The sequence below is a fragment of the Saccopteryx leptura genome, chromosome 1 (genome assembly GCF_036850995.1).
Source record: "Saccopteryx leptura isolate mSacLep1 chromosome 1, mSacLep1_pri_phased_curated, whole genome shotgun sequence".
NCBI lineage: Eukaryota > Metazoa > Chordata > Mammalia > Chiroptera > Emballonuridae > Saccopteryx > Saccopteryx leptura.
The window spans coordinates 19,876,439-21,029,871 of record NC_089503.1 but is presented as its reverse complement, the minus strand read 5'-3'; the positions used below and the strand labels follow the sequence as shown (position 1 = coordinate 21,029,871).

Here is a 1,153,433-nt window from a genome sequence, read left to right as displayed (position 1 = left end):
TGCTGAACTTTGGAATTCAGCAGTCAGAGCTTCAAACGACAGCTTCACCGCTGCTTAACTCTGTGATTTGGGGCCATTCAAGACAGCCTCTCTAGAACTCAGTTTCCATAGCTGCAAAAAGATGATAAAAATTGTATTTATAATCATCGCATTGTTTGGAGGATTATATGATACAATGTGCAAAAAGCTCTTAACGAGCCGGCCTGGCCCGTGACAGCGTAAGTGCACAGTGACTCAACCACACTGGGCTCCGCGCTGAATGTTTCAAGTGCTAGACCAGGTCTCTTCAACTCAAGTTGATACTTAGGGTTCAACAATGTACCTGTGTGGGAAAAAATCCTATCATTTTCTTCCAAACTACAAAATATTTACAGTTAAAGATGAAGATCTGAAGATAAAAGATCTCCTTTGACTTTTCCTCTCCAACCGCAAAACCTTAGTCCGAGTTCGTAGCCGCTATTATAAAGACTTCCCACTGTGTGACTGCTGTGGTTGCTCTGGTTCCCATCCAACATTCCACTCCATGGAATTCCATCCTCTATTCGGTACCCCAGTTCTTCTGATCTTCCTATTTGGCCAGTACGTCTCACCTGACCTATTTCTGGGAGTATCTTTTTATTCGGTCATTCATTCTTTTCACAAATACTGACCCATCCAACTCTAACAGACCTACACTATTCCAAGCCTGGAGATAGAATATTGAGCAAGATAGGCAGGGTCTTTCCCCTCAGAAAAGCTACAATCTCTGAAGGGAGGCAGGCAAATAAAATAGTAAAGCCGGTACCTGGTTAAGAGTAGGGGTAGTTCGCCTGACCTGTGGTGGCGCAGTGGATAAAGCGTTGACCTGAAACACTGAGGTTGCTGGTTCGAAACCCTGCGCTTGTCTGGTCAAGGCACATATGGGAGTTGACGCTTCCTGCTCCTCCCCCCTTTCTCTCTCTTTCTCTCTCTCCTCTCTAAAAAAAATGAATAAATAAATAATAATAAATGAGTAAGAGTAGTTCAAAGCAGGAGCAAATAACCTAGTCTTGAAGGAGTGAATACGGTTGATCAAGGAAATCTTCTAAGTAAAAGTGACATTTAAGAAAGCTCAGGAATTGCCCAGGGAAAGAAAAAGTAAAGAGTATTTCAGCCTGATCAGGAACTGGTGCAGTGGATAGAATGTCAGACTGGGACGCAGAAGACCCAGGTTCGAAACCCCAAGGTAACCAGCTTGAGCACAGGCTCATCTGCTTTGAGCAAGGCTCAGCAGCTTGAGCCCAAGGTCGCTGGCTTGAGCAAGGGTTCACTCGCTCTACTGTAGCCCCCCAGTCAAGGCACATATGAGAAAGTAATCAATGAACAACTAAGGTGCTGCAATGAAGAATTGATGCTTCTCATCTCTCTCCCTTCCTGTCTGTCCCTATCTGTCCCTCTCTGTGTCTCTATCACACACAAAAAAAGTATTTCAAGTGGCTCTGGCAGGTTAGCTCAGTGGTAGAGCATTGATCCAATGTGTGGAAGTTCCAGGTTTAATTCCCAGTCAGGGCACACAGAAGAGGTGACTATCTCCTTCTTCCCCCCTCGCTTCCCACCCCCTTCTCTCTCTTTCTCTTCCTTTCTGCAGCCATGACTCAATTGATTTAAGCACCTCAGCCCTGGGTGCTGATTATGGCTCAATGGAGCCTCCACCTCAGGTGCTAAAAATAGCTTGTAGCAAGTGACACAGATGGGCAGAGCATTGGCCCCAGACAGGCGTTGCCAGGTGGATCATAGTCCAGGTGCATGAGGGAGTCTGTCTCTGTATCTCCCCTCCTCTCAAACAACAACAAAAAAAAATTTTAAAAAAACTTTTAAAAGAGTGTTTCAAGCAAAGACCATCTATCATTCTTGACCTCCACTTCAGACCCAACCCAGGTTCCAACAGCCCAGCAATAGCTATTGAGCACGGCCATTAATCCTCCCTACCCGCTGGAAAACCCGGACAGGTTAGAGTTGACATCTTGTTGAAATGTCTGCACCTCGCTAGCACTAAGGCCTCCCCGGCCCGGCCTCAATGTGTCCAGAGAAAGAGAGAGAAGAAGAAATGGGGTACATACAGAACAACTCCAGAGCTCTCCCTCTGTGAATCGTGGAGGATACTCGTTGACCAGATTGTTGCCTTCCTTCAAGACAGGAGCCCCAAACAGAGGATGACCCCACTGACAAGGTCAGGCCATTCCTTTGCCTGTCAAAAAAATGGACTTTCTCAGTTTCCACTGTGGATGAAAATGTAATATTTCTGTTTGCAATTTCAATTTCACAGCTGACTGGCATCTGCAGAGACAGAGAATTCTAATAAAATTGCAGACGCATTTAATACAATGACTGACAGATGGGGAAAGGGTTTGTAGTGACTCCATTTTTCTGATTATATTAACAAAACATGGCATGGGCTTTTCTAATGCACTGACTCGGTTTTATTTACCATTTAAATCCAATGGCTAAGAACAGTGATTAGGACTTTTGGGGGGCAAGGCTGTTTACCACCTAAATGGTTGAATAATATATAGATCCATTTTTTCCCCTTTCCAACCAAACAAATTAGCAATCTGCGTTGTGCACTTAATAAAGTTACACAGGGAAATTTCAAAAAATTGTCTGAGTGCAACGCCGCATCAATAAATTATTTATGCACACTTGATTTGGAAATTAAGCAACAATGGAGTGTTCTTTAACCATAATAGAAAGTCCTTTAAATACAAAGTAGGCCCAGTGGAACATTATAAAACTGAGAGCCATTACTGACGGACCAGGATGAGGCTTCTGAGTACCAATTGCAGGGCAAGTGGCTCCTCAGCGGGTTAGGAAGAGACACGTCGGCACGTTCTCACTTAAAGTACAGCCACTCCGCCACCACTCCCTAAGTGGTCACTGGGAAGAAAGGCTAAAGATAACCACAAAGCCAGCTGTGAGGACAATGTGCTTACAGCCTTGCTCTGTGAGTAGCCAAGTTTCTTGGGCCTCAGTTACAACCGTCAAAACTACAAAAAGTTAGACTGGTTTCCAGGTGCTGGTCCTTGGACTAGAGGCCCATTGGCTGTATAAGATTCACATGCAGAGATTGGTTGGCGCGCCTCTTAATTCAGATTCCTGGGACTCCTTGTCTCCATCCGTCAGAGTCAACCCAGCGGGGCCGGGGTAGGGTTCAGGACTCAATATTTTAAAGTTCCTAAGGGACCAGGTTCGTCCACACAGACAAGGAGAAACCCAAGGCACAGACTCATATATGACTAAAAATGGCAAATATGTAAGTATATTTGTTTTTACTAACCGAATTTATAGCTCTAGCTAGATGTTCTGAGACAAAATGTAACTCCAGGCATTTGTCAAGGTCAGTTTACTTAAGTTGAGCCTGGTAATCTTTTGTCTTCAGAGCCAATTGTGCAGCTATGTGGGGCCTGCGTGAGCCACAGGCACGCAAGGCTGAGCAGAGAGGAGGGACTGAATTTCAAATTCAAAAGCAAGAGCTGCCAGAGCGACAGAGGCAGACAGAGAGCAGTCCAGCTGGGGCAGAGGCTGCTTCCCTCAGGGCCGGGACAATACCCGGAAGCCACCACAGGCTCTGCAGATAAACCCAATGTTCTTGGAGGAAAATGGGTCTTTCTTTCTCCTCATTCAAATCATAGGCTTCTCCTACACAGAGGTTCAGGCAACTTACACCAGGAGGTCCTCAAATTGTGCTCTGCCAGTTACATATTGCTTCATTTTTCAGAAACCATAAAAGGCAAATACTTTCAAAGGTAAGACACAGCATCTGAAGGTATATCATTTATCGTCTAAACTCCTCACCTTGAGAACCAGGGAAGAGAAGTACTGCTCCGAGAGAAAAGGCTTTAGAATAAGAGAGAGAATGAACTATGGGGGGCTGAATGGCACGAGAAGCCCCAAGTTCCACCTCACAATATTTCCCAACAACAACCTTGCCAATCCATAAAATAAGAAAAATGTCAAGCTGGGCCTTCCCACTTCTCCGAAGGCTTGCAAGGTCACAGCTGATGGTGTCATCACGCATCCCTGTCCTAGGAGAAAATTAGCTGCCTGGATCCACCGTGATCCCCTCTCGCCTAGGGCAGTTTGAATGACAAGTTTAGCCGATGATTGGCAGGAGAGCACTTAAAGAATACCACTTCTGTCGTTTTGTTACCTGACCCGCTGCCAGTTGAGTCTCCCAGCCTGTTCCCAGTCTCATTAGTTGCCATGGATGCGTCGCCTTCTCTAAATGTCATTCCAGTCAACATCTGCCCTATCACCACCCCTAGGGAGCAGTGTGAGTTTTCCAAGGAGGACTATGGAAACATCTCAGCCTGTTTCTTTATTCTCATTATCATCATCATCATCATTCTCATTATTTTACTATGGAGTGTTCAGCTCATACGGACATCTACCCCTCCTGTTCAAGATTCACATAATAAGATCAATGAATAACTTAAATGGAACCTGGAAAAATGCTCAACTTGACATCCCCAACTTATGCACAGACGTTCAGAGCACAAGTACATGGCCAGTTCTCTCAAACAACGGCTACCCCACGTCTCACTAGTTCAGCGGGACAGGAAGCATGAACTGTGTACCTGTCCATGCCAAACACTGTGCTAGACCACAAATTTAAGCCTCTGGCCCAATGGGAGACTGACCTTCCCTTTACACAAATGAGGAAACGCAGCTTTAACGTGGGTAAGTGTGATGGAAACTACCACGTACAAAAGCCCTTAATATGGCTGTTCTAGGAGTTTTATGTGCATCAACTGACTTAATCCACACAAGTACTTATGAAATAGGTTTAATTATCCTCATGCTACAGTGAGCACGCTGAGGCCCAGAGAGGTTAGATGGCTTTGCGTATTACACAGCGAGTCAGCCTCACAGCCAAGGAATAGATCCGGGCAATTTGGCTGCAGAGTCTGTACACGTTCCCACCACTCTGTTTTACTGGTGGATGGCCTGAGGTCACGGAAATAGCAGTTAATGGAGATGGATTCAGACTCGTCCAGACTCCAGGCTGGGTACCGAATCTGTCGATGTTTCTGTACGTTTCACCTGAACGCAGTTGCTTTCAATTCAGATCAGCATCTGAATTCTTTCACAGAAACCTCCTAGACTCTGAGAACAATGTAAGCTCAGCACATAAATCAGGGATGCTTATTAATCAACTGACAAGTGAGTTAAGGCTGCATGTTGAATCCTTTCTAAGCTGTGTATTTCAGAAAATACATGCATTCTAAAACCTCAGCTCCGTATACCTGAGGGATTCCAGGCAGTGGTGCTTAGGACTTAAATGATGGACCAGAGTTAGCAAGCAGGAGAATACCACCAAATAGGGAGATGGAAGAGAAGGAATGGGAAAGGAAGGAGACAGCAAAGGAAAAGGGAAAAAAAAGACATTAAGCACCTATGATGTTCTAGGAATTCTGCCAGACTGTCTGCATATGTTATTACACTTTACCCTCATAATAACCTAGGAGGGATGCAATAATGTCTCCAAGGTTATTGTACTAGCATGAAGAGCAAATCCAAATTGAAGTAGCATCTATCCAACTTCAAAGCCCAAGCTCTTTTCATCACCCTCACACTGCCCCCTGTAAGTTAAGCTCTTTGATTTCAGTTCCAGTGAGCAAAAAACTATGTGCTCAATCTCCTCTGTCTCCATTTCCTCATCCATAAAATAGGGATCGCGGCAGTTTTTCCTCAGAATTGGCCTAAAGAGGAAGTGAGATAGTATTTGTAAAGCACTGAGAACTGTGCTCAGGCTCAGGGTGACCACCCAGATATCACGCCATTAATTGAGGATGCAGTGGTGATGAAGAGAAAGAAGACATGCCAGGCACTGGACTAGGTGCCCTGCTAAGACACTGTGCCAGCCTGACAAACAGACCACAGGCCAGCACAGCGTACAAAGCTGCCTGAGCATCTCCAAGACCAGCAGGGCACATTCCTGAGCGGTGCTTCTCCAACTGTTAAAACGGCACATAAGTCGCCGGGGGCTCTTGTTAAAGTGCCCGCTCTGATTCAGGAGGTCTGAGTGGGGGCCTGAGATTCTGCGTGTCTAACAAACTCCCAGGTGACACTCCAGCCTGGAGACCACACTTTTGAGCAGCAAGGACCTGAAGAACTGCTCTCCCATTTCCTCCTCCCTAAATTTCCCCTCTCAAGTGACTGAGATAATGAAAACAAGCCAGAAAAAATAAATCATCTTCAACAACCAAATGTCAAATAAATTAAAGTCTCGAGCGCTGAGACTATAAAAGCTATTGAAAGCAGCTTCCCAGGGCTCCTGGGACTGAAAGTCCTTCCTGCTCATTCTCCTGGCAGCCAGACAATCACAAAAGGAGTGAATGCCTCCATTACCTCCTCCCTCCCTGAATCAAAAGGAGTTAAGATAAATCTGCTGTGTGGCTCTCGGTCCAATTTGAAGGCTAAGTCCTTCTGCAATCCACCTGAACTCCCAGATTTATCCAAAGGAGAGGGAACACTAGTTAACTTATATTTGTTAGAATATTTGTAGTCTTTTTCCTCTCCTTGTGTTCCTCCTGCTGACTGACTTGCGCTAGCTGATTTTTTCCCCACCAGCAACATTCCAATTTAACTTGCACTGTTATGAAGACAGATGCTATAAAGTTCATTTGTTATTAAATGACCACAGGAAGTGGCAGGAGTTCTGATAAGTAATTGGAGTTATATCACGTAACAGCCAGCCATACCCTCTTCACTAGTGCCCCTCAGGATCCCAGGGTAATATTAATTAAGACAAATTAAGACAAAGAAAGTTGGGTTGGAAGAAATATTATTTCTTCCAAGAAGTATTACTGGCCCCATAGTGAGGTTCAGGCCACAGGAGTCAAACGTTTCAAGTCTGACTCGGAGAAAAGCTTTCATAAATATTTTATGAACTCTAAAATTACAATGATTCACCAAGTGGTTCTTTCCAGTTCTACTGCTTTTTCAAACAGAATACCAAGACCACCTATATCCAGAAAGAGAGCTGTGGGGTGAATAGAGCCCATGCAAGAAGCTTGTTCTTTTCACTCTTTGACTTAGGCAGTCACAAATCCCATCTTGTCCTGGTGCTATTAGAATTTTATGATCCTCACCTACCCTGGTACAGTGAAGAAGCCAAGCTATTCCAGAAACTAAAGGATAGATTTTGCCCACTTTTCACACATCTGGCCTCTTTTTCAGGAAGCTCTCTAAATGGTCTCATTCAAAGCATGGGAGAAGGTACACTGGTCAAGAACACAGACTGCAATCAGATTTGGGGCTCTGGTACTTCATATCAATGTGATCTTGGATTAATCATAGCTTCTCTTAGCCTCACTTTATTTATTCATGAACTGCGGTTAATAAAAGTAGCAACCTTTAAGGTCACTGTGACAATGAAATAAGATAATGCCTCCAGAGTGCTTAGCACAATGCCCGGCATGTGTAAAAACTATTACTACCCTGCCTTGCACAGCTCCCTGGCTGTAAACGAAAGAGGAAGCAAAATCTGCAAGATTTTGTCCCCTGTAACTATACTGCTGGCTCCATTTTTATTATTAAGTCACTGGGTGATTAATAATGTAATTCAACACCTAAACAGTTCCTTCACTCTCTGGGACTCAATAACCTACCTGATCCATAAGATGAACACATTGTATTAAATTGTGGAAGGAGGTCCTCTCAGTTTCAACAGGAGCTGTCCAGATGTTTTTGAGCAATGCTCCATGTTGCAAGGAGATCCCCCAAAGATCCCTTCCTTAAAGCAAAGGTGGGGTCTGAGCCCACACTGGGGCTGCACAAACAGCAACTCCATCACCCTGCCTTACCCGGTACTGTCAGTGTGTATTTTCATTCCTTCATCTAATAGGAAGGTTGCTACCATGTGCTGGACACAAACTGAGGTTCCAAGGTGGCCGGGATATTTAAATGGGTGAGATGTGGCCCTTAGTACCATAAGACTCACAGACCAGTAACTGAATCAAGTCCTGTAACTAATGAATGCAAAGGTTGAAGGTGTCAAAACTGGAAATACCTGATATCAAGTTATACTACAAGGCCATTGTACTCAAAACAGCCTGGTACTGGCATAAGAACAGGCATATAGATCAATGGAACAGAACAGAGAACTCAGAAATAAACCCACACATTTATGGACAACTGATATTTGACAAAGGAGGTAAGAGCATACAATGGAGTAAAGACAGTCTTCTTTAACAAATGGTGTTGGGAAAATTGGACAGCTACTTGCAAAAAAATGAAACTAGACCACCAACTTACACCATTCACAAAAATAAACTCAAAATGGATAAAAGACTTAAATGTAAGCCGTGAAACCATAAGCATCTTTGAAGAAAACATAGGCAGTAAGCTCTCAGACATCGCTCGCAGCAATATATTTGCTGATTTATCTCCACGGGCAAGTGAAATAAAAGACAGGAGAAACAAATGGGACTATATCAAACTAAAAAGATTTGCACAGCTAAAGACAATAAGAACAGAATAAAAAGACAAACTACACAATGGGAGAACATATTCAACAATACGTCTGATAAGGGGTTAATAACCAAAATTTATAAAGAACTTTTAAAACTCAACACCAGGAAGATCAACAGTCCAATCAAAAAATGGGCTAAAGAACAAACTAAAACTACAATGAGATATCACCTCACACCAGTCAAAATGGCGCTCATCAACAAAACCACACAGAATAAGTGCTGGTGAGGATGTGGAGAAAAGGGAACTCTCCTGCACTGCTGGTGGGAATGCAGACTGGTGTAGCCACTGTGGAAAACAATATGGAGATTCCTCAAAAAATTAAAAATCGAACTGCCTTTTGACCCAGCTATCCCACTTTTAGGAATATACCCCAAGAACACCATAGCACTCATAGTTTCAAAAGGAGAAATGCACCCCCATGTTTATGGCAGCATTGTTCACAATAGCAAAAATCTGGAAACAGCCCAAGTGTCTGTCAGTGGACGAGTGGATTAAAAAGCTTTGGTAAATATATACTATGGAATACAGATATTGATCAACTTACGACCTATGCAACTTACAACCATTCGACTTTACGACCACAATCACTAGCCATGACTGCTCCAAGTCTGGCAGCGCAAGCGTTGCCCAGCTGGGTGTATGACAGTGCGGACCAGCTTCCAGCAGCACTACCATCTCCACGTGCACCATTTTAACTGTTATTCCAGACTCAGTACAGCAATTTGGGTTTTGTGTCTTGGATATTTTTTATCAAACCCCTCCCAAGATGTCTACCAAGAGGAAATTGTCTTTGTCTACACCTCAGCCTGCCAAGAAGAAAGAAAGGCCATCGATCTCAACATGAAAATGAGTGTGGGCTCATCCTACTTGAGCATGGGTTCACCAGCTTGAGTGCAGGGGCGCTGGCTTGAGCATGGGATCATAGACATGACCCCATGGTCACTGGTTTGAGCAAGGGGCCACTCGCTCTGCTGTAACCCTCTGGTCAAGGCACATATGAGAAAGCAATCAATGAACAAGTACAAAGGAGGAAAGAAAGTGAATGTGATCACACATGTTTATGAAAAACCAACTCCTGTAACCCCAACTGCTGCCTCAGATGATGACATCAACGGTCCGCAGTCAAGCACCAGTGGCCAATAAAATGTTTCATACATGTTTATATATTGATATGTTTTGCAATTGGGAAAATGTTTCCTATGGTATTTTTTATACCTGTATTTTGTATTTTTGTATGCACCTGTATTTTGTAATTTTGTATGTTTTGCAAATATTAAACCAGTTGTACTAGTAATGCAGTGTTTTACTTAAACCTGACGAATGTAAAAATACGAAACAAAATGGTGTAGAGATTATATAAATGGCATAAAATGAACAAAGAAAATTATGCTCTATAACAATAATGAAAGAAAATTATGATAAAATATGACTTTAAGATTGTTATAACATCATTTCACAGTACTGTACATATAGCCTACTCAACTTATGACCAAATCATGTTACAACTGGTCTGTCAGACCCAATCGTGGTCGTAAGTTGAGCACTAGCTGTACTACTCAGCCATAAGAAATGATGACATTAGATCATTTACAACAACATGGATGGAACTTGATAACATTATACTGAGTGAAATAAGTAAATCACAAAAAACTAAGAACTATATGATTCCATACTTAGGTGAGACATAAAAATGAGACTCAGAGACATGGACAAGAGGGTAGTGGTTGGGGGGGAGGGGGGAGGAGGGGAGGGACACAAAGAAAACCAGATAGAAGGTGACGGAAGACAATCTGACTTTGGGTGATGGGTATGCAACATAATCAAATGTCAAAATAACCTGGAGATGTTTCCTCTGAACATATGTACCCTGCTTGATCAATGTCACCTCATTAAAATTAATATTAATAATAATAATAATAAATTTAAAATAAGAAAGTTTGAGGAGCCTGACCTGTGGTGGCACAGTGCATAAAGTGTCGACCTGCGGCCCTGGCCAGTTGGCTCAGCGGTAGAGCGTCAGCCTGGCATGCAGGGGACCCGGGTTCGATTCCCGGCCAGGGCACACAGGAGAAGTGCCCATTTGCTTCTCCACCCCCCCTTCCTCTCTGTCTCTCTCTTCCCCTCCCGCAGCCAAGGCTCCATTGGAGCAAAGATGGCCCGAGCGCTGGGGATGGCTCCTTGGCCTCTGCCCCAGGTGCTAGAGTGGCTCTGGTCCCCGGCAGAGCGATGCCCCGGAGGAGCAGAGCATCGCCCCCTGGTGGGCAGAGCATACCCCTGGTGGGCATGCCGGGTGGATCCTGGTAGGGTGCATGCGGGAGTCTGTCTGACTGTTTCTCCCCGTTTCCAGCTTCAGAAAAATACAAAAAAAAAAAAAAAAGTGTCGACCTGCAATACTGAGGTCAATGGTTCAAAATCCTGAGCTTACCTGGTCAAGGCACATATAGGAAGCAACTACTATAATTGATGTTTCTAGCTTCTCCTCCCCCTTTCTCTCTCTCTCCTATCTTTAAAAATCAATAAATAAAATCTTTTAAAAAAAGGGAAAAAAGTTTGAGGCACATAGGACTATACTTTCTTAATATTTTTCTTTAAATGGATAGTCTAAAAATGTGAATGTTTATGCTTCAAGAAAACAAAGTCATTAATATAAATGGGAAACCAGTATCTTTACCTATAAATAAGATAGTCTTCATAAAATTAAATGCAATAAAAAGTTTTAAGTGCCAGAAAACTTGTAAAAGGCTTTAAAATGGGCAATAATGTTTACTGTGTGTCTTGTCTATGGCACCTTTCTGTGTTTTTCATTGTCTTTGAGCACTTTTTAACACAGTAAGTTGTAGAAAACATGTATAAAAGATTTATGTAGTACTCATAACTCTTATCAATAGAAAGGCAAATTAATTTTATATGGTGGAATGGATTTAGTTATTGCTCTTTTGATATTTACCAGTTTTGTATCTATTTATAAATTCATATAGGTACTACTTATATGTGTATGTAATTTGAGTTCTCCTTTGAACTGGTTATAACATCTTGCTGGTTCACTTATTAATTAGTTAAATAAAATCTTTGATACTTGTTCATTTTCAAAAAAAAAAAAACTGGAAATATCTGTTTTGCTTCCAGTGCTATAAAAAAATGTTGATGGTGGCCTTCAGGGTACCCCCCATGTACTCCAAGATTTCAGTAAAAAAAAAAAAATAGCAACCACTACAACTTCTATATTAGAGCTGCTTCTGCTGGTACCAGTGCTTAAATATCTACTCTGTACCAAGCCTATACCATCTATCCCGAACGCTCCATAACAGTCCTCTGAATTAGGCATTTCTATCCTCAGTGAGCTACAAACATCAGCCATCCACCTCTAGGGCTTCTTCTAATAGCAACCAGCTCATTCAGTTGTTTAGCCTAAGAGGCTACACTTAATCCATATGAATCCCTTCTGATTACAGACTAGAATTTGATCCAGAGCAGCAAGTTCATGGGCTGGCTGAAAGAGTTCAACTTGGCCAATTAAATTCTCTGGGTTTTCTCTGTCCAGGCTACACAGTAGAATCACCTAGTGACCTTTTTATACACACAGGTACCAGGCTCCACATAGACCAATTAAATTAGTCTGGGGGAAAGAAGAGCTGAACATACATATTTTGCAAAGCTCTCTTGTTGATTCTAATAGGCAGCCAAGGGTGAGTGTGTCACAGCTTTAGAGCAGTGGTTCCCAAAGTAGTAGCATCAGCATCCTGTGGAAACTTATTAGAAATACTCCTTCTCAAGACCCACTCCAGACCTACTGGATCAGGAACTCTGGTGCCCAGATCTGCATTTGAGCAAGACCTCTAGACAATTCTGTCACACACCAAAGTCGGAGTCCCATGGCCCCAAAGCCTTGCTACTCGAAGTGCGGTCCATGCACCAGCAGCCTCGGCATCCCCTAGAAACATGCCAGAAACACAGCCTTCCATCCACCCTGGAATTCAGGAATCAGAATCTGCATTTTTGCTACATTGCCAACTGACTGGCATGCACATTAATGTTTGAGAAATACAGAAGAAGAAAAAAATGAATGTGTCTCAAAGGAAGAAGTCAAAAATAGCCAAAACGGAAAGTAATGATTCTCAGCCAGGGAGGTGGGCTTTATCTAAGGGGGAAGGATTCATCAGAACAAACTCAGGGGCTTTCTCAACCTTCTGGTACAGATACCCAGAGACTGTAATATGTCACAATCACAGCTACTGGCCAGCATGCGGGATGGAAACCGGGTACGAGGCAGAAACTTGAGAAATGCTGGTAGAGAAAGCATGCTGAGCATGCTGAGCCTGAGACATGAAAAAGCAGAGGGAGGCCCTGGCCAGTGGCTCAGTGGATAGAGCATCAGCCAGTGGATGAATGTGTGGGGTTTGACTCCCGGTCAGGGCGCACATAAGATGCAACCACCTACTTCTCTCCCCCTCCCACACCCTCTTCTCTCCCTCTTCCCCTTTTGCAACCAGTGGCTCAGTTGGTTCAACTAGGGCCCCGAACACTGAGGATAGCTCTGCTGGTCCAAGCATGTCAGCCTCAGGCACTGAAACTAGCTCAATACTCCAGCATTGGCTCCAGAGTGGGTTGCTGAGTAGATTCCTGTAGGGGAGCATGCATGAGTCTGTCTCATTATCTCCTCTCCTCTCATTTAAAAAAAAGTGGGGAGGGAGGAACAGAGGGAGATAACTGTATGAAAATAACCACATAGACAAGCAGAGAAGGCAGATGAGGAGTGGATAGATAGAGAGAAGAAAAAGAAAGAAGAAAGAGAATAAAAAGTAGCTGATCTCTAGAGTTACCTTAGTGTCTCCTGCCTTCACTGTTCGGGGTCTAGTTCAGCATTACCCTCCTGATCAACAGCTTTCCCTGAGATGATTCTACCCCTGTAACTACAGGCATTCGTTGCACGGTGCAGCCACCCAAGAGAGCGCACCAGGCAACTACAATCCCATCCAGGTGCCAGTTGCTAAGATAGAATCCCCCCCTGAGACCCACTTTGCACCCCCAAACTGAAAAAGGAAATGCCTGGAGAGAGAACATCAACAGCAAGCACAGGCCAGATGGTGGAAAACAGGAGCTTCCTCCTGAGCAGAAATTCAGGAACGGCTTCAGCAGCTAGACTCCCATGTGCCCACATACCTCATCTTACCTGACAACACACCTGCTCTGCTTGTTCCTCACGCCTCGCCAAAGCCAGAGGAGGAAGGTTTGAGGCATTAAGCGGAAAAGGCACAAAACAAAATGAAAGCCATCTAGAAAAAGCAAGCCACCAAAAACTGTTTCTTCAATATCCAAGAAAGGGAATTTGCCAAAATTATGGAAATTGATATACGTAATAGCAGACCTGCCCCACCTCCTGTGGAAAGATCTTTATGGAAAAAATAACTAAATGTATGATTTAGACTACCTAGTTTTTTTATCTTGTTTGAGTATTTTTGTCCACCACTGAATCCTTCGGCCCCTGCACAGTGCCTGGCACACGGCAGCCACAAATAAGAATTTGTTTAATCAATCAATCAGTGGAGGAGTTCGATGTTTTTTAGAATAAAATTTTAACTTATAATACATACATACACTAAGTATGACAAATATAGTGACAGAGAAAGTACAGGACAATCTGGAGCACGTTAAAAGGGGCACCAACCCCAGCCTGAGAGTGTCAAGAACTGGTTCTCAAGAAACTAGAATCCGAGCTCATTAAGATCCACCATTGCTTATAGCGATATGAAGAAGGGGAACAGTTATGCTTCCAAACACACAAGCAACAGAAAGAAGAAGAAAAAAGCCAGACTACTTAACTGGTGTTCAATCAGCTCAATGGGAGGCTCAGAAGTAGGTTTACTTTCAAGCTGGGCCCCAGCCAGGCAGGTCCCTCCTCCACGCTGCAAACCATCCTCCCTGGCCCCCGAGCGAGGCCATACTGGGTCAAAGGCCAGGGGAGGAGTCCGGCTCCCCACTGAGGGTAATGCCATCCAGGCTCAATCATGAAAGGGGCAAAATGGAGAGACCCTCAGCCTTCCCGCCGAGTCCGGGTTTTGAGAACAGTGAGAAATTACAAGTGCGAGCTCTTCCCAACCAACACATGTCTGTGGACAATTACTCCTCCGCAGCAAACAAAGTGTCAGTCACTTCCCTTAAGAGAGCAGCCTGGGAACAAAGAGAAGCTGAAACTACCGCGGTTCCCTAAAAGCCCTCACCACACACTGCTCTGAGCCCGTTGTCATTCAAATAGTCCCCTGCGGAGGGAGATTAAATCCGAGCTCTTACTTTCAGCGGCCTTCCAAAGAAATCACAAATGAAACTCAGGCTTTGCCATTGAAGTTTATTTTTAAAAGATCAGTATAGATAGGTTAGTTTAGTACATAAAAATAGACACAATGTTTCGGGTGTAGCATCTTTTTTGTATTAAAGAGCTATCAAGTTAACCAAAATCTGCATGTTCACATGCAAAAATCCTCTTTGACCCCTCTTGTTAGTTCTCATCTGTACTAGCTCCGGAAGAAAAAAAATAAGTCACTTTTTTTTTTAAGGACTTGTATATGGATCTTTGGCTCCACTAGCTGGTGGTATTGAACATAAATGAAAGTGAAGTGGAGGTAGGAAAAGTGGGTAAGGATAGAGCTAAGAAGTAGAGGACTACCCTTGAACTAGATCCTTCTTTCCAAAGGTTCAAGCCATGTGCTTAGGAGAAACGGTGCTGTTGGGAGTTTATAGGACCCCAGTCTTAATTCTGGTGAGTCTAAGGAAAGCCCATCACTTGCCAATATTGGAGAGAAGAGTTTATTTTCCCACCAACAGAATGTCCCCAGGATCACTATGACCCTAGCTATTTTCTGTATCTAGTAATATTTTAGGGCCTTCCATGTCATCAAATAGCCTCTAGGTCCTTCTGCCATCTGTTAGCTTATTTGTCTGTTGGCTTCACATCCAGAGAAGAGCTCCTGGCAGCCAGGGTCCACTCTGAGCCCTCTGGTGACAGCTAACATGATCCATAGCTAATCCCTTCAAGAATGTTTCGGGACACTTAAGAGCTGCATCTGGAAAGACAATTGGTGGGACATTTGCGTCAACTCTAAGATGTCATCCTTGATCCTGAGACAGGTTGGGGGAGGTAGGGTGGGAGCAGGGACAGGACAGAAAAGGAGATGAGGACAGACACAACTTTTATCTTTCCGAGAGCAGTACTCCCAAGAAAGAACAAAACCAACATTGTCTCAGTTCAAAATAAGTCTTGGTCTAGATCTTAAATTTTCCCTCAAGTGTTGTCCCCATGGGCACAGGGTAATTAATACAAATTGAGTCCCAGAAATTATTTTATTTATTCAAATTCCCTAATGATTTTTCTGCATATCCAGGAGAAATTGTCATATAGAGTGGAGGGCACAATAGATTCACAATAGTAAATTTTCTCCTTTGAGGCTGTGATGGTTTAACACATGTGCTTGCCTTGAAGACAGAAACAATGATACTGATCTTACTATTCTCCACAGGACCCATAATAAATACCCTTTAAATGTTGGATGGCTGAATGAATGTTATGTGAGTGATACAGTAATTTAACGTTAGACTACCCTGGAGTAATTTTAAATTCAATTCATTTCTTAATGAAGGCCTCTTTTATACTTTAATTATTTATTGCTCTCTCAATAATAATTATAAAACTTGTATTTTTCAAACATTCTTTATAATTATATATTACTAAATTTCAGACTTAGTATTAACTTTTCATAGAAGATCCATATTCTGTGTTGGGAATATTCTCACAGGATTCCCACATTGCATCATACTTTAACTTATCTGGGAGACATCCAAGAGACAGCACATATGTTTGTAGATTGGGAATAACCACCCATTCCTGCCATGTCCATTAAATTCCTGAGCAGGGGACATACTCCACAAGATGGGCTTTCTCCTAGATAGAAATCCCAGCTACTGCCTTTCCCTGAGCTCAATCTCTGCCCCTCAACAGGGTTTACGACATTCCTCCAGCCCTCTTCCCGTTCTCTAATCTCCCGAACTTCAAAAAATTTTAGACCTTTCTTACAACTCTAGATCTGCCTTGTTATGGGTAAAATTGTGTTCCCCCCAAATTCATATATTTTAGTTTTAACACCCAGTACCTCAGAATGTGACCTTATGTATTTGAAGACTGGGTCTTGACAGAGGTAATCAAGTTAAAATGGTGGTCATTAAAATGGGCCCCACTCCAGCATGACTGGTGTTCTTACAGAGAAGGGAAATTTAGGGACAAAGACAAATACAGAAAGAACACCGTGTGAACAGGAAGACGGCGTCAGCAAACCAGGAAAGAGGTCTGGAACAGATCCTTCCCGCACAGCCTCAGAAGGAACCAACTCTGCCAACAACTTGATTTTGTATTTCCAGCCACCAAAACCAAGACAAGAAATTTCAGTGGTTGAAGCCTCCCACTTTGTAGTACTTTGTTATAGCAGCTCTAGGAAACCTGCATTCCCATAACTTTTCCTCTTCAGGCTATGTCTCCAGGGTCCATGGGCACACTGACACTTCTTTGTCAACAAGTAATGCCATAAGCAAGGACAGAGACAAGAGTCAGACCGCTGGGGCCCAAAGTTTGCTTCTACCACCTGCAAGTTGTGTGACTTATGTTACTTACCCTCTCTTTCCCTCAGTTTTTGCGTCTCTAAAAAAAAGGGAATGTACCAGAATAATGCCTTAAAGTCCAGTTCTGAGGATTAAATGGGATCGTCTAGATTTTGGTGGCACTCATAGTTTACAGTAGCAGTAACAGTTATGTATTCATTATGATATATATGAAAAGGAAAACAGAATTTCAATACAAACACCCAGATTCAAACTCCAGTTTCTTCAGAGTTCCATTACTTTGGACAACTCATTTCCACCTCTCTACACCACAGGAAATAAAAGATAATCTAAGAATCAGAGATAATCATATATCTGTCATAGAGTTGTTATGTAGATTAACTGAGAGAAATTAACATAGAGCATTTAGCACAGTCTCAGGCTCTGAGTGAAGCCCTAATACATGGCCACTGTTCAATTCAGATGCTATGATTCCTCACCTCACAGCAACTTGTGTTTTCTTCAACCACATCCTTTCCTCAGGCCTCAGAAAGATCCATGATTTTGCAAGACAAAAAGACTGGAAACAGTTAAGCAGCAGCTGTTCATCTTTTCAACTAACTGTAGTGTGGACAGTACCATTAAAATGCATTAGTGCCCCCATACTAGAAGGCAGGCTCAACCCAAGAGGGCAGTTCATTTTTAAGCCCACACGTTCTCCAACCAAAATGAGCCATGCATCCCTCAAAGGCACTTTGAACAGTATTTCAAGGTCACTTCCTAGAATAGGAAGTTGTCCCTCAGCAGGCACATAGCTGACATTGCCTTTCATTTACTTGCAAGGACCCTAAAGTCTTCTGAGTGAAATCCTTTTGCCTTCAAAGATTGGGCTGCAGGTGGAAGTTCCTGCCTGCTGCGTGCCTGGGGCCCTCTATTCCAAATGACTCATAAAACATCCCGGTTTCTAAAACAGTATCCATAAAGAAACTAAGAAGGTTTCCTAAGGAATAAAGAGCCATTTTCCCTCTTTTACACCTTTTGAAAAACTTGAAAGATCTTCTCAAATATTTTATCAATGATTTTGAGCACTTGTCATTGTCCCACACATAAATGTAAAGGCAGGCCCTCAAATACACCTAGGGCAATAGTAGAAAGAAGCACAGATAAGTACTGTTTTCATAATCCTTTGAACCCTTATATCCGGAAATCACTTTTCCAGCAGCAACTAAATATTCCTATAAATTATCCTTTAAAACTACCATTTTAAATGATCTCTCCAAAACTCAGGAAGGGCAATTTTCTTTTTACCTGATAGGAGGGGAAACCAAAATTTAATGTCTAGCTTGTAGTTTACACGACGTTCTCTAAGTACTGTCCCGACTGCCAGGCAATTGCTCTCCCCACCAAGTTTCTAAGTACTTGATGGTCACCTGTGAAACTGTCTTCAGTGTGTTTACGGATCCAATTTATGAGGAGTATTTGGAGAGCCACTCCAGCAGCAAAATATCCTCCTCCAGAACATACATCTGAAGAGATAATATTGGGGGGTGCATTTCTTATTGTCAAACTGAAGGCAACTAGGCATGAGATTGGGGGACAAGTTCTAGCTTGAATTAGGCTAGAGAGCACACACGCCACCCAGCGCCGGCCAGTGAGCTGAATGAGGATGAGGGTCATCTCTGGCTCATACCATGTTGTACTCCGGGTGCCAGGCATGGCACTGACCCAGAGGCCCATAAGTATTTTGTAAATGCCAGATGTACACTGAGACTCATTGATATAAGGCACACTACATTATTCAGTTTTATATCCTACATATACCTCCATGGTGTGTGTGTGTGTGTGTGTGTGTGTGTGTGTGTGTGTTATATAATTATTCACCTGTCTGGTCATCAATGCTATTAAATATTTAAGTATTCTATGTTTTGGATTAGATACTAGACTATGTATTATCTCATTAATATTTATAATACTCTTACTGAGCAAAGTATCATGTCCAATTTACAAAGAGAAAACAGAACTCAGGAACATTAAACCAGTTGCTCCAGGTCACATAGCAGCGGGTAATAAATTTGAAGCCAGTTCAGTCTGACTGCAATGCCTGAGTAATGGAAATGTCATTTAGCAAAGACTATTTAGTAAAATTCAAAAGTTATTATAATTTTTTTTAAAAAGTGCCCTGACTGGTTGGCTCACTGGTAGAGTATCAGCCCAGTGTGTAAAAGTCCTGGGTTCAATTCTCAGCCAGGGTACACAGGAGAGGCTCCCATCTGCTTCTCCACCCCTCCCGCTTTCTCTCTATTTCTCTCTTCCCCTCCCGCAGCTAAGGCTCCATTGGAGCAAAGTTGGCCCGGACGCTGAGGACGGCTCCATGGCCTCTGCCTCAGGTGCTAGAACGGCTCTAGTTGCAATGGAGCAACGCCCCAGATGGGCAGAGCATCACACCCTAGTGGGCATGCCTGGTGAGTCCTGGTCAGGTACATGAGGGAGTCTGTCTCTCTGCCTCCCCATTTCTCACTTCAGAAAAATACAAAAAAAAGATAATAAAATAAAAACTTTTAAAAAAGTGAACTTTTACCTTTTGCAATAGTTTGGATGGACTTGGAGAGTGTTATGCTAAGTGAAATAAGTCAGAGAAAGACAAGTACCACATGATTTCACTTACATGTGGAATCTAGTGAACAAAATAAACTAACAGGCATAACAGAAACAGACTCATAAATACAGAGAACAGACTGACAACTGTCAGAGGGGAGAGGGGTTGGGGAACTGGGTGAAAAAAGGTGAAAGGATTAAGCGAAGAAGAAAAGCCTCATAGGTACAAACAATGGTATGGTGATTACCAGAGGAAAAGGGGTGGGGATGGGGGAGGTAGGAAAGGGTAAAGTGGGTGTAAATGGCGATAGAAGGAAACAACTTGGAGCAGTGAGCACACAATATAGTGTACAGATGATGTATCACAGAATTTTATACTTAATACTTATATAATTTTATTAACCAATGTCACCGCAATAAAGTCAATAAAAAATTTTAAAAGAGAGCCCCCAGCTTCCCTGGGTCATTGTTGATATGCTCAGCAGCAGCCTCATCTCGAAGCTCCAGAACTACACGGGAGTGCCAAGGTAAGAGGACTGTTTCACTGAGGGGAGTAACTTCCGATTGTTCTCCCTTCTGTTCCAAATGTGTCCTTTTTGACATCTCTTGAGGTCCCCTATTCCTTCTTTCTCTCCTAGTCAAAAGTTTGATATTTAGTCAGATCTTCAAGGGAGCTGAATAGGAATAATGGCCTCCATATTTAATAGAAGTTGAACACTGGGGTCATAGCTGAGAGACTTCTAAAATCAACATTCCAGATCCCCAATCTGAGAAGTTGCCTCTCTTATTTTCTCCTGTGATTTATTTTTTAATGTGACTCAAGACAAGCCTTGAACAAACTTTGTATGTCACTTTGAATGTCTCTCCCCCTTTCCCTTCCTGTTCACCAAGATCAGATTCCCCACTTCAGACACTATTCCTAAGGATCTACCATGTCTGCTGCACAACATCCCACTCATTCATTCACTCAATCACTCTCTCGTTCAATTAATAGATCCTGTAACATACAAGAGTGCTGAGAATGAAAAATGAAAACAATGTTGTGCCTGTCATTGTTTACAACTTAGCTGGATACTGCATTCAAAAACAGAGGCTGCCCTGGAGGTAGGAACACCACAGTGTTCCCAGAATAAGGATGTGAAGATCTCGAGGTAGATTTGCTCATTCATTCTACAAATATTATTCAGTACCTACCACATGCTAGGGACTATTCTAGACATTAAATGAGACAGACCATGTATTTTTTCTGTTGGGGTTTATATTCCAACAGAAGAACAGAGATTAAAGGTAAATTTTGAAAAGAAAATGTCAGGTCATAATAAATGGTATGTTGAAAATAAAGAGGGTAAAATGATAGAAAGGGGCTGGTGATATATTTCAGGTTGAACGATTAAAAAAAAAACTTTCAATCCAGGGTGATGGTTTCCAGTCTAAGGAAACAGCTAGCACAATGCCTCAAAGTGAGGACAAGTTTGGCGCATTTTCTTTTTCTTTCTCATTTTTTTTTTATATTTTTCTGAAGTGAGAAGTGGGGATGCAGAGAGACAGAATCCCACATGTGCCCAAACAGGATCCACCCAGCATGCTCACTAGGGGGCAATGCTCTGCCCATCTGGGGCATTGCTCCATTGCAACCAGAGCCATTCTAGTGCCTAAGGCAGAGACCATGGAGCCATCCTCAGCACCTGGACCAACTTTGCTCCAATGGAGCCTTGGCTGCGGGAGGGGGAGAGAGATACAGAGAAGAAGGAGAGATGGAGGGGTGGAGAAGCAGATGGGCGCTTCTCCCGTGTGCCCTGGCCGGGAATTGAAGTTGAAACTTCCACACACCAGGCTAATGCTCCACCACTGAGCCAACCAGCCAGGGGCAAGCTTGGGGCATTTTTAAAACAGAAAGAAGGGTCTGGTAGCTGGCACTTAAGAAACAAAAAGGGGCAGGCGATGGGGTGGGGTCATATTATGCAAAGCTTTGCAAGTAGTCCAATGTAAGGTATTTGAATTTCTTTAACATCAAAAGGGCTTATCAAATGCTTTTAAATTGATGAGTGGCAATACTATTTGCTATTTGCAGAAAGGATTGCAGGAAGATAAGCGCTCACCCTTCCCTTCAGTGGTTCAAGGCAGCGTTCTACACAGCACACTTTCAGTTCTTTTAGTTACCAATGCACGTCATACTTGTGATGACAGAGGAAGCCTTTTCTCTGATTTCCCCATGCCCTCTTCATACTTAACCAGCCTCGAGTCCATGGCCTCCTTGAATTATACCAGAAACCTTTTTCTCTCACATGGCCCAAGACAAAGGATTTTTTTAAGTTCCCTTGAACCATTTTCTCAATATCTTCATTTTGCCATTGCTCTGGAAGGTCCTCCTTTCACCTACGGGAGTCACTAACCTTCCTGGAAAGTACCAAGGTCACAACCACATTTATAACTCTATTCTCAGTAGAAATTCCAAAGCACCTGAAATGTATCAACCAGATTGGTGATTACTCTCTCTTCACATATAATATGAGCAGAAAGGGCCACACTGCTTATTTTGCCTCTTGCTTTCTTTCCCCTCACCCCCTTTTAAGATTTAAGAATCATACATATTGTCCCATTTCTTGCCCTTTGTTGATGTCCTTTCATTGACTAATTTCATCCTTGGTGGCATTCAGATAAAGTTATTAAAGTTTTTTATTCATTCATTCAAAGCAAAAATAAAAAATTAATAGGCCACTGATCACGAGATAATTGAGACATAGATTCTTGTCCACTAGAGTTATGAGGGATACTGAAGATTAAAGGAAACAGAATATGCAAAAGTTCCCAGGGGAATGGTGCTCGGAGTGAAAGAAATATTTTTTATTCTAAACAACACTTAAAAATGTTCCTCATGTCTTAGTGACACATAGGTATGCTTTCAAAACACAACCTATAACTTTATTTATAATTGCCTTTTTTTCTTTAATTATAACTTTTTTTATACATGTTTATGATAAAAGACAGAAAATACTGTTGATCAATTAGAAAGCAGTAATAACACTCCAGTTTCCAATACACCAAAATAATCACTCTTAAGACCTGAAACAAAACTTTTTAAGTAGACAAGAGGATAGATAGATGATTGATAAAAAGATAGATAGACCTATGTAAGGTTAATTTAACTAAAACAGAGTCATGCTCCACATTACCTTAAACATAAATCTTTCACTTTATACATGAAATAGATCTCTTTTCATGTCAATAACTGTTTGCCCAAAAATATTTTAATATTAATTTGCTCTTTTTTCCCAGAGTTTTCCTACTTTGTGTTGACATCTGCCGCCTTGTGCTTCTACTCTCCACTTCCCACTCCACCCACAACTCCGGGACACACCGGACAAGGACTTCCCAAAGGAGACTTCCCCTTGGTGTGTTCAGACCCATTGGGTACAGCGGAGAAGCCCCATGAACTCTTGGATCCTCCTTCAGTCACAACGCTATCTAGCTGTGCATCACTTAGCAACCTTTCTTTCCGTCTCTGGGTCGCAGGTTCCATTCTACATTATGAATGGTATTTCTTATTTTACACCAGTATTCCTTCCTGATACTTTAGAAAATTAGGTTATGTGTCTTCCACTTATAAAGGACACCATTGTTCTCTTTCATCTGGTTAATTAGTGCTGAGTACTCACTAATTAACAGACAAAAACTGATCAAAAAATTCCAGACTAAAAAAGTATGAGCTAAATTGTGGCTAATAATGTTTCAGACAACCTTCAGATGCAGAGGTGGTACAGGGGGAAAGCGGGAAATTGGATCTGGAGCTCATTACTACAGTGTGTCCGTAAAGTTATGGTGCACTTTTGACTGGTCACAGGAAAGCAACAAAAGACGATAGAAATGTGAAATCTGCACCAAATAAAAGGAAAACCCTCCCAGTTTCTGTAGGATGATGTGGCAGCATGTGCACATGCGCAGATGATGACGTAACACCGTGTACATAGCGGAGCAGCCCACGGACATGCCAGTCAAGATGTGGACAGTACAGAGGAAAGTTCAGTGTGTTCTGTGGCTCACTAAATTCGAATCTGTGACCAAAGTGCAACGTGAATATTGGCATGTTTATAACAAAGCACCACCACATAGGAATAACATTACTCGGTGGGATAAGCAGTTGAAGGAAACCAGCAGTTTGGTGGAGAAACCTCATTCTGGTAGGCCATCAGTCAGTGACGAGTCTGTAGAGGCTATATGGGATAGCTACCTAAGGAGCCCTAAAATATCTGTGTGTGAGCCCACATCAAACTGCACTGAATAGGTATGAAACTGGGAGAGCTTTCCTTTTATTTGGTGCAGATTTCACATTTCTATCATCTTTTGTTGCTTTCCTGTGACCAGTCAAAAGTGCACCATGACTTTACAGACACACTGTATAACTACTTTTGACCAGCAGCCAACCCTACCATAAAACTTGAGGATTGTGAACAATACGGACAAGTACAGTCAGAAGACTAAACAGAATACCAGAAAACCATTGCTGAAATCCCAAAGACTCAGGACTTTCACATCTGGACAAATGACCTCATTAGGATTTCACTCAGAGTGGAATAGAAGATGTGTCTCTGATTACTAAACTAAAACAAGTTTAAATTGCCCTTTGCCAACTGCTTGACATTATCAGGGAAAAGGAAAAAGCATTATCTGAAGCAAGAAGAACTTAAAGATAGAATGAAACAGAACTTCCTGACAGCAAATAAAATATTTCAAAATTATCATATAATAACAAAAAAATGGAGAGAGGGAGGGAGGGACAACCAGAATGAAAGAATAATAAGGAACTGGTTAAATAAATTGCTACTTTTATACAATAGGTTACTAAGCAACCTTCAAAATGAGAGTTGTATAAATCCCATAAGTTGTTCAGAATCCATGGTTAAGGTAGAAAAGGCCAACTAAAAATCACCACATGCAGTACAATTCCTTTTTTGAAAAAGGAAAAGTCTATATTTATATCTTTGTAATGAGATTTATATCTGGGTAGTGAGATAAGCACATTTTTTTTCTTAAATATTTTTTTCTAACTTTTTATGTGCTAAAAATTATGAAAATTCTAAAAATTAAATGCATTTACATTCTTTCTTTTTCTACCAGCCTTCTGCTATGGGCTATTTCCTTCTTCCCTCTTCATCTGAGGTCTAACAATTTTTTTACACCTGAAATATATACAATTTTCATTTGTTAATCATTCTTCAATGAAACCAAAAAATATCAAAAAAAAATGAGGTGGGCAAAGAAGGGAAAATGGGGACCAAAAAAGACTTTGCTTGGCGCAAGGGGTGCACAATGCAGTGAGCAGATGGTATTTTATTAAGTTGTACACTTGAAATCAGAATGGTTCTGCAAACCAATGTCACCACAATAAATTCAATTAAAAATATTAGCTTGATTTCACCAGTAATTAGAAAATTGCCTCTAAAAGTAGCAACAAGAGCATTTTTCATCTGTCATTTATAAAATATTTTCTTTATTTTTTGAGTTATAAGTTTTAAAGCTGCTTTACCTCTAACTCTTCTATGAGTTATCTTTAATCATTCTTACTTTTAACTTGTTTCTCTCTTTTCTGGTTATTTTCCAAATCATCCAGTCTTTGAGTTGGAATAGGCATTACATTTTGTGCATTCTGACCTTCAACTCTGCATCAAGTAAGATGCAGATCAGTCAAGAGCAGAAAACCTTAACTGTCTAAACTGGAGTTCAACAAAGTACCACCTGGGTGCCTAATACTGTCAGCTGCCCATTTTTAGCAAGTTTGATTAGAACACAGACATGCTCATTTCTTCACATATTGTCTATAGGTCCTTTCACATCACAGTTACAAAGTGCCCTACAAAGTGTGAAGTGTTTACCATGTAGCTCTGTACAAAAAAGTTCACCAATTCGTGATCTAAATAACAAAACAAAAGATTTTGTTACTCCATGAAGCTAGAAGCCCAAAGATTGAAAACTCCAGGATTTGGCAATTTAGTGACATTATCAAGAATGTTATTCTTTCCAAATAGCCACTATTCCATCCTCACTGTATCAGCTTTATCCCTAGATCAGCTTCCCTCATAGTTGTAAGATGGCTATGGTGGTTTCAGGCATCATATTTTGACCCAGATCCTGTCTAAGAAAAGAAGATACCATCTCTTCTGATAAACTTTGAGAGTGGGGAAGCTTTTCTCACTGGGGAAAGTACATTCCATATCACATCTCACTGGTCAAATTTCATCAGCTGCCATCCCCTGAGCAAGCCTAAGTCAATCATTCAAGATACTGGAATTTCTTATGGCTGAGACTAATCAGTTTACTAATGAGCTTGAGCTAGAGATGTGCTCTGAGAGGTGAAGTATCTCTTAGGGACTGAGCTTGACTTTGTTTAGCGTGGTACCCAAATTACAGTGACTTATAGCAGCCATTACTCTTTCATGTTACAAGAAGTCCAGAAGAGATCTAAGACTGGTTCTTAAAGATGCAATGTGCAATAGTTATATCTGCATTTCTCTTAGCCTTTACCTATCTGTTGCAAGATCGTTACTGTAGCTCCAAACATCATGACCACTGTTGATGGAGGAAAAAAATAATGGAAGAAAGACCAAATGACACTGCTCTCTTTTTTAGAACTTTTCCAGAGTCTCATGTAAGAAGTTTCCCTTTCATTTCATTGGCCAGAATTATGTCATATGATCGCTCCTACCACATACAACAAACCCATAGCTAATATATGCTTCACAATGAAAAATTGAAAGCTTTTCCTATGAGATCAGGAGTAAAACAAGGATGCCTACTCTGACCACTCTTATTTAATATAGCACTGGCAGTCTAAGCTAGAGCAATTAGGCAAGACAAGGAAATAATAGGCAACCAAATTAAAAGTAAGAAGTAAAACTGTCATTACCTGCAAATGATTTTGTATATAGAAAACCTCAAAGACTCAACCAAAAACCTGTTAGACCTAATCAATAAATTAAAAATGCATATACATATATACACACGCACGTAAACACACACACACACACACACACACACACACAATGAACAGAATATTATTCAGCCATGAGAAAATGAAATCCTGTCATTTTGCAACAGTATGGACAAAACTTAAGCACATTATGCTAAGTGAGATAAGTGAGAGAGAGAGAGAAATATAGTATGATATCACTTATGTGTGGAATTTAAAAACATCAACTTATAAAAAAGAGAGCAAGATGGTGGTTACCAGGGGCTTAGGGTAGGAGAATGGCAGGTGTTTTTAAGGGTACAAACCTGCAACTAGTGGATAAATAAGTCCTGGAGATGTGATACACACTATAATGAATATTACAAAAATACTGCATTAGAATCATCAAACAAGCTTAGAGACAGCTTTTAACTACTCCCACGACAAAAAAGCAATGACAGTTACGTGACCTGTTAAAGTTGCTATCTCTATCACTATAATGGACATCACATTACAATGTATAATCAATTCAGCATGTTGAACACTGTAAATTTCCATGCTATATATTAAATATATTTCAATTTTTTTTTAAAAAAAAAAGAGAGAGGCAGAACATACAGTTCTTTAACTGGGCATTTTACTTCTCATAATCAAACTAAATTTCTGTGAGTAAAAACTGATATTGGGAAGGCTACTAGAAGTCTCTGCCAGAGGTGAGTGAATCCCTGAACAGGGTTTTGAGCCAAAGAAAAGGGATGAGGATTAGGTAAGTAATCCACAATCTTTACTACATCCAGTGAAGAAAAACCTCTATAGCATTTCTGATAAATAATTATATTTTACCTCCTATTCATCTCACATTGTCCAGTCCAGACAAGAAAAGAAACTGTAAACAAAGCTCTTCCTTCCTTTTATTTTAATAGAGAGTATCTCAGCTGCACTGGGAATTAATGTCCCCTTGTCCTCTGCACTCTTTGGTTTAAGGATACTGTGAAAGAAAAAGAAAAAAATCCTTGGCCGTGTCCTTTTCTCTTGGAGTCGTCATTTGATCCACCTCCTGGGCATACTGTTCTTTAATTAACATTTGAGATAAAAGGTGACAAAGAAACACCACTATCACAGAAAAAAAAGCCAAACTGAAAATATTTTCTTTATGACACAGAGTAATTTTCATCCCTGAATTTCTATCCATGCCATTAGAAATAATGTTTAAAAATCACTTCAATTTTATTCATTCCATCTGACAAGTTAGTGTTGAGATGGTTCTTTAAATATTTAATAATTGCTTGAGACATTTTCCTTTATTATAATTCTGTGGTCAGAATCCCCTGGCTCTTTCATCAATCCCAGGGCCTGGAACAAACAGAGGCAGTTAATTTCCAGGCAAACGCCACATCACGTGATCTCTATTCCAATTTCCTGAAGGTCAAATGAAGCACTCCTTCGAAGGGGGTGTGTGCCTTCCTGTCCTTCGCTTTCACCAGTCATTCCTTTGCTGCCCATCTGACTCCCCGCTCCTCCACCCACACACACCCTCCCAATCAAATCAAGCTGGGCTTCTCTTAATCATCATCAGGGAGACAAAAAGGTATAGCTTTGCAGCATCAAGCCACAATTTCACACTCCATTTGCACAAGAACTCAGAAGGCCACTAATGTGCTGTTTGCTTTTTAGCAAGCATCTCTGCAGTCATCATGAAAATGTCTTTTGGCGTGCCTCCCAGGGCATGGGAGCTATTTGTGAGAGGTTGTCTTGAAGAGCCTACATGCAACATTAGGATGTCCAGGGCCATCGGCAAACTGGACATGGCCCAGAGACATTTGGGAACAGACCAGGAGAACCATAATATATGAAGAAGGTGAATGTAAATGCTGCTTTATTTCAACCTGCCTGCCTCTCTACCAATCCAGTCCCACTTGCCAGGCTTTTATATGATCTACCATCGCAAACCCTCCTCCAGATCCCTTGACAGTATAAAATCTTGTCTTTTAATCCATGGTGTTGACCCAGCTCATATCTAGCTTTTCTCTACACGCTCAGCTCATTAACTTAGAATGAAAACTGTCTCCAGCTTGCTGTCTTCCCTGCCATCCAATCCCTCCAGATCAGGAAACACCCTTCCCTGATATGCACCACATGAAACAGTCAAAGGAGCAACAGAAACAGAGGCCAGATAATCCCCTCTGTCACACAACTGTAACCAGAAAGCCAACACCTCCTGCCACACTTCCTGAGTTCTGAGCTCTTGCTATTCAGCCACTAAGAAACAGTTTAGAAGTAAAATCATTTCCATTAGATCTCTAATTATTACTATGTGGTGCGCATTGAAAACAAGGAAGAATTCCTTCTTGGGAAACTTGCTGTATACCAGGTTCACTGAAACAAACAAACCACACACACACACACACACACACACACACACACATGAATTAAAAACATATACATATTTATGTTCAATGTTAGGATGGTGGTGTGATACATGGACACATAAGCACACAGAGAAGGGGCACTTCATAAAACCAGAGAAGTTAGAAGCTCCTTCCTACAGAAGAATATACATAATGAGTTATATATATATATTTTTTTTTTCTGAAGCTGGAAACGGGGAGAGACAGTCAGACAGACTCCCGCATGTGCCCGACCAGGATCCACCCGGCATGCCCACCAGGGGCCGACGCTCTGCCCACCAGGGGGCGATGCTTTGCCCCTCCGGGGCATCGCTCTGTTGTGACCAGAGCCACTCTAGCGCCTGGGGCAGAGGCCAAGGAGCCATCCCCAGCGCCCGGGCCATCTTTGCTCCAATGGAGCCTCACTGCAGGAGGGGAAGAGAGAGACAGAGAGAAAGGAGAGGGGGAGGGGTGGAGAAGCAAATGGGCGCTTCTCCTGTGTGCCCTGGCCGGGAATCGAACCCGGGACTTCTGCACGCCAGGCCGACGCTCTACCACTGAGCCAACCGGCCAGGGCCTAATGAGTTATATCTTGAAGAAAGTAGAAGATCTTTTTCAGTCAAGTGGAAAAATAAAAGCATATAGGGCAAAGAAATTACAGGACCAAAGGTGCAGAAGGAAGAAACCTGAGGGAAGGGAGACAAATACAGATGGTCTGTACTACAGGAGTGAATATGTGAGGCCAGGAGAGAAATGAGATGAAGCAAGAGAAAGGAGCTAGGGCCAGGTCACAGAAGGCCTGGTACACCATGCCAAGGAACATAGATTTTATTCCATACTGGAGAGCAATTGCCTTCCATTTTAGCAGGGGAGCTATATGATGAGATTTATGCTTTGTATTGGGTCACTCTGGTACCTGAGCAGAGGATGGATTTAAAAGAAAAGCAGACAGAAGCAGGTGGGAGTTAGGAGGCTGCGGCATAGAGCAGAAAGGAGGTTATAAGAGCAGCTATCATGAAGACAAATGGAGGGGGTGGGTTCCAGAAAATGCATGGGAGGAAAAATTGGCAGGATTTGATGATTATCTAAACCTATGGAGTGAGAGAGGTGGGAGATTACAGTGACTCCCACACTTGTGACTTCTGTAACTATGGATACAAACATAAAAGAAGGAGTTGGTGTGAGGAGGAGAAGAGATACCGTCTTCTGTTCTGTCTATATCAAGCTTAGAAGATGCTTATAGGACAACTCAGTGAATGTATCCAGACAATTACTGGCTATCGGAACATGAAACTAGAGGACAAAGTCAGGGCAGGTGGCAGAGATATGTGAGTTATTTGTCTACAAGGGTTACTAAAACCATGACACATTGTGGAAGTCACTTTATCAAAATATATAACACAAGAATAAAAGCTGAACCAGTGAGGGAGGGCTAGGAAAGACCACTGCTCTTGTTTGGTTGAGGGGGACCAAACAAGAGCAGCTCATGCAAAGCAGAGAGGAGGGACAGACAGAGCTAGAGGAAGAGCAGCAGAGCAGAATGACAGAACAGAAGCCAGGGATGTGGCGAGTTTCAGGGAGAAGAACGGATTTGTGGAAAACAAGGCAAATTCAATGCATAGATTTACCACTTCCCTTCAAAAGCAAAAGAATTAAAAATGATCATAAAAATGATTTAATTTAATAAATGCACAACAAGTAGAACAGAAGATAGCAGCGGATTGGACATGTCAGCAAAATTTCAGATGGTTAAGGAGATGGGCAAGTATCACTGACTTAGGAGACTGGAGGAAACTGAGACAGGTTTACTAGGGTTTGGGGTGAGGTTGAAAAAAATACAGAAAAGAATTCTATTTCTACGGCATGCTCGGAAACTGGAGAGCAAGTACCTTTGCAGTTCCAAGTATGGGCTTAAATGGAGAGTTTGAAAGTCTGTATATAGAAGGATTAGACTGATGCCCCTGCCCCACACCAACTCAAGATTGGACTTTTAACATCTGGAGAAGGTGAACAGAGAGATTCTGGTCTGAACAACGACAGGTCTGGATGACAGTAGAAGCAAGGAATCTCACTGAAAAGAAAATGAATCAGTGCAATTCTGGTAGTGAACCTCAAGACTCCTGTCTTCTTCCTGGCTCTCAGAATGCTGGCAGCCCTCCTTGCCTTCTTCCCCCACCCCAATCCATACCCCCCCATACACACATCTCAGGCAGAGATAGAGGTCTCTTTCTCCACAGGAAACTGGCCTACATAGGAGAGAAGAACTACACATACTGACAATTGAAGATGCACCAATGAAAATGCCATGCTGTCACCTTATCAATCTTCACTGAAGCTTTGTCATCTACAAGAGCTTCCAATTTCTTTCAAACACTTTTCCATAATTGGAATGGACATTCAATGATCACTGCACAATTGTGGAAAGCACTCATTGTGAAAAACAGAGTCTAAAAACATACTTTTTAAAGGGATCTGGAAGAAAAAGAGGCAATGCAATAAAGTTTTTAAAGCTGCTCCTTCTCAGCCCTGGCCGGTTGGCTCAGTGGTAGAGTGTCGGCCTGGCATGCAGGAGTCCCAGGTTCAATTCCCGGCCAGGGCACACAGGAGAAGTGCCCATCTGCTTCTCCACCCCTCCCCCTCTCCTTCCTCTCTGCCTCTCTCTTCCCCTCCCGCAGCGGAGGCTCCATTGGAGCAAAGATGGCCCGGGCGCTGAGGATGGCTCTGTGGCCTCTGCCTCAGGCGCTAGAATGGCTCTGATTGCGGCAGAGCAACGCCCCAAGATGGGCAGAGCATCGCCCCCTGGTGGGCATGCTGGGTGGATCCTGGTCAGGCTCATGTGGGAGTCTGTCTGACTGCCTCCCCATTTCCAGCTTTGAAAAAATGCAAATAAATAAATAAATAAATGCTGCTCCTTCTTTCTCTCTCTCTCTCTCTCTCTCTCTCTCTCTCTCCTCTCTTAAAATCAATACATTAAAAAGATATAATTATATTCAAAAGATGAAAGAACGTATTGCACATGCGATGCAAGAACAATATGTATTTTTTTTCTAAAATTAATGAAACAGAAATGGTGATTGAAAATGGTATGCATGATATCAGAACATTTTTAATGTATTCAATAGATAGGATTAGAAGATAAAGTCTCCCTGAAGTAGAAAAAACAAACAAAAAAGTAAGAAATTTTACACATAGACAGCCAAGGAAACACAAGAGAGATTACAAGCAAATAAAGCAAGAAAACTTTCAGAACTGAAGGACATTGGTTTCCTGAATGACAGGATTCAACAAGTACCCAGCACAAAGGACAAAGAATAACCCCTCTAAGGTGCATCACTATGAAATATCAGAATATCAGGAAATATCCTTAAAAATTCTAAAGAGACAAAATTGTTCACCTATTTATTTATTTGCTCACCAAACACTTATTGAAGGCCTATTCTGGACAGAATTTATTCATAAGATGGTTTAAGACAGCAGGTCAGAAGGAAATTTGAGAGTAAGCTTTATGGCCACAAAGAGATATCAGCCAGAGAGGATAGTGCAAAGGCCCTGAGATGGAAGTGTTTCTTGACATGCTTCATGTACACCACAATAGTCAGTGTACTCAGAATAGAACGAGTGAGGAGAGTGGGAAGTGGTGAGGGTTTGTAACAGATTAAACCCAGACTTTGATCTTGGACTTTCAGCCTTCAAACTGTAATGAAATCCCTTTCTGTTGTTTAAGTCACTCAGCCTGTGGTATTTTGATGCCGGCACTAGCCAACAACACAGGGTGGGCAGGGCAGGATTTCATAGTGGCTTATAAAATAATGTGACCTGAAAGTCAAGAAAAGCAGCAGTGGCAGATGGCTGAGCTTTAAAATACTGGTAAAAAAAATAGAAATGGTTGCTATTTAAGACTGTTTCATTTGAGATTGTTCCCTTCTCAGGGGACAGATGACATAGTGAATACTAGACTTATATTCCAGGTCAGTTGTTCTCAACAAAGGGCAGTTCTGATCCCCACAGGCTATTTGGCAATGTCAGGGACATTTCTGGTTGTCACACCAGGGAGACAGAGATGAGGTGGGCAGCTGGTGAGTAGAGGACAGGGATGCTATAAAACATCCTACAATGAACAGGACAGCCCTCACGACAAAGAATTATCCAGCCCAAAATATCAGCGCTGAGAGGCAGCAACACTCTTCTCTACATGTGTAAGAATCAGATTCTTGACACAATATCAAGTTCTGCAGATTACAAAAATCCATTAAATAAGGAGAGACTAAAATCCATAAAAACAAATTTCCAGTAACTGTACCCAGAGCTTGATGTTCAAAACAACGCCAGCCTGGGCCATGCTGTCCTTCTAAAAGAGCAACAGAATGAAAAGAACTTGGACTTTGGAGTAAAATTGATTTCAAACCCCAGCTTGATAGCTGTGTGATCTTAAAGAGCCATTTGACATCGTGAGCCTCAGAAAATTGAGGGGAAATGCCTTGAAGTAATAAGTGGATAGAATAAGATGTTACATATTAAATACTCATTGCATATAAACAACTTGTCACAAAGTAATAATAGCTATCTTTTTTAAATGCTAAATATATGCCAGGCATTGCTTTATAAGAATTAACTTAGTAAATCCTCACAACTTTATGTGGTACAAACTATTACTATATCCATTTTACAAAAGAAAAATTTAGAATAGCAACTGGGCTCTAGCACTAAACCTCATCATCTTCATGTAACCCATAAAAATATATACTAAGCACTTGTTACCTATTTAAGTTTTACCTAGTCCCAGAAACAGTTCAGTTTCTAGCTTCCTAGTCCACAAGAAGTCACATAGAACATGTGCCAGCTTTCAAAATTAAAACAAATGTCTAAATGAGAAGGATGTTTCTTCTCTTGGTTTTACCCAAACAGACCACTTCATCTTGACATTTTTTCTGTATGAGATTTCTCCTACAAGGCCCTGGCCGTTTGGTAGAGTGGAAGTACTGGCCTGATGTGTGGAAGTCCGGGTTCAATTCCCGGCCAGGGCACACAGGAGAAGCGCCCATATGCTTCTGCACCCTTCCCTCTCCTTTCTCTAGTCTCTTTCTTTCCATCCTGCAGCCAAGCCTGCATTGGAGCAAAGTTGGCCCAGGCGCAGAGGATGGCTCCATGGCCTCTGCCTCAGGTGCTAGAATGACTCTGGTTGCAATGGAGCAACACCCCAAATGGGCAGAGCATCACCCCCTAGTGGGCATGCCCAGTGGATCCCGGTCAGGAGCATGCGGGAGTCTGTCTGACTGCCTCCCCGCTTCTCACTTCGGAAAAATACAAAAAATAAAAATAAAAGATTTCTCCTACAATTGCCAATTTCACTACTGCATTAATAATGGGCTTCCTGAGGTAGCGATCCTAAAAATGTGTTTCTTTGATCTCTCTCCTCGAAGCTTTGGATTTAAGTTGAATACTGCTTACCAAAATCCTTTAAAACCAAAACATTATTGAAGATAGGAGGTTGAGAAGTCAATGTTCCTACCCACAAGTTGCTAGCAATCCCAAGGGAAACAGATACTGGGACAATTCACTAATCTCAGCCAAGGGGGATAAGTATAATTACAGAGGCAGACAAAGTACTATAAGAGAAGAGAAAAAAAATGAAAGGAAGGAAGGTTTTAGACATAGAGGTTATGAAGAAGTCAAGAGATTGGTGGCTAAAATAATAATAATAATAATAATAAAGAGGTATAGTGAAGTGAAAATGTGGGAACGAGGTCAACAAAAATCCACCCTTAACACTGAAACTATCAAAACTCAACATGTAACAACTGACACCAGCCATCTGGGAAAATAAAACAGATTCTGAGAAATGAAAGTGATTCATAACAGTGACCATTGTCCATATCACATACCATGGCCCATATCACATACTAAGGATGGAAGACACACTAACTGTCTTTTGCCCTCAAGAAGTTTGCAGACTGGTGAGGGAAACAGAGGAGGATATCACAGTGCAAAGCAGCATCTGCCATTGCAGACTCAAGCACCAGCTGCTAGGGAGCACTCGGCAGGCACTTAACCCAGGTCCAGAGGGCTCTGGGCTGTGGGGGGCGGGTTCTTCTAGAGGAGGAAGAGCTTCCTCTGCATATTGAAGATGGGTAGGAGTTAGCCACAGGGCCTGGGGGAAAGAAGAGAAGGTGTCCCCATCAGAGGGTCCACCGAAGGGTCTCAGTCAGAGGGGGCTCCTAATTAGATGTGTATCTCAGAAAACACTGTGACTACAGTCTGAAGAATAAATTGGAGGCATAAAACTGTTTAACAGGACCAGTTAAAGGACCCGTGGTGGGGACAAGGCATCTAAATGAAGGTAACGTCAGTGGGGAAGAAACACAGATAGATTTGCGTGGTGTTCTGAAACCATAATCAACTCTAAATCTCCACTTAAATCAAAATAATAGCTAACGCTATTTATTAAGTGGCTGTTATATGCTGGGCCCTGTTTCAAGTGCTTTCTGGTATTTATGTGTTTGTCACTAACAGCAACCACATGAAGAGCAGATGAGGACACTGGAGTGCCTGTTAAGTGGAAAAGCTGGAACTCTGTCTGGGGCACTGATCCAGAATTTGATGCATAACCACCAACCATGTTACCAGGTTTGAGCTGAACACATGTCCGGGAACACAGAGGGGGTAGCCACACCTGTATTCCAATGCTGCCTTGGAGACCTTGTGCCCAAGGATGCCCTATCAGTTAGCAAGGCTAGCCCACATGCTCTCAGGGCAGATTAAAAGGAACAAGTGAGCCAAACCAGGCAGTGGCGCAGTAGATAGAGCGTTGGACTGGGATGTGGAACACCCAGGTTCAAGACCCCAAGGTCACCAGCTTGAGCGTGGGCTCATCTGGTTTGAGCAAAAGCTCACCAGCTTGGACCCAAGGTCTCTGGTTTGAGCAAGGGGTTACTCGGTCTGCTGAAGGCCCACGGTCAAGGCACATATGAGAAAGCAATCAATGAACAACTAAGGTGTCGCCACGAAAAACTGATGATTGATGCTTCTCATCTCTTTCCGTTACCGTCTGTCTGTCCCTATCTATCCCTCTATCTGACTCTCTCTGTCTCTATAAAAAAAAAGGAACAAGTGAGAGGAAGATGATGAGACAAAGGGAAATGACAGGAGGTTGTGATTGGAGGGAAGAAGACGATTGTGATGAGATGTGGAGGAAGTCAAAGATGTGTCCAAACTGGGCAAAGACATCCCACTGCAATTGAGAAGGCCAGACCTGATACAGCAGAAAAGTTAGCCACATGGGGAGATGGTCCTGATATGTTGTTAGATAAAATTATATTATTTATAAGGCAAGAGATGAGTATGATCTCATTTTTGTAAGATGGTATTTATAACAGTAAAATACATCTCTGAACTGTAAATACATTTTTTTCTTCCTTTTGTTTATCCTTTCTCTAAAATAATAAACAAAAGGTAAAATATTCCAAACTCTGGAAAGGAAGACTGAGGCAGCCCCTGAAGTCATGAGGACAGGAAGAAGAGCATCATGGGGGGTGAACAACTGACATCAATGAGATTGGAAAGAGGGTGATGTAAAAACATCGCATGAGATTCAAGACAGAAAAGGTGAAAGCTCAGAAGCAGGTTATGAACAAGGACTGGCCCAACACAATGATGTGTAGCAGGGACATGAAGGGGATTTCTAGCATTAGAGTATCATCAGGGAGGGACTATTTTTGTTTTTTGGGGGGTGTTTATGTCCTTTTTTGAATGCTAAAAATATATATAATGCTAAATTTATCATCTTAACCATTTTTACTATACAACTCAGTAGACTTGAGTATATTTATGTTGTTGTGCAATAGATTTCTAAAATTTCTTTATCTTACAAAATTAAAACTCCATACTTATTGAACTCTAATTTCCCACCCTTGGTAACATTAAATTCATATGTGTATTTAGCTCTGTCCAACACTTGAGCAAATGAGATACATATTCTAATGTTGCTAAGAAGTAGAAATTTAAATCCTCTATGGTAATAATCAATGCTTTGGGGAGCATCTTGATGAAACAAGTTAAGTATCAGCCTCTTAGGGGGAAGAAATCTTATTTTACCACAAGCATCACCTTTCCTGGATTTTAACAAAATTTTCTTGAAGTTTCTAATGGCATTTCCAGTGATCAAAGAACTCAAAACTTCTCAAAGTTACTGAGAAGATGTTCCAGGTGGACAGATAAGAGAGAGCCATGGGAAAAACTACTATAGAAAATATATCACAATAGTAGCATATGACATATTTTTGTGCCCTAAATTAACAGCAGGCCAACTCTAGAGAAGATGAAATAGCCTCATATTGAGAATAGGAGATGAATAGGTCAAATGACACACTAGCACAATTCCTAAATGTCACAATATCCCAACAAGCTAAGAACAGAAAGAACAAATTTACACCTTCAAGCATGTAATTTTCTCTCCTCAAAACACAAACATGACCCTATTAATCCAAATCAAACCAACAACTTGTGACATTTTTCTCATTTGAAAGATTAACATGCAAGCAAGCTACTTAAATTTCTAACCCTGAGTTCAAAAATCTAAAAACTCACCCTTGCAGAGTTCAAGAATGCTGGGTCTTTTGAGACAGAAAACACAATGTAAGATAGTGTGCATCACATCACTACATCATAAATTCTCCAAGGGTGGCTGCCAAACCTAATTTCTCCTGCCACACCCACGCCCAGGAACAGAGACAGGGGGATTCAGGAGCTGTCCCGCATGGAGTGCTGATTTACTTCCCAGCTTTTATTTCTCTTGTTCTACATAAGTTGAATCTCTCATTCTTATAAAAATTGAATTCCTACTAGGTGTTAAATGGTACATGATTTCTATAGATAAAATAAATGTTACATCTGTTGAGTCACCCATTCTCACTAGGTTTTCCTGGCATGCATTTGAGACTATGAAGAAAAAGTTCATAAACCTATTTAAGTCTCAATCCTCTAATGCTAAACTCATTAACTGAGTTCCCTAACTAAAGATAAATAAATAAATAGTCATAGACCACAATCATTTCATCATTGGGATAGCAATATTCATAAATATCAAGAAAATGATACACAGTTAATTTTTAATTATCCACACTAATGAAGGGGAAAAGTAGCATGATGAACCAAAAATAGTTTATAATCCAATACTATCTATATTAGAATTTGGAATTCATTATGTGAGTTTCTTCCCAGAAGATTTACCTTCTGATTATGTTTTTCATGATGACTATTCAAGTGAATAACTTATAAACACCAGCCTCCACCCCAGGCTCACGGACCTAAAATGTAATTAGTCTTTCACTAAAATTTAGGATACTGCCATAACTTCTTATAATCCTATCCTGAACTTCCCATGGATGATGAGTTATTAGTAGAGTCTAATGTTATGCTTTCCTAAGAAGTAAATACATAAGGATTCAGCTCACCATTTGTGAGCTCTTCTTCTCTCATCTTTTTAACACATTTGTCTTAGTTTGGGCCTGCTATAACAAAATATAACATACTGAGTAGCAACAACTATCTATTTTTCACAATTCTGGAGGCTATCAAGTTCAAAATCAAGGCACTAGCAAGGTCACATTTTGATGAGGGCTTTCTTTCTAGTTCATAGCCAGCACCTTCTTACTGTGTCTTCCCATGATAGGAGGGGCTAATAACACCTGTGAGGTCTCTTATATAAAGCATTAATCCCATTCATGAGGGCTCTACTGTCATAACTAGAGCCCAGTAAATGTGAAAGAGGCTGAAAACAAAAATCTGTCCTATAAGCTAAGTTTAGGTTATGAAAAGCATAATGGATCACATTAATGAGTTCAGAATTCATCTTATTGGCAATGAGGAGACTGGTGGATTTCACTCAGGGGAGCAAGAGATATCACTGAATATCTCCATAAGTTAATTTAAAAAAGATACTCAGTGGCAGGGTGGAAGAGAGGTTTGAGGGATGGAGGAGATGCTGAAGGTGGGAAGGTCAGCTAAGGGACTATGACAGATGTATCGGTAGAACAATGAGTACATGAGCCAGGACAGCACCTAAAGCAAGGAAGAACAGAGAGTCAATTTGAAACGCATTCTGGCTATGTAATTAGAAAATAATAGATAAGAGAGAGGGAGAAGAAGAAGAAGAAGAAGAAGAAGAAGAAGAAGAAGAAGAAGAAGAAGAAGAAGAAGGAGAAGGAGGAGGAGGAGGGGGAGGAGGAGGGGGAGGAGGAGAAGAAGAAGAGGAAAATGGGGAGGAGGAGGAGGGAAAAGGAGGAGGAGGAAGAGGAGGAGGGGGGAGCAAGAGGAGGGGAGAGCAGAAGGAGGAGGAGGAGGAGGAGGAGGAGGAGGAAGCAGAAGAAAGAAGTCACTGCCTGTTTTTACTATTTTCCAAGCTTATACAACTAGGTAAAAGGTGGGGCCATTCTTTTGCCTGCTTTCCAGAGCACTGGGCACTACTGTTCCTCCTTTCTACATTGCCCCAGGAAGCAACATATTCTGTCTCTTGGCTAATTGACAGTCATAAGGCAGCAAGAACAGAAGAAGAGTTAAGGCAAAGGAAGAGTTGCTTAAGAAAAGACTGATATGACGTATCCCTTTCCATAACCAGTGGGACACAGGTGAAGAGACTGAGCGGGCTCTTTATTGAATGCCTTTTATCACTCAACTCAAATTAATACTCCTTTAGAGAAACATAAATTAATTCTCCAAACAAAAAGCTAACACCTGCAAAGAGATGCTTACACACTCCAGCTCCCCTGTTATGGGGTGGGGAGGGGGTGTTGAAAAAAGGGCAATTTTGCCCTGGCCAGTTGGCTCAGTGGTAGAGCATCGGTCTGGCGTGCGGGGGACCCGGGTTCGATTCCCGGCCAGGGCACATAGGAGAAGCGCCCATTTGCTTCTCCACCCCCACTCCTTCCTCTCTGTCTCTCTCTTCCCCTCCCGCAGCCAAGGCTCCATTGGAGCAAAGATGGCCCGGGCGCTGGGGATGGCTCCTTGGCCTCTGCCCCAGGCGATAGAGTGGCTCTGGTCGCGGCAGAGCGATGCCCCGGAGGGGCAGAGCATCGCCCCCTGGTGGGCAGAGCGTCGCCCCTGGTGGGCGTGCGGGGTGGATCCCGGTCGGGCGCATGCGGGAGTCTGTCTGACTGTCTCTCCCTGTTTCCAGCTTCAGAAAAATACAAAAAAATAAAAATTAAAGAAAAGAAAAAAGGGCAATTTTGAACCCCGAAGCAGAACCTATGCTTGCAAATGCACAGGATCAGGGGGCAAAAACTCCTAACTGCACTGAGGCATGTATTACTTCAACAGCGTCTAAATTGATGTCAGTGCACCTATAAGGCAGCCCCTCTACCCCTAACCCCCCCACTGGTCATAGCCCTCAGATGCAGAGTAGGCTGGCTCTGCTATTTCTCCATCTTTCCATAGCCTCTAGGTTGGAAGGAGTGAGAGGGGAGGAGCTTGGAGTAGCTCTTAGAACTCCAAGTTCCCAACAGAGAGACAGATCTGTGTTTCAAGCCTGGTTCGCCAGCACTCACCAGCTGTGTGATGTTGAACAAGTCCCTTCAACTCTCTAAGCCCCATTTCTCCATATGTGAATGAAAATTAATTAACTACTTCTCTGCTTGTAGTGGTGCTAGGATAAGATTACCCCAAAGGTCTACCTCCTCAGGTGCACTCAGAAGTGTTAGAATATTTCCTCCCTCGTCCAATACATTACTTTGCTAAACTGAGGATGATTTGCTAAAAGGACTATCAAATAAAACTGCTTACAAAGCTTCCTCAAACTGAAAGTCTGCAGAGATGATGTGTGGTTTGTGCAATAAGCTAACATGATGCTCATTTCCTATCTTCAATCTTCCTCCTGCTACTTCCTCTGATGAGAAGAGCCAGACTAAATTCTAAAGACCAGCCATCCATGCTGAGAGTGAGGCCATGGGTTAACACAGGCCTTTTAAAATGGTCCCAGTTATAATTCTAAATAATGGTAGCCATTATCAGTATTATTAATAAAGGCTATTTCACCAAACTGGCATGTGTGTCCTGCTTCACTGTGGGCCAAAGAGGTCAAGATATGAAGGATGAGGCTGGATTTCTTTTTTCTTTTTTTTTTTCAGAATTTTCTCAGGGTAATTTCTAAAATGATTCAACCAACAAAGGAAAGAGGCACAGAGTTTCTTCTGACTTCGGATCCCTTCCTGCAGATCAAACATCCTTTCTGTAGCCTACAACCCCCTCGCACCCCAGTTTGAGAATTAATATGCAAATTTCCTAATACATGGACAAGAATTTTACAGGTCTCACTCAGAATGGCAGATGATTTCCTTGGCCTCTGCCTTCCACAGCAGGGGGTCTAAGAACCTCAAGTTCAGGACCATCATAGGAACCATTAGTGTCACTGAATTAACCAACCCTCAGAATTAGCCAAGAAAAAGAGGTATATTAATCTGACTCAGTGATGTGAGAACAGAAACACTTTCTTTTATGATTAACCTTTTAGAGTCCTGTTAGGCTACTCACATTTCAGCCGATGGGAAAATGACTGAGGAATCATTCAAATGTCCCTAGAATCAGAGTCTTTGTGCCATTATTCCCCTTAGAATAATCAAATTACTTATCCCTTCAACTAACTGTAAGTCTCTTTTACAGTTATTCTGGGAAAAGATATGTAGATATAGAAATGGAAAGTAATGGTCCCTGTCCTTTAAGAAACTCATTATTTAATAGATAAAATTATTATTGCCATTTCTCTCTCTTGCTAAAGGTAACAATATCTTTCATATGCATTCTTTCTCTCTCTTTTTTTTTAAGTGAGAGGAGGGGAGATAGTGAGATAGACTCCCACATATACCCCGACTGGCATCCACCCAGCAACCCTTGTCTGGGGCAGATGCTCGAATCAATCAAGCTACTTTTAGCATCTGCGGCTGATGCACTCAGACCATCCAAGCTATCCTCATTACCCGGGGCCAACACTTGAATCAATCGAGGCACTGACTGTGGGAGTGGAAGGGAAAGAGAAAGGGGAGAGTGAAGGGGAGAGAAGCAGATGGTCACTTGTGTGCTCTGACCAGGAATCAAACCTGGGACATCCATATGCCAGACCAATCTCCTGAGCCAACTGGCAAGGGCTCATATGCATTATTTCATTAAATTATTTACAACTATGAGAGATGGATAGTACAGAAGTCTGATGGATCAAAAAGTAGTTTATAAAATATCTGCTATGAGCCGAGCATTATGCTTGCGACTGGGAAACACAAATGCAAGCCGATGCCACCTCAGCCTTCAAGTGACTTATATTCTAACAGCAGACAAGGCACGCAAGGTCATCTCCATTTCCACGCGCGATCTGTAAAGAAAGAACAGCCCCAGTGGGCATTGTATGATTCCTCCACAGCCATCGGTTTCTTTACTAACTATTTCCTATTAAACACATGAGTCGCGGCAAAGCAATAGCCAGCAGGTTACTCAGAATGTATCACCATCATCCTGGATCTCAAACTCAGGCTCTAACAGGTTGGTGAAAAGCAAGAAAAAAGGCCAAAAGACAGGTCCATCCCCTTGGTGTCAGGCACTCTCTGCAGCAAATATATGCCCAGGCGATCCTGAACTTAAGAGGTCCTGGGGCAAACCTCTTACTAGTAAAACAGAAAAGAACAGAAAAGCCATCTCAGAGACAGGCACTGATAAAGCAGTCTTTACAGGCCTTGTTCTGGGGAGGACAAAGGGACTCCTTAGATGAGCTGATTTGGGGGGGGGGGGGATGATAAACAGAGGCAGTACAGACCTTGGCTTTGAGAGCCAAACTGCAGTGGTTTGAATCCCACCTCTGCTACTTAATTATATGAATTTGGACATGTTATTAATCTCTCTTGACTCCCATTTTCCAATCTGTAAAATGGGGATGATTAATAACAGTGACTACCTCATAGGGTGTTATAAGAATGACAATAATTCACTAACAGATGAAAAGTTCTTAGAATAATGCCTGGGCACATAATAAACACAATTTAAGTGTTAGGTACTCTTATACGTCAAGGCTGAGGGTTCATAGAGGGACTTAGTCACTCTAACCTGCTTCAAAAGCTGTAATTAAATCAATTAAATTAATTATATTTGACTCTTCAAATGATTACTTCCAAAACACAGTTTAACTGATCACTCCAAAGCAAGTTATTTAATCCCTTCAAGCCTGCCAAAACCTATATCTTAATTTTGGCAGGCTTGGTGGGCAAGACAGCTTTGATGAGTATTGTCCAGTATTGACTTGTAGTCTGCTCTCTGAAACTTGCCCTATTCACATGTGCACAGAGACACTTACACACTCACACACATCAGTGTAGTGTAGGACCTTTTGTTTCTGATAAACCTAAGCTCAAATCCCTTACCTTTTACTGACTGTGTGATGGTGGGGAAATTAAATTTTCAGGCCTCAGTCTCCTCATCTGAAAATGGGAGTAATAAAACCCATCTTAAATGAGAAGAGGTCCTATGTATCAGCACATGGTCAGAGCCTGTCAAGAGGAAGAGGCGTACAAATGGCAGTTACAACACTCATTGAACATTACTCACCTGGAAAGGGGCCTCATAAAAATGATGCAATTTTTCTTTCCAATGAGGGTATTGATTCCCTTTAAAGAAACACTCAACCAGATAAATTATCTTTTATTATTTCTCTGGCAGACTCTTGACATTTGGGGGTGCCAAACAAACTGGACTCACCACATCTATGAGTGCCAAAGGTCAATAGGCACTGCTTCATAATGGCAGAAAATTATCACATCAATAAAAATTGTCCATTGTTTCTCCAAAAAAAAACATGACTTGGAATATTCTGGAATGGGAAGACAGGGCTGACCAAGATCTACCACTTTTTATCCAGAATGTCCTTAAGGGCAAACCAAACCAGGTGCAGTCATGAAAAAAAAAAAAAAACAGAGTGGAAAAGAACAACTGATTTTCTGACTCAGTCAACCACCCACACTGATTCAGAAGGGATGCCCTAAAATCTGTATTTGACCATGTCACTTTCCTCATAATGTAATTCCATGGCGCCCCATTTCCCATTAGCTAAAACGCACTCTTACTTATCCTCCTTCACTTTACCTCTTCAGCCTCATCTCTTGCCATTCTTTCCCTAAAATTTACAATTTATACTCCAGTCCCACCAGATCTCACTGTCAACTCATCCTACCCAACTTAGACTTAAATTACCATTTTTTTAGAGAGAGAGCGAGAAAAAGGGAGAGAGATGAGAAGCATCAACTTGTAGTTGCATCACTTTAGTTGTTCACTGATTGCTTTCTCATATGTGCCTTTACCAGGGCTCAGGCTAAGCCAGCAACCTTGGGCATCAAGGTAGTGACCATGATCAAGACAGTGAGCCCATACTCAAGCTGGCAACCTCAGGGTTTTAAACCTGGGACCTCAGCATCTGAAGTCGACGCTCTATCTACTGTGCCACTACTGGTCAGGCACAGATCACCTTCTTAAGTCAACCATTTTATTGTCATTTTGACTGCGATTCAAAAGGCTAAGTGATGATTACCTTTTTTGCTCACCTTTCAGTGATGCCCAGTCAATAAGCAAACCACAGAAATAGTTTCATAGTGACTAGTTTTTGCATACCCTGTTTTAGGTCATCACCAATATTCCATCAATTTTGACATCTAGGGGGCTTCTTACTTAACCATACTGGAACATCAACTTCTACATTTGAGAATGTCTGCAATATCTGAGGTCACTCTTTGAAATTGTCCTTATACTTCAGCTCATGATGAAAATAGTGTGCCAACCAAGAGCAGCGAGGCTGGAACTGAGAATCTTGATCAAGATGAAAAGAACAGTCTGGAGAGTTAGCTGTGATACTGTAAGGAGAGAGCCCTATGGCCATAGGGGTTACACGTTGCATCCATTTCTTAGCCTATCAGAGTTTGGACAGTGTTACTAGTGTAAGCTCTCGAGACAAACTGCCTGGGTGTGTGTTCCAGCTCTGCCACTGACGAGATGTGTGAGCTGGTGCATGTTATTTCACTTCTTTGTGCCTCAATCTCCTCCTTCGTAAAATGGGGATAATAATAGGACCCAACTCCTAAGGTTGGTGAGGGGAAGGTGAGAGTCAGTAATTGTAAATATACACTCAGAGAATAGGGCCTGGCAATAGTAGACACTACACAAATGTCTGTTAAGTAAAATAAGCACAATATTATGTGGTTATGATGCTCATTGCAGCAAAGGCCCCATGACAGCTGCCAAATGCTAAAATTGGTGGAGGTTTCTTCATTAGGGTAATAAAGTAGGTAATAGTCCTGGTGCCAAAAAGATCTCAATTTTGTTTTTGTTTTTCTGGGTCTTTTGTTTTATTTTGTTTTGTTGTTTGTTTGTTTTTTTACTAGAAATGAACATCAGTACCATTAACCTTCATCAGACATACTAACAAAGGTCAGAAACCTTCATTTCTCAGAGAGAAAAATTGCCCTATTCCTCTGAAAGCAAATTTCAACCAGGAAATATGAACACCTCCACACAGCACCTTTGATAACTGGGGCTTACACACCCCTTTCTTTCATCCTAAATGATCTCTTCTTTATATGGGGATTACTAGCTACCACCAAGAAAGAAAAAGCAAATAGAAAAAGCTACAAGGCAGTATCTCAGAGAATTTTAGAGTAGTAAGGGAAAGAAGGCTAACTCAGTCTGCTACTGCTACTATTGAGTCTCCTAATAGCAGTACATCTGCTACAGCTTACAAGGCACGCTAAGATAGGCAAGAGGCCAAAGGGTTCCCTGTGTCCCTGGCCACAGGAGGAAGGAGCAGCTGACTGTGCAACTGGAGTGACCCAGAGGAAAGAGCATGCACAGGCTTCCTGGCTTGAAATCCATTGCTCTCACACCTACTGTCTGTGATAACCTGGGTAATGTATTTGCTTTCTTTGAGTCTCAGTCTTCCCAAGAGTAAAATGAAGATAATACCTCACTGACCTGGACTGGTTGACATAAGAGTACAGAGCCTTCATATGGTGACTGATACACAGAAGACACTCAATTCTCTAGCTCTCCTTTTCTGTTCAACAAAAGTAACAAATCTTTCCCAGGTTCCATGGAAGGAAATTAGGTCAGTTATGTGATCCTTATCATCAAGTGGAAAGTAGACATGCAATGTCCTTCCTATACTTTACACATCCTCAATTTTTCCCAACGTGTAGTAACTACTAAAAGTTGTTGTTGCAAGTGGAAGAAACTGACTTCTGAACATTTAAGAAAATGAATTCATTGGAAGGATCAGTTGGAGGCGCTGAGGTCTAGGCCTGAAAAACAGGCAGAAGTCAGGGATGCTGCGGAGCTTAGCAGCGGGATTCCCCAGAAAGAGTCACTCAAGAGGCATCTGCTGGAGCACAGGCCATACCTGCCACCATGCTGAATCCGATCTTCAAGTCTTCCTCTTTCTGTAGCTCCCTCAGGGCTCAATGTCCCTAGAACTAACATTACTTAGAGAATATGCCTGCCCCTGACTGTCCCAGAACATGCATAGAGAAGAAATCCAACCTCCTTTGCTTCCAAAGAAAAAGGTAATGTCACCTACCACCACCATGAGGGATTCTACAGAAGGGAGATGGAGGTACTGATAGAAAAAAAAAAAAGCCTAGATTCTGGGCAAGCAAAAAGTGACAAATTATAGGTTTTGAGGAAAAAAAGGGAGGGAGATAAATGACCTGGGTCATTCTCCTCGCTTTTGAAACAGACTCCAATATACCTCCATTCATTCATTTAACAGATACGTATTGACTATAATGTTTGGTCTCTGAGGACACAATGGTCAAAGATTTGTGGATGATTCCTGTCCTCAAAGAGATAAATAAAAACAAATAATTGTCATAGTAGGTCTTACCTAAAAGTAAGCACATGTCACAGAACCTAATTCAGCCTTGGAAGAGAAACAGCAAGATGATGATCAAGTTGAAATGCAAACACTAAATAAGCTGACCTCTCCATCCAGCTGTGCCCCCCTCTTGGTTCCCATACACAGCTGGTATCCGGACCACACTTTGAGGCTGGTCTACCTTAATCACAGACACCACCACCTCTCTCCAACCCCAACTCAACAACAGTTAAACAAGCTTAAGGGAAAGGATTAGGTCTAGCCCTGAGCTAAATACTGAAGCAATCTATCTGTGGCTCTTTTCCACTTCTTTTTCTGTCTTTGCTTCACTTTCTCACATCCCAACCACCCTTCTGCTAGATACCCTAAGATCCCAAGCCCTCACTGTACTTGCACCCACACCTGAGACGTTCCACAACATCCACTATCAGCACTTAGAAATAAAAACTTCAAAAAAAAATAAAATGGGTTTCTAAGATGTATATAATAAAATTAAGACTTCATGGGGGTGGTTAGCATCTTCCTAAACAGCAATTTATAAATAAGTAACAGAAGCATTTTCTAAACTCAGTTCCTACCCAAGTGGAGCTCTTTGCTAGAATTCTTCCAGTCACCCCTTCTGATCTACTCTCTACCTTTTTCTACCCTATTCTATTCTCTGTGAGGTCAACTTGGATAAACCAAATCAGTAAGTTCCCTTGATGAATCTATTTTAAAGTACATGTGTTCATCATCTATTACTGCACAAAACATTACTCCCAAAACATAGTGGCTAAGAAAACACATATTTATATCTCACAGTTTATGTGGGTCAGAAATCTAGACACAGCACTGCTGGTCCCCCACTTCAGACTCAGTTATAGGCTACAATCAGGGTGCCCATTGAACTATAGTGATCTCAAGGTCAACTGAGGAAGGATCAGCTGCCAAAATCACTCACATGGAAGTTTTCAGGGTTCAGATCCTCGAGGGATATTGGTCAGAAGCCACCCTCTGTTCCTTGCCATGTGGACTTCTCCAACATGGCAGCTTGCTCCACTGACACGTTCAAGATGAGCAGGCAATGAAGAGTCTAAGATGAAAGTCACAATCTTTTGAAGCTAATCACAGGATGACATCTCATCAGCTTTGCCATATACTGTTGGGTAAAACAAGTCACTATATCCAGTCCACACTCAAGGAAAGGGAATTACAGAAGGAAGTGAGTCCCAGGAGGTAGAGATCATTGCAGGTCATCTTAGAAATCTGCCTACTACAAGACAAATTGCCAAAGAAAAAAAAATACCCTTCTCACAGATTCAGTGGAATCTGTGGAGTTTGTTGAGAAGTGGAGTCTGAGGCCATTGCATGTCTTAGTTGGAAAAATGAAGATAAACTAGAACCTCAGAAAAGTGGTAGGGGCATGGACGCAGTATTTTGCCAAATCCAATATCATCTAGAATATTGGAGTAAAGGCATTCAGAACCTCACTGGCAGGGGACGGAGAGAACCAGAATTCCCCTATCATGTATTAGTTGGCAAATATTTTAAGTCTTCATTTGATTCTCACTTTACCATTACAAGCTGGATATTACTATCCCTAGTTTGTAGATAAAAAATTGATGAATCAGGTTAAATTTCTGTTCTGAAATCACACAGCTAGTAACAGGAGTAATAATTAACATAGACATTAGAATCAGAATCTACATCCTACCATTTACTTTCCAGGTGACTATTTGAAAGCAATTTCTTTGTATTGTTTACTACTGTGTCCTGACTGTCCAGCAGGTACTCAGTATCTCAATGAATTAATTAATCAATCAATCTGAATTCTATCTGTAACATGGGTTTAATAATGGCACCTACTTCAAGGGTTGTTGTGAGGATTATATGAGATTATTCAAACACTTAGCACAGTGGCTAGCTCTTGGTAGGAGCTCAAAAAAGTGGTAGTTTCTATTATTATGCTCCTTGCCCTAATTCCAATCTTAACCTCAAACACTGCATCTAGTCTAAATGTAATGTTATCTGTGTGATACCATAAACCTCCAGCTTCCCAGTGTCCACCCATCCAGTCTTCTAGGGAAACCCTCATTGCCAAGTCTTAATTCCCAGTGCATTAAAATGGACATTACCTACTCAAAAAAACAAAAAACAAACAACCTCTTTCCCATCAATTCTGGATAGATACAACAGTTCCCACAACCTCTGCTCCAGAAAAACTGAACCCTACCCATTTCCACATAGATACTTTATGGTTCTACATCTTCCACATCAGGCCTGGACTCTACCCCTTCACATGTAACACATAGTTCTGACAACCTCTATACCAGGAAAATTGGCTTCTACCCTCTTCCTGCATGAGCATCATACGGTTTCACATTCTCTACTTCAGGTCACTGAACCCCACCTCTTCCCACATGGACACTGTATAGTCCCACATGCTCTACATCAGAAAAGCTGGGTCCCATCCTTCCTGTGTAGACACCACATGGTTACCATATCCTCTCTGCTCTAGGAAAACCAGACACCATCCTTTTCTACATGGATACTACTACATGGTTCCCACCTTTGTATCATGGCCAACATTTGTGTCTTATTTGGTTATTTAGAGACAAACCAATCTGAATTCAAGTCCTAGGAAGTTCCATAACCTCTCTGAGTTTTGGGTGCAATAGCTATACAATGTAATTCTTAGCAAATGGCCCAAGGAAATACACCTGGTGTTCTTGAAGTAAGCCAGCAGAAATGGTCTCTCTGCTTCGCTGGTGCCTTACCTTGGGCTGTGCAGGAGTTTAACCTCGGGAATAACTGCCATCTTTTTACTTTATGTGGCCTTATTGTTTCTCCATTTGGGAGCCAAATTATAGCCTCATAAAACAGCAGGAGTGCCAGGAAATAGCTTAAATACAGTAACTAGTAAAACCTCAAACTGCTGTGCTAATTAAATTGCCTTATTGCAACAAATTTTGTAATACAAGGCAAGTAAAAATGCCAGTCTCCCTCTCTGGTGAAAGGAAACAACCCCTTCTAGTTTACACTCACATTTGACATCAAGGCAGAGCTCAGCCCAGGAGAAAGTGAATGCTGGGATCAGGGGGCTAGATCCCCTCTTCTCCAGGGAGGCTTCCTCCCCTCATCAGGGAAGGTGACTTCGAGCTGGGGGATAACGACAGGAAAACAAAGAAGGGCTACCGACTGAGGGTTGATTGCTGACTGGATCCAAGAGTTCAACAGAGAAGAAGTTCAGAGGATTTTGTGCAAACAATTGGTCAGTAATGATTAAGCAGCTGGTGTCTACCATGTACTGTGTTAAGTCGCCTGTGCATGAAAAAAGGACACTTGGTATCTTGTTCTTGCCTATAAGGGAGAGAGACAAAGGCCAAACAAAAAGGATACATAATGTACAGTTACAAATGAGGAAGGTTAGTAACAGGCTTTGGAGCCAGACTGCCTGATTTGAACCCTAGTCTACCACTTACTAGCTGAATGACCTTGAATTAGTTACTTTACCTCTCTGTGCTCATATGCAAAACAAGGCTAGTACCAATAGGTATATAGGAAGTTTGGGTTAGGAGTGAATAAGTTAATATATGAGGATATCTTAACACAGGGCAAACCACAAGTCTATCTGCACTAAATTTGGGGAGTATTATTATAATTACTATTACCAAATAGTATTTATATTTACATAAAAAATACTGATTAGGAGATTGAAATTCTAGTCCCGACTCTGCCTCCAATCTGAGGCCATTTCCTGCTGTGTCTTTAAATGTATTCAGTTGGAAACTAGAGGCGAGTTGAGTTACCCTTAAAATTCCTCCCAGCCCTAAAACATTATGACCAATTAGAGTTGTACTGAGTTAAGTTATCTTATATTCCAGCAGAGTGTGGCCCAGATCAGGGCATCAAGGGGAAGCTGTCAATTCCAGCATCTACTGAGCATCTAATTAGTGCCAGACATTGTGCTAGGCACTACTGACCACGGTCAGTGAAGGGACCCTGGGCTGAGTCCAAGTACATCAGAACACAAGCCCCCGGCTATGTAGATCTGGTTCTCTTCCCTCCGCCTTCGAGTCCAGAAAACATGCACAGTGCACCAGTCAGGGTCACAGCCCGGAAGAGTCAGCCCGTCAACTAAGATTATCAAAGGAGGGTTTACTAAAGGGCCTGTCTGTAAAGGGGAGGGCAGCTAAAGAGACTGACTGCCCTGTCCTAAAAAGCATCCAGGATGTTGTTTCTAATTGGGTATGGCGAGACCAACAGACCAGGCGAAAAGACAGTTTCTTACTCACTTTTCCCAAGAGGAGGTGGGGTGCCACACCATGGGAGGGGTCACGTGGGGAAGGACCAGGGTCCGACAGGAGGCAAAGAGAGTGGGAGAAAAACTCAGGCAAGAGCCTTCACTGTGGTTTTTTTCTCGGGAAAGAAACAAGAGAGGCAGGGCAAGCAGGCCAGGCAGGTTTAGGATCAGCTAGTTTGAATAGTTTCGGTGGACTCTGGGATAATAGAAGAAGGTCCTAATTGGCTGGTACCTGATCCTGGAGCAATTTAAGGCAGAGTGTCTCAGACTGCAGGAGCCCGATAAAAGGAGCTGGTTTGGGGGGTGGACTCATATTGACTGGTTGCTTATCAGAGGCATGCTTCAGGCAAGTCTTTTACTATCTACAACAATTAGCTAACTCTGAAAGGAGCCGTTCCTCTACCCACCCTCTAACTGCCCCAGTCCACAAGGCTCCAAGATGTCACAACATCATAAATAAATTGAGATGTGATTAATATACACCTGTAGGCCTGAAGAGACAAGACAGGAAGTGGTGACCAGAAGCCCAAAACAGAGAATCACCTAAAGAGGGGACACCTTGAAAGGACCCACGACACAAAGTACTGTATACAGTAAACCAATGACGACAAGAACACCGACGGTCACCAGCAAGAAAAACAAACACCCAACCCCTCTCCTCCCTTCCTGAGGTTTCTCATTAAGGCCCCACGTTGACAAAACCCAATTGAAAGCCAGAGGGCAGGGGAGACCATGATGTGGTCCATCCCAATCTGCCCGCTCACTCAGCAGAGCAGGTGGCCCGGGGTGAGGAGTGAAACTGCAGGGGCAAAGGGAAGAATTAGCACACACAGAAGGACACATCCGAATCAGGACTAGAACCACACTGGGAACTGCTACTGTTTCAGAGAGCTCCTGCAAAAGCCCTGCTAATAAGAGAAAGAAAGAAAAAAAAAAACTGGGTGGAAGATTGCCTAGAGATGGAGCAAGCAAAGATGCAAGAAAGAATTTATCTGCTCATTCCAACCCTCAGCCTCTGCCTTCATCTCAGTACAAACGTGGAACACTGTGAAGGAAAGGCAGGTACGATTTCATGCATCTCCGCCCGACGGGACTCTGTCAGGGCATCCTTTGGGCACTCCCGGATAGTTAGAAGCCTACAGTGTTCCAAGGACTGCTGACTCCACCTCTGTTGTCAGAAAACCTGCTGCAGACTCTAGTGCCTTAGCACGTACATCACTGCTGTCCCCAGATGATCCAGGAGGAAGTGATGGGCTTACGCCGATGTCGACAGTGGGAGCAGAGTGAGAGGCACTGACCTGGGCCATTTGAGAGAACCAGCTCGGCTCCTGCAGGGGACTAATGCCTACAGGACACACCCACAGCAGGTGGTTGAAGAAGACCGAACAATACTGTTCAGACATGTTTAAGTGAGCCGATTCTGTACTTGGTTCTAAAAATGAGAGACTATAATATAATCTATAGATGATAGATTATAGAATGGTAAACCTATATAATTTTATTAATCCATGTCACCCCAATAAACTCAATAATAAATATTAAAAATTAAAATGTGAGACTAAAGCATCTATGACCCCCGCCCTTCAAAAACTTCACAATGTATCAGAAGGGGACAGAAATAAACCAATGATAATGCAGCACATAAAATGCATCACAGAACTTCACGCTGGGCCCTCTGCTAGGGATGAGGGGGGTGATCAGTCTGAACCATGGGGGTAAAAGTTTTTCTTAAGAGGAGAGGGCAAAGAAATCTTACTCTTTTATGTACAAAGCACAAATAGACTTACAGTGCATAAACAGGTATACAGTTCTGTGGCACTAAAATCTCATGGGGAGTTAACACAATTAGGAAAGAAAATATCTCAAAAGGTTTCTTGAGTAGGTGACGCTGAAAGGTTTGAGAAACTCTGCACTTAGCAGGTAGGAGAACAGAGCCTCAGCTCAGACCCTGAACTCCAGCTCACTTCTACAAGTGTGTCTTTACACCTAACTTATTCAGGCTTTCCGTGCCTCAGTTTTGCCATCTGTAAATCGGAAAGAATAATAGTACCATTTCCTACATACTCTGATTAAATAATACATACAAAGTGCCTAGAAGAATACCTGGCACATAATAAATGCCCAATCAATATATGGTATTGTTATTAACCCATTCAACAAATATTAGTCACTTACCCATACAAGAAAGTATAAAACCCAGCACAGGACTTAAGGAGTACTAAAAAGTGGCCTCATACAGAAGACAGGAGATTCAGCTTTGCTGAAGAAGGGATTGAAGTTTGAATCCAGGATTCACCATCTGTCAGCAAATCATTTAACTTCACTCAACCTCATGTCCTCCTTTTATAAACTGGGCAGGACTAATACCTACAATATTTATCAAGTGCCTAATACAATCCCAGTAGAAGTTACTGGGACTAGAACAGTGAGTGAAGCAGTCTCACTCGTTTTGGAGCTTACATTCTAACAGAGTACATAAGAAATAAACACATAAATTAATAACTATGTCATAGAATGTCAGAGATTGATGAGCATCGACAATAAATACAAAGCAGAGTAGGTTTTAGAATAAAGAGTGATAAGTGCTATGAGGCAGAGTTTCTAGAGAAGGACTCTTTGAGGAGGTGACATTTGAACACAGACACAAATGAAGTGAAGGAATAAACCCTGAAAATCTCTGGGGAAAGAGTGTTCCAGGAAAAGAAAACAATAAATACGAACATCATGAAATAGTAACGTGCTTGGTGTCTTTGAGGCCGGTGTTGCTAGAGCACCATGCAAGGAAGATCGTGGTGGGAGAGGAAGTCAGGAAGTGAGCCAAGGGCCAGCGTCTCAAGTGTGACCAGGGATAAGGACAGGAAAACAACATGATCGGAGCTGTGTTGCAGGAGGCTGCCTCTGACTGCTGTGCCGAGAATGGAGGCAGAGGCAGGAAGGAAAGCAGCACAGTTAGGAGGCCGCCGATGTAGGTAAAGCACTTCGCATTGCAGCTCACGTGACAAATATTCAATACACGGGATCTTTACAAATCCACCTCAAGGCGAACAACATGAAGAATTTTCCATCATGCTGCCCTGTCATTTCTTAGTGCCCGTATCAGAGCTGAATCCAGAGCTGAATAAAGCCACTGGTCTCGTCATGTGGCGTCTAATAAAGAACATTTTATTCAGTGCCAAGAAGTTCAAAATTCTACCCATCACCAGTTTCCCAAATTCCCTTTTCAAGGCAAGATTTTTCTAAGCCTGTGGCATAGGTACTTATATCCTGGTGGTCTGTGGCATCTTAAAAAATAATCTGAATAATAAAATAATATCAACTTAAAATGACTCTAGTAGATAAAAAAAAATACTTGAGTTTGAAAAGTTGTGCTTCTTACCAAATTTTAAGCATAAACCAGCTTCATGTGCCAGTGTCTGAAATGCATGGTAGGTAATCAGCAAATAAGTGTTGAAGAATGAATGAATAAATGACCCTAGAAAATCTGGACTGTGGAGGCAAGGAGCCTAAAGGATTATTATTAATTCTCCCCTTTGGAGCTGTTTATCTGATAATTAGTGGAAGTACAGAATCTCTTTTGATCATTTCTTTCAAGATTTTAGGAAGTCAAAGTGGCGGCACTGGGTTTAAGACCAACACTTAGCTAAACGCCTTTTTAAATTTTTTGTATTTTTCTGAAGTGAGAAGCAGGGAAGCAGAGAGACAGACTCCTGCATGTGCCCAACCGAGATCCACCCAGCATGCCCACCAAGAGGTGATGCTCCACTCATCTGGTGCGTTGTTCCATTACAACCGGAGCCATTCTAGCACCTGAGGTGGAGGCCATGGAGCCATCCTCCGCATCCAGGCCAACTTTGCTCCAATGGAGCCTTGGCTGTGGGAGGGGAAGAGAAAGAGAGAGAGAGAAAGAGAGAGAGAGAGAGAGAGAGAGAAAGGAGAAGGGGGAGGGGTAGAGAAGCAGATGGGGGTCTCTCCTGTGTGCCCTGACCAGGAATCAACTCCAGGACATCCACACACTAGGCCAACACTCTACCACTGAGCCAACTGGCCAGGGCCCTTAGCTAAAACACCTTTAAAATATATTTTGATCAATCATGGCTTCTTAGGTAGAGATAAGTATCCAGCAGGAATAATGCCTACACATAGTTACAATAATACCTACAAAAGGTCAGTGCCTAGACTATAGTTGATGCCCATGAAATATTTGCCAACTTAGTTGAAAAGTATATGAATAAAACTGTTTTAAAAGATGCTTGTGCCATTTTTCCTTGTTTTAATAAGTTAAACTGCTATCAAATTCCCTACATACAGAAGAGCTAGTGACTCTTCTTTACCTAAAACCATTTGAGGAATGTTATGGAAAATAAAACAAGATCCTTTTCCAGCCTGACCACACTTTCTTTATAGAATTCAACTCCAAAAGGCTCATCTTGAGTACATCAGCAAGCCAAGAGATGGCAACCGTGCTCAATGAAAAAACCTATTGGAGTACTACCTATTACTCCTAATAATGGCTGTCAATATCAGCCATCTATTCCCATCACAGAGGAAGGAAGAAGAATTGCTGGGAGAGCTCCTTGGAGGAGCTCTTATTCATAAAGTGACAAGCTGGAATGGAAAAGATCTTTTCAGATACATCTGTCTTTGAGATACATAGCATTTCCCACCTTTTTCATCTGAAACTGAATTAATCGCCTGGGAGTAGGTAATTGAGGAGTTCTGAGATGCCAAGGCAGTTCTAATTTACATACCCTTCCCTGACTCCCTGGTCTGTCCTCCACTGCCACCCATCTGAAGCAAAGAACAGAATGTCTTCCCCAGGCTTCAACCAGTGGAAAATGAAAAAAAAAAAAAAAAAAAAAAAAAAAAAACCTGACTTACATCCAATATCATTTTCATCTTTCATCTTAATTATCACCACCAAAAGTACAGAAATCATTATCTTTACAATGATAAACGTCCAATTAGCATTTCCCATATAAATTTCATACTGTAAAGGAGGTTGTAACAGATAATGCAAATTACTAATAGCCTTTTTTTTTTCCTGAGCTGAGAAATTGAGGTGCTTAACAAAATGAAATTAAATCTGAGCCACTTTCAAACAAGTCAAGAACTTTAATTGCTTGATGAGAAAAGAGGAGAGACCAACTAAATTTTTAAATGGTTATATTTTTAAATAGTTTCCCTTTCCACTACACTGCTTACGCTGTTTCTCTCGCTAGCTAAATGTTTGTCTTGTCATGCTCAATGGGTTTTAAACTATTGTGAATATTGTTCAATGTGACTTTTTCATTAGTAGTACTATTTAATAAGTTGGAAGCTTATTCCAAATAAACATTATGTTTGCTCTATGGCATTTTAATTGATTTTCATCCCTATAGCTCCTCATAAAGACAGATCTTATAGGTGATACCATCTCCTCTGTAATTAGAACATTTTGATTTGACCAACAACATAAGATACTATAATTTGCTGACTAGTATTGACCAGTCAGATCAAGCTGGCATAGGTGTTAGGTAACATGACCGTGGTTGAACATCCATACCCTGAAGTCATTTGAACTTGAGTTCAAATCCTATCTTTACCACTTAGTATCTCCATCAATTAATCTCCATGAAGTAAGGTGAAGGCAACTTCTGAGAGCTACTGTGAAGATTAAATAACATATATATAAAGCACCTAGAACAACAATTGAAAGTAATGTGTTCAACAAACAGTAGAGAGAAAACCTCAAATCTGACTATAAAATTTGTAAATGAATTATTTATTCATTCAATAAGCATATATTGAGCACTCAGTATATACTAGACACAAGATAAATCAAGGAAGAAAATGGACCCCTCCCAAAAAAAACCTAGGGAGATAAATCATAAATAAAAGCAATAAACAAGAATATACTAAGTGCCTCCAAAAAGAAATTAAAATACAGTCAGGGTAAGGAAAGGATTGGGTGAAGATGATTTGCTGATCACAGTTTTAAATAGGGTAATCTGATTGAATTCCTGATTTTAGAAGTAGAACCAGGCCCTGGCTAGTTGGCTCAGTGGTAGAGCATCACTGGCATGTGGATGTCTCGGGTTCAATTTCCGGTCAGGGCAAACAGAAGAAGCAACCATCTGCTTCTCTTCCCCTTCCTCTCTTCCTTCACTCTCTCTCTTCCTCTCTAGCAGCCAGTGACTCAATTTGTTTGAGCGTAGGTACTGGGTGCTGAGGATAGCTTGGTTGATTCAAGCATCAGCTCCAGACAAGGGGTGCCAGGTGAATCCCGGTCAGGGCACATGCAGGAGTCTATCTCCCTCCTCTCACTTAAAAAAAAAAAAAAAAGACAAATGAAAACCATCCCACTGATATTAATTATCACGTAGGGACAAAGTAAACCCTTATTCCACATCTTACCAACTTTAAATCATTCTTACATATGACCATGCACTACAGCTCTCTCTTTTTAGATGGAAAGAAACAGATTTGAGCCTGACCTGTGGTGGTGCAGTGGATAAAGCATCAATCTGGAATGCTGAGGTTGCCTTTTCGAAACCCCAGGCTTGCCCAGTCAAGGTACATTCGAGAAGCAACTGCTACAAGTTGATGCTTCTTGTTCTTCCCCTTGCCTTTCTCTCTCTGTGTCCTCTTTCTAAAATCAGTAAATAAAATCTTGAAAGAGAGAAAGAAAGAAAGAAAGAAAGAAAGAAAGAAAGAAAGAAAGAAAGAGAAAGAGAGAGAGAGAGAGAGAGAGGGAGGGAGAGAAAGAAAGAAAGAAAGAAAGAAAGAAAGAAAGAAAGAAAGAAAGAAAGAAAGAAAGAAAGAAAGAAAGAAAGAAAGAAAGAAAGAAAGAGGGAGGGAGGGAGGGAGGGAGGGAGGGAGGGAGGGAAGGAGAGATTTGAAGTTAGAATTCTTGGGAAATACCTTACATTGTAAATTAGACTATGGGTTAGTGTAAAAATGAAGTCTCATGCTGTAAGACTTGCTAGTTGTACTTACTGGAAAGCCTCTGATCTCCAATGTGGAGCTCCTACGAGTTGCCCAAAGGTAAACCATTAAAATTCTCCTTCATGGAAGTTACCCTCATGGCTATGGGAAAACAGCCTAAGGCTTAGCTCTCTCCCTTGTTTCCCAGGGAATGCCTGACAAAGAGATACTCTGCCATGCCATTTTCGGGGGACCTCCCAACACAAGCTGGTTACATGGTCAGACTTCCCTGGTCATCAAAGGAATACACCCAGGTTGGAGTTACCTTTACCTTTTCTATAGCTTGTACCAAATCATCCATTTATGTTTTTTTATTTGTACCATTTGTTCAAATAAGTAATTTGGTATCCCCCAAAATTTTTTAAATAAAATAAAATTCTCCTTCAAGGAAAACAAAGTCCTACTACTACTACATTTCCCTCCTCCCTACTCTACACCCAACCCCCAAAACCCCAAACACTGACACAAGTTTATTTCAGGGGGAAAAAAAGAAATCTAACACTACAGTTTAGGAAACCTACTTCCCAAAGATCTCAGCTGTGAGAGTGGAAAATTAGCAGGGACACAATGAAACAAGACTGAACTGAATTACACTTTATTCATTGTCCCATGGAGCCATGGCCTATTCATTCATACTCACTAAGTGCAATCAGTATTCTATAATGGAGCCATCAATTGCTCTATGCCTGAATAAACAACCAACACGCTAAATCCAAATTAAGAAACAGGCTCAGCTTTCAGATACTGGCTTGAAACTCACGCTCAACAGTACAGTGAAGAGTTAATTTTCCACGGGAGGCAGTCCTGGCATTGACAGTCATTTTACACACTCATATTTACGATCTCTTCCGTTCCCTTACTCACTTTCTTTCTTAACTCCAACTCATGCAACAAATGATAAAAAAGTTGTATTCCTTTTTCTTTTTTCTTCCAGATTATAGAGAATATAGTAAGTTAAAATGCTTTTTGACCTATAAGCATCAATCAAGAGTTTAATCTTCCTTGTGGTTTTCATAATAAATCTGAAGAACTCTAGGACTTCCAACTAAAGACGGTGGGTCAGCCACATACATGACTCTCAAAATGATAGTAAAGGAATCAACTGTATAGTGATGGATAGTAACTAGACTTTCAGTGGTGAACACTATATATAAATATCAAATTACAATGTATAAGTAATATATAATGGTTATACACTTGAAATATATACAACCTTGTATACAAATTTTACCACAATAAAGAAAAAAGATTACCTACAAAGTAGAGAAGGAATAAATTGAAAGAAACAGATTTGAAGATAGAATTCTTAAAAAAAATACCTTGTATTATAAATTAGACTTTGGAACAGTGTAAAAAGTTTACATATATTATAAAATAAAACTAAAAGTAATTCCTAAAATTCAAAACTTGATGAAATAAATGAGCCTATATATAGTTAGTACTATAAACACTAGGGAATAATAAGCAATTTTAAATCATAATAATTTAGCTGTGTATTCCTAGTAAAATATACACAAAAGACAAAAAAATTATTTTCATTCTTTTGAATCATCATATCATCAATGGTAGTGATGTTAATGTTGATACTGTTATATTTAGACTGATTTCTGTATAGTGTGGAATAAAGTCAATAAGTTATTATATATGGTATGCAGATGGCATTTTATTGAGTTATTTGAAAACTGCATGGTTTTATGAACCAATATTATTCCAATAAATTCAATTAATAAAAATATAAGTTATTATATGAGTATCATTGAGCACCAATATTTTCATTATGGATGAAAATATACAGGTGTAAGATTGATGAGATTAAATAAAATCCTATAATCCTAAATTTGACTTGAAAGAAGCAATATGAGACTACAAAGTATTTTCTCTAAAAATTAAAAGTATGTATTCCCTAGACCTCTGTAAAAGCCCAGAAGCAATAACCCAACCAGGAGTAATGAGCACTCAGTATCTACACTGTAGTTGTCAAAAACCACTTTCCACTACAGTATAAGAAAACAGGAATTCTTGGAGAAATGACTGGATAGAGATCTAGGGCATAAAATTTCTATCTTGTCATTGTAAACTCTTATTTACAATATCATGGATCATATGGAAAATATTAAAGAACAAAATCAAATATGCTTTTATTGGCCATAGATGGGATTATTTGAGTATCAACAAAGATAATAACTATAATTATTTTAAACCCATAATATACATTGAAATATAGTTGATAATAATTATACACCAAAATATCATGGATAGCTTTTGGAGAATGGCAGGGAACCAGAAATGTAGGCAGTTGCCCTACATTTTCTATATATAAGTCTGTGGGGAAGTTGTCAAGTTAAAGAGAACCAAGATATAGAAACAGTAACATGATAGAGTCCAAGATACAGCAAAGTTGAGAAACAGAATCTATGATAGAGAGACCAGCTTAGACCTCTCTCTGTTTTAGCACAAAAAGTCCCACATTCCAGGAAACTCCTCAGTCCTAGGCAAACCAAGATGGTTGGTCACACTACCTATGGAAATACTCCCAAGGTCGAAAGTTCACACAAGGGACAGAAGTTAGATTATAACAAAACTACTCTAGCACTTGCTTGAAGGCTTAGCTTCTTTCCTTGAATGTCTCTCATTTTAAAAGGGTTACTGATGTGCCCTGGCCGGTTGGCTCAGCGGTAGAGCATCGGCCTGGCGTGCGGGGGACCCGGGTTCGATTCCCGGCCAGGGCACATAGGAGAAGCGCCCATTTGCTTCTCCACCCCCCCCTCCTTCCTCTCTGTCTCTCTCTTCCCCTCCCGCAGCCAAGGCTCCACTGGAGCAAAGATGGCCCAGGCGCTGGGGATGGCTCCTTGGCCTCTTCCCCAGGCGCTAGAGTGGCTCTGGTCGCGGCAGAGCGACGCCCCGGAGGGGCAGAGCATCGCCCCCTGGTGGGCAGAGCATGGCCCCTGGTGGGCGTGCCAGGTGGATCCTGGTCGGGCACATGAGGGAGTCTGTCTGTCTCTCCCCGTTTCCAGCTTCAGAAAAATACAAAAAAAAAAAAAAGGGTTACTGATGCTGACTTGTAATTGATACACAGTGGACTGTTTTTATCCATAATAACAATAGCTTCTAAGTGAGAACTTGTCTTCTGCCAAGCATCATATAAACACTTTACAAGAATTTCTCACTAAATCTTCATGCTAATCATATAAGTTCTATTTTAATTTTCATTTGCATTAAGAAAACTCAAGTTTCCATGTGTAGTATTCCAGCCCACTGGGAACTACCAGTGTCACATGGAAAAAACCTACTCAAGACACAAACTTCTGTCAAGAGGAAGAGAGAGGGAGGCCTGCCAAGGGAGGCAAGAGACACCTCCTGAATCTCCTCCTCCCTTAGCTTTTATTATCAGAAGCAGAACAGACGTAACAGAATTACAAGGGAGGGAGGCCAGGTGACAAGGGGAAGAATGACTAATGGCCTTTTTGCTGACATGGAGAAAGGGCTAATTTGGTCAGAACATTTTTTTTTTTTTTGCTAGTTAACAAGCACAAAGGAAGGGACAATCTAGGACCTCTAGGCTAACTTTCTAAAACCCGTTCACATTTGCTTTGTGTCTCCACAAAGATCACCCACTCACACTTTCTTGATGTTTACATTTAAGAAACATTCACTCAGAGCTTTTACCTAAAGTTCCCCAATCCAAGGCATAGAGGGTTTAAAATTAAATGGCTGATCCCCTGTACCATGGGATAGGTTACTTTCCCATGTGGCCCAGCTCCTAAGTGGAAGAGTCTGGCTTACTAAGGTGACCAATCGTCCTCCTTTAGGGAAGACAGTCCTTCCTTTGTAAGTTCCTTCCTCCCTCAAAAAGTGTCCTACTACATGTCCTCCTTTTTGATATTGGAAGACTAATCTGTGAATGTTCGTAGTTGATTGATGCAGAGTCGATCCATTGTGTGTGATGTGATGTATTTGTATTCAACATGACGATTCGTCAAGAATCAGTACAGTGTTACAAGATGCATGCGCTCTGCACGAGAGACCTTGAGAAAGCATGCGATATACTGAGCATGGGAATGGTTTTGTGTACTTCTTACTGAAACACAACACAGCATATATGACACTGTAGACCAGGGGTCCCCAAAGTATGGCCCGCAGGCCGCATGTGGCCCCCTGAGGCCATTTATCCGGCCCCCGCCGCACTTCTGGAAGGGGCACCTCTTTCATTGGTGGTCAGTGAGAGGAGCATAGTTCCCATTGAAATACTGGTCAGTTTGTTGATTTAAGTTTACTTGTTCTTTATTTTAAATATTGCATTTGTTTCCATTGTCTTTTTTTTACTTTAAAATAAGATATGTGCAGTGTGCATAGGGATTTGTTCATAGTTTTTTTTATAGTCTGGCCCTCCAATGGTCTGAGGGATAGTGAACTGGCCCCCTGTGTAAAAAGTTTGGGGACCCCTGTTGTAGACTCATGATTATTTCTTTCTCAGTGAATATTCAATCATAGACAGGTAAGCACAATTCACGTTTTATTATTTCATTATCTACTTAATAATTTCTAAATATATATAACTTTATTTACAAGTATTTTCCCAAAATTCAAGTTTTAAAGTGGAAATCTAACCTCAAACCATATCTGTCATTTTTTAATTAGAAAATGATAAATATACTCGAATATCACTCCAAATTAGTGGTTTTGTTTGATATTTAGTTTTACTAAATGAGTACTTTTTCTTACAATTATTAAAAATTAATAGGCATGTAAGCATAATTATAATATAAAATATTACAAATGTTTTTAATATGCATTTATCATATTATAGTGTATTATTGTTACAATGAATAAAATGTTTCTTTTATTTACGATATTGTTTTCTTCCATTTATTTTTGTCCTCCCTTTCATTGTAAAAAAATTGGTCACCTTAGGATTACAATTTATGTATGTCTTCCTCCAAAATATTTACTTTATATATGCCATATTGTCTCTTGCTTACTCTCTCTACCAAGCATATATTTCAATCCTCAATAATATCAAGATCAAATAATCAAGAATTAAACAAATATCAAGAATTAAGCAAGAATCTTAAAGTCCTCCATCTTCTCCAAATTTGAGAAATGTTTTTGATAGACTCAAATATAAAATAGAGGTTGCAAATATTATTCTCCAAGCTACCAAATCTAGGTTTAAACCAGCTGATATCAGTTTAGCTTTGCTTAATGTTAGAATCGAAGCAGGAGTCTTTATAGCCTATAAATCCAATCGGTGATTGTCTTAAAAAAATCCAAACGATTATATGGGAGAGTGCCAGTTTTACTACCCACATAAATAAATAACCACAGAATTTTAAATTTCCTGACAGAGAACAAAAAAGCAAACTCACAAATGAGAATCAACGGCAAGGTAAGTAATGGAGGCTGGAAACTCACTCATTAAGATGTCTTAATGATAACTGGCAAGTTTCTGCATTTATGGAAGCAGAAAAGTAAACAAGGAGACCCCCTCGTGAGTTCCCAGCTGATGGCCAAGGACCCAGTTTCTAACATGCAGCCCTAACAGGAAGCAATAAAATATACCCATTACAAAACTAAATAGAGACCACCGGTAGTTAAGGAAACTGAAACTGAACCTTGGGCTCAGCTGAGGTTCTCTTACTACCAGAGTTACAGCTGCCAATCAATACACAGAATAGAATTGCAAGTGATGAAATTAGGAAAAACTTGTTCATTTAACAAATATGTGGGAATCCACATAGTATGGCACAAAAATATGGAATACCAAATATGGTACCAAAAAGACTCATAATCTCATCCTAACTCTTCCAGTTAGTAATAATAATTATGATTATGACTATTGCTAGCAGTTATTAACTGTTTAATATGTGTCAAGCACAGTAAAGGTATCTGACTGTGTCCTCAAAAAGGTCACATAGGTACTGAGTGATTCTAATCTAAGTCTATCTAACTTTAAATCTGTTCTTCACAATGGAAACACCTTCTCACAGATGTCTGGGATCTCCTAGCACTGGCAGAGAGGGTGGATTTCTTCCTCACTACTCTTTCCACATAGCTCATCATTCTCATTCTATGTACTTACTAGATGTGGGAATTTGGGGAATTGCTATGGAGCCCTGACTTTTTCATCTTCCAAGTGTATATAAAGGTACTTATCTCATTGGGTTGGTGCAAGAATTACATGAAACATGGCTCAATAAAGGACTAACTCATGGTAGGATTTTAATAAGTCTTAGCTTTTGTTGTATATAACTACAATTGGTAGTTATATGAAACTCAGGTATTATAAAATCCAGCTCTTGCCCTTAAAATGTTTACAATCAATTTTATGTTATTCATAATGGGGAGCAAATAGTTTAACCTTACTGGTCATGCCTTGACACGCACATTTGGATAAAACTTTGAGCTAGATGACATACTGAGTTGACCCAATGAGACATTTAATTGCCTTTAGGTCTTTTGTTTATATAATACCTTCTCATGATGTTTCCTACTTCTAGGGCAAAGAAAAAAAAGAACTTAGTCTCAACCAAGGAAAATGCACCCAACTTCCTGGCACCATATCCACTGCCAGGCATCTTCCCAGAGCAGGGCAGATCCTGCCTGGGCTTATAGCAGAAGTTTTGAAATGCAGTGTGTCCCTTTCCTTATAAAGAGAGATTTGCAACTCACTTGTTATCCATAATGGTCAAAATGCCAAAGTCAACAAATGCTTTTTTTTTTATGAATTTAATATTATAACAATTAAAATATTATCACTCTTATGCTAGCTCCCTGATACATTTGGTTGAGTAGGAGAATGGTGAACTTATGGTCTGCTCACTGGAAATTGATCACAGGAGGTCACCCAATGTAGATATCAGGCCAGAAAATTAGGTTGAGGACAACTGAGCTGTTGGATCAGCAGCTTTGTAGAAAACAAGTGAAAGGCGTTTTTATCCTAAGCCAGGACATCAAGATTAATATATATATATATTAATGTATATATATATATATATATATATACACACACACACACATGACAGTCTATTATAATACCAAATGTTCTTTTAATACATTAATTTAAATTCTGGAATAAGTTAATTAACTACATATCCAGGCTATGCATTCTCCATTTCAAATATTATTGTCACATCATCTTTCCTCTTACTCCCTCTGTACTTCTGAGTTTTCTCCTCAAATCTCCAATTAATTATTATATCCACATCACATATAATTAGAAAAGAGATTCTTCTACACTGACATCAGTATTTTAAAACCAATGTTAAATAATATTCATTTTCTGCAAAATATATCGTTGCTGAAATGTACATCTCCATTCATCCACTGAAATATTTATGAAGCACCTATCATTTGCCTGATTCTCCACTAAGCCTTTACAAGGTTGTAAGTGAATGTATTAAGTGAAGACATTGCCTTTTGGGAGTTTATAATCCAGCCTTGAAAATAAGACATTCATCAATACCAAATTAATATACCAGAGGAAACAACAGTCAAGCACAGTGGTGAAGACTTCTAACTTTGGATTCAGGTTGCTTAGAATTGAATTCCGACTCTGGCAGTCCACAGCTTTGTTTACAGGGAGAGTGGTGACAGTTGTCATGATATGAGGGAGTATTAGACAGGGACAGTTGATTGTGGGGGTTATGGGGTTAAGGTGCGTGAGTGCTATGGAGAGTGAGGCGGTTGTAAAAGAAAAAATACAAAGTGCTTCCAAGTTCCAAGCTGGGAGGGCATCATTCCCACTGAGGTTGTCAAGAAAAGCCTGGTGGAGAATGTGGCGTTCCAGCTTGGTCTGGAAGGATGAGTGATTATGGACACATGGAGGAAGACCAGAAAGGGGGCATGGATGACAACAGAAACATATATAAAAGCAAAGTGATGGGAATGTAAGATGTAAATGCTACAAGCATTGGCTATTCAATCTAAATAACAAAGACAGAAATGAGGTTGGAAGACAGGTGCAGGTCAGACTGTGGAGAATTTTAAACCTTCAACAAGCTGAGGGATTTTTACTTTAATTAGCACGGACATTCACAAGAAGCCTCAGAGTGCTTCTTAAAGGAAAGTCATCTTTGTAAGACATAAGTTCCAGTACAAGGTGATAGTTTAATACATTTCTGCTACTATTATCACAGAAAAATCAATAACTCTATAGTGTGTTCCATGCTGGAATCATGCCTGCTACCTGTCAACAGACAGAGAAATGACTTCTGGTAACTAGACATGCAAGTTGAGGGAAAACGTGTTTATTGATGCTAAGCTGAATTTAGTGCTGCTTCAAGCACTTGACAAAAAGAGATGACAAGCTTAGAAAAAAATTGCAAGGGTGGTAAGATGGCTCAGACCATTTTAAAGAAATAGAAAAATATTTTGTTCTCTCAAACTATTAAGACACAGAATCAAGTTAGTATGGAAGCAGGCCCTTGAAGGATTTAGAAATTATAAGGTATTCATGAAATCAACCCAAATGTCACCAAATCAAGATTGCCCTGTGCAGAAGTTACTCACTTTTTCACATTGCCGCTAACTAAATAAAAATTCTTATAGAATAAAAAGAAAACAAAAAACTCTTAAGACTTTATAAAGTACTGCAATTACATATGATTTTGACTTTAGCTTCTGGTTATATTAGACAGGCCACTTTCAGTTGCAAGTGACAGAAACTCAACTCAGACTAGTGTATACAAAAAATAATTTGCGCACACAGCTGTAGAGGTTAGTAATCTAGACACAGACAATTCCAGGTGCTCAGATGGTGTCACAATCTCACCACATTCACCATCACTAGCTCTGCTCTCCTCTGAGCTGGCCTCACTCTTTTCTTCGGGATAGGAAATCCCACAGCAAGTCCAAATTTTATTATCTTTATAACATATGATCCTGCTCAAATTAAAATGGGGGCTCATTTTATCTGAAAGCCCCCACCCTCATTTGTGGAGTGAAGGCCTCAGGCCATGTCACGCCCCTGCTCAAGCTTTTACTTTGTATGAAGCCTTTACTTTTTAAATATTAGACAGTATATACAAATGCAGTACTCAGCATTCCTTATAAAAATTGATTTATCTCTCCAAAATATAGATAACTGAACTCACCATGACCAGGTGGGCTGGAGAGAGTACAAAAGCTGTGGGCGTCTGGCCCTAGCCTATTTAGATATCAAAAACAACAATGATGCTGTTCTCGCCAGCTAGAAATAATGTTCCCTACACCCACATCTTGACATATGGATTTGCACGGGTATGGTGTTGCGATGAAAAAGTGAGAAGTTATTGTAATTTTAAGTCTTATATAATCTTGTGAAAGTCTTGTTCTCTGAGTCAAGCTTGGATTAGGAAACTAGACCAATAAGTGCTCCTGAGATTCTATCTGCCAAAAGGCCTCTTGTTCATCTCATGACTCCAACGGAGTATGATTACTGGTAAGGACACAAAGGGCTCCTGGTACTCAAAACACTGAGAATCTAAGCCAATAGATTCTACCGCCTAGCACAGATTAAGCATCAATAAATCTTCAAGGAAGGAAGGGGAAGGAAAGGGAGAAAGAGGGAAGGAAGGGAAACAAAGGTAGAAAGGAAAAGGAAGTAGGGGAAATAAAGAAGGGGTAGAGGAGGAAGGGAAAAGGTAAGTTTAAGGTTTTTAATGGTTGGAGAGGCTTGTTTAGTGCTCACTACACCCATACACGCGTGCGCGCACACACACACACACACACGCATAAACACATACATACACAAGGAGACCTGCTTTCCCTTTGCTAGAATCATAAAACACCCCCTTGTGCCCAAGGAAATGACTTTCAGCAACCTTCTTCGTCAGGGATGTAAGGGGGTTTATAGGAAATAAAACGGCCCATTAAATGCTACCCTGTCTGCTGACACCTATGTCACACAGATGACATTCCCATGTGTGTTTATTGAGACCAGTCAATAGGGAAATATTTAATTTATGATAACCACCCCTATAACATTTAAATATCAGTCAGAGGAGAATAAATGCTATAACAAACAACTCCAAAAATGTCAGAAACATAGACAGTTTCTCATATCACTGTGCCAAGTGGGTTAGCCATGGGGAAATGGGTCATTTGGGGTAACTCAAGAACTTTCTATCTTGGAGTTCCACCATTCTCAAAATCCTTGGAAGCCTTCCAATTCAGCAGTGGATTGGGGACAAAGAATGAAGAAGCACTCATAGGACGTGGGCCAAGCCTAGAGTAGCCTACTATCTTGCCCACATTCCATTGGTCAGAATTCAGTCAAATGGCCCCACCTAACCATAAGGAAGGTTGGCAATATAATCTACCTCCACTCAGGAGGAGAAGAAAAATGGTTTCACAACCACCCAGTCAATCTCTGACACAAATTACACATTATTTCTCCCTACTTTTCTTACCAATTCCAGATTTGTGCTACATTTCTGTGACTTCCAATGCCAACAATTTTTTTAAAATAATCTTTGTACCAGCTAAAGTCACCCAGAGCTGATTTCACTAATTGACAATAAAGAACGTAAGGCAGCACCTCCCCCGTCCAATTCCCATTTCAGCAGAAATATGAAGAAAGACAGTAAAGAAAAGAAAACTTTTGGGTTGCCAAGTGAGCATACCAAGCGGACCAGTCAGTAGATCCTGAATCTTCTCCAGCCACAGTCAGGGAGGATGCTCCAGAAAGGCAAACCCAGCCACATGGAAAATCACCTTGAATTCTGCCACACAAATCATGTCATACCATTTCTGGCCAACCTTTTAAACCTCTTCTGCCTTTAAGATAATCAGGCCATGTGTAATAACTTTGCTTCTGGTAACTAGTGCTAGCAGCCCACACCTTTAAAAGTGGTGAGAAGTTCACACTCTACTGAAACCAGCCTCAGTTTGGAAAGCTGAGCCTGAGGCAAAGGCTTAGGTGAGCCTTCTGTATTTGGGAATTCAAACACATGCAACAGAAGTGAGAGACAAGGGAAATGAAACAAGAAAGAATGGAAAGAGATAAACTGAAAACATTTTCAAGCTGATTACCGCTAAGTACAACTAATTGCTCTGCTTTGGAGATCATCATCTGAAAAGCTTCAAATGCTACAGGTTAAGTCTCCCCTAGTCCTATTTCAAATTTTCAGAGAGGAAATCATTTTCAAAGCCATTCCACAAATATCATGAGTTATTGGCTATGCTATAGATCTCCCTGCCTGCCCCAAGAATTTCCCACTCCTGGTTATATTCACTGTGACTGAGAAGTAAGGCTCTGCCCATTATTTGTGACTCCAGAGGACCAAATCAGCCCCCGTTCCAAATTCTAACCAACTAAAACCAGCAGGAGGAGGACAATCAGCATCAATAAAAGTAATAAAGTCAGTTTTATTACTGGTTTACCTAGGCTAGAAATCATGGCTAGGCTTCCCCACTTCCACGTCTGCTCTGAAGGAATCCACCCAATCACAGACAGAAAGCCTAGAACAGAGAAAGTAAAGGCCTGGGGAAAAGCAGACTCCCTTTGGTCAATTACCAAATGTAAACCAGAGAGGAAAACTAGCCCACTCACTTGAGCACAAGCTCTCTAAGAAAGAGGAAACGGGCAGCATCTGGTTCTAGTAAACTCCTGGAGGACCCACTGGTAACCTGGAACAATTTGACTAGTCATTTGTCCTCCCAAAGAGACAGCCAAGTAAGGAGGTAGGAAAAAGAAAACATATTCCTCTCCAGTCCTTCACATGCTGTCACATGTTCCTTCTGTGAAGAGTTAGAAAGGTAACGCGAGACAAGAGAAGGGCTTCCCCCTACAGATTCACCATGGATTGCAGACTTTGGTTCCCATGTGCTTCCAGCGCCCACAGAGAAGTAAGTCTTGCTTCCCAAAGAAAGTCAGAGCAGACCCAGGCAGAGAGCAGAAAGAAGGCTGTTCAGTGATATTTAAAACTCCATAAAATAAGAAACCTATTGTATTTTCCTGTTGCTTCTAAATTGAAGTCTACAAGATGAGGCATCTGGAATCCAAATGAATTTCAACCCCGAGAGGATATTACTCAGCAGACAGACAAGCAATCAGCACGGGCAGTTGTGTGTTCCTGATGAAAAGGCACTGGGGAGGTTGTTCAGAGTTGTTGCCTTTCCTGCTGGCCTGGCTGATTGAAAGCCATTTCTTGGAGGTCAGGAGCGAATCTGATCTTTTGCCTGTTTGCCTCGCCTTGGGCAGGCTGCAAGACTCAGCAAAAGAGCTCAATATCCTAAGCAACCCCCTGCAAAAAATCTTCCTTCTCTATTTATGGTTTGAATGATTTGTCTCAGTATTTGCCCGAAGTAGCAGTATAACTAGTTCTAAGTAGGCTCTTGATGCACAGATATGCCTGAACCGATCACCCCATGTCCATAGAGGGTGGGATAAGGAATTGCACGTGCTGGAACAGTATTCTTACTACATAGTTTGGGTACACTCCAGTGCACAGACAGACCATAAACACCCCCCCCAAATCATATGCAGACCAACTGTGGGCTTCAGTATGGAAAGAGGATAAAGTGATTCATTCATTCTTTTATTTGCTCTTTATTCAACTATATTTGTTTAATGTCTACTATGTACCTACAGTTATTATAAAAGTTCTACAAATCCATATACGCACTAAAATTTTGTAAACTAAAATATACATTCATCCTTCATATATATGAAGGTTTTTTTAAAGTAGGTGTATAGTGCAGATAAGAGGCTACACCTTTGCTAGCTTCCTCCCCTCCCTTACCTTTCTAAGTTGCAGTGCTCCAAGCCTCATGTCTCTTCTCTACATATACCCAGTCTTTGGATGATGGCAACAATTCCGTAGTTTTAAAATTATCAGTGTTAGATTTATATATCTAGCTCAGACCTCCCCAATGAACTTGAGCCTTGATCCTTCCATTCCTTGATTGGCATCTACTACCCACTGATGTCTATAGGCTAAACATGCCCAAAACTAAGCTTTTTATCTTTCTTCACTAAGCATGTACCTTTCACAGTCTTTCCTGTTTAGCTAAAGGTAACTTTATTTTTCAAGGGGCTCATCCCAAAATTCTGAGACATCTTGATCACTTCTCTCTTAATAATAAAAATAAACAGCCAGCAAATTCTTCCAGCATGACACTCAAATTATATACAGAATTCAACCGCTTCGTACCGCTATCACCACCACTGCATCCCTGCACCAACCCCTTCGGCTCTCACCTGGATTATCATAATTGTCTTCCAGTCTATCTCCCTGCTTCTGCCCTTCGCTCTTTAGCATCTGTTCTCAAGGCAGCAACCAAAGAGATCCTTTAGAAGCATAAATCAGATCAACTCACTCTTCTGTTCTAAACCTTCCAATGGCTTCCTAGTCCACTCAAAATAAGACCAAAATTCCTTCCAATGGCCCACCGAGGCCCTTTATTATATGCACCACACCCAGTCACCACCCCCACCAACCTCCTACTCATTCCCTTTGCTACAGCAACATGGGGCTCTTTGCTCTTCCTCGTAACAGCTAAGGGGACTTCAACCTCAGGGCCTTTGCACTTGGTGTTTCCTCTTCCCGGAATGCTCTTCTCTAAATTATCAATGTGGCTCACTTCCTTCTGACATGTCAATTTATATATAACATTCTATATGAAATCACTACTCTCCCTCAAGACTCCTCACTCCCTTATCATGTTTTACTTTTTCCTCTGTGGTATTCTTCTCCAGACTAGGGATATTTCTGCTTTTCTTAGAACTAAAAAGGTCTAATTATAACCTCTGCCTTCAGAATATTGGGCTGCTTGTCTACCTCTTTAAGAGTTGCAACCCAGAGACTTAAGGACAAATGCCACCATTCCAAGAAAAGCTAGCCTCAGTGGCTCTAAACGCATTTACCCTCCTAAAAGGTGCTCCCTACATGATGACCATACCTATCCTACTGAATGAGGGGGATCTGCCTCTGATTCCAAGGTGATTTCCTGGCACCCAGGGGAAAGAAAAAGTAATCTCTTTTTTTTTTTTCCTTTTTTTTTTGTGTGTGTGTGTGTGTGACAGAGAGAGGGACAGATAGCGACAGACAGACAGGAAGGGAGAGAGATGAGAAGCATCAATTCTTCCTTATGGCTCCTTAGTTGTTCATTGATTGCTTTCTTATATGTGCCTTGACCAGGGGACTATAGCAGAGCTAGTGACCCCTTGCTCAAGCCAGCAACCTTTGGGCTCAAGCCAGTGACCATGGGGTCATGTCTATGATCCCACGCTCAAGCCAATGACCCCGCAGTCAAGCTGGTGTGCCCGTGCTCAAGCCAGCAACCCGGAGTTTCAAACCTGGGTCCTCTGCATCTCAGTCTGATACTCTATCCACTGTGCTACTGCCTTGTCAGGCAGAAAAAGTAATCTCTTGAGGGTGACATTGCCATATGCCCAACTTTGTTATTCGAAGGACCCAAAGTGATCAGGTAAAACTGCTTCATTAATCATAGTTATACTGTACCAGAGATAGATGAAGCAGTGTAGCAGTGGAGAGAACAGAAACCAAAGGGTGAAGCAGACTAGGAAAAAATACAGCTTTGCCACATACTACATGTGAAATTTTGAGCAAGTTACTTAACCTCTCTGAGCATTCATTTGTAAAATGGGAATATTATATTAATACTAGAACATTACTTATATTAATATGTCACATTAATGTCACTACAATATGTTATATTAAGAATATATTAATAAAATATGAATAACTATCTCTTGGAGTTGTAAGGACTATCAGTCAAAACATCAATCAAACAGGCAAAGCATCTGTATTAACTCCAGGCACAGAACAGTAAGTGCTCAATAAATTGTAGCTATCATCATTATTTTGCTAGAGCTCTAAACTGCAGCTAATGTTTATTAAGTACAAGGTATAACAAAACCCACTTATATGTATTACTTAATTAAATGCTGATCTGTGTGGTAGTTGTCATACTGCCCATTCTGCAGATAAGGCAATTAAGGCCTAGAGAGAGTGAGTTGTCAGAATTACACAACTAGATGGTAGCAGAAGGAGTATTTGTACCCAAGTGTCTATGCCAGCTATATAATAACCCACTCCTATCCTGTGTGATAACAGCAGCATTGATTTTCATGCTCAAGAAGATTCTGCAGGCCAACAGTGATTCAGCTAATAAACTCTCCTCTGCTGGCTGGCTTTGCTTCAGGCTACAAATTGCAGGTCTGCTCCATGTACCTCTGGCTCCCAGGCTGAAAGAAGAGCCACTACCAGGGCTGTGTCTTTCCTATAGCGGACAACCAAACCCAAGGGGCAGACCCCGCCACACTTGCACATTTCGAGTCTCTGCAAAGCAGGTCCCAGGGCTAAGCTCAGCATCAGTGTTGAAGGCAAGAATACCACTCTAAAGGGCAATGGGGGAAGGATCATGTCAGAACAAAAATTCATACTATCACACCAGGTCTCACCAACTGAGACCTAATTCATTGTCCTACAAGGCCTCTGTACTGTTCTACGACAGTACCTCCCTAACCAAAAAAAAATCATTATTAAACATCTTTTTTCACTATTAATCTGTATGGGATTTTAGGTTGTTTCTTTTACTTATTACCTATAGTCAGTCACCTGGCTTGACTCCTCCAAACAGCTGAGAGAGCCCAGCTGGAGGGTAAATGTAAAGTTGATAGCCTATCATCCCATGCTCGTCACAGAAGCAGACTGTGCATCCCCAATAAGCAGCCTGCTGGGTCTACAAATTTGCCATGCTTCGCTCTGTTAAAACTTTATTGGGCACAGTATGGTGGCTCAATTAATAGTGAGAGGGACACTGGCAAGTGTCACTGAAATTGCAACCAATTATTTTTTCCTTAGTATCTTTTTAAATCACAAGCTGACCGAGCTCAACAGGAGCAATGTCCTTCCACAGGGCATACTGAGTCTGTCTCTGCCTTCCCCATTAGCCTCCATTGCCAGAGTCCCCCAACTCTGTCGCTAGTTGTAAACCTCTCCCTTCTCCCAAAGCAGTGTAGCTTCCCAAAGGAGCTAACTGCAAACACAAATCAAGCAATTTGGCAGAAGTTTGTGTTACTGGTAGATTATTGTATGTTTGTATGTTTGTTTGTTCCCACATAAATCAATAATTTGCTGGCTTTTTTCTTCTTCTTCTTCTTCCTCACACTGGTCCTGATTTAGAAAGCACAGATAGAAAAAAAAGCCTAAAGAATCACCACCTAAAGAAATGCATGAAAATGAATTCAAAAACCAATTAGCACCTACCCTGAAGACTCCACTGGTGTCTGGCTTTCCAAGGTGCCCTGGACCCCAGCTGTCCATTGGACTTGCCATCTTCAGTACAAAGTTGAAACTTGTCCGGTTCAGAGTAGCCAGCTGGGCTGCACATCTCATGGCTAAAAGTCGAAAGATAACTGATTTTATTCATAAGCAATTGCCTTGCCAATCTACGATCCTCAGAAAAGAAAAAGTCTACCATATGCAATGTTCAATCCCAAAGTCTCTTGATTAAGAGCTGTTCTGAGCCTTTTAAGCTAAAGTCCAGATGGCATGGGATGACCCTCTGTGTTAAATACATAGTTGTCAAATTGAGGAAGTCCATGTCATTAGAAAAGAGAAGATATATGTATGTAGAGCTTCTCTCAGAAAACAGAGAAAAAAACTTTCCATCTTATCGCTTGAGATTAGATTCTGAACATGACTGACTGAAGAAGAGCCCCCTGAATTGGTGCAGGCATACTTCCTGCAGCCTCACTCGGCCATCCCAATCCTGGTATTTCTTGTCCCCACTGAACCAGTATAGATAGAACAGTCTCTCCCATGTCTCTGGTCACACACAGCAGATTGAAATCATCTTCAGGTCAGCTCTCCATATCCTTATGGGTAGCTTTGGGGTGAATGTGGAAGAACACAATTTCTGGGCTCCTCCCAATCTGAAACTCCTAATACACTGGGTAATGTGTCTCCATAAACTCTTCAGCTGGCTCAGTTCAGCCATCAGTCAGACCCTGGTGTGTTCCCAGAGCCCAGGTCCCAAGCAAAAAATGCACTAAATGATCCACCTTGGCTGTGAATTTGCCATCTACAACCTCCCCATACAAGTGTCAGTTTGCTGGGCTCGGACTGCTGAAGCAGGTGCTTTTTTTTCCTCTATAGCTTTACTATGGTCTTATAGCAACTGCATGTCTTTCCTTTCTGCTTGGATCCACTTGTACAGCAGAGATCTAGCTTCTGAGAGTGAAGACCCCCTAAAGTGAAGAAGTCACTGTGGGTATAAATATGAGCACTAGCTCATCATTCTTCCCAGGAAGGAAATGCATGTATTTGTTCACGTCCATCTCTGCCTCCCGAAACTTCTCATCACCAGTGCAACGAGAGAGAGCCCTCTGAACTCCAGCTGAATGCTCGTCACTTTTGACACTATAATGACGTCTAAGGAGGCCTCAAGTGACCATGTTTCTATCAAACTACAGTACAATGGGAAGAAGTTCATGCCCAATCAGAAAGGCTACCGGCAAAAGAATCAGAAACCGTGAGGGTAACTTCCCTTTCAGCACACAAGCGCGTCCTTCACCTGCTGTGGCTCGCCGAGGCTCACGTCACCTCTCGAAGCAGTGGCTTGGGCTCTGAGCACAGGTTGTTCCACTTCTGCTGCTGTGTTTTCTTCCTGAGCGCACCCGCAGCCAAGCCCGTGCAGCGCTGCACCTGCACCTGCAGCTCTGTCTGGCCAATTGTTACACCACGAGCAAATTTAGTTACTGGTCTGGTAGCCGTTCGGGTACATTCTAGCCCTGTGGTTTAGAGCACCAGATAACACAATGTCTTTACAGTGAGCTAATGAAAAATAGCACCTCATAAGAAGCCAGCGGGCTTCTTCTGCACAGTGATGTTTGAACTTTGCCCGGAACAAACTCATGCAGTGCTTCTCAAACTTGTGCATGGCTGAGAATTATCTGAGGGCTTGTTAAAGCACCGGCCACACGTCCCCGTTTCCAGAGATTCTGACTCTAGGGTAGAGAGGAGATTTTGCTTTCCTAATGGTTCCCAGGTAATGCTGCTGCTGCTGGTTCACAGCCCAGGCTTTGAGAATCACTGCTCAGACTCCTGGAGGTTCTAGGAGGAACGGAGTTGGGGATGCCAAGATGGTAAGGCTCAGGACCATCCCCCATCTCCTTCAACCAATACAGGAACTCTTTGTGTTTTGCATATCTGGTGTTAGAATGAGATTTCATTAGGATTCAGGTTTCTGCACTAAAAATGGTTGGATAATCCTTTCACTGAGTGAAGTTGACATTGGGGATTGTGCCAACTAAAGGCAGAGAAAAAAGTCACTTACCTTAAGAAAACCAGAGGAAAGAAAGCCAACACTTTCCTTTCATTCATGCAGCAAAAGCTGAGAGTAACTAGAGGATAAAGGGTTGTGCTTGTTGCTGGGTGAAAAGACAAATACACCAGAGACTGACTCACCAGGACGTAATTCTAGTATAACAAGTTAAACATACAAAACGAATGCGTCCTCTTTACCGAAAACAACATAGTTCACATGTGACCCACAGAACTATCCTCCCACCTCCCATTCCAGAAAAGACTTTACTATTCGATCACAGTAATCCTCCTAACAGGTCCCAGATGTGAGCTCAGAATCCTTCTCAACATATCACTCTAAAACGGAGCCACAAATAATTGATTGAAGTTAGCATTCAAATTGAAAACAGTGGACTCTCCCTGACTCAAGTTCTGGTTGGAATAGTCTCACAATTCTATCTACCATATTTCTCCATGTATAAGATGCACCTTTCAAATAAATTTGGGGTCTAAAAACTGGGTGTGTCTTATACAGTGGTTGTAGATTTTTTTTTACTTGCATTTCCCACTTTTTCACACTGTTTTTGTGCTCATTGTTATAGATGAATAAAACTTGAATTTAATAACTTTATGTAATACATTTTTTTTTCAAATTTCAGGCCCCAAAATTAAGGTGCATCTTATACATGGGAGCATCTTATACATGGGGAAATACAGTAGGTGCTATAAACTGAATATTTGTATTCCCCCAAAGTTTATAAGTTGAAACCTAATTACAAATGTGATGGCATTTGGATGAGGCCTTTGTGAGATGATTAGATCATGAAGGGAGAGCCATTGTGAGTGGGATTCATGCCCTTATAAAAGAGGACCCAGAGAGTTTCTTCAGGATGCTGGGTGGCTTCGGCTGAGCAAATGCACAGAGATCACGGTACGTTGAAGTGAGTGATCTGGGATGTTTTCAGTGAGGTCTGAGTGCTCGGTGTTGAGAGCAGGGGCTTGGGAAACAAGTGCTGTCATGGAGGTGCTGAATACAAGGGAAGGCCTCGAACATGTTGGGAGTGATAAGTAAAAGAAACATTAAACTAAGTGCACAAAGTATAAAGTGTAGCCATGTCTAGACACCATGTTGTATCTGAATAATTTTTGAGCCAATAAATGATATCAGAATTTTTAATAAATAAATAAATAAATAAATAAATAAATAAATAAGGACCCAGAGACTCCTTCACACTTTCGACCATAAGAGGACATGGTAAACCAGAAAGCTGGTCCTCACCAGAAACCAAATCCACCAGCACCTTGATCTTGAAATTCCCAGCTTCCAGCACTCTGAGAAATAAATGCTCACTGTTTAAAAGTCACCCAATTTATGGTATTTTGTTAGAGCAGCCCAAATGGACTAAGACAATGGCTTTAATAAATAATTCTTAGAAGAGATGGTGGTTAATGGGATTTTGAAAGGTAAATATAAGATATACAGGAGTTGAGCGGAGTGGGTGAGGGAGAAGGTGGTGGTGGGGTATTCCAGCAGATGGAAAGGGATTAAACTCACTAAAAGGATTAAGAAATGAATGGTAAATGGAGCCAGCAATTGTAGAACTTGCCTTCATGGATCATAAGATTACTAGAGGTGCCTAGAAGTACATGCAAGTTCAAGGGACAATTTTTTAAAACTTGACCGGATTGTGTTTATGAGCTATAGAGAAGGATGTTGAGAGAGAGGTTGGAAAACAACAGGCAAGAAAGGAATAACATCTTGAACAAATCCTCAGAGCAGACCTGAATTCAGTCCTCCCTCCCAGCATTGCCTTGAGATTCTCTGAGTCCCACACTTAATAATAGGAAGACTGTGATGGAAGCAGGAGTGCACACCCACAGGGGAGGAATACCAAACATCATGACTGACAGAGACCAACACTGAACCACAGAGGCATGCCAAGAATGGTTTGGGGTGAGAGGGTTCTAGAATGAAGAAGGATAACATGCCCATTGGGATTTTCACTGTACCCCCCCCCCCCAAGAAAAAAGGTCTGCATAAGAAGATAAAATAATTTTTAATGAGGTGGAATGAAACAGAAGCACAGGCTCTGTTTTAAGATTATGACCGGCCTGTCCTGTGGTGGATAAAGTATTGGCCTAGAACATTGAAGTCGCCGGTTCGAAACCCTGGACTTAACTGATCAAGGCATATGTGGGAGTTGATGTTTCCTGCTCCCCTACCTTCTCTCTCCTTCTCTTCAGGAAGGAGGGATAGTCACTCTCTTCCCTGAGAAGGAAGAAACAAAAAGAATCCAAGGGAAAGGAGCCAGCAGGGGTAACCGAGTCAGCCAGTGATCAATTAACTATATCCCACAGTTCTCTTAATGGGTGCTTAGAGTCACTTACAACACAAAGCAAGAATAGCAAGATCTGTATGTAACTCTGACCAGTGATCTGGAAACCCCTTCCCCCTTGCTGACCCCACTGAAGCTCTCCCTCCCCTCTCCTTGAGTCCCGGGAAACCTTAAACAAAGAAATCACATGCCCATTGCTTAGATACTGTAAAGGTATATAACCTGTAAGGAAATCAACTTCAGGGACCCAGTGTTTTGGAGCTACAAACCCCACGTGCTCTGCCAGCTTTAATAAATCCTACATCCTTCATCAGGTTGTCTGGGCATTTTTATCCTCCTTTGATTCCTGCAATACTCTCTCCTCTCTAAAATGAATAAGTTAAAAAAAAAATTTTGTTTAAAAAAAATAAAAAGATTGTGACCAATCCTTAAGGAAATCATGTGCCCAACAGGTTTTTTTCAAGCTACAATTTTTTTTTTCTACAATGAGAAGTAATAAACACAATGTGCCAGGCTGTGTGCAAAATGCTTAATATAATCATCTCTTTTCATTCAATTCTTATAATAACTATGAGATAGGAATTATTGTTATTTTCACTTTACATACAAGGAATCTTGAGTTTTTGGAGGTCAAAGCACCTGATAAATGTGTGTGTGACGGAGCTGGGACTGAACTCAGACACTTGTGGTCCCAGGGCAGGATTTCTGTCCTACCCACTCTACTCTACACATTTTTTTTTCTAAAGCACCTCTGAGCACACAGAAATACTTACCCACTTTTCACTGAAAAACCTTTGTCTTCATTTATTTTTTAATCATCCTTCAAGGCTCACCAGCTTTCCTTCGGGGAAGCCTTTCCCAGCAATCCTAGCTCAGTTAGTAGTACCTGCTCTACCTTCCCCTAGGGTTTCAGAAAACGTCATATTTCCACTCCCAGAGCTCGCACTCCATTTGATGATAGCTACCTGTGAGTTCGCCTGTACTACTGGGTTGAAGCAAGGCATCGAGGAAAGGATGTAGCCTTTAAATTTAGTGAGAATTCATTCAAGCTCCATCTGTATAAACATGGGCAAATTACTTAATCTCTGAGTTTGATTTACCTCATTTGTAAAATCAGAATAATTCATCAAGGGAACTGTTGTGAACCTTTAAATGAAATAAGATTATGTCAAGCCCTGATGTATGGTAGATACTCAATAGATGGTAGCAATTATAACTGTATAACTGTTAGGTGAATGGAAGACAATTTTATCTTGACCCACAATCGGCTCTGTGCTCCTGACAACTTGAGATGGCAATTTCCTTACAACAAACTCCAAGAAAAATCTTTAACCTCCTCATTTAAGAAAAACAAGCTTTTTACAAGCATATATGTACAAACAATTAAGGTATTTCTTTAAATATCTTTCCAATGGTCTTCAAAATAGATCCTATAAGACCTTGGCTTCTCAATAGTTAGTTTAATTTGAGTTACTAAGGCTTTAAAAATAATAAAAAACTACAATTGTCTTTAAATAGCTGTCAAGTTCTTACTAAATTAGATTCCAACCTCTTTCCTCCAATTTATCTCAATGAATGAGGCTTTATTGTCTTTACATTTCAAGTGCAAGAGTAAATAAGACACAGAAATCTCAAATCCAAGTGTTGTTAGAGAACCATAGCAAAAGGTTTCTTGAGATTAATTGTAGTGTAAAAGGATTTCTAAAGAAGACTGAAAACAATTTTCTGTCTACAGTAAATACATCATCATATGAAGGTGTCTGCAAACCAAGGTTAACTATGTGTGTGATAGGCAGATGGAGCTTTATTATACTCTTTCTATATAGTATAGAGATGTTTGAAATATTCTATGACAGCCTGACTTGTGGTGGCGCAGTGGATAAAGCGTCGACCTGGAAATGCTGAGGTCGCCGGTTCAAAAACCTGGGCTTGCCTGGCCAAGGCACATATGGGAGTTGATGTTTCCAGCTCCTCCGCCCTGTCTCTCTCTCCTCTCTCTGTCTCTCTCCCTCTCTCTCTCCTCTCTAAAATGAATGAATAAAATTTAAAAAAAGAAATAAATAAAAAAAAGAAATATTCTATGACAAAAATATTTTTTTAAAAAAGGAGCCAAGTCCTGATCAGATAGCTTGGTTGGTTAGAGGATCATTTAGACATGGAGAGGTCGCTGGTTTGATTCCCTGATCAGGACACATACAGAAATAGATTGATGTTTCTGTCTCTCTCTCCCTTCTTCTCTCTCTAAAATCAATAAATAATTTTTTTTAAAGATGCCAAAAATGTTGTTGTTGTTGTCACCATCATCATCATTTATTAAATGTATTAAGTGCAACATCTCTCAATTTATAAAATGATCATTTCCTTTTGAAAAGAAGAAAATTTAGGCTTAAAGAGATGATATACACTCCTAATAAGTAGCCGATTTCAGGGCCCAAAATATTAACCAACTCAAGATATCAGGAAGGAAAAAGGGGGAAACACGGTATTCTCTGGGAGAAAGAAATAAATTTCCTTCTTCGGCATGAAAACTAAGCAAAACCCCAAGCTGAAAGCAGTGTGACAGCTGGAGACACTCATGTGGCCCCATGGCCTCCTAGGGGTGGAAGAAGCAGAGCAGACAGCAGCACTAGCTGGGGACGGAGCTGGCAGAGGGAGGGAGCAGTGCTCCTCTGGGGATCTATCAGAAAGGTAGATGAATCAGAGAATTTGTTAAATCGGACCATTTAGAACGTGCTGTGTGCAAAAACTGGAGAAGGAATGAATAATCCACCCTAACGGAGAGCTATCCAGATGTTTCTTCTCCAAAAAAAAAATACATATGAAGTGAGTCCTTCTCTTTGAGTTTCAGGAAATTCAGGCAGCATAACCAAGGGAAGCACATACCCCCACGTTTTCCAGGCAGAATGCAGTCTCCATATAAGCACAGGGAGGAAGTGGCCTTCGAAAGCCCAACGTCAACCAGAAATTCTCAATGACAATATGAGAGCTATACACTTAGTGTTCTTGGTCAACATGCAACAAATATTTGAGCAAATATTATCATCAATACTGTGCTGTATGCTGAAATACAACAGTGAACAAGACAAATTTAATTCTCCTAAGCCAGTGGAGAAACAAACAAAACAAGTCAAACAACAAATAAATAAAATAAAAACTTCTAAGTGCCACTGTGCTTGTTATCTGCCATAATAAAATATCATGGGCTGGGCAGATAATACAACCAAAATTTATTTTTTTCACAATTCTGGAGTATAAAAGTCCAAGATCAAAGTGTCAACAGGTTTAGCTCTTTGAGGTTCCTGTCGTTGACCTTCTCACTATGTCCTCACATGGTCGTCTATCTCTCTATATATTGTCTGTGTCCTAATCTTCTCTTCCTATAAGGACACCAGTCATACAGGGTCAGGGCCCAACCACATGGCTCATTTTACCATAATCACCTCTATAAAAGCCCTATCTCTACATACAGTCACATTTTGAGATAGTACGGGTTAGAATTTCAACATAAGAATTGTGGAGGAATACAATTTAGCCCATAACAGCCATGAAGTTGAAAAACAAGATGCTGATCTCACCTCTTCTGGGTAGTTCTGCCTATCGAATTTGACAAGGCTAGAGTCTACTTACTAATAGCATGGGCACCTCCTCTTCATGATACCTTTACAGTTGTAACTTGACGTTATCTTGTGTGATCACTTGCCTAAGGTCTTTTCTCCCCTCCTCATTGTAAACTCCAAAAGGGCAAGAAACTATTCTGCTTTTGCCTGTCATTGTATCCTAACACTTAGCAGTAAAGGTGCCTGACATATAGCAGGTGCCACACCTATAAATGTGTTAAATAGAAGAATGAACAAAGAAATGAATGAATGATCATCAAGACTGAGAACAATGGCTGGGTGTCAGGTAGCATCTAAACTGAGACCTGAAGGATGAGGTGAGCAGCTAGCCATGGAGGTAGTAAATGGGAGAAAAACAACTCCAGCCAGAAGAGAGTACATGTGAACGGCCTGGAAAAAAAAAGAAAAGAACTGACCATGTTATGAAATATCTGTTACCAGTGCTGCGTTTTAAAAGTAATATGACATTGAAGTAAGCTTGTCTTGTGTTTCAAATATTCTTGGATATGCTGAAAAGTTGGACGTGGGGGAAAGAGTTAGCAATAGCCTATAAAGCTAATTACTTGGGAATTCAAATAAAAGTGAAGCAACAAGAAAACAGCAGGGGCCAATAATCCCTAATTTTTTCCCAGTCTCAAAATAACAGAGTATCTTCTTCAATCAGAAGTAAACCCTCCCAAACTGCAAAACAGCAATAACCAATCTAGAAATTCATCACGCTCACAAAAATTAGGGGATCAGGGACCATGTGATACTCCACTACTTTCAGCCTTTTGTATAGGGCATTTTCACCAATGAAATACAAGTTGGTTTTGCATCTCATTTGCGTAATTGAACAACTTTCTTTGACTTGTTTGCTTTTCTGATGTTCTTGTTTAATAAAAAAAATAAAATGCTTCTTTTTTTTATCACTTCATATTCATTTTGAAATATCCCCTAATTTTTGTTAGCAGTATATAAATAAGAATATGATAAGACTATTATAATTTTGCTGCAAAGTTGTATATGACCTTGGGCTCAGTTTATTGTTACTGTACGGGAGCTTTTCTGAGCACGTTCGGTTCCAGGAATTCAAAGGTCGCTCCACTGGTTCTGAAACTGCCGCAGTGGAATAACTCTTTCTGTGTATGCACATAACTTTAAAAGACTGCTAACACAGGGCTTTATGAGTCTTCATGGAGAGCTGCAGTTGGTAAGATAAGCAATAAACATGTTTAAGCTTCTGTCCTGAGTCACCCACTACTGGAAATAAATAAATGTATACATCTTTTATGAAACAGTCGTACATACAATGCTATGCTCCCCAGGACAAAGCAGAATCTAATGGTCCAAATAGCCAAGTTTTGAGTCCTAACCTTGTCAGCAGGCAGCCGAATGACCTTGACCACATCATCATGATCTATTCACGTGTGTGTGTTTTTCTCCATCTCTAGATTATAATCCCACGAGGGAAAAGGCCATGTTTCATTTTCTTTTCATCTCTACCAGCCCCTACCTATTTTGACAGGCACTCATCAAATAAACATTAGTTGACTGCATGGAATAAACACCAGCAAAAGATAAAATAGGTGTTATCCTGTTTACAGAAATAAAACATATGTAAAACAGTGACAGGTGGAAAGTGTATCTAAATACGGTGAACTTATATGGTATTAATAATAAATTCAATAGAAGAGAAAGAATAAGACAAATCAATTTGTCTCCAAACCTAGCCGTGACTGTTTTAGACTCACTTAAGAATACCTCTGGTTAGGGATGTGTAAGTGGCCCAGCAAGGAAGAAGCAAAAGGATTAGTAACCCCTGTGGCATCTGGGTTCTCCACCCCAGGTCACATCCTCTCCCCACTCCTTAAACTCTCTAGAATGGATCCATACTCATGCTCTGCTGTAAAAGAAAGTGAAAGCTGCCCTTTTTGCAACTATTATACTTTTCAAGTCTAATATTTTTACTTGGTTCTGTTTTAGAAGATTGCAAATATCCTCCTTATTTCCTAAGTATATTAATCACACTTATGTTAAGTTCTCTTTCCATCTGTTCCAATACTTTTGCTTCAGATGGTAAATGTTAACCAATTTTGCATTATCTCTCTTTTGGGTAAATCATATTCCTCTGGTGTTTGGTTATTTTGGCTTGTAATCTCATGTTCCCTGGGAGTAACAGCCAGCTCCTGTGGCCATGCACATTGAGGAAGGTCCAGAGGCCAGGCCCTGTCTCTGTCACTACCACGAAGATTAAGGAGAGGGGAGAAACTTGGTCCCACTGCAGAGAACCCTGCACTGGACCACCATGCCTGCTTGTTGCCACCTGGCCAGACAATTCCTTTAGCCGGGTTTTCAACTTTTAAACCCTTATTTAGGGAGAAGCAGCATGGGGAGGAGGCATTTCCCTCGTTTGCAAACAAGTAGCCGCTAGCATTGCGGGGGGTGGGCATTAATGCCCAAGAAAAGTCTGTCTACACTTATTTCCATCAACCTCATCATCCCAATAAAGCAGCCACTGGTGCTGGTAGCCTAGCACTAAAAGAATTAGGCACTGATTTGTCCTAAGGCAGTGGGGAAAGAGCTAAGAGTGAACCCCTAATAATGTCCCTATAGCCGCTGGCTTCCCTGTGCCCCTAGCCACAATTACCCACTGCCTACACTTACCATCCAGGTAGCCTTCAGTTCCCCGAGGACTTCCCATGCTTTGCTTTGAGTGTACCTGGATTCTACCATCCTCGATCCTTCTTCCATAGAATCCTTAAGGTTGACACCTACAGTAGGTTACCAAGAGCCTATGCTACTTTGCTTGTTTTTAGGACCTGGAAGCCCATCATTTCAATAGGTTACTTTTAACAGACTTTTTGGCCTGCTTTTATGTATCAATTAGTCAGCATGTAAATTCTAAGACCTTTTGAGAAGCAGTTTAGCCATATGAATCAAAACCTTCCAATGTGTCTAGCTATTGATTCCACTTACAGAAATATATCCTACGGCGATAAGCTGATACCTATGCAGGAGAGTTTAAGGTTGTCCATCGCACTATAATACTAATAGGAACAATTTGGAAACAACTTAGTGGTCATCAGCAGGAGACTGGATAACTAAAGGCTGGTGCACAAATGCCACCCAGTGCTACTTAGTCATAAAAATTATGGTATAGATCTATGTTTATGAACATAAAAGATATGCTCAGTGATTGTTAAGTTACACTTATTATTTTATTTCACTTATGCAAAATGAAATTAAAAAGGGAGAAATAGCCTGACCAGTGGTGGCACAGTGGATAGAGAGCATCAACCTGGGATGCTGAGGTCTCAGGTTCGAAACCCCGAGGTCGCCAGCCTGAGCGCAGGATCACCAGCTTGAGCATGGGATCATCAACATGATCCTATGGTCACTGGGCTTGAGCTCAAAGATTGCTGGCTCAAAGCCCAAGGTCGCTGGTTTGAGCAAGGGGTTGCTAGCTTCACTGAAGCCCCTCGTTCAAGACATGTATGAGAAGCAATTAATGAACAACTAAAGTGCCACAACTATGAGTTGATGCTTCTTATCTCTCTCTGTTCCTCTCTCTCTCTCTCTCTCTCTCTCTCTCTAAAAGAAAGGGGTTGGGAGAAATTGCTCTGGATCACATATAGCAAAATGCTAATAACTGTATTAAATTGCACAGAAATGCAAAATGATTGTCCCTGAGTTTAGGATTTAAGATTATTGTTGCTGTCTTCAGTATGATTTCCTGTATTGTTTGATATGCACACACTCATTTTTATCATCTTTATGATCAGAAGGAAATACAAATCTATTTTCATCTTTGAAAACCAAAATAATAAATACCCCCCCCCCATGATGATGCCACAGCATAAACCTCCATGATGACTCAAAGCTCACTTGGGTAGCGGCAGGGGCTTCAGAATAATCTGCCGCAGGTCTCTGGCAATAATTTGCTTGTTCTGTAACTTCACAGCCCCTGTAGCCCAAGGGTACAATAAAATAGGAGTGCTAATTCAGTGGAGCTGAAGGAAGACTAATTATCCTGGGGAGAAGACTTCCCCTGAGTCTAGCGCTGGTAACCCCGGGGTAAGAACACCAGGGGTAAAAGAGGGGCCACTGCAAACTGATGAATTATTCATGGTCTTGACTGTTTGGAAGGGTTTATGAAGCAATGTTTATGCCACTACTTTCTGCAAGTCTGAGGTAGCTAATCTACTGCAGATGTTAGGTTGGGGGGAAAGGGTAGCATTGTCAGGGTCAGTTGTTGAAACGGACTCAGAAATGAGTCATATGATCAGCTAACCATTATGCTGCCCAGCTGAAACTAACACAAAATAACACTGAATGTAAACTATAATTTTTAAATCTTTTAAAATAAAAAATGTTAAAGTTTGAATCAGAAAAGAGCAGAGCTTTGTCGCTGGTTGCAAACGTGACATAAAGAATTCCACTTATTATCCTTTTATGCAAACAGACGTAATTCAAAAAATGTTGAAATTTCTCAAAGAAAAAAAAAAACAATGAGTCAGATAGTTTGCTGATGCTTACAGCCTTATGACCTTCAGATTCTTGGCTTAGACTCTGGAAACTTAATTCAAATGAGCTAATGGGCTCCCCTGGAGCAAAATGGCTTTTGGTCTTGGTGAGAAATGAAGAGACAGCTATAGTTTCCTGAAGCATCAGGAAAGGATCAACACTTAGGCCAGATACAATGGGCAAAGCTTCCCAGGATGAGAGAAAAATTACTCCAGGTCAGCAAGATTCGGGAAGCTGCTCAGTGTTGATTATTGATATTAAAATACATTTACATCTATTAGAAATTTTAAGAAATCAGGTTTTTTCCACTATTCAAAGAAGAGTTGCTGAGAATAAGAGACCAAGTCATTTCACAATCTACCTCCATTTCTATATAAGGACATATAAAGGAGCAGCCACAGCTTGGCAGGTGGGCTAAATGACCCAAGGAAAAGTCATTATGCTGATGATTTCAGAGTCAATTTAGTGACTATAAACTAAAAGCATACTTATCTACTCTGTGCCATGCACTATACTGTGTACTTTATATGCATAATCTCATTCATTTCTCACAGAACTGAATAAGATAGGAAAATTATCCCCAAGATGCTGATAAGAAAAGAAAATGGGGATTGAAAAGTAATTATCTTGGCCAAGATTCAAAACCAGTGAAGAGGTTATACTCAGGTTCAAGACTCAGGTCTGTTTGGCTTCCGGAACAGAATAAATGTTCTTTATATTCACTCATCACATTGGCTCTCAAACTCCTCTCTTGGCCCAAATAGCTGCAAATCCAAAGTTCTCTAGTGTGACCTCTACATTGAGTCTCAAGATGGGGGCTCTAATGATTTGTCTGGGTTTGTTTTTGTTTTTTACTAGGCATACCAAGGCTTCTATGATGAGCTGTAAGCTTGTTGATTGTTGATTCCATATCAATTTTTTCTTCCCTGAGCCTGATTACACCTCCAAGCAGTTCAGGTACTTCAGGGAATTCTGACTAGGTCCCAGCCCCAGGGCAAAGCCCCAATTTACTCAAACCAACCACAGCACTGCATTATCCTGGCTGAAATGACTGGATAGGAGGAGGGGGGAAGGGATGTGACCTAAACAAGTCTATTAAAGGTAAAGGTGTATTTCAGGATTCTTGCTTGGAATGCTAGCAGGGCCTGGTGTGCAGATGCAAAGCCCAGAGCTGCTGCAGCCACTTTTATATCAGGAGGTAAACACAGTCTGGGATGAAGCTGACACAGTAGAGGGCAGAATGAAAAAAAAAAAAAAAGAGAGAAAAAAAAAAAACTGGATCTGCAATAACAGCATTAAATTGCTAGATCAGCCAGACTTGTGTCGGGATTTTCCTATTGTATAAATCAGTAAATCTTTATTATTATTAAGGCAGTGTGAGTTTTGACAGTGTTTCCTAACTGATACAGAATTTGGTGCCAGACGTAATGGAAGTCATAAACCTAGAAATGTGAAATTGGTTGGGAAGAAAAGGTAAAGAGAAGCACAATAAGAACCCATTGATCTGAAACCCAAGATCTGGTGATGAAACAACTGGTTATACTATAACCTATTGATAAAATGATCAGAGAGTTTATTGTCCAAACAAGAATACATTAGAGGATGGGGAAAAAATGCCATTATTAATTATCTTAAGATAACTGTTCACTCTTCAGGTTTTAACCCACTCTTTTTCTTAACCATGGAGCCTAACCGTACATTTATAATACATATTTGCTGTAATTTATTTAGGATCTGGTGTAGTTTAAGCTCCCCCTTAGAGTATGCAGTTGATCGTTAAAGTGGAAGTTGGAGTTCATTATGGCTGGACTAAAGTTGCATATAGGAAGGAGGCAGGCCAGAAGAATAGAAAATTGGCAACAGAGAAATCACACACACACACACACACACACACACACACACACAAAGGGGGGCTTTTCCTGAGCTCAAGAGGCAGACTTGATGTGAAGGCGATGGAAAACTCCTACAACAGTTTAAGAAAAGTAGTAACCTATCAATCTTGCGTTTTTTAAAGAATCACTCTTTTACAGTAAAGAAAACAGATAAGAGATAAGGAAGCCACATATGCACTATTGCTCTAAGGAAAAAAGAGCATTTTAACACAGAGAGTGGCAGTGTAGATGGAGAGAAGGGGACAGATTGGAGAGATGGGAAGCAAGAGAAGACTGCTTCGCTTGAAGCCACTCTCACAATGACACATCGACCTAAAGTTCTAAATAACAAACAGGCGCAACACGAAGAGGACCGTTTTATTCCATTTTGAGAGAGTGCATATTCTTTTAGGTTTCTTTTTCTTCTTCTGCATTGTTCAAGGAGCTTTTCTCGATTCATCTGAGGGCTCTCCACATTTAGATCATATAGCTCCTCGCGTGTAACGGATGCAATTCATTTTGTATACAAAGCGTCAGGCACGGTCCCTTCCGTGCGTTCTCTTCGTTCTCTCAGCTGTCTTTTTCTGGGATGCCTACCGCGGAGCTTTTCAAGGATTTTCCTTCAATTAGTTTAAGGGCACATCTGTCTAAGTTTCATTTTCCTAAGAAGTGTTTACCACATTTGTGGAATTCCACACGGCTCTCCTAATTTATCCCTCCGGAGGGCTCTCGTCTCTTTCTGGCTGGTTTCGTGTACGCTTTGCATCTTCTGAGCACTAAGTGGATTTATTAAGCACATTAAGTTTTAGCTAACATTTCCCCATGTTTAGCTAAGTATGACCTTTTATACAGTGGCAATCAATGGATATATAAAAATTATTTTTAGCTCCCCAGAATCAGTGAACGTGGATAAGGTGCTTAGTCCCATGCCAGGCAGATAGCCAAACTATATACAAATGGCATGTGTCTAGGCACGGAAGTGCTTATACATTAACTCATTTAATCCTTATAATAACTCTATGAATTGTTAATTTTATTATCTTCATTTTACCAGTTAAGAAACTGAAACACAGCCTTGGCTAGTTGGCTAAGCAGTAGAGCATCAGTCCCACGTGTGTAAGTTCCAGGTTCGATTCCCAGCCTAGCACATAGGAGAGCACCCATCTGCTTCTCCACCCTTCCCCCTCTCCTTTCTCTCTATCTCTCTCTTCCCTTCCCACAGCCAAGGCTCCATTGGAGCAAAGTTTGCCCGGGTGCTGAGGATGGCTGTGTGGCCACCACCTCAGGCGCTAGAATGGCTCCAATTGCAGCAGAGCAACGCCCCAGAGGGGCCCAGCATCGCCCCCTGGTGGGTATGCCAGGTGGATCCCGGTCAGGGGCATGCGGTAGTCTGTCTGTCTGCCTCCCCCCTGCTTCTCACTTCGGAAAAATATTTAAAAAAAAAAAAGAGGAAGAAAGAAAGAAAGAAAGAAAGAAAGAAAGAAAGAAAGAAAGAAAGAAAGAAAGAAAGAAAGAAAGAGAAACTGAAACACAAAAAGTTTAAGTAATGTACCCCAATTGCAGAGTTAATGAGGAGACGAGCCAGTATTTGGAACCAGTCTTGCTCAGAGTTGATGCATTTAGCCACACTATCCTGTCTCCACTGAGAGTGGAAGAGAAGTGACAGGTGGAACTGGTGTCAACTGGGGGACAGACAGGGCTCCGTCCCTGTTACAAATTTCTTCACGGTTTGGACTCGCAAGGAAAAAGACACACCAGATTCTACAGTGTGTCTGTAAAGTCATGGCGCACTTTTGACCAGCCACAGGAAAGCAACAAAAGATGATAGAAATGTGAAATCTGCACCAAATAAAAGGAAAATCCTCCCAGTTTCTGTAGGATGATGTGGCAGCATGTGTGCATGCGCAGATGATGACATAACACCATATATACAGCGGAGCAGCCCACGGCCATGCCAGTCGAGATGTGGACGGTACAGAGGAAAGTTCAGTGTGTTCTGTGGCTCACTAAATTCGAATCCATGACCAAAGTGCAACGTGAATATCGGCGCATTTATAACAAAGTGCCACCACATGGGAATAACACCACATGGGGATAAGCAGTTGAAGGAAACAGGCAGTTTGGTGGAGAAACCCCGTTCTGGTAGGCCATCAGTCAGTGACAAGTCTGTAGAGGCTATATGGGATAGCTACCTAAGGAGCCCTAAAAAAATCTGTCCGTGGCCCTGGCCAGTTGGCTCAGCGGTAGAGCGTCGGCCTGGCGTGCGGGGGACCCGGGTTCGATTCCCGGCCAGGGCACATAGGAGAAGCGCCCATCTGCTTCTCCACCACCCCCCTCCTTCCTCTCTGTCTCTCTCTTCCCCTCCCGCAGCCAAGGCTCCATTGGAGCAAAGATGGCCCGGGCACTGGGGATGGCTCCTTGGCCTCTGCCCCAGGCGCTAGAGTGGCTCTGGTCGTGGCAGAGCGACGTCCGGGAGGGGCAGAGCATCGCCCCCTGGTGGGCAGAGCGTCGCCCCTGGTGGGCGTGCCGGGTGGATCCCGGTTGGGCGCATGCGGGAGTCTGTCTGACTGTCTCTCCCTGTTTCCAACTTCAGAAAGAAAAAAATAATAATAATAAATAAAAAAATCTGTGCGTGAGCCCACATCAAACTGCACTGAATAGGTATGAAACTGGGAGAGTATTCCTTTTATTTGGTGCAGATTTCACATTTCTATCATCTTTTGTTGCTTTTCTGTGGCCGGTCAAAAGTGCACCATGACTTTACAGACACACTGTATATACACCAGGCAGAGGGCTGAAACTCTTATGTGGAATCAGCCCCAAGAATCAGCGCCTCTGCATATTTATTGAGTTCCAAAAACCATAGCTCAGCAATTAAAACAAGATGGTTACACAAGCCTTCTTCCCCATCCGTTTCATCCCCAACCCTGCACATCTACTGTTTCTTTTCATGAACAAGAACACGGGAAAAGTCAGAGTCTTAGAGCTCATCAATCACAAAGGACATCTGGTTCTTACAGGGATTCCTCCAAGAATCCTGTGTACATGCACTTGAGTACCCAGGCCAGTGTCTCTTCATGGCCAACACACTCCAAGATCTCTTGTCTCCAACTAACCTTTGCTCTGCAGTTAACTGCCGTTTATACTGGTGCAGAGTCATCTCCTACATGTCCCAGCCTCAGGCTTGAAGGAGCTCCCCACTGTGTGTCCCCCTCTCCCACCCATCCTCGCTCACTAACAGAAACACCTAAAACACCCCATCATAAGCTGGAATAAACTGCCTCTTGATGAACAAGACTATGTAAGGGACACTTTTTCCTAACGTGACATAGACAGCTAGCTGGATCTGGGGCAGTTATATACCCAAAGTAGATAGAAAACACATTGAGTTATGCATGGCACTCTCCGGCCATGCAGTTAATTTTGAATTTCCTGAATCAGATGCCTAGCTGAGCTTCCAGCTGTACCCAGCCCTCAATGGGAGGATGCGGAGCAGTGACATAGAGGTGACACAAAGTCCTACTCAGAAAAACTTGAAGCGTTTCAAGGGCTAGGTCACCACGAACACAGCAGTTTCTCCCCACTGAACTGTCCCTGTGCTCAGGCAGCCCAAGACCTGCACTGGCTCCTTTCTCAAGGAAATCTTGTGCACTTGAGGGAACTCCCGAGCTCCATACCACCCAGACCATTTTAGAAGCCAGTGAAATAGGAGCCTCCATAGCTATAACCAGTTCTCAAAATATCCTTTCATTTATCTGTTTGCACATCCCACAACCTCACCAGGCTGAGTGAAATCACAGAAAATAAGGGTGGCGGGCCACAGAATTGACTACAAATACCTCCTCTACCACCAGATGGTGGAGTTTAATTCTCCATCCCTGAATCTGGGTTGACTGGCCATGTGACTTGCTTTGGCCAACAGGACACTGGCTAAGAGGGAGGGTGGGAAGCGGTCAGCATAGGCTCACAAAGTGATGGTGTATATGGGCTTGATCTCTTGCTCTGCTTAGAACCCTGAGACCACCATGTGAACAAGCCCAGGACAGCTGCTGAAGGATAAAAGGCTAGGTAGAGGAGAACCAGGGATGCTCAGCCGATGGCCAATTAACCTTCAGATGTAACTAAGGCCATTTCTAGATCATCCAGTTGCCAGCAACCCATCAGCTGAGAGGGAGCAGTATAAGTGGCTGATATAGTCAAGACCAGAAAAAAACCTCCCAGCTGATACCCAAAATCATAAGCTAAATGAAATGTTACTGTTTGAAGCCTCTTAGTTTTAGAATGGCTTGTTACCCAGCACATGCTAACTGACACAAGAATATAAATTATTAAAGGAAAAGGTTTTGGAATAAAAAATGCCTAGGGTCAAATCCCAGCTTTTCCTCTTTTTAGGCATGTGGCTCTAGACAACTAATTTAATTTCTCTGACTCCCAGTTTCTGGGATCTGTAAAATTAGGAAAATAAACAGAGCTCTATCTCCTGGGGTTTTCTAAACAGTCAAATGAGATATGTATAAACCACTGTATTTGCTATATAGTAGTTATTTTTATTATTGTAATTGCTTTTATTGAAATCTATGTGGCTTAGAACTAAAGTACATGCTAGAACAGCACTATGGGTTTTGCCAGCTTCCAGAGATGAAGAAATGAATATAACAGGTATTGACCTAAGCAAGGTGTCAATAAATATTTCTAGACATGTGATGCATAGGTTTGATTATTCCCAAAAACATCACTAAGGTCCCTTCAGTTCTCAGGTTTTAAGGAGGATAGAGGGGGGCAGGAGGCAATCAAATGGAAGTAGGGGTTTCCTATTGCTACAGAATAGATGGGGGGGGAACACTGGTTTGAAATAGAGAAAGCTGCCCAAGAGGAAAGTCCACTGGCCTTCAGGACCTTTGTGAAACAGAAGCAAGAACCAAACATTCAGGTGCATTGTGACATAATGAAAACAACGTCATCTCTGGAATCAGAGAGACTACTTCAAAGTCCAATATGGTCTCAGTTTACTCACCTACAAATTGGGACTATAGTACCAATCTGATTCATGTGTTGGTTCTTATGGTAGTGGTGAGAATTTGACAAAATACTGATATAAAATGCCTAGCACGGTACCCACAGAGTTTCCCTAGCTCTTCCATGTTCATGTTCATAAAGCCATCATTGTCCACCTCCTGACAAATCCCATGCCTCTACCCTGAGGATGCAGCAATATGTGAAGGCCAGCACACTGACCACAAACACTGCTTCTGGTGTTGTGACCTTGAACCAGTCACTTCGCCTGTTTGTCAGTTTTTCATGGGTAAAATAAGGATAATACTTCCTGACCCTGATGCAGTTCTCAAGGATAACAAGATGATTCATTCAATTTTAAAACCTAACTGGAGGCTTGATGATGCTGTGTAGAAAATAAACAAAGCACAAAAGGAAAGTCGAATGACTAATATTTAAAGTCCCAAGGCACTAATAATGCACAGTCAGTGTGCCTGTGCTTTGCTGCCTCTCTCCCCGCCCCCACCAAGCCTGCAGCTCCTGGACAGGATCAGAAAGACAAAACTCAGGATGAATATGTGACCGGAAGCAGAGCCAGAAACAGGCTCAGGGAAATAACACAAGCACAATGTATTGACTACTCACTCTGTGCTAGGCACTCTGCTATGTACTTCCCATGTATCACCTCATCTAATCCCAGCGAGTCAATAAAGAAAATACTACTTTAAGCTTAGAAAAGGTCAAACATTTTCCAAAGTCACACAGCTAATAGTAACAGCAGGGTTGGGATTTAGATCTAGGCTGGCTGACCTCGAAGCTCACTGCTTTATCCTATAGTTTAGAATACAGCATGTATTCGAGATCAATGTGGCAAAGGACTTGAGAGCACAGGTTCTGAAGTGAGAGGCATGGCGTGCATGCGGTCTGCCGTTTCAGAATGACGTAGAGAAATCACTTAGTAATATCCAAGATATATGATTTATATGATATTAATGTATATAATATTAATTATACTATATATGTAATATATGTAACACACATATATAAATATAATAAATACATTATATGTTGTACAAATATAATAAATATATAATGTAATATAAATGCATAGATATAATGTGTCAGTACATATTACATATATATTATGCACATGTAAATATATATAATGTAATGTGTAATATATTGTATATATTGTTACTAATATAACAGTTATACATTGTTATATATATGGTATTTATAGTGGGTTATATATGGCAGATCTATTCTTAATACTCACGACAACCCCATGAGGAATATTATCTTCATTTTACTAATGGCCAAAGTGAGACACAAGAGGTAAGGAAACTTGTCCAAGAGTACACAGCTAGTAGCGGGCAGAGCCAAGTTTTCAAACTTGGCCAGTCTATTCCCAAAATCAATGCCCTTAACCATCACACCCAGCCCCCGCTATGGGAGATGCTGGACTTGAGACCTGACTTTTCACCATAGCCTTAGGAGCGGCTGCTGTTTTCTGGCTTCTGCAGCCCTGGTGCCAGCCAAAGTCTGGGAGACACAAATCAAGCTGTTCCCGGAACCCTCCGCACACTCCCCTCTGGCCCAGGGCCTCCTTCCGCTCAGCAAGCATCCCACTAGACTAGGGCAGAGATGGGAAAGATGCCAGGCTCTCTGTGTGCAGACAGCCCAGCCTCCACGCGTGGTTCTCTTACAGCCCTCTCTTTCATCTTGAAGTGCTGGGCTTGAGGGAGCACATTCCTTCTCAAGGAAAACACTGCTGCTGCCTCTGCATGGAAATCCCTTGAGGTGCCTGTCACCAGCTCCTCCCCCGGCTTCTGCAATGCCTGGCTGCTAAGGCTGGCATCTGGACAGCCAAGAGCAAGCTCTGTGTGGGAGAACAGAAGCCCAGCTCCTTGGCCTCAATGGGGACCAAATGCTGAGGCACAATTTACATTGCACAGCTCAGCAGGTATCCGCCTGACCCTGGGAACCTCAGCCAAATTAGCAGCCTCGCTTGGGTCCTCTTCCTGCTCCATCCCTCTCCCCTTGTTGACTTCTTCAGGGACCACTTCCCTAATGAATTACTTGTACGTACATGAGCTTTGGCTCAGGTTTTGTTTCTGAAGAATCCGACCTAAAGGAGAATTTTTGGTTCGGTTGGTTTTAATGACTTTCACAACTATTATATTATTAAATGCTCTTGTTGAGCGTGGCAGGAGTCGGTGGCCATCTCTTAGGCAGTTGTGCACAAACATGCTTGACAATTCTCTTCGCAGAGGGTGTGAGCATTTATTACCCATGTCCTTGGTCTCTGGGCTTCAGCTGGAGCTCCAAAAAGAGCAGGATATTTTCCATTTAACATCCTGTTAATGTGCATTTTTTCCCCTCAGTGTGGTCCCGATGCTGCGATAGAGCAAAGCTCTCTCTTTTTTCCCTTTTACGCCTGTTTTGCAGTGGAGATTCTCCTCAGCTCTGACATATTTACTGGGACTCTCACACCTCAGCTGCCATGGAGATGACTTTGGCTCCATCTGAATAACTGACAAGCAGGAAAAATGTGTGTAAAACAAAAATCAAAACTAAGATACCCGGCAGCCACCTGGGAGCCTGACAGTGTCCTGGGAAGACTTTCTCCTCCACAGACTCCAGTCCGTGTCTCTCACGCTAGCAGGTTACCCATCACTTCCCCCATTCCTCTCAAGTTTGCTTTGCAGAAGCCAACCAACTCTATTCCTGTGGGGCAAGTCATGTCCCCAGACACCATATCCTTCAAGTCATGGAACACGCTGCGGTAAGCGGATATGGTTGCTAAGAGCTGGAGGAGACCTTCCCGGGGGCTCCTGCTACCCCCAGCCCATCCTCAGCGGTCCTGTACTCTAACAGCAACTCCCTGGCTAGGAAGTCCTGCCTGGAGAAAGAGGGAAAGTGAGAAAGCATTTGGAGGTCCACGTCTTCATGGAGCAGAACGGTGGGTAAGTTTCCATAAGAGTAGCACAGAGGGCCCTGGCCAGTTGGCTCAGCAGTAGAGCGTCGGCCTGGCGTGCAGGGAACCCGGGTTCGATTCCCGGCCAGGGCACATAGGAAAAGCGCCCATCTGCTTCTCCACCAGCCCCTCCTTCCTCTCTGTCTCTCTCTTCCCCTCCCACAGCCAAGGCTCCATTGGAGCAAAGATGGCCCGGGCGCTGGGGATGGCTCCTTGGCCTCTGCCCCAGGCGCTAGAGTGTCTCTGGTCGCAACAGAGCAATGCCCCAGAGGGGCAGAGCATCGCCCCCTGGTGGGTAGAGCATCACCCCTGGTGGGCGTGCCAGGTGGATCCCAGTCAGCCACATGCGGGAGTCTGTCTGACTGTCTCTCCCCATTTCCAGCTTCAGAAAAATAAAAAAAAATAAAAAATAAAGAGTAGCACAGAGGGATGCTTCAAGAAAAACCAGTGTTGAATGTCATCCAGATCTCATTTCAAAATCCCTTATTGGGATTGTATCTTACACAAGTTTATACCTTAGATAAGCTATGTAACTTTTTAAAAACTTTTTATTTATTAATTTTTAGGGAGAGAAAGAAAAAGAAAAATCTATTTGCTTTCTACCTATCCACACACTCATTGATTGACTCCTGCATGTGCCCCAACCAGGGTAAACCCCTCAACCCGGGGCCTCGGGACGATGCTCCAAGCAACTGAGCCACCCAGCCACGGTGCTATAGAACTACTTAAACCTTAGCTTCTCAATCCATTAAATGCAGTGCCTGCCTAAAAATGTTGCTGTGAAGATATATATGAAATAATCTATGTGAAATCCTTTCACAGAGTACAGAGGTTTCCTATGTTCAGTTCCACCAAGCTGAAACTATGATTTTCAGAATTCCCTTTCCTGCCTGGTCCTGGGTTCAGGTGGGTCAACAAGGAAACTTGTGTGAGGTTTGGAAAGCAGGAGTGAAGCAGGCTGTAAAGTAGGGGCCAGGAGCCACTGCAGCCCACCCGAGTGATGTCTCATCTGTTTGCACCATGGGTATTGTAGGGTGGGCTCACCTTTAGCTAGCTTCTTTCAGTCCCAGGCCAGAAGAGGTGGTGCCCGGCCACATCAGTCACCCGTGTCCCCAAGGGGATAGAGGTGAAAGAGTAACAGGCTTCCAGTTTGCCCTCCCTCTCCCCCACTTCGGAGCTGGTTGTCCATCCCAGCTGCCCACTCTGCTGACTCACAGTGACTTCGGGCTCACCACCAGCAGCAGAGACAGACGCCCTCCCTGGACTTCTCCAGCTCCACACACATGCCAAGCTTAATCCCAGTAACAAACCCTTCAGTGTATGTGACTCATACAGGTTCTGCTTCCTGAGCAAATCTAAACCGATACACCCTGCATGGCACTGGGGAATTGCTCACAAAGAAAATGTTGGCATAGTTTAAATGTAGGCACTTGTTGAGAGTAGTCTTTTGATCCCAGCCCAAACTGCGCCTTGGACAAATCACTTAGTCCTTCTTAGACCCAGTTGACTCAGCAGTAAAATGGTTATACTCCAATGATCCTCTTCATTAGCCTATGGAAATTGTTAAATGAGATTGAGTATCCAAACATTGTGCCTGATAGTCAACATATTAGGGAGAAAACCTTTCTTTCCCATTCGAATTCAAGTGTTTAGTATTAAGAAATCCTTCACCAATAAGTAAAAGCAGTATCCTTCTATCTTTTTTTTTCTTTATCCAGTCTTCTATTTTATTTTTTTTTTTTACAGTGATTAAAGCCTTTAAACAAACTCTTGGCCAATACAGCAAGAATCCATAAAAGAGTAGTGTCCTTAACATGTTCACCAAGTCCAAGTTGGCCCCAACACCATGCCAAATCCCTGAAAAATGCAATCCAACCCCAGTTCAGTCTGTTAGGAGCTGTCACAAGGAGCAGGAGTCTAGGAAAAGTCCACATCCAGGAAGAGTCCGCATGGCACTGGAATTATCACAATTCTATACTTTGCAGCTCACGTCCAAGTCCCAATGACCGCTGCTTCTAGCTGGTAATGATTCAGGTAGACTGGAAAAGCCATCTGCAGCATGTGTGGGGAGGGCGCTTCTGTTCTCCTCTGCCTGGAGAGATGAGACCAGGTTGCTTTTCCCTGGAGCTCTGCGACTGTGGCTTGGTAAAGAGAAGCTTGGGATACTAAGCTTTGCTGGGTGGCAAAGGTAGATTCATAATAGAAGTTGGCAAAAGGGGGAAAGAGAGCTCTAAATTAGGAGTAAGTCCCAGCCTGAAATATGAGTGGGGCATTGAGGAAGGAGGAATAAAGAAAACACTATATATTAAACAAAGCAGCAGAAAATAGGACTATCAACACCCACAACAGAGATCTTCGAGGGAAGAATAAAAAACCTGACTATTCAGGCAAGACATAGTTAAGTGACCCTTGTGCAAATGAGATCAGTTTACCTGCTTCTTGGAAGAAACACCCTAGGCTCGTCCACAGTGTCGTAGATGGGGCCAATGGCCCTGGGCACCTTCAGCTTTCAGTGGCAAACCCCAGCATTCTAGGCAAGGTTAGGTCATAGGTGGCTGGAGCAGGGCTGGAAGAGACTGAACCTCTCTTAGAGGAGCGAGAGGGAAGCCTACCTTCCAGTGTCCCTGTTTCCTCACAGCAGAGGCATGTAAGTCTGGCAGGCTTTAGCTCAATGACCTTCCTTTCCACTATTGAAGCAGGACCCAGATGGCATCCTATGAGACCCCTTTGGGGCATTGGAGACTTTAAGGGCGTATCCTAAAAGCTGGTAGTTCCCCTGATCTCTATTGGGCTTTTTCTGCCTCTAGGTATCTTAAAAGCCACATTCAAAAAATCTCATTGAGGGGTTTAAAGATCCCCATCCGCCTATATAAATCTTTTCCATATATCTGGAGCTATTTTGGAAAAAAACGAAACACTGTTATTAGCTGGATCAAATAAAGAAGGTAGTAGTTTGCACGAGAAAAAGATTTGGCGTCTCCTGTTCATCAGCATTCAAAAGAAATTTAAAAAAAAATTTAAGTAAAAAGCATGATATGGTAGACCCATAGGAGTTCCAGAATATGACTCCCCCCTTTTAAATTTTTTTAAATTGACCTTAAAATATTTGCTGGGTACACTTTAATAATACCTTGACTTTAAAGATTGTAAGAAATACACATAATTCAAAAGGTTTAATAAAATACAGTAAATGCTTTTGCTCCATATGCAGGAGCATTGTCAGTTTAACCAGTTTAGGAAATCAATAATAGAACAACGCATACAGACAGCTATAACATGCTTAGCAGCCTCTCCTGTTCTGACAGAGGTTACTATAAATCCAGAATATGTATCCACTGTAACGTGGACATAGGACTGTTTGCCAAATCAAGGTATATGAGTAACATCCATTTGCCAAAGTTGTCCTGGTAGGGGTCCTTGAAGTTTAACTCTAAATGAAGGGGAAGATTGTAGTATAGGACCCCTTGGACAGGATTTCCCAATCTGCCATGCTGCTTCCCGAGAAAGTTTAAACTGTTTAAACAGGCCTGCAGCATTCTGGTGATGAATAGTATGAGACTGAATTGCTTGGTCTGTCATGGTTCCTCCAAATAATTTTCTTTTGGGTAGCTTGATCAACAAGGGCATTCCTAGGCCCTGGCCGGTTGGCTCAGTGGTAAAGCGTCGGCATGGAATGCAGGAGTCCTGGGTTTGATTCCTGGCCAGGGCACACAGGAGAAGCACCCATCCACCTCTCCACCCCTCCCCATCTCCTTCCTCTCTGTCTCTCTCTTCCCCTCCCACAGCCAAGGCTCTATTGGAGCTTTTTCTAGCTTCTTAAGGTATGCCTGTAATGCTATGAACTTCCCTCTCAGGACTGCTTTTTCTGTGTCCCATAAATTTTGAGTTGACATATGCTCATTATCATTTGTTTCTAGGAATTTTTTAATTTCTTCTTTGATCTCATTGTTTACCCATTCGTTTTTTAATAACACGCTATTTAGTTTCTAAGTGTTTGAGTAATTTTCAGTTTTTCTGTTGTGGTTGATTTCTAGTTTCATGCCATTGTAATCAGAGAAAGTGCTCGATATGATTTCAATCTTCTTAAATTTGTTGAGACCACTTTTGTGCCCTAACATGTGGTCTATTCTAGAGAATGTACCATGAGTGCTTGAAAAGAATGTATATTTTGCTGTTTTAGGGTGAAAGGTTCTGAAGAACTCTAGTAACTCGAGTTGATCTAATATGTCCTTTAAGTCTGCTGTTTCTTTGTTAATTTTCTTTCTTGAGGATCTATCTAATGATGTTAGTGGGGTATTGAAATCCCCTACTATTATAGTATTGCTGTCGATCTCGCCCCTTAAATCCATCAAAGTCTGCTTTATATATTTAGGTGCTCCTATATTAGGTGTGTAGATATTTATAACGGGTATATCTTCCTTTTGGATTGCTCCCTTTGTCATTATGTAGTGACCTTCTTTATCTCTAACTATAGTCTTTATTTTAAAGTCCATTTTGTCTGATATAAGTATTGCTACCCCAGCTTTTTTTTCATTTCCATTTGCGTAAAATTTTTTTTTCTATTCTTTTTTCTTCAGTCTATGTGCATCTTTTGATTTAAGGTGTGTCTCTTGTAGACAGCATATGTATGGGTCTTGTTTTCTTATCCACACAACTACCCTATGTCTTTTGATCAGATCATTTAATCCATTTACATTTAAGATTATTATTGATATGTAATTGTTTATTGCCATTTTATTCTTTAAACCTGTATTCCTCTTTTGCTATATTCTTTTTCTCCTTTGATTTGTTTACAACAGGTCCCTTAGCATTTCTTGCAGGCTTGGTTTGGTTGTAGTGAATTTCTTGAGGGTTTTTTTTTTTGTCTGTAAAGCTTTTTATTTCTCCTTCAATTTTAAATGATAGCCTTGCTGGATAAAGTAGTCTTGGTTGTAGGCTCTTGTTCTGCATTACTTTGAATATTTCTTGTCATTCCCTTCTGGCCTCAAGTGTTTCTGTTGAGAAGTCGGAAGTCATCCTTATGGGGGCTCCTTTGTAGGTGATAGTCTTTTTTTCTCTAGCAGCTTTTAATATTTTCTCTTTATCACTTAGCTTTGGTATTTTAATTATGATGTGTCTTGGTGTTGTTTTATTTTGGTTTCTCCTTAATGGAGTTCTCTGAGCTTCCTGAACATGTGAGATGTTTTCCTGCCTTACTTGAGGGAATTTTCAGCTATGATATGCTTGAACAAAGTCTCTATCCCTTGTTCTTTCTCTCCTTCTTCAGGAACCCCTATGATGCGGATGTTGTCACAGAGCTCTCTTAGAATTTACTCAGACTTTTTGAGTCTCTTTTTTTTCTGCTCTGCTTCCATGCCTTTATTTATTGTGTCCTCTAACTCACTGATTCAATTCTCTGCTTCATCCATTCTGCTTTTCATTCCGTCAATTGTGTTCTTTATATCAGATATTGTATTTGTCATTTCTGACTGATTTTTTTTATTATTTCAATGTCCTTTTTTATATTTGCTCTCTTTATTTAGGTGTTAGTAATGACCATCTATTGTTATTCTAATATCTTTGAGCATCCTCACAATTGTTATTTTAACTCTGCATCTGGTAATTTGGTTATATCTGATTCATTTAGGTCCTTTTCTGGGGATTTCTCTTGGTTTATTTGTGTTGCGTTTCTCTGCCTCCACATTTTCTCTGTGTAAAGGAAGGTTTTGGCCACTGGAGTGCACTGGGTATGGCCTCTGTTCCCTAGGTATGGTCTGTCTACAGGCCTGCCACCTCCTCTTCTGTTGCTGCCTAGGGCTTTTTGGTTTGGGCGTTGCCGGTGCCTGCCCACTGGGGCTGTTGCTGTAGTTTCCACCTCTCCTTCAGGGGAGTGGCTGTGATCACATGCTCGCATGCACAAGCCTTGGTGGCCTTGGCCTTTTCCCTGCCCCCATGGGTGGTGTTATGCTTGGCCCTGAGGACAGTGGCGAGCACCTTTGTTCACCTGCGGGTCTCTGCCTGTTTCTGGGCTTTTGCCCCGCCCTTCCAGGAGGAGCCCACTCGTGGAATGGCTGCTAGCCTTGGCTCCACCGACTGAGCAGGACTGCATGCCCACACTCAGCTCAGTAGCAGAAGTCCGCCTGTTCTGGGCTTTTAGCTCCACCCCCGTGGGAGGAGCCGGCTCCCAATTGAGGCCACAAGCCTCGGTTCCACATGCAAGGCAAGGAACCTGTGCTCCTGCGCCCTTGCTCAAGGGCTGGTCTCCACCCCTTCCAGGGTTCCTTCCCTTCTCCCACAGGCTGGATTACAGGCTGCAGGCAGCTGGGCTTGACCGCTTTTGCACGCCTACTCCTCCCCAGCCTTGGCAAGGCTGAGCTCATACCTGAGCCCAGTGGCGGCCAGCTGGCTTCTGCCCCTGTCGACAGAACCATGCCTCCGCGTCCCACCGCCGCCTGCTCTCTGGCGAGCCCTCAGCTGTGTGGGGTGTGGGCGCTGCAGCTCAGACCCTAACACTCACTACTGTAGACCCAAAAGCTCCCTCCTTCTAAGTAACTCTGCTCTGAGTGCCACGGGAGAGCTTGTTTGGCTGCTCTCCTGCTTCCCTTCGCTGGTATTGCTATTTCCAGGGGAAATATTCACTTCAGATTTGGGGAATGACTTGTTCCAGGGGTTAGGGTGGCTGTCTCCAAAATTGTTTCTCCCTGTGCCTCCTAGATTACACTCTCTTCCTGCTACTCTGGTCCTCTCTTCTCTTCCCATCCCCCAGAGCCCCAGGTGAGTGGTTGTCATAGAGGTGTTCTGCATGGTCCCTTTAAGAAGAATCCTGGGTCTGAGAAATCAGACTCTTTCTCACAAACAGTATCCTGACTTGTTTCCAGTGAAATACTGTCCTTACGCCTCTTCTGGGCTCTGGGGCTGCAGGCTGGGGCTTTGTTCCTGGGATTCAGGACCCTCCCCTCTCTGCTAAACTCACTTCCCGCCACGCGAGTCTCTCCTGGCTGCCATTTGCTCCGGGGAGCTGGGAAGCCCTTTCCATGTTTCCACTTTTCCTACCAGTCTTGGTGTGGCTTTTTCAGTGTTCCTTGTTTGAAGAGTCCTCTTAGTTTAGTCCAAAGTTGGTTTTTCCAGTTGATAGTTTTTAAAATTATTTTACAATCCACTTTGGTTCTGGGAGGTGGATGTTGGTACGTCCGCCTACTCCAGCACCATCTTGTCTTCTCCCCTTCTAACTATGTTTGTCAATGATGAAATGGTATTTTTATACTCCAAGTGTTCTACATTATTTATCAACTGGATTAAAATTTAGCCATGAAAGAAGGATGCTGCTTATTCGGTAACCCTCAAAGACACTCCCCTCGGAGGTTAGGACTCAATGGATGACACTAATAACCCTTTTTCTTTGTATGGGTTCAACAGAGAGAGACCCTTTTATCAGCAGAATTTCATATGTTCTCACAATAAGGTTGTGACACAGAGAACATTAAATGGCAGGGTGCTACAGATACTGCCCCAGAACTCAACAGACCTGGGTTTTCATCCTGGCTTTGCCAAGAGCATTGGACTCCTCTTTATTCTGAGCCTCAGTTAACTCATGTGTGATGGGAAAGGATGAATTAATTCATAAGGTCCTTCAAATCTCAGCTGACCCTAAGTCTATTAGTATTTTCATTTTTACTTATGGAAGAGAAAGGAAGTTGCAAGCGATTAAACAGTTTGATTCAATGCTTTCTAAAGTGTGGTCCCTGAACCTGCAGCAGCCACAGCAGCACTCAGAAATGATTAGAAATGTAAATCATCAGGCCTCACTCCAGACCCACAGAATCAGAAATTCTGGGTTACTGGGAAGACCCAGAAATCTGTGTTTGAACAAACCCTCCCAGTGATTCGAATGCATGCCCAACTTTGAAAGCAATGACTTCCTCAATGTCACAGCAAGAAGGTAAGTGACTTAGCCAGAACTTGAACCCAGGTCTATGGCTCCTTGCCAGTTGTCCTTTGGATCTGCAGATAAAGACCTTATAAAAACAAGTGCATTTGAAGACAAAGCAAGTCCAAAAATACAAGCAAAAGAACAAATACAAATTCTTTTTTAAAATCTCAGGGTTTTACCACTGAGAACGTTTGATCATCTAGCCCTGGACTAGACTGAAGCTGACCTCTGTGTGGTCTTTGATGTAACCATGAGAACTTTCCACTGGAATCCACCATTGAGCTAGAATGACTGTCAGATGGCAACCAAGGAGTCTGCAACCTGTAGACAGGCACAGTGCAGCAAGGACGGGGAAAGCATTCACTGTGTGAATTCAGCATCTGTTTTTTGCAATTCTGTTATTTTTTTAACATATATAAATGTATATATTACAAATGCATAAACAATATAAATTCATGTATGCTCTAAGTATTTCTAGTTTCATTTTTTATTTCTCCTCTGCCTTTTTTTTTTCTTGATTTCTACCTCCCTTCTTTTCTACTTCCACTCAGATAATGCATGTTAATAACCTAGTATATTTTTCTTCATGGTCATATAATCAGATACAAATACACATATTTTCACACATTTATCTTGTTTTTTGCATACTTCATGTAAATTCTTTTATAAGAGATATAGCTCAACTCTCAGCCATGTTTCTCAAAACTATGTAATAGAGCCATGATGTGAACGTACTATAATTTATATGGGCCATCCCTGACTAATGGTAATTCATTAGGTTTCCAATTTTTTATCACCTCAAATGCTATTGCAATAAATAATTTTTACATATGTGCTTGTGTAGTAGCAAGTTTATTTGTAGAGTGGTGAGTTTATTCTGAATGTAGAATATTGAGTTCAAAGGCTAAATATATTTTTAATTTAATAAATGTTGTTAGATGGCTGTTCAGTATGTTGAATCATGATTAAAGAAAGGGGTCTATAAAAAATCTCTGGTTTTGATTTGTGTTTTCTTTGTATCCAAATTTGGAATTGATATTATAAACATACTAAATATATACAAACACATAATTATGTGCATGTATAATTTATCAATTTTTATGATCTTAGCTAGCTTTTGTCTGGCATGGCTATACAATTCTGAAAGAGAAGTACCAAAGTCTCTCTCAACTTTTGTATGTTTAGCAAATTTTCCTGATATTTCTTAGCAGATCTTCTTTATATATTTAGTGGTTCTGGTTTGATTTATACAAAAATGTGGAACTTTAAATTTTTCAATACATCAATCACAACTTTTCCTATTATATACAGTAATGCCCCTTCACTCTGTTTATTATTTTCAATAGGCAATTTTATCTTGTGTAATAATATCAATACTACAGTGTACTTCTTTTATTTTTCTGTTTTTCTTTGTTCAACCTTTTACTTGCTTCCTTCCTTTTTTTTCTTAACATCAAGTGCCTATACAATTGAATTAATTATAATCCTTTCTTCCATTAATCTTTATTTTCCTTAGTTAACTTTCACCCAAAATAAAATTTAAAAGCTCAAAATAACTTGTATCTACACTGTTCTCCTTCTCTATCCTGTCCGCTTGCCTCAGTCACATTTGGAAACCACTATCTTGAACCTTAGCGCTCTTTGCTTCCATAGTGCAATATTATAATATAACACAGACCTAAATACAGGTAGCTACAGATGTGATGGTATTAGGACATGGGGTCTTTGAAATAATATATTTAAAGCACTTTGCCCAATGTGTAGCACATGATGGGTTTGGGGGAAAATGTTAGGCTCTTTTCCCTTCTAATTTGATTTTCAAGAAGTCAAAGTCATGAGGATGTAGCCCTCATGAATATGATTAATGCCCTTATAAATATCTAAAACACCAGAACTCTTCCCTTCCACCATGTGAAGGCACAACAAGAAGGCAGCCATCTGTGAACTCATGCAGGCTCTCACCAGACATTGAATGTGCAAGAGCCTTGATCTCATACTTCCCAGCCTCCAGAACTGTGACAACTCTATTTCTGTTGTTATAAGCCACCCAGTCTGTGGTATACTATTATAGAAACCTGAATAGACCAAGACACACACACACACATCCCTGAATTTCTTTCTGATCAATGCTTCTGCAACTCTGTGAGCTCTCTCCGTCTTACAGATGCAGGTCTTTCTGAACTAAGGAAATAGTTTATCAGCTGTTTGCTTCCTGCTTTCCCTTTTCTACTAATCTAGAGCATCTATTATTCTCATGCTAGGTTTACATCTTCTAAAGCTTTCCTAATTCTCCTCTACTTGTTCATTTCCTTACATTGTTGTTCAGCACCTGGAGATAAATTTCCTGCATTTATTCCCCCAAGACAGGTACTGTGGTCTTCTTGGTGGTCGTTCCGCCCTAGGTCATCTGAGGAGGGAGGAAGTGTTTTTAGCTCCAAAAAGTTCTTTCAAACAGCACTTGAATCTTTCTTTTGAAGTACACTTATTTTAACAAAATTGCTTCGCATCTCCTTCAGCAGCTGCACTTGCCCCTGTTTTCTGTGTGCACTGCTGGATCTTGCTATGTCTGGTCTGGACATAGTGTGATTTTTCTTGATCACTTGGATTCAGGTGTTTTTGTTGAAATACCCCCCCAGATAGCAATCCACAAGTGGAGGAAGGCAAAATGGTCCTGCACAAGAGTCTCCCTATTCCTCAAGGGCAGAAATGAAGTGACTACATCCATACTTTTGGCTACTCCTAAGCACCTTGGGTGTCACAGAAACCTGGCACACACACACAATGAAGCTTGTCAAATTTCTTCCCATAATCCTTTGGACCAAACTCTTCTCAGCATCCTCGCTTTATAATCCCTGCTTCAGGCCTCACATTTGCCCAGCCTACAGAGCAGAAAACCCTATATCAGTTCTCTCCAATAGGGCTCCCACAGAGCCTGTGGACTCATTTCCACATAGCAACCTGCAGGCATCAGCTAGTTGACACAAAGGAGGAAAATATAGTAAGGTTGATTGACATTGAATATAAAATAAAATCAGGTTCATGTTGCTATCTTTCCAGAACTGCCCTCTAAAATCAGCACCTTCATCTGACTTCACCTAGTCAGCCTGTCTCCTTCACCACAAGGCAGCAATTCCAACTGAAAGATCTTCAGCTTTGGAATCAGATTTGTGTTTAAATCTGCCCCTTACAAGTGCTACGTAATCAGTATTCCTGAGCCTCAATTTCTCATTTATAAGAAGGCACTAATTATTAAGAGTAAATGAAATAATATATTTAACACACTTTGCCCAATGTGTAGCATATGATCAATTTTGGGAAAATATTAGGTTCTTTCCCCTCTAATTTGACTTTCAAGAAGTGATAGTCAACCACTTGGCTTCCCTCTTGGTTTGACATTTAGCAACATCTGTTCTTAGTCACCATTCCTTATACTTGGTCTTCCCCAATCCATCACCTTGAAGTATATTGGTTAATGGTCAATGTTACAGGCATCTTGGTATCCCAGTGCCTTCCTGGAGGTAGCAAATATGCCTTATAAATTATGAAAACTACACAGCACAAGGAGGAATCACCACTGATCTTAGGCACACAGAGGCCAAACTGGGAAGGCATGTTCAGAAATCAGCTCTGACAAAAAAGCTGACATAAATATCCTTTTAAAGTTTATCATGTAATTAAATCTATATTTTTCTTGAATGTAGATTAATTCACTCCACTGAGATTTCCAAGAAAAAGCAATACCCCCAGAGGTCCACAGGAAAGCCACAGAAGTTTTAAAGGCAACAAATTACATGAAGAGATTCTGCCTTATGAAAGGGGAAAATACATGACAAACTTTTTGGACTAACTAAAGGGAAAGATATCAAAGATCTGTTAATAAGGGCCCTAAAATCCATGCAATGAAGAATAACATCAGTGTCCACATTTGTAGAATATTCACCTCTATTATACATGTAGGAAAGGGTCTCTCTCTTTACTTTCTCTACCCCCTCACAATAGGCAATGGCAGTGTTTACTTTGTACCAGAAAAATTGGGAGCAGACCAATCTCTGACTTGCCCCAGCAAACCTGAGAATTCACTACTATTACCATTTTACACATATTAATTGACTTGCTTAAAATCTTGCAGTCAGTGAATGATGAACCCAAGACTCAAAATAGTCTTTCCAACTCCCAGGTCACTCTTCTATAGAAATAGAAAAGATGGATACAAACCAAACCCATTGAAAAAAAGTCAAATATTTTTAAAAAATATAAAAGGGGTAAATCCGAAAAAGATGTCTTTGCAAAGCCCTATAAACAGCTAAACCATAAAGCTGAATCATATTCATTCACATTTTCATGAATCAACAATACATCAAGCAAAATTTATTGAGCTCTTACTTTTGTGAAAGACACTATGTTGGTGACAATTAAAAATGGAAGAGATTAGTTCTTTCCCTTAAAGCAGTGGTCCCCAACCCCCAGGCCACAGACTGGTACCAGTCCGTGGGCCATTGGGTACCGGTCCATAGAGAAAGAATAAATAACATACATTATTTCTGTTTTATTTATATTTAAGTCTGAACAATGGTTTTGTTTTTTGTTTTGTTTTTGTTTTTTTGCACCTTTCTGAAGCTGGAAATGGGGAGAGACAGCCAGACAGACTCCCGCATGCGCCCAACCGGGATCTACCCGGCACGCCCACCAGGGGCGATGCTCTGCCCACCAGGGGGCGATGCTCTGCCCCTCCGGGGCGTCACTCTGCTGCGACCAGAGCCACTCTAGCGCCTGGGGCAGAGGCCAAGGAGCCATCCCCAGCGCCCGGGCCATCCTTGCTCCAATGGAACCTTGGCTGCTGGAGGGGAAGAGAGAGACAGAGAGGAAGGAGGGGGGGTGGAGAAACAAATGGGCACCTCTCCTATGTGCCCTGGCCAGGAATCGAACCCGGGTCCCCCGCACGCCAGGCCGACGCTCTACCGCTGAGCCAACCAGCCAGGGCCCGATGTTTTATTTTTTTTTTAATGACCAGATTCCCTCTGTTCCATGCGTCTAAGACTCACTCTTGACGCTTGTCTCGGTAACATGATACATTGATCTGTCCCACCGTAAAGGCCGGTCTGTGAAAATATTTTCTGATATTAAACCGGTCCGTGGCCCAAAAAAGGTTGGAGACCACTGTCTTAAAGTGTTTCTGAAATTTAATAGTGAAAACCAGCTCTCTTTATTGGCTCATACTGTTACTATTGGCCTTGAGAAGAACTCTATATGGGGCTAAATATGAAGGGGTTCCAAAGAAGAGCCAATGAGAACCCAAATGGAAAAGGAGAGAAGGTAATTTAGAAAATATATTATCGAGCTATCATCTGGAAAAACCAACTTTGGACTAAACTAAGAGGACTCTTCAACCAAGGAACACTGAAGAAGCCACACCAAGACTGGTAGGAAAAGCAGAAATGTGGAGAGGGCTGCTCAGCTCCCCGGAGTGAACGGCAGCCAGGAGAGACTCACATGGCGGGAAGAGAGTTTAACAGAGAGGAGAGAGTCCTGAATCCCAGGAACAAAGCCCCAGCCTGCAGCCCCAGATCCTAGAAGAGGTGTATGGACAGTATTTAGCTGAAAACAAAACAGGATACTGTTTGTGAGAAAGAGACTGATTTCTCAGACCCAGGATTTTTCTTAAAGGGACCTTGCAGAACACCTCTATGACAACCACTCACCCGGGGCTCCAGGATACAGAGAGAGAGGAGAGGACTGGAGTAGCAGGAAGAGAGTGTAATCTAGGAGGCACAGGAAGAAACATTTTTGGAGACAGCCACCCTAACCCCTGGGACAAGTCACTCCCCAAATCTGAAGTGAATATTTCCCCTGGAACCAGAAATACCAGCAAAGGGAAGCAGGACACCAGCCAAACAAGCTCTCCTGTGGCACTCAGAGCAGAGTTGCTTAGAAGGAGGGAGCTTTCGGGACTATAGTAGTGAGTGTTAGGGTCTGAGCTGCAGCACCCCAACCCACATGCCAGAGGGCTCTCTGGAGGGCGGGCAGTGGTGGGACATGGAGCTTGGTTCAGTTGGCAAGGGCAGAAGCCGGCTGGCCACCACTGCAACACAAATGAATCAAGAGAAATTTCCAGAAAAGGACCTGAATGAATCAGATATAACCAAATTACCAGATGCAGAGTTTAAAATAACAATTGTTAGGATGCTCAAAGATATTAGAACAACAATAGATGGTCATTACAAACACCTTAATAAAGAGATAGCAAATATAAAAAAGGACATTGAAATAATAAAAAAGAATCAGTCAGAAATGACAAATACAATATCAGAAATGAAGAACACAATGGAAGGAATTAAAATCAGGATGGATGAAGCAGAGAATCAGATCAGTGAGTTAGAGGACAAGATAAATAAAGGCACAGAAGCAGAGCAGAAAAAAGAAAAGAGACTCAAAAAGTCTGAGGAAACTCTAAGAGAGCTCTGTGACAACATAAAGAGAAATAACATCCACATCATAGGGGTTCCTGAAGAAGAGAAAGAACAAGGGATAGAGACTTTGTTCAAGCATATCATAGCTGAAAACTTTCCCCAATTAAGGAAGAAAAACATCTCACATGTTCAAGAAGCACAGAGAACTCCATTAAAGATAAACCCAAAGAAATCAACACCAAGACACATCATAATTAAAATACCAAAGCTAAGTGATAAAGAGAAAATATTAAAAGCTGCTAGAGAAAAAAAGACTATCATTGGCCCTGGCCGGTGGGCTCGGCGGTAGAGCATCAGCCTGGCGTGCGGGGGACCCAGGTTCGATACCTGGCCAGGGTACATAGGAGAAGTGCCCATTTGCTTCTCCACCCCCCCCTTCCTCTCTGTCTCTCACTTCCCCTCCCGCAGCCAAGGCTCCATTGGAGCAAAGATGGCCCGGGCACTGGGGATGGCTCCTTGGCCTCTGCCCCAGGTGCTAGAGTGGCTCTGGTCATGGCACAGTGATGCCCCAGAGGGGCAGAGCATCGCCCCCTGGTAGGCAGAGTGTCGCCCCTGGTGGGCGTGCCGGGTGGATCTGTCTGACTGTCTCTCCCCGTTTCCAGTTTCAGAAAACAAAACAAAAAAAATAAATTAAAGACTATCACCTGAAATTGTACCAAGCATATTTTCTGATCATAAAGCCTTGAAACTAGAATTCAACTGTAAAAAAGAGGGGGAAAAACCCACAAAAATGTGGAAACTAAACAACATACTTCTAAAAAATGAATGGGTCAAAGAAGAAATAAGCGCAGAGATCAAAAGATACATACAGACAAATGAAAATGAAAATACGACATATCAGAATCTCTGGGATGCAGCAAAAGCAGTAATAAGAGGAAAGTTCATATCACTTCAGGCCTATATGAACAAACAAGAGAGAGCCGAAATAAACCACTTAACTTCACACCTTAAGGAACTAGAAAAAGAAGAACAAAGACAACCCAAAACCAGCCGAAGAAAGGAGATAATAAAAATCAGAGCAGAAATAAATGAAATAGAGAACAGAAAAACTATAGAAAAAATCAATAAAACAAGGAGCTGGTTCTTTGAAAAGATCAACAAAATTGACAAACCCTTGGCAAGACTCACCAAGGAAAAAAGGCACAGGACTCAAATAAATAAAATCCAAAATGAAAGAGGAGAGATCACCACAGACATCATAGATATACAAAGAATTATTGTAGAATACTATGAAAAATTATATGCCACCAAATACAACAATCTAGAAGAAATGGATAAATTCCTAGAACAATACAACCTTCCTAGACTGAGTCATGAAGAAGCAGAAAGCCTAAACAGACCAATCAGCAGGGAGGAAATAGAAAAAACTATTAAAAACCTCCCCAAAAATAAAAGGCCAGGCCCAGACGGTTATACTAGTGAATTCTATCAAACATTCAAAGAAGACTTGGTTCCTATTCTACTCAAAGTCTTCCAAAAAATTGAAGAAGAAGCAATACTTCCAAACACATTTTATGAGGCCAACATAACCCTCATACCAAAACCTGGCAAGGATGGCACAAAGAAAGAAAACTACAGACCAATATCTCTAATGAATACAGATGCTAAAATTCTAAACAAAATACTGGCAAACCGAATACAACAACATATTAAAAAAATAATACATCATGATCAAGTGGGATTCATCCCAGAATCTCAAGGATGGTTCAACATACGCAAAACGGTTAACGTAATACACCATATCAACAAAACAAAGAACAAAAACCACATGATCTTATCAATAGATGCAGAAAAAGCTTTTGATAAAATACAACACAATTTTATGTTTAAGACTCTCAACAAAATGGGTATAGAAGGAAAATATCTCAACATGATAAAGGCCATATATGATAAACCATCAGCCAACATCATTTTAAACGGCAAAAAACTGAGGACTTTCTACCTTAAATCAGGAACAAGACAGGGTTGTCCACTCTCTCCACTCTTATTTAACGTGGTGCTAGAAGTTCTGGCCAGAGCAATCAGACAAGACAAAGAAATAAAAGGCATCCATATTGGAAAAGAAGAAGTAAAGGTATCACTTTTTGCTGATGATATGATCCTATACATCGAAAACCCGAAGGACTCCACAAAAAGATTATTAGAAACAATAAACCAATACAGTAAGGTCGCAGGATACAAAATTAACATACAGAAGTCCATAGCCTTTCTCTATGCCAACAATGAAATATTAGAAAACGAACTCAAAAAAATAATCCCCTTCACGATTGCAACAAAAAAAATAAAATACCTAGGAATAAACATAACAAAGAATGTAAAGGACCTATATAATGAAAATTACAAAGCATTGTTAAGGGAAATCGAAAAAGATACAATGAGATGGAAAAATATTCCTTGTTCTTGGATAGGAAGAATAAATATAATCAAAATGGCCATATTACCCAAAGCAATATACAAATTTAATGCAATTCCCATCAAAATCCCTATGAGATTTTTTAAAGAAATGGAACAAAAAATCATCAGATTTATATGGAACTATAAAAAACCCCGAATAGCCAAAACAATCCTAAGGAAAAAGAATGAAGCTGGGGGCATTACAATACCTGACTTTAAACTATATTATAGGGCCACAATAATCAAAACAGCATGGTATTGGCAGAAAAATAGACACTCAGACCAATGGAACAGAATAGAAAGCCCAGAAATAAAACCACATATATATGGTCAAATAATCTTTGATAAAGGGGCCAACAACACACAATGGAGAAAAGAAAGCCTCTTCAACAAATGGTGTTGGGAAAACTGGAAAGCCACATGCAAAAGAATGAAACTCGACTACAGCCTGTCCCCGTGTACTAAAATTAATTCAAAATGGATCAAAGACCTAAATATAAGACCTGAAACAATAAAGTACATAGAAGAAGACATAGGTACTAAACTCATGGACCTGGGTTTTAAAGAACATTTTATGAACTTGACTCCAATGGCAATAGAAGTGAAGGCAAAGATAAATGAATGGGACTACATCAGAATAAAAAGTTTTTGCTCAGCAAGAGAAACTGATATAAAAATAAACAGACAGCCAACTAAATGGGAAATGATATTTTCAAACAACAGCTCAGATAAGGGCCTAATTTCCAAAATTTACAAAGAACTCATAAAACTCAACAACAAACAAACAAACAATCCAATAAAAAAATGGGAAGAAGACATGAATAGACACTTCTCCCAGGAAGAGATACAAATGGCCAACAGATATATGAAAAAATGCTCAGCTTCATTAGTTATTAGGGAAATGCAAATCAAAACTACAATGAGATACCACCTCACCCCTGTTAGATTAGCTATGATCAACAAGACGGGTAATAGCAAATGTTGGAGAGGCTGTGGAGAAAAAGGAACCCTCATTCACTGTTGGTGGGACTGTAAAGTAGTACAACCATTGTGGAGGAAAGTATGGTGGTTCCTCAAAAAACTGCAAATAGAACTACCTTATGACCCAGCAATCCCTCTACTGGGTATATACCCCAAAACCTCAGAAACATTGATACGTGAAGACACATGTAGCCCCATGTTCATTGCAGCACTGTTCACAGTGGCCAAGACATGGAAACAACCAAAAAGCCCTTCAATAGAAGACTGGATAAAGAAGATGTGGCACATATACACTATGGAATACTACTCAGCCATAAGAAACGATGATATCAGATCATTTACAGCAAAATGGTGGGATCTTGATAACATTATAAGGAGTGAAATAAGTAAATCAGAAAAAAACAAGAACTACATGATTCCATACATTGGTGGAACATAAAAATGAGACTAAGAGACATGGACAAGAGTGTGGTGGTTACCAGGGGTGGGGGGAGGGAGGACAGGGGGAGAGTTAGGGGGAGGGGGAGGGGCACAGAGAACTAGATAGAGGGTGGCGAAGGACAATCTGACTCTGGGCGAGGGGTATGCAACATAATTTAATGACAAAATAACCTGGACATGTTTTCTTTGAATATATGTACCCTGATTTATTAATGTCATCCCATTACCATTAATAAAAATTTATTTAAAAAAATAAAAATAAAAAAATAAAAAAATAAAAATTCCTTATATAGTTCCAGCAAAAAAAAAAAAAAAAAAAAAAAAAAAAAAAGACTATCACCTACAAAGGAGCCCCCATAAGGGTGACTTCTGACTTCTCAACAGAAACACTTGAGGCCAGAAGGGAATGGCAAGAAATATTCAAAGTAATGCAGAAAAAGAGCCTATAACCAAGACTACTTTACCCAGCAAGGCTATCATTTAAAATCGAAGGAGAAATAAAAAGCTTTACAGACAAAAAAAACTCAAGGAATTCACTACAACCAAATCAAGGCTGTAAGAAATACTAAGGGGCCTGTTGTAAACAGATCAAAGGAGAAAAAGAATATAGCAAAAGAGGAATACAGGTTTAAAGAATAAAATGGCAATAAACAATTACATATCAATAATAACCTTAAATGTAAATGAATTAAATGATCTGATCAAAAGACATAGGGTAGCTGCATGGATAAGAAAACAGGACCCGTACATATGCTGTCTACAAGAGACACACTTTAAAACAAAAGATGCACATAGACTGAAGAAAAAAGGATGGAAAAAATATTTCACGGAAATGGAAATGAAAAAAAAAGCTGGGGTAGCAATACTTATATCAGACAAAATGGACTTTAAAACAAAGACTATAGTTAGAGATAAAGAAGGTCACTACATAATGACAAAGGGAGCAATCCAAAAGGAAGATATACCCGTTATAAATATCTACACACCTAATATAGGAGCACCTAAATATATAAAGCAGACTTTGATGGATTTAAAGGGTGAGATCACCCTGGCTGGTTGGCTCAGCGGTAGAGCGTCAGCCTGGCGTGCGGGGGACCCGGGTTTGATTCCCGGCCAGGGCACATAGGAGAAGCACCCATCTGCTTCTCCACCCCCGCCCCCTCCTTCCTCTCTGTCTCTCTCTTCCCCTCCCGCAGCCAAGGCTCCATTGGAGCAAAGATGGCCCGGGCGCTGGGGATGGCTCCTTAGCCTCTGCCCCAGGCACTAGAGTGGCTCTGGTCGTGGCAGAGCGACCCCCGGAGGGGCAGAGCATTGCCCCCTGGTGGGCAGAGCGTCGTCCCTGGTGGACGTGCCGGGTGGATCCCGGTCGGGTGCATGCGGGAGTCTGTCTGACTGTCTGTCCCCATTTCCAGCTTCAGAAAAAATACAAAAAAATAAAAAATAAATAAAGGATGAGATCAATAGCAATACTATAATAGTAGGGGATTTCAATACCCCACTAACATCACTAGATAGATCTTCAAGAAAAAAAATTAACAAAGAAACAGCAGACTTAAAGGACATATTAGATCAACTCAAGTTAATAGAGTTCTTCAGAACCTTTCACCCTAAAGCAGCAAAATATACATTCTTTTCAAGTGCTCATGGTACATTCTCTAGAATAGACCACATGTTAGGGAACAAAATGGTATCAACAAATTTAAGAAGATTGAAATCATATTGAGCACTTTCTCTGATCACAATGGCATGAAACTAGAAATCAACCACAACAGAAAAACTGAAAAATATTCAAACACTTGGAAACTAAATAGCGTGTTATTAAATAACGAATGGGTAAACAATGAGATCAAAGAATAAATTTTAAAATTCCTAGAAATGAACGATACTGAGCATATGTCAACTCAAAATTTATGGGACACAGCAAAAGCAGTCCTGAGAGGGAAGTTCATAGCATTACAGGCATACCTCAAGAAGCTAGAAAAAGCTCAAATAAACAATTTGACCCTACATCTAAAAGAACTAGAAAAAGAACAGCAAGTAAAGCCCAGAGCTAGTAGAAGGAAGGAAATAATAAAGATCAGAGCAGAAATAAATGACATAGAGGCTAAAGAAACAATACAGAGGATCAGTGAAACCAGGAGCTGGTTCTTTGAAAAGGTAAACAAGATCAATGAACCTTTAACCAGACTCACCAAGAAAAAAAGAGAGAAGACTCAAATAAATAAAATTAGAAACGAGAGTGGAGAAATAACAACTGACACACAGAAATACAAAATATTGTAAGAAAATACTATGAAGAACTCTACACCAAAAAACTAGACCACCTAGATGAAATGGACAAATTCCTTGAAACATATAATCTTCCAAAAATTAATCTGGAAGAATCAGAAAACGTAAACAGACCAATTACAACAAATGAGATTGAAACAGTTATCAAAATATTCCCAACAAAGAAAAGTCCTGGGCCTGATGGCTTCACAAGTGAATTCTACCGAATATTCAAGAACTAACTAGAAATAAAGAAGAACTAACTCCTATCCTTCTCAAGCTATTTCAAAAAATTCAAGAGGAAGGAAGACTTCCAAGCTCCTTTTATGAGGCGAGCATAATTCTGATTCCAAAACCAGGCAAAGACAACACAAAAAAAGAAAATTATAGGCCAATATCCCTGATGAATTTATATGCTAAAATCCTCAACAAAATATTAGCAAACCGGATCCAGCAATATATGGAAAAAATCATACACCATGATCAAGTGGGATTTACCCTTGGGAGGCAAGGCTGGTACAATATTCGCAAATCAATCAATGTGATTCATCACATAAACAAAAGGAAAGAGGAAAACCACATGACAATTTCAATTGATGCAGAAAAAGCATTTGATAAAATTCAGCACCCATTCATGATTAAAACTCTCAGCAAAGTGGGAATACAGGGAACATCCCTCAACATGATAAAGGCCATATATGACAAACCCACAGCCAACATCATACTCAATGGGCAAAAATTAAAAGCAATCGATATAGATGACGTCAGAGTAATGGCGGGGTAGGAAGCGATACCGATAAATCTCCCCCAAAACTCAACAAGATCTACAACCAGAAACAGAAAAACCTATACTTGGAGCTTCCAGATGCTTCGCAATACACCCAAAGGTATGATTGAGTGAAAAATTGGCTAAATATATAACCAAACCCCGAAGGAAATAGGGAGTAAGAAATGCTCCGCCTTCCTCACTAACCTAAACAGGGCGGCTTTCTCTGGTAACTGTGAATATAGAAACTGAGGCGGGCAAAGGGGGTGAATACAAACGGCCGAACCAGGCTGTGGCACGGAGATCCAAGCCGAGGAAAATCTGATCCTGTGGCAACCCGGGCAATACAAGCTAACACTCGCGCCAAACCCAAACAAAGAAAGACAAGCGGCGCGGCCATTTTACCCGGTCTCCTGGCTGGTGCGCAGTTAGTGGGCGAGAGATTTCTTCCTAGGCCCCGGGAGTCAGTGCCCGTGTTGCCCCACGGAGAGGCAGGGTCAGAGGCCTTTCTGTGGGCCGAGGGCAGAGTCTCTGGGCAGCCCCAGCGCCCTGGGAAAGCCACGCACGGGAGGGAGTGAGAACTAATTCCAATGGTGGAGATTTTCCTTGCCGAGGGTGTTTCACTCAGAGGGAAAGCGGCCGGCCTCATATCCTGGTCTGCGCGCGCAGATAAGGAGTGAGCGATTCCTCCGAGTGCCTCGGCAGTGCGCGCCCGTGTCATCGCACAGAGGGGCAGAGTCAGGGGCCTTTGTGTGGGTCAAAGCGGAATCTCGGGCCGCCCCAGCGCCTTGCAAAAGCCGCGCACGGGGACGGAGCGAGACTCAATTCCAACGCTGCAACTTTTCCCAGCGGTCGGGGTTTTCACTCAGAGCGTGAGACTGCTGGCCGGATATCCTGGTCTGCGCGCGCAGCCAGTGAGTGAGAGTTTTCTCCAAGCGCCCCGGAAGTGGGCACCCGCTTGTGTTACCGGACAGAGTGGCAGAGCCAGAGGTCTGTGAGTGGGTGGAAAGCCCGCCTGATTATGCTAGCAGCTCTGACTGACTGAGCCTTACCCAGAGCCCTGTGCTGAGTGGAAATAGAGTGGGGAGTTGCCAGCTCTTTGAGCCTCTTACTATCCAGGCAGAGGCAGCAGCAACCCCATAGCTGGATTATCAGGCTACTAATTGAGGAAGGAAAGACTAGGAGAAAGGCTCCAGGAACACGGACTCTCTCACTGTCGGAGCCTATAAATGCTAATAGCCTCGACTGCCAACGAGACTAAAGCACAATACATGACATTGCCATAGAGACTTATCAACTGCAAACCTCCACCTGAGCGTGGCAAAGGGGCAAAACCCGGGGCACAGAGTCACCGACCAGGAAGAGGGAGAGAAAAGAAAAAGCAAGAAGATAATCTCTCAAAATCAAGAATAATCTGCAGACTTTATAACCTATCCCATTTTATTATACTTGTTCATTTGTTTCTCTTATCTTCATTCTTGATACTTTTTTTTTTCCTCCTCCAATTTGGCCAATTAACTCTCTACCGGTCTTACTCTCTCCTCTCCTTGAACTACACTACCCATAAGTGTTACATCTCCCATTATCTTTTCTCTTCTCTTCCTTTCTCTCTATGAGGGTTGCACTCCAAAACCCTTAACTCTCTCTCTCTCTTTCTCCTTTCTTTTTTCTTCTTTTAGTGGTTCCCTCTTTTTTTTTTCTCTCTCTCTCTCTCTTTCTTTTCTCCCTCTATATTAGTTTCTTCCTTTTTCCTTTACATCTCCTCTCATTCAAACCTCAATAACAAACAAATTATCTTATCTGGGACTCAAACTTATGTTTGTGGCATTTTGGGGGGTTTTTACTTCACCTTTTTAACTCACTAGCAGTGCTCCCATCCCTGGCTCTCCATATTATCTAGTTCTTGTTCCACTAAATACAATAGTAATTTTTTAATTTGTCCCCCCATTTTTCCGGTTTCCTCTTAATCCTCTCATCATAACTCTTAGACAACCAACACCTAAAAGCAAATCATTTTATTCTTGACCCAAATTTTTTCCTTAATTGCTCTTTGTGGGTCCATACGCTCTTTTTTTTCTTTTTTCTTTCTTTTTTTTTTTTTTTTTTTTTTTGCCCCTTTATTACTTTTCCCCAATTAAGGACCTCCATCACAGGCATTGTTTGTTATAATTCACAGTCCACCACAAGATTTTATCAAGAAAGAGGGGAGAGGAGAGGAGAGGAAAAAAGGAGGGGGGGAATAATTTCGTTGTTTTGTGTTTTTTTTTTAATTTTTATTTTATTTTATTTTTCTTTATTTCATTATTAATTTTTTTTTAAAAAAAACAACTCTTTTCGATTTTTTTTTATTATTTTTTTAAACTTTTTATTCTTTATTAAATCTCATTAATACTATCAACAAAACCACCCTCAAATGCCATTAAGGAAGAGAAAATCGAATATCATGGATACAAAAGAAAGAGAGGTAACACAGCTAGATGAGGAAAAATCTATGGAGAAAAAATTTAATATATTGGAAACCTTGGAGCTAAATGACAGAGAATTCAAGATAGAAATCCTAAAAATCCTCCGAGATATACAAGAAAACACAGAAAGGCAATTTAGGGAGCTCAGAAAACAACTCAATGAACACAAAGAATATATGTCCAAGGAAATTGAAACTATAAAAAAAATCAAACAGAGATGAAAAACTCAATTCACGAGCTGAAAAACGAAGTAACAAGCTTAGCTAATAGAACAGGTCAGATAGAAGAGAGGATTAGTGAAATAGAAGACAAGCAACTTGAGGCACAACAGAGAGAAGAAGAAAGAGACTCAAAAATTAAAAAAAAATGAGATAGCCCTACAAGAATTATCTGACTCCATCAAAAAGAATAACATAAGAATAATAGGTATATCAGAGGGAGAAGAGAGAGAAAATGGAATGGAGAACATACTCAAACAAATAATAGATGAGAACTTCCCAAGCCTGTGGAAAGAACTAAAGCCTCAAGTTCAAGAAGCAAACAGAACTCCAAGTTTTCTTAACCCCAACAAACCTACTCCAAGGCATATCATAATGAAATTGGCACAAACCAATGGCAAAGAAAAAATTCTCAAGGCAGCCAGGGAAAAGAAGAATACAACATATAAAGGAAGGCCCATTAGATTATCATCAGATTTCTCAGCAGAAACTCTACAAGCTAGAAGAGAGTGGACCCCAATATTTAAAGTCCTGAAAGAGAGGAACTTTCAGCCACGAATACTATACCCATCAAAGCTATCCTTCAATTATGAAGGAGAAATAAAAACATTCACAGATACAGAAAAGATGAGGGAATTTATCATCAGAAAACCCCCACTCCAGGATTTACTAAAGGGGGTTCTCCAATCAGATACAAAGAACAAAAAAAACAGAGCCACAAGTAAAAGCTCCAAGAAGAACACAATAAAACCAAATTTAAACTGTGACAACAACAAAAAGAAAGAGGGGGAGAAGATGGAGATTAACAGTAGCAAAGGACGATGGAGTGCAAAAGTACTCACAAAATAGTTTGCTACAATGAACAGGGTAGGGACCCTTTTCATTATTCAAAGGTAACCACCATTGAAAAAACCACCACAGAAGCACATGAGATAAAAAAGATAGCAACAGTGGAAAGATGTATGGAATACAACCAAATAAAAACAAAAGATAGAAAAACAAAAGAGAAGGATCAAACAAGACACAAAACTAACAGAAAGCAAGATATAAAATGGCAATAGGGAACTCACAAGTATCAATAATTACACTAAATGTAAACGGATTAAACTCACCAATAAAAAGGCACAGAGTAGCAGAATGGATTAAAAAAGAAAATCCAACTGTATGCTGCCTACAGGAAACTCATCTAAGTAACAAGGATAAAAACAAATTCAAAGTGAAAGGCTGGAAAACAATACTCCAAGCAAATAACATCCAAAAAAAAGCAGGTGTAGCAATACTCATATCGGATAATGCTGACTACAAGACAGCAAAAGTACTCAGAGACAAAAATGGCCATTTCATAATGGCTAAGGGGACACTGAATCAAGAAGACATAACAATTCTTAATATATATGCACCAAACCAAGGAGCACCAAAATATATAAAACAGCTACTTATTGATCTTAAAACAAAAACTGACAAAAATACAATCATACTTGGAGACCTCAATACACCGCTGACGGCTCTAGATCGGTCATCCAAACAGAGAATCAACAAAGACATAGTGGCCTTAAACAAAACACTAGAGCACCTGGATATGATAGACATCTACAGGACATTTCATCCCAAAGTGACTGAGTATACATTTTTCTCCAGTGTACATGGATCATTCTCAAGAATTGACCATATGTTGGGCCACAAAAACAACATCAGCAAATTCAGAAAAATTGAAGTTGTACCAAGCATATTTTCTGATCACAAAGCCTTGAAACTAGAATTCAACTGCAAAAAAGAGGAAAAAAATCCCAAAAAAATGTGGAAACTAAACAACATACTTTTAAAAAATGAATGGGTCAAAGAAGAAATAAGTGCAGAGATCAAAAGATATATACAGACTAATGAAAATGACAATACGACATATCAGAATCTATGGGATGCAGCAAAAGCAGTGATAAGAGGGAAGTTCATATCACTTCAGGCATATATGAACAAACAAGAGAGAGCCCAAGTGAACCACTTAACTTCACACCTTAAGGAACTAGAAAAAGAAGAACAAAGACAACCCAAAACCAGCCGAAGAAAGGAGATAATAAAAATCAGAGCAGAAATAAATGAATTAGAGAACAGAAAAACTATAGAAAAAATTAATAGAACAAGGAGCTGGTTCTTTGAAAAGATCAACAAAATTGACAAACCCTTGGCAAGACTTACCAAGGAAAAAAGAGAAAGAACTCATATAAACAAAATCCAAAATGAAAGAGGAGAAATCACCACGGACACCGTAGATATACAAAGAATTATTGTAGAATACTATGAAAAACTTTATGCTACTAAATTCAACAACCTAGAAGAAATGGATAAATTCCTAGAAAAATACAACCTTCCTAGACTGAGTCAAGAAGAAGCAGAAAGCCTAAACAGACCTATCAGTAGAGAAGAAATAGAAAAAACCATTAAAAACCTCCCCAAAAATAAAAGTCCAGGCCCTGACGGCTATACCAGCGAATTTTATCAAACATTCAAAGAAGACTTGGTTCCTATTCTACTCAAAGTCTTCCAAAAAATTGAAGAGGAAGCAATACTTCCAAACACATTTTACGAAGCCAACATAACCCTCATACCAAAACCAGGCAAGGATGGCACAAAAAAAGAAAACTACAGACCAATATCTCTAATGAATACAGATGCTAAAATACTAAACAAAATACTAGCAAATCGAATACAACAACATATTAAAAAAATAATACATCATGATCAAGTGGGATTCATCCCAGAATCTCAAGGATGGTTCAACATACGTAAAACGGTTAATGTAATACACCATATCAACAAAACAAAGAACAAAAACCACATGATCTTATCAATAGACGCAGAAAAGGCTTTCGATAAAATACAACACAATTTTATGTTTAAGACTCTCAACAAAATGGGTATAGAAGGAAAATATCTCAACATGATAAAGGCCATATATGATAAACCATCAGCTAACATCATATTAAATGGCACGAAACTGAAGGCTTTCCCCCTTAAATCAGGAACAAGACAGGGTTGTCCACTCTCTCCACTCTTATTTAATGTGGTACTAGAGGTTCTAGCCAGAGCAATCAGACAAGACAAAGAAATAAAAGGCATCCATATCGGAAAAGAAGAAGTAAAGGTATCACTTTTTGCAGATGATATGATACTATACATCGAAAACCCCAAAGAATCCACAAAAAGACTACTAGAAACAATAAGCCAATACAGTAAGGTCACAGGATACAAAATTAACATACAGAAGTCAATAGCCTTTCTATATGCCAACAATGAAACAACTGAGAAGGAACTCAAAAGAATAATCCCCTTCACGATTGCAACAAAAAAAATAAAATACTTAGGAATAAACATAACAAAGAATGTAAAGGACTTATATAATGAAAACTATAAACCATTGTTAAGGGAAATTGAAAAAGATATAATTAGATGGAAGAATATACCTTGTTCTTGGCTAGGAAGAATAAATATAATCAAGATGGCTATATTACCCAAAGCAATATACAAATTTAATGCAATTCCCATCAAACTTCCAATGACATTTTTTAAAGAAATAGAGCAAAAAATCATCAGATTTATATGGAACTATAAAAAACCCCGAATAGCCAAAGCAATCCTAAAGAAAAAGAATGAAGCTGGGGGCATTTCAATACCTGACTTCAAACTCTATTATAGGGCCACGACAATCAAAACAGCATGGTATTGGCAGAAAAATAGACACTCAGACCAATGGAACAGAATAGAAAGTCCAGAAATAAAACCACATATATATAGTCAAATAATTTTTGATAAAGGGGCCAACAACACACAATGGAGAAAAGAAAGCCTCTTCAATAAATGGTGCTGGGAAAACTGGAAAGCCACATGCAAAAGAATGAAACTGGACTACAGTCTCTCCCCCTGTACAAAAATTAACTCAAAATGGATCAAAGATCTAAACATAAGACCTGAAACAATTAAGTACATAGAAGAAGACATAGGTACTCAACTCAGGGACCTGGGTTTTAAAGAGCATTTTATGAATTTGACTCCAATGGCAAGAGAAGTGAAGGCAAAAATTAATGAATGGGACTACATCAGACTAAGAAGTTTTTGCTCAGCAAGAGAAACTGATAACAAAATAAACAGAAAGCCAACTAAATGGGAAATGATTTTTTCAAACGACAGCTCAGATAAGGGCCTAATATCCAAAATATACAAAGAACTCATAAAACTCAACAACAAACAAACAAACAATCCAATAAAAAAATGGGAAGAGGATATGAACAGACACTTCTCCCAGGAAGAAATACAAATGGCCAACAGACATATGAAAAGATGCTCATCTTCTTTAGCTATTAGAGAAATGCAAATCAAAACGGCAATGAGATACCACCTCACGCCTGTTAGATTAGCTGTTATTAGCAAGTCAGGTAACAGCAAATGTTGGAGAGGCTGTGGAGAAAAAGGAACCCTCATACACTGTTGGTGGGAATGTAAAGTAGTACAACCATTATGGAAGAAAGTATGGTGGTTCCTCAAAAAACTGAAAATAGAACTACCTTATGACCCAGCAATCCCTCTACTGAGTATATATCCCAAAAACTCAGAAACATTGATACGTAAAGACACATGCAGCCCCATGTTTATTGCAGCATTGTTCATAGTGGCCAGGACATGGAAACAACCAAAAAGCCCATCAATAGATGACTGGATAAAGAAGATGTGGCACATATACACTATGGAATACTACTCAGCCATAAGAAATGATGACATCGGAACATTTACAGCAAAATGGTGGGATCTTGATAACATGATACGAAGCGAAATAAGTAAATCAGAAAAAAACAGGAACTGTATTATTCCATACGTAGGTGGGACATAATAGTGAAACTAAGAGACATTTATAAGAGTGTGGTGGTTACGGGGGGGAGGGGGGAATGGGAGAGGGATAGGGGGTGGGGAGGGGCACAAAGAAAACAAGATAGAAGGTGACAGAGGACGATCTGACTTTGGGTGGTGGGTATGCAACATAATTGAACGACAAGATAACCTGGACTTATTATCTTTGAATATATGTATCCTGATTTATTGATGTCACCCCATTAAAAAAATAAAATTATATATAAAAAAAAAAATTAAAAGCAATCTCCTTAAGATCAGGAACAAGGCAGGGGTGCTCCCCTTTCACCACTCTTATTCAACATAGTTCTGGAAGTCCTAGCCACAGCAATCAGACAAGAAAAAGAAATAAAAGGCATCCAAATTGGAAAAGAAGAAGTAAAACTATCATTATTTGCAGATGATATGATATTGTATATAGAAAACCCTAAAGTCGCAGTCAAAAAACTACTAGACCTGATAAATGAATTCAGCAAGGTGGCAGGATATAAAATCAATACTCAGAAATCAGAGGCATTTTTATACACTAATAATGAACTGTCAGAAAGAGAAATTAAGGAATCAATCCCCTTTACCATTGCAACCAAAAAAATAAAGTACCTAGGAATAGTTAACCAGGGAGATTAAAGACTTGTACTCAGAAAATTATAAAACTGATAAAAGAAATCAGGGAAGATACAAACAAGTGGAAGCATATACCATGCTCATGGTTAGGAAGAATAAATATCATTAAAATGTCTATATTACCCAAAGCAATTTATAAATTCAATGCAATACCGATTAAAATACCAGTGACTTACTTTAAAGATATAGAAAATATATTATCTGTGTACTCAAACTCTCTTCCTTACTGCTACTCTAAACACACACACACACACACACACACACACACACACACACACACACACGCTTTTTACTGGATGTTTTCCAACTAAAATTGAATGGGAAGAGTAATTGTAGGCATCACTTTGAAGGTGACTGACATTCATTGACAGAGAGGAGGGAGAGAATAAAGGAAAGTAGGAACATGGTATTGACCCTGAAAATACACACTGGGGCCATATGTGAACATATAACTGAGTGTTAATGTTAAAAGCGCTGAGGCTGGACAGTACCTCTAACCACAGATACTGCTCAGCAGCAGAAAGGGGACCATCGATATGCACAACAATCTTCAGAGAATTATGCTGACTAAAAAGAGCCAATCTCAAAAGGCTATGTATTATATTATTCCATTTATATCAACGGCTTGCAATTACAAAATTATAGAAATGAATGACAGATTAGTGATTGCCAGAGGTTAAGGAGAGAGTGGAGACAGGAGAGAAGTAGGTGTAGCTATAGAAGGGCAACATGAGCAATCTTTTTGGTGATGAAAGTGTTCTGTATCTTGACTATGTCACTGTCAATATCCTTGTTGTGGTGCAATGCTAAAGTTTTACAAGATGTTACTGTTGGGCTACACTGGGTAAAGGATACACAGGATCTCTCTATTGTTTATTACAGCTGTTGTGAATCTACAGTTATCTCAGAATAAAAAGTTTAACTTTAAAAATAAATAAATAAGGAAATAAAATCACAGAAAATAACTAATACAATCAAAAGTGGCCTGATCAGGCAGTGGCGCAGCGGACAGAGCATCAAACTGGGACACAGAGGACCCATGTTCAAGACCCCAAGGTTACCAGCTTGAGCATGGACTCATCTGGTTTGAGCACAACTTGCCAGCTTGGACCCAAGGTCACTGGCTTGAGCAAGGGGTCACTCTGACTGCTGTAGGCCCCCAGTCAAGGCACATATCAGAAAGCAATCAATGAACTAAGGCGCCGCAACAAAGAATTGGTGCTTCTCATCTCTCTCCTTTCCTGTCTGTCTGTCCCTATCTGTCCCTCTTCCTGTCTCTCTCTGCCCCTATCACACACACACACAAAAAAGATCAAAAGTGGATGACTTTTAGAAGCAGATATCAAGGGTGAAGAAGGATAGAGAAAGCAGTTACTCATCTTCATTTAGCCATGTAGAACCATCTAAATTGTTCATAAAAATTAATTTTTAAAAATGCTAAGAGAGCCTGATCAGGTGGTAGTGCAGTGGACAGAGTGTTGGCCTGGCATGCTGAGGACCCAGGTTTGAAACCCAGAGGCCTCCTGCTTGAGCATATGCTCCTCCAGCTTGGGCGTAATAAGCTCACCAGCTTGAGCACAGAGTTGCTGGCTTGAGTGTGGGATAACAGATATAACCCCCTGGTCACTGGCTTGAGCCCAAAGGTCACTAGTTTGAAGCCCAATGTCACTGCCTTGAGCCCCACGTCACTGGCTTGAGCAAGGGTTCATTGGCTCAACTGGAGCACTCCGCTCAAGGCACATATGAGAAACAATCAATAAACAACTAAAATGACACCATTATAAGCTGATGCTTCTCATCTCTCTAACTTCCTGTCTCTTGCTGTCTCTGTCTTTGCCTCTCTTACACACACAAAAAAACTAAGAGATACTGTTGTAATGAAAGAAAATGGACTTGTGAGGCCTCACTCTTTTCTAATAAAACAAAATTATTAACATTTATTGAGCACTTGCTATTTGTTCACCACTGTGCTGAGCATTTTACATGCATATTCTGATTGACCCCTCAGGAAAATCTATGACATAAGTGCTAGCTTTCCCTGCATTTCACTCATGTACAACCAAGGCTCAGAGGGTGTGAGGGATTTCCCAAGATCATACAGCTAGTCAGCAGCACTGTCCAGCCAGGTATTCAGACTTCAGGGCCTATGTTCTCAATGATGCTCCTTTAAGAGAGAAATGCCAGCTGCCAGAGTCTCCTGTGCCCAGACATACTCCTTGGTAAACAGAGGAGAAGTTTGGGGTGGTTGGGGAGGGGGGCAAGACTGGCCGTAAAATTAGACAGACCTAAATCTGAGAAAAATTATAGTTATGTGACCTTAGATGAGTAACTTGCCAGTCTTAGCCTCACCTACACTGTAATACAATAGTAATACCCATCCCTGGAGGGCTACTGGGAGAATTAAATGCAATAATGTGTTTTTAAGTGCTTGGCACAGTGCCTGAGAAATAGTCCTCAATAAGGTATGAGTATTATTACTATGATTATTATAAATTTTGACACTGTTCTTTTTCATAACAAGTTTCAGATTCAGGTAGAGCTCTTTCTCTAAACCACATCAAGGGACTGTTGAATTTTCCTTTAAGATGACTCTGAATTTTATGTTTTTTGTCAGGAGAGAGCAGGAAGGGAGGGTGGGCTTTCATGAATGAAACTAGTCTGAAAACCGTCAGGGATTCTGTGAGCTCTCCTTTGGTACCCAGAAGACCCAGAAGGAAAGAAAAAAGCTGCCTGGATAAGTAGCTACTGATTTTTGCTTTCTTTTGTTGTTATTAAATGAAACATGTAAAATGTACAGAAAATGCAAAGACTGTTATAACACCCTAGTTCCCATCTCTCGTATTTAACCAGTATGAACATCTTTCCATGTTCGTTTGATATCCTTTTGTTTAAAAAGAAAACATAACAGCTGCAAGTGAAGACTCTTCCCTTCCCCATCCATCTCTTTCTTCTTCCTCCCCAACTCCTTCCCCAAATACTAACTTCCCTAATCAGCTTTGAATAGGTCTAGGTTTCCATGACTCAGACAGCTGAATTACTAGGCTTCAGTGCAGACAATCATACAAGTCTATTAACTAAGAAGTCGTTTTTGATCTTCTGCCCAATGTCAAGCATGAAAGAGGGAACCAACATTATCCTCCCAATAAGAGTTTACCATAAAAATGGGATGACAGACATTGAGATAGACATATGTCCTGATTTCTCTTTGGGGAACTGTCTGGCCACATGATTTGATGAGGGTTAATTCTACATTCTGTCTCTGAGGCTTGCTCAATGAGCATCATCCCCCTAGCAACAATCTTTGGTTCCTAGTAGACATGTGCTCTGAGCTTGGATAACTGAAGCAAGCCCCAGAACTTTTGCTGGGGCTAACAGGACAGAGATGCTACATAACCACTGTACTGGGAAGATGAAAACCTAAAGCTGGAGGGAATGCCACAAATAGGGCACCTGCTTGGGAATCAAGCCAACACAGAGAAGAAACGTTGCTCGGTGACACGTCCATCCCAGGTTCAAGTGATGCTGATGTTAGCTACATCGCTAGACTTCCCAGTTAATGGGTCAGGGCATCCACTTGTTACGCTTAGATGTGTTTGAGTTAAATTTCTGTCCTGAATAATATAAAACAATCAATGAACAAGACAGGACATAACAGCAAGCACTTATGGAGTACTTACTACGAACATTGCATTGTTCTAAGTATTTTACTTGTAGAAATTCACTTCATCTTTACAAAAAACACCCTACGGTGTAGGTTCTGTGATGGGACAGGAAGGTAACTTACTCAGGAACACTGCTATATTAAATGGCAGAGCTGTAACTCAAATCCAGGAAATCTGAGTTGAAACCTTAATTGTTCACCACCACTACACAATTCAAAAAATGAATGGTTACAGGAAGTCATGATAAAAGAAAAAAATGTGAGCTGTAGTTATCAAAGGAAATATATTTGATATAGGGCATGGTGTTTTTAACTGGGCTTTAACAGATGAAAAGCATAAGTGATCGATATAAAAAGAACAAGAGAATTCTAGGAAGGGAAGGGCCCAAGCAAAGGGAAGAAATGAACACAGCAGTACTGTCCTGGGGAGGATAGATAAAGAGCTCCTACTGACTTTTCAATTCTAGGGAAACAGAGAAACTATATATAAGAGTTAATGGATACCTTCATACTCTTATTTCATAACTATTATTACAGAATACTAATGGGAAGAGAATGAGTTAAGCTAAATCCCTGAGCACATTTGATTTGGGGCAGCTAACAAGGAAAACCCTTCTGCCTTCTCTACGAACCTCCCCGACTCTATAACCAAACAGGAGCCTCACAAAGTGGATTCTGGTATCTGGCTAATGGTTAAGAGGTTTAGAATCAGATAAGGTGGGCTCAGCACGCAGCTCTACAACTTACTAGCTATGTGACCAGGGCAAGATATATAACATCCCTGAGGCCATTTCCTCACATGTAAAATGGGGTTAAGGGTCTCTAAACCATGGCATGGCATTACAGTTTGAATGAAATCCTTTACATATGAGCCTGGCACAAGTAAATCCCAACAAATAGGCAACCCAATAAGTAATATTTTTAATATCAAAATAGAGCAAGAATGAAGAAACATACCACTCTTGAGCATTGCAAAGATTCATGCCACTTGGCTGGATCATCTAAGCAGTCTGTCCCCCTAGGAGGTGCAAAGGGAGTCATCAAGGCCAATGGCCACCATCTTTCATATCACTTTCTCTTTCCAACCCAGCTGTAGCAATTTTTCAGCCACTAAAATAAAGATGTTCAATCAGTTGATAATTTGATTCCAATTAGAACCTGGATTCACAATTCTGGAATTGTGGGGGGGGGGGCAGACAGAAACGAAACAGCAATTAACTTTTGGCTCCAAGCTTTATTTGCTCCTACTCTACATAGGTCAGTTGCCATAGAGATGCTACCTTCGTGATCTGCTGATGCAACGAAAGTCACCCCAAGGCTCTAAACTGGCCTCCTCTCAGTGTGGCTTCAGGATAATTAAAAATCTGCCAAAAGGGAAAGTTGATCTGAGACTCTAATCCAAAGTTGATTTGAATGGAAGTGGAAGGGAAAGGGGGGTGGCAAGGAGGACATGGAGTCAGGGGAACAATTTTTTTTTAATTAAAGAAAAAATTAAAGTTGACTTAGAAAAACAAAAACAGTCTCTTTCATCCACAACTTTCCCGAATCTGACTGTCTGTCATTTAGGAGGGACTGATATGATAAGGAGGAGGAAACAGGGGTGTGAAAAGTTTGTTGCTTCTGTTAGAAGGGGACTTTTTAGCCTCAGATTGTGACCAAGCCTCCCTTAGCCAGGGAAGCTAAAACGGAGAGGAGCTTAGCTCCAGTGCGATTTCTCGTCTAGCCTCAAGAAAAGTGGGTGGGGATGAGACAGGCAGGCAAAGCCAGTGGGAAACATGCAGATTTCTTGGTCCAGGACACCCCGTAATAGCTTGGGAATAGCTGTCTGTACCAGGACATCAAGCGTGAAAGAACTAGAAGCCACGAGCCTAGGCCTTGGAATATCACCTCTCTCCTGGAAATCCATTCCCCATTTGCCAGGTAGATTCCTTCATAGCCATACTGAACTTGGTCTACATCTCCCTCCAATACCCAGTAATATCCTGGCCCCTTATCCTTCCTTTTAACTCAGCGCTCACAAAATCAAGGTCAGGCATATAATTAAGTTATTTCCCCCTCCAAATCTAAGAGCTGTTAATTAACCAAGACATTGCTAATCACGATTAGAAATAAACTAGCATCTGACTTAAGTGGATTCTAATTAAAACTTGAGTGGTATCTCCTAGAGCAGTGACTTTGAAAGTTTTTTTCTCTCCCATGCACAGCAGATGTATGGTATCCGTAGAGGACACAACATTCCCTGAGGTTCTTCTTAAATGCCTCCTCCTCGGGGAAGCCTCATGTGGCCGCTCTCTCTGGAGTAGCCCTCCATCTTTCTTAACCACATCATCCTGTTATACATAAGCCCCTCATAGAACTTAGTACTAGCTGAAATGATCTTGTCTGTTTGCTATTACTTGCTATATGCTTCCTAAGAGCCGGGAATAGGGTACTTTGTTTTTGAACTGGATTTCCAGTGCCTCAAACAGGGACCAGCCAGAGCAAAGACTCAGTGTGCATTTTTTGACCAAATGAATGAATGTTCCCACAGGCTTACTCAGTTTACGTGCCGCTTACAGCAAACCAGGTATCACTCCAGCCCTTTCTTTCCCTCTTTAGAAAGTATTTCAGAATGTGTAAGATGACAGAATTATTGAACTGTTCATTCTCTCTCTCAACAAATATTTGAGTGTTTACTACATGTCTGGTACTATGCTAGGTACTTGCAGTGAAATCATGAATGAGCTCAACAAGGCCCGGCCTTATGGCAGTTCTACTGTGTAAGTGAGAATAGTTGCTATACATTGATATACAAATAGAAAGTAAGATTTGTTCATTAATGATGGAGCTCCCTGCTATGGGGAAACCAGTGGGGTCATGTGATGGGAAGTGACTGGGGCAGCAAGTGTGGAAGGCTGTTTCAGCTCCGACAGAGAAACAAACTCAAAGAATAAAGTCGCTCAAGACCCTTCCCTTCATGTAGTGTTTGGCTGTTTTGTCTCTTTGGATTGTGAGTTCTGTATCAATAGAGATCTCATCCTATTCTCCCTTATAATCTGAATAGCACAGTGAAGGGTATAAAAATAGTCAGGGGGTACTCAAATAAATGTTTTGTTGAATGAATCAATGAATGAGGTAACATTCTCCCATGAGGTCACATTCAAGAGTCCATGTGTGAAGAGCCTGGGATAAAGGAATTCTAGGCAGAGGGAACAGAAAACACAAACTCCCAGAAACTGTAAAGAACTCAGCACACTGTCTAGAGCTCAGAGGCAGTGGTCCAGAAGGAGAGAAAGAGATGTGAGTGAAAAAGGTGTTCATTTTTATGCAGGGCCTTAAGGATCAGAAAGGAATTTGCATTTTATTTGCAGTACAATGGGAAGGCAGCAGCAGATTTAAGCAGGAGAAGGACGCCATGTGATTTACATGTTAAGAAAATTACTCTGACTGCTGGGCGGAGAATGAAAGGAGGGGTGAGACTGTGAAAGGGCAGTGAGGAGGCCAAGGCAGCGAGGTGACGGCTTATCCTTGGCTGGTTTACAAAGGCAAACAAGTAGTGATAAACTCATCACGCTGCAATGTCTTTATTACATTTTTTAAATAAACTATTGGCAAATTTGTGTTATTCGGTATAGTAACAAAACATGGGTCATCCCGACTAGGACATACAAGTATGCCATGATGGAATAACTAGAAATTGCTGTTCTGGAGAAACTGACCAGGGGAGCACAGGCTGCGAGGAGGCCTAGGAAGCCCAGGGTTTGTATCCATGAGTTTGGGTCCCGTAGGTACGACTGCTTTGGCGTCCCCATCTGGCCTGGTATTGGATTTGTCATCCCTCACCACCACAGGTCAACCTTGAGCCTGAACTCCACGATGCCACTTTGATCATGTCCCTTCAGGGAAGGGTCCATGGCTGCTGGGTTAGTGAGCCCCCTGACCCCTCTGTCAGCCCTCTTCAGTGATCATTGAGTCACTAGTGGCCCACTGGCTGGGGACCCAGTCATATTGAGACGAAAGTGGGTGTGGGCAGTGCTTCACTATCAAAGTCATCTGCCTCCTGGGATTACCCAGTCTACTGATTCTCAACCCCGGTGCACAGTTAGAATCATCAGAAGTTTTAAGAAATAATAGCAGTGCAGAAATAAGAATCTCTGGGTTCAGAGATCATTACACTTTTCAATCTCCCAAGTGATGCTTGCTAATGGATGGAGAACCACAGACCCTAAGCCAGCTGTTCTATTACAGCCCACCTTACTGAGGACCCTATGGGAACTCCTGCTCCCCAATCCACACTCCTATGTTAGGCTTTGACAAACAAAAAGTACATCCCAGCGGACTCGAACAGCTACCATTTACTTGGTGCTCAGTGGAATCCCGGCAAGGTGATCATTATTTTACCAACATTAGATCATTTCACTCTCATAACCACCCTCTGAAACAGCAGCATCAAGGTGCTGCAAAACCTCTGTCTTACTGACTAGTAAGGCAGAGGTCAGGGTCCACACCTTGGTCTTACAATTCCACGGCCCATGCTTCTCATCCCTAAGCAATTGTAACACAGTCCCTGAGAGAAACCAAGGTTTCAATCCCAGTCCTGCCCCATACAATCCGTGTGATACCCAGTGAGTTATTTAACCTCTCTGAAGTCAAGGTTCTCTCTGTAAAGAAATGTTTGCCCACAGCAGCCCTCCCATCCCCCACTCTTTCTCCACAATGTTATCAGTGCTGCCTGCCGTGGTCTCTATCTGCCATCTTACCATAGGACCCTCCAAATCTTAGCAAGTATTCCCAACTCGTCCCAAAGTAAGCAGTCAATGTCCACTGAACCTACTGATATGGCCTCCCACTGAGATATGACACATAATTTGGAAATCTGGGTAGTGCTCTGGCATTTAGCCAAAACCTCCCACAAGGGCCACCCTGATCCCTCTTATCCGGTGACTATGGGCACTCAGTGGAAAACTGCAAAGGACTGTTGTCTGTGTAACCCTCATGACTCATATAGGAGAATTAACTATATTTGCATGACTTTGCATATATTATGCATCAATCTATGATATATTTACTCAAGGCAAAGAAGTTGTGGATGTAGAATACCAAAGAAAAGAGTATTTTTCCATAACATATCATGCACGTGTTAGAAAATCATGCAGTTCCACAGCCCGTTGCAGCCAAAGTTGGGGCTTCCATGAGATTGAAAGGTAACCCTGTCAGCATGAGAGGAGGGTAAACCTAGGTAAGAGTTAAAGATCAAATATCAAGAAATTTAATCAGCATTTCTTGTCTCTCCTCCTGCCCTTTCACTACTATGACACCTGAAGGTTGGGGAAGAGGAAGTCACAGAACTCACTTTTGCACCTCAAACCCCTTGCGAAGCATCAGGACAATCACTACAGTATGAGGATCTACAATATGATTAGAGGAAATCAACCATTCACCTTCAATCCCAGAAGAGATTTTTTGTTACAGGGTCTTTGTGAGATGGTAAGTGCTTACTATAATAATAGTGCTTACTATAATAATAATAGTAATTTATAGTACTGACTCTTGTGTTCATCATTTACTCAATCAACAAACATAACAAACATTTATTGAGTACCCCTTGAGTACCTTTATACCCTTCACTGTACCATTGGAATTACAGGGGAGAATATGATGTGATCTCTATTGATACAGAACTCACAATCTAAAGAGACTAAAAACAACCAAACACTACATGAACTTTGAGTGACTTTATTCTTTGAGACTCAGTTTCTCTAGCTGAAAAAAATGGAGTATAAAATGTCAATTTTCCATGATTAGTATAGTAAATTATAAAAGTCCCAGTGTGACTTTTGGCACACAGTAGGTACTCAATGATTGAGAGTCGTCACCACAATTATCATTGCTATAAGGGAATATAACCAAGGCACAGAGAACAATACAATCACAGAGAACACATAACTCTTTGGAACTATTCAATGGAGGGAATAAAGGCATCATGTCACCAAGTCAATGCCATACTTCCAGATTTTATAGCATCACTGCTTATATACCTACTTAACAACTCCAAAACGCCAATTAACTTGTCATTTGGAGAACTCAGCTCAGGGCTCTGTGTCTCTTTCTTTCTACAATGACATATGATGTCTCTCTCTTCACTTTCCTGATGGACCTGGGGGTCTACTAAGGAGAAAAATAGAGAAAATTTGAGAGTACTTAACCATTAAAATTAATTGTTCACAAACATTAGAATCCAGACACCCATTGCAGTCATGAAATATGAATAAGAATTTTCTGAAAGCCATTTATATTAAATTACTTTTATAATAGTATTTAACTTTTAAGTATTAAATATTCAGTGCTCTTTTTTGTCAATTGCAAAGAAGCCTCTAGCTGTTTCATAGCTGGGGGAAGCTATGCCCATCTTGTCTTAAGAGCCTCCAGGGTTGAACATCAGACCAACAGCTTTTAGAATTGAGACCAGCAGACATCACTGACTCAGTATCAGCCAACTCTCATTCATTTAACAAAAATTTGCTGAAACCCTTGGTTTCCAGGGATGGGAATATAAACATGTAAAGCATAATCCATGAACTAAAAAATAAGCAAGACAGACACGAATCTCAGTAATTACAATGTGTTGCCTACATTTTCCCCTCACTCATCTCCACCAAAATTACTTACTAGCTTTTGAATGCATCTTGCTGTTTCTCAGCTCCATGTTTTTTGCCTATGACTTCTGCCTTAAACAGCTCCCCTCTTCCCAGCCACCTCCCAATTCTCCTCATAGACATACTTCAACTGAGGCTGGTAACATCGCATTCAGGAGGCGTTCCTGGGGAGCACCTGCAGTGTGATTTAGCTTCTCCCACACACCCTCAATCCACCCTGTACGTACTTCAGTCACAACACTGGTCTCCCTGCTCTGTAAGTGCTGATTCACTTCTGGGTCTCCCCGAGCAGCCTGTGAGTTATTTACATCAAATTCATCATTTTATCCCTGATGTCCTCTGTAGTGCCTGGCAGAGAGTAGGTGTTCAATAAACGTTTCCCATCAATAAAATAACTGAATAATTAATTTATATAAACATTATAACATATATATTTACTCAGTGTAATACAAACCAACACAACTAACTGCCTCCGGGAATGAAGAAGAGGGATGTTATCAGGAAATACTTAAAAGTGATCATGATAATTAAGCAAATTCCTAGAAAAACTGGGTATATTAAATATTTTCACATTAATTAGCATTGCATGGTCTCTGGTATCATCCATCATACCACCATCACTACACCCACTAATACCATCTTGTACACCAAAGTACAAGCATAAACAAAGGAAAGAAGAAATAGTCTTTATTATATGTCCTACATATGTTAGATAGTGTATGGTCCCCTAACTGTTAGCCCTTCTGCTAAGGCATGAGTCGAGAACCTATGGCTCGCGAGCCAGATGTGGTTCTTTTGATGGCTGCATCTGGCTCGCAGACAAATCTTTAATAAAAAAATAATAATAATGTTAAAAATATAAAACGTTCTCATGTATTACAATCCATTCATTTCCTACCACTCATGTTCATGGTTGCGGCTGGCTGGAGCCAATCACAGCTGTCCTCTGGGATAACACCAAATTTTTATTGGATAATGTGTAATGTACTCGGGTCATTGTATGGCTCTCACGGAATGACATTTTAAAATATGTGGCGTTCATGGCTCTCCTAGCCAAAAAGTTTCCCGACCCCTGTGCTAAAGTATACAGAAAGAATTCCAGTCAGGTGCCTAGTTGAAGCCTAAATTGCCTCATAGGAAAGTCACCATCCCAACTCTGATTCCAATCCATAAATTCATTAAAACCATTCTTCTCTGGATAAAACTCAATCTACAAGATACTAGAGCAACAACAGTATTCAGAGAGACACCAAATTACCTCCTGACTCCATTCCAATACCTCAGAAAGTTTTTCAAAAGATACAACGTTGAAGAAAGTTCTGGGATTCTCTAGTCCTAAATTAATTAGAATCCTGTGATTATCATTACCTAATAAAACCTCCATTCAAGCCACCACAAAATAAAGTTGATGATTCACTAAATGGGAATAGAAAGCCGACTCTAACCATTTCTAGGAAAAGTTTCTTATGTGATTTTTAAAAAGAAGAAGAAAGAAAAGATAGGCCAGTCTCTGAATGAAGGGGCAGGACCTTTTTGCACTTTCTCTGTAACTTTTGAGTCCATTTGGCTTTGCAGTGTGCTGAAACCCCCATGAAGCACACCACCGGCAAACACCCACCCCATGCCATGTATGCAGACCTTGCTCCATCTGCAAATCCCTTTGACCTGTACTTGGAAGAGCCCTGCTGGGTCTTTTTGAATTTTTAAGATAAAAAAACTTCCATTTTGTATTCTTTGGGTAGCCTAATATCTGTAAAAATAGATCCAAAAATGTCTAAACACAAGAGAAGTTTTCATGTTGTTTATGTAACAGTATGAGCAGGTGAATGGACTGTCAATGGGAATCGGCTGATGTCCTGTTCCACACAGTCATTTAGGGAGCTACAGAGACTGCCATTGTTCACACGTAGTTTTGTCACCCCAGGGGAAATCTCCATTACAACTAGCTGCAAAGACAAGAACAGCTGGCAGTGATACACATCACTTCTGCTCCTCTTCCAATGGGTAGAACTCAGTCTCATGGCCACATCTATCTGCAAGGAGTCTGGGAGTGTCATCTATCAGTGTGCTCCACAAGAATAGAGGAGCATGGCTTTTGGTAAGGAGCCGTGGCGAATGGCAAACACCTCAGATTTTTCATGCAATGATAGCAAATTTAGGACCACAAGGACAAGAACACAGCATTCAAACGTCAGCATTCCTCCTACCAGTAGCACTCTCTGAGCCTCAGGTTCTTCATCCTCCAGACAGATAAATGTTGATGTAGGATTATCTGAGCTAATGGGTGTAAAACACCTATCACAGTGCCTGGCACATGCATTGTAGATATTCAACAAACATAGTGCCCTGGCCAGTTGGTTCAGTAGTAGAACATCGGCCTGGCATGCAGGAGTCCCAGGTTCGATTCCTGGCCAGGGCACACAGGAGAAGCGCCCATCTGCTTCTCCACCCCTCCCCCTCTCCTTCCTCTCTGTCTCTCTCTTCCCTTCCCACAGCCAAGGCTCCATTGGAGAAAAGTTGGCCCGGGAGCTGAGGAAGGCTCTATGGCCTCTGCCTCAGGCGCTAGAATGGCTCTGGTTGCAACAGAACGACATCCCAGATGGGCAGAGCATCACCCCCTGGTGGGCATGCCAGGTGGATCCCGGTCGGGTGTATGTGGGAGTTTGTCTGACTGCCTCCCCGTTTCCAACTTCAGAAAAATACAAAAAAAAAAAAAAATCAAAAAAAAAAAAACCATAGTGGTGCTGGTGGTAATTTGCAAGTGGGTAAGTGATTAACATTTTTCAATATGGAAAATAAGTAAGTGCCAGGCTCTAACCTGAGTTGGGGAAATTAGCCACCAGTTCAGTTCACACATTTCTTCACCCACCTCAGCCCTTGTCTGGATAGCCCTCACTCCACCTGCATGGGAACTCTTAGCCTTTGCTAAAGGACCAAACATCCAGCCCCTCTCTTGAGAGTACTCCTGTTCAGCCTTCAATTGCAGCCCAGACCAACCACTGGGGTTGATCTGCCTGTCATAGCACAGAAAATTCCAACCGCCATATGCTGATGACATCACACCCACCACTGGGTGTGCAAATGCATGCTGGCTGGAAGGAGGTCCGATCTCCCAGCAAGTCCATTTGTTCTTTGCTTTAAACTGACCATTAATTTACTCAGATTTCAGTGAAATGGCCTAAAACAGGGGAGGAAAAAAGAGCCCAGAGCTGGAGCACCATAGACTAGAGGCGAGTCTCAGCAGTGGTACCAAGCAGGCAGTCATGTCAGGAACAGAAAGCCCTTGGGCTCTGGGCATCTCAGCCAGGAGTTGAGGGGGTGCCGCATGATTGAGTTCAGTAGGGATCTGCAGCTCTGGCTCCTGCTAAGTTTCAGATACAGTCATTTGCCAATGCACTTAGAGCTTTTTCAGTTCAAGGTCGTTCCTGGAGCCTCTCCCTCAAGTTCTGGAGCAATGGCCCCTCCAATTCATTCCAGGTAGCTGTCCTCCAGCAACTACCAGTAAATATGTATCAAAAATCCTTTACCCATTAAGTTCCTCTGACCCAACAACTGTACCATCTGTCATCTAGCTAATGAAGTAATCCTGAATATGGAAGCAGCCTTATATGCAAAGATGCTCCACGGCAGTGCTATAATAACAAAACAGTGGAAACAGCCCTTCCAGCTGGTTGGAGTACTATCGCCAGCTCAGCAGCAAGGAATTGATTTAAATTAGAGTAGGGAACATCAAGACATTTAAATACATGTTTACTATAAATTTATGATAAAGGAAAGTCTGTAGACCATTGTGTTAAGTGAGGGGAGTAAGAAACACCAGCAGTCTGAGTGTAGCTTTGTGAGAAATAAATAAGTGAACAACAGAACTATGATTATGTAAAATATTGTCATTCCTGGGGGAAGCTGAGTGAAAGGCACACAGAAAAGTGCCATCATTTTTGCAATTTCTTGTGAGACTATTTTAAAACAAAAATTATTTTTTTAAAACAGCAGAAACAATTGTGTATGAGCAGCCAGCGTAAAATAATGGCTAATGGTACATGCTTTTAGAAAATAAGCGTAGCAGATAAGGATGGAAGGGATTTTAAATCCAATTCACTGTTTCATTTCATCTCTGCTCATAATAAAAGTCCCATAGGATTCCTTCTGACAAACCCTTCTCCTTGCAGCTGACCATCCTATTCGTTGAGACTTCTTAGCAGAATAGTACAGAAACCACAGCCGACACAAGGAGTTGGTCCTTTTTTAAAAAAAAAAAAATGTTTTATTCATATTTAGATAGGAGAGACAGAAAGAAAGCGAGAGCAAAGGGGGGAGGAGGAGCAGGAATCATCAACTCCCATATGTGCCTTGCCTGGGCAAGCCCAGGGTTTCCAACCAGCGACCTCAGAGTTCCAGGTTGATGCTTTATCCACTGTGCCACCACAGGTCAGGCAGAGTTGGTCCTCTTTAATTATAATCATCAGAATAGTACTGTAGTAGCATGTCTTAATAATTTACCACTGTGTGCCAGGCACTGAGCTAGATGTTTTACAAAAATCAGTCTTCACCACAACTTAAAAATGTGGGTTAGATTAATTCCATTTTAAAGATGAGAAAATGAAATTGAGAGACATCAAATGACTGTCCAGCATAGCTGATGAGTAATTCAGACAGAATTTAAATCAGAGCCATTTAAATTCAAATCCCAGGCTCTTTCCAACACCAAGTATTTTTAAGTTATTTGATTTCTTGAAGTTTTCTTATCTAACGTAACAGAAAATGTCCCTGCAGGCCTCGGTTGCTCATCTATGAAACTGAGCTGTTGGATTGGATAAGGACTCGTCTCCCTCGCCACAAGACACAAGGATTCCCCAGCAACGTTAGCTCTCTTCCTGGGATACGTCCCCCATCAGGCAATGGTCTCCTGGTTCAGTAATGCTCAACCAGTCAGGGAGCTTTTAATCCCAAAACTGGGACCTCAGACTCAGAAATTCTGAATTATCTAGTCTTTAACGGGCTTGGCTTGGCCATAAGTATTGTAGCCAGGGTTGAGAACCATTATTTCAACTTTCTGACCTTTCTCCTTTCGCACCCCCGACCTCACCCCATGACTCCGCCCCACACATCCTTAGCCTACCTTTTGAAATCATGCTTCCCACTGGAACCAGAATCATCTTTCTAAAACCGAGATGACCATGGACTCCCCTGTTTATGCAACTTCAGTAGCTTCAATAGCATCAGAGTTTACTAGATAAGAGTCCTGAAGATGACTCACGGGGCCATTCTCAATCCGGCTCTAGACCGCCCCTCCAGCATCTTCTGTAGTCATGTCAAACAAGCACCCCACACAGACTGCCTGACATTTCCGAAACCCACCACTCACTCCCACACCTGTTGCACCTTACCTGGACGGCTCTCCCAACCCATTACCTATCTTACCCGTCCACTCAGCTTTAACAGCCACTGCGCATCTCCTCCCCTGCTTTCACTTTTATGGCTCTCTCTTTCATCTGAGAACTCTTTCTTGATTCCCTCAGCCAGAGCTGAGAAATCTGTCATCTATGTTCCCTATGTGGCTTAGGCAGCCATTAAACATCCTGACCACGCAGAATCATTAGGAGCCCGATTTTGCTCGCCTCTTACAAGACTTCTAGTTTCTTGAGAGATATGCCATCTTCACTTCTGCACCTCTAGAGTATGATATGTATCTAAAATAGTGCTTCAATGCTTATTGAATAACTGAATGAATGAACCGAATAAAAACACAAATGCTGTGCTCAGGTTTCACTGAAAAAGATACAAATATTTCCCAAATAGCTTCTTCCTCAGACCAACTACAAAGTCCCCTGATCAACAGCCACTTCTATTGAAATCAAACGGGACAAAGTGGCTAGGAAAAGCAAAGAAAAAGTAGCCAGAGCCAGATTTCTTCTCACATCTCAAATCAGGGTTCTCAAACTGGTAACCCACACACTCCACAGCCCACACAAGGGTTTTCTTTGGCCCAGAAAGTTAAACATCAGGAAATTTCACAGAAAATCCACCTCTCCACATCCTCCTGAAGTGTCGCAGAATTAGGCGACCCTGGACGTGCATTTCTACCAGGGTACACCGACTGATTGGAGCTGGAGCTGCCGCTCCCCTCTGAGAAAGCTCAGTGTGCTCTCTAGTCTGCCAAAGTCCCCACCGGGCCCTATTGTCTTCACCAGCTCACCTCTCCTGGTAATGTCTCCTGCCTATCACTGCGGGCACTTGAGTTTGCAGCCACCGGCTTAAACAACCTGTCTAGTTTGAGGAGTTAAAATGTGCTCATTCTTTGCACCAAAGGCTAAGAAAGGATTTCTTCAGCTCAGTTTCTCTCCAGGATGGGGAGTTTTATTAAACCTTAATAAAACCATGCTGATGCTGCGTGGGTTTAGCCCTGACATTGCCAGGGGCCAGGGCTGGGGCAGAAGAGAAGAGGGTGGTGGAGAAGCAGCTAGATGTGACACAAAGAAACTGTGTGGAAGTGTGAGCCTTCGCTCCACCAGGCTGAGATGGGTGCTTCAGGGGGACTGTTTACATGAGGTGAGGAAGGACCTGGACATGCACAGAGGGGAACGTGCCAGCAGAAATCACCGAGCAGGTCTGCCGGCAGAGCAACTGTCTCATGAAGCTTTAGCCCCGCTCACTGGCTGGCTGTAAATTAAGTTGCAGGAAGTCAGCAAAGCTTGCTAAGCTTTCAGGCAGCCTCAGAGCACCAGATAAAAGAGGAATTTCAGTCCCTGCATTAGCAGAGCCCCTTGAAAGGAGTCATTATCTGCGTTAAGAAGGGGATCGTCCCCTCTCCCCCCATGGTCCGTTTCTCACTTTGTCTGTTTCCTCATCTTTCTCCTTCTGCACCTGAGACTCCAGCATCCAGGAGAGAAGGCAACTCACTTCTTTTGAGCACCCACTCCAGTTAAGATCACAGGTGGACCCAGGTTTGAAGCGTATATGATTTCAGATGCCCTTTTATAGAAAAAGAATTAAGCTATAAAATTAGAAATACAAAGTAGATTTGGTGCCTTAAAAAGGAAAGTTCATGGTAAATCTGACTCTGGCTGGCTTTGTTTCATATCTTATCACAGAGCACAGAGGCTGGGCTAAAATTCAGACTCTGCTACCTACTAGCTAGCAGACAAATAAGCTCTCTGAGCCTCAGTTTCCTCCTCTGTAAAGTGAGGATAACACTAATAGCTAGCTATGTTGTTTTGGGAAGGATTAAGGTAATATCCATAAATGATATAGGCTTAATAAATGCTAGTTATGATTGTTACCCCATTTTAATCTCATGACAGCCTGTAAAGCAGATGCTGTTCTCCTGATTTCACAGATAAGATTGGGAATCCCACCTCCCCTCCATCCACTGCAGACCACAACCAAGGCTGCTTCTGACAAATGAGAACCAGGGTGCCTGGGCCTTCTCTTTTCATTGCCTCAACTGCAACCAGGAATCACCAGCTGGCTCCTGCTCTTTCAGGGACCAGCTAGCTAAGGTGACAACCCAACCCAAGCCATCTGACAACACAGCTGTGATGTGTTAGTAGGTGATGTGCATGTCAGGGAACCCCTCCTTGGAGGACAATTCAGCAGGAATCTTTAGGAAAGAAAGCTTTTTTAATCTACGAGATGGTTGAATGGTAGGTCACTGAGATGTACATGGACCAGGAAGGAAGCTATGGAAAGAGCACTCAACTTGAAGTCTGGCAACCTACTAACCTTGTGACCTTGTTCCAATCGGGTCTCCTCTCTTAACCCTCATGGGCTCATTTGTAAAATAAGAAGAATAAAAATAACATAGGATTATTGTGTAGCACAAATGAGGCTAATGTACCATATTTCTCCATGTATAAGACGATCCCATGTATAAGACGCACCTTAATTTGGGGGCCCAAAATTTGAAAAAAATATATATATTACATAAAGTCATTGAACTCAAGGTTTATTCATCATAAAATTCATACAACTCATCCACACAAAAAAGTGGGAAATCTACAACCACTGTATGAGATGCACCCAGTTTTTAGACCCCAAATTTTTCAAACAAAGGTGTGTCTTATACATGGGGAAATATGGTATACGAAAAATTTGTTTTTGTAGTAACTGGTGCGTCCAGGAGCTGGGAGTGTTTTTCCTCTGAACTCCCAGAGCCCTTCATGCATACCTCTAGTAAAACACTTACCTCTAGTAAAATAGGTGTATCGCAGCTATTTTCAACTAGTGTGTGACAGCAAGCACACTGGTGCACCACAAGAATTTTTAAAACATGCAATACCTATTAATCAGAGGCACTGATCTCTTTTCCCTTAGATTGTCAAATAACAAAATGACAACAGCCAACACAACAATAGCCATCAGGTGTGAATGATCAAATTCATACCTATTCTTTGGTCAGATGGGCAAAAGAGTAGAATGATTTCTTTTTGGTATGCTGCAAAACTTCAGTAATTTCTTCATGTGTGTCACGAGATCAAAAGGTAGAAAATCGCTGATGTATTGCATTGTCACTGCCAGTTAGTCTCTCGGCAGCTGCTCTATGCTAAGTACTGTGCCAGGCACCAGGTATCAGAGGTGAAAAGGCACTGGCCCTGCCCTTGAGAAGCTTAAAGCCTAGAACAGGTTGCGGAACTCGCTATAACTGAGTGATGTGCTGAGACAAAGGAGGCGATGGTGAATTGCATATGGGGAAAAGACAGGTCAGAAGCAAGTTCTCCGAAGAGAAAAGCCTGGCAGAGAGGAAGAATGAGTCTGGCATGGGCAGGAGCTTGCAGACAGAGGGAACACAGAAGCACGAAAGAGCAAAGTGAGTTCGAGGAATGACATCATCCAGGGAAGCCCATGTGGTGATGGATGGGGAGCAGAAAGAGGAGGTAGGGCCATGGGGACCTTTGGTGAGTTTTACGTGGAGATTCCAGTAATCAGTTTTGTGTTTTAGAACGATCACTTTGACTGACTGAACTAGTGAATGCATAAATGAATGAGCATTGCTGTAGCCCATCTACCCAGGCTTCTTTTCTGCAACCTAGGTGAATGTACTTTCCACACTCTCACTGAAATAATTAGACTAACCAATTATATTATAATATATATTAGCCAATGGAGAATAGGTTCTTAATGCAAGGGGGATATAAATAAAATAACATTTTTGAGAGAATTCTATGTGCTATATGCTTCAGATCTATTATCCTCCAAAGTAAGTTTTATTGCCCCATTTTGCAGATCAGAAAAGTGAGGCTAAGACATACCAAGCAACTTACTTTGAGTCAGCGAGACAAGTAAAAGGTCTGTACTCAAACTCCAGCCTGCCTGATTCCACTTTCCTCTACTCTCCTCCCTACTCCATGAATAAAAATATTTTGGGCAGAGATTATAATTTTCAAAGAGGAGAGAATTATATAAATAAATAGTCTAGTCATGTTCTTATATATGAGTTTCTCAATGAAAACTAAGATATTTTAATACATACCATTACCTCAGCATCCAAACTAATTTTAAAAAGAAACTTGTCCGTTATGTAAAGGTTATTTAGAAAACAGAGCATAAATGATCCAAGGGAAGGTGCATGTGCACTGGAAAGTTTACCCCTAAGGATTACTACTGAATGGTGACAAAACTGTGGCATCAGAGCCTTCTCTAACAAGTGTCTGTTTTGATGCACACATTTCTTAAAAAGCATATGGCCGAGGAGGATAAAAAAAAAACTTATTCTCACTAGTAGAGGATAGTGGGGAAAGTTTTGCACCTGGGAAAAAGAATACATTCGAGCTTTTAATTGCTAGGTAATTTGGGTCAAGACAAAGACCCTTTTTAAACCTCAGTTTGTGCATATGTAAATCGGGAACAATAATGATACCTACATTACAGAAGGCAAAGTGAAGACTGTTTGAAAAGTGTGAATCCCTCTTCTATGTGAATGACCAACTCATAACGCATAATAGGAAATCAATTAAGAGCCTAGAATAGTATCTTGTTCCTATGGGTATTTGCACTCTAAATAAGGAAGCCTGAAGATAATGTCAGTTAAAAAAATAGATCACACACGATTTTATGTTATTTCAACATTTCACCTATCAGGAAAGAGCAGTATTTGGGGGTTTCTGGAGGCCTTTATATCTTATTAGAGAGCCTCCTGATAAAGATAGCACCTCTTTAAGTATATGTAGGTTCACCACATACAGCCACCTAGCTAGGGTATTCCCAAGAGCTAGGGATATCAGTCACATAAACTGTAATGCAATGGGCACTTTTTAGAGTTAGATGGTGCACAACCTGCACAACTGTAAACTGTAAGTCTGGTTGGATGTTAAGAACAAACTTACTTGATCAAAATGAATTTTCCCCATGAATTCCCAAATGGGAAGTTACCGTTGTCAGAATAGGGAATAAAGATCAGCTTTATAATAAAGATTGGGTAGAAATCTGGTTTTCCCATTTTGTGAAATGAGCCAATAATATTGGCTTCACAGGACTATCATAAAAAGCAAATGACATTAAGGCAGGGAGAATCTTATGCACAGGTAAAGAATTGTCATTAGTGCTGTGAAGGGGCTCACAAAGGCCTCACCAAGGCTTGGATTTAGGTTTCCAGTTTTGGGGGTTTTTTTGGTTTTGTTTTGGTTTTTTTTTTGCATTTTCTTTTGCATTTTTCTGAAGCTGGAAACAGGGAGAGACAGTCAGACAGACTCCCGCATGCGCCCGACCGGGATCCACCCGGCACGCCCACCATGGGGCGACGCTCTGCCCACCAGGGGGCGATGCTCTGCCCATCCTGGGCGTCGCCATGTTGCGACCAGAGCCACTCTAGCGCCTGAGGCAGAGGCCACAGAGCCATCCCCAGCGCCCGGGCCATTTTTGCTCCAATAGAGCCTTGGCTGCGGGAGGGGAAGAGAGAGACAGAGAGGAAGGTGTGGCGGAGGGGTGGAGAAGCAAATGGGCGCTTCTCCTGTGTGCCCTGGCTGGGAATCGAACCCGGGTCCTCCGCACGCTAGGCCGACGCTCTACCGCTGAGCCAACCGGCCAGGGCCGGTTTCCAGTTTTAATAGACAGATTATCTGCCAGGATATGCAACCTCTCATCATCTCTGCATTCTTAAGGGAGTGTCACTGCTATAAAACAAGTGTGAGATCACCAAAGCTCTGGCTTTCATTTCTTCTGTATATCAGGATACCTGGGGAGATTTAAAAATATATCAGTGAGTAGAGCCTCTCCCCCAAGAGATTCTGATTTAATTGGTCTGGGGATAGTGCCCAGGTATGATTTTGTTTGTTTGTTTGTTTGTTTGTTGTTTTCTCTCTCTAGGAGGTTTTCATGTACAGCCAGAGTAGAGAACCACTGCACTAAAGAGTGGTTTCTCCAGTAGCTTTGCTGCCTCCTAAGCCACCTGTGTTCCAAATGGCCCAAACGAGCTCTGAGAAGACAGTTACAATCTCAAAAATAATATTCCAACATCAGTAGGGTATGTTACAATCACAGAACATTTGCACAGACCTGGCTTCATTTGGTTTTCACAAGAATGTTGAGAAGCACATATTACCTTTCATAGTTGAGAAAAGAGGCTCAAAGGCAGGACTGTAATCCAAAAGACTGAGCTCACAAGCCAACAGCCCAAATGTCACAAGGTTGAGAAGGAGAATTCTGTGAGGTGCTAGAAACAGCATCAGATGTAATCAAAAGACCTCAGTGTCTAGTGTTGGAAGTTTGATTGTGCACAAGCCACATGCCCTCTCTGTGAGGCGATTGTCACACTTATAACATGAAGGGTCTGACCCCTGAGCTCTTAGTGCTCCTTCACTGGCATGCTATAAGATCTCAAGAGTCTAGCCCCAGTTTTGTCATTAAAGTGTGACTTTCAAAACTTTAACTTCTCTGAATCTGAAATTCTCACCCTGTCAAATCAGGAGTGGGAAATGGAATCAAAGAACAAGGTCAAGGAGTGTAGTGAAACCCATATGCTCTCTCTCCCTACAATTTTGTCTGCTGATAAAATACCTCTTGGGTGATTTTCATAGAAACTGTTGACCTCTACACTTTCGATGGCTTCCCCTACCAGGAATAGGAATGATTCATCTACAGGTGAAGTAGCAAGAGGCAGACAGACAACCAGTCATCACATTTTTCTACAGGGGTCAGGTGAGCATGCTACGGGTCCCTTTAATGGAAGACTTTCCTTGCCCAGGCACCCCGCATTCACCTGATGGGAGGCAGTTATATTTCTCTGCTTAGCTGGTTACAAGCCCAACCCGTCCATTCCTGGGAAATGCAGATCCCAAGATCCAGTCACAGCAGGAGTGGGAGAGAGGTAGTATGAAGAAGAGCAGTTGGCCATAAATCCAATATATATTGTCTAAACTAAGCAATACACATGAAATTAGAATCCCTGACTATTGTGTATATTTTGCAAATGATCTAGAATTCAAAAGGAGGGGCCTGACGAACTGGCCACTAAAATCCCATACCAAATTTCCCCCCCTTTTTGTAAGGACCCAGGGAAATAATGGATAAAACAGTCCTTGCTTGTCCATCTCTTCTCCAGTAGAAGAAGGAAGATTTCTCAGACACTAATCAACCAGGCTCCCTGGCAAAATGAACATTCCTCATTCCAGGGATTCTCTTAGAAAAGCAACCTCATGTTTTAATCATGAGTTTCAGTAATTGCTTAATTAGCATGACACTCTTACCTCCCTGGTGCCACTGCTGTACGCTGAGCCTCAGAATTCTAATGGCAATTTCTCTTCTAGCCGAGTTCACATTTGGCCTTTGAAGAAAATGCTTAAAATGGTCTTGTCATTCACTCTGTTTTTTGTCAAAGGAGGAAGAAAAGCATAACCAGAGTGAAGCACAGGCTGAAAAGCACAGGAGGGAAAGGAAGGGTAGGACAGTGGTTAGAGACTATGAGCTTTGGAACCAAGTGGACTGGGCCTGAATCCTTGCTCTACACTAACTGACTGTCTTAGTCAGTTCAGGCTGCTGGAATAGAACACCATACACTGGGAAGTTTCCACACAGCTAAAATTTGGTTCTCAGAGTTCTGGAGGTTGGGAAGATAGTTCACAGTTGGATGACTTCACCTGCATCTTCACATGCCACAGAATAACAAGGGAGCTATCTGGGGTCTCTCTCTCTGTGTTTTGTTTGTTTGTTTTTGTTTTTACAGAGACAGAGAGTCAGAGAGAGGGATAGATAGGGACAGACAGACAGGAACAGAGAGAGATGAGAAGCATCAATTCTTCATTGTGGCATCTTAGTTGTTCATTGATTGTTTTCTCATATGTGCCTTGACCGTGGGCCTTCAGCAGACTGAGTAACCCCTTGCTCAAGCCAGCAACTTGGGTCCAAGCTGGTGAGCTTTGCTCAAACCAGATGAGCTCACGCTCAAGTTGGCGACCCCAGGGGTCTCAAACCTGGTTCTTCCACATCCCAATTCGATGCTCTATCCACTGTGCCACCACCCAGTCAGGCTCTGGGGTCTCTTTTATAAAGGAGTCATGGGTGCTCCACCTTCATGACTCAATTACCCCCCAAAGGTCTCATCTCTTAATATCATCACATTGGGGGTTAGATTTCAACACATGAACCTGGGGAGGTCACAAACATTTAGTTCATAACACTGAATGCACTGCTGTGGGCATTCTGTTTAACTTTACTGGGCCTATATTTTCCCGTCTGTAAAATAGTACCTCTCTTCTCTAGTGGTGTGAAGATTCCACAAGATGCTGCGTGTTCAGCACCTAGGACAGCACCTGGACCATGTTATGCATTTCATTAATTTAGCAACTGTTTGAATTTTCAATTAGCTACTTACTAAGAGCAGGGCAACACACTTGGCCTCTCCCAGCTTCAGTTTCCTCCCTGGAAAACAGAAATAATAAAATACCTCCAATGAAGTGTTGTCATGAGTACTGGAAAGAGACTACTGTCATATCTAGCACTCATAAGATACTCAATAAACACAGCTATTATTAAAATGATCATTAAACTGAGAAATGAAATATAGGCCTTCATCAGGAATCATTTTTGGGGATGAGCTTATTAAAAGTCTCTGTTCAGCTATTTCTGTTCAATGAGGCAGTGGAGCAGCCTCCCCAGCAGACACAGAGATACAGATCTTTGTGAAGACCCTGACTGGTAAGACCATCACCCTCCAGGGTGAGCCCAGTGACACCACTGAGAATGTCAGAGCTGAAATCCAAGACCAGGAGGGTATCCCACCTGACCAGCAGCATCTGATTATTGCAGGCAAACAGCTGGAGGATGGATGCACTCTCTCAGGCTACAGTATCCAGAAAGTCTAGCTTGTGCTTGGTGATTCATCTGCTACCATGGCATCATACTGCCCTCCCTCTGTCACTTCACCCAGAGGTACAACTGCCACAATTGTTTCCCCTTTCTGCACCTGCCCTGCTGTCAACTGCCCAAGAAGTGCAGTCACACCAGCAACCTGTGCCCCAAAAAGAAGGTTAAATAAGGCCCCTCCACCACCCACAGGGCTACCTTCTGCCTGAAACCCATGATTCTGGGGTCTCAATAAAGTTTCCCTTTCATGGACTGGAGCAGTAAAAAAAAAAATTAAATTAAATAAATAAAATAAAAGCCTCTGTTCAACAATCAGCTTTTCAAAAGAAGAAATCACGTCTCTTTTTATTCCCAACTCTCCTTATCTGATGCTTACAACATAGTACACACTCAACAAAATTCTGTGTAAGTGAACTAGATGAATTTTCTATCCTATAGCTCAGTCTTGACTTTACAGGTCAGATATTCAAATTTTCAGCCAGCAAAAAAAAACAAACATTCATTAAGATATTATTTCTAAACTCCCATGTAGCCTTCCTCTAAATGTGGTTAGACATCATGTAATTTCCTCTCAAAATATATGGACAAGGAAAGGCCCCAGCCCTTTCATTAACCTCACAGTATTCTCTCTGCCCAAGTTCCTTTCTCCCTCCCACTTTTAATCTCCCATCTGCTCCTTCTTTCCTGCCTCAACCTCAATAAATCCTTTCATTGTTATTCCATGAGCCTGTGCATGCTCACTGACCTCAGGACTCACAGAATCAAGGCACAGTAAAGTCATATGAGTATTTTAACTGTCATCTAGATGCAATAGGCCCTCTATAAACACTACTGCTAAGTATTCATTCAGATTGCCTTAAACACCTCAGGTGGCAGAAACTCACCTTCCCAGAAGTCCAACCATCTTTCATCAACCCTGTCAGAAACTTACAGTTACCCAAATCTCTCTCATTGTAGCTTCTACCACTTCCTTGGCGATAGCTTTGCCTTCTGCAGGCTCACAGCAAGGATGACTCTGCCTTCAATATTATAAACTTTGAATTTAACTTATCATGGTTGCATATCCTATCCTCACAACCAGATTAAAAGTTTCTAGCAGGCAGTCACTATGTTTTATGTTCTTTGTGCCCAATAGGTGCTTATAAATAAATGTTGGGAATACTTCTTTGCTATATTGCCTCCTTTCTCTTGGTCAGACTCATCCCAATGGAGCCACCATAAACAATTATTTTTCTCCTTCGCTGTTTAACAGCAGAGTCTTGTAATGCAGAGTAAATAGAAAAAGAAAAGGAAGGAGGAAGAAACATTTTTAAATTCCATCTCCAGGTGCACCGGAGGCAATTTTCTTTTGCGGGCCCATTATTTGCAACCCTAGAAGTCACATATCAAACTAAGGAACAATCTAAGTGCTGTCCATCCAACATGCATGGGAGCTCACATTATGTCCTAAAGAACTATGACAAATGGAAAAAAGTAGAATGTATTCCTAATTGCTGTTTGCTCGGATTACTTTGAAAGTGGTGAGAGGGCTTTGCACTTTGCTGAGCACTTTATACAATACATACAAATTTCAACTGAACATTTAAATGTTTGGTCCACATTCAAGCGTATGACAGCTGGTTGAAGGTTTTTTAGAAGAAAAGAAGATACAGGGCCATCTACTTTCTGTAGAATATTGATTAAGGGCTTGTTTGATTAATATAATACTGCCTAGCACCAAGCAAATCAAATATGGTCAAACTTAGAAAATATCCTGATTGTTTTTATATAAGAATCATCAGCATTTTCTTGTTTTGTATGCAACAATGCAACTGGAGACTGCTTTCATTAAAGTTATGCAAATCATGGACATCTGACCATGGTACTTTGCAAAAGAGTTTTAAAATGGCACTTGTCCTATTGTCTCAGTTTAGACTGAAGCCCAAGAGTTAAGAATAACAGATGCCAGTTACACCTGCACAATAAAACAAGGTACTAGGTTTGAAAAAAAAAAAAAAAAAGCAGTCCAAATAGAGGCTTGCAAATCTCAGTCCAGTAAGCTGGATTAGCCAATCACAGATTGATTAAGAACCCTTAGGTTGATCCCAAGGAATTCCCCAGTACAGAGGAGCTTCAGAAAGAAAACATTTGGAGAGCTTGGCAATAGCCCCTAAAGTTTGGGACAACACAACAGTTAAGTGAATTATGCCTGAAAAAAATGTAAAAACAGAAATTTGGTCAGTCTAATAGCAGAGCAAAGAGTAGCGGAGGCTGTTTGAGAAGTAACTTCACTTTTGGAAATGAGTGACACAGTGAGCTTGTGTCCTCCTGCAGGCTGCCTGCTGTCTCTGGCAGCCCCGAGTCTCCTCAAAAAGTGACTCATACAAAACAACCACTTGGGAAGGAAGGTGAGCCCAGCTGAAAGAGGCTAGATGTAAACTGGCAGCAGTTAGGGTTTGGAAGTAAGGGTGTGGGGGAGATCATCAGTGCCCAAGCAGGAGAAGCTCTGTTGTCTATAAAGAAATTGCAGGTACATTAGAGAAATCTCCTAGGAAAGAAACAGCCTTATCCTTCCCCAACCTCCAACCCTGGGGAAGCCTGAGCTAACACATTCAAGAGGCAAGAGGGAGGAGAAAAGCAATATAGAGAAGTTGATGACCACACCCCTCCCCTCCCCAAAAGCAGGTTTAAGGCCCTGACTAAGGGAAAGAGAGAATTTTATAATTGTATGAAAATATGGAGTTTTAATATTAGACTGGACCAGACATTTCATAATCTAAACATGAGAGATAACTTATTTATATCTAAAAGATATCAGAAAAGTAACGCTACCTAGCCAAGTTCTCATACAGAATTTAGGGGGAAAAAATGACTTTATTGAGCAAGTTTAACAGAAAGTGGTAATGTATGGCCAGTAGTCACGGCCGTAGTGGCCATGCACATGCAGGTTCTCATTGAATTTGGGCAGATGGTAAAGAAACAGTGGAGCCAATAAATGGTGGGCCATTCCTTTATTAAAGTCTCACACCGGCCAATGAGCAAACACACAGGGCTCCCAAAGCCACTGACGCATTCTCCGGTTCCACAACCAGGAGAATCTTCTCCAGTTTTTCCTAGAATCAAAGGCTCTACCAGTCTCAGTAGGGCTCCCAAAGCCCCTCAGCTCTGACTCCGCATCTGCACACCTTCTCTTTCCCTGTCATCATGGCTTCTACTTCAGTACTCTCATTCACTCTACTCTCACTTGTTAAACATAGCTTCTTTCTGCCTCTCTCAGCAAACATTGCTTCTTTTTGCCTCTTCCCCTTCTCTCTCTTTTCAAAACTTTCTAGCATGAAAACCTCTCCTCCAGCAAACATTAGTGTAAAGCCAGTAGCCACAGCCACCATCACAGTCACCTGGCCCATGAAGGTTTGCATTTGATTCGGACAGAAGGTAATGAAACAACGGAGCCAAGAACTGGTGGGCCATTAGCTTTAATCCCAGATTGCACCCGACAGACAAGAAATACACACAGCAGGAAAACACTGCCCTTTCCATTCAGGGCTCCCAAAGCCACTGACTTATCTGAGTTTCCTAGAATCAAAGGTTTCTACCTCACCAGCCTTATTCACCTCTGTTCCCCATCTGTACACCTTCTCTCTCTCTGTCAACATGGCTTCTCCTCTCTGCAAAAACTGGCTTCTCCTTCAGCACTCCGTCATCGTGGCTGCTTCTCCTCTCCTCCACGTGGCCTTTCTCTGCTCTCCTCCAGCATGGGCTCCTCTGCCCCACTTTAAAGTGTAGAAATCGCCTGACCTGTGGTGGCGCAGTGGATAAAGCATCGACCTGGAAATGCTGAGGTCGCCGGTTCGAAACCCTGGGCTTGCCTGGTCAAGGCACATATGGGAGTTGATGCTTCCAGCTCCTCCCCCCCTTCTCTCTCTCTGTCTTTCCTCTTTCTCTCTCTCTCTCTCTCTCTCTCTCTCTCTGTCTCTCCCTCTCCTTTCTAAAATGAATAAATAAAAAAAGAAATTTAAAAAAAATAAAGTGTAGAAATCCAAAACCTTTAATCCAATATACAAACAAGGAAGTCTCTGATACAAAATTACTAATTTGAGGCATAATGGGATTCCTCATGAGAGTGCACCACTCCACATCATGCCACAGTCAAGGGTGTAAGGAAAAGCTTAGTTTTGAAAAGATCTTAGTATTAAAAGGGTAGGAAAGGCTTAATCTTAAAACTAAGCCTTAGGCTATAATGATCCTACCTGCTTACAGTCTGTTCCCCACACCCAATGCAAACTATAAGTGAGCAAACATATATATCATATTTACAAACTTATTTGACTGACATTCCACCCCTTTTGCTCACTTCACAATCTAAAGCACAGGTATTCCTCCACAAGGAAATTAGGCACATTACACAAATTACAACAACATGACAAATCACACAATTTTAACAATTACAAAGGTACATTTCACCAGTCTCTGAGCACTTTGCCAAAAGTACAAAATGTCCTCGGCCTTCTTTCTAGCCATGGGAAAAGCTCCCCAGGACAGAGAGAGGGCCTCCATCAAAGCCGCCCTCACCCCCATCAGAGTATTTCACGTTGTCCAAAATTTGTAAGTCCATCCAACAAAGGAGCCAGTGCCCACTCCAGTCATAGTCCAGGAATCATTCCACGCACATAGGGCCTCAGCCACTTCCCTCATCCCTGCTGTCCTGGCAAGTCTTACACTGTCCCAAGGAGGAGCACATGGCAATGGCAGTCAGCATTTCCCTGCCATTTCCATCTTTGTTCCGGAGAGCATGATGGCATCAACCCCTATGTCCCAAAATCACAGACCTACCAGAGGTGTAGTAGGTACTCCTTGCTGCTGGGCTCTCATTTTCTGGAGACTGCGGATCACAACTCCAGCCCAATTCTCCTCATTCTCCAAAAAGGAACTGAAAACATCAGCTCCTGCTCCCGGGCTTGAGCCCCAGGCCCTCGCCACCTTCTGCTCCACAGGTCTTGCAGCCCCAGCCCTGGCCTCAGCCCCAGCCTCCTGCCACTTCTGGCTCTCCACAATGTCCAGGGCAATCTGCAACTCACGAACCTGTGATTCCTTCTTCAATGGCTGCTTTATTTTCAAGTGAATCTCATGAACCTGGTCGGCCTCCTCCAGTGCTTGCTCCAGCTCCAGGGTCAGCATCTCTTTCTCCCATGTTTGCTCCAGCTCCTCCCACTGCTCGGTTTGCAGGTCCCAGGCAGCCTCTTCCAGAGTTCTCAGTTTCCTCACACATGGCTGTAAAAGTCAGCCAGCCCACAGCCCCCAAAAGGACAACCTTGGGGAACCATAACAGCAGCCAGTCCTCTAATCCACTGCTCAAAGGTGGCGGTGGCTCCATACCAATCTATATCAAATCCTGCCAACTATGCCAGTATCCACGGCCAACATCACAGTCACCTGGGCCATGCAGATTTGCATTTGATTCGGACAGATGGTAATGAAACAACAAAGCCAAGATCTGGTGGTTCATTAGCTTTAATCCTAGCTTGCACCCTATGGGCAAAAAAGTACACACAGTGGGAAAACATTGCCCTTTCCATTCAGGGCTCCCAAAGCCACTGACTTATCCAAGTTTTCTGGAATCAAAGGTTTCTACCTCACCAGCCTTATTCACCTCTGTTCCCCATCTGTACACCTTCTCTCTCTCTGCCAACATGGCTTCTCCTTTCTGCAAAAACTGGCTTCTTCATCAGCACTCTGCATTCTCTCTGCAAACATTAGCAAAACAATGGCCCTTCCCATGCAGGAAGGTAATTTGCAACTTCACAGAACACATATACTTGGCACTGCCAAGCCCCCAATGCAAACTATAAGAGAGCAAACATATATATCATATTTACAAAGTTATTTGACTGACAATTAGCAAAACAATGGCCTTTCCCAAGCAAAAAGGTAATTGGCAGATTCACAAATGATGTGTACCTGGCGGTGCCCAGTGCCATTTTGTAACAATAAAAGTGAGCAGGCTCTAAAAATACAACTTTACAGACTCATTTGCCCAACAGATAAAAAGGAATAAAGTTGCTTTCTGCTTATATTACTGAGTCCAGCTGCCAAAATATATCTCAGTTTTAAGTGTCTTACTTAAAACAACAACAACAATATATGACTCTTAGGATAAAGCCCCAAATCTTTACAAGGCATGTGCTTGTAAATATGGTTCTGTAAGGCCAGGAGCCATGGCCACCACAACAGCAGCCCGGCCCATGCAGGTTCGCATTGGATTCGGACAGTCGGTAAAGAAACAACGGAGCCAAAAACTGATGGGCTGTCATCTTTAATTCTAGCTTGCACCCAGCGGGCAAGTAAAAACACACACTGGGCTCCAAAACCCACTCACATTCAGTGTTCACAAAGCTACTGACTTATCCGAGTTTCCTAGTGTTGGTCAAATAAGTTTGTAAATATGATATATATGTTTGCTCGCTTGTGACTTATATTGGGTGTGGGGGACAGGCTATAAGCAGGCCAGGTCGTTGTAGCCTAAGGTTTGGTTTTGGGACTAAGCTTTTCCCCACACCCTTGACTGATTGTATGATCTGGGTGGTGCACTCTCATGAGGAATCCAGTTATGCCTTGGATAAGTGACTTTGTATCAGAGACTTCCTTGTTTTTATATTGGATTAAGGGATTTTGGTTTTCTACACTATAAAGTGGGACAGACCAGGAGCTTGGACACACAGTTCCTGCTATCACAATTGCAGGGGCTTCCCTGATCCCTTGCCCTTCATGGGAAGAGCTGGTTTTCTGCTTTTCCCTTGTCTTCTTTTGTGGTTTGCCTGTCTTGGCACCAATAAATAGGATGGCCACCCGTCCTCTGACTCCGCCATTTCTTTATCATCTGCCCGAATCCAATGGGAACCTGCATGTGAATGGCCACGATGGCGGCTCCTGGCCTTACACCTAGAATCAAAGGTTTCTAGCTCACCAGCCTTATTCTCCTCAGTTCCCTATCTCCTTCCTTATCCCAGACACAAACTCTACACAAACTGGCCTCTCACTCAACACTCCACCATCTTGGCTGCTTCTCCTGGCCTCCTCCACGTGGCCTCCTTCTGCTCTCTGCTCTGCTCTCTCCTCTAATGATAATCTCAGGAACCAAGAGAGCAAGCTCTTGTTCTGCTCCCATTTTATAGTGTAGAAATCCAAACCTTTAATCCAATATACAAAATAGGGAAGTCTCTAATACAAAGTCACTTCTCTAAGGCATGATTGGATTGTACCACCCCACATCAAAAAGGGTGGGAAAGGCTTAATCCCCAAACCAAGCCCCAGGCTACAAGGATTCTCAACACATTAATATCACCTGGGCAACGGCCTCCACGTGGGCAGCGTCATTTTTAACAAAGTGAGCATAATACATTTTATCTGCCCAACAGGTTCCTACCAAGCTTTTTGTAAAGCCAGAAGCCAGGGCCAGCATCATAGCCGCCTGGCCCATGCAGGTTCGCATTGGATTCGGACAGTCGGTAAAGAAACAACGGAGCCAAGAACTGATGGGCTGTCATCTTTAATCCTAGCTTGCACCTGGCGGGCAAGTAAAAACACACACTGGGCTCCAAAACCCACTCACATTCAGTGCTCACAAAGCTACTGACTTATCCGAGTTTCCTAGAATCAAAGCTTTCTACCTCACCAGACGTATTCACCTCTGTTCCCCATCTCCTTCCTTCTTTCTGCACAAACTCTACACAAACTGGCCTCTCACTCAATACTCCACCATCTTGGCTGCTTCTTCTAGCCACATGGCCTCTTTCTGCTCTCTGCTCTGCTCCCTCTGCTCTCTCATGCTAATCATCCCAGGAACCAAGAGAGTAAGCTCCTGTTTTGCCCCCATTTTATAGTGTAGATTCATAACCTTTAATCCAATATACAAAATAGGGAAGTCTCTACTACAAAGTCACTTCTCTGAGGCATGATTGGATTGTACCGCCCCACATCAAAAAGGGTAGGAAAGGCTTAATCCCAAAACCAAGCCCCAGGCTACAAGGATTCTGCCTGCCTTTAGCCCACCCCAACTGTTGGACAGATAAAATGTATTATGCTCACTTTGTTAAAGATGACGCTGCCCACGTGGAGGCTGTTGCCCAGGTGATATTAATGTGTGTTGGGGGCAGGCGGTGGGCAGGCAGAATCCTTATAGCCTGGGGCTTGGTTTTAGGACTAAGCCTTTCCCACCCTTTTTGATGTGGGGCGGTACAATCCAATCATGCCTCAGAGAAGTGACTTTGTATTAGAGACTTCCCTATTATGTATATTGGATTAAAGGTTTGGATTTCTACACTATAAAATAGGGGCAGAATAGGAGCTTGCTCTCTTGGTTCCTGAGATTATCATTTAGAGGAGAGAGCAGAGCAGAGAGCAGAAGGAGGCCACGTGGAGGAGGCCAGGAGAAGCAGCCAAGATGGCGAGTGTTGAGTGAAAGGCCAGTTTGTGCAGTTTATGCAGGGAGAAGGAAGGAGATGAGGAACAGAGGTGAATAAGTCTGGTGAGCTAGAAAACTTTGATTCTAGGAAACTCGGATAAGTCAGTAGCTTTGTGAGCACTGAATGTGAGTGGGTTTTGGAGCCCAGTGTGTGTTTTTACTTGCCCGCCGGGTGCAAGCTAGAATTAAAGACTATGGCCCACCAGTTTGTGGCTCCGTTGTTTCTTTACCGACTGTCCGAATCCAATGCGAACCTGCATGTGAATGGCCATGATGGTGGCTACTGGCTTTACACCAACACACATTAATATCATCTGGGTGACGGCCTCCTCGTGGGCAGCGTCATCTTTAACAAAGTGAGCATAATACATTTTATCTGCCCAACACTTTTGAACTTCACTTCATGGCTTTCCCTGCCTCACTTGTTACCTCCAACCACAGGGCTTTCTCAAAGCCCCAGAAGTATAAGCAGCTGGTCACCTCATGCTCCCACTCCTCCCTCTGCCTTGGAACTGCTGCCTCCTCTCATCCTCCTCTGGCCCAGTCCTCCTTGTTCTTAGAGCACTCTGGTTGTAAGCAATAGAGAGTAGCAGAAACTTATGCAGAAAATCAATATATTGGAAAGATAGGAAGTAGCTCACAAAAACAAAGACTGTAAAACAATTAGTTTAAAAGCACAGCTTGAAAAAACAGAAGGCAAAGAAGCCTAAGTAGTTAAGATGACAGGAAATAATGGGCAGACTGTTCTGGAAAGTGACCCATTCTCAGCTATTTGTTTTGTTTTGTCTTGTTTTGTTAAAGAGTCAGTCCTAGGTCTGGGCATGGGCCCACCTAGGAATAATGAGAAGGCAGAAATTCCTCCGAAGAAAATCAAGGTATAGTTAACACAATAATGGCAGCAAACCAAAACAACCAAAATTCACTCCAGTTAAGGACCAATTTAAATGTTTTTTCTCTGGCAGTTAGTAGCCACAGATACTTGAACATATTGCTTACAGTGTCTTTGTCTCAGTTTTTTCATCTCAAGATAGTAAAAGTACATATCTTATAGGTTAATGATGAAGATTAAATTAATGAACATATGCAACCCACTAAGCACAGTGCCTGCACATAGTAAATGGTAGCTTAATATTATCCTTAGAAAATTTTCCATGACCTTTTGTGAATGAAATGGGGGCCATGTGCTGAACCTGACAAGCACAGGGAAAGCCTGCATGGTGTCCTTGCAGTCTCTGGGACCTAAAGTAAACCATACAGGATGGTCTGAAATTGAAACTTATTTACTAAAGGCAGTTTATGGTGGGTAGTCATGTCCTAGGCAGTTATTGGCTATCAGAACAAAAGTCAGTGTTTTCTTTGAAGTCTGTCTGTTGCCTTTTGCATCTGCAGTATTGTGCCTGATAACATGTCTTTGAAATGCAGGGGTAATCCTTTTCTACCCACTCAGGGCAGGCATCGACTAGAACAGGAACCAACAAACCCTTTCATTGTTGTTATTATCATGTTAATTAATTTAACTTGTCTGTGCCTCCCTAAGGAAGGGTGGATGCATTCTCACTTTTATCCAATCCTAGAGATTCCCCCACACACACACTTTGCCTTCTCCTGCCTCCCTAACCTATCACCAGTCAATTTCAGGTAACCCCCTCATATCTTCCCCTATGATTCTAATGTATACAATAAGTGGTGAAACCGCCATTTTTTGGAGCATCTTCTCAATCCGTCGAGATTTTGCTTCCCAGCAATTGTCGACAGTTTGGCTCAAATAAACTCATAAAAAATTCTTACAGATGTGGAAATGGGTTTTTTTGTTGACACTTTCTAGACTTTGCCAGGTCAGTCCATTGTAGTCTCCCATCCTTTCTTGTATGTATACTTTGAGCACTTATTATAAGTTGAACTTGCAGAATTGTTTCTAAAATACTTATCTAAATGTGTGTATCCCACTAACCTCCTAAAGACAGAAGAAATGTTATCTTTTCAACTTGCATTCCCACTGTCCAGAGCATAGCAGAGTGTAGTAGGCTGAATAATAGCCCCCAAAAATGTCCAGGTTCTAGTCCCTGGAACCTGTGAATGCTAATTTACATGGCAAAAGCAACTTTGAAGATGTAATCAAGCTAAAACTCTTGTGATGGGAAGATTATCCTGGATTATCCAGGTGGGCTCCAAATGTAATAGCAATGTCCTTATAAGAGAAAGGCAAAGGGAGGTTTGACTGCAGATGAGGACATCAAAAGCAAGAAGCTGGAACAATGGAAGGAAGGACTCCCAGCCAAGGATGACAGGCAGCTCTCAGAAGCTAGGAAAGACAAAGAAACACATTTTACCCAGACGCCTCTAGAAGGAACCAGCCCTGCCAACACCTTAACTATAGCCAGTGAAACTGTCTGGACTTCTGGCTTGCAGAAATACAAGAGAATAAAGCAGTGTTGCTTTATGCCAGTAAGTTGTGGTGATTTGTTACAGCAGCCATAGGAAACTAATACACAGGCACTCAAGAAATACTTATTGAATAAACAAGTGAGACTTAGGAAATGACCAAAAAAAAGTATAAATCAAAGCCAGGAGGGAAGCTGAAGTACAGGACTAATCTTCATGACATACATAGCCCTGAGCAATTTATTTTAATCTGCATGCCTAAAATTTTATTACAGGTGAATCAGTGAAATATTGAACATCCCAGGATTTGTCAAGATTCTCATTTGAAAATTGCAGAAGTTATTGTTGGCTGATTTAAGTAGGGGAAGACATTTATTTAAAGGATAGTGTATGTCTCAGACTCACCAGGATAACTGAAGAGTCAGGTTTAAGATCAGCCATGTTATGTTATACATTGTAACATAACAGTTTTGTTGAAGCTCTACTGCTAGGAGCAACATAGAAAAGATGCCATACCATTGGTGTGGGGACACCATTGGTTCTGCCACCAAACTCAGCATTGCATCACAAGCACAGCTAGCACCAAACACCACTGTCAACATCATCCCTCCCATCTCTGATCTTCCTGCAGCACTATAGCCAGAGGGTTTCTCAAGAGACCTAAACTGTAATCAAGGCTAGAAAAGTAAGGACCAAGCATTTTCACCTTCAGGAGTAGCAGGCAGCTCAGCCTCCTAATAAGATTCAAAATGGGGGCAGGGAAGATGACTGAAACATAAGAAAAAATGGTTCAGGCAATGAGTAAACACACAACAAAGATGACTACGGGCCCTGGCCGGTTGGCTCAGCGGTAGAGCGTCGGCCTGGCGCGCGGGGGACCCAGGTTCGATTCCCGGCCAGGGCACATAGGAGAAGCGCCCATTTGCTTCTCCAACCCCCCCTTCCTCTCTGTCTCTCTCTTCCCCTCCCGCAGCCAAGGCTCCATTGGAGCAAAGATGGCCCGGGCACTGGGGATGGCTCCTTGGCCTCTGCCCTAGGCGCTAGAGCGGCTCTGGTCGCGGCAGAGCGACGCCCCGGAGGGGCAGAGCATCGCCCCCTGGTGGGCAGAGCGTCGCCCCTGGTGGGTGTGCCAGGTGGATCCTGGTCGGGCGCATGCGGGAGTCTGTCTGACTGTCTCTCCCCATTTCCAGCTTCAGAAAAATAAAAAAATTAAAAAAAAAGATGACTACATACTACAATATCATCTCCAAACCTTAAAGTGAACTTATTTTCAAGCATCAGACTTCAACAGGAATTCACAAAACCAGAATGGGTAGTCAAGCATCTAGTGACACCCTGTGTTCAATCACTTCTAAATTCAAATTAAAGCGGGTAACAGAATATGGAAGTTATTGAGGTTAAGTATGTTCTCTTTAATCTCTAATTTGATCCCTATATTAAATGATAATGCCTTATGGAATTTTTAAGAACTGATTTCTTCGGTCAGTTTACCAAATAACATGATCAGCAAAGAAATGCTTGTTGTTGTTGTTATTGTATATCATATTGTCCCATTAGATTAAATTAAAGTCATATCAACTACCTGTCAAAAAAATAAAAGATATCTTATTTGGAACAACCAAATAACTAGAGTTTAAGGTAAATACTGGATGTCATTATAATAAAGAGAGAATAGGAATCCCAGACCTTGAGTTATCAAAGTTACCACTTAAAACAGCCATGTAACTAATATTTTTGTCTTCTTCTATATCAGGGAATATGCTAAGCATTGAAATTATTTTTTATGATTGAAAAGGAATTCCCGATGAAACATATTCTCCAGAGACATGTAAATAAACTAAGTGCAATAATTATAGAATGTAACAGGTGCTCTAACAAGATGTGTTATGGGTTGAATTGATTCCTCCCAAAAATTCTTATGTTAAAGCCCTAATTCCCAGTACTTCAGAATGTGACCTTATTTGGACACGGGATCACTGCTGATGTCATTACTTGAGATGAAGTCATACTAGACTAGTGTAGTCCCCTAATCCAATGTGACTGTTGTCCTGATACAAAAAACATCACATGAAAAGATAGACATATGGGGGAAAAGCCATGTGAAGACTGGAGTTGTGCTATCACAAGCCAAAGAACTGCAGGAAGGTAGGCGAGAAGCCTGGAACAGAGGGAGCATGCCCTGCCAACATGTGGAGCTCAGACTTCTAGCCCACAGAACAATGAGACCACAAAGTTCTACTGTTCTCAGCCACTTAGTTTTTGGTGCATTGTTATGGCAGCCCTTACAGTAAAGTTGCAGGCTACAAAATCAATATACAAAAATCAGTTGTGTTTCTATACACTAACAATGAACTATCAGAAGGGGTAATTAAGAAAATCTCATTTACCATCAACAGAATAAAATACTTGGGAATAAATGTAACCAAGATCATGAAAAATCTATACACTAAAGATACTATCAAACTTCTAAAAGAAAACATAGGTAGTAAGCCCCCTTCGAATTGGTCTTGGCAATGGTTTTTTTATTGTTTTGTTTGGTTTGGTTTGGTTGAAGTATAAATTGGTACAGCCTTTACGAAAAATAGAATGGCAGTTTCTCGAAAACTAAAAATAGAGCTACCATGTGGTCCAGCAACCCCATTTCTGGGTACATATTCAAAGGAAATGTAAGCTATCTCAAAGAGATGGCTGTACTCCCACATTCATTGCAGCATTATTTACAATAGACAGTTGGTGAAATAATCTAAATGACCAACAGTGGATAAATGGGTAAAGAAAATGTGGTATATGTGTACAATAGGCTATTATTCAGCTTTAAAAGAAAGAAAGAAATTGGCCCTGGCCGATTTCAGCGGTAGAGCGTCGGCCTGGCACGCGGGGGACCCGGGTTCGATTCCCAGCCAGGGCACATAGGAGAAGCACCCATTTGCTTCTCCACCCCTCCCCCTCTCCTTCCTCTCTGTCTCTCTCTTCCCCTCCCGCAGCCAAGCCTCCATTGAAGCAAAGATGGCCCAGGCTCTGGGGATGGCTCCTTGGCCTCTGCCCCAGGCGCTAGAGTGGCTCTGGTCGTGGCAGAGCGACGCCCTGGAGGGGCAGAGCATCGCCCCCTGGTGGGCAGAGCGTCGCCCCCTAGTGGGCGTGCCGGGTGGATCCCGGTCAGGCGCATGCGGGAGTCTGTCTGACTGTCTCTCCCCGTTTCCAGCTTCAGAAAAAATACAAAAAAGAAAAAAGAAAGAAAGAAATCTTGCCATGTGCAACAGAATGGATGAACCTGGAGGACATTCTGCTGAGTGAAATAAGCCAGACACAAAAGGACAAACAAACACATCATACTGCTTAGATGAGGAATCTGAAAGAGTCGAACTTTTAGAAGCAGAGAACAAAATGGTGGCTAACAGGGGCCAGTGGGAAGGGGAAGTGAGGAAGTATTAGTCAAAGTGTACAGAGTTTCAGTTATGCAAGGATAAGTCCTAGTGATCTGCTGTGTGGCATGGAGCCTAGAGTTAACAGTGCTGTATTGTATTCTTGAAAAATAGCCTAAAGCAGGGGTCAGGAACCTTTTTGGCTGAGAGCCATGAATGCCACATATTTTAAAATGTAATTCCATGAGAGCCATACAACGACCCGTGTACCTTACGCATTATCCAATAAAAATTTGGTGTTGTCCTGGAGGACAGCTGTGATTGGCTCCAGCCACCTGCAACCATGAACATGAGTGGTAGGAAATGAATGAATTATAATACATGAGAATGTTTTATATTTTTAACATTATTTTTTTATTAAAGATTTGTCTGTGAGCCAGATGCAGCCATCAAAAAGAGCCACATCTGGCTCATGAGCCATAGGTTCCCGACCCCTGGCCTAGAGGATAAATGTCACCAGGAAGGAACCAGACCAAGATGTGTCTGCCCCCAACACAGTTTGGAATGTGTGGGTTCTTGACTTTGTGCAGGAAAGATTTCAAGACATGAGTCCAGGTGATTGTGAGAGTGCACTTATTAAAGTTGGGGACAGTGAGACAAAGGAAGTGCCTAGGATAGAAGAAGGAAGATCATAGCAACAGGAGTGATCCAAGGCAGGGCTTTCAGCTCACTGAAAAGTCACAGAGGCAAAAGGAGTGAGCCATGGATGGGTTGCCTGGCTCTCTGAAAAGGCAGAAAGGAAAAGGGGGTGTCTTGGAGCTTAGGAGAAAGAAAGTGAAAGTATACACCTGAGAAAAGAGTCATGAGCGTGCTCCTTGAGTGTGCTCAAGTAAGAGCGCACACTGGGTCCTTTGTCTTGGGGGTTTTACTTGTTTTCTGCAGGTGTGGGGAGCAGCTTTTAGAGGAGATCTCAGTAGAATATTCATCAGCTTTCCAGGTGTGTCCTTCAATGTGCTGATGCATCCAAATAGCATTTAGGGGGGGTTGGGATCATTCTCTGGTCAGCTTCATTCCTATCTAGAATTTGTCTGGCTCTAATTGGGTTTTTGGTTATTTATTCCCCTGACTTCATCTTTCTTGGGTTTGACTGGTACTAATTGGGTCTCTGTTATCCATCTCCCTGGCCAGGGTGATTTAAACTACTCACTCTCTGACTGGGCAGGAGAGATGTAAACCATCTGCTTCTAAGTACCTCTATTTAGGGAAGATAAGATCTTGTGATTCATTAGCTGTCTGCTAATTGCTCCAACATTTGTTTAACTATCTGTTCCAGTTTCCCCATTCCACGTGCCAGAGAATTTTCCTAGCTTCTTACTAACCTGTCTCATTATCACAAAATAATTACTATTATTATTACAAATTAAAAAGGCTGGAGGAAACTTTTGAAAGTAATGGACACATTTATGGCATAAATTGTGTTAATAGTTTCATGAATATATACTTATCGCGACCCTCATCAAGTTGCATACATTAAGTATATACAGACTTTGTATGTTGATTATACTTCAATGAAATGGTTTTGAAAAAACAAAATCTAAAGATATAACTTATCCCACCATGCTCAACAAATAAGCAGAAATAATACAATGATCCCTAATACAGGACCATACAAAATGCAAAACATTGCCTTGGTGCAACTTTAATAATTACAAATTAGGCATTCTTTTTAAAAGACTAGAGTCTCACACTAAATCATAAAGAACATTTTTATAATTTGGGAAATTTATAACTAATGGTGTAGCATTTCCAACACATTCTGTCTAGGTTTCAAAATGGCTAGCACAAATGTCTGCAAATGGTCTGTTCATTATTTCCATAAATATTTATTGAGAGAAGCTTTGTGTTTAGCCATTGACCATGAAAATATATAAAGGTTTACCTAAAAATATTGCAAAGTAAGAAAGATAGATTAGTTATATACTAACTGGAAACATTTATGATTCAGACTGCTTAGACAGATACCTAATTTGTTGTTTTTTACATTAAAGAGTTAGTTTATTTCCTAATTAATTTATAAATCCAATGCATTTCTAATCCAAATTACAACATAGTTTTTATAAAATTGATATGCGAATTCTATAAATCATACACAATGTCCAAGAATAATCAAAGTTATTCTGGGAGAAAGGATAAGAATTTGCCTTACTAGACATTAAGATATATAAAGTTTCCTGACACTATTATCATTACTAAACTCTAATTATATGTGGTTGGAAGGAAGTTATAAGTTGTCTTTTGATGATAATAAAGGCTATTTCCGGGAGCGACAAGATGGCGAAGGAGTAGGAGGATATACCAACTTCCACCTCCCAGAACCAAAGTGGATTACAACTTAATTTTAAGAACCATCATCTGGAAAAAACAACTTTGGACTAAACTGAGAGGATTCTTCAACCAAGAAACACTGAAGAAGCCACACTAAGACTGGTAGGAAAAGCAGAAATGCAGAGAGGGCTGCCCAGCTCCCCAGAGTGAATGGCAGCCCAGAGAGTCTTGCGTGGCGGGAATGAGTTTAGCAAAGAGGGGAAGGTCCTAGCCCCAGGAACAAAGCCCCAGCCTGCAGCCGCAGAACCTAGAAGAGGCTTACGGACAGTATTTAGCTGTGAAACCAGTTAGATACTGTTTGTGAGAAACAGACAGATTTCTCGGACTCAGGATTCTTCTTAAAGGGACCATACAAAAAACCTCTCTCACAACCACCCACCAGGGGCTCCGTGGAATGGGGAGAGAGGAGAGGACTAAAGCATGAAGAGAGTGTGATCTAGGAGGCACAGGGAGAAACACTTTGAGGGACAGCCATCCTAACCCCTGGGCTGAGTCACTCCCCAAAACTGAAGCAAATATTTCTCCTGGAACCAGTAATACCAGCAAAGGAAAGCAGGACACCAGCCAAACAAGCTCTCCCGCGGCACTCAGAGCAGAGTCGCTTAGAAGGAGGGAGCTTTCAGGACTACAGTATGGAGTGTTAGGGTCTGAGCTGCAGTGCCTCCACTCACACAGCTGAGGGCTCGCCGGAGGGCAGGTGGCACAGGACGCAGAAGCACGATTCCATCGGCAAGGGCAGAAGCCAGCTGGCCACGACTGAGGCCTGGGCGTGAGCTCAGTCTTGCCAGGCGGGGCAAAGGGGACACGCAAAAGTGGTCAAGCCCAGCTGTGGACCTGCCTGCAATCCCGCCTGCAGAGGAAGGGCAGGAGGGACAAGGGCATGTGGGAGCACAGCCTCGCCTGGCCCGCCAAACTGAGGCTTGCGGCCCAACGCGCAAGCTGGCTCCTCCCACGGTGGTGGGGCGAAAGCCCAGAACAGGTGGAGTCCCAAGACTGAGCCCGGGCATGCAGCCCAGCCTGGCCCCTGGAGCCGAGGCTTGCAGCAGACCTGCGAGCAGGCTCTTCCCTCGGGGGCAGGATGAAAGCACAGAAACAGGCGGAGACCCACAGCTGAACAAAGGTGCTCACCCCTGCCTGCGGTGCCGAGGCTTGCGGCCAGGTATGGCACATCATTAAAATGTCTATATTACCCAAAGCAATTTATAAATTCAATGCAATACCAATTAAAATACCAATGACATACTTCAAAGATATAGAACACATATTCCAAAAATTTATATGTAACCAAAAAAAAAACACGAATAGCCTCAGCAATCTTGAAAAGGAAGAATAAAGTAGGAGGTATCACACTTCCTGATATCAAGTTATACTACAAGGCCATTGTATTCAAAACAGCCTGATACTGGCATAAGAACAGGCATATAGGTCAAAATGGAACAGAACTGAGAACCCAGAAATAAACCCACACCTTTATGGACAACTGATATTTGACAAAAGAGGTAAGAGCATACAATGGAGTAAAGACAGCCTCTTCAACAAATGGTGTTGGGAAAATTGGACATTTACCTGTAAAAAAATGAAACTAGACCACCAACTTACACCATTCACAAAAATAAACTCAAAATGGATAAAAGACTTAAACATAAGCTGTGAAACCATAAGCATCTTAGAAGAAAACATAGGCAGTAAGCTCTCTGACATCTCTCGCAGCAATATATTTGCCAATTTATCTCCACGGGCAAGTGAAATAAAAGACAGGATAAACAAATGGGACTATATCAAACTAAAAAGCTTTTGCACAGCTAAAGACAATAAGAACAGAATAAAAAGACAAACTACACAATGGGAGAACATATTCGACAATACATCTGATAAGGGGTTAATAACCAAAATTTATAAAGAAGTTGTAAAACTCCACACCAGGAAGACAAACAATCCAATCAAAAAATAGGCAAAAGAGGCCCTGGCCGGTTGGCTCAGTGGTAGAGCATCAGCCTGGCATGCAGAAGTCCCGGGTTCGATTCCCGGCCAGGGCACACAGGAGAGGCGCCTATCTGCTTCTCCACCCCTCCCCCTCTCCTTCCACTCTGTCTCTCTCTTCCCCTTTCTCAGCCGAGGCTCCATTGGAGCAAAAGATGGCCCGGGCGCTGGGGATGGCTCCTTGGCCTCTGCCCCAGGTGCTAGAGTGGCTCTGGTCGCGACAGAGCGACACCCCGGATGGGCAGAGCATCGCCCCCTGGTGGGCGTGCTGGGTGGATCCCTGTCGGGCGCATGCGGGAGTCTGTCTGACTGAGCCCCATTTCCAGCTTCAGAAAAATACAAAAAAAAAAATGGGCAAAAGAAATGAATAAACACTTCTCCAAAGAGGACATACAGATGGCCAACAGGCATATGAAAAAATGCTCAACATCACTAATCATTAGAGAACTGCAAATTAAAACCAAAATGAGATATCACCTCACACCAGTCAGAATGGCGCTCATCAACAAAACAACACAGAATAAGTGCTGGCGAGGATGTGGAGAAAAGGGAACCCTCCTGCACTGCTGGTGGGAATGCAGACTGGTGCAGCCACTGTGGAAAACAGTATGAAGATTCCTCAAAAAATTAAAAATCAAACTGCCTTTTGACCCAGCTATCCTACTTTTAGGAATATAACTCAAGAACATTATAGCACTGTTTCAAAAGGAGAAATGCACCCCCATGTTTATGGCAGCATTGTTCACAATAGCAAAGATCTGGAAACAGCCCAAGTGTTCATCAGTGGACGAGTGGATTAAAAAGCTTTGGTACATATATACTATGGAATACTACTCAGCCATAAGAAATGATGACATCGGATCATTTACAACAACATGGATGGACCTTGATAACATTATACTGAGTGAAATAAGTAAATCAGAAAAAACTAAGAACTATATGAATTCATACATAGGTGGGACATAAAAATGAGACTCAGAGACATGGACAAGAGGGTGGTGGTTATGGGGGGGGGGAGAGGGGGGAGGGGAGGGGCACAAAGAAACCAGATAGAAGGGGACGGAAGACAATTTAACTTTGGGTGAGGGGTATGCAACATAATCAAATGTCAAAATAACCTGGAAATGTTTTCTCTGAACATATGTACCCTGATTTATCAATGTCACCCCATTAAAATTAATAATAATAATAAAATGAAAAAAATTAATACACTAATGACTTCAAAAAATAAAATAAAGGCTATTCCCTTCCTCTGCCCTCTCTCTGAAGGAAGGGAAGAGGGGCTTCCTCACCCCAGAACCCTGCAAGAAGGTCATATTGCTTCCTAATAGGACTTTTTTGATATTTTACTTTGCCACTGAACTTGATGATCTGCCTTGCTCTGATGGAGTAGAGGAGAGGGTGGGAGTGATGGCACAGTGGGAGACAGCAGAGCAAAGAGAAGGAAGGACAGGACTCCCCCATTCCCATCCTAAATTCAGATTTCCAGAAGGACTCAGATTTTGGGCTGCAGTCTTTCTGGTGATAGCTACATCAAAGAAATGCACTGCAGGCTGCCAATTGAGGATCAGTAGAAGACATAGCCAATCCTATATGGAACCCTAATGCCTTCAGAAGCTGTTTGAGAAGGAGACCATCATCATTTGAATCTGTTGAAACCATTATCTTGTTATTATCTAGGGAACCAACAGACATCAAGGTCAAACACCATTTAGAGCCAGCCAAGGAAAGAACTAAGCCTCAACACCTTAGGTGTTGTGGAGCAAAGCAGAATCTGCCTCACTTACCCCTTCTGTCTCATCTCATACACCAGTATTGCATGGTGTATGAGATGAGACATGTCTCGTAGCCATACACATACATACCACTTTAAAATTCTTGCACTGCAAGGCTCATTTATTCAGAAGGGAGACCTGGAGGCTTTTTAATCAAATAAGAGATTTAGGTTTTAAACACACAGGGATAAATCTTAGAAAATGCTGAGTCTGTTCTAGTAACAGAGTGTGGCTGAAAAGTAATGAAGATGCTGAGATATTGTTCTAGCGAAAAGGAGCCTTCAACATAGTGCAATCAGTGGCACTTAATAAAATGAGTAAAAACGTTTGGGTTTATACTTTGATGAGTTGAAATCCCTCACTTAAACACTAGTAATTAGTATCCATAATATATATAAAAAAATACTTTCTAATTAATACAAAAAATAAAAGGAAATACCTAGAAGAAAAATGGCAGTTTTTATTAGCTACACTTAATGATTCAAAACAACAATCACTACTTCTTTGCTTTTGATTCTACAACTTTAGCAGGACGCCAGTGGGGCCAGCTTATCTATGTTTCATGTGATATTTACTGTGGCTGAAATTTCCAAGGTGATTTCTTCACTCATGTCTGGCAATTCAGCTAGGGTGGCTGGAATAGAAGAGGCTGCAGGAATCTCCCTCCTTCCTTCCCTCTCTCTCTGTTCTCTCTCTCTCTCTCTCTCTCTCTCTCTCTCTTCTGCCCACAATGGCTTCTTCAGGTGGCTAGTTTGGAATTCTTTACTGCATGGCAATATCAGAGTAGTTGGATGTTGTCCATTAGTGGCTGGCTTTCTCCAAAGAGCAGAAGTAGAGTTTGTCTTATTTTTGTTTGTCTTATTTTGCTTAGGCCTAGACTGACACAGCATCAGTTGTGCCACATTGTATTAGTTACTTGCCCTCATTGTGCCAAGACATTAAGATGTTCATCACAGTCTTGTTTAAACTGTCAAAATACTGAAACACCCAAAATGTCTAATCAACAGTGTTTAGATGAACAAAACGTTATGTTCTTACAATGAAGCAGCAGAAAGTTAATGAACTGGATCATTAGTTATCAGCAAGAGTATATCTGAGACCAATGTTGAGTGAGAAGAGATGGTTGAAAAATCATAGACTATGAAATAAATTACACAATTTTTTAAAACACAAACTAGAACTGTATACTTTTGTGTGTATGTATGTAAATATACATATAGTAAAAGTAGAATTCAACTTCATTTGTAATGTTTCAATTATTTTATTTTTTAAAATATGATGAGACTATGACATTTTAACATTTATTGACAGCTTTTTACCATATTAGTCTAAACTATTCTAAAGTTTAAATTATCTTCAAAATTTAAAAAAATAGAGTTAGCTTGTCTTAAAATTACCTATCTAGTTGACTTGGCCACTCAGTGGTATAGTGTTGGCCTGGCGTGTGGAAGTCCCAGGTTCAATTCCCGGTCAGGGCACACAGGAGAAGCTCCCATCTGCTTCTCCACCCCTCCCCCTCTCCTTCCTCTTGTCTCTCTCTTCCCCTCCCGCAGCCAAGGCTCCATTGAAGCTAAGTTAGCCCACGTGCTGAGGATGGTACCATGACCTCTGCCTCAGGCACTTAGAATGGCTCGGTTACAATGGAGCAATGCCCCAGATAGGCAGAGCATCGCCCCCTAGCAGACTTGCCGGGTGGATCCCAGTCAGGTGCATGCAAGAGTCTGTCTCTCTGCCTCCCTGCTTCTCATTTCAGAAAAATACAAAAAAAAAGAAAGAAAGAAAAGACTTCCATATAAACTTTTAAGATTCTTGCAGGTGGAGGCAGAGATCTACTTGTCTTATAGCTGCCCAAGATGAGCCTCATAAGTTCATTCTTTTGTTTATTAAACCGGTCAGCTACAAATCTAAAGAGGTCTGCCTCTTTTTTCAGTCTCTTCTCACTTCCCATGTACAGGTCAGCAGTTTGTAAACCAATATTGTAAAACCAACAAGCTAAAAAAAAAAACATAAATTCAACTCTGGCTGGGTAGTTCATCTGGTTAGAGCATCTTCCCGATATGCCAAGGTTGCGGGTTCAATCCCTGGTCAGGGCACATACAAGAATCAACCAATGAATGCATAAATAGTTGGATCAACAAATCAATGTTTCTCTTTCTCTCTCTCTCCCTTTCTCTCTTTAAAAATATCAGTTAAAAAAGAGATTTGTTGTAAAAAAAAATAAAAAAGAAATCGGAATTCTTTAACACAAGCCAGATCAGTAAAATGCTAATGATTATTTTTTAAAAAGCTAACTTGTAACAAAATAACAAAATAGCTTTGCACCTCAAGTACAATGTTTCATAAAATATTAAATGCCATTTAAAAAATTTATCAGGAAAGAAAAAAACCTACATAAGACCAGAATATTTAAAGGTATTCTATCCCATAAATATACTATACTATAAACAAGGTGCCATGGCTTGAAATAAAATAAGCTACAAATATGCTTTGGAATTAACTTCATATACATTATAATGCATAATAGCTGCTGGAATCTTTAAACAACTCATAATGTATGTTTCACTTCTTTATGTGAATACAAAAAAAAATAAAAATATCATAAAACATTTATAAAAGGCCTAAATTGAAATTGCAAGAATGTCAGCCTGAATTTTGACATAGGGATAATGATCATGGATAGTTATGTGAAACTTTTCAACCTATAAAATACATAAAGCAGTTTTACATGCAAAACATTAAAATGCTAATCCTCAAACAACTTAGAAGCCAAAATTATTCATAAATTTACTATGTCCCTGTGCAGCTACTAAGGACTTCTTAGTGTAGAGTGGGTGCTCATTAAATATGATTATTGTTATGCTCAAGCACAACTCAGTGGGAAAAACACAAGTTTTAAAGCTCAACTTTGCCACATTTGAAACCCAGCACTGCCATTTTATAGCTTTAAGACCTATAGCAAATCACAACTTCTACAAGACTCAGTTTCCTCATCAGCAAAATGAAGAAAATAATATCTAAATTGTATTTTAAATGGCTAGCACTATGTCTGGCACATAATAGTTCTCAATATTGTTTCTTTTAAGTTTTGAAGTGTTTCTACTTCATAGTTAATAATTCTAACAATTAGATAAAACAATACAGGGAAGCTTTGAATTCCAGTTTATTGTACGCCAATAATCTTACTCCATAATTGTGGGTCATCCAAAGAGGGGCATGGTTGACCAGATTTTGTTAGGGGAAAACATTTAAAGGTGCTATCCCTTACTTAAGTTCCAAGAGAAACACTTATCTTGTGTGAGTTAAGCCATTCTATTAAACATCCAACAAATAGAAATAAAATATGTTGCACTTTTTCTATAAGTAATGGTGAAAACCAAGTTGTGGCTTTGCTAATAGAAAGAACTCCAGGCCAGAAGTTAGCACACAGGTGAGTTACAGTTCCGCTTACTCTTCTAACTAGCTGTATGGCTTTAGGAAAATACTTTCTACTCCTTAGGCATCAGTTTATCTGTCAAAGAAAATAAAAACTCAAAAACACTGGTACATAAAGATGCATGCACCCCCATGTTCATCACAGCATTATTTATAGTGGTCAAGACATGGAAACAACAAAAGTGTCCTTCAATAGAAGATTGGATAAAGTAGGTGTGGTACATATATACAGTGGAATACTACTCAGTCATAAAGAAATGATGACATATTGCCATTTACAACAACATGGATGGACCTTGAGAACATTATACTGAGTGAAATAAGTAAATGAGAAAAAGCTAAGAACTGTTCATTTCACAGATAAGTGAGATATTAAACTGAGATTCATAGGCACAGATAAAAGTGAAGTGGTTACCAGGCAGAAGGAGTTGTGGGGAAGGGGGGGGAGTAAAGAGGGACAAGTACAGTATGTGGTGATGGAAAGTGATTTGACTTTGGATGATGGGTACACAACACAATCAACAGTTCAAATGCCATAGAGATGTTTACCTGAGACCTATGTACTCTTATTGATCAACGTCATCTTGTTGATCAATGTACTTTTTCTAAATAGAAAAAAAAGAGTTTCATTTATTCTAATATTTATGGAACTTTTTGTGTGTCAGACTCAGGCATTTTTAAAAAATAAATTAAGGACAACTCTTGCCTCCTTTACTGTTAGGTTTCTTTACTGTAGCCATTGCCCCTTCTATGCCAGTCTTCCAGAAAGAAAAGAAAGAAAGAAAGAAAGAAAGAAAGAAAGAAAGAAAGAAAGAAAGAAAGAAAGAAAGAAAGAAAGAAAGAAAGAAAGAAAGAAAGAAAGAAAGAAAGAAAGAAAGAAAGAAGAGAGAGAGAGAGAGAGAGAGAAAGAAAGAAAGATAGAAGAGAGAGAGAGAAAGAAAGAAAGAAAGAAAGAAAGAAAGAAAGAAAGAAAGAAAGAAAGAAAGAAAGAAAGAAAGAAAGAAAGAAAGAAAGAAAGAAAGAAAGAAAGAAAAGAGGGAGAGAGGGAGGGAGGGAAGGAGGGAGGAAGGAAGGAAGAAGGAAAGGAGGGAGAGATGGAGGGAAGAGAGGGAGGGAGGGAGAATGAGAGGAAAAGAGAAAGGGAGGGAAGGAGGAAGGAAAGGGAAGGAGGAGGCAGGAGAGGGAGGTAAGAAAGAACTCTATATTTCTCAGGCTTCAGTATGCCTAGCTCCAAGAGATAAATCATATTTTCCTCCTTTGCCAAATATCCTCTTTTCCAAGCAGCTTCCCTTGCAACTAAAATGGCAATGTATCCCAGTTCTAGTAAATAAGACGTTATTTACTAGATGAACATTTTTCATGTAAATAAATACATTTTTTACTAGATGAACAATATTTACTAGTAGAACATTAAGAGAGTTTCTGGAATAAATTTTCCTCACTAATAAAAGATTTTTTTTTTCATATACTTTCCTCCTTTCTACTTAGGAATGCAGGGACACAGTGCCTGGGAGTGTAGCAGCCATCTTGTGACCATGAGGTTACAAACACAAAGATGAATCAACATACTCAGGATAATGGAAAAAATCCTCGATCTTTAATACTGTCATTGAGCCACCGTATATTACCTCAGAACTTTTACTAGATAAATAATAATTCATTATGATCTAAGCTGATGTTATTGGGTATTTGTGACTTACAACTAATTGCATTCTAAACTAACACAGTGCACTTACCAGAGTTTTCCATCTGATAAAGGAAATTATTAGAAAACCACTATGGAGTCAAAAAATTACTTAGGAGTATAGATAAGTATTCCCATTTTACCTAGCTGACAGGTTGCTGTATGGAGAAAGAAGAAAATAGATATGAAAATGCTGCTGAAAGAAAAAAAGCGTGCCATTTAAGGTAAAAGGTCATATTGGTATTATAATATGAATTGCATCATATATCCAGAAATGGCCAGATTCATCAAGGGGATGATAATGACAATCACAGTCCTTTTCATTAAAGACTATTTCTATGTATTTGTTGCAAAAAATATATACTGAGTTAAAGTTAAATGATCAGACTTTCTGAAAATGTTTCCTCTACAGAAGGATGTCAACATTGGTTTTGCTGGTGGAGTCTTTTTTAAAAATAAATCTATTTAATGGATATCTCTCCTTTCCCAAAATTGTTTCATTGTTACTATATTTGACAAGTAGCATTCAGGATAACTTTTATGATTGTGTATGTGTTTGTGATTGTGTGTGTCTGTAGCAAGAACACACACCACCTGCTTACCACCATTCCAGTCTTTGATTTCGTAAGTTTCACAATTCTAGATACCTCAGGTAAGTGGAATTTTGTAGCACTTGTCTTTCTGTGTCTGGCTTATTTCACTTAGCATGGATGGTCAAGGTCCATCTACATTGCCACATATTGCAGAATTTCTTGCTATAAGTCTTTATAGTATTCCATTATATGTATCTACCATATTTTCCTTATCCATTCTCTGTTGATGAACATTTAAGCTGGTTTTAATCTCTGCTGTCGTAAGAAGTGCTGCAATGAACATGTCATTGCTAATACTTCTTAGGGATCTTGATTTCAATTCTTTTGGACATATACCAGAAGGGAGATTGCTAGTTCAACTAGTTGTCCTATTTTTAACTTTTGAGGAATCTCTGTATTATTTTTCATTATGCTGTACTGTATTGCATTCCTACCGGTGTACAAGAGTTTCGGTTTCTCCATATTTTCCCCAAGGTTTGATCACAACTATCTCTTATGAGTGCCTCTTTTGGCCCAGGCCCTGATCTAAAGTCTCCAAATAGATTAACTCATTAAATTTTCCAAATAACCTATGAGATCAGCTCTATAATTAGCTCTATTCCACACTGGAGGAAAGTGATGCATAAAAGCAAAAGTTGTACAGGTAGTAAAGTAGTTGATATCTGAACCAAGGCAGTCTTACAGCAGAATTGGTGGACTCAACCACACACCATTCTACCATTCTCAAAGCTATTTCTTAAATATTTACTTGTCCTACTTATTTTTTTAAAAAAAGAATTAAAGTAAGAATAGCCACAATCATCAGTGGTAGTTAATATCAGAGCATTGTAATCTCCATTGTATTCTGGTAAAATTGCTCTGGATATAACAATAATGAGTGATTCATTCTGTCTCTGAGTAGGAAAGAATCTACACTGCACACATTGCATGAAGGGGTAATTAACTATTAGAGAAGTAATCAAACGCATATAAACCATGTGCCCTTCTCTTCCATGCTATCTGTGCAAACTGTGTATCCTGCTCTGAACATAATAGGGCCATCACAGGGCTGTACAATCTGTGCACTGTATAGCCCTAGGGGACACCAATCACTTTGCAGTTATGTGAATAGCACTGCCTGGGGTTGTAGAGTACAGCAGCCCCGCTGACATCCTCCTTGTTCAGTCTTGCTTTCTCGCCGTATTCCTCATACTTTACTGGTACTTTAAAAATAATTAAAGTGCACACTGGCTGAGTTGCTCAGTTGTTTAGAGCCGTGTCCCCATACGCTAAGGTTGCAGGTTTGCTCCCCAGCCAGGACATATACAAGAATCAATCAATGAATAAACAACAAATCAATGTTTCTCTCTCTCATTCCCTCCCCTCCCCCATTCCTCTCTCCCCCTACAATCAATCAATAAATAAAATAAAAATAAAAAATAATTGAAGTACTCATCCAAGTGGCTTGAAAGCAAAATAATAGCGGAACATATTCACACACAGGGTAGGCAAACACACACACACACACACACACACACACATTCAAATACCACAGTGACACATTGTGTCTAAGAATTTTCCCACTTACTAATGAGAATTCAGTCTAAAAAATAAATCAAAGTCCATCTTCAGGGACATTACCATCTGGACTCAATCCTCCAAAGAGGAGTCATTTAAAGACTTTATCTAGAAACTCAAGATTTATTTTTGTTTCTCAACCAGTCAGGACAAGTTCAGAGAGTTTCTCAGGAACATAAAGCCACACAAGGCAGTAAGAGCTCTGAATCAATCTTGCAGTCAATAAACATGTTTTCTCAATTGCCAAATCTATTTTTCATTGTACTAAATGTTTAGCCTGTAACAGGTATTGTCGCTGTAGGCTTTGCACATATTATTTCATTCAATATTCTTTGGGTACATAATATATGCACATGATACAGATAAAAAAAATTGAAGCAAAAAGGAGTAGCAGGTTGCAGTATACGTTCTTGAGTCTCAATCTCTTGTTCTTCCCTAACAGAGCACCAGCACTGTGCCGGTTATTCACTGTGATCCTCGTCTCAAGCTTCCAGAGTAGATCTTTTTAGCCTAAATTGATCACAATAATCTTGTTCCCCTCATGAGTGATTTATAAATGAGCATGTAAGCTTCTCTGGCCAATGAAAAGTGAGGAAAAGTTTGCTGTTGGACTTATAAGAAAGGTTTTATCATTTCTATGGAAGAGATAGAAATAAACTAGTCTCTCTTCCTCTTCTAAAGACTTTCACGCCTGAATGTGGTGCTCAGAACTGCTGCTACCATCTTTCTAACCACCTGAAAATTGAGCCAACTAAAGAGGACATAACCCAGAGGCTCGCAGAGAGGTGTGGCCAGAGCCCTGACATGCCAGCCTTGCAACCTACCTTGCCTCAGTATTTCCTGAAGTGAGCAACAATAAATAGTCTTATCCTTAAATCCAATCTGAGTTGGATTTTCTATTAAGTGCATTTGGCGAACAAGTGATAGATCTGGGATTTGAAGAGTAGTCTGTCCATCTCCAAAGCTTGTAACCATGACACACACTCTCTCTCTTGTGAGTGCTGAATGCCTCTAGGTCTGAAGCATAGGCATATCATTTTCTCACATTCCTGAAAATACACCCTCCACACACACATACAGTATACACAACTTTGTTCAAGTCTGCAAAACTTGGCCTTTGACTTACCCCCACCCCTGACATCCAGCACTTATATTTCCAACTACTAGAGCTCATCCAGACACTAGCCTTTTGATGGAAACAAATTTATTGAGCATTTGATAACCAGACTTAGTTCAAGCTAAAAGCCTCATCTCAACTCTCTCAGTCACTGGAATGGCTGGTTACGTCTTAGAGCCACCAACACCCAGTACTACCACCAAGGATCGGTCATTACAGTCTCAGATGTACCTACATTTTCTGGTATAGGCAGATGTCTTTCAGCTTGTATATGTAACTATTGTTTGAGTTATCTGCTCTTTCCTACATTGTCTTTCATCCCAGATGATCTAGAACTTTTTCTCAAATAAAATGTTTTTCTCCCCTATCATATGCTTTCTTTAAAAAAATAAAAGATTAATTTGTCAGTTATTTTATAGGAAAAGCAGTTTTGATTTTCAGTCTCAAATATATAAAATCTACTTCATAAGAAATTATGTAAATAAAATACCATTTTTGTGGTTAAAAAAAACTAAAATATCAGATTTTTTAGAGCTGCTGTCACTTGAAAAAAAATGTCATGACAAATAATACAAGAAAAGAACTGAGGTTCATAACTTTGTCATCAAAAATTACTAACCTGGACCTGGCTGCTTAGTTCAGTTGCTTAGAGCATTATCCCAAGACACCAAAGTTGTGTATTTAATCCCCAGGCAGGGCACATATGAGAAGTGACCAATGAATGCATAACTAAGTGGAACAAGTGAATGCTTCTCTCTCCCTCTCTTTCTCTCTCTATCTCTCTCTCTTCCTCTTTGTCTCTCTAAAATCAATTAGACATAGATAAGAATTACTAACCTCCTTCTGGAGCATTGACAGCATTCACTGCTCTTCAAAAAAGGGCAAGAAAGTAAAGTTAATTAAATATCTGTGCCAGGCTCTGTGTTAAACTTTTTATATCTCATATTATACTCAAAATAATCCTATGAGATAAGTATTGCTAGTCCTCAATTGGCAGCAAATGAAAGTAATATTAAGTAACTGCCCTTAGGCAATACAACTAGGAAATTTAGAATGAGAGTTGGAATCTATGTCTAGCTGAAGCTGATCTCTGCAAAGGAGAAGGCTGTCTGTGAGTACTCTGAATCACCCTGGCATACTTCCCTGATTAAATAAGAACATTTACTGGCTCTTAGTTGCAGCCTTTGATGCTATTTCAGCCTAAGACGATGCCTGGGCTCTTCTCAGCAGACACATTGCCCAGTGCACTGGTGGGGAAAAGCATAATAAGAAATTAGATATGACTATTGTAAAAGATTTAATAATAGTCATGACCACAGAGAAAAAAATAACATGAGTCATTTTCTACCTTTAAAAATAAAAGTGAGAGTCAGGAAATAGCTAAGGTTAAACTAAGTCTGGGGCTCATCATAATTCAGCACCATGGCCAGCAAAAGAGGGACAATAAAACTGAAATATGAGACAGACAAGAGATAAAGAGAGAAGAAAGAAAATGCTTAACTCCCAGGTTCCTCCAATGGAAATTCAAACTGTCGAGGGTGTTATTCACCTTTTCATTCACGGCTATTTATCTTCCTTATGCCATCCAAGCTCCTTCCTGTGGAAAAGCTATTCTCCCTCATACCTGACAGCGCAAATTATTTCCTGCAAGGGGTCCAAACCAGTTTGTTTAAGTTCTTAAGTGGCTTTACTGGCACAGATGTCAACCAACTTTCTAAGAGGCATTTTGAGGAGCATAAGGTAAGGGCTGACTACTTCCTCTCCTGATAGAGATCAAGCAGCACCTAGGACCAGGAAAAATGTAGCACCAGAATCATCTGTATTAGTTATGCAAGCAAAAACTGTTTCCTTTTTACTAATATCAAGGGAGTACATTCAACCTAGGAGAGTGACTCTACATACTTCACTAAACCAGAATCAGCCATGGGGTGATTATCAGGCCTGAGGAAGGGGTGTTGGGAACAAAAATGAAGTGAAATAGGGATATATTGTGAAGAAAAGCAGTGATGGACACTATCCAGGAACTCACATTAAAGACAAAGATAAAGCCCTGGCCAGTTGGCTCAGTGGTAGAGCATCGGCCTGGTGTGCAGAAGTCCCGGGTTTGATTCCAGGCCAGGGCACACAGGAGAGGCGCCCATCTGCTTGTCACCCCTCCCCCTCTCCTTCCTCTCTGTCTCTCTCTTCCCCTCCCTCAGCCGAAACTCCATTGGAGCAAAGATGGCCCGGATGCTGGGGATGGCTCCTTGGCCTCTGCCCCAGGTGCTAGAGTGGCTCTGGTCACAACGTGTGACGCCCCAGAGGGGCAGAGCATCGCCCCCTAGTGGGCAGAGCGTTGCCCCTGGTGGGCGTGCCGGGTGGATCCCGGTCTGGTGCATGCAGGAGTCTGTCTGACTGTCTCTCCCCATTTCCAGCTTCAGAAAATAAAATAAAATAATTTAAAAAAATAAGTATAAAAAAAAATAAAGACAAAGATGAAAATTTCTGGAATAGTGCATTGCATGAATTCACCAAGTGATTTGTAAATGCATTCAACCTATTGTGAAGCCAAGCTGAAAATTTGCAAGCATATACTCAGACCAGTTTAAAAAGTTTCTCTAGTGTACACATGCTCATGGATCCCCAACTCCACTCTGATCAGCCCCACTCTCTGACCTTCATTAGATCATCCGGCCTTGTGCTTATACCATGCTTTGAGGACTATACTATTATTATATGACACCATTATATATACTATTACATAATACCATTATAATACATATTATAATATTATTTATTATATATATTACTATACTATCTTTTACATTTTATTGGGCAAGGGTGCCACAACTTTCACATTTCTAACAAGCATATAAACAAATGCCAGAATCAAAGCTCTAGGTTCCCTAAAAATGAGTCTACTAGCCTGCTTGAATTTTTCTTTTAGGAAAGAAGAACTACTTTTAAACTCTTTTCCATAAAAATCTTGTCTTCTGTTTGGGAAAGTTGTCCTTCACAGTGGAATAGAATGTTGCACCTCAAGCATGGTAGAAAGAATGGAATGCCTACCTAAGCTATCAGATCAGCCAAACAAACCACAGTGATCATTATCTATAGGGTAACATCTATCATGAGCTGGCATATATCCTCATTCCAGAATTAAATAAAAAAACTGATTTATGAATGTTAGGAGAACCTACATTCAATAGTTTGGATGAAAAGAGCAACTTCCCTTAGTGGAATACTAATTGGTATTATGAAATAGGTTCAAAGGTCCACTAAGTTTAGGAAGCCCCTGATTAAAGAAATAAGAAAACAATTTGTTACTGAAGTATTTCTTACAGGCTTTAACCTGTTCATCTGTGTTGTGAATTTCTGACAGTAGTGGTAGATTATGCAGAATTTTCCAAATTAAAATGCTGTTTGGAAATTCATTTAACATGGAACGATGTTCTAGACTATAATTCTGAGGAAACACTAGGAGGTGGTTGTAAATGATCCAAAGGGAATATTATCTTGAAACTTTCACTTAAGTATAGATGTAATAGCCAAATGACAAAAAAAGACAATGGAGGCTAAGAGGCCTTTTATAGCTGAGTTCTACAACTCGAATAATGTCTGTTGATACATCAAGTGGAAAGAGTATAATATTTACACAGAAGGTAATTTAACTGAGAGAATAGCCCCAAAGACTATGACTATAATGTGAAATTACCTGAGATTGACTAAAAGGTGCAGGTGATTATAATCCTTAATGTGGACAAGGCCCACCGGGGGTAAGGATGATGAAGATGCAGAGACCCGACTCCTGGGACCAGGTTCAGTGATGTAGATTTGCTTTATTCAGGAAGCAAGCTAGCTTATATACCCAGGTTCAGCCTATAGGGTGTTACAGTGTGTTCTTCATAGCCAATGGCTGAAAAGGTCAGGGAGCTGCCTGGTTGATGCTGATTTACTTCCTTACAGTGGGCAAGCTCCCTCCTGGGTGTGCCTAGGAGGGTTTCAGGTGCTGGAGTGTTCTCACAGCATTGCATCAGCCACAGCTGCTAGAAATGCGCTCTGCACTCCACCCACATTTCCCCCTTCTCTTTTAATTAGGGCCAGTTGAACTCGATAAATGACAGCTTGCTGTTGTTGTCTCTATGGACAGGATAATGCCAGGGTGGGGAAAAGCAGCCCAGATGTGGGGGTCTGCCTGCATCTGGGAGTTAGCAGTTATTATAGCACACATAAGCAGGAACAGAGTACCAGGGCCTGGGGGCCTGTCAGGGGCCATTCTCTGGGCTTGCTCCACTAAAGCAAGTTAGGATGCTGGTTAGGTCCCTGTTTGGGCCCCAGAATGTGGTCAAGGCCCACCGGGGGTGAGGACAACAGAGACACAGAAACCCGACTCCGGGGACCAGGTTCAGTGATGCAGATCCAATTTATTCAGGAAGTAAGCTAGCTTATCCCCCCCCCCCCCAGGTGATGGGGTGCACACGTTGGCCACGAGGTCTTCTTCTGGAGACTCACCATTTCCTGGGTTGAGGGGTTCATCAGAGGGGTCATCTTGGGACACCGGGACCAGCCTTATGTTTCGTCCTGGGATCGAAATTGGCTGAGGGCTGTTTCCCATCCCTTGGATGCTGGTTAGGTCCCTGTTCAGGCCCCAGAATGTGGACAAGGCCCACCGGGGGTGAGGATGACAGAGACACAGAGACCCGACTCCGGGGACCAGGTTCAGTGATGCAGATCCAATTTATTCAGGAAGTAAGCTAGCTTATATACACAGGCTCAGCCTATAGGGTGTTACAGCGTGTCCTTCACAGCCAATGGCTGAAAAGTTCAGGGAGCTGCGTGGTTGGCACTGAGTTACTTCCTTACAGTGGGTGAGCTCCCTCCTGGGTATGCCTAGGAGGGTTTCAGGTGCTAGATAGAGTATTCTCATAGCATTGCATCAGCCATAGCTGCTAGGAATGCACTCTGCGCTCCACCCACACCTTAATACAAATGAAGAACTTGGGCTTCTTTTTGTAAAACTCACTAAAACAAAGATCTCTTTACAGAGAATTAGACAAAAGAGGTAATATATCATAGAGCTGTTTTATGAAAATTATCTTCTTCTGGAAAACCAATCATGTCCTAAAACTTTTCTTCCCTAAAATTTCAAACCTACTTTTAAATTGGAGTTCTATAGTTATGTATAAGTCTGCTTTAACACACTGCCCTAGGTGAAATCAAACCCTGTAACAATTTAGTAGCATTTTAGCAAAAAAGAAAAATAATAATAATAATACATATTCAGGATAGTCACGCTCAAATTAGTTGTCTTTTAAAAAAATAAAGAAGTAAATCAAACAGCACATATATATGCATACCATTCCTCTATATATTTATCTGTTGCACAAGTATTCTGTTAATACAAAAGGAGAAAACATTTTAAAAACTTTCCCCAAAAGTCTATTTGTACCAAGTCATGTTACAGAGAAATCTCCTGCTAATCAAAAAAAAACAAAAAAAAAACACTGAATTTTTCTTCTGTAGAAGGTGATCTGTTGTAATTTAGCTTCTTTCTAATACCCTTCCTCTCTGCTACACCCAATTCTCTCTAGAAAAGATGGTAATTCTGCCACTGTTTGCCAAAGAAATGTTAAATATTTGAGCACTTCATTTATAAAATGGCACAATAAAGCACCTAATGCCTTCATACCTAGACCAGGCTTGGAGAACAGCTCATGATCTCATTCCTGTCATGCCCAAGATGAAACTATTAAGGAGCAGTAAATGAGTCATTGTAGCCTCAGATCTCTTCAATTATGACCCTCAAGGTAGCAAAGACATATGTATCTCCACATGTCACCCTTCAAACATAACTAGTGGCTGACATCAATTTCTTCCTCCTGGAAAGAACATTGTGTTTCGATTCTGTTTCAAAAGTAGGTACTTCTGCCTCCCTGGAGATTAAATCTTCTGTCTAGTCTAAAAGCAACAAAAGGTAGGGCTTTACAGTTGTATTTGACACCATTTCTGCATATATAGATTTTCCAAATACACCTAAACTGTAACCAACCCTGAGAGGTCACCCTAATTCTCAACTGCTCGATTATTACACATTGTAATTGTTGTTCAGCAGCACCTAGCACATTGTAATACACAGTATTATTGATGAATGAAGGACAATGCCAGAAATGAGGGTAGTTTTACCAACCACTAACTAGAATGGCACCAACAATTTATTCACTTCATTCATTCATTCAATCATTCAAGAAATAGTTGTCAATCATGGCACAGTGTTAGGCACTAGAAATACAGCACTGACTAAAACCTAGGCTCTACCATCTTGGAGTTTTCAAAAAGCTAAAACAAGGCCAATGTTTCTGGACTAAGAGTTTCTGGACTAAGAGTTTCTGGACTAGGGAGGAACACATAGAGGTCACCTTATTATAAAACCTTGTAGGTCATGTTACAACCTTGTGTGTTTCCCTTGAGAATAAAGGCAATAATAGAATGATTGTAAATAGGTGAGGGAATTAAATATAATGTATTTTAAAGGCCCTTCCAATTTATTGTGTAAAATGGATTACTGGAAGGCAAAAGAGGATGCAAGATTCGAGTTGTTGCTAGATTTTTTTTATAGAAGATGACCTCAAAAATTTCTATGTCATAACTGAAATGCTCTCAGCAAGCCCCCTGGGTGATTTTATGGGCACCAAGATAATCCTCTTGCCCAAAAATCCCTTAATCTGTAGTTTCTGTAATTGCATTAAACACAAAAATGCTTTTAATTCTATAATTCAAGGAAATGTTTCAAATTCATCCATTCCTGGGAAGGTTGGTTTGATGAAGGACAAAGAAGAGAACTGAGGAAGGTAATAGTGTTCCATGGGTGGGGGCTGAGGGGAGGGTGAATAAATTACAGGTATTGAAACACACTTCTACTACCTACAAGTTTTACCTAAAACTCACCCTGGAGTCTTCAACCATACATTTTTCTAACTTAGAAGAGAATTGTACCAACAGTAGTCTGAGAGCCAAAATCAAGCACCTTGACATGCCAAATCTCTCATCTCTTCAAAAGTTCAGAATGTGTTTTCCCTGATCCCATTTCTTCTTGCTTCCTTTTATGAATTAAGATACTTTCACTGCTTCTAAAATTACATTGTTCTAAATACCATAAACATATTTCTACATGAAGAGAAAATTAATAAGCACATTTTCATGTTAGTTAATTTCTTATTTTTCCTTCAGTGTTTCAATGTTTCCATTACATTTATGAAAATAATGTAGAGAGCCTTCCAAAAATAATAAATTACTGGAGTCTTTTACCCAGTGACTATGTAGTCTACAAAATAATTTCTCTTCAGTAGCTCATGAATTACACTGGTCTGTTCACCACATACTGTATGTGGAGTATTACTGATAGTCTCTCTGGCATAACTTAAAGTACAATAACATTTTCTCTATACAGGATGATCTATTTGATAGAGGCTCAATTAAACCTGGAATTTGTTTTAAATGAGCTACTGGCACTTCAGGCAATTGGTCATTTGGTTTTGTTACAGCTCAGCAGGTGGCTTCTGCTCTTGGCAACAGCTCAGGACTGCTTCAGTACCATGGATAAAGCCTGCCTCCCGCATTTGTGCTGTGTATACGTATTTCCAACTTTCTTAGACGTCCACAATTCCCAGCAATATATACAGAAACTCAATGCTAACTGTATGAATTATAATGTTTAGTTGTGAATGAGCAGTTAAAAATCAAGAGAGTACCTGATTTGCCTTTTTAAATATCAAATACAACTTTTCCAGAAAAGAGACTAAAAGCTGAGCCAAGCATGTTCAAACCCTGAAGAAATTTTACTTTCTAGAAAAGATATCCAGTTGAAATATTCTCATAGAAGCTGAGAACCAATTAAATTTTATTCCTCCATCTACCGTCATTTATCCTACAGTTCATGCATATTTCTTGGGATGCAAATCTTCTTAACAGGTATTTACTAAGAGTGTAAAAGGACCTCTTTTAACTCATTTGAACTAAACCAGTCTGAAATATTTTTTATCTTTTCACAATACCCACTGGGTTCTACATTTTAATGTTTTTGTCAAGTCCGAACTCTAAGGAAGTTACCAGATTATAAACATAAATCTTAGTTTAGAAAGTATAAAAATATCCCTTCCAAAAAATAGAAAAAAAATGTTAAAGATTATTTTATCAAATTGACCAAGTGTGATATTAACAAGAATAAACCAATATAAAAAATTAATATTTATTTATTCTGAAATCAGGAAAGAAATATAGGCTTAAATCTTTTATCAGCAATCACTGGGGCAATATGCATTTCAGAATTTAGGAATATTTACTTTTTAGAAAGATACTAAATGGTACATTACATAACTCCCTTAGAAAGATCTGAGATGGCAGAAGTAAACACTTATATCATACAGCAAAACCTATGAATATTCACATTGAGTAGGATAGAGACTATCAATAGCTTCACAGGATCAGGTAAAACTTTTCTGCCAAGTGAAATGTAATCAGACAGTTGAGGTTTGCCACGAAGCTCTCAAGAAAACAATTTTTACCACTTTTGGATTTCAAAATTCTGGATATGAGATTGTGGATCTGGATTTTTTTTTTTGAGCAATAGGTATTACTGATGCATTAACATTTAATATTTACAGCAAACCTCTGAAGAACATTTTATTATTTTCATTTTATAGATGAGAATAATTAGACTCAGAGAAATTAAATAACATGATTAAGGTCACACACCAGTGAAAGCGGTAGCCAAGAATCAAAGGAAGTCTTCCTGGCCCTACCCCCAGTGTTCTTCTTGTTATGCTTAGACTACCATACCCCTCACAGGAGCACCACCCTGATATTGGACAGTCATTACTGCTGTCTCCATTCCAGTCAGTCTCGGAAGGTAGAGGAAATAGGGGCAAAATTATTTTTATAAGCCACAAATTGTAAGTGGAGATTTCTCCAAACATATCTGTAGCAGAGAACTTTATTCCACCTTATTCCACCTCAGGCATAAGAAATGGGTCAGAATCTCAAACCCATCTCATTTTGATGTCTTTGCTAAAAATCAGCTTCCCTTCTGCCTTCAAGTATGTTTGTGAATATTTTCTGGCAGTCATCAACTGCTGAAGATCACAAAATTCCACATTCTGCAACTGACAGAAAACAAATTAGTAAATGTTTCCTGGAATCAACCCAATTTTGACAAAAAAACCTTCGGTTACATGATCTCAGGTCCTGAAATTTCTCATAATTATGACTAATGGAAAGTTTTAAAGAAACTGAGAGGTGGAAAAGTCTTTAGTTATCATCTAGCCCAGTGATTTTCAACCTTTTTCATCTTATAGCACACATAAACTAATTACTAAAATTCTGTGGCACATCAAAAAACATAACTTTTGCCAATCTGACAGAAAACAAAAGGTATAATTTTGATTCATTTATGCCAGCTATTGTGTTGGCTGTTGTCATTTTTTTATTTGACAGTCTAAGGGAAAAGAAGTCAGACATGACTTAACAGATAAGTAGGTATTCTTTAAAAGGGACCAATTTATCATGTATGGCAGTGGTTCTCAAACTTTTTGAAGTCGGGGCACATTTAAAATCCTACAAATAGCCCTGGCTGGTTGGCTCAGTGGTAGAGCATCGGCCTGGTGTGCAGAAGTCCCGGGTTCAATTCCCGGCCAGGGCACACAGGAGAAGCGCCCATCTGCTTCTCCACCCCTCCCCCTCTCCTTCCTCTCTGTCTCTCTATTCCCCTCCCGCAGCCGAGGCTCCACTGGAGCAAAGATGGCCGGGGCACTGGGGATGGCTCCTTGGCCTCTGCCCCAGGTGCTAGAGTGGCTCTGGTCGCAACAGAACGACGCCCCGGAGGGGCAGAGCATCGTCCCCTGGTGGGCAGAGCGTCACCCCCTGGTGGTCGTGCCGGGTGGATCCCGGTCGGGTGCATGCAGGAGTCTGTCTGACTGTCTCTCCCCGTTTCCGGCTTCAGAAAAATACAGAAAAAAAAAATCCTACAAATAATTGTAGGCACACTATATACAAATTTCTGAGAAATATGTAATAATAATTTAGTCAAATATTAAAGAAAAAATTTTAAGTCTAAGTGTGCTTTTATGGTAATTAAACAAAATAAATATGACAAAATTAAATTTATTCTGACATTTAAAAAAACATTTTTATGGTACATTTTTTGTTATGCTTTTTAGAATTTGTAAAAAAGAGGGGTTAAAAAATAAAAAAACAACAAAAAGTTATCTTTTTATTTATACATTCTTAGTAAGATTTAGTAAATTCGGCAGGTCCTGGCGCAAATGTGTTAAGTTTTTTCATTCTTGTGTTTATAAGAAACATGAGCCTGATGTGTCCTAGTGATTTCTTCAATGTTTGGGCATATATTTAAAAGGCAAACTCTCATTTCCTCATCAATACATTGAAGATTCCTCTCTTTTTACTCTAATTGTGTTGAGGGTAGAAAATTCTAATTCACATAAATAAGATGTTGAAAATTGTAGTAAAATGTTCAAAGCTTTTTTAGATATTGCCACATATTCTTCTTTTTAGAAATCCAAAAGGCTTCAAGAGACAATTCCTTATGTTTAATCATCAATCCAAAAGCCCCACCATACATATTATCTTAACTTTACACCAAACAAAAGATAGAAGAAACTTGCCCCCAGTCTTTCCAGGGAACATGGTGGATAATGTAAACAATCCAGCACCACAGCTTAACAGCCTTTTGCAAACTAATCAGGCAAGTGAGGTGGGGAGTTGGGCAGACTGTCAGCTTACAGCCAATTCCCCACACCTCTGTCCCCCAAAAATCTAAACTCCAAAAACCCTGTTGGTTTTTTGGTCCCCAACAGGCACATAGTTCTCTGGAATGCCATAGGGCACACCTGGAAATCTTCTAGGGTGCACCAGTGCACCCTGGCGCACACTTAGAGAACCACTGATGTATGGACATCAATTCCATTTGCACCACTCGCTTTTCCAGTTACATCTGTTATCATGAGGATGCTACTATTCCCAAAATTAGCAGTAGAAGTTCTATTCTGTTGACCTCTGCTAAAGACAGATGGAACTGTGCAAAGCAAGCAAATGTCCTTAACTGAGATGTGCCAGTGTGTTAAATAATAATGAATCTGACCTGGTGTGTGAGTCAGCCAAAGGAGACCAACATCGGGAAACAGTTTCATACAAAACAGTCATTGAGAGCATAGATTCCTGGGAAAGGCTTAGCCTTGACTGCTTCTGATCAGATCAGTATGACCTTAGGCACATTACTCACCTACTATTTCAAAATTTTGTATATTGATTGTGTTATACTTTCATAGTAAGAAAACAATCAAATGTGCTAACTGGAAAATACTGCCTTTACCATGTTTGACTAAGCTATGCTTTATACACATATTTAGGGTATCCAGAGGTCAGGGAAAACGATTAAATCAATATGTGGGAGAAAAGTGTGTCAGAAAAAGCACTGCCCTTTATAAATCTGTTATTACTGTGCGTTTCACTTTCCTCGTATTTTCTCATCAGAATATCTATCTCACATGACTGCAAAGATATCGTATTTTAAAAAATCCATCCTTGCACCTAGTGCATAGTATATTTTCAAAAATGATAGCTATCACTTTTATGATACACGTAAGCCTATGCCTTCTCTTTAAACCCTAATCCAAGTCAGTTCACACAAAGATTATTAGGATAATATTTCATTTTATCCAATTTACTTTTCTGACCACATTAAACCCCTAACTCTCTCCTCCTGTAGGGAACACAGTCTGTTGACTTTGGATCCCTTTGAACTGAAACAGCCTGTATCCAGGTGACATCCAGGATGTCTACTCAGGAGGCACGCAGACACCAAGGAAAGCCCAATCTGGTGCTTGGGAATAACTTGGCAGGCACAGTAATACACGGAAGGAAAAGAACTACGGAAGAAGCGTGGTATCCAGTGGTAGGGGAAAGCCACTAAAGAAACAGGGACCAGAATTAAATGATGAGGATCATCATCATTGAAAAGAAAGTGTCAACAATGGTGATGAGAAAACCGAATCACAGAGCATTTAAGGGGATGGTTCATGTTTATACAAAAGGTAAGAGGCAGAATTTAGATTTGAATCTTAGAAATCTGGTTCCCAAACCCTTGCTCTTAACCCCCAAAACAAAGAGGTAAATACAATTCAGAGCTCACACAGAAGTGGAAGGACAGCCCTCTTCGTGGCCAGGGGAGCAAGTCCAGCTGTTTCTGTAACAAACCTGCCTCGTGTCTTCCCCTCAGAGCTTGGCTTTCAGAGTCAACCACTGCTTCTCACTTCAAACCATCTTTTCTGACCCAAGGTGAAACAACCAACCCTCTTTGTAATGATTTAAATCAGGGGTCGGGAACCTATGGCTCGCAAGCCAGATGCGGCTCTTTTGATGGCTGCATCTGGCTCACAGACAAATCTTTAATAAAAGAAATAATAACGTTAAAAATATAAAACATTCTCATGTATTACAATCCATTCATTTCCTACCGCTCATGTTAATGGTTGTGGGTGGCTGGAGCCAATCACAGCTGTTCTCCTGGGCAACACCAAATTTTTATTGGATAATGCGTAACATACACAGATCATTGTATGGCTCTCACGGAATTACATTTTAAAACATGTGGCGTTCATGGCTTTCTCAGCCAAAAAGGTTCCCGACCCCTGATTTAGATAAAGTACTTGCTACAAGTCAGAATGCCTGATAAGGCTCTCTCTGTTCCTGTAAATGCTAAGATTTAGTCAAGCATTAAAAAGCAAATACAGCCCTGGCCAGTGGCACAGTGAATAGAGCATTGATCCGGAGCACCGAGGTTGCCAGTTTGATCCCAGGGTCACCAGCTTGAGTCCAGAGTCTCCTGCTTGATCCCAGGGCCCCGGCTCAATCCAGAGGGTGCCAGTTCAAATCCCGTCAGGGCACATATGAGAAGCAATCAATGGCACAACTAAGTGAACAACTACTTGTTTTTTTCTCTCTGTCTCTATCTCTATCTCGTTCTCTCTCTCCCTTCCTCTCTTTAAAAAAAAAAAAAAAGACTAAAAGAAGGATATAAACCAAGCCTGATTTAACTTCAGTGATTCTGAAGCAGGTTAGTGGACAATAACCTTGACTTGTTCCCATTATAATTAAGCCCACAGCTTTGATGGAACAGAATTTGAGAAACAAAGTGAGTTTTTCTTAACTACAGACAAGGGATGTATATGTGCAGGTAACCACACAGATGCACACGATATTCAAACGTGTGGAAAAATAGGAGATTTTCTTTGAAGATATGCCATTGAAATCTGGAATTGGCCCCATGCTAGTCTGCATGTTTCCACTCTGTTAATAACAAAAGGCACACCTTTGGGGTGATTGCAGCCACAATGGAACACAGTTTGACTAACATAGATTACCTCTGGGTAAATTAGAAAAAGACAAATATTTCCCAAATGGATTCTCCTCCATGACAGGCTACATAGCTTGGAGGGAAAACCATAGAATGGAGTTTAGCTCCCACTTGTACCCTCAGTTCAGTGTCCTTGTGTATGGCACAATCTGCACAATATCAGTTGTGACCCTGATTGGGGACATTTAGTTGTCCTGGAGATTAGATTGAGGATCAACTAAGCAAATGGCATGGCAGTCTAGGATACCAATTGGGGCACTCAGACAAAGAGTGTTGACAGATACAGCATAAGATACAAGCACTGGATAACACATAGAAATATGCCATCCCCAGACACTTCACCTTGGCATCCAAAACACAATTACCCAGAGTTCATGAAGAAAAGGCTCGAGCCTAACCAGGCGGTGGCGCAGGGGATAGAGCGTCGGACTGGGATGCAGAAGGACCTAGGTTCAAGACCCCAGGATAGCCAGCTTGAGCGCGGGCTCATCTGGCTTGAGCAAAAAAGCTCACCAGCTTGGACCCAAGGTCACTGGCTCGAGCGGGGGGTTACTCAGTCTGCTGAAGTCCCGCGGTCATGGCACATATGAGGAAGCAATCAAAAGCAATCAATGAACAACTACGGTGTCGCAACGAAAAACTGATGATTGATGCTTCTCATCTCTCTCCATTTCTGTCTGTCTGTTCCTATCTATCCCTCTATCTGACTCTCTCTCTGTCCCTGTAATAAAAAAAAAAGAAAGAAAAGGCTCGAGGCAAAGAAGTGAGGATATCACATCAGAAATATTAGAGCCACTCCTGCTTCCCTCTCACTTTTCCCACACCTAAACAGATCCCTTTATACTCTAACATTTTTCACCCAAAATGATTTGTGGAGACTTGGGATCATCACTTAGACCTTCAGAGAACCAAATAACACCCAGACCCAGAACAGATTCAAAGGTCTGAAGAGACATTGCTGATGGAAGCCAGTTAAAGGTTAGAAAAATGACTATAAAAAGGACGGATTCCTGTGGGATTTTTATTCCTTTTCTTAAGGATGTTCAAATGTCTTCTATCCTATTTCTGGGAGCCTTCAACATTCTATAACAGATTCCGTCATTGGCTGTCACCTGCCACATAGTACAGCCTTCACCTTTCTAGGAAATTACTCAAAATGTCTCTTCTGGGTTGGCCTTTCCCACGGCAGTGTTGGCAATGAATTACATGGCATGATTTGCAGGACTCCAAAAAGGTCTTTGCACCAAAACCATCTCTCTAATTGTCATATGAAATGCCATTATTAACATTTCACTTCTCTGTCCAGTACTCCCATAATGACAATAGAGCACATTCCCCCAGATAGCTATACAGCTCTCTTCTTCACCTCCTGATCTATGCTCAAATGATACCTTCCCTGATGACTCAATTTAAAATTCAACTCCACTACCACCTCACTCTTTCTGCCTTCCGTAGCACTCACCACCATCTGACACAGATGTGCCTTATTATGGGGATTTATTTACTAACTCCTTCTGCTTTCCAAATCAACTACAAATTTCACAGAGGCAAAGATTTTTATCTATTTTGTCTACACCTGTATTCTCAGAGCTCAAACAGTGCCTAGCACATAGTAAATGTTCAATAAGTATTTGTTGAATGAGCAATCATCAATAAATAATTGTAATATATATTTGGTATAAATTGGTATAAAGGTTTGTTTTCCTTTAATGGAGAGGTCCAGGCAGAATAAGAGTCTGAAAACCTGGGAGAAATAATTTGAAAAATATCTTAAAAACAGAAAAGAGCCAAACAGAAGAACCCATAAATAAAAGAGTCCTAAAAAAGAAAGAGTTCTGTGTAGTCCCTCTTATTGACAGTTGAGAACAGGGTCTTTAGAAGCATAAAAACCATTTAATCCAAGAGATCATTTTCTCAGCAAAACTGTCACTGTTTTCTAATTGTTAGGTCCAAAATTAAGGGTTTTTAATTAAATTTATTGGGGTGACATTGGTTAATAAAATCATATAGGTTGCAAGTGTACATTTCTATGATACATGATCTGTATATCGTATTGGGTGCCCACCACTCAAAATCAAGCACTGAATATCTTGTGTGATTTTATGTAAATTAATATTTTGGTCAATTTTCAAGTTTTTTAATCATAATTAATATATTCCCCTAATGTGTATATTTTAAGCTTTTCATGTTGTTTAATGTGATTTTAGCGCACCTTGAAGCCATGTGTTTCCCATTAGTGTTCCCAGTTTAAGGCTCAACCTTCTAATTCTCACCCTTTGTGATAGGGAGAGACCCATTTCATCAGAAAATAGCTATATGCTAAATTCACAGACTGGAGTGGTAGTTAGCAGGGACTGAGGGGGGAGGGGAAATGGGAAATTGTTATTAATCAACAGACATAAAGTTTAATTTGAATAAGATGAGTAAGCTCTAGAGATCTGCTGTGCAACCCTGTACCGATAGTCAATCATTAATGTGTTCTATTCAAAAATAGGCAGAGGACTTGAATAGACACTTCTCCAAAGAGGACATACAGAAAGCCAACAGTCACTAATCTTTAGGAAAATACAAATGAAAACCGCAAAGAGATATCACCTCACACCTCTCAGAATGGTCATCATCAGTGAATCCACAAATGACAAGTGTTGATGAGAATGTGGAGAAAAAGAAACGTGATTGGTACAGCCACTCTGGAAAGCAGTATGGAGTTTCATCCAAAAATTAAAAATGAGCCTGACCTGTGATGGCACAGTGGGTCAAGCATCAACCTGGAACACTGAGGTCGCCAGATCAAAACCCTGGGCTTGCCTGGTCAAGGCACATATGGGAATTGATGTTGCCTGTTCCTCCCCTCCTTCTCTCTCTCTTTCGCTTCTCTCTCTAAAATGAATAAATAAAATCTTTTTAAAAAATTAAAAATGAAACTGCCTTATAATCCCACTGGGTTTCACTTCTGGGAATATGTCTAAAGAAACACAAAACACTGATATGAAAGAATACTTGCAGCCCAATGTTTATTGCAGCAGTATTTACAATAGCCACAATTTGGAAGCAGCACAAGTACCCATCAGTAGATAAGTGGATAAAAAAGTTGTGGTACATATATGCAATGGAATACTACATCGCCATAAAAAAAGAATGATATCTTACCATTAGTAACAGTGTGCATGGAACTAGAGGGTATTATGCTCACTGAAAAAAGTCAGTGAGAGAAAGATGAGTACCACATGACTTCACTGAAATGTGGAATCTGAAAAACAAAATTTTAAAAAGAAAAATTAAAATAGACTCATAAACACAGAGACGGAACTGGTAGTTACCGGAGGGAAGGGGGATTGGGAGACTGGGTGAAAGATAGAGGAAGGTTGGGGGAATGGGTGGAAAAGATGATGTGATTAAGAAGTATAAATTGGTAGCTACAAAATAGTCATGGATATGTAAAATACAACATAGGGCATATAGTCAATAATACTGTAATAACTATGTATGGTGTCAGATGGGAACTTAGATTTATCAGAGTTATTGCTTACTGAGTTACATAATGTCTAATCACTGGGTTATACATCTGAAACTAATATATTGTATGTCAACTGTAATTGGAAAATTAAAAAATTAAACAATGTATTATACAGTTAATATTTGTTAAGAGGTTAGATTCCAAGTTAAATGTTATCACAATAAAAAAATTTAAGACAGTATCTATATGCTGATTAATTCCTTAACATTTATTTCTAAATCTGATCTCTGTCCCTGAGTGCCTGGATCATAGATCCACTTTCTCCCTGGACACCTACACTTCAATATACAATAAGCAACAACTGAAATATAACAGGTCCAAATGGAGCTCTTGATTTTTTCCCAGTATTAACCAGTTAAGCAGCTATGTTAAGCGTGGTATTATTCTGAACTTTTCATAAGCTAAAGTATATAGTTCATTTCCAAGAGTTTTACAGACTTGGGAACACACTTGACAGATGTTGTTCTGATATCAAACAGCTCTGTAGCAAAATCTATGCTTTTCAACTAGAACCAAATTATTGAAGCTAAATACACTGCCCTGGACTGAAGGTATTCCTAGAAGCATAGCATGATGGAAGTTGGCTGTACTGCCTATATAGGGTTCATAACCTGATTTACAGGAGCAGTGTTGGTCAAATAAATTTGTAAATATGATATATAGGTTTGCTCACTTATAGTTTGCATTGGGTGTGGGGGACAGGCTGTAAGCAGGCAGGGTCGTTACACCCTAAGGCTTAGTTTTAAGACTAAGCCTTTCCCACCCTAAGTGACTTTGTATCAGAAACTTCCTTGTTTGTATATTGGATTGAAGGTTTTGATTGGATTAAAGGATTTGTTAGTGTGACCAGGAGCTTGCTCTCTCTCGGTCCCTGAGATTAGCATTAGAGAGAAGAGCAGAGAAAGGCCATGTGGAGGAGAGGAGAAGCAGCCAAGATGGCCAAGTTCTGAAGGAGAAGCCAGTTTGTACAGAGAGAGGAGATGGGGAACAGAGTTGAATAAGGCTGGTGAGGTAGAAACCTTTGATTCTAGGAAAACTCGGAGAAGTCAGTGGCTTTGGGAGCCCTGAATGGAAAGGGAAGTGTTTTCCCACTGTGTGTATTTCTTGCCCGCCAGGTGCAAGCTAGGATTAAAAGGGTAATGGCCATCCAGTTCTTGGCTCCGTTGTTTCATTACCATCTGTCCGAATCAAATGCGAACCTGCATGGGCCAGGCGGCTGTGATGGTGGCTGTGGCTACTGGCCTTATAAGCAGCTGTGGTGTAACTGACTTCAAGATACAAGAATGATTAACAATAATAATAACAACGTGTTAGAAGGAAGAAGTTGAAATCTGACCTGATTCCTTTACCAAAGACTTACAAGATGGTCAAGATCCAATTCTGGGTCAAGAGAGAAGAGACTGAAAGTCTTATCACCACTTTGTGCCAAGTTCTTCTAAAGACACTAATGCTGCGCAACCTTATAGCATTTTCACATCTTGGGATTCAGGTTTAAGATGCACACTTTCGAGACTGACAGAGAAGCAGCTTCATGAACCTCCCCACCCACTTTACAGCCCCTGCTCTGTCAGCACCTTTCTTCTAGGCTTGTGCAATGTGCGCCATTCCAATCTCACATAGGTTTTTAAACAATTACTTCATCTTGTAGCTATGCCATAAAATCATAAAGATGGGGAGGTAAGGGTATCAATTTCTTTGCTTCTCCCAGGAAGAAGTAAGGATATTCATACAAACTGGTGGTAGCCGTAACTCAGCAGTCAAAAGCCACAGACACATTAAGAATCTCATTGTTACACTTAAAGCTAATATAAAATGATACTGTATATCAACTTTAATTGAAAAATAAAATTTAAAAGGAAAAGGATCCCATTGTAGTGTAAAAAGAACTGGCTCTGGAATCGGGCTGACTTTGGTTTCCATTCTGGTTTAGTGACATATTGAGTCTATGCTCTTCTAGTAAGTTATCTAATTGCTATGAGCCTTGGTTTCCTCCTATATGAATTAAGGGTGATCAAACCTGCAAGGAAGGATTACAGTGAGAATTATTCGTGTAAAGTGCCTTGGCAGTGCCTGTCTCATGGTAGGCAATTATTACTAGAAGACTGACACTTTTAAGCGCTATGGTATACGTTTAAGGAAGCTGCTTCCAAAAAGGAGAAGGGGAGATTTCTCATCTGAATAAATTCAAGTTTTATAAAGCACAATAAGGGGATCTATCAAAAACTATAAATAAGCCACCAAGCATGTATTATACAGTCAAATCTAAAATTATTTATATAAGAAAGGAAAGCAGAGGAGGACAGTCCAAAAGAGTGAGTAACCTAAAAAATAAAATCTTAGATTTCTCTTGACTTTTACATTGAATTTAGTTGTATGCGATATCCAGGAAAAGGGATCTATAAGGTATTTTCCACACAGAATTCTGGCTCAGGGCAATCAGTGTGGACATCCATGGCACTTTCCTGCATCTCTTCCCACACAAGGTCTAAGCAGATCCTCAATAAGGTCTATACGAGAAGAGCAATGCAAGCCAAGTTTCTTATCTCAAACTTCCCCAACGATAGAGAATGCTTCACTGTCTTGGATAAAATCTATATGCATGATAAGTGTGAATAGAGTGAACAAAGAACTACCAACAGAGCAAGTGATCAAGTGAGCTCAGATATATCAAAACATACATAATCAAAACATGGCTATTTGAGTTGGGTGTGTCCTTTGGTAAGACTTCATGGAATTGGTTTTGCAATGATAGAACACCTAGCAACAAAGATGATGTTAGTGTGACCTAAAAACCAAAGAGAACATGCATGAAACACAGCCCCATAAAGCTCTAGCACTGGCATTGCATTGGTAATTGGAGACAAAAAGGACACTTCATTCAGTCCCACAACAATTGCTAAATTCTGTATCTATAAATTGAAATTCCTATATAAGCAGTCAGTCTAGTGTTTCCTTAGGTTTGCAGACACTAAGCCTGCATTAGCCTAAAAAACTATCTCAAGTGAAATACAAGTCTTCTCCAGGCTGTAGAATATTACTTTTAAAACATGGTCTCAGTCAACCCTTCCCTGTACCAACACATCTTGAAATATGACTTTGGAGCTCCTCCCATCAAAAGGAATTTATTTCCCTGCTCTTCCAGTCAGGACTGGCCTTGTGATTTGCTTTGGCCAATAGAATGTGGCAGAAGAGACTGCAGGTTCCAGATCCTAAATCTTAAGGCTTATTACAGCTTCCACACTCTCTGAGAATCTTGTCCAGTGGTCATCTGAACAAGTCTGGGCTAGCCTACTCTAGGATGACAGTCCACAAGGAACAGAGATAAGCTTTATCCCCTGAAGCCATACTAATTAACCAGCCACAAGACAGTCTGACAGTTGATTAACATAAATGAGTGAGCCCAGTAGAAAACAGAAAAGCCACTCAGCCCTGGCCGGTTGGCTCAGCGGTAGAGCGTCGGCCTGGCGAGTGGGGGACCCGGGTTCGATTCCCAGCCAGGGCACATAGGAGAAGCACCCATTTGCTTCTCCACCCCCCACCCCCTCCTTCCTCTCTGTCTCTCTCTTCCCCTCCCACAGCCAAGGCTCCATTGGAGCAAAGATGGCCCGGGCACTGGGGATGGCTCCTTGGCCTCTGCCCCAGGCGCTAGAGTGGCTCTGGTCGTGGCACAGCGACGCCCCGGAGGGGCAGAGCATCGCCCCCTGGTGGGCAGAGCATCGCCCCTGGTGGGCGTGCCGGGTGGATCCCGGTCGGGCGCATGTGGGAGTCTGTCTGACTGTCTCTCCCCGTTTCCAGCTTCAGAAAAAAAAAAAAAAAAGCCACTTAGCTAGTCCCAGCTCAAATTTTCAAACAACAGAATTATCAGTTAAATAAATGGCTGCTTTTTAAGCCACTACGTTGTGGGGTTATTTGTTACACAGCCAAAGCTAACTGATGTGCCCATCCCAGGAAGAGATGTTTGAAAAACAAGTTTCAACAGGCAACATGAATAACACTGAGTCTGAGAGGAGGATTTCCAGGTGAAGGACTAACTATTGAGATTAGAGCAAGTGAGTTTTGAAGGTGGTGTGAGAAATACCAAAGTCTGGCATGATTTCATGAGCCTCCACGTAGCACTTCACCTCAGAACATAAGGGGGCTAGAATTTACACATTAATTAGAGGGCTACAATGAACAACACTTGTGCTTTAACTATGAGATAAAGTCCGTATTCTGTCATCTTCAACAAAATGGCTTCTTCTGCATCAATAAGCTTCACAGGCTTGTCAAACTTGTCCAAAGAGAGAACTGACTGAAGGCCTCTGGGTCTCTCTCACATGGAGACTAATTTCTTCACTCCTCCGATTTGACGGCAGCAGCTGCTGGGAAATATCTGAGGGTTCAAAATTGCCTGTGGGAATTGGTCTAAAATGACCAAACTGCTTTCATCTTTACTTAAATCTTAATGTCTAGATTCCCTCAAGAGGCGGAAATTAGTTTAACAGTAGTGGAACATCACAAAACCATTTGTTAAAGCAATTTATTTCAGTCTCATAAGTTACAATTAACAAGGAACCATTAGAGACCAGCAGAAGCCCTCACAACCTTTTATAGGCAGCGGACCACATGAAATTACAGCACATTGTTTCTGTTCCTTTGAAAAGCAAATTCCTCTGGACCCATAGAGAATGCTGGGCATAATGTTCCACAACAGAGGACCTAATGATAGCAACATCTAGGTGACCAGATGATATCTGCAAAGTGGTCACCAGTTATTAGCCCAGGAGGAAAAAGAGAAATTCCCTTTGGTTTCAGCTCCATCTTCGCTGAGGGACAGAGAAGTTTGGGAGAAAGTTCTGAATATAGAAAATGCCCGGGAAGATCAGCTTAGCTAAGACTAAGAAAACACAGGAACATATAGAATGAGGCAGAGTCCTTGGAACAAAATTCAGTTCAGATGAAGCTCTTGGTTGGTCATTTCTGCTCTATAGAATAAGAGGAGAAAGAGGGAAATGGACACTTGAGGAAGTAAAACACTTACTTCTTTAATCCTAAAAACAAGGATGCTATATCCCTTTCCCCTCATGCATGAGAGTGGTTTGGGCTTTGTTCCCCTCTCTCTGGCCCTCTCTCCACAAAGGCAATAGACTGACAAAAAAAAATTATTTTTTTTTATTCTATTTATTGATTTTACTGGGTGGGTGGGGGAGCAAGAAGTATCAACTCAGTTGCTTCACTTTAGTTGTTTCATTGCTTGCTTCTTGCTTGTCTTATGTGCCTTAACTGGGAAACCCAGGGATTTGAACTGGCAACCTCAGCATTCCCACTGTGCCACTACAGGCCCAGCACAAAAACCACCATTTTTAACAGTATCTGCCACCTGCCAGGTGAGAAAAAGCTTACGACTGATGGCCCTTGGACAGAAGCAGTTTCACAGAAAGGGGAAAACAACAAGAGATCTGTGTAGTTGATATCGGTTCTCCAAGACACAAAGACATTTGAGCATTTGACCTCTTGGGTGCCTGCCTCACAGCTCACCTCTCATGTGGGCACCAGGTCTGACCTGCTCTCTCAGAGTTAATGCATCATAAGAGCTCTCTGGACATATTGACGTCACGGAAATGGCGCCGTGAGCAGCGCGTCCGACAGATCTCCCCAAAATCACAACAAATTATCAACTAGAAACAGGAAAATTTATCTTGGGAGCATTACGGAGTTCCACACAAACTGAAAGCAAAAGGACTGTTATCACTTGAATCTGAGAGACGAGGGTGTGGAGGAAGCTACCGCAGGGACGTTCATTCAAGCCGCGAGGAAGTGCGCCTGTGGTAAGTCATCCCGCACTCAGGAGCCGCAAGCAGCAGCCTCGAGCCGCCGCCGCCAGCCACCGCCGCCGCGAGCCGCCGCAAGCAGCGCCCGGGTCGGTTGCAGAGCGAGCACCGCCCACACTCCGGAGCGGCGAGCAGCCGCTGGCGCGCGCCCGGTCTGGTTGCAGACCGAGCATTGCAGACCGAGCACCGCTAACGTTCCCAGCGGCCCGCGCACGGGGAGCGGGAGAGGCCCCAGGGCGGTATTCCCTACTTGGGAGATTCTCTCCGCGGGCAGGGCACCTCACCCAGCCATTCAAGCTAACAATCAAGCGTTGGGGGAGGGGCGCGCGCAGGCAGCCTGAAATACCTTCGGGAGCACAGCTGCAACCCAATTACTAAAACTAACTTAACCCGTGAAATCTGCGCACCCTCGGTTCTAATTGATAAGATCTCTCTCAGTTCACCGACCCAAGACAAGAGACGTGATATTTTTTAGTGCCTCTCGCTAAAGGGGCGGGGGCAACTTCTGATTGATAGAGCCTCCATATTCAGGGATAAACGCTAACAAGAAGGACTTGGCAGATAATAAGATCTATACCACACTAGTCGCAAGCAGAGACTAGTGCCTCTTCTTACAAGCCAAAACAGGCTACAAAGTGGGGAAAGCCTGGGTTGAGAGGTCCAACTGAATGCTAGGCGCTGAACAGTCACTTTGACAACAATTGACTCCCACCCCCGCCTGATTACACTGGAGGCCCTGACTGTCAGAGCCCTTCCCAAAGCCTTGCACTGAGTGGGGATAGAGTGGGGATTTCCCAGCTCTTTGAGCCTCTTACTCCCCAGGCAGAAGCAGTGGCAGCCTTATAGCTGGATCACCAGGCTGCTAATTCAGGAAGGGGGAACTAGGAGAGAGAATCCACGAAAGCAAACTCTCTCATCGTTGGACCCTGCAAACGCCAACAAGCCTTGACTACCAGCAAGACTAAAGCCAATTATATGACATTGCCATAGAATCCCATCAACTGCAAATCCCTACCTAAATGTGACACAGGGGCAGAGCCTGGGGTACAGAGTCACCGACCAGGAAGAGGGAGAGAAAAGAAAAAGGAAGAAGTTAACATCTCAAAATCAAGAAAAATCCACAGACTTTACAACTTGTTCCACTAATTTTTTTTTTTTGTTGTTGTTGTTGTTGTTTGTTTCTTCTATCTTATTGCCTTTATTTCCTCCACCTCGGTCCTTCTATTCTCTGCCCATCTTATGCTTCCCTTTTCTTGAACTACACTACCCATAAGTGTTACATTTTATTTCTCTTCTTCATCCTCACCCTCCTTTGGGGTTATACTCCAGGACACTTAACTCTCACTCTCTCCTCTTTTGTTTTTTTGTTGTTGTTGTTTTTTGTTTTTTGCTTTATTTTGTTTTTTTCTCTTCCTTTTTTTATTTCTTCCTTCGTTTTTCTCTTTTTCTTATTCTTTCCTTTCTATTCGTTTTTTCTTTTCTCATTTTACTTTCCTCCCATTTAATCCTCAATCACGAACAAATTAGTTAATTTGGGACTCAAGGTTTTTTTTGGCTTTATTTTTCTTTTTCGCTTTTGTTTTTGTTTTTTTCTTGTTAGTTTATTCTTGTGGCATTTTGGGTCCTCCCAACCCAAGGTCTCCATTGTATTTGGTCTTCGCTCCACTTAATACAACAGATTTTTACTTATTATTTTTATTTTTTTCTTCTTTATTATTCCTTTTTTTGTCCTTTTTTCTGGTTCCCTCTTATCCCTCTCATTATATCTCTTAGTTGACCATCACCCGCAGGCAGATCAACTTATGCTTGTCTAAGATTTTCTTCCTTTTTTTTTTTTTTTTTTTTTTTTTTGCATTTAGTAGGTCCCTACTCCCCTTTTTTTTTGCCCCTTGAACTCTTCACCGCAAACCAGGCCCTCCATTATAGGCACGATATTTCCCTGAGGAGGGGAGAGGAGGGAAGGAGAAGAAAGAAAAAAAAAGGGGGAAATAATAAATTATTACTGCTTTTTTTTGTGGGGTGTTTTACCCTTTGGTTTTTTTGTTTTTTTTTTCTTTTTACTCTTTATTAATTCTAATTAGTGCTATCAACAAGACCACCCTCAGATGCCAATAAGAAAGAGGAAATCAAATATTATGGATACAAAAGAAAGAGAGGTAACACAAATAGATGTGGAAAAATCTATGGAGAAAAGACTTAACATATTGGAAGCCTTGGAGCTAAATGACAGAGAATTTAAAATAGAAATCTTAAAAATACTCAGAGATATACAAGAAAACACACAAAGGCAATATAGGGAGATCAGAAAACAACTCAATGAACACAAAGAATATATTACCAAGGAAATTGAAACTATAAAAACAAATCAAACAGAAATGAAAAACTCAATTCACGAACTGAAAAACGAGGTAACAAGCTTAGCTAGCAGAACAACCCAGATTGAAGATAGGATTAGTGAAATAGAAGACAAACAACTTGAGGCACAACAGAGAGAAGAAGAAAGAGACTCAAAAATAATAAAAAACGAGATAGCCCTACAGGAATTATCTGACTCCATCAGAAAGAATAACATAAGAATAATAGGTATATCAGAGGGAGAAGAGAAAGAAAATGGAATGGAGAATATACTCAAACAAATAATAGACGAGAACTTCCCAAGCCTGTGGAAAGAACTAAAGCCTCAAATTCAAGAAGCAAACAGAACACCGAGTTTTCTTAACCCCAACAAACCCACTCCAAGGCACATCATAATAAAGATGACACAAACCAATGACAAAGAAAAAATTCTCAAGGCAGCCAGGGAAAAGAAGAGTACAACATATAAAGGAAGGCCTATTAGATTATCATCAGATTTCAGAGCAGAAACTCTACAAGCTAGAAGAGAGTGGACCCCAATATTTAAAGCCCTGAAAGAGAGGAACTTTCAGCCAAGAATACTATACCCATCAAAGCTATCCTTCAAGTATGAAGGAGATATAAAAACATTCACAAATACAGAAAAGATGAGAGAATTTATCACGAGAAAGCCCCCACTCCAGGAAATACTAAAGGGGGTTTTCCAACCAGATTCAAAGAACAAAAGAAAACAACACCACAAGTAACAGCTCCACCAAGAAAACAATAAAACCAAACTTAAACTGTGACAACAAAGGAAAAAAAAGGGGGGAGAGAATGGAGATTAACAGTAGCAAAGGACGATGAAGTGCAGAAATACTTATAAGATAGGGTACTACAATGAATATGGTAGGTACCCTTTTCATTACTTAATGGTAACCACCCTAGAAAAAACCACCACAAAAACACATGACTTAAAAAAGGTAGCAACAGAGGAAAGAAGTATGGAACACAAACAAACAGAAACAAATGATAGAAAAACAAAAGAGAAGAATCAAACTAGATACAAAACTAACAGAAAGCAATTTATAAAATGGGAGTAGGGAACCCACAAGTTGTCAATAATTACACTAAATGTAAATGGATTAAACTTACCAATAAAAAGACACAGAGTAGTAGAATGGATTAAAAAAGAAAATCCAACTATATGCTGCCTACAAGAAACACATCTAAGCAACAAGGATAAAAACAAATTCAAAGTGAAAGGCTGGAAAACAATACTCCAAGCAAACAACACCCAAAAAAAAGCAGGTGTAGCAATACTCATATCTGATAATGCTGACTACAAGACAGAAAAAGTACTCAGAGACAAAAATGGTCACTTCATAATGATTAAGGGGACACTGAATCAAGAAGACATAACAATCCTTAATATATATGCACCAAACCAAGGAGCACCAAAATATATAAGACAGCTACTTATTGACCTTAAAACAAAAACTAACAAAAATACAATCATACTTGGAGACCTCAATACTCCGCTGACGGCTCTAGATCGGTCATCCAAACAGAGAATCAATAAAGATATAGTGGCCTTAAACGAAATACTAGAACACCTGGATATGATAGACATCTACAGGACACTTCATCCCAAAGCGACAGAGTATACATTTTTCTCTAGTGTACATGGAACATTCTCAAGAATTGACCATATGTTGGGCCACAAAGACAATATCAGCAAATTTAGAAAAATTGAAATTGTACCAAGCATATTTTCTGATCATAAAGCCTTGAAACTAGAATTCAACTGCAAAAAAGAGGGGGAAAAACCCACAAAAATGTGGAAACTAAACAACATACTTCTAAAAAATGAATGGGTCAAAGAAGAAATAAGCGCAGAGATCAAAAGATACATACAGACAAATGAAAATGAAAATACGACATATCAGAATCTCTGGGATGCAGCAAAAGCAGTAATAAGAGGAAAGTTCATATCACTTCAGGCCTATATGAACAAACAAGAGAGAGCCGAAGTAAACCACTTAACTTCACACCTTAAGGAACTAGAAAAAGAAGAACAAAGACAACCCAAAACCAGCCGAAGAAAGGAGATAATAAAAATCAGAGCAGAAATAAATGAAATAGAGAACAGAAAAACTATAGAAAAAATCAATAAAACAAGGAGCTGGTTCTTTGAAAAGATCAACAAAATTGACAAACCCTTGGCAAGACTCACCAAGGAAAAAAGGCACAGGACTCAAATAAATAAAATCCAAAATGAAAGAGGAGAGATCACCACAGACATCATAGATATACAAAGAATTATTGTAGAATACTATGAAAAATTATATGCCACCAAATACAACAATCTAGAAGAAATGGATAAATTCCTAGAACAATACAACCTTCCTAGACTGAGTCATGAAGAAGCAGAAAGCCTAAACAGACCAATCAGCAGGGAGGAAATAGAAAAAACTATTAAAAACCTCCCCAAAAATAAAAGTCCAGGCCCAGACGGTTATACTAGTGAATTCTATCAAACATTCAAAGAAGACTTGGTTCCTATTCTACTCAAAGTCTTCCAAAAAATTGAAGAAGAAGCAATACTTCCAAACACATTTTATGAGGCCAACATAACCCTCATACCAAAACCTGGCAAGGATGGCACAAAGAAAGAAAACTACAGACCAATATATCTAATGAATACAGATGCTAAAATTCTAAACAAAATACTGGCAAACCGAATACAACAACATATTAAAAAAATAATACATCATGATCAAGTGGGATTCATCCCAGAATCTCAAGGATGGTTCAACATACGCAAAACGGTTAACGTAATACACCATATCAACAAAACAAAGAACAAAAACCACATGATCTTATCAATAGATGCAGAAAAGGCTTTCGATAAAATACAACACAATTTTATGTTTAAGACTCTCAACAAAATGGGTATAGAAGGAAAATATCTCAACATGATAAAGGCCATATATGATAAACCATCAGCCAACATCATTTTAAACGGCATAAAACTGAGGACTTTCTACCTTAAATCAGGAACAAGACAGGGTTGTCCACTCTCTCCACTCTTATTTAACGTGGTGCTAGAAGTTCTGGCCAGAGCAATCAGACAAGACAAAGAAATAAAAGGTATCCATATTGGAAAAGAAGAAGTAAAGGTATCACTTTTTGCTGATGATATGATCCTATACATCGAAAACCCGAAGGACTCCACAAAAAGATTATTAGAAACAATAAACCAATACAGTAAGGTCGCAGGATACAAAATTAACATACAGAAGTCCATAGCCTTTCTATATGCCAACAATGAAATATTAGAAAACGAACTCAAGAAAATAATCCCCTTCACGATTGCAACAAAAAAAATAAAATACCTAGGAATAAACATAACAAAGAATGTAAAGGACCTATATAATGAAAATTACAAAGCATTGTTAAGGGAAATCGAAAAAGATACAATGAGATGGAAAAATATTCCTTGTTCTTGGATAGGAAGAATAAATATAATCAAAATGGCCATATTACCCAAAGCAATATACAAATTTAATACAATTCCCATCAAAATCCCTATGAGATTTTTTAAAGAAATGGAACAAAAAATCATCAGATTTATATGGAACTATAAAAAACCCCAATAGCCAAAACAATCCTGAGGAAAAAGAATGAAGCTGGGGGCATTACAATACCTGACTTTAAACTATATTATAGGGCCACAATAATCAAAACAGCATGGTATTGGCAGAAAAATAGACACTCAGACCAATGGAACAGAATAGAAAGCCCAGAAATAAAACCACATATATATGGTCAAATAATCTTTGATAAAGGGGCCAACAACACACAATGGAGAAAAGAAAGCCTCTTCAACAAATGGTGTTGGGAAAACTGGAAAGCCACATGCAAAAGAATGAAACTCGACTACAGCCTGTCCCCGTGTACTAAAATTAATTCAAAATGGATCAAAGACCTAAATATAAGACCTGAAACAATAAAGTACATAGAAGAAGACATAGGTACTAAACTCATGGACCTGGGTTTTAAAGAACATTTTATGAACTTGACTCCAATGGCAAGAGAAGTGAAGGCAAAGATAAATGAATGGGACTACATCAGAATAAAAAGTTTTTGCTCAGCAAGAGAAACTGATATAAAAATAAACAGACAGCCAACTAAATGGGAAATGATATTTTCAAACAACAGCTCAGATAAGGGCCTAATTTCCAAAATTTACAAAGAACTCATAAAACTCAACAACAAACAAACAAACAATCCAATAAAAAAATGGGAAGAAGACATGAATAGACACTTCTCCCAGGAAGAGATACAAATGGCCAACAGATATATGAAAAGATGCTCAGCTTCATTAGTTATTAGGGAAATGCAAATCAAAACTACAATGAGATACCACCTCACCCCTGTTAGATTAGCTATTATCAACAAGACGGGTAATAGCAAATGTTGGAGAGGCTGTGGAGAAAAAGGAACCCTCATTCACTGTTGGTGGGACTGTAAAGTAGTACAACCATTATGGAGGAAAGTATGGTGGTTCCTCAAAAAACTGCAAATAGATCTACCTTATGACCCAGCAATCCCTCTACTGGGTATATACCCCAAAACCTCAGAAACATTGATACGTGAAGACACATGTAGCCCCATGTTCATTGCAGCACTGTTCACAGTGGCCAAGACATGGAAACAACCAAAAAGCCCTTTAATAGAAGACTGGATAAAGAAGATGTGGCACATATACACTATGGAATACTACTCAGCCATAAGAAATGATGACATCAGATCATTTACAGCAAAATGGTGGGATCTTGATAACATTATAAGGAGTGAAATAAGTAAATCAGAAAAAAACAAGAACTACATGATTCCATACATTGGTGGAACATAAAAATGAGACTAAGAGACATGGACAAGTGTGTGGTGGTTACCAGGGGTGGGGGGAGGGAGGACAGGGGGAGAGTTAGGGGGAGGGGGAGGGGCACAGAGAACTAGATAGAGGGTGGCGAAGGACAATCTGACTTTGGGCGAGGGGTATGCAACATAATTTAATGACAAGGTAACATAGACATGTTTTCTTTGAATATATGTACCCTGATTTATTAATGTCATCCCATTACCATTAATAAAAATTTATTTAAAAAAAAAAAAAAAGAGCTCTCTGCTCAGGTGGACAGAATAAAAACCATCATCTCCTCTTGACAGTGTCCTAACTGGTGTGCTTCTGATGGTGTTTCCTCTCCCTCTGATGCTAAGCATTTAATTCTTAGGGCCTGAATGAAGAAATTGCCATTTTTTGGAAACACCCACACAGAACCTCAGGAAGATGCAATATATACCATGCCCAGTTAATTCTCTTGGTTATCCAAGAGAAATACCAGGGAAAATGAGGTCAAGAAATGAAAGGTGGTTGCCCAGACAAGCTGTCACACACCATTATCCCTGTGTCCATGTTGGGAGTGTCACCGTGGAAGACTCACTGCTGATCCAACCCAACCATAAGGAAATGAATCAACGAGCATGTCCAAAAAACCGTGGGCCAGGGGTGCCGTCAACTTAAACAAACAGTTCATTGTCACAAAGCATTATATTTCTTTTCTTCACTCAGAAATCATACCCTACTCCACCCATGAGAAAGTTGTAAGACTTTACCCAGTTGGAGTCCTGGTTTCCCTCTGCTCATGACTTTCTGAAAGTTTCCCCTAGAAGCCTTGAGAATATGTCGCTACAAAGAGCAACCCTTCAAAAACGGTCAAAGAGGTACTGATCTCACTTGCAAGTTTTTCCAAATCCCACATGAAAGACCCACGGAAACGGGTCACCTTGGGGACATTCTATCAACAAGGAAGTTGAAGAAACTGCCTCGGTTTACTTCCTTCAACAGGAAGCTGCGTGGGCAGGACGGCAGCACTAACACCCATGTGTGCATGTGGATTTGTCTTTGGAGATAAAATTTTGACAATATTTTGGCAGACAGCTCTCTTTTTAAAATCCACATATGCCCATTTGGCTACTTCTCTTAAACCTGCTCTCTGTGACTCCATATTGCAGAAGTCAGCGGTACTTTTCCCAGGTGTCACTCCCTGCGCTGCATGCTCCCAGACCTGCCTCGCTGCTCCTCTTCATCCACCTAAAAGCTCTCATCCCACCTGGGAGTGTAAATAAAGCCTCAGTATCTGGCTTTATCCACAAATCTATATAGCATATGTAATTTTCCGCTTTTCCAAATTGTAAAAAAGAAACTGAAAGAGAAGCAACTTGCCTAAGATCCTAAGAGTAAGAAATAACAGAGGTCAGGGTTCAAAACCTTGTTTATCTGGCTGAAGAGCCAAGTTCTTAATGGCTGTGTTCCATCATCCTTTCACTCATTCACCTACTGACTGATTCTACCATATCCCTGAGGGCTTCCTAAGCCTACTCTCTGCCTCAGTCAAGACTGACTATTGTCAACCCAGGAAATCAAGAGAGGAGCACTTGCTGAAAGACACTGCCTCTTGCTCAAGGTCCCATGAACTATTCTGAGCATAAATTCCAGGAACAGAATTCAGATGTGTCTTGTCTTCCTAATGCCCACTACACTCTTCAGTCAGGTGCTCCAATTGAAATCTGAATCATTCAGTGGTCACATGTGCCATTCTAGAGTCATTCACCATTAGATTAGAATAGCAGTGCCACCATTTCCTAATGTGGTTTTAGACAGGCTCTTTTATCTCACTAATCTCAGTTGCCTAACATGTAAAAGGAAAAGTCAAATTGTCCTACATCCCATTGATAATTTGGATGATTACAATAAAAATATAAATGAAGTATATATAAATATAAATGAGTTGGTATATCACATAATGGTCAGTAGATGGAACTCAGGTATGTTGGTATTGGTGGTACGGGTCAACATTTTTACAGAGTGACTTACATGTGCAGAACAAAGCATGCGTTTGCTTTCTTTATTTGATGTCAAGTAGGCTTATCTCAGGTGACCCCATGCCCTTGAAAAGGTAGTGGAACAGAGAAGTTTCCGTCCCCTCTGCTCTTTCCTTCCCCTTTTCTGTTGGGTAGAAATTATCTGTCCATCACACATTCCCTTATCCTTATTTTGTAGACATTGCTACTGCTCCTCCCCCCTCCCTCCACCTCTCCCATGTGACATCAACTCCTATGGCTTTGCCTAAATGGCAGACAGCATGTAAGGAAAGAAGAGAACTTATCAGCAAGGCAATCAAGATCAAAGGGTATTTCATAAACAATCTTTATTTTTTAAAATTCCATAGAAAACAGAAAAGAGATCCATTTTATATTTATTAGACTTGCAAAATTACCAAGTCTGGATAACACCAGCATATGGAAGGTGTAGGAAAATAGAAATCCTCTTATATATGATTGAAAAAAGTATGAATTGATCTAATGACCTTGAACAGCAACCCTCTACCATAATTCCAATTCACCTCTTCCCTACCTCTGTTTGAGAATCACTGATCTTCAATACTTAGCATGTACTTGGAGCTACTCTATAATTGTATGTACACATATATATGCATACATATTTATATACATACATATACACAGGTTCAGAGTTTTATAGTAAAAAGTACATTTTTGAGAAGAATCAGTTCTGCATTCTTAGCCTCTGGATTGGCTCAAGATGATAATCATAAAATGTCCACTGGTCTAGATAATGAAACATTTTCTTCTTAAGGTCATTCAGAGAGCTAACTGAAGATCTAATGCATGTCCAGGCATTGACATACAACACACTGAGGTGCATCCAGGTATTGATACAGGATTGCAAAGTTCAAAAGTTTAAGTTCCTAAAGTCACTTAAAACAAGAATAATGGTTTCCTTATGCATCAGCCCACTTGAAGTTAATAATTTAACAGCTTGACCATTGTGACTCTATTTTATTTCTTCACTCTTTTCCTCGAGTTCATTAGAAGTTTGATGTTTAATTTTTAAAATGAAGAATGATTAGCCTTTAAGAAATAACTTCTAATACATATTAATGGGAATTCAAAGTAAATTTTTTAATACAATGCCTATATTTCCTCATAAAATCATGTGCCATTGCCTATAAGAGACTCTAGATGCTTGAGCAAGCTCTAAAATAACCCTCTTCTTTGGGTCTTTGTTAAATGTTAGTATTATAGGCAGAATGATAACATCAATATAGTCGTGACTTGCTGTATTTTGTAAGAGTCAGTGAAGTGGATTCTGACAGAAAAGATAAGTCTCTCTCTACCCTCTCCCAGACATGAAGGAACTGGACAGTAGAGTTACCATTTAATATAAAATGACAGATGAGCGATATTAAATACACTTTTTCACCTAGGCGGTATAGAATAATGTTTAAGAGTGAGCTCTGGAGTCAGCCTGGGTTCCAGTGCTGACCACACCGGTTACTACCTGTGCAATCCTGGGTAAATTATTTAACTTCCCTGTGCTTCAGTACCTCAGAACGCTCATATTAAGGGTACCTGCCTGAAAGGACCTTTAGGGATTAATCAGGATAACCATGGAAGGCATGCACATCAGTGCTGACTCTCAACAAATGGTAGCTCTCTCTGCTATCATACCTTCCTCCTGCTCTTCTTCTGAGGAGGGGGGCTGCTTATGACACAGACTGACTTCAAATTACACCCCACAGAAATGAAAGAACGGAAGGCTTGCTTAAGAAAAGCCTTGGGAACTACATAACTGCACTTAAGTAGGCACACTTAGTCATCTGAATGATACATTTCATCAATACATGGCATGTACTCGAATATACTGACAACTGAAGTCCAGTATAGGCAAAATTCTAGAATACTGCTCCAGTTTGCAAAATTCTAGTCAAGTGGTTTCAGGACTCTGGATGCGGTCAAGATAGAAAAGCACTGAACTAAAAGTTTAGAAAGCAATTCTTGTTCTAGCTCTACCCCTACTTCCTGTCTGGCCTTGCATAAACCGGTTCACCTCTGGGTGCTCAGCTGCCTCACCCAGGACATGAAAATAACAATAATCATCATCCATGTACTACATATTGTACATGTGGGTACATGTATGTGTAACTGATGCTTGTGCAGATAAAGCAGTATTGTTGCAAAAGCTTAGTACAATTGTTAAATGCTATGCAAATTTGTTATTCAGTATTATTACTCTGAGATCTTTTTTTGCTTAGTTATCCCCTAAAAAAACCTAAAGCATGCCTGACCAGGTGGTGGTGCAGTGGATAGAGCGTCGGACTGGGATGCGGAGGGACCCAGGTTCGAGACCCCGAGGTCGCCAGCTTGAGTGCGGGCTCATCTGGTTTGAGCAAAGGGCCCACCAGCTTGGACCCAGGGTTGCTGGCTCCAGCAAGGGGTTACTCGGTCTGCTGAAGGCCCGCGGTCAAGGCACATATGAGAGCAATCAATGAACAACTAAGAAGTCGCAACGCGCAACGAAAAACTAATGATTGATGCTTCTCGTCTCTCTCTGTTCCTGTCTGTCTGTCCCTGTCTATCTCTGCCTCTGTAAAAAAAAAAAAAAAAAAAAACCTAAAGCAGGCCCTGGCCGGTTGGCTCAGTGGTAGAGCGTCGGCCTGGCGTGCAGAAGTCCCGGGTTCGATTCCCAGCCAGGGCACACAGGAGAAGCGCCCATCTGCTTCTCCACCCCTCCCCCTCTCCTCCTCTCTGTCTCTCTCTTCCCCTCCCGCAGCCAAGGCTCCATTGGAGCAAAAACAGCCAGAGTGCTGGGGATGGCTCTGTGGCCTCTGCCTCAGGCGCTAGAGTGGCTCTGGTCGCAACATAGCGACACCCAAGATGGGCAGAGCGTCGCCCCCTGGTGGGCGTGCCGGGTGGATCCGGTCAGGTGCATGCGGGAGTCTGTCTGACTGTCTCTCCCCCGTTTCCAGCTTCAGAAAAATGCAAAAAAAAAAAAAAAAAAAACCTAAAGCAAGAGTTTATTATGTGTGCATACTTTATTTGGAAACATTATCCCTGAGAGTGGAAAGAAGGAAGGGACAGGGAACGTGAACTAGAATAAAAGGAAAGCCCAACCAACGATGTGTTACTGAGTTGGCCACCACTGTGAGCTACTCGTTACTGGATCCCCCAGAACCTTCCTGGATACCTTCCAAGGTGCATCTCAGAACCATCCATCAGGAAATTAAAGGGGAGCATGTTATCTATCAGTTTCTGTCTCCCATTGCTCATGAGAGGCACCCTAGGACATTGACTGTTTTGCACTCGAGGACTGCATTTGTCTATTCCCACAGGTGGTCCCTTTGTGATGCCAGAGAGGTCCACGGCAAGAATGGAGCTGGTCTAAGCCTGTACAGAACTGGCTGCCACACAGTGGCTAGAAATTTTAAGGCTTGAGATCATTTGAAGTGTTTCATTCATACACACGGATGTCCTGCAGAACCCTATTAAAAAATCTTAATCTTTATTATCCCTCTCGAGATAATGAAGAAGGGAAAGCACAGAGTCGTTACAATTTGGAGGACAGAGTTCTAAAGTACTTTTGTTTCTTAGCCTGCAGTCAAACGGATGGTCTCCTGATCCAATTCTGCCAAACTTCTATGGGCCTTCCTCACTCCTTCTGCGTCTCATTGCCCCGTCCTAACGCTACAAGATGTAGCTTTAATGTAAAAGTCACAGTTCACAAAGATTTTTTGAAAGAGTTCAAGGCTGACTGGCTTTTTGCTTTCTTTTTTCTCTTTTCTGTGGAATGAAGTGAAAAAAATATAAAATTGGAAGGCTCGATGGCTGTATGGGCACAATTTCTTGTCTTCCCAACTGTGGCAGGAGGTAATTCAGCCATTTTGAACGGCCATTCTGATGCAGTCAGTCCTGATCTGCAATCTTAAAAGTGTAGCACAAATTAGCATTTGGAGGGCTTTGTTAACCACGTTTGAGAAAACAAACGGGTCAATAGACAGTGTTGCTCCGAGAGACATATACAAGGTGTTATATACAAGGATTCATTTTCTTGCTCTGGGACACATAGCTGAGTGATCTTACACCCTCTAAGTCTATATGCTCTTTTTTGTAAAAAGAGAGCATTGAATCCTATGCCACTGAGTCATAGTGAAGATTAGAAATTAGGAATGATGTGTGTATTCATGGCCTGGATGGTAGTAACTAAGTGAAACAACAATTGGATGCCTCTCTCTCTCTTCTGCTCATTCTCTCTCTTTCTCTCTCACTCTTTCTCCCTTCTTCCCCCCCAATGACGTATGTTCTCACCTGAAATGATGCCTAGCAAACATTCAATAAATAGCCATTATTATCAGCAATGCTATTATAGTTCATCTTTAAAATTCTGATGCTTCTTACAGAAATTGTAAGCTAATGTTCCCAGCTCCATATTTGAGATCGGGGGCAAAGAGAGAAGAGTCTTATTTACCAAACAAAGAGACTCCAGCTCAGCAGTATGTTTGTCAGGCATGGAAACTCAATCCATTCAAGAAACATTTACTGAACACCTATTGTGTGCCGGGCACGGTTCCAGCTGCTGTGGGGGGTACAATTGGATGGGCAGACACCTGGTCTATCACTACTGTTTTTTACTTAGTTCTTTTCCTTTAAACTTACCTTCTTTTAGTTATCTATTTTAGCCACATTTTAATAAATTATAATCATGAAATGTGAGTTTAATATGATAGTTATACATTTTTCTAACTAGCTAATACCTTGTTAAATAATTTTCACCCTTGTGCTATGTTAAAAAGTGAAAGTTACAAAAACCACCTATTTGGAATTATTAACCTAGGACATTGCTAAGCACACAAACTTGCCAATTGGAAAAACAGGTGAATGAATGAATGAGTAGATCAAGCCATCACCCCTGGCTCTCATAAGAACACTTCTAAGAGCTGGAGGGTCTCAGATTGACTTCGGAAATTTTTTCTTGAGCTAATTAATTACTGCTCATTAAGTGAGTCAATTCATCAGTCAACCCCCACACCTAAATCTGGATCCAGCTGAAGGAAAAGGATGGAACTGGCTTCTGAAATTCCTGACTTGGTCACGTGGACAAAGCGTGTTTTAAGAGAAAGAGATATTTGCAATCTCCAGCAGTGTAAGAGCACCTCCCTTGCCTGCATCTAGAGTTGCACGAACATTCTTTCCCTCGTGATCCATTAGCTTCCAGGAAGCGAGTGAAGGGTCTGGCAATTGTCTTCCACTTGATCTTTGCTTCCCTTAAAGAAAAGGAAGTGCTTTTAGGTTAAGCTTTAATGGAACTGGAATCCATCTCTGCTTTGGTCATTTAGTCAACACTCCTTAACGCTCCCCAATCCAAGCACTACCTGAGTGCTGGGCTGGGCATTCATCCATACAAGGGGAGCAGGGCAGCATTAAGGAACGAAGAGGGAGCTCAGATTTCTTCCCGCACACCACATGTTGTACACTGCAAGTCTCTGCGTTCAATTTAAACACACTTTGTTTTTCTTTTGCCCTCCATGTTATTTATTAGTTAAGGCTAACCTATAAGTTCTGATACAGTGAAAATACCATGACTAATAGAATCAGGAAAAAAAAAAAACAATTTTAAACCACATTTTGCCACTTACTACCTATGGGATTTGGGGTAAACAATGAACCTAAGTGAGCTTTAATTTTACTCCCATAAAAAAATACAGCAGTATATAATCACCCAACTTGTTTCACTACGAGAAGCTCACTTTGGGTATTGCCCTTCCTTTATTTTTGTTCCCTTAATTCTGTCATAGCCCGGTCCAGAGAAAGGAACAGTCTACTCACTTCCTCCCTAACTCCTCCTTCTTCCCTCTGGGAGGAGGGCAATAATTTCCCCTACAGGACATGAGAATGGTCCTAGCTTTCTGTTTTGTTTTGTTTTGTTTTAAGATTGAGGGGGGTTCCCCCAGATGATAATGATTTGGGATGTTCACAATTGTACATAAAATTGGAAAAAAGAAAGAGAGAGAGAGAGAGAGAGAGAGAGAGAGAGAGAGAGAGAGTGTGTGTGTGTGTGTGTGTGTGTGTGTGTGTGTGTGTGTTTCTTGTTGGGAATGGTGCATAGCTGAAGGGAGGTGAGAGAGGGAACACACTCTATCTGGGGTGGTTTGCAGTGGCTTGATCTGACACTGGAGAGAACTTAGAAAGCCTCTCCTCCATTCCCACTACCCATGCCAATAAATGTGCAAGGGGTGTGGTCTGAGCCCAGGAGCTATGTTGGACCAAAGTCCTTGCCAGGCAGGTGGCCCACTTCTTCCCTATGGAGAACTTCTCATTAATGCACGTTACATGCATATCAAAGCCAGTCTCTAAGGAGGAGGAAACTTTGTTCCAGCTAGCACAACACAAGAATGATGGGTGACCATTCCCACAAGGATTTAGTCTGTTGCTATCCCACATATCTTGTGCAGGTAGGTGGCACCGTACAACGTTCTAATACAGCCAACCTGTTTAGGAAGAAACCTCACGCGAGTTCTGAGAATGGTTAGTAAATGACACTGTTACAAAAGGATAATGCCTCCTTACCCTAAAAGGGTCTTTTTAAGTCCCCCCTTAAGGATACCCTTAAAAGGGTCTTTTTAAGATTTAAATGCAATAATAGAAAAAGAGCATATTGTCTGTTTGATCACCTCTTCCTTTTTCAGAAAACTATTAAATTCTACACACCTACCCTCCAATATGAATTGATGCCATCTATAATTAAACCAATACAGTTCTCATTTGAAGTCGGAGAAAAGCAAACCCTAGTAATCCCAGGAGTGAAACTCCAGCATAGTTTATTCACAAAGTTGAGAATGAAATGTGTCCAAAGAAACTTTTTCTATCTTTTATTCTTCTATTAGGATATAGCAGCAACACTTGAAACTGTGTTCGTGTTAAGTCCTGAGAGCATTCTTAAGGAGGGAAAGTGAAACTATCTCTACACATTCATTGACATCTTCTGAACCTCCCCTTGACCTTCTTCACTGTGAAGGGAGTGGGAAAGTGTAGGAGTGTAGGGGATAGCTCAAATAAGAAAAATTGCATGGTCGACTCTGGACATTTCTAGATTTAATATTTGAGGGCAATGTAGAAGGTCCAGAAAGTGGAATAACTCTTAAGGCCATTTGGCAGAAATCTGAACCATGGGTCACAAAGCTGGTGTTATGGACCAAGTCATTTAGTGGGTGAGCGTATTGACCATCTAGCCTCTGCAGGTCAAGGCCACCATCTCTCTGCACTCAGTGACTCTCGTGGGGACATAAAAGAAAAATATTGCTGAGTGACAAGAAAGCCAACTACTAGTGCTGATGTTGGGAATAGAGAGGTTTACGAAAGCAATGACTAAGAGCATAGAACTTGTGGATACATTAAAGAGTAGGCAAGCTGGCACCAATTGCAAACCAGAAATTCATGTATTTTAGAAATGCAATTTTTTTTTTTACAGAGACAGAGAGAGAGTCAGAGAGAGAGATAGATAGGGACAGACAGGAACGAAGAGAGATGAGAAGCATCAATCATTAGTTTTTCGTTGCAACACCTTAGTTGTTCATTGATTGCTTTCTCATATGTGCCTTGACTGTGGGGCTACAGCAGACCAAGTAACCCCTTGCTCAAGCCAGTGACCTTGGGTCCAAGCTGGTGAGCTTTGCTCAAAGCAGATGAGCCTGCGCTCAAACTGGCAACCTCGGGGTCTCGAACCTGGGTCCTGCACATCCAAGTCCAATGCTCTATCCACTGCGCCATTGCCTGGTCAGGCTAGAAATGCAATTTTACACTTAATTTCTATCAAACTCTCATTCCAATAAGTGGTGAAGACTCAACCTCATAATATTTTGGGTATATTAAATAAAAATATTACTGCTCACAAAAATTAGGGGATATTTCAAAATGAATATGAAGCTATAAAATATCCCCTAATTTTTGTGAGCAGTATGTATTATTAAAATTCAGTTCACATATCTCTTTTTTTTTAACTTAAATTTACACCTGTGGCTCATATTATATTTCTATTGGATCATCTGTAGCATTTGAAATATTTGTTGCTGGAGTATGTAAAAGAATTATTCAGGGAGCTTTAAAAGCTAGTGAATTGTAAGATGTATTAGTACATATCAGTTTTTAAAAAAACTTAATCACAGCTGGTTTTGGATGGTCTTCCCTTACCCCACCTAACACAAACACATCCTCTTTTCTAGAGAGTATATCTGCTCTGGCCGGTTGGCTCAGTGGTAGAGCGTTGGCCTGGCGTGCAGGAGTCCCAGGTTCAATTCCCAGTCAGGGCACACAGGAGAAGCGCCCATCTGCTTCTCCACCCCTCCCCCTCTCCTTCCTCTCTGTCTCTCTCTTCCCCTCCCACAGCCAAGGCTCCATTGGAGCAAAGTTGGCCAGGTGCTGAGGATGGCTACATGGCCTCTGCCTCAGGTGCTAGAATGGCTCTAGTTGCAACAGAGCAACGCCCCAGATGGGCAGAGCATCGCCCCCTGGTGGGGATGCCGGGTGGATCTCGGTCAGGCGCATGCGGGAGTCTGTCTGACTGCCTTCCCGTTTCCAACTTCAGAAAAATACAAAAATAAAAATAAAAATAATAGAGAGTATATCTAGGTTCAAGAAAGATTTTATGGTGCCAAGGCTTTAAAGCAAGGGGGTAACCAGTAAGTGGTTGTCAGTTATATGGGCATGCATTGGAACTATCTATCATTTCATTAGTTCTCAGCCCTTAATCCAATGAATCATTGCTGGATAAACCATCTGACAGCCCCTTTAGACTCATCTCCTTGTGTTACACCTATGCCATAGCCAACATCACAGGAAGTATTCTTTTTTTTTTTTTAAGTGAGAAAGAGAGAGAGGACAGGAGAGAGATGAGAAGCATCAACATGTTGTTGCAGCATTTTAATTGTTTATTGACTGCTCTTCATATGTGCCTTAACCAGGGGACTCCAGCCAAGCCAGTGACCCTGGTCTTGCCATCTCTTTGGGTTCTACTCAGAAAAGGGGAATTTGGCCAGTTACATGACTGATCCAGTTCTTGATATCTCCCTGTACTCCCACCTTTTACCATGTGAATTTGCAGTCTCCCCAGGAAAGCATATTTCTCTGTCCCTTCATTATGATTTGGTCACATGACTTTTCTTGAATAACTGAATGAGATAAAAAGAACAGTGTGCCAGTTCCAAGTGTAGGTTTTTAGAGGCTTTGCACATGCCCATTCACTCTCTTACACTTCTAATACCCAGGCTACACCTGACCAGGTTGTGGCGCAGTGGATAGAGCATTGACCTGGGATACTGAAGACCCAGGTTCAAAACTCCACAGTTCTTGACTGTGGGCTCATAGACGTACCTATGGTCGCTAGCTTAAGCCCAAAGATTACTGGCTTAAAGCCCAAGGTTGCTGGCTTGACCAAGGAGTCACTGGCTCAGCTGGGGTCCCTGCCACCAGTCAAGGCACATATGAGAAAGCCATCAATGAACAACTAAAATGCCACAACACATTAATGCTTCTCATCTCTGTTTGTCTGTCTCTGTCTCTGTCTCCCCTCATGTACATGCAAAAGAAGAAATACAGCCTGACCAGGCGGTGGCGCAGTGGATGGAGCGTCAGACTGGGATGCGGAAGACCCAGGTTCGAGACCCCAAGGTTGCCAGTTTGAACGCGGGCTCATCTGGCTTGAGCAAAAAGCTCGCCAGCTTGGACCCAAGGTCGCTGGCTCAAGCAAGGGGCTACTCGGTCTGCTGAAGGCCCCCGGTCAAGGCACATATGAGAAGGCAATCAATGAACAACTAAGGTGTCGCAATGCGCAATGAAAAACTAATGATTGATGCTTCTCATCTCTCCGTTCCTGTCTGTCTGTCCCTGTCTATCCCTCACTCTGACTCTCTCTCTGTCTCTGCAAAAAAAAAAAAAAAAAAAAGAAGAAGAAATACACACACACACACACACACACACACACACACACCAGGCTCTACCAGGGGTCTCCAAACTTTTTACACAGGGGAGTTCACTGTCCCTCAGACCATTGGAGGGCTACCAAATACAGTGGTCCTCTCACTGACCACCAATGAAAGAGGTGCCCCTTCCAGAAGTGCAGTGGGGGCTGGATAAATGGCCTCAGGGGGCCGCATTGCGGCCCGCGGGCCGTAGTTTGGGGACGCCTGCCTAGACCACTGGTCTGAAGAAGATAAACATGTGGAGCAGAGCCAAGCTTCTCCAGTGAGTCCAGGTTAGAACATCTGATCCCCAGCCAACTTCCCAACATGGGAGCAAACAAGCCCAGCTGAGATCAACAGAACCACCAAGTTCTGACCAATCAGTTTCAGCCTGCTCTCAGCCGACAGACCCACAGATGCATGAGCTAAGTAAATGCTTATTATTTGAGGTACTTTGTCATGCAACATTAGTTAACCACTATAACACCATACTTCCTTTCTGTAGACAGAGCTTCAAGTTTATTTACAGGATTCTTTTTACCGCTCAAATCTCAACAAAATGCTGAGCCCAAGAAAATGCCATGTTCTAAGTGTTCTTCTCTCTGCTCCAAGTCTTTCTCTCTCACTCCAGAGCTCTTGTCCAGGCTGTGGCTAGAAGTTTTGTCCTCACTCATTACTTTGTCCCCTCAGACTGATGAGACCTACATTCTTTGTTTTAACTGCATTCCATGTGTCAGTCCTTCACTAAGGCAGTAAACATGAAATGCCTTATCTGATTGAATGAGGGTGGAAGAGGAACTAGGAATCCAAGTAATGAAAGATAAAGGGAGAAATGTCCTTTAATATTACAAAATGTACCCAATCACATTTGCTATGGTAGGATTAGCTAATATGGGACTTCTGTAATAGCACAGGACCCTCGAAGTGTCAGTGCACACTGAACTTCTAAAAGGATAGCCCCTCTTTCACAACAGGCAGATTTGGAGGCTCTCTCATATAAAAATATTCCTTCCATCCCCCAACACACACACACACACACACAGAATGGACAGAATAGGAGATAGCAGACAGAGCTTAATATAAGAGATACGGAAGGTTTCCTCAGTCTATAACTGTTTTCCCTGCTTGCAATCTTCCAAAACTGAAAATGTTTGATTATCCTTTTTCTCCTCTATTATACTTTTTTTCAAGAGTTTCAGGGTGATGATAGCATCTCAAGATTTAGCAAAGATTAATTCCCACTTGACTACAGAAAAGAGCATCATCTGAGGTCAGGAAACCCAGTCCTGGGTCTGCAACTGACTAGCTAGAAAATGTCCTTGAAGTCAGTTCATTTGGGGGTCTCAGGGTCCCCATCTCCAAGTAAGGGGTCTGGAATGCTACTTTGTGTTTATAATTCTATCATACCATCTAAAACACTGTGACTTATAAGACAACCTTTAAGAGAAAAAAACAGGCCCTGGCCAGTTTGCTCAGTGGTAGAGCATCAGCCTGGCGTGTGGATGTTCCAGGTTCAATTCTGGTCAGGGCACACAGGAGAAGCGACCACTTGCTTCTCTACCCCTCCACCCTCCTTCTCTGTCTCTCAACCCCTCCTACCACCATGGCTCAATTGATTCCAGTGAGTTGGACCCAGGTGCTGAGAATGGCTTATGGCCTCCACCTCAGGTGCTAAAAATAGCTTGGTTGCTGAGAAACAGAGCAATGCCCCAGATGGACAGAGCATAGCCCCATAGGGGGGCTTGCCCTGTGGATCCTGGTCAGAATGCACTTGGTAGTCTGTCTCTCTTTCTCCCCTGTTCTCACTTAATTTAAAAAACAGAGAGAGGAAAACAAGATTCCTCAAAAAATTAAGAATAGGACTACCTTACGACCCAGCAATCCCTCTACTGGGTATCTATCCTAAAAATTAAAAAAAAAAAAACATTGGTACGTAAAGACATATGCACCCCATGTTCATCGCAGTAGTATTATTCACCGTGGCCAAGGCATGGATACAATCAATGTGTCCTATGATAGAGGATTCAATAAAGAAGCTGTGGTACATCTATACAATGGAATACTACTCAGCCATAAGAAATGATGATATATTGCCAATTACAACAATATGGATGGACCTTGAGAGCATTATACTAAGTGAAAGAAGTAAATCAGAAAAAGCTAAGAACTATACGATTTCACAGATAGGTGGGATATAAAACTGAGACTCATAGACATAGATAAAAATGAAGTGGTTACCAAGAGGAGGGAGACAGAGGGATGGGCTGGGGGAAGGGAGTAAAGAGGGACAAATATACAGTGACAGAAAATGACTTGACTTTGGGTGATGGGCACACAACATAATCAACAGTTCAAATGCTATAGAAATATTTACCTGAAACCTATGTATTTTTATTGATAATCACCTGTTAAGTTTAATTTTCTAAATAAAAATTTTAAAAAGAGAGAAGGAAATAGGGTTGATTGAAAAGATGATGGGGAGGGAAGGAGTATGGGAGCAAGAGAAGGCAGCCTCAGGAGAGCTTTGCGAAAAGGGAGGTCAGAGGCCCTCCATATTCAAGCTTTGTCTACTTCCTAATTTCATCCCTAGCTACTTCACCTCTGCCCCCTCCATCCCCTTGTCTTCAGCTGCAAAGACAGGTTTGCCACCAAGAGACGCAGACGGATGGGTTTACACGTGCCACCTATTCTGAGGGCAGCTCCAACTCCCCTGCCCCCACCTTTTCACCGTACCCTGGCCACTCTCCATCCTCTGCGGCCTGTAGATCATCTTTATAGGCTCAGGTACTAAAAACCAGGAAATTATTAAAGCCCAGGTCTGGCAATTCCACTGAACTTGACAGATCATTAAGAAGATTCATTCTAAATACATTCAGATCAGCTCTGGCACCTTCCCTGGCCTGAAAGATAGGCTCTAGTTACACAGGGCAGAGGAAAGCTGGCTTTGTCATATCGGCCCCCTTTGTTGCTAAGACTGTCAGGGGCTCCTGATGGGTTTCTTCAGCATACAATTCCCAGAGCAAGAACTGGAATTACAAATGCTGGGAACCAGTCCTCTCATTCCAGGGCACCTCTTCTACAAAAGATAGGTTTCAATTATCTTTATTTGCATATGGTTTGATTATTTTTGCACATAATTGACATTAATTTGTTTTTTGGGGTCACTTCTCTAGTTGATGTGTTAGAACTATTTTTTCATTGTCTTGATTGTATTTCTTATAGCCTATATATTATGAATAACCATAAACACCTTTCTATCAAATGTAAAGAGCCAAAGTCTAGGAGACAAGCAAAGCCAATAGATATTAAAAATCACCTATTCTAGTAGTGTCCTGCCTAATATATATATATATGGCACTCAATATTTTTTGAATAAATGAATGAACGAATGAATAAACTCTTAGCCAGATGTTTATAACACTTGCTGCTGGCTTAGAAATAACAACAAAAATAGCAGTGTCATACAATAATAAGTATTTATTTTAACATGCTTTGTGTGTCTCACTCTAAGGATTGGGCTGGAGGAACAGAAGGTACCTGGGTCATATTGTTCTTGTGGCTGAGTAAAAAGCAATGCCTCTTCAGGTCCCAGCTCAGAAAAGGCACCTTGTCATTTCTACCCATAGTCAACTGGCCAAAGTAAATAATATAGCCAAGTCCACATCATTGTATAGGTACGTCTTTTTCCAGGGAGACAGAAGGAAAAAGCGAATGAATATTTGTCCAAACAATAACCTAACCTATCAGAGACTCCAAATATAAAATAGGAGCTGCCCTGGTTAATAATTGGGATGGGCCAACCTAGAATCTTCTCTAAAAACCTGGTGTCTCTCTCCTGCCTTCTATGGTGGCTCCTGGGGCACATCAGAAACTAGGACCCTGCAGGACACAATTTTAAAATAAGAGCAAGTGCTTATATTCACCCTAGATATAACATCAAAGTACCAAGTTCATGAGTGGGGCAAGAATTCTAGGCTGAGAGGACAGGATAAATAAAAGACGAGTTTGTTTGTTTAACATTTTATCCCTAGCACCAAGTACCACCCTTAGCACACTGTCAGTACTCATTAACGTTTGACAAAAATGAATGAAAATTCTACTGTAGACATACACTCAACCTAGCTGAACACAGCAGTATGTAAAATTGTTGTCTGAGTTACCAATTTAAATTTGGCATCAAACACCCTTGGTACTCTATCCCAATGGATACCAATGGAGTCAATGCAATTAAGACTCTGAAGAGACAGGTAGACCGAATCTTGCGAAAGAAACATGACCTTGAAGGCAAGAACTTCACGCCTAGTTTTTTGGGGGAAGAACAGAGCTGATTTCCAGAATCCTGACATACGTTAAGAAATTACTAAAGAGATGTTGAGGCACAAGTACAAGACAAACATGCCCCTTATGTATGTATTTCATCCTTATGGAGCAATGACTCATATCCAAAGCCCTAGTCCAACTATTGGGCCATTCCAGATTTTGCCTCTTGACCTCAGGGCCCTGGGGGCTGGCTGACCCACTTTCCAAACCAGTTAGCAACTGCTCAGGAAAGTGTTCACACAAGCAGACCAAAAGGCCATAAACTTCACAACCAGCTCGCTCTTTCTAGGGTACAATAACTAGTAGCAATGAGGCTGGCTGTATGTATTTATTACTAATGCAATGATTTCCAGGTAAGAGAAGCCATCGCTATAGAATGTCCCTCCTAGTTGCACCAATACAGCTTTTAAAATCTAGACAATTTCCCCGCATCCAAATGGGGCCACTTACAGTTTATCACCCACCGATAGGAAAAGTTATCTGCACAGCTGTGGTTCCACATTAGTTATGCTCTGAGCAGAACAGCACTGTAAATTATTTGTAACATGCTGGAACGCAATACAAACTGAGTTTATAAATATGATATTAAACTCTTAAGAGGGAGTTGCAGACCTTTTATAAAGCCATTCATTTTTAAAGTGGCTTAGAAGTCCAAATTAGCAGGCAAGTGTGGGTTCCAGCTCCCAAAAACAGATGGCATTGGCTTATCTAAAAACAACAAGATCCTGACCAGGCAGTGGCACAGTGGATAGAGTGTTGGACTGGGATGTGCAGGACCCAGGTTTGAAAGCCCGAGGTTGCCAGCTTGAGCGTGGGCTCCTCTGGTTTGAGCAAGGCTCAACAGCTTGAACCCAAGTTCAAGTCTGCTATAGCTCCCTGGTCAAGGCACATATGAGAAAGCAATCAATGAACAACTAAGGTGCCGCAACAAAGAATTGATGCTTCTCATCTCTCTCCCTTCCTGTCTGTCCCTATCTGTCCCTCTCTCTGTCTCTCTCTGTCTCTATCACACAAAATAAATGTAAATAAAAACAAAAAGATGCTAGATCAAATGGGAAGATCAGGATCTCATGCTGTTCGAAAATCTATTTCAAAGAATGAGTAGGATTCACAGTCCTTCTCCTAGAGCCGTGATGGTGAACCTTTTTATAAAAACCACCCACTTTTGCAGTGCTGGTCAACCTGGTCCCTCCTGTCCACTAGTGGGTGTTCCAGCTTTCATGGTGGGCGGTAGCGGAGCAACCGAACGGCACCATGACTGGCCCACCATGAAAGCTGAACCGCCCACTAGTGGGCAGGAGGGACCAAATTGACTAGCACTGCAAAAGCGGGCAGTTTTTATAAAAAGATTCGCCACAGCCCTGGCCAGTTGGCTCAGTGGTAGAGCATGGGCCTGGCGTGCAGGAGTCCCGGGTTCGATTCCCAACCAGGGCACACAGGAGAAGCGTCCATCTGCGTCTCCACCCCTCCCCTTCTCCTTCCTCTCTGTCTCTCTCTTCCTCTCCTGCAGCCAAGGCTCCATTGGAGCAAAGTTGGCCCAGATGCTGAGGATGGCTCCATGGCCTCTGCCTCAGGTGCTAGAATGGCTCTGGTTGCAACAGAGCAACACCCCAGATGGGCAGAGAATCACCCCCCGGTGGGCATGCCGGGTGGATCCCGGTCAGGTGTATGCGGGAGTCTGTCTGACTGCCTCCCCATCTCCAGCTTCAGAAAAATACAAAAAAAAAAAAAAAAAGGTTCGCCATCACGGTCCTAGAGGCACCCATGCACCCAGTGCACAGTCGGAAGTGCCCTCTGGACTCCTACAATGCTGGCTGCATGCTGCATTTATATTAAAACTAATCACATACAACTTTACATTATATACAGTATTTCATTTCTCTTTTTTATATCTTAGTGTTTTCCCTGGCTGAATACTAAATGACTACAACACTTCTGTTTACTTCTAGAAATAAATTACACAGAAAGAAAAATCCTCCTATAGTTTGACCTCACCAAGGTAAACACTGTTGACCATCTGATGCAGAGTTCTTTCGGTATTACTTTTGGTCCATGGACCTACGTACATGTATCTTGAAATAGAAATTATACCATTTAGACCAGTGGTCCCCAACCCCCGGGCCGTGGACCGGTACCAGTCTGTGGGCCATTTGGTACCTGTCTGCAGAGAAAGAATAAGTAACTTACATTATTTCCGTTTAATTTATATTTAAGTCTGAATGATGTTTTATTTTTAAAAAATGACCAGATTCCAGCCCTGGCCGGTTGGCTCAGTGGTAGAGCGTCGGTCTGGCGTGCGGAAGTCCCGGGTTTGATTCCTGGCCAGGGCACACAGGAGAAGCACCCATCTGCTTCTCCACCCCTCCCCCTCTCCTTCCTCTCTGTCTCTCTCTTCCCCTCCTGCAGCCAAGGCTCCATTGGAGCAAAGATGGCCCGGGCGCTGGGGATGGCTCCATGGCCTCTGCCTCAGGCGCTAGACTGGCTATGGTCGCAACAGAGCATCACCCTGGATGGGCAGAGCGTCGCCCCCTGGTGGGCATGCCGGGTGGATCCCAGTCGGGCACATACGGGAGTCTGTCTGACTGCCTCCCCGTTTCCAGCTTCAGAAAAATACAAAAATAAAAAATGACCAGATCCCCTCTGTTACATTCGTCTAAGACTCACTCTTGATACTTGTCTCGGTCACGTGATACATTTATCCATCCCACCCTACAGGCCAGTCCATGAAAATGTTTTCTGACATTAAACCAGTCCGTGGCCCAAAAAAAGGTTGGGGACCACTGATTTAGACTGTTATAACTTCCTTTTTTTCATGTTTCCCAGACATATACTGTAAACTCCTTGAAAGTACGAAATTTTTCTCAGTAAATTATTTATTCCACTTCTTAAATATGTACTCTGTATTGGGTGCTGCCAGATATAAAAACAAAGCAAAAAGGCCTCAGATTGAAGGAGCTTAGCTACCTGGCCAGGAAAAAACAAATATGAGATATAATTATTAGAAGACAATATGACCCAGGCTTCAATGCAGGTTAATGTAAAGTGCCATGAAGAAGCCTTTCACTTGGACTGCAGAGGGGGGGGACACACTTTTCACTAACTCAACCAACTAAAAAAGAGACTCCTTGGGAATGGAACTCAGCTCTGGACTCCTCTCGCCATAAGCCCACACCTCAAAAATATTGGCTCTAGCTTGGCTTGTGGTGGTGCTGTGGATAAAGCGTTGACCTGGAACGCTGAGGTCGCCGGTTTGAAACCGTGGACTTGCCTATTCAAGGCACATACAGGAAGCAACTACTCTGAGTGATGTTTCCCGCTTCTGCCCCCTCTCTCTCTCTCTCCCTCTCAGTTTCTCTCTAATGTGTGTGTGTGCGTGTGTGTGTGTGTGTGTGTGTGTGTGTGTGTGTGTTCTAAATGATTTCGTGGAGTCAGTTGATATGCAGCATATTAAAACTCTTGCTCTCTCCCCCTTAGCTGACCACATTGACATAGAAATGCAACATATGGTGCCTGACCAGGCAGTGGTGCAGTGGATAGAGCATTGGACTGAGATGTGGAGGACCCAGTTCAAGACCCCGAGGTCGCCAGCTTGAGCACGGGCTCATCTGCTTTGATCAAAGCTCACCAGCTTAGACCCAAGGTCACTGGCTTGAGCAAGGGGTTACTCAGTCTGCTGTAGCCCCACGGTCAAGGCACATATGAGAAAGCAATCAATGAACAACTAAGGTGTCGCAACGAAAAACTGATGATTGATGCTTCTCATCTCTCTCTGTTCCTGTCTGTCTGTCCCTATCTATCCCTCTCTCTGATTCTCTCTCTGTCTCTGTAAAGAAAATAAAAATAAAATAAAAAAAATAAAAAGAAATGTAACATATGGCTACACCCCTGAATCTAACATCAGGGATCCCTGCACTCTGTCCCAGGATAGCAGGATTCTGAAAATGAGGGTTTCAACAGGATGGTGTCACTGGAGCTACTACCCGCACTTTTGCACCCCCAGTGCCACCAACCAACCCTTCCTTGAGGTGTAATTTGGTCAAGTTACTTCACATCTCTAAGCCCTGGATTTCTCCTTGTGAAGTAGAAATAATCCTCCCTGCTTCGATATATGCTTCCTTCAACGCTGGTGATTAAATGAGATGGTATATATGACCACTCCCAGCTTTTACAGCGGCTCTTCAGTAACTGGTAAGGTGATGGGTATATAATAAGCAGGACCCAGGGAATGTAATTGGCAACTTTATTGTAGTTTTCATCCCCCAAGTCTCTTTAGAAAACTCTGAATAAAATTTCAAGTAGATCCCAAGATTTTTCTGCTCACTCCAGGGAGTCCTAAGGTTACATTAAGCTGTAATCACAATCTCAACCAATAATTCTAATGTCCTGTCCTGTGCAGTATTTCAAACTCCAAACCCAATTTAACAATTAATCTACCCTCGCCTAGCTGGGACCCACTGCAAAATAGCCAGTGTCCGTGAGAAAGGGGTAGTGGTCTAACCACCTTCTCCACGCAGCACCGCACTTCCATCTACTTCCTCTTCTTAAGAAGTGAGGTTTCTGACTCCACAGAGTGGCTGGGGCTTGGGAGTGAGAAGTAGAAACAGGGCAGCTGGGAGATGTCAGGGGTCAGGAATGTCCTCACCTGACTGGCATACACCTCCGAGGGTTCTGTGCTCTCGGAGCCTAGCACATATTTAAAGCTGCCTTTCTCTCATAGCTGCTTTTTGTTCATTCTTCAAACACCCCCAACATCACTTTGACCTAAGCCAGAGTTCTCAAATTGAGCACTGTCGACATTGGGGATGAATCATTCTTTGTTGTGAAGAACTTTCCTATGCAAATGAGGGTGCTCAGCAGCATCTTCGGCTCTCTACCCACTAGATGCCGGTAGCATCTCCCCAGACTGTACCCAGCAATGTCCCTTCACATTGCTAAATGTCTGCTGGGGAGGGCGGCAACATGACCCTGGTTGAGAGCCACCGACCAGGCAAGTGCGTTCTACTTCAGAGTCACTTCCTCCCTGTGCTACCCCGCAAACCCAGCAGCCACCTCAGCTCCCTTTCTATTGAGGTGCTGCTGCGCTGCCCTCTTCAGGGCCCCTTTTGATGAAATCTAAACGTGATCTTATACCGTCTCTCCCACAGGCAAAGTCCACATCCAGTCTGTGGGGGGAAAATGCTCCCACATATGTTTCCTTGAAAAACGCTGGGATTGTATACCAATCACAAAATACAGCAAGTTTCCAGACTACCACATCAAAGTGCTCACCACTTATCTATTGCATTCAGGATTTCCTGGGGAAGACTGAGGCAGACACGAAATCACTGTGCCCTCCACCTGCAGGGAACATGGGCCAAGCTGTTCAAATATCCACTTGAAATCTCTTGCACCAAACTTGAGGGAAGAAGCAGATAGTCCACTGTAGTCTCTCTCATGGGGGGAAAAAGGCTGTAAGAAAAGAATCTTTGCAAATTACATCCCTATCTCCTCAATCTGCTAATAGCTAAATTTCTACCACACCTGCTTTGGACTGTTTACCAGTTGGGCTATTTCACAACTTATCTTGATAAATAGAGTTATCTTATCTCATTACTTCAATCAAAACTTTGTTTAACATCCTTTTATATTGGCACCGGGGTGTCCATTATCTTTCCTTTCTAACCAATCCACAGGCCACATAAAGATAATAAGAAAACAAGCCCTGGCCGGTTGGCTCAGCGGTAGAGTGTCGGCCTAGCGTGCGGAGGACCCGGGTTCGATTCCCGGCCAGGGCACACAGGAGAAGCGCCCATTTGCTTCTCCACCCCTCCGCCGCGCTTTCCTCTCTGTCTCTCTCTTCCCCTCCCGCAGCCAAGACTCCATTGGAGCAAAAATGGCCCGGGCGCTGGGGATGGCTCTGTGGCCTCTGCCTCAGGCGCTAGAGTGGCTCTGGTCGCAACATGGCGACCCCCAGGATGGGCAGAGCATCGCCCCCTGGTGGGCAGAGCGTCGCCCCTGGTGGGCGTGCCGGGTGGATCCCGGTCGGGCGCATGCGGGAGTCTGTCAGACTGTCTCTCCCTGTTTCCAGCTTCAGAAAAAAAAAAAATGGAGAAAAAAAAAAAAGATAATAAGAAAACAGCTAATGCCAAGCCACTCGAAACCCAGTGGATTAAAACAGTAAGCATTAATTACTACTTATGGGCCTACTGGGTTGGCTGAGTAGCTCTTTTGGTCTCATTTGGACACTGATGTATTCCTGGTAAGCTATGGGCTGGGTAAGCAGCTCTGTGGATCTTGGCTTGGTTTTCTCCCACTTTTGGGAGTCAACCAGCTATCTGAGCTTGTCTAGGGTCCCCTTAGTGGTGGAGATGGGGATCCAGGAGAAAGCACAAATTCAAGTCCTTGAGGCTCAGGTTTGGACTGGAACACTGCCACTTCTACCATATTCTAATGACTAAGTTAGCAAATACAGATCCAACCCAAATTCAAGTGATGGAAAGCAGATTCCATCTCTCAACAGAAGGAGTGTCAATGTCACATTGCAGAGTGTGGACACAGGGAGATATGAAGGATTGGGGCCATTTGCAATAAATTTACCACACTGTGTATGGTGGAGAATCTTAGCAGTCAATCAAATTTCACTGTCCCTTTTTCCATACTAATAGAACTGTAGCCAGCCATGTAGATTACAGTTCACAGTCACCTCTTCAATTGAATGTGAGCGTGGTTGACTAAGTTCTCATTATGAACTAAGATTTCACCAATGGAATGTGAACAGAGCACTGCGTGTTACTCAAGATATCTGGTAATGTCTTCCAGGAGGCTCTATTCTACTTTCTCATCAGCTGGGATCTCAATGTAGCAACAACCCTGTGTCATTTATACAGCTGATAGCACTGCCCAAGGGACAGAGGAGTAATGACTTGTGAGGAACTTGGGATCTCAAGTGAACAAGATAAGCAGAGCTTTCTCATGATCTGAATTGCTCACATCAGAGATATTATGTGTAAGAGCAATAGATTTTTTTCGTTCTTTTAACTGCTCTGTTGTTGGGTCTCTCTGTCACAGCATCCTACCCTCTTCTTTTTTGTGTGTGCATGTGTGACAGAGACAGAGAGACAGAGAGAGTGACAGATAGAGACAGACAGACAGGAAGGGAGAGAGATGAGAAGCATCAATTCTTTGTTCCGGCACCTTAGTTATTCTTTGATTGCTTTCTCATATGTGTCTTTACCGTGGGGGCTACAGCAGAGCAAGTGACCCCTTGCGCAAGCCAGAGACTTTGGGCTCAAGCTGGTGAGCCTTGCTCAAACCAGATGAGCCCACACTCAAGGTGGCGACCTCGGAGTTTCGAACCTGGGTCCTCTGCACCCCAGTCCGATGCTCTATCCACTGTGCCATTGCCTGGTCAGGCGCAACATACCCTCTTCTAACCAACACACTAGGGCAACTGAAGTTACAGTCTCCATTCATTTAAAAAACTGGGTCAACAGATACTTCAATCTGGAATTTTGCAGAAAGAACCCAAAGGCAGTCTTCAGGACCCCACCACCAACAACAACCAAGGCTTAAGAGGAGAAAATTAGAGCAATGATCTGAGGACTTTTTTGGTGGCTTTAGGTTAGGAAGATAGCAAGGGGGAAGTATCACTCCCTGCCGATACCTTTTGAATATATTCATTCATACAGAAGCGAGGAATTTTTTATCTGATAAATCCACATCGTGTATCTTTAATCTTTGCTTGAAGTACTTCCGGATGTGATTGCTAGAGCTGCACAGCACGGGAGCATTGAAATTCTGACATCACACGTCACTGAGGGAGGACTTGCCACTGGCTACTTTCCTCCCAGCGGGAATCTCGGGAGGCGCGGGGCGGTGGTGCAAACTGATCCGAAGAGCAATCGAGTCAAGATCCTAAAAGAAGAGCTACATTATTATTGAACTTGAGAGGAGCCTGGTGACTAAAGAGTAAGATCATATTGCTCCTCTGTTTTTAAAATCTATAAAGGACTCCTAACCCGAACCCTTGACCAAGCACTACAAGGCCCCAAATGATCTGACCCTTCTTTAGACGCTGCCTCACCTTCTCCACCCGCCCCCTTGCTTGGTCCTCTCTCTGCCCCTGCCTCTGGCATGTTTCCTACTTCTCTACTGCACTAAGTTTTCTTCTGGAGTTCTCTCTGCCTACACAGCTTTCTCTAAGTGCTCCGCCTAAGTCCTAGTCACAGTTCAGATCAGAGCTGCACTGTCAGCTCCTCGGGGAAATCTTCCTTGAACCCCCAGACCAAGGCAGAGCCCTTGTGTCACACCCTCCTAGGAACCCTTCAGAGCATGACAACAGTTGTATGAGCAAGTGTCTCTTTAACGTTGAATACTAGACTAACAGTCCTTCAAGGACAGGAATGGTGTCTACTTTCTTTACTTCTATATCCCAGAGCCTAACACAGTAGACCCTCCATGAATATTGAAGGAATGAACACATAAATAAATAAATGAAGAGGCCATGTCAGGGAAGAGAGACAGACAGGCATAGACAAAGGACAGGCAGAAGGAATCAGCTTGCCTCCTGGACATTAGAATCAGTGAGCCAATGGAAGAGACATTTCTCCACAACCATTTGGAAAGCAGTTTGACTCAAGTGATCCACGTGTCAATGAAATTTTGCAGGGATACCCTACACTGCCGTCCCCAGGGGAGCCACACAACATCTTCTATGTCCAATGAAAAACAGCAAACACAACGAATTGAACCAACAGCCTGGGTTTAGGGACAAATTGCATTTGAAAATTGTATTTATGTATCAAAAAACTAATTACTCCCAAGTTCCACCTCAGTAGTACTTGATGACTTCATTATTGGATTTAATTGCACTTCTACTTGGGATAAGAGTTTACTGTCTTTTAATTGATAATGGAAATTAAAGGTACAAAAACGTGAATGGCTACGAGGCATCTTTCTTTAGTGATTTCTGCCCCATGGAAAACAAAATAGCCTTCACCACTTTTAGACCAAAAATATAAATATTTATTTTCTGTTTATCCATGTTTGGTGGTCTTTTTTTTGGGGGGGGGAGGAGGGTTTCTGCTGACCTAGAAAGATCAGATACAACAGTTTGTGCCGGCTCTTAGGAATACATCTAAATGATGTAAGCTCTCAAATCTGTGATTTGCTGCCTTTCACAAAATCACAAATGGGTTATTTTACAAACATTCACCATTCTTCCTCTGATATAAGAAGCGAGGTAATGAAACATACCTTTCTCCACATCCGTTCGGAAAGCATGTTGGTGTCACTGCGCCCAAGCTCAGAGCAGCTCCATTTCCAGTGGGGACAGAAGAAGCTGCCGGCTGGTCTCGTGGAGTCACGAGCAGGAGAGTCGAGGCGGGATATTTCACTCACTCACCAAACCTGGGAGCAGCAGGGTCGTCCACCCAATGGGGTCCTGCCACGTTTTAATGAAAGAAAGCACTGGATTCTCCCTGTTTCTATTGCTTCCAACTTGCTGTTTTATTGAATGGCAAAAGAAAAGGCAGTTTGTAGCCGGAGCATAAGAAAGAGCCTAAACTCCCAAAGTCTAACAGGAGGACCCCCATCCCAACCTGTACCCAGAAAGAAGGAACCTCTCTGTCTTAACAGGTTTTTATTTAAAAAACAGTGACAAAAAAAAAAAAAAAGACCCAGTACAACATCACACAGTGTGCTGGGGGGTGTTTTCAAAGTTGTGGCCTTCCTGGCACCTCCATTAGAAGAACAAGTGTTTGCTGGCTGGCTGGCTCGACTGCTTCCCTCTTATAACCAAGGCCTTATTTCCCTGACTTCCCACTTCTTTAGACACTGCCTGTATTTAGCTTGTGTCTCCTTAGCCTGAGCTCTAGGCAGTCAGTCAGTTGGAGAATATAAGTATTGTACATAAGCTCAGTGTGTGGAGAGCCAAAGGCCAACAGGCAGCCAGAGGCCTAGGGCACACCCCTGTCTAGGAGATGACCTTAAAGCAGGACTCCCACTCTCTCATCATTATTAATAGGCTTCCCTTCCTGGTCCCATCGCATCCTTGCCTCATCAGAGCAGTGGAGGCACTCTCTCCCTCGGTGTCTCTTCGTCTTAGTCTTTGTTGTTTTCTGTTTCTTCTTGTCTTGCTTTTACTCTCATTCTTTCTCCCTCCCTATCTCCCTTCCTCCTTCTCTCTCCGTGTCCCCCTTCTGTCTTTCTCTATTTTTCTCTCTTGATCTGTATATCTCTCATTCTCTCTCCATCCTTCTTTGTGTCTCTATCTCTCTATGCATCTCTATTTTCCTCTTTCTCATTAGAAAAGCAAAGCCCAGACCTTGCAGCCTCTTTAGGCTGAGCCACCTTCCCACCAGCCCCATAATATCTCCATATCTGATCGCCTCCTCTCCTTCTCCCTGGAAATCTCTCAAAAGCAGGCCCTCACTTCCCTGCTCCATGCCTGTACCCCCCTTATCAAGCTCCATAGTTTTCCAGTCTTTCGTAAATGGTTGCTCCCTACAGCCTCGATCAGCTCCTCCTGACGGCCTTTCTCCAGCATCAAATGCTTCCCCCGCTCCTCTTGCTCTAAAACCACTCCAGTATTTCCTCCTTTTACCTGCCTCGTGGAGTAATCCATCTAGGCATCTGCTACTTAGCCTTTCCCAAGAATCATAAGCAAACCATAGAGCAACCTTAAATCATTTCAGCACAATGGCCATTATCAAAAAGTCAACAAATAACCTGTGTTAGTGAGGCTATAGAAAAGGAGGAAACCTCATGCCCCATTGGTGGGACTGCAAATTTGTGCAAGCACTACATAAAACAGTATGGGGAGTCCTCAAATAAATAAAAATAGATATACTATACTATCCAGCGATTCCAATTCTGGATAATTATCCAAAGAAATCTAAAACACTAATTCAAAAACATATATACACCCTTCTATTCTTTGCAGAATTATTTACAATAGCTAAAAATAGAAATAACCTAAGTATCCATTACTTAGGTGATGGATAAAGAAGATGTAGTATACACATATATAATGAAATACTATGCATCAATAAAAAAGAATGAAATCTTGCCATTTGTGGCAACATGGCTGGATCTGGAGGGGATTATGCTAAGTAAAATAAGTGAGGCAGAGAAAAATGCCATATGTCTCACTTATATGTGAAATTTAAAAAACAAAACAAATGAACAAGCAAAACAAAAACAAATTCAAATAAACAGAGACCAGAGAAAGGGGGTGGGGGAATAATGAAAAGGGGGAGAGGAATATAGTCAATAATACTGTAATAAGTTTGCACAGTGACAGATGATTACTAGAATTAGTGGATGACCACATATCAACATGTTAAGTCACTATATTGTACACCTGAAATTAATATAATCAATATGACTGTATACCAACTATACTTAAAAATAAAATCATTCTAGTGCAAAGGAAATACTCACACTTCTAAACTCCATTTTTAATAAAATTTGTTTCATTGCTCTGGCCAATTGAATAAGGAAATACCCAAAGCTATAGCAATTTTAAAAATGAGAAGATTTACTACACAATTCCTGCAGTGTCTACCTAAAACTATCCCCCCTGTAGTTTTGTAAAGAGAATTCCTTTTTAAGTTATGCAAACTTTTACTGATAGCCTACTACCTGCTAGCATACAGTGCCATTGTATAAAAATGAAAAGCCATGATTCCTGACCTCAAGAGGTCATGATCCAGTATACCTATACCTTGCTTAAGGACTCTAATTTATTCCTGAAAATCCTGCCCCTACATAAAGTCATTAAGTAAAACAATATTTTCATTCATTTTCATAGAAAAAGCTTGACTCTACTTTATTCTCACCAATGACATTCAAATAATTTACACAAATAATGTATCAGTTGAACAGAGTGGTCAAGTTTGTACAAGTAACAAACAACCATTTGAAGATAAATACAATCAGGGGTTTTTTTTAAGTCATTATACCAAAAACAGGAATCAGTATCCAAAAAGCAGAATAACTTTTCCAGGGCTAATGTGGTGAAGAGTCTACAGCTGAACATTTGTCACGTGACACGAGCCTGTGGACTAGTGGCGCGGGGGCAGAATGGGGGACAGAAGGGGAAACAGGCAGTGAGGGGTGTGCCGGTCCCAGCTACAACCTGTCTGAAATGGAGGCTCATTCCAAATAAGAACAGTTGTTTCAAAAGGCAGGAATGTCATTCACCCCAGAAAGCTGAGTATCAAACCGCAAAGAAATAAAAAAATACCTTTGCCCACAAGAGACCACTCTGTCCGCCACACTCAGCTGTTAAGGTTAACCTGTCCAGACATAGGTAAAAAAGAAGAAGAAAAAAAAAAGAAACTAGACCTCTTTCTTACACCCTATAAAAGAATAAACTCAAAATGGATTAAAGACTTAAATGTAATACCCAAAACCATAAAACTCCTGGAAGAAAAGGCAGGCAGTAACTCTTTGACATTGCTCTTAGCAATATGTTTTTGGAGATGTCTTCTCAGGGAAGAGAAAAAAAGAAAAATAAACACATGGAACTACACCAAACTAAAATGTTTTTGCACCGTAAAGGACACCACAATAAAAAAACACCAAATGGTAGAAGATATTAGCCAATGATACATCTGACAAGAGGTTAATATCTAAAATTTATGAGAACTTATAAAACTCAAGACCAAAAAAAAAATCCAATTAAAAAATGGGCAAAGAACCTGAATAGAGACTTCTCCAAAAAGGCCATACAGAAGGCCAATAAACATGTGAAAAGATGCTCAGCATCACTAACCATCAGAAAGATGCAATTTAAACCCCAATGAGATATCACCTCACCCCTGTCAGAAAGATGCTCATCAATAAATCAGCAAACAAGTGTTGGTGAGGACGTGGTGAAAAGTGAATCTTTGTGCACTGTTGGTGGGAATGTACAATGGGGCAACCACTGTGGAAAACAGTGTGGAGCTTCCTCAAGAAAAAAGAAGAAAAAAATTAAAATAGACTACCATATGACCCAGCAACTCCACTTCTGGGTATTTATTTGAAGAAACCCAAAACACAAATTCAAAATGATACATGTACCCCTATGTTCACTGCAGCATTATTTACAATAGCCGAGATATGGAAGGAACCTAAGTGTCCATCAATAGATGAGTCAAACAAAGAAGAGGTGGTACATACAGTATATACAATGGAATTTAACTCAGCCACAGAAAAGAATGAAATTTTACATTTGTAACAATATGGATGAACCTAGTGGGCATCAAGGTAAGTGAAATATGTCAGACGGACAAAGACTAATATCACGTGATTTCACTTAAATGAGGATAAACAAACAAAATAAACAAAAGAGAAATAGGCTCGTAGATAAAGAGAACAAACCAATGGTTGACAGAGAAAAGGAGGTTTAGGAGGACTGGATAAAAAAAAGTAAAGGGATTAAGAAATACAAAACTAGCCTGACCTGTGGTGGTGCAGTGGATAAGGCGCTGACCTGGAACACTCAAGTCACCGGTTTCAAACCCTGGGCTTGCCAGATCAAGGCACATACGAGAAGCAACTACTATGAGTTGATGCTTCCCGCTTCTCCCCCTCACCCCAAATTCAATAAATAAAAAGTATTTCAAGAAAAGAAAGAAAGAAAAATAAATACAAAATGATAATTACAAAACAGTCAGATGGGTACTCAACTTACCAGGGTGATCCCTTCAGACAGTATACAAATGTCTAATCACTATTTTGTACATCTGAAACCAATATAATAAGCCATGTCAACTGAAATCAGAAACTAAAAATAAACATTTTTTAAAAAAATTTAAGCTGCCCATGACCATATGTTATTACTAGCCCTAGTCCCACACAGTTGTCTATCAGACGCAAGCTGTCAGTCACAGGGAAGACTAGATGAGAAAGTATTCAATACAAACAACACTGGAACTCTATTTCCACTAAAATGAGTGGTATTGCATAAGATGCAATAAGCTGCCAGCCTGTACGGTGCCTCTGGGCAATTTTGAGAAAGGCAATCAGTCTGAGAAAGCCATTTAGAGGCAGCGCCCAGGTCCAGCTCAGGGCTTAGCACGTACAGCCCCTGAATGTCAGCCTTCGCTCACCGCTTAGTCTGGCTGCTTTTGCGCAGTGCACAACACCCGCATCTATATTCAGGACCCCGACGGAAAGCTATATGATGTTAAGATGGCAAATACAGTCTATGAACTATTTCAAGGAATATTCAATAGTCAGTTAAATTCCAGGACACAGAAGACTCAGAGGAGAGAGATTGGGATTTATAGAGCTGGCCAACGCATATAGAAAGCATCATCCTGAGAAAGTCACTTCTCTTCTTTCTGATCTCAATTCTCTTGCCTGCAAATAAAGAAACTTGAACCTTCTGACCTCTCGCAATGCTTTTGGCTTCGGTCTTCAGGTTTCCAAAATGGCCTGGTACCAAAAAAGTGTGCAAAGTAGCCTTGTTTGTAATGACAACAACAATTTCTTTTTAAATAATAATAAAAAAATAAATAAATAACTCTGACCACCACCCAAATGTCTGCCAATAAGGAGTGGGCGTAAATAATGGTATATCTATACACTACAATACAGTCGCCCCTCACCATATTGCGGTTCACTTTGCGTGGTCTCACTGTATGCGGATTTGTAAATTGTATATATCTGATTTTGCATCGCGGATTTTTCGCTATATCACAGGGTTTTGCAGTATATAGGTATTTTTATATATTTATTATTTTTGTGGCAAAATAAGTGTGGGAAAGGTTTCTAAGAATGTGGGGAGGGTTTATAAAGCCTTAAAATATATACAAATAATAAATATAAGGTCACTACTTCGCAGATTTTTGCCTATCGTGGGGGGTTCTAGAACCTAACTCCCACGATAGACAATGGACCACTGTAATTTGCAACAATTTTTACCTGAACAGATATGGTTAATGATATAAAACAATGCCCAAGACATAGTGTTAAATGAGAAAAAAAAAAAAAACCTGTGCAAATGTATGAAGAGTATGACTTATACATATATAAAGATATGCTTCTTTTATTTAAAATGATCTTAGATAATACAAGAAACTATCCATAGTTAGTCCCGAGGCTGTGATGGAGGAGCGGTAAGGGACAGGGAGGGGGGGTCTTTCATTTTACATTACCCCTGACTATTTGAATTTTATCACAAGCATTAATTACTCTGAGGATAAAAAGGAGATAAAAAAGTTGAATTAGATAGTCTAGAGTTAAGATCAAACTACAGAAGAAATTTTGTTAACTTTGAAAATTGTATGCCATTCTCTGGATATTCATTGGGCTTTTCCAGGGTCCCCAGCCATGCCAGGAGCGTTGTCATGGGGCTCGTTTTTACACTCAGATTTTCCTGAAATGTTCTCTCCTCCGGTTTCTAGCTCTACCTCTCCCTCCTCAGCGTCTCCTGGTGGAAGAGTAGGCAATTCCAGCACCCTGGTTGACCCTCTCCATGGGTAAAGCTTGGGGGTTTTCCAAAGGAACAGTTCTGTCTCCCAGATACTAATGAAGAAGCGCAGGTGCAGGTTGACTGACTCTCATACGTTCCGAACAGAAAAGTCTAACTTCTCTGACTCCACAGAGACCAATGAAAGTCTCTCGGAGGAGACTTGACATATAAGCAAAGAAAATTCATTAGAAAAGGCGAGGCCCGTCCGTCCATCAGCCGGAAGCTCTAAATCCCGATACTGGTGCCTGTGAGTTACTGACCTCCATTGTGATAATATCTATCTGTTTCTGTGGAGAGTGGACTGAAGTCTATCCGGTTGGTCTCCCAGAGTCTCCGTGACCTGTGCTCAGTGACCTCCCCAAGGCAAACTGCTTTATAACCATCTCCTCCATTCCTGTTTCCCCGTCTCTTAAATGGGGGTGCCTATGCTTGCCTCGGCTGCTTTTGGGGGAGAAGGGGTTGATCAGAAATGACTAAAATGCTGTCTATAAATATGACAAAATAATCACAGCTATCATAACTTTAAAACCCCACCAGGTCCTCCAAACCACTCGGGAAGAGCGTTTTCTATGTGAATATATCTCGCACCATCTGCTGAGGTCCCCTAATTTTTAAAGCAGATCACTGCCAAACACAGCTATCAAAGAAAGGAGAAAAATAAGACCAATTTTAGCTTTCTCATAACTTTGGGCCTCGTCGCCTCACAGTAGCTGTTTTTCCTTCTAGGACCTGGGTCTTCCCGGAGGATATTCATTCAGATTAACTTTACAATTGACTGACTTGACATTTTTTTTCATGTGTATACACATACATGTATGTGTCTATACACATACACACACCACCAACCAATCCCTGGGAGGCACTCTCCAAATACTGAAAAGAATTGGGTTTGTGTTATCAGATAAGAAGGAAAGAGTGTTTAGAAAGAAAGTAACCAAACTGGAAATCTAATTCTGAAGAAGTTGACAAAATAAATAGACCAGGAAGTAAAGAACCATTCTCACATGCAAATGTGTGTAGCCTCCTCGACCTTCATTTAATAAGTCTGTATCAGTCTCCCTCTGGGAGAGAGCGGGAAGAGCACAGGCTCGGGAGGAAGGGTGGATCTGGCTGTACTGCTTGTTCATTCTATGGCTTTGGGCAAGTTGCTTCATCTCTCTGGCCCATCGTTCTCTGTTCTATTAAGTGAGGGTTTTAATATCTCCTGTATAGAGTTGTTTTGAGGCTAATAGTAAAACATATGTAAAGTACCCAGCACAGCCCCTAGTGTATGGAAGACTAAGAGGATAAGTTAGCTGTCCTCATTCTCTGTCCCATGCAGTGGTGAGAGAGAAGAATACAGACGATTCCAGCCCTCAGAGGTTCACCATCTATAAGAGAAACTCGCTTCCCAAATCCTGTCTTGTTTGAGAAAATGCTGTCACACCTAGTTCGGGGACGTTAACATCGCATCTGCTTCCAGATCACAAACACAGCTGAATCGCACCCGCAAGGGAGGAGAGCAGAAAGCCAGAAAATCTTTCTAGAGGAATAGCGGGGCCAACCCTGAAATGCAAAACTGCATTACACCAATTATTCCCTATCCAGGCCGAGGTGTCTGGGTACAGCAGATAATTAGAGGCTGCCCCAGTCTTTGCACTGACATGACTGGTGCTATTTAATGTAATTACATTACCGTAAAATGATGAGTTTTCCCATAATTGGTAAGTTCGGTATAATTGCGACTACACAAAATATTAACACCCTCACTGCCAGAGCCTTCCCAAGTGTTAGCTAAGTAAATGTTTCCCTTCTTTCTGAGCCACAAAATGAGAGAACCAAAACTTTCTTAGATAGCCTCTTCCATCTGCCTTTTATCTTTCATACACTAATCCCCTCCCATCCTTCAAGGGATCCAGCTTTTACCCCTGCAAGGACACAACATCGTGCACTTTCCACCTTCCTTCCCTATGAAAACCTGCTCTGCCAGCCAGCAAACACCTGACAGATTCATTTCATTTGCAGGTGTTACAGAGCCTGCTAGGATTATAATGAGGCAGGCCCTGTTCACACCTTGGCTTGCCCACTTTATTTCCATGTGATTCTGGCAATCACATAACCTCAATACATCCTAGTTACCGTCCTCACCTGTAAAAATGGAGATTACAGTATACCACCCACCTCACAGTATTAGTGTGGCAAGTAAATGAGTTAGAACAAATAGTAAGCACTTAAGAAATGTTAGTTGAGCCTGACCAGGTGGTGGCACAGCAGATAGAGACTGGGACGCAGAGGACTCAGGTTCAAAACCCAAGGTTGCCAGCTTCGCGGGCTCACCAGCTTGAGCAAGGGGTTGCTGGCTTGAGCCCAAAGGTTGCTGCCTTGAAGCCCAAGGTTGCTGGCTTGAGCCCAAGATCGCTGTTTTGAGCAAGGGGTCACTCACCCTGCTGTAGCCTTCCCCCCCCCCTCTACCTTTCTTTCTGTCTCTCTCAGAAAAAAAAAAGAAATGTTAGTTGAAATTAAGGATAGTTTACTAGTCAAAATTAATAGAATGTTGCTCCCAGGATTATTTCTATTTTAAATAGTAAAACCAATACTTTGAATTACCATATTTCCCCATGTATAAGATGCTCCTATGTATAAGATGCACTTTAATATTTGGGCCTAAAATTTGAAGAATGTATCACATAAAGTTATTGAACTCAAGTTTTATTCATCATAAAATTCATACAACTCCTCATCACTGTCAAAACTCCCATCCATTAGCTTGTCCTCATCTGTGTCTGATAGCAAATCACTGTCTTCATATATTGTCTCGTCCTCAGTTCCATCTATGGCATTTGAAATGCCACACTTCTTAAATGACTTGACAAGGATCTCAATCTTGATATTACCCCAGGATATTTCCACCCAGGTACAAACTCCTCCTATAGTTGGTTTCTTCTTCTTCCTGCTGGTGTCAAACTGTCCCAGAAGACTTCATCCATTGGTTCCATTTGTCTTTCATGGCAGCTTTGAAGAGTTTGATAATGCTGACATCAAGTGGTTGGAGCTGGGATGTCAAGCCTCCAGGTATGATGGCAAGTTTTTTTGTTTGTTTGTTTGTTTTTTGCTCTGCAGCAATCTTCTCTGTGTGTTTTGTTTGTTTTGTTTTTCATGTGTGCCCTGAACTGATCAAGCACCAATAGGGCAGGTTTGCATAAAAGCTCACTTGGTCTCCTTCTCTAAACTTTCTCAAACCAGATCTTCATCCCATCTTGATCCATCCAATGCTTGTCATGAACGTGGATAATCACTCCTCAAGGAATGTCCTCTTCTGGCATTGTTTTGCGTTTGAAAATCAGCATAGGAGGCAGCTAGTTCCGTCAGCACAACAAGCTAGAACAACTGTATAACGGCTCTTTTAATGTCCACTTCTATTTACAGTTACAGTTTTTACCCCCTTCTTATCAACAGTTCTGTTTCTTGGGACATCAAACTGAAAGGGGACTTTGTCCGTATTTGCAGTCTATCCCAACTCAAACTGATGTGTCTTCTGACAGGAATGACAAAATGAGGAAATTCAAGGACCTTCTGCTCATAGCTTTCAGGCATCTTTTGGGCAAGTCTGGTGCATGTGTGCATGCTTAATCCATTCTGTTTCACGAACCTGAAGCACCAATTGTGTACTCCTTTGAAACCAGTAACTTCTTGTTCATCAGCAATTTTTCTTGCCTCATGCTAAACCACCTTTGTGGACACAAGAATTCCAATTGCCCTTTGCCCTTCAATCCATATCTTCAATCCCCTCTCTAAATCAGGCCATTTTGCTGACTTGCCTCTCATGGTCTTCTTCTGCCGTGGCATTTTCTGTAGGGTTTCTTCTTTCTATAGCCAATTGTGGATTGATTTCTCAGTTGGAGGAGGACCAACCTTACGTTCAACAGCACAATTTCCATTCACTTTTACAAACTGGATCACTTTTAACATGAAGTCAGCACTGTACAAAACTCTTTTCTGAGCCATTTCTGGGTAAAACTTGGCAAAACGCAACCTACCATAATATACTGGCTACAAGTGTGAAAAATAAGCACAAAAACAAGCGAGAAATGCAAGCAAAAAAGCAGGAAATGCAAGTAAAAAAATCCACAATAGCACAAAAACAAGCATGTAAGAAATGCAAGTAAAAAAATCTACAACCACTGTATAAGATGCATCCAGTTTTTAGACCCCAAATTTTTTTTTAAAGGGTGTGTCTTATACGGTAAATATGGTAAATCAATCTAGGTCATTATTTAAAGGTTGGAAAAGTATTTGAGGAAATTGAACAGGTTTTTTCAAAATGCCGTAAGTCCCATAATAAGTGTCTGGCAACTTCACAAGTGGAATAGCATGATGTTTTAAAGCACATACAAAAATCCAGATGACCCAGGTTTAAGTCATTCAAGTCCCAGTTTTGATACTTTCTAAATGTATGTCCTTGAACAAGTGACTTAACCTATCTGTGTTATTAACTGTCTACAAAGGAGGAATAATATTGAATTGTACTAAACTCATGGGGTGTTATGAGGATCAATTAGGTCAAAACATGTAAAACTAATAGTAAGTGCCATATTGTAAGCACTCAACAATAGTTGTTATTATGATGATTCTTCAATTGACTGTTGATCTCATTGTGCCTGCACCCATGACGGTGTTAAAATAATCACCAGAACCAGAAGAACATCCCCTTGCATCAGGAAAGCTACAAATGCAAAGTCGGAGAAGGAATGGAAGGTTTATAGTCTCATTGCAACAGTAATTCATATTCACTTAATGAGAAATGCTATACTTTAGAAATCATTATGAGAAGAAAAAAAACTAATCTTTGCAAAATCCCACCAGTGAGGTAAACATGTTAATGTCGGGCTACTCTAGAATAGACCAGTGGAAGGTCCCATAGCCAGAAGTGGAGGATATAGTCACAAATAAGGAACAACCTCATCAGTAAAGAATATACTATTATTTTTAAATCCAATATTGGATTAATTAGACTGTAGCAGGATATAAATTTATGCTCCTCCCTTTCCAATTTGACCAATCCAATGAGATACATTTTCAACTAGCTTTTTTCCCCCTTACTATGTTTGCCAACTTGTATTGCCTTATATTTGGAAAGGTGGTTGGAAATACTGAAAAAATAGAAATTTGCCTCTTAAATTAAGTTGCATCTCAAAATCTACATAGAGGTGAACATCAAGGTGAAATAGAGTTCATTGAATGGAAAAATACAGGGTTATCCCTTATAGTGGGATTGTTACCATTTTGTTGACCTAGCACCTGCTTTCTGGTGGATGTATCATTCCCTGCCCACTCTCCCCACATACGAACTCCAACTATGAGAAGTATAAAAGAGTAGCATATTCTTACAATCCCAATCCCATGGCCACTATTGACTGGTCCTGGATTGGGCCCCAGATTCAAGCTGAGCCAATGGTAATATCTCAGCCGTGTGGCTATAATTGATGGGCTCAGGGAAGGCCATCACCCCCAGCTAATCAGACACTTTCCAAAGATTGAGGCCACAGATCAGTGATTAAGTTCTCTCCAGTGGAAGGATCTATAAGATGAAAAGTTAGAGTTGTTGGTAACAGTTTCTCTCCCTGTAGGGGGAAAAGAAGAGGGAAAAGAGAAAGAAAACAAAGCCCTCTTCAGAGAGAAAGAATGCACTGTGGAAAACAAAGGTCTAGTGTGATACCCCAGCCCTATTCTAATCTTGCCTGTACTCCAGATTTCTGTGAATTGATTAGCCAACCTCCCTTAGATTTCATGGGCTAATAAGCGCTCCTGGACAAGTTGTATTTCTTTCCCTTGTAACCAAAAGAGTCCTGACTGATAATGCCCCTAAATCCTGGGGAGAATCATATTGGCATGCTTAAAAGACATAAGCAGTGAACTTTGACATCTCCAAAAACCTAACGTAGGGAAAACAGGTGTGGTTAGGCTTGCTCACTTATTTGGCTGCAAGCACTTTGCATGATTAGTGCATAAGCACGTGGCAGAAAGCCACGTGTGTATAATCAATAAAAAGCTATAGGTACTTTCCCTGCTTGGCAATTTCCCCAGATCGCTCTCCCACCACCGAGGGGGGTGGTTCCCTGATTCTCTTAAGCACCATGGTGAGGGGTGGTGTTCCTGATCCCGTGCCCTCTGCTGGGAGAAGTGGTTTTCCTTTGCTTTTTGGCTTGCCCATCTCTGTGAGCCTCCAATAGACGGGAATGGCCCCATGCTTTCTGGCTCCTCAGTTTGTCTACCATCTGCCCAACTTCACTGTAAAACTGCCTGGCCTCAGCCGCCCGACCACCGGCATTCCACCTTCCCAATTGCTTTCACAAAGGGAAAGGAGAGACAGACTGCGTGCTGTGTTGCGTAGAGCAGGAAACGGGAAGAGTGTCAGGCTTTGGGCTGGAGCCCTACCTCTACCATTCCCTATCAAGTAGGCCCTTTAGCCTCCTTACGTCAGTTTCCCCATTCACAAAATAAAAAGATTTCTAAGACCCTTCCAATCCCCCATATTCTAGTTTTCAGTTTCGTTTCTGTAAGTCAATTGCTTCTGAGCTACTGAAATTCACTGGTATTTTTGTCTTGCAGAAGTTGTTTTTTAAAACTTCTCCCCATTCCCCTTGTTAGTCTGGACGCCAGTGTTAACATTTAATCCACTCATTTTCTCATTCTCATCCTTTCTTCAATTACATCCAACACTTCTTGGAAACTGGCTGGAAGCCTACAGCTTGGTTGGCAAGAGAAAAAGGATTAACAGCAGTGGCTCATTGGCGTGATAAGACTAATGAAGAAGCCACATGTGGTGATCACTTCTCTGGAGAGGAGTTTAACCTTGGGAAGAATTTCACCAGTGCTGGCTGAAGACACCGGTGCCTTTGAGAAAGGGCTGCAAATATTAGCCTAGGATTGCACTCACTGAGGGAGAGAGCCTTAAGTAAAGGCACTTGGAATTTGTTCAGGCCAATCTGTAGGGAGCAGATGTCACCAGGAGCTCGAGGCTGGGATGTGAGCCAAGGTCGAGGAAGAAGTCAAGAAAACCCTAGTTGATAGATCTGCGGAGCCCGCGGCCATGTCAGCTATAAAAATGAAACGCTTGCTTCCAACATTTGCAGCCAGCTTTGCTGGATCGGAGAAAAGTTGGAAGGAAGATGAAAAGATGAAAAGCACCTGCCAAGCATATAGCAGCCTTGCTGTGACGTCGGAAATGCCATGTTCAATCACGGTAGCGCACGTTCTCCAGCCTACTAATGACAGAAAGAGGTTCCTAATGAAGTTATTGCTCTGCAGGCTGAATTAATGATTTTTGGTTACGGTGCTTGTAAACACACCATGTTAAGCGCTCACATATTAATTGAGGCAGCACTTTGGAAACACGGAATCTCCAGTTAACTCACTGCAGGGACCGAAGCATTGGGAGAAAACAGGGCTGACCAAGGGACACAGGCTGGGGTGACCAGAACAGTCTGAGCCTGGGAAAGGATTCTGATTAGGAAAACAGAAAAAGGAGAGAGAAGGATGAATGAAACAGGAAGGCAGGCACCGGAGCACACATAAAACCATTCGCGTCCCCGATGGCGGCAGCCTCTGCCGGCTCCTACACCCGACTCCATGCCCCTCTCACAGTGTCCACCCTCCCTACCTTCAACCTCACTCTCTCATCACAAACCCCAAATGTTGAACCTACACTGAGTATGTCTACCCAAACGAGAGCCTCGTATTATGATCAAATATGTTGGAGAGAAAAAAATATTTATTTTTTTCTGAATGTTTTTTAAAGCCATTGGAGGGGCACACATCTTTAGAGATGCCAAGCTCACCTGTGGCCTCACAGGGTCCACAGCTGAGGGTGACGCACACAAGCCAGTCTCAGAGGTGACAGGCTGCATCCACTTCCTGCGGCAGCGCCTGCTGCCATCTGCATCTGAGTCAGTTCCACAGAGCAGGGAGCGCTCAGAGCACCGAGGGGGGGAGGGAGGGGAGGAGGAGCTAACTAATAGCTTGCAAGCATGTCTTCTAGAAAGCGTGTTAACCAAACAAGCTGCCACCCCTTCATCCCTCCCACTCCTGACTGAATGTACACTAATTGAAAATTAAGTTTTCATCTTGAATCCATTTTCTAATTCTGTCTCATTCAGGAGCAGTTAGAGCCCCAGTGTTTTCGCTGAATTCCCAAAGTGCTTTTCATGAGCTCCCTCAGGAAGCCAACAAAAGAGTCTTGTCGACAAGTTACTGACAGCAGCGGGCAGGAAGGTTTGCGTAGGAGGAGAGAGTCATCTCGGAAGCCAGAGGAAGCAAGGCTAGCTAGGACCAGGCTAAGGATTCTGCAGATCTCAGCTGCAAGCAGAGACATTCCCACGTTCCTTTTCCCACCGCCTCCTTCCCCAACGATAGTAAATGGTAGTTACAACCTGGCCGAGGGATCCTCTCCTTCACCACTCTCCTGTCCCCAGGGTGTTAGGACAGCCTCACCAACAAGACTGGGAGCTTCCTGCATGCAGGTTCTCTGGTCCCTAAGGGTAACTGGCCCTGGTCTCCAGGGAATAAACCTACTTAAAAGGAAACCAAAATGGCACAGTGAGTCATGGCAAACAGGTTTAGGGGGTGCCCTCTATTAAAACCTGAAATGAAAAATTATAGAAATTGATTTATTTTTGCTTATATTTAACCAAATTTGGGTCATTATTATTCCAGAACAAAAAATAAATCATGTATTGATCCCTTTGGCATAATTTTTCACACAATTATGTGATTGCACAATGGGACATTCTTGATTTTATACCTAACTTTTACAGCAAGAGTAAATAAATAAGAGAGTCGTTTTTGGAAAATATTTAAAATCTTCCTCAGTTTTCCTGAGGACTCCCTTAAGCATTTTATATTCTAATCATTCTCTCTTAGAGAAGCTCAGACATCCTCCTCCTCATCTACTGCTTCAACTATTAACGGTTCTCTTTGATCCTGTTTTGCCAAACAGCATGCATTCGATTCAGACAGCCTCCTAACATCAATTCCATTGACCTCGTGAAATCCTACACCTTTCGCAGGATTTCTAGGTTTACTCTGCAGTGAACTCACATTGCATTCACATTGCAGTTATCAGGTGTCCACCCTTTATAAATAACAAAGAGCCTGACACCCACCCACAAAGACACTGGGAGATACAAGAGGACCGAGGCTGGGGCTGACTGGAACGGTTCCTGACTGGAAACTGCTGGGCGCAATGAGCTCCTTAGTGGATGTTTTCATTTTCAAAGCCTTTTCCTATGCAGTTTCATAGAACCCCTGTGATTTGTTAAGTAATTTAGACAATCTGCCATAGGTTGTTACCAAATGGTAATTTTGGAGTAATCTAAACTTAACAAATGGTTGGGCTATGAGGAAAGAGGAAGAAGGAGATATTGGTTAGGAACTCAGTTAATAAGGTCTTCTATTCAAGGCATGCATATATATATATATATATATATATATATATATATATATATATATATATATATATATATATATATTATGAGAACGACACAACCACTACACCCCTTCCTTGATGTCTATGACAAGCAAGAATCCCGCATGCCTTGACTTAAATATAGATCTTAAAATGCACATTGTGTGATTTATTGGAACTTGCTGACATAAATGGAATGCTAGAGAAACCAAAACTTGGGGACAGAAGGAAATGGGTGAATATGTGTGAATTTGCCTGGGGCTTGAGGAATTGGGTAGGGGTCGGGGTAAAAGTAGGGGCAAAGGTAGGGGGAGGGATGGTGGGGTAGAAGCTCAACAAAGCATCAGAGAGCAGATAAAAGTCAAAAGATTTGAGGAGCCCAAGCTTGAGAGAAAAGGAAAAGATATATTCGAAGAGTTATCAATTCACCTTGCGGGGCAGGGCCTGGAGCACCAGCTATTAAAAGTGCTATTCACAGAGAGAAAATTAGTGGTTCGTGGTTTGATTGCTTTAGAGAATGTAGTTTCAAAAAGGATCTTGAGTTACCCTTGGCTCGCCAGTAGATGATTGTGGTTCAAAGTCTGACTCAACTGTTGTATAACCACAAGTGACCTAACTTCTCTGAACTCCCACACCTTGCTAATAAAATGAGGCTATCACTCTCCATTTCATTTGGAGGGTTAGAATGAATATCCATCATATTATGGATACTATACACCAGTGGTTCTCAAACTTTTTGAAGTTGGGGCACATTTAAAATCCTACAAATAATTGTAGGCACACTATATACAAATTTCTGAGAAATATGTTACAGTAATTAAGTCAAATATTAAAGAAAAAGTATAAAGTCCAAGCGTGCTTTTATGGTAAATGAAATAAATATGACAAAATTAAGTTTATTGACATTAAAAAACATTTTTATGTTACATTTTTTGAGTTATGCTTTGTAGAATTCATAAAAAAGGGGTTAAAAATTTTTTAAATGACAAAAAGTTATCTTTTTATACATATAGATACATTCTTAGTAAGATTTAGTAAATTCAGCAGGTCGCAATGCGAATGTGTTAAGTTTTTTCATTCTTGCGTTTATGAGAAACGTAAGCCTGATGTGTCCTAGTGATTTCTTCAATGTTTGGGCATATATTTGAAAGGCACATTCTCATTTCCTCGTTGATACATTGAAGAATTCCTCTCTTTTTACTCTTAATTGTGTTGAGTGCAGAAAACCCCTACCATACATATCATCTTAACTTTACACCAAAGGATAGAAGAAACTTGCCTCCAGTCTTTCCAGGGGACATGGGGGGGGTGTAAGCATAGGGGGGTATAAACAATCAAGCACCACAGCTTAACAGCCTTTTGCAAACTAATCAGGCAAGTGAGGTGGGGGCTGGGCAGACTGTCAGCTTACAGCCAATTCCCCAGACCCCTGTCCCCCAAAAATCTAAACTCCAAAAGCCCTGTTCGGGACATCAGAGTAATGGCGTGGTAGGAAGCAATACCGATAAATCTCCCCCAAAACACAACAAGATCTTCAACCAGAAACAGAAAAACCTATCCTTGGAGCCTCCAGATGTTTTGCAATACACCCAAAGATATGGTCGAGCAAAAAATTGGCTAAATTTATAATCAAACCCCGAAGGAAACAGGGAGTAAGAAATGCTCTGCTTTCCTCACTAACCTAAACAGGGCGGCTTTCACTGGGAACTGAGAATATAGAAACTAAGGTGGGCAAAGGGGGTGAATAGATCCAGGCCGCGGCACAAACGGCCGAACCAGGCTGTGGCACGGAGATCCAAGCCGAGGAAAAACTGTGCCTGTGGCAACCCGGGCAATACAAGCTAACACTCGCGCCAAACCCAGACAAAGAAAGACAAGTGGGGCAGCCATTTTCCCCGATCCCCTGGTCGGCGCGCGCAGATAGTGGGCGAGAGATTCCTTCCAAAGCCCCGGGAGTGGGCGCCCGTGTTATCCCACAGAGAGGCAGAGTCAGAGGCCTTTGTGTGGGCTGAAGGCGGAATCTCCGGACCGCCTCAGCGCCCTGGGAAAGCCACGCATGGGGAGGGAGCGAGAACTAATTCCAACGCTGGAACTTTTCCGTGCGGGTGGGGGTTTCACTCAGAGGGTGAGGTGGCCGGCCTGATATCCTGGTCGGTGCATGCAGAGAGTGAGTGAGAGATTCCTCCAAGTGCCTCAGCAGTGTGCACCCGTGTTGTCCAACAGAGAGGCAGAGTCAGGGGCCTTTGTGTGGGCCAAAAGCGGAATCTCGGGCCGCCCCAGCGCCTTGAAAAAGCCACGTGGGGAGATGGAGCGAGAGCCAATTCCAATGCTGGAACTTTTCCATGCGGGTGGAGGTTTCACTCAGAGTGTGAGACTGCTGGCCTGATATCCTGATCTGCGCACGCAGATAGTGGGCGAAAGATTCCTCCAAGTGCCTCGGCATTGCGCGTCCGTGTTATCCCACAGAGTGGCAGAGCCAGAGGTCTTTGAGTGGGTGGAAACCCCGCCTGATTATGCTAGCAGCTCTGACTGACTGAGCCTTACCCAGAGCCCTGTGCTGAGTGGGAATAGAGTGGGGAGTTGCCAGCTCTTTGAGCCTCTTACTATCCAGGCAGAGGCAGCAGCAACCCCATAGCTGAATTATCAGGCTACTAATTGAGGAAGGAGAGACTAAGAGAGAGGCTCCAGGAACACGGACTCTCTCACTGTCAGAGCCTATAAATGCTAATGAGCCTCGACTGCCAATGAGACTGAAGCACAATACATGACATCGCCATAGAGACTTATCAACTGCAAACCTCTACCTGAGCATGCCAAAGGGGCAGAACCTGGGGTACAGAGTCACCAACCAGGAAGAGGGAGAGAAAAGAAAAAGCAAGAAGATAACCTCTCAAAATCAAGAATAATACGCAGACTTTATAACCTATCCCATTTTATTATATTTGTTCGTTTATTTCTCTTATCTTCATTCTTGATTTTTTTTTCCTCCTCCAATTTGGTCATTTAACTCTCTGCCGGTCTTACTCTCTCCTCTCCTTGAACTACACTACCCATAAGTGTTACATCTCCCATTATCTTTTCTCTCCCTTCCTTTCTCTCTATGAGGGTTGCACTCCAAAACCCTTAACTCTCTCTCTCTCTCCTCTTTTTTCTTTTTTCTTCTTTTAGTGGTTCCCTCTTTTTTTTCTCTCTCTCTCTTTCTTTTCTCCCTCTATATTAGTTTCTTCCTTTCTCCTTTACGTCTCCTCTCATTCAAACCTCAATAACAAACAATATCTTATCTGGGACTCAAACTTATGTTTGTGGCATTTTGGGGGGTTTTTACTTCACCTTTTTAACACACTAGCAGTGCTCCCATCCCTGGCACTCCATTTTATCTAGTTCTTGTTCCACTAAATACAATAGTAATTTTTTAATTTGTCCCCCCATTTTCCTGTTTCCCTTTTATTCCTCTCATCATAACTCTTAGTCAACCAACACCTAAAAGCAAATCATTTTATTCTTGACCCAAATTTTTTTCTTATTTGCTTTTTGTGGGTCCATACCCCCTTTTTTTTCTTTTTTTTTTCTTTTTTTTTTTTGCCCCTTTATTACTTCTCCCCAATTCAGGCCCTCCATTACAGGCATTGTTTGTTCTATTTAGTACAATATAATTCACAGTTAACCACAAGATTTTCTCAAGAAAGAGGGGAGAAGAGAGGAGAGGAAAAAAGGAGGGGGGGGGGAATATAATTTCCTTTTTTTTTTTTAATTTTTATTTTATTTTATTTTTCTTTATTTTACTATTAATTTTTTTTAAAAAAACAACTCTTTTTGATTTTTTATTTTTTTAACTTTTTATTCTTTATTAAATCTCATTAATACTATCAACAAAACCACCCTCAGATGCCATTAAGGAAGAGAAAATCGAATATCATGGATACAAAAGAAAGAGAGGTAACACAGCTAGATGAGAAAAAATCTATGGAGAAAAAATTTAATATATTGGAAACCTTGGAGCTAAATGACAGAGAATTTAAGATAGAAATCCTAAAAATCCTCTGAGATATACAACACAGAAAGGCAATTTAGGGAGCTCAGAAAACAACTCAATGAACACAAAGAATATATTTCCAAGAAAATTGAAACTATAAAAACAAATCAAACAGAGATGAAAAACTCAATTCACGAGCTGAAAAACGAGGTAACAAGCTTAGCTAATAGAACAGGCCAGATAGAAGAGAGAATTAGTGAAATAGAAGACAAGCAACTTGAGGCACAACAGAGAGAAGAAGAAAGAGACTCAAAAATTAAAAAAAAATGAGATAGCCCTACAAGAATTATCTGACTCCATCAAAAAGAATAACATAAGAATAATAGGTATATCAGAGGGAGAAGAGAGAGAAAATGGAATGGAGAACATACTCAAACAAATAATAGATGAGAACTTCCCAAGCCTGTGGAAAGAACTAAAGCCTCAAATTCAAGAAGCAAACAGAACTTCGAGTTTTCTTAACCCCAACAAACCTACTCCAAGGCACATCATAATGAAATTGGCACAAACCAATGGCAAAGAAAAAATTCTCAAGGCAGCCAGGGAAAAGAAGAATACAACATATAAAGGAAGGCCCATTAGATTATCATCAGATTTCTCAGCAGAAACTCTACAAGCTAGAAGAGAGTGGACCCTAATATTTAAAGTCCTGAAAGAGAGGAACTTTCAGCCACGAATACTATACCCATCAAAGCTATCCTTCAACTATGAAGGAGAAATAAAAACATTCACAGATACAGAAAAGATGAGGGAATTTATCATCAGAAAACCCCCACTCCAGGAATTACTAAAGGGGGTTCTCCAATCAGATACAAAGAACAAAAAAAAATAAAGCCACAAGTAAAAGCTCCAAGAAGAACACAATAAAACCAAATTTAAACTGTAACAACAACAAAAAGAAAGGGGGGGAGAGGATGGAGATTAACAGTAGCAAAGTTACAATGGAGTGCAAAAGTACTCACAAAATAGTGCGCTACAATGAACAGGGTAGGAACCCTTTTCATTACTTAAAGGTAACCACCATTGAAAAAACCACCACAAAAGCACATGAGACAAAAAAGATAGCAACAGAGGAAAGATGTATGGAATATAACCAAATAAAAACAAAAGATAGAAAAACAAAAGAGAAGAATCAAACAAGACACAAAACTAACAGAAAGCAATCTATAAAATGGCAATAGGGAACTCACAAGTGTCAATAATTACACTAAATGTAAACGGATTAAACTCACCAATAAAAAGACACAGAGTAGCAGAATGGATTAAAAAAGAAAATCCAACTGTATGCTGCCTACAGGAAACTCATCTAAGTAACAAGGATAAAAACAAATTCAAAGTGAAAGGCTGGAAAACAATACTCCAAGCAAATAACATCCAAAAAAAAGCAGGCGTAGCAATACTCATATCTGATAATGCTGACTACAAGACAGCAAAAGTACTCAGAGACAAAAGCCCTGTTGGGTTTTTGGTCCCCAATAGGCACATATTTCTCTGGAATACCATAGGGCACACCTGGAAATCTTCTAGGGCACACTAGTGCACCCTGGCACACACTTTGAAAACCACTAATATACACTGTCTGCCACAACATTAGTTATTCACTAAGTGGTAGCTATTATGATGATGATAATAATCTGGATGGGGCTAAGGTGTGCCCACCTAACCTGAAGACAGACACGTGGAACTTGTGTTCAGCTAGCCAACAACAATTTCTAATACCTGATTCTATTTAAAACAAAACAAAAAAACAGACACTCTCTATACCAGTGGTAGTCAACCTGGTCCCTACCGCCCACTAGTGGGCGTTCCAGCTTTCATGGTGGGTGGTAGCGGAGCAACCAAAGTATAAATAAAAAGATAGATTGAACTATAGTAAATTGTTTTATAAAGATTTATTCTGCCTGACCTGTGGTGGCGCAGTGGATAAAGCGTCGACCTGGAAATGCTGAGGTCGCCGGTTCGAAACCCTGGGCTTGCCTGGTCAAGGCACACATGGGAGTTGATGCTTCCAGCTCCTCCCCCCCTTCTCCCTCTGTCTCTCTCCCTCTGTCTCTCCCTCTCCTCTCTAAAAATGAAAAAAAAAAAAAGACTTATTCTGCCAAACTTAGCGAAAATCCGACATAAAGTACTTGGTAAGTAATTATTATTATATGCTTTAACTTGCTGTAACTCTGCTTTATAAATTTTATAAAGTAAAGTTACTTCCCTACTTTATAAATCACCATGACTGTGGAACTGGTGGGCAGTTAGAAAATTTTACTACTAACAGAGATACAAAAGTGGGCAGTAGGTATAAAAAGGCTGACTACCCCTGCTCTATACAAATGACAGAGGAGCAAGCACTAGGAAATGGGATGCTAAAGTGAAGCAAAGAAAAGCCCACAGCAGTCCAGAGTCGAGGTGCAGTGAACAGAAATGCCCTGGGTCCGCACACACTCTCAGAAGTGACCAGTAGCAACAAAGGAACAGCTTCCCCTGGGTGTGGACTGGACAGTCTCAGCCCAGAAGTGAGTCAATGTGTATGGGCAAAGCTTGGCCATTCTTGGCATCCGAAGATTAATAGCAGGAAAAAGAAAACATACTTGCAGTATCAAATTGTGGGAAAGGAAGAAAGATTGGTAGGTTAATTCCTGGTTCCCCGAAAAGAATAGCATCAATCTCATGATTTCATCCTTGGCACTCATCATCAGTCGCATGCTCTAGGAGGCAGGGATTCAGATGCACATAATTTATTGAGGCCAAGCTCCCGGAAGGGGGCTGTAAGAGAGTGAAGCAATAGGAAAAAGCTGAGCAAGGATGTGGTCTCAGGTAAATCTAGCCTTGGTTAGTCAATCAGGTAGGGAGGCCAACCTCCCAAGCATCTCCAACAGAGTGGCTCCTGTCAACCAAGGATGAGCTGTTCACCATATCATGTGGTAGAGGGATCTGGAGGGGCACCAGCTGTTTCTACTACGACACTATTCTAGATGGGTGCTTTCGGTGTGTTCATTCATGACAACCCCATGAGGTTCTTTTCATTGACAAAGGTAAGAAGTGAAGATCAGATAGTCTAAGCAACTTGTTCTAGGTTGCCCAGCTTACATGGCAGATTGAGGATTTGAACCCTGGCAATCTGAATCTAGAACCCACATACCAGACCACTTTTTCTCCCTTAAGAGATGCTGTAATAGGTTGAATTGTGTGTACCCCCCCAAAAAATATTGAAGTCCTAATCCCCAATACCACAGATGTGACCTTATTTGGATATAGGTTCATTACAGATATAATTAGTTAAGTTGGGGCTCATACTAGAGTAGGGTGGGCCCTCAATCCAACATGAGGGAAGAATGCTATGTGAAATGGAGGCAGAGGTTAGAATGACGCAGCTGCAATTCAAGAAATGCCAAGGATTACTAGCAAACCACCAGAAGCTAGTAAGAAGCAGGAAGCATTTTCTCGCCGAAATTTCAAAAGGAGCATGGCCCTATTGATGCCTGGATTTCATCCTTCTTGGCTCCAGAACTGAGGTTGAGTACATCTCTACAGTTTGAAACCATTCAGTTTGTTACAGCGGCCTTCGGAAACTAATACAGGTCCTAGGAGAAGGTACTAAACATTGGGGGGCGGAGGGGGCTGTCCTGGTATAATTATTAATTTTAGGCTCAAAATAATGATTTACTCAAACATAGATTCTAATCATACTTCAGTGTTTCAACATGACTTCTATACAAGGGATTAATAGAGCCCTCAGAAGGAGTTAAAGCTGTTGTGTGTAAGCTCTCAGGCTTGGAGTCATACTGGCTTGAGTTATCATTCTAAAGCAATCATTTATTTAGCAGCTATGTGGCCTTCAGGAAGTGTATTGACCTCTCTACAGTTTAGTGTTCTCATTTGTGAAATGGTGACAATAACAGTACCCTCTCCTTAGAATTATAAGGGGTATTACAGGAAATGATATATGTAGCAGTTAGTATATGGCCTGGTACATATCCTGCTCTAAATATCAGCTATTATTTCTATTACTAACTTGAAATCCAATCACAATGGACTTGGAAAACCTGAGCTCAGGTCTCAGTCTTACTGGGTACTCCTGCACCTCCGAGCCTGCTTACCGCAGCCATAAATGTGATGGAGCCAAAGTATTGTTGGAAAGGTTCAGTGACCAAACAGGACTATATAGAAATGTCCTCTAGGAATAATAATACTGCAAATATGACAGATGGTGACAATGCTAGCTTATTCTTCCCCACTGAATTAAAAAGAACTATGTGTGGGCTGGCAGGAGGAATCATTTCCATCTGAGATCCTGCAGGCCAGACCTCTCAAACTTGAATGAGTATAGGAGTCACCTGGACTGCTTGTTAAAATGCAGATTCTGATTCCACAGGTCTGATTCCACAGTCTGCCTTGCTAAGAAGCTCCCAGGTATGGTACAAAATTCAGTGAGACATGTCCACGTCTTGCAAAATACCATGAGATTTGCCGGTGAGATGGGGTTCATCTCTTAACCATTAAGACTGGATCCCCTCTGGGTCTGCCTCTGTTCTAGGAATAAAATAGAAGATCTTTTGTTACAAATATAAAGTCTGTATCAGTACTTGCTGTGCTAGGGATAAACACCATTAAAACAGCTCTAGAGAAGTCCCCTGGGTGGACATGAATGCCTATTTGTGTCCTGAGGGGTGCTTAACGCCTCCCAAAGGAGGCCCCTCAGTCTGAACTGTTTCAACCACTCCCAAAAGCCTCCACCCACAACTCAGCCTATACTGGGCTGTAGAGTGAATGCTGGATTTTAAAAAAAAAAAAAAAAATGGAGCCTTATCGCCATCTATTGGATAAAGAAAAAGAGTTTAGTAAAACACTATATGTTTCACTAGCCATATTTCAAGTACAGTAAGTCCTCACTACCAAAAGTTTCTGCAACTTTAAACCAAACCACTTATAATGGAACAGTTTTACCATACGCTAATGGATATAAACAAGAGTTAAATTACATCAAGGTTATTGAAACAAAGTTATTTAAGGACCTACTGTACTCAAAAGCCATGTGTGACTCTCAGCTACCATATTGGACAGTGTAGATATAGAATATTTCCATCACTGAAAAAAATAAGTTCTATTGCAGAATGCTGCTCTTGAAGAGGAAAGAGGCATTAAGCAAATCCACAAATAAATGCCTTAAGGAATTGCTTCTTTCAGCATCTCCAGAAATAGAGGTATCAATTTCAAAAGGCCTATGGACCCTGAGAAAGAATTTACTTGCTAAGATGGACTCCCCGTGGTCAACTGAAGGCCCAGATTTTATAAATAATGAGAATCTCACATTCTCAGGTACACAAAGAAGAACCTCGGTCTGAACTGTCAGCTTCCTGCACTAGCCCTGCCTGTTTACTTCAGCGGCAGCAACTATTTCAAAGGGGTTCCTGTTTAGAGCTTTCAACCAATGGCCGGAGACCAGCCCTGTCCAATCAGAACTGTTTCATAGCAACCAATGAGAATGCCAACCAATCAGAACTGCAGGATTCAAACCATTCAGAACCACGTGAATTTGGATACCTTATTTACATAAACTGGACCTTGTTAGAAACCTGGGCAGGAATTTCTGTAGAAGTTAAATAAAAAAAATGCCTTCCCCTTTGTGGAGCACACTTTCAGTTTTTGAGGGGGGTTTTTGTTTTTGTTTTTGTTTTTGTTTGTTTTGATGGAGACTGCTTCTCCTAAGTTTGCAATATAAAGTCTCTCCTTTTTTGGCTTCAATGCCTTTTGGATTTGTTTAGAGTTCTCTGACCCACTTAGGAAAAATTGTGCTTAATGCTCCTCCTTGACCTTCTACATGGGCCCGGAGAGGGAAGAGAAGGGGACACCATTTGTTGAAGGAAGGACGCTCCTTCCCTACTCGAAGTCTGGACTCAAAGCAGCACTCCAAGACCAGGACTGTGATATCTGCATGTTTACAACCAACGGAGGAGAAGCTGAGGGAAGTTTAACTAGAGAAAAGTTGAGCTGGAGTCACACAGATCCTATAAATGGAGGAACCAGGACTTGAACCTGGTTTTGACTCAAAGCCTGGGCTGCCTCCCCACATGTTAAGCCCACCGCGAAGAGTTCTTTCTCTCCCATGAGGCAGAAGGTGCTTACTAAGAGAATCTTCAGGTGTCTCCCAAATCCTAGAAGCCCACTGGATCCGAGTGGACCAATATTCTTATGTTTTTCATCGTTCCGAAGGTAAAACTTGTTGGGATTCATAGCCGAGAAAACCTGGATTCCAGTCTGGATCCCACTAATTACTGGATCTTGGTACTTATGTCGCCTTTCTATCTGTCCATCTTTGCACTTTTAAAATAATCTAGAAAAGTAGTGCTTATTTCATAAGGGCCTTATGAGTTGTTGTTTTTTTAATCTAGGTATCAACAAAACTAAGATATTTAGAATGTAAAACATGAATATATATATATATGTGTGTGTGTGTGTGTGTGTGTGTCTGTATGTATGTATATTTTGCGACAAAATTCTCCATCGAGTTAATTAACACATCCATTACTTTTTAAATTTTTCTTGGTGAGAACATAATGAGTTTTAAAATGAAGAAAACGTTACAAACTGCCACATAATAAGTGCCCACTTGTCATCATACCATAATAATTGGAGAAACAGTCGAATGTTGAAGTCAAAGTTCTCAATCAGACCACCTGGTTTAAATCCTGGCCCGGCTGGGCCTGAACTAGCTTTGCTACTTTGGCAAAATACTTATTCTCATTTGTAAATTAAGAATAACAATACTACCTTAAAAGCTTGTGGTAAGGATTAAATGAGTTTATTTATGTAAAGATGACTTATGTAAACTATGCTAAAGCTACTTAGCACAGTAACTTACCAGGCATTTAGTAACTTCTCAATAACTTTGAGCTATTAATATAGTTAATACAGGACGGAGGAAAAAGGAGGGAGGCAACCATAGCAAACGGGATCCTCAGGCATGGAGGGTGAGCGCCATCTACTGGACCCTAGGTGCAAGCCAGGTGCAGCCAAAAACAGAGCCAAAGGTACCAGATTTCATTTGGAACACCCCCAAAGTAAGATCCTCTAGCTTCCCCTCACCCACCTTCTCAAAGTCATCACCAAGTCCTAAAGGCTGATACAGAAATGGCCGGGGGGGGGGGGGGGGGGGTCAGAGACTTAGGTTTTTAAGTCTCTGGGCCAGCCCTAGTGAGATACTGTATTTCCCCATGTATAAGACACACCTTTTCTTGAAAAATTTGGGGGTCTAAAAACTGGGTGCGTCTTATACAGTGGTTGTAGATTTTTTACTTGCATTTCCTGCTTTTTTGATAGTGATAAGGAGTTGTATGAATTTTATGATGAATAAAACTTGAGTTCAATGACTTTATGTAATACATTTATTTTCAAATTTCGGGCCCCAAAATTAAGGTGCACCTTATACATGGGGAAATACGGTACTCAATGTCCATAAACTGCGACTTTCAGGGAAGTCTTAAAAGCCCTTGAAATGCCAGGAAGAAGTTAACAGAGTTCAGAGAAGTGGAGCTGAATCTTAGCTGCCTGCTTTGCCCACTACATCATAGTCTTACTCCTGTTTCTCTGTGTACAACTTTCTCACGCCAGCAGCATGTTGCCTGGGAAAGGGTAGCCCACAGACCTGAGGTAAGCCCCAGCTCTGGTCTGACTAGCTCTGAACTTCAGGAAAGTTCTTCCAAGTCACTGAACCCCCAGTTCCTTGTCTATAAAATAGATCAGCACTGCCCAGGGGGAGGCATTGCGCTCTGATGTAAAACAGAATTAGGTTGAGGTCCTGCGCACCAACTAGGCTTTTCTGAACTGCCAATTTCTCTCCCACCAGATGCAACAAGTAATTCCACCTTTGATGAGTTGTTAAGAAAAGTGTAAACTGAAGTTTGTAAACCACTGGACTTAGAGAAGACACTAAAAAAAAAAAAATCATAGTTCTTCTCATCTGTTATTCTGCAGGTTTGTTGTGAGGTTAAAATAAAATGATGTTCGTGAAAGTTCACAACACAATGCCTGGCATGCACTAGCGGCTGTATGTTGTGGACGCTGTGGGATACCCCCCAGATCCACCCGTTCCAACCTTCAGTGGTGATGGCTGAGAGCTCACAGCTGAGTCTCCCACGTGGGAATTGTTTCCATCTAAAGCCTTTCCCAAGGTCAGATGCCTGATCAGGGGAAGCCCGAGCCCAATAACTGGTTAATCTGTCGATTTAAAGGCCCAACCTGGTTGCTTCATTTGGTTCAACTCTGCAGGGTTGGTCCAGTTTCGGAGCTCCCCCATGAAAGGAATGAGGATGGATCACACTCCAACTTCCCCCTCTGCCCAGTCCGGCTTCCTTCACTCCCCACAGCTGTCATCCAGAGAGCATTTCCCAATGCCGTGGTTAGGCTTGCTTGCTTGTTTTCTGGCTGCAAGTATTTGCATGATTAGTGTGTGAGCACGTGGCAGGAAGCCCGTGTGTATAGCCTATGAAAGGCTATGGGTACTTTCCCTCCGCATGGATGGCTCGCCTGCCACCAGGGGGGGCGGTTTGCCTGTTTGCTCACCCACTCCCTCAAGAAGCAGTTTCCCCTTGCCTGTTCACTCACCTGCCATTGCAAGAAGAATCCAATAAATAGGAATGACGCTATGCCTTCCGCTATACGGTTCTTCTGTGGTCTGCCTGAATCCAGCGTGAACCTGCCTGGTCTCGACCACCGGCATTACACCTGGCGTAGCGAGCAGGGTTCAGTTTAGACTGGTATGGAACTGGCATTACACCAATGAACTTGCTTCGTGCAAATCTTCTGCTACCTGGGGAATCGTCCTGCAACACTTAAATATGAGGTCCTTCCTGCAATCCCTCATGTCCCTGCCTCTTTCTGCCAACCCTGTAAATTGAGGATCTGGAACCAATATACTAGTCTTTTACCAGCTTCATTGGGCAAGAATTAATATAACTAGAATAATAAAAAATACCCTCACACCTCAACCTCAATTTCCTCCCCTTTAAATTGAGATGAATTACTACCATGCTGCCTATTCCCAAAAACAATTTTAGGCAAATCAGTAAGATACAGAGATGAGAACACTTCAGGAAATACTATAAATATTCTATTTTTTAAATCTCAGACCTGCCTGACCAGGCGGTGGCGTAGTGGATAGAACATCAGACTAGAATGATGAGGTTGCAGGTTTGAAACGCTGGGCTTGCCCGGTCAAAGCACATATGACAAGCAACCAATATACAACTAAAATGAAGCAACTGAGTTGATACATCTCATTCCTCCCCCTTCCCTTTCTCCTCTCTCTGTAAAATAAATAAATAAAACCTCTAAAAAATTTAAAAATAAAAAATCTCAGAAATTGGGAAACTATTGAATTGACTGACAGTGAATTAATAATTATAATAGCCACATTTATTGAATGTTTAGAATGTGCCAGGCACTGTGATAAATACTCTACATGGACAATCTCATTAGATCATCACAGAAATTGTAGAAGCAAACACCATTATTCTCACCACTTTATAACTGAAGAAATGGGCTTGGAGCGCTACATGGTTTGCCCAAGACCATGGAGTGACTGAGTGGGTGGGAGGCAGGATTTGCTCCTGGCAGCTTATTCCACAGTCAGCACCGTTACCCACCACGTTGACCGCCAACCAGCACCGAAGTAATAACAGAGCAGGACTCTGGTTGCTTGATGATTAACCCTTCATTATGAGATAACTCTGACTTTTGAAGACCATTACTTAGAGTTCTAGGAATTCTGGAAGAAATTCCAGGAAATCCAGTGGCTTCCAGGCAATGTGTGGATTGGTGGGTCAAAAGCCACCATTTCACGGGAACAGCTGAGTCTTTCTAATGACATAACCAGACTATCAGACTAAAAGATTTCCATTACACTAGCTTCGGCTGCCTCTTACGCAGCTTGAAGTCATCCTGGTCAGACTGCACGGAGCCTTGGTGTCCGGGGGCTGGAGGAGGTGGACTCCTCCACTCATTTGGAACTCAGCTGCTGGCTCTGTCCACTCCCTATAAAAGGAGCAATTCTTTAGCCCTTCTGGAAACTTTCATCAGGGAAGCTAAGTCACTTGCTGCTGGCTTTTTTGTTTGTTTGTTTGTTTGTTTCCTAGTGTCAAGCCTGACAATGAGGACATCCAACCCCAGGGAGTCATCAGGAATGAAGTCACAGCCGTGGGATGGTCACGAGAATGAGGACACCTGGAGCAATGAGAAGAACATGGCAGGCTGTTTCTGTTATTTACTGCAGCAAAACAAACTGTCCCGAAACTTAGTGGCCTGTAACAGGGCCAGTGAACAGCAGTCCATAGGCCAAATTCAGCTCACCACCTGTTTTGGAAAATAAAGTTCTCTTGGAAGACAGCCGCGCCCATTTGTGTATATGTATCATCTATGGCTGCTGTCACACTGTCGTGGCAGAGTTGAGCCATTGTGACAGAAATTGTATGGCCTCGCCAAGCTTAATATGTTTGCTATCGGTCCCTTTCCAGAAAAAGTTTGCTGACGGCTGGCCCACAGCAACGATTTTTTTATGCCTCGCAGTTCTGTGGTTGGACGATGCTGTTCTGCTGCTGGTTTGTCCTGGGCTTGCTCGGCAACGTCATCAGCTGTAGGGAGCTGTGGGGGATGGGCTCGGTGGAGATAGCTGAGATGACGGAGCCTCTCTATCTCTGTGGTCTCTCATCCTCAGGGAGGCTAGACTACATTTCCCCACGTGGTTGTGGCACAAGCCCCAACACAAAAGCACTTACTTACCAAGCCTGTTCTTGCATCATGTCTGTTGATGTTCCATCAGCCAAAGCAAATCACATGAGCAAACCCAGGGTTAATGTGTAAGGTCATTGCACAAGGTATAACTGCAGGGAAGGGTGGTTCACTGGGAGCCACCGAGGCTCCAGCATACTGCCTTTTTTTTTTTTTTTTTTTGTATTTTTCTTAAGCTGGAAATGGGGAGAGACAGTCAGACAGACTCCCGCATGCGCCCGACCGGGATCCACCTGGCACGCCCACCAGGGGGTGATGCTCTGCCCCTCCGGGGCGTCGCTCTGCCACGACCAGAGCCACTCTAGCGCCTGGGGCAAAGGCCAAGGAGCCATCCCCAGCGCCCAGGCCATCTTTGCTCCAGTGGAGCCTTGGCTGCGGGAGGGGAAGAGAGAGACAGAGAGGAAGGAGAGGGGGAGGGTTGGAGAAGCAAATGGGCGCTTCTCCTATGTGCCCTGGCCGGGAATCAAACCCGGGTCCCCCGCACGCCAGGCCGACGCTCTACCGCTGAGCCAACCGGCCAGGGCCGCATACTGCCTTTTGATTGGAACCTCACCATTGGCTCTCCTGGGTCCCTGCCTGGTGGGCAACACTTCAGATTTGAACTTTACAGCCTTCGTAATTGCATGAGACAATTCCTTACAGTAAATCTCTTTCTATTTGTCTTCACCCTCTGTTGGTTCTGTTTCTCTGGAGAAACCCTAATACAAGCCCAATGCAGTTTTTTTTTTTTGTTGTTGTTTTTTTGTTGTTGTTTTTTTCGATTTTTTTTTCTGAAGCTGGAAACGGGGAGAGACAGACAGACTCCCGCATGCGCCCGACCGGGATCCACCCGGCACGCCCACCAGGGGCGACGCTCTGCCCACCAGGGGGCGATGCTCTGCCCATCCTGGGCGTCGCCATATTGCGACCAGAGCCACTCTAGCGCCTGAGGCAGAGGCCACAGAGCCATCCCCAGCGCTCGGGCCATCTTTGCTCCAATGGAGCCTTGGCTGTGGGAGGGGAAGAGAGAGACAGAGAGGAAAGCACGGCGGAGGGGTGGAGAAGCAAATGGGCGCTTCTCCTTTGTGCCCTGGCTGGAAATCAAAGCCAGGTCCTCCGCACGCTAGGCCGACGCTCTACCGCTGAGCCAACCGGCCAGGGCTCAAGCCCAATGCAGTTTTAGGAAAAGGTGTCAGCTTTGGTTGTCATCTCCTCAATGTTAGGGCAGAGAAAAGAGGAACCACTCTCCCTTGATGGGGGGGGGCGGGGGCAGTACTCTTATAGACCAGCACCATGAGACTCTCTTACCCACTGAATAAGCAGGGCAGCCACAACCAGGGCTGTATGACTCCCAAGTATCTGTTCTTAATCCCTTACTGTGGATTAAATGGTGGTCCCCAAAATGATATGTCCACTTTTTGATCCCCAGAACCTATGAATGTGACCGTATTTTGGAAAAGGGGGGCTTTGTAGATGCAATTAAGTTAAAGATCTTTAGATGAGATCATCCTAGATTAGGGGTTGGGAACCTTTTTGGCAGAGAGAGCCACGAACGCCATATTTTAAAATGTAATTCCGTGAGAGCCATACAACGATCCGTGTATGTTACACATTATCCAATAAAAACTTGATGTTGTCCCGGAGGACAGCTGTGATTGGCTCCAGCCACCCACAACCATGAACATGAGCGTTAGGAAATGAATGGATTGTAATACATGAGGATGTTTTATATTTTTAACGTTATTATTTCTTTTATTAAAGATTTGTCTGTGAGCCAGATGCAGCCATCAAAAGAGCCACATCTGGCTCGTGAGCCATAGGTTCCCGACCCCTGTCCTAGATTATCTGGGTGAGCCACATGTCCTTATAAAGAGACACACGTGAGAGATCTGATAGACAACAGAAAGCCATGTCTGTTGTTTTAAGCCACCAAGTTTGCGGTGATTTGCTATTATTGCCTCAGGAAACTAACACACCCCTATTCCTACTATCTGGGGTACATTCAGAGGGAGCAAACAAACCTCCAGAGAGCAAAATGCAGTGACCAAGGATCATTCCTCTTTGTCATAGATATGAATAAAATCTGAAGATGGTACAAGGGAAGGGAGCTAACATTGACTGGGCATTTACAATGGGCCAGGCACTGTCCTAGTCACTGATCTCTATTATTTTGTTTAATCTTCACAATAATCTAATAAAGTAGGTTCCCCTAATAAGTATGTAACTCTCCTCTGGCAAGACCCACATTAAGGTTGGATATGCCTAAATAAAGAGCAATGAGACTCCAGCCTGACCTGAGTTGGCGCAGTGGATAAAGCGTCGACCTGGAACACTGAGGTCACCAGTTCAAAACCCTGCTCTTGTATCATCAAGGCACATATGGGATTTGATGCTTCCTGCTCCTCCCATTTTCTCTCTCTCTCTCTCTCCTCTCTAAAATGAATAAATTTTTAAAAAAGAGCAGTGAGACTCCAGATATGACTTAATAATATATCTGAGAAAGAAACACATTTAGCCAAAGGGCAGTTATGTGCAGTAGTTAGGGGTACAGCCATCCAAGCCAGACCAGCTAGATACAAACCTCAAAACTTCTACTCACCAGCTGTGTGATCCAGGGCAGTTACTTAAACCTTTCTGTGCCGTGGATTTTCTCCAGGGGTCCCCAAACTTTTTACACAGGGAGCCAGTTCACTGTCCCTCAGACCGTTGGAGGGCCAGACTATAAAAAAAAAAACAACTATGAACAAATCCCTATGCACACTGCACATATCCTATTTTAAAGTAAAAAAGCAAAACAGGAACAAATACAATATTTAAATTAAAGAACAAGTAAATTTAAATCAACAAACTGACCAGTATTTCAATGGGAACTATGGGCCTGCTTTTGGCTAATGAGATGGTCAATGTGCTCCTCTCACTGACCACTAATAAAAGAGGTGCCCCTTCCAGAAGTGCGGAGGGGGCCGGATAAATGGCCTCAGGGGGCCGAATACGGCCCGCAGGCCGTAGTTTGGGGACCCCTGATTTTCTCTCTCTTAAGTGGGGACAGTGCTGGAACCTGCCTTATAAAAGGCTGTTGTGAGTTAAAGCATTTGAAACATTTAGGACAAAACCTGGAAACAGCAGCCACTCCATGAGGGTTAGCTATTAGTCAGACACACATGCTTTTAAGCGCACAATACACACTCATTGGATGTTTGCTATTATTATCATCATTAGTTCAATTAAGACCCAGCTAGACTTTAATCTTTCTCTGATTTTTCTAGAGGCTTGATCTTTCTTTCTGCTAGAATTACAAAAAGCCTCCTTGGAAGACAAATTGGATTAAAATAAAAGCTGTGAGTGCAGGCTCTCAGAATGATTCAGAGTACGAGGCGTGTAAAGTAATGACAGGGGAGGGGTGGTCCTTTAAGCCTTTCACCACATATTTAATACAGAATTAAATCTAATTTCAAAATTACAAAATAAATATATTCAAAGATAGTCACAGCACTTGAAATATCACAGTTTGCTACAGTAAAAGCCACTGATCGTTAGGTAAGTGGAGGAAGGGGAGGTAAGGAGAAAAAGGAAACGGTTTTCCTAGAAATAAAGTAAAATAATAAAAATAAAACCAAAGTTAGCCATTCCACTGACCAAAAAAAAAAAAAAAAATCTTTAGGAGCTTTTGCTGTACTCTAATTAGCTGGTTAGAAAAATTTGGACTTGTTTATTTCTTAAGTTCATTCCTTGATATATTTAACATTTGTTGACCATTAATAAGGAGTCCATGATCACCAAGTTTTACTGGCGAGTGGTGGGTTACAAAAACAACCTCAATATAAGCAAAAAAAATAAATAGTGTCATAGAAGGACAATAAAAAGAGAAGCGATGTTCCCTGCAGATCTCTGGGGGCAAGTGCTAACCAGATGACTTCCCAGATCTCTTGTAGTTCCTGTGAGGTTGATTCCAGACCAGGACATCAGCCACATCTCCCAGTATCAGTATATGAAAGCTTTCTATAGGCTGGTTGTACTGTCTGTTGATATTATTGCTTTACTTTAGTGAACGGAATATATTTCACTTGCGCATTATGTTTATTGTTTCTCTCCCTCCACCCAGATGTAAGCTTCATGCCTCCTTGGCATGGCTGCATTCCAACATAGTGCCTGGCTCATAGGATGTGTTCAATAAATACTTGCTGAATGAGCAACCAGACGTAGCCTCTACTCAGGCACCCAGCTTGATAGAATGGAATCCAGGTGACTTTGAAACATTCTCTGGGACCAGATCCAACCTCCTCCATGATACACATGGGCCCCCAGCAGCTGTGTTTGAATTTTATGAACTTGCTTTCCTGGTCTTAACTAATTGGACTACAGCAGACATGTGACCTAAGCTCGGCCAACCTATCATTTTACTTTCTAGGACTTAATTTTGCCTTTATAAGAATAAAGAGAGTTTGAAAACAATGACCTCTGAACTCATTCACAGATCCAATAGCAAAGAAAGAGACTATATATAAAATTACAAAAGTCACTATAGAAAAGAGGGACACTGCAGAAAAGAACAAAGAAGAAAATAAAAGCACCCATTTGTCAGAATTTGTAATAATAGAAAATAGGAAATGACTTACATGTCCAAAAATAAGTGGATAAATAAACTATGGTACATTGATACTACGCAGTACTGTTGTGGAAAGACCTACAGAACACATTGCTGAGTAAAAAAAAGCAAGACACAATGCAAAATGTGCAGTATGCAACTCTATGTCTTTTTAAACTATATATTGCCTGTAAAGGTCTATAAGAATATAAACTATACTTCTGTGGAAAAGAGTAGAAAAGGAACTTTTGCTTTCTACATAAAATAATGTTGTAGTACTTGAATGTATTATGATGGCATTGTATTCTTTTCTAACTTGAAAAGTTAAAGAAAAAAACCCTCAAAATTATAAAAATATACTCAATAGGAAGTAGAGTTGACTGAGACTGAAGACAAGGAAACCATTTAGGAAGCCATAGACATCACTCAAATGGGAGGGGATGGGGGCCTGAGCCAGGCCAGAAGGGGTGGCGAGGAAGAGCCAAATGTGTGAGAGATTTAGGGTGTGGAGCTGAGGCTGCTGCTGAAGAGGAAAGCGTCTTTGGAGATGAGAGGTGATATACTTCCATATTTAGGAGCGTAGGCTTTGGAATTTGGCTACCAAGACCCAAAGCCCAACTCAGCCATACACCAGTAAGGCACATAGGGCAAGTCAGTTCAAATCTCTGTGTCTCAGTTTACTTATTTGTCAATGGAGACACTAATATTATCTACTAGCTTATGGAGTTTTTTGAATCCATTTGCATAAAGTGCTTAGAGCTTTGTCATGACCCAATGTGTTGATTAGCATTAAAATGACTACTACTGGCCCTGGCCGGTTGGCTCAGTGGTAGAGCGTCGGCCTAGCGTGCGGAGGACCCGGGTTCGATTCCCGGCCAGGGCACACAGGAGAAGCGCCCATTTGCTTCTCCAACCCTCCTCCGCACTTTCCTCTCTGTCTCTCTCTTCCCCTCCCGCAGCCAAGGCTCCATTGGAGCAAAGATGGCCCGGGCGCTGGGGATGGCTCTGTGGCCTCTGCCTCAGGCGCTAGAGTGGCTCTGGTCGCAATATGGCGACGCCCAGGATGGGCAGAGCATCGCCCCCTGGTGGGCAGAGCGTCGCCCCATGGTGGGCGTGCCGGGTGGATCCCGGTCGGGTGCATGCGGGAGTCTGTCTGACTGTCTCTCCCCGTTTCCAGCTTCAGAAAAATGAAAAAAAAATAATTAAAAAAAAAAAATGACTACTACTATTATCACTGTTGGGCAAATAAAATATATTATGCTCACTTTGTTAAAGATGGCACTGCCCACGTGGAAGCCCATCTCCCAGATGATGATATTAGTTGCCCTTATGCTTGGAATGGGAGTAATTATATTAATGTGTGTTGGGGGTGGGCTGTGGGCAGGCAGGATCCTTGTAGCCTGGGGCTTGGTTTTAGGACTAAGCCTTTCCCACCCTTTTTGATGTGGGGTGGACTTTGTATCAGAGACTTCCCTATTTTGCATATTGGATTAAAAGTTTTGATTTCTGCACTATAAAGTGGGGCAGACTGGGAGCTTGCTCTCTCTGGGTTCCTGAGATTAGCATTAGAGGAGAAAGCAGAAAAGGAGAGCAGAGAAAGGCCACATGGAGGAGGCCAGGAGAAGCAGCCAAGATGGTGCAGTGTTGTAGGAGAAGCGAGTTTGTGCAGAGTTTGTGAAGAGAGGAGATGAGGAACAGAGGTGAATGAGACTGGTGAGGTTAGAAACCTTTGATTCTAGGAAACTCAGATAAGACAGTGGCTTTGTGAGCACTGAATAAATACCAGTGTGTGTTTTTACTTGCCCGCCAGGCACAAGGTAGGATTAAAGCTAATGCCCACCAAGTCTTGGCTCCGTTGTTCCATTACTATCTGTCCAAATCCAATGCGAACCTGCATGTGAGTGGCCACGATGGCAGCTCCTGGCCTTAAATTTGGCGTAGTCTGTGGCAAGATTCAATACAGATCGGCAAGGAGCCACCACCACCTTTGAGCGGTGGAGTAGAGGACTGGCTGCTGTTATGGTTCCCCATGGCTGTCCTTTTGGAGGCCATAGGCTGGCTGACTTTTACAGCCATGCGTGAGGAAACTGAGAGCTCTGTGGAAGAGGCTGCCCAGGACCTGCAAAGCGAGCAGTGGAAGGAGCTGGAGCAAACGTGGGAGAAACAGATGCTGACCCTGGAGCTGAAGCAAGCACTGGAGGAGGAGGCCAAGCAGGTTTACAAGATTCACCTAGAAATGGAGCAGCCACTAGAGGAGGAATCACAGGTTCATGAGTTGCAGCTTGTCCTGGACGTTATGGAGAGCCAGCAGCGGCAGGAGGCTGAGGCTGAGGCCTGAGTTGGAGCTGCAAGGTCTGCGGAGCAGAAGGCGGCAGCAGCCCGGGACTTGAGCCCGGCAGCAGCCCAGGACTCGATTCCGGCAGAGCAAGCTGTTCTTTTCAGCTCATCTTTGGAGGATGAGGAGAATTGGGCCAGAGTTGCGATTTGCAGACTCCAGAAGGTAAATGGCGGCAGCTTTGGCGGGAGGATGAACGCACATCCCGGAAGCCAGGCTTGCTTGGCCCACTGGCCGCTGGAACGGCAGGGAGTGCCTGCTAAACCGCTGGTGGGTTCGCTGACATTTGGGGACATAAGGGAGATTGCCATCATGCTCTCTAGAGCAGAGATGGAAATGCTGACTGCCATTGTCACGTGCTCCTCTTTGGGACAATGTAAGACCTGCCAGGATGGCAGGAATGAGGGGGGTGGCTGAGGCTTGATTTCCTGGACTACAACTGGAGTGGGCACTGGCTCCTTTGTTGGATGGACTTACAGGTTTTGGACAATGTTAAATACCCTGATGGGGTTGGAGTGCAGCTTTGCTAGAGGCCCTTCCCCTGCCCGGGGAAGCTTTTCCCATGGCTAGAAAGAAGGCCGAGGACATTTTGCACTTTTGGCAAAGTGCTCAGAGACTGGTGAAATGTACCTTTGTAATTGTTGAAATTGTATGATTTGTCATGTTGTTGTAATTTGTGTAATGCACTTAATTTCCTTGCACAGGGATGCCGGTGGTGTAGATTGTGGGTAGTAAGGTGAGCATAGGGGTGGATTTTTGGGCAGATAAAATATATTATGCTCACTTTGTTAAAGATGGCGCTGCCACGTGGAAACCCATCTCCCAGGTGATGATATTAGTTGCCCTAATGCTTGGAATGGGAGTAATTATATTGTGTTGGGGGCAGGCTGTGGGCAGGCAGGATCCTTGCAGCCTGGGGCTTGGTTTTAGGACTAAGCCTTTCCAACCCTTTTTGATGTAGGGTGGTACACTGTCATGAGGAATCCCATTATACCTCAGAGAAGTGACTTTGTATCAGAGACTTTCTTATTTGTATATTGAATTAAAGGTTTTGGTTTCTACACTATAAAGTGGGGCAGACCAGGAGATTGATCTCTTGGTTCCTGAGATTAGCATTAGAAGAGAGAGCAGAGAGGAGAATAGAGTAAGGCCACATGGAGGAGAGGAGAAGCAGCCAAGATGGTGGAGTGCTAAAAGAGAAGCCAGTTAGTGCAGAGTTTGTGTAGAGAGAAGAAGATGGGGAACAAAGGAGAATTGAGGCTAGTGAGCTAGAAACCTTTGATTCTAGGAAACTTGGATAAGTCAGTAGCTTTGTGAGAACTGAATGAGTAGGTTTTGGAGCCCAGTGTGTGTTTTTACTTACCCGCCAGGTGTAAGCTAGGATTAAAGCTAATGGCCCACCAGTTCTTGGCTCCATTGTTTCATTACTGTCTGTCCGAATCTAATGCGAACCTGCATGGGCCAGGTGGCTCTGATGGTAGCCCTGGATACTGGCTTCACATTTGACGTCGTCTGTGGCAGGATTCGATATGGATGAGTATGGAGCCACCACCACCTTTGAGCAGTGGAGTAGAGAGGACTGGCTGCTGTTATGGTTCCCCATGGCTGTCCTTTTGGGGACCGTAGGCTGGCTGACTTTTACAGCCAGGAAACCGAGAGCTCTGTGGAAGAAGCTGCCTGGGACCTGCAAAGTGAGCAGTGGAAGGAGCTGGAGGAAACATGGGAGAAACAGATGCTGACCCTGGAGCTGGAGGAAGCGCTGGAGGAGGAAGCCGACCAGGTTTGCGAGATTTGCCTGGAAATGGAGCAGATGCTGGAGAAGGAATCACAGGTTCGTGAGTTGTAGCTTGCCCTGGACATTGTGGAGAGCCAGCAGTGGTGGGAGGCCAGGCCAGCAGAGGTGGTCCGCAAGGTCTGCGGACCAGAAGGCGGCGGCGGCAGCCTGGGGCTCGATTCCGGCAGCAGGAGCTGATGTTTTCAGTTCCTCTTTGGAGGATGAGGAGAATCGGGCTGGAGTTGCAATCCACAGTCTCCAGAAGGTGACAGCCCAGCAGCAAAGAGTGCCTGCGCCCCTGGTGGGTCTGTGATGTTGGGTCATAGGGTTGGGTATCATCATGGTTTTCGGAGCAGAGATGGAAATGCTGACTGCCATTGTCATGTGCTCCTCTTTGGGACAGTGTAAGACCTGCCAGGATGGCAGGAATGAGGGGGATGGCTGAGGCCCCATGTGCATGGACTGATTTCCTGGACTATGACCGGAGTGGGCACTGGCTCCTTTGTTGGATGGACTTATGGATTTTGGACAATGTGAAATACCCTGATGGGGGTGGGGAGCAGTTTTGTTGGAGGCCCTTCCCGTGCCCCGAGAAGCTTTTCCCATGGCTAGAAAGAAGGCCGAGGACATTTTGCACTTTTGGCAAAGTGCTCAGAGAATGGTGAAATGTACCTTTGTAATTGTTGAAATTGTATGATTTGTCCTGTTGTAATTTGTGTAATGTGCCTAATTTTCTTGCACAGGGATGCTGGTGGTGTAGATTGTGGGTAGTAAAGTGAGCATAGGGGTGGATTGTTGGGCAGATAAAATATATTTTGCTCACTTTGTTAAAGATGGCGCTGCCCACGTGAAAGCCCATCGCCCAGGTCATAGTAGTTGCCCTTCTTCTTGGGATGAGCGTGATTTATTAATGTGTGTTGGGGGCGGGCTGTGGGCAGGCAAATCCTTGTAGCCTGAGGCTTGGTTTTAGGACTAAGCCTTTCCCACTCTTTTTGATGTGGGGTGGTACACTGTCATGAGGAATCCCATTATGCCTCAGATAAGTGACTTTGTATCAGAGACTTTCTTATTTGTATATTGAATTAAAAGTTTTGGTTTCTACACTATAAAGTGGGGCAGACCGGGAGCTTGCTCTCTTGGTTCCTGATATTAGCATTAGAGGAAAGAGCAGAGAGGAGAGCAGAGAAAGGCCGCATGGAGGAGAGGAGAAGCAGCCAAGATGGCGGAGTGCTGAAAGAGAAGCCAGTTAGTGCAGAGTTTGTGTAGAGCAGGGGTCCCCAAACTACAGCTCACGGGCCACATGCAGCCCCCTGAGGCCATTTATCCAACCCGCCGCACTTCCGGAAAGAGCACCTCTATCATTGGTGGTCATTGAGAGGAATACATTGACCATCTCATTAGCCCAAAGCAAGCCCATAGTTCCCATTGAAATACTGGTCAGTTTGTTGATTTAAATTTACTTGTTCTTTATTTTAAATATCGTATTTGTTTCCTTTTTTTTTTACATATATATATATATATATATATATATATATATTTTTTTTTTTTTTTTTTTTTTTTTTTTACAGAGACAGAGAGTCAGAGTGAGGGATAGACAGGGACAGACAGACAGGAATGGAGAGATGAGAAGCATCAATCATTAGTTTTTCATTGCAACACCTTAGTTGTTCATTGATTGCTTTCTCATATGTGCCTTGACCATGGGCGGACCGAGTAACCCCTTGCTTGAGCCAGCGACCTTGGATCCAAGCTGGTGAATTTTTGCTCAAACCAGATGAGCCCACGCTCAAGCTGGCAACCTCGGAGTCTCGAACCTGGGTCTTCCACATCCCAGTCTGATGCTCTATCCACTGCGCCACCGCCTGGTCAGGCTGGTTTTTTACTTTAAAATAAGATATGTACAGTGTGCATAGGGATTTGTTCATAATTTTTTTATACTCCGGCCCTCCAACGGTCTGAGGGACAGTGAACTGGCCCCCTGTGTAAAAAGTTTGAGGACCCCTGGTGTAGTGAGAAGGAGATGGGGAACAAAGGAGAATGAGACTAGTGAGCTAGAAACCTCTGATTCTAGAAAACTCAGATTAGTAGCTTTGTGAGCACTGAATGAGTGGGTTTTGGAGCCCAGTGTATGTTTTTACTTGGCCTCCAGGTGCAAGCTAGGATTAAAGATGATGGCCCACCAGTTTGTGGCTCTGTTGTTTCTATACCATCTGTCCAAATCCATTGCAAACCTGCATGGGCCAGGTGGCTGTGATGGTGGCTGCAGCCACTGGCTTTACATTAGAAAACTCAGAATTCCCTTTATCAGGGAAGTCCTCTAGCAGGACTGTTAGAATCTGTAAAACAATCAAGACCACCTCAAGAAAATGTTTCTAATTGCCTAGCTTAAGTAAGCTTCTAGCTCCCAAGCAAGTGAGGAAAATTTAGACATTTTCCCTCAGTTTCTGTTAGCCAGGATCAGAAAAAGAAAAGATACTGATGCAGTCAACTTAGCCTTTTACATAGCAATCAGCTCTAAAAATTAAAAAAAAAGTATTATAAATTAAGGAAAAAAGTAGCATCATCAGCTGTTAAAAATAAATGAATAGCCTGACCTGTGGTGGCACAGTAGATAAAGCATCGACCTGGAAATGCTGAGGTCGCTGGTTCGAAACCCTGGGCTTGCCTGGTCAAGGCACATATGGGAGTTGATGCTTCCAGCTCCTCCCCCCTGTCTCTCTCTCCTCTCTCTCTCTCTCTGTCTCTCTCTCTCCTCTCTAAAATGAATAAATAAAATAAAAATTAAACAAACAAAATAAATAAATAAATAAATAAATAAATAAAATTAAGCACTTTGGAAGGGACATTGCTCCTCCCTCAATCACATAACTCTGTCTGGCTCCCAAGATGGCTGGTTAGTCAATGACAGGTAAGATCCCCAAAAGAAAGGGATGACCTAAGACAGGCACAGTCGAAGGGGGGCCATAAAGAGAAAACTTAAAAACTAGCAAAGGTGAGGCTCAGACCCTCACCCCACCAATTCAGGAGCCTGCTCCCCTGAGATAGTGGTTTTCATCCACTGACCAGGACACCAAAAGAAGAGAGACTCCCTAAAAACTTAAGAAAACCCGAACAGCTGAAGATGCTACCTAAAACCACTGGGGCTTCTAGAAAATTTTAGTAACTTTACTAAAACCCTTATTGCTAAAGGTTTATTTGCAACCAATTAGAAAAATATTTTGCCAGCAGGAAAGAAATAATTTTTTAAAGGCCAGACTTAGAATCTATTACAAAAGGCATAATATCTGAGTGTTTAGCTTATGTCCAAGAAAATACAAAGCAAAGTAAGGATATTAAAAAATTAAAAACAGGGAAAGAGAAACTTTCCCTAGTAAACATTTAAAAATAGACTTTAATGAAATAATTGACAGATGAATAGAAGCTTTTCCTACTGGAAGTGGGGCCACAGTGACAGTTGATAGAAGGTTGCCGTGTGGAATAATTCTTTTCAGATTTAGCTTGCCCATTCTAATGTTAGGCCTGTATTTGTGTCCAAAATCTCACAGCTAATAGGAAGGAAACCTAATATTAATTAGAAATTAATTTGAAGTTACATAGTGCCCAGAGGCCCCAAAGGTTCAGGGCAAATAGAATGCATAAATCAAATCATAAAAGAAGCTTTAACCAAATTCATTTTTGACACTGGTAAGAAGTGGCCCTCCTTAAGGCAAAGTATACCCCCTGTAGAGAAGAATTTATGCCTTTTGAAATAATGTTTGGAAAACCCCCTCCCTTACTACCAAAACTCAGAGAAGAGATACAAGCTGAGTTAGGTAACCACTCCTTCCTTAAGTACTTGCAGGGTTTACAGATTACTCAGCAGGCTGTTCAAAAGACTGTCCAAGCCTGACCTGTGGTGGCGCAGTGGATAAAGCGTCAACCTGGAAATGCTGAGGTTGCCGGTTCAAAACCCTGGGATTACCTGGTCAAGGCACATATGGGAGTTGATGCTTCCTGCCCCTCCCCCCTTCTCTCTCTCTCTCTCTCCCCTCTTTATAGTGAATTAATAAAATCTTTAAAAAAAAAAAAAAAAAAAGACTGTCCAAGAGGCACTTCCAGCACTGCCAGGAGACTCAGTACATCATTTTCAGCCTGGGGACTCAGTTTGGGTAAAGAAGTACATCACCCAAGGACTGACTCCCACGTGGACAGGTTCACACACCGTGATCTTGACCACTCCCACTGATGCCAAGGTAGAAGGCATCCCTGCCTGGGTCCACCATAGCCAGTTGAAGCCTGCAGTCCCAACAGAGACACCTTCATGGACAGCAGAGACTGACCCCACCAACCCTTGTAAGTTAACCCTAAGAAGGACAGCATGCCCTGCTCCAATCACAAACTAGAAGCTGGTTGGTCTACGCACGGCTAATGCATGGAGACACTCACTGAGGATCTCCTTTTAATCAGACTTTGAGGAGGAAGGGAAACTGGGATAAAAGAAAAGCCAACTTGGTTTCACTAAAGGTTAAGATTTTTAAAATTAAGAGTTCTGACTAGGCCCTGGCCAGTTGGCTCAGTGGTAGAGCGTCGGCCTGGCGTACAGAAGTCCTGGGTTCAATTCCCGGCCAGGGCACACAGGAGAAGTGCCCATCTGCTTCTCCACCCCTCCCCGTCTCCTTCCTCTCTGTCTCTCTCTTCCCCTCCCACAGCCAAGGCTCCACTAGAGCGAAGATGGCCCAGGCGCTGGGGATGGCTCCTCGGCCTCTGCCTCAGGCGCTAGAGTGGCTCTGGTCATGACAGAGCAACGCCACGAGGGGCAGAGCATCTCCCCCTGGTGGGCAGAGCGTCACCCCCTGGTGGGCATGCCGATGGATCCCAGTCGGGCACATGCGGGAGTCTGTCTGACTGTCTCTCCCTGTTTCCAGCTTCAGAAAAATACAAAAAAAAAAAAAAAAAAGAGTTCTGACTAAAAAGGAATTGTATAGTTTTAGTAATAAAAAGTATGGGGTATGGAAGTATTTTTGAAAGAGAAAGAAAGTTTATAAAAATTGAAAATTTATGTAAATTACAAAAGGTTTGCACAGGTTATAAGAAATAAATCAGTAGCATTTGTTTCTTCAGTAGACTGTATTACTATTAATAAAACCATCAAGTCTACCTGATAAATATCTGTTACGTGTTATAGGCTGATATTCCTATTCAACAGCCTCATGAACCTAGTTAAAAATGAGTCAAGGATTTGACTCAGGATATAAAACCAGTGGGGAATGTGTTAATGCCAAAGAACTGTAAAACTTAGTATTGGCACCTGACCACGTGGTGGCGCAGTGCATAGAGTGTCAGACTGGGATGTGGAGGACCCAGGTTTGAGACCCCGAGGTCACCAGCTTGAGCATGGGTTCATATGGTTTGAGCAAGGCTCACCAGCTTGAGCCCAAGGTCGCTGGTTCAAGCAAGGGGTCACTCAGGCTGCTGTAGCCTGCTCCCCCACATCAATGTGCCTGCTCAAGGCACATATGAGAAATCAATCAATGAACAACTAAGGAGCCACAAAGAAGAATTGATGTTTCTCACCTCTCTCCCTTCCTGTCTGTCTGTCTCTCTCTCTGACTCTCTCTGTCTCTGCCAAAAAAAAAAAAAAACCCAAAAAAACAACAACATCAACAAAAAACCCTTAGTATTGGCAGCGCCATTTTAAAGAGGAAATGTCTGGCTTTCTGTCCTGTCTTTTCTTTGGAAAAATGCAGGGAAAAGGACATAGAAATCTCCTGATTTACAAGGACAACTGGTTCACTTAGTTTTAGTTCTCTGAAAGGATTAAGATTATCTGAAGAACTTCCTTTCCTTTTCAATAAGAGACAAAATTTACATACCACCCTACACTGATTTTAGCTCTCCCTCCCTTCCTGGAATCCTGAGATTAATGTGTACCTCTAGGCAAAGGAGGGGAGATAGATACTAAAAGGTTTATGAATGTATTTTAATATGTAAAATGGCATCACCATTGTGTTACCTTGAAAGTTTTAATGTTTTTTATAAATCCCCTAGACCAGTGGTAGTCAACCTGGTCCCTACCGCCCACTAGTGGGCATTCCAGCTGTCATGGTGGGTGGTAGTGGAGCAACCAAAGTATAAATAAAAAGATAGATTGAACTATGGTAAGTTGTTTTATAAAAATTTATTCTGCCAAACTTAGCAAAAATATGACATAAAGTACTTGGTAAATAATTTTTATTTTTTTTACAGAGACAGAGATAGAGAGAGGGACAGATAGGGACAAACAGACAGGAATGGAGAGAGATGAGAAGCATCAATCATCAGTTTTTCGTTACGACACTTTAGTTGTTCATTGATTGCTTTCTCATATGTGCCTTGACTGTGGGCCTTCAGCAGATGGAGTAATCCCTTGCTGAGCCAGCGACCTTGGGTCCAAGCTGGTGAGCTTTGCTCAAACCAGATGAGCCTACGATCAAGCTGGCAACCTTGGGGTCTCGAACCTAGGTCCTCTACATCCCAGTCCGATACTCTATCCACTGTGCCACCACCTGGTCAGGCAGTAATTATTATTATATGTTTCAACTTGTTGTAACTCTGCTTTATAAATTTTATACAGTAAAGTTACTTCCCTACTTTATAACTCACCATTACTGTGGAACCAGTGGGTGGTTAGAAAATTTTACTACTAACAGAGATACAAAAGTGGACAGTAGGTATAAAAAGGTTGACTACTAATGCTCTAGACAAATGTTATAAGCTTGTTAATGATTGTGCCATGCTGCCATACCCCCCCCCCAACCTGTATATGGTCAAAGGGTATATAACCAGCCTCTGAGATACATTTGGTGCTGCACAATTTGGGTCAGATATGCCCCATGTTAGTCATATGTGGCCAGCATATTAACAAATCTCCTCCTTTTAATAAAGCTCTTCAAAATTCATCTGGACTTGGTGTCTCTACGTAAACCCGCAGAAGTGAGGTATGGTACTTTACAACAATCATGAGGACCAATCCTGGACCCTTAGCTTTGATCAGCTGGAAATAGAGAAAAATATAAAGTGATTTGTAGCCTTCTCCAGGACTGAGAATCAGAGGAGAATAAGGAAACCAAAAACGAGTTCCCAATCCTGATTATTGTGACTAACTAACAGACTGCAGCAGGAAGAAATTGTCACCACTCTGGACTTCTGCTTTCCTCCAATAGACTGTCATTTAAAAGAACCCCTCCCACTTTCTTCCTTTCTCTCTATAAAATTATCATACTCTCCTTTGTCTGTTGGACTTGCCTATGGTTTTTGCTACAGTTTGCTTGTCCCGAATTGCAATTACTGTGCTATTCCCAAATAAACTCATTTTGTCGATAAAATAACTGGCTGTTTTACTTTTAAGGTCAATATTTTTTTTTACATAAATGTGATTATTTTACACCTGCTTTTGGAACTTCCATTTTTAAAATTTAAACTTTTATTTTAGAGACTCTGTTGGGCAGATAAAATATATTATGCTCACTTTGTTAAAGATGGTGCTGCCCACATAGAAGCCCGTCGCCCAGTGTTGGTCAAATAAGTTTGTAAATATGATATATATATTTGCTCATTTATAGTTTGCATTGGGTGTGGGGGACAGGCTGTAAGCAGGCCAGGTTGTTATACCCTAAGGCCATGATGGCGAGCCTTTTTATAAAAAACCTCCCACTTTTGCAGTGCTAGTCAACCTGGTCCCTCCTGCCCACTAGTAGGCATTCTAGCTTTCATGGTGGGCAGTAGCCGAGCAACCAAACAGTGCCGCGATTGGCCCACCATGAAAGCTGAAATGCCCAATGGTGGGCGGAAGGGACCAGGTTGACCAGCACTGCAAAAGTGGGCAGTAATTATAAAAAGGTTTGCCATCTGGGGCCTAAGGCTTAGTTTTAAGACTAAGGTTTTCCCCACATCCTTGACTGATTGCATGATGTAGGGTGGTGCACTCTTATGAGGAATCCCATTATGTTTCAGATAAGTGACTTTGTATCAGAGACTTTCTTGTTTGTATACTGGATTAAAGGTTTTGGATTTCTACACTTTAAAGTGGGGCAGACCAGGAGCTTGTTTTCTCTTGGTCCCTGAGATTAGCATTAGAGAGGAGAGCAGAGAAAGGCCACGTGGAGGAGACCAGGAGAAGCAGCCAGGATGGTAGAGTGCTGAGTGAGAAGCCAGTTTGTGCAGAGTTTGTGCAGGGAGAAGGAAGGAGATGGGGAACAGAGGTGAATAAGTCTGGTGAGCTAGAAACCTTTGAATTCTAGGAAACTCAGATAAGTCAGTAGCTTTGTGAGCACTGAATGAGTGGGTTTTGAAGCCCAGTGTGTATTTTTACTTGCCCGCCAGGTGCAAGCTAGGATTAAAGATGATGGCCCACCAGTTCTTGGCTCCATTATTTCATTACCGTCTGTCTGAATCTAATGAGAACCTGCATGGGCCAGCTGGCTGTGATGATGGCTGTGCCTACTGGCCATACAGACTCTTAACAGGACATGCATGTGTTTTTACTTATTTATTATCCTCTTGGAATTAGACACAATCATGTGGCCTCTGGGTCAAATAAGTTTACAAATAGGATGTATATGTTTGCTCACTTATAGTTTGCATTGGGTGTGGGGGACAGGCTATAAGTAGGCAAGGTCCTTATAGCCTAAGGCTTGGATTTAAGACTAAGCCTTTTCCACCCTTTTAATACTAAGATCTTTTCAAAACTAAGCTTTTCCCAGTGGTCTCAACAAATTTAAGAAGATTGAAATCATATCAAACACTTTCTCTGATCACAATGGCATGAAACTAGAAATCAACCACAACAGAAAAGCTCAAAAATTCTCAAATACATGGAAACTAAATAGCAGATGGTTAAATAATGAATGGATTAAGAATGAGATAAAAGAAGAAATAAAAAAATTCCTAGAAACGAGTGATAAGGAACATACAACAACTCAAAATTTATGGGACACAGCAAAAGCAGTCCTGAGAGGGAACTTCATAGCACTACAGGCACACTTTAAGAAGCTAGAAAAAGCTCAAATAAACAACTTAACCCTGCATCTAAAAGAACTAGAAAAAAAAAACAGCAGTAAAGCCTAAATGTAGTAGAAGGAAGGAAATAATAAAGATCAGAGCAGAAATAAATGACATAGAGACTAAAGAAACAATACAGAGGATCAATGAAACTAGGAGCTGGTTTTTTGAAAAGGTAAACAAGATTGATGAAACTTTAACTAGACTCACCAAGAAAAAGAGAGAGAGGACTCAAATAAATAAAATTAGAAATGAGAGGGGAGAAATAACAACTGACACAACAGAAATACAAAGGATTGTAAGAAAATACTATGAAGAACTGTATGCCAAAAAACTAGACAACCTAGATGAAATGGACAAATTCCTTGAAACATACAATCTTCCAAAAGTCAATCTGGAAGAATCAGAAAACCTAAACAGACCAATTACACCAAATGAGATCAAAACAGTTATCAAAAAACTCCCAACAAAGAAAAGTCCTGGGCCAGATGGCTTCACAAGTGAATTCTACCAAATATTCAAAGAAGTAACTCCTATCCTTCTCAAGCTATTTCAAAAACTTCAAGAGGAAGGAAGACTTCAAAGCTCCTTTTATGAGGCGAGCATAATTCTGATTCCAAAACCAGGCAAAGACAACACAAAGAAAGAAAATTATAGGCCAATATCCCTGATGAATATAGATGCTAAAATCCTCAACAAAATATTAGCACACTGGATCCAACAATATATGGAAAAAATCATACACCATGATCAAGTGGAATTTATTCTGGGGAAGCAAGGCTGGTACAATATTCACAAATCCATCAATGTGATTCATCACATAAACAAAAGGACAGAGAAAAACCACATGATAATTTCAATAGATGCAGAAAAAGCATTTGATAAAATCCAGTACCCATTCATGATCAAAACTCTCAGCAAAATGGGAATACAGGGAACATACCTCACCATGATAAAAGCCATCTATGACAAACCCACAGCCAACATCATACTCAATGGGCAAAAATTAAAAGCAATCCCCTGAAGATAAGGAACAAGGCAGGGGTGCCTCCTTTCACCACTCTTATTCAACATAGTCCTGGAAGTCCTAGCCACAGCAATCAGACAAGAAGAAGAAATAAAAGGCATTCAAGTTGGAAAAGAAGAAGGAAAGCTATCATTATATGCAGATGATATGATATTGTATATAGAAAATCCTAAAGTCTCAGTCAAAAAACTACTGGACCTGATAAATTAATTCAGCAAGGTGCCAGAATGTAAAATTAATACTCAGAAATCAGAGGCATTTTTATACACCAACAATGAACAGTCAGAAAGAGAAATTATGGAAACAATCCCCTTTACCATTACAACAAAAAGATAAGGTACCTAGGAGTACATTTAACCAAGGAGACTAAAGACTTGTACTCGGAAAATTATAAAACATTGATAAAAGAAATCAAGGAAGATACAAACAAGTGGAAGCATATACCATGCTCATGGTTAGGAAGAATAAACATCCTTAAAATGTCTATATTACCCAAAGCAATCTATAAATTCAATGCAATACCAATTAAAATACCAATGACATACTTCAAAGATATAGATCACATATTCCAAAAATTTATATGGAACCAAAAGAGAACACAAATAGCCTCAGCAATCTTAAAAAAGAAGAATAAAGGGGGAAGTTTCACACTTCCTGATATCAAGCTATACTACAAGGCCATTGTACTCAAAACAGCCTGGTACTGGCATAAGAACAGGCACGTAGATCAATGGAACAGAATGGAGAACCCAGAAATAAACCCACAGCTCTATGGACAACTGATATTTGACAAAGAAGGTAAGGAAATACAATGGAGTAAAGACAGCCTCTTCAACAAATGGTGTTGGGAAAATTGGACAGCAACCTGCAAAAAAATGAAACTAGATCACCAACTTACACCATTCACAAAAATAAACTCAAAATGGATAAAAGACTTAAATGTAAGGCGTGAAACCATAAGCATCTTAGAAGAAAACATAGGCAGTAAGATCTCCAACATCTCTCGGAGCAATATATTTGCTGATTTATCTCCACGGGCAAAGGAAATAAAAGACAGGATAAACAAATGGGACTATATCAAACTAAAAAGCTTTTGCACAGCCAAAGACAATAAAAACAGAATAAAAACACAAACTACACAATCGGAGAACATATTTGACAGTATGTCTGATAAGGGGTTAATAACCAAAATTTATAAAGAACTTGTAAATCTCAACACCAGAAAGACAAACAATCCAGTCAAAAAATGGGAAAAAGAGCCCTGGCCGGCTGGCTCAGCAGTAGAGCATCGGCCTGGCGTGCAGGGGACCCGGGTTCGATTCCCGACCAGGGCACATAGGAGAAGCGCCCATTTGCTTCTCCACCCCCACCTCCTTCCTCTCTGTCTCTCTCTTCCCCTCCTGCAGCCAAGGCTCCATTGGAGCGGAGATGCCCCGGGTGCTGGGGATGGCTCCTTGGCCTCTGCCCCAGGCGCTAGAATGGCTCTGGTTGCGGCAGAGCAATGCCCCGGAGGGGCAGAACATCACCCCCTGGTGGGTAGAGCGTAGCCTCTGGTGGGCGTGCTGGGTGTATCCCAGTCTGGCGCATGCGGGAGTCTGTCTGACTGTCTCTCCCCGTTTCCAGCTTCAGAAAAATACAAAAAAAAAATGGGAAAAAGAAATGAATAGACACTTCTCCAAAGAGGATATACAGATGACCAATAGACATATGAAGAAATGCTCAACATTGCTAATCATTAGAGAAATGCAAATTAAAACCACAATGAGATATCACCTCACACCGGTCAGAATGGCACTCATCAACAAAACAACACAGAATAAGTGCTGGCGAGGATGTGGAGAAAAGGGAACCCTCCTGCACTGCTGGTGGGAATGCAGACTGGTGCAGCCTCTGTGGAAAACAGTATGGAGATTCCTCAAAAAATTGAAAATCGAACTGCCTTTTGACCCAGCCATCCCACTTTTAGGAATATACCCCAAGGACACCATAGAACGGTTCCAGAAGGAGAAATGCACCCCCATGTTTATAGCAGCATTGTTCACAATAGCAAAGATCTGGAAACAGCCCAAGTGTTCGTCAGAGGACGAATGGATTAAAAAGCTTTGGTACATATATACTATGAAATACTACTCAGCCATAAGAAATGATGACATCAGATCATTTACAGTAACATGGATGGACCTTGATAACATATACGGAGTGAAATAAGTAAATCAGAAAAAACTAAGAACTATATGAACCCAGGCATAGATGGGACATAAAAATGAGACTCAGAGACATGGACAAGAATGTGATGGTAACAAGGAGTGGGGTGGAGGGATGGGGAGGGGGCGAGGAAGGAGAGGGAGGGAGTTGGAGGAGGGTAGGGGCACAAAGAAAACCAGATAGAAGGTGACGAAGGACAATTTGACTTTGAGTGAGGGGTATGCAGCATAGTCAAAGGTCAAAATAATCTGGAGATGTTTTCTCGGAACATAGGTACCCTGATTTATCAATGTCACTACATTAAAATTAATAAAAATAAGATTAAAAAAAAACTAAGCTTTTCCCCATACCCTTGACTGTTGCATGATGTGGGGTGGTGTACTCTCATGAGGAACCCCATTATGCCTCCGATAATTGACTTTGTATCAGAGACTTCCTTGTTTGTATATTGGGTTAAAGGTTTCGATTTCTACACTATAAAATGAAGCAGAGGAACCAATGCTGGAGGAGTGCAGAGAAAGGCCATGTGGAGGAGAGGAGAAGCAGCCAAGATGGTGGAGTGCTGAAGGAGAAGTCAGTTTGTGTAGAGAGAAGGAGATGGGGAACTGAGGTGAATAAGGCTGGTGAGGTAGAAAGCTTTGATTCTAAGAAACTCAGATAAGTCAGTGGCTTTGGGAGCCCTGAATGGAAAGTGAAGTGTTTTCCCACTGTATTTCTCACCCACCGGGTGCAAGCTAGAATTAAAGCTAATGACCCACCAGTTCTTGGCTCCATTGTTTCATTACCATCTGTCCAAATCAAATTTGACCCTGCATGGGCCAGGCAGTTGTGATGGTGGCCGTGGCTACTAGCATTACATGGCCCTACTTTACTCCAGCAGCATGGAAAGCTAAATGGCCTCCTCCAGCAGTCTAACCTTTACTCTGAGACTTGTTTAGGTTGGTGGACATAGTTTTGGGGGTTTTGTTTAAACGGCATTTGAATTTTTTTCCTTTAAAAAAATAAATAAAGACTATATCCACTGACTCCCTTTTGCTAGAGATTTACATTATCTTTCTTGAGTCACAAGGAAATAGAGTTTATGACGTCTCATATGGCTTGAATTCCCACCCCTCATTTAATTTCCTCCCTTTAAGATCACTTTTCTAGAGAGGAAAAAAAAGCCACAAAAATGTGGAAACTAAACAACATACTTTTTTTTTTTTAATCTTTTTTTTTTTTTTTTTTACAGAGACAGAGAGTGAGTCAGAGAGAGGGATAGACAGGGACAGACAGACAGGAACAGAGAGAGATGAGAAGCATCAATCATTAGTTTTTCATTGCGCGTTGTAACACCTTAGTTGTTCATTGATTGCTTTCTCATATGTGCCTTGACTGTAGGCCTTCAGCAGACCAAGTAACCCCTTGCTGGAGCCAGCAACCTTGGGTTCAAGCTGGTGGGCTTTTGCTCAAACCAGATGAGCCCGTGCTTAAGCTGGTGACCTCGGGGTCTCGAACCTGGGTCTTCCGCATCCCAGTCCGATGCTCTATCCACTGCACCACCGCCTGGTCAGGCTAAACAACATACTTTTAAAAAATGAATGATTCAAAGAAGAAATAAGCACAGAGATCAAAAGATATATACAGACAAATGAAAATGACAATACGACATATCAGAATCTATGGGATGCAGCAAAAGCAGTGATAAGAGGGAAGTTCATATCACTTCAGGCCTATATGAATAAACAAGAGAGAGACCAAGTGAACCACTTAACTTCACACCTTAAGGAACTGGAAAAAGAAGAACAAAGACAACCCAAAACCAGCCGAAGAAAGGAGATAATAAAAATCAGAGCAGAAATAAATGAAATAGAGAACAGAAAAAGTATAAAAAAAATTAATAGAACAAGGAGCTGGTTCTTTGAAAAGATCAACAAAATTGACAAACCCTTGGCAAGACCTACCAAGGAAAAAAGAGAAAGAACTCATATAAACAAAATTCAAAATGAAAGAGGAGAAATCACCACAGACACCGTAGATATACAAAGAATTATTGTAGAATACTATGAAAAACTTTATGCCACTAAATTCAACAACCTAGAAGAAATGGATAAATTCCTAGAATAATACAACCTTCCTAGACTGAGTCAAGAAGAAGCAGAAAGCCTAAACAGACCAATTAGTAGGGAAGAAATAGAAAAAACTATTAAAAACCTCCCCAAAAACAAAAGTCCAGGCCCAGACGGTTATACTAGTGAATTCTATCAAACATTCAAAGAAGACTTGGTTCCTATTCTCCTCAAAGTCTTCCAAAAAATTGAAGAAGAAGCAATACTTCCAAACACATTATATGAGGCCAACATAACCCTCATACCGAAACCGGGCAAGGACAGCACAAAAAAAGAAAACTACAGACCAATATCTCTAATGAATACAGATGCTAAAATACTAAACAAAATACTAGCAAATCGAATACAACAACATATAAAAAAATAATACATCATGATCAAGTGGGATTCATCCCAGAATCTCAAGGATGATTCAACATACATAAAACAGTTAACGTAATACACCATATCAACAAAACAAAGAACAAAAACCACATGATCTTATCAATAGATGCAGAAAAGGCATTCGATAAAATACAACACAATTTTATGTTTAAGATTTTCAACAAAATGGGTATAGAAGGAAAATATCTCAACATGATAAAGGCCATATATGATAAACCATCAGCTAATATCATATTAAATGGCACAAAACTGAAGGCTTTCCCCCTTAAATCAGGAACAAGACAGGGTTGTCCATTCTCTCCACTCCTATTTAATGTGGTGCTAGAGGTTCTAGCCAGAGCAATCAGACAAGACAAAGAAATAAAAGGCATCCATATCGGAAAAGAAGAAGTAAAGGTATCACTTTTTGCAGGTGATATGATCCTATACATCAAAAACCCCAAAGAATCTACAAAAAGACTACTAGAAACAGTAAGCCAATACAGTAAGGTCGCAGGATACAAAATTAACATACAAAAGTCCATAGCCTTTCTATATGCCAACAATAAAACATTTGAGAACGAACTCAAAAAAAAAAATAATAATAATCCCCTTCAAGATTGCAACAAAAAAAATAAAATACTTAGGAATAAACATAACAAAGAATGTAAAGGACTTATATAATGAAAACTACAAACCATTGTTAAGGGAAATCAAAAAAGATACAATGAGATGGAAGAATATTCCTTGCTCTTGGACAGAAAGAATAAATATAATAAAGAGGGCCATATTACTCAAAGCAATATACAAATTTAATGCAATTCCCATCAAAATTCCAATGATATTTTTTAAAGAAATGGAACAAAAAAATCATCAGTTTTATATGAAACTATAAAAAACCCCGAAGAGCCAAAGAAATCCTAAAGAAAAAGAACAAAGCTGGGGGCATTACAATACCTGACTTCAAACTCTATTATAGAGCCACGACAATCAAAACAGCATGGTATTGGCAGAAAAATAGACATTCAGACCAATGGAACAGAATAGAAAGTCCAGAAATAAAACCACATATATATATGATCAAATAATTTTTGATAAAGGGCCCAACAACACACAATGGAGAAAAGAAAGCATCTTCAACAAATGGTGCTGGGAAAACTAGAAAGCACATGCAAAAGAATGAAACTCGACTACAGTTTGTCCCCTTGTACTGAAATTAATTCAAAATGGATCAAAGACCTGAATATAAGACCGAAACAATAAAGTACATAGAAAAAGACATAGGTTCTAAACTCATAGACCTTGGTTTTAAAGAGCATTTTATGAATTTGACTCCAAAGGCAAGGGAAGTGAAGGCAAAGATAAATGAATGGGACTACATCAGACTAAGAAGCTTTTGCTCAGCAAGAGAAACTGATAACAAAATAAACAGACAGCCAACTAAATGGGAAATGATATTTTCAAACAACAGCTCAGATAAGGGCCTAATATCCAAAATATACAAAGAATTCATAAAACTCAACAACAAACAAACAAACAATCCAATAAAAAAATGGGAAGAGGACATGAACAGACACTTCTCTCAGGAAGAAATACAAATGGCCAACAGATATATGAAAAGATGCTCATCTTCATTAGTTATTAGAGAAATGCAAATTAAAACTGCAATGAGATACCACCTCACACCTGTTAGATTAGCTATTATTAACAAGACAGGTAATAGCAAATGTTGGAGAGGCTGTGGAGAAAAAGGAACCCTCATTCACTATTGGTGGGAATGTAAAGTAGTACAACCATTATGGAAGAAAGTATGGTAGTTCCTCAAAAAACTGAAAATAGAACTACCTTATGACCCAGCAATCTCTCTACTGGGTATATACCCCCAAAACTCAGAAACATTGATATGTAAAGACACATGCAGCCCCATGTTCATTGCAGCATTGTTCACAGTGGCCAAGACATGGAAACAACCAAAAAGCTCTTCAATAGAAGACTGGATAAATAAGATGTGGCACATATACAGTATGGAATACTAATCAGCCATAAGAAATAATGACATTGGATCATTTACAGCAAAATGGTGGGATCCTGATAACATTATATGAAGTGAAATAAGTAAATCAGAAAAAAACAAGAACTGCATTATTCCATACGTAGGTGGGACATAAAAACGAGACTAAGAGACATTGATAAGAGTGTGGTGGTTACGGGGGGGTCTGAGGACAGGGGGAGGGGGGCACAAAGAAAACTAGATAGAAGGTGACAGAGGACAATCTGACTTTGGGTGATGGGTATGCAACATAATTTATTGACAAGATAACCTGGACATGTTTTCTTTGAACATATGTACCCTGATTTATTGATGTCACCCTAGTAAAGTTAATTTAAAAAAAATAGAAATAACAAAAATTTTTTTAAAAAAGATCGCTTTTCTAGCCAACATGAGATATTTTAAGGGCAGAAACGCAGTCATCTTTGTTAGGTTCTTCCACTCTAAACCAAAAGCTACTAGACAGATACAATGCATCCTAAAAGCATCCATAACACAAATTTAAAAAATATATATGCACCCCCATGTTCATTGCAGCATTGTTTACAATACCCAAGATCTGGAAACAGCCCAAGTGCCCATCAGTGTGTAAGTGGATAGACAAGCTGTGGGACATTTACACAATAGAATACTATGCAGTCATAGAAAGGAGGAAATCTTGTCTTTTGCATGGATGGACCTGGAGATTATTGTGCTTAATGAAATAAGCCAGGCAGAGAAAGATTAATGCCATATGATTTCACGCATATGTGAAATCTAATGAACACAATAAACTGAGGAACAAAAGAGAAAAAGAGGCATGGACACAGGAAACAGATGAACAGCTGTCAGAGGGAAGGGGGAAGAGGGGACTGGATCAAAGAAGGTGAAGAGATTAGCCAAAAAGCGTATATATACATAACATACAGATACAGAAAACAGTGGGAATAGCCAGAGGGGAGCGGTGGAGGTAGGGGAAGGAGGGCAAAGGAGAGGTGGGGAAAGGGAGGGCAGAAAGAGACTTTGCTGTGGGGGCATGAAGCTGTGTATAGATGGTGTTATACTGAGTTGTACACTTGAAACCTGCATAGTCGGGCCAACCATGTCAACCCCATAAATTTAAAAATAAAAAAAATAATAATAAAGCATCATGCTTGCTGCCTTTTGAACCTCCAAACGTTAGAGGGCAATAGAACCCCAAACTGTGTATTAGCGGTCAATAAAGGCCTTTCCCCACGCGCCCGTCTTTACGTATACGTTGGGGGGGGGCGGAGCCTCCTTGTGCGCGGTGACTGGCGGCGGTGCTGGCGGCAGCCAGAGGCTTAATAGTGCGGCTCGCGGGCTTGGGCAACTTAAGGGGCGGCGGTGGCGCGGGGGAGGACGACGACGACAACAGGAGCGGCCCCTCGGCTTGTCGCTCACCATGCCGACCGTGGAGGAGCTGTACCGCAACTATGGCATCCTGGCCGATGCCACGGAGCAAGTGGGCCAGGTAAGTCCCGAGCGGCCTGCAGGGCCCGGCGCCCCGCGGCCTTTCCGAAGAGCTCCTGCGCCCCGCGCTCCCACGAGCCCCAGCCGCGCAGGCTGTCCGTCGGGCCGGGCGCTCCTCCGGGGGTGTCGGCTCCGGGCGTGCGCGGTCCCCGGGTCCCGGGCTCCTCCGCCTCCCTTGGGCAGCCCTTCCTCGCCGTGGCGCTTTCTAACCCAGCTCCCGTTACTTCTCTTCCCGAGCCTCGCGGAGTCTTTCTGCCCCTTTCCGGGGGAGTTCAGTCCCTCGAAAGACTCAGTCCTCCAGAGGTCGGAAATGTCTTGCTCGAGGCCACAATCTGCTCGTAGTTTAGGGAACGTGCTTTAGGAGTCAGCAGTGTTGGCGGGGGGCGGGGGCGAAGCAGAAAAGGGCCTTCGGTCGGGACTTGAGTGCGGGCCCGCGGTTTCATTAATTCGGGCCGGGCTCGGAGCGCCTGCCGCGCACCCGGACGCCGTGCGGCGCGGGGGTTGCGAGGGCAAGAGCCGCGCTCCGCCGGAGTGCACGTCTAGTGAGCGAGACGAGCGAGACTCAAGTCGGAAAGGTGGGTTCTTCTATTGTTAAATGCAGAGTGTTGGGAAAAATTGAACGGGCCGTGCAGGGGCGGGGGCGGGGGGAGGGGAGGGCAAGGCAGCTCGAAATAGAGTTGTCTGGCAGCCGCTCCGTCTGCGGCGTTTGCCCCGTGCCCGGCGGGAGCAGTGGAGTGGTCCGTGCGAACCATTGCAAGCCCTGGAGTCCGTTGAACTTGAGGAGTTGATGCCGGGGCGTGTGTTTTGTCGGAAGAACCAGGCTGTCCTGGGAAGGGGGCGAGTGGAGGGGGGGCGGTAATCGTGATCGGTTTTGTTAGAAACCCCACGCCGTCTGTGTTGTAGAACTTCGTGCGAGTCTTCCGCTTACCCGTCCCACGGAGTAGGAAGTGGCAGGTCCTAGAGTCTCTCTAGCACCATTAGCGAAGCGGTGGTACTGCCCCCTCCCGTTCGCTCTTCTGGAGTTGTGTCATTTTAGGTAGATCCTTTCTGAGCGGAAGGAAGAGAAAATATTTTAGCTTAGTCTAGAAATGTGACCATACGGTTTCAAGTATCACGACTTCCCTTCTCTTCGTACTTCTGTTTCAGTAGGGAATTTTGACATCACCAGTGAGAAATTTCTACTCAGTCTGTTGTAGAGTATATAAGGGGTGAGCTAGATGGGTTGAGAAGGAGAAATTGTCTATCCAGTAAGACAAGGTGGGTGAAACTATGGTCGGTCAAAGTTTGATTTTGTTGTTCTTAGTTCTAGTAGTGAAGATGCTCCCATTCATTGTGACTGAGTTGGGGAAGATTACAGTATATTGCTTTACCCAAAATTGACTTTCTTGTTGGTCAGCTGAGGGAATGGGCTAGAACTGATTCTCAGTCGGTTAGTACATGGTGCTCTCACCCAAAGAGGTGTATCAGGAGTGTTCTAAGGACGCACTGAAACCACATACATTGTGCTGTCCCATATCCCATTTTTAGCTGGTGTAAGATAAAGATTGACAGCCACCTACTTACAGTGTGTGATAAGGCAAATGAAAACCAAACTAGAATTTGTACTACAAATAATTGAGAAGTGTTTGCATTTCCTTCTTTTGTCATTTATAAATACCAGGTTAGATTGGGAGATCACCCTAAAGAGGTCAAAATGTCTTTCTTGAAGCAAAGAAAACCTGCTTTTAATTTAGGGGGAGTGCTTAGGAGCCATAAGTTAGTATAAAAAAAACAAAAACAAAAAAAACAGTAGACTTTAATGAGGGCCCACGGTTTTATTTATTGAGTACACAGACACTGCTGGGTGACAACATTTTAGCACAGTTCCCTGTAGATAAGGGGATAGCAGTACCTTCCTAATATTGTGTTGGCAGCTGTCATGTAACTGTTAAGCTAAAAAGACATCGGCATAGTGAAGTCTGAGGGAACTAAAGCTGGTCTAAACAGTAATGCTTATGAATTCTGCTCTCGTGTAATTCTTTCCTTTGAGAAAACATTTCTAAAACTGCACACCAAAAAGGTGGTGGGTTTCAGGATACTGCTTTTAACTAACAAAAGCAAAGGCAACTTAATGGGAAGGATACCACCATTCACTTTTTTTTTTTAAGGAGAGAAAAAAGTGTTTTCATTCTTAATGTAGCAAAGCCTGATTTTCATGTTAACTTACGAGATTTACAGTCCAGACTTAAGTTTCCTGGCAGATACCTATCTGGACACTTCTGAGACCATATTTGAGTTTCTTAGTCTAGAACTGTATTTTGATTTTCACCCTTTGTCAGAGCTGAGTGCCACAGTTGCTCACGTTGCTGCCGTGGAGGGTGGTGCCTTTTCCATACATTAGTGTAAACACAAGTCCTGGGGGTTTTACCAGCTAATTTTCCTCCAGCAGATCCGATATTTCTCTTTTTGAACTTCCTTGGCAGTGTGTATTCATTTATAGTACTTAGGTTTGTGTTTTACTTCAGGTAAGGACTTTTTTTATTCCCTTACTAAATTATAAACTCTTGGAGTTAAAGATTAAATCCTTTTACAGTTGACCCTTGAACAACGTGGGGTTTGAACTGCGGTGGTCCACTATACATGAAATTTTTTCAATAAATACCTGCACTGTTTTCGACCCATGGTTGGTTGGCACCCCTGACTCGGAGACATTGTTCAGCGGTTACTCTGTATTCAACGAGTTACATAGGCAAAAACCTGCTTACCAGGATTATCTCCTGCGAGTAAAGAAGGCAACTTTTTATAGACACATATTTAGACCAAGAGCATATATTTTCTAATAAGCATACTGTGTTGATGAATTATAAATGAAGCATTATTTAATACCCCAACCCTTCCAGGCCCTCTGTCACCTGTCCTGTAGCTCCTGTGTCCCCCTTACTTATTCAGCCTCCCTTTCCCCTTCTTCCCCTGCTGTGTGTTTCTTTACCTCCCTAACTCCTTTTTCCACTGTGCCATGCCCAGGGCTCCTGACCAGCCATGATAGAGCAAGCTGTGGCCCACCATTATTTTTAAATTGTTTGAAATTTTTATGAATTTACCTACTGTTAAAATGTAGATACTTAATTTGATGTAGTCAGAAATTTTTTGCTTAAAAATTAATGGATGGGCCCTGGCCGATTGGCTCAGTGGTAGAGCCCTGGCCGGGAGTGTGGATGTCCCAGGTTTCATTCCCAGCCAGGGCACACAGGAGAAATATCCATCTGCTTCTCCACCCTTCCCCCTCTCCTTCCTCTCTCTCTCTCTTCCCCTCCCGCAGCCAAGACTCCATTGGAACAAAGTTGGCCCGGGCGCTGAGGATGGCTCCATGGCCTCTGCCTCAGGTGCTGGGAATGGCTCTGGTTGCAGCAGAGCAACACCCCAGATAGGCAGAGCATGGACCCCTAGTGGGTTTGCCGGGTGGATCCCTGTCGGGCACATGTAGAGTCTGTCTCTCTGCCTCCCTGCTTCTCACTTCAGAAAAATACAAAAAAAAAATTAAAATTAAAACTAATGGACAATAGCAGTTAAATATAGCTAAGATTGGAGCAGTATAATGCCTGAACTTTCATTTCTGGTGTGTTCTTTTATACAGGAGTACACTGGCTTTTCAGGGTAAAAGAGTATAAACTTGACTGACTCCTAGTTCATGAAATAGCGTTCTTTTGATATCTTTTTATGAAATTTATGTTTTTTAGAACTAATTTTTAGAATTTTTTTTTGTTCGTTTGTTTTTACAGAGACAGAGAGTCAGAGAGAGGGACAGGTAGGGACAGACAGATGGGAATGGAGAGAGATGAGAAGCATCAATCATCAGTTTTTCACCGCGGTACCTTAGTTGTTCATTGACCGCTCTCTTATATGTGTCCTGACCGCGGGCCTTCAGCAGACCGAGTAACCCCCTGCTCGAGCCAGCGACCTTGGGTCCAAGCTGGTGAGCTATGCCCAAACCAGATGAGCACGTACTCAAGCTGGGGCAACCTCAGGGTCTCGAACCTGGGTCCTCTGCATCCCAGTCCGATGCTCTATCCACTGCACCACCACCTGGTCAGGCTAGGATTTTTTTTAGATAGGTTGGTAGTGTATGACCTATTTGATACACAGTACACTTTATTTCTAATTTAAAAAAAAAGAATGTCCTTAACTTAGATCCTGCTGTACCTCAATAACTTCGCATCCTGCTTTACTTAGCTAAAATTTTGGTAACTCTATAACCCATTGGATGTGTATTAGTCAGTCCCCTCTTGATGGCCTGAAGTAAGCACCCGTATCTAAATCACTTAGGCATTACCCTATGCAGAGTAATGTATGTACACATTTGATATCATTATTATGATGTTTAAGGGTTGAGTTTTTCTAGTAATTAACAGTTTTATCCAGCCTGGCCCTGTGGTGATGTGACACAGTGGATAAAGCTTCAACCTGGAATGCTGGGATACCAGTTCAAAACCCCAGGTATGCCCAGTCAAGGCACATATGAAAACATGCTCTCTCTCCTCTTTCTCTCCTCTCTCAAATCAATAAATAAAATCTTTAAAAAAATAAAAAGTTGTATTCATATGTCCAAATAGGAGATGTAGCTATAGTCTCAGTATTTGTTACTATTGTTTGCCAGCTTAATCATTGGCATTTAATGAAAGGACTGGTTTGGAGGTAGGTGTATAGGGGGATTGCGAACTCCATATAGTTGACTCTTCATATTATGAGTATCTGAGGGAGAGAGTACTTCTGACTTTTTTTAAAGGGAAACGAAGGAACTTTGAATGTATTATTCTAAAAAAATTAAATTTGTGACATTAAAATCTGTCTTAATCCAAAATTGGCTATATAGAATGATTTATCCTTTTCATATTCTAAAATAGGCAAAGTGAAGCTTCCTGAACCTTTGGTGTTGCTTAATTTCAGGAATGTATTCTCTTCACCTGCTTTAAGGTGCTAATTGGAAACATAAATATATTTAAGTAAAAGTAACACAATTTTTGAGAATTCTGTGATATTCATTACCATTTTTAAAGCATGAAGCAGTCACAAGGCTGGGGTCAGTAATCACTAGGATGAATAAGTATTCAACAAGCTGATTTACTTTTTTCACCTAAAATTAGTCACCCTTCTCTTCCCCAACCCCCAAATAACTCATGGGGGCAGGGGACCAGATGGTAGAAAGGTAGGTGTCCAGTTTAAGCAGTCACACTCCAAAAATAAGCCCTATTTTTTAGCCTTTGTAAAATTTTACTAATTTAGATTCAAGCAATTTTGTTTAGGTTTTCATCATTCAAAATTGTTTCTTTTCTGCTTTATTTTTTCAGCATAAAGATGCCTATCAAGTGATACTAGATGGTGTGAAAGGTGGTACCAAGGAAAAAAGATTAGCAGCTCAGTTTATTCCAAAATTCTTTAAGCATTTTCCAGAATTGGCTGATTCTGCTATCAACGCACAGTTAGACCTCTGTGAGGATGAAGATGTATCAGTAAGTGTATGATTGACGCTTTTCAACAAGCCTTCAGATACTTCTCTTGCTGTTTCCAGATATTTTCTGTGTGTAGCTAATTATCTGAAGTACCAGTCATATCGATGCCCAATGAAATACTGCAGTATGGTCTGGCACAATGTTATACCAAAGTCTATTCTGTATTTGAGAAAATATATTTGCTTTTTCACCACCATTTAACTGAAAAATGCATAGAATTACCAAGTACTTTGTTTTCCTTATTCTTTATCCACTCTTATCAACAGGTTGTGAATCACATCTTTTTCATAAATTATTATGTTATGCATGTGAAATTAGACTGTTTTCAGTCTATTTATATTTGCCTTAGTTAAAATATTAATAATATTACATCATAAAACATAGTTTCAAGAACCCTAAATAATTTTGTATAGCAGAAAAATAATTGATATGTGTAATAATTGCACGGAATTACTAGAATAAGAAGAATTAGCTTTTAGCATTTCAAGCTGCTGATACAGGTTCCTAAGAATTTTCAACTACTATGACTTTCAAAAGAAATGAGTGGAGTACCAACATTTCGAGCAGATGCTAGATAGAATTCCCATAAATTTTCATGTTAAAGAAGCCAAGACCACATATTTGGAATTGAGTACATAATATATTCACAAATGTTTAAGTAGTCAGTTCTGAAAATTGTAAATAGTTATTAGAGATGATATTGGCCACTGTAGGCTTTCTTAAGAAATACTGTATTATATGCCCCAAGGTTGTAAAAGCCCAACAGTTTTATATATTCAGTATGTAAACTCTGGTTTGTAATATCAAATCTGTCTACTCCATCAGATAATTGTATTTAGTGTTCCTTTCACTACATTTTACTTTAGTTTTGTGAAGCTTGAATGTTAAATTGAAGCAAATTATTTCTAAAGCTGCTAGAAATTTCATGTTTTATATTTTTGTGACTCATATGCCCCTAGGATTGGTTCTTCTGTGATTTTAATTTTAAAGATTGCATTTGTTTTTATTGATGATAGTATTTGGTTAATTTTTTGTTTGAAATTATATCCAGATCCGACGGCAAGCAATTAAAGAGCTGCCTCAATTTGCCACTGGAGAAAATCTCCCCCGAGTGGCAGATATTCTAACTCAACTTTTGCAGACAGGTAAGGAATTTTAATATTATCCTTTTATATGGATACAACTTCTCTCTGAAATAATGACTTTTTTTTAGCTCTTAACAAAAATTATTTAAAAATTCAATTTTGACCTGATTGGGGGTGGCACAGTGGATAGAGCATCAGCCTGGGACACTGAGGTTTCAGGTTCAAACCCCCAAGGTCACCAGCTTGAGACATAATGCCATGGTCACTGGCAAGGCCACTGGCTTGAGCAAGTGGTCCATGGCTGGGCTTGAGCCCCAGGTCAAGGCACATGAGAAGCAATCGATGAACAACTAAAGTGCTGTGACTATAAATTGATGCCTCTCTCCCCCCCTCCTTCCTCCCTCCCTTTCTCACACACGTGCATTCATGCAAAAATAATTCATTTTTTAATTTAATAGTTTGAAACTTAATGACTTGTCTTCTAATTCCTAGTGTTTTTATTTCTATTTATAAAGAAAAAACTACTGGATTCTTTGAGGAATTTTGATGTGTCATGATTCACCCCCCTCCCCAATTACCTGTAATTTCATAATTGTACCATCTTAATATAAAACCTTTCCAGGTATTTTACATCAGGTTCTCTTCTTTTTAAGGAAGAGGTATTTTCTTAGTACTTGAGAGAAATACTTAGTTATGTGTCTCAATGTAATCTCTGAGAATCTATGTTGAATCTTAATGTTTGAAACTAAAGCAGATGCTGTGTTTTATTTATTTCATACATTTTGTACTACTTTTTTTCTATCTAGATGACTCTGCAGAATTTAACTTAGTGAATAATGCCCTGTTGAGTATATTTAAGATGGATGCAAAAGGTAAGGCCACTTGTTCTGAATTGTGTCAGATGTCTTAAAAAATTGGGGAGCGCCCTGGCCGGTTGGCTCAGCGGTAGAGCGTCGGCCTAGCGTGTGGAGGACCCGGGTTCGATTCCCGGCCAGGGCACACAGGAGAAACGCCTATTTGCTTCTCCACCCCTCCGCCGCGCTTTCCTCTCTGTCTCTCTTCCCCTCCCGCAGCCAAGGCTCCATTGGAGCAAAGATGGCCCGGGCGCTGGGGATGGCTCTGTGGCCTCTGCCTCAGGCGCTAGAGTGGCTCTGGTCACAACATGGCGACGCCCAGGATGGGCGCAGCATTGCCCCCTGGTGGGCAGAGCGTTGCCCCATGGTGGGCGTGCCGGGTGGATCCCGGTCGGGCGCATGCAGGAGTCTGTCTGACTGTCTCTCCCCATTTCCAGCTTCAGAAAAATGAAAAGAAAAAAAAAATTGGGGAGCTTGGCATTACTCCTAAAGGGATAAACTCTGTAATTTGTCCATAGCTCTGTTTCATAAAAATATTAAGTGTTCTTTTTAAAAGCTGTTTAGCTCAAGAGGTCTGTGACTTGAAAACCAAGCAGAAATAATTGCATAAACACATCAGACTTTTCCATTAGAAATCTGTTGGGAAACTCCCTTTGTCCCTATTAAAAAAAAATCTTCCAAGATAACCTGCATTTTCTTTTATTACTAGTAATGATCTAAAAAAGGTAAATCATGCTTAAGCTGATTCTGAATCCATGAACAAAATATATAATCACTTTTACAGTTGGGGCTGTAGAAATTTCAGGCTAATTTAACCAGTATCTATATTCAGTATGCTTATTAACTCATTTGAGAAGAAATACTGTAAACTGAGTTAAATTTTAAAACTTCATTATGATACAGAATTGACTTGCTACACCCAGCTGTTTTGTTTTGCAGGGACTTTAGGTGGCTTATTTAGCCAAATTCTTCAAGGAGAGGACATTGTTAGAGAACGAGCTATCAAATTTCTTTCTACAAAACTTAAGACTTTACCAGATGAAGTCTTAACAAAGGAAGTAGAGGAACTTATACTAACCGAATCCAAAAAGGTAAGCTTTGGTCATCATTTAATACAACTTAAGCAAAAGTTGTAATACAACTTAAGCAACTATGTAGTTGAAATTAGTGGTATTTATCAATGTGTATAAAATGAGATATCCCGTTAGAACTACTGTAGAACTTCAAGCTTTTCTTATATAGTATTTTGCACTTTGGTTACCTTGTAATGATGAATCAGTGTGTTAATTTAAAGGGATGTGATCACATTTAAATCACTTGTGGTTGTTAACATCAAAAGTTATGCATTTTCCAGGACTCTACAGATCACTTCCTTTAGGAAATTGTACCTAATTCCCATTCTTGTCTTTCCATCTTGGGATAATCTCCGTATTCTGGATGGTTTCAAAATAAAAATGAAATCACATGGAACTAACCTGTATTTTTTCATCCTACCCCATGACTCTATAAGCTCTTCAGGAGTGCCCCCAGATCTAGCAGTGTTGCAGATGCTGAAATTCTCAAGATAAGTCACAATTAAATTTCACTTAGAAAGTACCAAAGTTTAGGGATAATTTACTTTTTTATGTATTTAGGAAAATTCCAGATTTTCCCAAAAAGTGCTATTCACTTGCTTACTGATGAGATTTCTTCAGTGAGAGAGAAAGGAGCAGTTGCCTAGCTGGGAATGTCAGCATTTTACCTGTGCCCCAGCTCGTACTCGTGGACTGTGTAATGATTGCTGGCTCCTTTGACTGTTGAACAGAAAGGCTTACACTGAGCACCTATAGTGAGACTTGCATGGTCTCCTATTTTGTACACAATCACCGTATTAGTGTGAATGAGGCTGCTTTTAAATACAGGAAACTGCATCTGATTTACTATTGAATTTCTCTTTATTTTGTTATCACCCCCAGAAGAGCCTTTTAGACAATTTTTTTCTTTAGCATCCTTCCAAGAAATGTTAATGCCACAGATATACTGTATATCTTTTGAAATGTACATTATGTATATCTATGCCTTATATATAAAAATTTCCCAAGTACCAAATTTTGCCACCTTAGAGACAGTATTGTGCCTCATATTGAGAGTAATGGTCTATTCTGAAGTTAAATTGACTGAAGCTATAAGTTACACTCTCATCAGTATTTCAGAAACATTAAGAGCAAACTCACTTTAGTAACTGAAATAAATTTATTACACTATTTTAATATTGATCTTTCTTTCCCATTCAAGTGATTTTAAGATACTTACTCTAAATTATCTCTTTTCAGGTCCTGGAAGATGTGACTGGTGAAGAATTTGTCCTGTTCATGAAGATACTATCTGGGTTAAAGAGTTTACAGACAGTGAGTGGAAGACAGCAACTTGTCGAGTTGGTGGCTGAACAGGCTGACCTGGAACAAACCTTCAACCCGTCCGATCCCGACTGTGTGGACCGGCTCTTACAGTGCACTCGGCAGGCAGTACCCCTCTTCTCGGTGAGCTCTGTTTACATAGCTGATGTTTTCAGTACTCGGTTAGCTTATACTTCTAGAGATACTCACTGGAGTGCTCCCAAACTTTTCCATGGAGGGAGTAACATAGAATCAGCCAGTATTTACTCTCTTGGGCTTGAGTGAGGCTGGTGGATGACCGGAGCAGCAAGAAGTTCCCTGAAAGTCTTACTGAGGCGCTTTTTTAAATCTTGAGAATTTTGTATCATATTTTATAGTTTGCTTGAATTTTCTAAAATACTTTAGTAATTTAACCTTTTCTTCATTTTTCTAACATTATTTTTCTAGATAAATATGGTCTTTATCTCTGGCACCATGAGTGTTCTCACATGGGATGTGTATACTGTAGTTTGAAAAACACAGTCTTAAGGATCTGTCCTTTGTGAGAAATGTACAGTCTGAAATTCAACACTAAAATTTTCCCCCAAATTTGACTCGAGAATGGAACAGTTCAAAGGTATATAGATGCTCCAGTGCTCCAGATTATGTTGCAACAACCTGTACTGTCTGTTGAGGTTGTTTGTAGGGTGCTCCCAGGATATGTACTGTATTGTATTTGTAGCCACAGTACTCAATGCTGTGGTGCTCAGTTCCATTGGTGGAATGACATTCTACTATTATATTTGAGAGAGTATGTTTCCCTTCTTTGACATTCATGTTTTTTGGATTTTTACAGAAAAATGTGCATTCCACAAGGTTTGTGACTTATTTCTGTGAGCATGTTCTCCCTAACCTCAGCTCCTTGACTACCCCAGTAGAGGGTCTTGATATCCAGCTGGAGGTAAGAGAACATTGCAGCTTTTAATACTGAGAAGCCATTGTCATATATTAATGAGAATGTAAACCACTAACTTAGATCTGATTTCTAACACAGTAAGGTCTAGTGACGGTTAGCTAGTAAGCTCTCCCAGGATTCATCAGGAATGCTTTATGGGTTCATTGAAAGGTTACTGCAGTTGGGAAAGCACTACTTGCAGTTTTCATTATAGTTGGTCTCTACCTTTGTAGCCTTAATACTTTTAAATAAGCTATTTAATTAATGACATTTCCCATCTCTGTCCACAACTGATAGAGCCAGATTTAAGCTGGATTAACACAAAATATCCTTGATCTCTTCTCCAATAGAGAGATCTCTATTGGCTCTCTCTTCTTTGTGTCTCAACTATAGTGTCCACATACATTTCTTTCACAGTATGTGTGATACTTACATTTATTTATCTCCCCACATTTAACTAGACTCACCTCTGTATCCCCAGAATCTAGCACAGAACCTGGTTCTGAAAGGCACTTGATGATTGCTGTATTAAACTGAAATATGGAAGTGTATTTCCCTCTGGGTTTGGGGGTGGAAGAGTCTCGCCATACACTGACATTAGTTTGCTTCCAGGGTTCTGGGTTTGGCTTATCAGACTGGATTGGACAAAGCAGAGGCGAACCTCAAGAATAGTGGCAGTTACTAGTTCTTTGAGTTAGTATCTAGACCAGGCCTGGCCAGCAGTTTTTGCCCCTGGGCCAGATTAGAAAGAAAACTTTTCAAGAGCCAGACGAAATATTAAAATTAAAAAATGTTAAATACATAAACGATTCGTTTAAGTAAACAAAATTTTATTATGTAATTTGTTTATGAATACAGTAAATGTGAGTGAAAAAAATTTTAATATACAATATTATTTTAATAAAAATATAATTATATACCATATAAATACCCAAACTGTATCACAATCAATTGAAACAATATTTAATTAATAGAATGAGCTTGAAGGGATTATATCGCAAATAAAACAATTATTTCGTTTTACAAACAGCCTGGACATGTTTTCAGTTATCAACTGCAGCTATTGTCTATGCTACAATGCCACTTGATTCAGCACACTTGACCACAAAAATAATGAATTGTTTGACCTTGTGTGCGCACTGGCAAACTCTGCCTAAAAGAATATGGGTTTCACTTCGCCACTAAACGTCAAACAGTTCATTTTAAGTACAAACAAGTACAAAAGTTGTAAATTTTTATAATGGAATTTTTTAAAAAATAAAGAAGTATCGCGAATCCATTCAACCAGTTATTGGAAGTTAATCCTAGATTAGTCAGACATGGAATTCTTTTCCGTGTATCACTATCCTATTAAATATCTCGATTTCTAATAATCAAAGACGCTTCCGCTTCTGAGTATCTGGGATTTTAAAGTGGCGGAGAATATTAAAAATTTAATCGCAGGCCACATAAACTCATTACATGGGCCAAATTTGGCCCACGGACTGGCCATGCCTGATCTAGGGACTAAATTTAATAGCAAATGAGGCCCACTCTAAATATTAGTAAATAAGTCTTTGCTGTTAAGAGTTCTTCCTCAGAACTCTTTGTAATACAAATTGTCAGGTTCATGTGTTTATCATTTTTGCATTGTATTTAGCACTATCATTATTAATATATAGTAAGGAGAATCACGTATTTTCCTTACTACTTACAGATATGTTAAAAGTCATGAGCACTGAGTTTTAGGGCCATGCCCTGCAACTGACATACATTATGACTTGACCAAGTCATATAATTCTCTGACCTTCAGTTTCCTCAACAGCAAAATACAGGCTGCATCTCTAATTTTTTTTTCCAGTTCAAACATTCTGATCCCATAAAAGCCCAATTGATAAATAAGCAGTCTTAAGTAGTTACCTAGAATGATTTTTATTTTACAGTGCCTGCTCATTCAAGAAAATAATACTAATAACAGTGATTTGTGTGTTTTAGGTACTGAAACTATTGGCAGAGATGAGTTCCTTTTGTGGTGACATGGAAAAGCTAGAAACAAATTTAAGAAAACTGTTTGATAAGTTATTGGTAAGAACTATTTTCTTTCCCTATGGAAAATATAGTCCAAAATCTAATAGTGAGTATTCATTTCTAGATTATGGAGAACCAGACTTTGAAGTTATAATATTGGACAAATAATTCTAACAAGGATTGTTAGCTGCTTATGCTATATGTTGTCTACTTCGAAAAAAAATCTGTTGTTAATCCTTGGCCTTCCTTCTGTTGATGCTTTGCATAAAGTATAATACAGGATTTATATAGACTTTCTGCTATATATTTTTTTCCAAACCAATGGAGCCATCGTTGTGGGAGGGCGAGGGAGAGAGAAAGAAAAAAGGGAGAGTTGGAAAATCAGATGGTTTCCTCTCCTGTTGCTATTTCTTTATCAAATATTTTTTACATTTACTACCGTTAACCTTTAGGTTGCTGCCCAAGGCCAAGTAGCTTTAGCAACCAAGGAATAAGGTCATTTAAAGTCATAGTTGTGGAGAAAATAGGCCATCTGATAAAATCATTATCAGAGTCACCAAACAATTTTCTTGTTGGATGTGAGCAGTTATGACACTGTGATAAGCATTAGGCCCATAGTGTGAATTGAGTCATCCAGTATCTGGTGCTCTACCAGACCTGTAATACCTACTAGATAGAGGGCTACAGCACTGCCATTGAATGCCTTTGTAGTACTTTGAATGGAAGTCATTCCTTAAAGAATATGGACTAATGTTCAAAGATTTTGGTAATTAGCATAATGTAGGTTAAGAGCATCAAGTTTTGAGGTCAGACCTAGATTGGCCTTTCTTCAGCTTACTAACTTACCCTATGGCAGGGGTCGGGAACCAATGGCTCGCGAGCCAGATGTGGCTCTTTTGATGGCTGCACCTGGCTTGCAGACAAATTTTTAATAAAAAAAATATGTTAAAAATATAAAACATTTTCATGGGCCTGACCTGTGGTGGCGCAGTGGATAAAGAGTCGACCTGGAAATGCTGAGGTTGCCGGTTCGAAACCCTGGGTTTGCCTGGTCAAGGCACATATGGGAGTTGATGCTTCCTGCTCCTCCCCCCGTCTCTCTCTCTCTCTCTCTCTCTCTCTCTCTCTCTCTCTCTCCCCCTCTCTCTCCTCTCTAAAATGAATAAATAAATAAAAAATTAAAAAAGAAAAAAAGATGAGCATCTTTAAAAAAAAAAATTAAAACAAAAAAACATTCTCATGTATTACAATCCATTCATTTCCTACCGCTCATGTTCATGGTTGCGGGTGGCTGGAGCCAATCACAGCTGTCCTCCGGGACAACACCAAATTTTTATTGGATAATGCGTAACATACACAGGTCGTTGTATGGCTCTCACGGAATTACATTTTAAAATATGTGGCATTCATGGCTCTCTCAGCCAAAATGGTTCCCGACCCCTGCCCTATGAGAAAGATGCCTAAGCTTTCAGAAGTCCATCCACAATAAGTGCCTAATAAATGTTAGCCACTTTCATTGTCATTAATCGTCGGAGTAGTAGCAGGTATAGCATGGGTTAATAAGGAGAATTGATAGCCTAGATCATTGATCCAGTAGGTCTAAAAGAGATATATAACTAAATTTTTGATCTTGGTAGTTTTTAATGCTTCATGCTTTGAAAGTGTGCCCTATAATTAGTTGAATATGTTTATAATTATTTAGAGCAAATTGCGAATACCTCTATATTTTCATCTCTTAGGAGTACATGCCTCTCCCGCCAGAAGAAGCAGAAAACGGGGAGAATGCTGGTAATGAAGAGCCTAAGCTGCAGTTCAGTTACGTGGAATGTTTGTTGTACAGCTTCCACCAGTTGGGCCGAAAACTTCCAGATTTCTTGACAGCCAAACTGAATGCAGAAAAGCTCAAAGATTTTAAAATTAGGTGATGTATGATTGAAGTAGTTCAATCCTTTGCAGAGATGATGGCTATCTGTTGCTCCCTGGGTTTTGTTTTCATTTTTACAAGAGATGTCTTTCCACCCTGCCTTACCCCAGTAGAACAAAGTAGAAGAATCATAAACAGGAGTATATACTTTAAACATAGGACACCTGTGGAATAACAAATTCATGTGGAGAAGGAACTTTTTCAAAATGGGACTTGGGCTCTCCCTACTTGCTTTATGATTTGGGCAGGTTCCCTTACCTCTCTGACACCCCAGATTTTCCTCAGCTGTGACACAGTAGCACCCACCACAAGAGGTACAAGAATTAAATGAGACAATCAATGGAAAGCTATGAGCACAATGCCTGGCACATAGTAAACTGTAGCGACTGCTGTTACTGATGTCTTATAGTGTCACTGGAGAAATCACAAGTGGTTACATGAAGACACTTTGTATTGAATCATTTCATTAACAGATTCACATCTTGAATTTTGAAATGCTTGGCCACTGTATCAGCTGTTACTATTCTCTACTCTTTGGTAAGGCAGAGGTTTAATAATTGGTGAAACATGATCAGAAGAGGCAACTTAAGAAATTAGCAGGTTAGTGTGGTCTTTGTCAGCTTTCACTTTGGTGTACCGTGCCAGACTCAAAACGAGCAAAAGGTGATGGTGCAGCCCATCAACCTTATCTTCAGATACTTGCAGAATAGATCTCGATCAGGTGTGGCTTATGAACAAGTTCAGGTAGAGGGCTGCATCATAGGGTTTTTTTGTTTGTTTGGTTTTGGGTTTTTTGTGGGTTTTTTTGTATTTTTCCAAAGTTAGGAGCAGGGAGGCAGTCAGACAGACTCCCGCATGCGCCCGACCGGGATCCACCAGCATGCCTACCAGGGTGCAATGCTCTGCCCATCTGGGGCATTGCTCCATTGTGGCTGGAGCCATTCTAGCACCTGAGACCAAGGCCATGGAGCTGTCCTCAGTGCCTGGGCCAGCTTTGCTCCAGTGGAGTCTTGGCTGTGGGAGGGGAAGAGAGAGACAGAGAGGAAGGAAAGGGGGAAGGGTGGAGAAGCAGATGAGCACTTCTCCTGTGTGCCCTGACTGGGAATCGAACACAGGACTTCCACATGCCAGGCCTACGCTCCACCACTGAGCCAACCGGCCAGGGCCCCATTATGGGTTTTGATGAGTATATGAACCTTGTATTAGATGATACAGAAGAGATGCTTTCTAAAACAAAGTCAGGAAAACAACTGGGTTGGATCATGCTAAAAGGAGATACTGTTACTCTGCTCCAAAGTGTCTCCAACTAAAAATGACTGATGAAGTGTGAAATTGTTGAGAAGGCAATAGTTTGTGTTTTTTAGGTTTTTTTCGTTGGAAGTACAGTTCTTAAACATTCACTTACAGTGGTTTTTGTTTGTTTGTTTGTTTGTTTGTTTTATAGAGACAGAGAGTGAGTCAGAGAGAGGGATAGACAGGGACAGACAGACAGGAACGGAGAGAGATGAGAAGCATCAATCATTAGTTTTTCATTGCATGTTGCAACACCTTAGTTGTTCATTGATTGCTTTCTCATATGTGCCTTGACCGTGGGCCTTCAGCAGACCGAGTAACCCCTTGCTGGAGCCAGCGACCTTGGGTTCAAGCTGGTGGGATTTTGTTCAAACCAGATGAGCCCGCGCTCAAGCTGGTGACCTCAGGGTCTCGAACCTGGGTCCTCTGCATCCCAGTCTGACACTCTATCCACTGCGCCACCGCCTGGTCAGGCTAAGCATTTACTCACAGTGTTTTGATTACCCTTGTGTTATTACCAGATGACAATAAATGTTGTGGATTGTTTTATTTACAAAAAAGAGAGAGAGACTGACCAGTGGTAGTGCAGTGGATAAAGTTAAAGTTGAAGTGGAAAAACAAAGTTGAGCCTGACCTGTGGTGGCTCAGTGGATAGAGCATCGACCTGGAATGCTAAGGTTGCCAATTCAAAACCCTGCACTTGCCCAGTCAAGATATATACGAGAAGCAGCTACTGTCATTTGATGCTTCTTGCTCTTCCCACCCCTTTCTCTTTCCTCTAAAATCAATAAATATAAAATCTTTAAAAGAAAGACAAAGTTGAAGTGGTTTGCTAATTAACAACTGCTCCCTCCTCTAGGCTGCAGTACTTTGCACGGGGCCTGCAGGTTTATATCAGACAACTTCGCTTGGCTCTCCAGGGTAAAACAGGCGAGGCCTTGAAAACAGACGAGGTAAGAATAGTGTGTCACACCTCATAAGGAAGTTTTTATAATAGCCACCATTTATTTATCAGACTGAATTTATACTCTGAACTCTTTATTTGAACTGATGATATGTCTGTGTTGAGAAATATATTAGAAGATTGTCTATATACCCTGTTTTCCCAATAAGACATCCCCCAAAAATAAAACCTACTGCAATTTTTTTCAAGCTTAGAAATATAAGGCCTCCCCTGAAAATAAGACCTAGTGAGTCTTTAGGAGCAAACATTAATATAAGACACTGTCTCATTTTCGGAGAAACAGGGTAAATTGTTGTACATGAAAATAGAGTCACAAGAAATTCTTGATGAAATTCAGAGTTTGGCTGGTTATGCTGATGTTTGTGATGACATGATTACAGTATATTAATAAATGTTGATTTTTTTTGCTCAACAATAAATGTGAATTCTTGTTCATAGAAAAACAAGACATCCCCTAAAAATAAGACTTAGCGATTCTTTAGGAGCAAAAATTAATTTAAGACACTGTCTTATTTTTGGGGAAACACAGTATTTAGTTATTTGCTAAGTTATATTTTTGTCATTGTTGAAGTCTCTTGAATGTTTCTAGTGTCTGTGAACAATATTTGTTACCAAACTCAGATACATACCAGTCTTCCACTAGGATCTCATTAGCAGACATATTTAAATGTTTAATGGTTGTCATATTTTTAATTTCACCTTTTTGAAATCCAAAAATTAACTTACTTTAGGAAAAAGAGATTAGATAACCACTTCTATACCAAGCTGTATGTGTGTTTATGTTGGGATATTTGATTCCCTAATCTCACCTAATTTGATCACTTTTCATCCCAGTCCTGGTGAAATATTAGTTTTCATCATGTCTTTCTATAACTTAAACTGATTTTTAAAACAAGTCTTATGTGCATATCCTGTCCCTTACTCATTTTTTTAGGTAAATTGTAAATAACACTTTAATGTTCTAACCTGGCAAGGGAACATAAAGATTACTTGCTTTCTTTACCATCTCTACACTGGTTTAGAGTAAAAAAATCGGAATGATGATTCTGAAAGCAGTATAATTACTCTGGTTCTACATGATTATGGAATGTGCATTGTAAAACTTTTGGCATTTTAACTTAATTTTGTTGTCCTTTTGCAGAACAAGATTAAAGTTGTTGCACTGAAAATAACAAATAACATTAATGTTTTAATCAAGGTAATAAGTCTTATTTTCTTACCTTGTCCTCCGAGCTAGCTAGAAAAGTAATTTTCTTGTTTCGAACTACTTAATAATGTGCAAAAGAAATACTTGTTAACTTTGTTTATTAAAGTTAATAAATATTGATATTTTATCCTGAAACTTGAAATCACAGTTAGAAAAAACTTAGCTTCAGTTTTTAAAACGTGTACAAAGTGGCATTAATAAGTAAAAGTTTAAACAAAATTGCCCTTGTTTACTTTTTTCTTATAGATCTTCTTAGGTCCTTAGTCACCAGCACAAAAACAAGAAAAATCAATGAAAGCTTTTTTCCTAAAATGAACCTCTAAGATGTCCTCCTGTTTCTTCCCTTCCTCATATTCCCCGTACTGTCAAATATGTAGAAGTCACGTGTCGTTTTTGTCTCCTCAGGACCTCTTCCACATTCCTCCTTCCTACAAGAGCACGGTGACGTTATCCTGGAAGCCTGTACAGAAGGTTGAAATTGGGTGAGAGACAGAGTCAGTTCACAAGGGATTTAAATGTGTTGCTATTTAATTTATAAATATAAAAATCTGAATTCAGATGTTTCCTTTTCTTTACAAAATGTTACATTATTGATTCTTAATAAGAACCTTGACTTTAAAGAAGCCTGACTTTAAATACAAAATCTATTTTTAATACTTATAAAATAAATTGGACTACAACCCTGGAATTTTCAGCCTTGTTTGTACTCCTGTAGCATAATTAAACTTTCTGACAAGTTTTACAGAATGGGTCACTTAAGGCTGCATATTCTGGATTATTTTAAAGTCTTGTAAATTACAAGTGTGTTGATGACCTCTGGTATAACAGAGTTTTTTTTATTGCTGTTCTTTCTACTGTTGTAGGCAAAAGAGAGCCACTGAAGATACAACTTCTGGTTCACCACCCAAGAAATCCTCAGCAGGACCAAAAAGGGATGCCAGGCAGATTTATAATCCTCCTAGTGGGAAGTATAGCAGCAATTTGGGCAACTTCAATTATGGTGAGCGTTTCCGTTTGGGTACAAGCAGTATGAGATCAGTCAGAAGTTGTGTTGTACTTGATTTTCATTATCAATTATATATAGCATTATAGGTCTTTTCTGTGATTTTTCTGAGCTGGCTTAGGGAACTAGAGCTGGTGGGGAAACAACTGATCACATTTCTTTCTGGCCCGCTCTTGTGGGCCCATTGAACTGAGCGTGCAACACTAAGCACCTTAAAAAATATCTCTTATGTTAAGAGGAGCCAACAGAAAAGAAAGGAAGTTGGCACAAACCATCCAGTCCTGATTCTCACTGTTCTGGCTGTAAGGCAAGATACTGTGTATTCTTCCTCAGGGATAGAGCTACAACTTCCAGCAGATGTATCCATGATCCTTCCTGGATCTTAACCTATTGTGTGTCCTCCCATCTCCTGTATTGTTTCAAAAGGAGAGGTCATAGAAATGGAGTCGGGTGTTATAGCATCATCTGGCAAGGAAGATGTGTCCCATTGTGGTCTCCCCTGCTGCCCAGAGTGTAGTCCTTCTGTCAGCTTTAGCTGTTAGGCCATGAGAGCTTCCCACAAGTCCATTCTTTCCCAGAACTTGTTAAATGAAAAGTTTGTTTCTCATTGACTTATTATACCCTCATAGATCTTTTCAAAGAGGGATGAAAATATCACTGACTCAGCAAATCTTGTTTAAAACAAAGTTTAATAATACTAGCAATCAAACATGCTTGTGACTGGCCTTGATTACCAATCAGAACTAAATCTGCAGTACCGGTTTCCTCCACTACCCAGAAGTGAGCATTTCTATGAAATTTTCAGAAGCCAGAATGGTATGAAATGAAGCAATTAACTTGAATTTATATGGAAAATTTTTGAGCATTCCCAAACCCAAAAAATAACCTACCAACAGACACATACAACAAAATAATACATATAGTAAACGCAGGAATGATGTGGTAAATAGAGACCACACTTTGTACATTAGTTAACCATTTACAAAATGCTTTCACAAATGTTTTTATCACTTTGCTACTAGCACAACTGATAGTAACTGGCAGCTTTCAAAATTCTGTGTTAGTACAAATGGTGGACGGAGGAAGATTCACTGCACACAATATTTTATTAACCATGTTTGAAACGTTTTAATTACATCGAACTTTATACTAAGCATAACACCTTTACAAACTTAGGCTTTTCTACTACTTTAAGACACACCTTGCTCAGGTATGCACAATATTGAGATAAAGCACAGGTGCTTACACACAGTTCAAAGCTGTATGGCAGCTTGATACTGAGATGCTGAGTGTAGTTCCCAGGGAAGGAGCTTGGTGGAGCCACTCACTGCATGCTGCCTCTGGAATGGCTTGGTGCAGAACAAACCGAATACTCTTTTTGCTTTTTGCCTTTATTCCCAACTTTAGTGTGGGAAAGACCCCTGACATTTTTTACTTATGTAATAACATGTAGATGTGCATCTCAGCCTCTTTCTTACCTGGAGAAAAGGGGTAACAGAGATCTTAAAAACTTCAAATAAGAGGGAGAAACTTCAAATAAGAATATTTGTGAAAGCATTTTGTAAATGGAAAGAATTCTGTATTTCATTGTACTAAGTACTGTCCTGTCACTTGTATGACTTAATGGGGTGTCATAAAATCAACTATTATCTCAGATACTCTCTTCATATGATTTAATGAAAGTAATCGGGAACTATGGCAATCCACAGAGAATTGTATTCCTTCACTTTGCCAAGTCATTCACTCTTGAGTTTCCATGAGAATTCTGCCCTGTGCCTGGTAGTGAGAACCAGAGGATATCATGCGTATGGGAAAGAGATGTAAAAAATGCAAAGCCTTAGACAGCATGTGATTTTTCTTAAACTATCAATGTGAAAAAAAGCAGTTTTACCCAAGACAAATCCAGGAGTGACAATTTAAGTTCTGTAGTCATCAAAGTAACAGAAGAGCAAACAAGCATGCCTTTTAATTGTCTTCTGTATCTGGTATTACACTATTTCTATGAGTCCGCTTATTACTGGGGTGCTTGTCATAAATTGAATTATAAAGCAAACTCAACTCTGATTATTCTTATTAGAAAATAAGAGTGAAACTTCTGCTAGTTTTATACTTGGGAGTTGAGTGTTACCCACTCCAAGGTAGTTTTACAGCACTACAGGTGAGCATTGGTAGGCCTATATCTCAAAATTTTTCCACCTTTATCTTTTTTTCTGTCCATAGGGAGCTGACATTGGGTCAGGAAGATAGAAGCATGTTGCATTTTTTTTCTGGATGTCAGTGTTGCCTCAAAATTGGAGGGGAAAAACGTACTCTTTTTAAGAATAGTTTTAGTTACCCGCATTTGACAAAATCATAATTCCACTTTTCTTTGTCAGCCAAGCTCATGTTTTATTTTCCAGAGGAGACTAGAATTTTTTAAGTCATGTACACTGATGGCTTAGGGAATTTATTTATTTTATGTTATTAGGGAACCAGGTGGTATTAATATTACCACCCTGTTACAGTGAACAAGACTATTATAAAGAGAATAAATTGTTCCAGTGTCATGAGCTTAAACTTGTTCACCATAAAGAAGGAACCAGAATTTGTGATTGTTTGTGTCCAGACAGGCATATTTAGACTTTTTTTTCTTATCCAAGTTTATCACTTTACTAACCCATGTCTCTGTTATTTGCTTTATGAACATAATACTGGTTTCCACAACTGAGTTCATTCTCTTGGTGTATTTTCAATCAAATCACAAACACATAACCGTGTTTAGTTTTCCTTCCTGTAAACAAAGTTCTCCAGTAACGCAGGAGTTCTAAACATTCTCTATTTTGTGACTTGTGTCCTTTATCTTTTAAGAATATAAAAATAATTTTTAAAGCATAATTTTAACTGAGAGGAGTGATTTTTTTTCAGTTAGTAATATAAGCTTGAAAGCACTGGAATAATCATGGAAGTACAGCGGAGTCCCTCAGGATAAAGCCATTCAAAAAGAAGAAAATGTGGTGACGCCCTAGACTGTAACAATGGCTATCTCAGTTACAGAGCAAAAAGAAATGGCCACAATGGAAAAGACAACAGGATCAAATAATCCCTTCATACAGCATATTTAAATATAATGATTAGATATAGCTGAACAATTGATGGGAACCCAGTTCTTCATATTAAAATCGATGGAAAAACAATTGAAAAAGCAGGTTTTTGTAGTTTGTAAGCTTATAGCTAATAATAATGATATCTATGAGGGTGTATATTTGTTAAGTGTGTTGCTGTTAAGTTGATGAGAAATGAAGGTTTTATAACAAGTGTGGTAGGCGGAAATTTTGCAGACATGCAATAAATCAGGCCAAGCCTTAGTCAGAAATGAAGGAGTTAGAGCCTGCATAAATGTTGCAACACTACCTAAATGAACCTATGGTCTGCATCCTTCACTGGATATCTTGCCCTCAGACAGCCTCTAATATTCTGAATGTGTTCACTAGCGTAACAAACATGTTGGTTTCAATTAAATAGTCTGCATACTGATCAGCTTAGAAAAATGAGTCTTGACATGAGAGGTGACTTTGAATCGGATCCCATTCTATTGTGCAGATAAATATTGGCTAGAGAAAGGTCTAGCTTACTAACTCAGAATCTTTGGATAAAAAAAAAAAATCAAAACATCACCCGAATAAAGTAATTATATTTCTAGCCATAACAGCAAACAAAAAAAAAAGTATTGAATACTGACTTAATACAAATTTTTCAAGTATCCAGCATTATGGATCCAAAAGTAGCAAAACTGGGTTCTTGCTATTGCTCCTAATAAGATTGTTGCAGTGAGGAAGTGTGGAAATTCCATGAAGAAACTTGATCTCAGGAATGAGAAGTTTGAGAATCTTATGTATGAAAAGTCAAGCCTTGCTGATAACTTTCTTTCCATTTTTTTAAGACTTTATTTTAGAAAGGAGAAATAGAAAGAGAGAGAAGGGGGAAGAGCAGGAAGCATCAACTCCCATTTGTGCTTTGACCAGGCAAGCCCAGGTTTTGAACTGGTGACCTCAGCATTCCAGGTCGACATTTTATCCACTGCCACTACAGGTCAGGCAACTTAAGTTTTCTTTACTGGAAAGACTCTTCTGAGCAATATTTCTCTAGAGCAATAAAAGCGACTAATGAATCAAAGAATTATTCTACCATATAATAAAAGTGACTTGATTTTTTAGCAAAAGATGTGCTTAATTCACTCAGCACTGTAGGTATATACATCACCATTTGACAGCACCTCTGAGCAACTCATGTAGCTGATAAAACAGTGAGAAAAGCTGACAGCATTTATATCTACATTTTTCTGAGTTTGGGTGTTTGAAATACTGTGACCAAAACAAATTGCTGATCCATTTCATTGAAATGAAAGGAAAATTGTCAGTTTAGCCTAAAATTTCAAAATTGATCATTGAGCCAGACCAGGGGGTGGCGCAGTGGATAGAGTGTCAGCCTGGGATGCTGAGGACCCAAGTTTGAAACCCCGAGGTCACTGGTTTGAGCACGGGCTCATCCAGCTTAAGTGTGGGGTCATAGACGTGACCCCGTGTTCACTGGCTTGAAGACCAAGGTCACTGGCTCTGTTGAAGCCCCCCAGTTCAGGCACATATGAGAAAGCAATCAGTGAACAACTACGGTGCCTTAACAGTGAACTGATGCTTCTCTCCCTTCCTGTCTGTCCCTCTGTCTCACTAAAAAAAAAAATTTCTCATTTGATCATTGATAATTTATGGTATCTATATTTACATTTATATCACCAACTTTGGAAAGCCAGTGACTTTTTTGTTAGTTTCATATTAATATAGAAATTTTTAGTTCCATTATCATTGGTAGTGATGGGCACTGGAATAAATAGTTATAACATTGTGAACTTGAAACACCTTTGTTAATGAGATACATTTAATTTAGTACCTACTATGACTAGTTTGCACGTTGCCATTTGTTCTTTGGTATATGTACAGATTGAATTTGTGGATGGTGTAGAAGAAAACCAGTCCTGCTTTTATACTGCTCCATTCAGAGCTCTGAGATACATTTGCTGCACTGTTCAGTCCCGGGCAAGGCCTAAACCCTTGTTCGCTTTTTCGTAGAGCAGAGAGGAGCCTTCAGGGGAAGTAGAGGTGGCCGAGGTTGGGGAACACGAGGAAGCCGTAGCCGAGGAAGACTCTACTGAACAAGACATCACATTCTTCAGCATTGTCATTGAGCTTACTATACTTAAATTCTACTACTCATTGGATTGCCGGGGATGTCCCTTTGAAAGGACTGCTGCCTTCAGCTAAACTTAATGTTCTTTATACCTTTGTATGTATGATCTACTTTTGTAACAGACCATGGTTGTGTCCAAGGTAAAACCACAGCGATATTGGATGCTTTGTGCGCAGTCTTGTTTTTGCAGTATCATTATTCAAACTTCATATTGTGAATCTTTTACTTTTAAACATCTAAATTTGTTATCGAGAGCTACTCAATTCTAAAATATGGAATTCAGTCTATTTCTGATAACTGGTAAAGATCATCAGTTTTGAAAGGTTACCTTTTTTTTTGTCCCCTCTGTCCATTTCCCCCCATATATGGAGAAGAGTAATGTTCAATCCTAACATTTTGTTTTTTAATAAAGCTGGTAGGCAGTGGTTCAGCATTCCTACCTAGTATCCTAAGTGCAAAATATTTATCAGCTTTCTTAAATGTAAAAATGACATTACACTTTTAGGAGAAAGTAAGCTGCTTTTGCATTGCTTACTTAACTCTTCTCCATATGTTGTAATGCCAACTTTTGAATTTGGGATCTTACTATTTGAATAGAAATGTGTATGTATAATATACATACATACATACATAAGCATATATGTGTGTGTGTGTGTGTGTGTGTATGATACATGCATGCTGTGAAACTTGACCACACACAGAAGTCATTTCTTAAATCCCAGGAACAGGTGATCTTCAATATGGTGATTCTCCTTTCGAGGCTGAATCCATTATCAACTTGTTATCTAGGTTTTCCTTCCAGTAGTGAGGGATTTTGAGTCAACTGCACTTACATGATTATTTAAAACTAAAAATAAACAAAGGCTGCATTTTCAAAGATGAGTTTGGAGATCCCTGTTGGAAAAATACAGCCAAAATATTGAGTCTGATATACATACAGGTTTCTACAGGACGACATGGAGTAAATTAGATTGGGGGTTTGATAACCAGGGCAGTCCAGGAAAGCGACTTGATAACATGCTGTACCAGTAATGAGGGATACTCTGTCTGCTTTTGCCACTTTGAAGATTTTAACTTCTCAGGTTATTAATCAAAATTATTGTATAAGTTAGCCAATAGAATCTTTAGGTTAAAACAAGAGATGGGGGGTTTGTGGAGTGTTTAATGTCATGGGCATTTTTAGTAGCATAGGCCCTTGGCTGTGCATTTGAATGTTTCGTATATTTTTGTTCCACAGTTAATCTCCCAGGTTTGCTATTCAAATCCAATACCTGAATGACATTTTTCTAGTAGTTGGACATATTTTTTGAGGAATAGTTTGTGATTCCAATGCAGGTGTCTTCATTACTCTTAACATTACATTGGGGAAAAGGCAAAACCCCTTGTTAGAATTACTGCACGTTTATGGGGAAAAAAATATTTTTTGAAGAATTATACAAGTGAACAAAAGAAGATGGTCAGCTTGCCTGTGGAGTGGTGGCAATAATCGAAACATTCCAAAAGACAGTGAGCTAAACCTAAGCTCCCTTGGAATCTGAACAGACATAGGAACGTGGAATTGCCATCTGAACACTGAGCAGGTGCTCTGGACCTCAGAGCCAGATCAGCTTGTGGCCTAAAACCATTTCAAGTATAGGAACCATATTGGGGCTACAATTCTATAAATTTGAACAGTTTAACTTTCCTCTTTTTCTTTTTTTTTTTTAAAGAATATTTGTAAACTCAGAGCTAAGGAGAACTGACACTGAGTTGACTGTTTCTTCCTTTACCGCCTCATTGTTCCCTGCTCCTTCCTAAGGCAATAGTGCATAACTGGGTTATTTTTGCTTCAGAAATATAAATGAGAAACTTCAGGATGTTTTTTCTTTTGCAAGACACCTGTTTATCACCTTGTTCAATAGTAAATGTTCCCTTACGCTTTTGAAAATAAATTTCCTTTTGTAATTTTGTTTGTGTCTTGATGTGTTATGATTATGAAAACTTCATATTTTTGGATATTCATTAAACATCTATTGATTGCTCTAAATGTGCCAAGTGGTGTGTCAGACCATGAAAATGCAAAGATGGACAAGTTACTGCTCTGCCTTTAAGGAGTTCAGTCTTATAAATCATCTTTAATTTTCCTTTTGGATTTACTCTTAAAAGCTAGTGTACTCATGGAAAAAAAAAAAGGATTTGGTTTTAGTGATTTATTTACTTATTTATTTACTCATTAATTCATTCATTTGGTAAAAGGAGGGGAGATAATAAGACAGACTCCCACATGCACCCAGACTGGATCCAGCCAGTAACTCTGTCTAGGGACAATGCTCGAGTACCAAGCTATTTTTAGTGCCTGAGGCTGATGCACTCAGACCAACCGAGCTATCAGCACCCAGGCTGACACTAGAACCAATCAAGCCAGTGGCTGAAGCCAGCCAGGGGAGAAGGGAAGAGAAGCAGATGGTTGCTTTTCCTGTGTGCCCTGACTGAGAATTGAACCCGGGATGACCACATGCAGAGCCAAAGCTCCACCCACTGAGCCACCAGCCAGGGCCAGGACTTGGTTCTTTAATCAAAGCAAAACAGATAACTTGCCAAATCATGAAATAATGTCCCTCAAGTTAATATGCAAAGAAAGTTGGAACTTTTTGACTACCAGCCTTTATTTTAAAAGTCTTCCTGAAGTAGCAAGACGGTTAGTATTCTAAAGCCAAAGCTGAAATGAATCAGAACAAGATAAGTTCCCTTGGTGGTTCCATGTGGCTTTCATACCACCCATATGCTGAGGACTGCAAAAGGTGTGTGCATTTCTTGGTTGGAGTTTGACAATAACCCCTTAATAGATCTTCCTGGTATTACACCTGACTCTACTTGCTGTTCAATGGCTCCTCATTTCAGAATAAAAATAAAAAACATTGCCATGGTTTTTCTTTTCTGACCTCAGCTGTTAAACTCCTCCATCACGCAGCCAAGTCGGAGGGCTTCATTCAGGCTAGGCAGACACGCCTGCCTTAGAATCTGCACTAGCTGTTCCCTCTAGCCACTCTTCCTTTTATGTCTGCATGCCTAACTTCATCTCATTCCCCAAAGACCACCTCGAGGAATCCCATTTCATATTGCAACACCCCGTTCCATCCTAAGACCCCAGGTCCCACTGACCCTACCATACATTCTCTGGAGCATGGAATTTGCTTATATGTTGATTATATCCTGTCTCCCCCAGTAGAATGTAATGTGGCTAAAATGCCACAAAGTAAGGATTTTTGCACGTTGCTTACTGATAACCCCAAACATCTAAAAACGGTGCTTGGTATATAGTAAGCTTTCAGTAAATAAGTCAAAGGTAAGTGTGAGAGGCTCCGGGCATATACAGTGTGTCCGTAAAGTCATGGTGCACTTTTGACCGGTCACAGGAAAGCAACAAAAGACCATAGAAATGTGAAATCTGCACCAAATAAAAGGAAAACTCTCCCAGTTTCATACCTATTCAGTGCAGTTCGATGTGGACTCACGCACAGATTTTTTAGGGCTCCTTAGGTAGCTATCCCGTATAGCCTCTACAGACTCATCACTGACTGATGAGTTCACTACCAGAACGGGGTTTCTCCACCAAACTGCTGGTTTCCCTCAACTGCTTATCCCACCGAGTAATGTTATTCCTATGTGGTGGCGCTTCGTTATAAACACACCGATATTCACGTTGCACTTTGGCCACGGATTGAATTTAACGAGCCACAGAACACACTGAACTTTCCTCTGTACTGTCCACATCTCAACTGGCATGGCCGTGGGCTGCTCCGCTGTATATAGTGTTACTTCATCATCTGCGCATGCACACATGCTGCCACATCATCCTACAGAAACTGGGAGAGTTTTCCTTTTATTTGGTGCAGATTTCACATTTCTATCATCTTTTGTTGCTTTCCTGTGACTGGTCAAAAGTGCACCATGACTTGACGGACACACTGTATATCACTCTGGGCATATACTGGTGAACAGGACAGGCAAACTCCTGGAGTTTACATTTTGCTATGCAGAGCCTGATGAGCTGAGTGCAGAGTAGTGGGTGTTATGAGGACACTGAAGCACTGTAAAATGATCGTGTATAAGAGAAAATACAAAGAATGGTTAGAAAAAGCCTCCGAGAAATTCGAACTGCGACCTAGATGATGATTTGCAGCCAACCTAATGAAAGTTTCAAGGAAAATTCTTTGAGATCCAGGCAACAAAACCTATAGAACACCTGGCTTTCGGCATGCCAAGCTGTGCTAAAGAATGGGTTATCTCAAAGCCTGCTGGTTCCTAATCTGGACCCCACGACTAGTGTAGTCACACTCCTCATCCACTACGACAACCACTTTCAGAACTTCAAAGGGCACTGTGCTCTTTCTGATACTGAGGCACCTTTCCTCTGGAAAATGACTTCCCTGACAAGTCTCCCTCCCCTTCATCTGGCTGACTGATCCTTCAGGTTGGACTAGATTTGAACACTCATGTGCTCCCTCAGCTCAGTATCTCTGCCTCCCACCCCCATTTAGAAACTGTAGAAAGAACTCAAATCAGTGCTGGGTGGGTAGAAAACAGCAAGTGAGTTTTAATTTTAGCAAGTGTAATGGAAACATCTAATTTATCAAAAAACTAAGAAATTATGTATTTATTCCTAGGAGCTGTATATTTATTTCCTAAAACTAACGTAACCACAAATAAGAAAATCCAGTAAAATTCTGGTCATCAGAAAGAGTTGTTATTAAAAATAAGATCTGATATCACCTCACACCAGTCAGAATGGCGCTCATCAACAAAACAACACAGAATAAGTGCTGGCGAGAATGTGGAGAAAAGGGAACCCTCCTGCACTGCTGGTGGGAATGCCGACTGGTGCAGTCACTGTGGAAAACAGTATGGAGAGTCCTCAGGAAATTAAAAATTGAACTGCCTTTTGGCTCAGCTATACCACTTTTAGGGATATACCCCAAGAACACCATAGCACTGTTTGAAAAGAAGAAATGCACCCCCATGTTTATGGCAGCATTGTTCACAATAGCAAAGATCTGGAAACAGCCCAAGTGTCCATCAGTGGACGAGTGGATTAAAAAGCTTTGGTACATATATACTATGGAATACTACTCAGCCATAAGAAATGATGACATTGGCCTGACCTGTGGTGGCACAGTGGATAAAGCGTCGACCTGGAAATGCTGAGGTCGCCGGTTCGAAACCCTGGGCTTGCCTGGTCAAGGCACATATGGGAGTTGATGCTTCCAGCTCCTCCCCCTTCTCTCTCTCTGTTTCTCTCTCTCCCTCTCTCTCTCCTCTCTAAAAATGAATAAATAAAATTAAAAAAAAAATGACATCGGATCATTAACAACAACATGGATGGACTTTGATAACATTATACTGAGCGAAATAATTAAATCAGAAAAAACCAAGAACTATATGATTCCATACATAGGTAGGACATAAAAATGAGACTCAGAGACATGGACAAGAGTGTGGGGGTTACGGGGTGGGGGGGAGAGAGGGAGGGGGTGGGGGGGAGGGGCACAAAGAAAACCAGTTAGAAATTGACGGAAGACAATTGGACTTTGGGTGATGGTAATGCAGCATAATCAAATGTCAAAATAACCTAGAGATGTTTTCTCTGAACATATGTACCCTGATTTATCAATGTCACCTCATTAAAATTAAAAATAATAATAAGCCTGACCAGGCGGTAGTGCAGTGGGTAAAGCGTTGGACTGGGATGTGGAAGACCCAGGTTCGAGACCCCGAGGTCGCCAGCTTGAGCACCTGCTCATCTGGTTTGAGCAAAAAGCTCACCAGCGGCCCTGGCCAGTTGGCTCAGCAGTAGAGCGTCGGCCTGGCGTGCGGGGGACCCGGGTTCGATTCCCGGCCAGGGCACATAGGAGAAGCGCCCATTTGCCTCTCCACCCCCCCCCCCTTCCTTCCTCTCTGTCTCTCTCTTCCCCTCCCGCAGCCAAGGCTCCATTGGAGCAAAGATGACCCGGGCGCTGGGGATGGCTCCTTGACCTCTGCCCCAGGCGCTAGAGTGGCTCTGGTCGTGGGGCAGAGCATCGCCCCCTGGTGGGCAGAGCGTCACCCTATCCTGGTCGGGTGCATGCGGGAGTCTGTCTGACTGCCTCTCCCCGTTTCCAGCTTCAGAAAAATATGAAGAAAAAAAAAAAAAAGCTCACCAGCTTGAGTTCAAGGTCGCTGGCTCAAGCAAGGGGTTACTCGGTTTGCTGAAGGCCCGTGGTCAAGGCACATATGAGAAAGCAATCAATGAACAACTAAGGTGTTGCAACGCGCAATGAAAAACTAATGATTGATGCTTCTCATCTCTCCGTTCCTGCCTGTCTGTCCCTGTCTATCCCTCTCTCTGACTCTATCTCTATAAAAGAAAAAATAATAATAAGAAGAAGAAGATCTGATACAAAGCCTAGGTAGAATACTACATACACTTCTAGTTAGCATTCCTCAAGAAATAAATAGAAAAGGAAGAGAGGAGCAAATAAAAGATGAGAGAATGGTATTCCTATAAGTAAAAATTAAAATTTAGCATGCTACAACTGGTGGATAAGATCAAATACCACAAACTCAAGAAAGGTTTCAGCCTGACCTGTGGAGGCACAGTGAATGGGGTGTTGACTGGGAACACTGAGGCTGCCGGTTCAGGACCCCAGGCTTGGGGAAGTAACTATGAGTTGATGCTACTGGCTCCTCCCCCTGCCCTTTCTCTCTCCGCTAGAAAAGTTTTAATGGAATGAAGTTAGACTTAATCAAAAAATCAGGAATACTGAAATGGCTGTTTAGAAGGGAGTAAAGGCTGGTCAAGAGGAGATGGGTATGGCCTTTGGCTAATTACAGAATGAATAGTCATAATACAATGACTCCATAGAAACTGTCCTCTCCAAATGTATTAACAGCTGCAAGGATTTGGATAAATTAATGGCTGCTAAGTCTGTATCAGGAAAATTCTTTTGTGGCTTGACAATCATGTTATCCTCAGAGCAGCCCTGGTGTCACTGTGAGTTAGAATCCTGCATTGACGGAACCCTGGGTCTCATCCACAGTAGTCCTCATGTTTCAGACCACCTGATATATTTGCCAAACTATTTCTAAATGAAATTACTATGTGTTATGTATCCTGCGCCTCCCCCTTGAGAACCCTCTTCACTTTGCATATAGCTGTTAGGGAGATACACCTGTACAGCCCTTCCTGCCATTACCAGTTTCTGTTCCTACAGCCCCTCTCAAACCTCCATAAATTCAAAATTGCTCTGAAGGAATTAACTGTATGTAATAGGCTGCCAGTGACTCCTTCCATTCCTGCTCAAACATGCTGCTTCACTTACTGAGTCTGTTTCCGTTTCCCCTTGAATCTGGGCTAGTCTTGTAAGCTTCTTTCACCAACAAAATGCAGAAGTGACACTCTGCAAGTTCTGATCTGGCCCTCATGGAGCTTGGCAGCTTCTACTGTCACTTTCACAGAGCCCTGAGCCACCATGTGAGAAGCCTCTGTAATCACCTTAAGAGAGAAGCCCAGCCACCCCTACCCATTTCAGTCACTGAGCTAAACCACTAGCCATGTGAGTGGAGCCATTTTGAGGCATTCCAGCCCCAGCAGAGATCTTAGCTGAATGCAGCCTCATGAATGACCCCAGCCAAGAACAGGAAGAAAAGAAACACCCAGTTGAGTCTAACCAGAAAAAATAGAAAATAATAAATCATGTTTTAAAACTTAAGCCACTAAGATTTAAGTTGACTAGAAAGCAAAAGATAATCAAAAAACCTGTGTTAACTCTCTCGGGGATATTTATATCGAAAGTATTTTCACTAAGGAATAAACAGTGTAGAGATTTTTTGCAATTTTCAGATACAATGGTCCAATGGAGAAAATTAATCATCCAGAAAAATAATTTTATCCTTGTCCACTTCCTAGTTTCTACCCCCTGCAGCTTCTCCCCTCTGGCAGGGGTGCCCAGGAGAGGGGAGACCTGCCTGGCCGCAGCTGCAGGTGGACTGAGGCCCTGCCCCGAGGTTGGACAGGTGGGTAGGCCCAGGCTACCTTCCTGGGATCAGAAGGGCAGAGTCTGGGGTGGGAGGTAAGGACATTCTGTGACATTTGGAAATAAAGCTCAGCACTATCTGCAGCTCCAGAAAAAAAAATTCTATACAAAAAACGTCTAGTAATTAATGTAACAAAGGAGACTCACACCCAGAAAATTGATCTGGTGTTGCAAGATCCCAAAGAAACCACAAGGAGGAACAGATGGAGCACACATAGCCTTTATTACTTACAGGGGCAGCACCAATGGTGAATGGTCGGTGAAAGCTCTATACTCCATTGAGGGTGGGGGCCACAGTTTTTATAGCTACGTCCTCGGCAACTGCTCAAGCAAAACTCTGACTATGGGCAAACAAGCAGGTGGCAGACAAGTAGTGGGTACAGAGGGACACACCAACCTGTGCTGTTTCTCTTTGATAATATCGGGTGACTCAGTTCCTCTGTCCTCAGTAGAACCTCAGCTGCAGTTTTATTACCTTGGCTTCCATAGCTGGTAGCCAGGATCTGTGACCAAAGTGCCAGGGACTGGGGAGGGGGAAGGGCCATGCCAGCATCGACCTTACAATTTATAATGAGAGGAAAAATACTTTGTTTTTTGTTTTGTTTTTGATAACAGTTGTGGTTTTATTGTCCAGTGAATCAATAAATGAACTTTAAGCCCGAGCCTGCATATGCCCTATTTGACTCACCCAGCCCTGGACCACCTGTCCCTGTTCACCTCTCCTGTTCTGGAGAGAAGGGGCATGCATCGGAGGTGGCCTAGCTACAGGGGCTCACCTCTGGTAGCTGTGCCCATTAGAAGCAGCACAAAGTGGGCACAGGAAGTTGTGGGTCACAGCTCACTTTATAGCATGTTGAGAGTATAACCACCCTTCTGCGCCCCAACAGACCTGTCTGCTCCTGAGAAGCTGCTACTTGTTTGCCTTGTTCTGTTGAGGCATCTGAGGTAAGAAGGGCTAGAAAAACACCTTGTCCGGCCTTCACCATGGCAGCATACTAATTTATAACAAGTAATTTATAAATAACGTCCAGCTAGTAGCTGAAAACGACCATAGGAAGGGGTGAAGGCTAAGCCTCATGGGTGTGAAGTTCCCCATTGAGCACTAAGGAGCCATTCTGGCAACTAGAGTAGATAGTGCACTCCTGCCCCCTGGTGGTTGTCAGAGAGCAGTGTCCCAGCCTCCAGGGCGGGTAGGCATAGCACCTTGAAGAGGGAGAGAAGCAAAGGATATAGTCAACTGGCCCGAAGCCATGGGCATTACAAAATCACAGGGCTGGAGAGGATCTAGGTCGTCTAAGCAACTCCTGTTATAGTACAGATGAGAAAACTGAATCTGAGAGAAGGTAAAAGCCTTGCTGGGTCACAAAGCCAACTGGTGACAGCCCAGTCATTATTCCGTTCCTCTACCAAATGAGGCCCATCTATTCTGTAAGCAGGAAGAGGAAGTGAAACAATTGGGGGGGAGGAGGTCAAGTAGAAAAACCACACTTCCCATAAGGCTGGCTTCTCCCAGCCAATTTAGACAGGAGAAAGGTCAGGGTGCTGGATGAATATGCACACATATACACCATACCTAGAGGCCCTTTCCCCTAAAGTCCAGGCTGGTGCCGTAAGTGTATGAGTGTGAGTGTGAGTGTGTGTGTGAGTGGCAGAAGCCCAGAGGCGTGGGCCTGTGATCAGAACCGGAGCCTAGCCTGGGCACCTCTGCATGGCAGCTCTGCTTCCCACTCAGGGCAGGTGGAAGGGGCACTGACCCTCAATTAAGCTAGGTTACAGTGAGGCAGGTATGATGAAAGGTGGGGTGGAGGAAGAGGTTGGGGGCACTAACCTAGATTATCTGTACTTCCCAGAGTTGGGAGAGAGCACAAGTTGCTTCAACCCATCTTCCAAAGCCCCAGAAGCTGGGCTGGGGCTGGGAAGGTGAAGAAGGGATGGCAGCTCTTCAGCCATCCAAGGAGCCGCTGCCCTTGTTCTTGCGGCTGAGCGGGAAGGCCAACTTGCTCTGGGGCTGGGTCATCTTGCTGGCCAGGTAGATGAAGGGCTCCAGGAGGGAGCGGCGGGCCACCAGAGACACCTCCCACAGCTTCACCTTCTCCGACTTGGCCCAATGCTGAGCCACATCTGCATCCACACGCCTCTGCTCTTGCAGGTCACACTTGTTGCCAAGGACCACAATGGTCACCTCCTTCTTGTCCTTGGACTTGTCAATTTCCTTCTTCAGGAGCTCCACACGCTGAAAGGACTCTCGGCTGTCTGTACTGTGGACCAGGACGTAGCCATCAGTGCAGGAGAAGCAGTGCCGGGGCAGCTCGGCCCCATCTCGAAGCCCCCGGGTGTCATAGAAACGCACCTGCTCCCGCACCCCCCCGGTCAGTCTCAATGGAGCCTACATAAATGTCTTCCTGTGTCTCAATCATCTCAGAACCTCCAGGGGCCCTCGTAGCACCCTGGCCGGGCCCCGAGGGGCAGTGCAGCCGCAGGGACTCGGTTCTTCCGGGTGGATCCGGGCTCTATTCGCCCCTGCCCCCCCAAAATACTTTGTTTTGAAAGACTAAGTTATCTCTGGCTGGGTAGTTCAGTTGGTTAGAGCATCGTCCCAATACATTAAAGCCGCAGTTTTGATCCTCTGCTGGGGCACAGACAGTAATCAACCAATGAAGGCATACACAGGTAGAGCAACATATTGATGTTTCTCTCTCTCTCTCTAAAATAATTCTTTTAAAAGACCAAGTTAAATGCAGTTATAGGTTTTTTGATCATTTGTTCAACTGGGAACTAAATTACAATTTAGAGATCAGAAATTTTGTCAACTACTATCTTACATTTCTATAGGTTTTATCTAAGCATCTAAAAGAAAAAGTATAATTAATAAAAAGAAATATCAAGTCTTAAAGTAAAATAAGGGTAACAGGTGTTCTATCTGGGTGTAGAAAATAAGTACAACTTTATTTAGGTTAAGATTTTCAATTGTTTTATTCATATAAAATGGGAATGCTACCTTTGGGAAAGGGGAGGGGCCTAAAAAGCTAAGCAAGCTAACCACTTACATGGAAGCTTTATGGAAGATAAAAATATTAATATATTTGTATATGGAATGCTTCCTGTGTCAGATGCTAACTAACTGAACAAAGAATTACTCAATAGTTTAACTATTGAAAATGTGCAAATAATATCACATAGTAACATGGTATTAATTGCCATGTTAATGTTACAGAAATCAGAAAGGGCAAATAGAAGTTGACAGACTTTTACAAATCTGGAATTTGAGCTATACCTTAAATAGCAGGTTTGAAAAGGAAGAGCAAGGAAAGGATTTCTGGCAGAGAACAGGATCAATAAAATCACTTCTAAGTGTTACTGTGTGATGCTTAAAACAGTTCAGTAAAAGACTAGAGGAGAATTTGGCAGTCAGGACTTACGCAGGCAGAATTCTAGTATAACCTCCAACAATTTATGTCTTCATAAAATCTTCTCCCCTGAATGTGAAGAGAACATGTGAATATGTATAATTCCTGTGATTTATCCTGTTATATGGCAAAAGGAATTTTTGCAGGTATCATTAAGGTTACTCATAGTTGACTTGGGGATAATCAAAAGCGAGATTATCCAGATGAACCTTATCTAATCACATTAGCCCTTTAAATCTGGGCGTAGAGATCAGAGATTGAAGGAAGTCCAGAGATTCAAGTAATGGAGGTTTTCCTGCTTGGCTTGAAGGAACAGATGCCATACTGAGAGGGCCATGTGGCAAGGAATAGTGGGTGGCCTTGAAGTTTAGAGTGGCCACAGTCAGCAGCCAGCAAGAATATTAGGACCTCGGTCCCACAAAGGCAAAGAACTAGAAAGAGGCCTCTAAGACGAAGATGAGATTGCAGCCTTGATATCAGTCATGTGAGATACCAGGCAGAGAACCCAGCCATGCCACACCAGGCACTCGACCCATGGCAACTGAGTTAAGAGTGTGTTAAGCTGCTGTATTTGTGGTTAGTTGGTATACAGCAATAGAAAACTAATACAGGATCTCAAAGGACAAGGGTTATTATTTAGAGAAAACAGAGGTGAGTGGTATGTTAAAGCTTCAGAAGCTATCCCTTTACAGGTGAACTTATGTCAAAGAAACTGCCAATGGGCAAAGTATGTGATGTTGGGGCTTCTTTCAAATTTTTCACCATCCTTCATCCAGGCTCAGGTTCTAGAGTCAGGTATATCCGATTCCAAATCTGAGTTACCTGCTTATTACCTATCTGATTTATATGCGTGTACTGTGCCCAGTATACATTAAACACTTAACAAACGTTAGATGATGATAACTACCAGTACTTAGCAGGATTATACACAGGTAAGAAGGTTGACTTCCATGCCTCAAAATAAGATGCTAAGAACAAAGGGACTCCATCACCTGCCACTTCTTCATTTCAAAACTTTGAAACATTTCCACTACCTATGTTTAAACTTCTGGATATGATATATAAAAAACCCTTACAGGCCCTGGCCGGTTGGCTCAGTGGTAGAGCATCGGCCTGGCGTGCAGAAGTCCCAGGTTCGATTCCCGGCCAGGGCACACAGGAGAAGCGCCCATCTGCTTCTCCACCCCTCCCCCTCTCCTTCCTCTCTCTCTCTTCCCCTCCCGCAGCTGAGGCTCCATTGGAGCAAAGATGGCCCGGGCGCTGGGGATGGCTCCTTGGCCTCTGCCCCAGGCGCTAGAGTGGCTCTGGTCGCGACAGAGCAATGCCCTGGAGGGGCAGAGCGTCGCCCCTGGTGGGCCTGCCGGGTGGATCCCGGTTGGGCACATGCGGGAGTCTGTCTGACTGTCTCTCCCCGTTTCCAGCTTCAGAAAAGTACAAAAACAAAAAACAAAAACAAAAAAAAACCAAAACCATACAACCTGCCACCGATTTCACCTTTTCACATTTGTTTATTCTGCCTGAATCAGCACCTTTGCTCCAAACCTTTCAACCTGGTTGGCAGCTCTCTCTTCTACGCATGTGCCCATTATCCTACATTTCAATTCTTCCCTTACCAATATCCCACTAGATCGCAGACTGCTGAGTGGTCACTACTTCCATATCCAATGTCTAGCAGAGAACTAAACAAAAGCAGGTAAACCATACGTTTTTTAATGAAGTGAATGTTCATTATTTCGGTCCTCAAGAAAATGTGCTCTCAGGAAGAACAGATACAAACACAAAAAAAGTGTTGTACACATTGCTTCCATAGCATGAAGGGGTGTTTACACACTTGGCAATTCTTTTTTTCCTGCAATACAACAGTGTACAGAAGTGGTCAGGCAAAAGCCTCATTCTCCTTTTCTCAAAGAGAAAACCAAAGCATAATGAAGCTAAATACAAAATGACACACCAAGTTAGAAGGCAGCCCTGCCTTGGCAGAATCAATGGGGTTGGTTAGCGCATCCTCCCCTGGTCAAGGCACACACAGGAACAGATCGATTTCCCTGTCTCTCTCTCTCTCTCTCTCTCACCCTGGCCTTCCTCTCTTACTAAAATCAATAAATAAACATTAAAAAAAAAAAAAAAAAAAAACCTAGAAGGCAACCCTGAAACACCTAAACAGACATATCTAAATATGTAGAAGCTAGAGACCAGGCTAGCCTCTTGGGCCGCCTGTTGGTTCTCAAGAGGGAACTGCTTCTCAAACTTGAATGTACATGCATGTCACCTGGGATCTGAGTGAAGAGGTAGAAGCTAGCACGGATGGGGAGAAGAACCACGAACAAGCTTTCCTAATAAGCTCCCACGTGAAGCCAATATTGCTGGCCTCCAGCCCTAGATAGACCTCCAGCCTAGATCCTTGCTGCCCAATAACACACCCACAAGCCACGGGGAACTTTAAGACCCTGAAATCTGGATAGTTCGAATTTGGATGAGCTGTTAACGCAAAACACGTACCGATTTCAAAGACTTTGTACCAAAAAAAAAATTCTAATTTGTACGGCTTTCATATTGAACTTAGAATACTTTGCACATAATGCATTAAATAAAATGTTACTTCATTCTTTCTTTTAGATTACACAGGTGGCTCGCAGCGCACGTGATATTTCTGGGCAGCGCTGCCCTAACACCGTCCATATGCAGAGGCTTCCACGACTGTGCAGCTTTAAGAATAAAAGATAATACATAGCTCCCCTTCGGAGCTTCGAAAGCATACCTTTTGTTTCTCAACTATTATACACAACTAGAAAATTTTAAAAATATATTAAAAATTCCAAGGTGTTATTTTAAAATGTCTGTGTGTGTCCACACCCTCTTGAGTGCTCCATCTAAAGCACTCCAGTATTTGTATCTCCCTCTGGTTCCCACGCTCCCAGATCGGCTCGCACACGGAAACACAGTAACAAAAAAGCGGTCTCCGACCTGACACTAGTCTGGGCCAGCCGCCGAAAGCCGCGCATCCCGGTAGCCCAAACCGAGGTTCAGAGAGCCGGTCGTAGGCCGGCAGCGCCCCCTCGACTCCTCCTCCTTTGCCAATGCCGACCTCCCCAAGATGGCGGGCGGCGGGGCCCCACTTCCGCTTCCGGTGTGAGCGGCCGGGCCGGGGGGGGCAAGATGGCGGCGGCAGTAGGGGTCCGTGGCCGGGGCGAGCTGCCGCCGTGCTCCGGCCCAGGCTGGCTCTTCAGCCTTTCTGCCTTGATGAGTATGGCGGCTCGAGGGGTCTTCGCCACCACGCACTGGGTCGTCACGGAGGACGGGAAGATCCAACAGCAGGTAGCCGCCAGGATGCCCCTCTCCGCCGCACCGGCCCTCGCCCTAGGGTGATGCCCCGGTCCGACCCCTGGCTATTTGGCTTTTCGCGGCCCCGCCCCCAGCCTGCCTTCCCACGGTCCCCGCGCCCAAGCCCGATGACCCCAGCGCCGCCCCTTCCCCATCTGTGCTCCGGCCGTCGCCCCCGGCGCTTGCAAGTTCCCAGGCGTCCGCCCCGGGAGCCGCGCGCCGCGTGGGGAGAGTCGCCCGGCTTTGGGGGCTTCGGGCCCGGGGGACAGTTTCTCGTGCTCGGGCTTGAGAAACCACAGATTCGGGTTCTGTCCCTGCCTCTGGTTGCCCTCGGGCCCACGCGTCACCGGCGCTCCCCGAGGAAGTAGAAAGCAGGTGACAGCGTCGGCACCCATCGGCAGTGTGGGTCATTGACTGCTGCTTTCCCCAGTCTCCTCGCTCACGTGCCGGCGTTCGTGTTTGGCTGTGGTGGTGTCAGCCTGCACCGTTACCCAGGTCGGCAGGGGCGCATTAATGACCGCGCACGCTCGCGGTCCGAAGGAGTGCGTGAAGGTGCCGCTGTGGCGTCGCCTGCATCTTCCCGGCTGTCACTGCCCTCCTTTCCCAGGGTACCCCGCACTGCTTCACCTGGTTGCTGTGACCCCGCCAGAGGGCTGTGCGATTTCTGGGGATTCTTGTGCTTGAACTAATTCCTGCTTTTCTTACATAACTTTATGATTGCCTGCGTATTGTGGCTGCTGATGCCCAAAGAGTACATTGGTGTGTGTCTGCTACAGAAACTTGGTAAACTTCATCCATTTCCACACTTCCATTCCGCAAGCAATCCTGAAATACTCAGCAAACATTTGAAAAGTGAAGTGCGTACCCCATGCAGTTTAGCCCACTGATCTTCAAATGTATTTATGGTGTGAAATTACTGCACCTTAGGGTTGTTTGTAATGAATGGTGATAGGCACACAGTGCAAGGTGTACTTCTGTGTAAAGTAAGGTTCGTATTTAGATTTGCCATGGGATGCACATTTTACGTCAAGTATAATGAATGAGTGAAACTATTTAAAAATCAGCGTTGGTATTGGTGAGTGGTTTTTCACACATCTGAGAAGTTGGCTGACATTTTCTCTCTACCTAACTTATGTTAGAAAAAAAAATTCTTTTCGTGGCCATACCAGCTGAGATTTAATAATTATGTGTTTCAGAAAACACTGCAAGTTCCTCTCTAAGAGAAGATTGGAAGTCTTAAGTGAGTTTGGTTACTTCCACCCTTTTATGTCCTCAGGTTTCCCTGAGATCCTCATGAAGGGAGACCGGGAATTAATTCACTCTTGCTGCAATTTGGGGAGCCCTTCTCCTATTGGCTCTTCTGTTGTTTTTGGCCGCAGCTATTTATCCTCCATGACAGGGATTTCTCCTTCCCATTTTGGAGTCCTGACATTCAGCTAAGAAAGTAGCTCATCTAAGAAGTAAAGTGAAAGTTGGTAGTAATGTATTGCTTATATGCAAACATGGCATTAGGGAAGTAGAATCTGATTTTGTTTTTGTTTTGCACACTGGATATGTATGTTTTAGTGGGGAAAGGTAGGATTGTCTCAGAAAGGGAGAAATCTAAAGAATTTTCTGGATCTCTACCAAGTCACCCCTGCAGTAAGTTATTAGGCTTAAAATTTGGAAAGCAAGATTTCTATACTATATGACTTTTTAAATTATACTTTTCAGTGAATTTTCCAATATGTTGCTATATAACACTAAAGTCCAGCCAATCAAAAATTTATACCAGAAGAAATAAACTTGGTGACTATATTGTGACAATAAGAGACTAGGGAAGGATTTAATGAGAAGAGACTGCAGGACATGTAGAGTTATAAGGGCCTGGGCTGCTAGTCAGTTGGTTAGAGCATCATCCTGACAACACCGAGGTTGTGGGTTTGAGTCCCAGTCAGGGCACCTATAAAAATCAACCAATGATTGCATTGGAACAACAAATCAATGTATTTCTCTCTCTCCCCCTCTTTCTCTCTGAAGTCAATTTAAAAAATTTAAATAGAGTTGGATACCATGGTCAGCGTCCCAGTTCCACTCTGATAGCTGTGCGTGCATTACCCATGCTGCCCTTCCAACAATAATTTGAATGTAGGCAGAATCCAAACCTCAATTACATTTGTGATTAATTATCACATTTGAGTATACTTGTTAAAGAATCAAAAGATCCCTCTAGTGCATAAATTTGAGTATACTGCAGATCTATCCGTGCACCAGAAACATAATCAATTAAAAGTCCAGTGTGTATATTGTACCCTACATGACATACTTTTGGTTATACTATCTGAGTATGATTTCACTTTAAAGTCGCCTAGTATCAGGGAAAAGACTAAGGGCAAATTGAAATAGCAGATCTTAGGGAACTGGAATCATAAATACCTTTTGAAACTCTTCCCCTGATATTTAAACCTGTTTTAAGTAGATATAACAGATCAGTGATATAATAGGTTGTTTCAATAGTGAAGGTGGGGAAGTACTTATGAATTAAAATTCTGAATTGCCCAAAATACAGGTTTAAATAGAGACATTTCCCATCACTATAAAGTGTAAACTACAGTAAGTAGTCTTCCCTACGAGAAGAGAACATTCATTTCGTCTTTCTATTTCTAGCCTTAGCATATGATAAAGATAGGCACCCACAGTTACAGACTGCAGACTTGTGAACATGCATATGTGTGTATTGGAAGCCCTAGAGCTGTAGAAAGGTTGAAATGGGGATTCAGTCAGAGCCAGGAAGCAGACATTCCTCCAGGCAGCCTCCTCGCAATTACAGCTGTGGCTGCTTCTGGCAATAGCAGGTGTCTAGAGCTTGGCAGGGCAGCTCAGGAAGTTGTTCCTTTCCCATAGTCTCTGCTCCAGCTAAGAGGCATATCTTCTCTGCTTTTAGGCTCCATGTTTCCTGAGCTACCACTGAACTCCCGGGGGCATTGTCCAGGAAATCCTGGAGCTGGGATGTGAAGAGAATGCTCCAGTCACTGAGTTCATTTCCCACTGGAGTCAGGGAATATCTAAAAAAAAAAAAAAGGCCCCACCTCTCCTTAGCCTTTCCGGCTCTGTGCTTTTCTCCCAGCTTCGGGCTTTGGAATACTTCTGTGTCTGATAATTAGACCCTCTGATACAGTATTTAAGCAAGGGTTCTTAACTTGGAGTTCTTGGACCTTAGGAGTGGGCTATTATAACCTAGTCACTAGAAGGACCTAGTGTCTGTAATCGCACCAATGGAGCTTTTGGTTGACTTCATTGTGAAGAATAGGCTTCAAGATAAATATTTTTTGTTTTATTTTGATGTCCTTTTTGCTTAATTAATAGGATGGCAACATCTATTTTCTATTTTTATCAAAAGTGCCTAACAATTCACTTGCATTGGAGGTTAAATAAACTTGTAAATTGGCCTAAGAGCCTAGCTACTATGTATCACGTCATTTCTGTAGAAAAAAATTAATGTCCCCTGTCCTAAATTACCATCTAACAGATGGACTCTTGAAATGTTACCAGTGTGTTGCAGGCTTACTGAATCAAGAAGGTGTACTGCTAGGACTGGATCCAATGCCTCTGGGAATTCTCTCTTTACCAGGGCTCTAAAATTTTAAGTAAATAGAGTATCATCGTTTTCAACTCTCTTATAACATTGTAACATTTATTTTCTTGGCTGTTGTTTCCCTCTCCTCCAATTTTAAAATAATAGAATTTTAGATTTGAAACAGTTCTTTAAGAATATATGGTACAGCCTGACTAGTGTTGGCATAGTGGATAGAGTGTCGACCCAGGACTCTGGGGTCCCTGATTCGAAACCCCATGGTTACTGGCTTGCGCTCAGGCTCATTGGCTTGATCAAGAGCTTGACGGTTTAGCACAGGGTCATCGACACAATCCCAAGATCTCTGGCTTGAGCGCAAAGTCACTGGCTTCCCAGTCAAGGCACATACGAGAAGCAATCAATGCACAACTAAAGTGAAGCAACTACAAGTTGATGCTTCTCTCTGTCTCTCTCCTCTCCTCTTCTTCTCTTTCTCTCTCTCTCTCTCCCTCTCCCTCCCTTCCTCACTCTCTCTTTAATATGTTATATATATTATATATATATAGTACAACTCATAGACAAGAAAATCACCCTTAGTCACAGAACTAATGAATGGCATTTAGTCATAACACTCAGTAAAAATGTATTTATCTACAGTAGCATGCAAATGAGCACTTTGTAATCAGTAAGTTTCAAGTGTTCCTTCTACCCCTCTGGTAATGCCTACAAATGAAGGAATAGAAAGAAAAATAAAAGCAACAATGGGAATAGTGAAATAAATCTCTTGTTTTCCAGTTTACTGCACCTGTGCTGCATGTTTTGTGGTGACTACACATTGGGGTTGGGTGGGCGGGGGTAGGTCCCAAGTAAGTGTGAGTTAATTTGGGGGTTACTTAATCATTTGCCTTCTAGCAAGCGAATGTTTTAAGAGTACAGATCCTTTTAGCTGCTCAGAACAATGTAGTTTCTGACAAGAATGATCCTGAAGCCTAGCAGCCTTGGCAAAGAAACTGATAAGCACCTATTTTGGTATCTATGGCCTAAAGAAGAGCGATCAGAATTAGTTGGACAAACAGACTGAATCTTTTACCTTTGGTTTTTAATAGCTTGTAATCGAAGGAGCGGCTTAATGTTGGTCAGATGTTAAGCAATTTGGTTAATCTGGCTGGGAGAGAGCACCCGGATAGTAGTACCCTGAAGCCCACAGCTTCATTTCAGAGGTTTCCAAAACTGACCCCATCTCTCTTGTCACGGAGCAGTACCTCCTTGTTTGTGCACCTCAGGGATTGACTTGGACCTCACAGGGCCTGGTGGCTGTTCACTAACTTGCCAGGCACCTGCTAACCCTCTGCAGTTTGTCCTAGACTTTGGCATCAAAGTGATTCTCAATTCACTTTTAGATATTTCCCACTATTATTTTTCTTCTTATAAATTACCCAAGTGTTAACTTTATTTTTACTATAGAGTAGTAATAGGATTTTGGAAATATAGAGATAAATTATAAATTTAATTATTTTTCCAAATTACTTATTGAACAAGTATTTATTAACTGTTTACTTTTCACCATCTCTTCCACTGGCTATTGTGACACAAACTTATGACTTTTCTTTAGTGGTGAGCAAAGCACAGCTTCTTCTTAACTTTTTTTTTTTTTTTTTTTTTAGCTCTTCTTACTCCACTTATCTTCTAGATCAGTGGTTCTCAAAGTTTACTTTGCACAAAAATTATCTGGGTTCTTGCCTAAAATGCAGATTCCTGGGCCACTCGAAGTGTCTAATTCAGGAGGTCAGTGGTGGAGCCAAGGATTCTACATTTTTTTATTATTTTTTAAGGTTTTATTTGTTGATTTTATTTGTTGATTTTTTTTTAAATTCATTTTAGAGAGGAGAGGGAGAGACAGAGAGAAAGAGAGGAGAGACAGAGAGAGAGAAGGGAGGGAGGAGCTGGAAGCATCAACTCCCATATGTGCCTTGACCAGGCAAGCCCAGGGTTTCGAACCGGCGACCTCAGCATTTCCAGGTCGATGCTTTATCCACTGAGCCACCACAGGTCAGGCTATTTGTTGATTTTAGAAAGAGAGAAAGGCGGGAGAGGATCAGGAAGCATCAACTTGTAGTAGTTGCTTCTGGTATTTGCCTTGACCCGGCAGGCTCGGAGTTTCATTCAACCAGCAACCTCAGTGTCCCCAGTCAACACTTTATCCACTGTGCCACCACAGGTCCAGGGGATTCTTCATTTTCATCAAACTCTTTAGGAGATTATGATGCCATTGGGTCACAGATCATTCTAAGAAATGCTCTTCCTCCAGCTTCTGTTCCAGCCTTCTCTTTTTACCCTTTACATATACCTGGGCAATCCCATTCTTTCTCAGGACTTACGTTACCATAGATACGCTGAAAATATCCACATTTCTTTTTATAATTCAGATTTCTTTCTCCAGAGTTGTAGATTCAATACCTCTATATTTTAATTCCATGTGAATGTCCCCTTGGCACTTCAAGCTTCAAATGACCAAATCTAAACTCATTTTACTCCTACACCTGTGTCATGCACTGTTTTCCTAATTTAATGGAAGACACCATCATGTACCGACCACATATCTGTCCACATCATAAGTCTAGTTGTCTTTTTTAACTTCTCCCTCTCCCTTACTCCTTACAGACATCTTTCCATTTCACTTTCTAATTACTTCTTCCCAAAGCCACTATCATCACTGTAATTCAATAACGAAAGTTTGAATTACAAAAGTAAAGCATGGCAATGTAAAAAAAAAAATCTAACATTTTGGAAGTATTTAAAGTAATAAAGTGAGTCCTTCCACCTCTACCTATTCTCTCTCACTCCCCAAGGAAACTGCCTTCAACAGTTTGCTACATCTCCCAGGACATGGTCCAAATTCTTTTCCCTGTCTTATGATCGGACCTTCCTCTCTCTAGCTTTCTGTCTGCCTTATGATCGGACCCTTCCTCTCTCTAGCTTTCTGTCTGCCTTGTGATTGGACCCTTCCTCTCTCTAGCTTTCTGTCTGCCTTATGATCGGACCCTTCCTCTCTCTAGCTTTCTGTCTGCCTTGTGATTGGACCCTTCCTCTCTCTAGCTTTCTGTCTGCCTTATGATCGGACCCTTCCTCTCTCTAGCTTTCTGTCTGCCTTGTGATTGGACCCTTCCTCTCTCTAGCTTTCTGTCTGCCTTATGATCGGACCTTCCTCTGTCTAGCTTTCATTCTGCCTTATGATCGGACCCTTCCTCTCTCTAGCTTTCATTCTGCCTTATGATCGGACCTTCCTCTCTCTAGTTTTCTGTCTGCCTTATGATCGGACCTTCCTCTCTCTAGCTTTCTGTTTGCCTTATGATCGGACCCTTCCTCTCCCTAGCTTTCTGTCTGCCTTATGATCGGACCCTTCCTCTCTCTAGCTTTCTGTCTGCCTTATGATCGGACCCTCCTTCTCTCTAGCTTTCTGTCTGCCCATCCCTGAGTGCCCCACCCTCACCCCAGAACAGATACACAAACACACTTAGCCATACACAACTTTTGTCAGTGTCCCCAAATATGTTCTGTTCTCGCTTGCTTCTGGGCCTTTGCACATGTTCTTCCCCCAAGATGTCCCCACCTGGCTGACTTATACTTTTCATAATTAAACATCACTTTCTCGGGGAAGCTTCTGTAACCCCCAGTTTGGAATAAGCTCTTCTTTCTATGCGCTTTCAGAGCACCCCGTCCTCCCTTAGGAAAGCACTGACATACCGTGCTGTGTCTGTCTCAGAGCACCCTGTCCTCCCTTAGGAAAGCACTGACATTCCGTGCTGTGTCTGTCTCAGAGCACACCGTCCTCCCTTAGGAAAGCACTGACATACCGTGCTGTGTCTGTCTCAGAGCACCCCGTCCTCCCTTAGGAAAGCACTGACATACCGTGCTGTGTCTCAGAGCACCCTGTCCTCCCTTAGGAAAGCACTGACATACCGTGCTGTGTCTGTCTCAGAGCACCCCGTCCTCCCTTAGGAAAGCACTGACATACCGTGCTGTGTCTGTCTCAGAGCACCCCGTCCTCCCTTAGGAAAGCACTGACATACCGTGCTGTGTCTGTCTCAGAGCACCCCGTCCTCCCTTAGGAAAGCACTGACATACCGTGCTGTGTCTGTCTCAGAGCACCCCGTCCTCCCTTAGGAAAGCACTGACATACCGTGCTGTGTCTCAGAGCACCCCGTCCTCCCTTAGGAAAGCACTGACATACCGTGCTGTGTCTCAGAGCACCCCGTCCTCCCTTAGGAAAGCACTGACATACCGTGCTGTGTCTGTCTCAGAGCACCCCGTCCTCCCTTAGGAAAGCACTGACATACCGTGCTGTGTGTGTCTCAGAGCACCCTGTCCTCCCTTAGGAAAGCACTGACATACCGTGCTGTGTCTCAGAGCACCCCGTCCTCCCTTAGGAAAGCACTGACATACCGTGCTGTGTCTCAGAGCACCCCGTCCTCCCTTAGGAAAGCACTAACATACCGTGCTGTGTCTGTCTCAGAGCACCCTGTCCTCCCTTAGGAAAGCACTGACATACCGTGCTGTGTCTGTCTCAGAGCACCCTGTCTTCCCTTAGGAAAGCACTGACATACCGTGCTGTGTCTCAGAGCACCCTGTCCTCCCTTAGGAAAGCACTGACATACCGTGCTGTGTCTGTCTCAGAGCACCCTGTCCTCCCTTAGGAAAGCACTGACATACCGTGCTGTGTGTGTCTCAGAGCGCCCCGTCCTCCCTTAGGAAAGCACTGACATACCGTGCTGTGTGTGTCTCAGAGCGCCCCGTCCTCCCTTAGGAAAGCACTGACATACCGTGCTGTGTCTCAGAGCACCCTGTCCTCCCTTAGGAAAGCACTGACATACCGTGCTGTGTCTGTCTCAGAGCGCCCCGTCCTCCCTTAGGAAAGCACTGACATACCGTGCTGTGTCTCAGAGCACCCCGTCCTCCCTTAGGAAAGCACTGACATACCGTGCTGTGTCTGTCTCAGAGCGCCCCGTCCTCCCTTAGGAAAGCACTGACATACCGTGCTGTGTCTGTCTCAGAGCGCCCCGTCCTCCCTTAGGAAAGCACTGACATACCGTGCTGTGTCTGTCTCACAGCGCCCCGTCCTCCCTTAGGAAAGCACTGACATACCGTGCTGTGTCTGTCTCAGAGCACCCCGTCCTCCCTTAGGAAAGCACTGACATACCGTGCTGTGTGTGTCTCAGAGCACCCTGTCCTCCCTTAGGAAAGCACTGACATACCGTGCTGTGTCTCAGAGCACCCCGTCCTCCCTTAGGAAAGCACTGACATACCGTGCTGTGTCTCAGAGCACCCCGTCCTCCCTTAGGAAAGCACTAACATACCGTGCTGTGTCTGTCTCAGAGCACCCTGTCCTCCCTTAGGAAAGCACTGACATACCGTGCTGTGTCTGTCTCAGAGCACCCTGTCTTCCCTTAGGAAAGCACTGACATACCGTGCTGTGTCTCAGAGCACCCTGTCCTCCCTTAGGAAAGCACTGACATACCATGCTGTGTCTGTCTCAGAGCACCCTGTCCTCCCTTAGGAAAGCACTGACATACCGTGCTGTGTCTGTCTCAGAGCGCCCCGTCCTCCCTTAGGAAAGCACTGACATACCGTGCTGTGTGTGTCTCAGAGCGCCCCGTCCTCCCTTAGGAAAGCACTGACATACCGTGCTGTGTGTCTCAGAGTGCCCTGTCCTCCCTTAGGAAAGCACTGACATACCGTGCTGTGTGTCTCAGAGCACCCTGTCCTCCCTTAGGAAAGCACTGACATACCGTGCTGTGTGTGTCTCAGAGCGCCCTGTCCTCCCTTAGGAAAGCACTGACATACCGTGCTGTGTGTCTCAGAGCACCCTGTCCTCCCTTAGGAAAGCACTGACATACCGTGCTGTGTGTGTCTCAGAGCGCCCTGTCCTCCCTTAGGAAAGCACTGACATACCGTGCTGTGTGTGTCTCAGAGCGCCCCGTCCTCCCTTAGGAAAGCACTGACATACCGTGCTGTGTCTCAGAGCACCCTGTCCTCCCTTAGGAAAGCACTGACATACCGTGCTGTGTCTGTCTCAGAGCGCCCCGTCCTCCCTTAGGAAAGCACTGACATACTGTGCTGTGTCTGTCTCAGAGCACCCCGTCCTCCCTTAGGAAAGCACTGACATACCGTGCTGTGTCTGTCTCACAGCGCCCCGTCCTCCCTTAGGAAAGCACTGACATACCGTGCTGTGTCTGTCTCAGAGCACCCTGTCCTCCCTTAGGAAAGCACTGACATACCGTGCTGTGTCTGTCTCAGAGCACCCTGTTTCCCTTAGGAAAGCACTGACATACCGTGCTGTGTCTCAGAGCACCCTGTCCTCCCTTAGGAAAGCACTGACATACCGTGCTGTGTCTGTCTCAGAGCGCCCCGTCCTCCCTTAGGAAAGCACTGACATACCGTGCTGTGTCTCAGAGCACCCCGTCCTCCCTTAGGAAAGCACTGACATACCGTGCTGTGTCTGTCTCAGAGCGCCCTGTCCTCCCTTAGGAAAGCACTGACATACCGTGCTGTGTCTGTCTCAGAGCGCCCTGTTTCCCTTAGGAAAGCACTGACATACCGTGCTGTGTCTCAGAGCACCCTGTCCTCCCTTAGGAAAGCACTGACATACCGTGCTGTGTCTCAGAGCACCCTGTCCTCCCTTAGGAAAGCACTGACATACCGTGCTGTGTCTCAGAGCACCCCGTCCTCCCTTAGGAAAGCACTGACATACCGTGCTGTGTCTCAGAGCACCCTGTCCTCCCTTAGGAAAGCACTGACATACCGTGCTGTGTCTCAGAGCACCCTGTCCTCCCTTAGGAAAGCACTGACATACCGTGCTGTGTCTCAGAGCACCCTGTCCTCCCTTAGGAAAGCACTGACATACCGTGCTGTGTCTGTCTCAGAGCACCCTGTCCTCCCTTAGGAAAGCACTGACATACCGTGCTGTGTCTGTCTCAGAGCACCCTGTCCTCCCTTAGGAAAGCACTGACATACCGTGCTGTGTGTCTCAGAGCACCCTGTCCTCCCTTAGGAAAGCACTGACATACCGTGCTGTGTCTCAGAGCACCCCGTCCTCCCTTAGGAAAGCACTGACATACCGTGCTGTGTCTGTCTCAGAGCACCCCGTCCTCCCTTAGGAAAGCACTGACATACCGTGCTGTGTCTGTCTCAGAGCACCCTGTCTTCCCTTAGGAAAGCACTGACATACCGTGCTGTGTCTGTCTCAGAGCACCCTGTCCTCCCTTAGGAAAGCACTGACATACCGTGCTGTGTCTGTCTCAGAGCACCCCGTCCTCCCTTAGGAAAGCACTGACATACTGTGCTGTGTCTGTCTCAGAGCACCCCGTCCTCCCTTAGGAAAGCACTGACATACTGTGCTGTGTCTGTCTCAGAGCACCCTGTCTTCCCTTAGGAAAGCACTGACATACTGTGCTGTGTGTTTCCTCATGTAACAGCCCCGTTAGACTACTGCTGCTCTATGAGGGGGTGGCCGTGTCCATATTCTCTGCCTCATCTCACACTGCTTAGTCACATAGGTACAGCAGTGTCTGTTGAATGAATGATGTAAGGAAATGAGAGAAGAGGTTCCTGCCTTTTAGGAATTTCCCATTATCTGAATGAAGCCTTCCCCACACTTGTTAATGTAATCATCACCTGCAGACCAGCCTAAAGGAAACCTCAGGCTTCTAGAACTCCACGCTCAGGCCTTGGAAAGGTGCTGCTGTGATAAGGCTGTGTGTGCAAGGGAGGTCATCCACTTTGTCACTGATGTTATATCCAAAAAGTCACCTTTATTGCTCAGACATCAAAAAATGTGGAGAGGCCCTGGCCGGTTGGCTCAGTGGTAGAGCGTCGGCCTGGCATGCAGAGGTCCCGGGTTCGATTCCCGGCCAGGGCACACAGGAGAAGCGCCCATCTGCTTCTCCACCCCTCCCCCTCTCCTTCCTCTCTGTCTCTCTCTTCCCCTCCCACAGCCAAGGCTCCATTGGAGCAAAGGATGGCCCCGGGCGCTGGGGATGGCTCCTTGGCCTCTGCCCCAGGCGCTAGAGTGGCTCTGGTCGCAACAGAGCGACAACCCGGAGGGGCAGAGCATCTCCCCCTGGTGGGCAGAGCTTCGCCCCTGGTGGGCGTGCCGGGTGGATCCCGGTTGGGCGCATGCGGGAGTCTGTCTGTCTCTCCCTGTTTCCTGCTTCAGAAAAATACAAAAATACAAAAAAAAAAAAATGTGGAGAAGCAACAAGACAGGAATAGAGTGACGAATAAAAACGGGAAAAGAGTCGGAAGGGGCGGCGATGAGATGGCTGAGGACGGCAGCTGCACTGAGGTGGAGGGATTAGGCCTGCAGTGGGCTCAGCAGCTGTTGCCCTGTAGAAGCACTGGGGGAAGTGAGCAGAAGGCAGTCTGATGGTGAGGAAAGTGTCAGAAATTAGAACAGCTTTGCACTCCGCAGTGTGGGCAGCAGGGTGCGGACAGTACCTGCACCTGGGCTGTCCTCCACGGTGCAGAAGAGGGAAGTCCTCTGCTGGGCGGCTCTTTGTAGCCAGACTCCTCAAAGGAGCCCTTTGTGTGCAGACTCTCTTCTCTGCCTTTGCATAGGTCTCTTTTAAACCCGCCCCAGTCAGTTCTTCACCCCCCACACCTATTGTCAGGATACCCAGAGCCTGTCTGTCATACCAGCAAATCCAGTGTTTAGTTCCAAGTCATCTTAGCAAGCCAGCGTTTGTCTTCATGCCTTATTGAACTGTTTTCTTACATGGCTTCGAGGACATACACACCTGGTTTTCCTCCTAAATCTCATTCTCTTCTGCTGAATTCCTCTTTTCTTCCTGAGTCTTAAGTACTGTTGTGCCCACCAGGTGATCTCATGCTATCTCATGGTATAAAATATATATTCTGAGAACTCCCAAATCATACCTGCAGTCTCTCCCTGAACTCCAGCTTCATATGTCCAACTGCCTACTCAACGTCCCCACTTAGCTGTTCAGTAGACACCACAAACACATGCATGTTTTGTTGTTGTTGTTGTTGTTTCGACAGAGTCAGAGAGAGGGACAGATAGGGACAGACAGGAAGGGAGAGAGATGAGAAGCATCAGTTCTTCATTGCAGCTCTTTAGTTGTTCATTGATTGCTTTCTCACATGTGCCTTAATCGGGCCTACAGCAGAGTGAGTGACCCCTTGCTCAAGCCAGCGACCCTGGGCTCAAGCCAGCGACCTTGGACTTAAAGCCAGTGACCATGTGATTCCACGCTCAAGCCAGCAACCCTGTGCCCAAGCTGATGAGCCCGGGCTGAACCCAGCAACCTCAGGGTTTCGAACCTGGATCCTCCATGTTCCAGCCCGATGCTCTACCCACTGCGCAACCACCTGGTGTCTGTTCACCTGTCACCTCTTTTCTGACCACGCTATCTAAAACATCATCTCCTTCCATCACTCTATCTTCTTATTCTGCTTTGTTTTTCTTCATAGCATTTATTACTGGCTCTATATTTTCATATACATTTTATTGCTTTCCTTTTTATAAGAACATAACCCAGGCCCTAAAACAGTGTTTGACATATGGTACCAACTCAGGAAATACCAGGTGAGAGGAGAAGAGAGTACTTGCATGTCTGTGTGCAATTACTTACACCTGCAATAGCTTTTGCAGATCGTTTCAGCCTACTGAAGGACCACCATCGTGTTAGCAGTCTGGAGGAGGGACAGCGAGTTTACTTTAAAGGGAAAAAAACCAGTTCTTTCATTCTCCCTGTTAGAAATGGAAGGTGTAGGCAACCTAAGACTTCTCTAAAAACATGGTGTCTCCGAGCCAGCAGTGTATGGTGCCTCAGGTAATCTGCTTTCCTGTTGGGCATTGGGATATATTGCCTCGCCAGCATGCCTTTCATGATATGCTCAAAGAACTCATATCTGAGGCTGTGGCATTATTAAATTAATTGCATATGTAAATTTAGGTAAGTCACAATATTCAGAAATGTTTTAATACAAATATGTACAAAAGAAGGATTTATTAAAAATCTGTAAGGTTGTGACAATTTTATAGAAGCCAAAATATATATCATATTTGCTTTCAAGACACACTTGGGAGTTCACACTGGCAGATGGATCATGTGCCTCCCGTGGTGGTTCAGTCAGTAGTAACTGCTTCATGAATCTAACTTTTGAAAAGAACTCGTTTATGCATTTTTACTAACATTTTACTTCAGCCCTCACTGGCACTCTGAGGCACTTGGTTACTTTATACTTAAAATCTGCTGACGGGCAAGAAGGAACCCAGTGGTCAATCTTTCCCACCTTGAATGGGGAGCTGAGATGGGTAATTAATCTTTAGTACAACTCAAGGGGTTTGAGTGCTGCCAAAAGTGGCCAAATGGAGTCAAGAACGTTTTTTATTTGAGCAAGTATTTGTTGAGTGCTTTTTGTGTGTCCATTAACAGTTGGCTGGCTTGGCTCACTCTTTCAACACATACTTGAATGATTTCTTTGTTGGGGACTTGGAATACAGCAGTGAGGGAGCTGCAGCCCCTGCCTTCATAAAGTTTGCATTTTATATAGTCACACATGGCAGTGACTCTGATTTAGGATTTTAATAAAAAACTTTTATTGTAATAAGAACAATTTAACATATTTCATTGAACATTCTACCAAGTGTTTTCATATTATCTCTTTATTCTCATACAGACCCAGTAAAATGTGGTTATTGATCTCTCTGTTGAGTAAAGGAATTTAGGCTGAGTGTGGTTAAATTCCTTGCCCAAGGTCATACAGGTAAGAAGTGGTAAATGTGACCTCAAGCCCAGATTTGATTCTAAACTGTTTTCTGCAGTGCTAAACATTGCTACTAACAAAACCAAAAATTCTGTAGTTTTATTTGTAAAAAAAATACCAAAATTAAAATTCTTTTGCAATTTTATCATTGAACTTAAAATTATAAAATTCACGGTCATTGTTCAAAAGCTTTTTTCAAGCTACATAGTATGTTATAAAATGAAAAGTGAAAGTTTTGTAACTACTCACAAACCTTCTTCCTGGAAGCAGTCACAGAATTAGTGTGCATTCTTTCAAAAAGTTCCTATGCATTTGTGAACACATATGTATAGATTTGGTTTAAACACACAGCTGGAGACATTTTGTCTCACAACTATCTTTTATTCACTTAATAGATTTAAACATCTGTTCATGTCAGAAATAAAAGGCTAGCCCCTTCTACCTCAAGACTGAATAGTATTCAGTTGTATGGATAGTCTTTAGTTTATTCAACCAGTTCCCCAGTGGGAGACATTTAGATTGTGTCCAGGTTTTTACTGTCATAAACAGTGTTGCAGTGTGAACATGCTTATATATTTATCTTTGTGTATATTGAGTATATCTATGTGTAAGGTGAATTCCTTGAAATGGAATTTCCTGGTTCTAAGAATGCATTATGTTTAATTGCTATATTGTCCTAGATATTGCTATATTGTCCTCTTAAAGGACTGCATCAGGAGTGTTTGAAAATACTCAACAGTGTTTGAAATATGTAAAACCTTTGTTCGTAATCCAATTCTAGTGAAAGACCACTTATTCCATCCGTTGCCCTTCACTAAAGTGTTGTGGCCATAAGTAGAAGTATAAACAAAAGGGAACTTTCAGTCTGGTTTTGTTGTCTACATAGAAAAATTAAACCCTTGTCACTAATGCTTATTTCACACTTTTCGGGATTACAGTAAAAGAAGTTAGTTAAGCTGAGTTTTTCCCCCCACAATTGATACTACTAATGTTTTGATGAGTATGTACTCAAATAGAACTTTAGTCAATCGCATGCGGGTTTTTTTGTTTGTTTGTTTGTTTGTTTGGGTTTTTTGTTTGTTTGTTTTTTCCTGAGTTTTTTTTTTTGTGGCAGAGACAAAGTCAGAGAGAGGGACAGATAGGGACAGACAGGAAGGGAGAGAGATGTGAAACATCAGTTCTTCATTGTGACACCTTAGTTGTTAATTGGTTGATTTCTCATATGTGCCTTGACCGGGGGGCTACAGCAGACTGAGTGACCCCTTGCTCAAGCCAGCGACCCTGGGCTCAAGCTGGTGAGCTTTGCTCAAACCCGATGAGCCCGCGCTCAAGCTGGCGACCTCAGGGTCTCAAACCTGGGTCCTCTGTATTCCAGTCTGACGCTCTATCCACTGCGCCACCGCCTGGTCAGGCTGCATGTTTTTTAAAGCAGCAATTTCTGGCATGAATAGCAGGTAATTTCCTGGCTGTTGAGTTTGCCATCACCCAAATAATGATAAAGTTACTAAGATTCCATTTCTGGCACTTCTGTTTGTGTCCCTTTTTCAATATTTGATTAACAGATCTGCCTCAGCTCGGGCTACTGTGACAAAACCCCATCACCTGGGTGGGTTAAGCAATAGCAGTTGACTTTCTCACAGTTTTGAAAGCTGGAGGCCAAGATCAGCATGCTCAGACTCGGGGGAGACTCTCTGGACTGCAGGTCACTGCATTCCTGCTGTCTCGTGAAGGAAGGGAGAGAAAGAGATAGGAAGCTCGCTGCTGTCTCCCCTTATAAGGGCATTGTTCCCATCATGAGGGTCCCACCCTCATGGCATCTTCTAAACCGAATTACGTCCCAAAAGTCCCTTATCCAGTTACCCTCACATTGGGGTTAGTGCTTCAAAATATGTATTTTAGGAAGACAGTTCGGTCTACAGCACCCATTTAAGAACTTCTAAGTTCTCTCCTGTTTTATTAATCACCATTATTTCTGGTATTTAGTGGGTGCTTTTATTAGTTTCCTAATTGCTGCTAAAAATCACTAATTTATTGGCTTAAAACAACACATTTACTATCTTACAGTGCTGTGAATTAGAAGTTCAACTCTTTTTTTTTTCTTTTAATGTTTATTTTACTGATTTTAGAGAGGGGGGAAAAGGGAGAGAGAGAGAGACAGGAACATCAATCCGTTCCTGTACATGCCCTGATGGGGGATCAAACCAGCAACCTCTGTGCTTCGGGATGACATTCTAACCAGCTGAGCTATTCAGCCAGGGCAGAAGTCCATCTCTTATCTTATTTCACTAGGCTAAAAGCAAGGGGACAGCAGCACTATAGATCTTTCTGGAGGTTCTAGAGGATCGTCCATGTCCTTGCCTTTTCTAGATGCCACCGCATTTCTTGCCTCTTGACCCCTCTTTATTGCATCTCCAAAGCCACAATGTTGCATCTTCCTGACCATTTTTCCTTAATCACATCTTTCTCTTTGACTTCCCTATTCTTTTTTTAAATTATTTTAAATTGATTTTAGAGAGAATGGAAGGGAGAGACAGAGACATTGGTTTGCTGTTTCACCCATCTGTGCGTTCACTGGTTGATTCTTGTTTGTGCCCTGACCGGGGATCAAACCCACAACTTCGGCATACGGGGTAATGGTCTAACCAACTGAGCTAACCAGCCAGTGCTGACTTCCCTATTCCACTGTTGTTGTTATTGAGCTGACTGCTTTTATTTATTTTTAAATGTTTTTTAATTTTTAAAATTATAGTTGATACAGCTATTCCACTTTTTAAGGACCCTTGTGATTCATTGGGCTCATCTAGATAATCCAGAGAGTACTCTATTTTAATTAAAGTAATCTGAATATTGACCTTAACTCCAGGTCTTAAAACTCCAGTTACCTTAATTCCCTTTTGCCATGTAACTGAACATATTTAGAGGTTCTGGGGATTAGGACATGGACATATCCATTAAGCCATTCTGAGTTGAATAAATATTGCTGCTGGAATGAGAGTCACCTTTGAGTTACATGTCAATTCTGTTTAGCTACATTGTTTCTGTATATGTTTACATGAATATCATAAGAATTCAAATGATATACATCCATGGCTCTTGTGTCTTCATCCAGTGTTTCATTCTCTTTCCTTGTAAAATTGTAAACTGCCTACTTTATTCATTATGTTATTTGTATAGTTCTTGGTTACATAAATCAGAAAGTGTAGACTAATAGCGCTTATATTAGAAGTTGTTCATGTCAGAAATGAAAAATTAACTTGTCAGGAAAATGTTGATTGTTTGACATGAATATTCTCACAAAATCAGCTGTAGCACTACCTATCCAAGTCCAGATTATAGCTATATAAAATCCTTCAGATACCTAGATTATTTTATATGACTTCAAGCATGTACAACTGTGTCTTCCTGGAATTTTGAAAATAGAAAGGTAAAATCTGCCTGACCTGTGGTGGCGCAGTGGATAAAGCGTCAACCTGGAAATGCTGAGGTTGCCGGTTCAAAACTCTGAGCTTGCCTGGTCAAGGCACATAGGGGAGTTGATGCTTCCTGCTCCTCTCCCCTTCTCTCTCTCTCTCTCTCTCTCTCTTTCTCTCCTCTCTATAATGAATAAATAAAAATAAATAAATAAATAAAAATAGAAAGGTAAAATCTAATTTAAGGTAAGACTTTTAAAAATAGTTATATAAGGTCATAAAAATTTCTGTGCTGGTCAGGATTCAGTATTTTTGTTCATTTAAGGCAGTGGTAGTCAACCTGCTCCTTACCAAATGCTTTCATGGTAGGTGTTAGCGGAGCAACCAAAGTATAAATAAAAAGATAGACTGAACTATAGTTAGTTGTTTTATATAGATTTATTCTGCCAAACTTAGTGAAAATCCGACATAAAGTACTTGGTAATTATTATTATATGCTTTAACTTGCTGTAACTCTGCTTTATAAATTTTATAAAGTAAAGTTACTTCCCTACTTTATAAATCACCATGACTGTGGAACCAGTGGGCAGTTAGAAAATTTTACTGCTAACAGAGATACAAAAGTGGGCAGTAGGTATAAGAAGGTTGACTACCCCTGATTTAAAGTTAATTTTTAGTGTTGATAACCTGGTGTCCTACAAAATTGATACCAGCTTTTAATTTTTCATTAAAATACTATACAAATACTCTAAGAGCAAAAAAGTGATCTTTAACAAAAGTTTTCCAAATCCCAATAGTTAATAATAAATAGCATTTTGTTGAGGTTTTTTGTTTGTTTATTTTTAGCAAGAGAGCAAGTGAGAGAGAGGAACAGACTGGAAGGGGGAGAGATGAGAAGCATCAATTCTTTGTTGCGGCACCTCAGCTGTTCATTGATTGCTTTTCAATATGTGCCATGACCAGGGGCTCCAGCCGAGCCAGTGACTCCTTGCTCAAGCCAAGCACATTGGGCTCAAGCCAGTGACCTTGGGCCTCAAGCCAGCGATCATGGGGTCATGTCTGTGATCCCGTACTCAAGCCAGTGACCTGGTGCCCAGGACCCAGGCTGGCGCTCTATCCACTGCACCACCGTCTGCACGGTCAGACATTTATTGATCTTACACAAGTAAATGTTTTTAGTAAAAGATTTGTTTATAGTAAAGTTTTGACAAGTATAGGCAGGAGCCTGTGTACTTCCCTCTCAAGAGCTCAGGCTAGACTGGTGTTTTGTGAACTTGCACTTCTCTGGACCTGGAAGATGCTGCAGAGATTCAAGAGAGCTGCATGCAAAGTGGGACAGCACACTCTTCTGCCTCCCTCAGCCCGTCCCTCTAAAGCTCATCTTCCTTCCCTCAGCCCGTCCCTCTAAAACTCATCTTCCCTCCCTCAGCCCGTCCCTCTAAAACTCATCTTCCCTCCCTCAGCCCGTCCCTCTAAAACTCATCTTCCTTCCCTCAGCCCGTCCCTCTAAAACTCACCTTCCTTCCCTCAGCCCGTCCCTCTAAAACTCACCTTCCCTCCCTCAGCCCGTCCCTCTAAAACTCATCTTCCCTCCCTCAGCCCGTCCCTCTAAAACTCATCTTCCTTCCCTCAGCCCGTCCCTCTAAAACTCATCTTCCTTCCCTCAGCCTGTCCCTCTAAAACTCATCTTCCCTCCCTCAGCCCGTCCCTCTAAAACTCATCTTCCTTCCCTCAGCCCGTCCCTCTAAAGCTCATCTTCCCTCCCTCAGCCCGTCCCTCTAAAACTCATCTTCCTTCCCTCAGCCCGTCCCTCTAAAGCTCATCTTCCCTCCCTCAGCCCGTCCCTCTAAAACTCATCTTCCTTCCCTCAGCCCGTCCCTCTAAAACTCATCTTCCCTCCCTCAGCCCGTCCCTCTAAAACTCATCTTCCTTCCCTCAGCCCGTCCCTCTAAAGCTCATCTTCCCTCCCTCAGCCCGTCCCTCTAAAACTCATCTTCCCTCCCTCAGCCTGTCCCTCTAAAACTCATCTTCCCTCCCTCAGCCCGTCCCTCTGAAACTCATCTTCCTTCCCTCAGCCCGTCCCTCTAAAACTCATCTTCCTTCCCTCAGCCCGTCCCTCTAAAGCTCATCTTCCCTCCCTCAGCCCGTCCCTCTAAAACTCATCTTCCCTCCCTCAGCCCGTCCCTCTAAAACTCATCTTCCTTCCCTCAGCCCGTCCCTCTAAAACTCATCTTCCTTCCCTCAGCCCGTCCCTCTAAAGCTCATCTTCCCTCCCTCAGCCCGTCCCTCTAAAACTCATCTTCCTTCCCTCAGCCCGTCCCTCTAAAGCTCATCTTCCCTCCCTCAGCCCGTCCCTCTAAAACTCATCTTCCTTCCCTCAGCCCGTCCCTCTAAAGCTCATCTTCCCTCCCTCAGCCCGTCCCTCTAAAACTCATCTTCCTTCCCTCAGCCCGTCCCTCTAAAACTCATCTTCCCTCCCTCAGCCCGTCCCTCTAAAGCTCATCTTCCTTCCCTCAGCCCGTCCCTCTAAAACTCATCTTCCCTCCCTCAGCCCGTCCCTCTAAAACTCATCTTCCTTCCCTCAGCCCGTCCCTCTAAAACTCATCTTCTTCGTCGTCATATTAGCCTGATGGGGGCCACAGACAGGAGGGTTCCCTCGGCAATCATTTGAAAATGACAGCGAACTAGATTTAAAATCAGGATAGAAACCTGAGGAGAGGGAAGTAAGGAACGAGAAATACAGTGGATGCTGCCTTTTTGAGGCGCTGTGCCTGGCCCCGCACCTGTGAGAGGAACTTTCTCCTCTGTGGATGTGTAAGGAAAAGCTACAGAATTGCTCCTCAGACCTCAGCTTACACTCGTCATTACAGTTTGTTTTGTTTTTAAGATACATGTTGTATAGTGCTCTAAAGATTTCTTTTAACAAGATGATCCACAAGTAACACTTTTAAAAGGAAGAAATATTTTATATATTTAAGTAAAATATGTTCCCTGAGGATAAAGTCAGAGAACACAAGAAGACAATAATTATTACCCTCCAAAGTCCCTGTGCTTGACACTTCAAAAGCCAAAATAATGTGAGAGTGTGAAGTAAGGAAAGGTTTGTTGACTAACCAGGCACCAACTGAGAAGATGGGAACTCTAGTTCTTCAAATCCATTTTAAGAAAGTGCAAGGTTCAGACTTCTTTTATGTGCAGGGAAGGGGAAATGGGAGGGGCTGTTTTTGTAATAACTCAAGTCCCAAGCAGAATTCCTATGACTAGCTTGTCTACAGCAGGAGCTGTCAGCCATGGGAATAACACAGGCTTGAACAAATGGAGTCAGAGAGACTAAGCATTTAGCTCTGTTTATAATCACCCAGAGTCCACCAACTAGAAATCACCATTCCTGAAATAGGATGTGTAAAATGTCAGATGGATTTAAAGAGAGACTATGAGAAAGATGTATTTTATAAGACACAAAAGAAGAAATACATATGGCCAACAAAGAGATTAAAATGTATTTAGGCCCTGGCCGGTTGGCTCAGTGGTAGAGCATCGGCCAGGTGTGTGGATGTCCCAGGTTCGATCCCCAGCCAGGGCACACAAGAGAAGCACCCATCTGCTTCTCAACCCCTCACCTCTCCTTTCTCTCTCTCTCTTCCCCTCTTGCAACCAAGGCTTCATTGGAGCAAAGTTTGCCCGGGCACTGAGGATGGCTCCATGGCCTCCACCTCAGGTGCTAGAATGGCTCCTGTTGTGACAGAGCAACACCCCAGATGGGCAGAACATCACCCCCTAGTGGGCATGCCAGGTGGATCCCGGTCGGGTGCATGCGGGAGACTGTCTGTCTGCCTCCCTGCTTCTCACTTCAGAAAAATACAAAAAAAAATGTATTTACCCTTACTCCTAAATTCTGTTTCTTTTTTTATTATAAATTTTTATTAATTTTAATGGGTGACATCAATAAATCAGGGTACATTATGTTCATTGTAGTGCACTATCTTATGAGTACTTCTGTACTCCATTGTCCTTTGCTGCTGTTAATCTCCGTCCTCTCCCCCTTTTTTTTGGTTTTTGTTGTCACAGTTTAAATTTGGTTTTATTGTGTTCTTGGTGGAGCTTTTACTTGTGGTTTTGTTTTGTTTTGTTCTTTGTGTCTGGTTGGAAACCCCCCTTTAGTATTTCCTGAAGTGGGGGTTTTCTGATGATAAATTCCCTCATCTTTTCTGTATCTGTGAATGTTTTTATTTCTCCTTCATATTTGAAGGATAGCTTTGATGGGTATAGTATTCTTGGCTGGAAGTTCCTCTCTTTCAGAACTTTAAATATTGGGGTCCACTCTCTTCTAGCTTGTAGAGTTTCTGTCCAAGAGAAAGTAGCCCTTGCTCAGGTTAGTGAGGAAGGCGAGTGCTCCGTTCTCCATCTTATTTCCTACAGGGTTGATTATATATTTAGTCAGTTCTTCGCTCGATCATACCTTCGTGTTCAGTGTGTGGGACTTCCAGACGCTCCAAGGATAGATTTTTCTGTCACTGGTTGAAGAACTTGTTGAAATTTTGGGGAGAGGTATCGGGAGCACTCTTCACGGTGCCATTTCTCTGACTTCCTTCAATTCTGTGTTTCTAAAAGTGTGTAGACACTCTGTGACTGTTGTTAGGAATTTAAGTTGATTCACTATTCCGGAGAAAAGCTAGCTGATAAAATGTGATACTTTTGTTAGTTTAAATCTCTCATTCTGGTAGAATTTGGAAATTACAAGGTACTTTGGAAATCGGTAGGCTGAGGAAACATAAACCCAGGAAGGAAAAGTGATTTGCTTAAGGTCATAGACCTGTCAAGGACTTATATTTTCCTAATTGCTGGTGGCTTAGCCACTTTACCTCCTTGCCAATCATCAGTGAATGATAATGCCTTAGAGATGGAGTATCTAACAAATGTGACATCGACAGCTTCATCAAACAATAATGTCATAAATGTCTAACATGTACCCAAAGCATATTAAGTACTGAGGGTTGAAACAGGAATGAAAGTCCTGTGGTGGCGCAGTGGATCAAGTGTCCACCTGGAATGCTGAGGTCACCGGTTCAAAACCCTGGGCTTGCCTGGTCAAGGCACATACAGGAAACAACTACTATGAGTGGTTGCTTCTGCTTCTTCCCTCTTTTCCTAGCTCTCTCTCCCTCTCTCTCTCTCTTTCTCTCCTCTTCTAAAAATCAATAAATAAAATATAGAAAAAGGGAATGAAAACCATTTTTTGGAGAGACAGACATACAATAATTAAACAGTGTAATAATGCTATTGATGCCAGTTCTGATGTGGTTCTATTGTAGTATCAAGAGAAAGGAATTTCAAACGACCCCCACTTGGAGAAGCTTAGGTTGTAGTAAGATTTATGTCAGGTTGAGACAGAAGATTGCTCACAGGCATTCAATGTCTCATCTCCATCTCTCTTGCCAAGGAGAAAGTCCAGTCATGTCTTCATTAAGCCCAGTGCAAAAATCAAAGTCCAGATACTATGCACCATGGTTTAGCACATATCAAACCTCAGTCTAGTCCAGGCATTACTCAAGGTGTGTACTTGGAAGACCATCTGGCTGCCAGCCCACACAGTGTGGGAGCAAAAGTGGCTAGAGCCTTCCCAAGCAGGAAGGCAGAGAGAAGGGCAAAAGGGCTGGATCTCTGGTCAGCCTCTATTTATATTTGAGGCTGAAAAGGACTAGCTTTCCTTTAAGCCAACCAATTAGTTTCTTTTAAATGTTGCAGGTTTCTATTGGCTCCTCCCACTAACTAATTGGATCCTTCCCCTAGGATAGACTGACTAGCCATCTGGCTTCCCCTGAACTCGCCCTAAAGTGGAAGCAAAGAAGCACCTCACCCCAGCACCGGGACCAGCAGTGCCTTGGGCAGATTCATCCCCAAAAGGCTAGAAATTGAGGAGGGCTAAGGGAACAGTGGACTAATTAGCCTGTGAATGATATAGCCTTTTAGAAAATGAAACTAAATGGAATGCTGACACTTCTTACTGAAGCAGGCTTTCCAAGTTTTATAAAATCTGATGTCCAACTCCCTTTGCTCTCTTTCCCCATCAATATCTAGCTACCTGCCTCTGTTAACATTAAGGAAGTGTGTATAAAGTAATAAGGAAGCTGAAGAGAAGAATGGCCTCACAAAAGAAATGTCATTAGAGCAAAGTCATTTGGCCTTCCCCAAAAGCATCGGGATAGAAATGAATTCCAAGTAGATGAATCAGCATGTGCAAAGGCACTGGGGCTTAAAGAGCCATGATATGAATATACCCCAGGCAGAGGGCCTAAAGAAAATTAGGAAGAGAACCTTAAGACATACCCTCAAAGATTTTCTGTATTGAAAATTTATTGGAACATCTGGACACATTCTAAGTACTACAGTTTGATCAAGGGATCAAACAGTGTATCCAAGATAGGTTTTTCTCTGCATTTCTCTCTCTTTTTTTAAAGGACTTTTTTTATTGATTCTGCAGAAAGAGGAGTCAGGGAGCTAGAAGCATCAACTCATAGTTACTTCAACTTTAGTTGTTTATTGGTTGCTTGTCCTATGTGGCTTGACCACAGGCGGTTGAACCTGCGACCTCAGTGCTCCAGGTAGACACTCTGTCCACTGTGCAACCAGAGGCCGGGCTGCCTTTCTCTGCTTCTTTAACCCCATTCTCAGGCCCCCTGTGGTTAGAGGTTGGATTATCCCCCAAAGCTCAAACAGATGTTCTGGATTAGAGATTTTTTTATTTTTTTTTATTATTATTTTTTTTACAGAGACAGAGAGAGTCAGAGAGAGGGATAGACAGGGACAGACAGACAGGAACAGAGAGAGATGAGAAGCATCAATCATCAGTTTTCAGTTGCGACACCTTAGTTGTTCATTGATTGCTTTCTCATATGTGCCTTGACCACGGTCCTTCAGCAGACTGAGTCACCCCTTGCTCGAGCCAGCGACCTTGGGTCCAAGCTGGTGAGCTTTTGCTCAAACCAGATGAGCCCGTGCTCAAGCTGGCGACCTCGGGGTCTCGAACCTGGGTCCTTCCACATCCCAATCCGACGCTCTATCCACTGCGCCACTGCCTGGTGAGGCAAGAGGAATTATTTTTAAATGAGTGTGGCATAATGTAAGATTTTATTTACCAGTTTCAAACTGCTGTTCGGAAAAGATTAACTTCCCCATTAATGTTACTTTCATATACTCATTTGAATACCATTTTTTAAAAATAGTGGATAAAAATGTTCATATATGAAGGATAAGTTGCATATGAGGGATGGAATTCATGTTACAATAGAAATGTTCAATTTTCTGTCATAAAAGACCAGTACAAAGTGATTGATTAAAACTTGCTTTTGTAGAACTCAAATATGTTTATACCCTTAGGTTGATATTATTTTTAAGTTTAAAATGTTCACCTTTTATCTAATTTGGCAGTGGAGTAATTACCCTCATACAGTGATATTTCTATCCTTTGCTGTTGAATATACTAAATTCACAGAGATAGGACTCTCAGTCAGAGATGTAGATGTTAGTGCTATTTTGGTTGGAGAGAACAGCAGATGAAATATATAAAAATGAACTTGGTTTGAATAAGATATTTACTGCTGTTATATATAATTGGATATATGTACTTATAAAATTGAATTGCCTTAGATGGTTTTTTTTTATTAAAATGAATTGCTACAGTAACAGTGAAACTTTATTTACCTGGAACTCTTAGAAAATGAATCATTTTGGATAATAGAATTCCAGAGAGTGAATTTCCAAATACTTGGTCAGTCTTTCCCTGTAGTTTGAATTTTGCTCTAAAATATATTTCACACTGCCTCCCCTGCTTAAGTGAAGAAATTGAAAATAATGTCATTGTTTCTTAATGGTTCTGGTCATTACAAGCACTATTTTCTGCGCCTTGCAGTAATGGAAGTTTGTAGGGTTGTTTGTCCCTTGTGAAAAAGCCGGGAAGTGCTTTGAGATTATGTGTACGCATTATGGTCTTTTTTTTTAAATTAAATTTATTGAGGTGACATTGGTTAATAAGATCACACAGGTTTCAAGTGTACATTTCTGTGACACATCATCTGTCTACTGCACTGTGTGCTCACCACTCAAAGTCAAGTCATCTTCCGTCACCTCTAATTCCTGTCACTCTTTGCTCCTGGGCTTACAGCCACCTCTTCTAAATGCTAACGATTTTGAAGGCATATTACCATTCCTTCTTAGGATGTACATAAAAAAGGAGTGACTAGGTTCCAAATATTGACTCATAGTGGGTCTGATTCACAGAGTCTTAATAAACTTTTATTGGCTGAGTGGATGTGTGGTATTTGTAATCTTCTAAGGAAGAGGAGCAGTGTGTGGAAGGAGAGAAATTCAAGCTGATTGACATTTGCCAAGGATGTGTTAAAATGCAAGAACTTGAAGATATCTCAATAAAAATATATGTCGGACCTGACCAGGTGGTGGTGCAGTGAATAGAGAATCGGACTGGGATACGAAGGACCCAGGTTTGAAACCCTGAGGTCGCCGGCTTGAGTGCGAGCTCATCTGGTTTGAGCAAAGCTCACCAGCTTGAGCACGGGGTCACTGGCTTGAGCGTAGGATCGTAAACATGACCCCATGGTCTCTGGCTCGAGCCCAAAGGTCACTGGCTTGAAGCCCAAGGTCACTGGCTCGAAGCCCAAGTTTTGCTGTCTTGAGCAAGGGGTCACTCACTCTGTTTTAGCCCCCCCCCCCGAAGGCACATATTAAAAAGTAATCACTGAACAACTAAGTGCCGCAATGAAGAATGGATGCTTCTCATCTTTCTCCTGTCCTGTCTGTTCCTATCTGTCCCTCTTTCTGACTCTCTCTCTGTCTCTGTCAAAAAAAAAAAAATGTATGTCAGGCTATATAAATCATTTGCTGCCAACCCTTATCTGGAGAAGATTTGTGCCATTTGCTGCCCTGTTAAAAGAGAAACACCCCTGTGAGTAGACTCCCTTCCTCTGTAATCACTTTATACCTCCTCTCGCTGCTGTATCTTTGTTGAACTAAAAGCTTCAAGGAAATGAAAAGTATTTCCTCATATTTGAATGTTGGCCCAACCCATGTTATTCAAATATGGTAAATCCTAGTTATATAGTATCTTTTTTATCCAAAATTAAGATTATACTTTAAGTATTTCTCATATAAACCTTCATTTGTTTCATTCTTTCATTCCTCTTAGAATTCTGCACATATCAAGTTATCAGACTGGTTAGGTATTTTGCAATGGGAATGTCATGCTCCCACTTTCATTCCTCCTTCCCTAATTTTTTTTCCAAAAATCCTTATTGAAAAATACTTACATAAAGTTATGTACTAAATCACTCAACTACCTCTTGAGAAATGGACAGAGTTGCAAAGTCAGCAGGCTTCCTTTGGCTTCTTTATGTATAACTCTTTTGTGCTCTGGCCACTGGCTATAGCTTTTACATTTTCTACTGTAAAAATTTTGGTGTGCTATAATATATCAAATAATATATCATATTATAAAAAAGATTGATGGGCCTTGGCTTGAAATTGGTCCATATTCAATTTATGGTAGTAGCTTTCCCTGCCTCACCCACATATGCCTATTGGGACTATGCTCAACTACTATTGAAAAGAGGAAAAATCTTCCACCTTTTGCTGATAGGCCTTTGCTAGGTTTGATTGACAGAGTTTTACAGCTCAGGTGGCCATGCATAGGCCTTGCTGTTCATATGTTAGTGCTTTTTAAATTCAGAATTCAGTTTTAATGTAAATTCCCATAGAGTGGGAAGGCCAGGGAGCAGTGAAGGAATCTCATCTTAAGAGCAAGACGATAGGAGATAGTAATTATAGAACTAGGTAATGATAATTATGTAGGTCAGATCATTGCAATGAAAGTGTGATTGGAGGTACTCAGAATTAATATCTCTTTTCCTCTGGAATCTCCAAGATGGTAGAATGAGCAGAGGCAGGTAAGTTTTATCTGTAGTCATTGAGCATTGTCCAGTTATCATGTATATTATTAAAGCCACTTTATTTCACGTTCTTACTCCCTCTTTACAAAATAATTTTTTAATAGGCTCTCATATTCACCAGGGTTTAAGCAAGGCTGTCTTCTATGCGTAAAAGGTGAGCTCAAAACTCAATTAGTTGAGCCGATATCAATTTCTTAGAGGTTACAAAAAGTGTTTCTTCTTAAAGTGGAACTTTGACCATCTGACACTATGAGATAGAGGGAACTTCATCTTATCCCTTAGGTACCAAGGTCAGTGTCTTAGATTTTTCTGAAATGCCAGAAGCTTTGTGTGTATGTGTGTGAATTGTTTCTCCTTATTATAAATGTGTTATGCATACATTACCAATAATTTAAAAATATACAAGTGTATAAAGTAAAAGCATAAATGTACCTCTCCTTTATCCCACTCCTCTAAAGACACCACTGTAAACTGACTTAGCTTTGTGCCTACACAGATATGTAAATACATTTATATATATCATTAAAAATATACACATAGCTTTTTAAAAGCTCATAGTATACTTACTATTCTTTATTGCTTTTAGTTCATTATACATTGTGAACATCTTTGCGTGAAAATAGATCTAGCTTTCTATATCCCATTTCACTGGGTATTGGATTTCTCTATTCCCTTATTGATTAACTTAGATTGTTTCTATTTTTTTTTTCTCAGCTAAAAGTCTTATAATGAGCATCCTTGTATATATCTGCCTACCTGTTTATGAATAACTGTACAATAGCTTCCCAGGGTTTATAGTTCCAGGTGAAAGGATATGCACTTTTAACATTTTGATACATATTGTCCAAGAACGCTCCAAATAAGAATAAATTTATAAGCCTCCTATCAGCATATGAGAGTAATTTTTTCTACATCTTCAACAACATAATTGCTTGTTTATGATCCAGGGAACATGAGTCGTAACTAACAAATCTTAAGGTTATTTATATTATCTTTCATTTATGGCTTCCATAAATAGCTTTCAAAAACTGATCCTGCCTTATTGGTGGTGACGCATTGAATACAGCGTCAACCCGGGACACTGAGGACCCAGATTCAAAACCCCGAGGTCACTGGCTGGAGCGTGGGATCATAGACATGACCCCATGGTCGCTGGCTTAAGGCCCAAGGTTGTTGGCTTGAGCCTAAGGTCACTGGCTTAAGCAAGGGGTCACAGCCTTGGCTGGAGTGCCCCGCACTCCAGGCATGTATGAGAAGCAATCACTGAACAACTCAAGTGCCACAACTAAAAGTTGATGCTTCTTGCCCTGGCCGGTTGGCTCAGCGGTAGAGCGTCGGCCTAGCGTGCGGAGGACCCGGGTTCGATTCCCGGCCAGGGCACACAGGAGAAGCGCCCATTTGCTTCTCCACCCCTCCGCCGCGCTTTCCTCTCTGTCTCTCTCTTCCCTTCCCGCAGCCAAGGCTCCATTGGAGCAAAGATGGCCCGGGCGCTGGGGATGGCTCTGTGGCCTCTGCCCCAGGCGCTAGAGTGGCTCTGGTCGCAACATGGCGACGCCCAGGATGGGCAGAGCATCGCCCCCTGGTGGGCAGAGCGTCGCCCCTGGTGGGCGTGCTGGGTGGATCCTGGTCGGGCGCATGCGGGAGTCTGTCTGACTGTCTCTCCCTGTTTCCAGCTTCAGAAAAATGAAAAAAAAAAAAAAAAAAAAAAAAAAGTTGATGCTTCTTATTTCCCTCCCTTCCTGTCTGTCTCTCTCAGTCTCTCTCTTGCTAGGAAAAAAAGAGGTCCTTTTAGCATTTTCCTTTTATTGCTTCCAACTCTGTTAAGATATGGAATCTGTTTAGTGCTATCAAAATAAGACAGTCCCTGCCTGGCCTGGCCTGTGGTGGCGCAGTGGATAAAGCGTCACCATGGAATGCTGAGGTCACTGGTTTGAAACCCAGGGCTTGCCCAGGCAAGGCACATGCGAGAAGCAACTACTATGAGTTGATACTTCTTGCTCCCCCACCTTTCTCTCTCTCCTCTTTCTAAAATCAATAAATACTTTTTTTAAAAAAGACAATCCCTCTTTATTATTACAGGTGTGAAACATCTTTTAAGGAATTTATCATTTGTTGCCAAATACTTCTCTCATTAAATATTTCTACATGACCAGTCAAGTCAGCATATTCACTTCAAAAGCTTGCTCTTTCAGGTTGGAGTTCAAGGGAGAGCTGTTGAACCTATTGTTCTCTTTGCTGAACTTTATATGTGGTCACTTTTGAAATACCCTTAAGTTCTACTGAGCACCTAATACTGATTATAATAGGGCCTGAACAATAATTTAGAGTGTATTCAAAGAAACTTTATTAATCCAAACAAATGTTAATTAAATCTGAGCTTTATTTATTTATTGCTTGCTTGCTTGCTTACAGGTGGATTCACCAATGAACTTGAAGCATCCCCACGACTTAGTCATATTAATGAGGCAAGAAACAACAGTTAACTACCTCAAAGAACTGGAGGTGAGGCAACTGGGCATGTGATGTGCAGCTGAAACTTGTTGCATTTCTCTGGAGTTACTGTATTCAAAGCAACAGAGCAGCAGCCTCAGATGGGCAGAGCATCGCCCCCTGGTGGGCGTGCTGGGTGGATCCCAGTCGGGGTGCATGCGGGAGTCTGTCTCTGCCTTCCTGCCTCTCATCTACTAAAAACTTTTTTTAAAAAGTTACGGTATAAACAATCCAAATTTTAAAGGAACTATAAATTGTAGAAAATCTAAGCCAGTTTACAAGATGAGATTTAGGAAATTATTCAGCGTAGCAAGTTGAATTAGTCTTGAGAACTAGGAGGAATCATGATAATCATTCTCATTTTCAAGGCATGGAAACAATTAGAGCCAAAGACAGAGTGAATTGCCTGATTTCACGCAGCAAGTCATGACAGGACAAGAGGCAAACACCGTATGTCTCGGCTTAAAAGCTGACATACCTGTCGAGTCAGGTAGCCATTCATTTTCTCGTGACATAAAAATCCCAGATTTCACTTATGTACATTCAAACTAGCACATCTATCAACAGAAATACTTATATATTTTTAAAACTTTTGTGAATGAAGAAGGAGGAGCTTTTAGCACATACTAACCAGCTCTGTATTGCTCGTGGTGCTTTTAGAACAACTCATCATTTTGCATTGTCTCTACCAGTTCTATCACCTATAAATTTAGAAATGTTGATTTTTATGAACACTAGGAATAAGACAAGAGGCATATTTATCTGGCTTCATGCTTGGAAATTTGATCTGTTTTTTATTTAAGCACAGCATTCAAAAGATGCAGTTGTGCAGAAAATAGTTTTTATTTTCAGACGCACAGGCACATTGCATATGTGTCATGCTAACGCAGGTTTTAGGGGGCAGTATGACATAATGTGAAGAGAAGGAGACTTAAATTAGGATTGGGGAGTTGAGGAAAATTGGTAGTAGTTTGGCTTTGGTATGTTAAGGGTAAGGGGCCTGTTAGACATCTAAGTGGAGATAACAGGTAGGAAGTTGGTTCTTCAAGTGTGCACTCTGTGGTGAAGGTCTGGCTGGAGACATAAACTTGTTAATCATTGACAGGTGGACTGAAAGCCATGGGACCAGATACTACAGTTTATATTCAGAGTAGTGACATTCTAGGTAGACTTCTTTTTTTTTTTTTTTTTTTGCAATTTTCCAAAACTGGAAATGCGGAGGCAGTCAGACAGACTCCCGCATGCGCCGGACCGGGATCCACCCAGCACGCCCACCAGGGGGCGATGCTCTGCCCCTCTGGGGCGTCGCTCTGTTGCATCCAGAGCCATCCTAGCGCCTGAGGCAGAGGCCACAGAGCCATCCTCAGCACCTGGGCCATCTTTGTTCCAATGGAGCCTTGGCTGTGGGAGGGGGAGAGAGAGAGAGAGGAAGGAGAGGGGGAGGGGTGGAGAAGCAGATGGGCGCTTCTCCTGTGTGCCCTGGCCGGGAATTGAACCTGGGACTCCCGCACTCCTACCACTGAGCCAACTGGCCAGGGCTAGGTAGACTTCTTAAATAGCAGAAGGTAACTGAGGAATAACCTCAAAGTGTTAAGGTCAAACTAGAATTTTATATTTTCTTAAACCATCATTCAAGAGTGAGTACAAAGCAAAGATGTTTTCTGACATACAAAAAGAGCTTAATAACCACAAACTTTCACTTAAAAAATTTAAAGTATACATTTGCAAGAGGAAAAGTCAACCCAGTGAAAGCTACATTTTAAGTGTCAGTAAAAACATTGATGCAAAAGTTGCTGAATCTGTTTAACTTTTTTTATGTTTTAAAAGGTAAAACTAGATGAAGTTAACAACATGTGGTTGGGTTGGGGCGTGATCAGTTAAAGCACATCAGACATTTTTTTATGTTAGACTCTTTTTGTCATGTTCAGGAGAAGTACTGTAAATGTAACAATAAATTAAAATCCTGTTGGAAAATTTATGGGCAAACATATTTAAAAACTTAAGAATACTACCACCTTTCAAGTAGTCTTGCCAAAAGAAGTAGTAGTCTAGTCAAAACACGATATAATTTGTTTCGAATATGAATGATGTCCTTTGTCACTTTAATATTCTATGTTGTGTTTTAAAAGATTACTCTGAAAGGGGGCCCGTAGGCCTCATTCGACTGCGGAAGAAGTCCCTGCCACAGAAACACTGGTAGCCTCTGGGCCCCGCTGCCAATATGCAGGAAGTACAGAGAACACAGGAGCTTGTTAAATGAACCTAGAGACGTAGTCAGCAAAATCTACCAGACCAGTGACCCAATTTCTTTAAAAATTAAGGGTTTTTTTTTTGTTGTTTTTTTCTGTATTTTTCTGAAGCTGGAAACGGGGATAGACAGACAGACTCCCGCGTGCGCCTAACTGGGATCCAGGCGGCACGCCCACCAGGGGCGATGCTCTGCCCCTCCGTGCGTTGCTCTGTCGCGACCAGAGCCACTCTAGCACCTGGGGCAGAGGCCAAGGAGCCATCCCCAGCGCCCGGGCCATCTTTGCTCCAATGGAGCCTTGGCTGCAGGAGGGGAAGAGAGAGACAGAGAAGAAGGAGAGGGGGAGGGGTGGAGAAGCAGATGGGCGTCTCTCCTGTGTGCCCTGGCCGGAACCGAACCCGGGACTTCTGCACGCCAGGCCGACGCTCCACCACCGAGCCAACCGGCCAGGGCCTCTAAATTAAGTTTTAACGGTTAAAAAAAGAGAAAGGAGCTAAAAAGGTAACCAGTAGATTAAAAGAAATTTAAGATACAGATTAACCAATTGCAATGTGTGTTGACCTCATTGGATTTTGATTCAAACAAACTGTATTTTATAATGAAGGAGAAACAAACAATTGGGAATTTGAATAAAAAGCAAATATTTGATATTTGAGGGAGTATTATTTTTTACATGCGATAATGGTGTTATGGTTTTGTGGGTTTTTTGTTGTGTTTTTACAGAGAGAAAGTCAGAGAGAGGGATAGATAGGGACAGACAAAGAGGAACGGAAAGAGATGAGAAACATCAATCATCAGTTTTTCGTTGTGACACCTTAGTTCATTGATTGCTTTCTCATATGTGCCTTGACCGGGGGGCTATAGCAGAGCGAGTAACCCCTTGCTCGAGCCAGCAACCTTAGGGTCCAAGCTGGTGAGCTTTGCTCAAACCAGGTGAGCCCGTGCTCAAGCTGGCAACCTCAGGGTCTCAAAACTGGGTCCTCTGCATTCCAGTCCGACACTCCACTGCGCCACCGCCTAGTCGGCAGTTTTGTGTGGTTTTTTTTAAAACATACTGAAATAATTACTGATAAAAAAATTTGACATAAAATACAGTAAAGGCAAGCACTAAAATAGCAAAAATGCAATCGATAGTTTCCAAACCCACAAATGCAGAGAAGATACCGGAGGAGGCAAAGGAACATAGTGTTATCACACATGGCATACAAGAAAAGAGAGAGAAAAAAACAAAGAAAAAGAATGATAACCAGAAATCCCAAAGTAATATGACTGAAATAAATCCAAATAGATCAGCAATCACAATAAACAAATTAAATTCACTGATGAAAACTCCGACTATCAGTTTGCATTTCTTATTTCGACCAGCTATATGGTCCAGTCATCCCTCGCCACATCGCAGTTCACTTTTCACGGTCTCAACTGTATCACGGATTTTTATATTGTATAGATCTAATTCTGTATCACGAATTTTTTGCTATATCATGGGATTTTATGTAGGGTTAAGAGTGTAGAAAGTGTTTAAGAGCTAGTGTTTATAAGAGTGGAAAAGGTTAGTAACAGTGTGGGGAAGGTTTATAAAGCCTTAAAATATATATAAATAATAAAATAAATATAAGGTCGCTACTTCTTGGATTTTCGCCTGTCACGGGGAGTTCTGGAACCTAACCCCCGTGATAGGCGGGGAACCACTGCACATATAAGAAACGTGCCTTAAAATAACATTGAAAGCACAAACAATTAAGAGGACAATTGATAAAGTTGATCATCTTAAAATTAAAAGCTTCTCTTTAGCAAATGACACCATGATCAAAATTAAAAGATAAGCTACAAGTTAGAAGATATTTGCAATATGCATAAATGATAGAGAGTGAGTTCGCAAAATTACTCTTTTCATAAATTTCTACAAATCAATTCTTTTAAAACCTACTATAGAAAATAATGGGCAGATTTGAATAGTCAGTTCATATCTCATAAACATATGGGTTCTATAATCAATCTCTTTGGTGATTGATTAGTGAGGATAGTCTACATTTTGTTATAGTATTTGTCAGTTTTTGCATTGGCAACAAACAGCTCCAAAATCTCAATGCTATTGTTTTATTTATGTCAACTAAATTAACTGAAAGCATATTCAGAATCCTTGTCTTCCTTCAAAAAGGATTCAAGGGCCTGACCGGGCGGTAGCTCAGTGGATAGAGCGTCAGACTGGGATGTGGAAGGACCCAGGTTCAAGACCTCGAGGTCGCCAGCTTGAGCGCAGGCTCATCTAGTTTGAACAAAGCTCACCAGCTTGGACCCAAGGTTGCTGGCCCAAGGGGTTACTCGGTCTGCCGAAGGCCCACGGTCAAGGCACATATGAGAAAGCAATTAATGAACAACTAAGGTGTCGCAACAAAAAACTGATAATTGATGCTTCTCATCTTTCTCCATTCCTGTTTGTCCCTGTCTATCCCTCTCTCTGACTCACTCTCTGTCACTGAAAAAAAAAAAAAAAAAAAGAATTCAAGGATTCTCTGACCTCTTCAATACATTAAATTCTCCTTTCTTTTACATGGTATCTAGACTGAAATATGAGAAAAATTCATTGTGTTATTTTCAACAGAAGCAATTAGTTGCTCAAAAAATTCACATAGAAGAGAATGAGGACAGAGACACAGGACTGGAACAAAGACATAATAAAGAGGATCCAGACTGCATCAAAGCCAAGGTGCCCTTAGGGGACCTGGATCTGTATGACAGCACGTACATAACTCTGGAGAGCAAAGACATCAGGTAAAGACTCCTCCCTCCCCCAGTTACGTTTCCTGAACTGACCTTTCTCAAGTCAATAAAGTATTTCTCTAATGAGATTAAGCTTCAGTCACAGATAAGTTTTTTGAAATTTTTAATTGGATTTATTGGGGTGACATTGGTTAAAACCTACTGGGGAAAATAATGGGCAGATTTGAATAGTCACGTTCATATCTCATAAACATATTGGTTATATAATCAATCTCTTTGGTGATTGATTAGTGAGGATAGTCTACATTTTGTTATAGTATTTGTCAGTTTTTGCGTTGTTTAGGTTATAATTATAGGTTTATAAAATTATATAGGTTTCAGGTGTACAATTCTATAATTTATCATCTCTATATCGTATTGTGTGTTCACCACCCAAGTCAGTTCTCTCTGTTACGATTTCTCTCTCTCCTCCATCCTCTTCTCCCTCCTCTCGCCCCTCCTTCCTACTGGTAATCTCCATACTGCTGTCTTTGTCTGTGAGGTATTTTTTCTTGGCTTATTCCCCTCACCTTTTTCAGACCTGCCCCACACCCTCTGACAGCTGTCAGTCTGTTCTCTGTATCTATGAGTCTGTTTCTGTTTTGTCTGTGAGTGTGTTTTGTTCATTAGATTCTACGTACAATTGAAATCATATGGTACTTGTTTGAAAGTTCAAAGTACATACCACATGTAGAATTTTTGCATGTCAATTAAAAATATTTAATACCACTGCAGAAAATTGAACAATGTATAACATAATACAAATGGCTAATTAGCATGTAGAAAAAATATTTTTTAGTAATGATCAAATAAAAATTAAAACATTTAGTTTTTAACTATCAAACTGAAAAAACATTCAAAAATCCATACCTGGTAAAACTGTGGAGAGGCTGTCAACAGATGACTAAACTGATTTAATATTTCTACAAAGAATTTAGCAGTGATATAATAGTTTTTAAGAGTCCCTGATCTTAACATTCTGTCCCCAGCCTATTGTCCCTCTCACTCTTGATTTATCTTTTTTTAGTTGAACTCCCAAAATGTTTGACTCTTAACAACAGCTGTTTGGAAAAGTTAGGAATGTTGACTAATATTGGTAATAAAGTTGAGATGTTTTGAAAATATAGTTCAATTAGGGGAAATGAGACATTTCCTCACCTTTCATTCACTGCTTCTTGCTTCTTGATTTTAGCCCTGAAGATCATATAGACACAGAATCTCCTGTCCCTCCGGCCCCTGCGCAGCCTGATTGCACTAAAATCCTAGATCTTCCATATAGTATACATGCTTTCCAGCACTTGCGAGTAAGTAGAGAGATGGGGCACCTTTTTTTAGTGCATTTTTTCAAACTTAGTCTCTTGCTTATAAATATTCCTTTCTTTCTTCTCTCCTTCCAAATAGCTTTCTAACTTTACTAACATATTTCTCAAAATTCCTTCAAAATAAATGTTATAAGATACCAAATTACTTGTGGTGTTTTATAATGCCTTTTTATTTTTTCTATTTTTTCTTCTTCAGGGTGTACAAGAGAGAGTTAATCTTTCTGCACCTTTACTACCTAAAGAAGATCCAGTCTTCACATATTTATCTAAACGATTAGGAAGGAATATAGATGACATAGGTCACCTCATTCATGAAGGCCTGCAGAAGGTAAGTCAGCAGTGACGTAAACAGCCAGCAGATTGTGTGAACAGAAGATATTTGACTCTCAAGAACACCTGCCCAGCTTGTTTCTAGCTAAAGAGTGATTTTAAATATTGATTATATTAATAGAAACTGTATAGTTCAAAGCTAAGGGGAAACATTGGTAATCCAGTTCCCTTAACCAGGAAGGGATGCTAAAAAGAGTTCTTTAAATCGATGCACAAAAAAGAAATTATATATTGATATAAGCAACAGACCTTATATATGTATTTTGAGTGTGATTAGAAATTTAACAGTAGTGTCTTTGCTGTATCTATACACATAATACATAGATTATCACTGTTCTCTGAACAAGAAAAAAAAACCACCAAGAAAATCTTGCAAGTTTTCTTTTAAGGGAACCTCTACTTTAAAAACAACAGCAACAACAATGAAAAGGGCATTGTACAACAGGACCGAAGAATTTAAATGTAGCACTCACTGTAACATGGGAATTAGAAAATGTTTTTTGCTCTTCTCTGTGCCTAAGGAGTATCATAAAATATGGGCTGATTCTTAAGCAGTATAATAGTGGTATTAAGTAAAATGCATAATTGCAACATTTATATACATACGGTTTATTCAAGTACATTATATGTTATATATGATTATTTTTGTTGCTAAGTTACCATCTTCATCTTGTTTTTCTGAAGGTAATGTAAAACATTGCATTCCCAGAACTTGATGAGTAATAAGGGGAAACTGGCCTAGAATTTAAATATTCTTCAGTAGTTCAAGAGAGATGAAGATGATTTGGACTAGAATGGTTAGTATTGGAATTGGAGGGATTACAACTAATTCAGGAAACGTTTAGAAGTATAGAAGCCAAAGAATTAGATGTAGAGAATGAGGGAACACGAATGAGGATAATTCCTCAACTTTTGGCTTGAGCAACTTGAAGGACGAGCAGGGTTGGGGTGAGAAAAGAAAAGACAGAGTTCTGTTTTGGCCATGTTGAATTTGAAATACATCTATGAGTCTGGAATTTCAGGAAAGAGCAGAGCTGAATGTGTAGACAGAATAATTGTTAAATAGGCAGTATTTATAGCTATAGGACTGGATGGTGAAGATGAGACCACTGAGTCCTGGGTCCTCCCCCCTCTAGCTGTTAAGTAGCGAGGGGGAAGGGCCAGCAAAAGAGACCAAAAAGGAGTCCAGAAGAATGTGATCCTAGGAGCCAAGGGAAAAGTGTTCCAAAGAAGGAGGGGAGCAATTAATTGACATTCGAACATTTATCGATTTGGGGAGAGATTTTATGAGAAATCTTGTAGAAAGATTTTTCATTAAAGATTTATTTTTCTCTTCTATTATATGTATTCTGCTTATCCCAATGTTTTCAGTAATTCATGTAGAATTTTTAATTCATCTTTTTGTTCCAGTTCACAATATAAAGTCTGAAAATAAGAAATAAAAATCAAAGTATCTGTTTATTTGAAGGAAAACTTTCTGAAAAGGCTATCCTAAAGAAGAGTCAATCTCAAGTCGTAAGTCAGCTGTGAAAGAATTGAGCACCCCTTAACCAGCCACACACAGGCTCAAGTCAAATCATATACTTTCCTGGAAGATAGAAAAATAAAGCTGATTAACACAGAATTATACTTAATTTCAAAAATAACTATTTTGAAAATAAAATAATTGATCCTTGTAAAAATATCAGATTATATTTTTAAAATCTATAAAAGGTAAAGTAAAAATCATAATTTAACCTTATAGATAATTACTGTTTTATATATTCTTTGGAATTTTTATTTTTACACATGTATAGTTAAAACTTAATTATTCTCATAAGTTTTAAATAGTGGAGTAGTGGGATTGGGAGGTAATCACTTTTTTAAGGTCTTTTATATACATGTTGTCAAACTGTCCCCCAGAAATGCTGGACTGTACTAAACTAACATTTCTACAGATAATATCTGAAATTAATACACAGTTTTGCCAATATTAGCATTACTTTTTATCTGTCAGTTTGTAAAAGGGAACTTGTATCTTTTTTATTTCAATATTTTTGTTTTAAATTATTTCACCTGCTAATTAGCCATTGTTTCATATTTTTGAGTTGTGTGTGGTTTTGGCCCATGGTCTCTTGTTTTTTGCTTGTTCTTTTAAATTTTTTATGAGCTCCTTATATAGTAAAGACACTGAATGTTGTCTGTCCTATAAGTTTTCTCTGTTTATCTTAACCTTTATGACTTTTTTTCCATGCTATTTAAAAGTTCTCTACTTGGTTTTAAACTTATTTACACTCAGTTTTTGACATGGTCCAGTTTAGTGTTTTGACCTCTATGAGGTTGAAATTCATTGTGTGTTAGGGGATGAAAAATCCACGCCACAGAGGGAACAAACCTATATGAACTTTCTAATTTGACTAAATAATACACTTACTATAAATGTATTGTACTGTGAAGGTTTGAACTAGATTCTGAACACACATGAGAAAATGACAAAAACTTATTTTTCACAAAAGCATAAGCCTGTCATTTGTTTATGTATGTACCTTCACTCAGATATTAAATAAATAGGAAACTTTGAAACATGTTATTTTCAGAAACTTCATGTTAAGGCAACTGGCATCTCTAAGTAGGCCAGGTCCCAACTTCTAAAGTCCTGAACTAAATAAAGTCCAGTAAATTGTGGCCACTGGTTGGCCTCTGAGCTTTGTCTCCCCCTTGGAATGATAGCTTGTAGTTGTACGGTTTATGGAGATCACACCCCAGTGCACTTGCACAGCTGATGATCAGGAGACTCCTTCGACAGATGTAGTTTATTTGTACTTTGTCTTATGCTTTATTGTTACTGTAAATCTGGCTCTTCTTCAATTTCAGAAGAGACAGAATAGTAAAATAAAGGTACTCATTTTGAGTATTCTGAGTTGAACTGCGTTTGAGTGTCGTTTTATCGTTTAATCTCTAGAACTCTTCCTCATGGGTACTGTATAACATGGCTTCGTTTTACTGGAGAATAAAGAACGAGCCGTATCAGGTGGTGGAGTGTGCCATGCGAGCCCTTCACTTCTCTTCCAGGTCAGTTTCCTCCCCTTCCGCATCTTCTCATCTTCCACGTGACTTGGGCTCTTAAAGAAATAACACATAAGAAAACAAGAAGAAGCATTGTATTGTACTTAGACTCTCCATTTCTGTTCAAAGAAATCAGTCCCATCACAAAAAATGACAGATTTCAAGGACTTCAAAGTGATAACAGCATCATATGTTTCTGATTTCCGTTAGGGAAAAAGTGCATAATGTAGATGCCCTCTGATTCACCTGGGACTTCAATACAAGGACCTTGACTGAAGAAATTTTCATATATTAAAATTTTCTCAAAGCAAATTGAAGGCCTAAATATATCTTAAAATCATAAAATGTCTACCAGACCTTATTTTTGCAACAGAATTGGTAGCGATCTGGTTGACTAAGCACCATCAATTAGGTAAACATGAAACATAATTTTATTTATTTATTTATTTGGTTTTTGGTGACAGAGATAGAGAGAAAGAGAGAGAGAGAGAGAGAGGGACAGACAGACAGGAAGGGAAAGAGATGAGAAGCATCAATTCTTCGTTGCGTCTCCTGATTGATTGCTTTCTCACATGTGACTTGACCAGGGGGCTGCAGCAGAGCGAGTGACCCCTTGCTCAAGCCAGTGACCTTGGGCTCAAGCTGGTGAGCCTTGCTCAAACCAGATGAGCCCACGCTCAAGCCAGCAACCTCAGGGTTTCGAACCTGGGTCCTCTGCGCCCCAGTCCAAAGCTGTATCCACCGCACCACCGACTGGTCAGGTGAAACATGATTTTCTCAAATTGTTTTCTCCATTTATAAGTATGCTCAAAGTTATGTCCCTCCACTCAACAACCTAGAATGTGGTTTTGCCTTGTCAGGTAGTTACACACAATCATGGGATACATGCTTCTTTTTTCCCATGCTGCTTCCTGACATCTGATTGCTTGCCTTCTCTTTTAGGCACAATAAAGACATTGCCCTGGTCAACTTGGCAAACGTGCTGCACAGAGCACACTTCTCCGCTGATGCTGCTGTTGTGGTCCACGCGGCGCTGGACGACAGTGACTTCTTCACTAGCTATTACACACTGGGAAATATATACGCAGTAAATACAGCTTTGTGTTTTCATCAGCCAAACCAGTTACTGTTTTCTTTCTTTTCTTTTCTTTTTATTTAATAAAAAATATCTTTTTTTCCTTTTCTCTTTTGGCCCCAACAGCGGGGGAGGGGATGGAAATGAATTAGGAGGGAAGAAACCTCAACACAATAATATATTATAATTGTCCCAGCCTCTTGACAAAATAATATTAATAAAATTGATAAGAATGGTAAACTTCTGCAGAGTGTACCTCTTAAGATAGTAATACTTCCAATTAAACCAGCCTATACCATGTTTTCATGTTATAGAGACTTCGCCACTGATCAAAATAAAATTCATTGTAGAGTGAGATTTAGGTATAATTTTATAAATTATTAAGGGATTTACATGGACAGATGTAGACAGTCTATGGCTAACATTTTTCCTGTGTGTGTGTGTGTGTGCGCGCGTGCGTGTGTGTGTGTACACACTTTTGTCTCTTCAGATGCTTGGGGAATATAACCACTCAGTGCTCTGTTACGACCACGCTTTGCAGGCCAAACCTGGCTTTGAGCAAGCTATAAAGAGGAAGCATGCTGTCCTGTGTCAGCAAAAACTCGAGCAGAAATTGGAAGCTCAACATAGGTAATTGGGAGAAAAAAATGTCCTTGAAGCACTGATACCATCAAACCTTAGCTTACACAGCAGATGGTGAGATCAGTGTTAATTTTAATTTGTTCATTAGAATTAAGAAGAACACCTTTGCTGCTAGTCCTATCCCTTTTCTCCAAATCCAGGAAGTTTAGCAGAAATCGGTGGTGGGAATCTCTTTATGAGCATGAGTTCCAAGAACTAGAGAATGTTTGCAGGAAATGCTGTCATTTAGAGCTTTACAGTGTGATCATCAATTACTTTTGTGAAGTCAGGAGGAGGGGTTATGCTGCAAGATACTCAGAAATTCTGTTGATTACATTTTTATGTGCATGGAACACCCTGTCAGTAAAATCACTTGTGTATGCTATATTTGATCTTCCTACCCTTTGACTCCTAGGGTTGGGCTATTGTTCTGTTAGTTAAGTGAGGTCAAGAGACATTATTTGGCCCACATTTTAATCAGATTTGTATAAGTTGTACAGTAATAGAATGCCATTATACTTGGTCCTTGCGGTATACTTAATAAAAATATTTGATTCCATAGAGTATAGGGCCAGTTAAGAAACATCACATTACTCAGAAGTGAATTGTTTTGCTTATGGAATTAGCCTTAATGTTTTATGTCTACCTTGATTATTAGAGAATTGAACAGCAATTTGGAACTCATTAAACTTTTGTATTTGCTTATTTTCCAGTTTGTTTAAAGCATAATGTAGTGAAAAGGAAAGAATGACAGCTTGCTTGTTTATACCTGGCTTCTGTTATGCCCGATCAGGACTTTCCCTGGCTGAACCTCTTCCAGTATTATGCTCTTAAGAATTGAATTGGTTCTCTCTTATACAATCTGTACAGCTCCCAAATCTCCATATGTTACAGTATAATAGGTAATAAGATTTTTGTGACTAAACATAATCAGGCAACTGATTTGATACCAGGTGGTAGAGAATATTCCTTCCTAAAACAAAGTGGGTTTTTCCCCCAAAATCTATAAAGCAAGGAGCTAGAGTGTAAGAACAAGGTTGAGTGGCCCTTTCTTAAACTTGTCTTTAGACAGAATCAAGGGAGGATTCTAGAAAGGCGTTGACAGCCAGTAGAACTAACACAAAGTTGTGGAGGGAGACAGAATCGTTAGATATGTAAAGGGTTATGGTGTATATCATTTTGGTACCTGAAACGTCGAGCACACCATTTGGTTAATGTCAAGGTACTTGTTTAATGGGAGAATATATCCATCTTTTACCCCCGAGTTTTAAGAAAACTATGCATTTAAACACAAAAAACCTAGCAATTATTATTGAGAACCAAAAAAATCTATGTATGTAAGTGGATTTAAAATTCAGCTTTTAAAGCTCTGTAACTTTTTTTCTGTTTTTAAAAATGTTAAGATCCCTCCAGCGAACACTCAATGAGTTGAAAGAATATCAAAAGCAGCATGACCACTACCTGAGACAGCAGGAGATCCTGGAAAAACATAAGCTGATTCAAGAGGAGCAAATCTTAAGAAATATCATCCATGAGACACAGATGGCAAAAGAGGCACAATTAGGTAAGTATCGGTTCCAGATAATGAAGACAGCTTAGGAAACTCACTTCTTGTATGCTTTACTTTCATGACTTTCATGTAGCCTGACCAGGTGGTGGCGCAGTGGATAGAGCGTGAGTCTGGGACACGGAGGACCCAGGTTCGAGACCCCAAGGTCACCAGCTTGAGCGCGGGCTCATCTGGTTTGAGCAAAAAAAAAAAGCTCACCAGCTTGGACCCAAGAGTGAGCAAGGGGTCACTTGGTCTGCTGAAGGCCCGCAGTCAAGGCACATACGAGAAAGGAATCAATGAAAATGAACAACTAAGGTATCTCAATGCTCAACGAAAAACTAATGATTGATGCTTCTCATCTCTCCGTTTCTGTCTGTCTGTCCTTGTCTATCCCTCTCTCTGACTCACTCTCTGTCTCTGTTAAAAAAAAAAAAAAAAAAAATCATGACTTTCTTGTAGCCATAAAGCAGTATAAAGTTATGCTTATAGCTTCCTTCAATCTTAAAATCAAGCATCATCACAGCAGGTAGACCAGCAGGCCTGGGGAGCTGGTTTGTTTCCTGTACCTTTTTTTAAACTCACATTTTAAATAAAAACCAACTCCTTTACATCCTAGTCTTAACAATGGCTGTTTTCCCTCTCTGGCTTACATGGATTCTTCTCCGACTTGAATACGCATGTCAGCCTCCTGCTGATCTTGTTAGAATGTAGATTCTGATTAAGGAGGTTTGAGGAGGGATCTGATTCTGTGTTTCTAACAAGCTCCCTTTGGTATGGCTGCTGCTGGTCTGACAACACTGCAGCTCCAGCCTGTACCAAGGAAAAGCCAGACACACCTGGAAACAGAGTATCCACACTCCAGGCAACACTGGCAATGAGGCTAACCGCAGACACTTTTTGTCCTGCTCCCTTAAAAACAAACGTTTTCTTTTAGAAGATTTTAGATTAGAATTTGTCTCAAACAGGATTTCTTAATCTGGATCAAAGGATTAGTTTCAGGAAATTCTGAAATCCTCCCCAGAATTATACATAGAATTGTGTTTGTGCATAATTTCTTTTCTGGGAAGAGGGAATATAGCTCATTAAACTCTCTTAGAGTCTGTGGCCTCTAAGAACCACCAGTCTAGGGGCAGGTGGGTTGACATGAGATCAGTGATTTGGTTATATCCAGAATGTTTCTTTTTTTTTTTTTTTTTTGAGAAGCATCAATCATTAGCTTTTCGTTGCAACACCTTAGTTGTTCATTGATGCTTTCTCATATGTGCCTTGACCATGGACTTCAGCAGATGGAGTAACCCCTTGCTGGAGCCAGCGACCTTGGGCTCAAGCTGGTGAGCCTTGCTCAAACCAGATGAGCCCAAACTGGCGACCTCGGGGTCTCGAACCTGGGTTCTCTGCATCCTAGTCCGATGCTCTATCCACTGCGCCACCGCCTGGTCAGGCCAGAATGTTTCATTTTTGATTAAACCCTGAGTGCAGATCTGACAGCTTGACGACAACAACAACAACAACAACAAAATTATTAGAATTCCTTCTGTTACACCTTTCTCCCTTGATAACTATATTGGTCTAGAAAGCCTCTTAACCTTTGAACCTTGGCTATGACCATTTACAGTTCATTTTACGATCCATTTAACAAGTTTGCTTTACTGTTTTGAGTGTAAAGAGGACACTAGTCCTTGAGATTATTTACTACTCTGTACTGAATTGCAACCAGAGCTCTTCTATGTACATTTGAAACAGGGTTATGAAATATACAAAGCAGATTCTCACCACAGAGATGGCAGAAATCTCTTAAAGCAATGGAATCAACAGATTTTACAATCATAGAATGTAATTGCCAGAAGATACCTTAGTGATTCTCTACTGGAGCCCGTTTGTGTTGGAGGTGGAGCAAGGGAGGCTCTTTTAGAATCATTTAATTTAAATGAACCAGTAATCAGTGTTCCCCTGTATAAGTACCTCCTGTGTGCGCACTCTGCTAGGCTCTGAAGAATACAAAGTTGAAACGAAATGATAGAAACTAAGAAAGTCATGTTGTCATTGCTGAGCTCATCAATTTTAATTTTCTGTCTTTTTTTAAAAAATATTTATTTATTTATTTATTTATTCATTTTAGAGAGGGGAGAAGGAGAAACAGGGAGCATCAATCCCATATGTGCCTTGACCAGGCAAACCAGGGGTTTTGAACCGGCAACCTCAGTGTTCCAGGTCAACACTTTATCCACTGCGCCACCACAGGTCCGGCTTAATTTTCTTTCTTATTCCAGGAAATCATCAGATATGCCGTCTGGTCAACCAGCAGCACAGTCTACACTGCCAGTGGGACCAACCTGTGCGCTACCACCGTGGAGATATCTTTGAAAATGTGGATTATGTTCAGGTCTTTTTTTTTGTTCTCTTCTAATTCTTACAAAATTTTACGTATCTAAGAGTAATATCACTTCCTCCACTGCAATTCCTTATATATTTGATCCCTAAAATTTGTCACTCTCATTTAAAGTTTTGAGAATCTGTCATATCTGTTATACTTATGAAGTCAGGTTTTATAGAAAGTACTCAGCTCCGTCATGAATGACATTTCTGTTTCCCAGAGAGTTGTCATCATATTCATTCCTTTTTCCCAGGTCTTGTCTACCCTATCTCATCCTGATCCCATTCTCTTATCTAACAAGATTTTAGAAATACAATCTTGTGAGAATATCAAACATTGTTTGACCTTGGTTCAGAGGCTATATGTATCTGGAATTGATTATACAGTAGTCTGTAATGTTTGAATGATGGCTATATTAAATTAACAGCCCTTTCTTATATTCCCTTCTACCCAGAGAACACTAATTTGATAAGAATAGTGATCTTTTTAGTCTAGGTAGGGGAATGAAGTATTAACCAGACCTCTAAATCAGCTAATCATTAAACTTAAAAGAGACAAAATCATAGAAAGCAAGTAAAGGGACAGGAGAACAGCCCAATGGCGTAGTTGATTGGCAGTTGCTAACGGCATTATCTGTGAGAGAATACTGTTGGGGCATAGTTCTGAGAATTAAAAGATCTGATTGCTTTATTGCTAACCTACTTTCTGCTTTCCTGCTAATTTTGAGTATTCACTAAATGTTTTGGCTTAAATCTTAGTCACAACTCCTTTTCTTCTAGTTTAATTGAACTTTTCATTTTCTAGTTTGGTGAAGATTCATCAACCTCCAGTATGATGTCTGTCAACTTAGATGTTCAGGCCAATCAGAGTGACATCAGTGACTTAGTCAAGCCTTCTCCCGTAGCCCATTCTGTTCTCCGGATCTGGGGCAGGGACTCTGACGCCTATAGGGTAAGTTAGTAGAGGCTGATGGAGTTTTCCAAGCAGACGAGCTCTTTGAAAGCAGTGGCTTTCCCCCTCACTGACTAACACGGCCCTTGTCACAGTTCAGTTAGCTCAGCAATCACTCATTTAACTTCTGTTAAGTGGAAGGCATTCGGCTGGGTAGCACGTAAGACACAGGATTTGCCTTGAGTTCTTCCCAGTCACGAGGGTCAGATAGATTCCCTGACTTCAATTCAGGCTTTGAGCTCTGAGTAGTTAGCAACCCAGACAAGTTTCTAAACTGACCTCAGTGTATGCCTGTAATACCTTTTTTCATCAGCATTCTTTTATTGCGCTCCCAGCGGTGCGCCAGGCTGGCTCTGTGAACGTGGGGCAGAGTCCTCGCTCTGCTGGAGCTTACATTCTAGCGGGAGATACAGACACTAAGGTAATAAAGATGTATTAGCCAAGAAATAGCTGAGTTCGTCAATGCAAGTACCAGGGTATAAGGACAGAGATCATGTATATTTATTCACTATTAAAATTTCAGAATTTGTTTTTCTAAAAGAATTGATATAGCCACTTTGATTTAATTATATGTAATACAAATTCCCCAAAATTTATTATCGTCAGGACACAAGTTTAGTAAGCCTTTATATTTAGAAAAATGAGCATTTTACAAATCAAAAACAGTTGTTAAACTTTGACATTGGCCGAGAAAGGTCTTAGCTCAGGGAAAACAGTTATCTGTGCCAGTTTTATAAGCATGTGTATGCTTTCAGGTGCAAACCACACTCCGCCTCAAACTGGTTTAAATAAAAGAAAATTTGCCTCATATAACAGGAAGTCCAGAGGTAGGACATAATTTGGGTTTGATTGATTCAGTGGCCCAGTGACGTCACCATTTTTTTGTTGTTGTTTTCTTAAATTTGCCATCGCAATATTGGTTTCATCCTAAAGCTTGTCTTCCTCATGAGGGGACAGCCAGCAATAACCAGAGCAGCAGGTTATTTGTTCCCTATGCTTTGTGGCAGAAGAAAATAAGACTGGCTTTTCTTCCTGGAAGCCCCAGGCAAGCCTCTCCTTAGATCTCAGTGGCTCAGCTGACTTACGCCTACCCAGCCCTGAGCCAGTCTATGCTAAAACAGGTAGAATTGCTGGTATAGACCAATCACCTGCAGTAGAAGGAATATTGTAGAATCAACTACAGCATCTGCACCTACCTTAAAATACTGAATTATTGTTTAATTATCCCAGTATATTTATATTCTTTTAGAAGTTTATTTAGCAGGTTGAAATATTGGATCCAAACAAATTGATGATAGACTCTCTTTCTTCATCAGGACAAACAGAGTATTCTGTGGCCTAAAAGAGCAGATTGTGCAGAAAGCTATCCTATAGTCCCTGATGGGGGAGAACTACCAACGTATTTTCTGCCTCCGGAAAACAAAGGATTCAGGCAAGTGCTGATGGATTTGGCAAAGCACTTGATTCTGCATGATTGTCATCTGGCCGTTCTTTGAGAGCACCAGCCTTGGACTTGAGAGATTAAGTCTTTATCTTGACGTCACCCAAACTTTGAAAATAGGAATCTTGTTCCTTTCTCTTGTGCCAGGATCCACAATGTCAATGATGATGATAACTCTTCAGAAGTGGCCCAAGGCTCTGACTGTACCATAACTGACTGCAAAAAAAGCCAGACTCTGTCCGACTTCGTCAAAGAATTAGAGTTCCGCTTGGATCTGCCAGACAAAAGGCCAGACGCCCATGCACGGAAAGTAAGGCTCACTTCGGCCGGTGTCCGTTGCCGTCCATTCTGGGTGGCTTCACAAGCGCCTTAGGTGGAACAAAAATTTGAGAGAAGGCAGTTGTTGAGTTTTAACTGTATAAAAGCAAAGGAAGAGTTAGAGAGGTGCTGAAGTCCTTAGGAAGTCAGTCGTGCTATGGAAAGTCCGGGGAGGTGTGCTCAGGGCCCCTGTTCGCGTGGACCACCTCGGCGCTGCTCCTCTCACTGAGAAGGCTGCACACAGAGCTCTGTGTACCTGGTGGGGGCCGTTCTGACCGCTTCAGGATAGCTTTGTATCTTCCAAGCCTCCAGAAGCTTGTATGAGTTTAAAGCTTGAAGATTCTCTTTCACTGGCCTTATCAGCCTTGCTTTGGGCTTATCTGAGGTCCTTAGGAATTTATATGAATTTGATAACCACGTCGCAAACATTTTTTTTTTTTTAATCTGAAGTGAGAAGCGGGAGGCAGAGAGACAGACTCCCGCATGCGCCCGATGGGATCCACTCTGCATGCCCACCAGGGGGCGATGCTCTGCCCATCTGAGGCGTTACTCCACCACAATCAGAGCCATTCTAGCGCCTGAGGCGGAGGCCATGGAGCCATCCTCAATGCCCGGGTCAATTGTGCTTCAATAGAGCCTTGGCTGCGGGAAGGGAAGAGAGAGATAGAGAGAAAGGAGAGGGAGAAGGGTGGAGAAGCAGATGGGTGCTTCTCCTGTGTGCTCTGGCAGGGAATCGAACCGGGGACTTCCACACGCTGAGCTGATGCTCTACCGCTGAGCAAACCAGCCAGGGCCACAAACATTTTTATAAATCAGTTCTGCTATGTTGTTTTCTTTAATTCTATTAGTTATGTGTAACTAGGAATTTCTTATTACTGAGTATAAATTCTGTATTAGCCCTGGCCGGTTGGCTCAGTGGTAGAGTGTCGGCCTGGCATGCAGAAGTCCTGGGTTCGATTCCTGGCCAGGGCACACAGGAGAAGCGCCCATCTGCTTCTCCACCCCTCCCCCTCTCCTTCCTCTCTGTCTCTCTCTTCCCCTCCCGCAGCCGAGGCTCCATTGGAGCAAAGATGGCCCGGGCGCTGGGGATGGCTCCTTGGCCTCTGCCCCAGGCGCTAGAGTGGCTCTGGTCACAACAGAGCGACGCCCCGGAGGGGCAGAGCATTGCCCTCTGGAGGGCAGAGCGTCGCCCCTGGTGGGCGTGCCGGGTGGATCCCAGTCGGGCGCATGCGGGAGTCTGTCTGACTGTCTCTCCCCGTTTCCAGCTTCAGAAAAATACAAAACAAACAAACAAAAAAAAACAAAACAAAGAAAATTCTGTATTACATACCATTCCATAAATACAAATGAAAAAATAACCTTTTTACAGAGAAAACAGACTATCACAAAGACCTTTTAAACTTAATTTTGCCCTGGCCAAGTAGGTCGGCTGGTTAGAGTGTCATCCCAATATGCCAAGTTTGCAGGTTTGATCCCCTCTCGGGGTACATACGAGAATCAACCAAATCAATCTATGAATGCATAAACAACGGAACAAATCGATGTCTGTTTCTCCGTCTCTCTCTTTTCCTCCCCCTCCCTTCTCTCTCTAAATCAGGGGTAGTCAGCCTTTTTATACCTACCGCCCACTTTTGTATCTCTGTTAGTAGTAAAATTTTCTAACCCCCCACCGGTTCCACAGTCATGGTGATTTATAAAGTAGGGAAGTAACTTTACTTTATAAAATTTATAAAGCAGAGTTACAGCAAGTTAAAGCATATAATAATAATTACTTACCAAGTACTTTATGTCGGATTTTCGCTAAGTTTGGCAGAATAAATCTTTATAAAACAACTTATTATAGTTAAATCTATCTTTTTATTTATACTTTGGTTACTCTGCTTCCGCCCACCATGAAAGCTGGAACGCCCACTAGTGGGCGGTAGAGATCAGGGTGACTACCACTGTTCTAAATCAATAAATTAAAAGAATAAACTTAATTTTAAAACTGTGAACAGTTACGACTTACAAAAAACAAGCATTTTCTGAGGCAGAAAACGTGCTAGGCACCGTTTGTGGTGCTAGGAATACAAAGGTAAGTAGACCATGATTCCTGCCTTGGAGTTGCTCACAGTTCTGCAAATGCTGCAAGCACGTAAAATAGACCAACTGAGGCTCTGGTGCTCTTCCAGCGAGGAAAACGACAGCTTTTATTGCCTCAAGTATTACATGCTGTTGTCTTCTGAACAATCTCTCATTTGGTTCTGGACATTTAGGTTTAATGGGGTGTGCTAGATCACCTAAATATGTGTGTGGGATATGTGTCTTTTAATTTATTTTAGTTATAGAAAACTAGGGCATACATGGGAGTAGATCAACACCTGTTGGTATGTCTGTGGTTATGTGATTATAAAGAGCTATTCAAATTAACTTGTTCCTCAGGAGCCCAGGTGGAGACTACTATCTCTAGAAATTCTTCTCAAGTGTATTCTCTATTATTTTCAATTGAGTTAGTCTTCCTTTTGTTGTTTTCAGATTTTGCTTTCCCGTATTAATAACTATACTGTCCCAGAAGAAGAAATGGGGTCTTTCATATTTCACTCTATTAATAAGGTGAGTCACTTCAGACGTCTGAAATTTAAGTGGTTAGTAATTTGGTTTTTAGCAGAGAGGTGGCAGATAGGAAAGAAGAGAGATGAGAAGTGTCAGTTTTTCATTGTGGCATCTTAGTTGTTCATTGATTGCTTTCTCATGTGTGTCTTGACCGGAGGCTCCAGCCAAGCCAGTGACTCCTTGCTCAAGCCAGGGACCTTGGGCTTCAAGCCAGCAACCTTTGGGCACAAACTAGCAACCATAGTGTCATGTCTGTGAGCCCAAGCTCAAGCCGGCAACTTCGGGGTTTCAAACCTGGGTCCTTAGCATCCCAGGCCAGTCCTCTATCCACTGCACTGCCGCCTGGTCAGGCCAAGTGCTTAGTAATTGTAATTAGAAATTCAAATGCATATATTGAAATTTGTTTTTAGAACAACTACTGTATTCTTGTAATAACTGAAGTATCTGGGGGGTTTCAGCCAAGTACCCCTTCCTGGCTGGTGCTCAATGAAGCTGGACTCTACTGGAGAGCAGTGGGAAACAGCACTCTTGCTGTGGCGTGTCTTCAGAGGGCTTTGAATATGGCTCCGCTTCGGTACGAGGACGTTCCTCTTGTGAACTTGGCCAACCTTTTGATTCACTATGGCTTTTACCTTGATGCCACTCAGCTACTACTTCAAGCTCTGGCCGTCAATAGCTCGGAGGTGAGGCTTGGTGTTCCTTTGTAGCTACATGTGGTTTGGGATGTAAGGGTAACTTAGATTCAGAGGAGGGTTTGCTTATTTTGAAAGGGCTTGAAACAGATTTTGTTTTATTTTTTATGTATTTATTTATTTATTTTAAATGAGTGAAATTTATAATGGTACAGTTCATTTTTTTTTTAGGAAATTCTATTTAAAGAGGAATGACATAGCTGCTAAAAATACCTTGCCCCTTTTTATGTTAGTCTGAAACCTCTGGGTTTCTTTCTCCTGCTTATCACAACATGCACAGTGCTTAATATTATACTGTTTTACAACTTTAATTTGTAGACAGCTTTCGACCAACCAGGCCAGAGCCGAGTGTAAAGGTTGTTTTGATAAGAGCAGGTGGACGGGTTGATAGTCCCGTCTGGAGCCTCCCACATGCAGTCCACGAAGTTATGTCCGGGCTCTGCAGTTACTGACTCTGTTTCATAGTTTCCAAGATGCCACTTTTCTTCATATTTTAACATCTCTGAAATAGTATACATGTTACAATGAATGACAGCTTATGTTTGATGAAATACAGTTATAATAAATATATAATTAAATTGCTTTTATACCTAGTGTCTAAAAGTTTTTAAGTTTTATTCTCAGAGAAACTTTTAGAAAAAATGTGAATGAATGGATTAGGTTTATTTGAGATGTCCCAGAACTAATTTTTTAAGTATGGGAAGAAATATTACTTGTTAAGAGTATCATTTGAAATATACAAATTCACACCTGGATTTTAAGCAAAAGTTTACAATCGCTATATTATACAACATTTCAAGTTGCTGAAAAGTAGACCAAATATTTATGGACTGTGCACTGCGTGCCACGTGCGTGCAGTGGGCACAGTGGGAACTGGTGCTGTGTATGGGATGTGATGGAGTGGGCGCCCGGATGCAGTGGGAACTGGTGCTGTGTATGGGATGTGACGGAGCGGGCGCCCGGATGCAGTGGGAACTGATGCTGTGTAAGGGATGTGATGGAGCGGGCGCCCGGATGCAGTGGGAACTGGTGCTGTGTATGGGATGTGACGGAGCGGGCGCCCGGATGCAGTGGGAACTGGTCCTGTGTAAGGGATGTGATGGAGCGGGCGCCCGGATGCAGTGGGAACTGGTGCTGTGTATGGGATGTGATGGAGCGGGCGCCCGGATGCAGTGGGAACTGGTGCTGTGTATGGGATGTGATGGAGTGGGCACCCGGATGCAGTGGGAACTGGTGCTGTGTAAGGGATGTGATGGAGTGGGCACCCGGATGCAGTGGGAACTGGTGCTGTGTAAGGGATGTGATGGAGCGGGCACCCGGATGCAGTGGGAACTGGTGCTGTGTATGGGATGTGATGGAGCGGGTGCCCGGATGCAGTGGGAACTGGTGCTGTGTAAGGGATGTGATGGAGCGGGCACCCGGATGCAGTGGGAACTGGTGCTGTGTATGGGATGTGATGGAGTGGGCACCCGGATGCAGTGGGAACTGGTGCTGTGTATGGGATGTGATGGAGTGGGCACCCGGATGCAGTGGGAACTGGTGCTGTGTATGGGATGTGATGGAGCGAGCACCTGGATGCAGTGGGAACTGATGCTCTGTATGGGATGTGATGGAGCGGGTGCCCGGATGCAGTGGGAACTGGTGCTGTGTATGGGATGTGATGGAGCGGGCGCCCGGATGCAGTGGGAACTGGTGCTCTGTATGGGATGTGATGGAGCGGGCACCCGGATGCAGTGAGAACTGGTGCTGTGTATGGGATGTGATGGAGCGGGCGCCCGGATGCAGTGGGAACTGGTGCTCTGTATGGGATGTGATGGAGCGGGCGCCCGGATGCAGTGGGAACTGGTGCTGTGTATGGGATGTGATGGAGCGGGCACCCGGATGCAGTGAGAACTGGTGCTGTGTATGGGATGTGATGGAGCGGGCGCCCGGATGCAGTGGGAACTGGTGCTGTGTATGGGATGTGATGGAGTGGGCACCCGGATGCAGTGGGAACTGGTGCTGTGTAAGGGATGTGATGGAGTGGGCACCCGGATGCAGTGGGAACTGGTGCTGTGTAAGGGATGTGATGGAGCGGGCACCCGGATGCAGTGGGAACTGGTGCTGTGTATGGGATGTGATGGAGCGGGTGCCCGGATGCAGTGGGAACTGGTGCTGTGTAAGGGATGTGATGGAGCGGGCACCCGGATGCAGTGGGAACTGGTGCTGTGTATGGGATGTGATGGAGTGGGCACCCGGATGCAGTGGGAACTGGTGCTGTGTATGGGATGTGATGGAGTGGGCACCCGGATGCAGTGGGAACTGGTGCTGTGTATGGGATGTGATGGAGCGAGCACCTGGATGCAGTGGGAACTGATGCTCTGTATGGGATGTGATGGAGCGGGTGCCCGGATGCAGTGGGAACTGGTGCTGTGTATGGGATGTGATGGAGCGGGCGCCCGGATGCAGTGGGAACTGGTGCTCTGTATGGGATGTGATGGAGCGGGCACCCGGATGCAGTGAGAACTGGTGCTGTGTATGGGATGTGATGGAGCGGGCGCCCGGATGCAGTGGGAACTGGTGCTCTGTATGGGATGTGATGGAGCGGGCGCCCGGATGCAGTGGGAACTGGTGCTGTGTATGGGATGTGATGGAGCGGGCACCCGGATGCAGTGAGAACTGGTGCTGTGTAAGGGATGTGATGGAGCGGGCGCCCGGATGCAGTGGGAACTGGTGCTGTGTATGGGATGTGATGGAGCGGGCGCCCGGATGGAAGGCTGACACAGCTGTCTTCCCGGATACTTTTCACTTCCTGCTGCCACCAGCCAAGGCAGTTAGGCAGCGTCCTTCTAAAGAAAAGAGAGCTCCTTTAGAGATTAGTTGCCTTTGTATTTTTGAATATTATACTAAAGTTGCAGTTGTAAAAAAGTGTACTAAAACAAAACTAAAAAGATAAATCAATGATTCAGATGCACCCCCACCCCCCGCCAATAAACCTTAATCAATACCTGTCCCCAGCTGTCAATATTTGGAAATTTTTTCTTGTGTAGCTTTTCTTCTCTGTAAATATATCACAGTATTGCAACTCTACAATACTGGTGAAAACTTATTCTATAAAAATAATTTCGGCCTGCTTGTGGTGGCGCAGTGGATGGAGCGTCGACCTGGAAATGCTGAGGTCGCCGGTTCGAAACCCTGGGCTTGCCTGGTCAAGGCATGTGTGGGAGTTGATGCTTCTAGCTCCTCCCCCCTTCTCTCTCTCTGTCTCTCTCTCTCCTCTCTAAAAATGAATAAATAAAAAAAATTAAAAATAATTTATCACTGCATAGCTTTTATAACCATACATTTAAATGGTTGGATCAAGGGTCAAAGTTCATATATCACAGCTTACTGCTCTGTTGTTGGATGTTTAGGTTACTGATGATGCTTAGCTATTACCAATATGGTCTTCTGTATAAGGTCTTTTCTGTATTCCAGAAAGATGGCTAGCACTGGAGTTACTAAGTCAAGAAGAGAATGAATGTTTTAGTAACTATATTCAAAATCCCAGACAATTCACCAAAATATAATATTTGAGTCAATATACATTGCCATAAGCAAGATCTAAAAATAGTCATTTTGCCTGTATCTCTTCCAGAATTGGGCAGTTAAAATAACTTCTAATTTTTATTGATTGCTTACTAGAGCCAGGAACTATAATGAGTGCTTTACAAGTAATAACTCATTTGATCCCCACAACAACCCTATGAGATAGGATTGACCCATTTGATAGGTAAAGAAACTCCAAGAGATTCACCAAAGATCAAGCTCAGATTCGATCTCAGGGAGAGGCCAAAGAGCCATCGTCAGCCATATTACACTGCCTCTGAATTCATGTTTGTACGACAGGTTTACTTTAAAATTGTTCACTTCTCTCTTGTGATACACATTTCTTTACTTGTTTATTTTTAAAGCAAAGGTTCATATATGCATTTTGCTTGTTTTATTAATATTTAGTCTTTTCAATTTTATATGAACTCTTATGTAATAGTCTTTAACTCTGTCATGTAAAAATATCAATATTTTCTCTCTTTTTGCCTTAGCTTTCAAAAATTACCCTTAAATTTTTCCATCTTTTCCCTTTTCATTTCTATTGTTAGATTTAAGGTATCCTCATAAGAAGTTTGAAAAAAATATTCTATTTTGCTTTTGTTATCTATGATTTGCCTTTAAATAATTAACTCTCAAATATACAAAAAATTTTCCCGTGTTATATTCTAGATGTTTTACAGTTTTAGGTTTTACATTTAGGCTTACGACCCATTTCAAGTTAAATTTTTTTTATGATGTGAGGGAAGGGTCAAAGTTCATGTCCACGTAGATATTCAGCTGTTCCGACACCATATCATGAGAGCACTTATCCTTTCCCTATTGAATCACCTATCACCTTTGCTCTGAACTCCAGATTCTTTCATCCAGTAGCTTCACTGTCTAAATCACACTAAAAAGCTAAAGGACAAGACTAAGCTCCTTAACAGTATTCCAGTTTGCCCTTCTTTGCCTTCACGTTTGAGGGGACAGTAAAGCCAGGGGCTCAGGACGAAAAGTTGGGACCATTCTTTATACCTTTCTCCTCTAAGGGCAAATTCAGTCTATTCGCTAACCTTGTGAATATACCTAGAATTTCACTTATTATCATCATCTTCGCTGCTGTCTAATCTAAACCACCATTGTCTTTTATCTGGATTATTTCAGTAGCCTCCTATCTACCTTCTCTGCTTTTGACCTTTGTTCTCCTATAGTCTTTTCAGAATACAACAACCAGTGAGATCCTTATTTTAAAAAACAAAACAGCCTGACCAGGCAGTGGCACAATGGATAGAGTGTCGGATTGGGGTGCGGAGGACAAGGGTTCGAGACCCCGAGGTCGCCAGCTTGAGTGTGGGCTCATCTGGGTTGAGCAAAGCTCACCAGCTTGGACCCAAGGTCACTAGCTCAAGCACTCGGTCTGCTGTAGCCCCCAGGTCAAGGCACACATGAGAAAGCAATCAATGAACAACTAAGGTGTCACAACCTAAAACTGGTGATTGATGCTTCTCATCTCTCTGCATTCCTGTCTGTCTGTCCCTGTCTATCCCTCTATCTGACTCCCACTCTGCTCTGAATAAAAAAAAAAATTAGACAAAACAAACAAAATCAGATGTGGCCATGGCTAGTTGCTCAGTGGATAGAGCATCAGCCCAGCATATGAACGTCCCTGGTTTAATTTTCAGTCAGCACACACATGAGAACTGACCATCTGCTTCTCCTCAGCCCCACTCCTCTCTCCTTTTTCTCCCTCTTCCCCTCCCACAGCCAATAGCTCGATTGGTTCGAGCATGGCCCCAGGCACTGAGGATAACTCAGTTGCAGCCATCTTTCTCAGGCTCTAAAAATAGCATGGGACTCCAGATGGATTGCTAGGTGGATCCTGGCTAAGGTGCATACAGGAGTCTGCCTCACTATCTCCCCTCCTCTTACCTAAAAAAAAGAGATGCTTTTGTTTCTTCAAATCTTTGCTGTGGTTCTCCATGTAACTCACAGTAAAAGACAAGAATTAATAATGATGATAGAAGGGCCAACATAACCTTGTTTCTTTATACGTCATCTCCATGAAATCCACCTTTACTCATGGTATTCCAGCCTCTGCTCAGTTCCTCAAATGTGCTAGCGTGCTCCCACCTTGTGGCCTCTGCACTTCCCATTCTCTCTGCGCTGAATACTTCACGCCCTCACCAAGATTTCTTCAGAGCTTGCTCCTCCATGTCCTTAAAACCTTTGAAAAATACCACTCAGTAAGCCCTTCCCTTCCTGCTCTCTGCAGAAGGGCACTGCCTTCCCCACTCTAGTGTTGCTTACATCTCTTCCCTGCTCTGCTCTTCTCCGTCGTGTTTTCTTCACAGTTGTGTACCCTAGACTGTATGATCCACAGGCAGGGATTTATCTCTCTTATTTTCTGCTGCATCCCAGTATCTAAAACAGTGTCTGAAACATTAAATGTAGAGGAATTATTTTCTGGATGAACTGATGAAAATTCATCTTTTTTACCGAAAGGCTTTCTAGCGTATCTCAACCCAAGGTATTTGCCCAGCCATTATTCTGGTCATAGCAATAGTCACAACACTATTTTCTTTTTAAATTTTTTTTTTTTTTCTGAAGCTGGAAACGGGGAGAGACAGTCAGACAGACTCCCACATGCGCCCGACCGGGATCCACCCGGCACGCCCACCAGGGGCGACGCTCTGCCCACCAGGGGGCGATGCTCTGCCCCTCCGGGGCGTTGCTCTGTCACGACCAGAGCCACTCTAGTGCCTGGGGCAGAGGCCAAGGAGCCATCCCCAGCACCCGGGCCATCTTTGCTCCAGTGGAGCCTTGGCTGCAGGAGGGGAAGAGAGAGACAGAGAAGAAGAAGGGGTGGGGGGTGGAGAAGCAAATGGGCGCTTCTCCTATGTGCCCTGGCCGGGAATCGAACCCGGGTCCCCTGCACGCCTGGCCGACGCTCTACCGCTGAGCCATCCGGCCAGGGCCACAACACTATTTTCTTATGCAAAATAGAAAGACAATTTTGAAATCAAGGTATGGAATTTAATTCTATATCTGAGTGTGAACTACTAAGTGATACTTGAAATGTAATTTGAAAACTACTTGGATTAGGCCTCTTTAATCTGGAATATTTTGTACACATTGGCTTGGTTAAATGAGACATTTTGTATGACCTGACAGCCAAAATCAAAAGCAAGTAGTTGGATAAATAATTGATAATGCTTTTTATAGTAATATACTGTGCAGTTTGAGAATAAAACATTCTTAGAGCTTTAAATATATTTTTAATCACAAAATAAGTATAAAATAAATAGTTCATACACAAGCAAATTACTAAAATACTAACCATACCTATAATAAACTGAATACTTTGGGCTGCTTTTCAAAACAAAGTCCCAACAAACAACTAGAAAATAGACTACAAAAACTGTAATAGCATCAAAAAAATCTGGTATCTAGAAATAAATCTAAAGGAAGATGTACAAGATTTCTGTACTGATTACAAAACATTGGTTAAGGGGCAATATACATTGTGTTCATGGATTGGAAGGTACAACATTAAGATATAAGTTTTCTCAAAATTGATTTATAGATTCACTTCATAGGTGTTGCTTTTCTTCCAGGATATGTGTGTGTAAATTGATAAGTCTGTTCCTAAATCTACATAAAAATTAATCTAGAATAGCCAAAAATGGGGGGGGGGGGGTTGAGAGGAGAAGAAACAGTTGGGAGGCTTATAGTACTAGATTTCAGGACCTGATGTCATTAAGTCAGTATGGTGTTGGCACAGATATACTGAAATAGATCAACAGAACAACAGTAGAGAAGTAAGAAATAGGCCCCCATGTACATGATCACCTGATTTATGACAGAGGCATACCTGTTGTCCAGTGTAAGAGTGGAGCTCTTACTTTTAATTTATAGTGCTGGAGTACCTGGATAACCCTCACGGAAAAAGAAACAAACCTTGACTCCTACCTCACAGTGTACACAAAGTGAACTCGAGGTGGATCGTTTACCAAAATGTGACAGATAAAACAGTAAAGCATCTTGGTAAAGATGTAGGAGAAAGTCTTTATGACCTTATAGTAGGCAAAGGTTTCAAAAAAAACATGAACTATAATTAAAGAAAAAATATAAACTAAATATAAACTTTATTAAAATTAAGAATTTTTGTTTATCAAAAGATACCATTAAAAGAATAAAAAGACAAACCGCAGACTGGGAAAAGATATTTGCACTAAATATTCCCAAGAAAGGTCAGCTATTATATATAAAGAAGTCCTTCAGTTCAATAAAAGGAAAAGATAACTCATTAGTTTAAATGGAGGAACCAACAAGGACTTCAGAAATAAGGATATCCAAATGGCCGGGGGGCATATGAAAAATATTCACCATCCTAACTAATGAGGGAAATGCAAATGAAACCACGGCGAGATGGCCCTCCATGGTCTCCCTAGAACAGCTAAGTTAAAAAGACTGACAGTATCAAGTCAGCGAATTCTCATGCTAGCTGGTAGGAATATAAACTTGTACATCCACTTTGGAAAACTATTTGGTTGTATCTCCTAAAACTAAATATATGCTCCACCTTAAGACCCACAGCTAAGTATACAGTATGCCCAAGGAAAATGAGCACATGTGCCCATCAGAAGTTATTTATAAGAATATTGATAATAGCTTTATACATAGTAGTCCAGAATACATTGGCGGCAGCCGAGGTACATCATTTAAAAAAGAATGGACTACTGATAACAGAAACAATTCTAAATGTTTTCTATCTTGAGATGAGTTGGGGGTTATAGGATAATACATAATACATATATAAAAGTTCATTGATCTATATACTTAAGACTAGTGTACATTATATACTTTATATATTTTTTATCCTACTGAAAAGGTTAAAGATAAACTTACATTTGTGTTATACCGTTTAGAATTGGCTGATGTAGATAAAGTGGGCAGTTAGCTATTCATTTTTATGGTGCAACCTATAAACAAAACAAAACAAAAAGACCTATAATGTAAAGATTTTGTAACTGTCATATTAATTCATTAACATTTTGCTGATTTTTTTTCCAGCCCCTGACCTTTTTGAGCCTGGGAAATGCTTACCTTGCTCTGAAGAATATCAGTGGGGCACTTGAGGCCTTCAGACAGGCTTTGAAATTAACCACCAAATGCCCCGACTGTGAGAACAGCCTGAAGCTGATTCGCTGTATGCAGTTTTACCCTTCCCTGTACAACCTCACCTCTTCTGTTTGCAGTGGTAAGCAGCTGCTAAGTGCTGGGACAGTGACGGGTGATCCAGAGTGCCATTCTGATCAACAGAGCACTGGGAAAGTGATTTTCTCAGTGTCCCGCAAGAATTGTGTATAACTTGTATAATCCTAGATACATAGGGAAGAAGTTATTTATTACTTACTGTACAGATGCCTCGGGGTATTAGGCTTAATCATCTCCCAGAACCCTAGTTAAGGAAGGCTGACTCAGTGTATTCAACTAGGAGTGGTAGGTATGAGATCTCTTTTCTTTTCCCCCAAATCTCTGACTAATATTTATCATTAGGGATATTTTTATTGTCCATGAATTTAGACTGTGTAGTGAGATTTAAAGCAGTTTTACTATCCTTACTTCACTGAAATATTGCCCCTTAACCTTTCAGCGAAGTTCATCCAAACCTTGGCTGCACCTTTAAAATAGTGGCCTGACAGACATTACTGCTATCTCTGCATTCTTCTGCTTTCTTCCACAGCTTCTATGCATTTATACGTATACGAGTGCACATGTGTATCCACCTGGGTCAAAATATTTGAGTTAATTCTAAACTATTGTGAATTCATCAGTTAGAACTACAAGTTCCATGATGTTTGGGTATTTACTTGTTTAACCTTCCCTACAAGAAGGAAAATAGTCTGGCTTGAATGATGAGAGGTGCGGTGTCCATGTGTGGGATCCTCAGTGCCTCGCCATGGTGGAGCACACAGCGGGTGCCCCGTGTGTGTAAAAATTCAGTTGTAATATTCAACCAGGGAGCTAGCCAGTCAGCATCTTCACTTCAGATATTTTTAAAAAGCCTGACCAGTGGTGGCACAGTGGATGGTGCGTCGACCCCCTGGGACTCTAAGGTCCCAAGTTGGAAACCCCAAGGGCGCCAGCTGAGCATAGGCTCATCAGCTCGAGCGCAGGGTCACTGGCTTGAGCAAGGGGTCACTGGCTTGGCGAGATCCCCCCCCAGTCAAGGCACATATGAAAAAGCAATCAGTGAACAACTAAGGAGTCACAACAAAAAACTGATGCTTCTCATCTTCCTCTCCACCTAAAAAAAAAAGAGTGACATCACTTGGTTAAGTGACTTGTCTAAATCAGTCAATAATTACTAGTAGATTTGGCACCCAACACTGGTTTTCCTGATTTCCTGTGCTACGTTGCCTTAGGATTTCAGTGTGACACCAGGTTGTAAGTAATGCTTGCCTTTTTTTTTTTTTTTAATTTTTATTTATTTATTTATTTTTACAGGGACAGGAGAGAGTCAGAGAGAGGGATAGATAGGGACAGACAGGAACTGAGAGAGATGAGAAGCATCAATCATCAGTTTTTCATTGCAACACCTTAATTGTTCATTGATTGCTTTCTCATATGTGCCTTGACCATGGGCCTTCAACAGACTGAGTGACCCCTTGCTTGAGCGACCTTGGGTCCAAGCTGGTGAGCTTTTTTTTTTTTTTTTTTTTTTTTCAAGCCAGATGAGCCCACGCTCAAGTTGGCAACCTTAGGGTCTCAAACTTGGGTCCTTCCGCATCCCAGTCCGATGCTCTATCCACTGCGCCACCGCCTGGCCAGGCAATGCTTGCCTTTTTAAAAAAACATTAGAACTTAGTATTTTAGTGAAGAAACGAAAAATCTCAGCAACCCAACTCTAACTCAGCTGTGGAGCAGCTCTGGGCACAGTGAGTCTGCGTGATGCTGAAGGTCGCAGACCGTGGGTTAGCAAGGCAGTTAGTGGAGAGTCTGGTGCCAGAGTCACAGATTCGCGTTTAAGCCTAGTCCTGCCGTTACTGTCCTTCAGTCCCAGTGAAGTAACTTGTGTCCTCGTCTGTGAAATGACAGGCAATAAAAATCTCTTAGACCAGCTCGGAGGATTAAATGACATTCTTACTGGTGTTGGGCAAAAGTAAATAGAAACCCATAATGTATACAACGTATTCAGAACTTGAACAGTGCAAGTTATGGATCTTACCTTCCTACTTAATACTAGAAAATGTTTTGTAGATTACCTGACAGCCTTGTAAACAAGGTTTAACTGTTTTCAATGAGCTACATATATATTAATAGACTCTCTTATTTTCTTTACCTACTGCCATCTTCCTCCTCTCTCTTTTCTTTTTCTTGTGGGATAGACAGAGTCAGAGAGAGGGACAGACAGGAAGGGAGAGAGACAAGAAACATCAATTCTTCGTTGCAGTTTCTTAGTTGTTCATTGATTGATTTCTCATATGTGCCTTGATGGGGGGGGGGGGGGGGGAGCCACAGCAGACCGAGTGACTGTGAGCCTTGCTCAAACCAGATGAGCTCATGCTCAAGCTAGTGACCTCCGGGTCTCGAACCTGGGTCCTCCACATCCCAGTCCGATGCTCTATCCGCTGCGTCACCGCCTGGTCAGGCCATCTTCCTCCTCTCTTGATCTGTTATTGGGAAGAAGGTTTTGTAGGTATATAGTGACCCTTTTCTTATAAAAAGCGTTTTCCATAGCATTAGTTTTATAAGCTTTTGCTTAGTATTGCAGTATCTTGAAGTTTATTACTATTTTATATTGCTCATGTCAAGAGAGGAAATTGAGTTGTCCTGAAATTCTTTCCAGGAGCATAACCTCAGCTAGCCCAAGAAACTAGTAACTTTAAACAGACCTTTCTTAAAATTGTAGTATCTGATAGTCCACAGTATCCCAAGAATATTATTGGATCCAATATCATAACACTAAAAGAAAATAATTGGGAAGAGAGAATGCTTTTTTAGTTCTTTTAAAAAGAACTCATTAATAATTTTTTAAATGGAGCCCTTTTTATGTTGTAATTGACTAGTTTAGAAAAGAATCTATCATCTGTCAGCCCCTAAACAAATACTGGTACTCCCTAATAGAAATGGATGCTATAGCATTTTCTAGGTTTAAAAATTCATTGATGGTACTGAATTAGTTTCAACAGTGTCTTTTGTACTTGTTTCTACAGTAATCCTGTTCATTCTGAGTTCCAGCTTTGAAAGCTGAAACTTAAAGAAACAACCATCTTTGGAGACCATTAATTTATATTTGAAAATCTAAACAATTGCAACTGCTCCAGTCATCTCAGAGCTTTACTAAATGGTTGATTTAAAAAGACAGAAACCTCTGAATAATGGTTAGCATTTCTGCACCTTCAGATGATCCTGTCTGCTTTTGTGCTTTCATTTTTGCAAGTGAGCTTCATAAGTTATTAGTTACTTTACTTATATGACATATTAATGTCTGAAGCTTTTATTTTTTGACCGTACAAACGTTTCAAGAGACCAATGAGGCCCATGATTCCTTTTGCATGTAATTATCAAGGAATTCATATTGGTTTAATTAAACAAGAATTTAAGCTGTCTTTATCCACCCTTTTCCCAACCCAAATCTCTTATGAAAATCTATTTAAAAAGCTACAAACTTAAAAATTTTTAGATAAGCATTTCATGATCAAAAATACTGAAATACTTTTGGAAACCCCTTTTTAAAATAATTTTTCTGACCACTGTTGCTAATCTCCCATAAAGTACTTTCTGTAAAGATTCATATTAGAGGCCCTGCCTGGGTAGCTTAGAGCATCATCTCCATGCACCAAGGTTGAGTGTTTGATCTCCGGTCAGGCCACACACAAGACTCAACCAGTGAATGCATAAATAAGTGGAACAACAAATTGATGTTTCTCTCTCTCCCTCCCTCTCTCTAAAATCAGTTAAAAAAAACAAAATTCATGCTATTTACTGTTTTCACAGCAACTGTAGTATAATATAATATAATGTCCTGGGTAGTATGAAATTAATGGTGAAATTGTTGTCAGTATGTTAACATCAGCAAGTATTTTATAGCTTTTCATATATAATCATAGAATTTTTCACGCAGATTTTCAATTTATGTTTCTTGCAGTATCTGCACAGTTAATATATTCTGTTACCTCTGAATATTGATTTATTCAGTTTAAAAATAAATAATCACTATGCTCACAACAAAAATTTTCTTTTTATAAAGACTTTATAGCTAAAAATGTCAATTAATACAGAATTATTTAGCTCATAGTTTTTTCATGCTTTTATTAATCTAGAAATTATTTTATTGATGGCCATCTGTTAGGTACATAATAACTACTTACCATCTTTCTCTCTCTCCCTTTAATGCCATTTTAAAAGCCTTTCTTTCATAGATAGTTTTAGATTGCCGCTGTCATTTCAAGAATTCTGGGAAGAAAAACTGAATAGATTGATTTTTTTAATTGCCCACTCTCAAGTTGACTGCAAAAGAGAAGTTTGTTCTTATGGTTTTGATTAAATATTTTATTTCAGCAATTTTGAAATATACACTGTTTTTTCACATTTATAAGTTTGCTGTTTTACAACCTGACTTAACCTAAGGACAACTGAATGGGTTTCTCTGACAAACTCATTCTTCAATAACAACACACGTGATGATTTAAAATAAAATGGACTGTTAAACTTAGTGTTTTAAGTCTAAGGTATCTGAAATGCTCACAATTAAAAAAAAAATTTTATTTTCCCCCAAAGTGAGAAGCAGGGGGTGGCAGACAGACAGACTCTCGCCTGCACCCTACCAGGATCCAGCTGGCATGCCCACTAGGGGTGATGCTCTGCCCATCTACGCCATTGCTCCACTGCAACCAGAGCCATTCTAGCGCCTGAGGCGGAGGCCATGGAACCATCCTCAGCGCCCAGGCCAACTTTGCTCCAATGGAGCTTTGGTTGTGGGAGGGGAAGAGAGAGATAGAGAAAAAGGAGAGGGGGAAGGGTGGAGAAGCAGATGGGCGCTTCTCCTGTGTGCCCTGGCCAGGAATCAAACTTGGGACTTCTACACGCCAGGCCAACACTCTACCACTGAGCAAACCAGCCAGGATTAAAAAGGAATTTTTTTAATTAGAAAAAGTAAAGTCACAGAGAATGAAACTTCATGAGGCAATAATTAGTATCTTCTCTAATGACAAAATTGGAAAGTAAATTTTAATAACAATATAAGCAAAGTGTAGATATTGAATCTCTAATATTCATGATAGTAGATTTTTCCAAGCATTCTAAAATATTTTCTAAATGTTTTCATCCTTCAGCTTCACTAATTTACGAATTTAAAAGTTACATTTCACAAAGATTTTCTACTTGAGCCATCTACTTTGTTCTATTATGTCTTTGATGTGTATAATTTTACTTTATTTTTAGTATTATTCACTCGGTATTATTATTCTTATATTAGAAAACAACATCAATGGTAGGTTGTATTTATTAGACTTCATTTTCACGAGGTGTTTACAAGTATGCCGCTAACAATGGTACTGATATTTACCGAATATAATTAAGCATCAAACCCAGGATTTCTGAACCCTGGTCTTGTCTTAATTCACTGAGACAAATGCCCACTAAAATTGTTGGCCCAGATCTTTAAAAATTATGAATAAAGGTTATATAGAAGTCAGGCTTTAATCTCTAAATATGCTTAGAATTTTATGCAGGTTTCTCTTAATATATATTTGAAAGCTTTTCCCACTATAGAAAAACATGGAAGAATTTCCAAACCATGTACAAGAGTTTTAATATTTGTTCCAATGTGCAGAATTGCCCTGTGTTGCCTTCACAGTGTTCCTATATTTATACCATATATTTACCTAAATCTTATCCCCTTTTATAACTTCTTTAGCCCGTGTTCTTCAACTTAAATTTCTGTAGATTTAGCCTGACCAGGTGGTGGCACAGTGGATAGAGCGTAGACTTGGAATGCAGAGGACCCAGGTTTGAAACCCCAAGGTTGCTGACTTGAGCGTGGGATCATAGACTTGAGCCCAAGGTCGCTGGCTTGAGTAAGGGGTCACTCACTCTTCTGTAGCCCCCTGGTCAAGGCACATATGAGAAAGCAATCAATGAATAACTAAGGTGCCATAACGAAGAGTTGATGTTTCTCATCTCTCTCCCTTCCTGTCTGTCTGTCTCTCTCTCTCTCTCTCTCTCAAAAAATAAAAAAATTTCTGTAGATTTATAACTTGTAACTTCATGGAGTTCAGATCTTGAAGAAACCCTGCATTGTGCTGCCCTCCTGTGGACTAGCCAGCACATGCTGCCTGCAATTAAAGACTTGCTTTTGTCACATTCTTCAGAAGACTTAGTGAAGATATGTGCTTAAAATAAGTCTTAAAGACCCAGATTTTTAGTATTTTAATATGCTATTAGGTAGCTTATCTTTATTTAGTTTTGTAAGAAAAAAGTAAAACTGGTTCATTTATTACAGGTTTCAGAATTCTGATTTTAAGAATTGAGTGAAGCTGATTCACCGCAAGAGGGAAAGGTTGGCCCAAATAGCTGTGGTGAACTTAAACTCACTTCACATGTGAGAATTTGATATCATTCTGCCTTTTGCAGAGTCCATGGAAGTTGTACCAAACCGTGATATATGATGCTGTTGTGAATAGCCTGTTTTCTTTACTATGTACATCCTGCTCTCCTGGTTCCATGTGTGTGTCTGTGTTGTTTCATGCAGGTCTTCTTCATAAGCCTCCTCCTCCCATAAAAACCCTAAGCTTACCCTTCCTTCAAGGCCCACCTGTGCCAAAGGCCTTACTTGATCTCTTAATTATAAGTAATGTATAACCAATCAGTCTGTGCTTCTTTTTCAGCCCTTGTGAGTTTCTTGCCATTATAGTTATTTTTACAAAAGACACAACTCTCCTACAAAACTTCTCTAGCTCATTGAGAACAGGAATTGATTTTTTTTTTTTTATCTTCATACTCTGGCCCCAAAGTTTTGCATATAGAATCACATAAATGGCAAGTTAGCTAATGATATTTCAAGTTTGAAATACTGAAAATACCTAAAGATAAAATGAACTAGTATCCACCCCCTGTTCACCCAGATTGCTTTTACCAAACCACCACTCAAAATACATATATAAATATGGATCTTCTATTAAGGTCTGTAGCTCCCACACTGTAAGAGACAGAAGAGAAATGGAATTATATTGTCTCACTCATCCATAGCCGCTGACACACCTAATAGATAGCTTGTAATCTTCTACCTCCTGTCCACATACTTTTCAATAAATTACAAACAAATGTCCCTGTTAACCCTCATAAAAAAAACATTTATGAGTGAATCAGTGAGTCTGCAAAAACCTATTGGATTTGCTTCCCGAGCACTCTTGGCTGGAATAAATTTCCCTAGGATGAAGTAAGCCAGAGAGTTAAATTTAATAACAACAACAATAGCAGCTATGGCAGTTCATTCTCTTTCTTTTCCAATATAGTTTCTGCAGGGGAACATCTTTCATAGTAAACTTCCAGAAAGTGTTTAAATTCCTTTGTTCAGAGATCTAATCTAACCTCTCACTCTCCTAGAGGAAGTTATACAGCTGCCCAGAGCTTGGATTCTGGAAAAACAACTGGAGTTGTTTTTCCATGGCCTACATGTCCTAGTGTCTGTGTCCCAACTGATGCTGACTTTGCCCTCATGCTCTAGTCTTTTAGGACCGCGTAGCGTGACCAAGAGGTCACTTACGGCCAGTTCTCCCTTTTCTCCTCTAAAAGGAGGCAGGAAATGCAGCTCTACAGAAACCAATGCAGCCCTGAATCCTTAGGCAAAGCAGATTCCCTACCGGGTGTGAGTCGAGTTCCCAGGACAGACTTCAACTGCAGGATATGTAGTAACAGGGGGAACACACACACATTCACTTATATTTGAGGTCACACACTTTTCTTTTGTAGTTTTTCTTTTTTATACTCATCTCTAATTCATTCACCTCACTAGGAGTAAGTGCCCATGTAACCCTGTAGTTGTTGGTCTCAAGTCTTTAAATTTCTTTCATTAACTTTTTGGAGGGAGAGAGGCAAATTGTTTCTGTTGTTCCACTTATTCATGCCATCATTGGTCGACTCTTGTATGCGCCCTAACCGGGGAATGAACCTGCCGCCTCAGCATGTTGGGACAACGCCCTAACCAACTGAGCTACCTGGCCAGGGCAGCTCCAGCCTTTTTTTTTTTTTTTTTTTTTGTATTTTTCTTAAGTGAGAAGCAGGGAGGCAGAGAGACAGACTCCCACATGTGCCCAACCAGGATCCACCCGGCATGCCCACCAGGGGGTGATTCTCTGCCCATCTGGGGCATTGCTCCATTCCAGCCAGAGCCATTCTAGTGCCTGAGGCGGAGGCCATGGAGCCATCCTCAGCGCCCGGGCTATCTTTGCTCCAATGGAGCCTTAGCTGAGGGAGGGGAAGAGAGAGACAGAGAGGAAGGGGAGGGGGAAGGGTGGAGAAGCAGATGGACACTTCTCCTGTGTGCCCTGGCCGGGAATCGAACCTGGAACATCCACACACCGGGCTGATGCTCTACCACAGAGCCAACCGGCCAAGGCCAGGTCCAGCCTTTAATATGGTCTGTTTTCTACCTGGCATTGCACTTTTAAGGTCAGTTGGTACATAACCATTACATTAAAAACTGCAGGCCTGACCTGTGGTGGCGCAGTGGGATAAAGCATTGACCTGGAACACTGAGGTTGCCAGTTCAAAACCTTGGGCTTGCCTGGTCAAGGCACATATGGGAGTTGATGCTTCCTGCTCCTCCCCCTTCTCTCTCTCTCTCTCTCTCTCTCTCTCCCCTCTCTCTAAAAATCAATAAATAAAATATTTTTAAAAAAACTGTAAAGAATCTCATTCAGCAGTAATTGCTGAATGAGAACAAGTCTAAGGAGCCATCATTTCTTGTGACATCACTTTTTTTATCTTTCCTAAGTAAAGGACAGCACAGGGGACAGGAAGTGAGACAGCTTCCTTTGTCGCTCAGATGCAGCTATCAGCAACCTAGGCCTTAACCAGGTTCAAGGAGTTCTGTATGCTTATGTTCACAGTGATTTCATTAATGTTTCCCAAGAGTCCTCTTATACTAGCTTCTCTGTCCTCTTCAAAATTTCAGGTAAAGAAGCTAGACATAGAGAAGTAAGTTCATTTACCCAAGTTCACCTGGAAGGGCTGCAGTTAAGGCAGGATTTAAATTTATTCTGTGGACTGTTCCTCTTGGAAAGGGGTCTGTTGGACTCTGCACGACTTCTGGAGATGGAAGCCCTAAAGGTCCCTCTCTCTGCAGGGTTCCTCTCCTGCTGCCGCTCTGCGTGCTGCCAGCCCCACGTCCTGCCCGCAGCTCAAGTTTCCTGGTAGGAGTTTAGAGTAGTTTTGCAGAGCAGTGGGGAGCAATACACTTCTGTTTACTTCGTGATTTATTTTAGTACCTTTTCTAAAAGACAGATTATTTTACTAGAAAAATATATTGAAATGATGAGGTAGTTAAAATTATACTAAAATAAAACATTCACAAGATGTTTCTAAGTTACCTGTTTATTAAAAAAAATGGTTTTATAGCTGTGTGATATGCGTGCAGTTGAGTAGAAAGGTAGGGAGAAAGACATTAATTAAGGTCGCTCGTGTCTGTTTAGAGGACAGTGTTATCTGTATTCCCCACCCAGGTGCCTTATATGTTAGTGAATGTACCAGAATGCCTCCTATAAGGTAAGTTTTCTTATAGGCAGAAGAAAGACAAAGTATAATATAATCCTATTGCCTGACCTGTGGTGGCGCAGTGGATAAAGCATCAACCTGGAAATGCTGAGGTCGCCGGTTCGAAACCCTGGGCTTGCCTGGTCAAGGCACGTGTGGGAGTTGATGCTTCTGGCTCCTCCCCCCTTCTCTCTCTCTGTCTCTCTCTTCTTTCTCTCTCTGTCTCTCTCCTCTTTAAAAAAAAAAATGAATAAATAAAATAAAAATAAAAAAAAATAATCCTATTAGAGCAGGGGTAGTAGGAATATTAGAATACTCCACTGTTCACAAAGGCCATTTTTCTAGCAGCTGTTATTTTGCCTTCAACAACATAAAATTTGAATTCTAGTCTCCATTACAAGTCAGTTTAATGATTATTTATGTCTTAGAAATTCATTATATACTCATAGGAATTACAGGAGTATTACACTTATTTGGTGTATGGGGGAAGGTATGGTGGAGGGGGTAAGATTTGGGGAAAGACTGGAGCAAATTGGAGTAATCTGATAGGAATTGTTGAGCAGCAGAGGTAAGTGTTGATTTAATTGAAGATAGTATCTGTAGTCTGTTTTTAATTGTAAGATGGTGAATTCACAGTCTACTAAAATGTTCATTAAAGAGCACATAGCAAACTGGGAGCTCATTTCTAAATGCAGTCAATAAGTTAGAATTTAGATATGCTAAACAGTTTAATCTGAAATAATTGCTGTTTTCTTCTAAGAGCCTGGTAGAAATGAACTCTATTTCCTCCAGCGCCTTCTGCACACGCACACACACACACACTCACAGTCACACACACACACACATGCACACAAACACACAAAGTTGAAATTATGCAAATACCCTGATAACCACTAAGAGCCAGTTGCTCATACTAGAGATCCTGAGTTGGCTGTGGCTAAAAGGCCTTTGTAAAAAGAGATAATGTTAAGATAACTTCTCATTCCTTTGCAACTTTTCAGGGAGACAGCAATAATAATAGCAGGTTGCCAGTTGTTGGCAGTGGTCTAATTTAATTACAACAACCCAACAAAATGGATAGTGTTAGTAAACTCAATTTGCAGATAAGGAAACTGAGATACAGAGAGGTTAAAAAGAATGTGTGCTGCTTTCACAGCCAGAAAGTAGTAGGAACAGGATTTGGACTCTAGTAGTCTGACCCCCACTGTGTTCTAATGCTGAAAGAACTGCACGCGCCAGTCATTGACTTGACTTGACTCATTCTATTTGGTTTTTACAAATTTCTGGTGCCTCTCAATTTGTGGCATTTCTTTAGTATAACTGACTAATGGGTCCTAAGGTCCCCAACCAGATATCTCTTACCACTTTGAGATTCAGAAAGTAAGTATGCTTTTGTGTATTTTTTTAACAAGAAAATAAATATTCCTCTTGGACCTTGGTATACAGAATTAATATGAGAAGATAGGAGATTTCCTTAATCATAGAAATGATAGGCGCTTCTGAGAACTTAGTTTACTCTGAACACATGTAGCCACAGGATAAATTGTGCCTTTATCTCTTAGGAGACTTATGCTTTGACAAGTATATTAAATATTTAGTTATTTTCCAGAACAGCCTTTTGGGATAAGTTAATGTTAATAACCCAATTTATGCATGTGATATTCTAACCATAGAAAGGCTATTGATACATCTAAGATCTCGTAGAAGTTCCAGAATCAGAAATACCCTCCTTGCAGTTTTTGCGTGGTTGGTATTGTGTCGTAGTCTTTTCTAAGAAAAACCAAACTGCCAGGATTTGAATGAGATGCTAAAGGCTTTGCAAGTATAGAGCATTAAACACTGGAAAATGCTCCCGTGTTTACTTCCCCAGTTCTCTCTATCCCCCTGGGATCTTGTTATCTAAAGCATTTCATTTAAATTCTTTAAAAAAAATCTCTCAAGGTTAGTCTAAGCCAGGGGTAGTCAACCTTTTTATACCTACCACCCACTTTTGTATCTCTGTTAGTAGTAAAATTTTCTAACTACCCACTGGTTCCACAGTAATGGTGATTTATAAAGTAGGGAAGTAACTTTACTTTATAAAATTTATAAAGCAGAGTTACAGCAAGTTAAAGCATATAATAATAATTACTTACCAAGCACTTTATGTCAGATTTTTGCCAAGCTTGGCAGAATAAATCTTTATAAAACAACTTACTATAGTTAAATCTATCTTTTTATTTATACTTTGGTTGATCCGCTACCGCCCACCATGAAAGCTGGAATGCCCACTAGTGGGCGGTAGGGACCAGGTTGACTACCATTGGTCTAAGCCATAGAATCAGAATCGCCTCAACTTTGTGTCAGCAAAAAATAATAGTCATATGCATGGAAGATGACTTGTTACTTTATAGGTAGATGTCTTCGTTTTTCCTCCTCCAACATTTTCTTGGGTTTGTTTAATGAGAACATCATCTCCAGCTCTGCAGGAAGACAAGTAATATTTTTGCATGTGAGCAACTGTTTGTGGTTCCCCTTCAAGCTGGAGTAGACCTATGCTGTAGTCTAAAAATGGAAACTTCCATTCTTTCTGAAGTGCGTCAGTTCTCCCTCAGACAACTGGAAGAAGTACTTTAAAATCAGTGAATTTGGCTTTCTATTATTAACCAAGATAATTATGCAAAATGTGTCAGAATGCTAAACCAGTCTTTTTTAACTTCACCCTAAGAAAATTAATATTAACAGTTCTAATCTTAAAGGCACATAGTTTTTGTTTGATCATTTTGATTCTGCTTACTTCCAAGAAATATCCAAACATAAACTTCTTATTTCTCCTCTTACTTCCCCAGTTCTCCCTGGCTCCCCTTTCTTCCCTCTCTCAGAGACCTTGGCCCCGATTTCCTGAGATGGAGGACAAGACACTGTTAGGATGCACAAGGCTTCTTTCAAGAGGCTGTCTGGGTTTTGAGGTTGCGCAAGAGGATTCATTTTAACTTAGGGATCTTGTGCACATTATACCTTATAAATTTCTTTTAAAGCATTTTAAAGTATTGCAGACATTAAAAAAGATGAAACCAATTCAATTCTTATAATGGGAAGAGAGTGAGGGAGAAAAATAAGAGACACAAAGGTTGGAGGAGAAAGTCAGCTGTAGAAAACAGCTAGAATTTTACTGGGTTCCAGTGTTAAAGGTTTGGTTTTTGCTTTTGTAACATTGTTTTACCCTGCCTGTGTCAAGGTGAAAAGGCTTCAAAGCAAATTCACCAAAGCTGAAGGCAGAAAATCTTTACTGGAAATAACGTATGCTTTAAAATTACCAGCATCGTTGTCATTATATCCTCTCTGCTTAGAAAATAGTCATGCTTACTTCTATCCCAATTCAGAATTGTCTCTGAGAAGTGTGATATTCTTCATAGTAACTTTATGCAGTTGGGTATGTAGAGTTACTTGTTGTCATTGCTGTGTTTTATTTTAATGCTCTTATGTTTCGTTTCCCATACTTACTTGTACATACTATTGATAGATGGTGAAGACAGAATTGGAGGCAAATCAGCAACCTCTGTCCTCACAGGAGAATCTGGAGAAAGAGAGCAACTACTATTGTTCGTGGCTTCTTTTCTACTAGCCCTGCATGGGTACACACACACACAGCACATACACACACCTTCCCTCTCATCCTCTCCCAAACACAAATGAGAGTTCCTCTTCCTATTGCTCTGCTCAACACATTATTCCCCCACCTCAAATGCCTTCTCTACTTTTTCTGCTACAGCCGAAGCACTGACTAGTGGAATCCCAAGAGGCTCTGTAGTAACATAGAACTGATTCAAATCCCGCGTCTGCCACTTATTCTTGTTACTTAATTTCACTGAGAATCAGTTTCCTTATTTGTAAAATGAAAATTAATATTTCACAGGGTATTTTTGAGGAGTAAGTAGAAGGGAAAGACAAAGCACTCAACAAATGTTGGCTTCCTTTGTGTAGTTTGCTCTTTTTCAGTCCTACCTATTCTTCAAAATTCAAGACCTACCTACTCAAAGGTTATTCTCTGAAGGACTTATTTGGCACAGTATGCTACCTTATTATTGTTTGTTGTCTTTATTTACTGTCTCCCCAAGTTGCCTGCAAGTTTCTTGTGAGCTAAAAGCTTTCTTGAAGCAAAGAATCCTCTGTTTCAATATAGCCTTGTTGAATATGGTAGCTTCAGATATGTGACAGACAGACTCAAATCCCAGAGCCTCCACTTACTGTGTGAGAGTGTGGAGCTGGGAAGTGGAAAGTGACTCCCCATTCATGTCATCCCCTGGCTCCAAGTTCAGTGAGTGGGCAAGGTGTTGAGTCCCTTATGTTTCCCTGGAACAATAAGGGAAACAGCCTGAGAAGTTCCTTCCTACCTTGTGGAATCTATGAGGGAGTCATTAAATCCAGAAGGAGGCGCCTGGTACTTCCACTACTGCAGAGAGAGCTTGATTGGGAACCTAAATCTCTCTGAGACAACATTCTCTAAAAATAAACTTTTAGAGCAATTTTAAATGTCCTGGTAAAGGAGGAAAAATTACTTACATGCTCTTACCCAAAGATTTATCCTGTAATAGGAAATTTGTAGACTTCCACTGAACATGTTGCTTCAGTCAAAACACACATGGAGTATACTCCAGGAAGAGAAGAGCTGGCCAGCTGGCCAGATCACAGCCACATCAAACACACAGCCCCAGAGAATGACCACCACTGGAGCTGGGTACTGGCTCTCTGTCCATGTGAACGCACAATCTCTAAAGGGGTCAAAGCTCTTTGACTTACTGGCAAAATTTTAAGAGGTCAGGCTCACTATACATTGTAGAAAGTATCAAAGAGTACTGTGATTACATTCAAGATCTGACATTCTGTGCTTAAGTAAATTTTATGTCCATGACCAGAACTTGTTTTCCAGAAGAAAAGGTCACCTTAGTGATATTACAATCTTCACCATGGGTTCTCTGCTGCCACTGTCCCCCTCTAAGTCCTTGGTTTTTCATTCATAATCCTTTATCTTTTGATATATCTTTCATTTTAAGTTATGACTCAAAAATGCTACATTTCTTTTCTATAATTCATCTATTTCCAGATTTATTTAGGCAGAAGGCAAACTTTTTTATTATGTTTTTGACTTTCAAAGAAATGTTTCACAGGCATTCATTATGAATGGAATGAGATCTTGGGACATGATCTTTGTTGTTACAGTTTTCGTTTTTGCCCTCAGATACTTGGTTCAGTACTAAATCTGGAGTCACAGTAATGATCTGGCTTGGAGCTCTCCAGCTCACTGATTTCCTGTGCTCTGGAGAAAAAAAAATGACGCGTTGCCTTTTTGTTCTTCTTGGTGCTTGGGGACCTTGAGCCATGGGACTACAAAAGAGAGATGTTTCTAATGTGTTGTATTGTGTCTCTTGTCATTGAGGTCATTGTCAGGAGAAAACCCCGGACAACAGCCATGACAAACAGAAATATTTTGACCACTCACAGCCACTGGATGCTGCTGAAGAGCCCTCTGAGACAGGAAGAGAGGAGGACCCTGTTCTCTCTGTTGAGCATGCAGGGAGGGACTCAGATGTCCTTAGACTTGAAAGTAAGTTGATTTGACCTGAGCTGTGCTTCTGGGGTAAAATCAACTCGCAGGCTTTCAGCTTCGGCTTCTCTCTGCTCGAGAGTCTGTTTCCTCCTTTCAGCAGTCACGCATTTACTACATTGTAGTTTCGGGAGGGTGACCCTCAAACGGTGAGGCAGAAGACAAGCTACAATGTGACAATGCTCTTCACACCTCATCCTTCTTTTCTCTACCTCACTGTCTTTTGCTAGAGCAAATTTGATTTGTTTATGTACTGTTCTTAATGTCATTCATCTACTGAGTAAGTCATTGGAAAAAAGCGAGACAAGATGTATTTCCACTAGCCCAATACAATGTAAAGTTTGGGATAATTGGGCATACCTGCCAGGCCCCCCTTCTAAAATCCCATTTTCTGACCTCATTTTGAGGCAGTTCTATAACTGCTGAAATGAACAACTTGTTTTAAATACTCATCCTACTTACCCAGAATTTTTACCGCTTTTGGAACTATTCCGCACAACCTCCCACTTCTCAAAATGCTCTCCTCCCCTTGGCTTCTGGGGTGTCGCGGGTTCTCGGCTCTCTTCCTGTCTTCAGAACATCTTTTTCGATTTCCTTCACTTCTTTACTTTGCCCCTCATTTGTTGAGTTGCCCAGGATCTTAACTTTGGTCTGTTTTTCTTACCTTGCGTGTGTTCTCACACAGGCCTCTGAATGTGCCCGTGACTCCACCCGTAGAGTTTCAGCTAAGATCCTCCCTGCGACTCCAGGCGCACTGCCCTCTGCCAGTGCTCTCTTTATCTGCAGGTGCCACGCGCACTAACATGTCCAGGCGTGAACTTGCCCTCACTCTCCCGTTTCCTCAACTGCTTCTAAGCCCTGTATTCCTGCCTTCTGCTAATGGCATCGCAGCTCCCCAGACACCATGCTGTCCAGTCTGGTGAATCTTATCTAAGACTGGTTGAATCTTATCTCCATTTATTCCTTCTCCCTGCCTAAATTCAGACTTTCTTTATTCATTCCTGGGCTTACATGTAATGGTACAAAATTTAAAAAGCATAAGTAACCCATCACCAATTTCTTGTGTATGCAAACAGTTGTTTCTAAAATCAGATCTGATCAGGTAAGTTGCCTACATTTAAAATTTTCAATAGCTCTCTCTTATTTATAGGCAGAGTTCAAATGTCTTAAGAATGGGAATTGTGATGGTTTGCCCCTCAATTTCGTCTTTAACCGAACTATCTGTGTACTAGTACTCCGTGTGGCAGAAAGCACCAACCTCTCACCATTCCCCTGCATGCAGTGTAGTTTTGAGCCTACGTGTTTGCAAAGGCTGGGAATGGCCCTGTGTACCCTTTGCCTCACCTGTACAGCTCCTCTGCGGCTCCAAGATCCAGCTCAAATGCCACGCCCTCTGTGAAGCATTCACGAAGGAGTCCAACCATTTAGTCGGTCCATCTGCAGTCTTATTTCCACTTTCTGCCAAGGCACATGTCATACAGTATTAGTCACTTGTATGCCTTATCTCCCATCAGACTATGAGCTGCTTATATACCATGTCTTATATAACTTTATGTTCCTGTATACAGTAAATAGTCATTCAAGTGGCATTTGCTTTACTGCGTAGGTTGGATTAACACATTTAGTAATTACAAAATCTTGTCTCCTTCTAAATGGAATTGTATATTAAAAAAGTGACGTCTGATGTCTAAGAGAAGTTAAAGGACCTTAAAGGAAAAGCTGTGACCTTCACCTTTGCAGGTTTAGAAAATAGTTTCATCACTTCCACCAGGAACTATTGGGCTTTAAGGAAACTAATTCCCATTTACCAACTCAAAAAGACATCGGTTCTGAAACTAGATGGCCAATTTGTTTGTTTACAAGGAGGCTAGTCCTCCCTGGTGCCTGACGGACTCGTGCCTTTCTGGCATCAGGTACCGACACGACCAAAGGGGCATCGTGAGGTGGTGTGATAAATTCACAGCACAAATGAAACTGAGTAATGTTAACAGATGTTCTAGTCAGTTTATAGAAGCTGTCCCTATTGCAATACAGTACAACTCCCTAATAATCAGAATACTCATGACTACAAATCAGAGTCTATTCCTAGCACAACTCATGATGAAACCCAAACAAACTCTCGCTCTTTGTTCCCCCCATTTCTGAATACGTCATTGCTTAACATAGATTATAACCTAGTTCTTAAGTTCTTGGTTCCATGTTCCCTGCGTAGATCTGCTCCGTCTCGCCACTGAGGATACAGTACAGTTTTTCTGGCTGAGATGAAGTGTTTTCCAGGTCCCTTCAGCATCATGCAGACTGACCTTAGGGTGGATTCCTTTTCAGATAGATAATTTCATCTAGTACAGGGGTCCCCAAACTACGGCCCGCGGGCCACATGCGGCCCCCTGAGGCCATTTATCCGGCCCCCACCGCACTTCCGGAAGGGGCACCTCTTTCATTGGTGGTCAGTGAGAGGAGCATAGTTCCCATTGAAATACTGGTCAGTTTGTTGATTTAAATTTACTTGTTCTTTATTTTAAATGTTATATTTGTTCCCGTTTTGTTTTTTTACTTTAAAATAAGATATGTGCAGTGTGCATAGGGATTTGTTCATAGTTTTTTTTATAGTCCGGCCCTCCAATGGTCTGAGGGACAGTGAACTGGCCCCCTGTGTAAAAAGTTTGGGGACCCCTGATCTAGTATGATGATGACTCTTACTAGTTTTCCTCTCTGTATTTTTTATTTCCTCCAAAAATATAATACAAAAACTATTGGCCCTGGCCGGTTGGCTTAGTGGTAGAGTATCGGCCTGGCATGCGGGAGTCCTGGGTTCGATTCCCGGCCAGGGCACAGAGGAGAAGTGCCCATCTGCTTCTCCACCCCTCCCCCCTCTCCTTCCTCTCTGTCTCTCTTTTCCTCTCCCGCAGCCAAGGCTCCATTGGAGCAAAGTTGGCCCGGGCACCGAGGATGGCTCTGTGGCCTCTGCCTCAGGCGCTAGAATGGCTCTGGTTGTAACAGAGCAACGCCCCAGATGGGAGGAGCATCACCCCCTGGTGAGCATGCCGGGTGGATCCCAGTCAGGCGCATGCGGGGAGTCTGTCTGACTGCCTCCCCGTTTCCAACTTCAGAAAAATACAAACAAACAAACAAACAAAACCTATTTAATGCCAGTGCCTGGCTTTTATTATAATGCACTACTTGTATTTAAAAAATGAAGTTTTTCTGTCTCTGATAACTGCATCATAGGAAGCCCACTGGTATGAACATGCTAACTTATACAACTGCAGTCCCCATGGACTTGTCATATCTAGGGAAATTTCAGAAGGTTCTCCCAGAATTTAGACATATGGGAAAGAAAAGTTAATACCTTCTCTAGTAACCATAAAATATTCAAATAATCACTACCTTTTTGTGATACTTAAAATTTACAAAGTAGTGGCCCTGGCTGGTTGGCTCAGCGGTAGAGCGTTGGCCTGGCGTGCGGGGGACCTGGGTTTGATTCCCGGCCAGGGCACATAGGAGAAGCGCCCATTTGCTTCTCCACCCCCCCCCCTCCTTCCTCTCTGTCTCTCTCTTCCCCTCCCGCAGCCGAGGCTCCATTGGAGCAAAGATGACCCGGGCACTGGGGATGGCTCCTTGGCCTCTGCCCCAGGCGCTAGAGTGGCTCTGGTCGCGGCAAAGTGATGCCCCGGAGGGGCAGAGCATCGCCCCCTGGTGGGCAGAGTGGCGCCCCTGGTGGGCGTGCCGGGTGGATCCCGGTCGGGCGCTTGTGGGAGTCTGTCTGACTGTCTCTCCCCGTTTCCAGCTTCAGAAAAATACAAAAAAAAAACACACACACACACAAAAAAAAAATTTACAAAGTAGTATGAATTATGTATTAACCTTGTATCTTTTATTACTTACCCTATATGATAGATGAGAAAATTGAGACCCAGTGATCTTAGGTACCTTGCCTAAGATATTCAGTAAGTGACATAATTAAAATTATTCTCAGACCTGATTCCATAAACTGTGTCCTCAGGTTCTCAGAAGGAGGAGGAGGAGTTTGATGGATTAGAACTTTATGTTTTAATTGGTAAGGTGATTGGTTTTTTATTTAAAAAAAACTTTTTAAAGATTTTATTTATTCATTTTAGAAAAAGGAGGGAAAAAGAGAGAAGGGGGGGAGCAGGAAGCATCAACTCCCATATGTGCCTTGACCAGGCAAGCCCAGGGTTTTGTACCAGTGACCTCACGTTCCAAGTCAATGCTTTATCCACTGCGCCACCACAGGTCAGGAGGTAACGTCATTTTTAAAGAAAACTAGAATCTGCTGTCATCATTATATAAAACAAATAAACATTTTAATGTCAAAAAGGTGCATTGACAATCTCAGAATAAAGGGAAGTCTTTCTCAGAAATGACCAGTGTATCTGGACATAGTGTCCATGTGTGTCTGTGTGTGTGTCGTAACTTTATATATGTCTTTTGTTTTCTGTCTCATTTTGCTAAAGATTGGTGAAAATTTTATCTCTGATTAACATTTGAAAACCACTGCTTTGTCATTATCTAGTACAGAATTTCTACCTGTGATCCTTTTTTTTTTTTTTTCTTCACAGAGACAGAGAGAGAGTCAGAGAGAGGGATAGATAGAGACAGACAGACAGGAACGGAGAGAGATGAGAAGCATCAATCATCAGTTTTTCGTGGCGACACCTTAGTTGTTCATTGATTGCTTTCTCATATGTGCCTTGACCACGGGCCTTCAGCAGACCGAGTAACCCCTTGCTCGAGCCAGCGACCTTGGGTCCAAGCTGGTGAGATTTTTTTTATTGCTCAAATCAGATGAGTCCGCGCTCAAGCTGGGAACCTTGGGGTCTCGAACCTGGGTCTTCCACAGCCCAGTCCGACGCTCTATCCACTGCACCACCACCTGGTCAGACCTACCTGTGATTCTTGACAGAGTACCCAACATGGCTCACTTTACTTAAGTTTTCCCAGCTCCCTAAGATAAGATTCATCCAAGTGAAAAAATGTGAACTCATAAGCCTCACTGTGGATGCTCAGTCTCTTCACTTCACAATATTTCTTCTCCATTTTCCAAAGTAAAAAATGGTACATGTTAATGAAGATAAAATAACACAGATGTGGGTCTCAGTCGCTGTTTTCAGTTTATGTCGTACCGTCTGTACCACAAGCAAGCAAGCCTAATACTGACTTTTTCTTCTTGTTTCAAGTACAATTTAAAATCTTCTGGGATCCTTCTACAGTCTAGACCACTCACCAAACCTGAATTCAGTACATTCAACTACTTTACTGAACAATGTCTGCAGATACATTCCTCTATCCATTTAGGCTAAACTATATGCTCTTAGTATTGTTATATTCTAAGCCTTCAGCACATTGTTAGGCACCCAGCCTAACAATTAATGAATTAATGAATAAACAAATTAATGAATAAGCATCCAAAATCTGTCAACCCATGGTCGTTGGTACCAATTCAACGCCAACTGGCATCCCCAGTTTGGGTTGTGAAGGAGGCAGCTTTGTTGAATGCCAGCAGCGCAGTGGTGGTACAGTAGGCTGTGAGAACAGCGCAGCTGTGAGGCGGCCCTAGGGCCAGGCCTCTCTTCATCTAGGCTGCTCTGCTCTGCTGTGCTCTAATCTGCTCTGGAGACATCTTTGGGGTTTCAGTTCTAGCCGGGGAAGGGCTAGTCTTGGTGGAAAGGGAAAGTGCAGCCTGACCTGTGGTGGCGCAGTGGATAAAGCATCAACCTGGAATGCTGAGATCATTGGTTTGAAACCCTGGGCTTGCTGGGTCAAGGCACATATGAGAAGCAACTATGAGTTGATACTTCCTGCTCCTACCCATCGCCTTTCTGTCTCTCTCCTCTCAAAAATCAGTAAATAAAACCTAGAAAGAAAGAGTGAGAGAGAGAAATAAAAGAAAGAAGAAAAATGAAGGAGAGCCTGACCTGTGGTGGCACAGTGGATAAAGCGTTGACCTGGAAATGCTGAGGTCGCCGGTTCGAAACCCTGGGCTTGCCTGGTCAAGGCACATATGGGAGTTGATGCTTCCAGCTCCTCCTCCCCTTCTCTCTCTATCTGTCTCCTCTCTCTCTCTCTCTCTCTCTCTTTCTCTCTCTGTCTCTCCCCCTCCTCTCTAAAATGAATAAATAAAAAAAATTTAAAAAGAAAAATGAAAGGGAAAGTGCATTTTCAAAGCCCCAGAAGAGCTGGCTTACATGGACAGAAATCCCTGTCCCTTGTCCCTGATTGGTCCTCATGCAAATGAGAACACTAAATCCTTGCCGTCTGATTGGTCCAAAAAGCATTGCCCTGATTGGTCAGAATAGAGCCATTCTGATTGGTCAGAGCTGCACAGCTCCAACTGAATGGGGAAAGCCTCAGTCCTATTGATTGAACTGGGATTCCAGGAACTCTTTTATAAGGACTGGCTCAAATGGCAGAAACAGTGCAGGCAGAGAGGTCAGGCTTCTTCCTGAAGTGCAGTTCACGGGAGAGGGCTCTGTTTTTCTCTTTTTTATTTGATCCCAGTTAGCCACCAGGAGCCCCTCTTAGTAGGTTCCTTTTTTCTCATGGTTCACAAATCCCAAATACTTTATCCTGTTGCCCTCACTAACTCCATTATCTTTATAACCAGCATTCTGTCGTCATAGATTCCAAACTATATTCACATAGTAAAAAGTCCACTATTTTACATTAGGCTTTAAAATCTTGAAATCATCTTTGAACCTACCCTGTTCCTTGCCCTTAGATCCATTTAATCACCAAATTCTATTTTTCTCCATTTAAACTTTCTCACATACCTCTTACCCTTTCTTTTAAAAAATTTCCTTTACCCTCACTGTAAGTCCTCCCTTCATACAATTCTTATCTAGGTTAGTGAACTACCTTTCTGATTAATCTCTGTATCCTCTGTCCTGCTCTCCTTTCCCCCTCCTCACTCCTAAATACACCAACTGATTTTCTACCCTAACTTTCATAAACATTACAGCTCTCATCTTGTTATTCTTCTGCTTAGCAGACAAGGCTTCCTTTATATGAATCTTCTTCCTGACTCTCCCAGACATTCTCAATGTGTCCTACCTTCCCTCAGTATCATTTTTTTTCTCAATGTGTCCCTCCTTCCCTCGGCATCATTTTTTTTCTCAATGTATCCCTCCTTCCCTCAGTATCTTTTTGTTTTTATCTCTAGAGAGAGAGGAAGGGAGAGAGATGAGAGGCATCAACTAGTAGTTGTAGCAGTTTAATTGTTCATTAATTGCTTTCTCAGTTGTGCCTTGACTTGGGGGCTCCAACTGAGCCAGCGACCATGGGGTCATGTCTATGATGCCATGCTCAAGTCGACGACCCTGCACTCAAGCTGGTGAGCCCGCGCTCCAGCTGGCAGCCTTGGGGTTTTGAACCTGGGTCCTCAGGCATCCCAGCTTGATACTCTGTCCACTGTGCCACCACTTGGTCAGGCTTCCCTACATAGCTTAGTTGCCAATACCATCTTTATACATTGTTTTTATTCTAGTTAATTTGAAATCACTGGTACCCGCATATACCTTCCTCTTGCCTGTACCTGTCTGTATGTACCTGGGTGTGTGACATGTGTATGTGTGCTCTCTTAGTGTCGTCCTTCTGGGGAGCACCCTCCTGGGCCTCTGTTCTGTCTAAAATCCTGCTTCACCGAGTCTACCTTCCCTTAGGGAGCATTTTGTGACTACAATCAAATATTTTTCCCCTTGCAAAAAATATCTAAATGTACTTGTTTTCTCATTATTCAACATATATTATTTTGTGTCTTTAACTTGATAATAAATTCATTTACTTCCTCAGGGCCAGATCCTTGGGTTCCTATTCCTTTTGTTCTTACCTATCTCGCTTATATGTGCAGATGGCCACATAGCAGTCTCTAAACAAATAAAGAGTGGTTTATTTTTCTTCTAACGCAGCACGTATATGTATTTAGTGTTATTCTTTAAGAATTGCTGTCGCCTCCCCTCCCCGCACTTTGAAAAGACCTGATGGCTGCCAGCAGCAGAAGCCTGTGGCAGGGTTCATAGTCCCTGTTGATTTGAATATTGGTTTTCATCAATGAAAGCCCTTTTCTCTAAGAACTTTTTAATAGTGATATCTATCACCTAATGGTAAGGGCACAGGGAAGCATTAACCTTTGGGAACTCTTTACAACTAAACAACATAAATGGCTTTCCAAATAGTAAGTAACACAGCATCTATGCGCAGCTCTAATTATACACTGGAGAATCAGTTACCTGTAGTCTCCCCTTGGCCAAAAGCCATATTTTTTAAAACCCATATTCTTGGCTATGGCCAAATTTATCCAAAAAAACAAAAACAAAACCCCTTTTCTGTTTCAACACCAGGTGCAAGGAATCCCATGGTGTCCATAGGAGAAGGAAGGGGCGGAAGCTAAAATAACATAAAGGATACTTAGAGACAACAGTGTTGCTACAAGTCCGATGCCAGGAAATTCCCTCAGTTGCTATTTGGGATCTTTATAGCAGCCCTGCCCAGCTGTTTTCCTGGGTGAGCTGCTGAGAAATTTGTAAATGACAGTTTGCTACTCATTATGCTCAAGTCATACCTACCTTTCTGTTGCTTGCCATTCATCTGGTTGACCATACTTGAACCATGACAAGGTACACCTAGAGTTTAAAAAGTTAGCAGGACAGAGGAAGGGCAGGCGGAGCAGATTCTCAGGAACTTCACAAACCAAATTATTTCTGAGTTCCTCATTCTGTGCCTGCTATATGGCCGGTAAAATGTTGAACATTCAGAACATAGTAACAAGATAGAAACTGGAAATGAAAACTCTTTGTAAACCCTGCATTTATACCACTGGACACATAATTTAGGCTAGAAAAGACCATTTTTATCTGAGTATTCTAAAGAAAATCTTTTGAAAACTATCTTACTTTATACTTGTTTCAGAACTGTTCACCACCATCATCATCATCATTATATTGTCAGTAGGAACCAGCAATTGATTCAGAAAGACTAAAAGACTTCCTTGAAAAGACAGTAGTACATTTTGTAGTCACTTGTTGCAAATAAAAAAGCCCTGTAGCCTGACCAGGCGGTGGCGCAGTGAATAGAGCGTCTGACTGGGATGCAGAGGACCCAGGTTCGAGACCCCGAGGTCGCCGGCTTGAGCGTGGGCTCATCTGGTTAGAGCAAAAGAAAAAAAAAAGCCCACCAGCTTGAACCCAAGGTCACTGGCTCCAGCAAGGGGTTATTCTGTCTGCTGAAGGCCCGCGGTCAAGGCACATATGAGAGAGCAATCAGTGAACAACTGGGGTGTCGCAGTGTGCAACGAAAGACTAATGATTAATGCTTCTCATCTCTCTGTGTTCCTGTCTGTCTGTCCCTGTCTATCCCTCTCTCTGACTCACTCTCTGTCTCTGTAAAAAAATAAACAACAACAAAAAAAAAAATTAAAAAAAAAAAAAAAGCCCTGTAGCATTTTCAAGAAGGAAGAACAGATTATTCTGGTGGCACTGACAGCAGACCTTCCCACCCTCTGGCATAGAATGGGGAGTGGGAGACAGATGCCACCAGAGTTAAGGGTGACACTGCATCTCCTGTGGGTAGGGCTCAAAGCTTATGTTATTAGGCAGTCCACTCTTTGTCGGAATACTATGAGTTTTTAAGATGAGTTACTCACAATGGCTGTACAGGCGATAAAGATGAGATTCCTGACTCTAGGCTTTTTTTTCCCATTGATTTGAGAGGGATTGGGGAGAGAAAGAAGCATCATCTCATTGTTCCACTTAGTTTTCATTTAGTTGTGTGCTCACTGATTGCTCCTTGTACATGCCCTGTCAAACCTACAACCTCTGGCATGCTGGTTTGGCACTTTATCCACTGAGCTACCTGGCCAGGTCCCTGACCCTGGCCTTTTTATCACCATGTTCTAAATCACTGAACAAGACAGCATTTCTAGTTGAAGACCATTGGGGTCACTTAACTGGAATCATGTGGACTAGCATTTTGTGAGCAGTCAGCCCAAGCCCTAAGTTATCAAGTAGGTACGTAGTACCAAAGGAGGCATTTCTTTTTGTTACTTGTTTTTATAGCCTCTCTACTTCCAAAAAGGATTAAAGATAACTTGCATGGAACACACAATATAAGATTCAGCCATTAATTCAAAGTAACATAAGTAGTAAAGAATTTTTTTTATAAAATAAGGCATTCTGTTACACTCAAAGTAATTTTCCCCCAAGCTTCCCAGGTGTCTAAGCATAGAGGGGAATTTGCAGGGTTGTGTAGCCTTCAATGTCTAACAATGGAAACATTGACTCCTCAGGAGAGAGAATCTTGACTAGGCAATTGTGCTGAAAACCTCCATGGGAGTCTTGACATAAACTGGAGCAACTGTTTCAGAAAAAAAAAAAAATACCGTTTTATTACTAGCATATTGCTATTTCTTCTATCAGCCATTAGTGAAAATGGGAACCTACCTGGGGAATTAGAATAACTTCCCATTAAACAGATCATTGTTCACATAAGGCAATTAGGCTATATGGTCTGGACATATAGCTATGATGTTTCATATGCTATTTGAATGAAGCCTAAAGGATCCCCACATTGCCCTGGCCGGATAGCTCTTTTGGTTGGGGCATCAGTCCAAGGAGCAGAGGTTGCCGGTTCGATCCCTGGTCAGGGTACATGCAGGAGCAGATTGGTGTTCCTGTCTCTCCTCTCTCTCTCTCTCTCTCTCTCTCTCTCTCTCTCTCTCTCTCTCTCTCCCTCTCTCCCCCTTCCTCTCTGGCTAAAATCAATACATTTAAAAAAATAAAAGAATCCCCACATTAAACAAATAACATAAATTTCATCTTTGCCATCTATGTCTTATATCTAGAACAAGTTGGTGTTTTTTGCAAAACAAAAGGAAAAATATATATATTTATATAGACTGGCCTCCTCTTGCTCACTAGGGACATAAACTGTGACAACCTACCCTCTAGCTCAGGGGTCCCCAAACTATGGCCCGCGGGCCACATGCGGCCCCCTGAGGCCATTTATCTGGCGCCCGCCGCACTTCTGGAAGGGCACCTCTTTCATTGGTGGTCAGTGAGAGGAGCATAGTTTGTTGATTTAAATTTACTTGTTCTTTACTTTAAATATTGTATTTGTTCCCGTTTTGTTTTTTTACTTTAAAATAAGATATGTGCAGTGTGCATAGGGATTTGTTCATAGTTTTTTTTATAGTCCGGCCCTCCAACGGTCTGAGGGACAGTGAACTGACCCCCTGTGTAAAAAGTTTGGGAATCCCTGCTCTAGCTCCTGCCATTATTCTCGGCCAGGCTTTGGACAAAAGCTACATGACAAAGATGGCATTTTATCATGAATTTTGAAGATGCCGAATGGTATTTTTATGAAAGTGGGCTAGAGAAGTGCCTCTAACCAGAACCAAAACTTTTCTCAAAAAACAAGGTCGGAGTCACCCAGACACTTGAATGGCTGCTAAGTAATTGTCCATCACATGCTGGCACTTGAATTTCAGATTTGGTGGTTGAAGAAAGCAACGGGTCTGATGAGATCGAGATTGCCGGTAAAACCAAAATGACAGAGGAGATCCTGGCCCTGGTGGACGAATTCGAGCAGACCTGGCCTCTGGAAGGTCTGGAGGGAGCGCTGGAGGTGAAGGGGCGGCATCTGGACGTGCAGGGGATCCGGGTGCTGAAGCAAGACCCCCAGGACGGCGTGGCCAGAAGCTCTTGCTACGGAGACTGCATAAGCGAAGATGACGAAGCAACAGAATGGGTAAGAGCTGCCAACAGTCCTTCCCAGACCGTAGCCCAGGGCTGCCTGACGCGTCTGCTGGGCGTGTGGCCCTGCTTGACGCAAGGCTGCAGCCCGCCTTCGCGTTGGCATGGACCGCAGGCAGCATCCATGTCACTCCGTCCCTCCTCCCTCCGGGCAGCAGAGGAAATGGGTGGGTGGGAGGCCGCTCCCAAAGCCCGTGGCTTTGAAACTACCCAGTGCCGACATCTTCATTTTCAGTCTCCTCGGTACCCCTTCAAGGCTAGGTTGCTATTTTTATTTCACTAAATTTTTTTTTAGACCTTTAAGAATTAAATGGAAGGAGAAAAGTGCACCTTAGCCCAGAACTGGTCTTCCGTAAAGCCCCTAGTATACAGCCACTGACAGATTTGATAGCTGGTCTCACTTGTCCCTAACATGTTTCCATTTCCCAGATCACGTTCCAGGTCAAACGCGTGAAGAAATCCAGAGGAGAGCATAAAAATCCTGCTAGGAAAAGGATAGAATCAAATCAAGTAGAAAATGTTGTACCTCGCCCCCAAACAAACCTGGAGATCACTGGCCCAAAGGTGGTGTCTCCGGGGCCACAAGGTAAATCTGAACGTTTAATGCGCCGGTTGCTTCTCTCTGTCTCAGTTTCACAAAGGGCATGTTGATTTACAGCAGATGAGCAGGTAATTGGGCTAAGTGAACAAGAAACCAGTCATTGATAGAAAGTTATTTTGACAGTTCCTCCACTTTTTTACCATTGGCTATTTGACTTATATTCTTATTCTCTTGAGCTTAAATAGGGTGAATACACCAGTTTTGCCATTCATTGCCACATACCTCATTTTCCTTATCTATAAAATGGAAATAGTAATTTGCATCCTATCTTATCAGGTGGTTGCGAGGACTCTAAGAGTTCGTGCATGTAAAGCGCTTTATGTGAACTAGGCACTTTGGGCTCAATACCTATTAACTAGCTAGTAACATTTTTGTGTGTCAGATGTCTCTTTAAGTATAAGAGAAATGCTTTAGAAGTATTGCCCAGGAAAACTGCATATACATCAAAATCTGACATGTACTTACAGGGTTCATAGTTGTTCCAAAATCCATCTTTGGACTCCAGGGTCAGGGCCGTCCCTGTAAGTCCAGCTGACTTTCTCTTCCAGCAATGAAGTAGTGGTGGTAGAATTTCTTTTAAAACGTACCTTTTTTAAAAAGAAATTTTCACTGTCTTGGACTTTGGAAATTCAAGGTAACTTCCTGAAAATGTCTCGTTTAATTTGGTGTGAGTACTTAACCCAACCTCAAAGCAGAGGGCACACAGTGAAATGGACTAAATCCCAAATGAACTGTTACTTGTGAAAAATAGTAAGGACACCAAAAAGGACATTTTGTATGACTGGAGTTAAAAGCATGAAGTAGCTTTACTGTTTAAGGAACACGGCATGTGTTAACACATACAAAAGAAAGCAATACTTCCTTTGTTGGGTTTGTCTTCTGTAGCCAGGAAAAAACCTTCCAACTGTAAAACATTATCATGGAAATGAACGCTACAATGGATTCAACAAGAAATGTAATAAAACCAGAAGAGAAAAAAATTCAGATGGTTATTTATATACATTTAAGGCGAAAAGGAACTTTCTAAGGCTGAAAGAAAGAAAACAATAACTCTCAGGAGAAAACATCATAAAATAGAAAGACAAAGGACTAAAACAGTAATTTTTTTGCAGAATATTTACAGAATATGTGATAAGGAAAGGATATCAATATCACTTAAAGAGCACCTACAAATTAATAAGAAAATATAGCATTTCAGTAAAATATGTGCAAATACATAGGCAGTTCACTAAATACACACACACATACACAGGGCCATTAAATATGTGAGAAAATGTTCAGCCTACTAGTACTCAAAAATGTGCAAATATAAACAGTGACATACCGTTGTTGCTTATCAAATTGTCTTTAAATGTGTAATAAACAGTGAGAATTAATAAAATCAATCATGAGTTCTGGGATAGTTTGACTAGATTTTCAGAATATTTAAAAATATACCAACAATTCTCTTCCCAATAACTTACACCAAGAAAATCATTGTACAACTGCAAAGATAGAAGTCCAAAGTTTTCAATTAGAGTTGCTAAATTAAAAATTTGGAAACAACCTAAAGGTTGGTAATTGCCTAAGTAAATGAGAGCATGTATACTGTGCAGGCACAATGTTTGCAATTTAGTAGGTGGACAAAAGCAGTTTATGAAATGGCACACAGGCGTGCCTCCTTTTACTGTGCTTCGCTTATTGTGCTTTGCAAATACTGTGGGCCTTCTTACAAACAGGAGCTTTGTGGCAACCCTGTGTTGAACAAGTGTGTGGGTGCCATTTTCCCAACAGCATTCGCTCACTTGGTTTCTCTGTCACATTTTAGTAATTTTCTCAGTATTTCAACCATTTTTATTATTGTCATGGTGGTGGTCTGTGATCAGTGATCTTTGATGTTCCGTTGGGGGTACCGTGAACCACACCCATATCTGACCGCAAACTTAACCAGTAAAAGTTGTGTGTACTGGCTGTTCCACCAACCGGCCGTTCCCCCATCTCTCTCCCTGTACTCAGACTTCCCTATTCCCTGAGACAATAATATTGAAATTAGTTCAGTTAATTAATTCTACAGTGGCCTCTAAGTGTTCAAGTGAAAGACACGTGACTACGTGTCTCTCACTTTACATCAAGAGCTAGAAATTTTTAAGCTTAGTGAAGAAGTCATGTCAACAGCAAAGATAGGCCGAAAGTTAGGCTTCTTGTGCTAAACAACCAGTGTGTGACTGCAAAGGCAAAGTTATTGAATGGAATTAAAAGTGTCAACTCCGTTGAAGACACAAATGATAAGAAAGTGCAACAGCCTTATTGCTGATGTGGAGAAAGCTTCAGTGGTCTGGATAGATGATCAAACCAGCATTCCCTTACGGCAAAGCCTCGTCAGTGCAGGGTCCTAACTCTCTTCCGTTCTGTGAATGCTGAGAGGTAAGGAAACTGCAGAAAGAAAATTTGCAACTACCACTACCAGAGGTTGGTTTGTAAGGTTGAAGAAGAGAAGCCATGTCTGTAACATGAAAAGCAGCAAGTTGTCCAGAAGATGGAGCTGAGATAATTCATGGAGGTGGCTATACTAAACAACAGATTTTCAGTGTTGGAGGGACAGCCTTTCATTGGGATAAGATGCCATCTAGGAGTCCCAAAGGTAAAAAGAAGTAAATGCCTAGCTTCAAAGCTTCAAAAGACAGTCTCACTTTCTTGTGAGGCACTAATGCAGCTGGTGACTCTAAGTTTAAACCAATGATCATTTACCATTCCAAAAATTCTAGAACCCTTAAGCATCATGCTGTCTGCTCTGTCTGTGCTCTGTAAATGGGAGAACAAAGCCTAGGTGGCAGCACATCTGTTTACAACATGGTTTACTGCATAGTTTATTTATTGACTATTTTAAGCCCACTGTTGAGACTTACTGCTCAGAAAAAAGATTTCCTTCAAAATAGCACCGCCCATTGGCAATGTACCTGGTTGCCCAAGAGCTATGTTGGAGATGCACAACAACATTTGCATCCCTGCTAAGACAGCGTCTTCTGCCACCCATGGATCAAAGAGTAATTTTGACTTTTGAATCTAATTATTTAAGAAGTACAATTCGTAAGGCTCTAGCTGCCATGATGGTAATTCCTCTGACGGACCCAGGCGAAGTAAATTGAGAACCTTCTGCAAAGGATTCACCATTAAGAGCATTTGTGATTCATAGGAAGAGGTCAAAATATCAACATCAACCGGTTTGGAAGAAGTCGACTTGACCCTCATGGGTGACTTTGAGGGGTTCAAGACTTCAGAGGAGGAAGTAACTGCAGCTGTGGTGGGAGCAGCCGAGAACTAGAACTAGAAATGGAGCCTGAAGGTGGGACTGAGTGGCTGCAGTCTCACGATAGAACTTGAGTGGATGAGGAGCTGCTTCCTGTGGGTGATCAAAGAAAGGGGCTTCCTGAGATGGAATCTTCTCCCGCTGAAGATGCCGTGAAGATTGCTGAGATGACAGCAAAGGATTTAGAGTACCACATAAACGTGTTGACAAAGCAGCAGCAGGGTTTGAGAGGACTGACTTCAATTTTGAAAGAATCTACTGTGGGCAAAGTGTTGTCAAAGAGCACCCATGCTACAGAGAACTCTTCTGTGAAAGGAAGAGTCAACTGATGTAGCAAAACATTATTGTCTCACTTTTTAAAATTGCCACAGCCCCCCCAGCCGGCAGGAACCCCCACCCTGAGCAGTCGGCAGCCGCCAGCTTCAAGCAGGACCCTCCACTGTAAAGCGTATGACTCGCCGAAGGCGCAAGGGATGGTTCGCATGTTTTAGCAATAATGCGTTTTTAATTCAGGTATGTTCATATTTTTTTTAGACAATGCCATTGCACCCTCAAGAGATAACAGTATAGTGTAAACATAACTTTCATATGCACTGGGAAACCGAAAACAATGTGTGGCTCCCTTTATTGCAATGTGTTTATGATTATGGTGGTCTAGAACCATACCTGTAAACTCCGAGGTATGCCTGTATCGAGGGAATATTTCAACTTTTGTGAAATAGTAAACATACTCTATTTTTACTATATTTTTCACATTTCAATATTTCTGCAGTTGAAACACATCTTAACATTGATGATGTCTTAAATAATAAATGACAATGTGCCCTGGCCGGTTGGCTCAGCGGTAGAGCGTCGGCCTAGCGTGCGGAGGACCCGGGTTCGATTCCCGGCCAGGGCACACAGGAGAAGCGCCCATTTGCTTCTCCACCCCTCCGCCGCGCTTTCCTCTCTGTCTCTCTCTTCCCCTCCCGCAGCCAAGGCTCCATTGGAGCAAAGATGGCCCGGGCACTGGGGATGGCTCTGTGGCCTCTGCCTCAGGCGCTAGAGTGGCTCTGGTCGCAATATGGCGACACCCAGGATGGGCAGAGCATCGCCCCCCTGGTGGGCAGAGCATCGCCCCTGGTGGGCGTGCCGGGTGGATCCCGGTCGGGCGCATGCGGGAGTCTGTCTGACTGTCTCTCCCTGTTTCCAGCTTCAGAAAAATGGAAAAATAAATAAATAAATAAATAAATGACAATGTTTTCTTCCTTAAATCATGTACAATAATGTGCACCTTAAAGTTTGTGACACCTTAAATTTTGTGAAATATGCTACAAAAAGAGCATAGAAATAAGCAGAGAAGAGAATGCACCAGTGTCATAAGTGATCATCTCTGGGTGCCCAAAGGGCTACAGGTGATTTTGTATTTTCTTCAAATGCTTTTCTATTTTCTAAGTACTTTATAATAAACCTATATTACTTTTACAAACAAACAAACAAAAATAACAAACTTTCTCATAAAAGGAATAATTAAAGCTCAGTATGGTTGAGATGATAGAAGAGCACTTAAGCAGTTTTATTGAAATCAAGCAGGTGGGCCAGGGAGGGCATTGAATACACTGGCAAGAGAGTTCATGGAACCACTTACTGTCCCTCAGGAGAAATGTCCTAGAGCAGGGGTCGGGAACCTTTTTGGCTGAGAGAGCCATGAACGCCACATATTTTAAAATGTAATTCCTTGAGAACCATACAACGACCCATGTACGTTAGGCATTATCCAATAAAAATTTGGTGTTGTCCCGGAGGAGAGCTGTGATTGGCTCCAGCCACCCGCAACCATGAACATGAGCAGTAGGAAATGAATGGATTGTAATATATAAGAATGTTTTATATTTTTAATGTTATTATTTTTTTTATTAAAGATTTGTCTGCGAGCCAGATGCAGCCATCAAAAGAGCCACATCTGGCTCACGAGGCATAGGTTCCCGACCCCTGTTCTAAAGCATGGAAGAGATGAGAAGAGACTGGAGAGGTTCAGCACCCCAGTCTTCAAATAAATAGGGATTCTGTCCACTCCAAGTGATAAGCTTCCTGGTGAATCCTGACAAAGTTCTAAAGCAAATTATTACACAGGTAGTTTGTGAGCCCACTGGAGGGAAAGTGGAAATCGTTAAGGGCCATTGTAGTTTCCTAAAAACTAACGAAACTAACAATGCATACCTAATTTCATTCTAGCAGGTGAGGGCTGCTGACCGAAGACCAGGGAAGTGCCGTAGACAGTAGACATGGTGGGATTGGGTTCCAGCAACACATTTAACAGAACCTCTCATCATATCCTGTGAACAAGATGGAGAGCTGGGGGCTCAGAGCCTCCCCACGGCCTGTAGGATACAGTCCAAGCTTCTAATGCAGTGTCCACGGCCCTGGATAGCCCGCCTCTCCCTACCCTCAGCATCGTTCTGTTCCCTCTGCCTGGCACGCCCTTAGGCCACTTCAGAGGTGCTAAAGTAGCTCTCGTCCTTAAACTTCAAACTCAAATGCCATCTCTTCCTTCGCACTCACAAGCAGAATAGTTGCTCTCTCCTCCCTTCAATTATTTGTACCTTCACTCTTAACATTTCTAATGATTTATTTGTGTTTACCTTCCTCATTAGACTGAGCACACAGTCAGCTTCTCTTATTGTTTCTCTCTGTATCCTTTGTGTCTTAACACAATTCCCAGCCCCTTGTAATAGTTGCTCAATAAATATTTTTAAGTGAATTCCTTAAACATAAAAGAAAAATCACTTTAATTGTGAAACTTACAGTTTAATTCTTTAAGTTATTAATTTAAACGGTTCATTTGAAACTCTTCCAAACTTCTTTTCTAGATGTAAAGCTCTTTCTGTACCACAAACAATTTTCCATTGTTGGTACATTCCTATGGTATAAAAGGAGCTGTGCAGAACCAAAGTTCTTCCTGTCCATTTGATTAAAACTCCTTCAGAAGAACCCTTCCCAGACAAGACTCGCTTCTGCTTTTTTTTCTTGGGGACTTGATCTGAGTGAAGGGCCCACACCCGAAGGGCAGTGCTGGTGAAGGGTGTCCGTCAACTAAGCTTGAAGACTCCTGTATGGCTTTAAATAGCATAGTGACTGTGGGCCTGCACATTAGTCAGCAGACTTGCATCTACTAGCCAGGTGACCTTAGGCAAGTCACATGCTGTCTTCTCCCCTGAGAAATGAAGGCTTGACTGGAAAGCACTGGGCGCAGGCCCTGGGCACACAGCGGGCGCTCTGGGGAGAAGCTCTGTTAGCATCATTAGTCCCACTCTGCAGCTGTTCTTACAGCAGTGGTTCCCTACCAGGAGTGATTCTGCCCTCCCAGCGGACGCCTGGCAATATCTGGAGACAATTTTGGTTGTCACATCTGGAGAGGGTGCTACTGCCATCTAGTGGGTGGAGGCCAGGGATGCTGCTAAGGGTCCTCCAGTGCACAGACCAGTCCCCACAGCAAAGCAGTGTCCAGCCCACACTGCCCATGGGACCAGGTTGAGAAACCTGCTTTAGAGAGATGTTTCTAGTTGTCTATAAAATCAAAATGTAGTGTGCTTGAAAATTAATTCTGGTCAAAATGTTAACATTGACGAATATCTTAACCCTTGTCTCATGTTGATTAGTCTCAAATCCAGTGAAGGACTGATTTATTTGGACTTAATTATCTATCTTTGAGAACAAGGCTTTACTCAGAGATGAGCTTTATTCCCATTGCTGTGAATAACAAGATTTTAATTAGTTCTCTCTATAGTAGAAGCTCTCAAGGCTGAAGAATGAGTGGCACCTGGCGGCACTAGTCTGGGCGCAGTGATCACCAGGGCATAAGACACCCTGGATTCTGTCCCTTTGCAGTTGTTTCACTGATGACATGTTTTTTTCCAGGAAAAAAGCGTGACTACCAGAGTCTGGGATGGCCCAAGCCGGAAGAGTGCGCCAAACTCCGCTGGGTAGAGCTGACTGCCATCGTGAGTACCTGGCTTGCAGTTTCGTCAAAAAACGTTGAGTGAGTATCTTAAACCTCTCCTTCCTTCATGGCATTCCTGTGCCAGTGACCACACCAGGCCTCAGACGGCATCAGGAATGCCCTTTGTGTCAGAAGCTATTAGAAGAGGCATTCTTCTTTATGTTGGTGGTTCAGCCTGATCTGTGGTGGTGCAGTTCATATAGCGCGTCGACCTGGAATGCTAAGGTTGCTGGTTTGAAACCCCGGCTTACCCAGTCAAGGTACATACGAGAAGCTCTAAATGAACAATTAAAGTGAAGTAACTATGACTTCGCTCCCTCTCTCTTTCTCTCCGTCTTTCTCTCTAAAATCAATAAATAAAGTCTTTAAAAAAAATAAAGGTGGTTCAGAGGATAACAACCACTGACCACAGCCCACAGATGGACTTGGCCAATTACACTGAACAGTGAATGTGCCCCCATTCTCAGTGCCTGTGCCCACACTTTTGTAACTTATCCAGATTTGCTTAGTTTTAACCAAAGACTGGACCCCTCATTTTTAAACCATAAAACCTGGGGTGTCTCACTCACATCATGTACTTAAAAAGGGAGTCGGAGCAAATCCAGATTTCCAAATGCCTTCCAAAACACAAGGTTGCCTCTGATAACTGCTTTCCCCCCTCAGACCCTCATTCTCTTTGCGAGCCCCTATTCTACCCTTGAATCGCTGGAGTTCCCCCGCCTTTCCCACTGCGCCTTCTCTGTACTCCCCCGCCAGACTGATTACTCACAGAACTTCCAGCACCACCTGATAAATGGGTGACCCCCAGTCTGAATCTCTAGCCCAGCCCCGTCTTCACTTCCCTCGGCCTCTCTATCCACTGTCTGCCTGGCCTCTTTGCCCAGATAGCTCTCAGGTGTCCCACGTGGAAACTAAACTCATCCTTTTCTTGGCCACTCGCCTTCTAAAATAATCCTCGTGGTATTTGTTTTCTATTTCTCATCCTTAGTCAATAGCTCCAGTAGTGCTTAGGCCACAGATTGGGGAGTCATCCCTAACAGTCCTCTCCCTTACACCTCGAATCCTGTCTGTGACCACTTCTTACCACTGTTACCCTCTCAGTAGTTCTCAGAACCATCTGCTGTTCTCCATCTCCATGTCTGTCTCCTTAAATCAGAACACCATCCTCTCCCCTGATATTCATTTAGTAGCCTCCTAGCTGGTCCTCTTGCTTGACCTATTCTTGATCCTATTCAATCCATTCTCTTCATAGTACTCAGAATTCTTTCTCAGTTATAAGTCAAATTATTTTTTTTTAATGGGGCGACATCAATAAATCAGCATACATATATTCAAAGATAACAACTCCAGGTTATCTTGTCGTTCATTTATGTTGCATACCCATCACCCAAAGTCAGATTGTCCTCTGTCACCTTCTATCTAGTTTTCTTTGTGCCCCTCCCCCTTTCCCTCTCCCTCTCCCCCCTCCCCCTGTAACCACCACACTCTTATCAATGTCTCTTAGTTTCACTTTTATGTCCCACCTACGTATGGAATAATGCAGTTCCTGTTTTTTTCTGATTTACTTATCTCACTTCGTATAATGTTATCAAGATCCCACCATTTTGCTGTAAATGATCCGATGTCATCATTTCTTATGGCTGAGTAGTATTCCATAGTGTATATGTGCCACATCTTCTTTATCCAGTCATCTATTGATGGGCTTTTTGGTTGTTTCCATGTCCTGGCCACTGTGAACAATGCTGCAATGAACATGGGGCTGCATGTGTCTTTACGTATCAATGTTTCTGAGTTTTGGGGGTATATACCCAGTAGAGGGATTGCTGGGTCATAAGGTAATTCTATTTTCAGTTTTTTGAGGAACCACCATACTTTCTTCCATAATGGTTGTACTACTTTACATTCCCACCAATAGTGAATGTAAAGGGTTCCTTTTTCTCCACAGACTCTCCAACATTTGCTATTACCTGTCTTGTTAAGAATAGCTAATCTAACAGGTGTGAGGTGGTATCTCATTGCAGTTTTGATTTGCATTTCTCTAATAGCTAAAGAAGATGAGCATCTTTTCATATATCTGTTGACCATTTGTATTTCTTCCTGGGAGAAGTGTCTGTTCATGTCCTCTTCCCATTTTTTTATTGGATTGTTTGTTTGTTTGTTGTTGAGTTTTATGAGTTCTTTGTATATTTTGGATATTAGGCCCTTATCTGAGCTGTTGTTTGAAAATATCATTTCCCATTTAGTTGGCTGTCTGTTTATTTTGTTATCAGTTTCTCTTGCTGAGCAAAAACTTCTTAGTCTGATGTAGTCCCATTCATTAATTTTTGCCTTCACTTCTCTTGCCATTGGAGTCAAATTCATAAAATGCTCTTTAAAACCCAGGTCCATGAGTTTAGTACCTATGTCTTCTTCTATGTACTTAATTGTTTCAGGTCTTATGTTTAGATCTTTGATCCATTTTGAGTTAATTTTAGTACAGGGGGACAGACTGTAGTCCAGTTTCATTCTTTTGCATGTGGCTTTCCAGTTTTCCCAGCACCATTTATTGAAGAGGCTTTCTTTTCTCCATTGTGTGTTGTTGGCCCCTTTATCAAAAATTATTTGACTATATATATGTGGTTTTATTTCTGGGTTTTCTATTCTGTTCCATTGGTCTGAGTGTCTATTTTTCTGCCAATACCATGCTGTTTTGATTGTCGCAGCCCTATAATATAGTTTGAAGTCAGGTATTGTAATGCCCCCAGCTTCATTCTTTTTCTTTAGGATTGCTTTGGCTATTTGGGGTTTTTTATAGTTCCATATAAATCTGATGATTTTTTGCTCCATTTCTTTAAAAAATGTCATTGGAATTTTGATGGGAATTGCATTAAATTTGTATATTGCTTTGGGTAATATGGCCATCTTGATTATATTTATTCTTCCTAACCAAGAACAAGGTATATTCTTCCATCTCATTATATCTTTTTCGATTTCCCTTAACAATGGTTTATAGTTTTCATTATATAAGTCCTTTACATTCTTTGTTATGTTTATTCCTAAGTATTTTATTTTTTTGTTGCAATCGTGAAGGGGATTATTCTTTTGAGTTCGTTCTCAAATGTTTCATTGTTGGCATATAGAAAGGCTATTGATTTCTGTATGTTAATTTTGTATCCTGCGACCTTACTGTATTGGTTTATTGTTTCTAGTAATCTTTTTGTGGAGTCCTTTGGGTTTTCGATGTATAGGATCATATCATCAGCAAAAAGTGATACCTTTACTTCTTCTTTCCCGATATGGATGCCTTTTATTTCTTTGTCTTGTCTGATTGCTCTGGCTAGAACCTCTAGTACCACATTAAATAAGAGTGGAGAGAGTGGACAACCCTGTCTTGTTCCTGATTTAAGGGGGAAAGCCTTCAGTTTTGTGCCATTTAATATGACATTAGCTGATGGTTTATCATATATGGCCTTTATCATGTTGAGATATTTTCCTTCTATACCCATTTTGTTGAGAGTCTTAAACATAAAATTGTGTTGTATTTTATCAAAAGCCTTTTCTGCATCTATTGATAAGATCATGTGGAAATTATTTTTTTTAAGGTGTAAGTAGAGGAGATAGGCAGGTTCCTATGTGCGCCCACACCTAGATCCACCCAGCAACCCCATTGTGGACCAATGCTCGAGTACCGAGCTATTTTTAGCGCCTGAGACTGATGCACTCCAGTGGAGCTATCCTCAGTGCCCAGGGCCACACTCAAGCCAGTCAAGCCACTGGCTGCAGGAGGGGAAGTGGGAGAGAAGGGGAAGCAGGAGGGGGAGAGAAGCAGATGGTCACTTCTCCTGTGTGCCCTGACTGGGAATCAAACCCAAGACGTTCATATGTGGGGATGACACTCTATCCACTGAGCCACTGGCCAGAGCCTCAAATTCTTAAAATGCTCTGATCATGTCTTACTGCTGTTTGAAGGGGTCTACATTGTAAAAATGTGGCTGCGTGCCCTTCCCATGCCTCCTCTGCCCCTCTTCCATCAGGACCTTCCCACCTGGGCTCTCCTTCGCCTGGGTTCTCAGCACCTTCCTCCCACCTGGTTAATGTGCACTCATCTTTCCAGTCTCCATTTAAGTCTTGCTTCCCCAGAGAACTCTTCACTAAGCGTGTCCCTCCTCCATGAGCTAGAGGACATGGGTGCCCTCCTGTGCTGTGGCACTGGCATTGTGCCGTGTTTTTATCTTTCATGATTTATCCTATCTGTAATAGTTAAGTTACTCACAGGACTGTGAGCACCATAACAACAGGGGCTGGGTATGGTTTGTTCATTATAATAGCCCTGGTGTTAAATAGCTAGAAATTAAATTTGGCAATGCCAGTTTGCCGTATTGGAATGTAGGATAGTGTATAACATTTAGCCTGTATATGGCAAGAACGTGACCACTTTTGAGACCATGAAGGGAAATACTAACATTTATCAATAGACAGCTGTTTTTTGTATAAAATTCACTATCTAAACTTTCTGTGGGGACAACTGTCCTCCTGTGCATAAAGGGAAAATAAAATAGGAACAACTTGTGGGTGTTGATCACTATCTATACCCTGAGAAAAGAAATCCTAGAAGAAAAGCCACCTGGTTTAAAACTTCTCCAGTGAAGGACAGTAGCCAGCGGAGTGAGCAAATCAGACGCCATGGTCCCTAGAAAGGGCCCTCTTAGCTGGTTGGGAAAATCACAGAGTTCAGTTAGATCCCAACACTGCTCCTTTGATCCAGGATATGATCCTGATTCATACATTCAACAGACAGTGAACGCCAGGCACTGGAGTCCTCACGCCTGTTTGAGAGATCAGACGAGGGAACTTCCGAGGCCTCTTCCAGTCGGAGGTTCTGTGGTTCCAGACAGTTCTAATAACACATTGAAGTTATGATCAGCTGATTATTAATACTCTTCCCCACCCACTCAGATTTCCCGTGGCTAATGCGGTCATCTCCATTTTTCAGCATCACAGAACACATAGACTTCGCCACTCCAATCCAGCAGCCAGCAATGGAGCCTGTTTGCAACGGCAACCTCCCCACCAGCATGCACACCCTGGACCACTTGCATGGGGTTGCCAACCGCGCCAGCCTACACTACACAGGCGAGAGTCAGTTAATAGAGGTGGGTGTTGGTGGTATTCAGCTTGTCTGTAGTCTTTAGCGCCACAGTTTTGGTGCAACGGATAGCAGAAAGCACGAAGGCCAGGCTGTGGGGTTCTTTTTGCCTATTTCAGTGGCTTTAGGCTAAGCCTAATTTCTTTCAGACCCTGGAGCTGAGCTTATGCTTTCTTTTAATGTCCAGGAAATTTTAATTCTGATTCAGTCTTTGAGGTGGGTAGCATTCTGCTTGCTATCAGAGACTATTACAAGAATTATTTGGGGTGGCTAATTCTTCTGTTGGCATTCTAGAAAAGGAAAGAAGGGAGGTCAGACCCAGAACATACCTAGCAAAGAATATACCAAGTAGAATTGGGAAAACATGACACGAATGTCCAACAATGGAGAATTTGTTACATAAATGTTGGTATAGATGTTAGATAATACACAGTAGATTCACTAGAAAGATGTATAGGAATATATTCATGGTATGAAGAAATGTTCAGAATATATTATGAGAAAATGGTGACAATATTCAGTGTGATCCCGTAAATAATAGGTGTATACATAGAAAAGTCTGAAAGATACATCAAGATATTAACAGTTGTGTCTGGTGACAAGATTACAAACAGTTTCTATTCATTCTGTTTTCTAATGTTGCTATAATGAATGTGTTTTACATGTCTGTCATTTTTGTTTGCTGAGAGAGGAGTAAAGGGAAGACATAACAGCTTTAAATGTGTCTTCCATAAAATGCCTTACCAGCAGGACCACCAGTTGCACTCCAGAGAAATATCTTGCTTTTGAGGGATAGTGCCCACTTCAGCATCACTCCTCTGACCTACCGTCTCCCTTCCCATTCCCAGGTGATACAAAATCTTGGCAAAGACCACTATCCGCCACAGTCACTTGAACAGATTGGCACACGAATTGCCAAAGTGTTGGAAAAGGTAAGTCGCCCTGTAGGGAAGCTGGCACTGTTGCCCACCTTCCGACTTTCCCAGAGTGCCACTTAGTGGCGCTCACCTCCTCTGTGAGCTGTTTGCACGTGGCCACTAAAGGGATAACGTGAAATAACCCCACACACTGTTCCAGTCCCTTTTCCGTTGCTTTCCCCATCCCTTGGTTAGTATTTTTTGCTTCTTTGCTTACCTTCTGCGGTGAACCCGACCTAATCAGTTTTCTGTTCTTGACTCCGGCGTGGGTGTGTAGAGGTTGTGGTGTTCTGGTGGGAAAGAATATTTGGTATTGCAGAGTGAGGATGGGAAGTACCTCTTTAAATAAACTGCTCACAGAAATAAGGGGGTATTGTATCGCTTCCTATTCATTTGGAAATATCCCCTCATTTTTGTGAGCAGTGTATCTTTCTCTCTTGAAATCACGAAACAAAACGTGTGCAAAATTTCTTTTTCATACTGAGAGTCTCTAAGACTACTACTCATCTGCCTCTGTGTGATATTTATGTAGAGAGGAGGGGTTTTTACCCTAAAATTAATTACGTTATGGCTCCATACCTCTCCTCTTTACTCTTATAATAGTGAAGAACTTAGCGATTAAGAGACTCAGCTCAGCTTCGGCTCTGACCTGGCAGTAAGGTGGGGATGTGAGAGTCACGGCCGGTTAAAGCAGAGGAAGTGGAAGGCACGCAGCAGTCACTGTTCCTCGTCAGTCCTGGACACATGTCACCATTTCCCCCAGTTCCAGAATGGGACTATTTCTGGCAGTTGAGAACATTTCCTTTTCTAACCCTGCAAGTAGCTTGAAAGCATTTTCTCTAAATTCTGTTTGAAAACTACTCAGTTCCTTGTTTAGTTCTCTCTCTCTATACCGTGTTATATGTGATTTTTAAAAAACCACCTATCGCTCTCTGCATCCTTCCTGAAAGTTCCTCATCAAGTCCACACTGTGGTGGCTCGTTTTCCTGTGCTGCAGGGTGCAGCCTCACTGTTTGCTTTGCCAGTAGACAATGAAGCCGCCTTTCTGGCGTCGGACAGTGAGGTCCTCAGAGCTCATCCAGCCTCTTCTAATCCTGGGGCCACTCTTTTAGCAAATATCTACAACCTGTTCCCAAAATGATGCCACATGTTTAAACTTTGTTATGGCAACACTCCCTTGATACCAACTACTATTTCAGTTATCTGTTTCTGCCTAAAAAACCAACTCCAAAATTTACTGGCTTAAAACAAAATTTTTATTTGCTCAAAATTCTGCAGTGTCAGTTGAGCGCAGCTGGACATTTCTTCTGGTCTCGTTTGGCGTCGTGCATGCAACTCCAGACACGCAGAGCCTCCCCAAGGGCTGACCTCCCGCGCGAGCTTTACGCACGCACGAGCCTGGCGCCCCAGCCGAGTGGCTGGAGTGGCCCGGCCACAGCTGGGTGTGTCCTCTCCCCAGGTGGCCGCCCCAGCAGCGCAGCTGGGCCTTTTCCCAGTGTGGCTCGGGGCCCTCCCAGAGCCTGACCAGGCACTGGGCAGCACCACTCTGTCCAGGGAAGTGCCAGGCCGGCTCAGTGTCGAGGGCAAGGAGATGTCCTCCATCCGCTCGTTGTGACAAAGACCGTGGGGCGCACGCGCCCATCTCGAATCTACCAGTTCCCTTCAGAGGAGCAGTGAGGCTGAGGGGTCCCCAGCAGCCGTGACGAACACCAGGAGCCCACGTACAACCTCTTCAAAGCCGGAAGAAATGAACAACATGCCTAGAATTCTATACCATCAAAAACATCCCCCAGATATTAAGATGGAAAGAAGATGTGTTCAAACCAACAGAAATCCAGAGAATTTGGCACCAGTAGGCCTGCCCTGAAATGAGCAGTAAAGGGAGTTCTTCAGGAAGTGGTCCCAGATAGGAATGTGAGCACGCAGGAGGGAGCGAGAGCGCTGGAAAGGGAAAGGGAAGTGCACGGCGATGTACAGAGTACGAGCCGCGGCAGAGCCCTGAGCAGCCGCATCCGGTGTGCTGACGTGGCTGCTGGTCGCTGCAACACACGGTGGGAGGGTGTGGATGGAGGTTAGGAGTCCTGAGGTTTCATTAGTGTTGGCCAACTAGTAATATTAGTCGTTTGTGTTGGACTGTCATAAGTAGGGATGCACATTTTAAGCTGTAGTCTAACTACTAAAAATGGGTTTAAAATGTAATTTAATTGAAGGAAAGTGGGATAATGTAAAACATTTGATTAATTCAGAGAAAGTCAAACGCACAGGCGCATAAAAATAGGACACAGTAAAAACAGAGCCAAGAATATCAGTAATTAAGTACAAAAAGGTTATATAATTGAAGCATTTTCTATGGAATAGATTTTTTTAAATCTAACCCTATATTGCTTATATGGAAACACTTTAAATATTAAAGTGTTTAAAGGGTACAGAGGGTTAAAAGTACAACAGTGGAGAATATTACACTAGACAATAAGAAAACAAGTATAGCTACAGTCTTGTTAGAAACGATGAGCTTTGAAGCAGGAAGCATTACTAGAGTGAGAGGGGTAAAATGAAAGGTGGCTAATGGTGGCCGCTAGGGATGATACCGAGCGTCGGAACGCTCCTAACTGCTAGCAGGTGTCTGGCATGGCACGTCATTTTGGAAAACAGTTTGGTCGTCTGTTGAAAGTTAAGCATATTATGACCCAGTAATTTTGCTGCTAGGTGTTTATTAAAGATATATGGAAACACACATCCACAAAATTCTTTTTTTTTTTAAATGTACATAACAGATTTATTCATAGTAGGTAAAATACCTGGAAACAGATGCCCATTATTAGAAGAATGGATAAACAATGGTATAGTTATATGATGGATACTATTCAGCAAGAAAGATCCAACATACATATTGATGAATCTCAAAAATACACTAATAAAAGATGTTGGGCCTGACCAGGCAGTGGCGCAGTGGATAGAGCATTGGACTGGGATGCGGAGGACCCAGGTTCGAGACCCTGAGGTTGCCAGCTCATCTGGAATGAGCAAAAAAAAAAAAAGCTCACCAGCTTGGACCCAAGGTCCCTGGTCCCTGGCTTGAACAAGGGGTTACTCAGTCTGCTGAAGGCCCGCAGTCATGGCACATATGAGAAAGCAATCAATGAACAACTAAAGTGCCACAACGAAAAACTGATGATTGATGCTTCTTATCTCTCTCCCTTCCTGTCTGTCTGTTTCTGTTTTTTTTCTCTGAGTCTCTCTGTCGAAGGAAGGAAGGAAGGAAGGAAGGGAGGGAGGGAGGGAGGGAGGGAGGGAGGGAGGGAGGGAGGAAGGAAGGAAGGAAGGAAGGAAGGAAGGAAGGAAGGAAGGAAGGAAGGAAGGAAGGAAGGAAGGAAGGAAGGAGAAAGAAAGAGAGAAGATCTGTGATTGCTTTGTGGGGGGAAAGGGTTAACTGGGAAGCATTTTTAAAGGACTTTCCAAATAATTAGAAGTTTTCTGTCTTTAATTGTCAAAACTAAATGTTACATTTAAGAGCTGAGCATTGCCTGACCTGTGGTGGCGCAGTGGATAAAGCGTCGACCTGGAAATGCTGAGGTCGCTGGTTCGAAACCCTGGGCTTGCCTGGTCAAGACACATATGGGAGTTGATGCTTCCTGTTCCTCCCCCCTTCTCTCTCTCTCTCTCTCCCCTCTCTATAATGAATAAATAAAATCTTTAAAAAAAAAAAAAAAAGAGCTGAGCATTTCTCTCTGTGTTAATTATACCTGTATTTTTTTAGTGAAGGTTAAATAAATAATTTACACCACCAAAAACTGATAGATGTACGTGTAATCAACAGACTTGCACTACAAGTCACTAGAGGGATTTGTTTAGACCGCAGGAAAACCATCCCAGATGGAAACTCAGAAATACAGGAAAAAATGAAGACCAGCAGAGAAGATAAATATTAACTATAAAAGAGCATGCCTATACTAAATAATGAAAGTAGTGTTTTCTGAGGTTAAAATTCATGACAACAATAATACAAAAAGCAGAAGGGAGCTGCATGGACCATCAAGGTAGTCTTAGGTCCAGTTAGACATTTCACTCTACTATCGGCCTCACTTGGGATGTACTTCAAAGGATAGTGGGTAGGAAACTACAACCGCACCAGGTGTGTACCTCCCTAGACATGGGAAACTGGACAGCACACCTAGACAAAGACATTATGAGAAAGAAAACTGTAGGTTAATCTCACTCATGAATTTAGGTATCAAAACCATAAGCAAAATACTAACAGACTGAATCCAATGGCATTTTTTTTTAAGATGCACCTTCACCAAGTTGGGTTTATCCCAGAAATGCAAAAATGGTTTAACTATTGAAAAATCTTAAATTACATTCACCAAGTTAAAGAAGAAAGATTATGAAATCATTTCAGTAGATTGCATTTGATAAAATTCAGTACCGCCTGACCTGTGGTGGCGCAGTAGATAAAGCGTCGACCTGGAAATGCTGAGGTCGCCGGTTCAAAACCCTGGGCTTGCCTGGTCAAGGCACATATGGGAGTTGATGCTTCCTGCTCCTCCCCCCTTCTCTCTCCCTGTCTCTCTCTCCTCTAAAAAAAAGAAAAAAGAAAAATTCAGTACCGTTTATGACATAAAACTAATACAAATTAGAATAGACAAAAGAAAAGAAATAAGAAAATAGACAATGAATTCCTTAATCTGATGAAAAGAATAAACAAAACATCTACATCAAAGATGATTGTTAATGGGGGAAATCAGGAAAAAGATTGCCCGCTTCTTTTCAACCTTATACTGAGAGTCCTGGCAAGTAAAACCAAGTAAAAGAAGTTAATGGCATAAGTAGTAGGAAGAAAAAAAATACATTCAGAAATGATATGATTATCTACATAGCAAACCCAAAAGAATCTACAAATTGTTAGAAATAACATTTTTAACTATAAAAATAAATTATACCTCTATACAGCAGCAAAATAATATTAAGAAAGTAATTTTTAAAAAAATTTGCATTGATAGAAAAATATAAAGTTCCCAGTTATAAATCTAACAAAACAAAATTGTAAGATCTGTGTGTAGAAAGTGATAAAACCTATTGAAAGTCATTTTAAAAGACCTAAATTAACAGGTTTATAATGTTCGTGGATAAAAAGACACACATAAACATGTCTGCTTTCCCCAATTTGTTTTATAGAGTCATTGCTATTATAATAATAATTTTTTAAAGGCATTTTTGTGGCACTTGAAAAGCAGATCTTGCCCCTGGCCAGTTGGCTCAGTGGTAGAGTGTTAGCCAGGCATGTGGATGTTCTGGGCTAGATTCCTGGTCAGGGCACACAGGAAAGGTACCCATCTGCCTCTCCACCCCTCCTCTCTCTCTCTCTCTCTCTCTCTTTCACTCTCTCTTTCTCTCTTCCTCTCTCTCTTCCTCCTGCATCCATGGCTCGATTGGAGCAAGTTGGCCCTGAGTACTGAGGATGGCTTCATGGCTACCACCTCAGGTGTTAAGAAGAGCTTCGTTGCTAAGCAACAGCAACACCCCCCCCCCTAGTGGGCTTGCCTGGTGGATCTCAGTCAGAGTGCATGCAAGAGTCTGTCTCTCTGCCTCCCCTCCTCTCACTGAGTAAAGAAAAAAGAAAAGCAGATCTTTACATTTATATGGAAACGTAACAAATAGACATGACACTCTTGAAAAGAAGAATAAGGTTGTAAGAATTGCCATACTTTTATGAAAAATTATAAAATAAGACATTATGCCGTTTGCTCAAGAATAAACCAAACTCACTAGTGGAACTAAATAGAAAGCCCAGGACAGACTCATAAAACAACTGCAGAAGATGAATGGGAAGAGGAGGCCCATTGAAGAGGCTGTGCTGGAGCAATTGCTTAGTTATCTTCAATCTTGACCTTACATCTGACACAAAAAAATCAATTCTGTGTGAATTAAGGACTCGGGTATCAAAAACTAAACTTGAAGAATTAGAGTAAAATATGGGAGATGTTCTCTGTGGCCTTGGAGTACAGAACAATTTTTTTAAAAAAATAATAAAAGCATTAAATATAAAGAAAATGTTCAAGTACATTAAGTTTAAATTTTTTTAATTAAAGATGTTTTTAAATTAAGCAGATAAGCCAGAGTAAGAGAAATGATAGATAACACATTTAACCTACAAGGATTAGTATGTAAAACATAGAAATAAAATGAGAAAATAAAACAAAAATGCATAAAAGATATTAACAGACATTTCATGGAAGAAAGAGCTATATGTATGTGTGTGTGTGTGTGTGTGTGTGTGTGTGTGTGTGTGTGTGTGTATGACCATAAACACAAGAAACAGTTCTCAATGTCATTTCTAATCAAGAAGTGCAATAGAAGACCCCTAATGATAATACCAAGGATTAGAAAGGAAATTGATTGAGGGGTACTTTTAAACATTGCTGATAGGATTGTGAAACATCACAACTCCTTAAGGAAACATTTGGCATTCTCCTGTTATTTGGATATTTGCATATCCTATGACCCAGTAATTTCACTCCTAGGTATTCTAGACTACAGAAACAAAACTCTTTGTGCATTTATATGCAACAGTAGACTTAAAAACAGGAAATAACTCAAAGCCCGCATCTACAGAATATGAATAAACACATTATAGTATATTCCCTTGATGGACATTTAATTGTGCAGCGAGGAAATTGAACTAAAGCTCCATAGAACAACGTGGATGAATCTTGGAAGTAGTGTGTTGAGTAAAAACCCCAAGACCCAGTAGACTGCTTACAGGTATTACACCATTTTTATACTGCCCAGAAAGAGGTTAACTAAATATATTATTGAGCAAATAGATATGTGTGTGAGTGATAGAATGGTGTTTGAACAGTGGATGTACCTCTGGAGAAAAGGCCAGAGGCTGGCATAGTGTAAGAGCATAAAGGCAGATGCAAGTTCATTCTTTGATAGATAGGATGGCAGTTTCTGGGATATCCATTATTTTGTGTTTTACAGCGTAAGTATATTTTATATGGTTACATATTTGTTATATATAATTGAATAAATGTGTTCTTTTATATGTGTCAAATATTGACATTAAAGAAAGATGATTTTATTTCTTCAAGAAAGAATCCTTTAGGGAAGCTAGTCAAGGGATCAAGTCACTAAGAAGGAAGAACCAGTCAGGCTAACTTCAGATTTTTTTTTTTTCCTGTATTTTTCTGAAGCCGGAAACGGGGAGAGACAGTCAGACAGACTCCCGCATGCGCCCGACCGGGATCCACCCGGGACGCCCACCAGGGGGCGACGCTCTGCCCACCAGGGGGAGATGCTCTGCCCCTCCGAGGCGTCGCTCTGTTGCAGCCAGAGCCACTCTAGCGCCTGGGGCAGAGGCCGAGGAGCCATCCCCAGCGCCCGGGCCATCTTTGCACCAGTGGAGCCTCGGCTGCGGGAGGGGAAGAGAGAGACAGAGAGGAAGGAGAGGGGGAGGGGTGGAGAAGCAGATGGTTATTTCTCCTGTGTGCCCTGGCCGGGAATCGAACCAGGGACTTATGCACACCAGGCCGATGCTCTACCACTGAGCCAACCGGCCAGGGCTAACTTCAGATTTCTCTGCATCAGCTGTCCACGCCAAGAGGCAGTGGAGCAACACCAACCTATTATTCAGGGAAAGAAAGGACGAGCCACAACTTCACATCGAGCCAGCTGTCCTCAGGTGAAGGCTGCAGACGGAAAGTTTTGAACATAAACAACTATATTCGTTGCCTAGGGCTGCCAGAACAAAATACCACAATAGAAATTTTTTTCTCACAATTCCAGGGGCTATAATACCAAGACTCAGATGCCAGGAGGCTTGGTTGCCTCTGAGTCCTCTCTCCTGGGCTTGCAAATGTCGGTGTTCCTGCTGCCTCCTCCCATGGGCATCCCGTTGTACACGTGACCCTGGCATGTCATCTCTTTTTGTTTCTATAAACCCTTTAGATTGGATCAGAATGCCATATACATGGCCTCATTTTAACTCAATTACATCTTTAAAGCTCTTACCTCCAAATACAAGTTACATTCTGAGGCACTAGTACCAGAAGTTGTGACCTCAAACATGAATTTGGGGGGAACACATGTCAGCTCATAACAACCTCAAAGAATGTTGTTTCTGTGAACTCTTCTTAAGGAAACTGCTAGACAATGGCCTTCAGCCAACCAAGAGATGACCGGGGAGCCCTCACAAAAGTTCTTGTCAGTGGTCAGTGAGTATATTTAACTGTAGAACCAGTACAGAAACAGGTGGGCAATAAGGTGGTAGGACAAAGTATAAATTCTATATGCCCTGACAGTGAAGAATGATAAAATTACCAAAAATATAAAAAATAAATAAAAAGACTAGAAAAAAGAAATAAGTGAAGAACCATGGTAAGTTTTCTGATGGCCTCATCCGAAATTGCTGGAAATTAGAGATAGTCTATCCATCGGACAAATGAAATAGCTAGGAAAATCCAAAACTAGCCCTAAACAAGTCCTAGAATTTTGTCTGTGGTAAAGGCAGCATCTTAGTGGGGGAAGAGATGAATTATTCATTGACTATTATTGTCACAACTTAGTAGCCATCTGGAAAAAAATAAAATTGAAGCCATATTACTTATACCAAGTTGAATTTCAAATGGATCAAATTTTAATATGAAAAAGTAAACTATAAAAGTTTTGTAAAATGTCTTGATAACCTTGAAGTTAGCAAGACCTTTCCAACTACAACTTGAAATCCAGAAGTCATTGGAGATAAAGAAACTGAACTGTATAGAAATTGAAAGTCCAGAGGTGAACTTCAGAAAACTGAGGGAATGTATCAGTAATTCATATCACAGGCAATGGACTCATCTTCCTAATATAGAGAGAGCTTTTTCAAATAAGACAAAAACTTCCCAGAAAAATTAAAAAAATATATAAGAACAGATACTATAAAGAAAAATACAAGAGGACCTCAAGCACAAAATGGTGACCAGCTCCTCCCAGGAAGCAGGGGCACTCATAGAGTTCAGTGGGAGGTTAAATTGTTACAATCCTGTGGAGGACAATGTGGTGATACCCATCAGAATGACAAGTGTGTATCCCCTTGACATAGCATTCTGCACCTGAAAATGGAGCCTACAAATGCAAAAATTACACCTGACAGGTTTTTTTGTGCAGCATTATTTGTAATAGTAAAAACTGGGGAAGAGAGGGATATTCATTAACAAGAATCTAATAAATAATGGTACAGCCATACAACGAAATACACAGTTCATAACAAAAGAACAAGGCTTTCCACACATTGATGGAAAAAGATCTCCAAGTTGTATTGTTTAGTGAAAAAAAGGAAAATGCAGGTGACTAGTACCTCTTATGTAAGTAATAAGTAATGGAAAAAGAGTGGGAGTATAAGTCTGTATTCATAATTACTTGTATAAAGCAGAAAATCCTAGAAGATTACATAAGAAACTAAAAATATGTTTACTGATACACAATAAAGACAGGAGGGAGACTTTTCACTGTGTAACTTTGTACAATTCCCAGTTTTTGAAACATGTAGGTAAGTTTCCTGTTCAAAAAGTTAAGCAAATTTTAAATTAGGAAGAACATGGACATGAAATACAGTTCTGCCGTTTAGTAGTTGAGTAGATTTGGACCAGTACTCAGCCTCTCTGAATCGTAGTGTTCCCATCTATAAAACGCTGAAGTATATAGTGGGAGCAGGCTCCTGAGATCGTTACTAGGATTAATGAAGGGTGAATGTAAGGGACCTAGCAGCGTGCCGGCCCCTAGTAACTGTTCAGTTAAATGGTTATTAGCTCGTGCTACTGTTCTTAATCTCGGTAGTAAGTGAATATGTTATTTAAGAGTCACCAGCTTGAGCTGACCGTTCCCTCGTAGAACCAGACGTCCTGGGTCCTCTCCAGCATGGCGGCCCTCTACTGGAGAGTGAGAGGCCAAGGGAAGAAGGCCATCGACTGCCTCCGCCAGGCCCTCCACTACTCCCCACACCACGCCAAGGTGAGTGGGGCTCAGAGCGGGGAGTCTCCGGCCCTTGGTCCTTTCCAGTGGCCAATGGTTTGTTCTGAGATTTTCACTTACTCGGCCAGTAAAATGGCGGAAGACTAGCACGGGGCGGAAGAACCTGCCACCGTCCGCCTGGCACCCGCAAGCCTGCTAGTTGTATGCTCATTCGCGGCTTCTCCACCTCAGCGAGGGGGAACATGGGAGGAGGCTGTCAGGTCACTGTGAGAGATTACATCACTTTTACATTTATTTATTGGTTTCAGAGAGAGAGGAAAGGGGGAGAGACAGAGACAGAAACGGAAATATCTGTCTGTTTTGGTATGTGCCCTGACAGGGAATCGAACCGGCAACCTTCGTGTGTTGGGATGATGCTCTAACCCCATGGTCGGCAAACCGCGGCTCGCGAGGCACATGCAGCTCTTTGGCCCCTTGAGTGTGGCTCTTCCACAAAATACCACGTGCAGGTGCTACCTTGATAAGGAATGTACCTACCTATGTAGTTTAAATTTAAACACTTTGGCTCTCGAAAGAAATTTCAATCATTGTACTGTTGATATTTGGCTCTGTTGAGTAATGAGTTTGCCGACCACTGCTCTAACCAACCAAACCATCAGGCCAGGGTGCGATTACATCATTTAGTACCCTTCTGCTGTGTGTAATCAGAGCCACCCAACACAGCGAATACACTGGCCCAGGCAGGCCACCACCCTGGAAGTCCTGGACGCAGCTGAACCCCTGGGCCTGGAGGCCTGTTGTGCTTGTTTCGCTTGCGCTCCTGACTTAAGCTTGCTTCCAGACAGAAAGAAAAGTAAATTTCCATTTCTTCATGTGTATCAGCCAGTTCCTGTTCTTTGTCTTCACCTCTTACACAAACACAAAACAGTACACCCTTGTAACATCAATCTTTTCAAAAAAGCCTGTTATTGTTATGCAAATGTACAATGGGGGGGACATAGACAGGGACAGACAGAAGGGGAGAGAGATGAGAAGCATCAGCTCATAGTTGTGGTACTTTTAGTTCATTGACTGATGTCTCATATATGCCTTGATCAGGGGCAGGGGCGGGCGGCTACAGCTGAGCCAGCAACTCCTTGCTCAAGCCAGTGACCTTGGGCTCAAGCCAGCGACCTTGGGCTCAAGCCAGCAACCCCACACTCAGGCTGGTGAGCCCGTGCTCAGGCCAGTAACCTGGGTTTTTGTACCTGGGTCCTTAGCATCCCAGATCAATGCTCTATCCACTGCGCCACCACCAGGTCAGGCAAGAATGTACAGTTTTTTAACAGTACATGAGGTCTGCATTAATCTCCAGATCTCATACTTCCTCCAGACTTGGCTCCAAACTTGACATACAGTTGATGTCTTTGTTCATAAGGGCAGTACAGGGAGGGGGGGGCGGGTTCAGTCTCTGCTGTCACACATTGCCGAGTTCAAACACAGCTCTGCCTCAGACTAGCTTTGTTGTGATTTGAGGCAAGTTATTGAACCTTTATGACCTCATATACTGTTATGCACTCTTATGGGTGTCCAGTTGGGATGAGGATGAGTCCTTCCCCCAGTCTTTATTTCTTCTGTGTCTCCTATAAAACCCAGTACAATGTGATAACAGTTGCTCAGGTAATACATTTAAAGGGATTATTTGTGATGATATAATGTTGCCACCTGTTGAACCCATCCTTCACTGCTCTTTCCTGCCAGGTGGCAGGGCAGGGCCAAAGCTCTAGATTGATGGTCAGAGAGCTTTTTCTGCAAAAAGCCAAACAGTGGCAGGCCAGACAGCCTGTGTTGCAACCACACAGTTCTGCCATGGTAACATAAACCAGCCACAGAAATACGTAAAGGAACGGGGATGTTTGGGCTCCGATAAAATGTTACCAAAACAGGCAGCCAGCTGGATGTGGCCTGTGGGCCACATCTGCCAGCCCCTGCTTCAGGTGATGCTGTGGTCTTTGCAGAAAATACTTTTGCTCCATGACAGCATGTGGCCTGTGGACAGGTGTCAGTCCATTAGCTATTACCAAGCTGAAACGAGACTGCACCAGAGTGTCAACCAACAACTTCACTCAGCGGAGTGTTTACTCAGCTGACATTTTTAATGTTTTATTTGTGTTTACTTGAGGCAAGACGTTCTTGGTGGAAGAACTAATGCGTTGGTTTATATTCTGGTTAGCCTGCCCCAGACCAGTAGCAAACAGCTGGCCAGCACATAGGTTACCCTGCATCATTTACCGGGAAAGACCAACTGTATTACTTATGATCACGATAACCAGGAACAGAAGCTCACAAAGCAGTGTTCTTCCCTCCTCACCATCCTCCTTCCACTCCCAGGACGTGCCCCTGATTAGCCTGGCCAACATCTTGCACAATGCCAAGCTCTGGAACGACGCCATCGTGGTGGCCAACATGGCCGTGGAGATCGCGCCCCACTTCGCTGTGAACCACTTCACCCTGGGCAACGTTTACGTGGCAATGGTGAGGCTGGCGTGGAGCAGGGCGCACCGAGTCCGCGCTGCCCCTCAGAGCAGCATCTTCTTTGATTTCAAAATGTATTTGACTATGTAATGTCCTCCAGTTGCCTGTAGGCTTTGTGTCCCAAATTCCCAGCTCTGCCAAAGGTATATTTTATGGATAAGGGATTTGTGAAGTTTTAAAACTGGTAAATGAAATTCATCAAGTATTCACAACTATGTAGTTCACTATGAGTTTAAAAATAATAGCAGAGTCAGATTAACCTGCCATTTTCTAGAGACGCCACCTGTTCCAGAAAACGCTTGCCTCCCGTGCACGGGGACAGACTCACACACCCGTGCGCTGTTCCGGGGACAGACTCACACACCCGTGCGCTGTTCCGGGGACAGACTCACACACCCGTGCGCTGTTCCCGGCTGGGCTAGGACCTTCCAGTGCCCTCGGGCCCTGTGCCGATCCTCCTGCATATCTTCACCTTGTTTTATCAGTTTTGTTTACGTGGTTGTCCCTCGCCCCGGAAGGAGGAGTTCCTTAGGGAAGACACTGCTCTTCGTCTGCCTGGTCCCTCCCCTCCCCAGTGTTTGGCATTCAGTAGGTGCTCATCAGATGTTCACTGAATGATGAAATGCCCCTAGCTTCATGGGATGCCATGGACAGAGAAAATGGCAAACCCATCAGCCAGAACCCTCATTCTGGTCAGAAACAAAGACCGAGTTCAGAGCTTAAAATTCAGGGGTTCCCTAGAAGCCGTCCTAGCCACGTTTAACATGAGGACCATGTCACCCACTTCCATTTAAAACTTGGTGTCTCAGCGTGGGGCTGTTCCCAGAGTGCGCTTAGTAACAGTTCACAGAATAAGCGGCTTCAGGCTGGGAGTTTCATGAACCACCCTTGACTTCAAAGGCAGGAGGTGTCATCTGGTCAGGCAGGTATCTCTGAACGTGCAGATGTCCCTCTCTGCTGCTTTTTTGTTTTACTTTAAATTAGAGAGAGGGAAGGAGACAGAAACATTCATTTTTGTTCCGCTTATTTGTGCATTCATTAGTTATCATATGTGCCCTTACTGGGCTCAAACCCACAGCGTTGGCATAGCGGGACAATGCTCTAATGACGAATCGAGCTACCAGGCCAGGGCTCCTGTCTGCTTCTTAATACTGAGGAATCTGTTTTCATCCCTAGCAAATGTGAAGTTTTCTACCCTGAATGAGGAATTCCTTCTCTCATTTGGCTAAAAGGAGACATTTAACTAATTGGTTTGGACTCTTGGAGAGTATTAGTCGAAGTAAAAGACAAACACCTTCAGTATGGCGATGATCATTTCCAACCATGTTCATATTTTTTAAATGTTGGGGAGAATGAACTGTTTCAGAATTTACAAGTCCATGATGTCTGCCTCTCCTTCCACGTCTCCAGCTGCAGTAGCTGTTCAGGCAGATGCAGTGAGCAGGTGTCAGGCAGAGTTCAGAGGTCTCTGCGAGGATTACGTGGAAGAATTCCATAGAGCCCCCCCCCCCCCGCTCCCCTCCCCCACCCAGTTTCTGCTGCTTCTCAGCAGGCACTCAGTCATGTCGGTCACCAGTTACTGCTGTTGTCAGGTCAGACCTTTGTAAGGTGACCCCCCCCAACCCCGATTCCTAGGCTGTGCTGTGGTTTCCTTTGTGACATGGCAGCTGCGGGGGTGGAGGAGGCAGCTGTCTGCTCCCAGACCTCACAGCTGCTCTCAGCGCCTTCAGTCCATTGAGAAAAGACTCCCACCAGCACACAGGTGCCTCTGAGCGCAGGGGAGCCCCAGTGCAGGTGAAGTGTGCTGGTAGGCGGCCTTTTAACATTTGTCCCTTTGCCCCTCACAGGAAGAGTTCGAAAAGGCGCTGGTGTGGTACCAGTCCACTCTGAAGCTGCAGCCCGAATTCGTCCCAGCCAAGAACCGGATCCAAACCATCCAGTGTCACCTCATGCTGCGGGGACGGCGTTCTCCTTAGCGCACCCCTCCTCCCTCTCCTCATGCTCCTTTAAAAAAAAAAAAGTAAGAAACCAATCACTGTCGATATCTACTTTTAATGGTGTGTGAAAATAACCGAGTGAGACTCATAACAGGACTTTTACGTCTATGGGAATCGGTCTGTTTTTGTTTTTAAGCTCCCTCTCCCCCCAGCCAACCTCAGAAACACAGATTTCTTAAAGGAAAATGAAGCTTAATGATATTGTGTAAATACTGAGCCAAGACATTTCTGGAGCTGTGCTCTGTCCCCAAGACCTCGAGGCCTGCAGGGTTTCCTCAGGGGCCCGGCCTGCCCCTCGCGGCGAGGACGACCCGCACGCACGCCCTTGCTCCGCTGTAGCCCCTGGTGTCCGGGCCCATGCCGAAGCCCACCCGGTGCCCGGGAGAAGCGCCGGCCTTCGCTCCCTCCACTAGGTCTCCGTGCTGCCCCGTCCTGTCCGTCCGTCCGTGCCGACACTTCCACACTCTCAGAGGTAGTTTGCAGGGGAGAGAGGGGGAAATGGTTTTTAAAACAAAATATTTACAACAGCAGAAACCCTTAGGATCACCTGCTCTTTGTCATGTTATTTATGTTGGGGAGGGAGGGGGGCAGAGAAGGGGAAAACCAGCAGTGTACAACATCTATATCATTTGTACTTCAGTTACAAATCACAAGGAAACCAGTAAGTTGAAATCCTATATAACAGGTTTATATATATAGAATATGTATATTTGAAGCCCTCTACAGACTGAGTCTGTGTTTTACTAATTCTTGGTTCGCTGTGTTACCCATCTCGGAATAAGGCGTGAGTGGCAGCTCCCTCTCCCCGAGGCCTCCCCACGGAGCCCTCAGGAGAGGGCGAGGAGCCGGGGCTGCGGGTCTAAGTACAGTGCCGTTACCTCTGGTCCCGGGAGAATCAGAAACTCCACGTTTTGGAATCTTCAAGGGCACATCCTGAGAACAAAAATAAAAGTTGTTTATGAGCAAAATGGGTCTCTAAGTGTGGTTTTTCTTTAGAACCAGGCTCGCCTGGACAGCTGTGAAGCCTGCCTATAACCGGGTCAGATGGGCTCCAGGCCTGGGCTGCCTTCATCTCTTTCCACGGCAGCAGGGGAGGGGAGAAACCATCCACCAGGTTCCTAGTAGATGAACGTGTTTGGCCAGGAACCAGGCACAACCAGCAGATGTCAGAGCTGGGTACACAGCTGACCTTCCCAGAAAAGGAAGAGTGATGTAAGCCACAAAGTGCCGTCCCCTCGGCTGAGCACGGAGCCTCAGGTTCATCTGGGAGAACCTGGGTGAGCTCCCACCAACATAAAGCATGCATTCCCTCTGGGACGGGGCTCCTGAAGGCAGGACTTCTGTAGACTTCCAAGAACGTTATCAGACACCAGTCACGTCAAACCCTGGGTCACTGATCTTGGAGCGTTTGGTTCTAGCACAGATGACATAAGTGCCTAAAGCAGATGAGCAGTCAGGACAGACCGTGAACTCTGTCCTTTACGCAGCTAGAGTCCAACTGATCCCAAGCCATTCCAGCAGATGTATTTTGAGAACAAGCTCATTTGTTGCTGAGTCAAGTGAGCCTTGAATCACTAGCAGGGTTTTTATAAATTAACATGCATGTATTCCTTGCTTCCCCACTTCTTCACAACTTGGTATTTAGTTTCCTGAAACACTCAACAGGTGCTTTTTTGGTTTGGGAGTTGTTTTTTCTAACTTACCTGCAATGAAATTCACTCTGGTGTACAGTATAACAAATGCACGGAGTCACGCAGCCACTACAACAAGCTATATAACTTCCATCGCCCCCACGAGTCCCGCATGCTGCCCCTTTGTAGTCAAACACCCTTAACACTTAGCGACTGCTCATCCAGTCTCCCCGGTTTTTCTTTTTCCATAGTGTCACAGGAGGGAGCTACCTAGTTTTGGAATCTGACTTCCTTCATGTAACATGAGGCGCTTGAGATTCATCCATGTTGTTGCATGAATGAGTTCATTACTCCATTGTTGAATAGTGTTCCATCATTCATTTGCCTGTTGGAAGACATTGGGATGTTTCCAGTTTGGGGAGATCATGAATAAAGCTGCAATAAACATTCACATGTACAGTAGCTTTTTGTGCGCACATAAGTGTAAACATTTCTTGTGTAAACAATTCAGCAGCTGTTTTCCTATTGTAGATGTATTGAGTTCCTTCTGTGTTCCAAGAGTATGCTAAAAGTGTTCATGACATGAGATAAAGCTCATGTAAGCCTCACGCCAACCCAAAAGTATAGGTCCTATTATTCCGATTTAAAGAATGGGAAAACTCAGATTACATAACCTGCCCAAAACCACAGCTGGGAAGTGATGGAGTCGAGGTGCAGGCTCAAGCGCACGACCTCTGGAGCCAGCATGCCCAGACTCTGCTCTGTATGCCCACTACTTTATTCAATCCTCACAACTATAAAATGAGGTGGACGACGTAACTCCTATTTTATAGCTACGAGGACCATGCTCACAGGTGAAGTAACTGGTTCGTAATTACACAGTATGAGGTGGAGTTCAGATTCACGCCAAGCTCAGATGTGTCTCAATTAGAGCACCAAATAAGTTCCCTTAACTGGTCTGCTATACTTCTTTTATGAATAAATTATTTCATGACTACTTCATTCTTCATTGTTCCTTGTTTGTTTTTATTTTTAGAAATTAAATTCAATGGGGTGACTGATCAATAAGAGTACAAAGTTTTCAGGTAAACATTTCTGGCATTCGACCTGTTGTTGATTGTGTTATGTGCCCATCACCCAAAGTCAGATCATTTCCCATCCCATTGGTCCCTCTACTCCGCTCCTCCTCGCCCCCTCCCCCTAGTAAACACTTTATCCCTCTTTGTTTGCAGGTGTGTAGATCTTGTCTCTCTTATATATGTCCATATGTCACGTGTCTCTGTCTCCTAGCACTAACTGCACTATATTATATAGTAAATACTTAATAAATGCTGAATGATTGACAAACAATACAATTAATATGTTCCTTTTCTCCATGCTGTTGGAGTTCTGAGGGCTTTCCACCCACATCTTAGAATTTTTTTTGACAACCAATCTCAGGGAAATGAAATATCTTGCTTCTCTACAATGGAGCTTGCACACGTGCGCGCACCCACAAACACACATACACACACACATCTTTCTGCCTCAGGCTCCCTGCCCTCAATCTGGCTAAGAAAGGAAACAGTAGTCTATGCTTCACTACCCAAGGGCCCTGCACCACTGGTTAACGCCAATGTGGGGGTGGCCAGCATAGCAGGGCCAGTTTTGTGCAGATAACTCCTCTTTCCTGTGCCTCCAGGAACTCGACTCTGACATCTGTGCCCGCTGTCATCTCCCAACCAGTGGTTGAGCCAGCAGCCGGGAAGAGTGGCTCCTAGCTGGAGCTTTGTGTGGTTATTCTAATGGTCAGACATGTCTTCCCAAGATGTAATCCCGTATTTTCCCTTTGTGGCGCGATGCAACCAGGCAAGTCCAGCTCTACCTGTAAACACTTAATTCAGCGCCTGTTGATGTCCAACACTGTCGTCGAGATCTTAGATGTGGTTTTTGCTCTCAAAGAGCCACATCTAGCCCTGGCCGGTTGGCTCAGCGGTAGAGCGTCGGCCTGGCGTGCGGGGGACCCGGGTTCGATTCCTGGCCAGAGCACATAGGAGAAGCGCCCATTTGCTTCTCCACCCCCCCCCCTCCTTCCTCTCTGTCTCTCTCTCTCCCCCTCCCGCAGCCAAGGCTCCATTGGAGCAAAGATGGCCCGGGCGCTGGGGATGGCTCCTTGGCCTCTGCCCCAGGCGTTAGAGTGGCTCTGGTCGCAGCAGAGCGACACCACGGAGGGGCAGAGCATCGCCCCCTGGTGGGCAGAGCGTTGCCCCTGGTGGGCGTGCTGGGTGGATCCCGGTCAGGCGCATGCGGGAGTCTGTCTGACTGTCTCTCCCCGTTTCCAGCTTCAGAAAAATACAAAAAAAAAAAGCCACATCTAGTGGAAGAGACGAGACAGAGAATTAAAGGACACAGAGTCCACTCTAGCAGAAGCCTGAATTTTGAATACTCAGAAGTAGAGTTCAGTGATGGATCCACTACACAATTCTCTGGGACAATGTCGACTTTCCTAGTGCACACGCCTTGGACTGGACACTCTGAGCAGAGCCCTCCATGGCTCACCCTCTGCCTGCCTTTCTATGCTTTTCTTTTGCCACTCATTCTTCATTCAGCAAACAGAGATTGACCAAAACACTAATTTGAAAAGACAGACGCACCCCTATGTTCACCGCATCATTTATACTAGCCAAGATTCGGAAGCAACCGAAGTATCCATCAATAGATGACACAGAAGAGGTGGTGTGTATGTACAATGGCATATTACTCTGCTATAAAGAAAGAAGGAAATTTTACTGTTCGCAACAACATAAATGGACCTAGAGGGTTTTATGCTAAGTGAATAAGTCAAACAGAAAAGGACAAATACCATATAATTTCACTTATTTGTGGAACCTAAAAAACAGAACAAACAAAACAGACTCAGAGATACAGAGAGCTGTTGAGGGGGAGGGGGTGGGGGGTTGGGGAGGCTGGATGAAAAAGGGGAAGGAATGAAGAAGTATAAACTGGCAGTTACAAAACAGTCCCAGAAATGTAAATCACAACATAGGTAATAGAGCCTATAATATCATAATAACTATGTATGGTGCCAGGTAGGTAACTGGATTTATCAGGGGGATCACTTCATATGTCTAACCACTATGCTGTACACCTGAAACCAATATAACAATGACTGTCAACTGTAATGGAAAACGATAAAAATTACAGAATACACGGATTACTTACTCTGTGCCAGGCACTGCAAATGATTCTACACAGAGGGCGAACAGATCTGGGGGATGGGAGATCAGGCCAGGGCCAATCATGAGCATCATCAGGAGCAGAGCTAAGGAGTCTGGGCTTTGTCCCGAGGGAAATGGAGAGCCCCTCCCCAGCTTGGACTTCAAGCCACAGTTTAGTGTTCCCCACACGCATCAAACTTCCACACTGCTATGCCTGGGATCACGCTGTTCCCACTAGCTGAATGCCAGCGCCTCCCACCCATCCCCTTCCCTTCACTGATTTAATTCCACTGGTTTTGTGAGGCATTGTCCACATGTCACAGGACGCTGTGCTCCTGCAGCACCTGTGATAACCCCTTTGGGTGGCACACGTCACACTGCATGGGAATGAGCCATCTTTCTTGTCTCTGATTAGATGCTTCGCTCTATGTCTAATGTATGTTTATAACAACGTATGGGCCTGTAACAAAACAATTAGTGGATAAAAAAAAAAAGTTACTGAACTATTGAACTAACAACGGTGAATAGCGACATCAGGGAGAAGAGCCTGGAACTAGGGAGCTGTTGAAAGGGAGAGGGAGGACCAGGTCAGGGAAAACCCCAGAGGACGTGGGGAGAAGCTGTTCTCTCTTAACCTCAGCCCGCCTCTGAGCCGCCCACTGCTTCTGATCCCTGCAAAGCGCTTTGAAGGGAGGGGTAGGGGAGACATGCACATACTGCGCAACCAAGAAATGTTAGCTCTTATTAACAGCGGCCTTCAATCCTGCCACAAAGTCTTTTCCTAACTTTAGAAATAAATTACTCTTTCCTTTTGAGATAAGAGGTGTCCCATTTCAGGACCCTGACTCAAAAGGTTGACTGCCTGCACAGGACAATGAGTGGTTCCTAGCCAGGAAGGTAAGGAACTTGCCCCTTAGAGTATTGGATATAAATGCCTGCGGAAATTTTTTTTGTGTGTATTTTTTCGAAGTTGGAAACGGGGAGGCAGTCAGACACACTCCCACATGCGCCCGACTGGGATCCACCTGGCACGCCCACCAGGGGGTGATGCTCTGCCCATCTGGGGCATCGCTCTGTTGTAACCAGAGCCATTCTAGCGCTTGAGGCAGAGGCCACAGAGCCATCCTCAGCATCCGGGCCAACTTTGCTCCAATGGAGCCTTGGCTGCGGGAGGAGAAGAGAGAGACAGAGAGGAAGGAGAGGGGGAGGGGTGGAGAAGCAGATGGGCGCTTCTCCTGTGTGCCCTGGCCGGGAATTGAACCCGGGACTCCTGCACGCCAGGCCGACGCTCTACCACCGAGCCAACTGGCCAGGACCTGCCTGCGTTAATTTTTACCTGTTTTTTCATTTGGGTGGCTTCCTTCTGTTCCATCTTTCAATTCACTGTTGGAAAACAAAGCTCAGACCCTTGTTAAAAATAAAGCCCAGCCAGACCCTGACCACCTGCTGACTTCCTAAAAAATGGCAGACAGGAGCCCAGGGCTTCTTCACCCAGGCCTCTGCAAGCATTTGAGAATGTGTTCCGAGTCATCCTTACCGGTCACTCTCTGTCCAGCCAGGTGCCCTGGGTGAGGCCAGGCATGAGCAGGGAGCCCGGGAGGGAACCAGCGGACAGAGCCCATTGCTCTCGGAATCCTGCAGGTGGCAGCTGGACACTGGCTGAACATCTGAGGCCCAAATTCGGGAACTCAGGGCGGACCACGTGGCATCCCAGGCTTCAGAGCTCCGGGGAGCTGGCTGCAGAGGGTGGAGAGGCAGAAGGGAGGTGAATGGCGCCCCCAGACCCGCGCTGTCCACTACGGTAGCGTAGCCGCTGACCAATCTGCCTATTGACATTTACATTTAAACTCATTACAATGGAATACAATTAAAAATTCAGCTCTTCGATGGTGCCAGCTACATTTCAAGTGCTCAACAGCCACATGGGGTTGCTGGAGGACAGGTCAGGTAGGACACATTTCCATCACCGGAAAGGCCCACGGGAGAGCGCTGCCCTGGGCGGAGCTGCATCCGGAGCCCCACACAGAGTCTGACTGACGTGGACCTCACCCCTAGGGAGCGCCCACTCAGAAGGCCCCAAGGCAGGAGTCCCTTAAAGCAGACCTCTCCTCATCTCCTCCTTCTGGGGAAATAATTATTTCTCATTGAGGCTTGATGAGACTTGGGGTTCAGGGCTCCAGATGAAATTGGGGGTGAAATGGGACAACACCTCCTTCTGTTGCTAAAGGAGCACTCGGAGGTGTCGGGAGGGCCCGCTGTGGGCCGTCACACCCGGCTCCATGGGGCCTCAGCGCCTGTGAGTGCGCGATCACCTCTGACCCAGCGCTCCTGACCACATCGACTTGCCAAACAGCGGGCACTGTGCCAGAGCTGTGGGTGCCTTTCCCATCAGCACGCACTTCTGCTGGGACTCCGCCAGGGGGCTTTGCTATGGCTGTGGGAGCCCATTTGGCCCTTGCAAGGCTGCATGGGTGGATAGATGCCCCCTAGAGTCAGGCCGCTCTGAAGTCTCTTCTACACTTTCTCCCAGACTCCCCCAGGGAACTGAGTTTTGGTGACCCCACTCAGGGCAACTGGCAGGATAGGACACTCTTCATTGGCTTTCTCCACCCACCCCCACCCCCTACCCCTGTGTCATTCTCCTCCCCTCCCACCCCCCATCGGCCCCCTGCTTCCCTACTAATGTTTCCTCAGGACACTTCTCAGATAAACGACATGCACTAGAATTCTTAGAATATTCTTCCAGGCAACTCAACCCAACCCAAGCTGAGGGCCTACTGTGTGCCAGCCGCAGATCCCCTCAGTTCCTGGACCCAGCTCTCCTCCCTTCAGATACCTGTTGGAGTGCTCTGAGCAACCCCTAAGGGCATGGGGGGGGGGGGGGAAGCAACAGCTTTGAGGCCTTGTGGCCACAAGAGGGACCCATTTGTTCTGAAAGGACAAGTCGTCTGGCTGGAGTTCGTGAGTCTCGCCTTCATCCAACACCCACGTAGGCTCCCGGTCCTATTAGCTGACTGCAGAGTGGGGATGGAGCGCAGGGTGCAGGGTCAGGCCTCCACTGGCTGAGGCAGCCTCTCCCCCCGGCCACCTGCTTCTATCCAGCTGGGTGCGGTGGGCAAAGGCCCAGGACACCCTCCAGGCCAGCATGGCCACCTCCACCTATGAGCTCTCAGGCCTTATATAAGGTGTGCTTCATCCCCTCTTCACTTTTTCTTTTAAGGCAAAAGCAAGCGCAGTTCAAAGGGGAGCATGAGAAAATTCAGACACCTGTAACCAGGCCATCTCAGAGACAACCCTGGTCACCACCATAGGGTCCATCCTGCCCGTTACCTTCATGGACTACGGTCCTCAGGAGCTTTTAGGGAGAATGGGGTGCACTTGTGTCTGTGGCCTATCTTAGCAGTTTGTGTAGAGCTGGGAGATGCATCGGGGTTCTGGGTCACAGGTGCACAGAAGGAGAAACCAGTGACTGGGGAGAGAAGCTCACCCACAGCCAGCTACGCCATGCTGGCATCGTGCTCATGCCATGCCTGTATCAACCCGAATTCCTGCTTTAATGCTAGGGAAACTGAGCCTCGGAGGACAAAGCCACTTCCTCAGGGTGATGGAGCCCAAACTTGAAATCAGGACTGTCTTACCCCAGAAGCTGACGCAGTTACAAAACCCCCAGGGTCTTGCAAGGGTCTGTGCTCAGGCTTGGAGACTGCGGCCCCACCCCAACCCCCCAAGTCCCCCACTCCCTCCTGTGCCCACAGCATCTGTACACACCCCAGAGCCGGCACACAGCCCCTGGTCACAGACCCTGGTTTCCCAGCCCCTGTCCTCAACCAGCCCTCAGGAGGCCTGGGAGCAGCAAGGGTGTCACTGGAGAAAGGTGCTCAGCAGACTGCTGCAAAGCATCCCAGCCCACTCAGCAGGGCCTCAGTGCGTGGAGGAAACTGTTCTCACCCGGCCTCCCTTGGCGGCGGCTCTGGAGAATGGGTCCACAGAGACCCTGGCCCTCTTCTCTGGAAAGGGGCCCCTGTCGCCCTCCTTGGCGGCCAGAAGGCTCTGAGAACAGGTACCCTCACCCCACCCCCTCCTGTTCCCAACCTCCCTTTCTTAGGACACCTCTTCCCAGACTCAGCCTTGAGGCCCAGGGAGAGGCCTCCCCTGGTTGCCAGGGCAACGGCTCCATTGTTCCCACTGCAGGAGTTTAGCAGCCAGGCCCCCTCAGTTCCTGGACCAGCTCTCCCCACCATTCCTGAGGCAGGGGAGCCCGCAGGGCCCCATTCTACTCCAAAGGGCCTCTTTGTCAGGTCAGGATGCAGAGGAGGGGGAGACAGGCTAACTGGTCACCATGCCAACATCAAATTGCCCACATCCTGGAGGTAGAGGAGGGGAGGGGCTGGGGCAGTCAGACATTTGGCAGTCTGGCGAGCCGTTGGTCTGTCTTTGGGATCACCTGTCCAGGGGGCCCCACTGTTGGCACAGCCACAAGCCTCTGGGTCCACTGTGTGAGAGGATTTCACCAGCTTTCTGCTTTTTCACACAGTTTGCTCCATTTTTGCTTGGTTATGCAAAGCTTGGGGCTTAGGCTTTCTCGAACCCATCCTGAATTTTCAGCCAGCAGACGTGGTCCCAGCTATGGGAGAGGAGTCTGGCTGGCCGTGTCCTGCCTCGCAGCCCGAGTGGGGCCTCAGTCCCTCATCCACGCAGCCCGAGTGGGGCCACAGTCCCTCATCCATTCACTCCTTCACTCCCTCTCCTCCATTCAACAACATCCGCGGAGGCTGATTCAGGCCCTTCCCACAGGTTACATATTATTGAAACCACTTTACAGGAGAAACTGTTACTTCAAAAAGATAAATGGCCCAACGTGCTCAAAACATTATCAGAGGCAGGATTCAATCTCAGGTCTGCCTGATCCCAACATCGCTGCTTTACAGTCAAAAAAGAGGTTACGTTCTCCCCACCACCGACAGCAAGCACCTTGATTATTCTGTGCACAAGAAGCAGATTGTTTAAAATAAATAAAAATGAAGCCATCGCAAGGAATTTAAGGGCAGGATGACTTGAATATAGTAGTTCTTAATAAATAGGCAATGAATGGATGGATGGACATAATCAGGGTAACTTCTCAGGGTGTCAAGGCCAATAACCTAGAGGACAGCCATTCACGCATTTATCCATTGATTTGTATTTACATTCATTCAGTACGCAAGCGGGAGGACTTCTGTGTGCCAGGCACCATGCTGGGCCCCGGGGACAGGGTGAAAACAAGGCAGATATCTGGTTCCAGGTGTGGAGAGAGCTATGACAGGCAAGTCCAGGCTGGCCTCCATGGCATTTCTTATCTTTCCAGCCACTGAGTCACAGGCCCTCGGGCCGAAACAGATCCTCGTTCAGTTTCTACCTGCTTGGTCATAGCATATATCACCATCACCGTTTTTACCATATCTATATGCCCCTTGCTGTTGTTTCTTTAAACTGACTCACTTATTAAGCTCTTAAAAGGTTTGCAGGAGATGGAAACTTTATATCACTACCGGACAGAGAAGGTTAACATTCTGGGTAGAATCAATCAAAGTTATTAAAGTCTAGAGAGGTAATGTTGCTGGCATGGGCCCTAATTCTAAGACCCACTCTCTTATTTTAAAGGGACATTCAGTGAGATGTTAAAAACATGGCACCAAGTGGTTCCTTCTCCTGGTGTTAAAAGGCTTGAAAGTGAATTAGGGAGGAGATGCTATTCTTAGAGTGTGATTGAATGTTATGTAGGGGCTGGCATACCCCTAAAAGTGGTTCAGGTGAACCACTGAATGTTATCTATGCCATCCACACAAGGCTATGCCACCAGTCGGACAAATAACAGTGAGCCCTGCCCCTTCCTGTATAGGTTATGTCCCCATGTCCTCGTGGAAAGGCTGTGTGGACTAAAGGAGAGGTGGGGGCTTCTGGGTGACCTCTCCCACTCCCCTGGGGCAATGTGGTGGGGCCCACTACAGCATCCCCTCTCTCCACCCCAACTGCCACCTCCAGATTGGCAATGTTTGGTCTATTCCCTCTGGCACCTCCACACAGTCAGCCGGCCTCCCCCTCAAGAGGGGAACCCCAAGGACAGAGTTTCCCCCCTTCCTTTGTGCACAGCTCAGCAAGGCCCCAGCCACTGCAGTGACTCACTCACCTTCTCCTGGATCCTGCAGCTGATTGGCTCCTGACATTCTCCTTTCCAAGCACAATGTAAGAGGGAAAACAAATGGGCTAGTATCATGCACAGAAGAAGTACAATCCTAATCTCCAGATCCTTCCTCCTCCCGAACACACACACACACACACACACACACACACACACACACACACACACACACCACAGTTGCCATGCCTCAGAATCCACCATTAGTGCTTCATTCCTTTGCATTGAAGAATTATTCCAGTTAAAATAAAATAAAATAAAAAACAATTTAGGAAGGCAATTTCCTTATCATGCATTCAGATTTCATTTGTATGAAATGTCCAGGATAGGCAAATAGAGAGAGACAGAAAGTAGATTAGTGGTTTCCTAGGACCAGAGCTGATGGGGACTTGGGGGTGATAGCTAAAGTAATGGGTTTTTCTGAAGCAGTGAAAATGCCCTATAATTGATTGTGATGGGTGCACAGCTATGCGAATATGCTAAAAATCACTGGAGTGTAGGGCGTGTGAATTATATCTTGATAATGGAGAGAGAAAGAGAGATGTCACATGGAATACAGTACTTTTTTTAAGAGATAGCTTTGGCAGAACAAATGGCAGATGCCACAGCACAGTTTGGTAATCATGAAGAATATAAGGACAATGAGGTAGGCTGGCGGCTTCTAACCATCCAGGAGAGTTTAAAGAAATAGAAGAACAAGCCCAAGGCTTTAAACTTATGGCTCAAGATACAGCCAGAGAACCAAGGACTTCCTATAACTGTCCTAAGAGAACATGTTATAATTGCCCTAAAGTAATAGCTTATCTCTTAGAGCTAGTGAGTTGATGTAGCCAAAAATCAGGTATAGATTCTTAGCCTGTAGGTTGCTGATTGAGAAAATAGATTAAATTCACAGCCTCCCCAGATTTCTTGTTAGGGCAGTAACGAGGAAAGACCAGAGTCCCCCTAAATAGAATAGTGATATTTAGGAGAACCCAGCTTAGTCTGGAGACTCTGAACCTCGTATCTCCTCCGGGATGCTCACCAGTAGAAACAGCCCCTTCTGCCCTGCCAAAGGAGGCTGGTCCTGCCTTGCTGATAAGCTCTCTGCCTATCCCCCACCTCCATAGCCTCATGTGGCCCCCAGACCCATGGCCAAAGACCATCTCAAAATGCCCAGCGTGCCTATTATGAAGTTGGCCTGAAAATGCTTAGATGCCAAATTTTCCAAATTAATATGTCAAACAAAAACCTGGGGGATGTTCACAGGAATAGGCTTGAACCATGCCAGAAGACAGAGAAAAGAATGTAGTTAAAAAGCTAGCTGGCTTTCTCAGATGGCCATGCTTACCAGAGATTCTGACATTGGTGCACCAGCTCAAGTTCTGATAAAAGTTCCCTTGTTACTTCCGTTGGCAACCTGAAGCCTGGACTCAGCGATACTCAGATGAGACTGAGATGTCAGAAAATTCCCAGGTATAATGTAGGAGAAATCCAAAGACTTAGGGAGCTAGGTATATTGAAATGGATCTATTACATGTGACTGGCTTAGCCATGGTTCAACTATATCTCCTGAGAGGGACCAAAGGACTCCCCTATCATCCAGATATAGAGAAATACACTGATGAGGAGAGAGCATCAGCGTCCTCCATAAGTGCTGTAGTTACAGTCCTCTATATGCTGGGGATGATGATGGGAGACGCTGTCACCGAAATGTGCCCCTAGGTTTAAGTGGGGATAGTGAAATCCTAGCACTGGCTACGTTGTAACTTAGTGATCACATGCAAAGTGGGCAAAGGAGACAGCAGGGCAAGAGCGATAGTCAGAATAGACATTCTTTTCTCTGTCTTCTGGCATGGTTCAAGCCTATTTCTGTGAACATCCCCCAGGTTTTTGTTTGACATATTAATTTGGAAAATTTGGCATCTAAGCATTTTCAGGCCAACTTCATAATTTATACACAGGGATCTTTGGTGATAGCTAATTGATTCTAAATACCAAGGACTAAAATATATGGAGTATTGCAATAACTTCCCATCTCTTCTGTAGAATTAAAAAATAAAAAACTAGAGATCTAGAGATCTGATAAACAAAGTCTCAAGACATCAGAAGGTGATTGATTTTCACTAAATTCCCAGACATAAGTCAGGTGAACAGAGAAAAGGTATACTCTGTACCACAGGACATCACAAATTTATACTGTAAATCTTCCCATTTTCCCCTAAGGAAATTATGGTCATTTAGTAGAGTGAATGTTTACTAGGAAAAGAGAAAAAACAGACCTTTAAGGGCTTATTTCTGGTTCTGAGATAATTCTTATTTCTGTTCATGGGTTGAGTGGGAATTAACAGGAGTCAGGAAATGAACCGAGTTTGGACCCAAATTATTTCATCGTGAGCCAAATAGTCATACTCACTTTGTCGTTATTTTTCTAGGTCTTGAATGTATACTTGGAATATATATACTCAGCAACCTGCCTGACCTGTGGCTTAAGGGTTATGATGATAGAAAGGATCAAGTGAAAACTCCTGGTGAGTTTCTTTCTAACAAAATGGTAAATCAAAATCAATGTCACATTACTAGGAGAGTCACAGAGATTAGTGCTATCACAGAAGACTTGAAGATGCAAGTTTGGTGACGCAGCAGTGTGCTGGAATCAGCCTGCACAGGCTTGTGAGAATTGTTATCACTTATTCACAAGAATTGTTATGAGATCATTAACATTACCTTGCAACTTCCTCTTCAGTGACGTCAGTTTGGTAGCTTGAAATTGGCCATGGTGGGACTACTCAAACCATGGAAATTGGCAAACACTACATACAAATGAGGAATTTTTCTTCCCTTTGAAGAGCCAGCAAACCACTGTTGATCCCTATCACATCCCCCTTTAACTTACCTGTTTGTCTTGGGCAGATGTATCTTGGACTTGGAGAATGATGGCAGATTGTGTGAGAGCAATTAGACTGTGATTTCAATTGCAGCTGCTATTCTAGATCTGGTCTTATTGTACCATATAAACAGAGCCTCTCATGCCTACCATGGATGGATGGATGGATGGATGGATGGATGGATGGATGGATGGATGTTATTCACACTAGCTAAATATGGAAACAGCCTAAATGTCTACCTATGGATGAGTGAATAAAGAAGATGGAATACAATTTAGCCATTAAAAAAGAAGGGAATCCTGCCACTTGTGACAACATGGAGGGCATTATGCTATGTGAAATAAACCAGACACCGAAGGACAAATACTGCATGATCTCACTTATACGTGGAATGTAAAATAGTCAAACTCATAAAAGCAAAGAGTAGAATGTCTGGTGGGGGATGGAGGTTATAAATGAGGAGATGTTGGTCAAGGGTACAAAGTCTCATTCATGCAGGATGAATAAATTCTGGAGATCAAATGTATGACATGGTGACTACAGTTAACAATACTGATGTATACCTGGAATTCACTAAGTGTGTGTAGCTATTAAGTGTTATCACACACAGAAAGAAAAAAAAAGGAAAGAAAGGAGGGAGGGAAGAGAAAGGAAAGGAAGGAAATTGATGGATGTTCCTTATCTTGATCATGGTGATCATTCCACAATGTATACATACATCATAACATCACACTGCATAACTTAAATAAATAAAACACATTTGTCATTTATTCCTTAATATTAAGTTGAAAAAAGAAATTAACGAGACTAAGGTAATTGCTTCCAGTCTCATATTGAGGGATTATCAGACGGTCCAATGGAACTGAACTGACCTATAACCTGCATTATTTATCATGTATACTCCTCACAAAAATTAGGGGATGTTTTATTGCTTCGTATTCATTTTGAAATATCCCTTAATTTTGGTGAGCTGTATATTATTACTGAATGTAATGCATGCATAACCTCATTCTGTTTGATGGACTGTAAATACATTTGGATACTAAAGTGCTTTGCAATTAGTATAAATGAAGCTAAAATGTATATGCTGGCCCTGGCCAGTTGGCTCAGCGGTAGAGCGTCAGCCTGGCGTGCGGGGGACCCGGGTTCGATTCCCGGCCAGGGCACATAGGAGAAACGCCCATTTGCTTCTTCACCCCCCCCCTCCTTCCTCTCTGTCTCTCTCTTCCCCTCCCGCAGCCAAGGCTCCACTGGAGCAAAGATGGCCCGGGCACTGGGGATGGCTCCTTGGCCTCTGCCCCAGGCGCTAGAGTGGCTCTGGTCGCGGCAGAGCAACGCCCCGGAGGGGCAGAGCATCGCCCCCTGGTGGGCAGAGCGTTGCCCCTGGTGGGCGTGCCGGGTGGATCCCGGTCGGGTGCATGCGGGAGTCTGTCTGACTGTCTCTCCCCATTTCCAGCTTCAGAAAAATACAAAAAAGAAAAAATAAATAAATAAATAAATAAAATGTATATGCTACTTCACCAGTTGGGACATCTATGCCAGCTGTAAAATGAAAATAGTAATGCCTATATATGTCCAGCTCACAAAATAATGTGAGAATCAAATGAAATTGTGTATGTAAAGGAGCATTGTAAACTTCGGTTGTCTTGCCTGGCTAAACATTGTGTCTCTTTCTCAGAACAGGTTTCTCTAATGTTCCACAGCTTATCAGCATCTTATTGATGCCCCCAGAGAAACTTGTACTTATTTTGAAAAGAATTTATCTTAGTTTCTACCTACATATTTGTCTTTGTGGCTATGTGATTAATGCCTTTCTCCCCCACTAGATTAAAAACACAATGAGAGTTGGAAGCTTGTCTCTTCTGCCCACCACTAATTCCCCAGTCCCTGAGGGAGTGCATGGCATACAGCAGAAACTCAATAAACATTTCTTAAATAAACCAATGCACCGAGTTTTACTTCTTGACCCACTGCAATGAGACCAATTAATCTGCATGAAGGGAATTCTCACTATCACAGAATTCATGTCATAAGTCTCACCCAACCAAGTCTTACTGACAGCTTTGAGTTTATATTAACCTCAGGTTACAGTTTCAACTTTATATCATTTATTCAATTATTGTATTGGTCAGGGTCACAGCAGGAAGTGGACGACACTCTCAGATGGGGTAATTGAGAGTTTAATAAAGGGCCTGGTTAATAGTTTGGGCAGGGTTAAGGGAAGCCAGCAAGGAATGGAGCTAGCCCCGTGGGGATCTGGCACCACTCCAACCCCTGCAGGGGCAAAGGGAGGGGCAGACGCCAGCATCCTGAGAGAGGTGCTGTAGCAGGTTGCCTCCTGACAAGAGCTGTGGTCCTTAGAGAGGGACACAGCCCGTGCATGGTGACTCCGCTTGGAGGGTGCCACAAAAGAAATGCCCCAACTTTGTCTCCCTTTCCCCCTCCCAATCTCCTGCTGGTTGGCTCTTGTTGCCTAACCTGTGGACGTCAAGGGGGCCCGAGAGCCCACTTATCCCTAAAGATAGGTCTCCAAACATAATGGCAGCTGGACGAAGAGAGGACCTGGAGGAGAAAATAAAGATATCCAGCCAAAAGGTGAGCCCGCATAAACTTAACTGAGACCTTCTTTGCTTTTTCTGTTTTTCTGGAATGCCAGAATTGTTCTCCACATCTAGTTGTCATGGCAGATGGACCTGCTCCCCTCCCTCTTTCAGTTTTAAGTTATGCTGATCAGGTGGGAGATTTTCCTGCCAAGCACCACTGTCACGATCCCCTTCAGATGTAGTCTGTCCTTGGTAGAAAGTGTAATTCTATAATGTAAGTCCTAGTTCAGAAGGCCCAGTTCTAATCTTCCACAGCGGGGGACGGTGACCCAGAGAGTTTGCTTTCTCTGTAAGAGTTCCTGAACACAAGAAGAAGAGAGCCACAAATGCCTCTGAGCTCCCACCTCACCCTCTGCAATTCCTGCAGCTTCCAAGCCACAAGGTTCCATTGGGAAGTAACTATTGTCTGTTCCCAGGTCATCTCCCTGGGACCCAAAGTATGCAAGCCAGCTGGCTGCTGCCATCTCAGGGGCACGGGCTGGCACAATTCTTGCTCTGGGGAGCAGGTCCCCTGGCTACCCTCATGCATCCCCTTCCAACTCTGGAATTCTGGGGTTCAAAGCCTCTGCATCTGCACCTCTGCCTCAATTTCCGGCCCTGCAATGCCACACCCAGGCCACCTGGCCTTTCTCACGCCTGACCTTTGTGCTTGGCTCCTTTTGCTTCCGACCAAGGACTCTGACATGAAGCCTGCTTGCTACAGAAAACCCTGACCCATACGGCCCATAGGCTGAATATGCGTCCCTCCCCAAGTTGTAACATTTCCTTTTATAAATATCTTATAAATGTCTAAGCTCTCCCTTGTCCTTGAGTAACCCAGGCCACCTCTCTCCTCATTTCTGGAACCTGATCTCCTCCATTTTCTTCAGTGGCAGCTGTATTTCTCTTCCCTCGCTTTCAGAGAGATTGCGTCCTTCTCCTCCTGGTGCCTCCCCACTGGGTCAGCAGAGGAAAAAGGACGCAGGACCCTGGGATCTCCTTGCCCCTCCCATCCCAACAGAGGCTCAGACCGCTGTTCAGGAAGCTGGTGTGTCCCAGAGGAGCGCCCATGGGGTGGGGGTTCCTGTCCACAGCTGTCCTTCTAAAGATTTGGGGGTGAGTAGGTCTCCAAACTGGGAAGCCCCTTTGCCCAGGTTGAGGTTTGAGGGTTCAGGGGGAACACAGGGATGGGTGGGAGGCCAGGTAAGAGCGGCTGCCCTACTTTTCCCCGGGACATCCGATGGCCCCTCCCAACATCCCACCCTCCTGTCTGCTAGGGTTCCCACACTTTTTCACTAGGATGATTTCCCCCCCCCCCCTCTGAATCTTTTAAGCCTTGAAAAGGAAAAACCAAATCCCAAACTCTAACCACAATATAAAGCAAAGACAAGAGGGAAAATAACAAGGGATAAAAACTCTCAATCCCAGCCACAGACAGAAACCTGCTCTGACGTCCTTGGGCGCCCGGAGGGGTTAACCCTCTGCTGCCCGCGAGCAGCCGCCTCCCGCCCGCGCCGGCTCCGCCCCGCACCCTTTCCGCGGAGAGGGGTGCTCGGTGCCTTCGGTCGGGCTCTAGAAAGATGGCTTTAGTTCTGTTTCTGCCGCACCTGACGGCGCTCATCTGCAGCCGCTCCCCCCGCCCCGCCCCGCCCAGCCTATTGTCTCAGCGCCTCCTGAGTCAAAGAAACCTCCCTGGTGAAATTCTACCATAAACCACATGGTCTGGGGGCCTGAAATGGATGCCTTGTGTGTACTTCTCACCATCACTGGCCTTTTCTTCTTACACGGACTCTCTCCATTAGCAGAGACCATCCCGGAGCCGTCAGCGTCCCATCTCCGTGCCATTCACGACAGCTTTTGTTATCGTGTAGGCAGGAAGCGGTGGACAAAAGACCCCCCGATGATCGAAGCCACACCCCTTACCTCCCCGGAGAGAGAACTGGGAATCCTTTCAGAGCCCCCTGTTTCTAAAGCAAATGCCAAGTCCGCGGTGCAGTTTCCCAAAAGCAGCATTTTCACCACTCCATTAAAAAATTACATTTTTCTCCATTTTTAAACAAAAGGGAATTCGGGTGGAGGGTCTCCAACCCCAGGACAGCACTATGAGACAACAGGACCAGCAATTATGCAGCAAGCTCCAGATCTCTAGTAAAATCTGACTGGAAGGTGTTCGAATCCAGAGGCACCCCCAATGGGTCACACCTACCAGCAGGGAGCCCACGGCTCCTGGAATGGCAGGGAACTCCCAGGTGAGCTCAGAGGGAGCCACACAGGGGATGGGTCGGATAGGAGGAGGGTGTGCTCCGGGGACAGCGAACAGGAACACTTTGCAAAGCAACTTTTCTCAGGCTGACGTTGTTATCATTTAAGACATAGGCCTGGAACAGCTTGTTTGTTCAACTCCCTCTGGTAGGGAAGTGTCTATAGATGGAGAGGGAGATTTGGAGAAGGAGAGAAATATGTGTTAGACACCAGGAGTTTATTTGAGAGGCTCTGCCAGAGCGTAAAGCACAAAAACAAACAAATATACATTCATTTATTCTTTCAAAATATATTGACTGCACCATAGTCACTTGTCCGGGAGATACAGCAGTGATGAGGACAGACTACAACCCTTGCCCTAAGGGATGTCAGTCTAGTGTGAAAGCCTATATACCAGGGATCTAGCTAATTTTCAGCCCCGACCTCCTGCTCAGTTTCTACATCTGCAAACAGGGCTCTTTACTGCCTCAGAGAGCACTAAGAAGAAGAAAGAGCTGAAAGTTTATTTTGAATTAAAATATATAAATCTGGCCCTGGCTGGTTGGCCCAGTGGTAGAGTGTCAGCTGGGCATGTGGAAGTCCTGGGTTTAATTCCCGGCCAGGACACACAGGAGAAGCGCCTATCTGCTTCTCCACCCTTCCCCCTCTCCTTTCTCTCTATCTCTCTTTTCCCTTTCCACAGCCAAGGCTCCATTGGAGCAAAGTTGGTCTGGGCACTGAGGATGGCTCCAGGGCCTCCACCTCAGGCGCTAGAATGGCTTTGGTTACAACAGAGCATCGCCTCCTAGTGGGCTTGCTGGGTGGACCTTGGTCAGGCGCATGTGAGAGTCTGTCTCTCTGTCCCATTTCTCACTTCAGAAAAATACAAATATATATATATATACATATATATATATGTGTATATATATATAATCTGCCTATTGTTCAATTTGAATTAAAATACAACAGGACCATATATAGCCCAAAGAATTGAAAGCTGGGATGCCAACAGATACTTGTGCACCAATGTTCACAGCAGCATTATTCACAATAGCCAAAAGATGGGAGCAAACCAAGTGTCCATCAACAGATGAATGGGGGATAATAATGTATATATGTACAATTGGATATATTCAGCCACAAAAAGGAACGACATTCTGATATGATACATGCTACAATGTGGATGAACCTTGAAAACATTATGATAAAATAAGACACAAAAGGACAATTTTGTATCACTCCTCTTATACAAAGTTTCTAGAATAGGCACATTCATAGAAACAGAAAGTAGAGTGAAGGTAACCAGGGCTGAGGGAGAAAGGAGAAATGGGGAGTTGTTGCTTAAATGGGCATGGAGTTTGTTTGGAATGAAAAAGTTCTTGAAACGGATAGTGCTGATGATTGAACAACAAAATGAATTTTATGTGTATTTTACCACAAAAAATTTAAATATATAAATGACACTGTAATGTATAATAAGACATATATATTCAATCTATGTAATTTCCTACATTTTAGGAATAAATGTAAAAGGAGCATCTTTTTTTATTGTAAACAAGTCCTTAGCAACCACACCTGAGTTTGTTAATAATGAAGTGACTTTTGGAGAGCCGCTTGGGATGAGAGCTGGTTGCGAGAGGAACGAACTTTGTGATTAGAAGGTTGGAACTTCCAGCCCCTGAACTGACCTCTTTAGGAGGAGAGAAAGGCTGCAGGTTGAGTCAATCACCAATGGCCAATGGTTTAATCAACCGTGGCTAAGTAATAAAGCCTCTATAAAAAATGACTATTATGTGGTTCTTCTAGGTTTCTGACCACGTGGAAGTGGCAGAAGAGTCGAGTGCCTGGATTGGGCACGGAAGTTTCACATCCCATCCCCTGCACCTTGCCCTACACATCTCTTCCATCTGGCTACTCTGAGTTATATCCCTTTTTAATAAACCAATTATCTGGTAAGTAGACTGTTTTCTGAGCTCTGTGAGCCACTCCAGCAAATTATCAAACCCAAGGGGGGGTCTGATTTATAGCCAGAAGGTGAAAAACACAGGTTACAACTTAGACTTGCAATTGACATCGAAAGGGGGTGGGTGAACAATCTTGTGAGACTGAGCCCTTAACCCTGGGGTCTATGCTAACTACAGGCAGTTATTGTGAGAATTGAGTGAAATCGAGGGACACCCAGCTGGTGTTGGATGTTTGGAGATTTGCTTGGTGGGAGAAAACCCCCACATGTTTGGTGTAAGAAGTATTCAGTAGAGGAAACAAGTGTTTTACTTCCAATATTTAAACTTCTAGGGGAAGTTAGCGAGGAGGAGAGCACTTGATATGTGATTTTTCCAGCAGCACTTTTCATGCATGTCCACGTGAACAGGGGACAACTGTAAATAAAGCCATACAGAGCATTCAAATCCTATTGCTGATCTCCCTTTCTGTGAAAGTTGTGATAACTTGGATTATTTTTTTTTTTCAGCATATTTCTCAGCCACACTGATGTTAAACTTGGCCTTTTGACTTGTTTTAACCAAAGGCATGTGGGTGGAGCTAATAGCCAGTCAGTTCTGAGCTAAGGACTAACCATTATACAAGGTTTAACTAATAGTTCAGGAATCACCTATTTGTTGCTGCTCAGCAGCACTGCGGGAAGAGGGGTGGGGTTGCTACCTAGGCATCTTGGCCAGGAGGTGTCCCTCTTTTAATACAGGCTACAAAGTGATAGTAGAGGTGGAAATGAGGCCCTATCATTAACTAGACTCACCAGGAGAGAACAGCTGAGTTGCTAAGACTCAGGTGGCCATCACAACCATCTAGAGACATTTCCTAAAATGGCTCCATGAATACAGGCTAAAATTTTAGAAGACTTGACATATCCAGTAGTCATTCTGGCAGCCTTCAGCTCCCATGCATAGCCACCACTGTCCGGTCCCTAAGGCATCAAGACTTTTATGGCAATCTGTTGATTTCTTGGTCCATTTTCTAGTATTTATGGACAACAAGAAATTTTAGGTAACTTGGGTCCATTTTCTTTGGGAAGATGTATAACATTATATCAGTGTCCTTCCCCTAGTAACAATCCTTAAAACAGGGCCAGGGCAAGCCTCTCAGAAGATACTCACATGGGAGGGCAGGGTGGACAAAGAACACTACCCTACACTATGCAGATACAGAGGGAAATGTTTTGAATGGAGCTGACTGGCTTGTCCGAATGCACAAAGCGGTTTCATGCCGCCATGACAGTGGCCCATGAGGATACAGGAATACCCTCCCTGCCTTGTCTGCCCACCGGGCCCCAGCACAAATCCACTTTTACAATCAGCCCAAGCTTCACCAACTCTGGAAGGCTGGGAGTAGATTGTATTATTTGTCAAGATATTCACTGTCCTTCTCCAGTGGCCTGACCCTGTGGAAAGCTTATTCTTCCTGCTCCATTTATGACCAACTTAATCACATGACTTGCTCTGGCCAATGAATGAAGCATGAGTGGGAGTGAAGAGGACACTTCAGAGCAGAAGCCATTACATGACTCTGCCATTTGTATATCTATCCCCCTGCCATCGAGACCAGCCGGTCCCACAGAGAGACTGCACCTTCACCTTTGGTTCCAGAATGGAGAGCATGAAGTAGAACCACAGACCTCTGATGCATGTTAATTGCTTTAGCTACTTGAGATGTGGGAGTCACTGGTTACTGCAGCGGTAATGTATCCCAAGTGGATGGAGAAGAGTCTCCAGGGCAGATTCCAGCAGCTTCTTCCCTCACTACACCTCGTGAGCAATCCAGTTATATCAATTATCTCACTGTGATATAATCATTCACCATCTTCTCAGTGGACCCAAAACTCCCCACCATCAGACCCTATTTTAACTGAGTTTCCCCATAGCCTTACACAAGGCACAGAACATCCATGGTGAGCCCTCAAAAGAACATGAATGAAATAAATGGTCAAAGAACCCTAACGCTCTGCACTGTCCTCTCCTCCCCAAGGAGTGCAGCCCTCTCTTGAGGCCCTTTGCACACTTGTACATAAATCCCTGCCTTCAAGGTGATATTAAGTGACAAAATTAACTCTAATCAAAGAACAAACGGCTGCTAAACTTTGAAATTGCTGTCCTAAGTAAAAAAAAATTTGAGAAGCGTGGCCCGGAGGGAGAGACCTTTCTGAAGGACGTCCTCAAGTTTCTCATGTTAAGGGCAACTAGATTCAACACGTCCAGCAGGCTGTAGCACCCGGAACCAAAGGAAACGGAACCATTAGCTCAGACTTTTCTTTCGGGGCTGATTCAGCTTGTCTGCAAGGCGGTGCCAAAGAGCATATACAGATGAAGCTCTTAGTTGCTATTGCTGGAACCTGGAATTCTCAACGCCCAGCTCAGAGCTTCCAGCCTGTTGCCCCTAGTGAGAGGGCCTCAAATCCGTCTCTCAGGGCTGCATCCAGAATCAACCTCCAGCTAGGGGAGGGGCAAAACAGCTCCCACACAGTCCCTCCCTCAGAGTGAGCCCACACTTATTCGTGCAGGGTGTTACCAACAGGAGGGCACCTAGTGTGATTTCTAAGTACCTCTTGCTTTTCATAATATTTATTTTTTCACCCTACCTCTCTCTGTGTGTCCAACACACACCGCCTTATCTTGGACCCTGCGTCAGAAGCACTGCATCCTACAGGAGAGAGCCCCAGGCCAGGCCTTGCTGCCAAGTTACCAAGGGCAGCAATTGCGTCTTCTGGGTGCTGAGCGGAACCAAACCACAATATTTACCCCCGGGGGCGGACACACGTGCTGGGTGATCAACACCAGGAAGGTGGAAAGGAGCTGGTGTTGTGGCTCTATCTTCTGCAGAGTTCCTGTTTGTTTTTCCACTGCCCCGTTCTAAGAGGGCGTACACGGAAGGGGCCTGTGGACAGTCCGTGTGTTGTCCCATTACCCTCAGCATTCCCCTCCGCTACCAGCACCCACGTGGACTCTAGAGATGGAGTGTGGGTGGCCGGAGGAAGTGATGGGCGCTTTCAGTGCCCTCGGGGACCAACCAGGTGCGGGATGGAGACCCAAGAGAGCGTCCTGTGTAGTGTGGACAGGGACACAGGGGCTGGACCTGGGAATGACCTGGCATGGGAGGCCACGGTCATTGCGGGTGGCTGTAGGTAGGTGGGGCCCCTTGGCACGTCCGAGGGTGGGCATGCACAAGGGGCACCGCTAGCAGCTAAACCCCGCCCCCACCTCGCCCCCGAGCGCACGCTGCGGAATTCTGCCAGCACGAAGCAGAGTCACGAGCAGCCGAGCGGGCAGGACCTCATCAGCGCCGGGAGAGCACGCGCGCGTGGGTGGATGGAGGGAGGTGCTCGCATCCACCCGCGCCCGCGCCACCACCAGCCCGCAGCTCTATCCCACACCCCTGCTTCTCCTGCCCCAAATCTAGAAAAAGACCAGGGTCCCGGAGAGCCTTCGGAGGGGCTGCGGGAGGGGGCTCCCTGCGGCGGAGGGGCTGCGGGAGGGGGCTTCCTGGGGCGGAGGGCTTGACGAAGCCTGCAGGCGGCCGCCCCCCACCCCGCGCCTCCTCCCCTCTTCCTCCTCTCCGCCAGCTCCAGCTCCCCAGGCTCCGCGGCCCGCCCCCGCGCGGGAGCTCTCAGGGCGGAGGCGGCGCGCGCAGCGCTGCGGGGGCGGTAGCGCCGGGCGGGCGGGCGGCGCGGGAGGGGGAGCAGCACGCGGGCGGGGCGGGCGCCGCGCTCCTACGCAGGCAGCGCGAGAGGGGATCCTGGGCGCAGGCCCCGCCCCCTCACGTGTCCGCGGCGGAGGGCCGCGTGCCGTCTGCGTGACCCGCAGCCCTTGGTGGACCGCGTCCTCCGCGGCCACACGGGCTTCCACGCGTGGGAGGGAGATCGCGGCGGCGGGGCCGCGCTGCCCTGGGGAGGCTGCAGGCCATGCAGCCGCAACCCCCCCCTCCCCCAGGCCATGGGGACCCCTGCCGGTTTCCGCCCAGGAGTTGGGGGTCTGGGAGGCTGAGCTGTGAGCAAGCCGAACTGGCAGGAGGGGGACGGAACTAGGAAAGGAGTTCCCACCCCCTCTGACCCTGCCTGTCAGGGTGGAAGCGGGGGCAGATAAGGGAACTCTTTCCCAAGAGAAACCCATTCTGAAAGTTAAACCTAAGCTCGGCTTGGGAGGAAGGCAGGAAGAAGAGATTTTGAAATGAGGGGTAAGGTCCCCCAGCCATCCTCAGCTGACCACCGTATTCTAAGTTTCTTTTGGCCAGGTGCCCTGTCATACTGAGCTGGGCCCAGCACCATGCTTAACACAGGAGCATTAATCTGACTTCATCCTTCCTGAGTCAGTGACCTCTCTGACTCCCGCCCCGATCCATCTCACCCCCTCCCAGAAATGGTAGACAAAGCATCTGGAAAGAACTACAGTAGTGAGCAGTGGAGACCAAGGACAAGCCGAGCTCCAAATTGGGTGTCCACAGCAGCAGAGAAGGAAACCCATCATCTGTGCCTTTGCATGTGTCCTTAAGTGACCCATGTTCCTGCAAGGTGTCAGGTGCTGAGAGCGTCAACACGGCCCTGTTGCTATCTTGAAACTTGTGTCTCACGGGTTGCTGTTTCCAATGGCTGGTGAAATGAAGCGGACCCTGCTAGGGGAGAAGCACTCTAGAGTGGAAGCCCCTAAAGAGAGTGAGATGTCTCCATAGAAAGTGATAGATACCATGCGGTACCGAGCCTGGGAACAAGGAGCCCGGGAAGCCCATGCCGGAGTAGGGCAGGGGTGTGAGATGGCCAGGGAGAGGACTCTGCCTCTGACCCAGGCCCACTTCCCTGGTTCCCTGTTGGAAATCATGGGCTTGCTGTGTTCTCTTGAACGTGGATTCTATTCCCTAGAGCAAAGGTAAGTCCCAGGACAGTGTTCTATGAAAGGCAAAACCTAAGTGTGTGCAGATCCTTGTTTATTTCTGGGAGGCCAAGGAATGGGAAGAGGATTGGAGGCAGGGAGATGGGTCCCCGTTGGCTGTGTGTCTCCATGTCAGTTTATCTGGACAACTGCCTTTCTACCGTTGGTTCTCCAGGAGTCCCTTGGCTCTCAACATGCACTTTATTATGTATGTATGAGGGTGGTCAATATAATTGAATGGCTATTGAGTGCCAGACACTGTGAAGAAAACAAAGGAAGTGCCAGGTAAGGCTCTTGATGGGATGAAATTTATATCTCATGAGGGACGTCCTATATTCTTGAAATACACACTTAAGGAAATGCGAGTGGGTATGTGAGGTTAAGAGCCAACGTGAGTGGTGCAGACGAGTGCTTTGATGGAAGGGAGAAAGCAATGGAGGCCAAGAGCCAGAGAAGAATGGGGAGGATTTCAGTAGATGGACAGGACTGGGGATGGCACCTAGGTGCTGAGAACTGTGTGACCAAAGGCAGAGGGGAAGGGATGGTTGTGGCAGCCCACTGGTCACAGAGAAGGCTGGTTTGGCTGGAACAAAAGATTCAGAATCAGGGAAGCTCAAAGATCTCCGTGATGAATGGATCACTGAGGCCCAAAGCAGAAGCTTCTGGGTTCCCCTGAGCTCTGAGCTCTAGATGCTGCATAGATGACCCTCTCTACAATGCATGCTTATACTATAAATAAATAGCTAACATTTATTGTGGGTCAACTCTGTCCCAAGGTACCTAGTACTCTCTAAAGCTGAGCTCTGATCTTACTAAACCCTCCTGAGAAACAGGCAGTGACTCTCCATTGGGATAGTGGCCCAAACACTGTCATGGCATACTTGGTCCTTTATGGTTTATCCCAAACCTACCTCTTCTGCCTTACTCCTATTCCATCTCTCCAGCCTCCCATAATCCACAGAATTACCACTGGACTCCCAACATGCCTTCTGCTTTCACTCTTTTGTGCCTTCACTCGTATGCTGTTCCCTTTCTTTGGAATGTCCTCTCTTCCCTCACCATTGCCACCCACTCATCCCTGAAGACACAGCTCCAGTGCCAGCTCATTCTTCAGCTAGATGTAATTTGCATCTGAGATCCCCATCACGTCACATTGCTCTATCTTGGCCCCTCATGTTCTGCGTCATGGTTATGTAGTGGCATCAACTTTCAAAGTAGGTACCACTAATTCAGCCACTTCTCTGCTACCTCCATCCCTTACAGCCTCGTCCAAACCACCAACATCTCTTCTTTCAACTGCAGTGATAGGCTCCTGACCAGTCCCGTTGTTTCCTTCTTGCTCTCTTCAGTCAGTTCTCCACCCAGCTGCAAGAGTGAAACGTAAATCAGACAACTCTCCTGCTTAAAACTCTGCAATGGTTTCTCATTACGTTTAGATGTTATTCAAGATTACCATGATGTCCAGGAAACTGTCATCTGGCCCCATCTACCTCTCACGTGCTCGCTAAGCTTTCGCCACCTTGGCTTTCTTCCCGTTTCTAGAATATTTCATTTCTGCCTCAGAACCTTTGCTCTTGTTGGTCCCTCTTAATGGACTATTTCTCTTAGAATTTACGCAGTTCACTCCCTCACTTTGTGTCCCTGGTCGAATACCGTCTCCTTGAAAAAGTGTCCCCTGACTACCTTATCCAGAATAGGCTTTCCCACTAGTCACTCTCCATGTCCTTTTTTGTAAGAGCCATTACCACTATTTGAACCATATTATGTTTATTTGGTAATTTTTTTTACTGTTGGTCACTGTCATGAGATGGTAAGCTTCATGAGGTCAGGAAATTCGATCTTGTACACTGATGTAGAGCAGTGCTTTCTCACACATAGTAGGTGCTCAACTTGTTAAATGAATGAGTGGGTGAATCTTAACTCTTGTTACTCAGCCATAAGCTCCTTGAGGTCAACCACCAAGTATTATACATTTGGGTCCCCAACTCTTAGTTACCTACACATAAGTCAACTCAAATGCTTGTTGAGTGAATTTCAGATTCTGTAGAAAATATCACCAACTTATTTTTCCCCATTAATGTGACTACATGTGTTTTGAAGACATCAGGAAATGGTCTTTACCTAGTCTGTTACCTTCAAGGATGTCTTCACTCTGTTGATCCCCAGAAGGTTCACCAGATCAGTTTCTTCATTAATTGTCATGGCACACATTTTTGAGTGAAATCAAACAAATGAAATATCAAAAGGTTAAGTATAAGTATTACTGTCTTTCAGTTTATGTGTGTGTGTATCTTCAGGTCATGATATAAAATAAATATTGTTGACCGTGGTTCAAAAACTTTGAAAGTTCTAGATGCTACATAGATGGCCCTATCTACAATGCATGCTTATACTATAAATAAATAGCTAACATTCGTTGTGGGTTAACTCTGTCCCAGGCACTGTATTACAACGTTCACATAATTTACCTCATACAGTCTTTGTAACAATTCTAGCAGCAGGGTGCTATTATTACCATTCCCATTTTACAGAGGAGGAAACTGCAGCTGGGGAAATTGAGTAACTTATCCATGATTACAAAGCTGGTAACCAGCTGAGCTGATGGTCCACTTCAAAGGTCTCCAGCAGTATTTCTGCAGCATCTATTCTTTGATTTCTTGTATTCAATTGAAAAAGCTCACCTTGCTTTATGTATATAAAACAAACACTACCTACCCAGCATTCTGAAAGGAGACATTTCCAGGTAGCCAGTAGAAGCCAATGAGGCACTTTTGTCCTGGTGAAGAGTTTCACACACCTACAGAGTCTGAGATTTGATGGTCTGGGGGCGTTCATACACACACACAGAACTTAGAGTTGTAACTATAGCTGTTCACGAAGGCCACCTGACACAGCCACAGACAAGCCATAGTTTGGCAGGGAGGTAGATGAGGGACTAAGTACCCCTCTGTGCTCTTCTCCTGTCCTCAGTTTCCCTGCTAGGGTCCCCCATTGGCTGAACCAAAGAGCAATAGAGTTTGTTAGTGAAGTCCATAGAGGTCAACCTCTCCAGGCTCAGAACAGAGTGGGAAAAGTGTAAAGGGGATTTGGAGGGGCAAATGGAGAATCCCCAGCTGCCTACCCTTCATGTGCAGACTGACAAGAATTCCCAGGACCTTGGAATGCCAAGTCTTGGCTCCTGCAGTACTTGACAGCTCTCCACAAGTCTCACCTCTCCCAAGAGGACAAGATCTGAACAGGCCAAGTGGGACATTGTGCAGTCTTGGGCCACACTGCAAGCCCCTCCCTTGGCCCTGTGTTTATTCACTGGCTGCCAAGTGAAGAAACCAGGCCAGGAAGAGAACTGCCCCCACCCTTATACACCTAAGCATTTGCAGCTATGCCAGCTCTTGGGCATCTTTTGCATGATCTAATCATGGACCAGGTCAGTGGGTGTTTATACAGGCTAGGGATGTGATTGTCTGAATGGCAGAAATTTATTCCTGCCAGGATTTTGCAGACTTCAGAGCTGAAACCCCCTGGGAGAAGGAAGCAATGAAGCAGGACAAACTGTGTGTGTGTGTGTGTGTGTGTGTGTGTGTGTGTGTGTGTGTGTGTGTGTGTGTAGAATGCAGCCTTCTAAAGGTGTGTTCCTGCTATGCATACTTGCCCAACCTTTGCATGTGAATGCATGGCTTCAGTTGTGGCTAAAATATGAATGAGTGTGGTTGTGTGCAGGTGGGTGAATGGCTTTAGGTTTCTGTGAATGAACGCATTTGTGATGAAGGGCGGATGCAAACCCTTGCAAGCCCAGGAAGTGGTTTGCAGGTGCCTGGCTGGCTGGAAGCATCCGCTGATCAGTGTCTCTACCTAAGTTTCTACGTGCCAGGTTGGGGGAAAGGGGACCACTCACTCAGTTTTCTCATAGCGCCTCCCTTTCATGGCTGCTGTTGGCCTCGTCCTCCCTGAGCCCTCGGAGAAGAAAGGGGGGGGCAAAATAAGGGACACCACACGTGGGCCTGTCGTCAGTTGAAGTTTCCTCCAAACACCAGAAATTGTCCTTAGATAAACTCTTGTCCCACAGCCTCCTAACTCACCCTCAATGTTCCTTCTTGGGACTAAGCAAGGGGTAGACTGGGGTGTGATTGTCTTTGCCTTCCACTCCCCTGACCAAGCAGCCTGCCGGGGTTGAATCATGCATATTCTGTTCTTGTCTGAAAATGTTGAGGTTAGCTGGAGCTTACCGGGGCCTCTCTCTCAACCCCATTTAAGGGAATGAAAAGAAGGACCACTGTTTCTTTTAGAAAATTGATAAGCACAAATGATTGGGTGATTAGGAACCTGACCTTGTACGTGTAGAAAAGAAAACCAGGCCTTCTTGATTTTGAGTCATGTGATTTAAATATGTCTCAGTGAGCTCTCTTTGCCTCTACCCAAGGCCCCCCCCACATCCCTTGTCATCCTAGTGGCCTCCAAGAGGGCCCCTGTACACAATGGCCCTAATTAGTCCCCTCATTAATAGTCTCAGCAGAGGCCAAATTCTTTTGTCACCCAGAGGCACAAGTTCAGCACATTCGAGAAGAGTGGGTGAGGGAGAGAGGGTGGGAAACAGGAATGGGAGAAATGAACACTGTACAAAATATTACATACTGCCTCCTCTGAAAAGAGGAGTATATAACATCCCCCTTCCCGAAAGAACATTTTGAGAGTGGAGGATATCCTGGCTCCCATGGGGGAAGGTTGGCATTTTATATATTCACGTATGTAATTCACAGGTGTGTGTGTGTACATATATGGTTGTATATATAGTTATATGTCTGTATATACAGTTGTAAAATGAACCAATTAAAACTGTATTATTAAGTGAAGGGGGTAGTTGCCCCTCTACAAAAGCAGATTTTAAATAAATGCAGATTTTTAACAATGCAATCTAATTATCAGATGGCATATTTCAATCCCGCAGATTAAACCTAATCCCATTTTGGTGGGCTGCTTTGCCTTTTCTGCCAAGCAGCCATAAGAGGAAGAAAGGTCCAGAGCCTTTGCTTATGAATGTACTGTCTCTGCTAAGTGTGAATGTGCTAGTGCTTTGTGTTTGTATGAATGGGGGTTGCTTGTGCTGGTCAGAGGCCACGTGAGACACGTGGGGTGGTAATTACATCCTGAAAAGATGAATTGGAAAAACATGAAATGGAAAAGTATGAATGGCATAAATCTCTCTTATGGCTCCCCCTCTCCTGTATTACCCACCATCACAATAAGACACACCTGTTTTATTAAAATTAATTCTTGGCTTTGCAAATATCAATAGATCGATATCTGTACTTGTGTGCCACCCTTCACCAGACCACACTGCTAAAAACAGAGAGCTGCAACACAAAAGATACTGCAGTCAGCTCAAGCAAGGGTTATTTTTAGATCAGAAAAAAAGGGGAAAGGAAAAAAAAAAGGCAGTTCTGGGTTTTGCAATCTAATTTGGTCCCTTTTCTTGAGGAAAAAAAAAATCCCATCAATGGCATTTTCCATACAATCTGATTTCTGTGTGGCTTCTAGAAAAAGGAGAGATCTAGGGCTGAAAATTCTGGAGTTTTATGGCTGATTCCAGCTAGTAGCCTTTCTTCACCAGGCTCCAACTGAATTAATTTGATACTATTTTTGAAAGTCAGTGTTTCTAAGGGAGACCTAATGACGCACTGACGTCAATGCAGGTCAATAGCACACACTGCTGGAACTGGGCGTGCTACACTGATCCAGAGCTGGAGCCTTCTCCAACAGCCCAACTCTGCAAATAGCCCAGCTTCGCTGGGGTGGGGGGGAAGCCAGCGTTTTATAAGCTGTAAGACCCCCTCGATTCTCCCCCAAACACGTTCGAAATCGATGCATGTTTTCCCGATGCAAATAAAGAGGAAAACCCACCCATATGTAATCAAACGCACCGCAGTCCAAAAAAGAAAAAAATACAGATAAAATAAAAACCATACCTGTCAAAGGAACCGTATGTGATCCGAACACACACACCTTTACGTTCAGAATGCAATGCATATCATTAGGGTCTTGTCTATAAATAGACCCTGAGAGTGAGTGCCTCAAGACTTAGTCCCCAAACGGGGTTTACGAACGTGGGTGAGTTCTTTGCTCTGATCAGTTACTCAGGAGGTGCCTGAATGTGTGGGGGTGGGAGCGTGGGAGGGGGCTGCCTCCTCGCTCTCCTTCTTTCCTCCGGCTCTCCCCCTCCTTTCTTCTCGCTCTCTCCTCCTCCCTTCCAGCTCACCTCCCCTCTCTTCTGCCTCTATCCTCTTCTCATTTCCTCTCTTTCTCTCTTCCCCGTCTCTCCTTCAGCCTTCCCCACCCTCCATCTCCCCCCCCCCCTCTTTCTCCCTCTCTCCCCCTCCCTCTCTCTTCTCCCTCTCCCACCAAGTCTGGCACTGAACGCGAACTGTTTTGCTTTGCTCCGGGAAGAGTGCAGACATAACGTGAAATCCCGAGCTTTTTGCGTGGTGCATTTAAAACGCTTCCTTATTTATATTACCCTCTTTCCCTCACCTCTTCCACCCCCTCACCAGTCCTTCCAAATTTCCCTAGAAATCTATGTAAAGCGTGCGGAGGGGAAAACATTTGCACAAAAAGTGAAGGAGCTCGCCAAGGTAGGTTATACCATGCACCGTCTTGTGTTTGGCTTTTGCAAAGTTTATGATGTCAGTTGGTGAATGTTTGGAGTACAGCTGTATGACTGGCCATGGTTACTGTCTTTTTCATTGAACACTTATATTTGTACAAATTGCCTAGACTTCTTGAGCAGGCTTTCCTGGGGTTGTGTGTGTGTGTGAGGGTTTTGCAGGAGGCATGCCAGTTGAAAGACAGTCTTGTGGCCATGAACTGGGGAGGGGGTGCTGTCTTGTCTCCCCCCACCCTAATGTTTTGTGCCGTGGCGGTGGGAGGAGGGGGGAAGGGGATTCTGGAGGGGGCAAGTGCTTCTCCTAATTTGCATATTTTGGGTTGATTCTCATTCACAAAGTGTCTTCATTCTTGTAATTATTTTGCACATGAAGTCAGAGCAAAGTGGGGGAGTGTGGAGAGATAAAGAGTCAGAGCATGGTGGTGGCGATAGTAGTGGTAACATTTCTTGCATAAAGAATTTAATCTATCTTCCCGCTATTTGGAGAAAATGCTAAGTCTTTAGTGGGTACAAGCAAAAACAATTTAAATATATATATTAGTGGGTAAAATGAAATTGAAAAGAAAACACATTTCCATTGCAAGAGCAAAAACTGCTACAGCTCACAACCACCTGTAGAGGGAAATCTATATGCATGATTTCTTAGGGCCGGTTGTGTAGAGAAAACCGCCTGAACAGGCGCCTGGCAAACTTTGCAGCATGAAGAGAGGCTGAACTCCGCAGGGTGGAGGGTTAAATCCCGGGGGCGGGGGCGGCGGAGGAGGGAAAGGCTGGGGACCAGCCAGGGTCTCTCGCAGCCCGGGAGCTGCGGGGCTTGCCTCCTTGCTTCAGGTGGCTTGTGTGAAGATGGCTCAGCTTGAAGTGGAGAAGCTTAAATGAGGGCGGGAGTTTGCAGTGTGTGGGGGCGGGAGGGGGGTAGTTCTATGAGGTCACGGATTGTGTGGTGCCTGGTGCAGTGTGGAGATGGGGAAGTCAGAGGCCAGTTCTTCCAGCGGGGCCCTGGTTTCCCTGCTGCCTCACACAGCAAGGTGGTTATCAACAAGTGTTTCTCCTGAGAAGATTAGTTTTGACAGAGACTTCAAGGGGCTCTTTAATCTGGGTAAATCCACCAGGGCTTTATTGTGTGTAGCAAAGAGAGTCCTTCTTTGTGAGCAAGGAGCTTGGGGGAAGAGAGGTGGAGGGATGGAAAGAGGGAGACTTTTGAACATCAGCCATTTGACCTTGGGGGCCAGAGTTCAAATCCTCCAGAGGGTTGAAAAGGCTGAAAAGGTATTGCCACCCCACTCTCCCGCCCTGCATCCTTCATCCTGAGCTTTATGTTTAATGGGGGAAATGTAGACCCTGGTGTTGGCCAGAATTCATCAATGAGAATTCCATGTGTGAGAGCAGGATTTTTTTTTTTTAAATCTAGGAAAGCAGGCAACACTCTCAGCTGTAGTACTGTATTTTTCCCCTGCAAATGATCTCTAGGAAAGCTGAATCACACCCACTCTGAAGAGCAGCCACTTCTGGGAGATAGAAGACAAGTCTCTTTAGAGGGGGATACCTCCTCCCAATGGGCCTTTAAATGTATACGGGGGGCACCTTTTGCAAGTCTGGTTAAAATGCACTTGGAAATATGGAGAAAGTAAAAGGCAGTGGTTCTTTGGACTGGGCTGGTGGCAGTGAAGACCACCAGGATGGGGATGTGTTTCTGAAGGAGTGAGTGGCAGATTTTTCCTCCAGTGGGATTATCAAATTAACCTGAGAAGTGAATCTATTTCAGCAGGGGTGGGTAGGAGACTTGGGGAGGGTGCTTGGAAGTTAGAATCAACATGCCGTTGTCATGGCTCCAGAGCTAGAATAGCCCAAAGGCAAGGATTGGAGATCCTTAGGGGATTGGAGATGAGGTGGGCACAGCCTGGCACAAAGCCTGCTGTTGGTATGAAGTGCTTGTCCAGCAAAAAAGACAGAGTGGATGACACCTCCATCCTTCTGTACCTGCTGGTGTGGGGTAAAGCCAGGCCAGCATGCCTGACAATCACTATCCACACCACTTAAGGTTCTACCGCAGTGGATGGCCCTTCATTGGTTGTCCAGTGGCAGAAGGGGGACAATCCTTCACAGCCCAGGAGGCAATGTGTCATGCCCCTTGAAAGGAAGGAAGTTTTTCTGTTCTTTACATAAGTCAACAATATAGAAGGAGAGAAAAGATTACAAGAAAAATCTTGTCCTGGAAATAATAGGCACGTGTCTCCCATAGTCCCTCAAACCCATCCATATCATTATCTGCTCTTAGTTGAGGTGTCCTGAGTACTAAGTTCCAGAAGGACACCATCTCCACCCTCACTATGAAGGTGTTTCATGTCCGTCAGCCAGCCCCCTGAGATCCATGTAAAGACACCTCTCTCAGGTTCAGCCAGTTGTCCAAGCACACATCACATGCAAACACATGTATGCAGTGTAAATGCATACATGTGTGGCAGGACAACAACACACGTGTGGGTGGGTGGAGTTCTCTCCACTGGTGAGCTCATGAGCCATACACAAGTGCACACCCTCTTCATCTGTCAAGTCTGAAGATGCCAGTGGAGAAATGCCACCGCCGGTTTAGGGGTGGATCTGACATCCCTGAGTGTATGTGGTGAACCTGAATTTGCCTTGGGTTTCCTCATACTCATTCAGGAGTGTCAGTTCCCCCTTCACTCGACGTGGGAGAGCATTACTGCAAGCCGATGTCTGCCCACTCATGGGAAGAACGAAGTCTGCCTTGCCCTTCATCACCTTGGATGAGCCCAGATGCTTCCCCCTTTTTTCTCAGGAGAAAAATAAGGACCAGAGCAGGGCCAGCTGCATAATTCATGGGGCCTAGTATAAAATGGAAATGGAGGGCCCCTTGTGCAAAAAACAGTGACCAGTGCCATTACAGGTACTACAATACAAAGCTTTGTTCTTCCTCCGCCTCTCTCAGCTTGCGATGTCTTTCTATTTGCTGTCTAATGAACTCAATAAAAAATAAAACTTTTAAATTATTAGCATGTACTTTACCATTCATCTTTATGTTGTGTAATGATAGTTTTAGGTGCAACTATAAGAGCATTTAATTCGTTTTCAGAATCACTGAAATCGCACAATTGGTATTTCATAGGTCATACATGCATAAGTTTTGTTCTGATCAGAACAATATGAACTCACCCGCCTTTATGGTGTCTCACTTCTTTCGTGCAAACATTCTACCGGCACTCTCTGACTTCAGCTTGCTGATGGGTAAGAGAGGATGGAAAGGAAAAAGAACTACGGATTGCTTTATCCTTTCCTTTCCTCCTATGTCACTGTTTTCAGCATGGGTGGTTGGCAAATGCCGGGAAAGAACACCGGTAAGAAATGCTATGATAAGGCTTCTTGGTCATTAGTGTTTGAAAGAACCCCATTGCCTTCTTTCTGCATTTGAAGCAAGTTCTGGTCCGAACAGCATGGCGTCTAGGTACTGTCAGTGCCCCCACTTACTTAGTCATAGACCTTTCGCTTGCTTTAAGTCTCACTGAAATTCTGTACTCTTAGGGTATTTCCAACACTATGAGGCAGCAAGTAGTGGTGAACACACGCAGTGCTTGTGTCTTCTCTACTCAGGCATTTCCCCAGACTTTATGTACAAAACACAAGTTCAAAGGTAAAGTTATTGAGAATCTCAAGAAAATGGCAGCAGAGTGTTAAACCAAGCATGAGGCCTCTCTAAGCACTGGGCCATGGCTGACTACACAGGTCACATGCCCATGAAGCCAGCCTGGGCCGGAGGAAGTGAGAAGTGACCCCAGTCCCAGACTGAGAACCCTGTTGCTCATCTTCCCTCATCAACAGAATCATCCCATCTTTGGTGAAAAAACTTCAGCAAACCTCCATTTTTGATCCATTGAGGTTTTCTTTCCCTCTAAGGCCTACTCCGTGAAAAGTCCACCACTTCCTGGTGGTGGTGTCACAGCTTAGACAATTCATCAGCTGATCTCTTCGGGGTCTGCTGATGTCTTGGGTTAGAGCCCAGGGCTTGGAAATGCCACATCCATCCAGTTCCTACACATGACTTTCAAGCTTGGCTCCATGAAGCAGATCCCCTGCTTGATAAGTACTTAGGCTCCACCATCGACAAATGAATAAAATAATAACGTAGCTTGCTTCCTGAATAATTGTACTAGTTTAGCATTTATTGCTATTAGGCATTAGTTATCTCACCATAGCTCTGATGTCTGCGCAGGAATCTCTTGTTCAGAAATGCCTTTGGCAGCAAATTCAATGGATGTTGATATGGAAGAAGCAGAGCTTGAGGCTCAAAGAGTCAAGAAGAAGATAGTCCTATATTCCTGATAGACTCCAGTGAAAAGAGAATTTTTTTTTCCTTCATCAACTACCCTCTAAGGAGCGAAACTAGAGGGCACCTCAGAAAGGCGAGGTAGACTAGAGTAGAAAGAGGATGGCATTAAAAATGCATCCAACCTAGAGAATGAACACACTATTGACCCTCTATTCTTGGTTCAGGGAGTTTGAGAGTTGAGATTTTCAGCCTTAATCTAGTTTTTCTTTTTTACCTTGTCCTTTCGGTGACAGCAGCACCCTTTTGTTAAATACTTAGCTTGAACTAAGGAACTGAGAATACCTTGAGAAAAGAGGAAAAGGAATTGCTCTTGTTCTTTCATATAACCTTTGCTAGACTTGGAAGCTGATGCAGTGGCAGCCCAGTGAGTGCACTAGAAGACCAATCAATAAATAATTATTTACTGTTTGTGAATGAGCCTAGCACAGTGTCTGACTCATGGTGGGTGTTTAATAAACACTAGGTGACTGAGATGCCTCGTTGTGGCAATGTGTTATAGTTAAAGAGCCCTGGCTTTGGCATCAAACCACGTAGATCCAGGCAACCAAGTGGATGTATGATTTGGAACAAAATATTTAGCTTCATTGTGACCTGCTGACCTCACCTGAACAATGAGAATATTCACCTACCTGAATGTGAATAAAATGGGGAGTGAGCTGGCTTATCCAAAAGCATTACAGAGTGCTCTACATACATGTGTTTGTGCATAGGTGTGTACACAGAGGCAGATGTTAACATTTTTTAAAGCCTACCTTTCTTTCCTCTCTCACCCAGTAATTGAGGTAGACATAGTCTCTCATGGTCTGGACTCTCACAGTGTCTTGAGTACAGTATGATGGTGAATTGTTCGTTCTTTGCAACCAAACAGACCTGGGTTCAAATGTTGGCTCCTGTATTTGGTTGGCTTTGTGACTTTTGATAAGTTAAACTCTTCAAGCCTTGGTTTCTTGAAACTTAAAATGAGAGTAATAATGGTAACCTGAAAGAGTCATGATGATCCATTGAGTTATTTGCAAAGGGCTTGGCACAGTGCTTGCCATATGCCAAATGTCTGATGTATCACTATTTTTGTTGTTATTTTTATTATTGTTATACCTCTGGCCATTCATAGGCCCAAGAAAGCATCAAAAAGTGACTTGGGAGCATTTTAATAGCATATTTGAAGTGGCATTTCCACCATATGCCTTTTTTTCCTGGGTAGACTCTTCCTATTCTGAAGCCAGTAGAGTCGTTCTTAAACCTTTCCACCTACACAGGAACTCCTCTTGGGAAATGCTGGGTAAAATCTATTCTTCCCCTTCCTTACCTTACTGAAAGCCAAAGAAACTGTTCTCTGTTGACCCTGCTCAGCCACAGACAGGTCTGGGGAGCTTTCCTGGAGCTTGTACTTCAGCTCAGAGCCCATAAGCCCTTTCTCTCCAGCAGCTTCCAGTCCTGAAAGAGGAGGCATCCTGGTAAGGAGCCAGGGGCCAGCTCAGTGCTTAGCACAGGTCTGGACCCCAGAACTGGGCGAGAAGATCATCTGCATTTGACTCACTGGAGCTTAGCAATGAGAATTGAGTCTCCTCCTCTCCACTGGGGCAGATGTTCCCTGTCCTCCTTGGACATCACAAGGGTCTCTCACTGATTCCATGGGGGCAAACAGACCTATCTACACTTCATCCAGACCTTGAGTTTCAATTACCTCATTCCCAAGTGGAGAACAGAAGAAAGTAATCCCTTACCTGGACCCCAAGGCTTCATCAAAATTGAGAGCTTAGCAAAAATTTTAGGAAGGTCCAGTAGATAGCAGGCTGTATAACTAGGTCCTGAGAATCCAAAGAAAGCTAAGATATGGATCCTGCTCGCCACCGTAGTTAGCACTCATAGTCCAGAAGGTGATAAAGGCCTTTAGAAGCCCACATCCTGTTTTTGGTAAGACTCTTACCAACCCTGGGTTTTTATAAACCATTGCCTGACCAATAAGCCACCATAGGCTTCCTTTACCTATTCTAAACCTGTCTATTCTGTGTCCTACTCTATCAAAGATCCTTTCATAACATGAGTTTATATGAGTGTAATAATTGGTGTGGATGTGCCAGTTGGGAAAGAACAACAGGTTCCATCCATTGAGATACAGATTTTTAGTTTTAGAGACTCCTGGTAATATTTGGTGAAGAGAACAGGCTTTTATGGCAGTTCATTCTGTTGGAAGCCCATGAGCTGGTTATGTTAGGGTTCAAGGGACCCAGAAGAAAAAGAAGGCAAACTGCTTCATCCTGGTGGTAATTTTCCCTTCTGAGACAAGTCACACTTGCCCTGTGGAAATGAGACAATGACATGAGAAGGAATATCAGGTATTCTACTGGTCCTGGTTGGGACTTGACAAGGTGTGTCTCACAGCCCGGATTCCCCTCACCCCTGGAATCTTCTAATGCTGAAGAGGATGCCATTATTGCCTGTTGGGGAGAACCCAGTCAGAGCCCAGAGAGGGACTGCTGTGTATTCCAGAATACCACCTACTACACTTATCAGCTTTTCAACTTAGGGCACTTTAGTTAGCCTCCCCAAGCCCTAGCTTTTCAACTTTTAAATGTAAAGTGTAATAAGAACCGTTTCACTGAGTTGCTATAAGAACTGAATGGAATAATTTATACATACCTCTGAGCAGAGTACCTGAGTTAGTAAATACTCCATAAATATCAGTTATTGCTACTCTTGATAGCATGCCAGCAGAATGGGGGACAGAAGCTCTTATATGTGTTTAACATTCCTGGATGGCAGGTCTCTGCCTTATTCTGGTTTCCTCCTGAGCTATGTGTCACCCTGTAAGTAGGTGAGGCACATAGCCCCTTGGGTACCCTAAAAGAAACGAGGCCACTTGTAATCAAGATCAGACTGTGAGTAAATGTTAATTATAAGAAAGACTGGAAAGATCTCCCATCATCTCTTGGGGCCCCTACTATTGCATTGATTAACTGTGAGCCAGAAAATAAGTATGAGAATAAAAGGTTTGTGCCACCTGGTTGACTTGCGGAGTCTTAGTAGAGGAGGAACTATGGACAAGCTTGGTTCGCAGCCCTAGTAGAGCCCATTTTCCCACCTTCGGCAGCCATTGTAGGTCTTTCATCTGAGAGAAATGCCAGGTCCAGTCTTTGGTTTCTCAGATACTTGCATTTAAAGACTCTTAAGAACAGGCAAAGAGCCTGACCTGTAGTGGTGCAGTGGATAAAGCGTCAACCTGGAAACACTGAGGTTGCTGGTTCAAAAAACCCTGGGCTTGCCTGGTCAAGGCACATATGGGAGTCGATGCTTCCTGCTCCTCCCCCCTTCTCTCTCTCTCTGTCTCCTCTAAAATAAATAAAAAATAAAAATAATTTAAAAATAAAAAATAAAAAATCAATAAAAGAACAGGCAAAGACTAACTCCTTCATGCTGCTGCTTGATGGTATTGAGGTTCCATGGCTGCCTGTAACAAGTTTATAACCAGGTCCTTGAGTGACTATACACTAGGTATTTGTGGGGAGAGGGCAACTAGAAAGCAAGAGCATATTCAGAATTCTGGGAGCCAGAGGAGTGTTCGTTCCCAAGCCTCAGCCCAGATCTCTTGGGATCACCCCAATAGGACCTATCTTTTTTATTCCAAGTTGCAACTGGAGCCCAAGAGTTGAACCTTGCCATGGGACTCAAGCTGTCTCTAAATTTCAAGAACCCCTGGTTGCTCTAAAAGCAGGACTGGGTGCACGTCTTTCACTGAGCTCACCAGTTTTCTGGTAGAGAAAAAAGCCCGTGGCCTCTGGGCAGACTGGTTTTCTAGCAAAATGAAGGAAAGGAAATGTGGACCAGAGAAGAGCAGTTTTACTCGGGAGCTCCCTCTACTGGCTCTTCCATAGAAATTCCAAAGCAGTCATTCTGCCCTGCCCTGTCGGGGATCAATATGAGGCGTCTGAACATCGGGGTGCCTTAAACCAAGAAGAAAATAAGATATCCTTAGGCACCGAGGAAGATGAAACTCCAGAGATTGCTTTCTTCTGCCTTCTTCATACTTTCATCTAATATGTATTGGGTGCCAAAGCAGTGCTAAGCATCTTACTTGCATGGGGCAGGCTTTTACAAATAAGACAGCCAAGACCTGGAGCAAGTAAGTTCCTGGCATTCCCAGAGATGAGCAGACCACTTCAGCAACCATCATTGTTCATCAGAATTCTCCTGAGAGAGAACTCAAGAGAAGCAAGAATCAAGGAAAGAGGTGAAACTGCGATTGCTCCATAAACTAACTCCCTGGGTCCTAGAGCATTCCGACCTCACTTTTTGAAAAAATGCAGCCCATGAGACAATTAATTCCACGGCAATACTTGCCCAGTCAGTGCTGTCACTGCGATGCCCAGACTGAAGGAAGAGTGCCCACCTCAGTGCGTAAGAAGAATTTCCATTACAAATGTACATTAAATGTGTGGAACGTGTTCCCACCTGTGCTTTTAAGGAAGATAAAATCCTGTGAGGTAGGTAGGGCAGGTAGCAGTACACACATTTTATAAGTTGGGGATTTACAAGGCTGGCGTGTTCCAGATTTTGGTTAGGGGGGCAAATGGCAGAGTCAAGAACAGAATCTTGGCCCTGTCCGGTTGGCTCAGCAGTAGAGCATCAGCCCAGCATGTGGAAGTCCTGAGTTTGATTCCCGACCAGGGCACAGAGAAGCGCCCATCTACTTCTCCACCCTTTCCCCTCTCCTTCCTCTCTATCTCTCTCTTCCCCTTTTGCAGCTGAGGCTCCATTGGAGCAAAGTTGGCCCAGGCACTGAGGATGGCTCCATGGCCTCCAACTCAGGCGCTAGAATGGCTCCGATTGCAGCGGAGCAACGCCCCAGAGGGGCCGAGCATAGCCCCCTGGTGGGCATGCTGGGTGGATCGGGTTGGGTGCATGCGGGAGTCTGTCTGTCTACCTCCCCCTGATTCTCACTTTGGAAAAATACAAAGAAAAAAAATAACAGAATCTTCACTTTCAGCTTAACTGCTGACTTTCTGGTTGGTGTTGGTTGAAATTGAGGCCTAGGCTGGGTTTTTTAACTGCAGACGCTAAAAATTGGGAAGCCACCACCTTGATTTACATAAAGATCCTGTCCAGAGTCACTCCTTTTGCTGTTTCTAGTAGGTTCATAATTGAGGTCCCTTGATATTGAGTCATTTGGGAATTAGGAATTACACAAACCACTTACCTTTTTAAGACTAGCCTCTCACCAGCCCACATTTTAAAGGTATGTAGGTCTCCGGGAGAACCCCAAATATTATTTCAACTCTGTAGAACCATGCAAAGATGTAATCCTTTCCACACAGGCCAGCCTCAAAGCATTAATTCCTACATTGGCTCTTCCAGAGGATTTGAGATACGGGTAAGTCATAGGATTCCCAGTCCTTGTTGTGTTGGGTGCTAGTCTCCAGTTTCACTGCTGTGTCTCTAAAACCTACCCACTGGAACAGCAGCTACACCAGATATTACCTATCACCTCCCCACGTTCCAACTGAAGATCTACTAGCTGCCCTGTCCCCCAGAGGCAAAGTGATGTCATGATGGAATCAAGATGGTCCCTGCTGCTAGTAACGCAGCAGATATAAGAGGGGGGTGTCTGTAGCACCTCCTGAGCAATTGGGCTGTCCCTGTCCTAAACAGATTGGTTGAGTTAAAAATATTTGTCCATGATGTAACCTCCTGGCCCCCAACTACTAGTGGAAGCAGCTGTCTCCTGTATATACCACAAACTCTACTTTGCCAGAAATGAGACTTCTTGATGAATAGTTCGTCCAGACATGCCAATTTGGAGTGAACTCATATTTGGCCACCTGCTGGTAAGGCTGAGCATCTCTTTGCCCAGCTGTAGCCTTGAGCATCTGTCTCTTGTGTCTCTGCCACCCCCAGGGAAGCCAAAATGATTACCACTGAAAGAGGGGAGGGGAGAGCCTGGAACCGAATGCTCACAGGCAGCTGAGAGTGCTGGAATGTAGATTGCTGACACCATATCCCTTTCGTTCTTGCTTGTTGTAGGAGCGCCAGTGACCAAGAGGAGACCAGATGAGGTTTCAAAGCAGTCCTCAAACACCCAGGACACACCTCACCCTTTGCCTCGTGCTTGCTGCAATGTTGCTGCTCACGTCCATCTTCCTGTTAACCCTCACCATAATTACCCCTCCCTGATCATCATCCTTTCTCCATTCACTACCCACTCAGCTCTTTCTCCCGGGTGCCCCTCTCATGGGCAGTAGCTTTGCTCGCTGACAATTTCCCCTCTGAGTTATATCAGGTGGCTAACATTAGCTCCCTCTCTCCTACCCTTGTCTCCGCCCAACCCTCAGCTCCCAGGTCAGAAAAGCAACAGCAAACCCTACTTTTTCCAAACTGCAGTTGCAAGACTCTCTGCCAGAGCAGTCACACTCAATGCAGGTACCCAAGGTATCCGAGTGTGATGTCATTGAAACCAGATGGAAATCCTAGCAATCCCTTCATCTCAGTCAGATGTAGTGAAAGAGCCTCCTCGTGACTGACTGGAGTGATTGAGAATGTGAGGGCAGGAAGGAGAGAAAGAGCGAGAGCCTCAGAATTGGATTGCCCCTGAACCCAGGGTGGAATCATCTCGATTTTTTTTTTTCACTCCAATTAAATTTGCATCTCATTCTACTACATTGCGATGGCTTCACTCTAGACATTTTCATTTGAGACCTGAGGCTCTGCTTCATGGTTTCTGAGCCACAGGTTCCTGGATGGTGAGGTAAGTGACATTTGCCAGCACTGTCTAGGGTGATCTGTAGTGACCTCAGAAACCCGGTACTGATGAGCCAGTTCCACCCTGTTAGGATGTGAGATTTGTCCTCTATTGCTTTTGGTTCTTACTGACTCAAATGCCCTTCAGTCCAGCCTCACAAGGTTAACCTAAACGTCTACAAACCAAAACAGACTTCCAGGATTAACCAAATCAGAATCTGTTGAGGTCATAGTGCTCTTTCTCAAAAATAATCACCACAAACAGTGTGGTTCTCAGAAAACCCACTATACCTAGAAAGTGTATTTTCTCTCCCCACATCTATTTCCACTCTTGGTGGGAAACTAAAACTAATGGGACATGCCGGGTTTTCATAGGTGAGCTGAAGTTCTCTCTTCCCATGACAAGATTCAGACATAATTTGTTACTTAACTCAAAGCCTTGCCAATAAGTACAAAAACAAAACAAAGCAGAAAAAACTAGCCAGGCCTGCAGATACCTTAGCCCATTCTGCCTCTGTTCCACAGTCTATATTTATTGGAGTAGGAGTTTAAGAAATGCAATGCCCACAGTTTACTGTTGGCCTATCAAATAGTAGTGATCCAAGTGTAATAGACTAGCAGCTACTTTCAAGGCTGACTTAATGGTGAAAGGATGCAAAGTTCAGCTAATTTAGACCCACTGAACCCCCCTCCCATGAATTTGTAATTGAACTCTCTCTGCCCACTGAATTCTGGTCGGAGTAGACAACTGTCCACCGGCCACAAGGTTAAGGCAAACTCATGCAATTTTCTTGAAGCGCCCTCAGATTGTTCTTTTCTCCCTTGGTCCATGCTTTTCAAGCTCTGATCCTTTTCTATTTAGCCTTGCTAAACTAGAAGATGCTGCCATCCTGAGTCCCGCCCCACCCCTTCAGCCTCAACTCCCTATCATGTGCTTGCTCTGGCTGCCTTGTCTTTGCTTAGATCCTCGCCATGACACCCACTCTAGATATTCCTGGGTGACCCTCTAGATCCCCATTCTCCTAAATGTGCCTTCCATCAACAAGGCACGAGAAAGCCTATCATCTGGTTCTCCAAGGCCTCCAGCAGTTAATAGTGGTGTAGGGAGGAGAGGAAGGCATTCGAAAGAGCTTGCTCCTTGACAGTGGAGGTGTGCAAAGAGCAGATATTGTCTTCACTGTTCTGAAGTCGAACATTGCAATTGCTTTCCGGTAGATCCAGCGTTGAGACTTTTGAGTGCTGATGGCAACTAAAAGGGGAGGGGGGAGAAAATTCTAGCCACTTTCCTCCAGTATGTACATGATCCTTCAAAAAAAAAAAATCACCCTCCAACTCCAAATACTCTGGCTTTAAGAAATGTTTCCCAAGATAGAATGTACCTCTCAGGGTGAGTGATGAGAATGTGTATTTAATAGGGGAAGGGGAGCACAGAATAGCCTGTATCATGCATGCTGTGGCTCAACTCCCCCACTGTGCTAATGGCTTAGCCTCTAAAGTTTTCAGAATCAGAATGATCAGGGCTGCCAGTTTCTAAAGGGGTGAAGGAGGACTCTGATGAGATAACGAGCCAAAAAAAAAAAAAAAAGAACAACCCACAGATTTGCTGCTGTTCTCACCTTAGGACAACTTTCCTGGACGACTGGGACTGGAGCATTCGTAACTCTTCTTTAGTGCCACCAAGGGGCTTCCTCAGTGGAAGCGGAAACATGGCTGGGTGTAGCAGCCTGACTAGGCATCAAGTTCATTGCATCTGCAGTCCACACTGGCTGGCTTCAGACAAGTCCTTTTGAGTTTTGGGTAAGCCGAGGCTTTCTTGGGTAGAGAGTGAGGGGTGTCTCTTCTCAGGCAGTTAGCCTTGTGTGGGGGGATGTCTATTGACTAATGTTCTCCTTAAGAGAAATAAGTCAGTTTCATTATTCAGGTCGTTAGAGAGAAAGACCCAGACATCTCCAATTCCAGATGATGGGGCCTAGAACTGGAATATAGAAAATCAGTTAAGGAAATGTGGTAGAGTGGTATGGGCTACACAGACATGAATGAATTTGGATCCTTAATTGTACAATGTTAAGCTCTAAGACTTTGGATGAGTTACTGAAACTATCTGTTCTCCATTTCCTTAGCTTTAAAGTGGGAGAATTATAAGTACTATTTTTTGAAGTGGTTTCTTTGCTCTACAACCCAATGGAGTAGGTAACATTATTATAATGACACCCATAGACTTATGTTAAGTATTATATAAGCTATATATATAAAACATCTGGCATAGTGTCTGGTACACCGTTGGTACTCAAAGACTGCTGGTTTACTCTCTCCCTACTGCATCCCTTACTTGCCCAAAATAGTTCTGCCCCAGGATGGAAGCACCTTTAGGCAAAGAGGAATCTCTTCCTTGGACTTCTTCCCTGATAGACTATTGGTTGATTCCCTAAGAGCTGAGTTTTTTCCCCTGCTCCAAACCCAGTGCTTTACCTACTGACATTCTTATTGGTGCTTGGAGAGAAGATAAGAGACACAGGCGGGACATTTTTGGGCTTCACTGACCCTTAGAGAGAGGAGACTCAGTTCTTTTCAAGGGCTTTGTGGCAATAGCCTACCTCTATAGGCCCCTCTGCAGGAGTGTTAGGGGAAGCAAGTCCTCTTCATGCTTGGTACGCCCAGAATCAGCTGACAGTGCAGAAGACGATTTGCATCTGGGACAGGTTCCACATCAGTTTGTTAATTCCCTGGGTGTGGAACTTGACTGCTGCGACAGGAATCGGGCACCACAGTCCTTAGCAAAGATTGGTGGGACAGCCAATATCACCAGCTCCAGTTCAGCATGCACCAAGACCTGACTGATTGTATGAAAAACAGAAATGCTAGAGCTGAAGGCCTAGCTTTGCACATGTTTCTGCTGAGCTTCCTAGACATCGCTTCCCAGCCCCGACCCCCATCTAACACCGGTCAGCCTGATTACATTAGCGAGATGGGGACAAGGCAGAAGGGTGCATCTTGGGAGGACAGAGATGTTAAAAGTCCACCAGATAGATGGCCAAGGTTCTTTTAGGATAATTTGGGCCACTGCCCTCAAAGTTTTGAGATGCAGAGTCCAAGCACATTTCTTATATTTCCAACTCGGCCTCATTTTTTAGGGCTAGATTTAGGGGTTGCTGGAAGCTGTTTGGGAACCCCCAAAGTATCTTAAATGATCTTGCCTTAGTCTCAACATCAGACACAATAGCAGCCAACCACCATACAAAGCATAGAAATAGAAAGCAGCTCACATTTCTCTAAATTGCCTCTTCTCTAGAGAGTTTATGTAGCTTACATAGAAACTCCATGGTTTCTGTGAAGGTGAACTTAATCTTACACATACCTAGTCTCATCTCTCTAAAAAGATACCTACTCTGTGCCTTTAAACTCATGTTTAGCTTGACATTTGCATTAATCCCAGAAGAATTCATTGAAATGCTGCCTATTCCTGATGGGGAAGCTTTCCTGTCTGTTGGGCCACAGCTGATGAGCCCACGTGATAAGCCATCTTCAGTGGAAGAACCAGGGCCACCTCCATCTCACTGATATTTCTTCGCACTGCCTGACTGCGTGCCTCCCCACTGCAGCAACATTCTCCCATGCATTCATACATGCATTCATGGAGCTAAAAATAAGCAGCTGCTGATGGGCTGCCAGAGGGCGCCCTCCATGCGGAGCGGTTGTCCTCTGGCTCCCTTTCGTAGGCCAGGCTTAGACCACAGACAGCAATTGGAGATACAGGATGGGCTGAAGTGTAAACTAAAATCTCCAAGGCAAGTTACAAAGGCTCGGACTGCCTGAGGAGGGAGAAGAGAGAGTATTAAAGATCAGCCCTGTGATCATTGCGTCCCAGCCCTCCTGCCCCCAATCCTGGTGATAAGCCCTAGAAAACTGTTTATTGGAAGCAAGGAAAACCATTGTCAGGGAAAGTTGATAATTAAGGTTAATAAAGGAGATGAACCATGCCTCAAGCCATGACTGTAAATAGCTCTGTTTCCCCCCACCCCCACCCCAGCACAGAAGTTATGCAAGGTGGATCTGGGATGGTATGTAGATTTGGGGTGTGTGTGTGGGGGGGGGGGGGGGGAGAGAGTGATATCTGTATGTGAGATTTTGTTCAGATCTTCCAATGTGCAAGAATTCTTCCCACCTCCATTACTCTACCAACCAATGAACCCTTTGTCAGACTGAGGTGTGGCATATCTTCTGCTGAAAAGCTCAGATTCAGATACAACACACTGAGACACACACACATTTTGTCAACCTCATGAAACAAGCTCCATTCAAACTGGTTTAAAAATAGCACTAATCCACCAAGCTCATTTTTCAGGGACATTATTTTAAGAAGAAGAAAAAGGATCCCCTGGTCTTTGAGAAGGAAAAAGGGTAAACCATCACCTAGTCTTTAAAAAGTCCTGATTATGTTGCTAGAGACAGCATTGTCAGTCTTTGTGGAATTTTCTGCTCCTCTAATATTCAAAAGAAGTTGTTTATTCACTAATCCCCTGCCCTCTGGGTATTCACAGAGGTGGGTTTCTCTTTGGGGTGGTGAGGAGGAGGAAGAGCTGCAGCAGCAAACCCTGCTCCCTGTCCCTCTCCTCCCCACCCCCCCTCCTTACAGGGCAGCTCCTAAACGCTGCTGGCCATTTGCCAAGGGCTGTATGTTTAATTGCAGGTTTATTTGTTCCTGCTCTGGGAATCTGTCTGTCTGTCTGTCTGTCTCTATCTGTAACTCGGATTGTTACTGCTTTCTGGAAAGCTGTAGCTAGCTGGCTGATTCCGTGGGAGACCAAGCAGGATGCGTGGGCGCAGGAAACAGAAGAGGGAGAAGAAGGAGGGAGGGAGAAAAAGCGAGCAGGGGAGAGAGAGAGAGAGAGCGGGAGCTGTAGAATCTGTTATTTGCGTCACTCGAGGAGCCGAGGAGCCGCGGCTATCTGCCGACAAATACACGGAATTAATCCGAGTTATAGCCATAGCTATCTGCTACAGTGGCCAGGTTGGGAAAGGGTGGGGAAAGGACACTGGCACGAGTCTGTGCAAAGCCGAGTTTGCACTGGGCGCTGGAGGGCATTTCGGGAGGGGGCTGTCCTGCTGGGCACACCCTCGGGGCCCACACGCCCGCTGGAGACAAGGCTGCAGCCTCCTCTGCAGCTGCCCAGCCCAAGTCTGGGGTGGCGCCCGCCTCGGCCGCCTCGCCTGCTTAGTGGCTGCGCCGAACACAAAGCGCTGTCTCCAAGCAGAAGCCTTTTCCCGGCTGAACCAGACCCACCAAAGAGGAGAATCTGCACGTGACGTCAGTAGCTGATGACTGACGCAGGCTGGCAAAGGAGACTCAAGGCGGCTGCTCTGCGCTGCCTTCATGAGTCTATTTTCTCCAGCCCCCTCGTAGTGAATTACTAGAACGCACAACACACACACATATGCAGCTTTCAAAATATACATTTCCCAAAGGCGGTGTGTTGCAAACACAGCGCGATTTTGCAAAGCATAGGTGGGAAACATGGGAAGGGTATAGAGGATCTTCCCCTCTCGTTTGGGAATCTCCATCGTGGAGAGCATTAGAGTATAGAGCTCTCTCGGGAAGCTCCTCTGAGGACGGGGCCTAAGCAGCCCCCTCGTGCCCAGCCTACAGGGAATCTGGTCCAGAGAGGCATGAGGCTCTAAAATAGTACAACCACTCCAAAGCCTTCTGCTCCGGGAGACTGAGAGGAGCCTGCAACAGGCAGAGGCTGAGAGGAGTTAATGGGATGGAAGGAGAATATAAAAAATATTTGGGTATTTTTCTGCTTTGAAAAACATCTTCTGCAGTAATACAAGAGAGTCTGGTGGTGCAGAAAAAAAGTGAGGAGGGGGCGCTTAATGCACATTTAATGTTTTGGATGAAACGTTCCAGCGAAATGCCTTTGTGTGTGGAGGGCTTTTTTTCAGTACTTGCTAAAAATAGCATCAGGGTTTGATCGTGTTCCAGAAATAGACTGAGGGCTGCACTGGGATAGAAAGCCAGCGCGGGTGGAAGAAAACCTGGACCTCACCGCGCTCACCCCCCCAACTATGTCTGGAAATTAATTGTTGGATTTTTCCTCTCCTCTCTTCTGTCTCCTTCTCTCTTTCCACTTTCTCCTTCCTCCCCTTATGTTTCTCTCTCTCTCTTAAGGAGTTCCCGTGTAGGTAAGTGATATGTCATGTGCATGCCGCAGACTGTGAGTACGAGCTGAGGCTTACTCTGTGCATGCCCCCAGGTCCTTTCTGGCTGCCTTTTTACCCCTTTCTAAAGAGGAGGGTGGAACTGAGTGGGGGTTGAGGGGTAGAGCCGTGTGTGTGTGTGTGTGTGTGTGTGTGTGTGTGTGTGTGAGATAAATTTCGGGCTGCATGCAAAGGAACTGGAAGGGGAAATTCTTGCAGAGCCGGGAATCACCCTGACGAATCTCTGAATCAATAGCTGCTGTAACTCCCTCTCTCTTTGTGGGTCGGCGCTGTTGAGCTCGGTTCTCTAGACTGCCCCCTCTCATCTCCCCATTTTTTTCTGTCTTAAAGGGTACCCAGATACGACTTAATGGGCCATTTCTCTGTGAGATTAATGGAGACGATAGATATAGATTAAAATTGCATAGATTAAAAGGTGGGGGTTGGGGAATCCCTATTCCTTTGACAAACTTCCCTGCACGCTCCGGTCCTGGAGCCTGGAGCAGGAAGACCACGACCCCGGTCCTGGCAAGCTCGGGTCGAAGGTAGCTGTCCATGGAAGGCAGGTGCTGAAAATTCCTCGGTCCTCAGCGAGTTTAGCTCCGAGCGCCAGGGGGCCGGTAGGCGCCAGCTGCAGATAGCCCCGCCCTGGATGCAGAAGGAGGATACGGAGAGGAGGGAGTTAAGGATGTTCAAAGGGGATAGTCGTGACTTCGGTGAGAGCTTTGGGGAAAAGGAGGGGTGAGTGGGAAGGAAGGCAAAAAAAAAAAAAAATTTTAAGGAGGGGGAGCCGAGTGTTAGATTCAAGGATGAGCCAAGGCCCAGCGCTCCAGGAACCGAGAGCCGGTGCCTCACCAGCTTTCTCCGCAGAGGCCAGACACTATATGGGTCTTCATTCCCAGGCGCCCTCACCTTCCCGCCAGTGGGTTTGAAAGATTTCTCTCCGGTGATGGTGACTCTCAAAATAAGAGGCTATAGGTTGCATTATTCGGACTCTCATCCCCTCCCACTTTATGCCCCCATGCGGATGTGTCTGTGCATTATGGCATTTTCCCCTACTATTCCCCCTTCGCGTCCTAGCCATAAGAACCCCAAAGGAGTTGGTGGGAAGAATCGATTAGAAGTCAAGGCACAGGAGTTGCTGGTGCGATGCGCAGAGAATACAGGCTTGCGAACATCGTGTGGCGCCTTAAAGCCAAAAGCCAAAGGATCCCTGAAAACTGGCTGAGGGAAACTGGGGAAGGGAAGTTCTCTTAGTTGCCAAATGTTATTGAGGATACCGTCAACTCCCTGGGATTGTGGCAAGTTCCATCTAGAGTGAGATTCGTTGCAATCAGCTAGCTCCAGCTACCTTTGCCAAACCTGTAGCCAGACAGGTGAGGAGGGAGGAAGGCTATCAGAGGCCAGGGATGGGGCGATGGATATCACCCGCACACAAAGACATTCATACTGATTAACAACTGGCCGAGGAATAATAAAAATGCATCCTCAAACTGGCCACAAGGGTGGGCTGTAGATAGTGGGGGAAATGAGGCTATCTTAGGGATCTGCAGTAGGCTTTTGTTCATGCAAGGATATTTTTCCATGTAATTTAAAATAGAATAAAATCAGCTCGGGATGGTGAGGTAAGTATCTGAGGGGGCTAGCCTTTAGACGAGAGAAAAGAGCTCAGGTACTCTCTGCTCCCTCTGCCCCATCCCAATTCAGCAACAGCCTCCGGCTTTAATGACCTGACCCCCAGACAGGACATCCGAGAAGCAGCCCTGGGGGTGGGGGCGGGGAGGAAGGGGTGTCTGGAGTTATTTTTAGCTCAGAAGCCGTCCCTCTCTGGGAAGAGTCCCTGGCTGAGACTGAGTATTCACCAACTCATACTAGTAACAAGAGCTGTTACTGAAGTGGAGAATAACACAAATAACGCTGCATCCCACACTTAGTCTTGACAATTCAGCTCAAACCAAAGCAGCTCACAACCCTTCAGCCCACCCCTCGGCCTCCTCGTCATTCATACGGACCTACTCATTCCCTCTCCCAAGCCTCGCCCCTCAGCCCCGCAAGATGCGTGGTTGTGTTTACAAATTCTGCCATATTTGCACAGAAAATAGCTGGGGTTAGGGCTTGGAGGGGGAGCGATCGGGCTGGGAGGGGGGGTAGCGCAATAAACTACTTGCAACACGAGCGGATGGGGGGTGTCCAACTGTCATGAAGGGATAGGGAGTAGGACGCCCCAGGTTCTAATTTCCCCCTGCCCCTGCCCCAGCGCTTGACACAATGCACAACTTTACCCCCGAAGTGGAACCTATTAAATAATTCAATGGTAGCGGTGTAATTTTGGTTGGAACCAGCACGGATTCCCAAGTCGTGACTGCAAAAAGTGAGTAATGCGCGCTGGCTTCGTCATGGCTCTAGTCACAGTTCATTCCGAACTGAGAAGGAATCGTGACTTCGCCTGGAGACGTCCCCTACATGGGAGACGAGGGGGGGCACCCAGCCAGGGGGGCCGGGTGTGGGGGGAAAGACCTATCCAATGAGAACCGCTGCCAGGGGGGCATTTGAACTCCGCCGCTGGTTGCCTCGCTCTACCCTCGCGGCCCGGTGCACCTCTCTCCCCCTGCCGGCCGGCGCGCTCCCTGGCGCGCTCGCTCGCTCTGCCTGCGACCCGACGAGTCCTCAACAAGTTGGAGGAAGGCAGGAACGCAGGGGTTAAGCTCGGAAAGCCGCAATTACCAAGATCGTGACCCTCCCACACAGTACAGTAACTTATATACTTACCTGGTCGAGCCTGCTTTGCCGCTGGGCAAACACTCCTGGGGGGGCGGGGAAGGGCGCGAGAGGAGCGGGCCCTTTGGACAAGGGCTCCTTCCCGCTGGCTGCAGTGCGGACGGGACCAGCGCGCTCCCGTGGCCTCGGGACCGAGGTAAGGAAAAGGGGATTGGTTCAAGGGTCGGCCGGTGGTCGGTACGCTCAGTGGTCGGCTAAGCAGAACTTTTTTTCCCAGTTGCCCCGCGCTGCAGTGGCGGCGGGCGCGGCCGGTGGAGCCCCCTCCCGCGTGGCAGACGCGCCGACGCTTGGAGGGTGTGTGCGTGCGTCTGTTGGTCGCCGAGCAGAGGAGAGGCAGTGGGACCGTGGATGGGTCGCAGAGCGGCAGGAGGGTGATGGATGGGCAGAGGGGGTGGGTCGACAGGAGACAGTGACTACTTCGTCTAGCCACGTTTCCCCCGGGCGTGCTAAGCAAGAGTGTGTGTGCACCCGCGCCCGTCTGCACGTCGATTCCAGGGTGGCAAAGAACAAATATGGCAACTTTCCCCTTAAGTTATTGCAATGTTTGCAGCATCCCACCTTGGCTGTGTTTTTCCCTACGGAGGGACTACCGCCGGGGAGAGAGATAGTCACACCGTTCTTGGACACTGATGGGGCGGGGGCGGAGCAAAAGAGGCGATGGGAAGGGTGGTGCTGCCTTGGGAAGTAGGAGGGCACCCCCTCAGAGTCTGGATTTGGAGGGTGCTGGAGGGGGCTTAAAGGGAGAGAAAGAAGAGGGGGGAAAGGGTAAACATAGGAAAGAGATCTCCTCTCTCCTTCCACCCTAGACTCCCTTCTTCTACTCCCCCCCCCCCCACCATCACACACACAGATGCTGGAATCTCCCATTTTGTGGGATTCAGCGGCCTCTGAGGGGCTCGCACCTTGTTGTTCCCCCAACATTCTGCAGAATGGGTAGGGAGTGGCGGGAGGGGCTGCAGCAGTGAGAGGGCACGCGAGGCGAGCGGGGTATTCGACACCCACAATCTAGACGGGTCTGGGGGAAGGTGAGGAGGGAGGATCTTAACCCTTCCTATTGAGCATTCAGAACTTGGGGGGGGGGGGTGTTGAGATATTCTCATATTTCTAGAAATAGGCTGACTAACGTGGACTTTGGGTTTATTTTATGTCCATCTTTGCCTGTCATTTTCAGTCTGAATCTTCTGGCTTGGGCCCGGTTGGGAGAGGTCGCTTTTTTGAACCGTGCTTGCCCAGTAATCTCACGCCCCTCCCCTCACCTGGGCTGGAATAGGGGTCATGGCCAGCTTTTTTTTTTTTTTTTGCAACAGCAATATTTTAACGTGTTCCAATCTGGATTTTGTTGAATAATTAGAAATGGAAATATTTTTTTCTCCCTCCCCCTTCTGAAAAAAAAAAAAAAAAAAAAAGAAGAAGAAAATGTGAGCTCTCTCCTGATTGGTGGGTGACGATTTTAGTCCGTACCAATGAGCTGGCTGCCTCGTCTGTATTTATTTAGTGCTCTGGGGGAGTTTTTCTCTTTACGCAGCGCCTGTAGTCACGGCTGGAACCTCGGCTGGGGGACTAGAAGGGACAAGAGGGGTTTTAGGGGGAATCCGAACTGTACCTGTTTAGAGATCCGCGACCTTGCAGCGGGGCTGGCGGAGCCCTGTGAGGGCGGAATGGGGGGCGATAGACTCGATAGGCAGGGAGGCTCGGGAGCTCGAGCCACGGAGAGGGGTGGAGGCTGGGCGGCGGGATTCCTGGTACCCCTCCGCGCTCCTCTCTTTGCCCAGCACACCTCGCTCGAGGCTGTGCGGGCGGAATTGGGGGATCGCGGAGGGTGTGGAGAAACGCAGGGATGAGTCGGGGGCGCGGAGGGGTGGGAGAAGGCGGAAGGCGGGCGGCGCGCGGGGTGGGAAGGCTGAGCCGCGTTGGAGCGCGCTGGGGAGACCCAGCCTGCTTGGCTCCGGGGTTCGCAGACATCCTGGGCTGAAGGCGGCGGCGGCGGCGACGGCGGCGGACCGGAGAAGCCGGCAGACTCTGCCCTTCGCGAATCTTTTTGCGGTCTGGGCTTGCTGTACATAACTCAATAGCCGGAAGCCCTTACCCCAAAAAGCATTCGCGGAGGGCGCACTCATCGAGAAGACTGCGAGCGATCGCCGAAGCCCACACACCTTCCCCGAAGCGGCTCGGTCCGAGGCTTTCCGAGCCCTGTCCCCGTTTTCCGTGGAAGAATTAATCCTTTCCCTCCCGTCCTTCCAGCGCTCACCGAGGCTTTGGTCACCCGCTTGTCCTTCCCGCGGGTCCCCCCGCCCCCAACTTTTTAATCGACTTTGTATCACAGGGGGAATTGGAGCAGGCGGTGTGCGTGTGTTCCTGGAGAAGTGGGGAGAAGCTAAAATACAATAAAAGTTTACAGAAGTTGTGTCTCCCCCCCCCCTGCCCCCGCCCAGACCCCGAATAACCCCTTTCACCCGCTAGGGTTAAAAAAAAAAAAAAAAGGATCTGGTCTTAGGACCAAGTCAGCACCTGGAATGTGAATCAGTGAATCAGTTGAGGACATTTTCTGGTCATGTTGGACCCTAATGATCAAACCCTGCACTATGGGGGTGGGGAAGGCCCTGGGAGGGGGGCAGGAGGCCCCCGGCACCCTCCGTCCTCGCACCGGGGACCGGAGGTGAGGCGAGCCCCGGGGAACTGGGTGGCTCCGGACGGAGGGGAAGCCCAGGCACCACCCGATCCCCGGAGTCCTTTCTCCCTCCGCCTCCCCCCGCACCTGCTTCCACTTTAATTTAGGGCATTTTACAGCCTGGTCCCCCCCCCATCTCGTCTTTTCCAAACTAGGGGGTAAAACAGTAGAAAACTGGGGAGAAACCCCGCCGAGAAGGAGGTAGGAGAGAGGCGGCTGCACCCGCTCGGGAGCTCAGCAGGAGTGTCAGCAGCTGCCCTGGCCTGGCCTGGCCTCTCGAGGCACCCCGTCCTGGGGAAGGAGGCAGACCCGCAGGCCCGGGCATCGTCTGGGGGGCCCCCTCCTCCTCTCCCACTCCCTGCAGTCGTGACTACTTTGCTTACAAGTGGCACAAATCGGGCCTTCGCCATGCTCTGCGCCCCGTGCCCTTCGCCAGCTAGAAACACTCCTAGACGTCCTCAGGGACGGGGCCAGAAGAACAGACAGACACACACGGGCACCCGGAGGGACGGGCGAGGACAGAGAATGCGGCTCAGGGTCTGACAGCACAAGACCCGAGGGCTGCAGAGCTGCCCCTTTCCGGGGAGGGCCTGCATTTCCCCGCACCCCAGCCACCGTCCTCCCAGCACACTGAACGCCCACCGTCCTCCCCCCCTCGGGTAGCTGAGCACCCAGATTTCACCCTCTCCCCAGTAAGGAAACGGTTACGGCGTCCGAGAGCGCTGGACAGAGTCAGTCTGTGCAGATCAGTCTGCGAGAAGGCACCGAAAAAGGCACCCAAGACGAGGACTCCAAGTTCTGGGGCTGATCGGAGCCCCTCTCCCCAGATAAAGGAGATGTCCCCTCCCTGACTGCGTGTTCTGAAAGAGTAAAAGGGTCCCTACGACCTGCGAGAGGAGATGGGGCGAAAGCAAAGGGTCTGGGGGGGTTTCCTCTCTGCCTCTCACCTGAGGCCGTCTGTGGAGCGACAGCTTCGCCGAGGGAGAGGCCGAGGAGCCACGCTGGGTTAAAAATAGCTTCACCCTGGGTCCCTTCAGCTTTGCTTTTGTCTTTTGCTTCGTACACCCCCCTCCTCCCCCAGCCAGAAAGCCCTCCTCTCCTGAAAAGCCTGATCCTCCACCAGACTTGGGAGAAAGGTGACCTGAGAGGAGTGAACTTGCGAGCAGGGGCTGAGCCACCAGGGCGCAGTGGGCTGGGGGTTCCTGCGCCCCGGGCCCCCTCGCTTCTCCCACGGGGGCCGGGTTTGGGGCCGGGGCTGCCGAGCCCCGGAGCCCCCGGCCGCAGCTGGCGTCGTGCACGCCGGAGCGAGTCCTCGCCTCGCCTCGCCTGAGCCAGACAACTGTTGCTGCTTTGAAGGAGCTGCGGCCGCCGCAGCCCAGCAGCTGGGGCGGCTGCACGCGGGGCTGCGCGGCCCACTCCGCCCCGGGCCGGAGGGCTCGCCCCGAGAGGGGTCTCATTCGGGGGCACAGGACCCGTCCCCCTCCCCATCACCATGAGGGAAAGCCTGTGGCTTTTTCTGTCCCTTCCCTTCCCTCCTCAGGGCGATTGCATCAGCCCGAGGCCCATGGGGGCTGATCAAGCCCTCTCCCCCCACTTTGCCTTCGCCAGGGAAGGTGGACAGGGGGTGGGGGCGTCGTCTCCTTAAACCCTCCAACCGCTAATACACTCCTTTTCAAAAAAAAGCTACGTCGCCTGGTTCACCAAGGGCCTGATGGAAACTTCCAAACATTTGCATCTGATGCCAAACCCTCGAGCCCTTATAGGGAAGGAGGGGAGCAGCTTGAGACCCTTCCCCAGCCCAGGCTGCCTCTCCAGGAAGCCGCTGGAAGGAACTTGGTCCCTGCAGCCCAGGCAACTAACGTAAGCGTTCACGTGTGTTAGGAAACCAGACTGCTTCTGAACCTAACAAGGGGCGAAGGCGCCGCAGAGCCCCCTGCCCGCCTCCTGCCCTCTAGTGGCTGGGCAGGGCCAGGGGTTTCTGCGTATTGCCCCCACCCGCCGGCTCCCTCTGGCTGCTCTGCACCGTCCCTCCTCCGGGTCCCCTCCCGTACCCCCAGCAGGAGCCAGGGTTTCTCCCTTTGGCCTTGTCTCCCCTTCTTTCCTCATTCGGAGACCTGGCCTTGTTCTGAGTCCCTTTGCCTTGCCTGCCTCGGGCTGGAGACAAAGGAGGGACTGAGTCAAAGGTTCCCGGCACAATGCTTCAGTCTCAGATGAGGACCTTCCTCTCCATCCCAGAGACTTCTCAAACCGGGAGGCTTTGTGGGCAACTCTGAGAAGCTCTGCCCCAGCATCCCTGCCTCTTTGCCCGTGACCCAGCAGTGACTTCTTGCCCTTTTCCTCCCCTTCAGCCTCCCTTCATCCAAGTCCCCAGTCTCTCCTTTCTCCTTCTGGGCCAGCAGAGTAACCTTACCTATCCACTTGTTCTTTCAGGGGGTCCAACCTGTCCTGACACTCGGTGGTCTGCCACTGGAGGCGGGGGTCTCAGAAGTCACAGGAGCTGAAGAGACTGGAGGAATGAGCTTCGGAGGCCCAGGTGAGTGCAGAGGCCTCAGCCCACCACTGGTTTTGGCCTGAGCAGGCCCATCGGGCCTACACACACACACACACACACACACACACACACACACACACACACCCCTCACTTGAGGATGAGACACAGGGAGCCAGGGAGCCAATGTTGGGGACTGTTGTCAGTGGCTTATTCTTTGGCAAAGGAAGGCACCCATCATAGACGTCATAAGGAAGGACACAGGACCCTACACGGCAGGGCCTCCTTCCTGTCTTACCCCCTAGCAAGGCTCGGGCCTTGCTGTTTGAATGCTCCTGTGCTCTCAGTACTAAGGGGTACAGGCCCTACTTGAGGGGCTCCACCCCCACTTTTTGGGCGACCTCAGGACTCTGAGGGGCTCAGGAGAGGCACAGTTCATCATCTGCTGAGTTCAGTTTCTCTGAGGAAACTAAAACATTGAGTTATGTCACCTTAACTGGAGTTCAACGTAGGATAGAAAGAAGTTTCAGGTTATGGATTTTATTTTTTAAGGGTAATGCTTTAAACTCTAAATACATTTACTTTTTCTATTAACCAGGAGAATCTTTTGCTACAGAGCTTTTGTTTAGCTGTCTTTCTGAGCTCCAGTGTCATACTGTGATTCTTATTGGGGAATTCAGTTCAGAGCTTGGCAGAGAATTCTGAAACCCCAGGGCTGTTAGATTTGTGAGAAATGGAGAAACTGAGCTAGCTGGTTAATCCTTGGATGCTACGTGAGCAAAATGTAGGAAGCTGTTAGCAAGGGAAACTAAGGCGCGTGGCAGCACAGAAGCACATTACATGGAAGACCTTCAGATCATTACCGAACGGACCTATTTGCTCTGTTAATTAAATGACTGCTATGTGAATTTTATGAAATGTTTACATTTTGAAAGTGGAACTCAAATCATATAAATGGACTGGAATCCTCTATAACCTCACCATATAAAGTGACAACAAGGTCTTGAAATCATTGGCTGAACCTACCTTTTTTAAAATTTCCCTTTGGGATATAACAATCTGAAGTTTGCAACATATGTCTTGGTGCAGTTAGGGATGCTGTTCATTCCAGAGATTAACATCTCTCTCTTTTCCTGATGAGTTGATATTTCAATTGCAAGAGAAATCTAAGAAAATAATATGGGGAGGGGGATTTGGCTGAAAGGTAACCTGACCATGTAGGAAAAACCCTGTCAATTTGAGGTTAAACCTCAGATATGTAGCATGCAAAAGCTGGAAAGAGCTATAGAGGATATATAAAGTGAAACCTTTATTTTATAAATTTTAAGAAACAGAGATTCAGAGAGGTTAAGTGATTTTATCAAGCTCACACAACTGGGGCTTGAACCAGCTGTCCTCTCTATGTACTTTCTGTTTCATTAAATATTTTCTATGCAGATAGTCCATAAATGCAACGCAGGGCATCGTAACATTCCCTTCCAAAATGACTTGCATTTACAATGCCGGGGTTCAAAGAAGAGTTTACGGAAAGTTTCTTCTGCAAGAAATTAGCATTCTGGGGATATTGCTAGATTAAGAACAGCTCTCATCCCTTGCCTCTGACGTGGCCTAGACCTCAGAGCCTTCATGTTGGCCTCAGTTTGCTGAAGGAGTCATCAGCACAAGAAATTTGCTGTGTCACAGAATCCGAATACAGGTCTCTTTTCAGAGTCTCTCCTAGATGCAGCTCTGTGAGGTGTAGGCCCCTGTCCCTATTTCTCTGCCAGGTGGCACTTTGAGTCCCATCCTTCTTGCCTGCTAGGTTTGACTGTAAACTGTTAGGAGGGTATAAGGACAGCTTTGAATTCTCCCAGGATTTCCAGATTACTTTATAAGCAAGAAAGGTCCTCAAAAGGAGCTGTCAGACCAAGCAGGGGATCTGTTTGATCTTGTCCCTCGGATATCTTTTAAAATGCTGTTCATAGGACAGCTGTTTGGCCTGCTTAGTACTAAGCTTAAGATTTACTGCCACCCCTTAGATCTAACTTACTATTTTAGCTTTACATTTTCCCATCAATAACAGCCATTCCGATGCCATACTCATCATGTCCTCAGCACACAGGGATGGTAGCCATGCCGTGTGTGCTGTCACAAACAAACTGTCCTGGTGGTCTTGTTCACCGACTCTCCTGCCGTTTGCTCCCCCACCTCCCCTTTGGGACATGCACTAGTTGGCAACTTCTGACTAGGAAAGGGGGCACGTTTCTCTGCTTTAAAAGAAATGGATTGTGAGGAAGGAAATGAAGTGGAGTGAAATTTACAATTAGGGTAGCAAGAAAAACAAGACTAACTAGCAGGGAAAGAGTTAAAAGAGCTCATTCTCTCTGGTCTTCACTACTTAGGCTCACGACCTTGGAGAAGCAGTTACATCCTTCCTAGGCTTCCATTTCTCCATCTATAAAATTGGTTGTGTTAGAACTCAGACCCTCCAATTATTCATTGATTCCACAAATGTTGAGTGGTTTTGTTGTTTTTTTTCAACAAATGTTTATTGAGTCCCTGCTATATATATCAGGCCTAATTTTAGGCCTTGGAGATAGAAATAAAATTTTCTCCCTTTGATAACTTAATGAAGCTATGGACCTTCTTCCCAAAAGAACAAAACAAGAAAAAAAAAACAACCCACCGATATTTTACATATAATTTCAGGGAGTTCATGATGTCCCTGGGCTCCATGAACCCCATATTGAAGTTTTTCATCCAGTTAGTCTCTAGGCCCACATTTTACAGTATTAAGCTTTGAAGCTTAGATTGCATCATCAAATCTTGCTTTCTAGCTGACCCTTATTTTTTTTTTCTTTCCCTAGTAACATTCTGTTGCATTTTCATCATGAGTTTTGGTTCCCCTTTTTTTGGAGAACAAATATTAGGAACTTTAGTTATTACTTAGCAAATGGCTAAAATAAACGTTGAACAGAAAAGGAGTAACTAACAGGTAAGGGAGAGATGGAGCTGAGGGACAGAAGGAGATGAGAAGTTTTAATGACCAAGCCTAGCCTGGTCCGGCAGAATTTTGAAGAGATCATTTATCTTTTAGGCTAAGTGTTCTTGGCAAAGTCTAGTGATGCCACAGAGGGAAGAGAGGTTTGTGTTGGACCTGCATAGAGTAAGGTCTCAATGTCAGGGCTTGTAGCAGAGATGGATTCCCTGTGGTGCTTTGACCACCAGGGGAAATCCCAGCTAGACAAGGCAGGGATTCCTTGAGAAGGAAAGGACAGTCCGTTTGTTGGACTGTTAGTTTGATAGACTGGTCCAAATGGACTGGCCCTATTAGGTCGGTAGACGGCTTTTGCATTACATGGCAGGGGGCTGTATGGTGTGCAGTTCTTCTGCGGTCTTCAGTGAAAGAGAAATTGGGAGTCTTTAAGTCCCAGAATGGACGGGAAGAGGTCAGTATGCAAAGGTATCTTCCTAGTCTTCAGTCTTTCTGAGCCTCTTCCTTCCCTTCCTGCAGGCCTTTCAGAACTCCTCCTTACAATGAAAAAGTCCTAAGCCTTGTCAGTTAGGGCAAAGGGCATTAACTGACTGTTGCACCGATCAGATACTAATGCAAACTACACTTTCAGAGAGAGCTAGAGGCTCTTATTCAACACTCTCTGGGTGCACAGCCAATGGAAGTCACAGCTGGGAGAGGCCCCTGAAAATGATAGGCCCAGATTAGGATCTAAATTTGCAAAGATTTTGTAGTAGATTGTGGGAGGACAGGATGAAGTGTGTGAATGTCTACTTAAACGAGAAAGCAGCAGATTGCTGCTGCTGAGGCTAAAGTATAGCAAAATCCATCTCATTCATTTTCTCAATTTCCTTGTCTGTAAAACGGGGATAATAATAGCAACCATCCTGTTCTAGTAAGGATGAACTGAGACAATGCATAGAAGAGCTCTGTACCTCACCGGTGCTCATAAATGTTAGTTGCTGTCATTGTTATTATTATTACTATTATTATTATTATTATTAATATTGTAGGGTTTGGGTGTGTTTTGTTTGTTTGTTTGTTTCTGCTTGACACGTAGAGCAATGGCATACTAGGCTTAGACCATAGACTCAGCAGTCATCGGACCAGGGCTATTCCCTGAATGACAGATAAAAGATAATCTTTTCCGGAAGCATCTGTCCATTTGCCCCATAGCCTGCCAGTGCCCAGGATTACCCGGCTGGGAGCAAATCAGAGGAGCTGATAAGAAAATCTTTTCCTCTACTTTCAGCATCCCTACACAAAGATTATCTCTTTGTAGTTTCATTTCCCTGTAATTCCTTCCTTTCAAGTACTTTTTTTAAAATCTGTTGAATTTAATCATGATTGTTCTTGCAAATCACTCCCTTTATACTTTTTTTTTTTTTAAGTTTTTGATCAAGGAGGAAAAGCAATTCGCTTAGGATACTTGCCATTCACTTTTTACTTCCAGCTTATATTTGGTCCTAAATGTTCCCTCCAAAGAAGGGTACAAGCAAAAATAGGAGGGTGAGCATAAATAATACTATTTGCTGTCGTGAATGATGTTTTCTCTTTTCTCTTCATACAGACAGGGTGAGGCAAAAGTAGGATTACAGTCATAAGTACAGACAGCAGTTTATTCTTGTATCATTAGGTATTCATTGTTGTAGCATTTTCCATAGGAGCACCTGTAAACCTACTCTTGTCCCACTCTGTATTTTATCTTTATTCTTTCCCTCTTCCAGCTTCACTTTTTATGGTCTTATAAATCTTTCCATCTTCTCTTACCTCCCCCCTAAAAAACAATCTTTGCTCTCCTCCCTTGAATCCACTTAACTTGTCTTATCGGGTATTTCTTTTAAGTCTTGGCTGCAAATCGCAGGGGTGATTATCGGAAGAATCTGATGGGGTCTCTATGTCTTCCGAGTGACAGTGTGGAAAAAGGGGAGCAGGGCCACATTTGCACCCTCGAACCTGTTCGAGCACGATCCCATCCATTCTGAAAGAAAGGAAAAGATGTTTTTGTTTTTGTTTATTTATTTAATTTGTTTTTTAATGTAAACTGGAGGCTTCTCCACAGACTTTTCAACTTTTGACCCAGAGCCTACCCATTGCTTTTATTCAGTGACTCCTCTTTCTTTTTAACTTTTTTAAATTTATTGATTTTAGAGGGAGAGATAGAGAGAAAAGCATCGATTTATTGTTCCTTTTATTTATGCATTCATTGGTTGAGTCTTCTATGTGCTCTGGCCGAGGATTGCGCCCACAACCTTGGCATATCTGGACGACGAGGACAACATTCTAACCAACTGAGCTACCTGGCCAAAGCTTTCTTTAAAAAAAAAAGAATCATAATAAAAAGCTCTGGGACATATCAAACGCAGTCTATAGCATAGTCCTTGCCATCTCTTCTTTGCAGCCTTTTAAGGGGAGAATACAAGCAGCATAGTGGGAGAAAGTTACACCTAATGGCTGAGAGCCCTGGGCTTTGAGGCCAGAGAGACCTAATTTTACTCTCCAGTTCTGCTCTTTTCAGCGGCATGCCTTACCTGTAAAATGGGGACATTCAAATACCTATTTCATAAGGTTGTTAGGAAAATGAAATGAGATGTCAATAAACTACCTCAGGCATGAAGTACGGACTCAGCTGATATTAACTGTTATTATAAAGACAGGTCTCTGAAGACTCGGGACTAGAGACAGTCCTGGATTAGCTGGAAAAGTTAAAAATAAGAATAAGGAGGCATAAAGATTAAGTCACTATGAGTCATAAGGTCAAAGAGGAATATAACATCAAGGAGTATCTAAATCATACCAAGATTTTCTGGATGAGAATCAGGCAGGGAACCAGTCCGTAGCTGAACGGATAGTGAGAACATGAGGGAGCTTGCTCAGGGCTTCCTGGCCTCCTAGCAGAGCTGATCATTCGAACTGGAGTGACTGACACTACAGTGACCCTTAAATCCCTCAACAGACAAATTCACCCTGTAAGGAATTTATAATCCCTGGGCCTGGGGTCAGGTCATCTTTAAGGCCCAGATCTTAGGTTAGTAAGAAAAAAAAATCAAAAAAAGAAATAGTTTTACTATTTATCTCAGGGTAGAGTGAATGATTTCTTTTTCTTTTTTTAATTAAGGAGTCTCCTTCACCCTTTAAATCTGTGGCAAGAGCAGTGGGTCAGGGACAAGAAAAAGAATAGAAAGCCTACTTGCTAGAGATGGGGGTTCTATAAACAAAAACGAATTGTCTGGAAGATTCTTTATTTCTCAGCTGATTGAAGGGCAGTAAGTAAATTGGCAGCTTATCAATTGATTAAAAAGGAAAAGTGAAGCAGATATAACCCTCCAAACTTTATCCTTTAGATTTTCACCACCTCTGAGCATTAATACCACATTTAGTGAAATAATATTTATATAAAAGAGGGCTACAGTTTCCCCCTACAGAATTTCTTTATGTCTAACTTAAAAAAAATTTAAATATAGATATACATAAGGGAACACAGAAACTGTTATTTATAATAAAATTATAAAAAGAAAGAAAAAATTTTATTGATAGCTTTCTGACTTAAATATTTTCAATAGAGTTAAAGAATTAAAATGAAAATGTTAAGAAAAAACATTTTAGTCTCTAACACTAATCTAGTATTTACATGTATTTGCAGGCTTATACAAACCTCCAGTTCCTAGATATTTTCCTCTCAAAGTTACCCTTAGGAAGTTTATCCAGAATAAAACCTGTTTCACAAGAAATATTTACATTTAAACATAAAGTGATCATAAAAACAGTTGATATCTCTTCAAATAACAAACAAATATTTTAAAAACATATATATATATAAGCTTCTTTCTTTTTTTTTAGGATTAGCTTTGAGCTTTTAAACTTCCTTCTCATGATGATTTAGAGCTCTGAGAGAAAGGAAAATCTTTTTAAAAGCAGGGAAACCTTTTAAAATAAAACTATACATTTTGTTTTCATTTTATGGTTGAAAATCTTCTTTCTCAGTAAGCTATCCCCTCAGCTACTCTGAGATTTAACATGAAATTTTGTTTCTTTATTTGTCTGGTTTTTTGTATAGCTTACTTTACTACAGATAATTTATCCCAGTAAAGATGATCATTTAACCAAAGCTCAGTAGCTAAGATATTTTATTTATGAATATAAAATATTAATTTTTCATGTGGCATAAAATAAATATAACTTTCTACAGAGGGCTATGTCACTTCATCAATATGCTTATTTTGGGGAGGTGTCCCGCTTTCATCTATTCACAGACTCATTTCTTAATTTGAAAATAAAACCCCTTTTGGAGTTAATTTTTTTTTTAGTTAGGAATATAATTTTTAGTCAAAGAATCTTCCCAGATACAATTCTAAACAGAGCAGCTTTTTTTTTTTTTTTTTACTAACATTAATTTTTAGGAGTTTATGTTTTTAGTCCTCGATTGATGCTGTCTCTCTTTTTTTGTACCTGCTCAAGGATTATAAAATTTTAGATCTTATTATAACATCAAAATAGATTGTCTTATATATAATACTTATAAAAGAATTGATTATACATGACACTAAATAGGGACTGCTATTTATTTACTGCTTTGCTTCTTGGCAAAAATATTTTTGTTGTGTTTGTTTTGTTTTGTTTTTTTAATGTAGGAGAGCCTTATAATAAACTAAAGTAATAAATTCTGACAGTTGCTTGAGGAGTCATTTTATAGAATGAAATGTAGTTTATGGAACTCTCCAGAAACTAGTATAATTTTTAAAAATCATATATCCAAAAAAGTATAAAAACCCAGATTATAGAAATTGCTCCAAATTACCTTTTTAAAAATTTTACAAATCTTTGTTTCTTATACCCATGCATCATGACCACCAACCTGTTGCATTTAAATGTATTACATCTGCCATAGACCAGAGAAGGTGAGACTTGAGTTGATTAAAATGATTACTCATATATATGTCCATACACACAGTGGTTTTTTTTTTTCATTCTTTTAGTTGCCTGTTAATATGCAACCTTATGGGGGGAAATAGGGCTTATAGAGATCTCTTTTATATATTAAAATGGAGGTTTTATGGTAGTCAGAAAAGGGAGTGAATGTTTGTTCATTCTTCTTTCTCTTCAAGGGGGTCAGAATTATATTTTTTATGTCATGGACTCTTGGAGGCTAAGGTATATTTACTGAAAGTAAGGAAGGGAGGCTGTGATCTTAAAAGATCCTCAAAGGATGAGGGGGAAATATGTCACCAGCTATTAAGTGACTCGGAGGGCACAGGATAGAGACCCAGGGAATTTATTCCAACACATTAGCTTAGTGATATCAGCAAAATCCTGACATTGTATACTCGACAGCCATTCACATGTTGGTAATTTCATTATGTGTTTTTTGTTTTGGACAGGTGCATGAGCATACACGCACATATATACACTATTGCAAGCAGAGATGCTAGCCCATCTTTCTCACTTAGAAAGTAGAACTTAACCATTTGTATCCGAAGGTATCCTAATGTTAAAACAGTCATGCTAGCTGACCAGTATACTAGCAGATATGAATTTCTCTAAGTTTCAATCAAAATTGAAGTGGATTCTACCGCATAAATAAGCTAAATATTGACATTAATTTTCCACATAGGATACTACTTTTTTCTAAAGTAGGCTACCCTCAAGTCTGAAACGAACCTAGAAACCTCTTTGCCTTCTCAAACAGACTGATTATGGATCTGTGTAGCTCTCAGTGTCTGACAGTTTTAAATCAAAACATCTTTAAATAAAATTTCAATCTCCAACCTTGAATGTGGGGAAATCCCAATAACAGTATAGAAAAAGCATTATCTGAAATGGATTAACATCAGTATCATGTAAAAAAAATTATAGTTGTCAAATTTCTAAATCCTGTGAGAAGAGCAAGCACTGGTTTTGTTTTCTCTTTGAGATCCTCAGAAGGAAAGCAGTAAGTAACATAATTATAACCCTCAAAATTGCTGTGCTGCCATTATTTACTGCAAATTTTGTTACTAAAATATTGCTAATGAGCAAAAATAAAACAATATCTATGAAGCAGGGTAAAGAAAGGAAAAGTAAAATATAAAAATAAAACTATAAAAAGAGAAAGGAAAGAAAAAAAATCTGACCACAGGAAATTAAATTTAGAGAACTGTTTGAAGCAGGTTTAAACCCATGATAAAAATATCAAATGAAATTTTTCTCTGTGCCAATCTCTTTATTCAGAAGCACACATACATAAATTCAGAATTGATACACAAGAAGCATTTTAAAAATTGATATGTCAAGTTTATTTAAAACCCTGCTGCTGTTAAATTTGCCCATTATATTATGATAAATATAAAAATCAGTATTCTCTGAAAGAGATTCTTTTTTTCCAAACTGAGATCAGTATCGAAAGGGGGAAAGGTCAATTTATCCTTCACCCTGATAATTAGATTAAGGACTTTCTGAGTCATAAAGAGTTACAATTTTTAAATCTTAATTACTCCATAATAACACAATCCTTGAAAAAGGAGTAATCACTTTTAAATGCCCCCAAAATAAAAAAAAAAAAAGTGCAGCTTTGGGAAGGGATCTTTCAAGAAAAAAAAAATGCTAGCAGTTTATACAAAACCAAACAAGAAGGTTGAATCTATTTTGTTAATATATTGAAAATATCGATTTGGTGGGAAATGTTTTTGGGGGGAAAATCTTCAGTAAATAAAGTACTTTAGGAAAGCATTCAATGTAGTGAAAAAATACTCTTAAAAGGATACTAAAATATATGAGGAAGTTGAGTCTTAAAATATATTTTATTGAATATTTGATTCTATTAACTGATTTGGTTTTCTTTTTTCTTTTTTAAAAATTGTGTTGATTTAACAATTGCAATCTCTAAACTGTCTCTGTTTTACAAGAGGCCTTCTGCATCTCCCATGTTTGCACTAAAAATATATTTTACTAGGGAATATACATTACTCTTTGTTTTTCTTTTCCCTTTTCTTTCTGGATATTTCCTTTTCCTTCAGAATTTCACATCATACTGCCCACTACCAAAAGTGGGTACTACCCAATCAAAAAAATTGGGGGGATCTCCTTTTTTTCCCCTTTTCTTATTTTTTAAGATTTTTTTTCTTGTAAAGCAAATACCTTTTACTTACAGCAAACAAATGGTCCCGATATAGTCAGGGCCTTCTTATTGGACTATGATGGCATTTCTGCACTTGAAACCCATTATTATGCAGGTTTGGGTAAAACAATCTTGGTGGAAATATCAGAACTGCACAAAGTACATATTTGATATTAACAAAGGGGTGAGTCTGACCCCAACCCTAACAGTGCCAAAGAACCTGTTTGTTGGTGGTTTTCTCTCACAGTGCAGAGTGAAGGACTCTTGTGGGTCCCTGGGGAAGTGGAGACATGTGGTGGCCCCACCAAAATCAAGCTGAAGTTTCTCAGGTATATGTAGCTATTTGTATGGGCACAGGCTTTGTCTGTAATCTGCATCTTTTCACCCAAACCTGCCTAAGGGGAGGTACAGTCCAGTCTGGTTGATGGTTTTGAAAAACAATAGTTGAATTCAGATCAACTGGTTATTAAGCAGTGAGTGATACACTTCCATTAATTATCTGACAAAAAACAATTGGTACATGCTTCCTCTCCCCCTGCAGAAGTTGATTGAACACTGTTGATTTATTTATTCATTTATTCAACAAGATCCTTCTGGATGAGTCGTCAGATGTTAGATGTAAATGAAAAGGACTTACTTGTTAACATTGATCATTGAGTTCTATTGGTCTGTAGGTTTTTTACAAGGTTCTCTACTGTAAGATTTTTTTAAAAAAGACTTTATTCATTTTAGTGGAGAGAGAGAGAGAGAGAGAGAGAGAGAGAGAAGGGGAAGGAGCAGGAAGCATCAATTTGCTTATGTACTTTGACCAGACAAGCCTGGAGTTTCGAACCCACGACCTCAGCATTCCAGATGGACACTTTATCCACTGCGCCACCACAGGTCAGGCCCCACTGTAAGATTAATGCACTTAAAATGAACCCTGATTAGTTTCCTATTAACAACAACAAAAATGGTAACCCCCAGTAGGGAGTATCCAAATGAAGTTTTTACTATTTAGGTATTTATTTGAATAAATTCAAAAGTTCCTTAAAAATATACTTCCGTGGATTGACAGCTTTCTACCTCTCTCCCAGGTGTGCCACAGAGAAAACATTCACAGAACACCCGCACACACAGATAAAGAGGTCTGTTGCCCTCTTCATATACTGTTCCATATATTTTGGTGTTTGCAGGTTGGCCTAAGGAATAAACCTATTCCCAAAGCATTTTATATAAGCTTATTCAATATAGAAACTTAGGACTTTATGGGACTGATAGAGACCCTTGATATCATGTCACACAAACTCCCTAAATTCCTAATTTTATACAAATGAAAACCGAGGCAGAATGAAGGGCACCATGCTGCTTCAAGTCCACAGACAATTAGTGATGGGTCTGGAATTAGAACCATCTCGCCTGATGAAGTCTGGCTCCGGGCAGAGTAGAGAAGGGGTTCTGAGGTCCTGGGTGGGGCAAAGGACAATGGGCAGAAAAAGAAGATGTGTCCTTTTCTGGCTAGGCCATTTTTCTGAGACAGACTTATCGAAGACTAAGCCATACAACTGAGCTGATCAGTCTAAGTCTTTGCCTCATTTCTGTCAAGTCCCCTAACGATGGTGACCTTCTCATAACGTAATACAGCAAACAGTTATGAACGTCTGAAATGTGTGAACACCCTGCTGCATATTAGCAAACGGAAGGGTAAATTAAATAATGTCTATAAAAGTGCCTGGCACCCACTCAATAAATGTTCATTCACTTCCTATCTATAAGGACAGATTTCAATCAAGACAGATTTATATAGCAACTAATACAAGGCACAACGAATGAAGTCTTAACTAAGGTCAAAACAAATTGCTAAGACCCTGGCCAGATGGCTTGGTTGGATAAAGAACCATCCCGAAGCACAGAGGTTGCCGGTTTGATTCCCAGTCAGGGCACATACAGAAATGGAATGACGTTCCTGTCTCTCTCTCTCTCCCCCTTGTTCTCTCTCTAAAATCAATACAATAAATATTAAAAAAACAAATTGCTGTGGCACTGATTGGAAGGGATGCTAATTCTGATGGGAGTTCAGAGAGTAGGGAGCATGTGAGCTGTTTCTGGTGAGATGAGTAGGATTTTGATGGAAAGATAACGAGTAAAGGCATGGCGAGCTGTGGGAACATCACAATAAAGACCTAGAGCAGTGAGTGCATGTTGTATTCTGGAAATGTCAGGTGATATCTCGGAGCACTGGGTGATTGCAGTGATGAAGAGAAAAAGAAACCAAGATAGGGGCCAGGTTGTAGAGGAAGTTGAATGCAGAGGACTTTGTACTAAATTTTGAAGGTATTACAGAGTCATTGAAGGCTTTCGACTGAGGCGGCTGATTTGTGGTGATAATATTAGAGAGTGAGTGGTTTGGAAGAGCAAAAAATGGAAACTGAGTCTGCTCAAATTAGTTCTGGTCATTAGGAGAGATCTGCTTTTTTTTTTTTTTTTTGATTGCTTCAAAGGAAGTCAAAGCATTGTGACAGTGCTTGATAGAAACTCAATTAGGGTGACACGATCTATGCAATGAGGAGCCTGGTGGGCCGAGGAGCGGCATGGGCCTTAGGCTTCCCTGTAGAACCTAGGGCACCCAGCACCAGTCAGTGCCTTCCAAGAAGCAGCCGAGTTACTGGGCATCCTTCCGTGCCTGTGTGGTATGAAGTGTCCCTGCTGGTGTGGAAAAGGCCATCACCTGGGGGGGAGAATGGCGTTTGGATAGCCAGCATCTTCACCCAGAGTTCTGTTACGTGTGCCACGTGTCTGGTCGCCTGGGCCACTTATGTTCTTTTCGAGCTGCATCTACAGATAAGGTGGCATCTCCTTCCCCCGGATCCTCGCTCCAGGAGAGGATCAGTTTCTTGACCTGGGGTCTTTTTTTCCCTGCAAACCTGATCTCAGTGAAATTGAAGTTGATTCGTTCCTTTCACACACCCCTTTCTGTTCAAGCCAGCAAAAGGTCACCAGACCTTTCTTCTACTTCCCCCCACGCACAGCTCCCTTCTCTTCTCGCTCTGTTTTCTTGCACCCTGTGCCTGCCTGTCTCTCCCTTCTGCCCCTGAGTACTCACATCGTTGTCCTTAGGCCATCTTCCTCTCAGCCCTCTTGGCTTTAACTGCCCTCTTGAAACTTTTCTCATGTGTACCTCTCATGTCTCTGCTCTGATGTCCCTCCCTGTGTTGTGCCTTCCATGTCAGAGTGAGATGTGACGAGTTAGGCAAGAAAAACCCCTTCTGGGCATGCAGATAAGACTCAGCCAGACCTTGGAATGATGGCGGGTCAGAAGGCGAGTAGGGGTGTGTGTGTGTGTGTGTGTGTGTGTGTGTGTGTGTGTGTGTGTGTAGGTGAGACTGTGATATCACATATACGCAATTGTCCACTGGTTTGTGTATCTAGAGGAGGAGGTATATTCAGGTCGTAGACCCGAAACCAGATGTTTAAAAATCTGGTTCTTATTTCTAATATCACTTTGGACAATGTCATGGTTTAGAAATGAATTTTTATATCTGGATAAAAATTCTCTGCAATGCTATTCACCTAATGGTAATGGTGGTTATTGCTAGATAGTAGGACTTACCAGTAAGTAGTGTGATTTTCCAAAAACTTTCTTTTTGAGGCGTTTATGCACTGTTTAAATTCTTAATGGGAAGTCAGAATACCAGAACGTTGTCTCAGATCACGACAGCCTATGTGTCCCTTGGAACTGAATCTTTTTCTATTTCTGGTACTTTTTAAAACCATATAACAGAGGAGCAGATTTTATTTTTTGTAATTGTTTTTCCATGAAAACCCTTCTTGTTTATTTGATTAAACAAAAGTAAAATAAGCTGCATAAGAACAATTTTAAAGTCCAAAAGACCCCAACTTTGTTTCAAGGCTGCAGAAGCTGGTACAGCATCCCCTTGCTGCCTTCTGCAGCCTGCTCTGTGGCCCACAGAGGTCCGTGCAGAAGCCTGTCGGCTAACACGGGGATTTCTGAACTTTTCCATTGTTTTTTCACTAGTTCATTGCCTGTCATGCCTGGGGCCTGCACTACCATATTTAATATTTAGAAGTAAAAATCCACAGGAAAAAAGAAACACCTCAAATAAAAACTCACTTTAAAGGTTTGAGGGAAAACCTTTGCTTCCGTCCCCTCCACTTAATTGATGGGACCTGCGCTACCACTGCGATGCTCATTTTATACGGTGTCCAGAGGCAGTCAGTACCCCAGACGGGCTCGCAGACGGTTTCTGTGGCCCAGAGAGTTATACTGGGGGTGTATATATCTTACCTTATGTCTGCGTTGGAAAAAAAATTGTTTTAAATAAAATTCTTAGTCTAACATCAGGCACCATTCCTGTATTATTTTCTCCAAATCTGTATTTACCTTTCTCACAAAAAAGAAAAAAAAAGAAAAAAAATTCAACTGAGTCATGTTCTACACTTAAAAATAAAAACATTTTGCTGACCGGGCATGACAGTTAAGGGACAGTAGAGATTCGTTAAAAAAAAAAAAATGCTAACGACTCTCCCACCCACGTGAGTTTACCTAACATGCTAGTTAATAACATCTCTTACCCACCCACCCTCTCACCTGCATTGATTCAGAGCAGGAGACTTTAAAAGTCCCATCTAGCTTCCCAAATCCATGATTCTAACTTAGTTTCTTTACATCAAAATCACTTATAATTGTTTTTGGTTTTAAAGAGAGCTTATGCTTAAAAAAACAACAACAACACAAAAAAGACGTTGTGATTTCAAAGGTTTCCTAAGCACACATAAATAGAACAGTGGATGAATGGGTGGATGGATGAAGGTAGACACTCCAGATATTATTATGTACAAAATGAGATCATACTGCTACTTTTAAACAAAATTAATATATTTTGTTTTGCTCAAACTAAAAGAAGAAAAAATATGGAATTGTTAACTTCAAATAAACATCTCTTTATCAAGAGAAGTATCATTTCTTAAAAATATCCCTTCTGATGTTAAGAAGAGGCTATGAAGTACCTTAACAGGTTGTGGTCGTATTTTTTCCCCTAAATGGTTCCATTCCAGGCAGCACTGATTCACTCCCTGCCGTGAAAGGACTCCTCTGTTCCTCCCACCCCTTCTCCCTTATTTTGATTTTTATTGTGATATCACTTATATTATTTTGTTATTTAGTCATATTATTATTTGTACATTATCAAGTTTTTTATCATTCCTGTAATTACAACTTATAGCGATTGTCTAATATATATATATATAAATAGCAATTGTTTATATATATATATAGCAATTGTTATATATATATAAGCAATTGTTATATATAAAAATATATATATAGCAATAGTTTATATATACATATATAAATAAATTTCTTTAATCACAACTTCTCCATCCTTGAGTTCTTTATTTGAATTTATTGTTTTTAATTGACTGAATTGTATTGTAAACATTTTTTTCTTCTGAATCATTTATTGGTACTGTTTCATTGAATTATTTGATATATGTTGCCTTTATATTTGAATAAGCACACTATTCTTAGGTCACACTCTATTTCTAAAGAACCATATGGTTATTTCTCCATTCTTTCTGGCATTGAGTATTATTGTGGAGAAGGCTTTCGGCATGATTATTTCCCATTAGAGGTGATTTACATTTTCTGACTGAATGTTTGAAAAGTTGTGTTGTTTTTCTTTGTCCTTGATGTTATATGTTTGCATTGTGAGTTTTAAATTCAATTTTTCTAAAATCCAAAGTGTGTTTTTCAATAGACAGATATAGTCCTTCCTGGCTTAATATTATTAGCTGTAAGACCTTCCCAAGTTACTTAATCTCTTTATGCCTCAGTTTCTTTACCTGTAAAATGTAAATAATTATATCTACCTCATAGCATTGTTGTGATAGCTGGACTCAGTACAGGGAAAGTCTGTAGAAGAGTGAACAACACATAATAAGCACTATTTTGAAAGTTGCTTATATTTTTAGGGAATTTTCTTGTGTTGGGTCTTTTCATACTTTTCTCTGCTTTATTTCTTGGGTTTGCTGCTTTAAAAATATGTAATATTATTATTGATCAACTTTACCTTCAATGTATATTGAATTCTCCATGATATGTTTTGTCTTTTTTAATATATGTATGCTTTGATTATTTGAGTCTTTTATTCTATAACTATAATTTATTTTCAGCAGCGCCTATTCCATCCTTTGATATTTTTATTTATCTGTTAATTTTTTAATGCTATTGTTTTGGCATCCATTCTTTCCTTCGAGCTGCTGTTTCTTTTTTCGTGTTTATTTTGTTGTTGTTCTTTTATCATCTCATGAAGTTCATGTTATTTTTTTTTTTTAATTTTATTGATTGATTTTACAGAGAGAGGAGGAGAGAGAACAAGAAGTATCAAGTCATAGTTGCTTCACTTTAGTTGTTCATTGATTGCTTGTTGTATGTGCCTTGACTGGGCAAGCCCAGGGTTTTGAACTGGCAACCTCAGCATTCTAAGTCAATGCTTTATCCACCGCTCCACCACAGGTCAGGCGAAGTTCATGTTCTTAATTCAGTTTTTCTTTAGTGAAATGCACAAGTGAAAGGTTTTTCTTCTCTTTCTTGAGCTATATTTTCTAGGCTGACTATCTGTATGTCTTTTGCATGCTATGTTCATGTGTGCGTGTGTGTGTGTGTCTTATATGTACTTGTATTGGTGCCATTGCATTTATTTTTTTAATTGAGATATAATTGACTAATATAACATTATATTAGTTTCATATACTGATTTGATATTTGTATATTATTTCTTTTTATCTTGAACATATATGTCCATATTATATTTTCTGTCTATTCATACAGTGTTAGTGATGTCTTGACTATTATCTCTACCCTTTAAGAGCTATGCAACTTTTTTCTCTAACTTTTGAACAAGGAGGCAGGGAGGGCTCACCGGAGGCTTGCTTTATTAGATAGCTTAGGCTCTACTCTCCCTTTGGAGAGTTTGTTAGTTGTCTTGTACCAGAGTTCACACCATCTGGTTTGGGTCGGGAGTGGATCTCCTTCTGATGTGTAGATAACCTCTTTATGCCCATGCCTGACATAGGCCCTGGAATCTCCACTTTGCCAGAAGCAGCCTCCTTGTCTCTGTCCTCTGTTTCTCTTAGACAGCTGTTACAGCTGTTTCTACTACATCCCAGTGAAGAAGAAAAACACCAGGCTAGCCTCAGTTTGGCTCTCACCAGGTTCAGAACGTTAGGTGAGAATGCTCATGATTGGCTGGACCGATCACTGGAGCTTCTGAGAAGTCACGATGTAGTTAGGAGACTTGCGATTCTATGGCCCAACTCTACCCATGAACTGTTGTCTTTTTCTAGCCACCACTTTCTGAGCCTTAATTATAGTGTTGACCATGCACCTTCAGCTGCTACTAGAGAACTTGGTTATTAACTTCCTTGAGCATTGGGGAAGGAGTTTCTGTGGGACATTTCTCTTCTTTCCTCTCAGCTCATGGTCTGTCTCTGGACTTCACTTCTATTGGTCTTCCTTCAGTTTCCCAGGAATAATATTGAGGGGCTGATAGGAAAATGAAAAAACTTTTATGGAATTACATTTAGTTACAAAATGAATGCATGTTCATTGTAACCAGTTTAGTAATAAGAGGATGTATAAATACAACTTCATACTTGCCTCCCAGCAAGTGCCCCATTTCCATTTCTATGAGGTAACATCTTGGGGGTGAGAAGTAATGTCTTTAAAAACACAAGAACCCTTTACAGTCAAGGTACAGTATGACTCCATTGTGCCAATAATGTACACACACAAATTTGGCCCCTTTGTACAACTAGTGTATTTGGTGGAATGTTTTCAGAGTGTTCTTGGGAGATAATAACTTGAGGAAGGTAGTAAGCTCCCTAAAAGCAGGGATTTAGGTTCTTCCGACCCCCGAACGCCCAACACACACTACAGTATCCTCAATGCCTATGATAGTGCCTGGCACATGATCGTACTCAGTACATTTTTGTTTCGTAAATAAGCAAATGAATGAATAGCAGGCCTCAGGTGATTTTGTTTTGAGAGGCATTCATATCTTTTGGCAGCCCAGGTCTGGCAGTAACAGGTTCATGCTGATGGCTAGGCCACCGGAAAGATGAAGTGATATTCCTCTGAAGATGAGAGGAACGTTAAGCACATTTTTTAAGCTTGTCGACATGTCTTTGTAAAAGCTGCGATATAACTGACTTATTATATTAGTTTCAGGTATATAACATGATTCGATACATGTATATATTGTGACATGATCACCACAGGAGCATCCTTCATGACACATAGTTACACATTTTTTTTTATAATGAGAACTTTAAGATCTACTCTCCTAGCCATTTTTGAGTGTGCAATCCAGTATTATGAACTATAGTTACGATGCTATACATCCCCAGGCCTTACCTATGTTATAACTGGAAGTTTGTGCCTTTTAACCACTTTCAGCCATTTTGCCTACCCACCAACCCCCACCTCTGTCAATGAGTTGGTTATTTGTTTTTTTGTAGATGCCACAAGTAAGTGAGATTATACCGTATGTCTTTCTCTTTCTGACTGCTTTCAGTTAGCATAATTCCCTCAAGTTCCATCCATGTTGTTGCAATGGCAGGATTTACTTCTTGTTTATGGCCGAATAGTATTCCAATGTATATGTATACCACAACTCTTTATCCACTCATCTATCAGGGGGCACTTAGGTTGCTTCCCTGTCTTGGCGACTGCAAAGAATGCTGCAGTGAACATGGGAATGCAGATATCTTTTCATATTAGTGTTTCTGTTTCCTTCAAATAAATACCTAGAAGTAAAATTCCGGGGTCACATGGTAGTTCTACTTTTAATCTTTTGAGGAACCTCCATCCTGTTTTTCATAGAGGCTGCACCATACATTCCCACCAAACAGGGTTTCTTTTTTTTTCTCCACATTCTTACCAACACTTGTTATTTCTTGTTGTTGTTTTTTTAAAATAATAACCTTTTCTGACAAGTGTAAGATGATATCTCACGTGGCTTTGATTTGCATTTTCCCAATGCAAATCATCTTTTTCATCTACCTGTTGGCCATTTGTATGTCTTCTTTGAAAAAAATGTCTACTCAGATCCTGTGTCTATTTTTTAATTGAATTGTTTGGGTATTTTTGTGATTGGGTTGCATGATGTGCACTTTTTAAAAGCAAAAATAACATTTTCTTAATTTAAAGAGCAATGGTTTTTCTTTGGAAAAAATTAGAAAGTGCATTTAATCAAAAAGAAGAAAAAATACTCAAAATTGTACCACTCAGAGAGAGCACCTTAGTGTATGCATCTGTGTATAGTTTGTTTGTTTTACAAAAACAGGCTCAATCATCCATTTTTCACTTTACATATTGAGAACAGTCCTTTCTGTAATATCTATTCAATCGCTAATTGATATCTATTTAAGTGAAAGGAGGGGAGATAGAGAGACAGACTCCTTCATGCGGCCAATGCTCAGACCAACCAAGTTATCCTCAGTGCCTGGGGCCAACACTCAGACCAATCAAAGCCACTGGCTGCCAGAGAGGGAGAGAGGGGGAAGGGGGAGAGGGAGGAGAAGAGAAGCAGACGGTCACTTTCCATGTGCGTCCTGATCGGAGATCGAACCTGGGACATCTGCGTGCCAGGCTGACACTCTACCCACTGAGCCAACTGTCCAGAGCCCACTACATGATTTTAAGTGGCTAAGAACAACTACAATACATGTGTGTCCCATGATATATTTCACTGATCCCTTATTTTTGGAAAATTTTCAACTTAAAGTTTTTCTGGCTGTTGTAAGTAATGCAGCAATGAACTTATTTGTAACGAAATCTTTGTGAAGATTTCTAATTATTTGAGAATAAATTATCACCAAATTGCTTTTCAGAAATTATTGCCAAATAGCGAAACACTTTGGAAGGCCTTACATTGAAAGCAGTTAACATGAGAGTTAAAGCCAGGGGGCAGGAGGATGAGGAGGCTACATAAATGGGTCTGCTTCAACTACCTGAGCAAGTCTCTCCTCAAGGAATATCTCATTTCCAAATGAAGCCGGACGTGTAAGGTCCTGCTGGTTCACTAATGCCCCAAAGAGCTGGATTTTGTGTCTTATTCCCTTTCTCTGCCTATCCCAATTCAGTATAGAGAAGTTTTGAGATTGTGGATTGGAGTTAAAAACCCGTATCTTTGTTCTATCTCTGCTACATGCTGTGTGATATTAAGAAAATCTTATGACGCCTCTGAGTCTCACTTTTTCTCATCAGTAAAATGGGAATAATAGTATCTTCCCTTACTGCCTCATCGGGGCCCTATGAGATTTAGAACCTCAAAATAGTAGAGATAATATATGTACAATCTCTTTTTAGAACAGTGAAAGCCTTTACACATGTAAGCTATGATAAATATAATTCAGTATATATTCAGTCTCTTGTAGACCCTGCACCCCGGGTCAGTGAAGACAGTCACCAACTTGGCAAAGAGGCATGGATTCTAATTCTGGATTGGCTACTAACCAGCCCTGACAGTTTAAGCAAGTCATTTTCCCTCTCTGAAACTATATGCCATGTTTCCCTGAAAATAAGATAGTGTCTTATATTAATTTTTGCTGCTAAAGACACTAGGTCTTATTTTCATGGAATATCTTATTTATCCATGAATAAGAATTCACATTTATTGTTGAATAAAAAAATCAACATTTATTAATATACTGTAGTCATGTCATCACAAACATCAACATAACCAGCCAAACTCTGAATTTTATCAAGAATTTCTTGTGGCCCTGGCCGGTTGTCTCAGTGGTAGAGCGTCGGCCTGGCGTGCAGAAGTCCCGGGTTCGATTCCCGGCCAGGGCACACAGGAGAAGCGCCCATCTGCTTCTCCACCCCTCCACTCCACCCCCTCTCCTTCCTCTCTGTCTCTCTCTTCCCCTCCTGCAGCTGAGGCTCCATTGGAGCAAAGATGGCCCGGGCGCTGGGGATGGCTCCTTGGCCTCTGCCCCAGGCGCTAGAGTGGCTCTGGTCACAGCGGAGCGACGCCCCAGAGGGGCAGAGCATCGCCCCTTGGTGGGCGTGCCGGGTGGATCCCGGTCGGGCGCATGCTGGAGTCTGTCTGACTGTCTCTCCCCATTTCCAGCTTCAGAAAAATACATAAAATATAAAAAAAAATTAAAAAAAAAGAATTTCTTGTGACTCTATTTTTATGTACAACAATCCACCCTGTTTCCATGAAAATACGACAGTGTCTTATATTAATTTTTGCTCCTAAAGACGCGCTATGTCTTACTTTCAGGGGAGACCTTATATTTCTAAGCTTGAAAAAAATTGCACTAGGCCTTCTTTTCAAGGAAACGGTATTTCCCTATTTGAAAATGATAAGGTTGTACCATATGACTTCCATCGTCAAGATTTTGATACGGTCCTCATTAGCAGCTCTTAGACTCAGAACAGGACTTATCTGGAAAGTTTAAGTCGGTTACCTATGGTTGCATGTTTTCATCTGCTTCTTTTTGCAAGGCTGGTAGCAAGGACCAAATGAGGGTCATGTTTCCTAATTGTTGCTAGAAAGAAAAACTTGGAACATGGTTTCCCCATCCCTTTTCCTCTAAAGAATTCCTTTCTCAATGTATTTTTCTCTTTCAGCCACTTGGATTGCTCCCTTATTATTTGGGTAGATTAAATACACATATAATATGTACATATCAGATACATAGGGATTAAAAAAACAATTTGACATCACAGTGACCCCGCATAAAACTGGGCTCCTTACTAATGATGTGCTCTTTGAAACCAGGGGTATCGTGTACATCTACATATCTCCAGCATCCAACATAATGTCTGGCCCGTCACTGGTGATTAATGACTGTTGTTATTAGAGGCAAGGTGGTAAGCAGACAGGGGTCCCCAGAGCATGAGGTATCTGACTTCTAGTCGATTATTGGTTTCAGACAACTAACTAGCTGAGTAGAAGCCTTAGGGAGTACTTAGATGGTACTGGGTACTTAGGAGGAACTCTAGTGGAGACAGAGATGTGGGTTGAAATTCTGGATCTGATACTCATTAACTGAGTAGCCTATTCCTCAGTTTACTCATATGTGAAATAGAGATGATAATGCCTACTGCATTTTCACGGTTATATATGTTGCTCTTCAGGAAATAAGAGGTTATTAGATGGTTTTGGTGGACCATGAGCAGCAGGGGAGATCTTTGGAAAATTTTGTTCTTAGGTATCTTTAAATTAATGCTCCCAGAAAGTGGTACTTTTTCCCTCATTGATAAGTCCATCAGTGGAATGTGGACATAGACCTGCAAGAATACACTGACTTGTGCACCCACTCTGAATCGCTCATTGATCCATAATACCCAGGGAATATATAAGGTCTTCTAGAAGAACATGGTGTTTTTCTTCCTGTGGGCATAATTTTAGCACTTTAGAGATTGCCACTTGGCAGAAAATGAGCACATTTTCTTGGAAATTTATTAGGGAAATCTGGTGTTCCAAGAGTTTGAAATTTGGTCTTTTCTCAAACCCAGTATATTTGATTTTCTGTTATCTGCATGCTGACTGTGTATTTGATCTTTAATATGTCAGTCTATGACATCCAGCCCCTCTTCCTCCTGACACATAAAACTCCAGAAAAATCTTTGATATCTTTAATTGGTTTGCTCAGGGGACACAAGTTATTTTAATACTATTTTTTAAAAAAAGAAAAGAAAGAACCGCAACAACAACAAACAGGGCCAGAAAAAAAATGTAAATGTACTTTATATGGAGATGGGATCCCAAATACTTCGTATTGCACTGTGCTTTAGAATTAGTCATCCCATAGAGGTAATCTCATTACCCCGCAGGCAAATTTTACCCATCAGTCCAGGCCAGCTCCAACCACACTTCTTTGATGAGGCTCGCCCTTCCCCCAGCTCAGCATTGGTTGATGAATTCTTGCTCAGGGCCAGTTTGGTGGTAGCTCAGCACATTCATTTGTTTAACGAGTGAAGAAAATATTACAGTTAAGAATTTACTGTGTAAAATTTATGTCTATTAGCATTCTTAGTGGTTTTATTTTGTTTCGTTTTAATTCTTTAGAACTTCAGAGTCCCAGATTGGGTATGGGGCTTCCCTGATTCTGGCTTAGCAAGGCTGCAGATCCACCCAGGGACCAAAACAGCTCTGGTCAGGAGCAAGTGACATTGGGGCTGAGGCCGCCACTTGCCTTTGTTGCAGATGCCTCTAAGGCAGTGGTAGTCAACCTGGTCCCTACCGCCCACTAGTGGGCATTCCAGCTTTCATGGTGGGCGGTAGCGGAGCAACCAGAGTATAAATAAAAAGATAGATTGAACTATAGTAAATTGTTTTATAAAGATTTATTCTGCCAAACTTAGTGAAAAACCGACATAAAGTACTTTGGTAAGTAATTATTATTATATGCTTTAACTTGCTGTAACTCTGCTTTATAAATTTGATAAAGTAAAGTTACTTCCCTACTTTATAAATCACCATTACTGTGGAACCGGTGGGTGGTTAGAAAATTTTACTACTAACAGAGATACAAAAGTGGGTGGTAGGTATAAAAAGGTTGACTCCCCCTGCTCTAAGGCATCTGATTTGGAGTAATTATTAAAAACAGTGATTCAACCTGACCAGGTGGTGATGCAGTGAATAGAGCATTGGACTTGGATGCGGAGGTCCCAGGTTCAAGACCCCGAGGTCGTCAGCTTGAGCGTGGGCTCATCTGGTTTGAGCAAAGCTCACCAGCTTGGACCCAAGGTTGCTGGCTTGAGCAAGGGGTTACTCGGTCTGCTGTAGCCCCCCCCCCCGGTCAAGGCACATATGAGAAATCAATCAATGAACAACTAAGGAGCCACAACAAAAAACTGATGATTGATTCTTCTCATCTCTCTCCGTTCCTGTCTGTCTGTCCCTATCTATCCCTCTCTCTCTCTCTGTCTCTGTAAAAAAAAAAAAAAAAAACCCAAAAAACAGTGATTCAGATTTTCAGTTCCTCCTGTTGTATATTATTTCCAACTCTGACAACCCTCATGGAAATTTTTATCATTTTAGAGATGAGAAAGTAAGATTTAAAGAGGCTAGCTTACTTTCCCAGGGCCCCCTGTTGTGCACAGACTCTGAGTGAAGTGCATGGCAGAACTAGTCCTGCTTGGGCTCATAGTAGTTCTTAATAAAAAGTTACTTTTATGATTATCATTATTATTATGTTTTAAAGTGATGAGTGTAGGTCTTCAAGGGAATTCCAAACCCTCTGTTCCCTATGTCAGGTACTTCTATCTTTTCTATGTCTGACTCTTTTCTGGCTAAAAATAATGACAGAAAAAAGATAGCCACTTGCTTGGTATCAAATTATGTAGTTCATAAGAAATTACCTTAAAAACTAGAATGTATTCATGAAATTTTAGGTACTATAATTACAATTATTATTCTAATAATTATTAGAATGTTATAGTAATAATAATTAGTATATTATCTTCATCATTAGAATGTGAGTCCTACAGGGTAAGAATCTTGCCTTATTTTTTGCATCCACAGAGCACATACTTAGGTGATACTTAATAAATGCATTGTGCATAGTACAATGGCATTTACTTCCTTTAAGAGGTAAACTAGGAAATCTGTGTTTGGTCTTGGCTGCTCCAGAGGCAGGCTGGGTTAGTGACAACTCAAGCAAGATATATAGTCTGATAGAATGGAGCTCATTCATTCATTCAAAAGGTACGCTGAGCATCTAACATATGCCAGACACCACTCCAGACAAAGGGAAACAGCTATGAACAAGAGGGAGAACATCTAGCGAAAGAAGTAGATACTGCATAAAGAGGAAAATTACTGATTGCATCGGGGAGTGAAGAAAACGAAAACGGCTAAAGTGAAAGAGAGTTACGCAGGGCGGCGAACGTGTCTATTCTATTGATAGATAGGCTAGGCGAGAGCAGTCTTTCTGAAACCGGGGTGAAGAGCCACGTTTTTAGGCCTTATTAGCCTCACCAAAGAATTTCAGTTTAATTCTAAGATCAATGAGCAAGCCATTGGAGGGTTTTAAGCAGAAGAATGATATGCTCTGACCTAGACTTAAATATAGCTCTTTGGCTATGGGAGTGGGCTACAAGGATGGGTGAAAAAGGGGAAAGGATTAAGCAAAAAAAAAAAAAACCCCAAAAAAACCCTCATAGGCACAGACAACAGTGTGAGGATTATCACAGAGAAAGAGGGGTATAGGGAGGTTCTGGGAGGTATGAGGGAGCCCTGGCTGGATGGCTCGCTTGGCTGGAGCATTGTCCTGCAATGCAGAGGTGGCTGGTTCTGTCCTTGGCCGGGGCACATACAGAAACAGATTGATGCTTCTGTCTCCCCCTTATCCCCTTTCCTCTCTCTGGATTCAATAAAAATAAAAGAATAAAAAAATAGAAAAAAATAGAAGGTATGAGGGAGATAAATGATGATGTACAGAGACTTGACTTGAGGTGGTGAACACATAATATGATATACAGATGATGTATTACAAATTGTACACATGAAACCTTTATAATTTTATTAACCAGTGTTACCCCCCAAAATTCAATAAAAACATAAAAAATAATAAAATGGCTATTAAAAAGTATCATCAAAGAGAGTGTAAATTTAGAGCAGTACCATATTTTGCATTCAATCAATATGTATTCTTTCTGCAATCACATTAGGATTTACACCAAAGGCTGTTGATACTCATGCTACATGATATTTAAAAGATGATGCTTGTCATTCCTCAAAAAAATCTTGTACCATATATATTCATATCAAAGTGATACATCAAAAATAAAGAGTATTTAATAACAAAGTTAAATTAATCAATGTGGTAAATTTAGGCTGTTCTTTTATTATTCCTCAAATCCTTTAAGTTTTTTTAAAATTAATTTTAATGGGGTGACATTGATCAATCAGGGTACATAGGTTCAGAGAAAACATCTCCAGATCATTTTGACATTTAATTATGTTGCATACCCATCACCCAAAGTCATATAGTCTTCCGTCACCTTCTATCTGGTTTTCTTTGTGCCCCTCCTCTCCCCCCACCCCCTCCCTTCCCCTCCCCACCCCCGGTAACCACCACACTCTTGTCTATGTCCCTGAATCTCATTTTTATGTCCTACCTATGTATGGAATCACACAGTTCTTAGTTTTTTTCTGATTTACTTATTTCACTCAGTATAATGTTATCAAGGTCCATCCATGTTGTTGTAAATCAGGGGTCCCCAAACTTTATACACAGGGGGCCAGTTCACTGTCACTCAGACCATTGGAGGGCTGGACTATAAAAAAAAAACTATGAACAAATCCCTATGCACACTGCACATATCTTATTTTAAAGTAAAAAAATAAAATGGGAACAAATACAATATTTAAAATAAAGAACAAGTAAATTTAAATCAACCAACTGACCAGTATTTCAATGGGGACTATGCTCCTCTCACTGACCACCAATGAAAGAGGTGCCCTTTCTGGAAGTGCGGTGGGGGCCGGATAAATGGCCTCAGGGGGCCGCATGTGGCCTGCGGGCCGTAGTTTGGGGACCCCTGTTGTAAATGATCCGATGTTATCATTTCTTATGGCTGAGTAGTATTCCATAGTATATATGTAAATTTAGGCCATCCTTTCATTATTCCTCAAATCCTTTAAGTTTCAAGCTTCACAGTTTGTTTTCAAGGTTGTTAAATCAATGATTTAGAATTAATTGACCTTAATCTCAATAAACTTGAGTTTATTGACTGAAAAGGAAAGAGAAGGACAGACTGGTGGTTACCGAATAGCCATGGGGCTGTAAAGTACAGCATAGGGAAGATAGGCAATAGTATTGTAATCACTGTGTAGGTATGGCGTCATATGGGTACTAGATTTATCGGGGTGATCACTTCATAATTATATAACATAAATGTCTAATCACTGGGTTGTACACCTGAAACTAATGTAATATATCATATATCAATTGTAATTGAAAAAATAAAAAAATCATTTAAAAATATCTCCTTGGCTGATGATAGAGATTGAAGAAAAGCAAAAATGTAAACACGGAGGCCAATGAAAATAGCAAATGAGCAATGACAGTGGGTGGTGGTGAGAAGCAGAAATATCTCCGGAAATTTTTGAGATACAGCTATGGGGTCTAGGTTCTCTGTGCTCTCAGGACCCTGGGCATGATGGAGCATTGCTCTCCCTGCCCTAATTTTATCTACGGCTAGAATCCTAATGAATAAATATTTGCTGATTTAGAACCAAGATTTGGAATCTTAGGGTTGGAAATGATGAACTTTCCCATTTTACAGATGAAATGATGGAGGCAAAGATGAGGTGAAGTGACTGATCCAAGTCACAGAGTTTCTTACTGGCCAATCCAGCAGTTTGAACATTTCTAGCTCAGGGTTCTTTCTATTTTAGAAAACCATTCCTTTAGCAGTGTTCTTTGCCCTTGTTTTGCTAAATCCTGAAACATAGGGCTCAAAATATTAGAGAAATTTCCTGACAGTTGTCTACATGGTGAATAGTGTGACTGGGTCTGACCCTTGTTTCTAGTACAGATTTCATCCATAAATAGAAACAGTTTGCTTTTTTTCCTCTTAAACTTTGTGGCTTTTGATTCTTTTATTTTTCCCTTTATTGCCCTGACTAGGACATTCAGTACAATGTTGAGAAATGGTGAAAGCAGACATTCTTGCCTTGTCCCAGAACTTAGTGTGGTAGGGTAAATTAATTACAGGTTATTCATAAATGTTATTTATCAAGTTAAGAAAGTTCCCTTCATTCCTAGTTTACTAAAACTGGTTGTTATTTTTTTTTTTCATGAATGATCATTAAATTTTATTCCGTTTTTTTTTTCAGCATATATTGAAATGATTATGTGACTGTTCTCCTTTATTTTGTAAATGTAAGGCATTACACTGATTTTCAATAAAACCAATATTGCACTCCAGGAATAAGCTCTATTTGGTCCTAATATATTATCATTTTTATACATTGTTGAATTAGTTTGCTAATATTTTGTTAAATATTTGTGTCTATATTCAAGAGAGTTATAATTTTCTTTTTTAGTAATGTCTTTGGCTATTATCAGGGTTATGAAACTTCATAAAGTCAAATAGGAAATAGCCCATTCTCTATTTTCTGAAAGAATTTATATAAGATTGGTATTATTATATTTTTTAAACTTTGGGCAGAATTCATCAGTGAAACCATTTTAGCCTAGAGTCTTCTTTGGGGAAGGTTTTTAATTCTTCCCACATAAGCAAAGGATATAGAATCATTTGGATTTCCAATTTCTTCTTATAGCAGTGTCTCAACACAAATTCTATTTCAACTAAAATTTCAAATTTATTGGCATAAAGTGGTTCATAATAATTTTTATGATCTTTCTGATGTTTGAAAGATCTGTAGTGCTGCCCCTTTCATTCTTTATATTGTTAATTTCTTTTATCTGTTTTTTCTTGATTAGTCTACCAACAAATATATTCCTTATTGATCTTTCTCAAAGAAATAATAACTTATTTACTTATTTATGTTTTCTCTTTTATTAATTTATATTTTTTATTAACATTAATCTCATCTATTTTGGCTTTAATCTCCTCTCCTTTTTCTAGCTTCTCAAATTGTTTATTTCAAATCTTTTCTCTCTTCTAATATACATAAAGTTCTAAACTTCCCTCTTAGCACTGCTTTAGCTATATCTTACATGAGATTTTAAATGTGCTTTCCATATGTGACTTTATTTATTTCAAATTGAATAAATTTGGGGATATTTTCGATTTCCTTTTGCTGATGATTTATAATTTAATTCTTTTGTGGTCAGCCAATATACCATATATTATTTTAATCCCTTGAAAATTATTAAACCTTGTTTCACAGCCCCATGTGCGTTCTATCTCAGTGAACATTTCCTGAACACTTGAAAAAATGTATTCTGAAGTTTTGGGGTCTAGTGTTCAATAAATGTTAACTAGATTAAGTTGGTTTATAGTATTGTTCAAACCTTACCTCACTAATTGTCTACTTGTTCTATCAATTACTGAGACAGTAGAATTCAAATCCAATAGTAATTGTGGATTTGTCTGTTTCTCTCTTTAGTTCTGTTTGTTTGTGCTTCATGTATTTTGAGGCACTGTTATTAGGTGCATACTCATTTAGGATTATTGTTTCTTAATGAATTTACCTATCATTGTAAAGTATTATTTTTATCTCTATTCATATTGTCTGATATTAATATTATCTAACTTTAATATCATACTTCAGTTTTGTGATTAGAATCTCTGTATTACATCTTTTCCCACTCTCTCTTTTTTAACTAATCTGTTTGGTTATGTTTAAAGTGCAACTCTTTGGCATATATTTAGGGCTTGCTTTTGTTTCCAGTCTGAAAATAACTGCCTTTTTACTGGAGTTTTTAATCAAGTTACACTTAACATAATTGTTAATAAAGTTGTACTTAAATCTACCATCTTGTTATTTGTTTTCCACACATCCCTCAGTATTTATTCCTTTCTCCTGTCTTCTTTTATAATAATTTAGAATTTGTTTTACTGTTTTATCACCTCTGTAAACTGTTAGCTATCTCTTTAATTTTTATATTTTTCTGGTTGGTTTAGGAATTATTGTTTGCATTCTTAACTTACTGTAACCTCCCATGAATTATTATGATGATATTTCCTGTATATTGTAAAAATTTTACTGTGACATTTTATATATTTTATTTCATATATATATATATATTTTTTTACAGATACAGAGGGAGAGTCAGAGAGAGGGATAGATAGGGACAGATAGACAGGATCGGAGAGAGATGAGAAGCATCAATCATCAGTTTTTCGTTGCGACACCTTAGTTGTTCATTGATTGCTTTCTTATATGTGCCTTGACCGTGGGCCTTCAGAAGACTGAGTAACCCCTTGCTTGAGCCAGCGAACTTGGGCTCAAGCTGGTGAGCTTTTTGCTCAAGCCAGATGAGCTTGCGCTCGACCTTGGGGTCTCAAACCTGGGTCTTCCGCATCCCAGTCCGATGCTCTATCCACTGCGCCACTGCCTGGTCAGGCTATTTCATATATATTATAAATCACACTTACTTTTACACAATTACTTTTAAAGATTTATGAAATTAGGAAACAAAAATTCTTATATTTACTCACATACATATATGGTGCTCTTTGTGCCCTTGTATATGCAAATTTCCTGAAACCTGAAGGACTTCCTTGAACATTTCTTCTGTGCCAGTCTCCTAGTCACAAAATAGCTCTACTTTTGTTTATCTAAAAACAATTATATTGCCTTCAATTTTTAAAAAGATATTTTCACTGGACATAAAATTCTCAGTTGGCAAGTTTTTCTTTTATTCCTTTAGCACTTTAAAAATGTCATTCCATTGGATTTTGACTTTCATTGTTTCTGATAAGAAATCAACATTTTAAATTTTGTTCTGCTGTATGTGCTTGTCTGGTTATTTTTGGAGATTCTTCTATTTGTCTTTGGCTTCAGCAGTGTGGTTTTGTTTGTATTTTTGCTTCTTAAACCTTGTTAACTTTCTGGTATCTCTGGGTTGATTATTTTTATCAAATGTGGGAGGAAAGTTGGTCATTGGGTCTTCAAATACTTTTTCTGACTCAGTCTCTCTTTCTTCTCCTTCTGGGACTCCAGTTATACCCATATTAAAACCATGTTATATTGTCTCTGGGATCTATTCATTTTTTTTCAGTCCTTTTTACTATCTGTGCATCAATTTCTTTATTACTATTATTATTATTATCATTATTATTATTAAGTGAGAGGCAGGGAGGCAGAGAACCAGGCTCCCACATGCACCCCAACAGGATCCACCCAACAAGTCCACTAGGGGGTGATGTACATCAATTTCTTTGATTTCTTTTACTGTAATGTCCAATTTACTATAAAACTCAATACATTTTTAATTTCAGATATAATGATTTTTAATTTTAGAATTATTATTTGGTTATTTTTATAGTTTCTGTTTTTGTACTGAGATTCTTTATCTGTTTACCTATTATGTCTACTTTGCTTTAAATTCTTGATATGTTTTAAAGTCCTTGTCTATAATTCTAACATCTGAACTATCTCTGGATCTGTGGGGGGTTTTATTCATTCCCACCCCACCCCCTTGGTTATAAGTCATATTTTTCTGTTTCTTTACACATAACTAGTGATTTTTTCCCCCTCACTTTATACTGGACATTGTGGATTTTACATTGTTGCAAACTGAATTTATATGTCTTCCTTTGAAGAGTCTTGAGTTTGTTCTGTCAGATGGTTAATTTGCTCACAGACTAGTGTGATCCCCTTGAAGCTTGTTTTAAAAGTTTTGGGCAAGAGTATAAAATAACCCTTAGTCTAGAGCTCTACTCCTAAGATATTGCCTTACTGAGATTTCAATTGATTGCCCAGTATGCACAGTGAGATCTCTCAAATTTGTCTGATCAGTTCTCCAATGTCTCCAAGTCCTATGCAATCTTTGGAATCTTTGTTCATCTCATTGTATCTCAGTAATTGTTCTCTGCCACAACTCACAGAGTCTTTCATTATGCATGCACAATTTACTATTCAGTGAAAGATTCAAGGAGACTTTTATGTATATTTCTGTAGCACTGTGTGTGTGTGTGTGTGTGTGTGTGTGTGTGTGTGTACAGCCTTTTTCTCTCTGTTACCCAATGCACAAATTTCAGCCACCGAAGCAACCCTGAACTCCAGTCTTTACCCCATCGGCTCATGAGATCATTGTGCTTTGCTTAAGCTACCCTTTTATGCACCAGAGTCTAGAATGTGCTTCTAGGCAGAAAACTGAAGATGATTATGGAGCTGAAATTATGTGTTTTCTCAGGGATCATAGTCCTTTTCTGATTGTTGTCAAAAGTGTGAAAACTTCTGTTTTAGTTGTATATTTGATTATAACAGGAGTACTAGTCTGATACTAATTATGCCATTATGGCTGAAAGTGTAAATCTCTAGCACAAATGAGTAATTCACATTCAATTGTTTACAACCCTCCATTTTAGATGGCTATAGTATTATCTTTGAGAAATGGAATATCTCTGAAAAGGCATGTGAAAGAAATATATATATTTCAGAGAGAGGGACAGACAGACAGGAAAGGAGAGAAATGAGAATCATCAATTCTTCATTGTGGCACCTTAGTTGTTCAGTGATTGCTCTCTCATATGTGCCTTGATTGGGGGGCTACAGCAAACCAAGTGACCCCTTGTTTGAGCCAGTGACCTTGGGCTCAAGCTGGTGAACCTTGCTCAAACCAGATGAGCCTGCACTCAAGCTGGCGACCTCAGGGTCTCAAACCTGGGTCCTCTGCATCCCAGTACGACACTCTATCCACTGTGCCACTGCCTGGTAGGCTAAGAAATATGTTTTTTATAGACAGTATGGCCAAAGTGATATGTAGAATTCAAAGTGTTGTTTGCAAACTCCGGTTTAATGCTTTTCCTGTAAGTGTGGTTTTGTGCTTTTTGTATTTTTGTGAGAGAGTGTGAGTCAAAGCAAATGAATATTAAGAGGGGGAAAATAGAGGCCAAACAAATATAAAAGGAAGACACACTGAAAGGGTCAAAAATCTTTTATTTGTAAACAACAAAATGACATGAAAGTAATTTAAACTTAAAAATGTTAATGCCTTGTAATATTATCTAAAAAATTTTAATGTCTACCGTGTGTTGGACACTGTTCTAAGTATTTCACATATTTTAACTTATGTGTTCTTCACAACAACCTTTTTGTGATATGTGCTTGTCTTATCCCCATTTTACAGATAAGAAAACTGATATAAAGAGATGGTATAACTTGAACAAGGTTGCAATATTTAAGGGTAGGAGTTGGGATTTGATCCCAGGCAATCTACATCCAAAAACACTACATTTTTAACCTCTACACTGCCTTCATATTAAAGAAGGATTTTGTTAGTCTCTCCTCTATTCCTTCCCTCACTCTTGTCCACTAAAAAGAAAAAAAAAATCCCTTTGTTAAGTTTTGGTGAGCTCTAAAAGCCTCACCGAGATTTGGTGCTGGTGGGAGTTGCTTTACGATCTAAGTGGTAGACATGCTATTGATCCACAGAGTTTTCACACTGGACTCTAAGCATCTTTCATTTCATAGACTTCAATCACTGATACCTTTTTTCATATTCAAGTGACCTTCAAGCTAATCTAGACTGCTTGAGAAACCAGGTGATGCTTGTGATGACCCATCTCCCTTGAGATATAAGAAGTTGTTGGGGGGAAAATAAATTCCCTAAATTTTCAGTAATTCACACCAGGAGACTTTCAGACTAGTTCTCCTTCAGACTTGGGGTGGTGAGATTGGGAGGGTGGGTAGGGATCCTGATCCAAACTATAGGCATTGGGTCTCTCTAGCATTTAGCATTTTGTTTTCATGTCTCTATCTGAGAATTGATACCTTCCTGGGATGAATTCTTCCTGTGATCTTGGAGATTTCCAGAAAGAAGGAGATAACAGATTGCAAGCTGTTATGATGGCAAGATCATTTCTCTTTGGTCACCAAACAGTTGTTCCCTGAGTCATGATCCGTTCTGTTCCATGGCTGTCGAACTACACTGCCTTTGAAATTCGGAGGAGATAGTCTGTGTGTTCCAAAATCAAGCCCCTGAGTCACCCAGCACCCAGAAGGAAGACAGCAATGGATAGAGTTGGAAGCAGTGCCAAGACTCATGTCTTGTAGCTAGTGTGGTCCTTCAAGTGCCCATTCCAGACATCTTTCAGATCATAAAATCTCATGTCCTCACAGACAGGAGGCGCCATTGTCTAATCTCTGTTGTTTGCAAGGTCCTGATCAGTGAACTATCTCCTTAAGTATCTTTTTACATGGGTTGAGCCATGTACTAGAAAGAACATATTTTATTTGTAATGTCTAAAGAAACTGCATTAGACATTACAGTTTATGAAACAAAATAGAGTTTGTATTTGGAAAAGTATGTCTTATGTACTGGGAAGACTTGAATCTGGACAGATTTACCAGGGCCCGTTTTAAAGCCAGAAAATGAGCATCCCTTTTCTCTTGTCAACCAGAGCTCTGTAATTATTTTATATAATTGTTATTTTTCTTTTCTTTTTGGAAGGAGTCTCCTGCTGAAGAAAGAATCTAAAGAGATGCCTAAGTTCCAGGGAATTTTCCTCTAAAACTAATAACATCAAGATAGTTTTGATTTTATGTTCATTATTTTTCTGTACATGAAAATATATGTGTCATCTTTAGAGATCCTGGTTTAGAATTTTTAATTTTCCTTGTGCTAGTTAAAGAAGAATCTCAAACCCTGGTGCTATTTTTTGTTTGTTTTATGAAGAATTTCAGATGGTGCTCGACAACTTATGCCTCCTATAAATCCAAAACGTATCTTTGTACACTGTGTATATTAAAGATATCTTCCAACTAACATGTCACGAAACAAAGAAATTGAGCCATTTTGCACTATACATTTTTAGTTAAATATTTTGAGAGCTATTGTTTTAAGAGCCAACCATAATAATAAAAGCCAACTCAAAAAATATGTTCTACTGAAGGATGAATTAAATTTTGGCTCTATTTCTACATTTATACCCTATCTCTCTCTTTGTCTTTTAGTTCTTCCAGAAATGAAACAGAGTATCCCTCTTCTGGCAAACTGTTGGCAAAGTTTTATGTAAGAAAATGCCGAACTTGAAATTATGAAACATCACCACAAGTTTCTGAGGATTCCAGGATTAGAATGTAACCAGAAATTTAGGGCTCAAGAACTTAGAACATTAACTTCGGAGCCAGAATGGCATTGGCTCCAAGGTTAAATGGAACCACAGATTTATTGCCTGTGATTATGACATACTTGACATCCGAACATCCGTTGGGCTCAAACATGCATTGAAGATAGTCAGCCAAAAGGTAAATAAATTAAACTGAACTGACTCAGAAAGCACCTAGGGAGCTGAGATGTGCAACAGTAACAATGAACTTTGTTCTTGAGAATGGCTACACTTAGAGCTCAAGGGTGAGAGCCTGTTAGAAAATTCAAAGAACTATAGTACCAAAATGAGTTTCATTTATAAGCTTTCTCAACAGAGATGGAAAAGAAAAGAATATATGTATGATGATTTAAGGGGATTAGTATCTATAGTTGGAGGTTCTAGGCACTTACCATACATTAAAGTCAAGGCATTTCCCCTTTTAAACTAACAGAAGAGCCAGATCATGTGTATAAGAATGTCTGTTAAAAAAGATAGATACATTGATGTAAAGACCTTGACACTTTCCTCAGTCTCACTTACTAGCTTGCTTCTTGGAACAGTTCAGACTGAGCCACTGAGCTACTATTGAAGCTCATTTTGTGAAATATTTTTTTCTTGGTGAATTGCTTTTATGAGGTAGCCTTGTTGCATTTTCCTGTACCAGGACAGGCCCGGGTGTCCATTAACTTGCATGAAGGCATCTATGGAAGGTTTTGAAGTCCACTGGTTAAAAGAAAACAGTCCTTTTACGTTTGATCGGTATGTAGGCATAAAGTAGTTAGAAACAGTGCTGAGTCACACTTTAAAACAGCTGCATTGCAAAGCAAGTAAGAGGGCTTCATTGGCTCTGAAGTCTGCTAACCTGGGTCCTGGCTTCTGTTACATCAAGGGACCACTCAATGTCTCTGAGCTTTATTTACCTTCTCTTTAAATGCCAACATTTGTTGAGTATTTACTATGTACCAACCACTCTACTCAATACTTATATTCATTAAAACCTCACAATAATCATATTACATCCCCACTTTACAGAGAAGTAAACTGAGACTCAGAAAGGCTACGAAGCATGCTCAAGGTTATACAAGTAGAAAATTAAGGAGACCAAAATTCAAATTTTTATCAATATCGTTTCAGAGTCTAAGCTTTTAATCTCCCTGAAGTGGGGCTAATAAGATCATCATTAACATATATCAAAAGAGATAATGCCTGTAAAAGCATCGAAGTCATATACACACGTAAGGTACTGTAATTGTTATAATGAGATTAAGAAAAGGGAAAACTAACTAAGAGTTAGATGACATATGGTCATGGAAAAGTACTCTCAAATGTCTATACACCAGAGCTAACTTGTTTTATGTACACCAACTTAGTGTTTCCTGAATACATTATTTCTCTTCACAGTACCCCATCAAAATATTAAATATGATATGTTACATAAATCAGGTATGATGATTGAAGATCTCATTTTAGATTGCATCAGTTTTTAGAAGGCTGGGCAACCTAAAAGACAAAGAGAAGCAACTCAGGTCCATTCGTTACCTCTGAGCCAAGCTGCACTGGTTTGCTTATTTGTTTAAGCTATGAAGATATTTGCACAGCAATTCAGCTCAAAAACCCCAGGAACAATAACGTCGGTTACCAATAACCTAGAAAGTGGTATTTGTTTGCTTGTAGGACATAAGAGGATCAAAGTCTATGAAACAGAGACATAATGTTCCTTAAATTACCACCACAATAAAATATACACAATTCCAAGTTATTCTAATTTTCAAGTAGAAATTTAAATAGACACTTACAGACAGTAAATTTAGAAATACAGTGATCAAAATGCTTTGTAGATTTACAGTTTAAAACAATTCAAACAACAATATAAAAAAAAACTATAAGGATTTTCAAGAGATTTTATTCCAGTTCCATATATATGCTCTTTCTCTGAAATGTATAAAAAACCCAAGAGTGTGGGCCCTAAAGCCAAAATCTTCTTTCCCCCCTCTACCAGATCTGTAGGTTCCTGAGATCTGCGAAGTCTACCAGAAGCAGTCTGCTTTTGCTGTTTAGACCTGTCTTCTAGAGTCAGAACTGTTGACAGATGGTGCATGAGGTAGAGGGAAAGGCTGAAGTCCTTCCTTCCCTTCCTCCTCTTGGCTACATCAGGGAGACAACAAGAAGCCTCAATCACCAGAGAAGCCATGGCTACACAGACCAACTTGATTGACTCACTTGTACAAACAGCTTCTTAACAAAGTCAAACAACTGGCTTGCCTTGTTCTAGTTGTTATAGTACTGAAGGAATTGATTAAACTGATTAGTTATTTTAGGGTTGGGTTGTGTAGACAGGAATATATAATAATAAGCAGATCAAGAGTAAAGAGACTGAGGTTACCATATGTATCAAAATAAAAATATAAACTTATACCCTGATTACCAGATATTGTACCCTTTGGGGAGCCTAAGGACTGAAAATTTAGAATTCATGCTTCTATCCCCTATAAAGAAATATTTTCCAAATTCTTAGGCTTGATGGTGACAATTAGCTCCCCGACTAAAAATAGGAATATTTCATCTGATAGATGTCTTTTTTTCCTGAGTTATTGTTCTCTTGATAAGAAAAGTCGCTCAGTTATAAATTTGCATCACATTTAGTGCACATTTAATAATTTGTTTTTATTGAAAAGAGTGACATTTTCCGAAGTTGGGGCTGCACTAGAAAACCCACACTGAATGGTGTGCATACTTCTAGGTAATCCTAGCTGATCTCCATCTGCTGAGTTGTAAAGGCTTCTCTATGAAAAACCAAAGCTGTCTCAGGCTAAAGGTTCAGTTTAGTCATAGAACCAGTTCTGTAGCTGGTGCTCCAGTCTTTCCCCTCTTGCCCCAAACAGGAAACAGTTTGCACTCTAAGTGATTTGATGTGGTTTTACAAAGTGGTATGGGCTCTATCCTTCTAGGGAGGTGGGTTATCTTAGAAAGAGAGATCTAGGCTGAGAAAGCTGAGTGAATGCACTGCATGATGTTTGGGAAACAGGGCAGTTTTACTCTTTTACTGTTTTGAGCTCTATAAAAAATTTTTTCTCGGGTAAAGAAAAGCCTGTAAGAATTTATCTAGGTGCGTCCAACCCAAAAGCGTTTAGGAAAGGACCATTTTCAAAAGCAATCTCGTGAATTTTAACATTGGGTTGGGGTGGAACAATTCTATAAGGTTTACCATCAAAACCTTTTTTGTTGTGAATTGCTTTTTTTCTTTTAGTTAGCTCAACTTGATTAATAGTGAATGGGTCCCATTCCTGATGCAAGCTGCCATTTTGTGGGTCTCAACAATAACTACAAGAAGAAAAAGTAATGTTGCTTGAGTAATATTTTAAGCCTAGTTGATTAACAAAATTCAAGAAAGTGTATGAGGTTTTGGGTTTGTTTATCTTTTTTTTTTTTTTTTTTTTTTTTTTTTCATTTTTCTGAAGCTGGAAACAGGGAGAGACAGTCAGACAGACTCCCGCATGCGCCCGACCGGGATCCACCCGGCACGCCCACCATGGGGCAATGCTCTGCCCACCAGGAGGGGATAATCTGCCCATCCTGGGCGTCGCCATGTTGCGACCAGAGCCACTCTAGCGCCTGAGGCAGAGGCCACAGAGCCATCCCCAGCGCCCCGGCCATCTTTGCTCCAATGGAGCCTTGGCTGTGGGAGGGGAAGAGAGAGACAGAGAGGAAAGCGCGGCGGAGGGGTGGAGGAGCAAATGGGCGCTTCTCCTGTGTGCCCTGGCCGGGAATCGAACCCCGGTCCTCCGCACGCTAGGCCGACGCTCTACCGCTGAGCCAACCGGCCAGGGCTGTTTATCTTTTGGCTAAAGCTTTACCTTTCTAGCTTGACCTGTGGTGGCGCAGTGGATAAAGCACTGACCTGGAACACTGAGTTTGCTGGTTCGAAACCCTGGGCTTGCCTAGTCAAGGCACATATATTTATAGGTGCCTTGAGGCTTCCTGTTCCTCACCTCTTCTTTCTCTTTCTCTCTCTCTTCTTACTAAAATAAATAAATAGATAAGATTAAATTAAAAATATTTTAAAAATGTTTTACCTTCTAGGTTTTAATCTGGAGGGAAAGTAATTTATTTTAAATGGTTGAAAATGAAGGATTCCGTGTGAGGTCTTGCTTTATTTATAGAGCAATAGCAATTGTTGGAGCAATAAGCTGACGTTTATTAGAACTTCTGACTCAATCATCTATTTTTCTTTCTTATTTTTTTAGTTTTATTGAGACATACTTGGCATACAGCACTATGTAAGTAAAGATATACTGCATTAATTGCATAAATACATATATTACAAAATGATTATCACAATAAGTTTAGTTAACATTTATTATCTCCTATAGTTACAAAATAAAATTTTTTTCCTTGTGATAAGAACTTTGAGGATTTACTATTTTAGCAACTTTCGAACATACCATACAGCACTATTAACTGTTGTCTCCATGTTGCACATTACATCCCCAGTAATTACTTCTTATAACTGGAAGTTTGTACCTTTTGACCACCTTCATTCAATTATATTTTTAACTCTTTCTAGTGTGCCATTAGTTATTTGAAAAAATGATAAAGAGAGCTGTAGATTTCTTTCTGCATATTCCTCAAACAAGGTCATTTTTTAGCAGCCTATTTTTTGTATTATGAAATGATCAATAATTTTTTTAAAAAGGGTTTCAACAAAATGTAATTGAACAAGTCTTACATTTAACAAATGAAACTATTTCTGCATTCCTTTTCTTCTCTAAAAAGAGTTGCTTTTAAAAAAGTAATTACCTTTAAGCAGCATTTTGTTTTAAAAACTCCAAATACCTTTTCTTTTTGTACGAAGAGGTAAACCACTTTTATTTGTTTATTAAAACTGGGTTTTGTGGGGAAAGAAGTTCAATTTTCTCGCATGTAAGTGCCAAATTAAGAACTGTGGTGGGCTTTTAAAAGAGAAAAAGTAAAACAGACCCTGGCAAGTTTGAAAACATCTATATGTATTTCTGGATAATGACTGCTTAAATGACATAAGATTTCTAGAAGTCCTCAGATGCAAGCAGTTGGTGAGGTTACACATGGAAGATAGTAAGAATTACAATTCAAAATGCAGTTTTTTAAAAAAGCAGTTTTAGAAATCACAGTTCTTCCAAGTCTTATTCAGTCTAGTTTCCTGTCTAGACATGCAAATTGAACTGAAGAGTTGAAGCAGTTATTCAGATCATTCAAAGGAAAAAAAATTTCTAAGAAGTTTGGAGGAGTCTGAACTCGGTAGGTTGTTTGTCCTTACTGATCAATTCACCAGATTATTGAACTTGACCCTGAGAGTTTGAAGAGGGCTATAAGATTTGAGTCAGGAAAAAATTTCCTGAACATTTTTTTTTTATGCATTTAACCTTAACGAAATGTTTAAAGAAATGCAAAGTAAGATTCTTGGAGAATCCTCTTTCAAGAAAATCTAAAGTTATTTTTCTGAGGAATAGACAAATGTACTAATGACTCCCCTCTCCTTTCAAAAAAGTTTTCTCAAGACTAACTTTCCAAGGACCTTTCTTTTTCAGATGAGATGACAAATTTAACAGAAGATAAAAGAAACTCATTAAGGCTGTCAGCTGGATGTGATGCCTATGGTTCTGTTCACGTGGTATTTGTATATCCTTGTGAATTACACAATTCAAATAAAAGAATTATTACCAGTGTTTCTAGTATACACTAGAGTAATTAGTGAGATATGCTAAAGTAGCAGCCAAGCTATGAAATAATAAAGATTTAAAAATTCTAAAGTAATTACATTGATTTGGTCAGCTGAAGATATATGATCTTTTAAAAGTATTTTTAAAACCATTATGAATATATTTTAAAATTTTTAAAGTAAATATTCACATAAAACTGAACTGCATATTTCAAAATAAAAATTGGTTAGATTAATAGTCCATGAATTATATCAGATATTTAAATTAAAATAAAATTTGAAAATCATTCATGCCAGAAATTACTACTGCCAAGGTCTGTCATATGTTCATTAGAAAATTAGATGCACAGCATTTAAACCAAGATTAGTTAAATGAATATTAAAAAGCTTATTATTTATCTTACTTGTTCTTCAAATATAGACTTGTGGAAAACATCCAACAGAATTATATTAATTTTATTACTGCTTTAAAGAAAGCTTCATGTACACACAAAATTTAAAAATAAATTTTTACAAAAAATATTAACAAAACAATGTTTCCAAATATCAGAAGTGAAATGGCTGTTATCTGTTTACAAAAAGCATAAACTCTATGAAACTAAATTACCAAAATATAAAAAAAAAACTAAAAGGTAAACATTTTTCAAATTTAACTTTTAAGATCTTTTATTATAGTTTTGTAATATTTGAAGATTTTTTTTCAAGATAGTACAATTTAATATTTTAAACTCTTAGCAGAAAGTTTTTATAAAGCCTCTGGCAAAATACTGGCCCTAATCACTAAATGCTAAGCTAATGGTTACTGCTTAAAATGATGTAATTATACTTTTCTTTAACTGAAGGTATATTCAGAATCAAGGTAAAATAGATCATTGTAAAATAATCTGAAAAACTGTATTTTGATTATTACCAAAATCAATTTGGCAATTGATTTATAGTTTAGAAAAAAAGAAGCTATGACTAAAATATGTTTGTTTAAAAATCCTATCTCATAAATATGTTGTAAGCATGCCGGAAATTTTACCACATGTTCATGGGAATCTTATTTTAGAAGAAACAACCACATTAGAAAGGGAAGACGTTATCCCAACAAATTATGTTGTTTAAATTTTTCCAAGCAAGAACATTCCGGTGAAAGCAAATTGCTAACTATAGAAATTCATTGTCAGTTTAGTCCTGAAATATATTTTTAATAATTCAAAAAGTATTAAGAAGACAAAAATAAATAATTTTGGGCTAATAGTTAACATATGATACTGTTAAGAACCAATGTAATTCTTCATTTTCCCCCCTAAGAAATCATTGTCAGTTTCCAAATTTTTAATATGAATTATTTTTAATTTACAAATATTTTTACTTAGGAATAAAATTTTTGTAAATATTTAAAACTCTTTCTATGTTTTTTAAAGCAGATTAAATTCTTGATATTTTCAATACTGAAAGAAAGATGAGCTAATTTCATTAGTGAAAACTTGTATTTCCAAAATAAAAAACAAAGCAATACTAAGAAAGTATTAATTGCTTAAGATTTTTTTTAATTTAAACTTTTAAAAAATTAAATAGAAAAAAATTTTATATCTATTTGTAAAACAATAGAAACATGCATTCTGGATAAAAATTCTATTTAAAAACATTTGCTAAAAACTAAAAGCAATCTTAACTAAATATAAAAATTTTTAAATTACTTTAGTTAAGCTTTTTTTTTATATTTGTGAAACAAAGTAGCAAAATTTTACTTTGAATGGCATGCAATTAAATAAGTTGGCATTTATTACGCAGATTTTTGTACCCTTTAATTGGAATATAAACCTTTCATTTACTTCAATTTGTTTATAATTTCTGAAGATAGAGTATACATTCTAAAACGAGTCACATATTCCTTTATTGGTTTTTAAAATGCATATAAAATTATACATTTTTGTTTTACATGTATATACATGAACTAGTAGTAAGAAACAGAAACTATATAGCATATTGATTTTTTTTTTTTTTTTGCATTTTAAAGGTTGCTAAAACAGTGATTTCAGGGAAAGATTATCTTTATTTTATCTAAGACTTATAGTGAAGTAGGTAATGTTTTCCAAGGAAAATAATACTCTTTTGAAATAGTCCATTTTACCAACTTTTAGACTTAAATGGAAAAACTGCAGCAGATTACAATTTTGATGTACAATGTAACTAAAAACATGGTTTATAATTATATATTACTAAACTAACTATTTGCACTGATACAGGAATAAATGTTATCTGTTCTGTGGGATAATAATAATGATAATAAAGGCTATTACACAAAACATAGAAACTATCATAGAAAGAATCAATAAAAAGGAAAATTTTAATATAGTTTTAGAACCTTCCAATCCATGGCTAACCAGTTACTTTACTTTATACATTAATTAATCTCAGTTTTTAAAATTAAGAAGAGATGGCTTGGTTTTGGAGGGTACACAAAGTCAATATGACTCAGTTCTAGCTACCTGATATTAACAAACTCTCATTAGGCAGGCTTTACCAGGCAACATAGCCCAATGCAGATTTTTGGCTTTCATACAGATATACTGACATTATAAAAGCATAATAATTGTGTATATAGTGATTATATAGAACTATCCCAACATTAAGAGAAATTTAGGGATAAACCAAGTTATCTCCCGAATTTGCTATCTAAATGTATAAGTATTAGTCCTTAATTAAAAAAAAAAATGAACTTGATTACAATGAACTGCATTTATGAAAAAAGTATATTTCTGAATTAAAATAAAATGACAATCTAACAAAAAATTTATAGTGATATATTACTAAAAAAGAGCCATAGGAAAAAACCTAAAATGGCAATTTACTATTTTATTACTGTTTACCTATTATGCATTTTCTAGATATTTTTTTAAAATATTTTAAAATAGTGATATTATGTTAGCATGTAATATTTATTAACTTTAAATTTTTTCATAATATTAAAAATCTACATTATAGTCTCTTCAAGTAATTGCCAGAATTACTAAAAGCATAGCAAGTAAATTGTTTATTTTTTAAATATTTTTTCAGATATTCTAAGTGATTTTCTTTTCTTTAGATTTTCATTAAAAAATTCTGACATAATGCTAACCTTTAAAATCTTTATCATGATAAATAATAAATCTTTAAGAAGTTTTGATCTTGCTTAATGTTTAAAAATTTTTTATCTATATTTAAAAAATATTCCTGGAAAAAATTAAAAAGCACTTGCAAAATTTTCCTTTTGCTAATTTAATCCAAATAGTAATAATGTTTTAAAACTCTCAATTTTGGTCGAGAAGTTTTTGTCTTCATGACATTATTATTATTTTTTACAAAATGCCATATCAACAGAAACATATACTTATTGTTTAAAATGTTTACAACATGCCACATAAAATAAATACTACAAAATAATGATTTTTTTTCAAAATTACTAAGGAAATGGATCTCATCTTAGTAAAATTTTTTTTCTTTTGTAAAAAAGAATTTTCCTTACCTTTCTTTGTCAGCTTCCCATGCTTTGTTTTTACAGTGATATCCCATTTGGCTGAAGAACTTTCTGTTTGAGACTTACCCCAAATGAAAAAGATTTAAGCATTCTCAATGACATCATTACTGGTTCGTGCTTGGCAACTATCAACTATATCTCTTTTGCCATCCAAATTATATATATATAATAATATATTCTGTTGCTCCACACAAAAGCAACAGAACAAACCTTCTGGCCTTGATCACTTTTCACTGTCACTATTGACTAGAATTTTAAAAGCATTTCTAATCCTCAAGATCTGCTAGGCATTCAGATGAGCACCAGCTCACAACTCACAGATAGAAATCAGCTACCCGAAAAGATGCTGCTCAAGTACAGGGAGGGGCAAAGGTAGGTTTTCAGTTGTTCATGTGGATAAAATACAATAATTCATAAATAATAATACAAGAATAAACTGTGTTTTGCATACTCACAACTGTAAACCTACTTTGCCCAACCCAGTATAATGTTAATAGAAATGGTCAAGAAGACCACTTTCCCCCTAAGCAAATTTTCAGGTTACTTTGACTTAAAAACATTGTGTCCTAAAACAGATTTGGCTGGGTTAGAGTTAGTCTTCAGAGCTGTGCTAATTTTCTACACTTTTTTTTTTAATTTGCATTACTGCCATGGCCAGAGAATTGAATGTATATATGGAAGCATACACTTATATTCTTTTGGCTTTATATATTTATCATAATTATGGCTCTAACTAAACTGTGATACTGCAGACAGTTTACCATCAGTAGAGCTATCCCAAACCTCTTTTATAAAGCTCTGAGGTTCGTCTAAGTAATTTTCAAACCAACAGTGTTGACTTTTGCAACATTTTTTGACTGGCTTAATCAAAACTGTTATGGGCTCTACAATATGAGCATTTAAGAATGTCACTCAGCTTTATTGATAATTCATACCATTAACATCATAACCACATTTCACCCAGTGTCTGAGTCAAGTTTTATAATTGATAGTTGGCCAGTGGTGACCCGATCCCTAACCAGTTTTCTCCCATGATGATGGATTTGGACATTGATTTACCCAGGGATATTTTTCTAGGGAAATGTGGATGAGGTTGGGAGGGGGAGGAGAACTGAAGAAGCACCTTTATTTCTCTCTGTCCACAAACCTGGAAAGATCTAGTTGACTGACAATTCTGACAAAGCCTATTTACAATCCCTTTGCATTAAGCAAATTATCCAGACTCCTTGACAAAATATAATATAATAATTTTTGTAATATTATAATTTCCCAAATGAGCTGTGTCAGATTATTCTAATGGGGTCCTATAACATCTTGGTATTAAAGTCGTGGTCACCTGTAGTATCTTTGTTCGTAATAGGAGTAAGCCTGGTTTATTATTTCTAAATGTACCTTCAGAAAGTTACTAATTATATTTTTATTTGTCTTTAATATTTGTTCAATTTTTTTCTGTTTCTAAGCTTTAAATATATTGGGTAATTCCAACCAACAGAGATTACACTGTCTTTAGAAGAGATCAACGGAGGATGGTTCAAACCACTTGGTGGTCCCATTCATTGAGTTTATTGAGCTGGCCTGGTGACATTTCCCTTCTCAAGTATCACTTTTTTCAACGTCTACAGAGAAGGACATATTGCCTCAGCTGCAGGCTCGATGGGCTTTGAACCAACTTCATTTGGAGAATTTCTAGTGACTGCAGCTTCTTTTCTGTATTGAATGATCACCTCTTAACATCTCCTAAAACAAAGGCAGTTCTCAGTCTTTTTCTTTACTCACCAAAACTTAACGAAAAAAAAATCAGTGAATAACTTAGTTGTTGGCCACCTCCCCTTACCACTTTCCTGAATAAAAAACCTTTAAAGCAAGATCGATGGCAAATATAAGACATAAAGAGTATAAAGGAGCTGTGGCAATCTAAAAATTTTGGAAATCCATCATTGATCTCTTCTAAAGACAGCATATGTCGATGGATAGGCTGCACGGACATCCTTACCCACATGATCGTCTCTACTGACTCCTTCTTGCCTTCATTCAATGGGATGTTACAGGAAACAATGTTTTCTTCCTCTGAAGAGTTGTCAGATAGTACGGTTCTTAATCTTTTAGTTTTGGTAGTTGTTCTATATCACATCTGTGGCTTTCTAATTGGCAGTTCCTTTTTTTTTTTTTTCTTTTGAGCTCATTGTCATCTATTTAAGAAGGCAAACAGTTCTGCAAGCCGTGTGGCCTTGGTTAGTCAGTTTACTCCTTTTGTCTTCATTTGTAGAGCAAATAAATTGAATTAGATGATTTCCAAAGACGCTTCCAACTGTAAAGACTAATGTTTTTATTACGAGGCATGTCGAGGTAACCAGTAAGTATGTATTAGGTAAGGGATGCTGACATTCTGCTTCTTGGATAGTTGTATACCTGTAAAAGATGGCATAACACAGAACTGCTTATACTGTAAACTTCATTTAGGAAAAAAGAAACTGTTTTAGAGGAAAATTAAATCCCTTTTCTGTGAGGCATTTAAAGTGCTGTTGTGTGTATGTGTGTGTGTGTTTATTTTGAGGTGCTTTGGATTCTGCTTTCTCAAGCTGTCTTTTAGTCTCATTTTGAAAGCAGTTCACTTTGACTTCCTCTACATAAGTTATTGGATCAAATAAAAAATTTCTACACATATATTCTTGTAAATGTACATGTGAGCATGTTGACATGCCTTTTAGAACGAGGATCTTAAGGGGTAGATAGATCTTCAGCTGAGTGTTGATGGGCATGCCTCATTCAATTCTGGTAATATCTGTAAATATTCTCAACTTCATACTTTTGTTATCATTTCCTTATTAAAAAAAGAGGAAAAACATAGAAAACCATAATATGATATACTTTGGTTACAGTGGAAAAGGAGGTATCTTTATCTTTTCCCCATAGAGTTTTACCTCAGTGAAAAAACAAAATTTGTATTTCCTTAACTGGTTCAGTCATGTGTAAACCAATAAGAATAATAATTTTAAAATAATAACATAGCACGTGTTTTTTTAATTTTTTTTTCATTTATTCATCTTTTAGAGAGGAGAGAGAGAGGAGGAGAGAGAGAAACAGAGAGAGAGAAAGGGGGAGGAGCTGGAAGCATCAACTCCCATATGTGCTTTGACCAGGCAAGCCCAGGGTTTCGAACCAGCAACCTCAGCATTTCCAGGTCAACGCTTTATCCACTGTGCCACCACAGGTCAGGCATAGCACGTATTTTTAAGGTTGCATTGTGAATTCAGGAAGAAGGAGGAGATATGAAAGGTAAAGATTAAGAAAAGATGTTGTTTAGCTGTTCCAGGCTATGTTCTCACCCTAAGTAGCATGGAAAAATAACCCTCAATGAAGCGTAGTGTAAGAATTTGCAAATTCCTTGACCATGTTCCCACGTTTGCATCGGTGTTTGAGGGACTTGGATACAGGACACGTGGTTATTTTTGGAAAAACAAATAGCTTACAGATGAAATTGATGAGAAAAGATTATCTTAGTTAGATTACTTATTTTCTTTAGTCTTCTATTTCCTACAAAAAAACAAAAGAGACCTTTCACCCTGGTCTTTATGAATGAACATGACTTTAAATTTATGTCAGGTCAATTTCCGGTCTCCTTTCCCACTTCCCAAAATACCTCTCATTTTTTTTTTTTAAGTTTTTATTGAGTTTATTGGAGTGACATTGGTTAATAAAATTATATAGGTTTCAGGGGTACAATTCTATAATATATCATCTGTATATTGTACTGTGTATTCACCACCCCAAGTCAAGTCTCCTTCCATCACCATTTATTTCACATTTACCTTTTCTACCTCCCCCTACACCCCACTCCCTCTGGTAATCACCACACTGTCTATAAATTGTTGTGTGCTTTTTTCCCTAATCCCTTCACTTATTTTACCTAGCCCCACAAACCCCTCTAACAGCTGTCAGTCTGTTCTCTTTATCTATGAGTCTGTTTCTATTTTGTTTGCTAGCTTATTTTGTTCATTAGATTCCACATATAAGTGAGATCAGATGGTATTTGTCTTTCTCTGACTATCTCATTTCACCTAGCATAATCTCCAGGTCCATCCATGCTGTCGCAAAAGGTAAGAGTTCCTTCTGGGTTTTTTTATGGCTGAGTAGTATTCAATTGTGTATATGTAGCACAGCTTTTTTATCCACTCATTTACTAATGAACACTTGGGGGCTTCTAAATTTTGGGTGTTGTAAATAGTGCTACAATATTGGGGTACATGTATTCTTTTGAATTAGTGTTTTGGGTTTCTTCAGATATATCCAAGAAGTGGAATTGCTGGGTCATAAGGCAGTTCCATTTTTAATTTCTTCTTTTATTTTTTTTTAAGATTTTTTATTTATTCATTGTAGAGTGAGGAGAGAGAGAGAGAAACAGAGACAGAGACAGAGAAAAGGGGAGGAGAAGCAGGAAACATCAACTCCCGTATGTGCCTTGACCTGGCAAGCCCAGGGTTTTGAACCAGTAACCTCAGCATTTCAGGTCAACACTTTATCCACTATGCCACCACAGGTCAGGCCCCATTTTTAATTTTTTGTTTTGTTTCCCTTGCTTGAGAGATGTATCAGAAAAAATACTGCTATAAGAAATATTCAAGATGTGACTGCCTATTTTCTTCTAGGATTTTTGTGGTTTTGAGTCTTACATTTAAGCTTTCAATTCATTTTGAGTTTATTCTTGTATATAGTGTAAGCAGGTGGTCTAATTTCATATTTTGCAGAAATCTGTTCAATTTTCCCAGCACCATTTATTAATAGACTACCTTTACCTCATTGTATGTTTTTGCCTCCTTTATCAAATATTAATTGATCATAAAGGCGTGGGTTTGTTTCTGGCTTCTCTATTCTGTTCCATGGATCTATACATCTGTTTTTATGCCAAGACCATGCTGTTTTGATTACTATAGTCTTGTAGCATTGTTTGCTATCAGGTAACATGAGTCCTCTAACTTTGCTCTTCTTTCTCAAGATTGCTGTGGCTATTAAAGGTCTTTTGTGGTTTCATATAAATTTTTTGAATATTTATTTTAGTTTTGTGAAATACGCCATTGTTATCTTGATAGAAATTGCCTTGATTCTATAGATTGCTTTGGATAGTATGGACATTTTAATGATAATTCTTCCTATCCGTGAACACAGCATATGCATTCACTTATTTGTATCTTCATTTTTTTTTTCTTCGGTGTCTTATAATTTTCTGAGGACAGGTGTTTGTTTGTTTGTTTTTTACCTCCTAGGTTAAATTTTTCCTTGATCTTTTTTTTTTTGGATGCAATTGTAAATGGAATTGTTTTCTTAGTTTCTCTTTCTGATAGTTCATTTTTGATATATAAAAATACAACTGATACCTGGATATTTGTTTTGTATTCTGTTACTTCACTGAATTCATTTATCATTTTTAGTAGTTTTTTTGTGAAATCTTTAGGTTTCTGTATATACAGTACCGTGTCATATGCAAATAATGACAGTTTTACTTCTTCCTTTCCTATTTGAATACCTTTTATTTCTTGTTTTTTGTCTGATTGCTGTGGCTTGAACTTCCAGTGCTGTTTTGAATCAGAGTGATGAAATCAGACATCCCTGTCTTGTTCACGGTTTTAAGAAAATTGTTTTTAGTTTTTGCCCATTGAGTATGTTGCTAGTGGGTTTGTTGTATGTGGGCTTTATTATGATGAGAAATGTTCCCTCTATTTCCACTTTACTGAGAGTTTTTTAAAATCATAAATACGTACTGGATTTTATCAAATGCTTTTTTTTTTTGCATCTATTGATATGTGATTTTTATCCTTTATTTTGTTTATGTGGCATATTACATTTACTGATTTGTGGATATTGTACCAATTTTGCATCCCAGAATAAATACCACTTGATCATGGTGTATGATCTTTTTAATGTATTGCTGGATCCAGTTTGCTAATATTTTGTTAAGGATTTTAGCATCATGTTTATTATGGACATTGGCTTATAATTTTCTTTCTTTGTAGTGTCTTTATCTGGTTTTGGAATTAGGATAGTTATGGCCTCATAAAATGAGCTAGGCAGCCCTGGCTGGTTGGCTCAGCGGTAGAGCGTCGGTCTGGCGTGCGGGGGACCTGGGTTCGATTCCCGGCCAGGGCACATAGAAGCGCCCATTTGCTTCTCCCCCCTCCCCCCCTCCTTCCTCTCTGTCTCTCTCTTCCCCTCCCGCAGCCAAGGCTCCATTGGAGCAGAGATGGCCTGGGCGCTGGGGATGGCTCCTTGGCCTCTGCCCCAGGTGCTGGAGTGGCTCTGGTCGCGGCAGAGCGATGCCCTGGAGGGACAGAGCATCGCCCCTGGTGGGCATGCTGGGTGGATCCCAGTCGGGTGCATGCGGGAGTCTGTCTAACTGTCTCTCCCCGTTTCCAGCTTCAGAAAAATACAAAAAAAAAAAAAAATGACCTAGGCAGTCTCCCCTCCTCATGAATTTTTAAAACTAGTTTGAGAAGGATAGCTGTTAGTTCTTCTTTGAAAGTTTGGTAAAGTTTACTGGTGAAGCCATCCAGCCTAAAACTTTTGTTTGCTGGTAGTTATTTTTATTACTGTCTTGATTCTATTAGTTGTAATTGGTCTGCTCATATTTTCTGATTCTTCCTTATTCAGTTTTGGAAGATTGCATATTTCTAGGAATTTGTCCATTTCTTCCAAATTGTTCAATTAGTTGGCATATAGTTGTTCATACATTTTCTTACATTTCTTAATATTTCTGTGGTGTCAGTTGTTACTTCCTCTTTCATTTCTGATTTTATTTATTTGGGCCCTTTCTCTTTATTCTTTGTGAGTCTGTTTAAAGGTTTGTCAATATTGTTTATCTTTTCCAAGAACCAACCCTTGATTTCATTGATCTTTGAATGGTTTAGTCTCTGTGTCATATATTTCCACTCTAATCTTTATTATTTCCTTTCTTCTCATTCAGATTTTGTTGGTTGTTTTTTTCCTAGTCCTTTTAGGTGTAGAGATTGATGTTTTATTTGATATTTTTATTGCTTCTGGAGGTAGGCCTGTAATGCTATGGATTTCTCTCTTAGAACTTCTTTCACTGTGTCCTATAGAGCAGTGGTCCCCAACCCCCGGGCTGCGGACCGGTAGCGGTCCGTGGGCCATTTGATACCGGTCCACAGAGAAAGAATAAATAACTTAAATTATTTCCATTTTATTTATATTTAAGTCTGAACAATGTTTTATTTTTAAAAAATGACCAGATTCCTGCTGTTACATCCATCTAAGACTCACTCTTAATGCTTGTCTCGGTCACGTGATACATTTATCTGTCCCACCCCAAAGGCCGGTCCAGTCTGTGAAAATATTTTCTGACATTAAACCAGTCCGTGGCACAAAAAAGGTTGGGGACCACTGTTATAGAGTTTGGGTTGCTGTGATTTCATTTTTATTTGTTTAAGATATCTTTTGATTCTTCCTTAATCTTATTCTTAACTTACTCATTGTTTTATAATATGTGATTTAAAGCCATGTCTTTGTGTGTTTTTCAGAGTTTTTCTTGTGATTGATTTCTGATTTCATACCATTATGATCAGAAAAGATGTTGGATATAATTTCAGTCTTCTTAAATTTATTGACTTGTTTTGTGTCTTAATATGTGATCTGTCCTAGAAAATGTTCCATGTGTACTTGAAAAGAATGTGTATTCTGCTGCTTTGCCATGAAATGCTCCAAAGATATCAATTAAATCCAACTGATCTAGTGTGTCATTTACAGGTGCAATTTCCTTGTTGATTTTCTGACTGGAAGATCTATCCATTGCTGTCAATGGGGTGTTAAAATCCCCCACTCTGACTGTGTTACTGTTAATCTCTCCCTTTATGTCCATCAAGACTTGATTCTATATTTGGGTGCTCCTATGTTGGGTGCATAAGGGTTATATCCTTTTATGGGATTGATCCCTTTAGTATTATGCAATGTTCTTCTTTGTCTCTGGTTATATACTTTGTTTTGAAGTCTGTTTTGTCTGATCTAACTATTACTACCCCAGCTGTTTTTCATTTTAATTTGCATGCTAGATCTTGATCCAACCTTTATTTTAGTCTGCGTATATCTTTTATTTTGAGGTCAGCCTCTTTAGACAGCGTATATATGGGTCTTGTTTTATTGTCATTGAGTCTTGATTTCTATTGGCCCATTTGTGTGTGGGTCATACCCTCAGGCTGGCTGACTGTGAGGATCAGCCAGTACCACAGTGTATGAGTTGCTGTCCAGGTGCTGACCACACGAAGCAGATTCTACCTCAGCAGGATCTGGTGACTGCTGAACTCTCCCTTTGATTATGGTCCTTGTGAAGCTATTTGGGTCCTGCTTTGATGTTGTCTGAGCTGGCCAATGGGTGTTTTGGTTTGTGGTCTCTTGGGAGGGAATCTGGTCTAGGCCAATATCAAACATTGCCTGTGACTGGCCTGTGCAACCTGTTTGGAACTACAAAGTGACCCACAGTGTATGGCTGCTTCTGTTGGGCCTGAGTGTGTACAGGAAAGATAGGCTTTTACCAACACCAGGCCCGAGGACAGGTCAGCAAAAGTCTTAAGGCACACTGATATCTGCCTCAACCTGCTTCCACCTGCTGGCTACTTGGTAGGCTCAGTCACTGAAAGAACCTTGTGGTACTCAAGTTGCATGAGGTTGGTTCTCAGTGAGTCACCAGGTAAGGATGTGTGGTGTTCACCATATTGATACAGGCTTAAGCTCAGTGCCAGTGGTGGGTCTGAGGCCACTCAGCAAATATCCCAGAGTATACAAAGTTTAACTTCCAACTGCCGGGTGCCTGCAGACCTCTGTGGCGAGCATCACACAAAGGACTCGTCACAGAGAGGCCAGCAGAGGTTATCAGGCCCAAACAAACCAACATTTAGCCACATGAGAGGAAAGCTCTGCACCAGTCAAGCATGCAAAGGAAAACATGGCCTCAACTCAGTCTGTCTGGAATTCTGTCCAGACCTCAACAGGATGAGACCACCAGGAGTTAGGAGAGTGGGGTGCTGGAGCGTAGAGAATGGGGCTAGCGGATCATCCCTGAGGGAGAGACATCAGTTAGATTTACAGGAAAGTGGGTTGTGAGTTTCCTGCAGAGACTCAAAATCACCCACTTAGTCATTGACTCCTCAGCAAGGTGGGGTTACCAGGAATACAAAAGTGAGGCTTTTGCATTCTCCAAGGCAGGCTGGTGCTATATAAAGGAGAGTGTTCTACCAAAAAATATGGCCTCTGAAGAGTGGGTGTGGGACCCAACACAGGGGTCCTGGTGGCTGTCCCTTCAGCTTTCTACCCAGAGCCACAAACCCCAGTCTTTCCTCTCATGTCTCTAGTCTGGCTCCACCCTCCCTTTGCTGTAGCCCAGGATGAGTGGCTATGAATGTGATTTTGAGCATTAGCCCTTTAATAAGACACCTGTGTCTCTAGCAGACTCTCATCTCTACCCAGTGGACAGAACCCCAGTTGATTTTCACAGCCAGATGCATATGGGTGCCTCTTCCCAGCTCTGGTGCTCTGGGCTGGGGGCTTGGCATAGGGTTGAGATCCCAGCCACTCAGAAGGAAACCTTTGCAACTGAGGTAGCCTTCTGGAATCTCACCCACCATCTATGGGAGTGAGGCCAGCCCACTTCGTGTCTCTGCCCTTCCTACCAGGCTTGATGTGGCTGCTTCTGTAAATCCTTAGTTATAAAACTTCTGATCAGCTATTCTTCAGTCAGTTCTTCAGGTTGATTGCTCTATATTTTAGTTGTAATTATAGTTTACTCCTGAGAGGTAAATGTAACATCGACCTGCTCCATGGCCATTTTGTATTCCCTACCACTTCATTTCTTATTGCTAAAAAATCTAAATATTCCAGTCAGTCCATGGATTATTGTAATTACATTTTTACCGAATTAGCTGAATGCTTGAGGGAAAAGTGATTTTTTTTTCTGAGTTTCAGTGTATCTTGTGTTGATTGAGCTATATAAACCTGTATGGAATAATTAGGCAAAACAACCTCATTTTAAACTGTGACTATATTTAGGGTTTTGTGGTCCCTTGTCCCACTTCGTTTGCTCCCCAATGCACACTGATTATTGAGGGAAAATATCTATTTGAAATTTCATGAGATCTTTTATCCAGTTTTTAGTTTATTCAGTATTTGATTTAATGTGACATCTCAAATAAGCATAAGGGGCAAGATGAGAAGATGCTTGATGGTCCATCCGATAACAAGATTGCTGCATTTCAGAGAAGAGATTGGTTCCTTAGCAGAACTGGTTGGAATTAACCACTTTAGAAGTGGCTTTTGTCTATGAACACATGTGTACTGTCACTGACAACAGAATAGGGACTTGAGGATATTACCAAGAAAACTGGATTACAAGTGAAGAAATTAGAGTATGCCTTGGGTGGTAGGAAATTATTGTTCATTTTATAGGAGTGATAATGGCATTCGGGTTCTGTAGCAAAATGTCCTTACTTTTTAGACATGCACAGTGGAGTATTTGGGAATGAAATGCTGTATCTGTGTCTTTTTAGAGTACTTCAGCAAAAGAAAAAGAGAGATGATCAAATATGACTAAATATCAATAGCTATTAAATAGAGATGATGTATGCATGGATGTTTGTTATGATTTTCCTACTTTTCTTTGATAATTTCCACAATTAATAGTAAAAAAAAACCTCACTTAATTGAGATAATATTTTTGCATGTACAAGAAGGGAGCATGGATTAAAATTTTTCTGAATTAATAGGTAAATTTGATGTTCTGAAGTGGGGCGTTCCTTTGTGGAGTATGGTCGGTAACACATAAACAAATATAAAATGAAAATGCTGTGCAAAAATACTATTTATTTTTTTTAAAGTGCATTTGAAATTATAGAATTGAAACTACAATAAAAGTATGGTAGGCATTTAAAAATGAAGACATACACGGCCCTGGCTGGTTGGCTCAGCAGTAGAGCGTTGGTCCAGCATGTGGAAATCCTGGGTTCGATTTCCAGTCAGGGCACACAGGAGAAGCCCCCACCTGCTTCTCCACCCTTCACTCTCTCCTTCCTCTCTACCTCTCTCTTCCTCTCCTGCAGCCAAGGCTCCATGGGAGCAAAGTTGACCCCGGGCGCTGAGGACGGCTCCATGGCCTCTGCCTCAGGTGCTAGAATGGCTTTGGCTGCAATGGAACAATGCCCCAGATGGGCCAAGCATCACCCCCTGATGGGCATGCCGGTTGGCTCCCAGTCAGGTGCATGCGGGAGTCTGACTGCCTCCCTGCTTCTAACTTCAGAAAAATACCAAAAAAAAAAAAAAAAAAAGACATACACATTTTTATTGACCTAAGGTAAATGCTGAAAAGTTTGAGTTTTAAGCTCAGGGTGAGGTGTAATGTTCCTTGAAGAAAATCACAGAAACATAAAGGTGTGAGAAACTTAGATTCTCAAATAAGAACTTGAGAGGAAATTAGAGTAGTCAGAATCATGGTATAAGCTAACTGAACGTCTGAAGCTGATGACAGAAATTATGAAAATATAAACTCTATCAAGATGATTTTATTTTAGTCTTTGGAATGACCAGATTAGTGTGCTTCTTAAAAACACTTCTTTTGTCTTCTGAATAGTTATTATTACAGTAGCTGTGTTCTATCCAAGTAATGTAATAATTTTTGACATGTTAATATAATATTTGTTTATCACAAAATGTGCATATTTATTTACTTATTGCCATGAGGCCACAAAAAGAAACTATACCTCTAAGAGTGAAAGATTGTTTCTATTGTAAAATTCTGGGAGAGCCTAGCTTCAGTTGGATTGACTTTGGGTCTTTTGTTCTTAATTGTACACAAATACATGCCTAAATCTACTGTCATCATCACATTTAATATAACACATTGATTTAAAAAATATGTTACCTGCACAGCCCTTGTGATCCTCAATTTTGTTTATACAGGAAAGAGAATTCTTCCTTTTGAACACCAATTTATTTTTATTTTTTTCTTCTTCTTAAGTGGTAGCAGAGAGGCAGAGAGACAGCCTTCTGCATGCACCCTGACTGGGATCCACTCGGCAGGCCCCCTATGGGATGATGCTCTGCCCGTCTGGAGGCATTGCTCTGTTACTCAACAACTGAGCTATTTTAGCACCTGAGACGAGGCGGTGGAGTCATCCTCCGTGCCCAGGGCCAACTTGCTCCAACGGAGCCATGGCTGTGGGGGGATAAAGAGAGAAAAAAATAAGAGAGAGGGGGAGGGGTGGCGAAGCAGATGGTCACTTCTCCTGTGTGTACTGATCAGGAATTGGACCAACAAGGGCTATTTTAAAGTCTTAAAATTTAAGTGTGTCTCTGAAGTTAGCACCACAATAATAAGTGGTATTTTTTAAAGAGCAGGGTGCATTAATTTTAGTTTCCAGTTCTAGTTTTTCTACTAACTATTAACCTCTTCATCTGCAAATTAAGAGATCTCTCATTAAATAATTGTTAACATTTCTTCAAACTATTTACTCTGTGCTACAGAGTATTTGCTTTGGGCCAGGCACCATTTTGAGTGCTTTACATGAAATATTTTAAATTCTCACAACTATAAAGTAGATAGTCTGACTATGCCTAATTCATCAGGTAAGAGGCTAGACATTGTGAGATAATCAAGTGCAGGGTAATCAGTGAATCTGAGAAGTGGGAGGGCCCGTGGAAAGAATGTCATCAGTGAGGCAGTGCATCAGGATGGGTAGGGGTACAAGCTCTATGCCCAGAAAGTGTGGCTTTTAGACTTGGATCCTTCACTTGTTAGGAGTACACCTTGGGCAACTGATTTAACCTTTGTTTGCCTCAATTTCCTCATCTGTACAATGGGACTGATAATAGAATCAGCATTCTGAGGTTGTTAGGAGTACATGTGCAGTGCTTAGAACTGTGTCTGTCAACTAGGAAGTTCTCAGTAAATATTACAGATGGAGATGAGGGTGCTGATGGTAGTAGGGACTGGGTAATAGGACACTATTGTTTTACTTAGAAAATGTGGGACATTACTAAGAGATTAGGTCCGAAAAAGCCTGCTGGTTGCAGTGGTGGTCTTGACGGAAAGAACGGAATTATTACTAGTGATGCAGAATGGCTTCTTAGAGGAAAAAAAAAAAAGAATTAGGTTGAAGAAGCAGAACAAAAAGGGAATAGTTGGCCTAAAAAGGCAGAAAAAAAAAATGTGTGTTGTATTGTAACTCAGTGAAAAGTTTATAGAAAGATGGTGACAGCAGTAACATGTAGTAATGAGACCCAAATTTGGTGTCTTTATGGAGTCGTTCCAGCTTTCTGGATCATAGACACATATAGAATGTTAGAGCTAAATGGAGATTGTCCTGTACAACCCCCTCATCTCACATTTTCTGTGAGGAAAGCATTTGGTGAAATTTGGCCTGGATCACAGTACAGTGAATCCAGACAAATCTGTGGTATGCTGGAAGAGGGATGCCAAGTAAGGGTGGATGGAAAGAGGAAAGGAGTTCCCTCGCTTTCAGACTGATGCCCAAGTGGGAAAGCAGAGTAGAGAAAGCAGCGAATTTCCCCAAATTAATTAAAAAGAAGAAAGGGAAGAAGAGGAGAGAGGGAGGGGGAGGGGGAGTGGAGAGAGAGGACACTAATTTTATGTGAAACAGTGTAAGATGGGATTTGCAGTTAATATTTTAAAAGCCCATGATAAAAAAAAAATCTTTTTTTCCCCTTATTTCTAGGAACTTGGTTTCCTAAAATGGAAAGGAAGTTTGCGGGAGAGTTTGGCAGCGCTGAGGGTTCCAGCAAACGAAGACTCAATCCATTTGCAGCTGTTGTTGAAACTAGTAAGCAGTTAATGTTCATCTGTTAATCTGTTACTGTTTAGGATGACTATATCTTGGCATTTAAAAAAATCACTTTCAACTAAGCTTATGCTTAGTGCTTTCTTTTAAATAATGGAGTGTCTCAATAAGAAGTAATGAGTCAGATTAAGTTGGTGTGGAGTTCTGATCAGGGGAGAGAGCAGGAGTCCTTTTTTGAAACACTAAGAACTGCTTTGAGACTTTTCCTTTACAATTCTCCAAGCCGGGGCTGGGTTGGAAGGAATTTCGCTGAGGGGTCTAAAGGCTCCCCACTGTGCTTGTGCCCCAGTTACAATAGCACTGGGTTCCTGAATGAGGACTAGATTGTCCACTTACACAGAGAAAAAGAAGCCAACAGCACAGAAGCAGCAGCAAAGATAAGGTTTTGATGGCCCTGAACCCACTGTTGTTTAATTTTTTATAAGAAGTATTTACCTATCGTGTCAGTAGTTTAGAAAAAGGCTTTTAGTTTGTCATTTTTTTTAATTAAAAAGAAACAATATTGCTGTTATTTCTGCACTGCATATTACTGTCTGCACTGTTGTATGGTTTGAGGACATTGGAGGCTCTCCACACTGTACCCCTCAACCTTGCCCAGTATCACCTCCATTGCAAGGAGAAAGACTTCAAGAAAATGGGTAGAGCTGAGGAATAGATGCCATGTTAGTTCAAGTCTTTCTTCCTTTTGCCTTTTGACCCTGACACCACCGGCTGCTCCCCTTCAGCATCTACTTGTTGTTGGGTGATGGAATCAAGACAGAGATAAAGAAACTGAGGCACAGCATAGTTACATGCTTCAGTTCAATCCTGCAGGAGCAAATGGCAAGGTGAAATGGGAAGCAGCACTCAAACTCTGAGGCTGGGTGGAGACCTAGCAGGTCATGTTGCACTTGCCCCGGAAGGCGGTCAGGCCTGCGAGTGGCCAACTCTCCCACCGTCAAAAGAAACTTCTGCTTTGCGCTTGCAAAATTGTTTGTACCAGAAAGGTCACATCCTTTGAAAATATGGCTTTGGAAATGAAAAGTAGACAATAGTGACCTAAAGGGAGAGAAATTTTTCAGTGCTCATGAATATGAATTTTATAGGTTTTATATTGCTCTAAAGTGTCAAGGTTAGTTATGAGCAAGATACTTTCAAAGATGTGAATGGTGATATCTGTGGTTGACATTCGTCCTTGTGGTTCTAAGTTACCTGAGCTCTCCAACTTTACTCATCCATATTAGGACTCCAGGTGGGATGTTCTTGCGAAGAACAGGAAATAGCTAAGATCTGGTAAATGAATGCCTACAAGTTCCTGGTGGGAAGTGCAAATATTTATGTTTGGAATATAGAGACATAACATTAACAAGACTGATACATACATCAAAACTCAGAAACAAAATTAAAATATGCCCCCAAATGTTGGTGTATAAAAAAAAAAAGCTAGGTGGGCATGGTACAATCATATGTGGGGGAAAGTTAGAAAACAGATCTAGGAAAAGAAATTTGGGGCAGAAACAGAATAATTCTCATTTCTCCCTTCTAGAGTTTGAAATGGTAGATCCTTATGTAAAATTAGAAAAAAAAAATGTAAGGAATCTGAAATTTTTCTAAGCAGTAGGTAATCTTTCTTTGAAGAGAAGCCATGTGAGTTAATAAACCTGAATTAAGATAGAGAGAAAATTATGAGCAGAAAGAGGGAGAGAAACAAAGAGAATAAGTGTTTTAAAAATTCAGCCTAAATCTTACTCTGTCTTAAATATTTAGTGTTTTCATATTAGAGTATGTAGTGTTTTAAGTATCTCTTTTTGGAGAAATTGATTTAAAGATAGAAAAGCCTTTTGAAAGTTAGGAAGTTTAGGGTTTAGAAATTTTCACATGTTTATTAGAAATTTAGACTATAAAAACTATGTATAAAACAGATATTATTATGTACTAAAAAGCATCTTAAAATATATAAGGATAGTTAATGATTTAAATATATTGAAAGAGTATTAAAATTATTCAGTCATAAATAAGACACAGAAGATATGCCAATATCAGAATAAAATGCAGAACAAATCCTAGTATAAGAAACAACCTTCTTTGATAGTTCTGTGATAAAATGTAAAACAGGATGATTATATAAATTGGCAGCTTTGATTTAATTTAATTATATTTAAACCTTATTGCCTAAAATTAGGACTCAAAAAATTCAAATATTCATCATTCTATATTATGATTTTATAAACAGACCATTGAATTAACCTATATCTTTTTAATTTTTACAGGAAAATGTCAAAAGTTTTATCTCCTGAAGAATCAGAGAGATTCTTTTAAAGGTGAAACTTTTCATCTTTAGGTAAGGAAACATTTTTTATTATTTATCTATCTGTTGAAAATAGAGCATTTCAATTAGAGGGAAGAAGTAAGATGTACTTAAACTTTGCACATCCTAACTGATGTAAAACTTTATAAAGATGATAGAAAGCCATATTTTTACATTAAATAAAACAAATTAGTATAAAATTTTTCATTTAAAAAGATCAATTTTGGGGGGGAAAAAAACAAGACCCTTACTTGCACTTTTTAATAGCCTGACATGATAACAGGGTTCCCATCATCTGTCTTTTCTAAGCATTTAAGACATAACAAAATTAAAATTATATTTAGCAAAATCAGGAACTCCAGAATTTTCAGGCACTTAGAATATTCCTACACATAAATGTAAACCTGTGTGATAATTTTAAAATGGACTGTTATGATAATTTTGGAATATTGGTTATTGCTTTATAAGCAGGCCAGTGAAATAAAGTGAATTAAGATTTGACCAGTAAAAAAAAAAGAAGCTTAAATGCTGTGATATACTGACATACTAAGAAAATATTGCTTTGCAGGATCATAATGTAAATACAAGCAATTTGTTTAATCAGGCAAGAACCTGTCCTTTGTTTTTCAGTCTTTGCTTGTGTCATACTGATAACATAGGAAAAGAAAAGCCAGACTAACTTTTTGAACATATCAGAATATAAGCAACTCATTCGATTTTTGGCAGTAATTCTATTAATGCATTTTACTTGCATGAACAGTATAAAGTACACAGATGAAAATCAGATGCTTTAAAGCAGATAAACTAAAAATGCAATTAAAATGTCTAAATAAACATTTAGAGATGCTTTGAAGTATTTTATGGAGTTAAAAGAATGAAAGAAGCAGTTATAGAAATTATACATAGAATCTGTTGTAAGATACACAAATTTGTACATTGTAGCTTTGTCACCTGTACCACATTTGGAAAGAGAAATAGATTGCAATGTTTGTCTTCTATTAACATATTTTCTCAAGAGTAAACAGCATTTCTTCTAATTTTAAATACATTAATACAGGTACATGTGAATACTATTTAAAACCACAGTAGAGAGGTTTAAGTTTTTAAGAAATACACGTGAAAATTAATGTGGTTAAACAGAATCTAAAAACCTCAGGAAAAAATACTAAATTTTCTGTATGAATTTGAAGAGTTCATTTCTAGAATAAATTTATTTTTCTTTTATAAAGGCATTCATATTAATATTAACCATATAGGTTAAAACTTGCTTAAATTACTTAATTAGGATACACTAAACTCCTAAATTATTTTAAAAGAAGAATTATGTTGATTTGAAAAAATTATAAAATTATTTCTTATGTAATCTTTAAATAAAGCCCTTTAACATATCCATTTTTAAATCTTATATTTTGGTAGATAAAGTAAAAGAAAACATGACTAATTTTCTAATGAAAAATATATCTCATAGCACTGAAAAGAGAGTTGTTAGCATGTAATAAATATATGAGGAGATCAGTTTCATTTCTGACTTGTTTTTAAGTCTTTCTTATGAATAATATATTTTAATACCAGGAGAATATATATAAAATATGTGTTTAGTTCTTATGGTCTATTAAAAATAGGTGGAAAAGTGCAACTTTGCCTAGCTAAATTCTAACTAAAGTGTTAAGTAAAAATTAGAGAAATATAGATGCTAAAATAGTATAAAGAAGTAAAATTCAAAATATATGTGTATATACAATTTTTTATGTCTTGGTATGTAGCGTTTATCTAAATTGCTAATGAAAATACAGGCTGTAACATAAGTAAAAAAATAAATAATGGAGAAGTATTTTCTCATTGTGGGTTAATAGATTTAAAAATTTACTAAGTTAAATGTAATATTAAGGGACACGTTTAAAATAAAATTTTGCTGAAGACGTAGCTTTCCAACAAGGCTCTGGGTTTTGTATGTTTATTAGGATTTCTGAATTTTCTTATTTGCCCTTTCAAATGGCAAAATGTTGAGTGCCCTTTCAAATGGCAAAATGTTTCTGTGGAAAAATTTGATATTGTGTACATTTTTATTTACATTTGGGTGTGAAAAACATAGCAGATACTTTGGCAGAATTCTAGTTGTCATTTTAGTGCATGCATCAAATACCAAACAACTATTTTGTCTGTCAGTCAGTTACATGTCTAAGGAAGTTACAGTTTGTGTAAGTGCATCTTAGATGTTGAATTTATATTGATGATACAGTGATCCCCAGATATGCTTGCCATCTTTACTAAAATTATGGGCAAGGTATTTAAAAGAAATGCATTTCAACACTTATTTTTAATTAAAATGAGAAAGACTTCGAAGAAGTTCTTCCACAAGGAAAATATGTAATTGTTCAGTTTTCTGAAAAAATGAACTCTTCGTTTAATTTTTCCAATTATATTAAAATGTTTCTTTACTCGTTTTTTTGCTGACATTTTAAAGTCAGAAAGGACTAAAGCAGCAGTATTGTTATTTCGGATCATCTTTCTATCAATACAGAAGGAGAAAGGGAAAGCAAAATATGTTGGCACAACAGAGTTTTCCCTTAAAAAAAATTAACCTGTACTTGAAGAAATACGTTGCCCATAACTAACTCTTATTAGTAGTCATTTGGAGTCGCACGAATTTTCTGAATCAGCATGGTTTAGGAAATATGTCTTATAAAATGGAGAGATGTAGGGCATTGTAGTCAGATATGGGACAGTCTCTCTCTCTCTTGTTGATTCCTTGAACTTAAGAAAACAGATTTTAAAATGAATCATTTTGAGTACCAAAATCTCTGGACTATAATAATTTAGAAAAAAAAATGCCAGAAAAGTATAAAGGCGAAAGGGAAAATAGATTAAAGTTAAATGTGCCCTTTTAAATGATAAACATTTGGTACTAGGAGGAGTGCTCTAAAGACAACAGCTAGGAGTCTGTCAAGGATAATTTTCTGGGAAGCTTAGGCTGTTTGTGTGATGAAGGAAGGCGGCCAGATAGCAGAACCGTGAAGTGCTTGGCAAAACTTGCAGTTAGTTTCGGACAGTGCGGGTGAAAGTTTAAGTGCAACAATTGGGCATTGGGAGGGAGGGGGGAGTTAAGGCGGCAGCTCCCGCGCCACGACAGGGTTAACGGCGGCGCTGCCCGGTGCACTCTGGGAGTTGTAGGCCGCGGGCATTGTGGGAGTTGTCGTAAAAGTTCGCTTTCTTGTTGTGATGGCGGCGGCCGAGGCGAGAGTTGCGAGTTTCTGTCGTTCCGGACTGTTTGGGGGGCTCTCTCTAGTGTCCGAAGGCCAACAGCAGCCCCCCAGGTTGCCGAGGGCCTTTTAATTGTGTGCCAGGGAAGTGGGCGAGCGGTCTGGTGGGTTAATGGTGGGGCCTGCTGTCGCTAGATTGGCCAGAGGGCCTCTGGCGGCCCCGGGCTCGACCAGGGGTCCCATCCTGACGGACCCCGGGCCTTCTGGCCATGTGCTTTCGGAAGAGCCAGGTGGCCAGCGCCTGAGCGTTTTGGGGTGTGCTTTATTTTGTTGTAGTTTGTGTCCTACACCCCTCCCCCTTGTCTTAATAGCGTTCGACTCTGTCCAGGTAGTTGTTGATGTTCACGACACTCTTTGGGGTCAGGTGGGCTGGTTTTCTTGGCTCTCGTGGAATAGATGCAAGAGCTGGGGATTTTGGAAGGTGTGAACAGTACTATTCTGGGTGTTATCTGTCTTGTTTTAGGCTTAGGAAGCTGCACGAGTGCCGAGCGTGCCTGTGAGTGTGGGGTTTGCTTCCCCCGCCTGTGGTGAACCTCGAGGCAGGGCCAGGCAGCTGTGACAAGTTTTTCTGATGACTTGGATGTGTTCTTAAAACTTTGGAACCTTCAGAAGACTGTTTTGTAGTTGTTTGTAGAAAGGTATTGTGTGCAAAAGTGGGTTTAAAGTAAATGCCAGCGTCACGAGTACTCTGAGTTGTAGGGAGGGAGCTCCTGGGGCTTCTCTGGTGCCTTGGAGTTGTTTGGGAACTTGTATGGGAATCAGGTTTGTCCTGTGAGTCTTAGCTCACAGGAGTGCTGTGCACGTCAGGACACTTTGATCTTCTTTGTGAAGCAGAGCAGGACACTGTACTGACATGTAACTGCATGTGTCAGAATCTCAGGATAATGCCAGATTGCCAAACAGGTCAGTCCTTGTCTTACCTTTCTGTACACAATTGGACCTCACTGTTTCTGCCACCATATACTGCTACATAAACTCTATCTTATTTTGATAGTCTGGTTGTTGTCTGTGTACCTAGAGGCCTAACCGGTCACCTAAGGCCGTTTCTTAAACAATGTTATTTAAAAACGTTTTCCTCTAGAAGTAAAATGTGTGTATAAAGTTTTTTCACTCATTTGGTGAAGTAGGGGGTTTGAAAGAAGGTATAGGAGTGATTTTGGAGATTGGCCATCAATTTTTAACTTTGAGCCAGTCCACATGACAATTAATTTAAAGAGAAAGTGAAAACAAGGTTCCATTTCTTTCTTAGCATTTAAGAGCATAGAATACCTGTTTCTCTGTCTGTTGGATCTCTTTCATATATTATTAAAAATCCCTTTGATGTTTTGTGATGAACTCGGTTTTCATAATTCCCTTGTCTGGGTTTGCTTAGTAATTGACTGAGAATACAGTAATGTAGAGAGAAAGGAGCAAAGATGGGTGGGTTTCTGTGTGTGTTTCTTCTGAATGTCATTTTTGGTATAGATTGATAGACTAATACTATTGGCATGCTAGTCAGGTCTCAGGAAAGTACTTCCTCCCTCTGACCTGACCTCAGTGTGTCTCAGAATATTAGCTTACTTGCCAATTGAAAAAAGATTGGTACACTTACCTTAAAGTGATGTAGAGTGTCCGTATTTGTTATTGTTTGGTGATGTGGTAAAATACTGGTGAGTTGGTTTTGTATTGTAGAAAAACTGGATGACTAGAATTTGTAGATGTGTAGAATCATTCAAGACAAACCACAACCACAGTTGGCTTTGAAAGAAGATGCATAAATTTGTAATTGCCAAGTTACCTCTGACTTCATTAAAAGGTGCTTTGAGAGTGGATGGGAGCTTAGTTGGTAAGTTTAGAGATAAACTTATTTCTGCATTTGCAAAGAACCCTGTGGGCATTTATGAGTAAACACATCTCTCCAGAAAATGGTGAGGTTTTACACCCAAGAGTTACAGCATTTACCCCTTAGGCCTTTGTTTAGTACTCTGCTTTCTACCGTCATCACCTCAGTTCTGTTCCTGGTTTGAAATGCTTTTTGTAATATATAAATTCATCTGTAGTTTCAGAAAAATATGGTAAGATCCACTACATTTTGGAAAAGATTACTCCTAAGGTTGTGTATGCATATTTGATAGTTATGCCAAAGGTTTTTGAAACTTAGGCACACATAGTTTTGATGAAACATTTTTCAGTGAGACACCACCAAAGGGCAACTGTTGACTTGGGTGTTATTCATGAAAGCCTTTGGTTCTGGTGTTCATTCAAAAAGAAATGCAAATTTACTTCCAAATAATAGAATTTGGAAGATAATGAAAATTTTTAAGTTCTGATTTGATTTATTTTAAAGTTTTTATTTATTGATTTTAAAGAGAGGAGAGAGAGAAAGGCAGGGGTGGTGGTGGTGGGGAACAGGAAGCATCAACTCGTAGTACTTGCTTCTCATATGTGCCCTGACCAGGCAAGCTCAGGGCTTCAAACCAACAACTTCAGCATTACCAGGTCAACGCTTTATCCACTGTACCACCACAGGTCAGGCAAAGTTTTGATTTTAGATTGTAACCAAAATATGGAAACACTTGGGGTGTGGGGGTTGTGTATGAATGTTTGTGTGAAGACTGTACTCAAGTCCTTTCTAATTTTGTTTCTCTATACATACCTATTCACATTGCTGAAAATAAGCATTTTTTTATTAATACATTTTTGCATCTGTGCACATTTGTGAGTGGTAACACTGCATGTTACAAGAAAACAAATTATCCATTCAGAATTTGGCCCTTGTTTTTTATTTACATTCTTTGAGAAAGAAGAATCATTGGTTGTACTTTGTGCACTTGTTTGTGTTTTGTTTTCTTAAATTTAATACATTTCTTTTTAGATTGCAATAACTTGTAAACATCAAAAGAATCTCCACCCCTCACTTCTGCCTTCTTAGAAGTTAAGAAGGTTTCTGGAAGAAAGAGGAAAAGTATTTAAAATTTTTCCATATCTCTCAATGGTGAATTTTATTTTCTAATTCTTCCTACATATATTATCTCTGCTTTGCTAGGCCCTATTTTTTTTAAGTCAGAGTATTAATCATATGATTTTTATGGGCCAGATACAGCAAACCAATGATTACTCCAAAATACTATATTTAGATTAAAAGATACTAATTTCTTTGGAAAGAAAACAAGATCATAAGCATACATACTGTCACTTAAAGGATTCTGTATCTTAAAGCTTCAAAAGATCTTCAGAGATTATTTTGCTTGGTGCTCTGCCTTCCTTATTTGTTTTTTTTGTTCAACTTTTTCAGTGTGCTTTTGGGGTTCTAGAACTTAAATGACATTTTTTGTTTATTTTGGAATTTTTTTCCAAATTATTTGCTCCCATTTAAAAAAATATTTTAATCTAAAATATTCTTAGTAAGGACATTATTTTAATAAGGCATTCTTATTACATTTTTATAATTAAAATGATGTAAAAATTATATTTCTATATTCCAGGGGAAAAATAAATGATTTCTTTAAACCTCAGCACAGAGTGCTACAATTTGACTTGCTCAAAAATCTAGGACATATGACCTTAGATTTCTTTTCTGTTATTAACAGTCTTTAGTTAATGAAGATGCATAATTTGTGAGCTTTAGACAAGTTTTATTTGAAGGCAGTATTACTTCTTGACTGACATTCTCATGAAATACATATTTGTGAAAGTTTTAAGACTACAAAGAAATCTTTGAATTCACATAAAAGAAAGTTTTTATGTATTTACTAATCTAAAAGTTACTTATAAACTTTTTACAGTTTATTTTTCTAAATTCTGAAACACATGGTTCTGGATTTTAAATTGTTTTTAAAGAAGTTTCTTTGATGAGGCAGGAGCCATATTGTCAATGAAGCTGTATCAAGAGCGCTTATTTCTTTTTATTTTAGCATTAACCAAAGGTAGAGAATATGCAGTTTATAAAGGGGCAAAAAGGCCCATTGCATTTGAGAGTTGAAAATGGAGACATCAGTGATTTAAAATTTTTCTGTACCACTTGTTATAATTATTTTTATAAATTATAGAATTTGAATTTATAATATAATGGGTTTGATTTTAATGGTGAAATGACTTATTCCTTAATAAGATCCAATGACATACCATTAACGTTTTTGTGATGCATAGATTTATGTAATTTTTTTCATCCTAACAAATTATTTTTAAACGAAACTAACAGTAAAGTAAGTGAAACTGACATATTCTTTTACTTGAGGAAGAAAACTTAAACACAATTTTTATAAAGAAAAGGTTTGAGATGCATAATATAAAGACTTTTTATAAATCAGTAGGAAAAATGGGAAGGACTAAACCATGGTTTGACAATTCACAAAAGAAAAAAATGTTAGTAAATAATGTGATACATTATATTTTCCAAAGATGGCCACAACATCTTCCAGCTCACAGTCTTCTGTGATGTTATCACTCTGTTACCAAAAGGGGGCATCTTTATACGTTGAATTTGGGTAGGCCTTTTGGCTGCTTAGACCAAGCAGCCATGATGTGCCAGTGTTGTGTTTGCCTGGCCTTACAACTTTTTCCTTCTCTTGAAAACCAGCCAGTATGTAAGAAATGCAATTACTCTGAAATAACTAAGTTATGAGAAACCCAAAACTGTGTAAAGAGGCCCTGGAGGGTGAAACATCAAGCTGAGAGGGCAAGGAGTACCAAGGATCAGACATGTCAGGAAATAAGCTATTTTGGAATGGATCCTCTAGCCCTAACTGCCCTGACTGGCTGTAAACAGCCCACTGGAGCCCTTCCCAATTTTTGAGCTACACAATTATAAGCAAAATAAATTGGTTTGTTTTAAGCTTATAAGGTTTGGGGAGCTTTGTTATGCATAAATAATACCTGGAAAAAATACTGGGAAAATCATAATTTATAATAAGTGGCAGTATAGGAGAATATATTTGCATGTCTAAATCTAGAAATAGTTTCCACAGTACAACAAAGAATGCCTGTGTCATCAAACAAAAAACAAATGGCGCAGTATAAAAATGCACCACTGTTATGAACAGGCTAACAGTGTAAAACATATGCCCAAACTTATTAGTGATCAGGAAGGTTTGTATTAAAGCCATTAAAATATCTATAACCAGGAGACTAACAAAAAGTAGGAATATGGATAATGTCAAGTGTTGGTGAAAATAGGGGAGGAAAGTAGGAACCGTCATACACTTGCTGAACATGTAGTTTTAGAGCCATTCTAGAGAGCAGTCTGGCAGAATTTAGTTAAATGAATATAGATATTAATAAATTGTTTCTGAGTGTTAATCCTCAAAAAGTCTTAAACAGGTCTCTAAGGGAACAGATAGGATATTGATCGCATTGTTTTGGTGGCAGAAGCTTAAAGCCACCCTGGGGTTCTTAATCACCAGGGTGGGGGAGATAGGTAAAATATGGGAGGTATAAAGTACTATACATTAGATAGAAGCAAGGGCTACATATATCTACTATATATATATATATATATATATATATATATATATATATATATATATATAACACAGTATTGAAAGTAATAATGGACTATAACTACAATTTGTATACATTTAAAACACATGGACATGAAAATGTCCTGCAAGAAAGTTTCAAAAACATCAAACAAGTTGGAATGGTCTAAGGACAAGAAAAATGTTTCCCATAGAAGAAGGAGAGAGAATAGGATTGGAGAATGAGGTAAAAAAAACTAAATTAAAAGGCCAGTGATGGTGGTGTGCTGGTGAACTAAGGTATATGATCAAACTTTCTGTGCCTGACGTCTAGCATTACTCAACACAAGAAGAGAAAATTATTGTTGGATATGTAAATTGGCATGACCTTTAAAAGGAAAGTGTTTACCAAGAGTCTTAAAAATGCTTACATGGTAGCAGCAAACTGTTATAAGTTGAAATAACAACAACAACAAAATCTTTTAAGTAACATCAGTATGCCATTAAAATAATAGATCAGTGGAATATAATACAGAGCCCAGAAATAAATCCTCATTTATATGGTCAATCTTCGACAAAGGATACAAGGATATATAATGTGGTAAGGATAGTCTCTTTAATAAGTGGCATTGGGAAAGATGGACAGATACATAAAGAAGGAAAAAATTATATCGGATGACTTTCTTGCACTCCTAAAAAAAACTCAATGGATTAAGGCTTAACATGTAAGACCTGAAACCATAAAACCCTTGGAAGAAAATATAGGCTATGGCAGGATCTAGACCAAGCATCCAGTACATCCAAGCATTCAGAGGAGGTTAAAGGCCTTATAAGATTGAACCTCAAGGAGATTCCAGGATGGCTGCAGAGTAGGTGGAAAGTAGGCCACCAACTTACATCATACCCAAGACAACTCAAAATGGCAAAAGGACTTAAATGGAAGTTGCAAAACCATAAAAATCCTAGAAGAAAACAGTAAAATCTCACATCTCTTATAGCAATTAATTATGCTGATATATATCCTTGAGCAAAAGAGAAAATAAAAATAATAAATGGCACTACATCCATTGTAAAAGGTTAGCTAGCAAAATAAACCATCAACAAAGTGAAAAGAAAAGGAACTGAATGGGGAAACATATTTGCCAATGACCAGTCTGATCAGGGGTTAATTCTCAAAATATATAAAGAAATTATACAACTCAACAACAGGAAGACAACCCAATTAAAACAGGCAAAGGACGTGAATAAACATTTTTAAAGAGGACATACAGGTGGCCTATTGACATGAAAAACTCAATGTCGCTAATCATCAGAGAGATGCAAATTAAAACCATGAGATATCATCTCCCACCTGTCAGAATGGCTATCACCAATAAATAAGCAAGTGCTGGTGAGGATGTGAAGAGAGAACCCTTGTGTGCCATTGGTTGGAATGTAGACTGGTGCAGCCACTGTGGAAAACAGTATGGAGTTTCCAGTGATTTCTCTTCTGGGAATATAGCTGAAGAAACCCAAAACACTAATTTGAAAGAATATATGCAACTCTGTGTTCATTACAGCATTATTTACAATAACCAAGATCTGGAAACAGCCCAACTGCTGATCAGTGGATAAAAAAGTTGTAATTTATGCAATGGAATGTTATGCGGTCAGAAAAAGAGGAAATCTTAACCTTTTGCAACTGCATGAAGGATTGACCTGAAGCTTATTATGCTAAGTGACAAACCAATCAGAGAAAAACAGACACTGTATGATCTCACTTCTTTGTGGAATCTAATGAACAAAATAGAAATGGGATTGGAGTTGAGGGGCTGGAGGAAAGCCAGAAGGAAAGGGAGGGGGTTAAGTGGAGGTGGGCAAAGTGGGGAAAAGGGTACAGAAAAAGACTGTTTGGGGCAATGGGTACATGATGCAGTGTGCAGATGATGTTTTGTTGAGTTGTACACTTGAAACCTGTATGGTTTTGTGAACCAATGTCACCCCAATAAATTTAACTAAAAAATAAAATGAAAACCTAGTCTTAAAAAAAAAAACCCTCACACAAACCCCCCACCAAAAAAAAAGTATATGTAAGACCTGTATGTGCAAACTATAAAACATTGCTAAGAGAAACTAAATACCTAAAAAATGAGAAGGATACCATGTTCATTAATTGGAAGACAATATTGTTAAACAAAACACTAGCAGGCTATTAAAATTAAACAGGCTGATCCCGAAACTTACATGGAAATGCAAGACTAGAAAAACAAAAAAGGAAGAGTAACATCAGAGGAATAGCAGAGTGAGAGATCCCCTGGATTTCTACCCTTGAAATTTTAACAATTTGAACAGCTATAACTTGGTGAGAAAACTCCAGCTGGATGCACAGGCATGCCTGAAAGGTCCCCACCTTGACGCAACTACAGGCAGGCAGGGAGTGGCCGGGGGTGGGGGGTAGGGTAAAAGATAAGGACACAGCTCTACAGCTGAACATTCATGGTAGGGCTCCAGAAGGGTAGGAACCCAGTGTATCTGGGTTTTCTCCTGCCAGGAGGAGCAGAGTGATTTAGGGGGACACTTAGAAGTGGAAAAACTGGAACAGCAGCTGTGTGTGGGGATAGGGCAGGTGAAGCAACTCGGATACTGCTGTTTTGCCTGTTGTCTGCTCATAGCTTACACTTTGGAAAGACAAAAACACAGTGATGCAACCCCCCAAATTCCTAGATCTTACCTTCTCCTTTGGTGTCAGGGTACATCAGTGGTATACCCTAGAACTAAGTGTAGAACCACTGTTTCCCCCAAGGAATTGGGTACTCTCTGGTCTCCAGTCTGTCAGGCTCAGGAAAGAACATGCAGAAACCTGCTGTTGCCATTAGCAGGAGGAAGAACAAATAGGCAATAGGTCCCCCTGGCCCACCCCACCCCTAACATCATGGTTGTACCATCAGCAGCCAGCATCACAGTTGGAGTCAGCCCTGGGGTTTCATAGAGCTAATACTTGTAATCCAGCACCACCTACTGGAAAATAATAGAAAAACCTCTTGGGAGTAAACTAAGAAAGAGCCACTCACAAATACCTAGACTGAAGGAGTCCATCAAATACCATGAATAACTAAGAACTGAAGTTCAGAGAAAAATTAAAAATCTCCAGAAAACGATCTTAAATACATGGAAACGGGATATAAATGACAGAGATGTCAACATTGGAGTTCTGGAAATACTCAACAAGATGCGAGAAAACTGATAGGCAATTCAGAAAAATTAATGAACAAAACGAATACCAAAAAGATTGAAACTTTAAAGAACCAAACAGAATTACCAGAAAACCAAAGATAAAATGGCTATAAGAAATCCTCATTCATCAGTAATTACCCTAAATGTAAATGGACAGAACTCCCCAATAAAGAGGCACAGAATATCAGATTGGATCAAAAACCAAAACTCAACTATATGCTACCTTTAGTAGACACATCTAAGCTCCAAAGACAAAAGTAGATTCAAAGTGAAAGGGTGGAAAATGACTCAAGCAATTAACATAAAAAGAAAAAAAGCAGGTGTAGCCATACTTACATCTGACTACTGATTTCAAGACAACAAAGGTAACAAGACTAAGGTGAACATTTTATAATGACAAAGGAGACACTACATCAAGAAGACATAATACTTCTTAATATATATGCACCAAATTAGGGAGAACCAAAATATATAAAATAACTACTAATAGAACTAAAAGGAGAAACAAACACAATCATAGTTGGAAAACTTTATACTCTATTGACATCTCTAGATAGATCATCCAAACAGAATCAATAAAGAAATATCAACCTTAAATACTACATTAGATCAAATGAACATAATTGACATATACAGAAGCTTTCATCCCAGAACATCAGATTATACATTCTTTTTCAGTGCACATGGACATTCTCAAGGATAGATCATATATTGGATCACAAGCTGGCCTCAACAGATTCAAGAGGATTGAAATTATACCAAGCATATTCTCTGGCCATAATGCTCTAAAAGTAGAATTCAACTACAAAAATGAGTTAAATGACACAAAAATGTGGAAATTAACATACTACTAAAAAGTGACTTGGCCAAAGAAAAAGTAAAAGTAGAAATCCAAAGATAATATAGGGACAAATAAGAATGATAACATGACATATCAAAACTTGGATGCAGCAAAAGCAGTAACAAGAGGGAAGTTTGTATCAGTATAGGATTATCTCAAGAAATGAGATCCCAAGTAAAGAACCTACATTACATCTTAAAGAACTAGAAAAAGAATAGAACAAGACAACCTAACATCAGCAGAAGAAAGGAAATAAAAATCAGAGCAGAATTGAATGAAATAGAGAACAAAAAAACCTATAGAAAAAATTAATATAACAAAGAGCTGTTTACAAAAATAAAATTGACAAAACCCTGGCTAGATTCAAGAAGGAAAAAAGAAATGACTCATATAAAAATAATCAGAAATGAAAGAGAAGTTATCACAGACATATAAATGACCATACTAGAATACTATGAAAGATTATTTGCCAACAAATTCAATACCCTAGAACAAATGGAAGATGTTATTAGAAGTATACAATCTTTCTAGATTGAGTCATGAAGTGGAACAACCTAAATAGACCGATAAACAGTGAGGAAATGGAAACAAATATCCAAAACCTCCCCAAAAATAAAACCTCTCAAAATCTTTCAAAAAAAACTGAAGGAGAATCGATACTTCCCAACACATTTTATAAAGCTACAATAACCCTGATACCAAAACTTGTCAAGGGGAACACACATGAAAAAAGAAAACTACAGACCAATATTTCTGATAAATACAGATGCAAAATCCTAAACAAAATACTAGCAAATCAAATGCAACAATACATTAAAAAAAATACATCACAGTTAAGTGGGGTTTATTCCAGAAGCACAAAGATGGTTTAACATACACATATCAATATAATAGACCATATTAACAAAACAGGACAAAAATCACATGATCCTATTAATAGATGCAGAAAAAGCATCCAATAAGCAACAACATTCATTTATGATAAAGCACTGTATAAATGGATATAGAAGGAAGGTACCTCAACAAAATAAAGGCATATATGACAAACCCTCAGCCAGTATCATACTCAATGGTGAAAAACTGAAAGTTTTCCTCTAAAATTAGGAACATGACAAGGATGCCCACTCTCACCATTCTTATTCAACATAGTTCTGGAAGTTCCAGCCAGAGCAATCAGGCAGAAGGAAGAAATAAAAGACATTCATATTGGGAAAAAGGAAGTAAAGGTATCATTTTTGCAGATGACATGATTCTGTACATAGAAAAACCTAAAGACTCCACCAAAAAAACTATGAGAAACAATAAACAAATACAGTAAAGTTTCAGGATACAAAATCAATATACAAAAGTTTATTGCTTTCCAAAAACCAACAATGAAACCTCAGAACATGAAATAAAAATAATTCCTTTTACAATTGCAATCCCCCAAAATAAATAAGATACATAGGAATACAGTTTACAGAGGATGTGTAGGACCTATATTCTGAAAATTACAAGCCTTGTTAAAAGAGATTGAAAAAGACACAATGAAATGGAAATATATTCTGTGTTCATGGGTTGGAAGAATCAACATAGTTAAAAAAGCCATATTACCCAAAGCAATATACAGATTTAATGCAATCCCCATTTAAATCCCAATGTCAGATTTTAGAGAAATAGGAAAAAAAAATCAGATTTGTATGGAACCACAAAAGACCCCAAATAGCCAAAGCAATCCTGAGAAAAAAGAGTGAAGCTGGAGGTATCACACTACCTGACTTGAAATTATACTACGGAGCCACAATAATCAAAACAGTGTGGTGTTAGCAAGAAACACAGAAAGACCAATGAAACAGAATCAAAAGCCCAGAAATAAAATGACATGTATATGGGCAAATACTTTTTAACAAAGGAGCCAGAAACAATGGAGAAAAAAGCCTCTTCAATAAATGATACTGAAAACATCAGAAAGCCACATGCAAAAGAATGAAGCTTGACAACAGTTTGTTCCTATGCACAGAATCTAATTCAAAATGGATCAAAAACCTAAATACAAGATCTGAAACAATAAATTACATAGAAAAAACCATAGGTATTAAACTATGGACTTTAGCTGTGGAGAATACTATGAATTTGACCCCAAAGGCAAGGGAAGTAAAAGCAAAAATAAATGAATGGGACTATATCAAACTAAAAAGTTTTGCATAGAAAAAGAAACTGACAACAAAAGAAAAAGGCAACCAACCAAATGGGAGGTGATATTCACATACAACAGCTCTGACAAGGAGTTAATATCTAAAATGTATAAAGAACTCAAAACTCAACAACAAACTAACAATCCAATTAAAAAATGGGGAGAAGACCTGAACAGACACTTTCCTCATGAAGACATACAAACAGCAAACAGATATATGAATAGATGCTCATCTTCACTAGCTATTAGAGAAATGCAAATCAAAACTATAATGAAAAACCACCTAACACCTGTTAAATTGGTTATTATCAACAAGATAGGTAATAAGTATTGGTGAGGTTGTGGGGAAAAAAAACCACTCTCATTCACTGCTAGTGGGAATGTAAACTGGTATAGCCACTTTGGAAAACAGCATGGTGAGTCCTCAAAAAATTAAGACTAGAGTTACCATATGACCCAGCAATCCCTTTACTGCAGCAGTCGGGAACCTTTTTGGCTGAGAGAGCCATGAACGCCACATATTTTAAAATGTAATTCCGTGAAAGCCATACAACGATCCGTGTATGTTACACATTATCCAATAAAAATTTGGTGTTGTCCCAGAGGACAGCTGTGATTGGCTCCAGCCAGCCGCAACTATGAACATGAGCCGTAGAAAATGAATGGATTATAATACATGAGAATATTTTATATTTTTAACATTATTTTTTTATTAAAGATTTGTCTGCGAGCCAGGTGCAGCCATCAAAAGAGCCACATCTGGCTCGCGAGCCATAGGTTCCCAACCCCTGCTTTACTGGATATCTACCTGAAAAACTTGAAAACATCTGTATGCAAAGATATATGCACCCCATGTTCGTCATAGCATTATTCATGGTGGCCATGACATGGAAACAACCAAAATATCCTTTGATAGAGAATTGAATAAAGAAGATGCAGTACATATATACAAAATAATGAAATATTACCATTTGCAACAACCTGGATGGACCCTGAGAATATTATGCTAAATGAAATAAGTAAATCAAAAAAAGCTAAGAATATATTATTTAACCTTTATGTGGAATGGAAAACTGAGACTTATAGACAAAAGTGAAGTGTTTACTAGAGGGAAAAGGGGGGGGAGTAAAGGAGGTGAAATATATGGTGATGGAACATGGTTGAACTTTGGGTAATGGGCACACAATGTGTTCATATGCTATGGAGATGTATATCAGGAACCTATGTGTTTCTATGGACCAATGTCACCTTGTTAAATTTCATTTCTAAATAAAAAAATTAATTCTCAGTACAACAAAGTACACTATAAATTCCCTAGATGACAGATTTACCATATATGTAAATTCTAACATTTTCTTCTTTTGTCAAACTCATGGAACTGCTTGGATCCCAGGAACAAGAATTTATGGAACTGGAAGTTTAGGGTAGAAACACAATATAATTAATTTTTATTTAAAATGGGACTTATCTACCTCATACCAAGACTTACTTTGAAACTATAGTAATCAAGACAGTGTGATTTTAACATTATGATGAATATATAAATCAACAGGAGAAAACAAAGTGAAGATGGGTACATATATCATCAAGTAATTTTCAACATTAACTACCAAGGTTAGTCAGTAGGGAAAATATTATCTTTTCAACAAATGGTGCTGGGACAATTGGATATCCATATGCAAAATAATGAGATTATTTCTAGCCTTATACCAGGGGTCCCCAAACTTTTTACACATGGGGCCAGTTCACTGTCCCTGAGACTGTTGAAGGGCCGGACTATAAAACTATGAACAAATCCCTATGCACACTGCACATATCTTATTTTAAAGTAAAAACAAAACGGGAACAAATACAATATTTAAAATAAAGAACAAGTAAATTTAAATCAACAAACTGACCAGTATTTCAATGGGAACTATGCTCCTCTCACTGACCACCAATGAAAGAGGTGCCCCTTCCGGAAGTGCGGCGGGGGCCGGATAAATGGCCTCAGGGGGCTACATGCGGCCCGCAGTCCGTAGTTTGGGGACCCCTGCCTTATACTATGTACAAAAATTAACCTGAAATGGGTCATAAACCTAAATATGAGATAAAACTTCTAGAAGAAAACAAGAGAAAAATATTTGTGATTATTCAAAATGCAAAGATTTATTAGATAAGACATAAAAAGGCCCTGGCAGTATAGCTCAGTTGGTTAGACATCTTCCCAAAGCACAGAGGTTACCAGTTTGATCCCTAATTAGTGCACATGCAGAAACATGTTCCAACCTCTCTCTTGCTCGCTCACTCTCTAAAATCAATAAAATAAACATTTGAAAAAAAGACAAAAACTAGAAAGCACTAAAGAAAAAAATTGATAAATTGGATTTCCTCAAAATAAAACTTCCTCATTAAAATACACTTAAGAAAATGAAAAGGCAAGGCATAAATTGGGAAAATTTCAGCACATTTGACAAAGGTCTCCTCTTCAGGATATAGAAAGAACTCTTAGAACTCAATAAAGAGACAGCCAGCCTAAATAAATATAATTATGTATAAATTAGCCAAAGAAGACTTCTCTTGTATTGGTTCTAAGTTTGTTTCTTCTCTACAGGCTGAGACCTTTTAGCTCAAAAGCTCACCAACAACAAATTCAAATTTCTACAAAGTTATTTTTTAATTGAACTTATTGGGGTGACATTAATTTGAAAAACCATACAGGTTTCTGGTGTACAACTCAACAAAACATCATTTGCACACTGCATCGTGTGTCCATCATCCTAAGCAAACTCTTTCTGTCCTTATTTACCCCACCTCATTTGCCCACCTACACCTAGCCCCCACGCCCCTTTTCCTCTGGCTATCACCACACTGTTAGCTGAATCTCTGTTGTGCATACACACACACACACACACACACACACACACATATACTGTGTGTGTGTATATATCTATAAATAAGTTATATAAATATATATATAATTTTTTTTTTGTCTAAACCCTTCACTTCCCTTCATCTGGTCCTCCCTTCTTCCTCCCTTCTGACAGCTGCCAATCCATTTCATGTATCCATGCCTCTGTTGCTATTTCATTAATCAGTTTATTTTTAGATTCCACACATAAGTGAGTTGGTATGGTATTTGTCTTTCTCTGGCTGGCTTATTTCACAGCATAATCATTTCTAGGTCCTTCCATGCTATTGCGAAATGTAAGATTTCCTTGTACAGCTGCATAGTACTTCATTGTAAACAATTTAAATTGATTTTAGAGAGGAGAGAGAGATAGGGGGAAGGGTAGGAGCAGAAAGCATCAATTGGTAACAGTTGCTTCTCATATGTACCTTGACTGGGCAAGCCTGGTGTTTCAAACCAGCAACCTCAGCATTACAGGTTGCTTTATCCTCTGCACTACCATAGTTTAGGCCTATACCACAGCTCTTTTATCCACTCGTCAACTGATGAACACGTGGGCTGTTTCCAGATCTTGGCTATTGTCAATAATGCTGCAATGAACATAGGGATACATATACTCTTTCAAGTTAAGTGTTTTGTGTGCCGAGTCAAAAAGCAGTTCCATTTTTAATATTTTAAGGAATCTCCATACTGTTTCCCACAGTAAAAATTTTAGAAAAAAACATAGGCCATAAAAATCTCAGAAATCTCTCGCCCTGGCCGGTTGGCTTAGTAGTAGAGCGTCGGCCTGGCGTGCAGAAGTCCGGGGTTAGATTCCCGGCCAGGGCACACAGGAGAAGCACCCATCTGCTTCTCCACCCCTCCCCCTCTCCTTCCTCTCTGTCTCTCTCTTCCCCTCCCGCAGCGAGGCTCCATTGGAGCAAAGATGGCCCTGGCACTGGGGATGGCTCTGTGGCCTCTGCCTCAGGCGCTAGAGTGGCTCTGGTCACAACATAGCGACGCCCCAGAGGGGCAGAGCATCGCCCCCTGGTGGGCAGAGCGTCGCCCCCTGGTAGGCATGCCGGGTGGATCCCGGTCGGGTGCATGCTGGAGTCTGACTGACTCTCCCTGTTTCCAGCTTCAGAAAAGTGCAAAAAACAACAACAACAAAACCCTGGCTTGCCTGGTCAAGGCACATATGGGAGGTGATGCTTCCTGCTCCCCCCTTTTCTCTCTCTCTCTCCCCCTCCTCTAAAATGAATAAATAAAAAAAAATCTCAGAAATCTCTCATAGAAACATTTTTGCCAATATATTTCCTTGAGCAAGAGAAACAAAAGAAAAAAATAAATGAGAGTGCATCGATCTAAAAAGCATTGCACAGCAAAAGAAACCGTCATCAGAATGAAAAGGGAATCCAGTGTATAGGAGAACATAATTGCTGATGATACATCTAACAAGGGGTTACTTTCCAGAATACATAAAAGACTTACACAACTCAACACCAGGAGGGCAACCCAACTTAAAAATGGGTAAAGGATCTAAATAGACACTTCCTCAAAAAGGACATTCAGACAGCCAATAAACATATTAGAAAAAATTCTCAATGTTACTAATCAGAGAGCTGTAAATCAACCACAATGAAATGTCACACCTGTAAGGATGGCTATCATCCATAAATCAGTAAGCAACTGTTGGCAAGGATATGGAGAAAAGGGAATTCTTGTACACTGTTGGTGGGAATATATATTGCTCACAAAAATTAGGAAATGTTTCAAAATGAATATGAAGCAATAAAAAAAGCATTTGATTTTTTTTATTAAACAAGAACATCAGAAAAGCAAACAAGTCAAAGTTGATTATGCAAATGAGATGCAAAACCAACTTTTATTTTATTGGTGAAAATGCACTATACAAAAGGCTGAAAGTACTGGAGTATCTGCACATTACCTGATCCTCTTAATTTTTGTTAGCAGTGTAGTCTGGTGTAACCACATCCAAATATTTTTAAAATAGACCAAACAAGTGGATTTTTAGCCATTTAGAACTTGCCTGCTTGTCATACTTCAGAAAACCTGACCACAATTTGCTGGCAATGGATAAAATAAACCCTGGGCCATAATGTCCCCAAGACTTTGCTGTTGCCCTTCAAAGCTCTCTGATGCTGAGAGCCCCTGCCATGCTGCTGGAGCATATCACCTCGAAATGTAGGACCTTGTCTCATTACCCTCTTCACAGGGACTCCCTTGCCCTCCTCCCCTTCTGGATGGTGACCCCTTCAGCATAAGCCTCCAGGCAGTTTCATGTTGAGGGCTTCATGCAGCCCTGTCCAAGGTTGCCCTATTGAGTTGTGAGGTCCTCCTCCTTGTGTTCATATCTTCTTCCTGGATCAGCCTGCAGATCCCTACATTTCTCTACAAGACTTCAATGGACACTTCACAAAATGAGAAACGACGGCCAATGAGCCCATAAAATGATGCTCATATCTTTACTCCTCAGGGAAATGCCAAAGCCATGTTGAGATATTACCGCATATTCCCTAAATTAAAAAGGCTGACATTCCCAAGTGGAGCAAAATGAGACAACCTCTTTGGAAAACTTTTATCAATTTCTTATAAAGTTAAACATTTACCATGTAATCCATAGTCCCACTCCTCAGTATTATTTACTCAAGGTAAATAAAAACATAGGTCCACACAAAGACCTATGAATGTTCATAACTGCTTTATTCATAATAGTGAAAAATGAGGAACAACCTAAATGTTCATCAACTGGCGAATGGGTAATCACATGAAGTACTAAGCAATGAGAAGATACAGTGTGCCGGTACACCTGCCATGCAGTAATTTAAAAAGCAGGACTCAAAAAATCACATACTGGCCCTGGCCGGTTGGCTCAGTGGTGGAGCATCGGCCTGGTGTGCAGGAGTCCTCGGTTCGATTTCCGGCCAGGGCACACAGGAGAGGCGCCCATCTGCTTCTCCACCCCTCCCCCTTTCCTTCCTCTCTGTCTCTTCCCCTCCTGCAGCCAGGGCTCCATTGGAGCAAAGTTGGCCCGGGTGCTGAGGATGGCTCTGTGGCCTCTGCCTCAGGCGCTAGAATGTCTCTGGTTGCAACGGAGCGAGGCCCCAGATAGGCAGAACATCGCCCCCTGGTGGACATGCTGGGTGGATCCCGGTCGGGCGCATGCAGGAGTCTGTCTGACTGCCTCCTCATTTCCAACTTCAGAAAAATACAAAAGAAAAAAAAAATCACATACTGTATGATTTCATTTATATGCATTTTTTCAATAAAGGCAAAACTACAGTGATAGTAAGCAGAATCAGCGGTTACACAATGAGGAAAGGGTTAGGGAAGGGATTGCCTATAAAGAAGCATAGGAAACATGGAAATGATGGAAATATATAGCTTGATTGTGGTGGCTATACAATCGTACACAGTGATAATGAAAAAAATGCAACAAGCAATGCTAAAATAAGAGAAGGATATTAAGGTAGTGAGACTTCTGTACTCTACACACAACTTGTACCTCAGTTCCCTGAGCTGCTATTAACTTGCTAAACCAGTTGCTAAACTCAGCTCAATGTTGAACTATGAATATCCTGGAACAACTGCTGCACGGACACAAGGATTTTGACCTCCTTATCGTAGTTTTTTACCTCCCTCTGCATGTTGGAACTAACTAAGCCAGGAATCCCTCATTTGCATGAAAGGATTACATTTTGTGGTTTTGCCTTTGTAAACCCTGCCTTTCTTTATTCTCTCCAAACCACAGTTTCCGTTGCTACCTGAATCTGAGTCTCCTAGGTTGTAACTCTTTTTGCTCAAATAAATGTTCTTTATTCCTTTTTATTGTTTTTTAAAATTTTTATTCACATTACATGGTAACTGTTTTGGATGACAACATTTATCAAAAATCATCAAACACTAAAAATTTTTGAATTGTTTTTAAATTATTCCCCAATAAAGTGGACTAAGATAAAAGACAAAATACTTACACCTTTTAACTTGGTAATTGCATTTCAAAGATTTTAATATAAAGAAATAATCAGGTATGTATAAATATACTAGAATGTTTATTTCAGCATTATTTATAATAGCTAAATATGTAAAACAACTGCTGAGAAGCAGAATACTGTTTAAGTCCATAATACATTCATGCATAGAATCTGTCAAGCTATTAAATATTATATAGAAAATATGACTTGGAAAAATGTTTACTATTTTAAACAGATTACAATATAGTATAGTATGCGCTGTAGTATTTTTTTGTTTTTATTTTACCGTATTATTTTACAATAAATAATTGTTCACTAACTCACTGATAAATGAGGAGTGGAATTTTTATGATATTATGCAAATGAATCTGAAAATCTGTTACCTCCATATATAGTATTTTTTCTTTTCATCAGAAGTGGAAGAGGTTAAAATTTTACACAAATACCAAAGCTGATGCCCATAGCTATGACTTATTAAAAAAAAACCTCCCTAAATTAGCGTAAGAGGACCCTTGTGTGTATGTATCTCAACTCAGAAGAGATACATGGCAACATGGGCAAAATTGTAATTACATATGGACCCACAGTTCATTTCCAGAGGTATGGCAAAGGTCGAATATTTCATCCCATCTATAGCGTGCCAGTAAAACTTCCCATCTACTGGTTGAGCAGACCAAGAGTGGGAGTTCAAGACCACTTAGACTATTGACTTCCACCTTGAAGCAGGAAAGCTAAAAACAAACCATCTGAATAGTGTTAGAAGACACATTCAATAGAGTATAAATGGCCTGTGAAATTCTTTCATCAAGTCTTTGTCTTAGTGTCCTGAAATTTTCATTTAATGATTAAAAAAAAAGAATGGATTTATTCAGAGATCCCCAACTTTGTACCTCCTACTTTGACAGACCCTGGAACAGCAAGAATAATCTAAACAGAAAAAAGAACTGTTAACATAAGTGGATACATTTTTCAGTAAGAGTTAACTTTTTTAAAGTAAAGTAGAAGAAATGTTGTTGGTAGTAGCATTCAAACATTTTACACTTGGTCTTAGCCAAAAGGCTGAGAAGCGATATCATTCAAACATTTTAAATAATGTTTTCTATATACTTGGAAATCTGTACTAAAAAATTATCTTGTCCATAAATTTTTTTTGTTTTCTCCTCAAATTTGCAATGAACTGGATTTCTATAAACAGGGTCTTTTATGTTAAGCCAAGTTTATTAAATATTTTGTATGAATAAAAAATATTCAGTTTGGTAGGAAGTCTTTTTATTGTTCTTATTTAAATGATTAAATATCCCATTCATGACATAGTGAGTGAGCAGCTTATTTATGAGATACTCGTGGAAATATTAAAATTGGGCTTTCTGGTCTCTCTACAAACCAGACCATAAAGAGATCCATATTAAGGAACTTACAGAAAGAGGGTTCATTCACATCTTCATTAAACACACAAATAGACACATAATAAAATGTAGAATATAGTTATAATAAGACAATTCTAGGCCCTGGGCAGTGGCTCAGTGGATAGAGCATCAGCCCAGCTTCTTCCCTCTCCCTCTCCCCCTTCTCTCCCTCTACCTGTCCCACAGTCAATGGCTTGATTGGTTTGAGTGTCGTCCCAGGAGCTGAGGATAACTCCATTGGAGTGCATCAGCTTTAGGAACTAAAAATAGCTCGGTATTCAAGTATTGACTCTAGATAGGGTTGTCAGGTAGATCCCAGTCCAGACACATTTATTTATAAATAAGTAAAAATAAATAAATAAATAAATAAATAAATGACAACTCTAAAGGAGGAATGTCTGAGACAGTGTTTGGATTGGGAATAGAAAACAGAACCCTAAAACTACTCATGTCCTGCATATAGATCATTTCTCCCAAACTAAACTAGATGCTAGGCTAGAGTTTCAAATTTTTATTTCCAAGTGATTGGTGTCAAAGAATGGACATTTGCACCCACATTTTCTTCTTTATCTCTGAATTTTATCTAATACAGGTATGCTGGAAGCATGAGCAGTTTCTTCCATTGTGTCCAACTATACATCAAGACCACTTGCTTTGCGCTCTAAGAAGGCAGCTATGTATTTCACCTTTAGAATATTCACACATTCTTTTTCTTTTCCCGGTGTTATTCGGAAGGCGGAATGTTGTATGCTAAACAGCCTTGGTTTGTACAGGTTTCTGATGAGTTCTTTGTTTGTAGTGAGTCTAGTTTACTGATTTTACATTTGTTTAGCAGCTCAGTTTCAGTAGTTCTTCGTATTGTTAGTTAGCCAGCCATTTCTGCATTTTACTTAATCAAAGTAAACACTTTTAATGTAATCATACTTTATTTTTCCAGTTCATCAAAATGTTCTTGATTTGATGAATTATATATGTAGCCTTGAGACTTTGAAAGAGAAAAAAGATAGGTTATATGTGATTTCCAGATGCTTGATTGAGAGGTGCTTCAAATGAAAGCACTTTAGTCATATCAATAATTGTAAACAAACCATATTTTAAAAGACAATAAGAATTAAAATTTTGTAAATATTTGATGGTATAAAGGAACTATCATTAAATTTTTAGGTGGGATATTGGTATTATAATTTAAAAAGAGCCAGTATAATTTTAGAGATACATACTGAAATATTTACAGATCAAATGATATGTCTTCTGGGATTTGTTTCAAAATAATTCAGGAAAAGGGAAGTGGATGATAGTATAGGTGAGAGAAGAATAGAGTTGATTATTATATAAGTTCATTGTATGTGGGAGTTCATGATATTATTCTGTTCACCTTATCTATATGTTTGAAATTATCCATAATAAAAAGGTAAGTGCATTTGAAAAGGGTTAATAATCTTTTACAAATAATCTTGGAATAGCCTTTTTTAAATCATTAGGAAAAAGATAAGTATACCAGTGAATAAAATAAATGAACACTGTGCCAAAGTAAATATACAAATGGCCACTAAGCATACGAAGAAATCTTCGGCCTCAAAGATGCAAATTAAAATAATACCTGATATTGAGATTTAAATCGAGAAACACATATTTGGTCTTTATCCACTGTTCTTGGCTCACAGCTCCTCAAAACCTCGCATCTCTTTCGTCAGGCTGTCCCTGAATTATATGCTTCTATAATATACTAGTAAATTAATGTGAAAACCTCCTGAGTTTTGTGAGCCACTCTGCAAATTAATAAAACCCAAGGAGGAAATTGTGAGCAGTTCTGATTTATAACCAGTTGGTTAGAAGCACAGGGAACACCTAGACTTGCAATTGGTATCTGAAGTGGGAGCAGTCTTGTGGGACTAAGCTTATGGGATTTGATGCTATCTCCAGGTAGTTTCAGAATTGAGTTCATTTAATTGCTTGGTGGTTTTGGAAAACTCACACCCAGAAATCAGATACTTTTTTATACCTGAAGAATTGACAAAGAGAAAAGGTTAATGATAATAACTACTGTGGATGAGGATGAGGTGAAGCAAAGAGCCCACTCACCTCTGGAAGTAAAGACCTGGTGGTCGCTCGGGTTTTTGGTTGTCATCTCTATCTTCTCCGAAAGGTAGGCGTCAGCTGCCATCTCCATTTTCCTTGTGAGCTAAGTAAATACCAGGTCACACAACAGAGGGCTGTTCTTCTCCTTACATTACTGAGAAAGAAGATCCTGTTGATGAAATATTTTGCAATATATACGATAATGAGTTGTCTAGAGTTATTTTCTTAGCTGCGTCATCCAGATGATTAAAAATCTGAGCAGATAAGCCCAGCCCATGACCTGGAGTAAAGCTCAGCTAATGTCACCCTATCTTGGCCAAATCCTAGTCACCCCATGGATGTGGAAGTGAGAAATAAATGTAGTTTATGATATGCTGAGGTGGTTTTGTGACTGTGTTCCAGGTAAACGATCCACAGGTTCTGCTGCCTGCCACAACACAGAACGCCAATATTTGTGATACAGGCGCTAGTGAAAGGAAAGATGTTTTCTCAAGTGCCGGCCTTCTGAAAAGATGTGGGGGACTCCTGTCCTCAAAAACCCATCTTAAGAACTCCGAAGCCTTGGTCAGATTATATAGGGGGGTGGAGGAATTGGGGAGGGGGAGAACTCCTAGGGAGAGGGCACACATATAGTTTCTCTTGAGAAGGGGACTTCGTTATTTTCATGGCTAGCTAGACTTCTGTGATCCTCTTGCCCTTTTAACTGGATCGGAAGCTAGCAAGTAATTCATAAACTAGAGTATTGTTCTTCTGAAAAATAATAATTATTTTCAGTTAAACTGGTGTCTCTCTGTTCCTGTGGTCAGGCTGTTCGGGGTGCAGGGATGAGGTTCCATTCTTCTCACTCTGATATTAACTCTTTTTTCTTCTTCTTTTAGAGATTGGCAAGGAGAGAGAGACAGAGAGATAGGAACATCAAGCTGTTCCTGTATGTGCCAGGACCAGGGACCAAACTGTCAACCTCTATGCTTCAAGACAATGCTTCTACCAACTGAGCTATCCGGCCAGGACTTAACTTTTTATTAATTGATTTATTTTTAGAAAGACAGAGAGAGGGGAGGGGGAAGGGAAGCATTCATTTGTTGTTGCACTCGGTCGTGCATTTATTGGTCGCTTCCTCTGCGTGCCTTGACCCGGGATCAAACCCACAGCCTTGTCCGTTAAGGATGCTTAATGGACTGAGTTAACTGGCCAGGGCCTTGTTAACTCTGGAAGAGAGTTAGCTGGACCTTCTGATTCATCACCAGCATTGACATTCCATATCCCAAGAGGGGAATTGGCTGTTGAACTGTAATGAGAACTCGGCCAGAGGTGAAAGCAAAGGATTAATTATATACTTTTGATTTGTTACAGAATACATAACTTTGATTACCAGATTGATAATATTAAATCATAGTCACAACGAGCTGGGTTTACTATTTACTACAATCAACATGGGTGGCTTTATATAAAGTCTTTATTCATTAATGTATTCTTATTTTAGCTTTATTTTATGGATAGTCAAACTACTATGAGTAACATGGCACATTCATTCCCTGTACAGGTGCATGCAGCCAGGAGCCAGCTGGGCCCTCACCTCCTCATTCTCTCCCCTCCCCTACTTCCTGACCCTTTAGTCATGCTACTCTTTCTTCTTCCCTGACTCCTTACCCTTCCAGCCTTTAGACAGGTTCTTCCTGGCACTTTTGCTCAATACTTGGGGACTAAAAAATGGGGCTATTTATTTCTCCATTCTTTTACCTTGTTTCAAAGAAGATTTAAGGAGGCTTATTAAAAGCCTCATAATGCAAAATAAAAGCAGAAGTGGGTTAGACATAGGAAAATACTGTAGGTTTAGATCGCCTATATAGATAATCTGAACATGGTCCACTAATGCTGTCTATTTCACAGAGGCATAACTAGTATTTTGATTTTTAAACATTCCCTGTAAACTGGGTAACATGAGGTAGTTTTCCTAAAGTCCAATTAATCTTGAGTAAGAGGTGACAATGAATTTGGTAGGCCTACCAGACAAGTCCAAGTGACATGACAAAGGCTCACCAACTAATTGTGCCATAACACACTATATTTAACAGCTTGCTTTCCACCCCCCGTGGACAGTAAACAAACTGCTTTTGGCTAAGTGAGACAGTAAAATGTGGCTTCTTTCCATTGTTATACAATTTCAATTCTTGGTTCCGTAAAGGAAAAATCCATGTTACAACTTAAGACAAAAGTAGAAACAACAGATAGCTATAAAGCTTTAAAATTGTGACTTTATTTTTCAACTGAAAGTTATTGCTCCCTACCACTAACTTTTACCCTTTTCCTTTCACAACAATAATCCAGTCATTTGTTTAGTGAGTACTTATTGAGAATGTATTATACATTTACCAGGGCTACATGAATAAGATAAAAGAACTTTAAGGTGCTTAAAGTATGGTTGGCGTAGGATGGACCTTGGTGCTTTTGTGCTTCCTTAGGACACACACACACACACACACACACACACACAGTATTAATTTTGCTATTACAAATTACTACAAATTAGTGGTATAAAACAACACACACTTATTATTTGATAGGTCTCTAGATTAGAATTGCAACATGGGACTCACCGGACTAAAGTATTCCTTTTGGAGGCTCTAGGGAAGAGTTTGTTTCCTTGCCTTTTTCAACTTCCAGAGGCTGCCCACATTCCTTGGCTCTTGAATCTCTTTTTCCATCTTCAAAAGCAGCAACCTTGCATCCCCTAATCATTCTTCCACGTCTCCCTTTCTGACCAAAGCTAGGAAGGATTCTACAATGTTAAGCACCCAAGTGATTACACTATGCTTACTTGGATAGTTTTCTCCATGTTAACAGATCATCATGATATATCATATAACATTTATAGGCTCCAGTGGTTAGGATGTGGATATTTTTGGGTCATTATTCTGCCTAAGACATGTATACATACAAAGATAGATAGGTAATGCATTTTAATATATATATATAGAGAGAGAGAAAATTTTCTCAAAAAATTAGAAATACATGAAATAAACATAATTAAGACTAACCCAAAACAGAGGCATAATCATTGAAAAAGAATAGTTTTTCATGTATATATTATTAATATGTCTCTGATGAGATATTGCCATTGATATTGAAGAATAAGAAATGGAGAATAACAGCCACAGCAAACAACACGATTTATTCTTAGAAACATGATAAATAAAAAGAGCAAGACTCAGAAGACTACACAATGATAGGTCTTAGGTCCATGCATGATTTTTCTTGGGGTTCTGTAACAGTTCTGGAGGTTAGAAGTCCAAAATCAAGGTGTTGGCATAGCCATGCTCCCTCTGAAGGATCTAGGGAAAATCCTTCCTTGCTACTTCCTAGATTCTGGTGGTTGTCAGCAATCCTTAGCATTCTTTGGTTTATCGGTACATTACTACATTCCCCCCATCACATGGTCATCTTTCCTCTGTCTTCCTGGGGACTCCCTCTCCTAAGAAACAGTAGTTGTATTCAAAGCCCATCTAATCTCGTATGACCTCATCTTAACTTGATTATATCTGCAAAGACCCAATTTCCAAATAAGGCCACATTCATAGGTGCCAAGGCATTAGGAGTTAAACATAATTTTGGAGGGGACACAATTCAACCCACAAGAGTCAGGATTCCCAGGAAACAGACCCTGAGGTTGAGATTTGCTTGGAGGGGTCTTATTCATGAAGTGCTCTGAGGAACAACCCAGTAAGGGAGTGAGGGACTGATTGAACTGCAGTGCAGTTGTAATGAAAGACTCAGCCAATTCCATAAGGAGCTCTGAGGCTAGATGGCCTTTCAGTAAGGTGACCAATCGTCCTCCTTTAGTGAGGACACAGTCCTTCTTTTGTAAGTTCTGTCCCTTCTTGAAAAGTGTCCTCCTTTTTGATATTGGAAGACTAATCTGTAAATGTCCATATTCGATCGATGCTAAGTCGATCCATTGCATGTGATGTGACATATTTGTATCTAAATGAATACTTTTTTCTTGCAATTATTATTAAAAATTATTTGGCATGTAAACATAATTACAGTAGAAAATATTACAAATGTTTTTATTATGCATTTATCGTATTATAGTGTATTATTGTTGCAATGAATAAAATGTTTTGTTTATTTATGATATTGTTTTCTTCAATTTATTTTTGTCCTCCTTTTCCTTATAAAAAAGTTGGTCACCTTACTTTCAGAGATGTCTATAATTGAGATAAATGGGCCAGACTTTTGTATGCCTGTATCAATTAGACATTGGATGCTGGCTACTTGTAGAGAAGGGGTAAAGCAGCTGGCTCCCTTTGTCCAAAGACAGTTTCCTTAGAGGACACCATTGTGAGCCCTCAGCAACTGGCACTGTCTGCAGATGGGTAATGAAGGTCTTGGTCCTGGAGGAGGACTTGCTTACTCCAGCAACCCCTATATTATAGTTACTAGTAGAATTCAAGAATAACAAAAACTAAACAATATATTTTTATTTTATATAAATCTGTGATTACATATATATTTAATATATACATATAGAAAAAGTATATTTTTTAACACCTATATATTTAAAAGTACTATAGTAGAATAGCATCTAGGACTGTTCTTACCTCTGGAGGATGGGACAGGTTGGGTTCTTGGTTTTTGGTTCTTGAGTTAGGTGGTGAGTTAACAGTTTTTCATTACATTATGCTTTATAACTAACATGTTTTATGTAATTTTTGTATGTATCAAATATACTTACAAATATAATAAATTTTAAAAAGGAAAGAATTGGGCAAAAGCAATAGAAATTAAACTAGCTACAAATTTTAGAATATATGAGTTAAAATGGCAAATCCTGAATCCATTGCTAAAGTAAGCATTCAGATGAAGAAAAACTTCTGAAATTCCCCTATATTATTAACTTTTAAGTTTGCTTGTATAACCGTCCTGGAGTTTCGTTGTTTTTGGCTGGAAGTATGATGCTGCCCAAATACCAGTTTACTTCCCCTTTGACCTAGTTTTAAACTGGTTTGTTTACAATGACACAGCTTTTTTTTTTTTTTTTAAGTGAAAGAGTATACTGTATTGGGTAGGATTGTTGGGATGACTATTAGGCAGACTAGAGCAATAAAGAAATCCAGTTAAGCCTTGACCAGATAGCTTGGTTGGTTAGCATCGTCCCGAAGCACAGAGATTGTTGGTTTCATCCCTGGACAGAGCACATACAGGAACAGCTCAATGTTCCTCTCTCTCTCTCTCTCTCTCTCTCTCTCTCTCTCTCAAATCAATAGGTAATAATTAAAAAAAAAGAAATCCAGTTAATATGTAATATTGATATGTCAAGATTTTACTGTGGAATTTAATAGTATATTAACAGGAGAAAGAGTAGTTGGATTATGTCTGTATAATCACAACTTTTACTTTTAAAACAACTGTTTGTATTTATGTTGTATATATCATATAGTTTTATACTTACACAGAAAAGAAAGGATGACTGCACCCCAAATTGCCAGCCACAATGTATGGCAATAGAAAATGGGGTGGGAGCCTGACTAGGTGGTGGTGCAGTGGCTAGTGCATCAGCCTGGGACACTGAGGACCCCAGATCAAAACTTGGTGGTCGCTGGCTTGAGCCCAAAGGTCACTGGCTTGAGCAAGGGGTCACTGGCTCAGCTGGAGACCCCCAGTCAAGGCATGTATGAAAAAACTATCAATAAACTACTAAGGTGCTGCAACTATGAGTTGATGCTTCTCATTTCTTTCCCTTCCTGTCTGTCTGTCTATCTGGCTCTCACTCTTGCTAAAAAAATAGGGTTGGATAGTTTTTCATTTTATATACTTCTGTGAAATTTTGAAAATAAAACATTAAAATTATATTTTTAAACACTTGTTTCAAAATGAACAGTTATAGTTTTATTTGTTTACACAAGGGTCTATGACATGTGAGCTTAACTTCTCTTTTAAAGTAGGTGATAAAGTAGAAAGAGCCCTGGCTTTTTAGGTGCAGATGCCTTCATTTTAGAACTGCGCCTCCTGCACCAGAGTGATTCTTAAGCAAGAAGTTCATCTTAAAGAGTTCGTTTCCACCTGACCAGGTGGTGGCGCAGTGGATAGAGCGTCGGACTGGGATGCAGGGGCCCAGGTTTGAGACCCCGAGGTCGCCAGCTTGAGCACAGGCGCATCTGGTTTGAGCAAAGCTCACCAGCTTGGACCCAAGGTTGCTGGTTTGAGCAAGGGGTTACTCGGTCTGCTGAAGGCCTGTGGTTAAGGCACATATGAGAAAGCAATCAATGAACAACTAAGGTGTCGCAACGAGAAACTGATGATTGATGCTTCTCATCTCTCTCCGTTCCTGTCTATTTCTATCTTTCCCTCTCTCTGATTCTCTCTCTGTCTCTGTAAAAAAAAAAAAAAAAAAAAAAGAGTTCGTTTCCTTGTTGGAAAAGTGGGGGTGCTATTGTGATGTTTGCATGGGATGATGTATGTGAAGTCACTTTGAATATGATAATGCAATATTAAAGCACAATAAATGTTAATGTTCATGTTTATGGTAATAATGTTGATTGAAGAAATTACCATATTTTTTGTTCCATAAGAACACACCTGACCATAAGATGCACCTAGGGTTTTAAGGAGGAAAATAAGAAAAAAAAATATTCTGAACCAAATGGTGTGTTAAAATATTTAATAAAATATACCACAATAATATTTCAACAATGTAAACTCAACAGCAGTATTAACAACCATTGGCACTGTTATTAACAAATGAAAAGAGACTTTAATGTTCAAATACTCTTTTAGTTGTCCGGAAACCCGCAGCAGCTAAAAAAAATGAACATTTGCTCCATAAGACGTATAGGCATTTTCCCCTCCACTTTTAGGGGGAAAAAGTGTGTCTTATGGAATGAAAAATATGGTAAATATTAACTTTTGGGGAATCACTCCATTTGTAAGGCCAAAAATTTACATATTTAAAATTTGTTGTTCCCCAAGGCACTACTTTTTGTTCAGTCCGGGATTGAACACTTTCTCAACTGAACTTAAAGGAGAGACAAGTGCAATATTTTGAGCTATGTTTAAATGAAGATGAGATAGAAGACCAAACTGTTAAAAATACATAGGTTTTCTTGTGCAGCTGATTGAAAGATTCAGCTCTGTTTACTGATGTTCTTAAAATTTCCTCACTTCTGTGAAATTCCCTAAATATGGAATTTTTTTGGCCCCATGTCTAATTTTTATTCTGGAATGTGAAGTTATTTTTAATTAAAGTATAGTTGACATACAATATTATATCAGTTTCAGGTGTAACATAGTGATATTTCCAATTAAACACTTTACAAAGTGATCACCCCAAAAAGTCCATTATCCCTGTCACCATGCAAAGTTATTGTGATATTATTGACTGTATTCCTTATGCTGTACTTTATATCCCTGTGACTTAATATATGTTATAACTATGTTTGCTCCTCTTAAAACCCTTTACCTTTTTGTCCACAGCCCCATCACCCAACCAATTGGATATATATCATATTTTGTTCATTACATTGATTTCATTATGAAAATTTGATTTGAAAGTCAATTTACAGAAATACCGAAAATTAATTTAAAGTTAAATGGGAACATTCGTATACGAATATTACACAATATTGTTCATTCACATTTTTCCATATTAAAGACTAATATGAACTTTAAATCTTTTAAGTAAATGAGATTGAAATCCAATGTTGTGTTTGAGTGTGTTATTTGTGTAACGATCAAATATTTCTAGACTCTTTTCTCCCTTGACCATTTTACATTGCCTACTTTAAGCTAGTTCTTGAGCCATGATTTCATAACTACACCTTTATAGTTGAAACCCCAATTCTGCTACCTACTGTCTAATGGTTTAAGCCTCAGTTTCCTTATCTTTAAAATGCCTGACCAGGTGGTGGTGGATAGAACATCGACCTTGGATGCTGAGGGCCCAGGTTCGAAATCCTGAGGTTGCCGACTTGAGCTTCGGGTTATAGATATGACCCCATGGTCGCTGGCTTGAGCAAGGGGTCACTGGCTCAGCTGAAGTCCCCCAGTCAAGGCACATATGAGAAGCAATCAATGAACAACCAAAGTGCCAACTCAACTACAAGTTGGTGCTTCTCATCTCTCTCCTTTCCTGTCTGTCTGTCTCTAAAAGTAAAATAAATGAAATGAAATGAAATAAAATGAGGATAAGTGTAGAACCTACTTCACTTAATATCTATCTGACAATTATAGCTAAATGCTTAAGTAATACTGTTCCATATAACAAATGTAGAATTTGAATGTTGAGTAGCTAAATCCTACCTTTTATTAGCTCCTCATGCTGCTAATAAAAGGTAGAATCAGGATTTGGCCCCAGATTTACCTAACGTCTAACAGAAAAAGTTCTATGGGATTGCTTTCTCTTTGGAGAGCTATTAATGGTTTCAGATGTTTGGCTAGTATGGCTCTGTCAATTTCTAGGAAACGTGGTCTCTATATACTACACTTTGGCACAGAATACTGTTAAATAGGAGTAGGATGTCATTTCTTGTATGCCTTAGAGTTTTTAGTGGTTCATAAAATTTAATCAGACACAAAGGTTTGTTGTTTAATTTCAAAAATGTGTAATCATCTGAACCCATAAAATTTAACTCTGGTTCATATCACCTCACTCTATGAAGTCACTAATTTTTCTTTGAGTAAATAGAATAGTTATTGTTAAAAGAAGGTTGAGGCCCTGGCTGGTTGGCTCAGTGGTAGAGCATCGGCCTGGAATGTAGAGGTCCCAGGTTTGATTCCAGGTCAGGACACCCAGGAGAGGTGACCATCTGCTTCTCTACCTCTCCCCCTCCCCCATCTTTCTTTCTTTTTCCTCCTGCAGCCATGGCTCAAATGATTCAAGCAAGTTGGCCCCAGGCACTGAGGATGGCTCAACGACCTCTCCTTAGACGCCAAAATATCTCAGTTGCCGAGCAATGGAGCAGCAGCCCCGGCCAGGGGTCGCCAGGTGGATCCCCTTCAGGGTGCATGTGGGAGTCTCTCTGCCTCCCTGTTTCTCACTTAATTAAAAAAAAAAAAAAAAAAAAAAAAAAAAAAAGAGGGTTGAGGTGATTAGAATGAAATATGCATTTTAAGTAAAGATTATTCCTGTTAATTGCATGGGCAGTGCCCAAACCTTATAGGAATAGAATGGTGTAGGAAAATGGCTGGGAATTAGACTGTTGTCCTGAGATAAGTCTTTGGTGCGGACTTTGGAATGCCAAGTCTTGCAGGGGCAGAACGCTGCCCTGGCAATCACTGATAAGATTATTTTAAAGGAAAGAGCTAATCTCTATGGCCTTTTCCCTACATATCTGAAAGGTATTAATTACCCTTCTCTGCACCTGAACCCAGGCTCTGCTAATTTGCTTGATGAACAAAGAGACCAATAAATATGATGAGGCTGCAGAGATATGGGCTCTCAGTCTGTACCCATCTTTTGTGTATGTTGTGTCTTGTGTGTTTTTCTTAAGTCCTGCAGCACCTTCCTTTCATGGTCGTGGCAGAACGGATACCAAAATGAGATGGTTTCAATCTTCAATATTTCTTAAGTTAAAATAACATACTCAATATGAATTCTAACATCCATGGAAAGTCCATTTCTAAGATAGTTGTCCTTATTTATTAAAAAATTAAAAATCAACAATTATTTTTATGCTTGTTTAATTTTATGTCAGATGCTATGGTAGGTGCTAGAGGCATATATTGTATTCTTCAAAACCACAACAAAGCCTGACCAGGCGGTGGCGCAGTGGATAGAGTGTCGGACTGGGACGCAGAGGACCCAGGTTCCAGACCCCAAGGTCGCCAGCTTGAGCGCGGGCTCATCTGGTTTGAGCAAAGCTCACCAGCTTGGACCCAAGGTCGCTGGTTTGAGCAAGAGATTACTCGGTCTGCTGAAGGCCCGTGGTTAAGGCACATATGAGAAAGTAATCAATGAACAACTAAGGTGTCGTAACGAGAAACTGATGATTGATGCTTCTCATCTCTCTCCGTTCCTGTCTGTTTGTCCCTATCTATCCCTCTCTCTGACTCTCTCTCTGTCTCTGAAAAAACAAACAAAAAACCCCACAACAAAACCGTTAATGAGTATTTGTTGCTCTCTCCTCTCCTCTATTCCACCCTAGGTAATTTCTACTTCTCCTTAGATCCCAACTTAAGTGCCACTTAGGCCTTTTTGGGCAGTCTCCTCTCCCCATATAAATTATGTCTTCCCTTTATCCTTTTTCCTTAAGCCTTGTTCTTTTCTTCTTTGTACTAATAATTTTTTATCATATAATTAGTTGGATATCTGTCCTTCCCATTAAATTATCTTCATTTTTTTCACTCATTGTTCATTCATTCCTAAAGTATTTATTGCATATCTACTAAATGTCGAGTCCTCTTCGGAACACATCTTAAGTGAAGATACATTGGTGAACAAGAAGCTTACGGTCTATTGCGAAGATGGACAAAAACCAAATAAACAGTTTGAAAACATTAAGCATTATGAGAAAAACAAATTAGGGTAAAAGGTTAAGTAGTAACAGGGCTATTTGGGATATTTATGTAGAGCAGTCTAAGGGGGAGAATGTGTGAGCAAAAGCCTAAATAATGTTAAGGAGTGAGCCTTGGGAAATAGGGGACGAGGGGGTTTCAGGGAGAGAGGACAGGAAGTAGAACTGCTTTCAGACTGGAATGAACTTGACTTATTTGAGGAACTGCAGGAAGTGTGGCTGGAATCAAGTAAGCAAGAAGAGCATGGTAGGCGCTGCTGGAGAGGTCAGGGCAGATAAACTAGGCCTTTGTTCTTAATGTGATACAAAGTCCTTAAGGGATTTGAGCAGAATAAGTAATATCTAATTTACTTAAAAAAAAAAAAACACAAACAAACAAAAAAACGAAATTTTAGTCGCTTCATGAACCAACTCCAAGCCAGGCATCAGGGAGACTAGTTATGAGGCCACTGCCATACTTAAGGCAGGAAACGCTTATGATTTGGATTAGATTGGTACTAGCAGGGGTGGGGAGGAATGGTCAGTTAAGATCTATTTTAGAGGCAGAGTGAACAAGATTTACTGAAGAATTGGACATTGGAATGTAATGAAAAGGTTGATCCCTAAGTTTTAGATCTTAAAAAAGGTGTAAATAGTGATACTTTAACAGGGATGCGAAGAAGAGAGGTGTGTGGGTGATGGTGGTAAAGTTGTTTTGAATATTTTTTAAAAAATTATTGATTGATTGATATTGGGAGGGGGAAGGAGGAGGGATGGAAAAATTATCGGTATGTTGTTCCACTTATTTATGCATTCATTGGTTGATTCTTCTATGTGCCTCAACTATGGATCAAACCTGCAACCCTGACACTCTAACCAACTGATCTACTGCCCAGGGCCTGAACATGTTAAGTTTGAGAAGTTTATTTCTATTTTACATCTGCATGGATATGTTTAGTAGGCAGGTGATACACACACACACACACACACACACACACACACACACACACACATCCCTGGGCAGAAATTGAAGCTGGAAGTCATCAGTTTACTGATGATACTTAAAACCAAGGGACTGGATAAAATCATGTAGGAAGACTGTGTAGAGAAGTAAAGAGAGTCGGGGTCTGAGCCCAAGGGTATTGCATCATTTAGAAACCAGCACAAGGAGGGGTCAGCAAAGGACTCTGGGAAGAAGCCACTATTGAAAACAATGGCCACCATGTTGAAAGGTAGAGTGGATGAGGACTAAAAATTGACCATTTGTTTACTATTGTATATTCAGTACACAACTCAGTTACTGGTATATAATTAGAGCACAATAATGTTTGTTGAGTAAGTGAATTTTCACTTCTACTTATTTGTCAGACATTTTTTGAGGGTCTCTAGGTCTCAGGCAGTGTTCTAGGTCCTATAGATTCACAGTGTATTGTTCCCAATAATAATAAATTATAGTGGGGCCATAGACATGCATACAAGTACAACAAAAATATGTATTTTTCATTTATAAGATCTCTCTTCCCCTCCTCCCACCCTATTCTAAGGTGAATGAGACTGAATATGTAGAGTGCCTTTTGGCAATAAGTTGGGATAGATAACTTTGGGGCTGCACTGTTGGCACAGGGGGAAGCAAGAGGGAGAGGCCACAGGAGAGGAGTGTTGGGACTTCAGTTTAATTAAAGAGACCGCCCCAGCCAAAGGTATCAAATTCATTTGAAACAAAATAGAATGCCAGCTCAACTCATAGGCCTTAGTTCTGCTAAACAATTGACAGTTTATGAAGAAGAGTAAAGCCTTAGGGTTATATGTAATGAATCTGTTAAGTGTCAATGAACTAAAAAGGAGTCTGGAGCCTTTGGCTAAAAATAAATGAAAGTTTTATTCAAGGGCCTTAGAGTTTGCAAACTGTAAACACAACTGGGTCATACCCAGAGTGTTCCACAGAAGAAAGAAACACTAAACGTTCTTACAGTAAAATGTACATTTTTAAATAGAATCAGTCCTACATTCTTAGCCTCTGTATTGGTCCAAGATGATAATCCTCTACATGACTGGTGATCCGGAAAATGGATGTCAGGCAATCTGGATATACAAACATTCTTTCCTTGTTCCTTCACAGGATAATCAGAGTGTTATCTATCCACACATTAATAAAGGACTTGAAACTTCAAAAGTTTAAGTTTTCAGTGTAGTTAAATTGGGAATAGAATTGCTTCCACATGGTTCAATATACTTGATTTTTAGTAATTTGGCATCTTGACTATAGTCATTCCATTTTATTTCTTCACTCTATCCCTCTAAAAAGAATGGTGAAAGAGTCAGTGTTAGGTGAAAAGAGATAAAAAAATTTAGGCACCTCATATGAGCTAAAATCCATATCAGAAAAGAAAACAAAAACTCTTGATGGGAGGACAAGTGTTGGATAGTGTGAAGCATGTTGTCATGTTACACAATTTCTTAAACTTACCTATGGTCTTACTCCTCTGGAACTTTGCTGAGGTAGTTCCCTTGAAACCCACAGTTCTGTGCCCCCTCACAACTCACAACTCTACCCCAACAAAAAAGGGAAATCAAAAAAGAAAGTAAAAGAAAAATTTCTATCATCTTGAAGGCCCAGTTAAAACATGGAATTCCCTCCCCAAACCAATTATTCATCAAGCTGTGTTCCTATACTTTTCATTCATCTTACAGCTCTATGTCATAGTGTATTTATTAGTTGTCTCCAGAAAACCATTTGCTTTGAACTCCAAAACTTTGGGAACGATGTCGTTTAATGCTCAGCGGGGGAAGGAAGCCTGGCATTAAGGTCCTCTATAAGTATCACCAAAGCAGAGATGTGCTGTGGGTAAGGCATAGAAACAGTAGTTGGAAGATTTTATCTGGAAAAGTTTATGGGAGTAAGAACAGCACACTTAATAATAAAGTACTAAATAAAGAGGTGAAAATAAAACCATAGCTGCATGCCTACTTTTCACTATAATCCTCCCATTCACTCGTGGTTTCTCTGATCCCGATGCCTCTTGAAACCCGAGCTCAAACCAGGCTGGGTCTGATTGGCTGACCGGAGTTCAGTCTTCCGCATCGCGAGGACCGCTGCAGCCAATGAGAGACCTGGGTTATTTGGTGGGGTGAGACAGGCCGCCCTCCGTCGAGATCCTGGGGGCCGTGGTGACGTTTGGTCGGGACTTGATTGGCAGGTGATCAGCCTCTCTAGAACGCGCGAGGGAGGGGATATGGGCGGGGAAGTAAAACAGGAGTTCGCCAATGACTAACGTACTACGGGCAGAGGAAACAATAGATCACCAATAGTAGCACGGATGTGACGCTATGGGCGGGGTTTGGGACAAAAACGGTGTCTGAACCGCACCTAATAGGGTTGTCCTCACCGTCTCGTCTGACGCCTCTTACAGGATTCATTCATTAGTTTTTTTTTTTCATTCACGAGGGTAGTGAGGCCTGGTTGAAAGCCATGGAGAGCGCTCTCCCTGCCGCAGGTTTCCTGTACTGGGTGGGCGCCGGCACCGTGGCCTACCTGGCCCTGCGCATCTCGTATTCGCTCTTCACGGCCCTTCAGATCTGGGGTTTAGGTCAGGAGCCTGCTGTCGGACCGGAGCTCGGTGAATGGGCAGGTGAGTCGGATCCAGCGCCGCCCGCTCCCTCGCTCCTGCAGCGGCTCGCGCGGCTGGCTGCCAGGACTGATCGGCCCTGACCAGTTCTGGGCCCCGCGCATGGCCTTCCCTTTCCCAGCTCTCCTCTCCTTCTTCCTGAAACGCCTGCCCCCTCAGCCATCTCCGGCTTGCCTAGACTTGTAGAGTTTCCAAGTCAGCGACTCTAAAGTGCGGAAGAAATACAGACTGAACTCTCCGGGGTTTGTATCGTCCAGGTTCCTGGTCCGGAGTCAGTAGTCTCCTCTCTGCCTTCCAAGTTACACTCTACCCACCTTGGTTCGCCCCTTATGAATGTTTTAAAGATAAAGTTTTTTGTTTGATGTGAACACTGGGCCTTTGCTAAGGATGCAAAAACATTCTGTTGACTTTGGGGTGGGGGGTGAGGCCTGGAAGAGGACATAGAATTTCTGAAGTCTTTCTGCTTCTTGGAACCACTTACTCGGATTCAGCCAATTTCGTTTAATTTACAAAAAATAAAAATCCTCGCTAAACTGTTCTGGAGTCTAAAAAGTAGTAAGAACTATTGCTTCTGCAAAAACAGTAACTTTTCATGGATAAACCAGAAACACTTTTTGCAGAAGGACATTTGTAGGAAAAAGTATGCCCACAAAGAGTGAGCTAAAGAAATGGATATTGTTCCATCCAGTCCGAGGATTTTAAAAATGGAAGATAAAGGTCAGATTGGAGGAGTTGAGAAATTTATCTGCAGGAAAGTTTTGCGCTTGCTTTTTTTTTCCTCCTGCTTTCTTGTTTCTTTTCTTTTATATTTTAAAGCGAAGCGATATGCTGTGGTCGTTCTCTGATGTGATTAGGTATTCTGCCATTTTATAACTGAATGTTCACTTCACCAAGCATTTTATTGACTTCTGGAGTGTTTAGGGGTTGTTTTCAGATGAGGCTCAAGTAAGGTACACAAATAATGTTATTTCATATTCTTTATTCATTCAAAAACATTAAATAAACTTTTTGGGTGCCAACATAAAAGAAAACGTCTCAGGTAGGAATGGATATGTAAGTGTTCTGACCTATACGTGATGCAGGTATTAACATTAATAGTACTCATTTTTTACTTTTTAAAAATAGTCTTTGAAAAAAAAAGAAAAGAAAAGTCTTTGGACAAGCAAGTGAAATGCTCAACTTGATTCTAATCAAGATTATAATTTCACAATTGGCTTGCCCAAGTTGCTGGTTGTGAGGTTTGGAAAACTTGATTGTGGACTTTTGAAATAGTCACACAAGACTCCAGTGTCTTAACAAATCATTTGTCAAGATGAAGTAATTTGTAAGCAAAGATTAATTTGTAAGCAAAGATAACTTAAAAAAAATATATATCTAAAATTCACCGTAGTGGCAAATAACTCAAATGGTCTGAGTCATCTGTATGAGGCCAAGCGATGTGACATTGTCATTTCGTAAGTAATATTTGTACTGAAAAGATTTGATTCCAGAGGATTTTTGATAAATTAAGGAAAATGTCTAAAAGATACAGAAATGAAATTTGAAGTAGAACACCAGACTATAGCAGAGACGATTAGAGTGGCATAAAGTGAAGTATTATTGAATTGAGTTTACCCTGGGATTTAGAAAATCTTTTTTAAGTACTTAAGCAGAAGAAATGATCAAGTTATTTGTTAACATTACTTATATGCAGTGGCCTGGGTCTTAAAATACTTCCTTTATCTTTCTCCAGATTCAGGGGATCTTTGAAATACAAAAAACTTTAAGAGTAGCTCATCTTAAACAGATTCTTTATATCAGTTGGAGGGGTGAACTTAAATAATGTGAACAACAAACCAGCAGAGATGACACTTGAATAAGTAGGGTTAAAATGTGATTAAAAATAAGTAATTTGCTCAAAAGTGGTTGTTTAGAATTATTAACTTTTGTATATAAATACTACTTGTAAGTTTACTTCCTTATAGAATTGCTTACTTAGGCCTGTGCACCCTTCTTTGAATAAAGCAAGTAGCAGGGCAGTATTAGGGAGGCATTGCCTACTTCCTAGTTCTAATGTTCGTTTAACCTTTTCCTCTCCATAATTGATTAAATATTGTAAGTATTATATAGTAATGTATGTTGAGTTGATAGTATATTCTTATTATTCATAAGTCTCTTCTTGTGGATATGTTTAATTTCTCCTTGGATTTTAGAATCTGAGAGGCAGGGATTGTGGGTCCACTTTTTTTTTCTTTCTTTTTTTTCCACAGTAATTGACACTTTGATCAGATATAAACTCTTCTAAACTTAAAAACGAAAGCTTGGAAAACCTCTGAAATACAGGTTTGCTTTGCAATCAGTAAAAATATTCCAGACTGTGGATTCCTTCATCTAGTTAGGTCCATTCCTTGGCCCATACTCTCAATTTATCTCTTTTATCTCCTCATCTAGAGAGCATCTCTTCTCCAGTTTGCTTCAGTAGCCTTCCCACTCAAGTGAATGACGCTGATTTCATTAGGTCTCTAGCGGATGGGTTTAGCCAATTCAGTCAAGACTCTTTTGCCTGTCATTGTGATACCATACTTCCTGTATTTCTTAGAACAAAGAGATCCTGTGAAAGGGGAGCTGTTTGAAAGTCACTCTAACAAGTATGTACTGGGAAGAAAATTGCTAACAAAGGTGGTCAGTATGTCCTCAATAGAGAAGAGTCATTGCTGGGGCGCTATAAGGAATATAATTTGTAGGATTTAGTGTGAGCATAGATAAAGTTTGCATCTACCTATCGTTGCATAGATATTTCATAATCATTGGAGTTCATTAAAATGATTGATACTTGAAATAAAGTTGAGATGATAGATGCAAAGGCAAATTCAGTATGCTTTCAAAGCCAAAGTATTTTATAGCTTGGAATCTAAGACAGTACTCTGAGCAATTCTTTCTAGTTTTTAATGGAGAGGATATTTCTCTAGACAGGAAAGATAAAGGATCCACTAATCAGTTAATGAGTTAGATTTTTAAAATAGCTTCATTGAGATGTAAATCACATACCATACACTTTTACCCATTTAAAGTGTACAATTCAAGATTTTTATTATAGTCACAGGATTGTGCAATCATCATCACAATTTAATTTTGGAACATTTTCATCTTCCTTAAAAGAAACCCTATACACATTAGCCGTCACTCCTACACCCCAGACCTCGAGTCCTAGTCAACCACTAACCTACTTTCCATATATATTTACCTATCCTGTATATTTCATATAAATGAAATCATGCGATACTTGTCCTTTTGTGGCTGGCTTCTTGAGCACAGTGTTTTCAGGTTTGTCCATTTTGTGGCATGTTTCAGTGCTTCATTTATTTTTATTGCTGAATAATATTCCATTCTGTGGAGCGAGTTTAGACTTGGCAAAGGGTCTTCACCTCTGCGTTTTGCTTTCTGCCCTCGATGTTAGCAGATCCGTAAGATTTTCCAGCTTTGGTGCTGAGGGAACTCATTTGGCCCTGTCCAATTCCAAGGTTTTCCCAAGTCAGTGGACGCTGAGGACTTACAAAGGGCATGGACAGATGGGGTCCTCCTGCAGAAAAGCCATTCATTAAAACTGGCTGTGCTTAGCCAAGCTCCAGAAATCAAAGGATTCTCAAAAGCCGTTGTGCTGTATAATTTCTGTCTCACATTGGATAACTGCACAGGATTGGTTTAGTTACCTCAAATGGTTGAAGGCTACTTGAGTCACCAGGGCCTATTGACAGTAAGTTCCTTTCTTTAACTAGACTTTGAGATATCACATAATTTGAGGAGTTTGAAATGTTAATTATTTAAATTGACTAAACAAGAGGAAATATTAATAACTACCATTTATTGAATGCTTGATGTATTCCAGGAACTTGATATAGAGTCCTTTTAAAAAAATTTTAAATTAAATTGTTTGGGGTGACATTGGATAATACAATCATATGGATTTTAAATGTACAGTTCTATAGTACATGGTCTGTTTACCACCCAAAGTCAAGTTTCCTTTTGTCATCATATATTTGACTTCCTCCTTCCCCTTTCCCTCCCTCCTTCCCTCAGGTAACCCATACTGTTGTCTGTGCCTATGAATTTTTGTTTGTTTGTCTTGTTTATTCCTTTGTTTTATATCCCACATTTGAGTGAGATCATATAGTTCTTGACTTTTTCCATCTGACTTATTTCACTTAGCATGATACTCTCAAGATCCATTCATGTTCTTGCGATGGCAGTATTTCATCTTTTATATGACTGAGTAATGTTCCATTATATGTGTACCAAATCTTCTTTATCCAGTCATCTATCAGAGAACACTTCGGTTGTTTCCATAACTTGGCCCCATGAGTAATGCTGTAACGAACACAGGGGTACATTCATCTTTGCGAATCAAATGTTTTAGATAGATACCAGAGTAGGGACTTCTGAGTCATATGATTACTCTATTCTTAAGTTTTTGAGGAACATCCATACTGTTTTACATAGTGTACCAATTTATAATTTCATCAGCAGTATATGAGGGTTCCTTTTTCTCCACAACCTCTTAAACATTTGTTATCTCTTGTCTTGTTGATAATAGCCATTCTAATAGATGTGAGGTGGTATCTCGTGTGTGTTTTTTTTGTTGTGTTTTTATTCTTTTTTTTTTTTTGCTCGAGAGAGAATGAGGCAGAGAGACAGACAGGAAAGAAGAGAGATAAGCATCAACTTGTAGTTATGGAACTTTAGTTGTTCATTGATTGCTTTCTCATATCAGTCTTGACTGGGGGGGCTTCAGCCAAGCTAGTGTCTCCTTGTTCAAGCCAGCATCCTTGGGCTTCAAGCCAGTGACCTTTGGGCTCAAGCCAGCGACCATGTCTATGATCCCCTTCTCAAGCCAGTGACCCTGCGCTCAAGCTGGTGAGCCTTCACTCAAGCCAGGACCTCAGGGTTTCGAACCTGGGTCCTTAGTGTCCCAGGTTGATGCTCTGACTATTGCACCACCACCTGGTCAGGCCTCATTGTGATTTTGATTTGTATCTTTCTAATTGTTAGTGAAGTTGAGCATCTTTTCATATATCTGTTGGATGGTTGTATGTTGGATGTTGTTGAGTTGTATGACTTCTTTATATATTTGGATATTAACCCTTTTTTGGAGGTGTTTGCAAATATCTTCTCATTCAGTTGATTGCCTTTTTGTTTTGTTGATGATTTCTTTTGCTCTGGAGAAGCGTTTAGTTTGATGTAGTCTCATTCATTAGTTTTTGCTTTTACTTCCCTTGCCTTTGAGGTCAAATTCATAAAATTTTCTTTTTTTAAATGTTTATTTCATTGAATTTAGAGAAAAGAAAGGAGAGAATGAGAGAGAGAGAGAGAGACAGGGAGAGATAGGACCATCTGTTCTTATATGTGCCCTGACTGGGGATCAAACCAGCAACCTCTGCACCATGGGACATTGCTCTAACCAACTGAGCTATTTCGCCAGGACCATAAAATTTTCTTTAAGACTAAGGTCTATAAGTTTAGTACCTATGTTTTCTTCTATTTTTAAAAAAAATTATTTCAGGTCTTATATTTAGGCCTTTGATCCATTTTGAGTTAATTTTTGAGTACAGTGATAAATAGCAGTGTAGTTTTATTCTTTTGCATGTAGCTTCCCAATTTTCCCAGTACTATTTATTGAAGAGATTTTCTTTTCTCCTTTGCATGTTTTAGGCTCTTTTGTCAAAAATTATTTGTTCATATATATGTGGGTTTATTTCTGGGCTCTCAGTGCTGTTGCATTGGTCTGTTTGGTTTTCTGCCAATACCATACCGTTTTGATTATTGTTGCTTTGTAGTATGATTGGAAGTCAGAAATTGTGATACGTCTGGCTTAGTTCTTTTTTCTCAGGATTGCTTTGACTATTTAGGGTCTTTTGTAGTTCTGTACAAATCTAATGATGTTTGTGTTCTTTTCTTTAAAAATGCCATTGAGATTTTGATGTTGATCACATTAAATTTGTATGTTGCTTTGGGTAATATGGCCATTTAACTATGTTGATTCTTCTAATCCATGAACATGAAAGATCTTTTTATTTCTTTGTTTCTTATTCAATATCCTTTAATAATATCTTGTAGTTTGCAGCATATAGGTCCGTCACATTATTTGTTAAGTTTAATTTTAGGTGTTGTAATTACAAAAGGAATTTTTTTCATTTTTTTAAGAAGGACCCCCCCCTCCCGCCCGACGACGCGACCCGCCCAGGGAGCACTGGGGACAGTCCGCCCCGCACCCGGTACCGCCCCCCCCCCTTGCCAGGAGGGCGGCGGGTGGAGGTGGGGGAGCGGTCGCGCCGTGGGAGGGGCGGCCCGGCCCCCCCCAAGAGTTTCATCTCTTTTATGAGATTTTGTTGTTAGTATATAGGAACACAACATAGTATATAGATTTGTGTACATTGCTTTTGTGTCCTGCAACTTGACTGTATTTGTTTATTGTTTCTAATAGTGTTTTGGTGCAGTCTTTACAATTTTCTATATAAACATGTCATCTGTAAAAAGTGACAGTTTTACTTATTTCCAACTTGGATACATTTGGTTTCTTTCTCATGCCTAATTGCTTTGGGTAGGACTTCCAGTATTATGTTGAATAACTCTGGTGAGAGTGAGCTTACTTGTCTTTTTCTGGATCTTACAAGTAAAGTTTTCAAGTATATTGGTGCTGCAGGTGAGACTCGAACCCATAGATTATCTTTAAGCTCTCTTTAAGTTGTGCTGCATTATCCTCAGTGTTCAGAGGAATAAATGGAGTCTTAGGTTAATGGTGAGCCTTATCTGCAGTTTCATAGCTAGTGGGTTCCCGAATCAGGATTTTAAACTAAGTTGTGTATTCTGCAACATCTACATGCTGTGTATTTTGGTGATTAGCTTACAGACTGAATGGCACTTGGACATGGATTCCTTAGGACTTTGGCACTTGGGCGTGGATTTCTATACCTTAGGAACTTTATTACTTTTGATTGAAGGCATACTTTCAAGTTTGCACATGCTTGGTATTTCTGGAAGCATTACAAAACAGGTAGCATGTTATAGAATCAAATAGGTCAGGATTTTCTTCAGATTTGCAACCGTGCATCTTGTCGCTGCCTGAGAAAACATTGCAAAGGCACTCAGGTGCTTAAGAAAGCAAAGTTTTGACTGTCATCAATATGGCTGGACCTGACCTTGAATGCTATTTTCTGTTTAGCACTTTGGCATTCTCAAATGGATTTTGCAACTCTCTGGAGGTCCAGTTTGGTAAATGCAGTGTGTTCCCTATTGACATTCAGGAAACCCTAGTATACCTGTTCTTGCTGGGGAGCTGATGTTGATCACAATAGTGGTGTGTGTGTGTGTGTGTGTGTGTGTGTGTGTGTGTGTGTGTGTTTTAAGCTGTGCATTTTTCCCCCCTAGAAAGCAGGACAGGTGGAGGAGGACAGAGAACTAAATGGACTTAGTCATAAAAATTCTGAAAGATATTTATTCATTCTGTACCCCATTTCTGAGAAGACAGCCCATGGGCCTAAATGGAACAAACTCTCCAGATTGGAGTTAGCAGGGCCACCTTAAAGTGCTAGTGCGAGAACTGTGAGCAGCAGCAGGTAGAGCTAGAGAATTGCATCTCTCAGCATGGCTGGATCTTGCTTCGAGGGAAACCCAATAGGAAGTTTTCCTGGAATTAGAAATTCAGCCTCTGTACTCTGAGCTAGAAAATCTACTCCTCCCCTCTCATTTTCCCATTGCCCCCCCCCCTTTTTCTGTTCTTCGTTTCTGTGCAATATTAAGTTTCATAGTTAGAGGTCAAACCTGAGGCCTTAGAGACTCAAAACCTAGACTGGAATTCTAGGTCCTCTACTTACTGGCAGTGTAACATTGAGTCAGGTGGTAAATATCTTTGAATCTCACTTTCCTCATCCGCAAGATGGCGATAATACTGGTGCCTGTTTCATAGGATTGTTATGAAGGGTAAATGAGAATACTTATTTTATCTAAAACATAGCACAGTGCCTGGCACATAAATGCTTAATAATTTATTTATTATATATATTATTGTGTATTTTAATATGTATTTATTTTGTCAACCGTTGGTCATTGGTGCCAGTTCAATGCCAACACGAATCCCCAATTTGGGGGCAGTGAAGAAGGGAACTATTCCATGCAGGCAGTGCAGTTGTGATATTGAGCTGCAGAACAGCATGGCTGTGAGGTGACCCTGTGGGGAGGCGGTCCTAAGGTTGAGGTCCCTCTCCTGAGAGCTCTGCTGTGGTCGGTGGCCTCTGCTCTGGTCCTGTGAGATGTCTTTGGTGTTTCATCTCCAGCTGGGGAAACATAGTCCTCAACATTTGGTGGAGAGGAAAATTGTGCTTCATGAACCAGAGGGAACTGATAATAAAAATAGAAATCCCCACACTTGGTGTCTAATTGGTCCATTGTTACACAAATGAGGACTCCAAATCTTCACCGTTTGATTGGTTCAAAAAGCACTGTCTTGATTGGTTGGAGTGGAGCTGCTCTGATTGGTTGGTGAAAATGCTAAGGTGCACAGCTTTAATTGGGCTGGGAAAGTCTCAGTTCTATTGGATGAAATATGATACCAGGAACTCCTTTAAAAGGGTTAGCTTACAGGGCAGAAACGGTGCAGGCAAGCGTTTCGGTACAGGTGGCAGGCAGTTTTGTGTAGGCTTCCCTTGAAAGTGCAGCTTGAATGAGATGCCCTTTTTATCAATAGTAACAGCTGCTCTGCTCTGCTTGTAAATTTGAGCCCAGTTAGCCAGCAGGAGCTCTTGTTAGTTATCTTCTTTCTTGGGGTCAATAATACATTTATTACATATTTAAATATATTACATGTACTTATAAATGATAAATTATATCTTATTAGTAATATTACTATTATTAGTCTTAGTAGCATTATACACTAATCACTTGAGCTAATCGGCAAGGCAAGGCTTAGTAAGAAACAAGGTCTGGTGACTGCATCTTCAGAAAACAGGTTACCATTGCGACTGCAACTGAGGCTGCGAGTTTTAGTTGGTGGAATTCAGGATAGTTTGTTTCTTTTAGTTTCAGAAAAATGGTTGAAAGACGTGGATTATGAGATTTCTAAGTTAAGAATACATGGGTGAGTGGATTTGAACAGATCAGTTCCAATGCCATTAAAGGCCATTTATATATAAGGATCAGTTAAAAAAAAATTTTTAATAGTGTGTCTTAATTTGTTTGGGCTGCTATAACACAAATACTATAGACTAGGGGGCTTAGAGACAACAAACATTTCCCACTGTTCTGGAGGTTGGGAAGTCCAAAGTGCTGGCACACTGAGTCCTGTATCTAGTGAGGGACTGCTTCCTGGTTCATGATGTCTTCCCTCTGTGTCCTCACATGACAGAAGTGGCCTGGGAACTCTCTGGGGTCTCTTTTATAAGGCAGTAATCCTATTCATTAGGATTCCACCCTCATGACCTAGTCACCTCCTAAAGTCCCCAACTTCTAATACCACTGCACTGGGATTAAGATTCCAACATAGACATTTTGTCCATAGCAAATGAATTCAGCCTATAGTATAGTGGATTTGTTATTTCATTTCTCGTCTCATCTTTACTGGAAGTAAAAATATTATAGCAATTTGCATTTTTGTCTTCTGGGATGGATTGAACTTAAGGCTGTGAGGCAGGGTGTTGGAGAGCCTTCACGGTGCTTGGGTGGAAAGTATGACACAATACTATTCATTTGTCCACCCACCACCAAAAGTACTATTGAGTTCTCATCATGGGCCCTAAAATAGACCAGTGGGATGACAACAGTAATCAAATGAACAAGCTGTGCTGTGTTAAGTGGTGGAAAGCTGGCCTGGGTGGTTCCGTGAGAGCCTTTAGCAAAGGTCAAGAGAGAGCTGCCCTGAAAGGATGACCAAGCTGAGGTCTGGGAAGGGAAGGGGAGGGTAACAGAAAGAGCAGTGGGAACAGCAGGTGCTAGGCTCCCGAGGCCCAGACAAGAAAGGGTGGGCGTGGTGTAAGATAGGAGTGGAGAGGGGAGAAGGGGCCAGCAAGCAGGGCTGTTTAATATCCCTAAGACCATGGGAAACAATTCAGGGGCTTTTAAGCGGAAGGGTGATGCAACTTTAAACAGAACTCCTTGTTTCTGTGATCTTCCTGAAGTTGTTGCATTGCTGCAAAGATGGACCAGTGCAAGTTATTCAGATAATCTCAGTTAAAACTGCCTTAAAAAAAGAAAAGTGAATACATGCTTTATAGTAAGGGAGGTCACTTTTGTACACTTTATATCATCTCTCAGATGATAACATTTCTCCCTAGGGGAAAACTAACCACTGTGGCGTGGGAAGCTCTAGTCTTACCAGGACTGGGTGATAGGGCAGTTGAACGAAACCCGAAACTGGGTTATTGCTTTCTCAAGGTCACTGGTGTGATAGGTGAGAAGCCTGCCACAAATCTGTTTCAGAGGGAATGCTCTGTTTTATTTATTCATTTTGTCTAGTGAAACAATGCATTTGTCCTCTCTGCTGGCAATTCCAGGGAGACGATCCAGTTTCTGAAGTTACCTTTACCATCATTAAGTGAAGTGATTTCTGTTTAAATGATCTAGTCAGTGGGGAAAAGGAGGGGAGGGTGATTTTTAACAGTTGCTGCCTCCCAAGAGTCTTACATTGGGGAACAGTAGTGCTAACAGAAAGACTGGGTTGACGTTAATGAGCAAGTGTGAGCTTTGCTACTTGCTAAGCTGTTTGACCTTGGGCAAAGATCATTAGCCTCTGATTATAACTTCCTTCACCTATTAAATGGAACAGGTTCTTTTCAGGGTAATTAAGACAAAGAAATAAGATGTAAATGAGATTTCAGTGTAGTCCTCAGTGTTTTTATGGATACCAAGTAACATATTTAAGAACGTCTTTTATTGGTACGAATTACTCTTATTTGATGAAAAGAGATTGTTGAAACCAGGAAATAATGTGGTTTACTCAACAGACATACTATTGGAAATCTCTAGTTATGAACAAATCAATTAGGAGGATTTAGTGCTACTGCAAGAGAATTCCTCACTTGTGAAAAGATTTATTAAGTTGTTCCTTGAAATATAGTTCTCCCTAGTGAACCTAAGATATGATGGACTTAGAAAAATTTGGTTATGTGCAACCTCTCAATTACATAAAACCTTCGAATGATCTTTGACTCTAACTTCAAAATATCCAAACTTCAATCCCTTCTACCACTCTGGGGTAAGCCACTGAAATGTCTTACCCTATATATATATAATACAGGCTTCTGTCCTGGGGTTCCACCATGGCTCCCTTCTAATTGATACTTACAAAGTAACCAGACTGATTCTTGAAAAGGTCAAGTCAGCTCATTTGATTCTCTGTCCAGATCCCTCCAATGGCTTCCTACCCTGTTGAGTTTAAAACCTCAAATTCTTCATGTGGTTGACAAGGCTTTCACCCGCCTGCCTCCTGCCTTCCTCTGCCTCCCACCTCATCTCTGCCCAGCTTTCCTCTCACTCTCCCTGCCAGCGCACTCACTTCTTCCTTGAACTCACTTCCTTGAGCTCACTTCCTTGAGCTCACTTCCTTGAACTCACTTCCTTGAGCTCACTTCCTTGAGCATGCTTGGCATTGCTGCCTTGGGGCCTTCGGCTATTCTCTCTTCCTCCACGACCACATGACTGACTCTTCTGACTTCCTTCAGATGTTTGCTCAAATATCAGCTTCTCACTGAGACCTTCTCTGCGGCCTTTGAACTCACAGTCCTCTCTCCCGCACCCACTTCTCTCCGTTACCCTGTTCTGCTCGTCCTTTTTGTCATAGCACTTGTCATCATCTCCCATAATGCCACTTTGCTCACTTATGATGTTTCTTACTTGCCTGCTAAGTAGAATGGAAGCCCATTAAGGCAAAGATCTGTTTTGTTCATATGCGTATCTTAAGTATCTAGAACAGTGCCTGCCCATAGTGTGAATATACATTTGTTGAATGAATGAAAATATCTATTAAGTAAGGTATTCTAGTATTTTTGAGATTAAGGGATAATGTATTTTGGGGGAATTATCTTCTCTTTTTACATTCTTTTAGGTTACTCGTTATAAATCCAAGAAATATTAGCAGTCTCCCTACCACTAAAATGAAATTATCTAGTCTAAAAGTAAAATACAGGCTATAACTTCAGGAAGAAATTCTCATAGTATAGACTATGGAACTGAATGACTTGCTTTTGAATCCCAGGCCTGCCAGTTATAAGCAATATCACCTTAACTTCTGTATGCCTCAGTTTCCTCATCTGTCAAGTTGGGATAATAATAGGTTTTAAAGTAATAATTGAACGAGTTAATGAGCGTGATATACCAGATACTGCTCTAAGTATGGGCATTTAAATAGTGAGTGCCATATAAATGCTACCTGATATTGTTGACGTTATATTTGCTATCACTTTTATTTCTGAGGATGATTCTTATTTCTATCTCTACCCATCTTCTCCTTCCCAGACTTTTCCTCAAATTTCTTAACAACTTACCGGTAGCACATTCCCTTCTGGATGGTTATCCAAGATCTCAATCCCAGCATGTCCAAAGCTTATCTTTTCTATTCTACCCAACCTGTTTTGGACTTTCTTATTTTTGCTAAGTTTAGATCCCCTAGCCTCTAAGTCAGGATGGTAGATTCAGGTGTCTCCAGAAAATAGAGTAAATGAGTGAAGTGGACCAGATGTAAATGCGTGTCTGGTCGCTGTCTGAGTGGTCAGTTGTGGTCGACGGCCGTGTGGCCACCATGCTTCAGTGACGTGGGCCTCATCATGGAAAGTCTCTTAATTTTTTAAGGTTGATGCACATTTCTCCAGTATACTCTTTGAGCCAAATAAATTATGCCAGTGAGCCAAATGTAACAAGTGGTCAGTTTGCTTTGCTTTCCATATCTAGACAGGAAATCGCCACACTTCACTGAAGCTATCATCCCAATCTCTCTCCCATCCATAACGTTTCTCTTAAGTTCCCCGGAGACAGCACCTCCCTACCAAATCTTGCACTGGTGAAAGTTTCATCTTCCAGAAAAATCTCCAATTAAAGGACCTCTTACACCTTACACAAAAAATCTCCGTTTCCAGCCCTGGCCCGATAGTTTGTTGGTTAGAGCATCGTCCTGAAGTACAGAGGTTACCTGTTCCATCCCAGGGCAGGGCACATACAGGAGTAGACTGGTGGTCCTGTCTCTCTCACTTCCTCTCTCTAAAATCAATACAATAAACATTTAAAAACAAAACAAAACAAAAACTTCAGTTTCCTAATGTGTGCAAACATCAAGCTCCTTGATCCTTTGGGTCATGCTCTTACGTTTATTTCTGGTCTCATTTCCTAATGTGACCTTTTATGCATCCTCCCTTGGATGGATCCCTGAAGGGCTTAGTGTTGCAGACATGCCTGTAATTTCCCTGTCTTTCCAGTTTTGTGTGGTTTTTATTTATTTATTTATTTATTTATTTATTTATTTATTTATTTATTTATTTTTTACAGAGACAGAGAGTGAGTCAGAGAGAGGGATAGACAGGGACAGACAGACAGGAACGGAGAGAGATGAGAAGCGTCAGTCATTAGTTTTTCATTGCGCGTTGCAACACCTTAGTTGTTCATTGATTGCTCTCTCATATGCGCCTTCACCGCGAGCCCTCAGCAGACGGAGTAACCCCTTGCTGGAGCCAGCGACCTTGTCAAGCTGTGGGCTTTTGCTCAAACCAGATGAGACCGCACTCAAGCTGGCGACCTCGGCATCTCGAACCTGGGTCCTCTGCATCCCAGTCCGATGCTCTATCTACTGCGCCACAGCCTAGTCAGGCCAGTTTTGTGTGGTTTTTGCTTGTGCAGAACCATTTATTAGTTTCAGTGGTTGGTGAACGTTTCTCTCTCTGCCTGGAGTGCCTTCTGGTGTGCGCTCTTCCTTACTCTTTCTGTTTGTGAAGTTCTCACTCTCAGAGTCCAACTTTTGAATGTTTCCTTACAGCTGTTCAGACGGAAGTGGTCGTATACTGTTGGAACTCTGATAGTACTTGTTTTATTCTTTCTTGTGAGCTTTGTCACACTTTATTTAATCATTGCTTTGTGTGTATATGTGTATGCACACGTTACCGTATTCGTTCTAAACTGTAAGCCCTTTGAGAATGCAAAATAAATAATATATAGTGAATGAATATTTTTTTCCTTGAGGTTCAGTTGGGGGTACAGTATTTTGCTCCGGTTTTGTAATTTTTGGTTTTGTGTTGCAAAATCATTTGTACATCTTTTTCCTCTTTGTTTTAAAACCCCAAGTGAAAAACCTAAAAAGTGAGCTTGAAATTAAACCAGGGCTGGTTAGCTGAAGACTGGTTATAAAATTACTATAGCAGGGTTGGGGTAACAGCTCTGAAAGAGTGAAATACAGTGAAATAGAAGATATCCTTGGGAGCACTGGTAATAAGCTAACCATTCATCGAAGATGTAGGAAATTGTTATCGGAAACCAACTACTCTGCCACATTTAATAAGCATTTTAATATTCATAGAATTTTGGAACTCTATTTATTATTTATCCCCAGATCTTCACAAAATTGTTGCAAATAGATTTTCATTTTGTAAGAAAGCCTTTTCCAATTTAAAGTTTCAGTAAAACCTTGCTAATTGGTAAGGCTGAGCTGAATTGGTAAAACATTAAATTTTAGGCTGTGTTGACCAAAATGTCGTTCTCTTATTTGAAGGCCTGATAAAATAAACCCAAGCCTTCTAGAACCTTTAGACTTCTTTGAGTTGTTGAAGACATTGAACCAAATTCCCTGGAAATCTCTTTGGTAGTAAAGGCATTGAATGGTAAATGTATATATTTAATAGTTGCTAGAAAGTTAACCACAGAGCATTGAGTATATAGTTGAATTGCTTCCTGGAAAAAAATGAATACTACAGTTGGCTGACAATCTTTACACAAGTTCAGTCAGCCATTTTGTAAGAAATGAGAAAATCGAGAAATTGTAAGGAAGGCAGAAGAGAATAATGACAGGCTAACAAAACCGGGAAGGCTGTTGGTGACCTCTTCAGCTGAACTATCAGGGACATATGCTAGAAGAGGTAACAGCTTGCTCAAGATCACGCATCCAGTTAGAGAATGGCTAGACAAGACAGGTCACTGGCAAAAGGCAGAAAACAGTGGATGTGTCTGAGGTGGATTGTTCAAAAGCAGGGGTCGGAGTGATGAGCAGCGTGCTCGACAGTGGAGTAGAGCAGATTCATCAGGATGAGTTGATCATGGAAAACCGGAGAGGTGGACAGGCAGAGGTGGTCGGTGGTAACAGGGAGGGTGCTGGCAGAGCTAGACTTCATCACACATTCCTGCAGCTGGTATGGGGCAAAATCAGCCCTATTTGTACAGGAGCCTGAACTCTTGCAGAAATGATGTGTGCCTCTGTAGCCCCAAGGGTACCATTATGCCATGCTCTCGGTATTCTCCTACATGGACATTAAGACTGGGGAACTTCATCACTGAATATGGTGCTATAAGTTAAGTGGGTCAATCCAGTATCCCTTACCTATAGACTCAGCCTGGTCTGTACCCCAAACTATAGAGCGTGTTAATGACACTGAAGAGAAGGAGATAGTCTATTGTTTTAGCATACACTTCTCAAGGAGGCCAGGAAAGACAGTATCTTTTATTTAGTAGGTTAGATGCCAGTTTTAAAGTTCCCGTAACATTCTTTGTGTGAGGAAAACTCATTCTCCAGATTGGATTTACTGTAATGACTGGGATTTACAGTTCAACACCAGGCTAACTTCCAGTAGAAATATCGCCAAGCTCGCTTTACTGATTAGCCGAAACTCCAGCCTTGTCACATAAGCAGAGTGAATACAATAAACAAGCTCCCCTAGTCTTGCCCATTCAGTCTAATAATTTTGCTGTGGAACAGGAAGCGGCTGCTTATCTGTGTGTCCCAATGCCTCTCATTGCCTGTCGAGAGAAAGGGGGTGATGATCTCTCTATAGATAACGTAAAAAAAAAACATGGCAGGTTAGACAATGATGTTCACACATTCTGAGTTAAAGGAGGCTGAATTAATGAAATTTTACTGCAATGATGACATCTTAATTTACAAAGTGCTTTTGCAAGTCTTCTCAAATGATTTCCACAAGGACCTGGTGAAGCAGGTTAGGGTTGGTTTTGTATTTCCACATTATGTTACAGGATCAGTGACTGGTATAAAGGTTATACAGCTAGTAAATGGCAGGAGAAATTGAATCTAGGTTTTCTGACTCCAGGCTCAATGTTCTTTCCAATTTCCTGCCCAAGTTCCTGATAAGGATGATTTTGAAGCAATTTGGAATACCTGTACAAGAGCTTATAAACTGGGAGCTCCTAAATGCTGTCTGAAAGGGAAAGGTCTGTTTATGTCTTGGCAATATCCAAACTCAGATGGAGCAAAAGAACCAATTGGATGTTCTTGTTAAAAATACAAGTCTAGGCCCTGGCTGGTTGGCTCAGCAGTAGAGCATGGGCCCGGCGTATGGAAGTCCCAGGTTCAATTCCCGGTCAGGGCACACAGGAGAAGCTCCCATCTGCTTCTCCATCCTTCCCCCTCTCTTTTCTCTCTATCTCTTTCTTCCCCTTCTGCAGTCAAGGCTCCATTGGAGTAAAGTTGACCCGGGTGCTGAGGATGGCTCCATGCCTCTGCCTCAGGTGCTAGAATGGCTCTGGCCACAACAGAGCAATGGCCCAGATGGGCAGAGCGTTGTTCCCTGGTGGGCATGCAGGGTGGATCCCGGTCGAGCGCATGCGGGAGTCTGTCTGACTGCCTCCCTGCTTCTAACTTTGGAAAAATACAAAAAAATAAAAAATAAAAATAAAAATAAATACAAGTCTAGAAACTTGAAACCATGTTAACACAATAAATTAAAAAAATAAAACACAAATATATTAGAAAAAAAATACAAGTCTAGGGCTTCACCACAGATCTATTAAATCAAAATCTCTTAGAAAAGAACAGGGGAAAGTGTATTTTTAACAAATAAGATAATTCTTAAGACCATGCATTTCGGGAAATGCTGGACTAAGATCAAGCTAGCCCAGAAGAAGTCGGCGGGCTGTGCATGCAGGCTTTTTAGCTGGCTACCCATTCTCAGTACAAGAGCTTGGTTTATAATAGTGTTAAAACTTCCAGTGATTTCTGTATTAAATATTTACTTATAATTTTAACAGTTACATAGAGATTCTGTTTTAGAATAGTTCTGTTGTGTGGATTTGAACTGGATTAGGGAAAAAAAGAAAAGAAAACCTGGAACTTCAGCACGTTTCTGTGCAATGAGAGCCACAAGCAGTGCATCCGGTATTTCCCAGTTTTTACTGTTGGAGACCGGGGGTGAGAGTTGGGGAGTGAAGAGTGATTTTTGGTAGATGCAAATAACAGACACTTTAATTTATTTTAGTTTAAGTAGGACCATAGACAGGTAGCTGAAAACTTTACTTTTTACATTTAGAGAAAAGAAAGTTTTTTAATTAAAAAAAACATTTTTTAGATTTTACTTACTGATTTTAGAGAGATTGAGAAGGGGAGGGGAGCGGGAAGCATTAACTCATAGTAGTTGCTTCTTGTATGTGCCTTGACTGAGCGAGCCCAGGGTTTCGAACTTGTAGCAGCGTTCCGGGTTGACACTTTATCTGCTGTGCCACCACAGGTCAGGTGAGAAAAGAAAGTTTTAAGTCTGCCTTCTTTGTAGGTGAATTTAAAAAAAAAACTTATCTTTGTTGTGAAATTAATGTGATGCTTATTGATGATGATTCTTAAAGAGCCAGTAGACTAAAAAGAGGATGTTCTAATTAGTTTTTTTCTTGTTTTTTTTTTTTTTAAAGTCCCCTAAATGATGAGGAAGAAACAAATGGGCTTAGGTTTTACCAGAAGAAATTTAGATTTTAGTTGGCTGCCTCGATGATCTTTGTAGGATTAAACAGCAGAACTGAGTCATTTGTTCATTCATTCACTCGGTAGGTAAATATTCCCCGTGTGCTGCTGGTGTTCCAGATACAGTACTGAGTTTGGGAATATGGTGGTGAGAGACAGACATCGTCTCTTAGGCCCTGGCTGGTTGGCTCAGTGGTAGAGCGACAGCCTGGCGTGCAGAAGTTCCGGGTTCGATTCCAGGCCAGGGCACACAGGAGAATCATCCATCTGTTTCTCCACCCCTCCCCCTCTCCTTCCTCTCTGTCTCTCTCTTCCCCTCCTGCAGCTGAGGCTCCATTGGAGCAAAGAAGGTCCCGGGCGCTGGGGATGGCTCCTTGGCCTCTGCCCCAGGCGCTAGAGTGGCTCTGGTCGCTACAGAGCGACACCCAGAGGGGCAGAGCATCGCCCCTTGGTGGGCGTGCCGGGTGGATCCCGGTTGGGCGCATGCGGGAGTCTGACTGTCTCTCCCCATTTCCAGCTTCAGAAAAATACAAAAAAAAAAAAAGACATTGTCTCTTCCTCCATTGGTAGCAGAGGACTCAGATCATTATATAAGCAGCTCCAAAAAAGTGTAATAGGAGCCAGCTATGAGGGCACTAACCTAATCTAGGAGTTTAGAGTAGGTTTTCTGGGAGGAAAAAATAATAACATTTAATCCAAGGTGTGGGGAAAAAAAAGAAGTGGAAGGAAGAAAATGAAGATGTTCATAATGGTAATAAGATACCATGTTTATTAAAAAGGTTACCATGTACCAGATACTTTTCTAATTACCTGAATGAATTCATGTACTCCTCACATAATCTAATAAAGTAGGCCCTATTAATAGCCCCATTTTGTTGAAAGAAAGCTATTTGCCCAAACTCACATACCTCACATACTAGTCAGCGGAGGAGCATCTGGGATTTGAAATCCTGTCAGCCACTATGCAAACTGAGGTCATGAATTAGAGATGGGTAGGCAAGGGCCACGGGAGGGCAGGAGAGTATTTCTAGCAGAGGGAACACGTTGGGTGAAGACCTTGAGGCAAGCGAGAACATTCAGGTGGAGAGACCTTGGGAGGGGAAAGGCAAGAAAGAAGACTAAATGAAGAAATGGACAAGGGTCCAGTCACAAATGGCCTTGAGGCTATGGTGAGGGTTTTGTTTATTTTAAGGACAGGGAGCAGTCGGTGGATAATTTTTAAGCAGTAGATGTCATGACCAAGTGTATATTTTGCACAATCCACTCTGGCATTTTGGTGAGTGGATGTGGAGGAAGTAACCTAGGAGCCCGGGAGACCAGCAGGAGAGCTGTGATAAGGGCTTATTGAAGGTAATGGGGGTGGGACTGAGCGAGGGAGTCAGACGAGGTAGGACATGAAAGCTCTGGGCCCTCCTCACAAATAGCTTGTAGGGGTGATGGAGTCACACACACAGTCCAGGACTGTGAGGTCTGGGTAGGTGCTGGCACTAGTCACCGACTTGGACAACCACAAAGAGAAGGAGCAGGCTTGGGGAGGAAAATAATGAGATTGATTTCTGACAGGTTCTGTGTGAATGTCAGGCAATCTTACCATAGGTTAGCACTAGGCTGAGCCTAATGTTCTAAGTTCCTTTACCAGAGTCCTTTGGTTTGACTGACCTTTATAGTCATAAATTACATGCTATATTAGTGGTCTGTAGAAACGTGTGGAGCTTTAGCATGTACTATTTTAGGAAAGGGAGAACATTTTTTTTTTTTTTTTGTATTTTTCTGAAGCTGGAAACAGGGAGAGACAGTCAGACAGACTCCTGGACAGTCAGACAGACTCCTGCATGCGCCCGACCGGGATCCACCCGGCACACCCACCAGGGGCGACGCTCTGCCCACCAGGGGGCGATGCTCTGCCCCTCTGGGTCGCTCTGCCGCTACCAGAGCCACTCTAGCGCCTGGGGCAGAGGCCAAGGAGCCATCCCCAGCGCCCGGGCCATCTTTGCTCCAATGGAGCCTCGGCTGCGGGAGGGGAAGAGAGAGACAGAGAGGAAGGAGGGGGGGTGGTGGAGAAGCAAATGGGCGCTTCTCCTATGTGCCCTGGCCGGGAATCGAACCCGGGTCCCCCGCACGCCAGGCCGATGCTCTACCGCTGAGCCAACCGGCCAGGGCAGAACATTATTTTTGAATGAGTTGAATGTATCCCATGTAGCACTTTGTGCCTTAGTTTGTTAAATGTTTGCTATTACCTTTTTAAACATAAAGCAGGGGAGTATAGCAGGCCATTAGAAGAGCTGAGTTCATATTCCACCTTCCTACCTTGATATTATTAGCTGTGGAATCTTTAGCCATTTTGTTTATTTGATCTACCAGATATGTGTGTAAAAATACTCACTTTGTCTGTCTTCAGAGATGGATGGTAAGAGGTTTTGCATAGTCTTTGGAAGCACTGTAGAAAGTACAAAGCATTAACACACAGGCAAGACACTGGGCCTTTTCCCCATTTTGGTCTCGGCAGCCCAGAAATAGAATTGCTCTGTGAGTCGATTCGATCCTTTGTGCAAGGTTCACATTGCTTCAGAGATTTATTTTGGGATCTATTGCAATTTTGTCGTGATCAACACCTAAGTCTCTTCTGATGTGATTATCTAATATGTCAATTTTATAATGTATCTAAAACAGCTTTATTTTTTTTTACAACTTTGTTAATGCAGGCTGGCTTTCTAAATTAAAAGTTAAGCTAATTTAATCACTAATTGTGTTAGTTTTAAGGAGGTACCTTTAGCTTCAACTTTATTTTTAATATATATTAAAACTATGGTTAGATATCATGATAAGGATTTAGTTAAATTATTGTTAGTGAAGTATCATTTCAACTGTGATGGAATTGGAAGACTTTCAAGCTTGACATAACTGTTTCAAGTTTCATTATTGTATTATAAGCATTATTATAAGAGGTGATTATAAGTTTTCATATTTCTCACTCAGTAATCACTGTTCTTGTTTCAAGTTTAAAGATATTTGAAGTTCTTTTTCTTTTGTTAAAGATTTTCTATTATTCTCATCTTTAAGCTACATTCTTGTTAATTATGATGTTGATGATATACCAGTACCTTTTATATTCCTATAGCAAAAGTATTGTCTTTGAAATAAGGAAATATTTCCCAGAAGTACTTTGCATCTAATTTTTAAAAAATATAACAAAGGTTAGGACTATATATAAACATCCAAATATTCTAATAATATTTCCTTCAAAATATATTACTTCTTTGAAAATTGAATTACTTTTTTTTTTTTTTTTTTACAATTTGTTAACATTACTACAAATGGAAACATTTATTAATTTTTTCTTCTTTTGCATTTCTGTCTTTGGGTTCTCCCAGAAGCAGGTGTTGAGAGACAAGGATTCAAGTGCACTCAGTTTATTTGGAAGGTGATCCCAAGAAACACCAGTAGGGAGGGAGACAGGGAAGACAACTTGGCCAAAAAAGGAGCCATTATCAAGCAGTATGGTCAACTGGGGTTTAAATCCCATTGCAGACCTCAGAATCTATGCAGAATTTAAGTTTTACAGTTATTTTACCTGCAGGGTCAGGATGCTCAGGAATTTATATACCAATGGCCGTTAGTCATGTTGAGGGCTGTTGGTGGGGAAAAGCATGATCTTTTTTTTTTTTTTTTTTTGTATTTTTCTGAAGCTGGAAACGGGGAGAGACAGTCAGACAGACTCCCACGTGCGCCTGACCAGGATCCACCCAGCACGCCCACCAGGGGCGACGGTCTGCCCACCAGGGGGCGATGCTCTGCCCCTCCAGGGCGTCGCTCTATTGCGACCAGAGCCACTCTAGCGCCTGGGGCAGAGGCCAAGGAGCCATCCCCAGCGCCGGGGCCATCTTTGCTCCAATGGAGCCTCGGCTGCAGGAGGGGAAGAGAGAGACAGAGAGGAAGGAGAGGGGGAGGGGTGGAGAAGCAGATGGGCGCCTCTCCTGTGTGCCCTGGCCGGGAATCGAACCCGGGACTTCTGCACGCCAGGCCGACGCTCTACTACTGAGCCAACCAGCCAGGGCGAAAAGCATTATTTTGATAGCACTTCTATCAACTGTGTGCTTGGATGTTGCTGGTTTCAGCTACCAGAAAAAATCCGTGGGCCAAGAGATGCAGTTGGAATGCACTCTTTAATGGCATGGCCAGAGTGGATATGGACAGGTCACCACTAGCTTAGTGTAATGCCCATCACAATGTTTGCCCTTGATTTCATTTTCTTTAAACAAAGCAACAAAGTAAGACCAAGGAAAAGGCAGAGAAGCAGTTAATTTCTGGAGATAATCAAAGAAATATCATTAGACTTGAGACATAAATTGATGTATGTTATAATCTTTCATTGTGGGCAGAGTTTTTGCCACTTCTTAGGGTGGATTGGCCTGATTTTAAGTATTTTAATTTTTTTTTTTATAACTACAGATGCCTAGTGAATGGACCTTACAGGTTTATGTTTGTATTAAACATAAATTTCTTCCTCTTCATAATTGAACTCTGATTTACTGAGTGAGAGATGATTTTCATAGTTAGGATGAGTACAGCATTTGGGGATGTTGTGGCTGATGTGGTTGGTTGATTGGTTGCTTGCTTGCTTGTTGACTGAATGCCAAATTTGTGTAAGTATTGGATAACCATATACTTGATTGGACGTTGGCTCCCTCCTCTGCCCCAACAGCCAAATCTTGAGTAATTGAAGCTCATCTTTTCTCTTATTAGAGTTTGGTTTAGGACATGTGTCAGTTCGGACCAGTGAGAAGTGAGATGATACCTGCTGGAATGAGGGCTTCTGAGAGGAGGCATTTCTTCTAAATAGGAAGCAGAAGGCAGGGTACTGCTGTGTCGGGATGTGTTGCCCGTGGCCATCCTTGGGGCCAGATAAAACAAACTGAGGAAATAGCCTGCACACTGAGGATTGCAGAGCAGAAAGATGGAAAGCACCCGGGTCTTTGACGCTGTCACCGAGCTGCTGAATTCACTCTGGAGGTGCCTTACACTTCCTGTTATTCTGAGATAATAAATTCCAGTTTTCATAAAATGATTTCTTTTACTTGCAGCTGAAAGCATCCCAATCTACGGATTCATTATAAAAGAAGGGACATTTTCTTGGTTTGATAAAATTTTATATTTGATTTAATGTCCTGTAGATTTGGTTCAACTTAATATATTGCTGTTCATTTGAATACTAAAATGCAGGAAAGGAGGCCGGCTTTGGCATGGGATATGACTACAAGTCTCACTAATTGAAGCTGCATTCCTGATTACGCTGGTCATTGAGTTTTTGTCTATATTAGTCCGTTATATTATTTTAGTGACCAGCTCTATAGTTTATAAAGCCAAAGAGATTAGATGTATGAAAACTGCCTTATTGCCGATATTCTTTGACAATTATTGCCAAATGATTCAGGAATATTGGGTTTTCAGTTAACTTGAAGTGAATTTCTTAGGATGGTCTCCTGCCACTTAATCTAAGTAGCTATTTATTTTTAGGTAGTACCTGGTAAGCGGGGAATCTTGGCCCAGGGTAGTTCAACTGAATTAAAAAAGGATTAGGACTGGGTATGAAGTAATTAAGGTGGGGTGGGTATGTGTATGTATGGGCCTGTTACTATCATTAGTGCATAGAGTTCTCTAAGTCCAAAGTCAGTAAGAAGTCAGTAGTGTTCATTATCCTGGTGGTCCAGTCTGAGCTCTGCCATTCCCGCATATTAATATATGAAAAAATTGTGAAATCTAGTTCCGATATTTTGGGTTTGGGAAGGTAAATATAAGGTAGAGATTCAGTCTTATTTAAATTCCTGTATCTCTAAAGTCCAGATGGTGGGAAGTATGCCATCTGAGCCATTGACACGCTGGAGAACAGATATATAGAGCTTAGGGATGTGGACTTTTTGTAGCCCAGGTGGGGATATGGCCCTCCTAATAATGAGCTTGTTTTAAGAACCCAGTGAGTCTGATGTGTGTGTATAAATGCTGTTTATAAAGGAGATAGAGGTTGTATATCTTCAACAGCAGCAGTAATGTAAGGCCCAAGTCTGAAAGGACTGGGATGCGGTGAGAAATTGAGCTGCTTAGATCTATTGAGACTGATTGGTCTTGCACTATCGCCCGACCTCAAGAGAAGCTGAGATTCTTGTGAGTGTCCCTTCTAATAAGAGAGATTCAGTAACTTAGTCAAATTTTGCCTCTGAATGAAGGTGTGTGTACCCTTTGTATGTGTGCTCTTGTACATTCTTTTCCCGTCTTCCTCTTCTATAGATGAAACACTCATCGGTTTTGAAAGATAACTATTCCTGTATTTAAGGAACAGGTGTTATTTAAGGTGAGGTATTTTTGCTGATTTAGTAAAAGAATCTGATTCTTTGATAATGGGTCAAAGGCAAGGACAAGCTGACTAGACCGATTATTATTAAAGGTTTTAATTTTGGAATTTTTATGCCTCTTTTTCTTCTTTATTATTGTTTTGTTAGATTTTTATATCACTGCCATTTTTCCCCTTTGTCTGGTATTTGTACCTCATATCAGGCATATGACATATGTCTTGGAGAGATCAAGGATAAGGTACAATATCAGGGAGGTTGTATCATCTACTCTTAAACTCTCTCCATACTCCCATAATTTTTCTTTCATTTAATTGATTCAACAAACATTTGATTATCTTTGTTGTGCCAGACATTTTGTAATGCGCTGGGGGGGAGGGGTGTGCAGCAGAGAACAGAGTGGGCAATCTTTGCTCTTTTGAAGTGTTCTTTTTTTTTCCTTTTTTTCTAAAGTGAGAGGAGGGGAGATAGTGAGACAGACTCCCACATACACCCCAACCAGGATCCACCCGGCAACCCCTATCTGGGGCCAGTGCTCTTATCCACCAAGCTATTTTTAGCATCTGAGCTGACATGCTCAGACCAACCAAGTTATCCTTGGTGCCTGGGGCTGATGCTGGAACCCAATTGCGCCCCTGGCTGTGGGAGGGAAAGAGGGAGAGAAAAGGGAGAGGGGGAGAAGCAGATGGCCACTTTTCTTATGTGCCCTGACCAGGAATTGAACCCAAGACATCCATAAGCTGGGCCGACACTCTGTCCACTGAGCCAACCAACCAGGGCCTGTGGTTGTTCATTTTAATAGGGAAAGATGGACAGTAGGCAAACAGATATTTGGTAAGTCTGATGGTGAGATGTACTAAGAAAAATAAAGCAAGGTACATTGATAGAGGAAGGTACACGAAGGAAGGAGAGGAAGTTTTATTCCTGCTATCTTACATAGGTGGTTAGGCAAGATCTTCTCATTAGGTGGTATTTGAACTCAGGCCTGGATGGAATTTCCTCTCTCTGCTCCAGCTGGCCTCCGTCCTGTTCCTGTGCATCCACAGCACTAACTTTGTACTAACTGATTCTTCTGGCTAGAATACTCTTATTGATAGCCATGATTAAATAAATAGGGAAAAGGATTGGGAGTGACCAATTATGTTATCAGGAAGATGGAATTACTTCTCTAAGATTGCAGAGGGTGGCCAGCTGCCACTGAATTATGTAGAAGACCCTACCTATTGGGACTTTTGGTTGTTTTTTTTGGTGAATATTTGTTTAAATACACATTTTTAGTTGATCTTTTCAAAGACGTAATCCCACCCAAGTTATTTTGCCCCATTTGCTACTCAAAAAAAATTTAACTTGGTCTATCTGTAACAGAAAACCAAGTTGTAGTATTTTGTCGGTTGACCCAATAAAACAGGATGTCCTGTGCAATATCCGTGGAGAGATGTCTTCCATGACATTATTTTTGACACAGTAAAAGCTTAGAAAGCTTACTGGTAAGTTGAAGCCAAATAATTTTATTCAAAAGCAAGTTTTAAAACAGACTATTGTTTTATAAGCTCCCCTGAAAACTACATTTATTGACTTTATCTAGAAGTATGGTATTTATGTCTTTTTACTAATCTTTTTCCAAAACATATTGAAAACATTTTGCACTACACCCTTAGGATTGATTAGGTTTAGAAAGAAAAGGCAGCTGTGAATGTATTGCTGAATAACATCCCCTGTTGGCTTATCTCTAAAATGATACCGCAAGAAAGAGAAGATAAAAATAAACTTTTTGCTGAGCATGATGTATGTCATTGCAAAAGAACCGAGTAATTCAACAGCACGTTCTCTCGGAAATGCCTGGTGGGGACTGTGTATAGGAGAGTTTCTGTGGAAATGCCTGGTGGGGACTGTCGTAAAGGAGAGTTTCTGTGGAAATGCCTGGTGGGGACTGTCGTAAAGGAGAGTTTCTGTGGAAATGCCTCATGGGGACTGTCGTAAAGGAGAGTTTCTGTGGAAATGCCTCGTGGGGACTGTCCTAAAGGAGAGTTTCTGTTTGCACTCACACTTTAGGTCATTGTGTACCCAAAGTGGGTCATTGCCACCATTTAAAATAAATCATTCTTGGTTTTCCACCTCATCTCTTCTTTATATTTATAGATAGTGTTTGGAACACATTTTTGTTTCTTAGTTCTTAGCCAATTAGCAATTATCTTTTATAATGGTTTTCAAGGAAAACAGATCAGTGAAATTGAGAAGTATTACTGAAACATCTTTTATGATAGCAGCTCTCACCTCCTTTCTCATCATCCTTTTTCTGGAACGGTGGAACAAACCAAATCAGGTTTCACCAAATGTTCTTTTAGCTCACTGTGCCCTCCAGTGGAGAAAACATAGGGCGATGAAGTAGCCCAGGTAATAAGCAGCAGAAAGGAGAAGATGACACAGCCAGGTAAGACCGAAGCTGCGTAACTATTTTCTACGTAAAAGAAAGGGCTTGTTTTCACCCCTCATGAGCAAGAAAATTAGGCTTAAGCCCCCCTCTTTATGAGTTTGTTGAAAACCGGAAGAGGGATTATTGGCTGTGCCTGACTTAATTGCCTTGAACATAGTAGTTGACGTGATGCTGTGCTGCGTCTTGTTCCCCTTTTAATGACGTATTCAGTTATGAAACATTAGGCAAATCTAGAAAGAGGAAAGTAGGGAGTAATTGGATTTCTTTCCCCTGGAGTGAACTCAGGCAGGCGATGACTTTATCTTTTTTAATTTTTGAAGAGACAAAAGAAAACCCCAAAGTAATTTAGCGGCTGTAAACAGGAAACATTTTGCTGCTACACCTATGACTATTTAAAGCACTCAGAAAATTGTGAATTGACCGCTTCTTTCTTCTTTTCGCAATAGAAAGGACCGCTGTCTTGTGCTCTGACTGCTGGCTGACGGTGGTCTCTAGGTTAAACACGGGGGTTTCATCTGTGGGAATGGTGACTGCATGTGCCTGAGCCCCTGAGAGCACTGCAGAGGGGCATGCTCAAGACAAGCTGGTGCCCGGGCAGCTCTGGGCTGGGGAATTAAGCCAGGGGGCCAGGGCGCTGAATTTGGCTGCGTGAAGATGTGCATATTGTGCCTGCAGGCGTCCTCTCTGTCTCAGCCCTTCCAGGGAGGGAGAACTGGATTACCCACTTGAAGCGGAAACAAAAAAGGAGATTTGATGGTAATTTTTGTGTTGGTAGAAATTTGGAGTTTCACTAAAAGAATTTAGTGGGTGATATCTGTGACATAGTATACACAGGCTTCCTTTTTCTTGACTCTTAGAAAAACCAGTCCAACTGTCCTTACAGTGAATTGTCATTTGAAATTTTCTACATATTCAAGAAATATAAGCTTTCTTATATACCTTATTTTAATGGAATATATATTATGTAAAATTTTGTGCATTTAGAATGATTCCGAAAATTTAGACATATGGACAATGATTAGAAATAAAAATGCATGACTTATAAAACCTTACAAACACAGGTTTTAAAGCAAAGATCTTTGCATAGTAAACTTTAAAAGGCATGGTGTCTTTTACTTGAACCATGTTTTATAAGACAACATTGATACATTGATATCTTAAAGAGACATTGCCAGACTGAACTCATTTTTTTTTTTTTTTTGGTGCCGAAACTCAGGACCAAACCATGAACTCATTTTTAATAAAGCTTATGTGAACTTTTAGAGGGGAATTTTTAAAATTTTTGAGGAAAAATTGTAGTATGAATATGATTTAAGTGTCTTAAAATTTTTTTACTTTTGTCACTTATTTTAAATAATGAATTATTATGTTTTAAGATCTAGTTCATTTTGGACTGTAATAACTGACTATAGAGGGTGCTGGTGAGCACCAGGCACTTCCTAAACATTTACTGAAGATGGCCCTGGCCGGTTGGCTCAACAGTAGAGCGTCAGCCCAGCATGTGGATCTCCTCCCAGGTTCGATTCCCGGCCAGGGCACACAGAAGAAGCGCCCATCTGCTTCTCCACCCCTCCCCCTCTCCTTTCTTTCTGTCTCTCTCTTCTCTTCCCACAGCCAAGGCTCCATTGGAGCAAAGTTGGCCCGGGCACTGAGGATGGTTCCATGGCCTCTGCCTCAGGTGCTAGAGCTAGAATGGCCCTGGTTGCAACAGAGCAGTGGCCCAGATGGGCAGAGCATCGCCCCCCTAGTGAGCATGCTGGGTGGTTTCCGGTCGGGCGCATGTGGGAGTCTGTCTCTCTGCCTCCCTGCTTCTCACTTCAGGAAAAAAAAGATTTATTGAAGATGACTTTTTTAAAATGATGTTTCCATTGGGTTTTAAACTAGTACTTGAACATAAATACATATTTTCCCTCCCAAAAGAGCTCTAAACAAAGATACATAGGAGATATATATATATATAGATATAGATATATAGATATAGATATAGATATATTTATATCTATCTATCTATCTATCTATCTATCTATATATATATATATTTTTTTTTTTTTTTAAATGAGAGGAGATAGACAGATTCCTGCATGTGCCTTGACCAGGAGACTGGGATCTATCTGGCAATCCTTGATCTATGGGGCCAATGCTTGAATCAACCAAGCTATCCTCAGCACCTGGGGCCAACGCTCAGACCAGTCAAACCACTGGTTGCAGGAGGGAAAGAGAGAGAGATGGGGGGGAGAAGAAGAGAAACAGATGGTTGCTTTTCATGTGTGTCCTGACCAGGAATCAAACCTGGGACATCCACATGCTGGGCCGATGCTCTATCCACTTAACCAACTGACCGAGGCCAGGATATTTGTTTAATTTGGCAAGTAATTTATCATTGTATTTTGAATTCTTTGAAAATTTCATTGAATTTGTGCAATTTCTATAAACTACCTTTGAATCCCACTTTTGAAAGCTTGTTTAATATTTCAAAAGAAAAGAACCTATTTTATGGACATAAAATATAAATCTTAGTACCCGTACTGAATAAAGATTACATTTAAAATGTAATCTTTTAAATTCAGATAGGTTTGCAGAGATATTTACTTTATTTTTAGAAAGAAACTTGTAAATTATATTTTATAGCTAGATTTTACAGAATTAACATTTAGCTATTAGAGTCCCAAATAAAATGTTTTATATATTTAGCAGATAAAATACTTTATAGTGTGATAATTTGAAGAAAATAATTAGAGTTTTAAAATGAGAAGCCTTTTAGAAAAATGCTCCTTTTACTCAAACTCAGAAGGAGGTGATGTTGAAGATGTATATTAAGAAAAAGGTTTATGTTACAGGAAGAAAAGTTTGTTAAAATGAATTGTCATTAATTGGAATGTTAGTCATTTCAAAAAAAAAAAAGAATTTTTAACATAAACCTTTACATCCTGTCAACCTATGAAAAAATGATGTATTTCTTTTTTTTTTCCTGACTACCCCTCTGAAGTATTGCACTGTTTTTATTTCTGTGGAAAAGCCATTTTGGAAGAATTCTCTAGTCATTTGATATGAACCTGTTTCATTTCATTTAACAGGTGTTGTCTAATAGAACTCTCCATGCTGATGGAGATGTTCTGTAGCTGCTCTGTGTAGTCTGGTTCCCACCACCTCCATGTGGCCATTGAGCCTTCAAATGTAGCTAATGTGACTAAGGAACTGAATTTCTAATTTTATCTAATTTTAATTTGAAATTCAGTTAACAACTGCATGTGGCTAGTGTCTACTGTGTTGGAAGCATAGATTTAAAGTGACTCTGTTAGAAAATGGAACTCTCATCCACTGTTGGTGGGAATGTAAAGTAGTACAACCATTATGGAAGAAAATGGTTCCTCAAAAAATTAAGAATAGAACTACCATATGACCCAGCAATCCCTCTACTGGGTATATACCCCCAAAACTCAAAAGCATTGGTACGTAAAGACACATGCAGCCCCATGTTCATTGCAGCATTGTTCACAATGGCCAAGACATGGAAACAACCAAAAAGTCCTTTAGTAGATGACTGGATAAAGAAGATGTGGTACATATACACTATGGAATACTACTCAGCCATAAGAAATGATGACATCGGATCATTTACAACAACATGGATGGACCTTGATAACATTATACTGAGTGAAATAAGTAAATCAGAAAAAACTAAGAACTGTGTGATTCCACACATAGGTGGGACATAAAAATGAGAATCATGGACATAGATAAGAGTGTGGTGGTTACCGTGGGTGGGGGGGGGAGGGGGGAGGGGAGAGGAGGGGCACAAAGAAAACCAAATGAAGGGTGATGGAGGACAGTTTGACTTTGGATGATGGGTATACAACATAATTGAATGTCAAAATGATCTGGAGATGTTTTCTCTAAATCTATGTGCTCTAATTGACCAATGTCACTCTATTAAAATTAATTGTCTAAATAAAATGAATAAATAAAAAAATAATAAAGTGACTCTGTTAGGTAATAGATATATCAGGGATTGGGTTATGACTCTGATGTCCCATGCCAAGTACTCAGTTGGTTGAGCATCAGTCTGATATGCCAAGGTTGAGGGTTCGATCCCTGGTTAGGTCACATACAAGAATCAACCAACGAATGCATAAATAAGTGGAACAACAAATTGATGTTTTTCTCTCTCTTTCTGGACTTTCTTCTCTTTCTAAAATCAATCAATAAAATAAAATAAATAGAATTATAACTTTGAGGGTATATATACCTCGCAAATATATACCTGCAAAACTGACCGATTAAAACATCACGAAAGAAACAGCAAACCAGTACTCACAAATACCTGCATAGGAACTTTGGGAGTCGGTTTGTTTTTCTGAATGCTCGTAAGTATATATAACAAGTCTTCCTACTTTGAGAGTAATCTTGAGTATCAGAAAGAGGAAATTTGTACTCCTACCTGATAAATAATGGTAAAAAGTTTGAATACTGCTTTCTAGTTTCCCAGGAAGTTGCAATTCCATCTTCTTGGATTATTAGCTCCAATTTATAGGCGAGGGAACCATGATTTCATCAATGCTTTAAGGTTCATTTATTTCACAGACATTTATTGTTCATTTACTATTATATGGAGATTTCTATGTTAGGAATGGAAAAACAGTTTCTCTCCTAGAAGAACGAACAATCTAATGGGGGGCAACTAAACAAATAAGATGCTATATATGCTCAATGTTAAGTTGTATGTGTGCAGAGGATGCAGAGGAAGAGCAGAGGCACCTGCAGTGGGCGGGCTGAGGAGGGCGTCAGGAATCCACCCGGTGGAGAAGATGGGGCAAGAGCACTCCAGGAAAAGGAGACAGCAGGAGCCAAGGGGTGACAGTGCTAATGTTCTAAATCGGGGATCAATTCAGTACTGAAGATACCTGAAAATTCAGGTGCACAAAATTGGGTCTTATATCATCTTGACCTTGTTTTTCTTCTGGCTCAGTCTGAAGAAGGACTGGACTAAAAATAGCTCCTGGGACAATGACAAAGCATCCAAGTAATAATTTCAAGGAGAAAGTTAAAACTAGACGTAGTTACCGTATTTGGCAAACACTAACTTATAATACTGACAATACTGATATACTAATTAGAAATCATTTTGTTTATTAAAGAAGATTCCTAAAGATCTCTCCTTATTCCCCTCTCTGTAATATTAGCTCCATGGTGATTTAATTCACCGATGTTTCCCCAGGGCCTAGAACAGTGCCTGGCACATATTAGGTGCTCAGAATATATTTGGTGAATGAAGACACGAATCCTAGGTTATTCTAAAAGTCATTGTGATTGTTTAAAGATATTAAAAACGTGTTTTTCAAAACAAAAATTTACATAATTTACAGCACCCAGACTTGTTCCTTAATGTTTTTGTTTCCTGGTGCTATATGACAAACTATCTCAAAACTCAGTGGCGTAAGAAAACAGCCAAACATGTTATTGTTAATGATTTGTGGATCAGGAATTCGAGCACGGTTCAGTGGAGACAGCTTCTCTCTATTCCACATGGTACTGGCTGGGGCGTCTCCACTGGGGCGAGGGGGAGCCTCAGTCCTCCACGTGGCCTCTCCAGATGGTCTCTAATCATTCACTAGACTAGGTTGAGCTTCCTTGCATGGCACTGAGATTGTTCCAAGAACGTAAAAATAGAAGTGGCAAGGTATCTTAAAGCCTTGACCTGGAAGTCAGACAATGCCACTTTTGCCACATTCTGATCCAAGAGAGTCACAGGACCATCTCGGAATCAGGGGAAGGGAAAAGATTCCACCTTTTGATGGAGGAATAACAGATTCCCATAGCATAGTGGCATGAGATGGGGAGGTATTATTGCAACCATCTTGGGAAGTGATCTACTACAGTCAGTTCTCTGAGCATAACAATTCACCTCTCTTCCACATGCAAAATACACTTAACTCATCTCCCAGAAGTTTTACCCCATTAAGACATCGACTTGAAGTCCATGATCTAATCAAAGGTATGATACACATGAAGTTTCTCAGGAACACCTGTTTCAGTGCAGCTTATGATCTAGAGGTCTATGAACTAAGAAGACAAGTTGTCTACCCCTACTGCTTGAAAATTAAACAGGTTCTCTGTTAGTTTATTTCTCTCTTCCTGTACTGTATTATATGCAGTTAAAAGAAGCCAGTGGCACTTTTAATATTCTACCCGGAAATATCTTTTTTTTTTTTCTACCACTCAGACTGCGTTCTCTCCCTCTTACTCTCCCAAAGGAAGAGAAGAACGATCATCAATGGCAAAAGGCAGTTGCACAAGCAACACCAAGAGCTGGCTTCACGCTCAGGAGAGAACACTGCAACTCCTCCTCATAGTTTCGGGTACTCTACACGATCAGAGAAACTTCTCTAGTAACAAACTATAGAAATGATCCCTGAAAGTATAGTCTTACCCGGAAATATCTTTAGCGAGATTCACCAGTTCATTAGGTAAATACTTATTTTTCACATTATTGCAGGCAACATTCTTGCCAAACATTCTACTAGTATAAGTATAGTATCATATAGTGTAGTATAGTATAGTATGTTATGCTCTTTCTCCTGCCTCTAATAGTAGTTTTTCATGGCTCTTCTGGTCTTTGCTAACAATCTACTTGCCACTTTTCCAGCCTCTGTCTGCCATAGTCCTAAAACCAAGGCTGCATGTTTTAATGTTTTTTGTTTGTTTTTTGATACCTCTTTTAAGTATCAGTTTCCATCTCTGTTATCTATTACTGAGAAACATCGCCACAAACAGAATGGCTTAAAGTTAACAGTCATTTCAATCCTTACAATTTTGTGGGCCAGGAATTTGGGCAGGGCTGACTGGGATGGCTCACCCCTGTGCCAAATGGAGTCAGCTAAAACAGCTTTGCTGGCACAGGGGGATTCAAGATATGTATATACTTACCTGTCTAGGGCCTGGGGCTGCTTTTGCTGTATTGATCGGACCAGAGGATCCAAGATAGCCTTACTTAAACCTGGTGGATCGGATCTCCTCCGCATGCCCTGTCATTATTCAGTGACTCCCTTTCATGACTGCCAGGCCTCCTAAGGCCTTGGCCAGGAGACAGAAAGCAAATTGGGCAAAGCAAGTCATCTACACAAAGGGAGCGACTGTCGATTCCATCTTTTGATGGAAGGAATGGCAGATGCACATGTACAAGGACATGCAGAAGGGAAGGAGCCGAGCCCGTTCTGGTCATCTTTAGAATAACCTGTTGCACCTTGTAAGTTTAAATTTAGGAGATTTGCTATATAGATGAGAAGTTAATAAATGTGTGTATCTGGCTCAGGCATGGTTTATTTGTCTTTATACAGAGTTTTAATTAACAAATAAAAGCACAATAAGTTGCTGACATTAAATGATTAGAAGAGTTCAAGGTTATATATCTGGCCTCTCATGAAAAATAGTAAGCTGTTATACAGGGTCTGAATTTCCACATTAGCTGGAAATTACCTGCATTACTTAATCTACTTGCTACTTTTCCAGCCTCTGTCTGCCATAGTCCTAAAACTAAGGCTGCATGTTTTAATGTTTTTTGTTTGTTTTTTGATACCTCTCTTAAGTATCAGTTTCCATCTCTGTTATCTATTACTGAGAAACATCGCCACAAACAGAATGGCTTAATGTTACCTGTTGGGCAAATGAGTTTGTAAAGTTTGTATTTTTTGAGTTTGCTCATTTTTATTGTTAAAAATGGCGCCGAGCAGCACCAGATATCTGTGGTCTGCGAAATTGCAAATTACCTTCCTGCTTGGGAAGGGCTATTGTCTTGCTAATGTTTGCTGGAGGAGGAGGCCATGTTTTGCAGAGAAAGAAGCCACAAAGGCAGAGTGCTAAAGGAGAAAGAAGCCAAGATGGCAGGGAAAGAGAGAGAAGCCATTTTTACAGAGTAAGAGCAGAGAGAATGCAGAGCACTGAAGAAGAAGCAGAGCTAGTGCAGAGAGAAGGAGATGGGGAACAGAGGTGAGGGGCTTTTGTGAGCTCCACTGAGACTGGTGAGGCCCTTGATTCTAGGAGAAACCAGAGAAGATTCTCCTAGTTAAGGAGCCGGAGAATGTGTCAGTGGCTTTGGGAGCCCTGTGTGTTTGCTCCTTGGCCGGTGCAAGTCTTGAATAAAGGAACGGCCCACCAATTTTGGACTCCACTGTTTCTTTGAATCTAATGAGAACCTGCACCTGCATGACCACAATGGCGGCGATGCTGGCCCTACATTACCTGTCTGGTTTCTATAGGTATTTGAGTTTGTGCTTTGTTGCTGTAGATGGTTGATTTATATGTTAGGTGTCTTAGGGGATACAGTGATGTCTAAGATAGACGTAATGCTTATATTCAAGTAGGGAAAGATGGACAATAATCAGCTAGACCTGTAGATAATACAGTTGTAGATGGTGATAAGTGCTCTGATGGAATAGCACCAGGATAGGGAGGATAGAAAGTAATGTGAGTAGTGGAGTGGTGGGGGTAGGGTAGAGAGGGTGGTCAGGGAGGCCTCTCGGAACCTGTGGTTTTGAGTGGAGACCCGTGATGAGAGGGAGCCAATCTTCTGAAAGCTGTGGCGTGGGACTTTTCTAGACAGGGGAAAAGTAAGTAAAAAGATCCAGGGGTGGGACCGGGCTTGGGTGTTTGAGAAAAGCCAAGGCCTTTGGCTGGAATGTGTGACTAAGTGGAGAGAGTTAAGGGGGGTAAGATGCTAGTGGAAGCGGTAGGCATGGATGAGGTCATGAAAATCTGACAGATCATGGAAAGAACTTGGTATTTTATTCAAATGGGAAAAATTTGAGTAATGGCAAATCATTGGAGGCACTAAGGAGAGGTAGTGATGTGATGTCTATTACTTTTTATAGAGATTAATTTAGCTGCTGTGTGGTAGATAGGCTGTAGTGGCCAAGGGTGGAAGTAAGAAGGGCATTAAAGAGTTTGGTAGTCATGGAGGAGAGATAGGAGTGGTGGTGCCTGAACTAGGCGGTGTTTTAGGGGATGAGAAGTGCCTATAAATGGCGTGTACTTGAGGGACAGCGTGCACAGATGTTGTGAGTGGATGACGTGGGGAAGAGGAATTAAAGCTGACTTCTGGGCTTTTTTTGGCTTGATCAGCTGGAAGAATGGGTGGTCCCATGGACAGAGGGGCAAACTTGAAGTGTGAATCAAGAGTTTTATTTTTATTGTTATTAAGTTTGTGGTGCCTACTGTGAAAATAAGATCAATATAATAAAAACTCCTAGGAATGAAGTTATTTTTTTATCTTAGAGCTTTTTTTCCCTCATTAAGAAACTTTGCTATTATTTAGATTGAGACCCAAGCTGCAGTGGAGGAAGTATGTGGACGTATATTGGGGAGTATATTTTTATAATATGTAGATATTTACTGTGAAATTATTGGCACAGCTAACTATCATAAAAGATTAGGCAGTGTTTGTAGTACTGTGTTGTGAAAACTTCATTGGTTCTTGAAGTGTTTCTTTTTATTTCCTGTTTATTCCAAATGGGTGTGGTCATAAAGGATCAAGTGTAATTTATTATTCACATTTTATTGTTATGAAGAGTGAATTCATTTTTACTTTTTTGTGACAGAGAGAGGGACAGATAGGGACAGACAGACAGGCAGGAAGGGAGAGAGATGAGAAGCATCAATTCTTCGTTGCAGCTCCTTTAGTCTCCTTAGTTGTTATTGATTGCTTTCTCATATGTGCCTTGACCAGGGGGCTACAGCAGAGCGAGTGACCCCTCTCTCAAGCCAGTGACCTAAGGCTCAAGCCAGCGACCTTAAGCTTCAAGCTAGCAACCTTGGGCTCAGGCCAGGGACCATGGGGTCATGTCTGTGATCCACGCTTAAGCCTGATGAGCCCGTGCTCAAGTCGGCGACCTCAGGGTTTCAAACCTGGGTCCTCCACGTTCCATTCTGATGCTCTATCCATTGCTCCACCGCCTGGTCAAGCTCATTTATTTTTACTGTTAAAATTGGTAGTGTGACAGCCCAGGCTGGGTAGTTTGGTTGGTTAGAGCATCATCCCAAAGCACAGAAGCTGCCGGTTCCACCCCTGGTCAGGGCAGCTGAATGTTCCTGTTACGCATGCGTGTGTGCTTTCTCTCCCTTCCTCTCTTTCTAAAATAAATTTTTTAAAAAATGGTGGCAGGATAGTATTCAGAATGTTCTAGGAGAGCCTTACAGAGGTTTGTAACTCTTAGACTTGAAATCACCACTTAGCTAAGAGAATCATAACTACATAAGGCAGGATTGAGCTAAGGTGGATGGCTTCAATGAATTTAAGTGCTGCTTGTGAAGGACAGTATATTCACATTTGCATTTTAGCTAACAACTCTTTATTGTAGAGTTCAGATGCAAAATGAGGTCATAGGTTTTTCATCTCATCGCCAGAGTGATTGGAGATAACATTTTGACAAGATCTGCCATTTAAGTCAGCATGGTTTAGAAATAATTAATTTTATTTTTAAATTGCGATTTTAGGATGTTCTCACAAGATGGTTATAATGGCTCTTTATTTTACTATACTTGGGCTGGGAGAAAGTAGTCTGTCATATGAGGTGAGTTAATGGTTTTTTACTATTACCATTTACCCTTTCTTCATAAATGAAAATCATTTAAACTTATTCATATTCAACTGTATATTATATAGAGAACATAACTGGTTTCAAACTATGTAAAATATCTTCTCTTGCCAACAAAACATTTTTTTTTCTGTCTTTGTGAAACCTTGAGTCAAAATGTACTAGTGAGTGAGTGTGTTTGTATTCCAGTGGTGTAGCTGAACCAGACAGGTCTGCAGCATGGTGGTTTATTTTTAGACACTGGGTTGCCATTTTTATCCTGCAAAAATATTCATCAGTGTCTTGCTGACAGGCCATCAGTTTTATAAATGTGTCACACAGACTAGATTTTGTTCTTTGTCTCACTTTCCCTCCATCTCTTTTCTTTTCCCTTTGATTTGTTCATACAAATGTTTGAAGGAGGAGAATGTTTTTATTTCATATATTAGTCACAGATTTTCAGTATCACACAATTCATTCACCTCTCTGTAGCTGCTTCCGCATCCCTTCTTGTCTATTATGGGAAACCGTTACGAGTTGAAGTCAAGGAAAAGAGAAATATGCATTAGAACCTCTCTTTCTGGGTCTATTCTATTTTGGGCTGCTTTCTTCAGATATTATATAAATATATTACGTGTGTGTGTGTGTGTGTGTGTGTGTATTTTCTTGTCTTACCCACTGAGGGTGGGCATCATTTTGCATGAGCAATAACTGCCTAAGACTAGGGGTTACACTCTGTGGCAGAAAGCCTAACAGTTTGGATTGAAACTAAATCTATACTTATCTCTAACTATATACAACAGCAATCATTTCATTTGTTAGGAGACTCTTTTTTTTATTTTAGATGTTTGAGTGACAGATACAACCACAACAGAAGGAGAATCCCTGCAATCAAAAGAAAGCAAGGGGAAACTTGCTTAAATATAGTAAATTAATTATTTTAACAAGTTATACTCATGTCTCATATTTATAAATGTTCATATTTCCAAAGTAGGTTTCTATTCATTTGTTCGTCTCTCCAGCAAATGTTTACTGAGTAGTTACTTAAGGGCCAACACATCAGTAGCTTTGGTGGATACCACAGTTTGAAGAGCAGGATTCCTGACTTGTAGAGCTGATAGGTATTTTAAGGAGAGAAAGACTTATATATGGATATTTCACAGACATGGTTGTATGGTATATTAGGTATTAGTGTAGGCACAGGGGCCCGAAACTTGGGTTTGCAAATCTTATTTATCATTTCCTAGTTGTTTTACCTTGGGCACATTGCCTAGCCTCTCCTAGCCACAGTTTCTTCATCTATAAAATTGTGTGTCTCAGAAGTTACTGTAAAAGTTAAAAAAGATGATGCTTGTTTAGCAATATGCCAAAAATACGGAGCATCATGCCTGGAACATTGTAAGCACATGATAAATGCTAGTTAATTTATAATAACAGAAATAGTGATAATAATAACAAATATTCTAACAGTGTTCGATAGTCTTAACAGTCAGGAATGTATTCAGCTGTAAATAACAGTACATCTGACTATGGTGGCTTAAACAGATAGGAATTTGTTTATCTAACAAGAAGTCTGGCATAGGCCAGATTGAATACTCATCATTCAGTAATACTCATTGAACATCTATATGCCAGCTACTGATCTCGTTACCTGGATTCATCCATAAATAAAATACAAGAATCCCTGCACTCATGAAGCTTACATTCTAATTGAGAGAGGTGAAGTAAAATAAAAAGGTAAGTTATTAGTATACGGTATAGTAGAAGGTGGATCTCAGAAAAATGTTTCATAAAGGAGGGCCTATTTAAATTAGGTTATAAGAGATCAGTAGAGTTTTATTTAAGTGAAGACTTGAGTAAGAGAAAGGCAGCTCTAAGAAGGGTTGGGTGGTACCATCCTCAAAAAGACTTCTCGGTGAGAGTGCGATGTTGTTGGATATCACATAGCCAGGAACCTCGAATATAAGATTTTTGTAAGATTTCTAAATTTAAAAAATTTCCCACATTACTGTTACTATTCTCTCTTTATATAACAATTAGCTGTGAGATCCTTAAAAGAAATAACAAGAATGATACTAATATATAGTTCTAAATAACAACAGTAATTAAACATAATGGCTAACACTTACATAAAGCTACCTATGTGCCAGGAACTTTTGTAAGGATTTGCGATCATATTCATATCCTAATCTCTGAGGTTAGTACCATTACTACTGCAATTTTATAGATGAGTGAATTGAGATAGTTAATTGGACCAGGGTATTTGTCTTTAAGGACAACAACAGAAGAGGCAGCCAGACAGACAGCATCTCATTCCATAGTCCAGTGGATACGGTAGATGAGAGTAATGCTAATGGGGGGGAAGTAGGTTGAATCCCTAAAACCTAAGCAAAGGAACAAAGGAGAAACTGAGGGCATAAGTAGGACCCAAGATGGTTCATATACACAGTTACCCCTGATTTCTGCAACTAAGCCTTACCATTAGATGTGATTTGGTCCGGAGCTCTTTCATATTTCAGAGATAGTCTTCCCATTGCTAGGCCCCAAGATTATACCTTGCTCAACAGGTACTGTTAGAAACTTTTGCTCTTTAAGAATGTCTTTGTTCCTTCACTTGGTTATCTCTTAAACTAAATGAAAGAGGAATTTCCCAGCTTCAATATTGACTTTACAATGGACCAAGTTTCCAAGATTTAGCATATTGTGTTAGTATTTGAATAGCTCTTATGGAACAAATGTTATGACATGGACAGTCTATTAAAATTTCCATATGGCTTCTGATACACATTCTGTCCCTAATTAGAAGCTGCCAGGCTGTCAGAATACAGGTGTAGTCCACTCTTAAAGAAAACCTGGTGTAAGAGTATATAAATTTATAAAAATAGCTAATGTGTCTGTGTGGGAGGTAAGTTCGCATGCTAAAAATATTCTTAAGTCTTCTATTAAATTAACTGGGAGACCTTGTTCTACATAATGATTCAGAGAACAGATTTTGCTTATACAGTGTATAAATGTGAGACCACCATTATTAAAGGGTAAATTTACTTAAATATACTTTATATCAAGGATTTGGTCATGCTGTAATGTCACGCTCATTCTCATTGAAGGGGACCATAGTGTAGTCAGATATCATATGTCAGAGAGGGCTGCTGAAGTCAAGGAGTCTTGTTGATTGAGTAGCTCTTGTCAGAAGGAATAAGTGGAGTCCATCAGACAATACATTTAATGTAAAAATATTACAACAGTCCTCATTTTCAGTAGACTTCTTACTTATTCTTGGGCTATATGGTATCCCTAAAAGTAGCCTTGTATTTAAATAAAATCTGAGTAGAAGGCTCCAGGCAAGACCCAGGTCGAGGGAAGTTTTGGGGACTGACTCCATGTGAACCTTGAGCATGCTAGAGGAGTAACTCATGATCATAAGGCCCTTTGTTAATATAAATTACCCTCTTAGAACAAACCACCATCTCTTAATGCTGAGTTTTACAGCTCTCTTTCTCCAAGTTCTTGGCATCATGGTAAAGCAGTAGAAGACCCACAATAAAACCCCTCTCTCCACCCTGTTCTCCTTTTTGGCTTTTGGTCAGTCCTGTTTCTCTGTTTTCTGCGCTAGGATTCCTCTTTTGGTATTAGGTTGGGGGAGATGGATTGAGGTAGTAAGTGTACAGCGGGCAGTGGCTTCCCACTTCTTCAGAAATGCTAGAATAGGTTCAGTTCTTTATTTTGTTTCATTTCTGGAAAGCCTGAGTTTATTAAGTGCTTTTCTATCTTAGGTTTTACATGCTAACTGAATTAAACAGACCATCTCACTGTGGCAATAACCAGATGGGGCCTTCCATAGTATAATTCTATTTAAGTTAGCATTTACAAAATATAATTTCATTTGAATTTTAAACTTTATAAAAACATTATGTAAGAAACACATGTAATTATCATTATAATTTTTAAAAATTACCTACAGTCCTCTACCATTGACTTCTTGGTCTATGTATAGCCTTTTGGACTTTAGATGTTTTCCAATATGCACACAAACATGCATATACACGTATATATGTAAGTTTTTTCTTATATGAAAGGTGGCAACTGTATTTGTTACTTCTACAGTTGCATCTGGAAATTGACTTATTTATAACTTAAGTTTTTGATAAGCTTCTTTGGGCTCATCATTAGATGGTGTCATTGCAAATTCCAACCAAGAATCTTCAAGGGAAATAAACATTGCTAAAACAAATATAGTCACTTTTGCTCCACACCGTTTTGCCCTGATTTGTCTTCACTTAGGAATACGTCATAGACACAAAGGTGTCTATGGCAGCTACACTGCCAGTAGCTTTTCTTTGATAGTCATCGTGTTCCCATTGTATTGATATACTATGATATATAATATAGATATTATATATCTATATATAATATATTGTATAGATTATATGTGGATATACTATACATTACTATATATACCATAGTTATATACTATATATACCCTATACATATATATATTCTTCAGTTATATAATTTCTTTAGTGGTCCCTTATTATTGAAAGGTTTTAGTTTTGTTATTGCAAACAATGCTTCAAAATACCAGCATCTCAAAGGTCATGTTCATTCTGAAAATCTAAAAAGGCAACAGAGCATTAAGTTAGTAAGGACCAGCAGATGGCGTGGAAAGGCGTACCATTTAAAGAATTGTTTCGGATGTCCTTGCATCGTAAGGATCAATGACAATTAAAAAATATAAAATAAACAAAGGCTACTGTATATCTAATAGACTCTAGTAGAATACTGAAATTTATAAGTTTAACAGTGAGGAATTCTAATCTTGTAAGGAACTGAAGGTTATTAAAACATTAAATAACAGTATTAATCTATTAATCCTTCCAGCACTACCTACAAGAAGGTGAGTAGGTCAGTAAATAACCTAACTTGAACTTCAGGCATCAGAGACTTTAGTCTTCCTCTCTTTCAGCTGTAGTCATATAGGGAGACTTTGATAAATAATTTACATTCGAAAATGTTGTGGTAACTTTCACTAGAGACCAGAGAGTTTCTACAGTTTCTTTGCAGAATAAAATGAGTATATATCAGTATATAAACAAGACCACTGAAAAGTGCCTAAGATTGCCTTTCAGATCAACCTTTTGTTAGAGGTCCTATTTGTAAGAGAGAGTTTCTTGAAGGGAAAGTATACTTCCTTTGATTCCAGAATGCTCCTGGACAGCTATACTTTCTTTCTAATCACTGCTTCTGGGATAGTGGCTTATCCATGAACTTGAGTAAGGTGGGCTTCGAAGACAAGCAGAAAATTACTTCACTGCTCTTTCCCATTTCCCCAACTATGATTCACAGGTGAAGTAAAAGTTATAAAAATAAGCCTCAAATTTTCTACCTTCCTTGTCTGTGAAAGAAAAGTTGAAAATAAAAGATTTTTTGGGGGGTTCAGTTACTGATGCTCTTTGTCTTGAATTTCTAAAGATGAGCTAGCTGTAGGTTGTATTTTAAATCACAGTTCTGACTTGACTTGATGCTATTTCAAAAATTTGTGTGTTTGTGTGTGTTTAGAAATTAAAGATGAGAAAGAAGACTATGACTTTATGTTCATCATAGTCATTGAATTATAAGGTCTTGGCCATACTATTTTAATGTATTGCCACACTTAAAAGATGTTGAAACTCAGGCTCAGAAATGTTATGAGTCCGGGTTCATTCAGCTGACAGAACCAGGCCTGGAACATAGGTTTCTTGGCTGCTAGTCAATTCAGCACTATTTTATGTAGAATATAATCTCTCCAACTGAGAAAACTAATGTTGGATTTCATGAAGCTCCTTTAGAAAGATTTGGTTGAAAATGTATCTCACTGAGTGTTCATTTTGAAAAGTGTGATAGTTGTTGAGTTGCTTAGCATAATTTCATTGGTAGTCTTGGGTTTTCCTAAAAAGTGGAAAGAAGATCTAGCTAGATGTTGTCTGACAGGAGGGAACTGTACTTCCTTCCATGGTTTTGACTTTTCAGGGATGAGTTTTAAAAAAGAAAAAAAAGAGAAAGCTAGTGGAGAGAATAGGTTACCAGTTCTTATTTCCTTCCTTAAGTTGTTGATACTAGCCAGTTGTCAAGACATATATATAGTACGGTGTTTATCAAATTATCTTTTGGGGAGGCTATTTTGAACTTCTTGATCATGCCTGCATCTGGCATGGCGAGGAGATGAACTTGATTTCTCCTAGCGGTAAAGTACCTAGGGATATAATGGGGCCTCTTTTTAAAAAAATTTTTATAATGAATTTTTTGGGGTGACATTGGTTAATGAAATTATCATCTATAGGTGTCTGGTGTACAATTCTATAATACGTCATCAGTCTGTTGTATTGTGTGCTCACCACCCCAAATCGAGGCTCTTTCCTCTTTGGCTGGAGTATCAACATTTAGGCCTTTAAGGAAATGTTTAATCTTTGAAGAAAAAAATTATTCACTAAGAAACTTTGGCCCCAAATAGTACTTTATTGTAGTGTTACTGTGAGAAACCTAGTGGCTAAAGCAGAATAGTCTCATAGTAGGGAGGGACTTATTTATCAGAGTGATTGCTATCCAAGGGCTCTTTGTTATGGAGGAATTTACCCACTTTTTATCTGAAAAAGATTGTTAAAAGCTTAAATTGGATGAATTAGGTTGAAACAAACCAAATAACTTAACATATACCCTCCTGATAGATCTACCTTGGTGTTTAGAAATTACCATTCAAAAGAAGTTAATTATTGGAATTAGCAATTAGATCCCATTACAATTTTCACTTTTACCAGGCTGGAGTTATATATTTCAAGGACATTCATGTACTAGGTACTACTGTCCTACTAGTACATTTGCATACTGTTTATAAACTAAGGGCGTATTTACCAGTTAAATGTGTACAATCATCAGGTATGTCAAAAGCTAATATTTCTTATTTTGAGCTATAGGACTGTTCCAATTTGGACTTTATGAAGTATCTTCAAACCCATAGACATTTATGAGTTGTAAATTTCTTACCTAAGAGTGAAGGCAATGTTACAGTTTATGTTGAACATAAAACAATTGCATAGGCTGGACAAGTCTCATTTGAATGTTAACTACTACACATTAAGAAGAAAATAAAGCCAGAATTACATTGCATGTCAGAGATAAGACTCTCATAACTATTCCGTCCACTCTTTTTCCTTGCCATATTTCATGATCTAATTAATTATTAAGATTACAAACTAGATAACAAGTCAGGGAACTTTAGTTTTACATTTTTCTTCCAGTTATTTGACCTCGTGTACATTATTTAGCCTCTACTAATGGGGGGCTCTGACATCTTAGAGGCCACACAGTAAGCCAGACTTCATGATTGGTGTGGTCTGTAAAGCTTAGATGTTCAGGTTATTGAAAAGTGGCTGATGGGGTTGGGGAGTAAAAAAAAAATGTCATTCTCAATATGAGGAGTAACTTGGGCACAAAGTGGAGTTGATTTCCTGGCATGTTATATTTCGAAAACACCAGACAAATTGGCTGGGGTTAACAGGCTACAGAGAGTATAGAGGGACACATATACAGTGATGGAAAATGATTTGACTTTGGGTGACGGGTACACAACATAATCAACAGTTCAGATGCTATAGAGGTGCTTGCCAGAGACTTGTGTACTCTTACTGATCAGTGTCACCCCGTTAAATTTAATTTCCTAAATAAAATTATAAAAATTAAAAAAATAGTGAAAAATAAATTTGGATTCTGCATTATCAAATTAATGAGCAAGGATCCCTTGCACTATGTGCAGGCACCGTGCATTGTTGTAAAATGTGACTGTTACAGATAGTTCCAAGGTTATAAGTCAACGTTCTGTTGTGTGGTAGGTTTGTGTTCGGGTGACTGAATGTAAGATGATGTGACCATTAGCAAGTCACTTGACTTCGCTGAGATGGTTTTTTTATTTATAAAATTAGATACTATAATAAGATCTTATGTATAACCCTCATATAGTTACTGGGGAAGTTACTAATTATACACAGTATAGTGTTTGGAAAATTAGAACAGTGTCTGTTTGCTACTATGTTTGGCACATATTAGGTACTCAGTAAATTTAGGTACATGTAAAAGTGCTGTTCTACCCATAGGAACAGTCCAAATTCAGGTGCTTCTGTATTTTGTTGTGTAAATTGAATGATGTTATTGATTGGAATTTGACTTCCTGAATTCAAAGGATGACGTAACAAGAGAAGTAGCAATTTCATTTCCTTTCTTGATCTAGCTCTTGGTAAAAAGCTAATATTTACTGTTTTTTAAAGATATTTTTTAAAAAATGGAGGTAAAACTCTCAACATGAAATTTACCATGAGTCCTTTTAAATTGTACAATCCAGTGGGTGTCAGTATGTTCACAGTGCTGTATGACTATCACCTCGATGTGGTTCCGAGACGTTCTATCACCCACAGCAGACCCCGTACCCAAGAAGCAGTCACCCCTCATCCCTCATTCCCTAGCCTCCGGCAACCACTAACCTTTCCCTGTTGGTTTACTTATTCTGGATGTTTCATTGAGCGGAATCCTACATTCTGCTATGTTTTGTATCTGGCTTTCACTTAGCATAATGTTCATACATTCATTTCATCCACACTGTGACATGGGTCAGTACTTCATTCCTCTTTATGGGTGAATAAAGTTCTATTGTATGGATATACGACATTTTTAACATCTGTTCGTCAGTAGATGGGAATTTGGGTCGTCTCCCCTGTTGGCTATCATGAATAGTGCTGTTATAAACATTCCTGCACAAGGTTCTGTGTGAATACCTGGTTTCAATTCTTTTAGCTAGTATGTGGGATTAGAGGGTCACATGGTAATTCTGTGTTTCTTTTTTGAGGAACTGCCAAACTGTTTGGTTCAGCGGCTGCACCATTTTAAATTCCCACCAGCAAGATACAGGGGCTCCAGTTTCCCCACGTCTTCACTAACACTTTTTATTTTTTAAAAATTACATTGTCTTTTCATTGTAGTTTTGATTTTCGTTTCCTTATATCTTTTTTTTTTTTTTTTTTTTTTTTTTTTTTTTTTTTATTATTCATTTTAGGAGAGAGAGGGAGAGAGAGGGAGGAGAGAGAGACAGGGGGGAGGAGCTGGAAGCATCAACTCCCATATGTGCCTTGACCAGGCAAGCCCAGGGTTTCGAACCGGCGACCTCAGCATTTCCAGGTCGACGCTTTATCCACTGCGCCACCACAGGTCTGATTTTCGTTTCCTTAATGGTATTGAACATTTTGCCATGTGCCTGTTGCCCATTTGTATATCTTCTTTAGATGAATATCTATGCAAATCCTTTGCCCATTTTAATCTTGGGTTGTCTGTCTATTGTTGAGTTGTTGGAATTCTTTTTATATTCTGGATGTTGGACCCTTATTAGATATATGATTTTCAAATATTTTTTTCCCATTTTTTGGATTTTCTTTTCACTTTCCTGATACTGTATTGTCCTTTTTTTTTTTTTTTTTTTTTGATAGAGACAGAGAGTCAGAAAGAAGGACAAATAGGGACAGACAGACAGGAAGGGAGAGAATGAGAGGCATCAGTTCTCCATTGCAGCACCTTAGTTGTTTATTGATTGCTTTCTCATATGTGCCTTGACCCGGGGGGCTACAGCAGAGCGAGTGACCCCTTGCTCACTCCAGCAACCTTAGGCTCAAGCCAGTGACCTTGGGCTTCAAGCCAGCAACCTTTAGGCTCAAGCCCGTGACCATGGGGTCACGTGTATGATCCCACGCTCAAGCCAGCAACCCAGTGCTCAAGATGGATGAGCCTGTGCTGAAGCCGGCGACCTCAGGGTTTCAAACCTGGGTCCTCTGCGTCCCAGTCCAATGCTCTATTCACTGTGCCACTGCCTCCGTTAGTCATTGATATTGTCCTTTAATGTCAAAAAATTTTTAGTTTTGATGAAATCCAACTTATTTTTTTGTTGTTGTTGCTTGTAGTTTTGGTGTCATAGCTAACGTTAGTTGCTTTTAAATTTTTCCTTTCTATACCCCTTCCACTTTCTAATACTCTTGTCTATTGCTAACATTTATTGATAGTTTACTATGTGCCAAGTCCCATGCTAAGTATATTATATACACTGCCCCATTTAATTCTCAAACAATCCTATATGGTGGGTACTATTATTAACATTTTTAAATTGAATTTTTATAATGATTATGGGACAGATAGTATTGTCTTCACTTTACAAATAAAGGAACTGAGACAGTAGTGGTTAACTAGCTTCTGATAGATGGCAGAGTAAGCATTCGAACCTAGACCTGAACCTTGCTGGTCTCATTTTAGGGTCCCTGTTCTTAACCACTTCCTGTCCTCTCTTTGTACTAAAGTAGCAGAAGCCCAAGGTCTTTTCATTATGGTTTCACTAGGCCTTCGATCCAGAAGGAGTATCTTGTTTGTTCCCAGCCAGAATTCCTACTCCCAGGAAGGCCCTTGCATGTTGTCCTCACATTTTGGCTCTTCCCAGAGTAAGCCACAAAGCAGTGTGAATCCACCGCATCACACTGAGGTGCTGAGCTGATCGCTTTTTAATTCTTATACAGGGGTTTGCATTTTTAAAGAGGATGTGATATTAACTGAAATGAATCATTCTTTGGAAAGGTTTTCAGTTAACCAAGTAAAGTGAAAAAATCAAGCAGAAGGAATTTTGGGGTTTTAGTGCCACCAGAAGGCATTACAAGTCCTTGCCTGGAAGTCGGCCCAGGGGATTAGCTGCCTGCCGTGGAAACTGCTTTTCCTATTTTCTTCCTTTTCTCTGTGCTGAACTTATAGGTTGCTTTTGAATGTTGTTCTGTTTTGCTTTTTTGTTCGTTAGTGTTTTAAGTGGCATGCTGTAGCAATCTGCAGTAGTTGGTTGGGTCAAGAGAAGAGGAGGGCAGGCGGAGAGGGTTGATCATTAGGGAACCACAGTGGACTGCGTGGGAGAAGGGGCCTCTCTTGGGGCAGCATAGTTGTATACGGACATTTTCTTTCTGTAGTAATATACTGTGCTTGAAAAAAAAATGTGTAACTTTTCCCAAACCATGAGGTTGTGGGAAATGCCCACAATATCTGGGTTTATTATGCATAATCTATTTTTCCCTCTAAAATTATATTTTATGTAAATATGATTAGAAGAACAAGTTACAGTAGTCTTTTCTTATTTTGCCTCACTTTCACTGATTATCCTGAATGAAAACGCAGGCAGTCGCTGCTGTGTTATTAACTTGCAGCCTGCACGCTTCTCTTTGTTCTCTGTTAGATATGAGCTGGCATGTGTTAGACTATGTTAAGCATTTGCTCTTCGGGACTTCAGTGGTTTCTAAATTCAGCACTGCTAAGCCGGTTCCCTGTTTGCTTGAATCAATCGAGACTGCTATTTTTAGCAACAAAAGGGAATTGAAATAGCAATTTTCTTTCCATGTAATAGATCCCCAAGTGGAATACTGATGCAAGCTCTCTGTCATTTTCTATTCGTCCCTCCCCCAAGAAGCACTCAGAGGAAAGGCAGCTGTCATGGTTTGCGGCAGTATTAATCTTTAATCAATCGAGTGTTTTCTGCATTCAGGTGTTCCGGGGGGATAAAAAGGGTCACGAGAAGGAAGCTGACTGGAATAACTAAGCTCTTATGCATGGGCTCTGCAGTCAAAATGTGGTGGGTAGTGGCAGGGAAGAGACAGAAGGGCTAAAAATAGCGTGTTTGCTGCCAGTGTTCCTCTTGTCTATTTTTTGATGTTTGATTTTGATAAGGTTGATTGGGTACTTACTAAAAATATCTGTTCTTAGCAAGTTGAGGACAAAAAGAGTAGAATATTTTTAACCTATATGAATGAAAGTATTTTTGTTGACTGTATAAAATCTGGAAGCTGAGCCCTGGTCAGTTGCCAGTATTTTATATAATCTGTAACAAGCTAGACACTTTTGGATGCCAAGTTGGGATATTCTTTCTAGTTGTCAGTTTCCATCTTCTCAGAGGCTTGCAAATTTGAGTTCTGGTGTTATATTTATATATGAAGACATAAACCTTTTTAATTTCCTCTCCTCCCTTCTTTTTTCCTCTACCTCAGTTCTGCCCCTGGCTATCATATGTACACCCACAACCCACAGGATTGTGGGTAGGTAATACCTGAGGCTATTGGTTATGGGTGATACCTGTAGCATTTTTCTGTGTATTATTGAAAATTACCTTAATTTATCCACTTCATAGAAAACTGAAATCTGAGAACACCCAGTGTTCATTGAAGAAGCAAATCTTAATGACAAGAAAGTGAACTATCACTACTTTGGTAATTTGGAATGCCTTACTAAACCAGAATGGTTTGTCTTCCCTTCCCCCAAATATACTTACTTCCACCCTGGCACACTATGACTGAAACGGTTCTCTTTAACATTGAATATCATCTCTTTTCAAGGTAGCCTCAGAAGCCTTTGAAAATGTATAGCTACAAATTTATAATGAAGTGAACTTTTCTCTGTTAATTTTTTTTAAACTTTATTCTAGATCACTGATTCTTGATATTGAGAGGGGTTGAAGAGCCTATTGGGTTGTATACAGTGGATGATTGGGCATTGTTTCTAAAAAAAAAAAAAAAAAAAAATGGTGAATAGGCCCTGGCCTGTTGTCAGAGCATCACCCCATAGGGGGCTTGCCGGGTGGATCCCAGTTGGGGTGCATGTGGGAGTCTGTTTCTCTGCCTTCCCGCTTCTCACTTAAGAAAAATTATTTAAAAACAAAAGAGTGAATAAAGCAGTGGCTAATGAAATAAGAGGCTAGTTTTGCACTCATAATCTTTTATTCATCCAGCAAAACCTCATTAATCATCTGTTTTTGCCAGATACTGTACTAGCAGTTAGACTATGGTGTGAAAATAAATAACAGAAACCTTATTTTAAATGGATTAAGGAGGCCTGAAGGAGAAGCTCTCAGGCCCTACTGCTCTACCTCAATCATATACATACACCCTAACAGAAAGAAGCAATAATTACAGACCCAAGGGGAAAAGGTATATCTTTTATTTCCAACAAGATCTGTCTCTTACTTTATTACCCCAGTAGATGTTTGGAAGATTTTCTCCTTGTCTAGCAACAAGCCCGGCCAATGGGAAGGAACCCTTGCAATTTAGCCAATGGGAAGCCATCACCATCCTGGACTCTTAATTTTCTTGTGGAATTTCATTCAAAAACACCTCCTCCTAACTTCCTTCTTTTTCTCTGTAAAGTAACTCTCCTTTGTTTGCTGGACTTGCCTGTAGTTTTTGCTGTAGTGTAATTGCCCCAAATTGCAATTCTCTTATTCTTGAATAAGTCTGTCTTTACTGGTAAAAATAACTTTTTTTTTTAACGTCAACAGTGGTGACTGAGACCCTTATGGAAACCTATATGATGAATGCCATTAAGTGGAAATACAATGGGGACAGAGAGTTGAGATCCTACTAGTCTTACTGGTTAAGGAAGGCTTAATGGGAGAGAAGATATTTTACTGAGGAACTCAAGGGTGGGAGGGAGACATTGGTTGGAGTGTATTGGAAATTGGCAGCAGAGGGAACAGCATTCATAAAGAGAGAGCATATTACCAGAGGAACTAGAAAAATTTCAGCATGATCAGTGCAGTGAATATTCAGAGGAAAATGATGGGAGTTTAAGACCTTGTAATAAATGGAAAACCTTGTGAAGAATAAGGGCAGTGGGAAGCCATTGACAGGTTTTAGGCAGAGAAGTGATGTCAGCTTTGTCCTTTGGAGCGGTCACTTTGGCCACAGTGTGGAGAATGAGTTGGAGAGGAATAAGAATGGGAACAGGTGAATGAGTGAGAACGCAGTCGTTTTTGTGGGAGACAAACGATGGTAGCCCCAGGTGGTGACAGCGAGGAGCGGTGAATGGCGAAAGTTTTAAGTTTTATGTAGTTGGCAATAGTGAAACATTGTCACTTTTTGACAGGAGAATGAGATCATAGAGGTATTTCTGAAAGATAATACATGCTGTCTGTATAAATAACATGAATTGAGTGAGGAGGGACCGAAAGGTCACTGTACAAGTCCTTGTGTTTTGGGTGATAGATTAGATTGGGGTGAAAGCTATTGTGAGAATTAACTGGGGAATATCATTGAAATACCTTGAGTAGGTAGTCTTATAATGCTGTGAATACTAAATATTTTGCTTTAATAATTTACTTTACAGACAGCTTACTCTTACTTTTCTGGGCCTATCATAGTGGTTTTTAACAATACAGAATTTTATTTTTTACCCAGTTTAAAGAAGACTAGAATCTTTGTATATGTCTGATTCTCTATGGTAGGCAATAAAAAACAAAATGATTAGTTCTTTAAAAGTGGAACGGTAATTCCGTAGAGTCATCAGGAACCTTGGTTCAATGAGTATGTTCCTTCATCTGAGCCCATGGCGTCTAGCTGCAGCCAGCGCTGTGAACTGGCCAGAAGGAGAGCAGAAAGGGCCTCACCCTCCTGAGTCCGCTTCCTGTAAGCAGCCTCTCTTGAAGTCCCTCACAATGCTGCCTGCACATTATTTCTAGCATTTATCACATGGCCATGCCTCGCTGCGAGGGAGGTTGGAAAGAAGAGTTTGTATTCCAAGCCACGGTTGCTGCAAAGAAGGAAAAGAAGAATGGATATTTAGGGAGACAGTAGGCTCTGGCCTAGATGTGCATATAACATTCAAAGGATGGTCCCTTAGGTTATTTTTGTACATTTCATCTTGTCTCAGTGTGGCTGTGACTGCTTAATTTCTTCACTTTAAAAAAACAAACAAAACAGGCACTACTTCTAATTTGGATGCTTTGGGAGCTGGTCTTTGTTTCATTTGATTTTCATTGCAGATGAGCACTTTCTTATTAAGGGATTTTTAAGACCCTAATCAGGGAAATCTGAAATTGCCATCGATTCACTGTTGTATTCATATAGGATTTGTAGAGAATAAACCGAATAATCTAGGTACAAAAGCTCTGTAAATAGATAGATGAGTAGCAGATAGGTTAGGAGAGTGTAAGGTACTGTACTTGTAAAGTGAACAACCTGGAGAAACCAGGTTCTTAGGGAGAAGTCTAAATATTGTGTGTGTGGTCGTTTGTAATACTAAGTGCTGAGTATCTTCAGTGCATTCGGCAAATGTCTACTGAGCACTTGCCTGTGCCTGTCACATAATGCGGAGCCCGGAATCTGATAGGAAAATTAAGACATACATGTGTAAGGAAATCTAGTTCAAAGTAGAGAGTCCTAAGTGCCAGAAGAGAAGTGCATGTCAGGAGCCGTGGGGTTTTACAGAGGAGAGAACGGTTTTCTTTTGTTTGAAGTGCTGGAAGAGTGGAGTTGGTGGAGCTTGACAGAGGCTTTGAAGGAAGAGGCAAGGAGTTGAGGTTCTAGGGATCTGGGAGAGAGCAAAAAAGTTTATCACAAATAGAAGGAAAAGGAGAGAATTGGAAATATTAGAAAATGTTTATCCTTCACATGTGAAACAGTGAGTCAGTAATAGGAATGTAGTATAAAATTTGAGTCCCCATATACTCCTTGGCTCCTACAGAATACTCAGGAGATGAAAAGTTACAGAAATATGCAATTGAATTGATCATGAGGTTGGAGGAACTTCCATATGATGCTTAGTTTATATGGGTTCTACAGTAAATGTTTAAATCCAAGAGTCAATAATGTTTCTTACAAATACAACCACAATGATAAAAATCACATGAGTTACCTTTGGAAGATGCTACAGAACAAATTTATTTTGAAAACTGGTAAACAAAGGAGAGAAACCCCCCAAACATTTGTCTTGTATTCCCATGTAAACTCTGTATCGTTGTAACCAAATAACTAATGAGTCATTTCTCTATGGAAATATTCCAGCTAATAAATGAAGATGGAGCGGTAGAATTTAAATATCACCATTTTGCAATCTCTAATGAGGTAATATGTCATCAACGCTGCTAATAAAGCAAAAGGAAAGATAACGAGAAATACGTCTCCTGGTGCAAATATGCAATATTACTTATAAAGTATTCTTATCAAAACCTGAATTTGTTCAAGCATCTATAGCCAACCACGAGGGAACTGAAGGACTTGTTAAATGACATCAAGGGAATGCAATCAGCAAATGCCAGGCAGGGAAAGTATAAACATATGACCCAGTGGGGATAGTGGAAAGGAGGAAGTAGTGGGAGGGGAGAGAGAGAGATGGAGATTAAGTAGATAAATCAACACAGATAGAACCTATTGATTAAAAGAGAATAGATATTAACCAATTTTAGGTACAGAATTTACTGAATCTAGATTCAACCAAATTATTAGAAGTTTTTTTGAAAATTGGAGAAATTTCTGTACTGACTTGATATTTGATGTCAAGGAATTATTATTTACATTTTAGGAATGTTAATGATATTGTGGTTATTTTTAATAGCATACATACAGAAATAATTTTCAATGAAGTGATGTGCTGTTTGAGATTCATTTCAAAACAGTCTGAGGTGGGAGGACGCTGGTGGGGATGTACAGAAAGCAAGAGAAAGCTCAGGTGGATGATAGTTTAAGCTGGGTCATGGGTGCATGGGAGTTTGTTATACTGTTCTCTTTATTTTTAGATATGTTTGACTTTTTTTTTTTAATTCTAAAAAGTATTTGAAACTGGAAAGATGAAGGCCAAGCAGGAACATGATGAAAATCTATGACCTTTAACATTATTTTTAAGCAGGAGAGAGAGGGGGAGAGGGAGAGAGGCAGGAAGGGGGAGAGATGAGAAGCATCAACCCATAGCTGCATCACCTCATTTGTTCACTGATTGGTTTTTATATGTGCCTTAATGGAGGTAGAGAGAGGGCAGCTCAGGCTGAACCCAGTGACCCCATGCTCAAGCCAGTGACCTTTGGGCTCAAGCCAGCCACTTTGGAATCATGTCGATTACCCCGTGCTCAAGCTGGTTAACCGACGTTCAAGCCAGTGACTTTGGGGTTTTGAACCTGGGTCCTCAACATCCCAGGTCAATTCTCTATCCACTGCACCACCACTGCTCAGGCCATGATGAAAATCTAAGATTATGAACAACATAGCTAGGAAGAATTGGGTGTGTTTGATATATTTCTGATTAGTAAAAATTTAGGGGCTATCTTGTGTAATTTGAAAGAAGTGGTTTTAGGACAAATACAAGAAAGTCCTACATTATACCATAACTTGTTTTCCATAATCTACAAATGGTTTGGAAAAACTCATAGAGAAGTCTGAGGAGCATCGCTAACCTTTTGGAGCAGACAGCTGTGCTCTGAATCTGTAACACACATGATCTCAGTGTTTCAGAGATCAGGTGCAGTGCTGTAGCCTGACCCATTATAACTATCAAATGTTTCTGCTGCCTGTTTTGAACTTATAAGAGGAATATACTTCTCCATGGAAGAAATAGATGTTAATCAATTTTTTAATACCTATAATTTTCAGAAGTGAGTTTATTGAGGTATAACAGGTATAGTAAGTGTGTACTTAAGTGTATATGGCTCAATGAATTTATACATGCACACGCACGTGCAAATCAAGATAGAAAGTTGTCCCTTTACCTGAAGTTTCCCCTTAATGCCCCTTCCCTGTCATCTGCCTTACCCAGAGGTAACCAATATTCTGAGTTCTGTCATCATAGATTATATTTTGTCTCTTCTTTTTTTTTTTTTTACCTTCATAAATGGAATCATAACAGCTTGGACACTTTTATTTCAGACTTTTTCATTCAACATAATGTCTAAGATATGTTGATGTTTTGCCTATATCAGTAGGGTTTTCTTTTTACTACTATTTAGTATTCCATTGTATGAATATACTTCAATTTACTTATTCTCCTGTAGCTTGCTATTTGGCCATGTTTACCTACTACACATGAATAAAGCTACCATGGACATTCTTACCTCTTGGGGATTGCTAAGTCATAGGGTAGGTATATGGTTAATTCTGGACATAATGCCAAATAGTTTTTCCCAAATGTTTGCACTTTGGAAATACAGTGCCACCAGTAGTGTATGGAAGTCCCAGTTGCTTCATATCCTTGGCAAGACTTGGGATTGCAGTCTTTTTAATTTTAGCCATTATGGGTTTTCAGTCCTAAATTTGAACCACTGGTATTGCTCCTGGTGGTTCAAATCGCCATCAACGTATAACACAGGTCCTCTTGTGTCTGATTGGGGGATCCTAACCAATCAATTCTTCTGTGATCGGTTCTTCATTGCAGTTCTTAAACTAAACTATTTCTTTTTCTCTTTTCCCAGTTGTCACAGGTGGTACTGATGGGATTGGAAAATCATATGCAGAAGAGGTAGGTCATTTTCAAGACCTTTCGTTTTGGAATTAAAAATACAAAATCAAAATGAATATAAAACTTTCCATCCTGGTAAGTTATAATTGTGAAAATTTCAGTGTAATTTTATTTTATGTTGTGTAAGTATGAACAATCCTTGACATCTACTTATTTGTTTAAATTTTATTTTTTCAATTATAGTTGACATTTAACATAGTCGTTTTAGGAGTACAGCATAGTGGTTATACAATTATATATTTTCCAAAGTGATTTCTCTAAAAATTCCAGGACCCACCTGGTACCATACATAGTTAATACAATATTATTGACAATATTCCCTGTGACTATTTTGAAATTACCCATTTGTATTTCTTAATCCCTTCCTCTTTTTCACCCAGCCTCCCAACCCCCTCCCGTCTGGCAGCCCTCAGTTTGTTCTCTGTGTCTATGAGTCTGTTTATGTTTTGCTTATATAATTTTGTTTTTAGAGTCCTCATGTAAGTGAAGTCATATGGTATTGTTTTTCTCTGTCTGACTTATTTCACTAGCATAATACTCTTTAGGTCCATCCATACTCTTGTAAATAGTAAGATTGTGTTCTTTTTTATGCCTAAATACTGTTCCATTGTATATATTTACCACATCTTTTTTTATCTACTCATGTATTGATGGGCACTTGGATTGCTCCCATATCTTGGCTATTGTAAATATTATACTGCAATGAACATAGGGGTCTGTATATATTTTTGAATTAGTGCTTTGGAGTTAATCAGATATCGTATATACCCAGAAGAGGAATTCCGGGTTATAAGGTCACTATTTGAGGAACCTCCGTTCTGGTTTCCACAGTGGCTGCACCACTCTGCAGGCCCACCAAAAGTGCATGAAGATTCTCCTCTCTCCACGTCCTCACCAGCACTTATGTTTGCTGATTTACTGATGAGCGCCTTTCTGACAGGTGTGAGGTGCTATCTCATTGTGGTTACATTTCTGTAATGATTAGTGATGTTGAGTGTCTTTACATGTTCCTTGGCCATTTGTATGTCCTGTTTTGTTTTCCCAGTTTTTTTTTATTTTGAATATCAAAACTATAGAAAAAGAAGAATATAATAAACACCCATATACCCTTCACCAGGATTCATGAGTTATTAACATTGGCCACATTTAATTTTCTTTCTTTTAATTATAATTTTTCTGGATTGTCTGTGAATTACAGACATGAATCATTCAATTCAACCCTAAATATTTCAGCCTGAATTTTCTAAGACCTAGCACATTGAGCCCCATAACCACAATACAGTGGTAATACATAGAGAATTGAACTTGCTGCTGTACTGATTATATAGCATACAGCCCATATACTAATTTCTCAATTGTCCCACTAACCTTCCTTCTAGCTCTTTGATTCCACATTAGTTAAGGTTAGGTATTGCATTTAGGTGTCATTTCTCTCCACTCAAAAGTTCCTTAGCCTTTTTTTGTTCCTTTGTTGTCATTGTTGTTGTTTTCACAGTGGCATTTTTGAAAAATCCAAGCCAGTTGTGTTGTGAAAGGTTTCTAAATTTGGATTTGTCTGATGGTTTCCTCATGATAAATTCGGGTTAAGCCTTTTTTTTTTTTTTAGCAGGAATGCTACACAGGTGCTAGTGTGCCCTGGCTTTATCTTATCAGGAGGTACTTCGGCAGTCCTCTTATTTTGTTATTGATTGTGATGTGATACATCATTTATGAAAATGCTGCCCGCCATGATTCCCCATTATAACGGCATCGTTCCTCTTTGTAATTAATAAGAAATATGTGGGGTAGTACTTTGAGCTTGTATGAATATCTCATTTCCCAACAGATTTTCACCTAATTGTTTTTAACATCCACTAAAGTTTTTTGCCTAAATTAGTCATTACTGTGGTGGTTTAAAAATGGTGATTTTCTAATCAGATCATTCCTCTACACTTATTAGATGCGGTTTTTCTATAAATAAAAGCTTTCCCTTATCCTTCCTTCCCTGTTAATTAAAAAACCCCAAAGAACTCTGTTTGGACTCATGAGTTTTTTAGTGGTTCTACAGCAGAGTAATTTACCAAATTATTACCAACGTTTGTTATTTTTATTAAAAAATGTTCTATATCTTCTCATTTGCAATACCATTTATTACTTAATAAAAAACAACTTTAGGATTTAAGACTGTAATATTGGTTTAGTAAATCACTAATGGTTCATAGCAGCTAATTTATTGCTCATTTATATACTGTCTGGAATAGTTCACTAAAAAGTTTTGTGTATATTAGTGTTTTTCCTCTGCGTCTGTCTTTATGTGTCTCTGGAGTAGGAACCACGTTCGTGTAAACCTTATTCATTCTGTGGCACTTACACAGTGCTAGGTGTGGACAAAGATGGCGCTCCTCAGGAAATTCTTTGTCAATTTTTCCAATAAACTATCTTAGTTTGCCTTTGTTGTCCATAAAGTATAATGCTTAAATAAAAAATTTTAAATTGATTCTAGTTTTAGGAATTCCTAACATTTTAGCTATAGTTTTCTCTGCCAGTCTTGTACAGTCTGAATAAAAGCTTTTTAAAAGTTAATTTTTACAACAAGAATCCATAAAAGAGTAGTGTCCTTAACATGTTCACCAAGTCCAAGTTGGCCCCAACACCATGCCAAATCCCTGCGAATGCAACCCAACCCCAGTTCAGTCCGTTAGGAGCTGTCACAAGGAGCAGGAGTCCAGAAAAAGTCCACATCCAGGAAAAGTCCGCATGGCACTGGAATTGTTGTCACAATTCTATATCTTGTTGTATTGGCCAAGAGTTTGCTTAAAGGCTTTACTCACAGTAAAAAAAAATAATATATATATATATATATATGGCCGGATAAAGAAGATGTGGTACATATACACTATGGTATACTACTCAGCCATAAGAAATGATGACATCGGATCATCTACAACAAAATGGTGGGATCTTGATAACATTATACGGAGTGAAATAAGTAAATCAGAAAAAGCCAAGAACTGCATGATTTCATACATTGGTGGGACATAAAAACGAGACTAAGAGACATGGACAAGAGTGTGGTGGTTATGGGGGAGGACGGACACGGAGAAAACTAGATAGAAGGTGACGGAGGACAATCTGACTTTGGGTGATGGGTATGCAACATAATTGAATGACAAGATAACCTGGACATGTTTTCTTTGAATATATGTACCCTGATTTATTGATGTCACCCCATTAAAATTAATAAAAATTTATGTATTAAAAAAAAGACATAGGGGAAGCTTAAGTTCATTTTATTCAATATAAGAAGCAAGTCTGAAAAGGATACGCACTGTAGTAGTCCAACTAGATGACCTTCTGGAAAAGTCAAAATGTGTGGAGACAGTAAACAGATCAGGGTTGCCAGGGGCTGAGGATAGATGAATAGGCAGAACAGAGGATTTCTAGGGCAGTGGAAGTACTCTGCATGATAGACGCTCTAATGATGGAATGTACCTCATCAAGAATGAACCCAAATGTAAACTGGAAACTTGGGGTGATAACGATGTGTCAGGGCAGGTAAAAAAAAAAAAGTTAATTTTTAAATGATAGAAGCGATAAATAATTGTGATTTTTAAAAACTCAAACAGTATAGATGGCTACACAATGAAAAAGTAACAGAATCCCTTCTAAAACCCTCTGACATTTATACATCAGCTTGATTGCGAAAGGGAACCCTTTTGTACAAAGTCTTCATTTCGGATCGCCCATTCGTTACACTTGCATTTATTTATTTTGTTTTCATTTTTTAATTTGGATTTTCTTAAAATGAGGATATTTCTAACTTCTGTTTTCAAATGAGATGCACAGCTGTGATGCAACCATGTGTTGTCTCTTATTGTTTCAGTTAGCGAAGCGTGGAATGAAGGTTGTCCTTATCAGCAGGTCACAGGATAAACTGAACCAGGTTTCCAGTGAAATAAGTAAGTTCTCACATCCGCCTTCCCTCCCCACCCCTCCCCTTGTCATTAGTAAATGAATACAAAACCTTCTTTTTCATTCTGCTAACAGGCTGTTTAAAAATGGATCATCAATTTTTTCAAATTAATATAGGGCTATAGCAATGTGCTTAGAATGCCTTTTACTGACTCATTTACTTTGTCAGGAATGAAATTCTCTGATTATTTTATCATGTTCTACTTAAACATTTTCTCTTGCTTCATTTCCACATTCTTGTGTTTTTAGCTCTTTAACTTTATTGTCTCTAAATAGCGTATTTCATATGATTGAGGAAAAATACAAAAGGTTAGCACATATACATGTGACGGGAGCAACTTTCTTCTTAGTCAACTGTGCTTGAGACCTGAATTATATCATACTATGGCAAAGACTTTTTAGACTTAAATCTAATTAATCACCCAGGCAGCTAAACCAGTCCTATCTGCATCCCTTGTAAACTTCCTGACTGACATTCCCAGGGTAGGGACTGTCTGGTGGGCTTCTCAGGAGGATACCTGTGCACTTGTACACCCACAAGTCAAATTGTTTATTTATTAAGAGTCAGTAGTGTTTGTTCCCAAACTCACTCACGCGGGGTGCGTTTGTTATTAAATATTCTGTAAACTAATACAATCTTTGTGTGAAAAAGGGAGTTATTTCTACAAAAACTAAGTTGAATGCTTTGGAAAAAAGTGAGGAAAGTGAGTTCTTTCAGAAATTGGGTGTGGAATTAAGGGCTAACAAAACAAGTATAAAATACAGGAAAAATTATAAAAAGTAAGAAGAAATTTGCTCTCTGAGTATTTTATACATGTTGAAGCATTTGCCGCCTTTAAAACGACTGAAAGTGCCATATAAGTGAGGCATTGTGGGCGTGGTTTATGCAGGAAAGCCTGGATCCCAGTGTGCAGATCTGAACATGAAGGTAGGCCTGGCCACACGGAGGACTGGTGAATGAATTATATACTTACTCATGATTTAAATGCAAGTAAAAAGGTTACAATATGTATTTATCTTTATTTAGGATTCTCTGCTTTACCTGACTTCTCTAAGTAACCAACTAACTGCCCCAATTCTTTGAGAAGAGGGGGGTTTCTACTATATTTGATTATTTTTCCCACCGTTATTGAGACATAATTGACATATAAAGTTATGTCAGTTTAAATATACAATGTGCTGTGATTTATATTAACATTGCCACCTGCCACCAACATTTATGTATGTAGTTCCTTATTATCTTTTTTGTCCCCTCACATGATTCTTCTAGCATCCTTGTGAGGTATATTTCTTTCCAGACCATCGCTCGTCCTACTGGACAGATTGTTTATGGATGCACTGCATTTTTAGATGAAAACAATCTTTATAGATTCCTCAGATTAAGTGTGTTAATTTTTCTTTACCCTGCTGAGAGCATGGATCTTTACAAAGGTGAGCACGTGGTATATAGATAAAGAAGAAGTCTTCGGCATTTAAGGATTTTAACTTGCAAGGTTTCAACTATGTAAATGCCATCCTGAAGGTCCAGGACATACTGTATTTTGCAATTTTGCTGAGGTGTGAATTTGAATTAAGCTGCTGTGACACTAATAAGCCTCAGGGAGTAGGTGGACTCAGCATATAGCCTGGATTTCAGTACTGTTTCTTTCTTAATTACTTGTAGTCATGTGTAGAAGTCTTCTTGCGATAAAATGTGCTGTTTGCGTGCGTGCGTGCGTGCGTGCGTGTGTGTGTGTGTGTGTGTAAAATTGGCTGCTAATGAAAGCATCTAGTAGTTTGCCAAAAGTAAAGGTTCCTACGCAGAAAATAGAAGCTTTTGATTAAATGGAACATTGTGTTTTGAAATGCTGTGATATGAATGAATTCACCATCTGCTTGATAGGGAAACAAGAAAAGCTACCTCATGACACTCTTTCAGCAAGTGTTCGAGCCTGTACAAAAATTGCTTATCAAGTCAGAAGATACACTTCAATGATAGTTGAGAATTTGGTTAGCTTATGGTGTGAGGTGACATGTGACTGGGGCAGAAGTGTGACTCTGGAGGAAGACAGGAACCTGTTCAGACATTTTCGTGATGGACTAGACCAGGGGTCTCAAACTCGCGGCCCGCAGACTAATCCCCTAGGCTTACTTAATTTTATCCAAAATATTTTGAACTTCGTGGATTAGTCTGCGGGCCGCACAAAATTGTTCGGCGGGCCGTGAGTTTGAGACCCCTGGACTAGACAGTGAAGGCACTGAATTGACCTTTATTATAAGGAAAGGTTTATTGTTTGTTTGGGGTTTTTTTTGGTTGAAATTTTGAAAAATATTTTTCTGGAAATAATATAAATTTGATGAAAGAGGTGATACCAGCAGACCAGTTCATTCATTCTAAGCTGAAGAAATATATGGAAGGAAATTTATAAATTTGTTTATAAATTTCAGACATAAATCATCCCTTTGGGAGGATAATGTTTCCATGAACATGTCTATTCCGGGAGAAGCAAGGACCAGAATGTAATGTTGACAAAGACAGATTAACTCTGTTTCTGCCTTCAGCACCTCTTTATGGAGTGCCTGTGTACCAGGTACAGTGCTAGGTAGCCCGGATACAGTGGTGAAAAACAGAGATGCAGGCCTCGCTCTCATGGAATTATGTGCTGGTGGAGGAGGCGGGAAAGCAAATAGTTCAAAAAACAAAAAAAAAAAAACCCCAGACAAATAAATAATTGCCATTTCTATAAAGGAAATAAAGCAGGAGCTAAAGAGAGAAAATGGAGAGATTTTTATTTTGTAACAGAACAATGAATTGTATGACTGGCAGGGTATCACAGGACCAGGCTAGTAACCTCTTGCTCTTATAATTATACTCTAGTCATGAAGCTGGAGCCTTAGTGAAGGGTCATCCGCTGGGCCCGCTTGGGGGATAGTGGCGGAGGGGTTGTGTGCACATTGCGTGTGGTAGGTCCACTCCAACATTCTTGTTTCCTGAAGCTCTTGGATCCCTGCTTCTGCACTTTGCCAGGCAAGTTAGGACCTCCCAACTGTATTAAATGGAGGCTATCAATATTATGGGGTCCAAGCATTAATCAGCCAACCAAGTTAACTCTTAGAGCCCCTTCCAGTTGTATAAGCTAGCCACTAAATCCTAAAACTCTGGTAAGTGACTCATATAAAATAAAGTGGCCCAATCTAGTGTTATAACCTATTTTCCTTGGTCTAACACTCTTAGAATCCATTGTCACACAGATGTCCCAGGTTCTTGCCAATACAAAATGGTAAAGTTTTGCAATTATTTTGTGTGTGATTTGTGGATCAGACTTTGTACTCGTTTCCCAGAGAACGTTGTGGTGTAACCCTGTTATGGGTGGTCGTAGGGTCCTGTTATGGGTGGTGGTAGGGATGGTCTGGTTGGGTTTTGAGAAGAGGACTTCTTTTGCAAGAAAACCACCCTTAGAGTTAGGGTGAGGTTATTTCAAGTGCTTGAAGCCAGGGAGAGCTAATCTCTTCAGACACAGGAGAGCAGGCTCTTTCTATTTCCACGGGCAAGGGAGGCTCAGAGTAGCTGAGGGGTTCAGGATTATCAGCTTCAGCTGAGTCCCCCCAGATATCCTTATCCCAAGTCTCAGGGTCTCCTTCTTTCTCATTCTGTGCTTTCACTCTCATACATGAAACATGGTGGAATTCGTACATGAAACACACATGAAATTCAGCTTACACTGCAGTTCTGCAAGTGGCACAGTTACATCTGATGGTAGCTAGGAGAACTCTCGGTCTGTAAGACATAAAAATTTTTATTAGGGCTGCCATAGAATTATCTGCTTCTCTGATCAGAAATGTGAGCTGAAGGTTTAAAGACCCCCTTGTCACTTGCATTTGGTAAGTGCTCCCACGCATTCAGAAGCCCTGTCATACCACAGCCTCTGTACTTACTTCTGCCAAACTCCAATGTAGCAGCCACTTGGTTTCCTAAGGCACTTCTTTGGAAGATAGTTCTTTATAATCAGAAACCAGTGTTTATTTGATTAAGAGTGATGCTTCTGTTTCAGGGAGCAAATCAAACCACTACAGAAGTCCTCCAAAGTCTATTTTGTGGGATCCCTCTCCCGACACCATTGTCTGTACCAGTCAGAGTTCAGTTAGGTAACACGTCTAGAAAGTCAGTTTAACTAGGCTAACTTGTCTCCTCTGGTCCAGCAAGTAATCTCACTCCAGTGGGTTAAACTCATTCCTCTGTCTTTCCTATCTGACTGAGAGAAGAAAAGAAGAAAGGAGGAAATTAGAAACAAAACTACTTTCCAACTTAAGAAAATAAGGGACTTGGCTCTTCTCACTTCTAATTCTCCACTGTCTTTAGTCTTGGGGATTCTGTGCCTTTAGAAGCAATTCTTTGTGAGTACTCATAAAAGTTCTTCAGGAAAAAGTTAAAAGGATTATATATAATTTAGTAGGGAACTAAATGCTTTGCCATAAAGGAGTGTTTTTTTAGATTGACTTCTTTGATGAAATTATGGTTCTTTATAAGGGTTCCAGTCACCTACTGAATTAAGACAAGCTGAAAGTCATCAGACATATAATGAGCTTATTTTATTATCATTGTTGCAGAATTATCAATATATTAAGTATTTTTGCCAATTTTGATTTGAATTCTGAGATGAGTTTTTACTGCAATAAAGCACAATCCAAAGGAGGTTGACTAGCTTTCAGAACAACTTACTGGTTTGTAGAATATGTATCAAGATGGTAATATTTACAGTTATGTTATTATGTGGCAAATCTGAGTGCCTACAGTTCAAGCAGCTTCAATTAAAAAAAACATTTCTGTCTTTGATTATATTTTAATTATTTTAAAAATATTTTATTTATTGATTTGAGAGAGAGGAGAGGGAGAGAGAGACAAAAGAGAGGAAGGGAGTGGAGAGCATCCACTCGGAGTAGTTGCTTCTCATATGTGTCCTGACCGGGCAAGCTCAGGGTTTCAAAATAGCAGCTTCATCATTCCAGGTTGATGCTTTATGCACTGCACCACCACAGGTCAGGCTCTGTCTTTGATTTTAAATAAGACCAAACATGTTTTCCTTTTTTGTAATTTATCTCAGGTGTAAAGATTTAGGATGGCCCTATAATCCCTTGACTTTCTCTTTTGAAATGTAAAGCTTTTAGAAATGTAAATTTTACTTGTTTATAGTCAATTTGTTTATAGAGGAATAGGGTAAGGTGAGAAATATCAGTTGAACTTTTTCAATTTTTACCTATGATCAAGTCAAATTTACCGTGTGGATTTGACCAAATAAGTTTGTTCCACACTTTTCTGATTACTATCAGTATTGTTAGTATAATGCTTTATTATATTTAGCTTGTTTCCTTTGCATGAAGACAATTAGTGAACACATAGAGACCTTTTTGTTTTATATTTAATAAAACTAGAGCCACATGATGTTAGGATTAGAGAGTTAATCTTATGCGGTCCCTAGAGTAATATATATTTTTCTATTACTTCTGTGGTACCAGAAGAATTTTTATTGCCCTTAGAGTTCCCATGATCCTAGGTGAGGAACCAGAAACCATCCATTTTGCCTCCACTGGTTTTGCCTGTAGAGTTATCCTCTTATTCCAAGATGCCCAGATTTGTCATTGTTCCTCTTCCAGAAAGTGACATGCTTTACCACCAATAAAGCTGAGACTCTGCAAGCCGTCGAGGTGCCAGGAGTTTCCTGGAAGGCCTTTGGAACGGTTTCCACAGAATGGAGTGCGATCCTGTTCCTTCCGAGCGGGCTTGTCATGCCTAATTAAATGAGATTTACTGTTAAATGAAACATCTCTGGCATGGTCATGGTTACAAATTTGTTTTCTTTAATTATATCCTGATAGGGAGAGGGATAGATTCTTACCGAGCATCTGCAAATAATTGCATTGTCATGTAAAGTAAAAGAACTCAGTAAAGACATGTTATATAATATGTGACTGTTGTTCTGATTAGTTTTGCAGACATGACCAATCAATATGTTGTATTTTGTACACAAATATCATCTCTAAATTGATTTATTGATATATTAATTCATGTTTTAGTTACTTTTGCTGTGTAACAAACTTACCCAAAATTATCAATGTCAAATAACAATAATTTTAGATGCTTATAAATTCTGCCGGTCAGCATTTTTGCCAGGACTCGGGAGCACTCCTTTTGCTCCTCATGGCATTACAAAGGTCACTCCCTTACTGGTACTCAGTGGATGGACAGTCTGGTCTGGAAGATCTAAGATGGCTTCTCTCACAGGCTGGTGCCATGGTGGGAAAGACTGGAGAGCTGGAACTGGTGTAGCCTCTCTAGCAGTTGGACTTCCTAATGCTTCCTAAATGCTAACTATCTACTCTCAGAGCGAGTGTTCCAAGAGAAGCAGGCAGAAGCTGATTCGTTTTTGTGACCTACTCACAGAATTCGTCTAGTCTTACTTTTGCCGTATTCCGTTGGTTAAAGCAGTCATGAGCCTGCCCAGATTCAAGGAGAGAGGAAAAGACTCCACCTCTGGATCGGGGAGTGGGTTGCTAACTGTGAAGAACGTGTGGGAAGGGAGATATTTTTTGAAAATAAAATCTGGATTTGGAAAATGCAATCTGCCATAGTTTATAAGCTATATTAAGCTTTCCCAGAGAATATTTTTTCTTGAATTCAGTGGGATTAGTAGGAACAACATACCGTTCAAAGAGTGTATCATTCTAATTTGCTCAACTATAGCCAGACACAATGGGGGCTAGTAAAAAATTAAAATGAAAGAAAAGATGTTTTTGCAAAACCACTATTATATTGTCCTCATTGGTCCTATTTAGTTTTGGAAAATTAAATCTTGTCCCATTGGATCTTGGGTCAGCAGCATGCTGTTACAGTGTCTGATTTTCAGAGTACTGTAAATTCAGTCTGTTTGCTGTTCAGTTGCCAGATAGTCTACTTTTGGGGACAGTGCTGAGTTACACTGGGAAGGATTCTCTGCAGCATTAGTAATAGCCAGGAGTACTGATACAGGCCTACACTCAGGCTATTATTCGGTGGATGTTTCTTCCCGAAGACTCAATTTTCTGATTTATTTCTGAGGCCTTTTGGCAAGCTTGGAGGAAAAGTAGGAACCACCTGTTAATAAGACTGATGGTCTCTGGTTAATTTATTACAGTAATTAACAATGTCAAAATGGAATCCCCTGTTGGGATATAATATAGAGCTAATTAATGATCTAGTTATTATCCTGAGGGCATCAGCCTTATGACGGACACTTAAGGCATTGATAAATCTCCAGGGACTTCTATAGAGTGTATTTTAAAATTGCCATCAATTAACAAGAGTATTTTGTACTTAAGAGACATAATCTGAAAACTCATTTTGTTCACATTGTTGTGCCAGTCTTTGCTTATAAAATCATGAATCATGAATATGTTTCTGTTGACTCTGAAAAGTATGCAGATGTCGAACCATATTCATTTATAACTATAGCTTGGTTTCTCTATATTAGGCCAGCTCTCAGAAGAGAATTAAAGATTTGGAAATATGCTATAGATCTAGTTCTTCCTACTATTTTCCTGCTGAGTAGTGCTACAAGTGGCTATCTGGGACATACCAGTGATAGTTTGGATGTAAAATATATTTTAACAATTTTAGTATTCTTAATTTGGGCCCCAAATTTGTGAAGGCTGTATTACAAAGAGTTGCCAGGAGACTAGTGATTACAAGAAAATATAAGCATAAGTCATAGGTGCTCAGGACAAAAAATGATTACAGTCTTGGTTTAGCATGACAGTAATTAAAGTAAAGCATAGCTACATGAAGGAATAATTATTAGGAAATTAGGGTTTTTTCAGAAACAAGAAACTTTTGTTAAAAATGACTCAAGGACATTACAAATGTCAACACAAAAGCCCAAAAAGTTAACAGGCTGTTAGGAAGTGAGAGTGTTCTGGAGAGATAAGAAACCATTGATGGCCAGGCTGGATACCAAAGGCACAGAATAATTTTTATAGCTTTCTCATTAAGATTATGTTATCAAAGATCAATTTTCTACTGAATTGCTGGTTTCAACCTATTTAATTCATAAGCTTTCTTTGTTCATTTTAATATATTTTATACATATATATACTAGATGACAAGTTAACACTTTTACTTGTAGCTCAAAATGTACTAACTATGTTTTCTGTTAAGATAATGTACATACCAAACTGAATTTATCATCTTAATTGGCGTTTTCTTTAGGAATTTAGTTTTTAGAAATTGTTCAGGTAACAAGAGATCCCTCATTATTTTACTCAGTCTAATATTAGTATTAAATGAATTAAGAATCATCTTAAATGAATTAAGAATCATGGAAATAATATTTACATTGACATTGCAGAGCAATACAATTATTATTGATAGCAAGTTTGTCTGAGGTGACATTTGACAGTTTTACACAGTGGATGGTTTAGAAGAACCAATCCTTTTATAATATAAAGACATCCATTTTTAAAAGTTTAAATAGTTTTTGGGAATGTAATAATATATCTAACTCAGGGGTCTCAAACTCAACTCAGCATGTGGGCCGCAGAGCAAGATCACAGCCGTTTGGTGGGCCGCACTAGGTCTACAAAAGGCAACTGTTATGCAACACTTTTAAGTGTCACAAAACGACCAGAAACTGTAGTTCGCATCACAACTGCTGTTAACTAAGCTAATATCTAGCTAGGATGCTAGAGAAATGAAAAATACAAGTAGGCCCCTAGGCTTACTTAATTTTATCCAAAATATTTTGAACTTCGTGGATTAGTCTGCGGGCCGTACAAAATTGTTCGGTGGGCCGCGAGTTTGAGACCCCTGATCTAACTGGTAAAATCTATGTAGAAGAATTTAAAGTTCAAAGAATGAAATCTAACAGTGGCATTATATTTTATACATACACTTTTTTTTTTTAATTAAGTGAGAGGCGGGAGACAGAGAAACAGACTCCCACATGAGCCCTGACTGGGATCCACCCAGCAAATCCTGTATGGGGCGATGCTCTCCCCATCTGGGGTGTTGCTTTGTTGTTTGGCAACTGAGCTATTTTAGTGCCTGAGGTGAGGCCATGGAGCCATCCTCAGCACCTGAGGCCAATTTGCTCGAACCATTTGAGCCATAACTGTGGGAGAGAGATGGGAGGTGGGAAGGTGGAGGTGGCGTAGCAAAGCAGATGGTCACTTCTCCTATGTGCCCTTACCGGGAACCAAACTCGGGACTTCCACACACCAGGCTGATGCTCTACTGCTGAGTCAACCAGCCAAGGCCTACATATACCTATTTTTAAAATTAAAATGATCAGACCAAAATCTCATTAGCCCAAAGATTTACATTAATTAGTTTCTGTACAACTTGGATTCTTATATAATTCTCTATTTATTTACCAAATACTAAAATATTTCAAAAGTTTCTATTAGAGCATTTAAAAAATGTTTATTGAATTTATTGAGGTGACATTGGTTAATAAAATTATATAGGTTTCAGTGTACAATTCTATGATAAATCATCTGTATATTATATTGTGTGTTTGCCACCCCAAGTCAAGTCTCTTTCCATTACTATTTATCCCCCCATTACTCTCTTCTGCCTCCCCTCAATTCCACTTCCCTCTGGTAATCACCATATTGTTGTCTGTCTATGAGATTTTATTTATTTTTTCTTAATCCTTTCACCTTTTTCATCCAATCCCCCAGCCCCGTTCCCATCTGACAGCTGTCAGTCTGTTCTCTGTATCTGAGTCTGTTTCTATTTTGTTTAATTTGTTCATTAGATTCCACATATAAGTGAAATCATATGGTATTTGTCTTTCTCTGACTGGCTTATTTCACTTAGCATAATGCTTTCCAGGCCCGTCCATGCTATGACAAAAGGTAAGATTTCCTTCTTATTAATGGCCAAGTAGTATTCCATTGTGTAAATGTATCATGGTTTCTTTATCCACTCATCTACTGACGGGCACTTGGGCTGCTTTCAAATCTCAGCTATTATAAATAGTGCTGCAGTGAACATAGGGTGAACATATTCTTTTGAGTTAGTGTTTTGGGATTCTTTGGATATATTCCCAGAAGTAGAATCGCTGGGTCATGAAACAGTTCCATTTAAATCTTTTGAGATAACTTTATACTGCTTTCCACAGTGGCTGCACCAATCCACATTCTCACCAACAGTACATGAGGGTTCCCTTTTCTCCACATTTTCACCAACAATTGTTTAATTTTGTTTGTTTTTTTATTGATGATGGCCATTCTGACAGGTATGATGTGCTATCTCACTGTTTATTTTGTTGTTGGTAGTGGTGTTGTTTTTGATTTTCTTTTTTAGAGAGAGAGAGAGAGAGTGAGAAGGGGGGAGGAGCAGGAAGCATCAACTCACAGTTGCTTCTTGTATGTGCCTTGGCCGGGCAAACCCAGGGTTTCGAACTGGCAACCTCAGCATTCCAGGTCAATGCTTTATCTACTGAGTCACCACATGGTCAGGCATATTTCACTGGTTTTAATTTGCATTTTTCTGATGATTAGAGATGTTGAGCATCTTTTTCATGTGTTGATTGGCCATCTATATGAGAAGTGTCTATTCAGGTCTTCTGCCCATTTTTTTAATTGGATTGTTTTTTTCATGTTGAATTATATGTGTTCTTTATAAATTTTGGATATTAACCGCTTAATCAGATGTGTCACTGGCAAATACATTCTTCCATTCAGTGGGTTATCTGTTCACTTTATTTTTTATTTATTTTTTTACAGGGACAGAGAGAGAGGGATAGATAGGGACAAACAGACAGGAATAGGGAGAGATGAGAGGCATCAATCATCAGTTTTTCGTTGTGACACCTTAGTTGTTCATTGACTGCTTTCTCATATGTGCCTTGACCGTGGGCCTTCAACAGACCGAGTAACCCCTTGCTTGGGCCAGCAACCTTGGGTCCCAGCTGGTGAGCTTTGCTCAAACCAGATGAGCCCGCACTCAAGCTGGCGACCTTGGGGTCTCGAACCTGGGTCCTCCGCATCCCAGTCCAACACTGTATCCACTGCACCACCGCCTGGTCAGGCTGTCTGTTCATTTTGTTGATGGTTTCCTTTGCTGTGCAAAACTTTTTAGTTTGATGTAGTCCCATTTGCTTATTTTTCTTTTGTTTCCCTTGACTGAGACATATGTCAGAAAAAGATTTGCTATGAGAAATGTGAGATTTTTTTTGCCTATGTTTCCTTTCAGGATTTTTATGGTTTCAGTTTTACATTTAAGTCTGTAATCCATTTTGAGTTTATTCTTGTTGTGGTGTAAGAATGTGGTCTAGTTTTTTCTTTTCTTTTTTTTTTTGGCATGTATTTGTCTGATTTTTCCTAGACCATTTATTGAATAGACTGTCCTTACCCCATTATATGTTCTTGCTTCCTTTGTCAAATAGTATTAATTGAACATAAAGGTGCAGTTGATTTCTGCATTCTCTATTTTGTTCCATTGATCTTTACACTGACAGTTTTCTAGGAACTATAATTGTAACAACAAGCTCTCACTGATTAATGGTTTGAATAGGCTTTGAAATAAATATACCAGGTATTATCCCTATACTAATAAAACAGTACAATCCTCAATCTATAGAAGCTGCCAATAAATATTTCCTAACACAAGCCACTATATGTTTGTTTTTATGCCATTACCATGCTTTTTTTATTACTATGGCCTTGTAATATATTTTGATATTAGATAACATGATTCCTCTAACTTTGTTCTGTTTTCTCAAGATTGCTGTAACTATTTGGAGTATTCCGTGGTTACATATAAATTTTTGGAATATTCTAGTTCTGTGAAATATGCCATTGGTATCTTGACAGAATTGCATTGAATCTATATATTGCTTTTGGATAGTATGGACATTTTAATGATGTTAATTCTTTCTATCCATGAATGTGGTATATACAGTTCCACTTATTTGTATCTTCAAATTCTTACAATTTTTTAAGTACAGGTCTTTTATATCCTTGGTTAAATTTATTCCTGGGTATTTTATTTTTTTGATGTAAGTGTAACTAGAATTGTTTTCCTTGTTTCTCTCTCCGATAATTCATTAGTGGTGTTTAAAAATGCAGCTGATCTCGGAATATTTACTTTGTATCCTGCTGCTTTACTGAATGCATTTATCAGTTCTAGTAGTGTTTCGGTGGAATCTCTCTTAAGTTCCAAGGGCTCTTCTCTTCTTTTGCCTCTGTAACCCGTTTCCTGAGCTCATTTCTTCTATGGCTCTCTTCTTCGAAATAAACTTTCTCTTATAGTTTGAGTCTTGGCTCTGAATTCTTTCTTAGCCAGAATTCAGGTACTGAGGTTACTGAACCGAGGTCTAACACCTGGTTCTGTTTCACTGACATCGTATGGCAGCTGTTCTTTTGGCTCTCTCCCCAGAGCCACAGATCCCAGACTCTCCTCACATGTCTCTAGTCCACTCCACCCTCCCTCTGCTGGAGCCCAGGATGACTGGGGAGCAAGATTTTATGCATTGGCTCTTTAAGAGGTGATTCTGTATCTCTGGCAGATTCCTGTTTCTCACTGGAAGACAGATCCCCACTGATTTTCACAGTCAGATATGTGGGTGCCTCTTCCCACCTCTTGTGCTCTGGGATGGGGAGCCAGGCTTGGGGTTGGGACCCCATGCTTTTCAGGGCAAAGCTTTGCAGCTAAGATAGCCCTGCAAAATCTCAGCTACTTCTTCTGGGAGCAGGGCCAGCCCTTTTTGCATCTCTGCCCTTCCTACTAGTCTTGATTTGACTTCTGTAAATTCTTAGTTATAGGACTTTTTCTCAGCTAGTCTTCAGTGAGTTGCTCACGTTGATTGCTCTATATTTTAGTTGTAATTCCATTGTGGTTCCGGATGGACATCAGTGTAACATTCACCTACTCTGCGGGCATCTTGGATCTTAAAATAACTTTAAGATCTTTAACTTGGATCTTAAGATACTTTTTTTTTGTTTTGTTTTGTATTTTTCCGAAGTTGGAAATGGGGAGGCAGTCAGACAGACTCCCGCATGCGCTCGACTGGGGGCGATGCTCCACCCATCTTGGGGCATCGCTCTGCCGCAACCAGACCCATTCTAGCGCCTGAGGCAGAGGCCACAGAGCCATCCCCAGCGCCTGGGCAAACTTTGCTCCAATGGAGCCTTGGCTGCAGGAAGGGAAGAGAGAGACAGAGAGGAAGGAGAGGGGGAGGGGTGGAGAAGCAGATGGGCACTTCTCCTGTGTGCCCTGGCCGGGAATCGAACCCTGGACTCCTGCACGCCAGGCCGACGCTCTACCACTGAGCCAACCGGCCAGGGCCTTAAGATACTTTTAAAATAGCTGTTAGTTACTAGCTAAATGTCTGACTTTAAATTATCACTGTTTAAGCTGGCCATTTCTGTGAAAATGATTTTTCTGAAATGCTAAGCATGTTTAAAGCATTAGAAATTTTGTCCTTACTGGTAATTCTTGAGATTTCTCTTCTTAGGTTCAATTGAGTATATACTAGTCTCTAAAAGTCAGTCAGAGCAGGTGCTTTTAAAATTTTAAAACAGAGAGTTGATTGACCATATTGTTCATATCTTTTATATCCTCATTGATTTCCTGTCTATGTGCTTTCTTCAGTTAGTATTGGGTGAGGGTAGTTGAAATCTCTGACTACAATTACAGATTTGTCATTTCTGTTTATTTCTATGTTATTATTAACATTTAGGGTTGTTGTCTTGATGAATTCACTTTTTTATCACTATGAAATGATCTTTATTCTTGATAATGTTTTTTGCATTAAAATCTACTTTGTCCAGCTTTCTTTTGATTAGTGTTAGCATGGTGAATCTTTTTCTCTTTGCTTTTAATCTCTATTACTTTATATTTGAAGTGGATTTCTTACAGGTAGCGTAGATTTGGTCTTGCTTTGTAGTTAATGTGATTATTTCTACCTTTCAATAAGTCTGCTCAGATCATTTACATTTAATGTCATTGTCGACATGATTAGGGTAAAACTTACCAATTTACTTTTTGATTTTTATTTGTCTTTTTTGGGTTTTTTTTTCTACCTGCTTTTGGATTCATAGAATGTTTTCAAAATTATTCCGTATTTTCTTTCTAAGCTTATTGGCTATATATATCTTGTTTCTTTAGATTCTGCAATGTATTTTTTTTTTTTCTGAATCTGGAAAGGGGAGAGACAGTCAGACAGACTCCCGCATGCGCCCGACCGGGATCCACCCGGCACGCTCACCAGGGGCAATGCTCTGCCCACCAGGGGGCGATGCTCTGCCCCTCCGGGGCGTCGCTCTGCTGCGACCAGAGCCACTCTAGCGCCTGGAGCAGAGGCCAAGGAGCCATCCCCAGTGCCTGGGCCATCTTTGCTCCAATGGAGCCTTGGCTGCGAGAGGGGAAGAGAGAGACAGAGAGGAAGGAGGGGGGGGGGGTGGAGAAGCAAATGGGCGCTTCTCCTATGTGCCCTGGCCGGGAATCGAACCCTGGACTCCTGCACGCCAGGCCGACGCTCTACTGCTGAGCCAACCGGCCAGGGCCTGCAATGTATATTTTTAACTTATCACATCATGCATTACTTCATGTGTAGTATGCTACTTTTTATATAGCATACTAACCTGACAATACTGTTTTTCATTCTTCATACATGTTATGTCTCTATGGTGTGAATTGTATAAGATTTTTGTTTTAGTCAACTTTGTTTTCAAGAGAATTAAATTTATTTTTAAAATTCTTTTATATTTATAAACATATCATTTCTAATACTCATTTCTTGCTTTTTATAAGTAGAGATTTTAACCAGGAATGTTTTTTTCTGTCCGAAAAACTTCCTTTAACATCTATTGTAGTGCTGATCTGCTGGGGATGAATTATTTTTGTATGTCTGGAAAAAAACTTTATTTTTAAAATGAATTTTCTCTGGGTATAAAATTTTAGGTTGATAAGGTTTTTTTTTTCTTTCAGTATTTCAACTACTTTGATTTGCCGCAGTCTGGCTTACAGCATTTCTGACAAGAAGTGTGCCGTCATTCTTTTCTTTTTACCATTGTGCATAATGTGTTTTTTCCCCTTCCTGGTTACTTTTAAGATTTTTCTCTTTATTACTGGTTTTAAGTAATTTGAGTATTTCATTCCTTTATTTTCATGTTTCTCCTACTTGGAGTTTGTTGAGCTTAAATTTATGTGTTTATAGTTATCATATTTGAAAATATATGGCTATTTATTAAATATTTTTCTATCCCCCACCCTTTTTCTGGTACTCTATTTATACATGTATTAAACTGAGTGAAGTTATCCCTCAACTCATTGCTGTTGTTTTTCTTTTTTTTCTGTGTTTCATTTTGCGTAGTGTTCATGGATGTGCCTTCACATTCGTTAACCTTTTTTCTGCATTGTCTAATCTGCTGTTAATCCTGTTCGTGATTTTTCTTTTTAATCTAGACATTGTATTTTTTTCTCTATATATAAAAATTTAGGCTATTTAATATCTTCTTTATCTTGCCTTAAAATGTTCTCCATCTGCTTTCTTGAACATAAAGAATATAGCATGATCTTTCTCTCTACCCTCTATATCTGTTTTTTTTCACTCTTGTTCCCTCTATATATACCTTGCCTGTTAATTCTTGAGGCCTTCTTTTCCTCAAATGCTCAAGTTTGTTTCCTTAAGTTAGGTTTCTACTTTAGTTCCTTTGAATCCTGGCTTAGAAAATATCTCAGGGCAGTAAGCTAGGATAACCATAGAGCTCACCTCATTTGTTTACCTTTTTTTAGGTATGCCTGTCCTGAACCATCTCTTGTCCACGGTCTGATAATTATTTTGTCTAAATTTTTTAGTTCAAGGAGATAGGGTACATCTGATCTCTGTTACCATCCTGATTGGAAGCAGAAGGCCCCTTCCTTACCCCCTCCCTTATTTTCCTATTATAGGTTTCATGGTAAATATAATGATCTTTGCACAAGTCTATAAATGTTTGATCTGCATTAGACTTTAAAGGAAAAGGACTCAATCTTTTTGCTAATATTACACGAGCCTGGCATCGCTAAAGGGATGTGCCCACATAACAAGTATTCTTTTGGTGCCTGAAGAGCCATTTTGAAACCTCATCTTATTCTTAATCTTGTACAGAAAGACACTTTTGAAATTTATAATAGTTTATGTTCCAGTTTTCTAAGCTAATGTGGGATCCTATTGTGAAGCTGTTGAAACAGTTTCACTGAGTGTAGCTTATTTCAACTTCATTACTGTTTGATACCATTTACTGTGATAGAGAACAACATCTGTAATATGGGTGGATATTTTGTTGTAAATGTAGCATACCTTCTAATTAGTTGGCCCAGCTAAATTAGCATGTGTTGGTCTGCATCTCCAATTAAGGCAGCTGCTTGAGTGCTGCTGTTCTACAGCTGGCATGAGGCACGTGGGGGGGGGGGGTGCTGCACCATGCCCAGACACTAGCTATACCTCTTAATTAACATATTTACTTATGTTTGTATGGTTTCTTTAAAACAGTAAGTGGTCTTTCCAGTTGGATTACTGATGGTTCAGTGACTTTTGTGTAAAAACACTTTTTTTTTTAAACACAATGTGGGACCAAGGTGTTCTGAAATGAGTCCCATTTAAGTCAATGATTAGTGTTTCTTCTTCCATTATTAAATTGTTAGTTGTTGTTCTAAAAGGATAATTATAGTTTGGGGTACAGCTGGCAGCTATAAGAGAATCTGTAGAAAGGCATATTCTTTGAAACATTTATAAAGCTTGGTAGTTTCATATAGTAGGGATTTCTTCCTTTTTCACTTTAGAGAGAAAATACTTTGTAAGTTTTATGGAAAAGGGTCACTTTAATTTGACTTTTTCATCAATTGAAGTTATATATTTTCTGCTCAATTATTCATTGTTTTGATACTGTCATTGCACTATTATTAAATACACAACTTGTTTTATGCTAATCTTTAAAATAAGTATAAATTAACTAATTTAAATAACATAGTGCTGTATCTAATACTAAAATCAAAGGGAAGATGAGTCCATTAAAACCGACAGTAAATTTCGTAAATTTTAAATGATTTTATTCCTTTACTGTTAAAAAATAACAAATAAAATTAATATTTAACGACAGTAGGCTACTAGTAACAGGAAAATGTTGAGGCAGAATCAGCTTTTACTGAGTTTCTATTCTGTTTAATGCTACAGAGCTGTATAATATCTAAAATGTTCCACTTCATTAACTGATAAAAATATTAAGCCACAAATGTAAATACTTTCAGTTTTGCGGAATACACAGAATCATGTTTAGGCATATGGAGTTTGGAAAACATATTCCATGTGATTTTAAAGGACAACTCTGTCATTAATTAGGTATGATTTGGTTTCTCAGGCTTAGTTTCCATATTTATAAAGTCTGAGAAACTAAATCATACCTAATTAACGACAGTTATACAGAGGGCAGATCTTCAGGTTGTCCACACTGTGTACTCCAGTACCTTGTGGTCTTAAATATATTTTAAACATTATAGTCGGGTAACTGAATGGTAACTTTGGCCGGTACACCCCAAAATCATGTTAGAATAATCCAGCATCAAGAGAATACGAAAACAAACTAAACTAAATTTGCATCATGCCAGTGTTTGAATGCTGTTGTCTATTCCAGTTATTATCATGTATCATTTAAAGGACATGTGAACACTTTTATTAAAATAGATATATTTGTTTCTTTTCATTTTTTAAGACACAGCCATGTCCTACTGTGTATTTAACAATGACTTTGAATCAGTAAAACCCTAACATTAGTAAATGACTGTGTATTGATATGAAAAGAAGATTTGATTAAAAACAAATAGTCTTACAGTCACATTTGAGATGTTTCCTGAATACGTACTGAAGTAAACATCCATAGCTGATCCTTTGAACCATTATGAGGACAAGCTGGTTAGGTTACTCGAGATCACACGGTTGGCAGTAAAGCTGATCTTCGATTGTAGGCCGTCTAACTGCAGGTCTAGTTTTCCTTCTAGTCCTAGGTGACATTTCTAATTATCCACCGTCCTCAATTTATTCTTCATGGTATTAGTTCAGAATCCCAAGGTGCCTTGAATGTGGGCCTTGTTTTCTACTTGAATTGCTTCGAATCCATGGTTTTGACTCCCATATCTGAGTTGCACAGTGGATGCTGCTGTTATTATCCAATTTTAGAAAGCCTTGACTCATCCGTTGTGTGTGTGTTAGTAGGGGCTCCTGTGGCTGGATGTTGGGTCACCAGCCAGGTGGGGGGCATCCTCATAGGTAGACTCCGGCGCTCCTGCTGCTTCAGTGTAGCTCACTGTGCTTTGATCCGTCTTGACATTGGGCTTTGCATTCTCCTGAAAAAGCACCTATTGCAATGAAGTTTGAAAACCGCAGCTGTAGAAATCTCCCCACACCTTCTCTGCCATTTCTTATTGTTTTCCTTCTAACAAAGAAATTGTTTTACTCAGCATGTCTTTATATGCCTAGTCTTTTATCCTCCTCGAGAAAGAAATGTCATCTTCTCTAAAAGCAAACCTTTCACTGGTATCTTGACCCCCAATCTCTTCCTGATTCCTTAGGGACTTGTTGCCATAGCGATCTTTTTTTTTTCTGGTATCTCTAACAGGTACCTTTTAGACAAGTTTTGTTTGTCCCACTTTTTGTTTTAAAAACTAGCACGTATCACTTAATCATATAAATCTTCATTTACGTCTTCCTTTGCAAATCCACTTGATCTGTTCACTCTGGGCTCAGCCTTCCTGTGGGCCAGCGATCAGCTGGAGCAGTGAATCAGTTGCCCTTTGGATGGGCCTGCCCTGTGGAGGGTGACCCAGCCCCTCCCCACTCACGCAGTGCATGTGTGTATACTTCTTTGGGTGGGAGGGAGCAGTGAAGAAGGAAACTCTTCAGTGCAAATGTTGATACAGTATGTCGGGAAAGACAGCACTGCTCAGCAGTGCTACAGTAGCTCATATAGTTCAATAGCGCTACGGCACAGGCGTGAGGGTGGTGGCCCTGGGGCCAGGCCCTGCTAGGCAGCTCTGCTCTGCTTCCCTTCGCTCCGGTGAGAGAGACATCCACCCTGGTCTAGCTCTAGCCCAGGAAATGTAATCTTCAGTCTTTGGTATAAAATGCTCCGTATATACTTAAAAATTTTTTCTTTTATTTATTGATTTTGGAGAGAGAGAAACATGTTAGTTGTTCCATTTATTTATGCATTCATTGGCTGATTCTTGTATGTTCCCTGACCAGGGATTGAACCTGCAACCTTGACATATTAGGATGATGCTCTACCAGTGGTCGGCAAACCACGGCTCATGAGCCACATGCGGCTCTTTGGCCCCTTGAGAGTGGCTGTTCCACAAAATACCACATGTGGGTTAAAAACAATGTATCTGCCTATATAGTTTAAGTTAAAAAAATTTGGCTCTCAAAAGAAATTTCAATCGTTGTACTGTTGATATTTGGCTCTGTTGACCAGTGAGTTTGCCAACCACTGCTCTGACCCATAGAGCTACCCCGCCGTGGCAATAATTACTTTTGTTAGGCCTGTTCACTCACTTGAGTAACATGCTCGGTCCCTGAGTACAGTTGAGTTTGCATCTACTATTACCTTTACACAGTCTTTCAAAGCAGCACATCAGAGAGAAATCCTATTTCATTTGCAAGGAGTAGAGAACATTTTATCATTTGGATATGCCTTGTTGTTAATGAAATATATTACTTCTAGTGTATATTTATACTTTATAACATAAACATATTCTTCATTAATTTTGCTTTTGTCTCATAACAGAAACACACCTGTAAATGCTAATATTAAAAACAATGTAAATGTTGGATATAGGAGAACTGTAAAATACTCATATACAGTTTGTGAGTGATCACAAAGTTGAGGAAGTCATATGCTGGCTCCCAATTACTACTCCTTTCCTCCCGACAAGTAACCATTGTCTTCATTTCTAATATTATAATTTAATCGAGACTTTGGACTTTATTCATATGGCACAACACAGTATGTATTCCTTTGCATTTTGACTTCTCAACGTTATGTTTGTGAGCTTCGTCTATATTTTTAGATGTCGCCTTATTTTCACCCTTTTATGAATATGTGACAACTTAGTCATTGGCAGTGTTGGTTATTACCAGTAGTGTTACCATGAGCAGTCCTGGGCATGTCTTTTGGAGGACCCGTGCATGCATTCCTGTTGGATCCGTCCTACAAGTGAGCTCATTCTTGAGACATAGTGATAGGCTCTGTCATACATCAGGCATTGCTGTTTCTTTCAGGGGCTTTGGTAAAAAGCTACCAAGTACATTTCTTAAGATCACGTTATAAATGCAGACTCGGAATTAGCACCTAAACCCTATTCCTTCTGTCCACTGCACAGAAAACAAAAGCAAAACATATTTAATGAGACTGCGAAGTAACTCTTTATTTTTATGTCTTAACTTTTGGTACCTTTTATGAATTTTAAACCAAAATAAACAAAACACTAAAAACCTGAACACATTTTGGAAGCTGAACATCTAACCTTTTCATTTAACTGCTCTAAAATTTGTGAACCCACAGACTTTATAAGTTGGTTCACCTGGCAGTTGCCTTCATTAGGCATGGTTTCAAGTGGTGAGGCGCTTTAAGGGACATTTTCAAGATCACGTTGAGGATGATGGAGACTATATATGCTGTAAATTACTGCATTAAACGGAAAATAAGCAGGTGTAAATCCCCCTCCCCACTCTCCACCCTTGTTTTTTCTTAAAAGTTTATTCTTGAAAATGTTTTAGAACAGATATGTGTATTCATATGTTAACATGTACCATCTTAATTAAATCATGAATTAAAATATTTTTGTTATGTTTTTGACCTTCTTTCTATTATTCTTTCACACACAATACTAAAATGTTATTAATTGAATTTTTTCCTGGCACAACTACAAGATGATTTCTGCAATAGGGGCTTAATGTTACTTAAATCATTTTATATAGGAAATTGCCTCTGGGTATTTTATATAATGTAGCTGCTTATTGTAGATGAAGAAAATCTAGTATGACTGCACAGGCTTTTAGGAATATTAATATATTTTTAGAAGCAAGGAAAATATCCTGTGTACTAGCTCGTGATCCTGTATGAATGGAAAATGAGTCCATAGGAATGGTTACTTTTTCTTGAGTAGAATGGAGCATCATGGGAGTATAAGCTATTTCTGATCCTTTTGTGTGTGTGTGAATGTGTTTTAAGTTGTCAGATTCTTATGAATGGTATTGAGGGAAAGAAAATACTTCCAAGCTATTTTTGAAGACGTTTTAAAATTTAAAGACTATTTTATGGCAAAGATGTTATCTTATTAGATTTTGAAAGTTTACTTTTTAAAGTAGACTTTATTTTTTAAAAGTTTTTGGTTCCTAGCAAAACTGAATCGAAAGTACAGAGATTTCCTTTATACACAGACACAGCCTCTCCTACTCCCCAAACCCTGCATCAGAGTGGTGTGTTTGCTACAGCTGGTGAACCTCTGTTGATAGATCATTATCACCCCAAATCTATAGCAGTGTAAGTTCTTCATGTCCTTGGAAAGAATAAACTTAAGCTTACAAGTTTTTTGTTATTCTGCCTACAAAATGTTTCTCTTCAATGTCTGCATTTTGATTCCTCCTCACTTTTAAAAAATGTCATGGAGCCTGACCAGGTGGTGGCACAGTGGATAGATCATCAAACTGGGACACGGAAGACCCAGGTTCAAAATCCCGAAGTCCCTGGCTTGAGCACAGGCTCACCAGCTTGAGCACGGGGTTGCAGACTTGAGCATGGGATCATAGATATGACCCCATGGTCGCTGTCTTGAGCCCAAAGGTCGCTTACTTGAGCCCAAGGTCGCTGGCTTGAGCAAGAGGTCACTCGCTCTGTTGCAGCCCCCGGTCAAGGCACATATGAGAAAGCAATCAATAAACAACTAAGGAGACTAAAGAGCCACAATGAAGATGCTTCTCATCTCTCTCCCTTCCTGTCTGTCTGTCTCTATCTGTTCCTCTCTCTGTATCTGTCATACACACACACACACACAAAATGTCATGTAAAGTATATTTTTTGCTTTTTGTCCTTTAATTTTTTTAAGTTTAACCCTGAGTGTTTTCAAAAATATACTTTATTATATGCCTGACTTTTCTGTTTCTATATTACACACTAGGCACAGGCTGGAAAGAGCCAGTTGAGATCCCAGGTTAGAATGCATATGCTCATTCAGTGGAAATGGGTCAAGTAAGCTAGGGTGAGGCATGAGGGGTGGCGAGCCCTGGAGAACCAGAGAGCTCTGTCCCACGTAAAGATGGCAGCTCCGGCCCGTTGTTACTGTGTGGCTGTGCAGCCTGAGCTGCTACACAGTCTAGTTATTTATAAAGAATTTAAAAAGGAAATAAAAATGTTTCATGTAAAACTTTACAAATTTATACCAATTTAAGCCTAATTAGGGAAGAGTAAAATTGAGGGCACAACGATCTATGGGCCACGGTTTTCATTTATTTATGTTTATCAGGCCATTATTTCTACGTGAGTAAATGTGCTTCGGACTATTCTAAGAGCTTTGTAGAAACCTCTGAGATTAGCTCTTTTTTTCAAAATCCCTATTTATAAGCTGATACAAGTAAGATACAGATCAGTTCAGAGACTACCAAGAAATTGTCTAGGTTTATTACTTTCATGATTTGTGAGTGGGTTTCCTCAAAACTACCAGTTAGATTTCCTGAAAATCTGACTGAAAATACACATATAGAGACATAGAATTTATTAATGACAGATACAGTATATTTTATATTTTACATCAAGTTGTGTGATATTTATCAATTGAAAAAACTTCAAGCAAAACTTTTTTGCTTAGAAATAATTGAAAGATATAGAAAAAAAGTAAATAAAATTCACTTTTAAAGGATTTAGCATTCATTCAGTTGTATAATTGGATCCATTCATTACCTGTGGCAATATACATTTGTTGCACACTAGGATTTGACATAGGAGTTTAAAAAGAATATTGTACTAGTTTAACAAATCTGAAATAAACTGTTTCTTAGCTTCAAAAAATAATTCTTATTTTTAGAGAGAATAGTTCTCTCACTCTCTACCCCTCTCACTGTGCTTTATTTTTTTTTCTCAATGGCATTTACTACCAGATCTGATACATGATAATTTTAACCTGTTTCTTTCCTATTTCCCCCAATGGTTTCTAAGCTCCAAGGTAAGCAACTTAGTTTGGGTCACAGCTAATATCCCAGTAACCATAACAGTGCCCCATCAATGGTAGGCACTTAATAAATCTTTTTTGGATGAGTGCATGAATGTCCATAGCTTCAGCTGCCTTATAAAGAGACTTTGGAGGATATACTTTTTACCATCATGAGACTGTCCAGATATGAATTAATTTTATTAGCGGCAGATAAGTCAAACTCAGAGTGTTCAGGGCCAGGCTTCTAGATATACATGCACTGCAACTTTCAAAAGTAAATTTATAGGTTAAATGTAGTGACAGTATTCAGCAAAGCAAGAAGAATTACAATCACTGAAAATTTTCTTATTTTGTTTCTCACAAAAATTTGAGTCTAAATGCAAGGCTGCCAGGCTCAATTGATAAGGAAGCAGGTCTGACATCATTAGAAGTAAGGCCTCCTCAAGAGCCGGACACCGGTTCCCGTCTGCTCTCTCCCAGAGCTTTCTGGCACTGGGCAAGCTATTTCACTTCAGTGTCCTCATCTGAAACGGAGACAGTTCTCGTACTGAGTTCCAGGACTGTTGTGAGAATTAAATGAGACGATTCACGTAAAACACTTAGCATAGTGCCTGGAACTCAAAAGCTGCTATTGGGATTTTTTAAAAAGAGCCCACTGTGGGATGAGAGAAATATTGAAGTCAGAAGTAGAACAACAGAGCTCTAAATTGTAAGAGGAACGTCTTCACCTCCCATCCCCTGTGTGGAGTGTGGCCTGCAGGCAGGCTCCCGTGGACGAGGGCCGGTGCGCGGGGTGACAGCAGCGAGGCATTAGTGATCGCTGCCAGGGACCGCTGATCAGGGTGGGTGCAGCAACCCTGTGTGGAGTGTGGCCTGCAGGCAGGCCCCCGTGGACGAGGGCCGGTGCGCGGGGTGACAGCAGCGAGGCATTAGTGATCGCTGCCAGGGACCGCTGATCAGGGCGGGCGCAGCAACCCCGTGTGGAGTGTGGCCTGCAGGCAGGCTCCCGTGGACGAGGGTCAGTATGCGAGGTGACAGCAGCGAGGCATTAGTGATCGCTGCCAGGGACCGCTGATCAGGGCGGGCGCAGCAACCCCGTGTGGAGTGTGGCCTGCAGGCAGGCTCCCGTGGACGAGGGCCGGTCCGCGGGGGGACAGCAGCGAGGCATTAGTGATCGCTGCCAGGGACCACTGATCAGGGCGGGCGCAGCAGCCCGTGTGCCTCCAAGACAGAGAGCTTCCATTCTACGCTGTTAGGCTCAGAAATGGACTCCTGGCCAAGATTTAGGAACTGGCATATAAATTTGTGGGTCCTGAAACCTACTTTTTGTCAGGATACTTAGTGAATATGCCTTTCAAGGGTAAACGTGCATGAAACCACGTTTCATAGGCTGATAAAATCGAATGACCAGTTTTGTTTTTTGTTTGTATTTTTTAAAATTTAAAATAAAGTGTTTTTTCTTCTTTTTCCAAGTGAGAGGAGGGGAGATAGAGAGACAGACGCCTGCATGCGCCCCGACCAGGATCCACCTGGTAACCTGCATCTGGGGCCGACGCTCTGCCTCTCTGGGTCCATGCTCGCAACTGAGCTATTCTTTAGCACCTGAGGCGGAGGCTCCACAGAGCCATCCTCAGTGCCTGTGCCAGTGTGCTTGAACCAACTGAGCTATGGCTGCAGGAGGGGAAGAGAGAGAGAAAGAGAGAGATGGAAAAGGGAGGGGTGGAGAAGCAGATGGTCATTTCTCCTGTATGCCCTAGCTAGGAATTGAACCTGGGACATCCACACGCGGGGCCGAAGCTCTACTTCTGAGCCAACTGGCCAGGGCCTTGTTTGTATTTTTTAAAAGGAAGCATGACTGTGGTTTCTGCTTATCAGTATGCTTCTTGCCTAACTTCAGTATACTTACACTATAACTACTCCCCGTAGTCAGATATACAGAGGAAGCCAGAATAACACCAGAGGCTCCCTTCACAAGTACGCCATCTCTTGCTCAGACAGTTTGTATGTTTAAGGGCATTAAGCAAAGAGAGACTGGCGTCTCCATTTCTATGATAGGAGCAACCTTGCCAGGAGACCCAACTGTTTGATGCCTGTGGCCAATGTCCCCCAGCCTGTGCTTGAATGAACATCCCCCCGCCCCCTGTGCCTCTCATATTTTCCTACATCCAAGCCTCTCCAGCACCCCTCTCTCTTCTGATCAATACTTTGTTTCCTTGTATATTTTACTGCTTGCAGCCTAGCTCTCTTTATAGTTCTTCTAGGCCTGGGAATCAATCTTGACCAAAGGAAGGAAGTATTTTTTCTTTTAAAATGACAAAAGCGCTACTTGTTTCCTGAAATTAGCCAACCAATTAATTCAATTGTCAGAACTGTAAAGTGTGTCTCCCTTTTCTCCTCTACCGAATCTACAAACACATATACCCTTTGATCTGACTATTCTACTTCTAGAAATTTGTCCTACAGAAAAACCCAGGTAACACAGCACTCTTTATAGTAGTGACAAATGAGAAACTGTCCAATTTGTCAGTGACTCCCCAGCTCATTCTTTTCCTTTGTTAGAGACAGGGCCCAGCCCTCACAGCCGCTGGTACGGGCTGATCGCTCTGTGTTAGCAGACCAGCTTCTACACAGGGCAGTGGGATGTAAGCTTTTGCCTCTTCCTGATATGTGCTTCCTTCCAGACCTTGAAACGGATAGTAAAACTGCAGTCACATGATTTATTATCTGTCTGGACCATAATTATGGGGGTAAAATAGGTGATCAGGGTCCACGAATGCTCTTGAATGCTTTGGCCTGGTATGGCTGTTGAATACGTTCCTCAGAGTCTGTTTTTTAGGAGTTCATGCCTCTATGGCCTGTGGTATATAGCCTTTCCCAGATTCTTCCCCAGACCTTCCCCCAACACGGCTTCACTTGACTACATGTGGTTTATTTTACGTACTTTATTTGTATGTGTTTTTTCCTCTTTTATTAGAATGTCTTTGGCATGCGGACGGGTCCTAGAAGCAAGGGGCAAACTTCGTTGCGTTCATAACATCTTCTGGTCACACAGCTTTTGCTTTGGTGGTAACTTATAAACATGCTGTAGGCTCTCCAACCTTATTGTGTCTTTTTAAAAAATAGTATTTGATGACCTATAAAAGTTCCTCTGAACTCATTAGCATTCTGTTTCTCTCTAAATTGCTGTAATACATTCCCCTTCTCCAATACAGACTCTTCCTTTGATCTGTGCCTGCTCATACTGTCTTGAATGACTGATTAAGTAAGTTATGGCCCGCCTGGCTATTCTGTGTCATTTAAAATCCCTATCTGTATGTACTGACATAGAAGGCCATCTGTAGTGGGAAAAACAAATTGCAGCATAATATATTTAGAAAACGTCTGGTCTTTTGTTTAAAAAAAGAAAAAGAATATCCCACATACCACAAATAGTAAACTCATGAACCAACTCTGTGTGTCTATAACACATGTAGATATGCATCAAAAACGGTCTGTAAGATTACAGCTTAGACTGTTCACAATGGTTGTTTCTGGGAAACAGTTAATCCAAAAATACTTCCCTTTTTGAGGGTCATAGATCTTTTCATGAATCTTAATGATAAAAACTTAACCCCATTAAAAGTATGTGTATACAGCAGGACCTCAAATGCATCGTTTCAGTCAGCATCATTTCGTCATAACCTTGATAAGATGCCACAGGAACTCAATGCTTGTTTATATAGTTAGCCTTCAGTAAAATTGATTTCATTATACATCGTCTCATATAAAGTTTTAGACCTTATTGATGACATTAAATGGAGATTTATGTGTACAGAATATTGCCAATCAATTGTGTATTGATACAGTGTGTCCGTAAAGTCATGGTGCACTTTTGACCGGTCACAGGAAAGCAACAAAAGACGATAGAAATGTGAAATCTGCACCAAATAAAAGGAAAACCCTTCCAGTTTCTGTAGGATGATGTAGCAGCATGTGCGCATGCGCAGATGATGACGTAACACCGTGTATACAGCGGAGCAGCCCACGGCCATGCCAGTCGAGATGTGGACGGTACAGGGGAAAGTTCAGTGTGTTCTGTGGCTCACTAAATTTGAATCCGTGACCAAAGTGCAACGTGAATATCGGCGCGTTTATAATGAAGTGCCACTATGTAGGAATAACATTACTCAGTGGGATAAGCAGTTGAAGGAAACCAGCAGTTTGGTGGAGAAACCCTGTTCTGGTAGGCCATCAGTCAGTGACGAGTCTGTAGAGGCTATACGGATAGCTACCTAAGGAGCCCCAAAGAATCTGTGCATGAGCCCACATCTAACTGCACTGAATAGGTATGAAATTGGGAGAGTTTTCCTTTTATTTGGTGCAGATTTCACATTTCTATCATCTTTTGTTGCTTTCCTGTGACTGGTCAAAAGTGTACCATGACTTTACGGACACACTGTATTATGGTATAATACTGTTCTTATTTTGGCTATTTTCTAGTACTAAGGAAACCCCTTATTTTTTTATTTTTTATTTTTTGTATTTTTCTGAAGCTGGAATCGGGGAGGCAGTCAGACGGACTCCCGCATGTGCCTGACCGGGATCCACCCGGCATGCCCACCAGGGAGCGATGCTCTGCCCATCCGGGGCACCGCTCTGTCGCGACCAGAGCCACTCTAGCGCCTGGGGCAGAGGCCAAGGAGCCATCCCCAGTGCCCGGGCCATCCTTCGCTCCAATGGAACCTCGGCTGCGGGAGGGGAAGAGAGAGACAGAGAGGAAGGAGAAGGGGAAGGGTGGAGAAGCAGATGGGCGCCTCTCCTGTATCGAACCCGGGACTTCCGCATGCCAGGCCGACGCTCTACCACTGAGCCAACCGGCCAGGGCCGGAAACCCCTCATTTTTGCCTTCAGATACCCACATTGTATAGTATCCATGGAGATTCTATGATATTACTTTGAGGTAATGGGAATGGCACTGCCTCTGTCTGCTACAGAGAAATATGTTAATATAAGAGAAGGTTCAGGCTCTGGCCTGTTGGTTCAGCGGTAGAGCATCGGCCCAGCATCTGGAAGTCCCAGTTTCAGTTCCCGTCCAGGGCACACAGGAGAGGCACCCACCTGCTTCTCCATCCTTACCCCTCTTCTTTCTCTCTATCTCTTCTTCTCCCGCAGCCAAGGCTCCACTGGAGCAAAGTTGGCTCAGGCGCTGAGGATGGCTCTATCTCAGGCGCTAGAATGGCTTCAATTGCAATGAAGCAATGCCCCATATGGGCAGAGCATTGCTCCCTGGTGGGCATGCCAGGTGGATCCCGGTCAGGTGCATGTGGGAATAAGTCTGACTGCCTTCCCGCTCTAACTTCGGAAAAATACCAAAAAAATTAAATAAAATAAAAAAAATAAGAGAGAGAGAGAAGGTTCAGCTTATATTTCCTTCAGCTAAAGGTCCATACTATCTGAATCACTCCTAAATTCTAAGAAGGCAGTTTTATTTTATATTAAGTCAGACTAACAAACATGTTTTCAGGCCAAATTTATGATATGATAGTTATATTTTTTTATATGCTATATATATTTTTTGTAGTAAATTGAGTCCTCAAGACAATCAGTACTGGGAACATAATTTTACTATTTTAAATTACTATAGAGGCTAAAGGTATTATATATCTGTGTATTATGTTATTGGGCTTAGCTATGATTGATATTAGTAACAGAAATTCCAGTTATAAAATTGTTTATGTGGGCAAGTGGGATCTACTTTTCAATATCTGGTACACTTTCTGGAAATGCTTTGGGCAAAGAATGGAGTTGCTTATATATCTTTAACATAAAACTCAAGTAACCAAGAGCTTGCTTTGCCACTAAAAAGCTCAAATATTTATTTAGGCTTTTATCTACCAAGTGTAGACTACAAATAAAGCTATCCTTTCTTAAACTAAGGTTTAAATTACAGTATTTTATCAGCCTCTACTATGCAGTATATAGCAGCAACTTCTGTATGTTTAATTTCAAAGAAGATCTACAGTGATCTAAGCTCTGGAAGAGAACCCCAAAGTCTACTATATCTTCGGCTCTTCTGTTAAAGCTTCTCATACAATGGTTCACAGCTGGCAACTAATTCGTCTGTGTGACACCACCTGTAGTTACTTATACTGTGCCTTTGACACTGCAGAAGTTGGTTGCTAAAGCTCCTGGTCTTTCCTGGGAGCAGCAGCGCCCAATGACAGTGAGAATCCAGATCTTGGTTCCTAGATTCTGTTTTTAAATAAAGGATCTAGAGCCCCCTTGGAGAAATGGCTAGTTTCAGGGCTGGGGCAGGGAGCATAGAAGATAGGCCTGGAGTATCGCATGCCAGAGTGCAAGGAAGTCGTCAGGGGAGAATGGGGACATGTCAAAAACAAACAGAAACCAGCTTGAAGGGACTTCGTTCCATGAACCAAATCTGGAGAAATTCAGCATTAAAACTAAAAAAGGATAGAAATAAATTACAATCTATTGAATAAGATAAGAAACTGTGAGCTCATACTAATAATGATAAATAAATGCATAATAAATAGAAATGGACGAGGAATGGGATTTTACGTAGTCTCAAAATATCTCCCCACAAAATACTAAAATATTTGTTAATTGTGCAGTATTGGTATAATGGGGAGCATAGCTGCCTCCCAAAAAGACTTGCCAATTACAAAGGGAAAAATAGTAACTTCACAGTAGAGGAGCCTGGAAGACACCACCTTGGTAAGAGACCAGAGTTATCTTCATCAGTAGTGGGACGGTCGAAATTGTGTACCACCTGATAGGATGCAACGAGCAGTACCACTTTACTTCTGTGCAGTCCCCTCCAAGGATGCATAACCTGAATCTAATCATGGGGACATTTCACAAAATAATTGGCCTGTAATCTTCAAGATGTCAAAGTCATAAAGGTCAAGAAAAGTCTAAGAAACCGTTGCACATTGAACGAGGCTAAACAGACCTGGCAGCTAAATACGACTGGTGATTCTGATTTGGGTCCTTTTGTTCTAAAGGACATGTTGCTATAAAGGGACAATTGGTCGAATTCAAACAGGCTCTGAAGATTAGAAGGCAGGAATATATCCATGTCAATTTCTTGATTTTTATGGTTATATTATTTAAGAGACTTCTTTGTAGGAAATACATATTAAAACACCATTCCTAAACATCTCAGTCTCAGAACCCTTTTATACTCTTAAAAATTCTTAAGGGCCCCAGAGAGCTTTTGTTTATGCAGGATACAGCTATCAATATTTATTGTATTAGAAACTCAAACTGAGTGACTCAAATAGTTATTCTTGTAAAAATAATAACAAATAATTTATTATATGTTAACATATTTTTACTGGGAAATATAACTATATATTCTGAAACAAAATAAAATTCATTGAGAAGAGTGGCATTGTTTTACATTTTTGCAAATCTCTAATATCTAATAATAGTAGAAGACAATTTTGCCTACCTACTTCTGCATTCAGTCTGCTGTGATACATTATTTGGTTGAAGTGTAAAAAGAAAATCTGTTTTTACACAGATATGTAGTTGGAAAAGAAAAAACTATTTCAATAGTCTCTTCAAGTAATTGTGAATATTCTTTGATACTACATCAAAATTCCATAACTGAAGGTTTCTTAAGGTTAGTTTCAATATAGAATCCGGAAACATCTGACTTTTTCATGCTCAGTTCCATTAAAATCCATTTGTCTACCTTGCACTTTGAATAGGTCTTTTATCCATCTTGATTTTGTAACGTGATGCATTGGTCATTGGGAAATATTGCTTCCTGAGTTTCACAGTTTTTACAAATTTCGACACAGTTATTAAAATCACCCCCAGTCTTACCAGAAACATCTTTTCTCTTAAGCTCACGTGGTAGATAAAAGTTTTCCAAAATACTGATTTCCACTTAGAAGTTCAACTTTTATCACAGACAACAAATACTGTTGTTTTCCTTGAAGTGGCAGGTGCACTTCATTTATTTGTTTAGAAAATGTTTGCCAGATCTGAATAGTCACAGTGTCTCAGGCAGTTGTTCTTTCAAGTAAAATGGTGCTGCATGAAGAAAGTGCTAATTCAGCTCATGACTCCATTGCGTGAATGTGTTCCCTCAAGACGGCCATTGTATTCGTTCACAGAAAAAGGGATTCATGCGTACTTAACCATTTTGTTATGCAGAACATTGAAAACATTAGTACTCCAAGGTAGAGATTTAATAAAATTAATGATTTTACTGCTTCATCAAGGGACATTCTTAAATGAGACTGGCTTTTTTCCTTTTATTGCAAGTCTGTGAAGAATACAGTAACTTCCAAGATAGTTAGCTGTGGCTGCTTTGATTAGCATTCGAGTTCCAGCAGTTTTACCACCGTTGCAAATGTCAGTGCAGCGTCATCTGTGCACGTCAACACATTGACGCAAGCAAATAATGTCTTCGTATTTCGTATTTTTAAAATTAATTTATTTTGAGAGAGAGAGAGAGAGAGAGACAAACATTGATTTCTTGTTCTGCTTATTTATGCATTCGCTGGTTGATTCTTGTATATGCCCTGACTGGGGATTGAACCTGCAACCTTGGCATATCAGGTTGATACTCTAACCAACTGAGCTACCCAGGGCTGTCTTATCTCTCTCTTTCTCTCTCTTTCTCTCTCTCTCTCTCTCTCGCTCTCTTTGGCTCTCATGGACCCTCAGGGCCATGGACCACACTTTGAGAAGCACTACACTAAGTCTTATGGACATCTTGTTAGCAACTGAGTCTGATGTGGTATAACAAAAAAAAGTTACTGGTTTAATATTTGCAACATTTTTTTTTTGTTTATGATTATTTCAAAATTTAAGAAAACACAAATAAATGATGCCCTTTCCATTGTTGAAAATTGAAATTTATGAGAATAATCATTTGCGACTTTCAGGAGCATACCAGAAAGTTCTTGTCCAGGTTAAATGATGTAATGTCACCTAGCAGAGTTCTTGGTATCTAGTTGATGCTCAGTAAATTGGTAACAATAACAGTTATTAACCCTGTGTAGTTGGTAGAATGGTAACTGTCTCCCCATGCCTTTTACATGCTACCTCCAGATTCTTTAGGACATCCTAGAGTGGGATGATTTATGTCAAGTTCTCATCCTTAGTTCTAAAAGAGACTCTAAATCAGGGGTCGGGAACCTTTATGGCCGAGAGAGCCATGAACGCCACATTTTTAAAATGTAATTCTGTGAGAGCCATACTATATGTTTAATACTAAATACAAGTAAATGTGTGCATTTTATGTAAGACTAACACTTTTAAAGTCTCTGAATTCTTTTTAATAACATTGTTATGCTGTTGCTAACCAATGATGAATAAAGTACTTCTTACCATTAATGCGACTTCTGGTGCTGCATGGTTTTGCTGATGGCTTTGTAGTCTGGTTAATATGTGGTGAGGTTAAGCTTCGTGCAGGCGTTGAGACTTCAATTCATTAAACATGATCGTAGGTTGGTCTTAGCGTTCTTTAGATTTGAGAAAGACTGCTCACATGCATACATAGAGCCAAACATTGTCAGTACAGCACTACTCACACGCTATAGTGTGTGGTACGTGACGGGAAGCGTGTTCCAAATTTTGACAATCAGCTGGTCTGTGAATTGAAGTTTTTTCATTTCTCCCCACTTGTGTTTGCTCGACAACTCTGCTTGCTGTTGTGCAAGTCTTTCCAAATCTTCAGTGACTTGAATTTATTCACCCACATGTCTGAGGCCTTCAGGTCAGCAGATTGTAGCTCAAAATCTCTGACGGAGACACCGGGGATATAACTCAGGTCAGTGCTGTCCACTGCACACTGGTGTGAATGGGTGATGAACTTAAAAAGACGAGTGTGCTCATGAAATTCTCCAAATCGCGCTTTGAATGACTGCAGGAGATTAGATGTGAAGCCTGCTGCTGCTGGAGATCAAGATGTTGAGCAGGGTCACTTGCTGTGCATGCATCTTTAAACTCTCCCAGTTTTTCAAAGTGTAGTAAAGACCTGTTTCAATGTCAGTGATGAAGAGTTCCAACTTGTTTTCAAATGCAAACATTACTTGTTGAAGGGATAAGACTGTATTTCCAACACCTTGCATTTTCACATTGAGCTGGTTCAGATATTCAGTCATGTCTATGAGATAGTAGAACTTCAGGAGCCACTCAGTGTTAGCTAACTCAGGATGCTTGACGTTTTTCATTTCAAGAAAAGTCCGGATTTCACTCAATCAAGCTGCAAAATGGCTGAGCACTTTCCCTCTTGACAACCAATGCACATTGCTGTGCAGAAGCAGACCAGGATAATTATTCCTAACTTTATCCAGCAGTGTTTTAAACTAACGATCATTTAAAGCTCGGGCAACAATAATGTTGACCACCTGAATGACCAGCAACATCAGCTCACCAAGCTGCTTGCCACACATCTGAGCACAAAGTGCCTCCTGATGTAGGATGCAGTGAAAACTTAGGATGGGTCTCTTTTCATGTTCACAAAGAAGTGCTACTAATCCTCTGTTTTTCCCCACCATGCACAGAGCACCATCAGTACACACTGAAATAAGTTTATCCATCGGTAGATTTTTTTCTTTAGTGAACTCAGTGAGAGACTTGAATAAATCTCCCCTCCTGTTGTCTCTTTCATAGGCAAAACAGCAAGACTTTCTTCATGTAGAGTGTCACCGACAGCATACCTTGCAATCACACTGAACTGGGATAAATAGCTTACGTCTGTTGACTCATCCAAAGCGAGAGAAAAGAATGGTGCTGCGTTTATGTCCTTCACTTGTGTTGCCTCAATTTGATTTGCCATCATGATGGTACGATCGTGAACAGTTCTTGCCGACAGAGGCATGTCTTTTATTCATTTGATTATCTTGTCTTTATCCGAAAAGTCGTCAAAAGTTCATTGGCAACATCAAGCATGAATGTTTTGGCATACTCCCCATCTGTGAATGGCTTTCCATTTCTCACAATTGCTAAAGCACCAGCAAAGCTAGCTGAATTCCAGTCACCTTGTTGGGTCCAAACACGGAGTTGCTGCTGACTAGCTTGCACTCTGCACAGTAGCTCTTGACATGCTTTCTTCCTGCTGTCCCCTACTGGAAATTTCGATGCAAATGTAGTATGGCGTGTGTCGATGTGCCGCTTTATATTTGACTGTTTCATCAATGCATTTTATCATTGCATATTAGACACACTGCAGAACCTGCCCTCTCCATAAAGGCAAGTTCCTCTGTCCATTCCTGTTGAAAAGTACGATACTCCTCATCTTTTTTTCTTTTAGTCATCTTCTTCGTCAAAAGGGTTTCTGCAATTAGCTAGCTGACTACTTGATTAAAAGGAGGGAAGTTTACTTTCTGACCTCACAACGACCCATGTACGTTAAGCATTATCCAATAAAAATTTGGTGTTGTCCCGGAGGACAGCTGTGATTGGCTCCAGCCACCCGCAACCATGAACATGAGCTGTATGAAATAAATGGATTTTAATACATGAGAATGTTTTCTATTATTAATGTTATTATTTTTTTATTAAAGATTTGTCTGTGAGCCAGATGCAGCCATCAAAAGAGCCACATCTGGCTCACGAGCCATAGGTTCCTGACTCCTGCTCTAAATCAAGCAGTTTTGCTTTTATTTTGGTTTAATATGTGAAAACTATGCTCACAACAGTTTAAAGGAAAAGGTTTTTTTTGTGTTGAACAAGATAAATCTTCAAAATGTTAATTGCTATAAAGTAAATACTCATTTCAATAGCTGATATTTTAAATTTTATGGTAATTTTTTCAAAAGTTCCTGTTTTGTTTTTAAGAAATAAAAGCAACTGTTAAGCTTCCTTTTCTAAACACCAAGGTGACTCAGTCAGATCTTGAAAAGAATACTTTATTCTGGTGGCAAGATTTCACAAAACCAGAGCAGCCTTGTAAGAACAAAGTGACAGTTTAAAATTAAAAGAGGATACTAAAAAAAAATAATAATAAAAAGGAGCTCAGTCAGCATTTTTAGAAGAAGTGTTCTGTGTGATATTTGACTCCTAATTAATTTTAGCTACCTTTCTCTTTGAAAGAAGAAGGGAGGAATCTTATGGAGAGTTACAAAAAGACCTCTTTTGCTTTCCGATTTCATTTTAGTTCACGGTTATCCTGCATGGAAAATTGGTCAGCTCTGGCCCAAGCCGCAATGGAAGTAATTTCATTTTTCAAGCCAACAAAGAGAAGAAATAAGCTACCTCAAGAAAAATAAACAAAACTTCCTTCACTAAAAATAACAGAGAAACATTTCACGTGATAAAAATTACGCTGAGCCATAATCATAAGAATATGGCCCCGTACATGAAACTGAAGACTGTTTTAGCTCTAAGATACAATGGTTTATTGGCTAGATTTCTAAAGCAAATGGATAAAGCCACTGTGCTCTCTCTCTTCCTAAAGCTGTGTGTCTAATCAGCGGGAAAACCCATCAGACTAACTCGATGTCTCCGCAGCAGCCTGCCTCTCCCTTCCGCCGCCGCCCCTCTCCGCTGGGCCCTCTGCTCGGCGGGACTCATCGCTGCAGCTGCTCTTCTCTCTGCCTGCCCCCATCACTTTTTATAGCAGGCCTTACCTAAAAAAACAAGCGTGATCTTGTCACTTCCTAGCCTAATAACGTCTGCTATGTACTCATAACACACAGGATGAAATGCGAACTTGTCACAGGGCCGCTTCAACAGGCGCGTGCCCTGTTTGTTGACACGGGGCCTGCGCTGAGAAGGACCTGGACTTGGTTCATTGCTCTGCTGTAGCATCTTAAAATTGTTAATACTCTGAAGAGGAAGCCGCCTTTTTGTGCTGCGCTGGGGCCCTTAGTCGGCTTGTTATCTTGGCACACACCACCTCCGCCGGCTTCCTTCTACAGAACTTTTCTTCCCCTTTCTCCGTGTCCCTCGTACTCCATCTACAGGGGTTTTTGCAACATGCTGTTCCTTTTCCCCACTAGTCCCCCCCCCCCCCTTCTCCACATGGCCGATTTCTGCTCAAGGACTCGATGCAAATGCCATCTCCTGTTTCAAATCCCATTCTGGGGCACGGCCTGGTGGCTCAGTGGATAAAGTCATCCTGGCACACTGAGGTGTCAGGTTCGACCCCGGTCAGGGAACATAGGAGAAGCAATCAACGAGTGCACAGTTAAGTGAAATGAGTTGATGCTTCTCTCTCTCTCTCAAAACCAATGGAAAGATATTTTAAAAACTTCCACTCTGTACGAGTGAGCTGCTTTTTCTTTGTGTGCTTTGTTCATATTCATTAGAGCAACAGTTGGGTTCATATGTAACTTCTTCACCAAAATATGACCTATTTAAGGTTATCTGCTGTTATCCTCAGGGTAAAATCTGACATGTGGGCATTCCTCGGTGTGTACTTCTTAAATTTATTTCAGTGGAAATATAGTTATTGAGCCCCCGTAGAGTACTAGGTACTGTGGGCTCTCAGTGTGTGCTGGTAAAGAAAAAGCCAGACACGGACCCTCTTTTCATAGTGCTGACAATTTAGGGAGTGATGTGCTTTGCCTGGTTGCAAATGCCAGCGCCCTTGAATAATAAATGAATGAGCGTGTGCTAAGGTTTTTGGGTTCTGAGTTTAGGCTCGGAAATATTCTACCTTCCTGACTAGTGGTGGTGGTGGAGCATTATAAACATGGGAATACCAGAGCATCTTGCATTTGGAAGCAGCCTCCGTGCATTTTGTGACATTAAAGGGATAGGTGGATGTCAGTGGGGTTCTGTGCTTCTTTCAGCAAATCTGAGTCACCACTGATCGTGAAGCAATGATGCAGCTTATAAGCATTAAGAAATAAAGACCACCAATTAAATTGCAAAGCCATTAATTATAAGGCATCAGGATTTCACAGATAAAAAGTGAATTAAAATGTGCATCTTGAAGTAGATAAAACATAGTAATTCAAAGATTAATCACAAGCAAATTGAGTCAAAGAAATACTTGGACACTAAAGGTATGATTAGAAATAGTATATATCATGACCATTGATTCCATGGATGATACAGTAATAAATAAATCACTTTTTAAAGCAGAGTTGCATGTGCATGGTCAACTTAAAAAAGATATGTATCTAATTAGGAGAGGGAAGATTTAATGATAGCCTGTTCTATTTAGGAAAAAACAACTGTATGTGATGTAGTCATCTTTGTAGACATTGGCAGATATAAGAAAACATCTGTATAAGACAAATTTTCATATGCTATGAGAATTCCTGACCCTGGCCGGTGGCTCAGTGGATAGAGCATTGGCCCAGCATATGGACATCCCAGGTTTGATTCCTGGTCAGGGCACACAGAAGTAGCGACCATCTGCTTCTCCCCCTACTGCTCCCCTAACTCTCCCTCTTCTCCTCCTGCAGCCATGGCTCTATTGGTTCAAGCTTGGCCCTGGTCTCTAAGAATAGCCTCGTTGGAATGCATCAGCCTCAAGTGCTAAAAATAGTTCAGTTGATTGGATCATTGGCTGCAGATGGGGTTGCTGGGTGGATCTGGTCAGGGCACATTAGAGTCTGCCTCATTACCTCCCCTCCTCTCACCTTAAAAAAAAAAAATTCCTGAAGGTTGAAAGGCTTGAGTGAAGGGCGCTCAGCCAGCAAGTGACCAAGCTGGTACTCAAGACCAGGGCAATTAACTGCTTGCCATGATTTTTCAAACAAACTTTGTGTCTTGGTCAACTTGAGCTGCAGTAACAAAACATCTTTGTCTGTGTATCTTAAACAGCAGAAATTTATTTCTCACAGTTTTGGTAGCTGGGAAGTCCCAGATCAAGGTCCTGGCAGGGTCAGTTCCCTGGTGAGGGCCCAATTCCTGGCTGGTAGATGACTGTCTTCTCACTGTGTGCTCACATGGCCTGCCCTTGGTGCATAGAAAGAGCTCTCTGTTTCTCTTACTGTAAGGAGACTGATTTCATCATGAGAGCCTCACTCTCGTGACTTTCTCTAAACCTAATTTCCTCCCAAAAGCTTCCCCTCCCAGTACCATCACACTGAGGGCTAGGCCTTCAATACACAAGTTTTAGGGAGATGCAGACATTCAGTCCAGAAGACCCTGCTTCCATAGTATTGGCAACATCATCTTGGAATCCTTAAGTATAGTAATGTTAGGAATATTTTTTTGCAATTTTCTTACCTTTAAAAATAAAATTCAGATGTTTCCATTGGCGTGCCTTTTTCTCCCCTCCAATTTGTAGAAAATATACATTCTTATTTGAAAATTTCTTCAAAAGTGCCTTGGCCAAGGGTCTATAATACCTGTCCCAAGGGTAGAACTTAGGGCTTTCAAAAAGAAAATGTGTCCTATTTATGCCCTATCAATAGAACAGATTCACATGGTATAAGGTTTTATTTATTACAGAGGGATGTTCTGGATAAAGAGATTGTAATGAATAAAATATAATAACCTTGGCTTAAAATAAAGAAATACGTGATTTGGGATAGAATTTTTATGATACTATGATGAATTTTTTTGATTTGAACTGAAAGCGGATCGCTTCATGAAATTAAAATTATTCTGTATATATTTTCAAGGTCAATGTAGAAAAGAAATGGACCATTATTTGTTTAGCATTTCTGATCATTATAATTAAATGGGCCCTTAAAATGGAGTTAGAGAAAGCATTCCGTTCTAGGGCACAATCCCCTTTTCTCTAGAGCTACATCAGGGAGGTACTCTGCGTGAAGAGATGTCTCACCCGAGGGGTAAGGAGTGGGGGAGATGGCAAGCCTGGGTGAAATAAAAATCAAAAGAAGGAAGTGGAGAGAATTTTATATTGTTTGTTTTTTCCTTAAAATTAGAGAAAATACAAGTCTCGTACTTTTTACATCTCTGAATATCAGAAAACATTTTATATGCAAATGAAGGATTTTTTTTTAACGTACAATACATTTTTTATAGTCATAAATTGATTTTAATGAATTTGGATTTAAGAAGATGAAATTGATTGGCATTGAATATAGTAGTATTTCTTCAAGAGTCCCTCCTCTCTCCCTAATTACCTTTTTCAGGACTGGGTAAAGGGAGAGAGGTCCATGACTAAAAGATTGTCCACCATTATTTTCATGCTTCTGGGTTAAAGCTCCTGGGTATTTTCTAAGGTCTCTTATAATTCTAAAATGTTTTTATTTTTATGAGAATGACAGCGTCCATGTAGGACAGATGGAAGACCTGAGTTGCTTCTCAATTTATCTTAATGCTTTAAAATGCCTATAGTAAGTACCTTATGTTATATTATGTCTCATATAGACATCTCTTACCAGCATGTAGTTTTATTTTTATTTGTCTCAAGCAACACGGCCAGGAGAGTAAGGAGCTTAACCTTGGAGAAAATGGGAATCCTGAAAAGTCAGTCCACAGAGATGGTGACACAATTGGAATCTTAAATGATGAAAGTTATAATGTGGGAAAGATGGAGAAGGGTAAATGTGACAAACTTTCATAACGGGTACTACCTAAAATTTAGGGGGGGAAACAGATTGTTTATTTGGAGCAGATGTAGGGACAAAGGAAAATTAATATTTTTTTTAGTTTTTATTAGTAGAAAAATTGTAAATAATGCATGAGTTTATGTAGATTAGACCTCTTTTCTAGCATTTTCAGACCTAATATCCTCAGATACCTGGGGGGAAATGAAGAAATTCTTTCAAAGACCTATAAAAATATTCTTAGAGGAAGACTTAGAATTAAGAGGTATTAATTTGTTTAGCAAAATGAAAATAATGACGGCCAGACCAGAAGTACATTAAGGCTGTTTGGAATAGGGCTATTCGGATTCGGAATATGTGCCTGACTTTTTTAGGTTTGAACTTAAAAGTGTCTTTTTTTTTAAATTAATTTATGTATTTTAGAGAAGAGAATAGAGAGAGAGATAGAGATAGAGAGAGAAGGGGGAAAGAGTAGGAAACATCAACTCCCATATGTGCCTTGACTGGGCAAACCCAGGGTTTTGAACCGGCGACCTCAACATTCCAGGTTGACGCTTGATCCACTGCGCCACCTCAGGTCAGGCTGAACTTAAAAGTGTCTTAATTTTAGTATTGAGAAGTGTTTTATCAGAATCTTGAGACTACTTATGGGTGCAGTTTCTTCTCTGTCAGTTTCCGATTTGACCTGAAACTAATTCAGGATCCTGTGAGCGACAGTCAGCTATGGGATGCTTGGAGGTGACGGAGTGCCTTGAGACAGTGAGGGCATTCATTGTCATGTAACTCTATAGTTATGGATAGTGTTTGCTCTGTAATTGCACGATGTGGTTATGTGGTTTTCAGTGGAGCAGTAGATAAAAAGGGATGAATGGTATTATTAGCCCAGCTATTTCTTAGCCTCATTCCCTACTATTTAAGCCAGAGTTGACTTTTTTTTTTTTTTTAACAGAGACAGAGCGAGAGTCAGAGAGAAGGATAGACAGGGACAGACAGACAGGAATGAAGAGATGAGAAGCATCAATCATTAGTTTTTTGTTGCGCATTGCGACACATAGTTCATTGATTGCTTTCTCATATGTGCCTTGACCGTGGGCCTTCAGCAGACCGAGTAACCCCTTGCTCTAGCCAGCAACCTTGGCTCCAAGTTGGTGAGCTTTTGCTCAAACCAGATGAGCCCACGTTCAAGCTGGCATCTCAGGGTCTTGAACCTGGGTCCTCGGCTCTATCTACTGCGCCACCACCTGGTCAGGCAGAGTTGACTTTTTTGTCCCCATTACTAGTGAGTTGACTGCCTTGAACAGTTCATATTAGTCATCTGACTCTTTTTGTTTTTTAGTTTTGGGTTTTAGCCACTAGACTGAGAGACTATGGGCCGAGACCATCTCAGACCCATTCTAACCTGAAAACTGGGAAGGGGGCATGATTTCATGCAGCCACAACTGTAAGTAGCAGGATGCCAGCCCATGCAATTTCAAATGCCAAACGGTTCAAATCAGTGCAATAATCAACAGCATAGAGTACCTTTGCATAGTGATGTGTAGTATTCTAATAATGGAATTCTTTTTAAAAAATTTTTCTTTAGAAAATTAAATTGAATGGGGTGACATTGATCAATAAGAGTATATAGGTTTTGGGTAAATATTTCTGTAGCATTTGAATTGTTGATTGTGTTAAGAATTTATAACCACAGATTTTCACTGTGAGACACTGGATGAATGGAGAGCCTGGAGGGAATGCGACATTGTCATTCTTCATAAATTTAATGGAAATGTTTCATGCAGCCCTACTAAAAATGGAGACTAAACATATAAGGATAACCAATAAGCTTTTGAAAAAGAGTAATAATAACAGAGACTTGCCCTGGCCGGTTGGCTCAGCGGTAGAGCGTCGGCCTAGCGTGCGGAGGACCCGGGTTCGATTCCCGGCCAGGGCACATAGGAGAAGCGCCGATTTGCTTCTCCACCCCTCCGCCGCGCCTTCCTCTCTCTCTCTTCCCCTCCCGCAGCCAAGGCTCCATTGGAGCAAAGATGGCCCGGGCGCTGGGGATGGCTCTGTGGCCTCTGCCCCAGGCGCTAGAGTGGCTCTGGTCACAATATGGCGACGCCCAGGATGGTCGCAACATGGCGACGCCCAGGATGGGCAGAGCATCGCCCCCTGGTGGGCAGAGCGTCGCCCCATGGTGGGCGTGCCGGATGGATCCCGGTCGGGCGCATGCGGGAGTCTGTCTGACTGTCTCTCCCTGTTTCCAGCTTCAGAAAAGAAAATGCAAAAAAAAAAAAAAAAAAAAAAACAGAGACTTGCATTACCAGAAATATTAAAACTTATCTTAAAGTTAGAATAATTAAAACGAGGGCACTATGAAAAAACAGAAAAATAGTATAATAAACAGACTGTAATTTTGGTATTAGAATGTGGTGGGTACAAGCTGTCCCATGTCAAGTATTATCCTCTCTATTTTATTCATGGATTCCTACCTAGGGTCAATACTTTTCATTGAGTCTAACTGAGAATCACATCTCTTACGAACTAGCTCTTTAATATTAGGCATAAATTCTTTCAGGTTGAGAGTGGAAACCTCCTTGTGGATTAATGCTGCATGTCCTGTGATGAGCCAACACTGACTGCGAGTGGAGACAAAATTATTTTTGGAAGCTGGATTTTTAAATTAATTATTTTGAATTTACATCAAGTTCCAAATATAAGCATTCTTAGCCCACTGAACTTCACTAAGTGATTTGAGAGAGGGGTTAGTTGAAGAAAGAAGGGGAGACTAATGTTTGTGTTAGATAACACTTGAGCCTCTCACCATAAGTTGGATAACATTACCTTCATTTTCAGAAGGGGATGCTGAAACTTATAGAGGAGGTGATGCGACAGGCTCAAATAGGATATGTGACAGACTCAAAGAGGATCTGTAACTTGCTCAAAGTCACTTAACAACTCAGTGTGAAAATGAAATTGGTACCCATGTCTAGACGGCCTCCCAGCCCATGCCATGTTCTCAGAGGGGTTCACTAGCGAAGGCAGGCATAAACATGATAGTTATTGTTGTTTTTATGAGCTCTGTTTGGACCCTAATCGTCTTGTACCAAGTAGAACCCTGAAGTCTTTCTTGGGTCACTTTGTAGTTCTATTACTGTTTTGTGTGGATTTTTACATTTAGTGACTATTAACTATTTACCAAGCTCCTGAATTTCAATATGATCACATTCATTTTGTTTTCATTTTAATAAGATGGACTTTTTTTTTATTGCCATATTTTGAAAAGTAAGAGGTTTTTAAATGAGAAGAAATTTTAACTAGTGACCTAATTATTTTGATTTGATAGAATTTTTCTCATTTGCTTTTTTGGTTCTTCTTTATAACTATTATGGATAATTAGGGGTTGTATATATATATTTATTTTTTTTTTACAGAGACAGAGAGAGAGTCAGAGAGAGGATTAGATAGGGACAGATAGGAATGGAGAGAGATGAGAAGCATCAATTATCAGTTTTTCATTGTGACACCTTAGTTCATTGATGCTTTCTCATATGTGCCTTGACCGTGGGCCTTCAGCAGACCGAGTAACCCCTTGCTCAGCCAGTGACCTTGGGTCCAAGCTGGTAAGCTTTGCTCAAACCAGATGAGCCCGCGCTCAAGCTGGCGACCTCGGGATCTTGAACCTGGGTCCTTTGCATCCCAGTCCGATGCTCTATTCACTGCGCCACCGCCTGGTCAGGCTGGACTTTTGTTTTAATATTTCACACTTTAAAATATTTTACAGACTTCTTTCTGAGATTACGAAGCATCAGTTTGCAATTAAAATCACAAAACCAGTGATATTTAAAGAGCACACACTAGGATCTGAATCATGTTTTATTATTTGTACCTAAGGGTCTAAATAGTAGTCAGTATTGATTTTTGGAAGGAGAACTGATTAAGGAGCATTTAGCCAGCTCTGTGACCACGCGGGAATGTTTATTGCGGAACTGTTGTATTGACTCTATATCACCTCTTAGGTGGTCTCATGACTGCTTGAAGTCAGCCTGGTCTAAATTTCATATCAAATTGGGGGGTAAAAAGAGTTTGTAAAGATGATGTCAGCCAATGCTTAATTAATTGCCATGTATTAATTTTCTTCTCTCTCCATTTGTGTTTTGTTCCCTAGGAGAAAAATTCAAAGTGGAAACGAAGACCATCGCTGTTGACTTCACGTCAGAAGACATTTATGATAAAATTAAAACAAGCTTGGCAGGTCTTCAGATTGGCGTTCTAGGTTCGTATCTTTGCCACGTCTCTAGATTCTTCTTGCGTTACTGTTGGACTTGCTCTGTGACCGCACGTTTTCTTTCTGGAGGTTAGGTGTTCAGTTGGTAAGATGTCTAGTGAGATGAAAATTGTCTTATTGCTACGACTGATTATTAGATGATGTTAATATAGATATTCTTGAATCTTTGTGTTTTTAGTTATACTTTAATGGCTGTTCTGCATTGGTTGTCTTCCGTGCCTACTTTATTTCCAGTCTCTCATTTGCTGTATATATATTTGTAGTTGTATCATAATAATCCTGTAAGGTGGACGATGCTGACCCATATTTACACTTGAGAAAGGAAAGCTTAGAAAAAACATTTCTCAGCCTTTTGTTCTTTACCACCCCTCCCCCACAGGAGCCTTGTTAGACATTTTCCCCCTATTCTTTTTCTCTGAAAGTTTAATACGGCAGCTACACTGTATGTCTCCTTTATGTTTATAGCTGTGCTTTGTACATAAAAAGAATAAGGTCTCATTCTCCCTACTCCCACACCAGATTTTGTCCCCTTGGAGAAGACATCCTCCCCTTGAATGTGTGGCTTAGAGAGCCTGGGGACTTGCCGAAGGTCCCGGAAAGCCCGGCTGGTGCCACTGGCATTCAGTCCTTACTGTTTCTTTATTTTAAATCTAAGTCTACTACCCCCTTCTGTTACATTCAGCTACTTTGCTCTTATTACCAGAAACCAGTGATTTCCTGAGATATGGAAGAATTTTACCTCGTTATGGAAAAGATTTTTAAGGAAGGAAGGAAAAAAGGCTTTGGAAAGTTATCCAACAGTGTTTGAGTCATTTCTAGGAAGACACAGGGTCTGTAGTTCAGGAAAACTTTCCTCAGTAACCTTCTTTCTCTCGCTGCCTGAGTTTCTCTCATACGCCTGGCAGTCGCCATTGTTCTCTTCATTGGGCTTTCAAGGGATGAAAAACGAAGAGAAAGCTTGAAAACACGTTTTCTAACATTTCTTTATTAAAGACTTACCTCCCTTCCTCGTACTAGAAAAGGATGGTCTTTCGTGTGAGTTCCTGCTAAGACAGTGTAAAAGCAAGTGAAACACGTACATCTGTCTCTCCACAGCGCCCTTGGGCCTGGCGTTCACAGTGCCCTTGGGCCGGGCGTTCACCCTGGCTGAGACGAGCGGTATTTTTCAGCTCCTGCCTGGTCTGTATCGCACAGCACCATGCCCCACCTACCCACCTGCTACACCCCCACTTACAGGAGAGCCACTAGCAAAATAGGAATAAAGACACAGGTGTAGTTTTTGCCTTGTGTCTGCATGTTCTTTTCTAATGTTTACAGTATTGCCTGGAATCTTTCACAGTTCCTCTTCCTTAGCTTAGATCGGGAACACCTGCCGCACCACTAACATCTGTAAAATTCTGGACTGTTATAAACTTCCAGATCAGTAGTAGCACATATAACTTATTAGTGGCATAGACACTGCCTGTCCTAACCACTTTCAAACCAGTCCCGCCCTGGAGAATGGAGGCTGGCTGAGGCAGAGACATGGAATCAGGAGCCCTACTGAGAGGAGACTTAACCTCAGCTCTGTTCCTGGAGAAAACAACTTTCTCTCAAAAATAGTTCAATCACAGTTCTTAGCTTCACATACATTTTAGCTGCTTTTCACTGGGTGACTCTGAACTACAGGGACTTGGGGATAGTGCCGCTGCAGATGGAAAATGCTGGACATCTGTTTGCTGCAGGACTACAGGGTTACAAAAGGCATTTGTCGTCTGTTCTTCCCTGACTCAGTCCGTAGAAATTCTGTAGTGTGAGTCTAGGTACAGTAGATAGATCTGCTGAAGATAAGAGCACAGGGTGCAGAGTTCCCACGCATGTTTTCCCCACACCTGGAATCCTAGGGCTTGTGTCAGTACATAAACACTGATATTTAGACATGAGGATTGATGTTTTCCTAGGCCACTTATGCTAAGGAACCACTGTTTTTTGTAGTCCAGCTGCTTAGTAAATTGCAACTTACTTAAAGTTAGCAGTTTATACTTCCCCTCCCTTCCCTTCCCCTTCCCCTTCCCCTTCACTCTTTTCCTCCCTCCCTCCCTCCCTCCCTCCCTTCCTCCATCAATGAATTGGAGATACAACAATGAACAAGAAAGCACCTGATTTTGTGTAGTATAATGTTCTAATAGGAAGGATAAACAGTTCTGATTGAATGAATACTTACTGAGACATAAACACACACAACTTCATTTCTGGTTTCCAGTTGGTTACAGATTAATAATAAAAATAATTATGGTTGATATTTACACAATCCTTTAAAGTTTATAGCTGCATTTGTGCATATATTATCTTATTAACTGGCTATTCGTTTAGTTTTCTTCCTACTCTACCACACCTGTCTCCTTAATTATAAGCTTTGCATAATTATTATTGACAGTTGTTAGCAGATATCTTATACTTACATTGCATTATAATTTTAGTTTGTCAAGATTTTTAGGGAATTGTTAAAACAACTTTATAAGCCAATTTTTTTTTATTGCTAGATCATATTTCAATTCTAACGTGTAGTTCTTTCTCTGGTGTGGGTATAAAACATAGCAGGGGTCTGATGTTTATGTTTTCGTTTTCTTATGATTACCTGGGTCTGTAGCCCCTTCACTTTCTTTTTTCCCTTTCTCATCCCCATCCAGATTACACATATGTAAAGCCAGTAGCCAGGGCCACCATCATAACCGCCCGGCCCATGCAGGTTCGCATTAGATTTGAACAGACGGTAATGAAACAACGGAGCCACAAACTGGTGGGCCCTGATCTTTAATCCTAGCTTGCACCCGGTGGGCAAGTAAAAACACACACTGGGCTCCAAAACCCACTCATTCAGTGCTCGCAAAGCTACTGACTTATCCGAGTTTCCTAGAATCAAAGGTTTCTAGCTCACCAGACTTATTCACCTCTGTTCCCAATCTCCTTCCTTCTCCCTGCACAAACTCTGCACAAACTGGCTTCTCACTCAGCACTCCACCATCTTGGTTGCCTCTCCTGGCCTCTTCCATGTGGCCTTTCTCTGCTCTCCTCTCTAATGCTAATCTCAGGAACCAAGAGAGCAAGCTCCCGGTATGCCCCTCTTTATAGTGCAGAAATCAAAACCTTTAATCCAATATACAAAATAGGGAAGTCTCTAATACAAAGTCACTTATCTGAGGCATAATGGGATTGCACCACCCCACAACAAAAGGGGTGGGAAAGGCTTAGTCATAAAACCAAGCCCCAGCGCCTGACCTGTGGTGGCGCAGTGGATAAAGCGTTGACCTGGAAATGCTGAGGTCGCTGGTTCGAAACCCTGGGCTTGCCTGGTCAAGGCACATATGGGAGTTGATGCTTCCAGCTCCTCCCCCCATCTCTCTCCTCTCTCTCTCTCCTCTTTCTCCTCTCTAAAATGAATAAAAAATAAATAAATAAATAAATAAAAGTAAAACCAAGCCCCAGGCTACAAGGATCCAGCCTGCCCACAGCCCACCCCCAACACACATTAATATCACCTGGGCGATGGGCTTCCATGTGGGCAGCGCCATCTTTAACAAAGTGAGCATAATATATTTTATCTGCCCAACAACATAACTCTTCCTGTCTAGTAAGGGAAAAATCATCTTACTTCCCTACTTATTCTGCTTAATATCAGTCTCTCTCTTATAATATTCCCTAAAATAATGAACATATAGATTGATGTCTGTAAGGTCTAGCAATCCATATTAAGTTACAGTAAGAAATTTTTTTTCCACCAAGTATTAAAAAAAACAGTAGTAATAAAAAGAAAAATAAATCACCAAGGTACACTTCATTTGTTTGAATAGCATTAACCACCAACATATAGTCAGTGCTTAATAAAGCAAATTAATATTTTCTGAACTACCAAGGAAAATGCTAAAGCCCTTTGTCATGAGAGAAACATTACGTTTTCAATAAGATAAGTGGAAAGAAAACAGCCATGAATTGTGTGAATTTATCCTGAAAGGTCACCGTAACTTGATAAAACTCTATAAATGTGTAAGGTTGAGAGTTGGGTTTTTAACTCTGTTATGTAAAACAAGTAAGCACTTGCTGTCTTCTCCCAGACAAATGCCGAGAAGCACAGGGTTCAGAAAGCATAAAAAATTTCAGCTGTTCAGAGAAAATGACATCAGTATTGCTTTGAATAAGCAAACAATTGGTTAACAGAATGTGACCACTGTAATGCTTACTTGATTCCTCAAGAGACTCTCATGTGAGCTCCAAATGGTTTCAAGGACTTTGCACAATGCATCGCAGGGGGCGTCATTTACCAAGGCCAGAGAAGGAGCCTTGGGTTTTAAGTATGACACAGATATTTTTTCCTTTCAAATTCCACTGCTATGACTTATTAACTTTTAAAAAATTACATTTTTTATTTTAGAATTAAATATAGAAGGGTCCTTCCTCCTAGAAAAATATAGTTTGTGGTTCATTTAACAAAAAAAACAACACCGTAACTGTATTCAGACTTTTAAAATATACATCTTATCCTAGATTGAAAATTTCCGTGCCAAACGCTGTTTTCTGCATTCCGTGTTGCATGGTTTATATAAGTTGTAGAAACAAGAGAGTCGGTTGGTACAGACGGTGACTTGCGCTGCTGTACTTACTGGCTTAGTGTGTTCAGGCCTATTTATTACTCTTAAAAAAAACAAAATTCAACCAAGTAAACTTGAAGCCCTAATTGGCCCTTTTAAGCGATCTGTGATTAGGCAGCATCCTCTCTAGCCACTAGAAGGGCACTCTGAGGTGTACAAAATGTTAGGTTTATAGGGGGAAATGTGGGCAAGAAAGCTACTAACAAAAGAAAAGAAAGGGTTATATCTCTGTTTATACTTAAGTTTTCAAAGCTTCTTAACAAAAGACCCAAGAGTATGATTAGCTCCTTGGGGGAAAGGACCAGTTAACTTCCAAATGGCAAACGCCCAGGTAATTAATTGGGCTGGGATCCAGAGAGGGCTTCCTTATATTTTAGTCCCCAAAGTGTCAGAGGGGGAAGAACTATCAGTAGATGTAGTCCTGGGAGAGGGAGCCGCAGCTGCAGGAGCCAGGTTAAGTCAACTTGTCTGGGTTCCCTGGGAAGGGAGGAAAGGAGCGAGTGTACTGGGAAGTTACACAGTTTCCCAGTCTCAGGGACCAAGGAAGTCGCAGGGAGAAGAGTGCTGCTGCTGCTTCAGAGAGTTTAGAAACGTGGGAAGCTAGGGATTATCTTCTCGCCTTCTCGGGAACTTTGCTAATTAGAAATTAGTTTTAAATTGCCTTCTTTTGAAATGTAAGTAGCTCTGAAAGAGCCAGTGACATCTTCATTTGCATCTTACTGGGATTATTAGTACGTTCAGTGGATTACCTGTCCACTTGCTGGCTCAGTCAGCCTGCGGAGATGATCTTGGTTAGTGAGAGACAGGGAGAAACCCTCTTGAAAGAGAAAAGGAGGGGCTTCAAGAGGAAACTGTAGGTGCAGGTTAGTGATCAGGGAGGGGTTGAGGGGAGGAAGAATAGATGGGCAAAGAAAATTAGTTAAGAGAACACCAAAGATAAACTTCATACTTTTGGAAGTGACCCCTTCCTCCAACAGCTCAGATATAAAATGGCTCAGGCCCAAGAAAGGGCATAGGTTTATAGTATAAAGTATACAAGTCAAGACCAGTCCAGTGAAGAAACACATAGGGCAAGGTCTGAGAGGGTGCAGGACACAGAAGCTCCCTACACATGTATGTGTTTACCCACCAGACAGCTCCACTAGCTTTAGTGTCCGGAGTTTTTATGGGAATTTTATTATTTAGACATGAATAATTTCTTAGTTATTAGACTCAATTTGCAGTTCCCCTCCCTCTTCCGAAGGTTGATCTGGCTCAGACCCTAACCCTCTAGCTACAGAGTTCTTTCTGTTGACCAGTCCTCATTCTTATTGACCTAGGTCAGGGGTCCCCAAACTTTTTTTACACAGGGGGCCAGTTCACTGTCCCTCGACTTTTGGAGGGCCGCCACATACAGTGCTCCTCTCACTGACCACCAATGAAAGAGGTGCCCCTTCTGGAAGTGCAGTGGGGGGCCGGATAAATGGCCTCAGGGGGCCGCATGCGGCCTGCGGGGCCTGTAGTTTGGGGACGCTTGATCCTGGGGAATGTAAACTCAGGTGTGAACCACAGGCCCTCTATGAGAACAGACACTCCTGATACCCTAGAAATTCCACCTAGGAATCTGGGACAAAGACCAGACAGATGATTGTACAGCGCCTCTCCTTTCCTGTTTGTTGGTTGATTTATATGTACTGAAGAGAAACCTGAGTATCAGCAAGTAAAATTACAGAGATATGGCAGTCAATAAAACATATTGTTTCTGCTTTCAGGGAAGACAGCCACTAAACAAGTAATTGAGAATGTGGTGCGTATCATGAAAGAGTATGTTAACTGAGAAAGTTAAGAGTGTTAGAGATGTTCTCTCTGAGAATATAAATATTTGAGATCTGAAGCATATTAACCCTGGAAGAAGAGCAGTGGGAAGGGTTTCCAGGCATAAAACAGTCTGTAGAGAAACCCTGAAGTCAATATGCTTGGCAGGGTGGAGGAACCGGTAGGAGATCTGGCAATCTAGAGCACAGGTTGCAAAGAAGAAGTGGCTGGAGCCTGGAGATTGAGCAGACCCAGATCACAAGAGGCTTAGAAAACAAGGTGTACCAACTTTTGGACTTTATTGGAAAGACAATGTAGACCTTGTAGAGTTTTAAGCAGTAAATTGACTTCATGCTAGAATTTGAGAGAGATCATTCTGTCTCCCAAGTTGAAAAGGGCAGGAATTAATAAAAGGAGACCAGTAAGTCTATTTCAGCAGCAATGAAGCATAATATGATGATGGTTTATATTAGGATGGTGGTGGTAGCAATGGATGGAAGTGGACTAACTAGAAAGATGTTTAGGAAACAGAAACAGAACCAGTTTCTGATGAAGGTATGACAGGAGTAAAGAATAACAATAGTAATTGTTTTTAATTGTTTTTTTTTGTTTGTTTTGTTTTCTGAAGCTGGAAACGGGGAGAGACAGACAGACTCCCGCATGCGACCGGGATCCACCCAGCACGCCCACCAGGGGCGACGCTCTGCCCACCAGGGGGCGATGCTCTGCCCCTCCGGGGTGTCGCTCCGCCGCGACCAGAGCCACTCTAGCGCCTGGGGCAGAGGCCAAGGAGCCATCCCCAGCGCCTGGGCCATCTTTGCTCCAATGGAGCCTCGGCTGCGGGAGGGGAAGAGAGAGACAGAGAGGAAGGAGGGGGTGGGGGTGGAGAAGCAAATGGGCGCTTCTCCTATGTGCCCTGGCCGGGAATCGAACCCGGGTCCCCCGCACGCCAGGCCGACGCTCTACCGCTGAGCCAACCGGCCAGGGCCTTTAATTGTTATTACCAACATTCATTAAGCATTTTTAAAAATATGCCAGGCACCATGCCAGTGAATCTTAATCATTAACAGTCCTCTGAGGTAGGTATTAATATTTCTATGCCCATTTTACAGACAAGAAATAGACTTTCAGAATATAAATCCATTGTCTAGGATTATACAGTTAGTAATTAGCAACTTCCGGGTTCTGACGTGGGCAGCTGGGTGCTATTTCCCTACAATAGAAAACTCTGGATCAAGAGCAAATTCTTTAGAGAAAAAAGACGATTTTACCATGGGGTATATTAAACTTGAGAGTACTCAGAAATCCAAGTGGGAGACTCAAGTAGACAGTTGGATCTCTGGCATAAATGCCCCCTTTTTTGTGTTGAGTGAGGCAGCAGCCTGGCACCACCAATCATGGCACGCAGAAGAGGCACAGGGAATCTTTTTCTTCAACACTAGGAGCGTCGTCAGGAACATTATCAGACTAAGTATATTTCCATTAGATGTGCTGAATGAGATTGGACTTCTAAAGGGAGAATATGACTTGGAATTCGAATGTATTTCCTTTTACTAGAACCCCACTAATGGAATTAATTAGAGCAGAACTTTTTACTTAAAACTGGGTAATTAGCTGTGATTTCAGAAATGTAAATAGAACTGTAATTCATGAAATTGATGTGTTTCTCCTGTTAGCTAAGATCTCACTGCCAACCTCATGTCATCCTTCTGTCCGCATCCCCTATTCTAAGGTGACGTATGGCAGATCTTACCTAGTTTTATAATGAGGATCCCATAGCAATTTATAATTAAAAGGAGGAAAGGAAGCATTCTGTGCTGTTGCTTCTCAGTCTTAATTTTTCAATTTCTGATTAAAGGCACTGCAAATTTAAAGTCTTGCAAACTCTCTTTTATTTAGAAATTGCCACTCACAGTGTATGAAAACTGTGAAGTTTGCAGAATGTTTTACATGGTGTTCCAAATATCATCTGTCAGAGTACGAGCATGTGCTAGCTACCGCAATATGTTAAATAAGGCAGAAAAGGAGTTTTCTTTGCATCACTCTCCACGCGCTCTGTAGACGGGAGGACTAGATCTCTTGAGTGAAATAAAGAAGGTAGAGAAGCAATTAGCATAAGTTTAATCAGTATAAACAGTTATTCTGATGCACTGTTGCCCAGAGCTGTCTTTCAGAAGGACCTGCCCACTTGGATGCTGGCAGTACGAAGTCAAAACAGGGACCTTGTCTGTCCTGCTGTGTCCCTAGCACCTAGAATAGCATTGGCTACAAAATGCGAGTCCAGTAATACTTGCTGAGTAAATGACCGCACAGCAATAACAGCTCTTCCTCCCTTTATTAACATTCTAATATGTTCCAGGGTTGAGTTTAAGATTTTGCATATTATCACTTAATTCTTTTAACTTTTAGCCTTATTATATATATGTGGACAATGAGGAAACAGATTTACTGGTGGATAATCACTTGCCTCCTGTTAGAATTTGGCAGTAGTAGAGCCTGGACTAAAACCGGGGTTGATTAGACTCCCAGATCCATACGCTTTTAGTTCAAAAGCTACAGACGAGAGGTTTCCCTCCACTTTGGGTACATACACTTTACAGATGTCTTCATTTTTAAAAGTTTGTTTATCCTTGGACACCTGATATTTGACAAAGGAGGTAAGAGCATACAGTGGAGTAAAGATTGCCTCTTTAACAAATGGAGTTGGGAAAATTGGACAGCTACTTGCAAAAAAATGTAACTAGATCACCAACTTACACCATTCACAAAAATAAACTCAAAATGGATAAAAGACTTAAATGTAAGCCGTGAAACCATAAGCATCTTAGAAGAAAACATAGGCAGTAAGTTCTCTGACATCTCTTGCAGCAATATATTTGCTGATATATTTCCACGGGCAAGTGAAATAAAAGACAGGATAAACAAATGGGACTATATCAAACTAAAAAGCTTTTACACAGCTAAAGACAATAAGAACAGAATAAAAAGACAAACAATGGGAGAACATATTCGACAATACATCTGATAAGGGGTTAATAACCAAAATTTATAAAGAACTTGTAAAACTCAACACCAGGAAAATAAACAGTCCAATCAAAAAATGGGCAAAAGAAATAGACACTTCTCCAAATAGGACATACAGATGGCCAATGGGCATATGAAAAAATGTTCAACATCACTAATCATTAGAGAAATGCAAATTAAAGCACAATGAGATATCACCTCGCACCAGTCAGAATGGCGTTCATCAACAAAACAACACAGAATAAGTGCTGGCGAGGATGTGGAGAAAAGGGAACCCTCCTGCACTGCTGGTGGGAACGCAGTCTAGTGCAGTCACTGTGGAAAACAGTATGGAGATTCCTCAAAAAATTAAAAATGGAACTACCTTTTGACCCAGCCATCCCACTTTTAGGAATATATCCCAAGAGCACTATATCACTGATTCAAAAGGAGAAATGTACCCCCATGTTTATGGCAGCATTGTTCACAATAGCAAAGATCTGGAAACAGCCCAAGTGTCCGTCAGTGGATGAGTGGATTAAAAAGCAGTGGTACATATATACAATGGAATACTATGGGACCATGAAAAAGAAGGAAATCCTACCTTTTGCAACAACATGATGGACCTGGCTACTATTATGTTAAGTGAAATAAGCCAGGCAGAGAAAGAAAAATATCATATGACCTCACTCATTTGAGGAATCCAATGAACAATGTGAACTGAGGAATGGAATTGAGACAGGAAGGATCAAAGGGAACAGAGGGAAAGGGAATGATAGGAGGGGATAAACCTGAAGGGAATAGGGGAGGGTGCTATGGAGAAGGGGGTAGGGGAGATGTTGAGGGGAATACAGGGGAGGGGGGTTGCATTCGGGGCAACACTAGAATCTTTGTAAACACAATAAATTAAAATCAATAAAAAAAAATCAGTTCCAGCCAAGTCAGATCCACTTGGGTGTTTCTCGAAGAAAAGCCTCTCACCCTGGCTGGTTAGCTCAGTGGTAGAGCATCGGCTCTGCATGTAGATGTCCTGGGTTCAATTCTTGATCAGAGCACACAGCAGAAGCACCCATCTGCTTCTCTACCCCTCTCCTCTCCTTCCTCGTTATCTTTCTCTCTTCCCCTCCCGCAGCCGAGGCTCCATTGCAGCAAAGTTGACCCGGGCACTGAGGATGGCTCCATGGCCTCCGCCTCAGTCACTAGAATGGCTCCAGTTGCAATAGAGAAATAGCCCAGATGGGCAAAACATCGCCCCCTGCTGTGCTTGCTGGGTGAATCCTGGTCTGGTGCATATGGGAGTCTGTCTCTACCTCCTTGCTTCTCACTTCAGAAAAAAGAAGAAGAAGAAGAAATCCTGTCAACATGGTATAGTTTGAAAAGCACCAAAGCACCTGATTGAAAAGTGACAGGGAGAAGCTGTGGTGACCTAAGAGTGTGTGGACTTGGAATGCAAGTTCTCCAGGAGGGTCAGTTACTAGAAGCCATGTCAGCTGACCCTCACACTTACCTGTATGTAAGTCTCTTCTTTTTCAGGTCTAAGTCTCCAATTTCCAAGCTAATGCATTGTTAGCCCTTACCTTATCTTGTTTAGAGAGGACACGACAGTGCCCAGCATCAGAGAGAGGTTGCCTATCATGTCGTGACATGCAGAGTCAAATGGCAGGAGAAAAAGCCCTCTTCCTTTTTAAAACCATGCTAAGGCTAGGGACCTTCATGACTAAAAACTAAAAGTGAGAGAGAGGATGAAGCCTGGGCTGAGGTTAGGGTGGCTTGAATTGTCATTCTTCTATAAAGTATGTAGTGAAGTCATTCCAGAGAAAATTAGATGATGCTTGACAAAATGTGTAACTATGTACTCTCTGACCTAGCATGCTCCATCCCTGCTATATATACAGAAAAAGTCATATATTGGCCCATAGGGGCTATATCTGAGGATGTTCTCAGCAGAAAGGAGAGGATTGGAGCAATCTGTCTGCCCAACACCAGGGGAATGGGTATGCAAAAACTGATGGAATACCTTGTATCCATTATAAACAGTAATGGTAACAAAATAGATCATAAAATTGATGCTGAGTGAAAAGAGTAAGAAAGTGAGGACTCTAGCGTGTTGCCACTTTGAAAGTAAAAGGGCACACTACTTATTTTATAAGGGTTTATTCAAATTCAAATCTACAGTCGAAACACATTGACAGTGGGGGTGGAAGAAAGTGTTGGTAAACGAGGAAAATGAAGATGTACATTGTTTGCATGACGCTGCTAATAGTGAGGTAGTGGGAAGGGTAATCAATTCTGCCTTCTGCACGGAAGATTGAGAAAGAAATGTCAAGAGTTTTATTATATAGTTCATGTCCATTATCTATTTGCTAAATATTTTCTGAGCATGAGCTATAGGAGGAGCAGAGAAAGTGGCACAGAGAGTCTTGGCCTGAGATTCAGAGGCCACCTTACTACGCCGCCGTGCCCTCGGGTTCTCCAAGGCTCCGTCGCTGACACACGTGCACTGGAAAATGCCGCTCCTGCCTCAATTCTGCTGTCCAATGGCAAGGAACTTGTAAAGACTGAGGAATGAAACTCTGAAATTTCTGTTCAACGCAGGAATCTGCAGGGTTAATTAGCACCTTGTAAACATAGTACAATCCGTCATTGCCAAGGTTTCCAAACATCTGCTCTCAGTTCAGGCATTGTTCTTTTGGTCCTCAAAGGCTCAGGTGTTAATGTGTTGGTGCTGCTGCATCTCAGAGCTGATTTTGTTTTTGTTTTTGTTTTTTGGATTGTTTTATTTTTTTTTGGTATTGGGAAGTTTGTTATTGAAATAGTTTTTATGTCAAAACAATGAAACTGCATTAATTCACATCATGGAGGGATAAGCTCTATTAGGAAGGCTTCTGTATATATAATTCTTTTAAACATTTTATTTCTTTAAAATGTTCATTGTTATAAAAGTCAGGATGTAAACGGGCGTGTTGGTTTGATTTGTATGACTGTAATACGTTATTCAATAAATATTTAAACGTAGTGGAGCTAGTAAAAAATAAAAAAATAAAAGTTTGTTTATCCTGAAATATAATAAAGTGGCAGCATTTTTCTAATCCATTTTTACTAATGAACTCTAATAGGTTTTCCATTTCTCTACTCTTTAATTGGATTGCTAGAACTGGATTAGTATAAAATGTAGACTTAACATCTACTCTGATATGATGAGAGCAAAATGGAGAATACTTTGCATCAATTGATATATTTGGGAAGCGCAACCATTTGGCAGTGTATTTTTAAAGCACCTGATTTCTCATGTCTCTGATTAATCTGGACCAAGCAGCAGGTTGCCTGTGGATGCTCATATCTTTTATTATTGTGTTTGTTCAGATGTGAGTTTTATTGTCTAGTCTTTAGTATTGTTTTCTTCTCCCTCATGCCCAACCCAGTTACCAAGAATCTTAATTTTCTAATGACATCATTATCTCTATAGCAGCTGTTTTTGATAAAGGATTCTAAAAGTCGAGTAGGTCAGAAGTAGCAGCAAGTGAATTTAGAAGAAACGGAAATCTTGTGTATTTTTTTTCCTTTTTAAGTATGAGATGTGCAAGTGATTTTAAACTGTAGTATGATATAATTTAGGGTACTTATATAACGTTCAGAATGACTCTGGATTTTTGGAGTCTTTGAAATACAATACTTACCTATTACCGTTGGCAGAAGTTTCGGGTGGGGTCGTGGAGAGCGCTGCTGAGCCCGGTGTGCTGCCAGTGCTCTGTGAGGATCGCAGTGTTAGGACTGCTCCCTTGCCTGCCACCGCCTCCTCTTCCCACCTAACCTTGTCCTTGTTCTGGGTCTGTCTTCAGCCCAGTTCTCTGTCTGTCTCATCTCTCCTACTGAGCTCGTCTCAACCTTAGAACCCCAAGGAGAGACTGGTGGGAGAGATTCTGTATCTGTTCATCATCCTGTGAGGATTTGGGGGGTAGTTGTTAGAATTCTGAGATTATACAGACATCCTTTGTTTTCTGAAAGACATGGTGTGTTACACTAGTGAAAGGGTTTATGGGTCATTGAATAAAAAATTTTAAGTCTGTCTCTGTTGTCACTTGTAGGATTCAAAAAAAATCTCTAATGTACAGCTATTTAATGCCAACTTAAAATGCTTTAATTTGGAAAGGGTTTTCGACTATCTGAATTATGTAGGAATAACTTGTGGCATTGTTGGGTTTGGTGAATGCTGTAATGAATCCTGTAATATATAAAGATGTCATTGCATCCACCCATTCTTAATGTCATTAAATTATAATGGAAATGCTTCCATCCTTGACTGCCAGCACAAGCCTGCATTCTTTTCCCTGGTCTCTGAAAGCTTTCCCTCTGCCTTTTGGTTATTGCTGCCACCTAATGTCTCAAAATAAAATTGCAATGGGTTTGCTTTTCCAAAAGATCTGCACTAATGTGCAGTTTCTGGAAATAATTGTTTGAGAGCAACAGTTGTTTTTCCTCTACACTCTTAAATAATAGGACTCATAAGTGCTTTCTTATTGAGGAGGGATAATGGGTAGCATATATTCCACTAGTGAAGGGTACAAGTACTAAAGCAGGCAGGAACTTAATAGCCCTAATTCCTACTACAGGACAGCGATTTTCAACTTTTCCATCTCATGGCACACATAAACTAATTACTGAAATTCTGTGGCACGCCCAAAAAACATATTTTTTTGCTGATCTGATAAAAAATAGGGGTAATTTTGATTCATTCACAGTAGACAGCTATTGTTATGTTGACTACTATTTTTTTACTTGACCATCTAAGGGAAAAGAGGTCAGTGCCCCTAACTAAATAGTCAAGTATTGCGTGCTTTAAAAATTCTTGGCAGCACACTGGTTGAAAATCACTGCTCTAGGACAGTTTGCCAGTGAGCCAATGGGTTCTGATATCTTAAACTGACTTTATAAAGACTATTTTATGTGTAGCATTTTAAATATTTTTATTTCATTTATTCATTTTTAGAGAGTAGAGAGAGAGACAGAGAGAGAGAGGAGAGAGAGACACAGAGAAAGAGAAGGGGGGAGGAGCTGGAAGCATCAACTCCCATATATGCCTTGACTAGGCAAGCCCAGGGTTTCGAACCAGCGACCTCAGCATTTCCAGGTCGATGCTTTATCCACTGCGCCACCACAGGTCAGGCTGTGTAGCATTTTAACAGACATTTTGGGTGTTGCTGTTTCTCTCAGTCACACTAGAAATAAGTTATTCATCCTTTATAATTTTGATTGTTAAAGCAAAGTCAAGTGACTATAAAATCTCACCTTCAACTACTGTAGTTGGCTTAATTGTTAACAGATCTTTTATAGAATTGATTCCCAAGAACCCCTGGTGGGAATAGAACCAATTGAATAAAATAAAGATGGATTTGGACCTGCTGTTATTAATTACGTTTAGATACAATCCCTACTCAGGTGTGCATGCATCCCAATTAAATCCAGTTTGCTTTGCCATCAGCCTTTGCTTGCAGATTTTGAGACAGGTTTCGGTGATCTTGTTCAGGCATCCTGACCGAATTGTCCAAGTAAGATCTGGAGACAGCCTCAAGTGATTGGCTTACTGCTAAATAAAAAGCCCTTACTGAGTTCCTTTGAGCTACTAATTTTGTTAGTCTATTGGAAAAGTTCCTGTTACTCCTATCAGGTTTATCTGGCACAGTTCTTTATGAGCTTTAGCAGACTGATTATAATTTCATTTTCTTTTTTTTGCTACTGAAACCTTTCTTTCCTAATATCATACTCCACAGTTTTATTAAACATTGCTATCAGATTTCTGTTTATTATCCAGTTATTACTGATATTTTTTTCTGAACTGAATACTGGATGAAGGCTGATGGTGGCTTTAATGTAGTGGTTAAGGAGCCAGCTTCTGAGTCAAATTCCTAAGTTTGAATTCCTTCTCTATGACCCTGGATGAGTTATTTTACTGCTGTGAACTTCAGTTTCCTACTATGTAAAAGGAAAATAATGTAGTTGTTGGGATGGTTAAAGATAGATAGATAGATAGATAGATAGATAGATAGATGATAGATGAAGAGATAAATAATTCATTTCATTATATATTTGGTTAAAATAAATCCAACGATATTTATATGATGATTCTTGCAATTATTTCTTATTCAAGGTTTGTCTTTATCTTTCCAGGGCTAAGGAATCCATAGGATACCTGAGCATTAATCATGTACCTAATTATGTATGTTTATTCATAGCTTCTCAATTGTGTTATAGCCCCAGTTTTAGGTAAGGTGATTGAGGAGCAGGAATACAGAAAGACTAAGATGTGACTTGGGCTTTCAACGCCGTATGGGTTAGTAGGGAAGCATGGTTTACTAGAGACTTCAGTCTGACCCAGTCTCGTGGCATCTGAAGAGAAGGCTTCTCTCACTTCCCAGACAAGCTCAAACTTTCCAGGCATAGGCTCCTGTGGCACTCTGTAATTTGTAATGACATCCTTATTTTAATTCTTTTTGTTTAGTGCCTCTCTCTTCCTACCCAAACATATTCTCCATGATTCCAGAAACTGACCTTTCTTTCTGGTTTTGCTGGATAATTGAGCTTTTATTTTAGAAAAAAAAGATGGGTGTTGTATGTGACTTGTCTCAAGTCACACAATTCTGAAATAGTTATAAGTAGTTATAACTCGAGTTTCCATTCTCTTACACTGCAGTACTCTCTGCTCTTCTCCTGTACTATGAAAACTTAAGATCTAGAGATGGGTTAAGCAATATCTACAAATAACTATTACAGAGGCAGAAGAGACCGACTCCAAGGGACTATGGAAATCGGAAGGGGAATGTAAGTTTTGTGGTCAGGAGAGAGGTGATAGGTACAAAAAGGCTTAATGACAGAGGAGACATTTGAACTGTACACACATGGATAGATTTTGAATAGGAAGGTATGGGAAAGGTCACTCCAGCCATAAATAGTATTTTATGTCATCGTATGTATCATTTTGGTATTGAAATCTTTAATCCCGATATTTTTTTAAAAAGCTATAAAATATATATGTTAGCAGGCTAATGATCTTTTTGTCTTATTTCAGTGAACAACGTGGGGATGTCATATGAGTATCCTGAATACTTTTTGGAGATTCCTGACTTGGACAGTGTAAGTCTTTCTTTGTTTATGGTAATAAAGGGGATGCGTACAGGTATTTGGGAGGCAGTGTGGCCTAATGGTTCAGACTGAGCTCCCGAGTCTGGCTGCCTGAGGTTCATGCCCTGGCTCTTCTTCTACTTGCTACCTGAGTTACTCTGAGGGTGATCACATCCATACTGGTGTCCGTTCCTTGCCTGTGAAATAGACCTCATGGGGATGTTAGAAGGATTGAAAGAGAAAATATTTACAACCTCATTTGTACAGTACCAGCTTCAGTAATAGCTCTAGTTTTATTATTCGTATTTTTATTTTATCAAACCAGCTCTGTTTTAAGTATTAGGATTTTGAACACCAATTTAAGAATTGTAAAGTTATTATATAGCAATATACTAGTTGATTCAGGTAAACAAGCTCTACCAGAATGCAAAATGAAAGCTATATCCTTGATACATGCATAATTTTTAAATAAAGACTAGAAAAACATGCCTGACCAGGTGGTGGTGCAGTGGATAAAACATCGACCTGGGGTGCTGCAGACCCAGGTTTGAAATCTAACGTCACAGACTTGAGCGCAGGGTCACTGGCTTGAGCTTGAGATCATCGACATGATCCCGTGGCTGCTGGCTTGAGCCCAAAGGGCACTGGCTTGAGCAAGGGGTCACTGGCTCGGCTGGAGCCCCCTACCCCCTTTCCATCAAGGCACGTATGAAAAGTAATCAGTTAACAACTAAAGTGATGCAACTAAGAGTTGACGGTTCTCATCTCTCTCCCTTTTTGCCTGCCTGCCTGTCTCTCTCTTCCTCTCATTAAAAAAAAAAAAAAAGATTAGAAAAACCTATCATTGAAAGAATATGTGAAATTTTAAAAAATTATTGAAAATCTTAGTTTCAATTATTTCTCCTTTCTGTATTCGCAGAGGGGAAATGATAAAGTATTCATATGTATTTCAGATGAAGTGTGTCTTTTTGCTTTCAGACTTTACTTGCACATATACATTGGGTTTTGCATATTAGCATGGATTGCCGCTCTTTTTAGAAAAGCACTGGAACACTGAGAGTAAAATACAGTGTGTCTCCGCCCAACCCCTGTCACTTCGCAAGGTCTCTATTCTACCTGGGCAGACTTCCAGTGCGTCTCCAGATCATTCATAAATATATAAAATATGGACGTTTCCATGATCAAATCTATATATAAAATAATTATTTTTCTTTTGCAGTTCATCAAGAAACTGATAAATATTAATATCCTTTCTGTTTGTAAGGTAAGCAGCTTCTTTATAAATGTATCATCCGTTTTGGTTCTTTCAAAATCAGTTTATTCATTTCAGTCAACTGTTCTTTTGATTTAAGCGTATATTCCAGATGAAAATGGTCTATTTCCTTAGGTCTTCAGGAAATACATAGAGAGAGCTGAAGACCAAGCAGGCATCTGTATACTTTTGCTCTTTTAACAACTGAACATTTACTAAATGCCTCCATTGTGTGCAAACACTATGGTAGGCCTGGGGACTGCACAAACTAACTTAGGATGAAGATGGATATTTTACTAAGTTTTCATCAGGGTGCAAGTCATCACTGGTAGATTGTTTCCATTTTGTCTTTTCTGTGATACATGTAAGCTGATGAGTTAAAGATTGTGGTCAAGTATCTTATGGGAAGTATGGGGCAATACAGTAAGGAGAGTGAGCTTTTTAGCCACGCCTAAAAACTACTCTAGTTTCTAGCTCTTAGGCATATGTCATAGCCATGTTGATTGTACATGCTGACCAAAGACACCAGAACTAATATATGCTAAAAGGAACACTAGCTAGCAAATATGAGCATCTGACTACCATTTTTCTCTTTTAAGATAAACCATACCTTGATTATGCATACCAGATCATCAGAAAATATTGCCTGAGTCAGAATTCCCATGGGTCATGTCAGATAATTTGAATTTGAATATACTGATGGAAAATCTAAATCCATTTTCAATAACTCGTATACACTAGTTTAAGGAAATCAAAAAATACTTAACTCAAAACTATTAGAATTGACCTGATAAATATAAATAGGCACATCATTATTCATTTTTACTTTATGTTCTAATCTTGATCTTTTTCTGTCTTGTGAATGGTTAAAGAACAATTTTCCTTGTGTCTTCATGTTCTGAAAAATTATAACCCTCTTACATGGTTCATTCAAGTCCAAGGACCCTAAAATCTTAAGCCTTATCCAACTTCTCATGTATGGCTGTTTCTCCTTATGTAATCTATGTGTTGCTTTTAATGTGTTTAGTTAATTCAGTGTTTATATGGTTTGATCAATATGGCTGATTCAGGTAAACCAGCTCTGTCATAAGGAGAGCTACATCCTTAATGTATACGTACCATGTAACACTGGTAGCTTGCTGTTTAAAGGCACATCAAACAAATCATATTTTAATATGAAAAATAATTTTATAAAACAAATAATTGCTATTTTTTTTTCATTGTTACTGACCCAGGATTTTTCTCACATAAGGTTCAGTTTAAGCGAGGTACCCTGCTAACAGAGTGAGAACAAAAGCACAAAATTGGTGCTTTTAAATCATGGTTAATATGAACGTAGCTCTGTTGCTCTAAAGGCAGTTCCCTTGGCATATTTATATAAGTATAATCGTCCTTCAATAATCTGTATGAAGTTAATTAAATAACTCCCCATTCACTAGTTATGTAACCTGAGCAATTACTTCCTTTGTGCTTCTGTCTATAAATCGAAGATGATCATTCTTTTTACCTCACAGAGTTGTTCTGGAAATTAAACAAGGTAATGTGTGTAAACTTCTTATAATAGTGCCCAGATCATAGTAAGAGCTCTAAAAAATGTTGCTATTATTTAGTAGAACTCAGAGCTGATAGTGATTTCTACTAAATATATGCAACTATAACTTTATTTTTAGCGAGCAACTTTTTTTAATGAAAATTATTATTTCTAGCCTATAATTTTTATGTTTTGTGGATTTCCTTTTGAAATGGCTGGGGCATATCATTGCTTTGATAATCTTTTCTAATACATCTAGCCAAATGCTTAAAAATAATGAATGTTGAAATTATGTTTGTGTGTTTCATAATATACTGTAATGAGTTGATGATGAAAAATATGTTTAAGTGTTTAAATTTTACTTTATAGAATTAGTACTAGCTCTAAATTAGTCAAATTAGTCTTCTGATCATTTTAATTCCTCTGTCAAGTAAACTGGATAAAGTTCTGCACTAGACACGTTAGTATTTTCTCCTGCTCGTCAGAACTTAAGTGATGTGTACATGTATAGTATAAAACCGTGGCCGCCTCTCTCTCCCAGAGCATGCAGTTTTGGTTGGCAGTAGAGAGAATACTAATGATGAAAGGCCAAGGTCCTGCCCTTGATCTGTGAGAGCCGGTCCGCTTGCTGGGCTCCATGGCCACGCGCTGCATCCTCCGGCAGCATGCGAGCACAGACCAGCACGTGCTGGTGGTGATCACCTCGTGTCCCTGCTTGAAGATGAGTGGTGTGGGGGGAAATGTGGATAGAGCAGCTCAAATCCAACAGCACTGTAGAGAACCTTTCAGTTTGTTAGAAAATGAAGACGGAAGAATGAGCCACCAGTCCTAATATCATTCTTCCTCTTCCACTTTCTCTTTTCACATTGGTGTATCTGCTTGTTCCCATGAAGTGAGACAGTGGAGACAAATGCTGACGTGTTAAACATGCCATATCAAATATTGTGAACCATATTGATGGGAAGTGTCACAAGCAGAACTGGATAATGCTTACAATTTTTCTATGTAAACTTATTTTTTTTGTTTGGCAAATCAAATCTCACAGAGCCCTCAGGCAGTTTGCTATTGAAAATACTTCTTCATTAAGCCAAGTAATCATTCTTTATCTTTAGCATAAATATGAATACTCCTATACTTTTGTGAATACATGTTTATTGGAAAAACAGTTTAAAACTTTATTTGGTCGTCATGGAGCTCACAACCTCCGGAGGACAGTTTCATTGTGCTGGGGCCAGGATCAGGGGAGCCGCCATCTCTAGCACGGTTGAGGGGTGCAGGTGTGAGACGGTCGGACGCTCAGCGGGAGGGAGTGGTGTGTAGCAGCAAAGGCCGGAAGGTAAGTGAGGACAGGATTGTGCAGGACCCCGAGTGCTGTGCTCAAAAGGATGGAGAGCATAGGAAGCTCTAACGTAGAAGTAAGGTGTGGTCTGATCTACACTTTAGAAGGGCAGGTCCAGAGGCAGAGGGACATGGCACATGTATGCCATGGTACGTGGGTTTGTCTCGTTTAGACTGAGAAAAGGGCATTCACTTTGATGAAGTTTTGCAGGTGGCACTCCCCAGTTTAGTGCTCTCTCAGCTGTTGGCATTTGCCCTGTGGTATATTTTGATGAATTTTGCCTATTGTCCTTTTGTTGACTATGTTATGTCGCCAGGGCCAGGGCTACAGTTTTAGTAGCAATGGTTGTTTGGAACCCTCAGGTAACTCTAAAGATGAGAATTAGTCTTGCTCTAGAATCTTACAAGGTTTTATGGGAGCTGGACATCAGGGGAACTAGGGCGTGGACGTCTTCAGCCTAAAGCCACAATAGATGCATCAAAAAGATTTATATAAGAAAGAGAACAACCTCTTCTCACCATTGACACTGGTCAAAGTGTTATATCCTTACCAAACCACGATAAGGGTTAACTCTCTGCAAAGCATGCCGGGAGTTCAGAAGTGTTTGCTGGTGGGGCCCCAGCACCTTTTCAGTTCTGTGCTAGGCCATGAGCATGAATGACCTGGCTTTGCATTCCTTCCAAGTCCATGTGCTCCTGTCCTATATCAGGAGGTCAGACGATTGTAAAAACCCCCTAAGTTTCATACTGCAACAGAAGGATAATAAAAGTGGAATATCCTGACCAAAGGAATTACAGGTGGTCACCAGACGAAGTGGTGGTGACTGCCACAGAAGAATCCTGGGGAAGAAATACATAGTAACTGAACACTTTGCCTGTAGGTCTCTGAGGGTTAATAATGGAGCCCATTTTAGCTCTTTCTCCCATTTTAGCTCAGGCCACTGAGCTCTCCAGCCCCTCTGATCATTTCACTCATCTTACTGGGTAATTCAGGTTTGTTCCTTTCTCCCCTCTCAGAGACTCACTTAACTGGGTCTTCCCTTTACCAGGCACAATACTGTTAGTTGAGGCAACCTAAGGGGTGTTTAGTGGCCTTGTTGCTTGCTTTTCAAGTTCTGTTTTCAAATCTTTCAGGGTTAAATTTAGTCTTGTTCTTGCTCCCTGCAGAGCAGGTAACTGCTCAGGTGAGAAGAGCAGTGATTTGTGGAAATGTATATAGATGGCCAATGTGGCGGATAGATTGGCTCCAACCTGGAAGAGAGCCCTACTAGCTAGGGTTTTTTCCTTGTGATTTCAGACGCTCTGTGGCTAAAATCTAAGATAATGACCTTCAGAGCAGAAATGGTGGCGTTTAGAGGTCATTAAACCTCCAGCTGTTGAACTACACTCTCCTAAAATAGTTTTGGTTTTATGCCTGGAGGGCTTTCCATCTCAGAATTCTGTGAGAATTTGCAAATAAAATTGTGCTGCTTTTGATTATTAGAAAAATTGTGGAAAAGGAAGAAGTGATACCACTCTAGGTAAAAACAAGTCCAATTTCAACAGGTAGTATACTGAGATTCACACCAATTCAAAGACAAGATCTTATCTTGTTTTCTGATTTGAGATGACCTATTTTAGCTTCTGTCAGATTTGGAGTTGCTTTCTTTCTCCTGGCCTGATTTTTGTTGTTATTGTTTGTTTGTTTTGTTTTTAATTTAATAGACTTGAGCCCAAAGGTCACTGGCTTGAGCAAGAGGCCACTGGCTCATCTGGAGCCCTCCCCCCTCCAAGTCAAGGCATGTATGAGAAGCAATCAATGAACAACTAAAAAGTGACGCAACTATGAGTTGATGCTTCTCATCTCTCTCTCTTCCTCTCTCTCTCTAAAAGAAAATAAAAATAAATAAAAAACAAAAGTAATCAAACAAAAACGGTGTGAGGATCTCAAGACACCACAGACTCTTCATTCCTTTTCAGATGGCACTGCCCGAACAATATTACCTGAACTTGTCTGCAGCTCCCTGAGGGTGGGAAAACCATGCCTCCCAATGGTACTGGACCCAGAAGTACTACGGGGCTTAGTGAAGAAGGGGGCTCATAGGGAGTGGCGCTGCCTATACCTGAATCCCTCAGGAAATTTCCAGGCTACCATTCTGACAAATGGAGGGAATGTTCCCACCTTCTTTCTTACCTTCTTAGTGCAAAGAAGGAAGTGGGTGAGGGTGTGTCCCAAGATACAGTTTATTAACAACCTTCACTTAGAGTGAAGGACCTGCTGAGTTTGGTTTGCTTTATTTGGGGACGGAGAGGAAGAATCTTAAGCAGAGGAACATAATTGAATTTAGTTCTTTCTTCATCAGATATTCAGCAAACTGGGCACTTGAAACTATATCTTGACAGTTTTAAGAAGTGCAGGAATGGCTGTAAGAAGTGCAGATGTTCAGAGTGAAGATGTGAAACATGGCAACACACACATCTGCTCAAGGACAGTCAGTTCCACCTCCGAATTATTTTGCAAATCAAGTCACTTTTTTTCACCCCCAGTGATAGTTTCCAAATTCCAAGCCCCGAATTTCTCAGTTGGCCCTACTAGAATAGCCTAACCAGTCTTTTTCATCCAATTTATCTCCTACTGTCCACAGACTAGCCAAATGGTGTTTTACATCCGCTCGTATCACACCCCTGTTCAATCCGTCAGTGACTTCTCCTTTTCCTCAACTCCAGGCTCTGTAATGAGACCCAACAGGAGGGACACATCTGATTTGGCCCCTGCTCACCTCCTAGGTTCACTTCCGGTCTCTCCGCCTCCAACTCTCTGCTCAGGTCAAGGCACCTTCATTCAGTCTTCTGAACCTTGTGTTCCCTCAGGCTGGTCTCTCTCCATGGAAGGCTCCCTCATCCCCCACTTTGCTAATTCTATTCATCCTTCAGTTCTCAACTAAGGATTGTGTCCTTGACTTGGTGTGAGGGAGATGAGGAACCTTCCTGATGCCTCCAGATGAGACTAGGTCTTTTGGGCAGTTTCAGCGCACACTGCATCTTCCCTTCTCAGCTTTTCATTTGTCGTTTAGTGTCTGTCTCTACAGATGGCAGGCCGTGCGAGGCTGCTGGTGCCACGTCCTTTTCCTTTCCTGCCATTTGCTACCCCAGGTCTCACATACGGCGGGTATACAGCGAATGCTTTTGAGTACAAAAACGGAGAAAGAATTAAAAATCTGAAAACTCTAGTCATTTGGGAATAAGGATCACACTTACTGTATGTGGCCCTAGAAGGCTAAACTTAGATCAGTTGTTGGTATTTACACTGAAGTAAATGTGAGGACTTCCTAATCATTGAGTCTGCCAGAGGAGAGCGGGCAGAAGGTGAGTTCCTTTTCTGACTCTGGTCAGAGGTTGCGGACCAATAGTCTGTGGGCTGAATGTGCCCTATCAACATACTTTGGTTGGCTCAAGCAGCGTTTTCAAAACTGGGCCATTTTTCCTGCCCTGGCCAGATTGCTGAGTTGGTTAGAGCATCATCCTGCTACGCCAAGGTTGTGGGTTCGATCGCCAGTCAGGGAACATACAAAAATCAACCAATGAATGCATAAATAAGTGGAACAACAAATTAATGTTTTCCCTCCTTCCTCTCCCTTTCTTCTGCTTTCTCTCTCTAACATCAATAAATTTTTAAAAATAAAATTTTTTTAAAGCTTGAATGTTTCACACCTAAACTTCTAGCTTCTCCTGGGGAAAGTCTGAAAATCGGATAACACACAGTTGAACTGCTGATTGGCAACGTGATTAGAGCTGAGTAGCAGCTAAATAGTTAGGCCTGCAATCTCCAGATTGCCACAGTCCCCACTAGTCCCTATTGTCTGAATTGCTATACTAGTGTATGTTACCTACCTGGCACTTTTAGGCACTTGAGTATACATTTCCCTTTCTGAATAACTCCAAATATTCAGTCTACTCAAATTGCAGAACTGCTTGGTGATGCTGAGGGATTAGGAAGGCTTTAACTAAATAAATCTCTTCCATTCCTATGATTTTCTGAAATAAAAGCACCTGGAGTAGGAGGCCCTTTGCATGCTTTTGGAAAGCTAACTTTTTTCTTCCGGTATAAGTGTGTACTCATTGGATGTTACTCATCCAGAAGTAAGTTGATACAGTGCTCTGTCCATGGATGATAAATGTTTGCATGGATTGACAGATGGATGAAAAGCACAGGTGAAGCATTTGTTTCCTTTCTCTTACATGGGATTTGCCTCGGGCATGTGACACGGTACCAGCAGGGGGAGCCCTCTATTAATTTGGAAACCTATGGGAAGAATCTTTGTTCATCAGTCTAATTGTATTTAATTTAGAGATTATGCTAAGAATTTTACCCCCTCCCCCAACCCTGCCCCAAGAATTCAAGTTAACAACATTAGGAAATTAATAAATTACAGAAAGGAGAGTATGACCTTCACTGCTGAACCCCACACTGGGCTTTTCTAGATGAAGACATTCCAAGTTAATAGCTAGAGTCTTTTAATCCAATTGAAAGCAGCAATCATTATGCTCCTAAAAATTTCTAACTAATTGGGTCTCGTAGTAATGGGCTGTTCCTAATGTAACTACAAAGGGAGGGGTTTGCCCAGTTGAGTGACAGCCACTCTTAGATAGTTTTTGTCTTTAAAAAATGGAATAGTTGTAGATTGGATCTAAGGTTCCTTCTAGCTCAGAGTATAGGTAGTACAATATAGGAGAAATTTCTTTTATGTAGGCGAAAATGTAAAAACCTCTGACAACTTTAGGGATTCATTTCCTAAAATTTCTTTTTTTTAAGAAGTCAGCTTATTTGGGAAAAATTTAAGTGATGGAAACTCTTAGCATCTTACAGAATGCTAAATTTCAAAAAACATTCTATGACGATATATGTGTTCTTTTTATTTTAAACTTTTTTTAGAATTTATAAGCTATGACTTTAGAGTCATTGTTATTAATTGACATACAGCCCTCTGTTTTGGAAAGTTCTTTTCTTTTTCTTTTGTTAAATTATTTTAACATATTAAATTAGAATTTATTACAAAATGTTTGTTTTTTATGGTGTAAGGTTGAATTTCAGGTTAAGTAATATGGGGTGAGCAGAAATTGCAAGGAAGACTCTTAACCTTCACAAAGACTTAAACATGAATAAAGAGGAAAATCAAATACTGTAGTACTCAGAGATCTCAGGGCATTCTATAAACTTTATCTAATTAAGCTTTCATTCCCTGCACAGTAAATACTCAGTCATACAGGTACAATTGTAAGAATTTATAATTAAGTAGTACTCTTGGCAACACAGAGCTCAAATTATACAGTTTGCCAAAGGAACTGTGTACTGTATCATTCTAATGTGACTTCCAATGGAGTCACCACCTAATTTCTTCAAAACAGGCATTGTGTAACATGTTGCTATTTTATGTAATTCTTTTCACCAGTATGCTATGATTTCTAAAATTACTGTTAACAAGTCCAATTGAAAACTTGTTTAAGGCATTTGAATCTATTTTCTTATAATTTGTATGGATTCATTTTGAAGTTGCTTGAATTCGGATCCTGTTTACCCCAAGCACGTGACTCTGGGGAAGAGGGTATAGGGCAGAGGTGAACAGAGTTGCTATTTGTGTTGTCCTAATTATTATAGAAATAGCCTGGGTTCTTGGGGCTTTGCCTGGAATCTAGGGCGAGTTGTTACACTTTATTTCCTATTTACATAATATAGCAGTACAGGTGACAATATTTCTTTTTTTAAAATTATTATTAATTTTAATGGGGTTTCCTTGATAAATCAGGTTACATATGTTCAGAGAAAACATCTCCAGGTTATTTTGACATTTGATTATGTTGCATACCCCTCACCCAAAGTCAAATTGTCTTCTGTCACCTTCTATCTGGTTTTCTTTGTGCCCCTTCTCCCCACCTATTTCTTTTCTTACTTTACTAAATTATCTTGAATTTTCACCTTTCATTTGGGTTTTTTGTTCTTTTTTTTTTAGCATTATGAAATAGTGTTTTCTTTGTACCGTTATCTCCCCAAAATGATCAAATGCCAGAGGTTACATGATACAAAAGTAATTTGCTTGTAAAAATAAATTACTTGCTTGTAAGATAATTTGCATAATTTGTATAATTTGCGTGTGTTATCAGTTTCATACTAAACTAAAACGTGGGCAACCTAATTGGCTTTGGAGTATAAAATTAAGTTCCTTCTACAGACTCTTGATTATGATGCCAGAGAAGTAAAGAGAAAAGAATTATTAATGTTAATTTCCTTTAGAAATTATCATTAATTGTGGGAGCTTTCTAATTACAAAACAATAGAAGCAATTGCCAAGAATATGAGAAATGTTGAGGAATACCAAGATGCTTGTTACATTGTAATATAACATTTTCAAGGATTTTCTAGCTTAGTACATTTTTGAGTGAGCTCTCTCAACTAAACGGTCTAATAATACTGATTTTGATGTTGTATGAACTAAATGAGCCTCTTATTTATTTTCTATTCAGAATATACATAGGTATGTATATACCAGTAAATATTGCCCTATGCGAAATGAATATGCATTGTTCTCCAAAGGAATTCTAAATGGAGCTGTCATTGATAAAGACTTCCCTTTATCTGTGTGTGTAGTTGTAGTCTATGGCCAACTTGCATACAAGGTGATGCATTATCTAGGGGTGATATAGCAAATATTGACCTTTCTCTTTTTGATGATAGGCTTACAAGACTTTTTTTGCGGTGTGCATGAATGAATCTGCCACTAAAAATATATGTATATCGATAGGGGAAAGGATTTGGAACTCTCATTGCTATAGATGTGCCATTGCAGCAACTTTACTTCCCAGGAATGAATTAAATTAAAATTGTTTGCTATACATTTTTAGAAACAGCTCCAACCTAGAAGAAAACAAGTGTAGAAATCATGTTTACTACTTCTCTTTTAATGTTGTTAACCACTGAACTTACAAGTTATAAAAATCTCACTTTAGCAATATCTTAAGAGAAACAAAAATTTCCTGGTTGCTGGACCTAAAATTAGCACATTGAGTTAGCTCCAGAAACAACTTGTGAGCTGTGTAATGGAGTTCAGATAGCGAGATTTCACTGAAATGCTTGGTATCTGCTATAAATAACCAATATCAAGGTACTATTTAATGCACAGGAAGTAAAATGAGATAGCTAATAGCTTAGTTGAAATGTCCTATGTGAAACTTGCTGTTAAGGATAATTTGATTCGATGTAAACATAGTGAAGCCTCACAGTTTATACATAGAATATTAAGACCTATTTGTATACACACACCCTAACAAAGAAGGCTTGAAGTTGAATTTCTTATGATTTATAATCTGATGAGAGGGAAAGGTAATTTAACTATAGATGAAGGTATCAATCAATTTCACAAAAGCATGCAGATTTCAGGTTAACTTTTCTCAGGCTTTCAATGTTGTTCTTATTTGACAGATCAGAAAAGATACTCCATTTTGGCAAAGAGAACTAATTTAGAGTCAGAATTTAAAAAGAGCAGCCAATTGAATAACATGAAAGAATTGAACACTTTCATGAGAGGATTTGATAGACGATTTGATCATCAGGCATTTGTTTGAGACCCTTTAATATCCAGGCATTGAAAACACTACTCCTTTCTTTGTGTTGATGTATTAAAACTTCCTGAGTTTTAACTCACATGTGTAAAGAAAATATACTGCTCACAAAAATTAGAGGATGTTTTAAAAATATTTTGGTGCTTGCTTTGCAGCTTATACTAAAATCGGAACATTAAGAGTCACATGGCCTTGTGAGGATGACACACAAATGTGTAAAGCGTTCCATATTTTCTAATGTTAACTAAGCTTATTGTAGTAATTGTTTCTGTTTACATATATCAAATCATTGTCTTGAACATCTTAAACTAACACAAAGTTATATGTCAATTATATCTCAATAAAACCGGGAGGGGGGAATATTTATAACATGTCCAGACACTAAAGACCATCAAGAACATATTTAATGTGTAGTATGCTGTTGATGTAATTTTGTGAGATATATCTTATGGGGTTTTAGATTGTCTGATCATCTTCTGGATAATTTTTGCCATTCAGAAAGGAGACATTTAATATATGACATGTACACAGTGTAATGAAAAAATATAGCTCCCAATATGTGCATTTGTATTGCCTCAATATTCCAGGTTTAGGTAATGGTTCTTGTTGGGCTATATATTTAAATGTATAAATTGATGTCTTGAAAAAAAATCTGGCCTGACCTGTGGTGGCGCAGTGGATAAAGCGTCAACCTGGAAATGCTGAGGTCGCCGGTTCGAAACCCTGGGCTTGCCTGGTCAAGGCACATATGGGAGTTGATGCTTCCAGCTCCTCCCCCCTTCTCTCTCTCTGTCTCTTCTCTCTCTCTCTTTCTCTCTCTGTCTCTCCCTCTCCTCTCTAAAAAATGAATAAATAAAAAATTTAAAAAAAAAAAAAAAAAAAAAAAAAAGAAAAAAAATCTGAATTGAACTTTGAAACTCTGAATGACCACTTACTAAATATTCTTATGGTACTGAGACCCATGGTCAAAATCAAAGAATCCATCATCAGATGATGTCAACTTACCTGGTAGTTCTCCAGATTGATTGCTGCCTACAAAGCCTATCCCTTTTTCTCTTCTTTTGTATAGGGAGCTGAATTGTCAGTGGCCACCCTTGTGACCCTACTTAGCTGCTTTGCACGTAACATCCCATTTCCTTATCACACACACACACACACACACAGACACACACACACACACCTACCTCTTATTACACACACACACACACACCCCTACCCCTGGATGAGAACATTTTTATCATCAACATTGTCCTTCTTCATTCTGCTTCTGGTGATCTCAGGGCTTTGGGGATCTGAATAATAGCTTCAGTTCATAAAATGCTTAGGGACCTCTTTATAATACATTAGCTAGCATTGTGGTCCCCTGATCAAACATGCTTAATAAAAAATGTTTTTAGATACTGCTAAGACTGCATCTAGTTTATCCTTGCAGTAAAACACTCCACAATTGTTAATATGCCTGATGTACATCTGTTTGTACTAGCACGGGAGCTGTACATGATTTACTGAGATATGCAAATTGCATGTCATATTTTAGGATGCCCATACTTTTACTTCTTTTTTGCTTCATCTATTCAACAAAAAAAGTTTTTTTATAGTGTATCAATTCTATAGCATACATTGTTGTTTATTGTAGCTGTTTGCATTGTTTTTTCAATTATTTTTTTTTCTGCCTAGTGAATGCCAATTTATTCTCTTAACTGTTAATATGTTAAGCTGTACCTGATCCCCCAGACATAACTAATTCTCCTAAGCATTGGTGCCCTCTGTCCTTACCTCTATGGTAGCCCTCAGAGCATTGGCATCTAATGATTTATTTATATAAACATCTGTTCTCCTGCTGGACAGTGGGTGAGTTCTCATCCCTGAGCTCAGGTCTGAGTATAGCATGACCTCCGCTGGACAGAAGATGACCTCTGTATTACTTCCTATTGCTCCAGGCCATAAGCTGATATGCATAGCCGTTTTTAGAGCTCTTTAATCTCCTGTGTTTGATAGAGTAACAGCAAATGTATTTTGTGAATGCGATTCTTTCATTCTGTAACTTTTTTTTAAAGATTTTATTTATAGATTTTACAGAGAGAGGAGCAAGGGTGGGAAGAGAGAAAAGTATCAACTCATAGTTCCGTGATGGCGAGCCTTTTTATAAAAACCACCCACTTTTGCAGTGCTGGTCAACCTGGTCCTTCCTGCCCGCTAGTGGGCGTTCCAGCTTTCATGGTGGGCAGTAGCGGAGCAACCAAACCCGCGATTGGCCCACCATGAAAACTGGAACTCCCACTAGTGGACAGGAGGCACCAGGTTGACCAGCACTGCAAAAGCGGGCGGTTTTTATAAAAAGGTTCGCCATCACGGTCATAGTTGCTTCACTTGAGCCGTTCATTGATTGCTTGTTGTATGTGCCTTGACCAGGCAAGCCCAGGGTTTCGAACCAGGGACTTCAGCATTCCAGGTCGACACTTTAGGCACTGCACCACCACAGGCCAGGGCAGTTCTTTCATTTTTATCCACATAATTATTGGAGACTTTTTACAAAAACAGCTTTATTGAGAGATAAGTTAATGTTCCAAAAAATTCATATATTTTAAGTGTACAGTGGAATAGTTTTTGGTAAATTTAAAGAGTTGCAAATCATCACGACAATCCAATTTTAGAACAATTCTAATACCCCAAGAAGATCCCAACTGAGGTATTTTTAAATATCGACAGAACTGTCCAGAAACTTCCGTGTTGAGAATTGAACTACATGACCTCAAAATGTGTCACTAATTTTGGCTTTAATTGTGTAGGGCACAGTATGCTTAAGGAGGCCTAGATGCTTTTTGGTGCTGCATCCTAAAGGAATAGTGCCTGCTGGCAGTAAGGGACAAATATTTCCTTTCAGGGACTTGCTGTGGGATGTGCTCTATGCTAGGTCCATTGTCTACAGTGCCTTATTTGAGATTCAGAATATGACAACCTGTAATATAGATAACCTTCATGGAATGCATAAGGACTCTGCAGAGGAGGATAAGGAACTAGTTGAAGGCCACACCGCTAGTAAGTGGAAGGGCCAGGATTAGCACTGTGGTCTGACTACATACCACACTTGCCTTAAACATTCAGTAGCTATATATTGAGCAATTCCAGTAATCCCATAAAAGACACATCTTAGGCAATGTGTAAGAATTATTATTTAACCTGAGAAGAAAAGAGGTGACTGTGTTTGTTGAAAGGATAAAATCTGAAATCAGCTTTTTCTTTGACTTGGTCCCATAAAATGTAATTTAGGGCCCAATGGGCACATCCTGAATTGGGTCAAGCAAACCTAGAAAAAAAGAAGAAACAGAGTCGTGTTTTAAAAACTAGGAAATAGTGAGGCTATTTGGACTGTCAGCATAATTTCTGATTGAGTTTGCTTTGGGAAACGTTAAGTCTTAAAATATTAATATTGGTTGGTCTTTAGTAATGCAAATGGTAAATTGTATTAGAATATTGGCTTGGCTGCTGTAACAGAGTTCTAGGAATGGCTTAAAATAACAATTTATTTCTCTCTCAGCTAAAAAGCTGGGTAGGTAATCAAGGTTTGGCATAGTAGCTTCCCAGTCATTGGGGATCCTGCCTCGTTTTATCTCAATGCCCTGCCTTAGCACGTCGCTTCTTTCTGTCTGTACTCGAGCCACGATGAGGAGAATAGGCGGAGAGGAGGAGATACATTTTTTTTTCTCCCTGAAGGGCACGACCAAGAATTTATATGTATTACTTATGTTCACATCTATTGGATAGTCATAAGACAACATGATCTGACAGAGAAAGTAGAAAATACAGTATTATGGGGGGCAATTAGGGTGGGAAAGAGGCCATATATTCCACTGAAAATTCAAGGATTATATATTATGGAAAGAATGAATGTTGAAAGACAATTGGCAATCTCTACCCCATCATTCTATGAAGATGAGATTAATATGCAAAGCATAGATTTACATGTAGGAAGGAAGGAGATACAGAATTTACTTTAGACCAAACTCCACCTTATTTTCTTCTTTTTTATCTGGCCCAGAAGATTTAGCCAAATCCAGATGCCTCTGTTGAAATAATTCCCCTAGGCTTTGAAGATATTTCTTTGACTGTTTTGAAGTTGGTAGTGTGTCCGTCTCTCTTTTATGGTGTGATGTTAGCTCAAATTCATGTTTTTATTGGAAAAGTATATGCAACAGTTCCAAGGTTGACAACTGGATTCGGAGTACTGCATAGCAAATTTTACCTCGCTGAGGTCTGGATGCGTTGTCTTTCTTTAAAATATTTCTAGCTGAGTAGTATTTGCTCATATATGTTTGTAGCACATCTTCATCCATTCTTCTGTCCATGGACACTTAGCTTGTTTCCATATCGTGGCTATTGTAAATCATGCTGCAGTGAACATAGGAGTACATGTATCTTTTTGAATTAGTGTTTTCATATTCTTTGGGTAAATACCCAGAAGAGGACTTGCTTGGTCATATGGTAACTCTATTCTTAATTTTTTGAGAAGCCTTCATACTGTTTTCCATAGTTGTTGCACCAATTCACATTTCCACCGGCAGTGTTACGAGGTTTTCCCTTTCTCCATAATCTCGCCAACGCTTATTATATCTTATCTTTTTTATAATAGCCATTTTAAAAGGTGAAATATTGCCATCTGCAACAACATGGATGAATCTTGAGGTTATTATTATGCTAAGTGAAATCAGTCAGACAGAAAAGGATAAAAGCTATATCTATGTAGAGTATAAAACAAAAAGTAAACAAACAAAATAAAAACAAACTCATAGATACAGGTAACAATTGATGGTTACCAAAAGAGAAGAGGAGGTAGGGGAAGGGCAGAGTCGGGAAAGGGGGTCAAATATATGCTGATGGATAGAAACTAGACTTTTTTTCTTTTCTTTTTTTTTTTTTTTGTATTTTTCTGAAGCTGGAAACGGGGAGAGACAGTCAGACAGACTCCCGCATGCGCCCGACCGGGGTCTACTCGGCACGCCCACCAGGGGCAACGCTCTGCCCACCAGGGGGCGATGCTCTGCCCCTCCGGGGCGTCTCTCTGCCGCGACCAGAGCCACTCCAGCGCCTGGGGCAGAGGCCAAGGAGCCATCCCCAGCGCCCGGGCCATCTTTGCTCCAGTGGAGCCTTGGCTGCGGGAGGGGAAGAGAGAGACAGAGGAAGGAGGGGGTGGGGGTGGAGAAGCAAATGGGTGCTTCTCCTATGTGCCCTGGCCGGGAATTGAACCCAGGTCCCCTGCACACCAGGCCAACGCTCTACCGCTGAGCCAACCGGCCAGGGCCAGAAACTAGACTTTTGGTGGTGAGCATGGTATGGTGTATACAGATACAAAATTATAGTGTTGCACACTTGGAACTAATATAATGTTATTAACTGTTACCTCAATTAAAAAAAAGTATAGCCCATTGGTAGTCGGCAGTATTTCTAGGGAAAAAAATTCTCTTCTCATTAGAATGCTCTTTTAATTAAGACCTCGTATTATTTATTTAAGACAAAAAGCTTAAAATTGCTATGCTTAGCATGAATGCATACTTTCCTGTGACAAAGCAGCATTTGTTTCTTAGACAGTTGATGATATCTAGAAGTCAAGAATTCATGTTTTAACCTCAGTACTTTATGATGTGGCCTTGACTAAGCCAGTGGATATCCTAACTTTTTGTAATCATATCTTAGAGTTTACGAATAGTTTGTCATCTTCTTATATGTGTGGAGCCAACAATTAGGAAGTCCTTTAATAGTGCAAGTATTGTTGCTTTTTTCATTATTGGTTAGTTGAGATTATGTGTTAACCTCAACTTTCTCTAAAGATGAGTTTCATTTACAACTCGCTAGAGCAACAAGGAAAACGAACGTGAAAATAGCCTTAATATTTGCCAGCATGACACTTTGTGGCATTCTTCTAAAGGCTTTTTTGATAGGAAAAGATCATTTGGGCTTTTGAGATTAGAAAGCTTAAGTCATCTTATAGGCATGTATTTCTTGTGATAACCCAGGTCCTTTCCTTTAAAATGCATTTTGGGATACTTAGATTTCTCCGTAAATCCTTAATTATCTGAAGCTCTCAGTGCCAGTATTATATATCAGGCAAGAATAATTTTAGCCAAGTTCACTGAACATACTCCCAGCCTTCTCTCCAGTAATTTCCTCTGATTCCTTTTCTTGGCACAGTCAAATTTTATAGACTATATAAAAGAAACAGCTGTCTGTAGAGGTGGTGCGTGGTTTTGTGATTCCCTTCTTGTTTGTGTGGGTGGGTTGTCTTCCCTTTTTCTCCGTTGTATCCTCAACCATCATGAATGTTTTGTTTTTCTCTTCTGCAGATGACACGACTGGTGCTGCCCGGCATGGTGGAAAGGTGAGTCACGAGCTCGCACCCCAACACTAGAGAGACAGAGCTCCTGGTTATTTATAGGGAGAATCCTTTCTTTGAAAAATTCACTAAAGTGACTAATGAACCTATCCTCCATGTCTTAGTGACAGAGTAATGTGCCAGATGAGTCACAGGGTGAAGTGTGAGTCATCTGGTGGTGGAGGCTTTTTCCACTCGATTCCCTTTTCATTTCCCCCTCCAGGGTTGCGGTGGTTCCTTTAGATCTGGATAAAAAATCTGCCTGAGTCACCATCGCTAACTCAATTGCCTGCTATTCTGAGGGGGTGGATAGAGTTCCTGGGATATTCCTGGGAATACCTTCTTAAAGCTGTATGCTCTCAGAGTCCAAATCAGTTGAGTTTCATGAAGGAAGGCCCCATCTTCTGGCTTTCCAGTTCTTACTGGGAGCATGGATGTATGAGGAATTTGGCCTATAAAGTGATTATAAGATGTCAAAGCCACCATTGGAGGAAAAGACTGTGTCCAATGGACTTATTGTTCCGCTTAATATTGGGTTCCACTAGGATATGCTAGATATCTTAATTTTCATTGAGAAATGGGTTGTTGGGTTCTTGCATTTGAAATAGCATGAAGTGTGAAATTGTGATTGAACTCTGTTCTGCCCTTGGAAAAGCCTGAATGATGGCTAGACCTTCAAAGAAAACCTGTTGAAAAGAGCTGGGCTTGCATCTTGAGCTAGCTGGATCATTTGCTAAATTTAGGGCTTTACAGTCATCCTTCCTCTGAAAAATAGCTTTACGTTTGGAAGACAGCCAAAGGAATCACAGCTCTGAAAAGGGAAGACCCAGGACTCTACTTCTGGGAAGAAACCTCTGACCAGCTTCAGGCAGGGATATCAGCTAATGTTTATTGAGTACTTATGTGCCAGGTGCTGTACCAAGAGTATAATATGTGTTAACTCATTAACTCTGATAGCCTCCCATCATTGTCTAGATGAGGAAACTAAGGTTAGGAATCCATTTTGTTTGACATCTACAGAGACTGGTTAAAAAACTGCTTCTTAGCAAGGCTCTTTGTTTGTAATTCCATTGTATATGTAGTTTTGTATATTTTAATAGCTTGATTTTAGTGAAATTTCTCTTTTTAAAGTCTTCAAACTGCTTGTTAGTGGTTGACCATGGGAGTGTGTCTTCCTGATGGTCGGATATGGAAGTGACAGTGGTCAAACCAGACTAGAACCCAAGCAGAGAATTAGGAGGGACAGAATAGAACTCAGGAGGGATGAAATTTGGGCCATCTTAATCCTATTTTGACAGCTGCAAGTGACGTGGTATTAATTCAGAATAGGAAATCCATCCATTAAAAAAGAAATACTTATAAATCACAGAAGTATTGTAAAAGGATTTTTTTAAGTGTGTTGGTGAAAACTAAATCAAAAGAGATAATGGCTGTGACATCTTTTTGCAAATCATAAGGTATTGGATTAAAAGAGTAATCGAATTTCAGTACTTTAAATTGAATGAATGCTATGAAGCTACATAATTAGTAAATGCACTACGTACTAGGAGCGTCGCCTATTTCTGTAAGCCTCACAGTCATGATCACAGTTGTGGTTGGAGCATCAAAGCAAAGAATGGCAAGAAAAGGATCCATCCATTCAACAGGCATTCATGAGTGAATTTTATCATGCAGTGCAAGAAGATGCATTGATTGGATCCTTGCCTTTAGGAAATCGAGTTGATGTTAAGCTGAGGTTGGAAAGTGATCTGGCGGAAAACCATCATAGGCTGGACTGAAACTGCCATCATGGGGGGTGGTTGTGACACTTGCTAAGAACTGCTAAGAAATGTAAGTGGAAGTAATAAACAGTTCTTTTGGTTTTCCCTGGAATTATATTTAATTCAAGTTAGCTCTCTTCACTTGAATTGAAGGAGTTTCTAGTTGTAGTAGTCAAGGTAGGCTACTACTTTGACAGGCCACCCCAGAATCTCAGTGGCCTAACACTGTAACAGTTGATTTTTCCCTGCATCACAGCCAGTGCGAATTTGTGATCAGGGCTCTGCCCTACCCAGTTATTCAAGGTCTCAGGCTCCTTCCACCTAGGGCCTCTGGTCTTCCTCCCTTGGGCCTTGCAGTTCTCTGCTGAGTCCTCTGGATTCAGCTAGCAGATGAGAAGAGAGAGTAAGGATGACTTTATGGGCCAGGCCTGAAAGTGATGTGTATCGCTTCTGCCCACATTCCGTTGTCCAGAACTCAGTCAGAGGCTACAACTAACTGCTCGAGAGGCCAGAAATATTATTAGCTGTGTGCCCAAGAGGAAAGAAAAACTTCAATTTAACAGATCAGCTGATATGCCTTATGCATTATAAATGATTATAGTATAGCCTTCCCTTTATACTGTCCACAAATGGCATATTTTCTATGCTTGGTTTCTATAGGATTCATATCTGTTTAGTAAAAGCAGAATCTTATATAAAGATCCTTTGGGGGTTTTTTCCCTTTCACTGATTCTATCTCTGATGTATGAGATCCTCCAAACGCTCTAGAACTGTAGCCGAGGGCCCACTGACGATCACTAAACAAGTATCTGCAATTAGACTAAGGTATTATTACCATAGAGGTAGAAAGTGCATAATTACATTATTGAGGGAACTTGTTCTTTCCACTTCCCTGGAATTATAAACATTGTGTACAGCTGGAGCCAGAAGGTGGTTGCCATAACAACCATAGAAAAGCTAAAAATAGCCTCTTTCATACTGTATTGCTTAAGGTGGAATTATGACATGTTATGGTGTTTTAGGGCAGGCAGTACTCTTTCAAGCAGTAAATGTTTGCAAACTTTCTTCAACAAAGCAATATTTGTATAATGTACTCGGATTGCTAGTTCTAATTATCTACCTGACCTCTGTGTTCCAGGATTCTTTTCTGCCATAAAACTGTTTTTGATATTTTCTCAGTCTTCTTGAGAGTCTGTTAGAGAACTCTCTGTACCAATTTCAGTATTATATTTAAGCTGAAAAATAAAAGTAATGACCCTCCAAGAGCACACCTTTGCAATCCTTGATAAAAAGTGGAAATAGGAAGAATTATGATCGCTTTTTACATAGTCTCGCTGGATGGCCATCCACCTGCATACAGGGTGAGCTGTCCGCATCAGGCCTGACCCTGTGCTCCATTTACAGCAGCACATTCGCCTCCCCACCTCTCTGCTCACCTACGGTGGCAGGCAGGGTTCCAGTTCCTGAGGAAGGTAGGAATCATGACTTACTTTAAAGGAGACCTATCACTTCCTCTGTAACAACAACATTTTTCTAGAGCTATGGACCAGTTTACCATCACAGTCTGATGGAATTAGAGGGGCATGTATAGAAGAATAAAGTTCTGGCATTTTTTTTAATCCAGGTGACAGTGAGGAGAGTGTTGTGACTGGGCATTTCCCAGGTCTGAGGGAATTCTAACCATAGGAAGCTATAAATGCCCAATGCTGAGTTTGATATGGTTAGGGGGAGTTGAACATTTTACTTTTGAGAAGGGCTAATAATTGAAGAGAACTTGTTTATGTGAAAAGATGCCTTCTTGTTAGCATTGGCGTTCTCTGCTTTGTTTTTGCAGTATTTTATTTAGTTCTAGTAAATCCTCAGTAATTTGCACCGCTGAGACACCATCATGTGGCTGTTTGCAAGTAAGAAGTGTGATGAATTAAGAATGTTGTATCACAGAAAATATCACTTGACGTGTTTATTTGGGTTATTTGTCATAACAAACTGGAAATGTGCTGAAGCAATGCAAGTCTTCATTATGGAACTTCAGCAAATAGTCTTAATGTACCTTCCAATCTCAGAATTGTTCCCCAAGTCCCTGGAAAATGAGAGATTAACCAGGGTTTGGTTTTATGTTTGTTTCTGTGTGCAATTAAGTGCAGCCCATTTTGTCCTTCTGCTTGATATAACAGAGTTGTCATGAGTCTGGCTGTGCCATGGAAACTGGTTTGACGTCACTAATTCTGCTCAGATAGAGGATTAGAGCTCAACAAAGTAGTTGATTTTAAAGGCAAGTCGTTTGTGCCTTACACTCCCAAATGCCCATCCCCACCTCTACATAAAGAATAGATCTTCTGTACAGTACAAGGATTAAGGCAGCTACACCAGGCTGTTATTTATGATTCAGACAAAACTAAGGTGAATATGATTATCCTTGGAGAGAAGAGAGCGAGAATTGTGTGCTGTCTTGTGTGTGGGTGTGGGAGGAAAGCTTCTGCTAGACACAAATACGTGTGCTTTTGGTAGCACAGTGTTTTTGTAGCAGGGGTGTTTTCTCTGCTGCCATTTTAGCATGGTTATAAATGGTTTCCTTTTATTTACTTAAGTTTCGTGCATTCTTGCCTTATACTTTATTGGTCTTAGACTTGCTTGCATGTATTTTAGAATGCAAATACTGTGTTTTGAATAAAGTACCCTTAAATTCTGACATTTTTGCTTAAACTCACTCTACCTCCTAGAAATTGTAATAAGGGTAGAATATTTGAGAAACAAACATCTCAGTTGACTCGAGGAGTAAACAATTAAAGAAGCATAGCTGCATAATTTGACATTTTATTATTGATCTATTATATTTGAAAATGGGAAGACGTTTTTGTTACCTTTAAGTGAATTTTCCTATATTAAAATCGTTGCTTTGGTGAGTGGAGTTTGACGAGTCTATTTTGGTGAGAACGAATTGCTCCTGTAGCTTCCACTTCATTGGGATCTGCTCAGAGCTCAAAGGTGGCACATTTCAATATATCATAAATATAGTTCTATTTCTTTTTACAGATTTATTTTGATCATTTCATATACCATAAAATTTTTTCTAGTATATTCTCAAAGCCATGCAGCCGTCACCACAATCTAATTTTGGAACATTTTTGACACCCTAAAAAGATCAAGATATTATGAACATCATAACTTCCTACTATATTAAATGTCTCCAGAATAGAAGTGCTTTGTAGACCATTTTGATCAAAGAATTTCTCACAAATATAGATAAAATGAAATTACTAGGTATTCATTGCTAATGCATGGGTTTTTACCTTTGAGTAATGGGCTTCTCTAACACCTGATAGAGATTCTTACCCTCTTACCTGAAAAATTTAAAAAGAAAAGGCTTTTCTGTCTCTGTGAGACACAAGCTAAAAATACCAAGGTGAAAATACAGTCAATAATATTGTTAACAACCACGCATTTTGCCAGGTAGGCACTGGAAATATCAGGAGGAATACTGTAACGTATGTGGCTGTCTAACCACTGTGCTGTGCACCTGAAACTGATACAAAATAATAATGATTTTTTGAAAAATACAAAGATGATATAATTAATACAATAAATTCTAACTTTCTTCAAAACCCTAATATAACATTTTTAAATTTGAGATTTGATTTCCCTGACCAAAATGTTAATGTAGCTCACTGTTTAAGAAAGCATGTATTACAAATTAGGACTTCAGTTTTAAAAAAAGAAAAACAACAACTTGTTTTTAGTGACACATTAAGCTGAGGATTGACAGGCGAAGCGGCATCTCGCCAGGGGGCTGGCAGATGGACTGGGTGACCTTTGGGGATTATTTCTTTTTAGATTTATGACTAAAACAACTTAGATGCCATTTAATCATGTTTCTCTTATTATTTCGCATAAAAAGGGTCTATATCAGGGGTCTCAAACTCGCGGCCCACCCACCAATTTTGTGCGGCCCGCAGACTAATCCACGAAGTTTGATTAGTCTGCAGGCCGCACAAAATTGGTGGGCGGGCCGCATGCGGCCCGCGGGCCCGAGTTTGAGACCTTATATAGTCCCTTTTTTAATGTTGAAAAATTGGGCTTTGGGGGAAGTCAGTTCAGACGGAGAAGAGTGAGAAGCTGGGTTGCAGGACAGGAGGACAGGAGCCTGAGCCAGGGCACAGGACACGGGGAGCTCGGCCGCCGTAGCTGAAGGAGGGACCACGCCCAGGACAGGAGCCTGAGCCAGGGCACAGGACACGGGGAGCTCGGCCGCCGTAGCTGAAGGAGGGACCACGCCCAGGACAGGAGCCTGAGCCAGGGCACAGGACGCGGGGAGCTCGGCCGCCGTAGCTGAAGGAGGGACCACGCCCAGGACAGGAGCCTGAGCCAGGGCACAGGACACGGGGAGCTCGGCCGCCGTAGCTGAAGGAGGGACCATGCCCTATGGGAAGAGTGGGCTTGAGGGGGAAGAGTTGGTGGTTAATTCTAAAGTTCCTGAAACTCGAACTCCACACTTTACCTAACCCATATATCCTTGCTAACAACTTGTGTATCTATAGCATTGTTTCCTCAAACTAACTTTCACTTATTTGTGGAATGAGTGACTCCTGATAACTTTCTGACTTTTAACTTTCAATAGTCTCTAAAAGTTAACAGTACAAACTTTTGAGCTTTGCCTTTTGGCTAAAGAAATATGGTTTGGTGAGCTATAGCACTGTAGGTTAGAGCCAACTCTTCATTTAGCACCTGAATATCTACAACCTAGGGAAGGGAGGAGGGCAGGACTCATTTCCAGGTTTTGTTAACTACCGATTACATGCTCAGGACTGTGCTGAGTGTTTTGAAGAAAAGTGAAGACAAGGGCTGTGATGTCAGAAGCTTAGGATTTTGTTGAGGGACAAAAATGTGTATGCACGTGACATGATTAAACACTACAGCAAGGTAGTATGTGGTCATGTGCCAAGATAAAAAAGCATGCGAGGAGTGTAAGTGTTTCTAAAAGTGACAATACTTGGTACCGTGAGCAGAGAACACCTCAGAGGGTGCAGAGCAATTTGAGGACACTGTAGGGCTGATCCAGTCATGCCCCAGCTTACCAAGACTGAGGAATGAGCTAATTGCAAACAAGAGCTATTTTTAGTTGATTGAGTTATGCCTCATTCACTGACCAAGCACATCACATGCTGATGAAAGGCAAGGAGAGATGTCTGTTAGAAAAACATCTGGGTCATTCTGTTTCAAACCTATATATGCATCTGTAATTTACAAACAGTTGTGTAGATGATTTCATTCTGATTATGGTACGTTTTCCCTTTTAGATCCAAAGGGGCGATTCTGAACATATCCTCTGCCAGCGGCATGTTCCCGGTCCCACTGCTGACCATCTACTCCGCAACCAAGGTGAACGATGTTTTAGTAAATCACATCAGAATAAGCATGAGAAATCATTTTAAATCTCAGAAATGAGCACAGAACTTTCTTGAAGTTCTATTCTTGGCAGTTTTCAAATGGAATGAGAAGAAAAGGCAAACACCCTGCATTAGTTTCCAGGGAGCAGAGCCAAAGAGGACTGGGCATTATCAACTTTATAAGCGGGACACCAAGATCGCAGATCCACGGATGAGTGTTTGCTCCCACTAGTTTACTGGTCTCAGGATTGATGTTTGCGCGTCCCAGAGAAAGCTGACCTAGGTCAGTAAGCTCAGTCAATCGGAGCATAATGTTAATGAATCTAAGATTGGGGATTTAATTCATGAATAAATCGCCTTCATACAGCATCAGTTTAAGTATTCAGAACTGAGTAGGATTGCAGCCAGTGGCACTTAAATACACATAATAGGCACACGATAGACAGGGTGAGAGTGTGGATATTTTGCCACATTCAGAATTCACAGATATTTATGGTCACTTATGGGCAAGACAAGAATTTTCCAGAACTATGTAAGATGTTGTACCATATTTCCTCACGTATAAGACGCAACCCCCAGAAAATTTGGGGGTCTAAAAACTGGCTGCGTCTTATACAGTGGTTGTAGATTTTATACTTGTATTTCCTGCTTTTTCGTGCTTGTTTTTTGCTCATTATTGAAGACAGTGATTCATCATCAGACACAGAGGAGGACAAGCTAATGGATGGGAATTTTGACAGTGATGAGGAGTTGTATGAATTTTATGATGAATAAAACTTGAGTTTAATAACTTTATGCAATACATTTTTTTTCAAATTTCAGGCCTCAAAATTAAGATGTGTTTTATACATAGGAGCATCTTATATGTAGGGAAATACAGTAATTTTATGTATCACCATTCACCTCTTCACATTACTACTAGGAAAATAATTCGGAATGCATTTCCTACTGCGAGCAGGTCAATAACATCATCTGCAGGTACATTGTTGAGGTGTAGGGTACATCTCTGCAATGTAAATGACCACTGAGATGCTGAAATTAAATAAGCTTTTAGGGGAAAATGAGCAAAATATAAGACATAATAAAAACGTGCAATAGGTCAGGGAAGGATAAGAGCAAAACGCCTGCCTTCTTTTTCACTGGGCTTTTTTTTTTTTTTTTTTTTTTCATCCACTGGAACAACGTAAACAGTGACTACTGTCTTTTGGAAAAGCTGCACCACCACCACTCCCCCCACCCCCCGAAATCTCCTTGCTTTCTATAGCTCTGAAACAGGCAGTGGGCATGTTTCAAATGAACACCAGGTTTCTTGAAGAAGTGATGAGTGAACTCCAGAGGCTGCTCCATGGACACAACACTAATTATTGGGACCCGAGTAGTTATTGTCGATACTTTGCATTTCAAGCCTGAGGTTGAGTCCCCATTTGAGCACTGGTACATTGTATTTCACCCGTAGATGGGAAGTTGTCCCCATTTGAGCACTGGTACATTGTATTTCACCCGTAGATGGGAAGTTGTCCCCATTTGAGCACTGGTACATTGTATTTCACCCGTAGATGGGAAGTTGTCCCCATTTGAGCACTGGTACATTGTATTTCACCCGTAGGTGGGAAGTTGTCCCCATTTGAGCACTGGTACATTGTATTTCACCCGTAGATGGGAAGTTGTCCCCATCTGAGCACTGGTACATTGTATTTCACCCGTAGATGGGAAGTTGTCCCCATCTGAGCACTGGTACATTGTATTTCACCCGTAGATGGGAAGTTGTCCCCATCTGAGCACTGGTACATTGTATTTCACCCGTAGATGGGAAGTTGTGCTGTCAGGAGATGGGCTGCCAGGTTCATTGCTACACTTCTCGGATCCCATAGGGGCAAGGGAATGCTTGCTCTTTTCTTCTCATAGAACAGAGTTTAACAGAATTTATATTGTGTTTCTGTTTGAATAGCTAGTAAGGAAGAGGAATGCCTCCTTTGTTGTATAATCAAACATTTCTTCTTGGAGAGTAATTTTCTGAAAAAAGAAAAGATAAGGAGAGCCATTACCAGTTAAATCAAAATTTGATCTGGATATTATATTTGATGAGAGAAGACTTTATTTAGTGGCAGATAAAAATGACTTGAGGGCTTCAGGTGTTTTTTGAAGGTCTCTTCTGCATTTGAAGTAAAAAGAATGATTAGAAGCTATAGTGTTAAATGTTTGGTTTATTATTTTTGTTTCCATGGCTACAAATCAGCCACATTGATGTGATGTGTGTGTGTTTTCTTCTCACTCCCGCCCCCTCCCAGGCTTTTGTAGATTTCTTTTCTCAGTGCATCCATGAGGAATACAGGAGCAAGGGCATCTTTGTGCAGGTGAGTAGAGTTTGTTTCAGTTAAGTATTCCTGTTTCTGTGTGGTTTCCACAGCAACTGTTGCCATCTTGGTAACGAAAGAAAATCACATTCCTAAATAAGTGAATGTGACGTTAGCACATTATTAAAGACATGGTTTCTTTTTTTCTTTTTGCACTTTAAGTCTAGGTTTTTTATTTTTATTTATTTATTTTTTAGTGAGAGGAGGTGAGGTGGAGACAGACTCCTGCATGCGCCCAACCAGGATCCACCTGGAAAGCCCACTAGGGGGTGATGCTCTGTCCATCTGGGGCGTTGCTCCATTGCAACTGGAGCCATTTTTCAGAGCCTGAGGCAAAGGCCATGGAGCCATCCTCAGTGCCTGGGGCCAACTTGCTCCAATTGAGCAATGGCTGCAGGAGGGGAAGAGAAAAGAGAGATAGAGATATATAGAGAGAAGTAAGAGGGGGAGAGGTAGAGATGCAGATGGGTGCTTCTCCTGTGTGCCCTGGCTGGGAATTGAACCCAGGACATCCACACACTGGGCCGACGCTCTACCACTGAGCCAACCAGCAGGGCCTAGATTTTTTTTTTTTAAGAATTATTACTTAAAATTTTTAAGTCAGGATACACAGAGTACAACTGAATGTAAACAGTTGAAGCATAATTATTGTAGTTCTTAGGGTTTATTTTGAGAGAATTAGACTATTAATATCTCTTAGCTGGGCCTTGGCCGGTTGGCTCAGTGGTAGAGCGTCGACCTGGCGTGCGGAAGTCCCAGGTTTGATTCCCGGCCAGGGCACACAGGAGAAGCGCCCATCTGCTTCTCCACCCCTCCCCCTCTCCTTCCTCTCTGTCTCTCTCTTCCCCTCCTGCAGCTGAGGCTCCATTGGAGCAAAGATGGCCCGGGTGCTGGGGATGGCTCCTTGGCCTCTGCCCCAGGCGCTACAGTGGCTCTGGTCGCGACAGAGCGACGCCCCGGAGGGGCAGAGCATCACCCCCTGGTGGGCGTGCCGGGTGGATCCCTGTCGGGCGAATGCAGGAGTCTGTCTGACTGTCTCTCCCCGTTTCCAGCTTCAGAGAAATACAAAAAAAAAAAAAAAATCTCTTAGCTGCCAGGTACATAAGGTGTGCCATGACTGTTCCAAAGCCACTGTGTAGTAACCATGAGAGAGTGGAACAAAACTGCCTTTCTCTGGAGCAAGGATGGACGCAAACACCAGGATGCTATAGATATAGCAGTGATTTTTAATAGTTTAAAAATTGTAGTAAAGCATACATAACGGAAAACACCACTTAAATATTTTTAAGTATTTAGTTTGGTGGCATTAATACATTCACATTGCTGTGCAACCATCAACACCATCCACCTTCAAAACGTTTTTCATCTTCCCAAACTGAAACTCTGTAACCATTAACCAGTAACTCTCCATTTCCTCCTCCCTCAGCCCCTGACAGCCACCATTCTACTTTCTGTCTCTCTGAATTTGACTACTCTGGGTACTTATGTAGTGAAATCAGAGTATTTGTCCTGTTGTGGCTGGCTTTTTTTTTTACTTAGCATAGTTTCTTCAAGGTTCATGAATTTCCTTCCTTGTTAAGGCTGGGTAACCCATTGTGTGTATGTTCCACATTGTGTGTATCCATTCAGCTGTTGATAGACATTTGGGTTGCTTCCACCTCTTGGCTGCTGTGAATAATGCAGCTATGAACATGGGTGTGCACCTATCTTTGTGAAACCCTGCTTTCAGTTCTTCTGTGTATATCCCCAGAAGTGGGATTACTGGGTCATATGCTTTGGGAGGAAGGGAGGGAATTGCCTTACGGTGTTCCATGGCAGTTGCCCTGTTTTACATGGCCACCAGCAATGCACAGAGCTTCCAGTTTCTCCACATCCTCTCCAATACTTACTCTCTGTTTTTCTAGGTTTAAATATGCAATAGCCATCTCAGTGGGTATGAGCAGTGTCTCATTGTGGCTCTGATTTGCATTTCCTAATGATGTGTGATATTGAGAACCTTTTCAAGTGCTTATTGGCCCTTTGTATATCTTCTCTGGAGGACTGTCTATTCAAGTTCTTTGCCCATTTTCTAATTGTGTCATTTGCTTTTTTTTTTTTTTTTTTGTATTTTTCCGAAGCTGGAAACGGGGAGAGACAGTCAGACAGACTCCCGCATGCGCCTGACCGGGATCCACCCGGCACGCCCACCAGGGGGCGTCGACCAGAGCCACTCTAGCGCCTGGGGCAGAGGCCAAGGAGCCATCCCCAGCCTGGGCCATCCTTGCTCCAATGGAGCCTCAGCTGCGGGAGGGGAAGAGAGAGACAGAGAGGAAGGAGAGGGGGAGGGGTGGAGAAGCAGATGGGCGCTTCTCCTGTGTGCCCTGGCTGGGAATCGAACCCAGGACTTCTGCATGCCAGGCCGACGTTCTACCACTGAGCCAACTGGCCAGGGCCTCATTTGCTTTTTATTATTGAATTGTAGAAGTGCTTTATGTGTTCTGGATATTAACGCTTTATTAGATTCTTAGTTTGCAAATATTTTCTCCCACTCTGAGTATGAATAGTGTCCTGATTCACAAAAGTTTTTAATTTTGATCAGGTCCAGTGTATCTATTTTTTCTTTTGTTGCTTGTGCTTTGGGTGTCATCTCCCAGAGCTGTCACCACAGCTAATGTCATGAAGATTTACACCTGTGTCTTTTGTGTGTGTGTGTGTGTGTGTGTATTTTTCTGAAGTGAGAAGCAGGGAGGCAGAGAGACAGACTCCCACGTGCACCCAACCAGGATCCACCTGGCATGCCCACCAGGAGGCGATGCTTTGCCCATCTGGGGCGTTGCTTGGTTGCAACCTGAGTGCCTGAGGCAGAGGCCATGGAGCCATCCTCAGTGCCCGGGCCAACTTCGCTCCAATGTAGCCTTGGCTAAGGGAGGGGAAGAGAGAGACAGAGAGAAAGGAGAGGGGGAAAGGGTGGAGAAGCAGATGGGCGCTTCTCCTGTGTGCCCTGGCCAGGAATCGAACCCGGGACTTCCATATGCCAGGCCAATGCTCAACCACTGAGCCAACTGGCCTGGCCCACCTGCAAATTTTTTTCAAGAATCTTAGAGTTTTTGCTCTTAATGTAGGCCTTTGGTCGATTTGACTTAACTTTATAGAGACCTTTGATTTTATTATGGAGCTAACAGACATAATGCTGTGAAAATATAATAAAAAATATAAGAGGAAGCAAATATAGGAGTCTTCATGGGTATCTATCTCAAATCAGCTCTTGTTCACCACCAAGAAAGAATAGCTCACAGCATTTCTATGCTTAGGTACATTTTTAACAATATCTTTGTAGAAGCTGACTTTCTTACTTATCCTTGTTTTGCTTTTGCCCATGACCTGCCCCCACCTCTTCACGCTCCCAGTGTTCACTGTGGCTTCATTACTGTGGGCCTAGTATTTCACTTTTTGTACCCTTAAGCCCCAAATGATCAGCCATCTTAATAATAGCTAATGTGTGAGGGGATACTTTTCAGACACAGTGTTGAAGCAATTCCTATGGATCCATTTATTTCATTGCATCTCAAAATGATCTTTCATAAAGCGGTGTGATCATCTTCTTTAAATTTATGGAAATTGGGGTTTAGAAAGGTCGAGCCACTTGGCCATATTGAACCAGGACTCAAGTCCAAGTCTATTTGACACTAAAGCCTTTGTTCTTAGCCAGGGCGCTGCTTGCCCCATGCCTTTAGGACAACAATGAGTTGTGTATACATCATGGTTCTTTACCTCCTAATACTTTAGTGAATTTTTCCAAAGAACAAAGAGATTCTCTTATATAACCACAGCACAGTTACCAACTTTAGAGAGCTAATGTTGATATTTTTATCTAATTTGCCATTTATACTCTAACTTGTAATCCCCATAATATTTTTATGGCATCTTTTCTCCTCCAGTGAAGAATTCAATCTGAAACCAAGTATTACATAGTTGTCCTGTCTCTTTAGTTTCCTTTAATCTGGAATATATCCATAGGCTTTGTCTTTTGACATTGATATTCTTGAAGATTATGGTACACCTTCATGCTTTTTGTAATTGAACAGATCCTGAAATGAAAATGAATACACGGATTTAAGGACAGAAAGGTTCCCTCAACTGCCTCATTGAAGCTGCAGCCTCTGCCTTAAAAATGTGTGCTGGCTACACTGGTGAATTGGATGCTCATAAAAGGCAGATTAAACTTCGTGTCTAGAATTCCATATTGTACAAATAGATGAGCCTGGTGTCCTCTGGATCCATGTTTTCCAAAGCATGGTTGTGAGTTGTCCTGGTCATTTTTAAATGTGAAAGGGAATGTTTAGTACACAGGTGACTACATGAAAGAATCTCTAGCATGTGGAGGTGCAAGAGTCAGTGTTTGATTCTTCTTTTTTTTTAAATTTAGCAAAAGAGAAAGACAGAGACAGACAGGAAGGGAGAGAGATGAAAAGCATCAACTCATAGTTGCGGCACCTTAGTTGTTCATCGATTGCTTTCTAATATGTGCCTTGACTGGGGGGCTCCCGCTGCAACAGTGACCTCTTGCTCAAGCCAATGACCTTGGGCTCAATCCAGTGACTATGGGGCCATGTCTGTGATCCCACGCTCAAGCTGGTGAGCCTGCACTCAAGCCAGTGACCTTGGAGTTTCGAACCCGGGTTCTCAGCGTTCCAGGTCAGTGCTCTATCCACTGCGCCACCACCTGGTCAGGGCAGTGTTTGAGTCTTGAATACCAGCCGTGCAGCACTGGGCATCTGTCCTTCTACTGCTACACTCCATGATAGTAAGTTGTAGTAGCCTTTCTGTTCTGAATCAAGGTCCCCAGGATTGTTTTGTGAAGGTCAGATACCTAAGCAAGCTACTCTGGTATCCACTGGGTGAGAAAAAATTTACCAAGTAGCCTCCAGGGATTTTTTTTTAATAGGCTGAGCAAGGACAAAACATCAGCTTTGCTTTATGGCTTAGTTAATTACTTTTAGTTTGGGGTTCTAAATTTGAAGACCAGGACACTGCCCACATCTGTAGCTACAAGATGCAGTGTTTCAACTTGGCAATATTTATAATGGTGAGGTGTTGACCTTAAGCAACTTTTAAAATTTGCTCTGCCCAAACTACTTCCTATAAAAGTATAAGTATCTTCTTGACCCTGTCAATGATGGATTCAGTGTTGCTTATTGGGTTTTTGTTTTAATTGCTTAAAGATGTGCCTAGATGACATTTCAACATATAAGATATTTACTTTTATATAATTTGAAATGTTCCTTATAAAATACTGGGCAAACCCAATCTGTGGTGGCGCAGTGGATAAAGCGCTGACTTGGAATGCTAAGGTTGCAGGTTTGAAACCCTGGGCTAGCCTGGTCAAGGCGCATATGACAAGCAATCAATGAACAGCTAAAGTGAAGCAACTATGAGTTGACATTTCTCGCTCTCCCCTCCTCTCTCTGTAAAATCAATAAATAAAATCTTTTTAAAAATTAAATAACTGAGCAAGTAGCTAGACCTCTAAGTTTGCCTTCATTTAGATTGATGATCTCGCTTAAGCTCAGAAATATCTAAACTTTTGGTTGAAACTCATTACATTGTCAGCTCCCTGGTGTAAATAATTTGCTGAACTGGGAAAGGCATGACAGTGCTGTCCATAGTGAAGTGTTCTGTAGCTAGTTCCTTTAGTAGCTCTTCTATGTGCTTCTATGACGTTCTAAGTACTGTTCTAAGCATTGGCGAATAGGACCACATGTTCAGAGAGCTTACATTCTGGCTCTTACTGGAGCTTATGGTTCAGTGGTTGAATTTAGTTTTCTGTACTGCTTAGCCTTCCTCCTGCCACGGCTTCACACGTACCTGATGCGTGAGCCATACTGACCTACTTACGGTTCCCTGAGAACATCATGCTTTCCTTGGCTCTTGCTAGGCCCAGTGCCCAGTGTTCTTGCCTCTTTGTTTACCTGGTAAGCTTCACCACTTCATTTAAGACTCAGCTCAAACATTATTTCATCTTCGAATCCATTCCATCCTCTACTAGGCCATGTTAACCATTTTGACTTTAAACCACGTGGAGAGAAATGAGTACCCTTTCCAGAATAGAATGCACATTTCTTAGTTGGGAAAATGTGACTTGGAATTCCTGGGTATGCGTCTCTTGTCTCCACCTCCAGAGCCAGGAGTTTGTCTACTGATAGCTGAATGAGGAGTTAACTTGTAGCACCATCAAGTGGCTCAGCCAGGCAGTGCAACTTAATTCTTGTACAAGATCAAAACAGTCCAATTTTTGCCAGATACAGAAATATAAAGAAGGGGATTATAATATAATTAAAACATTGGGGGTTATCAGACCATCTCCGTCTTGAGAACCTCAAGACTTTACAAACTTATGATCTATATCTGCAAACAATATTTTTTAATCTTCCCTTTTTTTTAACCAGGAAACTTGAAGCATAGCGATGTGACATGTTTGCATATGTTCTTCATTATTTGAGACAGAGTACATGTGTGTACTCTTTTTCATTTTGTCTGCTCCTCAGCTTGGTGCATGAACTCTTCTTAGCCAGTGAGAGCCTCAGTGAACTCAGCATTTCCTACTGTGATACTTGGAGGTCTCTGGTTTGTGCTCTCATATGTTATATCCTTACAGCAACATGATTTTAAAATTAAAGGCTTTTTTGACAGCCTGACCAGTGGTGGCTGGAATCCTGACATCCCTGGTTTGAAACCCCGAGGTCGCCAGTTTGAGCATGGGCTTATGGACTTGAGAGTGTAGTTTCTGGCTTAAGCACAGAATCATCAACATGATCCCACAATTGCTGGCTTAAACAAGGGGTCATTGGCTCTGCTTGAGCCCCCCAGGTCAAGGCATGTATGAGAAGCAATCAATGAACAACTAAAGTGAAGCAACTACAAGTTGATGCTTCTCATGTCTCTCCTCCTCACTCTCTCCTTCCCTTCCTGCCTGTATGTCTGGTTGCAGTCCTTCACCCATTCTTGGGGGTGGGAAGAACACAAAGACAAAACAAAAGAGACATGGGATCATCCTTCCAGCTCTCAGCAGGAAGGGAAACCGTAGTGAGGAACACATCTCAACTTGATTTCTACCTCAAGTAATGGAGTCTTTAATTTTGACCACCATGTGTTAGAACAGATCCTCTCCTTTAGTAGGAGTCTCACTGTGACCGATACCCTTTTCTCTCACACCTGTGAGATAAACAGAGTACAGTCACAGTTTGATGAACAACCATACCCACATTAATTACAAACTCTAAAAGAAACCTCTTGAAAAGCAACTCAGGACTCATCATAATAGGGTTTCCTTCTAGTCTTCATTGAAGCACATCTGAAATGCCGCAAGCATGAGCAATAAAGACCCTGACACTAGATCAGTTCCTGTGAAGGGAAGTGCTCGGGCTTGTCATCCCACTGCGGTCGTGTCGAATGTCTGTTGGCTGCTCGAGCCAAAAGGGGGCAAAGGGAGGTGGTCCCAGTGTATTAACAGCAAAGTTTATAAAGCTCAGAAGCAGTGGTACACCTGAAGTTTATGTAATGTTATTAATCAGTGTCACCCAATAAATTAAAAAACAAAACAACCTCACGAGCGGAATGGGAAGAAGCCAAGGAAGGAAAGTGATGCCGGCCCAAGGCTGAGAGAGTGAAGTGTTTACTGTCGAGGGGCCAGAGCTGGTAGAACAAGCTTAATTAACTCTCAGTTGTGGGAAAAGGCAGTGTTACTTCTCTAGAAGGATAAGATGTCAAAAATTTCATACGTGTGGTTCTGTGAATGTTCAGTCAGAATAGACTCCACTCTGTAGACTTCTGTAATGCCTTTTTTTTTAAGGTTCAAAAAGGTATCATTCTGATTATATTTAATAAGTTTTTCCATTCTCAAATTCTGTTTGAGAGACTGACTTACCACATGTGTTTTATGCTGTTGTGTATTCTGTCAAGCTGGCTTTAGATAACTGCATCTCTGTTTTCTCTCTCTACACGTACAGACACTATATTTCCTCAGAATGTTTCTGCCACTCAGAGCAATCAAGCATCGCTGTAAATTCTGAATGACCTTCTTAATCAATGGCATTTTTTTTTCTGGGGGGGTGTTGCCTTTCTAGAGTGTCCTGCCATTTTACGTAGCTACAAAACTGGCCAAAATCCGAAAGACAAGTTGGCATGTACCCTCTGCAGAGGCGTATGTGAAGTCGGCAATGAAAACAGTGGGGTTGAAATCCCGAACCAATGGATACCCGATCCATTCTCTTATGGTAGGTAGATTTTTAAGTCCCAAATCAGCACTTAGGTTTGTGGGGGGTTTTTTTCCCCATCGAGTCACAAAATAGTATATGATATATTAACATATATGTATATTGTCTAGACTTACTAACGAGTCATCTGTGTTTTATTTTAAATACCCAAGAACTCTAAAATCCACCTATAAATTTAAAAAAGAAGGTAGAGTAAACCATAAGATCATGTGTTTTAATTTAGCTCAAATTGTAGGCTGTGATTACATATATATCTCCCCATTTCTTTTCCCAGGGCTCAATCTTCTTACTCTTGCCTTCTTGGTTATATTTTAAAATAAGCATGAATTATGGCAAGTCCACGCGGGCTCACTACCTGAAGAAAGCCAAGAAGAACTAAGCATTGATGACAGCACCACGTGACTCGGCCAGACCTCCTGACTGCGCATGCTCGCTGCAATCCCCCCCCCCCCCCAACTCCCAGATCTCCAGTTGTTGTCCTAGTTACTAATGAGGCTGAATGTGGTCATAATCGGGAAGAAAGCAGGAGTTCTTGACATATGTTCTGGACGCTACCAGCATACTTTTGTAGTTTAAAGTAAATGCTCGTATCAATTGGCTATAGAACTAATAACACTAAGAACAACTTAACAGGAAGGAGCACCAGTATAGCAAATCCCAAAATGATAGGGTCAGGCATAATGCCCAACCGTTTCACCTGACCCAAATGCCAGTGATAATTCTTGTATTGCCTCTGAAACAGACTTTAAAAAGTCACGGCCAGCTTACTTGTTTTTAACACTTGGAGGGACTGGAGATGAACAGATTCACTTATGGGCAGATGTACTTCAAGCTTTTCTAAAGGCCAGTTTGTATGATCATGTTGAACTACAAAGTAGCTAATGACATAAAAATCATTCACATAATTTGGAGTTTTTCTTACATATGAAACCTATGAAAATGTGCTTTCCTCTAATACATATTTTTTCTCAGTTTAAATGCACGTAACTACTGAACACTATATGGTATGATTGATGAAGGTGACCAGGCCAAATGAACACTGAGCCTGGCAGCTGCTAGACTGTGGGTCGCTAATACCCTGACCCAGGAAAGCGGCCTGCTGACCCCAACCGCCTTGGCTCCTGCACTAATACTGCTCTTTACATATGTAAACAAGAGGCTATTCCTAGAACAGTAATGATGTCAGAGAAGGGGCATTTCACTTTTAAATAGATACTCTACAGATAATGATGTAATTGGTTTTAATGAAAAAGGTTATTAACCACGGTATTGATTGAAAATATATTTCTTTGGTGCTTGGAATTAAGGCCATTTTTATACTGGCTTAATATAGATGAAGGCTTACATTTATTTTATCCTGCTACATAATAACTTGTTTGGGGAAATTGCCAGGCAATAATTCATTATTGTGAAACATGTAACCCGAAAGGTAGCTCTTTCCCTATGCTGTGATTCCAAGGCTCTGAGGTTTAAACACCAGTAAATTAGCAAACGAAAAGAATTTAATTGGGGTATGGAAGTGTTTCTAGCTTTTAATTTTGTCAGCTAAAGACATAAAACAAAAACAGAAGACCAAATTACCATCATTATATAAAACACATTTTAGCATACAAAAAGTAGCAAGAACATAATCTCAAATAGTAATAGTCACTTAAATAGAATAAAGTTAGTTAGCTTTACAAAAAACATTGCCTTTTTCTTTCTCTCATTTTGTTGAAAGCACAATGACTTGGGCAATACTTCATTTGCTTGCACACTCTGGTTGGTTGGTTGGTTGGTTGGTGATTGTGGTGGTTATTGGTGGAAAGTTGGCAGAGAGAGAGAGGAATAGGTTTACAGGTATACAAAATAGCTTTTCTTTTATCCCAGTTAGAAACTAGTTATATTTTGGCTAAGAAATCCCTTAGCAATTTCAAAACTTCTGAGCTATGGCTTTGACTTCTTCAACTGAGTACATTTCTTTGTGGATTTGACACTCAAGGTTGAAAATGATGAAATGAAAATCTATGTTTCCAGGCACATGAAAGAAAAATTGTGCTGAAAGAGAAACTAATGTTCTCAAAACCTTCAACAGAGTGAAGCCTAATTTTTAGACTTAATTCTATATTGACTTGTCTGATATGTACTAGAAAAGGTTTAAACCCAAAAAGCATAGAAGATAGTATTAATTATTTATGTACAGTCAGCAGAACATAGAAAGTAGATATTAATCTATTCTTTCATGGCCCTTTCAGTGAAATAGCATAGGGGGACCGTGGGAGGAATTATCCTACACACAAAAGGCTGTGTGCCATTCCAATGTGTTCTTGTGTTGATCCCACATACACTGAGAATAAATTAATAAATGCTAAAGGTGATATTACTGGTCTCCTCAAACATGGTCCTGCCCTAAAGAGAGAAATTCTGATTTCTCATTTGATATTTATTGCATCAAAATACAATAGAGGCCCTAGCTGAATGGCTCAGTGAATGAAGCATCGTCCTGGCCACAAGAGGTCACGGGTTCAACCTCTGTCAGGGCACATAGGAGAAGCAATGAGTACGCAACTAAATGGAACAACTAAAGTGAAACAAATTGATGCTTCTCTCTCTCTCTCCCTTCCCCTCTCTCAAGTCAATGGAAAAAATTGAAAAAAATAATTGAACTTTATATGGAGTGAGCACCAATGCCAATACAAATGGTGCTGATTCAATGTGGAAGAAAAGGTTTATTGTGATAATATAAGAATAAAATGAGCTTAAAAAGTATTATAATTAACTTGGTCCATTGACATAAAAGTTACCCGAGATTTAGATGGTCATAGACTCTGCTACTTTGCTCTGCTGTTTACTCGTGTCAAAACAAATTATCAAAGCTTTTTATTTTTAATTGAAAATGTTGGAAACGATGTTAATTTTAAAAAAGTATTAAGGACTCACTACTTTGTGACATCCTGATGTTTTTAGATCAGCATGTTTGTGTCACTCATCTCAAGAAAAACGTGCAAGTGGACAGACTAAATTCCCTTGTGGAAATGTAGGTTTTCTTCCTATTGAGACTTGTAGGAAGACATCTAGCAACGGAACACACGTCCGGCATGAACACAAATAGATGAAACAATTTTAATGTGATGCATGATATACTACAATTTTGTCCACTCTCCTTGTATGTGGGTCATTGAAAAGCAAACTGGGTCCCACAAGAGGTAATCCTGGAAGGATATAAACAAATTTGTCTTGTTAGAGGAGGTTCTCGACACACCATTGTATGTGTTGATGGAGTGCTAACCATGTGCCATTTACTCCTCTGGGTGTTGGAGAAACTGCAATGAACACAGCAGACAAACAGTCTTGCCCAGATACTGCTTACATTTGAGCTGGGAGAAGGGGAAGGAGCCAAGGAGGGAAACAGATAAAAGCAAACGGAATAATAAGGTATGACCTGTGTGCTATGGGAAAAGATAAAGCATGGTTAGGCTAAGGAATCTGTGTTTGGGGTTGGAGGCTTGTGATTATAAATAAGTTACTCAAAACAGGCTGTCATGAGGGTTGCCTTTGAACAGTCTTGAGTGAGTCGTTCAGTTGTATAAGGGGAGAGCATTTCAGTCAGACCAACCTGTGCAAAGAGCCCAGGGCAGGGAGAGAGCACACAGGGGAGCTTGATCATTGTACCATGGTTACTTAAGAAAAAGTCCTTCAGTTTTAGGAAATACACAGTAGAGTATTTAGGAATAATGGGACATTCTATATACAATATAATCTCAAAGGGTTAGAAAAAAATTAATGTACACAGAAAATGAGAAAGCAAATGTGGCAGAATATTAATGCTTGGAGAATTGAGGTGAAGGGTATATGGAAATTCTTTGCCCTGTTTTTGCAAATGTCCTGTAAATCATACATTGTTTCAAAATAAAAAGTTTAAAAATACTTTGTTATGTTTTCCAAACTATTGCATTGTGGTCAGAGAACGTGAGTATGATATAGTTGGGCAAGTTATAATCTTTCTTTACCTCAGTTTTTGCCATCTGGAAAACAGAAATACTAACGGTGCCTATCTCAGAGATTGCTGGGCACAGAAATTAATATTTTTAAAGTGCATCCAACTTGACATAAATATATATAAATGTTATAGGAGGCTGAATAGTGGCCCCCAAAGATGTCAGGTCCTAATTCCTGTACCTTGTAAATGTTACCTTATACTTTAAAACGGTGTTTGCAGGTGTGATTAACTTGGGGATCTTGAGATGAGATTTTTTTTAGATTATCCAGATGGGCCCTAAATGCAACCACAAGTATCCTTAATAAGAGACACAGAGAAATATTGCACGCAGAAGAGCATAAGCCAGTGTGACCAGGGAGTTGGAAATTGAAATAATGCAGCCACAAGCTCAGGAATGCCATCAGCCGCTAGAAGCTGGAGGATGCAGGCCCTGCCAACACCTTGATTTTGGCCTAGAAACTGATTTTGGACTTCTGACCTCCAGACTGAGAGAATAGTCTTGTTTTAAGCCTCTGGGTTTGTGGTCATGGTCAGCAGTCTTAGGAAAATGCACATGTAAAATTTTTTATTACTACCTATTTTTAGAAATTTTATGAGACTGGCTTTATGGCTAGCTATAGCCAAATTTTTAAGTGTATCATATGTACTAAGAGGAATATTTGTTATTATATAAATATATATTTAATCAAGCTCCTTCTGTTCAAATCTTCATGTGTTTACTAACTTGTCTGCCTGATCTATCAGTAATCAATGATGTTTTGAGTTCTCTCGCTGTAATGGTGGATGTCAATTTCCTTTGTTTCTACAATTTTCACTCTACACATTTTGAGGCTATCTTGTTAAGTAAATAAAATTTAGAATTCTTTCATCTTGGTGAGTTGAACTCTTTTAATCATCTAGTGACATCCTTGTTGCTAATTTTTTTTTTGTTGTTAAGATGTTTTTTGTGATACCAATGTAACTACCTCCGCTTTATTTTGTGAGTATTTAGTAGTATGCATTTTTAAATCCTTTTGTCTTCTATTTTTCCTACATGTTTGTATTTCAGTTTTGTCTCTTGTAAACCAAATAAACCTGGGGTTTTTGTTCTGTTTTTAGCAATCTCTGCCTTTTGTAGGCAAGTTTATTCCAATTACATTTATTATGATTCCTAAAACATGAAGACCTCTATTGTGTTATTTAATGCTATTTGTTACTGTATTTTATGCTTTTTCTTCTATCTTCTTGACTTTTATTTTACTCCATTTCTCCCACTTACTAGTTTGAAAGTTTTACACTCTATAAATTTTTCTCTTGAGCATTTTCACTTTATACTCAGTACAATATAAAGTTATCTGGAACCATAACCCCTTCTTTAAGAAGACATGGTCTTTAGAACATTATAATTCTGATCAGCCCTTTCCTGCCATATGTTTTTATGGCTAGGATTTTCATTTGTTTTTAAACCCCATAAATTAGATGTTTTTGTTATTTTATACAAACCTCATTTATTTTATAGCAGTATATTACATGTTTATCAATTTGCACACCTCTCTTGCATCTCAGATCTTGTACATGTCATAGTTTAATAGAAACCATTTTGTTGGTGGTGGTGCTATATTGAATGAGTAAAAGTGTGATTTAGAGAGACAGAGAGAGGAAGGGAGAGACAGACAGGCATTCATTTGTTGCTCCACTTAGTTGTACATACATTGGTCGCTTCCCATGTGTGCCCTGACGGGATCAAACTCGCAACCTTGGTGTTTCTGGATGACAATCTAACCGACTGAGCTAACCAGCCAGGGCTTGATGGCATCTCACCATTCCACTGACCCTGGCTTCCGTTGTTGGTGGTCAGAAGTCAGTGTCAGTGTGGCACTCTTTCCTAGGTGTTATATCTCTGGCCACATTTACAGTATCTTTGGCTTGGCATTCCTCAGTATTATGACATTTAAGTGTGGAATTTTAAAAAATGTATCATACTTTGTTTATATTATGCTTTATCTCATAATTCATGTCTTGGGTCTTTTCTGCAAAATTCTCATTATCTTCAAGGCTCTAGTTATAAATGTCGTATTTCATTCTCTTTCATAACCTTCCTCACATTTTCGATCTTTCTTGTCTCGTGACCTGCATACTACATAATTTGTTTACATTTATATTCCAGTTCCATAATTCTTCATATATCATATTTTCTCAGTTGTTAAAGCTGGTCACTGCTATTTTTGTTTTTCATTTTTAAAAATTCTAGTTGGTTCTTGTTTAAATCTGCCTGGTCATTCTTGATAGTTTTGTAATGCTCATTATTCAGACTCAGTTTTAAAATCTTATGAAAGTTATTTCACACATTGACATTTTATATTCCATATCTGGTGATTCTTACACCTGAAATTCTTAGCAGTCTAACTCTATTGTTTGTGTTTTTCCTATCATTCAAAGTGGTTTGTTTCCTTCTATGTTTGGTATTCTTATTTTGAAATCTTATTTGGTTGGGTTTTTGTTTTTTTTTGTTTTTTCTGAGAGAGACAGAAAGGGAGAGAGATGAGAAGTATAAACTCATAGTCATGGCACCTTAGTTCATTAATTGCTTTTTCATCCACGCTTTGACCGGGGAACTCCAGCTGAGCCAGTGACTTTTGGGCTCAAGCCAGTGGCCATGGATCACGTCTATGATCCTGCTCTCAAGCTAACAACCCCGTGCTCAAGCTGGTGAGCTTGCACTCAAGCTAGATGAGCCTGCATTATTTTGGGTATTTTTTCAAAATGAGAAGTGGGGGGCAGCAGACAGACTCCCACATGCTCCTGACAGGGATTCACCTGGCATGCCCACCAGGGGGCAATGCTTGGCCCATCTGGGCTATTGCTCCACTGCAACCAGAGCCATTCTAGCACTTGAGGCAGAGGCCATGGAGCCATCCTCAGTGCCTGGGCCAGCTTTGCTCCAATGGAGCCTTGGCTGCAGGAGGGGAAGAGAGAGAGAGAGAGAGAGAGAGAGAGAAAGGAGAGGAGGAAGGGTGGACAAGCAGATGGGTGCTTCTCCTGTGTGCCCTGCACTCAAGCTGGCAACCTCGGTTTTGAACCTGGGACTTCAGCATCCCAGTCTGACACTATTCACTGTGCCACCACCTGGTTAGCCCTACTTGGTTGATTTCAATACAGAGAAGAATCCTGAGGGCAAATTGGCATGTTCTTCAGAGATCAATTTTTTGCTTCTTGTCTGTGGGGAGTCTGGGAATGCTAGCAGCCTGGCACTACCGTCACTTTGCTGGAGGTACCTGACTCAATGCAGGAGTCTCAGGCTTAGTTCTCACCTTGTAATGATTCTAAGAGTTACTTTTCTGCTAATGCTGGTTCTGGTGTTTTCCTCGAGGGGCAACCACTGGTTTCTTATTTTCTTACTGCAAGTTCTTCTAGCTCTGATTTTAGTTTCTTATACTCCATACTCCCTCCTCCCCCGGGTTTGATTTGTTTTCTTGCCCTTGGAGATTTCACTTATTTTTTGTGACTTCAGCCTTGTATTAAGTTGTATAGAGTAGTTCAGATTAATTTTGCATGAGTTTGGGTAATTACTTGTTTTACATTTCTTCTAGGTAGAGACTCGGTATGGTGTAAGCTAATAGGTATGTGATTAAACAATAAAGGGGAATTTTGACATTTCTGCAGAGAACAGAGAAGCCATGCACACAACTTCAGACTGGCATTCATAGAGACGGTCATGGTGGCCACTCCGTATTTGTTCTAATTCAGCCAGAATTCAGTTGTATTATTCAGCCGTATGGCCAGAAGCCTCCAGTGAGTTCTCCATCTTTTTTCTCTGTGTGTGCTTCAGTTTGGATATTTTCTATTAATTGTCATTTTTTTAAAAGAAATGGTAGGCTGTATATTTAATTTTCATTTTAGGTTTACAGGAAAATTGAGCAGAAAGTACACAGAATTCTTACATTCCCTAATGTATTATATTTCCACCAACCCTTCACTTTTGAAGTCATTGAAGAAAACCAGCTCTGAGGTCCCGGGAGAAGACTCCATATATCATTCCAGTGATAGTCCTCTGTTTCTCCTAATCTGGCTTTCATTCTGCCATGTATTTGCGGTGAGATGGTGACATCCTGTAGCATATGGTTCAGTTTACTCCTTTGTAAGTGGGACTAATATTTATATTACCTCCATCATGAGGTGGTTCTGAAAATTAGGTCAGTATGTAATTAGGACAGCACTTGGCATGCAAGACACTCTCAATAAATGTTAAAAAGTACTTTTATTTGCTATCATTTAGAAATAAGAAATGTGTAAATGTTGCCTTCTCTTTTTAGGGGTAACTATCAGAATAATTTTTGGCTTTCTGAACGCTATATACTTTAGAAACTTGACATAATTCCCTTTTCGCCATAAAGCCTTCATTGATGACTATCACCTCTAGTGATCTCTCCTGTCCCAGATTTTTGTCTACTGGCCACAATTTCACATCCAACTATACTGTTCTTTAATTACACCTCACATAGTTTACACTGTAATTCCTGGAAGATTTTATCTCTGGCAGCATCTGCAACCGTGCTGGGCACTGAACAGGAGGAGTTTCTGTCTGGAGTCTGGGGAACCATCCTCCCTCCTTCAGCGTTATTTAAAGTTGGCCAAGATTTGAAAGCCTCCACACATACACACTGAAGAATTGGCAGGTTCCTGTCCCTCCCTCCATCCTCAAGCTGTGAACTGCTAAGTCTTGGACAGTGAGAGATAGGCTGGGAATTTCTCTCTGCAACACCTTCACTGAGAGCTATTAGCATGACATGCCATTATTTTCCTTGGACTGGGTTTTCTCAGGAATTTAACAGCAGGTGCTCCACAAGTGGCACATGGTTGAAACAGGGAATGTTGGGCAAGTCTGGTGTGAAATTGGCAACTGAAAATAGGCTGCAGTGTGTGACACCCAGAATAATTTCTAAGAGCTACCAACACTTAAAATATTGATCAGCGTTGCCACCCTCGGGGTAACTGTTGAGTGAAAAAATGATCACCTAGGAAACAGGCAACTGGAAAAGGCAGAGAGAACTCTTGAAAGTTCTTGCAAAACGAAACCAGACACTGCCCAAGACCTGCTAACACAGACTCTTGATAGGGGGCCTGGAATCTTCAGCTTTTAAAAGTATTCCCTTAGTGACTCAGGAGTTGGTCTTCCAACCACGTTATGAGAAATGCTGGTTTCAGAGGAAAGGCAAGCCAACTGAATAAGCAAAACCTCCCAGGACTTTAGGAGGGTTGTCTCAGGTAAAGAAACAAGGGAGTAGCACTAGGGAAAATGGTCCAAATCAGAAGGAAAACAATTATTTACAGTTCAAGGCCAAACCTGGGGCCAGTCACTTGCTAGCCGTTGCTCCCAATCCCTGATATCATAATCATGCTATAATGTCAGCACTCAAATAGACGCTATATAGTAATTTGAACAGGAATAAAATAAAGAATTATTGACCATAATAGGGAATTACCTGCAGGGGAAAGGGAAACTCTAAATATTACAGAAACAGCAAGTAGAGGAAGCAGCCACTTAAAGGTGCCTCTAGGTTGGTCGACCTGTAGGCTGAGGCAGAACACAAAGGGAGGCACAAATCTGGACGCCCATTCACCTGTCAGAAAGTACAGACCTATGTTGTATCTTTCAAGTCATCTTCTCCAGGTGAGGGTGTCACAGGGTTTTCAAGCAAAGGACAATTAGTCTTCTAGACATAGATAGGCAAGCTACTTCCACTGCCAAGGGAGGCTCAGGGTGACCTGGGTATTAACAATTGTCACTTTTATCTGGGCCCAAGCAGATGTCTCTTTCAAGTTTTGGGATCCCATTCCTAACAAAATAATGCCTTAATTTCACAAGAGAAACTTAATAGGGCTGTTAATTCAGATACCATTGCAATTCAGCCCATATTGTTGCCAAACAGGACTGGCCATCATGCATTGAAGAGCCCGCTGAGAGTCACACGCTGGAATCAGTAAGGAGAGCCCTTTCCTCCTCTAATGTCCCTCCAGAAGCCTCTACTGATGATATACCAGGCCAAATAGGGAAGGAGAAATGTTCTAGTATTGCGAGCAGGGCAGTGAAGGACGGGTCTGGAGCTGAGAACCTGTGAGTAATAGTTGGCAATGCACCTCACCTTCATTCCCTCTCCACAGTCTCCACCACAACCCCTAAATAAAAACAAGTCCTGCAAATAGGAATGAGGAAACCTAGATTGCCAAGATGCATCAAGACAGTCTTTCTATTACTATATATTCGCATGTATCTAGGATGATCAACAATTTGCCCAGGATTGTCCTAGTCTTAGCACTTATAAAGTCCTGTCCCTCCATCCCAAACTAGAACAATTTGTCACCTTACATGTGTCCTAAAGGTTTTCAAATGTTCTGTGTATCAGAATCATCTTGGGCACTTGGTAAAAAAAAATAGGTGATTTTGTTAAAGATGCAGTTATTTTGGAACCAAGCAGGCTGTGTATTGATTTTTGAGAAGTGTTCTACTTGGAGAACACTACTTCTAGGGATTCCTCAATCCAGACCTCTTTGTTCCTGTTCCAAAACAATAACCCTTGAAAAAGAAAGAAGTTACACCCTTTGAAAGATACAGCCAAGGTTCCTGAGCCTGAAGCCCATGCTGGCAAATTACTAGTTGATGGGACTGGGCAGGGGGGGTGGTGGGTATAAAAATTGTAGTCTGGCCTTACTGCTTTTCTCTCCTTTCAGTTCTAGGATAAATCATTTTTCTTTCAATGTCACACAGTATAACAACAACAACAACAAAAATGGATACTGTGAAAAGTAGGTTTGATGGTAGTAACAATATAGGTACGTTGATGGGGTACAGAGCTTCCTGCAAGTAAGCAGTATATGAGGCTTATTTTAAAGACTTTTAGTGACTATGCTTTGATAGATCTTTAAGGATAACTTGCACAAAATAGTTAAGTCAGTGCTACTTTTGCTACTTTTGCACTATGAAATACATGGTTTAACATGACCACAGAAAACATGTTTCTCAAGAATTCAGATGAGGTGAAGACACTTTTAACATTTGAGTTTCTATTGTGCACCAGGCATCGAGCTCAATTATTTCAATGCACTATCTCATTTAATCCTCCCAACAGGAGTTTTGCCCATTTTATATAGAGAGGGAATGCTTGTTCTAGGTTATACATATAGTAAATGGTGGCGTCCGACACTTAGGTCTGTTCACTCCAGCGAAATTTGCTTAGCACCGGAGAGCCCTGAACAACAAGCAGTGGTCCCACGTCCTGTTGTAAGGGCCACTTTTTGAGGTAAGCACAGCCTGCAATGGGAACAGAGAGGAGGTGCATCTTAGATTCTCCATGGCTTTCAGAATAAAATTCAAATCCTTTTGCTTAGCACCTGGTTCCCGGACTCCCTCGCCCTTCCACTAGCTGGGCGGGAAAAGAGGCCAAGTCTCCAGTTGGCGGGGGAGAGGTGATAATCAGAGGGATCTAGGTTAGGAAGCGTGTCTTCATTCCCACCCTCGCCTTGTTCCGGATCCTCGTCCACCTAACTCTCCAACCCATTGCTCCTCTCCAACCCCGGCTCTTTCCTCGGCACCTTCTGCGACTCGGCACCTCCAAGAGCCGGGACCGCAGAGCTGCCCGGATTGCAGGAGATGGCACCGGAAGCAACAGCGGGGGTGGCTCGTGACGTCAGAGGAAGTGCCGGAGCTGCAGCGTATGATTGGGAGTTGCTGGAGTCGGTGCTGCACTCTTCGACTTCCCCCGAGCGCGGGCGGCGAGGCGGGTCCAGGCTGAGGGTTGCCTTCCAGAGCCGCTGGCCTTTGAACCTGCGCGTCCGGCTCTGTGGGCAGGTGCGGCTGGGTGCTTGGGGCTAGTGCTGTGGGGAACGCCCCTGAGGTCGCTTCGCAGGCGACCTTCGGGACCTTATCCCGAGCCTCCTGGAAGAGAAGGGTCTAAAATAGGGAAAGTTGCTAACCCTCGTTGGGGACCAGGCTCTTTCACGTGTGAGGGTCGCGTAATCTGCAATTCAGACGTGAAAGATAGTGTTTCCTTTTTACAGAGGAGGAAACCGAGGCCCCAAAAGGTGAAGTCATTTGCCGTAAGTCACGCAGCTGGGCAGTGACAGGTCCAGATTCAGAGCTGATCTCCCTGCTGCGGGGTTCTCAGTCTTTATATGGGTGAAGAACCCCGGGGTGCAGGGAGGGGTCCGTTAACCGTCCCTGGACGTGCACGGACTCGGTGGGTCTGGGGCCGGGCTCTGGAATCTATTTTCAACAGCTGTTCCCTGACACATAGTAACATATCGCTGCCCCGTGAACAGAACAAGAACAATATAGCTAATTGTCGTGTTAACTTTTTAAGGCCTCAATTGAGAGAAAATATCGAACGAGGGCTTGCTTTCTACCCGTTTTGTGAGACTGGAGAGTTGGTATTTGATTCTGCCATTAACTCTTTTGGTGCTGTCAGCAGCCTGTGTCATTCTCCCCACTTACTAAATGAGAGGAACTACATGCTTATTTCTAGCGAATTTGTTAAACATATAGATTTCTGGGCCCAGCCCAGCTCTACTGAATCAGAAGGTGTGTGGGTGGGGGCCTGGTAATTGGTAGGCTAAACGACCTATAAAATGAGCTTGTTACCGTTGAGAACCTGAGATGAGAAACTTTCTTAGATAGACCCATAAAGAAATGGATCATGGTTTTAAAACACATGACTTAAATCTCCGTGGTTTTTGTTTTGTTGTTTTGTTGCTCTTCACGCTCCTGGATTTGCTATGAACTAAAATTTTATTGGTAAAAATGTCAAATTAAATTACATTACTGAACTAAAATTTTATTGGTAAAAGTGTCAAATTAAATTACATTACTGAGATGGATTTTTCAACTATCTGAAGGCTATAACAATAAATTTTGAATGTTAATATATATACTAATGATTTCTTGAGTGACTTAGGTTGAGTCACTTAACCGTGTGGCCCTTAAACATAACCTGCTTATCACCATCTCCTACAATGCTTACTACACCTGTGTCCAACCTTTATCAGATCTTCTGAGACAGACCCTGGATGTTTTTAACAAGCTTCCAGGGAAGTTTGATGGAACCAGTGATAAGAGGATATGGAAATGTTCTTGGAAACTTAGCCTATTTCTCAGTTTCCATATATATGAGGTATTAGGTGTAGGGTTTTTTTTTTTTTGTTTTTTTTTTTATGTTCTGCTCTTGGGGACTAATAAGAGTAATGTGGTTTATTATCCTGGTTTTAGAATTTCTTAATATGCACTTTCTTGGAATGAAGTGAAAATACTATACTATAATAAGATTGCAAAAGGTAAATCTTAAAGGCAGCAGCCCCGAGGATTTAGCAGGCTCCTTGATTGTGGTGTGAGGACAACTGGATTTTATATTGAAGCCCTGATTGCTATTGAGCAATCTTTTACACCTGAAAGGATTATAATTACCCTTTAGTAGTACAAGTTTTCACAGCCCCAACTAAAAGCATCTTTATTTTTATTTCTAAACAGGTAACCATTGTGTCGTTCATACCAGGAATGAAATCTGAAAGCTAAGAGCAGAAGCCTTTTTGGTCAATATGGACGACAAAAGACAGCGGGCCCGAGTGCAGGGAGCCTGGGCTGGCTCTGGGAGGAGCCAGGCTGTTATGCAGCCAGGCCGGAACCGGCAGGGATCCTGTGCATGTGGGTGTGGACAACTCTCATCTTTGACTTATGTCCCTTTGGTTTATAATGGACTCCCATTTCAGTGTTAAAGAGTTATTTAATGGGGCTGGTATTTTTTCTGAATTGTTGATGGTAAGCTGAGGTTTGATCTTAGTGTTCCTCATCCCTATACACTCAAATCTTTCAGTGTGTATGTTGAGGTCTTCAATAGACTTTACTAATTAATTTATAGATATCACAGAGGTCATCTCTAAGTGGATTTTATTTTATTAAGTGAGAGGCGGGGAGGCAGTGAGACAGACTACCACATGCGCCCCAACAGAGATCCACCTGGAAAGCCCACTAGGGGGCGATGCTTTGCCCATCTGGGGTTGCTGCTGCTCTGTTGCTTGGCAGCTGAGCTGTTTTAGCACCTGAGGTGAGGCCATGGAGCTATCCTCAGCACCTGGGGCCAACTTACTTGAGCCATTCATTGAAGCCATGGCTGCAGGAGGGGGAGACGGAGAGAGAGAGACAGGGGAAGGGAAGGGATGGAGAAGCAGAAGGTCACTTCTCCTGTGTGCCCTGACCGGGAATCGATCCCAGGACTTCCACACAACGAGCCGACACTCTCCCACTGAGCCAATCGGCCAGGGCCCTCTAAGTGAACTTTATTAATCTTTTCTCAGTATAAGATATGAGAGCAGATTTCCCCAGGTTTGAGCCTGGTCTCTTTTGCTTCAGCTGCCACTGCTAAGATCCATCTCCAGCAGAGACCCGGTCAGACCTGGACAAACAAGGAGCAGCCTCTGTCAGACAGACAGTTTGTATTCAAAGAACCCGAGCAGGTAATTCTTGTTTCTCCTTCAACGGTAACACAGATTTGTTTATAAAAGTTATATTCACCTGGTAGACACTCAAATGGTGGCTGAATAAATTCACTAATAAAAGGAGAGTTAAAGGACTATAATAATGATGAAGTGTAGAGCGTCAATATCTTAGTGTGTCTGAAATTCTTTGTGTTCTGCCACCACGTTACGGGCATATGTAATTCCCAGTTTTTTGGTGCAGAGGTTATACCATGTTCAGAAGTTAGAAGTTATAGCGTGACTAGAACTTTCATTGGTTCTCTGAGCTCTGACAGCCCTAATGCCAGGCTGTCTTAAGTGCTCGAGTAGTAAAGGTCTCAGGGATTGGATTAAAATTTCAGCGACTACAATGCTTGTATTTTCACTTTCTTTTCTGTGGAGAAAAAGGTAAGAAACAGAGAAGACTCACTGTTAATAATATGTAAAAAAAAAAAAAGCAAAGGATCAGGCATCCCATTATAGCAGCAGTTATTAACCTCTTTTCATCTCATGGCACACATACACTAATTATTAAAATCCTGTGCCACACCAAAAAATATAGTTTTTCCTATCTGACCAAAAAATAGGTATAATTTCGAATAATTCACCAAAAAAAGAAAAAAAAGTACCTACCCTTTTTATTCCAAAGTGACTTTTTAAAGAATTAGGTGCCTGAACTTGTATATCAGGATTTCTGGTGCCAAGAATGAACCAAGCAGACATGACCAATAAGATGCAACTCTATGGCCTGACCAGGCAGTGGCGCAGTGGATAGAGCATCGGACTGGGATGTGGAAGACCCAGGTTCGAGACCCCGAGGTCACCAGCTTGAGTGTGGGCTCATCTGGTTTGAGCAAAAGCCCACCAGTTTGAACCCAAGGTCGCTGGCTCGAGCAAGGGGTTACTGGGTCTGCTGAAGGCCCGCGGTCAAGGCACATATGAGAAAGTAATCAATGAACAACTAAGGTGTTGCAACGCGCAATGAAAAACTAATGATTGATGCTTCTCATCTCTCTCCGTTCCTGTCTGTCTGTCCCTGTCTATCCTTCTCTCTGACTCACTCTCTGTCTCTCTAAAAACAAAAACCAAAACAAATAAACAACAACAAAAAAAGATGCAACTCTGTGATATGACCTATATATTTATGGTTCACAGGGCATTGTTTTTATTTAACAGTTTCGGGAAAAAGAGGTCAGTGCCCCGACTAAATAGTCAGGCATCGCATGTTTTAAAATTTCTTGTGGCACATCGGTTGAAAACCGCTGTACTATAGTAATGATTTTATGAATAATGATTAAAACCCCTTACTTCACATAATACCTTCTTTTAAAAACCTGGAAAGGTTTTTCCAGAGCTGCTGGCTGTCAGAAAAATGGATTAGTTCCAATTGCATCATCTTTTAACCCTCACTGGTAATGGTAAGGTAGGTTCACGAATAGTATATAGAAATAGGGGTTTCTGGTCGGATAGGACAAGCTTGGAGTAAAAAAAGGATGGTTTTAAACCTGATTTATTTTGGCCAGAAATGAGAGGATATGGCAGTCTGCAAGTCAGCCTCCCTGAGGATGAGGAACCAACCGTTCCAGAGTAAGACCTCCTGTTTCCTTGCAGGTGGTGCGCAGAGCCCCGGAGCCGCGAGTGATCGAGTAAGCACCTGCTGCGTCCTGGAGCCGCTGCCCTCGCTGCAGTGGGGAGCCCGGGGTCCGCTGCCTTCCTGGAGCCGCTGCCCTCGCTGCAGTGGGGAGCCCGGGGCCCAGCTGCCTTCCTGGAGCCGCTGCCCTTGCTGCAGTGGGAGCCCGGGGCCCAGCTGCCTTCCTGGAGCCGCTGCCCTCGCTGCAGTGGGGAGCCCGGGGTCCGCTGCCTTCCTGGAGCCGCTGCCCTCGCTGCAGTGGGGAGCCCGGGGTCCAGCTGCCTTCCTGGAGCCGCTGCCCTCGCTGCAGTGGGGAGCCCGGGGTCCAGCTGCCTTCCTGGAGCCGCTGCCCTCGCTGCAGTGGGGAGCCCGGGGTCCAGCTGCCTTCCTGGAGCCGCTGCCCTCGCTGCAGTGGGGAGCCCGGGGTCCAGCTGCCTTCCTGGAGCCGCTGCCCTCGCTGCAGTGGGGAGCCCGGGGTCCAGCTGCCTTCCTGGAGCCGCTGCCCTCGCTGCAGTGGGGAGCCCGGGGTCCAGCTGCCTTCCTGGAGCCGCTGCCCTCGCTGCAGTGGGGAGCCCGGGGTCCAGCTGCCTTCCTGGAGCCGCTGCCCTCGCTGCAGTGTGGAGCCCGGGATCTTTCCTTCACCGTTTTTTCCGTCTGGAAGAGATAGCATTCAATTAGTGTCTTAAGTTTAGGCTGGGATATTCCTATCTCAGATGTCTTTAAAGTTGGTCTTTTGAGAAGCCTTTCTGAATTTACTGATCGTGTGGAAAATGCAACAGGATATCTTTATGTTAAACTACTGACTGGTGTAGATTTCCTGACCCTGTTTCACTAATATATCTGCAGACAGTAAGCTAAAGTGTCATCTAGGTTAAGACTGAGGGGCATTCTTCCCAAGTCATTGAAACATGGCTCCTTGAGAAGCCTTTAGTTACCATTTTACTAACAATGCCTGTGGTGAAAGCTGCTAGAAATATAGATGACCTCACGGTCCACTTCTTAAAAACCACAAAACTGTGCCAGAGCAAGTAAATGATAGTAAACATTCCATTCCATTATATTAAACTGTGTCTAAAATGTTCTTTCCAAAAACTGTTGAGGCATGCATTGACGCCTCTTTTCCTCGTTTTCAGTTTATGTTTGATGCACATAAATTGTCAGTAGGAGGCATCTTTTTATTTTAGCAGCTTAGCAGCATGCTTATCTGATTGCTTGTGAGCAGTGTGTTAAGCTGTTTGGTTGTTAAAGGTTGACTTGTATATCTAGGAATATTTGAAATTAACCCAAATATCATCATACTTTCAGAAAGGGTATGTTGTTGTGGCTGTATCACTAGTTAGCTATGTAACCAGTGCCTAGGTAAGTTATTGCCTTCTTTCTAAACTTTAGTTTCCTTGTCTATAACATTATGGGTTTGGACTACTTAATCACTTAAAGCCCAATCTAGTGGCTCTAACATTATTTGATTGTTTTAAAATGCCAATGTGACATTGCCTTCGTTGGTGATAAAAAGAAGAAACAAAACTGTGAAACCTGTTACAAGGTACAGATGGGACATTCAGGCTGAAAAAATGGACAGTAATGAGTTTGCAAGTCAGGAGCAAAATGACAGAGCTCATTGCTACTTGACCCTAGGGTTTGTTAGTTTTGATTATCTAAAGTTAGCTATGCTATTTTTTTTTAATAACTAGAAATGTGGCTCCCATGTGAAGTAAGCCTGCTTCTGAGTAGGGCCCAAATAGATCACATTGTAACATTGTGTTCACACTCTGGGAAACCTTATCTGCAGTGCGTTCAGCAATGTGACAAATACTGGATATGGCAGTAGTTCTGCCTAAATTTGGCTCAGCGGGCTTGCACATCTACCTAAGAGCCAGTTCAGAGATCGTGAACTACTAACTCACACAGCAGAGGGTGGTGTGAAAACTGTTCCTTTCTCTTATCCTCTATGACTGATCTCTGTCCAGAGGATCCAACAGTTACCTTGGTAGAGGCACCTATCCAGTCAGGGGCGCTTCTCTTACACGGACCTCGCCGCCCTGCACATCTGCGGCAGTTTTGTGCGTTTGTGCATTTGATTAAATTCAGCTAGCTTTTATTGCTCGACTACTATGTGCTAGCACTGGGAAACAGAATGATAACTTATTTCTTGTTCCTCAGTAGCCCACAGTCTATAAATGAAAGAGATGTGTCATCCGGTAAATTGGAATCCTGTATGTGCTGAAACAGTAGATTTGTATGTAAGGTCTCGTGGTAGCACAGAGGATGAGATGTTAGCATTTGGGTGGATTGAAGGTCCGGAAGGTGATGCTGAGCTGAGATTTTGAAGGAAGAATTAGAACTTTCCACTGGACCAAAGCTGGGGTGGGCTGGTTTGGGGCGCTGGGTGGCGCGGAGGCATTGGCAGTGTGCAGAAGAGCACAGGATTAGAAACATGGTGTATTCAGGAGACTGCATGCAGTAATTGTTGCTGGAGGGTGATGAGTTGGTGGAGCTGTCAGGAGGTGCAGCTAGATCACCGGACCTCAAAGGCAGTGCTGGAAAGAAAGTTGGTGGGGAGCCTTTGAAGGGCTCCAGTGAGAGCAGCAGCCTCAGTAGACATGTATCTGAAAGCAACAGATGCTCAGAGCCCTTGCTCTCTGTTAAATGCGTCCCTCAATGGCACCCCTTGTGTGATAAGTCCTTGGACTATGTCAGCCTAAATTGTGAGTGAGGTGGAAGGGGGTAGGTCGGGATTTATTCATTACTGTCTTCGTGTCTGTGGGCTCGTGCCAGGACCCTGTTCTCAGTGCCGTTAGTGATGTGCTGCCACCCGGCCCCTTCTCGGTGGGAGAGGAGAACAGGTGGGCTGTGTCTGTCCCATAGTGCGCCCTCGCTAAATGACTGTGACGAGCCAGGGCTTCGGGAATGCCAGAGGGTGGCCCTTCCACTGGGGAGAGTGTATTGTTCTGTGTGATACTAAGAAGTCTATATTCTTTGTTTCTTTAGCAAAGAGGGTATATATGAAATCAGCCTGTCACCCACAGGCATATCTAGGTAAGTGACATTAGTCATTGTTTCAAAAACATTTGGAAAGCATCACCTTAATGCATGAATATACTAATTGTCACCATGAAATATGAGGCATTTAAAACAAATGTATCAGAGCTTACCTATCTAAATGCATTGCTTAGAAATTTCTATAATTAGTCCAGTGGCACTGTCTTCATTGTAACCCTTTTTGGAACCTCTCTTTTAAAGCAAGTTTAACAGTCACACAAGAAAGCCAGTTGCATTATTTTGGTCACATCTCGTTATTAGCCAGGTATGGCTTAAGGTGAGCTTTGGCTCTTTCAGAATATCATATGCATCTTCAAAGAGTAAAGTTCAAGAGAGTGGTCCAAGGTCTTTCAGAGCATTTCTTAAGAAGTCTCTCCAAAATGATTTTGAACTGACTTGCCCTGTTCAAATAAGTATGCATAAATGAGGGACAGAACCATCATTTGGATATTGTAATATGAATACAATCATAAATGATCATTTCCCCTACAATTGGCATAGTCTCAGAAGACTACTAATCGCAGACTACCAATTACTTTTCACAGTGACCCTATGAGGTGGATATTAACCGCATGTTACAGATAACAAAACCCAAGGTTCAGGGGTTAAGTTCCTGCCCAAGGTTCACAGCTCAGCGGTGCTAGAGCAATACTTGAGCCGTGTCTGTGGGCCTTGTGCATGCCTTTGTCCGTTGTGCTGTTGTCCCAACACAAAACGGTCTGTTCTGCATCCGAGTGAGGTGACACGGGTGGTGTCAGGCCCTGCTTGCTGGGGAGGTGTAGTAAGAAGGGAGGCAGCACCTAGACCAGGGGTCAGGAACCTATGGCTCGCGAGCCAGATGTGACTTTTTTGATGGCTGCATCTGGCTCGCAGACAAATCTTTAATAAAAAAAAAAATAACGTTAAAAATATAAAATATTGACTTGACCTGTGGTGGCGCAGTGGATAAAGCATTGACCTGGAATGCTGAGGTCACTGGTTCAAAACCCCGGGCTTGCCTGGTCAAGGCACATATGGGAGTTGATGCTTCCTGCTCCTTCCCCCTTCTCTCTCTCCTCTCTCTCTAAAAATGAAAAAATAAAAAATAAAACATTCTCATGCATTACAATCCATTCATTTCCTACCACTCATGTTCATGGTTGTAGGTAGCTGGAGCCAATCACAGCTGTCCTCCGGGACAACACGAAATTTTTATTGGATAATGCGTAATGTAAATGGGGCCTTGTATGGCTCTCACAGAATTACATTTTAAAATATGTGGCGTTCATGGCTCTCTCAGCCAAAAAGGTTCCCGACCCCTGACTTAGGTGAATTGACTGTTTGGTTGATAAGTCCCTTGCTAACTAAACTGGACGTGAAAACGTGACTAGAACCAGCTACATGCTGTGGTTGGTCAGAGCCGTATTTTCTTCATTCTGAATCAAAGCAGTTTATATGGTGGCACATGGGTCAGTGGTTTGTCTTGGTCCTTGTGTGGATGCTGGTGTCACAGACTCCTACCAACTGGGCTCAGACTCTGGTAAGAGTCCATAGCCCGTCTTTTCTGTGTCCTTTAGTTAATAACAGTTCTTTCTGCTTCAAGGGTGCGCTTGTATCCTGGCTTCGTTGACGTAAAGGAGGCCGACTGGGTGCTGGAACGGCTCCGTCAGGATGTTCCCTGGAAGCAGAGGACAGGCGTCAGAGAAGGTGAGCCGTCGCGAGACTGCGCTGGCTGCTGCCCGGCCTCCCCTTCTGGAGTGTTCTCTCTCCCATTGCCTCCACCGCAGCCCGTTTCAGCAGAGCTCAGAACCTCGCCCAGACCCCGAGGGTGGCCAGAGATGAGGCAGTCAGAGGGGACAGAAAAAAGGGCAGGTGGTACTCAGGGAGCACGGCAGGGGAAGGGGCTGGGAGTTCAGGGAGCCCGAGGAAGTCCGGGCGGCTGGGCTGTGGCTGACGACCGCCCTGCGTGTCCACTGCCTTTGTTACTTCAAACGGTGCCAGTTTTCCTTTCTTTTTTTTTTTTTTTCTTTGTATTTTTCCGAAGCTGGAAATGGGGAGGCAGTCAGACAGACTCCCGCATGCGCCCGACTGGGATCCACCTGGCATGCCCACCAGGGGGCGATGCTCTGCCCATCTGGGTCGTTGCTCTGTTGTGACCAGAGCCATTCTAGCGCCTGAGGCAGAGGCCATGGAGCCATCCTCAGTGCCCGGGCCAACTTTGCTCCAATGGAGCCTCGGCTGCGGGAGGTGAAGAGAGAGGAAGGAGAGGGGAAGGGGTGGAGAAGCAGATGGGTGCCTCTCCTGTGTGCCCTGGCCGGGAATCGAACCTGGGACTCCTGCACTCCTACCACTGAGCCAACCGGCCAGGGCGCCTGTTTTCCTTTCTTCACAGAAAAGTCCAGGCTTCCCTTTTATTTCTGGTTCTACTTGGCATACGTTTTTCCGCAATCCTTCTTACTGGCTCTTTAGCCTCTTTTGGTTTCATGGGAAGAGTGCAGTCTGCTGTGGCCTCAGCATCTGTCCTCTCCTGAGCTTGTAAAGATGACTGGACTGGGAACCTGCTCCCCTGCCATCCGCAGCAGCGGTGCCTGCTATACCAGAGGTGGCCACTGGGGGGCGCCTGTGCTCTAGCGTACCGTTCCTTTCTGGAACTTGGAGTGAATTTCAGTTTTCTGTAAAGAAAGAGGCAAAGTATACTGGCTTCATTTGTGACTCAGACAACAGAATAAGAGCCAGTTTTTTCTCCTAACTCTCAGAAGTTTCTATAGCAGGGCTTTTGGGGATAGGCTTTGCTTTGCTGACTTTTATTCAAAAGTAATTGTTAACTTTAAGCAAATTACTGTATTTTTCTAGTACTTGGTTTTCTAATTCGTAGAATGGAGGTAATGATAATACCTACCTCATAAGGTTATTTTGATAATTAATTGAGACTGCATGATAAGTACCTAACAGATCTCCTGGTACATAGCAGGCCTTCAGTGAATGTAGTGGGTGATACCAGTTGTGAGGGAAATAGCAGATTTGTGGATAAGTCCCTCGCTAACTAAACTGGACGTGAAAACGTGACTAGAACCAGCTACATGCTGTGGTTGGTCAGAGCCGTTTTTTCTTCATTCTGAATCAAAGCGGTTTATATGGTGGCACACGGGTCAGCGGTCTGTCTTGGTCCTTGTGTGGATGCCGGTGTCACAGATGCCTGCCAGCCGGGCTCAGACTCTGTATCCTGCTCTTAGACCCCCCTGCCTGGACTGTTATGCTACAGTATGACTCCTCCGGCTTGTGTCGAAACTGACGAAGTACAACAGCACTCACCTCAGGGCCTTTGCCCAGTTTCTGCCGACACATACCTTCTCGTCTTCTTCCTTTCAGCTCTTACGCATTCTCTTGAAATCCCGTGTCCTCTGTGCAGGTGGAGCCTTGGCTCAAGGCCCGTCCCTGCTCTGCCTTCGTGTTTCTCACAGTGTTTGCACGCTGCGAGGCGTGGTGGCTGGCACTCAGTAGGTACACCTCACGTGGCATTGAACCATTTCAAAGGCCCTGTATTTTCTTTCTTAGATGTAACTTACCAGCAACCAAGACTCACAGCATGGTATGGAGAACTTCCTTACACTTACTCCAGAGTCACTATGGAACCAAATCCTCACGTATGTTGGAACATTGTTGTTGTATTATATGGTTGTATAGACTATATACCATAAATGTAGGGAACTTTAAAATAACAGTAAAACACCTGGCAGAGCTGCATGATGGGCCCCAGTTCAGAAAATCCCCTGGGTTCAGACTGAGTCTTTGTGCTCACCATGAGAAAAAACGGGAACTAAAGTAGACGACTCAGACTCCAGGACCTCAGGAAAGTGAGCCGTTTCTTCTGCTAGTCTCCCCTCCCCCAGCTCCTCCGCTGTAGACCTTCCGTGTACACCCTGGTGCTCATTTACTGGTCCCTCCGACTGGCCAGTGAGGTCAGAGTGTCTCTTCATTTCTCAAGCTCTTTCGCCACTGTGGGAGAAAATCGGTGTTTTTCTCGTTGACTGGGTCTTTCTTCCATGGCTGTACTTGTTAGACTTTCAACTTATCATTGCTTTGGCTTGTTATTCTGATTTTGTTTTTAAAATTTTCCATGACAGTAGTCAAAGAGATTCTAGTCTATAAATTAAGCTTGTCTAAAGGATGGAGTTAAGATCCAAGAAATAGTTCCCTGTTTAGTCCCTGGAATCGTGCCTTTGGCAAATGATGTTACACTTTATGGAAAGAGACTTTGAAGAAAATGGAGTTTTGCTTACGGCATTAGGATAAACAGAAATGTGACATGACATATTTCAGAGCTTCTAATAATTGATAATCATAAACTAGCACTTTACTGAAGTGTCCATGGATAAAATATCGCCACGGCTGGGGGAGTACATGGCTTTCTTACGTTAGGAGGTGGCTCTGTGCCTCTGTGCTTTGTTTTGTAGGGCTGCATTTAGAATGTGATCCAGGGAAGTGTTGAGACCTTCAAATCTGAGGTTGATTTGGAAACATGAAGAGAATTGAATTCGGCCAATCCAATATAGACTGCTGGCCACGTTTCTGTCAGAATTGATATATCTTTTGTCATAGCAGAGAAGTTGAGGATTAAACAGGCTGTGGGGAAGAAGTTCTTTCTCATTTGTTCTAGTTAATCTTTTAGAAAAGGATTTTCAACCTTAGTTTTACTGATTGGGGGATGGATAATTCTTTGTGGTTGGATTGTCCTGTGCATTGTAGGGTGTTTAGCAATGAGTTAATCTGGCTTCTACCCACTAGATATCCAAAGCATCCCTCACCAAGTCATGACATCCAAAAATTACTCCAGACATTACCAAACATCTGCCAAGGGGCAAATTGCCTCTGGCTAAGGAACACTTCTTTACAATAAACATAAGGCACATAGAGCTGCTGAATAGAGTGGCCTTTTATGCATGAAGGACGTAACAACTCTTAAAGAGAATTTCCTTTAATGACAATCCATTTTCTATAACGTGAGCAATACGTGTTTATTATTGAAAGTTTAGAAACTGCATAGAGCATGAAGAACACTAAACTTTTGGATGATTATTCTACCTGATAGTTTGGTTCCAGTCTTTTCGGTTTATTTTAGGCAAATATATGTAGAGAATAAAATAAAATATGTATATTACATTTCTTTTTTTTTAATTTGTTTTATTTTCCAGTTACAGTTTACTTTCAGTTTTATTCTTTTGTTTCAGGTGTACAGCATAGCGGTTAGACAATCATATACATCACAGAGATATACTTTAACATTTCAAGTGCCCGCCTGGTACCATATGTAGTTACTACAGTATTACTGGCTGTACACCCTGCTGTACCCTGCGTCCCCGGGACTCTTTGTGACTGCAGTTTGCAGGTCTCAGTCCCTTCACCTTTTCACCCAGTCCCCAAACCTTTTCTCTGCCAACCAGCAGTCTGTTCTCTGTATCTGTGAGTCTGTTTCTATCTTATTTGTTGTTTCTATTTTTCTTTAGAGCCCACATAAAAGTGGAATCATATGGTTTTTGTCTGTCTTTCACTGAGCACATACCCTCTAGGTCCCTCCATGCTGTCACAAATGGTAAGATTTCCTTCTTGTTTATGGCCAAATAATATTCCATTATATATAGATATGCGCCAGCACTTTATTACCCACTTGTCTGTTGATGGGCACTGCGCTGCTTCCAGATCTTGGCTATTATAAACAATGCTGCAGTGAACATAGGGGCATATATATTCTTTTGAATCAGTGTTTCGGATTTGTTTGGATATGTTCTCAGAAGTGGAATCCCTGGGTCATAAGACAATTCCATTCTTACGTTTTTGAGGTAACTGCGTCCTGCCTTCCACGGTGGCTGCACCAGTGCATTTCCATCAATAGTGCAAGGGTCCCCTTCTCTCCGCATCCTGGAGAAAACAGTTGTCGTTGTGGATTTACTGATGACAGCCATTGTGACGGATGTGAGGTGATATCTCAGTATGGGTTATTTTAATGTTGATTTTGGAGAGAGGGAGCAGGAACATGTCCCTGTATGTGCCCTGACCAGGGATTGAACCGGTGACCTCTGCACTTCTGGATGCTCTAACCAACCACGCTGTCCAGCCTGGGCTCATTGTGGTTTTAATCTGCATTTCTTTGATAATAGGTTGAGCATCTTTTTTTCTGTCTATTGACCATCTCTGTGTCTTTGTTGGAGAAGTTCTATTCAGGTCTTCTGCCCATTTTTTAATTGGATTTTTTTGGTGTGGAGTTATATGAGCTCTTTATAAATTTTAGATATTAACATCTTATCAGATATATTATTGGCAAGTATTTTTCTCCATTCAGTAAATTGTCTTTTTGTTTTGTTGATGGGTTCCTTTGCTTTGCAAAACTTTTTAATTTGATGTAGTCCCATTTGTTTAGTTTTTTGTTGTTGATTTGAACCAAATCAAAAGATATGTCCCTTTCTCAAATTTTTAAAGAGGAAGTCATTAATGTGTGTGTGTTGGGGATAATTGTTTAATTATTTTTTAATTTTTTCATTGATTTGAAAGAGGGAGGAGAGTAGGAGAAAGAGAGAGAGAGAGAAGCATTAGCTCGTTCCATTTAGTTTTGCACTTCCTGGTTGTTTCTCATACATACCCTGACCTGGGACCCAACCTGGGACCTCAGCGTGCTGGGACAGTGCTCTAGCCAGTGAGCCACCTGGCCGGAGTCTGTTTAACTTTAAAATGATTATCTCAGGCTTAATATCCCATAGCACAGGAGCAAGCAGATTCAGTAATAAATTATTTAATTTCTTTTAGTCTTTGTTTAAACTAAATCTTGTATGAACCCACTATGTGAAAACAGAAGAGTGCCTCGCCCGGCTGGGAGTCGCACCAGCCTGACCTTCCCTTTCTCCTGTGGTAATCCCAGAGGCCCTGCTGCGGTACCCGGTACTCTACAGAACACTGTTTGAAATCCACTGAATGGGGCCTTTTACTTCTGTGATTCCTGTTTTCTCAGACTTTCCCTCAGATGTCTTTTAAGGATAGAATGTCTTCACTGAACAGTGAGATGACGCTGAATTTTAATTTAGACTTGCAGTTCTGAGGGATCTGTATATAGCATATTGGTTGGAGAGTCTAAATTAATCCTCGAGTTCATTATCCCCTTTTCCCTCCTTTTCTCCATACTTCACCACCAAAAATAACCAAGAAAAAATATATAGCCACTTAGAGACGTAATGCAAACTTGCTGTTATCACAGTGCTCAGTCCTTAAGCAAGTCAGGGAAGTGCTAATTAGTTTCTCAGTCACATTGCAGAAAAGCTATGTTTCTCCTTTACTTTCTTGTTTTTCTTGTTGAGTATAATTCTAGCATCTGATCTTACCTCCATGAAGTTAACCTTAAAGCCATAAAATAAATAGGAAATCCAGCTTGCTAACATTACGGAATTTCACTTTGAAAGTTATTCTCTTGAACATAGGTTAGTTTAATAATATTTGTTTTAGTGACCTAAGTTGTGTTTGTTTATATCGCTATTTATTTTTTTAAATTCTCTGGTTAGACTGTAGTATTCATAACTAGGAATTCCCGGTTTTACCCTGGTTTCCTTCCACACAAAGCTGAATGATTCCTGCATGTGATTTTACCTGCCGGTGTCCAGGGGATATACTTAATGATAACACTGTGCTTTTCTTTGCTGAAGATACATTCCTTTACTATCAGACCTAGAACATGGACTTTGAAGGGTTTGCTAATGTATCAGTTCTTAAAGTACAATCTGTGGACCCTGGAGGGGGGCACGGGATCCTTTTTGAAAGTCCACAAGGTCAAACTTTCTATAATAATACTAAGACTGGATGACATTTTTACTGTGTTGAATTTGCACTGATGGTGGATAAAAAGTAATGGTGGATACAACTTCGTTTGACCCAGGGATTGTCATCCAGCTGGACTAGTCACCATTGTGTTCCTCACATTTGTGCACTTCCAGTTTAGAAAAAAGGCTAGTTTCCTTTAAGAACATCCCTCAGTGAAGCGGTGAACATTAATTTCATTAACTCCCAGTCTTTTAGTGCATGTCTTTAATAGTCTGAGGAAATGGAAAGTACGTATTAAAACACTTCTGCTTTGAGCCAAGTATGATGGTTGTCAAGAAAAAACATGTGTGATTGTGTAAGCTGTGAGCTGGACTGGCTGCTTTTTCCTAGACCAATTTTCCTCGGAAGAACAGCTGGCCGAACCAGCTAGGGTTATTCAGACTTGCATGTTTGGCAGACATATTCTTGTAAATGAATGAAGTGTCACTTCAAGGAAAACAATGAACAGGATTTATTACTAATATAAAGGTTGAGTTTTCAAGCAAATGTTAGAATTTTGGAAAAACTCATAACTGCCACCTTGAGCCTGACCTCTTCCCATTATTTTGCCTTTTCTGGTGAGATCCATGCTAATATTAATGTCTGTGATTTTAAAAATATTCTATGGGCCCTGGCCAGTTGGCTCAGTGGTAGAGCGTTGGCCTGGTGTGCAGTAGTCCCGGGTTCGACTCCCGGCCAGGGCACACAGGAGAAGCGCCCATTTGCTTCTCCACCCCTCCCCCTCTCCTTCCTCTCTGTCTCTTTCTTCCCCTCCCGCAGCCAAGGCTCCATTGGAGCAGAGATGGCCCGGGCGCTGGGGATGGCTCCTTGGCCTCTGCCTCAGGCGCTGGAGTGGCTCTGGTCGCAACAGAGCGATGCCCCAGATGGGCGTGCTGGTGGATCCCGGTCGGGCGCATGCGGGAGTCTGTCTGACTGCCTCCCCGTTTCCAACTTCAGAAAAATACAAAAATAAAAATAAAAAATTCTATGATGAAATGTATCAACAGTTAGCAGATCTGCATAACTCAGTGAACTAATATTTTCCAGATGACCAATGCTTGATGTTACAGAATCATACAGGATTAAAAGATCCGTTCAAAATGTAAGAATGACCAGTGGATTTAAATATAACAGTCTGAAAAGTTTGTTCATACAGTGTCGACTCCACATCGCAGCCAACCTTTAAGGAATCAGTACTTAATGAGTTTGGGTGTAATGTCAAAGACTACCTGTAATTATTTGAAAAGGCTAACTCCTCTCTTTTTTAACTACATATCTTTGTGAAGGCACTTTTTTATACAGAGTTCAACAAAAACAGCATACTGTAAGAAATTGAATGCAGAAGCAGGTATAACAGCCAACTGTCTTCACTTAAGCCAGACATTAAAGAGATTTGCAAAGCAGTGCTGCTCTTGTCATCCATTTTTTGTATTAGAAAATATAGTTATTTTTTATAAAATAATAATTTGTTGGCATGTAATTGCTTTTTTATGTAAATTAACCAATCACAAAACTTTTTCAGTGGGTTAACCAATAATAAAATTTTTATTTTTATTTTTTTGTATTTTTTTGAAGTTAAAAGTGGGGAGGCAATCAGACTCCTGCATACGCCCTACTGGGATCCACCCAACATGCCCACCAGGGAATGATGCTCTGCCCATCTGGGGTGTTGCTCCATTGCGGTCAGAGCCATTCTAGCGCCTGAGGCAGAGGCCATGGAGCCATCCTCAGCACCTGGGCCAACTTTGCTTCAATGGAGCCTTGGCTGGGGGAGGGGAAGAGAGAGACAGAGAGGAAGGAGAGGGGGAGGGGTGGAGAAGCAGATGGGCGCTTCTCCTGTGTGCCCTGGCCGGGAATCGAACCCGGGACTCCTGCACGCCAGGCCAACGCTCTACCACTGAGCCAATTGGCCAGGGCCCAGTTTTAATTTTTAATATAGTAAATATCATGGCTGTAACTCATACAAACAGAAGTTCTGTGGGGTCCTCATAGGTTTTGATAACTGTAAAGTTTAAGAACCACTCTCCTAAAGGAAGCTCTTGAGATTTCTTGGAGAAAAGACAGAATTCTAACAAGAATCAATACAAGTTATGCTGCTTTTAGCTCCAAAGTGCACCCTAAGGTGTGGAGGCCTTAGCTTACTGTAGTATAGACAGTGGTTTCTGAAGTATAAACCACCTAAAGGACGTGCTCAGGAGGCAGGGCTGTGGGTCTGTTTAAATCTTCTGTCGTTCACGGACCATACACTTATCCAGGCCATGTCATGATTCCATTTGTAGAAGAATATTTTTTCCTATCAGGTTATGTTTTTAGGAAGCTACCCACTCTAGAAGTATTAAATATCTTTTTTCTTTTTTTTAATTTTTTTTCTGAAGTTGGAAATGGAGAGGCAGTCAGACAGACTCCGCATGCGCCCAACCGGGATCCACCTGGCATGCCAACCAGGGGGCGATGCTCTGCCCATCTGGGGCGTCGCTCTGTTGTGACCAGAGCCATTCTAGCACCTGACGCAGAGGCCACAGAGCCATCCTCAGTGCCCGGGCCAGCTTTGCTCCAATGGAGCCTTGGCTGCGGGAGGGGAAGAGAGAGACAGAGAGGAAGGAGAGGGGGAGGGGTGGAGAAGCAGATGGGCGCTTCTCCTGTGTGCCCTGGCTGGGAATCGAACCTGGGACTCCTGCACACCAGGCCGACGCTCTACCACTCAGCCAACCGGCCAGGGCCTTAAATATCTTTTTTTTAAAGCAATGCTGCCATTCACAATGAAATAGGAATAGAATGAACAGAAGGCCACCCAGCAAGGAAGTTGTTTTACACCTTGACTTTAGTCTGTGTTTGCTAACTGCCCGACGACCCGCCAGTGCTGGTGGTAAGCCACACTCACTGCTCTGCTTACCACCTTAGTGACTTACCATGGTGACAGCCCAAAGACGGTGACAGTTGCTTCTTTTGAGGGTCACATATTTAACATGGAAAGAATGAGATGGGTAGACAGGCCTGGTCCCCACTACATTGTTACACTAAATTTAGTACCTTAATAAAATTGCAGGGGTCAGCTTCCTTCAAAACAGAAGTAATGGGCGGAATTAAACTACTCTTCTTGCTTCTGTTTATTGCATCCGAGTGGTTTGCTTATTTCTTCTGTTTCTTTTTTTTTGTATTTTTCTGAAGTTGGAAACGGGAGGCAGTCTGACAGACTCACGCATGTGCCCGACCAGGATCCACCCAGCATGCCCACCAGGGGGCGATGCTCTGCCCATATGGGGTGTTGCTCTGTTGCAACCAGAGGCATTCTAGCGCCTGGGGTAGAGGCCATAGAGCCATCCTCAGCGCCCGGGCCAACTTTGCTCCAGTGGAGCCTTGGCTGCGGGAGGAGAAGAGAGAGACAGAGAGAAAGGAGAGGGGGAGGGGTGGAGAAGCAGATGGGCGCTTCTCCTGTGTGCCCTAGCTGGGAATCGAACCCGGGACTTCTGCACACCAGGCTGACGCTCTACTACTGAGCCATCCGGCCAGGGCCACTTCTGTTTCTAATGTGACTGATTTTGCACTTTTTCTGTTTTCCACCTGTGTCTCTGCCCGTTTTCCTGGCCCGCTGAGCGCAGTGGCACCCTGTGCTGCGCACACTGAAGAGCCGCATTGAGGAGAACACCGGCCACACCTTCAACTCCTTGCTCTGCAACCTTTACCGACACGAGAAGGACAGTGTGGACTGGCATAGCGACGACGAGCCCTCGCTGGGGAGGTGCCCTGTCATCGCTTCGCTCAGTTTCGGTGCCACACGCACTTTTGAGATGAGGAAGAAGCCCCCACCAGTGAGTAGTCTTCTTCTTTTTTTTTTTTTTTTTTTTACAGAGACAGAGAAAGAGTCAGAGAGAGGGATAAATAGGGACAGACAGACAGGAACGGAGAGATGAGAAGCATTAATCATTAGATTTTCGTTGCGCATCGTGACACCTTAGTTCATTGATTGCTTTCTCATATGTGCCTTGACCGCGGGCCTTCAGCAGACCGAGTAACCCCTTGCTCGAGCCAGCAACCTTGGGTCCAAGCTGGTGAGCTTTTGCTCAAACTAGATGAGCCTGCGCTCAAGCTGGCGACCTTGGGGTCTCGAACCTGGGTCCTCAGCATCCCAGTCCAACGCTCTATCCACTGCGCCACCGCCTGGTCAGGCTTCCTTTTTTTTTAATGTTCTTCCTGCTTCCTGTTACTCTGACCAGAGGAGAGCTCCGAGTTTTAGATTTCGAGGGTACATGATTTGTTGATGAAACATTTTGACATGATGCTTACCCCATGGTTAACTTTTGACTTCCAGAGTGCCCATTCAGTCATTTCCTCATCTAACAGACCCTGCCTGCCAGGTGCCAGCTGCTGGGGGCTCATTGCCACTGCTGGAAAGGACGGACACAGTCCCTGTCCTCATGCAGACAGATATTACTAGTTATTCAGATAATTACAGTGATAATAAAGGCTGTACAGGAGCACTTTGAAAGAGATGGCTCAGGCTAGTGGGGGAAGAAGGGACAGGAAGGAGGCTCGAGGAAGAACAGCGAAGCACACGTTCTTCATGGCACGGCTGCCGCCCCGTGACAGAGCGTCACGCAGCTTTGTGGCCTTCTGCCTTCTGAGATGCTGGTGGGTCTGATTCTTTCAGAGAGGAGACTCGAACCAGATTATCAGACGTGGTCTGTCCAAGAGAGGCAGAGACTAAACTGACTGTAATAACTTCACTCTTCCTTGTCAGCTCTTACATACACCACATGACATTTTTCAAATCAAAAAGTATAGAACCTTATGACTCCAGTAGATAGAAAGAGAGTAGGAACTCTAAGAAAAGAGCAAATCTCTACCAAATTATATTATTTCCAGAGTTTGTGCCTTTTTCTAACCAGGTTCCCAATCATTCATTTTATAATATTAAACGAGACCCAGTCAGTATAGGACTGCAGGGCTATGTCTTGACTATGACTTAATCCAGACCTCATCATTATTATTAGTGAGGCAGTCTCATGTCTGTTCTTCATCAGATATACTTCTCTGAGGATGCACTTAATGGACTGAACTGTTTTCCTGACATGCATTTGAGTTTCCAAGCACAGTATTTTGAAGCCTGATGTGTTATTTGGCATTTATGCTATTGAGCACTGTTCATTGGTACACTTTCCATTCATTTAGGTTTTCTTTGCTTTGTTTACGTAGAAACTTTGAGCTGTTTAGCAGGGGATTTTCACTTACTGTTGAGTTACTGAGTGCAGCTGCTCCCTGCGCACCTTGAGCAGCCTTTGCAGTGTCCTTGGCAATCAGCCTTCCCCAGGCCAGGGAACGGCCCTCGAGAAGCAGTCTGCCCTACCCTCACCGTGCTCCCCTTAAGTCTGGTTAAATCCCAGGTTCACGCATGTGGAGAAGTCGGCCTGCCGTTAGAAAGACCCCTGTTGTGTGAATCACAGAGAAACACCATGTCTCATTTTTAAATTCACATTGTCTTCCCAAGCCAGACATGTGGAGCACCAGCTGTTTGCTAGGTGTGGTCCTGGGAGCTGAAACTGCAACAGTGCGTAGATGCTGTCGTCGGCCCCTGCGGGAGCTCGTGGTCTGGCGCACGGGGCGCTGGTGCTGTTCCGCCTCCTGGCGTCGTCCTTCCATCCTGATCGGCAGAGAAGCCGTAGTGTGTCCAGTATAATCTTCACTGTAGTCCTAGACTCTAGTTCTTCACAGTTGTTTTCTTCATTGCCAAGTATCTGTACATCAGTTACTGTTTCTTTGTACACCTACAGTTACCACGACCTCCTTTTAAAAAACATTTTTGGCCTATTTATTGATTGAAGTTTAAGAATTCCCAAAGCATGCTTCCTGGATGATTAGTTTTACTGCAAAGCAGTTTCCGACTAGTATTAAGCGTTAACAGTGTTCTGGTGCCCAGAAGACCGCCGTTCCTTTCGCCTCCAGGAAGCAGAAGGTCTTCACTTACTGATAGAAAACCCTCCTGGTGACCAAGAGCTGTTTCTTGGTGATATCCTCCAATTATGTTACAGGCTAATGTATGAATGGGGACTAGAACTGTCACATGGCATTGCTTCTCAGGAGAGCCACTTGGAACGAAGTCTCTGTTTGAGAGGGAGACTGGTCATACAGAAGTTGATCTTCTCAAGGCTTCTTGAGTCTACTTCGATGAACATGCACGAAAGCACAGGCCATGAAACACTGAAAATGGGGTGAAGTCCCTTTAAATGTCTGCCAGGAGCAAGGGAATCTGCACTGTAACTATAGTAGCTGATTGGATAAAAATGCAGATCTAGTAAGAGAATTTGTCAGATCTTGAAACAGTGTTGGCTGAGGAAACATAAATGTGTCAGTACCTCGAGTATTGACTCAAATAAGTTTTGGCTTCCTACATAGCCTGACCTGTGATTGAATTTGATACAATTGTGAATATATTCCTTCAGTCCTGGCTTTTGTTTAAGATGGGGATATTGAATGTTAATATATCTGAATTATAATCATGCATATGTGAAGAGAGTTTAAAAATGAAATTTTTCCCCCAGAACCTATAAGTCCCATTTTTGGGTAATGGGGGACCTAATTTTAAACATTTTGAAAGACACCTTTAAGTTTCCTTAACAGACAGAGATCCGGGGCCCTGCAGCTCTGGCTAAACCAGAGTGCAGAAGCCTGTCTTTGAGCCGCAGCCTTGGGCCTGGACCTGGGTACACCGTCTTCATCTTCTTACAGCGGTCCCTTTCTGAAGGACTGAGAGGAATGGTTAGTGAAGGCCTTGTCTACTTTTATTTCTAATCTGCAGTGACACTGCTGAGAACATGACTCCTGATTCATACAACCCAAGCGAAAACATAAAGTAAAAAACATAAATTTGGTTCATCTTTGTGGAATTTGTAGCCTGACTTTCTGTAACTCTTAGGCACTTACCTCGGTATGCCGCTCGAGATTGTAATTTTCCTATCTGTCACCAAGACATTCAGAGTGTGCTAGAGGTTGTCGGGGGAATCTCTTTAAAAGTGCAGTTAGTTCCAACCTATCAGAAGAGAGGCTAGTAACTGTTTGACTTCAGTCAGTTTCTCACCTGAAACTGACAGAGAATCCTGAGATTTCCTGCACTTCATTTAAATATTACAGGTTTGAGACAGAAAAGCATCTGTTTGGGGCACTTTCAAAGAGAACTAGTCTCTTTCTTTCCTTCTTACACTCACCCTCCTCCACCCCTGCAGCCCAGCTGTTTGCTTTGGTCTGGCCCCTGAAGCAGGTCTCTTCGGCTGCTGAGCCTCTGAAAGCTGCCCAGTTCCACACGCGGCGTCCCTCACAGTTTCTCCCTGTGCTGCGGGTAAGGAGGGCTTTGTTCCCTGCAGCAGCCCTGCCCCCTCTGAGTCACGCTGTGGGCTCAGCTGGTGTGCCTGCACCATCCTAGGCTGCAACATTTCCCTCCTCCTAGAGGCCAGTCCTTGTTCACTGTCCTGTAGTCCAATCTGCCACCGGCTCACTCCTGATTGGAGAGTAAGTTACTGTTCCCTCTGAGGGTAGTACACCGCTTGGGGGCATCGCAGACTTGCCCGATCTCGCTCTTCTATCACCCCTCCCCTTCTACTGTTAATTCAGTTTAAGGCTGGAGTGAATAGCACCATGTCTGTCTTCTGGCCAATGTCAGGCCATACTGTCTTAAGATAAAAGTAAAGCTTACCAGATATACCTCAGGAGACATTTTTTCGAAACCAAGAACCTTTTTTGATTCTACCAAGCTGAGTTTCTCTGCACTCCTCGTCCCGAACGCAGTTGTTCTTTGGAGACTGCATCATGTCCCTGCTGTAAAGATGAGTCTGGTTCCTCCCGGCTAGCCTTAATTCTACACTGAAAACAAGCTGGAGAGGAACTATAAAAGCCATTTGGCAGGCTGCTATTTCTCTGTCAGTTACCATGGAAACCGTGATGGCTGAGTTGGGGGGGTTATTAGATAATAGCAGGAAGTTTGTGATGCACTGGAGATTTAGATGCCAAAGCCTTGTTTTTCTAGCAGATTACTCATGGGTAAGTTCTGTCTTCCACTGGCTGGGTTCCGAAGGCGAGGGGCTTCTCTCTATGTCAGGGTGACTGAGTTGAGGCAAGTTAGGCATTTCTCTAACCACTCCTCCCTCTGGCACCTTCTGAAGGACGGGAACCCTGCTCATGTCACCAGGATGGCTGTCACGTCACGGAGGTGGCTGCAAAACCACTCGTCACAGTAGCCAGCGCCCAGTGAATTGCAGTTCCTCATGCCTCCTGGCTGTTTGTTTTTATACACGCTACTGGGAAGAGTGTCGTATAAAAAGTCAGTTGGATCATAAATACTGACATTTTTCCAGTACTTTAGAAGAAACGAGGATATTGAAGTCCAAAATAATACAATATTGACTAGCTTCAATTTGAAAACCGGATAAACCGTGAGCAGTATTAATGGAGTAGTGGCCCCCCCAGCCAGGCCCCTCCACCGCTGCTGTTCCAGGCATCCATCCCGATTTCAGATTCTGCCCTGAGAAATTACAAGAAACTTGAAAGAAATCATTGATAACCATCGGCTTTAGTATACTCCCTAATGAAATTTGGAAAATCACATTTTGTTTCCTGTTTCTGTCGCCGATGTTGGTAGAAGGCACTTACCTGCCTCATTTCTACTTCCTCCCTTTCTGTAAACGGGGTGACAATTGGTAGCTGCTTGATGGGACTAACAGAAGAATCTTCCCAAGAAAGGCACAGTGAATTCTGAGGCTGTTCTAAATGGCAGGTGCCATGGGGACTTTGTAGACGTGGGACTGACAAAGGACGTGAGTAGCAGTGAAGCTGACCTGCGCGGTTCCCTCGCCTGAGAAGCGGCATTCGCTGAGAGGAGAGGGAGAGAGGCCTGGGGCGGTAGAGCGGCCTGTGCGTCAGGAAGGGGCTGGGTTTTCGAGCTCCTGTCTCTGCGGTCCTTTATAAATGGTTTGGGGAGTATGAGTGAGTGGGTAAGTGCATGTGTGCCTGTGTAAGCGGATCGTCCCGATAGGCCTTGAGGTACCTTCGGACTTAACACCCTTTGGGAGCTGGAAGCATCATTTGCTTCCTTGGGGCCTGATCTCAGGCTGGGATCCATGCTCTGGCTGCCACTGGGCGCACCTGGTTTCTGCAGAGGGCCCTCCAGTTTTGGACAGCCGGTAGCAGTACTTTTAGTCTTAGGAGAACACCTTTTCCAGAGTGGTTTGTCGTGTTTATTGTGATCGGGTGTGGGGTCTGCTTACAAACTTGACTTTTTTAGACCTTGACCCAATGGAGGGTTTTTTTTCTCCCATTTGTTGTACTTGTAAGAATTAACCCTAAGCCTTCTGTTGGTTCTCTTATCTTTCGCAAGTCAGATTTTCATGGTGAATGACTGCTTAGCTGAGGCAGGAAAGAGCTATGAATTTAAAGAAGAGGAGGGGTGCCTACCCTGGCGGGAAGGGAGGAGAGGAGCAGGCGACGAGATGGGGCGAGGGGCCAGGCCAGGCCGTGCAGAGACTGGAGCCCCAGGAAGGAGTGACTTCCAAGCACATCAGGAAGCGACTGGATATGCATTAAGCAGAAGAGCAGCATGCTCTGATTGGTAATTGTACAGGGTCTGTTGCTGCCGTGTGGAGCCTGGACCGGAAAGGAGCCGAGTAGAAGCCAGCAGACCAGTTAGGAGGTGCTGTAGCGTGAACATACCTGGGAGGGCGCAGAGCAGAGAGGCGGGCGGGGCGCAGAGGAGCAGGGTTAAAGGGGCCTGGGAGTAAGGGTCTGAGAGCAGAGAGGCGGGCGGGGCGCAGAGGAGCAGGGTTAAAGGGGCCTGGGAGTAAGGGTCTGAGAGCAGAGAGGCGGGCGGGGCGCAGAGGAGCAGGGTTAAAGGGGCCTGGGAGTAAGGGTCTGAGAGAGTTCAGGAGGCGGATCACTTGCTTCTAGGCTCGGCTGGCTGGGAGAGATGGGATCACCTTCCACGTGTGAACTTTCAGGGAATTTGAAATCTGGGGGTAGCTAGGTTTCAGCTAGGACCAGGAAATATAGAGGGAACTTTCAGAGCACATGAGGTTGAGAGGATTTAGGGGCATTAGCTTGTTACCCAGTGGGAATTTCAAAAGACAGTGGAAGGGTACCGGGAAGAGAGAGAGAGTGTGTGTGTGTATGTGTGTGTGTGGGGGGGTGCTGTCTGGTCAGGCTGTGTCCGGGAATGGCTTGGGTGAGTGTTCCACTAGTGACAGGTGACTGGAGAAGTATGCGCTCTTGCTGGTGACTAGGATCTGCTGGATGTCAGGAATGGTGGGATTTTTTCTCAGAAACTCTTAGAGAAAGGAGAGCGTTTGTTTCTTTGCCATCATCTTAGGTGAAGGCTCTTTTGAGATAACAGCTCCATTAAGTTGCGTTTCTTGGAAATACTATATTACCAACAATAGACTCTTCATCACACGAACTCTTCTGATTTCTGAAGCACTTTTAGGGTAGCCGAAATGACAATGACAGTGAGTTGGGTTTTGCTTAAATTCTGTAACTTCTCATTCCTGTCCTCCCCTTAGTACCATGTCAACAACAAATGGACCAGCAAACACTGTCAGCAGGTAGGTCGCCCCAAACTGCATTTGCCTTTAACATGTCCAGTCCCGACGGGAGGGTGGGCGTCCCATACCGGTCTGTCCACAGCGCTAGGCTCTCCATGCCCGCGGGGAGGGCCTCTGCTGCAGGGAGCCGCTGTCCGACGGGCCAGCCCTCTTCGGCGAGCGTGCGGAGCTGTGAGGTCACTGGGCATGCGGGCGTGGGCGGCGGCCTGTGCCAGTCCCTGTGCCTAGGGCTCTCCCTCCCTCAACAGAAGCCTCCATGCCCAGTCAGGGCCAACAAGCAGGAGAGAGTTGTTTTGGCAAGTGAGTTTAAAACCATTTTGAACAGATAACCTCAGTGATTTCAAATCTCTGCCTTCTCAGCTAGCCTCATCCCTTTGCAGATCTTGTTTCAGAAACAGCTGCTTCTGTTTTTAAAGTAATGTATTTCAGATCGATGCTGAGGATGTCATTTAAAGTGTGGTCTGAGTCAGCAAAAACAGTTGTAGAGATGACTTTGTAGGGTCCTAGCTCTATATCTATTCTTTCCATAATTTCCATACTAATATGTTTGTATGTCAGATCTTTAAAGTCCGTTACCACTGTGGACAAGACATCCAGCTGCTCTGGACACGATGTGCAGCTGTGTTCTTGGACTGGTGCTGTAGGGACAACTCCGCAGTCCCAGCCCAGCTCCAGGCTTAGGCGGTCCACGAAGCGGTCTAGAAGCCAGCCAGGTGCTCAAGGTCAAGGCAGCACCACGGTTTTTGGGAGGGGAAACTAAAAAATTATTTAAGGGAGGCATTTTGGGCATAGTCGCAAGTTGGGAGCCAGGACAAGTGAAGAGCAGGTTAAGGAGCTGTAGCCAGGCCAACACTTAGGTTCTGGAGCATCTTAGTCTGCAGGAAAGCCTTGACCATACTCTCAAGCACCCCCTCCCCATACACCTGACTTCTGGGCCACAGAGCTAGGCAGGTCCCTATTATACCAGTTACCATCTGAGGAAACCCTTTGCTTGACCCTAAAGACATTCTAAGTAACACCTTGCTTTTAAAGCACAAATTCTGGAATAAGTTGCCTATATCTGCAGTTCCCCATTCCTCACACGACTTACCTCCCTCTATTCCTCCCCACTCTGCTCATGTACTGACACCACTGACCTAAAGAGCAAATGCATTGGCCTTTTCTCAGTCATTGTTCCCTTCTTCCTGGTAATATTAGTCACCAGTACCCATCACCTCTCTGCTTCAAACTCAACCATCCATTAGCTCCTTTTTCTTTCTCCTTTTGGCTTCTAAAACACTTATCTTATTTTTGCTATTCTCATTGCCCCTTCTCTGCCTCCTCTGAGGATTTTTCTTTTGCCTTCAACTCCTTAAATATGGATATTCAAGATTATCTTTGATTCTGTTACCTAGCTGTACATTATTTTTTAGGAAATTATAAACTGGCATATAGATTGTAAACCCAAATGGCCAAGGTCTGTTTTTGTCTTATTCTGTCCCCAGCATTTAGCAGCGTGTATGTGTGTGTGTGTGTGTGTGTGTGTGTGTGTGTGCGCGCGCGCGCTATGATTAAGTAATTAAATGAGACCTCATTTGTTCACGTGGCTGCAGCCATTCCTTCTTCGGTGAGATGAGGTCCACTCTCCTACCTCCAGCTTTGACTTTTTTGCAAGTTCCTGTCATCATTTTCTGCACGTTCCTGAGACATTTCTACTTGTAACAGCACTTGTAACTTCTAACCTGAAATTGTAAAATCAAGTTATTGTTCTCAGAAAAACAGTAATTCCACTGCTGGTAAGCCCATTTCTGTTTATGAACTCACTGTTCTCTTGGTCAGGTTAAAAACAGAAGCTATTTTCAGTTCTTAACTGTTCTCTTACTTTACGTGTTTCAACTCCCAAATCTTCTCTTGGAATGTCTGAAGAACTCATGCCTCTGACAGTGACCTTCCTTATCCCAGGGTCTTTATGTCACATGTCTGAAGTGCTAAAGATGACCCTTGTCCTCCCTGATGTTCTCAATTCCAATCTTCTCCCTCAGTTTTGTCTTACACCCAGATGCCAGATATTTCCAGGAACAGTTCATATTCTCGCCCCCCCCCCCCCCCCAAATATTAATTGAGTATCTACTGCGCATGAGGACTGTGCTCAGCTGTGCAGCTACAGCCGTGAACATGACAAACATGAGCCCTGCCCCCATGGGAGTCACAGGAGCTAGACAATCGGCAAAGGAACAGAGAGAGAATTATTCTGAGCCCTGAGTTTGGATTTTATTCTAAGTGCAATGGGAATAAATGAGGTTGTGACACAATCTGGTTTCCATTTGAAAAGGTCACTCTGGCTGCTGTGTGAAGACCGGTGTGGGAGAGGCAGGAATAGGGAGGTAGATGGAAGATGGTTCTGGCAGCTTCAGGCGGGGACGGCTGGTTTGGACCGAGATGGTGGCAGTGGGGTTGGAGAGAACTGAATGCATTTGTGGTATGTTTTTGAGGGAGAACCAACGGAACTTGCCAGTAGTAATTTGGAGGTGAGGCTAATAATCAGGAGTGACTCCCAGGTTTCTGGCTTGAACAGTTGGTGGAGTAGGTGCTATTTAGACAGATGGAGGAGCAGGGATTTTTGCATTTGAGTTTGGCCTTATTGAAGGGGGATTTGTAGGGAGAATCAAGAGTTCCTTCTTCTGCATTCGAGGTCTGAGATGGTTGAGACTTCCAAATGTAAAGTAGGCCACTGGCTACGTCTAGGGGTCAGATGACAGGCCTGTGCTGGAGACGTCATTTGGGAACTGTCAGAATAACAGCCATAGTAAATGATAATGGTACATAACAGGTGTGTAGTGCTGACTCTGTGCCTGTCCTGTCCCAAGTCCTTTACACACAGCCCTCCAGTGACCTTAGGAGGTTGATGCTGCTGTTCTTTATCCCCACTGTACCGATGAGAAGACTGAGGAAGTGTTCAATCACTTGCCTGCCCGCCGTGGCTCAGGAAAAAGTTTGCTGAATTATATTGAAACTAATAACATAGATAATACATAAAGCATTAGTATCCTTCAGGGCAAGGGAATAGAGAAAGAGGAGCAGAGAGCTGAGGTTGAGCTCACTGTTTTCATCACTTTGTTTTTCAAATCAGAAGTTTTTATTTGCTCCTCTTGGACCAAAGGATAAAATGTGGTCTCCTGAGCCAGACTGTCAAATCTCCACGTCATCTTTGTTCAGCGGCCGTGGTCTCTCCTTGTTCTGTGTGATCGAACCGTTCTGCTGAATGCTCTCTCTGCTCCTGAGCTTGCTCCCCACCTTCTCGTTAGCTAAGTCCCCCCCAGGCCGCAAGGACCAGCCTAGTAGCCTTCCTCCGTTGCCTCCGTGCGGAAACTAATCATAGTCGCCACATGCTAGGAGCTTCCTGTGAGTGTGGGCAAAGACTAGCAGGCTTCTGCTCTGCTCTTGTGTGTTTTGTTTTTAAAATCGTCTTTGTAGTAAAAAGATGGAAAGATTTTTAGACAAGTAGCTCATCTGTGGGATCAGAGATAATGTGAAAAACCAGATATCTCCTTGTTGACTGAGCTCACTCATTTAGAAGTATATTTTGCTTTCAACAGCCTTTTTGATTGAGCTGAGGCACTGAGGTTGAGAATATGATTCAGGATGAAGTAGCGTGCGTGTCCTGAGCTTTCTGGTCAGGCCCCACCATGTGGGATGGCCAAGGGACACACAGGTGACGGGTCTTCCTCGGGGCTTATAGGCCAGATGGTACGACAAGACACAGGAGGACGGGACATGGCATGAAAGGAGGGGTCGGGTGGCAGGTCCGTCGGCAGCGCAGCTGGGCAGCGCTGAGGCTGAATCCGGTCCTCAGACTCGTTCTGTTTAAACTGCCCAGTGTTTTTAAAGAAACGGAATTAATTGCCAAAACTAATAACTCAGGAGCGTTTATATAAAAATTCCAATTATCTGCTTCTCTGGAAACCTAGGTCCGGCACATTGGGGGTGGGGAGCTGGAGCTGCAGAGCAGCGGCCCCTGCATGCAGGCCCTGTGCCCTCTGGCTGCCACGGCCCAGCCCGCTGTGGTGCACTCAGCCTGCACCCCGGTGTGCTACCTGCCAGTGCTTGTGACCCTTACAGTGCAGTCAGGGTGCCATATGCTTAGGACAGGGAGTATGCAGGCTTCGGAAGGAATAGAGAGCACTGTGGAGAGCACAGCAGAGTGGAAAGTATACAGGCGTTAGAGCCAGGCAAATAGTTCAAGCTCGCGCCCTGCCTGCCTCCTTCCAGCCTTTTGCCTTAGAAACGCACTTCCCCTCCAGCTCCCTTGGCTTGAGAAAGAGGGACGATGGCCCTCCCTGGGGGACTGCAGGGAGGAAGAGCAGTTCCCGGCATGCTGGCCACCTGAGCACACACCGTGGGCATCCTGTCCGGAAGTCCCGCAGGTTCCTGGGCTTAAGTATCTGGAAATGGTGATAAACAGAAGCCTGAAAACAAAAAAAACCCAAAACTCATCTCCAGGTAGGTTAAAGAGTTAAATCTAAAAAGGTAAACTGTTTTTTTTCAACTAGAAGGAAATGCAGTTGTATATTTAACTTTCCTCGGGATGGAGAGAGACTTTCTAAGCATAAAAACCATGGAGGAGAGCCAAAAAAGGTCAGTAGAGTAGCCTCAAAAACTTCTGGGGCTACTCTTCGTTAAATATCATAGACACAGAAGGCACACAGAAAATGAGAAAGTACGCAGGCAAAGCAGAGTATCTTCCTATCTGGTTACAGATCAGTAAGAAGTGTACCGCCTCGTAGAACAGTAGGCAAAAAGCATGAGAAGAGTTCACAACAGGGCAAATGCAAACAGCAGACAGGCACGTGGCAAGTTGTTGAACTCCGTTATTAATGAAGAACTCTCTTTGAAGAGTAAATTGCCATTTCTCCCTAAATTTTTTTCAACACTGTCAGTTGATAATGTTCAGTATTGGTGATGTGGCCAATACTGAAGGTCTGGCATATTTTCCTGATGGAGTCGTTCATTGCCACAGCCTTCTAAAGAAGGCAGCCAGGTAGTATAACAGAGTGCCTTCAAGTTTGTGCCCTTGGACCTAGTCATTCCGTTTTTAAGAATATATCCTAGAAATTGACTCAGGATCTATGTGCAATAGCTTTTGTTTTCTTTTTCTATTTCTTTGGTAGTACTTGTGTGTTAAGATCTCTATCTCTAAACACGTATACCTTATTGCTGCCCCCTGCCACCAGCACAGCATCTAACCTGAACAGGTGGTTGGAAAATATTTCGGAAATTTAAGAAGGAAGGATGTGTTCAGAATAAGGAATATCAGATAGTCATATTTGTGAAATAATCTGTTTTTTTTAACTTTTTTTTTTTTTTTAGATTTTTATTAATTTTTATTCATTATATAGAGGGGGGAGAGAGAGAGAGAGAGAGAAGGGGGGAGGAGCAGAAAGCATCAACTCCCATATGTGCCTTGACCAGGCAAGCCCAGGGTTTTGAACCAGCAACCTCAGCGTTTCCAGGTTGACGCTTTATCCACTGCACCACCACAGGTCAGGCCGAAATAATCTGTTTTTAAGACATAGAAAAATGCTCACAGGATCATGTAAAAATGGAGAGTACACGGTTGTATATATTGACTCTTCCTGTATGTGTTGTAATGAATTCTGGAGGATAGCATTAAAGGTAACTTTCATATTTTTGTGGTGCTTTCCCTCAGTCCTTCGGTGCGTGATAGTCGGCACTGAGCATGTTTTGAAAGGGCAGGTAAGGCAGTCCTCCCTCCCCTCGTGGAGTTGATCAGAGTGGGAGGCAGACACTGATCGAGTAATGACACGTGCATCATTTACTCCAGTAAATTATGTTAATTTCGTAGTAGGAAGAAAAACTATCCAATGACGATTTTCAAGCACTGCTGGTTGTAATTAATTTCCTTGGCACTTTTTTAGGACAAGGAAGGAGCAATGAGTGAAAGATCTGCCCAGTCTCATACAGGGTGAAACTATTTTTCCAATGAGAAGAATGTTTTACTTTCCTCTCTTTTGGGTGGTTAGTAATGACATAAATACTCCCAGATGTTTTTTCCTAAATAGCATTTTTCTAAAGGACACCGAATGGCTCGTGTTGAGGTGGACAGGCGAGTTGTGGGACTTTGGGAAGCCCTGCCTTTCCTCGGAACCCACGGTTACACGTTCAGTGAACTGGCTGTGGTGGGGAGGTAGGGAGGGAGAGTGTTGTCAGCACAAATGTAAAATACATAGTTTTCCTTTTTGCATCTAGTTGTGAGATTTGATTCAAGAGTGTGGAAAACCAAGAACAGCAACAGTAAAACATATCCTGTAGCCTGTGGCCCTAAAGCTTCTTTTAACTAGGATCAGGGATGGAAATTTTTATCCTGAGCGACTGGTTTTTTAGGGGGATGTTTTGTTTTGAAGAAAGACTTGAGTAAATCAAAAGGGTTTCAGAGCCGTGTTTTGGTAACTGAACCTAAATACTCAGTGACCGTTGGTGTGCTTTCCCGAGCGGGCTGCCTGAGCCCCCGGGGTGCTTATCTGTCCATCGGCCGAGCCTTGGCGCGGTCACACGAGCTCCTGTGGCCTGTATCTGCTTCCTGCGTGGAACAGTCTCGTGCGTCTTGGTTGAGTTCCACAGGGGCGATGCAGGCTGCTGCCTCTCTGGCTTGGAAGGAAGCATCTGTGGGCTCCATGTCGCCTGGGTAGAATCCCTTGCCCTCTTTTCTGGCTCTTGCAAATTAGGAATACATTTTCTAAGCCAGGAGTGTTGGAAGGAACAAGTAGCAAGCCTCAGAGTAGTAATGGTGTCACCTCTCATGGTGGGTACGCTGTGTGTGGCTCTTTCCTCTGGGGACTGATTGGAGTAGCTCCCTCCCCAGTGAAGACTCACCACCCTCGTCTAATTTTTGGTCCAACTAATGGTTATACTAGAAGTTTAGATTTTAGGAGCAGTAAGTGAAATGTAGACCGACGGAACATCGCTCTCCATCAGTGCTGATATTTCCCTCTCCCATTTGGAATTCTCTTTCACAGCGAGGGCTGTTCCTGCTTCATGTTTCCAGGTAGAATTACAGGGCTCACCTCTGCTTTTCCATTGGCCTGAGCACCTCTCCTCCCCAATATTTATTGTTTTTAATGTTCTACAAGACCTTCATCTCAGGACTGTCTTCCTGTTGTGGTTCAGTGTTTTTCCTCTCTCCTTCATCTCCCTCTCCTGTCCTAGAGCCTGTGTGTGAGAGATTGGACCCCGTTGCACTCCCTGACTGTGTAGAGGGCCGCAGGTCCACATGCAGCCATGTGAGCCTCGGTCTGCTCACTGCCTTTATGGCCTCGGTCCCGGAGCCTGGGCGCTCTGATTTCATGGACAGTGCACTCCCTTCCGATACCTTCTCTCCAGTAGAACACACACATCACCTTTGTCTGGAATACTAATTTCAGAGAACAACCTTCTGCTTTTCTGAGGACAGGGTTGACTTCGCAGTACCCTCTGTGTGGCCGAGGGATCGCAGGGAAATGCTTTGGTGCATACGTACAGCTAGAAGGGAAATGGTGGCAGACACTTAAAATCAGTCACTGAAAAAAGTTATTTCAAACATTATTCCTAATCTTCTGCCTGTAAAAATTACGAGTTTTCCTACAAAGTTATTGCCAAGGGTTGGGGCCTGGAACTTAGACTGTTTATGCAAGTTCATTATTGTTTTGATTTTGATTTTCCTGGAGGAAGTCATTGTAAACAGTTATGTTCTCAGAAACACCCCTACAGTAATAAACATAAACACAGTATTGCAGTGAAATCAATCCTGCACTGACCCAAATGTAATCCGTGCATCAGAAGGGAAGCAGATGAATGGCTAGAGCTGTGCAGAGTGGAGGCGGAGAAACCAGGAAGCTCGGGTCTGGCCCAGTCTCGGCTCTCGCCATGTGCTTTGTTGCTGTGAGCAAGGAAGTTGTGTAATCACCCCTGTCGGCTGTGAAGGAGGAGTAACACCACCTGTTGGCTCTTCACAGGCTGAGCTGTGGACCTCATTACAGTATTGGACGTGAGCTGACTTTGAGCTCTCAGGAAGGAAGTGGCAGTGTAAAGTACCAAGATTTGTATAGTGAGTGTTCAGGAGTTGTGATCCATTTTCCAAGGCGTATACTGAGTGTTCAGGAATTGTGATCCGTTTTCCAAGGCTTAAACAGCAAGTCTCAGTTTGCAATGCTGTTCTGGTCAAGCCAGAGCTCACTTCTCTGAGAGAATCTTACTGTTAAACATTCTGGAAAGGAATCGGAATATATTTCCAAAACACCAAAGGACTATAAGAAGAGTTGTGACTAGGTTTAACCGATTAGTGAATTAGCATAAATCATGTCCAGTTTAAAAGCCCATTTCCCCTCAATATATCAAAATGCAGAGCACAGCATAAAGCAGACATAAAGAGTTCTTGTAGAAATGAATTCTAGTTCCTTTATGGGCCAGACGGGGCTTTTCTGCATTCTGGATGCTGATAATAATAATAATAGCACAGCGACTTACTTTGTGCCATTCTCCAGGTGATTGTCACAAGCCTAATGTGGCAGGTGCTGCCATCATCCCCACTGTACAGAGTAGTAAATTCAGGTACAGAGAGGTGAACTAACTGGCCTGCAGCCAAACAGCTGCTGAGTCTTTGACCACAGGCATGTTCTGTTGCGTCTTGATCACACAAACAAAAAACTTCGTACAATGGTGCTGTTTTCTAGGAAGAGAATGGAGATTACACATACGTGGAAAGAGTGAAGATACCCTTGGACCACGGGACCTTGTTGATCATGGAAGGAGCTACACAAGCTGACTGGCAGGTGAGAACATGCAGGTCGTGTGGACTCACTCTCCTGCGAGGCAGAGGCAGCGTCCCGACTGGCTTCCAGTTACTAAGCTCCACAGTAAACTTGGTGCAAAGCGAGTTGCTTTTATAATGAGCAGGAGGCAATAAAGTGACATTATTGCCTGGGCATTTTGATTCTGCTGACAGTTAAGCAGCAGCTGTGTCCCATAGAACTTTCTGTGGGGCTGGAAATACTCCATATCTGTGCAGCCCAGGTCATAGCCATTAGACACATACAGAGTCTCTTGAAATGCAGCTAGTATGCTGAAGAAGTGAATTTCTTTTTAATTTAGAAATTAAATTTGTGAATTTTAATTTAAATGCATTTAAATCTCTTGAGAGGGCTCGTGGCTGGCGCGTGGAGCTGCAGGGCCGTGTTGAAGGCGGCCACGTGAGGCATGGGCGTTAACGCGAGAACACAGCCGGAGGGCAGGGCCCGTGCCTTTCCCTGGTCTCGGCCGGGCGTGTTTTCCTACGAGATTTGGGAAATGGCAGGAGGCTGACGGGGAGCAGCCCCTGGACAAGAGCACACGCTCTCACTGGGAGGGTGCTGGCGCCTCGCAGTGGGGGCAGCATGGGCTCTGTTTCAGAGAAGGAGGCGGTTTTCCACAGGGCTCTAAAATCTTACCGCTGCTCACGGAAGGGGGGCTGACATCGAAATACATGTGTTACTCCTAAGTTTCAGGTGGCTCTGAAATAAAATGTGTGTGTGTGTCAAAGTCATTTCTGTTTCCATTTAGCATCGAGTGCCCAAAGAGTACCACTCCCGAGAGCCGAGAATAAACCTGACCTTTCGGACGGTCTACCCAGACCCGCTGTGAGGTCTTTATGAGAGCCGCGTGCTGAGACTGAGCGACTTCCACCGCAAGGAGACTTCGACAGGCCGGTCCAGCTATCTCCTGGTGTGTGGGGAGTGAGCTTGGGACTGGCTTCCCAGCTCACAGTCCTGTTAAGTGCCAGCCAGCAGCTCATGTTCTTGATCTGTTTACTGTGGGAATAGTAACCCCTGGTCACGTCTTGAAATCCTATTTGTGCAAATTAAACCCCTATGGCTGTGCTCCTGGGTGGTTCTGTCCATTGTCAGTTTTCTCCTGCCCTCCCCTGCCTCATTTGAAGAAGTATGAATGTCCTTTCCCTCTGTGTCAATCCACACGTGTTTGTTCTTTGTGACTTTAATGATGTAGAGATACAAAAACGTGCGTCAGAGACCCTGGGGCCTTCCGTAGGCAGACAGCTGCCGAAACCCAAACAGAGGTGGTTTCACAGAGCTTTGTCGAGGTCGGCCTTGACTCCTTAGCATTTGGCTCATTGCTGCTGTAATGGAAAGCTGCGTATTGTGGGAGCATGTATCTAACTGGGTCTCCTCTGCGTATTGTGGGAGCATGTATCTAACTGGGTCTCCTCTGCGTATTGTGGGAGCATGTATCTAACTGGGTCTCCTCACCTGTCAGCCTTCCTGGACACACATGGACAGGCTCAGGCCTGGGAATAAAGAGCGAAGGCAGTGTTCCTAGGCCGGGCATCTTCCAGCCACCTAGGCTGCTTGTGATACAAGAGAAACTGTCCCCTCGGAGGGAGGGATACTTGATGATGTCATGAGAAATCCAGGCTCAAGGGCAGCAAGTGCCCTGCCACTGACAGCTGTTCCACGTAAGTTAGTTTCCCCGGAGAATTACTTGAGTCATTTAAACCCAGACCAGAGAGAAGCCGGAGCAGTTCTGCAGGGAATAGACTTAGTTACCGAATAGGTCTCTTCACGTTAGAGTTCAGTGGTCCTGTGACTAAGGCTGTCTTCTGACTCAGTGTTCTCTTAGATAACATAAGTCCCCAAGATTCAAGGGTTAGTCCATGATGTCACTGAGGTTCCCAAAACAACAAAGTTGGCTACCCCTTATTGCATCATAAAGCACGTGTTGTCTTGACTTCTTGACTCAGGGGCAGTGTGCCAGGTTAATTCCAAACCAAAATAAGGAAACCCTGAGAGAAAGAAAATGGATGAAAGTAGGGCAGGAGAGTTCGAGTTTCCGTAGATGCCTGTGGGGAAATTTACAGAGCCTTCTTGCTTTTAACCTTATTTCCATTCTGCGCTGTGAGATTGATGACCCCACGATCATGACCAAGTGCCGAGGCCAGCAGGCTCTTCCCCAGAACTCAGATGCGAGGCCGGCCTGGCCAGGCTCTGCCTCAGCGAGCTTGCCAACAAGCCTGCCAACGGGCTCTCTCTGGCTCCTCACATTGGAGTCCCTTCACCTTTTTTTTTTTAATAGTGTTGTAGCATGTCTATAGCTCATTTCTCCAAGAAATCCTAAGAGCTTTATAAAATCTGAGCATCCTACTAAGCCTTCCTGTGAGGGAGGTGCAAATCTCCATAAAAATAAAACCTCTATTTAGTATCTAGCTTTCCTTCCATTAAAACAGACAGAGCCCGGCCGAGGCGGCTCCTCCGGCCCTGCTATGTGTTTGACACGTGGCTCTGGGAAATGCCTCTTCCTTCCCAGACATGCCAGATCCGGCAGACGGCTCCAGGTCTTCCAGCATCCCTCCTAATGCAGGGTCGGGACCTCCGGGCACCAGCTGCAGATCTGATCTCTCCACTCATCAGGGCCGTGTCTGTCCACCGGGGAGACCAGTTCCTGCTGGACAGCAGACAGCTCGGTCCACCACCAGCTTCTTCATGTGAGAGGGCAGCTTAGGCTCAGTTCCTTGCTCCTGAGCGCCGGGGCTGCCTCTTCCCTGCCACTGAAATAACGCCCCTTCTGAAACGGGCAGTCCTGTAGGAGCCCAGGGTTTAGGACGAGACAGGAGTTCCAGACCCTGGCTAAGGACAGCGGCTCAGTGATGGTGCCGGCCCGCCGCGGGGTTTCATGCGGTAGATCTTGACTAGGAATTAGGGGTGAGGCTGTTTTTGCCAACATTGCCTGTAAAGCAGAGGAAGCAGTTACGATGGCTGTCACATGAGAAAAAGGCAGGTTTAGTTTTTTAGCTGCCTTTTATTTTAGTTTGAATGACCTGCCACACTGTCCTACGAGCTTTTTATACATAGTCCCTCGTCACCACAGCCCTGCAAGAAAGGTACTGTTTTGATTGCGGAGACCTTCACCTGCACCTCCAAGAGCTCAAGAGATTTAGCAGGGCTGGTAAATGGCAGAACCAGAATTCAAACCACGGCTGATCCTTCAAGGGTGCTTTGGCCTCTGCCATACTGAATTTAGGCAGAATAGTCTGCTCAGCGTCCCCGGGGCCCTGAACCTGGGCTTGCTCCTGCAGAGCTGGGGACCCAGCCACCTCGCACCTGCTGGCAGAGCTGACCCTGGGCCACCTGATTGACTCCCCGACTTGCTTGTGTTTCGGGGCAGGCACCTGCCCCTCCCCCTTCTGTTCACTTTAGCATCTCCGAGTCAGAAACCGCACTGCCAGACGGACTAGTCATTGGCCATTTTACCAGGGAAGCTCATTTTGAGGGGACAGACTCCATTTTCGGGCAAGTTAGACAAGCTCTCATCCAATCTTCCTGGCAAATGACTCAGAACAATGTTTCCTGGCCATATCTAAGGAACTTTTTAGAGGTAGACGAGTGATCCCTTCCCCGCTCCATTCTTCCCTGTGAGTACATTTGGGAACTGAATGATGCCCAAACTCAGCATCCTTCTTTACAATCCCAATCTGCAGACAGCCCGAAGGAATGGCTCGGGTTGCACGTGGGCAGACTGCCTCAGAGCAAAGGCAGGAACTGTGCGCCCAGCGTCAGATTGTGTCCGCTGTGCCGGAATCCGTCGGTCCACGTTGTCGGCTGGGCTACTTACTCAGGTGGTGTCAGTGATTCCTGATGCGTTTGAGCCACAGCTCACAGACCTGCCTGGTCTTTGTGGTGCTCCCTCCCCGCTGCCTCCTCAGCCTGCGGGTGTGACCCTGCCCTCACGTGTGGCGGGTCTGTCTGGGCCCAGTCAGGAAGCGGCCCCTCCCCTTGAACTGCGTGGTGGCAGCCCCGCAGGAGTTAAGTGGGTGCAGGAGTTAGTGGGGGCAGGAGTTAGTGGGTGCCGCGATGAGCAGAACGGTCCAGTAGGAGGGCTGGGCGCCGGCCCTACTGGGAGTATTTCTTCCTCGAGCTCTGGCAGCCTGTATCCGAGACCCACTCTGCCTTTTCTGGTCAGAAGCACTTGTGTTGAGTCTAAATTCTTGATTAGTTTTCTTAATACCTTTGAAAAAGCCAGTGCTTCCATAGTGATGCATTCTACTTATTTAAATCTTTACTTATACATGGTTCTGCCCACATGTTCTCCTCGGAGAGACCTGGTCCGCAGCCCTTTGTTGCCCCCTCCCTGTTTTCAGGAGCCCCCTTGTGAGGCCCCTGTCGGATTTGTGCTGCAGGAATCCATCCTTACGTATGATGGTTCCTGTGTCTGGGGTCGACAGGGAAACGACTGATGGCTTATTTATTAGCGTGGAACACAGGCTCCTGGTGCCTGGTCCAGCTGCTGCCTTCTACCGCTGAGCCGGATCCCGAAGCCCTCCCCAGCCTGGGAGCAGACCCCCACACGGGGCCGCGCTGTTGTCAGTGTTAAGTCTGGGCACGGGCCCGCATCAGAGAGCAGTGTAGGAACACCGTATCAGGCGGGACCTGGTAGTCAGCATTACCTAAAGGGTTATTTTCTCAAATGACTTGGGACTGACCAAGGTATGTGTGACAGTGTCGTCATTACAGTTATTCCTGTGCTATCACTCCCCCCATGTTGATGGTGATGTCACACTTCCTGGACTTCAGGGAAAGTCCCTACTCTCGTGTGGCTTCCGGGAGGGTGGACGTGCTCAGGCAGCATCCTGGTCCCTGATCCAACTAGCTTTTATCTCTGGACACAAATTCTAAGTTTCTGAAAGAGCAGGAAAGGTCAAAGCCAGGAGGGAGCGTAGGTGGTTAACTCTGTCGAATCTATGGCGTCCATAGCTGGATTTAGTCCAAAAAGCAACCCTATGAGGTGGGGTGTGTGTGTGTGTGTGTGTGTGTGTGTGTGTGTGTGTGTTAAACAGACGATGAGGTCCCTAGAGGATGGGTCAGATCCTGAGACTGGGTGTCCTGGGTGGGCTGGGGGAGTCCTGCCTGGTTCCTTGTCAGCAGGCGTTTCTGTGGCCTCTGGGCCTTGCCAGCCCTGGGCCCAGGCCGTGTGGGGTGGCAGCCAGAGTCTTCCAGGGCCAGAGGGACTGTTTTCTTGGCTCCTTCACCAGGAAGCAAAGGGTAGAGACTGGTCCTTGCCTGGGGGCCTGGGAACTTCTCTCCGTGAGGAGGAAGGCCGGAGGAAGTGGCACGCCAGCTTGGGCGCTGGCTCTCTAGGGGCCACAGGATCAGGTTAAGATTAGCCGCCCATGCAGAAGGGCAAGCATGTGGTGACCGGCACCTGCTGCGCACAGCGTCTGTGGTGACCCAGGGGCCTCACCACTGGGTCTGGCCGGAACTCCCCTGCTGCAGGTAGTGATGCAGGTAGGGCTGCCTGGTCTTTCAAGGGGCTGCAACAGGAAGGCACGCCCCAGGCCTCTCCACAGCCCCTGCTGACGGAGTCTGAGCCCTGCCCTAGGCTCCCGCTCTGCCCACCTTATCTGTACTTGGAGAATGGGCATGGGGGAGACCATCTAAGAAGAACCCGCAGCCTCCAGAAGCGACTCGGTCAAGGGCGCTGTCTTCCCTGCCTAAAGAGGCTTTGTGGGATGGGTGCATGAAGGCTGCCTTGGGCGGCTTCCCAAGCGCTGGCCCAGGGGGATTTAGACTGCAGGGACCACCCAGGCAGGAGAGTCAAGGAGAAGAGGGGAGCCCACAGAAGTGCTTCCCTCGTGTCCTGGTTGGTTAGGGAAAGCTTTTCCGGAATGTTTCCTCTGAAAATGTATCAAGGGATTAGCCACCCATTTCTTCCCTGCACCCGCCTCTCCCCGCCTGACGTTCTCCTTTAGCCTCTGTTCAGTCAGAGTGAAGGGGAAAGGGAGGCAGCTAGCCTAGAGGTGAAGATCCAGGGCCAGTCTGCATGTGTGGCTTCCCCTCCCCAATCTTCCCTGTGCGGGGAGGGCTGGGCCAGAGAGGAGAGCGAGTGGGTTCTTCTGTCTCCCGAGTCCTGGGAGGGCGTAGATTAGGGGCTGCCTTCCCCATCAGACAGATGAGAAAACTGAGGCCCAGAAGAGTTAAAGGCTCATCTGAGGGCCATCTAGGATATGAGGCTGAACCAGCACGAAGACCCATACCGGGTGCCTAGGCTTGTGTTCGTCCCACCCCTCTGAGGTTCTGTGGCCCCTCTGAGATCCCCAGCTAGAAGCAGAGTTGGGTGACCAGAGAGAACAGAGGCACAGACGGGCCAGAAGGTCACAGTGCCTGTTGGGGCAGCCCTCCAAGGAGTGGTACTGGTGCAGCCTTCCGGCCGCACGAGCCAGCGGCTGGTTTGTGGCAGAGAGCTGTGCTGTGGCTTGAGGTGGCCTCCTGCCGAAAATAGTGCAGGCAAGCTCCGCACCAGCCGATGAGGGGAGTTAGCCGGGCAGCCTCAGGCAGGCCTGGCCCGGGTTCACCCTGTGCTCTTCCAGCCAGTGCCGCCTGCAGGGTGAACCGAGGGAGCCGCTGCGGCACCCCCACCCGGCCCCAGCCTCCACGTCCGTCAGACTGTGCGCCAGAGCTCTTGCGGAAAGAGCCTCAGCTTGAGTCAGGCAGACCTGGGCTGCAGTCCCACTCTGCCTTCCTCACTGAGCCACCTGGGGCCAGGCAGTCAGTCCCCAAGCCTCAGTTTCCTCAGCTGGGAAATGGACAGAGAAGCAGCCACATCTCTGAGGTCTTGTGAGGGTCTAGACTAGAGCATGAATGTAACATGCCCGATGCTAACTGTGCTTAGTAATAGAATAGTTTTAAGTAGAATGTTCCACATGCTCCGCTACCCCCAACCCTAATGCTCATGCGGGTGGGTGATCCCACTGTGGCTGGCTGATGGCCCTGTGACCCTGCCCTTCCACTTGGTGGGTTCCCCAGGTGCCGCTCCGTCTTGCATTTAGCAAGGGAAGGCCCAGAGGCTTTGGGCAAAAGGAAAATCGTTCACCAGTGAGGCTGATCATGTTAAGATCCAGCTTCACTTAAGCGTCTCCTGGGAAGTTCTTTAAAACAAGCCAAAGAGAGGCTCCCAGATGCCAAAGTGGCCTCGTGTGGAGGCTCAGCTCTCTCTCGGCAGCCCCACCACATGCTCCCAGGTAATTGGCCTCCTAATGCACTGTCCCTGGCCTGATGCCACGTCTTCTTCCCCCTAAGGTCAGTTCTTGACGTCTTCCAGCGAGTGGGTCACCAACCAGGCTGAGACGCAGCCCCGCCAGGCACATTGTTTTCTTGTCCTTGTGGGCCGATTTCTAAATTCTGTACAGAACGCCTTGGCCTGGAAGATTAAACGAGATTGTCAGGCTGGAATTCTGTTCAAGACCAGGGCTTTTGTGTCCAGAAATTGCGTATTAGATGTGGTGGGGGGGATATTTTAAAGGAAGACACGATCTCTGCTTTTACAGATAGAAGTCAACTAGCGGGGCTTTTATTTTCTGTCTCAAAAGTAGTTTTTATTCCCAGCTACTAAAGGAATTACATATGTGCCCTTCGCAAGAAGTTAAAAAGAAAGATAAAAAAGAAACCGGAAAGTCATTTGTAACTTTATAACCCAGAGGTGACAACTCTCCCTTTTGCAGTGTATTTGTTTTTTGAACATTTTGTATACTTGAAAAAGGTAACTTTATACTGCCCTCATCCTCTTGGAGCCTTACTCTACTTACTTTGTCCATTGGTGCATAACATTAATTATTGTACCATAACATGGTTTTGAGTGGCTGCATAGAATTGTGAACACCATTATGTAACCAGGCGCCTTGTGTTGGATCTAGACCATTGTTGATGTTGGTGTTGTTTTTGTTAATAGTAAGTAACTGTTCAGTTGGTTTTGGAAATCCTGACAGTAGATGGTGGAAGGTGGATGGTAGTATAGCTAAGAGCCCAGGATTTGGCCTCATTCAGACCTCAATTTAAATAGTAAAAAGAAGAGGTAACATCTCTTTTTTTTTAAAACAAAGAACATTTTAACTTAAAATTATTTTTATTGCTTTTTAGAGAGAGGGGAAGGGAAAGAGACAGAGGGAGAGAGAGAGTGACAGACACACATAGGGAGAAACATTCATTTGTTCCACTTATTTATGCCATCACTGGCGGATTCTTGTATGAGCCCTGACGGGGATCGCATCTGCAAACTCGGCATGTTGGGACGATGCTCTAACTGAGCTGCCCAGCCAGGGCCAGAGAGGTTGCACTTTACAGAGTCTGCGTGCGGTGCCGGCCACCGAGTGAAAGGCTGTGCGTATATTAACTCATGGATTATTCATCCTCACCACGGTCCACAGACTAGGCACTATTTTCACCCCCATTTTACAGCTGAAGAAAGGGAAGCACAGCCCCTCCACTTAGGCAGGGGCAAGAGGCTCTGTACCTAAACCTTTGTGTGACATCTGGGATTATTTCTAGAACACGTTTCTAATAGTGGGTTCTGGCCCAGATTCAGAAGGCTATGAATATTATTTAAGGCCTTGAATACATAATGCAAATGGCTTTTCAGAAAAGTCATGCCAACGTACTCTCCTACCAACAGTGTTTGAGCATATCTGAAAAAGTCCCGCTGCGCTCTGAGCACCAAGAATGTGCCAGGCCACGTGCTTAGTATTCTATAAATATTGAGGGAGAAGTGGTCTCGTGCCCTGCACAGAGTGAGCAAGCTCTTGGTACATCTCAGCCAGCATTAGCATTATTTTTATCTTGTGTCATTTGTTGAGAAAACAAGACACATGTTTAAAGAATCTCTAGTAACAAAGTAAATGTGAAATCGGGTCCGGACAATGAATGCAACAGGATTGAAGGAGCCTGAGATGCAATTTAGGGTGGTAGTCAGGGAAGGCTGCATGGTAGAGGAGGCATTTGGAGAAGGGGGAGGAGGGCCTTGCAAAGTGATATCCCAAAGACTTATGAGCAGTAGGGGCCCTAGGTGGCTTGTGGCCAGGGCTTGTGTAGGGGTGTTGAGCTGGAGGAGAGACAGCAGGCCTGGGAGGCAGCCCAGGCGGAGGCTGTGGTGGTGGGGAGCCACTGAGAGCCGAGAGGGCGACTCTCAGGGAAATTTACTTATTTATTAGGAGGGAGTGAGGGGATGGGACTGGAGGTGAGAGGACCTGTGGGGACCGTGGCAGGACCACCAAGCAGAGATATCTGCGTTTGCGGCCTCAAAGTGGTAAAGGAAAAGATGTTGGGTTTCCTGGTGCTGGTATCGCCCCTTCTTCCCACAAGTGCTGAAGCAAAAGAACAACACAGGGCTCAGCTATGAGGTCAAAATATCAGTGTTATTTCTGACAGAGCTGGATGAGAGACCTGGGCTTACATCCACGACCAGTCGGACTTCTTGATGCTCCCTCAGCACGTCTGGCTGCGGCACCCCGGCCCTGCCAACTGCCAGGAGAACCCCCGCGGCCCCACTGAGCCTGGTGAGGGGGGGGGGGCTCCAGGCCTGCCGCCAGCAGCCGGTCCTTCCCAGGAGCTGAGCAGGAGAACCCCATGGCCCCACTGAGCCTGGTGAGGGGGGGGGGGGGCTCCAGGCCTGCCGCCAGCAGCCGGTCCTTCCCAGGAGCTGAGCAGGAGAACCCCATGGCCCCACTGAGCCTGGTGAGGGGGGGGGGGGCTCCAGGCCTGCCGCCAGCAGCCGGTCCTTCCCAGGAGCTGAGCAGGAGAACCCCATGGCCCCACTGAGCCTGGGGAGGGGGGTGGCTCCAGGCCTGCCGCCAGCAGCCGGTCCTTCCTGGGAGCTGAGCAGGAGAACCCCATGGCCCCACTGAGCCTGGGAGGGGGGTGGCTCCAGGCCTGCCGCCAGCAGCCGGTCCTTCCCGGGAGCTGGGCAGCGTGCGTCCTCTCTGCAGGCAGGTCTGAACGTGGGCAGGAGAGGAACCCCCAGCCCCCAGCCCAGTTCCTTCTCGAGCTCGCGCACCACTTCTGGGAGAAGTCAGTCCTCTCCTGGGAAAGGGAGTCGGGGGGCGGTTTGGGAGAAGGCTCGGTGTCCTCTTCCTTCCCTCCTGGGGTGGGAGCGTTCCTTTTCTTATTGCAACTTACAGTGGGAGACACCTGCCCTCCCCACGCTGGTCCTCGCCCCCCAGCCGGGATGCTTTGGAGGAAAGTCCGCCAGGAGCCAGCCAGGCAGGATTGTGCCAAGGTGTCAGTTTTGGTGCCATACAGACTTCGTTCTAGAGCCGGCTGTCCACTTACTGCCACGTGGCCTTTGGCAAATTTCTTAGCCTGAGTTTCCCTCCAAAACAGAGTTGTCGTGATAATTCAGTGTGACGGTATCTTAGTGCTGGTAGCTGTTATTGTCAGATAATGTGTAGATGGGAAGGAAAGTCCTCCGACCTGGGGAGCTAGGGGGCGGGGCTCCCAGGGGCTCTGGGCAGATCTCACTGCCGTGGAGATGGAGATGGAGTCAAAGGGTCCAGGACAGGCCTTGAGGGGGAGAGGGCCCAGCGTGGCCAAGGGAGACTGGGAGGTGGCTGAATGGGGCCGGGGCGAGGCAAATGGAAGCGTGGGAGGGGCCTGGTCATGGGGTGTCCCCACGGAGGGGGCAGAGGGAGGAAGGAGGCAGGGAAAGGGCCAGAGGGACAGCCGAGAGGAAGGAGGACCTGGGGATATTGTCGCAACAGCCCCGGCCCCCTCCTCCATTGAAGCACTGGCTTCTCCCCACTCTCGCCTAGGAACAGCAGGTGAGATGGCAAGGCTGAAGGTGTCTAGGTTAAAAGAGGAGTAAGAAATCGGGCCCCTGGAAGGCAGCCTGGGGTGCTGGGGCAGGTGGAGTCCCCGCGTCGGGACTGGCTGGGTTCTCAGCCCGCCTGTGGCGCCTGCGCAGAGCCCTCTGGGCCGTGGCCCCAGCTCTCCCCTCTGCAGATCAACCGTGGGTGAACCAACTCATGTTCTTGTAGCTTTACTGAGCACAACCCACAGTAAAAAGAAAAAATGTTTTCAAAACACACATTTAGGCCCTGGCCGGTTGGCTCAGCGGTAGAGCGTCGGCCTGGCGTGCGGGGGACCCGGGTTCGATTCCCGGCCAGGGCACATAGGAGAAGCGCCCATTTGCTTCTCCACCCCCCCCTCCTTCCTCTCTCTCTCTCTCTCTTCCCCTCCCGCAGCCAAGGCTCCATTGGAGCAAAGATGGCCCCGGCGCTGGGGATGGCTCCTTGGCCTCTGCCCCAGGCGCTAGAGTGGCTCTGGTCGTGGCAGAGCGACGCCCCGGAGGGGCAGAGCATCGCCCCCTGGTGGGCAGAGCGTCGCCCCTGGTGGGCGTGCCGGGTGGATCCCGGTCGGACGCATGCGGGAGTCTGTCTGACTGTCTCTCCCCGTTTCCAGCTTCAGAAAAATACAAAACAAACAAACAAACAAAAAAAACAACACACATTTAACTAAAGCTAAAGCTTTATGGAAGAAGGAAGAATACTTTATTACATGCATTTACTCTGATATTTTCTATTTTATCATACATCATTTTAAAATGCCAGTCATAGCCCCGAACCATTTGAATGGCCCACTAATGACTCCTACTCCCTGGTCTGAAAACACCGACCCAGCTCATCTGGAAGGTTCCTTCCTGCTCTGGAGCCTGCTTTTCTGCCCCATTTCCTCTGGCCTCAAGACCCTCATCAGCCAAGCCTTTTAGCTCTTTGTATTAGAAACAGTGGTTTCTAATTTCAGCTGTTGGAGATCCTCTCCTGACTGCGGTGTGGTCACGAGGCCAGGTAGCTGGAGCGTGCTGCTCTCACCCCCCTCCGCCCCGCCCCAGTTCTGTTCAAGGGGTGAGGTCCCGGCTCGGCCGCCGTCTGGGTGCTGCCTCCTGTGTCTCACGTGCGGGGGCATCGGGATTGGGCAGGGAGCCCCGTGCCTTTTCCTGCCACCACCTTGGAAAAAGAATCAGGTTTGGATGCCATCCACACTCCCCCCCCCACCACACCCTGACTGCTGTGTGGCCCAGAGCACACAGTCTTCTCTCTGGGAAAGTTGTTGCAATTAGGCCTGGCTCCCAGTGAGAATTACAGACTCTCTCTTTACTGTCTCCATCCTCCCACTGAACGCCTCCCTGGGCAGCTCCAGGAGTCACCACCGTGGGAGCTGCTGATGGATGAGAGGAGCTTCGGCAACTGACGGGCCTGGGATCAAATCCCAGCTCCATCTCTGCCTGGCTGTGTGGCCTTGGGAAAGTTCCCTAACCTCTCTGAGTCTCTTGCCTCAACTAACAATAATTACACCTATCTCAGAGGATAAACTTAAGGGTGCGATGACAGGTACAAAGAAAGTGCTGTGTGTTGGTGACTACTGTGACATAGGTGCTCAGGATAAACTCATTGTCCTTTAAATTCCATCTCCCCATTGCTCCACGAGGGAACAGCTGGAGGAATGGCCGCCATTGCTGCCTTGAAGCTTGCCACAGGCCAGTGACAAGCAGGGCAACATCAGAGAGAGGCTGAGGCTGGGAGCCCTGGGAGTAACCCCGCCCACCCCAGCATGCCCAAGATGTGCAAAGAGCCTGGGGCACAGCAGGCACCTGGTGTCCAAGGGGCAGCCTGCGGCTGTGTCTGAGAAGGAAGACAGGCAGGTCTTGGGGAAAATAGACTCTCTGGACCGCCAAAATGGGCGGGTAGCTATTTATAAGACTAATGGTGTTTCCTGTCTCAAGGCGAGGCTCAGAACACAATACATGACACGGCATCTTTTAACCCTAATTTCTTGGAATGCATTTAAAAATTCGCCCTCCTGCAGGGTTTTACCTCGGAATGTTCTTATAAATAGTATGGTTTGATCTTTATAACCACCACCCTGGGAGAAGGATGGGGCAGGCAAAGTCACAGGGTAGTGGGAAGAACTTTCTAGCAAACCCCGGACCAGGGGATGGGAGCAGCAGTCTCGGGATGCTGCTTGCTTGTTCTCATGCTGTTACCCATTACCAAGACCGCGTGCAAGTATCTCTGCGGCTGTCTGCAGAGCCCACAGCACTCTTTTTGGTTCTGCCTCCCTCCCATGGTGGTGAATAATTGAAAGGTAGATCTGAGCCAAGCTGGAGACAGGCTGGAGGGCTCCTCTGTCGTCAGGGACTGCGTTCGGGGGCAGCTGCTTCCCAGAACTTGGAAAGCAGTTTCTCTGTGGGCTCCTGTGCCCATTAGCTCTCAATAGCTATAGAAACTGGGGCTTTGACAGCCGGAATGACTCGCCCAAGGCCATACAGCTCCAGTAGTGCGGCTGGAATGCCCTTTGCCAGGCGGCCTTCCTCGACTGGAACTTGGCAAGCCTCTGCTTGCCTCCACGTTCCTGGCCGGCTCCAGCTGCCCTCTGCTCTGTGTGCCAGTAACCAGAAGACTCTTCTTCCAAGGCGGAGGCCGACACTGTACATGGGAACATAAATAAGGGCAGGCCCTGGGGCTTGTTTATGGAACACATGCGGCTGGCCCAGGGGCAGCAGAAGCACTGAAATGTCTCAGGATCCGAGCTGCAAGACTAGCTGGGGCCTGTCCGGGCCTCAGTTTCCCTGTCCATATATGAGGGGCAGTGCCATTCCACAGAACTTGTCCTCCCCGAGGGCAGTGAGGCTGGGGTCAGTCCAGGACTGGCTTCCCTCCTCACTCTGCCCCCACCTTGCTGCTTGCTGTGTGACCTTGATCTAGTTCCCTCTCCTCTCTGGGCCTTTCTGTCCTCATCTCAAAAGAGAACCGAGATGTTCCTGCTTTGCTGAAGTCACAGAGGGAAAACTACTTTGCAAAGCTCTAGGGCCACAGATTATGCAGGATTTTGTCCTTACCCTTGTGATTCTCAGACCAGTAGTCCCAGGAGAGGGACCCTCAGGCCCACAGGACAGCGTGCAGGAAGGACTGGGCCATGGCCCCTAGGCAGCCGAAGCTGTCGCAGGAAGCAGGCCTCAGCTGGGCAGTGTGCGCCCGCTGTTCCCCTCAGCACAGCCAGGCCCACAGGCTGGGCGTGATTCAGGTTTCCCTGGGCTCTGGCTTTCTCTGAACCCCCAGGAATCTCCCTGCCCCCACTCCAGCCTGGTGTTCCTGGGGCTCCTCCTGGGAGTGCTGGGTGCTAGGGTGCCTCCTGGGCCGGCCAGCAGCTGGTGTCCTGTTACATAGCCCACAGTGAGGCCCGGATTAGACAGTGAGCTCATCGGGCCCGAATAGGGCCACCGGGGAGGGGGCGCCGAAGGCTGGAAGTCTGACTCGGGAATATCACGAGGGTTCTCCCTGGATCCTCCCCTCCCTCTGTCTCTCCCTCTCTGAGCCTCCCCCTTCCTCTGTCTCTCTCCCTCCCATGCACACACTGACACCCCCTCTTGGAGCTGGCTGGAGATTGTCATGGCAACCCTCCAGCAAAATTATCAAAACACTTTTGCTCGCAGTCGTACCAGACGAAGTGTTAATTCTGAGTGAGGCAGAGGCAGTTGGTAGGATGCTGAAATCACTGCTTTGTATGGGGGCCGCTGAGGGGTGCAGCGGGCCCAGCGAGAGGCGAGGATGGGGCCCAGAGGCGGGGCCACCACCACCCTTTGTGCCACGTTCACGACGCACCCGGATGCGTGCACACGCGGCGCTCGGCCACATACGCCCCCAGTGCACGTTGACCCAGACAGCAGCCTCCGGAATAACCGGCAGCTCATCGAGCCTGTAGGCCTGAGATGCCCTCTGGGGAGATGCACTTCTGGGTGTGTGTGAGGGGACAGCCAGCTGGCCAGAGGGTCTGTGCCTGGTGGCAGAGCAGCCAAGGGAAGGGCCTGACCCTCTTGTTTCTGCCCCCCCCCACGCCCGCCCCAGGAAGCAGGAAGCACCTGTGAACAGCAGCCCTGGCTGGTCACCTCCCGCCTGGCTGTGCGGCCTCTGTGGCTCACTGCCTGTCTACATCCCAGCTCGGACTGGGCATCTCTGCTCCCTCCTGACCGGCCTGGGTACCACAAGCCCCCTTGGAAACAAAGCCCTGCTAATAGCTGAAGAACTGGAGGTGCTTCTTTTAAACCCTGGCTCTGCCCAAAAGCCAAGATGTGGGTGGGGATGGTGGAGGAGGTGGAGGCACAAGCTCCCCTTCCCCGCCCCCCGTCCGCTGCCATCTTTCTGCCCCATCTGCTCCCTCGGCAGCGCCTCCGGGGACGCGAGCCTCCCCCACAGCCTCAGCCCTGGCTGCTGGCCACTTTCTGGCCCGAGAGGAAGCATCTTCATTCTGTGAGCACGTTCCCTCATCCCTGCATCCTCCTGAGGACTCCAGGACATTAGAGCTAGAAGGGCCCCCGGTAACTCAGCCTTGCCTCCTTACTTCCCAGGTGGGGAGGCTGAGGCTCAGAGACGGGAAGCATCTGGCTCAAGGCCACAGAGGGAGTGCGTGGCAGAGCCTGGGCGTCTGACTTCTGTCTGGTCCTGTGCAGTCAAGTGTCCCGTCACTTCAGAGGGACAGTGAGATGGGCGGGGCAGGCGTGGAGCACTGTTTTCTGAGTCGAGCAGAACTGGGTGAGCACCAGCTCCACCCCTGGCACTGAGGTGGACGCTGGTACGGGTCCTCGTCTCTGAAGTAGGGGTGACACTAGGGTCCCCCTCAAAGGATGCAGTGAGGATGATTTAGGTGAGGCATGTGCCCGGCATCATTGGCACAGCGCCAGGCACACAGTAGGTATTCATTTCTATACCCTCCCTCTGTAGTCGCAAGGATACCGGCCTGCTGAGAAGAGGGACTGTCCTGTGTCCCCTTTAATAGGCACCCCCTGCCTCAGGGTGGCCAAGAGAGACCACTTGGCTTGTCCCGGAAACCCAGCATTGACCCTGCAAACTCAGCAAGGCCAGAGGTCGACAGGAACCAGGCCCTGATGCCTGGCTGGGCCCTGGGGCGCTCCCCCAGACCTGCCCATCCCTCCTCGCATATGTGGGTCTCACTGGCTTTCTCCCCCCGTGAACCCTACAGAGGGGAAGGCCTTGGTCCTTTAGCCCTTGGGGCGAGGTAGATGTGGGGGCTCCTGTGGAAAGAGGCTGATACCCCCTGAAGCCCCTAGGACTGCCGTGGGCACTGCAGTACTGCCCCGTAGTGGTTCCCTGAAACCCCACGCCTGGAGACGTTGCTCAGTCTGGCTTCCTCTCTCACACTGTGTGAGTCAGGCAGGGAGGATAAGCCACCCAAACCCCCAAATGCCTTCTCGAGCAGGAGCTTCTTGGCACCTTTCCCTGACATCTTCTCAACCACGCTGGGGGCTGGGCAGGTTTGGGTGGGGAACAGTGAAAACAGGGGCCGCGTACCTCATGCTGAAGACATGGTGGGCGCTGCACTGGGAGCTTTCCACACAGACGAGTGCTCCCAGGGGCGCTCCTTCCGCTCCACATGCAGGGCCTCCTCCCAGGCACAGAGGGCCTGTGGCAGAGCAGGCTCAGCACCTGGGTCTGTGTCCTGACCCCACAGCAGCCTCGGCCGACTCCTTCCAGAGGGCACAGTGTGAAAATGCTGCCGAGTGGTGGGGCTGGCCCACGAGACATCCTGGAGGGAGAAAGCCACGGATGGGAAGAGTCAGCCGTGGGGGCAGGAATCTAGGCGAGGAAGCTGGCAGGAGTGACCTAGGGTACCCCAGCCCCCCGCCTGGGAGTTCGGGGTTCAGAGGAGCTGTATGTGTTGGGAAGGAGGCTCTGGGGGACATGGTGCATGCCCTCAGTGGCTGCCAGGAGCAGGGTGCTGGTGGTAGACCCCACAGGAACCATGAGCCCCTGCCCTGTGCCATGCCAGTCTGATGGCTGGGGAGAGGCAGTGGCTGACACTGACTGTCCCGTGGAGAAGACAACAGTGGCGGGAACAGTAATGAGAAAGCCTTTAGATTACCTTTAGATCGTGGTCAGTATGCTGGGAAGAAAAGGGGGATAGAGTGATTGGGGGGCAACCTGAACTAGGGGTGCCAACGAAGGCTGCTCTGAGGAAGTAGCATTTGAGCTGAGATGACACGTGGCTTGCTCCAGGCCACACAATAAATCCAGGCATTGCCAGGCTAGAACTGCCATCTCTGGACTCCCATTCTAACCATTTCCCTCCTAGCAACATCCTTCTCTTGGATTATGACATGCTCTCCTGTTGGATATTGATTCTCTGAGTCATTGTCTTACCTTCCTCCTGGTGTTTGCTGGTCCCAGTCCTCTCTCTGGAAGGTGGGCTATCCCCTGATGACTCCCAAACTATCACCTCCATTCCTCACCTCGCCCAGAGTTCTAGTGTCCTGCTCAACCTCTCTATGTGGATGTACCTGCGTCTCTTGGTTAGGACAATGTTAAGTCGATACATAGAGTAGTTAAAAAATATTCGGTTGGTTGTTCTGTCATATGATAGCTCCAAGAGGTGTCTCAGGTTGGTTGATTGCTCAGCTCCACAGGGTCATTTGGGGACCCAGACAGATGACAGTACTGCTATCTTTAACACCAAGCTTCCCGGCTCTCTGGTTATCAGTCTGCCAGCCAATGTGAGGGGAAAACCTAGATGTCTACAGCAGGACTTTCCTCTTAAGCAGCTGAGGCAGAAGTTGAACGTAATCACTTCTGCTCACATTTCACAGACGTGATTTTAGAATATGCCCCCATCTAGCTGCGAGGGAAGCTGAGAAGTGTGACTCTGGACAGACAGCCCCAGTCCATCCTCTCGAATGGTGGGGACTTCCCTGCCCTGGTGCTGGAGGGGCTTCTCTGGGGGGGGGCCCTCAACCATGTCTCCCTGTCCTCTTGGCTTTGCCCTTTGAGAAACCCCTCCTTATCTGTCACTCCCCACTAGCACCCAACAGAGTGTTGACAGTCTGTCCTCCTTGGGCATTTATTTATGCCGAACAGTCATGGGCTTTTGATGTCCAGGCTTGCAAATTTGTTGGTACAAAAATTCCTTCAAAAACTTAGTAGGCTTCACATCAAAGTTGCTGGTTTGATCCCTGGTCAGGGCACATGCAGGAACAGATAGATGTTCCTGTCTCTCGCTCTCTCCCTTCCTCTCTCTCTAAAATAAAAAAAAAAAAACTTAGTAGAGTTCATATCTGTTCATGTCTAGTTAGCTCTATATACCAATAACTTTCTTGACAGAGTTAAGTTTATATGTCTTCTTGCCCAATCTGTGTTTTTCTCATTTTAAATGAAAGCTTCCCTAAGGAAAAATGAAACAATAAAGTTTCCCTAAGGAAAAATGAAAAAAAAAATTTTTTTTTCTCTGAACATATGTACCCTCATTTATTAATGTCACCCCATCAAAATTAACTTTAAAAAATGAAACAATAGACTTAAATGACAGCACTTACTATACTTTGATACAGGGTTGTCCCTTCATTTGGCTTAATGTTTGGCCGACTAGACAGGCTTTGAGGAAGGTTCTGAGCCATGACAGTCTGATCTCCTGCTCTCTGGACAAAATCAGTTTGTTTTTCCAACCTTGAGGACATTAGTTTTCTGGACTCTCTTTTTCTTGCAAAGTAGCCAATTTCTTTCTTGTAATATCTTATCAAAAGCATCATTAAGCAGCCAACACATGTAAATGTTTTGGCTCTTTCAGCCGTTTTCCTGGAATTATATTTCCTCAGTAAGCACGTGGTCTGTCTTCCAAATTATTACAGGTGATGTGTTTATAAATGTTTTGTCACAGTATAGCAAGTGTCACCAGCTTTGCATCCTCCAGCACTTGTTCCCATATTGCTCACCCTGCGATGGCTAACCAATGCCACATACTCTAGGGTTTTTATACATGGCAGCTTCTCAGTTCACCCTGCGATGGCTAACCAATGCCACATACTCTAGGGTTTTTATACATGGCAGCTTCTCAGTTTCTGTATTAGAGGACGTTTTGGTCAACAAAGGACAGCATACCCAACAGTGGTCCCATAAGATTATAATGGAGCTGAAAAATTCCTATCTCCAAGTAACAGCAGAGGGCAATGCGTTCCTCACGTGTTTGCGGGAAGGCTGGTACAAACAAGCCTACCGCGCTGCCGTCAGACAACAGCATAGCACACACACTCAGGGACAGTACTTAGTGCTTGATGATGATAGTAAATGACTGTGTTACTGGTTTCTGTATTTACTATACTATGCTTTTAATCATTATTTTAGCGAACTCTTTCACTTACAGAAATGTTTGCTGTAAACAGTGTGCCATGTTATGTCAATAGCAGCTCATTCATCTTGTGTTTACCACGTCTCTTGATTGCATCATTTTCTCTTGTGCTTGATTTAATCTCGTGCTGTTTTGTACAGTAACATGCTGTACAGGCTTGTAGCCTCAGAGCACCAGGCTATAGCATGTAGCCTAGGTGTGTAGCAGGCCAGGCCACCTGGGTTTGTGGAAGTGCAAACCCTGTACCGTGTTTGCACAACGATGACATGTTGCTCATGACTGTACTGCAAAGCTGCGGTTCAAAGGACCCCAAGTTACAGTGGCCACAGCTTACAGAAACTAATTTTCCTCTCACGTAATCTAGTTCTGACATGAGCATTTTAGGCCTCCCCCGGTGGACGGTGGGTTTTGGTGGATAGCCTGCGGACTCCACAGTGGCCGTCCCAGCCGTTTCTTCCTCACGGCGTTCCCCTTCAGTCAGTGGCACCAGCGTCTCACACTGATGCCGGCGGACACAGAACAGCCAGCCTCGATTCCACACCCTCCCCTCAGTCTCGTCTATTGGCAAATCCTCACAATTCTATCTTCAGATGAATCCCAAATCTGACCAGTTCTCTGTATCTCCATGGTCTTCACCCTAATCCAGGCCTTGAGTGTCTTGTATCTGGAGTCGTGGAACAACTTCTCAGCAGACTCCCTGCTTTCCCGCTGGCCCCTTTCCATGGCAGCCACAGGGAGCTTTTAAAAACATAAATTGGAGTGTGTATCTCCCCTGCTCGAAACTCTAATGCCTCTCCAGCACCCTTAGAATAAAATGTTGTCTCCTGGCCCTGGCCGGTTGGCTCAGTGGTAGAACGTCGGCCTGGCGTGCAGAGATCCCGGGTTTGATTCCCGGCCAGGGCACACAGGAGAAGCACCCATCTGCTTCTCCACCCCTCCCCCTCTCCTTCCTCTCTGTCTCTCTCTTCCCCTCCCGCAGCCGAGGCTCCAATGGAGCAAAGATGGCCCGGGCGCTGGGGATGGCTCCTTGGCCTCTGCCCCAGGCGCTAGAGTGGTTCTGGTCACAACAGAGCAACACCCTGGAGGGGCAGAGCATCGCCCCCTGGTGGGCAGAGCGTTGCCCCTGGTGGGCGTGCCGGGTGGATCCTGGTCGGGCGCATGCAGGAGTCTGTCTGACTGTCTCTCCCCGTTTCCAGCTTCAGAAAAATACAAAAAAAAAAAATGTCTCCTTAACAGAGCCGGCAAAGCCTCTCACCCTCTCCTTTAGCCAACAGGCTTCCTTGGTGTTCCTGAATAAGCTAAGCTCAATTAAAAAAAAGAAAAAGCAAGAGAGAGAGACACAGAGAGACAGAGACAGGAAGGGAGAGAGATGAGAAGCATCAACTTGTAATTGTGGTACTTTAGTTGTTCATTCATTGCTTCTCATGCATGCCTTGACCAGAGGGCTCAAGTTGAGCCAGTGATCCCTTGCTCAAGCCAGCAACCTTGGGCTGAAGCCAGTGACCTTGGGCTGAAGCCAGCAACCTTGGGCTTCAAGCCAGTCACCTTTGGGCTTTAAGCCAACGACCTTTGGGCTCAAGCCAGTGACCTTGGGCTTAAGCAAGTGACCTTTGGGCTCTTGCCAGTGACGTTTGTGCTCAAGCCAGCAACCATGGGGTCATGTGTATGATCCCATGCTCAAGTCAGCGACCCCACTCTCAAGCTTGTGAGCTTGTGCCCAAGCCAGGGACCTTGGGGTTTCAAACCTGGGTCCTTAGTGTCCCGGTCAATGCTCTATCCACGTGCCACCACCTGGTCAGGCAGGTCAAGCTCATTCTTGCCTTAGGGCCTTTGCTTTAGGGTTGGTTCCCTCTGCACAAAGCCCCGTCCTCCCACTCGGGCACACACCGGATCCTTCTTTGTCCTCCACAGTGTAAACGGATTCAGTGTAGTGGGTGAGAAGAGGGCTGAGGCTTTGAATCAGCTCTGCTGGGTACTAGCTGTGTGACCTTGGGGCAAGTTGCTTAGCTTCTCTGTGCCTTGGTTTTCCTACCTGTAAGTGGTGGTAATAAAAGTATTTGTTACCCACGGTTGCTGAGAGGATTAAACACAGTAGTGAACACATTAAATGAGTCAGTGCATACAAAATACTTCAGAGCATGGCTCATATTAAGCACTTTGTAGTTTTATTATTGCCCTTCAGGTGTCACCTAAAGTGTCACCCGTGCTGAGAAGCCTTTCCTGACCACCCCCTCCGCACATGGCTCGATTTGCATCCCCATCATACCACCCACAGCACATGCTCTTGTTTCCTGTTTATTGTCTGTGTCCTCCCAACCAGGATGTAATTAAAAAGTAGAGGCCAAATCCCTCATTTCCCAGTGGCTCTGGCTGGGAGCCTGCAGGGGGCGCTGCTCTGTGTGGCATCTCAGGGCCTCAGCGCCTCAGGGCAGTGCTCCATTTCCTCTTGGGAGTTGAGACACCAGGCAGGGGACCTGCTCTTAGGAGCCTCAGGTGCCCTGGTGGATATGAACCCTTAGCAAGGGCCCCTAGAGCATGGCCTCTGGAGCTGGCCCCTCGGGGTCCATCAGTTACTTATCCTCTGTGTGCCTCCATTTGCACATATGTAAATTGGGAGAATACCAATGACCTCCCAAGGCTGTTACTAAGAATAAATAGGATAATAGGTGTAACAAAGCTCACTGGCTGGCTTGGAGTATAACTCTCCAGATGGTGGTGGTAGTTGTTGCCGCGGCTGCTGTGCAGTAGTTAGTGCCATATCCCAGTGTCATTCCTCTGAGCGTGAATGAGGCTGCCTGAGGGACTTGAGGGGTTGGGGTAGAGCAGACATAGGGAAGACAAGAACCAGGGTCGTCATCGGTTGTGTTTCTATTCCACAGTGCCTCTGTGTGTATTTGTGTGTGATTGGGGGGGGGGGGGGATGAGGGGGATACAAGGATCCAGAGAAGAAACCCAAGCCTCCCTCCGGACTCAGTTCTGGAGAGCTGGGTGCCCTGGCTCTCCCGGCTGCAACCACAGCCAGGAGCTGCCCCCGCTGCTCGCGCAGAGTAAAACCCGAGGCAGAATAACCAGCATCTCGAGTATGAGCCTCTGAGATTACGGGCCGGGGAAAGGGGGACCTGCGCCCCGCAGCCACCACAGTTCTTACAGACTTGGAGATCCCAGAACAGACAGTAACATCCAGGACCTCAGTTCCCGGGTAGCCCTTGCCGCGCCGCGCGCTCCGGGGGCTTCGAATGCTCCCGGAACCCCCGCGGGCGGGGCCTGCCTTCCGGGGAGGGGTTGGCAGGGGGCGGGCGGTGCGGGAGAAAGGGCCGTTACTTTCCCAGAGTGGCGGGGCCACGTCAGGCGGAAGGGCGAGGGGAGCGCAAGCTTTAAATGGCATTCGCTGTCATCGGAGCTCTCAGCTGTGTGGGTAGCAGCAGGCTATATAAGCGCCGGGCCAGATGCCGTGGGGCAGACGGCGGCAGCAGCGGCGGCGAGCGCCTCGGATCGTGGTGGAGCAGCGCCCCCGGAGCCCGGCGCCCCACCGACGGGCCCTCCGCCCGCCCAACCGAGGAGCGCTGACCCTGGCCCACGAGGGCCGCAGGCACCCCGCAGCAGATTTGGATCCCCCGCCCAGCGAGCCCCTGGCTGCTGCCTCCCGGGGGGCCCCGGCGCAGCGGCCGTCCCCAGACAGCCCTGCCGCCCCGCAGCCCGGCCCCGAAGACGCCGGCAGCGCCATGGCGGCCGCCAAGCCCAGCGAGCTGATGGGCATCTGCTCCAGCTACCAAGCGGTGATGCCGCACTTCGTGTGTCTGGCTGATGAGTTCCCGCAGCCCGTGCGGCCCACCAAGCTGACCAAGGGCAAGGGCCGGCTGCGGCGGCCGCGCCAGTCCCGCTTCAAGACGCAGCCGGTGACCTTCGACGAGATCCAGGAGGTAGAGGAGGAGGGGGTGTCTCCTATGGAAGAGGAGAAGGCTAAGAAGTCGTTCCTGCAGAGCCTGGAGTGCCTTCGCCGCAGCACGCAGAGTCTGTCGCTGCAGAGGGAGCAGCTCAGCAGCTGCAAACTGAGGAACAGCCTGGACTCCAGCGACTCCGACTCGGCCCTGTGAGGGGCGCCGCCAGCAGCGGGGACGCGCACACCTCCGCGGCCCGCCCGCCAGGGACTAGCGTGCGAACCCCGACAGGGCCCGCGCCCCTGGGACCCCGGCGGCCGCCCCTCGCGCGCTTGGACTCCTGCCAGGCTACGAACTGGTCGGTGCGCCCCACGCTGTGCGCATCCTAGGTCAGCGCGCGCCCGCGCGCCCGGGGACTCCAGGCAGGGGGCTGCTTTCTTTGCCTTTGTAAATGTTTATTTTTGAACTCTGCCCAGTACGAACTCTGCTGTGATTGTGCGGGGGAGCGCCTCCGTGCTGAGTCGCCCTGGTCGCCCTGGTCGCCAGGGCTTCCTGGAGAGCCGCTCCACGCCCTTGTCCGATGGTTTGCAACTCCGATTTTGCACACCGCTCCACCACCGTTCCTCCCCCCGCGCACACCATTCACACTCACTCCAACACACTCGCTGAACACTTTTATAATTGTTAGGCGCGGCGGATGGGACTTGGGGTGCAGCGCAGCTGCTGCTGCGGCCGGAGGATTGATATTTATTTTTGCATTGCGGTGGCTGATGGCGTTTATTTAACGGTCTTTTTACCTGGAATTGTCAGTGGGGCTCCCGAACGGAGACAAATAAAGTCAATATATTTGCACAGTATATTTTTCCAAGCTTTCTTGAACCTTCGGGGCCCAGGCTTCCAAAACTGGGGGAGGTGGGGAAAGGATGTGTCTGGAATGGGAAGCCGGGATCCCAGAGTGGATGTAACTTTCCACCTTTAGTCATGGGAACGAGGTGCGCCCCAGGTGCCCAGGGCCATTGCTTGCCTCCTCAAGTGGATCCACGCCCGGTCCAGAGCGCCCCTGCCTCCATGGCCTGTTTCCCATCGCTGGTGAGGCAAAGGTTGGCGCTGTGAGGATGGAGAAAGTCCTTCTCGGTGCAGGTGACCTCTTAGGAGACAGGGTCATAGCCTCTCCCCACCGCAAAAGACCTCATTCACTCCACGCCCTGCCCTGGTGGCGGGTGGGAGATGCCCGAGACAGCAGTCGGAAACTCAGGTGGAGACATTTGGGTGGTGGGATCCGAGGAGGGGGAGCTGGGAGCCTGCCCAAGCTGGGTGGAAGTGTGGATGGTACCTCACTGTTAGGTGCTGACTCAGAGGAATGCCATGGACCCTGCTTGTTTTCAGTTCTTTGGTTCCTCTGTGTGGCCCTTCACTTTGCCCTCTTCAGGGGTTTTGTGAGGAAGGTGGGCATGTCTCAGGTCAGAGCCTGAAGGGTTCTTGGATGCTACTGCCCCCCCCCCCCCGCTTTTGTTTACAAACGAGAAAATAAACCCAGCAAGCAGGGAAGGAAAGGTCACATGGAGAGTAGGGGTCGCAGCCAGCTCTCCTGACTCTGTGTCCAGTGTTCCTAACATCACAGGAGTCTGTCTTTACAGCAGCCGCCCATCATCCCGGCATTCCTGTCTCTGCACTAAATCCTAAAAAGAATGTTGTTTATTACCCCACCACCAATAAACAACATTCTTTTAAAGAGGGTGGGACTCCCCACTTGGAGCCCCTACCTTCCCAACACTCCAGAATTACTTCAGAATTGACCCACCGTGCCAGGCAGAGGGCTTAGGAGGGACTCAGAGAGCTTGGGTGCTTTTCCTACTCCTCTCTCTCCAGGTGGCCCGTTTTCTATGCTTGGGTGCCCTCTGGTGGTGGGGGCTGGTGCTCAGCTCAGCCCCAGCGGGGGATCCCAATCACCTTGGACTATCCCACGGCTCCTCTTGTAGCCCCTTGGCTCAGCAGAAACCTAGAGAGCAGAGGAAATTAAAGAAACAAAGAAACGAAAATGGAACCCACAGGGCCTGAAAGAATGTCCTCCACACTGGCTCAGAGAGGGGCCAGACTAGGGCACTGGGGTCTTGGATGCTGTTCTAGCCTCAGGGAACACACTGGCCATTGCAGTCTCCAGTGACAGTGAGATCCACTGTGGTGAGGGCTCATGACAGAAGGCCCTTCCTTGCAAATGCCTTCGCCTGGTGAGGCAGCTGTGGGTGAGGCTTTGGGTCCAGTGTCTGCGAGGGCCAGGACTGGGCTGGTGTGAGTACCTTGTGGGAGGGTGGAGGGTGCTGGAGTTCTGAATCCCCCCCTCCAATGCTCTTCACTCACCCTGCCCCACCCCGTCTTGTCTCATATCTTTACCTGTAGCTCCTGTTCTTACTCTACAGGAGCTGGTGCCCCAGACCTTGCTCGTGGCTGTCACACCCTGTAGGCCTGCGATCCTGGCTTGGGCGTCTCCCCTCTGGGCACCGCGGTACCCTTCTTCCTGCTAGCAGGCCCCCTTCTGCTATCCACCTTCGGCCTCTGCCCCAGCTGAAGGCCTCCTTGGGTCCTGCTGGCCAACACCTGGGGGTTGTTGTGGGGACCACATCCTGCCTCTCCAGTCCTGCCCAGCGGCTGGCAGTGCCCAGCACAGTCGGTGCCACTGAAACATTTGTCAGGTTAAAACGAGTGAGGGAACAGAGGAGGATCGATGTCCATCTTGCCTACTTCCTGGTTTGTCTCTAAATTATTCTATTGAATAGATGTTCCACATCTAATCAAGCTAATTCCCCACTTGTTGGTATACAAGTGATGTCCGATTTGTCCCAGTTTCTTAGTTTTGTCTGTGACTGGCAGTTAGTGCTCAGGGTTGGCTATAGAAAGAAGCTTGGAAGAGGCGGTGACGTGGACAGAGGGGGCTGGGCGAGGAAGAGGGGGTTGGGATGCAGCGGTGTGAGAGGCGGCAGGCTGGTCGCCGTGCTCTGAGCACCTCTGCCCTGCGCAGAAGAGGAGGGGAGGAGATGAAGTCCCCTGGGAAATACTGGGGCTCAGCTCCTACCTGGGGTTTGAAGGCATTCCGAGGAGGTGTCCGGGCTAGGCTGGGAAGCCGAATGGTGGACAAGGAGAAAAGAGAGGGAGACCTGGGCTGAGGAAGCAAGGGACCTTGAGCACCAGGAAGATGGGGAGAATGGAGGCCCTCGGGACACAGGGAAACGGAGACATGGCGAGACGGAGGAAGTAGAGTCAGGAGCTGGACAATGTCCAGACACGGACAGAAGTAAGGACCGCCTTTGGGGAGGGAAAGAGAGGGACCCAGAGAGCAGGAGGGAGGGAAGGTGAGGTAGGAAGTGCCCTGGAGAACGGGCACTGGAGGGGGGAGAGAGTGAGGGCGCCGCTCTCCCCGGCTGGCATGTGCCGGGTGGGTGGGAGCCTGCCCAGCAGTCTGGATTTACAGCCATTCGGACTTACAGCTGTTGGGATTTACAGGCTTGTCCAAGGAGATGCCTCCCTCCTTGCCTTCCCAGTCTGGGCTTCAGCCCATAATCCTAGACTGGGTGACCAGTTTTCAAACAAGCTGGATCCCAGCGGAGATAACAAGTGGCCATCCTAGTTCTGGCTGGCAGCCTCTTCTAAATATTTCTCTTTGGCCCAGGGGGAAATATTTATCAGGGTTTCTTGGGCTGTTTTGAAAGCCAGCTTGGCCTCTGCAGTCCGCTGCGTGCCAGGGCTGGGCCCGCTTGCTGTGGGGTTGGGAGAAGGGCCGTCTGTGATTCTAGCAAACGGGGTCAGCCGTGGACTTGAGCATCCTCCCTCAGGGAGCACATTTAGGGTAGACCTTAGGTCCACTGTGCTCCGGCAGAACGGGGAGGGGATAAAGGCCACCGCTGAGTGGGCATTTCCTGTGGTACTCTACTTTCATCTCGATAACCTTTCCCAGGCGTTTTACACAATAGAAAACTGAGGATCAGAGGGGTTAAGTTTCTTGCCCAATGCCACACAGCTAGTCAGTGGTCAGCTGGGTTGCAACCCAGTATTTTTTTTCTTCTTGAATATAGGTTGTTAGTGACAAAAGTCGAGGCCACAATCATATGAGTAAGGGAAGTATGTCTTTACATATAAACTTGAGGTCTCCCATTGATCCAAATATAGAAATAAGACCTACATACAAAACTTTGATAAGAAAATCAGCTCTCCCAGAAATTTCACATCAAATAATTTTCACTGAATAAAGCAATGACTACCGCAAATCTTCTTTAACTTTTTCAAACAAATGTCCAAGACTTTAAGTTTCAAAGCCTGTGTTCTTTCTAGGATATGAACCCCAATTTTTTACTCTAACTCCCAGTTGGCAGCTATGAGAGTGGGCCTCGCAGGCCTCCTGTTACAGGCGCTGTGATTGGCCACAGCGAGGCAGCCCTGGCTTTGAGATCTGTCCCGTGCACCCCGCCCTCCGCGGGCTGCTCCCCACCAGTGACTGCGCACGGCCAGGAAACTAAGGCACACTGTCCGGGAGACATGGATTTCTCTGTTGGTGGACTTTGGCTCAAGGAGTTCCCAATGGCTCTGCGGACGCTTTCTCAGACTGCCGGTGGCCGCGAGCACCGCTGCCTCCTCCCTCTCAGGGCCGCTTGCATGGCAGCCTGCTGGCCTCTCTGTTTCGTTTCCCACTGCGTGTCTCCTAATGAAATCCTTGCATGCTTAATCCCATGGTGGCGTGTGCTTCTCAGAGAAGCCAGACTGGCACACTCCCGTCTCCCAGCAGGTCCCCCGTGCCGCTCCCTCAGGCCCCCCCGCCCCGTGGCACAGGGGAGGACGATGGGCATCATTTAGGGAAGACTGTGGGGACATGGCAAAGCCACCAAACAAGTAAGTGTCCTGCTGGTGTGCTGCTCCCGTGTTCTGGCTGGGGAATCGGCATGCCGTGGCCTGTGTGTGGGGTGAGGACGAGGGGCCCCCGTGCGGACACTAGCCTGTGCTCAAGGCTCCATGACTCATAAGGGCCAGCTGCCCATTCAGCTCCCAGGCCCGTGGTAGAGATTGCTAATTGTTCACCTACCTGAATTATCCCCTTTCTCCAGGGACTCTGTGTCCCAGATGCTCGTACTTGGGTCTATCAACGTGATGAAGTTTTTGCCAAAGGCGTGCATTGGGAAGAAAAGCGTGTTTCTCCCAGGCCTGGGTCTTAAGGTGTACCCTCCTCCTGCCCCCATGATCTCTTGCCCCTTCCCACAAGTGGGGACGTGGGTGTGCCGCAACCCAGCAGTGAGAAACTGACCAGTCTACGGCTGACGGGTGACAGAGAAACAAGATGGAAGGACCCCAGCCCCGGGCTCCTGAGTGACTCTGTGGAACCGAACAGCCTGCCAATCTGGAATAAGCCACGTGGACTATTTTTACACGTGAGAGAAACACTCTGCATCTTCTTTGGGCCACTAAATCATTACTGGATCTCTTTATTATAGCAGTCTTCCATCACTGTAAATAAATAAAAATTAGTTCTGGCGGTGGGGTGCTGTGCTAAAATCCCCTACAGCATGAATCATTTGGCTTAGTGGTTTTGCTGCCTGTCGGGAGGGTGCAGATATTGTAGGCTGGGAAGCTGGAGATCCTTGTCACAGCTTGGAAAAGCATTGGGTAAAGCCATTTTAATGATACTGTGGAAGGCTGATCACATATTGGCTGAGCCATAGCTTCAGGAGAAGTGGCTGGGAAGAGCCAGAATGTTAGTAGTGTACATGGCTGCAGTCTGTGACTTCACAAATTATTGCAAAAAAAAGGTCACGAGAGATGGAAAGGAATAGACGGTGTCTAGAAATGTGGGGGTTCACAGAGGTGAAAGCCACCCCCCTTTGGAACCCACACAGAAGGAGATCAGCTGTGTGGGTCAGAACCTTTCTCAAAGGCCACAGGAAGCCCAGCACAAGACCCAGTCCTGGAGCAAGGTTAGATTAAGGGTGTTGTCTTCCCACTCCGGCCTGCTGCTTTAGAAATACCCAAAGGTAGGCAAAATTAAAGAGAGCGCTGGACCAGAACAGGAAACAGTAATAAAGCAGCTTCAGAACTCTGCTGGGAAAATATTCTGGGTATGGTTATTGGCACCTGGAACTAGCTAGAAGCACCTAGACCAGAGATTGCCAAGGAAACGAGGAATTGGCCAGTGAGTGGATTGAGCCCGAAGGCCACCCCCAAGGAGGCTAGACCGTTAACACCTGCTCAGATGTGGTCACAGAGATGATGGGGAAAGGAGAGTCTTCCAGAACCAGGTTGGCCGGATTAGGCAAGCACAGCACGAATGAGCTCTTCTGCCAGAGCAAGCCCGCCCGTTGAGGCCAGCACGGTTGGCCTGTTGCTATGTGCCAGGGCTTCCAAGGGTTTCCCGTCTTCCCTTTCCACAAGGGAACGTTACTGTGGTTTTCCCAGCCCTGTCCAGCATCGTGCTGGGGTGTGAAGGATGCAGCTGGGACGGGGACAGACGACTTGTCTTGCAGTTTAGATGTCACTGGGCCATGAGGAACCGCATGTGGCTTTGGAGGACTTCCTTTCCCCTAGAATATCTTGCACTAGATCTGGAAGTTCGGGGTTGACTTCCTTGGAGACGGAGAGGGTGTGTTTTGTCATGGGGAGGAGGAGGACACAAATATCTGGCAGGCAGCCGGGCAGCTCACAGTGGAGACTGCAAATGGCCCACTGAAATCTGTTTCCTGCATCATCCTGGGCACAGCCTCTGTGGGAGCCACGTGCCGAAGCTCGCTGTGAAGGAATGAGCAAGCCAGCGTGCGTGCCGCGCTGGGACCAGGGGCTTACCTGTGGGCTGCCATTGACCAGGTCTGATGGCAGTGCCTGGGGATCTGGTGACACTGAGCTCCCTGTGGATGGTTGTGGAATGTGGACTTGAGATGGTCTGTTAGCTGAGGAAGAAATAACTCCTGTCTTACACAAGCCGCTCCATTCCTGCCCGGTCTCTCTGAAGTCACCTGACTGCCAGAGTCCTTTCTGTCAGCCTGCAGCAGAGCGGGGGCGTGCTCCCTACCTGTCCGACCCCGAGCAGGTGTGCTCATGACAGGGGCGTGCGTGTGCCCTTGTCCTGACGGGGCTGGGGACAGGAGACCCCCAGCCCAGACGTGCTCCAGCGGTGCGGACGGGGGAAGATGGTCGTGGTGTCTTCAGAGTCCTTAGCAGGAAGTGGGACATGGCAGACGCTAGCCTGGCTCTGCCCCCTTGGGTGTGGCCTGAGCGGATCCCCTCCCCTCTCTTTCTCTGGTGGCTTGCCTTGCCTCTAGGTTCTGAAGTTCATAAAGGACCCAGGATATCTTAGAGTGCCTCGGAGCCTCAGGGGCCTGGCCTTGGGGGCTGTGCAGAGGGGCAGCGTTCGTGCAGACCCTGCGTCCAACTGTACAGATGGGGAGACGGGGGCGCAGAGACAGGCCGGGCCTCTCGGAGACAGGAGCGCCATCACCCCACCCCTCTTCCCAGCCTTGGGGAGAGTCCCAGAAACTCTGGGCTGGGCTGTTCTGTGCTGAACAATTCCTCCCAAACCCAAAATAACCTCCTGAGCGCCACCCAGCTGCAGATTCAGGACCCCAGCCAATGCGTCATTGCCCGCGGCCCAGCTCCTGCCCCTCTGGACCAGCTGGGTGGCCTTTAGGTAGCCTCTGACCTTCCCGCTGACCTTCTGGGAAGGGTTCTGACAGAGCAAGCCCGTTCCCTCGTTCTCGGAATGTGTGAAGTGTTCCAGCAGAGGCCAGAGCCTAGGCTGCTACCCTCAGACCCAGCCTCATAAACCCCATCTTATTGGCTGTTATATGTGTTCTGAGGCTTTTCAAGTAGCGTTCTTTGGTCTGCTGTAGAATGCGACTCTGTGAGAAGCTGCTGGGAACACTGAATTCACTTGGGACCACCAACCAGTAGTCGTGTGAGGGCCCAGGACTGCTGAGCCTTGCCGTGCGCACCACGGGAGGGCAGAGTTGCAGGCCCTAAAGAAGCCCGACGGGGACACACACACACACACACACACACACACCTATCTTTACCCTAATGATTGTCAGATTGGGTCCCGAGAGTGGGCTACTTACTGCCTTAGCTGAACCTAGTGGGCAAGCAGCAGGAACTCGGATATTGTAGGCTAGACGTGGGGGACTCTGGGCCGAGTAATGGGGGAAACTGTCTCCTTCAATAGCGTGAAAAGCAGGGCTTGTGCCTTTGAAGGCTGCAACTCAGAGAGAAGTTGGGAAGAGCTAGAAGGTTAGTGAGTAGTGGCTGCTCCTGTTCCTTTCAGTGATATGGAAAGGAAAAAGATGACCCCGCAAGGATTAGCCAGATTTCGAGCAGAGATGCCAGGGAAGAGTGAGTCTATGGGAATTAGAGGCCTCACGAGTTTGAAACAGCCATTGCTTCTGTCACCCAAACATAGGACATCAGATGGGTGTGACGCAGAGCCTTTCTTTCTTTTTTTTTTCTTCTAACTTTATTTTCTTGAGACAGAGAGAGACATCTATTTCTTGTTCCACTTATTTATGCATTCATTGGTTGATTCTTGTATGTGCTCAGAGGGGGAGGGGTGGAGAAGCAGATGGGCGCTTCTCCTGTGTGCCCTGGCCGGGAATCGAACCCGGGACCTCTGCACGCTAGGCCGACACTCTACCACTGAGCCACATACAAGATTCTTTGACCGGGGATTGAACCCACAACCTTGGCATAGCAGGATGATGCTCTAACCAGCTGAGCTACCCAGCCAGGGTCTCAGAGTCTTTCTCAAAGACTATCCATCAAGCAAAACATTCCTTCAAGGGAGCCAGTCCCAAAGCCAAGATCAGATTATGGGTGTTGCTTCTGTCCTAAGCCTGTTTTTTCAGTGAGTCTCAAAACCACTGCCATTAATATCCGGGGAGAGGTGTGGCCAGAGCAAGGAAGCAAAGACATGAAGCAGGCTTGAGAATTATGTGGGGAAAATAGCATAAAATGTGGTTCCTGGTTCAAGAGATGACTGTAAGCAAACAGATTTTGATCCCTAATGAATCTTCCGAGGAATTGTTTTTCCAAAGAAACCATAAAAGCCCCAAAATAGCCCTCAAAGAAGACATATTTTCTGATATCCACTTCACTGAGGACAGTGGACAAGGGAGAGTCTTCCAGAGGGCAAGACTGGGGCAGCCAGAACTTCCACCAGTTCCTGCCCCGGGACTACTGCGTGCTGGCACACTCCCTCTTCTGACCAGGAGTGTTTGCCTTGGTCTCGCTTTCTCTGTTTCACCACTGTCTATTGGTCATGTGGGTGGGACAAATTGCCTTTTAGCTTACAAGCCACTGGCCTCAAGGGCCTACATTTGAACCTGGTGGCAAGGTCTAGGCATCGCTCAGAGATCACGGGGTGCTGTAACTAGATGGACTTTGTTGTATCCCCCAAGGAGAAGAGACAAATGTGTCCTACTCATGGGGGGATTGAGCACACCCACATATTTACTAGCCAGAGGATGGGCTGTGGCACACATTAGTAGTGATTCCCTAAGACCTGTTCTAGCTATTTTCCTAGGCAGGAAGCCAGACCAGTCCCAGCCTAGCCCACTCCTTGGACTTAGGCTTATCCGGTGCCCCAAGTTTTCTCCCATGAAATGTGAGTGCAGCCCTGGCCGGTTGGCTCAGTGGTAGAGCATCGGCCTGGCGTGCAGAGGTCCCGGGTTCAATTCCCGGCCAGGGTACACAGGAGAAGCGCCCATCTGCTTCTCCACCCCTCCCCCTCTCCTTCCTTTCTGTCTCTCTCTTCCCCTCCCGCAGCCGAGGCTCCATTGGAGCAAAAGATGGCCCAGGCGCTGGGGATGGCTCCTTGGCCTCTGCCCCAGGCGCTAAAGTGGCTCTGGTCTTGACAGAGCGACGCCCCGGAGGGGCAGAGCATCGCCCCCTGGTGGGCATGCCGGGTGGATCCCGGTCGGGCGCATGTGGGAGTCTGTCTGACTGTCTCTCCCCGTTTCCAGCTTCAGAAAAATACAAAAAAAAAAAAAAATGTGAGTGCAAGTGATATTTGCCTCTCCTGGACCCGGACCTGGGGTTAGGGGTGTGTCAGCTCCACAATTTCTCTTCCCTCTGACCAGGAGCAACCTGGAAATGGTGGTAACTTGGCTTCTAACAAGCAGGTAATGATATAGTCTTAGGGGAGGACAAAGCTACAACTTGGAAGGAACTGGGGACCCTGAACTACTGAGTGAGCAGAGCTGTTTAGCATCCTGTACTGTCACAGGAAAGAAAAATAAAGTCGATTCTTCTTTCGGGTTCTGTGGGTTAGGGCTCTTGTGCGGCAGCAGAGGACCCTCACCTTCCACACCGTCCTTGCTTTTCTGTCCCTGAGATCCACGTGGGGGAGAGTCCAGTCTCCTGCCCTCGGGCTCTTACTTTCCCTGCACTGCTGTCCTAGTGACTGTAGCTACTGGGCTATCCGCTGCACAGACATTCGTAATACTTACGGCTACCTCTGAGTGGCACCTGGAAATATAACATGGCTCTTTTTCATTTTGTTTAGTGCTCTTTAGCCTGAATTATACTTTGTTTTATAATTAAATCATGACTTCTGCCAATCATTGGTTTTAAAAAAATTTTTCTTGGTAAGTCTTTGCTTGTCTTTTGGTCTCAGCCTCTTGAGTTTGTATTACGTATATCTCTTCCATACAGTAAAGAGTTGGATTTTATTTTAAGGCTTAATCTGAAAATATTTTTTAAAAATTTAATTAAATACAGACCTATAATAAGCAAAGAGATTGAATCAATAATCAAAAAACCCCCAATAGGGAAAAGTCTAGGACCAGATGGCTTCATTGGTGAATGTTACTAAACATTTAAAGAAGAATTAATACCAATACTTCTCAAAATCTTCCAAAAACGAAAAGAGGAGGAAACACTTCCTAAGTCATTTGATGAGGCCAGCATCACCTTGGTACCAAAGCCAGACAAAGACACTACAAGAAGAGAGAAGAGACCCACTAATGAATATAGATGCAACAAATTCTCAAAATTCTAGCAAACTGAATCAGCAGCATATTAACAGGCTCATGCACCAGGACCACATGAGATGTATGCCAGGAAGGCAAGGATGGGTCAATAAATCCAACACTTTTCTCATGATAAAAGCACTCAGCAACTAGGAATGAAATGGAACTTCCTCAGCACGATAAAGGACATTTATGAAAACCCATAGCTCGCATTATCCCCAATGGTGAAAGGTTGAAAGCTTCCCATGAGAGCAGGAACAAGGCCAGGATGCCCACTTTTGTCACTACCATTCAACATTGCACTGAAGTTCTTGCCAGAGAAATTGACATTCTTATATATGAAGGCTTCTTTTTTCTTCTCCAGTGTTCACCTTCATAATTATATAGTGAACCCTTAGCTCCCCACTTGATTAGGCAGTGTCCGTTAGTGTCCCAGAATGAGCAATGAGAAAATCTGCATATTTGCCCATTCCTCTCCATCCCTTTCTTCAACACAATGCCAAATGGTCTCCGCACGTGTTTCCCTTTGTATTATTAAACATGCTGTATTATACTAAATGTTCTTTAACTCCCAGCTTTTATTACAGACAGGGCCATCAGGGAACATGCTCTACTTTTCTCTCTTTTCTATTTTATTTATTTATTTATTTATTTATTTATTTATTTATTTATTTATTTATTGATAGAGACAGAGAGAGAGAGAGTCAGAGAGAGGGACAGATAGGGACAGACAAAAAGGGAGAGAGATGGGAAGCATCAGTTCTTCGAAGTTGCAGCTCCTTAGTTGTTCAGTGATTGTTTTCTCATATGTGCCTTGACTGGGGGCTACAGCAGAGCGAGTGACCCCTTGCTCAAGCCAGTGACCTTGAGCTCAAGCCAGCGACCATGGGGTCATGTCTATGATCCCACGTTCAAGCCAGCAAACCAGCACTCAAGCTGGTGAGCCCCCGCTCAAGCCATCGACCTCGGGGTTTCCAACCTTGGTTTTCTGCATCCCAGTCTGATGGTCTCTCCACTGCACCACTGCCTGGTCAGGCTCTTTTCTATTTCCCTCTCTCATTTTTTATTGGCTATGTTGTATCTACATTGTGGTAGCATATACACATTTATATTAGATGTCCAACAGTTCTGTTTATCTTTGCTCTACATTTAAATAGACTCAATGCTTGCGCCTGGCGCTCCTTTTGCTGTTGTTTCCCTAGTCACCTCTCGGTGTCTGAAATTCGTTCTGTAGGTTTCTCTAGGGTTCATGGGAACAATACTCCCTGCATTCTTGCATGTCTAAAAATGTTTGTAGCTTTTATACATGAGTAACATCTTGACAGCATATCAAACCCTTGGCTTACACTTTTCCCCTTAAATATCCTTGGAGAATTATGCCACTGTTTAGCACTGAATATTGCTGGGGCTAGCTTCATTTTACCCCTTTATGAATTAGTTGATTTTTTTTTTATTTTTGGCCTGATTGCTCAAAGGATATTTTCTTTATCTCCAAAGTTTGATAATTTTATTAGGAGAGGCTTAGAATGGACTATGCTAGGTCAGCTTTCTCTGACCATGTAGTACCTTTAACATCAGATTCCAATCTTCTATTTCAAGAAGGTTTTCTTAAATTCCATTTTAAATAAGTGTTGTATTTTATTGTTTTGTTTCTCTCTTGTCTAAAGACTCCAATTATGTATATGGTGGTTCTCAGTCTTTTTCCTATATCTGTCCTTTTATCTCTAATTTAAAAAACTTCATCCCGGGCTCAGTGGCTAAGTGGATGAAGCATTGACCCCGTGTGCCAGAGGTCCTGGGTTTAACCCCCAGTCAGAGGTCTGAGAAGCCATCGATGGGCACACGACTAAACAGAACGACGGAGTGAAACAATGAGTTGATGCTTGTTTCTCCCTCCCTCTCCTCCCCCTTCTCTCAAATCAATAGGAAATTGTTTTTTTTTGTTGTTGTTGTTATTTTTTTTTTTTTACAGAGACAGAGAGTGAGTCAGAGAGAGGGATAGACAAGGATAAATAGACAGGAACGGAGAGAGATGAGAAGCATCAACTATTAGTTTTTCATTGCGTGTTGCAACACCTTAGTTGTTCATTGACTGCTTTCTCATATGTGCCTTGACCGTCCGTGGGCCTTCAGCAGACCGAGTAACCCCTTGCTGGAGCCAGTGACCTTGGGTCCAAGCTGGTGGGATTTTGCTCAAACTAGATGAGCCCGCGCTCAAGCTGGCGACCTCGGGGTCTCGAACCTGGGTCCTCCACATCCCAGTCCGACGCTCTATCCACTGCGCCACCGCCTGGTCAGGCGGAAATTGTTTTTAAAGAAGGAAAACTTCATTTTGTCTCATTTTATCTATTTTCTTTATTTCTACCCTCCATTTCTGCTGTGTCGCGTCTAAGTCCTCCTTCCGATTGCGTTCTCCTTTCTGCACTCACTTTGTCTGTTCCTCACCCTCAGAGCTTCCGCTTCTCCACTTCTCGTTTGCCTCCTCCCAGCGTCTTCTCGTCTCTGCACCGAGTGGTTATATTCCTGCCTTGTGGTTTTCCCGGAAAGGGGAAATTACTTTATTAAGATTTTTAAGTTCCTAGAACAACGTTTGGTCAGATTGTTCATCCAGTCCAGGGTAAGGATTCTCTCCTTGGCCATTGTGCTTTACCTGGTAGGCTTGTTGATCTTTTCCAGCCTTGTCTCCGGCACCTTTGAGTTTGTGCTAACTCAATTTAAAAAAATGACATGCCATGGAACGGGTTGGATTTTTATGTCCCAGCTATTTGTAGAAGGTTGATTCAGGGAGAGTAATTTTGTTCTTTCTGAGATTTGCTACCACTGGGCTATTGTGCTGTGTTCTCTGCACATTCATCGCCCCAGCCCGCTGCCCACCACCCACACTGAGGCCCCTCCCTCTGCACTCTGTGCTCTCAGACCTGTAGCTTGTATCGCGCACAGGTATCATCTAAGTTTACTATTTATTAGTGGTGGTTCTCAACCGTAACATTTACCCCTCGGTGGATATTTAGCAATGTCTGGAGACATTTTTGGTTTCTGCAGTTTGGAAGGGGTTTGATTCTACTGGTCTCCAGTGGGTAGAACCCAGGGATGCTGCTGAACATCCTACGATCCATTCTCCCCTGCGACAAAGAATTCTGTACCTGAACTGTCAGTTGGGCCAGGGTGGAAAGACTCTTTCTTTAACATGAGCCCTTAGCTGAAGGTAAAGTATTTTTGTGGGACTTTTTTTTTTTTTTTTAAGATCTTATTTATTCATTTTAGAGAGGAGGGGGGGGAAGGGAAGGAGGAGCAGGAAGCATCAATTCCCATATGTGCCTTGATCAGCTAAGCCTGGGGTTTCGAACCAGTGACCTCAGCGTTCCAGGCTGACGCTTTGTCCACTGCGCCACCGCAGGTCAGGCGACGTGGGAGTTGGAAATTGGCTGGCTGCACTCTGGCTTTCCAGCGGTTCACATCAAACAATTCTCGTTGCGTTTCGCCTTCGTGGCTTTTGTGTGAAATCTTTGCTTTTGACAGGCTTTATGTATTTTGGAGTCTGTGGCTTATGTAATGCAGTGCATTATTATTTTTTTTTTCTGTTTACCTTTTCCCTTTTTGAATATCCAGGGGAGAAAAAAGGTATTTGTTGCTTCCTGCTTCTACATTCATACCAGAATTTCTGAGGGGATATTTTAATCTACAACTGTAGCTTGAGATGTTTCAGTTCAAACAGAGAATGTGAATTCAGGCTTCAAAAACCCCTGACAGCCCACTTGGGGTTATGGATTCTCAGGGAAAATGCTTTCCCCCCTCAACTCGCTGCTGAGACTTCTTTGGAGGTTTTCATGGGGCTGGTGAGTGGTGGGTTTTGCTCCTGGTTTCTCCCGACCTGGTGGGGGAGGCCACTGGAGACCCGGCTTTGTCAGGGCTGAGAGTCCACTAAGCTCCCTGCCCTCGAGGCGACAGGCAGCCTCTCCCACAGCCCACCTCTTTGGGTTCCTGACTTCTCTTATTGGGGGCTTCTGAGTGTTCCATACTGTCTTGCCAGATTGTTGACTAATTTTTAAAAAAATTCTTATTTTAACCAGCTTTTAAATTTGCTTTCCACCTAAAAGTCAGCACATCTATTCCACTGTACTGCGCAAACAGAATCTAAGTCCTTACCTCTCTACACCTCTCATCTCTAAAATGGGAATGATACGAGAGGTTCTCTCAAAACCCAGTGAGGATTAGTGAGGTAATACGTGTAAACCACCCAGAACAGTGCTTGGCAGAGAAGAGGTGCCTAGCAGATGTGCCTGTTCCCTTTCCCTGCTTCCCAGCCCCTTCCAGTCCCTGCTTCCCCTTTCCCTGCGGGGAGGAGAGCCCTGGGGCAGTGAGTCCGGGTCCTAGCGGCTCTGCAGACCTGCAGATCCTGCCAGGACTCCACCTCCGCCCACACCCCCGCTTCCGGGCGCTAGTCCCCGGGACCAGCTCCCCAGCCTTGCAGCGCTTTCGCTGTCTCCTCCTGCCCTGGAAGGCGGCCAGAAAGAACGTTTCTCGCTGTCAGCACCCTTTCCCAGCAGCCGGAAACAGCTCTGTCTGCAGAGACACAGCCACCTGGCGGGACTGCAGTTCTACATACAGAGCTCGCTTCAGAGCTCCCTCTCCTCTGTCCCCCTCCCACCCTCCCCTCCAAAGAGGCATTGGCTGAGGATCTGAGTTCCTCTTGTTTTATGAGGGGTAGCTTTTAACTTTTAAATAACTTCAGATATGGGGGGGAAAGGTACGAAAATAGTACAAAGAACCTCTATATGTCCTTAACCTAGATTCCCTAAGTGTTTCCATTATACATCATTTTGTCTGCTGATTTATCTACACACACACACACACACACACACACACACACACACACACACACACACACACACACACCTCTTATTATCTGGACCACCTGAGAGATACTTGCAAATATGAAGCTCCTCTACCCCTCAGTGCCCCTTAGGGCACTTTCCTAAAAACAAGGACATTGTCTTTCATGTCCCCAGTGCAGTTGTCAAATTCAGGAAATTCACATAAATATAACACTATGATGTAACTGTAGACATTCATATTTTTCCAGTTGTCCCAATAACTTCCTTTAGAGCATATGTATATATACACCCCACACACACACACACCCCAGTCCAGGATCTTATCCAGCATCACATGTCACACTTAGTCATCAGTTTTTTGGGGGGTTTTTTGTGTATTTTTCTGAAGCTGGAAACGGGGAGAGACAGTCAGACAGACTCCCGCATGCACCCGACCGGGATCCACCGGCACGCCCACCAGGGGGGATGCTCTGCCCACCAGGGAGCGATGCTCTGCCCCTCCGGGGCATCGCTCTGCCACGACCAGAGCCACTCTAGCGCCTGGGGCAGAGGCCAAGGAGCCATCCCCAGTGCCCGGGCCATCTTTGCTCCAATGGAGCCTTGGCTGTGGGAGGGGAAGAGAGAGACAGAGAAGAAGGAGAGGGGGAGGGGTGGAGAAACAGATGGGCGGGCGCTTGTGTGCCCTGGCCGGGAATCGAACCCGGGACTTCTGCACGCCAGGCTGACGCTCTACCACTGAGCAAACCGGCCAGGGCAGTCATCAGTTTTTTAATCTGTAACAGTCTCTCAGTCTGCCTTTGTCTTTCATGATCTTAACATCTTTGAAGAGTACAAACTACTTACTTTGTAGAATGTCCCTAAATTTGCGCATGTCTGCCGTTTCTCTGTGGTTAAATCCAGGTCTTGCGTATTTGGCGGGCGCAGCGCAGAAGCCCCATCGCGTCCTTCGTGCATGGTATCAGGAGGCTCACCGTTCGGCCTGTCCCATCCCTGGTGATGTTAACGTCAATCACTTGGTTAAGGTGGGGTCTGCCAGGCTTTTCTACTATAAAGACATGATTTTCATTGCTGGAATGAATAAGTATTTTGAGAGTATGTAAATATGCCATTCCTCATCAAACTTTCACCTCGTGGTTTTAGTATCCATTGACAATTCCTGCCTGAATTAGTTTTTACTATGATATTTGCCAATTGGGAATTTTAAAGAAACTCTGTCATTTCCTGTGTATTCATTAGCTGGCACTGTAACATAACAAAGAATCCCCCCCATTTATTTATCTGTGCATTCATTTATTTATATCAGTACGGAGTTATGAATTCCTGTGTTATTCACTACCTCATGATTGGTACTCTCATTATTTCTATGGAGGCTCGGGTTGTCCCAGACTTGGTCAGTGGGAGCCCAGTACAGTGTAAGAGCAGGGCCTGTGTTTGTTTTGCTCATTGTCAATCCTAGATCCTAGCACAGCACCTTAACATATTTTTAAATGAATGATAGAACTCTTCTCTATATACAGTGTCAGTGATGATAGTAACTGTCACAGGGTTTTGCAAGAAGTAAAAGAGCTATTATGTTCAAAGTGTTTAGAACACCAGAAATATTACTAGTTAATATTTATTCCCCACTATGTGCCGGGTACTGTTCTAAAACTTTGACATGTATTAATTCACTATTACTGATCCTGTGAGATAAGTAATATTCTTTCCTTATTTCACAGAAGGGGAAACTGAGGCTGAGAGAGATGAAACACCTTGCCCAGGGTCACACAGGCAATACCCACTGTGTCATATTGTCACCTTACGCATGCCGTGAGAACGAGACAAGCAAACCGAGGGAAACACAGTGGGAAGGGCTGCGGTGGGTCGAGGATGGAGAGACGCCCAGGGGCACCAGCATGACGGATGTCACTCAGATGACTAAGTGTGACATGTGGAAGTCTGGTCCTCTGGGCAGTCTTCCACAGCCAGCTTCCTGGGCGGCAGCTGCTGACCTGGGCTGTCCTCTCCTGGCCTCGCCCTTTAATCCTGCCGCCTCCAGCCGCCAGCCCTGCTGCTGTGGCCCCACCGGGCAGTGCTTCTCTCTGCCAGCAGCTCGGGGTCACAGCCCCCACCAGGGCTCACCTCAGTAATGCTAAATCGCAACTTCTGTTTTATCTTTTACAAGCATGCACCCACCCAAAGTGATAATTGACACTCACCGGATTTAGAGCTCCAGTGTCTTAGAGAAAAGACTGCATGATGTGAGACACATTCAATAGCATAGATATGAGTAAGGACCAATACTTTGAGAGATTATCCAACATTATTTATCCCAGGCAGCTAAGCAATGGTTGTATGTGCTCTATGCACAAAATAATTCTGAGCGGTAGAGTTAACATGCAAGTGTTCTATTTATGGATTCCATATGCATAGCCATCAGGGAGGTTTTCTTTTCATGCAAATTTCTTGTTCTTTGGTTGGTTTTAATATATATGTGGTAGAAACCTCAATATATGTACTAAAAGTTTGCAAGATAATAATGCTTAGTTAAATACCATCCCCATGTTATTAATAGTCTAAAAATTACTTTGGTCAGCCCTCAACCCCTGTGGTGGGTTAGGGTAGGGCAGTTGGATTGCAGGTGACATAAAAAGCAGCTCCCAGATCAGGAAAGAAAAGAGGGACATCTGTTGAAAGGGAAAAGGTGGAGGAGCATTGAGGTGTTTTCAGTGAGCGTTGAGGGAGCTATTCTTGATTCCTCACTTAAAGAATGAGGTCTTAAGGATAATTCACTCCCCATGTTTCTCTTGTATTTCTTCATTTAGTAAATGGTACTTTCCATGCCAGAATTTTTCATCTTAGTCTTCTTCCAGTGGCTACATAAGATCGTTGTAATGTGGGGAATTTGAAAGGAGCCAAAGTATCAAAACATTGAACTGACACCCATCCACTGGAACATAAGCTCCATGAAGGCAGACATTATTGTTTCTTTGTCTTAGAAACTTTTGTCCTCAGCAATGAGAACAGTAACTGGCAAATGGTAGGTGTTCAATACATATCTGAGGAATGGCCATTGTGATTCCAAAGGCAAAGATCGGGGGGAGACTTCAATCTCAAAATGTGTACTTTTTATTTAGGGCAAGGATCACATTAATGGTCTGACTTGTGGCAGCCAGCTGTGTTAGTGTCTTCCAGCTGCCGTAAACCCACGCGTGGGCAGGGTGGGTTTCTTCTGACGGAGAGTCTGCTCCATGCCTCCCTGGTGGTTTCCTGCAATCCTGGGTGTTCCTTGGCTTCTAGCTGCCTAGCTCTAAAATCCATGAGAATGCACAGAAACTTCTGTTTCTCTAAATGGCAAGCTAAATTATTTGGACAGGCCCTCCTACTAGTAACAACTTAAAAGGCTGGGTGAAATATTTTATTAAAAGTACGAAAGAGACAACAAGTTAGGCAAGATAGTGAGGAACGTCGGGCCAAAATCTAGGAGATGAAAACTCGGAGAAGAAAGCCCGTCACTCAACATTTCCTTTGCCAGGAGTCATCTGCCAATCTAGCGGAATCAGTTACAAAACTGATAACTCCTCCCCTTTACATTGGGCACTCTAGTGTCTGCAACTTCAGGGCAAGGGTAAACAGGAAGTAAACCAGCCCTTGAGCAGGCTTGCACCTCAAGCTTGCTTCACACGGCAGCCCAGGGAATCGCAAGCCCTGAACTCAGTGAAGGTAGTTTCAGACCCGACGTAGAATATCAAGGTGCCTAGTAGAAGTAAACAAAAATCTTTTATGAAAAAAGTATTTTATGAAGAAAAGTTTCATATACAACATTTGGCAATCAAGATAACCAGGTGCATAAGGAAAGAGGAAACCATCAGTGAGAATCAACAGAAACAGACCCCTCAAAAACATGTGATGTTAAAATCATTAGACCCTGAGAATAAAATACTGATGCTTACTATGTTTAAGGAAATGAAATACGGGGTTGAAACTACCAGCAATAAGAAAGTATAAAAAGTATTATAAACTATTTGAGAAAAGAACCAAATAGAATTTTGAAAAAGGAAAACAACATGAAGTAACTAAAATGGAGTAACTCGCTGAGTAGTTTGTCAATTAGACATATCAGAGTAGGGTATTCGTGAAAATATCCAGAATTCAGCAAGGAAAGATGAAAAATACAGAAGTAATAATAAGAGATATAAAGAGTACAGTTAGAAGATCTAACATATATGGTTGAGTCCCACAAGGATAGAAAAAAGTGGAAGAGTAGGAGTCAATATTTGAAGAGAAAATGGCTGGGGATATTTTCAGAAATGATGGAAGATACCAATCAACAGATCCAAAAAAAAAAATCCAAATAATTTTAAGCAAGATAAATAAAAATGAAATCTCTGTTAGACGTATCATAGAGAACTACAGTGCTGAAAAAGAGAAAAGCTTATTAAAAACAGCCAAGGAGAAAAGACAGATTACTCTCAAAGGAGCCACAGGGAGACTGTGAGTTGACTGGTTAGCAGGAATGCCACCAGGAGATATTTTAATTACCTCTTGAATGTGATGAAAGGAAATAAATGTCAACCTAGAATTATATCCCCAGCAATAATATACTCCAAGAACATTGAAGCAATATCCTTCGAGCAAAATAAAAAATGCAAAAAGACCAGGTTATTTATTGAAGTACTATTTGTAGTATATAGAAAAAACTAGAAACAACTCAACTACATCAAATACAGGAGGCTGGTTGAATAAAGCATGACACACTCATACAGTGGACTGCACAACTGTAATAAAAAATGAAGGACCTCTACATGCTACTCTGGAACAGTTCCTAAGGCATATTAAGTACAGGAAGTATGTACAGTACTACCTTTTTATCAGAAGCTGTGGTGTACATGCACATATGTTTGTTTATATTACAAAAAAGGAAAATTGTATATATAGGTTGAAAGATGACATATAGGGACACAGTGCGAGGGAAAAGAGATGTGAAGGAAAGTTGGTCGTCTGTGAATAACCTTATTTTATTGATTTGACTTTGGAATCCTGTAAATCTCTTACATAATTAAAAAACAATTAAATTTAAGAACTAATCCCCCAAATTGAAAGTCAAATAAAACAAATGAGCCCCCTGTGTATCATATGGGTGCCATAATGATACAGAAAGGAATTATTCATTCTAAGACTGTTGAGTGTATAGGGTGGGATTAGGGTCAGAACTGTGGATGCGATGTGGTAAGTGAGACCCTAGGGCGGAGAATGGAGGGAGCTACCATGCACTTGCGCCACACTGAGAGTATATCTCCTTAAATTTGCACAGTTTGTCGGGGGACACAGCCCCCGCCCCAGTCCTGGCCCTGTGTCAGATAAAGCAAATAAATATGTTCATGTCGTTAAGAACCACGATTTTTGGTGTGAGAATGTTTGATGAAATGAAATGAAAACACTGTACTCCTAAAATTGGATTGCCAGTATCAGCATCAATTCATAATGTTTTTCTTCTTGTGATATATATTATCTTGAAAATAAGAACAAATTTCCTAGTTCTTGTCCACTGAAAAGTCCAGAACAACAACTAACCCAGTAGTCAGAAGCTGCTCCGATGCCCAAATTATAGTTTTTTTCTTGTGTGAGTGTGTGACAGAGACAAAGAGAGAGACAGAGAGAGGGACAGATAGGAACAGACAGACAGGAAGGGAGAGAGATGGGAAGCATTGATTCTTTGTTGCGTCTCCTTAGTTGTTCATTGATTGCTTTTTTACATGTGCCTTGACCAGGTGGCTACAGCAGAGCGAGTGACCCCTTGCTCAAGCCAGGGACCTTGTGGTTCAAGCCACTGACCTTGGGCTCAAGCCTGGGACCACAGGATCATGTCTATGATTCCACACTCAAGCCCGCAACACCGCACTCAAGCTGGTGAGCCCCCACTCACACTAGCAACCTTGGGGCTTCGAACCTGGGTCCTCCACTTCCCAGTCCAATGCTCTATCCACTGCACCACCACCTGGTCAGCCCATGTTGTAGTCTTTACATGCCACTTGCCACTGGTAGTTTCCTTGGATCTTTAGAAACGTACAGGGTGAATCTGGGTTATCTTTTCCCTCCAGAAAGCAAAGAAACTCTTCAAAATTGCTAGGGTTAGTCAAAGGGACTCGGGAGCCAACTTGAATAAGCTGTTGTTGATTCTAGATGGGACAATGGGAACACTGATTAAGGTAACTACAATAGATTGAAACATTATGTTTAATTGCCTAAATCTACAATAATATAAAAAATCTCATTAATCACCTCCGGGAGATACCAAAGAACTAAGTCATTTCAGAAAAGCTAAACATAGAGAAAGAATTAATTATTCTGCCTTTCCTATGTAAACTGTACTTCAGGATTACCAAATGATTGATGAGGCAAGTCTCTTTTGCACAAATATTCCTCCTAATTAATGAAGAAAGACTGTTAGCATTAGCATGTCACTGTTTTCCAACCTCTAATGAATTCATGGGTCTAGACATTAACTATCATCTCTGTTAACATCCCCAAAGAGAAACAACAAGACGTCGTGTGCTTGCTGATAGAGGAACATCACCTTACTGTAGTCTTGCCAAATAATTGAGCCTAAATTTAATTAAGTCTCCAAATCCAATTATGAATTTAAAGGAAACACAGAGAACAGAGGAATGTGTTAAACAACAGTAAAGGGATACAATTAGCAAAATCTAGACTGTTTCTTCATTAACAACAAAATTCAAGAGAGAGAGAAAGTGAAGGGAAAATCTATAGGATAGGAGAAACTTATATGATAATGTAATCAGTAATAGTATAAAGAATCATTTGTATCTCAGTTCAAACAAACTGTAAGAACCAAAATTAATAGGACAATTGGTGTCTCTGGCTGGTGGCTCAGTGTATAGAGCGTTGATCTCGTGTATGGACGTCCCAGGTTCAGTTCCCAGTCAGGGCACACAGGAGAGGTGACCATTTGCTCCCCACCACCACCACCACTTTGCCTCCTGCAGCCAGTGGCTTGATTGGTTCGAACATGGCCCCAGGCTCTGAGGATAACTCCATTGAAGTGCATCAGTCTCGGGTGCTAAAAATAGCCCAGTACTGGAGCATGGACCCAGACAGGGTTGCTGAGTGGATCCCAATCAGGGCACTCTCTATCCTACTGTTACCTAAAAAAAAATATAGAACAATTGGAAAAAGGTGAACACCAATAAGATATATGATGATATAAGGAGTTATAGTTGATATCTTTTTCCCAGTTTTATTGAGATATAACTGACATATAATAACATTGTATTAGTTTAAGATGTACAATATAATGATTTGATATATGTGTATACTGCAAGATGATTACTACAGTAAGTTTAGTTGATACTCATCACTGATATTTTTTTGGTGGATGATATGGTAGTATTTAAAAGGGAGTCCCTTTCTTTTAAGATATACATACTAAAATATTTAAGGGTGAAGCAGTATGATGTTTCCTGCTAAGTAATTTAGGGTGAGGGGATGTGGGCAGGGAGACCAGGAAAACGGGCTCGTCCACAGGTTGGTAATTGCTGAAACCTCTGATGCGTAGGTGGGGCTCATTATACTCATTTCTTTCAGTTTGCTTATGTCTGAGTCTCTCATAATAAAATGCATTAAAAGAATAAAGTCAAAAGAAAGATTTTTTTCCAGGGAAGAAAGTACTTTGTAGTTAAGGAAATTCTAAAGGAATTTCAGGCGGAAGAGAGATGCTGGAAAGTTAGAAATGCAATGGGGAAGGGAAAAGAAGAAATGTGGTAGAGAAGAGGTAAATCAAAGTGAATGTCGGCGATGTAAAGCCGGAAGAACAATGCCCTGTGCACTCTAAATTCCGGAATGAGAGCACACGCCGCAGAAATAACATGCCCAAGAATAAAGGGAGTTAAAGTGCTCTATGGTTCGCGTGTGGTCTACAAGGAGGACTTGGCATGGAGTTGTGCTGGGCTCCCACAAGCTTTGGATGTGTGTTACGATTTCTAGAAAAACAACTTAAAGAATATGAAGAGTGTGTAATGCCAGAGAGTATCTCTGGGGAAGGATGATAAAGAAGATCGCTCAGTTCATCTGAAGACAAAAAGGAAGAAAAATTTTAAAAAGAAATATAACAGTGGACCAAATAGCATAAAATAAGATGGCAGATTTAAACCCAAATACCTTGGTAAATATTAAAAATTAATAGACTAATTAGTTAAAAAAAAACAAGATGTCAGACTAGATTTTAAAAATCAAACTATATGCTGTTTATAAAAGATGAATCTAAAACATGAAGATATATTGAAATAAAAAAATGAAAAAAGTATCCCATGTAAATACAAGTAATGGGTGTAGTTATGTTATTGTTAGACAAAACAGTGTTCAAAGCAAAAAACATTAATAGAGATAAAGAGAATCATTAAGAGGTGCCAGCATTTTTATTCCAGTCAGAGTCACACATTGCTCACCTCCTGGTGGGGGCCGGGGAGGGGCCTTACAAAGGCAAGGACATGTAGAGCTTAGCGTTGCCACCAATGGTCAAGTTCTTTGTTGGACAGTGATTCTACAGGTTTTTGCTTTACAGTTGTTGGGTAGAGGATGTACTTATACCTTTGCTTTCTGCCCTCTTCAGTTTCTCAAAACCCACGTGAAGGTGAAGACCAGACCCTGGGTTGAGTGACTCCGTGAAGTTGCTGTCTCAGTGTGGTAGGCAGAATAACTGCCTCCTGCAGGCGTCCATATCCTAATCCCTAGAACCTGTGAATAATGTTACCTTACACGCATGGGGAAATTAAGGTTGAAGAAGGGATTAAGGTTGCTAATCACCTGGCTTTAAAATGAAGAGATAATCCTGGATTATCTACGTGTGCCCAGTGTAATCACAGGGGTACTGACGTGGGGAAGAGGGAGGCAGAAGAGTGAGACCAAAGAGCTGGTCTTGTGAGAAAGACTCACTTGGCCATCGCTGGCTTTGCAGATGGTGGAAGGGGCCAGAAGCCAAGGAATGTGAGTGGCCTCTACCCTCTGCAAAGTACAGGGATTTCCCCCCTAGAGCCTCCAGAAAAAAACATAGCTCTGCCAACACACACTGTAGTCCAGGGAGATCTATTTCAGACTTCTGAACTCTAAAATAATACGTTTGTGTTGTGTCAAGCCACTAGACTTGTGGTAATTTGTAACAGCATCAATAGGAAATGAATATACTGAGCGTCCTGCCTAAGGAATCCGGCAGGATTGTTTGGAAACACCTCCCTCTGACTCTAACAGTAGGCTCTGCTTGTGGCGTCAATCTGACCTGGCTTGGAATCTTGACCTCACTTTGAGCAAGCCACTTCATCTTGTGTGCCTCATTTTCCTCACCTGTAAGATGGAGATGGTAATGCTCTTGGGGTTGCTGTGGGTAACAGATAACACAGTTTTGGTATAACATGTAGGATATACTTCATAAGTGATAAACACGTGTAACACCAGGTGAGAAGACGCCTGCCTTCACTTGACTCTAGGAAGCTCCAGTTCAAGCCATGTTGTCTAATGTTCTGTAAGGCATCCACGAAGTATGGTTCAAAGATGTGTTTCAGTGTGCACGTTCATACAGATCATTGCCTGAGAAACAGAGGCCCTTCTGAGACCCTGGCAGGGCGGACAGAGCAAGGGGCCCAGAAGCCCCGCCTTGGCCTCCCCACGGCCAAGGTCCCTTCTGCCTCTGCCGACAGGTGGCTTTGGTTGCTGCTTGGGCAGGGAGGTACCTTATCTCCCATCACCCCATTCTTCTGAGGTGAGGAAACTTGTTTTTTTTTTTTTCTCCCTGCTTGAGACAGAGTTCACAGGGCTGGATGAAACACCTTATTTATATGCCTCAAAAGCCCACATGCCATCGATGAAACTTCCTGATGCGGAAGCTGGGTGTGGGAAGCTGGGTGCGGTTAGCAGTGAGGGAGGGAGGACTGCCCGTCCCCCGGCTCAGGGTGCCTCCTGGCCTCCAGTGTGCTCCGGCCTGGTAAGCTGTTATATTCCTCTAACTACCCAGCTAACGTCGGCCCTGAGTCAAGGGACTGTCACGTGAGGTTTAATGGGGAATGCCTTTGGATGCTAGTCATTGTTATTTTGGGGAAGGGATGTTTCTACTTATTTTCCCTTAAATCTGAGCAAGGGGCTTGGGAGAACCCTGATGAACAGGAGCTAGTGGTTCATGTCTGGCCAGAGTGGAACTGCCCCCTGTTTTCATTTCATCAAAATCCAGTCCAGACGGAAGCCTCAGGGGCACAGTGCCCCTCAAAGGGGGTAGGGTCCTGATTGTGTGTGGCATGTGTGGCAGGAGCCTTTTATAACCAGGAGCAGAGCTGCAGGTGCTCAGAGAAGCCTTGCACCCACTTCATGTGTCCTGTTTGATCTCCGCTTTATTATAAAGAGGTCGTTTTTTCAGAACATTCTCACTTTATCCCCTGAAAGGGAAGTCTCTGCCGTGGCAAACTGAGGCCACCCCAATCTGATCACCCATCTGTTCATATGCTTTGTTTCTAATGATAAAATAAATATTTGCTCATTGTAGAAAATATGAGAAATACAAAAAAAAAAATTTTAAATGAGAAAAAGAAAAGCAAAGTCACCAGTGTACCATGCCTGTTAATTATCGTTCTCTCTCTTCTTCCAGTTCTTTTCCTGACAGTAATGGTTTTACAGCCTCCCTTTATGGTACCTGGACTGTTTTATGAGTTTTCTCCACTTAAAATGCCACTGTGGTGGGGGCAGGCCCTCTCATTAGTGTCTAGAATTACACATGACACTGCCCCACATGGTCTGGAAAGTGGGATTAACATGAGATTTTCTAATTATATGTTTGTTTCAAAATTTTAAACACCAAGGCCCTGGCTGGTTGGCTCAGTGGTAGAGCATCGGCCTGGCGTGCAGAAGTCCCGGGTTCGATTCCCGGCCAGGGCACACAGGAGAAGCGCCCATCTGCTTCTCCACCCCTCCCCCTCTCCTTCCTCTCTGTCTCTCTCTTCCCCTCCCGCAGCCAAGGCTCCATGGGAGCAAAGATGGCCCGGGCGCTGGGGATGGCTCCTTGGCCTCTGCCCCAGGTGCTAGAGTGGCTCTGGTCGCAACAGAACGACGCCTCCGGAGGGGCAGAGCATTGCCCCCTGGTGGGCAGAGCGTCACCCCTGGTAGGCGTGCCAGGTGGATCCCGGTCGGGCGCATGCGGGAGTCTGTCTGACTGTCTCTCCCCGTTTCTAGCTTCAGAAAAAAAATACAAAAAAAAAAAAAAAAAATTTCAACACCACATAAGTGTGTCACCAAGATGTACAAAACCCCCATGACCCTGAGCCTCAAATAACCTCCACCATGTGGTCCTTGTTATGTCCCGGTTTGTCCAGGCATTTAGGAAATTGTACAAGGATATACCGAAGTGTTATTTAACCAGGAGCACGGGCGTGGCTGTCTACAGAACTGTGCAACTTCCTGTCCTACCTCCTGACAGCTCTCGTCTCCACTGCACGTGTCAATCATTCTTTCTAATGGCTGCCTGGAATTCTCTTGTTCGGATCTACCCTATTCGCTTAATCCCTTATCCACTGTCATTTAGTTGTTTATAACTTTTTCTTTATGTAATGTAGTAGTGAATGTTCTTGCGCAGGTGTGGAGTTTCTTCAGGAGAAAGTCTCACAGGGGGAGATTGATTTCTGGAGATTTTCATTTTCTTTCTGAACTACATCTCTTTCTTGTGTAGCCATGCTATTCAAATCCTTCTTCCTGGATGAGATCTTAGAATGGTACTGTTAAGAAATGTAACAACAACAACAAAAATAACTAAACAATGAAAAATAAGTAAGTAAAAAATTAAATAAATAAATAGAAATACAATGAAAAATGTAAAAGTTTTAAAAGTAATAAAAGTAAAAAAGAAAAATCACAAAAAACAAAGAGTAAAAACCAAAAAATATAATTTAAAACAAATAAAACACCCATAAAAAATAAGAATAAAAAACATAAAAGTTAAAAACTATAGGAGACTTAAGTATGAGTGGCTGAGTTTGCTGCAGAATGGGCAGTTCGCATGGTCAAGAGTGGCCTGTCTTTGCTGCATCTTTTTTTGTATGTGTGACAGAGACAGAGAGAGACAGAGAGAAGGACAGATAGGGACAGACAGGAAGGGAGAGAGATGAGAAGCATCAATTCTTCATTGCAACTCCTTAGTCTCCTTAGTTTTTCATTGATTGCTTTCTCATATGTGCCTTGACTGGGGGGGGGGGGCTGCAGCAGACTGAGTGACCCCTTGCTCGAGCCAGCAACCTTGGGTTCAAGCTGGTGAGCTTTGCTCAAACTAGATGAGCCTACGCTCAAGCTGGCAACCTCGGGGTCTCGAACCTGGGTCCTCCATGTCCCAGTCTGATGCTCTATCCACTGCACCACTGCCTGGTCAGGCTTGGCTGTATCTTTTTCATCTTAGAATATGATCAGTCTTTTAAAAATGTTGCCATTTGGACAATTTTTACGTGAGTGAATGAATCATTATGGTTTTATTGGCATTTCTTCCATTATTAGTGAAGTTAGGTTGAATATATTTTACTATGTTTATCGGGTACTTTCACTTAGTCTTCGGCGAGTTGCGCATGCGTGGCCTTCGCTGCTACTCTGCTGGGTAGTTTAGTCATCTTCTTAATAATTTTGAAGAGTCATTTGCATATTAGGGATAGCAATCGTTTGCTTGCTGTTTGTTGTAAATATGGTTCCCCAAGTTGCTTTCTGTCATTTGTCTCTGCTTTGGGCCACCTATGAATTATAGCTAGCACCAGGTACGGTGAAAATCACTTTTCATGAATGGTCTCATTCAATCCTTTCAACAAACTGTCAAGATGGGTGCTGTTCTCATCACCCCCTCGTAGCAGGCGAGGGAGCTCAAGTCACCTAGAGAGGAACGGGGGCAGGCAGGATCTGAGCCCAGGCCGGTACCTGGCCTCCTTTTCAGAATGTCAGGTATGTGGTTATTTTAGCTTCCCCCAGAGTGAACCCTGAGGCAAGGATTTGAGTGCAGGAAGGGGTGTGGGGAGCTGAGACAGGACAGGCAGGAAACCAGTGCAGCCGCTCTAAGGAGCCAGTCACCCCTGTGGGCACCTGGCCTCCATCTTCTGGGAGACTGGGTAGCAATGCCTTCCCGTCAACTCACAAAAAGGGCAACAAGCAGGGTATTTGCCATTCATTCCCTGTGTCACCGGCCACGATTGGCTTCTCGAGGGCATTGAAACGGACACTTCTGACCTGCCCCATACTGGAGTGCTTTCCTCATGGCTGGAGGACACCCAGCCTGAGGACCACAGGCACGCTGAATGCAGCTGCGAGCTGCAAGCCAGGCCGTGTGGGCTACGGGCCGGACAGGACAGGATCTGCCACCACAGCCAAGTGTTTTGTTGTTGTTTTTTAAATAGGGATATTTTTGATCAATGCTTATATGTTAAAGAAAAACTCTTTTCTTTCAAGGCAACATTATATATTCCCCTTCCAGTTCCTGCTTCCTACCACCCTCCGTCCATGGGTGTTACTTAGGAAGAAATTCCTCTTCTCTATTCTCATTCTGCCAGGTCTGCCTTCCGAGGTCCAGGAGGCCAGCCCAGGAGCTAAGCTCTGGGGACCCTTTGCTCACGAGCCTCTCCCGGAATATTCTGGCAGAATGCCCTTGCTGGAAGGGCTGGGTAGCCCGGCTGACAGTGCCTGCAATCAGTTTGGGGCAAGATATTGAGGGAAATGAAGCTGGCTTTATCTGCCGCAGCCACCTGCCCGGGACACCTTCCCAGTCTTCTCTTTCCGCCTCCATTCAAAACCTTCTGCCTGCGAAGGCGCTGAAAGGGGAGGGTCAGTAGTTGCACCTTGGCCTGTCTGTGACTTTGAAGCTGTGGAGTAGCCTCAGTTTCCTCATCTGTGTTAAGAGCACAGATTACCAATGTCAGGAATGGAAGTATGCACATAACTAGAGACCCTCCGGATGTCAAATGAGGAAGGGGATATAATGAACAACTTGCAGATAGGACATCTGAAATTTTAGATAGAAAACATTCTTTGAAAGGCATACGTTGCAAATAATGGATTCAAGAAGTGATGGAAAACTGGAACTGCTTTAAAACAATCACTGAAAAAAAAATTTTTAAATATCTTTTGCAGAGACGCTGTGAGAATGAGAGTAGATTTCCCAGCCCTGCTTTTGGCACATGGTAGGGTGTCCGATACACAGGGTGTTATGATGCACTTATTCCAAACAAGAGTGCAAATACTCCATGATCTCCAGCACCACCTAACCTTATAAGAAAAAAGTGATCCATATAGGGTTGCCGTTACAATCTCTCCTCCACCTGCCTCTGCCCCTACTGGTTCCAAACGTTATCTGCTTTACTTATTAGACTTGATACAAAATGACTTTTTGTTGTTTCTAAAAATATGTCACTGGCTTGACTTAGAAGAGGATGCCCAGATGAATCGACTGCAGGCCTAGACTACCTCTGAGTACAATGCAGAGGTTTGCATGGGCACCAGCCAGAGGCTAGGTTATCCGCTGCCTGGCCTGCACCTCCCTGCATACTGGACAGTGACCTAGCAAGACTCTGTACTCAGCCACACTGCTGAGACACGGCTCTGAATAAGTTAGCAGTGACCCAGAGTTAGTGGTGTCCAAAAGGACATTTCTCTGTGGGTCTTGCCAAGATATTCATTTCAAAGAAGGTCCTGGCTCCTTCAGAAGCCTTTCCCGGTGGCCACATGCCTCCCCTTGCAGACCATGTTGCACAATTGATTTTCCAAGCAGAGGTCAGGTCCTGTCCCTTTCCTGTCACAGCCTTGCCCAACGAGGAAAGTGCTCCGAGCCTGGGGACATGGGACTTGGATGTGGAGAGCAGGTGGCATGTGTCTGCTGGACTGAGCAGAGGCTGCTGGGAAATGGCCAGGGGCTCCGGTGGTCGCCAGAGAGGCAGTGCGGTGGGGGTGGATCCTCAGAGGGAAGCTCAGAGCTGGGGCCCAGGAACCTTTGGATCAGAGAGAGACTCTGGCAGGGCTGGGAGGGACCGGTCAAATTTCAGTCATATGGGGAAACTGAGGCCCAGAGAGAGAAAGGGAACTGGCCAGAGCAGTACTGTGAGTTCTTTCGAGCTTCCTGCACAGATCCCTCTGCCAGAGCTAGTGGGCTTGTCGTCAGGTAGAAGGTGAGCCGGGACACAGAATATCATGGAACGTGGAGCAATGCAGAGGACCTGGCGTTTCTCTCATTCACAGGTGGGAAGGGCAGTGTGGTGAGAGGTGCCCGCTGCCCCTGTGCCCAGGGCTTTCCCCAGCCCTGCTCTCCCCTTCGGCCGGATGTCACAAGGCCCGGAATGCACCATTAACACTCCTTCCTTTTAGAGACTTCTCTGCTGTTCTGTTTCAAATGCAATGTCCTTGGGGAACAGAACACTCCCAGATGCTTTGAGAATTCTTGTCAGAGCAGAGGCAGGAGACCTGTGTTCTGGTCCTGATGACGCCAACACCCCTTTGATTGCTGCCTCCGTGTTTCCTGTTGGGTGGGCGGGTGGGTGGGCAGGCACTGCCTCTGCCCACCTCCCACGGTGGTTTCAAGGATCACTGAAGATAATAGCAGAAGTGTTCTGAGAACCGAGGTGCGGCTCCTAGGAGGTGGTTCCACTTACTGGGTGCTGCCTGGGGGCTGTGTTTCCTGGCAGGAAGCTGGCAGGGGGGAAGGAGACCAGAGGGAGAGAGAGGAAAGAGAGCCCAAGGCCCAGGGCTGAGGGCCCCGGGGCAGCAGCCTGGGCCATTATTTCAGGCAGGGTCTGTCGCTGGAGCCTTGATTTCCAGCTCCCTCTACACACCAGGCAGCATCTGTCTGTTCAGTTGTTTATTTGACAAATATTTACTGAGTCCTCCCCAACCTCCCCAGCCACCAGGCCCCAGCGCAGCGCTGGACTCCATGCTGACGGCAGTTAGGAGCAAAACCGAGCTCAGCCTCTGCCTTCGAGGGGCACGGCCTTGGGGGGAGGCACAGGCGGACAGGAGAAGAGAAGCTCAGATCCTACACGATCCTCACGATCATTGTCATTGCTGCTGACAGGTCCAACTTCCTCGCAGCTTCTCCCCTTGAATGTCTACACTTGATCTCAGACAAAAGGTTGAGAGCGATCCCCCTTGGATGTCTACGGGCATCTCTAACTTAACTCACAGGAAGCCAAGCTTTCCATTCCCCCTTCCCCAGCCTTACTACGGGGCATCTATGGCGTTAGGAAGGCCAGCACCTGGGAGCATCCCTCTTTCTCCCGCTGCCCCGCCTCCTTCGGCAAGCCCCGCCCTGTCTGCCCCTGCAGCCCCGCACGCCTCTTCCACCGCGGCCGCTGCAGCCGTTCAGGTAACCCCAGCCTTCGTCCTGAGCATTGCCCCAGCTTCCTAACCGTCTTACTGCTGCCTCTCTTTTGTATCTCAGCCTCATCCACCCTTTATTCAAAGCAAAGTATGGTCTGAAAACATCAGATGATCCCGCCAACCCTCTTGCCTTCCCTGGCTCCCTGGTGCTTTCAGAAGACCCACAGTCTGGCCAAAGAGCCCTGTGTGACCTGGCCCTGGCCGGCCTCACGGTCCTGACTTGGGGTCTCCTCCTGCACCTGTTGTGGCCATTTATTGGTGACAACGCTGAGCGCTCACTCACCTCAGGGCCTTTGCACCTGGCCGTTCCCTCTGCCTGGACAAGCCCAGTTTCCGAGTGTCACCAGACTGGTTCCTTCTCATTCCACGGGCTCAGCCTCAACACCGCCTCTTTAGAGAGGCAGTGTAGACCGCTCCCAGCCCTCCTCTCTTCCACGTGCATCCCAACACTGTGCATTTGTTACACCAGAGTCGCAACTGGTCGCCGTGCGTTCCTTTGCGTGCTGTTGGTTGGTTGCCTCTTCCCCACCTTGTCCGGGTGATTTGCAGTGCAAATTCGTGGTCAGCATAGGATGTGCCCTAGTCAACGTTTGTTAACTAAATGTGTTCCCTCACCACTGCCATCCCAGAAGATGTGAAAGCAACACTCCTTAGAAAGAGGCAGAGAAAGTAAGGTAGCAGAAGTCAGGAGAGGAAGTTGTAGCAACGCCTTTACTTCAAGTACTGGAATGGTGTGGGCACTGTAGGACCCGGGGTCCTTTCCCTCTCCCTGGTGTCCTGGTCCCACAGATTCTCCTTTAAGAAGAGCAGTTTGTTTATTATTTATTTATTTATTTATTTATTGTATTTTTCTGAAGCTGGAAACGGGGAGGCAGTCAGACTCCCATATGCACCTGACTGGGATCCACCCGGCATGCTCACCAGGGGGCGATGCTCTGCCCATCTGGGGTGTCGCTCTGTTGCAACCAGAGCCATTCTAGCGCCTGAGGCAGAGGCCATGGAGCCATCCCCAGCGCCCGGGCCATCTTTGCTCCAATGGAGCCTTGGCTGTGGGAGGGGAAGAGAGAGACAGACAGAGAGGAAGGAGAGGAGGAGGGGTGGAGAAGCAGACGGGCGCTTCTCCTGTGTGCCCTGGCCGGGAATCGAACCCGGGACTCCTGCACACCAGGCTGACGCTTTACCACTGAGCCAACCGGCCAGGGCCAAGAAGAGCTGTTTAATGGGTCCTGATTCCCCATCACTGAGGTAGGGGCACGTGCACAGGATTTTCATCCATTCATGCACACATGCATTCATTCAGAACTTCCCGAGAATCTGGATTCAGAACACCTGGGCTGAGCTGTGACCTCTGTCAGCAACCCACTGTGTAGCCTGGGTCAGGTCTTTGCCGGCTCCAGAGCTGTTTGTTTCTGTGTCAAATGGGAGGCGTGGGCTGCATCTGATGGACTAACTCCCTGACACCATTGGAAAGTGCTTGGGTATGTGGCCTGAGTGGGACCATGTGGGCTGCAGGATGTCCCACTCAGAGCCAGGGTGAAGCCTGGGTTTTGAGCTCACTCACGGCAAGGAGACAGCAGTTGGTTTCCTGTTGGCCTGTGGTCAGTGTCCAGCCCGGGCTGGTGTCTGAAAATGGAAGCGGGACAGAGAGCAAAATCTGGGTCACCGGCCCACCAAGCGTCCTTCACTCGGCCGCTCCCATTCCCAGGCTGGCTCCGCCTCCCTCTGAGCGAGCTTCCTCGCAGGCCAGGGAGGTCACCCAGGCCTCACACAGTGACTGTCCGGATCCATGGGAGGAGGGGAGCCCAGAGCAGGCGGCCTAGACGACTTCCCAAAATAGGCCCAAATCTCTTCCCAAGTGAACAGAATGAAAATAGCCCGGTATTCTGGAGTTCAAGGCCAAGGCAGGGCGGAGGTCCCTGCAGAAGTGGGTCTGAGGCTGGGATATGGCGGGAACAATACGTGCAGTTGGCAGGCAGAGAAGACTTTTTCTTTCATGCACTTTGAGTGGACGCCTTTTCCCCCACCTCTTGAAGGGAATTTCTTTGGGCCAGGCACCAGCAAACCTTGGAAGAATCTGCGTGGAAACCGGTTTCCCTGGATCTTGTCCCAGGGGTCAGCTCTGTGTCCCCACCCCTGTCCCAACAAATCAAAACAGGATGGACGGATTCCCCTGATGCCAGACTTTCCCACTCTTTCTCCTATGGACTTGCTTTTCTCACTAGGAAATCCCCTCCCGCACTTTAAGGGCCCAGTAGCTGATGAAACTAATTTATACTAAGGTGTGAACAGTGTCCTGATGTCCTCCTCCCCCTAGGCATTTGACTGTGAACTTCTGGAGCCCAGGGTCCCTGTTTTCTGCCCTCTTCATAGTTCCAGTGGCAAGCACAGGGCCTAGTGCCAAGTTAGCATTGGGTGGATGATAACAATGATAATAACAATAGCAATAACAATGACAGCTAACAAGTCCAGTGTTTTCTAAACGGCACCCTCTGGTAAGAGCTCTACTTATATTACCTCATCGCATCTTCACCCCATGGGGGATGTGGTATCCTTATTCCCATTTTACAGAGAAGAAAACCAAAGCTCGTGGAGGTTAAATAACTCATGCAGAATCTCACGGTGGTGCCGCCAGATGGTGCCTCCACCTCTTGCTCAACAAGCTACATAAGCTCAAACCAAGGTTAACTAAGCTCTCTCTAGAGTTCTTCTTTTATAAGATAATACTTAATCCCCCCAAAATGTGTCTCTACTGGTGGAATTTTAGGCATGTTCATAGGCTTCCATGAGTGGGGGTGGCGGCCTCTTCCAGGCAGACCCCAAAACATGGTCATAGCGATACAGGACAAGACCAGCAAGAGATCAATGCGTTTTCCTTCCCACCCTTCCTCTTGCTCCCGCCTGACTGCCCGGCTGCGTGCTGGGCCCCAGAAAAGGCTCGGGGAAGCCAAGCCTTTGCCGGAGGATGGGAGCCTCACTTTGGGTTTCCTCTAAGCCCCTACTTTTAAGAGCTCCCCCCGTTTTCCCTTCTCATGGCTTGGGAGTTTTCTGGGGGTCATTCAGCCCAGGGTATTCAATCATGTCTTCCTGTCTCCCATACGCTGCAGCCTTTCCCATGAGACCAGGCTCTGTTTTGTTTATCAGAGGACACCCCCCCCCCCCAGACACAGGGCGGGGGCGCACAGTAGGTCTTCAGAAAGTGGTGGCTATTTGGGAAGCTGGCCTTGGAGCCCAGCTGCCTCTCCCGATTCCAGCCTCTCTCTGGGGCCCAGAAGCTGGGAACAGAGACATGACTGGCATGCTCTTCACCTGGACCTCTCCTTGCAAGAGACACAGCCCCAGTGTGTGTGTGTGCCACAGGCTGCCCCGAAGCCCGCCCAGCCCCGGCTCCATTGCCTGAGTTCTAGCTCTCCTCCTCCGGGAGGCCCTTGGAGGTGAGCCCCGCCAGGTGCACCTGCAGGGCTCCTGTAGCCGCCACGTGCACATGCAGAGCTCCTGGAGCCCGGAGGCCCCAGGCAGCCACACCCCATGCTCCCCTACTCTGGGGGGAAGAACAGGGAGAAAGACTTAGCTTCTGTAGAGTTCAGAGTTGGGCTACCGGTTCGAGATCAGCTCCTCTCCCCTCCCCTCTCCCCTCATTTTCTCACACACAGAAGCTCTCTTTAGCTTTCTTCTCCCTCTCCTTCTTCCTTCTTTTTTCTTCTTCTTTCTCCCTCCCCTCCATTTTCTTCCGCTACTCCCACCATGACCCTTAGGGACTTGGGACAGCGCTGCCTTCAGCTGCAGGCCTGGCGTCCAGCCTCACGGCTGTGGACATTCAGCCCTGGACTGTGGCCCACTCAGCTCTACTGCTGCCAGCTGTGTGGCCTTGGGCAAGTCACTTCACTTCCCTGGGCCTCAGGTTCCTCATTTTTCATATGTAGCAATGGCTGCCTTGCCGTGGCGCTGTAGGGCCCACAGAAGATGGAGAGAGAGCCTGCAGGGAGGGGTGCTGGCCGAGCGGTGGGCGCCTGCTTGGCTCAGAGCGGGCAGGCAGTCGGGCCCATCCATCCTGGGCTCCCCGCCCCCGCCCCTCTTCCACCGGCTGGGCCAGATGGTGGGAGCAGGGAGATGCCTGCCGCTGCACGCTCCTGATCTATTTTGAGAAGCCTCCTGTTTCCTTTCCTGCCTGGGGCCATGTGGTGGCTGCGGGTCTCCACTCACAGGACTGGCCCAGAGCTGGACCTTATCCTTCCTCTGCTGCTCACTCCCAGCCCTCCCTTCCTTGTTGCCTGTGCCCCGTGAGCCCCCATATCCTGCCTCCCAGCTCAGGGCAGGGGAGTAGGTCAGGCACCCCGCGGCACTTTGGGGTGTGGGCTGGGCATGTGTCTGTAAGAGGGAGACGGTGGGGGCGGGGGTTGGAGCCGGCCCCTTCCAGCCCAGGCTGCTGCAGTCCTGCCCCCAGGGGCTGTCACATCCTCAGTGGACTTGCAGTCCTGAGGCTGAGGGCTGGCTGGAGTCATCTCTTTTCCACACACACAACCTCCTTCACAGCTACCTCAGGATCCTGCAGAGAGACAGCTGCCCAGAATGCTGGCGTGGCCAGGAGGTCAGGCAGTCCCCTGGCTCGGGACCTAGCTCATCTGAGTCCTAGGCCAGCAGGGAAGCAGGCGCCCTATGTTTCTGTCACCACCCTTGTTTCCTCTCTCTCCCATACCCTTCTCTGCACAGAGCTCTGGCCCCGGCTGCCTGGCTTTGAATCCCGCATCCTTAACTTACTAGATCTGTGACCTTTTACCGCTCTTTGCCTCAGTTTACTCATCTGTGAAATGGAGATAAAGAGAGTCCCTACCTCATGGGCCATAGAGAAGAGACGTTGCCATTAATACTGGTAAAGTGCTCAGGACAGTGCCTGGCACGCAGTAACCGCTCAGTAAACGTTAGCGCCCTGCAGTCCTTTCACACCACCTCTGTCCTGGTCCACCTATCCCAGGTGCTTCCTAAGCCTTTCCGCCACCTCTCTCCTCCACCCTCTGAATCCAGGGGCAGCTCTCCGAATAAAAAGTGTCATTAGTGGCACAGGCTTTTGGAGTTATTTTCACTCATTCATTCATTCAACAAATATTTGAGGGCCTACTATGTGTTACAGAAATAACCTAAACAAAAGTACCTGCTACTGGGTGGTGTTGGGCAAGTTTCTAACCTCTCGAGCTTCAACTTTGTCATCTGCAAAATGGGATCATAGAGAATTTGCCTCGTGGGTGTGCAGTGAGGACTAAGTGAGATATTGTTTGTAAAGTGCACAGTATTTTCCAAGTGGTAGCTCTTGGATGAGGACAGTGAGGGTGGTGTCAGTCCATTTTCCCCATAACCAAGTTCCCGTTGGGCGCAGCATGGTATTCAAGGTTTTCTGTGATCTGGGTCCAGTAGTCACCTCCCGCAACCCCACCCGCCCTGTGATACTCGGGCCACCCCAGGTATCTTCCCAACAACCTTTGTCCCTTGCCTTTACACACACCTCCCCACCCCCATATGCTTTTCTTTCTTTTTCTTTTTTTTTGTATTTTTCTGAAGTTGGAAACGGGGAGGCAGTCAGACAGACTCCTGCATGCGCCCGACCAGGATCCACCTGGCATGCCCACCAGGGGGCGATGCTCTGCCCATCTGGGGCATTGCTCTGTTGCGACCAGAGCCATTCTAGCACCTGAGGCAGAGGCCCTGGAGCCATCCTCAGCGCCTGGGCCCACTTTGCTCCAATGGAGCCTCAGCTGCAGGAGGGGAAGAGAGAGACAGAGAGGAAGGAGAGGGGGAGGGGTGGAGAAGCAGATGGGCGCTTCTCCTGTGTGCTCTGGCCGGAAATCGAACCCGGGACTCCTGCACACCAGGCCGATGCTCTACCACTGAGCCAACCAGCCAGGGCCCCCACATGCCTTTCTTGACAGTCAACCTGCTCAGTTTTTCAAGGCTGCCACAGTACTTGCCGCGGCTAGGTGAAGTCTTTCTAGCCTCCCAAATAGAACATCTCTCTCCTCAATTCAGATTCTTCCTTCCAGGTGCTCATGGTGTCCCATGGTGTGTCATTACCATGTGGCACAGGTCTGTCCCCTATGCCCCTATGCCCCCAGAGCCTGGCACCGGCCAGACGTGTCAGCATTTGATGAATGTATGCTTGGATGCTGAGATACCTCTGGTGGGATCAATGTTAGAGATTCATGCTCCGCTGGAAGGAAAGGGCCTTGACAAATGCCAGCCATGCAGATATGTCACCCGAGTGACATGTGAGCGTAATGGAATGTCTTAGCTAGGGTAGGCTGCAGTAACAAGTAGGCCACAAAATGCGTAATGGCGCAAACGCAATAAAAGTTTATTTCTCACTCACATAGGCCTGAGATGAACGTTCCTGATCTGCATGTGGCTCTTGTCGATGCGGTGACTGGGGGTCCTGGCTTCTTTCATCTTAAGGCCCCACCATTATTTAGATCCTTGTCATCTGCATCTAACTGGCAGAAAGAGAAAGTGAACCATGGAGGAGGCACAGCTGCTCTTAAAAGCCTTGGCTCAGGATTAGTACCTGCTGTTTCTACTCGTGTGCCATTGCCCAGAACTCCACCCCGTCTGAGAGCCAGGGGGCGGGAAGGGGAAGCTAGCGTGCGGCTGCAGGAAGGGGACAGTACGGACTTCAGTGACCATCTCTGCCTATACTGTCAGCACTCTGACTTCCTTTTCCCAGCACCTGTGTGTACAGACCTCAGGGCAGACCCCCCAGGCCACAGGGAAAGGGTTCGGCTGCTGACCTGGCTGTCTCCAATGGCCAGACCACGCTGGACCAACGACCCGAGAAAGTCATGGGCTCCAGCCCCCTTGGCCTGATGGGCAGACTGAGCTAGAGAGGCTGGCCGTTGGTCCGGCTGAGGGCGGGTAGCTCAGGGAAGCCTGCTGTGGGTCGGAGGTGGTTCTAGGCCACGCTCCCTGCACGGCTGTCTGAGTTCAGGGACAGGGTCTGCAGCTGGCGGAGCCCAGACCCCGGCAGGCTGCTGCTCTTCCTTCGTTGTCAGGAGGGGCCGGGCTGTGTCCTGAGCAATGTCCTGGCCTCTCAGATGGTCACAGCTGCTCCAAGTAGAAATATCTGCAGCCCAGCAGCATCCAGTGAACTGAGACTAGGCCTATTTTCATGGCCAAGGGCGCTCAGCCACAGTCTGGAAGGCTCTTTGAAAGCCGGGCCTCTTTCCCCCTGACACTTCCAGCCACTGGAAGCAGAAACCAGCCCTGCCGGGGTGAACAGCGTCGCTCGGCCAGAACACCCGGCACCCTGGCTCCTAGGCCTCCTGCCCACTCGGACCCCGGGCCTTCTCAGCCAGTCCTACACCAAGGCCGAGAATCTCAGGACACCCAAGCAGTGGGGGTCCTCAGTGGAGAAAACTTGGAATATGGTGGGGCATTGAGGGGCGCTGTAGTGCCCAGGGGTGGGGTGGGGTGGGGGGCCACTGGCCAAGGGTGCTACAGATTCTGGGGTGTGGAAGAACTACCCTGAATCTGGCATGACCTTGACCTGCCCAGCTGCAGACCCCAGGGCAGTGCTTTCGGACCTGACCGTGCAGGGCCTGGAAACAGGTCACGGGACTCCACTTCTGAGTTCCTGACACAGCGGGTCTGCAGGGGAATGTGGTCTCCAACAGGGCCCGGTGATGGTGGTCCTGCTGGTTCCGGACCACACGGAGAACCACACCATTGGGGAAATCTGTTTGAAGCCCCTGAGCCTGGACTATTCTGTTTTACATCTAAATACCAAGTATTTCATGCATTTTTATATTCACTTAATTTTTCTGGATCGCAACTACTATTTGGGTCAGTCTCTTTTGTTCTGTTCAGAACTTTACCAGGAGGTTTCATTTCAGAAAATGGAGTCCTTCCTGGCAGTGCCCCGGGGGGCAGCTGTCTGGGTTGCCGACTGAACACAGTGCAGCCGCCTGCGTCTGCAGCCCTGGGGCCATGGTGGTCTCGCCGGCCTCTGACTACCTCACTGGGCCTTCAGCATAGTCATCACATTATTCAAATAGTGTTGGGATGCTCAGGATTTTAGTCTAAATTATTTTATTTTTATTTTTCCCTTAGAGTTAGGTGTGTGTGTGTGTGTGTGTGTGTGTCATTTTAGCGGTTGGGTAGTTACTTGTTTCTAAGAACCTTATTTTGGGAGGTAGAGGGGGTGTTACTAAGTATTTATTATAGCAAAAGGGCTATTGCATCTGGTACAGTCAAGACCCCTGAGTTAGTCCAGCTCCTGCATCAGACAGGAGTGACGCGGACACAGTGACACGGTGGCCCGGGGAGCCCCCGGCCCTGGCCCGACACCTAGTTCCTTGCTTTTCCTGGGCAGAGGCTAGCGAGCCCCCGTGAGTGCCTGCTGCGTGCTGGGCACTGTGGGACTGTGACGGGGGGCGGAGACGGTGTCATTAGGCCCACTTTTCAGTGAGGACTCTGTGCTCAGGAAGTTTGGGTGCCCGCCTAGTAGACACACAGCTGTCCAGTTGTGGTGCTGGGGTTCTAAGCCAGCACAGACTCCCCAGCCACTAAGAAGCCTGCTCTGCCTCGTGCTGAAGGGCATCTTTAGTGACTGCTCCTCTCGCCAAGCAGTTGGTAATCAACACATACTGAGAACATGCATGTGACCCTAGCATGACAGCTGTCAACGAAATTGATTTAGTGTCTGTTTTGAAGGAGCTTACATTCTGGTGGAGAAGACAGAGCGTAAATAGTCCATTGCAACACAGATGTTGTAATGAGGTGGAGGGGACAAGGAGAGTGTGTCCCGAGAATACGACCTAGCCTGGGGTGAGGGCAGGAGGGCTGGGGTGGGAGCAGGGAGGGCCAGCAGGAGCTGGTAAGTGAGGAGGCAGGAAGGACAGAGTTCTGTGCCCCAGGAGACACTGGTAGGTGAGTTTCAAGGAACCCAGCACATTTAAGAGGAAGGTAGCCAGTGAGTTTGGAGCAAGAAAGAGAATAAAGCGGTAGGGCTGGCCAGGCCAGACCCCCACAGGGACAGGGTGGCCATGGGAAGAGTCTGGTCTTTACCCTAAAAACAATGGGAAGCCATGTGTTTGGGTTGAATTATACCCTCTCTCCACAAACATGCATAAAGTCCTAACCCCCAGTACTTGTGAGTGGGACTGATTTGGTCACATTCAGATAATGAAGTTAAGATGAGGTCATTTAGGTGGGTCCTAACCCAATACTGGTGTCCCTATGAAACGTGGAAATCTGTACACAGAGACAGACACAAGCAGAGGAGACCATGTGAAGACACAGGGAGAGCCGTCTGCAGACAAGGGCATGTCTAAGCCTACCAGAAGCCGGGAGAGAGGCATGGAGCAGACTCTCAGAGTCCTGGGGATTGCTTTCAGCAGGAGCCAGCCCTGCTGGAACCTTGGTCTCAGACGCACGGCCTCTGGAAGGCAGGCAAAGTGGTCCTTTGCTGTCGCAGCCCCGCATGCTACACGCTGCACCACGATGGCTTCTAGCAGAGGAGTAACACGGCAGACTTGGTGTTTTGAGATGGTCTTGCTTGGTGTCGTGTAAGGAATGGACCAGAGAGGCATAAGTAGCCGTGGGGAGACGTGTCAGAGGAGACTGTCATGTTCTGGTGACAGTTGATGGTAGCTAGGCATGGCTGGGGCAGATGGAGATGTCGAAAGTGGGCAGGTCTGGGGGTTGTTTGAGGATAGAAGTTTCTAGGGCATGTCAAGGATGAGCCCCAGGATGGTGGCTTTTGCTAAGGAGTGGACAGCAGTGCCAGAGCCCGGGCTGGGTAAGACAGGTCAGGCTTCACAGCAAAGATCGTGAGCTGCTGTCTGAATCTGAGGTGCTCTTAAAGCCTCCGGTGGAGCTCCAGGTTCTGTCCCTCAGGAAAGCTTGGACTAGAGGTGAGTGTGTGCCTTCATTCTAGATGTTTTCAGAAGCCTCGGCCTTGGGAACCTGGCGAGGACTGCTTTGATGGGCCTCAGTGTGGGAGACTCATTTTCCTCAACAGAGGAGATTACAGAAAAGGAGGTTCTACCTCTGCCGTAGCGTCGTGGCTGGGGTTGGGGGCAGCAGGAGGGAAAGGGGAGCATGAGTGTGTATGTGCATATGTGCATGAGTGTGCGCACGCGCGCGCGCGCGTGTGTGTGTGTGTGTGTGTGTGTGTGTGTAAGAAGGAGGCCAAGCCTGCTTCCCCTCACGCCCTTTCTTCCACCCTCATCGGTGGCTTAATGGATAGAGCATTGTCTGGGCAGGCCAAGGTCGTGAGTTCGATCCCCGGTCAGGGTGCTTATGAGAAGCAATCACTGAGTATACAACTAAACAGAACAATTAAATGGAACAATGAGTTGATGCTTATCTCTCTCTCTCTCCACCTCCCTGCCCAATCAAAACAGTGGGAAAAAAGGGAGCCTCAGAGTCCCCTTTTCCCCAGCATCTCACCCACTGCACCCTGGTGACAGGTCCTCTTCGAGCCAGAACGGCTTGTTCCCAGTATTAATGGCTCAGGGAGGGGGCCTTGGGGGCAGGCAGTCAGGGGGAAGGAAATGAGGTTGCAATTACAGCCTTGATTTGCCACTTTTCTTCATGGGCAGGAAAGGAGGAGAGCTTGCGCCTGATCTTTTGTCCCTGTTCCTGGGCAGGGTGGCTCAGGCCTCCTCCTTCCTGTGTTCTGTGGTCCTCACCACCTTGGGGGCATTCTGGTGGGGACAGGAGAGGCGACCGGCCGAGCCTCCACACTGCTCTGAGCTTTGCTGGAGCCTAACCTTGAAGGTCTCATCCCTCCAGACGCCTCCCCAGCCTCCCCCACCCCCACCCCCACTGGCCTGGCTGCCCGGGTGGAATGCACAGGACCCTCAGGAGTGACCCGCTCTCAGAAGCTGCACCCTCAGATGTTTTTCGGGGAAGCTTATGACCTGAGGGGCTCGGGCAGTCGAGCAGTCGTGTTTCCTCTGGCTCCTGTTACAACGAGTCCTGACACAGGAGGGCCAAAGGTGTCCCTGGAGCCACTCATGGTTTTACCATTCATTTCCCAAGAGACTGGGCCGTAGGAACCCCAGTGAGTCTGGGGGCTACAATCCAGCAATCACTCCCCAAGGGTCACCCCTCCCTTACTGAGGAGTGGTGGGAGGGGCCGTCCCAGGCCTGAATTGGCATCTAGAAAAGGCAGTTTGGGAATCTGGCCTTTCACGGGTCTGAATGCTGTGTGACACCAGGCAACGTGTTTAACCTCTCTGAGCTTTAGAATCCTCGCTGGTAAAGGAGGATAGTCACCCTACCTGGCAGTGATTTTTGTTGTATACTAAAAGGGATTATACACAAAAGTCCCTGGCAAGGCAGCTGGGGGAGAAGCTACTGCATAAAAGGGAGTAGCTTCTGTGGCCTTGCTCAGGGCTGCAGGGGTTGGAATGGGGCACCGGGATGGTGCCCCCCACCCCCGGGAGTGGGGAGCAGGATCCAGTCTGCAGCGGTGCAAGGAGACCAAGCTGCACCAGTGACGTTGTATTGTTTAAGCTAGGTGGGTGTACACAGGTAAGATCTTTGGCTCATCTGAATTACTTAATCATAAATTTTTTAACTGTAAAAGGCTATTACATTTTGCAGAAAAGTAATCAATGACTAGAAACCTGGTTTTAAAAATAGTAAGAAAGCAACAAAAATGTTAATGCATCACTGTTCTGGGTTTTCGGTCATTGCCAGATTCTCCCGTCCGACTCTTCACCTGCCCTTCAGCTCGTTGGCCTGGAGAGGCAGCCCAGGAGGTGCCCGGGAGCTCTGAACGGGACTACTGCCATAGGCTGTGGGTCTGGCTCTGTCAGGGGCCACCCAGGAGGTAATGGGCACTTCACCAGGAAGAACCTCACTCGAGGCCCTCACCCTCTGGGCAGCAGCCAGCCGTCAGGCATCTCAGGCTGGAGAGAGAAGGCTGAGGGTCCTTGGGAGGCGTTGCAGTGAGGCCCTCACCCTCTGGGCAGCAGCCAGCTGTCAGGCATCTCAGGCTGGAGAGAGAAAGGTGAGGGTCCTTGGGAGGCGTTGCAGTGAGACCCTCACCCTCTGGGCGGCAGCCAGCTGTCAGGCATCTCAGGCTGGAGAGAGAAAGGTGAGGGTCCTTGGGAGGCGCTGCAGTGAGGCCCTCACCCTCTGGGCAGCAGCCAGCTGTCAGGCATCTCAGGCTGGAGAGAGAAGGCTGAGGGTCCTTGGGAGGCGCTGCAGCTGTCCTGCAAGAGGCTGGAGTCAAGGTCCCAGAACCAGGCATCAGGACCCTGAGCAGAGACTGGCTAGGGACTTGCAACCTGTAGTTCTGATTGGTTCTGAGGATGAGGAGCAGGGCTGAGCCTCCAGGGGGGAGGGCAAACTGAGGCCAGGTGGCTCCCAGGGGTGAGGCAGCTGAAGAGGAGGAGGGGTCTCAGGCAGTTAGAGCCCCAGCGCCCAGGCTCGGAGCTGAGTAACCCCAGCAGGTCCATCAGGGCTGCGAGTCGGGGGACGGGCACGGATCGGGTTGTCCTGCTTCTTAGTGTCTGCCCACCAAGTGCCCCTTGGGGACCCCAAACCACCCACAGACCTGAAGATGAAGTGAGAGAAGCAGTTTCTCCAGCTCCAGATTGAGCTCAGTCTGGCCCCTTTCCCCGTCGGGGCTTTCTGGGCCACGCTGAGCCAAGCTGAGTTCTGGTCGCTCCATAAAAGCCATTCTGCAGCTCACTAGGGTGTGTTCACAAATGTCCCATTTCATTCTCAGCACAGCCCTGTGACACAGGCATGATGTCCCCTCTTCTCTGTGTAAGAATAAAGAGGCTCTGAGAATTGAGGGGGCTTGCCCAAAGTCACAGAGCAGGCTCTTCCTCTCTGTTCTGTCCACCCAGTCCCCAGGGATGCTTTGGAACCTCTGTCCTCAGAATGTGGTCCAAAGTGAGGACACTGGCAGCATGGGGGGGAGGGTGCTGAATTGCAGAATTTCAGGCCCTCTCTGGTCTGCAGGCACTTTCAGTTGGAGAAAGCTGCTTTAGAGAGACCCAACTTTCCGACTGCGACAGGGCGGACCCCTGAAGAGGACACTTGCAGGAGATCCAATTTATGGGGCACACTGTGGCGATGAGAGTGAACTTGACTTGGAAGACCTTCTCTGCCGCCACTTCTCCCCGCGCCAGGCTGCGGGGTGCTCTGGTTCCCAGCGAGGCGCCGCCCCTTCCTTGTACGCGGCAGCTGTCATGGGGATGGGGTAGCTGTCTCAAGGGCCCCACCACCACCACCCCGAGACTCCCAATCTTTCCCGGCCTGGCCCCCCCTTGCCTGGTGAGGCTGATTGTCCCATTCAGCACCCCTCCCCGCTTTGGCTGATGGGCTTTCAGACTCCCTTTAGCAGCCTAATTACTGCTGATGGGGGCTGCACGTGCAGGCTTCTGTGAAGAACTGATTCTGTAATTACTGCTGGCACCCGGCCTGCCTCCGGTGGGGGAGGGGCGCGTTCCGGGGACAAAGAGGGCTTACTTCGAGGAGGGGCCCCTGGGGGCAGCACGGGGCTTTGTTCCCCTCCGGCGTGGGGCTCCCTGGCAGACCTCCCTCAGAGAGGCGGGGCTGGTGGAGGGAGCTGCCGCTGAGGAGGGGGCCTGTTCATGCAGACAGTTTCCCTGCGGTGTGTTCTGGGCCAGGCTCTGTGCTCCGTGCTTTGCATACTGGATCTCACAGCGTGACAATGAGCTTGGTTTTCCAGGACTTTCCCAGTTTTAACATGTAGCCAGAACTGGTCCATCCCCACCCCTCCCAGGCACATCCCAGGTCACTCAATGTCTAATACTCTCAACAACTGGTTGAGACAGGGTAGACCTAATTGTCCCATTGGACAGATGGAGAAACTGAAGCTCAGAGGGGTTGAGGATTTTGCCCAGGGCCAAACAGCTGTTAAGTGATAGAAACTGGATTTGGACTCAGGTCTATCTGGTTCCAAAGATCCAGAGTGCAAGTAATTGGCCCAAATGCTGAAGTGTGGTGGAGGGCTGTCTGTGGGCCCCAGGACCTCCATCCTGCCCTCCGCTGCCCACAGGGTTTCCAGGCCTTTCCCTGTACAGACTGGATTTCCTGGATCCCAGAACTGGCCCAGGCTCAGGAGGGTTGGACTGTGGAAAGCCAAGACCTTCTTAGACCTTTGGAGGCAGGGCGCCCAGGAAAAGGGGCAGCGCTCTGGCCCTGGGGTCTGAGTGGTCTGGGCCTGGACCCGTCCATAAAGGGCAGCACAGAAACCCCCGCTCCCCTGTGGGTGGAGGGTTGGCGAGGATGTAGCTGGTCGAGGCCCCTTCCAGCTCTGGGCCTGGCTCCTGAGTGGCTGAGAGCCAGTGCGCCTTACTTTGCAGACCCTAGCTGACTCGGTGACATTGGGGCCAGTTTCCTAACTTGCAGAAGGTGCTTGTTAGAGAGGGGATAACCTGTCACCCACCTTTTTAAGGTTTTAAAGAGATACTGCAAGGGAAGCTCTCAGCGTGATGCCTGACAGAAATAATAGCTAGTTATTGCTGCTGTTATTGTTATTTTGGGGAATCTCCTCCTCCCTGATGCTGGGGACTCAAACTAAACCTTCCCCATACCCCCAGGTTGCATCCAGGGTCCTGGCAGGCCTGGCCAATGTTTGAGCTAATGAGGGCTGTTAGGAGAGACTGACACTACCCCCCCCCCCCCCAGTGGGGCCTGAAATAGAGAGAAAGCTGCCTGCAAAGCCGGGCTTGGCAGGATGATTTTGCCCATACAAGGCTCGAGTCGGTGCCACCTGGCAGCCCCTTGGGGCAGGGAGCTGCAGGGCAGACTGCCTCGGGCCTGTTCTGGGTTCTGCCAGATCTGCCTGGGACCGCCCCAGGAATGTCACAGGCTCCCTCTTCCTCAGATGTATGGCTCTCTGGGGGCTGAGTTTTATTTGAAATCAGCTTGGAAGAAGCACCCAGGCTCCAGGCCCCCCTCCTGGCCAGACATGCCAGAGCCTGGATGGGAAAGAGGCCGCAAGGCCCGAGATTTCCCAGATGCCCCTCTTGCATGTGGACTTTGGAGCCACTGCTTCTGGGGAATGTCTGGGCCAGAGCTGGGGGCTTCACGATTCCCCTCCAGAAACAGACTTTCAGGCAGCTGTGCAGTCAGGGGCAACCTAGGTTCTCTTCTCTGTCCCAGAAAAAAGCAGGTTTCACAAACCAAGTCCCTATTGCCTCACAGGGACAAGGTCTTGGATTCGGTTCAAGAAAAGGCACCTAAGTGTAAGAGGGAAAGTATGTAGCTCTTGAACTTTGCTTCTGCTAAGGAGCTGTGTGACCTTGGGCTGGGCACTCAACCTCTCTGAGCCTCAGGCCCATCCTATGTAAAATGGGGGTGGGCGTGCCTTGCTGGTTTGTGTTGGGGATTAAATGAGACAATGGAAGGATGGAGTGACCTAGCCTAGGGCCGGCCTGCAGTAGGCGTTCTGTGCATGCTCATTCTTCCTTTGGTCACGAGAGGGGCATGGGTGGGAGTTTGGATGGTGCAGGGAGGTCCGTCTTGACTCCTGGAAACAGTGCACAGGGTTCAGCTTTCTCCAAGTGGGTCAGGCACACGGGTGTAGGAGGAAGGTTCTTGCAGGAGTTGGTGTCCGCCTGCTCTTGTGCACACTGGTCTAACCTGGAAGGACACATGGTGTGGGACCCTCCAGCCCGTCTGGGCTTTTATCTCATTGTCCCACCGACCTGGACATGCCAGTACTAGCAGCCATGGGCAGCATGGCCCAGGGCCGGGTGCCTGGACTACAGGGCTCAGTTTACACTCTGGCCACTGGACAACTCACTGGTGACCTCCTGGGGCTGTCAGGGCAGAGGGCAGTGTCAGGGGGACTGGTCAGCATTGCGGGCATCATCCTTACTCTGTCTGGGGTGAACAGGACTCGTCTGAGCCTCGTTTTCCTCATCTGTAAGAGGGAGTTTGCTGAGCCAGTGAGCGCAGCAGTTTAGAAGGTGCGCTTGGCCCAGCTGAATGGTTTTGAAGTGTAATCCTCCATACTGATTCTGTGCACCTGGGTGAGTTATTTAGCTTCTTTGGGCCTCGGTTTCCTCTTTCCTCGTTTGTAGAATAGCAGTGGTGACAGCATCTATCTCCAAGGTTTGCTGCTTTGAACGATCCAAGGCCCCGGTGCCACACGCTGAAGGCCTCCCGGGTGCCAGGCCCTGCCTGAGCACCTTACCGCTTCCTGACAATCCTCGGAGGCAGGTGCTAGTATTAGTCCCTGTTTATAGATGGGAAAGCTGAGGTCCAAGGTCACATAACTAGTAAGTGTCAGAGCCAGAGGGTAGGACAAGAGTGATGTAGTCTCAGTGTCCCTGGGCCTTTGCTTCGCCAGCTGCAGAAGATTCTGAGTCCCCCAGCCTTCCCCACGCACATAGGAGGGTCTCCCAGTGCCTGGGCCATCCCCGGGGATTAGGCGAGGACTTGGAGGAGAAGGGTTAGGACAGTTGGAATAGGAGTGCCAGAGAATACAGGGTGTGAGACAAAACTGGGTGAAGACAGAACTGCACATAAAATAGGTCGCACAGAGCTTGCAAACTGGTTACTCCTATGTACCTTGTGAAGCCAATAGCTGCGGCCACCATCACAGCCGCCTGGCCCATGCAAGTTTGCATTGGATTCAGACAGACAGTAAAGAAACAATGGAGCCAAAAGCTGGTGGGCCATCATCTTTAATCCTAGCTTGCACCCGGCAGGCAAGTAAAAACACACACCCTGGGCTCCAAAACCCACTCATTCAGTGCTCACAAAGCCACTGGCTTCTCCGAGTTTCCTAGAATCAAAGGTTTCTAGCTCACCAGACTTATTCACCTCTGTTCCCCATCTCCTTTCTTCTTCCTGCACAAACTCTGCACAAACTGGCTTCTCCCTCAGCACTCCACCATCTTGGCTGGTTCTCCTAGCCTCCTCCACATGGCCTCTCTCTGCTCTGCTCTCTAATGCTAATCTCAGGAACAGATAGAGCAAGCTTCTGGTCTGCCCCACTTTATAGTGCAGAAATCAAAACCTTTAATCCAATATATAAAATAGGGAAGTCTCTAATACAAAGTCACTAATCTGAGGCATGATGCGATTGCACCACCCACCTTAAAAAGGGTGGGAAAGGCTTAGTCCTAAAACCAAGCCCCAGGCTACAAGGATCCTGCCTGCCCACAGCCTGCCCCCAACACACATTAATATCACCTAGGCGACAGGCTTCCACATGGGCAGCACCATCTTTAACAAAGTGAGCATAATATATTTTATCTGCCCAACACCATCACACCTGCCTTCCCTCTTTATTTTTTTATTTTTATTTTTTATTTTTTCTGAAGCTGGAAACAGGGAGAGACAGTCAGACAGACTCCCGCATGCGCCCGACTGGGATCCACCCGACATGCCACCAGGGGCGACGCTCTGCCCACCAGGGGGCGATGCTCTGCCCATCCTGGGCGTCGCCATATTGCGACCAGAGCCACTCTAGCGCCTGGGGCAGAGGCCACAGAGCCATCCCCAGCGCCCGGGCCATCTTTGCTCCAATGGAGCCTTGGCTGCGGGAGGGGAAGAGAGAGACAGAGAGGAAGGAGAGGGGGAGGGGTGGAGAAGCAAATAGGCGCTTCTCCCGTGTGCCCTGGCCGGGAATCGAACCAGGGTCCTCCGCACGCTAGGCCGATGCTCTACCACTGAGCCAACCGGCCAGGGCCCTGCCTTCCCTCTTGATGAGACTAAACACTCCAACTTCCCTTCTTCTCCAGCCTTCTGAGGTCTGCAGGGCTCAGGCCCTTCCTGGGGACAGTATACATGAAGGGGTCTCAGCTCTATCCCAGGGGGTCCTGAGGCTGAGGAATGGAATAGTGTTTTTAAAATAAACCTACTATATATCTCTATCAATTGTAAGATACACCATTGACTTTATCCTAGCTCAGTGGGGATGAGAAAAAAAAATGCTGCCTTTTCAATGTGCACATCCATTGGAAGGCCCATTCACATATCCAGACTATGAAAATGTGAACAAATTGTGCATCTTGGAACCAAAGGACTCTGGCCACTCACAGACCAGGCACCCTTGTGACTCTGAATGGACAAGTCACTCTCACCAGCCCTCAGCTCTTTCCTTCCTTATGTGTTCTTCGTGGTCACAAAGGTATTCTTTCTTACAATGTGATGCTTAATGTGAGACCAGAAATATCTTCTCCAAACAGCTGTTCGGTGATGGAAGAACTAGACTGAGGAGACTGATAGATACATGAAAGATCGCAAAGCCTCCTCTGGTTCATTCATTCACCAAACACTGAACACTCCACGTGTGCAGGCACTGCTCTGGGAGCTGGAGATCCAGGGACAAGTGTCCCTGGAAGAAAGTGAACAGAAGGTTCAAGTTAATTCAGGTTTCCAGGGAGAGCTCCCTCTGCTGTGTGGTTCTGCTCTGTCCACGTGCAACTCACTGGCAGGTCACAGAGCACTGGCTGATAGTGCCCTGAATTCGGGCTGTCAAAACTCTGAAACGGAATCCTACGTGGGATGGTGCTGGTAGTTAAGAGCAACTGGTTTATTCTGGTATCTAAACTCAAAGCCCTTCCCCGGTCTGGAAAAATGGCAGGAGAAAACGGAACATTCACACGAGGAACAAGAGATACAGACAACGGAGGAAGGTCCTGCTGACTCGAAAGCGAGGGTGGAGGCGTTTGCACTATACTCTTCGCAGGAATCTGTAAACAGATCCATGTCAGTTACCTCTGTCCTTAGTTGGTGAGGGTGACTCAAGTTAGGCAAACTGCATGATGGAATAGCTGGGAAATAAAAGTCCAAATAAGTTAAAATATTGTGCTGCTTTCAGCGCCTGTCACCCGGAAGCGCCGACACCCCCTTTGTCCTCACCCACCCGCTGTAATTTTACTTCCCAAGCGTCTCTCAGATCTGGCCGGTCTGCCCATCTCCTCTGTGACCGCTTTCGTCGTGCTGCCCTCACCTCTTGCCTTCACAGCTGCTCAGCTGGCACACCCACCCTGACCTTCACCTCCCAGCACCCCAGCCACTTCGGTCTAAACCCACCCATCGCTGGCTCTGACACCAGCCCTTCTTCACAGCACTTATCACTGTCCTAACTCAGGATTTATTAGTGAACTTGTTTAAGTAATGGTCGCCTCCCCCACTTTATGGTAACGTCACTGAGCGCAGTGACTCCATCTGTTTTTGCTCATTGTTCTGTCCCCTGCACTTAGCACAAAGCTGCGAAGGAGTGTGAAACATATTTTGACCCCCACTTGTAAACATAGCCATATAAGTTAGCTCTATCCTCACACTCACCCTCTGTCTTTCCTTACCCTCAGCCGGGGTAAGTGCTCGATAAATATTTGTTGAGTGAATGGATAAATGAATAAAGAGGAGTTTCAAACAGGAAAAAGAGATAAATAACTTCTTATACTTATGAAATCAGTTTTTCTCCTCCCCCACCAAACAAATGCTAAAGAAATATTTCAAGATGGTCCATTTGGAAGGACATAATTGGCCTGCTCAGAGCTCAGATGTTGGTGGTAGAGATAGATCCTTACAAACCCTGGGCCACACACAGAGAGAGAGAGAGAGAGAGAGAGAGAAAGTGTGGTTGACAGGTTAAAGAGTATTTCCTGAGGAAGACAGTGAGGTTTCTGTCTGATTAACTATTAAAATACCAATATATCCAACCAAGAGCTCTGGAACCTTTCACTAAGTAAAAACCTGCTAAATATTGCGCAGTGAATGCCGGTGTGAAGGAATCCTCGCCCTGGTGCTCCTGCTCTGAGGGGTGTGGGGAATAGACAGCCGGCTCTCCCCTCTCCTGGGTGATCCCTCCCCCCTCCTGGGTGATCCTGTGGGTGCCCAGAGGGAGGCGGCAGCCCAGGAAGCTGTCCACTGTGATCTGTGGGGCTGGTGCTTGACTCTCAACGGAGTGCCCCTGGATACCCTCCTTGTGCTTAGCCTCCCATCGAGAGCTGGTACTGGCTACGTGTGGAGAAACGGCTCTCTTATATACACTTTTTGGGAAAATAAACTTGATCAACTCTTTTTAGGGCAATGTAGCTACATCTGTCACATATTTTAAGACCTATACCCATGATAGTGGCAAATTCCCTTCCTGTAAGTTCCCTGTAAGCCACCCCTGGCTCTGAACTCGTCTCTGCTGGTCTTTATACCAACCCTGAGAAGAAGGCTTCTCTGTTACCATTTTTACTGCTGGGGAAGCTGAGGTCCAAAGAATCACAGTGCCTTGCTGGAGTGAAACAGCAGGAAAGTAGCCTTTTTGTTCCGCCCCCTGGAACCGCCCCGGTTGGTACGGGCGGGGGGAGGGGCCTGTGTTGATGGTCTAGGCTGTGAAACAGGATCCTCCCCAAACGGCATCCTAGGACAGCAAGCACTTAGCATCTCAGAGATTCTGAAGCTCAGGGTTGCAGGAGTGGCTTAGCTGGCGGCTCTGGCTCAGGGTTTCTCATGAGATTGCTGTCAGGCTGTGGACGAGGGCTGCCCTTAGCGGAAGGCTAGGCCTGGCAAGGGTCTGTTTCTAGGCTCACTCTGCAGTCATCTGCAGGCCTTGATTCCTCTGCGGCTCTTAGCCAAGGACTGGCTTCCTCCCCATGCGGACCATAGACTGTCTGAATGTCCTGATGACATATCAGGTGGCTTCTCCCGGGGTGATGAGCTGAGAGAGGGAGAAAGGGAAAGAGAGAGAGAGAGAGAGAGGGTTGATAGAACCCAAGATAGAAGCGACAGTCTTTTATAACCTACCATATTTCCCCATGTATTTCCCCTCTTTTGAAAAATTTGGGGTCTAAAACTGGGTGCATCTTATACAGTGGTTGTGGGTTTTTTACTTGCATTTCCCACTTTTTCACGCTTGTTTTTGCGCTCATTGTTGAAGATAGTGATTCATCATCAGACACGGAGGAGGACAAGCTAATAGATGGGAGTTTTGATAGTGATGAGGAGTTGCATGAATTTTATGATGAATAAAACTTGAGTTCAATAACTTTATGTAATACATTTTTTTTTTCAAATTTCGGGCCCCGAATTAAGGTGCGTCTTATATATGGGAAAATACAGTAATCTCAGCCTGACATGCTTTCACTTCTGCTACATTCTATTGGTCACACAGTGCAGTGTGGGAGGGACTACACAAGGGTGTGAGAACCAGGAGGTGGGATCACTGGGGACATATTGGAGGCCGGTGACCACAGAGTGGTTCCTGGCATTCCATCTGTGGGTGGCCACTGGAGAGGGAGGCTAGAAGGACCCACTGGGATGAGGCCTGTGCACAGTGGGGGGCACCATGGAGAGACACCTGGGAGGGAGGAAAGGGTGTGGCCTGGGCTCCAGGACGTTGCCTCAGCTTGGGCTCCTGCTCCAGCCCAAGAAATCGCAGGCAAGTCCTTGTACCTCTTGGGTCTCAGCACCCTCTGCCCAGGGCCAATGGCAACTTGACTGCCCTTTGCCTTCCTTCTCCCGGAAATGAGGTAACAAAACTGTAGGGGGCGCCCAGGAGCCATAATCACAGGCATGAGTGAAGTGCTCTAGACATGGCCATGTGAGAGGTGCTCAGTAAGCACTTGGAGACAGGCTAGTGGCTCCTTTTCTAAAGACACTTACTGAATGCACACTGCACACCAGGTCCTTTGCTAGGCCTGCAAGTCATGCATTATATCAGTGTTTGCCTCCAACACATACCATAAGGTTGGTAACAACATTAGCCTCATTGTACCGATCGGAAACTGAAGCTGGGATATGCCCAGATTAGTGTGACTCCAAGGCCTCTGCTCTTGCCTCGATGTCAAACTGCCTCCCACCCACTCTCCTCCAGTAGGAATCGGGGCCCTCTCACAGGGAGGACACGAGCCTGGGACCTGGAAGCCACCGGACAGGCTCCAAGTCCTCCATTCCTCACTAAAGAGGGAGAGAAGGTGTAGTTCCAAGACGAGAATCAGCTTCCCTTCCTGAGTCGGGGGCAGAGCCCAGATCCACGGCCTCCTAAGAGCCAGACCAGTGGGCTTTCATTTCTATGTGGAAGCCTAGTCCTCATACCAGCTCATGCAACAAGCATGAGACTGGCTTCATTTTCAAGGTTGGAGCTAATTCCCAGCAGGGTAGCATGCTAGAAAGAGGCTGGAGTGCGGCGAGAGGCAGATCTGTGTTACGTCCTTAGGCAAGTGCTTAACCTTTCTGAGGCTCAGTTTTCCTACCTGTAAAATGGGGACAGTCACACCAATTTTTAAGTTAGCTGTGAGGATTAAATGAAACTTAAGAAGTAGAAATAAAGGCAAGTAGTAAGTACGAAATCATTTGTTTCTGTGTTTTGTTTAGTTCTTTTTGATCACATGGTGGAAGCTCCAACTCTCCAATAAAAAAGTGTTCTTCTTTGGGTTATAAAGGGGGCCTCAGTCTAGCCCTAACACCCCCAAATACTTCTTCCAACCAATGAAGACCTCCACAGCATGGATGGGCGCTTTCTCTCTTGTGCCCTGATGAAGCCAGACCTGAGGTTCCTAGGGAAAGGGGCCCTGATATAGCTGGCTTAATTTCAGCCGACTGCCCCTCTGGGGGGCCAGGTCAGGGGCAGTTCCTTCAGTATTTCTGGAATGGAAAAACCCCGGGTGGCGGGGTGGTGGCTGCTGCAGTCCTCTGGCCAGCTCAGTCACGGGGGCAGGCCGGGAAGGTGGTTGGATTCCAGCAACTCAGGTCCCGTGCGGAGCAGCTGCTTCTGCCCCAGCTGAGCCGGGAGAGGAGGCATGGGCGAGCAGATGACCTAGAGACACTTAGCTGGTCCGGGACGAGAGTGGAGAGGATCCTGAATCTTCTCCTAGCTGCTCTGGCCTGAGGTGTTTTGGGGACAGACAGGCCCCCATAGCTTGTTCGCTCACAAATGGTTGATTTAATAGAACCAGCAAAGAATAGTGGCCGCTCCGGTGGGGAGGCTGGCTCTGGGCAAATTTGGGTGGCCCTGAGGAAATGAAGGGTGGCTGGACCAGGCCTTGAAGGTCATTTCCAATCCTAAAAATGCAGGATTTGGAACTCTGCTGGAGACCAAGTAGATAGGAGTGGGGACGCATAGACAGACCTGCTGCAGCCTGTCTGGGGAGGAAGCAGGGCCAGGGGCCCAGCGGGGCGTGGAGGAAGCCCTGAGCAGGGAGCCAGAGCCCCGCCTGACCTGGGCCTCCAGGCAAACCACTCCCCTCTCTGAGCCTCAGTTTTCCCACTTAGAAATTGGGGACAGGCTCTTTCAGAGATATCTTCAGCTCTGAAAATCTCTCAGATTCATTTCTGGAGTTTTTTTGCCTCGTCCCTGAGAATCTGGAGACCTGCCAATGCACAAATATTTATAGCACCTTGGCGTCTTGTCAGATGAGGTGGGAGAAACAGGCAATTTCAAAGCCAGCCTCTGCCCTCTCGGAGCTCATCAAGGACGCTGAGACATACACACACCCAGTACGCAGCTACCCAGTGTGCCTATCCATGGGAACCAGAGGAAAGGGGGTCATAGTGGCCTAGACTGATCCAAGAAGCCTTCCTGGAGGAGGTGGAATTTGAGCCTGGCCTTGCAAGATGGGCAGATTTCACTACTTTAGAAGAAGGGAGCAGTGTGTCCCATGGCAAGGCCTGGTGAAATGTCAGGGCTCACACATCCAGCAGTGTGGGGTGCGCACTGAACAACTGCAGGAGGCACTATTCGCATTGTGGTTCATGTGACTAGCATCCTCTGTGTACAACCTTTCACATAAGAAAGGCCTGGAGGCCCTGGCCGGTTGGCTCAGCGGTAGAGCGTCGGCCTAGCGTGCGGAGGACCCGGGTTCGATTCCCGGCCAGGGCACACAGGAGAAGCGCCCATTTGCTTCTCCACCCCTCCGCCGTGCTTTCCTCTCTGTCTCTCTCTTCCCCTCCCGCAGCCAAGGCTCCATTGGAGCAAAGATGGCCCGGGCGCTGGGGATGGCTTTGTGGCCTCTGCCTCAGGCGCTAGAGTGCTCTGGTCGCAACATGGCGACCCCCAGGATGGGCAGAGCATCGCCCCTGGTGGGCAGAGCATCGCCCCATGGTGGGCGTGCCGGGTGGATCCCGGTCGGGCGCATGCGGGAGTCTGTCTGACTGTCTCTCCCTGTTTCCAGCTTCAGAAAAAATGAAAAAAAAAAAAAAAAAAAAAAAAAGAAAGGCCTGGAGAAGATGCTGGGGTAGGTGTCTGTCAGCGCGGCAGGGCAGGGAGCGTAGCCCCGGGCTGCCGGTCTGTGAGGTGGTACTGTTCTCCCAGCCGTGGGGTGGGGCATCTGCTCTGCTCATTCCCTGAACGAAGCTCCAAGTATTAATTAATGGAAAGAGTACAGTGGGGACTCCACTGCTTTGTGAGATCCTGAGCAAGTGACCGCCTCCCCAGGCCTCGCTGCCTCCTTGAAAGTAGGCCACACGAGAGCTCTGCCTTGCTGGGGTTTGGAGAGACGAGTGCAGAGCATGTATGGAAAGCTCCTCGCCCTGGGCTTGGCAAGTGATATGCGTTATGATGGACTTGGGGGGCGGAGAGAAAGGAGGCGGGAGTGGTTTCTAGACGCTACAGGGTGCTGGGGAGGGGCGGGGAAGGGCAGGGGTGAGCTACTGCCGAATAGCGATGTTTGCCATAAACTTTTAGATAGGTCTTCTGGGAGAACTGTTTTTTAAAAAATGAAGAATGTTGGAGCCAAGAACCCAGAATTCTTTCCCTTGCCTAGGAGGGGGGAGGCAGGGCCACTCCCTGCATCTGGGCCAGCCTTTGCCTGTCCCCCACCCCCACTGGGGGAAGGGATCTTACAGTGGCTGAGCCCCTTAGCCACCCTGGGCACTGCCCATCCCAAGCCTGGTTAAGGAGCCGGAAGCCAGGTACCTGGGAGAAGCTGCACTTTGCAGGGACTATCAGACTCCAGCCCAGCCACACTGTGATGCGAGCTCACAGCAGCGGGGTCTGCAGCAAGTCCTAGCTTCAGCTTGCTTACCCCAGCTCTGCAGACCTGGGGATGGGCAGCAACCCCCCCCCCCCCGCCCCACTTAGGCTCGTCCTCTTGAGTCAGGAGTCTGCTGATCATCAGGACAGAAGCTTCTCCCACAGGCTGGGACGCAGCCTTGGCTCAATTTCCTCTTTCCGCAGCATGTGCAGCCGGAGGGTGAGGGGCGGAGGCTTGCTGGGGGCACCAGCACCTCGGTCCTTCCGGATCCATTTTAGGAGGGTTTCCAGGGCTTGGGGGCCAGGATAATAATAATAACAACAACATCAATGACTACTCATTTAAAAAACAAAACAGTTCTATTGAGATATAATCACAGATCTTAAAATTCGATGGCTTTAAGTACATTCACAAAGCTGTGCAACCACCAATGCCCCTTCTCTAATTGCAGAGCGTTTCATCTCTCCGCAAAGAAACCTGCACCCCATGAACAGGTCACTCTGGGCTTCCACCTACCCCCCTCCAGCCCCTGGAAACAGCGATCTACTTCCTGTCTCTATGAATTCATTTATTCTGAGCATTGCACATAAATCCAATCAAACAATAAGCACTCTTTTATGACAGATGTCTTGCACTTAGCACAGTGTTCTTGAGGTTCATCTGTATTGTAGCACGTGTGAGTACTTCCCTTTTATCGTTGGACAATGTTCCATTGTATGGACATACCACATTTTGTTTATCCATTCATCAGTTGATAAACTGGGTTCTTTCCACTTTTTGGCTATTATAAGTAATATGGTTATGAACATTTGAGTATACATTTTTGTCTTCACATATGTTTTAGGTTCTCTTGGGTACATATCTAGTAGTCAAATTATTGGGTCATATGGTAACTCAAAATTTTTTTTTTTTTACAGAGACAGAGAGTGAGTCAGAGAGAGGGATAGACAGGGACAGACAGGAACGGAGAGAGATGAGAAGCATCAATCATTAGTTTTTCATTGCGCGGTGCAACACCTTAGTTGTTCATTGATTGCTTTCTCATATGTGCCTTGACCGCGGGCCTTCAGCAGACCGAGTAACCCCTTGCTGGAGCCAGTGACCATGGGTCCAAGCTGGTGAGCTTTTGCTCAAACCAGATGAGCCCGCGCTCAAGCTGGCGACCTCGGGGTCTCAAACCTGGGTCCTCTGCATCCCAGTCTGACGCTCTATCCACTGTGCCACCGCCTAGTCAGGTGTAACTCGAAATTTAACATTTCAATGAACTGCTAAACTGCTTTCCAAAGTGGCTCCACGATCATACTATCTAACCAGCAACATAAGAGAATTATTATTTCTCCACATCCTTGTCAACACCTGTTATTGTTGGCCCTATTTTATCCTAGCCATCCCAGTGAGTATGAACTGGTATCACTTTACTTATTATAGGTCCATTCAAATTTTCTATTAATTCTTGAGTCAATTTTAATGAGTTCTGTTTTATTTTGTTCTGCCTCCAGCTCTGGATTGTGTGGCTGGCAGTCTTGACTGAGTTAACTTAGCCTCAGTTTCCTCATCTGTAAAATAGGAGTAAAAATGCCTGCCCCACATAGCTCATTGCTTGGGATGAGGGTCATATGGATTAATACAGGAAAGTATATTTTGTAAACACAGAAGTAGTAGAGAAATGAAGGAATTTATTGAAAAATCGTTTTCAGAATGGATGAGTCCGTTGGAACAAATGTGTCCAGTCTGGGCTGGGCTGGGCTGGGGTGTGGGCATACAGCATGGGTGAATTTGGGGTAATGCAATCTGCCCGGTAACACAGCCTGGACCTAGGCCGTTCCTCTCAGCCACAGCCTGCGGCTGAACTCGGGTGTGGGCTGCTCCAGACCGAAGGCACCGGTGAGCTGATGGAAGGCTCTCGGGGAAGCAGTTCTCTCTGGAGCCTGGAGCCACACACTCGGTCCCCATCTTCCCCCAGGTTACTTCTCCATCGCCGTAACTGGCAGCTAGAGCTTTCCAGTGGCTCCGGCCAAGGCTCTCCAGTCATCCTTGGTGCTTTTCTTCCCCTCCCACGCCTTGTCTGATCAGCAGCAAATCCTGTGGGCTGGACCTCTACCAGAACCCAACCCCTTCTTACCATCCGCACAGCACCACCCTGAACCTCGTTACCACCACCTCACCCTGGGGTTATTGCAATGTCTTCCTGTCTGGTCTTACCCTTATCCTCTAAACAGCATCTTCCCCCATTATGATCAGAGGGATCCTTTTCAATGTTAAATCAGTTCAAGTCTTTCTTTCTTTTTTCTTTTCTTTTTTTTTAGGTGAGAGGAGGGGAGATAGTGAAGCGGACTCTGGCATGTACCCCAACCAGGATCCACCCGGCAACCTGATCTAGGGCTGATGCTCAAGTACTGAGCTAGTTTTAGCGCCTGAGGCTGAAATGAAGCCATCCTCAGTTCTCAGGGCTACACTTGAATCAATCAAGCCATTCCCTTTGGGAAGGGGAGAGGGAGAGAAGGGGGAGCGGGAGTGGGGGGAGAAGCTGATGGTTGCTTTTTCTGTGTGCCCTGACCAGGAATCGAACCTGGGACCATATACCGGGCTAATGCTCGATCCACTGAGCCACTGGCCAGGGCCAAATCAGTCTAAGTCTTGCTTGAAGCCCTTCAGAGGCTTCCTCCTGCGTGAGGGAAGCCAGCATCAACCCTCCTGTTTCATTCCTGCCTCATCACTACTCCAGCCACCCCGCCTCCTGGTAGCCCTTGAACACACTGAGCCTCAGGGCCTTTGTGCTCACTGTTGCCCTGGGAAACGGTCCTGCCTGATACCCTCATGGCTCACCCTTACTGCTCTCAGGCCTCTGCTCAAATGTCGCCTTAGCTGAGAGGCTTTCTGTGTACACCAGGCCCAGTGCACACCAGCCTGCGAGGACGCTGTCTGGGGCGCAGTGGGTACTTAACCATTGTTGTTGGTCGGATGTCACTCTGGCAGATGGGCCCAGGGGCAGCTGTGTGGTGTCACGGTACTAGATTGGGGGTCAGGAGACTTACTGCCAGACATGGACAAGCTGCTGGACTTCTCTGGGTTTCAGATGCTGTATCTGCCCCGTGAGGCCTAAATAAGGGACCGAACAATTGTGAAGTTTCCACTTCGTTTCAAAGAGTCCGTAACACTAATCTCCGTAGGAGTCCCCTGACTCTGCCTACATGCTTGCCTGATGGCTCAGGGAGGCAGCCCTCCAGAGGCTCGCTGGGTCTTGGGCCGGCCAAGGAGTCACAAGTGTAGAGAAGAACAGACTCTTAACCGGGGTCCCTGGGGCACCCAGGGGTCCGCAGGGGGCTTCTGCGGAACATGGGCCTCTTAGAAGTGGTTCCGTTGACCTGGGTTCATTTCAGACATTCAAACCAGGTTCCCCTGCGCCTTGTTTTTTGTTTTTATTTGCTTGTTTGGCTTTGTTTTTGATGTATTAAGGGGCTCCTCCTAGTCTTTCTTGCTTGGTGGCATGGCAACCTATCAAAGTTCAGTCCCCACCACTTCCTGTTCTCGCTCCCCACGCAGTATTTTTCAGGATTCCCTGGCTCAATGAATTAGGGGAGATCTGACCTGACTGTTTCTTCCTCCTCTTCGGCAGGAAGTCTCATCACCTACCTCCCACTTAGGCCCCACATTACAGAGTCCCCCTCCCCCTCCCGTTTCTCAAGGACACAGGCGTCTGGAGCCAGGGTCCCCTCCCCTCCTCCACTCCCCTGCTCTTCCCCGAGCCCCAGAAGGGGCCGCCTTCTGCTTGACTATTTTTATCCCAGGAGCTTTCTCAAGGAGAAGGCAGCATGGTCCCTGAGCCAAAGCACAGGGCCGTGTCCCTATGGAAAACCTCCCTTCATGGGGAAAGAATCCAGGGGATATTTTTTTTGGGTCTTGGCTCGGAGCCTTTCATTTTTCTGTGTCGCTCGCTAATTTATAAGGGTTTCAGTTGTTGATGTGCTGGTTTTTTATAGGAATAAAGGCAACACCGGATTATGAATCAGGCCTGGACTTAGGCTCTCGTACAGTCGTGATCAGGGTGGGGGTTCGGGTTTTCAGAAAGTCCTTCCCTTGTTTGTGTCCATGTGAGGATGGAAACAACACGGTGTAATGGAAAACTGGTTGGACTGCGGGCAGGGGTGGGGCTGGGGGCAGAATTAATGTATTTCTAGGGAGAAGGGACAATTAGTGTCCAGGTTTTATACATGGGGACACTGAGAATCAGAGAGGTTCAGAAACTTGCCCAAGGTCTTCGTGCGAAAGAGCAAGGGTTTCCACCCAGGATTTGGAAAGCACCCGACTGCCCAGCGTCCACCTGGCTTTCAGGATCGGCCCTGCCACGTGGTAGCTGTGTGACTCGAGGCAAGCGCTTCACCTCTCTGAGCCTGGTGTCCTCAGTTGTAAAGTGGGGATTGTAATACCGGCTGTGGGCATCTGGGGGGATTCAGTGAGAGACTGTGTGAAAGGACTTGGGACAGAGGAGAAAATAACTGTTCGCGTGTCCTATCCCCTGCCCTTGGCCCCATCAGTCCTTCCCTGGAGGCTCCTGTCTGTTCCTGGAGGGCCAGGTGTCTGTGTGGCTCCTGGGCATGTCTGTGGTGCTTCCTGCCCCTTGTTTACTGATCCTGCACTTTTCCTCCCCTTTGGCTTCAGCCTCTGTGGACTGGACCGGGGCTGCGTTGGAAGAAGCCCGTTTGCCCCGAGAGTAAGTGTCAGCGAGAAACAAAGGAGGCGCCCGGCAGAGGCTCTGTGGGTTTGGACCTCAGCTCTCTCCCGGTGTCAGGTCAGGCCCTCTGACAAGCAGACACCAAAACGGGATTCAGAAGGCAACCTGATATCTGCGGAAGCACCTGTGAGGGGGTGGGGTGATGGGGGTGGAGCGCCTGCAGGCTGTGGGACCCCGGCAGAGAAGAGAGAAGGAAGGGGGGTTGGGGCAGGAAGAGTCTTGCATTGCTGCATGTTCCAGAAAGGTTCAGCCAGGGCCATGGGGGTCCTTGAGCAAAGGAGGCTGGTGGAGGAGCTGGGGTCTGCTAGGAACAGGCCTGGGAGCAGTCCCAGGGAGCAGGAAGCTGCCTCGCGGAGAGTTCTCGAGCTGGGCGGTCGGTGCGGGGAGCTCCCACACTGGTGCCCAGGGGCAGGAGTCGGGCGGTCGGTGCGGGGAGCCCCCACACTGGTGCCCAGGGCCAGGAGCCGGGCAGTCGGTCCGGGGAGCTCCCACACTGGTGCCCAGGGCCAGGAGCCGGGCAGTCGGTGCGGGGAGCTCCCACACTGGTGCCCAGGGCCAGGAGCCGGGCAGTCGGTGCGGGGAGCTCCCACACTGGTGCCCAGGGCCAGGAGCCGGGCAGTCGGTGCGGGGAGCTCCCACACTGGTGCCCAGGGCCAGGAGCCGGGCAGTCGGTGCGGGGAGCTCCCACACTGGTGCCCAGGGCCAGGAGCCGGGCAGTCGGTGCGGGAGCCCCCACACTGGTGCCCAGGGGCAGGAGCCGGGCGGTCGGTGCGGGGAGCCCCCACACTGGTGCCCAGGGGCAGGAGCCGGGCAGTCTGTCTGGGGAGCCCCCACACTGGTGCCCAGGGGCAGGAGTCGGGCGGTCGGTGCGGGGAGCCCCCACACTGGTGCCCAGGGGCAGGAGCCGGGCAGTCTGTCTGGGGAGCCCCCACACTGGTGCCCAGGGGCAGGAGTCGGGCGGTCGGTGCGGGGAGCCCCCACACTGGTGCCCAGGGGCAGGAGCCGGGCAGTCTGTCTGGGGAGCCCCCACACTGGTGCCCAGGGGCAGGAGTCGGGCGGTCGGTGCGGGGAGCCCCCACACTGGTGCCCAGGGGCAGGAGCCGGGCGGTCGGTGTGGGGAGCCCCCACACTGGTGCCCAGGGCCAGGAGCCGGGCATTCGGTCCGGGGAGCCCCCACACTGGTGCATTTGTGCAGCCTCCACACTCGCTTCCTCACTGCGCCACCTCGGAATGCACTCAGGCCCTCCGAGCCTCGAGTACAGCATCTGTACAGTGGGCTGATAGTCATAGAATCCAGGACTTGGGGTTTGTCTCGGTTTTCTTATGCTGTGTAAGAAAATCATCCCCTGAACTTCCTGGCTTAAAACAGTGAATTTCTATGTCTCTTAAGCCTGCGGGTCAATGGGGCTCAGATGGGCAGTTGCTCGGGTTTGCGTGTTATTGCCAAGGTTACCCACGTGACTGAAATCAGAGGCTCGCTCCACTAGGCTGGAATGTGCCAGACACCGCTCATTCCCCAGCCTCTTCCTCCATGTGGTCTCGTATCTCTGTAGTCTAGTATGAGCTGCTCTGTAGCATGGTGGCTGGCTTTTTAGGGCAAGTGTTCCAACAGAACAAGGCCAGGACCCAAGCACTTCAGGTCACATGGCCAAGCCCAGAGCTGGCATGGGAGGTGAACACACAGGGTGTTCAGTGTGGCTACCACTGTTGCAGGCTGTCACGGGGCCACAGGGGGAAATGACAACCTTGCTAAGTGCTGAACACAGTGTCCAGAGGGCTCAATACACACGCCCAACAAACAGAGGCTGGGCCGTGGTGAGACTGCTCTCAGAATGGCTCTGCAGGTGAACGGAGCCCCTCCGACTCTGAGAACTTAGCACAGGGGCTGCTGGGAGGACGCTTGGGCTTTGTCCCTGCCCAAGAATTCCTAGGAAGAAGGGAGCTGAGAGCCCAACTTTCAGAACCTGGTTTTGAGGGAAAACCCAGGTCAGCAGAAGTCTAAGGACTTCTTGAGGGACAAGGAGATTTCCTGTCAAGAGATTTCCCAGAAGGGAGGAAGTTGCAAATGTGGAGAGACTGGAAGAAAAAGTCCAACAGAAACTCTTAACCTGTCATCCCTTTTTTAGTCTCCTGGGTGCAGGTGGGAGGAGTCAGCAACCTCCAGAATATTGCTTGAAATGGCTACATCTCGAGACTGGCGAGCGCACAGTAGGCCTCAATGAAAATGGGTTGAAGGAATGAGTGTTTTCATGATCAGGGGAAAGAATGGTTGGGTGGATGGCTAGACTGAATTTAGAATGAGAGGGTCAAATTTATAATTGTAATTTTACGTAGTCCTCTCAACACCTGTTCCCACATGTCTCTTTGCAGATGAGAAATTGATCCCGGAGACACTTGATAACTTACCGCCACACAGTTTGTAAGTGGCCTTGAACTGTGACTTGAACCCCAGATGCCTGACAACAACTCCATGTAGAGCACACTGCACTGTACCACACCCCGTCCAGAAAGAGACGCCTCAGGGGACCATAGCCGTCAGTCCAGACAAGAAGCAGATGACTTCAGCTCCTGCCAAAGCCAGACAGCACCGCCCCCCGGGGAGCCAGGCCACCCCGTCACCCCACTGCCACCGTCCCCTGCTTGCTCTCCCCCTGGCATGCTCAGGCCGAGGATGCTTGGTCTCTGTTCCAGGACCAGGGCTCTTGCAGGGGGCTCCTGGGCTTGGAAGTATGGGTGACCAGGGCTTGGAAGTGTGGGTGACCAGCATGATAGTGCCTGTGGAAATGAAACAAAACCCTTTCTTTCGTGTCCTAAGCAGTATCCTGAGTCCCGGGGGGCGGGGGTGGGGGTGGGGGTGGCTGGAGCAAACGCCTCTGTGACAGAAGAAGCAGGAAGACCTTGGGGAAGAGCAAACAGAAAGAGCCCAGAAAAGACTGACTGAAGTGAGCCACAGGTCTGGCAGGGAGAATGCATATTCATATCTGAAGAGGTATTGAGTGCTGGCAGCATGTTGAGTGTTGGAAGGGAGATGCTCCATCCAAATAAATCCAGGCAGAGGAAGGAGCTGGGAGCCAGCACGAGGCATCAGCAGGGCTGGCGGCAGGGGGTGGGTGGGGGGTGGGGGTGGGGGAGGGCGGGGTGAAGGAGTAAATGTCACGCTGTGTCATGGGCTCTAATCAAGCTGTCCCAGGTAGACCCGCTTTACCTTAGGATACGATTCTGGATCTTTGGGGCAATCTGATGGAAGCTGTGGACCTTGTCATTCCCTTTACACCAAGGTGCATCCACAGGCCCTCAAAGGCAGTGGTCCTTCATGAGTGGCATTCATCCGCTGGGCCAGTGAGGCAGAGATGGAGCTTGGCATTGGTTTGGGGGGAAAGCTTCCCAGGTGACTCTGATGTGGCCCTGGTTGAGACTGTCATCCGGGGACTCCACAGACACCAGATGAAGGCCTTGGGCTTTCTAGGAGCAATGGTGATCTGTTATATCAATGAGAACAAGTGACTCTAAGCCAGGAACATGCCTCCCACAGCCTGAGGCATCCTGACTATTCGGGAATCTCAGCCAGCTCTAAAAGTCAGTCACTCACATACCAGCTCTGGAGGATCTGTAGTCTTCCATCATGCTCAGAATAAAAACCAAAGTCCTTAGCAACCGTTCATGAAACCCTATGGGATCTTTAAATACAGCAAATACAGGCTCCCACCTCAGGGCCTTTGCACTTGCTGTGCTCTGCCTGGAACACTATTTCCCAGAGATCCACATGGATTGCTCCTTCCCTTCCTGTGGCTCTTTCGCTAACTACCCTTCCCTCTTGGTCTCAATCCCCTACCCAACGTGGGCTTTCTTCACAGCACTGTCCAACTCCATTTATTTTTATATGTTGTCCATTTTCTGTCACTGGCTTTTCCCATGCCAGAAGTAAACAAGCAAACAAAAAGCAGTTCCCTGACACCTACTTTGTGCTCAGCCCCCAATGGCTAAAGGGAGGTACCAGAAAGCAGCGTTCTCTCTCTGCAAGGTCTTTACCGTCTGGCGGGGTGAGGGCCAAGGTCCAAGAGCATACAGATGGGCCACTAACTGCTCAGAACCTTAGAGAGTCGAGCTCTGAGGCGCTGGCGTACCAGAGAGGCTTTCTGGAGGTGGGAATAGCTCCAGTCCCTTTGAAGGACAGGACCTGCAGGACAACTGGTTGGAAGAAGGTTGTTAACTGACCCTTAGGTTCACCAGAGGAAGATGAGTTCAGTGGGCCAGAGCCACTAAACCCGACATCGTGGCGTTCCTCTTCCTGAGGCTCCCATCCCAGGTCACCTCACACCACCTGGAGACCAGGCTAGACCAAACAGGATTGTACGGCTACTACTTCCGTGGTCCAGGATCTGGGAAATGAACACACTAGGCCTGGATTAAGATGTGCATAGAATTAGGCCAATGCAAGCACAGTGACCTTGGGCAAGGCTGAGGAAATCTTGCAGGCCTCAGTTTCCCCATCTAGAAAATGGGGCTGAGGACACTTTCCTCACTGGGTTCTTGGGAGGCCCAGGATGTGGAACTGAGAACCCACGGTAGCAAAGAGGGCCCCATCATGACAGACTTCCAGGTTCCGGCCACACAGAGTGCACAGGCCGGGTCCCCTCAGGTAGGCCCCTCAGAACCCCAGTTCATTGCTCTCTCTCTCTCTGAGGTGGGTCAGGGGACCATTTGCAGAACTTCCCCCTCTGACCCTCAATTCTGTGCCTGCCAGGCGCCTCTTTCCTCAGGGAATTTGTCTGTGGACAAGTGGTTACTTAAACACCCGGGGAAGAAATCAGGGGGTTCAGGGTGATGCAGACCGGAGGCTGTGGGGGGCTGGTGAGGGCAGAGGACAGCTGGGCCGTGTTCCTGGGGGAGGGAGTCTGCCTCGTCCCGCCGCCCCCCTGCCTCTCTCCCTCCGTGCTTTCTCTGCCAGAGAGAACCCACGGCCTTCTGAGTCGGGCCGACACAGCCCCGGGACTTGGACTCTCGCTTCGTTCTTGGAATGGAGGAAGCCGAAGGAGCTGGTCTGGCAGGGAAGTCGAGGCAGGAACAGCGGCGTGTGCTGAGGAACCTAACCCTTCCATTCTAATAATCCTCTGGGTTCACTTCCACGGACGCTTTCTAGTTGTGTGCCATGCCCAACGTGGCCAACCTCTGAGCTCGGGGTCCTGTGGGTCAGACCAAGGCCCTAGGAGGCCCTCAGGGCACAGGGGTTGAGGTGAATTAGATTCCCAGGCTTGCTTTCTCTTTCTACTCTTCTCCTGGCTTCTCCGAGTGCAGTAGCCGCCTCGTGTCTTATGAGCCAGGAGGGAAAATTAGGATTTAGCGACCCCTTTTGGCAAGTCCATGTGACAGCGCTGTGCTGGGAGGGCCCACTGTTAGGAGAGAGCCCTGGGCTGAGGAGGCAAGTCGTGGGGATGGGGGTTGAGGATAAGAAGGGTTTTCCTCCCAGGCACATCTCCGTCCTACCACCAGTGTTCACCTGGGTCCTATAGCTGATTGATACCTTCATTCCCTCTTCAGTCGCTCACTGGTTAGTTACCAAGAACAATCAACAAGCTCTAACCAAGGACCCCTGTGTGCCTTGGAACCAGGGCAGAACCCGAGAAGCCTCTGGTCCTGCAGGGGACCCAGACCTCACATAATTGCACTACGGAGTCATTCATTCGTTTTTACACTCACACACTCGTTTCGTTCATTCATCAGTGTCACTGAGCTCCCCGATAGCCAACGTAATTTTCTGCGTTTGAGAACAGTGAACTGCGTTTGAAGCAGCAAACAAAACAATCTAAGATCCTTGCTCTCATGGAGTTTGAAGGGGGAACTGAAAAGAAACTGTATAAAATAAATAAGTAAGGTTACAGTAGGTTTGAAGGGGGGAAAGTGCTATAACAATGGAAAGGCAGGCTGGACGGAGGGGAACCACAGTGTGGGAAGCGGAGCAGCGTGTGGAATTACGCGGGTGGTCATAGCGGGTCTCCAGGAGAAGGTGATTTGAGCGAAGACTTGCAGGAGGAGAGCCAAGCAGTAATCTGGAGCAGAGCCGTGCGGTGATGGAGCCCCGCTAGAGCAAAGGCCCAGGGCTCTGCCCGCCTAGTGTGCTTCATACTGTAGGCTTGTTTTACTCTGCAGACTCCTGGGTCGAATCATAGACCTCCTGAACCAGAACCCTTTTGTAAGCCCAGGCATCTGCATTCTAAATAAGCATCAACTAAAGTTGCAGAAGAGCCACAAGGCAGGATATTGACAGGCCAGAGGTTACTTTGGGCCTTGCTTCTGCTTGTCAACGCTAGGAAGGCAGGGCAGGAGCTGACCAGGGCAGAACACACAGTGTGGGGCGGTTCTACCTGCCCTATCATTTTGGCATGTCCTCTAATGTAGCCTCATACCACTCTCTGGGAGGTAGGTGTCATGACCTCCCCCCTTTAACAAGGAAGAACTGAGGACCAGAAAGGCTGGGTAGGTTTGCCAAGGACACACAGGTAGGGCTGGGAGACTGAGACCAACCCTACTGGTGGTCACTCCAGTGCTTCCTTGTCAAGATGTGGCTCTGTCCTCGGCTAACTGATTTCAGCCTGCTCTCAATCACGGGCCTCCCCAGAAACGGAGATGATTTCTCCAGGGCTCTCCACAGGATGGTAAGTATTCAAATCACCTGGCGTCCTTTAGCTAGCTCCTTGGTTCAGGCCCTAGCCTCCTTCCAGGAGCCTCTTGGGCTTTCTTCACATCCAGGTGATGCCAATGCCACCAAAGTTTGAGAATCGTGGCTCCAATGTGGGGTGCTCTCAGGTGTGAGCATTGCTGACCTTCCTAGTAGTTCCAATAAAGGCCATTTTAGGCCATTGGGATCTCCTGAGACGTCCCTGTGGAAGGAAACATGTGGATCTCATTGTTGCCCTAAAGAGCACTTTGTTCTTAAAAGCAGAGCTTTGCGCCCAATGCAGGGAGCAAGCTTAGTGTGAGGAGGAGGGCAGTGGGCAGTGGGCAGTGGGCAGGTGAGCCTGAAGGTCAAGGACGAGTCCATCGGGCATAACATTTTAGAGCAAAGAAGAGATGAGTGGAAACAGAGACACGGGTAAGTGCTGGTGGCAGGGCTGGGAGAGCCATGGGTCGTGGAGTGAGAGGGGCTTCGGACCAGACACTGTCTGGGGCTTTAGCTGAGTTCCCGGCCTCCTCGATGGGGTTGGGCCAACAGTGGACTTATTGGGCTTATGGACCCCAAAAAGTGAATGCCAAGCCTTGAATGTCTGTGCCTCCTTCCAGAAGGAAGCCTTGAGGAGGGATTTTTAAGAGGGTGGTGGGGTCCGAGCGTAGTGAACGTAGTTAAAGCTCCCCTCTCCCATATAACTTGTGTAACACACCTTTTTTGGAGCCTCTGTTTTCTCATCTGTAAAGTGAGGCTCATGGAGGTGCTCTCCGAAGAGTCGTTTTGAGGATTAAATCATGTGTGTGTACAAAGACCTTAGACCAGAGCCTGGCTCATGGCAGTGCTCAATTCCTTAACCACCATTGATAATATTGTGGTTTCAGGGGGTCTGTGTCCCCTGTAGTAACCTACACCATTCATCATCGTCCTGGATATATTGGGGTACCTTGTTAAACTCAGTGCACTGTGATAAATGATGTCCTTAATTGCTCTGACAGTTGATAGGAATTCTTTCCTCCTAGCAATTAGGATTAAGTGAAAATGAACCTGCACGCAGATGGGGGCTGCTGGGCAGTTGCTAGGCTTGCTCATCAGGTAAACGACCCTGGTCGAAAATGCTGGTCTAGCCCTTAGTACCGAACTCTGACTGGCATTTATGTGCAACAGGAGTATAGCTGTATTCCAATATAACCGTATTTACAGAAACACGAGGTGGGCCCCTGTTCCATAATTACATGAAATTCTTTTATAAATCCTCTGTTAATTCTCATGTGCCTTCCAAGTAGACAGTAATAATCTGCAGATAGCAATAATCAAATTCCCTATTTTTTTTTTCTAACCCTAACCTTAACTCTAACCCTAACCCTAACCCTAACCCTATCCAATTCCCTATTTCTAACTCTAATTTATTTCCTTGCCTAATATTCTTGGCTGAGACCTCTGGTACAATGTTAGCTATTCAACAATGACAATGAATGAATGGCCTTATCTTTGTTTTTTTCAATTTTATTTAGAAAATTAAATTTAAGGGGATGACATTGATCAATAAGAGTACATAGGTTTTAGGCAACTATTTCTATAGCATTTGAACTATAGATTGTGTAAAAAATAATGGTCTTGTTTTTTATTTAGGAGCTCAAACCCTTCAGACTTTTCCCAATTGAGTAGGAGATTGGTTTTCAGCTGAGAAATGTTTTGACTTAGAAAGGTATCTATTCTACCTTCTAAGCCAGGGGTCCCCAAACTACAGCCTGCAGGCCGCATGCGGCCCCCTGAGGCCATTTATCCAGCCCCACCACACTTCTGGAAGGGGCACCTCTTTCATTGGTGGTCAGTGAGAGGAGCACAGGATGCTCCTGGAGTACTGTATGTGGCGGCGTTGCTCACGTACAGTACTACTTCCGGTGATGTGGGATGCACGCGTCACGGCTCCGGAAGCGCATCATATCACTTGTTACGGCTAGCAGTGACAAATATGGAACCGGACATTGACCATCTCATTAGCCAAAAGCAGGCCCATAGTTCCCATTGAAATACTGGTCAGTTTGTTGATTTAAATTTACTTATTCTTTATTTTAAATATTGTATTTGTTCCCGTTTTGTTTTTTACTTTATTTTTTTTTTTTAATTTTTTTTTGTATTTTTCTGAAGCTGGAAACGGGGAGAGACAGTCAGACAGACTCCCGCATGCGCCCGACCGGGATCCACCCGGCACGCCCACCAGGGGGCGACGCTCTGCCCCCCAGGGGGCGATGCTCTGCCCCTCCGGGGCGTCGCTCTGCTGCGACCAGAACCACTCTAGCGCCTGGGGCAGAGGCCAAGGAGCCATCCCCAGCACCCGGGCCATCTTTGCTCCAATGGAGCCTTGGCTGCGGGAGGGGAAGAGAGAGACAGAGAGGAAGGAGGGGGGGTGGAGAAGCAAATGGGTGCTTCTCCTATGTGCCCTGGCCGGGAATCAAACCCGGGTCCCCTGCACGCCAGGCCGACGCTCTACCGCTGAGCCCACCGGCCAGGGCCGTTTTTTACTTTAAAATAAGATATATGCAGTGTGCATAGGGATTTGTTCATAGTTTTTTTATAGTTCGGCCCTCTAACGGTCTGAGGGACAGTGAACTGGCCCCCTGTGTAAAAAGTTTGGGGACCCCTGTTCTAAGCTATCTAAATCAAGAATGGGTGTCTAATTTTATCCCTCAGGATCTATTAATGAAGTTAAACTGTAGGATTGAGCTGTCCTTCCATTCTCAGTGTAACCCCACTTGGTCATAAGCTTATTTTATGATTCTCTTGGATTTGTTTGCTAAGTGCTTTTCAGCTTTTAAGGACTGATGATCTAATAATATTTTTTAAAGATTTTATTTGTTGACTTTAGAGAGAGGAGAGAGAGAGAGAGGAGTGGGGAGTGAGCGGGAAGTATCAACTCATAGTTGCTTCTCATATGTGCCTCGACCAGGCAAGTTAGGGTTCTGAGCCGGTGACCTGAGTGTTCCAGGTCGACACTTTATCCACTGCACCACCACAGGCCTCGCTGATGATCTAATCATATGTGAGGTTCATGCATAGTTCTTCATATAAACTTCATCAAATTTGATGTCACTATTTATTGGATTGTAAAGTGTGGATGCTTTCCCTTTTCTCTGCACTGTGTAAGTAGTATTGAAACACTACACAGGGTGTGGCAAGTGTAAGTTTACAGTTGTGAGTACACAAAACAGTTATTCTTATGTTATTATCTATTAATTATTGTACTGTTTTCCATACAAACAACTGTAAACCTACTTTTGCCTCACCCTGTATTCCATTAAACACACGGCAGGCCTGACCTCAGGGCCAAGTGGAGTCCTCTTTGCTGCAGTACATGGTCTGTCCTTTCTCTGCAGGTTCAGGCCAGCATGGTGAGACCAACATGAAGACCCAAACTATGAGTCACCAATCAGACACCCTCCACAAGTCCTGTGTCCAGAGGAGCGGCCAGGGCCTCAGAAGCCAGAGCCCCCAGCCCCAGCTGATGGAGCTGGTCCTGCGCTTGCAGCAGACCATAGAGGTCTACATCACACAGCTGGAGACGGGGCACCTGCAGCAGGGCCCAGGGCTGGAGAAGCAGAGGCACAGTCAGGACACCAGGGAGCAGGAAGTCCTCCTCGTCTACTTGATGAGCCAACTGGTCAATGTCTTACAGTCTAAGGCCACAAGTAGCCTGGAGCTCCAACTGCCTCGCCTTTGCCTGGACTCTAGGCATGATATAGGAGGTGAGCGGCAGGGCCCACCATCCAGGCAGCCTAACCAACCAAGTTACCAGCGGAGTGATTTGGAAGCTGCATTCGTCAGCTATGACCTGTCCAACCGTGGGATTGACATCTCTGCCTTATACCGCTCCAGCTTCCAGGACTACGTGACCTATCAAGGCGACCAGTACCACGAGGACAAGAACATCTTGGTAAGGATGTAAGGGGGCAGGGGGACATACTAGAGCCCCAGCCACTAGGATTTTACTGAGTCCTGTGCTAAGTACTATGCTCTCTCGCTTACTCTTCCCAGGCCTATGAAGTAGATGGCATTGTCTCCTTACAGATAAAGGAATGGCACAAAAGGGAGTGACATGCCCCAAAAGGGGAAGAGCTGGAACTGGGTCCCCCCTCTTCTCTTCTGCTTGCTTTCCCTAAACCCCTGTTCTTACCCACTAGGAGTCACTGTGGTCACAGGTGTCAGTGAGCCTGCCCTCATGGAGCTCAGTCTAGTGCGATTGTTGTCAGCCATTGGGACATGAACATGAATAATGTTTCTAGGAGCACTGGGGGGAGGCCAGCTTTGGGTGGTCTGGGAAGGTGTCCTAAAGGCTGGTGATGGTGGGAAGGTGGGTCCCCCAGGAGGGAAGAACTGCACATGTGAGAGCTTTATGTGGGAGGGGTTGGCCATGAATGAAGAAGGAGTTCCATGTGGCTGGAGAAAGGGCAGTGAGAGCTATGACAGGAAGTGTAGACAGGGGTAGGGGTGTTAACCTAAGGGTGACAGGGAGCCAATGAAAGTCCCTCAGCAAGGGAGGTTCACAACAGCACTCCAGCCAGAGGGTGGAGGACAGCACAAGTCATACCTTTCTTGTGTTTCTAGCTAAGTGGCGTGTGCTCTATGACCATGTGCTTTTCTGGGGCCAGGTGAGTGAGGTACCTTCTTGGACTCTGAAGCGATGGACCTCTTGCACTGACTTAAAGGGCGCTTACATGGAAGTGGAAATAAGAGGGATGGGTACGAGGCAGGGCCTGTGGAGCTTAAGGATCCAGGCTCTGGGGCGTGCAAATAGAGTTCTGACCATAACAAAGGTCATGTGGATAGCAGGTTAACCAACCTTTCTGAGTTTCACTCCCTTTAAAGCAGGAATCATCATAGAACATTTTTTCTTAGGAGTTGTGAGAATAAAGGCAATTCACACGGAGCACTTAGCCTAGTGACTCTCGTCAATAAGAACTCAATGACTGGTAGTTGGTACATAATTATTCTCTCTATGGCTCTAAAGGGGGGAATTTGCAAGCTATATGATTTTGGATCTGTGGAAAATTTTCAAACACTTAAACATGGGTCAAGTTGCTTCGTGGGGCAGGCAGTGAACTCGCCACCTGAAATCATCGGGGATGAGTGCTTATTGACGTGTTTAAAGGGGTCCATCTGGGCTGGCCAAGAGGACTGATCGCAGGTTCCTCCCACCTCCAGGGCTTCATTAACCTCGGTGTCAGTGAGAACAAGCTCTGCACTGATCTGATGACTGAAAGGGTAAGCCAAGGTCCGGGCTGTGCTGGGGCCCATATTCAGGCCCAGTTCCCCCACCACGTGGTGGATGCAATTGGGGAAGGGGGTGGGGAAACAGCTTCTAGAACAGCATATGTGGCCTCCTGGACTTCCTGACTGTTTGGAGGTGTTCTCTGGATGGGTATAATTTGGGTAGGCTGACAAGGGAGGCTCTGGCCCAGGTGTATGGTTGGGTAGGTTATTAAACACTTCCAGTAAGTTATCTAGTTGTGTGATGTATATAGCAAGAAGGTTGGGCCTCCATTCATTCAGGAGCATGCAGCACGTGCCCCCAATGCCCTCTGGGAGGCCCTGTGTTGTAGGGCAAATACCCACCTGCCCCTTGGTGTAGGATAAGGCTGTGGGGCTTCCCTGGTCTGGCTGCCATCATGTTTTATTTGTCAACAGTTGAGTCGGAGAGACATGAACTACATCGATGAGGCCCTTCTGCAGTATTCTGACTGGAGGGGACAAGCATTGTAAGTCACCTCCAGATCTGTGGTCTCCTGGTCCACAGGCACCAGTCCTCATGCAGGGAAGCACTCGCAGTGCCAAATGCTTGGTTGGTTAACTCCATTTCTCAGAGTAAAAACTCTAGAAAACGCCGAGAGCACACTTTAGGAGGCAGTCTGGTGTAGGAAAAGAGCGCTGCCGTATAATTCAAAGGCCCACGTTCTGTCCAGACTCTCACACAAACTGCCAGTCGCCCGGGGAATTGATAGCCTTAGTCAGGAGCCCTGTAGCATGAGGTTGGATGCGTTGCTCTTTGGAAAACACTGAATGAGGAAGGCCCAGGGCCTGGGAACCAAGGTCTGTCTGGGTCTGTCCACAGCCTGAGGGAAGAAGTGGCCCGGTTCCTGACCTACTACTGCAAGGCACCTACCCAGCTTGATCCGGAAAATGTGAGTCAGTTTCCCAGCCCAGTGCCATCCTAGTGGAAGGCTGTATTTTTGAGGGACCCTGAATTTTCTAGAGGGTACAGGGAGAACCAGCAGAGACCCACCCTTAGGGCCAAGTCAGAGTGAATGCTAGTGGGCCCCAGCTTAGGAGGGGCCTGTACCTGTCCCTATCCAGGGGGGAGGATACAGGGGACAGGCACTTCATACATGGGGTTGGCTTTTGATTCTTGACTTCTGTGCATCATCAGGTGATTGTGCTAAACAGCTGCCTCTCTGTCTTCCTGGCGCTGTCCATGGTTCTGTGTGACCCAGGTGGTAAGTCAACGGGCTCTGCACGTGGAAATAGCAGCACGTGGGCTCTGGGCCTAAGGGAAGAACATCTTGATTCAAGGCCCTTTCCCTAAAGTGCTGGAACTCTCCTACACTGGTTACATCATCTTCCTACAACACTGCTCACAAAAATTAGGGAATCAGGGACCGTGCAGATACTCCAGTACTTTCAGCCTTTTGTATAGTGCATTCTCACCAATGAAATAAAAGTTGCTTTTGCATCTCATTTGCATAATCAAACATCCTTTTTGACTTGTCTTTTGCTTTTCTGATGTTCTTGTTTAATAAAAAAAAATCAAATGCTTCTTTTATTGCTTTATATTCATTTTGAAATATCCCCTAATTTTTGTGAGCAGTATATTTCCGTAGGAGGGAGGGATTCAGACCCCTACTTAATAAGAAAATCACGTGACAGTCCTCAAGGAGGTATGCCCTAGGGAGGGTGATAATGGGAGCCAACTCATTATATTGTTGGCTGAATTTTGGAGCTCAACTCCACTACAGAGAGCCCTGGTAAACTGGCTTAAACTATATAGAATTTATATTCTGTATTCTCCTGCTCAAAAAAAAAAAAAAGTCTAATGAGTTCTAGTTCAAATAAGGCTGAGAGATCTGTTCTCAATGTCCCTCCTAAGAATGCCCAAACAAGAGTCTCAAACCGTAATGGGCTTCGACCTCATGGAAGGAAGTTACCAAGACGCCCAGTTTCATTCAAGCAAGTAGGTCCTTGGTTAGCTCATCCACGAGGCCAAATGGATGGGAAGGAGAGAACACAGGAGGTCACCAGTTACGGACAACCCGAGTCATGTGGAGAAGGGGAGCCCTCCCTGTGCAGGGACCCGAGCCTCTGGCGTTTGCCCTGGAGCTGACCAGAGCTTGTGAATGACCAGTGCTCATCCTGCTTGTGGCTGGCTTGGTGTGTGCCCTGGCTTCTGAGCCATTCACAGCTCTATTTTCCCCTTGTCTTCTTCTCTTCTGTACCCCCAAAAGCACACTTGAGTTTTGTTCCCCAGATGTTGTTATCAGAATAGCTCACTTGTGCGGAGCCCGAGCCCAGAAGCACTAATCCCCAGGCAGGAGGGATTGCCAGAGCGACCGTCTCGGTCGGTGGAGTTGCCGCGAGTCTGGGGTCGGGTGGTGTCTGGCAGGCTGTGACTGAGGGACCCTGGACTGACTGCTTTGTCCCCCTGTGCTTCCAGAGGCCCTTCTGACCCCCACCCCCTTCCATGCTGGCTTCTCCTTTACTTCCCACCTGTATGCGAAAGTGGAGCTGATTCACGTCCACCTGGACAGGGAGGTCAGAATGGGGCCCCTTCTCCTGCTCAGCTCACCTGGGCCGTGGAATGCCCTGGGGGGACCCGAAGGTTTAGGGGTGGGGCTTGCTTCCTCCCTTATAAGCAATGGTGGGGGGAGCATGGAGACACGAGGGCAGAGAGGGCGTGTGGGACTGGTGCCCTGGGCACGCAGGCGAAGGCTTGTTCGAGGTTGACAGGAAAGGGAGCGAAGCTGAGGAGCTGTCACTGAGGCAGCGTTTGTGTTCAGATCACTGAGGTGAACGCCCAGCCGTTCCAGCTGACGGTGGACAAGCTGGAGGAAGCCCTGCACGAGGCGAGGTTTAAGGTGAGGAGGGGCCTGAGTGTCGGAGGGGCACTGCTGCCCCGGAAAGGAGTTCAGTGCTGAGACTGGGCTACGACTTTCTCCCCAAGACCATGCACCCCCTTTCCCAGGAGAGGCAGTGCCCGGGGCATGTCCCCATGGGCCCCCTGAGCCCTCTCAGGGGCAGTCCCCAGAGCTCCTTCCTGCCCCGGCCTGTGGGCAGTATGGTGGGGGCTTCAAGGTCCTGCCTAGGCCTTGGCTGGGTGATGTGTATTAGGTGTCCTAAATGACCTTTGGCTGAACTTGAAGTAGATGTATGGGGTTTGTGTACACTGGGTTATGATTTTTTTTTTTTAAGGGGAAAAAGATCAAAGGCCTTGTGCTCATCAATCCCCATAATCCTCTGGGAGACATCTACTCCCGGGACTCACTGAAGGAATACTTGGAATTTGCCAAGAGGTAGGCATTCACCCCTGGAGACTAGACAAATTCCCATTGCTCATGGACAGAAAGTCGGAACCAGAAATAATTCACTGCCTGACCTGTGGTGGCACAATGGATAAAGCGTCAACCTGGAAACGCTGAGGTCGCTGGTTCGAAACCCTGAGCTTGCCTAGTCAAGGCACATATGGGAGTTGATGCTTCCTGCTCCTCCTCTCTCTCTTTCTCTCTCTCGCTCTCTCTCTCTTACTCTCTCTCTCCTCTCTAAAATGAATAAATAAAAATAATAATTCCAGAAATAATTCACCTTAGATATTTTTACTGTACTCTGTACAGGGGTGTACAGCTAAGTGACATGGGAATGAAGAAAAATGCACTCACGCACTTACCGCTTCGACCAATCTCTTCTTTTCCTTTTGCCATTTCCTTTCTAGTCTTGTCCAGGTGCAGACACCTACATAACATCATCATACAGTTTTGTGCTTGTTGACTTCCTGTAGCATAAGCACTATCCCAGCATCCATCTCCCCAACTTCTTAGCCTGAGGTGTCAAGGAAGAGACTCGGACCTTATGGGGTAAAGCTGAAGATAGTCCCCGTAGAATTTGATGTTCCATTCCTAAGAACAAGTTCACATCAGATATGTCTGGGGTCCTGAACAAGCTTCATTAGTTATGGTAGATGATCTTTTTTTTTTTTTTTTTTTTTTTTTTTTTGCCCTACTGGGATCCACCCGGCACGTCCACCAGGGGGCGATGCTCTGCTCATCTGAGGCGTCACTCTGTTGCATCCAGAGCCACTCTAGCACCTGAGGCAGAGGCCAAGGAGCCATCCCCAGCGCCCGGGCCATCTTTGCTCCAATGGAGCCTCTGCTGCGGGAGGGGAAGAAAGAGACAGAGAGGAAGGAGAGGGGGAGGGGTGGAGAAGCAGATGGGCGCTTCTCCTGTGTGCCCTGGCCGGGAATGGAACCCAGGACTCCTGCACGCCAGGCCGATGCTCTACCACTGAGCCAACCGGCCAGGGCCTAGATGATCTTCTATTTCCTAGAAGAGATGCACTAATCCAAGCCTCATCACTAACAGACTAATTAATGGCAGAGTAGGCGGACAGGAGAAAGAGTGCTGGAAGTCACAAGCTGGCATATGATAGCACTGGGTTCAGATCCCAGCTCCAAAACCAGCTCATGGAGGGAATTACTGTACATCTCAGAAGCCTACTCTTCATCCGTGAAAGGGAGATAATAGCACTGCTTCGAAGGGCTGTCGGGAGAATAAACACGCTGTGCATAAGCTCTGAGCCCACCTCATGCCACTCGGTGGTCTCTGCTTCGTGACTGAAAGGTCATGCATGTCTTTTCGGTTCTGTTCCTTCTCAGTATTCCCAAGCAGGGTCTAAAGGTTCCTTCTGGTATACCAACCCCTTCCATCCTACCACGTCCCGTAGAAGGGGTGGCTGGGTGCTGGGGCAGTAGGAGAATCTGATCTGTATTCAGAGTTGACCATAAAAGAGAGTGAGTGAAGATTAGAGAGAAAACTTTGATATTGTTATCCCCCCCCTTTTTGCATATCTTGCAGATACAACCTACATGTGATTATTGATGAGATTTACATGCTGACTGTGTTTGATGAATCTGTCACATTTCACAGTGTTCTGAGCATAGAAAGGTGAGTTGGTCTCAGCTGGAGTTGTAATGAGAACATTAGCTTCCTGCTTTTGCACAGTAAGCTCATGTGCCATAAATTTAATTGCATAAGCTTTAGGAACTGAGTTAAATACAAAAATGAGCAGAGTAAGACCTTCCTTCCCAAGTACCTTTTGGTTTAGACACCTTTTCATACATGAGATAACTTGAGGGCAAGGTAGAAAGTGCACTGTCAAAAGTTAAGGAGTTAAGGTCAACCCCCTACCCCTACAAAGGTCAGGGTAGAAGACCTCAAGCCAACTTTTTCTTCTTTTCCCTACATAGACCCCAATTCTTCATCTTTTAAGTATTTCTCTATAATCTTTTATTTTATTTTATTTTGTAGGTGAGAGGAAGGTAGATAGTGAGGCAGACTACCACATGCACCCTGACCGGGACCCACCTGGCAAACCCATTAGGGACCAATGCTCGAGTACTGAGCTATTTTTAGCACCTGAGGCTGATGTGTTCCAGTGGAGCTATCCTCAGCACCCGGGGCCATGTTCAAATCAATTAAACCACTGGCTATGGGAGGAAAATAGGGAGAGAAGGGGGAGAGGGAGAGGAGGAAAAGCAGATGGTCGCTTCTCCTGTGTACCCTGACTGAGAATCAAACCTGGGACATCCATGTGCCAGGCTAATGCTCTATCTCCACTGAGCAACCGGCCAGGGCCATTTCTCTGTAATCTTGATTGTATTGTCTTTTCTCCAGTTTGCCTGACCCCAGCAGGACCCATGTGATCTGGGGCACCAGCAAGGTGAGTCCCAGCTGCCTGTCCTTGGGTAGGAAAGGAAGAAGAGCCAGGAACAGCAGGCAGACCAACCAGGAATTCCCTCCTGTGCTCTCTTCCTCTAGGGCTTTGGACTCTCTGGCATCTGTTTTGGTGCTCTGTATAGCCACAACAAGGAGGTGGTCTCTGCCGTGCACGCTTTCGGCGTCCTCCACAGCCTCTCCGGCATCACCCAGCACAAGCTGTGTCGGCTGCTCCGGGACAGAGGTACTGAGCTCCATCCAGGCATCTTGGTGGCTCATGGCCGTGGGGGATTCCTGGGTCTGCCTGGGCCTCTGACATGCCTGCGGTACACTAACAACCTATTCACTGTCTCGGGTTATTTTTTAATTTAAATTACGGGGTGACATTGGTAATAGGACTCTCTAGGGTTTAACGGTGAAGGGCGGAAAGTTTGAAGGACAGGATGCAGCTCAGATGGTGTCGGATGTAGATGGAAGACAGAGGTGCTGGTCTAAAACCAGGGGTGGGCTCTAAGATCCGGCTGGCTGGTAGCTCCTGCTCTGCCTGGAAAGGGGATAGTCAATTGGACTCTGAGACTTAAGGTGGGACCTTCAGAACTCTGTTGTTATGTCAAGGTCTCTTTTCCTTTTCCAATATTCTGCTTGCTCAGGCAAAGATGATAAAGAAATAAACACCCGGACTCCTCAAGTATGACTCAACCATTGTTTTTCAATCCCTGGTCCACCAGAAATTTCATGCCAGTTTGGGAAAGAGTTAACCACCCTGAGGTTGGATGAAGACCAGACTCTATAATCTTCATACACCCTCGGGGTGGTTAACTCTTTCAGACTGGCATGGAATTTCTGGTGGACTAGCAGTGGTCTGCGGGCTGGGAACTGAAAAACACGATTCCGTCTTCCAGGGTGCCCAAATGAGAGCTGCCATCCGGGCACGTTGCTGTGGCTCCATCTGGGGCCCCTGCATTCTTCTGCCCCTTGGGTCCCGCGTACATGCTGGCTTCAGGGAGAACGTCCCCCTTCAATGCCACGGCCCCGTCATAGAGAAGGGCCCCTTTAATTCCCTGTGTTCATTAGAACATATGGCAATCTAGCTGATTCAAATTAAAAGCTGGGATACAATAAAAATAAGCTAAAGTAACCAGCTAATCCGGTTTAGAAAATAATTTACTTTCATCTTGTGGTGAGTGAAAGGGTAGGTAGGAGAAATCCAACTAGATGTTTCCATACATGGGGCCAGGCCCTTTGATTATCAGCAGAAACCAGGTTCCAGACGCGCCTTGAACACTGGTATTCAACATGGGCTGCATATGGGGATTAGGTGGGGATCTTAAATAGATTCTAGATGATCTGATCTGCGGATATAACCTGGCCACGAGGACTTTTACGAGCTCCCAGGTGGTTCTGTGTGCCGCCGGGGCCGAGAACGACTGGGCTAAGATCATGGCCAAGCACGTCTCGGTTCCTCAGAGTCCGCTGTGTGGAGCGGCAAGAGGCAAGGGGGGTTTTGAGTACCTGCTGCCTGCTCCCTCGTCAGCAGCATCGGCCCGATAGAGAGGGGTGCCTGGCTGCTGGCCGCAGGGATGCAAACTGAAACGGAGCACTCCTGCTGGTTGACCGAGAAGCCCACTGTCTCCTCCAGAGCCGTAGGTAGGAGCTGAGGGTTAGGTTGGATGCCACCAGCTCAAATATAATACCATCAGTCTTGGATAGAACTAGCTGCCAGGAAGCCCACGTAGGGAGCACGTGGTAAAGAACCCTGGGCAGCTCTATGCCGTAAGACCCGTGACAGCGTTCTTCCCCGACCTGTGCAGAATGGATCGACAAGGTGTACCTGCCCGCTAATCGCTCCCGGCTGCAGGCAGCTCACAGGTACATCACTAACAAGCTGAAGGCACTGAAGGTCCCCTTTCTCAGTTGTGGCTCTGGCCTCTGTGTCTGGATCAGCTTGAAAAAGGTGAGCTCTGGGAGTGAGGACAGATGTGCATGGGCAGACCTGCTGATGGGTCTTGGGCTCAGCTCTGTCCCTCTGCCTTCCCTAGTACCTGGACCCGTGCACATTTGAGGAAGAGCAGCTCCTTTATCATCGCTTCCTGCGAAACAAGCTGATATTGTCCCCTGGCAAGTCCTACATGTGTAAGGAGCCTGGCTGGTTCCGCCTCACCTTTGCGAATAAACCTTTCCACCTAAAAGTCGGTGAGTGGCGCTAAGTTCCCTCTCTTGGCATCTCCCACTTCTGCATAATCCAATAACCAAGTCTCACCGTATTGGCCTTTAGTAGCCTATAGCTTTAGTGGCCTCTGGCCTAGTGCAGAAGGTTTGCACTTTCATATTTTGACTGAGCTCCTTTGAACACAGGGAGTATATGCACCTGCCATTGAGCAGGACATTGGGACTGATGAGAAGTGGTTCTCTGCCCTGTGGGGCTTGAGTCCGTAGGTGAGATAGTCGGGTAGGTGATCATGGACGTCCCTGGGTGTTATTCTCTGGAGTTCAGAGTTCAGATTCTCCTCTGAAGGTTATGAAAGCATGACATTCACTTTACAATGATCTGTTGCATCTCACCACATGCTGGACACTGTTCTACCTTCTGGAAACAGAGCAGTGAGGACAGAACATTGGTTACAGAACATGCTTTTGAGTTAAAGTGGAGAACAGCCCGAGTGAGGGGACACTGGAGGCAGTAGAAAACTTGACGAGTCCAGGACATAGCCAGGTTAGAGGACTTGCTATGAGACACGGCGGGGTCTTGCAGGCACACTCTGTGACAGTGAATCTGGAAAGGAGCCACTGGGGGTGCGGTGGGCACACTGGGAAATCCATCCCAAAGAACGGTGGGCTGGAGTTCGGCGTCCCTGAACGAGAGGCTCCGTGATGGTCAGCGCTCCCTGGGGATCCGGGACCCACCTGCAGACCCGCTCATTCGGTCTCCCTCTGGCCCCTCCAGCCATGCACCGGTTCAGTCAGGCACTGGCCGACCAGAAGCAGGAGTGGATAGAGAAGCAGCTGGCGGACGCGATGCGGGAGGACGCGGTCTGCCTCCCGCTGGGCAGCTCCGGCCAGTCATCGGCCTCTGGTCCAAAAGACTGAGGTACAGACCTGCTGACAGAGCTGGCAGTGGGCTCCTCCGGAAATGGGTCCATCCGACCCAGTCAGCAAGCACCCTCCCTAAGCTGAGCATCTGACACTTTGAGGACTTGCCTCTTTTACTCTCTGCTAGCCATGGTGTGTGGGCAGAATGTTTTTATGGGGGTTGGGGGGGGGGAACCTAGGGAAACAAAGGGAGCTCTCTGCATCCCTTTTTAGATGGGTTTGTTTTTATATTTGATTCCTAATAAAAGTCTATATTCTCTTAAATTCCGGGCCTGTTTTATTTCTTTCTAACTCTTCATAATCACTTTTGGGAACTATTAATATTTTTGTCCTTTTTATTTTTAAATTCTAAGGGAGGTTATTATGATTTTTTAAAGATTTTATTCATTGAGAAAGAATAGAGAGAGAAAGGCAGGGGAGGAGTGGGAAGCATCAACTCGTAGTAGTTGGCTCCCGTGTGTGCCTCCACCGGGCAAGCCCTGGGTTTTGAACTGGCAACGTTAGCATTCCAGGTCAATGCTCTACCTGCTGCGCCACCACAGGTCAGGCCTAAGGCAGGTTATATATGAAGAATACTGTCTGGGGCAGACAGGAAAGGACCCTGACTGATGGCACATTTTCTAGGGTTGGATGCAGTGTCTTATACGATCCTAACCAGATCACACCCACTTTCCACATGAGTGGCCAAATGGTAGGGTGGTGGTACAGTTTGGTATCATTCCAGATGTTCCTGCTTCCAAATACAAGCTCTTTCCCTTCTTGCCTTTTCAAAGAGCTTTTAAAATGACTCTCTGGTGCCAAGTCTGGGTCCTCCATTTTTATCTCTAGATAGTTTTCAAGCTCTCCGTATACTGCCCATGGGCATCTCTGCAGAGCCCTGGCACATCTGGGCTTGAGTCCGAGCACTGATGCTGTGGAACGGGGTACCGTCATTTTATAGATGATGAGAGAGCTTTTAGCACCGGCTGGTGACTTCAGTCAGTTGTTGGGATTTGTGACCCTCCTCTCTCTTTTGGGTCCCGGTTTGGTGGTTTATTGTTCCTCAGTGACAGTCTTCTGTTTTCTTTTATAATCAAAAAGCATACCAACAAATTCTGATTCTTCAAGGTTTCTTAATTCTAGACAAAGTTTCTTTAGAAACTGACTATAGCTACTAGAAACAGAAAGGAATTCACTGGATGAATGAGGGAGCTCACTGGGTCAGAAAAGAAGGTACAGATGGAAACCAGAGAGGCTCTTGGGATGTGTGAAATGGGAGCTAATATACTGCCCTTGTAGGCAGTTTGCTATACACACATTCACAGCTCTATACACATCATCTGTATTGATACCTTCGGAAAACATGGCCTAGAACAAAGGCAGTTAGTACGCTTGCGTGCAAGATGGGCCGTAAGGTGAGAGACCACATCCAGCAATACTTGTGACCTTGCTAAATTCACTTATTAACCTTCATTGTTTGGAAGGGGGGGGGGTTATTTGAATTTTCAGTGGACACAATCATGATGCTGATAAAGATAATTTTCCTTTGTCTTTTTCAGTATTTATTTCTTATTTTTCTGTTCTAATCACATTGCCGAGAACACCCAGTACAGTGTTGAAAAGTGGTGAGAGAGGACATCCTTGTTTCGTTTTCAGTCTTAACCGGAAAATGTATGATGTTGCTGTGTTTTTCCTATTGCCTTTTCCCATATAGAAAAGTTTCCTATAATACTAGTTTGTTGAGAGTTTTATCATTAAGGGACTTTAATTTTGTCAGATGTTTTTATCTGTGCCTCTAGAGATGATATAATTCTTTTAAAATTATTAATGTGATAAAATATATTAATTTTTAAAAAATATTAAGCCAATGTCATGCTCCTGCAACAAACCCCATAGAGTTGTGATGCATCATTCTTTATATATTGTTGGGTTGGATTTGATATTAAGAATTTTACATCTCTTTTCATGAAGGACATTGTGCCATATATAAATATATATATTTATTTTTATTTTATTATTTTATTTTATTTTATTTTTTGTGGTAATGCATTGTTGGTTTTGGTTTCAGGATAAAACTAACCTCAAATGTTTTGGGAAGTTTCTTTCCTTAATTTTCTGAAAGTTTGTGTCAAATTTGACTTTTAAAATATTCAAATATCTGGTAAGTCACCTGTAAAGCCAGTTGTATCTGGAGTGTTTTGTGGCTAGGTTTTCACTCATGACTTAAACTTCTGTAACAGATATAGGGCCATTCAAATTGGCTTTCTTTTTAAAAAATTTCCCATTATTTGAGAGAGAGAAAGAGAGGAAGAGGGAGAGAGAGAGAGAGAGAGGCGCATCAACTTGTTTCCCTTAGTTGTTCCATTCAGTTGTGCACTCACTGGTCACTTCTCCTACGTGCCCTGACGAGGGATCGAAGCAGCAATCTCTGGTGCACCAGGTCAACACTTGATCCACTGAGCCACTTGGCCAGGACCTCTTATTTTCCATTTCTTGTGTCAGTTTTGGCAATTTGTGTCTTTCAGGAAAATGTGTCCACTCCATCTAATTTTAATAATTGACATGATGAGGGAATATTATAAATGATTTTATGCCTTTAATATCTGCAGAATCTAGAATATTAATCTCTTTTTACTTTTCTGATATTGAAATGTTTTTTTTTCTTTTTTTATTATTATTTTTCTATTTTTTTTGTATTTTTCTGAAGTGAGAAGCAGGGTGGCAGAGAGACAGATTCCTGCATGCGCCTAACAGGAATCCACCCACATGCCCACCAGGGGGTAATGCTCTGCTCATCTGGGGCATTGCTCTGTTGCAACCAGAGCCATTCTAGTGCCTGAGGCGGAGGCCATGGAACCATCCTTAGCGCCAGGGCCAACTTTGCTACAATGGAGCCCTGGCTGCAGGAGGGGAAGAGAGAGATAGAGAGAAAGGAGATTTGATTCCTGGCTGGGAATCAAATCTGGGACTTCCACACACCAGGCCGATGCTCTACCACTGAGCCAACTGGCCAGGGCTGAAATGTTTTTTTTTAATCAGTTAATCTAAATCAAGGGTAGTCAATCTTTTTATACCTACCACCCACTTTTGTATCTCTGATAGTAATAAAATTTTCTAACCCCCCACTGGTTCCACAGTAATGGTGATTTATAAAGTAGGGAAGTAATTTTACTTTATAAAATTTATAAAGCAGAGTTATAGCAAGTTAAAGCATATAATAATAATTACCAAGTACTTTATGTCAGATTTTTGCTAAGTTTGGCAGAATAAATCTTTCTAAAACAACTTACTATAGTTAAATCTATCTTTTATTTATACTTTGGTTGCTCTGCTACTGCCCACCATGAAAGCTGGGATGCCCACCAGTGGGCAGTAGGAACCAGGTTGACTACCACTGATCTAAATGTTTATAAATGATCTTTTCGAAGAACCAACTTGGTTTCATTGATTTTTCTTTACTGTTTCTCTTCTGTTTACTTTTTACTCTAATCTTTATTCCCTTTGGGTTTAAGTTGCTCTTTTTCTAGCTTCTTAATGTAGAAATGAAACTTAGGTTATTGGTTTTAAGCCTTTTTTTTTTCTAATAAAAGAATTTAAATCAGCCCAGTCTGTGGAGGTACAGTGGCTAAAGCATCGACCTGGAATGCTGGGGTCACCGGTTTGAAACCCTGGGCTTGCTGGTCAAGGCACATATGACAAGCAATCGTTGAACAACTAAAATGATGCAACTATGAGTTGATACTTCTCGCACCCCTCTCCTCTCTCTGTAAAATCAATAAATCTTTAAAAAATTTTAAATCTATTTATCTCTCCAAGCATTGCTTTATAATTTTGATATGTTGGGTTCTTATGATCATTCAACTTTCTAATTTCCCTTGTGATATTTCTTTGTTACCTATGATTTATCTAGTGTATGTATGTCCCTTAGTTTCCAAATATTTGGAGATTGTACAGTTAGCTTTGTTAATAATTTATATTTTAGTTCCACTGTGATTAGAGAACATAAACTATGATTTCAATCCTTTCAGTTTATTGAGATTTGTTTATGACTAAGTGTAGGTCTATCTTGGTCAGTGTCTCTTAGGCACTTGAAGTGAATTCTGCAGTTACTGGGTGTAGTGCTCTACAAATATCAATTAGGTCAAATTTGCTTTGTAGTGTTTAAATCTTCTGATTCTTACTGTCATTTTATTAATTTATTCTATATGTTACTAAGAGAAGGGTGCTAAATTTTCCAACTATCATTATTGATTTGTCTATTTCTACCTTTTGTTCTGTCACTTTCTGTTTCACAGATTTTGAATATTTATTATTAGGGGTATAAACATCTTAAATAGTTTGTTATCCTAATTTCTTAATCATTTTCATATTAAATGTCATTTTAATTTCTGGTAATTTCTTTTTGAAGTCTACTATGTCAGATGTTATTACAAATACTTCAGATTTCTTATGTTTTTTCTTTCGTTTTTGTGTGTGCTAAAGTAAACCTAATGTAAAATGTTAACCATATTAACCATTTTTAAGTGCACAGTTGAGTGGTTTACAGTACATTCATGCTGATGTGCAGCCTCAGAACCATCCATTCCCATAACTCTTTCTATTCTGTAAACCTGAAACTCTATACCTAATAATTACCCGTTATCCCCTTCCCTCAGCCATTGGCAACTCTCAGGCTCCTTTCTGCCCCTATGATTTTGACTACTCACTACCTCACGTGGAATCATATACTATTTGTCCTTTTGTGACTGGTTTATGTCACTCAGTATAACGTCCTCAAAGTTCATCTACATTGTAGCATGTCAGAGATTTCCTTCCTTTTTGAGGCTGAATAATATTTCATTGTATGGACATTTTGCTTATCCTTTCATCTGATGATGGACACCTTAGTTGCTTCCTTGTTTTTCCTATTGTGAATAATGCTGCTACGAACACGGTGCACAAATGTCTTTGAGACCCTGCTTTCAGTTATTTTGGGCCTATACCCAGAAGTGAAATAGCTGGGTCAGATCATAAATCTATTTTTAATTTTTGGAGGAAACTCCATGCTGTTTCCCACAGCAGCTGTACCAGTTTACATTTCTGCCTGCATGCAGCTCATAAGGATTCCAATTTTGCTGCATTCTTGCCAACACCTGTTTTCTGTTTTTTGGACAGTAGCCATCTTCTGATGATTGTTATCTGTGTGGAATAATTTTTTCCAATTTTACTTTTAACCATTTATCTTTTTTTTAAATAAATTTTTATTTTAATGAGGTGACATCAATAAATCAGGGTACATACATTCAAAGAAAACATTTCCAGGTTATCTTGTCATTTAGTTCTGTTGCATACCCATCACCCGAAGAGAGATCGTCCTCCGCCCCCCTCCATCCAGTTCTCTCTGTATCCCTCCTCCTCCCCCTCTCCCTCCTTCCCTCCCCCCACCCCCCGTAACCACCACACTCCTGTCCATGCCTCTTAGTCCCACCAATGTATGGAATCCTGCAGTTACTGTTTTTTTCTGATTCGCTTATTTCACCCCGCACAATGCTACCAAGACTCCACCATTCCGCTGTAAGTGATCCGATGTCATCATTTCTCCTAGCTGAATAGTATACCATGGTGTATATGTGCCCCATCTTCTTCATCCAGTCCTCTATTTTTTTTACAGTGATTAAAAGCCTTTAAGTAAACTCTTGGCCAATACAGCAAGAATCCATAAAAGAGTAGTGTCCTTAACATGTTCACCAAGTCCAAGTTGGCCCCATCACCATGCCAAATCCCTGAAAAATGCCACCCAACCACAGTTCAGTCTGTTAGGAGCTGTCACAGGGAGCAGGAGTCCAGGAAATTTCCCCACAGGAAAAGTCCGCATGGCACTGGAATTGTTGTCACCATTCTATACTTTGCAGCTCATGTCCAAGTCCCAATGGCTGCTGCTTCTAGCTGGTAATGATTCAGGTAGACTGGAAAAAGCCATTTGCAGCATGCGTGGATATGGAGCCTCTGTTCTCCTCTACCTGGAGAGTTGAGACCAGGGTGCTTTTCCCTGGAGCTCTGTGACTGGCATGGTAAAGAGAATCTTGGGATACACTAAGCTGGGTGGCAAAGGTAAATTCATAATACAAGTTGGCAAAAGGAGGAAGGAGAGCTCTAAATTAGGAGTAGGTCCCAGTAACCATTTATCTTTTAATGTATATCTTGCAAACACCATAAACTTGCATTTTTGGTGTTGTATCCAGTCTGATCTTTTAATTGGTCCTTAGTCATTCTAGTTAGCATAATTATTAATGTGGTTGGAGTTAGTTAACTATCTTTTCTATTTGTCATATGCTCTTCACACATTTTTCCTTCCTGCTCGCCTTCTTTCAGATTAATCAAGCATTATTTAGTACCTATTTTATTGCCTTTTCGGCTTCTTAGTTATACCCTTTGATTTTTAAAAAAATGTTTTTGCTGTATGTGTGTGTATTTCAAGTGCCCTGGTGAGAAGTCCACAGTCCTTATCGTGGTTTATTTACAAAGGTTCATGACCTGACTGACTCCTGCTTCTGTGTCCAGCCTTTCTTCCAAACCTGGTAATTTCAGAGGAATTGCATTTGTACTGTTCATTCATGTTCAACATTGACCCTAACCTTCAAGGCCCTATCAGAAGTGCTCCTTCTGCTCTAACACCCCACTGTCCAGCTGGCTAACTCGGACTTATCCTTCAGAACTCAACCATCACTGTCTTAAGTGAATGTAGGTGTACGTAGGGCTTCCTGGGTGGGGCCAGTGCATGTGCTTGTGGGGGTAGTTAAAATCTCCCTGCTGTATGCTCCCATGGCTCTCAGCAATCCCTTTCTTAACGGCTATCCCATGTGTGTGTCTGCCTGGCCAATCAGCCATACAGGTCCACTGTTGGATTTGCTCATAACTGCATCCCAGCATTTTGCAGAGATCTGGCACAAAACAGGCATTCAGTAAGATTGGTTATCTAAATTAAATATATAGAATGTTGTACTTGAACAGAGAGAACTACATATCTTATTTTACAGGACAAAACACAGAGAAAAAGTCATGAGAACTGCTTGAGGTCACAGTGTTAATTACTGGCAAGGCCAACGTGAAGAGGAATGGAGAGGTCAGAGACAGTCAAGTCTTCCAACCATACTTGTCCTGAGGGAACCTGCTGCTGTCCTTTTATGGGGAAAGGAGACTCTTCTACCCACGGTTCTGAGCATGCCCGGCCCTGGGTAGTAAAGCCCCGGAATATGATGGGTCCATCGTAGACTTTATAATGTACCATAGAACGAAAGGGGGGGAAATGACAAACTCTGGTGGAAAACTCTCATGGGGAAGGATGTCCTCGCCTTAATCTGGAAAGGATTCTACGTGGGCCACAGCCAGGCATACAGTAGCCAAGAAACTTCCGTGGCTCGGGGTGCCTCAACATTGGGGCACTAAACCAGGAAGCAGAGGGAGGCGTCCCAAAGAGCCAGCGGGGTTGACCAGAGCCAGGAGGCGGCCCCGCGCTCAGGCGTCAGAGCGCGGAGGTGGCCTGCCCCTTCCTGGGCCCCTTCCCCTTCTCTGCCCTCTCCTCCCTGCGACCGTATGTGCGCCCCCTATCGCGCAGGCCACATGGAGGCGACCTGCGGCTTCGGTCGCGAGGGGGCGACCTGCGCCCTTACCAGCCGTGTAAGCCCCGGCCCGGCACGGACACGGACATTCCCTGGGCGGGTCCCCTGCGCAAACGGCGCCGAGGGCGTGTCTGGGCAGAGGAAACGACACTGATTGCGCGTCTGCTGAGTCCCGCGTAGCTCCTCCAGCTTGGCCAGGTCGGTGTGACCCCGCGGTGCACACAGGTAGCCCCCCTCCCCTTGTGGGGGGCTCCAGGACTCTGAGAAAGTCTGTCCTTCCGTCTCGGAGCCCTGTGTGCGCATCACACTTCCTGCTCGGGGGACCGCCGCCCCGCAGAGGCCCAGGCGCCTTTCTGTCCGCTCCTTAGCGGGGTCCGAGCTGTGGATTCGCCGCGGCCCTTGCTCCTGCGCGGCACAGAGTGAGTGTCCGGCCTCAGTCCCGGCCTCGCCCGCGGGGCCCTTCGGCAGGCCTGGGCTCGGAAGGGGCGGGGTGCGCACTGGGGAGCCCAGGCAATGAGGGAGGACCCCAGAGAAGACTGAGCAGAGCACAAATTAGCGGGAGCCCTGGGGTCCCTGTGTTGGCGGCTGACCCCTCGTCACTGGGTGTTTCCCCTGTTATTTGTTGTGTGAGGCTTGTCCATTTTGATTGGGAAAATCAGGGAGGATTTTATATTTTACTGCACTTCGGCCATGAGCCAGGATTTAGCGCTTTATCTACATTAATATATCCTCACTGCTACCCTGTGAAGCAGTTACGGTTAAGTCCACAGTGCGGGTTAGAAAACTGCCTTGGAAAGACAGAAAGCAGAAGAGCTCCCATCCACTCCAAGGATGAGACCCCCCAGTACAGGCCCACAGCGCCCATCATTGAGAGGGAAGAGGGTAACCTGGAGCTCTGCCAGGTGCCTGCACTTGCAGAGATCCCCACTGACCACCCATCAGTCCCTCCCCAAGTTCTGCTTCAGACCACCAACACGCCCACCCCACCATTTACCTGTACTTAACATCAGTCACCACAAGACACTACCCCATACCCATGCCCCCACCCCCCTCCCCAGGATTGCACGCTCTTTCTGCTTGAAGTCAGAATATTTTAAGCTGGCTTTTTGAAATTGAGGTCAGCAAAAATGGAAAAAGACCAGTGGTGACCCCTTAGCCTACAGAATGAAAAACCCACAAAAGCAAAACAAACTAAACCTGCTATATAGTAAAATCTATAAAAGTAGCAAGTGCAAAAAAAAAAAAAAAAAAAGAATCAAGTGCAGACCCTGGCACAATATATTAACAGAATTTATGTGAAGTGGTTGCACACATGATTACAACTAGTCAGGGACCCAGGAAACAATTAGTATATAAAATTAAAGAACAGGCAGGTGAGAGGGGCATGACTCCCAGTTCATTTTTGGTACCTGGTCCTGTGGGAAGTGCTTGATCAGACATTGAGTGCTTTGTTTCTTTGCAGATGTTCACCTTTACTAAGAAGGAATCCAGAGCCCCTGCCACCTGTCTGGGCTCAGCCTCCACACAGGGCCTGGACAGTAACTATGGGGATAGTCTGGAAAGAGAATGCGCCCGAAAAACAGACCAGAAGCTGTTGGAGCTCTATGGAGTGGGTGATCCCGCCCCCACGTTCTCCTCAAATAGCGCCCACTTGTCCTCCAGAGGGAGAATCATTAAATGGTTCTGGGACTCAGCGGAGGAGGGCTACCGGACCTATCACATGGATGAGTATGATGAGGATAAGAACCCCAATGTAAGTGAAGCCCTTCCTCCCACTGGGGCCCAATAAAGGACTGCTGGGTGGGATACCCTACCTTGACCAACAGGACAGCATGTAGCTTGCTTTTGTAAGGTTGGACTTATGGTTCTCAGACTTCCAAAAGGGTTCTGATGTAGCCTAGGGAGTCCCTAGTTTATTCCCTGGATCAGAAAATGGCCCAGTTATCACTTTGGGGACTTCGATGTGTGAGGGAAGGATCCAAGAACCACGGAATGCTCTAATGTGGACTCTGACCCATCAACTATGCAACTTTAGAGCTGGGACAGAACTAGGGTTTGGGTCACAGCTATTTTCCTTGTGGGTTGTGTATTCTTGAGCTAATTATTTCACCTCTTTGAACTTCAGTTCATCTCCTAAATGAGCCAATGGTGTGTGTTCTGTAGGACGGTCCCAGTGGAATGAGAGCGAGTATGAGAAGTGGTGGGCATGGTGCTTCCACATGGAGTGCTCAGGAAGTGATAGCTGCTATTGTTGGTAATGGTATCCGTCCTGGTTATTACAAGTTATTACCAGTAATCCCTTCAGAGGGCATAGAGCTGTTGCAAAATACCTTAAACAATCTAATTGTTGAGCATCTACCAGGTGCTGGGCACTGTTCTAGATGCTGGGATTATAGCAGTGACCAAAAATTAAGTTTCTGCCCTCATGGAGTTTGTAGTGCAGTGGGGGAGACAGACGGGAAACATTCAGATATAGGTATAGATGTAGTTAGAGTGATAAGTGCTGCAGAGAAAAACAACGCAGGATAAAGAGAGGAAAGAATGATGGGGTGGGCGGGCTGGGGATGTTGCTATTTTAGGTGAGATGGTCCCAGAAGGCCACTTCAATAAGGTGACATTTGAGCAGAGACCTGAAAAAAGTAAGGGTTTGTGTTAGTAATCTACGGCTGTCTAACACATTACTTCAAATCTCAGCAGTTTAAAGCAAACATTTTGTGGTTTCCGAGGTTCGGGAATCTGAGCAGTTGCCTCAGGCTGCCGGGCTGCTGTGAGGTCGGGGTGGAGCTGGGGCTTCAGGCTCATCTTGGCCGGGGCAGGGCTGGCATGGGGGAAGATCCGCTGTCAAGCTGACTTCCGAGGCTGCTGGCAGGACTCAGCCCCTCACCAGACGAGTGTCTCCACAGAACTGCCTCATGACATGAGGAGACAGAGTAGGCAAGAAAAGAAGTAGGAGAGCTATTGTGGTGACGCACACAGGAAATCCCGGCGGCTTGACCAGGGCCTTGGCAGCGGAGGGGAGAAGTGGTCGGTCTGTGCGTGCATTCTGAAGGGAGCAGTGACAGGGTTGCAGGTGGGTCGGCGGTGGCTGGAGGAGCCTGCCAGTGTGTCCCCCAGAGCGTTAGAGGAGCATTGCCTTCCATTTGTCATCATCGTAGCTCATTCAAGCTCTACTTTTTCACTCTCCCTTCCTCCACCCCCTTCCCCCGCTTCCCCAATAACTCAGAAGTCAGCAGTTTCAGTGCGTGAGCCTCTCTGGGGACTCTACAAAGGACAGCTTGGGCTGTGACTTCCCCTTCCTCTCCTATGAGAATAGTGCCCGATGCGGTGAAGATCAAGGTGTTGTGTGGAATTTCCTGGGTCTCCTGGGGGAGGCTGTCACCAGCCCTGGGCTCCCCTTGACCTATGTTCACCCTTGTTTCTGTTCCTGCCAGAGCACCAATTTACTTGGTACATTCTTTTGTCTCATAAACATGTATTGAGTCCTGCTGAGCCCCTTGGGGGATACAGTGGTGTTGAGCGTGCAGCTGGCCTGCAGGGGCCGTACCGTCTATTGGGGGAGATGAAACATACTCAGCAGTCCCTGTGACCTGGGGCAGAAACTGACCAGTGCTCTAAAGGGGGACAGATACAGAGCTCTGGGGTTCAGAAAGAGAAAAGGTCCCATCCAGGTGGGGTTTGGGACAGGCTTTCGGAAGGAAACGGCATTTGAACAGAGCTTTAGAAACAGGAAAATGGGCCCTGGGCCGGAGTGGAGGGCCCGCCCTGAGCCAAGTCCCGGAGGGGGGCTTGGAAGGGCAGGGTTGCAGCGGTCCTGCTTTGGGGCTCCCTTGGCCTTCCTTGGCCCCTCTGCCGTGCTCACCCCGCCTCTGTGCCTCTCCTCTCCAGGGCATCATTAACCTGGGCACCAGTGAGAACAAGCTCTGCTTTGACCTTCTGGCCCAGCGGGTAAGTCCTGGTGCACCTCTGGGTGGCATCACCAGCTCTGAGGGCCCCCTTTCTCCTGGACTCCTCAGAATGCTTCTCTCACGGGAGCCCGCTGCCTGTCTCAGCAGCCTTGGCCTGGAAGTCAGGAGTCCGGGTTCTAACTCTGCCTTAGGGTCAACTTCCTGTGTGGCCTTGGGCAGTCACTTCCCCTACTCTTTATCTCTTCAGGCTCTTCCCCTCCCTCAGACCTTCCTGTCAGGTGGGTCCCTCCTCGCTGGGGAAATACTCAGTGGCTGCATGTGGTCAGTAATGAACAACTGGCTCTAAGAGGGTGGTGGTGCTGGTGGTGGTGGTGCTGCTGGTGGTGGTACTGATTGTAGCTCTTGCTAATTACCATAGTGTAAATAATACCACCATGGCCAGTTTCAAGCTACTGATGTGACATTATTATTATTTATTTATTTTTAAGCAAGAGAGAGAGAGAGACAGAGAGAGGGACAGATAGGGACAGACATACAGGAAGGGAGAGAGATAATTCTTCGCTGTGGCATCTTAGTTGTTCACTGATTGCTTTTTCATATGTGCCTTGACTGGGGGGCTGCAGTGACCCCTTGCGCAAACCAGCAACCTTGGGTTCAAGCCAGCAACCTTTGCGCTCAAGCCAGCAACCATGGGGTCATGTCCATGATCCCACACTCAGGCCAGCGGCCCTATGCTCAAGCTGGTGAGCCCACACTCAAGCCAGATGAAACCATGCTCAAGCCGGCAAGCTCGGGGTTTCGAAACTGGGTCCTCTGCATCTCAGGCTGATACTCTACTGCACCACTGCCTAGTCAGGCCGACGTGACGTTATTGCACACGTGACAGAATTGGGAAAAGAAGTGCAGTGGCACACACGTACAGGGTGAAGCAAAAGTAGGCTTATAGTTGTGAGTGCATGAAACAAATTTACTCTTGTATTATTTTCCATACGAACAACTGTAAACTTATTGTTGCCCCACCCTCCCTGTAGGGTGTTTTCCCTTCTAGACACATTGACAGAAATAACTTCACGAGCAAAGATGATAGTACATCGTAATGTAATCAGGAACAATCTTGTTTGGGTATTTACTACCTTTGTTTTTAACGTAACTCACTTACATAATTTATATGTAATCTGTATGATTTAATTTTTGAAATGGCTATTTTTCTACACAGCTTGCAAAATTCCTGCACATTTAACAATCAGATTTCTTGAGCTCGTGACAGCCATCTCTCGCCAACCACTGGTAATGCCCAGTAGAGGTGTCTCTCAAGGCCGAGGAGTCAGAGTTTCGGAGTGTAGAGAGAGTGATGCTTAACTCAGAGGGACATGTGTCCAGAGGTGACAAAGTCAAGCCCCAAGGGGAGAGGGATGTAGTGTAGGGAGTGGGCTTGAAAGGTGTGTTCTACCTAAAGCCCTCTCGCTCCCCCCACCAAGGTAGCTGAGCACCATCCAAAAGAAAATATGAGCCACATATAAAATTTAAATTTTTTTATTATGTAGTAAAAAGAAACTGGTAAGATTCATTTTAATAATATACATTATTGCCCTGGCCAGATGGCTCAGCTGGTTAGAGCTTTGACCCAAAGCACAGAAGTTACTGGTTCGATCCCTGGTCAGAGCACATACAGGAAGAGATTGATGTTCCTGCCTCTCTTTCCCTCTCTCAAATTAATAAATAAAAATTTAAAAAATAAAAAAACTATTCTAATATATTGAAAATATGACCATTTAAATATGTAATTGACATAAAAAAGTATCAGTGAGATAGTTTGCAAACATTTTTAAGATCAAGTTTTCACTACCCAGTGTTTCTGAGTTCAGACCGGACACATGTGGCTAGAGACTCCTGTACTGGTCAGCGCGGCTCTAAGGGATGAAGGAGCAGGGGAAAGACGAGGGTCAGATACAAGTGGCTGGTTACCTTTCTTCTTGTGGTCCCACTGCCCAGGGACCCTGCCTTTCTTTGACATTGTGTGTATGACACCCTAAGAGTCACCAAACCAACACGTGGTCAGGGTGGGGATGGCCTAAAAACGGGCACATTTTCCAGAGTGTGAGGTTGGATTGAGGCTGCAGGAGGGCAGTGGTCTGAGTCTCTCCAGAGGTTGAAGCCAGGACTGGGTGATGGCACCTAGTGCCAGAACCTCTTCTGTCACCCAGGGAGGAGCTGGGTGGCATGGTCTCCCATCTCTGCCTCTGCACATCCACACTCTGGGTGTTTGGGTGACAGTGTTGAATAAAGAGCACTCAGTCAGAAGGAAAAAAATTCTAGGTTTTTCTCTGCTCTGCCACTTGCTAGCTCTGTGGCTGTGACTCGGTTTCCTCATCAGCACAGTGGGTGTGAGAATGCTGTCCCCGTGCGAACCCTCCACATTTTCTTTGATGAGGAGACCAAAGCCTTGGCTTTAGTGGCCCAGGTGCTGTGTGGATGCAGGTGGTAATGCCGACAGTCCTCACTGGGAGGATGTGTGACCCTAACGCAGCTCTTTCCTCTCGGTCCCCAGCTGAGTCAGAGCGACATGCTGCGGGTGGAGCCGTCTCTGTTGCAGTACCCTGACTGGAGGGGACACTTGTTGTAAGTAGTGGCCATAGGCCAGTGGTTCTCAACTGCAGGGTGGTTTTGCGCCCCAGGGGACATACGGTAATGTGTGCAGGCATTTTTGGTTGTCATAACTGGGAAGCGGGTGCTACTGTCATTGTTGGGTAGAGGCCAGGGATGTTGCTAACTCTCCTACAACATGCAGGATAGCCCCCACAGCAAAGAATGATCTGGCCCCAAGTGTCAGTATTGGCAGGTGGAGAAAGCCTGCCTTAGGCTGAGGGCCTATGTGGTCCGAGACCTGGCAGGTGATCATGGGGTCTTCTGGATCACCCCAGGGGACTGGTGCCTCCTGCCACCGCAGCCCAGCGTGGGAGCTCCCTGGCATGGTTTCCGTGGCTCTGAGGCATGGGGAGGAGCTTCATACAAGGAGTCCTGGACCCCACTTTCTCAGTAGCTTTAGAGGGGTCAGAATCAGTTTAAGGGGCGCTGGCCGGGGCCTTCTCCTACTGGTCAGATGGGAGGTGGTAAATGATACTTGTAAGAGTTGGTATTGAGCACTTACTAGGGGCCAGACGCTGTTTAGCGCCTAGTGGCTGAGCAGGACTTGATTCCAAAGGACATGTTCTGATAGTAATTAAGATGATGGGCCCTCAAGTCAGACAACGGGGCTTGAATGTGGACTCTGCCACTTACCCACAAGTGACCTAATGCCTTCAAGTCTCAGTTTCTTTGTCTGTAAAATGGGAATAATAATAGTTGCACATTAGGGTTGTTTTGAAGATTAAATGAGTAAAATTCTCCAACTAACACCTGCATAAGGTAAATGCTCAATAAATACTAGCAGTAATAATTATGATGATAGTCATTGTTCTGATAATGTTTATTATTATTATTAGCTAGCTCTGCATATGGAGTGTTGCTTATGGTCTCCCTGACATCTGCTGACTAGAACTGCTGAGAATGAAAGTTCTGTGCCTGCAGGAGTGCTGGGGGCGGGACCAGGGAGTGGAGACGGATGCTGATCACATTTCCCTTGTGGGAAACATGGGGGGGGGGGGGGTAATGACAGCTGCCTGAAGAGTCACCAGAAGAGCTCTGGGGTGGACTGTGGGTTGGAGACCCGCTGACAAGCACTGCCCATCTGCAGCCTCCGGGAAGAAGTGGCCAGGTTCCTGTCTCTCCACTGCAAGAGCCCCGCACCCCTTAAACCGGACAATGTGAGTAGCCCCGTCTTCTGATCCGTCTTGCTCTTCTGCCCCTCTCCCCCGACTCTGGGCTGGCCAGGGGTAAGGTGGGTTGGGATCTGCCTTTCACTTGGTTTTGATTTGGTTCCAAGTGGAACTGGGAACACCCTCTCCTTAGAGTGTGGGTATGATTTCTGTCCCTCTTGTCCTGTGGTCCCTCTTTGCCACCACACCTTTGGGCCAGACTCTGAGTGAGCGGCGTCCTCTTCTTTGCTTAGTTGACTCAGAGCAGGGTCCCCACCAATAAGCTGCACGAATGAACTTGGCTGTTAGTCAGAAGGGGCCTTTAGGTATCTCCTGTGGCTTTGCGGTGACAGAGCCCCAAAGGGCACCGAGTTGCCACCTGGCTCTCCCTCTGTGCCAGCCCAGGACAGAGGCTGCAATTCTTGGTCCTAACTTAAACAGTTTCATCTTTGTCCCATGACTGTCACCCTCAGGTGGTTGTCCTGAACGGCTGTGCCTCTCTCTTCTCTGCTCTGGCCACGGTGCTGTGTGAGGTCGGGGGTAAGTGGACAATGGCCCGCTTAGCACCAGGAGCTGCCCTTGCCTGCCGTGTCCCCAGCTGCCGGTCCTCGAGGGCTGCATCAGAATAATTTTGGCCATAATAGACTATTAGACTGCATGGGACTTAAGTGAGTGGCATGACGAGACACCCAGGGATTGGTAGTTCTAGGAGGACTCAGTGTGCTGCCAGGGTTCTGGGCTGTCTCTCTCTGACGACCTTGGCTTTTCCTCATGATTGGAGGTGGATGTCATATCCTCACATGGCAGACTGCCTGCTACAAGAGCCACAGTCCTACTGAGAGCACACTGACCATAGGCATGGTCAGGGGTTATTGGTTGCCAGGAACCGAGACCCCATCACGCTAGTATAATTCATAATGATAATATTAGTAATATTTATTGACCACATACTACATTCCAGGCACTGGCTTAAGGCTTTATACATAGTCTGTCATATAATCCACACAACAGCCCCCATGAGGTAGGTTCTGTGGTTATGCCCATTTAACAGATGAGGAGAGTAAGGCCCAGGGTGTTAAGTAACTTGTTATAATCACACACAGAGGTAATAACCAGGATTTGAATTGTAAAAGGAGGATTCATTACCAGGAGATAATAGGCAATTCCCTGCCCATTCTAGAACAATTAAGAGTGAGGTCTCTCACAGGGATGTGCAGTCTTCCCTCCCCCCTCCCCCCACCCTTTTAATGCCGGCCTGTCCCAGGCCCTTCCTCGGTCTTGTGTGGCCGGTGGGGCTAGCCCAGCTCCCGCTCCACGCGACCTTCCATAAAGTGCATGTTCTCACTCACAAGTGTCAGTGCTTCTTCGAGCAAAGTCTGGAGAGAGAACATGATGGGTTTCTGGCCAGACAGTTGACTGGCTCCCTTAGGCCATTTGTCTACCTCTGGTCTGATCCCTGTGGCCAGGGATGGGAACGTGTAGGACAAAGGCTGCCCTTTTTAGAGCTCTGAGTGGAGTGGGCTGTGCTAACGGAAGGCTGGGACGGGACAGCAGCTTGACCTATGTGTCTTCTTCAGGGGGGAGGGATGCCTTTAGCTCTGTGTTACAGTAGAGCTTATGGTCATCTCATCAACCCCCCACCCACAGCTAGCCCCTCTGCATGACATTCCCTCCCCACCCCGTGGTCTCAGCCTGTTGTCTGACTGCCTCCCAACAGTGGAGAAGCTGGAGCACATCGTATCTCGGGGCAATTCTACATGGTGTCAAGTTTTTCTACTTGTTGAGCCCAGATCGTCACCCCGCAGCTTCCACTCATGGGTCCAAGTCTCCCTCCAGTGACCCCAAATGTTGAGTGCCTCTCTGGGATCCTCAAAGCCTTAGTTCCTTATTGGCAAAGTTAGGATGACAGTAGTACTTACTTCATTGAGTGATTATGGGGATCTAATGAGATAACATGCAAAGGAATATTTGGTACAGTTCCCAGTACCTAGTAAGTGCTCAATAAATAATTAGCTATTGATTAGTAGAAAAGGGACTGATCTCAGTGGATCCACGCTCTAGAAAGAGTGTTGGGAGTTGAGAGAGGGAGCATGCCCCAAATGTTCCCTAAGATCATCGAAAGCCTGGAGAGGCATGGGGCCAGTGGACAGGGAGTCCAGGAGCCCAGCCAGAGGGTGACAGACTCTCCGGCCCACTCCTTCCCCCAGAGGCTTTCCTCATCCCTACCCCTTACTATGGAGCCATCACGCAGCACGTCTATCTCTATGGCAACGTCCGACTGGTCTATGTCTATCTGGACAGTGAGGTAAGAGTTCCTGGAATCGAGGTAAGGGTTCCTGCAGGCCAAGGCTTTCCTGCATCTGAATCTGAGGGTGGACATGGGCAGCAGTCCATGCTGAGGGCTCAGGGGTTGTGGCCAGTGCCTGGGTTCGCCAGGGCCTCCCATTCTCCCAGCTCCGAGACCCCTGGGGTTGATGTAGAAGCCAAGGGCAGCCCCAGGCACCATACTGAAGCGGGGTGAGGCAGAGCAGACCTCAGCGTGGTAGTCCTTGGACCCCCATCAAAGGATCTATGGGGCTTCTTCCTGAAACTTTATAGTGATGCCCCCCCCTGATGTAGTGGAGTGGGACAATGGCAGTGAGAGGGGGGTGACCGACCTGTATTTTTCCAGAGACTGTTTTAAGGAGGCTGGAGGTGACAGGCTGGAGAGGCCTCAGAGTTCAAGAGTTGGGGGGGGCACTGAATGTGGCTGTGGATCTTTTCCAGGTCACTGGGCTGGACACACGCCCCTTCCAGCTCACAGTGGAGAAGCTGGAGGCGGCCCTGCAAGGAGCTAAATCTGAGGTCTGGGGATCAGGCCAAAGCCCGGGCTGGGAGGGGTGGGCCTGAGCGGGCACAGACCAATCCTGTGGCCGGTCCACTCCCTGTTAGGATTGGCACTCTGTGATGAGGATGAGAGGTAGACACGGAACCATTCCGCGGCTCAAGCAGGAGCCTGCCCAGGGAAGGTCTTCCCGCTCGAGAGAGACTCTGAGACTTAGGTATACAAACAATCAACCAGGGAACTTAATTAACAATAGTACCCTCACTTCACCTGATTCTAATTCAACAGGTCAGGTGTGCGACGTAGCGGTCTGTAGTTCAGCAGTCGAAGGAGGTGCTACCCGCTCACTTTGAGGGGATCTGGGGCCTCCCGGAAAAAGGCGGAGAACAGAAACCCTCCAGTGGTTCCTTTCTAGTCTACTTTTCAAAGCTCTTGTCAACTTAATTTTTTTTTTTTTTTTTTTTTACCATGGTAATTAAAGCTGCACATGTCCACTGTGGGAATTTTAAAATTCCCCCATAATTCTGCCGACAGAGGCAGCTCCTGCTGGCATTTGGGTATATTTCCCTTTAGGCTTTGATCTCTGCACTGTCTTCTTTCAGGGCTGACACGATGCTGCAGGTGTCATTCTCTGCCCCTGCTCCCTTCGTACTGGGTGGTGACCACGGTGCCATCACACTTCCCAGGGAGCTTGCCCGGCAACTAGCGCCGCCCCGTGGGACCCTGTGGCTCTGGCCTTCGGGGGGAGCTGAGGGTCTCCCACCCCACTGGTGGTTTCAGGGCGTGAAGGTCAAAGGTCTCATCCTCATCAACCCCCAGAACCCTCTGGGTGATGTCTACTCCCCAGGAGAGCTGCGAGAGTACTTGGAATTTGCCAAGAGGTAAGGCACCCCACACTAATCCTAAAATAGTGTCTGTCAGATGAAGGTTCTGGCAGAGTCTTTGGGGCCGGCGCTTCTACCCTCTTCTCTCCATCATGGCTTCCACCCACATCGGTTGTAGCAGTGGGGTGAGGAGGTAATGGTTTGTGGGATGCTAGGTCTGTCTCTCCCTGTTTCTAATAGCAGCTGTCACTTACTGCACACTATAGTCGCCAGGCACCCTGTTCAGCAGTTTACATAATCCTCCCAGCAACCCTATTAGGTACAGATACTGTTTACTGAGCCTGAGAGGGAGGGGTGGAGCCAGACTGAATCTGGGTCGGCTTATATTTAATTGTCTTGCACTTAACTGTGGTCCTTTCTCCGTTGGGGGGGGGGGGGGGGGGGGGGGGGGGGGGGGGGGGGGGGGGGGGGTGCCTGAGGGCTCCGCCTCTCTCCTGCAGGGCATCAAAAGCCCCACTGTCATCTGCTTTGTGTGTGTGGCTTCCAGTGTGTTTGAAAAACAGAGTCAAAGCAGGTTATTCCTAGATAAAACAAGTTTGGTAACCCTGGGCTAGACCTGGTCTCTGGGATTTCAGATTCACTGTCACTCTACCCTGGAAGATGCATTTGACCCATTCACCAAACTCTTTCTTCCTTGCCATTGCCTGCCCCCACGTCCTGCAGGCACGAGCTGCATGTCGTCATGGATGAGGTCTACATGCTGTCCGTGTTTGAGGATTCGGTTGGTTACCGCAGTGTCCTAAGCCTGGAAAGGTGAGGTTGCCGCATCAGAGCTGGTTCTTCACCTTCCCGGCCCCCTGTCCTGGCCCCTCTGTGGCTTGGCTACAGGACATGGCCCGCCCCAGGGTCCCAGGGTGATTCTCCTTCCATCCAGCTGACCCCACTGTCCTCAGAGCCCCTAATGAGAACATGGGAGAACTGGGCCAGATCAGCGGTTTTCAAACCGTTCTGTGGGTTTTCTGAGAGCTCCAAGGAGGGGCCTTAGGATTCCTTGAGGGAGGGCGGAGTGGGTGGGAAACTGTCCTTTGCTGTTTCCTTCATCCCCCAGGTAACTTCAGTTTCATTCATTCATTCATTCACGCATCCGTTCATTCAGCAGATATGCGGGAGCCCCTTGCGTGTGCTATACATACACTTTGGCTATCTGGGCTTTTTCTTAAGATTCAATTTGAGCCAATAATTTGTGGCCAAAATACCTTTGGAATCACCTGGACCAGATCACCTGTAAAGTCTGTAAATACGACAGTCAGAGAACCTAACAGTTCCTGCTGTCTGTCCAGACCTTTCTGCCCCGCGAAGCCCTTTCTCTCCGCTCGTTCCCCCAAAGCTCCGCCAAGCACGTGGAGTGTGGCCTGTTACGCCCCTTCACTTAAGGATCGGAAAAGCGAGACGCAGAGAAATAATGACTGCTCTGTACCAGACCCTGTTCCCTGTATCAGTTCTGTTCCTGTGTGGTGCTGGGGCCGCAATGGTGCACAAGACAGACCCGGGCCCTCTCTATGTAGAACTTCTCTGTTTCTAACCAGAGAATAATAGCTTGTTTTTAACAGCTAAATACACAGCTAGTCATCTGATCAAGTGCTAAAGAGGAGCGGCCTGGGGTGCCCACTTGGCCTGGCCTACTGGGAGGTGGCCAGAGAAGGGCTGTCAGAGACAGTGACACTTGAGCTGTGCTTTAGATCAGGGGCTGGCACATATCTTAGGCTTTACAGGCCATCTGGTCTCTCATTCAGCTCTGCCATCTTGGCACCAGAGCAGCACAGACAGCACATACACGAGAGTGTGGCTGAGTCCCGTTAAGACTGCCGGTGAGAGGCCTGACCTGTGGTGGCGCAGTGGATAAAGCATCGACCTGGAAATGCTGAGGTCGCTGGTTCAAAACCCTGGGCTTGCCTGGTCAAGGCACATATGGGAGTTGATGCTTCCAGCTCCTCCCCCCTTCTTTCTCTCTGTCTCTCTCTGTCTCTCTCTCTCTCTCTCTCTCTCTCCTCTCTAAAAATGAATAAATAAAATAAAAAAATTAAAAAAAAAAAAAAGACTGCCGGTGAGAGCAGGCAGCAGGCTGTTGTTCGCTGACCCCTGCTCTAAAGGGTGCATGGGACCCTGGTGATTCAAGAGATGAAGCCAGGGCTTGACCCAGACCCAGAGTCCCCCATCCGTCTCCATCTGTGGTCAGCGCAATGTGTGAGCTCCCGCGGGTCTGCGCTGCCTCCATCCCCACACTGTGCTCTCTGCAGGCTGCCTGACCCCCTGAGGACCCATGTGATGTGGGCGGCCAGCAAGGTGGGTTCCTGGCTGGCCCTGGGGGTGGCAGGGAGGTGGGTAGAACCAGCTTTCTCCGTGGAGGGCTGGCCACCCGCTACGGAGCCTCTTCTTCTGCAGGACTTCGGGATGTCCGGGCTCCGCTTTGGCACTCTGTACACAGAAAACCGGGACGTGGCCACTGCGGTGGCTTCCCTCTGCCGCTACCACGGCCTCAGTGGTTTGGTCCAGTACCAGATGGCACAGCTGCTCCAGGACCGCGGTGACTGCCTGGGCCTGGCCCCCTGAGAATCGGGGGAGGGTTGTAGTCGGCCTGGGACTGGCCAGGGATCTTGGGTGCTTTGTGCAGGAGAAGAATTGAGGAGAGTGTTGGAGAGTATCGGCTCTGGGCCCACGCTGGGTTCATACCCTACTCAGTTGCTTCCCGGCTGCATGGCACATTCTTTCCCCTCGGGAGCCCCGGTTTCCTCGTCTGTAAAACAGGGATCGTAACGGTACCTGTCTTGTAGAATTAGCAATGTGAATTTATTACAATAGTAGCTGGCAGATTTCTGGCTTGTTGTAAGGCTTATTAGTGGTTGGAGACAGTGTATAATGGTGGGAAAATAGCCTAAGAGGTTGGAGAATTTAAACATGTTTGAGGGCTTGTTGAATTTTAGGTTGTAGGTGATTTGGTTTAGTTCTAGGGCTATTATAAATCCTGTTAGGGTTACTCCTAGGGCTATAAGCTTTAGGTAGAGAGGTATTGTTATCTGTGGGGTGGTGGTTGGGGGGATGCTATTCGATAGTAGGAATCCTGCGAAAATGCTTCCAATTAATAGGCGCTTGATAGAATTGATTAGGAGTGGGTTGTTCTCGTTAATTAGGATAAGGGTGGGAAATCACGGTTGTCCTAGAAGTGCAAAGAAAATAATTCGTGTGCTGTAAACAGCTGTGAGGGAAGTGGCTAGGAGGGTTAGCAGTAGGGCTCAGGCGCTGGTATATGAGATATTGGCTGCTTCCATAATAAGGTCTTTGGAATAAAAGCCCGTTAGGAAGGAGGTGCCTATTAGGGCAAGTTTCCGATGACCAAGGCGGTAGTGGTGAAGGGTAGGGTCTTGAATAGGCCCCCCATTTTTCGGATGTCTTGTTTGTCGCCTAAGCGATGCACTTGGTCAAAGTGAACTCACGCTTATTAGCTGTGAGCACTTAAAGAAGAGAAGAAGCTACGAACAGAAAAACGTTGTAGTGGGAGACTTCCTCTCTCTGCACGGATCAGTTCCGTTCCCGGGTTCGGGAAGTGCGTTTAGGTAGCAAAGGGACCTGCCCTGCCCCCATTTATTGAGCCCTGCCAGGTGTGCTCCACGCGTCATTTCCTTTGTCTCTCCCTAGAATCCTAGGCAGCATGTATTCCTGTGTTTCCCCCATTGTTTTATAAACAAGGTAACGGAGGACCAGACACTGCATACTTGCTATAATCGCTAAAATGTGAAAAATAGCGACAGCGTCAAATGTTGGTGAGGATGCAGACAGCTGGGGCTGTCTGGAGTGGCGCTGCTGGGGACGTGAGGTGGTACAGCCACTTTGGAGAGCAATTGGCAGTTGCTTATAAAGTCAAAGACCAAATGGCCCCGCCTAGATATTTACCGGTACGGTCACACAAAGCTCGACGTGAATGTTCATAGCTGCTCCCTTCCTCGTCACCCAAACTGGAAGCAACCCTAAAGCCTTCCACGGATGCAGAGAGAGACAGACGGTGGTCCGTCCACACGGTCGGGTGCTACCCGGCAATAAACACCATGACAGCATGGGTTCATCTCAGAGGCAGGAGTAGGCTGAGTGGAAGAAGCCAGTCCCAGAAGATGACATTACTGTGGTTCCATTTCTATGACATCCTGGAAAAAGTGACAGAGAACAGACCAGTGGGTGTGGGGAAGGGGATAATGGGACTATAAACAGATAGCAGGAGGGTGTTCTTTCCGGTTGGGGAACTGTTCAGTATCCTGCCTGTGGTGGTATTCACTCAAATCTATACATGTGTTAAAATTCATGGAATGGGACCCCACCCCCCCAAAAAAGTTAAAAAATGAGAATGGGGGGGTAACCTTGCCCAAGGCCCACCCCTTGTCAGGGGCCATGCTGGCTCTGAACCTCAGCCTGTGAGCAGGTCGGCCTTTGATTCGGACCCACATCCGGGGGACTCTGTCTGCAGGACCTGGCTCTGTCAGGGCCAAGCGGCTAGATTCAAGGTGCTTTACCCCCAATATTACTGAGTAGTCTCAGCTTCCCTAGTCAGCAGGGGCTCGCCCAGTCTTGGCGTCTGGTGGCCTTTTTCTTCTCAGTGAATCACACTCATGGGACAGAGTGGAGGGTTGATGGGGATTTATCTTTTGGCTTCTCTTTCACCTAAACAGACTGGATCGACCAGGTGTACCTGCCAGAGAACCATGCCCGGCTCAGGGCTGCTCACACCTATGTCTCCGGGGAGCTCGGGGCCCTGGGGATCCCCTTCCTGCACCGGGGGGCAGGCTTCTTCATCTGGGTCGACTTGAGGAAGGTAGTGCTGGTGGGGAGGGGATGGAAGCCTCCCCCCAGGACTGAGGTGCAGGGGTGCCTCCTCCTCACCCTGAGCCCTTCCACCCTCCCAGTACCTGCCCGAGGCCACCTTCGAGGAGGAAATGCTGCTCTGGCGGTGCTTTTTGGACAACAAGGTGCTACTGTCCTCCGGCAAGGCCTTCGCGTGTAAAGAGCCCGGTTGGTTCCGCCTGGTCTTCTCGGACCAGGCCCACCGGCTCCGCCTGGGTGAGCAGTCTGCCTCCCAGCCCTCCTGACTGCGTCCTTCCTCTGCCTTCCTTCCCCTGCGGCCCCACAACCTCAGCGGGTCCCCCCACCCTCCCAGCCCTCCGTGCTGACCGGGCCCTCACTTCCTCCTCCCAGGGATGCAGAGGATCCGGCAGGTGCTCCAGGGCACATCCCAGGGGGCGGAAAACCCCCCTTCCTGTCAGACCCAGGACCCGAGGGGCCAGCACAGATGAGCTGGTCATGGCCTTGTGGCCACCACTGCCAACCAGGGGCTGTTCAGGGATGCAGAGACTGGTGATCGTGGCTGAGCCGTTTGCCGGGAAGGTATCTTTGCACCTGAAGAAGACCGTTCCTCTCTGTGGCAGCAGGAGACTCCTTCTGTTCGACCTGGTCCATCCCCTTCCCATTCTATTAAACAAAACTGGGAGGAACTAGAAGCCTCTGTTGTAATTTATAGGCTGGAGGAGTCATGGCTGCCCTCTGCCGCCTGTGGACGTGAAAACAAACCACCTGTGTACCTTCCTTTTAGTAGCGCTTTCATTCTTTCTCCTTTGTTGCCAGGGAAAAAAGTCAAAAGAACAACACATAAAAGAGAGTATGTCCCCCAAATAAAAAAGGTTGATAATTTCCAAACTACAAGGACTACTAAAAGGACTGAATTCTACATGTTCAAATTGCTGTCCACACACTTAGGATGTGTAGACCCGGGACCTGGGACAGCCTCTGTTAGGGACCAGATAAACAGGACCACGTTGGTGGGGTTGGTCAGGGGTTTCTCTGGCTCTGGGATGCTCTTCCTCTTCATCCTTCCTGGGAAAAGGTCACCTTCATTGATGAACCCTAACCAGAGTGACCTTGCTATAGGGCTGGACCCTGGATCAACGCTGCTGTGGAGACAGGCTGACCAAGCCTGGGCTTTCTACCCTAAGAGTGCAGAGGGCTGCCAACCCCATCCCCAGGGTGCATGACTTCAGAGCCCAACTGAGCTTTACGATCTGACCTTAAAGCCATGTGCTGAGAACCCTTCTGGGTGCCGACACGCCTGTTCAGAAGGGCTGTCTCTTTCTTTGTTCCTCTTTTAAGAGACGGTGGAATCAGCATTTCCTTTCTGTAAATCATGCTGTTTGGTTTAGGATTTGTTTTCCTCTTTCTTTCTGCCTTTCATTCATTTATTTCTCCTCCCTGTCTTTTCTTGAGTACCTTCAATGTGCCAGACACTATGTTGGGTTAATTACATGTATTATTTCTAACTCTAATATAGTAAACCCTTAGGAGGCTGACATTAATATCCCCCATTGTAGAGATGAGAAAACTGAGTCTCGAAGAGATGGAACGATGTTCCCAATGTCATGTAGCTAAAAAGTATCAGAGCCAGGATTCAAAAATCAGTTAGGTTTGCTTCAAAATCTTGTGCTCTTTGCAGTATGATAATACCCCCTTTTTTGAAAGCCAGACCCTTTCTAACTCCTGCTTCCACATTTCCTGGCTCACTGGGTAAGCAGTGCTCAGTGTGATCTTTGCTTTCTCCTGTTCTTTCTAAGTGAGTAATGCAATAGCCTCTCCTCTTTTTTTTTTCTTTCATTTTTTCTGAAGCTGGAAACAGGGAGAGACAGTCAGACAGACTCCCGCATGCGCCCGACCGGGATCCACCCGGCACGCCCACCAGGGGCGACGCTCTGCCCACCAGGGGGTGATGCTCTGCCTATCCTGGGCGTCGCCATGTTGCGACCAGAGCCACTCTAGCGCCTGAGGCAGAGGCCACAGAGCCATCCCCAGCGCCCGGGCCATCTTTGCTCCAATGGAGCCTTGGCTGCGGGAGGGGAAGAGAGAGAGAGAGAGGAAAGCGCGGCGGAGGGGTGGAGAAGCAAATGGGCGCTTCTCCTGTGTGCCCTGGCCGGGAATCGAACCCGGGTCCTCCGCACGCTAGGCCGACGCTCTACCGCTGAGCCAACCGGCCAGGGCAGCCTCTCCTCTTTTAAATACCAACTGCTAGGATGCTTGCTACCATCTCACAGACTTCAGGGCCTGGCTCATGTTTTCTTTCCTTCTCTATAGTCACCCTCCCCTTCTTTAGCATCGTGTAGCTGCTAATATCACAGCTTCTGTACTTTCTCACCTCCAACTGCGTGCATGGTTTCTACCCCTAGAAATGTAGCCACCCTATTTTAACCACACTGGGTTATAAAACTCTCGTCCTTTCCGATTGCTTCTCCTTCTTGATAACATCTGTACCTTTGCTCATGACTTCTTCCTCCACCTGGAATACCCTATTGACCTCTCTAGTTGTCAAAGTCCTAAATATCCTCCAGGACCAGCGAAGATACCAGCTCTTGCATGAAGCTTCCTACATCTTTCCAGCTGGCTGGCATTGCTTTCTCTTTTGAACCCTCTAGCCTTATTCTCCTGTGCCACTTTTCACCCTCTGCTTTGGCCATTCTTACTTGAGCATTTGTTTTCTTTACGTTGAGCTCCTCCAGCATCTGGGCCCCCTTTATTCCCTCAAAAAGTACTCATTGGGCCTGATCTGCGGTGGCACAGTGGGTAAAGCTTCAACCTGGAATGCTGGCCGCTGGTTCAAAACCCTGGGCTTGCCTGGTCAAGGTGCATATGGGAAGCAACTACTACGAGTTGATGCTTCCCACTTCTTCCCCCCTTTCTCTCTCTCTCTCTCTCTCTTCTTCTCTCCCCTCTTTCTAAAAATCAATAACTAAAGGAAAAAAAAACCCTATTCAGTGAACACTTATGGGCCAAGCACTATGCATGCCTAGGGTTATAAAGTAAATAAGATAGGCAGGGTCCTCAAAGGCTGTGCCCAACACAGTTCTTCAACACGGAAAGTCCTCAATTTAGTGAGAAAATGTTTAATTAAAAATATATGTATATACAGTATTTAATATAGAGGACAAAAAACGCTCTCCACTTGTCAAATGGGGTGTGTGTGTGTGCTAAATTTCCTATTATTTTAGGGGTGCTGTGGATTTGGAATGCAGATATTTGCTTTCTTGGGTGTGGAGACGCAGAAGGTGGGTTTCTCGCCTCCAGAGTACTGTCGTTCCAATTTCCCTGGATCTGTGACAAGCAGGCATTATTAGCTCAGGAGAGAATTTCTGAAATGACTGCTGCTGCTGGAAGCCCCAGGAAGTCTCCAGTGGAAGTGACAACTTCCACCAGATGGCGCTAAGGTACAGCTGGGACCAGAAACAGATTTGCATTCTGCAGCCGGTATCAAGTAAACTGCATAGACTCAGTGAGGGGTGTGTGTGTGTGTGTGTGTGTGTGTGTGTCATTTCATTAGCTTCTCAGTAACACTTTGAATTTTGATTGAATTTTTTAGATTCCACTTACTACCTTATGACAGGAATTTTACTGTGCATGTAGAAGGCTAGATTACATAAATAATATAAAAACAAAATGAAAATAAAGTCTCTCTTCCCCATTTCTTCCTCCGCAATTGCTCTCCCCAAAATTGTTAATTGCTTCTTGGATTCGTTCCTGAAAAAAACTGTACATATGCCTTAATGTAATCATCTACATATATATGTTAATCTCTCCTGTTCTTTGTATGTATACATATTTATATACATGTGCATATGTATTTCATTTGTTTCTTAACATAAAAGGGATCATACTTGCCCACTGTTTTTGACCTGGGGCCCTGCTGTCATATGAACATATACTGAAGATAATTCTGCACAAACACATATGTGCATTCTTATATTATTCCATTTTAACCAAGCTCCATAATTTATTTTGGTTGTGTCAGGTTTTTTGTGTTTTTTTTTGCTATTATTAGAAATAGTACTGTAATGAGTATTTTTAATAAACATTGTTGAGACTATACACAGGGTAAATTTCATACAGGGGGGTTGTTGGGGGAAGTTTACCGCGTTTTCCATTTGATGGATACTGCCAATTGCTTTCCAGGGATGTTTCACGCCTCACTGATACTGATTACGGTATAATACAATATTACATTTTTGTCGGTTTTAGAAGTTTTTATCAGTGAAGCATGGTGCTTCTTGTCGGTTTGCAGTTTCTTTAATTATGAACAAGTCTGCCTGGCTTTGAGTTTCCCTGTTGGAGCCTGAGCTTGACGCGCCTGCCTGGGAGAAACCGTAAGCGGTGCCCTGACTCCTCCTGTCCAGTAGGGGGCGCGGGCCAGGCCGCTCCCGCATGCGCAGTGCGCTAGGTGTCAGAGGCCGAGCCGGGTCCCCGGCGCCGCACTCCTCGCTCGCTCGCGCAGCCCTGGCGCCCGGGGTGGCGGCCGCCGATTCGCAGCGATCCCACCTGGGCTGCCGTGTCCCGCGCCACGCGGCATGAGCCGGTGACCGAGCGCGGGGCCGAGCGGGAGGCACCCGTGGCCGAGGTGAGCGCAGCACCGAAGGGCCGGCGGGTGCGGAGGTGCGGGCTCGGGCCTCCCCGGGCCGCGGCGCAGTCTGGCCCCGGCCGCCGGGAGAGCGCGGGCCGTGCGGAGGCCTGAGGGCTGCGGGAGGCGCCCCGCCCCGCCCCGCCCCGCGGGGCCGCTGGCCGCGACGACGTGCCGCTTTGGGGGCGCTTTGCTCCCCGCACTTCCTTCTCCTTGCCCGGCCCGCCCCGCGCTGGGTTCCCACCTGTCTCCCTGTCCACGCTGTCCCGCGTCCGCTCCTTTCATTTCTGCCGGGGCCGCCCTCCGCCCTGAGCTCCCTCCGCCCTGAGCTCTCCCCTCCTTCCCGCGAGCCGCGGGGACCTGTCTCCTCTGCGGCGACTCCTGGGCGCTGCGGGGGCCTGTGGCACCCAGGGCGGGGCGGGGTGCCGCGGGCGGGGCTGGGTGCCTGTGCCCCACCCACCTCGGAAAGAGGACTAGGTGGGGAGGGTGGCCGAGGGCTCTGGGCTCTGGACATCCACTGGAAGCTGAGGGGCATTTGGAGGTTTCCTGCTGGTGGTGGGAACTAGATCTAGGTCTACCTTTTTCCCCAAACTACGGCCTGCGGGCCGCATGCGGCCCCCTGAGGCCATTTATCCGGCCCCCACCGCACTTCCAGAAGGGGCACCTCTTTCATTGGTGGTCAGTGAGAGGAGCATAGTTCCCATTGAAATACTGGTCAGTTTGTTGATTTAAATTTACTCGTTCTTTATTTTAAATATTGTATTTGTTCCTGTTTTGTTTTTTTACTTTAAAATAAGATATGTGCAATGTGCACAGGGATTTGTTCATATTTTTTTTATAGTCTGGCCCTCCAACAGTCTGAGGGACAGTGAACTGGCCCCCTGTGTAAAAAGTTTGGGGACCCCTTAAGTCTTAAGGGGTTTGTAAATTTCGGAGCTCAGAGGCTCTTCACGGTAATGCGATTTATGACTCACTTGCCGTCATTCCTCACTTCCGCTGCTTTAAGCCTTCTGGTTGGGTGTGCTGGTGAGAATGGATAGATTTTCTTCTGCCAGGTTATGTTGTTTCAGCTAATTGAAGAACGAAAAAGGTTTATTCAATCTAGGCTTTTTGAAGGTGAGCAGGGGAGGCCGCTTCCCGTGAGAAGAACCCAAGGCTAGAGCCAGACTGCCGTCCTCCACGTCTCAGCGTTGGCATTTTCTAGCTGTGTGTCATTGGGCACGTTACTCAACCTTGCTGTTGCACTTTCCCTGTCTGTAAAATGAGGATAATAGCTTGTCACATGGCACTCTAAGGTAGATTAAATAAATTAACCCAAAGTGCTTAAAACAGATCTTGACATGTAGTAAATCCTCAGTCATGTTTAGTTATTAGCTAATTATAATAACTAAATATAATTGAATTGATTATTATATAATTCACTAACAAAGAGGTACAGGTTTTTTTTTTTTAAATGGAAACCAGTTTTAGGGCTGGTTAGTCACAGTATAACTTTAATTGTGAAGAAGTCTATCAGGTATGGCAGTGAATTGCAGATTTGCCTGAGTTGGCTGATATTTGGTTCGTTTGTTTTCAGGTACATCTGGGTTAAGTTCTAGTGTCACTGAACCCTGGGAATTCAGCTGTGAGTGCTTTTCCAAAAAAGGTTAAGGGATGTAAAGTACAGCATTTGGAATATAGTCAGTAATATTCTATTAACTATGTATGCTCTCAGAGGGGTGTGAGATTTATTCGAATGGTCACTTAGTAAGTTACATAGTGTTTAATCACTGGGTTATACGCCTGAAACTAATATAATAATGTGTGTCAACTGTAATTAAAAATAAAAAATGAATTAAAAAGTTAAGATAACAGATTGTGACTCAAAACATTGGACTGAGTGGATTGGAATCAGCCCAAAACACCAAGGAAAGGTTATTCAGGCAAATTTTAGGAATAAATAATTCCAGGAACAGAAAATGCATCTCATCCGGACAGTAGAGTGGGGTTAAAAGATTTTCCCACTGACTTAGTGCTTGACAGCCAGCCAGATGGTTCCAGTGTTTTGCAGGGACAGGGTTGATGTGTTTCAAGGAGGGTAAAGTTTGTAGGGCTTTGGTGTGAAATTCTTGTTTTCATCCAGGTTATGGTATTATGTGGAACAAACAGTCATTAGTAGGAGATTCCTTTTGGTCTGTCTTCTTCAGGGAAGCTCAGTGTTAGAGGAGAGGAGGGTGTTTAGTGGTGGACACAGAAAATTCAGTCTATACCTAACGATTTCCCCCCCCCCCCCCTTTGCAATCTCTAGTTCAAGAAAGCTGATGATCAGTTCCTCACCTTACAATAACTCAAAACTTGGGCCTGAAAGGTGTGTGCACTGATGGAACTGGGAAGGACAGAGACACTCATTCATTCAAGAGACATTTGTGGTTATATAAAATGTGTTCTAGGCATGGGATTGGATGCTGATAATACATAAACCGAGACAGTTGGTACTAGAAATCGCTCTAGAAAGCAGACAGAATAGTACTGTGAAACTGGAATCACTCACCCTCAGATGGCAACACGGACCCCTTTGCTGGTGGTGAGTGAGGTGCGGATAGCCCCTGGTAATAGCCCCTGGTGTCTCTAGCGTCACCACTGTAAGACTCCCAGAGGGGACTGGGATGAGAGGGAAGGCACTGGCTAGTACAGTAGCTCTAGCACTTGACCGGTATGTGGAAAATGGTAATGATGAGAATAGTGGAATTGGCTGCCTTGTTTTTTGAATCTCCCTTAGGGGCCTTGAGATAATACAAGGTTCAGATCGCCATGGCTGGATAGCTCAGTTGGTTAGTATCATCCCAAAGCGCAGAGGTTGCTGGTTCAATCCCCAGTTAGGGCACACACAGGAACAGATTGATGTTACTGTTTCTCTCACTCTCTTCCTCTCTCACTAAAATCAATAAATTTTTTAAAAAAAAGAAAGAAAAGATATGGCTTGGATCAGGACGCCCTGTGAAAGACAGATTGCTCTATGACAGCCTCTTCAGCAGGAGCGCAGACTGTTGACAATCAGTCCCCAGATTTAATCGTAATTGTGGCAGAACTGCAAAGGAAGCTGAATGCACAGCTTACCCAGACTACTTCTGCTAAAGTCAGGAGCGAGACCTGGGATGGAGATAATTTGGGTGGAGGCATTGGGCACTTGGAACGCCCAGGTTTCCTTAGCTCCTCTGGGCCAGCGGAAGTGTCCACCTCTCTATTGTAGAGGAGAACGACTTCGTGCCTAGGCAGTAGGCAGAGACCTCACTTGAGGCAGATGCCTTGCTAGATACTGTTTATGCTCCTTAAGATCTGCCTCTTCTTCCCTTCAGCTCTCAGCATTGCCTAAGCAGGCAAGTACAGTCCCTGCTACAGGGGGAATAGCTTTTGTACTGAAAATACTGTAGGACCTGATTCATATGAACCAGCTGGAATCGGGGCAGCAGGTAATTTTGAGGGTGTTAGACGAAGAGTGGGTGTACTGGTTGATTATCAAGCTGTACAGGAGAGACTGTTGCCTTGAGGGCATTCTCATGATTCAGGATTTAATGGCCTAGCAAGGCCTAATATGCTGCTAGGCAGACTCCTTGAAGCTTGGGTATGGCAATGGCCAACACCGCTGGTTCTCAACAGCGGGTAGTTTGGCCTCCCCAGGGGATATTTTGACAGTGTCCAGATATAATTTTAGCTGTCAGAAGTAAGGATGGCTTCTGGCTTCTACTGAGCAGAAACCAAGGATGCTATTAAACTGTCTACATTTTACAGATCAGCTCCCCACAGTTATCTGGGCAAAGAATTGAGGAAAGGGTCAGGAGGAGATTGGAGGTGGAGGTTTGAAGTAGATTTATTTTTCAAGGCTAGAGACACACTGCTTGCCCATATTCCTGGGTGGGTGAGCTCCCTTCACTCTAGAAATATGGAATGCCCAGGAAGGGGACCAGCATCTTGGAGAAGCTCAGTGTTGACTGTCCTCTGTAGGTCACAATTTACTTTAGTTCCCAACTCTTTATGGAGACGATAGGATTCTGAAGTAGCAGAGGCGTATTTCAGGGTGGTGGCACTAAGCATCAGAAGTCAGGTAGATACAATAAATGCCCATATGGGCATCAAGACCTGACTCGCAGCCAGTGTGCCTTGACCCACCGTGATGCTAATAGAGCATGGTGTTCCTGAGGGCAGTGTAGACGGGCAGCCAACTAGGATGCTGCTTGACTTGTATAACCAGATAAAAATCAAGCACTGGCAAGTAGGCTGATGTCAGCTGCTGTAATGGAAAAATCACTGTTCATCACCTGGTTTTCAGATGTGAGCTTTCAGACCCTTATCCCATGGATTGAGAGGAAGGCTGGATCTCTTTGAAGAAATACTTTGCAACATCCTTGCAAGTATAAACAAATGTTCCCCCAGTTCTTCCTGAAGGGAAGCACAGCTCTTTGTCAGATTAGCTGTACATCAAGGAAAGGGTTCTATCCACACCTTTTGAGGACTGTTGCTATATATTCTGAGCTGACAGTAGTACCAGGAAACCCTCAAGTATTAGTGGATAGGAGTTGGCAGATAAATGCTCTAGACCAGTGGTAGTCAACCTGGTCCCTACCGCCCACTAGTGGGCATTCCAGCTTTCTTGGTGGGCGGTAGCAGAGCAACCAAAGTATAAATAAAAAGATAGATTTAACTATAGTAAGTTGTTTTATAAAGATTTATTCTGCCAAACAGCGAAAATCTGACATAAAGTACTTGGTAAGTAATTATTATATGCTTTAACTTGCTGTAACTCTGCTTTATAAATTTTATAAAGTAAAGTTACTTCCCTACTTTATAAATCACCATTACTGTGGAATCGGTGGGCAGTTAGAAAATTTTACTACAAACAGAGATACAAGAGTGGGCGGAAGGTATAAAAAGGTTGACTACCCTGCTCGACTCTCATCCTTCGGTGGGACAAGATGTAGCCTACATGGTTCTTCAGAGTGGTCCTAGCAGCCCTGAGGCCCCTGTTGCCCTCAGCAGCAACCTGCTTAGTAATACAGTCCTTCCTGGCTTTCTCCAGTTCCCTCTCTGTCCTTGCTGCTTCACTCTAGTTTCCTGAGGTCACCTTCCAAGTAAGTAAACTACATACTTACACCCCCATCCTTGCTTTGGTTTTGTTTTTTGTCTATTTTTTTTTGCAGAGAGGGACACAGTTGGGGACCCAAACTATGACAGGTAGAAAGCAAAATGAATTGCTTAGGAATGTAACATAGTGGGTGTCAGCTTTTGTTCTAGCCCTTCTGCTGACCAGTTGGGACTCTGGAGCCAGATTACGTTCCTCCCGGGAGTTCCTGTGGCCCGGGTCACAGTCAACACTTGGTGGTGTTGGACTGTTTTCCTGTGCTGGTAGAGAGATGTCTCACTGCGGTTCTACTTTCCCTGGCCACAGATGAGGCCGAACATCTTTTCACATGTTTCTTCTGTGAAATTTGTGCGAGTCTTATCCAGTTTTCTATTTTTTATCCGTTTTGTGTTTTTTTTTTGTTGTTGTTTTTATTGCTTTGTATGCGTTCTTTATTCTGGTTATTAGTGTATATATTGCAAGTATCTTCTACAATAGTTTGTAGATTTTTTTACTTCCTTATGGTGTCATTCCATGAACCAAAGTTCTTAATTGTAACCTTGAGTTTATTATTGTATCTTTTCCTACTTTGTTTCTATTTTGTCTTTTCCTGTATTGTTTCAGAAATCATTCTCTTCCCAGAAGTAAATATTCTTTCTTGTGTTCTAAATATTTTATAGGTTTGCCTGATACATATACATATAACTTTTTAATCTACTTTTATAGATTTTTCCCTCCCTCTGGTTGCTTTTAATATTTTTCTCTGGCTTTTTTTTAAGTGGTTTTACTTTGACCTATCCAGGTGGGGTTTCTTTGTATGTATATATTCTGCTTGGAACTTAGTATCTTGAATCTGTGAGTTGATATTTTTTATTATTTTCAGAAAGCTTAATAAAAGACACCTGGATTCTCTTATCTACTTCTGCATCGAATTTTTGCAGTATCACACATCATGTAGTCTCTGGAAAATGAAAAGGAAGAAAATAATGTCAGTATTATGATGAAAACAGTTCAGGCCCTTTGAAAGGGTTGTGGGGAACCCCTGGAGTAGTGAACCATACTCTGACCGGTAGTCTTTAAGATTTTGGTGTTAAGGTTATACACTAACCTCTTAAATAAGCTGTGGAGTGTACCCTCTTTTTTCTGAACTCTATAACAATTTGTGCAAAATTAGAATTATTGTTTTTTAGTGTTTAGTAGAACTTGGAAAATCTTCTGGGTCTGGGATTTTCTTTATAGGAAGATTTTAAAACTTCTGATTCAGTTTCTTTAATGAATAGTTATATTCAGGTTTACTGTTTTTCCTTGAGACCATTTTGATGTTACATTTTAAAATAATGTTTCCATTTCATCCCAGTTTTCAGATATATTGGCATAAGTGCATTGGTATTAATAATCTTATCTTTTAAATATATGTAGCATTTAGAGTTGTTTCCATTTTCATTTGGATATTTATTTGTGCTTTTTTCCTTTCTCTTGATTAATCTTATCAGAATTATTTCAAATGTCAATTTTATTCATCTTTAAAAAAAACTTTTAGCTATGTTGACCCCTTTTGTTCTCTCTTTAATTAATTATTTTGTGTTTTGTTTATTACCTATTTCCTCCGATTATTTTTGGATTTATTTTGTCCTTATAATGTCTTTTTTGTAGTTAATCTGCAAATCATGAAAATTTGTAAAGCTTTTGTTCCCTTAACCCCAGTTTTGTTAGAGTGTGAAACAGTATTTTTCAAACTGGGTAACCTGTTATTGGATGGTATAATTGAGATAGTAGGTTTTGGCTAGAATTTTTAAAAACGCAGTAAGATAACAGAATAGAAAAATACAATGTTCACCAAATGTCCTATGACTAGTACTGTGTACTAAGGTTAAACATTGTTTTGTGAAACTTCTATTTTGAATAAATATATGCCACACACACACACACACATATACATATACACATTTGTGCCTATATTGTAGGTTTTAGTTGAAAAGAAAAATTTGAAAGACACTGTGTAGTAGTGGCTTTCAAAGGTAGTTTGTTTCAATGAAGATTTTAAACCTGGTCGCACAAAATAAACATCTGAGCAGCTTGCTAAAATGACAGATTTTGTGACCTTATTTTAGATCTGCTAATACAACCTTCAGTGCTGGGGTCAGAGACTCTTACCAAGCTTCCTGTGTGATTCTCAGCCTTTGGGTATTTGAGAACCATTAATTCGAGATCTAAGTAAACCTTGAGAGCCTGTCGGGAAGTTCTAACGGGGAGCAGTACGCAGTGTTCAGTGCAGGTCCTGGCATGTATTTGTCCCAAAGCTCTAGGAGGGAATAATATTGAAGTGACAAGAAAGCTGTTGGCGGGGGCGGGGCCGGAGGTAGTGTGGGCGGGCAGCTGGGAACATCCTGTTGGTTGTATTAGCATGGGTCAAATAGAATATATCATATCCAATACCCCAAATGCTAATCTTTAGGCTTACAGTGTATGAGCTTTCATACATTAGTCTGTGACTAGCAAACTTGTTATGTTCCAGCTCATGGTCTCAGAGAGGAACAAGTAGAAATCATTCATGACTGTTCAGCACACTTTACCCAAAAAGCTGGTAATGATCACAACAGCCAAGGCTTGGCAGTGCCTTGCTGGCTAGGCAGGAAGCAGTTTTACAGTGTGGGCAGTGACCGGGGAGAGCTCTGTTTAGCTGAAGTGAAATTGGTTGATAAACCCTGAGGTGGTCTATGAGCTTTTCAGTTATTTCCCTTTATAGTAATAGCTTTTCTGAAAGATGAGTGAACAGAATGAGACCATTTTGTAGATTGAGACTTGGATTTGTGGCATGCCAAAGTATCTAGTTCGTTGCAATAACTTGGTAAGTCTGTGACATGTTACAGTCACACTCCAGGCTCTACTGTCCCCACCTAATATCTGGACAACAGGTAGGGGAGGTTTGTTTGGTAAGGATCTACAGGGGAAATCTGTGTTTTTAGTTGGGGACTAAGAGTTTTCTTTTTATCAGTCAGTGATGGTTATTTCATTTAGTTATGAATTGATTGAGTCACAAACTAACCCAATTCTTAGTGGCTTTAAAACAACAATCACATATTTGCTAAAGATTCTGCAATCTGTGTAGAGGTCAGTGGGGTGGATATGTCCACTTCACATAGTTCCATTGGGGTCTTTCTGAGGTTGCCTTCAACTGGAAGCTCCCCTTCCTTACAGTGTGGCAGCTGGGTTCCAAGAGGACAAAACCAGTGACTATAGGATTTCTTAAGGCCAGGACTCAAAAGCCCTAGTATGTCACTTCTGACACATTCTCTTAGTCAAAGCAGATCACAAACAAAGCTAGCCCAGATTCAATGGGAAGGGAAATAGATTCCACCTTTGGATTGGATTGCACATTCACTGGTGAGAGTAGCTGTTGGCATCAATCTTTGGAAACTGATCCACCACACTGGCCCTATTTTCCCTCCTTCCTTCCCTCCCTCCTTTCTTCTTTCCTCCCTCCATCTCTCCCTCCCCCTCCCCTCCTGCCTCTCCCTCTTTCTCTCTTTCCCTCCCTCCCTCCATCCTTCCCTCCCCCTCCCTCTTTCTCTCTCTCTCTCTCTCCCTCCCTCCCTTCCTCCCTCCTTCCCTCCCTCCCTCTTTCCTTCCTTCCCTCCTTTCCTCTCTCTCTCCATTCTTTTATTCCTTCTATCTAAATGTGTCAACTACTGCCTTTCTTATAAAACATTGCTGTATATTTTATTTGGAGATTAAAGATTAATATTTTCTTCTCTAATACCCTTGCCACTTGATACTTTCCTAGTGGTATTTCTAATAATTTATTTTTATTTTTATTTTTCCTTTTACAGAGACACAGAGAGAGTCAGAGAGAGGGATAGACAGGGACAGACAGACAGGAACGGAGAGATGAGAAGCATCAATCATTAGTTTTTCGTTGCGCATTGCAACACCTTAGTTGTTCATTGATTGCTTTTTCATATGCGCCTTGACCATGGGCCTTCAGCAGACCGAGTAACCCCTTGCTTGAGCCAGCGACCTTGGGCTCAAGCTGGTGAGCTTTTTTTTTTTTTTGCTCAAACCAGATGAACCCGCGCTCAAGCTAGCGACCTCGGGGTCTGGAACCTGGGTCTTCCGCATCCCGGTCCGACGCTTTACCCACTGCGCCACTGCCTGGTCAGGCCCTAGTGGTATTTCTATATCTTACGTTTTGGTACAGTTTTGTTTCTCACTAGAAGGAAAATTCCTTTAAGACGGGGTCTCTGCTTGGTTCTGTTTCTTTTACAATTTGTGGTAGTTGCTCCCTAGAGGGTTGAATGAATAAATGAATGGAAACAGATTTTAGGGAACTACGCCTCAGTTTGTCCAGATGAAGCGTCAGTTGTTATGCAGTGTTTGAAAACAAAACGAAACAGCAGTCGTTAGCTGTTCCACTTTTGTTTTTCTTCTCTGGCCCCACACGTTTACGAACTTATGCTTTTGGTGAATATATTTAGGATATAATTGTATTTTTATATCATATTATAGATATTTATATTAAGTAGTATATGTAGTATTAAATGTTAAAGATATTATATAGCATATATTCGTATCTATAAAGAAAGGTCAAAATTCCTTTTCATTATTTCATCAAACCTCTTAAGGGAAAGACACAGGTATATTAAAAGTTAAACAGTCCTTTCAACTGTCATTTACCCCAAATACTTCATTTTTCTCCTTTCTTCACCTGTTGACCAGGAGCGTGAGGAAGAGGCTGTCTGTGTCATTATGTGTGCGTCGGTCAAGTACAATATCCGGGGTCCTGCCCTCATCCCAAGAATGAAGACCAAGCACCGAATCTACTACATCACCCTCTTCTCTGTTGTCCTCCTGGGCCTCATTGCCACGGGCATGTTTCAGTTCTGGCCTCATTCCATCGAGTCCTCAAGTGACTGGAACGTAGAGAAGCGCAGTGTCCGAGACGTGCCCGTGGTCCGGCTGCCGGCCGACAGTCCCATCCCTGAGCGGGGCGACCTCAGTTGCAGAATGCACACGTGTTTTGATGTCTACCGCTGTGGCTTCAACCCAAAGAACAAAATCAAGGTGTATATCTACTCTCTGAAGAAGTACGTGGATGACTCTGGCGTCCCAGTCAGCAACACCATCTCCCGGGAGTATAATGAGCTGCTCACGGCTATCTCAGACAGCGACTACTACACGGACGACATCACCCGGGCCTGCCTGTTTGTCCCTTCCATCGACGTGCTGAACCAGAACTCGCTCCGCATTAAGGAGACTGCGCAAGCGCTGGCCCAGCTCTCTAGGTATTTTACAGACTGGAGCCACGTCCTTCAGGGAACTGAAGGGAAGGGGAGCGAGAAGAATGTTCCTCCCCTGGGGCTGGCTCTTCCCTCATGGAGGGGACGTGGGTGGGCAGTGCTTTAGCACGAGGGCAGTGCTGTGAGCAGTCCGCCTTCGGTGCTTCTGTGATGGGCTCACACTTCTTAGAGGGTAAAAACTATGGACGGGTCATCTCTCCAGATATTTTCTTTTAAATTTAAATACTTTTCCCCACATCTTTATTATCCACAAATACATGTTCACTGTAAAAGTTCTGAAAATACAGGTAAACAAAAGAGTGTAAGACTTATCCTGTTTCTAAGACATAATCATTATTAATGTTTTGATGTTACTTTTCAGTCATCTTTGTAAAAATATATGCATATGCATAATTATATATTTCTGTATAAAAATATAAATATACATTTTAGTCAAGAATAGGAACACAGTACATACTGTCTTACTGCTTTTTTCCCTTAAATATATCATGAATATATTTTCAAATTTTATACTTTTTTACTATATAATTTTAAGGGCTGTGTAGTATTCCATGTTGCACGTGTTCCATGATGTATTTAACCAACCTTCTATATTTGATTTATTTTTTGTTTCTTTAATGGCACACATTTAGAGTTTCAGGCTTCCATGATCATAAGCAGTTCTATCGTGGACAGGCTCGGAGTACACGTCCACCCGTATTTCCCTTCTGTGGCTCCAGACTGATTAACACCTGATGCGCTACCCGGATCACCGGAAGCCCCCTTTGCATGCCTGAGAGGTGGCCCTATTTTAGGTTGGGGATACTTGCTACTTATCATCCAGTAACTGGTTCTTGTTTTTGTTTCTTCATCATTGACGTGTAAATTCTCCTGTTTGATTTCTTATTAGGTGGGATCGAGGTACAAACCACCTGCTGTTTAACATGCTGCCTGGAGGTCCCCCAGATTACAACACGGCTCTGGATGTCCCCAGAGACAGGTGGGTGTGTTTGGGGTTGTCACTGTGATGGGTTTCTGAGGCTTAAGTAAATATAAGACCCTTTTATTCATGTGTAATCATATTTCTAAGCCTACTAGGACCTACTTTGTAATCAGAATTGCTTGTTAAAATAAAAAATTGCCCTAGGCACTTTCCTCTTTAAGAGATAGAACTGAGATCTTCTTAGATCTGTTGTGGGGAACCAATTACAGCTTATGTTCTAGAACAGTGATTTTCAACCTTTTTTGAGCCGTGGCACATTTTTTACATTTACAAAATCCTGGGGCACACCACCTACCAAAATGACACAAAATGACACTCTAACTGCTAGAATTTATTTAAAGTTTAAATAAATTACATTTATTAAAAAAAAAGTTAAATAAAAAAGGATAACCCCCTCATATATACAGTCCCATGTAACATCCCTCATATATACAGTCCCATGTAACATCCCTCATATATACAGTTGCACGTAACATCCCCTTATAAATACAGTCCCACGTAACATCCCCTCATATACAGTCCCATGTAACCTCATATATACAGTCCCATGTATCATCCCTCATATATACAGTCCCATGTAACCCCTCATATATACAGTCCCATGTATCATCCCTCATATATACAGTCACATGTAACATCCCTCATATATACAGTCGCACGTAACATCCCCTTATAAATACAGTCTCATGTAACATCCCCTCATATACAGTCCCATTAACCTCATATATACAGTCCCATGTATCCCTCATATATACAGCCCCGCTAATAGATACTGGCGCTTTCATAAAGGTTGTGGGTTCAAATCAATTTGGCAAATACTCTCTCTATATAGAGACTGGACAAAATCAATTTTAGAAAATGTTGGGTACTTGTGTAACATCATAAGTCCTCAGAGCATCTCTACTGTCAGATTGAGACGTTTGCTTTCTAGGTAAGGATTCTGATAAATACTAGAGTTCTCCCTGAGGTTGTGGGTTCAAATCCCATGGTCAGCTGGGTGCAGGGGCCTTGATTCTGTCTGTTTTTTTTTTTTTTTCTGAAGCCGGAAATGGGGAGAGACAGTCAGACAGACTCCCGCATGTGCCTGACCGGGATCCACCCGGCACGCCCACCAGGGGGCGACGCTCTGCCCACCAGGGGGCGATGCTCTGCCCCTCCGGGGCATCGCTCTGCTGCGACCAGAGCCACTCCAGTGCCTGGGGCAGAGGCCGAGGAGCCATCCCCAGCGCCCGGGCCATCTTTGCTCCAGTGGAGCCTTGGCTGCGGGAGGGGAAGAGAGAGACAGAGAGGAAGGAGGGGGGGAGGGGTGGGGAAGCAGATGGGTGCTTCTCCTGGCTGGGAATTGAACCTGGGACTTCTGCACGCCAGGCCGATGCTCCACCACTGAGCCAACCGGCCAGGGCCTCTGTCTGTTTTGATGGTGTATATAGAGATTTGAGCTCTTGAAGAAGATGACCCTTCAGGAGGCCATATACAATATAGATAACATTGTGATGCATTGTATATCACCCTCTGCGGGGGCCTCTTTTAAAAAGAAAAAGGTCAAATATCTGTATACACCATCAGGATAGACATAACCAGCTCAGGCTGAGGCTTCATCTAGTGGTGGCAACATTTACCTCCTGTCCTGACCAAGATTAGAAATCGGGACCATGGGGAGGAGTAGCAGCTTCAACTACTCACTGCGGCCTCACAATGACAACTGCGCAGCAGCCCGAGCAGGGACCTTCCTGGGTGTGGATGAGAGGTGGCCTACTATTGGTTCATCGCTAGTGGTCGGGATGAATCCTAGAAGGTGATTGGTCACTGAGCGTTCCCTATGCCTCCACTCTTCCTGTCGCTGATAGCTGGAGGGATTGTAAGGGGAATGTTTATGTTCGGATGGAGGCAGCTGGCGGCAGGCCGGATAAATAGCCTCTGTGGGCCGTATCCGGCACGCAGGCCATAGTTTGGGGACCCATGTTTGATTTCCCCACGGCACACCTGTCCATGTCTCACGGCACACTAGTGTGCCGTGACACACTGGTTGAAAAACACTGTTCTAGAATAGCATCTTAAAAAACTATTTTTCTGTATATATATATTTTTTTTTTGTTTTTTTTTTTTGTTTTTTTTTTTTTCATTTTTCTGAAGCTGGAAACAGGGAGAGACAGTCAGACAGACTCCCGCATGCGCCCGACCGGGATCCACCCGGCACACCCACCAGGGGCGGTGCTCTGCCCCCCAGGGGGCGATGCTCTGCCCATCCTGGGCGTCGCCATATTGCGACCAGAGCCACTCTAGCGCCTGAGGCAGAGGCCACAGAGCCATGCCCAGCGCCCGGGCCATCTTTGCTCCAATGGAGCCTTGGCTGCGGGAGGGGAAGAGAGAGACAGAGAGGAAAGCGCGGCGGAGGGGTGGAGAAGCAAATGGGCGCTTCTCCTATGTGCCCTGGCCGGGAATCGAACCCGGGTCCTCCGCACGCTAGGCCGACGCTCTACCGCTGAGCCAACCGGCCAGGGCTGTATATATATTTTTAATCTGGGTGGGGAGGGAGAGAAATAGAGAGAGAGGCATCAACTTGTTGTTCACTTAGTTCCAGTTAGTTGTGTAATCACTGATTGTTTCTCGTTCATGCCCTGACCTCTTTCATGCCACGTCAGTGCTTTATCCACTGGGCTACCCGGCCAGAGCCTGTGTTAATGCCTTCTGAGTGCAGCACCCCCACCCCCTAAGGCCTGGTTCATGCCTGGTTTTTGTCAGCTCTGAATTTGTGAGCACTTGCCAGAAGTAGAGGCATAGCTTACTGAGGTGCCAGCTAAGGTTTCTCTTCTAGTGCTGGGTGCAGGGCTTCCAGGAGAGCAGAGAGCTTGGGCCCGAGATCAGAGACCTGGGAAATACTCAAGGTGTAAGATTGTTATAAGTTTATGCATAAACTCATTTATAATCAATTTTATTTCAGTTGATGTTTAACTCTTAAAAATCTCTGGAAAAGGTGAGTGAACAGCCCAGGGCTAGCTGTGTTCTTAATTTGTTAGAGGTTAACGTCCTTTATGAAAATCTACATAGTACAACTTTTCCTCAGATGATTAAATCTAAGCCCTCTTTGCTTTAAGTATTATCTAGAGTCAGAGTTGTGTTTCTAACCGGAAATACAGTTATCACTACGAGAGGGCCACGGGGACCACTCCTCAACGTTGACGTAGAAACTGTTTTGGACGATAGAGGGCAGTCAGGCTCCACACGTTCTGTAGAAACCAGCCAAACCCTAGCGATCCGGATTTGGCTCTCAGCCCCAGTGTTCCTGAGTGGGCTACTGTTTTATGGATTTGGTTGTTTTGGGAGAGGGAAACACTTTAGAGAATAGAGAAGGGAAGGAAAAGAGCTGTTAGGAACGTGATGTCTTCACCTGCTGTTCTGGGTTTATTTTGAGAAGGGCTTATTTCTGTTTGAGACATTTCGCTTTTTGCTGACATTTTGGTATATGTTTCTGCATGGGAGAAGGATTTTATTTTTATCAACTACACATGTTAAGTGGGGTTTCATTTCTCTGCAGGAAAGTGTCAAGTAGTGAGGAGAGAGTTTAAGTTCTTGCTAGTCCTTAGGTGTTACAGATCAGGAAGGGTGAATTGTTTTCCCTGCGTGTGTATTTTTGTAAGTGATTAGAAGCAATCCCGTGGCAAGTGATGAATCACCATATAGTCCTTCCGTAAATTTGCTTGTGGGAAGTTCATTTTGAAACCTAGGTGGTCCTATGTTTGGGGTAACGAATCAAAGATTTGTTTGTTAATTTTTCTTACCCTTTGTTCTTATTCCTGGATTCCGAGGAGGCAAGAACCAGATACAGGATGGTTTCAGCAGGAGCTGCATATCAGGCTATTTAGAAATTAGATAATAGATGGACTAGTTAGATTGCTTCTAAGATCTCCTTCAGCCTAAAGTCGTAGGTGTCATTATTTAAGGATTATTTTATTGGGGGAAATGCAGGAAACAGGACTGAAGGAAATGTCTGCTCAGAGAGCATCTCTTATGCTGCTTAAATCTGTTTTTATTTCTTTCAGTTTTCAAAAATCATAGCTATGATACACACTTTTTTTGTACAGGGTTGGAAACGTATGCAAGTATATAAAGAATAAAATGTAAACTTGTGCTTCCAAACTTCCCTCTCTTTTCACCCCTACTGGAAGGGAATCGCTGTTTTGCAAATAACTATGTGTATTTATGGGTTTACACACAAACTACACACACACACACACACACACACACATGTGCGTATTTAACTTAATTGGAAGCATATTATACTTCTTCAGTGCTTTACTTTACCGATCTTTGTTTTCTCAGATATGTCCTATAATATTACTACCTTGGACTTTTATTATTCTTTCTTTGCACATAGCTCTCACAGATTTCTACTTTGTGTGGGTGTATATTTATTAATTTACACTTGTTATGGAAAACTTCAAACCAGTATAAAAAGTGTGACTACCTGTCCAGCTTCAGTAATCATCAACTCAGTCCGTCTCCATTCATCTGCACTCCTGCCCAGGTTACCTAGAAGCACACCCCAGATGTTACAGCATTGCATCTGTAAATGTTCCCGTTTGAATCTGCACAGTAAGAGCTTTTTGAAAAACCAACTATAGTACTATTATACCTAAAAATTAATAGTAATTCTCTGATGTTACCAAATATTCACCAAATATCTAACCATTGTTCAAATTTACCTGTCTTATAGATTTGCTTGATTCAATAAATAAGTACAGGGTGGGGCAAAAGTAGGTTTACAGTTGTGAGTATGTGAAAGACAGAATTTATTTATTCTTGTATTATTACTTATTGTATTGCTTTCCATACAGACAACTGTAAATCTCCTTTTGCCTCACCCTGTGTGATCAGTGGAATTGGTCAGCTTTTTTTTTCTTTTTGCAAAACCTTAAGCTTTATATTTGAGGGATTTACAGGCCAGATTGCATGCATGGTTGAAAACAAAGCAAAGGCTAAACTTATAGCCAAACTGTGTTTAGGCACGATGCGTACTCAGGAGGAGGAGGAGAACTGTGAGAACATCTGAGGAAAGACCTGGACTAGGGACCGGAAGGACACGAGGCCATTGGGAGGGTTCAGTGACAGAGGACATGACCTAGAGCCAGGAAGTCCTGGAAAGTGCTAGAAATGCCAGAGGACACTCTGAGGGATCTGACACTGAGTCTGGCATGAATCTGATCATCATTAATACTCTTTTAGCTGCGAGGTTACTTCCCACTGTCTTGCAGCTTTGGAACTGATCTCTGATTTTGGGAGACATAATGGGAAAACAGAATGTGCGTCTCAGAAATTCACTTTTCAGTCAATGTAAAACACGTGTTCTTTCAAGCAAGGGATGCTTGCAATATTTTCTTCATTATACTGTTATGGAAACCTTGGCAGAAGATGATACAGTGACTTAAAGTTGACGTCTTGTCAATAACAGGGCTGGTGTGGGGTCTGTGTGATTAATGGCTGTCGTGGCTCTTCCCGAGATCACAAATAGAGATTGCACGTGTGTGATCTGTGACATAAGACATGCTTCGGATTGCATGCTTTTCAACTACTAGTGCTTAGCTCCCCCACTCCCCCAGGGAACAGACTAAAGTTTGGGGTCCTAGGGACACAGTAACAGTAAACATTGGTGTGATATACACCTGCTTCCTTTCTCACCACATACGCACACTCCTGTCCTCTGGGGCTGTGGGTGTAATATCTAATCACCCACTACCCGGGCTTACTTAGACTGCCCACTGCCTGTGTGCTGGATCCGTGTTTGCTTCTCTGCACAGAGGTCCTGGCGCCCGCACAGTCTGCTTGCCGTCATGGCCGTGGAACCTGCCCAGACTCATGTTGGATGCATTCACTGCTGAATGCTAATCAGGAAAAATAGGACCGTATGTTGGTACTAAGGATAGTCATTAAGTTTTACAGAGTCGACTGGCAGCTGCAGAGATTTTTAGCCTGCACATTACCTCACTAACCAATTCTTGGTTTCAGAAAGCTTAAACAAACAGATTGGGATTTCCAGGGGTGGTTTGAAAATCTTTGAACTTTAACTGGTCATGTTAGAAGGGAATGTATTCTGTCATCAGGGCAAGGAGAGGATTGGTAGCAATCAATATTGCAAAGTGTGGTTTCTTAGTTCAGACATTGAGGCTTACACTGCAGTGCTTGAAACTGGCAAAACTTTGCCCAGTAAGTGATTTTGATGGCTTTGGAATCCTAAAGACAGAATAACAATAAAAGTTGGTGTGATATACACCTGCTTCCTTTCTCTGATGAAGTGTCATTACACTACTTGCTGGATCCCATTAAAACAGTGTGTTCACAGCTTTCTAATTGAGGGAAAAGCTAGTGCATGCAAACTGCAAGAGAAGCACTGAAGGTCCAATTCTGGATTCTGCTTCCTGTGCAGGGAATTGGGTTAACGGGATTGAGTAACCGAGGGGATGAGAATTGCTGGGAGAGCCACACGATTCACGCATTGCTCTGGGATGACAGTGGAAAGAAGGGCTTGGGGTGGGAACTGGAGAGGAGCTGGGACGTGTGCAGTGTGAGATGTGCTACTTTGCTGTCTCCAATTCCTGTGCCCATTGTCGCCCGAGACTCTAGTCCAGGGGTCCCCAAACTTTTTACATAGGGGGCCAGTTCTCTGTCCCTCAGACTGTTGGAGGGCCGGAGTATAAAAAAACTATGAACAAATCCCTATGCACACTGCACATATCTTATTTTAAAGTAAAAAAACAAAACGGGAACAAATACAATATTTAAAATAAAGAACAAGTAAATTTAAATCAACAAACTGACCAGTATTTCAATGGGAACTATGCTCCTCTCACTGACCACCAATGAAACAGGCGCCCCTTCCAGAAGTGCGGTGGGGGCCGGATAAATGGCCTCAGGGGGCCGCATGTGGCCCGCGGGCCGTAGTTTGGGGACCCCTGCTCTAGTCAGTGAGTAGATGACTGCCCCAGCCAGTCTTCCTATGCAGACTTGTTGTTATTCCCATTATTGTAAATGTGTTCAAGACTAGGGAATGACTTTTGGGAGATGGGAATGGGATCTGAATAAGGTAGCAGAGGGGCTGTTCAGAGGGTGTCCTCTGGGCTGTGATATATATTCTTTCTAAATGGAAAGTAAGGAAAGACTACGAGGACCCCAGAGGAAGGCTGGTAGCTCAGAGACGGAATTCAGCTGATGTCCAGGAGATGTGATGTAAAACATTTAGCACAGTGTCTTTATGGGAAAATGACTAAGTAAACATTAGCTGTTGTTGATATTAAGAACCAAGTCTAGCCTGATCGGGCGGTGGCTCAGTGGATAGAGTGTCAGCCTGGGATGCAGAGGACCCAGGTCGAAACCCTGAGGTTGCGGCTTGAGCGCAGGCTCATCTGGTTTGAGCAAAGCTCACCAACTTGGACCCAAGGTCACTAGCTTGAGCAAGGGGTCACTTGGTCTGCTGTAGCCCCCCGGTCAAAGCACATATGAGAAAGCAATCAATGAACAACTAAGGTGTCGCAATGAAGAATTGATGCTTCTCATCTCTCTCCCTTCCTGTCTGTCTATCCCTGTCTGTCTCTCTGTCTGTCTCTGTCACAAAAAAAAAAAAAAGTCAATTCTAGTAGGTCCTTAAGTAATGTAATTTTGTTTAACTTCGTTTCCTTATAACATTGATGAGATGCAGTAAGAATTTAATTCTTGTTTATGTTGATTAACCTGTGGTAAAATTGATTTTGTTATATGTCATTTTGCTTAAAGTTATAGAACCTGTCTATGATGTTAAGTGAGGACTTAGTGTAGTCCTGTTCCTTTCTACAGAGCTTATCAGAATGAATACCTTCTTATTATTTAACAATTTTTTTTGCTTTCAGGGCTCTGTTGGCTGGCGGTGGCTTTTCTACGTGGACTTACCGACAAGGCTACGATGTGAGCATTCCTGTTTACAGTCCGCTGTCGGCGGAGGCGGACCTTCCAGAGAAGGGGCCAGGGTAAGGCGCATGCGCACTGCCAGGTGTGCTGTGCGATGCCTGCAGGACTCAGCACGGAGGGTGTCTCAGCAATCAGAGTGTCAGTTACAGGCCGGGTCCTTGGGGCGCCCCCCGTCCTGATCTTCCTCAGTGTCCTCTCAGTAAATGGGCAGTGCTGTTTGCCACGCGTTCCAAATCGGTCTGCGTGCTGTCCTCACCTCCTTCCTCTCTCTTACTTCTACAGCAAAAGAATGAGTCTTACTGATTCTACAACCTACATATTTCTTAGCTCTGTCTCCGTCTGCATGTCCTCGGCCCCCTCCCTGTGCCAGGTTATGGTCACTGTCCCCTTAGATTGCTGAAATGGCCTCCTGTTTGGTTTCCCTGCTCCAGTCTGACATGGTCCTTAGGATAAAGCACAGACTCCTTTAAATGTTTTTCAAGTCCCTCTGTCACTAGACCACTGTCTCTATCTCTAGATTTTGTTTTTTCTTTTAGTTCTTAGAACAAGCTTTGTTCTCTCTGCTTTTTCTGGATTACAACTCTTCATTGTCTGGAAATATATATTTTTCCATTGTCATCAGACTAATGACCTGCCCATATCTTAGATTTCAGCTTGAATACCTCCTATTCGAGGGGCACTTTCTTCACCCCTGGAATGATCTTTCTGCTCTCTGTTCCCATCACAAGTCTGCCCTTCGCTAGTGGACCACGCAGGGAGCCCTGTTGCAATGACTTGCTCAGAGCCTCTCCTTTGGATTTTGTAAGTGCAGTGAAGCTGGTGCCAGGTCTGGGCTGTAACTGCCATGTTCTCTGTGCCTGGCACGCGGTTGGCTCATGCTTTTGATGTGTGAGTGAGTAAATGGAAAGGGCGGACAGCATGCCGTGTGGGGCATTTTGTCTCCTGTTTTTCGCTGTGGTCTAAGTTGTGCTCATTCACGGTGAGACTCTCAGGGAGCTTGAAACAGACGTGATGAGAATTCTTCACTTGTGTGCCAAGAGTTCCCGTATGAAGATGCCTGCTTTGTACATTGCCCCTCGAAGTATTATGCTGGGTGAGATTGAAAAGCCCACATGTATATTTAGGCTTAGAAATGAGTCTCAAAGCAATAATTTGAGAACAACTGGAATCATTCTCAGAGCATCCCAAACTTCCCCTGAGAAGCCTTTATGGATTCTTTGTGAAGAGAACTTTTCCAAAGGGAACACCTTTCTCTCCTGTGTATGTGTGTCCTGCCAGGTAGTCTGGGACCAGACTGTGGAACTTACTTTACCCATAGCAAATTTTGTTATTTAGATAACATGTAAAATAGCTCAGGTGAGATGGAAACTTCTTTGCCTCTGCCCTTAGCAAATGCAGAGTAGTTCAAAGAGACTGGATCTTTCATGAACCTGTTGCTCAGAGCAACTTTCTGAAGATTTTTCTGTTAGTGGACTCCCAGAGTTAACTTAATTTATTTTTTTAATTGAGATATAGTTAATATATCATAAAATGAACAATTTTAAAATTTACCATTCAGTGAGTTTCTGAAAGTTGAGATATAATTAACACATAACACTGTGTGAGCTTTAGGTATATGGTGTGTTGATTTGATACAATTCTGTGCTTTTTTAGTATATTCACAAAATTGTACAACTATCATCATCACTACTATCTAATTCTGGAACATTTTCATCACCCCCAGAATAAATCCAAGTACCTATTAGCTGTCACTCTATCCTGCCCCTAAACTTTGTACCTACTGCCTCGAGCAGTACCACTAATGTACTTTCTGTCTCCCTGGATTTGCTCATTCTGGACATTTCATATAAGTGTGGTCATACAATATGTGACCTTCTGTGTCTTTTTTCACTTAGCATAATGGCTCAAGGTTTAGCCATTTTGTAGCATAGACTCAATACTTCATTCCTTTCTTGGCTGAATAGTATTTCATCATATGGATGGATATACCACTATACCACTTTTTATTTATCCATTCATCAGTTGACAGAGATTTGGGTTGTTGCTACTTTATAGCAGTTATGAATAATGCTGCTATCAACATTTCTGTAAGTTTTTGTGTAAACATATGTTCTTAATTCTCTTGGCTGTATACCTAGGAGTAGAATTACTGAGTCATGTGATCACTCTATGTTTAACTTTTTGAGAAACTGCCGGTTGCTTTCCAGAATGGCTGCACCATTTTAATTGCACCAGCAATGTATGAGGGTTCCAGTTTCTCCATAACCTTGACAACACTTGTTATTGTCTCTCTCTTTTTTTTTTTTTTTTTTTTGTGTGTTTTTCTGAAGTTGGAAATGGGGAGGCAGTCAGACAGACTCCCGCATGCGCCTGACCGGGATCCACCCGGCATGTCCACCAGGGGGCGATGCTCTGCCCATCTGGGGTGTTGCTCTGTTGCGACCAGAGCCACTCTAGTGCCTGGGGCAGAGGCCAAGGAGCCATCCGCAGCGCCCGGGCCAACTTTGCTCCAATGGAGCCTCAGCTGCGGGAGGGGAAGAGAGAGACAGAGAGGGAGGAGAGGGGGAGGGGTGGAGAAGCAGATGGGCACTTCTCCTGTGTGCCCTGGCTGGGAATCGAACCCAGGACTCCTGCACGCCAGGCTGACGCTCTACCACTGAGCCAACCGGCCAGGGCTTTGTCTCTCTTTTTTATTCTAGCCATCATAGTGGTTATGAGGTGATATCTTATTGTGGTTTTGATTTGAATATGTCTAATGATTAATAGTGTTGAGTATCTTTTCATGTGCTTATTGGTTATTGATATGACCTCTTTGAAAAAAATCTATTCAAATCATTTGCCATTTCCAAGTTGGATTTTGTTTTTATTGTTGAGTTGTGAGAATTTTTTGTGTAGTTTAGATATGATTTGCAAATATTTTATCTTATTCTGTAGGTTGTCTTTTCACTTTCTTGATAGTGTCCTTTGACACACCCAAATGTTTCTAATTTTAATGATCTCCAATTTATTTTTCCTTTGGTTCCTTGTGATTTTGGTGTCATACTTAAAAAACCATTGCCTAATTCAAGGTCATAAAGATTTATACCTATGTTTTCTTCTAAGAATTTAAAAGTTTTATCTTCTACAGTTTGGTTTTTGATCCATTTTGCGTTAATTTTTTACAGGGTGTGAGGTAGAGGTCCAACTTCATCGTTTTACTTGTGGATATCCAGTTGTCTTAGCAACACTTGTTGAAAAGACTGTTCTTTTTCCATTGAGTGATCTTGGCACCATTGTTGAAAATCAATGTGGGTGTATTTCTGGACTCTCAATTCTGCTCCTCTGGTATGTGTCTTTCCTTAGGCCATCACCCCATGGTCTTGATTACTATAATTTTGTAGCGAGTTCTGAAATTATTAAATTGATTCCTCCAATTTTTGTTCTTATTTTTCAAGGTTTTTTTAAAGCTATTTAAGGTCCTTTGAATTTTAATTACTTTTTTTTAAATCATGCAACTTGAATAAGTACAAATAAAAACAAAGATCTAAACTCTGTGTGTGTACAACTACAAAACTAAAACAAATTTGCAAATTAAATACAAACAAATTTACAAAATCAATTCAGATTAACATAACGTGATAGCTGGGGCTTTTTCTTTGAAACTGAATTGCATCTTTCAAGGTGAATATGGAGTTAATTTTTTTTGTGCTTGACATGCTTTTACTGTGGCATGCTGCATGGTGATATACTTCTCCATATTACTTTTTCTATTTGAACAATAGGAAACTTCCCTTTATATAGCATATTACGACATTATTATCTTTATCTTGTAGAGATGCGTGATTCATATTTTTCCCCAATATTTCATCATGAAAATACTCAAGCAGATAGCAAAGTTAAAAAAAATTGCAGCCCAGTAAATACAGACTTGAACACTGAAAAATACTTAGCAGTATTCATCATTAAATATGAGGAAAACATGTCTATAATACTTTTTTAGATCATCATAAGGTGAACATAAAAAAAAAAATCTTATGGAGAATTTATAGACCGGAGAAAATGATAGAGTTCAGTGGCGTGTTTCGAGGCTGGATTTCTATAAATTGGGAAAGGGTATTCTTTGTTAATACAGCTGTACCTTTGGGCTGGTACAAGTTTCTGTCGTGTACCTGATACCTTAATTTGGCATGATGTAGCACTAGACGTGATTAACTATTATGAGTAGAGATGAGTTGATTGAACTTGAAGCAAGTTTACTCCACCCCTGCTGCTTCTGTGAGCATTTACTTAAATTTAAATCAGTTGTGTGATTTTTGAGGTTTTTTTTTTTGTTGTTTTTTTTTTTTTTTTTAACCCTTTGCTTCATGTTTCCTTTTTATTTTCCTGAGGTTCTTCTGGAAATTGTTTAGTTCAGTTCAGTTCAGTTCAGACCTGGACTGAAGGCCAGTGTGGACCGACTATAGCTAGGCTGGTGGTTCTCAGCAGGGGAGGAGGATTGGTTTTGTCCCCCTGGGAACATTAAGTAATAGTTGGAGCCGTGTTTTACTGTGATGACTGAGGGGGTATGTGTGTCGGACCCCGAAGGCCTCCTTCAGTTTCAGTGATTTGCCAGAAGCACTCACGGGAGTCAGCATACAGTTGTACCCACTGTGTGATGTGCTACAGCAGTCGGATACAGAGCACAGTGAGCAGAGGGAAAAGCGCGTGGGGTGAAGTCCAGGGAAGCCCAGTGCAGTGCAGGCATGCAAGGGCCCCTCCCAGTGGCACCGCACAGGGTGGTGTAATTCCCCTGCAACAGGCTGTGACAGCATGTGTGCCGTGAGCCCACAGAGGCTCAGTGGGAGCTAATCACATGGGCAGTCTGTGTGGCATGTGCCAAAATTCCCCACTCCTGAAGGAAAGCAGGTGTTCAGTATAAGCCACATTGTTTGTACAAACAGTTTGGGCAGAGTCCTTATCAGTTCAAAGGATGGTGGGAAATCGCCCAAGTCGAAGTTCCCACACGCTGCCCAAGGGACATCTTGCAAAGGAGAACAGTCAGGCCTGCTGTGTCAAGTCAGCTCTGCACTGGGTGCTCCTGGCATCTTCTGGGTGGAGGCCAGGGATGCTACTAAACCTTTCCAGTGCTCAGCAACTCCCCACAACAGAGAATGATTGGATCCAAATGTCAGCAGCGTAGCGGTTGAGAGGCCTGGGCGGGGCGGGGAGAGAGCGGTGGAGACGGATCTGTCCCGGGCCCCTGACTTATAACTGCTTGAACCAACTTCTCTTTATTATCTTCTCTCTCTAGTGTAATCTAGCTCTTACATTGGTTTAGGACTCTTAGTTTTCTTCAGATTTAATCCAGGGCAGAGAACATACCAAAAAGAAAAGACATAGTAAAAACAAAGAACAAGTCACTCTGAACAGTAAAGATTATTTTTAAGTAATTTGTTTCAAAGACTTAATCTGCTGTATTGGCGGTATTTTCTTTGTGAATCTAAGTGTTGTACAATATGTCATTAGACTGAAATTAAGATCTTTAACTAGATCACTTGAGGTCTCAGGGGGTTTCTGAAGTCCCTGGCTCAGTGGTTCAGGAACTAGATGTGGACAGAATACATGATGCCGACACATACGTTGGAGGGCAGCAGAGGAAAGCTCCCGGCTGTACTGGGCATGACCCTCCCTCTGCTGGCCAGATGGCGGATTTCTACAACTGAACTCGAACCCGCATTTCCCCTGTAGTCCGCAGTATGGCCCTGCAGCTGTGGCATTTCTTTTATAAACAACACCCTGCCTCCCCCCCCCCCCCCCAAAAAAAAAAAAAAAAAAAAAAAGTAAAGGAAGAAAAGCTAAGGCAAAGACAGGCTCCATTCTCATCATCCTTTCCAGGGGCTGGGAGGAGGGGTGGGTGACCTCACGGCAGCATTTTGGATTTGTTGCTCTTTGTGAGAGTTACTTTTTAAGGGAATTCCCACATCTCTTGAGGGCTATCTAGAGTAGCAAGAGCTTTGCTTTTATTTTTATTTTAAAGCTCTCTCGATTTTTTTCAATGGGAAGCTGAGGGCTGTTGCTATTGATAGCTTCTTCTCACAGCTGTGCTGGCCTCAGCTGGAATTCTTGCCATGTTCTCTGTAAGAGGAACTAAATTGGGAGCTTACAACTGTTACTATTGAGGGAGACTTGAAATTCTCAGCATGATTTTACTTAAACTCAGATATCACACTGCTGGGAGGCAGCATGAAAATCTTGGCTAGTATTTTTAGCCCTTAAAAGAAAAACAAGTCTACCTGAACATTTCGTTTGCTAAAAACTGAAACGGGCATACTCCATCTTCCATCTGTCAGTTCAGGGAGAACCAGCAGGAACAGGGGGAATGTTTTCAGACTCTTGTTCACATTTTCAACAGAAATATGCACATTTTTGTTGAAAACAGAGTAGTGGGATCAGTGGGGACCACTGGTCCTGGTGACTCCCTGCTAGGCCACTTTGTTTCCTAACAGTGACGTCTAACCCAGAGTCTTGGTACTTGGGAGGTTTTCGGACACCACACATTAACATCTGTACTCATTTCTGCACCTGTGTAAGTGAACCTCTGTTTAAATGTATGTACATTGAAAGCCATGCGTTCCTATTGCTATCTCCAGTTCATATTTGCAACTCCCTCTCTGACAGTGAGGAATCTGGCTCCCATTATCCTCAAAATCTGATTTGATCAACCCTCTTGCATGTAACCAAAATTCTGTTGCTGCCACTGACCCCCACCACTGCACAGATGCCTCTTCCCTCACTCAGACTCCACAGCCCCCCATTGTGCTCCTCGTGCTGTCCCCGCCTCGCCACTCCCAAGCGTAGATATTCTGCTCACCCCGTCTGGGTTCTAACGGCCCACACTGGGGTGATACTACCAGTGCATCACCCTCCCCACAACGGGGGCCCCCTTTTCTGCCTGCCCAGGCTCAGACGCCGCTCTGGGGTTCCAGATGTCCTGCTGACCTCACTTGATCTCCAACATCCCATGCAGGGTGGCTGTAGCTACCTCTGCCCCTTCCCACTGTGCAGAGACCTCAGCCTCCCTTTTAGGGCTCTCATCCCTTGTGCCGGCCCACTTCCCTGCTCTTCCCCAAGCAGTAGGTCTCCTTGTGGGCCACCTTGTCATGGGGAATCGCCCTCTTCCTGCTGGGACTGCAACACTGCATCGTCCTGCATGGACACCCTCTCAGATGCCACCGTGTCTGTTCTTACTTACACAGCGTAGAGCACCCGCTTTAGGCTAGCAGCTCTCCTTAAATAGATGGTCTCCAGAAACACCAGCAGCTTCCATGGACCGGTGTTTTAGGAACTGGAAAGACCTTTCGAGGCCATGTAGCCCAACTTGATGTATGACTTTTCACTGTAATTTCTAAATGAGAAGTTTTCTGATTTGTAATAAAAATAACTCTTGCAACCCATTTTATTTTCAGATAGTTTTAACTGTTAACGTAGTTTTCCTGCTTATCCTGTGAGTTTGACTCGATTGCTTTTTCTGCTTTTTAAGCAGACAGATTGAGTACAGAAACTCTGTGAGGTGCCGTGTGAGTGCTCCCTGTGTCTGGTCTTCCCGTCACTAAGGCGTCCCTCTGGTAATGCATGCTTTCACAAAAGAAAACTTGTTGGGGCTCAGAGGTGGGAGTAGAAACCAAGAGTCTGTTTCATTGTCTAGAAGGCACACTTTTAGGTGTGAATATTCAGCATATTGTTCAATAAATTATACCTTAGGGGGAAATTGCCCAGGCTGAGAAGAACCATCTGTGTAGCTAATCCAGGTTGTGCCTGACGGGTGCTGTTCCATGTCCTTCTTGCCGCCACCAGCCTTACCCTGGCCCTGGGTCTGAGCTACCGTCCTGGGCAGTTCTAGCAAATAGAACTTCCTGCTTTGAGGTGGTGGTCTGTATTTGTGCTTCAGGCACTCACTAGCCACACATGGCCACTGAGCACTGGGAATGTGGGTAATATGACTGAGAAACTGAGTTTTTAATTTTAATTAATTTTAATGTAAATGGCCTGATGTGGCTAATTGCTTTTGGACGGTGAGGTTCTGGGGAATCTGCTTATTCCTTCTTTCCTCACTGTGGTGTGGGAAATGCCCTTTGCTTTTAGTTCAGCTGTACAAAGAAATTACCGAAAGAAATGGTTTGGGGATTTGTACGCAGTCTGGCTATGATGTGTTGCTCTGTTCTGGAGTTCAGGTAGCCAGTCTGGCTGGGCCATTGTCCGCCTTCTCTGCCCATTGCGCTGTGCGTTTTGGACGGAAGCTTCATGCTCAGTTAAAGATGACAGCCTCAGTTAGAGAATAATTGTATTATTTGGTAATGATTATATGAACCTCTAAATAAGTCTAAGAAACTAAAGAAAAATAAAACAATTACCCTTCCTTTCTCCCTAAAGCAAGGAAAGAAAAGAGAGGTGGTTCAGAGTATAGGCTTTTGGTCCTTTCTTATGAATAGACTTGTAGCCCTTGTGTTTTCCCTGGTCTGTAGCAGTTAGAGGTCAATTTTAGTGAGTACTGCTTCTAGGTGTGATGAGTATTTCATTTCTGCTTGGAACCTGCTCTATATTTTTCTTCTCTAGTGGTCTCTCAATCTGTGTAGTGTTTATGCTCTGTAACCTCTGTTTTCTGGGAGTCTTGCCTTCTAGGAGGGATTTACTTATCATCTACTCTCCCCAAGACTTTCCCCTTGCCTGACCAGGCGGTGGCGCCATGGATAGAGCATCAGACCGGGATGCAAACGACCCAGGTTCGAAACCCCAAGGTCTCTGGCATGAGCACAGGCTCATCCGGCTTGAGTGGAGGCTCCCAGCTTGAGTGTTTGATCATAGACGTGACCCCAAGGTCACTGGCTTGAGCAAGGGATCATTCGCTCTGCTGCAGCCCCCTTGTCAAGGCACATACCAGAAAGCAATCAATGAAACTAAGGAGCTGCAATGAAGAATTGATGTTTCTCATCTCTCTCCCTTCCTGTCTGTCTGTCTCTATCTGTCCTTCTCTTTGTCTCTGTCAAAAAAAAAAAAAAAGACTTTCCTCTTGACTTCTAGCTTACTAACTCTGTGTTCTCATTTTTATCTCTTATGGAGATCTAATGCCACTAGATTCTTGGGAATCTTTTCTTTTTAGCCTCCTTGCTACCCAGATGTGAAGGCTGATTCCATCCTCGGGTAGAGGTATTTTGTCCACTTGTTCTCCCTTCCCAGCGTGGTCTTCCTCCTGTCTGGGTGGCCCTCAGCACGGGCGCTTTCTTTCCCTGGGGCTCCTTCATAGCTGAAGGCTGCCACTCCCAGCCAGAGCTGGCCTTCGTCTCTTCCGGTGCGACAGCCAGCACGGCCCGTTAGGTTTCCTGCTTTTCCTGCCTGGAGGACGCGGCCAGCCCTCAGCCTCTTTGCAGATCAGAGAATCCCGTGTAACTAGTGAGAACATGTGGGTGTCTCTTCCCATCAGTTAACCAGTCACTCAGTTTCTCTCATGTTACACACACACACACACACACACACACACACACACACACACATTTATAGCATACTCTCTAAGCTTGGCATATTGTAAGCATTTCTCAAAACATTAAGAACTTTTCCCAAATAAAAATTTTAACTATCATAATATTTCAGAACCTGAGTGAATAATAGCTTACTCTCTTGCAGTGTATAATCTTTTAAGCATTCAGCCATGCTACAGATATTATCCCCCCACCCCAATCAAGAGACGTGAAGACTGCTGAGAAAACACTTATTGCTGCATGTTTACGGTCAGAGTTTGTCTTAACTTGGCTAACACACCAGCTGCAGCTCTCCAGTCGCCTTTTCCTCCTTGACAGTCCCCGGCGATACTTCCTCCTGTCATCCCAGATGTCCCTGCATCCCGAGTACCGAGAGGAACTGGCAGCCCTTCAGGACAAACACGGAGAGTCGGTGCTGGTGCTGGATAAGTGCACCGACCTCTCTGAGGACGTCCTTCCCTCGCGGAAGCGCTGCCACAGGCAGCAGGTCTTCGATTACCCCCGCGTGCTGCAGGTGAGTGCCGTGCCTCCCTCTCTCAGGGCTCCGCCGCGTCACTTCCACGGAGGAAAACTAACCCCGACAAACAGGAATGTTCTCCACTTGCAACTAGAATTCCCCGAGGCGAGATGAGCCGTAGTGCTGCTCTTCTCTGGGAGCGTAGACCTGCAGGTGCTTTGAGGTCTGGCGCATTGTTTGTGCAAAGCCGCTCGGCCTGTGAGTGTTCATACACCTTTCAGATACTCATTATACTTCAAAACTGCAGGTCTGATTTATGGAGAAGCCCATAGACGAAGCAGGCAGATGTATTTTGCTTTACCCCTGAATCCAAAAGCCAGTCAGAGAAAGCCTCTTCTGTAAGCAGCAGCTTGTGTCTGACTGCAGCCAGGGCAGTCAGCTCTTCCTGGGGGTGGAAGGGGTTATTTTTAGTCACCGTTTTGTCTTTGGTGTTTTGTCACCCTTGGCACATCCTGCTGGTGGCATGTCCTACACTAAAATCACAGGATGGCAGTACTTCCGTAACTGCCAGCAGAGCGGTCCCTTTGGGGATATTTTATAAGCAGGATATTTGACATTCCAAGGGCATGGGGGCTAGGAAAGGAGACATTGGGTTTTGTTCACTTAAGTATTTAAAATGCAGACAGGTTAGTTCAAGGAGAAATAGTGAGGAGCTGGTGCGATATATTTTTTTTAATCTCCAAAGAGAACTGGCCCATGCTGAGATTGTTAAAATACTTTCTCTTAGAAAGTGCTGCATCTCCTCTGGAATGTCTGACTGATAACAGCGGTGATGTGAACAGGAGTATTTATAGTAACCTTTGTCTAGACAGGAAAAATGGTTATCAGCACACATGTCCGCATCTGGACGCCGACTCTTCGGACCGGCAGAGCTGTCCACCTGCCCCTCTGGCCCATGACTGATTCTCTCCTCTGACTCGCTGCCTTTCTCATTTATCCCCGGAGGAGTTTGGCATATTGAGTTTCTTCACATTTTTTTCTAAACGTTATTTCTCTCTAGCTTTAAATATGAAATAGTCTGTCTTTTTTTTTTTTATATAAACTCCCCCACCTCCTGAAAAGGCAGAAGCTGGGAGGAACTGTGTTAGAGATAGGGTCTTGTCTTATTTTGGTTTACCTATTGCAACTGTTTTTATCTCCTGTGATTTTCTTATTTTTCCAAATGGTCCCTGTGTTGAGGGATTGAATGGGGAAGATATCTTTTGAGATTTTGCATTTTTTGATATATTTTCTTAAAACATCCCAGGTCTGTCTTAATGTGTTTTCAAAGGCATCACATTGATGAAATGAATATCTTCTCCATGCAAAGCACACTGCTCGATGCTGTGGAGAGTAGGAAGATGAAACAAGATTTGATACCTTCCTTAGGGAGGCCTCTAGTTTAGGGAGCCCGATATGCCCAGACAAGACAATCCTGTTACAGGTCGGCTGTAGTGAGTGTGGCGTCCAGCTCCTGTGCCCTGGTGTGTTGACCTAGGACGCTAGGGCCGAAACAGACTGGTCTGTGGGGAGTCAGATTGTTGAGTGTCCAGAGCAAGACTTAGACGTGTTTAAACATTTTCAGGATGCCAAGGGTGGGAGCACTGAAGTAACACTGAAGGGCAGGAATGTGAAATGTTGCAACCAGTTACCTTTTCAAGTGTTACTGGTGCGAGCTGTTATCTTTTAGCATCTGTGTGTCAAGATGCTGCAGTATTGCTGGGCGTCAGCCTTTGGGAGATCTTCGTGGTCTGCAGGGATCAGAGTGAGTGGGTCAGCAAAACTGGTGTGTAATCCCTTCTGTGGCTTCTGTTTTTGCAGGAGGCTACTTTCTGTGTGGTCCTCCGTGGGGCTCGGCTGGGCCAGGCGGTACTGAGTGACGTGTTACGGGCTGGCTGTGTCCCAGTTGTCATTGCAGACTCCTATATTTTGCCTTTCTCCGAAGTTCTTGACTGGAAGAGGTGGGTGTTACTTTCTAACTAACTTTACAGGAGTAGTCTCTGTGTATTAGGTTTTCGAAGCCCCCAAGTCATTGTAATGCATTCCTAGGCGTGAGAGCTGTTTGCTATGTTTTCCTTTGGGAGAGTCAGTCCATTGGCCTAGAGCAGAGGTTGGCTAACTGAGGCTTGTGAACCAAGTATGGCAGATTGCCAGTTTTTATAAATAAAGTTTTATCAAAACCCAGCCACACCCTTTAATTTTTACATATTATCTATGGCTGTTATGGTGTTACAGTGTCAGAGTTGAATAGTTGCAACAGATTATCTGGCACAGAAAGCCTGACTATTTCCTCCTTGGCCCTTTACAGAAAGCATTTTCCAACCCTTGGCCAAACACAGTGGTTTGTAGAGCCTGCAGAGTATACGTACTGGAGAACTTTTTAAATGCCTTTTTTAAATGCCTGGGCTTTGTCCTCAGGAATGCTGAATTTTAAAGCTGCCAGGTATGGTTTGTAACCCTAGTTGAGACCCACTGCTCTAGTCTTTACTGAATTTGCATAATGTGACTAGCTGGAGGTGGAGTCCTCCATGTGGTGAAAGCTCAGAAACAGTCCCAGGTACAGAGACGGGCAGATGGGGTTCTGCTTGGTGTGGCTGTCAGTGCTCCAGTGGACAGAATAGCCCACAGCCCCGCGTTATTTTATTTCCCTAGGACTTGGGAGGTTAAAGAGTATTGAAAATTAGTTGTTGTTTTTTTTGTATATACTTCTCAGGCTTGACTTGGTCTTAGATGCTTAATTGCTTTCTCCATTCCCAACTCTTTCGATATTTCTATCCAAGTCTGATCACTACAGATATTTGGATAATTTAAGTAGCATTCATCTATGTGTATGTGTATTCATTTATTCATTTCACATTTATTGGAAAGCCTACTGTGAATAATATAGTCTGTGCTATTAAGGAAGTTAGAACTTAGTGAGGAAGACAAACCAGTTGTAACATTATGTGTTAAGTGCTCTAACAGATGCAAGCAGGGGGCGACGGAGCCCAGAACAGAAGAGGGAGCTTTAATCAGCCTGGAAGAGGAGGGTATGCGATTCTTTGTGTCTTAGAGCAGTGACAAGTCACTTCCAGTCATTTATATCTCCACGAAAACATGTGTGCCTTCTTGGCCAGGTCTGTGTCAGGTATGGGGATACAAAGACATCAAGGTCAGGCCTTATCTCCGCGAAGCTCTCAGTCTGGGGCGGGCAGACAAGTAAACCAGTTACTACCAGATACTGCGATGAGCCACAGCCCTGGCTGGGGGTGCTCAGAGAAGAGTGAGAGGCGCACGATTGCTGGCGTGGAGATGGTGAGGGCTTTACAAAGGCAGGGACCCTGAGCTGAGTCCGAAAAGATACTTTTATGAGAAGCTAGGTCTGCTTGGGCAGTTGAATTATGGGTAAGTGGTGGAAGGGCTCTGGATTTGGAGTCAGAAGGCCTGGCTTCAGAGAACCAGTTCTGTTACTGGCTAGCTTTGTGATCTTGGCAAATCGTTTAATCCTCTTTGAGCTTCAGTTTTTGCATCTGTGTAGTTGAAATCATGTATTTATTTAACAAATATTTATTAAGTGCTAACTGTGTGTGCTAAGCAGTGTACCAGATGCTCAGGATATGATGGTGAGTGGAACTAGGCATGGTTTCCATCCCGATGGACTAGTCGGTTGTGAGGAGGGAGCTTCAGACGTTAATAAATTAATTGTACAAAGTAAATGACAAACTCTGCTGGATGCCATGAGGGGTAAGCAGGGCTGAGCCCCTTTTCCCTTACCCACTGTGTCTCGTCTGTCAGCAGGTCCTGTGGCTCCCCCCATCACTCTCATCACTTCCTCCCTCGTTGCAGCTCCTGCCCAGACCTGGTGGTGGCCTCTAGCTGTCCCCCTGCTCCCGCTCTTGCAGGTGGCAGTGTGTTCTAACACTCGGCAGAGTGATCCTGTTAGAACATAATCGGATTGTGTCATGCTTTACCTAAAACCGCCTACGGCCCTTCTGTCTCGGTGAAAGCCCACTGTGGCCTGTGGGCCCTGTCTGCTTTGCTGTGATGCTCCCTGCCCGCTTCTCTTCACCTCCTGGGCCCCTCCGTCTTTTCTCCTGCTCGCCAGCCGCACTGGCCTCTTTGCTGTTGTTGGAACATTCCTGTCACACTGCTGTCTCCGCCTTCTACTTGTTGGTCCTTCTGCTCTGACGCTCTTCCCTCAGGCCCTGTCACAGCTCTCTCACCCCCGGCCACCCTGCCTGCTTTGTCCACTGTCGTGTGCCGGGACCTAGCTCCTGAGAAGTTCTCTGTAAATCCATGCGGAGTGCATGAATGGGTCTGGTAGGCAGTCTAGCTAAAGAAGTCATGGCTAATTCAGAGTGGGCGTGGGGAGTAAGGAATAGGGTGCTGGGTGGGTGGAACGTCACACGCAGAGGTCCTGTGGTGGGCAGAGCCGGGTGTGTTCGGGTGCCTGAAGGGCGCCCGTGTGGCTGGAGCTCACTGGAGCGGACAGAAGACGTGTGTGGAGTGCGTGGGCGGTGAGCCGGGGGCAGTGAGAGAGCCCCTTTGAGAAGGGCGGCCACGAGCAAGGGAGGAGAGGGCTGCTCACTGGCAGGAAGGGGGCTGAGGGAGGTGTGTTGTTTCCGCTTGTGAGGATTAAACCAGACCATGCGTGGAGCAGTGCTCTGTGGGGGGCGTAATGTCTGTACATTGTTCCCCTACTGTCTCCAGAGCGTCCGTGGTTGTGCCAGAAGAGAAGATGGCAGACGTGTACAGTATTTTGCAGAGCATTCCCCAAAGACAGATTGAAGAGATGCAGAGGCAGGTAAGAGGCCACGCAGCCCTGTCGGGGAGGTGACCTGAGGTGTCAAGGGTGGCCTGGACCGCGTGGGCGCAGAGCGACGGCAGCGGGGTGTGGGGTGTGGGAGCGGCTTCCCTTCCCCCCTCCGTCACCGGACCAGACGGGAGGGAAACAGTGCCGAGTAAGTGGTCAGGTAAGGTTTGCTATAGAAACTCTCCGAAGTAAAAATGCTTCTGAGGTAAGCCTACTGCGATTTTAGGGCAGACCCTGGCGGTGTGTTCAGGGCGCAAAGCTGAGCCTTTTTGGAAGGTTGTTTCCACAGTACATGATAGTTTTGGTGGTTAAGACAACCACGGACCCCTGGGCATCACGGGGTGGTTCTTCTGAGTGGCCATTCACCTTGAGAACGTTGTCGTATACGCTGGCCTAGGCGCTCCGTTCCTTTCCCCTCGGACATCCCCACGCTCCTGCTTCCCTTTCCAAGTCCTCGTCCACCTCCGCCGCCCCTTCCCTGGGCTGCTCTCTACTGACCAGGGCACTCCACGGGGTGTTCCATTTAGTCCTGCTTTCCTTTCTCCTGAAAAAAAATTAAGTTGGGCTTAAATGTTTGACGGGTTCTCAGCATTAGGTACGTAACTGTCCCACAAATTCCGTTTTCACTCCCCTCTCAGGCAGAGTGCCTGTATTTGACCTTGCCCAGAGAATTGGTCTCGGGAGAATGGGTCTCGGGCCCGTGTCTGGGTGAGGGCAGGGCGATCATCCGGATGAGTGGAATGGGGGCGGGGGGGGGGGTCTGGGCTTCTAACCGCTTCGTAAATACATTCAGTCCTGTCCTGTCTTTAGCCCTGCCCTCCCCCCACTTGGGGTTCTGCAGCGGAACTTGGGTCTCTCTCAGCTGATCTAGGGTGCAGCTCTCATGGGCCTGTAGGGTCAGCTACCGTTCTTCCTGCTTTTCAGCTTCCACGTGGTCTTGCTATTAGCCTCGTCTGCCATTCTCTTTATCTTAGAGCGATTATGCCTTAATTTTTTTTTTTTTAGGGAGATAGACTCCTGCATGAGCCTCAGTTGGGATCCACCCGGCAACCCCTGTTGGTGCTGATGCTTGAATCTACCGAGCTATCCCAGCGCCCGCGGCCTGTGCTCAAACCAATTGAGCCATCGCCTGCAGGAGGGGAGGCGGGAGGGCATGGGGAGAAGGAGGGGAAGAGAAGCAGACGGTCACTTCTCTTGTGTGCCCTCACCAGGAATTGAGCCTGGGACGTTCATATGCCAGCCTGACGCTCTGTCAACTGGGCAAACCAGCCAGGGCCTATTATGCCTTAATTTAAAGAAATTCCTCTTGATTGTCATTTCAGGGTTTTAGGAAAGATTGGAAGTTAGTGGATGTGTTCAGGCCACCCTCTTTATTATGGTACTGAGCTTCTTAAACCCAACCAAAGCGGATCATGTCACACAGTAAGGAAGTCTGTCGGTCCTTACTTCAGGCTGCCTGTGTTGAGTGCCAGTGGCTGGTGACTAGTTCTGAAGGCCGAGGACTTGCCTTCTCCGGGCCTCGGCAGCCTCATCTGGCACACGGTTTGGCATTCTGATTTGAAAACAAATCACAGGTTGGTTTCCGCGTCCCCGTCGATTTCTCACAGCATACTCGTGTTCTTTTGAATTACTTTACTGCTGACATCATTTGAATTTTAGCAAGTGAGAAAATAAGTCTAGAACTCTCTAGAATCTTGATCTAAACCTGTGGTTCTTTCAACTTGTGTGGAAGGAAGTGCTGTTTCAAGAGTCCTGGTGTTTGTGCTCTTTGTGTTTCTCTTTAGTCTGTTAGCATAACTAGGGAATCACCTGCTAAATGAGATGCCACCTTTTTTACTAGACTTTAGTCTAAGAAGAAAGACCGGGGAGAACCCACCCCCTTCGGGTCCGGAGAGAGAAGCCTTTGGTTTCTGGAGCAGGGTCTGGTTTGGGCTAGCTCACAGATGCCGCAGTCACACAGGCGCGTGGTGGGAACCACAGGTCTGAGACACGCCTGCTGGGCATTTTCAGTGGCAAACGCAGAATCATAGAGCCTTTGAGAAGGAATGAATAAACGTCATTTCAAACAGCGTACTTTCAGGTTATTTGGGTTCAAAGAGGCACACTTGGAGTCAAAAGACTTGGGTTTGAGCCCTGGCTCTGTCCCGATTAATTGTGTGACTATGACAAGTCACCAAAGCGCTTGGGCTTTCATTTCCTCATTTGTGAAATGAAGGGGTTGGCCAGGTCATTTCTCATTTTCCGTTCAGCTGTTTGAAAATTCTATAAAACTCTTGTCCTTAGCAGGACTGTTACTCTCTTTGATAACACTAATAATGAAGGTCATCTCTTCTGAACACCTCTAGTCATGAGGGCGCTTTACCTCCTCTGGTGCTGATACCCTACTTGATGTCAACTTGCAAAAGGTCAGTTGTGGCACCTTCCTGCCTCCCTTTCTAAACCTTTCTTCTGCTTTCTTTCTTTCTTTTTTTTTTTTTTTTTTTTGAAGCTGGAAACGGGGAGAGACAGTCAGACAGACTCCCGCATGCGCCCGACCGGGATCCACCCGGCACGCCCACCAGGGGCGATGCTCTGCCCACCAGGGGGCGATGCTCTGCCCCGCTGGGGCGTCGCTCTGCCGAGACCAGAGCCACTCTAGCGCTTGGGGCAGAGGCTAAGGAGCCATCCCCAGCGCCTGGGCCATCTTTGCTCCAATGGAGCCTTGGCTGCGGGAGGGGAAGAGAGAGACAGAGAGGAAGGGGGGGGTGGAGAAGCAAATGGGCACCTCTCCTATGTGCCCTGGCCGGGAATCGAACCCGGGTCCCCCGCACGCCAGGCCGACGCTCCACCGCTGAGCCAGCTGGCCAGGGCCTCTTCTGCTTTCTGATGCTCATTTTCTCTGTGCTACTTTCAGACCTGAAGCACCCTGTCTACTGCAGTGCCCCGTTTAGTCTGGCTTCCCTTTCTCTGAGTATTCTGTGTTCCAGAAATGACCTCTTTTCTTCTCCCAGCCCCACATTTCTAGACTGGACTGATCTCTACTAGAGGTGAGATTATCTAGTTGAAGTAATTCCCAGATAGGTAGACAGGATGACTAGGTTTAGCCACTAGAAGCCAATAGCACACCGTTATCCCAACTTGTGACAACTAAAGATGTCTCTAGACATTGCCAGATGTCCCCTGCGGGACGAAATTGTTCTTTTGGTAGGGAGAGTTCTTCTGTTCTGTAGGACCCTCTCCAGATGACGCCAGACATTTTGCCCTCTGTTTACCATCCATCAATTAAACCTGGCCTTGGCAGGAATAACAACAAACAGCATTCACTTTAGTGAATTCTCTTTGTGGAGGTCAAATTTGGATCTTTTTGTAAGACAGGCATAAACTTTTAGGTAAAAACTCGTTGCCTTGGTAGGTGACGCCATTGAGCTGCTGGTTGGTGCCAGAGTGACCTGAGACTGAGGGACAGAGTGGTGAGCTCTTGCCTCAGTTCTGAGCCCCGCAGAACAAGCTTCAGGAGCTGCATGGACAGCTGTGGCCAGCAGAGGTCTCCATCCACTTTTAAGTAACTCATTTTCCTTCTGACCTTTTCCGTGTTTCCAAGAAATCCTTAATCCTAAATGGCATGAGCTGCTCTGCTGGTTCACTGACATTGTTCTCATAGCCACTTTAGGGACAAGTTCTTTCAGACGAGGAAGAAGGAGTGCTCAGCACAGGATTTTTTTCCTCCTAGAATGGATAGAGCTAAAGCTTCTGAACTGACCGCAAGAATATCGAGTGGAATCGTGGGGATGAAGTATCATGGCACCATTTTGCAGCTTAGAGTTCAGAAGCAGGAAGGCTACGATCTGACCCGTGCACACCATGGTCAGAGTCTGACCGTGACTTGGGGGTGACCATGCGCCACGCAAGGCTGCAACACGTTGTGCCCGACAAGAGGGAGTTACATTTTCCTCTTCCCCTTAGGTGTGGTAGTGAAGCAGCCACAGTGTTAAACATGAGGCTAGAACCTAAGGTAAGTAAGAGCTGTAGTTAAGCTAAGATTCTGAAGAAAAGTACAACCCCTGGCTCTGTTACTTGTTCCTGAAGGGCAACAACGAGCGTGTGGTGTGTGTGGCATTGGAAAGGCTCGGAGCGGCTTATCGTTGTTTGTTTGTGGTAAGTTAAAAGCTAGTTCCTCCAGTTAACAGAGGATGATAGTTATAACAGTATCAGTTGGCTTTTTATTGTCCTCTGAGCTAAATTTAGTGAAGCCCAGTGTTAATTGTTTTTTCCCCAGGGGAGCTGAGGGGAGGTAATAAGAAATCTGTGATCCTCACTTGCAAAGGTCTAACAGTCATCTTGTGGACATATGGGCAGAAGCACAAAGAAAGTTGAGAAAGATGGTGCAGATTTCCTGAAGTACACGAGGGGTCTGAAATGGAAGGAAGAAGTGTGAGACAAGGATCGATTTATTGGAGAGGCAGCATTTGTGGAAGGCCTTAAAGATGGAGTCCCGTCAGTCATCTCTCTCACAACGGAAGGCAGAAAGAAGTATGCAACTGAATATTTTCTGTAGTCAAATGGAACATTCATATCCCACTCTCCCTTGAATCACAGTGAGAAAGAAAGCAATCTAGGACCTTGGGAGGTTGGAACGACACTAGACTGTAGTTAGAAGTGTTTGTGTGGATAGGGGAGAAGGTGTAAGTGGATCCCCAGTTTATCTGTTGAGTGGAGTTTCCAAACGTTGTTTTATTGGTCAGTGGCTCCACCCGCAGTGACCTCTAACCTCAGCCACATTGGGAGGTGGAAGTCAGGAGCCTGCCTTGCCTTTGAACTCTTCTTTGTACTCAATTGACTGGGAGCCTTTGAGGTGGCAGAAACATTCAGCATCTTTCTCTCACCTTTAACGCTTGGGTGAGTTAAAATGCCAGTTTCTCTTCAGCCTGTTGCACTGACTCAGCTCAGTTTGCCTTTGTATTTCCCTGCCTCACGTACCAAATAGTAGGGCTGCAGGGGTGTACTTGAAGAAATGGGCCGATTAGGTAAAAGACAAGACGCTTCTACTTGAGAAAATAAAGCCAGGCATGCGGTGCCATCACCTGCCCAGCCTGTAGTTAGGCCTTGCTGTGGTTAAGGAGCAAGCAGAGCGGCCCGCAGAGACCAGACGCAGAAGAGCAGGTGTGTGTGCACACAGCCCGTGCGCCTCTTCCCCAGGAGAGCCCCTGAAACTAGGCTCTCGCTTTCTCTTGCTCATACTACAGGATTTCAGCACAGTGGATTGCCCGGTTTCCATAGCCGTCGTAGTGTAGAAGTCTCACATTTGAAGGGATGAGAGACTGCAAGAGAGAGTCTGAGATGGTTCCCCTGCCAGCCTGGCATGAATTGAGAAGGCGGAAAAACTCGTCTCTCCGCACACTGGATGTACGGTGGACAGCTTTGCTGGCTTCTCTGTGTCACTGTATTCAGAGTGTATCATTGTAAGATGGTACAACCTTTTAATTCAAAGAAGTGATGTTTGTTTGTTTTTCATATTTTGGTTTTCTGACATCCAGTTGACTCTTACATCAGTTTGAACATTGAATATAGTTTTTTTTCTTCCTCCTAAAGCTGTTATTGATCCTTCAAGTCGAGGAAATATGGAAATTGCTATTTCTTGTGATGCCCTTGTATCTTTAAACAAAGGTTTAAATCAGTGATTTTCGACCTTCAGTCTGCCAGAAATCTTGTGCTGGTCCACAACACCAGGGTGGTTAGCTTGCATTTCAAAATTTCTGGTGGACCGGCACCATGGCACCAGAGGTTGAAAACCACTGGTTTAAATTTTCTTTTTGATTGATTTTAGAGAGACAGCAAGAGGAAGGGAGAGAGACAGAGAGAGGCATTCATTTTTTCATTTATTGTTCCACTTAGTTGTGTGTTTTTTGATCACTTCCCATATGTGCCCTGACTGGAGATCAAATCCACAAGCTTGGAGTTTCAGGCGATGCTCTAGCCCATTAACTCTCAACCTTTTTACACTTGGGGTCTGGTGAAAATAAGAGAATTATTTCAGGGATTGCTAAGGCAGAAATTACCCTGAGTATAAGCAAATTTGATTAAGATCATTGGGTCTGTAATCTTCATACAATAGCAGAGAGGTTAACTCTTTCGTGGGCCATTGCGAAATTTCTGGTGGACCTGTCCACAGGCCAGCCATTGAAAACCACTGCTCTAACTGAGCTAACCAGCCAGGGCCTAAATGGTTTAGTATATATATGAAAATATTGGCTCATACATTTTATAAAGTTTTCTACCTAAAATGTTTAAGTTTTTACTTTTAAGAAGTGTTTTTGTGATTCACTTAAAGGTGTAAACCCTCAGATGTCTAGGAACGTCAGCAGCCCAGAAAGATGTATTCTCTGAGAAGTTCCTTCTGCTGGCAGCCTGACTGTTATGTCCATGGACAGTTAGATAGCAATCTGTGTCCACTTCTCCCTCACCGCCCCATCCCCAATACACAGCAGTTTACTAAGCAAATTCTTGAACTGGGATAGTGAGATAGACAGTTGGAAGAATCAGGTGAACTTTTTTAATGTGAAGAAACTGAAGATAAAGAGACGTAAAGTAATCCTCCCAAGACCGCACAATATGTGAGGGACAGACAGGGAAGCGCAGCCACTTCTGCTGCACACACATTATTTAAATTACTGTGTGGCCTGGATTGAGGCGAAAATTCAGGATGTACTTCCCAATAATTCAAGCTAACTGCTTATTAGTCTTTAAGCAGTGATTATTTGAGACATTTAGATTGGACACCTCCCTGGAATTATATTACAAAGACTGTGGAAGAGATTTCACTTCTAATTTCCAGGATCGATATTGTAATGCCTGTCACTCTCATCTCCCCCGCCCCCGACTATGAAATTGAGAATTTTTTATATATGTGAACTGAGCTCTCAAGGCTTTATAAAATGCCTGATACTGCTGCCTCCCTTTCTCCCCCCACACTCCACTTCCAACCTGCCACGCCAAGCTGCGCTTCTGCTTTTGTACTTGCCTGAGAAAAAGGTATTGGATTGCTTACCCTTAAACGAAACACACTGACCCGGTCCCTGGAGTTCTTCCTGTGGAGCAGACAACCATGGTTCTGATACAAAGCCCTGCTTCTTGGCCAGTGGGAGAGCCTTGGGGATGAGCGTAATCAATTTATGGGATATTTGAATTTCATATTTTTCAAAAACACTGTACACTCTGTGTTTGGGTTTCCCTGAGTGCATAAATCCATATTGTGAAGGAGACTGGCCGCTGCGTGTTGTTTAAAGCGGATAAAAAGGACTCCTTTAATTGGAACTCTTAAGGAAGGGTATTTCTATGTGTTTTAACATTTTCCCCCAACTTTAGTATTAAGAACCTATTGGAAAAAGGCTTTTGCCAAGTATCTGATGAGAAGCCAAGAAAAGCTCTTTAATAGAACTGTCTTAAATTTATAGTGCACTAGGGCCTGTAAATAAATTTTCTTGTCTTTAAGGTTTGGGCTGATTTGCAGTTATTTTGAATGGCTTCTGAGATTTAAGTCCTCGCAGTCCAGATGGAGGAGCCATAAGCTGCTTTCCTTGGCAGCCTTGGCAGCCCTGTCCGGGGCAAGTCTGTGAGTGCTCCCTTATCTCTCTGGGATGCCAATGTTAATTGTTCTTATGACTTTTCCTAGAGCAGCTTGCCTAACTCTTCTCTAAATTTAAGAGAATTATAGGCCTTAATTTCTTTTTTTTTTTTAGATTTTATTTATTTATTTTTAGAGAGTGGGGGAGAGAGAGATAGAGAGAGAGAGAGGAAGGGGTTAGAAGCAGGAAGCATCAACTCAGAATGGTTGCTTCCTGTGTGTGCCCAGGGTTTTGAACCGGCGACCTCAGTGTTTCCAGGTTGATGCTTTATCCACTGCGCCACCACAGGTCAGGCTAGGCCTTAATTTCTTTATAAAATTTTTTTTTATTAAAGATTTTATTTATCCATTTTAGAGAGGAGAGAGAGAAGGGGGAGGAGCAGGAAACTTCAACTTGTAGTAGTTACTTCTCATATGTGTCCTGATTGGGTAAGCCTGAGGTTTCAAACCAGCAACCTCAGTGTTCCAGGTTGATGCTTTATCCACTGCGCCACCACAGGTAGGCTAGGCATTAATTTCTAATGCAAACCAAATATGTCTTAAGCGCCAACTTTATTGCTGATTGTACGGGCATGTTGAGGTAGATTTAAAGGGGGGGGGGAATCCTGTCTTTAAGAAAGCCCTCAAGGCTGATGGGGACAGTACAGTTATATACAGATGAAATGCCTGAAGTGCTGGGCTGCTCCTGGTGGGGGAGGGGTCAGGAATGGATCAGGAGGTGAAAGGCATATTCAACACTGGGTAGTCTCAGATCAGAAGAGAGGATGGTGCTCGCTCTGTTATTAGCACCCTGACCTTGGGGGGGGGGGGGCTTCTGTGAGGAAGTCTCAGTAGGTACGATGGAGGCGCTGGGGGCGGGGAGACTTTGAACACCAGCAGAGAACTCTGTAGAGAATTAGAAGGAAAGGATAGTAAATGACAAGTAAAGAGTAATGAAAAGATGAGTGATGAAAGGGAAAGCAGGATCAATTAAGGAGATTTAGAAAAAAAAATCAAAGAGCTGGAAGGGACCTTAGAAAATATTCAACCCTTTCCTCATATTTTACAAATCACAAGTGAGCCCCCGAGTTTAAGTGATGTTGTTAGGGCCGGACCGAGCCCAGCTGGAACCCAGGGCCTGACTCCAGCCTGGTGATTTCTTTTTCATTGTCACGGCAGTATTTTCCAGACTGAGGGCCGTGATTCATTCGTTACCCGTGAATTTAAATCAGTGGTTCATGACTGGCATCTTATTTTTTAAAAATGAAATATAATAGAAAGGAAAATACCATCCTATTACATAGTAAGGGTAAATATTTCCTGAAAACTTCGTTTCAGTTATATATATGTGTGAGTAGTAAGTTGCAGTATAAAATGTGCTTATGTGTTTCTTAGTGTGGGTCCTAGTCCAGCATTCTGAAAAACAGTGGGAGTGCAAAGCACATGACGGGCTTCTGAGTTGGAGAAAGATGAGTTCATAGCGTCAGCTGTGCTGTTTGTGTACCAGCTTTGTGACTTTGGGCAAGTTATATGACTTTTCCAAGCTTCAGTTTTTTTCTTAACTCAGCCCTGGGACTAATAATACCACAGAGCGGTTGTAGAGTTCAGTGAAACCAGTTACTTAAAGCACGAGCTCCTGGCCTGTCCTTCACGCTGTGGGGACCGGGAGAGCCCCGCCTGGCTCTGAGGTTGCACTCTGGGAGGGAAGGAGCCTCCTGGTATGGAGCTTGGTCTTGAGGAACCACAGTGAATTACCAACATGACTGGATGGTGCCTCTGCTTCTGGGCTTGGAAACTGGAAACAGAATTTATTCCTGTGGGTTCTGGGATACTTTCTACATCTTGACATGGAATGAGGTTCACCTCTCTGTTTTTCTCTTCGGATCAGAATGGCTTATTAAAATCAGTGGTTTTTTCTAGCTGGCCTTTAAAAAAAATTCATTGGTACACTTGGATAAAGAACTGTTACTTTTTCTTCTTTCCAATAAGAAAAAACTTATACTAAGTCTTTTTTCCTTTCTTCTAATGTGTTCTCTGCCAAATCATGATTTTATTCATCTTTTGAATTAAAAAATATTTTAAAAGTAAACTTGCAGAGAAAAGTTAAAACCAGAATGACATTTAGGTGGTGAACCGCTGAAGAATCAGAATCTACTGGGTATGAACCAAAAATAAAGGAAATTTTTATGTGAAGTTAAGAGGACCAGCCAGATATTTTTAGAGCTAGCTGGTGGTCGCAGCCTGCTGAAAGGAGACGGCGTTCCCGTCTGGGATTTTCCTGGAGCTCCTCTTCCCTTTCCTCCTCTCTTCCTCCGGCGACCTCTGCCTCTCTGCCCCCTCTCCTGTCCAGCCGGCTCCAGCCCAGATCTGAAATCCCGCTGGAGAGCAGAGATGAGAGCTTCATCCCAGATGATTTGGGCCAGGGGCTAAAACACTGCCATAAATCTGCAGCTCATTTTAATGCCACGTTAAAACAGTGTGAGCGGCTGGTTTCCGTGGCCCCTGCCCTCTTGCTTTATGGGCTTCTTTGGCTCTTCTTTTTAAAGAGGCCCTGTGGAGTAATTTTAAAGTTCTTATCAGTTTGCTGACAGCTATATGGGCCGTTCTGCCGAGTCCAGGAGCTCAGGCAGGCGTGTGAAACTTCTGATATTAAAATTGAAGAAAAATGCCAGGCAGAAGGGATTGGGTGGTGCGGCTGTGATTTGGAGGTAAAAGACTAGCAAGATAATTAACCTCTGCAGGTCCGGAATGTCACCGTTGGCGGGATCAATTTCCCTTGGTTGGTAGGGGCAGGGCAGTGAGGGTTAAGCAAGGGCTTTTGTTTTCATCCCCTGATTAGAAACGCCGCTCTGTTGACAGTTGGTCCTTTCAAGCTTCACCAAGTGAGTTGGGCAGCCCCGAAGAGCCAGGTTTATAATGCAGTTTTTTTCCTAAAGGCCGTCTGACTGGCTAGACCTCTGTTCACATGTCTTTGCCAGCTCCAGCTTGCTGTCTCTGTGTCCACAGCGTTACTGTTATCACATTTAAAGGGACTTTCATCAGTCTGCTTTGCTGCCCCTTTTCGAGCAGATTGCTAACCCCCAGTAATCCTCCGGAGTGCTCAGTGGAAACTCCTGCCCTCTATAAATGTCAGCCTGCAACGCTTGGCCCTTTTTACCCTCTCGGTGATGGAGAATGGACTGGAAGCTGTTCCTCCCTCTCCGCTACCTCTTCGTTCCTTTCTTTGCTGGAAAACCCTTGCAGCAGACAGCTGAGGGGAAGGAAAAGCCATTACCTGGATCCAGGCCAGCAGCTTGATGGGAGCTTCAAACTCTCCGGCATCTCCCGACCAGAATGTTTTTCCAGGCGTTTCAGAGAGTGCATCCTTACCCTCCGTCTCAGCTCCGGCCTTGGTTTCCAGGGGGCTGGGGGAGGGCGAGGCCCTGGCGACAGCCTTTCTATCTGCCTGCTCTTTTCTCCTAACTGCAGCTTTTAGGAGGAGGTTGCTAGAGATAAGGAAAATCTGATGGACACATATTTTAACTCCTCTGTGCCCTGTTGGCACAAACTCATTGCTTTTCCTTTTTCAAATAGTTTTGGACACGAGCAGTTTTGCAAGTGTGTTCAATTTAAAAGAGTCATTTAACTTGAGTCAAAAAGCAAGGCATTTTTGTTGTAAGTTAGTGAAATTATAGAGCTGTTGGTCTAGGACTAACGATTTTCATTGAGCAAACAATAAAAAATACTGATTTGTTTCATTACTTGTGTAGCTCCTGTGGGGAGGGTAATTAGATGTAAAAACCAAATGAACAATAAAACAAAATAAAATGCCCCAGACTCCAAAGTGATATACAACTACTTTTTTTTATACATTTCTTGGGACTAAATAGATAGATATCTTGCCATTAGTTAAGTTTAGTGAACTGGGTGCTATTGCTTGTGGTATAATTTTAACAAACTTATTAAAATGCTTAACAAATAAATATTCTGGAAGTTCTCAATAAACATATGATGATGATGACTAATCTTTGTTGCACCGCTTTGGAGAGGGCCGGGCGGATGGAGTGGCCGCTTCCCTCTGGGTATCCATTAGGTTGGAGAGCTGCCTCCAAAGGTAATCATGGATCACTCCCTCGTATCACAGTGAGTCCCCAATGCGGGGCGTTGCTTCAGAAAGTGTCCTCTGTAATAAAGTGTTAGATATTAGTTTGCAGCCTGTATAAGAATTGTCTGACTCTTTGGGGCTGGTTTCCCACGTGGTAGGACTATTTGTGAAGCATTTTTGAGAAATAATTACCCATTATAAGAAATGTGGTACAGGCATTTTGAATTCATTATTACCTACTCAGGAAAATATCTAGGTTTGTTTACAAACAGTAACTTGTAAATTATCAAGTGTTGTTATGTTTGGTAAAGAATTCATTGTTTTTGGCCCTGGCCAATTGGTTTAATAAAGTGTCGGCCCGGTGTGTGGACATCCCGGGTCCAAGCCCCAGTCAGGGCACACATACGAAGTGTCTATCTGCTTCTCTTCCCCTACCTCTCCCCCTTCTCTCTTCCTCTCCCACAGCCAGTGGCTCAATTGGTTTGAGCCTTGGCCCGGGTGCTGAGTATAGCTCAGTTGATTTGATCATTGGCCCCAGTCGGGGGTTGCTGGCTGGATCCCGATCAGGGTGCATACGGGAGTCTATCTCCCCTCCTCTCACTTAAAAAAAAAACAAAAACCAAGAAAAGAATTCATTATTTTTGAGTCTTTAGTAAGAGTTAAACTAATCCATAGGATTTCTGCCTATGTTTAAAATATTAACGTAGGTTATTATATATTTATATATTGTCTCCCTTAGCTCTGAAGAGGTTGAGAGAATTTGGAGTTGCATAATTATTTTTGTCATGGCATAATTTTTAATTTTATAATAACATAATCTTATAATTCTGAGCTGATGTTCTTGAGACTGTAAGACAACAACCACGTATTCATTTATCTTCACTCCAAGATTTTAATACTGAATCAGATCAGGATCGGTATAGAAGTGGCTTCATAGGCACCATGTCTGACTGGGCAGTCACCTCTCTCCTTGTACCTTACTGGCTAATTTGTTATATTTAAATGTATACTTCCCATTTTGTTAAGGAATTTAATAATAGGGGAGTAGTTCATTTGTTATCTTTCAGATTCCAATGCTTTTTATTGAAAGGAGCAAGTGTTTTCTGGCCAGGTACTTGAAGTCCATGTATGCATTGAAGTATTTTTAACTTTCAGGTTAATATGAGCAGGTCTTGATGATCTATATGTGTCATTTGTATTTTAGAAAGATTTTGCAGTGTTGGATTTAATCTGCAGACTGAGCGTTGAGTTCTGCAGTGAGACATTTTAGCATTTTATGCGAATGAGACGACTCAAGAGCTGGTGACAGACCGAAGGGTCAGACTAACACACTCAGGATTGCAATGCTGTGCGGGGGCAACAGTGGACCTGACTGGAGTCCCTTTAACTTAGAGCAGGGGTCGGGAACCTATGGCTCGCGAGCCAGATGTGGCTCTTTTGATGGCTGCATCTGGCTCACAGACAAATCTTGAATAAAAAAAATAATAATGTTAAAAATATAAAACATTCTCATGTATTACAATCCAGTGGTCCCCAAGCCCCGGGCCACGGACTGGTACTGGTCCGTGGGCCATTTGGTTCCGGACCATAGAGAAAGAGTAAATAACTTACATTATTTCCGTTTTATTTATATTTAAGTCTGAATGATGTTTTATTTTTTAAAGATGACCAGATTCCCTCTGTTACATTCATCTAAGACTCCTTCCTGATGCTTGTCTCAGTCACGTGATACATTGCCGCTAAAATTAAATCCATAAACTAGCAAAATGAGTGAAAAACAAAGTTCCATCGAAAGTTTTTTTGCGAAGTGGAAAAGGGCCAGTGAGGAGACAGAAGAAGAACCTACAACCTCAAAGAAAAAGAAGGCTTCATTTAACAGACAATACCAGGAGTCCTACTTGAAGTATGGATTTATTGCAACTGGTGATTCTCGCGCGCCAAGGCCGCTCTGCATAATTTGTGGCGACTGGCTAAGTAATGAGGCAATGAAGCCTTCAAAACTGCTTCACCACTTGGAGACCAAGTACCCTACTTTAAAAGACAAGCCTTCTGAGTATTTCGAAAGAAAAAAGCATGAACAAGAAGGACAGAAACAATTACTGGTGGCCACTTCATCAATAAATGCAAGTGCACTGAGAGCATCATACTTGGTAGCTAACTGTACTGGTAAGGCTAAGAAGCCATTCACCATTGGTGAAGAACTGATCCTTCCAGCCACTAAAGACATTTATTGTGAACTTCTAGGAGAGGCTGCGGTTAAAAAGATAGCACAGATGCCTCTTTCGGCTACCACCGTCACACGGCGCATTGAGGAAATAGCAGAGGACATTGAATCACAATTGTTGGAAAGGATTAATAAAACACCGTGGTACGCTCTCCAGGTTGACGAATCTACAGATATTGACAACAAGGCAATGCTACTTGTTTACGTGTGTTATCTTTATCAAGAGGATGTGCATGAGGATATGTTTTGTGCACTATCATTGCCAGCCAGAACCACAGCCGCAGAACTATTTAAATCACTGGATGACTATATATCAGGAAAACTGAAATGGTCTTTTTGTATCGGCATATGCACAGATGGAGTTGCTGCCATGACCGGAAGGATGTCTGGTTTAACTGCTCGGATTAAGGAGGTTGCACCTGAATGCGAGTCTACGCATTGTGTCATTCACAGGGAAATGCTGGCTAGCCAAAATATACCACCAGAACTTAACAGCATATTGAATGATGTTGTTAAAGTTATTAACCACATCAAAGCACACGCCTTTCACTCGCGCCTGTTCGAGCAGCTTTGTGAGGAAATGAACGCAGAGCACGGACACCTTCTCTCATACACAGAAATAAGATGGTTATCCCGAGGGAGGTCCCTGGCCAGAGTGTTTGAATTATAAGAGCCGCTGCAGAGATTTCTCTCAGGAAAAAAGTCATCGCAGCAGCACATTTCAGTGATGAGGAATGGGTCACAAAACTCATTTACTTGTGCAACATATTAAACCTCCTCAACTCAATTGGTCACTTCAGGGGACAATGACAACTGACTTCAAGTTGGCAAATAAAGTAGCTGCATTTAAAGCCAAACTGGATTTGTGGGGATGATGCGTGAACAGGGGTATATTTGACATGGTTCAAACATTCACGCGAATTTTGGAAGAGACTGAGCCCAAGCCTTCATTGTCCCAGCTGGTGGACAATCACCTGTATTTGCTTTTAAAAGAGTTTGAATGCTACTTCCCAACCACAAAAGACCCACGAATTGCCAAGGAATGGATCCGCGATCCATTTGTCAACAAACCAGGTGAATCCAGCGTGTCTATGCAAGAAGAAGATCAACTACTGGAGATCGCAAATGATGCAGCCTTAAAAATATGTTCGAGCCTGACCTGTGGTGGCGCAGTGGATAAAGCATCGACCTGGAAATGCTGAGGTCGCCGGTTCGAAACCCTGGGCTTGCCTGGTCAAGGCACATATGGGAGTTGATGCTTCCAGCTCTTCCCCCCTTCTCTTTCTCTGTTTCTGTCTCTCCTCTCTAAAAAAAAAATAAATTAAAAAAAAAAATATGTTCGAGACTACAACTCTGCCAGTGTTCTGGATTAAAGTCATAGCAGAATACCCTGAGATCGCCACAAAAGCACTAAACTGTTGCCATTTCCGACATCCTATTTGTGTGAAGCGGGATTTTCTGCAGTTACAGCAACCAAAACAAAATTACGGAATAGACAGGACATAAGCAACACACTTCAGGTGTCATTGTCTCCCATTACCCCTAGATGGGACCATCTCATTGCAGAGAAACAAGCTCAGGGCTCCCACTGATTTAGTGTTATGGTTGTTGAGAGATAGGCTACTATCTCTCATTCTACTATATAAACATTATAATAAGTAACCCTTAACTTACAATATTCATAACGATGGTGAGTTGTATTTTTCATGCACTTTATATTTGTTTTTGTGTTGTATCTTATTTTTAAGGCATGTTTAAACGTTACCATAGCGACTGAAAAGTGTTTGGAGGCAGAGAAGTTGTTACTTGTTATGTTGTTGGTGCGATGTTAAGAGGACGCTTCTAATAAAGTTGCATAAGAGTACACAGTGGATTCATGTTTATTTTTATTGTCGTAGGATCATGATTGGTAACAAGCCTGAACCTATCATATTACATATTGATGTCAGACATGAAACATTGTCAGAATAACAAATTTAAATATAGCCTGAATGATGAGGATGTGCTCGTTCCTCCTTTAACTTAGCCCAATAAATATCGTAAGTTCGAAAATTATATTTAAAAATACCACAGTTATTATGCAGGTTGCATAATTTTATTTTGTGCATTTATCCGTCCCACCCTAAAGGTCGGTCCATGAAAATATTTTCTGACATTAAACTGGTCCATGGCCCAAAAATGGTTGGGGACCACTGTTACAATCCATTCATTTCCTACCACTCATGTTCATGGTTGTGGGTGGTTGGAGCCAATCACAGCTTTCCTCCAGGACAACACCAGATTTTTATTGGATAATGCTTAACGTACACGGGTTGTTGTATGGCTCTCACGGAATTACATTTTTAAAATATGTGGCGTTCACAGCTGTCTCAGCCAAAAAGGTTCCCAACCCCTGGCTTAGAATGACCACAGATTGGTATTCCTCCAAATCTCTTAGCCCAGCAAGTTGTAGGTAACTTTATATATGGCATATCAGCAACCATAATCTTTGGAAATCTTTTTGGTATAACTTGCAGATTGCAAACTATAGAAGAAGAATATGTCAGCTGTATAATCAGTTACCATGGCAGAGATGAGGGAGGGTCAGAATTCCCTGTGGGGATTTTCAGACTTCCTGCATCTCTCTCGCTACCACTCAAACTCTTAAATATGATACTTTCTAGGCTGGGGGATAGGGACATGGATTTCCCTTGGGAGTCCCTGCCCTGGTGACCCTTAGTTACTCTTACTCGTAGGTATATGTCATCCTTCAGGTGAAGAAAAGGGCGGGGGAAATTGAGAACCACTGCCATAGCATGTGGAGCTAGCTCAGGCTTCTCTGTCTGTTCAGAGTCCCAGTTTGGGGAACATACCATGGGGTTTCTGCTCAGAATTAATGAGAATGCTCATCTTAATGATGCTTAATCAGAAGATGGAGCTTTCCAGCAGCGAGCAGTTTATGGAGGCTTCCTAGGTGTCTGGTCAGGCGGAGCAGTGAGGAATGGCCTGGTACCCACACTGGTCTCAGTGTCTTTTCCTGGGAATGTCTGGGGACAGTGGAAAGGGCTCTCATGACCTGACTGCTGAGGTAGTATCCACAGCCCAAAACAAAGAACCTGCCAAAGAATGTCTCCTTAGCCTCCTGGTGTCATTACGACACGGCAAACAGGAGAGGAGAGAACGTCGCCCTTAGGTGGCATGACATGATGACAGCTTTTGGGATGAAGTAAGCCTTCAAGTTCTGTCTTCTTAGTCTCTTCACATATTGTGTTTGTATGTGTATCTTAATTAAAAGGGGCAGGCCTTTCAAGTGCGCCTGGTTGGAGGGAGGTTTGTTTTCTATTTGCCTTCTCTAGTCAAACAAACTGGTGCTTGCCTTCGCCCGGTTTCAGCCTGGCGAACATGGGAAGCCTCACCCGGGCAGATTCCTTCGTGACAGCGGACCCAAGTTGTGCTCTTACTTATTTATTTTTTGATAACAGGTCTTGATTAAAGGTTTCCAATCCACCTTTCCGCTCTTTCAGGGAACCAGCCAGGGGAGAAAGCACTGGTCAGCTGCTAACCTCTACAGAAGCTCCCTGATCTGACCTGGGAACAGTGGGACCCAGAGGCATGGCTAACTTAGAAAGCTGGACACAGCAGACATAAGTCTCTAGTCTCTTGGCTGAGAAGGTTTGACCAAACACAGTTTTATTGGTCAGTGGCTCCTGCTTTAGTAACCTTTCACCCCTCTGGTTCTTGGAGGTGCAAACCACTGGCCGGCCTTGCCTTTGAACTCCTCATGGTTCCTGCCGCCTCAAAGGCTCCCAGTCAGAGGCTCCTGTTTTGCTTGGGATCTCTCCACACAGCAGGATGTCAGCAGTTGGGAAAACTGATCCATCCTTAGAACATTGACATATTTGAAGGTGATACCCCTGAGACTTGAAACGTATGGCTTTCTATTTCAGGAGCTGTCTGTCACATGTCAGGAAACACGATTCAGGCTACCCCTTTTTCCTCCTCGATCCCTCCTTGTCTCCCATAGGACAGGAGGTCGGAACGGTGGAGCATTCCTTGCAAGCATTCACAGTCTTCTCCCCTGCCTTCAAGCTCCTTTACCCGTTTTGCTTCTGACTTGCCCTGAGTAGCATCTGTTTTGAAAGAAGCTTTACCTTATGTAGGACTGAAACATGAAAAGCACAGTATCTTTGGCGTCTGGGAGTATGACTATAAAGATGACGCGGTGAAAATAAAATGGGGCTGACGTTTTTGAGGCCCGTGCCTCCAGAGCAGGCGAGCCCTGCTTCTAAGAGCCCAGCCATCCTTTCCCTGCCTTCTCGGTTCCATTCTGCCTTCTGGAAAAAGTACGTCTTGCAAGAAGACATAGAAGGAAGTATCATGATTGCCCTCCCACATCTGCTCTGCCTCCTTCTGATGGAACGGCAGTGACAGCTTCAGCACTGAGAGGCAGACTGGGGACCCGTGATCCTAGAGGACTTCAATACAGCTTCTTTGGCAAGAAGTCAGACTTCTTATTCTAAGTATATTGATAGCTAATGCCTCTACTACCTGTGATGCCTTTAGCTTAGAGAAGGAACAGAGGTTCTCCGGTGAGGTCCTCTGCTTTTCTAGAATTCAAATAGGCTATTACTGAAATTCTTTCGCAGAAAGGACCCTCTGGCAAGGTGTTTTTCTGCCTTACAGCAGAGGTTGAGTTCTTAGCAAGTATCCAGGAATCCAGGCATGAGAAGAGCAGGCCTAACTTGACCACCGTCTTGTTCTGTGGTCATGAGTTTTACATTTTCCCGTTGGCAAAGGGAAGGAGAGCGTGCACATTTCTCCTGTGCCTGGTACTGTATTGAGAGTTTTCTCCTGAAAATGTGAAGAGGTAGTTGTTATTCTCATTTTTCTAAAAGAGGAAAGCAAAAGGTTAGAGGTTAGTAGATGGCCTGAGGTTACATCGTTTAAGTCAGGGGTAGTCAACCTTTTTATACCTACCGCCCACTTTTGTATCTCTGTTAGTAGTAAAATTTTCTAACTGCCCATTGGTTCCACAGTAATGGTGATTTATAAAGTAGGGAAGTAACTTGACTTTATAAAATTTATAAAGCAGAGTTACAGCAAGTTAAAGCATATAATAATAATTACTTACTAAGTACTTTATGTTGGATTTTTGCTAAGTTTGGCAGAATAAATCTTTATAAAACAACTTACTATAGTTAAATCTATCCTTTTATTTATACTTTGGTTGCTCCGCTACCGCCCACCATGAAAGCTGGAGCGCCCACTAGTGGATGGTAGGGACCAGTTGACTACTGGTTTAAGTGGCTGACTTGGGATTGGGAAGATTTTGTGGCATGTGATTAAAAAGTATGAAGTTTATTTTTAGTACTCTATTTTTCTTTGTTTAGAGCACCTTTTGAAGTATTATAATAATCTAAAATACTTATTAAATGCCACATTTCATAATACTGACTATTCAGAACTATATAAACTATGGTCCTTATTCTCAAGCAGCCAGCAGTCTTATGGGGAGGTATGTAATGTCCACTGTGTTTGCTAAGGCTGCCATCATAAAACACCATAGACTGGATGACTGAAACAGCAGAAATTTATTTTCTCACCATTCTAGAGGCTGGACGGCTTAGGTCAAGATGTCAGCGGCGTTGGGCTGCTCCTGAGCCTTCTGTCCTTGGCTTGCAGGTGGCCGCCCTTTGCTGCCTCTTTATATGTCATCCCTCTGTGCCTGTCTGTGAGTCCAAGTGTCCTCCTCTTATAAGGACACCAGTCAGATTGGATTAGCGCCCCTACTAATGACCTCATTTTAACTTAATCACCTCTTTAATGACCATGGCTTCAATACAGTCATTTTCTAGAGTACTGGGGGTTAGGGCTGCAACATTTTGAGGGGGCACAATTCAGCCCATTCCAGTGTCCGTATAAGATTCAAGAACCAAAGTTAATAGGTGTCATTTAGTGGCTCAACTGAGATATAAGGGATTTAGCTTGTTAGTGTGGAATTGGCTTCTCAGGTGTTTTTCCCTAAGCCCTTTCTCAGCTCCTTACCAGTTATGAGCAACAGTAATAATGTAAGTCCAAAAGGGGGTGATGGTGGTGCTTTTAGTACAACCCCACCCCAACTGCATGCACATCATACCACTGAGAATTGGCCTATTGGGTCAAACCCAGAATTTGCAGGATAACTTTGCCCAGGAAAGCATTCAGTGAGGTAAGCTTTGTGTCGTGGTTCCTAATCACAAGAGGATGACACATACATTATTAAAAGTTTATTAATTAGTACCCTATAAATGCTCAGTTTTTGTATTGTTATGTTTTGCTCTATCAATAGAAAGAATCTTAGTGAGATTGTGGTTGTTTTTTTTAATTGAAATTTGGAATATTACAATTTATGTTTTAATTAAAGAAAGGGAAGATTAAAAGTATAAGATTATGTGCTAGATTGAGAGCTTTAGAACTTTAAAAAACACTTAAGAATTCAGAAAAAAATTAACAATGCAGAAAATGTTTCTGATAAAGGTGATTCTTCTTTCTTAAGCTGTGTCACTCAACATGGTTGATTTGGAGGGTGGAGGAATGGAGGGCAGTAAAGGAGATAGATATATGAAAATAATGTATTTCTATTTCTGAAGAAAGATTAACTTATCCTGTGACTATCCGTGCCTACTCTTTGCTGACTCACATAAATACATCACTTGGAGCAACCTCACCCCCCACACCCAACTCATACATGTGCACCTGGCCCCAAGATCAGTCAGACTGATTGGGAATTTAGTAGTGGATTGTAATAAGAAATCCACTGAACATTTTTTTCAGTGGATATTTTTTATTTGTTTTTAATGACAGGAACCTTGACTCCTTGGTCAAGATAGTTCATGACCTTCACTACTTCATCTGTGTGTTTTTAGAGCATTGGCTTCTCCTTGGCCAATCACCAGAGCACAAGTTCTTTTGACTATTGAGACATACAGATTTCTCTCTTTTGTAAAACATGTAAATAATCTTTTTATAAGTTTTCCGTATTAGTTTATTCGTAAACCTGAGGCTACTTCTACCTCACTCCTTTAATAACAAGTCTGTGTGCATTAAGTACTAATGGCTAAGCCTGGGTTGGGGTAAGATATCTGTATTTTACTGACTTTTTTTCCTTTTTTTCCTTTTTTTTTTTTTGTATTTTTCCAAAGTTAGAAGCGAGGAGGCAGTCAGACAGACTCCCACATGTACCTGACCAGGATCCACCCAGCATGCCCACCAGGGAATGATGCTCTGCCCATCTGGGGTGTTGCTCTGTTGTGGCTGGAGCCATTTTAGCGCCTGAGGCGGAGGCCACAGAGCCATCCTCAGTGCCCGGGCCAACTTGGCTCCAATGGAGCCTTGGCTCCGGGAGGGGAAGAGAGAGACAGAGAGGAAGGAGAGGGGGAGAGGTGGAGAAGCAGATGGGCGCTTCTCCTGTGTGCCCTGGCTAGGAATCGAACCCGGGACTTCCATACGCCGGGCTGATGCTCTACCGCTGAGCCAACCAGCCAGGGCTACTGACATATTTTTATTCTTGCACTGTGCATTGTTTTTCTGTAGCAAATTTGTTGCCATTATTGGGGCATTTCGTATTTTATATTTTTGGATCTGAGAGATGAAGTTTATCTTAATGAAGTAGTTTCTATCATCTGAGCAGCTCAGGTACTTTCAGATGATACCAGACCGCCTCCTCTGCAGAGGAAGTAACTCTTAAGGGAGTTGGGAGCTGAACCAGCTTGGAGAAAGGCACAGCTCAGTACCCATGATGGGCATGAGCAATGGTGGTTTGGTAACTGTGTCCATCTGTTTTCATCCTGTGCTTTCCACTGATTCTTAGTTTGTGACTTTCGACAAATCACTTGCCTTGAAGTGTCTCCATTTTATCATGTTTGTTTTATAATTCCCAGTAAAGGCTAACTCTTAATTGTGTTGTAATAACCAAAGAAAGAGATCAAGGGTGACTGGGAGTATTTTATTGTCTAGACAGCTACTCCCTAAATGTTGTTGAGGAAACTTCTTGGTTATACAGTTTTTCTTAGAAAGATCTTCCAGCCTCACTCAAGATAAACTTTTAATAGTTCTTGCAACTGTGCTGGGTCAGAGTTTAATGCCTCTCTTAAGTTGGTTAACAGCATCTAATAGGACTGTGGCTGGGACAGGAAGGCTTCTGGAGAAGCGAGCCCCATAGAGGGTTAGGAACCTTGAAGTCATTGGTTGATTGCTTCTGTGAGCTGTGCAGAGACAGTTCAGCATGTGCTCCGGTTTCACCCGAGGTCAGTCAGGAAGTCTGAAGAAAAGCAGGACCAGTAAACCCCATGCACCTGTCAGGGCTTCATTTTCTCATCTGTGACATTGGGTTAATGTACTTGGGTTGTGAAGAGTAAATAAGTTCATACAGGTGAAGCACTTAAAATAGTGCCTGGTAAGTGTCTGGTTTAAGCAACAAATACTTATAGAGCTCCTATTTTGTCCTAGATATACTTTTGAGTGCTGGGAATGCACTAGTTATAAAAAAAAAGATGGAAATCCCTGCCTGTATGGAGCTTACTTGTTCTGAAGGGAATGAGTATTAGATGGTGATGATGATGATAGAAGTGAAATCAACTGGGAACATTAAGGTGTTGTTTTCACCTTTTCTATAGTGGCATTTGCCTTTTACACTGAGATAAGTCTTTTGAGGAATTTCTGTATTGATGGTCTGTAGGTTGCTTCTTGCCTTCACTTTCTATCTTCTACTACATTGCAAACTTCTCCCATTCTGGAGCCTATTGTATAACTTCGAGAAAGAAAGGAGTTTGAAATCCCCATTCTTTTTTTTTTTTTTGTATTTTTCTGAAATTGGAAATGGGGAGGCAGTCAGACAGACTCCCGCATGCGCCCGACGGGGATCCATCCGGCATGCCCACCAGGGGGCGATGATCTGCCCATCTGGGGCGTCGCTCTGCTGCGATCAGAGCCATTTTAGCGCCTGAGGCAGAGGCCATGGAGCCATCCTCAGCGCCCGGGCCATCTTTCGCTCCAATGGAGCCTTGGCTGCGGGAGGGGAAGAGAGAGAGAGAGGAAGGAGAGGGGGAGGGGTGGAGAAGCAGATGGGCACTTCTCCTGTGTGCCCTGGCCGGGAATCGAATCTGGGACTCCTGCACACCAGGCCGATGCTCTACCACTGAGCCAACCGGCCAAGGCCAAAATCCCCATTCTTTTTTTTTTTTTTTTTTTTTTGTATTTTTCTGAAGCTGGAAACGGGGAGAGACAGTCAGACAGACTCCTGCATGCGCCCGACTGGGATCCACCCGGCATGCCCACCAGGGGCGACGCTCTGCCCACCAGGGGGCGATACTCTGCCCCTCCGGGGCGTCGCTCTGCCGTGACCAGAGCCACTCTAGCGCCTGGGGCAGAGGCCAAGGAGCCATCCCCAGCGCTCGGGCCATCTTTGCTCCAATGGAGCCTCGGCTGCGGGAGGGGAAGAGAGAGACAGAGAAGAAAGTGGGGGGGCGGGTGGAGAAGCAAATGGGCGCTTCTCCTATGTGCCCTGGCCGGGAATCGAACCCGGGTCCCCCACACGCCAGGCCGACGCTCTACCGCTGAGCCAACCGGCCAGGGCCAAAATCCCCATTCTTTACCTGCCTCACCTTGCCCCGTTCTTTCTCTGTACCCTCTCACTGATGATAACTCAGGTTTTAAACTCTTTATAGGAATCAACCATGTAATCTGTTGCCATGTGAGCTTGTAAATAGCTTGTAAACACATACTGACCCTTAGGAAAAAAAACAGCCAGTCTAATTAAAAACTTGTGAGCTTAAGCGAGCACACTATTTTGCCATTAGAAAGTGTAAAGCCAGTAGCCACGGCCACCATCACAGCTGCCTGGCCCTTGCAGGTTCACATTTGATTTGGACAGATAGTAATGAAACAATGGAGCCAAGAACTAGTTGGCCATTAGCTTTAATCCTAGCTTGCACCTGGCAGGCAAGAAATACACATAGTGGGAAAACACTTCCCTTTCCATTCAGGACTCCCAAAGCTACTGACTTATCCGAATTTCCTAGAATCAAAGGTTTCTAGCTCACCAGCCTTATTCACCTCTGTTCCCCATCTCCTTCTCTCTGCACAAACTGCACAAACTGGCTTCTCCTTCAGCCATCTTGGCTACTTCTCCTATCCTCCACATGGCCTTTCTCTGCTCTCCTCTCTAATGCTAATCTCAGGAACCGAGAGAGAGCAAGCTCCCGGTCTGCCCATTTTATAATGTAGAAATCAAAACCTTTAATCCAATATACAAACAAGGAAGTCTCTGATACAAAGTCACTTAGGGTGTGAAAGGCTTAGTCTTAAAACTAAGCCTTAAGGTATAACGAACCTGCCTGCTTATAGCCTGTCCCCCACTCCCAATGCAAACTATACGCAAGCAAACCTATATATCATATTTACAAACTTATTTGACCAACAGAAAGTATCACCATGAACTTCAGCATTTAGACCTCTTCCTCACATTTTTGTGCTGACTAAGGAACATATGCTGTAGCCATTTTTAGTAACTGTAAGTATAACTAACTACATGTTAATTTTTTAATCACTTCTTATAAATATAAATGCTAAGACGAGATGAACAGAGGGAAATCTTTGCTTCTAAATGGATGAAAAGTGCTTATGTATGGGTCTCGGGGAATTTTCCAACCAGCACCTTTTAGAATAGGACTTGAGTATTGGTCCATGCCCTGGCTGTTTTTCTAACCTCTGAGTGGCTCATAGTTTTAAATGTAAAGAATGAAATCTAGAACTCTTAGAAATTAAGCTATACCAAGGGCAAGTTGTGTATCCAACTATTCATTTGGGCTGCTGCTGCTGCTGAGAGTTCTTCAGAAATTCTTAGGAGCACGGTAGGGAGACATGGCCTGGAAGACTGTGTAAAAACATCTTCAACTTAGGGCCGGGAAAACGGGGCAAGGTTTTAAGCAAGTTCTCAAAGTTCTGAAGAGAGAAAAAGTCCATTTAATGTGGTACAGAGTTTCATAGCTGCATTTGTTAATATTAAGGTGAGTTTTTTTTTAAGTTTTCTATGTGCCAACTGGGTAGAGACTATTTTAAACAAGATAGAACAACAAATCTACTGTGGATTCTAACTTCTAGTATATTTTTAGAAGGCTGGGAATGTGAGATGAGGTAAAAATAAAATTGAGATTAGGTCTTAGGATATAGTAATTCCTAGTGAGAGTCACTGGGCTCTGTATGAGATCCTAGGAGAAGACAGAAATGTGTTCACTAGGTATGATACATCAGATCTTGCCCTGGCAGTGGCTTCATCTGAAACCGTTCTCAGCTGTTCCCTCGGAGCAGCACAGCTTAAAATAGAGACCCCTCTGGTTAAGCCAAGTCTAGTCCTGCTTCATTGCTGCTGTTGGGAAAAATAAGTGGTGACATTGAGAATGGTATTCTACCTTAATTCACTGCAGTTTTCCAAGACACGTGAGCCTGACTCTAGAGGGGCGGCAGGGTACTACGTAAAGGAGCTGTGAGAACCCGTAGAACACCACTACCCTAAATCTGTAGCGTTTATGGGCTGATATTTTGAAACCTTGTCCTTAAATGGAGGCTAGTAAATTTTTAGTTTAGCTAGGAAGATAAGGCCCCCCCCCCCCTATTAAATATCAGGGGGGCAGAGACTAGATCCTGACGTTTGTGTTCAGGTTGTCAGATGAATTAGAAAAGAAGGCGATGGAGGTTGCGGACGTTCATGACGAGGACTAAGAATAGTCTGGGCTGTGAGGAGTTGGGGTGAAGGGAAGAGCTCTACCACTAACTCTTGTGTGAGTGTGTGTGCGCGTGTGTGTTGTGTGTGTGTATGAACTCTTAATGAGTATTACTCAGATGTGAGAGTGCAGATTTTTGTTTTATTTATTTTAAAATTTGTTTCGCCCTGACTGGGCAGTGGCGCAGTGGATAGAACGTCGGACTGGGATGCAGAGGACCCAGGTTCGAGACCCCGAGGTCGCCAGCTTGAGCACGGGCTCATCTGGTTTGAGCAAAAGCTCACCAGCTTGAGCCCAAGGTCGCTGGCTCCAGCAAGGGGTTACTCAGTCTGCTGAAGGCCCACGGTCAAGGCACATATGAGAAAGCAATCAATGAACAACTAAGGTGTTGCAATGCGCAATGAAAAACTAATGATTGATGCTTCTCATCTCTCCGTTCCTGTCTGTCTGTCCCTGTCTATCCCTCTCTCTGACTCTCTCTCTGTCTCTGTAAAAAACAAAAACAAACAAACAAACAAAATTTGTTTTGTAGCTGGCTACTTGATAGATTTTTCATTTTAACTCTGATAGGTTTTTAGCCAATCCTCAAGGGTTTTCTTACCAGCCAATCTATGGAAAGCTCTTGGATTTATTTTCAAATTTCTGTCCTTTCTGTTTTCTTATTAATCACTTCGACTAAATTTATTAAGTTTATTTCCTTCTTTTCCAACTTATCCAATTGGACACTAGAGTTTTGTATAGTAGTAATTCTGTGTACATCAGAGTAAAGTTAAAATCTGAGACTAGAAACAATCGAAATTTCACAAATATTGAGGGCTTAGTAGATTTTATCTCTAAGATTTTAACTAATTTATTGGGGTGATGTTGGTTAATAGGGTCGTACAGGTTTCAAGTGTGTAATTCTGACGTGTGACCTGCTGCATTGTGTGCCCACCACCTAGAGTCACATCATCTTCTGTCACCGGATGCTTGGCCTCACCTCTAAGATTCTTAACAAAAAGTGGCTATATGCTTTTTTCTTTTAAGTAGATGAGACAGGATATCAGTCTTCACCTTAACGTTTAAGGCAAGTACCTGATTTTTTATTTTAGTGAAATTGTTGATGAGGAAAGAAAATGTTTTAATATTTTCTGTCAGCCACAAATCCCCATAGATTTAAGGATTTTAATAGAATGTCATACTATATGTACATAAACTAGGTTAAAAAGTTTATAGTACTCAATGAATTCAATTTTATGGTTTTTCTTTCAAAACACACTAAAAATAATGTGCTATTTTTTGGGGGGGAGGTACTCCTTCCTTCAGGAGGTCGAGCTTAATTATGTTCTCCTTGAATATGGACTGAACATATTGACTTGCTTCTCACAAATAGAATATGGAATGGGAACAGTAGTAGCTTTATAATGGAGAAACCTGAAAGACCCTACCTGAACCAGGGTTAACTTTACCTGTAATGAGTCACGTGGATGTCACCTATCCCCGATACGATATGAAGAGAAGGGCATATCACCTCTGTAGTAGTTTCTAAAATCCATGCCTTCTAATAGTTAGACAACATCAGATCAACCCAAACTGGGGGACATTCTACAAAATTTCTGACCAGTAGTACTATTCAAAAGTGGAATGGTGATGGAAGAAACTGTCATAGATTGGACTAAGGCAGTGGTCGGCAAACTCATTAGTCAACAGAGCCAGATATCAACAGTACAACGATTGAAATTTCTTTTGAGAGCCAAATTTTTTAAACTTAAACTATATAGGTAGGTACATTCCTTATCGAGGTAGCGCCCGCACGTGGTATTTTGTGGAAGAGCCACACTCAAGGGGCCAAAGAGCTGCATGTGGCTCATGAGCTGCAGTCTGCCGACCAGGGGACTAAGGAGACGTGACAACTAAAGGCAGTGCAGTGTCCCGGATTAGTTTCTGGAACAGAAAACAAAAAACTGAAAACAAAAAGAAAACTGAGAAAATCTGAAAAGAAAAAAAAGCCAACAGTTCAACTTCTGAGTTTTAGCTTTGATCATTATACCCTGGTGATCCAAGATGTTACCAAAGGGGGCACTCGGGGGGGGGGGGGGTTTGGGAGCTCTCTGCACTGCTTTTACACTGTTCTCTAAGTCGAAAATCATTTCAAAATAAAAAGTTAAAAAAGAAAGCAACTACAACTTTGCATGGTAAAGAAATAAAAAGAAATATTTACACATAGCAAAAAGTTGTGATATGAGCCTTGCTACTGATGTGAACAATGTCTGTGGCTCGTGTGAAGTCCCGGTGAGTGTGGTCTGTGGGTTCGGCCAGGGCTGTGTTCAGACTGTGGCGATGACAGGCTGGAAGACTGCTAGGCCTCGGACGGCCAGGTGGGGGTGCACGCGGGGAGTGCGTGTGAAGCCGCTTCACCAATGAGGGAGTGAAAACACGCTCGCATTTTATGCAGTTAGGTATTTTATTTTTTACTGAGTTTATTGGGGTGACGGTTAATAAAATTCTACTGGTTTTAGGTGTACAGTTCTATAATACATCATCTGTATACTGCACTGTGTGTTCATCACCCCAAGTCCAGTCTCCCTCCATCACCATCCATCCCCCCCTCTTGGTATTTTAAATGTAAATTAACAAAATAAGGGGAAAAATTTTGTGCTGATAAATCCCAGGTGTATTAGCCTTTTGTTTGTTTGTTTGTTTCAGAAATCCCTTTTATTTTAAAGAAGGTAAATTCTGTTCATTGTTGTTGAGTGAATCCTTGAGTAAAGGTTTGTCAGATGCTGGCGAACTTCCTCTATCCTCCAGAAAAACTGGTAACGTGGGCATTGCAAGTTTTATAAACATTTAGCACATGAGAAGTGCCTCTGAGGGGTTTTGTTGATACTGTTTTCCCTAATTTTAAGTTGTGTAACTCTTATGTTTATAAAAATGGAGTAAGCAAAAGAATAAACAAAGCAGTCTTGCTTGTACTAATTCTCACCTAGAAATCTGGGTGCTTGGGTTATACTTTGACCTCACCCCTGGTTTCTTCAGCTGTCAGGGAGAGGTTATGAGAGCCTGTCTCCGCTGCTCCAGGCTGCGAGGAGGTTGTTCGTGAGGGGCAGTGGGCTCCCTGCCCTGGCACGCTCGCCGCTGCAGCGGGGCAGTGAGACACGACCCAGCGGCCCCCGAGAAGCCTGCTGCCAAGGAAACTGGGAAGGCGGGATGCTCGCTGGCTCCATTTGTCACAGCAAACAAAGGAAAGGGCGCCGTGCACCTTTCGTGCATGTGTTTGGAAAGACTTGGAATCCCTTTGGAAGTTTCAGATTCATCTTCAGACACAGCTTTGAAAAATTAATCCATGAGGTGTGGAAATATTTTCCAGCCCTGTGCCTGAAATAAATGGTTCTGTCAATGTTGGTGTGTTAAGAGAATTTCCTATAGCTCACATCTCCTGACTGTCCTAGGTTGCTCAGAGGCAGAGGACTTTTGCATCTTTAATGGTGCAGCTGTTTTTTTGTTTGTTTGTTTTTAATTTTTTGAGGGAGAAGGTTACTGTTTTATTTGATATGTCTTGCTTGGTTCTCTGAGTTTCTTGGGTCTGTGTTTTGTTTTTCATTCATTTTGGAAATTTTTAGCCATTACTTCTTTAAATATATCTGTTGCCTTGTCTGTCACCTCCTCTTATAAGTATATTAGGACATTTGGTGTCACCCTACAGTTCTTGGACACCCTGCTCTCCTTTCTTTCTTTTAATTTACTTTACTGATTTTAGAGAAAAGGAAAGGGGAGAGAGACAGACAAAAATCAGTTTGTTGTTCCACTTATTTATGCATTCCTTGGTTGATTCTTGTATGTGCCCTGACCAGGGATCAAACCTGCAACCTTGATGTATCAGGACAGTGCTCTAACCAGCTGAGCTACCAGGCCCTCTTCTGTTTTCTTTCACTCTTTTTTCTCTTTGTATTTTGGTTTGACTCATTTCTTTTTCTATTCCAAGTTTACTCTTTTTTCCCTCTGCTGTATGCAGTATAAGCTTGTCAAAGAAATTCTTTTTTTTTTTTTTTTTACAGAGAGAGAGTCAGAGAGAGGGATAGACAGGGACAGACAGACAGGAACGGAGAGATGAGAAGCATCAATCATTAGTTTTTCATTGCGCGTTGCAACACCTCAATTGTTCATTGATTGCTTTCTCATACATGCCTTGGCCGCAGGCCTTCAGCAGACCAATGAACCCCTTGCTCGAGCCAGAGAGCTTGGGCTCAAGCTGGTGAGCTTTTTGCTCAAACCAGATGAGCCCTCACTCAAGCTGGTGATCTCGGGGTCTTGAACCTGGGTCCTCTGCATCCCAGTCTGATGCTCTATCCACTGTGCCACCGCCTGGTCAGGCTCAAAGGAATTCTTTATCTGTGGTATTATGCTTTATTTCCAGAATTTTCATTTGACTATTTTTTATAGTTTCCATCTCGGTACTGAAAATTCCCACCTGTTCCTGCAAGTTGTTTACCTTTTTCACTAGACTGTTTAACATGGTACAGATTATGTTAAAGCCTCTTTCTGATAGTTCTAACATCTCGGTCATCTCTGAGTCTGGCTCTTTTGACAGCTTTATATTAGGACAGTGGGTTGTTTTCACTTTTTTTCTCTTGGTAAATTTTGATTGAATGATGGACCTTCTGTGTAGAGAACTGAGTAGACTAAGATAAATGTCATGTCCAGAAATGGGCAAACTCTGTCAGGCCATGAAAGTGGAAGGTTGACTCAGTCTTGTCAGCCATTGGGCTGGGGTTGGGTTTTGCTGTTGGTAGACTTACCTTCAGCATACCACCGACTTCAGATGCTGCAGTAGTCAGCTGCTGCCACTGTGTTGTCACCGACTTCAGATGCTGCAGTAGTCAGCTGCTGCCACTGTGTCGTCAGTGTGGGGCCCAGGGCACTGAGGTGGTTCTCAGAGCTCCCACCATACCCTCTGCTGGCCAAGCCTCGGAGGAGGCCTTTGCCCTTGGGGTGGACTTCTGCTGCTTGTTTGTGGTGCTGGGGTCTTGATTCTCCCTGCCCTTGGTCCAGCCTCAGCCGCAGGCAGGCCCATTGGCCAGGACGTTGGAGGAACTTTCTCAGAGCGCCTGCTCCTTCCCCCTGTGGCAGCTGTGTTCAGCTCTGTCTGTGGGGAGTCTCCGGTTGGAGAGCTTCCTGCCCCTCCCTTAGTGGTAGCTGACCTCTGCTTTGTGTCACAGGGTCCTGACCTACCTACGTTTTCTTGCTTGTCCTCCGGGAACAGATGGCTTTTGCTTCTCCCACGGGGCAGTGGCTCTTTGTCCGGGATTGCTGGTGGCAAGGCGTCCTGCCCCTCCCAGCACAGTAGACAGACTGTGGTGGCCCCCAGTTTCCTGTCCCCCCCTTAGGGGCAGAGGCTGGTGCCCCAACCCCTCACCCCCCAGGGGCAGGCTGCCTTCCACTCCTCCCAGAGCCTCAGCGATGTGCGCTTCTCTGCACCCCTAGCAGTGTAAGGCTTTAGCTTTGGGTTTAAAGTGTGAAGCGGGCAGGATTTTTACCTCTGTACTGTTGAGGGGGACTCTCTGTGTTTCCTTCCCTTCCCCAGTCTTTCTCAAGAACATCCAGCAGAATAGAGCTTGCAAATAAATGCAGACTCCTCTTGTGTCTGGAGCTTCCAAATGGTTTTGCTAGCCCACACTGCATTCTAAGAATTCGTTGAACTTACAGCTGTTTTCTTTGGCTGCTTTAAGGTAACCTCCTCTCCCTTCTGTGCTCTTCCAAAGCTGAGGCTGTTCGTGTCCCGTCGCTCCTGCAGGAGCTTGTCACCCTTTGAAATTTGCTTATTCTTCCTTAAATTCACTTCCTCCATCTTTCAGCTTTGAAAATCTTGTATTCAAGATGCAATCATTATTATTAAATGATGGTTCAGCCCTTTAACCTCATGGATTGGAACTTAGACGGTTTGGGGAGCTCTGTGAACCGCCAGTGGTGCCCGTGTCCCTTGGTGCCTCACCGGGAGGTGCTATTGTTGGGTGAATTTGCTGTCAACAAAGTTGGACCAGCTCCCCTTTGACAGGCACTGGGAGAGGCCGGGAGCTCAGGGTGAGCAAAGCCAGACGTGTTCCCACGCTGTGGTTTCTGGAGAAATGCTGTCCTCTTCCCTGAAAGCTTAGAGGTTAAGCTACAAGGCACATGGCATTGGTTGCTGTACTTGTCATTATGAAGTTCTGTCACACTCTCATTTGATGTATTTTTATTATTTCTGTCTCTATTATCTGACCGGTTGGATTTCTTTCCAGTCTTTAAAAATTGAGATGGATAGAGTGTAACATTGAGATCCCATTCTGTCTCTCCTCTTCCCCTTCCCCCATTCCCATCCCCAAAAGTGTTGGAGGTATTCTGAGTAAGTGACAAAGACCCTAAGGGGACAGGACAGATGTTAGTTTTGAGGAGAGCTACCATTTTCTGATGGTCTGTTCTGCACTAGCACTTTATCAGTAAGAAGCTTTATAAACCTCCTCTCGTTAGTCATCACAGCTTCACGAGGTAGGCGTTATGATCTTCATCTTATAGATTTTGCACTTGAAATTGTGCAGGATGCTCACAGCCGTGGCTCTTTCTACTGTACTGCACTGGCTTCCTGTAAACACGTGTGATTACTGTTGGCTTTCTGATACTGAAAATCCGTGAAGTTAAGTACATTTAACTGAAGTAGCAATTTCAATTTGAAGTACCTATTTGCTTATGATAGTTTTAAGTTGGCCCAGTTCTTGCCCTTTAGGCACCTTATTATTCTCACGTTTGAAAGCATCAAAGGAACATTATGGTTTTCATGCTTTGAAATCTGCTTGTTTTATAAAATTACATTGACATTTGTTTAATGAAGAAAGCGTAAACACTCAGTTCACAGTTATATATAACCAGTTCATGTGCGACTTAACTCTTCAACTGTGTAGCTTCCACCATGTAGGGTGACTGGAGAATTTGCATAGCTTCTGAAGAGTCCCTCATTTAAGCTTTTCAGATAGAGATAGATGTGGCCCATGTTTTAGGGGGCGGGAAACCGAAAACAAGCTTTTCATTTGCTTACTGGATGAGAACATGGTGCTTTTGGGTATTGCCAGTACAGCTGCAGACTCCTTCCTCTGTGTGGACAAGTGGCTGCCACTGATCCTGGAGGAGCTGTAAATTATAGTGGCTCCTGAACACGTCAAGGGGTTACGGAGGTCCTGCAGAAACAGCTCAGCTGGAGGAGTTCACTTATCCTCGGGCTCAAACACTTGAGTGATTACTGGCAAAACTTGCTTCCTTTAGAGCGACTTGCAGTTTGGTGGACAGAGTGAGGTGATGTGAGACATCTTAAATTAGAAGCTCTGTCCTACAGTTGGGCCTTTGGCTGGTATTCTAGGTAGATTTGTTACCAGTCATTGTTTCCTATAAATCCCAAAGGCTGCTGTCTCCGCTGTGATTAATGAGAACATAAAGCTTTGAAATATTTAAGTTTGAGAATAGTTTAATTTGAATATGATTTAAAATAAAAGAACATGTGATGATGGACCCATTTGGGTAAAAGGGAGGTCAATTTTAGGATGTGTGTCTATGTGTGGGCATGCTTCTTAGTGAATTTTTAAACCTCTCAGTTTCTTGAAAAAGGACCATTTCCTAAAACTTAGCATGTGCTGGTGTTCTTCTCTGGAATGGAGTGGAAGAAGGTCTCAATTTAGAGTTAGACTTAAGATGCTTGGGTCTGAGTTGTGACTTTGCCACTTAACATCTTTGCATCTTACATGTGAAGTGAAACTTGTATTTGCCCCAAATAGGGACAAGCTGATTATAATAAACAAATGAGATTGTGGATACAAAAGTGCTTTGCAGCAGATGAAACATTCTAGCATCTGCAAAGATGCTAATTTAGAAAATGCTAGTTTCTACACCTAAGGAACTCATAATCTAGCTGGAGATAGAAAAGTGATCATCTGAAATAACAGTATTAACAATTGTAGTACAGTATACGTTGGAACTAACCCATAAGGTAAAGGCTGTAAGTTCTATGAAATGGAAACATATTCTATGTTCATGGGTTGGAAAACTCAACATAGTTAAAATGGCCATGTACTCAAAGCAATAGACAAATTTAATGTACTCCCTATTAAAATCCAATGTCAATTTTTAAAGGAATAGAATAAAAAGATTATCAGATTTGTATAGAACCATGAAAGATCCTTAATAGCCAAGCAATCCTGAGAAAAAATGAATAAAGCCAGAGGTACCATACTACCTGACTTCAGATTAGATTGGAGAGGCATGATCATCGAAACAGCAAGGTATCAGCACAAAAACAGACACAGACCATTGGAATAGAATCGAGAGCCCAGAAATAAAACTACATATATATGACAAATAATCTTTGACAAGGAGCCAAAAACACACAATGGAAAAAAGAAAGCCTCTTCAATAAATGGTGCTGGGAAAACTGGAAAGCCACATGCAAAAGAATTAAACTTGACTACAGTTTGTCTCCATGCACAAAAATTATTCAAAATGGATCAGACCTAAATATAAAATCTGAAACAATAAATACCATAGGAAAAAAAACATATGTAATATATGGACTTTGTCCGTAGAGAACATTTTATGATTTTGGCCCCAAGGCAAGGGGAATAAAGGCAACAATATATGAATGAGACTATATCAAATTAAAAAGCTCTGCACAGCAAAAAAAATCAACAAAACAAAAAGACAGCCAACCAAATGGGAGATAATTTTCACAAAGAACACCTTCGATAAGGGGTTAATATCCAAAATACTGTAGATAAAGAACTTAAAAAGCTCAGCAATATCGTTTGTTTCTCTTATCTTCATCCTTGATTTTTTTTTTTTCTCCTCCAATTTGGTTGTTTAACTCTCTACCGGTCTTACTCTCTCCTCTCCTTAAACTACACTACCCATAAGTGTTACATCTCCCATTATCTTTTCTTTCCTCTTCCTTTCTCTCTATGAGGGTTGCACTCCAAAACCCTTAACTCTTTCTCTCTCTCTCTCCTCTTTTTCCTTTTTTCTTCTTTTAGTGGTTCCCTCTTTTTTTCTCTCTCTCTCTCTTTCTTTTCTCCCTCTATATTAGTTTCTTCCTTTCTCCTTTACGTCTCCTCTCATTCAAACCTCAATAACGAACAAATTATCTTATCTGGGACTCAAACTTATGTTTGTGGCATTTTGGGAGGTTTTTACTTCACCTTTTTAACTCACTAGCAGTGCTCCCATCCCTGGCTCTCCATTTTATCAAGCTCTTGTTCCACTAAATACAATAGTAATTTTTTAATTTGTCCCCCCATTTTCCTGTTTCCCTCTTATTCTTCTCATCATAACTCTTAGTCAACCAACACCTAAACGCAAATCATTTTATTCTTGATCCAAATTTTTTCATTATTTGCTTTTTGTGGGTCCATACCCCCATTTTTTTATTTTATTTTATTTTTTCCCCTTTATTACTTTTCCCCAATTCAGGCCCTCCATTACAGACATTGTTTGTTCTATTAAATACAATATAATTCACAGTTCACCACAAGATTTTCTCAAGAAAGAGGGGAGAGGAGAGGAGAGGAAAAAAGGAGGGGGGGAATAATTTCCTTTTTTTTTTTTTAATTTTTAAAAATTTTTTTAATTATTTTATTTTTCTTTATTTCATTATTAATTTAAAAAAAACTTTTTGATTTTTTATTTTTTTTAACTTTTTATTCTTTATTAAATCTCAATACTATCAACAAAACCACCCTCAGATGCCATTAAGGAAGAGAAAATCGAATATCATGGATACAAAAGAAAGAGAGGTAACACAGATAGATGAGGAAAAATCTATGGAGAAAAAATTTAATATATTGGAAACCTTGGAGCTAAATGACAGAGAATTCAAGATAGAAATCCTAAAAATACTCAGAGATATACAAGAAAACACAGAAAGGCAATTTAGGGAGCTCAGAAAACAACTCAATGAACACAAAGAATATATGTCCAAGGAAATTGAAACTATAAAAACAAATCAAACAGAGATGAAAAACTCAATTCACGAGCTGAAAAACGAGGTAACAAGCTTAGCTAATAGAACAGGCCAGATAGAAGAGAGGACTAGTGAAATAGAAGACAAGCAACTTGAGGCACAACAGAGAGAAGAAGAAAGAGACTCAAAAATTAAAAAAAATGAGATAGCCCTACAAGAATTATCTGACTCCATCAGAAAGAATAACATAAGAATAATAGGTATATCAGAGGGAGAAGAGAGAGAAAATGGAATGGAGAATATACTCAAACAAATAATAGATGAGAACTTCCCAAGCCTGTGGAAAGAACTAAAGCCTCAAATTCATGAAGCAAACAGAACTCCGAGTTTTCTTAACCCCAGCAAACCTACTCCAAGGCACATCATAATGAAATTGGCACAAACCAATGGCAAAGAAAAAATTCTCAAGGCAGCCAGGGAAAAGAAGAATACAACATATAAAGGAAGGCCCATTAGGTTATCATCAGATTTCTCAGCAGAAACTCTACAAGCTAGAAGAGAGTGGACCCCAATATTTAAAGTCCTGAAAGAGAGGAACTTTCAGCCACGAATACTATACCCATCAAAGCTATCCTTCAAATATGAAGGAGAAATAAAAACATTCACAGATACAGAAAAGATGAGGGAATTTATCATCAGAAAACCCCCACTCCAGGAATTACTAAAGGGGGTTCTCCAATCAGATACAAAGAACAAAAAAAACAAAGCCACAAGTAAAAGCTCCAAGAAGAACACAATAAAACCAAATTTAAACTGTAACAACAACAAAAAGAAAGGGGGGAGAGGATGGAAATTAACAGTAGCAAAGGATGATGGAGTGCAAAAGTACTCACAAAATAGTGCGCTACAATGAACAGGGTAGGAACCCTTTTCATTACTTAAAGGTAACCACCATTGAAAAAACCACCACAGAAGCACATGAGATAAAAAAGATAGCAACAGAGGAAAGATGTATGGAATACAACCAAATAAAAACAAAAGATAGAAAAACGAAAGAGAAGGATCAAACAAGACACAAAACTAACAGAAAGCAATCTATAAAATGGCAATAGGGAACTCACAAGTGTCAATAATTACACTAAATGTAAACAGATTAAACTCACCAATAAAAAGACACAGAGTAGCAGAATGGATTAAAAAAGAAAATCCAACTGTATGCTGCCTACAGGAAACTCATCTAAGTAACAAGGATAAAAATAAATTCAAAGTGAAAGGCTGGAAAACAATACTCCAAGCAAATAACATCCAAAAAAAAAGCAGGCGTAGCAATACTCATATCTGATAATGCTGACTACAAGACAACAAAAGTACTCAGAGACAAAAATGGCCATTTCATAATGGCTAAGGGGACACTGAATCAAGAAGACATAACAATTCTTAATATATATGCACCAAACCAAGGAGCACCAAAATATATAAGACAGCTACTTATTGACCTTAAAACAAAAACTGACAAAAATACAATCATACTTGGAGACCTCAATACACCGCTGATGGCTCTAGATCGGTCATCCAAACAGAGAATCAACAAAGATATATTGGCCTTAAACAAAACACTAGAGCACCTGGATATGATAGACATCTACAGGACATTTCATCCCAAAGTGACTGAGTATACATTTTTCTCCAGTGTACATGGATCATTCTCAAGAATTGACCATATGTTGGGCCACAAAAACAACATCAGCAAATTCAGAAAAATCGAAGTTGTACCAAGCATATTTTTCTGATCATAAAGCCTTGAAACTAGAATTCAACTGCAAAAAAGAGGAAAAAAATCCCACAAAAATGTGGAAACTAAACAACATACTTTTAAAAAATGAATGGGTCAAAGAAGAAATAAGTGCAGAGATCAAAAGATATATACAGACTAATGAAAATGACAATACGACATATCAGAATCTATGGGATGCAGCAAAAGCAGTGATAAGAGGGAAGTTCATATCACTTCAGGCATATATGAACAAACAAGAGAGAGCCCAAGTGAACCACTTAACTTCACACCTTAAGGAACTAGAAAAAGAAGAACAAAGACAACCCAAAACCAGCTGAAGAAAGGAGATAATAAAAATCAGAGCAGAAATAAATGAAATAGAGAACAGTAAAACTATAGAAAAAATTAATAGAACAAGGAGCTGGTTCTTTGAAAAGATCAACAAAATTGACAAACCCTTGGCAAGACTTACCAAGGAAAAAAGAGAAAGAACTCATATAAACAAAGTCCAAAATGAAAGAGGAGAAATCACCACGGACACTGTAGATATATAAAGAATTATTGTAGAATACTATGAAAAACTATATGCTTCTAAATTCAACAATCTAGAAGAAATGGATAAATTCCTAGAACAATACAACCTTCCTAGACTGAGTCAAGAAGAAGCAGAAAGCCTAAACAGACCTATTAGTAGAGAAGAAATAGGAAAAAACCATTAAAAACCTCCCCAAAAATAAAAGTCCATGCCCAGACGGCTATACCAGTGAATTTTATCAAACATTCAAAGAAGACTTGGTTCCTATTCTCCTCAAAGTCTTCCAAAAAATTGAAGAAGAAGCAATACTTCCGAACACATTTTATGAGGCCAACATAACCCTCATACCAAAACCAGGCAAGGATGGCACAAAAAAAGAAAACTACAGACCAATATCTCTAATGAATACAGATGCTAAAATACTAAACAAAATACTAGCAAATCGAATACAACAACATATTAAAAAAATAATACATCATGATCAAGTGGGATTCATCCCAGAATCTCAAGGATGGTTCAACATACGTAAAACGGTTAATGTAATACACCATATCAACAAAACAAAGAACAAAAACCACATGATCTTATCAATAGACGCAGAAAAGGCTTTCGATAAAATACAACACAATTTTATGTTTAAGACTCTCAACAAAATGGGTATAGAAGGAAAATATCTCAACATGATAAAGGCCATATATGATAAACCATCAGCTAACATCATATTAAATGGCACCAAACTGAAGGCTTTCCCCCTTAAATCAGGAACAAGACAGGGTTGTCCACTCTCTCCACTCTTATTTAATGTGGTACTAGAGGTTCTAGCCAGAGCAATCAGACAAGACAAAGAAATAAAAGGCATCCATATCGGAAAAGAAGAAGTAAAGGTATCACTTTTTGCAGATGATATGATCCTATACATCGAAAACCCCAAAGAATCCACAAAAAGACTACTAGAAACAATAAGCCAATACAGTAAGGTCACAGGATACAAAATTAACATACAGAAGTCAATAGCCTTTCCATATGCCAACAATGAAACAACTGAGAACGAACTCAAAAGAATAATCCCCTTCACAATTGCAACAAAAAAAAATAAAATACTTAGGAATAAACATAACAAAGAATGTAAAGGACTTATATAATGAAAACTATAAACCATTGTTAAGAGAAATCGAAAAAGATATAATGAGATGGAAGAATATTCCTTGTTCTTGGTTAGGAAGAATAAATATAATCAAGATGGCCATATTACCCAAAGCAATATACAAATTTAATGCAATTCCCATCAAACTTCCAATGACATTTTTTAAAGAAATAGAGCAAAAAATCATCAGATTTATATGGAACTATAAAAAACCCCGAATAGCCAAAGCAATCCTAAAGAAAAAGAATGAAGCTGGGGACATTACAATACCTGACTTCAAACTCTATTATAGGGCCACGACAATCAAAACAGCATGGTATTGGCAGAAAAGTAGACACTCAGACCAATGGAACAGAATAGAAAGTCCAGAAATAAAACCACATATATATAGTGAAATAATTTTTGATAAAGGGGCCAAGAACATACAATGGAGAAAAGAAAGCCTCTTCAATAAATGGTGCTGGGAAAACTGGAAAGCCACATGCAAAAGAATGAAACTGGACTACAGTTTGTCCCCCTGTACTAAAATTAACTCAAAATGGATCAAAGATCTAAACATAAGACCTGAAACAATAAAGTACATAGAAGAAGACATAGGTACTAAACTCATGGACCTGGGTTTTAAAGAGCATTTTATGAATTTGACTCCAATGGCAAGAGAAGTGAAGGCAAAAATTAATGAATGGGACTACATCAGACTAAGAAGTTTTTGCTCAGCAAGAGAAACTGATAACAAAATAAACAGAAAGCCAACTAAATGGGAAATGATATTTTCAAACAACAGCTCAGATAAGGGCCTAATATCCAAAATATACAAAGAACTCATAAAACTCAACAACAAACAAACAAACAATCCAATAAAAAAATGGCAAGAGGACATGAACAGACGCTTCTCCCAGGAGGAAGTACAAATGGCCAACAGATATATGAGAAGATGCTCATCTTCTTTAGTTATTAGAGAAATGCAAATCAAAACTGCAATGAGATACCACCTCACACCTGTTAGATTAGCTATTATTAACAAGACAGGTAATAGCAAATGTTGGAGAGGCTGTGGAGAAAAAAGAACCCTCATACACTGTTGGTGGGAATGTAAAGTAATACAACCATTATGGAAGAAAGTATGGTGGTTCCTCAAAAAACTGAAAATAGAATTACCTTATATGACCCAGCAATCCCTCTACTGGGTATATACCCCCAAAACTCAGAAACATTGATACGTAAAGACACATGCAGCCCCATGTTCATTGCAGCATTGTTCACAGTGGCCAGGACATGGAAACAACCAAAAAGCCCATCAATAGATGACTGGATAAAGAAGATGTGGCACATATACACTATGGAATACTACTCAGCCATAAGAAATGATGACATCGGATCATTTACAGTAAAATGGTGGGATCTTGATAACATTATACGAAGTGAAATAAGTAAATCAGAAAAAAACAGGAACTGCATTATTCCATACGTAGGTGGGACATAAAAGTGAAACTAAGAGACATTGATAAGAGTGTGGTGGTTACGGGGGGAGGGGGGAAAGGGAGAGGGAAAGGGGGAGGGGTAGGGGCACAAAGAAAACTAGATAGAAGGTGACAGAGGACAATCTGACTTTGGGTGATGGGTATGCAACAAATTGAAAGACAAGATAACCTGGACTTGTTATCTTTGAATATATGTATCCTGATTTATTGATGTCGCCCATTAAAAAAAAAAAATTAAAAAAAAAAAAGTATATATAAAAAAAAAAAAAAAAAGCTCAGCAATAATCAAGCAAACAATCCAATTAAAAACTAGAGAGAGGGCCTGAACAGACACTTCTCCCAGAAGACACATACATGGCCAACAGCTATATGCAAAGATGCTCATCTTCATGAGCTATTAGAGAAATGCAAATAAAAACTACAATGAGATACCACCTCACACCTGTTAGATTGGTTGTTGTCAACAAGATAGGTAATAACAAGTATTAGAGAGGTTGTGGAGGAAAAGGAACCTTTATTCACTGTTGGTGGGAATGTAAACTTGTACAACCACTATGGAAGACAGTATGGTGGTACCTCAAAATTTAAGAATAGAGATACCATATGAACCAGCAGTCCCTTTACTGAGTATTTACCCGAAAAACTCAAAAACATTGGTATGCAAAGACACATGCACCCCCATGTTCATCGCAGCATTATTCATCATGGCCAAGACATGGAAACAACCAAAGTGTCCCTCGATAGAGGATTGGATAAAGAAGATGTGATACATATATACAATGAAATACTACTCAGCCACAAGAAACAATGATATACTGCCATTTACAACAACATGGATGTACCTTGAGAACATTATACTAAGTGAAATAAATGAGTCAGAGTGAAATAAGCCAGGCAGAGAAAGACAAATATCATATGATCTCACTAATATGTGGAATCTAAGGAACAAAGTGAACTGAGGAATGGAAAAGAGGCAGAGGCAGGGTCACAGGGACCAGAGGGACAGATGTCAGAGGGCAGTGGGATGAGGGGATGGGATCAGAGAAGGTGAAGGGATTAGTGAAATTATATACACATAACACAGAGATACAGATAACATGACAGAAAATCCCAGAGGGGAGGGGAGAGGGAATTGGGGGAAGGGCACAAAAGGTGTGTAAATAGGGACAGAAGGGTGGGGAGTGAGGGTGTTTTTTTCAGTGGGATGCTTGAATCCATGTTAACAAAATAAAATTAATAAAAATTTAAAAAAGTGAGTCAGAAAAATCTAAGAACTATATGATTTCACACATAGGTGGGCTATAAAACTGAGACTCATAGACATAGATAAAAGTGAAGTGGTTACTAGGGCAAGGGGGGTTGAGGGAAGGGGAACAGAGTAAAGAGGGACAAATGTATGGTGACAAAAATGATTTGACTTTGGGTGATGGACACACAACACAATTAACAGTTCAAATGCTATAGAGATGTTTACCTGAAACCTGTGTACTCTTATTGCTCAATGTTACCCCATTAGATGTGATTTCTAACTAAATAAAAATATCTCTGCAGAAAGAAGCTGCTGGGAGCCTAACAAGCTGTAGACATCCCAGCAGTCTTATATAGTGCTTACAAGATAAGGTGGCGTTGGGCAGATAAAATGTATTATGCTCACGTTGTTAAAGATGGCGCTGCCCACGTGGAGGCCATCGCCCAGGTGATATTAATGTGTGTTGGGGGCGGGCTGTGGGCAGGCAGGATCGTTGCAGCCTGGGACTTGGTTTTGGGATTAAGCCTTTCCCACCCTTTTTGATGTGGGGTGGTACAATCCAATCATGCCTCAGAGAAGAGACTTCCCTATTTTGTATATTGGATTAAAGGTTTTGAATCTACACTATAAAATGGGTGCAGAACGGGATCTTGCACTCTTGGTTCCTGAGATTAGCATGAGAGAGCAGAGAGAGCACAGCAGAGAGCAGAGAAAGGCCACGTGGAGGAGGCCAGGAGAAGCAGCCAAGATGGCGGAGTGTTGAGTGAGAGGCCAGTTAGAGTAGAGTTTGTGTAAGGAGAAGGAAGGAGATGGGGAACAGAGGTGAATAAGCCTGGTGAGCTAGAAACCTTTGATTCTAGGAAACTCGGATAAGTCAGTAGCTTTGTGAGCACTGAATGTGAGTGGGTTTTGAAGCCCAGTGTGTGTTTTTACTTGCCCGCCGGGTGCAAGCTAGAATTAAAGATGACAACCCACCAGTTTTTGGCTCCGTTGTTTCTTTACTGACTGTCCGAATCCAATGTGAACCTGCATGGACCAGGCTGCTGTGATGGTGGCCCTGGCCCTGGCTTCTGGCTTTACAGGTGGTGTTCAGGCCTGCCAAAATGAGAGGTCCTGGTAGCTCACCTGGGCTTTAACTGAAAGTTCCAAAGGCCATACCTTGAGAGAAAGGGAAAGCTGAAAAAAGTTGGCCCTAACAAAACTTAAAACCGACCACTAACAGGATTACTGTGGTCTGCCTGCATTTTACTGTGCCTTAGGAGGAAGATAATCTGGCTCATCCAGAACCACTACAATTTTTAGTACAGAATGTCTGGCAAGTGTAAAATTAAGAGGCGGGCTAGAATTTCAGACCAAATAACCAAAATGAAGAGAAAAAACAGGTAGTAGAAGGAGACCTATAGGTGATTCAGCTATTGGAGTTATTTGTCTGAAACTGTGTTCAATAAAGTAGAAGAAAAGAAAGATAATCTCAACGAGGATATGAAATCTACTTTTACAAAAGTCAAATGGAAATGCTGGAACTGAAAAATTTAAGAACTGACATTAAGAATTTAATACATGAGTTTAATAGCAATTTAGACACACACTAAAAGAAGAGAGGATTATAGGACCATGAGAAAATTGGTAGAAAATAGTCAGGTTGGAGCACAGAGAGAAAAATACAGAAAAGAGAACCAGAGACATAAAGGACTCAGTGAAAGAATTTCATTTATCTGTATTTGGTGTCCTAGAAGAAAAGTAGAGTGTGGCAGAACCAGTATTCAAAGGAAGATTGACTGCAATTTTCTGAAAACAGCAAGGGACATCAGACCACAGTTTGCAGAAGTTCTGCACTCCTCAGTAGGATGTGCACAGAGCCATACCGAGGCATGTCATTTAGAACTGCTGTGAGCCAAGACAGAGGGAGCGTAAATGCAATGAGAATTAAAAGGCATGTTATCTTTAGTGGAGCATCAGGAAGTCTGACAGCTTTGATTTCTTAGTAAAAATTGGATGAAGCCAGGAGACAATGAAATTGTACTTAGAATGTGCTGGGTAAAATAAGATTGCTAACCTCAAATTCTCTATGAAGCATATATCTCCTTCCGAAATGAATGTGGGAAAAAAGAAACTTTCAAACAAATAAAACCTGAGAGAATTTGCTGTCAGCTGACCTGCAGTAAAGGCCAGCTACTAAAGAATAACAGAAGGCTAAAAAACAGCAATCTAATGAAGAAAAAGATGGAGTAATAATGTTTGATCAATTCTAAAGGCAAGAAAAGAGAAGTAAAGAACAGAACAGATGAAACAAATACACTTAAACTCAGCTATATCAGTAGTCACATCAAGTGTAAGTGGGACTATATGTACAATTGGAAGCCAGAGGTTTTTGAATGGAATAAAATACTAAAATCCATTTATATTCTTTTTATAAGAGACAATCTTAAATAAGCCATGAGAACACAAATTTGAAAGTAAGAGTGTGGAAATATGCACATACACACATATACATGTGTGCACAACAAACAGAAAAAAACAGTAAGGGTATAGAATATTTAAATAGCACTAATGATCACCTTACTCTACTTGACAATTACAGAATGTTATACTCACCAACTGAAGAATATACTTTTTATAGATTATTTACCGAAGTAAAGTCTTTTGGACATAAGTCAAGTTTAGAGAAATTACCATGTATTGAAATAACACTTGTATTCTCTGAAGACAATGCAATCAAAGTAGAAATCAGTAACAGATAAATAGAAAATCCCAAAATATTGGAAATTAAACAATACTTCTAAAATGACTCATGGTTAAATAAGATATCACAATGGAAATTAGACAGTTTTTCACCTAAATTATTATGAAAATGACATAAATGCATGGTATATATATTTTTAAATAGTGCATAAATATGTATAAAGAGGTAAATTTATAACTTTCAGTGCACATATGAGAAACAAAGATTGAAATAAGTTATATAAACTTCAATCTCAAGACACTAAACACAGGATGAACTAAAGTCCTCCAAAATAGCCTGACCTGTGGTGGCGCAGTGGATTAAGCCTTGACCTGGAACACTGAGGTCACAGATTTGAAACCCTGGGCTTGCCTGGTCAAGGCACATATGGGAGTTGATGCTTCCTGCTCCTCCCCCCTTCTCTAAAATGAATAAATAAAGTCTTTTAAAAAAAAGTCCTTCAAAATAGAAGAAAGGAAGTAATAAAATACCAGAAAGAAACAAAATAGAGAAAAAAATGTATGATAAAAATTAACAAAACCAAGAAATTGGTCTTTTGAAAGATTATTAAATTAATAAACTTTTAGTAAGTCTAATCACATGCAAAGAGAAAACACATACTATCAATATCAGGAATAAAAAGTGTATTACTACAGATTTTAAAGGTATTAAAAAGAAGTTAACATACATTTTAGTCTAATAAATTTTACAATTTAATTGAATACAGTCTTCAAAAAATAATTTTTACAAAATTGATGTGAAGATGTACATAATCTTATGTCTATGAAAGAGAACTAATCCATGATTTAAAACCTTCACATACCAAGCAATACCTAGCCCAGATGGCTTTTTTGATGAATTCTAAATCTTTTAAGGAGGAAATAATACCAATCTTGCATAAAATTTCCCAAAGAATAGAAAAAGAAGGAATACTTTTCAGCTCATTTCATGAGACCAGCATAACCTTAATACCAAAACTTGACTTAAATATGTAAGTGTTGAGTACAAAGCAGTCAGACAGAAAAGAGTAAATACTGCTTGATTCCATTTATATGAAATCCAGCAGTGGGCACAACAGAAATCAAAATAATGACTTACTCTTATAGAGGGGTGAGATACTGACTGGGACAGAGTGTAGGGGAATCTCTGGGGTGCTGGATTATTCTCTATCTGGGTAATAGTTATAAGCACATAGATACGTAAAAATTCAGTGAGCTGTACACTTAAGATTCATGCACTTGACGGTGTGTACATTATGTCTTAAGAAAACACTATAAACTTGTTCTGGTATAACCATGATGTTTTTATCATCACATGATTTCTCTTATATCATAATTGAATCCAGTGTGTGCTTCCCTTGCTTGCATTCTATTTTGACTGTGTTTGATAGACTCACTTCTGATGGAGCTGGTGTGAACAGCAGGGAGCATTTGCTGTAGGCGCCCCTCCCCCTTTAGAATAAAAGAATTACCCAGACCCAGCGTTGGGTATGATGGAGCATCTTATCCTTCCACTCTGTCTCACTTGTTCGATCACTTAATACAGTGTTGTTTTCTTTACAGGCACGGTGGTTCTGGGAAGCATACTTCCAGTCCATCAAAGCCATTGCCATGGCCACCCTGCAGATTATCAATGACCGGATCTATCCGTATGCTGCCATCTCCTATGAAGAGTGGAATGACCCTCCCGCTGTGGTAAGTGAATTCCAGTGCTCGCCTCATTAGGCATGGTCCAGCTGTTGGGATGGGGCAAAGGAGAATGTACTGAATTTGTAAAGGTTATTTAAATTCTAGCTTTCTAAGATGAAAGCATGCTTATATATTTGGGATCTGATAAGGCCAGTTTAATTTTGAAATGATGACAAAAGTAAGAAATACAAAAGCAGCAGCATCTAGTTTTGAATGTGCTTAGAAAGACAATGTATTTATTTATTGCAGACATAAAATGGAGAGCCTTGAGTCTTTGTTGGAAATCAAAGACTTTCTAATGACTTTCACAGCTGTTGTGCTTAGAACTCTTGACAGGATTCTGTAATCTACTTAATAATAATAGTTTATATTTTAAGTGCTTACTCTCTGCCAGGGACTGTTCTGGATTATTTCAGTGAACATTTCTAACACCCTGTGAGGAAGATAGTCAGCAAAAGTGATCTAGAGGAGTTATAGAGACCCTGGGTGTTTCCAGCAGAGAGGGGGGGTGGTGATCAGAAGCTGTCCTCAGGTCCTTGCTTGAAGGAGTCACAGGACCTTGTAGCACTGTCGGCATTGTGGAGTGGCCACACCTCCTTTCTCACTGAAAATGCCTGAAGCTCTGGGCTGGCAGTGTTGCTTCCAGCTCCTTGGGAGCACACCTGGCTGTCTGGCTCACAGAGCCCAGGGCTTTCCTGTGAGATAACTAGTCTCCATTCTTCATTCTAATCGCTGCCTCTCTGGCCAGCCCTCCTTGTCTACCTTCTCAGTAGAGCTGTGTACTGTCACCTGGTTAATCTTCATATAGGACTCTCCTATTCTTCCTTCCTCCCTTTCTTTCTCCCCTTCCTCCCTCCTTCCTCCCATCTTTATTAAGCAGTCAGTATGTGTCAGGCACTTCACCAGGTGCGAAAATGTAGAAAGAAAAGCCATTCCCTGCCCTCAGACGAACTCTCTACTAACTGGGGAAGCAAGCACGGAAGGCTGCAGTTGTATGAGATGCGCTGTAACAGGTGTGCAGAACCCGCAGGAGCCCATGGGAGGCCGCGCTCCTCTCCAGAAGGGGCCAGGGTACTTCCTGAAGGGCATGCCTGAGAGGAAGTAAATACATGCTCAGAGTAGAACAAAACAACACCTTTCTGCTGTGCTTGAAGTCAAGTTTATTTCTGTTTATCTCCTCCCTGGAATCCATTACCAGTATGTTTTTATTCACATATAAGCATAATTATATAATTTTAGAACACAAATGGGGTCATATGATACACATTGTTCTGTACCTTGCCTTTTTTACTTTAATAATATATCATTGACTTATTTCCATTTCATTCTATATAGTATACAGTTGGCTGTTTATATCTGCTGGTATTGGTATCAGTTCTGTGAGTTTGGCATTTGTGGATTCAACCAACTGCAGATTGAAAATATTTTTTTAAATCCAGGAAGTTTCAAAAAGGAAAACTTGAATTTGCCACATATTGGGCAGTATACTGAACCCATGGAATGAAGGGATGGGCAGGCATACCCTGGCCTGGCCTATATGCAAATATAGATTATATGCAAACAAGAAGTCATTTTATGTAAGGGACTTGAGCATCTGCAGATTTTGGACCAGTCCCCACTATACCTGGTGATGACTGTATGTCAGTCAAGGGACATACTTTCATATATGTTTGCACATAAATGTGTGAATGTATTTATGGAATTAATTTCAGCTAAGAAATTGCTTAAAGAATATACACAGTTTGATGCTGATAGGTATTAAGAAATTGCCCTTTCAAATGACAATACCAACTTATATCGACAGTTTCACCAATAACATTTTGGTTATTTTGGTTCTCCATACCTTCAGTAACCATGAATACTTGAATTTTTGCTCATGTGCTAGGTAAAGAAAATGATCTTACATGTATTCTCCAAGTAGAAGTTTGATATTTCTGTAGGTTTTCCCCAGAATACAACTATAAATCCAGTTTGTATTTTGATTTGTCACATTGCATTTTTAGATCGTTTAGACGTTTATTAATTCCGTAGCCACTTACTGAGTGCTGCTCTGTTCCAGACAGAGTTCCTGGTAGGAAACGTGCTGGTGATCAGAGCAGCAGAAGGGCCATCCCTCGGGGGCGTGTACCTTGTGGTGGATCTTGCTATCCGGAAGCAAGATTTGTCTTTCTCGTAGAATTGTAAACTTTTCCTCTATAGACCCTTTGTGAATCCTGAAAATTTTTCTTAGGTATTATATCTTTCTTATGCTCTTATAGAGGAATATTTTCTGACATTATAGTTTCCTACTGGCTACCATTTGTATGACGATACTTTATTGTCTTTTGTATATTAACTGTGTATTCTTTTACTGAATTCTACAATTGTTTTATTGTTTTAATTGTTTCTTTTATGTTTTTAGATATTATAATCATATCTACAAATGCTAATTTTGCTTCCATTTTTTAGTATTTGGATCTTTTACTTTTTTAAAAAAAAAATCTAATTGCATTGACCAGTACTTCTAGAACAATGTTAAATGATGATCTGAGTGTTAAAAGAGAAGGGTAGATATTATTCAGTCAGGGGAAGAGGGAAAGTTAGGTTTTATCCAGAAGGAACAACAAATTCAGAGGGTACAAGAGAGCATGGTGGTTTAAGGAACCTCAGACAGGTCCATGTGGCAGAGACAAGGTTTGGAAGGGAGAGGCGGAGGATGAAGCCTGCCTGGGCCCGATCACCAAGTACCATGTATCTTACAAAGGTGTTGGGGTGTTACCTGCAGGTGACAGGAAATCACTGACACACTTAAACAGGTGAGTAATGTGGTAAGATTGTGTTTTGGATCAGTGTGACATCAGTGTGGAGAATGGGTCAGTTGTAGTGGGACAAGACTGGGGTAAGAGACTATTTCGGGAATCCAGGTGAGTCTTAATAGAGGATAAATTTGAGCAGTACTGGGAGAATTGCATTTTTTAAAAATATATGTATTTCTTTATTCTCCCTTAATTTGTTTACAGGTTACATTTTGTCACTGGGTTTCTTAAAGTTTTTCTAACAAATCCTTTGATGAAATTTATTGTACAAATTTTATACTACATCATAGAAATCAGCTTCTTATTTGGAATTTTTGCATCAATAATCAACACAAATGTGAAGGTTATTAAAGACAGAAGCCATAATGCCTTTGTTCCCTATATAAGAGAATTGCCTTTTGAGCTGGCAAATGAGGGAGTTCAGGCTTGAGGTATATGGTGCGATGAACATGGGTGTGCATGTCTTGGTGTATAAATGTTTTCAAGTTTGGGGGGTAGATACCCTGTAGAGGGATTGCTGGGTCATATGGTAACTCTATTCTTAATTTTTTGAGGAACTGCCATACTGTCTTCTATAGTGGCTTACATTCCCACCAGCAATGAATGAGGGTTTCTTTTTCTCCACAATCACTCCAACACTTATTACCTATCTTGTTGCCTGTCTTGTTGATAACAGCCAGTCTAATAAGTGTGAGGTGGTATCTCATTGTGGATTTGTTTACATTTCTCTAATAGCTAGTGAAGGAAGATGAGCATCTTTTCATATATCTGTTTGTTGTTTTTATGTCTTCATGAGAGAAGTGTCTGTTGAGGTCCTCTTCCTATTTCTTTAATTGGATCATTTGTTTGTTGTTGAGCTTTGTGAGTTCTTTATTTTTTTTTTGAAATTAATTCCTTGTTGAAGCTATTGTTAGTGAATATCATCTCCCATTTGGTTGGCTGTCTTTTTGTTTTGTTGATTTCTTTTGCTCTGCAGAAGCTTTTTAGTTTGATATAGTCCCATTTATTTATTGTTGCCTTTACTTCCCTTTCCTTTGGAGTCAAATTCATAAAATATTCTCTGTGGACAAGGTCCATAAGTTTATGTTTTCACCTACTTAATTTATTGTTTCAGAACTTATATTTAGGTCCATGATTCTTTTTTTTTTTTTTTTTTGACAGAAAGTCAGAGAGAGGGACAGATAAGGACAGACAGGAAGGGAGAGAGATGAGAAGCATCAATTCTTCATTGCGGCACCTTAGTTGTTCATTGATTGCTTTCTAATATGTGCCTTGATGGGGGCAAGGGAGGGGCTACAGCAGACCGAATGATCCCTTGCTCAAGCCAGCGACCTTGGGCTCAAGTCAGTGACCTTGGGCTTCAAGCTAGCTACCTTTGGGCTCAAGCTAGTGATCATGGGGTCATGTCTATGATCCCATGCTCAAGCCAGCAGCTCCACTCTCAAGCTACTGAGCCCATGCTCAAGCCAGATGAGTTCGTGCTCAAGCTGGTGACCTGGGCTTTTGAACCTGGGTTCTCTGCATCCCAATTTGACGCTCTATTTCCTGCACCAGTGCCTGGTCAGGCCCATGATCCATTTTGAGTTTATTTTCGTGCATGGAGATAAACTATAGTCAAGTTTCATTCTTTTGCATGTAGCTTTCCTGTTTTCCCAGCACCATTTATTGAAGAGCCTTTTTTTCTCCATATGTGTTTTTGGTTCCTTTGTCAAAGATTATTTGTCATATATATATGGTTTTATTACTGGGCTCTCAACTCTGTTCCATTGGTCTGTGTGTCTGTTTTTCTGCCAATACGATGCTGTTTTGATTATCATGGCTCTGTAGTATAATTTGAAATCAGGTAGTGTGATACCTCTGGTTTTGTTTTGTTTTTTTCCTCACGATTGCTTTAGCTATTTGGAGTCTTTTGTGGTTTCATACAAATCTGGTAATACTTTGTTCTATTTCTTAAAAAATGATATTGGACTTTTAATGGGGATTGCATTAAATTTGTATATTGCTTTGGGTAATATGGCCATTTTAACTATGTTGATTCTTCCAATCCATGAACATAGACTACACTGGGGAACAATTTTTTTTTTAATTTTCTGTTGCATGAGGTTTTAGAACTGTTTCTATATATTTCTGCATCGCTGATTCCAAATCTGAAATCTGTTTTTTGGTGCATGCTCTAGTTTTTTTGCAATTTTAACTTCTTTGTGTTGCAGTTAATGGCATGCTTTGGTTTTTAAATTGGAGTTAAAAAGCAAGGACTCTTGGATTGAACATAACCACAAGGCAATTAATGTTTTACAAACATCACTTTTACATAATTGTAGTTGTTTTTAAATCAGTGTTTCCCAACCTTTTTTGTGCCATGCCCCACCTTAACCTTTCTAAAATTTTTATGTCCCCCCCATGTAACATACATAATTTTTAACATTAAAAAATTGATTTGTTCACTTAATAAACATAAATGATAGGTTCTAGGAAGAAATCACTATGAAATTGTTAACAAAACACAGTAAGTAAAATTTCAAAACATATAATGAAAAACAGAAATTTAAATTCCAAATAATTTTAATACAGATTTTTCTCTATTAATTTATTATTTTAATTTAGTGTGATCCTTGCGCTTGATGCTTGCTGCACAGAGATTTTATATTAGGTTCCAATTTGGTTAGCTTTAGTCTCAAGTCTCCACGTTGTGTTATATCCAGCCGATTTCTTTTTTTTACCAGTAAATCATTTACAGCACTAAATCCACATTCAGCTAAAAATGAAGATGGAAACGGTAGCAATAGTTTTCTTGCACATTTGGTTGAATTTGGGTATTTGATTTCTGTTTCCTCACAAAGCCATGCCATCGCTCCTTTGATATTAAATAAAGCTTTAACTGACTCATCATTTTGCAATTCTGCGAGTTCTTCTTGATACTGCATATTTGATATATCAGACAAATCCACTAACATTGGCTGCATCATCCATGTTGGGAAATCAATTTGTTTTAAATCAGAAAATCTTTCTTTTAAATCAGCCGATAGAATATTCAAATGATTGACAATAACATGTAAAGCGGTATCAGTTACTTCACACTTTTGGAGCCAATGAAACTGTTTAAAGTTTTTGTTGTTAATATGTTTCTGACATAACTCAATATTGGTAATGAAACCAAATATCTTTGCTTTTGCATCGACAAGAGTTTTATTTGTTCCTTGAAGTTGCTTATTTAATATATTTAGTTTTTCAAAGATATCGGCTAAATAACTCACAAATGCTTTACCATCTATTGTTAACAGATACTTCATTTCAGGTTTGTCGCTTAAAAAATCACTAAGAGTATCAAACAGTTCCATAAATCTTTTCAAACAGTTTCCTTTAGATAGCCATCTGACTTCAGTATGAAGTAAAAGTCTCACATGGTCTTCATTTTGTTCTTCACAAAATAGCTTGAAAAGACGCTCACATTTGGCACTAGCTTTAATAGCATTAACACACTTTATTACTACTTCATTCAGAACAGGCGAGATGTTTTTAGCTACCAAGTTTTCCCTATGAATAACACAATGCACAAGAATCATTTCTGGATTCGCATCTTTCATCAATTTTAAGCAGCCATTTTTCTTGCCCATCATATTGGGAGCACCATCTGCAGCACAAGATGTTATATTTTTCATTGGTATATCATTGACATCTAAGTAGTTTTTTAGCTTATTATATATATCTTTGGAGGTAGTGGTGCTTTCTAATCTTTTACAGAACAACATTTCTTCAGAAAAATGTCCTTTATCAATATATCTTACGTAAGTTATCAATACTGCCTCACTGTCTCTCAAAGTTGATTCATCCATTTGCAAGGAGAATTTTCTTGTTTTCAGCTTTTCAATAAGTTGTTTTTCGATATCCTCACTCATTTCGTCTATTCTTCTGCTAACAGTATTGTCACTGAGTGGCATAGCTTTTACATCTTTGTCATCTTTTTCAAGAACCATTTTAAGAAATGCTGATATTGACGGTTTTATTAAATTCTCTCCTATAGTGTGATTTTCTCCAGTTTTAGTGATGAATAAAGAAATTTGATAACTAGCCTCAAGAACACGATTATTAGTTGAAGTATGAGCAGTAAATAGAGACTTTAATGTTGTTCTTTTTTCAAAATTTTTCTTTAAAGTTTTAAAGTAACTCAAATCTGAATTAATATGAGCACTATGTTTCGCCTTCAAATGCACCTCAAGACGACCTCGTTTCATTGATTCGTTGGTCAAGCATTGCTGGCATAAAAGACAAAAAGGAATCTGCTCATCGTGAACAGCGGGTATGAACCCAAATTTTAAATATTCCTCCGAATATTGATGAGTTTTTTTCTTGCTTGCACCACTCATTTTACTATGGGCTATAAGAAATAAAAATAAGATCAATTAAAAACTAATATTAAAATATGTGTTAAAATATATTCAATGTGACATAGAGTAAACATATACTAAAAATTCATATTTATTTAAATGTATATAACACATTTACTACACTACCACCGCAAATCAAAAGGTATCTATATTTTTTCCACTTGACAAAATTTTCTGGAAAGTTATGCTTCTAAAATTAAAATTGTCGTGCATGCACTATTATAGCCCCAATAATATTTATAAAATATTAGTGCTTTCTAGCCCTGATGCAAGAAGTACTTAATAAAGAGTTTAATATTGATAAAAATAAAATCAAATACTTACCAATTATATCTATACAATATATATATGTATATTTATTAAATCAACGAGCTTTTACAACAGTTTTGACTGACACTTATTTCAAATTAACACCAACTGAATGATGTGAAACACTACAGAAGTTGCGATGGGCCAATTAGGTGAGAATAATTGCGTTGTTTAGCGAGTTTTTAAAACATCCGGGGTTCCCTGCGGCAGACGGCATGCTCCCCGGTGAACCCAGGATGAAGTTTACTTGACGACGCCAGTCACCCAGTTGATATTTTGGTCTCGTCAAACGAAATTATACTTAATAATTATTTACCACAATTATTTAAGAATTGCATTTTTTGTTAAATTTGGCACCGATATCTAGCATTGCATTTAAATGGCCTGGGGTGAAAGAGTTAAAGTCATGTTGAGTCCATTTTCAAATTGCCCCCCTTAACTATCGAATTGCCCCCCTGTGGGGCATGGGCCCCACGTTGGGAAACACCGTTTTAAATGTAAAAAATTATTATCTGATAAAAACACCCTCTTATTTTGTTTTAAGATTGAATCATGGCTTCTTTGAGTAGGCGTAAATATAAGAATAGTCCTATCACCTTCTGTTATGTATGTGACTGTTACACACTTCAATGTCAAAGGCGTAATATTTCATCATGTGTGACACGGGCATAAATTGCCTGTTTTCAAGTTCCCCTTGGCGATCAAGACAAGAATTGGGCTCCTCATATTATGTATCATAATTGTGAGGAAATGCTTCGTGACTGGACAAAAGGAAAACGCAAAGGAATGCCTTTTGGTATTCCCATGGTTTGGCGTGAACCTAAGGACCACAGCTGTGACTGTTATTTCTGTCTGATTCATACAAAGGGCATCGGCAAGAAAAAATGGCATATGATCACATATCCTAATATTCCTTCAGCAATACGACTTATCCCACACTCTGAGACACTCCTGGTTCCTGTTTTCAATGGTTTTGTTTCTTCTAAGGAAGAAGAAAGTGAACATGGTGATCAAGTATATTTTGATAAGATGCATGAGGAAATGGTTGTAGAATCCGACGAGTCTTCTTCTGATGCCAAGCAGTCATTAACCCCTCTGCAGTTTAGCCAACCCAAATTTAATGACTTAGTAAGAATGACATAAAAATTTCCCTCGACTTTCTGAAGTATGAGGAGCATAACTGGATCATTTGTGTGGATCTTAAAATGGTAAATTTCCTGCTAGGACAACAGAGAGGTTTCACGAAGTATCCTTGCTTTCTGTGTTTGTGGGACAGCCGAGCTCGGGAGAAACACTGGACACAGAAGGAGTGGCCAAAACGTGAGGCTCTGGAAGTAGGGATGCAAAATATTGTGAATGAACCTGTAGTTAATCAGGACAGGATCATTTTCCCCCACTTCACATCAAACTTGGCTTAATGAAGCAGTTTGTTCAGGCTTTGAATAGAGAAAGTGAATGCTTTCAACATATTATTTCTGCTTTTCCTGCCTCGTCTTTCGAGAAGATAAAAGCAGGTGTATTTGATGGACCTCAAATTCAAACCCTCATATGTGTGAAGAATTTGCCAGGAAGATGAATAAGGAAGAGAAAGCAGCATGGCAGTCTTTTGTGGCAGTTACAAAGAACTCCCTTGGCAACAAAAAAGCAGAAAACTATGAACTTCTGGTTCAAAGGATGCTGTTGGCTTTCCGCGACATTGGATGTAACATAAGCGTTAATATTCACTTCCTGAACAGTCACCTTGATAAGTTTCCCAAAAGTCTTGGAGCTGTTAGTTATGAGCAGACTATTGCTGGAGCATCAAACGAGAGTGTCCTCAACAAGTACACAAACGCAAGAGCTACAAATGCAAATTTTTGCCTGAATAGAATTTAAGTAAGTTTTGTGCAAATTTTATGATTAAAATAAGTGTTTTAATATGTTCTATTTTGAAATTGTAGACAAATTCTGATGCAATCACATCTTTTAGTGTATTAGTGTATGTACTGCATTATATAAATTATTATATTTTCACAAAGATGATGCCCAAGAAGACATTCTACTTCATTATGTTAAACTAAATGTTGAAAATTTTACAATAAGATAAAAACCTAAAATTTTGAATTGCCAAAAAACTGTAGCTTACAGAGAAAAACTAGTATCAGATTTGAGATCAGCTCACTCTAATTAGGTAAGAACAAGTGTTTTTGTGGGTGCAACAAAAATTTTGTTCCTCAGTGCTCTCTTTCCATTTTACTGTGTCTTTTTCAATGTCTTTTGATAATGCTTTGCAGAGTTCAGTATATAGGTCTTTCACATCCTTTGTTAAATTGATTCTTAGGAACTTTTTTGTTGTAGCAATTGTAAAAGGAATTGTTTTCAATTCACTTTCTGAAGTTTCATTGTTGGTATATAGGAAAGCAGTAGACTTTTATATATTGATTTTGTATCCTGTGACTTTACTATATTTATTGTTTCTAATAGTTTTTTTTGGTGGAGCTTTTGGGGTTTTCTATATACAGGATCATGTCACCTGCAAAAATGATACCTTTACTTATTGTTTCCCAATATGGATGCCTTTTATTTCTTTCTCTTGTCTGATTGCTCTGGCTAGGACTTCTAGCATTATGTTGAATAAGAGTGGTGAGGGTAGGTATCCTTGTTCCTTTCTGAATTTTAGAGGAAAGGCTTTCTATTTTTCATCGAGTATGATATTTTGACAAAATAATTCTTGAGCATAACTTGAAAGTAACAGTCTTTCTAGTTTGGAGACATTGGCCCATTGTTTTGAATCTTTTCTTCGGAAGGAATTTCTCACAAGTTAAGGTTCTTTATGAGTTTGTTTTTATCATTAATTTTCTTAGTTCCTCATGTCAAGGCTGCCTGTATTTTACTACCTTTTCAGTTTCTGCATGCTCTCGTTTTTCTCTTTTTTTTGCAAATATCAGAAAACTTTTTCATCTCTCCAAATACTCCACACCTATATCACTTGTAACGTTAGTGTCATTTCTGGTCTTGCCCCTCGGCAGGCCTCGTCCCTCCATCTGGGCCTAGCCTGTGTCGCTGGGAGTCTCCTTGGACACCCTCCCCTGCCTGGCCTCTGCTTCTCTGCCAGATGTGAGCCTGTCTGGAGGACAGAGACTGCGGCGAGTGAGCATTGAATGTGATACGGGGATGCAGTAGGCCAAGAGCTATGCAATTTTGATTCCTGGCATATGTCACCAAAACCATATTTTCTCAGCCATGACTTTTAAAAAACTAAATGTAATCTAGCCCTACGATCATGTAGAGTGGAATATTTTCCCATGTTCTTTTTCTATGTGATTTAAAAGGTTATTCCCACCTTTCAATGTCATAATTCTGTTTACCCAGTCCTTTAGACAGATACTTTTTTCCAAATTTTCTATTCTAGATAACACTAGTGAAAATATTCCAGATTTGTTAATGTTCTTCATTGAGCATACTAGACCTAGAACCAATAGGGGAGAGGGCCAGGGTCACATGGCCATGACAAAAATTGATGAGGAAAATGGGGAAGTGGTTTAAAATGTATCATTGTACCCAGCAGAAGAATGAGATTGACAAACAAGAGCTTGTTCCTGTACAATCTAGCCAGTGGCAACTTAACTGCAACAAAGACCTCAGCTGAGGATTGCATACTTCCATACACTTCCTATTAGCCTCAGCCCAAGTCCAGTTTCTGAAGACAGAAAGGGGAGGGGTCAGTAGGTGGGAGTACCTCATAAAAGCAGTTGATTGGTGGTTAACTCTCCATCAGAGGCAGGAATCGGAGTTGGGGATAAAATGTTACAGTTTGCTGTAAACCCTGTAAATTCTTAGGGAAGTGGTTCTCCCACTTTAGTGTGCATCAGAATCTCCTGAAAGGCTTGTTAAACACAGATTGCTGCCACTCTGTCCCAAGTTTTAGATTGAGTAGGTCTGGATGTGGCCCTAGAATTTGGATTTCTAGCAAATTCCCAAGTGGTGTTGAAGCTGCCGGCCCAGGGGCCATGCTTTGATGCGGGGTTGATTTCACTGTGTGCGTCATAACTCAGTGACCAGAGAAGGCTCTCCCTCTCCCCATTCAGGTCCTCTTCTGGACCCCTAGGGCTTGCATTGTAAGCATCTAGACACTGGGTTCAGACTGTGTCTGTCTCAGCTACACAAAAAACTCAGGGCTGCTTGTACTTAGTAGATGTCCAGATGGTAGCCCTCATTCACAAAGGTTAGAGTTGTACAAGCAGCTGACAATATCACTCAACTGTAAACACTAACAAGCGATAAATCACTCTGCAGGCTAAAGAAGCGCCAGCTGAGATACATGAAGAAGCTGAGCTGTAGGTTGAAAAGATACCAGGTTAGCCTCTGTTTAACTCAACTCAGTGCCCTTTAACTTCCAGGTTGTGGAATGTGTCTCTGGAATTCGAAAGCCTACCCTGCCCCCCCAGGAGGCCTCTGGCTTCTTCTCCCCTGCTTCCTCCCACTGCCTAGTGTGTCTAAAGTATGTATGGAATTTAGAAATTTTAGCTCGAATTTTAAGTAAGTTTAAGCTTTTTGAAGTCTTTGTTTTTAGAGATATCACATTGATAGGATCACAGTTGCACCAGCAATCCATTATACTGCCCTAAACCCCAAACCTTTCTTGGACTAGCCTTTGCCTATGAATTGTCTTCTATGGGTGGTTACTTCTGTGGAAACAAGTTGGAAGTCCCAGGTCATGAGCCCCAGGAAATAACGAAAGCTGAGTTGGGTCTGCTGGCGGAGAGGTGCCGGAAGGTCTGCAGAGCTTGGCCGATTCTGGTGGTCAGGTTGAAAAAGGAAAAGACTGGCTCACGAGCCAGATCCAGATGGGGAGGGTATGTAAGGACTGTGAAAAGCCAAAGCAAGACATGTTGCTGGATGATTGTGTCAGTCAGGTCTTTGGCATGAGCCTCCAGGACCCTTCCTCGTACAGAGGGGCGAGTATGCCTGTGCGTCCTCTCCGGAGGCAGTGAATCTGCACACTGTTTCCCCGGGCACACCCTTCCTACTGCTTCCTGGAGTCCACTTGTACGGCTCCAGCGTTCATGAATCAAAACTTGACTGCGGCCTTACATCACGCAGCTTGTAGGAGGGCGGTGAGGAGAGGAGTTTTTCAGTCCGGTGGAGCTCGATCTGGCAGCAGATTAATTAAGAACAGATTGTATGTTTGGCAAAGTCGTCCTTCATGCCCCAGCTATCACTTATTAGCACATCGAATTCCCTTTCCCCTGGGTTCAGGGGCCGTTTTAATTCTCCCTTGAGATCTGCTTAAATGATTCAGTAGCAGAAGTTACCAGGAAAATGTAGCTGTTGGGTATTTCAACTAATAGATTTTGTTTCTATTTCTGATAACCTATCCTAGTTATATATCTCCCAAATAATTAATATTTGAGTGTAATTTTTTAAATAATAAACAGTCATTATAGCTGCAGAGGAGAAAAATTTCCATTTATTCCAACTAGAAGTGGATTCTTCATTTTTGGTTCTCTTTATTTTTTATTTCAGCTATATTTCTTAATTTTATATTTTTAAAATATAGTGCAGCTTGACACATGTATGGTTTTAGAATTCAAGTAATAAATAAAACATATAGCTAAAATTAAGGATTTTTCCCAAGAGGCAGCTGCTTTCAGCTCTTTTCACTTTCCCCTGGTACTTACCTTCCTATCTTCCCAGAAAATGCTCATCATGCTATTTTTTTATTTCTCAATCATCGACATTATTTCTTTACTTCGAGTGAGTGCTTTTTCTCTTGTTCTTCCTTTTTCCTCTACACATTTCTCTTTCTCCCATATTACCAGTAGGAGTTTCATCATTTTTTATTAAAGTGGTATTTATTGTATACATTATTAGGACTATTCAAATATTGTCTTCAACTGAACCAAGTAATAAACAATGATTATGTTTCCTCTCCTATATAATTTTTCATTTTCCAGGGAGTTAATAACTGCCTCTTATTTTTACTCTTTTCTACATTCCTATCACTAATTAATTTTTACTGAATTCTCCAACAAAAGAATAAAATGACCACGCACAGGTGAACAGTAGGACTTCTCTTTCTGGGATGACTGCCCCCTCGGTCTCCTCCACTGTGGTCCTCCTGAGTCTCAGTTCACATGGCTCTGCTCTGGGAATTAATTCCCTTCCCCCTCTCTTTTTTGTTATATTCTGTTATCAGGTTCTAACATGTTTTTCATTTTTGATTTATTTTTTCCAATAGCATCTCAAGAAAGAGACTATTGGGAAATAAATTGTCACCTTGCATGTCTGAAAATGTATTCTGTTTCATATTTGATTAATAGTTGGGCAAGTGTCGATTTCTGGTTGAGGGGGATTTTCCTCAGAATTTTGACAGCTCCATTATCTTCTAAAGCTTCCTCTTTTAATATCACAAAGTGAGATGTCATTCTAATTCCTGATCCTATTATGTGACATTGTAATCTTCCTGGGAAATTTTATGTTCTGAAGTTTTATGATGCTATGCCTTGGTTTGAGTGCTTTTTTGTTCACTAGATACCAATCTGGGGCCTGGTAAGCTGAAAATTCACCTCCAGTTCTGAGAAATTGATGTGTTTTATATTTTTAACTATTTTCCCCGTTTTCTCCTTCCTTAATTTTCTCATCTTTTCTGTCCTATTATCTCTTTTTGCTTTAACGGTCTTTTTGTTTTTATTTCTTAGATATTTTCTCAATTTATCTAATAACCTCTTTTGATATTTTTTAGTTGTTCACTTTTAATTTCTAATTTTTTCTTGTCTTCTAGTTAATCTTTTTATATAGCTTCCTATTCTTGTTTTTTTTTTTTTTTCCTTAAGGATACAGTACTTTCCCTGAAGATATTTATAGTTTTACTTTAATTTTTCTTTAGCTTCTTATGTTGTTTATTTACTTTGAATTCCTTTTTCATCTTGTTAAATTTATCTTTCGTATTGGAAACTTTCTTTAATAACCTGTTTCTCAGCAGTCTGTTCTTATTTAAGAATGAGACACTCAAAGCTGATTAGAAGGTCTTTGTACATGGATCAGGCCTGTGAACTGATAGGCTTTCCTTAGGTTAAGAGGATGGGAACCTGGTTGTTTGGCCCAATGTCAGTATTCCTGGGCTATTTCTGTTGGATTGGTTCATTGATCCAGAGCATAATCTCCGCCACGGAAGCACGGGAGAGAATGGTAAGTGTGGACTACGAGCGCTTTGGGAGCTGAATGGAGGACAGAGAAGGCTCTCCTTTATTTCACAGATGATCACTTAATCTGCTCTCTTCAGTATGGTGCCTCACCCTGCCTTCCATGCCTCGTGTCTCTAAGCATTGAGTCTCTCTTGTTCGTTTTCTCCAGAGAATAAACCACCTTCACCTACTTAGGCGGACAGCGGGAGTGTTGGCCTTCCTGTGTAAGGGATCTTGGGATCAACTGTTACTTATTTCTGTTTTCAGAGTTCCTCTTTCCTGGACGATTAGTACCTCCAGTATCTGAGTCTTCTTGTTATTATCCTTGGAAGGTTTAGCTATTTTTGCTTTGCTAGGAAGTTTATGTTTCATTGTCTGCATTTTGTCATTTGATTAATCAGTCCTAAATTCTCTATCTTTTTACTTTAACTTTTTATTTGGACATAATTCCAGACTTAAAATTCCAGAGATAGTACAGAGAGTTTCTGTACATACTTTATCCATATTCCTCATGGTTCAAATTTTGTCATATTTCCTTTATTCTTTTCTCTCTATATGTGTGTATGTTGTGTGTATGAATGTATATACATGGGAGGGCAGAAGTAGGTTTACTATTGTGGGTGAACAAAACAGTTTATTCTTGTTATTTTTTATTATTTTATTTTTCATACAAAAAACTGTAAACCTATTTTTGCCGACTTCTGTATATGTACACACATTTTTCTGAGCCGTTTGGAAGTTGCAGATATGATGCACCTTCACTGATAAACACTTCTTGTGTGGGATCACAGTACAGTTATCAAAATCATCCAGAAATAAACATTGTCACAATATTATTTAATTTGTAGACCTTATTTAGATTTTACCATTTATTCTAATAATGTCCATTATTGCAAAAGAAAATTCCAGACCCATGCATTGCATTTAGTTGTCATGTTTCTTTTCTTTTTTTTATCGAGAGGCAGAGAGGTGGAGAGACAGACTCCTGCATGCACCCTGACTGGGATCCACATGGCAACTCCCATCTGGGGCCCACGCTCTGCCCATGTGGGGCTGCTGCTCTGTTGCTCGGCAGATGAGCTATTCTAGTGCCTGAGGCAAGGCCATGGAGCCATCTTCAGTGCCTAGGGCCACCTTGCTCATTCAAGCTGTGGCTTCAGGAGGGAGAGGGGGGAGAGAGAGAGAGAGAGGAAGAGAGAAGTGAGAGGGGAAGGGGTGGAGGAGCAGATGGTCACATCTCCTGTATACCATGTCTGGGAATCAAACCCAGGACTTCTACATACCTGGCCAATGCTCTACCGCTGAGCCAACCTTTAGCTCCTTTGACAATTTGTCTTTGTCTTGCATGACATTGACATTTTTGAAGAGAACATGTCAGTTATTTCATAAGATTTGGGTTTGTTTGATGTTTTTGTATATAAATAATGCATTCAATTTTCAAATTATTGAAATTCACATTATGCAGTTTTGTTTTGTTTTTTTGTTTTGTTTTTTTTTAATAATTTTATTTTTTTAATGGGGTGATATCAATAAATCAGGATACATATATTCAAAGATAACAAGTCCAGGTTATCTTGTCGTTCAATTATGTTGCATACCCACCACCCAAAGTCAGATTGTCCTCTGTCACCTTCTATCTTGTTTTCTTTGTGCCCCTCCCCACCCCCTCTCCCTCTCCCATTCCCCCCTCCCCCCCGTAACCACCACACTCTTATCACACATTATGCAGTTTTGACAGTAATATCACAAAAGTGATAATATGTTCTCAGTGTATCATATTGGAGGACACATGTCAATCTGGCCCATTACTGGTGGTGATAACTTCAGTCACAGGTTTTGGCTGGATTTCTCCAATGTAAAGTTACTAATTGTTTTTAATTAGTGAGGAAATACTTTGAGACTATAAATATCCCATTGCTTCTCCAACTTTTTACTCACTAGATTTAGTATCCTCTGATGATTTCTTGCCTGAATCAATTGTTATAATGGTTGCCATATGGTGATTAAAAACTTTTTTAAAATATATTGATTTGAGAGAGAGAGAATCATCGATTTTTTTGTTCCACTTATTTATGCATTCATTGGTTTCTCTTTGTGTGTGCCCTGACTGGGGATCGAACCCACAACCTTGATGCCAGGTCGACACTCTAGTCTAACCAACTGAACTTGGCTTGGGCCAAATAATGATTTTCTAATTTCCATTTTCTCTGCTTTTGAGAATGTTTTTTCCTTAAGCTTAGAATTCATATCTTTAATCAGTTTTGGAAAATTCTTAGTTTTTTTCTTTTTGACTATTACATAGGCGTCATGCTCACCAATCTTTCCTTTTGGAATCCCATTAAATGTGTGTAGACCTCTTTCATTCTGTTTTTATATTTCTCAGGTTTTTTCTCTCACATTTTTCACATTTTTCATCTCTTTGCATGCTGCCTAATTTTTCACAACTAATGTGCTGTTTTCTTCAGCTATGACCAGTGTGTTTTTATCCATTCTTGGAGATTTAATTTTCAGTGGTTCTTTCTAGAAGCTCTATTATTTTTTAAGTATGCCTGCCAGTTTTTTTCAGTGTCTTTTATATGTTTTTAATTTATTATTTTCTATCTTTATATTCTCCAGTTTTTAACTTTCTTATAAGGTCTCTAATCCTGTCATTTGCCCTCTGCTTGTTGCTTTTGTTGCATTGTTTCCTTATTTGTTTTATAATTTTGGAATGTGAATTCATCTTCCATAAGGCTTTCTGTGAAATTCTTTGCCACCGGGGATAAGAAGACATTTTTCCAGTGAGTTTGGTAGTTCTTGTTTTTTGTATTTTCCCTGTTTCTGCCAGGTGTTCCAGACCTATTGAAGAGATAAATCACCTTTTTAAAAACATTAATTTTTCAGCAGGAGTCTTCCATACTACACAGATCGAGTTCATTTAATCCCCAGGTAGAGTTTTTATTTATCACACCAGTGAAATCGTCCTCTGTACCGTAGCTGACCTCTATAATACAGCCGGGGGCGGCCAGCAAACATTTTTATGCCCAAGTCAGAGTGTTTTCAGTCTTACATATTAGGTAACAGATTCAGGGATGATGACTGCATATTTGAAGGCCATGCTCTAAGAATAATGCAAATCTTTTATATTATCAAAGAACTGTTTTTCTTAACATATCAAAGTACGAACCAGTATAAATCAATGATGTGTTTTGTGTTTTTTGGGCTCCTACTTTATTGTATTCAACCATTTAATTGATTAGGCAGTATCTTAAACCATCTTACCATAGATATATTTAGTGAAATTTATTACTTGCAGACTGATATAACTCATGAATTATTAAAAGCATCAGCATATGGAACCTGCTCTTTTCTCATTCCAAATTCTTTTAATATGGCTTATGTTGAGCCATTCGACTGGCTTCTGTCCATCCCACTGATGGAAGCCGCAGCCAGACCAGGGTTCTTATAAATGATTGGCTTCTCTTCTAAGCAAGAGGAAGATGAAATGTCAACTTTTTCCTTTACTACCTGAAAAGCAATCAGTGGCAACCTTTCCTGCTCTTCTTGACAGTAGTTTGGCTTTACAGAAGAAGGGTGGGCATTGAGCCAAATGTGAATTTCAGTGCTATATAAAGAAGAAAAGTTAAGTAGCTGAACCTCAGATAATAACTGGAAATTTCAGAGAGGCATTCAGATGGGTTTAACCTGTGAGTCTTCAGTAAGCTAACTATAGCTCAGAAATTCCTGAACTGCGAGTTTTAAGCCCTTCTTTCTGGTGATGATCCGAGGCACCTGAGGTTACTGACTAACCCTCTCTTTGTAGCAGTTTGCTCATCTGTAGGTCTGGGTTTAGGGAAGAACAGAGTGACCGATTTCCAATTACCAGTCAAGGTCACTGAAAAAAAAAAAGGACATTTTGGACTCAATGCTGAGTTTAAGCTATCTATTTGCTTGACCACGTGCTTTCTTATCTCTTTGAAGTTCAGTGTCCTTATCTGTAAAATGGGAGTATTATTTCACTGGGTTATTATGAAATATTAACGAAATAATACTTGCGGAACTATTTTGTAAGTGGTGTAGTGCTATAAAGAATGAAATGTGGTTGATGTAAAGCTGCTAGTTTGGTGCTTTATCCCATGGAGACATAGGTTTCAGATTTGGATGGGACTCTGGAGGTGGAAATTGGAATTTACCGGAGGGCATTTTTATACCCAGATAGGCTCTATTGTATATTTTCTTTGTTTAATCCTCACAACCCCAAGAATAGTATTCTGTTAGCTCCATTCTTACAGATGAAGAAAATGAGACTGACTTATTTTTAAGATATACCTCTCCATATCCTATTTTATAAATGAGAAAATGGAGGTCTGGAGAAGTATGGTGATTTGTTTAATGCAGAGATGTCTCAGTTCATCGTTCCATCCATTATGATCTACTGCCATGTTTTTTTCATAATTGTTTTTTATCTTGTATACCCTTGATCCCAGAATTAAAGAAGGAACACAATAGTGTATAATTAGATTGACAGGGTAAATATAGAAAGACTTCTGTCACTGGCATTATGATAGATTACATGTGCTAAGTGACCTTCCCAACTGAACAATTAAAATGCTGAATGAAGTATTAATGAAGCAGTTTTAGCCTATTGCTAAGCTTGCATGGAGGTTTATTTGTTGATTCCCTAAACCAAGTGAAACTAGGTATCCTGGTAGGTGAGTGAGAGCCAAAACCGTTTTTGCTGTGGACATATTTGCAAGTTTGAGGAGCTGGAGTGTCTACCTGAAAACTGTATGAAGTAGGGGACGGGGCAAGATTGCAAGCCCGTGCGTTGGAGGATCTAACAAGAGCTTCCTGGGTGAAGCCAGAGAACTGAAAGACTGTAGAGTACAGAAAAGGAAATGTGTATTGACCAAGGCGTTGGGAACTATAGCCATAAGCCCCCTTCACATGGTTTGTGGTCCAAATTCATACCTCAGGGTGGTCCAAATAAACCTTAAGAGGAGAGTGTCATTGAAAGTAGCCCTGAGTTGACAGGGACCAGCAGAAGTAGACCCAAACCCTGTCTGTCTTGAGAATCTCTGCTTCAGTCTGGGTCACAAATAATTTTTACAAGGTGTCTAGGGAAAATGAGTGGCTCACTGTTACAAACCACAAGACCATCAAACAAGGTGGTAGCATGAGTGAGAACCAGCAGAAGCACACCTGCAAGGACTGCAGATTATTAGATTAGATTATTCGATTCCAAAGAATTATTCAGAGTGCAGCCCAATGAAACAAAGAGATGTGAAGGCGTCCTGGAGTGACCGAGTGATGGGGAGAACCAAAGAACAGAGTTCAGCAGTGTCTCCTCAGGGTTCCAGAGGAGAGGGAGAAAAAGAAAAAGAAAAATCTTAAATGCACCCGGAGGAACCTGAGTTAGTCCCTGCGGCTCGGTCTCTTTTGGATGTCAGACAGTCACAGTACCTGCTACTCCAGTACACCCAGATGTAGTTAGATACGTTCCAACTCCACCATATAGAAAACTTATTTATGAGCAGATTACTGTAAGTAAATTGTAGGAATTCTAAATTGATCATTTATTCTGTCCCTTAGTTGACTCTGCAGCACTAAAGGTATTTCTAGCCTTTGATTTTGTCATCATTCGCGTGCCTGTTGAATGTAAAGTCAGTGAGATTCGGCCATCAGTGTTACGTTTTTCAGACCAGTCAGTTATTTTTTGTTGGTGGAGTGCACTAAAGACATCATGCAGCAAGTAGGCTTCAGACTTGTCCGAATCTTTTCTCTCTCGAGCCTGCTAAAGACATCGTTCAGTCTTGCAGTTCTCTGGTTTCCCGAGTCAGTGCGCGCTCGAGTGTTGTGTGCGAGTCACTGAGGCTGCACTGAGGTTGCCTTAATGGTTAAGGAACGTGGGCCGCATTACTGATCGCCCTTTCAGATCTCCCAGTGACCATTATCATAAATATCATCTCACCGTTTTGGACGGGACACCACCCTTATGCACGTTAGTAATATGATGCTAATGCTTAACCCTTTCGTTGCTTTGTGTGCTTCAGAGGCCTTGCCTTACCACCACTGATAGGGAGTCTGTTTGAACCCAGAGGAAAAATGAAAGGGTTAACTCCTTTTGCTTTTGCCCTTTGACCACTTCAGGATGAGAGGCATGATGAAATACTTTTCAAAGTCTTCAGTGGAAACACATCATGCATAATTGGAGCAAAAAAGAATAAATCAAAGCTTTTCCCCCCCTTTTAGTCTGGTAATTCATAATTGAAACCACATTGAGGTAAGGGTTGATAACTTCAAAACAACCAAGGAAACTGCCCTTTCCATCAAGGTAGGGATAGGTAAGGCTACTCATTACCGGGTCTCAAAAGCTTCTGTGTACCAGGCCTGTCTTCTCTTCCTTCTCACTTTTCTGCTCAGGCAAAATACCTTTATTTAAATCTAATATGGGTTGACTCAAACATCTGTTTAATTCTCTTTTTGTCACATGAAGTTATACATAGTGACATTTTAAAAAAATCTCTGATACGGTAAGTAATAGAAATGAAAGTTTGTATCATCTTGCTTTGAGCTTGATTTCTCCTGTCTGGAATAGACTCAAAGAGTCTTTCAGTCGGTAATGGAATGTGGTTTTCCTCACTCTTGATTTTATAATCCTCCAGCAATTTCAGCAAGAATGCTTTCAGAATAGTTAGCAAAGGCCCTTTGCTCCCCACCTTTTTGTGTGGTGGCTAACCTTGGCTAGGATGGCTTAGGTTAGACTCATACAGGGCTACCATGACCTTTCCGCTAAAAGCAAGCAGAGGGGGATGGCAGGAAGGGCCTGGACAGCTTGCTTTGTGTGAGATTGCCAAAAGACACGCCTAGTTGTTTGAGCTTGACTGTCTCTCTCAAAGGAGAAGAGCCCCTTGCCTGGCTCCTAGGGCCTTCCCTTCAGGGCCTCCTGAAAACCTGACCCTCAGCTCACTCTTGCTAGTTTGTCTGTTCATGACTAGCTTGTTCAGCAGGGCTTAGTAAGCGATATGAAAGAACTTTTCTTTTTTTTAAATTTTATTTAGAAAATTAAATTTAACAGGGTGACATTGATTAACAAGTACATAGGTTTCAGGTAAGCATTTCTATAGCTTTTGAACTGTTGATTATGTTGTATACCCATCACCCAAAGTCATATAATTTTCGATCACTTTCTATATGTCCCTCTTTATACCCTTCCCCTTCGCCCCCTCCCCCACATCCCCTTTCCGTGGTAACACTTCACTTTTATCTATACTTGTGAGTCTCAGTTTTCTACCCCACCTGTGTGTGGAGAACTTTCCTAAAGCTAGCACTGTGGCCTGACAGTTATCGTGGCTACTGTGGATTACTTCTATGTGATTGCGGTTTCCCAACCTGGATTTCTCATAGAGGCTTCTACCATGGATATGTGTTGTAGGAGTGAGAAGCGAAGGGTGGACAAGAGATGCGCCAGGTGTTCTGGCTAAATGCTGGCACTGTCAGGGTGAGACACGCTTCTCTTGGTATCCCCTTCCATCTTTGGGTGAACAGTTTATTAGGTATGTTTGAAAGGTGTATTGATAACCCACATTCTGAAGGTGCCGCTGCACTATATGGGCTTCGCCCTTTTTTTAGGTCTCTTGCTGGGAACCTGGGTCTGTGCCCCATCTTGCCGTGATGGAAGTTTAATCAGAACAGAGTTAATTGCCAGTATTGTTTCCTTTTCCCTGGCAGAAGTCAGAGTCTTGAGTAAATTACGGAGTTTTAAATTTGCTTGATTTCCTGCAGAAAGTGGGGTCAAGAGGTCCCAGACTGTAGACACTCTCTTTGGTCAGCCAGCAGGGGGTCAGGTCTTAGAGGTATTTCAGAGGTGACTAAACGCCGTTTTGAAATACCTTCTCTAGGAGGCTTTTTTTCTCTGGGGCTTAGTTTGTTGACCTTACCCCAGCGAGCGGAGAGTCTGTGTGAAGGCGTACCCCCCAATTAAAGCTGCCTTTCCCCACGCCGTCTCTGGGCTCCTAAGGCAAATGGGATTGTTTGAGGAGGGAAAAAGCAATTGCACAGAAGCTTAGTTACAGATCAGCATTTCTTATTTCTGACCTTTTGAAATGGAACGTAAAGGTAGCAGTGTTAATTTATCAGTAAAACAGTACTCGGGAAAAGAAAGTTTCCAAAGCTAATCATGTGACTTATAAACTTTTGTCATACAAGGCTTTTCATGATGTGGCTTTAGCCTGCCTGACTCAGTTGCTGTCAAGTCTACTCTTCCCCTTCCCCCCTCCCCCTGCCTCCTCTGCCCTCCCCCCTCCCCCCTCCCCCTCCCTTTCCTTTCCCTCTTCCCCCTCCCCCTGCCCCCTCTGCCCTCCGTCCTCCCTCCTCCCCCTCCCTTTCCTTTCCCTCTTCCCCCCTCCCCCTGCCCACTCCCGGCTGGCTGCTGTAACCTGGTGGACTCTTCCCTGTCCTGCAAGCAGATCTTAGCACTGCTGCCCTGTTTGCCTTCCAACTTCCTTGGCCAGCACTCTCCTGCTTATCCTTAGACTCAAGGGTTCCCCCGGTGGAGACCTTTATGTCCCCATGGGACTTTAATACCTCGCTTTTAGTACTTGTTCTTTGTAATTTATCTTTCTACCAGGCTGTCTTCCCCACTGGGTTATGAACAACTGAAGGGAAGGAGTTTGTTTATCCCTGCATTTGAACTATTCTAGGTAGCCTGACCTGTGGTGGTGCAGTGGATAAAGCGTCGACCTGGAAATGCTGAGGTCGCCGGTTCAAAACCCTGGGCTTGCCAGGTCAAGGCACATATGGGAGTTGATGCTTCCAGCTCCTCCCCCCTTCTCTCTCTCTGTCTCCGCCCCCCCCCCCTCTCTGTCTCTCCTCTCTAAAAATGAATAAGTAAAAAAAAATTTAAAAAAAGAACTATTCTAGGCTTATAGTATGTGCTCAGGAGATGTTGAGATGTTGCCTGAATGCATGAGTACCAGAAATAGTATTGGGAGGAATGATGGCTGGGTGGCTAATCCCCTGTTGTAGCAGCCAAGAAGAGAACAAATTGGAGAGTGCTGGAAGATTTTCTGTGATTGTTTTACACTGCCATTCACAGAATTCTGTGTTGAATCCTCTGCTAAGTGCATTGGTTCATAATCACATTTAGTCATCCTCACCCTGGGAGGTAGGTACTGTCGCTTCCCGTGTTATAGATGAGGAAACTGACTCGAAGTAGCTTTACACGTTACAGCACTAGTGACTGCAGGGGTCCAGATGCACACTGGTAAATATCCTAGTCCTACACTTCTTTAGAATACTTAGCACAGTAAGATTCTTGGTAAGTGCTTTCAAATGAATGAACTGGGTTGGAAATCATTTCAGAATTCATGATGTCGCTCATGTAAGTGTACATCAGCTGCTCACATCCACGCAGAAGAGGACAGAATGGATGACCTCGGTCATTTGGGTTTAGCTTAGTAACTTTAAACATGTTTTTACAGAGCAGTGCTGGGCACTGTGTCGGGTGCTGGCTGTTGCAGTGCTTATGGCTCCTGCTTTCATGGCGCTTTCAAGATAGTTAAAATATCAAGAGTAGGAAGGAAAATTGTAAATAAACAGTGCATTTGGAGGAGAAGAAGCAGAGGTGGAGAGCCAGGAACACTGGGACCCTAAAGCACTGTAACGAAAGGCCGTGAAGGATTTCACTTCAGATTCTCAGAGCTGGAAGAGACCGCACGGTTGCTGAGGCTGCTGCCCAGCCCGCTCTGAGACTTGCAGGAAGAAAGCCCAGAGAAACTCACCCGCCCGAGATCGGCCACTGGCTGTTGTTTATCGCGTGCGTGTCCATGGTCAGGTACTTTACAGCTATGCCTGTTTACTTTTTTTTTTAACAATTTTATTTGTTCCTTTAAGATTTTTAAAATTTATTTATTTTAAAGAGAAGAGAGAAGCGAGAGAGAGAGAGAGAGAGAGAGAGGGAGAGAGAGAGAAGGGGGGAGGAGCAGGAAGTATCATCAACTTCCATATGCGCCTTGACCAGGCAAGTCTGGGGTTTTGAACCTGCGACCTCAGCATTGCAGGTCGATGCTTTATCCTCTGCGCCACCACTGGTCATGTGCCTGTTTACTTTTATTAACAACCTCTGGGTTGTCAAATAATCATTAAGAAGTGATAATAATTAAGGAATTATCATTATGCCAAGTGGTGCTATCTAGAAAACTGGTAGTAGTATGATTTTCTAGATACGGAAGCTGAGTTGCAGGAGAGGCGAAGTGCATGGCCCAGGTCATGCTGCTGGCTTAAGGGAAGGCACCTGGCTGCAGGTTAAGGACTCGTGATTCCAAAACACTCTGAGCATGCGACTCACTCTATGAAGCCCTTTGTGTCAACGCGGCGTTTCTCCTGCAGTAAAGCAACGGGCGTATCATAGCAAATAGACTCTCAGTAGCTTGTATGCTGCCCCCACGTTCATCTCAGTGCTTGTACTGGTGGAGGTGTGTTGCCAAGATTTCAATCCTTGACACACTCTGTCTCCTCAGTATGTGGCCTTCTGCGGCTGCTCCTGTTTTCAAGCCCTATTTGGTATGCAGTGAGCAGTGTGGAAAAATTGAGCACCAGGACGAGTTACTGTCTGCTTCCCACACGCCCCTTCTTCCTCTCTCCCCCCCATACCCCGCCACTTCCTGAAGGGAGCTGGCGGACAGAAGGAGACAGGCTCAGCTGTCACGCCAGAGACTGGTGCCTCGGCCTGCCAGGGCCCTGCAGTCTGGGCTGGGCTGCCTTTCAAGGGGCGCCTCCATATTTCTGAAGCCAAGCTTTTCCTCTCTCAGGGAATTCTCTTTTTTTAACGTCACAAAGGCATTTGAGTGTGCTGGCATTCCCTGCTTCTCTCAAAAAACAGACCTTATTTTGTTGGTGTTTTAATAGTTTTTCCTCTGTGTCAGAGGTGTGTTTACCTTTTTCAATTTATGTACTTCCTTGTGTCACTGATACATAGTTGGTGTGTTTGTATTCCATATCTCTCCAAAACCATGGTTGTGGTAGCCTCTTGCGGACTGGTGCAGATTTGTTTATCAAGGATAAAGACTTGCAGCATTTCTGTTTCAGGGAAGAGCTAGAAATAATGAACTCTGGAGTTACCCACAGTTCCAGTTTCCAAAGTCGATAAAGCGGATGGTTATGGCAGAGGGTGGGTTGGGATGGTTATGGTAGGAGGGCATGGGGCTGGGCCGTGGACCACCACCATCTGTGTTCTGGAGTCGATGGCGTGGCTGTTTCCTCATCTGTCACTCACAGGTTATGTAACCTTGAACATTATTTACTCTCTCTCCTTCCTTCCTTCCTTCTTTTTCCTTCCTTCCTTCCTTCCTTCCTTCCTTCCTTCCTTCCTTCCTTCCTTCCTTCCTTCCTTCCTTCCTTCCCTCCCTCCCTCCCTCCCTCCCTCCCTCCCTCCCTCCCTCCCTCCCTTTTAATTGGTAAAACATGATTAGGCAATCATTCACTATTTCTAATTCTATAGTTTCATCATCTGTAAAATGAGAATAACGACTGTATTTTTCTTGGGGGATATTGTAAGGCTCTAAGAGATACTCCGTGTAAAGCATAGTACCTGATACTCAGCAAGTATGTGCTCACTAAATCTTGACAGTTTGAACATCACAAATTAAATTATTTTACACACTTTAAAAAATATTTTTTTGTTTCTTTTCCACTTAGATGATGTTTTTGAACACAAGTATAGATGAGTGGGTTGGGATGGTTATGGCAGAGGGTGAACCTTGGAGATTAATTGTGACTTAAGCACAGGACTACTTACTGGCTTCGGTTTCCATAAAAGTCAGGAAGATTTGAAGAATAAGATTTGAGGAAGAAAACTTAAGAGGGGTTCCTATAAATGTAATCAGATGCTAAGACACAAATACTAATATTCAGACACCTTCCTAAGGATACAACTTAATGTCAAAGTTTGATGTCATGGAAACAGAAAGTCAGCATTAAGAAGATAACCTTTCCTAGTGTGTCTCTTTGTTATGAACTCTAATTATGGCCTGTTGTGGACATTTTGGCTTTAATATCCTGATTACATTAGGACTCCAGGAAAACCATGCAGCCTCCTGAGTTCCCATCCCATGTGTATTCCATGTGTTTGTGTACATTTCCTGCCCCACACTGTTACATCTGGCAAACAGCTGTTGTCATATACGTGGTGATGGGCGTCCATCAGTGATATGGATGAGGCTGACAAGGAACCTTGGGAATCCCAGCTTATGAAAGATGCTCAGGGAGTGAAAGCATTTCATATTCAGCCACCTTCTGGCAGAGATGAAGTTAGGTCCTGGGCTTTTCACATGACAACATAGAATGTGAATGTAATAATGCCACTGAATTGTGCTTAAAAAATGGTTACAATAGAAGTTCATGTTATATTTTACTAGTTTTTAAAATTTATATACTGTATAACATACCAAAACTCATTATATTCTTTAAATGAGTAGATATATTTTAATGAAGCTATTTTAAAATGTAAGAATGTTTTAAAATCTTATTCTCTTCTCAGTATAAAAATACTTTTGCTTACATTGCTGCTGCATTAAAAATTGGTTAACATTTTAATAATAGCAAAGAAATTGAATTGCTTTCATTACTTTCTAAACATTCTTTGAAAGAATTGCAAACTGTGGAGCTGTCCGTTGTAAGAATTGTACAGTGAACTCACTTGCTGCTCACCTAGCCTCCACATTTTGTCTGTTCACATTCTTCATCTCCAGTATTCAGAAGTGTTGTGCTTTGATACGTATGCCTGTGGGTTTTGTTTCATTGTTTTGTTTCAATGTTTGTCTTTTTTTTAATTTGATGTGCTCATTACTTACTGGGCCCGCCCCTTTCAAGTTGAAAGCTCGTGTCTCTCATATCTTTTGTTCCAAGAACTTATTTAACTTCTTTGATAGTTTTGTTTCTTCCATGTTCTGTGGTAGCTTTTCTTTCTTTTAGGAACCTCCTATTAGGTGGATGTTGGACCTCCCAGACTTTCTCATCTTTTCTATCCTGTTTCTCTTGTCTTTGTTCACTAGGCGGGGCTATGTTATCATCTTTATCTTTCAATTCTTCCTTTTACATAGTTTTAAGCTATCAAGTTTTAACATCTGAGAGTTCTCTCCTGTTCTCTGTAGGTCTTTTTAAATACAAATAGCAATTTATTCTTACTTCATGGGTGAAAAATCATCTCTTTCTGAGGATATCATTGTTGGTGGTGTTCTCATTTCCTTCTGCTTCCGTTGTCTGTTTCTTCTGAGTTACTGCTTTTCTGTGAGTTTGTTTGGTTTCTGTCATTCGTGCTGAAGATGCTCTTGAAATGTGTGTGATCTAGGATCTGTTCATGGTTAAGAGGGAAGCACCGAACACTTGGTCGGACGTTCTCTGTGTGAGAGCAAGCTTGCTGCCGAAGGCTGGGCTGGAAGACGGCAGAGCAGCGAGCTCGCCACACTCTGCTGGCGTTCTGGGAACCGCAGGGCAAGAAGGCTGCGGGGCTTGTCATTCAGGATACAGATTTTTTAAAATATTGATTGATTGATTTTAGAGAGATAATAAGGGAGAGAGCTAGAGAGACAGAAACATTGATCTGTTCTTTTATGTGCCCTGACTGGGGATTGAACCCACAACTTTGGTGTATCAGATGATGCTCTAACCAATTGAGCTATTTTAACCTGCATTTTCCTTTCAGCTGGGCCTGTGTTTCTGTGTCTGGAGCTTCATTTTCCTCAGAGAATAAACTGCCCCTGTCCAGCAAGGGTGGGGAGAAGAGTTGAGTTCTGGCTGGGGGTTGGGGTTCGGAGAAGGGAGGGTTCGTGAGTCTGGGTCTCTCGTTGCTCCTTACATGTGCTTCTAACTAGTCCTCCGCTTTCAGCCCTACCTGTCCTCTGACCCTCACAGGTGCCCACTGAGTCTAATTGCTGAGCCTTTGTGGGGTCCAACAGTTCGACCTGGAATCCTATTGGCTCCCCCTTTGTAGGAACTCAGTTTCAGCGCTCACTCCCTGCTCTGTGGCCGCTTCCCTGGCCTCTTCCAGAAGTGTGTTAATACTGCTCATCAGCTGCTCTCCCTTCTCTCGTTCTGTTGTCACTGTAAATTTGTCTGTCATATTTATTAACTGTCGTTTTAGTGGGTTTGGGGAGGGAATAGAGATAAATGCATGGGTTTAATCTGCCATGTTTAACTAGAAATCTCTCCCCGGCTGCACAGATTCTCTGCTCTGTTTTTAATGATGTCAGAGCCAAACCAAATTATAGGAGCTAATATGAATTTTGAGGAAGGGAAGACTTTGAGCAGTTGCTTAGCTCTTGAATTGGTCATGGTAACAGCCATCAAACTTCCCATGTTCGCTCTTATCGGTGTTGGGAAAGAGATCAGCCCCGTCGCTGCGAGAGCCTTCTCTGACCCACATTTATCTGTTCTCTTGCAGAAGTGGGGTAGTGTGAGCAACCCACTCTTCCTCCCTCTGATACCACCACAGTCTCAAGGTTTTACTGCCATCGTCCTCACCTACGACCGAGTGGAGAGTCTCTTCCGGGTCATCACTGAAGTGTCCAAGGTGCCCAGTCTGTCCAAACTGCTGGTCGTCTGGAATAACCAGAATAAAAGCCCTCCAGAAGGTGAGAGGTGTGGGGAGATGGTGTGCTCGGGAAAGGGCTGGTGTGGGTGTCAGTGTTGCTCTCAGCTAGATCCATTATGGCCAGCCAAGCCATCTGCATCCTTTGCTTGGAATGAATTTTCCTGCTTTGTCAGCAATAATGCCATTTCGGAGGCAGCCTGAGCCTACTTTTATCAGTCATTTCATTCTTGTTCTGGGGTGGCCCCTTTAACTTCAAACCTATGGCGTGTTCTGTAGCCACAAGTGTTTGAGGGCTTAGGCATCAGCAGGATCAAAGGCCATCAGCCTTGGGAAAACAGACTCCGGCTTCCCCCAGCCTCTCAGCTGATTTGTTTACATGGAAACGGAGTTTAAAAGGCATTAGTTTTCTCCTTCCTTATCTCCGCTCTCTGATACTGTGCTCTTCACAAAAAAGGATGGCCTCACCTCTGATTGGGAAAGTCAGCAAAGCGCTCTCCCAGACGTGGGATCAGCTCCTTCAGTGAGCGCTTGCCGGAGGCTCCCATTGGTTCATCCTTAACCACCTTGTACCTCTCCTTGACCACCCTTGCAATCTCCTGGCTGGCAGCGAGGGTTGGAGACTATTTGATTAATTGGATTTGTTTTTAATTCAGAATGCACAGAGTATGTTCCACCTGCATTTAGTTTCTCATTCAGTCCGTCTATTACTGATCCTAATCCCGGGGACTTCAAAGCTTCTGCCCTTTATAGCCTATTAAAGCCAGGAAGTTTCTGATGGATTAGAGCAAGGAATGAGTTTGAAGTTTGTAATGTGCACCACTATCACCGATAAGGTCTAGTTTATTGCCTGACAGTAGTATCTGCACTTTTTATGGCTATTCCCTTTTAATTGGTTGTACTGAAGTCGGCATAGGCAGCCCTGGAAACTTCAGTAATAGATCTGCCGTCTAGGCTGGAAGAAGACCATATTTCTGTCTGTCAGGCAAATCAGAAATTGCTTCAAGAAAATTCTTCAGTTCCTCCTGAGACATTTATAACTTGTCACTCAGTGGAAGAATCTGTGTTCTGAGAGAATCATGTACTTCCTTTGTAGGTTTAGAGAGCCATGGGGTGTGAGTAAACAGAATAGCATTTTAAATAAAGGTCTGTCTGGTATTAGGTCTGAATCATGCTGCTTTTTTAAAAATTATCTTTTTATGTCAAGTTTTCTTCTTCACATCTAATTTCATTGTGTTCAGTTCTCGGTGGAGAGAGAAAGGGAAGGTGCTGGCGTCCTCTAAGGAGGGAGGAAGAGACTGACAGGCAGGACAAGGTAGAGAAGACAGAAGGGGGACCTCTAACAGTGCGCTTGGGTCCATCCTCCCGGTCCCCTCTCCCCCAGGTGGGGGGATGGGCTGGCGCTGCATTGCTGAGCAGTCCTCATTTATCAAGGGGGGTCCTGTTGTAGGACCCGCAGCTGCTGCAGAAAGCACGTTATCCTGCTGCCTCCACAGCCGTGCATTTGCTCCTGCTCAGAGACCAGCAGCTCTCAGAGAGCATCTCAGCTCCCACCCTCCACCCCCACCCTGGGGCGGGGGACAGAGCGCAGAGTCTGGTGCTCAGTGCGAAGGAGGCTTCTCCTCCTCAGAAAGCTTGGCTAGCCACTTTGGTGAATGACTCGTGGTGAATTTGAGTCCCTTCTTTTGGGCATGTATCATTGTAAAGTGCGCAAAAGGGAAACCTTTCTCTTCTTTCTTGGTCCAAGCCCCACATTGACATAACTAAATGTAAACCCAGGTTTTGGAGCAGGGTTTTCAGTTTTAATTTCTGGTAGACCCTACTAAAATGTAGTGGTTAATTTTATGACCTAGAGTCTGGTTTATTTTTTTGAGATATTTTGGCTCCAGGGAGGAAAGAAAGCCCTCAACTGCTGAGGCCCTAATTTTGACACATTTAGAGAGCAGACCAGCCTGTTTCTAACAGTGGTTTTAGGTGCGGGCTCTGGCCCCGGAATGTGCTTGTTTGGGGAGAACGTGAACCCTGTGTAATCTTCTGTTGGGTGTTTGTTCAGTTGGTAAACGGGGCTGTCAGCTCTGGCTCTAATGCCAGCGGAGGCATCTGATTTTTCATGTACGGCATTAGTAACATATATGTTTTTTAAAAAGCAAGTCCAAGGCTTTGAAATATTAGAGGCAAAAGTGATGTTTTTCACTTTCTCTACATTTACTAAAATAAATATTGTGGTTAACATGTCTGCTGCTGAGAGAATTAGTGTAGGCAGAAATCCTCCCCCCCCCCCCTCTTTTTTTTTACTTTCTAATCCAACCAAATATTTTTTCTTTTTGGTTATATTTGAGTCTAAATTGCTTGGTTTGAAGTTTAAGTAAATACTTAGACTAGGCAATAGAAATTTCCAGTGAGCTTTCGTCACGTTGGTTTTGAGCCCTGTCAGCAAGAAGAGGCAAGCCACTGCCTGTCTCCTCGCCAGCTCCTCAGTTTCCATACTTGATGGATGCTCAAGTTATTTGGGTTGGCCCCTGGCCTCAGTCTGTGAAGTATGCTCTTATATTGTCCATTTCAGATAGGGTGACCTCAGCTTTCTTTTTTAAGTGATTTCAGTTTTTTTTTCTTATTCTTCTCCAAGTGAGAAGGGAGATAGACAGACTCTCGCATGCACCCCAACCGGGATCCACCTGGCAACTCCCATCTGGGGCTGGTGCTCTACCCATCTGGGGCCATATTCACAACCGAGCTATTTTTAGCACCAGGGGTGGAGGCTGAGCCATCCTCAGCACCTGGGGCCAATACACTTAAACCAATCAAGCCATGGCTATGGGAAGAGGAGGGAGGAAGGGGGGGAGGGAGGAAGGGAGGGAGAGGGAGAGAGGGAGAGAGAGAGAGAGGGAGAGAGGGAGAGAAGAGGGAGGGGAAGAGGTGGAAAAGCAGATGGTCACTTCTCCTACGTGCCCTGACCAGGAATTAAACCACATGCTGGGCTGACACTTGACCGCTGAGCCAACTAGCCAGGGCCCTGATTTCAGTTTTAAATTTAAATTGATCTCAGAAGCTCCGAGCTTTACCCTTGCAAGTTTCATAGTTCTTAGTAGGCAGGATGGCACTGGCTGAGCCTGTCAGGACGGTCAACTCAGAAGAGGCAACAAGGAAGCAGAAGCAGCGGCTACTTTCCTTTTGAGCTAAATTCTGTACCTGTGGGAGTTATGGTCCTGGGACAGATAGACACCAAGCAGCCCAAGCATTCTAAAGTGAGCTCAAGGTTTGTATGGAGATAATCTCATTTACTGTGTGGATCAGGTTGTGTTTGTGACAGTGATTGCCAGGATGGGATTGGGGTCATTGTCAGTCAGCCTGAGTATTTTGTGGTTTCTTTGCCAATTGGAGAAAAATCTTTGATGACATCTCTCTTGGCATCTAACGTGGAGAAAACCATTAATCAATACATGTTTTTAAAAAAATCCTTAACACAAGGCGTTCTTTTTCTCCTTTGAGCTGGATGAACTAAAGTTCGTAACTGTGAAGTTATGGCTCAGCTGTTTGTTTTTCATAAATTTAGTGTGTTTGAAAATTCTATTTTTCAGACTTCTTTCTAGTGTGAATGGAAGATGACATTTCTGTTTTGCCAGCTACAGTCACAGGATGAAGCACAGGACTCAAGGGCCTGCTGTTCCATTTAGAATTTAAAGGAGTAAGGGAAAAGAGACCCTGGGCCTGGCCTGTGGTGGCACAGCGGATAAAGCTTCGACCTGGAATGCTGAGGTCGCTGGTTTGAAATCCTGGGCTTGCCTGGTCAAGGCACATGTGGGAGTTGATGCTTCCTGCTCCTTCCCCCTTCGCCTCTCTAAAATGAATTAAAAAAATTTAAAAAGACGAAAAAAAAGAGGCCCTGCCTGGCTAAGCAGTGGAATTAGCCTCAATACTCTGGCTATGACACTGTTTCCATCTGTATCCTAAGGGGTCACCCATATTCTTCTGTCTACACCTCTTCAAGTTGTCAGTAGAGAAGAGAAGTTTATAAGACTTTACAGGAATCCATTTGGGCAGATAATGATATGATATTACTATAACCATGTATTGTATAATCCTTTATATCCTGGGAATCGGAACTGTGCCAAGTGCTTACATATATGTAAGCTCTCTAGTCCTATGGAAAAGCTGCAAGGAAACTACTACTATCCCCATTTTATAAGAATAAAATTCGGATAGTTGACAATTTGCCTGAATCACAACACTGCAAATAACAGTCAGAAGTAACACAGGTCACTCTGGACCAAAAGCACATACCCTCTGCACTAAGGGCCGCTCTGTCTGTTTAGGTGACCAGTTGGCAGCCGGAAACTCCTCGTGCCGTGTCAGTCCTCTGATTTGGAGGATCTAGAAGAACTAGGTCCTTGTCAGGGACTCAAAGACAGGCACAAAAGTAAATCTGTTGTTTTGAAAATACTAATGGAGGGGGACAAAACTTCTTCTCCCTTGTTTTTCTTTCCTACCTCATGTGCTTGTCTTGGTTATACAAACAGAATAGAAATCTCATATCAGAATTACCTGCTTAGGGCAGAGAGTAATTATAATGCTTATTATTTGATTGCTGCCCCCTTACCCCTGCCCTCCCTCCACAGAAAGGATGCTAACGCCTGAGATAATGGTGATTCCCTTTCTTGGAGACTTGTTTTATTTAAAAATGTGAAACTAAGAAACCGGGGATTCTGTTTAGAGTCTTGTCTTATGGCTACAATGGTTCACAAAGATGGAGACTCCTTTTGTCAAAGTTTTTGGCTAACAGGCCTAGGTTGGTAGAGGGAGATGTCGCCACATTTCCAGAAATGCCATGGTTCCTTCTGCGTTTCCATCTGCGTCCCACATCATCCTCTGTGACCTTCATTGCTCTCTAACACTTCCCCTTCAAAGACTCTATGGGGCCAGTTGTTCTTTATGGACATTGTCTCGGATAACTAATTCTTCAGTTATGTGTGGGCAAAACTGTGGGTTGAACAAGCTATACGCACCACCACGTGAAGGTTCAGAGCCCGTCTAGGGTGGAGGGATGTTTGTACTGAGCCAGAGCAGCCAGCCTGTGTCCTGTATGTACTGCAAAAAGAGGAACTGTTTGTCACCCCGTGAAACTGCCATGGCAAAGTTCCATGTTCTTTTGCTTTATTAGGATGTTAGATTTTATCAGTCCTAGAAATGGCAGGGATTCTGTTCATCGTACAGTAGACATAGAAGGTACCAGCTGGAGGCATGCCACTGGATTGTCAGAATAATATGCCAGATCTAACATGTATCACCTTGCCACCACTGCCTAAAGTTCAAAAAAATCCTTTGATTCTGTGAATAGACACAAATTCTCAAGGATACTGTGCTGCTAAATGCATTCATGTTGATTCTCACAGTCATTCATGGAAAGATGATGTTACTATTCCATCTTCACAGTTGAGGAAACAGGTTCAAAGTGACTGAGTTGTTCAAGATCACATGGCTAGTAATGGGTTTAAGCTGGTTCCAAAGACTGTTCTTCTGTGATCTGTGTGGTCTGCAACTGCCTCACGTGATCCTTGGACCTCAGAGGCATCTTGTTTGATTTCTCATCTGATGCCTAGTAGAAATCTGACCTAAGTTAGTACATTTCAAGTAAAAGGGCACATCATGTTGCTGAAGGCATTTCATTCCATCTTGACAAACCATCAGAAAATTCTTACCTATTTTGAGTCTAAATCAGTTGTCCTGTAACTTTCACCCAGCTGTTGATTATGACTTTTTTTTTTAATTCATTGATTTTAGTGAGAGAGGAAAGGAAAGAGAAAGAAAGAGAGAGACAAGAACATCAATCTGCTTCTGTATATGCCCTCACCTAGTATCAAACCGGCAGCCTCAGCGCTTTGGGACAATGCTCTAACCAGCTGAGCCATCCAGCTAGGGTGGTCATGGTTCTGACTTTAGAGGCCATAGAGAACAATGTAATTTTCATCTGGTAACCTTTCTGATATCGCTAGTGTATTAGTCAGGGTCTGGGCGGAAACAGAAACCACATAGTAACTTGAACAGGAAAAATTTAATGTAAAGAATTATTAACTAGTAACAGGAGATGGGTGACTACCAGGTAAAAACAACTCCAGTGATTACAGGAAATAAATTTGAGAGTTCCCCTTCTCTAACTAGGTCTAAGATACAGACTAGCCCCCTGCAAGGTGAAGTTGGCTGAGCTGCCATAGGCCGGGTCTGGCCAACGAGGAACCAGCTGTCTCCTTGGATACCCATGGGATTCAACCGGAAGCTGCCCAGGGGGTGGTGGTGAGCTGGCTGGGAACTGGGGAAGGCTTCCGTGGGGCTCACTCGGAACCACCTATGGCCAGAACCTCAGCTGAGTTGCTCTTGGTGTGTCTGTAGGACCTGCTGGCAGCTGCCCCTGGGGTGCCCCTTAGGCTTGCTGGAGATAGTGCCACTGCCTGCCTATCTGCTGGCCTAGTCCTGAAGAGGCAAGAAGGCACGAAAGCACCCCAGAACCCGGAGGAAAGGCCCCGTTTCTCCTGCAGTGTCCCTCCGTCGGCCTCTGCTGACAGAGCTTAGCACGGTGCTGGCTGGCAAGGGAAATGTCCACAGGCCTGAGCTCCAGCGTCTCTGACGGAGCGGCGGAGGCTGAGACTGAGCTGAGGGGCAGTGCATTGACAGTGGGCACACTGGTTTCTCTAGGCATTCTGTGGAATCCTGGCTTCAGGTGCCTGCACTCTCCTCATAACTCCTCCCAAACGCTTTTCCTTCCCTGTATTGTGATGCCCAAATCAGACCACAGTCTAGCACAGAGGTTCTCAAAGTGTGGTCCAGGGACCCCTAGACATCCTTGAGGTCCTTTCAGGGGGCCTGTGAGATTGAAATTATTTTCATAATAGTACTAAGTCACCTCCCTTCCTACTCTTATTCTTTCACAAGTGGGCAGCAGCGTCTTCCAGAGGCTGCATAACATAGGGTGACATCGTTACTCTCATGGCTAATGGAATGTGTGCTTGTGTATTCTTGTGTTTTAAAATTACTTCAGTTTTAATTTCTAATCCAATAAATCATGTGTGTGTCCCACATAAACAAACCTCTTTGGGGTTCTCAACAGTTTTTAAGAGCACAAAGAAATCCTGACTCTACAAAGTTTGAGAACCACTGGTCTAGTAGATAGGGCTGTAATCTTCATTTTAGACATTACAGCTAATTCATGTTTTATAAGGATTTGGACAGTAGATTTTCACAGCAGTTTTATTTATCCAGAAGAGGAAGTAGGAGGCAAACAAGAATAAGTATGATTGCTGGAGAAAATTATTAAACTTTATTGTTTTGTTCCAGATCTAGAGAAACATGAGATTTTCAAGCTGCGATAGATGGTACAGGTTCCATTTGATCTTTGATGCTAAACAGACTTATATGCAAATACTAGCTTTATCATTTGTTAGCTCTGTAACCCCAGCCAAGAGGTTAGCTCTTAGCCTCTATGAGCCTTGTTTCTGCCACATAGGGTTGTCAGCTCGAATGACATTACATCTCTAAAGAGTCTGGCACATGCCAGTTGCCTAATAAAGGTCCCCTTCTCTGTCTCTGCTTATTCTTACCCTCAAAAGAAGAGACTTGCCTTAGAGCCCATAGGTAATACAGAGCCCAGATCTCCAGTCTCTTGGTCCTATGCCAATCCATTTATTCCAAAGTTAGTTATTGATTGTGTAATTCTGTGCCAAGAATGAAACTATAAGTAACCATTGTTGTTGATTAAAAGACAGTGGTCCATAGGATCATTTTTGGTGTCCAGTTCTTCTCCAAGCATGCTTCTTTTGGAGTTGACCACTTTTTTAGGCTCTGTGCTTATTTAAGACTGAATGTCGTCCTTAATTACAGGGCCTCTCACTTGCACAGGCTCCTTCCAAGACCCTGGCAATGCCTCAACAGTGTGGTACGTGGATTTACTGTTAATATACACAGAAGTACGTTACTTTATCTTTAGTCAGTTCAGACAGCCTTTTCCCTTTCTGACTTTCCCTCTGTCATACTTCTCTTCAGTGTAGTGACTTTGGAGTGGCCATGGGCATTTTGGGGCTCCAGGACCCACAAAAACTGGATCATCCACAATTATGTGATGGACTTTTTGAAAGTAGTATGATACCTAGCTTTCCTATTCTCACTTGACAGATGTGTGAAGAACAAACTGCCCTCTGTAAAGGTCCCTGGGGTGTGTAGTCATGGGTACTATACCAAGAAGTATTAATTTCATGCTACGCTAAATGCAGCGTATTAAAATAAGGAACCTGCGGTTGGATTGCTTCAATCATTTCGAAGTAGAATGGGGGAAATGTAATGCAAGTCATGGGTTGGTGTTTCACTACTATACTTGAAAATCCCACATAATTGGACCTAGAAATTTGATATTTACTCTGTAAATTGGACATGATGAGAAACTAAAGCCAGTAAACCATGGGGGAGGGGCTGTTGAAGGGATAAAGTGCTAAGTTACGGAAACTGTACTCATTCAGTGAAACAGCTTGGCGAGGGGCGTGTTTTCACAGCCTTGATAGCTGTTTGTGGTTGCGTTTTGGAGGTGGGCACGTTGTGGCAGATGTCTTTAGCACTTGCATTGGATTTCCTAGCAGAGCTACAGGCAAGTTTTGAGGTGTGCCTACCTAAAAGTATTTTGCAGAGGTGGTAGCATCTTTATTATATGCAGCTTAAGTGTCTGTTTGTCGCCGATAGCTTATTGGTTGCTTGCATAACTGTACTAGCCAATGGGGTGAAGTTGCCACGGCATTCAAATAGTCCTGCCTTCTGGCATGCCACCTCACAAATTGAGGTTAAAGCAATTATTATGCTATTAAGAAATCTTAACACCAGAAGGGGTCTTTCGCCTGACCAGGCAGTGGCGCAGTGGAAAGAGCGTCAGACTGGGATGCAGAAGACCCAGGTTCGAGTCCGAGGTTGCCAGCTTGAGCACGGGCTCATCTGGTTTGAGCAAAAGCCCACCAGCTTGGACCCAAGGTCGCTGGCTCCAACAAGGGGCTACTCAGTCTGCTGAAGGCCTGCAGTCAAGGCACGTATGAGAAAGCAATCAATGAACAACTAAGGTGTTGCAACGCGCAATGAAAAACTAATGATTGATGCTTCTCATCTCTCTCCATTCCTGTCTGTCTGTCCCTCTCTCTGACTCACTCTCTGTCTCTGTAAAAACAAACAAACAAACAAACAAACAGAAGGGGTCTTTGCAATGGTACAAGACTAGAGGTTCTCCAATTGAAAAATAATGTCATAATAGCTAAGTCTTTGACTGGCTCCTCTAAAGGTGAAATACATGTCATTCCAAGAATTGATTTGGCACCATCTCAAACAGGGTTGCCGTTTCAATTGAGACGTAGACAATTTCCTGTAAAACTTGCCTTTGCTATGACCATCAATAAGTCTCAGGGCCAAACGCTTAAGTGTGTTGGCATTTTTTTTACCTGAGCCTGCATTTGGACACGGTCAACTTTATGTTGCCTGTTCAAGAGTTCGTGAAAGAACAGACGTAAAATTAAAAATAATTGATGGTCCTCTGCAAGGCGAGCTTAAAAATGATGGAAAGATCTACACAAGAAATGTTGTGTACAAAGAGATCTTTGACATGTGAATTAACATTTTATTATTTAAATCACCTTTATTTATTGAGCTAGCGGTGGCTCTTAAGAAATGTACCGCCAGTGGTTTCCTTCATTGCACTCTACTTTAAGCAATTAAGCAAGTAGAAGGGGGAAACCCCGTGGGGCACTAAGCAAAGGGGCATCCTCGCCGCCTGCCCTGGGTAATTCAGTTTGAATTAGCAGACACCTTTGCACAAATCATTTTAATTACAATTTCTAATATCTAGAACAGCGGTCATTTCGTATGACCGCCGGGCTTTCTAGTTCTGATATAAGAACTGTGAGCCTGAGAAAGAGGCAGTCCACACTTGATTTTTCTTCTTACCATTGTGATCTTGGTCAAGTCATTTTGCTTTCCTGTCTCAGTTGTGAGTAGAAGCCAATTACGCATTCCACTTAAGACAGTAATGAGAATTAGGATAGACAGATTTATAATATATAAAACTGGATTTTTGAGAATTGCCTTCACGCTTGTATCTGTGGAATTAATTGATTTTTCCAACTCATTAGTGACATGATGCTTTCCCCATTTTATTGGGGATAAATACCTTGTTTTTTCTTTTTCCAGAGTCACTCTGGCCCAAAATCCGGGTTCCGTTAAAAGTTGTGAGGACAGCTGAAAACAAGTTGAGTAACCGTTTCTTCCCTTATGATGAAATTGAGACGGAGGCTGTCCTGGCTATTGATGATGATATCATCATGCTGACCTCTGATGAGCTGCAATTTGGTTATGAGGTAAGGAGGTCTTAAACAGCATATTTACATATTTAATATTGATTGCCTATTTTTGCTTGTTTTTCCTATTAAAGAGTATTTCATTCTCTAAAGTCATAATTTGAAGTTCTGGTAGAGCCCAAAAGCTATGCCTGGGACAGTGGGTTATGAAGCTGTTCTTTAAAACTTTGGGGAGACCCCGTACCAGAGTTCTGAAGTGAAAACGTGCCCTCTACCAGTTTTAGGAACCCCCAAGGAGAGTCCCTGGGGACATTTTCAAAAGAGTATCTCAGCATTTAACAAGCACTTAATTGATGTCTCCTTTTGAATGGTGCTTCCCCTGACTCAAGCAGCTGGGCCCTGCAACAATAAAAACATCAGTTAGTGAAGAAGCTGGCGACACTGACAAAGAGAAAGCAGACTCGGTTGATGGCTTTCTTTCTGAGTTGTAAGTGGGGAGGCTGGCTGGCTGTCTGCAGGGAGAAACATTCTCTCTCACCGTTCATTCGATGAGGCTGATGGATTAGGCAGGGTTCAGGGGTTAAGTATGGAGACCAGTAAAGGTCTCCCCAGGGGAAAGTGCCAGAGCGGAGGCCTGGTGAAAGGCAACAGGAATTGATGAGCTCTGTCAGGGAGGATGTCCGTGAGATGCATGATGGCGGCCGGGTGTAATGGTGGGATCAGCCCTGAGCAGAACAGCATGTATAAATCAGTTAGCTGCAGCTGGCTCGGGGAAAAGTGGTGACATTTATCCCCGACAGTCCTCCTGCCTTTGAGGGAGAGGTAGCCATCTTCTGTAGTTAACTTGGGATCTGTTGAATTTAAGGTCCTAAGCAATCATGAAATTTTATTAAATGAAGACATATTTGGTATATATATTTATTATAGAAATTTATTTTCTAACCCTTAAATTAAAGCAGATTTTAAGGGGAAGAAATCAGAATCCCCCTATTACCATCACCACCAAAAATTAAAAGCTCAAGTTTTCCCGGATTTTTATTTTTATTTTTTTTCTTTTTTGTATTTTTCTGAAGCTGGAAACGGGGAGAGACAGTCAGACAGACTCCCACATGCGCCCAACCGGGATCCACCCGGCACGCCCACCAGGGGCGAGGCTCTGCCCACCAGGGGGCGATGCTCTGCCCCTCCGGGCGTCGCTTTGCCACGACCAGAGCCACTCTAGCACCTGGGGCAGAGGCCAAGGAGCCATCCCCAGCGCCCGGGCCATCTTTGCTCCAATGGAGCCTTGGCTGCGGGAGGGGAAGAGAGAGACAGAAAGGAAGGAGGGGGTGGGGGTGGAGAAGCAAATGGGCGCTTCTCCTATGTGCCCTGGCCGGGAATTGAACCCGGGTCCCCCGCACGCCAGGCTGACGCTCTACCGCTGAGCCAACCGGCCAGGGCTGGATTTTTAAAAATATCAGTATATATATCTAGTTCCAAAAGAAATTGTCGTGAGATCGTCTGGTGTGTGATCCCCTGGTCACTATAGCTACTGGCCAGTGAAAGGCATGAGAGTAGCTAATCAAACACACATTCACCTTTTTGCATTTCTTTTCATTCATAGAGATGTCTTTTACATCATCACATCTAGGGTATTGGATGATTTTTCATATACTCTCCTTCCTATTTTTTAAAAAGCAAATTACCTACTTGTTTCTCTAGCCAACTCATGGCAAAGAGACCAAATTTTTCTGCCTGGTCTTCTCTCTACATTGCCTGCAGTGGCTTCAAGCTGTACCTGTGTATCTGTTTTTGTGGAGAGAGGGAACATTCAGAATGATCTAGCCACGAGGGACAGAGTGCTGTCTTTGCTTGCTGAGTCTCAGCCCCGGCATCCCAGAGCCGCAGGGGGCCGCGAGACCACAGCTTAGTGACTGCACAGCCCGCCCCTTTGGCTGCTCCTGTCCGCACACACCCTTCACATGGAGCTGAGCTTCCCTAAGCAATGGTGACAACTTGACCCTTTCATGAAGAAGATGCAGCTATCCTTCATGTATGTGAAGACCTCTCATTGTGTGCCCCCAAACGGGAAACAACAAATCCCTATAGTCATTCTATCCATCTCTGGATAATTATTAATTCCTTCTTTAATTTAGTCACAATTCTACTTGATTATTCTGTCACATAATGAATAAGTTGTAGATGAAATTTCAATTCTGGACAAGATCAAGTAAGCATATTTCAATCTGTTCCTGAAAAAAGAAGGCAGCCTGGCTAGGAGCCTCAGGACTCGAGGGATGCTCCAACAGCGAGTTCCCTTGGGTTTTAATCCCCCTTCTTTTCCCTGCCCCGCCCCGCCCTGCCCTGCCCCGCCCCACCCCACCCTGCCCCGCCCCACCTTGCCTCAGTGCTAGAGAACATCATAACATTTGTAAGCACAATTAAAAGAAAAAAACAAGTAAAATCCACTTTCTTTTGCCAATGAGAAGAGGGCAGCCCTGCAGATGTGACCCTTTTTGACTATGCCCACTCTACACCAGGCAAACACCATGAAAGAAGCCATACATACCCCTGCCAGCTAGCTGCTGTGACTGCAGGGGCTTGTCACGCAGTCTCGTTGGGCATCCCTGCCCTGCACTAGCAGCAGACAGGAGCAGAGGTGACACGCTTTCCCTGACTCCTCTCCAGTGTGGAGACCATGGACTAGACGAGATCGGGCGCGTTCAGGGTGGTATGGCTGTAGACGAGCCCGTGGACTAGAACCCAGGTGACCACCCAGGCCCTACACAAAGGGAAGGCCAGCAAAGAGGCAGATGCAGAACTTGCCGGGGAGGAGTCCTGTCCACCGTCCCCAGCTTGCACCAGGCAGCAGACAGCAGAGAAGCAGCACCTTGTTTCTCCCCAGCTGGAGAGCGGAGGGAGAGTTATGGAAAGGAGGGAGCCGCAAAGGGGGTTCTCTGAATCTGCATAGGGAGTCCTGGGCACGCTCTCTCCCCTCTCCCTTCAAAGCAGCCCCTGCGTATTACTGGCTACATCAACACAGCAGAAGCTTTGAGAAATAAACTGTGGTGCAGAGTACTATCCAGGTTTCGTTTGAGCCTCTGGGGTAGCCGGGCGGACCAGAATAGCAACATAAAACTAAGTGGTTACTCAGTCCACAGCCGACACAAGTGGGCCGGCACATGCATTCTGAACCCAAACTTCCTGCTAAAATAGAAAATTTAAAAGAAAGTGACATCTCAGTAATATTCAAAATGTTTAGTATATAATCCAAAATTATTCATTTAACCAAGAACTAGGGAAATTGCAACTTTAATGAAAGAAGATATCTAATTGACAGATGCTAACACCAAGATGACACCAGCGTTGGAATTATTTGGCAGGGATTTAAAAACTGCTCTCCTAAAAATATCCTCTACTAAGCGACTATTTTTTTTTAAAGATTTTATTTATTCATTTTAGAGAGTGGGGAGAGAGAGGTGGGGGGGAGGAACAGGAAGCATCAATTCCCACATGTGCCTTGACCAGGCAGCCTGGGGTTTTGAACCACTGACCTCAGCGTTCCAGGTCAATGCTTTATCCACTGCACCACCACAGGTCAGGCCTACTAAGCAATTATGAGCCTGTTGGAACAATTGGAAAAATAGACCATCTTGGCAAAGAAACGGAAGATATAATGAAGAATGAGATGGAAATTTCAGAACTGAAAATTATAATAACCTGAATTTAAAAGTTACTGGATGGGTTCAGTAGGTGAATGGAGACAACTGGGAAGATTTGGTGAACTTGAGGGTAAGTTGGTGGGAACTATTTGGTCTGAACAACAGAGAAAATATAGATTTTTAAAAAGCGAACAGAGCCTCAGAGACCCGTAGGACACCCACAAGAGACACAGTAACACCCATGTCATCAGAGTTCCAGATGGATAAGAGAAAGAATGGGGGTGGGGGCAGGAAAAATATTTGTAGAAAGAATGGCTGAAAACTCTAAAATTTGGCAAAGGACATTAATCTTATAAGGAAACCAATACATCCAAAAAATAAGTTGTGTAGATTTATGTGCATTGTATAAACTGAATAGATTGTAGTATTAATTCTTATATCAAATAGTAATTGGAAAAGAAGAAGAGACATAAATCGGTGTATCTGTGTATAAGGAAAGGAGAACTAACACATCGCTGCTACATTCTTCGCTTTTGTAGCTTGGTCACTAGACCGTAGTTGGTGTTTGTCCTCTCTTCTTAGGCTACCAGTTCCGTGTTCCCTTTGTTCTCTGGCATGTTTATCACAGAGCCAGTATCTTGACTGACTTCAGTTCTATTTAGACTTTCTATTTCTTCTTGTGTTCATTTGATAAGTTGTGTTTTTCCAGGAATCTTTATTTCTCTAAATTATTAACTATTGCTATAAAGTCATTTATATTATTGTATTGTTTAAAGTCTATAGAATTTGGAATGATATGCTTCTTTTCATTCGAGATACTGGTAATTTTTCTGTTCTCTCTTTTTTTTTAAGTGAGAGGGGGGGAGATAGTGAGGCAGACTCCCACATGTACCCCAACTGGGATCCACCTGGCAACCCCTTCTGGGGCTGATGCTTGAGTATAGAGCTAGTGGTCCTCAACCTGTGGGTCGCGACCCCGGCGGGGGTCGAACGACCAAAACACAGGGGTCGCCTAAAGCCATCGGAAAATACATATTCATTATACAATACATTTTTAAATAAAATATGTATTTCCGATGGCTTTAGGCGACCCCTGTGTTTTGGTCGTTCGACCCCCGCCGGGGTCGCGACCCACAGGTTGAGAACCACTGGTATAGAGCTATTTTTAGCACCTGAGGCTTATGTGCTTGGACCAACAGAGCCATCCTCAGCACTCAGGGCCCCACCTGAACCAAGCAAGCCACTGGTTGTGGAAGAGGAAGAGGGAGAGAAGGGGGAGAAGGAGGTGAAGAGAAGCAGATGGTTGCTTCTTCTGAGTGCCCTGACCAGGAATTGAACCCGGGACGTCCATTCACTCGGCCAGTGCTCTATCCATTGAGCCACCATCCAGGGCCACTCTCTTTTTCTTCATCAGTTTTATTTGAGGATATCAATGTCATAATCTTTGCAAAGAATCAACTTTTGATTTTGTTGATTTTACTTTATTATATATTTGTTTTGTCTCATTGACCACTCTTATTTTCTATTTTTATGAGTTTAAGTTGCTGTTATTTTTCTAGCCTTTTGATTTGATAGCTGAGATCATTGATCTCAATATTTATTTTTTTAATATGCACTGAAAGCTGTAAATTTCTTTTTAATTGCTGCTTTGGGTGCACTCCCAGCTTTGGATATGTCATATTTTTATTTTTAGGTTTGTATTTTCTAATTGCCACTGTAATATATTTTTTAAAGATTTTATTTATTGATTTTACAGAGAGAGAAGAGAGAGGGGTGGAGGGAGTGAGAACTATGAACTCATAGTTGCTTCAACTTTAGTTGTTCATTGATAGCTTGTCATATGTGCCTCGAATTGGGTTTCAAACAGGCAACGTTGGCATTCCAGGTGGATGCTTTACCCACTGCACCACCACAGGTCAGGCTCCACTGTAATGTCTTCTTTGACCTGTAGCTATATAAAAACTACATTGCTACTTTTGCCAGGTTTTAAAGTTACCTTTTTCTTATTGATTTCTGATTTGATTCTACTGTGGTCAAAAAATATACTCCATATGCTTTATTTCAATATTTTGAAACTCACTGAAGACTATAATAAGACCCAATAAAATGTCTGTTTTGTTGAATGTTTTATGTGTACCTGAAAGAGTAGACATTCTGTAGTTGTCAATTTAATGATCCTACTCGGGCAGTTAGGTAAGGTTAGTTGCCTTGGCACTTTTCATTTCAGTGTCATTGGAGTATCACTTGTTCTCTAAAATAGGCATCTCCATTTCTTCTGTTAATTTTTTTCTAGAGTTATTATTTCTGTAGGTCATCACCCTAGTTTAAATTAAGAAAAATACCAAAACAGTTTAAACACAGTATTTAATATGTGCGAACCAAGGAAAAACCACTCATCAGAACTTTTTACTGTGGCTCCAAAGAATTTTTTGAGAAATTGGGAGAGACAGAGGTGTCTCCCATCTGGGAACTTTTCAGGAGGGGAAACCAGCAGTCTTCCAGTAGCGAGGGTGCTTTGCTAGTCCTGCCTGGAGACAGAGGACTAGACCAGCTGACTTCCTGAAGTCTCTTCGGGTGTAACTAAGCTAAGGAATGAGATGTACAGACAAACCTAGGGTGTGGTTCCATGTGAAAAAGAACCAGCCTCCCCTATATACGTGTGGAAGTCCTTCCCTTTCCTTTGAAACCTGGAAAGGCTGCGTGTGAGAGGATCGGGTGTTTTGAGTTAGCTGGAGCCAAAGGGAGACTCCAGCACTTACTTTAACGAGGGACAACCTGCTTTGATCATTGTTCTGCTGATGCTTCTTCTGAGGCCTAACATGTAGATTCAAGTACTAGAGTTCCAGCGTGTTTTATACAAATGTGAGGACATTTTAAGGCAGTGCTTTTAGTAGAAGCTTAGAAGCATTGATTTACAGAGATCAGCCATTTTAAAGTAACAGGCTTCCCGGCTTGCTTGGGGGCACAGAGCCGAGACAGAAGGACAGCTCAGATGGCACACTTCCCAAAGTGAAGAGAAGGGAGTGTAGGCCTGATGTGAGAGGAATGATGGGAAAGATCTACCTGGACTGGGAGCCTGTAAATGATACTGAACCAAGAATCCCTTCCCAGGAGGAAGTTGTTTGAACCACAACAGAGTTTCCGCAGCCTCTGTCAAACCCTAACGCAAACAGGCGATGTTAATGCTCTACATGGTGGTACATAGACAAGGCTGCTGGGCTAAATGGGACCCACCCAGAGCCTCTCTGCTGACCTGGCTGGAAGGGCCAGGATCTCAGCGTGCGTGCAAAGTGTTCACCGCAGCCCCGTCCAGAAGTTCAGAACATGAAGGGACCTAGAGATCCTCCTGCCACTTCATTGCTGAGGAAATTGAGGGGCAAAGAGGTTAAGTTCCTTCTTTAAAGTGTTAAATGGTCATTGAATATAATTCTTAAAGGTACACCCACAACAAGTTCTTGGGACTGAAAGGCCAGTTCATGTAGGAAAGGCCTTTTTCTCCCAGTGTCTGTGACTTGAGCGCACAGACGTTAGAATTAGAGACCTAATACTGGGTATCATTATTTACTTTATTGGAAGAAAACACAAGGGTCATTTGCCTGTTTAAATGGGTCATATTCCCTGTTGGAAGACAAAGAGCTTTGGGAAGTGTTACATACCCTCTCCAGCCCCCAAACCAGGAGCTACAGAATGATCTTTTCTGGCCCTGTGTGTTTCTGACTTGTTTGACAAGCTCTAGTGAGCAGCCAGATGTTGAAATTCTTTTCAGCCCGGAATAATTTATTTATCTGTTTATGTATTTTACCAGGAAAGTATCTATTGAGTTCTTGATACTCATTTGCAAGGAACTCCTGAGGGAACAGTAGCAGTGTATAGTGTTACTTGAATGTTTGATTTTTCCCTCTAAGTCTGTCTGCTTTTATTTCAGACCTAAAGAGCTGGGAAATAAAACGCAACTTTCCTCCTCCCTCCCTCCGCCTTTCAGAGAAACCATTTAAAACATGTGGCAGAAAATGAGCCATGCAGACTTGGCTGAATGTATGAACCCGTGAATTTATTTTTTCTTTCATACTTTGATCCTCATTTCCAACCATAAAAATTATTAGTAGCACGTAAGTGTTGAACATTTTTCACCTGAGAGATGTGAAACACTCTTGGCTAGTAACACTGGTTATAAAGTCAGTACTTCATGGGGGAATGGACTTCACAAAGAGCCAACTGCATGTTGTTAGGTGCACAAAACGCCTAACATTTTACTTCTTTTTACTGCTAGGTCTCCCATGGGAGGTAGAGGCTGGTCAAATCTCTCGGGTACTAATGAATTTTAAGAATTTATTTGTATTATTTTATTCACACCTCCCCGAGGTAATGGCAAGTATATACTCTCAAAGAATCATGGGAAGACAGCAAAATAGCTTGGAACGCCCCTTTTTTCCCCATGAGAACATAAAATCATCCTTGAGTGTTCCTGGTGCAAGAAGCAGCAAGAGGAAAGGCAGCAGTGAGTGAGAATGAACTCGGTATGTGTGGTCACGGGAAGTCATAAGCAGACCAGCGCGGGTGGGACCTGTGTTTTGGTTAACAAGGGAAGCTGCCTTGGTTAGGCAGTAGAGGGGAGCTGAGAGCCAGGCTGAGAGGCCAGCTGAGCTGAAAATGGAAGGTGTTAAAGAGGTATGGTAGGTTTGTAGAGGGGGGTGTGCGGAAAGCAGCCAGGTCGCAGGATGAAGTAGAGACGACAGTGCAGACAGGGAAAGCCAGTCAGGTAGTGGTGGTGGACAGTCTAGAAACTTAAGGCTCAAATGGATTGAAGAAGAAGGAAAAGGAAAAGTCAGGCTTACACAGCGCTTAGATTAATTTGTGATGAGGCAGCTCAGTTAATCGGAGAATTCCAGAGCTGGGGCTCTATATAACAGTTACATCTTAAATGTAATTAGTAAAATGTATCGTGATCTGTGTATTCATCCTGGAAGAGTGGAAGAGATGATAAAAATCTGTGATTCTAAATACACCATCCCACGTTTTACCTTCTCTCTAGAAGACATAAAGATAGAAACAACCTGTCATAGAATTAGACTTCATAATAATCTTTTTCCAGCCAGCAGGCAGAGAATGTGAAAAAAACGGGAAAATCTATCTCTGTCCTGTTGGTCCCTCTCTGGGCTTTCTGCCAGAGAAAGTGCCACAGATGCCAGGTCCAGGGAACAAATAGAGTAAAACAAGTCTTGGACTCGGTTTAAAGATTGTTCCTCACAGACTCATGGTCATGGTCTTTCTGATAGAAAATTAGCTGCTTTCCTCCCTAGATTTTAAGCCTCAGAGTCCTAAATGTGAAAATGTGCTCAGTTTTGGGGGGGAATCTAAGGAGAGCCTCATCTGAAAGGTTTTTCTTTATGATTCATGGAGCCACCTGTCCCATCCTGCCATGGACTCTGGAGCAGACTCACCCTTGGAGTTCATGTAGGGCACTAAGAAACTCAATTCTTGCACAGCCAAGACTAGCGAGAGGGGAGCATTCTTGAAGGACGGCCCAAATACAAGGGACATGCCTGCAGTGCATGGGTAATCCGGTTACTGGAGTGTCTCAGCCTTCAGTGGAACCAGCACCTTAGATTCCTGTTACTGGACCTCTTGGCTGATATGGGTCCTTAAGCCTTCACAGGGTGTGACCCAGTAGGTGACTGGAAAGATTGGGGATTCAAGTATTTCCTTCTTTAGTCTGGGTGATGGACTGTAGCAGGAGTGCCCGTGGAGCCAGTCCGGGAGTGAGTCCACACGTCTGCCGGGAGCTGGCGGCACTGGAAGTCACCGTGAGCCCGGCCCTTTTTGGCATGCGTGGTAGTGAACCTCGCGAGGCTGTTCTGGATCCACTTGCTGGGTCTGCCACTAAAGCTCTATGATGTCATGTCATTAGAACCGTTTTGCTAAAGTTGCGCTTTTTGCAAACTGCCCTTCTTGGGACTCGTAGTTTACCGTCCTCATTAAGTATCTGCAGAAGCTGATAAACTCTCTTGGAGCCTGTTGTATCAGAATGAGTGACAGTCCCCCGCCAAGTACCTTTCCTGGGCCTGGGCGTAATATCAGTACAATATTGAATATCAAAAAGGACATCTGTTTGTCTTTACTTCCGTTTTTCACTTTTTTAAGTACCTGAAGCATTGCCATTGTAGAGACTGTCGTTGTCGGAAGAGGCTCCCCCAGCCCCGCGGCTCTGCAGCCAGAGCTTCCCTCCAGGGAGACACGGGGGAGCTCTGGTCAGAGGTGGCTCTTCTTCCCTAGAGACTTCTCTCTCCCTGGGGTGTTCTCCACACTGCTTCAGGCTCCCTGTTCACAGCCTGCGGGCAGCTGAAGAATCTGTTCGCTCTGCCCTGTGGCCAGCTTGCATTGATTTACACCCGGCAGACCCAGGGGACCTGGAGGGAAAATAGTTGGTGTATGCTGCGGCCTCAGCAAGAGCTGCTGAAAGAAGAGCCCGGCAGCGGCGGAGCCCACGGAGGTGCTGAGAGAGGCTGCGGGTAGGCTGACCCGCGGAGCTCTTCTAAAGCACCAGTCCCCACCGGAGAATAAGTCAAACAAATATTAAGGGAAGGAAATCGAATATGTATGCTGAACCGCGAAATAACATCGGAGCGTTTTAAAAGCACCCAGTTGGGAATTATAATAGAGTGACACTTTTTTCTTCCCCACTGAGCACATTAGAAATAACAAGCTCAGAATTTGTTTACATAGCCAGGGATGAAACATCAGATGTAGGGTGAGGGGCGTCCGCGCCCAAGGAGAAGGGAGCGCACTTCCTGCCGGTACAGCTTTCCATGAAGGGCAAACCAAATCAGGAGAGGTGGTAGCGTATTTTGCGCAAGTGCTCACTTTGTGCCAGGCAGTGCTGGTGAGGAAGGGGCTCTCTTGACCTTCCCGCTCCTGGCCTCGTGTGCCTGCCTCCTGGCTCAGCCCTCCTACCTCGGTGCCGTGAGGGCCACCGGGCTTTGTAGCTTCCTACCTCAGGAGCTAGTGCTTATAATGCGGATTGTTACTTTAAAGAGGTGTTGGGACACCAGATGGTTTGAAGAATGTCTGTTTTCCCTCTGCCCCCATTCAGAGGGAGATAACTGCAATGATATCGCAGCCCTGAAAGGATCCATATGTTTGAGGGTTATTGTTCTGAAAGCTGCCTGTTGTCTCATCGGGATTGATTACAGTCTTTGTCTGCTCCAGGAATTCAGAGCTTCAGCAGGATTTGGCTTCTGATTTGGGGATATGGGGAATTTGTCTTGCATGGACTGCTTATCTGCCTTGATTTTGATAGAGATGCTTAAAGGAGGTGTGTGGGTGGAGCTTGGCACAGGGCCCAGAGAAATGAAAGCCACCGAAGCCCCAGGCCCCGAACTCTCCCAGAGGCGCTCTCAGGTGGCCACGCTTGTAGCTTTCCCAGGCAAACTGTGTTCCAAACAAGAAGCTGCACTCCGCGTTACCAGTTGTAAAACTGCTTGCAAAATCCTGGGTTTGAGGCCACAGTTGGTGACTGTTACTGCATTAGACATAGGGGTTCCACATTTTGGAAGAATAAAAAGAAAGAAAACTTGAAAGATCAGAATAGGCCCCTGACCTTAGAAGTGTCACGACTGGGAAAACAAGTCTGTAGAAAGCAAGGTGAGCTAGGCAATAGGATATTTACAGCTCACCTCTTAGATCACGTTGATTGCTTACTGCTCACAAATCCGTGCCTGGGGTTCCCATTAATTGTTTTTAGTGCATTTGCAATACTTTGCCATTATCGTTGGTTCTTTTCAATCGAGAGTTAGCAACCTTTAAAAATGATATTTCTAAGTTCCTGGCCAGCCTTTGTGTTGTGCTGAAGATTTGAGAGGTGGGTAGAAGTCTTGATTGTTGACACTCTCCTCTTAGAGTAGGAAGGGAGGGCTAACTTCTTACAAACCCGGGTAGATCTGGGGCTAGACTGAGAAAGTCTCCTTTAGAGCTGTCCATTCAGGCAGGGTTGTGTCTGCCGTGTGTGCTACTCCAGGCCTGGTGCTTGACACATAGTAGATGTACAGCAAATATTTATTGATGAGTGAACTTAATGTGTTTGGATGTTGAATATTGTCTCCTGTTTAATTTGTATGAGTAAAATTGAAGGATTTGCTCAACGTGAAATAGTTCCTATTCTCTGTTAGGTTAGAATCCTGGCCTTCCGCTTGGCCTGCTGAACAGACAGCAGAGTGATCTTGTGCTGCTTTACTTCTGTGGTTGGGGTGACTGGAACCTCAGTCCTAGCTTTGTAATAGCACTTTCTTTTTCTTCCCTTGAAATCCATGAAGCTTTTTCCTTTTTCCCTGCTCTCCCACCCCTAACCTAGAGGCGAGCTTACCTCTTACCCCTGTTTGGCCCTTTCTCCTGTGCCCCCGTTTGGCTCCATCCTCAGCTGTTTAAGCATGTGTCATTAACTTTTCTAAATGATAAGCTTAGTATCAAGGTAGATGCTTTATTTTTGTATTCACTTTTTTTTTTTTTTTTTTTTTTTTTTTTTTTTTTTTTTTGATGCTCACATTTATGGTTTATTGCAGTGAAAGGACACAGATTAAAATGAGAAAAGGCAAGAAGCACATGGGGCAGGGTCCAGGGGACCTCAGATGGGAGCTTTCTTTTTTTTTTTTTTTTAAATAAATTTTTATTAATGGTAATGGGATGACATTAATAAATCAGGGTACATATATTCAAAGAAAACATGTCTAGGTTATTTTGTCATTAAATTATGTTGCATACCCCTCGCCCAAAGTCAGATTGTCCTTCGCCACCCTCTATCTAGTTCTCTGTGCCCCTCCCCCTCCCCCTAACTCTCCCCCTGTCCTCCCTCCCCCCACCCCTGGTAACCACCACACTCTTGTCCATGTCTCTTAGTCTCATTTTTATGTTCCACCAATGTATGGAATCATGTAGTTCTTGTTTTTTTCTGATTTACTTATTTCACTCCTTATAATGTTATCAAGATCCCACCATTTTGCTGTAAATGATCTGATGTCATCGTTTCTTATGGCTGAGTAGTATTCCATAGTGTATATGTGCCACATCTTCTTTATCCAGTCTTCTATTGAAGGGCTTTTTGGTTGTTTCCATGTCTTGGCCACTGTGAACAGTGCTGCAATGAACATGGGGCTACATGTGTCTTCACGTATCAATGTTTCTGAGTTTTGGGGGTATATACCCAGTAGAGGGATTGCTGGGTCATAAGGTAGTTCTATTTGCAGTTTTTTGAGGAACCACCATACTTTCCTCCATAATGGTTGTACTACCTTACAGTCCCACCAACAGTGAATGAGGGTTCCTTTTTCTCCACAGCCTCTCCAACATTTGCTATTACCCGTCTTGTTGATCATAGCTAATCTAACAGGTGTGAGGTGGTATCTCATTGTAGTTTTGATTTGCATTTCCCTAATAACTAATGAAGCTGAGCATTTTTTCATATATCTGTTGGCCATTTGTATCTCTTCCTGGGAGAAGTGTCTATTCATGTCTTCTTCCCATTTTTTTATTGGATTGTTTGTTTGTTTGTTGTTGAGTTTTATGAGTTCTTTGTAAATTTTGGAAATTAGGCCCTTATCTGAGCTGTTGTTTGAAAATATCATTTCCCATTTAGTTGGCTGTCTGTTTATTTTTATATCAGTTTCTCTTGCTGAGCAAAAACTTTTTATTCTGATGTAGTCCCATTCATTTATCTTTGCCTTCACTTCTCTTGCCATTGGAGTCAAGTTCATAAAATGTTCTTTAAAACCTAGGTCCATGAGTTTAGTACCTATGTCTTCTTCTATGTACTTTATTGTTTCAGGTCTTATATTTAGGTCTTTGATCCATTTTGAATTAATTTTAGTACACGGGGACAGGCTGTAGTCGAGTTTCATTCTTTTGCATGTGGCTTTCCAGTTTTCCCAACACCATTTGTTGAAGAGGCTTTCTTTTCTCCATTGTGTGTTGTTGGCCCCTTTATCAAAGATTATTTGACCATATATATGTGGTTTTATTTCTGGGCTTTCTATTCTGTTCCATTGGTCTGAGTGTCTATTTTTCTGCCAATACCATGCTGTTTTGATTATTGTGGCCCTATAATATAGTTTAAAGTTGTATTCACTTTTTGATGTGTAAGACAGTCCCTAAAAATAGTTGGGACAGCTGATTTTTGACAAAAGGTGCAAATGCAGTTCAATGGAGGAAAGATAGTCTTTTCAACAGATGGTGATGGACAAATCAGATATTCAAGGGCAAAAATTTAACCTTGATCTAAACTTCATATCTTATAGAAAAATTAACTGGAAATGAAGCATGGACTTAAATGTAAGCATAAAGCTTTTAAGAAAAACTTGAGAAAATCTTCAGGATCTCAGGTTAATTTTTTTTTTTTTTTTCAGAAACAGAGAGAGTCAGAGAGGGATAGACATCAGACAGACAGGAACGGAGAGATGAGAAGCCTCAATCATTAGTTTTTCGTTGCGCATTGCAACACCTTAGTTGTTCATTGATTGCTTTCTCATATGTGTCTTGACCGCGGGCCTTCAGCAGACTGAGTAACCCCTTGCTCGAGCCAGCGACCTTGGGTCCAAGCTGGTGAGCTTTTTGCTCAAACCAGATGAGCCTGCACTCAAGCTGGTGACTTCAGGGTCTTGAACCTGGGTCCTCAGCATCCCAGTCCGAAGCTCTATCCACTGCGCCACCACCTGGTCAGGCAGGATCTCAGGTTAAACAGAGCCCTGAGACTTAAGACCAAAAGCATAATCCACAAAAGAAAAAAATGGATAAATTAGACTTCCATTTAAAAACTTCTCTGTGAAAAATCTTTTGAAGAGAAAGAAAATATTTACAAACTACATTTCCAACAGAGAACTAAGCAGCTAGGGCAGTGGTCCCCAACCCCCGGGCTGTGGACCACTACCGGTTTGTGGGCCATTTGGTACCGGTCTGCAGAGAAAGAGTAAATAACTTACATTATTTCTGTTTTATTTATATTTAAGTCTGAACAATGTTTTATATTTAAAAATGGCCAGATTCCTTCTGTTACATCCATCTAAGACTCACTCTTGATGCTTGTCTCGGTCACGTGATACATTTATCCGTCCCACCCTAAAGGCCGGTCTATGAAAATATTTTCTGACATTAAACCGGTCTGTGGCCCAAAAAAGGTTGGGGACCACTGATTTAGAGTATATAATGAACTCTCAAAAAAGCAGTAAAAAGCAAGCAATTCAATTAGAACATGAGCAAAGGACAAGGGCAGACATTTCACAGAAGAGGATATACAGATGGCAAATAGCACATGGAAAGATGTTCAACATTGTTGCCATTAAGTACAAATTAATTCCATAATTTATATATCACAATACACACCCATCAGAATGGCTAAAATAAAATAAAAAAATAGTGGCAACCCCAAATGCTGGTAAAGATGCCGAGAAACTGGACGATTCATTCATTGCTGGTGGGAATGTAAAACGTTGCAGCGCTCCAGAGAAGCAGTTTGGGCAGTTCCTTATAAAACTAAACATGCGACTACCATCTTTCCCAGCAGTTGCAATCGTGGGTGTTTATCCCAAAGGAATGAAAATTTGTGCCCACACAAATGCATAGCACCTTTATTTGCAATGGCCAAACGAATCAGCCCAGGTGTCCTTCGTGGGTAAATGGCTAAGTTGTACATCAAGCCGTAGACTGCCCCTCAGCAATGAAAAGGAACAAACTAAGATGAATCTTCAGGGAATTGGACTGACTGGAGAAAGCCAATCCCGGAAGATGTAGCCTTTTCGAAATTATAAAATTATAGAGATAGAGAACAGATTAGTGGTGAGGGGAGGGAACCTGGATCAGGGAGAGTGTCTGGGCAAGGTCGGCAGGAGGCACCCTGTGATGGAAGTGCTCTCTTGACTGTATCAGCGCCAGTATCATGTGGCATCACACTCTAGTTTTGCAAGATGTTGCCCTTAGAGAAAACTGATTAAGGGTACACAGGATCTCTGCACTTTTTCTTACAACATTTTTTTATTTTTTATTTTGCAGTTGTTTCAAAATGTTTACTTTAAAAAATAGTGGTAGTTCAGCCTTATCTGTGGTGGCGCAGTGGATAAAGCGTTGACCTGGAATGCTGAGGTCGCCGGTTCAAAACCCTGGGCTTCCCCGGTCAAGGCACATATGGGAGTTGATGCTTCCTGCTCCTCCCGCCCCCCCCCCTCTCTCTCTGTCTCTCTTCTCTAAAATGAATGAATAAATAAAAATTAAAAAAAAAAAAGTACATGGTTTAAAAAAAATAGTGGTAGTTCAATAAGTATCTGAGTTGAATGCATAAATAAATAGGGATGGATGCTTAAATCTCTCCATCTCTGACTTGAGCTTGCTGTTGGACTACGGACTGCCTTTCTAAACTTGATATCAGGATTAATATTTTTAAGATAGATGGAAATCTCTGGACTTTTTTTTTAATGCTGTTGAGGATATCTCTTTTGACACTTTAGACTTTATTATAGTTTTTGCCTCTTATTTTGAGCTACCCAAAATCGTTTTGGGTGGCTGGAATAGACAGGATATAAATTAGTAATTTGAAAGAGTCCGTCTCTCTGCTGCTTGATTCTCCACCAAGGGCTTCTGGGGCCTAAGCCCACATATAGGGCACTGTGATAAATTAACTCATTGAGAAATAATTTTGAACCACATTTATGCTTTGAAGTCAGCCAGGATTACAGGGTTTGTGGTCAATGCCACTTCCTTTCTACAGTGAGAGGAAAACAAAATCAACTTGAAATTTTAAAGGCTCAATAGTGGTTATTTATTAAAACTAAAGTCTCTGTTTCTACTCGTGCAGGATTTAAAGAGAATAGCCATTTGGCTTACAATCACTGTCCTTTTAACTTCATTAAGCAATCCTCTGGGACCAGACTTAGCCACAGTATGCCCCCCATTGGAGTGGAGCTTCTGGAAATAAAAATGATTTCATGTTTAGTGGGTCTCAAGGAGCATGAAATCAGAAAGCCTGTGGCCCCGTCCTGACCCACCTCTTCCTTCTCCTGTCCCCTCAGTCTCATGGCTCCTCCTTCCATCTTGACTATCTCTCAAGGGATTCATTCATTCCTCATGAAAAATAGTAGTTGAGTTTAATCTTTTGTTGAGCTGCTTTTTGCTTGTATTTCCTTCTCTGCCCAGAGCCTCACAGATTACAAGGTTCCAGCAGGCCGGGGATGTCCTGTGTGGAATCTCGCTAGTTTGCTACACAGCTAACAGGAGTTTCTTCTTTTAGTGGTGTGAGCATGCGGCTCTCTGCTAAATGGAAACCACATTCAAGGAGAGCCTTCAGCTTTTAGAAGATGAGTGCTGCGGAGAGCAAGGGGTTTGTCATTTTCCCCAACTCCCCCTTCCCCGTTCTATTTTCAACTTGGTCATTCAGCTTACACGTGCGACACTTCATCTCTGCCACAAGCACCACAGAGCTGAAGATGACACTGTGTGGGATTCAAGACAATATCTGACTGTTTCGTTTATAAGTGAGGAAGGAGCTTGGGGAGATGAGGTGCTTTCTAGAATTAGAAGATTGGGAAATCATGGCTTCATGTAGAAATGGCGGGACTGGCAGGTAGGACCCCGCTTGACCTGGCAGTGTCACCTTGGGACAGCCACTTTCTTTCCAGCTCTTCGTTTTCTCATCTGCACAGTGAGGGAACTGAGTCAAATGACCTCTGACTGCTAATTGAGGTCGTGTGGGTAGGGTCAGCCGCTCAGACCAGCAAAGGGTGCCTCTTCTCCTGCCCACCCACAGAAGGCACAGGGCCGGGACATCTCCCGCGCTGGTACAGACACGGGAGGAGGCGCGTGTTCTGACGCCGCCTTCCCTTCTTCAGGTGTGTCTTCCTGGTGGTGGTACCTAGTGAAAGATGTACTAGCACAATTTCCTCTGTCAACTGTGGCCAACTCCAGACTGTCTCTTTGCCTCCATCGCTGCCCCGGGCCTGGAGCAGAAACTTGAAGGGATTAGAGATCATGTCCCAGCACCATGGCACTAAGCTCCAGCCAGACTGGAGCAAAGAGGATGGCTGCCAAAGCCCTGAGAGCCTCCCATGATACTGTTTTTCCTGCTTGGCTTGTTCTAAGCAGGATCCAGCCTTGGGTTGGAAAGGTCTCTCAGGTAGACTGCTGGGATCTAACAGGTAAATCTTAATACATAGCATAGCATGCACATGTATTTTTCAAAACCCGTGAGCTTTAGAGAACTCCAAGTGATACCTTCGGGACTTCCTTGCTCTAGATGTCTAACATTAGCATTTAATTGTGTCCTAGGCATGGACAAAGGCTCTTTGGCTTTTTTTGCAAAGCACCTGCTTGCCCAAAACTACCAGCCACCAGTATAATGAAAAGCATGGGCTGAAAATGAAGCCCATCAGTCCCTCCATTCTCATTTAAGGAAATTCCAAATATGAAAGGTGAGCTTTGTTCCCAGAGGACTGAGTGTGAATCTGATCACTGGCTCCTCGGTGAAACCAGCTTGGAGTTGGAATTCAGCCAGCTACCCTTTCCCATCTGGGCAGCACGCAACACAGCCTGAAGGGCCAGTAACTCAAAGACTTGCAAGTTGGGTTCCTTGCAACTCTGCCTGGACTGACCCAGGCATGTGACCATAGGATCTGGGCTGGTTCATGGAGTTCTCTTCCACTTTGATGGTTATTGACAAAACTCAGGAGCCTGTGCACAGAGGGAAATGAACCCCTGGCCCAGTTTGGGGCACTTTGGATCCATGCTTACCTCACCACTTCTTAGTCCCTCTCTTGGCTTACAAATCCTAATACATGTGGCCTCCTTCTCACCCAGTAGCAATATCCCTGTGGAGCTGTGCCTTTGAAAGTGTGAAAACTGTAGCAGCCACTTCAGAGAGTTACTTTTCTCCTGGAGCTGACCCATGATTTCCTAATTGTATATCCCAGATGGGCACCACCTGTGGTTACACCTTCCCCCTTCTCCCCCCAGTCAGTTTCCTGAATGTGACTGTGGTTAGCACACACCCTGAGTTTAAAATGCACTCTCTAAGCTGGCTTAGAATATAGTGCATTATCCTCTTTTCAGGAGCATTTATTAGGTACCCATATTGGTGTGGCATTTTAAACAAAGTTGAATAATGTAGGCCATGCTATTTAGAAATCTATAACTTGCAACTGATTGCAATTCATGAGTTAGTTTCCTTGGGAATAGCTTCGTAAGGAAGAAGATAGAAGATTTTAACCCTTAAAAGATAATAGAAGTCACTTAACCCAACCCCTCATTTTCAGCTGGCAGAATGAAAGCAGGACAGCTTGGACAGGTCATTTGCACAACTTGTTAGTAGCGGAGCTAGTTCTGTATCTAACATAACCAGGGCCCCCACAGTACTTTCCATAGGAGGTCATCTAGCCTGCCTCTTGTGCCTTGTAAACAAAAGTAGATCTTAGTTTGATTCTGTAGTAATGGGAAGCCACAAAGACCTCCAGAAGCTTAAAAATTAAATAACAAAATAGTTAACTCCAAAAATAGCCAAGTGATTACAGCTGGGAGCCCAGAGGAGGACGTTTTCATAATCCTGGTAAGAAGTGGTTAGAACCAAAATCATAAAAATAAAATAGGAAGGAAACAGTTGGAGAATGGTACTGTGTTATTACAATCTCTGACCCCAAATGTAGGGATCATTCAAATTATTGCTGAGCCTCTAACCAAGGCATAGAGTTTATCATAACAGACATAGGTTTTTGTCCTCAGAGACGTGTGTGATTAAAAAATAGAGGAGGATACTATGTATGGAGGACGTCAGGAGTCTAGGCAAACAGTTGAAGAGCTATGGAAGCACTGTTACTAGAACCACGAGGATATAATGTGAAGTTTGAACTGCCTGCACTATAATATATAAAGGCATTTGTTAGTAATGTCAAAAGTCTGACCCCAGAGCCTTTTCCTGAAGTAAAAAGAAAAAAGTTGAATTAGAGTAGGAGGTGGGTAGCCAGAGGAGAGGGGTAGAATTTGAGTTCTCACTCTCCAGGCTGGGAAAATGCTTTACTGTGTACATAATCAGCTTCGTGCTACACTGGGGCTCGATTAGAGAGGGCCCAGCCCCTCTGTTCCACTCTGTTTTGATCCTGCAGTCAGCTGCAGAGTTATAGATGAAGTGACAAGGATGGTATCTTGATTGTATCCAGCTGCCTGGAGAGAGTCGAGGGCAGAGGGGCCTCACATGAGGAGCAGCACTCACTAAAGGCTCCAAAGGAATCTGAAATTCAGGACACCTTTGGTGCTTTTAGAGCACCCTAGTTTAGCATCCTGTGACTCATTGTCACCAAATTAAGTCCCTCTGGAGAGAATGTTGATAAATGGCTTCAGCTAACAGGAAGAACACTGAAATCTCAACAGCATTCAACCCTAAAACTGAGCCAATATTACCATTATTCCTGGAAACGAGGGCTTGACAAGAAGAAGAAGCTCTTGGGAAAGTGATTTGGACTTCCTTTGAGTGGATTACAGAGCTGTGTTGACTCAGAGTCAGTGGGAGGGGGGGTGCGGCTTCCATTTAGCAGGGGTCCCCACTGCTCCCCCACCTCGCCCCTTTTCCTCCACCTTGCCCATCCTTGGTGTTTAGTCACTTGGAGCCTTTCAGAAATCTCTGTAATTCCATTGAATTACAGAGGTGAGTTGGTGAAGTGTTGTACTGGTGTGACTTGGACAGGCAGGTGCTTGATGCTGAGAAAGGAAACTAGTTGTGCATTTTAATGGAGTTTTCCCAGGCCCGCAAACAGAAGTTATGGCTCACATGCTATGTTGTTGCTCTGGTCTCTATAAAACTGTAATAGTATCATATTATTTTAATCTGCTGAAATACAAACTCCAGAGTAGAGAGCACAGCGGCAGCATTACACATCTGAGGAAATGTTTGACATGGATTCATTTGTCTGCAGCTATTAGGATGATGCCTGTGGCCAGTTAACTCTGTTGGTTACAACATGGTGTTAATGAGGCCAAGGTTGTGGATTTGAGTGCCTGTTAGGTGAGCTGGTTTCACACAAAGGAAAGCTCTTTTCACAACTCCAGGCCACGTTCAAGACCCAGGTCAGACATCACATAAAAAGCGTGTAGTAGATGATCACAAGGAGGACTGGGCAAGACAGTATAATGACTCAGCAAATACCCCTCTACCCACTGCAGGAAAAGCAATTTAAAACATGTGCGTTAGCGATGGTGAATTATTGCTCTGATCTTCGCACACAAAGGCTATCACATTATTATTAATGGTACCGGTTGATCAATACTGTTGCAGACATCCTTTCTGAATTAAGGAGGGTACTGGCTCTGGCTGTGAGGACCAGAGGCAGGCTCTTTGGTTCCGTTCTTTCACTGTCAGCATCTGCCTGCCGAGCCTGCTGTGCAGCAGTCAGCACGTTTGTGTGGAATGCCGGCGCGTGCCGGCGCTGTTCTGTGTTCTTCGGACACCACGGCGCGCAAGACGAAGTCTGTCCGCATGGAGTTTAAATTCTCCATGAGGAAAATAGGCAGTAACTGAGTAACAATAAAGAACCAGAACGACTTCCAGAAATGAAAGTGTGGTAAAGAAAAGCATGGGCCGGGGGATGTGGTGAAGAATGGCTGGTTGGGGTGGGGTTTAGCTTAGAGAGGAAGGTCTGAAATGGGCTCCCAGGTAAAGACATGTGAGCAGACACCTGACTGATTAGCAGGAACCAGCCTTTTGAAGAGCTGGGAAACATTGCGGTCAGAAGAATGAGCAAGCGCAAAGGGCTTGAGGTCTTGAGGTCCAGTCATGGTTGAAGAGCAGAAAGCCGCTGAGCTCAGAGTGAGAGAAGAAGATCAAGAGTGGGCAGACCCTTTAGAACACGCCGAGGCACTTGGATGTTATTCTTAGTCAGTGGAGCGGCATTTTTGGTTTTGTTTTGGAGGTGAAACATTTAAAGATTGGGGGAGGGGTTACAGGTTGAAGTACATACTTCTAAAAAAGATGTTGACATTCTCTTAGTAACCTTATTTAGAAATAGGGTGCTTTCAGAGGTAATCAAGTTAAAATGAGGTCATTGAGTGGACCCCAATCCAATTGGACTGGAGTCCTTATCAAAAGGAAAGCTGGACACGGACACACACAGAGGAAGAGGCCATGTGAAGACAGGTTTGGAGAGATGTGTGTGCCAGCCAAGAACTGACTGCCACGCCAGACCTCAGAAGAGGTGAGGAAGGACCCTCCCCCACGGTTTCAGAGGGAGCAGGGCTCTGCCAGCACAGGGATTTGGGACTTGAGGTTGCTGTTGTTTTAAGCCCCTGATCTGTGTGACTGTGTCACAGGAGCCCAAGCAACTAGGAAGGGACATACAAGCAACTGGTGCTGCCCCTGGGAAAACAGTGAAGTGTCCTTCCTGGCCTCAGGGGCGCTTGGGTGTTGGGGAAACCGCTGGGTGCTGTGCATGTGACTCTCAGACAGAAATACAGGGTGGGGCAAGAGTAGGTTTGCAGTGTTGAGTACAGGAACACAGACTTCATTCTTGTTATTAATATTTATTCATTATTGTATTATTTTCCATATGAACAGCTGTAAACCTACACCTGTATTTGCCCCACCTAGTATGTGGGTAAATATATAATGAAAATAATATAAATTTTAAATATATATATGCATAAAATTGTGTAGAGCCCACTGGTTGAAATATCCTATACAGCACACCCTAATATTGTTTTAGGAACGGCCCTTTTAGGGACACTGTCAAATACTGGTTTTGGAGAGAAGATTGGAAGCAAGGAGCTGGGTTAGAAGCCTGCGACAGTCTAGGTGAGCGATGAGGAGGTGGAGCTAGGCAGAGTGGTATTAGAAATGGGAACGGGTAGTCAGAAGTAGAGCAATGGGTTTGCTCGGAATGGATGTGTGGAGAGAGGGAAAAGGAACGGAAGAAATAAAGGCTGACTCCTAGCCTTGGGGCGTGGAGAAGCTGACAGGATGGCTTCTTTGGGAATATGGAATCAAGAATTATGCTTTGGACACGTTAAGTTCTAGATGCCCATTGTTTATTCAGTTGGAGGTAGTAAGTAAGTAATTGGTTATCTCAGGAATGTTCAGGGCCAAACATAAATTTAGAGGTCATCAGATTATAGGTGGTATTTCAAGGGATTGAAGCTAGATGAAATTACTTAGAGTTTAAGGGAGAAAAGGGCCCAGGGCTGGGTCCTCATGACCTCTATGTAGAGATCTGGAAGAGGGTAAGGAATCATGGTGCAAAAGCTGCCCCAGGAACAGCTGGCAGATTGTCAATACCTATTAGTGGCGTGAACTTCTCTTAAAAAGGTTAAACTAAATTACACAGATATACATGGGGGAAGGTACTGGAAGTAGCCCATCCCCAAATTACCAAATTCTGTGGATTATTTTTTGTTCATTTTTTTTTTTTTGTATTTTTCTGAAGTGAGAAGTGGGGAGCAGACAAACAGACTCCCGCATACGCCCAACTGGGATCCACCCGGCATGCCCACTAGGGGTGATGCTCTGCCCATCTGGGATGTTGCTCTGTCGTAATTGGAGCCGTTCTAGTGCCTGAGTCAGAGGCCATGAAGCCATCCTCAGGGCCAGGCCAACTTTGCTCCAATGAAGCCTTGGCTGCAGGAGGGGAAGAGAGAGACAGAGAGAAAGGAGAGGGGGAAGGGTGGAGAAACAGATGAGCGCTTCTCCTGTGTGCCCTGGCCGGGAATCAAACCGGGACTTCCATACACCAGGCCGACGCTCTACTGCTGACCAAATTCTGTTTAATAAAACTGCACCTTAAGAACATTTTCAGCCTGGCCAGGCGGTGGCGCAGTGGATAGAGAGTGAGACTGGGATGCGGAGGACCCAGGTTCGAGACCCTGAGGTCGCCAGTTTGAGCGCAGGCTCATCTGGTTTGAGCAAAGCTCACCAGCTTGGACACAAGGTAGTTGGCTTGAGCAAGGGGTTACTCCGTCTGCTGTAGCCCCATGATCAAGGCACGTATGAGAAAGCAATCAATGAACAACTAAAGTGCCACAACGAAAAACTGAAGATTGATGCTTCTCATCTCTCTCCGTTCCTGTCTGTCCCTATCTATCCCTCTCTCTGACTCTCTCTCTGTCTCTGTAAAAAACAAAAACAAACAAAACATTTTTAAATATGGAAATCAAGTTTTTTTTTCAGTATGCTACAGACAGATTCTCTCTATATAGAGAAGGTCATAGAATGCCTGGCTGTGTGCTCTGGAGAAAGTTTATTTTAGAAACAGATTTTGAAAGTTTTCACAGTTATCAAAATTTAATATAAATCAGGGCCGTTGAATTAGTTGCAGGGTTCCATTTATTCTTTATTTGTGCATTCTTTTAGAATGGAATCTATTTCATTAATCAGATGTTCAAAGAGTGCCTACGTTGGCCCCATTTGGTACACTATTACTCCACATCATTTGACATTTCCAAGCATGCACAGGAAGTTTTGGAAGAAATCAGAATCGATCTCTGTCTTTGAATGTTGACACAACTAGCACCTGTTCAGATGAACATCTTCAGAAGCATATTCTGACTTTAGTTTGTGATTTGAACCTGTTGAGGTAACTTCACAGTCACTGTGCTTGGTTGTATCTGAACTGGGTATGATTGACTGTTGACGTGTTCCTGTCCTTAGGTCTGGCGGGAATTTCCTGACAGGTTGGTGGGTTACCCAGGTCGTCTGCATCTCTGGGACCACGAGATGAATAAGTGGAAGTATGAGTCTGAGTGGACCAACGAGGTGTCCATGGTGCTCACGGGAGCAGCTTTTTATCACAAGGTAGGTGTGGGGCCTCTCGGGGCTGGTGGGTCTGAGTAAGGAAGCCGAGAGGATGATGCTCATTTTATTTGGCCCAGTATCATTTTTGCTGAGTTTAGGGGAAAATGGTCTGTTCAGAGGGCTTAGAAAGGCATGTTGTATGAAATTATTTAAAGAATAAAGTTATTTCTCTAGTTATAAAATAATACATGCTCATATTAGAAAATACAGAACAAATCTTATTATATAAGAAAAGACATTTGTATGTCACTTAGAACCATCATTGTTGTTGAGATGGTTTTTCCACTTTGCCTTTTACTCATTTATGCACATATACACACATACCGTTACAAATATTCGCATTAGCTTGCTATTTTCTTGTCTTCTATTGTGAGCATTTTCTCACGTCATTAGCATTTCTTCACAGTTTTTTCCTTAATATAATTGTTAATATACTGTTATATTAGTATTTCATAAATTATGTATAACTATTATTCTGTTATTGCAGATTTAGGTTGTTTCTAACTTTTTTGCTATTTTAAATAATGCTTAATATCTAATTTTTAATGATTAATATCCATTTTCATAACTGTTTATACTTTTGACCATTATGATAGATTCTTAGAAGTAGAATTCTATCAAAGGGAACGAACGTCTTGGGGAGGTTTTGATATATAGGTTTTGTCTATTGTTTTCAGTATATTTGTACCAATATACACTTCCATCAGCAAGACACAGAACAGTCTTACCAGATCCTCCCTTGCATGAAATGCACGTGAAACTGGACTTTAATGTTTTAGCTGAGTTGATTACTAGTGAGATTGAAATTCCTTTTGTGTATTTATGAGCCTTTTGTATTTCTTCTCATCTAAGAATTATCACTTCCTGTTTTTGACTCTTTTAATTAGGGAGTGATTGAAGGGTATGCATTAGACTCTAAAATACTCGGTTTGATAACAGAATGCTTGTTCCCTGGCATGGTTTAATTAAATAGTAATAACTTGTCCATTGTCAGCAGTGGCATAAGGAACTGATGTCAGGAGAAAGAGCAGTTTAACCCAACACAGTTAATTTAATTTAGCTATATCTATATTGATAATGGCTTATCATTATCTCAGCACTGCTGTGCTCATACTTTTTAGGGCTCTAGATCCAGAAATGGTTTTTTGTTCTTAGCAATAAGTAAATAAATAAGGTTTATAATGTGTGTGTGTGGGGGTGTTGTGGTAATAGAGCGCATGCACTGTTTTTGTCCATGAATTTCTATACTGTGTCATGCATGCCGGTTATGGTAGTTTCAGAGTTGTGTCATATTTGTTTTACTGTAAAAAGCATATACCTTTGCAATGTCAAACCACTGTTAATTTATCTTTGTTTCTTTTTGCAATCTATAGTAAGAATAGAGAAAACAGAACTGAGCATTGTGCCTTTAGGGGAAAGGTTTAGTAAAGATGACTATGTAGTGTGTCTCTGAACAGTGTTTGTGAAACACTTAATCAGTCCACAGGGCCTGCTTCCTATGAAGGCTTCACATTGTTCCTCTTCTCAGCTTACAATAGGTGATTTTGAAAAGAATGACAATATTAAAGATCTTGGGGAAAGAAGATCTTGGTCACCTGATCTTTCTATTGCCCTTTCTGTTGATACGACCTTGTGGTTAATCTTATGAGAAAAAGTTGTTCCCATGCAGTGACTGAGTTGTACTTTATATATCAGCCAGAGGGAACTGCTATTTGAATGTTTCTTCTCTTTGTCTCACCTCATAGTATTTTAATTACCTGTATACCTACAAAATGCCTGGGGATATCAAGAACTGGGTGGATGCTCATATGAACTGTGAAGACATTGCCATGAATTTCCTCGTGGCTAATGTGACCGGGAAAGCTGTCATCAAGGTAGGAGGCGTCCTTGTTCAGCTCTGCCACTAACTTGCTTTGTGATCTTGGGCAAGTTTTCTTTTCTCTGAGTCTGAGAAGTTCTCGTAACTATTGAATATAAATGAAGTATTGGACGAGATGAACTTTAAGCTCCCTTTTCACTTTTTAAGATTTTAGGGCCCTGGTTGGTTGGCTCAATGGTAGAGCATCAGCCCGGCATGTGGAAGTCCCGGGTTCAATTCCCAGCCAGGGCACACAGGAGATGTGCCCATCTGCTTCTCCACCCTTCCCCCTCTCCTTCTCTCTCTTTTCCCCTCCCACAGCCAAAGCTCCATTGGAGCAAAGTTGGCCTGAGTGCTGAGGATGGCTCCATGGCCTCCGCCTCAGGTGCTAGAATGGCTCCAGCCGCAACGGAGCAATGGCCCAGATGGGCAGAGCATCACCCCCTGGTGGGCTTGCCGGGTGGATCCCTGTTGGGCGCATGCTGGAGTCTGTCTCTGCCTCCCCACTTCTCACTTTGGAAACATACAAAAAAAAAAAAAAGAAAAAGATTTTAGGATTAACACTGTCTCATTGTAAAACTGAAGGGTAGGCTCCTCATAGTGGTGGCACAGTGGATTGAGCATCGGCCTGGGACGCTGAGGGCCCCAGTTTGAAATGCTGAGGTCTCTGGCTAGAGTACTGGCTTGCCAGCTTGAGTGCAAGAATATCAACATGCTCCCAAGGTCGCTAGCTTGAGCGTGGGGTCACTGGCTCAGCTTGAGGTCCCCGTCCAGACACTAAAATGAAGCTTCTCAACTCTCTCCTCCTGTCCTCTCCTTTCCTGTCTCTCTCAAAGAAAAAAAAAGAAAAAAGAAATAAAATTGAAGGTAGGTTTTGATAATTTAAACATTTTTTATGCCGTTACTTTAGTTACTGTTTTTAAACTTAAGTATCAGAGATAAAGGATATGATGGTCAATCTATAAATTGTGTTTTTTTAAAAAATAATTTTATTCTCAAAATTGATTTAGAATTTGTTTCTATTAGCTCGAGGATACAGTTTACATCTTTCTTAAGGTAGCCAATCTTTTATATATAGATATAGATATAGATATATAGATAGATATATAGATAGATATTGAGAAGATAATACTTTGTACAATTAAAACTATCCTATCCTAAATGTTGTTTTTAAATATTGATTACTGTTTTAAAGTTGTTAAAATTTACCTTTCCTATAATAAAGATCCCATGGGGACAAATATCTATTCTTGAAATGTAGATTTGGCTTGAATTAGATCCCTTGATATGTAGAGAGAATACATTCTTTTATATGAATGAGATCATCTTGACCTTTTTTCATTCTCAATTAGAATTCCATGTATGACAATAGGCACTACTTCTAGGCCAGATTCCTAATTCTGAAATCTTTCTTTACTGGAAGCTTATGTTAGAATCATAGCGTGACACTCCCAACTAATTCCTCATACTATTAATTGATAAGCCAGATTAAGCCAACTGACTAAGGAAAGAGGAAGAGTCACGCTCTGTGCTCGCCACACCTGACCCTGTCCTCATTCTGTCCTCCCTAAGTAGCTCCATAGACAACTCACTGCGAGGAAAATTAAATGGTGTAAACTGTGAAACTGTGTTAGGGAAAGTGTATCTCCAGATCTGCTTTTTGACAAGCTTCAAGATGCTTTCAGCTGTGCTTGCTTACTCTGGAGACTAGTACCTGGTGTCCTGTGCTTTTCAACCATGCCTTAGTTTAATTATCTAGCTCTCTCCCCCTCCATGCCTCTGCTGTTTACTTATCTTCACTAGGTTAGGATAGCTGCTTCCCCTGAGTTTACTAGAAAAAGCATTGGAAGTTTGAGGTTTGGGGGCCAGGGGAAGAATCAGGTAAAAGGATTCAGAGGATAAGGGACCACTGGGTGTTTTTTTTTAAGGGAATTGCAAAATAACCTGGCATCTTCAAGAGCCTGGTGCTGCTCATAGCATTTGCCACGGGCTGAAAGAAGGAGAAAGAGCGCCTGTTGGAACTAAGGTTACGGTGAAAGTTATGGGAAGCTGTATTTCATCGCCCTTATGGCTGCAAGAACAAATGGTGTTTATACAAGGACCTTGGCAGTGAGAAAACAGTCATTAAACAGGAATTAAGGAGCTTGTCATCACCACTTCTTTCCAGTTACAGAAGGCGAAAGCCCTCCAAGCCTTTTTTATTGGGCCCTTGTGAGTTCTGCTGTTGGCCGAGCCAGACAGAGTCAAATGAGGAATGGTGAGGTGTGTGCGTGCGCATGCGTATGGAGGGAACAGGCGCCTCCGCGTACAGAACAGAAGCATGCAGAATGGCGTCACGAGTGTGGTTTTATTATCCTTGGCACAGACAGCCAGGTATATTTTTGTGTTCCTCTGGCAGGTAACACCGCGGAAGAAATTCAAGTGTCCTGAGTGCACAGCCATTGACGGGCTTTCCCTAGACCAGACCCATATGGTGGAGAGGTGAGTGAGCCTCTGACCAAAGTCTGCCCTAGCTCCTGATCCCTGTTTCCTGCCTTGGGCCTGTTTATGGGACTTTTTTGGAAATAGGAGGACAGCAGCTGGTAGCCATAGTCACCTCCTTTTGTGCCGTGGGAATTGGGTTAGTTCAAGCCCAGGTCACCCAAGAATTAATTTGGAATGCTACTCACTCAATTTGTAATGGCTGGAAGGGTCTTAAAAATATGACTGGTCTTAAGCTCCAGAAGCCAGATTCTCCACTTAGATGAAGCAGTTAACCATCCACAGTCATTTGAGTGGAAGCTAGTTAATTCCAAGGAAACACTGGACTGTTTTTCAGGATAATATCTCCATGTTGCAGTAAAAGTTTGATCACAAAGAATTAAACCAAACCCACCGGAGACAAATTACCTTTTCAAACTCTACTGAAACAGCTACCAAGAGCAGGATTGAGAGCACAGCTCTTTATATTCCAGAGAGAGGGGAGCAGGGCTGCTCTGAACTGTTCCCTTTGTTTCTGTCCAGTCCGTCCAACAAGCCGCCTTTGTGTGGAAGGTAACCAGGCCTCGGGGCGAGTGTAAAAGGAGTGGGGACCATGTCTCCCCGTAGACCTTTCTAGTCTTACAGTAGACCCAGTAGTCCTCACTTGTAACCGACAGGTCCCTGAGCTTCAAATCTCCTAAATCAAACCAAATTCTTCCAAAAGGCAGCTCCTTATGCAAGACAGCAAGCTCTGACAACCAGTGGCACTGTTGTCAAGGGACCAGAATTCACTCAGAGAATGTGACAGTGGCTTGGTAGAATAGGATCTCTAGTCCAAGTTTCCACAGGCCTCATGTGCTTCTGTTTGCAGTGTTGGCTTCTGAAGTCTACCAGCTGTATTAAACCCTTCAGCCGGGGGTTTGTACAGAAAGTAGTTTCTTTTCAATTGGCCTGGAGGATTCTGCTATAGTGTTTTACTCCTTCTAACTCTTACTCTCTGAATCTCTTTATCTCTTTTATATATACATATATATGTCTTATTCAAGAGACACAATTTTTACCAGTTTTCAATGTGAAATAATTTATTGTGATTTGGGAAATAATCTGTCACTGGTATCATAAATATTACACTGTCGAGGGCAGTGACATGAACTGCCATAGCTTGTTTGGGAGAGAGACCCCAACTGTAGTTCTGTTGGAATACATGAAGTTGTTATTTAAGCCTGCTACTGTACTCCATTTAGGGAGACTATATGGCATTAAACAGTTGGTCACTGGTTGGGCTAAGTTAACATGGTGGGGTCATATGGTCCAAGGAAGGAATTGCAGGGGAAAAGGTGAACCTGATAATGGCCTGGAAGCTCGTGCTAAGGCGAAACAGCTCTTCTCCAGACCACTGAGCTCATTCCCAATGTAAAGAGACAAACACAGTGAGAGGGACTTCGTTTAGCCGTAGTTATTACTAAACACTGAAGACAGTGACCGGGGGTGGTGTGGAGGCTTCCTATTGGAAAGAGGCTATTGAAAATGGAATAGGCGACCTGACCTGTGGTGGCGCAGTGGATAAAGCGTCGACCTGGAAATGCTGAGGTCGCCGGTTCAAAACCCTGGGCTTGCCTGGTCAAGGCACATATGGGAGTTGATGCTTCCAGCTCCTCCCCCCCTTCTCTCTCTGTCTCTCCTCTCTGTCTCTCCCTCTCCTTTCTAAAATGAATAAGTAAATAAAAAATAAAAATATAAATAAAATAAAAACTTTAAAAAAGAAAAAAAAAAGAAAGAAAATGGAATAGGCAACTTTCCAGATGTTGTTAGGCCTGAATCAAATTATATCAGAGTTTATAATTAACAACAAATACCCACACACACATCAAAGTTAATCCAAAGCTATATGTGATAAGTACCATAAGGGAGACTTAAATGTTATACTTGATCAGAAGAAAGAGAAGTGACTTCTTGTTAGGTTGATTAGTAGGAATAATTTTGTAAAAGAGATGGCATTTGAAGTAAACCTTCAAAGATCACTAGGATCCCAACCAACGCTATGCTCTCTGGGCAAGAAGAGGAGATACTAGGCGGGGGGAACTGCATAATCAAAGGGGCCGGTCAGCACATTCAAGGTGTATTTGGTAAGCGATTAAGAAATTCAGTTTGGCTAGAGCATAGAGTTTTGGCCCGTTAGTGCCAAACTGCCTTGACTGCCCAATTATGGAGTCTAGTTGTTTTTCTTTAGGCTCTGGTAAGCCATAGAAGGTTTTTGAACCGGAGGGTAGCTTTCTTTCCCTTTCCCAATCTGCACTTTACATGCAACAGTGGAGTAGCTTGATCTAAGCATTGTTTTGAGATTAAATTGGAAGTTGTGCATAGGATAGAATGAAGGTAAAGAGATTGAAGGAAGAAGAACAGTTAAAAGGCTTGAACTAAATTGAGTGTGGAGAGGAAGAAATGGATTGAATTATAAGAGACCCCCCCCCCTCCCCCAAAAGAAAGATGTGGTAGAACTTATTTCCAACTGGATAGTTATGGGAAGGTTGTGGAGAAGGAGCTGAGAGAGAGAACCACTAGATTTCCAGTCAAGAAGAATGGTAGTACCTTTAGTGGTATAAATAATACAGTTAGGAAGAGACACTAATTAAGGGGTGGAGGAGAGTGACAGTTGTACCTTTGATAGTAGAATCAATGAGGACAGGAAGAGATTTTCATCATAGACCAGCTGGAAAGTAGTCAGGTAGGTGATTTGGGGGTTTTGCCCTCTGTAAATGCAGGTAAGATACAGGGCAGGCAGTTGGGAATATGGAACAAGAACTCTAGAAAGAGGATTAAAACAAACGTATTTGTCAAACATCTGCCCAGAGATGTCAGTTGACTGAAGAAAGGCCCAGGGAAGAATCTTGAGAAATTCTGACATTTAGAAGACAGAGTAACCACAAAAGAAAAAAAAGAAACGTGACCACTGGGGAAGCCAGGAGAGAACGAGGACCTCCAGGGTCAAAGCAGGGAGGAGCAGGGGACATGTGGACTGGCAAAGGCCTGTGAAGTGACAGTCATGGGTGACTTTGCGAACAATGATATCATAGAGGACGGGGCTCGGGGGACAGAGTGTGAGTCTGTGGTGGGGAGGGAGTTCGTGAGTCTAGACGACCCTTCTGAGAAACTGGGTAGGGAAACAGTCTTGGAAGCACTTAGAAACTGGGAGAAACACTTTTTGGATTAAAGGCTGGGTCACTGAATTATTAAGTAAGGCGCTTAGGAAGTGCCTTAGGAAGAAGGCATGATTTAAGCATCTCGTGTAGACCGAGAGCTGGAGTTTGGGCTGTAGAATTGTTCTTTTGTTTTATTTTTGTACTGGTTCCCTTTGCAGCATACACAGTTTGCACACAACACTGAAAGGAGGTAACTGTTTTTTGCAAGTTCTGACTTTGTGCTGGATTTTGTAGTTCAATACGCTTCTTTATTCTATCTTCGGGTTCCAGAATCAGAAGTCTCAGGTGTAAAACAGTAGTCTTTACTACCCAGCATTCATTTCCAGGGTCTGCTATTATTTAAGAACCAGAAGGCATGACCAGGCGGTGGCGCAGTGGATAGAGCATCAGACTGGGATGCGGAGGACCCAGGTTCCCAGGTTCGAGACCTTGAGGTTGCCAGCTTGAGTGTGGGCTCATCTGGTTTGAGCAAAGATAAAAAAGCTCACCAGCTTGGACCCAAGGTCGCTGGTTCGAGCAAGGGGCTACTCGGTCTGCTGAAGGCCCACGGTCAAGGCACATATGAGAAAGCAATCAGTGAACAACTAAGGTGTTGCAATGAAAAATTGATGATTGATGCTTCTCATCTCTTTCCATTCCTGTCTGTCTGTCCCTATGTATTCCTCTCTCTGACTCCCTCTGTAAAAAAAAAAGAACCAGAATTTGTTACTGCTCATTTTTACCAATAGCTTCAATATGATCAAGACAATATGGTGAGAGACGGTGCTGATTTAAGAAAAAGAACATAGTATTTTGAGTCAGGTCGACCTTTGTTCAAATTATGAGTTTGCCACTTGTTAACTGTCTGAATTAAAGAAATGGACTTACCTTATTTGAACTTCTATCTTTTCATCTCCTAAAATGGGGATACTAATATCGATCAAATTACAGTGCCCATTCATTGGTTCAACAAATATTTACTGAGCATTTTGTTCCAAACACTGTATTATATGCTGGTGAGTAGAGTAATAATACATGAAAGCTTGCAGCACAGTGTCTGGCAGGATTTATTTCCTTCCCAATTTCCCTAGCATTAGTCCTAAAGGCTCCTGGTTACTTTAGGTAATTGTTTGTGTTTGAAAGGAAAACAGAAAACCATTAGTCCTTTCTTGCCCCAAGATACTTCCAGACTTTAGAGATAGACATTGGCAGTCCTTAGCCTGTTTGTACTCAATTAGAAAACCAACCCAGGGCAGCAGTTTCTGACAGGGTAGCTGGACACCGGACAGAACGACTCAGGTGGGCCACCAGCAGCCAGCCAACTCCTCGTCCACCCTAACCTGTTCCCCAGCCAAGATCGCCTGTGTGAAGAGAAAGTAGAAAACCTTGTCAGTACCTGGCAGGAGAGTTCGGGACCTTACCGCTGAGAGTGGGCCAGCCACTCCTCCAGTGCGGGCCGTGTGGAGAGAAAGAAGCACTCACTGACCCTGGGTTAGCCAGGAGCAGCTGTCAACAAGTCAGGCTGGCCTGAGCCCCGGTGGCCTCTTGCCTGCGGCCCAGCCCTGTTGGCAGATCTAGTTACAGAGAAGACATTGTCCTCAGTACCCTCCAGGGGACACGGAGCCTCCTTGCTCTGCCAGGAACCCTGGTTCTTCTTTAATACACTCGCTGGTACCTATGCTGGGCGTAGCTGGGCTTCGCTGGCCAGAATCTACGGGCATAATAACTGGAAACTGGAAGAATTGGTCCGTGATTACAGGCAGAGCAACTGTCAAGAGTAAGACCTTGGCGAGAGTTGACTCTGCCACCGCCGTGAGCCTGTTACTTGAGAGGGAAGCTGTCGTCCAGTGCTTGCTTCATACCATTTTGTTGAAACGCCTCTGTCGTTTCTCCCAGTCTCTCCTCACTTTGGAACCTATGACTGCTACCTTCTGAGTCTCAAAAGACTGCCAGCAGAAGGGAAACTCTGCGCCTTGCGATTGGTGGTCGAGTGTGATGGAAAGCGCAAAACTCAATGGGCAGGACCAGCGTCATTTGAAACCAGCCCGTCCTGCCGCTGCTGGCCCACAGCCTCTCCGTCCTAATTTCTCAGCCCGCATCAGGGCTCTACTCTAAACCCCACCCTTGGGCGTATAGAGGGGGATACTTTAAGGAACCAATAAGATCATGTATATATACCAAGGGTAGTCAACCTTTTTATACCTACTGCCCACTCTTGTATCTCTGTTAGTAGTAAAATTTTCTAACCCCCCACTGGTTCCACAGTAATGGTGATTTATAAAGTAGGGAAGTAACTTTACTTTATAAAATTTATAAAGCAGTTACAGCAAGTTAAAGCATATAATAATAATTACTTACCAAGCATTTTATATTGGATTTTTGCTTAGTTTGGCAGAATAAATCTTTCTAAAACAACTTACTATAGTTAAATCTATCCTTTTATTTATACTTTGGTTGCTCTGCTACCACCCACCATGAAAGCTGGAAATCCCACTAGTGGGCGGTAGGGACCAAGTTGACTACCACTGTGTATATACTGTATTTTTTGCTCCATAAGACGCACCTAGGGTTTTAAGGAGGAAAGTAAAAAATATTCTGAATGAAATGGTGTGTTAAAATATTTAATAAAACATACCACAATAATATTTCAACAGTGTAAACTCAACAGCAGTATTAACAACCATTAGCACTATTATTAACAAATGAGAAGAGTCTTTAATGTTTAAATACTCTTCTAGTTGTCCGGGAACGAACATTCGCTCCATAAGACACACGGGCATTTTCCCCTCTACTCTTTGGGAAAATAAGTGCGTCTTATGGAGTGAAAAATACGGTACATGATTTGGCATGTAATAGGTGCTCAACAGTTGTTCATTTTCAGCCCTTCCCCTTGGACCCTAGAATTGTGTTAATAAATAAATGTATATCATCTCATAATTAAGACTTTAGCCTCAGGAGCTCTGGCTGGGTTTGGCCCTGCCTCTTACTAGTTACTTGACTTCTGTGTCTCAGTCTTCCCAATGGAAAAATGGGAATAATCGTAGGACTTGCCCTACAGGGTTGTGGTGAGGATGAAACGAGTTAATACAGGTAAAGCACTCTTAACACAATAATTGTTGTTGTGGATTTGTGAGGTTGGTGGACACGAAGATGTTAGCTAGAAGAATTCAAAATGGAATAGTAACACATTTTTCTAGAAACATAATGACCAAGAGAAAAAATTGATACTGGCTGGCTTCTTTATTACTTGGTTTCTTCCTAAAGCTCAAAGTATGCAAATAAATACTTGTTGATCAAAATAATTTGAAACCAAGCTTACATATAGTACCTCTGAGGACAGAGGAGACTCCTGGTCTGCATCTTGAAATTGAGCCTCTTCCTGGTAAATGGCTCTGCCTCTGATTTGTTTGTTCTCGTTGTAGCTCGGGTGCCATGGGCCTGACTGAGGAGAGAGTGTACTGACCTTTCTGTAATCCATCCTTGAGCTCCCCTTAACTTCAAAAGCAGTTTTTACAGGCTTGTATTCCCCTCTGCTCTGATGCCAAAGTGTCCCCACCCAGCTGTCACACAGTTGGCCTGATTGACCAGCACCACTTACCGCCACCGTGCCTGACCTCACCTCCTAGGAGGCTGCTCACCAGGCTGGGGGGTGGGCCCAGGGGTAAGGAAACCGACTCTTCCTCCTCCCCTGCTGGGCTGTTCTGTCAAGTTGGTTGTTGGCTGCTGGTTCTAACAAGGAAGTGGCTCAAATTATGGAAGCTGTTCTAGATGAACTTCAGCTTTCATGGAAGAGCTTGTAGGAGTTGACCAATAATTCCCAGAGACTGCCACTTACAGGCCTTCAGCGATGTTGGTTGAACAGGTGAAGTGTCTATTCTTTGAAAACGAGGTTCGCTGCCCTCATTACCGTCTATGGCCTTTCACTGCTCCATGTGTAAGAGCTTCCCCTCTGCCTGTTAAACTTCAGTAAGCTAGAGCTCTGGTCCAGGGGCTTTTTCCTTTCCCCGTTGTTAGCTGGCAGAGATGGGGTTAAGAATTGTTGGCAGCTAATCCACCTTGTTTTGAGGCCAGCTTGTGCTGATCTGGAAGAATGACTGGAATTTAAGGGGGAGGGGAGGAGATCCTCTGACCTCTGCAGGCCCTCCAAGCAGTGTTCCCTGTTCACTTTCTCCCGCTGAACTAATAGAGCACCCGCCAGATCATTCTTTTATCCACCCCCTGCCAACCTCTTTAAGAACCTGGGAGCAGGTTGGGCTACTTGGATTTCTTCTGTTGGAGTTGAATATGATGTGTCTCAGCTTCTTGAACATTTTCTCTTTTGTCGCCCACCCCTATCCCTCTCCTCTGCTCAACTGCCTTCCTCTCCCCAAACCCCACAGGTCTGAGTGCATCAACAAGTTTGCTTCAGTCTTTGGGACAATGCCTCTGAAGGTGGTGGAGCACCGAGCTGACCCTGTCCTGTACAAGGACGACTTTCCTGAGAAACTGAAGAGCTTCCCCAACATCGGCAGCTTATGAACCTGCCATGGGCGGGGGTCAGAAGGTTAAGCTTGGACGAAGGAGGAGCACACGGCCTCCCCAGCACTTCTGATGTAAGGTGGGGCCTTCAGAGGGGAAGTCTGCCATTCTGGGTCTTGGCATACTACCATGACCTGCTTCCTGGAGAACAGGAGCCTCGAGAGAACGTAAGCACTTTGGGCTGCGCGTCCTCTGTTCTGCTGTTTCTGATGCTGTCCGAAGGCTTCTTTTTGAAAGTGCAGTGGAAGCCGTGGTGGCGTGCTCCGGGCATCCGTCCAGCTCGGGCCGCCTGGTCTCCGGCTCCGACAGGCAGTCTGGGAGGAAACCTCACTGACTGGGAGACCACTGAGGGGAGACCTGCCGGCCCATTGTAGACTGGGGAATTGTGAAGAAAGCATCCACATCTCACTTTTAGTTATTTCAAATCAGTGACTTTGTTGAAGGAAAAGCCAAGCCCACAATTTGGTGCAAAATCCAAATTTCCTAGTGGGATTTGATATGCTAAGCTTGGGGCCCGGGGCGCCGGACTTGGGTACAGAAGAACAGCGATGCTGAGTCGGGACCCTGTAAGCTCCATGGACTATTTCTGTTTGATTTGGCTTTTTGATATGATTAAAATTATTTTTTATTCCTTTTTCTATTATGTTTAAAATATTGATTGTTGCTGGTCTGAGGAACATCACCTTTTCTGTATTTAACTCCAGTCTGCTACCAGGTCTGGGAAGACACGGCCAGGAGGAATGTCTTGTGCCACGTGTGTAAGTCAGCTGAGATCCCCAAACGGAACATTCTCAGAGAAGACGTCTCCCAAACTCCAAAGGTTTTCATTCCCTTATTAGATCCAGTCAATCTTTTGAAGGGATCCTCAGGGAAAACAGAGGGCCTCTAATAGCCGTACTCTGAGTCTCCATGTTATAAAAGTTGAAGTTGTGACCCTACCCCAAGGGGGTTCCAAAATCTCCCTCATTCTTTTTATATAAACGTAACGTTAGCCAGGGAGGTTCTGGCTAATGTTAAATGCTGCTCTAACAACTGCTTTGCAATAGTTGCTGGTATATTTAAATCGTTAAATTCAGCATTTAGTAACACTGCACATGTGTGAATTATACCTCTGTAAGCCCGGCTGATGAGCAAATCTACTCTGGCGAATGTTAGATGTTATGGATTCGAAACAGATTGATCTGGCTCTAATATTAAGATTAGCCACAGTTTGGGCTTTAGCCATAACATATGTCCCCAGAACACAAAATACATAACAATTTGCTTGGAATATGGATATAATTACCGAAACCTAGCTATGTGCCAGTTGATGTCACTGATCCACCAGCCGTCGTTCAGTTGAGTGACACAAAGGTGAGCAGTTAGTTTGCTGTAGTTTTTAAACTTGTCATTTTCACAAAAGTCACTTCACATGTGTTCCAACAGACTTTGAAGGAGTCAAAGAAAATGTTCAGAAGTAGTAAAATTGGAAGTGGAAACCGTGAGGGAGGGAGGGAGGAGGGCAGTGTGGGCTGTTCCAGGGGACGGACAGAGATCTCATTCAGTGCGTGCGCGTCAGGCAGGCGTGGACGCCGGGACTGGTTCAGCGTGTGCAGCTGCAGGTGCCGGTGCTTCAAGAACTGCCGATTTGGGAGCTGATGTACCGTCAGTAGGGAGGATGGGAAGGCATTTCAGTCTCATATTCCTAATACGGGAGGTGATATGATAGAGTCCAAGAGAAAGTGATTTGTTTTGTCACCCAGGTACCAGTAGCTGACACAAACAGGACCTCTGACCTTTTTGGGGGATCTCTAGCTTGGTTTTCAAATTTGGGGCAAAGAGCGGAGAGCCTCACATTTCAGTCCCTGCTAAAAGCCAAGAACTGTGCTAGCCTGACATGTGTCTTACGTCACCCTCAGTCCCCCCCCCCCCCCCCCAGCCTGGCTTTTCAGACACACCTGCCCTTTTCCCATCACTGAACGCAGGGCCTTAGCCACTGGTTCCCATCCGCTTCCCCCTCCCAAAGGGTGCCTTTTCTTTTTCTTTTTCTTCGTTTTTTCAAAGCTTGCTAGCCCTTTGATTCTGGAAAAGGAACTCTTTAATCCGAGATCATTGGGAGCCCTGGGGAGCTGTGTAAATGTGATTGCATCACCTTCTTAGGACTCATTGGCCTTCTAAGGGTATGAGAACTCCATTTAAAGCATCTCGCTGCCCTCAGAAATATTGGGGGTTAGATCTTACAACATAGCATGAAAGAGTTTATGTGATAGAATGAGTATTATATCCTAGGCCCTGGAAACTATCCTCAAAGGTTCTTTCCGGTGAACAGATTGTATAGATGACAGGTAAATTCAGGCCACGGACACAGACAGTGTCTGTGATTCAGGGGTTCGGAGGGGACTGGCAACTCCACCCCCATTATCAGTGCGTTTCTGAGCTGCGCACCCCAAGCCTCACCCATGAGCGTGAGTCGGATCGTCTGTCCTTGGGATCATCTATGGCATCTGGGGATGCAGAATGATCACGCTAATTAAAATGTCAGGTCCTGGCCTACAGCAGACAACAGCTGGTTTTAGATTAAAAAATCTTTCTGAAGAAATTGCATCCTACTGGCCTGTACAGACGAGCCTGCGCCGGCCCTGGCCCACACGTGCGCACTCAGCGGCCTGCCTTGGCCCCTCGGACCGGCCGCTCGGAGCGCAGGGCGGAAACACTTCCTTGCCGGCTAACGTTACATAGCCGGGACTGATCTTATCTCACGTATTTTACCAAGCCTCACATGCATTTAGGCAGGAACCCCCCCTTTCTGGGAAAATTAAAGAGGAAAATATCAATTTCTGTATTGAGGATCTCAGGTTCTTTCCTGCAAATGACACTGTGCTGGGCTGTCTCCTCTCACTCGGTGTGGGGACGTTCAGAACTGACAACTCGGGCATCTCGGCCAAAGCCCTGTGTGCTTCCAACGGGACTTCGAGCACGCGGTCATCAGGGGCTCGTTTCTCTGCTACCGTTGGGGAAAAGTGACTGTCATACCGGCCTGTGTTGACCAGGACGGAGCTGGCAGAGGCAAGCGGCCTCGTTGCCCCCGTCCAGCATCCAGCGAAGGCGTTATTAGTAACACCATGCTTTCAGCTGCGTCCGGGGGTGGTTGTCTGACTGGAGGGCGGAGCGTTCTCACCGCTGAAAGATAGTGTGTTATCAGCCGCAGGTTCTAAAGATGTGACTGCCGGGTGAACACGCCAGGCCCTTTGATGGTTGTCAGCCAAAGCAGGATTAAGAAGTAGATAAAGTAGAGACCGGGCTTGGGCAGCGGTTCCGTTCTGGTGAAGCTCATCGTGGCTCAGCAGCTGGCAGATCCGTGGGACCCAGCCGAGAGAGGAGAGGTTTGGGGAGTTGGAAGTTACCCATCAACTCCCCCCATTCCGAGCCGGGCGGGCTGCTTCTCTTTGGGGACAGTAGCCTCTTCTTGGGTAGGCTGCTTTTTCCATCTCTCTCGGCCCAGGTAATCTGTTGCAGCCGAAGAAGCCGCACCGGGCTGCCCGCCAAGCTGCGCTGGCGCAGGGAGGCAGACAGAGTGCTTGGCTGGCCCCGAGCCCCTTCCAGCCGCTTCCTGAGGAGCAGCGCTGGCAGGGGCGCTGACCAGATTGGCAGGCAGCGGCCGTCCAGGAAGGCTTGGAAGCAACGTGAACTTTTCCACTGCCAGGCCTGGAGGCGCACGAATCCTGTGGGGCCTGTCTGCTCACCTCGCCCCCGAGCTCTGTTCCAAGCCCAGGCTCCCGTCCGAGGCCAGTGTTTGATCCTCACCATTTTCTGCTTCTGAGTAAAATCCAGGACAGCTTCTGGCCCCGTGTTGCCCACCATGCAGAGCCTGGGCATCCAAAGAGGCCTCAGTGAGCCCCCAGCGGCGGAGAGTGGGCGGGCGGGACTCCACTCCATCTAAGCCTTCCCCCCTCCCTCTAGGACGGCGCCTTCTAAGCTCAACCCCCAGCCTCTCTGCCACCGCCATTAACCAGATCCTCCAGGACCCCCAGCTCCCAGCTTCGGGCTCTGCGACCTCCAGTTTCCCCCTGGGAGTGAGGGGCTTTACAGGCAACTTTGGACCTTGGATTTTTTTTTTATTACAGGAACAGAGAGAGTCAGAGAGAGGGATAGATAGAGACAGACAGGAATGGAGAGAGATGAGAAGCATCAATCATTAGTTTTTCGTTGCAACACCTTAGTTGTTCATTGATTGCTTTCTCATATGTGCCTTGACCGTGGGCCTTCAGCAGACCGAGTAACCCCTTGCTTGAGCCAGCGACCTTGGGTCCAAGCTGGTGAGCTTTTGCTCAAACCAGATGAGCCCGCACTCAAGCTGGCAACCTCGGGGTCTCGAACCTGGGTCCTCAGCATCCCAGTTTGATGCTCTATCCACTGCGCCACCGCCTGGTCAGGCTGGACCTTGGATTTTTAATGTCAGGCTCACCATTGCTGGTAGCACAGAGAGGATGCTGGGAGGATTGGACCCCCTCACCCAGATTTCCAGCCTCTTTCCCATGTTCCCTTTCAAGAAAAGGCTGTGTGGCCATCATCTGTGTCTGGCAGTTTTGTTCCCTCAAGTTTACAACCCTTTTGGGATAGTGGTTTTTTCTCTTTCTTCTCCCAGCTAGCTGGGCCCCTGAGCGCACTCGCTCTCACCCCCTGAAGGGCACAGGCTGTCCGGGGAAGGCACAGGGGAAGAGGCGTGGGTGTGTCTCCCAGACGCCCCTCAGCAAAGCCCCGGTCTGTGCACCCTCTCGGGAGCTGCGTGTGGGGCGCGGGTGCTGACAAGGCAGGGCTGGCACCTGTCAGACCCAGCCCCCAGTTCATGCCACCGTGCAGCCTTGCCTTCTGAACACGGCCCTCGGCCGATGATTTTTCACGTTGCCATGGTGTGAAATTTATGTGCATCCAGTAGAAACCACACTTCCCATTTTGAATGTTGCTCTTCTCCTGAGCTAGCGACATGCGCAATGATAATTCTGGTGAGGCTGGGCCGCTGCGGGATGATTTCACCTACTGTAGGCGATTGTAAGCATGCTAGGACGCGCAAAGCCATGACATTCAGTAGGTTAGGTGTATTAAATGTGTTTTCGACTTAACGAGTTTATCCCATGGGTTTATCAGGATGTAACCCCATCGCCAGTCGAGGATCATCCGCATATCTATGTGGGCTTTTATGTATAGTTTCCAACATATATCATTATCTATACTAAACCGAAGGATAAACTCAACGAACAGCTGGTTTTTTGGTAATCACAGCTGAAGAACAGCCAACTAGTTACTAGATCTAGGTGAGGTAAGAGCATTTATTCAGTCATTCAGTGTTTCCAATTGTTCGTTCATTCATCAAAATACATACTAGATCGAGGAGACAGAATTGAACAAGACTGTCCCGACCTCAAGTAGACCCAGTTCTAGGGAGAGTCCTTGAGCTCTCTAAGATGGCGTGAGCCCACTGGTGGCCTGGGACTCTACAGGCCTACGTCAGTCCCAGATGTAAACAGTCTCCATAACACCATCTTCTTTGGTGCCTGGAGGAAGCAAGGGTTTTTCATTTCCTCTTCTCTAGCGCCTGCCCTGGAGCTGTGTGCTCGCCCTTCCTTGGCCTTGAGGGCGTCCGCTCCTGTTCCTCAGTTCCCTCAACCAGATCGGACACGGCAAAGGCGCTTTGATTCGGGCTGATGAGATGGAATGATGTATCAGATCGCCTCCCCGTCTCTCGCCCAGGGCCTTGACCAGATTGTACCTGATGCTGGCGGCCAGCCCTCCTCTGGCCCCTAGTTCTGTTACCAGAGAGCTCGGGGGTCTGGATCCTATCTAGCCCCGTCAGGGCGGATTACTGAATGCGCAGTTCTTTTGCCCCAGTCCCTTTCCTGTGCTATAAATAAGCCCCGTGTTTATTTTCTTATGTTATTGAAATGAGAACTTGGGGTTTGGGCCTCCTGACGAGTCGGGAGAGCGTCCATCCGGTGCCTGGTGAGGGCCCTGGCTGGCTGGCTGCTGTCTGAAGCTGTTTGCAGTCCTCCCCCTCTGTTTTGGGTATGGCTTAATTTCAATAGGAAGGGCTGTACGCAGCCCCGTATCTGCTGATTTTCAGGTTTCAGCTTTCTTCCAGCCTCACGGCCTGCTTAGAAGTGAAGTTGTGTTTCTCATTAAGGGGATAACAGCCACAATTGAGGTAATTAACAAAAATTGGGCATTGGTGGCAGCAGCTCCTATAGGATTTCCCATAGTCTTTCTCTAGTCGATCCTGAGGGCTTACCTTTCTCTCCTCCCTTCTGCCTACCCTGTGCCCAGTCTCTGTTCTTGTTACCAGTTTGGTTTGATGTAGTGACAGCTTAGCCAAACGAGGACACAGAAGATGCAAGGATTTTTCCTCTCTCTTCCAGTCACCGGTTGTACCTTGGCCCTTTTTCAGACGTTATAAGGAGGAATATCTATTAATAACAGGTTGATGCTCCTTTGGTCCCGTGGCTACACCATGTCAATGGGGAGGGTGACCTAAGATAACGTTGGGATAAAAAGGAGACCCCTGACAGCCCCGTGCAATGGATTATGTGCTGTGTGGAAGTCTTGGAATTTGGAAATGCTCCAAGTCAGGTTTCGTAAGGAGTGATTTCTGGCTTCAGGCTTTGAGAACACATCGAAAGTCTCCAGTGAGCTGGACACAGCCTTGTCTGGTAGAACTTGGGCTAAAGGTCATTGCCTTCTCAGGATGGACTCATCTGGAGAAACCCTTCTGTGGGCACAACCTGAACCTTGAAGTCTATTAATAAGGAGGATTGCATCTAATCACAAGATTGAGTTCACTTGCAGAGCAAGGACCAGGAGAAAGTTCATTCTTACTAGTGTGTGAAAATTTTAATCTATTGCCTCAAAAAACCCAATGAGATGCATTCACTTAATAAATATGACTGGCCCTGGCCAGTTGGCTCAGTGGTAGAGCATTGGCCTGGTGTGTGGATGTCCTGGTTCGGTTCCTGGTCAGGGCACACAGGAGAAGTGCCCATCTGCTTCTCTACCCCTCCTCCTCTCCCTTTTCTCTCTTTCTCTCTCTCTTTCTCTCTTCACCTCCTGCAGCAATGGCTGGATTAGAGCAGATGGCCCCAGGCGCTGAGGATGGCTCCATAGCCTTTCCTCAGGTGCTAGAATAGCTCGTTGGCAAAACAACGCCCAGTAGGGGGCTTGCTGGGTGGATCCCAGTTGGGGCACATGCGGACTCTGTCTCTCTGCCTCCCCACTTCTCACTTAAGAAAAATAAAAAATATATATAATAATAAATGCATTTACTGAGCACTTACTACATGCCAGATCCTGTTCTCAGTGTGAAGATGCTGCATTGAACAAAATGAAGTACTTGCTCTCATCAAACTTACATTCTAAGAAGGAAGACAACCAAAACAAGTAAATGAATGTGACTTCAAATAGAAACAAACGCCACGGAGAAAATAGAGCAGAGTAAGGGGGGCAGATAGTGACGTGGGCCTGAAGAGGGGTTTTAGATGGGTTGGTCAGAAGTGACATTTTAGCACAGATCTCAGTGTAGGAAGGGGTGGGCCATGGGGATGCCAGGCGGAGGGAAGAGCTAGCATACAGGCCTTCAGGCAGGCATGAGCTCAGCCTGTTTTAAGGACAGCAGGAACCCCTGTGTGGCCGCTGGGTATTGAGTGCGGGAGAGTAGGCCAGGGCCGAACGGTGTGAGGACTGGGTAGCCAAAGGGAATCTAGACTTTTTATTGTGAGCGTAATGGGAAGACACTGAAAGTTTTTTTGTTTGTTTTGGGTTTTTTTTTTTGTATTTTTCCAAAGTGAGAAGTGGGGGGCGGCAGACAGACTGACTCCCGCATGTGCCCTACCGGAATCCACCCGGCATACCCATCAGGGGGCGATGTTCAGCCCATCTGAGGCATTGCTCTGCTGCACCCAGAGCCATTCTAGCACCTAAAGTGGAGGCCACAGAGCCATCCTCAGTGCCTGGGCCAACCTGGCTCCCATGGAGCCTTGGCTGCGGGAGGGGAAGAGAGAGAGAGGAAGGAGAGGGTGAAGGGTAGAGCAGCAGATGGGCGCTTCTCCTGTGTGCCCTGGCCGGGAATCGAACCCAGGACTTCCACACTCCGGGCCGATGCTCTACTGCTGCGCCAACTGGCCAGGGCGACACTGAAAGGTTTTAAGCAAAGGAATGATGTCTGATTGTTGTTTGTTTGTTTGAAGGTCATTTCAGCTACTGTGTGAAGAATAGGCTCTTGGCAGTAAGAATGAGAGGAGGATTTGGGGGACTGTGGTGGGGAGTCCAGGCTGGGACAGCGGGGGCTCAGCTGAGGATGGCAGTGGCAGAGGTGGTGAGAAGTTAGCCTGGGAGTGCAATCTGTTGGGTTCACTGATGAATATCATTGAAAATAACAGAGGAGTCCCCGCTGAGTGACGCCACTGACTGAAAGATAGCAGCCCGGCAGGAGGGGGCAGGGAATACCAAGAGCTCTCCTTTGACACGCTAGGTTTGAGGTGTCCTTTGGACATCTAAGGGGTAGAGTAATTTTAACACATCTAGAGCGCAGGAGAAGAGAACAGGTGGAGGTGAGCATAGGTGGACAGAGGTGTGGGGAGGCTGGGCAGGCGCTCTGACCGGAGGAGCGAAGGAAACAGGATGGGAGAGTCTAGTGGGCGGACGGCCTGGGCCTGCTGGAGCCCTGGGAGCAGGTGGGGGGACTAGACAAGGTGAGGCTGGGTAGGAGCTCAGGACTGAAGGGAAGAGCGGGACTGTCATCCGGGAAGGCTTTCCAGGTGGTGGTGCAGTTAGGGACGTGGTCGGGGCTGGTCTTCGGCACTGTCACGTTGGTATTGGTACTGATGGAATGGAGCAGGCTGTGACCCCCTGGCAGTAGCTGAGGTAGAAAGTGACATGGCACTGCACCGAGTGCTTGCTGGGCCCATTCGGGAACTTGCTGGGCCCACTGAGACCCTTTGGGCTGAGGGGTTGGGAAGAGCAGCCACTGTCCATTTCCATGTCTTCCCTCACTCTAACAACACATCCCAGCCACGCAGCAGACTGAGGCGTGAACTTACAAAATTCACATGTTGAAGCCCTGACCCCTGGCGGGGCCAATAGGAGGCGATGGTGGTTAAGTGAGGTCACGAGAGTACAGTCTTAATTTGCTAGGACTCATGTCCTTGTAAGAAAAGGAGACAGTAGTGCTCTCTGTACGAGCACAGAGGATAGGCCAGGGGGGATGCAGGGAGGAGGCCGCCGTCTGCAGGCCGGCGAGGGAGGCCTCACTGGCGGCCCAGTCTGCCAGCACCTTGATCAGGGACTTCCCTTCTCCAGGACTGTGAGGAAATAAGTATCTATTATTTAAGCCACCCAGTGTGTGGCAGTTTGCTAGCGCAGACTAAGATACTGCTCACCACCAGATCCCTTGCCAATCCCATGACTATAATATGGGTGGTTCCCGCTGCTTCAGAGTACGGTGACACGCTTTGTAAAGCAGTTCCCCAGCTTTGGCACTCTGCCCTTGGCCACTTGGATGGAATTCAACCCCCACGGCCCTTCCAAACCACCGGAGTGCGTGGTTCCTCCTGTCTCTACAGCTCTTTGCTATTTCCAAATATTTAAAACTCTTTTGGACTTCAAAAAACAGGGAAGAGTTGGTATTCCCATTTTACAGATGAAGAAATTGAATATCAGAATTTTAGTGGCTTGCCTAAAATAACTGAGCTAATAAGTTGCAAAGTCAGTTCTTAAACCCAGGTCATTCATCTCGCACTTCAACACATGGCTTTCTGGCCAGTCCTTTTCCACACTGCCTTCCGGACAGAGCTTTCTGTCCAGGCCTGGCGTGGAGAGGAGCGAGGGCTGCCTTCGAGCTTCATGCTTCCTCAGGCTCTGTCCCCTTCCCTGTCCCCCCAGCACATGCTCATGCGCGCGCGCGCGCACATTCACACACACACACACTTTCCTTCTCTCACCATACTATAGCTTGGCCTTAATGTCATAACAACAGCGAGCTCCTCCTCCCACAGAGCTTGGAGATTGCAGAGGGACAGTGTGGGCAGAGGACAGAGACGGGCTGGGGAAGGGGTTTGTGTGGCAACCAAAAGAGGAGTCCCAGGAGGTGTGGCAAGAGCGTTGAGGCCTCTGGGCTGCGCCCTGGCCGGGGCCCCCGGGAGACCTCACGCAGGCCCCACAGCAGGTTGGCTCCCAGCTAACGCAACACCTTCACACGTGGTATGCACGTGGTCATAAACTGACGCTCTGTTTGGAAGCTTACCCTGCTTCAAGCCTGTTGGTCTGTGATGAGCTAAAAAAAAAAAAAAAAAAAAAATCCATTTTGAATCAAAATTCCTGGGAAAATGTCAACTCTCACACCCATTGTCCTTGGAGCTGGCAACGTACACACTGCTGCGCATGCGGACAGTTTGCAGGGAGCCCTATTTTGGGAACAGGCTGTTTGTGGAGGGCCTCTGGGTCCCTAGCGGCTGCGTGTGTGAGTCGGGGCCTGGGCAAGGAGGAAGACCCTCACCACTACACCCCCACCCCTCATCGCCACGTGGAGCACTGCCCGTGCGTGGACCAGTGAGCTCCTGTGCGTTCTCTCATCTAATCCTCCCCCTGGCCGTGACCTAGGCAGGGACGGGGCTTATTCCCTGCCTTCAGGTGTGAGGGCTGAGCCTCGGGTGGTTCTGTGAAGGAAGATGAGTCCCTGGAGGTTAGCTGCCTCTTCCTCGAGTCCCCTTCCGGCCAGCCGGATAACAGGAGCGCGCCCTTCAGCAGCAGAGCCCGCCCCTCCCACTTGATCGTTTGTTTCTGGAGTTTCGCTGTAAACACCGTCTGGCTGTACCTCCTGCTAGTCCCTCACCGCTGAGTCGGAGAGCCAGTCTGGGACCAGCCTCGCTGGAGGCCCATCCTGCACTCGATGCCCAGCAGCCCACCCATGCTCCCGCCCCGGGGCCAGCATGTCCTGGCTCTCTGCCCTCTTCCAGAACAGCCCCGGGAGACACAGACAGGGACACAAAGGGACAGCCATGCCACCTGCGAAGACCCGGAGGCGAGGACTGTGCTGAGCACACTCGCGATGCAGGGGTGTCACGGGGCTGCTGCTGGGACCCGTGTTTGCTGCCTGAGAAGTGGACTCTGGCAGCCCTGCGTTTCCCCGGCCCCCAACTGTGCAGGCAGGTCCTCTGGGATAACGGGGGACCGTTCCAGACCCTCACAGGCCACGCACGCACCCCTCTTTGTGCAGGAACCCTGGCTGGCCACCTGTTGTTAATCTAGCCCCGGTAACCCACCCTGTACTGTGTCAGCAGTTCAAAAGGGCACTGTTAGTATTTTTTGCCGACTTCAATTAACGTGAGATTTCAGAGGCCCCTCTGATCACATTTCATCTGTCACAAGTCAGGAACAAAACAGACAGGTTCCAGTTGAGAGGAGGAAGGAGAAGGAGTTTATTGCAAACAACAACCAAACAGACCGTTTGGGCCGTGCTGGGCCAAGGGTGTTCGGGAGCATCCAGCTGCTTCTGCTCCCCACCTGGCCCCACGCCCGGGCCCCTAGGCCCCCTTCTCATCAACAGTGCCCCCCTCCCCAAAAAGACGTAAGTGCAATAACTTACTTTAAAGGCAAGGACGTTTCTATTAATACTTTGCTGTAATGTAGTTACATGTTGGTATAGGCAGTAAAACTTTATGGAACCGACCTCATTTTTTTTTTTTAAACATTTTTTTTTCTGAATTTTTAATGTATTTTTAATATATATTTTTAACATCCACCCCAGGCCGTTAAGCTAAAGGAAAAGTTGCGTTTATACAGGGTTAAAATATCTTACAATGAGAACAGTCAGTATTGGTTGAGGTTCTTGTTCCTTCTCGCATTCAGTCTTTCCAACCACTGCACACCCAGATCGTTAGACACTGAAAACTGTCCTTCAAAATCAGTAGTATAAAGGCCTAGCTCTATGTACGTAAGAGAAGGGGGGAGGCGGGGCGGGCAGGGACCGGGTGGCGTGTTCAGTGGGGCACCTCTCCTCCCCGCAGCACCCTCCGTGAAGTGAAGTGGGTCGTGGGTCGGGGTGGCGTGGAGAAGGGCGGTTGGTGTGGTCCGCTCACTTTGCTCTTGTAAGGTCAGGGGGTGCTATTCCGGGGCCACCTGCCAGCCGTCCTCCCCCTCCCCCAGCAAGGCCCGTGAGCCTCTGCATCTGACAGTCGGGGCCGTCCAGCCGAGCACAAGCCACACAGTCTGTCTCAGGCTGGTCTCCCCACGACCCAGCCCGAGAGAGGAGGGCTGTGTAAGCAGGATGCCTGGTAGTTGTCATGGGAAAGCTCCTCTGGTCCACCTGGCAGGAACCAGGGCAGACAGGGCGCTGGCGCTGGGTCCCGCGTGGCCACCGCCATGTGTGCTGGGCACCCCCTCCCAGTCGCTGCCCCCACCTCCCTTTGCAGTGTCTTTGAACTAACCTGCCGCCATGCTTCCCCAAGCTGGAGGCACGGCAGTGAGAGCTGAGAATCAAGTATAGTTGAAAGAACTCGAGGAAAGTTACAAAGCCCGTGTCCTCCGAGTGCCACTGAAGACTTGGGGACGAGCCTCTCCATGTGCCTGCCCCCAGGGCCCTCTCCTCCCATGCCGGGAGCCTCTGAGGGTGGTAGCAGCACCTTGGTGTCAAGCCTTGGCCATGGACACACGCCCAGCAGGACAGAGAGGCTCCCGGCATCGGGCAGGCTGCCCACCACTCTGCCTGCTGCCCGCCGCTCTGCCCGCTGCCCACCGCTCTGCCCGCCACCCTGCACTGCCGGTTTCATCAGCACCTCTGCTGAGATCTTAAGCAAATGGCTACAGGAAATCTTCACCTCTACTAGCTTATTCGCTTAGCAGTGACCCACAGAGCACATGGGTTCTGCTCTCTGCCTGCCTTCCTGAGGAAGCCCCCGACCCAGGAGAGTCCCCAGGCTGGCGTGGTCACCTGTCAGGCCCAGCTCTGGGGAGGCCTCCCGCCCCAGGACGCAGAAGACCTGGGCCCAGCCGCCAGGCTGGGAAAGACCGGACAGAGGGCTGAGGGGAGGAAGGCGCTCAAGCAGAGGGCCGAGCTGTGAGGCCCTGGGGTGCTTCATGCTCCAGCTGCCCGCAGGGCCCCCATCACAGCCTGGGCAGCACGTCAGGGCTCTGGTCAAACGTGCACTGGGGACCGGGTGCTCCTCAGCGCTGTGAAGAGCTTGAACTGACTAGAGTAAGCCTTCTACTCCCCCAGCACTGGGGCCTGGGTGCTCCTCAGCGCTGTAGAGAGCTTGAACTGACTAGAGTAAGCCTTCTACTCCCCCAGCACTGGGGCCTGGGTGCTCCTCAGCACTGTAGAGAGCTTGAACTGACTAGAGTAAGCCTTCTACTCCCCCAGCTCGGTAACTGTGATCCTGTTAGGCAGGCCCTGGAGGGGGTCCCGGGGTAGGCAGCCACTGTGGGGTGGTGAGCAGGGACGGCTGAGTCACTCGCCTGGGCTCTGTTGGTGGGACAGGCAGCCAGAGCACAGAGCACTGCCTTCTATCGGGGGCTTTTCTTCTCAGGCGTTGTGGTTGACATCTGCGTGACTTAAGTCTAGTCCAGCCAGAAAACAGACAAAAGACTTGAGTGCCAGGAGTTCCTTCCAGAAGAATCCGCTTCGAGTCCCCTCTCTCTCCCCCTCCCGCCAGGGCTTTCTCTCTATACTGATTCTCTCCTAGGTGTACACCTACCCTTGGTGAAAGTCCTGTGTCTCTCTGGCCACTAGGGAATTTAAGGAGAAAACTGGGGGTGGGGGAGCTGCTCCCCGCCATGAGCAATCTCCCCCTTTCCCTTGCTGGATTTGGGAGGTCCCACGTTATTTCAGTGACCCTCAGAACTAGAAAAGGCTTTCCCAGAGTCATCCCAACATCCTCAAACAAATGAAACCCTGGAAGCCGAGCCTTCAAGAACACGCCCGAGACCCCTGTCACTGCTAGAAGACCAGTTTCAGAGCTATGACTCACGGAGGCCAGACTCATTGGGGAGGCCAACGCCAGACCCTTCCCGGCGTGTCTGGAGTGGATTCTCAAGGCCTCGGTGGACTGTGATTTCCTCTGCACCCCGAGCAGGCTCAGGGCCGAGGCTCTCATGCCTGTCTGCCCACCCAGGAGGCCGCCCTCCTTCCCAGACCCCCGCCTAAGAGGCCTGGCCCTCCCTACTGACAGAATCAGGGAAAGGGTAAAAAAGCCAAGGGCTTCTCCCCGGGGCTGTGGGACGTGGACCTCCCAGGGCCCTGAGAGGCCTGCCTCGGAGGCCCAGTTCTGTGTGCCACAAGCTTTGGTGACAGCTGGTACCAAGCTGCGGGTCTGAGGTCAGGCAGACGTGGAGTGCCCATCCCCCCAGAAGAAGGCCCCTTCCTACAGGCAGGGAAACCCGCTTCCAGAGGGCATCCTGTGCCCCACATCCAGAAGAGCGCACATGACTGTCCCAGAGGGGGCTGACACTCCCGACCCCTAGGGAAGAAGTCCCGGGTGGACTCTGTCTGCCCTGTCCCTGGAAGGCCATGGGGCCCTGCCCGTGGAAGGCTCTGGAAGGTATGGCAGTGTGCCCGAGATGGCTGATGCAAGAAGGGAAGTCTGGGCGGCATGAGGGCTGCCCTGCCTGTCTGGAGGCCAGCTGTGGGCACACGTCCTCCAGCACATCCTGCCCCCTGTTTGTGACCCTCTTCCGCTGTGACCCCAGGCCCTAGCTTGAGTGTGCCAGGTGTGAGTCCTTTCACACCAGGACACTGCTCAGCAGCCCCAGTGAGTGACCAGGATAAGGAAGGGGGAGAGAGGAAGGTCCTCCTGGACGGAGGACAGAGGTGCCCCGGCCTGCCCACGGCAGCTGGCATCTGTGCACAGTGGGATGTCAGGTGGCCGGAGAGCAGAAGCATGTGCACGCCCCCCGGCCCCCACCTGGGCACCTTCCTGTAGCCCCTGCTCCAGAAGTCTTTCTTCCCCCGGCAGCAGGGGCACCGTGGGTGGTCTGCATCCTGCCCCTGCAGTGTTCACCCAGATCCGGAGTTTCTGGGGTGCAAGGGCACGGGGCCATGTCCCCCATCCTCCCGGATGTCCACATTGCAGGTGACAGCTGGGCTTTTTGGCCCCAGCTCCTCCCCTCCTCTGTCCACTGCCTCCGAATGTTTCCAGCATCAGGACAGCCAGGATGGGGACTCCTGCATTCTGGGTGAAGGCAGGGCAGGTGCCTTGGGTCCAGGAGGTCGGGATTCCACGGTTTTTAGGAAGAGAAGAGGAGACGGGAGAGCAGGAGGCTGACCTTGCCGGGCAGACTGTCCTTCAGACACAGCCATGGGCCTGGCGACCGGGGACCACACAGAAGAGAGGAGGACGCTTGTGACTGCACTGTGCTGCTGTTGGGTCTCCACGGGAATTTAAACTTGACTCAACGGTCAAACCAGGCAGGATGGAGGGGCGGGAGTGGGGAGAGAGGGTCTTCAGCTTATAATGGATGCGAAGTGGCTTCCTCTGCTGCCTCTGGCCAGGGCGGGGCAGGGACCTGCTGTCCCCTCCCTCCCAGCAGTCCACGGGGCCTCAGACTTGGGGTGGCTGAAAGTGCTGAGGGGCAGGCCCCTAGCCCAGGCCGGGTTCCCAGGAGGAAAGTGGCGTGGGAGGCTGGAGGCCTGGAAAGCATGGGCGTGGCCAGTGCCCCGAGGTGGGGGCGGGGCAGGCGGGAGTGGGGAGGAGGGGCCCTGTCATGTGGCCCAGGAGATGGCGGCACTGTGCTCCTTGGCCTTCATGCGGAGGGTCGCGATGCTCGAGGTCTTGCGGTCTGGCTCGCCATTGAGCTCGTAGCCATTGAGGCCTGGGCTGAGGCCCGTCGCTCCAAACAGGCCACCCATGTGCGTCTGGCCCACGTGGCCGCCAGCCCCGGAGACGCTCAGGAAGTCGGTGACTCCACTGGCCCCAGAGCCAGGGGGATGGGCGTGAGGGGACATGCAGGCTGGCACCGGGTCGCAGGGTACCACGCAGGCTGGCACTGGGGAGGCAGCCCCATTGTTGCTGATCCAGGACGGGTTCTGAATCTGGGGAGAAGGAAGGGAGAGGCTTCACAGGCGGGCTGGGGTGGGGATGGGGTGTACCTAGGGGCTTCCCCGACCCCATGAACGACCTCTCCTGGCTCAGGAGCCCATCTCTGTGATGAAACCACTCTCAGGTGTTTACTTGGGGACCTCTCTAACCTGAAGGCCATCTGGATGTCCCCAGGAGAGCCAGGGCTTTATGCTGTGGCTACACTGTTCCCAGGGCCAGGCTAGCAGCAGATAGAAATTGACACTTCATCAAGGGTCCAGTGAAAGGGTGGGGGACACAGCCAACAAGTTGAGGATAGTCCCTGCCTGAGCCGGCTGACTTCCTGATGCTAGACAGAGTTGCCGACTCTCTGTCCGTGGACTCCTTAAGGTCTGTGACTGTCTCTTCCTTAACTGCGGCCCCTCCTGAGGCCCGAGGCCTCCCAGGTACCCAGTTAGGGGGAAGCTTAGTTGTTAGGAGCATGGCTCTGGGTTTGTAGGCTGTATGTGGGGCACGGGGCAGTGGGGACCTAAACCTCCCAGAAGCCGAAGTCAGTGGTTGAGGTCTCTCAGGACGGAAGGGGCTGTCTCCGGGCTGATGAGCAGCAGTGACTGAAAGGGGGCCAGCTGGGTGCCCACCCACCTCGGGGGAGTGGAGGAGGCGCAGGCAGCAGCGGGCTGGACTGGACATCTCGTCTCCCACCCATGCAACTCTAACCCCTCTCCTCTCCCAGCCGCCACCTCTGGACCCCATTTCCCTCTAAGCATTTATGAAGCGGTTGAGCTGGCGACGCAGCCAAGCCTGGGTCCGCACTAAATGTTGGATAGAAACAGCTCCGGCCTCCCACGTTCTCATGTAAAGAGGCACACAGCCGGCCTGGGCCTGAAGGGAACGTGCAGCCAGGAGAACCCTCTCGGAGGACCTCCGTCCTTCTCTGAGGTGCTGGCTCTCCGCGCTCCAGGGGCTGGGGGCGGGGCCGGCGGCTGAGGGCGGGGCCGGCGGCTGGGGGCGGGGCCTACCTGGGCGTAGTTCTCGGCGCGAGTGAGGAGGGGCAGCTCGTAGGCAGTGGAGAAGTGAGTTCGAACCTGCTGCATCTGCCCAAAACGCTCCCTCTTCCTCCACTTGGCCCTCCGGTTCTGGAACCAGACCTACAGGACAAAGCCGTTGTCACACAGGGCTCAGGCAAGCCAATCCCTAGGGCTGCAAAGAGCTGCTCTGTGCTCGTCCTTGAGGCCTTACAATCTGGAATGATCGAGCTGAGGGGTCAGGAGGGCAGCTGGCCCCCAACCTCACCATGGCCGTGTCTGGCCAGGAACTTCATTTTTGCCAAGCTTCGGAATCTAGAGCAAGCAAGTACGGCACACACATGAAACACGTCAGCAGTCACACATGAAACACGTCAGCGGTCACTTAGCAGTCATCCAGCCAGTCCCAGCATGGTGTGGCCGGATCCGCTGGGGGCCGCAGGAGGGTCTGACAAAGGCTGTGACAGCCCCACCGGACAATCAGTCCACTAGACCACCACCACACAGTTTTCCAGAAGGTTCCTGGCTCCTTGGGGCCCATCGGCCCAGGTACTCTACCCTCCTGAACCCTCTCTACAGCATTTGTGTTGGAAACAGTCTCCTAGCTCAGAAACCCCCGTGTTAAAGGTCCTGTGGATAACAGGGGCTCCGCTGGGCAACAGAGGCAGTCACCCCACCTGCTCCACACTACATAAGATACAGACTCTCCATCTCTTTTGACCCTTTCTCTAGCAAAAGACAGTAAGGAAGTTCAGGAGCTATAAATAAGCAAGTACTCTAAAAACTGGGATAAGATTTCCCATCTAGCTCACCCGCTGCTCCATCACCCCTATGAGGATATCAATACAGACACTGACCCATTTCCCAGATGCATACACTGAGGCTACTGGCAATGCCAGCGCTTCCCATGGGCGCTCCATTCTCGGCCACATTGGGGCCTGTACAGGCGGAGCAGCCCATCCCAGCGCGGACCCAGCTCCGTGCCGTGCTCCGAGGAAGCCTGACCCTCTCAGTTGAGAGTTGGAGGAGAGGACTGGAGCTGGACCTCAAGTGCTGGCTGGAAGGAGGAAAGTCCAGGCCTGAGCTTAGAACCACCAAGGGCATGGACAGGAGGCTTTAGGAGGCCATGCTGCCCAGTTGGGTGGAGTGGTGGGAGAGAGGAGTCGCTGATGCAGAAGTCAGGAGGCGGAGAGCCACGGGGGCCACGTGGAGGGAGAGAGGAGTCGCTGATGCAGAAGTCAGGAGGCGGAGAGCCACGGGGGCCACGTGGAGGGAGAGAGGAATCGGATGCAGAAGTCAGGAGGCGGAGAGCCACGGGGGCCACGTGGAGGGAGAGAGGAGTCGCTGATACAGAAGTCAGGTGGCGGAGAGCCACGGGGGCCACGTGGAGGGAGAGAGGAATCGGATGCAGAAGTCAGGTGGCGGAGAGCCACGGGGGCCACGTGGAGGGAGAGAGGAGTCGCTGATACAGAAGTCAGGAGGCGGAGAGCCACGGGGGCCACGTGGAGGGAGAGAGGAGTCGTGATACAGAAGTCAGGTGGCGGAGAGCCACGGGGGCCACGTGGAGGGAGAGAGGAGTCGTGATACAGAAGTCAGGTGGCGGAGAGCCACGGGGGCCACGTGGAGGGAGAGAGGAATCGGATGCAGAAGTCAGGAGGTGGAGAGCCACGGGGGCCACGTGGAGGGAGAGAGGAGTCGTGATGCAGAAGTCGGGTGGTGGGAGCCACGGGGGCCACGTGGAGGGAGAGAGGAGTTGGATGCAGAAGTCAGGTGGCGGAGAGCCACGGGGGCCACGTGGAGGGGTTTTGCCCTTGGTGTTGTCAACACAGGTGGACGCTACAAACTCACTCAGAAGTTGGCCTGATGTTCAGGAGGAGTAGAGGCCATCTGTCACTGAGCATGGTGGTGGGACATTGACCTGCCTGGGGACCCGACGGGGAAGGTGATCTCTGAGTCAGGAGAAGGTGCAGGAATCTTGGGGGGGGGGTCACTTCCTTTGCTGGAGCATTTCTGGCAGGCTGAGAGCTCTCCCAAGGCTCATGGGCGAGAGCGCACCTTGGGCCTGCAACCCCTGCCCATCAAGTGGGAGGGGGTGAGGCGGGGTCAGCTTTCAGGCCAGGAATGACGTGGCGCTGAGTCAAAGGCAGACCTTAGAGCTCCCCAGAGGGAGCTTTCTGTCATCTCCATGTCACCTGCCAGCTGTCTAGGGGTCAGGTGGACACACCCCAAATAGCAAACTGCCGGCAGCTTGGTGGACGAGGCGCACAGAGCAGTGACAAGGACCCTGGCTGCAGAGCTGCGAGCCTCGTCTGGTGCTCACTGAGCCAGGGCCCCGAGGAAGCCGGCTGTCCTCAGGCGTGTCCCTGCTGCGCGGTGGAAACACGTCCCATCCCTGTCACCAGGGATGCTGTAGAACCGGACATGAGAGAGTCAGAAATAACTCTCAACTGAGAGGGTCAGGCTTCCTCGGAGCACGGCACGGAGCTGGGTCCGCGCTGGGATGGGCTGCCTCAGGGCAGCGCAGGGGCTGCTCCACCTGTACAGGCCCCAATGTGGCCGGGAACGGAGCGCCCATGGGAAGCGCTGGCATTGCCAGTAGCCTCAGTGTATGCATCTGGGAAATGGGTCAGTGTCTGTATTGATATCCTCATAGGGGTGATGGAGCAGCGGGTGAGCTAGATGGGAAATCTTATCCCAGTTTTTAGAGTACTTGCTTATTTATAGCTCCTGAACTTCCTTACTGTCTTTTGCTAGAGAAAGGGTCAAAAGAGATGGAGAGTCTGTATCTTATGTTAGTGTGGAGCAGGTGGGGTGAGGAACGAGTGTGGGGCTGTACCTCACCCCCGCCCCCAGTAGCAAGTATGTGTGTGCACAAGTGTATATACACACACATGCGCGCACACACACACACATGCCAGCTGACATTTCTTTCAGAGTCACTCCATTTCCCCTTCTTGATTCTGTAGGACAAGCATTCTTCCTGTGTCCTCCCTGGAGACCAGCCCTCTCCTGGGCTTGGGGTCTTAGCCCTGCCCCAGAGCCTGCTGGGAGCCGAGGGCGGGTCAGGTCTCCTCTCTGCGCAGCTGAAACGGGATCCCCCTTTATCAGCGGCCTGGAATGGAGGGCTGGGGGCAGGATGAGAGAACACATCGAAGGGGCTTGTTTTCATTTCATGTTTAATTTCCTGCAGGCTTAGCTCAGCCTTTCGGCCCCTTCCTCCACCTCCCAGGGTTTGCTGTGGGGGGAGCCGGGGGGAGGGGGAAGCCCACTGGAGGCATCAAGATATACGGCTTTCTTTCTCTGGGGGTGGGGAGGAGAGAGGCAGTTCAGTTGCCACCACTGCGGGGAGTTTCCCTGGGTCTCTGTGGGATCCTGGTCCCCGTGTGGGGACGCAGAAGTGGAGAGGTGCTGGTGAAGGCTCATGCAGGCTTAGACGGGCTGGGCTGGGAGGGACACAGAGCAAGGGGGCAGCAGGCCTGGGAGTGAGGGGAGGAGCAGAGTGGGAAGGGAGATGGAATGTGGGGGGGGCTGGAACAGAGTGTGGGGAGAGGGGAGACCTGGTTATCTGGGAAGATAGATGAGCAGGCGAGGGAGAGACAGCAGAGAGAGCCCCCGTGGTTGGGAAGGGAGTGGACCGGGGTCAGGCTGAGGGCTAACGCTGGAGATGGTGGGAGGTGGCCCGGCTGTGGGGGAGCAGGCTGGTGGGCGCCCACCTGCCACCTCCTCCCCCTCCAATCCCTTCCTCCGCCGGCTTCCCCTCTGCACAAGGCTGGAGCTTTTCTGCCCAGATCGGGGCTTAAGCTGAGTCAGCATCGCTGCTCTTCAATCTCCTCGCACATAAACGGGGTGGTGGCAGGGGTGTCATCACAGGCCCCTTCTGTGCTGACCTTCACGGGTCCCGGGGCTCTGAGTGCCCTTCTGTGTCTGACCCCTGCAGCCTGGCACTCAGAGAGCTCCCCCCACCTGGACGCTCCCTGCTCCCGGCCGCTCTCCACTGTGCACCCCCAGGGAGGAGGGCAGGCCACAACGTCCCAGCCTCCGTTCTGCGTGTCTCACCCCAGGACCACCCCATTCCCAGGCCCACCCCAGCATGGGCCCGCTCAGCATAGGCCTCTCCCCAAGGAACCCACCGTCTTGGCAGAGGCCTTGCTAACCGCAGCCCATCTGGGGCCAGGGCGGGGTGGCCCAGGGCGGGGAGGCCTCTGTCTTATTGTCCTCAGACACCAGCTGTGAAGATTGGAAAACCAGACAACAGAGAGCAGCCCCTGCAGCCCCCTGGCGCAGGGCCAGACCCGGGGCTTCTTCCCAGGGAAGGTCCATCTCGGGGCCCCCACCGCCTCCTTCCTGTCCTCACTGCCACACTACACCAGGCACCTGGCTTCCCACCAGCTGGTCACGGGCTCCAGACGAACTCGGCAGAAGCAGGCAGGGTGTCCCATCACCACTCCCTCCGCCTCCCAGGGCACTGCCAGGCTCTGCTCAACCCAGAGGTCTGACGCACACGAATATCCCACCCACTCTGCTGCCTTAATACAAAGAAAAGTCTCAGAACAATCTGGCACGTGTCCTGGTACTGCAGACTGAAGTAAAAGGAGCCTCGGGCGGGACCCCGGGAGCCTCGGATCCAGGGTCGCACCGCCTCCGAGTCCGGTTTCTTAGTCTGCTGATCACAGGCCATCACGTCCCACCTCCCGGCCTCGTCTTCCTTGTTATCAAGTGAGAGCACCAGGCGACGCCTTCCAGCACTGACGTCCTATAATTCTGTCGTCCCCCTGGGTGATAAAGTATGTAACACATTGGGGTTTCCCTTTCTGCCTTGGCTGCCAGGAAGCTCAGAGGTGAAACCTGTGTTTGGTGGCAACTATAATCCTAAACCTAGATTTTTGACACAATAACCTTCCCATTTTATAAAATTGTTCTTGTTCTTAGATGACAATAATAAATCTTTAATTATGATCGACCTCAACTCCTCTCTGGAGTTAGGCACAAATATGTGTGTGTGTGTGTGCGCGCGCGCGCGCGCGTGCATGCACACAGAGAGAACACTCTATTTTAGCTGAATGGTGGTGACTGAAAAATGCTAGACGTGCCCGGTGTCATTTCCATGTTGGGTACTGGAAGGGCCATCTTTCTTTCAATACTAAGTAGATTCTACTCCTGGGCACCCCCATCCACTCATTAGAAACACACACATGTACACACATCCTGCACAGAAAGTGAACCAGTTTATCCTATACCAGCACGGCACCTGCAGGAATGCCCCACACCCAGCCGCCCCCTTTTCCGCCTACTCCCAAGTAAAGCCATTGGAGCTGAGGCCGGATTCTGGGGTTCCCGTCCAGACTCTGAGCGTGTGAGGTTGTGCACCTGGTTATCTAGACTCAAATGAGACAGTGAGTGGGAGAGGACTTTCAGCCTCCCAGGAGAGCCTCAGCTGGTCTGCCTGCCGTCCCCAAACATTCAGTGGGTGCGGGGGTGGGGGTGGGGGGGATAACAGACAGCCTGCCCTCAGGAACTGATGCTTAACCAGCCCGACTGTTCAGAATCACTTATTTTGTGTGAAGCCGAAGCCTGAGCTTTAGTACCTGGTTTGGGGTACTCAGAAGTCTGGGCTTCCTGTCTGGTTCTTTTCTTGCTGTAATTGCATACAAGGAGACAGGGATACCCTCTCTGGACAAAAGAGAGCAATAGGCCCACAAATATTTATTTTTTTCCCTTGTTGCTCTGATTCCGGCTTTCTCTAATTGGTAGGGAATACAGTGACCAACAATCAGATGCTACCTGCCCTCAAGGAGTCACATTCTGGTGCAAGGATAAACTGATAAAATAATTTAAACCAGTCAAAAATTCTACAAAAAATATATAATGAGATGATGTAGTAGTAGATAACCTGCTTGGTTGTGTTGTATTGCATTGTGTTGTGTGGAGTTGTCCTGAGTTGAGCTGGTTTGGGATGAGTTGTGTTGGGTTGGACTGTGTTGGTTTGGGTTGAGTTGGGATGTACTGGATTGAGCTGTGCTGGATTTTGTTGGGTGGGATTGGATGAGGTTATGTTGTGTTGTATGGAGTTGTGTTGCACTATCTTGGTTTGAGTTGAATTGGGTTGTATTGAATTGAGCTGTGCTGAATTGTGTTGTGTTGTGTTATGCTTTGTTGGGCTTTGTTGGGGTGGTAGGTGGTTACTGCTTTCACCCTGGCGGTCAGAAAGACTTCTCACAGGAGGTGTGTGGAGTTGGAACCTGAAAGGTGGAGGAGTAGGCAGCCACCCTGAGCAGAAGAGAATGCTGGACTGTTCTGTCTGCCCACTGGGCTGCTGTGGATGTCTCGGAGTTTATCCTGTTTCCTTTCTAAGAGACAGGCCTTCCAGAGCAGAGGCAGACACCCTCTGCCTGCAAGGGCCTGGACTCTCGCATCGCCGAGCCCAGACAGACAGCTAACAGGCTTCCTGCCCCTTTAAAGGGCCCTGCTTCTTTCACGCCTGCTCCAACCGGAGCCAGAGCCCAACGTTAAAATGGCTGAAAGCAGACTCGAGCAGGAGCGTGAGGGGAAGGCTGGGAGCCTCTGGGGCCCTCCTTGGACTTGGGTGCGGAGTGTGGTAGAGGAACAATCAGGCCGTCTCAGCTCCGGCCACCAGCCCGGGGAAGACCCTGCTCTCCCGCCCCGCTCGTCCTGGACGCCCTCACTGACCTGCACGCGGGCCTCGGTGAGGTCCGTCCTCATGGCCAGCTGCTCCCGCGCGTACACGTCGGGGTAGTGGGTCTTCTGGAAGACCTTCTCCAGCTCCTCCAGCTGGTAGCTGGTGAAGGTGGTTCGGTTCCGCCGCTTCTTGCCCTTGTTGCTCTCCGAGTCAGCCTTCTCCAGCGGGCTGGGGAGGTCGGTGCTGGCCCGGTCCTGGGGGCCCTTCACCCCAGCCTCCTTCACGCTGAGGTAGCTGCTCTCCATCCCCACGGCGTCGGAGTCGGGCGGTATCTCTGGCTCACTCAGGGAGCTCTCTTTGGCTGAGGGGGGAGGAGAAGAGGTCAGAGAGCAATGGCCGAAGCAAGCAGGAGAGGAGGGAGGACGGGGCTGCCATCCCTGCCTTGTCTCTCTCAGGAGTGCAGTGCGAGGTCAGGAAGTTTGGGTTCTAATCTTGGCTTGCCATTACCATGCTGTGTGACCTTGGGCAAGTCCCTTTCCCTCTTTGAGCCTCTTTACCATCATCTCAGAATGGGTGCCTTTCAGCATCAATGTTGTGTGACTCTGGGTCATCATTATGACCCCTGTATGACCTTTAATTCTCACCCTACTGACCCCAGTCTCCTCCCTCTAGAAGGACCCCCTTTGCAAGAACTTCTCCGTTGGGCATCGAGGATGCTGACCCAGTGCCGTGGACTCCCCGGGAGTAGAAGAGAACACTCCTTCAGAGCTCGTTTCTGGTCCGTCTGGGCTGGGGGTGAGGAGCAGAGGCCGGCACCGAAGCAGACAGTGATGCCCCCTTTTCCTAGCCTGGTCCTCCTGAGGGTCACACAGGAGCCGTGGAGCTGCTTCTCCAAACACCCGTATCCTCTTGCCCTCCACAGTGGCCTCACCTACTTGCCAGGCTGTGTCCTGCCTCCTCCCTGAGGACTCTGGTAGATTTGCAAAAAGCTGGAGGCCCAGGCCCACGGCCACTGCTGTCCACAGAATGGGGTTCCCTCCACCCGCCAATTCATGGGAGCTCAGCGCTGGACAGGGCCAGTCACTCCCTGCAGGTCAGAGAGGAGGAGGCAGAGGCCAGGGTGGGACGGAGGGCGAGAGTCGCTTGTCCATTTAGCACCTGGGCGGACATAATGGCCTCAGAGGTCGGAATAGGAATCCCACAGGGACGGCTCGCTAGCTGTATTCTTTGGACAGTTCGTTTAAACCCCTTTGCGCCTCAGTTTCCTCCTCTATCGGCTGGGGATAAAGATGCCTGTAAGATGGGTTCCCTCACAGGGGAGCTGGAGGAAAGAGGCCAATGAGTGAAGCACTCGGCACAGTGCCGGTTGTGTAATTTCCTGCCACGGTCGTTATTCCCAGTCTGGCCTGGACTTGCGAACAGGAGAGGACTGACCCCGGAGAAGTCCTCCAGGTGGGCAGACCCTCCCTGGAGCACCTGAGTTTAGGAGCACACGCGGCACTGTGGCTTCCCACGGTGGGACTGGTGTCCGGAGACGGGCGTGTGAGCCCCCGTCTGAGCCGCGTCCCCTTGTCTGTGACTCTTGCGGAGTGAGGTAATGTGACAGATTGATGACACGTGTGAGGAGCATTGGACAAGACCTTCCCCATGCACAAGCTCTGATCATCACAAGCACGGGGATCACTCTGGCCCTCAGTTTCCTCTTCTGGGAAGAGGTCTGAGCAGCGGGCATTAAGTGTCAGGACCATGCCTCTAGCCCAGGTCTCCTGACTGTGTCCAGATTCTGGGGTCGGGGCTTCCGGTTCACCCGCATCTTTGGCTTTCTGTGTATACGGGGAGCGGTCTTCAAGCTGGGGCTTCAGGAGGGCCTTTCTGAGGGTCACTGCCAGCGCGGATACCACCGGGGTGGCGGGCCAGCCTGCAGGGCTCACGCATGACACCATGTGAGCCAGGCACACACACTGCCAGGCCCTCTGTGACAGCATTATGCAAACTGCCACTGGCCGCAGAGCCAGGAGCTTTCAGCAAAGATATTTATCTTCTTGGTAGACAAATAAGTTTTACGTTTGGAGCTTTTTTATTTAAAGAGAAGAAATCCCACTCAGCCTCACCAAAAATAAACATCTGTTATGCAACTTCCTGGAGGCCAGACTGGAGGGGGCAGCCCCTACCCCTCCTGCCCTAACCCTGCTCCTTGGGCCCCTCCCATGACTGCCTGGACCCTCCGGGCATCCTCCCGCATCCAGCCGGGGGTTGGGCCCACCCCACACAACCGCAGGGGCTGGGCTGAGCTGAGGGATCTCCATGTCCCAGAAACCAAGAGGCGGTAGGGGGCAGCCTAAAGTCCTGGGTTTAACTGGGGGGAAACTGAGGCCAGAGAGAGAGAGCAGGGAGTGTGTGCTAACTGACCAGACAGTGTGGCCTCTCAATTCTTGGGCCCTTTCTGCAAGGAGCGCCGTAGGGGCCAGGGAACCCAGGGGCCTCACATAATCAAGGAGTCCTGCTCTGCTCTTCCCAGGAGCAGAACGACTGGCCCCTGAGGATGAGGGAGCAAGAGTGTGGCCCCTGAGAAGTCCCCCAGCGCTGGGCTGGTTCTGGGCTTAGCCCGTGGGGAGGCGGCAGAATGTTCAGTTTTCCACAGTGAGAAATAATAAAGGACTCGGTTTTCCCACCTCCAGCCACCCACTGAGACAGAGCGAGTGGGGGAGAGATGGGCAGACGGCACAGTATGTGCGCAGAGGCTGCCAGACCAGAGTTGGGAGATCTGCCCGTGGTCCCAGCTCCAGCACTGTCTGCCCATGACCAGATGACTCATGTCATATCAGAATCTCATCTGCGAATGGGAGCAAGCATGTCCCCTCTGGAGTGGAGGGGGCAGGCAGGCGTGGTGTCAGGCCTCAGCCGAGTGGGGGGGGGGACCTCCCCCTTAGGATCTGGGTGCGGAGGGGAGGAGAGGAGAAAATGGGGTGTGTCTGTGTCTGTCAGCTCACTGGAAAGGCAGAGAGATGGAAGAATCCTGGCAAACTGATGCTTCCAGTCCTCAAAGTGGAAAAATGCCTCCTAATCTCAGTCTTGATTATTGGCCATCTTGCTTTAAATCCTGAGACTGGGTCCTTAATTTAGACAACAAAGGAAAGTTCCCCCAAGGTTCTGTGGCCACCCAGCTGGTCAGAACGACAAGCCAGGACCCTCTCAGGTCCTTGGTCTGATGATCCCAGGCTCGGGGGCACTATTTCAATCTCCTTCCACCCAGCATCTCCACTGACGGCTGTCACCCTGGCTTCAGTGACAGAGAGCTTACTGCCCCCTGGATAACTGGACCACTTGTTAGGTCCAGCCTCTGTCTGTCTCCTGCAGGTCTGGCTCATGGGTCTTGGTTCTAACCCTGCAAGCTCTTCCCCTAGACAGCCCTGTGGGCACTTAGAGCCGGCTGTCACACCTCTGAGTCTTCCATCTTCTGACCAGTTTTAGGTCCCACTGCTGTTTCTCAGGTGGCCCTGAGATAATCGAGCCTGTTTGAGACAGGTGGGTGCTAGGGATGGTGCCGGGTCTAGGCAAAGCCAGCAGATTGTTCTCCAACGAGATAATCTGGAGGGTCTGGGCGGAGAGTCAGCATGGTGTCCCAAGACCTGGTGCTGTCAGGGTCCGCCTGCTCTGTGGCACCTTCTCAATGAGATGGCCACTGAAAACAGAGGTCCTGTGACTCAGGATGAATTACTGCTGACCTCTTTGGTCTCCCTTGCCCCCACCTTCTGCTACCTGCCTGCAATGTCCCTTCTTTACAGCTGACCTCCAAGGTCCAGTCAAGCACCACTCTTCCAGGAAGCCCTCCCAGACTGCAGCAACCATATAGTCCCATTTGTCCTCTGCTCAACCTCTCCAATTACTGCCTGTGTTTCTGACTGGTATATAATCAAGCCCTGGATGTCCAGCTCCTTCTGTAGAAAGTCAGTTTCCCAAGGGTTGGGACCACAGGCCATTTTCTCCTTCTCAGCCCAAGGCTGTGCCCAGGACGGAGCAGGTGGCAGACGCGCAGTAAGAAGTGGCTGAAGACGAAAGGGACGGTTTCTAAGGGTTTTTTTTTTGTTTTTTGTTTGTTTGTTTGTTTTTTTCTGAAGCTGGAAACGGGGAGAGACAGTCAGACAGACTCCCGCATGCGCCCGACTGGGATCTACCCGTCACGCCCACCAGGGGCGACGCTCTGCCCACCAGGGGGCGATGCTCTGCCCCTCCGGGGCGTCGCTCTGCTGCAACCAGAGCCACTCTAGCGCCTGGGACAGAGGCCAAGGAGCCATCCCCAGCGCCCGGGCCATCTTTGCTCCAATGGAGCCTCAGCTGCAGGAGGGGAAGAGAGAGACAGAGAGGAAGGAGGGGGGGGTGGAGAAGCAAATGGGCGCTTCTCCTATGTGCCCTGGCCGGGAATCGAACCCGGGTCCCCCGCACGCCAGGCCGACGCTCTACCGCTGAACCAACCGGCCAGGGCCAGGGACGGTTTCTAATGGACACTACTGAGCTCTCACTCTGTCCAGCTACCTTTGTGCACCTACTGTGCTAGCCCCCTAGAGCGGACATGCAGGAAACGTTGAATGAATGAATGAATGAACCAATTCAGCCTGGCACACAATGAGACAGTGGATAGGGTACGTGAAAAAAGAGGCACGTGATGATTAATGCCTCCAGTAAAGGCCGACAGCTGAAGCAGGAGGAGGAGGTGAGGTCACCCAGGGGAGGGAGGAAGACCGGACAGACACAGTAGGGTCCCCAGCAGGGAGGCAGCAGGTGAGGGGGTGGGGCGGGGAGCAGCCAGGGCCCGGGAGGCAGGAGACATGCTGTGATGCGCTTCCGGGAGGGGCTTGGGAATTTCATTCGGTGTTCAGGAAACCAGTCCAGCATCTGCCAGGAACCAGTTCTGCACCCACCGTGCTGCTATGCTGGTATAGGGAAAAGGCCACCGGGAGACCCTCTGCCGGCCGGGCTGCAGGGCCACCTTCTCTAGGACACCACCCAGAGCTGGCATGCGGCTGAGGAGCCACAGGCCCTACCTGGGTCCAGGGCACCTGCCTGCCGGTCTGGCTCCTCCCTTGCCCTCCCTGAGGCAGGTCCCGTAAGGACTCTGGGCTGGTGCTGTGCTGACCACCCTCCCATAGTGGACTTTGTCCCCGGCTGTGGGGCCCAGGACAATGTCATCCTGGTCTGCATCTTCCCAACGGCATCTCTTGATGTGGAAATACACTCAGACCACCCAGAGGAATCAAGAGTGTGCATAAAACATCAAGAGCGATCAGTGCCCCCCTCCCCAGCCCCCGTGGAGGGTACCAGGCCGTGGCAGCTATGGTGGCCCCGCACGCCCATCAAACTACCCTAGGGGAATGTCATCTTCATCCGCCGCTTCTGAGGAAGTGGGAAGCACTCAGCTCAAGGCTGTGTTATTGGTCAGCAGCCACGGAAGGCCCTTCGGCCTCCACCTGAACTCCTTCGGGGAGGAGGCCCGGACCTCTTCCGGCTCTGCGGCCGGACGGTCCTGGCTGCTGGGTTTCTAGACACAGAACACCTTTCTTCATGCCCCTAACCTCTACCCATGTGTCCTGGCTTAGCCACTGGCGTCACCCTCATCTGGTCTGACCGTTATTTGACGTGAAAGCCCTTGAGAGGTTTCCAGAGGTGACTGCGATATATTTTTCATGACTGTGACAGAAAGAGCATTGTTTTTTATTGACTGTGGTTTAAAGAGAACGAACTTCTGAAGCCATCTGGGGAGAGGGTGCCGGAGGCCTCCATGTGGGTATTCCTTCTGTGAGCCACAGTGTGCCCTCGGGCGTGTGGCACGGCCGGCAATTGTGTGTGGGTGTGGGAACATATGTGTAGTTGCGTGTGTGCTTGCATGGTCAAGTGGGAGGCGTGTGCCTGCGGGAAGGGTGTGCGGTTGTGTGTGGGTGTCTGTGTAAGCGAGCATTATCCTGCATACGCATGTGTGGGTGTGGACAAGGGTGGTGCGTGTGTGTGTGTGTGTGTGTGTGTGTGTGTGTGTGTCCTTGAGCACAGGCCCTTGTACATGGAGTGTACGTCTAAGGGGTCTGAGTAATTTTATCCTCCATGGTTTTGATTACATGTATTTTTCCTCCAAACATCTGCTTTGTGGGGGACATGCCGCTCTCTGTTCTCGGGTGAGCGGACCTCACACCCCCTGTGGCAGAGTGCACAGCACCGATGTAATCTCCTTAAACAAAACAGGCCAGCATGAGGCCCTTTCATGCTCTTTAAAGGGCACTGACTAAACGCACTGCTGTCCAAACAGTCGTGTTGGGGCGGGGGTGGAGGTTAAAGGTTAGCCATTGATCATGTCCCCGGCCCACTTCATCTGCCTCTAGGCTCTGTCCAGAGCTCAGCTTGATGTCCCCTGCTTAGCTCCAGACCCGATAAATAAGGCTGAAGGGGCAGTAGTAAGTGGGGTGACATTTCAGCGCACATGCACGGAACCTGTTCAGTGTGCTGCAATGGAGACGGTGTCCCCGCTCCACGCAGTCGCTGATCTGCAGAGGACAGTGGGGGCGGAAGCACAGGTGCTCGGTCCAGCCACCCACAAGGTGACATGGGCGCTCCTGTTCACCAACACACACCAACCCAAGCCCTAAAAATACTTCTCAAAACAAGGAAAGTCCGAGAAACTGCCATGAGGTTAAGGAGACATGAGGACTAACTGCAATGTGGTGTCCTCGATGGGGTCCTGGGACAATCTAAGGACACTGGGGAAAAACTAGTGAAATCTGAATAAGATATGGTACGTAGTTAACAGCAATGTGTACAAAAAACAGTGAGAAAAATATGTCAACAGACATTTCACCTGAAAAGTATACCCATGGCAAATAAGCACGAAAACATACCCACCATACTGTCCACTGTAGAAATGTACACTAACAGCCCCGTGACACGTCACTACACACCTTCTGCAATGGGGATAAGAAACCCGACGATACCAGGTGATGGGGAGGACGTGGAGCAGCTGGAATTCTCACACATCGCTGGTGCGCAGCGGGTGGCGATGTCAGAACGTTAGACGTACAGGGACTGCACGACCCAGCCGTCTCACTGCCAGGCATTTCCTCTAAAGAAACAGACACGTTCGCGGAGGAAGACACCAAACCTGCATGCAGTGTTTATGACAGCTTTGTCCATAACTGCCCCAAACTAGAAACAACCCAAACATCCTTTAACAGGTGAATGGCTAAACAGCCAGCTGTGGCGCAGCCAGGCGATGGGGTCAGAGACAAAGGGAACAAGTATTGATACAGGCGATGGCGTGGGCGACTCTCCAAGGCAGCATTATGGTCTGTAGGAGAAGCCACTCTCCAAAGGTACAGTGTGTGCAGACCTACTCATTTAGCATACGGCGTTTTGGGAAAGGCAACCCTATCAGAACGGGGGACAGATCGCTGGTTGCCTCACAGGGGCTGGGGGAGGGGCTGGATTGGACCACAAAGGGCTACACTAGTGCGAGGAACCGTCCTGTATCCCAATCTGGAGAGGAATGTGTTCAAACTTGAATTTTATAGCATGTTATTTATAAAAATAAAAGAGACGGCCCTGATCAGATAGCTCGGTTGGTTAGAGCGTCAGCCCCAATATTCAAAGATTGCCGGTTCAGTACCCAGTCAGGGCACAGACAAAAGTGAGATAGATGTTTCTGTCTCTCTGTCTCTCTCTCTCCCAAATAATTTTTAAAAAATAAGAGATGTAAGGTATAGAGAAAATGCAAAATCGGGTTGAAATATACTGAAAAAGACAAAAACATTAAGTAAAATGTTTGTATGTCTTCACCCAGTAATCCAACTTCCAGGAATTTATCCTAAATAAATAATTATAGATGAGCACAAAGGATTAACTAGAAAGAAAGTTCATCAGTGGCACTCTTCTATAGAAAAACTGAAAATAACCAAATATCTAGTATTAGGACAGCGGTTAAATTAAGGATGAGAGTTCCATAAATGGAGAATACATTCTAATATTCTTTACTCTGCAGACCGTTTCCTTCTTGGCATTTAGCACATGTTATTATTTACTTATGTGTTTCCCCCCTTTGTTTATGGCCTCTCTTTCTCTTCTGTAAAATTGGGAGCGTATCTGAGTATGTTTGTTTGGTTTATCCCTTCATTCCAACGCCTAGTATTCTGGCTGGCACATAGTAAGTGTTCAATAAACAATTAATGAACAAATGAATGAAACTAACATTATTATAGAAGAATAGCTTTTTAGTACTTGGAAAAATGTTCCTAATATGTTGAATAAATCTCGTTTTGGGAAAAAGCGGTGGGTGGGTGGAGTATCTATCCTTAGAAAATATTAGAAGTTTCCAGAGGTAAGAATACAGGTATATAGGTTAATATTGTTCCTCTTTTTTTCTGGTTTGAGTTAATTTTCTATTTGTCCTACCAAGAACAGGAATTGCTTTTATCTTTTTAAAAGGCTATTTGAAAGCAGTCATTAGAGTCAGGAAGGATGCTTGCTTAGGTTAGGTGCTGGGCCCCGCTGCGTGATTTTGGGAGGTAGGAGATGGGCACCCCTGGGAATAGGGTTGAGGAAGGGGAGGGAGCTTCAAGCAAGTCCCCTTTTGTGGTGGGCATCGGTCCCTGTTCTCACAAACTGCCCCCCATGACTCTGACGCCTCTTGGATACTGGGGTTTCCCAGAACTCAAGCTCAAGTTCAGACCTTCTAATGTCTTTTTATGCCTTCAGGCTCCCTCCCCTCAAACCGTCAGAGAGGGTCTAAAATGCACACATCTGTTCACATCCTGACCCTCTCGAAAGGCTGTTCCTGGCTCCCTGAGCCCTCGCTGGGATTGCCACACCCAACCCAGGGCGCTCAGTTAAATTAGAACTTCAGGGAAACAACAAATCATGTTTAGTAGGTCTGAAAGTGTGCATGGGAAATAGACTAAAAATTGCTGTTTATTTGAAATTCAAATTTAACTGGGCATCCTGGTTTTGTTGTTAGTTTTTTGTGAAATCTGCCAACCCTACAAATCAGGCTTACCCTGGCATTCAGGATTCCCCAGCAGGACAGAGCCCGCCTGCCTCACAGGCTTCATCGCCCCCGCCCCCCACACACACCCTGCTTCCAGCCACAGACCTGCTTCCACCTGCTGAACGTGCTGTGCCAGGGACTCCGCTTCCCCGATTCCCCACTTCTGCCGCACCCGTCCTTCTAACTGCCATGTCCTCTGCCCCTCCCCCATCCGGCTCATCACTATCACCTGGATGTCATTCTCTAATTTTTTTTTTTTTTGTATTTTTCTGAAGCTGGAAACGGGGAGAGACAGTCAGACAGACTCCAGAGACAGTCAGACAGACTCCCGCATGCACCCGACCGGGATCCACCCGGCACACCCACCAGGGGCGAAGCTTTGCCCACCAGGGGGCGATGCTCTGCCCCTCTGGGCGTCGCTCTGCCGTGACCAGAGCCACTCTAGCGCCTGGGGCAGAGGCCAAGGAGCCATCCCCAGCGCCCGGACCATCTTTGCTCCAATGGAGCCTTGGCTGCGGGAGGAGAAGAGAGAGACAGAGAGGAAGGAGGGGGTGGGGGTGGAGAAGCAAATGGGCGCTTCTCCTATGTGCCCTGGCCGGGAATCAAACCCGGGTCCCCCGCATGCCAGGCCGACGCTCTACCGCTGAGCCAACCGGCTAGGGCCTCATTCTCTAACTTTTGTCGTTTCTTTTTCTCATTACACACACTCGTCTATGATCTACATGATATTTTTTTTTTTAAATCAAGACAAGACAAACAAAGACAAATGTAACACCCACACGGACCATATTTTTTGTTTTTAATTTCTTAAACTGACTTGAGAGAGAGAGAGAGAGAAGAGGGAGGAGAGGGAGAGAGAGAAGAGAGAGACACACAGAGAGAAACACTGATGTGTTGTTCCACTGATTTATGCATTTACTGGTTGATTCTTGTCTGTGCCCGACCAGGGATCAAACCCTGCAACCCTGGCGTATCAGGACAATGCCCAACCAACAGAGCCAGGAACAGACCAGAGTTTTTGAAAGTCTTTTTTTAAGCCCTGGCTGGATAGGGAGCATTGTCCCAAAGTGCAGAGGTTGCCAGTTTGATCCCTGGTCAGGGCACATACAGGAACAGATCAGTGTTCCCGTCTCTCTCTCTCTCCCTGCTTCTTTAAAAAAAAAAAACAAAGCAAACAGTTTTTTTTAACCAAGGACTATACTGTACGTCTTTCCATGTTGTTCTATATTCTTACACCACGTCGTTCTTATGGCTGCGTAGTATTTCACCACATAGACCAGTGGTTCTCAACCTTTCTAATGCCGTGACCCTGCAATACAGTTCCTCATGTTGTGGTGACGCCAAACCAAAAAATAATTTTGGTGGCTACTTCATAACTGTAATTTTGCTACAGTTATGATTCGGAATGTAAATACCTGATATGCATTATGTATTTTCCAATGGCTTTAGGCGACCCCGCTGGGGTCGTGATCCACAGGTTGAGAACCGCTGACATAGACAAACCCGATCTTATCTAATCAATCCTCTGCTATTGGGCACATGGGCTTCTGATTTTTTGAAATCATAACAAATCTGTGAAGAACATCCTCATAGTTAAATTCCTCAGTATGTTCATGGTGATTATCTTAAAAGAAGCTTCAAGAACTAGAAATACTGAGTATATCACAAACACACCTAAGACCTCCGATAAACACGGCCAAACTGTCTTCTAGAGACACGCCAGTTTCCTCAGCGACCGGCAGCACACCGCCTGCTTCCGGGCCAGTGCCAGTCGTAGTGGTTTTAAATCCTTGCTAGTGTACTGGGTAAAAGCAAAATTTTGTTTGAATTTATACATTTTTGAAAGTATCAGTGAAGTTAAAGCTTTTATTTGTTGATTTTCTTCTTTTGTGAATTACTTCTCTTGGGCTTCCAAGGTGACCCCTTCTCCATACCTGACTCTTCAGCTGGGCTTATATCTGAAACACTGAATGTCCTCTCTCGAGTGCTGGGCGATGGGGCTGCTCCCCACTAGACCGTGAGCGGTTCAGGGCAGGGCCTCCCTGCCGCGCCACACCGCTGGGTCTGGAGCCAGGGCCTGGGCCCCGGCCTCTGGCAGCACCGGGGCGGCTCTGTTCCCCCTGCTGTGGGTAACAGGGCACCACAGGAAAGAGACCCAGGCCTTGGGCCCTCGGCACTCACTGCTAGTGAGTGGTGGCTGCAGCCAGGGGGCGGGAGGGTAGATCTTGAGAAATGAGGGGACTCGGAAACCAGCTGCAGGGCAGGGCATGAAGACTCAAGGTGGCCCGGCAGCTTCTGGGATCATGGACAAAACTCTTGGCTTTTCTGTTTCCTCAGTTCAATCAGAATTGTCCAAATCCCTGCCGGGGAGGGAAGAGCTATGGAGAGGACACGGTCTCTGCAGGAAGCCAGGACTGCGAACAGTCACTGGGTCTCAGGATGCTCTGCTTATCCCAGCGTGGGTTCCCTGGCCCCTGACGGAGGGTTGTATGTAGGGCCACACTCCCAGTTGCCAGAATTAAGGCTGCAGTTGCTCATGCTGGCCACCAGGAGGCACTGCAGTCCCAATAAAGTTCCTCTGGGCAAAGGTGGTGGTGCCTCAGGGCCCCAGTCTCAGATGGAGTTTCTAGAAGTTTGGTTGAAAAACCCAGGCCCTACCTGGGAGGGTTTGCCAGGCAAGTAGTTATTCAGTCCTACTATGTGTCTGCTGTTGTCCTAACACTACAAGGGACACAGAGTTGAGTGACGGGTGACTGCCCTTCCCCACGGAGCTCTTTCCTCTTCTGGTTCTGAGGGTTTTCACGTTCTTGATTCATTTTGATCCCCTCAAAATTTCCACGTGGTGGTCTGAGCATCCTCATTTTACAGGTAGGGAAACTGAGGCTTCAAGACAAGGGATGCATCGAATTTCACCAGCACTGAGCAAGTAGCGCCATGACCCGAGCTCCCTTGACTCCTCAGAGTTGCTCCCTCGTGGAGAGCCAGGGAGTCCTGACCCTGCAGCTACTTGCAAATGAGCCGATTGAAACAAACGCCGCCCCCCGCCCCCCGCCCCCCGCGCCCCGCCCCTCCTGTTCTGCTGGTTAGCTTCCCATGTGGCGGGCAGATTTGATGCCAGCTCCTCTGTGGGTCTTCCCAAGGAAGAGTCAGCCCAGGGAGGCCTGCAGACAGAGTCTCTGTTCTTCCCACACAGCGGCTGGGGGTCTTTCTCCGGTCCGGAGGGGGGAGGAAGCTTCCCGGGGCCCAGGAAGGAAAAGGACTGAGCCCCGAGCTCTCCTTAAACACCAGGCATTGCGCTTCATGCTTTAGGCAGCACGGGGACATCTGTCAGGCCACCGGTCACAGCTACTGGCTCTTTCTAACAACCACGTAAAGTATCCCCATTCTACAGCCCCGGAAGCAGAGGCCAGGGGGAGTACATGACTTGTCTAAGAGCCTATGATGGGGAAAAGGCAGAGCGAGGGTTTGAACCCCAAACCTGGGGCTCTTCATCTGGACCTTCCTGGGGTGGTCACCCTGTGTGGGACCGGGGCAAGGCAGCCAGGAGACAGAGTCAAGGAGGAAGGGGAAAGATGGGGAGTCACAGGAGAGTGGCTCCTCCCAGGTGCCTCTCCCTGGACCCCATCGCATCCCGCCATCCATGCCGGCCCTGTTAGAACTTCACTGCACACCTGGGACCTCCTCTGTGGGCCAGAGCCCTTTCTCAGGCCTGTGCAGGCTCTCCGACAGCCCCCAGCTAACACCCACGAGTTCTTCCTCGTTTTCTCCCTGACACTGTGTCCTGGGTTTCTTACATTTTCCACGAAATACTGAAGTATTTAGAGGTAAAGAGGCCTATGTCTGCAACTTTCTCTTAACAATTCAGAAAGAAATAATATGTATATGTTAGTTTATGTTATGATAATATTTATACATATTATCAATTATAAATACAATATATGCATAGAGGAAAAAATGCAAGGAAGACTGATACCGCGAATACCATGAAATATTAACGTTTGGCAAACTGGCGTAAAGGGCATCTGGGAATTCTCTGTACTCACATCTTTTCTTAAAGTCAGAGATTAGATTAATATAAAAATTTTTTTTAAAGAAATATGTGGATAATTGGAGGGAAAAACACTCTATCCAGAAACCCCAGGTCTGTACCCCTATTTGTAATAATTGAAACAGGGCCCAGACTGGAGTGTAGTTAGCAACCGCCCACCGGGCCGCTTGTGATTCTGTAATTAAGTCCCAGGGTAGATGCCAACTCTAGGACCAGCCTCCCCGCCCCCTTTGGAAACCTTCAGTTTCCCAGAAGCGTCTGGTGGCTCAGTTAGAGCACCTGGTTCCTCCAACAGCTCCTCTAAGGCCTGGAGGAGGCAGTATTTTGTTAGCTGAGGTCAAGCTACTGTTGGAACCTAGTGGGAAAAGAAAGTATATTTTTGAGCCTGTTATAATGTCAGTTTTCCTACAGTTAGAGTAAATGAGTGAGGTTTCCTTCTATCAAAAAAGGGGGAAAAAAGTGGTTAGAAAGAAAGGCCTCCTACAATTGCTAAAACACAGGAGCCACCCAAGTGCCCATCAGCGGGCAAATGGATTAGCAAACTGTGGTGTACACAATATAAAGGCGTATATTAGTCTTAAAAGGAAGGAAAGTCTGATATGTGGTTGAAACTTGAGGACATCGCCTGACCAGGTGGTGGCGCAGTGGATAGAGCGTAGGACTGGAATGCTGAGGACCCAGGTTCGAGACCCCAAGGTCACCAGCTTGAGCGCAGGCTCATTTGGTTTGAGCAAAGCTCACCAGCTTAGACCCAAGGTCGCTGGCTTAAGCAAGGGATCACTCGGTCTGCTGAAGGCCCGCTGTCAAGGCACATATGAGAAAGCAATCAATGAACAAGTAAGGTGTCGCAATGCGCAACGAGAAACTAATGATTGGTGCTTCTCATCTCTCCATTTCTGTCTGTCTGTCCCTGTCTATCCCTCTCTCTGACCCTGTAAAAAAACAAAACCAAACAAACAAAAAAAACTTGAGGACATCATGCTGAGTGAAATAAGCCAGTCACAAAAAGACAGTTACTGCAAGGCTCGAAGACTCTGCTCTTAGCAGATACCTAGATAAGTCAAGTTCTCAGAGACAGGAAGTAGCGTGGTGCTTGCCAGGGGCTTGGGGGCGGGGACGACGACTTTGTGGTTTAATGAGTACAGAGCTTCAGTTTCACACAAAAAGCACTATGGACATGGACGGCAGTGATGTTGCACACCATAATTAATATTATATGTATACTACTGCTGAACTGCACACTTAGAAATGGTTAAGGTGGTAAAAATCTGTTATGTGTATTTTACCACAATAAAATAAAATTGGGGCAGAAAAAGGGAAAAGAAAGTCCACTAGCCAGTGTCCCTAAGGACCTTCGTCCTGCTTCAGTCCTCATGGCCTACAGCATCCGGTCTAGGCCCCCTCCGCCCCCCGGCTCCTGAATCCTTCCTCTCCCACAGGCTGGGTCTTGGTTTGCACCTGTCCATTCCTAGGGTCACCTGTTTGTTCATTGGCTGAGCACCTCCCCAGAGCCTCCCCATGGAGGGGACAGACAAGTAACTGTGCAGTCAAGTGTCGTGAGGCCGGATGGGCAAGGGCATCTGGGCACAGCAGGGCCACCAGGAGGAGCAGCCCGTGCTGGGAAAGGTCAGGAGAGGCTTCAGCCAGGGCGCGGGCTTGAGCCGAGCACTGAAAACCAAAGAGGTCTGGGCAGGACATGTTCCATTTGGTAAAACAGGACAGTCCCAACTCTCCGGGGCGAGCTGGTCATAGATTGCCATGTGAGCAGCCTTAGGGACCTCCCGCCAGGGCTAGTGACAATAAAAACGACAATAGCACAATCCCTTGTGCCTGAGCGCGCGGTGCTGAGCCATCCACTACTGCATCTGAGCGTCCCCAGACACCCAGGAGGTCAGTGCTGTTACCCGTTGTACAGAGTCAGAAACTGAGGTCCAGAGAAGCTCAATAGCTTGCTCGAAATCACGTAGCTAGAAGTGGGCAGAGCTGGGACTGAACCCCAGTGGTCCAGCGACAAGCCCAGTGCAGCCCCTGTGGCCTCTCAGGCCAGGGCTGCGTGGTCTCTCCTACACAGACGGGCCCTCGGTGGGGGCACAGGCAGGCTCCGTCTCATCCCCAGGGGACACGATTGAGCTGCAGTGATCACTTCCATCTCAGAGGACTAAACTGAGCTTTAGGGTCACCATGACAAGCCCCATTTATGTCCAACACTTGAATATCACTTCCTGAGAGGTTCCGGGGCGATGGCTGCTTGACCTCAGCCGAAAGGGACTCTAACTCCCCTGTTGGCTGCTCTCCTCAGGGACCCGGGAAGTTTCCCAGCCCCCACCTTGCAGACAGCCCCGGTCTCACCCCATGCTCTACCTCCTGTGGCTGCAGCAGACCCGGGCACCCTGCAAGGGAAGGGGGCTGACCCGGGCGGGGTCCACTCTCTGAGAGGCTGGGGAGCTTCCACACTCTCCTTTCACCCCAACAATGAGCCCCAAGCTCAGGCGCCACCCCACGCCACCCTGCACCTTACCGGCAGGAGACAGGGAGCCCCAGAGCTCACACGCCTGCCAGGATTGTGTCTCCCAGTTAAAATCAGCCCTGGTCTGTCCGCCCATTGCTCCTGTCTGCCTCCACCAAACCATGTGGCCCCTGGCACATCTCTAAACATCTCCCACCTGATTCCGCTGGGCCCCCGTATCTCTGTAACAGGAGGAAAATCCTGGCTCCCCAGACACCCCTCCTCCCCGGAGACTCTGTAATAGCACTTTCAGACCCACGGCAGGCACTGTAGAGAAGCCTAAGTCCTGTTCTAGGTGAAATGAAACGAATGAGACATCTCTGAAGTAGGTCAGGCTTGGGTTTGACTCCTGATTCTGCTGCTTATTTGCTGCATTCATTCTTCGTTTGTTCGTTCCTTCATCCAGCAACACTTCGGAAGACCCGCTACGTGCTTGCTGAGCAAAGTTCCAAGTGGTGGGAACACAAAGCCCAAGAGAGCGTGGCCCCCTCCTTCAGAGGCCCGTGTGCACGAAGGAGGCGGCGATTGTGGTGCAGGGTGGCGGACAGAGGCGCCTGCGCCAGCCTGGCCGAGGGCTGTTTTCAGGGGCAGCTCTAGCTCTCTAGAGAGAGGAGAGGCTTTGGGGCAGTGACCTGATGGGAGGGGTCTATTCAAGCTGTGTTTTGCCCGCACTTTAAATAGGATGAGGAAATGCCAGTTTTTCCATCAAAACAATGTGGGGGGGGGTGACAAAAGGAGATTATGGAAGAGGCTCCCACTCCCAAGCCAGCCCGTGGCTCTGCTGCTGCGGGTATCCTTGGCAAAGTGACTCGGTTCCCTGTGGGCCTCGATGTTCTCCTCTGTAATGCAAGGCTGATAGTATTCACATCCCAGAGTGGCCGTGAGGTCTGAATGAGGCAGAGCGCAGGAAGGCACATCCGCACCTGACACAGAGCGTGCCCTCTGTCCCTGGGAACTGGCCGGGATGTATTAATCCAGTTCTTCTTCGGGGGCAAGTCAGGCTGGAGCAGCTGTGAGAGCTAAGCAGAACCACCCAACCTGTAGACGCCTCATCCGCTTCCCTGCCTGCCCCAGGTGCCCTCCCTGCAGCTCAGGTCTCCTCCATCCGCCCCAGCTGGCCACCAGATAGTCACAAACCTCTGTCCAGAGTAGCCCCCGGGTCCTCTTCCAACCAGGGCCCCTTTCACATCTCTGTGATAAGGCCTGTAAATGGGTGAAACACTTGACACCATTGTAAAAAAATCAGATGTTAATTTAATTTTGTTATATATATATTAAGACTTCTAATTTCTTTTAAAGAAAGACCCTTACATAAATACCCTTCTAACCAAACGGAAGTCACAACTTGAAGGCATGACCATGAAAGGAACGTTGTCATTTCTATCCCTGCGTCGGGCACAGGGCAGCTCCCCGACCTGCTGACAGCGTTCCGGTCAGTTGTGAACGACTCACAAACCCTTGCGGCATCCGGATGACGTTCTCATGTGGGCACATGCCACGCACACGCAAGTGCTCAAGAAGGATTTTCTCTGTGGAGTATCCGGTGCCTCCACCCATCACGCCACCTGCAATTTGCCTGGGGGTGGGAGGCGACAGAGTCGGAAAAGTACCACTGCTGCCACGGTCATCCAGAAACTGACCTCAGCATCTCAAGGCCACGTCGGATCCTTTCTGCCTAGTGAAGCCCCGGGCCTCTTCCAGGACCCCACCTAGCACCACCTCCTCCCTGGGGACTGCCTACCAAGCACTGCTGCATAGGCCCGAATAAGGCCCTGCATAATTAAATCTCTTATCACCAAGCCTTGCAAAAGTGGATTTATGGCGGCCTCCGCCATCAGACTGGAGCCTCGTCACGCACGGGGCCAGTGTCTCACCACGCTGTCACCCACGCCTGGCGCCTAACAGACACCTGCTGCATTGAATGAATCTTGTTAAGTCACTGTATGTCTCAGTCCTGCTGAAGAACCCCCCCCCCCCCCCAATCAGCCTAGAAGGTATTCGCTTCTTTACCTAAAATCAAGTATTTTCTTTCTCCATGAGTTCATTTTAGAATCACTTACAAGCTGAGAAATACAAGATTTTTCTCCCCTTGGACAAGAAGGGGAAATAATGGCTGAATGAACTGCACAGCAGCCAGTTCAGGTTCTCTGAGGTTTGGTGAGGATGGATAAGATTACTGGACCTCTGTTTTTTTAAAAAACAAACAAAACGTTCGCCTTGGTAACCAGCAAAGAGTTGAAAATTTTTACATTTCGAAAACATTATTACCGGTATATCCAAGCTGTGAGAATTTCCATCTAAATGGGCGGGGTTTGGAGTGGGCAGGACTCACGTGTTTTGCCCATCATGTGTAATAAAGTAATAAGTGGAAATAATATTCACTATTCCAGTATTTTTAATGAACATGTTGGTGGTTCTTTTATTGACTTCTGGTCATCTGGACTGAAAAATACCCAAGTAAGTCTCTGCTTTAAAGTTGACGGTGTGGACCTGCTATGGAGAAAACCTCACTCCGCAGAGAGGCGTGAGGATGCACTGTGTGCAGCACAAAAGCGGCTTCCGTGGAGCCTTCTCTGTGGAGCTGAGTCCCGTGGGGCGCGCCGGGGACGCACGGCCGGCCGGCGGGGGGCTCCGTGGAGGAGCCGGCCCTGGCTGTCCCCCTGCCTCGCTCACGCAGTGTTTCTCCAGGGTGGGCCCCTCCGCCCGGGTCCGGACCCTGATGCTGAGCTCACCAGGAGGCCATGTCACGTGCTGTCAGGGAGCAGGGGTTTAGGGAGGGCTGTGGCTCCTCCTTCCTGTCTGCGAGGCTGCTCCCACCCACGGGCCCTGCCCCGGGCTGTGGTTCTGAGGATGCCCCGGAAGCATGAGGGAAATGGGGCCGGGCGGTCAGGATCCGGGGTGATCACGTCAGCGGCTGGGCGGGGAGACAGGGTGCAGTGCACGGAAAATCCCTCCCGGGAGCGCTCCACTCAGAGTTCACAGAGCTGTCTCATGCGCTTGGTCACGTCTGTTGGGCACACGGGCGTGAGGCCACCCCGGCAGCGGGCGTTAGCCCCAAGGGCGGAAGAATGGAGTGGAAAAGGTCCTTGGGCTTCAGGAGATCTCAGCTCAGTTCACTGCAGGGACAGAGGGCCTTGCTGGGCCTCACCTTCATCTGTAAACCGGGGGTGCTGAAAACCTCCCAAGAGGTTCGAGTGAAAGATCCCAGCCCAGGCCTGGCCCATCAGCGACACTGAACTGATGCTCCCTAATCCCAGAGGGGCGAGCTGGGGCCCGGAGTGGGTACAGAACCTCCCTGGCATTCTCTGTGCCCAGCCCTGTGCCCCTGCAGAGATGGACACCACACAAGCCCCGCCCAGGGGGACCTCCTGGTCTGAAGTGTGGGCCCAGAGGTGCAGAGGGCATAGACATTCTGACGGGGAAGGGAGAAAGCCACGCCCCGCTCCCAATGCCCGGGCACCAGGTGCCGCAGCCTGGGGAGACGTGGGCTGTAGGATCCAAGGGGTCTGGGGGTGCCCTCCCTGTCCTGGGTCCCTCCTGTGCTCCTGCCAGGCAGGGGGCCAGCCTCATGCCTCTCATCAGTCATCCAGATTGGAAAAGATTCTGTTAACCACAAAGTGCAGATTCAGTAACAATTTTCCAATTTTACAGATTGGAGTCAACGATAACTTCAAAGGTTCTGACCAGCCTGACAGAGTCAGGGGTCCGGCACGGTCCCGTCAACGATCACAGCTAACATTTCCTGAGCCCTTCTGCTCTGTTGCAGGAACTGCTCTGAGCTCCTGGCCCAGGTGACCTTATTTAATCCTCACAATATTTCTAAAAGGTAGATACTACTCTTTTTTTTTTTTGTATTTTTCTGAAGCTGGAAATGGGGAGAGACAGACTCCCGCATGCGCCCGACCGGGATCCACCCAGCACGCCCACCAGGGGGCGACGCTCTGCCCACCAGGGGGCGATGCTCTGCCCCTCTGGGGCATCGCTCTGCCATGACCAGAGCCACTCTAGCACCTGGGGCAGAGGCCAAGGAGCCATCCCCAGCGCCCGGGCCATCTTTGCTCCAATGGAGCCTTGGCTGCGGGAGGCGGTGGAGAAGCAAATGGGCGCTTCTCCTATGTGCCCTGGCCGGGAATTGAACCCAGGTTTCCCGCACGCCAGGCCGACGCTCTACCGCTGAGCCAACCGGCCAGAGCCGGTAGATACTACTCTTATCCCCACTTTACAGATAAGGAAACTAAGAAAAAAAAGTTCAACCAGTTTTCCCTGGTGCACTCAGCCTAACATACAGGCTGAAATAGGTTTCCAGGCCCTGGTTACACCAGCCTCCCCAAACCCACGGCATACGAAGTTTTAGGCAGCCCTTGAGCCTGACCGTGGAGAGAATGAAGTTTCTACTAGATGGTAAGAATATTAGAAATTGTGCCTGCACTGCATTAGGGCCCCCGGCTGGGTGACCAGGCTCAAGCAGCCCTCGTTTAATCACCAACCCCCTTTCTCCACGGTTCCTCTTTCCACACTTTCAGTTGCCCGTGCTCAACAGCCGTCCAAAAATAGTTAATGGAAAATTCCAGAAATAATTCATAAGTTTTAAATTGTGTACTGTCTGGGCAGTGTGACGAAATTTGCACCATAATCCTTATTTTACTTAATTACGGTTCCAAAGCCATTCACAGAACTTTTATTACAGTATATTGTTATTATTGTTCTATTTTATTATTGTTGTTCATCTCTTACTGTGGCTAATTTATAATCAGAGGTAGGTATGTATAGGACAAAATATAGTCTATATAGAGTTTGGTGACATGGGCAGTTTCAGGCATCCACTGGTGGTCCAGGAGTGTATCCTCCACAGGTGAGGGGGGACAGTGGTATCATTACAGAGCCAGTGGAGGGTAGACAGTGGCCTTCCCTCTGAAGGCTCCTCCATCTCCGCAGGGAGGGGCCTCTGGGGTCATCTTACCTAAGGGAGTGGTCCCAAATGGGTCCCAAGTGGGCCTGTCAGGTATATAAGCCCTAAGAGCACATGAGAATTCCCTCCAGAGCCATGTTCTTGCAGATGGGTCAACAGATGAGCACAGAGGCTCCTAAAAGGCCGGGGACCGAGCCAGAGGCCTGTGGCTCTGTCCTCCACCCCTTCTTACCAGCCCTGGTTCCTGAAAACAAATGTGTGTCCCCAAGCTGGCACTCTCTGACCTGTCACTCACTGGCATGGAGGCGACAGGATGACTTACAAGTTTCCTCATATTTTGGGGCTCTGGACTTGACCTGAAAAGGCATGCAGGGGACAGATAGACCAACGAGATAGAATAGAGCCTAGAAATAAACTCTCAACTATATGGCCAGTTGATTTTGGACAAAGATGCCAAGACTGTTCGATGGAAAAAGGGCAGTCTTTTCAACAAACGTGTCTGGGAAAACGAAATATCCATATGCAAAAGAATGAGGTTGGACCCTTATCTTACACCATAGACAAAAATGGACTCGAAGTGGATCAAAGGCCGAAACTTTAGAGGTACACCTAGAAAACCGAGGGGAAATTCTTCATGACACCGGGGTTAGCGGCGGTTTCTTGGATGTAATTCTGAAAGCACAGGAACAAAAGAAAAACGAATACCTTGGATTTCGTCAAACTTAAAAACTGCTGTGCCTCAGAAGGACACTATCTCGGGGGTTAAAAAACAGAATGAGAGAAAATGTTTGCAAATCATACATCTGATGAGCGATTAATATCCAGACTAGATAAAGAACTACACGTCAGTACCAACAACAACCACAACAAAACAACCCAATCCAAAAATGGGCAAAGAACTTGAATACACTTTTCTCCAAGGAAGATATACGAACGGACCAGACGCAAGAGGAAAAACATGATGGGATGGGAGGAAATGCCTTTGGCCCGGCACTTCTCACCACGCTTTGTTTACTGCCAGCTCTCCCTCTAAGGAGGGAGGAGGGAGCCCTTCCACCATGGTGCCCTCAAGCTCTCTGTCCACCCCCCCCCCCCAGCCTGCTCCCTGTCACCATGGCCACCCTGGAGTGCTGGCTACATCTCAGGCTCAGGTCTGCATGCTTCATCTTGTCTGGGCTGTGAGCTCAGGACAGCATTTTGGCCAGATCAGAGTGCTGCATCCATGTGAGGGAATCTCAGACTCCCAAGGGCGGGCTGAGTAGATGGGGCACCCGGGGAAAGACATCAGCAGCTCAAGGTGGCCTTGCTGGGCAGGCAGCGGGGAGGAACAGGGGGCCCAGAGTGGGGGCACGCAAGGCGGGGCTGGGGGTAGCGCTGCAGGCAGGAGAGACCTAGACCTCACTGCAGGGAAGGGGGGAGACCTGAGGAGAGGCGTCAGGAAGGGAGGAGACTGCCCATGTGACTAGAGCCAGCTCTGGGGGTGCAGCGGCTGGGGCCTTGGCCTGTGGTCTTTGAGGTGACAGCAAAGAGGGGACAGTGAAGAAAAGGGGTGCTCCTCCAACTGTTAGAGTCTGAGAGGCCCTCCCTGCTCCCACACCCCACACCCCACAGGAAATTATTTCCCACCAGGGTACAGGAGAACTAGAAGTCTGGTTCTCACCCCAGGTTTTGATTCAAAGGCAGGAGAAAGGAAGAGAGGAGAGGAGGATTTTTAGAATTCCTAGCATATTCACATCCCATGTCATTCAGTCAGCCGTTCGTCAACAAACATTTATTGAGCACCTACTATGTACACCAAGTCCTGCTCCAGGCTCTGAGAAAACAGTTTGAAACAAAACAGACAAAAGCCTCCTTTGGTCACTCATCCTTCCTAGGAGGAGGAAGGTGTTTCCCCACGGCTTTGGCCCTCACGCACTCCTTAGCTTCACCCTGCCCTGACCAGAGGTTCTGGCATGTTCCTGGGGCCTCAGGAAATTCAAAAGAGTGACCCCTCATAACAGCTCTGAGACATCTACGCCATGCCAGGCAGCCCCGTTCTCGCCCAGCTCAGCAGGACCCCTGTCCGGGTGAAGACGCTGTGTCCAGGTCAGAGAGTCAGGTCCAGAACTCTAACCTACAGGGCACCAAGCCCACCCCTGACCCCCTCCCCGCCCACTGCGTCCCCGGGTGTGGAGACGGGCAGACCTCTGTGGGGGCCACGTTTACAAAACCCAGTCTCTCAATCCCCTATCCTCTGAGATGGGATCAGGGTGACCTCAAGGCTACTAAGGATCATCCTTTGAAAGGATGCCTTTTAGGTTCTCAGAGTCCTTGGCCATCCAGAACTTGCCTTCTCCCTTCCTGGTGGTCCCACCTAGGCCAAGTGACTCATCCGCGACGAGTCAAGTTTCATCCATGGAACAGGAATGATAATAGGTCCTGTCTCATGGGGCAGTGATTGGGGTTCAGCGAAATCACACACAGGAAGCACGTGGCATGTGGCCGGCTGCCTGGGCAGGAGCGCTCAGTAAATGTGGGCTCTCACCTGGTGTCACCTGCACCACCAAGGTGCCCTGCCAGCTCTAACCCCCTCTTGCCTCTCATCGCACTGGTCTCACTTCATTGCCGTCCCTGTCCTGCACGCGGGAAAACCGAGGCCCAGAGCCAGGCAAGGCACACCACTGTTCCCTTCTGGTGGGTGGACCAACCATTTCCCTCCCACATGACCTAGCTCTCAGTGCAAGGGATGGGGCAGAGTGGTGGGGCCCAGGGGTCTCCTGAGGGTCCTGGGGGACCCATCTGCCTCTCTAGGTGTCTTGATCCCAGGCCTGGGATCACACAGAACCCCTGGGCCTCAGAAATCAACTAGTCCCATGCAAGAGTTTTACAGATGAGAGACCGAGGCCCCAGAAGGGGTCCTGTGCAGCAGAACTGGAGGCATGCTTCTTTTCTCCGCCCAACAGCCAGCGCCCTCCTTGAAGGTGGGGGCCGTGGAGCTGTCCCAGCTCAGTGCTGGGGTGTGAGCCAGATGTGAACGCATGTGGCTGAGTGGTGGGGCCTCAGACAGGGCCAGAGAGACCCCTGGACAGCGGGGAGGTTCCTGTAGCCGGGAGGGCCCTGCAGTCTCCATCCCCACTCTGAAACTTGATCAGAAGCCCCCTACACCACCATTATTTGAAATAGCCCATCCCCTTCAAAGGGTAGATAAGGAGAGGCGGTGAGGCCCCTAGTCCTCCGCAGAGAACCTGACCTTGCAGGCTGTACCTGCAGGCACACTAGCCCTCAGCCGCCACACCTCCTCACTCCCTTCCCTCAGAAGACAGGGACAAACAGCTCCATTCTGCAAATGAAAAAAAATGAGTGGAACCAGAGAAATAAGGGGGTTGTTCCAAAGGCACATAGCTATTTCCCTGGAAAAGTCTGGACTTGAACTCAGATCTCTTGATCTCTGGCGGGGAGGGGGAAAGGAGAGAAGCGGCCGGGGCTGTTCAGCTACCAGAGAAGATCCAGTGTCTCTGTAGCAACTCCCAAGCTCCCTCAACTTCTCCGGGACCTCCCCTTACTGGGCAAGGTTATGCCCACTTGGGAGCAGGGCTTCTAAGGATCTCCAAGCCCAGGGACAGCCCTTCCTGCCAGTGCCCACCCCCGGGCGCGCCCAGCTGCCCTTCTCTGCGGAGCCTGGGTGAGGGCTGCCCCCGTTCTAGCGTCGCCCCGTGCACGACGCACTGGATGCACCAAGTTACTAGTCTGTCTCCCCCCCCACCCCGCCCCGCCAGACCCAAAGGCAGGGGCTGTGTCCAGCACTTCTCAGAATCCCCCACAAGGCCTGGCACTGTGACAGGCACAGTTTGGTGAGCAACAAGTCCATGGAATCAGGCATTTCAGTCCCCTCTTCTGTGAAACAGGACATCTGGGCCAGCAGACGTCTGGTGTCTCTTCCAACACTGGGTGGGACACCCAAGCTGACACCATGACCCATTGTGTGTAGGCGGGCAGTACCAGGGCTCCTGGACGCCACCAAGGCCTCCGGGCCTGGCACCTGGTCAACTGAGAGAGGAGGAGGGCAGCCCCGAGCTTCAGTTAACCCTCTCAGGCACGAACCCCCGTGGTTTCCACCACTTAGGAAAGAAACCTGGCCCGGGGCGCCTGGCGGAGTCCCAGCCCTGCCCGGTCACATGCAGGAGGAGTCCCTGAAACCCCACAGGAACTCCACGGATCTCTCCAGCTGCCACTACAATCCCCAGAAGTTTACGGTGGGGGTGCCTTATTTCTGAAGGTGGGGGAGACTGCAAGCAGCTACTCTGCTTGCTGCTTAGAGAGAGTGTGTGACACACAGGAGGGGTGGCAATGAAGGGAGAGGGTGGGTGAGCATGAACAGATATTCCCCAAGTCCATTCCTCCTCCTCCTCCTCCTGCTCCTGCTCTTCCTCCTGCTCCTCCTCCTCCTGCTCCTCCTCCTGCTCCTCCTCCTCCTCCTGCTCCTCCTCCTCCTCCTGCTCCTCCTCCTCCTCCTCCCCCTCCTCCTCCTCCTCCACCCCCACCCCCACCAGTGGCTGCTCCCTTCCCCCAAACCTGTCTACAGGGGCCCCATGTCTCTGTGCCTCAGTTTGCTCATCTGTGGAATGGGATCTGCAACCTGCATAAAGATGGTGCAGAGGGTGGTCTCTCTACACAGTGAGCCACACAAGACAGAGGGTACAGTCAAGAGCTAAGGGTTTAGGGGAGGTCTCGCTGCAGTGTGGGTGGGCTGGGTAGACCCTGTGAAGGCCTCAGGAAGATGCTGGCGGCTGGGTGCCACCCCCATGGGCCACAGAGAGACTTTTCCTGCCACTCGATGAGTCAGCCTCCCGGAGGCTGTGGCAGGGAAGGCCACAGGCTGTGATGCACAGGCGCTGAGTCACCGTTTCCCTAGCGTTGTACACAGGTGCACGTGTGGCTCACGTACACGGGGGACACAGACGCAAGTGCTGGGGAGTCGCACCCTCTGTCACACAGCAGCGCATACAGATTAGTACACCCGGACCCTGAAGCACACTAGGACAGCAGAACACAGACCCACCCACCCATGTTCACGCCGTGGACATGCTCATACAAATCCCAGCCCTCCAGTCACGACAAAGGTACTGGGATATGCTCACAGGTGGCCCTAACCATGTTCAAGCCACACTCTGAATGAGTCATCAATTCTTCATTCCTCCTTCCAGCCAGTAAACACTGATTGTGCCCAAACATATACTCCTGGAAGGAGGCAAGCTATAGGATAGCAGGCAGGCGCTCAATTTGCTCTCCTGGAACAAGGGCTGGCACTTAGGTGCTCAGAACAGGCAGAGACAGGGGAAGGTGAGTGTAAACAGGACAGGAGCGGCCTGAGGGGCCAGGAACTCCACAGCCTGGACTTGAGCCCGGTCACTGTGACTGAAGATACCCAAAGGATACCTGCTAGCTTGCCCCTCTCCACATTTAAGTCCCGGCCTGGAGCCTAGAACCTGCATTCAACCCAAGCCCTGCAGGACCACTGCCCACTTTGTCCCTGTGCCGTTTAGTACATCCTAGGGGACCCTCAGGCCCCGTTTCTGCTTCCAGGGAAGCCTTTCCTGTCTGCCGTGTTCCATTGCTCCTGGACAAAAATGTATACAAGGGTGAGGAAGGCAGGGAAATGCCACAACCGTGGGTCCAGAAAGCCCTAGAAGGTCTTTGAAAATGGTCCGATTGTCAACATTTCACAGAGCTACAATTCGGAGAGGAGAGGAGGGGAAGGAGATCGGACTTTCCCAAGGCCGCGAAACTGAAGGTGGAGATCCGCCTTCCGTCTACACCAAGACTGTGCGTCCTCCCTGCCCGTGTGCCTAGCTAGACATGAGCGTCGCGGACGCACAAAACCGTCCACAGCCTCTCAGTCTTCTCCATCAGGGCCGGCGGAGGGCGTGGAGAACCAGCTGATTTGCCCCGACCTGGGTCTCGGGCAGTCCACAGGCGAGGTGCTTGGCATCATTGTCCACAATCTACGGCCTCCGGTTTGGGAGGAGAAGCCGCTCCAAAGCCAGCTGCTTTCAGAACCCGATGGAGCGCGCGCCGGCTTCCTCCCTCCCTCCACCGCGCAGCGGCGCCCCGACCTCGCGGCCCCCAGGCCACGCGGCGCGGCCTCAGGGAAAGACAGGTACTGGAAAGGTTGTGGCGCCTCTTTCACCCCCCTCTCCACTCCGGGCCAGTATCTCCCAGTAACGCTGTTTGCCTAAAAGTCCAAAACCCGCGGAGCTGCTTCTGGAGCCAGAATTGGAACCCGTGGCTGCCCCGCATCGCCACCCACTCCCAGCCGTTCTCTTCTCTGCGCCTCCTTAGCCCTCCCGCTGCCGCCGCCCTGGGTTTCAACGCGCTGTTCACTACTCCCTCTCCTCCTGGGTGCGGGCAGTCGGGGGGATGGAGTAGAGAAGTGGGGATACCAGCTCCTAGACAAGCTGGTCTTTGCTGCCCCCAGGCCACCCCGCACCCCCAGCCCTGTACTGGCTGAGGAAGGAGCATCTTGCCCGGAGGTGGGGGTGTCGCTCACTTGTACACCTGTAGGTGAGAGGAGAAGGCACCGGCGTTACCTCTAGAGGGACGTTGGGGGGGCATCGATGACTGACCTCTGAGAGGCACGAGCCTGTGACTAGGCGGCGAGAAGGAGGTGCCTCCTCATTCCGAGAGAGGGCCCTGTGTGGAAGGAGGCCCAGGACAAACCAGCAATGGAGCCGGGCACCCACGGGCCCTGAACAAGACACACAGGGGCCATCGCTCTGAATATGTTTGCTGGGGGGTGTCGCCATTTGGAGTGGGGGAGGGCTCACTGTCTTGGATTCCTGGGGAACCCCACAGTTTCGGGGAACACGTGGCCAAGTGGCGACTCACAGGTGGGTCCACACTATGACTGGGCTCTCTCACCGTCTCAGAACAGTGCCTGGGTCAAAGTCCTTGGGGGCCGAGTTGTGGACACTGAAGCTCCAGTGTGAAGAATTCTCTCCCTAGCTTACCCCCCCCCCCCAACAATTCCTCTTTTCCTGCAGGGATAAGCAGGACGCTCAAGCTTGGCCTCGGGTTCCCCGTCTGAAAGCCCGCGGTGCGGGGAGGCGGGTTGGGGCTGCGTGGGCAGCTCTCCCCTTCGGCCCTGCTTGCTGCTTCCCATACTCTGGTCCAGGGATCCGCGGAGCAGCCTGAACCCCAGACAGACACGCGGGACTCCAACCTCCCCTCTACCCCGGTTGCTGCAAACATCGCTGTATTTCCATTTCATATTCCAATTTGTCACCCAAACAAAGCCGTGCGTAGAGAAAAACGGGCTGAGGCCAAGATAAAGGTCCCTCCCGGGAAAAGTGCGCCCAGCCCCTTTCCAAAAACGAAAGTCCCCGGGGACTTTGGCTGAATTTCGTGTATGGTATTTTAACTTATTTTCCTACCAAGGCTCCGTTTTGCAGCGAGCTCGGCTCAGGGCTTCAGCGACTCCGGGGTGGTGGGTGGCCGCGGAAAAGTTTCTGCCTCAGCCGGGAGTAACCTCGCTTTGGGAGTCGGAACCGCTCAAGACAACACCACTGTCTGGCACAAGGCGTGGTCCCCAGCTCACTGAGGTCTCTTCTGCAATTTTCTTAGAACTTACAAAAACATTTCCACCCCCAAAGTTTTCGTGTAGAACAACATACAAAAAAAATAATTTCCCCCCAAAGTTTTCGTGTACGTCTAAGACACACAAAGGGGGTATTTCTGATCCAGGCGGTGGTTCTACCACATACATAACGTCACTAAGTTTTCCTCCTGGCTACGTGAACTTCACTGGATATAAATTATTTATAAGAAAGAAAACTTTGTTTAAATCGATTGATTTAAAATAATAACTGGCCCTTTAATCCAGGCCTTTTGTTTCTCTATTTAAGAACATGTGGATTTAGGCCTGATTGTTGGAGAATACTAGCCGCTATAGAAATTAACAAAGTAAAAAATTAAAAGCATCTTCCTTCAGATCTCTCTCCTCCAAAAATTTTCTGGGAGGAGTGTCGGCGAGGTCACAGCTCCCAGGCTCGACTTTCCCTTCCGTCACCCCACAATCACCCACAGACGTACTACTTCTGCCCGCATCTCTCTTTCTTGATGTTTTCTGGGACTCCCATTCAAAAACCCACGCTGCTTCTCTGACTAAATTCGAATATGACCCGAACAGGGCAGAGTTGACACACTTTGTGGTGTGTGATTGTGTCAGTGCAAGAAAATAAATATCCCTAGCATTCAAACATTGCGTCTGATTCGACAAATCAGGACCGGCCCCTCAGTGGCGCCCCAGGGATCTCCAGCCGGGCCGCTGCTCTCCAGACCCCTGCGCTGAGAGCGCTGCCTTCGGGCGGTTGGCGGGGAAGGTAGCAATCCGCTAGCAACGAAAACCTGCGTGCACCGAATCGAAAGCGAAAGAGAGAAAGCAGGGCTGCTCCCCCGAAGCGTCCCGGGGCCCACGGCCGAGGCCAGGCGCGCCTGGGGCGACAGGGGGAGTCAACTTAGGTTTTGGAGACGAGGTGCTTGAACCTGAGCCCCAATCCCCGCGGCAAGGAGACTCTTCGTGCTGCTGAGAAATGTTGGGGTCTCCAACCAGGCGTGTGTCGTAGGGCCCACGAGGTCAACACCGAGCCAAGGATGGGCAGGGACTTCGGAAGGCCAAAGTGCAGATCCGAAACCTGGCCAGGTCTGGATCGCAGCCCGGTGGGGCTCTTTCCTGAAAACGCGAAGGTGTCTGTCTGCTCCGGAGGGAACTGCCGACTGATCTTGCTCGCCTCCCTGTTAGTACTGATCCGGGAACGGAGGTCCAGTTAAGGGTAGAGACGATTGAAGCCTGGGAGTATTTCTCACCTCCACTTTTGGCAACTTGGAGAAAATCTGGCTGGCGAAGACCGAGACAACGGCACGCTCCCCGGCGTGGTCCCGGCGCGCCCCCACCCCAGGCCCGCATCTCACTGGCAGAGGGCCCCTTGAACGCAGGGCAGTGATTCTCAGGACTGAGGTCCGGAAGGAAACTTCGGGGCCTTGCCCCCAGCTCTGCGTAGTTCCGCAGCTTGAGAACTGGCTACTGCCCGAGACCAACAGAACTGCGATGGAGGTTTCGAAATTGAAGCTACCTGAGGTCAGAACCGTGGTCAGCCAAGGCCTGGCCCAGCCCTGCACCATGGCCTGTCTGCCCCCACTTCCTCCCTTTCCCCAAGCTCCTGGGAACATCCCAAGGCTTTTTCCTTGAACCCCATTTCTCCTTTTGCAATGCACACTCTGACAAGCCTGGGCTAGAACAATTTGTTAACACATGCCTCAGTTTCCCTGCTTGCTGGCAGTCTAGAGAGCTAACTCCAGAGGCCCTTCTCCCAGCCGCCTCTGTAAAGGTCTGAGCCTCACCTCTTGGTGCCTGGGTTCCTCGTCTTGTACCTAATGTGCCTACTCTCTTTAATACAGGACCAGAAATGTCCCCCTAGGCAGGGAAATTCTGCTGCTGAGAGAAGGAGAAGAATAAACAGGGCTGTTGGTTGTTTGTGGCTTTGCCCAGAGTAGTGCTCCCATCTCGGGCAGTCAGGGAGTGGAGGTCTGTCAGTGATTCCAGGCTGCTTTCTGTCCCAACTCTCCCACAGCGGGGGCAGGCGCCTGTCCTGTCCTCAGAATTGGGTTCTCAGAGACTCTTACCAGCACAGAGATGGAAACCTTGAAGAGGGTAGGCTAGATCCCTGCTCTGTCCGTGGGGGGACGTTTACCACCCAATGGGCTCTTACTGTGCCTTGCTCGCAGGTCACACTGTGGGTTGTCCCAATCAATGGCTAATGCAAGGAGAGGAAGAGCCAAGCTGGCATGTGAGGGCCCAGTAGAGTACAGAGAGGATGCTCAAAGAGGTACAGCCCTTTCCCCTTTCCCTCTGGACCTGAAGGCCTCTTCCAAACAAGAGGGTGGAAGCAACTTGGGACCTCACCTTGCCTAGTACATGTCTCAGCCTCCTCAGAAGCCTCACTGGTGAATTTTGTTAACACAGGAAAATCCAGCACAGGGGGAGAGGAAACATACGAGTCCCCTGGCTTTGCACAGTGTGCCTCCCTGGGTCCCCCAGTTTGTGGCTCGCTCTCACCTAACAGTCCCAGCTGACATGGGTGAAGGGGGGCCTGGGTGAGGCCAGGAGGCAGGCCAGAGCATCTGGACAGGTTTGAGGGCGCCGGAGTGTGGAAGGAGCACCTGTGAGGAGCTGTGAGCGTCTGTGATCTGAGTGCCTGATCGCATTCCAACAGGAAGGTGGAGGGAGTGGGGAAAGGCCCCTGGGTCTTTCTAAATCTGCTCTCAGTCCTGTCCTGTGGGTTTGGGAGTGTGTGACTATGTGCAAGGCCACATGAGTGAGTGTGCTTCATCTGTGACCACGTTGGCTCATGAGGAAGAGGTGTGTGTGTGTGTGTGTGTGTGTGTGTGTGTGTGTGTGTGTAGTTGTGAGTGTACACAGGCATATGATTGTGTGAATGTTTGTGTGTGTTCACAACCACCTAATGAACTAATTCTGAGCCCAAGGGAGACCCAGTTTGAGTGTACAAAAATGCTTGCCATGGGCTGTTCTCCTAAGGTTATTCCAGCCGCCAAGGCCTCCAGCCACCATGTCCCATTTTTGTCCCCAGGCCTGGTGCCGTTCCATCTGGCCTGGATCAGGCCAGCCACAGCCATTGCCCTGTTAGCACCAGCTTGTCTCCAGGGCCAGGCCGGGAGGCCTCAGGGAGAAGCTGTGCACCTAGGGCTCCTCCTCCTCCGGGGAAGGTTCTCCCTGCCTTCTCCAGGTCCCTGCTACCAGCCTAGGGCTCACCAGTCCCCATTCTGGGGCAGAGAAGGCCCAGGTTCCCAGGCTGCTCTGGCCTCAGGATGCCCTTGAGAGGTTCTCTCTTCCACTATGACCACTGAGCTCCCGGGGGCCCAGGTCTGCGTTCAAGGGGGCCTGGAGGTCATTTAGGCCTCGGGTTCCCTGTGGGCCCAAACCAGGAGGAAGAAATGTCTCTCTTCCTTCCGCACTGAGGCCACTCGAAATCTTCGGCTTCCTATCTCCTTGAGGAATGGGCCCTAAACCATTGTTTCGAGGCCACCGAGCCTCTAGGGCCGGCCAAGAGAGAATCGCTCGGGAACTCTGGCCGACCAGCCTCCCAGCATCGAGCCGCGCTGGGGGCCACAGGGCTCGGTTCTTCGGTGGCCCTAGGGCGTCTCCGGACCCGCATCCGTGTGTCGCCCCTGTTCCACGGCCTCCCGGGTGCGCTCCGACGACTGCGCTCCCAGGCGGGCTCCGCACCTGTAACGCTCCCACCTGTGGCGTCGCCGGTGGAGCCCCATAGCCGGTGGGAAGCGAGGCCCCGGCAGCCCAGAGCCCCGCGCCCGAGCCCCGCGCCCGAGCCCCGCGCCCGAGCGCTGCGCCGCCACTGTTTTCCGCCGCGCACGCCGGGAGCCGGTGCGAAACAGCCGCCGCTGCAAAGCCGGCCCTCGGGCAGCGCAAAGCGAGGGGTTGGGGAAACGGCCAAGAAGCGGTGAAACAAACTCCAAGTCGAGTTTAAAAGCTCAAATGCTCCTTGGCAGTGACGGGGTAGATACAAAGGGCCAGACGGGTCCCTGGGTCCCTGGGTCCCTTCGGAGCAGTCGATCCCCAATTCCCGACCGGGGGTCGCCGACTGCTCGGCCGCGCACCTCCTCAACCCAACTCTGCCCCCCGCAAGCCTACCGGGTTTCGACGTCGTTGAAGCCACGGGCCCTGGGGCCCCCTGCCCCGAGGGACCCGCACGTGCACTCACCGTAGCAGGGGACCTGCAAGGCCGAGTTGTGGCCGCCGCTGCCTTCCGGGAGCTTGAGGCTGCCGTCCGGGGGCGTCTTGCAGGCGCCTCGCTGCATGTAGAGGTGCGGCTGCTGCGCCGGCGGCTGCGGCTGCGGCGGCTGCGGGGCCGGTGGCTGGGGCTGGAACTTGTTGAAGGAGCCTCGCGCCCCGGCGCCACTCTCCAGCGGTGCCGCCAGATCCTGCTGCCCCGCGCTGTAGCGAGCCCGGCTCTTGGCGTCCCCGAATCCCTGCCCTTTGGTGGCGGCGGACAGGAAGGTTGTGCCGAACTTATCGCCGCCGGGGTATGCCCTAAAAGGTGACGAGCCCTCCCGACTCTGCGACACCGGGCTGAAGTAGGCGTCCATGGCAGCAGCCGGCGACTCGCTGTAAGACACGCAAGCCTCAGCATTCATGCCTAGCTTGCGCCGGCGACGGGCGGGGGCGCGAGCGAGAGCGCGAGGACGCCACCGCGCGCCTTGGCCGGGAGTTTGGAGAAGCGAGGAGGCGGTGGCTGTGCGCTCCGCGCCGGCCCGCTTGCTCCTCTCCCTCCACCCTCCGCAGCGCTCTCTCTCTCTCTCTCTCTCTCTCTCTCTCTCTCTCTCTCTCTCTCTCTCTCTCTCTCTCTCTCCCTCTCCCCCTCCCCCTCTCCCTCTCCCTCTCCCTCCCTCTCCCTCTCTCTCTCCCTCTCTGTCTCTTCTCTCTCTCTCTCTCTCTCTCTCTCTCTCTCTCTCTCTCTCCTCTCCCTCCTCCCTCCCCACAGCTGGCCCAAGGAAGAACAGAGGGCTGTAAAAAGATTCAGATGTTTCGGAAAGTTGACCAGATCTCCCAAACTCTCTTAAGGTTTTGAAGAGGTGAGAGAGGTGGGAGAGTGGGGAATAGAGAAGGAGTAAATCCCCCCACCCCAGAATCTCTCCTTCCTTCTCCCCTTCTTCTCACCCTCTTCCTCTCTCCCTACTCTCCCGGACTGCCCCTGCCCTTTCTTTCTTCTCCCAGGGTAGAATCTTGGGGATTCTAGCCCGAGGCGCCCAAAGGCTCTTCCGATTCTAAGCGGCTGGGGAGGTGTCAGGACCCGTAGGGCTCCGGAGGCTAGGTTGAAATTTATCTGGTCCCAGCTTTGGCCTGGGGGGGGGGCATGCAAAACTTTAGTGACATATTACAAAAAAAACCCCAAAACCTAACAGATTTTGACACTCGGAGTCAGAT

At 43.4% G+C, this 1,153,433-nt stretch overlaps 10 protein-coding genes, 1 non-coding gene and 1 pseudogene across 18 annotated transcripts; 9 read left to right on the top strand and 3 right to left on the bottom strand.

Moving 5' to 3' along the window:
* The first annotated feature begins 292,068 nt into the window (after nucleotides 1–292,068).
* Nucleotides 292,069–318,580, top strand: API5 (apoptosis inhibitor 5). 2 transcript variants are annotated; one of them, XM_066363043.1, is made up of 14 exons: nucleotides 292,069–292,281; nucleotides 297,605–297,766; nucleotides 298,818–298,911; nucleotides 299,658–299,723; nucleotides 300,645–300,796; nucleotides 302,018–302,224; nucleotides 302,916–303,020; nucleotides 304,989–305,078; nucleotides 306,761–306,942; nucleotides 309,098–309,191; nucleotides 310,344–310,400; nucleotides 310,815–310,891; nucleotides 311,273–311,409; nucleotides 316,520–318,580. In XM_066363043.1, exons 1-14 carry the CDS (start codon nucleotides 292,213–292,215, stop codon nucleotides 316,540–316,542), a joined length of 1,515 nt encoding a protein of 504 aa, XP_066219140.1. In that variant the 5' UTR covers nucleotides 292,069–292,212; the 3' UTR covers nucleotides 316,543–318,580. The 2 variants fall into 2 exon arrangements, with proteins under 2 accessions (XP_066219140.1, XP_066219132.1); XM_066363035.1 differs by having other exon boundaries at nucleotides 316,515–318,580.
* A 6,387-nt stretch (nucleotides 318,581–324,967) lies between these two features.
* Nucleotides 324,968–327,133, bottom strand: LOC136391377 (NF-kappa-B inhibitor-interacting Ras-like protein 2 pseudogene; annotated as a pseudogene).
* Nucleotides 327,134–331,195: 4,062 nt separating this feature from the next.
* TTC17 (tetratricopeptide repeat domain 17) lies at nucleotides 331,196–447,928 on the top strand. Of its 5 annotated transcripts, none has more exons than XM_066362976.1 (25): nucleotides 331,198–331,405; nucleotides 361,531–361,620; nucleotides 366,459–366,628; nucleotides 367,809–367,920; nucleotides 368,135–368,266; nucleotides 371,210–371,319; nucleotides 372,256–372,400; nucleotides 372,879–373,018; nucleotides 374,413–374,573; nucleotides 376,832–376,944; nucleotides 377,740–377,886; nucleotides 379,203–379,318; nucleotides 379,475–379,637; nucleotides 382,160–382,237; nucleotides 382,696–382,920; nucleotides 391,552–391,738; nucleotides 406,655–406,822; nucleotides 418,323–418,582; nucleotides 419,017–419,173; nucleotides 426,372–426,492; nucleotides 431,426–431,585; nucleotides 432,427–432,510; nucleotides 442,369–442,488; nucleotides 444,820–444,963; nucleotides 446,811–447,928. In XM_066362976.1, exons 1-25 carry the CDS (start codon nucleotides 331,247–331,249, stop codon nucleotides 446,937–446,939), a joined length of 3,591 nt encoding a protein of 1,196 aa, XP_066219073.1. In that variant the 5' UTR covers nucleotides 331,198–331,246; the 3' UTR covers nucleotides 446,940–447,928. The 5 variants fall into 5 exon arrangements, with proteins under 5 accessions (XP_066219111.1, XP_066219084.1, XP_066219093.1 ...); XM_066363006.1 differs by lacking the exon at nucleotides 331,198–331,405 and adding an exon at nucleotides 345,676–345,749; XM_066362987.1 differs by lacking the exon at nucleotides 361,531–361,620 and having other exon boundaries at nucleotides 331,197–331,405.
* Nucleotides 447,929–472,343: 24,415 nt separating this feature from the next.
* LOC136387955 (uncharacterized) lies at nucleotides 472,344–593,884 on the top strand. The gene is made up of 6 exons (XM_066360056.1): nucleotides 472,344–472,522; nucleotides 478,923–479,148; nucleotides 504,329–504,431; nucleotides 562,153–562,257; nucleotides 564,525–564,595; nucleotides 590,712–593,884. Exons 1-5 carry the CDS (start codon nucleotides 472,344–472,346, stop codon nucleotides 564,593–564,595), a joined length of 684 nt encoding a protein of 227 aa, XP_066216153.1. The 3' UTR covers nucleotides 590,712–593,884.
* A 9,774-nt stretch (nucleotides 593,885–603,658) lies between these two features.
* On the top strand, nucleotides 603,659–763,629 carry HSD17B12 (hydroxysteroid 17-beta dehydrogenase 12). Its single transcript, XM_066362963.1, has 11 exons — nucleotides 603,659–603,952; nucleotides 659,445–659,491; nucleotides 663,354–663,429; nucleotides 707,235–707,342; nucleotides 723,840–723,904; nucleotides 725,112–725,156; nucleotides 741,945–741,979; nucleotides 749,028–749,109; nucleotides 751,406–751,471; nucleotides 759,574–759,723; nucleotides 759,998–763,629. Exons 1-11 carry the CDS (start codon nucleotides 603,793–603,795, stop codon nucleotides 760,100–760,102), a joined length of 939 nt encoding a protein of 312 aa, XP_066219060.1. The 5' UTR covers nucleotides 603,659–603,792; the 3' UTR covers nucleotides 760,103–763,629.
* Nucleotides 636,835–637,048, bottom strand: LOC136390105 (small nucleolar RNA U3). Its single transcript, XR_010748590.1, has one exon. It is a non-coding gene; the product is annotated as a small nucleolar RNA U3 (small nucleolar RNA).
* Nucleotides 763,630–771,435: 7,806 nt separating the features above from the next.
* Nucleotides 771,436–807,138, top strand: ALKBH3 (alkB homolog 3, alpha-ketoglutarate dependent dioxygenase). 3 transcript variants are annotated; one of them, XM_066360525.1, is made up of 10 exons: nucleotides 771,436–771,527; nucleotides 773,199–773,372; nucleotides 774,078–774,181; nucleotides 775,793–775,827; nucleotides 778,800–778,847; nucleotides 780,433–780,536; nucleotides 782,385–782,473; nucleotides 790,268–790,477; nucleotides 805,951–806,049; nucleotides 806,816–807,138. In XM_066360525.1, exons 2-10 carry the CDS (start codon nucleotides 773,267–773,269, stop codon nucleotides 806,894–806,896), a joined length of 876 nt encoding a protein of 291 aa, XP_066216622.1. In that variant the 5' UTR covers nucleotides 771,436–771,527; nucleotides 773,199–773,266; the 3' UTR covers nucleotides 806,897–807,138. The 3 variants fall into 3 exon arrangements, with proteins under 3 accessions (XP_066216622.1, XP_066216625.1, XP_066216623.1); XM_066360528.1 differs by lacking the exon at nucleotides 771,436–771,527 and adding an exon at nucleotides 771,536–771,760; XM_066360526.1 differs by lacking the exon at nucleotides 771,436–771,527 and adding an exon at nucleotides 771,536–771,775.
* Nucleotides 807,139–828,564: 21,426 nt separating this feature from the next.
* On the top strand, nucleotides 828,565–829,951 carry C1H11orf96 (chromosome 1 C11orf96 homolog). Its single transcript, XM_066360524.1, has one exon. The coding sequence runs from the start codon at nucleotides 828,663–828,665 to the stop codon at nucleotides 829,308–829,310; it is 648 nt and encodes a 215-aa protein (XP_066216621.1). The 5' UTR covers nucleotides 828,565–828,662; the 3' UTR covers nucleotides 829,311–829,951.
* A 71,038-nt stretch (nucleotides 829,952–900,989) lies between these two features.
* On the top strand, nucleotides 900,990–911,635 carry LOC136387954 (probable inactive 1-aminocyclopropane-1-carboxylate synthase-like protein 2). Its single transcript, XM_066360055.1, has 14 exons — nucleotides 900,990–901,505; nucleotides 902,774–902,833; nucleotides 903,257–903,327; nucleotides 903,681–903,750; nucleotides 903,996–904,062; nucleotides 905,277–905,374; nucleotides 905,620–905,697; nucleotides 906,032–906,132; nucleotides 907,688–907,777; nucleotides 908,507–908,552; nucleotides 908,651–908,792; nucleotides 910,360–910,502; nucleotides 910,588–910,741; nucleotides 911,493–911,635. The coding sequence occupies exons 1-14, from the start codon at nucleotides 900,990–900,992 to the stop codon at nucleotides 911,633–911,635; spliced, it is 1,779 nt and encodes a 592-aa protein (XP_066216152.1).
* Nucleotides 911,636–919,174: 7,539 nt separating this feature from the next.
* ACCS (1-aminocyclopropane-1-carboxylate synthase homolog (inactive)) lies at nucleotides 919,175–936,316 on the top strand. Its single transcript, XM_066362951.1, has 15 exons — nucleotides 919,175–919,413; nucleotides 920,678–920,968; nucleotides 923,101–923,160; nucleotides 925,669–925,739; nucleotides 926,854–926,923; nucleotides 927,388–927,454; nucleotides 929,122–929,219; nucleotides 929,681–929,758; nucleotides 930,519–930,619; nucleotides 931,286–931,375; nucleotides 932,860–932,905; nucleotides 933,005–933,146; nucleotides 935,278–935,420; nucleotides 935,512–935,665; nucleotides 935,801–936,316. The coding sequence occupies exons 2-15, from the start codon at nucleotides 920,678–920,680 to the stop codon at nucleotides 935,896–935,898; spliced, it is 1,509 nt and encodes a 502-aa protein (XP_066219048.1). The 5' UTR covers nucleotides 919,175–919,413; the 3' UTR covers nucleotides 935,899–936,316.
* A 3,531-nt stretch (nucleotides 936,317–939,847) lies between these two features.
* On the top strand, nucleotides 939,848–1,096,902 carry EXT2 (exostosin glycosyltransferase 2). Its single transcript, XM_066362932.1, has 14 exons — nucleotides 939,848–940,031; nucleotides 949,843–950,408; nucleotides 951,313–951,402; nucleotides 959,283–959,399; nucleotides 969,150–969,345; nucleotides 971,149–971,288; nucleotides 974,017–974,110; nucleotides 1,020,161–1,020,292; nucleotides 1,049,361–1,049,550; nucleotides 1,059,711–1,059,877; nucleotides 1,084,106–1,084,249; nucleotides 1,085,995–1,086,123; nucleotides 1,088,506–1,088,588; nucleotides 1,096,126–1,096,902. Exons 2-14 carry the CDS (start codon nucleotides 949,873–949,875, stop codon nucleotides 1,096,262–1,096,264), a joined length of 2,157 nt encoding a protein of 718 aa, XP_066219029.1. The 5' UTR covers nucleotides 939,848–940,031; nucleotides 949,843–949,872; the 3' UTR covers nucleotides 1,096,265–1,096,902.
* A 10,919-nt stretch (nucleotides 1,096,903–1,107,821) lies between these two features.
* Nucleotides 1,107,822–1,152,698, bottom strand: ALX4 (ALX homeobox 4). Its single transcript, XM_066362943.1, has 4 exons — nucleotides 1,152,211–1,152,698; nucleotides 1,120,008–1,120,318; nucleotides 1,113,315–1,113,443; nucleotides 1,107,822–1,112,309 (listed from the first exon to the last, which is right to left on the bottom strand). Exons 1-4 carry the CDS (start codon nucleotides 1,152,641–1,152,643, stop codon nucleotides 1,111,980–1,111,982), a joined length of 1,203 nt encoding a protein of 400 aa, XP_066219040.1. The 5' UTR covers nucleotides 1,152,644–1,152,698; the 3' UTR covers nucleotides 1,107,822–1,111,979.
* Between the last annotated feature and the right edge of the window lie 735 nt (nucleotides 1,152,699–1,153,433).

Bases quoted from the DNA above. Each gene is read 5' to 3' on its own strand.
- HSD17B12 (XM_066362963.1), top strand. From the start codon at position 603,793: ATGGAGAGCGCTCTCCCTGCCGCAGGTTTCCTGTACTGGGTGGGCGCC. The intron at 741,980-749,027 runs GTGAGTCACGAG...TTTCCCTTTTAG, and splicing joins CTGCCCGGCATGGTGGAAAG to ATCCAAAGGGGCGATTCTGA. The intron at 759,724-759,997 runs GTAGGTAGATTT...TTCTTTTCCCAG, and splicing joins ACCCGATCCATTCTCTTATG to GGCTCAATCTTCTTACTCTT.
- TTC17 (XM_066362976.1), top strand. From the start codon at position 331,247: ATGGCGGCGGCAGTAGGGGTCCGTGGCCGGGGCGAGCTGCCGCCGTGC. The intron at 418,583-419,016 runs GTAAGAGCTGCC...TCCATTTCCCAG, and splicing joins ATGACGAAGCAACAGAATGG to ATCACGTTCCAGGTCAAACG. The intron at 431,586-432,426 runs GTGGGTGTTGGT...TCCCATTCCCAG, and splicing joins GCGAGAGTCAGTTAATAGAG to GTGATACAAAATCTTGGCAA.
- ALX4 (XM_066362943.1), bottom strand. From the start codon at position 1,152,643: ATGAATGCTGAGGCTTGCGTGTCTTACAGCGAGTCGCCGGCTGCTGCC. The intron at 1,120,319-1,152,210 runs GTGAGTGCACGT...CTCCCCCCTCAG, and splicing joins CTTGCAGGTCCCCTGCTACG to CCAAAGAGAGCTCCCTGAGT. The intron at 1,113,444-1,120,007 runs GTCAGTGAGGGC...TTTGTCCTGTAG, and splicing joins TCACCGAGGCCCGCGTGCAG to GTCTGGTTCCAGAACCGGAG.
- LOC136387954 (XM_066360055.1), top strand. From the start codon at position 900,990: ATGAGTCACCAATCAGACACCCTCCACAAGTCCTGTGTCCAGAGGAGC. The intron at 901,506-902,773 runs GTAAGGATGTAA...TCCCACCTCCAG, and splicing joins ACGAGGACAAGAACATCTTG to GGCTTCATTAACCTCGGTGT. The intron at 910,742-911,492 runs GTGAGTGGCGCT...TGGCCCCTCCAG, and splicing joins ACCTTTCCACCTAAAAGTCG to CCATGCACCGGTTCAGTCAG.
- C1H11orf96 (XM_066360524.1), top strand. From the start codon at position 828,663: ATGCCGTGGGGCAGACGGCGGCAGCAGCGGCGGCGAGCGCCTCGGATC.
- ACCS (XM_066362951.1), top strand. From the start codon at position 920,678: ATGTTCACCTTTACTAAGAAGGAATCCAGAGCCCCTGCCACCTGTCTG. The intron at 926,924-927,387 runs GTGAGTAGCCCC...TGTCACCCTCAG, and splicing joins CACCCCTTAAACCGGACAAT to GTGGTTGTCCTGAACGGCTG. The intron at 933,147-935,277 runs GTGACTGCCTGG...TCACCTAAACAG, and splicing joins ACAGCTGCTCCAGGACCGCG to ACTGGATCGACCAGGTGTAC.
- ALKBH3 (XM_066360525.1), top strand. From the start codon at position 773,267: ATGGACGACAAAAGACAGCGGGCCCGAGTGCAGGGAGCCTGGGCTGGC. The intron at 778,848-780,432 runs GTAAGTGACATT...TTCTGCTTCAAG, and splicing joins TCACCCACAGGCATATCTAG to GGTGCGCTTGTATCCTGGCT. The intron at 780,537-782,384 runs GTGAGCCGTCGC...TTTCTTTCTTAG, and splicing joins GAGGACAGGCGTCAGAGAAG to ATGTAACTTACCAGCAACCA.
- EXT2 (XM_066362932.1), top strand. From the start codon at position 949,873: ATGTGTGCGTCGGTCAAGTACAATATCCGGGGTCCTGCCCTCATCCCA. The intron at 1,084,250-1,085,994 runs GTAGGTGTGGGG...CTCACCTCATAG, and splicing joins GAGCAGCTTTTTATCACAAG to TATTTTAATTACCTGTATAC. The intron at 1,088,589-1,096,125 runs GTGAGTGAGCCT...CAAACCCCACAG, and splicing joins CAGACCCATATGGTGGAGAG to GTCTGAGTGCATCAACAAGT.
- LOC136387955 (XM_066360056.1), top strand. From the start codon at position 472,344: ATGCGGTACCGAGCCTGGGAACAAGGAGCCCGGGAAGCCCATGCCGGA. The intron at 472,523-478,922 runs GTAAGTCCCAGG...TCTCCCACCAAG, and splicing joins TTCTATTCCCTAGAGCAAAG to TCTGGCACTGAACGCGAACT. The intron at 562,258-564,524 runs GTAAGCAGTTAA...TAATTTTTACAG, and splicing joins TGCAGCTGTTGTTGAAACTA to GAAAATGTCAAAAGTTTTAT.
- API5 (XM_066363035.1), top strand. From the start codon at position 292,213: ATGCCGACCGTGGAGGAGCTGTACCGCAACTATGGCATCCTGGCCGAT. The intron at 297,767-298,817 runs GTAAGTGTATGA...AATTATATCCAG, and splicing joins GTGAGGATGAAGATGTATCA to ATCCGACGGCAAGCAATTAA. The intron at 303,021-304,988 runs GTAAGAGAACAT...TGTGTGTTTTAG, and splicing joins GTCTTGATATCCAGCTGGAG to GTACTGAAACTATTGGCAGA.